General features: G+C 45.8%; 340 protein-coding genes across 340 annotated transcripts; 168 read left to right on the top strand and 172 right to left on the bottom strand. All coding sequences in view use genetic code 12, as the record gives it.

Annotated features, from left to right (window-relative positions):
• Positions 1 to 457: 457 nt before the first annotated feature.
• On the bottom strand, positions 458 to 1,750 carry LODBEIA_P15070 (uncharacterized protein; the record flags this gene model as incomplete). The annotated part of the gene is made up of 1 exon (XM_066971403.1): positions 458 to 1,750. One exon carries the CDS (start codon positions 1,748 to 1,750, stop codon positions 458 to 460), a length of 1,293 nt encoding a protein of 430 aa, XP_066828445.1.
• Positions 1,751 to 1,962: 212 nt separating this feature from the next.
• On the top strand, positions 1,963 to 3,294 carry LODBEIA_P15060 (uncharacterized protein; the record flags this gene model as incomplete). Its single annotated transcript, XM_066971402.1, has 1 exon — positions 1,963 to 3,294. The coding sequence occupies one exon, from the start codon at positions 1,963 to 1,965 to the stop codon at positions 3,292 to 3,294; it is 1,332 nt and encodes a 443-aa protein (XP_066828444.1).
• A 190-nt stretch (positions 3,295 to 3,484) lies between these two features.
• On the top strand, positions 3,485 to 4,294 carry LODBEIA_P15050 (uncharacterized protein; the record flags this gene model as incomplete). Its single annotated transcript, XM_066971401.1, has 1 exon — positions 3,485 to 4,294. The coding sequence occupies one exon, from the start codon at positions 3,485 to 3,487 to the stop codon at positions 4,292 to 4,294; it is 810 nt and encodes a 269-aa protein (XP_066828443.1).
• Positions 4,295 to 4,651: 357 nt separating this feature from the next.
• LODBEIA_P15040 (uncharacterized protein) lies at positions 4,652 to 6,418 on the top strand (the record flags this gene model as incomplete). Its single annotated transcript, XM_066971400.1, has 1 exon — positions 4,652 to 6,418. The coding sequence occupies one exon, from the start codon at positions 4,652 to 4,654 to the stop codon at positions 6,416 to 6,418; it is 1,767 nt and encodes a 588-aa protein (XP_066828442.1).
• A 417-nt stretch (positions 6,419 to 6,835) lies between these two features.
• LODBEIA_P15030 (uncharacterized protein) lies at positions 6,836 to 9,019 on the bottom strand (the record flags this gene model as incomplete). The annotated part of the gene is made up of 1 exon (XM_066971399.1): positions 6,836 to 9,019. One exon carries the CDS (start codon positions 9,017 to 9,019, stop codon positions 6,836 to 6,838), a length of 2,184 nt encoding a protein of 727 aa, XP_066828441.1.
• A 2,797-nt stretch (positions 9,020 to 11,816) lies between these two features.
• Positions 11,817 to 12,566, bottom strand: LODBEIA_P15020 (uncharacterized protein; the record flags this gene model as incomplete). The annotated part of the gene is made up of 1 exon (XM_066971398.1): positions 11,817 to 12,566. One exon carries the CDS (start codon positions 12,564 to 12,566, stop codon positions 11,817 to 11,819), a length of 750 nt encoding a protein of 249 aa, XP_066828440.1.
• A 5,234-nt stretch (positions 12,567 to 17,800) lies between these two features.
• Positions 17,801 to 18,208, top strand: LODBEIA_P15010 (uncharacterized protein; the record flags this gene model as incomplete). The annotated part of the gene is made up of 1 exon (XM_066971397.1): positions 17,801 to 18,208. The coding sequence occupies one exon, from the start codon at positions 17,801 to 17,803 to the stop codon at positions 18,206 to 18,208; it is 408 nt and encodes a 135-aa protein (XP_066828439.1).
• Positions 18,209 to 20,251: 2,043 nt separating this feature from the next.
• Positions 20,252 to 20,536, top strand: LODBEIA_P15000 (uncharacterized protein; the record flags this gene model as incomplete). The annotated part of the gene is made up of 1 exon (XM_066971396.1): positions 20,252 to 20,536. One exon carries the CDS (start codon positions 20,252 to 20,254, stop codon positions 20,534 to 20,536), a length of 285 nt encoding a protein of 94 aa, XP_066828438.1.
• A 391-nt stretch (positions 20,537 to 20,927) lies between these two features.
• On the top strand, positions 20,928 to 21,327 carry LODBEIA_P14990 (uncharacterized protein; the record flags this gene model as incomplete). The annotated part of the gene is made up of 2 exons (XM_066971393.1): positions 20,928 to 20,946; positions 21,026 to 21,327. 2 exons carry the CDS (start codon positions 20,928 to 20,930, stop codon positions 21,325 to 21,327), a joined length of 321 nt encoding a protein of 106 aa, XP_066828437.1.
• Positions 21,328 to 21,615: 288 nt separating this feature from the next.
• Positions 21,616 to 26,326, bottom strand: LODBEIA_P14980 (uncharacterized protein; the record flags this gene model as incomplete). Its single annotated transcript, XM_066971392.1, has 2 exons — positions 21,616 to 26,237; positions 26,323 to 26,326. The coding sequence occupies 2 exons, from the start codon at positions 26,324 to 26,326 to the stop codon at positions 21,616 to 21,618; spliced, it is 4,626 nt and encodes a 1,541-aa protein (XP_066828436.1).
• A 640-nt stretch (positions 26,327 to 26,966) lies between these two features.
• Positions 26,967 to 28,661, bottom strand: LODBEIA_P14970 (uncharacterized protein; the record flags this gene model as incomplete). The annotated part of the gene is made up of 1 exon (XM_066971391.1): positions 26,967 to 28,661. One exon carries the CDS (start codon positions 28,659 to 28,661, stop codon positions 26,967 to 26,969), a length of 1,695 nt encoding a protein of 564 aa, XP_066828435.1.
• A 1,278-nt stretch (positions 28,662 to 29,939) lies between these two features.
• LODBEIA_P14960 (uncharacterized protein) lies at positions 29,940 to 31,814 on the bottom strand (the record flags this gene model as incomplete). The annotated part of the gene is made up of 1 exon (XM_066971390.1): positions 29,940 to 31,814. The coding sequence occupies one exon, from the start codon at positions 31,812 to 31,814 to the stop codon at positions 29,940 to 29,942; it is 1,875 nt and encodes a 624-aa protein (XP_066828434.1).
• Positions 31,815 to 37,038: 5,224 nt separating this feature from the next.
• On the top strand, positions 37,039 to 39,390 carry LODBEIA_P14950 (uncharacterized protein; the record flags this gene model as incomplete). Its single annotated transcript, XM_066971389.1, has 1 exon — positions 37,039 to 39,390. The coding sequence occupies one exon, from the start codon at positions 37,039 to 37,041 to the stop codon at positions 39,388 to 39,390; it is 2,352 nt and encodes a 783-aa protein (XP_066828433.1).
• A 323-nt stretch (positions 39,391 to 39,713) lies between these two features.
• Positions 39,714 to 41,492, bottom strand: LODBEIA_P14940 (uncharacterized protein; the record flags this gene model as incomplete). Its single annotated transcript, XM_066971388.1, has 1 exon — positions 39,714 to 41,492. The coding sequence occupies one exon, from the start codon at positions 41,490 to 41,492 to the stop codon at positions 39,714 to 39,716; it is 1,779 nt and encodes a 592-aa protein (XP_066828432.1).
• A 2,411-nt stretch (positions 41,493 to 43,903) lies between these two features.
• LODBEIA_P14930 (uncharacterized protein) lies at positions 43,904 to 44,299 on the top strand (the record flags this gene model as incomplete). The annotated part of the gene is made up of 1 exon (XM_066971387.1): positions 43,904 to 44,299. One exon carries the CDS (start codon positions 43,904 to 43,906, stop codon positions 44,297 to 44,299), a length of 396 nt encoding a protein of 131 aa, XP_066828431.1.
• A 657-nt stretch (positions 44,300 to 44,956) lies between these two features.
• On the top strand, positions 44,957 to 46,381 carry LODBEIA_P14920 (uncharacterized protein; the record flags this gene model as incomplete). Its single annotated transcript, XM_066971386.1, has 1 exon — positions 44,957 to 46,381. One exon carries the CDS (start codon positions 44,957 to 44,959, stop codon positions 46,379 to 46,381), a length of 1,425 nt encoding a protein of 474 aa, XP_066828430.1.
• Positions 46,382 to 48,127: 1,746 nt separating this feature from the next.
• Positions 48,128 to 49,348, bottom strand: LODBEIA_P14910 (uncharacterized protein; the record flags this gene model as incomplete). The annotated part of the gene is made up of 1 exon (XM_066971385.1): positions 48,128 to 49,348. One exon carries the CDS (start codon positions 49,346 to 49,348, stop codon positions 48,128 to 48,130), a length of 1,221 nt encoding a protein of 406 aa, XP_066828429.1.
• A 276-nt stretch (positions 49,349 to 49,624) lies between these two features.
• Positions 49,625 to 50,821, bottom strand: LODBEIA_P14900 (uncharacterized protein; the record flags this gene model as incomplete). Its single annotated transcript, XM_066971384.1, has 1 exon — positions 49,625 to 50,821. One exon carries the CDS (start codon positions 50,819 to 50,821, stop codon positions 49,625 to 49,627), a length of 1,197 nt encoding a protein of 398 aa, XP_066828428.1.
• Positions 50,822 to 56,281: 5,460 nt separating this feature from the next.
• LODBEIA_P14890 (uncharacterized protein) lies at positions 56,282 to 57,529 on the top strand (the record flags this gene model as incomplete). The annotated part of the gene is made up of 1 exon (XM_066971382.1): positions 56,282 to 57,529. The coding sequence occupies one exon, from the start codon at positions 56,282 to 56,284 to the stop codon at positions 57,527 to 57,529; it is 1,248 nt and encodes a 415-aa protein (XP_066828427.1).
• A 349-nt stretch (positions 57,530 to 57,878) lies between these two features.
• LODBEIA_P14880 (uncharacterized protein) lies at positions 57,879 to 59,585 on the top strand (the record flags this gene model as incomplete). The annotated part of the gene is made up of 1 exon (XM_066971381.1): positions 57,879 to 59,585. One exon carries the CDS (start codon positions 57,879 to 57,881, stop codon positions 59,583 to 59,585), a length of 1,707 nt encoding a protein of 568 aa, XP_066828426.1.
• Positions 59,586 to 59,959: 374 nt separating this feature from the next.
• Positions 59,960 to 61,750, top strand: LODBEIA_P14870 (uncharacterized protein; the record flags this gene model as incomplete). Its single annotated transcript, XM_066971380.1, has 1 exon — positions 59,960 to 61,750. One exon carries the CDS (start codon positions 59,960 to 59,962, stop codon positions 61,748 to 61,750), a length of 1,791 nt encoding a protein of 596 aa, XP_066828425.1.
• A 77-nt stretch (positions 61,751 to 61,827) lies between these two features.
• LODBEIA_P14860 (uncharacterized protein) lies at positions 61,828 to 62,448 on the top strand (the record flags this gene model as incomplete). Its single annotated transcript, XM_066971379.1, has 2 exons — positions 61,828 to 61,867; positions 62,243 to 62,448. 2 exons carry the CDS (start codon positions 61,828 to 61,830, stop codon positions 62,446 to 62,448), a joined length of 246 nt encoding a protein of 81 aa, XP_066828424.1.
• Positions 62,449 to 62,590: 142 nt separating this feature from the next.
• Positions 62,591 to 64,549, bottom strand: LODBEIA_P14850 (uncharacterized protein; the record flags this gene model as incomplete). The annotated part of the gene is made up of 1 exon (XM_066971378.1): positions 62,591 to 64,549. One exon carries the CDS (start codon positions 64,547 to 64,549, stop codon positions 62,591 to 62,593), a length of 1,959 nt encoding a protein of 652 aa, XP_066828423.1.
• Positions 64,550 to 64,901: 352 nt separating this feature from the next.
• LODBEIA_P14840 (uncharacterized protein) lies at positions 64,902 to 67,166 on the bottom strand (the record flags this gene model as incomplete). Its single annotated transcript, XM_066971377.1, has 1 exon — positions 64,902 to 67,166. The coding sequence occupies one exon, from the start codon at positions 67,164 to 67,166 to the stop codon at positions 64,902 to 64,904; it is 2,265 nt and encodes a 754-aa protein (XP_066828422.1).
• A 394-nt stretch (positions 67,167 to 67,560) lies between these two features.
• Positions 67,561 to 67,950, bottom strand: LODBEIA_P14830 (uncharacterized protein; the record flags this gene model as incomplete). The annotated part of the gene is made up of 1 exon (XM_066971376.1): positions 67,561 to 67,950. The coding sequence occupies one exon, from the start codon at positions 67,948 to 67,950 to the stop codon at positions 67,561 to 67,563; it is 390 nt and encodes a 129-aa protein (XP_066828421.1).
• Positions 67,951 to 68,525: 575 nt separating this feature from the next.
• Positions 68,526 to 69,173, top strand: LODBEIA_P14820 (uncharacterized protein; the record flags this gene model as incomplete). Its single annotated transcript, XM_066971375.1, has 1 exon — positions 68,526 to 69,173. The coding sequence occupies one exon, from the start codon at positions 68,526 to 68,528 to the stop codon at positions 69,171 to 69,173; it is 648 nt and encodes a 215-aa protein (XP_066828420.1).
• Positions 69,174 to 70,210: 1,037 nt separating this feature from the next.
• Positions 70,211 to 71,821, top strand: LODBEIA_P14810 (uncharacterized protein; the record flags this gene model as incomplete). The annotated part of the gene is made up of 1 exon (XM_066971374.1): positions 70,211 to 71,821. One exon carries the CDS (start codon positions 70,211 to 70,213, stop codon positions 71,819 to 71,821), a length of 1,611 nt encoding a protein of 536 aa, XP_066828419.1.
• Positions 71,822 to 71,923: 102 nt separating this feature from the next.
• Positions 71,924 to 74,011, bottom strand: LODBEIA_P14800 (uncharacterized protein; the record flags this gene model as incomplete). Its single annotated transcript, XM_066971373.1, has 1 exon — positions 71,924 to 74,011. The coding sequence occupies one exon, from the start codon at positions 74,009 to 74,011 to the stop codon at positions 71,924 to 71,926; it is 2,088 nt and encodes a 695-aa protein (XP_066828418.1).
• Positions 74,012 to 74,235: 224 nt separating this feature from the next.
• Positions 74,236 to 74,829, top strand: LODBEIA_P14790 (uncharacterized protein; the record flags this gene model as incomplete). The annotated part of the gene is made up of 1 exon (XM_066971371.1): positions 74,236 to 74,829. The coding sequence occupies one exon, from the start codon at positions 74,236 to 74,238 to the stop codon at positions 74,827 to 74,829; it is 594 nt and encodes a 197-aa protein (XP_066828417.1).
• A 396-nt stretch (positions 74,830 to 75,225) lies between these two features.
• Positions 75,226 to 76,164, bottom strand: LODBEIA_P14780 (uncharacterized protein; the record flags this gene model as incomplete). The annotated part of the gene is made up of 1 exon (XM_066971370.1): positions 75,226 to 76,164. The coding sequence occupies one exon, from the start codon at positions 76,162 to 76,164 to the stop codon at positions 75,226 to 75,228; it is 939 nt and encodes a 312-aa protein (XP_066828416.1).
• A 6,766-nt stretch (positions 76,165 to 82,930) lies between these two features.
• On the top strand, positions 82,931 to 84,814 carry LODBEIA_P14770 (uncharacterized protein; the record flags this gene model as incomplete). Its single annotated transcript, XM_066971369.1, has 1 exon — positions 82,931 to 84,814. One exon carries the CDS (start codon positions 82,931 to 82,933, stop codon positions 84,812 to 84,814), a length of 1,884 nt encoding a protein of 627 aa, XP_066828415.1.
• Positions 84,815 to 85,071: 257 nt separating this feature from the next.
• On the top strand, positions 85,072 to 85,353 carry LODBEIA_P14760 (uncharacterized protein; the record flags this gene model as incomplete). Its single annotated transcript, XM_066971368.1, has 2 exons — positions 85,072 to 85,074; positions 85,141 to 85,353. The coding sequence occupies 2 exons, from the start codon at positions 85,072 to 85,074 to the stop codon at positions 85,351 to 85,353; spliced, it is 216 nt and encodes a 71-aa protein (XP_066828414.1).
• A 60-nt stretch (positions 85,354 to 85,413) lies between these two features.
• Positions 85,414 to 87,438, bottom strand: LODBEIA_P14750 (uncharacterized protein; the record flags this gene model as incomplete). The annotated part of the gene is made up of 1 exon (XM_066971367.1): positions 85,414 to 87,438. The coding sequence occupies one exon, from the start codon at positions 87,436 to 87,438 to the stop codon at positions 85,414 to 85,416; it is 2,025 nt and encodes a 674-aa protein (XP_066828413.1).
• Positions 87,439 to 88,028: 590 nt separating this feature from the next.
• LODBEIA_P14740 (uncharacterized protein) lies at positions 88,029 to 88,979 on the top strand (the record flags this gene model as incomplete). Its single annotated transcript, XM_066971366.1, has 1 exon — positions 88,029 to 88,979. The coding sequence occupies one exon, from the start codon at positions 88,029 to 88,031 to the stop codon at positions 88,977 to 88,979; it is 951 nt and encodes a 316-aa protein (XP_066828412.1).
• A 144-nt stretch (positions 88,980 to 89,123) lies between these two features.
• LODBEIA_P14730 (uncharacterized protein) lies at positions 89,124 to 89,612 on the bottom strand (the record flags this gene model as incomplete). Its single annotated transcript, XM_066971365.1, has 1 exon — positions 89,124 to 89,612. One exon carries the CDS (start codon positions 89,610 to 89,612, stop codon positions 89,124 to 89,126), a length of 489 nt encoding a protein of 162 aa, XP_066828411.1.
• Positions 89,613 to 90,320: 708 nt separating this feature from the next.
• Positions 90,321 to 90,731, bottom strand: LODBEIA_P14720 (uncharacterized protein; the record flags this gene model as incomplete). The annotated part of the gene is made up of 1 exon (XM_066971364.1): positions 90,321 to 90,731. The coding sequence occupies one exon, from the start codon at positions 90,729 to 90,731 to the stop codon at positions 90,321 to 90,323; it is 411 nt and encodes a 136-aa protein (XP_066828410.1).
• Positions 90,732 to 91,564: 833 nt separating this feature from the next.
• LODBEIA_P14710 (uncharacterized protein) lies at positions 91,565 to 91,876 on the top strand (the record flags this gene model as incomplete). The annotated part of the gene is made up of 1 exon (XM_066971363.1): positions 91,565 to 91,876. The coding sequence occupies one exon, from the start codon at positions 91,565 to 91,567 to the stop codon at positions 91,874 to 91,876; it is 312 nt and encodes a 103-aa protein (XP_066828409.1).
• A 199-nt stretch (positions 91,877 to 92,075) lies between these two features.
• LODBEIA_P14700 (uncharacterized protein) lies at positions 92,076 to 93,689 on the bottom strand (the record flags this gene model as incomplete). Its single annotated transcript, XM_066971362.1, has 1 exon — positions 92,076 to 93,689. The coding sequence occupies one exon, from the start codon at positions 93,687 to 93,689 to the stop codon at positions 92,076 to 92,078; it is 1,614 nt and encodes a 537-aa protein (XP_066828408.1).
• A 610-nt stretch (positions 93,690 to 94,299) lies between these two features.
• On the bottom strand, positions 94,300 to 95,394 carry LODBEIA_P14690 (uncharacterized protein; the record flags this gene model as incomplete). The annotated part of the gene is made up of 2 exons (XM_066971360.1): positions 94,300 to 95,252; positions 95,358 to 95,394. The coding sequence occupies 2 exons, from the start codon at positions 95,392 to 95,394 to the stop codon at positions 94,300 to 94,302; spliced, it is 990 nt and encodes a 329-aa protein (XP_066828407.1).
• Positions 95,395 to 96,174: 780 nt separating this feature from the next.
• Positions 96,175 to 98,515, top strand: LODBEIA_P14680 (uncharacterized protein; the record flags this gene model as incomplete). Its single annotated transcript, XM_066971359.1, has 2 exons — positions 96,175 to 96,776; positions 97,084 to 98,515. 2 exons carry the CDS (start codon positions 96,175 to 96,177, stop codon positions 98,513 to 98,515), a joined length of 2,034 nt encoding a protein of 677 aa, XP_066828406.1.
• Positions 98,516 to 98,705: 190 nt separating this feature from the next.
• On the bottom strand, positions 98,706 to 105,350 carry LODBEIA_P14670 (uncharacterized protein; the record flags this gene model as incomplete). The annotated part of the gene is made up of 1 exon (XM_066971358.1): positions 98,706 to 105,350. The coding sequence occupies one exon, from the start codon at positions 105,348 to 105,350 to the stop codon at positions 98,706 to 98,708; it is 6,645 nt and encodes a 2,214-aa protein (XP_066828405.1).
• A 2,392-nt stretch (positions 105,351 to 107,742) lies between these two features.
• Positions 107,743 to 110,850, top strand: LODBEIA_P14660 (uncharacterized protein; the record flags this gene model as incomplete). Its single annotated transcript, XM_066971357.1, has 1 exon — positions 107,743 to 110,850. One exon carries the CDS (start codon positions 107,743 to 107,745, stop codon positions 110,848 to 110,850), a length of 3,108 nt encoding a protein of 1,035 aa, XP_066828404.1.
• A 55-nt stretch (positions 110,851 to 110,905) lies between these two features.
• Positions 110,906 to 111,763, bottom strand: LODBEIA_P14650 (uncharacterized protein; the record flags this gene model as incomplete). The annotated part of the gene is made up of 1 exon (XM_066971356.1): positions 110,906 to 111,763. The coding sequence occupies one exon, from the start codon at positions 111,761 to 111,763 to the stop codon at positions 110,906 to 110,908; it is 858 nt and encodes a 285-aa protein (XP_066828403.1).
• A 577-nt stretch (positions 111,764 to 112,340) lies between these two features.
• LODBEIA_P14640 (uncharacterized protein) lies at positions 112,341 to 112,802 on the bottom strand (the record flags this gene model as incomplete). Its single annotated transcript, XM_066971355.1, has 1 exon — positions 112,341 to 112,802. The coding sequence occupies one exon, from the start codon at positions 112,800 to 112,802 to the stop codon at positions 112,341 to 112,343; it is 462 nt and encodes a 153-aa protein (XP_066828402.1).
• Positions 112,803 to 112,999: 197 nt separating this feature from the next.
• On the bottom strand, positions 113,000 to 114,148 carry LODBEIA_P14630 (uncharacterized protein; the record flags this gene model as incomplete). Its single annotated transcript, XM_066971354.1, has 1 exon — positions 113,000 to 114,148. One exon carries the CDS (start codon positions 114,146 to 114,148, stop codon positions 113,000 to 113,002), a length of 1,149 nt encoding a protein of 382 aa, XP_066828401.1.
• Positions 114,149 to 116,578: 2,430 nt separating this feature from the next.
• LODBEIA_P14620 (uncharacterized protein) lies at positions 116,579 to 119,038 on the top strand (the record flags this gene model as incomplete). Its single annotated transcript, XM_066971353.1, has 1 exon — positions 116,579 to 119,038. One exon carries the CDS (start codon positions 116,579 to 116,581, stop codon positions 119,036 to 119,038), a length of 2,460 nt encoding a protein of 819 aa, XP_066828400.1.
• Positions 119,039 to 119,773: 735 nt separating this feature from the next.
• LODBEIA_P14610 (uncharacterized protein) lies at positions 119,774 to 121,669 on the top strand (the record flags this gene model as incomplete). Its single annotated transcript, XM_066971352.1, has 1 exon — positions 119,774 to 121,669. One exon carries the CDS (start codon positions 119,774 to 119,776, stop codon positions 121,667 to 121,669), a length of 1,896 nt encoding a protein of 631 aa, XP_066828399.1.
• Positions 121,670 to 121,744: 75 nt separating this feature from the next.
• On the bottom strand, positions 121,745 to 122,614 carry LODBEIA_P14600 (uncharacterized protein; the record flags this gene model as incomplete). The annotated part of the gene is made up of 1 exon (XM_066971351.1): positions 121,745 to 122,614. One exon carries the CDS (start codon positions 122,612 to 122,614, stop codon positions 121,745 to 121,747), a length of 870 nt encoding a protein of 289 aa, XP_066828398.1.
• A 1,382-nt stretch (positions 122,615 to 123,996) lies between these two features.
• Positions 123,997 to 124,422, top strand: LODBEIA_P14590 (uncharacterized protein; the record flags this gene model as incomplete). Its single annotated transcript, XM_066971349.1, has 1 exon — positions 123,997 to 124,422. One exon carries the CDS (start codon positions 123,997 to 123,999, stop codon positions 124,420 to 124,422), a length of 426 nt encoding a protein of 141 aa, XP_066828397.1.
• A 661-nt stretch (positions 124,423 to 125,083) lies between these two features.
• LODBEIA_P14580 (uncharacterized protein) lies at positions 125,084 to 126,715 on the top strand (the record flags this gene model as incomplete). Its single annotated transcript, XM_066971348.1, has 1 exon — positions 125,084 to 126,715. The coding sequence occupies one exon, from the start codon at positions 125,084 to 125,086 to the stop codon at positions 126,713 to 126,715; it is 1,632 nt and encodes a 543-aa protein (XP_066828396.1).
• A 389-nt stretch (positions 126,716 to 127,104) lies between these two features.
• Positions 127,105 to 128,709, top strand: LODBEIA_P14570 (uncharacterized protein; the record flags this gene model as incomplete). The annotated part of the gene is made up of 1 exon (XM_066971347.1): positions 127,105 to 128,709. One exon carries the CDS (start codon positions 127,105 to 127,107, stop codon positions 128,707 to 128,709), a length of 1,605 nt encoding a protein of 534 aa, XP_066828395.1.
• Positions 128,710 to 131,544: 2,835 nt separating this feature from the next.
• On the top strand, positions 131,545 to 132,669 carry LODBEIA_P14560 (uncharacterized protein; the record flags this gene model as incomplete). Its single annotated transcript, XM_066971346.1, has 1 exon — positions 131,545 to 132,669. One exon carries the CDS (start codon positions 131,545 to 131,547, stop codon positions 132,667 to 132,669), a length of 1,125 nt encoding a protein of 374 aa, XP_066828394.1.
• Positions 132,670 to 134,336: 1,667 nt separating this feature from the next.
• LODBEIA_P14550 (uncharacterized protein) lies at positions 134,337 to 135,868 on the top strand (the record flags this gene model as incomplete). The annotated part of the gene is made up of 2 exons (XM_066971345.1): positions 134,337 to 134,429; positions 134,492 to 135,868. The coding sequence occupies 2 exons, from the start codon at positions 134,337 to 134,339 to the stop codon at positions 135,866 to 135,868; spliced, it is 1,470 nt and encodes a 489-aa protein (XP_066828393.1).
• Positions 135,869 to 136,131: 263 nt separating this feature from the next.
• LODBEIA_P14540 (uncharacterized protein) lies at positions 136,132 to 141,060 on the top strand (the record flags this gene model as incomplete). Its single annotated transcript, XM_066971344.1, has 1 exon — positions 136,132 to 141,060. The coding sequence occupies one exon, from the start codon at positions 136,132 to 136,134 to the stop codon at positions 141,058 to 141,060; it is 4,929 nt and encodes a 1,642-aa protein (XP_066828392.1).
• Positions 141,061 to 141,360: 300 nt separating this feature from the next.
• On the top strand, positions 141,361 to 144,093 carry LODBEIA_P14530 (uncharacterized protein; the record flags this gene model as incomplete). Its single annotated transcript, XM_066971343.1, has 1 exon — positions 141,361 to 144,093. The coding sequence occupies one exon, from the start codon at positions 141,361 to 141,363 to the stop codon at positions 144,091 to 144,093; it is 2,733 nt and encodes a 910-aa protein (XP_066828391.1).
• Positions 144,094 to 144,166: 73 nt separating this feature from the next.
• On the bottom strand, positions 144,167 to 145,063 carry LODBEIA_P14520 (uncharacterized protein; the record flags this gene model as incomplete). The annotated part of the gene is made up of 1 exon (XM_066971342.1): positions 144,167 to 145,063. The coding sequence occupies one exon, from the start codon at positions 145,061 to 145,063 to the stop codon at positions 144,167 to 144,169; it is 897 nt and encodes a 298-aa protein (XP_066828390.1).
• A 512-nt stretch (positions 145,064 to 145,575) lies between these two features.
• Positions 145,576 to 146,271, top strand: LODBEIA_P14510 (uncharacterized protein; the record flags this gene model as incomplete). Its single annotated transcript, XM_066971341.1, has 1 exon — positions 145,576 to 146,271. One exon carries the CDS (start codon positions 145,576 to 145,578, stop codon positions 146,269 to 146,271), a length of 696 nt encoding a protein of 231 aa, XP_066828389.1.
• Positions 146,272 to 146,933: 662 nt separating this feature from the next.
• Positions 146,934 to 148,109, bottom strand: LODBEIA_P14500 (uncharacterized protein; the record flags this gene model as incomplete). The annotated part of the gene is made up of 1 exon (XM_066971340.1): positions 146,934 to 148,109. One exon carries the CDS (start codon positions 148,107 to 148,109, stop codon positions 146,934 to 146,936), a length of 1,176 nt encoding a protein of 391 aa, XP_066828388.1.
• Positions 148,110 to 148,573: 464 nt separating this feature from the next.
• LODBEIA_P14490 (uncharacterized protein) lies at positions 148,574 to 149,713 on the bottom strand (the record flags this gene model as incomplete). The annotated part of the gene is made up of 1 exon (XM_066971338.1): positions 148,574 to 149,713. One exon carries the CDS (start codon positions 149,711 to 149,713, stop codon positions 148,574 to 148,576), a length of 1,140 nt encoding a protein of 379 aa, XP_066828387.1.
• Positions 149,714 to 151,097: 1,384 nt separating this feature from the next.
• LODBEIA_P14480 (uncharacterized protein) lies at positions 151,098 to 152,549 on the bottom strand (the record flags this gene model as incomplete). The annotated part of the gene is made up of 1 exon (XM_066971337.1): positions 151,098 to 152,549. One exon carries the CDS (start codon positions 152,547 to 152,549, stop codon positions 151,098 to 151,100), a length of 1,452 nt encoding a protein of 483 aa, XP_066828386.1.
• A 1,203-nt stretch (positions 152,550 to 153,752) lies between these two features.
• LODBEIA_P14470 (uncharacterized protein) lies at positions 153,753 to 155,765 on the top strand (the record flags this gene model as incomplete). Its single annotated transcript, XM_066971336.1, has 1 exon — positions 153,753 to 155,765. The coding sequence occupies one exon, from the start codon at positions 153,753 to 153,755 to the stop codon at positions 155,763 to 155,765; it is 2,013 nt and encodes a 670-aa protein (XP_066828385.1).
• A 347-nt stretch (positions 155,766 to 156,112) lies between these two features.
• Positions 156,113 to 157,915, bottom strand: LODBEIA_P14460 (uncharacterized protein; the record flags this gene model as incomplete). Its single annotated transcript, XM_066971335.1, has 1 exon — positions 156,113 to 157,915. The coding sequence occupies one exon, from the start codon at positions 157,913 to 157,915 to the stop codon at positions 156,113 to 156,115; it is 1,803 nt and encodes a 600-aa protein (XP_066828384.1).
• A 993-nt stretch (positions 157,916 to 158,908) lies between these two features.
• Positions 158,909 to 160,192, bottom strand: LODBEIA_P14450 (uncharacterized protein; the record flags this gene model as incomplete). Its single annotated transcript, XM_066971334.1, has 1 exon — positions 158,909 to 160,192. The coding sequence occupies one exon, from the start codon at positions 160,190 to 160,192 to the stop codon at positions 158,909 to 158,911; it is 1,284 nt and encodes a 427-aa protein (XP_066828383.1).
• Positions 160,193 to 161,514: 1,322 nt separating this feature from the next.
• On the top strand, positions 161,515 to 163,710 carry LODBEIA_P14440 (uncharacterized protein; the record flags this gene model as incomplete). The annotated part of the gene is made up of 1 exon (XM_066971333.1): positions 161,515 to 163,710. One exon carries the CDS (start codon positions 161,515 to 161,517, stop codon positions 163,708 to 163,710), a length of 2,196 nt encoding a protein of 731 aa, XP_066828382.1.
• Positions 163,711 to 163,901: 191 nt separating this feature from the next.
• Positions 163,902 to 165,461, bottom strand: LODBEIA_P14430 (uncharacterized protein; the record flags this gene model as incomplete). The annotated part of the gene is made up of 1 exon (XM_066971332.1): positions 163,902 to 165,461. One exon carries the CDS (start codon positions 165,459 to 165,461, stop codon positions 163,902 to 163,904), a length of 1,560 nt encoding a protein of 519 aa, XP_066828381.1.
• A 959-nt stretch (positions 165,462 to 166,420) lies between these two features.
• LODBEIA_P14420 (uncharacterized protein) lies at positions 166,421 to 168,547 on the bottom strand (the record flags this gene model as incomplete). Its single annotated transcript, XM_066971331.1, has 2 exons — positions 166,421 to 167,891; positions 168,513 to 168,547. 2 exons carry the CDS (start codon positions 168,545 to 168,547, stop codon positions 166,421 to 166,423), a joined length of 1,506 nt encoding a protein of 501 aa, XP_066828380.1.
• Positions 168,548 to 171,162: 2,615 nt separating this feature from the next.
• On the top strand, positions 171,163 to 172,731 carry LODBEIA_P14410 (uncharacterized protein; the record flags this gene model as incomplete). Its single annotated transcript, XM_066971330.1, has 1 exon — positions 171,163 to 172,731. One exon carries the CDS (start codon positions 171,163 to 171,165, stop codon positions 172,729 to 172,731), a length of 1,569 nt encoding a protein of 522 aa, XP_066828379.1.
• A 187-nt stretch (positions 172,732 to 172,918) lies between these two features.
• Positions 172,919 to 176,941, bottom strand: LODBEIA_P14400 (uncharacterized protein; the record flags this gene model as incomplete). Its single annotated transcript, XM_066971329.1, has 1 exon — positions 172,919 to 176,941. One exon carries the CDS (start codon positions 176,939 to 176,941, stop codon positions 172,919 to 172,921), a length of 4,023 nt encoding a protein of 1,340 aa, XP_066828378.1.
• Positions 176,942 to 183,354: 6,413 nt separating this feature from the next.
• LODBEIA_P14390 (uncharacterized protein) lies at positions 183,355 to 184,914 on the top strand (the record flags this gene model as incomplete). The annotated part of the gene is made up of 1 exon (XM_066971327.1): positions 183,355 to 184,914. The coding sequence occupies one exon, from the start codon at positions 183,355 to 183,357 to the stop codon at positions 184,912 to 184,914; it is 1,560 nt and encodes a 519-aa protein (XP_066828377.1).
• Positions 184,915 to 185,521: 607 nt separating this feature from the next.
• Positions 185,522 to 188,770, top strand: LODBEIA_P14380 (uncharacterized protein; the record flags this gene model as incomplete). The annotated part of the gene is made up of 1 exon (XM_066971326.1): positions 185,522 to 188,770. One exon carries the CDS (start codon positions 185,522 to 185,524, stop codon positions 188,768 to 188,770), a length of 3,249 nt encoding a protein of 1,082 aa, XP_066828376.1.
• A 1,406-nt stretch (positions 188,771 to 190,176) lies between these two features.
• LODBEIA_P14370 (uncharacterized protein) lies at positions 190,177 to 190,659 on the top strand (the record flags this gene model as incomplete). The annotated part of the gene is made up of 1 exon (XM_066971325.1): positions 190,177 to 190,659. One exon carries the CDS (start codon positions 190,177 to 190,179, stop codon positions 190,657 to 190,659), a length of 483 nt encoding a protein of 160 aa, XP_066828375.1.
• Positions 190,660 to 192,523: 1,864 nt separating this feature from the next.
• LODBEIA_P14360 (uncharacterized protein) lies at positions 192,524 to 194,182 on the top strand (the record flags this gene model as incomplete). The annotated part of the gene is made up of 1 exon (XM_066971324.1): positions 192,524 to 194,182. The coding sequence occupies one exon, from the start codon at positions 192,524 to 192,526 to the stop codon at positions 194,180 to 194,182; it is 1,659 nt and encodes a 552-aa protein (XP_066828374.1).
• Positions 194,183 to 194,622: 440 nt separating this feature from the next.
• Positions 194,623 to 195,051, bottom strand: LODBEIA_P14350 (mitochondrial 54S ribosomal protein mL43; the record flags this gene model as incomplete). The annotated part of the gene is made up of 1 exon (XM_066971323.1): positions 194,623 to 195,051. The coding sequence occupies one exon, from the start codon at positions 195,049 to 195,051 to the stop codon at positions 194,623 to 194,625; it is 429 nt and encodes a 142-aa protein (XP_066828373.1).
• A 1,035-nt stretch (positions 195,052 to 196,086) lies between these two features.
• LODBEIA_P14340 (uncharacterized protein) lies at positions 196,087 to 196,884 on the bottom strand (the record flags this gene model as incomplete). Its single annotated transcript, XM_066971322.1, has 1 exon — positions 196,087 to 196,884. One exon carries the CDS (start codon positions 196,882 to 196,884, stop codon positions 196,087 to 196,089), a length of 798 nt encoding a protein of 265 aa, XP_066828372.1.
• Positions 196,885 to 197,515: 631 nt separating this feature from the next.
• On the bottom strand, positions 197,516 to 198,676 carry LODBEIA_P14330 (uncharacterized protein; the record flags this gene model as incomplete). Its single annotated transcript, XM_066971321.1, has 1 exon — positions 197,516 to 198,676. One exon carries the CDS (start codon positions 198,674 to 198,676, stop codon positions 197,516 to 197,518), a length of 1,161 nt encoding a protein of 386 aa, XP_066828371.1.
• Positions 198,677 to 199,708: 1,032 nt separating this feature from the next.
• On the bottom strand, positions 199,709 to 203,587 carry LODBEIA_P14320 (uncharacterized protein; the record flags this gene model as incomplete). Its single annotated transcript, XM_066971320.1, has 2 exons — positions 199,709 to 203,469; positions 203,572 to 203,587. The coding sequence occupies 2 exons, from the start codon at positions 203,585 to 203,587 to the stop codon at positions 199,709 to 199,711; spliced, it is 3,777 nt and encodes a 1,258-aa protein (XP_066828370.1).
• Positions 203,588 to 204,062: 475 nt separating this feature from the next.
• LODBEIA_P14310 (uncharacterized protein) lies at positions 204,063 to 204,707 on the top strand (the record flags this gene model as incomplete). The annotated part of the gene is made up of 1 exon (XM_066971319.1): positions 204,063 to 204,707. The coding sequence occupies one exon, from the start codon at positions 204,063 to 204,065 to the stop codon at positions 204,705 to 204,707; it is 645 nt and encodes a 214-aa protein (XP_066828369.1).
• Positions 204,708 to 204,804: 97 nt separating this feature from the next.
• LODBEIA_P14300 (uncharacterized protein) lies at positions 204,805 to 205,905 on the bottom strand (the record flags this gene model as incomplete). The annotated part of the gene is made up of 1 exon (XM_066971318.1): positions 204,805 to 205,905. The coding sequence occupies one exon, from the start codon at positions 205,903 to 205,905 to the stop codon at positions 204,805 to 204,807; it is 1,101 nt and encodes a 366-aa protein (XP_066828368.1).
• A 183-nt stretch (positions 205,906 to 206,088) lies between these two features.
• On the top strand, positions 206,089 to 206,687 carry LODBEIA_P14290 (uncharacterized protein; the record flags this gene model as incomplete). The annotated part of the gene is made up of 2 exons (XM_066971316.1): positions 206,089 to 206,119; positions 206,197 to 206,687. 2 exons carry the CDS (start codon positions 206,089 to 206,091, stop codon positions 206,685 to 206,687), a joined length of 522 nt encoding a protein of 173 aa, XP_066828367.1.
• Positions 206,688 to 207,279: 592 nt separating this feature from the next.
• LODBEIA_P14280 (uncharacterized protein) lies at positions 207,280 to 207,660 on the top strand (the record flags this gene model as incomplete). The annotated part of the gene is made up of 1 exon (XM_066971315.1): positions 207,280 to 207,660. One exon carries the CDS (start codon positions 207,280 to 207,282, stop codon positions 207,658 to 207,660), a length of 381 nt encoding a protein of 126 aa, XP_066828366.1.
• A 592-nt stretch (positions 207,661 to 208,252) lies between these two features.
• LODBEIA_P14270 (uncharacterized protein) lies at positions 208,253 to 213,727 on the top strand (the record flags this gene model as incomplete). The annotated part of the gene is made up of 1 exon (XM_066971314.1): positions 208,253 to 213,727. The coding sequence occupies one exon, from the start codon at positions 208,253 to 208,255 to the stop codon at positions 213,725 to 213,727; it is 5,475 nt and encodes a 1,824-aa protein (XP_066828365.1).
• A 412-nt stretch (positions 213,728 to 214,139) lies between these two features.
• LODBEIA_P14260 (uncharacterized protein) lies at positions 214,140 to 214,796 on the top strand (the record flags this gene model as incomplete). Its single annotated transcript, XM_066971313.1, has 1 exon — positions 214,140 to 214,796. One exon carries the CDS (start codon positions 214,140 to 214,142, stop codon positions 214,794 to 214,796), a length of 657 nt encoding a protein of 218 aa, XP_066828364.1.
• A 121-nt stretch (positions 214,797 to 214,917) lies between these two features.
• On the bottom strand, positions 214,918 to 216,402 carry LODBEIA_P14250 (uncharacterized protein; the record flags this gene model as incomplete). The annotated part of the gene is made up of 1 exon (XM_066971312.1): positions 214,918 to 216,402. The coding sequence occupies one exon, from the start codon at positions 216,400 to 216,402 to the stop codon at positions 214,918 to 214,920; it is 1,485 nt and encodes a 494-aa protein (XP_066828363.1).
• Positions 216,403 to 216,847: 445 nt separating this feature from the next.
• LODBEIA_P14240 (uncharacterized protein) lies at positions 216,848 to 217,672 on the top strand (the record flags this gene model as incomplete). The annotated part of the gene is made up of 1 exon (XM_066971311.1): positions 216,848 to 217,672. The coding sequence occupies one exon, from the start codon at positions 216,848 to 216,850 to the stop codon at positions 217,670 to 217,672; it is 825 nt and encodes a 274-aa protein (XP_066828362.1).
• Positions 217,673 to 218,137: 465 nt separating this feature from the next.
• On the top strand, positions 218,138 to 221,962 carry LODBEIA_P14230 (uncharacterized protein; the record flags this gene model as incomplete). The annotated part of the gene is made up of 1 exon (XM_066971310.1): positions 218,138 to 221,962. The coding sequence occupies one exon, from the start codon at positions 218,138 to 218,140 to the stop codon at positions 221,960 to 221,962; it is 3,825 nt and encodes a 1,274-aa protein (XP_066828361.1).
• Positions 221,963 to 222,059: 97 nt separating this feature from the next.
• On the bottom strand, positions 222,060 to 223,361 carry LODBEIA_P14220 (uncharacterized protein; the record flags this gene model as incomplete). The annotated part of the gene is made up of 1 exon (XM_066971309.1): positions 222,060 to 223,361. One exon carries the CDS (start codon positions 223,359 to 223,361, stop codon positions 222,060 to 222,062), a length of 1,302 nt encoding a protein of 433 aa, XP_066828360.1.
• Positions 223,362 to 225,217: 1,856 nt separating this feature from the next.
• On the top strand, positions 225,218 to 227,068 carry LODBEIA_P14210 (uncharacterized protein; the record flags this gene model as incomplete). Its single annotated transcript, XM_066971308.1, has 1 exon — positions 225,218 to 227,068. The coding sequence occupies one exon, from the start codon at positions 225,218 to 225,220 to the stop codon at positions 227,066 to 227,068; it is 1,851 nt and encodes a 616-aa protein (XP_066828359.1).
• A 1,108-nt stretch (positions 227,069 to 228,176) lies between these two features.
• Positions 228,177 to 229,085, top strand: LODBEIA_P14200 (uncharacterized protein; the record flags this gene model as incomplete). Its single annotated transcript, XM_066971307.1, has 1 exon — positions 228,177 to 229,085. The coding sequence occupies one exon, from the start codon at positions 228,177 to 228,179 to the stop codon at positions 229,083 to 229,085; it is 909 nt and encodes a 302-aa protein (XP_066828358.1).
• Positions 229,086 to 229,486: 401 nt separating this feature from the next.
• LODBEIA_P14190 (uncharacterized protein) lies at positions 229,487 to 231,691 on the top strand (the record flags this gene model as incomplete). Its single annotated transcript, XM_066971305.1, has 1 exon — positions 229,487 to 231,691. The coding sequence occupies one exon, from the start codon at positions 229,487 to 229,489 to the stop codon at positions 231,689 to 231,691; it is 2,205 nt and encodes a 734-aa protein (XP_066828357.1).
• Positions 231,692 to 231,858: 167 nt separating this feature from the next.
• Positions 231,859 to 232,161, bottom strand: LODBEIA_P14180 (uncharacterized protein; the record flags this gene model as incomplete). Its single annotated transcript, XM_066971304.1, has 1 exon — positions 231,859 to 232,161. The coding sequence occupies one exon, from the start codon at positions 232,159 to 232,161 to the stop codon at positions 231,859 to 231,861; it is 303 nt and encodes a 100-aa protein (XP_066828356.1).
• Positions 232,162 to 232,818: 657 nt separating this feature from the next.
• LODBEIA_P14170 (uncharacterized protein) lies at positions 232,819 to 234,375 on the bottom strand (the record flags this gene model as incomplete). Its single annotated transcript, XM_066971303.1, has 1 exon — positions 232,819 to 234,375. One exon carries the CDS (start codon positions 234,373 to 234,375, stop codon positions 232,819 to 232,821), a length of 1,557 nt encoding a protein of 518 aa, XP_066828355.1.
• A 500-nt stretch (positions 234,376 to 234,875) lies between these two features.
• On the bottom strand, positions 234,876 to 236,456 carry LODBEIA_P14160 (uncharacterized protein; the record flags this gene model as incomplete). The annotated part of the gene is made up of 1 exon (XM_066971302.1): positions 234,876 to 236,456. One exon carries the CDS (start codon positions 236,454 to 236,456, stop codon positions 234,876 to 234,878), a length of 1,581 nt encoding a protein of 526 aa, XP_066828354.1.
• Positions 236,457 to 238,399: 1,943 nt separating this feature from the next.
• Positions 238,400 to 241,531, bottom strand: LODBEIA_P14150 (uncharacterized protein; the record flags this gene model as incomplete). The annotated part of the gene is made up of 1 exon (XM_066971301.1): positions 238,400 to 241,531. The coding sequence occupies one exon, from the start codon at positions 241,529 to 241,531 to the stop codon at positions 238,400 to 238,402; it is 3,132 nt and encodes a 1,043-aa protein (XP_066828353.1).
• Positions 241,532 to 241,769: 238 nt separating this feature from the next.
• On the top strand, positions 241,770 to 241,979 carry LODBEIA_P14140 (uncharacterized protein; the record flags this gene model as incomplete). The annotated part of the gene is made up of 1 exon (XM_066971300.1): positions 241,770 to 241,979. The coding sequence occupies one exon, from the start codon at positions 241,770 to 241,772 to the stop codon at positions 241,977 to 241,979; it is 210 nt and encodes a 69-aa protein (XP_066828352.1).
• A 381-nt stretch (positions 241,980 to 242,360) lies between these two features.
• On the bottom strand, positions 242,361 to 244,847 carry LODBEIA_P14130 (uncharacterized protein; the record flags this gene model as incomplete). The annotated part of the gene is made up of 1 exon (XM_066971299.1): positions 242,361 to 244,847. One exon carries the CDS (start codon positions 244,845 to 244,847, stop codon positions 242,361 to 242,363), a length of 2,487 nt encoding a protein of 828 aa, XP_066828351.1.
• Positions 244,848 to 245,029: 182 nt separating this feature from the next.
• LODBEIA_P14120 (uncharacterized protein) lies at positions 245,030 to 246,862 on the top strand (the record flags this gene model as incomplete). Its single annotated transcript, XM_066971298.1, has 1 exon — positions 245,030 to 246,862. The coding sequence occupies one exon, from the start codon at positions 245,030 to 245,032 to the stop codon at positions 246,860 to 246,862; it is 1,833 nt and encodes a 610-aa protein (XP_066828350.1).
• A 238-nt stretch (positions 246,863 to 247,100) lies between these two features.
• Positions 247,101 to 249,479, bottom strand: LODBEIA_P14110 (uncharacterized protein; the record flags this gene model as incomplete). Its single annotated transcript, XM_066971297.1, has 1 exon — positions 247,101 to 249,479. One exon carries the CDS (start codon positions 249,477 to 249,479, stop codon positions 247,101 to 247,103), a length of 2,379 nt encoding a protein of 792 aa, XP_066828349.1.
• Positions 249,480 to 257,998: 8,519 nt separating this feature from the next.
• LODBEIA_P14100 (uncharacterized protein) lies at positions 257,999 to 259,732 on the top strand (the record flags this gene model as incomplete). The annotated part of the gene is made up of 1 exon (XM_066971296.1): positions 257,999 to 259,732. The coding sequence occupies one exon, from the start codon at positions 257,999 to 258,001 to the stop codon at positions 259,730 to 259,732; it is 1,734 nt and encodes a 577-aa protein (XP_066828348.1).
• Positions 259,733 to 260,897: 1,165 nt separating this feature from the next.
• Positions 260,898 to 263,171, top strand: LODBEIA_P14090 (uncharacterized protein; the record flags this gene model as incomplete). The annotated part of the gene is made up of 1 exon (XM_066971294.1): positions 260,898 to 263,171. One exon carries the CDS (start codon positions 260,898 to 260,900, stop codon positions 263,169 to 263,171), a length of 2,274 nt encoding a protein of 757 aa, XP_066828347.1.
• Positions 263,172 to 263,593: 422 nt separating this feature from the next.
• On the top strand, positions 263,594 to 265,882 carry LODBEIA_P14080 (uncharacterized protein; the record flags this gene model as incomplete). The annotated part of the gene is made up of 1 exon (XM_066971293.1): positions 263,594 to 265,882. The coding sequence occupies one exon, from the start codon at positions 263,594 to 263,596 to the stop codon at positions 265,880 to 265,882; it is 2,289 nt and encodes a 762-aa protein (XP_066828346.1).
• A 2,112-nt stretch (positions 265,883 to 267,994) lies between these two features.
• Positions 267,995 to 269,014, top strand: LODBEIA_P14070 (uncharacterized protein; the record flags this gene model as incomplete). The annotated part of the gene is made up of 1 exon (XM_066971292.1): positions 267,995 to 269,014. The coding sequence occupies one exon, from the start codon at positions 267,995 to 267,997 to the stop codon at positions 269,012 to 269,014; it is 1,020 nt and encodes a 339-aa protein (XP_066828345.1).
• A 270-nt stretch (positions 269,015 to 269,284) lies between these two features.
• LODBEIA_P14060 (mitochondrial 54S ribosomal protein mL57) lies at positions 269,285 to 269,968 on the bottom strand (the record flags this gene model as incomplete). The annotated part of the gene is made up of 1 exon (XM_066971291.1): positions 269,285 to 269,968. One exon carries the CDS (start codon positions 269,966 to 269,968, stop codon positions 269,285 to 269,287), a length of 684 nt encoding a protein of 227 aa, XP_066828344.1.
• Positions 269,969 to 270,250: 282 nt separating this feature from the next.
• LODBEIA_P14050 (uncharacterized protein) lies at positions 270,251 to 271,918 on the top strand (the record flags this gene model as incomplete). The annotated part of the gene is made up of 1 exon (XM_066971290.1): positions 270,251 to 271,918. One exon carries the CDS (start codon positions 270,251 to 270,253, stop codon positions 271,916 to 271,918), a length of 1,668 nt encoding a protein of 555 aa, XP_066828343.1.
• Positions 271,919 to 272,078: 160 nt separating this feature from the next.
• Positions 272,079 to 272,552, bottom strand: LODBEIA_P14040 (uncharacterized protein; the record flags this gene model as incomplete). The annotated part of the gene is made up of 1 exon (XM_066971289.1): positions 272,079 to 272,552. The coding sequence occupies one exon, from the start codon at positions 272,550 to 272,552 to the stop codon at positions 272,079 to 272,081; it is 474 nt and encodes a 157-aa protein (XP_066828342.1).
• Positions 272,553 to 272,762: 210 nt separating this feature from the next.
• Positions 272,763 to 274,190, bottom strand: LODBEIA_P14030 (uncharacterized protein; the record flags this gene model as incomplete). The annotated part of the gene is made up of 1 exon (XM_066971288.1): positions 272,763 to 274,190. One exon carries the CDS (start codon positions 274,188 to 274,190, stop codon positions 272,763 to 272,765), a length of 1,428 nt encoding a protein of 475 aa, XP_066828341.1.
• A 413-nt stretch (positions 274,191 to 274,603) lies between these two features.
• Positions 274,604 to 275,731, top strand: LODBEIA_P14020 (uncharacterized protein; the record flags this gene model as incomplete). The annotated part of the gene is made up of 1 exon (XM_066971287.1): positions 274,604 to 275,731. The coding sequence occupies one exon, from the start codon at positions 274,604 to 274,606 to the stop codon at positions 275,729 to 275,731; it is 1,128 nt and encodes a 375-aa protein (XP_066828340.1).
• Positions 275,732 to 275,926: 195 nt separating this feature from the next.
• Positions 275,927 to 277,055, top strand: LODBEIA_P14010 (uncharacterized protein; the record flags this gene model as incomplete). The annotated part of the gene is made up of 2 exons (XM_066971286.1): positions 275,927 to 276,031; positions 276,282 to 277,055. 2 exons carry the CDS (start codon positions 275,927 to 275,929, stop codon positions 277,053 to 277,055), a joined length of 879 nt encoding a protein of 292 aa, XP_066828339.1.
• A 328-nt stretch (positions 277,056 to 277,383) lies between these two features.
• On the top strand, positions 277,384 to 280,095 carry LODBEIA_P14000 (uncharacterized protein; the record flags this gene model as incomplete). Its single annotated transcript, XM_066971285.1, has 1 exon — positions 277,384 to 280,095. One exon carries the CDS (start codon positions 277,384 to 277,386, stop codon positions 280,093 to 280,095), a length of 2,712 nt encoding a protein of 903 aa, XP_066828338.1.
• Positions 280,096 to 280,252: 157 nt separating this feature from the next.
• On the bottom strand, positions 280,253 to 280,720 carry LODBEIA_P13990 (uncharacterized protein; the record flags this gene model as incomplete). The annotated part of the gene is made up of 1 exon (XM_066971282.1): positions 280,253 to 280,720. One exon carries the CDS (start codon positions 280,718 to 280,720, stop codon positions 280,253 to 280,255), a length of 468 nt encoding a protein of 155 aa, XP_066828337.1.
• A 204-nt stretch (positions 280,721 to 280,924) lies between these two features.
• Positions 280,925 to 282,970, bottom strand: LODBEIA_P13980 (uncharacterized protein; the record flags this gene model as incomplete). The annotated part of the gene is made up of 1 exon (XM_066971281.1): positions 280,925 to 282,970. The coding sequence occupies one exon, from the start codon at positions 282,968 to 282,970 to the stop codon at positions 280,925 to 280,927; it is 2,046 nt and encodes a 681-aa protein (XP_066828336.1).
• Positions 282,971 to 284,522: 1,552 nt separating this feature from the next.
• LODBEIA_P13970 (uncharacterized protein) lies at positions 284,523 to 288,641 on the top strand (the record flags this gene model as incomplete). Its single annotated transcript, XM_066971280.1, has 1 exon — positions 284,523 to 288,641. The coding sequence occupies one exon, from the start codon at positions 284,523 to 284,525 to the stop codon at positions 288,639 to 288,641; it is 4,119 nt and encodes a 1,372-aa protein (XP_066828335.1).
• A 188-nt stretch (positions 288,642 to 288,829) lies between these two features.
• Positions 288,830 to 293,530, bottom strand: LODBEIA_P13960 (uncharacterized protein; the record flags this gene model as incomplete). The annotated part of the gene is made up of 1 exon (XM_066971279.1): positions 288,830 to 293,530. One exon carries the CDS (start codon positions 293,528 to 293,530, stop codon positions 288,830 to 288,832), a length of 4,701 nt encoding a protein of 1,566 aa, XP_066828334.1.
• A 506-nt stretch (positions 293,531 to 294,036) lies between these two features.
• Positions 294,037 to 294,516, bottom strand: LODBEIA_P13950 (uncharacterized protein; the record flags this gene model as incomplete). Its single annotated transcript, XM_066971278.1, has 2 exons — positions 294,037 to 294,358; positions 294,446 to 294,516. 2 exons carry the CDS (start codon positions 294,514 to 294,516, stop codon positions 294,037 to 294,039), a joined length of 393 nt encoding a protein of 130 aa, XP_066828333.1.
• Positions 294,517 to 294,717: 201 nt separating this feature from the next.
• On the bottom strand, positions 294,718 to 295,401 carry LODBEIA_P13940 (uncharacterized protein; the record flags this gene model as incomplete). The annotated part of the gene is made up of 1 exon (XM_066971277.1): positions 294,718 to 295,401. One exon carries the CDS (start codon positions 295,399 to 295,401, stop codon positions 294,718 to 294,720), a length of 684 nt encoding a protein of 227 aa, XP_066828332.1.
• Positions 295,402 to 295,765: 364 nt separating this feature from the next.
• On the bottom strand, positions 295,766 to 297,235 carry LODBEIA_P13930 (uncharacterized protein; the record flags this gene model as incomplete). Its single annotated transcript, XM_066971276.1, has 1 exon — positions 295,766 to 297,235. One exon carries the CDS (start codon positions 297,233 to 297,235, stop codon positions 295,766 to 295,768), a length of 1,470 nt encoding a protein of 489 aa, XP_066828331.1.
• Positions 297,236 to 298,031: 796 nt separating this feature from the next.
• On the bottom strand, positions 298,032 to 298,730 carry LODBEIA_P13920 (uncharacterized protein; the record flags this gene model as incomplete). Its single annotated transcript, XM_066971275.1, has 1 exon — positions 298,032 to 298,730. The coding sequence occupies one exon, from the start codon at positions 298,728 to 298,730 to the stop codon at positions 298,032 to 298,034; it is 699 nt and encodes a 232-aa protein (XP_066828330.1).
• A 326-nt stretch (positions 298,731 to 299,056) lies between these two features.
• LODBEIA_P13910 (uncharacterized protein) lies at positions 299,057 to 300,742 on the top strand (the record flags this gene model as incomplete). Its single annotated transcript, XM_066971274.1, has 1 exon — positions 299,057 to 300,742. The coding sequence occupies one exon, from the start codon at positions 299,057 to 299,059 to the stop codon at positions 300,740 to 300,742; it is 1,686 nt and encodes a 561-aa protein (XP_066828329.1).
• Positions 300,743 to 301,075: 333 nt separating this feature from the next.
• LODBEIA_P13900 (uncharacterized protein) lies at positions 301,076 to 301,465 on the top strand (the record flags this gene model as incomplete). The annotated part of the gene is made up of 1 exon (XM_066971273.1): positions 301,076 to 301,465. One exon carries the CDS (start codon positions 301,076 to 301,078, stop codon positions 301,463 to 301,465), a length of 390 nt encoding a protein of 129 aa, XP_066828328.1.
• A 413-nt stretch (positions 301,466 to 301,878) lies between these two features.
• LODBEIA_P13890 (uncharacterized protein) lies at positions 301,879 to 302,381 on the bottom strand (the record flags this gene model as incomplete). The annotated part of the gene is made up of 2 exons (XM_066971271.1): positions 301,879 to 302,281; positions 302,371 to 302,381. The coding sequence occupies 2 exons, from the start codon at positions 302,379 to 302,381 to the stop codon at positions 301,879 to 301,881; spliced, it is 414 nt and encodes a 137-aa protein (XP_066828327.1).
• A 315-nt stretch (positions 302,382 to 302,696) lies between these two features.
• On the top strand, positions 302,697 to 304,781 carry LODBEIA_P13880 (uncharacterized protein; the record flags this gene model as incomplete). The annotated part of the gene is made up of 1 exon (XM_066971270.1): positions 302,697 to 304,781. One exon carries the CDS (start codon positions 302,697 to 302,699, stop codon positions 304,779 to 304,781), a length of 2,085 nt encoding a protein of 694 aa, XP_066828326.1.
• Positions 304,782 to 304,789: 8 nt separating this feature from the next.
• LODBEIA_P13870 (uncharacterized protein) lies at positions 304,790 to 307,552 on the bottom strand (the record flags this gene model as incomplete). The annotated part of the gene is made up of 1 exon (XM_066971269.1): positions 304,790 to 307,552. The coding sequence occupies one exon, from the start codon at positions 307,550 to 307,552 to the stop codon at positions 304,790 to 304,792; it is 2,763 nt and encodes a 920-aa protein (XP_066828325.1).
• A 240-nt stretch (positions 307,553 to 307,792) lies between these two features.
• On the top strand, positions 307,793 to 309,355 carry LODBEIA_P13860 (uncharacterized protein; the record flags this gene model as incomplete). Its single annotated transcript, XM_066971268.1, has 1 exon — positions 307,793 to 309,355. The coding sequence occupies one exon, from the start codon at positions 307,793 to 307,795 to the stop codon at positions 309,353 to 309,355; it is 1,563 nt and encodes a 520-aa protein (XP_066828324.1).
• Positions 309,356 to 309,433: 78 nt separating this feature from the next.
• Positions 309,434 to 310,006, bottom strand: LODBEIA_P13850 (uncharacterized protein; the record flags this gene model as incomplete). Its single annotated transcript, XM_066971267.1, has 1 exon — positions 309,434 to 310,006. One exon carries the CDS (start codon positions 310,004 to 310,006, stop codon positions 309,434 to 309,436), a length of 573 nt encoding a protein of 190 aa, XP_066828323.1.
• Positions 310,007 to 310,319: 313 nt separating this feature from the next.
• On the bottom strand, positions 310,320 to 311,669 carry LODBEIA_P13840 (uncharacterized protein; the record flags this gene model as incomplete). Its single annotated transcript, XM_066971266.1, has 1 exon — positions 310,320 to 311,669. The coding sequence occupies one exon, from the start codon at positions 311,667 to 311,669 to the stop codon at positions 310,320 to 310,322; it is 1,350 nt and encodes a 449-aa protein (XP_066828322.1).
• Positions 311,670 to 312,586: 917 nt separating this feature from the next.
• Positions 312,587 to 313,129, top strand: LODBEIA_P13830 (uncharacterized protein; the record flags this gene model as incomplete). The annotated part of the gene is made up of 1 exon (XM_066971265.1): positions 312,587 to 313,129. One exon carries the CDS (start codon positions 312,587 to 312,589, stop codon positions 313,127 to 313,129), a length of 543 nt encoding a protein of 180 aa, XP_066828321.1.
• A 148-nt stretch (positions 313,130 to 313,277) lies between these two features.
• Positions 313,278 to 314,882, bottom strand: LODBEIA_P13820 (uncharacterized protein; the record flags this gene model as incomplete). Its single annotated transcript, XM_066971264.1, has 1 exon — positions 313,278 to 314,882. The coding sequence occupies one exon, from the start codon at positions 314,880 to 314,882 to the stop codon at positions 313,278 to 313,280; it is 1,605 nt and encodes a 534-aa protein (XP_066828320.1).
• Positions 314,883 to 315,092: 210 nt separating this feature from the next.
• Positions 315,093 to 315,611, top strand: LODBEIA_P13810 (uncharacterized protein; the record flags this gene model as incomplete). Its single annotated transcript, XM_066971263.1, has 1 exon — positions 315,093 to 315,611. One exon carries the CDS (start codon positions 315,093 to 315,095, stop codon positions 315,609 to 315,611), a length of 519 nt encoding a protein of 172 aa, XP_066828319.1.
• Positions 315,612 to 315,737: 126 nt separating this feature from the next.
• Positions 315,738 to 317,765, bottom strand: LODBEIA_P13800 (uncharacterized protein; the record flags this gene model as incomplete). The annotated part of the gene is made up of 1 exon (XM_066971262.1): positions 315,738 to 317,765. The coding sequence occupies one exon, from the start codon at positions 317,763 to 317,765 to the stop codon at positions 315,738 to 315,740; it is 2,028 nt and encodes a 675-aa protein (XP_066828318.1).
• Positions 317,766 to 318,523: 758 nt separating this feature from the next.
• On the top strand, positions 318,524 to 319,492 carry LODBEIA_P13790 (uncharacterized protein; the record flags this gene model as incomplete). The annotated part of the gene is made up of 1 exon (XM_066971260.1): positions 318,524 to 319,492. The coding sequence occupies one exon, from the start codon at positions 318,524 to 318,526 to the stop codon at positions 319,490 to 319,492; it is 969 nt and encodes a 322-aa protein (XP_066828317.1).
• A 92-nt stretch (positions 319,493 to 319,584) lies between these two features.
• Positions 319,585 to 321,081, bottom strand: LODBEIA_P13780 (uncharacterized protein; the record flags this gene model as incomplete). The annotated part of the gene is made up of 1 exon (XM_066971259.1): positions 319,585 to 321,081. One exon carries the CDS (start codon positions 321,079 to 321,081, stop codon positions 319,585 to 319,587), a length of 1,497 nt encoding a protein of 498 aa, XP_066828316.1.
• A 685-nt stretch (positions 321,082 to 321,766) lies between these two features.
• Positions 321,767 to 322,012, top strand: LODBEIA_P13770 (uncharacterized protein; the record flags this gene model as incomplete). Its single annotated transcript, XM_066971258.1, has 1 exon — positions 321,767 to 322,012. The coding sequence occupies one exon, from the start codon at positions 321,767 to 321,769 to the stop codon at positions 322,010 to 322,012; it is 246 nt and encodes an 81-aa protein (XP_066828315.1).
• Positions 322,013 to 322,442: 430 nt separating this feature from the next.
• LODBEIA_P13760 (actin) lies at positions 322,443 to 324,216 on the bottom strand (the record flags this gene model as incomplete). Its single annotated transcript, XM_066971257.1, has 2 exons — positions 322,443 to 323,563; positions 324,207 to 324,216. 2 exons carry the CDS (start codon positions 324,214 to 324,216, stop codon positions 322,443 to 322,445), a joined length of 1,131 nt encoding a protein of 376 aa, XP_066828314.1.
• Positions 324,217 to 326,819: 2,603 nt separating this feature from the next.
• LODBEIA_P13750 (uncharacterized protein) lies at positions 326,820 to 327,236 on the top strand (the record flags this gene model as incomplete). The annotated part of the gene is made up of 2 exons (XM_066971256.1): positions 326,820 to 326,906; positions 326,988 to 327,236. The coding sequence occupies 2 exons, from the start codon at positions 326,820 to 326,822 to the stop codon at positions 327,234 to 327,236; spliced, it is 336 nt and encodes a 111-aa protein (XP_066828313.1).
• Positions 327,237 to 327,778: 542 nt separating this feature from the next.
• On the top strand, positions 327,779 to 328,318 carry LODBEIA_P13740 (uncharacterized protein; the record flags this gene model as incomplete). The annotated part of the gene is made up of 1 exon (XM_066971255.1): positions 327,779 to 328,318. One exon carries the CDS (start codon positions 327,779 to 327,781, stop codon positions 328,316 to 328,318), a length of 540 nt encoding a protein of 179 aa, XP_066828312.1.
• Positions 328,319 to 328,558: 240 nt separating this feature from the next.
• On the bottom strand, positions 328,559 to 330,517 carry LODBEIA_P13730 (uncharacterized protein; the record flags this gene model as incomplete). The annotated part of the gene is made up of 1 exon (XM_066971254.1): positions 328,559 to 330,517. One exon carries the CDS (start codon positions 330,515 to 330,517, stop codon positions 328,559 to 328,561), a length of 1,959 nt encoding a protein of 652 aa, XP_066828311.1.
• An 888-nt stretch (positions 330,518 to 331,405) lies between these two features.
• LODBEIA_P13720 (uncharacterized protein) lies at positions 331,406 to 333,943 on the bottom strand (the record flags this gene model as incomplete). Its single annotated transcript, XM_066971253.1, has 1 exon — positions 331,406 to 333,943. One exon carries the CDS (start codon positions 333,941 to 333,943, stop codon positions 331,406 to 331,408), a length of 2,538 nt encoding a protein of 845 aa, XP_066828310.1.
• A 310-nt stretch (positions 333,944 to 334,253) lies between these two features.
• On the top strand, positions 334,254 to 335,582 carry LODBEIA_P13710 (uncharacterized protein; the record flags this gene model as incomplete). Its single annotated transcript, XM_066971252.1, has 1 exon — positions 334,254 to 335,582. The coding sequence occupies one exon, from the start codon at positions 334,254 to 334,256 to the stop codon at positions 335,580 to 335,582; it is 1,329 nt and encodes a 442-aa protein (XP_066828309.1).
• Positions 335,583 to 335,721: 139 nt separating this feature from the next.
• LODBEIA_P13700 (uncharacterized protein) lies at positions 335,722 to 337,440 on the bottom strand (the record flags this gene model as incomplete). The annotated part of the gene is made up of 1 exon (XM_066971251.1): positions 335,722 to 337,440. One exon carries the CDS (start codon positions 337,438 to 337,440, stop codon positions 335,722 to 335,724), a length of 1,719 nt encoding a protein of 572 aa, XP_066828308.1.
• A 2,388-nt stretch (positions 337,441 to 339,828) lies between these two features.
• LODBEIA_P13690 (uncharacterized protein) lies at positions 339,829 to 341,502 on the bottom strand (the record flags this gene model as incomplete). Its single annotated transcript, XM_066971249.1, has 1 exon — positions 339,829 to 341,502. The coding sequence occupies one exon, from the start codon at positions 341,500 to 341,502 to the stop codon at positions 339,829 to 339,831; it is 1,674 nt and encodes a 557-aa protein (XP_066828307.1).
• Positions 341,503 to 342,999: 1,497 nt separating this feature from the next.
• LODBEIA_P13680 (uncharacterized protein) lies at positions 343,000 to 343,653 on the top strand (the record flags this gene model as incomplete). The annotated part of the gene is made up of 1 exon (XM_066971248.1): positions 343,000 to 343,653. The coding sequence occupies one exon, from the start codon at positions 343,000 to 343,002 to the stop codon at positions 343,651 to 343,653; it is 654 nt and encodes a 217-aa protein (XP_066828306.1).
• Positions 343,654 to 345,060: 1,407 nt separating this feature from the next.
• LODBEIA_P13670 (uncharacterized protein) lies at positions 345,061 to 349,665 on the top strand (the record flags this gene model as incomplete). Its single annotated transcript, XM_066971247.1, has 1 exon — positions 345,061 to 349,665. One exon carries the CDS (start codon positions 345,061 to 345,063, stop codon positions 349,663 to 349,665), a length of 4,605 nt encoding a protein of 1,534 aa, XP_066828305.1.
• A 144-nt stretch (positions 349,666 to 349,809) lies between these two features.
• Positions 349,810 to 350,115, bottom strand: LODBEIA_P13660 (uncharacterized protein; the record flags this gene model as incomplete). Its single annotated transcript, XM_066971246.1, has 1 exon — positions 349,810 to 350,115. One exon carries the CDS (start codon positions 350,113 to 350,115, stop codon positions 349,810 to 349,812), a length of 306 nt encoding a protein of 101 aa, XP_066828304.1.
• A 211-nt stretch (positions 350,116 to 350,326) lies between these two features.
• Positions 350,327 to 351,232, top strand: LODBEIA_P13650 (uncharacterized protein; the record flags this gene model as incomplete). The annotated part of the gene is made up of 1 exon (XM_066971245.1): positions 350,327 to 351,232. One exon carries the CDS (start codon positions 350,327 to 350,329, stop codon positions 351,230 to 351,232), a length of 906 nt encoding a protein of 301 aa, XP_066828303.1.
• A 75-nt stretch (positions 351,233 to 351,307) lies between these two features.
• On the bottom strand, positions 351,308 to 352,219 carry LODBEIA_P13640 (uncharacterized protein; the record flags this gene model as incomplete). Its single annotated transcript, XM_066971244.1, has 1 exon — positions 351,308 to 352,219. The coding sequence occupies one exon, from the start codon at positions 352,217 to 352,219 to the stop codon at positions 351,308 to 351,310; it is 912 nt and encodes a 303-aa protein (XP_066828302.1).
• A 261-nt stretch (positions 352,220 to 352,480) lies between these two features.
• LODBEIA_P13630 (uncharacterized protein) lies at positions 352,481 to 354,070 on the bottom strand (the record flags this gene model as incomplete). Its single annotated transcript, XM_066971243.1, has 1 exon — positions 352,481 to 354,070. The coding sequence occupies one exon, from the start codon at positions 354,068 to 354,070 to the stop codon at positions 352,481 to 352,483; it is 1,590 nt and encodes a 529-aa protein (XP_066828301.1).
• A 2,038-nt stretch (positions 354,071 to 356,108) lies between these two features.
• On the top strand, positions 356,109 to 358,247 carry LODBEIA_P13620 (uncharacterized protein; the record flags this gene model as incomplete). The annotated part of the gene is made up of 1 exon (XM_066971242.1): positions 356,109 to 358,247. The coding sequence occupies one exon, from the start codon at positions 356,109 to 356,111 to the stop codon at positions 358,245 to 358,247; it is 2,139 nt and encodes a 712-aa protein (XP_066828300.1).
• A 329-nt stretch (positions 358,248 to 358,576) lies between these two features.
• LODBEIA_P13610 (uncharacterized protein) lies at positions 358,577 to 360,703 on the bottom strand (the record flags this gene model as incomplete). The annotated part of the gene is made up of 1 exon (XM_066971241.1): positions 358,577 to 360,703. The coding sequence occupies one exon, from the start codon at positions 360,701 to 360,703 to the stop codon at positions 358,577 to 358,579; it is 2,127 nt and encodes a 708-aa protein (XP_066828299.1).
• Positions 360,704 to 362,529: 1,826 nt separating this feature from the next.
• LODBEIA_P13600 (uncharacterized protein) lies at positions 362,530 to 363,390 on the top strand (the record flags this gene model as incomplete). Its single annotated transcript, XM_066971240.1, has 1 exon — positions 362,530 to 363,390. The coding sequence occupies one exon, from the start codon at positions 362,530 to 362,532 to the stop codon at positions 363,388 to 363,390; it is 861 nt and encodes a 286-aa protein (XP_066828298.1).
• Positions 363,391 to 364,139: 749 nt separating this feature from the next.
• LODBEIA_P13590 (uncharacterized protein) lies at positions 364,140 to 366,623 on the top strand (the record flags this gene model as incomplete). The annotated part of the gene is made up of 1 exon (XM_066971238.1): positions 364,140 to 366,623. One exon carries the CDS (start codon positions 364,140 to 364,142, stop codon positions 366,621 to 366,623), a length of 2,484 nt encoding a protein of 827 aa, XP_066828297.1.
• An 84-nt stretch (positions 366,624 to 366,707) lies between these two features.
• LODBEIA_P13580 (uncharacterized protein) lies at positions 366,708 to 368,108 on the bottom strand (the record flags this gene model as incomplete). The annotated part of the gene is made up of 1 exon (XM_066971237.1): positions 366,708 to 368,108. One exon carries the CDS (start codon positions 368,106 to 368,108, stop codon positions 366,708 to 366,710), a length of 1,401 nt encoding a protein of 466 aa, XP_066828296.1.
• A 152-nt stretch (positions 368,109 to 368,260) lies between these two features.
• On the top strand, positions 368,261 to 369,235 carry LODBEIA_P13570 (uncharacterized protein; the record flags this gene model as incomplete). Its single annotated transcript, XM_066971236.1, has 1 exon — positions 368,261 to 369,235. One exon carries the CDS (start codon positions 368,261 to 368,263, stop codon positions 369,233 to 369,235), a length of 975 nt encoding a protein of 324 aa, XP_066828295.1.
• A 175-nt stretch (positions 369,236 to 369,410) lies between these two features.
• Positions 369,411 to 372,059, top strand: LODBEIA_P13560 (uncharacterized protein; the record flags this gene model as incomplete). The annotated part of the gene is made up of 1 exon (XM_066971235.1): positions 369,411 to 372,059. The coding sequence occupies one exon, from the start codon at positions 369,411 to 369,413 to the stop codon at positions 372,057 to 372,059; it is 2,649 nt and encodes an 882-aa protein (XP_066828294.1).
• Positions 372,060 to 372,266: 207 nt separating this feature from the next.
• On the top strand, positions 372,267 to 373,235 carry LODBEIA_P13550 (uncharacterized protein; the record flags this gene model as incomplete). The annotated part of the gene is made up of 1 exon (XM_066971234.1): positions 372,267 to 373,235. The coding sequence occupies one exon, from the start codon at positions 372,267 to 372,269 to the stop codon at positions 373,233 to 373,235; it is 969 nt and encodes a 322-aa protein (XP_066828293.1).
• A 203-nt stretch (positions 373,236 to 373,438) lies between these two features.
• On the bottom strand, positions 373,439 to 374,443 carry LODBEIA_P13540 (uncharacterized protein; the record flags this gene model as incomplete). The annotated part of the gene is made up of 1 exon (XM_066971233.1): positions 373,439 to 374,443. The coding sequence occupies one exon, from the start codon at positions 374,441 to 374,443 to the stop codon at positions 373,439 to 373,441; it is 1,005 nt and encodes a 334-aa protein (XP_066828292.1).
• Positions 374,444 to 375,712: 1,269 nt separating this feature from the next.
• On the top strand, positions 375,713 to 376,132 carry LODBEIA_P13530 (uncharacterized protein; the record flags this gene model as incomplete). Its single annotated transcript, XM_066971232.1, has 1 exon — positions 375,713 to 376,132. The coding sequence occupies one exon, from the start codon at positions 375,713 to 375,715 to the stop codon at positions 376,130 to 376,132; it is 420 nt and encodes a 139-aa protein (XP_066828291.1).
• Positions 376,133 to 376,708: 576 nt separating this feature from the next.
• On the top strand, positions 376,709 to 377,473 carry LODBEIA_P13520 (uncharacterized protein; the record flags this gene model as incomplete). The annotated part of the gene is made up of 1 exon (XM_066971231.1): positions 376,709 to 377,473. One exon carries the CDS (start codon positions 376,709 to 376,711, stop codon positions 377,471 to 377,473), a length of 765 nt encoding a protein of 254 aa, XP_066828290.1.
• Positions 377,474 to 377,553: 80 nt separating this feature from the next.
• Positions 377,554 to 378,327, bottom strand: LODBEIA_P13510 (uncharacterized protein; the record flags this gene model as incomplete). Its single annotated transcript, XM_066971230.1, has 2 exons — positions 377,554 to 378,123; positions 378,253 to 378,327. 2 exons carry the CDS (start codon positions 378,325 to 378,327, stop codon positions 377,554 to 377,556), a joined length of 645 nt encoding a protein of 214 aa, XP_066828289.1.
• Positions 378,328 to 378,554: 227 nt separating this feature from the next.
• On the bottom strand, positions 378,555 to 382,016 carry LODBEIA_P13500 (uncharacterized protein; the record flags this gene model as incomplete). Its single annotated transcript, XM_066971229.1, has 1 exon — positions 378,555 to 382,016. One exon carries the CDS (start codon positions 382,014 to 382,016, stop codon positions 378,555 to 378,557), a length of 3,462 nt encoding a protein of 1,153 aa, XP_066828288.1.
• Positions 382,017 to 384,016: 2,000 nt separating this feature from the next.
• LODBEIA_P13490 (uncharacterized protein) lies at positions 384,017 to 384,382 on the top strand (the record flags this gene model as incomplete). The annotated part of the gene is made up of 1 exon (XM_066971227.1): positions 384,017 to 384,382. The coding sequence occupies one exon, from the start codon at positions 384,017 to 384,019 to the stop codon at positions 384,380 to 384,382; it is 366 nt and encodes a 121-aa protein (XP_066828287.1).
• Positions 384,383 to 385,412: 1,030 nt separating this feature from the next.
• On the top strand, positions 385,413 to 387,050 carry LODBEIA_P13480 (uncharacterized protein; the record flags this gene model as incomplete). The annotated part of the gene is made up of 1 exon (XM_066971226.1): positions 385,413 to 387,050. One exon carries the CDS (start codon positions 385,413 to 385,415, stop codon positions 387,048 to 387,050), a length of 1,638 nt encoding a protein of 545 aa, XP_066828286.1.
• Positions 387,051 to 388,731: 1,681 nt separating this feature from the next.
• LODBEIA_P13470 (uncharacterized protein) lies at positions 388,732 to 392,706 on the top strand (the record flags this gene model as incomplete). The annotated part of the gene is made up of 1 exon (XM_066971225.1): positions 388,732 to 392,706. One exon carries the CDS (start codon positions 388,732 to 388,734, stop codon positions 392,704 to 392,706), a length of 3,975 nt encoding a protein of 1,324 aa, XP_066828285.1.
• Positions 392,707 to 393,042: 336 nt separating this feature from the next.
• Positions 393,043 to 394,071, top strand: LODBEIA_P13460 (mitochondrial 37S ribosomal protein uS9m; the record flags this gene model as incomplete). The annotated part of the gene is made up of 1 exon (XM_066971224.1): positions 393,043 to 394,071. The coding sequence occupies one exon, from the start codon at positions 393,043 to 393,045 to the stop codon at positions 394,069 to 394,071; it is 1,029 nt and encodes a 342-aa protein (XP_066828284.1).
• Positions 394,072 to 394,180: 109 nt separating this feature from the next.
• Positions 394,181 to 395,608, bottom strand: LODBEIA_P13450 (uncharacterized protein; the record flags this gene model as incomplete). The annotated part of the gene is made up of 1 exon (XM_066971223.1): positions 394,181 to 395,608. The coding sequence occupies one exon, from the start codon at positions 395,606 to 395,608 to the stop codon at positions 394,181 to 394,183; it is 1,428 nt and encodes a 475-aa protein (XP_066828283.1).
• A 231-nt stretch (positions 395,609 to 395,839) lies between these two features.
• Positions 395,840 to 397,753, bottom strand: LODBEIA_P13440 (uncharacterized protein; the record flags this gene model as incomplete). The annotated part of the gene is made up of 1 exon (XM_066971222.1): positions 395,840 to 397,753. The coding sequence occupies one exon, from the start codon at positions 397,751 to 397,753 to the stop codon at positions 395,840 to 395,842; it is 1,914 nt and encodes a 637-aa protein (XP_066828282.1).
• Positions 397,754 to 398,627: 874 nt separating this feature from the next.
• Positions 398,628 to 399,263, top strand: LODBEIA_P13430 (uncharacterized protein; the record flags this gene model as incomplete). The annotated part of the gene is made up of 1 exon (XM_066971221.1): positions 398,628 to 399,263. One exon carries the CDS (start codon positions 398,628 to 398,630, stop codon positions 399,261 to 399,263), a length of 636 nt encoding a protein of 211 aa, XP_066828281.1.
• A 122-nt stretch (positions 399,264 to 399,385) lies between these two features.
• On the top strand, positions 399,386 to 400,388 carry LODBEIA_P13420 (uncharacterized protein; the record flags this gene model as incomplete). Its single annotated transcript, XM_066971220.1, has 2 exons — positions 399,386 to 399,623; positions 399,688 to 400,388. 2 exons carry the CDS (start codon positions 399,386 to 399,388, stop codon positions 400,386 to 400,388), a joined length of 939 nt encoding a protein of 312 aa, XP_066828280.1.
• Positions 400,389 to 400,496: 108 nt separating this feature from the next.
• On the bottom strand, positions 400,497 to 401,249 carry LODBEIA_P13410 (uncharacterized protein; the record flags this gene model as incomplete). The annotated part of the gene is made up of 1 exon (XM_066971219.1): positions 400,497 to 401,249. One exon carries the CDS (start codon positions 401,247 to 401,249, stop codon positions 400,497 to 400,499), a length of 753 nt encoding a protein of 250 aa, XP_066828279.1.
• Positions 401,250 to 401,642: 393 nt separating this feature from the next.
• On the bottom strand, positions 401,643 to 403,652 carry LODBEIA_P13400 (uncharacterized protein; the record flags this gene model as incomplete). Its single annotated transcript, XM_066971218.1, has 1 exon — positions 401,643 to 403,652. One exon carries the CDS (start codon positions 403,650 to 403,652, stop codon positions 401,643 to 401,645), a length of 2,010 nt encoding a protein of 669 aa, XP_066828278.1.
• Positions 403,653 to 406,719: 3,067 nt separating this feature from the next.
• LODBEIA_P13390 (uncharacterized protein) lies at positions 406,720 to 408,902 on the top strand (the record flags this gene model as incomplete). The annotated part of the gene is made up of 2 exons (XM_066971216.1): positions 406,720 to 406,935; positions 407,025 to 408,902. 2 exons carry the CDS (start codon positions 406,720 to 406,722, stop codon positions 408,900 to 408,902), a joined length of 2,094 nt encoding a protein of 697 aa, XP_066828277.1.
• Positions 408,903 to 409,101: 199 nt separating this feature from the next.
• LODBEIA_P13380 (uncharacterized protein) lies at positions 409,102 to 410,046 on the bottom strand (the record flags this gene model as incomplete). Its single annotated transcript, XM_066971215.1, has 1 exon — positions 409,102 to 410,046. One exon carries the CDS (start codon positions 410,044 to 410,046, stop codon positions 409,102 to 409,104), a length of 945 nt encoding a protein of 314 aa, XP_066828276.1.
• Positions 410,047 to 412,452: 2,406 nt separating this feature from the next.
• Positions 412,453 to 413,689, top strand: LODBEIA_P13370 (uncharacterized protein; the record flags this gene model as incomplete). Its single annotated transcript, XM_066971214.1, has 2 exons — positions 412,453 to 413,104; positions 413,196 to 413,689. 2 exons carry the CDS (start codon positions 412,453 to 412,455, stop codon positions 413,687 to 413,689), a joined length of 1,146 nt encoding a protein of 381 aa, XP_066828275.1.
• Positions 413,690 to 418,735: 5,046 nt separating this feature from the next.
• Positions 418,736 to 420,637, top strand: LODBEIA_P13360 (uncharacterized protein; the record flags this gene model as incomplete). Its single annotated transcript, XM_066971213.1, has 1 exon — positions 418,736 to 420,637. One exon carries the CDS (start codon positions 418,736 to 418,738, stop codon positions 420,635 to 420,637), a length of 1,902 nt encoding a protein of 633 aa, XP_066828274.1.
• A 2,619-nt stretch (positions 420,638 to 423,256) lies between these two features.
• On the top strand, positions 423,257 to 425,542 carry LODBEIA_P13350 (uncharacterized protein; the record flags this gene model as incomplete). The annotated part of the gene is made up of 1 exon (XM_066971212.1): positions 423,257 to 425,542. One exon carries the CDS (start codon positions 423,257 to 423,259, stop codon positions 425,540 to 425,542), a length of 2,286 nt encoding a protein of 761 aa, XP_066828273.1.
• Positions 425,543 to 425,635: 93 nt separating this feature from the next.
• On the bottom strand, positions 425,636 to 427,309 carry LODBEIA_P13340 (uncharacterized protein; the record flags this gene model as incomplete). The annotated part of the gene is made up of 1 exon (XM_066971211.1): positions 425,636 to 427,309. The coding sequence occupies one exon, from the start codon at positions 427,307 to 427,309 to the stop codon at positions 425,636 to 425,638; it is 1,674 nt and encodes a 557-aa protein (XP_066828272.1).
• A 173-nt stretch (positions 427,310 to 427,482) lies between these two features.
• On the bottom strand, positions 427,483 to 429,288 carry LODBEIA_P13330 (uncharacterized protein; the record flags this gene model as incomplete). Its single annotated transcript, XM_066971210.1, has 1 exon — positions 427,483 to 429,288. One exon carries the CDS (start codon positions 429,286 to 429,288, stop codon positions 427,483 to 427,485), a length of 1,806 nt encoding a protein of 601 aa, XP_066828271.1.
• Positions 429,289 to 430,787: 1,499 nt separating this feature from the next.
• On the top strand, positions 430,788 to 432,860 carry LODBEIA_P13320 (uncharacterized protein; the record flags this gene model as incomplete). The annotated part of the gene is made up of 1 exon (XM_066971209.1): positions 430,788 to 432,860. The coding sequence occupies one exon, from the start codon at positions 430,788 to 430,790 to the stop codon at positions 432,858 to 432,860; it is 2,073 nt and encodes a 690-aa protein (XP_066828270.1).
• A 238-nt stretch (positions 432,861 to 433,098) lies between these two features.
• On the bottom strand, positions 433,099 to 433,692 carry LODBEIA_P13310 (uncharacterized protein; the record flags this gene model as incomplete). The annotated part of the gene is made up of 1 exon (XM_066971208.1): positions 433,099 to 433,692. The coding sequence occupies one exon, from the start codon at positions 433,690 to 433,692 to the stop codon at positions 433,099 to 433,101; it is 594 nt and encodes a 197-aa protein (XP_066828269.1).
• A 1,403-nt stretch (positions 433,693 to 435,095) lies between these two features.
• Positions 435,096 to 437,939, bottom strand: LODBEIA_P13300 (uncharacterized protein; the record flags this gene model as incomplete). Its single annotated transcript, XM_066971207.1, has 1 exon — positions 435,096 to 437,939. The coding sequence occupies one exon, from the start codon at positions 437,937 to 437,939 to the stop codon at positions 435,096 to 435,098; it is 2,844 nt and encodes a 947-aa protein (XP_066828268.1).
• Positions 437,940 to 438,268: 329 nt separating this feature from the next.
• On the bottom strand, positions 438,269 to 441,796 carry LODBEIA_P13290 (uncharacterized protein; the record flags this gene model as incomplete). The annotated part of the gene is made up of 1 exon (XM_066971205.1): positions 438,269 to 441,796. One exon carries the CDS (start codon positions 441,794 to 441,796, stop codon positions 438,269 to 438,271), a length of 3,528 nt encoding a protein of 1,175 aa, XP_066828267.1.
• A 1,147-nt stretch (positions 441,797 to 442,943) lies between these two features.
• LODBEIA_P13280 (uncharacterized protein) lies at positions 442,944 to 443,531 on the top strand (the record flags this gene model as incomplete). The annotated part of the gene is made up of 1 exon (XM_066971204.1): positions 442,944 to 443,531. One exon carries the CDS (start codon positions 442,944 to 442,946, stop codon positions 443,529 to 443,531), a length of 588 nt encoding a protein of 195 aa, XP_066828266.1.
• A 1,565-nt stretch (positions 443,532 to 445,096) lies between these two features.
• LODBEIA_P13270 (uncharacterized protein) lies at positions 445,097 to 446,227 on the bottom strand (the record flags this gene model as incomplete). The annotated part of the gene is made up of 1 exon (XM_066971203.1): positions 445,097 to 446,227. The coding sequence occupies one exon, from the start codon at positions 446,225 to 446,227 to the stop codon at positions 445,097 to 445,099; it is 1,131 nt and encodes a 376-aa protein (XP_066828265.1).
• A 629-nt stretch (positions 446,228 to 446,856) lies between these two features.
• Positions 446,857 to 448,608, bottom strand: LODBEIA_P13260 (uncharacterized protein; the record flags this gene model as incomplete). The annotated part of the gene is made up of 1 exon (XM_066971202.1): positions 446,857 to 448,608. One exon carries the CDS (start codon positions 448,606 to 448,608, stop codon positions 446,857 to 446,859), a length of 1,752 nt encoding a protein of 583 aa, XP_066828264.1.
• Positions 448,609 to 449,722: 1,114 nt separating this feature from the next.
• Positions 449,723 to 451,360, bottom strand: LODBEIA_P13250 (uncharacterized protein; the record flags this gene model as incomplete). The annotated part of the gene is made up of 1 exon (XM_066971201.1): positions 449,723 to 451,360. The coding sequence occupies one exon, from the start codon at positions 451,358 to 451,360 to the stop codon at positions 449,723 to 449,725; it is 1,638 nt and encodes a 545-aa protein (XP_066828263.1).
• A 335-nt stretch (positions 451,361 to 451,695) lies between these two features.
• LODBEIA_P13240 (uncharacterized protein) lies at positions 451,696 to 453,159 on the bottom strand (the record flags this gene model as incomplete). Its single annotated transcript, XM_066971200.1, has 1 exon — positions 451,696 to 453,159. The coding sequence occupies one exon, from the start codon at positions 453,157 to 453,159 to the stop codon at positions 451,696 to 451,698; it is 1,464 nt and encodes a 487-aa protein (XP_066828262.1).
• Positions 453,160 to 455,485: 2,326 nt separating this feature from the next.
• LODBEIA_P13230 (uncharacterized protein) lies at positions 455,486 to 458,884 on the top strand (the record flags this gene model as incomplete). The annotated part of the gene is made up of 1 exon (XM_066971199.1): positions 455,486 to 458,884. The coding sequence occupies one exon, from the start codon at positions 455,486 to 455,488 to the stop codon at positions 458,882 to 458,884; it is 3,399 nt and encodes a 1,132-aa protein (XP_066828261.1).
• Positions 458,885 to 459,027: 143 nt separating this feature from the next.
• LODBEIA_P13220 (uncharacterized protein) lies at positions 459,028 to 459,906 on the bottom strand (the record flags this gene model as incomplete). The annotated part of the gene is made up of 1 exon (XM_066971198.1): positions 459,028 to 459,906. One exon carries the CDS (start codon positions 459,904 to 459,906, stop codon positions 459,028 to 459,030), a length of 879 nt encoding a protein of 292 aa, XP_066828260.1.
• Positions 459,907 to 460,686: 780 nt separating this feature from the next.
• Positions 460,687 to 460,893, bottom strand: LODBEIA_P13210 (uncharacterized protein; the record flags this gene model as incomplete). The annotated part of the gene is made up of 1 exon (XM_066971197.1): positions 460,687 to 460,893. One exon carries the CDS (start codon positions 460,891 to 460,893, stop codon positions 460,687 to 460,689), a length of 207 nt encoding a protein of 68 aa, XP_066828259.1.
• Positions 460,894 to 461,483: 590 nt separating this feature from the next.
• Positions 461,484 to 462,521, top strand: LODBEIA_P13200 (uncharacterized protein; the record flags this gene model as incomplete). Its single annotated transcript, XM_066971196.1, has 1 exon — positions 461,484 to 462,521. One exon carries the CDS (start codon positions 461,484 to 461,486, stop codon positions 462,519 to 462,521), a length of 1,038 nt encoding a protein of 345 aa, XP_066828258.1.
• A 322-nt stretch (positions 462,522 to 462,843) lies between these two features.
• LODBEIA_P13190 (uncharacterized protein) lies at positions 462,844 to 465,840 on the top strand (the record flags this gene model as incomplete). Its single annotated transcript, XM_066971194.1, has 1 exon — positions 462,844 to 465,840. The coding sequence occupies one exon, from the start codon at positions 462,844 to 462,846 to the stop codon at positions 465,838 to 465,840; it is 2,997 nt and encodes a 998-aa protein (XP_066828257.1).
• A 120-nt stretch (positions 465,841 to 465,960) lies between these two features.
• LODBEIA_P13180 (uncharacterized protein) lies at positions 465,961 to 466,584 on the bottom strand (the record flags this gene model as incomplete). Its single annotated transcript, XM_066971193.1, has 1 exon — positions 465,961 to 466,584. One exon carries the CDS (start codon positions 466,582 to 466,584, stop codon positions 465,961 to 465,963), a length of 624 nt encoding a protein of 207 aa, XP_066828256.1.
• A 788-nt stretch (positions 466,585 to 467,372) lies between these two features.
• LODBEIA_P13170 (uncharacterized protein) lies at positions 467,373 to 467,852 on the top strand (the record flags this gene model as incomplete). The annotated part of the gene is made up of 1 exon (XM_066971192.1): positions 467,373 to 467,852. The coding sequence occupies one exon, from the start codon at positions 467,373 to 467,375 to the stop codon at positions 467,850 to 467,852; it is 480 nt and encodes a 159-aa protein (XP_066828255.1).
• Positions 467,853 to 467,969: 117 nt separating this feature from the next.
• LODBEIA_P13160 (uncharacterized protein) lies at positions 467,970 to 469,241 on the bottom strand (the record flags this gene model as incomplete). The annotated part of the gene is made up of 1 exon (XM_066971191.1): positions 467,970 to 469,241. The coding sequence occupies one exon, from the start codon at positions 469,239 to 469,241 to the stop codon at positions 467,970 to 467,972; it is 1,272 nt and encodes a 423-aa protein (XP_066828254.1).
• Positions 469,242 to 469,663: 422 nt separating this feature from the next.
• On the bottom strand, positions 469,664 to 470,430 carry LODBEIA_P13150 (60S ribosomal protein eL27; the record flags this gene model as incomplete). Its single annotated transcript, XM_066971190.1, has 2 exons — positions 469,664 to 470,043; positions 470,397 to 470,430. The coding sequence occupies 2 exons, from the start codon at positions 470,428 to 470,430 to the stop codon at positions 469,664 to 469,666; spliced, it is 414 nt and encodes a 137-aa protein (XP_066828253.1).
• A 450-nt stretch (positions 470,431 to 470,880) lies between these two features.
• LODBEIA_P13140 (uncharacterized protein) lies at positions 470,881 to 474,123 on the bottom strand (the record flags this gene model as incomplete). The annotated part of the gene is made up of 1 exon (XM_066971189.1): positions 470,881 to 474,123. The coding sequence occupies one exon, from the start codon at positions 474,121 to 474,123 to the stop codon at positions 470,881 to 470,883; it is 3,243 nt and encodes a 1,080-aa protein (XP_066828252.1).
• Positions 474,124 to 475,260: 1,137 nt separating this feature from the next.
• Positions 475,261 to 478,266, top strand: LODBEIA_P13130 (uncharacterized protein; the record flags this gene model as incomplete). The annotated part of the gene is made up of 1 exon (XM_066971188.1): positions 475,261 to 478,266. One exon carries the CDS (start codon positions 475,261 to 475,263, stop codon positions 478,264 to 478,266), a length of 3,006 nt encoding a protein of 1,001 aa, XP_066828251.1.
• A 221-nt stretch (positions 478,267 to 478,487) lies between these two features.
• On the top strand, positions 478,488 to 479,306 carry LODBEIA_P13120 (uncharacterized protein; the record flags this gene model as incomplete). The annotated part of the gene is made up of 1 exon (XM_066971187.1): positions 478,488 to 479,306. The coding sequence occupies one exon, from the start codon at positions 478,488 to 478,490 to the stop codon at positions 479,304 to 479,306; it is 819 nt and encodes a 272-aa protein (XP_066828250.1).
• A 154-nt stretch (positions 479,307 to 479,460) lies between these two features.
• On the bottom strand, positions 479,461 to 487,374 carry LODBEIA_P13110 (uncharacterized protein; the record flags this gene model as incomplete). The annotated part of the gene is made up of 1 exon (XM_066971186.1): positions 479,461 to 487,374. One exon carries the CDS (start codon positions 487,372 to 487,374, stop codon positions 479,461 to 479,463), a length of 7,914 nt encoding a protein of 2,637 aa, XP_066828249.1.
• Positions 487,375 to 488,751: 1,377 nt separating this feature from the next.
• LODBEIA_P13100 (uncharacterized protein) lies at positions 488,752 to 489,501 on the top strand (the record flags this gene model as incomplete). Its single annotated transcript, XM_066971185.1, has 1 exon — positions 488,752 to 489,501. One exon carries the CDS (start codon positions 488,752 to 488,754, stop codon positions 489,499 to 489,501), a length of 750 nt encoding a protein of 249 aa, XP_066828248.1.
• Positions 489,502 to 489,896: 395 nt separating this feature from the next.
• LODBEIA_P13090 (60S ribosomal protein uL4) lies at positions 489,897 to 490,988 on the top strand (the record flags this gene model as incomplete). Its single annotated transcript, XM_066971183.1, has 1 exon — positions 489,897 to 490,988. One exon carries the CDS (start codon positions 489,897 to 489,899, stop codon positions 490,986 to 490,988), a length of 1,092 nt encoding a protein of 363 aa, XP_066828247.1.
• Positions 490,989 to 491,704: 716 nt separating this feature from the next.
• On the bottom strand, positions 491,705 to 492,910 carry LODBEIA_P13080 (uncharacterized protein; the record flags this gene model as incomplete). Its single annotated transcript, XM_066971182.1, has 1 exon — positions 491,705 to 492,910. One exon carries the CDS (start codon positions 492,908 to 492,910, stop codon positions 491,705 to 491,707), a length of 1,206 nt encoding a protein of 401 aa, XP_066828246.1.
• Positions 492,911 to 500,034: 7,124 nt separating this feature from the next.
• Positions 500,035 to 502,566, top strand: LODBEIA_P13070 (uncharacterized protein; the record flags this gene model as incomplete). Its single annotated transcript, XM_066971181.1, has 1 exon — positions 500,035 to 502,566. The coding sequence occupies one exon, from the start codon at positions 500,035 to 500,037 to the stop codon at positions 502,564 to 502,566; it is 2,532 nt and encodes an 843-aa protein (XP_066828245.1).
• A 106-nt stretch (positions 502,567 to 502,672) lies between these two features.
• On the bottom strand, positions 502,673 to 503,665 carry LODBEIA_P13060 (uncharacterized protein; the record flags this gene model as incomplete). The annotated part of the gene is made up of 1 exon (XM_066971180.1): positions 502,673 to 503,665. One exon carries the CDS (start codon positions 503,663 to 503,665, stop codon positions 502,673 to 502,675), a length of 993 nt encoding a protein of 330 aa, XP_066828244.1.
• Positions 503,666 to 504,094: 429 nt separating this feature from the next.
• On the bottom strand, positions 504,095 to 505,228 carry LODBEIA_P13050 (uncharacterized protein; the record flags this gene model as incomplete). Its single annotated transcript, XM_066971179.1, has 1 exon — positions 504,095 to 505,228. One exon carries the CDS (start codon positions 505,226 to 505,228, stop codon positions 504,095 to 504,097), a length of 1,134 nt encoding a protein of 377 aa, XP_066828243.1.
• Positions 505,229 to 506,444: 1,216 nt separating this feature from the next.
• On the bottom strand, positions 506,445 to 508,202 carry LODBEIA_P13040 (uncharacterized protein; the record flags this gene model as incomplete). Its single annotated transcript, XM_066971178.1, has 1 exon — positions 506,445 to 508,202. One exon carries the CDS (start codon positions 508,200 to 508,202, stop codon positions 506,445 to 506,447), a length of 1,758 nt encoding a protein of 585 aa, XP_066828242.1.
• Positions 508,203 to 510,040: 1,838 nt separating this feature from the next.
• LODBEIA_P13030 (uncharacterized protein) lies at positions 510,041 to 510,418 on the top strand (the record flags this gene model as incomplete). Its single annotated transcript, XM_066971177.1, has 1 exon — positions 510,041 to 510,418. One exon carries the CDS (start codon positions 510,041 to 510,043, stop codon positions 510,416 to 510,418), a length of 378 nt encoding a protein of 125 aa, XP_066828241.1.
• An 846-nt stretch (positions 510,419 to 511,264) lies between these two features.
• Positions 511,265 to 514,723, top strand: LODBEIA_P13020 (uncharacterized protein; the record flags this gene model as incomplete). The annotated part of the gene is made up of 1 exon (XM_066971176.1): positions 511,265 to 514,723. The coding sequence occupies one exon, from the start codon at positions 511,265 to 511,267 to the stop codon at positions 514,721 to 514,723; it is 3,459 nt and encodes a 1,152-aa protein (XP_066828240.1).
• A 529-nt stretch (positions 514,724 to 515,252) lies between these two features.
• On the bottom strand, positions 515,253 to 516,446 carry LODBEIA_P13010 (uncharacterized protein; the record flags this gene model as incomplete). The annotated part of the gene is made up of 1 exon (XM_066971175.1): positions 515,253 to 516,446. One exon carries the CDS (start codon positions 516,444 to 516,446, stop codon positions 515,253 to 515,255), a length of 1,194 nt encoding a protein of 397 aa, XP_066828239.1.
• A 2,311-nt stretch (positions 516,447 to 518,757) lies between these two features.
• LODBEIA_P13000 (uncharacterized protein) lies at positions 518,758 to 522,312 on the bottom strand (the record flags this gene model as incomplete). The annotated part of the gene is made up of 1 exon (XM_066971174.1): positions 518,758 to 522,312. One exon carries the CDS (start codon positions 522,310 to 522,312, stop codon positions 518,758 to 518,760), a length of 3,555 nt encoding a protein of 1,184 aa, XP_066828238.1.
• A 332-nt stretch (positions 522,313 to 522,644) lies between these two features.
• On the top strand, positions 522,645 to 524,495 carry LODBEIA_P12990 (uncharacterized protein; the record flags this gene model as incomplete). The annotated part of the gene is made up of 1 exon (XM_066971171.1): positions 522,645 to 524,495. The coding sequence occupies one exon, from the start codon at positions 522,645 to 522,647 to the stop codon at positions 524,493 to 524,495; it is 1,851 nt and encodes a 616-aa protein (XP_066828237.1).
• A 243-nt stretch (positions 524,496 to 524,738) lies between these two features.
• On the bottom strand, positions 524,739 to 527,603 carry LODBEIA_P12980 (uncharacterized protein; the record flags this gene model as incomplete). The annotated part of the gene is made up of 1 exon (XM_066971170.1): positions 524,739 to 527,603. The coding sequence occupies one exon, from the start codon at positions 527,601 to 527,603 to the stop codon at positions 524,739 to 524,741; it is 2,865 nt and encodes a 954-aa protein (XP_066828236.1).
• Positions 527,604 to 528,410: 807 nt separating this feature from the next.
• LODBEIA_P12970 (uncharacterized protein) lies at positions 528,411 to 529,250 on the bottom strand (the record flags this gene model as incomplete). Its single annotated transcript, XM_066971169.1, has 1 exon — positions 528,411 to 529,250. The coding sequence occupies one exon, from the start codon at positions 529,248 to 529,250 to the stop codon at positions 528,411 to 528,413; it is 840 nt and encodes a 279-aa protein (XP_066828235.1).
• A 259-nt stretch (positions 529,251 to 529,509) lies between these two features.
• On the top strand, positions 529,510 to 530,268 carry LODBEIA_P12960 (uncharacterized protein; the record flags this gene model as incomplete). Its single annotated transcript, XM_066971168.1, has 1 exon — positions 529,510 to 530,268. The coding sequence occupies one exon, from the start codon at positions 529,510 to 529,512 to the stop codon at positions 530,266 to 530,268; it is 759 nt and encodes a 252-aa protein (XP_066828234.1).
• Positions 530,269 to 530,850: 582 nt separating this feature from the next.
• Positions 530,851 to 531,744, bottom strand: LODBEIA_P12950 (uncharacterized protein; the record flags this gene model as incomplete). Its single annotated transcript, XM_066971167.1, has 1 exon — positions 530,851 to 531,744. One exon carries the CDS (start codon positions 531,742 to 531,744, stop codon positions 530,851 to 530,853), a length of 894 nt encoding a protein of 297 aa, XP_066828233.1.
• Positions 531,745 to 532,343: 599 nt separating this feature from the next.
• Positions 532,344 to 534,687, bottom strand: LODBEIA_P12940 (uncharacterized protein; the record flags this gene model as incomplete). Its single annotated transcript, XM_066971166.1, has 2 exons — positions 532,344 to 534,303; positions 534,662 to 534,687. 2 exons carry the CDS (start codon positions 534,685 to 534,687, stop codon positions 532,344 to 532,346), a joined length of 1,986 nt encoding a protein of 661 aa, XP_066828232.1.
• A 1,478-nt stretch (positions 534,688 to 536,165) lies between these two features.
• LODBEIA_P12930 (uncharacterized protein) lies at positions 536,166 to 540,182 on the bottom strand (the record flags this gene model as incomplete). Its single annotated transcript, XM_066971165.1, has 1 exon — positions 536,166 to 540,182. One exon carries the CDS (start codon positions 540,180 to 540,182, stop codon positions 536,166 to 536,168), a length of 4,017 nt encoding a protein of 1,338 aa, XP_066828231.1.
• Positions 540,183 to 541,122: 940 nt separating this feature from the next.
• On the top strand, positions 541,123 to 542,142 carry LODBEIA_P12920 (uncharacterized protein; the record flags this gene model as incomplete). The annotated part of the gene is made up of 1 exon (XM_066971164.1): positions 541,123 to 542,142. One exon carries the CDS (start codon positions 541,123 to 541,125, stop codon positions 542,140 to 542,142), a length of 1,020 nt encoding a protein of 339 aa, XP_066828230.1.
• A 73-nt stretch (positions 542,143 to 542,215) lies between these two features.
• On the bottom strand, positions 542,216 to 542,926 carry LODBEIA_P12910 (uncharacterized protein; the record flags this gene model as incomplete). Its single annotated transcript, XM_066971163.1, has 1 exon — positions 542,216 to 542,926. The coding sequence occupies one exon, from the start codon at positions 542,924 to 542,926 to the stop codon at positions 542,216 to 542,218; it is 711 nt and encodes a 236-aa protein (XP_066828229.1).
• A 655-nt stretch (positions 542,927 to 543,581) lies between these two features.
• On the top strand, positions 543,582 to 544,886 carry LODBEIA_P12900 (uncharacterized protein; the record flags this gene model as incomplete). Its single annotated transcript, XM_066971162.1, has 1 exon — positions 543,582 to 544,886. One exon carries the CDS (start codon positions 543,582 to 543,584, stop codon positions 544,884 to 544,886), a length of 1,305 nt encoding a protein of 434 aa, XP_066828228.1.
• A 534-nt stretch (positions 544,887 to 545,420) lies between these two features.
• Positions 545,421 to 548,072, bottom strand: LODBEIA_P12890 (uncharacterized protein; the record flags this gene model as incomplete). The annotated part of the gene is made up of 1 exon (XM_066971160.1): positions 545,421 to 548,072. The coding sequence occupies one exon, from the start codon at positions 548,070 to 548,072 to the stop codon at positions 545,421 to 545,423; it is 2,652 nt and encodes an 883-aa protein (XP_066828227.1).
• A 2,273-nt stretch (positions 548,073 to 550,345) lies between these two features.
• LODBEIA_P12880 (uncharacterized protein) lies at positions 550,346 to 551,521 on the bottom strand (the record flags this gene model as incomplete). The annotated part of the gene is made up of 1 exon (XM_066971159.1): positions 550,346 to 551,521. The coding sequence occupies one exon, from the start codon at positions 551,519 to 551,521 to the stop codon at positions 550,346 to 550,348; it is 1,176 nt and encodes a 391-aa protein (XP_066828226.1).
• A 587-nt stretch (positions 551,522 to 552,108) lies between these two features.
• On the top strand, positions 552,109 to 552,603 carry LODBEIA_P12870 (uncharacterized protein; the record flags this gene model as incomplete). The annotated part of the gene is made up of 1 exon (XM_066971158.1): positions 552,109 to 552,603. The coding sequence occupies one exon, from the start codon at positions 552,109 to 552,111 to the stop codon at positions 552,601 to 552,603; it is 495 nt and encodes a 164-aa protein (XP_066828225.1).
• A 557-nt stretch (positions 552,604 to 553,160) lies between these two features.
• On the bottom strand, positions 553,161 to 553,850 carry LODBEIA_P12860 (uncharacterized protein; the record flags this gene model as incomplete). Its single annotated transcript, XM_066971157.1, has 1 exon — positions 553,161 to 553,850. The coding sequence occupies one exon, from the start codon at positions 553,848 to 553,850 to the stop codon at positions 553,161 to 553,163; it is 690 nt and encodes a 229-aa protein (XP_066828224.1).
• Positions 553,851 to 554,307: 457 nt separating this feature from the next.
• LODBEIA_P12850 (uncharacterized protein) lies at positions 554,308 to 554,793 on the top strand (the record flags this gene model as incomplete). Its single annotated transcript, XM_066971156.1, has 1 exon — positions 554,308 to 554,793. One exon carries the CDS (start codon positions 554,308 to 554,310, stop codon positions 554,791 to 554,793), a length of 486 nt encoding a protein of 161 aa, XP_066828223.1.
• Positions 554,794 to 558,789: 3,996 nt separating this feature from the next.
• LODBEIA_P12840 (uncharacterized protein) lies at positions 558,790 to 560,694 on the bottom strand (the record flags this gene model as incomplete). The annotated part of the gene is made up of 1 exon (XM_066971155.1): positions 558,790 to 560,694. The coding sequence occupies one exon, from the start codon at positions 560,692 to 560,694 to the stop codon at positions 558,790 to 558,792; it is 1,905 nt and encodes a 634-aa protein (XP_066828222.1).
• A 637-nt stretch (positions 560,695 to 561,331) lies between these two features.
• Positions 561,332 to 563,299, bottom strand: LODBEIA_P12830 (uncharacterized protein; the record flags this gene model as incomplete). Its single annotated transcript, XM_066971154.1, has 1 exon — positions 561,332 to 563,299. The coding sequence occupies one exon, from the start codon at positions 563,297 to 563,299 to the stop codon at positions 561,332 to 561,334; it is 1,968 nt and encodes a 655-aa protein (XP_066828221.1).
• A 482-nt stretch (positions 563,300 to 563,781) lies between these two features.
• Positions 563,782 to 565,482, bottom strand: LODBEIA_P12820 (uncharacterized protein; the record flags this gene model as incomplete). Its single annotated transcript, XM_066971153.1, has 1 exon — positions 563,782 to 565,482. The coding sequence occupies one exon, from the start codon at positions 565,480 to 565,482 to the stop codon at positions 563,782 to 563,784; it is 1,701 nt and encodes a 566-aa protein (XP_066828220.1).
• Positions 565,483 to 567,227: 1,745 nt separating this feature from the next.
• LODBEIA_P12810 (uncharacterized protein) lies at positions 567,228 to 568,718 on the bottom strand (the record flags this gene model as incomplete). Its single annotated transcript, XM_066971152.1, has 1 exon — positions 567,228 to 568,718. One exon carries the CDS (start codon positions 568,716 to 568,718, stop codon positions 567,228 to 567,230), a length of 1,491 nt encoding a protein of 496 aa, XP_066828219.1.
• Positions 568,719 to 569,152: 434 nt separating this feature from the next.
• LODBEIA_P12800 (uncharacterized protein) lies at positions 569,153 to 572,542 on the top strand (the record flags this gene model as incomplete). Its single annotated transcript, XM_066971151.1, has 1 exon — positions 569,153 to 572,542. One exon carries the CDS (start codon positions 569,153 to 569,155, stop codon positions 572,540 to 572,542), a length of 3,390 nt encoding a protein of 1,129 aa, XP_066828218.1.
• Positions 572,543 to 572,564: 22 nt separating this feature from the next.
• LODBEIA_P12790 (uncharacterized protein) lies at positions 572,565 to 574,682 on the bottom strand (the record flags this gene model as incomplete). The annotated part of the gene is made up of 1 exon (XM_066971149.1): positions 572,565 to 574,682. One exon carries the CDS (start codon positions 574,680 to 574,682, stop codon positions 572,565 to 572,567), a length of 2,118 nt encoding a protein of 705 aa, XP_066828217.1.
• Positions 574,683 to 575,345: 663 nt separating this feature from the next.
• LODBEIA_P12780 (uncharacterized protein) lies at positions 575,346 to 577,322 on the top strand (the record flags this gene model as incomplete). Its single annotated transcript, XM_066971148.1, has 1 exon — positions 575,346 to 577,322. One exon carries the CDS (start codon positions 575,346 to 575,348, stop codon positions 577,320 to 577,322), a length of 1,977 nt encoding a protein of 658 aa, XP_066828216.1.
• A 299-nt stretch (positions 577,323 to 577,621) lies between these two features.
• LODBEIA_P12770 (uncharacterized protein) lies at positions 577,622 to 579,565 on the bottom strand (the record flags this gene model as incomplete). The annotated part of the gene is made up of 1 exon (XM_066971147.1): positions 577,622 to 579,565. One exon carries the CDS (start codon positions 579,563 to 579,565, stop codon positions 577,622 to 577,624), a length of 1,944 nt encoding a protein of 647 aa, XP_066828215.1.
• Positions 579,566 to 580,733: 1,168 nt separating this feature from the next.
• On the top strand, positions 580,734 to 586,628 carry LODBEIA_P12760 (uncharacterized protein; the record flags this gene model as incomplete). Its single annotated transcript, XM_066971146.1, has 2 exons — positions 580,734 to 580,748; positions 581,001 to 586,628. 2 exons carry the CDS (start codon positions 580,734 to 580,736, stop codon positions 586,626 to 586,628), a joined length of 5,643 nt encoding a protein of 1,880 aa, XP_066828214.1.
• A 211-nt stretch (positions 586,629 to 586,839) lies between these two features.
• Positions 586,840 to 587,237, top strand: LODBEIA_P12750 (uncharacterized protein; the record flags this gene model as incomplete). The annotated part of the gene is made up of 2 exons (XM_066971145.1): positions 586,840 to 586,842; positions 586,923 to 587,237. 2 exons carry the CDS (start codon positions 586,840 to 586,842, stop codon positions 587,235 to 587,237), a joined length of 318 nt encoding a protein of 105 aa, XP_066828213.1.
• An 831-nt stretch (positions 587,238 to 588,068) lies between these two features.
• Positions 588,069 to 589,064, bottom strand: LODBEIA_P12740 (uncharacterized protein; the record flags this gene model as incomplete). Its single annotated transcript, XM_066971144.1, has 1 exon — positions 588,069 to 589,064. One exon carries the CDS (start codon positions 589,062 to 589,064, stop codon positions 588,069 to 588,071), a length of 996 nt encoding a protein of 331 aa, XP_066828212.1.
• Positions 589,065 to 589,677: 613 nt separating this feature from the next.
• LODBEIA_P12730 (uncharacterized protein) lies at positions 589,678 to 590,082 on the bottom strand (the record flags this gene model as incomplete). The annotated part of the gene is made up of 1 exon (XM_066971143.1): positions 589,678 to 590,082. The coding sequence occupies one exon, from the start codon at positions 590,080 to 590,082 to the stop codon at positions 589,678 to 589,680; it is 405 nt and encodes a 134-aa protein (XP_066828211.1).
• A 1,403-nt stretch (positions 590,083 to 591,485) lies between these two features.
• On the bottom strand, positions 591,486 to 592,721 carry LODBEIA_P12720 (uncharacterized protein; the record flags this gene model as incomplete). Its single annotated transcript, XM_066971142.1, has 2 exons — positions 591,486 to 592,328; positions 592,440 to 592,721. The coding sequence occupies 2 exons, from the start codon at positions 592,719 to 592,721 to the stop codon at positions 591,486 to 591,488; spliced, it is 1,125 nt and encodes a 374-aa protein (XP_066828210.1).
• An 877-nt stretch (positions 592,722 to 593,598) lies between these two features.
• Positions 593,599 to 596,001, top strand: LODBEIA_P12710 (uncharacterized protein; the record flags this gene model as incomplete). The annotated part of the gene is made up of 1 exon (XM_066971141.1): positions 593,599 to 596,001. One exon carries the CDS (start codon positions 593,599 to 593,601, stop codon positions 595,999 to 596,001), a length of 2,403 nt encoding a protein of 800 aa, XP_066828209.1.
• A 96-nt stretch (positions 596,002 to 596,097) lies between these two features.
• Positions 596,098 to 596,757, bottom strand: LODBEIA_P12700 (uncharacterized protein; the record flags this gene model as incomplete). The annotated part of the gene is made up of 1 exon (XM_066971140.1): positions 596,098 to 596,757. One exon carries the CDS (start codon positions 596,755 to 596,757, stop codon positions 596,098 to 596,100), a length of 660 nt encoding a protein of 219 aa, XP_066828208.1.
• A 368-nt stretch (positions 596,758 to 597,125) lies between these two features.
• On the bottom strand, positions 597,126 to 598,826 carry LODBEIA_P12690 (uncharacterized protein; the record flags this gene model as incomplete). The annotated part of the gene is made up of 1 exon (XM_066971138.1): positions 597,126 to 598,826. One exon carries the CDS (start codon positions 598,824 to 598,826, stop codon positions 597,126 to 597,128), a length of 1,701 nt encoding a protein of 566 aa, XP_066828207.1.
• A 1,202-nt stretch (positions 598,827 to 600,028) lies between these two features.
• On the bottom strand, positions 600,029 to 601,657 carry LODBEIA_P12680 (uncharacterized protein; the record flags this gene model as incomplete). The annotated part of the gene is made up of 1 exon (XM_066971137.1): positions 600,029 to 601,657. The coding sequence occupies one exon, from the start codon at positions 601,655 to 601,657 to the stop codon at positions 600,029 to 600,031; it is 1,629 nt and encodes a 542-aa protein (XP_066828206.1).
• Positions 601,658 to 602,201: 544 nt separating this feature from the next.
• Positions 602,202 to 603,287, top strand: LODBEIA_P12670 (uncharacterized protein; the record flags this gene model as incomplete). Its single annotated transcript, XM_066971136.1, has 1 exon — positions 602,202 to 603,287. The coding sequence occupies one exon, from the start codon at positions 602,202 to 602,204 to the stop codon at positions 603,285 to 603,287; it is 1,086 nt and encodes a 361-aa protein (XP_066828205.1).
• A 334-nt stretch (positions 603,288 to 603,621) lies between these two features.
• LODBEIA_P12660 (uncharacterized protein) lies at positions 603,622 to 605,553 on the top strand (the record flags this gene model as incomplete). Its single annotated transcript, XM_066971135.1, has 1 exon — positions 603,622 to 605,553. One exon carries the CDS (start codon positions 603,622 to 603,624, stop codon positions 605,551 to 605,553), a length of 1,932 nt encoding a protein of 643 aa, XP_066828204.1.
• A 407-nt stretch (positions 605,554 to 605,960) lies between these two features.
• Positions 605,961 to 606,293, top strand: LODBEIA_P12650 (uncharacterized protein; the record flags this gene model as incomplete). Its single annotated transcript, XM_066971134.1, has 1 exon — positions 605,961 to 606,293. One exon carries the CDS (start codon positions 605,961 to 605,963, stop codon positions 606,291 to 606,293), a length of 333 nt encoding a protein of 110 aa, XP_066828203.1.
• Positions 606,294 to 606,578: 285 nt separating this feature from the next.
• On the top strand, positions 606,579 to 607,619 carry LODBEIA_P12640 (uncharacterized protein; the record flags this gene model as incomplete). The annotated part of the gene is made up of 1 exon (XM_066971133.1): positions 606,579 to 607,619. One exon carries the CDS (start codon positions 606,579 to 606,581, stop codon positions 607,617 to 607,619), a length of 1,041 nt encoding a protein of 346 aa, XP_066828202.1.
• Positions 607,620 to 607,760: 141 nt separating this feature from the next.
• LODBEIA_P12630 (uncharacterized protein) lies at positions 607,761 to 609,107 on the bottom strand (the record flags this gene model as incomplete). Its single annotated transcript, XM_066971132.1, has 1 exon — positions 607,761 to 609,107. The coding sequence occupies one exon, from the start codon at positions 609,105 to 609,107 to the stop codon at positions 607,761 to 607,763; it is 1,347 nt and encodes a 448-aa protein (XP_066828201.1).
• Positions 609,108 to 609,450: 343 nt separating this feature from the next.
• LODBEIA_P12620 (uncharacterized protein) lies at positions 609,451 to 610,899 on the bottom strand (the record flags this gene model as incomplete). Its single annotated transcript, XM_066971131.1, has 1 exon — positions 609,451 to 610,899. The coding sequence occupies one exon, from the start codon at positions 610,897 to 610,899 to the stop codon at positions 609,451 to 609,453; it is 1,449 nt and encodes a 482-aa protein (XP_066828200.1).
• A 337-nt stretch (positions 610,900 to 611,236) lies between these two features.
• On the top strand, positions 611,237 to 612,175 carry LODBEIA_P12610 (uncharacterized protein; the record flags this gene model as incomplete). The annotated part of the gene is made up of 1 exon (XM_066971130.1): positions 611,237 to 612,175. The coding sequence occupies one exon, from the start codon at positions 611,237 to 611,239 to the stop codon at positions 612,173 to 612,175; it is 939 nt and encodes a 312-aa protein (XP_066828199.1).
• A 94-nt stretch (positions 612,176 to 612,269) lies between these two features.
• LODBEIA_P12600 (uncharacterized protein) lies at positions 612,270 to 613,115 on the bottom strand (the record flags this gene model as incomplete). Its single annotated transcript, XM_066971129.1, has 1 exon — positions 612,270 to 613,115. The coding sequence occupies one exon, from the start codon at positions 613,113 to 613,115 to the stop codon at positions 612,270 to 612,272; it is 846 nt and encodes a 281-aa protein (XP_066828198.1).
• A 209-nt stretch (positions 613,116 to 613,324) lies between these two features.
• Positions 613,325 to 614,098, bottom strand: LODBEIA_P12590 (uncharacterized protein; the record flags this gene model as incomplete). The annotated part of the gene is made up of 1 exon (XM_066971127.1): positions 613,325 to 614,098. One exon carries the CDS (start codon positions 614,096 to 614,098, stop codon positions 613,325 to 613,327), a length of 774 nt encoding a protein of 257 aa, XP_066828197.1.
• A 314-nt stretch (positions 614,099 to 614,412) lies between these two features.
• Positions 614,413 to 615,600, bottom strand: LODBEIA_P12580 (uncharacterized protein; the record flags this gene model as incomplete). Its single annotated transcript, XM_066971126.1, has 1 exon — positions 614,413 to 615,600. One exon carries the CDS (start codon positions 615,598 to 615,600, stop codon positions 614,413 to 614,415), a length of 1,188 nt encoding a protein of 395 aa, XP_066828196.1.
• A 211-nt stretch (positions 615,601 to 615,811) lies between these two features.
• Positions 615,812 to 617,407, top strand: LODBEIA_P12570 (uncharacterized protein; the record flags this gene model as incomplete). Its single annotated transcript, XM_066971125.1, has 1 exon — positions 615,812 to 617,407. One exon carries the CDS (start codon positions 615,812 to 615,814, stop codon positions 617,405 to 617,407), a length of 1,596 nt encoding a protein of 531 aa, XP_066828195.1.
• A 1,016-nt stretch (positions 617,408 to 618,423) lies between these two features.
• LODBEIA_P12560 (uncharacterized protein) lies at positions 618,424 to 620,166 on the top strand (the record flags this gene model as incomplete). The annotated part of the gene is made up of 1 exon (XM_066971124.1): positions 618,424 to 620,166. The coding sequence occupies one exon, from the start codon at positions 618,424 to 618,426 to the stop codon at positions 620,164 to 620,166; it is 1,743 nt and encodes a 580-aa protein (XP_066828194.1).
• Positions 620,167 to 621,278: 1,112 nt separating this feature from the next.
• On the top strand, positions 621,279 to 623,012 carry LODBEIA_P12550 (uncharacterized protein; the record flags this gene model as incomplete). The annotated part of the gene is made up of 1 exon (XM_066971123.1): positions 621,279 to 623,012. The coding sequence occupies one exon, from the start codon at positions 621,279 to 621,281 to the stop codon at positions 623,010 to 623,012; it is 1,734 nt and encodes a 577-aa protein (XP_066828193.1).
• A 94-nt stretch (positions 623,013 to 623,106) lies between these two features.
• On the bottom strand, positions 623,107 to 624,366 carry LODBEIA_P12540 (uncharacterized protein; the record flags this gene model as incomplete). The annotated part of the gene is made up of 1 exon (XM_066971122.1): positions 623,107 to 624,366. One exon carries the CDS (start codon positions 624,364 to 624,366, stop codon positions 623,107 to 623,109), a length of 1,260 nt encoding a protein of 419 aa, XP_066828192.1.
• Positions 624,367 to 625,252: 886 nt separating this feature from the next.
• On the top strand, positions 625,253 to 626,011 carry LODBEIA_P12530 (uncharacterized protein; the record flags this gene model as incomplete). Its single annotated transcript, XM_066971121.1, has 1 exon — positions 625,253 to 626,011. The coding sequence occupies one exon, from the start codon at positions 625,253 to 625,255 to the stop codon at positions 626,009 to 626,011; it is 759 nt and encodes a 252-aa protein (XP_066828191.1).
• Positions 626,012 to 626,280: 269 nt separating this feature from the next.
• On the bottom strand, positions 626,281 to 627,942 carry LODBEIA_P12520 (uncharacterized protein; the record flags this gene model as incomplete). Its single annotated transcript, XM_066971120.1, has 1 exon — positions 626,281 to 627,942. The coding sequence occupies one exon, from the start codon at positions 627,940 to 627,942 to the stop codon at positions 626,281 to 626,283; it is 1,662 nt and encodes a 553-aa protein (XP_066828190.1).
• A 1,075-nt stretch (positions 627,943 to 629,017) lies between these two features.
• Positions 629,018 to 631,444, bottom strand: LODBEIA_P12510 (uncharacterized protein; the record flags this gene model as incomplete). The annotated part of the gene is made up of 1 exon (XM_066971119.1): positions 629,018 to 631,444. The coding sequence occupies one exon, from the start codon at positions 631,442 to 631,444 to the stop codon at positions 629,018 to 629,020; it is 2,427 nt and encodes an 808-aa protein (XP_066828189.1).
• A 203-nt stretch (positions 631,445 to 631,647) lies between these two features.
• On the bottom strand, positions 631,648 to 634,455 carry LODBEIA_P12500 (uncharacterized protein; the record flags this gene model as incomplete). The annotated part of the gene is made up of 1 exon (XM_066971118.1): positions 631,648 to 634,455. One exon carries the CDS (start codon positions 634,453 to 634,455, stop codon positions 631,648 to 631,650), a length of 2,808 nt encoding a protein of 935 aa, XP_066828188.1.
• A 320-nt stretch (positions 634,456 to 634,775) lies between these two features.
• LODBEIA_P12490 (uncharacterized protein) lies at positions 634,776 to 636,965 on the bottom strand (the record flags this gene model as incomplete). The annotated part of the gene is made up of 1 exon (XM_066971116.1): positions 634,776 to 636,965. The coding sequence occupies one exon, from the start codon at positions 636,963 to 636,965 to the stop codon at positions 634,776 to 634,778; it is 2,190 nt and encodes a 729-aa protein (XP_066828187.1).
• A 2,197-nt stretch (positions 636,966 to 639,162) lies between these two features.
• Positions 639,163 to 640,386, top strand: LODBEIA_P12480 (uncharacterized protein; the record flags this gene model as incomplete). The annotated part of the gene is made up of 1 exon (XM_066971115.1): positions 639,163 to 640,386. The coding sequence occupies one exon, from the start codon at positions 639,163 to 639,165 to the stop codon at positions 640,384 to 640,386; it is 1,224 nt and encodes a 407-aa protein (XP_066828186.1).
• LODBEIA_P12470 (uncharacterized protein) lies at positions 640,379 to 648,166 on the bottom strand (the record flags this gene model as incomplete). Its single annotated transcript, XM_066971114.1, has 1 exon — positions 640,379 to 648,166. One exon carries the CDS (start codon positions 648,164 to 648,166, stop codon positions 640,379 to 640,381), a length of 7,788 nt encoding a protein of 2,595 aa, XP_066828185.1.
• Positions 648,167 to 648,539: 373 nt separating this feature from the next.
• Positions 648,540 to 651,098, bottom strand: LODBEIA_P12460 (uncharacterized protein; the record flags this gene model as incomplete). The annotated part of the gene is made up of 1 exon (XM_066971113.1): positions 648,540 to 651,098. The coding sequence occupies one exon, from the start codon at positions 651,096 to 651,098 to the stop codon at positions 648,540 to 648,542; it is 2,559 nt and encodes an 852-aa protein (XP_066828184.1).
• Positions 651,099 to 651,379: 281 nt separating this feature from the next.
• On the bottom strand, positions 651,380 to 652,834 carry LODBEIA_P12450 (uncharacterized protein; the record flags this gene model as incomplete). Its single annotated transcript, XM_066971112.1, has 1 exon — positions 651,380 to 652,834. The coding sequence occupies one exon, from the start codon at positions 652,832 to 652,834 to the stop codon at positions 651,380 to 651,382; it is 1,455 nt and encodes a 484-aa protein (XP_066828183.1).
• A 2,184-nt stretch (positions 652,835 to 655,018) lies between these two features.
• Positions 655,019 to 656,008, top strand: LODBEIA_P12440 (uncharacterized protein; the record flags this gene model as incomplete). The annotated part of the gene is made up of 1 exon (XM_066971111.1): positions 655,019 to 656,008. The coding sequence occupies one exon, from the start codon at positions 655,019 to 655,021 to the stop codon at positions 656,006 to 656,008; it is 990 nt and encodes a 329-aa protein (XP_066828182.1).
• A 4,105-nt stretch (positions 656,009 to 660,113) lies between these two features.
• LODBEIA_P12430 (uncharacterized protein) lies at positions 660,114 to 661,730 on the top strand (the record flags this gene model as incomplete). The annotated part of the gene is made up of 1 exon (XM_066971110.1): positions 660,114 to 661,730. One exon carries the CDS (start codon positions 660,114 to 660,116, stop codon positions 661,728 to 661,730), a length of 1,617 nt encoding a protein of 538 aa, XP_066828181.1.
• Positions 661,731 to 668,310: 6,580 nt separating this feature from the next.
• On the top strand, positions 668,311 to 668,904 carry LODBEIA_P12420 (uncharacterized protein; the record flags this gene model as incomplete). The annotated part of the gene is made up of 2 exons (XM_066971109.1): positions 668,311 to 668,562; positions 668,611 to 668,904. 2 exons carry the CDS (start codon positions 668,311 to 668,313, stop codon positions 668,902 to 668,904), a joined length of 546 nt encoding a protein of 181 aa, XP_066828180.1.
• Positions 668,905 to 668,942: 38 nt separating this feature from the next.
• Positions 668,943 to 669,440, top strand: LODBEIA_P12410 (uncharacterized protein; the record flags this gene model as incomplete). The annotated part of the gene is made up of 2 exons (XM_066971108.1): positions 668,943 to 669,353; positions 669,402 to 669,440. The coding sequence occupies 2 exons, from the start codon at positions 668,943 to 668,945 to the stop codon at positions 669,438 to 669,440; spliced, it is 450 nt and encodes a 149-aa protein (XP_066828179.1).
• A 1,854-nt stretch (positions 669,441 to 671,294) lies between these two features.
• LODBEIA_P12400 (uncharacterized protein) lies at positions 671,295 to 673,313 on the bottom strand (the record flags this gene model as incomplete). The annotated part of the gene is made up of 1 exon (XM_066971107.1): positions 671,295 to 673,313. One exon carries the CDS (start codon positions 673,311 to 673,313, stop codon positions 671,295 to 671,297), a length of 2,019 nt encoding a protein of 672 aa, XP_066828178.1.
• Positions 673,314 to 673,405: 92 nt separating this feature from the next.
• Positions 673,406 to 675,481, top strand: LODBEIA_P12390 (uncharacterized protein; the record flags this gene model as incomplete). Its single annotated transcript, XM_066971105.1, has 1 exon — positions 673,406 to 675,481. The coding sequence occupies one exon, from the start codon at positions 673,406 to 673,408 to the stop codon at positions 675,479 to 675,481; it is 2,076 nt and encodes a 691-aa protein (XP_066828177.1).
• Positions 675,482 to 675,638: 157 nt separating this feature from the next.
• Positions 675,639 to 676,907, top strand: LODBEIA_P12380 (uncharacterized protein; the record flags this gene model as incomplete). Its single annotated transcript, XM_066971104.1, has 1 exon — positions 675,639 to 676,907. One exon carries the CDS (start codon positions 675,639 to 675,641, stop codon positions 676,905 to 676,907), a length of 1,269 nt encoding a protein of 422 aa, XP_066828176.1.
• A 5-nt stretch (positions 676,908 to 676,912) lies between these two features.
• LODBEIA_P12370 (mitochondrial 54S ribosomal protein bL31m) lies at positions 676,913 to 677,344 on the bottom strand (the record flags this gene model as incomplete). The annotated part of the gene is made up of 1 exon (XM_066971103.1): positions 676,913 to 677,344. One exon carries the CDS (start codon positions 677,342 to 677,344, stop codon positions 676,913 to 676,915), a length of 432 nt encoding a protein of 143 aa, XP_066828175.1.
• A 79-nt stretch (positions 677,345 to 677,423) lies between these two features.
• LODBEIA_P12360 (uncharacterized protein) lies at positions 677,424 to 679,022 on the top strand (the record flags this gene model as incomplete). Its single annotated transcript, XM_066971102.1, has 1 exon — positions 677,424 to 679,022. One exon carries the CDS (start codon positions 677,424 to 677,426, stop codon positions 679,020 to 679,022), a length of 1,599 nt encoding a protein of 532 aa, XP_066828174.1.
• An 860-nt stretch (positions 679,023 to 679,882) lies between these two features.
• On the top strand, positions 679,883 to 681,217 carry LODBEIA_P12350 (uncharacterized protein; the record flags this gene model as incomplete). The annotated part of the gene is made up of 1 exon (XM_066971101.1): positions 679,883 to 681,217. One exon carries the CDS (start codon positions 679,883 to 679,885, stop codon positions 681,215 to 681,217), a length of 1,335 nt encoding a protein of 444 aa, XP_066828173.1.
• A 183-nt stretch (positions 681,218 to 681,400) lies between these two features.
• On the top strand, positions 681,401 to 686,143 carry LODBEIA_P12340 (uncharacterized protein; the record flags this gene model as incomplete). Its single annotated transcript, XM_066971100.1, has 1 exon — positions 681,401 to 686,143. One exon carries the CDS (start codon positions 681,401 to 681,403, stop codon positions 686,141 to 686,143), a length of 4,743 nt encoding a protein of 1,580 aa, XP_066828172.1.
• Positions 686,144 to 686,252: 109 nt separating this feature from the next.
• Positions 686,253 to 687,522, bottom strand: LODBEIA_P12330 (uncharacterized protein; the record flags this gene model as incomplete). Its single annotated transcript, XM_066971099.1, has 2 exons — positions 686,253 to 686,259; positions 686,324 to 687,522. 2 exons carry the CDS (start codon positions 687,520 to 687,522, stop codon positions 686,253 to 686,255), a joined length of 1,206 nt encoding a protein of 401 aa, XP_066828171.1.
• Positions 687,523 to 687,643: 121 nt separating this feature from the next.
• On the bottom strand, positions 687,644 to 688,048 carry LODBEIA_P12320 (uncharacterized protein; the record flags this gene model as incomplete). Its single annotated transcript, XM_066971098.1, has 1 exon — positions 687,644 to 688,048. The coding sequence occupies one exon, from the start codon at positions 688,046 to 688,048 to the stop codon at positions 687,644 to 687,646; it is 405 nt and encodes a 134-aa protein (XP_066828170.1).
• A 61-nt stretch (positions 688,049 to 688,109) lies between these two features.
• On the top strand, positions 688,110 to 688,640 carry LODBEIA_P12310 (uncharacterized protein; the record flags this gene model as incomplete). The annotated part of the gene is made up of 1 exon (XM_066971097.1): positions 688,110 to 688,640. The coding sequence occupies one exon, from the start codon at positions 688,110 to 688,112 to the stop codon at positions 688,638 to 688,640; it is 531 nt and encodes a 176-aa protein (XP_066828169.1).
• A 59-nt stretch (positions 688,641 to 688,699) lies between these two features.
• Positions 688,700 to 690,136, bottom strand: LODBEIA_P12300 (uncharacterized protein; the record flags this gene model as incomplete). Its single annotated transcript, XM_066971096.1, has 1 exon — positions 688,700 to 690,136. One exon carries the CDS (start codon positions 690,134 to 690,136, stop codon positions 688,700 to 688,702), a length of 1,437 nt encoding a protein of 478 aa, XP_066828168.1.
• Positions 690,137 to 690,199: 63 nt separating this feature from the next.
• Positions 690,200 to 691,585, bottom strand: LODBEIA_P12290 (uncharacterized protein; the record flags this gene model as incomplete). Its single annotated transcript, XM_066971094.1, has 1 exon — positions 690,200 to 691,585. One exon carries the CDS (start codon positions 691,583 to 691,585, stop codon positions 690,200 to 690,202), a length of 1,386 nt encoding a protein of 461 aa, XP_066828167.1.
• Positions 691,586 to 691,635: 50 nt separating this feature from the next.
• On the bottom strand, positions 691,636 to 692,703 carry LODBEIA_P12280 (uncharacterized protein; the record flags this gene model as incomplete). Its single annotated transcript, XM_066971093.1, has 1 exon — positions 691,636 to 692,703. One exon carries the CDS (start codon positions 692,701 to 692,703, stop codon positions 691,636 to 691,638), a length of 1,068 nt encoding a protein of 355 aa, XP_066828166.1.
• Positions 692,704 to 692,782: 79 nt separating this feature from the next.
• Positions 692,783 to 694,348, bottom strand: LODBEIA_P12270 (uncharacterized protein; the record flags this gene model as incomplete). Its single annotated transcript, XM_066971092.1, has 1 exon — positions 692,783 to 694,348. One exon carries the CDS (start codon positions 694,346 to 694,348, stop codon positions 692,783 to 692,785), a length of 1,566 nt encoding a protein of 521 aa, XP_066828165.1.
• Positions 694,349 to 694,551: 203 nt separating this feature from the next.
• LODBEIA_P12260 (uncharacterized protein) lies at positions 694,552 to 695,934 on the bottom strand (the record flags this gene model as incomplete). The annotated part of the gene is made up of 1 exon (XM_066971091.1): positions 694,552 to 695,934. One exon carries the CDS (start codon positions 695,932 to 695,934, stop codon positions 694,552 to 694,554), a length of 1,383 nt encoding a protein of 460 aa, XP_066828164.1.
• A 674-nt stretch (positions 695,935 to 696,608) lies between these two features.
• Positions 696,609 to 697,766, top strand: LODBEIA_P12250 (uncharacterized protein; the record flags this gene model as incomplete). The annotated part of the gene is made up of 1 exon (XM_066971090.1): positions 696,609 to 697,766. The coding sequence occupies one exon, from the start codon at positions 696,609 to 696,611 to the stop codon at positions 697,764 to 697,766; it is 1,158 nt and encodes a 385-aa protein (XP_066828163.1).
• Positions 697,759 to 698,745, bottom strand: LODBEIA_P12240 (uncharacterized protein; the record flags this gene model as incomplete). The annotated part of the gene is made up of 1 exon (XM_066971089.1): positions 697,759 to 698,745. One exon carries the CDS (start codon positions 698,743 to 698,745, stop codon positions 697,759 to 697,761), a length of 987 nt encoding a protein of 328 aa, XP_066828162.1.
• Positions 698,746 to 698,875: 130 nt separating this feature from the next.
• Positions 698,876 to 701,674, top strand: LODBEIA_P12230 (uncharacterized protein; the record flags this gene model as incomplete). The annotated part of the gene is made up of 1 exon (XM_066971088.1): positions 698,876 to 701,674. The coding sequence occupies one exon, from the start codon at positions 698,876 to 698,878 to the stop codon at positions 701,672 to 701,674; it is 2,799 nt and encodes a 932-aa protein (XP_066828161.1).
• Positions 701,675 to 701,835: 161 nt separating this feature from the next.
• LODBEIA_P12220 (uncharacterized protein) lies at positions 701,836 to 702,984 on the top strand (the record flags this gene model as incomplete). The annotated part of the gene is made up of 1 exon (XM_066971087.1): positions 701,836 to 702,984. The coding sequence occupies one exon, from the start codon at positions 701,836 to 701,838 to the stop codon at positions 702,982 to 702,984; it is 1,149 nt and encodes a 382-aa protein (XP_066828160.1).
• A 133-nt stretch (positions 702,985 to 703,117) lies between these two features.
• Positions 703,118 to 705,298, top strand: LODBEIA_P12210 (uncharacterized protein; the record flags this gene model as incomplete). The annotated part of the gene is made up of 1 exon (XM_066971086.1): positions 703,118 to 705,298. One exon carries the CDS (start codon positions 703,118 to 703,120, stop codon positions 705,296 to 705,298), a length of 2,181 nt encoding a protein of 726 aa, XP_066828159.1.
• A 243-nt stretch (positions 705,299 to 705,541) lies between these two features.
• On the bottom strand, positions 705,542 to 706,908 carry LODBEIA_P12200 (uncharacterized protein; the record flags this gene model as incomplete). Its single annotated transcript, XM_066971085.1, has 2 exons — positions 705,542 to 706,841; positions 706,895 to 706,908. The coding sequence occupies 2 exons, from the start codon at positions 706,906 to 706,908 to the stop codon at positions 705,542 to 705,544; spliced, it is 1,314 nt and encodes a 437-aa protein (XP_066828158.1).
• A 4,332-nt stretch (positions 706,909 to 711,240) lies between these two features.
• Positions 711,241 to 712,155, bottom strand: LODBEIA_P12190 (uncharacterized protein; the record flags this gene model as incomplete). Its single annotated transcript, XM_066971083.1, has 1 exon — positions 711,241 to 712,155. The coding sequence occupies one exon, from the start codon at positions 712,153 to 712,155 to the stop codon at positions 711,241 to 711,243; it is 915 nt and encodes a 304-aa protein (XP_066828157.1).
• A 770-nt stretch (positions 712,156 to 712,925) lies between these two features.
• On the bottom strand, positions 712,926 to 717,704 carry LODBEIA_P12180 (uncharacterized protein; the record flags this gene model as incomplete). The annotated part of the gene is made up of 1 exon (XM_066971082.1): positions 712,926 to 717,704. The coding sequence occupies one exon, from the start codon at positions 717,702 to 717,704 to the stop codon at positions 712,926 to 712,928; it is 4,779 nt and encodes a 1,592-aa protein (XP_066828156.1).
• Positions 717,705 to 718,818: 1,114 nt separating this feature from the next.
• Positions 718,819 to 719,277, bottom strand: LODBEIA_P12170 (uncharacterized protein; the record flags this gene model as incomplete). The annotated part of the gene is made up of 1 exon (XM_066971081.1): positions 718,819 to 719,277. The coding sequence occupies one exon, from the start codon at positions 719,275 to 719,277 to the stop codon at positions 718,819 to 718,821; it is 459 nt and encodes a 152-aa protein (XP_066828155.1).
• A 185-nt stretch (positions 719,278 to 719,462) lies between these two features.
• On the top strand, positions 719,463 to 719,747 carry LODBEIA_P12160 (uncharacterized protein; the record flags this gene model as incomplete). Its single annotated transcript, XM_066971080.1, has 1 exon — positions 719,463 to 719,747. One exon carries the CDS (start codon positions 719,463 to 719,465, stop codon positions 719,745 to 719,747), a length of 285 nt encoding a protein of 94 aa, XP_066828154.1.
• A 279-nt stretch (positions 719,748 to 720,026) lies between these two features.
• Positions 720,027 to 721,280, bottom strand: LODBEIA_P12150 (uncharacterized protein; the record flags this gene model as incomplete). Its single annotated transcript, XM_066971079.1, has 1 exon — positions 720,027 to 721,280. The coding sequence occupies one exon, from the start codon at positions 721,278 to 721,280 to the stop codon at positions 720,027 to 720,029; it is 1,254 nt and encodes a 417-aa protein (XP_066828153.1).
• Positions 721,281 to 722,122: 842 nt separating this feature from the next.
• Positions 722,123 to 724,216, bottom strand: LODBEIA_P12140 (uncharacterized protein; the record flags this gene model as incomplete). The annotated part of the gene is made up of 1 exon (XM_066971078.1): positions 722,123 to 724,216. One exon carries the CDS (start codon positions 724,214 to 724,216, stop codon positions 722,123 to 722,125), a length of 2,094 nt encoding a protein of 697 aa, XP_066828152.1.
• A 185-nt stretch (positions 724,217 to 724,401) lies between these two features.
• On the bottom strand, positions 724,402 to 724,878 carry LODBEIA_P12130 (uncharacterized protein; the record flags this gene model as incomplete). Its single annotated transcript, XM_066971077.1, has 1 exon — positions 724,402 to 724,878. The coding sequence occupies one exon, from the start codon at positions 724,876 to 724,878 to the stop codon at positions 724,402 to 724,404; it is 477 nt and encodes a 158-aa protein (XP_066828151.1).
• A 38-nt stretch (positions 724,879 to 724,916) lies between these two features.
• LODBEIA_P12120 (uncharacterized protein) lies at positions 724,917 to 726,017 on the bottom strand (the record flags this gene model as incomplete). Its single annotated transcript, XM_066971076.1, has 1 exon — positions 724,917 to 726,017. The coding sequence occupies one exon, from the start codon at positions 726,015 to 726,017 to the stop codon at positions 724,917 to 724,919; it is 1,101 nt and encodes a 366-aa protein (XP_066828150.1).
• Positions 726,018 to 726,077: 60 nt separating this feature from the next.
• On the bottom strand, positions 726,078 to 727,280 carry LODBEIA_P12110 (uncharacterized protein; the record flags this gene model as incomplete). Its single annotated transcript, XM_066971075.1, has 1 exon — positions 726,078 to 727,280. The coding sequence occupies one exon, from the start codon at positions 727,278 to 727,280 to the stop codon at positions 726,078 to 726,080; it is 1,203 nt and encodes a 400-aa protein (XP_066828149.1).
• An 86-nt stretch (positions 727,281 to 727,366) lies between these two features.
• LODBEIA_P12100 (uncharacterized protein) lies at positions 727,367 to 728,056 on the bottom strand (the record flags this gene model as incomplete). The annotated part of the gene is made up of 1 exon (XM_066971074.1): positions 727,367 to 728,056. One exon carries the CDS (start codon positions 728,054 to 728,056, stop codon positions 727,367 to 727,369), a length of 690 nt encoding a protein of 229 aa, XP_066828148.1.
• Positions 728,057 to 728,569: 513 nt separating this feature from the next.
• Positions 728,570 to 730,672, top strand: LODBEIA_P12090 (uncharacterized protein; the record flags this gene model as incomplete). The annotated part of the gene is made up of 1 exon (XM_066971072.1): positions 728,570 to 730,672. The coding sequence occupies one exon, from the start codon at positions 728,570 to 728,572 to the stop codon at positions 730,670 to 730,672; it is 2,103 nt and encodes a 700-aa protein (XP_066828147.1).
• Positions 730,673 to 730,690: 18 nt separating this feature from the next.
• LODBEIA_P12080 (uncharacterized protein) lies at positions 730,691 to 731,497 on the bottom strand (the record flags this gene model as incomplete). The annotated part of the gene is made up of 1 exon (XM_066971071.1): positions 730,691 to 731,497. One exon carries the CDS (start codon positions 731,495 to 731,497, stop codon positions 730,691 to 730,693), a length of 807 nt encoding a protein of 268 aa, XP_066828146.1.
• Positions 731,498 to 733,263: 1,766 nt separating this feature from the next.
• Positions 733,264 to 734,154, bottom strand: LODBEIA_P12070 (uncharacterized protein; the record flags this gene model as incomplete). The annotated part of the gene is made up of 1 exon (XM_066971070.1): positions 733,264 to 734,154. The coding sequence occupies one exon, from the start codon at positions 734,152 to 734,154 to the stop codon at positions 733,264 to 733,266; it is 891 nt and encodes a 296-aa protein (XP_066828145.1).
• Positions 734,155 to 739,330: 5,176 nt separating this feature from the next.
• LODBEIA_P12060 (uncharacterized protein) lies at positions 739,331 to 740,491 on the top strand (the record flags this gene model as incomplete). The annotated part of the gene is made up of 1 exon (XM_066971069.1): positions 739,331 to 740,491. One exon carries the CDS (start codon positions 739,331 to 739,333, stop codon positions 740,489 to 740,491), a length of 1,161 nt encoding a protein of 386 aa, XP_066828144.1.
• A 2,573-nt stretch (positions 740,492 to 743,064) lies between these two features.
• Positions 743,065 to 744,552, top strand: LODBEIA_P12050 (uncharacterized protein; the record flags this gene model as incomplete). The annotated part of the gene is made up of 1 exon (XM_066971068.1): positions 743,065 to 744,552. One exon carries the CDS (start codon positions 743,065 to 743,067, stop codon positions 744,550 to 744,552), a length of 1,488 nt encoding a protein of 495 aa, XP_066828143.1.
• A 2,033-nt stretch (positions 744,553 to 746,585) lies between these two features.
• Positions 746,586 to 748,184, top strand: LODBEIA_P12040 (uncharacterized protein; the record flags this gene model as incomplete). The annotated part of the gene is made up of 1 exon (XM_066971067.1): positions 746,586 to 748,184. One exon carries the CDS (start codon positions 746,586 to 746,588, stop codon positions 748,182 to 748,184), a length of 1,599 nt encoding a protein of 532 aa, XP_066828142.1.
• Positions 748,185 to 748,298: 114 nt separating this feature from the next.
• On the bottom strand, positions 748,299 to 750,164 carry LODBEIA_P12030 (uncharacterized protein; the record flags this gene model as incomplete). Its single annotated transcript, XM_066971066.1, has 1 exon — positions 748,299 to 750,164. One exon carries the CDS (start codon positions 750,162 to 750,164, stop codon positions 748,299 to 748,301), a length of 1,866 nt encoding a protein of 621 aa, XP_066828141.1.
• A 280-nt stretch (positions 750,165 to 750,444) lies between these two features.
• LODBEIA_P12020 (uncharacterized protein) lies at positions 750,445 to 752,937 on the bottom strand (the record flags this gene model as incomplete). The annotated part of the gene is made up of 1 exon (XM_066971065.1): positions 750,445 to 752,937. The coding sequence occupies one exon, from the start codon at positions 752,935 to 752,937 to the stop codon at positions 750,445 to 750,447; it is 2,493 nt and encodes an 830-aa protein (XP_066828140.1).
• A 991-nt stretch (positions 752,938 to 753,928) lies between these two features.
• On the top strand, positions 753,929 to 757,660 carry LODBEIA_P12010 (uncharacterized protein; the record flags this gene model as incomplete). The annotated part of the gene is made up of 1 exon (XM_066971064.1): positions 753,929 to 757,660. One exon carries the CDS (start codon positions 753,929 to 753,931, stop codon positions 757,658 to 757,660), a length of 3,732 nt encoding a protein of 1,243 aa, XP_066828139.1.
• A 1,219-nt stretch (positions 757,661 to 758,879) lies between these two features.
• Positions 758,880 to 759,791, top strand: LODBEIA_P12000 (uncharacterized protein; the record flags this gene model as incomplete). The annotated part of the gene is made up of 1 exon (XM_066971063.1): positions 758,880 to 759,791. The coding sequence occupies one exon, from the start codon at positions 758,880 to 758,882 to the stop codon at positions 759,789 to 759,791; it is 912 nt and encodes a 303-aa protein (XP_066828138.1).
• Positions 759,792 to 760,264: 473 nt separating this feature from the next.
• On the top strand, positions 760,265 to 761,947 carry LODBEIA_P11990 (uncharacterized protein; the record flags this gene model as incomplete). The annotated part of the gene is made up of 1 exon (XM_066971060.1): positions 760,265 to 761,947. The coding sequence occupies one exon, from the start codon at positions 760,265 to 760,267 to the stop codon at positions 761,945 to 761,947; it is 1,683 nt and encodes a 560-aa protein (XP_066828137.1).
• Positions 761,948 to 762,166: 219 nt separating this feature from the next.
• Positions 762,167 to 764,008, top strand: LODBEIA_P11980 (uncharacterized protein; the record flags this gene model as incomplete). The annotated part of the gene is made up of 1 exon (XM_066971059.1): positions 762,167 to 764,008. The coding sequence occupies one exon, from the start codon at positions 762,167 to 762,169 to the stop codon at positions 764,006 to 764,008; it is 1,842 nt and encodes a 613-aa protein (XP_066828136.1).
• Positions 764,009 to 764,454: 446 nt separating this feature from the next.
• LODBEIA_P11970 (uncharacterized protein) lies at positions 764,455 to 765,153 on the top strand (the record flags this gene model as incomplete). The annotated part of the gene is made up of 1 exon (XM_066971058.1): positions 764,455 to 765,153. One exon carries the CDS (start codon positions 764,455 to 764,457, stop codon positions 765,151 to 765,153), a length of 699 nt encoding a protein of 232 aa, XP_066828135.1.
• Positions 765,154 to 765,185: 32 nt separating this feature from the next.
• On the bottom strand, positions 765,186 to 765,788 carry LODBEIA_P11960 (uncharacterized protein; the record flags this gene model as incomplete). Its single annotated transcript, XM_066971057.1, has 1 exon — positions 765,186 to 765,788. The coding sequence occupies one exon, from the start codon at positions 765,786 to 765,788 to the stop codon at positions 765,186 to 765,188; it is 603 nt and encodes a 200-aa protein (XP_066828134.1).
• A 464-nt stretch (positions 765,789 to 766,252) lies between these two features.
• On the top strand, positions 766,253 to 766,603 carry LODBEIA_P11950 (mitochondrial 37S ribosomal protein bS6m; the record flags this gene model as incomplete). Its single annotated transcript, XM_066971056.1, has 1 exon — positions 766,253 to 766,603. One exon carries the CDS (start codon positions 766,253 to 766,255, stop codon positions 766,601 to 766,603), a length of 351 nt encoding a protein of 116 aa, XP_066828133.1.
• Positions 766,604 to 767,348: 745 nt separating this feature from the next.
• On the top strand, positions 767,349 to 769,592 carry LODBEIA_P11940 (uncharacterized protein; the record flags this gene model as incomplete). Its single annotated transcript, XM_066971055.1, has 1 exon — positions 767,349 to 769,592. The coding sequence occupies one exon, from the start codon at positions 767,349 to 767,351 to the stop codon at positions 769,590 to 769,592; it is 2,244 nt and encodes a 747-aa protein (XP_066828132.1).
• Positions 769,593 to 770,195: 603 nt separating this feature from the next.
• LODBEIA_P11930 (uncharacterized protein) lies at positions 770,196 to 770,567 on the top strand (the record flags this gene model as incomplete). The annotated part of the gene is made up of 1 exon (XM_066971054.1): positions 770,196 to 770,567. The coding sequence occupies one exon, from the start codon at positions 770,196 to 770,198 to the stop codon at positions 770,565 to 770,567; it is 372 nt and encodes a 123-aa protein (XP_066828131.1).
• Positions 770,568 to 770,640: 73 nt separating this feature from the next.
• On the bottom strand, positions 770,641 to 771,918 carry LODBEIA_P11920 (uncharacterized protein; the record flags this gene model as incomplete). Its single annotated transcript, XM_066971053.1, has 1 exon — positions 770,641 to 771,918. One exon carries the CDS (start codon positions 771,916 to 771,918, stop codon positions 770,641 to 770,643), a length of 1,278 nt encoding a protein of 425 aa, XP_066828130.1.
• A 274-nt stretch (positions 771,919 to 772,192) lies between these two features.
• LODBEIA_P11910 (uncharacterized protein) lies at positions 772,193 to 772,806 on the bottom strand (the record flags this gene model as incomplete). The annotated part of the gene is made up of 2 exons (XM_066971052.1): positions 772,193 to 772,602; positions 772,800 to 772,806. 2 exons carry the CDS (start codon positions 772,804 to 772,806, stop codon positions 772,193 to 772,195), a joined length of 417 nt encoding a protein of 138 aa, XP_066828129.1.
• Positions 772,807 to 773,832: 1,026 nt separating this feature from the next.
• Positions 773,833 to 775,095, top strand: LODBEIA_P11900 (uncharacterized protein; the record flags this gene model as incomplete). Its single annotated transcript, XM_066971051.1, has 1 exon — positions 773,833 to 775,095. One exon carries the CDS (start codon positions 773,833 to 773,835, stop codon positions 775,093 to 775,095), a length of 1,263 nt encoding a protein of 420 aa, XP_066828128.1.
• Positions 775,096 to 775,123: 28 nt separating this feature from the next.
• LODBEIA_P11890 (uncharacterized protein) lies at positions 775,124 to 775,909 on the bottom strand (the record flags this gene model as incomplete). Its single annotated transcript, XM_066971049.1, has 1 exon — positions 775,124 to 775,909. One exon carries the CDS (start codon positions 775,907 to 775,909, stop codon positions 775,124 to 775,126), a length of 786 nt encoding a protein of 261 aa, XP_066828127.1.
• A 536-nt stretch (positions 775,910 to 776,445) lies between these two features.
• Positions 776,446 to 785,217, top strand: LODBEIA_P11880 (uncharacterized protein; the record flags this gene model as incomplete). Its single annotated transcript, XM_066971048.1, has 1 exon — positions 776,446 to 785,217. The coding sequence occupies one exon, from the start codon at positions 776,446 to 776,448 to the stop codon at positions 785,215 to 785,217; it is 8,772 nt and encodes a 2,923-aa protein (XP_066828126.1).
• A 61-nt stretch (positions 785,218 to 785,278) lies between these two features.
• LODBEIA_P11870 (mitochondrial 54S ribosomal protein bL34m) lies at positions 785,279 to 785,584 on the bottom strand (the record flags this gene model as incomplete). The annotated part of the gene is made up of 1 exon (XM_066971047.1): positions 785,279 to 785,584. One exon carries the CDS (start codon positions 785,582 to 785,584, stop codon positions 785,279 to 785,281), a length of 306 nt encoding a protein of 101 aa, XP_066828125.1.
• A 78-nt stretch (positions 785,585 to 785,662) lies between these two features.
• On the top strand, positions 785,663 to 786,094 carry LODBEIA_P11860 (uncharacterized protein; the record flags this gene model as incomplete). Its single annotated transcript, XM_066971046.1, has 1 exon — positions 785,663 to 786,094. The coding sequence occupies one exon, from the start codon at positions 785,663 to 785,665 to the stop codon at positions 786,092 to 786,094; it is 432 nt and encodes a 143-aa protein (XP_066828124.1).
• Positions 786,095 to 786,393: 299 nt separating this feature from the next.
• LODBEIA_P11850 (uncharacterized protein) lies at positions 786,394 to 790,371 on the top strand (the record flags this gene model as incomplete). Its single annotated transcript, XM_066971045.1, has 1 exon — positions 786,394 to 790,371. The coding sequence occupies one exon, from the start codon at positions 786,394 to 786,396 to the stop codon at positions 790,369 to 790,371; it is 3,978 nt and encodes a 1,325-aa protein (XP_066828123.1).
• Position 790,372: 1 nt separating this feature from the next.
• On the bottom strand, positions 790,373 to 791,398 carry LODBEIA_P11840 (uncharacterized protein; the record flags this gene model as incomplete). Its single annotated transcript, XM_066971044.1, has 1 exon — positions 790,373 to 791,398. The coding sequence occupies one exon, from the start codon at positions 791,396 to 791,398 to the stop codon at positions 790,373 to 790,375; it is 1,026 nt and encodes a 341-aa protein (XP_066828122.1).
• A 245-nt stretch (positions 791,399 to 791,643) lies between these two features.
• LODBEIA_P11830 (uncharacterized protein) lies at positions 791,644 to 793,452 on the bottom strand (the record flags this gene model as incomplete). Its single annotated transcript, XM_066971043.1, has 1 exon — positions 791,644 to 793,452. One exon carries the CDS (start codon positions 793,450 to 793,452, stop codon positions 791,644 to 791,646), a length of 1,809 nt encoding a protein of 602 aa, XP_066828121.1.
• Positions 793,453 to 794,311: 859 nt separating this feature from the next.
• Positions 794,312 to 796,288, bottom strand: LODBEIA_P11820 (uncharacterized protein; the record flags this gene model as incomplete). The annotated part of the gene is made up of 1 exon (XM_066971042.1): positions 794,312 to 796,288. The coding sequence occupies one exon, from the start codon at positions 796,286 to 796,288 to the stop codon at positions 794,312 to 794,314; it is 1,977 nt and encodes a 658-aa protein (XP_066828120.1).
• Positions 796,289 to 797,130: 842 nt separating this feature from the next.
• Positions 797,131 to 799,815, top strand: LODBEIA_P11810 (uncharacterized protein; the record flags this gene model as incomplete). Its single annotated transcript, XM_066971041.1, has 1 exon — positions 797,131 to 799,815. One exon carries the CDS (start codon positions 797,131 to 797,133, stop codon positions 799,813 to 799,815), a length of 2,685 nt encoding a protein of 894 aa, XP_066828119.1.
• Positions 799,816 to 800,358: 543 nt separating this feature from the next.
• On the top strand, positions 800,359 to 802,368 carry LODBEIA_P11800 (uncharacterized protein; the record flags this gene model as incomplete). The annotated part of the gene is made up of 1 exon (XM_066971040.1): positions 800,359 to 802,368. The coding sequence occupies one exon, from the start codon at positions 800,359 to 800,361 to the stop codon at positions 802,366 to 802,368; it is 2,010 nt and encodes a 669-aa protein (XP_066828118.1).
• A 4-nt stretch (positions 802,369 to 802,372) lies between these two features.
• LODBEIA_P11790 (uncharacterized protein) lies at positions 802,373 to 803,044 on the bottom strand (the record flags this gene model as incomplete). Its single annotated transcript, XM_066971038.1, has 1 exon — positions 802,373 to 803,044. The coding sequence occupies one exon, from the start codon at positions 803,042 to 803,044 to the stop codon at positions 802,373 to 802,375; it is 672 nt and encodes a 223-aa protein (XP_066828117.1).
• Positions 803,045 to 803,246: 202 nt separating this feature from the next.
• Positions 803,247 to 804,527, top strand: LODBEIA_P11780 (uncharacterized protein; the record flags this gene model as incomplete). The annotated part of the gene is made up of 1 exon (XM_066971037.1): positions 803,247 to 804,527. One exon carries the CDS (start codon positions 803,247 to 803,249, stop codon positions 804,525 to 804,527), a length of 1,281 nt encoding a protein of 426 aa, XP_066828116.1.
• A 192-nt stretch (positions 804,528 to 804,719) lies between these two features.
• Positions 804,720 to 806,309, top strand: LODBEIA_P11770 (uncharacterized protein; the record flags this gene model as incomplete). The annotated part of the gene is made up of 1 exon (XM_066971036.1): positions 804,720 to 806,309. The coding sequence occupies one exon, from the start codon at positions 804,720 to 804,722 to the stop codon at positions 806,307 to 806,309; it is 1,590 nt and encodes a 529-aa protein (XP_066828115.1).
• Positions 806,310 to 806,463: 154 nt separating this feature from the next.
• On the top strand, positions 806,464 to 807,963 carry LODBEIA_P11760 (uncharacterized protein; the record flags this gene model as incomplete). The annotated part of the gene is made up of 1 exon (XM_066971035.1): positions 806,464 to 807,963. The coding sequence occupies one exon, from the start codon at positions 806,464 to 806,466 to the stop codon at positions 807,961 to 807,963; it is 1,500 nt and encodes a 499-aa protein (XP_066828114.1).
• A 50-nt stretch (positions 807,964 to 808,013) lies between these two features.
• Positions 808,014 to 809,531, bottom strand: LODBEIA_P11750 (uncharacterized protein; the record flags this gene model as incomplete). The annotated part of the gene is made up of 1 exon (XM_066971034.1): positions 808,014 to 809,531. The coding sequence occupies one exon, from the start codon at positions 809,529 to 809,531 to the stop codon at positions 808,014 to 808,016; it is 1,518 nt and encodes a 505-aa protein (XP_066828113.1).
• Positions 809,532 to 810,353: 822 nt separating this feature from the next.
• Positions 810,354 to 810,671, top strand: LODBEIA_P11740 (40S ribosomal protein eS25; the record flags this gene model as incomplete). Its single annotated transcript, XM_066971033.1, has 1 exon — positions 810,354 to 810,671. One exon carries the CDS (start codon positions 810,354 to 810,356, stop codon positions 810,669 to 810,671), a length of 318 nt encoding a protein of 105 aa, XP_066828112.1.
• Positions 810,672 to 810,859: 188 nt separating this feature from the next.
• Positions 810,860 to 811,369, top strand: LODBEIA_P11730 (uncharacterized protein; the record flags this gene model as incomplete). The annotated part of the gene is made up of 1 exon (XM_066971032.1): positions 810,860 to 811,369. One exon carries the CDS (start codon positions 810,860 to 810,862, stop codon positions 811,367 to 811,369), a length of 510 nt encoding a protein of 169 aa, XP_066828111.1.
• Positions 811,370 to 811,923: 554 nt separating this feature from the next.
• On the top strand, positions 811,924 to 813,606 carry LODBEIA_P11720 (uncharacterized protein; the record flags this gene model as incomplete). Its single annotated transcript, XM_066971031.1, has 1 exon — positions 811,924 to 813,606. The coding sequence occupies one exon, from the start codon at positions 811,924 to 811,926 to the stop codon at positions 813,604 to 813,606; it is 1,683 nt and encodes a 560-aa protein (XP_066828110.1).
• A 19-nt stretch (positions 813,607 to 813,625) lies between these two features.
• Positions 813,626 to 814,936, top strand: LODBEIA_P11710 (uncharacterized protein; the record flags this gene model as incomplete). Its single annotated transcript, XM_066971030.1, has 1 exon — positions 813,626 to 814,936. One exon carries the CDS (start codon positions 813,626 to 813,628, stop codon positions 814,934 to 814,936), a length of 1,311 nt encoding a protein of 436 aa, XP_066828109.1.
• LODBEIA_P11700 (uncharacterized protein) lies at positions 814,933 to 816,441 on the bottom strand (the record flags this gene model as incomplete). Its single annotated transcript, XM_066971029.1, has 1 exon — positions 814,933 to 816,441. The coding sequence occupies one exon, from the start codon at positions 816,439 to 816,441 to the stop codon at positions 814,933 to 814,935; it is 1,509 nt and encodes a 502-aa protein (XP_066828108.1).
• A 235-nt stretch (positions 816,442 to 816,676) lies between these two features.
• Positions 816,677 to 817,717, top strand: LODBEIA_P11690 (uncharacterized protein; the record flags this gene model as incomplete). The annotated part of the gene is made up of 1 exon (XM_066971027.1): positions 816,677 to 817,717. The coding sequence occupies one exon, from the start codon at positions 816,677 to 816,679 to the stop codon at positions 817,715 to 817,717; it is 1,041 nt and encodes a 346-aa protein (XP_066828107.1).
• A 1,177-nt stretch (positions 817,718 to 818,894) lies between these two features.
• Positions 818,895 to 819,344, top strand: LODBEIA_P11680 (uncharacterized protein; the record flags this gene model as incomplete). Its single annotated transcript, XM_066971026.1, has 1 exon — positions 818,895 to 819,344. The coding sequence occupies one exon, from the start codon at positions 818,895 to 818,897 to the stop codon at positions 819,342 to 819,344; it is 450 nt and encodes a 149-aa protein (XP_066828106.1).
• Between the last annotated feature and the right edge of the window lie 1,752 nt (positions 819,345 to 821,096).

Below are 821,096 nucleotides of genomic sequence, written 5' to 3'. Positions count from 1 at the left end.
GTGAGCTATGCGACGGTAACAGCATGGAACAACATCTGTTGGTTTTTTTTCCCCGTTCTCAAATGTGGGAACCCGGCAGAATTATAGACTCAATCGTGGATGTTCAGTGGAAGTAAAGATGTCTCATCCGTTGGATCAGTTATCGTTCTCCTGCCCCCCTCTCTCTCTCTGAGCAACGACTCTGCGTCTGTCATTTTGAAAAGGGTGCTGGGTCTGGCTGCATAGCTGCTTAGTGGTTTGGATCGGAAAATATGATCGGCTACAGTCGGACATTGGTGAAATGTTTGCAACAACTCTGCGAAATGCAGTCTACAATAGTGGCAAGGTTGATGGACGCAGCTAAGCTATTCAAGGCGCCGTATGTATAATTGGGGGTTAGTGGGGGGGTGGCAGCCCCATCCTCAATGGGTTTTTGATGTTTCCTCTTTTTACTTAACCAAGCGAGTCGTTGCTATGTCTATTGCTCTTTATACCATCGATTCAGCACTACATACTTGTTTAATATCTCCAAGTTGAAAACGTGCTCGCCAATTTGTTTTCCATCTTCAACCACAACACAGCTCTCAATCCGCCGCTCGATCCGTCTAGCCTGGCGTTCCTTGATAATGTTTCTTCTCTCCTGCAACTCCTGCGTATCAGGAAAGTCCAGCTTCATGAGTCCCGGGGGCGATTCAAACTTGTCGAATATTTGCAGAACCTTATCTTCAAACAGCACATTCTCCCCAACTTTGTAGAAGTTCTTGTAGTCGTTGAACTTCTTTTCACTCATGATATTGTTTCTCTGGATGAGTTGCGTCAACTCCCCCGGTTTGTAATTTGCATTCTTGACGAAATCAGTGAAATCCCACCCGATTAGCTTGATCGGGTGCTCCGTCAAGTTGATTTTGAAATCGGGGTCACACTTGAACTTTTCCGCATAGACCTCGTTGAGGTACTGGCGACGTTGGATGATGGTACTCAAATGGCCTGGAATTGAAATTGAAATTGGCGCTAGTCTCGGTAGCGACGGCAGGGAACCCGAACCCAACACAGGCGAGCCTTTTCCATCTTTTTCCTGGGAGTCGCCAATCACTTCAACCTCGTCAAAAAACTCATTCTTGATATTTTTGACTTTATCTCGCTCCCTCAACTCCCTCAGTTTACTAAGTAGTGCACTTTCAAGCTCGCCAAGTTCCTCCAACTTGACTGTGCATAAATTCGGCTCCACTCCGGCTAGCCTTGGGATTTTTTTGTTTTTTGGGCTGAGCTTCACCCTCGTCGGCGATAGCTTGCGTTTGGGACTGGCATTAGTTGGCCAGCGACGAGGCTTTGCAAAGCCTGATTCACCTGGATCTTCAGCTTTCACTGGGGACGAAACACAAAAGATCGAAGCGCCTTCTTCTTCCGTATCGCTATACTGGGTAGGTGCAAAATGAATTTCGTCAATCACGGATCGTGCTTTCCGTGCGTCCTTGACCTCGTCGACGGTGTGTATAGCGAGCGATGGCTTGCTGGGCGACAGCGATAAAGGCAACGGCAAGGGCAACGACAAGGGAGTCGTGGACTGCTCGAGGTGCCGCCTTAACCTCTGAATCTCTTCATCTTGGCGCTTCAACAACTCATTTTTAAATGCGAGCGCTTCTTGAGCGACGCGTAGCTCGCTTTTTAAATTCTCAATCTCTACCCTTTGTTTTTGCCCAAGCAAGTAGTCCAAGTCTTGGTTTAGAAGAGCCGTTATGCTTCGGAGCGTCTCGGGACGTAACTCGTCCATGACATTTGGACAGAGATCTTGATGTTTGCTAGAGTAAAGATCTCGCTAGTATGTGTGTCTATGTGTGTGTTTTATTTTTTGAAAGATTATCAACAAAACCATATTGCGCACACGAAGACGAAGAGCGTAAAGAAAAAAAAACGAAAGAACATCAAGGCTGTTTTTTGCTCCTCCCAACGAAAGGAAAAAGACCTCATAGTCGGAACAACGCAATGTTTGGACAGACGTCGAAACCATCTACTGGCTTTGGAGGATTTGGATCAAGCAATTCAAGCACGGGAGGGGGCTTGTTTGGAGCTAAACCTGCCGCAGGTGGGGCGGCAGGAGAGTTGTTTGGTCAGCCAGCGCAACAGCAAAATGCATCTGGTGGATTATTCGGCAGCAAACCGAGCACAGGCATGTTTGGACAATCGCTGACCGGAGCGACGAGCGGTGCAGGAGGTGGATTGTTTGGATCAAACACACAACAGCAGCAGCCACTGCAGGGCGCAGGGTTGTTTGGGAACCAACAAACCCAGCAACCCGGATCTACGACGGGAGGGCTTTTTGGGCAACAGCAGCAGCCATCGACAAGTGGCGGAGGACTCTTTGGCGGCGCGCAGGCACTGAAGCCAGCTACTGGCAATCTTTTTGGTAGTCTGAATACAGGCGGAACAACGAGTGGAGGAGGATTGTTTGGAGGCGGTGCTCTGGGTACTGGTGCAACTAGCGGGACCAGTGGAGGCGGATTGTTTGGAAGTAAACCAAGCGCACCTAGTGGGGGGTTGTTTGGCGCCAGCACTGCTCAACCGAGTGGCGGCTTGTTTGGTGGTAACACGTCAACCACAACGAATGCTTCTCAGCCCGGTGGCGGTCTCTTTGGCTCAAACACAGGGGGGCTATTTGGGAACAAACCAGCGACATCCGAAGGCTTGTTCGGACAACCACAATTCCAGCAACAACATCAACAACAACAACATCATCCTCAATCACAGCAGCAGCCTCAACTATCGGCCATGACCAGGGTGGGCGACTTGCCTCCGGAAATCAAAAATGAGTTACAACAGCTAGACACGTACATCAGCACGCAACACTTGATAGCCACAACGTTAAACTCAGACATGCCCAAACACAACGAACTCATCGAAACCATACCGAAAGACATCTCGTATCTACAAAACAAGTTGCTCTCGACTAAACAAGCCTTGAAGTTTGACAGCAACCAGTTGCAAAGTCTCAAAGATATGAACAACGAAATCACCGACGACATAAACAATATCTTACAGCTCATCATCCAACTAAGTACCCCAGGAACCAAATTGTCGAGCTCCTACCAGCTCAATGAGTTTTTCATCAAAAAGATTAAAAAATACTACGAAGTGACGCAGTTGTACGAGGAAACCATCAGAGAGTTGGAAGTTGTCCTTGACGGTTTGGAGAGAAGCTGCAATGAAGGGTTTGGAAATTTGGCAAACATCGTCCAGGTGATCAAGACGCAATATGCTCTATTTATGGATCTATGTGAGCAAATGGCACAGTTGCATATCGAGGTAAAGAGGCTATGAAAGGGTAGCTTGTTTAGACTAGAGGGAGCTTGAAATCAGAAACGTAAGAAAAGAATCAATGGTGATGTATAAATTTACTCCTTCTTGGTTGTGTATTTTTAATTGTAGAGTTTCCGTGATGCGCGCGTTTCCTGCCCATCTCCCGTCCCCCCTCTCATTTTCATGGCCAGGCAACAACAGCAACATCGTCATGTCGCGAGCTGACTACTTATCAAAGTACCTTCTGGGAAGCAATGACGATGACTTAAAGAAAAAGTCGTCGAAAAGGAAAAAAAAGACAACCAAGGCGAGTGATTTGCTGAACCCTTCATCGAATCTCAACATCGCCAAGCCGTTTTTCTCACCGCCATCCTATTCATCTACTCGCGAAACAGACAGTCCCGATGATGTTAACCACGCTGGAGGAGAAGAAGAAGGAGATGATGATGATGATGAATCTAGACCCGTTGTCGTCAAGATGAACGTGCGCGAAAACAAAGGCTTCAAACGAATAGATAACGGCACAGTAGTATCCAAATCGAGCACACGCGATGAAGTCATTAAACCATCACCGCCCCCACGCAATCAGGATACCGTCTATAGAGACTCATCGGGGCGCGTGGTGGATATAGAGGAAGCCGCACGGGAGTTTCATCAGAGGCAAGACGAAGCAAAACGACGTCGGGAGAAAACCGAGGTGCGCACCTTGAAACACGATCAACTACAACAGGAATCGCATGATTTCAAACAGCGACGAAACGGTTTGAATTTCGAAGATCCCGTGGCTGCGTTCCTGGAACATGTGCAGGAGTATGAGGACGAGGATAAGCTGCGGTTCGTGTATAACAAGGGGATCAGCCCGCCCAACAGATTCGATGTGCCTGCTGGGTTCTTTTGGGACGGCGTGGACCGGTCGAATGGATTTGAGCTGTTGATGTTGCGGAAACTCAATGAGTCGAGCTACGAGAAGATGAAGTTGAAGATGGACAAGGATTACGATTTGGAAGATCTTGATTCATAAATTGGGTTGAGCGCCTCTTTCGCTTCGATCGTTTCACAGCATGGGGGAAGGCAAGTTTTTGAACAATGTCTATATATGTTTGATCCCAATCCCAGTCATTGCGGTATATGTTCTTGTTGAAGCACCCTCTTAGTAAACGTCTTATCCGTTTCGTTGAAGTGTATGCATCATCATCAACCAGCTCGGTAGCGTAGCAAGACCAAAGGAAGGAGAAAACGGCGGTAAATGTAAAAACAACGATTGCGATCCAGGCCCAGTTTGGTCTGCCATGCCAGTTCATTAGGGGCCTCGCCTTGTTCCCACGTTATCTATCTATCTGCCTATCACCACCGCCAGATAGTGTGAGAGGGGTACACAATGCCGCCGCCCATAGTCGAGATTCCAGGACACTACTACGATGCCGAGCGTGGGCGCTACTTCAAAGTCACCAACGGCGCCATCCTCCCTGCCGCGGAAGGCGAGCGAAAGTACCATAACAACTCGATCCAAGCCGAGAAACGCAATCTGGAATATGATCAATTGGAAAAGAACCAACGACGACGCAAGGGGATGTTCCCGCTGAACACGAAGCGAGATCGTGGTGAAATCATCAAGAATCCCAACATCAAGCATCCAATCAGAAAAGATTTCTCTCGACTACAAAGATTCCTGTTTGATCACCTTGGATTCGTCAATTGCAAAACGGGCGCGATCGACTTGCGCAGTCTCTATTATGCGAATGACTACGTCGACCGCATCAAGTGCGGCATTGCGCCCGAGATGCACAATCTCGTGGTGCCACGGGGCAAGATTGCATATTACGACACGGACCATTTCGTTTTGGACCCGCCCAAGATGCTCGACTTGGTGGCGTTTGAGCCGAGGAACCCGCTCGCGTTGATGGTGTTCAACACCAAGTTGGAACAATCCCACATCTCGAGCACTAGTAAATTTTTCCATCGAAACCTGCAAGACGGGATCGTGTGTTTAGATGTGGAGGAAATGGTTCATTTGTTCAAGATTGACTCGATTCATTCCAAAGTTAAAGTGTTTGCCGGGTCCACGAGTGACAAGATTGACATTTTGCAATTTAGCGAGTTGAACCAGAGACTACGCGTGTGCGTGGTTCAATACCACACGTTCAACAAGAACACACATTTGTTTGATGACCACACGGCGGCATTTTTGCGCTTCATCAAAAATAACCTTTCCCGGCATCCGAGAGGAGCCAAGTTGGAAGGCGCGTTTGGGCTTCACTTGATCGAGTTTGTCCAATACTCCAAACAGAATCTAGACGAAATCAATGCCGTGTTGGAGAAATCGCGAGCGGCGGCAAAGGACACTAACCAACGTACAACACGCGCCAAACTCCAAGCGTTCCTCGAGTCCTACTCCAAGACAAACGATCGACCCGAGATGGTGTATTTGGATCTAGTCGATAACGTATTGAGCAACAAGATGCCGCGCTACTCGGCGAGGATCGTCGCTGGGAAAGTGAGCAGCGACAACGAGGGCCACAACGGATACGTGGTGTCAAGCGAAGGGGACCTCATTTCCTACCGCTACGAACAACACGCCCGATCCTTCACAAACTTCCACCTTTTCAATTTAAACAACCCGATACCGGAAGACGCCATCGTGCACGAGCACCGAGGAGACGCGCTCGACACGCGACTTCGATTATTCATCAGCACGCGCTCAAACATCTTGGTGGTGGACTTGCACACGGGCAAAGTAACGCGGCATCACTTGGGGTTCATTCGCAAAATGTTTATTCTATCCGCCACGAAGATCTTAGTGGTGCGCAAAGACGACATCGTATTCTACAACCCCGAATGGGAAGTTGTTGAAAAGTTAACGAGCTATAATAACGCTAATGACGGACACCAGCAGTTTGAAGTGATTCAAAACCACTTGATCTTCAATGTGGGGCCCAAATTTGTGGTGTTTAACTTGCTGCGTGGCTTCGGTGACAATTGGGCCGCGGTGAAGATCCAGCTTGGTTTTTTGAAGTATGGCTATTTCAAAAACTTTCACTTGGTTCAGATTGTGGGCATGGGCTCGCGTGACGATAGACTACATGTTGGGTTCCAGTATGAAAATTGCGAGGAGCACCAAACTATCTTTGAGTCGTACTTGTTCTAGCATCTAAAAACTAAAACATCAGTCTACCTTTTTCTATCATCAGTCTCACAGCTGAATAAACGTTTCATTTCTGACAGTCCTCTTGCTCTTGCTCTCTTTCCCTATCAAAGTTCACCCCAGAGTGTTCCCAAGTTATATTTCTCTACTGTACAAAACTTTATCGTGTATTATTATACTAAACTAGAAAAAAAAAAAATATGAAACTGTTCATGCGATCATCGAAGGTCGTTAATTTGTATGTGAAAGGCGGGATGAGTTGGGCTTATAAAAATCATGGGTTGCATACGAAAGAAAAAAAAGATCTATTAATTAAAGAATGGAAATTGACTCTAATTGGATGATGATGGAATGGGGGAGGGAAGGTTGGTTTCTAATTGCTGGTGATGTTGTATGTGTGGGTGATTGTTGTGTGTGTCTCTATTTCTTTTGTATGTAGTTCAAGTAGGAGTTGTAATTGAAATTTCCAAATTTGTAATCGATATCCAAAAGTAACTTAATGGCATCTTGAGACTTGTAGGTGTAATCAGCTGGCAATTTGACAAGGACGTCTTCTTGTTGACCTTGGCCCAACGTTGCTGCTGAGCTGCTGCTTATTTCTGATTTCTGTAAATAGATTAATCGATCTCCTTTCTCTTGTGAATTGTAAACTTGATCATTTGTCAAGTTGTAAACTCCAGGGTAACCACTAATTGCTTTGAAATTGGATTCACGAGTGTTTGGTGGATGCAAGGGGAACAAGTTTTGCAATAATTCATACGAGGCCAAAGTGAAACCAAATTGCGGTGACGATCTAAACACTCTTGCCAATGAACCTTTAAAGAATGCCGATAAGCCTTCATTTTTCAAAATTGAAGCACCGCAATCGAGGATTCCCTTGTATTTGATATCGTTCTTCTTTCCGGCAACTTGCAATCTTGTCTTGATGACATCTGCAGGCGTGGTGAAAAAAGCTGCCGGTGCCCCGGCCAAGGCCCCGGCTACCAACAATTGCCAAGTAGATAGTTTCTGCTTCTTGGTGGCGTCATTAGGATCAAACCCGAATAAATGCTTTTTCAAGTTGGCATATGTAGGGAAATAAATTGCCGAGAATGGAACGTCTCTTAAAAGACAAGCGCTGGCTCCCTTGTATAACCCTTTTACACCCAATTGTCGAACAATCTGGGAGGCGTTCAAATGCTTAATGGGGATTTCGCCCGGTTTGCTCAAGTTTTTCGTGTTACCTTGCATTTGCAATCTAATCTTGACAATTTCCAACGGGTTTGTGAATATCACTTGACAAGCACCCGCCGATGAACCAGCAAGGATTTCCCAATTCATGGTGATTTTACCATCTTCATCGGTACCTATTCTACGCACCAAGTCATTAACGGTCAATTTGATGGCTTTTTCGGGAGCAACACCGACTAATTGAGCACCTAATCCCGAGTACAATCCTTTGAAACCTTCGGCTCTAAGGATTTTTTTAAAGCAATCGATGGAGTTATCATAGAGTGCCTTGTGCTTTTGTGCTTGCATTCTTGTCTTTACCAAATCAATTGGATAAACAGCGGTGGCACCAATACATCCGGCAATGGAACCAAGAAAAAACGAGTAAAGCGAGTCATAGATTGGCCACAAGGAGAAATTGTCACCTGGCTCCTTGGTGGAATGACGACTTTGTGGGTGCTCAAATATTGGTCCCAAGGAGCTGACATTGTTGCTAAGATTTGGATTCAAAAAGGAAACCAATTGCTTTCTTGGAATGCTATCGCCACTTTGTTGGTTCATGAGATAAAACAACAAGTCCAATTCTAGTACTGAAACGGGTTTGAAATTATCGGACTTCAACAACGGGTCGTTCAAATGGTTGTACAAGTCCCTCTTGTTGATGATGATATCGTCCTTATCCTTGGTGGTTGGAGGAGTATTGACAATGACTTCGTTGATCAAGTCGACTTTACTCAAAGTGTCATAAATAAACAACAAATTGGAAAATGAATATTCCTTTTTGTCATTGAAAAACCCGGTAACATTGTGTAAATTACTCTTTAATTTCTCGGAAAGCTTGTGGTTCAAAGTAGTTGTCAATAAATTAACCAACTGTTCACCGGAAACTTGTTTCTGCTTATTGGCAGCCACTTCAAAATTACCAATTAACTTCGTTACTGGTAAATAACTAATCAACGTCACGAAATCGTTGAATTCAATCGACCCAGAAGGTTCAAAGAACTTGGGGAAATAGATCCAGTTCAACTTGATCAATTTTTGCTGGTAACTAGGGTCGATCGAGGCATTGATCTTGTTCAAGATGTCGACACATTGGCTGTAGGTGATTTTCGAATTCAAGCTGTTGCTGTTGGACAAGAACTTGTATAACAATTTGTACTCGCCGTCGGGTGACGTCAACGTCTCGATGAAGTTGACCCAGTTGGACTCGTTAACAAACCCCTTCTTCTCAGTGTCGGCGATCAAATACAAAAGCGAAAATGCATTCTTGGGTATATCGATTTGGAACGGAGCCAAAATATCGATAAAGTCGGGCAAGGTCAAGATTTTCTCCTGATTTGAACCGGTGGATGCAAACTGACCAAAAATCTCTGATGCTTTTGCTTGGCTGGACATCTTTCTTTAGGTATTTCTATATTCTATTGGAGTATCGGTTGGCTGGAAAGGCGGTAGTGGATGCAATTTTTTTTTTTTTAATTTTCAGATTTTCAATTTCGGTCTCTGCGTGATTGAACCAGAATGTGGAGTTTTTGGAACTGCCACTGGGAACTTGGGGTTAAAAAAAAACACAATAAAAACAAAAAAAAAGAAAAATTTTCAAGCGGTGTGGGACAACTAAGGGGGGAGGCCCGGAGACGATTTCGTTTGGAAATGAACAACAACCCTCCGAAATGTGAGGATGAGGGACGGGCAACTAGGTTAGAAAAGCCAACTTGAATAAAACAAAGAAAGCAAGAAAGTAGAAAGAAAGAAAGAGTAAAAAAAAAGAAGTAGAAGAAGGAAGGAAAAAAAAAAACAGCAGGAAGTGAATTTGTATAAAAAGTGGGTTTGAAAAAGTTTTATAAAGTGTTGATTTCTTCATGTCCAGTCCGAGAAAGCGTTTAATTTTTTTCTTTTTTACCTCTCTACAGCACGTACTATCTAACAAGAAAGAAAGAAAGAAAAGAACACACAGTTTACAGCTGCAAGTGGGTGAGTAGATGGGTGGGTTGATGGTACAGCGTTAAGTGGACAAACCAAGTCAAAAATAAAAAGAAACCAACTCGAGACGCCCTTGCCGGTGGAAAACTTCTACCGCTGCAACCACCGCCGCCAAAAGAGTGCCGCAATCGCAGATGCGACCATACAAACGAAACGGGATAATATTTCCCCATGGATGGATATTACCTCGGGAATTTCATAAGCATAGAGAGCCAGAAATTTAACCAGGTACCGCCTAGTAGTATCAGTAGTAACAAGTAATAAGTAATAATATGCTAGGAAATAGAGGAGGGGGGGAGGGGGGGAGGGGGGGTCAGACTGCTGTGCCAGTTTCTATTGGGTTCCCAACCCCAGTTGAGATCCACTCGAAAGCCAATAAGAGAAACGGAAAAATCTGGAGAAACACACACCCACACACGAGAGTTACGGTGCTGTTGCTATTGTTCTTTTGGTGGAGTTGACATGTTTTAAATTAGAAGCTGATGTACATGAGATTCACACCGGAGAAAAAAAAAACGAGCTCCGGGATTTAACTGGCCAAAGTGGCTTCAGCTGAAACTTACAACCGCTTCTCTTTCAATTGTGGTCCCTCTCCATTCACAAGCCAGAGCAAGCTCGTTCGCTTTCATCGGCTTCATCTCCATCTCCATCTTCTTGCTTTATCACCTGCTTGTCGGATTCTCTGGCGATGTCGTTTCTTCTTGTGACAATTTTTTCAACTTTTTATTTTATTTCTTTTCTCGTTCGGATGGTGTCGTTCCGCTGGTCCGAGGCGGATGGGAAAGGGAAAAAAAACAACGGAAGGCCAGACGATGGTGAAGGTTGTTCACAGCTAGTCAACCTCGTCTGGGTATACATCTACATCTCAACAAATAAGTAACCAGGCCAAGATCGTGTGCCCCCATACTCTCTTTCTCTCAAGCCCTCACCGGTTGATTTGCAAGAATCGAGTGGTCCCTCTGTTTTGGCGATTTCGGAAAATCTTGCCCGGTTACTCCATCAGGTCACGTGAAAGAGCCCAGATCCAATCTCGTGTCTTGTCCCGTGATTTTCACCGTTGGTTTTTGGTGAGTGCAATGTGGAGAAGGCAAACGGGGCTCATCACGCGTTTGGATTGCCCCTCTTCTCTCCCTCGTTCTCCCGTTGGAGCAACTACAACTCAATCGGCCATATTCGCTTTTGTTAAAGCCTTTGGCAAACAACAACTCAGCCGATGCGAAAGCTTAGCTGATTTTTGTTTTTCTGGTTTTTTCCTCTTCTCCTGGGCCTCCCCGCACACACACACAAGTTCAACTGTCGTGCGGCAGTTTACTCCAGCACCAATCGCTGGCGGTATCGAGTATGGAATAGGGCTGAGTAGTAGGAAGTTTACATTTAAAATTATACTCTTGCAGTGTTAAACGCAACCCTCGTAGTGTGGAACTGTACGATATAGCATGGTGATGACGCAACGTAGTTTTCCAAAGAGAGAGCGCTCCTTTACCGCTCCCGGTTCCGCGCGCTTTTTCTTTTTCTCTCTTTTTCTTACTTTTAATAGTGGTTGGTACGCTTTATCTGCCTTGAAAGTGAGAGTGGGGATGGTTCATGGGCGGGAGAGTCTTGTAATATTTTCCCTGTAAGGATGGCGATGAGTGAACTTCACCGGTGGTATGTGTGGCTAGTATTAGCACCCTTTCAAGAAACCAGGATAGCCATGCCCGTTCAGCGTTCAAGCTTCAAGTTTCAGCACACTCACATACACTTTCTCTGCGTATCAAAATCGTGATATTGGTGAATACCGGGAATACCAGTTGATGCGGTTTCAGCGTCCGTAACCGAGTTATTTCCTTTGTGCCTGATATATGTACAAGTTACTCTTCATTTGACTCTATTGTTCAAGATCGCGAAAAACGCAGCTAGAATGATTCTTTCAGAGTTGTTACTTCCTGTCATGTGACTTTGCTCACTGCTGAATATCACGTGACGTCAGTTGCAAGCTGCGTCTATACTCAAGCACGATAACGGTAACCGGTTACAAATCGAGATTGGCAAAGTTCGGGAATGGAAAACATATTAATATTGGCACGAAAGCTCGGGGTATATATACTTGTTAAATAAAATCTTTTCTTTTTTTTTTCGGTTAAATATTAGATGTAAGAAAGCAATTGGCAATCATAAGATACGCGACGAGAAATGAATGGTGAAGAAAGGGGTGAAAGGTGAAGGGTGGAGTTTAACCACTTTTGCCGAAGTTGAATGACTTGGAGATCTCGATGGAAAGAGCTTTGCTCAAGGTGAAGGCCAAGTCCGAGTCCTTGGCGTCTTCGGTCAAGCCCAAGCTAATAGCCTCGCTTTTGCTTATTTGCAAGATCTTGGCGATGTCGTCGACCTTGTCCTTGCTCGCGGCGAGTTTACCCGTAATCAACGCAGCGAGGGCTTCTTCGATTTTCTCCTTCTTGAGCTTCAATTCGTCAAGAATTGCACCCAAGTCTCTCTTGCCGCTCTTGCTGAAACTGAATGACTTGGAGATCTCGATGGAAAGAGCTTTGCTCAAGGTGAAGGCCAAGTCCGAGTCCTTGGCGTCTTCGGTCAAGCCCAAGCTAATAGCCTCGCTTTTGCTTATTTGCAAGATCTTGGCGATGTCGTCGACCTTGTCCTTGCTCGCGGCGAGTTTACCCGTAATCAACGCAGCGAGGGCTTCTTCGATTTTCTCCTTCTTGAGCTTCAATTCGTCAAGAATTGCACCCAAGTCTCTCTTGTAAATGCCATCAGCACTACCAGCGGTTGGGATCAATTGGTTCCAGAGGGCATCCAATGTATCACTCAAACCAAATGTAGTTTGACCTCTGGTCAACGCGACAACCGTCTCATCATCACCTTGTGAGCAGCCGGTGAGAACATTGTTGGTTTCAACAGGCTTAATAGCAGCTGCGTTAATAGTAGCAGCAAGGATAGCGAATGAACATGCTCTCGAAAACTTCATCTTGAACTGTAAATGATGATTAAAATAAAACAATCACGGTTCTTTGGATGCTTCTATCTTAGATCTACTTCAAGATCAAAATCTATCCGGATGGGCAAATAATTCGGGATCATCCCTCATATTTATAGGGAAATATTTGCACCGTCCTTGGATCTTGCGCCATGTCGGTATACCAACAGGTGCCGTGCCGATACAAAAATTTTTGCTATTAATTTCTTCTTCTTCTCTGTCGCCCTGTGTTGTTTGGAGATTTAAGATTGATAAATCTCATTGAATCTGGATTGCAGCCACGCATATGCAAAGGTGATTCAAAAGAATCTTGGGAGGGCCCAAGTTCTTTCTTTCTTTTCCAAATGTTGCAAAAAAAAAACCCACAGAGGTTAGTATGAGAGAGCGCCACGGGTCTCTTCGACACCACAGTCTTTTTGCGTTTTTTGGCATCTTATGCTGATCTTAATTGCTAGCTTGTTCATAGGTTAATAAGCTTCATATGGCTCCAACCTACTCACTAACTTTGTTTCTTTTCTTTTCATCCGGTGAGGCGCCTAACCGTGACAACTGGAATCAATTATTCTGTCCTTTGGCAGAACCAATTTTTTTTAATTTTCCGCCCTGTGGGACACCATCGTGCGCATACAATCCACGGCAAAATTGAGTTATGAGTTGGTAGAGTTGTATACTCATATCTCCGCCAAGTTTACGAGCTTTGCCTTGATTTCCAGTGCTGGTCGTGGCTCTCCGTCAATCAGGGGGTCGTGATGTTCAATGTGATCTACGATCAAAAGGAAACGTTTCTAGTGAAGTACCGCATCTAGGGGTGTGTATTTGCACTGTATAACCGGAATGGCTATCGCAAACTAGTGTGGTTTAGCGCCGAGATTGTTTGCAGCCAAAATCTCTAAACGAGCAGCACACCTCAACATCAAAGTTTCTACAACGGATGAAATGCGCTATAACAAGCAGAACTTTATATGCGATCAACTGCCCAATGTCAATGTGTCATCTATGTGGAAAGAAAACAAAAAATGTAAAGTGTCAAGCTCCACCAAGGCATTTAAAAATATAAATCGAGATTCTTTATTTTCTGTTGTTATTGTTATTGTTGCAAATTTCAATTACCAGCGCATGCAACCTAAATTAGGTCGCAAATTTTCCACCACCAACAGCACCCCCAAACCCCCATGTTTTCTTTGACTCCCAAGGTTCATGTTTATGCACATGGGCAATCCAATGGCAGTACAACCCCGTAGATGAAATTTCCAGAAATGCAATCAAAATTACTAATTACTTCTCATACATTGGGCTAAGGGCGAGTCTAATCTCCGGTGAGGGAGCGAGTTTCTGGCACTGCGGACTCGAACAAAAATCAACCGTAGAGAAATGAAATTCGCTGTTTAAAAACTTTGGCCGTGGAAATGAGGAAGTGGGAAGTGGGAAGGGGAGGAATAAGTTTAAGTTCGTTGTTCAAGTAATCCGCAATCCGCAATCCGGGGGGGGGGGGGGGGGAGAGAAGGGAGACTTGTTTACGTTGCTCGCACACCTGTTTATTCATACAGGATTTACATGGTGATCTTTATTGAAAAAGAACAAACGAATAGCAAAAAAAACATAAAAAAAAGTCCAAAACTTATTGAAAACCGTCTTTATTTGGTAACTTAATGATGTGCACCAGGGTCTTTTTTTTTATGATCTTTTGAGCAGGCATGCATACGGCAGAAAGCGGACCATCGCTACTGTGCACAAATGGGAGATGATAGAAAGGGGGCCAATCTAGACTTGAATGGTTTTCTTTGTATTGACCAATATTGAAAACAAAGGAACCTCAGTAGGCAAAAAAACATGAAGCTATGAATGACTGTGCTGGCTATTTTGTGGATGCAGAGTAGTAGCAACCAGGACTCTGTCTTGAGTCCACACACACAGAGTCGTGGAGCGGCGATTTTATTCGACACTTTATGGTTAGACTATGTAGAGAAATTAGTGGCTCCCCCTTTCTCGATCGGCTCGTGCTTCTTTCACTAGCTTTTAACTCAGCAGCATAATGAGCAAGCTGCTGGGGAAACGGAGAAGGGGGAAAAAGGGGAAACATGGAGCACTAATGAGCAAATCCCCACACTAAATTCCGTTAGTTTGTGCCTTAGTTGCTGCCAAAAAAATAATTTGAACGATTTTCAGGAATAAATGGACAGAAGCGCAATTATTCGATTTCAGTGTCCCTCTTTTCCAATAGAATGCGAATAGATTGCATGAAAGGGTCTGCTAATAAATTCTTCCAAAGGCGTCCTTTTTCTTTATTCATCTCGCATTCTTGCTCAAGAACTGTGCAAGGAGTCAACTCTATTGTTGTTATAAGGCAGGTTGAATAGGATGCAAGACGACGATAGCGTGGACGGTTGTGCTTGCCTTGACGGCTATTGGCTGTTACGCGTTCTTGCATGCAACAAAAGGGTTCTATTGCACAAAAGGCTAAAAACCAACAAGCCACGATGGTGAGGAATGCGCTTCCCGACTTTCCGGCAAGAAGAACCGAAACTCTTGCAAGGCCCTGCCGCTCCCACCGTGTACAGCAACAAGAGCAAGTTATCCATCCACTAGATTTGACTGTCAACCAAAAATGAACAATAGTAATTCAGAAATAAACAGCAAACGGAACTTGACCGGTGGACCCCATTATTACTCCCTTTCGATGTGCTAGCAATAAAACGTATCCGTGTTTAAGCTCTATTGCTTGCATTCTGGCGTCAGTGGGTGTGCTTACCAGAGGTATAAAAAAAATTGTCGAGTTGTGCCCTAAATCGGCTTGTTTCGTATACGACGACGACGGTTAGTGGTGCATCCCGCTTACCAAGCCAAAGTGTGGCTTTCACATGACGAGCACTGATTGCATAAACTTTTTGGTGTGGCATGAGCAATTGATGCTCGACGCCGCAACATCAGAGCAAGCTTGAAAGTTTCCAAGAGCAGAGTCAATGGGCCGGAGTAACCATATATCAACAGAAACTAAGGTATGATTTACTGAGAGAAAAGGGCAGAACAGATTAGTAGCTATAGTCTCAGGGAAAGACCGTCTACAATCATTTTTGTTTTACTCTCTGTGGGACCAAAATATACCCCATAACGATTTGCCTCGTTGCAAGGGCGACTTGTAGAGCAATCTAGTCTTGATCAACCAATCTTACCGCTGAAGATAGTATTCATGAATGACGTAGTGCAAAAGGTTACAGTTGAGCATGCAATTGGTGATCCATTAGGCATTGATGCACGGTTAGCTGGTGTTTACAATACCTATACAAAGGTTTTACTTCTATCCATTTAGAAAAAGTATCCGTTTTGGCCATTTGTTCAGTGAAGATGTACAAAAGAAAGTTTGGCAAGAGGGACTTGGTGAGGTGAATTGTATTGACCCATCAGTATTTAATTAGTGAAGTTACGTTATAGCGTAACTAGTTCAAAAAATGAAGGCGAGGGTGAACTTAGGACGGAGGAGTGACAAAAAACCGCACGGGTTGCTTGATCGCAAACAAACCAGGAAAACTAGATGGAAGGGGGGAGGTCACTATTCTGCTCATCTACATGACGTGACTGCTAGCATCGGCTTGACTGGTAAGCGGTCACTCTTTTTATCAGCATCAAGGGCAACTGGCATCTTGGGTCTTTTTGAAGAAAGCCAGCTCATCATCATAATGCGTTTTCTACCATTTCCTCGTATTACCCTGCACTAAACAATACTCCAGTTCTGCAAATGTGTGCTCTTTTTACTTGTAGCAAAAACAACTGTTTGCATTGATGCTCAGTGCTTCAAATCTCATTCATTGCAGAGTACGAAGACAAGTACTTTCATGCTCCCACAGCACACATTGCCTTTTTTTTGCAAAGATATAGATGAAACCATCGGGGTTGACTAGGCAAACGAGACGCGCATGCGTATTGCCGATACTTGTTTTCTGCAAACCTCTAGATGCACTTATTAGGAGCGAACAAAGGACACAAGTGCCCTTCTTTGGAAGAGGCTTTACCTCTTTTCCGCAAGTGTTCCAAGATAACCAAAACCAAACAATTGAACTTGGAAAGTAAGGCAAAAAAAACTCAGATTCCAGATAGTGCTGGTTAGAAAAGAGAGAGCTCTTTGCATTGCATTATTGTCAGTAAAAAAAAAAAAAAAAAGCACGGGCATTTCTTTTTTCAATTATCTCCCAGGGTTATGAATTGGGATATACAGAACGGGACAATAAAGAGAAAAAAAGGAAGATAGAATGGTTACGACTCATGACGGCTGTGAGCACATACGCTGTGTACTTATTTTTGGCAAGTCAGCTTTCATACTCTCCAAGCTACGTGGTACCTGTCTCGACGCTTTTTCTGCGCGTAGAAGTAAGAGAAATCTAGCAAGCAGGGACAAGAGGGACAAGTAGGTGGACGGGCTTGCAAACTCAGGGGTCCAGCCACCTGCTCCCTCCCCCGCCCCCTGAAAAAACAAAAAAAGGAGAAGAATTGTTTATCGCCGATCTCAGTTACACGTCAACGCGCCAGGAGATTAACCTAATCGGTGAAACCAATAGAGCTCGAAGATTATCTAGTTTCGCAGCCACACGATTTGTTGATTCTTTTGAGCAATATCCTTTCCACATACAGTCGTGAACCCCAAAGTGGATACATAATTAACAAGTAGAAACAGCGACCCCCAAAAAAAAGGTGAATACTCTCTTACACTCTTAGTCGGTTGCGGCTGCAGAAAAGCTTATGCTGCAGCCGCAATTGAGGGGCTGGGGAATGCTTATTCTATCTCGGTGACAAATATTCATCAAACGGGGAATTATTAACTGCATAAACCATCGAGAATCTACATTACAATAACCTCTGCCGCAAACCAACTTTAAAAAAACAGTTCAACTCAATAGGTCTCCCCGGCCCGTCAGCAACTTAGGGTCTGTTTGTTCAGTTTTTTGTTGTTGCAACCATTTATGGGTTCGTTGTACAGCGACAACAATACAACTTGTTCTTTGCAATGTGAGTGGGCTCCTCACTTGACTGGACGATATAAGCTTATCAAGCTCACGAATGCTAATTTATTGATGAGTTGGTTGGGGGAGGAGGCGTTGACCGGGGATATATAAACGGCGGAATATAAATAGGAATGGCTATATCCTACTGTTCCATCCCAGCTTCAGGGTTACCAAAAAAAACATTAACAAATACCGCCCTCAAAAGAACCTTTATAAACACCCTTGACCAAGATGAAGCTTTCAACAACATTTTTAATTGCTACATTGGCTGCCATCATCCAAGCAGCTCCAATCGAAGACACAGTGAGCAGCACTTCTCACGGTTGCACTGATGAACCAGTTGAAAAACATTTGCAACTTTCAAACTTTAAAGAGCCAGCTTTTCAGAGCACGCTACTTGGAAACGGTTTCGTCCAGCTGTTGAACGCCTACTTGGTTAGATTTGTTTACGGAGACAGTTATGCTGTTGAAAAAAGAAACTTGGAACCTTTGATTGAAGAACTCGAGGCTGAAAAGGCAAAGATTATCCAAGAGGTTGAGGGTCTCCTCGGTAAGAGCAAGAGAAACTTGGAACCTTTGATTGAAGAACTCGAGGCTAAAAAGGCAAAAATCATTCAAGAAGTGGAGGGTCTTTTTTGAAAAGCTGTGTGAGTATGGCTTCACGTGGTATCTGATTGCAAACTGGAATACCAAATCGTTTTTATATGATTCTCCTCGTGAATATTGCACACATTGGCTTTAGTAACCGACTTCTGATGCCAGCAACTGTGTGTATTTTTTAAAAAATACTTTTAATCAATGTTTTAATAAATATTTTTGGCTTTTTCTACTATTGATAATGTCGATTCTGGAACGGATCCTTCCCTAGTCTTGATGGTAAGGAGGTAAAGGGGCTCAAAATTGAGAGTGAGAAAGTTATTTCTTTTACCAAAGAGGAAACCTCGTCTCTGTTGCTAACACCATAGAGCATAGATATCCTCCGTATGCTGAATTTATATTGTTTCAGATGTGTTGTATGCATGGTCTTTTTGCCATCTACGCAGGAGTACTGCTCCGAACTTCTTCACTCTGGAATTTTGTATGTCTATTCTCGTCCATGTGATTCAATATGCCTTTATCTCCGTACCCCCTCCCCCACTTGTGATGTGACAAGTACCCCTTAACGCTAGTGCCTATTGACCCTCATATCTCTCATTACTGTCAACTTCTTGTGTGTGGGGAGAAAGGGGCGGAACGAATTACACAGCTTGTTACACTTGGCTGCAAAATCCACAGTAGTATGAGTTTTCCCACCCAATAAGTTGAAGAGATATGACTTTCTCTCGGGAGCTTCATTAGCCCAGTTAAAAAGCCTCCAAATAAAGATTTTCAAAAAAAGGTTCAAATCTTCCATCTTAGATTGAGGAGGCTGAGCATTAAGTTGCATCAAACGTTTCTTTTCTGTGTAGAGTAAATCTTTAACCAAAGAGAACTTGTTGGAAGATTCGTGTGAGGGGAGGCGGTCGGTATGAGTCTCAGTTAATGTCTCCAACATTTGGCCACGACTCGCCTGGGCCAGCTCCTCCATATCACACATATGCTGCTGATAAAGATAACAATTTGTGGCTCATGCAAACAAGTTAAGCCTCACCCATCACTTTCCTTCCTCTACCGCTTTTACTTTGGCGTTTTAATTAAGGGACATGCTGAACGCGGTGATTGCCACACGAGTAAATCAAAAATGTAAAAACCAGATTCCTTCTATTATTTTCGACTTTTTCTCTGCGTATTTTCTAGGCGCTGGTGCACTGTTGGGGGAGGGATCTCAATGAGTGCCTCACAATGTGATTCAATGTGAGTCAAATTTGAAGGTACGATCTTTCATGGACTTTCCAAAGCCCATGGAAACAGCACAACATTATATTGCTGAAACTTGCTGCTGCTTTTCAATGATGGCCAACGGTTTGCACTTTTCCAAATTGCGAAAGTTCTAACTGCTGCTGGTTATTTTTTGATAAAAAAAAAAAACCAGCAGAAAAGCCAAGGGAGACGGGGGGGCTGACGCTGTAACCACCAACCTTGCTTATACTCGCATTAGAAGAGTCTCGAGGATGGAAGAATGAAAACTCTAGCCACATCATCTACAACTTATACGGTACCACTAGTGAGCTGTAGAAACAATAAAGAAGAATCTTGTTTTCTCATCTTTTTTTTTTTCCTTTTTTCCTTTTTGATTTTTTGTATTTTTTTGTGTTTTTGCAGCAATTTTGGTCGCGAAAGTGCTCGCACAAGAGAGGGTTTAGGGGGCTTTGAAAAGTTGACAAAAATGAAAAAATTTCTATCTCGAGCAACTTATTCAATTGTTTTTGGGGGGACATGGATGGATCTTTCGCATTACCTATTGGACTCTAGAAACAGAATCATGGGACCTCAACATTTATATTTTTTTTTTTGCTCTCTATCATTCGCTGCTGCTACTTGTTTGTTACATCTTGGTACGAATGAAAGCATTCCCTATATTCGATACGGGTGGACACCAAAAACACCCAGTTACTACTCGCAATGCAAGAACAAAAATACATTCCATTCAAACGATGAAAGCAGGACACTTACGATATAAATATGACAGCGAGTCTGACATTCCCCCCCCCCCCCCCGCAAGGTTCCTTTGTCACTACTACCCATCAACTCACCAACATCTAGATGCAATTTTCAAGTACAAATTTAGTCGCAGCTTTTGCTGCAATCGTTCAAGCCGCTGCAATTGAAGACCCCGTTTACGTCAACGATGCTGTCGCAAAGAGAGACTTGGATACACTTCTCGGCGCGGTTCAAAACTTGCAAGACGGGGTTGATAGGATTTTGAAGAAAAAGAAGAAGAGAGAGTTGAGCTTAGGGGACAAGAGAGATGTCGGTGCCGTCCTTGGCGCTGTTGAAGGTGTGGTTTCAGGTTTGAAAGCCAAGGTCGATGGGATCCTTGGTTTGTGAGTAATTTGATGTCAATTGCTGCATATCATCTCACTCAAAATTTTCAAACTCTTGTTAAGGGGGTTTGGGAAAAGATGGTGGGGCTCACTTCAGTTTGACATTATTACTAGCATTTAAAGTCTTTTTCATAGTCTCTTAAGCCATATTTTGAATATACGTTGCTTCTTATTTTTGACCATCGCTTGTTGTATTCCTCCTCCTGGAATAGCCATCTTACTAGCACCATAATCACGTGACCAAAGGAGCTACCCAAAACTTAATGTCGTGAAAAAAAAAATGTCATCTGGTAATGCGCAAAACACTGAGCTTTTACCTTTAAGGATAATAATACATACATTAGAGAACCAGACAACCTTTTACCCCAAATCACCAGTTGAAATAGAAATTGAAAATGGCCAGCGGAGCACCAGGTACGTTCAAAGCCTACAACTCAAAAAACCAAATGACCCCCGTTGTTTTTTCCCAATACTAACTCGCATCTCGTAAAAGGCGGAAATTTCAGAACTTGGACACCAACACCACCCGAACGTGGCTCGTTCCCCTTGGACCACGATGGAGAATGCAAAGATCAAATGCTCAAGTATTTGAAATGCATGAAGTTTACTGAGAATAAAAACGCCCCAAATTGTCGAATATTGGCAAAGAGCTATTTGAAATGCCGCATGGATAATCAGTTGATGGAGCAGAGCGAGTGGGATACTTTGGGGTTGACTAATCTACCGGGCGATAAAGAGGTGGCTAAGAAACCTACCGAACATGAGTTGAGTCTGGATAAACAAACAAACAAATAATCAACTAAATAATCAAATGGATAGGTGCTGAGGTAGGGGCCTTGAAATCGAACTTGTAAATAGGAACGAGTGTTGATGATGCAACAAGTGAAAAAAAAAAAGATCTACATAGTGACAGTACATCTGCTATAAGAAAAAAAAAAATCTATATAGTAATAGTACATCTGCCATAAAAAAAAAAAAATTTTAGCCATACATAGCATCCAATGGTTTGTACTCCACTCCACTCCACCACGCCTCTGCCTATAGGCTTTCAATCACTGGGTTTTGTCAATAGCATTCTTGGAGTCACTTTTCTTCCGTCTTGGCAGGATTTCCTACTTCTGATTCAACCTTGTCAACAGCAGCACCTGCTGCATGCTCCACTTTTTGTTCCACTTTTTGCTCTGCCTCCTTTGCTTCTTGTATAAACCTATCTAAAGCAGTGGTTTGCTTTTCAGATTTGTTATCTGCATCATCAGCGGTTCCCTCTGGCTTAGCTGACGCAGGATAAGGATAGCCTGGTGCATTTCCGTGATGAGTTCCATTGTGGAAATGAGGAGGTGGTGGATGTTGTCCTACATGGTTGGGGTAGTAGCCCGGTTGCTGAGGAATGAAAGGCTGTGATGCAGCGGCATAGTGTTGGCTGTAATTCAAACCATTGTTGTATCCTTGTGGTGGATAAACACCTGGATGTACATGCTGAGGTCTAGCACCGGGGTAGTAGCCGTTGCTTGGAGCTTGAGGTTGCACGCCTTCGTTCATCACATTGGAAAAAATCTGACCATAGATTTGGTTGATAGCTTTAGGGTCAGCTGCGCGTTCTTCGTCATGAGCCTTCAGGTCCTTTTGCTGCTGCTGCTTGTTATCGCCATTTTCGTGTTTGTCATGCTCTTTTGCCTCCGGTTCTTTCCTTCTCAAAAGTGACAACAATTCATTCGAGCCTTTTGTATTGACAGAAGCAGTTTCAGCTTGTTCTTTGGGATGCTGCTGCTCCTTGCCTCTGGTCATGATTTTACGCACAGGAGCTGCTGCTTTACCTGGTTTGTTGCTGTTGATGAGGTTGTTGTTGCTATCATGAGTTCTGGACTCCTGAGTTGGCCTACTATGGGGAGTGCTCTTGGCCGTCTCAGTGACTTTACTTCTCCGTGGTTCTTTCGTCTCAGTCACCCTAGTTTTACGTCCTTGCGACGCACGCGAATGGAATATAAACTGTTTGTTGGTCAAATTCAACACCAACGAAGAGTCAATGACAAGGCCTCTCTTTGAATGAAGTTTGTTACCCATGGTGTTGCCGCTCAATTGTGGCTCATCAAAAATGACAGCCAACGACGTCTTGGAACCTACGGTAAAGATCGAGCCAACTGTACCTTTGGACAATATTGGCACTTTACCATGATCTTGCACATACACGACTCGATCACCCAACTCAAACTTTTGTTCGCTCAACAACTGGTACGATTCACTCGCATTCAAAATGGCGTTTCTTGGAACTCCTCTGATATCCTTGTTTGAAAACGGAACAGGGTGGCTGATATAGTTATCCATGTAATTTTCAATAGCGGCAAAGCTGAATTTTGTAAGCGACTGACTCTCGAGTGACACGGGGATCAACTCGGCTTTGACTTCCTTCAACCACAGTTTAACTTGCTTAGTCTCTTCCGAGTTGAGCAATGTGTCCGCCTTTGGTACCTCCAGTCCTTCAATTTTGGACAACTTGGCAAAAAGTTGCGGAAACTTTTTCATGTACGTGTGGATCAAGTCGATGGCCAATGGCGAGAATTCCCAGAATCTCCCATTGTACAGTTTTCTGGTGTAGCCCAACACCTTTTGTCTCTTGCTCTCAAACTTCAACTCCAAGCCGATATTGATCCTCTGGTTACCATCCTGAATCATATACTGACTGGTGATTTTCGACAACAAAAGCGAGTTGATTCGAAGTCTCTTGCTGACTTCAAAAGATGGCACGTATTGAATCTCCTTGGATTCCATCGCCAATCTTCTTTTCCCAATGTTGGGTTCCGCGGCCGATTGGATCTGGAAAATCTTGATACTCAAGTGGTTGCCATTGTATCCAACGACATTCGCTGGGGCACCATACGCCATATCTCCCAAAAAGACAACTTGGCTTTGCAAGGGAAACTCTTGCTCGATGGGCAACGGAGGTCTAGTTGCAAATCTCGGGTCTTTGTTCACCACCTCCTTGACAATCACCTGGATGGGGTATACTTCAATCTCCTTGGAATAAGTCTTGACATAAGCACCACGCTGGTTTCTAATCAACCCGTTAACAGGCTGCACATGCACCAATACACTGACTTCACCAAGCTTCACCCCCTTAGACTTGTCAAACACAAAAATGGCGTTGCTGCATGCAGACTTGTAAGATTTTTTCTCGTCAGATTCAAGTTCACTAGTAACAACTTCCTTTCTGCCATTTGGCAATTTAACTGATTCGTACTTGTGCTCTTCGTCGACAACTTTCACCACTTTGCACTCTCTCAAAAACGGCCAGTTGCTATAAACTAATTTCCCAACGAAGCTCTGAGCAAACTGGGCAACCGACATGTCGGCCCAAACATCTTCCAAATTAAGAACCATCGATTGTGATTTCGATGAAAAATTGAAAATCTTGACTTCATTCTGGGCCAATTCTGAAGTAAACGGTATTGACTTTAAAGTCGGGAATCCCGCCAGCAACTCTGTCCCTTGGCGCGCACCTTCAATGTGCCCGATTCTATGTTCCGAGACCTCGGGCAAGATGAATTGTTCCTCGTAGCATTTATCATGCTCAATGTCATGGAAAAATCCAGGCAAGGGCGACGAGAAAACACGGTCGATTTGCGGATTATGAATAAACTTTACAGCGTAACCATATGAGTTTCTTCTAGTCTCCTCTGGCAGGAGTTTCTCCTCCACGGGCTTCAAGGCTTCAATCAACTTGTTCTCGTCAACAAAGTCCAACAATACAACTGCTTCCCAGCTCGCAGTTTTACCATTCATATCGACATCGACTTCGTGAGGGTAAAACTGGATAATGGGGGATTTTTCGTCCGTCATCAAAGGCCTATACACTGCAGGCATCAACTTCCTCGATCTAGCTGGGAGAACAGCCATCAATTGTTCAAATGGTTTAAACGGATGCGATTGGTCAAACTTCAAATCCGCTCCTTTTTCTATGAGTGCCTCGAGGCCGACTGAAATGTCAGATATACGTGGTGCATAGTGGTACCTGTAGTAGAAATTCCACGAAGGGCAGCCGCGGTAGTAATAGTATAGCACCCATTGCAACCCTTCGACATAATGCTCAGTAATCTCGAGTAATTCCTCCTTATCGTCAATCGAGAAATGCAATTTTTCCTTGTAGTACTCATTCTTCCAATCTTTAAATTTTTGCAGGTAAACCTCTTTGGTGTCGTTCAAAATCTCCTCGCTTTCAACCAAGTTGGCCGATTGATAATTCTTAACGGTTCGCCTAAGTTCACCAACACGTTCTTCAAAGTCTTCTTGAGTTTCAAAAGGAGGTAAACCATCCACGTCGAACTTGGCAGTATAGGTGTCCTCCAGTTTTGAATGTATCACCAAAAACCCAGTGTGCAAGGCAAAATCTTTTAAAAACTCCAAATTTTTCTCAACGTCTTCCCTTTTCAATTGCAAAGAGGGCAATTTTTCTTCGTTTGCCCACTCGATAAGGGTGCTCACCGGTTGACTGGCAACCTCCATGAGCCACGGCTTGATGAATCCAACTAGCTTCTTTTGCTCCTTCAAGATCAACAACTTGCCAATCCGCTTCCTCTTTTTGTCTCCCGTGATGGAAACGTCGTCCAATTTCTTGTTAAACCACTCAATGTCAACTTCTTCTTCTTCAAAATTTTCAAACTCAAAGTCCGACAAGTGATGCACCCAAAGATTCAACCTCTTTAAATTGATCTTACCATCTTCATTGAGATATCCATCTGCTTGAAGCAACATTTGCTTGAACGTGGACAACAATAACGGGAACGCACCCTTGTTGAGATGCAAATCAGGCAAATGCGGCAAGAAATCGTTTCCAATCACATACATAATAAGGATGAAATCATCCAAGACGCGGTCGAAATTGTACTCAAAGTGGACTTCTTCTTCGATTTCGCGAAACTCCAATTCCAAGTACTCTCTCAATATTGATAAATGCAATAAGTAAAACTTTTGTTCCGATACGTCTTTTGGACCCGACGAGCTGGAGCCGGCGGCTCCTCTTTTTTGTCCAAACGTGACTTCTTCTCTCAATAATGCAAAATGCGGATCATGGCTAACGAGGCCCAACATGATTAAATCGGCATCTAGCCCATATATGCAGTGTCTCAAGTTTGGATCATAGCCAGCTTGAGCACGTTGAGCTCTGATATACTCCATAATCTTGTGTTCACCTTCACCGGGGACTTCGTGGCCACTCAATATTATCTCAACGTTGGCCCACAGCGAGTCCTCGGTGATCTTTTTATGTATGAAATATTTCAAATTATCCGTCAACTTGGCCATGAACTCGGTACCTGGTGTAATCGAGTTTGAATCAAATGGATCCTCCTTGGGTATCTCTTCGCCCCTTTCAATTGCCTTTTTCAAATTCTGCTCGGCTTCGTACGCGGTACGGAACCTTCTTGCTCGTTGCTGATTCATCTTGGCTCTGGGCGCAACACCATCTATGGCCATATAAAACACCTTCTGCGGCTTTATTATGCTGAACAAATGGTCGATATAGTTGAATATCGCAGCGTACATTTGGTCATCCGATAACCTTGTTATCGAGCCATCGTTTGAATGAGTACACGTGTGCAATATCGAGTTCATATCAAGGTATAGATTGTCAAACTCGGGTATCTGGTTCTCATCGATCAATTGCGAGATCAACGGCCATCTCTCCGAAATGAATCTGAAGAATTTAGGAATACCTAAGATGAAGCGAAGTTAGTAAAACGGGAATCTTGAAGCTGAATCGTTGAATGAATCAACCAAAAAAAAAAAATTCAAACATACCCATCTTTAGCAGTTAATTCTATGTTTTTTTCTATTCTATAACGACACCGGATATGAAGAGAATAACTAGTGTTGATAGAATCGAATCCTTTTACTTTTCGCCTTTGAACTTTGGACTTTTCCGTACAACGTTGGTTTCGAGATGCAAAACATGATTTGCTTTCCGTCGGCAACCCAAACACAGTTGGCGTGCGTTGAAAAAAAAAAATGCGCGTGGAGCGCACGACCACACGATGTCGTGCCACCATCACCAACCATGGTTCTGTAGTGTTGTATTAGTCCAGACAGTGAACGGATGAAGACTCTTGAAGGTAGGAAGTGAGACATTGATAGAAAATGGTGTTGTACCGAGTGTTGAAAGTGATCCAGACCTCGTTGGCAAACTCAGATTGGCTCTCTCTCGGGGTCTTCCTCCTCTCCCTCGCTCCCCCATTAAATTAACATGTTCATTCAAAATAGCCTAACCAAGAATAAAAGTAATAATGTATATACCATTTCCCAATTCCAATTCCAATTCCAGATTCCAGATTCCAGTTACCTGTAGCAGCCCAGTTCTCTCTTTTACCTCCCAAATTCGAGTTGCCTGTATCGACACTTTACGTACAACAAGTCCACGTTCCCTCCTTGTGATTCAAGGACTGGGCTCACTGCCAAAAAAAACGTCTAGCTTCAACAGACTTCTTGTAAACAAAGATAGACTGGCTTTGCAACTCTCCTTTGACTTTAGGGATCGCCCCCTGCCACAAGGCCAGCACTGAATCTTGCAAGCCACGGGTATTGCGCGCCACGACATCCTTGATCTTAACGCTTTCACTTATGGCGTTTTTGCCCCATTCAAAAAAGGTTTTTTGCTGAGTAGCAACTAAGGGGCCGGTTTTTGTCCAAAACAGTTGGGCTTGTGATCCGGCGTTGTTCATCCAATTCTTGACAAGATGGCCAGTAACTACACTGGTTGCCGATAGCTTATCGCGCGAGAATTTGCCAGCGACAGCTAGCTTTTCCAGTACAGCCTCATTCCAAAATTTAGCAAAATGTCTTGCGGTATCAACTGAGTAAAACCTGCTGCTGCTACTGCTGCTGCTGCTGCTGCTGCGGCTTAATTCCTTAAGATTATCAACTAGGGACTTGAAGTTGGACTTGAACTGAGAACTTGTGGTAAAAGTGAATTTCTTTGCCTCGTCTTTGGCACTCGCCCAGCATTGCGCCGCTGTCCCTTCATAAACTTGCGAAATCCAGGCGTTTTGCAATTGCTTGCCAAATTTTGAAATCCTATTGATCTTGATGGTCTTTTGTCCAAAAATGGAAAACAAGCTCGTTTGGGGCGTTACGATTTGTTTCTCATATACTAGGTCACTCCAGTAACTCGACAACTTGTCACATGTTGAAAGTGGCTTTGGTGTTGCGTGTATATAGAAAAGATACGTGGCGTACAAGCTTGGGATTGCACTAACGAGGGCAAATATTGCCACATAGTAGATGTGATTGGCATAAACGTGTTGCAACAATTTCTCACCCAAGCTCAAACTTGCCGCACTAGTTTCTTTAGTTTCCAAAATTTGCGGTTTCAAATTGTTTCTGTCCTTCGTGTTGTCGCATGGCTTGGAGCTTTCAGGAACTTGAAGCTCGAGGGTGTTGTCCAAATCGGTAGCTTCAGCCATGGCTTCCTCTTCTCCAAGCTCCGTCTTTTTCGCGCCTTCTTGACTCAAGACACTCTGGTCATTGATGTAGTTGCTCAACTGCTCAATCTTGGCTTTGGCGTACGATTCGTAAAAATCATTGGATTTTTGTTTGATCGAGTCGTTGAAATGGTTGATGTTTTCAAAAAACTTGATTTTGGTACCGACATCAGTGGACTTGCTGGAAGCTTCCCTGCTCAAGCCGGAGCCAAAGTTTGAATCCAGTGGCGACGACGCGGACGAGGACGAGGAAGAGGGGGAGGAGGAGGAGGAGGGAGAAGCCAAAGACGAGGACGAAGGCGTAGGCTGCGAAGACGGAGGAGCCAATGCGGGCGCGGACGCGGACGAACCGTCTCTATTGCGAGCGTGGCGCATTTCAACAATTTCATCGTGATTCTCGTCATTGTCATTGTCATTGTCATTGCCATGATCACCATTGGTGCGTCCAGTGACAAGTTTGGGTATTCTGAAAGCCGAGCCACCAAGCAACGAATAATCTTGCTCCTTTACCACCAACAGATGCTGATCCGTGGAGCTGGTGGTTGATCGTTCGCCATCCGACATTGACGACGAAGAAATAATGGCCCAGCCTTCATCTTCACTCTCATCTAAATTGATCCTTGACAAAGCCGAAGTCTTTGCCTTCTGGCTTGAATTCTGCATTTTATAAGAAAAGTTCACGGTGTTTGCAGGCTAGAACCTACAATACATACATATATGTATTTTTGTATCAATCAATTCCAATTAAGTTAATTCCCGGGGCGATTACACGAGGTGGGGGGCGGATGTGTGCCGTGTGTAAGCGTGTACGTGTTGTGTGTGTGTTGAGGGAGAGTACGTATGTGTATGTAGGGAAGAAAGCTTGAAGTGGCGGTGTGAGGTTGTGGTGGGTGAAGAAGATAGGGGAAAAAGACGAGATAATTGCCGATTGGATTTGATACCCACAAGTTCAAGATACAACGTTTTATAACTGATCTCCGTCTCTCTCTCAATTTGACGCCTTTTGCCTACACTACAATGTGCGAGATTTGTTCGTTAGGCGAGCAAGGTCAACAATCGCAGATTTAAAGGGGATGGCAAAAAGGGGCAGAGAGAGAGACCTTCCCATTAGAGAGGGATTTTGCCAGGAGCATATCATATCGGGGACACTGATAAGACCTCGTTTGTAGACTTTGGCTCGTCCAAACAGCGTCATTCGAAACATCGCATCGCCGTTCCACCTTTTGACAGAGGGCAACAAGACACAGCAGAGGTTTTTGGCTGTTTGTTTGTTTGTTTGTTGTTGTTGGCCTTTGAAATGTGTTCTTTTAGTTGTAAAGGTAACCGAGGTAACATTTGACCCAATTTGACAGATGGAGATAGAGAGAAACGAGACACGTTTAGAACTGACACACTGCTGATAAGCCCCCCTTTGGGGATTGTCGCGAATCTGGGAAGAAATGCGACAGTGAAATACGCGACAGTCGCAGATGAAAAAGCACGATAAGGATAACGATAGGGAAAGGAGAAAAGACGACACAAACGTTCACCAGAAGCGACAGACTATCGCTTACCCCAAACAGCACACAGGAGACACTGCCGCACAGATTCGACACCATTTATATAATAGTTATGTTGTGGCTAGTGAATCAAGGATAAACATCTTTGATTTATATGACGAGCAACGGTCGAAGGAGAGAGATAGATGCAAAATTATAGAGAAGAAGCTTTATTTTCAAATTCAAATTCAAAATGGTTTTCTTGAATCACGAGGGCGGAAGGGCTATTCTCCCAAATACTATTAACACTTTAATTAAATACTTTTAGAACTAGAAATAAATAATCACCAACTTTTCACACTCATTCTCTCTCTCTCTCTCTGGTGTGGATAAAATAATATATAATAATAATGACAACAATAATAACAATAATAACAATGCTACAGCTCTCTTTAAAAACTGCTTAGGAACTTTCCGGGGTACTGAGATTGGTCTTTTGTTCCATGTCGTGCAATCTCGATTGTAGTCTTGTGAGGTTATGCTCCAATGACTGTGTATACTCAACCAATGAATGGTATTGGGATGCGGGGATGAGGTTTTCCTCTTTTCGTGCCGAGTCGTTTGCTGCGGGTTTGTCCAGGTTGTTCGGTCTTTCATTACTGATGCTCGACTCGTGGTGATGATGTTGTAGTTGTGGTTGCAGGTGCGGTAGATCGCTTGGTGGATGTGCTTCATTTTTTTCGTAATTTCCATTCATCACCAAAAGGGTACTGGGCAGATGTCTAGCAATGCTCTCATGAGCTTCTATTGGACTGAAATAATCACGCGGTTCGCTGCTATTCTGGAGATTGCTTCGTCTCGGGTTCGATTTGGATTTACCTTCGTCTCCCAGGGAGGTGATTGGACCAATTGTGGATCCGCGGCTCTGATTTGCAATTGTGTGCGGCTGTAATGAAACTTCCAACAAGCTTTGCAGGGCTTGTGGAGATTTTTGTAGTGCTTTGGCAGCGACATGCCCCAGCATGGATCCAGATGTGGCATTGGCGTTGGTACTGCTACCGGGATTCGACTCAGAGCGGAGACTAATTGTATGGAGATTTTTATCATTGGAAATCGAGCCAACGTGCAGAAGTGAAGGCACCATGATGGTGGACGAGCTGAAATTTTGCTGCGGCCGGCTATTATTGGAATAACTAGCTGGATTGGAAGAAAATGCAGGCTGGCTTATCAAGGTTTCGACTCGACCTGAATGGATGGTGGTACCATTGATATAGGGTATGGGAAGCGATGGCCGCGATTGCGACTTGTAGAAATTGCTTTGAGCAAAAGGATGGTTGGGAATTGGGAAAATCAGATGCTGGGCCAAGACAGAAACTCCGCTTAGGTGAGGAAGTTGCTGCGGTATCGAGTTTCTTCGACCAACTACCCCATGCTGCTGCTGCTGTTGCTGTTGTTCACCAGTGGTGTTGCCTTCGGTAGGTGAAATCCCAAGTTTCTGAAGCGTGGGCACGGTTGTTGGGTCGGAGCGGCTCGAATGGATAGAATGCCCGCTTCCTGAAGTTGCGCTATGGCCACTGTTGCTGAATATCGAGGAGTTGTTCTCAGAGCCAGAAGATATGGGCTCGCCATTAGGGTCGTCGTCTAATCTCTGCTTTGTCGACAACGCTGGTCTGTGCAAATCCAGACTAACACTAACGTCACCAGTGGTGGTGGTGGTGTCGTTTATGGGAGCTATAGTGCCAGTGCAAGCATTGGCGGAGTTGCGGTGCCGCGTCAAGGCATCTGGCCGAGCAAACCTTCGCGAGCATTTTTCGCAACTAAACGGCTTTTCTCCCGTGTGCAACTTTTCATGCCGCTTGAGGTCATGGATCCGTCTGAAATTCTTGTTGCAATTGGTGCAGATATGGGGCTTTAGCGACGAATGAATGAGCTCGTGGCTCACCATATTGTGTTTTCGAGTGAAGCCCTGGTTGCACGTTTTGCAAAAATATCGTTTGGGCAAGCGCAGCTTTCCAGAAGCAACTTGCTCCGTTTCTTGGTAATCCATAAGTGCTTCTTCTGGTAACTGCGAAATCTGGCTACTGTTTTCATGCAGGCTGTAGCCATTACCTGGATGTAGAAATGGACCTCTAAAATTGTCTCTCGGCTGATGCAGATGATGATGACGATGGTGTTCTTGTTGCTGTTGCTGCTCCTCCAGCATCAAACTCTTCCGATACGAAGTCGTCGACATTGTGAGCTGATGTATCGAAGGCAATCTAGTTCTGTTATCTCGGCCACTGGTGGATGCGTCTGCAAATTCGGATCCAGAGTCGATGTTGAAGACCGTCTCAACCATTGAGAATGTGAGGACGATCAATCCTTCCAAATTGCGATTCTTTTTTTTTTTTCTTTTCCAATTTCTAAATGCCGGGTTGGAAGGTTGCTTGGAGGGTTGGATTGTTTGGTCAACACTAGAGAGAGGTTCCGCGACCTAATATAGCTCTGAGGGTGTTTGTTCGGGAACGTGAATAAAATATCGCTAATATTCAGCAACTTTCCCTCTCTCTCTCTTTTTACTAGCCTCAACTTGGTAGTGGTCTTTTCGGCCCTTTCTTTTTTCTTTTTCTTTTTTTGGTTTGTTTCTTTGCCTCTATTGGCCCAATACAGCGGGTGAATAGGTACTTCTTAGCCTGTCGACAACAAGGTGCATCCACACCAGTAGATGCACTCGCTCGCTCTCTATATTCTCTATCTCTATTTCAAGTGAGTTGGAACCAGAAAGGGGGAATGTACTGTACAACTGGTTCACCCACTGCCGCTGCCACTGCTGCTCAATTAAGAGAAAAAAGAACGAGAAAAAGAGAAAGAGAGCGAGAGAGGGAACTTACCAATTTATAAAAAAAAATCCCCAAACGTGAAAACTCTCTGAGAAGTTTGGAAGCTCTCGGTAGTTTTGAGAAAAAGGTCAATGCGAGGTCTTGTCCAAGACCCAGGGTGTATTGGCGGGAGAGGAGGAACAGTGAGGAACAAAGGGGATGGTAGGGCGGAAACCGTAGTGGCTAATGGGCGTGGAGGAGAATGGAATTGAGTGGAGGCGGAGGTGCAGGCGAGCAGGTGGAAGAAAAAGAGAAAGAGAGGGAGGGGGAGGGGGGAGGAACATGAGGAGAATGACGTACGTGAAGGACGTTTTTGGAATGCAACTGTAGTTGTGGTGATGTTCACCGTTATGCTCAAAGTATCAGCTGTATGGGTCGTTTTGTCGTTTTGTTGTTGTCCTCCCCTTCCTTCTCCCATCAACTGCACTCTCTTTGTCAGCCACCTTTTATGGTATAGTTGTGGATCGAAAAGTCTAAACGTGTTTATTACCTTGTATTTTATAACAAAGACAGAGACACAGCCAGAAAGAAAGACAGCTTCAGAGACAGAGAGATGGAGATTATTACCCTTACTTAGCTACTCTTTATCTCTTTCTTTTTTTTAACTTGGGCTTGTGGGAGTGTCCGTGCAATTCACACTACATTTAAGTTTTTAGACCTCAAGTGGTGGTGGAGGAAGAGTGGGTGTTGCTCGTGTCATTGTTGGTGATACTGTTCCCGGTGATGGAGTGTGGTATTTTAGAGTCTAAAAATCAAAATTGAAAATCCCAATTGTTCATTTTTTAGAGAAGGAGACCTCGCTTTGCCCACCACCCTGCCAAACACGAAAAAAAAAGAGGAAAAGAGAGTTGCTTCAATTGGCCTCTGTTCCTTGCAAGCATAAGCCCATGGCAAGTGATTGTGGGATCTGAGGCAGACGTTTTTGATTGCTTGACGTATGGAAAGTGATGTCAATGGCGAAAATTTCACGATGAAATTATTGTTATTATTCTTGTTCTGGTTAACTACTGCTATTATATCAAGGCTCATCGAGTTAATATACTCCCAACTCTAAAATATGCCCTTGCCCTTTTTTCATCGACTTGCAATTGGATGAAGAAAAGAAGCCTTGAGGCGTTGTCGATTCTTTATTTTCGCTTTCAAGTTTAAGCTTAAGCTACCCCTTTTCTTCATCATGGCAGCTTATTTCTGACCATCGACTATTGGGCAAAAAGTGCAGAGAAACCTTGATTAGCTCCCTTCTATTATATACCATCATCAACAAAATCAAAAAAAAAAGAAAAAAAAAAACCAAAATTGGAAAAGCCAATTGTGAGTTGTGCCAATAAAAAGGACATCTCCACAGCTATCACTGCACCAGCCGCCGCTCAGCAAAGATCCAAAGACAGAAAGTTGGACTGAAGCAACCTTTTTTCTCTGTTTTTTGACTTATTTAAGGTTTTAGTATTCTTTGCTATGTTTCTTACTCCTCTTTGCCTATCGATGTTGATAGGTAACTTGAAGGGTAAAGAAGAGAAGCACCAGCTTCTATTCGCAATGTAACCAAGGGGGGAGGAAGGAGAAGAGCATCATGTTTTACCGGTCAACACTGATTTGCCCTGCACAACAAGGAAAAAGGTTTGTTATTCGCACATCTGACAATCTGACAAGGTACTGTGCATAGATGAAGAGTTTTTTGACACACACACTCTCTTGAACATTTGGGCACAACTAGAAAACTTGCGCTCAACTTTCTGACCCCAGGCTAAGTTGTCAAGGTGGTAGTGGTAAGCACCCTTTTTGAGAGTAATGTGTGTGTAAACACAACAATGCCACTTGGAAAAGGGCAAGTTGGTCTGGATTGGTAAACTTTGAAGTACACCATCAAGGGCAAACACGGATTTATCAACAAAGAAGCAATACATAACATGCAGCAGCAACAATCAGACTAGAATGCTAAAGCAGAAATGAAGCAAGGATTGAGAGAGACTAGCCCGACAGATTTCACAATTTCCTATCCACCCTGTTTTTGACATTTCGTGTCGGGCCAATCTTCATCTCCAAGATGACCCGCCGTCTAGTTGGGCTCACCAGCGTCCAAATATTACACTCACACAAGCGCGGGATAAGCGAAGATTGCAAAAAAATAAAACAATCGTAAAATCTAAGACAGGTGCTCTTAACCCCTCCTACTTTCCTCAAATTTGGTTATATCATGGGATAGCTCAGTTTGAGCCGCATTGGCCTTGCGCTAGACACTTAACGGTGTGTAATGTTGTTCCCCAGAGCCAGTTGGGAACAGACAAGTCCATCATCATTACCACCACTACTGCCACCACCAGCTACGTTTTCAACTGGATCAACTCTAACAAGCTTTAGGCCACTTAAGTTGAAGTGTATATCACCATAAATCTGTCTTGATGCAGAAGAGACTTTTTTCAAGGGGGGGCCTAAAATTGTAGAATTGAGCTTCAAAGAAAAAAAAAAAGAGGTTCCTTGATTCACCTTGAAAGGGTGTTGATCCATGTTGTATTTGGAGTTGGGTCTCGAGTGGAGGAGTCACACAACTGGACATTTTTCTATTGCTCAATTCAAAACCATTTGGTAAAGACCCAACACTGTAAACTGGTGATCACATATACATTCATACATAGATGGGATACTTGTACAATGTGTCAAAAAAAAAAAAAGGATGCAATGCTAGCGAGGGCTCGGATATAATTGCTGTATCTTTCTGCACAAGTTGGAAAAAAAATTGTTAACATTTTTGGTCTCAGAGTACAAACACACTGGTTGACAGAAGTATAACAGTGCAGTGAAGGTGCTGAAATGCCCCCCTCCTCTCCCTCTACCCCTTTATAAGCCAGAGGTACGTCTCGTGCACGATGGCGCATTTTATCTTTTTGCTGCTAGAAAGCGATCAAAGCCAAGAGAAGTCTAGAGCGTAACAGTTAAAGCTTCTCCAAAGGAACATGAGAACCGCAATCAGAGTCCTCGTTGGTTTTCCTTTTTTTTTTTTTTTTTTTTTTGGTCCTAGCGATCTCAACTGGCGAGCTCCTGCTTTTTGTCAATGGAGAAACTCCGGCTCTGTTTCTCTGTTTCCGGTTCTTGATTCTTGGGTTCAACCACCATCGCCTGTGCGTTGAGGGTCAAGGGATATAGAGGGGTTTCTAGCCCTTGCGGGTGCTCAGACCACCTGATCGCAAAGACACAGGTGTCGGAAAAAGAAGACAAGAAAGGACAACAGACAATTTTTGAACTTTAACCATACGCGGCTGACCATTAGATGAACAAGGATCCTTCCTTTTGCTTTCTACTTCTTTTTTTCTACACCCTAGCAAGCGAATAGCCCTGGTGGTTGGAGAGAGCAAACGAAGTTAAAAATGCAAAAAGACGCACTAGGGAGTGAGAGAAACAACACTTTTGGCCCATTGAGTTTCTGGTACCCTCGGGATAGTGATAATAATCTCAGCGGAGGAACACACAGAATAATATTGAAGGTCACCACCAATCTCGGGGCCCTCTCTGCCTCCACCGCAACCCTCCCTCTGTGTCTCTGTGGGTTCATAAGCAAAGCACATTTTCTTTTAAACCTCTGGCACGTTTTGGTTTCTTTTTATTTTTTTTATCCCGTGTGGATGACTACATTCCTGTTAGACGAAGTGCCTTGTCATTGGCCAACGCTTGCTCTTTGAAAAACTCTTGAAAAGGTGTTTTCGGTTCAAGTTGACCTGAGTTGACATATGCCATTTAAAGAAGCTGAGAGAAACATCTCTTTTGCTTGGAAAGACTTGAACACATCCGGTTGGGTCTCCCCTAGAGACTTGCCATATCAAAAAAAAAAAAAAAAACAACAACAAGGAGAGATCTGTAGAGAAGATGTATCCGTTCATCACGATCCAGAAGCAAGCCACATGGTGGAAAGAAAGTGGGCACGTGCTCGTCTCACTTTATCTCTTCCCCCCCCCCCCCTCAGGATCCAAACATACATAGTTCACCCACCACCAACTTACCACCCTCACTGCCACCACTCCACACTGTAGAGCTAGCCCACGCCCCGTCCCCACTCAGCAGATACCCAGTCAAAGTAAAAGCACAGCAATCATCAGATGCGACTGTAGATGACTCGAATGCAGAATAGTACTGCGTGTATACCCCCCCCCCCCCCCCCCACTGCCACTGCTGCTGCCCTCTGTCTCTGCCACTCTCTTTCTCTAGGATATACTGCGCTGTTTGTTGCTGGGGGTAGTGTGTGCACGTGACAAGCGCTGAACAAAGAAAAAAAGAAGGAGCAAACGGGAGAGAAATCCACAAAATTGCCTACCACCAGAGTTTACTTAAACCACACGCATAAGGAGGAGACACAGAGATAAAGAACAAGACCAGACACATACGCTTACACATAGGCATACACATAGGCATACGCACACCCTCGGAGCTAGTCAATCGGTTCCTTAGTCTCACCAGAAGAAGACAGAGACAACAACGAAGAAGACCAGAAACAAGAACCACGAGCGATATCTGCCACTACAGCTGCAGCTACTTGGTATACCCTACCAAAACTTTCCACCACCCAAGGTCTTTATAAATCATTTTCTATCTATATCCAGCTCGGGCTCATATACAGGTAATATAGCTAGCTATACGGGGTATAAACCGCACTTTTGTCAAAAAGAACAAAACACGAAAAGGTCTAGGGAGTGATTAACCCCAAATCAGAGCAAGATGTCACTCTTGACTAATCGCAAGAGACCAAGAGGTTACAGTGAGAATTTCACAACTTCCGACTCGACTTCTGCCATCAATGACTATCATCACCACCAGCAGCAACTTCAATCGGATGCCCAGCTGATGCAGCAGCTGATGCAGCAACACCAGCAACACCAGCACCAGCACCAGCACCAGCAACACCTTCAGCTTCAGCAGCAGCAGCAACTGCTAAACCAACCCCACTACATTCATCCGCCGAGCCAGCATTTCTATCAAAGTACTTTTCACCAGAATAGTCTGTTTTTACATCCGTTCCAAGATAGAAATCCTGCCACCACCACCACTAGTAGTAGCAGCAGCAGTAGTAGCGGCAACAACACTTCCTCCACTATAATTGAGGAAGAAGACTCGAATTCAGAGTTTCCAGGTGCGATTTCAACTTTTGCTAAAAAATCGAAGTTCAATAATCCGTTTTTATCGGTCGAGGAAAGCGATGTTTTGTTAGATGACGAAGACGACGACGATGGGGCTGAAACTTTTGTCATTGACGATGATGATGACAACGATGACATTGATGATGACGGAGGAGAAGGCGAGAGAAATGGTGTCGGAGCGGGAGTTATACCAGAAAGAAGAGAAGGAGCTGATTACGACGAAGATGATGATATCATCATCATTGAAGAAAGAGACCTTGTGCCAAAGAGTAAAAGAAACAACAGCGATTCCATTTTGATCAATCGAGATGCTGCTGCAGCCTATAAATTGTTCAATGTAAACAAAATCGAAGTTGCTGAAGTTGGCGAAGAAGGCGACAATTACTTCCCCAATGGTAACAATGCACTCAATACCAAGATGAAAAAGCAAAGAACAAGCTCCTTACCGCAGTTGCCCCAGGTCAAGTGTTTTTACCACAAGTTGCCCAATAACTACATTCTACAAACACCCAAATTGGGCAACATTAAAACCAACATTATTCCCCATCAAAACAACTTGCCACCGTGTGATGACGATAACGGACACTATATCATCAAGGTTAACGAACCTTTTGCCAACAGGTTTGTCATCATCAAATTGCTAGGGCAAGGAACATTTGGCAAGGTTGTTCAATGCTACGACAAGGTCAACCGAGAACATGTTGCAATCAAAATCATTCGAAATATTCAAAAATACCGCGATGCCGCCAAAATCGAATTGCGAATACTATCAACTTTGAAGAAATTTGACAACTCCAACAAGAACCACTGTATTCATTTGCGAGAATGCTTTGATTATCGCGGCCACATTTGCATTGTAACCGATTTGCTCAAGATTTCATTGTACGATTTCTTGGAACACAACAAGTTTATCCCATTTCCCGGAAGCCACATACAGGCCATATCCAAGCAGTTGATTCGATCAGTCACGTTTCTCCATGATTTGAATCTAATCCACACCGATTTGAAACCGGAAAATATCCTTTTGCATGATGACTCATTTAGCAAAAAGGCACTTCACACATCAACAACGATAACTGCATTTACAAAGATCCCCAACGCCAATGGTTCATCTAAACGGGTTCCCAAGACTTCTAAAGTTCTCAAGAATCCATTGATACAGGTTATCGATTTCGGCAGTGCCATATTTAATGATGAATACCATTCGCTGATTGTCTCAACGCGCCATTATCGTGCCCCCGAGATTGTCTTGGGCACTGGATGGTCGTATCCATGCGATATGTGGTCGATTGGTTGCATCTTGGTGGAATTGATTATTGGCGAGCCACTTTTCAAAACGCATGACAATTTGGAGCATTTGGCCATGATTGAAAAAATATGCGGTTATAGAATCGACAAGGAGATGGTGAAATTGTCCAAAATCAAGGAAAATGAATGTGGCTTGGAGTATTTCACTAATGAATTTATCATTGAAACGTCTGATGACGAGAATCTTGGTGGTTATGATAAATCATCAACAACAGCGTCATGTTCAACTACAGAAGAAGAAGAAGATGATGATGATGATGACGATGACGATTCTGAAGATGACGTGATCTTTGACGACGAAAAGACTTTGGCTCACTCGTTGACGCTAAGGTTCCCCACACTATCCACGCCGCAAAAATTTGTCAATTCTGTCAATGAATTGCTGCGAATCGACTTGTTTATAAGTTCAAGAATCGGGCTCCACATTGATTTGGACTACACGTTGAACCAGAACTTTGAAAGGAACAAGCACTTGATAAATTTTGGCAATTTTACATTTTGGTGGTTTTTCATCGACTTGTTGAAGCAGTTGTTTATAATCAATCCTGAAAACAGGATCAGTGCGCTAGAAGCACTCAATCATCCATGGTTCAATTTGGGCATACAAGATGAAGGCACTATGTAGATCAGTTTTACCTTCCCATCAGCATACCCACCTTCCTACTACCCACAAGTAACACACACACACACATTTTTGGGCAAACTCGTCATGTTTGATCTTTTCTTTTTCATTTCAATTCTTCATTTTTCATAATTTTACAAACACGATTCAGAATAGTTCTTTTTTTTTTTAATCTGAGAGAGCAAGAGAGTGAGAGCACGTTGGGTTTTTTATTTAATTCGTTAGAATATTTTAATTTGTTGAAAAAATATACAAAAAAAGAACAAAAAATGTATTCAATTGTCTTTTGTTGATTTTATTTGTACAAGTATTACACCTTGGGTGTTTTATTGACTGTAATTTTTTTCCATGTCATCAGCAGTTTCACCTTTGGCAGAGTTGTAAATGACAATGCCGTTTTCCCTAGCGCCTTGTTTTTCTTGACGCTTGTAAAACCAAAGCACCACGAGTGTCCATATGCTCAAGGCGACCCCGCTCGACGCAGTGAAGCTGTAACCTTTCAAGAAGCGCGGGCTTTCCACTGTTTTCCACACCAAGACAGCGATCCATGCAGTGGACTGCTGCGCCAATATATTCATCGAGACCAAAACCACTTGTCGCTCCCGGATATCCTTCCGGCAAATGTCCCCTTGCCACGAATACAACACGGGGGCCATGGCCCAGCCGAAATATTGCAAGCACCACGCAAACCATTTGCCCCCCTCGGGAATGTTCCACACCGCGAGCAAAACGTTGCCCAAGACGTTGAACACCTGGGAAAATAAGATGGCGCCCCATCTCGAATTGAACAAGTCGGCAAAACAGCACGTCAAGATCAACCATATGAGGCCTAGTGCTGGCGTGAGCGCGGTGTAATCTTGTAGTTGGCCCGGGTTGAACCTCGGTTGGCCTTGGTCGTTCTTGAGTGACTGTAACCAAAGCGCATATGCGCCGGAGGAACCGTTGGAGTTGTTCCAGCAGAAAATGTTCCATAATCCGAGAACGTAAAAGTGCCAGCTGGTAAAGATCTGTTTCCATATCTTGGGGTCGAAGAAATACTTGACGACATTTTCTCTTGGTTTGTAATCCTTTTGATCCTTTTGCATTCTGCGTCTCGCGATTCTAATCTCGTCATCACTCAAGAAAATACTATAGCAATCTTGAGGTGTGCCGGGGATCATGTAATAACCAATGATACCAACGGCAATGCTAATGATCCCATCAACGATAAAAATCCATTGCCATGGTTCATGTCCAGCTTTGCCGCCCAAGTTCCTCTCGATGGCACCAGACAACAACCCGCTCGTCAAGATGCCCAAATACTGCCCCAAATAATAGAAACCAGCCCTCCGCGAGATCTCGCCCGTGCTTCCTCGGAACCACGAGGCAAACAAGGCATGGTACGCAATATAGCTCGGCGCCTCGAACGCGCCAACGAGAAACCGCAACGCCTTCAACTCAGCTACATTTGTAACCTGCGACAAACACACCGTCACGATCGACCAGCAGATATCGAGCGTGGGCAAGACATAGTTGAGCGGCATCGCGTACAAGACGTACATGAACGGCAACTGGAACACAATGTTGCCGACACTGAATATCACTTGCGTGTTGACAAGGTCGTTGCCTTGCATGTTGATCCCTTCTTTCAAGCCGCCAATGTATGCGTTGGTCAAGTTTGTCTGGTCGAGATACTTGACCCAGTACGCCATGATCGAGTACAAAGTCAACAAGAGGTCAATCTTGAGGATCACGCGGCGTTCCTCTGGTGTATCGTCGTCGTGGAACCAATGGTACCATTTGCGCGCGTGCTTTGTGTGTCGATTGACCCGGTATTCGTACTCGTCAAAGAACTTCCACCAGGGACGATTTGCTTCGTCTCGATATTCGAGCGCTGATGAAGATGTGGTGGATGCATCTGGGGAACTGTCGAGCTCGACTTCTTTGGAAGCGATGATTTGCGATGACTCAGATTTGGCATCGACTTGGAATGACTCGGGGCCTGACCCGTTGTCAATGTCAAGGGACTCACTTGGCTGCGGTATAAATTGGCCATTTTCGTCTTCATCGACTACTCGACGCACGGGAAGAAACCCCCATTTGAGTCTTTGCAAAGGGGTAGACATGGTCACAAGTGGTCAAGCAAAAAAGATGAAATATTTACTGATGTTTACACCGAGCTCATCTTGTCTACCGTAAGGAAATATCAGATCTATATATGCATCTTCCTATCGCCTTTACTTCGTCAATACCCGGAGCTCGCAAAGGAGTAGATCTTAGCGATGGGAGTTGTGGGAAGTGGATACTGCAAAAAAATAAAACAAAAAAACTGAGTGAAAAATAAATGTGTGGCTCGAGGATGGGCTTTTAATTACATGCGTATTTGCAATACGGTTATCTGCGCTTGTAATCGCTTCCAGGAAGGCAGAAGCACAACTACCCCTCCTATTTGTCTCAACTTTACTTCCCATATCAAAGTTCTCATCGTGGGGATTTACAATTGCAACTCTTGGACTTGGACTTTTTTTTTTGCTTTCAAGTTTAGACAAACCGTTAAACTCCCCCCCCCCCCGACTTTAAAAAATACCAACGTCTTACAACGGCCGGTCGATGGAAGAAAGAACTTTGTACTTTTCCATGTGAGCACGTCAGTTAGGCTGACATCGCGGTATTTGCCAATAAACGGGTAAAAGCAAAGGCCGGCATAGTCACGTGGGATGTAGTCAACTATTCTTGTGGCTGCGAAATAAAATATTGGAGGATCCCCTTTCTCTCTCCCCCCCCCCCTAACACGCACACATACCCGATGGAAAAGTCCCGGTTCTAGGGAATATGCAAGAAAATCAGCTGGTTGTTTACCCTTTGACTTCCACCCGAGTGGGGGCATCCCGCGTTGCCGAAACCTACCAAGAGCAAAAGACAGCAACAAAAACGATTTTCTCCTATGAGGGCAGAAGGGCAAGTGTAAAGATAGTTTCACCACTGGGCTCGCGCTAAAACCAATTTTTCAAGGATGCTTGGTGCCCGCCCTTTCTTGTTGAGACCCTTTTTTCGTTTTTTCTGACGAGGGGGCAAGGGCCCTTTTAAAAGTCACGATTCGAGTAAGTCCGTCCAGGCTGTCTCTAGAACCATAATTGATCTGGTCTTATTATACCATCGAGAGACCAGATAGGTGTCGGTATCGGCACGTGACCAAGAGGCACGTGACCAAGGGTCTGCGCCAGATGTATAGTGGCCGAGCGCGGGTATATCGGCAAGCTTGCCATCTCGACACCTTGAATTTTCAAATTGAGCCAGACTTGGTGCGTTTTTCCCACTGCCAGGGGTCTACTATCGCGAGAGTAGCAAATATATTCAAGTCTATTTATATAACAGTGATGAGGTCAGGGAATGGCGGGGGATCGTGGTGGGTTCTCAAAGCCGCGTAATTTACCTGTTTTTTATGTTGCACTGGCTATTGCTGGCAAAAATTTGCAAGCTGCATGCTGACATGCTGATATAGAGGATCTGTGTTTACGAGGTGATGCTCGCTTCTGAATAACAACGGTTTCAGCCGAGTTCACTGCCAGTGCATGTTGGAATGCCTCAACAGAGACCAATGTCCCCCTTTCCTCCCCTCCTTCTCTCTTCTTCCCCCTTTCTTCCCTCCTTCTCTCTCCTTCCCCCTTCTTCGCCTCTTGGTGGGGTGTACAAGTCGACGAAATCGAAAATCTTTTCGGTGATAAATGGTTTTTGGTTCTATCTATCGGCTCGCAATTCTAGACCGCGGATCCCCTACAGATCTGCTACATCCACATACACAGTTATATCTAAGGATGTGCTGGTTGAATTCCACCACCAGCTTTTTCCGCCTAGTTGAACTTTTTCACCTCCCAGTCCGATAGTCAAACGGGGGCCCACCTTATTGTTTGATAAACTGTTGTTGTGATGACACAGGGTCATCTCTTTCCGCAATCGCACCTGCATCGCCGCCAAAAACAAACCACAACAACAGCAGCAGCAGCAGACTTGGTGTAGATCTTGACAGGTCTGGATCTAGACTCGGCCCAGATGTGGTTTGGCTCGTTCAGAAACGGTGGTTGTTCATCCGCGAGAAACCCCCCTCCCCTTTGAGAGCGCCGGTGGAGGAGATGAGCTTTTTCGATACACACGCAGTTGTCTAATCTATGTGCCATGCGATGCCCCCGCTTCTATGATTGCTATAGAGTGTCAGTGTCATCCCACACTCACAGTTGTTCAAGAATACATTTATACGATCTTCTCTTCTTTTGCACACTTCTTTGAAACATGGTCTGGAAAAAAATATTGAATGAGCTTGCTTTTTTTTGTTTTTACTTCTTCTTCTTCTTCTTTGCTTGTTAGCTTTCAGGGTGCAGAGGAGGGACTCTTGAGTGTTTAAATATATACCCTGCCAGTTGCCAGTTGCTGACTCTGGGACTCGCTCATCAAGAGGATCAACTGAAGGGTAAACCGACTTTGGACCATGGACAGTCATTCGCTGTGAATTAAAAAAAAAAGGAAGGGTATAGGAAAATCAATGACGATATTCCAAAAGATAGGACTACATATTCGGGTGAAATTGAAGGAAATGGGAGCACGGGAGCCCCATTGCATAAACGATGCACACCACGGATCAACACCACCACCACTAGACACCAATAGACGACGAGATTTGAGTTTGTCTCCATCCAATTTGAGCAGAAAGACCAAGGACAAGGACAAGGCCCCGCTACATTCACGAAGGTCGTCCGTGACTTTTCCCGACGGCGCTATACCAGAAGAATATGGGTTGCCGCCGATCACAAGATACAAAGACGTGGAGGGGCTCCAGAAGTTTGAGTTAATTCGGTACCTTGATGGGTTCAACATGTCACACGAGGGCAAAACTGAAGACGAAATGAAAACATATTTGAAGGGATTTTGTACGAAATGATAATGAAACAGACTAGTAAATGACTTGAAACACAAAGAAATCAAATGAGAAACGGAACCCCTGTTAATAGAAAGAATCACTCTAAAAGGAGCACGCACTCGATTGATAACCAGTGGGGAGGTGTGAAGCTGGCGAGTCTAGTCTTGAACCTGTTGGTACCATAACGCCTAGGTCTAGCCGGTCCAATGCTACTTGCAATTCTCGAGCGAAAGTTCCTCCCTCTCCTCCAAGTAAACTCGTAGATAGAACCCCCAAACTCCGGCGCTATTCCCTTGTAAGTCTTTGGCCGCCCGTAAGCGATACAACCAACCTCAAACAAGCTGGTGCCGTGCTCCCTTTTCAACAGCACGAGTAGTGAAGATACTATTGCACCATATAATTGAAACAGAACAGCACTAGCAAAAAAAAATTTGATCTGCGAAAATAGAGCTTTCCACGCTATCAACACCCCAGAGGCATTTACGAACAACGCCACATTGCAATTTCAAAAATTAAATCAAAAAAAGGAAAATTCCTCCCCAAAGAACCTTCAACCATAAGAAGCTAGACCACGAATAGCGGAATTATACCCCCCCACCCTCCTCCTCCTCTCCAAGGAAGACGAACGAACCTCACTTACTGGTTGACAAAAACAAATGCAACGCATCCCCCGGTTGAATGTTGTCTACTTATATTAACCCAGTGCTACAATCGATCAGTGCTTTATTTTCGTCACTCTACTTGGGGCTAATCATCCTCACCATCCCCCTTGCATTTGATGTTGGCGGAGTCAACTGCGGTCTAGCGTTCTCGTTGACGGCGCTTGTTATTTATTTCATCTTGACCACGGTGAGATTGTCATTTAGGAGGACCAAGTACTTCAAATGGGTCTCCACCATCTACTATAGCCAGCATTTTTTCATCCCGAGCTTGTTGACTTATTTCCTAAGCTACCATCGCCAGAACCAAACATCGGACCCTGCGTGGAGCATAGTTTCCGTGTGGAAGCTTTTGTTGATCAATGCCACCCCCGTGTTCACCATCTTGGAAGGGTTCTGCTCGTTGTTGTTGATTCAGGCCATCGGACAAACTGTCAATTGGTTGACTAGGTACAAGTCCGACTCGTGGTTAATCATCTCGTTGGTCAGCAGCGCCCTTGTCGACACGGCAGCATTCTACTTTTTGTACAGAATCTACGTGTTTCCCTTCACGATTGATATCCTCAGCGCATCGTTGTTGGGCTCCTTGCTTACGTTGACGATTGGATTGGGCTTGTTTGGTATCGTTAGCGGTAAAGGCTCCATGATTGAGTCCCTGTTGCTTTTCGCGTACATTGTCCGGTGCATCTATGAGACTTTCCCCATATTGTCGGAAGATGCCTCGCAGGCCTTGGCTGACCTCTTGACGCTGGCAACACAAAATGTCAGAAAGGAGATCCCCAAATTCGCCCCTTCGATATTGAACCCCATCTCCGAGGTGGTGCCCTTTTTGGCGTCAACGTTGCCGTCCTCATTCAAGGGTGTCTGGGAGTTTCTTGTGATGGCAATACAGAACTTGACGTTGGCGCTCTTGTTGAACCTCGCTTATCGCATCGGGGTGTTTTACGCAGCAACAAAGATCATCCCTTCCTTGTACCAATCGGTGTCGTACCCCAGTGTCACGCCGCCAAAGACACCGCAACCGCGATCTCGACAAACGTCGAGCTCCTCGCTTCATCAAATGCTTGGCGAGGCCAACGACTCCAGTGTCAATGACAGGAAACACGTTGCGCACAAGAGAAAACCATTCCATCTCAAACCACCACACCACCAACCGCCATCCGCGATAATACGGCTCATCTACGCTTACTCGCCCTGTTTAATCATCGCGGTCTACACCCACTTGATGTTGTCGTACTCGGGCGAATTGGGCACTGAGCTACAATTATGGCCGTTGTGGGGTAGCCCCTCCGCCTCGTCGACATCAGTCATTGTCCATCCGTGGAAGTTCTGGAACTGGGTCAACATGGGCACCACCTTGATTCTCTACGTTGCTGAGCTCCTGAACAACGAAAGCTCGTCTGGTGGTGGAAACAGTCTCACGAGCCATTGGAAAATAGAGTGAACTTACATGTTAATTTTTTTTTCTCATCCCCCACACCTTCACCAGTGCACCTCCCTCTCTTCCCTTCCACATACGTATTCATATATATATGTGTCTATAGCCTTCCACCCCTTTCATACTTGTCATAATTCACTATTTAATGTTTCAACACACGTGATGATGTCACGGACGCATGAATAATAAAATTTTGGGAGCTGAAATCCTGTTGTTTTTTTTAAAAAATTTTTATCAGAATTATTTGCAAATCTCTTCACCTTTTGAAAACCTGTCATCTTTCCAGACAGTGAATACCAAAAGTATGCTCAGAGCTTGACTCTATGTTTGCTTGGATATTTCATCAGTAGAAAAAAACAAGTCTTCAGCTCCACAAAATTTGTAAAAAACGTGGCTCGATGACTGATACCATGTGTTTGAGACGGTAAAATAATGAACAACCTCACCGGAAGTTGAGCCAACTATTTGCAGCATGGACAAAAATGAGAGAAGCAGGAAATGAAAAAAAACCCGGCGCCGACGAAAGCGCAATGAAGTTTCTAAAACAAACCCCGGGTTTGGGAAAAAAAAAAAAAGGTGACGTCCTTAGTGCAAAGTAAGCTCCATTCTGTTGATCGAAAAGTTTCAACCAATTATCATGACTTTCGTATAGGACACCAAAAGCCCCGGTGTCGAGCACGTAGTGTACATCCATCGAGGAGTTAAATACTCTCAATGGGAAACCTTGAAACACACATGTAATGATCACTTTTAAATGCCAAGCGCGCCTTTTTTTTGACAACAAACCCTGGTGGGTTTCCAAAAGACGGGCCATTGAGATTTTTTGGAACGACTTTCAGAGTTTCGTGATGTAAAATTGAGCAGCGTAAATTGATCTTCAACTGGTGCCCGATAAACTAGCAAACTAGCCGGCAAATACACCCAATTGGAAACGAGAATTGCCAGGGAGGAATCGACTCAGTGTGACCTACTTCTCCATCAAGAGTCACGCCCATGCTCACACACAAACACACCTACTAAAAAAGTGTAAAGAGTGCAGTACCAGAGCTTTTTCCCTCTTTGAAAAAGGGGGAAAAAGACAGCAGTCAAGGCAGACTATTGCTCGAGAATCGAGTAGTAAAGTTTCTCCCTGTGTGAGACAATGGGGAAGACATCCCGACTTTGAAAAAGCCAATGACCGGCCGACTGTTCCTCCCATTCCAAGCTTCCAAATGTATTCCCCAAGAGCTAATCTGACTAGTTTTTTTTCTTTGGTCGCCGTGTATGATCTGAATTCCGCATGGACCGGGTTCTTCATGAAGGCCGGCTCCACCAACTGATAGACAGCGTGCAAAAGTTACTGTTCAGAATACAAAAAAAAGCCCCTCCTCCCTTTCCCAATTATTTAAAAACCCCTGGTTGACCTGAGTCTCCCTTTAGGCTGGCGTGATCTGTGTTGATAGAATTGACGATATTCTATCGCGTTTCCGCTATAGCGACAGGAGACTTTCCCCAAAGCACTTGATGACATATATATCTATATGTCCTTGCGTAAGCTTCGACGATAATTCTTTGACTAAGGACGTGAAGAAGAAGAAAAGAAGAAGAAGAAGAAGAAGAAGAAGAAATGAGAAGACAAGAGTGGCGATAATTTTTTTTTCAAAATCTTCAAGCTATGGTTCTCGAGATGTTCTGTTTTATAGGTATTTACACGACCTTCTAGAATCAGATCAATATATGGTCTTGATCATCACCATCAACAGTGACGGGAAGTCAGAAAAGAAACGTTATCCACGAGTGCGGAAGCCCCCTGGCAATGTACTCATACCATCGTGCTCCTTTCCCGCAATATGCTATGGTGGGAGGTCGCTTGCTATAGGTAAGATCGTACAATAGATGAAAGAGTTCCTTTGCTGGTTTCCCGTGTCCGCCACTTCCCTTGACTCTATTGCTGACATACTGGGACCTGACGAAATCGGAGGAGTAGAGCTCTCTCATTTCCGAGGTCCACGCCCTAACCTCTGTGTTGACCAAACTTTCTATCCTGGAGTTGGATCCCAATTTCTGATGAGAAAGACACACATTGCCAAGTTTCACCTGCGTGACAAACACCCCATGCTGCTTCAACTCTTTACTTAGCACGGTAAATAGCGATTTCAATTGGTTTTGGAAAACCGATTCGGGTCCGTTGTACGCCACGTTCAACGCGCTTAAATTGTTTGGACAAATCGAGATCACCCTGACGGCCTGCGAGCGAACGAGCTGAATGAGGCCGCCTGAAAGCAATTTCAAATACATCATGAATCGGTCCGATAGTTTCTGCCAAGTATTGACGCCCACATTCTCAATAGGACCGATGGGAAAAAACAAACTCGGCGCAAAAATGATGCTTTTCAAACGTAAGCGGTGTGGATGTGCTCCGGGGAACGCATACGCGGGTGCTTTGATAACCTGCTTGAAATGCAACAAGTTGTCTTCAATCGTGCCATGAGTGAAATCAAGGTAGTTTATGTCTTCGCACAAGGGATGCGACGAGATGTATTTGGCATCGATGCTGTCCAAGATGGTCAAGTAGACAATGAAGCCACGCTTGTCGAAGTCTAGTGCAATGGCCCGCGTCAATGGCTCCGTTGGCGAGCCAATCAAAAGAACCACGTCTGTTCTTCCTCCGTTTGTAAGTTTGGAGACTCGCCTTCGCCGTGTATGCGAGTCTCGTGGCCAGTTCATGAAGAAATACACGCCGCCGGCGATTCCAAGTCCAATTCCTAAAATCATAGCCGTCTTGTTCTTTGAAATGACCCGGTATAAGCTCGACATGAACCCTTGCTGAACTCTAGGGCGAACTTGAATCACGGGGTTCGATTTAGGCTCAAAGAAAATTTGATCATGGTATTTTGATTGGATCCTGTCCAGTTGGGTATTGATGAAATCGGTCGTTTGATGGAGGAGGCTTTGTAAAGTCTGGACTGTTGCCTGCACCGGTTCAGCCACCATTTCGTTCCAAGTAAGAGAGTCCCCTTGACAGTGTGACGAATATATATGTATATTAAATCAATCAAGCAAAATTGCAGCAATAAACAGACTCATTTGAATTCAAGTCAGAACTGTTGAAAAAAAAAATATACCCACGATCGAAAGAAACAGAGCGAGGAGTGAGAGAGAAGGGAACCACTCCAAAGAAGAATGAAATCATGAAAAAAACACACACACACGGACAACATCATTCCCATATTTGATGTCAACACTTGTACACTGTAAAAAGAGGTTCTCTTAGTTCTTCAAAATGGTGACTTCCCTGGCCACCATTCCGTCTTCGCCTTCGTCTATCCCGTCAGCTAGAAACTTCTCCAAGTCCTTGGGCAAAGCTGCATCGAGCCCCGAGACTGGCTGGTGTTCCTTCTCCACGATGAGCGATATCTCATCTTTTAAAGTAACGGGGCTGGTGGTGGTGGAGTTGAAGGTGTTGAGTTTAGATATTTTCGAATGGCCGCTGGTTACGGTGGCTTGAGCACTGCTATTTGATGATTCTCTCGAGATGAAAGACAAGCTAGGCGTCGACTCGATTCTTCGGGAATTGTTTGCCGTTTGGGCCCACAACGAGCTCATGGGTAAGAAAATTACCACCAGCATGTAGGCGATGTTGACCAAGATGGGTGCCGACTGCGTGGTGGAGGAGAAATAGTGGATGAATAGCAAGATGGATGGGATGATCAAAGTCTGCGTCGACATGATAAAGAGAATGTGGAACCCGTCAAACTGCTTTAACCCTAAATATCTCCTGGTTTTGATGGCCAACCCCAATTTGAAAAGCAACAACAAGGTCATGATGTTGACACTCACGGCGAAAAGAATCGTTGGCACATCCATCCAGGACGCGGTGAACGAGACGCTGGATGAACTTGTAGCAGATGCAAAATTTTGGTGTGCCAATACTGATCTCGCGATTTGAGTTCCGAGAGTTGTCAACGACAACAATCCCGCCAACGCCGAGGCGGCGTACCCCCAGTATTTCAAGGTGGTGGTCTTGAACATGACATAGATTTGATAGCACAAGGAAGTTTGAATCAAGACAAACATGATGGTAAGGAAGCCGTTGGCGGCATCGGAACTTGCAAAACTTTCATCGTTGTAGATGCCAGTGAAGGTATAGCTGATCCCGGCAAGGTTGCTTGTATAGTAGTTTAAGTAACAGGCAGAACGAAAGATTGTGGCTAACAAGATTCCAATATTCAACAAGAAAAGGAACGAACGTTTCATCTTTTGGCGGTTGATGTAGAGAATGCCAATTAGGAAAATCAACAACATTGAACATGCACCAATGGTGACACTAAGCACCATGGCCCCTTGCATTTGCCGGATGTGGAACTCATCGATATGGTGGAACGGGACTTCAGCTGGATCTGGGTATCCGGGAACGTTGTAGGTGATTACAACGCTTCCTGAGCTATTAGGGTCAATTTCAGGCATCGTCGCGGAACTTGGTATGAATATGGAAGAGTCTCAAAAAGAGTACATAAAATAAAAAAAAAACCAGAGTATGCATTTTTCAACTGGAAATTGAGTGTATTTTTATAAAAACAAGGGATAGCCGTGCCAGTAAGAGGTGTGTTTCAATCCAACGTGAAAACGTTCAACGTTCAGGATCTTTTAACGAGTTGTTTCACATAGCTCGTGTTAATTATTGCATCTAATTCATAATTAGAGAAAGCTGCAAAATAAAAGTTGCCCAATCTGGCCGCGACAATGGTTGCAAAATTTTAGGAACCAGCACAAAAAAAAGAAAAAAAAAAATTAGAGGCCAACTTGCCATATTGACGATACCCCCACTCCCTTTTACATGCCTCCTTTCGCTTGGCTCAGTTTGATCATCGCTTCAACTTCTTAATGGCCGGGTTCTCTGTTTTAAGAAGATAGCCAAGAATCTTTACAAATCTCAAGAAGAATACTACTAACATCATCTTCAAGAAACACTTTTCAAATCCACAATGCAAAGTTTGCCAGAATAATTAAAACTCATTTCTGGGTTCTTGAAAAGGATTTGATGTCAATAGAATCCAATCATTCCAAACAAGAGGTTGAAAGTCAATCTCCCCTGGAGCTGAAACTCACCACCATAAAACTTGCGCTTCTGAATGTGTATTTTTTCTTAGTCTAAATAGTTTTTGCCTTCGTTGCGAGAAGTTCACTGATAGTTGGCTACTTTAGATATATCAGTAATGGCAAGGCGACGTGCTTGTAGAGTAGATTCCAAGGATAATACTTTCTTCTGTTGATACATCAGCGGCATTTTCATCTCTTGCGTTTAAGCCAAGGTTGGTGCAAATTCTTCAACTTTGATGTTCATCCATGGATCCAAATCCGCGAAACTGCAATTTGCTATCCACTTTTAACAGGCTTGAAGACATCCATATTCTTTTTCTTGATTTCCCACATTTGTCTGGACGACTGGCGAATGATACTCAGGGAAATAGAAAAGAAACTTTAACAAGAACATGGTGAGCATAATAGAAGAGACAAGAACGATGTTGATGGTGCAAAACGATAGCAAGCTTTTCCTACTTTTGTTTTCTTTTCTTTTCATTTCGTTCTGGCCGTCGCCGGTATATATCTCATTGAGCGACCGAGTCAAAGTCGACCCTGGAATTTCCTCTGTTGAAGTTGACGAAGTGTTACCCCAACTGGCAGATGTCGCACTTCCTCGCATAGTGCCAAGTCCAACGTAGAAAATCGCAATCTTTTTTTTTCCTTAGTTTTTGTCACCTGCATAGGCCAGGTCATGTGATGCACAACAAGAACAGCAGCGGCAGCTGTGCCACATGGGGTCAAGGAAAAGCGCAAAACTTGAAATTGCGCGCTTCATGCACGCTAGGATCACACACATTCTGGCTCGTTACAACTCAACACTCGTTCCGAACTTTGTCTTTCTTTTCTGGTCAATTAAAAAAAGCAAAAAAGAAAAATCCCGCTGGATTGTTCCAGTTCCAGTATCGATTCCAGTGCCTCTATCGCATCACTCACTTGCATGTATCTCCAAAAGTTGCGATATCCGCCTCCAGGGTTTGTTTTTGAAACAAACACCACTTCCAGCACAATTGAAATTAAAAAACTCACAGTGACGTCAAGAGCGTTTTCTCTCATGTCAGATAAGTAAGTTCAACATTAGTGAAAGACATCGTGGGGCTTAGTGGGAAATTTTGTACGGAAACGGGTAGAAGAACAATAGGGAGTGACTTTTATGCAAAAGGGGGAAGGGGGGGGAGGGTGCTCTCAACAGCTAAATTTAGCTCGCGAACAATTTTTTGACAGGTTTTTACGTTGCTACAAACGCAAATCTATCGGGACGTGGGATCTTCAAAATAAAAAAAACTTGCGTGGCCGTATCTACCGCTTGAATGAAAGAACGGTTCATCTCTTTCGACACCATGACGTCAAAGTTTCTCTGGTTTTTGCTTCTATTTTCTTTTTGAGATGCAAGGTGCCAGGTCATGGATGGGGTATGGGGTTTTCTAGAGCGAGTGTTTTCATCACAGGCCCTTGTTACCCCTGTTGGAACTTTCCACTGATTTTGATAGAGCGTTCAAAGAGGCATCGGTGTTATCAGTTCCCATTCGTAGCAGCAAGAACAATAGAAATGGTATACACGGCCCGTAATTATAAAGCTTTCGTTTCTATTGTTCAACCGTGTCTAAAAAATATAACCATACACTCTAGCTATCTGATTTTGACTCGCAAGTCCTGAAATCTGTTGTCCCCGTGGAAAAAAGATAACAGGTAGGTGCAGAGATAGAGAGAGATAAAAATTTGAAGTCAAGTCCTCGGTGTCTCAGGAGCAAGAGGATTGTGCAAAACTGACACTTGCTCAAGTAATAACTACAAAAGTTGTGAACCGGAGTGGAGAACCAAAAATATAATACAAGTTACTCACTCTTGATGCATAATTTGTCTTTGGCAGTACTTGTTGTGGGGAACTGGGAACTGGGAACCGGGCAATGTGACAACTTTTTTTTTTTCAATTCCCGAGTTCTAGTGAGCAAAGGGAAGGTGGAAAAGAATCACCCTTGCAGTTTTCTCGTTCCAGTAAAAAGAAAAAAATAAAAGGACAAGGCTTTTTTTTGCAGACCGGACTTTCACGGGGTTCTAATTGCGCATTGCTGCAAAAAATCAGAATCGCACCGCTCAGCCTCGATTCAACCAAGTTTTGGCCCCGTGGCTAGGGTAGGTTGGCTGCGGTTGAATGACCAACCCCGACTCTTGTGCATAGCATTTGCTGGAACTTTTGTTTAGTTGAAGTCCATGAAGACGGCATTTTCTGTTTGTTCCCATCCGAATTATCTTATCCTTTGACAGAATCTTGTTAGAACATCCCGCAGGGTGCCTAACCCTAAACACTAAGAACAAAAAACCATGTAAATTTTCGTGGCAACGTTTTCTTTTCCTTCTTTCTTTTATCTTCTATAATTGAGCAAGAGAAGGTTTACAATTTTTTTGATGTCAATGGATAGACCCTGTGTCTTGATCACTAGAAGCTGGTCAAAATTTCAAGGAGTTTCAAGGGGGTTGGAATTCTTCAACCTTTAGAAACACTTGAGTCCACTGACTACGTTCCTCCAGACACTCCAGTAGTGCTTGTGAATTTCTTCACTCAAGACGTGCGGAGATATTTTTTTTTCTTCTTTTATGCGATGTGCCTCAGCTGAGTCACCTAGTGAACAGCAATGTGAGAGGCTAGAGCCTCGGACCGGTGAATTTTTTGTCACCAACACAATAATCACAACACCAGAGTAGGGTTATTTTATTTCATGAGCGATTTTTGCGTCCCTGTGGGACTTGGTTGCCAACAAGGACAGCAGAACAACAGAGCAAACAAGACAAACAAGACAAAAGCAAGATCAAGGTCGATCCGTAGTTTTTATTTTTCTTATTTGCATCTATCATCTCGAGAATACACGCAATGTGTATGTGACGGGCGCATACAGCAGTCCGTGGAAACAAGAGAGCACAACAGCTCTAGTCTCACACTTTTATTCTCCTCACTCTTTTTCCTTTTTTCTGAAACTCAACTCGGGTATTTTCACATAGCTGGAAAAGGTTTTGCTGGTTTAAGTGGCGACGCAGCAGGCTTCCTTTTCTATTTTCTGGCGGTGTGATTTTTAGTTGCACAAGAGAAATTTAAAGCGCCATGCGAGATAACCCGAGTCATTATCTGTCTCTATCACTCTGTTGGTTGTCTCTCACGTACTCAGTGGCCTCAGTGTTGGCGTAAGCGTGGTAGAAAATGTCGGCACATCGGATTTAGACGACAAAAAACAAAAAAAAGGCAAATTTAAATGCCTCAACTGTCTTCAAACAATTGAGTGACTCTCGACTAAAAAGAGCCTGTGATAAAACAAAAAAAAAAACTCTGGCACTTGCAAAAAAAACCCCAGAAGCTCGATTTTTGAAATTTTGATTTCTCGATTTTTTTCAAGCATTTGCCAAGGACGTTCAGCCATTTTATATCTTCTTGCATCTTTCAAGACTCGCTTAGGTGGCTATAAGTAATGGAGCGTGGGGGTTGTCGAAGAAATAAAAAAAAAAAATCGTGTGGGGGATCTCGATCTCAACTCTTGTTTGCTTGCAAGCTAAGCCATGAGTCGCAAACCCACAAAAAATTATTTTAAAAAAAAAATTCGATCCAATTTGTTTCAACCACAGTTCTGATGACATCTCGGAACGCAGCACTGTTGCTTAATTGGTTTATCTCTCGTGCCGGTTATGAAGATCCTCTTTCTCGTCACCACCACGCTGAAACTATTGAAAGGGGAAAAAAAAAAAGAGGCAGTGGTGGTTATCTCTTCACTCGCCTGTTGCTGCCATCGTCCAATCATCTTCGACCTGGATGAGCTACCAGTCTGGCCAAAGTGAGGAGTGTGTCTAAAAATAGCTCCTCTTCATTTCGGGTGAGAGATTATTGAAATAGGAGAAAGTGTGTGTCAACAGCGGGAGACTCAAAACAAGTGCTACAACCACCACATGGGCTGTGATGTAAATTACCGCCTGAGACTAAAGTGAAACTCGACAACTGCTGAGAATAGCGCATTTCGAGTCAAGCTAGACCAATTTGACCGCTGGCTTTTCGGCGAGCGCGTGGGGGAGGTCTCAAGGCTTTAGTACAGTCAACCACATGAATGAGTGAGACAGAAGGACGGCTCGTTTGTTCGTCTTGGAACAACCGACCACCATCAACCCCCCAAAATGCAAAACCCCAGCTTTTGAAGGATAAAATATTTTTGCTTGGCAGGGGTCACCTCTTTGGCGGTGGCTTTTTCTTGTTTTCCCATGCAGGAATTAACTATGTCAGTTTGGATGCAAGCATGCAACTAACACAAAATCTGGAAATCCAAAAATAAAATAAATTAAAAAAAAAATTAAAAATAAAAAAGAGAGAGAGAGTATTTAGTTGCTTGAGGTAAAAGAAAAGAATCGTTCCCAGTCAACGAACAAGTCTCCATAAGCTCATACTCATTACACACTAGCAGTCTAGCAGCGAGGTATAGCGGTTAGTAGACTTTTCTCTTTGACTTTTTTCTCTAGCTCCCTCTCTCTCTCTATGTCCGCCCCCTTTCACTTCCCTTCCAATTTGCCCTGTCCTCTTCTACTCATGTCCAAATTAATATAAATATGGCTAATTAATCCGTGCAAGAAAAAAAAGTCTTGGCGACGTAAGGCTTGTATTTTGTTAACATATTACACAACATACCGGTACTACTACTACTCCCAACCTGTGGCTGCAAATTCAGCATATGGAACCAAGTCTGAACATAACCCCCAAAGCTCACCACTTGCCAAGTTCAAGCTTAAGCTCAAGCTGAAGACGAAGAAGAAGAAGAGATTTTTTATTTGATGCTTGCCATGTCTAGATTAGATCAAGCCCCAGTTGTTGGTCAAATGAACAACATTGCTCCAGCAGCAGCAGCAGCAGCAGCAACACCACAACATCATCATCATCAAGGTTACATGGCTCATCAAGCTGCCAGTGTCAGCCAGTTCCCTTTACAGCCTTCTTACTCCTGCATCAGCACTGCTAACCTGAATGCAAATCATCAACCATTTGCCAACCAGGCTCCTCCTGCTTTAAGCAATAATACCCAACAGAATATCCAGCCTCTTCCTTCAATCTTTGTTGCACCAGGACAAGCAAGAAGCAGCCAGGCCTATGATCAGTTCTATCCCGCTTACTATGGCTGTGCATTCTCCATCAACAACAACAACAACAACAGCAGCAGCAGCAGCAGCAGTAATAGTCAAGCATTTCCACAGCAAGCTTCTCAAGCTGATTATACTCACTGCAGTTCCTACTCTTATCAACCATCGTTGTACACTACGGCAACCTTGCCCACGCAAAATGCGTTGCCATCTCAATCATTCAGCTCTCCACAGCGCTATCCTCCAAGCCCAGCGTCAATGTCGGATAAAAGCTCGATTTCGTCAGCTTCGTCTTCCTCCTCGTCGACTTTGTCGATTGCATCTTACTCACAGCCAAACTATCTCCCATTCTCACACCTGCACACAAACACCTCCAACATTGACTACTCGTCGATAGTGTCGTACACCATATCGCCTTCATTAAAGCGGAAGTGGAAACAAAGAAGATCCAACGTGGTGTCCCCTGCAACAAGCCCACTAGACTCAACTGAAACTTTCCCCTGTCCTCAGTGCGACAAGGTTTTCAAAAAACCATACAATTTGAAGTCACACATGAAGACTCACTCGGTCGAGAAACCTTTCCAATGCTCACATTGTCCAAAGTCATTTGCAAGAAGCCACGACAAAAAGAGACACGAAGTCTTGCACCAGGGAGTCAAGAACTTTAAATGCGAAGGCTATTTACAAGATGGCACCACCAGGTGGGGCTGTGGCAAGAAATTTGCTAGAAGCGACGCTTTATCTCGTCATTTCAGAACTGAAACTGGTTGGTTGTGCATTCGACCATTGATGGATGAAGCTAAGAAGTTGGAAGAGCAGGGCATTTCAACTAACTTGACTTCCAATGGGGGCAGTCAACAGGACGGCGCTGGCGCCGTTCCTGTCTCTGCTGCCGTTGCTGCCCCTTCCTACGCTGAATACAGGTCAACTGCAGATGACGAGTTTTATGACAACTCGCATTTGATCAAGAGATTCATCTACAACAAGTAACTTTCCCTTTTAGCTTCAGTATTACCATGTAATGAATGTGAAAGACAAAGAAAACGGTAACGATGATGATACATAATTTTGTAAATACTTCCAATCTGGTAACCGAATCTCTTTTGCAGCCATAAACATTTTCCGCTCGGGTCCTGCTCCCCACCGCCGACGCCGGGAGGCCAGGTCACGTGCCGAGTCCACAGAATATTCTGGAAAATTTTCGCCATTTAACATACAAACTTGCAAAACAGCCCCGAAGAGCATCACCATCATCATCATCAATTCAAACCACCAAAACCATTTTCAGATTTTGATTTTGATTCATCTCGCTCATTGTCAATAAAATCTTTTTGGAAGCATGTTGAAGGTTAACAACAAGCAAATTCAGCGCGCCACTAGAACTTTCGTTCGTAATGCCTCGTATAAGGAATTGAAATTCGGAGTTGAAGGAAGAGCAGCATTGTTGAAAGGTGTAAACACTTTGGCCGATGCGGTGTCGGTCACGTTGGGACCAAAGGGACGAAACGTTTTGATTGAACAACAATTTGGATCGCCCAAGATCACCAAGGATGGAGTCACCGTTGCCAAGTCAATCACTTTGGAAGACAAATTCGAAGATTTGGGAGCTAAGTTGTTGCAAGAAGTTGCATCCAAGACCAACGAAAGCGCTGGTGACGGTACCACTTCCGCCACCGTTTTGGGAAGATCTATTTTTACCGAGTCCGTCAAGAATGTCGCCGCTGGCTGTAACCCAATGGACTTGAGAAGAGGCTCCCAGGCTGCCGTTGAAGCCGTGATTGATTTTTTGCAAAAGAACAAAAAGGACATTACCACCTCGGAGGAAATTGCCCAAGTTGCAACCATCTCCGCCAACGGAGACAAGGAAATTGGTGACTTGTTGGCTTCTGCTATGGAGAAAGTCGGCAAAGAAGGTGTCATCACTGTGAAAGAGGGCAAGACTTTAGAAGACGAGTTGGAAGTCACCGAAGGTATGAAGTTTGACCGCGGTTACATCTCCCCCTATTTCATCACCAACACCAAGACTGGTAAAGTGGACTTTGAAAACCCATTGGTGATGTTGTCTGAAAAGAAAATCTCCAACATCCAAGACATATTGCCTTCGTTGGAACTCTCCAACCAAACCAGAAGACCATTGTTGATTGTCGCTGAGGACATTGACGGCGAAGCCCTTGCTGCTTGCATCTTGAACAAATTGAGAGGTCAAGTCCAGGTTTGCGCGGTCAAGGCACCTGGTTTCGGTGACAACAGAAAGAACATCTTGGGCGACATTGCCATCCTCACTGGCGGTACCGTCTTCACAGACGAGTTGGACATTAAACCATCCGAAGCAACCATTGAGCATTTGGGAAGCGCTGGTGCTGTTACCGTTACCAAGGAAGACACTGTTGTCCTCAACGGTGAAGGCTCCAAGGAGAACCTTGAGCAAAGATGCGAGCAAATCAGATCGGTGATGGATGACTCCACCACCACCGAGTACGAAAAGGAAAAATTGCAGGAAAGATTGGCCAAATTGTCGGGCGGTGTTGCCGTCATCAAAGTTGGTGGTGCTTCCGAAGTCGAAGTCGGTGAAAAGAAGGACCGTTACGAGGACGCTCTCAATGCTACTAGAGCTGCTGTGCAGGAGGGAATCTTGCCTGGTGGAGGTACCGCATTGATCAAAGCCACCAAGATCTTGGACGAAGTCAAAGACAAGGCAGAAAACTTTGACCAAAAACTAGGCGTCGACACCATCAGAGCCGCCATCACCAAGCCAGCCAAGAGAATCATTGAAAATGCCGGTGAAGAAGGCGCCGTCATTGTTGGTAAGATATATGACCAAGCCGACTTCAACGTCGGTTACGATTCAGCTAAAGGTGAATTCACCGATATGTTGGCTGCTGGTATCATTGACCCTTTCAAGGTCGTCAAAAACGGTTTACAGGACGCTGCTAGTGTTGCTTCATTGTTGGCCACTACCGAGTGCGCCATCGTGGATGCTCCTCAACCACCTGCTGCTGGTGGTCCACCTGCCGGTATGGGCGGTGGTATGCCCGGTATGTTCTAAACCAAAAAAAAAAAAAAAAAAAAACATGAAAAAAAATGAACAAAACAACCCCACACCCTCCACCTTTAATCTGTAAATAAATACAAAAATTTTAAATAAATAATGAACATTTCCACTATTTGGCTATGATTTCTGTTGTGAAAAAAAAGTGTATTAGTGGAAGAGACTGGTTACTTTCTAAAACTCGAGGTGTGTGCGGACTTTCTTTCTTGCGATGCTCTTCTCTGTATCTCAAGAAACAAAAAAAATACGAGTCTACCTCCATTACCACCACCACCACCACGAATTCAGCTCGATAAAAGCAAAAGTTTCCTCCAACCGGGAAGGGAGTCCATAATGATATAGCATAAAGTACATCGCATGACGGATATTCCATGTTTTTTGAAGATATAACAGACACGCTCGACAAGAATCTGCTGACGAGACTAGGTACGCAAAGATTAGTTTCTAAGCATGCCGAGTTGACGAAATTCGAATCGGTATATGAGCAACTGACCCAATCGCAGCGTCGTCAACTTCGCGACCCTCGCGTGCGGAAGGCGGTTGAGAAATTGCTTCATCGCGAATTGCTGGCTCGCGCCAAGAGGCGACCGCAGGATACGTTTGAGATTGTGCATGAAGTTGATGACAGTGGAGACAGTGGCGACAACAAGAGCCAGAGCAAGGGAAAGGGAAAGGGCAAGGGGAAGAGCAAGAGGAAGGATAAGAGGGTAAAGGTCGGGTATGAAGGCTCGAGCATAAGGGAGAAGATAGCAGAATTCTTGGACCTCCAGCAACGAGGAGGAGGCGATGGAAGCGATGAAGAGTCAGAGCACGATGAGAAATTCGAAGAGTATGACATTGTCACGTCGAACAAACTACAGCAGTATAACGAGCACGAAGATACACGTGGAAAGCAAGCGATGCGGAACTACTATATCGAATCTAGCGGGTTGGAAATCATGCCTACTCATGCCAACCTCCCGTCAACTGAGATCAGCAGACACGTCTCCAACATGAACACTTTGCTCCACTTGAATATTTTACGGAAAAATTGGAAGTTGGCGTACAAGATCTTCTGCATCTTGATCCGGTTCCCTGAAGTTGATATCCGACTCATTTGGCCCTTGGGGATTGAGATTTTAATCAACTTGTCTCATGGCGATGGCATTTACGGCATGAAAGTTACCAAGTTTTACGACTATTTGAACTCGTTCTTCGTGGTGAGGCAACATGTTATAAACAGGAGTGTTCGACCGTCGGCTGCCCCCGTATGGAGAACAGGTTCGAGGACTATGGTGGCGTTGTATTTGATAAGTTCCCTATGGCATTTATTCATCCAAAAAGACTACGAAACGGCGTTGGCTAAAATAGAAGAGCTCGTTATCGTGCCGCCATATATCCATGAAGGAGTATTATACTACATAGCAGCGCTTTGTCACTTGTGTCAATGCTGTCAAATTGTCGATTCGTTCCAATTGCAAGGCGACTTTGTCAAATTTAGTGAAAGTGGAGCCATGTATAGGAGTTTCCATGAGTGTAAACAGTTGCTTGAACAAGCACTCGAGTATATCAAAAAGAATTTGGCGTCTTGCAAAAAATACAAATTTGAAGTTGATGATGAGGCAGTGGTGCAGCAGTGGCACCATGTGATGCTCAAATTGGAAAACATCCGTGCCGAGAATGAAGAAACGCTGATGTTGAAAGTTGGCAGTGATGAGGAGGATGAAAAAGAAGAGAACAAAGCATTGCCAAATGGACAAATGGAAGTTGACGAATGGGGTGCTATATCTGATGATGATGGTGATGATGATGGAAACGATGGAAACGGTGATTTCGATCATGACGAAGCTCAGAATGGGCAAATGGAAGTTGACGAATGGGGTGCTATATCTGATGATGATGATGATGATGATGGAAACGATGGAAACGATGGAAACGGTGATTTCGATCATGACGAAGTTCAGAATGGGCAAATGGAAGTTGACGAATGGGGTGCTATATCTGATGATGATGATGATGATAATGAAGAACAAGAGCAGAAGGAGGAGGTAGGAGAGAAGAACGAAGAGAACGGAGCATCGCCGAATGGAGAAGTCGAGTACGATGATTGGGACGCCATATCTGATGATGACGAAGAAGAACAAGAAGAAGAAGCTCAGTCACCGTTGGAAGCATCAAACTAACTGAAGTCAACTCTTTTGCAACTGATGAGACACAGACAGATGATACTCGTATAATTCGCCCAACGCAGAAAACCTCAATGGACTTCAAGGAAACCCAAGACTTCAATCCCGACAATGGTATGGAATCTCAAGCTGATGATTTGTGGGGTGGTGATGGTGATGGTGTTCTGGGTGAGGATGAATGGACCGGCGTCCAGTCCGACGTCGATTCAGATGACTCAAGGCCCCCCACCCCTGGACATGCTGGAGCTGTATAATGGACGCGCTGCGCTAGGGGATAACATAAGACAATATTTACCAACTGGCCACAAAAAGTCCCTGATACATTCTTACGATTCACCGGTGGATGTCAATGATAACGATGAGTTGGCCCAGGCTGGAGATTCTGAAGTCGAGCATTTGGTAAATGGCCAGGAGTATGACGATGAGTGGCTGCAAATTGCAGATGAGACGACAACGATCAAGAAAATAAACTCAATACTGATGTTACAGAAGAAGTAGAAAAAGACGATTACGACAGCGAGAACGAGAACGATGAAGATTACATTGAAGATGAATGGGGACTGATTCAAGATGACAAAGACGACGATGACGACGATGACGACATCAGAAACGATGTTCCACGCATTCGTAAATCTGCTCTGGCGCGGGCTGAATCAACCGAGGACGAATGGAGTCAAATCCTGGATGACGAGTAAAGATATTTTGCAAACAAAGCATGTCAAATACAAAATACAAAATTACCCGAAAGAGGGTTGTTCTCTTCCTTTTTCTACGTCAACATATACATTTAATAAGTCGTAAACAAAGAAAAAAAAAACTGTGTAGGAAACCGTATTTTCAACCGTATGTGCCGTCTCTCTGACGCTTCCGTAGTTGGACTTGACGCAGGGACGATATGCAAACTTTGAAATTGCCATCTTCGTCTCTCTCGAGCGGCAACACATGCCAATCTGGAGGCAAGAGGGCGTTTCGAGGAAGTCTGAGTGTTTGAAAGATGCTGGTGGGAGAAGATGACAATGGCGACGATAGTGGCACTGATCCCAACGCGGTCGATGCTGGAGGCGTCGGTGTTGGCGCAGATGGTGTGGTTCGTGTCGGTTCTGGGATATTCAATATATGCAAGGAGGAGGAAGAGGTTGCTGATGGTGATGATGATGGCGACGAAGCTGATGGTGGCGATGTTGGCGATGGTGGCGATTGCGGTGAAAAGTTGTCGCGCTGCTGGGTGTAACCTGTGCCGTTTGCTGCGGGAGCCATGTTGGGAGAATCCGCATTGGTTGTTTCGACTAAAGGCAGGTCTTGGTCAGTGTGTGTTTGGATCAACTCTCGAAGACGAGGATCAAGTTGAGGGGTAGAAGGCTCGGCTTGAGCAGATGCAGTGGTCTCGAATGGCGCAGCTTGTCGCTGTTGTGGTTCGGGTGGCACAATTGGCGGCTGGTCTTCTGCAGGCAGCACTGGTGCCGGGGTCGAAGGTGGAGTTTGTGAGCCAAACACCTTGCGCCGACACAAGGGGCAGCTATCTGATCTCTCCATCCATTCTTTCAAGCAGCCCATGTGAAGAATGTGGTTGCATTGAAGCTTTTTGGCGACGCGTCTCGACGACTGTGGTTTTTGGTGTAGCCGCTGGTACTCCTCTTTCTCGTACATGTCCTCACGGCAGATTATACACAAATTGTCAAGGACTTCGAGATCGCCCTTTGTCGCATTCGGGAGTTGGCTGTCTAGGCGCTTGGAGGACTCGATGAATGCTAATAGTTGCGAAGTTTGTGTCCAGGCTTTCTTGAGCGATGAATATGTTCCTTGGAGCATGGATAATGGTAGTGAAAGTCCCGAGTGGATGGTTAAAAGGTAGATGAAGCAGAGGTAAGCCACTGCTGTGAGTAAAGCCGAGGATATATCGATTGCTTTGCTGTAATACGGCTTGCTTTCCCAAACAATGTCAGCTTCGTTGTCATCGTCATCTTCTTCTTCTTCATCATCTTCTTCTGGTTGTTGTTGTTGTTGTTGTTCATCTTCTTCCTCGCCGTCCACAGATGCTTCACCTGAATTAACAGACGAGTCCAATGCGCTCGATCTCCTCTCGACGCTTTTTCTCCTGGCAGAATTCTTGCGTATCTTAAAAAACACAATCTCATAGAATCCCAAGAGAACTTTAGCGAAATGAGTCAAAGTTTCAACTCCCTGCACTGCAAATTGGAATCCAAACAACAAACACGTGACCGAGTTGATGCCCTGAAACACGTCAAACACCAAGAACTTGGCCAAGCTGAAATCAATCAAGATGAAGAAAATGTTCAACCAGAAATTGATCAGGCTCAAGTAGTGCTGAATAATGTGCAAAATGCCAATCTGGTCCGACCGCTCGTCATCGTCGTCATTGACTTTATTGAAAATCAAAAGGTTCAAAAGATCCAACCGGTCAAGCATAATCACATGCATCACCTTAAAAGTCATGGCGATGCCCATGAGAAGCACGTTTAAAATGACATTGTTATCTCCAGTGGCCAAGTTGAGGAACAAGTTGATCGCGAAAATGGGCAATTTTTCAAACAAATGCTCCACTTCAATCATCCGCAATGCGCCAAAGAGTAGCACCTGGAGGATCTTGTTGACGAGGAGAAATGTAAACACGATGAAGTTGATGAATATACCCAATTTGAAACCGTCGGTGAACTCAATGAGGAACATCGTGTAGTTGTAGGACTTGCTGAGTGAATCGTGGATCGACCAGCTTAGTAGCGCCACGGATAAAGCGCTGTACCCTAGTATGTACTGTAGCGTCTTGCTTAGTATCATTATTAGCTCTGGTGTGTGTGTGTGTGTGCGTGTGTAGTGTCGGAATCAAGGACCTTGAAGCCAGGAATATATTCCGGAGCAAATGGTGTTAGCCTGGTATATGGATAGAGATGGCAAGCTTGATATACCGTGCAAAGAGGATGGGGAGGGGGTTTGGAGATTTTAGAGATTTGGAGTATACGTCACACACAATATAAGCGGGGTGCTACCAGTTTTCGAAATTAACGGGTACCGGCTATTTTTCAAATACATATCAAGACATGGCAGGATAATATAGTCTCACACGCTACACCAGAGTTCAGTTGCCCAAATAGTGGCAAAGTTCAGATCAAAGAGCCCGAGCTTGCTGCTGTTACTTGATGAGCTTGCGTCTTTTGTTCTGGTCATCAAGTAAATTGGTCTGCAGTCTCTGGATTGTCGGTATTCGCGATTTCGTAGGGGACAAGGAAAGCGCTCGACGCCGCAGGGATTGTAATCGGGGAGAGTGTTTGCCTTCTTTGTTTTCTTTCGCATCGTGTAGTGTCATTCGGTTCTCCTTGTCCATCCACGGGTCCACCAACGTCGACAAGGTTTCTCTCTCCTTTTTAATTTCTTCGTGTGTCGTCGCCAGCATTTCGGCAAGTAATTTTGAAATCGACTCATTTAGGTAATTGTCCACTGAGGATTTCAAAGTATTCTTTAACGTTTCCAAGTCGCGCTTCACTGTGGTATTTTGCTTATCTCGTATTCTCTGCTCGAGATCGGCAAACGAGTTGTTCTTTAAATTATTGCAAAACTCGACGTTGGAGCTCTGAATCTTGGCAAGGTTCTCCTCCATAATCTGGTATATACTCTTTTGAAACCCAATCATTGTAGTGAATATCCTCTCCACTGTCTCATCTGAAAAATCAACCAATCCAGTAGAGCAGCAATGTTTCGATTTAAACTGCCACACTTTCTTTTGTAGTAGTTCCTCCTCCATATTGAGGTTTTCCGTCCCTTTGGCATCGGGCGCTTCTATTCGAAAACTACTCGTCTTTGACTTGACCAATTCGGCAAACTGAGCTAGGTAATTGCCAATAGCAAAAGAGTTTTGCCTGCGCGAATGTATAAAGTTCTCCTTTGTCTTGTCAAGGTCCTGTCGTAATGAGTCAGCAAGCAACCTCTGGCTTTTTTCCGCCTCTGTTGCAGCTTGAAGTTGAGATTCTGTAGCGTGAAGCCTTTCGCGAAGCTCATCCAACCCCAGCAGTAGTCTCATAATCTCCAGTGCATTCTCGTGCTTCTCGTCATTCAATCTTGAGCATTTTGCCACCAACAGCGAGACTTCCAATTGCTGCTCTTTCAACTGGGTACTTAGCGACTCCTGGTCCTGCATAATGTTGAGGTAATGGTCTTTTTCAAGGAAAATGCCATTCTTATTTCGCGTGGCATTCAAATCCTGCGTAAGCTGGGCAATTTCCTTGGCCATGTTTTTCACTAGCGTTTTCTTGAGGATGACTTCAGAGTCGTGCCCATTTTGAGGCAAGTTCCTGACGTTTTTCGCTTTCGCGGCGTAATCCAAAGTCGAGCAGGTTTCCATGCAATTTATCTGGGCTGGTGAAATCGTGGCAATTAGGGCAGTTTTGGTATTTCCGCCGAGTGAATCTTGTAAAATGTATGTCAATTTGGACTCTCGGTATGGAACATGCTGAGAGCCATTTGTTTTCTTCTCATTTAGCGAATTTATGACTCTTCCCAAAGTCAATAGCGATTGGTTGATTCCTCCTGCCTCCTTCACCAAGGAGCCGGATCGACTAATATTTTCGGAGCCGGCCAAGTCAACCAAGCTCATTTTCGATACTGTGTAGCTATTCTCGCTGGTTGAATCGCTTCTGCATAGTTGGATTGCAAATATAGCGTGGGATCTCGAAGACATATCGTTCATGTTGGTGACTGCAGTCTTTCTTCTCAAAGTTCCTGCCTTCAACACTTTGATGCTGTCCTGGTAGCTACAAACACAGCGCTCAGTCAAGTTTTGAACGGATATCGACTTTTGAGTCTGAGTGGATTTCATCATTGTTTTCTCAACTACTCTCAATTTCCTCGGATGCTGCAGTAGCAAATCCCTCAACTCTTCATTATAAATCTCGAGGTAGGACATCTTCAACGTATAGTCGTCGGATTTGGTGCCGAGTTCCTCAAATAGATCGTGCAATAGTCTTGGGATGATCCCAGCGGTTTCGGGCAACGGTGTTGCCTCGAGGTCCTTCAAGTCGCTTGGGCCACACATGGTGTATGTTTTCCCCGTCCCTGTTTGCCCGTAGGCTAAGATTGATACGTTCAGACCGTTTAAAAAGTCCATTAGTAGTGGGCGAGCGAGATTGCTGTATATCAGTGACTGGTCTGCTTGAGGTCCATAAGTCTCGTCAAATCTGTATGTCCTCTTGAAAGAGTCGGCGACGGCACCGGAATTTGTAAATGATCTATTGGCATTAGCGTTGGTGCTGGTGGTGGCAGTAGTAGCGGCATGGTTTATCAAGACATATGGTTCGGTGATGGAATAGTTGTCATTTGCCAATTCGAGCACCACGGGGGACTTTGCTTCAATTTCCTGCTGGTTTCTGCCCCTACATCGCACAGCCACCTGGATATTCGACATGCTCTCTTGGTCTTTTGATGGAAAGATGTCTATCTATAGATGACGTTGTTTGAACCAATGATCAAAAGAATTAAAAGTGTAAACAAACCACACACACACTGCGCGATATAAAAAATTGGGAGTGTTGGACCAAAATATCAATGTCGTTAAAAAGCGCGACACTGCCCTCGACAAATCCACGACATGTGCTCCAACAACACGTCTCTGTGTGGTTGCAAGATCACGTCAACTTCAAGATGTACTTGAAAATCATTGAAAAGAGAGGCGTTTTTTTCCAGGAAACGAACTTTGCTAATCGTTAAGACGGACTTCGTCTTGTTCTTCTTCTTCTTCTTCTTGTATTATTTTTTTTGTCTTTTTTTTTGTTTTTCAAAAAAGCTAGTGGACATTGAACTTAGTCAAAGAAGTCATCGTCGTCGTCTTCATCGTCCACATCCACATGCTTTCTATCGTACACAATCTTTGTCTGTTTCTTCAGCTGGGTGTCTCTACTGATTCCGTCTAGCATTTCAACAATATCCCTCTCGGAGAGCTTTTTGTTGATCTGGCCCGTTGAAAATAACCGGATGATGTAGCTTTCCACCGCTTCTGCTCTATCTGGTCTGACCATCCTCACTCTGCTTAGTCTTTCTCTCGCTTCCGTTTCTAGTATTTGGTTGAGAATTCCTGCTGCTGCTGCGGACTGTTGTTGTGCTGCTCCGGAGCCTGAAGAATCGCCGCCGGCATTTTTCTGTAACTCTGCCATACGTGCTTGCCTGATGGCACGTAACTCTGCGTCATCCATCTCAGCTAGACGTAGATGCTATTTGTTTGCTTGAGGAAGGATGAAAAAAAAAACCCTTTCTTGACTAGCTTTCTTGCGATTTTCGTTGTTATAGAGTCCGAGCGTGGGTCCCGGTTCCTTGAAAGTACGAATATTGGTACTATCACTCCAAAAAAACAGAACAATATCAAGTGGGAGTCAGCAAAGTGAGATGGCTTTGCTTAAAAAGTGAGTGGTATGTCTCTGTCTCTGTCGGTGTTGGTGTGTGTGGTTGTTTCTCTCTGTTGTGCGCACTCACTAACCTCCAGATCACGAACGTTGAAGTGTGACATTATTACATCGAAAACAGGACAAACATTGCCAAAAGCTGATAGATTGATTGCTTGACACATACTTTTGACACACAACACCTCCAGTCCATCCCGTTTCGTTACAATTATTAGCATTAGGAAACTACATTTCACAATCAGCTGAATTTTCAAAATCGACTGAAGCAACTGAATTTTTTTTTTTTTTTTGCTCTTGATCCAATAACATACACACATACAAGTATATATACGTATACCGTGGCAAAGCAGAACAAAGCAACCATCAAGATGAGTTCGGACAAGACGAATATACTCATGAAGTACAAGATTGTGTTTTTGGGAGACCAAAGTGTCGGCAAGACCTCCTTAATAACGAGATTTATGTACGACACGTTTGATGAAGCTTACGCAACGACAATTGGGATAGATTTTTTGAGCAAGACAATGTACCTTGAAGAAGGCAAGACCATTAGACTACAACTCTGGGATACCGCTGGGCAGGAAAGGTTCAGGTCGTTGATACCTTCGTATATACGAGATTCGCATGTCGCTGTGATATGTTACGACGTTACCAATAAGAAGTCATTTACGAATTTGGACAAATGGATCAAGGATGTGAAGCTAGAAAGAGGCGACGATGTGATTATCGTGCTTGTGGGAAACAAACTGGACTTGGCGAGCGATAAGCGACAGGTGAGTCTCGAGGACGTGGAACAGCTACACAACAAGATCGGGTCCAAGTTCTTTATAGAGACTTCAACAAAGGCCAACCACAATGTCAAACTATTGTTCAAAAAGATTGCCCAGGCCTTGCCCGACTTTAGCAACGACGACGTGGCCGAGAACGGACAAGAAACGTTGACCAATAAACCGGAAACAATCGATATCAGCATTGAAAACAATGGCCAGAATCAAGGAACTAGCAGCTGTTGTTAAGGTAATAGAAACTTACTTGACTGGATGGTAGACACATATATATATATGAGGATGAGATACATGCATCCAAGAGATATTTTTCAAAGGGCATCAACACGCCAGTCTGTTCTTCTAAACGAAACCTGCAATACCCTCTCTCATTCACACAGACTCATTCACACAGGGTAGGTGAAACTCTTGCGCTGTACGCCTTGAAATTGTGCGTGCTAACAACTGACCCTGCCATCGCACGGTTTCCTCTTCTCTTTGTCTCACGTGACACGTCAACTACGCGGAATTTTTCCACGCCGTAAGCCCCGGCTCCCCCCCCCCCCCCAATCGCCGCGCCCCAAGGCCATTCTGGCGCGCTTCGTCCGCCGCGAGTCTCGCCAAGTCTCGCTAAGTCTCGCTAAGTGCGCTGCTTCTTGGGCTGCGGGCGATTCTTCGTCAATGGTGAAACTCTTCCGGCAACTCACATTGCCCACTCACTCACACTCATCCCACCTGACTCGCTTCTCGTTCTCCTCTTCGTTCGTCCGTCCGTCCTCTTTCTTCATTGCCTCCCTCGCTGGCTCTCGTTGTCTGCTTCATCCTCCCTCGCCATGGTGGGCTGTCTCGCTGCCTCTTCTCTTGTTTTTCCTTCCCAGCTTCGACGCTGTTAGCTTTGCTGCTGCTGCCCCTACCGCCAGCTGCTGCTACTAAAAAAACCCCCGTCGTGGTGGTCCGCTGGATGACTTTTGATTTGTAGATTGTTCGCGAAGTCTCAACATTCTTTCTTTCTTTCTTTCTTTCGTTCCTTCAATACAATACTACACAACTTAGTATCCGCCATCACATACATATTTACCATAGATACCCTGGATACTATAACATATATATGTATCTACACCGTTGCGATACATCAACAACTACCACGACTGACTGAGGAAAGCAAGAGATATTTTGCACCCAAACACTCCGCCAACTCAACCACTACTTCAACAAAACCTTTTCTACTAGGCCCCGCGTCAACTCTACATCTATCGGGAAGACAAGATAAAGAAAAAACTGGGTAATTGATGTCGAAGGTCAATAGTCGAAATGTCTCAATATCTTCGCTATTGGATTCAACAGCATCGAATCCGGAAAAGTCCAACCGTCCTCCAGCTCCACAAACTGCACCGGCGGCTGCGATAGCCAAACAACAGATCAAAAAGAAGCCAGAGTTTATCAAGACTGCTTCGCCGATCCAGCAGTTGGTGTCACGATACCAGACAACGTTCAACGCCTCGGACGCGGACTCAAGCTCTGCTGGCGAAGTTGTTCCCGTGCAACACGTCGATCTCAAGAATAGGGCCCCGGGCAATGGCCATTCCAGCAATAAACAGTCGAGTCGGTCACTGGAAGCCACGCTGGCTTCACGCGCCCCCCTGGTCAAGAAGCAGTCACTGAATATAGCCAGCCAAGTGAAACGCTTTCAAACGCACTTTCAAGTCGGTTTGAGCCCGCTGTCGTCTTTGCAACCAAAGAGTAAAACATCCATCAACTCCATCATCAACCTAGACGACTCGGCTCCCACCACTTTGCCACTTACCCCATCACAAACGAATGAAATACTCAACAGTCATAGTCTCATCAAGAGGAAAATCCCACTTGTTGCCCTGGATCTGAAACGAAGGAAAGGCGCAACACCTGAGCTACAAAAGAGCCCGTCGCTATTGAGCAGACAACAACTGACACTACTGCAGTTTCAACAGATTCTGCTGCGCAAAGTTCCCACTCCGCCAGATGTACCGACAAAGAAACCACTACAGTCGGGTATGACTACGGAAAAATCCGATCTCCAGCCGGTGGTGAAGTTGAGCGCACCCTCGGTGATGGACTTGTTGAATCCAGAAGAAGATCCACCAGCTGAAGAAACAGCAGTAGAGAAAGAAAAGGGGGGAAAAGAAGACAAGGACAAGGAGAAGCAGGAGGAAGAAAAAGAGAAAGAGAAAGTAGATAAGGAAGAAGAGGAAGAGACAATTGCTACTACTGCCACAACATCTTCCACGAGTGAAGAGAAATCCAATAAGAAAAGATCAGAGAAACCAGAAAAGGCAGTACTCGCCAAAGAAAAAGACTCGGAAAAGGAAAAAGAAAAAGAAAAAGAAAAAGAGAAGGAAAAGGAGAAAACAGAACCGCCAATCATAGCGTTAAACATCCCACTTTTGGACCCCAAAAATCCACAACCGGGCAAAGCAGAAGTTGTTGTCAACGTCCTCAAGCTCGCCGAGGAGAAATATGGCTGGTCTGTATTGCACCCCAAGGCGAAATCCGCCATTGATGTAGTTGACGACATGATAGATGATGAAGAAGACGACGATAACGACGACGACGATGACCTTATAGATGACGACAAACAGCAACAACAACAACAACAACAACAGCAGCAGCAGCAGCAATCTGGTGCAACGGCGCTGGCACAAGCACGAAATAAAGAACTCAGCGAAGAGCAATTGGTGCGACAGCACGAGATCAAAATGATTCGAAAAGTCGGCAAATACGACTTTGAGGACCCCTTCATTGATGACGTTGAACTACAAATGGAAGAAGAAATCTCCAGTACAAAAGAGGGCTTCTTTGTTTACTGGGGACCACTAATAGATGATAGAAACTCGGGAAAGAAAAGCATAGCGAAGAAAAAGTAGCCGCGTACAACTTCTTATATAGATGCTATTTTTCAATAATGTTAAATAAATATACATAAATTTGTGTACATGTATGTGGTGAGAACGAAAGTGCGTGCGTGTTTAATCTCTGAATCGGTCGATTGTAAGTTGGAGCATCCCAGCAGCGTTCTTCTCGAATTGGTTCTCGCTATGTTGCTTGATGTCGTCGAGATCATCTTCAATCAGCTTCAACAATTTTTCAATCTTGGCCTTGTTCGCAACCACCATGGGGTCTCGCTTGAGCGCAACGAAGAAATTCAAGTATGCAGCCAAGGTCGACAAACTGCCCGAGTTGATCATCACGATATCGTCGTTGTCGTTGTTCTTCATCAAGGTGTCTGACGAAGTAATGAGCATCAATTCCAATATGTCGTTGAGGTTCTCCTGCCTCAAGCTGTAGGAATCATCGGTGGACAACGACGATTGTCTCGGGGGTAATGGCGGCGGGGCTCCTTTTTCTTGCTTCTCGCCACCATTTACATTTGCCTTAAGGGACGCCTTGCCTAAATCCAACTCTTCCGTGGTGCCACTTCGCAGATTCAACAACAACTCCTTGTATATGCCAATCAACGGCGCCTTTACATTCTGATAAGGACAATTCTCCAACGAGTCACGAATGAAAGCGAACCCGACTGGCTCGGGGCTGAGAAACAATAGCTTCGTGAGTGCAGTTAGAACCATGTACCCCGCCGTGGGGCGGTCTTTGTTCTCCACCATGGCGAATAGTAGAAGTTGGTAGAATATCGAAATTAAGCGCTCGGGTATTTCCCGCACTTGTCTCCTCAAGTCCTGACATTGGGAGTTATGGGGCGATGATACCACGACCCACGTCCAGTACAAGACCAAATCTTGGATGGTCTTTTGGCTGAATACAGGTTGCACCATCTGCGGCACAACCAATCGCAACGCCATGCAAATGGCATCTTTGAAACTCATGGTCGTGACTTTGCCTTGCTCCAGTTTATGTTTCCGTGGTTGCAATTTCTGTTTCGACACCGCCGAGTTGGTAAACAAGATCAATTCTCCCAACGTGGAGTCGTTTATAGTCTTGGCGCTGCTGTTGACAATGTTGGTATACATATTTTCCTGATAGTCAACCACGCATTTTTCAAACAAAACCTCGCCGGCGTCTTCTTGGCTCAAGTCGACCGAGTCAATGAGCTTGCGCGAGTCCAGCACAAATTGGTCAAATTTGGTCTTTAAGGAAATGTCAAACAGGTACGCCAACTCGACCCACCTGTCCAAGATCGCCGTGCTGTATTCAAACTCGTAAATGACTCTCTTGTTGGCCCTTCTCTGCAATTGACAAAAATAGTCCAAGGCAAATCCTTCCGGGTGCTGCTTCGTGCACATGTTGATGATATTGGTGGTGAATCCCGTCAACATTTTCCTCTGCAAATACGCTTCATCCAGTCTAATCTTATCGAGCTCTTCCTTTGTATACTCCGACACCTCGCGAGGCTCAGGCGACCCCGTATAGTTTCTCACAAAAGTGTAAGCTCTCTGCAACACAAAATGGTTGTTGCCGAGCGTATTTCCCTCGGTGTTATTCAAAAGGTAAACCAAGTTGACAAATGAGCCGATGGCCATCGCCAAGAACCGCGACGGGTAGAGCGTATGGATCTTTTTCACGTTAGCATCAATAAGCTCAAGCACGCAGTACAACTTGATGTCAAAAAAATTTTCCTGATGGAGCCTGACGTATTTTGCATCGTCGGCATTGTCCACGTTCACATGGAGCGTCTCCAACAACTCGCACCCTTTCAAAAAGAGTTCCTTTGGGTTGCCTTCTTTCGCCAAAACTTCGAATATCTTCAACACCTTATACACACAGGGGGCGTTCCTGATCCCCGACGAGAAATCGTAATCGGAGTCGACATACGCGATGATCAACGAAGGTAGATCCCAGCCGATTTCATACGTGAGCTCCGAATTCTCCAGCAACGTCTTTAAGACGCACGCCAATAATGACTCTCTTTCCTCCACGGTGTACTTGGTGGGGTCTTGCAAAAATATGTCCAATAGTGTGCTGTATGAAAGAAAGTCCCGGTTGACGAGTGCATCCTTGGCCCCGGTTGCTATACTGCCAACCACCTGCTCAAAAGTGCGCTCTTCGACGGGTTCCTTTAGGGTGGACTCGCTGGTGACAGATTCAGACGTGGATGCCATTCGAAGGGGGTTTTCCTCAGCCATTGACCAGATTAGTCCAGTGGTTTGGGCTTTTTTCAAGTTGATGGCGGGGATTGACGCCAAAAAAAAACCACTGTGTGGTTAGCGGGTGGTACCCTTTATTTTTTTCGCCCTTTCTCCTTGCCAGGAATCTTCCAAACATGGAACGAGTCCTTGCAAATGTGTAATAAAAAGCTAGAAAACACCTTGAAGATAAAGGAGATATGGCCACACTACGAGAGTCTTCCATATTGCAATCAGATCCAGACTCCGATTCAGATGGTTCAGACGAGCTGCGCTCGTCGTCATCCTTGAACGAGTCGCTGGATGCGCAACACATTGCAGATGACGCCAAAACCGAGGCCAAGGTACCCTTATCGACGTCGATGATGTTGGAGAAACTACCCCCTGAACACCAGCGACTACTAGATAGGACTCTCCGTTCTAGAAACGAAGATACCAACGAAAAGAGCAATGCGTCATGGGACAAGGGGCACTCGCACCTCGACTCCGCTGCTGTTGCTGCTACACGACCGGTTCAAGAAATTCAAGAAATCACCAAGATCAGTATACGACTCCAGCCGATTGGGTCAACGAGGGCGATATTGCCCAAGGTGTTTAAAATCTTGTCGACGCAGTCCGTATCCACGGTCAATAGGTTCTTGTGCCGGAAATTAAGGTCAAAGGAGCCGTTTCATTTGTATATACACAACTCGTTTCTGCCGCTTCCTGACGAGAAGGTGGGCGACTTGTATAACATGTTCAAGACCAACAACGAGCTCATCATCAGCTACTGCAACACTCTAGCGTTCGGGTGAAGAAAAAATTACAGAGAGTCTCAGTTCAAAGTAGTTGAAAATTAAATCTAACATTTTTTTCTAATATACAAGTCTAATAGATGAAAGCAAAGACCGTTTTCTTTTGTCATTTCAAGACCTGATGGGTCCCGTTACAATAAAATCAAAACGGAGCTTTTGCCTGGTATCAATCATGGAAAATAATGCACTCAAATGAATGAAAATTAGAAGAAAAAACTCATTGCACTCACTCACTCCCAAACTTCTTTTGTTTTTTTATTTTGAATAAAGGAATCAACAGCATTGAACAGCAACAGCGGCAGTATGAAAACGGAAACTAATAACATGAACATCTCAATCTAGAAAAGGTGAAAAATAAAAAGTTGACCAAATTGACTAAATGGGGTGTTTATCCATTTAGTAAAAGACAAATTTAGCATTTCCAGAGTTGACTGTCACGGTACAACCGTCAGTGCCATGTCCGTTGTAGTTACCGTTTTCGTACTTACAGTCACCTTGACTGTCGTCGCCACCTTCGATTCTAATGTTGTAGTTTGGCTTTTCAGTGTTGTTTGGGTTTGGAATCAATGACAAATAAGTCTTGCCACCAGTGGTACCGGCACCAAGGACCACGGGAGCCCAGTTACCGACGCCGGAACCTTCGGTGCCCCAGACACAACCGTCTTGGATTGAGACACCGGCATTGTTGACGTAGTATTGAGCCGAGGTTCTGCCACCTTTCCAGGTGTAGTAGTTGTCACCATTAACGACAGACACTGGAGCATCGCCACCGGCGGACAACAAGGTTGGAATGTTCATGTTTTCGGAACCAGGGTAGTCGGTTCTGCAAATGGCAACATTCTTGGAGATTTGCGAGTCAAACTTGACATTGTTGGCGCCCCATGAACACAAGTAGTCTTGGTCCTGGTTGGATCTGTACAATTTGCCGTTTTTGCACAACAAGCCACCCACGGAGATACCGTTGCTTGGCTGTTCCGAAGGCCATTGAGTCTTGGACATACCGGCTTGACAAGCGTACGAGCAGTAGTAGCCGTCTTTACACTTTTGCGAAGTGTCACCGTTGCCATTCATTATGGTGGTCCAACCGCCGTCCAATCCCGAAATCCAGTTGACGGAAATAACCCCTTGACCGGTTGGGACAGAGTCACATGAGTGGACACCGTCTTGGAATTTCTCCAAAGGGTTGGAGAAGGCAGACAAGTCTCCCGAGATGGAGATGCTTCCACTCACGCTGACATCTCTCTTTTGATGTTGGTGGTGGTGGTGTTGGTGAGCAGCTGGAGCAGCCAAAGATGAAGCTGCAAGGGACAATAAAGCAAAAACTGACGATCTCATTTCAAAAAAAGAAAGGATTAAAAAATGAATGTATGTAGTGATCTAGGGAAAATAAAAAACTAAGGATGGAATAAAAGTGGAAACACTCTTGGTTGGTTGGTATGTATATATCTAGTTAAAAGGAAAGACGATAGTTGGTGTAGAACAAGTTGATTGAAGAACCTATTCTATCTGCTTCTTGAAGTAATGAATGTGTAGCTAGTTAGCTTAGTTGATGATATCGAATAATAGTATCAAGACTCTTTCTCAGGGGGATCCCATTTTGACATGATTTTGGCGTTCTTATATATTATTGGCAAGATCACCTGTGCAACAGATGTTTGTCACTCTGCCCAATTCTGAAGAAAATCTTTCAACACAGCCATCAAACAGACCCCACCAAAATTAACCACAAAAAAAAAGAAAAGAAAACGGCACAACACTCACACTCACATTGGACGTATCACCTCTAATCCCACACACACGCACACATACACCTGTGACAAACAGCCAACAGCCAACGAACAGAGTAAGGCAAAGAAAAAAAAAAGTTGTTAACAGGCTCTCCATCTGGGTCTGCCGATCCCTGTGGTGGATCTTAAATTTAACAAAAGATACAGGCTGCAAAACCAGGCTGCAAAACCAGTCTGTCTATCTGCACTCCATGTCGGTTTTTTCCCCTTTTTCCTCTCTTTTCTTGTGGGCCAGGGCGTACCTGTTTTTGTGGTGTTGTTGGTGGTGGGTGGTGGCCTCCTCACTTTGACGTACAAGAGCCCATTTCTGCCCCATCAGGACAGGATGGTTCGTGCATTCTTTACAAGCCTGGGAGTTGGCAGAGGTGCATCGATTGTTGATTTGCAGCCAATCGCTTTTGTATGTGGGCGCTTTGTGTAAAAAAGCAACGTGCAATCTTCACCTTTATTTTTTTCTTTCTTTTTTTGAGGGGGAGGGGCGCGCGGGGCTTGAAAAAAAAAAGAACCGCTGGGTTTTGAGGGTCTAGACTCGCTTGCCCTTTTTGGCTGTTTTTTTTTTTTTTCTTTTCTCCCTCTCTAGATGGTACCACCATACTCACTTGCCCTTGAGGAGGCAGGAAGCGAGCTACTCATACTCTTCGATGGAGACAGGTAGGATTTGTTGGTAGAGGAAAACGGCAGGAAGATGTGACTTTTTTTCCAAGACAAACAGACTGGTGTAGCGTCACATGCGGTAGGGGTTTGGCTTGAAGAGTACGAGTATTGGCTCAAGAAAGGATGATCGTGTGTCTTTCACTTGAATCTTAACCTTATTGGAAGGAGCAAGGGGCAAAGAGCTAGGGTCGAGGGATTAAGGGTGTTTCACTTTTCAGCTTCCCCCCATCACTCAATTACTTTTCTCAATCGGGACTTGAACTTTGGAGAATTACGGGACTGGCTTTTTTTTTGAAACAATTTCTAGGCACTTGCTGCAAATCTGCAATGCTTTGCTTTGCCTTTTGCTCTTTTGCTTCCTACGGCCACCGTGCGCACCTGTTCAAAGTCTCACTTTTCACATGGTTCGAGACAACAAAGAAACCACCACAGACTTCTTCATCTGGTGAAATTTAGACAATTTCATCTATTCTCATCATACACGACGTTCATGTGACGAGTCGTGACCAAGAGTCATTTCGATGAAAATGGAAAGAGTCGTGCGTGTGGTACGTCGCGGTAAACAATTAGCCTCGACCAAAAGACGGTTCTCGCCTCTTTGGAAAGCACGTCATAAATGATACCGAGTCTACTGCTACTGCTAGAGAGCTCTTCCGATGAGCAGTACCAACTTCTTGTTCAACCACGCTCGCGTAAAGAAAGGAAAAGGAAAAAAGAAAAGGAAAAAAGAAAAGGAAGCAAGTCTTCACCGTGCACCGGTTTATTGACCTTCCCAGTGGCATTACGAAGCTCCTCTGCCCTTTCTCGTCGCCTCTCAGTTGATGAAGCTCTTGCTTTTTTTTTCTTTTTTGTCTGCCCATTACATGAAAATTGAGGGCCGTGGTGTTTTTCCCCCTGTAATTATTTTATAGATGCTGCACTTGTGTATCTGCAATGCAATGTATCACGTGCTATGTGCGAGACAATGCACTAATGCTGCAAATTTTTTCTTGATGAACACATCAGCCAAAATGTGAAAAATACAGATCAAACAAAAGAGAGAAAAAAGAAGAACAGGAGAAGAGGTCTCGAGTGCCCAAAATAGTTACTCCTGCCTCCCGTCACCAGCTAATAAACTTTCCTGATTGGGCCTACGGTCTGCAATTTTTTGGACCCGTCGTTTCTTTCTAATTGAAGTTTGTTTCGCAAGACTTGAAAATCATCTAACCTGCTGAACGTGTTTGAGCTTTTTGGCTCGATGCTCGGCACTGCGATCGAGAGGAAGCAAACATGGTTTTTGCTGGTGGTTCTAGATCTGTCGAGGTGATCCAAAGTCTTGTCGATCGATCCTGAAACAATAGGTCAGTGTGACAGCAAATTACACCAAAGAGAAAAAGTTGGATCGTGAGGAAAGAATTTTGCTCCATTGGGAAATTGGTTGACGTTTGGGGCTTCTCCGTAGCAATAACGAGAAAAAAAAAACAGGGGAAAAGTGAATGTCAGGCTGCGCTGCGGCGTAAATTAATGAGAGTCCCAATTTAACCGATTTTAAACACTTGCAGCGTTTGAAATCTCGATCTCAATTTAACCTCATTGGAACCAAATCAAAACACCAATGAGGTCTGTCCCCCTTTATTTTTGACTTTGCTGTTGAAATACCGTTTTTGAAATGTTCATCGTACAGAACCTTCCAGCAGGCTCTCTATCCTTAGGTTGCTAGCGTTTCCAATTGTTTTTTCTATGTCAGGAGCAGGCACAAGGGAGTGACCACTAAATTGATGGTTCCGGCTGCAAACATAAACAACTCTGTTTCAGTAAAAATCAAATTAGCCTCGGCTGTCTTGTTGTGTTCTCCAAAGGAGAACAAGCAGGGAGCCGGTCGTCACTGAGGAAACGGCCGAATCTAGGGTCTAGAGCCGGCTTGTTAGTTTATTAAAATTCGAATTGGAACGCATTCAAGTCGTGAATTGCAATGTCACGTGCCGTTGGATTGGACCTCCTCACGAAGATGAAGTTTAGTAGTATTGGTTGACCTTGGGGTCGTTCCCTCCCCACTAGCTAATTTACTGATCTTCTTGTATCTCATAACCATTAAAGATAGATTTTCGTGGTTGGATAATATCATAGGGGCGGCCATGTTATAGGGCGCCTTTGATCCAGCCGGAATCTAAACACTTTCAATTAGTCAATCTCTTGGCTTCAAGCTCGAGTAACCGTTTCACAACCACCACCAATGATATACAGCCCATCTTTGTCGATGCAAAGATTTGCATCGTGTGAAAACCGCATATCGCATAGCCTGCCGTGTTGCACTAGAAGAAAGCCAAAAATGGTCAAAAAAGTCGTCTTGTGCACCGTTGGAGAGCAAAATGTAAGAGATGTTAGACGACCTCCATGACCTTCCCCCGTTGGCCGTAGTAGCACACCCTTGCACGGTCTTCACTTGACCTCTACAGATGCCGAGCAATGTGAGAGCCACTCGGTTTGGAGTAAGTCACCCACTATTCTGATTAGCTCTGCAGCTAAGCTAATTATCTCCATAATTAAAAACCTGAAGGACACACATAACGCAGTAAATCATCTACGTTTTAGCTAAATTGGGGCCTCGCCCACCCTGTGAAACACATCTACTCTAATGACTCTCGCAGCCAATAAGACCTGGGTGAAAAATTTTGTTGTTTTTTGGAGCCGTGCTTGTTCATCTTACTCCTATTCTTTGCACGTCTAGACTTACTACATGCTGGACATGAGAGCAGGACTGGAGATGACACTGGCCCTGAAGCCACGACTAGTGGACGAAGTCAGACATGTGATGATTGGGCGCGACTGCTCGCTAGGAAAGAAAAGAGTGCAGGTGGGTTTCTAGCAATGAACATCGTCAGCTAGTTGAAGACGAGTGACGCCCCGTCCCAAAGATTACAACCGTTCTTGAACTTTGCATTCCACCGCCTTGAAGCATGGGCTGTAGGGTTGTACATTTTTTCGGTCTTCTCAAACGAATGACCGTCGTTTGAGCCAACGTAGACCTACTCACCGGGTGGTTTAATATAATCTCGCTAATCACCACCGCTAGCGGGGGTCACCTTATTTCCCCATCTCGCTGCAATTATAAGCACATAGTTTGCAGCCACTCGCGGCCAACCGCTTTCTTTTTCCCATGTGTATATGCACGATGATGACGAAACGTTTCCAACGGTTAGGCTATCTGCAACAACGACTAAAAAAGAGTGAGGAAAATTGTAAGAAGAACAAAGAAGTTGGTAGTGAAACATCTCTTTGGTTTTTTAATTGGTGGGAAAAGAAATCAAGTCAAGGCTTTTGCGCCTCCCCCACTGGATTGAACTGAAAATGGTAAGGCAATTGATTTGGCTCAGGCGGGACAGGGTGTATGTGTGTGTTTGTGTGGAGATAGAGTGAAACCAGTCTCAAACCGCCATCGCCATATCTGCATGTACAACATTTACGCAACTGTCCTGCGCAAATACCGGTTGTTGTTCCATTTTTGCTTTCTTTTTGTAGCGTTGATCTTTGTGGGTTCCGTTGAGATTTTGATCATCGAGTTGCGGTTCCCTGTTGCAAACAAAATTTGTTGTTTCTCATCGTACTCACTCGAGCTCGACTCGCTTGCCGGGTTCCCCTATTGTTCATCATGTACACTTTTTTTGTTTCGGTCAAGCATGTCCTAATACTGTTTTCTGAGGGGCGGGCTCGAGAAACAATCGATTACGACCCGTTATTTCTTTTTGTCTCTTTTTTTGTTCTTTTATTTCATTTTTGATTAGAGAAAGAGAATGTGCGCCGGTGTTTGATGAGAAGGGTCCATCGTGAAGGCAAAGTTGGAACTTTTCGTGGCAGTTGCATATTCGTCCTCGTTGATTTCTACAAGAATGGCTATATGTGTGATATTCTCTTGTGAATCGAGTTGCAAAAAAGAAAATGTTGCAAAAGATTCTGCACGAAATTGGAGGAAAGTACTTGCTGACTCCGTCATCTTATCTCGGAAAATGTTGTTAAAATACAGCCGCATGAAAGGATTAGAATCTCACCAGCATTACTACCACCAGCACCACACGTCACACCTCACAGCAGCTCATATCGCAATGCTCCGAGACTCGAAGAAAGCTATATACGGTGACAGCAAATTGTTTCATCTGCTCATTTTTTTGCATTTTGTTGGTGCCTCCTGACATCATTTCGAATCTCACGCAGGGCAACTTGAAGAGAAAAAAAAGGAGGTATTTTTGAAAGCTCACCATAAGGCAAAGCCTACTCTTCAATAATAAAGTTGAAACAAAAGTAGTTGGTGACTGCTTGTCTTGACTCTTTGACTGATTCCCTTCGAATGGAAGGGGCTTTTTTCAGTCCACGGTGAAGAACCCCCTTCTAGTGAGGCACTGTTAGACATCGCTTGACATGAGAATAAATTATTCAAGTGGCTAGTATTTTTTGGTGGCATCCAATGTGGATTTTTTTACATCTCTGCACAAGCTATGAAGGTATAATCACCATGGTATCAAGCAACCCTGATTCATGGAAACTTTGCCTTGGAGCGAAATTCACGTTCTGATATACTACACATCTGATACCGGATCCAGGAGAACTCTGCCAATGGTGCCGGGTCCGGCAACGTGCAAGCAACTTTCCATGGATGGAATTTCGACTTTCTAGCTTCTAGAACAACGTGCTTATCGCGGGTATCTGGTAGAGTCATGTCCTCCTACCGAATCATCCATTCTCTCGCACTGCAAATTAAAAAATTAGGTAAACCCGAATAAAACAGATGGGGGCTTTTTGGTGGATTTTCTAGAAACAGAGATTGGAAATTTCGGATAGAAAAGAAAAAAAAAAAAGAGGAATTTGTAAGTGGCCGTTGTTCAAGTCGCATTATCTCGAATTTCACCTCTATCTCCCTTCTCCTTCGTCTCTTCCATCCCTCTCTCCACGTGTATCGCCACGTCTATTCCGTAGACTAGTTTGGATCCTAAACTATTTCAAAGAGTCACGCGATAGAATTTATTGCACTGCTACGAATGCAGTACTGTTTTGTAACATCGGGAAAGGGCCCCAATCCACTCTAGGCAAGAACAACGAACGTCAGTTTTCTCATTTATAAAGAAAGTTCAGCGCGTTGAAGACGGAAATGGTGGGAAAGGAAAGACGCGGGAGCGGGGTGGGTGACGTTGCAAAAGAAGTGGGCTTTGGTGGAACTGAATAGGTGGAACGATATTGCTTGGTTTGTTTTTTTTTTGGCTAAAGCGCAAAAATTTACGGCTAGAGGCGGTTATGCGCGGGAAGCAAGATTGGAACTTCCGGAAAGCCCCACCTACTTGCAAAAGAAAAGAAAAGAAAACAAAAACAGAAAGGAATTTTACTTTCTACAAAGTGACTTTTTTGATACCTGATTGAGGGCTTATTTTTTGGCCGTTATCCTTCGACAGCCGAGAATGTACCTGAGGGCTTCACGGGCCTGTTCTCCCCGCAAACATAGCATTGGAAAGGAATGTGGGAACGTGGGAATTTCACCAAAAACACGCACTCACACCCCAAAGGGTCAGACTGAGTGTAAAGTAGTATAAAACGAGCGGAGTATTCGTCTGTATTCGTTGTAGTGATTACTGGTATTGATTGCTTTCAACAGTCTCAAAATCCTATCCATAGCACTTCACAAAAGGAACAAAAAAATGCCACCGGTTCAGCTTGCTTCGCCGCAAGTGTTTTCACCTACCAGCTCAGGGTCAATAACCCCAATGGATATCCCCAAGGACATCTTCTTAGGCGAGTATATCTTTTACAGAATAACTGAAGCCAACCCCAAGTTGAAATCAGTGTTTGAGATCCCCGGCGATTTCAACCTCGACTTTTTGGAGCACGCCTATTCTCCCTTGATCCTCAACAGGGGTGTAAAATTGATCAACACGTGCAATGAATTGAACGGTGCTTATACAGCAGATGGATACGCAAGGGTAATTGATGGATTGTCGGTGTTTATTTCAACATTCGGCGTGGGAGAGCTATCCGCTGTCAACGGAATCGCCGGTGCTTTTGCCGAGTACAGCCCAGTCTTGCACATTGTCGGTACAACCGCTCTTGAAACACAGGAACAAGCCAAAAGCAAAGTCGAAAACATCCATCATTTAGTTCCCAACCACGACATCTGCAAACCTGCAAACCACAATGTCTACAAAGAGATGATCAAGGACATCTCTTGCGTGCAGGAGAGCTTGACATATGACATGAATGACAATGTTGCCAAAATCGACCGTGTTTTGAACACCATCCTTCAAGAAAGAAGACCTGGGTACTTGTTCATTCCACGCGATGTGCCAAATTTGCAATTGCCATCGCAGCTTTTATTCTCAAATCCATTCTCGTCAGCGTCGAAATATGAACATTCCCTCGAATCGGAAAAATTGTTGAAAGAAGTCACCGACACGATCTTGTCCCATTTGTACCAATCTGAAAACCCATCCGTTTTCTCCGACTGCTTAACCACCCGATTCGGAGCACAAAGGGAACTCGATTTGTTCCTTGACCAGTTGCCGCAATCGATCAAGATCTTTTCATCTAATTTCGGCCGCAACGTCAATGAGACAAAACCAAACTACGTTGGAGTGTACGATGGCAAGACCTCTTCGACTCCCCAAGTCCGACTGCTTCTTGAATCATCCGATTTCGTACTCGGACTTGGCGTATATGAGACTGAAATGAACAATGCCGCGTACTCGGCCGATTTTTCCAACGTGGCAAACGTCGTCATGGTGCACCCAGATTACATTCGCATCAACAGTGCAATCTACCACATCAAACAAGTCGACGGTGAAAAACTATTTTCAATCTCGCAGCTCTTGGTCTCATTGGCAACAAACCTAGATGCCGGAAAAATTACAGCCACGGTTTCCAATACCTACACATACCAACCAAAAGACCAATACATTCCCTCTGCATCGGATGTCAACTATACCCCGCAATCGAAATTGACAGACCATTTCAACAGCCAGCTAGAACCAAACGATTTATTCATCGTGGACACCATGTCGTTTGTATTTGGGTTACCAGATATCAAATTCCCGGCTGGGGCCCAGCTTGTCAGCGCATCAGCGTGGGGATCGATTGGATATGCATTGCCAGCAACGTTTGGCGCCACATGTGCCATCAACGACCTCGGTTCGAATCGGAGGATTGTCTTGGTTCAAGGTGATGGAGGCGCTCAAATGACAATCCAGGAATTGTCAAGCTTTGTTCGATACCACACGGAGTTACCGAATAAGCCTCACATCTATTTGATTAACAATGACGGGTACACCATTGAAAGAAAGATATTAGGTCCCAATAGGTCGTATAATGACATCAATGGAAGCTGGAAGTGGGGTGATTTGTTGCTGACTTTTGGCGGGAAACAGGGCAAAACTCACGATTCTTTCAAAATAGCAAATGTCGAGGAGTTTGATCGGTTTTTCGACAAGGCCCATGGTCCTAAGAAGAGCCTGTCAAGGCTACAATTTTATGAAATCATTGCTGGTAAATACGACGCTCCCTTGAAAGTAGATTCTTTACTTGGTAAATAGTAGAATGTGCAACCAATAGTATTATAGTATTAGATTGACATTGATCTTGACCTTGACTTGGGAAGACTCTATGCTATTATTACCTGTTTGCTGTTCTTCATTGCAAGCGCCTTGTTATGTTCGGTTGGTAGCAATTATCAATTTTTGTTGAAATTGCGCTGTCACCAAAAACACCACCATCTGGCGAGATTGGTCACACTTACTCTTTGAACCCACGTTCAAACAATCGTCCATCTACTCTTACCACTCACAACAAAATGGTATGTGTATCCCTATATTTATCCAAATGAGAAATTTTGAATACTAACATTACTACGTTGACAAAGTCTGCTTTATTCAATTTCCAATCGCTACTTCAAGTTATCCTACTATTGATTTGCACATCTACATACATCCACAGTATTGCCCCGGCAATATTGGACAACAGGAGGTCAGGCGTCTTGAGTGTTTTTTACAAATTTGCAAGAATCGGCGAGAGGTTAAGTCCCTATGTCGCTATTGGTTGTTTCATCATGGCATTCAATACATTAAGGACATAGATTGAGATATAGAAAGAAAGAAAAAGAACGAATTTTTTGTTTTTTTGAGAATATCCATCGTCATCTAAACTCATACAATTCATTTTGGGAATTGCACAAGACGGGGGCCCTTTCATTACCAACGATTCTTTCCAACGCATTAGCGTCCCATTTGGAAAAGATGGTCTTGACATTGACAAGATTCAAATCGCATTCCTCTTTGAATACCGATTTGCCAATAAACCGAATAAGTTCTTTATAGAAGATGGGATTTGACGGGGGTGAATAGATGATCAAGTTTTTCACGCCGTTGATTTCGTATCTTCGAAAGAAATGCAATCTTTCAGTGTATAGCAAGATTTGTATCTTTCCCGTACTGAATTCATGTCTAGTTCTAGATAATTTCGATTGCGAGCTGTACTCATCGATCGAGCCGAAATTGTACTTTGTCGATGTTTTGAAAAAAGCTTTTACCCGCAAGTAGTCGAAATACGAAGGGATGTAGATCATGATGCCGTCTCCATACGCGGATGTTTTGAGTAGATTGGGCACGATTGTATTGGTGAAAAACTTGAAGCGAGCTTCTGGATCATCGGCAGGTGACTCAGTGGGGAAGGACCGCTGGAACAACTGTTTTATCTTCAATCCAATCGAGTTCATGATGCTGGATTCGGATGTAATTACCGGCTTGAAGCGCACTTTGCCTGCTAGATTAAACGATTTCGACGAGACGAGGTTATTAATCGAGGGCGTCAAGAACTCGCTAAACACCAAGGTTTGCCTGAGCAATTTGGCTTGATCGTTGATATTCCACATTCGAATTCTACTGAAATCGGCATCGTGAAACTCTTGTGGAACCTTGTTGATGTATTTCATCACCGTGTTTACATGATCCCAGTTTTGCATTTCAATTTGATTCGCCTTGTCTACAATCAAAACCTCAATCGAGGAAATGAAATCGTACTGTCTTTTCTTTTTATCTGGATTCTCCAAAATCATCGATAACCCCAACGGCGAAGCCAATATGATATCGGAGGAGTAAAAAGACGAGTATAACTTCAAGCTCTTTCGCGTAAGTTTCAATCCTATGCAAAAAAAATCATTATTGTTGCCCTTGAATGCGTCTTGGAAATCGGCAGGTTTATTTGTTCTTGCGATATCCTTTGTATAAAACTGGCTGGTGAATTTTTTTTTGTTTTCTTGCTGATCAGTGCCCGACAATTTTATAATTGCCTCAACGACTTCATTGCATGCGTCTCGTGTAGGTAAAAGGATGAGAACTTTCGGCCGTGTGAATCCTTGGTCTCGAAGCTCTAGATCCTTGCCAGATTCCTTCAGTGCATGCAACTTCAAGGTGTTTTTAATTATGCGATCTCTAGTCTTGTAAATATGGTTCAACGCGTGCAACACGTAGAGTTTTCTATATGCAATGTTCAGATACGTCCTGTATTGATAGTTGACGTCTTGATAGTTGGATATAGGCTCGAGGAGGATCGACTCCAAGGTTGTGAGCGAGTTGCCATAGACGCTCTCGTAAGCGTCATGCACTCTTTTCTTCAACGGGAAACGCAGCAATTTCAGGTCTTCTTTCGATGATGACGATGGAGGCACTTTGATTGGTGTTCCAGGAGGCAGCTGAGTGATGCTGATCAAGGATAAATCATTGCTGTATTGTTTTTTCGCCAGTACTGTCCATTTCCCCTTTTCCTTTATGACAAGTTTTTCTTCTTTCTCCATGTACTCCTCCGACGGTTGGTTGAAATGGACGTCAAAGGGGTCCCTAGCAAGACCAGTGGCTGCGTCCTCGTCATCCAGCTCCAAGTCACTTTCATACTGTTCGTCTTGGTCCTCTGCTTCATCTTCGGCAAGAGGCTCGTCCAAATTTGCGCCGGCTGGTTCTTCTTTTTCGAGCTCATCTTGATCTTTTTCCTCTTTTTCCGCCGCTGGATTGGTATTCAAATTGTGGTCCGGTTTAGGCTCCTTCTTTGTTCTTTCTTCCGCTTGAAGGAGAGTTAACAATGCTGTATAAGCCATGCCCTTTTTTTCGTCACTAGTTTCCCGTTCTCCTTCCAAAGTGTCCTCTTCTTCTTCTTCCCCATTTCGCATGGGCTCCTTTTCCACCTCTTTTATTTCAGACTGATCTCGCTGCAATTTACCTTCTCTCCTGGCTGTCCGCGTCACAGTTCGAAGTTCAGACCTTCCTCGCTTACTGCTGCTATCTTTGTAGTCAGATCCATTTCCCAAATGTCTCTTTCTTTTTACTTGTCTAGCCATGGTACCGTGCTTGGATCACTTGCATAGCTGCCAAAAAAAAAACCTTGGTATATCTTCTACCTCCCCGAAGAGCATCGGCTACACCGAGGTAATGTCGCCAATTGGCAAGTGTCAAAAACCAAAAACTTGCGACAATTATTGAGCACACGCACACTACCCTCCACTGGTGCTTGTTTGTTATCGAATCCCACCAACATACTTCTGTCATCCAATTTGCAGTCATTACTGTATTGAAAAAGTCGCTTTGTTGGAAGAACCCAACCAAGCTAGAATCAGAATCTGGAGTTTGTTCCCTCGTCACTTTGCCATTGCAGCATCTCACACCCCCTCCCACCAGCTTCAATTACCAGTTGGAATTGAACCGCCGTTGCATATTTTTTTTTTGTTTTTTTATGGCCGACATTGTGGATGATCCTTTTCAGATGGACGAGGATCTATCAGGCCTGCCGAGTAATCAAACGATATGCCCAGCAAAGGATAAACACTGTCTACAGTCAGGTTTGGTCAAAACGCATAATTATACGACGCCGACGCCGCAGTCGATATATGAGGACAACAAGCTTCTACGGTCGAAATTGGGCCAATTAAAGTTGGAAGACAAGGAGAACAATGCTAATGCCACGACGACAGAGGAAGAAGAGGAGGAGGACGAAGGCAAGGGGTTTGACGAAGACGCAGACGACAAATTGGACGTTAAGCTCCAAAAACGGCTCCAACAGGAGTACGAGTTGAAACGTCATAAGCATCACGAAAACAACAATATCAATAACAACGATGATAGTGTTAATAGCAAGGACAATTCCAAAGATGCTCAGCTGCTGCTACTGCAAAGTCTGCCATTTGACTTTGATGATGACGACGACGACGAGCCGCTAACTCCACCCGAGAATTTCGCATTGGTGATTGGATCCATTTACCGAAGTTCGTTCCCGCAACCAGCCAATTTTCCATTTCTTAAAACCTTGGGCCTCAAACTGGTTCTATGTCTTATCCCCGAGGACTACCCGATTCTACAAGAACAGTTTCTTGCTAACCAAAACATCAAGTTGTTCCAATTAGGGATGTCGGGAAACAAAGAGCCGTTTGTGAAAATCTCATCCGAGCTAATCACGCAGGCAATCAAGATTGTTCTCGACCCCGAGAACCAGCCGATTTTGATTCATTGCAATCGAGGTAAGCATCGAACCGGGTGTCTTGTTGGCGTGCTAAGACGGTTACAAAACTGGTCTAAAACGATTATATTTGACGAGTATCGGAAATTTGCTGCACCAAAGGAACGACCCATGGACCAGCAGTTTATCGAATTGTACGACGATCGGGAAATCACCAAATACTGTAACGAAAGAGGATTGCTTCCGTTGAAATGGGGGTAAAAAGAAAAAACAAACAAAACAAACAACTACTATACATGATACAAACAGCACTGGATGCTACTTTTTAATAGCAAATCTAAGCATAATAATTGATAGAATTTTTTTTTTTCCATTTTTTTTCCATTTTCTTTCCAACTTTCTATTTCACTGACCATTCACTGAAAATGGGCTTCTCTGACTCCAAAAGAACTCTCTACCATACAAAGCAGCGTTGAATAAAGCCAACGCCCCCAAACTGATAGGAGTTAATCTGCCCTTGAAAAAACTCAGGACGGCAGATTTGCCATTCACGAGCAAATATAGCGTCAGCCAAGCAAAGTTGAATCCCGAGGCATTGACGGGGTCCCCATCGTACATCATGTAAGTTCCAAGAGCCAAGGCACCTCCGAAGAAGCCGCAGCTTAACCGGGTGGGTTTCGCGGTAGCTAGGCTTTGTTGAAACGCATACGAGCCGCCCGAGGTGCCCGTGTTTGGAATTGTCGGTAGTGGCGCAGACTTCTTGATTGCCTTGAGCAAAAGCGCCGCCGATAGGATTCCTGATGGGACTGGCGAGTATGAGATTTCATCGAGTCGTTCCCAGTATGTTTTGGTGGGCTCGTCTGATGACTTGGTGCTGTCACTGCCAAAAAACATGATTACGGGGGAGGTTCTGAAGCACTTTGAAAATTGGATATTTTTTTGTATTTTTTGGGCTTTGATAGTCGTGGTGAATTCAACTGAGCTCGTGTGTGGTCAGTCAATTGAAAAAGCACGTTTCAATATGAGATATAGAATGTGGTGTCGATGCAGTTGGTGTAGCTTTCAGGACTCCACATTTCATTGCTAAATTTCCAAAGTTGGAGACCATATCCTGGCGGGCCGCTACCAAGTTGCAGCTTGCACCAAACGCACCCAAAGCCAACCCAGCAATCTCCTGTTTCAACACTGAGGGGTGTGAACATGAGTTCAAGTCGTATAGCAGATGAAGTCAACAATCCCACGGCAGCAACGTTCTAGCGATGATGTCAATAGCAGACACCCGATTGTCGAAGTTTTTTGAAATCTTAACACCGTCTTTATTTTTCGAGCCAGCACGGGATGGCTGCAAAAAATAATATAATTATAAACAACCACGACGCTTTGACAGGCAAAACCGTGGTTGAGAAGTAGATAGACAATAGTTCCTTCCCCGAGTCTCTTTGAACCTGCCCTGATTGTCCTCATCATACTTTTGAAGCCTACTACCGCAAAGTTTTCAATTTCTTCAAAAAATGTAAAGATTACTTTTATTTTCTTCTAATATACAACACGAATTGAATAAGCACTACCAACCCCCCAAAAAAAAATCATTCAAGCAACAATTTATGATCTTTCACCTCTCAATCTTCTAGCCAACTGGATGTCCTTCTTTTGGATAGTGACTCTCTTGGCGTGGATAGCACACAAGTTGGTGTCCTCGAACAAACCCACCAAGTAAGCCTCAACGGCCTCTTGTAACGCGCCAATAGCAGAACTCTGGAATCTCAAATCGGTTTTGAAGTCTTGGGCAATTTCACGAACCAATCTTTGGAAAGGCAACTTTCTGATCAACAACTCGGTGGATTTTTGGAAACGTCTGATTTCCCTCAAGGCCACGGTACCTGGCTTATATCTGTGTGGCTTCTTGACACCACCGGTTGAAGGTGCCGACTTTCTAGCTGCTTTGGAAGCCAACTGTTTTCTTGGGGCTTTACCACCAGTGGATTTTCTTGCTGTTTGCTTAGTTCTAGCCATTGTAGTTTTCTCGATGCTGATGAGGGAGAGGGAAAGTTTTTCCTGCTAGATACTGGGGCCACGAAATATAGCTGAACTTATATAAACGCACATTGTCTCAATAGAGTGGAGCTTCCTCATCCACTTGCCCCCCCCCCCCCTCGCGTCCATGGCGTTGTTTACAATTCTTCTGGGGCATAGCTTGTCGCGAGAGCAGCAGGCGAAGCGTAAACAGAAGCGACCTTCTACGCCAGACGCCTGGAGGTCGATAGCGCGGACACGAGTGAAGCTGCTGTTGGAAACGGTGGTTGGCTTGTTGCAACAGTAAAGGAAACACTCGCTGTGGAAGGTGGAGCTTGCGCATGTGTAAATGTCAGCACGGGTGCGCAACTGTCAGAATGACGTCTTTTGTCGCGTGCAACAGAACCCCCCTCCCTCAAACGCCACGCGACTCACGCGCCGCTACCGCGACCTGCCACCGCGACGGACAGCGCGACACGGGAGAAAGTGTGCGCGAAGATGCCGTGGGTTGCTTCTCTTGTTTCCTTTCCGGCTCCTGGACATGCAGGAAGCTCTGGCCACCGTTGGGCTTGTGACGGGAGCGTATCTTCTGTAAACAACACGAGTCAATCCTCTCTCCTTGTCTTTGCCCATGTCGCTCTCTCTTTGGTTGTCTCTTTGGCTCAGTGTTGGTGTTGTTTGTTTTGGCTTTCCACACGCTGCACTCAATCTCTTGTAATTTCGTTCCTGACAAGCAGCCAAAATATATTTAAATACACCAAGACTCGCCCCCACTCTCTTCATACTTGTTTTATTCTATATTACATACTACAACAAATCATCCGTATACAACAATGTCTGGTAGAGGAAAAGGAGGAAAAGGTTTGGGAAAAGGTGGCGCCAAGAGACACAGAAAGATCTTGAGAGACAACATCCAGGGTATCACGAAACCGGCCATTAGAAGATTGGCCAGAAGAGGTGGTGTCAAGCGTATCTCGGCTTTGATCTACGAGGAAATCAGGGTTGTCTTGAAACAGTTTTTGGAAAACGTCATTAGAGATGCTGTCACCTATACCGAGCACGCCAAGAGGAAGACTGTCACTTCGTTGGATGTCGTGTATGCTTTAAAGAGACAAGGTAGAACCTTGTACGGTTTTGGTGGATAAACATTTTTTTTTTAAAAAATGTGTGTTTGGTGTTGTTTAGTTCTTCATGTATATTAGCGACAAATAAATGAATTGAGAAAATCAAGATAAACCGTACCATATGGCACTGTAGATGCTAAAAAGGTGGCCCTGGGTGGTTGGTTGGTGGGTTTCACCAAGTCGTTCCATTCATCATCATTTCCTTCTTTTTTTTTCCCCACTATATAACCATATCACCGTATTTGCCACCGGCAAACAAATGACGGTCGATTTTCCGGCTGATTCTCTTTTTAGTCCTTTCAATATTCACAGGTTGCTTCCGTTGATATTCATCGTGAGTAAACAAGGCCCATTTCTTCATGCACGGAGAGTTTTCCATCTCTTTAAACCACAGAGGACATTTGCATCTACACCCCACGCCATTAAAGCGCGGCATATCCAGCTTCAATTTATGGTCGTCGCCTTTATATTTCAAGCCTCGACTTGGCTGGTACTCGAGCTGCTTTCCAGGGGCATTGGCGGGACAATGGACCAATATATCGTGGCGGTAGCCAATGTCGCGGAAATAGTGTATCTCTTGCATGTCTAGTAACAAACCCAAGGCTAACGAATGCACTGGTGCATCTCCCCACCGCTCCTTGTAGAAGCCACCCGAAGCCTCCAAATGCTGGTATAATTGTTGATACTCCGGAGAGGAGAAAATATCCACTCTGGCAATTTCGAAATTGGACCAAAAGTGGCAGAAATTGTAATCCTCTTGATTCATTCGATCTTCATAGATCTGCGGCATCTTGGCGCTCTGAGCAAATATCCGTTGCATCATGTATTCATATTTTTGAAAAACCGATTCCTTCTTGTCTTTTTCCTCGTGGAGAAACTTGTGCAAGTAAATCTGGTCCTGAATCTCCGTCTTGATATCTCGTTCTTCGTAAATCCCATCGTATATCCCCTCGGGGTCGTCTTCTACGACCCACTTGCTCTTCAGGGTAAACAACTCCCAGCTCGATTTCGGGGTAATCTTATTCTTCTTGACGTAATTTTGAACCACGCGGAATAAACCCGGTATACTATAGTACAAGTCGGTAATCATGACATTAAAACCATATTTTTTCCCTCGTTTCTCCATCTCGATAAACGGATCATAAGTTAAATCGCAAAAGAACTCGACGTCGGGCTCAACACGCCAATACCAATCGAGACTCTTGACCAAAGGATGAGCGAAAAACTTGCCCGAGTAAAAACGACACATCTTGTGGTAACTTTGCAAATTGCCATAAAGCAAAGAGCGGTCACCTTGAGACTCCATCCACTCGTACAATTCATCGGGGTCAAGATCCGAGTCAAACTCCCAATCGCTCATTTCAATCAATCCAAACAGCACTTTACTCTCGGTGTGGTCCTCAACCACAGTTTTAAACTCGTCAGTAAAAGGCTCGTTGTTTAAAAACACCCACGGGTAATTGAACCACTGGTTGAAATGCCGCTCCATCGACTCCACGCTCTTGATCACGTCCTTGATCTCCAGGTTCCGACATAGCATAACAAACGCGGCATTCGCGCGAGGCTGATCTTGGACGTTTGGTTCTGCACATCCATATTGGAACGGTCCATCTACCCGCGTATCTAGTTTCTTCTGGCTGAGCGTGCTGAACTTCCGCTGCTCATCCAGGCTGGGCTCTTTGGCTTTGAATTTGAGCCAAAACTTATCCGAGTGCAGCTGGGTATACTTGACAGATTGAGCAATGATAAACACCGATAAGACCACGAGCGTAATTGCTTTATATACTTTGCACCATCGTAGTGTCCTAGCTCGTTTCTTCAACATGGATCCCATCTTTAGTCCCCGCTAGTGCTATACACCGTGCATCTAGTGACCTGTTGGTTGATTTACCCGGATGGGTTTTTGCTTTTTCTCTTTTGTTTTTTTTGCAATCGTGTGGTGGGAAGAAAGCAACGACAAGAAAAACCGGAAAATTTTCGGTTTTCTCAAAGAGGAAAGCGGAATTCGTAATCGGCAAATTTGCGCGCGCCTTCTCTCTCAGCTGGACACCACAACCATGCGGAAACCCACTAGACTCATGATCCTATTGACAATTTCAAAAGCTGCCAGGGTTCGTTTGGTTCTTCGGAAACAGTTGCATGTACAAGTTATACAGCATTGAGATAACAAAATATCAAATCTAAGTTTTTTTTTTTTTATGTTATAAATTCTACAAACAGGACACCTGAAAATTGACTATAAAACAAAAGACATATCCATGGGGGAAAGAAAGAAAGAAAAAAAAAAACAAAAAACAAAGCTAGAAAGTGGGCAAAGACAAACAAAAAATGCTCTATATGCTACTGGTTGAAGTGGGAAACAAACACTGATGAAAATGCAACTATATTATCTTGACTTTTTGAAAGGATAAAAAAAGAACCAGGAAAAAAAAAAAACGCAAATGTCACCGTTGCTTCTTCACTATGGCATTCCGTAGGAGCGTGAGATCATCATTCAATTCTTCAGGTTTCAACCCTTGCGGACCGATAAACTGCTTATGAGATCCTCTAGTTTGCACTTTATTGTTCAAGTTGCCGTTTTCACCGTTTAGACTGTCAATGATTGTCGTTCCATCCTCCATTATCAATGTATTCAATGCATCATAATCCTTGTCGCTGAGGTTAGACTCGTATCCACTCGCGAGACTTTGGCCATTATTGGCGTGACTATGTCCCTTCTTGTGCGCGTTATTGTGCCACGGGTTGGCGCTGGCTGCACTGCTTGAGACTTCGTCATTTGATGAATATCGATACGGCTTTCTCCTTTTGCTCAGAGATATGTACCCGGAGCCGTTTTGAGCCGAGGAAATGTTACCGCTCTTGCCTCCGTCCGATAAGTCATCTGTATCTGCAGTCGCGTCCCGTTTCCTTAATCGCAAATTGACTGCTGCTTTTATTTGGTCGTTGTTGCCGTTGCTTTTGCTGCTGCTGCCGTTGCTACCGTCTTGAATCTCATTGTAGCTGTTTCTGCTCAAGACGTTCAATAGATATTTATCCTCTTGCAAGTGCTTAATCTGTTTCTGCAACTTGTCGTATAGTTTCTCCTTGATCAACTTGATCATCTTGTCATGGTTCTCTTGTGCTTTTTGCAAATCCAGCTGGTAAACAGTTTCGACTCGTTTCACTTGGTATTCCTCCCATAGTCTCAATTTGGTGAGCTCGTAGTCTCTTGTTTCTTCTAAGCTAATCTTTTTGGCTAGATACTCTTCGTTTGAGCCTTGTTGTAGACTTGCGAGTTTGTTCTGAAGCTCGTGCAAGCTATTTCGATAAAACATATCTCGATCATTTTTAAAAGTGAGTTCGAGCTTGTTTAATCGGGCGGCTATATTACTTCGTTTCTTGTCCCGCTTGCTGACAGCTAGAAAAAATTACACCGTTAGTCTCTTGAAAAGTTGGCTTCTATGTATATACGGTCCATGACTCCACCAGTCCTTGGGTAGTAAAGTTTGAAATTTTTACATACCATCTACTGCCACTCCGTTTCGTCTTTGGTCTTCCATTTTGATAAACTAGCGTTGAGCATACAAAGACCTACCTGCTCAAGCTTTACAAGGGTGTCTATTGGCCTCTAAATGTGGTCTGCCAATTGGGTGGGGAAATGTGTATAAAAAGGGTATCTGGATATATGTAAACACCGACTGTTACTCTCCAAACTCCCATCACCAATTCCATCATCATCAAGAAAGTTGACCTTTGGCGTAAAGTGCGTGTTCCTGCATCTAGAGCCCCCACACACATAGAGAGCTTTTGCAACGAAAGGGAATAGAGACGGCCAAGGGTGGCAAATCACCAGCAGTGGCTGCTGGTCAAGCCCCAAGACCACATGGGGCTTGAGTCTTCGAGTAGACCCGTCAAGCATCCTCGCCTTGCACGTTGGAAAAAGCAGATCTTTTCTACGCTTTTGATGTCCGTATTTGTCTCTAGTCCGCTCACCTCTGCCTCTATATTTCACAAGGTTGGGGGCAGGCGAGGGGGACGCCATGTGACTCTGCTCTTCTCTCTCTGGAGGCTTCATAGCGGTTAAAGATGGAGCGTGTTCAAGGAGATAGAGACAGACGCAGGCTGAATGCCACGAACGTAAAAAGTGCTATAAGCGATAACGGAATGTACTTCCCGGTCAGTGGAACGTGAGTCAAAAAAAACTTTTTAAATGATGATGATGATGATGATGAAGACGAGGAAGAGGTGTTTGGATGTAACGATCCAACAGGGTAAGTAATTTCATTTTTGAACAAAATATTTAGCTTTGAATAACTTTTGAGCAGAGCTGGAAAGGGGAAATGAGCTACAACGAGAGCTTTGAATCGGTCGTGAACTTGCCCTTTGCCCTGGGGGATTTCACTCAAGCACCAAGAGTCAAGGATCCGGTAATCAACTTCAAGTTGCAGCAAAATGGCAAAGCAGTGACGCTATTCAATGTCCATGCCGTATCCGAAGTACCCAGGAACTTGGTCTCTGTGTTGCAAAATGAGTTCAATTTCATAGTAGAAGAAGGGCAAACTTATCCTTACATAGACGTGCTAGGGTACGACGAATTTGTCCAGTACTGGTTCCACCACTTTGTCGCCATCTTGATTGAAGGAAATTACGCCTCGTTTGAAGATCCGCAGTTGCAAAACTTGTCAGTTGAGCAGTGGCATGACTTGTTCTTGGGCTCTTTCTACGTCAAGCCCAACTACGTGGGGCGTTGTTCTCATGTGTGCAACGCAGGATTCGCAGTGAATCACGTGAAGAGAGGGCTGGGCTTGGGCAAAGAGTTGGGTGCTAAATACTTGCAAGTTGCCCCCCAGTTGGGCTATGTTTATTCGGTGTTTAATCTTGTGTTTGAAACCAACGTTGCGAGTTTAAAGATCTGGGACTCTTTGGGGTTTGAAAGGATCGGGTACGTGAAGAACGTAGCGGTTTTGAAAGGATATGACCGTTTGGTGGGTGCTCATATCTTTGGCAAGGACTTGGTGTCTAAATCTGTGAATAGATAAAGAGAAAGGGAAAGAGAACAGGACATTTCCAATAGAAGACACACTCTGATTATCATCATCATCATCATCATCATCATTATTTTGTAGCAGAAACTCTCAACCAAACCACTCACTTTATACAGCCCAACTGGAGTTCTTTTGTTCCCGATTGCGAAAAAAAAAGGAATAAAAATACCCCAGACGTGTGGGCATTTTTAATTTAATCAACAGCCATGTTGTGAGAAGTTCGGGCACTCAAATGATGAGACCCATGGATAGAGAACGGCTAGATCAGTCATACCACGAATTCCACACTGGGACACCGCGAGAAGAACACCATGATTCCATACCAGAGCCGCATCATGATGTCAACGATGACGACAACGATGACGAGTTCCTCCTGGAGCAAGATTTCACCTCTAGATACCCCGAGTACCACCCACGAGACGCAAAAAAAAGGGCGACGCCAGCATCCATGCCCCAGCTCAACAGACACACGATTCTATTAAAAGACGGCGTCACCACCGCCACAATCTACCCCATCGCAATCGACGACCGCGTGCCCTTTGGCCTCGTGCAATTCCTATGCGAGGAATTCAACATGGAGATAGAACGAGGCGAAACCTTGCCCTTCTTTGACCCATTATCAGTCGAGGATTTCACAAATTACTGGTTCGACTCATTCGTCGCGATCATGTGCTTGGGGGACTCGCTTGATTTAAATGAAGACGAGCGCGAATGGGAGCGGGAGTGCTTGGGCACATTTTGCATCAAGCCCAACTATCCCGGACGCAGGTGCTCCCACATCTGCACGGCTGAGTTTTTGGTGAATGCCGGGATCAGAGGCAAGGGCGTGGGACGCACTCTCACTGATTGTTTTTTGAGATGGGCGCCCAAGTTGGGGTATACGTATGCCATCTTGAACCTCGTGTTTGAAACGAATGCCGCCGCGAGGAAATTATGGGAACTGATGAATTTCAAACGCGTGGGTAAAGTGGCGAATGCCGCCTACGTGAAGAACAGCGAGGTGCCTGTTGATGCCATCATTTACGAGCGGGACTTGTCCGAGACGTCAACGACGGAATCCCACGCGTACAGGTTTGATAAAATCAAGTATTATTTGGAGACGGGGAAGTACCCGGCCACAGCGGACCGACAGGAGAAAGCACGTTTACGGTCGGGCGCATTAAAGTATACGTTGGAGAAGGGAAAGTTGATGATCAAGGGTAAGGAAGTTATCGCGGACCCCGATCTGCAGTTGCGCGTGTGCCAGATGGTTCATCGTGAGAATAATCATTGCGGGATCAACAGGTCGACTACTTTGGTGGCAGAAAAGTACCACTGGCAGCGCATCAAGGATACCATGAGCGTAGTGGTGAAAAACTGTGAACAATGCAATGCAAACGCAAACATAGACTCGAATGACGACGTGCATGGGAACAAGAGGCGACGAGTTGATGAGGAAATGGAGGAAACCGCACTAGCTGCTCGTGTCCTGGCTGTAGTGGCGGAGGTCAAGGAAAACTACAGAGAAGGATACCGGCCGTCCTACGCCGAAGTCGCGGCATCGTCGCTTCTGAAGTATCCTCAGTATAAACAAGTCATCTCTGACAGCGACGTAGACCACCAGATGGTTCAACCTCGCGTCAGGAAATACCATTAACAAAATAATAATCGTCGTTTATTTACTATTAAGTGTTTCCTTTTTTTTTTTTTTTTTGCGCTTTCTTCTAATGTACATGAACATATCTGCCAAACATGTGGAAATCTCCCCCAAGATTAAAACAGCCTGACAGACTTCTCAATGGATTGTTTCAAAAAAGAAAATGCAATCTGGCATTTGAAAAGACCCTCTAAAAGTCAACACCAATGACCATGGCCAACAAGGCCATTCTGATGAAGAGTCCGTGCCTCATTTGTCTAAAGTATGCAGCTCTCTGGTCGAAATCGACTTCTTCTCTAATCTCATTGAGTCTAGGCAATGGATGCATGACGCACATGTGTTGTTTGGCACTACCCAAGATCTTGTTGTCGACGATATACGTATCTTTCAACCTGTGGTACTGTTCCTTGTCTGCGAATCTCTCTTCTTGCACCCTGGTGCAGTACAAGACGTCGGATCTAGCAATGATTTCCTTGGTCAACACCTCGGACTCCGCCACCAACATATTGTTCTTTTTCAACAAGTCTCTGATTTCAGCGGGGATTTCCAACTCCTTGGGAGCAACCAACTGCACTCTGACTTGGTAGTGGCGCAACAAGTGGACCAAGGAGTGCACGGGTCTGCCGTATTTCAAATCACCCATAAATGTCACGGTGATGCCGTTAACGGTTCCCAATTCTTCTCTGATGGTGAACAAGTCCAACAATGCCTGGGTTGGGTGCTCCTTGGAGCCATTACCGGCGTTGATGATCGGTACAGGCGAGTATTTAGCAGCTATTTCAGCGCTCTCTTCCTGTGGATGCCTCAAGATGACGGCATCGGCGTAGCATGACAATGTTCTGATTGTGTCCTGCAAGGTTTCACCTTTCTTAACCGAAGAAAAGTTTGAGTCAACAGCAACAACTCTACCTCCTAATCTCTGCATGGCGGCGTCGAAAGATGCCGAAGTTCTCGTCGATGGCTCGTAAAACATCGTGGCCAAGACTCTGCCTTTCAACACATCTAGCACACCTTGTCTTTCCACAGCGAGTCGCATTTCCTGGGCAACGGTGAAGAGCGCGTGCAAGTCTCTTCTGGTAATGTCCTTGACCGACAAGATGTTGCTCCTCAAAAAGGTATTGTTGGTTCTGATGTAATCGCTCAAGGCGGCAATTTCACCCAACGAGCCAGCTACCGGCTGAGAAACCAACTCCGAGCCCAATTTTTCAAAGACAGCAGGCTGAGGCTCTGGTGTAGGCGTGAACGATGGTCGGCGCATCGACGAAAATGAAACCCTCTTTTGTCCCAAGACTGGCGATGGTGGAACGGAAGCGCTGTTGAAGTTTGACCTCAAACCAGCTTCGTTCTTTCCCAATGCAGCATCAGCAAGCACCGAGCCGTCCAAGCAAACAGTCTCGCCGTGAAATGAAACTCTCTCGATGGCTCCTCTCAATCTCAACTTCGAGAGACCAGGATATACGGGTTTCACTTCGAAATACCTGTCCAAGTCAATGACAACTTGTGCATCTTGCTTAGGAATGTTAAAGATCTTTGATGGATTGTGGCAGAATTTTTCGACAATGTCACCGATTGTGAGCTTTCCTTGATTCACAGCAGTCAACAAGAGTGGGATAGTCTCGCTTATTCCCAATGCAGGTCTGATTTTCTCATCGCATGCCTTGGCCACCAAGTAGGGCAACACTCCAATGGAGAAACAGTCAACGTCAGACAAGTGCAGCCACAAGTAATCTTGGTCATTCTTTGATGGCAAGAATGGGAAGTTCAACTCTTCTTTGGAGAGGAACAAGGTGAGCACAGCAACGTCACATGTCACTTTCAAGCCCTTACTCTTGGCCATCAAAATCAAATCCAAATCCTCCTTTGATGAAACATTTCCAATGTGCACTGCTCTATTATGCAAGGAGGCCAACAACAAAACAGATGCCAAGTCCGTAGCTTTAGCATCGGTGACAATTGGCTTATTCTCGGGCCATGCTGAAAACTGAGCACTCACGGTTGAGATTTTAGATCCGTCAATGTCGTTGAATGGAATGTACAATGCGCCGGCATTGTCAGCTGCATCGGCCACGCTTTGCGCATTGGTTTCCGTTGCAGCTATCGACACGGAGTAATCGGTGTAGGCAACGGCACCCGCCTGATCAATGGCGTCAACCAAAGATCTGTAGTCCGTTACTGCGGGACCAGTCGTGGTATGTGGCAAGAATGCATTGAATGTGAAACCAGCGGCCAAAGAATCCTTAGTGGTCTTTTCGAAATCGCTCAATGAAGTTGCAAAAGAAGAAAAGTTGATCAAACCTGGCAAGACTGCTGTACCGTGTGAAGTTTGAGCGTCCTTGTTGGATACTTCAAGCGAGATGTTTCTTGCCATGGCCTCAACCAATAATTTGGCATTCTTGACATTGGTGACCAAAGGTATAGCGTAGTCAACAGCCATACGACGTGATTCGTAACCTTTAGACATGTACGAAGCTGGACGACGGAACCTGTTGGAAGATGGCAAGTTGACATACAAATCAATCAAGTTGTTGGCGAGATGCTGAGTCAATGAGTATTCGGACTTTTGGTTTTCATCTTTGCTCAAGACCTCCAAATAATGAACTGGAATGTCGTGCTCCTTGATGAAATCGGCAGTACCGGCGGTGGCAAAGATCTTGTAGCCCAACTCGCTCAATTTGGCGATACTGGGCAACAACTCTTGCTTCTCCTTATAAGAACCAATTGAGAACAAAATATTCTTTTTGGGTAACTTGAAACCAGTTGACAACAACGACTTCAAGTATGCTTCGTATTTGTTTCTACCAAATGTAGCAACTTCACCCGTGGAAGCCATCTCGACACCAAGGACCGGGTCAGCGCCAGCCAATCTCGAGAATGAAAACTGAGGCACTTTGACTGCACAGTAGTCTTCTGGTAATCTTTCACCTGGATAAGGAGTAATTGGCAAGTCCATGATGGCCTTGGTGGCCATCTCGACCAAGTCGACACCAACAACTTTGGAGACAAAAGGACACGATCTTGAAGCTCTAACATTGCATTCAATCACCTTGATGTCATTGTCCTTGGCAATGAACTGGATGTTGTAAGGACCAGTAATGTCCAAAGCTGCACCAATCTTAGCTGTGGCTTCAACGATTCTGCGCACTGTTTCCGGGTCCAAGTCTTGAGGAGGCACAATCAATGTCGCATCACCCGAGTGGACACCAGCATTTTCCACGTGCTCGGAAACAACGTGCATGACCATCTTACCGTCTTTGGCAACAGCATCCATTTCGATTTCTTTGGCATTTTCAATGTATTTGGTGATGACCACTGGGTAATCGGGCGAAACGTCGACTGCTTGGGTAAGGTATGAAGCCAAGTCGTCTTTCGAGTAGACGGTGTTCATGGCAGCACCGGACAAGACGTAAGAAGGACGAACCAAGACTGGGTAACCTACTTTTTCAGCAAACTCTTCAGCGTCGTCGATCGAGGTCAATTCTTTCCAGGCTGGTTGATCAACACCGATTTTGTCCAACATTCTCGAGAATTTGTATCTATTCTCGGCAGAGTCAATCATCTCTGGAGACGTGCCCAAGATCTTGACGTTTTGTCTGTACAAGGGCAAGGCAATGTTGTTTGAAGTTTGGCCACCCATGGAGATGATGACACCCGCCGACTGCTCCAACTCGTATATATCCAACACTCTTTCCAAGTTGATGGTCTCAAAGTACAATCTGTCGGCCTCGTCGTAATCGGTGGAAACGGTTTCGGGGTTGTAGTTGATCATGATTGTCTTGATCTTGTTATCTCTCAAGGTTCTAATGGCTCTAACAGCACACCAGTCAAACTCAACCGAGGAACCAATTCTGTAGACACCGGACCCTAAAACAGTGACACCGTGATCGTCAAAGGACACATCTGAAGAATCGGCATTGTACGTGACGTACAAGTAATTGGTGAAGGCGGGAAACTCGGCAGCCACGGTATCGATTTGCTTAACAAATGGAATGACACCGGCATCTTTTCTCAATCTTCTAATGGCAACTTCGTTGCTGTCCAAAAACCTAGCAATTTGTCTATCTTCGAAACCCAATTGCTTGGCTTGTCTAATGATGGAAACGGGCAAGTTTTCCTTTTGGCCGTAGCTGGCAATCTTGTCACCAAACTTGATCAAGCCATCCAACTTGTTCAAAAACCACTTGTCAATATTTGTCAATTTCCAAACCTTGTCGACAGAGTAGCCATCTTTCAACGCGTTGGCAATAGCAAAAAGACGCTGGTCGGAAGGCGTTTGCAACTCTTGGTCGATATCAATAGACATCAACGCCTTTGTCTCGTTGAAACCCAAGTTTTGGTAGTCGGTTGACCTGATGGCCTTTTGGATTGCTTCTTCAAAAGTTCTACCAATTGACATCACCTCACCAACAGACTTCATTGACGAAGACAACAAGGAGGAAACACGAGTAAACTTTTTCAAATCCCATCTTGGAATCTTGACCACGACATAGTCCAACGAGGGCTCGAAACAAGCACAAGTCGACCTTGTGACACTGTTTTTGATCTCGTTCAAAGGAATGTTCAATCCCAATTTAGCAGCAGTGTATGCCAATGGGTAACCGGTAGCTTTTGAGGCCAACGCCGAGGAACGTGATAATCTCGCATTGACTTCTATAATACAGTAATCCTTGGAGAATGGGTTCAACGCGTATTGGATATTACACTCACCGACAACACCCAAATGTCTAATGACATTGACGGCGGTTGTTCTCAACATGTTGTAGTCTTCGTCAGACAAGGTTTGCGAAGGAGCCACCACGATGGAGTCACCGGTGTGGATACCCAAGGGGTCAAAGTTTTCCATATTACAAACGGTGATACAGTTGTCAAAGGCATCACGAACAACTTCGTATTCCACCTCTTTCCATCCTTTCATGGATCTTTCCACCAAGACTTGAGGCGAAGTAGCAAAAGCCTTGTTACACAAGGCAACCAACTCTTGTTCATTGTCGGCAAAACCAGAACCTAAACCACCCAAGGCAAACGCGGCTCTGACAATCAAAGGGTAACCGATTGCGTTGGCTGCCTCAACTGCCTCCTCGACGTTGTTACAAGCTTCTGATCTAGCGCATTTCTCGCCGATTTCGGCCATGGCACTAGCAAATAATTCTCTGTCCTCAGTGGTGATGACGGTATCGATAGGGGTACCCAACACTTTGACACCCAAGTCTGCAAATTCATCTTTCAAAGCAATACCAACACTCAAAGCTGTTTGACCACCAAAGGTACAGTAGATACCATCGGGGCGCTCGTGCTTGATTACTTTTCTAACAAATTCGGGATTAACTGGCAAAAAGTAAACCTTGTCTGCCAAACCTTTCGAAGTTTGGATAGTGGCAATGTTTGGGTTGATCAACACGGTGTATATTCCTTCCTCTTTCAAAGCCTTGATGGCTTGGGAACCCGAGTAGTCAAACTCACCGGCTTGACCAATGGATAAACCACCTGAACCCAAGACCAACACTTTCTTGACGTCGACTTTAGGATGTGCAGCCAAATTGTCTTCAATTTTACCGCCTGGGAATTCAATTTGCTTGGTAATACCGGTCTTGTCGTGGGCAATGACGGCATCGATGAAAACGTCAAACAAAAACTCGGTGTCTCTTGGACCTGGAGTTGATTCTGGGTGGAATTGCACTGAGAAAAATGGCAAGCTCTCGTGGTAGATACCTTCGTTTGAGCCGTCATTTGCATTGACAAACAACTCCTTCCAGCCCAGTTTCAAGCTACTGGTATCAACCGCGTAACCGTGGTTTTGCGAGGTAATGTAGCACCTACCGGAAACAGTCGAGGTACAAGGAATGTTTTGTCCTCTGTTACCATACAACAATTTCAAAGTCGATGCCCCCGAGGCCCTAGCCAACAACTGGTGTCCAAGACATATACCAAAAACGGGTGTCTTGGCCTCTTGCAAGACTTTTTCCAACACTTTAACCGTGCTGTGCATCACGGCGGGGTCACCAGGACCATTACTGAGGAACAAACCAGAATAGTCTTCTTTGGAAAAGTCATAGTCCCAAGGCACAACCAAGAGCTCGACGCCTCTTCTGACAAAACACCTGATTTGGTTGTACTTCATACCGACATCAACCGCAAGAATTCTAATAGGTTTGCCGTCTTTGCCCAACTTGACTTGGCCCTTTGGAGTGTACAACACTGGTTTCTTTAAGGACACTTTGGCAACCAAGTTTTGCACGTTGGGGTTCACGTAATCTGGAACTTCGAAATACTGCTGCCAGTTGCCCGATTTATCTGCGATAACTTGCTCGGATTTGACTCCCGTTTTCTGTAACGCCAATCTACCTAAAGTTGACCCGTTGCTTCTCAATCTCTTGGTCAATGCCCTGGTGTCTACCCCGTAAATGGCGGGGATGTTTTGTTCCTTGAGCCATTTGCCCAACGAGGACTTGGCCAAAAAATGGGAAAACTCCTCAGTGTAGTGGGCCACCACCAAACCGGCCACGTGAATGCGGTTGGACTCAAAGTATTTGGGCAATGCAGGAGTGTAGTCGTCATCCTTCAATTCCCTGTCTGGAACACCGTAGTTACCCACCAAAGGGTAGGTGATGACCAAGATTTGGCCTTCATACGAGGGATCTGTGAGCGATTCGGGGTATCCAACCATTCCGGTCTGGAAAACAACTTCACCCGACGCAGGAACTTCTGCACCAAAGGAGTAACCTTGCAAAGCAATTCCATCCTTGGTCTCCAAAGTCATCAATCTGTCACCCGTCGACTCCATTGGAGGCGAAATTGGAACTGAAACCGAAACCGAAACCGAAACCGAAACCTTGGACATCTTTTACTCTCTTTTTTTGTTTTGTCCGCTATGCTATTTCTTTCGTGTATGATTTTAAAAAAGAGTTACTTGCACAATATGGAAAAGTTTGGGAATGGGGGAGAAACTTTCCAAAAGCAACAGTGTCTTAATCAATGAACGTGGATTTAGCTTGGCTGATGGAGAAGAAGGAGGAAAAACGTTAGTAAATAGTCAAAAATTTCTAGAGATCTTCACCAGGAAGACGAAAACCTTTGGGGTTCTTTTTCTTTCATATATATGTATCTGAAAAAAAAAAAACTCTGGATCGCGGGATGTCGCCTTGTTCCTTTTTTGTTGCAAAACTTTGAGATGCCTCCTTCCCCGTAGATGCACAACACAGTCATTGCGCTTTCGGTTTCGATGCCACTGAGGACAGATGTGTGGATCTGCTGGAATGGGGCCCCAAAGTTCTTGTTTTTTGTTCTTTGTCCCGAGTCTGCAAGACTGGCGTTGGCAGCGTGGTCCCCGAAGTAATTTTTGCAACCCCAATGGCTAGCCGGTGAACGATCAGGAGTTTTGTCTTTTTAGTTTACTTACCACCAGAGTCAAAGAACTCAACAGGTTTGTGGTTTGTGAGGTAGAAGCTCGCTAGAGGAAGAAAGAAGAGGAGGAGAAGAAGGAAGAAGGAAGAAGGAGGAAGGAAGGGAAAAAGAAGGGAAAAATAGAGCAGAAAATAATGAATAATGATGAGTAGGCGTTTGCCAGAGGAATGGGGATTTTGCAAGCTATTTATAATACGCTGGGTTCTCTGCTTCTCTGGTTGTCTCTGCTTGGGGGGGGATGGCGAGATGAGATGGGCTCGCTGGTAGTGCCGCGGTGGATGGAGCGATGATCGGTGCAGCAGCGGCAGCACAACAAAGAAAATTTTTCAAATTTTTCAGCCGGAGTCAAAACGAAGCTCTGCACGCAGCAGCAGTAGAGGCAAGCAGAGGCAGGCAGGTTAGGCGGCGTTTAGCCCACATTGCACGATGACATCAATAGTTATCTGGGCTGCTCTACTGTGCTCGACTGTGCTCTACTGTCTTGTGCATGCTGAGACAATCTGGTGGAACAGAGAAGAAAACAAACAAACGAACAGCAGCACACGGTCCACAGTTCTCTCCCTTGGATAGGTTTAGTCTCAGTTGTCCGCGAAGGGAACCCTTGTAGCCCTGGCTTCTAAAGCGGCTGTATTTGGGATTTTTTTCCAAGCATCTCCATCCAAGGTGGTTGAGCTTGCGAAGTTCAGTTAGGGTCAGGGACCTAGAAGTAGAACTTGCCCTTAGTCTTGACACTCTCTTCATACTAACCATCCGACTACCTCAGGTATACACGTCAACACCAAGTACACGGAAAAGTAGCGCCAGGCAAAAGACGTGAGACGTCATCAGACCCACATGCTACATATATATATAAAAAAAAAAATAGAAAAAAAAACCCCCAGCACTTTGCTCTTGACCAGCTCAAGTTACAGTTGGATAAAAAGGAAATGAGTTTTTGGCGCAACATTTGGAAGAAAAACAAAAAAACGAAACACAAGGCGTCGTGATCTCTGGAGCGAGTCTCAAGAGGTTTGGCTCAAAAAGTGTTGAATCGCAGTGGGCATCAGCGATGAGCAACGTAAAAAAAAAAAAAAAAAGAGGATTCGAGGTGACGGCCTGAAGGAGTTGATCCAACCTCCTTCCGGTCGGGGTTGGCTCCTAGAACTTCAAACTGCACACTAGAGAGGTAGTTGGACCGGGAACTTGAGAACCACACTAACTATGGCAAGTCTTAACTATGGACTCTTAACTGTGGGAAGTGTCAACTATGCGAACTACTGTTAGTGTTAACTACTGTTAACTATGACCAACTTGGCACCTCTCTAACTTCTTCAGTTCCCACCCAGACCCAGTTTTGAGATTCAGACCGTGCACTCTTCTCAACAGCATCGACGAAACGCTCGAAAAGGCTCATCGCAATGTCTGTCTTCTTCTTTAAGCTCTGTTCCTCAAATCTCATCCAGGCGCTTCGGTGTGTGTTACTTGTTTCCTTTGTAGAGAAGGTGGCTTAGCCATCTACTGCTACTGCAAAAAAAGAGAGCAGGTTGGCACGTGACACACTTACTCATGTAAAATATAACTCATAAAGTGGAGGTCCGAAATGCCCTCAGCTAACACCACTTTATCTCCATCTCATACAAACACACATTTACCACTCATAAGCGTCAGTTCTTGAAACGTATCACATAGCTATAGCATTTCATTTATTTATTTGTTTATTTCATTTCATTTCATTTTTTCTTTTTACGTCTACTCGGCATTTTTTTCCAGGCATTTCTCTTAGACCCACGGGCCCACACGCACACACCAGCACATGAGGCGGTAACAGGCAAGATTTATGATCGCAAGCAATGGGTAACATCGGATTACACACTAGAAACGTCATCCAGAAAGTAATATCTGCAATCTATCCATATGCCAAAGTTGTGCTTCCGAATTTCAGAGCCGTCCACTACTTCTATATCATCACCTGTGCCATTGTGGGGTCTATCTTGGTGTACCCGGTCAAGACCGCGCGTTATATCGATGTGCTATTCTTCACCAGCGGCGCCTCGACTCAGGCAGGCCTAAACACGGTTGATCTCGTGGACCTTTCCCTATACCAGCAGATCACCTTATATTTATTAGCGTGGTTAACCACCCCGATCTTCATCCACGGGTCCTTACTTTTCGTGCGACTATACTACTTTGAGCGGCATTTTGACAATATAAAGGAAAGATCCAAGTTGGATTTCAAGATGAGGCGAACCGCCACTTTGGCGAGACAGAGAACTGGGGCCTCGATGAATTCGACAGAAATGAACACCGCCAATAACGAAGCCTTGGGCATTTACCACAAGGAAAAGGGCTCGGAAACTCCCCAGTCGTCGACACTGACGGGTAGGCACGCTGGCAGTGTCAACAACAACATCAACAATAATGTAGAGCATTATTCGGAGCCGTCGGACGATGAAAAGATGTATCTTGAACCAGAGCATCCGGAGGAAAACAAGTCGCACGGAATCCAGTTTGCAGCTTTGCCGCACCCGCGAAGACGGAAATCTGTCGATCCAGAAGATATGATGCGGTCCATCAATATGTTGCAGGAGGAGCAAAAGACAAAGAACAACAAGCGCAATTCCATCCTGTTTATAAACGTGAGCTCGCCGTCAAAGAGCAGGGCAAACTCCTCGCACAAGAGACATCTAAGCGACGTTGGCACCAATGCTAGTCCGCGAACAGGTGCTAACCATGACGACGACGATGACGATGTGCTTGTTATCAAGCCGCCAACTGAAATTGAAAATTCGGGAAGTCTAAATCCTATATTCACAAAGAAGCACCCCGAGCATTTATTGCAGTTCAAGGAGCCTCTCAGGAAGAAAAATTGGTTGCAAGGAGGGGGAGGTGGGAGAACAGGTGGAGTTCGTGCGAAAAGACATTACCGTCCTTGGACTAGCAAATTGAAAAAGTCCTTCTCCAATCGAAAATTCTCCTCTACCTCGACTGAAGCTGAAGACGATGACGAGGACGAAAACGATGATGATGATGAAGAAGAAGATGATGATGATGAATCGATTGACTCGGAACACCTAAGTCATAGGGATGATCTTCATAGCACCCATCACTCAGAAGGCGATGACGACGGTGACGATGATGATGACGATGTTGATGACGATGATGATGATGATGAAGACGATGATGGAGATGACGAAGACGATGATAACGAACATGCAGTGGTTGATAATGAGGAAGACGCAAACGATGAAGAGGGCGAGTCAAAGCTTCCACATGTTACAAGTGCGCCAAAGAGCTCAAATGACATTCATTTCGTCGAGCCTAGCCGAAACCGCGAGAAGCAGAAGCAGAATGCAGCAAGAAAAAGGCAAAACAAAAAGATCAAGAAAAAACCGTTTGACCTTCGAAGGATAAAGACTCCTAGTTTGCACGCGTTCCATTCGCACCAGGAAGGTTCGATACGAAATGCCCCCACCAACGATTTGGAAACTACTTCGAGCAGTCTTTCTCGAACCATGAGTGGAAACTACTTGTCATGGACACCCACCGTGGGGAGAAACTCCACATTCATCAAGATGACCGAGGAGCAAAAAGAAGAATTGGGCGGTATCGAGTACAGAGCAGTAAAATTGCTCATCAAGATTATCCTCATCTACTATTTTGGCTTCCACATATTGCCAGCGTTTATGTTTTTGATCTGGGTTTATTGTATGCCCAACTACAAGAACATGTTGAACGAAATGGGGATTGTGCCCGGTTGGTGGGCCTTTTTCACCATAAGCTCCTCTTTTAACGATTTGGGATTCACGTTGACCCCAAACTCGATGGTCTCGTTTAACCAAAACGCCTTTGTCCAGATTGTGGGGTCCTTCTTGATTGTGATTGGCAACACGGGTTTCCCTGTTTTTCTCCGGTTCATAATATGGATCATGTTTATAACTGCCAAACCTTTGTCTTTGTATAAAGAGTCATTGGGGTTTTTATTGGACCATCCGCGTCGTTGCTTCACGTTGTTGTTCCCGCTGATCCCCACGTGGTGGCTATTTTTCATCTTGATTGTGTTGAACGGGTTTGATTTGGTCATCTTTTGCATATTGGATTTGAACAGCTCCATGTTTGACGGCATCCCCAAAGGATATCGGGTCTTGAATGGTCTTTTTCAAGCGTTCTGTACGCGTACATCGGGGTTCGCCATTATGGATTTGTCGCAGTTGCACGCAGCCACCTTGGTGAGCTATTTGATCATGATGTACATCTCGGTTTTGCCGATTGCCATCTCGGTGAGAAGGACCAATGTCTACGAGGAGCAGAGCTTGGGCGTTTACGCCCCCGATGAGGGTAAAAAGGAAGCCGACGAGAAGGCGCCGTCTAATTACGTTGGCGCCCACTTGCGGAACCAACTTTCTTACGACTTGTGGTATATTTTCTTGGGTTTATTTGTCATTTGCATCGCCGAGGGGAAGAAATTGCAACAGAGCGACGTCCGGTTCCTGATCTTTGCCGTACTTTTTGAAATTATTAGTGCTTATGGTACGGTTGGGTTGTCGCTTGGGTACCCCGACGTCAACACCTCCTTGAGTGGGAAATTCAACGTCATCTCAAAGCTTGTCATCATCGCCATGATGATCAGAGGCCGCCATAGAGGCTTACCGTATGCCATCGATAGAGCCATCATGTTGCCTGATGCAGACATGAAGCGTCATGACAGGTTACAAGAGAATCACGCTATTAACCGGCACAGGACATTGGAAAGAGCCGGAACGTTGAGCCGAGTCGCTACAATGACAGCAGGCCCACTCGACGGTGGGCACAATTTATTGAACCGTGTCTTGACCGACGTGAACAATTTCATTGAAAAGCGACGAGGCAGCAAAGCCAGCTTGAACGGAGAAGAGTCTGCTCAACAGTCTACGCATTCAAGCAACACACGATATCACGTAACCTCAGTGGATCAGGTCTAGATACTTTATAGCTTCTCTCCCAAAAATACATCCTTTTTTTTTTTTTTTTTGATCTCTATAGATAATTCTTTCTGTTAGCGGTACGAATAAACCTTCTCGTCTGCCACTCGACATCAGCATCCTTGTTATCGGGCAACCCCAACCGGATCTCATACAACTTCATCTCGAACCGGGGCCCAATCTCACTAATCTCAACGCCATCCTTCGTTCTCACATACACATGATGCCTCACACTTATAAAATCATCATTATTAACAAACGTAATCACCCTCGACGAGTCACGCTTGACACCAGGCGGGAACAAATGCTTCAAGATCTTCACGACACGCATTCCCAAGGGCGTACTAAACTTTTCAAAGATCAAATGCGGATAGGATTCACTCACGTTGCCCAAGCGGGGCAAATCATGTCTTAATTTAACGTTATGCAACGTGAAGATCGCAGTGGGGCCATGCGGGAAATGGCTCACCGTGATGGAGGCAGGCACCCCGCGATGTTCATGCAAGATGACCATATCGGAAACTTGAACTCTCGCGCACGTTTGGACCAAGTCGTTAATGATGTAATTTCCCCTGTTCAATTTCAAGCTGTTGGGGAACATGAGCTTGATCTCTTTGGAGAACTGGAGTAATCGCACGCTGGGGTCGCGCGAAGTGGTGATGATCACTTTCGGATCCGAGATGCCTGATAATGCGCTGTATTCGTCGTCGATTTCAATTTGGTCCTGCTCGCTCTGGTCGTAGATGAAATCGCGTTGTAATTTGTCGTCTTCGGCTAGTTCTTTCGATAAAGGTTTCCCCAGCGCCAAGGCGGCTTTGAGCTGCTGGCGCTTTTCCGTGAGGGAAGATTCTTGGAGTTGGAGGGCCTTCCTGTACAAATATTCTCTTCTTTCCCTGGCTTGTTTTCTGATCATTTTGCGTGCTAGGTTTTTTGATGTGGTTGGAATCGGTGTGTAGGGGTGGGTGATGAGCTTAGGAAGGGGATGGAGTTGAGATTTTTCAGAAATTCTAGAGGCATCGGAACTACCATGTGTTGCACATCGTGTCTCTGACATTGACACTTACGGACCAAAAACACTCAAGAAAAGCCCTTCTGTAAAGAACTCAAGATGAAAAGTTTAGTCTTTGATTACTTTTGTCGCGATTTCTTGAACATTGAATAGCTTTTGTTCGTGGTGGAAATGGGAAAAGAAGAAAAACATCTGTCTGAATTTGGGCTTGACGGGCTGGATCTTCGCCCCGAGACGTGGACTTTTACAAAACTGCAAGCGTATCGAGGTCACCTAAAATGCAACAAAAGGCTGCTAGCGGTCTATACTGCTATCCTTTCTATACTAAACACCTGTTGTGTTGGGCCCAAAGACATATTTTATCTCGGCGTCATGTTTCAAAAGCCGTAGCAGGTGTTTCTCTTGCGATAAACGGGAACGATATCTTCTATTCTTTCTGTTTCTTTTTCACTTGTTCTTCCAGTCTTTCAAGCTCTTTCAATCAAGCTAGGATCTTCTCAAACTCATCCATATTCTCCAACTCATCCTGCTGCCCCACCCGCTTCAAAACCTCCTTCTTGGAACTCTCCTGAATATGCCCATCAATCAACAACTCATCAAGTACATGGTACGCTTTATCAAAGCCGAAAATGATATCCAACTCACACACATTACCGTAAACTTTATCCATCTGTTCCACGAATCGGTGAATGATTTCCAATCCTAAAAGCTCGTTATCGTCATTGTCTATTCCAATGACAAAGAATAAGGACGCGTATCGACGATAGATGACTTTTGAGTCTCTATATTCCAACACATTGCACATCTTGGCCCTTCGTGATAAGATGATTGTTGATAGTTCACGTATGATTTTGGATTTCTGTTTCTGCGGCATGGTCTCGTACCATTTGGACAATCTGGTTTTGCCCTGTCTTGATATGAGGAATAGAAATTGGATTGCCATGCTTGTATTTCGATAAGGATAGAGAATTAGTATGTGTGTATTAGAGTGTGTTTGTATATATGGTGTCGTGAAATTGAATTCAAATGTTGGTTGTAGTTTTGATCTCGCTGTTAATACACTGAGAGGCTAGTCGTGAGAATTTTTGGGGAGAGAACTCTTGACACGTGACTTCCGCCATGACCATCAATTCAACCCCTTCAAACACCTAAATAGCTCAAGAAATGTGGAGTGCAGCTCAAGTTCTCATTCCATGTCACATCATCTTCGGAATCGCAAACACATCGGTTCTCCACAAACTCATCTAGATCCTGCGGGCATTGCGTGTATGGAGGGTGATGGTAGCCCAAATTGGCAAACCAATGTATTTCCTCCTTTTTAAGAAAAAGCATGGTTCCAATGGTGTGAACTGGTGCGTCGCCCCATCTCTCGTAGTAGAACCCGCCAGTTGAGTCAAGGTACTGGAAGAACCGCTCATACTCGGGGTTATCAAAAGTGTCCACTCTAGCAATCTCGAAATTCGACCAGAAATGGCACAAATTGTAATGTCCATCCAGATTGGCCAATACCGGTAATAGCCCAGGATCCACGTTATATTTCGAAAGGTATTGGAAAACATGGGACCATAAACTGGGGATAGTGTCTATATACTCAAACAAAGATATGGCAAATGCATACTTCTTGTTATTCGTGTGCATGTACTGAAAGAGGTCTTGTTGGATGTCGCAGTGCAATTTGATTCCAGGCTCAATTCTCCAGTAATATTCGTACAGCCGAACGAAGGGGTGTTTATAGAAAAAGCCCGAGTAGAAACGGCACATGTGTCGGTAGGACTCGGAGTCGCCGTAGGGGACGTTTGCGAAATTCGCTCGTATCTCGGCGCAAGCTGTGACGTTGATGTGATGCGGGTATGACCAGTGGTCTTGTGGTATAAGACCGAAATTAACCTTGGAGAAAGGTATGTATGAACCGACCAAGTAGATGAACTCGTCGGTGAATGGCTCGTCGTTTAGAAATGTATAGTCATAGTGGAATTTGTTGTTGAATCTATCCTGGATGGTTTGAAGAGTCTCGAGAACTTGATAGACCTCGGCATTTCTGCATAGCATGAGAAATGTCGCATTTACTCTCCCAGTTCCACCAGTGTCTTTTTGAACACATAGATTACCGCCGTTTTGGTGATGGTGACGCGATTTCAAAAATGATTGAAATTGCTCATTCGATTCGTACTGGTAGCATGTTGAGTCTTTACTTGGTTGATTTACACTCGTGAAAAAAGATAAATTTGAATTGGCGAGTATAGTGAGGATAACAGTTAGCGAAGCTGCAAGAATCTTTGGCTTATTCATCCCTTAAAAACATTTTCTATATTTTTCTTTTTTGTGGGAGTTGAAGAAGACGATCAAAGTTTTGAAAAATTCACGATCCTCGCCGGCTACCTAGCTAGTGTTGGCGGTTGAGACTCAAGAATTTGACATTTTTGGGGAGAGTCTGTAGTGAAGATGAAAGGTTGAAAGTGTCATGCTCTATAGCTTTATAGTTTTAGAGTTACATGATGATGATGATAGCCCCTTTGAGTTTTTCAAGGAACTATGCTCCGACGGTGCATATTGTAAAATTATACGTCCTATACAATTTTGCAACCGGCTAGATGAACGTTTATAGATGACAATAACAAGTCGAGAGTTTGAATATCATCTAAGCGAGTTTTGCTTTCCCCCTCCCCCCTCCCCCTCGTGGCTAGTGAACAGTCATTGCATCACCACCACCATGACCACTCTTGAAGCCACTAGCAACTAACAAGTTTTTACGCTTTTAGTGAAGATAACTTGCTTCTTTGTTTTCTTCTCTCCCCCCCTCTCTTCCCCTTGGTTTTTTCTCTAGTGAGAATACTTCGGTTTGGATCAGAGCCCCCAACTTCTTCTTTCTTCTTTTTAAACACAACTACGAGCCGAGACAATAATAGTGGCTCATGAGCAGGTTAGTAGTTGAATGACCTGACCCTCCTGTCACTCTATGCTTTTAGACTACATTTTTCTTTGTTGTCGTTGTTGTAGTTGGAAGTCGGGGCTAGGTAGCTCAAGATCTCCACGTTTCCACCATTCGCCAGACCCACCCAGTAGGGGGGCATTGCTGCAGCAGCTGTCTTTGGCAGAAAAAGATAAGACATAAATTTTGCGCCCACGCTGTCAAGGCAAGCCCAAAGGGGAGGGGAGAATCTGGACCCTTATCAGCCCACAGTTGATACCAAGGATTGCAATGGAAAAGAGACCCACGCAGCACTCTACACATCATTTGCCAAATTTCCACCCCACCACCACCACCACCACCACCCACAACAACAACAACAACAACAGCAAAAAAGTAGGAGGAAAAAAGAAAAAGAAAAAAAGAAAAAGAAAGAAAGAAAACCCGTGGCCCACATGGGGGGGGGGGGGGGGGGTATTTCAAAAAAACAAAAAACAAGCGGGCTAAAATCAACACTTGCGAGATACCACGTTTAGCATTGCTCAAGTCCATTTCAAAATCTTCGATAAGGCTTGGTGGCTGCTGCTGTTTTTCGCGCGTTTAGCATCAAAGTTGCTTTTCAGAAATAGTAGCTCTCTCTGAGGTTCGATATCATCGTTCTTGTCGTTGGCTATTGACTGTAGGCTGTTGGTTGTGGAGGGGCGGCACAGTAGCCAACTAGCTCGATCATCACCGAGATTCAAACCTCTACAGTAACAGTGCTTTTGGCCTTTATCGCTTGTAGCCCTTGATTGTTGTATTTTTTTTCTCGAGAACAAACCGACTATATAAACACCTGGGGGGGTCGTGTACATGAGAACAAGCGAAAAAATAAAAGACAATGCTGTAGAGTCTAGTACACAACAAAAGACAACAGATTGTACACATGGATACACACACGCAACAGTGGGTTACCAGTAACTATTAGCCACCGGGACTATATAAAGAACTATAACCCCCCCCCCTGCAATTTTATTTTTACAACCAAATTGCCAAAATCCCCATTTTTCATAAAAGAAACCTCCTACTTCTTGTTGTTTTCTTGCATGCAATTTTTTTTTTTTTGAACATTGTCTGTCTTGACTGGTTTACATTTGAAGTTGTCAAATTCACTAGTGTTTACCACCACGGTGCATTAGGAATTGATTCTACAAGACAGAGATAAACACACATCCACCACCATTGCTTTTGCTAGAAATTCTTTGGTGACAACGACAACTAGGCTTGAGTCAGCACAAACACTCTTTCAATTTCACCAACTCCCGTCAAACCCGCTTGAAAAACTAGATGCAAATCTGACCATCATACGGGAGATAATTGAAAAATATTAAAAAAAAAAAAAAAAAAAAGAACAGGACTTGTGAACAATTTGCAAACCGCTCACCGCTCGTGTCTCAAGTGAGAAAGATTTTGAGAATAATTCTATTATCTTTCTACGTACACTGTTGTTAGTGAAATTTTTCCGTTTTAAACTTCATTTAAAAAGAACGGGGGGAAAAGAAAGCAAAAACAAACAAAAAGAAGGACATCAACGTTACTCTTTTTACCTTGACTTTGTTTTTTTTTTTTTTTTATTTTATTTTATTTTTTGATTTCGATTATATTTGATTTCGATTTTTTTTTTTTTGATTTTGGCATAATCAATCATTCATCCTTTACCCTTTTCTAAGAAATCAAAAAACCTATATACAAAGCTCCATACGCAATAGCTTCTCAGCGTCTCATCAAATACATAAAATTAAAAATATCACGTACATGATTCAGTCGTCGACATGGAAGTTCACAACTCATTATCCAAGACGGGTATTCTGAGCAAACTGAGTGCAACAAAAGATCAACAACAAAGTACTTTTTGGGTGGTTGACGAACCAACTTCATCACCCAAACTACCCAATCTGACCACGGAACCAGTAACTAAAACAACAACAACAACACCATCATCATCGTCACAATCATCTACGCGTCAGATAGCTCTTGGGTCGACTGGCGAAGAGAGTAGACATCCATTTGACGGACGATTATCGAGTAATCAAAATATGCAGGATCAACACCACCATCTTGAACCACTGTACGAACTCGCCCCGCAGACGCCTCTAGCTGATGCCCAGAACAACGGTGAGCAAAACTCGTCTACTTCTTCCTCAAGTAGACTCACGGGAAGAAAAGTTGCCCGTTCTTTGAGGATTTTCAGGCACGCAAACAATGACGACGAAGGGCGCGGGTCGTCAGAATATGACGCTGCCGATGTCAGCAGAGTGGCACTTGCCAGTCCTCTCAAGGAACAGGATGGGGTCGATGTCATTGACTTGGAACCTGTGTCCTCGGCAACCTATATTCCTCACACCCCAGCCTACAAGGGAACAACATCCACAGATAAGCTCGATCTGTTTCGACATTTGGAGCTCGAGGATCCACGGATACCAACGCTGGCAGCAGCGCCTCAGCATCTAACGGCAAATGTCGAGTTTGACCATAGTGTCAATGGCAACATTACCAACTTTTCCACAATCTTGAATAATGAACTAAAGGGAAATAAAAGCATACAACAGAAGGAAGTGGAGAAGATTGAGAAAATCATCCATTATTCAAGAGCTTCAACCCCGGCCGATATTTTGGAAAGGGAAACTGGTGCACTTGACAACACCGTGGTCTTGAAAGATCAACAGAGTTTGGACAAGAACATTGAGGAGTTTCCCTTGCCAGTAGAGTTGAGACCGTTCAAAAACAAGGTTGGGGGCCACACTGCAATCTTTAAATTTTCGACGCGAGCGGTATGCAAGGTTTTAGTCAATAGAGAGAATATATTTTACGAATCCGTTGAGATATACCATCCCGAGCTTCTAAGATTCATGCCCAGGTATATTGGGGTATTGAACGTCCGGTATTCTAGTATGGTGGACGAGAAGGACGTGCAAGCGGAGGAAAAAGACAAGGAAAAAGAAAAAGAAGATGGAAAAGAAGACAGAAAAGAAGACGAGGTTGAAGTGAGGAATGAAGAGAAAAGGAAGCTGGAAAATGTACCAGAGGTGGTTCTAGACGATAACAAACACATAATTCCTGATACGTTGTGGAAACAATACTCGAGCTCGTTTCCCTCGCCAAAATTCAGTTCGTTGGGCAGTACGAAAACCAGTCCCGTGCCAAGTTTAACAAACTCGCCAGTACAGAGACCCAACCAGGGGGCAACGTTGGTGAATACTGAGTTGCAAGTTCAGGTGTTGCAGGAAGTATTTCTACCAACTTTTAAACTGCTGGATGACGGGTTTTTCAACATGGACGAAGAATTGCACAGGAGCAATCATCATCATCATCACCACAATCATCACGCCAGCAACCAAGATCATCTTAGTCGTCAAAATTCAGCTGCACTGATGACAAGTTTGCCTAGACATCCATTCTTACGCAAGCACACTAGATTCGAAAGGTTCATCTTGTTGGAAGATTTGACTTCCAATATGAGCAGACCATGTGTTTTGGACTTGAAGATGGGCACTAGACAATACGGTATTGAAGCAAGTGCAAAGAAGCAAAAATCACAGCGACGCAAATGCTTTGTAACGACATCAAGGCAATTGGGAGTGCGTGTTTGTGGTTTACAAATCTTTACTCATGACAATCATTTCTTGGTCAAAGACAAGTACTTTGGGCGGCGAATAAAAGCAGGCGTGCAATTTTGCAAAGTCTTGGCCAAGTTCTTGTACAATGGGAAAGACATCTATTCGATCTTGTTCCGAGTCATCCATCTCATCAATCAGTTTAATGAACTTCACAGTATCTTTAGTGCAATTCCCGGGTACAGAATGTACGGTTCGCTGGTGTTGTTGATGTATGAAGGCGGCGGCAATGCTGGTGCTGGTGGCTACGACCAAGTTCAGGTTAAGATAATAGACTTTGCTCAATCAGTCAGTTCGGAAGAAGAGATTGAACATGCACACATTCCACCATTGCATCCACATGATGTTGATCTTGGGTATCTACGTGGTCTTTACTCCTTGATCCAATATTGTAAATACATCTTTCACATTTTGAGTGAGACCAAGATAGACGACACCGACAAGATGCAAGACTGGATTGATGAGCATAGACAATTACTAGACACCAATTGTTTGTGGTTGGATGATTATGCCGAAGTTGATAATCAAGTAGATGGTGGTATTAACGACATCGATGCTAATGACCCTTTTAATATTGACTATTCTTTAGATTATGACGATAATAATATGTCCGAATAAGTTAATGAAGATCTAAAAAAAATTTTGTTAATGTGTGTGTGTGTGTTTGAGTCCGTGTCTGAGCCCAAATCCAACCGTCTTGCATGTCATATATGAACCAACTGCGGAGCTTGTCTTGTCTCGGGGAAAGTTGCGCCCTGGCCCCGCGAAAATGAGAAAGAGTGGGTTCCGTCGCTTATCGCCACGCAAGGCTCTCTCTCCCCTGGAGGTGGTGGGGGAGGCGGTGTTTACTGATGCTCGGCACCGCCCGGGTCGATCGAGCCACCGTGCGGGGGGTGGTTTTCTTTTTTCTCTCTCCCACACACACACACACACAGATTGCACATGTTTGGGATGTTTCAAATGGAAGAGGAAGAGTTCTGCCACGGTAATTGGCTCGTGACATGAAAGCCGGGTGGACGTCTACTAGCCACTGCCCGCTGGCCACTGCCTTGTAAATTGCTCTTCTCGTTTCTCTCGTCAACGGTTTCAGCAAAGCCGCAAACCAATAAAATTTTCATTTCCCCGCCTGCTATGGTTAGACACCGTTGGTGGTCGTACTTTATGGTAGCAGGATTTTTGACAGATTCACACTAACACAACTGGAGAATGGTTTATATATATAACAATAGCAACAGTAGTAGTAGCAGAAGCAGCCAAAACAGCACCATTTTCAAGCATCTGTTGTAGGACCGTTAGACATTGATCTCGCAGAGACCACCCCAGCCAAGTGCCGTAGCAAGAGCTTACCCCAGAATGCCGCGCCGAAACAGCAATGCGCCCACTATCCCCTTGGTTGCGACCATAGATATAGGAACAACCTCGTCCCGTGCGATTTTGTTTTCTGAGCAAGGCCAGGAAATCGCCAAACACCAGATCGAGTACTCGACAACAGCTTCGGAAGCACCCGAACACTCGCAAAACACCGAGCAGTTTCGAAGAAGATCCTCCTTGTTGAGGCACGAGGACCCCATCTTTTCGGCTGAAGGTATAGCTATTTCCATCAGCGACAATGTCGAGATTGAAAACAACAAGTCGTCGGTGGGACCCACGTTGAGGTTCCCGCAGCCGGGGTGGGTCGAGTGTATGCCCGTGCATATCTTGGCCAACGCCGTGCAGTGTCTTGTTGCCTGTTTGATCACGTTGAGAAAGATCAACTTGAACCCCAACTTGAAAGTGAAATACAAGGTCAAGTGCATTGGTATTGCCAACATGAGAGAAACGACCATTGTGTGGTCCAAGAAAACGGGTAAGCCCTTAAGTGGCGGTATTACTTGGACCGACGTGAGAACTGCCGAAATTGTGCAGCATTTGGAGAAAATGATCGATGAGGACCGCAAAGCCGAGTTGAGGGAAAAGACCGGGTTGCCGTTGTCGACATATTTCTCAGCTGCCAAGTTGAGGTGGTTGTTGGATAACGATGATACTATTAGAGAAGAATACGAAAAGGGCGATGGCAACCTCATGTTTGGAACAGTGGACACATGGTTGATTTACCATTTGACAAAGGAAAAGACTTTTGTTTCAGACATCACCAATGCATCGAGAACCTATTTCATGGACTTGGAGACTCGCGACTATGACGACGACTTGTTGGACTTTTGGGGAATCGACCCCACAAAGATTAGAATGCCCAAGATTGTATCGTCCTCGGAGTTTTACGGTTCCTTTGCCGCGCCAAACTTGTCGAACTTGGGGTTCCACAACAAAATCACCCAAGAAGCTTATGACATTTTGAAAACCATCACCGGTATCCCCATTTGTGGATGTCTAGGCGATCAAAGCGCCTCGTTGGTGGGCCAATTAGCATTCAACCCCGGTTCCGCCAAATGCACATATGGTACCGGTTGTTTCCTCTTGTACAACACGGGTAACCGTAAATTGATCAGTGAGCACGGTGCATTGACGACTCTTGGTTACTGGTTCCCCACTTTGGGTGGAGAAAAGGGCAAACCTTTTTACGCATTGGAAGGATCGATTGCAGTTGCTGGTTCAATCATCCAGTGGTTGAGAGATAACTTGAAGATGATTGAAAATGCCAAGGATATCGGCCCTTTGGCTTCCCAGGTGGAAAGTTCGGGTGGTGTCGTTTTTATTCCTGCGTTTAGTGGGTTATATGCTCCGTATTGGGATCGAGGCGCCAGAGGTACCATCTTTGGAATGACTCAATACACATCTGCTTCGCATATTGCGAGAGCCGCGTTGGAAGGTGTCTGCTATCAAGTCCGGGCAATTTTGAAAGCCATGGCTAGCGACGCTGGTGAGTCCGAGGATTTCTTGGAAGAGTCGTTGAGCTCGCAACATGAAAGGAAGCCGTTGGCGAACTTGGCCACCGATGGCGGTATGTCCAAGGCAGATGAAGTGTTGCAGATCCAAGCTGATATCTTGGGGCCCTGTATCACCGTCAAGAGAGCGCAAATCTCGGAGTGTACCGCGTTGGGTGCTGCCATTGCTGCGGGTCTTTCATTCAAGGACCCCGAAGACCGGATATGGAAGGACTTGGATGACGTTGTCAAGAAGATTGAAAGTGGCGCCAGCGGCAAGCAGAATGAGTTCCATGCCGAGTTGCCCGATGCCGAGCGGAGGAAAAACTGGAAGAGATGGGAAAGAGCCGTAGAGAGAGCTAGAGGTTGGCTAGCAGACGACGATTAGATTTGTAACCTTAGATAGACAATACACATAGAACAGACCTTCTTATTTTGGTTATAACATGTATGTATATTTTCACTATTCATCATCGTATTCTGGAGTCGAGTCGTACTCATCATCAATCTCCAAGCACTCATCATACAACACGTCAGCACCAAGCAGGTCCAAATTGAAGGAAATGTCATGCGTATTCACCAGCTTGGAATCGTGGAACATCTCCGAAAAGAACTGGCTAGTGCGTTTAGTCAAGGTGTCCAATTTCTCATTTGACTGTTTTACCAAATTATGCAAGTGGGCATCGTGTTCAAATAACGCTGATGCTTTCTTGCGCACCAGGGCGCATTCTTCAAACACCAATGACGCTTGCTTTTTCAACGGGCTGAAGAAGGGGTCAGGCGGCGCGAAACTTGATCGCGTGGACGAGGGCGATTTGGGCGTAAGGGCAAGTTGTCTCAAGTCCAACTCAGTCTGTAGTGCCGCTAGCTTATATACATTCTGGGGGTGATTTGCTTTCGGAGTAGCTTGATTAGCGTAGATGATTTCTTGTCTGTTGACTTCATCGATGCGGACTTCCAATTCTTGCAACTCGTATCTTTCGCGCTTCAACTCTTGTTCCATTTGTTTGATATGACCTTGTTTCGTCACGTATTGTTCGTGGAGATCTATTCGTTTCTGCTGGAGTTGGTGCAATGGGTCCGAGTCGTTGGCATTGTGAGGGCGCGATGGTTTCGGTAATGAGGGGTTTCTGAGGGGGGAAAGTGGGGCGCGTTGAGACTTGGATGGGCTCAAATCCGGCGCATTCTTCTTGCTTCTGTTATCTTCCTTCTTCTCCTCCACCTCCTTGGTTTTCTTGTGCTTGCTCTTTGATGATGATGGTGCTCGGACAAGTTGATTCGTCTTGTTTGCGGAAATCGGACTTAAGATACCGGCAAAATTGTTACGTTCCATCTTGACTTGAAGCTTGCTCTTGAAACGTTAAATAAGAATTTTTTTCGAAGAATACTTGTGAGATAAATGGATGCTGCTCTTTCTGGGTGATGAACTTGAACAAGAGACTATTGTAGCAGTAATATGACACGATACGGGAGGTCACCGTGAAATGCGCTTCCTCGGTATACCTGCGCGGATCATCTCCCTCTCTATTTCCCAATGGTGGCCGAATTGGGGCGACTTGAAAACACACACTCGCACGGAAAATAAATGGGCTTTTGCGGCGTGAACAAAAAAACTTAAACCGGTGAATAAGATGTATCGGAATGTAATACGTTCCTTCATGATGAAGGAGACGTACCCACCCACGCACATGGGCCACGAATTGTCTTGCTGTTGTTCTATTGGGCATCTGGGGGCCAACGTGGGAGTTTACTCAGAGGTGGTTTTTTTTTTGAGAGGAACTTGGTGTCGTGACATGGCCTCTGTTTTCGATGTAGACTCACTGGATCCCTACAACTTCATTCCGCCTTGCCTTTGGCTGTCGAGCTCGTGTGCGAAGATGGAATCGAAAGGCGGGTAGTAGCTGATTATAACTAGCCTACGAGGTGAAGGAGTTGACACGACATCGCCAGTTTTCGCCGTTACCGCTGTCTCGCTCTCTCTTTGTCTGCTTCCTACGGTGTAGCGAGATGGAGCGAGATGGAGGGGGTGTACCGCACGCTGTTTCACAATTTGCAGCTGATATTTTCAAATGTCTTGTGATACTCCAACAAGCATCAGTCGACTGCTAAAGTGAATTGACGTTGAGACGTTGCTGCTCATCTCCTAACCCCAGTCAGCGCCTTGTATATCTACGGGACAGGGCTTCAAGGGTATATAGGACCCGTTAGCAGAGCGTCTGGAGACGATTCGGACTCAGATTCTCAGCTTAAAGTTTTAACTTTGGGGGCGATTTAATCGCGCTATAAAATTGTCTCGCTGTCTCGCATACTTCTTTTCAACCACGAACTCTGGGGGGGACGAGACAAGCGGTCTCCGCGAGAGGTCGTCTCGCGTTCTGTATGAAACGAGTAATGATGACAGTAGCGTGATATGGTCTGGCTGTAAGTCCCGTAGCAGCTACGTGCTCAATCTGGTTAAATTTTGGGAATCTGAGGAATCGTAAAATACAAAAAAAAAATTTGTGTCAATTATTTTTCCATTTTTCCACCTCTTGAAAACTTGCAAACTACAAAACCTCCTCTTCTTCTTCTTCTTCTTCTTTTTCATCATCATCATCACCACCAATAACAACAAAATTTTGCAAAATTTTGCCAAATTCACCACATCCATCGATTCTTTCCCTTTGACTTTTTTTCAAACAAACTAGGCAGCTGATCAATTGACTTTTACGCAAAATGGCCGGATTGCGAACTGTATTACTCGGATTAATCATCTTTTACTCAACGTATTTATACAACTACAAATGCTCGAAATTGACACCAATCCAAGAAGTTGAAAACGTGGTGTTTTCACATCCTTTAAACCATCAACACCAGACACTCTGTGAGCTTTTACACGGCGGTGTTGACAAAGTTGAGCCATACTTGGTCAAGACCAAGGGTTTCTTGGATGAACACGTTCATTCGCATCCACTTTTCATCAAGTTGGGCATCCATGAGAAAGCTGAGTGTGCTCAAGCCCAATTCAAGGCCCACGTTTATCCGTTCGTTGAGCAATTGTACGAATACACTGAGTCGTTTGAAGCCAATACCTATGATCAGTTGAATGAATATTATCAAAAAGCCCAACAGTTTGTATCTGGTAAATTGAAGCAAGATTGATGAGGAATGGCAACGTTTGAAAAATCTCGCTGTTGAGGTTTTCCCTTGTTCTTGTTTTTGTTCTTTGTTTTTTTTTTTTTTTTGTTTTTACTGTTAGCTTATGTTGTTGCTTGATCTACAATTATTGTACACGTCGTTAGCTTGGTTTATCGTGAGTTTTAGCTTATCATTTCGTGAATGTATTCCCAGTGTCTTTGAGATTGAAACCGAACACCGATGTAAGTCCATTCTTTAGGTTCTCTTCGCTGGTGTCTTTTGGACATGCCCCCTGTCCATGCCCTTTCAAAAGAGGTCTACATCACACTGAGCCAGAGCGGTCAAAATAAACTATAATAATCGATCGCCGCGACAGCATTCAACTTGTCTCGCAATTGAAATGAATTCTGTCAACTCTTTTGCAACTTCAGCCACGTAAACAACGACGTGGGCTCCTCTCTCGCGATCATATATTCTTTCTTCTACTAGAACTTTCAAACAGCCGTGATCATTCACTTCTAGTGCTTGGGTCCGTCAATTTTGCATAGTGAACCTCGGCAAAAACAAAAATAAAAAAAGATCTTCCAGATCCGCGCTTTTCTTTTCTTCCCCCATCTTTCGCACCGTTTTTGCGCTGCAGTCCATGAAAATAATGGTGAGAAATATCTGCCCCCAGCACCATGACATGGCCGATGAACACACTCCATTACTCGAACACGCGCTAGTCGGAGCAACTCGCAATGAAAGTCGCCGGGGAGCTCCCAAGCGGCATTCTTGTTCTCAGCATGTAAACACCAGAAAGTTGCTCAATAGCAGACACGTGTCGATGATCTCCATGGGTGGCATCATCGGCACGGGGTTGTTCATGGGCGTGCGGCTTCTGCTCATCAATGGCCCGTTAATCAGCTTGGCCTCATACATATATATCAGTTTCATCTGCTATTTCATTGTCCAGGCTGTAGGGGAGATGTCGTGCTATATGCCCTTGAATGGCGGCTTATGCCAGTTTCAATTCAAGTTCATCTCGAATTGCGTGGGGGTGATGAATAATTTTGTCTATTGGCTTAGTTGGTCCGTGACGTTGGGGTTGGAGTTGGGTTTAATGTATGAGCTTGTGGTTGCGTTTTTTGCAAACGTGCCATTCTCGGGTGTAGGTGTGGGCGGTTGGATCATCGGAAATCAAACGTGGGTCATGTTGGTCATGTGGACTGTGTTGACTGGGTCCAATCTATTTCCCGTGAATTTCTACGGAGAGATCGAGTTTGCGGTAACGATCATCAAGATTGCGTTTATAATGTCGTGGATTGTGTTGGCGTCGTGGTTAGTTTGGAGCCGTGGCGGCGGCGGTGGCGAGGGTTTCAAGAATTGGAGCGGGGACTTAATGTGGGGGGTCGATACTTTTCACGTGGCGGCCAACCCCATTTTGAATAAAGTCATCAATGTCTTCACATCGTCCCTTGTCTCGTCGTGTTTCACTTTCCAGTCGATCGAGTCCGTGGCATTGTGCTCGGGCGAGATTCAAGATATCCATAAACTGTTGCCGCGGTCCATCAAATACATCGTGCTGAGAATCATTGTCTTTTACATTGTGACGTTGTTCTTGTTGACGCTTATGATTCCATGCAACGACCCCGCGTTGTTGCCCAATGGAGACGACCAAATCTTGTCGTCGCCGTTTTTGATTGGCTTGGTCAATATGGGCGTGGCCGTGAACTCCAAAATCCTCTCGCTTTTCAATCTTGTGATTCTCATATCGGTCGCGTCTGCTGCCAATAGCAACATCTATTTCGGCTCGAGGTGTCTCCTATCGATGGTTGAAGAAGGCTATTTCTGGCTGCAATTCGGCAAGACGATAAATGGGGTACCGGTATACTCGACCTTGTTGACGTCAGGGATCGGGTTGATTGCGCTCTTGTCGCACTTTAAAGCTGCCGATTACTTGTTTAAACTGCTCATCACTTGGTCTGCGTCAAGCGGGTTGGTGATGTGGATGTGTCTTCTGATTAGTTATCTCCGGTTCAGAGAGGCTTTGAGAGTATGTGGGGAAGATTATCGCCGGTTGTCTTATCAATCGCCGTTGCCAATGGAGACACTCGGCAGAGTTTGCATTGCGAGCATTCTGGTTATCATCTTGAGCAACGGGTTGATCAATATTTGGCACTTCCAATGGGAAAACTTCCTAACCAGCTACGGCAGCTCGTTGATTGTGCTTACTGGCACTCTCTACTTGAGTTACAGATGGGGTGAGCCGATCCTAACTCCAATTGCGGAAATCGACATCTACACTGGTCAATCCTCATTTGCCTTTATAGAATGAAGCAAAGACGTTCATGTGTATTTCAACTCTATATATGCACGTGACGTGTGTGTAACAGTAACGCGCGGTGGATGTGCTACCACGTGTGCATGTCCACCCCTCTCTAAGCTCCATTGGTACAAAATCACGTACTTTTTGGCACAGCTCTCCCGGCTACCAGTTGTTTACAAAAGAAGAAAAAAACAAAAAAAAAAGAGCGTACAACTGGTGATGACGCCTCGTTTCAAATCCAACCACCAGCGTGATATATCCACGAGTGAAAGTGAAAGTGTGAGAACGAAATCACTTGAATTTGCAAAATACAGTCCCACTTTCATTTATAAAACTCGATATACAGTCTCCATAGATATCCCTACTTTTTTTTTTTTTTGAAAAAAAAAAAATAAGTTATGGCTGCGCAGTACAAGTGGGTACCGCTCTTGATAGCGTCATACATTTTCTACGCATGGGTGTTTGTTTGTCCCCCCACGCAGCTAAATCCCAACTTGAACAAACTATCCCCCATCAATTGCCATTTCTGTAAAGTCAGCGACGCCGTGGTGAAACCCTGTGTGCAGCCCGTTTATGAGCAACACGTGAGGCCCGTCATTTTGACGCTAGAGGAGAAGTATCAATTGTGTCACCAGTGGGATGAGCAAGTGGTGAAACGTGTTTATGATTCGAAATACGGCAATGCTGTCTTGTCGCAATTGTCGGCTGAGCTGCACAAGGCAGTTGCTTGGTTTGAAGGCACCGTTGAGCCGTTTTTCCAAGACTTGTTGGCGTCGTTTATCTTGAGGATACGTTACGTGGCAGGTGCGATTGTGGTCAATGTCAACTATGCAGTTGAACCCGTGGTGAAAGTCGCACGGGATGGCTTGGTTTGGATCAAGTCCTTACCGGTGATTCAACAAGCTTGTGAGCGTGTGGAAGAGGTGTTTGCCAAGTTGATGCTGTCGTCGCATGCTGTGCGTATACAAGAGAGAAGCTCGTTTCTCAAAGCTGAGTTTAAAAACTTGGTCAAATTCGACGAGTTTCATCCTCGAGAGTTCAAATCCAGTTTGATCAATGTTGTCAAGGAAATGTTGGGTCAGAAAAGCAAGGACGGAGACTGGCCAGATGTTATTGTTGGTGGTGATGATGACGACGATGATGTGGAGACTATTGTCATTGTGTCGACGATATCCGTCACGCAAGTTGCTGTGGCCACCGATGATATCGATCCTCTGTTGAAAGCTGTGCTTGATGAAATCAACTTTTGGGAAAAGCGAGTTGAAAAATCAATCGAGTTGGCTAAGAAGAACCTCGAGCAAGAAATTACTCCCAAGTTGCAAGCGGTGATTGAAAAGATCAAGCCTGAGATAAGCACGCTTTTCCAAGAGCTTCAAAAGGAGAACCATTTGCAGTATAAGGAATTGAACCAGAAAATCAGCGAGATTAACCGCGATGAAGAGAAAATCAGAGAAAGCAACGACACGACAATTGAAACCGTGACGCGGCAGGAAATACGAGATGACATTGCCGCGGCTCACAAATCGGCCGAGGATTGCTCGCTCAAGGTTCAAGACATCCTCAGCACCGAGCACGAACAAGTATTGAATGAGTATTTCAAGTCGATCCAAGATACAATCGACGTGTTGGAGACATTTAGCGAATCCACCATCAATGAATTCTCGCAAAAGCTCCACCAGTTGACCTCGGCTTTGGAAGTTGAACAAGATGAAGAATCGATCCATTGGAAAATATGGAAAAAGTTCCACCAGATTAAAGAACGTCTTTTTGAATTTAGAGATGACATCTACGACAAGGCTCACCAGTATAAAAAGGACAATAAGAAGTTTGCTTCGCTAGTGATTGGACTTGAACCGTGGAACGAGTATTTGAGTCAAATCGAGTTCCATATCAATTACTTAGTTCGTGATAACGCTGATTATTTGAGACTAGTTCGGGCCAAGGCAAATTTAGCATTTCAAGGAAGGGAAGAGTTGGTTCATAATTTAAGCGCAGGAGTTTAGTTTTGTATAGAGTAACAATTTTTTAATACATAAGTTCTAATTTCACATAGACGCCCACTCTCACTCTCTGTCATCTTGAGTCCCCGGTTTTTCCTTTCGCGGGGTAGATTTCCACTCGATTTACTTTCCATTTGGCAAAGATAAGAGTGGGCCCCGGTTCAGACTCGTTATTTTTGCCGAATCTCACAGCCGATGAAGAGGTAAAAATTGCCCTAGAGTTTGAAAAGAGGAAAGAAGAATAGAGAGTGGTAAAATTATAAACCGTTGGATCGAAGGCAAAAAAATGACGATGAGGAAATAACCCAAACGTGTGTCTGCGATAAGAAACGAGAAAACGTTTCATCGCTTAGCGGGATAAGCAATTCGCGAAAACCAAAGTCTGTTTGTTCTTTTTTTGTTTAATGTGCTCAAATTCCAATCAACTAGATTGCATCATCTTGATTCCATTGGGAACCATGAAAAATCAGACTTTTAGATGTAGCTTCATCATGCGTTGGAACACAGCCAAAACATCGACTTTTTTTTTTTCCACCACGGATGATAATTCATTAAGCGCGGCCTCAACTAAAGCCCAAAAAAAAAAAAGTTCTTTTCCTCTTTTTGTTTTCGAGGGCTTGACAGTCCGGAATTAAGAGCTGGAAAATGGTAATGCCGCGGTTACCACAAGCGAGCTGACGAGCTAGCCTAGCTAGCTACTGGGACCGTTTTTTTTTACCTTTTCTATTTCTTTTCTTTTTTTTTTCCCTGTCTTCTTCGATGCAACGGTGGAGATGTCCTTGGTCATGCCAGGGGTCATGCAATCGTAGATCAATCGATCAATGGATCGATGGGCTCTTTGCCCGGTCCCATGGTATGAAGAGACTCGTGTTTTTTTTTTTTTTTGGTTGTTGTTGGGGGCGGACCTGTAGCCCCGTTGCCTGCTCATCATCATCCTATTGTTCGTTGAACAGGTGGGAGATTTTTCTTTTTTGGCCAATTGTTGGCGACGACTGGGGTGAGATCATCAGGCGAGAGAGGCCCGCTTTTAGTGGGCGTGAAATGTGAGAGAAAAAAAAAAAAAAAAAGAGCAGAGATCCGTAGCTGTAAGGCGGTAGGTTCGCGCAAACGGAGACTCTGTTGGGAAGTGATTTCCCCAGCTTTTTTTTCCACGCCGTGGACGTGAAAAGAGCGTGAAATTGAGTGTGAACAAATGAACGTGGGATATCTCGTCCCTCATACCCCTAGGCAGGGTTGCACAGAACGTGTCACACACTTGGTCGTGGTTGTGAAATGGCGGTGTGTGCCATTGCGGCCATGAGAGGAGAGTCACGCGACAAGAAATCTCAACTGGACAAAAAAAAAAAAAAAAAAAAAAACAGTAGCCCGTATTTCCCTCGTAATAGAAGAGATCTGGCAGTAGATTGAAACGTGTGTGTGTGTGTGTACAAGGCGTATAGTCGGAGGTTTCCGCAACATGTCAGCAATAGATGTGTCCTGGTTGCATTGTTCTTCTCCTATTTTTTTCAACCTACCGATTGAACCCCTTCGTATTACCCGTTTCTCGTGTCTTCGTGGCGTGTAAAAGCCTCGCTCATCAAGCGATGGACATTCATGATGATGGAGACGATGAATTTTTTTTTACTTACTTTCTTTGCTGCATTTTAGCGAGTTGCAGAAAATGCTGGAGTGGGCTACAGGAACCGGGCTTGAGGTTGCTGCTGTGCTGCTGTGACAAGCCCCGGCAGGTGACCCGCGTGTGAGACTGGAAAAGAATAGGGGGTGGGAAAGAGGTGGTAAAAGGGCTCCAACAAGCTGGTGTGGTGATCCGTGGAAATGGGGATATACGTCAATAGAAACCTTTGTAAGTCTGACGTGGTATTGTTTGGGAGATGAGCCAGGGTGTTGCTTGTGTGTGTGTGTTTTTTTTTTTTTCTTTTCACGGATATATTTTTAGCGGGGTCCCGAGTAGACCCAATCTCTCTCTTTCTCTTCCGAGTTCATACGAACACAAGTAATAATACGACGACGACGGCTGATTGTATAAGTCCCTTTCTCTCTACCCCGTCGTGCACATGAATTCTCTCTCCCGCTCGCTATCTCTGGTTCGATTACCTACTTGGGGGATAGGAAGGGGGTGGGGGGGTTGATAGGGAGAAGGAGAAGGAGTGGGTAATACAAGATCGTAGCATTCTGATTGGATGATAAGAGTCCAGTGGTAATTGTTGGTATCGGTTTTTCCACCTCCATACATCAATACTTACACCAACTAATTCCACCCAATTGTTTCTCTCGCTCGCATTGATAATACAAAAAAAAATAATGCAAAAATAGTGCAGGAAAAAAAAAAAAAAAATGGCTCTGTGAATTTCTGATTTCCATATATCCACCGCTGCCGCCGCCAATGTTGGAATATGCTGTAAAATGTTAGCGAGTGGGGGTCGTGTGTGTGGGCCGGAATTATATGTATGTATAATAGATTAATAGCCATCGCCGGCGCACTCGTTAAAAACAGCAGTCTCTCAGACTCTTTTTCCAATAGCACGAGAGAAGCAAAATTTGTAAAGTATAAAAAGTCAACAATATGTTCTCTTATCTACTGTAGTGATTGCAAAAAAAAAAAAAACTTGTTGAACGATTTTTCCTTTCCATATATATATCTCGATATATATTCATCTGTTGATCTTTCATCATCTTCACCCACTAGTCCTTCCCCGTCCCCCCCCTTCATTTCAACAGCCTTTGTCTAGTTTCCAACGTTTGCAACAACAGCATTTCAGTTCTTTCACTAGAAGTATATTCAGCAAGTTTTTCTTTTTCCAATCTTTTTTTGAAACCAATAAATAACATCTACATATAATGTCTGCTGTCCCACTTACAGAACATACTGCTATCTTGTCCAAGTACTTGGACTTGCCTCAAAACGGCAAGGTTTTGGCAGAATACGTCTGGATTGACGCTGAAGGCAAAACCAGATCCAAATGTAAAACTTTGAACAAGAAGCCTTCGAGTGTTGATGATTTGCCCGAGTGGAACTACGACGGTTCGTCGACTATGCAAGCTCCAGGCCACGACTCGGATGTCTACTTGAGACCAGTTGCTTTCTACCCAGACCCATTTAGAAAAGGTGACAATATCATTGTTCTTTGCGAATGCTGGAACAATGACGGTACCCCAAACAAGTTCAACCACAGACACGAATGTGCCAAGTTGATGAAGGCCCACGCCAACGAAGAAGTTTGGTTTGGTTTGGAGCAAGAATACACCTTATTTGACCAATACGACTACCCATACGGATGGCCAAAGGGCGGTTTCCCAGCTCCTCAAGGTCCTTACTACTGTGGTGTTGGTACCGGTAAAGTTGTCGCTAGAGATGTCATTGAGGCCCACTACAGAGCTTGCTTGTACGCAGGAGTCAATATCTCTGGTATCAATGCCGAGGTTATGCCCTCGCAGTGGGAGTTTCAAGTTGGTCCTTGCGAAGGTATCAACATGGGCGACGAGTTGTGGATTGCTCGTTATTTGTTGGAGAGAACCGCTGAAGAGTTTGCCGTTAAGGTCTCCTTCCATCCAAAACCATTGAAGGGCGACTGGAATGGTGCAGGTTGCCACACCAATGTCTCGACCAAGGACATGAGACAACCAGGCGGCATGAAGGTTATCGAAGTTGCCTTGAGCAAATTGGCAAAGAGACACAAGGAACACATGCTCTTGTACGGAGCCGATAACGAGCAAAGATTGACTGGTCGTCATGAAACTGCTAGCGGTGACTCGTTTTCATCTGGTGTTGCCAACAGAGGTGCTTCTGTTCGTATTCCAAGATCTGTCGCTAAAGAAGGATACGGTTACTTTGAAGATAGAAGACCTGCTTCAAACATTGACCCATACTTGGTCACAGGTATAATGGTGGAAACCATCTGTGGATCGATTCCAGATGCTGACATGGCCAAGGAGTTCCTTAGAGAAACCAGTGGTGAGATATAAAAAAGAAAAGAAAAGAAGAGAACAGAAGAAGAATTGTATGTGGCGTATAATGAATTACAGTGAACAACACTAAATAAATAAAAAAAAGCAACGGAAAACGAATAAACTAGACAAAGAGAAGCACCTTGATGAAACTGTAGTTGAAGAAAAAAAAAAACTGCCTCTAGCTTGTGAATCTCTTGGATGTTGAAGCGCTAACCCTTATTCGAAAAGACACACTAAGTGAACTCGACAATCGCGAAACAGTTCAATCCCTCGCTGCGTAATTGGGCATGCACTATACACTTGAGTTATATTTCCTCAAGATGCAAACAAGTCGAAACTTGCTCACAACTAACAAACCTAGCAGAGAACAAAGTGAGGGAATTAAGAAAAGTCCCTCACGTCTAACGAATGACGAAATGAGGGAGTTGAACGAGCTAGATCATCAACAAAACTCTCTGTTCCATTGGTGTTCTACTTTGCACATACAACAACATCGAAAGTCGCTGAAAAAAGAAAATACACACAAGTGTGTAGGTATCTGTGTGTCTACTTCCACTTCTATTTTGAACATTTGATGATGTCTGCGGGCGGGCCTGCGCCCAGTTGCGCCGTATTATTTAAATTTTCTTTTTCTTTTTTTTTTTTTTTTCCTCGAGGAGTGGAGGCTGCGGTGGCTGTGACGGTGGTTTGCACTATTATGGATGATTGTGCTGGTGCTTTACACGCTCTCGAGGGAACCAGTACGGGTCCGATTTGATCAAGTTGAGCGAGTCAAGTGGGGTTTTCTTTCTACTTTTCCCTTAGAATGGTGTTTTTGTTCAGAGAATTTTCCACGCTTCAAGGTTGGCGGTTTTCTAAAACTTTTGCATTGAATTGGTTGCAAAAAATATTTCTCGCTCGTGTGAATGAAAACTCTCTAAAGAGACATGGACATTGCTATGGGCAAACTACCACACCGATTCAAGGTCATGTAAAATTTCGACATTGAAAAAAAAAAATCGCCTAGGTTGAACCTTTCAGTTCTGGTGGCTGTAGGTTTAGAAGTGTTTGGCATGGCAGATGAGGAAAAGAGAAAAAAAAAAATTAAATCACTACTGCCCAAGCCAGAAATCGAATCTGGGTCTGCTCGGCCACAACGAGCTGTACTAACCACTATACTACTTGGGCTTTTCTTGAGAGAACACCAGCTTTAAACTATCTATAAACTGCTGTTTCCTTTTCAAGTTTGGGAACAAGTTTTGATAATGTTCAAGATGAACAGCCTCTGATGGATTTAGCGCACTCTCCTGGCTCGTGTTTCTCTTACTATTCTTTGACCTTTTCCCTTTGTGCGGGCGATGCTGCATGGACAAGGGCAACGGATGTAAATTGAGTGGAGGTGGGTGCAAAAAAAAAAAGAATCTTGCTAATCGAGAGTATTCAATTTCAATCCTCGTCCTACTTTTTAGGCCTCGACTAAAGAGACTGAAAGTTTGTATGCTCCTCCATAATACAGTTTTTCATGAAATGTTGCTCTCAGTTGAGATTTTCGTTCCTATCACTGCAAAATAAAAGATCTTAAAGTATGAAAAAAACATGTCAAACCATGTGAACTTTGCCAACATGTGTGTGGGTGGAGGAAAATGTCACCTAAGGTCGTGCACAGGGCTCCAAATTTTGCTCCCATCCAATATTGCAAACAAATGAACAAAAACGTTATCGCATACACTGGCACCCCAGCAATAATCAATCCTCCTACCACCACCACCAAAGAACCAAGGATGCTGGACGCAGCGGTATGTACAAATACAAACTTCAATTTTGTTAATTTTTGAACACATGGCTAACTATCTGAAAGTTTGCAATTGACAGCACCTTCTTGAGTGACTCAAAAAAGATTATTCGTGAAAGAATAATTCCATGGGAAGGGCTAGCAAGATCTGGAGTAGTTTCCGAAGACGATGCCAACCACATCAAGATCTTGGAGAAACAATCCGCTGAAAACAAGAATGCAACCGTCAAGGGCCAACTCGAACTCTACTCCAAAGGGTTGCTCAGCATCTTGAGCAAGGTTCTGGATAAGGATGACGTGATCAAAAACGTGTTGGTGTTGGTGAACGACTTGTTATTGAATGTGCCCGAGTTTCTCGATTCACTTTTGAGCCTTTCCTCCGTTGACAAAGGTCTACCATACGAGCCTTTCCTCAAGCACTTGAAAAAGGACTCATTGATCAAATCGTTGGCATTGTACAATCTTGCTATACTTTTGCGCAAAGCAGGCACTGCAGATAAAGAAGTGCTCATCAAGGTGTTTAGCTCGGTAACACTGCTCATTGAGCTTTCCGATACCAACTACGAGTTTATTGCCATCCAGTTGCTCCAGGAGCTAATCACCAACAAGTCATACAAGGCTAACTACCAACAGCAAAATCTCGTGACGAATTTCAGACCAATCAACAACTTGATAGATAAACTGGCAAGCCACCCCAATGCAACCGGTTTGCAACTCTCGTACAATGTCTTGTTGGCCACGTGGATCTTGTCGTTCAATCCAGAGATTAACAGAGCCATCATACACAACTTCCCGCAGGCGGCAGGAAACTTGCTTATTATCGCGAAGGATTCCATCAAATTAAAGATTGTTAGACTTTCCATTGCCATTGTCAAAAATTTCGTTGCTGTTTGCGTATCGTTGCAAGAACAGTTCAAAGTCATCAAGTTGTTACTCTTTTATGACGCCTTGAACACGGTAAATACATTAAAGGAGAGAAAGTTTGCATCCAACGGTAGCGACGAAGAGTTGTTCAACGATCTCGCGTTTTTATCAGACACGTTGTACGAAGTGGTTTCGACAAAATTGTCCTCATTTGACGAATATTTGACCGAGTTGGAGAATCCGAAATTGATTAGCTGGGCTTCACCAACTCACAAATCGGCTGATTTCTGGTTGGAAAACTCGGGAACGTTTAAGGATTCAAATTACAAATTGGTCAAGAAGATATTTGAAATTTTGAGTTCAAGCTCAAGTGAACCGGTGGTTAGCACAATCTTGTTGAATGACTTGCAATTTCTCATCAAGAACCTAGGTCAGGATTTGATCCATTTCATCAACACCGAGAATGGCGGCCTGTACAAGATCTTGATCATGTCGTTCCTAGAGAACAATCACGGCAACAACGAGCTCAAATACCAGGCGTTGAAGACGATTCAATTACTCGTGGGACACAATTTTTAGTAGCAAACTCGTAAACTTGGCAAAAAAGAGAAGAAAGAAAAAGAAAACATCAAAAAGTATTAGACGGTACAAGCGTGGATTGTAGATATTGGAGAGCTCTCTTGCCAGCCCCATTTTTTTTTTCATCTTCCCTCCTGTTTTCTTTCCTTTTGTTATCCATCACGGGACGCGCAGCTTTTCTCTTTTTCTAGATAGTGTGTAGGAGACAGAGGTAAACACCGTTTTTAATTTTTGGGCACGGGGATGCAAATATGCCAGATCATATGATCTACAGCGACAACAGAGCAGCGACTTTTACAAAAGAGCATCACGTCGCCGGAGAGCAATACACATGGGCTGATATCATTGATTTCCCCACGGATTACCTCGTTGATGCCGGGTTTGAATTTGCCCCGAGCAGTTCACAGCGGAATCGGTTGAAATGTGCTTATTGCAACCAGCTGGCTGTGTTCCATGACACTGGGGACTTGGTGGGTATCACGTCTTTGCATCTCAAGTATAGCCCCAAATGTGCCAAATCCTTAGTTGATGAAGCGTACCTTTCCTGTCAAGGTGAAGTTCAAGATGGTGATGGTGATGGTGGTGATAATCGAAATCGAACGGAGAGTGAAGTCAAATACGCATGGAGCCGACATCCGCGATTCCGAGATCCTCTCGATGCATCATCCGTCGAGTTCAGGAAATCATTCTTCAAAGATGCGTATCCTTTGGATAAGGGAGACTACAGGCCTAATTCTAGCCTGCTTGCGGAAGCGGGGTTTATATATTTGCCACGCGACGAGATTGATGATCGCGCAGTGTGCATGTTTTGTCATTGTTCTTTGGATCTGTGGGAGCCCAACGATGATCCCATGGAGGAACATATTGCGAATGCTCCGCGATATTGCTATTTCTTGGATATGTTTGAAGAAAATCAGAGAAGGAAGCATTTGCGCGGCGATGCGGGGGAGGCAAACGCAGTGAAGGGGAACGCGGGAGGAAAAGAGGCAACAGAAGGTGGCGGAGGAGGTAAAAGTGGATCTCCTTCACTTTTCATTGGTTCGGAACTGGATTCTGACCTCACTGTGGCTAATACAGGTGCAATCAAATCAAAATCTTCACTTGAGCTTTCGACGGATCCCCACAAGATTGACAAGCATGTTGATCCGCTGCTGTTCTCAACGCGGAATCTTCGGCTGGCAATGGAAAAGGACTCCATCTCCGCGTGCGCTACTGATTCTGGTTCTGATTCAGACTTTTCTCAAGAATTGTTCAAGCTGCGAATGGCGACTCGTGATCGCAAGGTCCAAGATGACCAACAGCAACAACTGGCTTCTAAAACAGCAACTACAGATGAACATCATGAGACGAAATCATCGAATTTGACCTCACCTCGTACAGGTGAAAATGAATCAAATGCGAAAAATGGCCTGGCTTTACCGCCAAACATCATTTCAAATCCTCAGCTGGTTGACACCCGTGCTCAAAAGAGAAAGAAAGTGGCACCGAAGCAAATTACTAGCCAGCCTGCGTCAGCTACAGCTAGCAACATCAATGCGAGAAAAACGACCAGTAGAGCTAAACGAATTTATCAATCCGATGACAAGAATTTGGAGTACTGGAATAAAGTCCCCGACGATGATTTGTTGCAGGAGTTTATACAAAGCTCGAAGAAGACGGCCGTTGATGATCGAAGGACCAATATAGTCACGTCGATGGAGGAAATAGCAGAGGGAATAGACGTTGACGATGAAGAAATTCCAGCTGACGTTGTTGTCGCCACAACAACAAGCCCTGAAGTCGACGCTGTCGTCGTCGTCGACGAAGGTGATGGTGATGTATCATCTCCAGTTGATGACGCCCCAGGCAAAAGGGACAATAGCACTTTTATTAACGAAAACCATAACGAAACCACGGACAGTATTGACATGGAACCGTCGGATACAACTACGAGAGTAAGTTTGAGCGAATCATACGAGCCTTCCAATCTAAGCGAGGACTCATTTGTACCAATAAAGCCGCAAAGGGTTACAGGAAAAGTCAGTCAAAGTTTGCTCGAGAGGAAAAAGGAACAGAAGAAAAAGAAGAAGGAGGAAGGGGTATTGTCAGATGTCCCGTCCCCTCCGAATAAGGACTCCATAATGATTCGAAGAGCATCGAAACCGCCTGCGTTTGAGGATGTATCAGATGAGACACTGAGGGAGGGTGAAATATACACACCGGGAGCAGCAGCAGGGACGAAGATAGCCAATATTTCCCAGGTGCAATTGGATAAAGCACAGTTTGAAGATCCTCCACCACCGAAATCCCCCCATAAATATGTACATTCAAAAGCGGCGGCTCGAATGCTGCCACGTAAAAAGAGAAAGAAGGAAGCAATGGCAATTCCCAGCATATTTGATATGACGATCGAATCTTTAGATGAATACGCCGCTGCCGAAGCTGCCGAAGCTGCCGAAGCTGCTGCAGCTGCCGCGCTAAGTGCGAAGGAATTGTGGGAGAAGGAGGAGGAGAAGGAGGAGAATTTGCACTTTCTCGATCCCAAAGATAAATCGGCTGGGAGATCGACAGATGACAACAAGGCAGCAGGTGATGCATGTGTCGCCCAGAATACCGGAAACGCGAAAGAAGCATTTGAAGGAAAAACTCCATTGAAAGAAAGTCCACATGGCCCACAACGATTTGAAGCCTGGAGCACTCCGATAAACTCATTTGTAATTTTGAACGGGGATGATGAATCCATAGTTGAAGTACAAGGACGCAGGGAATCAACTCTGCGGTATCCAAAGAAGAGAGACACGTCCGCAACTAGCGACAAGAGAGAGTCAATTTCTTTGACTGGTGACTTGGACACACATCAGTCGCTTGCTGAGGATTCCGTCAATTTGAGGGTGGCAAAGAAGCCGTTGGTGCTAGATGAGACAGCAAAGAAAATTGGTGTGAAAAAGGTCGACTTGGGGGAAAAGCGAGATGATTCGTTGGTGAATGAAGAAGAAGAAGAAGATGTAGCAGGAGTAGCTCTCGCTGAGTCTACTCTGGCGCTCGATGGTTCAAAAGTAAGCTTACTCCCTGCAGAAGTTACTCAGAGCCTTGACCCCAGTAGCCGTGAACGGAGCGTGCAAGACTCAAATGAAGCATCACCACCAGTGGTTAAAGAAAAAAGATCAGCAAGCGATCCGTCCGCTTTTGACAAAGTTTGCGAGAGCAAGGAAAGAGTTGTCGAGGAAACTAGCTCAAATAGTTCAAATGCTCAAGAAGAGAGCAATTTGGGAAGTGAGGAGTACCGGTTGGATTTGACGGATTCCCCCAAACGCCAGTACGAAGAGTATCTCCGCGCGATGAAGAAGCTAGAAGCTGTGGTAGATGATACAGAAACTCTGGAGGTGATGCAAGATGCAGACAGTGAAGCCGCACGTCAAGCTGTTTTCCCAGAAAAAGAAGAAGAAGTGGAAGGGACGAATGAGGATGATCCCGGTCATACAGAGGACATAGACGCAGTTGGCGACGAAAAGACAGGTCAAGCTCTTGATAAAGACAAGACTGTATTGAGCCAAGACCGAGAAGAAAAGGTCAAACCTCATTCCTTGAAAGACGATGGGAGCGAGAAACTGTTGAAAATATCAGAGGAATCCGACGTCATAGACAAAAGCTCCGTAATCGATGAGCACCTCAGTGAAGCAGTCAACATTGAAGTTGTACCTTTGGAAATAGAAGAGAATCCAAAGAGCTTTAACAAAGACGCCCCACTGGACGAAAAGGATACTGGGTTGGAGCTTGTACAGGAAAAGACACAGGAGGTAGAACCCAATCAAAAAGCAGACGTTTATCAAGCAAATTCGGCGGAGCTCGAAGCCGCCAATGGATCTGAACCCATCGAGAACAGTGAAACGGCACCGGCAACAAACTTACTGGAACAAAATCACAATCCCAATCACAATCTCAGTCTGAGTGGAAAGGAACACGTAAATGAGGAGCTTTTGGTCGAGTCAACTTCCAAGAAACACACTGAAGATCAAAAAAATGGACTACAAGAAGTACAGGGCGTCAATGTATTGCTGGTAGAGCTAAGTCCTGCGGGCGACGATGGAGCAGACAAGTCGGCTGTCAAAGAAGAGTTGGACAACGACGACAACAAGTACAAGCCAATGATGGGCAATGAGGCAGAATCCAAGGATGTGTCGACAGAAAATGCACAATATGCTTCACCAGACTCTAAACCTGAAGCTTTGACAGATGACGCAGAAGATCAGATTCGTCTACTTGCCCAGGAGCATTTCCAAAAGCTCCGCCTGCCTTCAAATCATAGGAAAAGAGCCGCACCTAAGCTACAAGAGCCGAGTAGAAAGCTGAGGGTGCGTAAATTGGTCATGGGGGATACCAATTCAGCTGAAGAAACTACCGGCCAAGAGTCAGAGATACCAGAGCAAAGCCAGACTTCAAACACCCAAAATGGTGTCCGAAACATTGATACCTCGCTAGAGGCTATTGCAACAGCCAACCGAACTTTTAGTTCCGAGAAGCTCGAGAGATTTGCTGCTGTCGGATACAACTTTCCAGAGGGCTCGAAAGCGGTGTCGAACTCGACCAGTGCGGCTGATGGTAGTACAACGCTGGAAGAGACTGAAGAAAAAGAGGAGAACATGGACGATGAGGTAGAATTGGAGTCACGAGAGCCAGCGGACGGAACAACATCTTCCTTAAACTCCATCGAAGAGCAAACTGAAAAAGTCAAACTCAGCTCTTCTGGAGATGAAATCGATGCCGAACGGGACTTCACGGGTCCATTGGCTATGAACTCAACTTTGACAAACGGCGAGTTGCTCATAACTGATGCTACTCCCCGAAATCATATCAACTGGACCGCCAGAGGCATGGATCAATTTTGGGAGCAAAAGGAAACCATTCTTCACAGCTCGAAAGAATTGTTTGAACTCGCAGCAAGGAACTCAGAAGTCGAGCTCTCAAGCGACATAGATGGAGACTTGACTCGATTCATTGCCGAGATGCCAGAGGAAGAAGAGCAAATGACGATCAGGGACTGGGTAGAGCATTGCGCCAACAACTGCCGCGACATTGTCTACCGGTCATGCCTGGAGATGAACCAGTTTATTGTGGACGAATACGACAGAGCCATCAAGTTGGTTGAGTCGATACCCACGGACGACGAAGCAGAAACCCCCGCTGCTTTGGAAAATGCTGGCATCGGTATCTAGCAAGAAACATATATCCATCTCACTCTTTCTCTGGCAGGCCCACCCATGGAGTTATTGGACCTCGTTTTTCGTTTTCCCGACTGCAAATATTATTAAGAAACATCCTCTTTAAATTTTTGTGACACTTTTTTTTTTCCTCTTTCTCGCAAACTCTCACCGCTGACTTTTTTTAAACAGACAGCCTCTTATCAACCAACGGCATCAACGTCGATATTTCCGGTAAAAGGGGGCCCTGAGTGTTTCAGCGAGAAGCTACTTGGATGTTCCATCACCATTGCGTCTTAGAACATTGGATCCGACATGTCGTTTTGGCCATTCAACAACTCCCTCAACAGCAACAATGCCTTGCTGAAGTTTCTCGAGTCGATCCATGATCTTGCTTCGGTAACTGTGGAGGAGATGATGAAGGATCCAATCGTGATGCAAGAGCTCTTGAACGAGCTTCATAGTATAAAAGGTCAGTTCAACGATCGCACGGGCAGTATCCAATTTCTGCCGACGGGCGGAGAAAACAACTCGGATTCGGGGTCTTTTACTTCGTCCAATGACAATAACAATTCCAATACAAAGGACTCCAAGGGAGTTAAGCTCATAGAACTATTGGTGCAGCCACACATCTTACTGGGGCTCATCCATATACTAGAAGACAGCGTTGATTTTTTTTACAAGGAAAGCCAAAAGGAGGAGGAAAAAGTGTTGAGGACTCTCGAAGGAGATAACCCTGCGGATGACATTGTTGAGAATGACGAAATTGACGATGCAAAGACAGAAGTCGAGTCCTCAGATGAAAAAACCCGAAGATGCGTTCAGAGTGCCGCCGACATTTTGTCGGTTGATATGTGGATTATCCTGAATCGGGTGATTGAAACTCCCGATACCATGAGCAAACTTTGGCTGATTTTGAAACTACAGCATTTGCACGAAAACAACCCCACCGTTGCATACTTGGTGCACATCTTGGACCAATTGTTGGACCTGAACAGCATAGAACTCCTCAATTTTGTCAGGCGGCAAGAAGATCTCGTGGATACATTTCTTTCCAAGATCGAGGTGCCTGCCATCATGGACTTTTTCTTTAGAATTATACAAACAGATAAACCCGATTCCCCAACGGGGATTATAGAGACAATCGGGCTGCAAGGAGTAATCAAGAAACTCATAGAAATCTTGAAGCCCCAAACAGAGCAGTTTGACCAAACACCTTACATTCCTGACCACAAACAGTATTTTAGACAGAGCTCGGCAACGGATTTTTTAAAGGCATTGGTGACGATTTCTTCCAATGCGGCGTTGGCAGTCGTTATGGAGACCAACATTGGACCAAACCAGTTGACTCGGGAACTTGTGACGCCCGAGATTGTAAACACGATGATCCACGACATTATGTTAAAGAAAGTCACCGGTAAAGATGGCAAGACTCAAACAAACAAGCACGGGATCAACAACTGCGTCAGTATTGTGATTGAGCTCATTCGAAAGAACAATTCCGACTATGACCTCAATTGTGGGTCCTATAGTTCAATGCTACAAAATGGCGACAGGAGCCCGGGTGAAGTCAACTCATATGTGATGTTTCAGTGGCTCAAGGACTTTGACCAGAACCCACCGAGCCAAAGAGATCCGATCTATTTAGGTGACATGTTGGAGATTTTCTCCGATAATCTTAAAAACTTCCAAGAGTTACTCGAGATTACTCCCATACCACCTCCAGAAGTAACGAGGGAGGTTTTGGGTTTCACTAGATTCAAGATATCCGAGCTCGTGGCGGAGTTGCTTCATTGTTCCAACATGATTCTCCTCAACTCGAAAAAGATTAAGCAGATTGTCAGCATTCGCAACCAGATTCGCGCGCAGCAGAGTAAGCGGTTGTGCAAGGCGTTGAACGATAAGATTGATTTTCGAGAAACGCCAACAATCCACGACGTGACTTCGGGATTAGACGATGTTTCATTAGACCATGTCCACTTTGACTCCACCATGAATCATAGTCATCATCATCATCATAACAGTCATAATTCTCACCATCAGGATCATGATGAGGAGGATGACGCTGATGCAGACGCAGACGCTAAAACTAATACTAATGCTGGTGCAGGTGCAGATGCTGACAAGAAAGAGCAAGAATTTGCCCATCTACTTGAAAATTTGGACTCCAATGAAGATTTCGAAGACGAAGAGCCTTCCATATCGCCCGAAAACCCCTTTGTTTGTGCCGAGAGAAATGCCGCGATACGGCTGAATCCATGCATTGGAGATTTGTTCAAGATTAAACTAGTTGACCTGAACATTTTGCTCAACATTGTTAGCAAGTTCACCAAGTACGAGTGGAACAATTTTTTCCACAATGTCGTGTTTGACTTGGTCCAACAGATTTTCAGCGGCAAGCTCAACTCGTACAATTCCTTTTTGATTGTTGAACTTTTCAAAAGGGAAAAATGCGACTTGACGGGCTTGATTGTGAAATCTTATGAAACCGAGACCTATCCTCGGCCTGGCTATATGGGACACTTGATCTTGATTGGAGAGGAAATTGTCAAGTTCACCTCGTTGTACAAGCCGGACTTGATCTCTCCAACTATCGTGGAAGCAGTGCTGAACGACAAGTGGAACTGGTTTGTAAATGACGTCTTGTCCAAGACTCGGGAAATCTACAATGTTGTCTTGGGAGCCGACGACGGAGATGAGAACTACTACGGATTCGATTCCTCCTCCGTTGGGTATCTTGATATGGAGCAGCCCAAGAAGATCATCTTGGGCGATGCTTCCAACCATGACGAGTTTGTTCATGACAAGCCCAAGGAGGATGAGGACGAGGACATGGACGGCCCAAAAGTCTCCGACGTTGAAGTTGGCAGGATGACGCCGGATGGAGACCTCAGCAAGCACAAGATGTTGGAGGACGATGACGATGAAGATGTGGACCAGAATGAAGACGCCATAAAATACCATGACGATTTATCAGGAAGTTCATCGGACGAAGAAGACGAGGATGATAGTAATGAGTTACGCAGAGTTTCAAAGCATACAGAATAGAGCATCGATACACACACAACAGAACAGATACATCCTTATCTATTTTTTTCTCTCTTGTATCTTCTTTCTCGATTTATTTCTTTCTACTGTAGACAACTTTACCATTGGCGAGTTCCATTTTCTTCCCCTTTGGCTGTTTCTTTTTCACCACTTTCGCTGGCTCTGCAACTTCCTTAGCCTCCTCGCGTTTTGCAAACTGAACCAAAGTGTCAATCGGCTTCAAATATCGTCCCAACGTAGCGTTGTACAATTTGGCCGGCAATTTAAAGAACAAGGTATCTTTGAAAACGGGATTGACATTGATTTCATGTTCATCCACAAGATGCAACTCCTCTCCATCCTCAATGTAAACTTCGCCCGTGTTCTTCACGAGGAAAACCTTGCCATTCATCTCGTTCGTCAACCGTCTATCTGACCCATCAGCGGGCGGGACCTGCGACCCACCCCACGCCTGCGACTTGACATCACTTCTAATGTTTGCAATCCTCTTGAAGTTCTGCAACCTGTTGATCCGCAAAGCAAAATAGTGGAAAACACCAACCAAAACGTACAACAACACCATGGTGAACACCAACCCGGGGCGGAATTTCGAATAGTAGTAACCGGTCCCTTTCCATTTGGGGAACCCTTTCGCGTGGAAATAGTCGTACCGTTTCTTTTTGGACTGGTCAGACAAAATGTCCCCCACCAACGAGAGCATAGCAAACACCTCCTCTGCTTGCTTTTGAGCTTTGCGCGGCGCCGACGACGCCTTATCGGGGTGCAATTTCCGAGAAAGCTGTCTATACGCCCGTTTGATCTCGTCGCGAGTCGAGCTTGGTCCCTGCTCCAAGCCCAACCAGCTGTAGAACGTCGTTTCTGCTCCTAAAACCTGCTGGATCTGATCATTGAGCTTGAATATCTCGTAGTCGTCTTTATCCCAGGCTAAACATACCCCAAATAGGAAGAGCACGACGTAAAGGAGTCTCATTGAAGTTACACGTAACCTTCTTCTTCTTCTTCCTCCTGCTTACTTGTCTATAGACAATCCCTGGGAGAGAAATAAAAAATATTGAAAAATTTAAGCTGCGTGGCGAGAAAGTCTCGCGGTGGAAATAGCGAGGCGTAGCGTGTGCCGTGCGTGTGTGTGTTACGTGTAGCGTGCGCTCGTGGTGGGAGAGAGAGAATTTGGGCGACTCCAGATTCCTAAATTTTTTTTTTCTTTCGTAAACATGGCAAGACACATTTTGACAGGTGGATTTTTTCGGCAATACGTCCCCAACTAGAGTGATATTTCAGGAGCACAAACTCTTGATACAACAAAAAAGGAACAGGAGCCGTTTCGTCTTGAGCTTTTGAGCTTCGGATTCAGCTTCACAATAGTGGCTTGAGAGAAAGTGCCAAATTTTCCCGTCATTTGTGGACTTTTTTTTCTTTTCAATCACTAAAACATAAAGAGAACGTAGGACTTGAGAGAGAGGGGAGGAGGAATTAACGTCTAGCATGTCACAGCGCTCGGTCTCGCTCCCTTTTGAGAAAAGGTTGATTTTCTTTGTTGACGTGGTTGCAGCGACGTTGTGGTTTTGCTGCTTGGCCCGGTTCCTCATACTTTTGCCGTTGGTGGGAAGGAGGTTTTTGCCGGGTGGAATCGCCGACTTTTTCCATGTTGTCTCGTTGACACCTTTGATGGCAACACTGGCTGTCGTCTTGTTTAACCAGCACAAGAGACCCTTCAAGGCGTACTTTTGGTCACTTTTGAACGGCCTCAAGATGGCGTGGATATGCTATGGAGTCATATTTCCGCACCCCAAGATCGCCAAGCACACCGCTTACTCGTTCTTGATCACAGCTTGGTCGACCCAGTACTTTCTCCACTTCACATACCTCGCATTTCGTGAACGAACAAGGTCATCGCCGTTTTTCTTGTTCTGGGCTCAATACAACAATTTCTACGTCACTTACCCCGTGGAATTGGTTGCGGAGATGCTGATGATCTTTTTGAGTTTGGGCTTCTTGACAGAGGATAGCTACTACGCAATAGTTATCAAGGCTGTCTTTGTTTCTTATATTCCAATTGCATATTTTGCCTGGGGTCATTTAAAGAAGAGAAAAGCGGTAAAGTATTCCGAGGTGGCGGAGAAATTGCGAGCGGCACGCCGTAACGAGCGCGAGATGAGGTCTCCGGGAGTTAGGGGATAGAAGGACACGAGGATGTGGACACTGGTAAATAGGAACTTTGGAACTTTGGAACTTTAGCATTTTGGGAACTTTTGGTGACTTTAGCACAGTAAGCGAGCTTGTACATAGAGGTAGTCTTATCGAGAAAGCGGCTCAACGATAAAATTTCCTCTTTTGAATTTTGCTCCTACTTGGTTCTGAAATTTTTTTTTCTTTTTTTCTACCAAAACCAAGATCAAGTTTTTTGAAAACCAAGTTCGGAAGTTGAAAATAGACCAGTCTTGTCTGATTTGTGAAACTGCATACTGCGAAGATTATAGCCCTACACACCCCAAAGAATGATCACCAAATACTTGACGAGTGTGCTGGTGAAGTTCAATCCATTCACACCAGCTGGTAAAAGCGCCAGGCTTTTCCTCTCGCGAATGCCGTCTCACACCAAAATGGAGCACAAACTCCTCCACCACGAAACTGAGAAACCTGAAATCAGAGTGGTTTTCAAAGACAAGCACGTTATGACCGCTGATCCCACGAACATGACTGTGGCGGAACTAGGAGATTTTTTCGACGCACACTCAAGGAAATTGAAAGTGAAGGACGCTATAGCCGATTGAATAGTTAAAGTTTTTTGTTTTTCCAATTACTGCTGTACATAGGAGAGGGGAGAGGGGGTTGTTTTTGTTCTATTTATGTTTAATGAAATCTTGAAACCATTTAGGGATACTGTTGTTGAAGATCCTATTGGATTCTGCCGGGTTCACGGGCTTGAGACTCAACTTTGAGTCCATCAACTCTTCAGCTCTTTCAAAGCACAACGTGAATATCTTGGGCTCGGTATCGATGATTTTCCTCTCGCTTATCCACCTGATTACTAAATTGTACCACTGGAAAATGTGTCTTGTGTTTATTAAGCAACCATGAGTCAAAAAGATGGGCGAGCTTCGTAGTAGACCCTTCAACTCCAAGTCGGTGTATTTTTTTACCGACGCGAGGTTGAAATCAGCCGTCCTAAAGCCAATCACGGAATGCTCACACGAGACAAACTTGTTCTGACAGTACAATGACATGAGCTTGCGATGTAGTTTGTTGAGAGTCCTTAATCTGTCGTCCAAGACTTTGAAATGGGTTTTCAACTCGACATAATTGTCCAACCCGGAGCACTTGTCTATCCCACAGTCAATTTCAGCCGAGTACGTCACAGGTGTATCACCAACTTTATGGTTGACAACTGTGTAGTATTTCAGTTCAGTATCCGACCGGGTCAATACTTTTTCAAAGCGGAAGCCCGAATACTGCAACATTCTTAAAAACTGGTCTTCTTCATTTTGAGCGGCATCTTCTGCCTCCCAGTCGTAGATGAAAAAGATGAGTCCGTTCCAATAAATCACATTGAACTGGATTGGTTGTTTGTTCAAAGGAACGTTCATTAGTTTCTGCAAGTGTCTTCGCAAGGTGATGAATTTGAGATCTTTCAACAGCAATTTGCCACTGCTGACCTGGTGCTTCAACGCCTTGAACAAGTCTTCCAACAGATAAATCTGGTCGAGTGAAGGGTGAGTGTACGCATCGAATCCTTCAGTTAAACGTGCTCCTACAATGGGCTCGTACAGTTGCAGCAGCGTCTTTTTACTCAGCCGTTTGTTGGTAGAGGTACTTGCACCAATGGGGATACCAATCACATCCAAACCAGCCGTGTCGTTGAACTTCAATTCGTCTCCATCCTTGGTAAAGTAGCAGATTTCCGACGGCAGTTGAGTGAATGAGTGGTTGCAATCTAGAATCTCCTGCAAAAGCTCGTCTCCTCCAGAGTCTCTGTTGATGATATTCTCAAATATCGAGAGTTTGATGTCATCAAGCATTCATTCGTGAAAACAATAAAATCCGAGTCGCTATGTGTCGATTTCCGAGGGGAAAAAACAACGGGGGAGGGGGAGCGTGGGAAAGAAGAAAGATTTGCACCAAGTTTTGAGTTGAGAGAGGATGTTATGGAGCGCAATTCTTTTGGCCTCTTCTTCCTCTACTGCTATGGGAGAAAGACACTCAGGGCTCAGAGAAGATAGCTTGATTTTTTGCAAAGTCGATAATGAGGTCAAGTGGTGGCTGTTTTTCGGCAAAAAATAAAAAATACGAGAAAAAAAATAGAACAGGGATCTTATCACTTCCTTGGTTGGTCCAAGCTCGAATGGGGATCGTACCGCGTCAGCCAGTGAATGAGAAGAAACAACTGACTCGGCGTTTTTTTATGCCTCAAATTCAGATTCAGATTTAGATTAGATTCAGATTCAGATGGAAAGTTCATCACCACTTTTCAAAAGCATTCTACTTACTTCTTTTCACGTTGACCATAAGCCTTGGTAGCGTAGTCACCATCGATACAGATCACATCCTGAGGTCTGTAATTGTAGGACTTGCTAAAGTACTCATCCAAGATATTTCTAACACCAGCAGAGTATCTAGCTTGAGCATCCAAGGAGGTACCTGAAACGTGGAGAGTCATGGCGTTACCATAGTGAGGACCGTAAGGGTTGTGCATCTTTCTCCAAACGTGGTCAGCAGGAGCAGGTTGGACGTTCCAGACGTCACCACCGTAACCGGCAAGATGGCCAGACTCCAAGGCTTCAACCACGGCGTCAGCATCGCAAATGGCACCTCTAGCAGTGTTGACGAGGTATGCGCCTTTTTTCATCTTTGAAATCAAAGCCTTGTCAAACAAGCCCTTGGTTTGTTCGTGCAATGGACAGTTGATTGTGACAATATCGGCTTGAGCAACCAACTCTTCCAAGTTTTCAACTCTTTCAACAATGGTGTCGACTTCATTGTACAATTGAGAAGCCTTGTTCAACTTCTCCTCGGCGGCAGCTGGAATGGGCTGGTAGTCATAGTACAACAACTTCTTTGGGTTGAAAGGAACAAGTCTCTCCAAAATTCTGTAACCGATTCTACCTGCACCAACAGTAGCAATGACTTTACCTTCGATGTCATAAGCTTGTTTGGAAACAGCAGCAACGTCCCAAGTTCCACTAGAAGCTTGGAAATGTCCAATGTTGTAGTTTCTAATCAAGATAAGCATGGCCATAACAGCATGTTCAGCAACCGATTGCACATTTGATCCAGTAACTTCCAAAACGGAAATGTTTCTCTCATTGGCGGCGTTTAAGTCAACGTGATCCGAACCAACACCGGCAGTAATGGCGATTTTCAAATTTGGAGCCTTGGCAATTCTCTCTCTGGTAAGGTAAGCTGGGAAGAAAGGAGTAGTAATGACAATCTCAGCATCAGCCAAGTGTTGGTCAAACTCTGAGCCTTCACGGTCCTTATCGGTGGTTGTAACCAACTCGTAACCGTGTTCTTCAATAAATTGACGAATACCCAATTCGTTTTCAACACATCCCAACATCTTGGACTCCTGTTTGGCATGTTCACCACCGGAGTAAAGAACTAACAAAACTTTTGGCTTGCTCATTTTTTTTTAAAATAAATTTCTGGATGTATCTGTGTGTGAGTTATGTAGTAGAAAATCTGATAGTAGAGTTTCTTAATGGTTTTAGGAATTGAACCATAAAGCATCATCAAGGAGGATTACCACTGGTATTTATACTCAAAAAAAAACAACCAAACTTGAACTGGTGAATGTAAGATTCCCCACACACACGCAAACACTCTCAATACGACTGTTCTCAATCAATCAGATCATAGCTGGGCATAGTCACCCTCCACCGTATTAATTTTCCAGGGAACTTCTAATACAGTACAGCACTAAGATCGAATCCCGGTTTAAGGAACTTAAGATTATTTTCTTTTCTTGATCGGAGTTGGATAGCTGTGCTAAGGTTTTTTGGGGTTTAATCTCGCGGAAACGAAAGGCAAGTCCTTCTCGACACTGGAATCGTTAACCCCCTCCCCCGCTTGTTCTCTCTGAAACATAAGAGCCCCTCGAGCCAGTTCTTTTGGTGTATAGAATGTGTTTAACCACACACCATTTTTTCCATTACCGTCTTTAACATTTTGACTCCCAACTCTCAACTGATTAGACCAAGCCTATAGTCAAACCGCACAGCACACACAGCACACACAGCACACACACACACACACCTTCTTTTTTCCATTATTGTCATTTAAATCCACCGTAGCCGAGTTAATAAAAATTAATAAAACTTGTTAACACTATTGCGGGATAAAATACGCGTATTTCAACGTGAAATGTTACAATGTAAGATCAAGCACGATCTCTCTCTCTCTGTCTCTCTCAATCTCTTCGCCGTTGCCTATTTGGGCAATACTTTCCCTGACCACAAAGTCACGTGACAATAACATAAAATTCGGCCTTCCTCCCATTTGGACCCTAAACCCGAGCAACTAGTGGGGTAAGACCCCTCCTCCACCTCCACCTTTGACCGATATTATATACACGAAGAAAAAGCGGCTCAACCGAAGGTGAGCTTCACGTCTGAGCCGAAGTTCGCTCTGAGTAATCTCGGAGGGTATGTAATCTTGATGCTGAGTAAAATCGCGCGCAAAATACATCGCCAAAAGAAGAAGAAGAATGAGGAGATGGAGGAGGAGGAGCAAGAGGGGAGAGGAGGAGGAGCAAGAGGGGAGAGGAGGAGGAGCAAGAGGGGAAGGAAGAAGATGGTCATGACAGGAAAGACTGGCTATTGCCAAAAGAAATAGAAAAAAAAATGGTTTTAGAAAAAAACACTCTACACTGAAATGCAAGCAGCCTCCTCCCGGGGAAGGCACGAGATGTGTAGAGTTATCGAGAGCTTGTTTTTTATTTTCTTGTTTTTTTTTTTGGTTTGCCGGATAGTCAGCGCCAATGCGGTGTTGTGTTTAAAGCGTACATTCATTTATGCCCTATCGAGTTGGATAACGTTACTGTGATAACCGAGCTTGCGCAAAGTCAATGATGTGTCACTACCGTAGCCGTCCAAAGAGTTCATCAGCAACTTCCCGTTCCAGTAGTCTGCATACACGGAACAGGTGGGCAAACCCATGCCCAATGTGTGTTCGTGTGGTCTCGACATCAATTCTTGCAACGTCGACGCCTTTTCCCTTGTTGAATACACATTCTCCTCAACCCCGTTACCTGTTGATGGTGACGATATAATCGACGATCCGCCCGCGGTAACTTTCAAATTGGAGCGCAACTGCAAGCCGGGGATTTGATGGAAGTTGGCAAGACTTTTCCTAGCGAGAGTAGGGTTTTTCCCAAAGGAAAAGACCTGCTGCAAGGTGCTATGACTGAGTCCGCCTCCTTGGTCAGAAATCCTCATTTGTACCTCCTTTTTCAGATCGATGATGGTGACCTTAACAGGAGGCAACTTGTTTGTGTGGCCGCTGTCTTTACCATGCGTCTGGATTGTGGCTTCAACGGCGTTTTTAAGAATCTCATGAAGCATAAAGTGTAGGTGCGGCACCATAAACTGAAAGTGACATTGCAAATCTCCCTCTAATTCCAACGCAGGGAACCGTTCTTTTAACTCAGGCATTCTCTCAATGAATGATGCCTTGACGTTGTCGAAAACCTGATTGAAATGATCCACTGCGTTGCAATCTTGGAAAATCTCACCGAGATAGTGGGGCGGTTTTTTAGCATAGGGGTTTTTTCTGTAGTTTTCACTTAGAGATAAATGTTCCTCAACAATGACTCTTCGGCTAATTCTTGATCTCATCATTGAGCTCATAAACGAATCCAACTCGTCTTGTGGTAAACTTTCAGCAATTGATACTTCCAAAGCGCCCATCATCAAATGGGATAAATTAAACATATGGTCGTCCAACAACGTGGACAAGGTCTGGCAGAATTTCTCATTCTCTTCAATTGTTTGTATTTGAGGTATCTTTCTAAAAGCGTTGAACAGGTGGTAGTAGCTTTCGTAAAGCTGGGCCAAGTGGTAATTGTTGACCACTCCAAATGGCAATGTCTGCAAGTCTCGTATCCTGATCGCCAAACGAATAGGTAGTTCCATGCGAACGAAATTGGCGCTATTGATGATTTTCTGTTTCGTCAACGTGTTTCCAAATCCAGCAAGCTGTCGCAACGACACTGGATGGGGCTTTTTCTTAACATAGTCTAGTAGTACTGTGTTTTGGAAAAAATGCTGAGGATTGAGGATGTTGGAGTATGTGGGGAATGGCCCCAAGTTTTTCAATTGCTTGGCGATTTGTTCTTTGCTTACATCGGACAATGCGTCATGATGGATATAGGAAAATGGAGATATGGGTGCCACGTGCTGCGAGTTGAATCTTCGAGCCAATGGTCGGGTGTTGGGGATGTGTTTCAAAGTCTGTTGTTGCATATGGGCAATTTTTTTTTTCATGGATCGGGTCTATACGTGGACCCTGATATCTTTGCGAATGAAGGCGAAGGAAGAAAAAAAAACAAAAAAAAAAAACAAGAACAGATCTTGAGTGTGAATAAGCGGATGCTAGTCGGGGAAGGGAAGGGTATGCTTTGAGTTGGATGCAAATTAGTTGAAGATGTGAGGTTTATCTTTTATCTTTCTGTCTCAGTCTGTGGGGTGGGTATATCTCTCTCTCTGTGTGTGTTTGCAGGGATCGTGTGCTTCCTCTTTGTCGTTTGCTCAGCTACCCACAGACGAAAAATGAAAAGGAGCTTTCGAAAGTTTATGATAACATCGACACTGACACTGACACTGACACTGACACTGAGAAATGAGAGGCATAAGTAACTAGGTTAGGGTTTCAATAGATGAACTGAGGTGTTTATGATCATCATTATCAAGGTAAGGTTCTAGATTGGGAGAGTCAAGTGCACGTGACCAGTCGAGCCCCAAAGTCATAGGTTACACATGGTTTACATGAAAATCGTCGAAACCAAGCATTCCCTCCATGGATAGATATCTATATATGCACATATTGTACTCCTTTGGTGATCCTGGCCGCAACAATTAGTGTCAAGACTTTACGGACTCTCATCAACTGATGGGTGAGCTCACTGTTGGTTCAAAATCAACTTAACCCGAACCTCCACAAAAACAGTTTGCGCTCTTATCGTCGGAACAAGTCACGTGACACAATTTTCCGGAAAAGAACACACTTGGTAGCATAAAATCTCTAAAACTTTAATACGGAGTCTTATTTTTGTGTCCCACTGATGCCAATCTCAACCAGCAGCAGCCAGCCATTTTGCAAAGATGTCACCCTGCCAACTTCCCACGAGATTCACTCACATCTTTCATCTTCCACTTGATTCAGATCAGAAACCTAACCAGTCGTTTGTGCAAAGGACCAACTGATTTTTGCCAGTCCACTTTTCTGCGTGATCCGACTTCTAGAAATACAGTTACAAATAAAAAAGAAGGTCAAGTCTTTTTATTCATTTAAGTTATAGCCGTTGGTATACGTGTACATACACATAGATATAGATATACATAGATATAGATATATCTTGATTGAAGCTGCTCGTCTACCCCCAATTGACAACTTAAAAATCTTGCTACAGGCAAATCGAAAGGATAGAACAACCACGCATATATATAATGAATGTCACGAGCAACGGATACTATAGTGAGCAGTATCTAAATAGGAGAAAACAACAACTCCTAGAAGCTCAACGTTATCATTACGACCAGAGTTACTACGCACCTACTCCACAAGAACTTTTAAGAGCAGATCGGATGAACCTGGGTTTGGAAAGTCCACATGTCGTTTACGAGATGCCTCAACGAAAACAGCCAATCATGAAGAATATCAGACCTAAACCACGAGTGCCGAGCTCTTCTGGGTCCCCTAATTCGGCCAGGAATGGCAACGACGTTGAAGATCAAGTTGAATATTATTCAGATGATGATGAGTTGAAGGAAGAGCAAACGCCAGCGCAGTTGAACTATATTCAGAATCAGCAACAACAACAACGTCGGCAGCATCGTTATCGAAATCAACGGCACTATCTATTGCAACCAGGGCAACCAATATATCCTTATGACCAGTATGGATATATGCAACAACCGGCATCACGGCAGCCCAAAATACGACCAAATAAGAACGACAACTACTATTTGAAACAAAAGGAAAAGTTTGATGCAGCTGATGCATCACTAAAGCCCAAAATGTATACTCATAACACTTTTAGAGAGGTGTTTCAAGATAAAGATGAAAATATCAACAGATATAACCCCATGGACTCGGTTTTTGAAAAGAAACGTGTGGATAGCGACGGCAAAGACATCAAAACGACTTTTTTGAGAAATGTCCGGTTCATGAAGGAGTCTTATCATGATTATGATTATTACGATAGCCGGAAAAAGAAAAAGAGCAATAGCGTAAAGGACGTGTTTGTGACACAAGTTAGCGACGACGACGACGACGACGACGACGATGAGAATAATGACGTGGAACAGGAAGGGAACCAGGATGCAGCGAATGGAAAAAGCGTGAGCGAGGACGGCGGCGAGGGGGGAGCCAAAAAGAAAGCCAAAAACACCAAATTCAAGGTAATGTTGAGGAAGAAGTTGAAAAAAACAAGCAAGGAACTCGGCAGGAACTTTGACTCTCATTTGGAGGAGCGCAGGCAGTTGAAAGCACAAGCGATGAAAGAGGAAGAAGAAGCAAAAGCAAAAGCGGAAAAACTAGAGCAAGAAAGAATACAAGAAACTCAATTTGGCACGTCTTTGGGAACAGCAGCCGCGGCAGCTGGCGGCATCGGAGGTATGGTTGCACCGCTTGCCAATTACTTGTGGTCGTGGATGCCTAGTTATCCCCAGCAAGCTACCAACGTGGACCAAAATCAAGTTCTAGCCGGCGAAGCAATCCCTCCCGTGGTCAAAACTAAATTTGACGAGGCACTGCCATTGTCAAATGCATTAGTAGTAGCAGCAGGAGCTGGAACTCGCGCTGAAGATGGTGGGACAACGATCAAGGCCAAGAAGAACCCCCGATTGAAGAAATTCGCCAGTGGCTCCAAGACATTGTTTGCCAATTGGAACCAACCAGCAAACAAAATGTTCAATGGTGAACTTATGGCCATGGCCGACGCATCCAAACTACAAAAGACAAAGCCTACTCGTGACACGCCCACAGCCGTCGATATAACTTCTTCCGCAACAACTACAGCACAAACGGAAGCAGCACCAAATGAATTCGTCATTGAATACGATTCCGACAATGACGAAGGCAAATCCATGTCGGAAGAACTCTACTATAACCCACAAACGCGCCAATTGGAAATGCAGCCGCCCACATCGCAAAGCCTGATGCTTCTAGCGTCCAAGCCCAAGCCCATGTTGCTAGACGCGCAAGTGCCCATGGAACTAATCAGCAACTTCATCTTGGTGTTGAAACGGGTCCAAATTATGAAATTGATTTTCGCACCCATAGACATTATCGGCGAGTTTTTTCCGCACTTGCAAACGGTGGTGATTATACTCGAGTTGGTGTTGTTTGTTTGGATCTTGTTTGAGTTGAGCCGGTTGATTGACGCCTTGTGCATGATGGTGAAGGCATTCTGTGCTCCTATGATCGCAGTTGGGAGGTTCATGAATAAGATCATGTAGCATCATATAGCAGGTATATATATGTATTTTCGATAATCTGCGATAGGATAATAGTTTTTTTTTTTTTTTTAGTTAGAATTAGAGGGAGATATAATAGTCGCTAACCGCGTGCCACGCCACTCGAGCGAGGGGGTGGTAGACAGATTAGATATGAATTAAAAATAATAACACAAAAATAGAAAAAAAACTTAAGTGACATTTTTTTTTTTTTTTTGGCAGCCTTCCAATCTCCGTTCACGGCGGACACCAGCAAACACACCCATCGTCCATCAGCCTTGCCTAGCCTGAAGAAACAGAAAAAAAAGATGATGAGAGTCGATTTGTAGCGTGGTCGGACCACGGGGCTCTTATTTCTTCGTGATTCCACCTTGGACCTTGATTCCTCGAATGACGACTCCCGTTTGCTCGATGGGGAATTTTCTAGGTCTGCCTCTTCGATCTTTCTTCTTGAGCATTTGCTGAAAGTCATTAGGGTTGATATCAGTGATGAACTGGCCAGGGACAGGAACACCGTCTTCTGAAATGACTACTCTATTAAGAACTCTCGTTGGGTCATGAGGAAGTCCAGCGGCACTGTTGGTGGCGCTAGTGTTGGCGGAGTTCGCATTGGAAGTGTACTGCTGTGAAAGTGCATGGTTTTGCTGCTGCGAATTGTTAAGGTAGGCAGCCATGTATTGGTCCGATGCCGTGTTTGCATTAACTTCGCCATTGCCGTCATTTCTATCTCTCAAGATTTTGTTCAATTGCTTAAAGTTTGGATGAGTCGAGTCTATCAATGAGTTGCTAGAGGGGTCAAGAATAAACTTCTTTGGACGGCCCCTCTTCTTTTTGCCGTCAGCACCGGTCGAGCTCACGACTACTTGCGGCTGCGCCCGTGACTGTGCCTGTTGTTGCAGTCGCTGCTGAGTGCCATCTCTCACCAAAGTCGATGGTGAATAATGCAGTTGCTGCAGTTGCTGAGCTTTGAGTTGTTCTTCCTGTTCAAGTTTAAGTCGTCTTTTCTCCTCCATCTCCTTCTTTGTAGCTCTTTTTTTCCTTGGCTTCTTCTCTGGCTGAACTTGCGGCTGTTGTTGTTGTTGCTGCTGTTGTTGTTGTTGCTGCTGTTGTTGCTGCTGTTGTTGCTGCTGCTGCTGCTGTTGCTGTTGCTGAGCTGCGTTTTTGGCGTTGGACCCACTCCCTTTCTGGGCACTCGAAGCAGTTGCCTGAGTAACACGAGGCGAAGCGCTCTGGTGTTGTTGTTGTTGTTGTTTTTGCTTCTGTGCTTGATACTGTTGTTGAGCAGTCGCCACGGCAGCTGCTTGCTGCAGTTGTTGCACTTGTTGTTGTTGTTGTTGTTGTTGTGGCTGTTGTTGCTGTTGCGCAGAAGCTGAGGAGTTTGAGTAGATCGATTGTGGAGTTGCTGTTGGCGCATGTTGGTGGTGCTGATTAGCTTGATAGTACGGAGGCTGTTGCTGGTACTGTTGCTGTTGTTGGTGCTGTTGGTGCTGTTGTTGTTGTTGTTGGTGAGGCGCAAATTTCTGGAGTTGTTTTGGGTCCAATTGCTGAGGATGCTCGTTATGTAACATGGGATTGAAAAAATGTGGAGTGTTTGAATGCGAGTGATGACCAGCCGACCCACTAGACGACAAAGGTTGATGGAAATAAAGATTCTGGGGAGCCTGAGCCTGAGCCTGGGCCTGCGCCTGTTGCTGAGAAATCGAATATGGAGATGCATGCGCCGAAGTCGTGCCCGCCAAGGACGACACGCCATAGTTGGATCGCGAGGCAATCCCAGAAGGAGCCAAGCCGGGGACATTCCGCGACGAGTTGGCACTGGCTGGAGTCGAATTTGGATTGACGCCTAAGCTTGCACTCCTGGTAAAGTACGAAGATGAGTTTGCTGCACCACCACCACCAGCGCCACCTCTAGTGGCATTGCCAACTGCTCCACTACCACCAGTAGTACCACCAGCTCCACTGCCACTACCACTACCAGCTGAAAGATACGGTTGCAGCTGTCTGGTACTGTTGGGAGGTTGCAGTTGTTGCAGCTGTATATGTCTTTGCTGTTGCTGGTGATGACCATTGGTGGCTGAAGACGAGATGCCACTAGCATTGTTATTGCCATTGAAATTATTGGGATAGCTCAGAAACTGGTTGTTAAAAGACATCTTTTCTTTGGGCCTGGAGGTAGTAGTGTGTGATCTGCCCTTTCTGAATTTTTTTTTTTTTTTTTTAATAAAAAAAAAAAACAAAAAAACCCAAAGCAATTGGTGATAACTTGGGAGTTTTTGAACTGTCAATCTATATTCAATCTCTCAAGATATACGTATAAAAACAACAAGCCAAGATCTTGAATATATATATATATTTATGCAAATATATTATCTCTTTTTGTCTACGTAAGTAGGTGTCTCTGTTGGTGGAGGTTTTGGTGTTGGTTTTCCGTGAGCAGCGAGCAGTGAACGGTGAACAGGAGCAGTTGTTGTTGTTTGTTCGTCGGTGCTGTGTGGGAGTTTATAATAAAAAAAAAAAAAACTAAAGAGAAAAAAAAAAAAAAAAAAAAAAAAAAAAAAACGGGAAAATTTGTTGCCACTTATATAAAGGAGAGGCAGCAGCGGGGTGCTACCATGTGTGGGCCAGTTTTTGCTTCAGATGGCATCTCGCAGAGCATCGGGGATTCGATTTCAGTCAACCACCTATAGTCAGAAGAAAAAAAAAATCCTAGTCTCAATTACACTGGAGTGTAAGCGCAATGATCCACACATTTTTCGTCTTTTTTTTTTTCTTTTTTATACACATACACCTCGACTACAACATCTCGCACGTTTTAGAGCTGTTGAGATTGAGAGAGTTGTTATTACAAGAAAAGAACATTGACGATGGAAGGCAGGGATCGAGGAGGTGTGGGGTTCTTCCCGATGGTTAAGATTTTTAGTTTCATACATAGAGGATGCTCAAATGTCCATAAGCTATAGGCGAGTTCTTCTCCTTTTTTTTCTTTTTGGCCTCGTATGACGACATGACAAGTATGGTACTGCGCTACAATCTGCTTTACCCTGGTTGTAATAAGCACTCTGTTGTTTTCTTCTGTTCTGTATCGTTTGTTCTCTTTTTTTTTTTTTTTTTTTTTTGTTTTGTTTTGTTTATTTTTCGTTTCTGTCTCAATTGGTGATCTTCATCTTGTTAGCTGGTATCTGTGAAAGCAAAGAATTTTCAAAAGTTTCCACAAACTGTTTTGAATCTGGTATTCTTTCATCGAATTTGATTTTGAACGTCACGCCCACGTTGGAAGAACCCGTTTCTATATTTTGGACAGGTTGAGGCAAGCCTAATATCTCGTCAAAGTCTGAGATGGTAATTGGCCTTGCCGGTGTTGGCTGGTAGAATTTAAAGTCGACGTCGTAAACTTCAAATCTATTCTTTGTCACTGGTGCAGAAACCAACTCTTCAAAGAGATCGTATTTATCGTATATCGACGACGCAGTGGGCGATGTCGAGTATTGTGGGAATTTTTCAGCATAGGTGTGCTGTATAGCGGACGCTATCGCGTTTTCAAATGCATATTTGAATTTAGCTTTTGGCACATCTTCTGCCAAAATCGAGGTTATTTCGACATTGAGTATATTTGTTGGCTTTGGTTTGGCGGTGGAGGCGGAGGCCTTTGTTGGTTCAGCTTCAGCTTCAGCTTTAGCATTAGCTTTGGCTTCCTCCTTCGATGCAAGGACAATCTTGGACAAGTCTAAATGTTCTCTTGACTTTATAAATTTGGTCACCTCCTCAATGCTAGTGGAGTTGATCTTGCCAAGATATGCCAACACGTCTCCCTTCAAAATCCGGCCATTTGGTCCCGAAGCTTTGATTTTAGAAATTGCTTCGTCTTTGGAGATGTGGTTTTCCTCCAAGAGAAGCTCAACAGCAGGAGAGAGTTTTTGCTTTGGATCCGCTGCTGCAAATATACTCGCCTCAGATGAAGCTGCACTTGGTTTTGCTTCTTGTTTCTTGGGCGGTGGAGGTTTTGACTCAGATTCAGGTTTGGGCTCGGGTGACGTTGCTGCTGTTGTTTTCTCTTTTTCCTTTTCGGTGTTCTTTGGCTCTTCAATTGGCGGTTTCTGCAATGAATTCAAATCATCGTCGGGCTCAGCAAGGAAAGCAATTGCCTTGCCAACAGGTACACCTTTGGCACCCTCGTTTTCCAATATTTCCCACATCTTCCCATCGTCAGCAGCCTCGACATCTATATTTGCCTTGTCTGTTTCCACTTCCAAAATGACATCTCCCGCGTTGAATGTATCGCCTGGCTTAACCTTCCACGAGACTATACCACCCTCTGTCATCGTTGGCGACATTGCGGGCATTTTAAACACCGATGCAGCATATTTGATCGAGGAGTTGTGTATGCAGCGCCATTGACTAACTGATGCTCTTCCTAGGGTAGCCCTGAGCATTGCAATATTTTTGAGTGTGGGAGCGTTGGAGGGGGGGGGAGTTGCAATTGGAGTTGCAATTGGGATCGAAGATTTGATGTATTACAACAACCTAGTAGGCAGAAGACTCAATTTCTCGCTGGTGCTATCTAGCTAGTCTAGTCAAAAGAAAAAATGGTAAAGAGAAGTCCGGTCGATAGTAGTAACCAGTGTCACGAAATGTTTTTTTTATCCACTAGTTGCGCGACTTCCCAAAAAAATACGTCACTTCAATTCATAAAAAAAAAAAAAAGAGTCATCACGTGGTACATGTCACGTGACTGTGCTCGATGATCAACGTCGGTTTTTATTGAAAAGTTGTGAAATAGTCACAAATGTTACTTTCTAACGAGCCACCTACCTAAATATGTGTATGTAGATATATATTTGATCAGTGTGGGGTTGACATATGGATGAACACGAGGACTTTGGACTAACAAGAGCCCAGACTCGATCGACTTGAATTGTTGCTCACAATCTCACTTGCATAGTGGACCTCCGCACGCACCGGAGAAAACAGGAACAGAGACGGAGTGAATTAACACTGTTCCGGTTCAGCTCAACTTCCTTCTCTCCATAAGAACCAAGAGAGGGGGAAAAAACAGAGAGTGGAAAAAGTGTTTATTATTGTTGAACAGTATGGCTGACAATGTAGCTAGCAGCTAGCAGCGAGTTTTTGCTTTTGTAGTGGGTGTGGTTAACACAGTAGACGGGTTGGCATGTTCTTGTTTCCCAGTGACTTACCCCAATATTTATCTTCCTCCAGACAAAGCAGCAAAGTTACCTCTTGCTTGACTGTCTTTTTTTTTTTCTTTTGTTTTTAACCATCATCACAGGATAACTTTTACAGCCATCCACAGCCATTACCACCGTTAAGATATATATATATATATTCATCTGTTTCTGTCTACTTTCGCTTTCTCTCTTTATCGAGAACTGGGCTGTCTCACTGGTAACATCTCGGAAATTTCATTTATATAAATAAATAATAGACACTTTCTCGAGCGGAAAGTACACACCATCGAGATTTTTGAATAACCACACCCTTACTACTACACCCTCAAGCCACTGCAATCACCGCAGCTACTGTCACGGCCAGCTATAGCGTATCCAACTAGGAGGAGTAGAAGCACCAACGCATTTTTCCAAACACCGTGCAGGTTTTCAGTTTTCAGTTTTCACCTCGGGAAAAATTTTATATACCTCCACAGTTCAGCCAAATACATATTCTGACCAACTAACTAACTAAGTAACAAGTTAACTAGACTGCTTTACCTTAAAAATAATCACCACCATCAACGAGTATGACACTGATATCAAATGCAATCAGGTGCTGCAACATACGATGTCTCCTCAGCAAACTCAAGAAATATTCAAAATTTATTGGGCCCGGTCTCATGGTGAGTGTTGCGTTTCTAGACCCTGGTAACTATTCAACAGCAGTATCAGCAGGCAGTGCCTACAAATACAACCTACTATTTTCAATATTGCTATCGAACTGTCTAGCCATTTTCCTACAAGCACTAGCTGCTAAGCTAGGCGCTGTAACAGGCTTGGATTTAGCAGCAAACTGCAAAAACCATTTTACATTCAAAACAAACGTGATACTATACATCATGACCGAAATCGCCATTATAGCCACAGACTTGGCAGAAGTGGTTGGAACTGCGATTGCTTTGAACATCTTGTTCAAGATTCCGTTATTCTTGGGTGTCATAGTCACAGTCATCGATGTATTGATTGTCTTGGCAGCCTACCGCCCAAAAGGTCCCTTGCTATTCATCCGGATTTTTGAGTCGTTTGTTTCCATTTTGGTGGCTGCCACTGTTGTGTGCTTTGGCATACAATTATATCAAGTTAGTCACGATGACTCAATAAATTTTTCAATAGTTGAAGTGATGAGAGGCTTTTTGCCAAATGAAGATGTGGTGGACATGTCGGAAAGAGAAGGCGGCAATGGCTTATTTTTAAGTTTAGCAATCTTGGGCGCAACAGTAATGCCACATTCCTTGTACTTGGGCTCCGGCTTAGTTCAAGCAAGGTTGAAAGATTTTGACATCAAGAATGGATTTTACGTTTCTGGAAATGCGATACTGCGAAGTACAGAATTGGCTAAACCTGGCAAACTTTTAGTTGGTGAAGAAGATGGTGTTGATCAACTCACGTCTATTTCACCCACTGTTGTACCGTCTAAACCAGGTCATGAACGAGACGATGAAACCCGTTTGGTAGAGGAAGCACAGGTAGAAGCAGAAGTAGAAGCAGAAGCAGAAGCAGCAGCAGCAAGAAGAGGAGAAAAAGAAAGAGAAGCGGAAGAAGAGGAAGAGGAGGAGGAAGAAGATTATAGACCTTCCATACACGCAATAAAGAATACAATGACCTATACCATGGTTGAATTGGTGGTTTCGTTATTTACAGTGGCATTATTTGTCAATTCCGCCATATTGATTGTTGCCGGGGCAACTTTGCAAAGTCAAAAAAGATTGCTGTTTAGAGGCGACGATCACGATAAAGGTTACGATTCCGGCGACGAATCGGATGACGATTACGAAAACGCAGACTTGTTCACCATCTACCATTTGTTATCCAAACACTTGTCACCCACAGCTGGATTTGTGTTTGCGTTGGCCTTGTTATGCTCGGGCCAGAGTGCTGGTGTTGTTTGCACACTAGCGGGTCAAATGGTTTCCGAAGGGTTTTTATCTTGGAGTTTACCACCAGTCACGAGAAGACTAATCACTCGTGGTTTGGCCATTGCACCGTGTCTTTTTGTCGTTGTGTTTGCAGGAAGAGAAGGATTGGCAAAGACATTGAATGCAAGTCAAGTTGTCTTGTCGCTTCTCCTACCCATAGTCAGTGCGCCTTTGATTTGGTTCACATGCGATAAGCAAACTATGAGAGTACCCATATACGAACGCGACGGAGACGAAGATGTCGATGTTTTGTACAATGCCGACGACGAGTTTTTTGCCGATAATTTTGCTATGATGGGCGCGTCTCGGGGCCGTTCTAAGCGGTTCGCTAGCTCGGAACCTGCAATCAGACTCAAGGATCTCCGTAATTCGCATCCTTGTGCCGGATGGGACGAAGATGACGATGACGAACACCATCATCAATTATTGCATACATTACCAGAAGAAGAAAACATTTTGACCATCACAAGTGACAGAAGCAAGAGTAATTCCGTCTCCAAGCCATATTCACAGTTGCCTCAACGCGTTATGAAATCTAGATCCAACTCGGTGTCTTGTTTGACAAATGAATTGTCTGATTCGAGCGTGTCATCATCATCATCATCGTCGTCGTCCGAATCACCTGTTTTTGCTGTGGCTCACACCCAACAAGACGAAGAAGAAGAATATGATGGTGAAATACTTCGAATAAAGGGGTACAAGGACTTTAGTAATAGCACGTTGACATCGGTTTGTGCTATCTTAATATGGGCATTTATCACCATGTTGAATTTATATCTAGTGGTGAATATGTTTCTGAGTATATGAGAGGTAGGAAATAAAGGAAAGAGAAATATAATAGAAGTCTGATCTGTCAAAACTGAAACACACACACACAGATATATACACACGCTATCTCTCTGTCATACTTCATAATATTTGTTGCACACTATACAAAAACTAAAATTTCAAGGAGGTTTGTTTTTTTTTTTTTTTTTACGCCATAACTGATTAACAGTCTATAAGGAGTACCGGAAACCTCTATTTTCGAAATCGGTCAATCCCTTGAATCCATCAACGATGGCTTGTTCTTTCTGCTCCTCACTTTGCCCATCTTGCTCCTTATCCCGCACCACGTTCCTGCGCTTCATTGTGAAATACAAACCAATGGCCAACACCATTATGCCACAGTAACTAGTCATCAACCCCATGATACCGCTCCTGTATTTGGGCGCCTCCGTAGCTAAAAAGATGTTGGGACCAACAATATTACCAGCGGCATAGAACAAGAACCAGAGCCCATTGGCAATGGTGCGTTTGGAAGAACCGGAAACGTTTGCATTCAACAAGACCCAACTCATGATGACGGGCCCACCAATGATAAACTGCAACCAGGCACAGGCTACAAGATTCCATCTGTGCTCGAGCGAATACACAAGAAGGCCAATCAAGCCGCCCAAGGGGGCAATGCAAAACATGAAAAGCACAATGCACCTCGTGTTTCGAACGGTGAATGCCACGATCCCGCCCAAGACAACTATCACCAACTCAATTGCACCCATGGGCAATTGCAATGCAGTCGCTTCGATACCGGTGAACCCAAACCCCCTAATTAAAGCCGAGGAGAAGTTCGAGGCCCCACCGTTGATGACACCACAGCCCAAGCCCACGATGGCCAACATCCAAACAACCTGGTCCCTCAAGGCTTCGAAAACTTGGTATTTTTTAAACTTTTGGTCTTTCATACCTTGGTTGTTAGCAGCAACGTGTTTGATCAAGATTGCTTTTTCATCCTCGGTAAGAAACTTGGCAGACTCGGGAGAATCAGGACATAACCAAAGGAAAACCACTGCCCATACAAAATTCAACAATCCAATCACCACAAAGATCAATTTCCAAGGCTCGATGGCAGCATTCGTGGCGTGGCCCAAACCGAATCCCAACAATGCACCAAGCATAGTTGCCACACCGTTGAAGGACAAGAAAATGCACATTCGAATTGGCTGTTGCTGAATTGTGTAAAACGATCCGCAAATCGCCATACACGAAGGACTGATACTGGCTTCAAACATCCCCAATATGAACCGGATGACCAAGGCACCGCCATAGTTTTTCAACCCCACATGGCCAACGAGGATTATGGCCCATGTAAACAACATGAACCCCGTGTATTTCGCCACGGGGAACCTCTGAACTAGATAGTTACCAGGGATGGCCCAGAACAAATACCCGAAATTGAAAATGGCAGCAACCCAAGAATACCTTTGGCCCGTTAAGTTCAAGTCCTCTTGTAAAGTATAGGCGGCAGCGTAGTTTAATGAAAGCTTATCCAAGAATTGTAACATGTATGTCACACACAACAAAGGAACAATCCTCCAGTCGATCTTGCGCACAATCAGCTTGTAAAACTGAGTTTCGGCTTCTTCATCGGTATATACATCCTGAGCCTTTTCGTAGAGCTCGTACCCGATGGCATTGACATCGTGACTGGTTACGATGTCGTGGAGTTTACCTACCGGCTTCGAGACTGTATGCGTTACGCCAGACTTTTCATTTGTGATTGAGGGTGTCGAAGACATGATCTCCGCTGAAGTTTGCAAATGGACCTTAGGTTGATCTTTCTGACACGAGGTGGACTAGTCTGCTTATATATAAACGGAACGAGATATGCTCTTTCCAATGAAAGCAATCCAGACCGGCCCATCGCTTGCGGAAATACACAATCTTTGACCAGGGTGGCGGGCGGCGTAACCCGCTCTGGTGGGTGTCTTATCAAGTCGACATGTTCCCGTTGCGCAGCTGCAAAAAAAAAAAAAAGCGAAAGAAAAAAAAAATATTGCAGCATGTCGATGACATGCTTGCCCTTCCCAGTCCTCCCCCACCAATTTGGTTCGCCATAGGACAGCCCAAGCCGTTTCTACTTCGTTAGTTTGGCAAACTGCAAACAAAGCAAGGCAATGACACAAAAAAACTTTTCAGACAATCCAACTTACTCCACTTCCATTTCTTCTTCGTCGTTGCCTCACTCAAAGAAATGACGAGCTCGCTCATGTTGGAAAAAAAAGTCCAGCTTGAATTTATCGACGAGTTCCAATTTTGCTCTGCATTGGGTTGGTCTCTTGCATGGCTTGGAATATCTTTTTTTGGGGGTAATCTATCAATCTTCGCCATCATCAATTTATCTAGCTTCTTTCTATCAAGATAAGCTTTTTCATTTAATCTTTTGCAACTTCGGCGGATGAATTCCGAACCGAAATCGCATCATTCTTTTTTCATCTTTTCTTTTGTGTGTTGGAGAATCAGCTGCTTGAAGATGAGGCAGATAATATCAACCTTGGAGGGTGTATCTAAACCGTGCCATTATTTTTAATTCTTAGTTTTTTGACTTCTTTACTTCTCATTTCTTACTGCTGCACTAGCTTGCTTTAGGTATTGTTTAACGAGTTATTACAAGTACTATCTTTTTATTCAAAAGTTGTATACACACACACGTTCTCTCTCTCTCTCTTACTCACTACTACTACAAATGGCTGCTGCTTTAAGCATCATAAGTGGAAGCAGAGACATTACCACCTCTACCGGTCCAGTTGACGTGGACCCATTGGTCCTTTGGCAAGAACTTGGTTTCCTTACCTGGAAGAACTTGGAAGGTGTGGGCACCAAAGTAGTCTCTTTGGGCTTGCAACAAGTTAGCAGGCAATCTTTCCGATCTCAAACCGTCGTAAAAGGCCAATGCGGTGGAGAAAGCTGGGGTTGGAACACCGCCGGCAATGGCGTGGCCAACCGAGGCTCTCCACCCTTTTTGAGCCTTGGTGATGGCGTCTTTGAAGAATGGGTGGAACAACAAGTTGTCCAATTGTGGGTTTTCTTTGTAAGCAGCAGTAATCTCTTTCAAAAACACGGATCTAATGATACATCCACCTCTCCACATCAAAGCGATACCGGCATTGTTCAATTTCCAGCCGTAGTCCTTGGCAGCTTGGTTCATCAACATGAAACCTTGAGCGTATGAGATAATCTTGGAGGCGTACAAGGCTTGTTCCAAGTCATCAATGAATGCTTGCTTGTCCTTGATTGGGGATTCGCCAGTGACTTCTGGACCTTCCAAGATCTTGGAAGCCTTGACTCTCTCGTCCTTCAAGGCTGAAAGACATCTAGAAAAGACAGCTTCACCAATCAAGGTGACTGGAACACCCAAGTCGAGCGCATTGATCGCGGTCCATTTACCAGTACCCTTTTGACCAGCGGTATCCAAGATTTTCTCAACAACCGGCTTGTTATCGGTTGGATCGTCAAAGTTCAAGATATCCTTGGTGATTTCAATCAAGAATGAGTCCAAGACCCCCGAGTTCCACTTGGTGAAAACGTCGGCGATTTCCTTTTCAGTAAACTTACCGATTCTCTTCATGACATCGTAAGCTTCACAAATCAATTGCATGTCACCGTATTCGATACCATTGTGGACCATCTTGATGTAGTGACCTGCACCAGCATCACCGACCCAATCGCAACATGGCTCACCATCTGACTTGGCTGAAATGTCTTGGAAAATGTTTTTAATCTCGGGCCAAGCAGCTTCGTTACCACCGGGCATCAAGGATGGACCAGTTCTAGCACCTTCTTCACCACCAGAAACACCAGTACCAACAAACAAGATTCCCTTTGCCTTCAATTCGTCGTATCTTCTGTTGGAGTCTGGGAAGTGGGAGTTACCACCATCAATGACAATGTCGCCCTTGTCCAAGTAAGGAAGCAATTGGCCAATAAAGTTGTCGACAGCGTCACCAGCCTTGACCAACAACATAATCTTTCTTGGTCTCTTCAAGTTGTCAACCAATGCCTTGATGGAGTGAACTCCAATAATGGACTTGCCCTTGGCTTCGTTGGCAATAAAGTGGTCAACTTTTGAGGTGGTTCTGTTGTAAGCAACAACAGTGTAGCCGTGGTCAGCGGCGTTAAGGATCAAGTTTTGACCCATAACGGCCAAACCAATCAAACCGAAATCACCTCTACAAATCAGACTGTTAGTATTGCTCATCACGGCGACATGATTGGAAATTGCAGAAAGTCTCTTGATTGCTGTGGATGAAGGTGACGCCATGCTGGTATCCTACAAGTTGAAAAAAATCAAAAAATCAAAAAATCAAAAACCAGAAAAATGAACCAAAAAGTGAATGTGTGGGCATCACGGACAAAAAACTTGGAGTTGTATTTATATCCCGTATTGGTTTTCTGGTTTTTATGGTTCCTCTGTCATGCTCCGTGGGTTCTATTTCTTGTCTTTGTTCCACTCGCCCACTGGTTAGAACTAAAAAACGCTGGGAGAAAAAAAAAATTGCTGGAAAAACTGTATCCCAGGGGTAACGGGAATGGAAAGGGAGGGAAATCGCACCTCGGTGCAAATTCTATGAATTGCTACAGACCCACCACAACTAGACAGGTCAGGACAGGTCAGGTCAATTGCATTCCCAATGTCGAGTGGCCTTGATCTCTCCTTCAGCATGAACCCTCTCTTTGATATTATTCTTGCAAGGTTTTTCTTTTTTTTTTTTTTTTTTTTCCTTTTCCATATAGCCCTATCCATTAGCCAAAAGAAAGAGACCCACATGGCTAGTTTCTATGGTACATACTTTGGTTCTCCTTGAACGTTATCTCCTGTGGACATTGTGCTATGTAATTGAGTTGAAAGACCTAAATCAATTGAGAAAGTAGAGCTGTGGTAAGTGGCAGTAGAAGGATGTGAAGTACCAAGGGAAATGTCCTGTTGTTTTTATATTATTGATGGAATCTTGCACTGAAAAATAGCAAATTTAATTCACTCACAGACTCGCTCCGTTGGTGGCTAACTGAGTGACACTAACTGAGAGTAGTGTACATGTCTCCATTATTAATAATTTACCAACAAACACACACATAGTGCTACTAGTGCTACTAGTGCTACTAGTAGTGCTACTTATTATAGATGGGAAAGTTGGGATCTCGGAAATACACCCTGAAGATCAAGATCACATATTGGATTCAATGCACACGCTCAGAGAATGCTTAACTGGAGGGGGAGACAGAGGAGAAGGAAACTTCAACCTCAGCTTGAAGTATCGCCCGTGACACACCTCTCTAGTTCTAGTTCTAAGCCGTTGATGGAAAAGTCAACGTTATTTGTTTGTTTCCAACTTTCTTCTATGAAGCTGAAAATAGAAAGAGGGGAGGAGGAGTGGGGGTTTACATGCAGAATGCCACTCCGAAAATTCGGCATAGATCCATGCGCTCTCAGAACCTATCTTTCATCAACACACGAGACTGTATTTTGAGCTCCGGACTTTAACTCAAGAGTGATCATAGAGTCGAGAATAGGTTGTACCGGTTCAAAAAATGTAAAAAAAAAAAAAAAAGACAAAAACCGAACAAGAAAACGGAAAAACTACTCTCTCAGCTTAAGGTGCCGGCCTCGTGATTCAACAAGAGTCTCGATCTCACCCACGATTACTGTGTGCTACGTACAGACGAAAGAAAGCACTGCTGAACAAAATGCGTATGCTCTAGAGCCTACATAGGGCCAGGATAATCTCTCTGGCCAGAGTTAAATTCTGGATAACAAGCAAAACATCAGCACAAAAATCGCCAACTAAAACCTTTCACAACGGTTAATGCTGTGCAAATGGAAGAATGCATGGGGTTTGAAATTTTTTGGGTGTTTGAGGTATGCAATTCGCCGAGTTCCTCCTATTGTGAACCTCTGCGACCAAAATATTCTCGGGCAAACTGGTAATTTGCAAAAGAGAAAATTATAATACCAACAGACTTCCCAACCTTCGGCGGGGGTCTTTCGTACCTAGACTTCGATTGGAAAGGGCACACCAGAGATTGAATTTTTGGAGATTTTGGAGATTTTGGGAGCATACCTGGCGAAACTTACCAAAAACCGGGCAAAGCAGGAGGTATCCCCCAAACTATCCCCCAAACTCTTCCTCCACCTTCGCCTCCCCGCTCTCGGCGTATATTCGCCCAAAGTCTCTTACGAAGCCGTTCCGCCCAAAGTCTCTGACGAACCCGTTCCGCCCAAAAACTCAGCAAAGGCAGGCACAAAATCTGCTACAGGTGGGAATGGAGACCTTCCACCTGATGGCAGAAATTCGCAGACGATTCAGATCCTCCTTTCCTCCACACCTCTCCACCCACCAGATCGCCGTTGTAAAATCTTTCTCTCTTTTTATTTTGCAATCTGAGATTCTGGTGGCGACGGGGTTGCGGTGATCACTTTACCCAAAAGAACAGAAGAGAGAGAGAGAAAAAAATATATAAAAAGTAAACGCTTTTCAACAGCCCGTGTGGGCACAAGCTGTTGGAGCTCGAGTGTTTTTCCTCACCAAGAGGTCGGTGATTTGAACCGACTGTAGACTGTAGTGTGCTAGGATTTTATGGTGAGAAAAAGAGCTAATTTCACCATCAAATTGCGAATATCCTTGTCAAGAAAGCTTCACTCAGTGCCATCAACTAGGGAGGCAAGGGGGAAACATACACAGGAGAGAGATACCCAAATATTCTTGGATTGATAGATTTTCAATTTGGCGAATTTTCTTGTCTCGAGAGTGATGAGCCGCCTTTTCACCTTTTCACCTGCTAGCCTGTTCACCAGTTCGAACTTCTCGCATGTGTTGTTCGGATTTAGTCCTTGAAGACAGGAAGAGTGTATATGTGCTGTGCCATCCTAACGTTACACCATTACCCTCGAAATAATACTTCAAAGTATTGTAACACTTCTACATTTGTGCCTCGTGTCCAGAACACACATAAAAAAACGTCCTTTCCTACCCCCCCCACCCCGTCTCACTGCCCGATCTCAGACCAAAAAGAAAAGTCCGCCAAATCTCAGAACTCGTGATTCGACTTTTAAAAAGGGTTTATCTTTCCACAGCAAACTAACAAACGTTGCATTGAACTCCAGGTGGGAGGGAGACAACGGGGCGTTGGAAATTTTTTTTTCTTCTTGATGATTGATGTGCACGTGCAATGATTAAAAAGTAAGCTTGATTTTCGCTTGCGGCCATTTTTGCAGCAATTCCCAAATCGTGATGTAATCCGCTTGTGTGTCAAAAGGGGAAAACAACAAACGTACATACACTTCCAAGATTGAAAAGGTTTTAAAGCCACATATTTACTCTGAAATTTTTCAGCAGTTGTATTTATAAGAAAGATGGTGCTCTTTTTTCATCATTTGACCAGTTAGGTTGGCATTTTTAGTAATTGTACCACTCTCCAAGACCCAGACCCACACACAACAACATGCCGATTCCAAAACCTCACGGTGGTAAACTTAATGACTTGATCATCAGAGACGCGGATCAGAAAGCGCAGTTGTTGAAAGAGGCGGAGTCGTTGCCTCAATTGACATTGACACCAAGACAATTATGTGACTTGGAGTTGATTTTAAACGGTGGATTCTCACCATTAACGGGGTTTTTAAACGAAGAAGATTACAACAGTGTTGTTGAAAACTTGAGGTTGTCATCGGTGAAAAACGCCGATGGCAAAGGTTTATTATGGCCCATCCCCATCACTTTGGATCTTGCTAACGAAGAAGCTCAAAAGTACCAAGTTGGCGACAAGATCACGTTACTCGACTTGAGAGACGAGACCCCCTTGGCGATTTTGACCATTGAATCTAAATATACCCCCGATAAGCAGAAAGAGGCCAAGTTGGTATTCAGAGGTGATCCAGAACACCCAGCAAACAGATACCTTGCCGAAACCGCGGGCGATGTTTACCTCGGTGGCTCCTTGCAAGGTCTCAACTACCCTAAACACTACGATTACGTTGAATCAAGAAAGACACCTACGGAATTGAGGCAGGAATTTGAGAGCTTGGGCTGGAAAGACCAAAACATTGTCGCTTTCCAAACTAGGAACCCCATGCATAGAGCCCATCGTGAATTGACGATTAGGGCTGCCTCGGATATCGGCTCCAACGCCCACATTTTGATCCACCCCGTTGTCGGATTGACCAAACCGGGTGACATTGACCATCACACCAGGGTGAAAGTATATAGACAAATCTTGAAGAAATTCCCCGATGGATTAGCTTCGTTGTCGTTGTTACCTTTAGCTATGAGAATGGGCGGTGACAGAGAGGCATTGTGGCACGCGTTGATTAGAACCAATTATGGTGTAGATCATTTCATCGTTGGTAGAGATCACGCTGGTCCCGGTAAAAACTCGCAAGGTGTCGACTTTTACGGCCCCTATGATGCTCAGGACTTGTTGAAGAACTACGAGCAGGAATTGGAAATCAAAATCGTGCCATTTAGAATGGTGACTTATTTACCTGATGAAGATCGTTATGCCCCCATCGACACTATCGATTTGAGCAATACCAAGACTGCCAATATCTCAGGCACGGAATTGAGAAACAAGTTAAGAACAGGCGACGAGATCCCCGCGTGGTTCTCGTATCCGGAAGTAGTCAAGATCTTGCGCGAGACAAACCCACCTAGATCAAAACAAGGGTTTGTGATCATCATCAACAACAAGCTGAAATTGGGACAATACTTGTCGTTTGCATTGCAAAGCACCTTGAATCAATTTGGCGGCGAGCGCAGAATCACCAAGATTGACGATGACAAGAACCAATACGATGCGTTTGTCGTGAACGAGTTGGTCAAGTCTGGAGCTGGTGTCATTTTGACCACGGCCAATGCTCAAGAAGTGGCTGATTTGGTTGGCTCGGGTAACACCATCGTGGTCAATGCTGAAGAAGGAGACAAGTCAAAGGGTGAATTTGCATTGACTAATCAAGAACTCCAACCCGTCGTTGATGACATTGTAGACTATTTAAAACAGCAGGGTTTCTACTAGATTCTTACATATATATATAGCAGAATGGTGATTGAAAAAGAATACTAGAACTACTTGTTTTCTTTCGTTGCGAAACAAATAATACATCGTTAATTACACGGATTTTAAAATCTAAAAAAAAAAAAAGAAAATGCAAGTGTAATGCGCTGAGGGAAGATTATTCTTTGAAGCGTGAGCGTAAAAAGTTTTAAAAAAGTGACTCGTGTTGTCGGAAATGCGGTTGCAGCTGTGAGGGGAACGGTTGCGAAGGTGGTTGAGGTTGAAACCGCAGCTGTTGTGGTGGCGGTGGTGGTGCTGGTGGTTGTGCTTGTTGTGGTTGCTGCTGTTGTTGTGGTTGTTGTTGATGCTGTTGTTGTGGTTGACGTTGGGGCAGTTGCAGAGGCGATCTGTGCTGGGCAACAAACATGGCTCTAATCTGCAACGCTTCTGCAAATCCCATCGACGTGGGCCACACTGGCGCATCTGCCAAAATCCTGATCCCCAAATAAAAAGCACGCCTCGATAAATTGTTCTTTATGACTTGATCTCTAATCTCTTCACCCAACTGAAGAGCGCGAATTCTATTAGCTTCAACGTCAATCTCCCTAGCCAAGTCATCGTCCAAGCGATTCCGCTCTTGACTTAGGTGAAGAATGCGAGGCGGAGGACCTTGGTTCTGCTCGTTAAAAAGCGCCGTTGACGAAACATCCTCCTTAAAATTTTTGGTCAACACATCCAGATACACCGATTGGACGCTGACGCTCAAAACCTTGCCGATCCTGAGCAAAATCTCATGACACTGAAACCAACCGAGTAGCTCTCGATTGGACAAGTCTCGTGTTTTGCATTGCTGCTCAAGGTAGTCGAGGAATGTGGCAATAACAATGATGCTCACAAAAATCGAGCAAATGAGAAGCACCGGCGTCCTCACCGCGGTCTCTCGAACGTCAAAACTGATGGTTTCAGATGCATGCACCCAAAGATCAAGAATTTGGCAACTTGAAGTTAAGGAGTTGCTCAAGACACCATAGTTGGACTCCTTGTAATCCAAAAAGTCCAATTCTTTATTCATCGAACTGTAATCCTTTTGTAGCATGGCCAACAAAATCGGACTAACCTTGACGGTCATTTTAAGCTTCAACAACAACCAAATCGGAATGATCAATTTCACCTCGGGCTTGAAATTCAAGTCGTTGCGGTTCTGGATAGTAATGTTCAAACTTCCGTAGTTTCTAGTAAATAAATATTCCCAATTGTTCACCAACTGCACAAATTTGGTTCTTTGCTCAATATTCCACTTGACAAAGGACTGCTGCGGGTTCAATTCGTCGGCAAGTTGTTCGTGAAGGTGGAATAACATGGTCAACATGTCTTCCAAGGAAATCACTGGCGTTTGAACATGTGGATTGTGAATAAAGCGAATCAAATTTTCCACTCTAATGCCATTACTGACCTCAACAATTGACCAGCCCATGGGGAAAGTCTTGCAAACATTGGCGTACCAACTAGCAGCATCTTTCGACCACCAAAGAGCAACATTGGTGCAATAGGATCCACTTTTTAACAAAGAAGAACTAAATAGCATGGGCGCACCCGTCATATAAGATCTGAAATTTTGCAAAAGATAGAAAATCTGCAAAGTCCGGATTCTCGATTGGGCCATGATGAAATAGTCAAAGTTATTCTGGATTGATTGTTGGTTTGCATCTACACCTGCAGCTGCCGTGCCCTGTAGGATAGGCTGAGGCGGCATCAAGATTTGTTCCAAGGGTTCGTTAAACGAGGTCGACTTGATCAATCCAATCATGGATTTGACCTGCCGCAACGTGATGTCGAGCATATTCGGCTCGTTGAAAAATAGCGAAATCATAATGTGTAACACAAGGCACTGATGAGCCATTAATGGCACTTTTTTAAACTGAATCAAGTCACCAATCAATTCTTTTTCAAAAAAGCTTTGAATGTGGTATTTGGATAGATTGAATAAAACCAATGCGTCATGGTTATTGTAGGCGTATAATGAGCCAATGGCAGCAATAGCGAGAATCAAGGGAATATTGTCAAGATTGGAGCGTGATTTCTTTAATGTCGGGAAATGAATGAATGCGAAATACTTGTTGAATCCGTACTCGTAAAGCTGAACATAGTGTTTGAGATTGTCTAACGATGGGAAATCTTGGCTGCTGATTCCCGCAGACGTAACCATTCGTTCTCTTATTTCCTCCGTAATTAAACTAGACTCCTGGGAGTAGAAATTGGCTGGAAACTCGATGGAATAGTCAATGGTTTCGGTAGTGACTCCCCCGCTGGCGCCAGCGCCAGCAATATTAGCACCAGCGCCAGCAAGTAGTTGTTGCATAAAATCTTGAGCCTGCTTTTTGGGGAAGCTCGCATTAGGGTCTAGATTCTGTTTGGAAGCATTGAAATATCCTTTTAAATCATCAAAGCTTGTATTGAGGCTAAAGTTGCCGGTGAATTCAAATTGCGGATGCACCAAGTCCTGGATCCACTCCGTGTCGCTATTTGCCGTGTTGATTTGCATATGCATCGACGTCTCGGCTGTATTTTCCATTACCGATCTGGAACGTTTGGAAACGCTCGAGTTCTCACTAGTTCTGTTCAACTGTTGAGGGTTGATGCTTCCCACCGAGGATATAGAGCCCTGGTGCGAATGCGGCAGACCTTCTGCTGGTTTGGAAGCAACTTGGATAATTGGCGCCTGTGTCGGTGCATGGGTTGGTGCCTGGGTTGGTGCCTGGGTTGGTGCCTGGGTTGGTGGCGGTTGCACCTGCACCTGCAGCTGTGGTGTATCCAATTTTATAGAATTTGCTGTTTGAGGTGAAACCTGCATCGGATGCGCTGTATTTGCAACTTCCGCATTGTTCTGGTGTTGTTGTTGTTGTTGTTGTTGTTGTTGTTGTTGCTGATGATGGGGATCACTTAAGAAAAGCTGTCCATTGATTTCAAAGATTGTGTCCGGGTGAGGCATAGTTTGTGCCCGCTCCATATGAACAGGCTTAAGTTTCATCGAGTCATCGGTGAAGAAATCGTGCAAGTTCTTCAACGACTTTTGTCTCAAGGCAAACTTTTTTTCATCGTCATTCAAGTCCAACGCATCCATATTACCCCAGTCCATTAGATCCGTCATCCCCAATATTCTTTGATACTCTTCACTATGTGGGCCCGACGGAGGCGTGCCGAATTGGACATGAGTAGGCGCAGCATCTGTGAAATTGGCTGCAGACTCTTGTATAGTCTTGGCTTCTCGATTCGAAGTGTAAGAGATCCCCGAAGCTGCCGAATACGAAGCGTGTCTATAATTGTTTGATAAATGTGACGGAATGTTTTTTATTGCTTCTCCATTTTGGTTACTTTTGAATGACTTTTTGCGTAGAGGAGAGCCCGAAACATCGGGCTGATATTCCTTTTTAGCAAAAGATGAGCGTCTCCTTGCCGAAGATTCCACCTTCAACGAGCTATGCCTCGACATGGGGGTTGATTTTGGTTGATGAAACGATACGCTGTTTCTGTGCGAGCTGCTGTGCAAAGTGATACTTGGTCGTGGTGAGTTGTTGCTAATTGTTATTGGAGATGCTACACCTATCAGTGGTAGTGGCAGTGAGCTCGACGTTTGGTTGCTCGTGGAGTTGCTCGTGGGGTTGCTGTTGCCGTTGCTGCTATTGCTATTGCTATTGCTATTGCTATTGCTGATTGAATATTCACCAAACAAAGCAGTTTTAAATGTCGGCTTAAGAGCTTCATGGCCGCCGTTACCAGTTCTTTCCCCAGTTTCTGGATCATACTCCGGCAAGGAGCCATCGGGCAACGGGGCATTTGCATCGGTATTGTTATGTAACACGTTTATATGCTCATTTATGTCCAAATCCTTTGACGAACCTCTCCTCATGATATTTGGCAAGCTGCTGTGCAATTTCTGCTGGTGTCGCAAGACCAAGTCTCTCCTAGCAAAGCACCTTCCACACGCAGCACACTGATACGGCTTTTCATTCGTGTGGGCTCGCTCATGGCGCTTCAAATGCTCCAATCTGGCAAATGCTCGAGTGCAAACGGTGCAAACGTGAGGTCTGGGTTTATCTGTGCGGATCTGCTGAGATTTCTTGGGAATGGGCTGAGATCCCACTGGACCTTCGATGCTCGAGCCTAGTTCCAGCAGAATTGAAGCCGTTGAAGATAAAGGCACTGTGGAAGAAACCGAAAGTGACGTTTGCATATTCATACTGGCATTGACTATGGCGGGTTCTCTCTTTTTTTTTTTTTTTTTTTGTTTTTTTTGTTCTTGAATCTATCTGTTTAATTACTGTAGTTGAGTGAATATATATATATATGTATGAATATAAGTTGGAAAATGTGAGAACGACTCTTAAAGGAAAGGCAAATATAACTGAGGATTGATTTGTCTCTATACGGACTGACTTTGTCGGCTGCTGTAAAATGAAAAGTTGAATGTTGGAATAAACGGTGGTGGTAAACAAAAAAAAAAAAAACCAAGTAAAAGTAATAGCAAAAGGTAAAAAGAAGGGGACGAGTGAGGTTGGAAAGTAAGCAGTAAAAGTAATAAGAAGTCACTATTAGTTCGTAAGTCAGTCAGTAAATGCCAATACAATAAATTTTTATGGATTGTTCTTGTTGTCGTTGTTGTTGTTGTGTATAAAACATAAAAATAAAAAAATCTTAACTGGCACTCAACTTATTAGTCCTTCTAGTAGCTCTGTGAGAAAAGAAGGAAAACCGTTGTTACTGTGCACTTGGTAGCAGATGACAAGCTACAAGAAAAAAACAAGCCCTTAGAGAGAGAGTCTACACTGGGCTTGTACACTGTGGTAGTTACTATCGCTCATGTGTATTATGAGCCTGTTATCAGCAAAAATTACATGCAGTATAACAGACACTTTTTTTTTGTCTGGGATGTGGTCATCAGACAGTTTTCTCCAGATTTCCCTCATTGCGCTAATTTTAATCGACAGACAAACAAGTAAAAAATACCACGCTGTAAAATTGAAAGAGGGATCCTTTCATCGTCCATCGTTGATCGTTCTTGAACGGTTGAGGGCGATTCGAAAGGGGTAGTTTCGGCTTTGTAGTCTGGGATTTTCCTCTTTCCTTCACCACCCTTCCCCTTTCGAGTCAGCGGCGTTTCAGGAGGTTAATGCTGGGGCCGTTCATAGAAAGGCGTTGTTGTTGTTGTTGTTGTTGTTGTTGTTGTTGATGCAAAATGCTCAGAGCAAGTGCGAAAACTAAACGAAACGAAACCGGCCATGATGTCACTGATTGGGGATCTTTCGTGGCGTCGTCAATTTTAATTAATTCTCGTCTCTTTTGAGACTGAAACGTTTTCGCTGATCTCTATCCATCTACCACAAGAATTGGCACTATTGTGGGTCTCCTATGGAAGTCTAAAAAAGGGAAAGGGTGTTGATGACTTGTCTCGATTTTGATTTTTTTTTTTGGCTTTTTTTGGTTTTTGACTTGATCAGATTATTTTTAGTGTGGGCATTAATACCGGCTTTTGTCAAGTTTGCATCACGTTTTGAATCTATAATATCTCGAACCCTCTCGATCTCCACGGTATACTTGCACCGACATCTTTCTCCCTCTCAGTTGAGGCCGGCGAGCTGGATACGCGTCACGAATGAAAAACTGGAGCGTTTCACTCAACTTGCAGCTCAGCTCTCTATTGTCCTCTTCTTGTACTGCAAGCCATGATCGTTTTCTCTTCTTCTCTTTCTCTCTCTTTTTCGCCTTTTTTTTTTCTTTTTTTTTTTTTTTTTTGTTGGGCTGGCTAAGTGAAACACAACTGCATTCAAGATTGCATCTCACCTGTCTGCCAATCTCTATTGTACTGCTTCGTCTGCAAGAGTCAACTGGACATGCAAATTAAAACCCTGCGCACCGAGGAAAAAATTGAAACTTGAAAATTGAAATAAAGAAAAATACAAAAAAAAAAGCTCGGGTTTATACCGCAACAGACAGACTTTAGATTTCAGACACTGGACTTTGTAGGGATTCAGTAGGGGGGTTGCTCTTTTTTTTTTTTTTTTTTTTTTTAATCACAATAATAACCACGCACATCACTCCGAAATGTGGGGAAAAAACGTCTGGTTAGAATTTGCCAGATTCTTCATTTCGACTCTTTGCTGCAGCTGCTGGTTTTCCAATCATCTTCGTTTTCTCTTTGTTGTTGTTATTTCTACCAAACTGCTACGTTGAAAAGAACGAAAGTTGTTGCTGCCTTCAATCAATCGGCACAATCGAGAGATGTCCTTTGGCCGATATACTTCTGAACAACGCTCTCTACAGTGTCGAAATACTCTTTGGCGTTGTTGTTTTTTTTTTCTCTCTCCTTGTTGAAACAATTTTGGTCATTCACATTTGCAGTTGATTTTTTTTTTTTTAGGACTTTGCTCACTATTCAGTGACTGCCAAAAAAAAAAACCAACATGTGACCTAATATGGAAAACCCAGAGTCCAGAATCGACTTCAACAACAACCACCCCAACCACCACCGGCTGAGTTTCTTGGTCCTTGCTGCTGCCGATAGCGATGAGCTTCGTGCGTCTCTTCTTGCTTCGTTTCCACCGGACGAGAAAAAAAGCCCTACTTGTAATTGGTGACCAGGAAGTGTGCTGAGTTCCTTTTCTCTTCCTCTCTTTTCTTCTTTATGGCGACTTGTTCACTCGCTTAGCACTCCGAGACTACAAGGTTGAAGGGCAGCAGCAGCAGAGATAGTCGCGACTGCTGAACTTCCATATGTTTGACTAAATAGGAAACATCCAACGGGGGGGGGGGAGGGGGTCGTTGGTATCAGAGACTTTTCGCGGGGGAGGGACGGGAAGAGGAATGTTCCTGTGTCTCCGCGCTCGTTGCGTCATCGCCTTCTTTCCTTCCCCCTCTCTTACTTTCTTTCGTTCTTCCCCTCTTTTCTTTCATTGCTTCGCTGGACACTCGTATCACGCAAACTTTGACGTCTTCATCCCTTAATTTCTATCAGTACCGGAGTCACACATTATCCAAAATTGAAACAACCGCCGCTTCCACCGGGAATTCTCTCTACCCCACATATTTGACAGAAAAGATGCCTATACCCATTTTAAACTATTTTTTTTTTTTGGAAAAAAACCTGGTTTGATCGGCTTCCGGGGAAGAAGGAGGGGGGATAAAGGGGTTGGTTGGTTGATCCTTTTTCTCCAGATTTTTCATCGAGACCTCAGCCTGAACTTATTTTCCTTGTTTTTTTCATGTTTCAACCCCAACGTACTTTAGAAATCTCTGGCCAAACAACATTGGGTAATAGTACTCGGTTTTTCAAGTACATTGGGCAAAAACTGAAAAAAAAAGACAATTGCTGTAGAGCTTTTCGACTTTGAAGAGCAAAGCTAGACGTCAGATTTTGCCTGTACCAACTAAGGGGTTGGTTTTTGAAGTTTTGTTGGAATGAAAGATATTGTCGTTGTATTGTAGCGATGTCCTGGGGCGACAGCACGCCGATCTCAGAACGCAAAACATATGTTACAAAATCTTCCTAGATTTCAATGACACACAACGTTGCCGTCAAAGAGGCTCCAAGAAAGACAAAGTGGTATTTCAAGTAAATTTTGCAGCAATCGTGCAACAAAGTTTTCCTTTCATCTCACCATCCTTAATTGTTCAGTTGAGCAATGGAGCCCACTGCCATCTTTTTCTCTGGCACCTGAGATCCAAAATGCGGCGAGAAAGCTCGATTTGTTCAGCTCCCACCCCATCGGCAGGTAGAATTCTTTGTAGAGTAAAATTGAAGTTTGTCGGGTCGTACTCAGCCTTTGTTTCTTCATCTTTTTGAAAAAAATCGATTGTTTTTGCTCGAACCGAGATGGTTCTCGGTTTCCCTCGATTTAATCGGCACAGAGGGAAAGCCCCGATTCACCCGTCTGCGTTTTCTCACACATCTACCGCCACGGTGCCCCCTCCTTTCCGCTTCTCCCATTCCACTCGGCTTAGAGGAAATTTTATAAAACAATTCAGAAACGGGTATCGTATCAATTTGAGAGAAGTTAAGATGCGTGCGAGGTTCCGCGTCTGTTATTTTGCAACCTTTGGCTTTTGCAGCACCGGACAACGCATCGTTGACCAATGAGAGCAGGCGGATTAGTAAGAATCAAGTGGACAACCATTTGCAAGGCTTTTGTTTTGTACCTGATCACCACAAAGCTTGAACGCCAAAGCCATCACCAACCAAGCTTTCTTTATTGTTGTGTTGTTGACAAGGGCCAAAACCGGTTTTTCTCTTCCTTGTCGTCGTCAAAGAGCAGGTGCATAAACTTCCGTGGGTATGAGACATTGAGGTGTTTGTCAATATTCTCAATCTCGAAATGGACAACATGTGATCTTGTCAGCGAAGCCAGTTGTACTATGATGTTGTCCTCGATTCGCTCTCCGTCAAAGCCTTGTCTCTTTTTCTCCATGCTTAATAAAATTGAGCACACGGGGGGGTGCACGGAGGAGATTGTCTCACTAAAAAAAAATCATTACATCCGTGGTCGATCCGTAAAGACAATAGGGCGCTTGCACAACGGTTTCAAGATGCTCTGCACAGCACGGGGATGGGAGTGGTTAATTTGACAGCAAGGTAGCAGCCCCAGGCTGGAACAATGCGACAAAACTTCTTGCACCGAGATGGCGCGACAATCCGTTTAAGGCAACTTCTTAGAGATAACAAAAGTACCATATGCCAAGGTATCGGGTACGCTACCAAGATTAAAGAAAAATGTGGGGAAATCCTTATGATAATAGTATAATAGAAAAAGCAAGGGGAAACGGAAGACGAAAGCAGAGGATTTCTTTTTTCAGGACCAGCAAAACACACCAAGATTTTTATCGGATACATCGCTGTTAAAGCTTCTAATCGCTCACGGTTGATGGGTCATGGTTGGATTTTTTTTTTTTTTATTTTTCTACCAAATCAAGAGTTTAGTCGTAGTTATGAATCTCTAGAAAAATTGCTCACGAGTTTATCGGACTCGGGAGACGCGTGATCTCGAAGCAACCTCTTTTGACTTTAGAAAGGAAGAAAAAGAAGCGCCCTGGACACAGGGAAGCAGTGCGGGAATACTTTTACTTGCCGATATCAACGGGAAAGGACTCCCACCATTTCCCCTCGATGCCACTTCCTCCAAACGAAAAATAAAAAAGGAAATAGAAACCGCCGCATGAACTATATTTCTCGTCATTTGACGCCAACACCTTTTGGTTCAATTGGGAAAAAATAATAAAGTAGAAGTCGAGTATTCGAATCAATACCTGGAATCATCAATCTCCAACCATCATCATTACTCATTACTCATCGCTCATCATCACCATCACCATAACCATCATCATGAGACTACGGCGAAAATCTCTCGTACTATTTTTTTGTTCTCCTTTGTTCAGCATCTGCAGCAAGTGTTAACATTGACCAAATCCCCATCTTGCCACGACATTTCCACTCCTTGGGCGAGGGGAGGGCAATTCTCTATTTCCCTATTTATGATGTGAGCTAGATGAATCCTTCCAAACGGTAAGATAAGAGGCTTCTCTATCACAACGGTTCCACTGTCACGTCGTGTTATCCCTTCACTACTTCAACACTCGATCAACTTGAGAATAATAAGCAACTCGATTCCAACGGTGCGAAATTACGACATTTCCATATTATTACCAACTACAAGTGAACACTACAAGAACACTAAAAATAAAAAAAAAAAGATCATCATATAATACACACACCCCGCTTTCTGTTCCTCAGCAGCTTGAGCCGAGTGATGAGAACAGAGAAGCCTAGAACCTCTTCAATTGTTGCATCGGAGCCGCAACGGTCCACAAGAAAAGAGGATACGATAGGGGTCTTTTCGTGTTTCGTGTTTCGAGAGAAAAGAAAAGAAGAAGAAAGCTTGTTCGGTTTAACCATCCTGGAGTTGTCTGGGACTTCATGAGGAGCTGACTCTGGTGCCGCCTCAACCATTTCTTGCTGTCTTTTGCTCTCGCCAAGTACATTGGCGCAAGTTCTCCCCGTGGTAGTGGTGTTGAAGCAGGCGGTTTCTTGTTGTTGTTGTGATAGAGTATGGCTTCTTCATCTAGGAGTGGTGCTTGGGAGTAGCTTTCCGTGCTATCGTTTATCCGTAACGACCAAAAAAAAAATTTCGTGCATCAGACTCAGCGGCTATAATCTTGCTTGTTGTTTTAGCACCTTTTTCGCTATCTCCACTTACACACAAGCACTGAGGAAGATACGCGACTTCTGCTACTGTTTATTATCACCGACTGTGGCTAGCAGGTGGATACATGCTCACATAGATACATGATGTCATATTATAACGATGAATTAAACAACCGCCGTGGGAAATGTCTTGAGGGAAAAATTAAACTAAACAATAGTTCACATCTTATAAATAGAGTCAAATATCCGCCCCCTTCGACGGATATGGCTTTTCGTAGCGGGAGGAGGAGAAGGAGGAGGAAGAAGAAGAAGAAGAAGAAGACGACGAAGAAAGTTAGTATACGTCCCTTATACCCACATAGCGTCTTACCGGTACTGGCCTTTTCTTCTATTTGTATTTTTCTAAATTCATTTATTCATTTATTCATTAATCGCATTATTCATTCCCCATAACCATGCTCGATCTGTCACCACCGGGGTACTCCCAGCCACTGGAAACACTACCACTGTACGAGCCGTCCATCGATCTACAAGGATTAGCGTTGGTCAAGACTGAATTCATCACCCCGTACCAATCTAACAACGGAGTCCGAGCTTGGAAACCAGTGATTTTGCAAGTAAACTCAACGCAGCTCAAAATGTACAGCTTAAACACCGACAAGAAGTTGCAAGATTTGATTGTGAATCTCTACTTTGAACTAAACAACCTCAAGGAACTCACTATTGACTTGAACACGGAGTACAAGAGAAACAACGGGGTCGATTTCAGCTTTGGAAGAGTTGCCACCCGCAACGGCGGCTTCAATGTCGATGACTTGTTCTCGGGTGATGCCTACGATGGTGGGTTCAGCACAAACTCCGACGTCTCAAAGACGTTGTTCAACGATTCCAAAATCAACAAGTTTCGTAATAAACTCAAGTCGCAGAAGAACCAGAAAATCATGAACCAATTGAAGAACTACTATCCTCAGTTGAAGAATAACCAATTTCTCTTTGAACCATCAAGCATACCTAAAGAGCACACAAATCTAGACAAGTACAAGGGCATGTTGATCCACAGCTATTCCTTGTCCAATTTGCAAATTGGTGAAGCGCCTTCTTTGAACCAACTTATATCAGCAATGTACAAAGAAGACCAAGCCGAATCTTCCATGGCCAACAATTCGTCACTAGTTAAATACAAAAACACATTGCGATTGCGAATAGAGTACAAGCAGATTTTGCTCCAGTTTTGGTCTTTCCATAGCATGGTTACTTGGTTTAGAAACTTGACCATCGGGCGAGATTTGAGCGTGCCCTTGGAGTACAGAACGGTAAGCAAATTGAAATCGATACCTAGCCGGTATAGTAGCCGCAACAATGCGCTATTGGCTGCAACCGCAGCTGCCGCTGGTTATGGAAGAGGACACAGTCTAGATAATAATCATAATAATAGCAACAACAACAACAACACCACCGTGATGGGAGATGAATTCATGTCGTCGGGGCCACTGTCATTCATGCTCTCCACAGCAGCGCAACAGCAGCTCCTAAGTCACAAGGACGACGGAACAAGTGCATCGCTATCAGATGCAAGTTCGGTATTTGATGCAAGCGAACGGCGAAGCTCCATGGTATCCTCCTCTTCAGCCACATCGATGGAAAACTCGGGGGCATTAGTCGTTGTCATCAACAATTTCAAGTTTGTGTCCAAGGATAATTTATACACCACCGTGGAAAAGCAATACATCTCCAACTGTATACCCAATCTCAATTCGTTCGACAAGTGGAATGGCAAATTGGTCACTATAAGCAACGTGGAGTGCTTCTTGAGAGACGAAAGAAGCTACAAGAACAAAAACGATGTTTTCATCAGCTACTCGGCCTTGGGAGACTTGGTCACCTTGTTTGACCGGAAATTCCCCCACAATGAAACGCAAGGTGAAGGTGAAGCTGCAGTCCACCCCCAGCATAACAAACTCTGCGAAACAAGAACTTTTTTGATCCATCAAAACGGACTAGTTGGAGTGCACTAAGGGCTCAGGGGGGTCACCATTTCAACCAACCAAAATACAAAGGAAACAGAAAAAGAAATATAAAAAATTCCCAATAGAATAGTGAAAAATTTTTTTAGAGAGGCTAGGCAATGCCCATGCCTAATGATAGAGCTTAATGAATATACATGATGGTTACGATCAACTGGGTGGGAAACTTCTCTGTTTGATATATCTTTGTTGTAACGTAGTTGGGGGGGGGGGGGGGGGTTTTTCTTTTTCTTTCTCCTTCTCGGGTTCAGAGACAACACCAAATAAAACCGTGTTGCCCAATTTGGTCCAGCGGTGCGGCGTCAGTTTGGCTGTCCTCTTTTTTTTTTTTTTTGTTTTCATTTTTGTAGTGGTGGTCGTGGCGGTGGATTTTCCAAAATTTTCCAGGTGGTGGTGCCACATCAACTCTCACTTTAATTTGACCACCCATCTTCCCACAAGTTCATCGATCTACCACCTTTTCTTCCTTTTTTTTTGAATTTCAAGTTTCTAATTCAAAGCTTGTTTCATCCAATCATCAAACTACCTCATCTTTTACCCCCCCCCTCGCCCACTGTTTTAAACCCTGCTGGAAGTTCACACCCCACTTTAGTATCTCATGTCCACTCCAGCTGAAATTATCGCCGCTCGTGTTAATCGTCAAGATGAAGGCGACTACGACTATGAAAATGAGTTTGTCACCGAGTCAGCTGAAAAGTCAAGGAACTCGACCCCTTCGATCTCCGACGAGTCTGCGTTCCCTGCATTGGGCTTGAAGTCGTCTTCGAATGGCCATTCCCCAGCACCGTCGTCCTCGACAAATGGTTCAAACTGGGGCCCCAAGATGAAGTCTCCTTCGTCTGCGCCAGTCTCGAAATCTGCCGTGAAGAAGAGTGCTGCAACCAATAGTAGCAATGGCTTCGCCATCAAGTCCAAAATATACACGATTCAAGAAGCATTTTCGTTGGATATCGAAGATCAATTGAATGTTGCGCGTCCCGAATTTATCAAGATCTTGACCCAGGTGATGCAAGAGACCAAGACCAATATTGAATGCACCAACTCTCAGCATACCAAAAAGAGAACTTTTTTAATCACTGGTAGACCCAATGAAGTCAAATTGGCCAAGAGATTGGTGATTAAGAAGTTGACCAAGCCAGTCAAGATTAAATTTTCCATCCCGGCTAAATTGAGATCCAGGGTCATTGGCCAAGGAGGAAAGAACTTGAAGCCGATCATCCTGGCCAACGAGGTCAAGATTGAAATTGGCGACGAGGAAGAAGTCAATGGAGGAGCAAAAGACGAAGCTGACTCGCAAGAAGAGGAAGAAGATGACATTTTCTCGAGAACAGTTCAGATTACGATTGATGGAGATGTCGATGGAGCCAAGAATGCTAAAAACCAAATCTTGGCCATTGTCAAGGAGGAGACCAAGAATTTGTCCACCAAAGTTGCCCTTGAAGACAAGGTTAAGCCATTTGCCGCTAGTGCGTTGAGTTCAATCGTTGAGCGATACTCCAGCTTGGATTTTTCAATCCCCGATTACAAATCGAGTAGGACCTCGATTGTCATTGTTGGTGATCGTGAAAATGTGTTGGAGGCAAAGTCGGATGTTAAGGCAGCCTTGGAGAAATTGGCCAGCAAGATTGTCGTTGAAGAAGTGCCAATTCCTAAAACAAAGCACCAGTTTTTGCCAGTTGACAAGGTGTTGCAAAACTCGTTTGTGTTGATTCAGCTTCCAAAAGAAGGCGAACAAAACGTCAAGTTTGTTGGTGAAAAGAAGAATATCAAGGCTGCGCAGGAGGAGGCTAGAAAAGTCACTTCGCAATACAAAGTGGAAGTTTTGGACATGTCCAAGGCGCACAAGGGTAACTTGAGACACGTCAAGGCTGTCGCAGTGTTGTTGAACAAGACTGGCGCGTTTAAGCAGATTGCCCAGGCAAATGACGTTATCATCCACGTTCCCACGGCAAAAGAGTTGCAAGACGAATCGGTTTGTTCCATACCTATTGAAATTGTCTCAAAAGGCGAAGACGACAAGATCAAGTTGGCAAGAAAGGCCATTGTGAACCAAGTCAATAAAATTACTCCTGAGCAAACAAAAATCATTACCGATATCGATCTTTTCTTTATGAATAGGGTTGATGAGACTATTAAAGAAGTGGCCAAAGCTGACAAGGTTAGCTATGTTATCTTGGGCAACTCCATCACTCTTTTCTCGAGTCCCGAAAGTGGCGACGATGGGGAAGCAGATGACTTTGACGATGTCGAAACCACCGATTTCCAAGCATTTGACAAAGTCGATGCGGCGTTGAACGAGTTGAGAGAGTTGACTGGTAAGTTGACCTTGGAAACAATTGAAGATTTGTCACCAAAGGAAATTTCCATTGTAAGCGGGCCAAAGGGAACAACGTTGAAATCCATCTTGGCAGCAGTTGGGGAACCACACTCTGTGACCGTGAAGTTATCCCACGAGGAGCCAGCCTCTATCGTTATCCATGGTTTGAAAACTAGCGTTGCCCATGTCAAGAAAGATATCGAGGCTGTTTTGGCCGAAGCTAAGGAATACCCCGAAGGTTTCACCGCCACTGTTCAAGTCCCAGCACAAGTTGTTTCGAGATTGATTGGTAGAAACGGAGCCAGCTTGAACACCATTAGAGATGAATTTGGCGTCAAGATCGATGTACCAGTCCTTAAAAATGGTGGTGGTGCAGCCGGAGCCGGAGCCGACCATTTGTACAAGAAGGACGATAATGAAAAAGTCGACATCACCATCAACGGTGTCAAGAAAAACGTTGAGGAGGCCAAGGCTTCCATCGCGGCTTCCGCTAAGAAATGGGCAGATGAAACTTTGGCTAGATTGAGAATCGAACATCAATATCACAGAAGAATGATTGGCTCGCAAGGTGTTTACATCAATAGATTACAAGACAAGTACAATGTCAAGATCAGATTCCCATCGGCAGATGCCTCGGCGGCACCATCGACTTTTGCCGATGCACCAAAGTCGAAAGATGAAGTGACAATCAAAGGTCCTTCAAAAGGAGTAGCAAAAGCAGAGGAAGAATTGAAGGAGTTGTACCAGTTTGAGAAGGAGAATGGGTTTAAGCAAGTTGTCCAAATTCCATCAAAGGCTATATCAAGAGTCATTGGTAAGAATGGTGGCACAATCAATGATATCGCTGATGGAAGCGGAGTCGAGTACAAGTTCAAGAGAGAAAAGAGCGAAGAGGAAAAAACCGGTTTTGCTGAAGTTGAACTTACCGGTGCCAAGTCTGCTTTGAAAGAAGCTGTCGCCAAGATTCAGGATATCATTTCCGATGTCGAGAATTTCGTGGTTGAAACCATTAAGGTTGACCCGCAATATCACCGTGACTTGGTTGGGCCCTATGGATCAGTGATGAAGCTGATTATCCATGAAGCCGGCGGTGACGATTTGCCAAGGAATAAGTACAACAGGTTGTTGGCTATTCCAAACGAAGGTTCAGGAAGCGATGAGATTGTATGTCAAGGTGACAAGTCTATCGTGTCCAAGATTGTTGCCCAAATTGAGAAACTCGTTGAAGAGAAGAAGGCCACCGTGGTTGAAGAAGTTGAGCTCGCTAAGGAAAAACACCGTTTTGTCATTGGTGCTGGCGGCTCCGTGCGTTCTGAAATTGAGCGCGAGTGCAAAGTCAACCTCAGCATCCCCAAGAGAGACGACCAAAGCAACTTGGTCAAAGTCAAGGGCTTGCCTGAGAATATTGAAAAGGCCAAAGCGAAGATCATTGAGTTAACAAAGGACAAGGAAGTCAAGAATGGAGGCGCAAAAAAGGGGAAAGCTGCTAAGGAGCAAGAAGTAAAGGAGCAAGAAGTAAAGGAGGAATAAAAAAAAAATGGAAAAAACAGGAAAAAACAAAAACAAAACGAAACCGTTAAAAAATAAAATCAAAAATGAATAGAGTGTAAGGGACCCATGAAGTTAGACGAGTGGGTCTTGTTAGAATCAGTATATGTATACGTAAAAAAAAGGCAAGAAAACCAAAAAACAAAAGTAGAGTTTGAATATTGTTTGGTTAACGAGGGGGGGGGCGGGTCCGTCATGATCAGGCGCAATGATTAAGATGAAGAAAAAAATGGTGGTATATGAAAGATGAATTCGTAAATGAAAAAGTCAGTTCTACATTACGAACAAACTCTACGGGAGAAGAATGTATTTGAGCGCACATATCGCGGAGTTAAGGGGGAAGAAGTGCGGGTATCTTTTTTTTTTTTATTTGATGCGCTCAGCCATAGCCATAGCCCTATCCCCACCAGATCACAGCAGATCAAGGCTGACTTTAGCCATGAGGCTATACTTGGTTCAAGTCACGGCTTACGTATCACACTCCACTTTGATCTCTGAGTAAAATTATGATATATAAACCTTGACGAAGCGCCGTTGGCCACATCTATCGAAAATTTACTACCTTTTTCTTGTATCATCGTCATTGACAACTTACAATGGTGCTTGCAATGTTAGTTATAGTTGCGCTCGGCGTTGGAGTCTGCCATTTGCACGAAAAGAGAAAAGAAAGGAAGCTTAGAAAGTTGGCTGCGAGAGAAGGAGATCAAGAGCAAAGTGGGTTTCATGAACGACGCCGTCACACGAAAAGACGTCATCGCTGCAGGAAACAAGCTGGATCATCCGCGAAGCCAGAATATCAAGTTCACAGCGGTGGTTGTTACTATAAGAAGAACCAGCAGCAACTGCCGCAGCTGCAAGATGGGTGTCAGCCTCGTCAATTCGAGCAAGGGTCGGTTACTCACGGCGTGAGAACTGTCGCTACGGGAACAACCAACGAGGAACCTAAAGGTGGATCAGCTTTCCCCACTACTGAAAAACCTGCCAAGGATGCATTTGATGCTCCGCCAGCTTACGTTTTATAGATTTTGCAACTGGGTACTCTGGCTATACTTTTTTGAATACTGGTTAACTTGTGGCTAATGAGAGTCACACGGTCGATTGAACCCTTAGCGTAAATACATATATCCATGCATATCCGTCTGTACTGTCTGTGATTAGAACAAGGCTCAGCCTTTGTCGTGATGCGAATTTACGATGACATCATACAAAGATAAATAGATGAGGAAAAAGAAACAAAATGAAAAAAAGGGAGCCGGCTCTCCAGCTATCCGATAATTGATCGCAATTTATAAAAAGAGGACGATTTTTTATCTTTCTGTCATTATCCCCACATTTTCTACTACATCTATTAACGACAACTCCCCCCCCATATAATCTATACTTGAATCATGGTCATTGCACTTGCCGTAGCAGCAGTGGGAGTAGGAGCCGTGGCACTCCACAAGGAAAGGAAAAAGAGAAAGTTGAGAAAGCTTTCGCAAAAGGAGCAACAGCAATTCCAAGCTTATGAAAATGCTCAACGATCCCAAGTTTCAGGACGAAATTACGTACAACCACCACCACAACAACAGGGGCCGCCGCGGGTACAGCAGCAACCCGGCAGCAGCATGAGGAGCGACCGCAGTGGCAGCAGCCGGTCAAGTAATGCCCATGCCCATGCTGCACCGCTGCAACCACCACGTGCCCTGCGTCCGCATCCGCAATCGCAGCGCAATCATGGTAATGTGCCTTCGACACCGATGAAACCATCGACTTTTAGACCTGCGACGCAGAGAGTCTCGCATGATAGAAACACGCAAAGATCAAGTCGTCCGGAGACGCATAGGCCGACTGTTGATGAATATGATCCGCCACCTGCTTACACTCCATAACCGCAGATTCAGCATCCTTCGCTGCAAACATTTTTTATTATCATTTCATTTCTGTTCGTTATAGTTGGTTAGATTAGATTAGTTAGGTTTTGAAATTGCGCAGACCAAGAGAAATCTAGTGTAACTGGTGTGTCTATTGGTTGCATTTGCCTCTCTTTACTCTTTTCTGATCTTAGATCGTGGTTTGATTTGCTATTTGCGAGACCTTAAAACAAGTATGGCATGCTTGCATTGTTGCAAAGTTATGTGCATAAATACACACGGTAATATTGTCCAACAGCTTTTGAAAAAGAGGAAAACAATTTTGAAGTTTCTATCGAAGGCCAAGATGTGCGCCACATCAAAGGACTCGGAATTGACGACATCTACGTGTCACGCGCATCATTGGTCAAGAGAATGCAATTTGGTGTCGAAGAAGCGCTCATGAGCGTTATGGAAATGAACAAATAACACCATCCCTCTTTATGCCTATCGCGTGAGATGAGCAAGTTCTTCAAATCTCACCAGATTGTCACTTGAAATTAGGTACCAGTAGCAGTAGTGTGACCTGAACTCAACCAAAAGCTACCACTACCTCACGAAGAAATCAAAGCAATGAAAAAGTCACTCTGCTTATTGCCAAGTTGTCTCCATTTTGAATCAGGTCACCCTCATGGCCTCAAACAACAAGAGTCTACTGCATGCCGACCAGAATTGTGAATAGCGTATACGCCTTGAGCGCCACAGCGGCATTGAATCTCCTGGGCAACCAAAGCAATTTCAAGGAACTTGTTTCTCCACTAGTTTATATCTGCCTCTTTCTCTTGGCTAGCTCGCCTCGTCTACAGCAAACATGAGATATCAACCCCCACGAGATAGGCAACTGGGTTTAAAATCAAAAAAAAGAAAGGAATTGCAATTTTGAGTTTTATTAATTTTAAGGGGCCGCCATTCCAGACTGTGGATCTGAAATTCTTCGCTTAAAAAGACAAGGGGCCGCGGCCACTTTTAACAAGTTTCTTTTCTCTTTTTATCGCAATTACCCATGGGAAACTCGCCGATTTCAAGAATCCCTCCTACCTTCGTCCTCGTGTTGGCTTTGTTGAGCTTCGTCTATGCTATTGCGACGAGGCCTCAAAGGCTAAGCTATGCTTTTATGGATTGCATTTACAAAAGCAAAGGAGAGAGAGAGAGGAGGGAACGCCGTGGTTTTGTAAGTTCACGTGACTCCACTTTGTAAAACGATTGCAAAAACCAAAAAAAAAAAAAAATTAGTTTCGTTGAAAGAACATCGCAGAGAAGCGAGTATGGCTCTTATTTGTTGTTCTTCTCGAGAGATGGAGACCTCGAAGATTGATGACCGCGGGAGAGTGTTGCAGTCAAAATGCAAGTTGAAGCAGGAATGTTGTTCTCTTTTCGCCAGATCGATCTTGGGGCAACATAAGACATTAGAAAATAGTTTTTGAATATTATCTTGCTCGCCAACGCCTTTGTAGAGACGGTGGCTTCGTTCATGGTTACAGCGTTGAGCCAACGTAATTGAACCAAATGCCGTGAAAAAAAAAGAGGCCGGGCCAGGCTAAGGAAGTGCGCGATGCTTCCTGCTCCTACTACCATCGCCACTGCCAGTACATTAACTAAAAACGCAACGGTGCATCTGCCACAGTTTTTTTTTGGTTGCATTCTCTGCATAGGAAAAAGAAAAGAAACTTAAACGGTCTTTTGCAAATGAATTGCAGCAAGAAAGGTTTTTCACCAGAGGTGGTTAAAAGTATATAACACAAGCTGAATCTTCCCTCTCTCTGACCTCCCCCCCCATCCCACATTTTCTCTTGTTTGAACTATCAATTCACGTATATCCATCGAGTTAATAAGTGTTTGCGCAATGGGGTTTTCAAACATGTATAGTTTTCTGAGTCGTGCCGCGTCATCTGAAAAGAAGGCCGAGGAGAGCTTTGACAATATCAGTCATTTATCCACGGGATCAGAACATCAAGTGGGAATAGTGCAGACGGACCGAAATGTCAAGGAGATTGGGATAGTTTCAGCATCATTCCTCATGCTTAATAGAATGTTGGGAGCCGGAGTCTTTTCAACGGGGTCGACAATTTACGCGTTATCCGGATCGGTGGGAACGTCGTTGATGATGTGGTTTGCCGGTACCGTCATTGCATTTTCAGGTTTACTCGTGTACATGGAATTGGGAACAGCCATTCCAAGAAACGGAGGTGAGAAAAACTATTTGGAGTACATGTTCAGGAAACCAAAGTTTTTCGTCACGGCAATGTATGCATCATATGTGTTTTTCCTCGGATGGGCGGCAGGAAACTCAATTGTTGTTGGTGAATACATCTTGAATGCCGCAGGCAAGGAGCCAGGCCAATGGAACTCGAGAGGAATCGGTTTAGCTGTCATTACTTTTGCCTTTTTGATCAATGCAATCAACGTCAAGGCCGGTTTGTTTTTGGCCAACGCATTGGGTGTTTTCAAGCTCGGCATTGTCTTGTTCATCACCGTGACTGGATGGGTTGCCTTGGGAGGAGGAATCAAAACCAACAATTTCCAACCAACTGGGAACTTTCGCAACGCCTTCGAGGGTGAAAGTCCCACAGGGTTTGGAATCGTTAATGCCTTGTACAACGTCATTTGGTCGTATGTCGGTTACTCAAACGCCAACTATGCTCTTGGCGAAATTAAAAACCCAGAGAGGGTATTAAAGTATGCTGCCCCATCGGCTTTCCTTGGTCTTGGAGTCATTTACATGTTTGTCAACATTGCCTATTTTGCCGTTGTTCCAAAAGAAGAAATCGCCACCTCGGGCAGAATCTTGGCTGCTTCATTCTTCAAATACGCCTTTGGCGACAGAGGCGAAACCGCCGCTTCCGTGTTTGTTGCCTTGTCGGCATGGGCCAATGTCATGTCAGTCATTTTCTCGCAAGGTAGAATCATCCAGCAATTGGGCCGTGAAGGTTCGTTGCCATTTTCCCGGTTCTTTGCCACTTCGAAACCATTTGGTACTCCATTTGTCGGGTTGATGCAGCATTGGATAGTCTGCATTGTCACCATCTTGGCACCACCACCAGGAGACGCTTACAACTTCATCATGAATTTGATCTCATACCCATTGAATGTCGTCAACACCGCCATTGCCGGTGGCTTGATTTGGATCTACTGGAAGAAATACAAAGGGTTAACCGAATGGAACCCACCATTGAAAGCATCGTTACCTGTGGTTGTTTTCTTCTTCCTTGCTTCGTTGTATTTGATTGTTGCTCCATACATCCCACCCGTGCATGGCCAAAAAGTCTACAACGATATGCCCTACTGGATCCACGCAGTTGTCACCTGGGGTGTCTTTGGCATCGGTGTCGTTTACTGGCTCTTCTGGGTCAAGATTTTCCCATACTTTGGTGGCTACCGTCTCACCACAAAGGAAGTCTTGGGTGAAGACGGGTTCTGGAGGAACAAGTTTTATAAAGTGTCAAAGGATAGTGTCGATGCTGATGTTCCTGAAGAAATACAAAGTGCAAAAGTCGTTAGTTGAAATTTTGTAAGGGAAATTCCCATGTCGCATTTTTTTATTTTCAGTTCTTGTGGGGTATAATATATTTAATAGATGATTCAATTATGGTTTCAGCAGTGAACTTGTTGTTGTAAAAGTTGAGACTCGATATGAGTTTTGAGAGGGAGAGGGAGGGAGACACATAGAAATAGGCAAACACGAAATAAGGAAAAGAAGTGGAAAGTAGAAAGCTACTCCATTCTCTGTGATTGACTCTGCAGTCGCTGTCCATATGCTATTGCAGAACAAACTACATGCACACTCCTAAGCGTGCTTGCTTGCAAGGTTTCAGCAAGAGCATGGGCAGTAAATGCCAAAAAATCGTTCCATTCATTATCCCTATGTACAAAAACCTCTCATCCTATCTTTTTTCCTTGCCAATCAGTGGTGTCAGTGGCGTCTCCACACGGAAAACATCCTTTCTAAATGCTATATCTGTGACCCTTTGGTTCATGCATTGGAGACCACACACCTCGAACCGAATCATTTTGAGAAATGACCTTATGATTGCATTTGAACAACTCATTTCCAGTACGTTGAATATATTCATCGATTTTAGCAAGGATTTCGTGTTCTTTCAAGTTCTTAATCTCCACCTCCGTGACAGTGCGGTCCTGGTTGTTGTAGTGGAATATTAGCTTTGGGTGGCCCAGTCTCTTCAATATTTCAAACACTGTTTGAGGTTTAGATGCAGCCAACGTGTTTAATCGACCCGAAGTCAACAATCGACGGAGGCCGGTGGATGAACCTCCCCAATTGCAATATTGTAGCGTCAACTTGTTGCATGGGTGCACGTATGCTCCGACTCCGTTACGGGCTATTGAGACTTTCGGTATGGCCTTGACTGGCATTGTGTGTAGTAGTAGAAGGTTGACGACTTGATGAAGCTTGTTTGGTCGTACTGGCACTCTTGTGAGAAAAATTTTCGTAGATTTCGTTTGGTTGGAAAGTCGTGTGCATTTGGCTAAAATGTGTCGATTTGGTTTTTTTTTATTTTTGCAGCCATCGCCACAGAGTTGCCCAGTGGTCGAGTTGACTCGAGTAACTCTCAATGAAGTTGACTGGATTCTGCGGTCTTGTGCTTAAAGGGTACATATAAAGGAGAAAAAACGGATCCAGTGAATGAAGGTTGGTATGTCCATCTTCAGTGATAATTCATTTCCGTAGAAATTGGTTCCAATTCGGATGCAACTTCACTGTGACAGAATTTAATGAAATTCCGCTCCTCCAATCGCATCGTCGATAGTGGCCGTTTTCAATCTGTTTGCACTGTCAAGATCCAAGAGCTACTTCGAACATCTGCGATACCAGTCCCTCAAGGGTAAGGAGAACCTAAGGTGAATTTCATCTGCATCAACGCACGTGACACAACTACCTCTAGTGATTCCACTACCTTCTGCGTTGCCTTCCCTCCAGAGAAAAAAAAAATTGAAATATTATAATTTGAAAAAGTTAGTTAACCGCGCACCATAGTAGCCAATTGCCATATTCAGCAATTGGCGGTTGTCTCAAAATGTATAGATGTAACGAACAACCACCAAAATAAAAAAAAAAAATACACAGCAGGGAAACTTGCACGAGGGATCCGTCCCTCACGCCATGTGCGTTCAAATTTTCAAGTTTTCTTTTTTTTACTTCCTTATTCAAAAGCTGAGTCTTGAGATCAGAGAGAGGTGTTTTATATGGTCAAGATTAAACATTCAAATTACAATTTACTTATACAAGATCCCCTTTGTTTTTCCCGGTTGATTCCCAGCCAGTCATACATATATATAAAACGCCCAAGTGAAAAAATTTGTTCCAAAAAAAAAAAACAGATATTAAGAAACATGTAGTAGCTAGAAAAAACAAGCAAGCAATGAAAAGAAAAGACTTTTTTTGCCTCCTTAGTTTCTGATATCACATAAATTTTTATCAGAATTGAAACTTGTGATCACGAATTTTGATCCGTACGATGGTGGTGGTGGTGGTGGTGCCGCGTGACTGTTATCAGCGCGGATATCCCGCGATGCATCCGCATTATCTTCGAGACTCGAGCCCCGAACGTTACTGTCCTTGGCTTGTAATTTGTAGTTGACATTATAGAGCGGAGGCAAGGACATTAGACTGATGTCGGTATAGCTAGCCAAGGGGCTGCAACGGGTCTGGGACTCTTTGAAAAGCGGAGATTGGCGTGGACTTGGGTATGGGTTGGCTTCGACGGGTGGTAGTTCGGGCGAGGCTGGAGGCGACGCCAACAAGTCCTTGATGTGGCATTTCTTGATAGGAGCGAGGTTTTTTGCCGATGACGACGACGACAACGACAACTCGGCCGTTGGCGTAGCATCGAGTTTGCTCTGGTCCATCATTTCCATAGGAGGCTCAGCCGTGATTAGCTTGGCCTCGGGCCAACAGCACTCCAAAAAGTTTCTCGTGCAAGCCTGACATTTGCCATTCACCTTGTCCTCATCACACTTCTTCTTCCTCTTGCGACATGTATAGCACCCAGTCTTTGTTCTTCGTTTGATGGCGGAGGTGGTCCTTCTAGCAGTGTTACCAAGTGTAGCTTTTTTCGGCTTTGTGATTTTTTTCGCATGCTTCGAATCTGCTGTTGATACTTGCGAAACCGCTACTGCTGCTGCTGCTGCCGCGGGCTTGACTGAAATGTTCAACACCTGCTGGTAAGACCTATAATTTGTTTCCATCCTTGAACACTGGCGAAAGAAAGAAAAGAGGCAATAGAGGTTCAAAGTGTCAAAAAGAATAGGAAAATTTTTTTTTTGATTAAATAACAAAAGTAGTATGGAATTTGGGGACTGCTTTCTTACCGGGATTGCCATTAGGTTTTAGAAATAAATAAGTAAAAAAAAAAAGAAAAAGGGTGGACTTGATTCAGTTTAGAGAAGTTTACCGCGAGCGACACTCGTCTGTATTTTTGCATTTTGCATTTTGCCTCCCGCACCTTTTTTTTTTTTTTTTTTAATTTGGCCGTTTCTGTGCTGTGCTAAAAAAAAGTCATTGACGTGGGCACACATCGCACTACGCGTTACGGAAACTGTCCGCGAGAGAGAATGGAGCCACACAAACTGCAAAATTTGGAAAGAATCGCCACTGGCGTGTAGGTAGGGGTAAACTACAGTCAACGGACGCAACGTATCTTCTTTCGCAACGCAAGCCCCGGGAGAAGATAGCGCCAGCTTTGTTATCGAGGATACGAACGCATGGCTTCCTAAGCCGAGAGAAGGATACCCTCAAACACGCGGCTCCCCCTGGCCCTCTCAGTCTCTTTACTCGTACAACCTAAGAAAAAAAAAAAGTGTGTCCATTATTAACTACTTACTTAGGCTTGATTCCTTTCAAAGCTTGCTCCAAGTCCCCAGGACTATACTCCTCCTTGTTCAAATCCTCAAGATTGGCAATAGGGCGCTCGCCCAAGACACTGATTCTGTAAGCGTGCCTAACTTCACCGTCCTCAGTGTCAAATGTGGCCGTGTGCGAAACACCGCTGTTGTGAAACAAGGCAACCTTGTTTCTCTTGCCGGCTTCCCAATTCACTCGCAATTGCAAATCCTGGCTCTTTTCAATCACGTCGTACAAAAAGTTCAACATGTAATCGCTCTCTTCCTTCTTAAACTCAACGATTCTTCTTCCAAACGCGCGATTGACGTAGATTGATTTTTCACCGGTGATTGGGTCTAGTCTAATCAAGGGATGGATGTTTGACACAGCTTTTCTTCTCTCGACACCGCCTTGGTATGTCGAATTGGCAGCTTGGTCTTCGCTGGTGTGCAAAACGTGCAACCCTTCCAATCTCTTTTGCATAGCTGGAGATAGTCTTCTATAGGCTTCAGCAGTATCGGCAAAAACAGTGTCACCACCATCGCCACTCTCCAACACTTGGAAAACGGTGAATCTGCTTGGGGTCAACTCATAAGTGACATCACTGTGCCAGCCAGTGTTTGTCGTTCTATCAGAAAAGACTTTTTCCAACTCCCCCTTCTCTGGTCTTCTGTATGTAATGTGCAACTCAGGGTGACCTCTAGGGGAACCTGAACTTGGGTGGATGTGCAACGGACCAAAGTATTTGCCAAATTCAACTGCAAACCCGGGGCCGTGGCTTGCAAAATCCTGGTCATTGAACAACAAGACTTTTCTTTGTGCCAACAAGAGAGCCAACTCATCCTTGCCTGCATCGTTCAATTGGGATAGTTGGATCCCATCAATCTGAGATCCGAATTTCGGGGTGATTCTGGTAATTGTGTAGTCTTTATCCTTGGGGAACAAGTTGGGGAAACTTGGGTCGGCTCTGCTTGCAGGGTCGATGTATTTGTGGAACTTCAATGGCGGGTATTTGTGTCTAGGATCCCATGTTGGCAAAAACTCGGGGTATTTTGCCTGGTCTCTGTTGGTCTTGTTTATGACCAAAACACCTTCTTCGTCAACGTCATCAAAGTCCTTGTTGTAGTGAATATCCGAGTTACCAAATCTCGTAGCCATAGCGAAAACAGTATATGTGTATGCTTTTTTTTTTGTTTGAGTTGAAAATTGGAAACAATCCTCGTGAGTGAATAATGGGGTGGACGTGAGCTGAAATTTATATTACCCAAGAGGCGGCCCAAGCTGTTAGCATAAGATCGGGGACAATCATATGATCAGTTGTTATCGCAACATCCACACTTGGATATATTACCTTGCCTTGTGAGCCGACACTATCGCAATAAGTGAAGCCACAGTTGTAAGCTTTTTCCAACCCGTTGTGCATCAGCACGAACATCAACAACGAAGCTCGTACCAATTAGTAATCATTTACGCGCGATGATTGTCAATTTCACTACCCTCCCCTTGCTTCTCTTAACTCTTCTCAGTTAAGAGTGTAAAGTCAGTGTTCCTGGTAAACGGTTCTTAATTTGTAAAAATCTTGCACGTTGATTATCGAATGGGCAACAGGAAATGGCGGGGGGCTGATATCAGTTCTAAAGTCAGTTTTGCAAGTTTTTCAACCAAACAAAATGGCAAAAAAAAAAAAAAAAAAAAATCCTCCATGACTAGATAATCACATCGTGGCTCGCCACCATTAAAGGTCCAAACCCAGCTCTCAGCCGAAGATGTGTATCTCTTTCAAGTTGCTCTTGGATCGTCATTTGTGGGCCAAAAAAAAAAAAGACAATTGTGTGTGTAATAATCGGAAGACAGAAAAGGCCGACCCGACTGTGGTTACACAGTCATGATGTAATCAAAATTTCGCGGTCTTGCTAACTTTCTTCAGGTCACGAGACCCGAGCGCAAGAGGGGATAAAGAAAAAAATGAAAAACTAGGAAAAGGGTTATCTTGATATACACGTTAGGCAGTGCTCACTTCCCGCCGCTTCAGCAATAAATGAAGTTTACACAACCAAATACACGTCTCATTTTTTGTAGAAAATCCAGGCAGAGTCCTCGCCGAGCATAGAAGTGAAAACGCAAACACCGCCACTCAGAAATGGTTTCTTTCTTTTTTGCTTTTGTTTTCCCGCGTTGTATCTCGCAGACCTAAGCGTTGTCCAACAAATAGTTGGTGGCTGCTTCCAAGTCCCCATTTTGGTTCTTTAAAGCTTCTATCGCGGTGGTCTCATCGAACCCCATTCCGACTAGCTCTTGTACGGCGTAGTCTTCCAGGGGACTGAGATCTGAAGATTGCGCAAACTCTTCAGGAACAGCATTTTTAGCTTCGGAAATCTCTTCGTTGGGCCCGGCTTGCGCATGGCCAACTTCCGGTTGCGCGTTGCCAAATCCAGCAAACAATTGCTCCCACTCATCGTTATCTGCAACAGCACCAGTGATGGTTTCACCTGTTTGGTTGCCAAAGTCTGGCGCATTGGAGTTGGTGAATTGGTTGTTCAATGCAAAATCGTCCTTGTAAAAGTCCTCGTCGTACCCACCGTTATCGACTTGAGCAGCTTCCAAGTCGTCAAAGCCATCTTCAAAAAAGTTCTTGTCCTGAGTATTAGTGTCCTGTGTAGCCGGTTCAAGGTCGTCAAAATCTGCGCCTTCCAAACCAGAATCATCTTTTTTCACCGGAACAGTTGTTGTTTGCTCGGATGGTTGGGCTTGTGAGCTTCTCTGCTGCTCCTTACGTTGATTGAATTCACCTACCGCATCGTCAAACTGCTGAGACTCATCATCATCTTCTTCTTCAGACGAATCGCTTTCTTGGTAATCAAGCTCTCTGATTGGCGGGAACTCAATATTGTCGGGAGATCTAGCATCAGCGGAGTTGACAATCTCAAACGAAGACGACCCCTTGTCGCTATCGCGGCTTTCTTCGGGAGCTTGATCTATAGTTTCTCTGTCGGAAAGATCAATGTTGTCATCTCTCACCGACAACGCAGCATTATTTTGGACGCTAGAAGTCAAAGAATCGGTTCTTTGCACCCCCACGAGTACCCCGGGCATTCCCACCATTCCACCAGCAATTCCCGTGTTTGGTCCTTGAGGGAACTGAAACTCGGAGTTGCTGGGAGATGTGATTGGCGTGTCGGTTTCATCAGCATGCTCAGTGCTAACAGAGGACGTAGCATTAGTGGCGTTATCAGTTGGTTCTCCTCCCACCACCGGCAAATTCTTGACACCTTGAACGGCTCCTTTTTCTTCGGGACGGTGAATTGTTTCCGGAGCACTTGCCTGTGCTTCATTATCCGTGGTTGAAGACAGACCCAACGAGTGAGATACTGCACTTGCCACACTTGCTACACCACCGATGGTGGCTCCCAAAGCTGCGCCTGCACCGGCTAAAATCGCCGGACTAGAAAAGTCGGCGCTTGGTTTTGTTGGTTTGTTTTGGTGCAACAGTCTTTGTTTTTCCTCCAATTCTTGCTGCTGTTTCTCATGAGCAATCCTTTCTTTTTCGGCATTATCAATCTGAGTTTGCAACCGTATGTGACTTTCTTCGATTTCAGCAATCTTGTTCTTGAGGTCGCCGTTTTTCACAATCACTACTTGCACCTGAGATTTTTTCACCGAAAATTGGTTTTGTAAGCTTTGCTGTTCTGCTTGTTTGGTGGCAAGCTGTTTTTCGAGATCAACAGTCTCGGCGTTTAGTCCTGTCAATTTCTCCTTCAACGCTCCATTCTCTTTTTGCAACTCCTCGACGGCCATTTGCTTTTCGTGCAACTCGCTGGAGGTTCTATTCACTTTTGCTTCGGCAATCGAGGCCTCAGATCTCAAAGCCTCGCTTTCTTCACGTGCAGTAGCCAAACTGGCTTCCACTTGCTTTACTTGGGCCACTTCATTGTCATAGGATGACCTCAAGGTCTTCAACTTGCTCTCAAACTCTGCTTTTGCATTGAGCAATCTCTTGAGCTCCTGCTCGGCTTTGGTTTTCTTTTCATCCAACTCCTTGGTTTGATTGTGGAGGGAGTTGATTTGGTTCGACACATTGGCCAAATCCGAGGTCGCTTGCGACAACTGAGCAGAGTATTGAGGGTCTGCCAATAGGTCATTGCCATGGACTCCTCGCGAGTTAGCTACTGCTGCTGCTGCTGCTGATGGCGCGTCTCTTGGTGTCTGCTGCTGGGGCAAAGTTTCAGCATTGGTCGAAGTTGGTTGTTTCAGAGGCGGAGGAGGAGGAACACTTCTTAATGCATCGTAGTTCACAGTCCTTGGCTGATTTGATGCGTTTGACGATGACGCAGCCGAATCCACTCGAGTGGGTCTAGTATGATGTTGAACGTCCTCACCCAACAAGGCGCCCTCTTTCTCTTCCTCGAGCCTCGACGTTGGAGGCTCCGCTTGAGCCTGCATTAATGACTGGCCAAAGCTGGAAGTCGGCTTGAACGAACCGGTCAAAGTGGAGCGAACCTTCGGTACCGCTTCCGTATTGGTAAAGTCTGAGCTCGAGGCTCTTTGCTGCAACTGGTGTTGCTTTGTCGGGGCGACAGCTGCTGCTGCTGCTCCAGGTTGTGGAGAAGCGCTGCCGAAAATGTCAACCAAATCGTCGATTGAAGATTTGCCTCTAGTGGAGGTTTCCAGGGAGCGTGGTGGTTGTGGTGCAGAGCCCAAAGCGTTGTTATCGTTGTTATCGTTGTTATTGTTCTTGTTGTTTTCCTGAGTAAAAGGCGGTGGTTTAGCCGACGATCTCAAGGACGCGAGCAAGCTTTCTGGAACAATATTGGGCAAACTTTTTCCTGCAACTTTTCGATTGACCAAAAAAAGGGCAATGCCAAACTCCAACTTTGTGAAATTGCCTGTGTTTTGGATATCGGCCAAGTCCCAAATGGAAGCCAAGTCGTCCTGTTCTAATTTGGAAGTCATCAAAAACGATGCAACCTGATCTGGGTTCAACTGGCCCTTATTCTCTTTATCCAAGCTGGAGAAAATCGAGTCGTATTGTGCCTTCATCGCCGGAGTTGCGACCCATTCGTCAATCTGGGGCGGAGCTGATTGAGGAGTTCTAGCTGACCGGTGCACTGCAGTCGTCTGCTTCGAGCCAACAGAGGCATTAGATACTTGACGAGTTGGGTGTTGTTGCGGTTGTTGTTGTGGTGGGGGAGCTTGTTGATAGCTCTCAACCGACTGCCATATGGAAGCAGGCAAATACGGTGGTAATTGCTTCACATGCCCACTCAATAAGCCTTGGATCAAATGCATGGCAATGACAAAGGAACCCACGTCCAACGAGCCTTTGTTTTTCCGGTCCACCAAGTTCCAAATTTGACCCAAAATCGCAGTGGGAAGTCTAGCTTTGACAAAAATGTCCTTTGCCTGCGCACCGCTCAACTCTCCCTGAGTGGATCCAACTGTTCTTGCGTACAACTGCGAAAATCTTTGATAGTCTGCTTGTGAAATGGATGAAAATGGGTCTCGAGCCGATGAGGATGTGGGTGGAGGCAATGGTTGTGATTGTGACTGCGATTGCGGTTGCGGGGTCGAGCTTCCAGGCTGATTAGAAAGGAACGAGTTGCTTGTTGATTGTGGCTGAACTTGAGCTGGTGGTGGGATGGAAATGTCGGCAAACATTGGTAAAGGGCCAGGTACATCGGCCAAGCCGGCCTTTGGCTGCTTGCCGGCTTGAGCATAACCAATCAACCTCATTGCGTAGCAAAAGCAAAACTGATTGAGGTACCCCAAGTTGTTTTGATCAGCAATCTGCCATATTTCCCCGAGAACAGCTGGCGGCAACCCGGATTTCTCAAAAGTGCCTCGCGCCTTGTCACCTGTGATCACGCGGGTGTTTTCCGGATCCAAGGTTTTGAATAAGTAGGTGTACAACGACTTTTCTTGCGGCGTGAGACCTACTTTGAAATTTGTTGGCGCTTGAAGTTCGGATGTTAGTATCTTGGGGTGTTTTTTTTTTCTTTTTTTTAATCAACGATGGAAAAGGGGTGGTGGAGGTGTCGGCGGTAAGTATAACATACCTGCTGAAGAACTCATTTTTAAAAGTCCCCAAGCTTTCTCAATTTGCAATTTGCTGAATATCTATCTATTTTATTGTTTTTTTGATTGATCAATCTATATATGTTTACAACGAAAAGTTTTGATCAAGTCGGTGGTTTGAACCTCCCCGTTGGTAAAAGTGTCCGGATTTATATTTTTAGAGCAACGCTTTGACCTGACTTGACTTTGCTTCTGGTTCTCTTTGCACATATATAACTATGCTGTGTGCGGCTCGTGTCAAATATTGCCAGAAAAGGCAATCACACACACTGACACCTACACATTTTGTCCATAAATACACGACTAAGTAAATCTGCATTTTTTTTTTTTTTTCAAACCGCACGGAACGATGCTCTCTTCGATGAGTATTGAGGGGGAGAGAGGAACACCACTAGCCTTGATATCTTGTCTCATTATTCGATTCTCTTGAAAAAAAGTAGAATCGTTCCAATATTTACAGCCCACGGATACAATGAACAGAGGCAGAGGAGGTTTTAGAGGCGGTGGCCGTGGAGGATTTGGAGGTCCAGGAGGACGGTCGTTCCAGCCCCAAGGTCCACCAGAATCGGTACTAGAGATGGGTTCCTTCATGCAAGCTTGCGAAGGAGACATTGTGTGTCGCTCGATAAATACCAAGATTCCTTATTTCAACGCGCCCATATTTTTAGAGAACAAGACCCAGGTGGGCAAAGTGGACGAGATTCTAGGACCTTTAAACGAGGTCTTTTTCACCATAAAGCCTTCTGAAGGTGTCAAGGCGGAATCGTTCAAAGATGGCGACAAGTTTTATATTGGACCAGACAAGCTTTTGCCCTTGGAGAGATTCTTGCCCAAGCCAGCTGCCGTGGGACCAAAACCCAAGAGGAAGCCCGGTGCCGGCGGTGCTGGTGGCGGAAGAGGTGGAGGCAGAGGCGGTGGCCGTGGCGGTGCTAGAGGCGGCTTTTCAAGCAGAGGAGGTGGAAGAGGAGGAAGCAGGGGAGGCTTTGGTGGTGGCAGAGGAGGAGGAATCTCCAAGCCAAGCCGAGGTGGATTCGGAGGTGGTGGCAGAGGTGGAAGTAGAGGAGGATTTGGAGGAGGAAGCAGGGGAGGAAGCAGGGGTGGAAGAGGACGTTTTTAAAGGAAAATAAAGAAAGAAGAACAACACCAAAAAAAAAAAAAAAACGCATATACAATTAAAAAAAGGATTTCTGTACATTACAATCTAGTATTCTTAATTACCGCAATAAATTGCAACTTTCGAGGATGCTGCATCGAATAGCTTTAAACCCCGAATACTCTGAAACAAAGCTGTTCATTTGTGAATTGTTAAACATGAACCTTGGAGGAACCGGGAGGTCTCTTAGGCCTGCATTTTCAATCAAATCGTTGTAGTGCTGTAAGATCGCTTGGTTGCTGCGTTTGATTGTTTCTTCCGGGTGATCCAACGTCAATAGAGTTTTCGGCAAGAATTTCTTCAAGACGAGATCTAGCTTGGTAAAGATAACGTCGAATGGGATCCCCTTCTTGGTCAAGAGGTCTATTATGTGTAAGTCTTCCTCGCGCACTCCTTCAACTGAGTCAACCACCAATAGCACTTTTTTCAACAATGTTCTCTTCTCCAAGTAGTTGACCACCAACTCGCCCTGTTTGAGTTGTCCCCGTTCTCCGTAGCCGGGACTGTCAATAAAGCGCAACTTGTTGCCAACCTTGAAGCAGGTGAGCGTTTTCGTGTACCCGGCTTTGGCAGACACGTAGGCGAGCTGGTCGGCTCGACTCAAAGCCTTCTCGGGAGTCAATAGGTTATTGATGAGCGACGACTTGCCCGCATTGGTATAGCCCATGATCAACACCTCCGGTAGTGGTCGCAAGAGATCAGGCGTGATGCCAAATGTTCCCCTGGGGTTCAAATTGACATTCGACTTGTGTTTCAAGTTGTAAGATGAAGCATTTGCGAGTTTTTCCTGGCGCGCAGCCTTGAGGGCTTGGTACTTCACGTCTGGGATTTGGTAGTAGTCGGAGTTGACCCAGTCGAGCGAGATCTTGGAGTTGTTGAAAAAGGCTTGCGACTTGGTGATCTGGGCCAGGCTGAACGGCAGACATTCTTGGTCGAGGAAGATATCGTAGAGCACTTTGGAGTTTAACATCTTTTTCTCCAACTGGCTAGACTTTTTCGCTTTCAGCAGCAGTTTCAACCCATTTCGTTTCGGCGTTTTTACAACACTCTGTCGCGCGTTCTCTAGTGTGGTTTGGAGCGGGGCTAGCGAGTTAACCAAATAGTCTGTGGACACATGTCTTTTAACCGAAAGCTGGATGCAGCCAAAATGTCGAATCTTCATGCTTGGTTCTGTTCTTTTTTTTTTTTTTTTTTTTTATTTATTTTTTCAAATTCCCGTGATGTGATAAGACTTGCATTTATTGTATCGCCTGGAAACGAGAAACGTAAAACCCCCCGTTTCCTTGTTTATGCATGGAACATTGAAAAAAAAAGAAGAAAGAAACAACACAATTCAGTCAATACTATGGTCCACATTCGGTATCCTGTATTGATAGGTATGTCGACAACCGAAGGTGAAAACAAGAAAGAGAGGAAGAAAGAGAAAAAAAGGCGTAACTAACATTTCAAAAAGTCTTTATCCTCACACTCATTGGTGCAGCTTATTTGGGCTTTGCGCAGATTGAGGTTGTTCATGACAAACTCCTACATTTCGTGATCTTTTGCATTCTAACGGTTGAGTTCTACTTTATCTTCGACGCTCAGTTCAAGTCGCTCAAGATTGTCCGGTACCTCACGGTGGCTGTGTGCACTTTTGGAGGAAGTATCAGTCTGGAGGTGGTGCAGAAGTTTGTGAATAAGGAAAGAGTGTTTGACCCGTATGACATATTGTACAACATAGGAGGCAGCTTACTAGGGTTGGCTATATGCGTTGCTCATCTGAATTATAGAAAAAGTATAGCCAAGAGGGAAAGGTCAAGACACCTCCGGATGGGTGGCGGTGCTGGTAGCATTGAAGAAACCATTATGTTGGAAGATGAGGCTGGATATAATAACCCCAACGAGCAAGGAGAGAGTGGACGGAACACTCCTAGTGATAATGTCAAAGCTCAGATGAAGGATTGAAATCGATAAGAAAAAAATAAAATCACTTTCGGGGGGTTTTCCAACCTTGCTTGATGAAATGAAACATAATAGGCAAGGAAAGTCCTTGGAGAAAACTGGGGTAAAAACAGAGAAAAAGAAAAAGAACACCTCCCTCCTACAAAGCGAGGGAAGTGGAACTTTAGTAAGCAACAAACCCTCCATTCTTAACGCTCAAAACAGTCTTACATGAAGTTCATTACAGATACTTCGTAGAAGCAGTAGTAATAGTAGGAATTACTGGCCGTGTTTCTATTGTGTGGCAAGGTTGACTGACCTCTAACGATAACAGACAAAGTACTGTGGTCCAAGTGGAGCAATTGACTTCTTTTTTTTTCTTGTTGTTCTCTGATTATTTTACTAAGATTAGAAATACAGCAGAGATGAAAGAACGCGGATAAGCTCAACAACCCACTTCAGCATGTCAGTTTATACGCAACAACTCCGTGGTAACAGAGTATATAAGTTGACACGTACCCCATGTAATCGTCTGTAATGGTTTCTCTGTGTTTGGTAGATATCGAAATACATACATACATAAGTACACACATAGATAAACACCGACTTGTAAAGAATGTCTGCTACACCATTTTACGGGGGAATCAAGTCTTATGACATCCACACATACTGGAACAACAATAGTAAACAGCAAAGAGATTTTGCTTACGACTTGAGGGAGAAAGTCCAGAAAGACTTTGCCAAGGAGATAGCGGACGGGGATATTCGCATCTACAAGTTCTGGGACAAACCCATTGGACCGCACCCGATCAACATGTGGGAGCTAGATTTCAAAAAGCCCGAGGTTTTTGTCAAGATTGTGCCTTATTTTCAACTCAACCACGGGAAGTTGTCTGTTTTGATCCACCCAAGATCCGACCAGGGCGACCTAAAAGACCACACTGACAACGCTCTATGGCTCGGGCCCAAGGTTCACCTAGACACCAGCTTTTTGTAGACGGAGAAAAATATTTATACCATGTATATGCCATGTATATATACCATGCTTGTGATGCTATGCACTGCCAAACACGTGAAACCCGCCTAACGGCAAGGAACTCGGCGCAAAAAACCACCTACCCACACACGTTCTTGTTTCCCCCCCCCTCTCTCTCTCAGCCTCTGCCTCTCTGTTGTTGTGTTTGTTGCGTCTGTTGCTGTTTAACTCGCAAATTACGAGCTGAAATATGCCCTACAACAACAATAACAACAACAACATCAACACTGACAACACCAACAATACACTTGGAGACAACGAGGCTGGAAAAACGTTCTCCTTTGTTTTGTTGTTTTTTTAATTCTTTTTTTTTGGGGGCTTACCCTTCAACAGCCATCCGCCTTCGAGACCAACTCTGGTGGTCCATCTTGTGTGTTCCAAGCTGCACTTTCAACAACACTACTATAGACCATCGCATATTTATTTCACTTCCCCCAACCCCTTCCCCGTGTGTTGTTTTTTTTTCCATAGCTTCACACCTGCACCATTGCAACCAGTTTTTTTTAAGCGTATACCGCGGCAGCAGCATAGAAAAATTTAGCAACCAATATAGATGGACACGCCAACCTCGACAAGCACTCCTCCCCGGTCGTCGTCGCCGCAAGCCCTGGGTAGCCAGGGGACGCAGCACCAGCCTCTCAGGGAGCTGAATGACATTGGCAAACTCATCAAATCTGTTTCGGGAGGAGACCAGCCGCAAGATAAGCAACCAAAGCACCGGCATAACATTCGCAAAAACGCCTTGTACTCGGATGAATCGCCCAAGATAATCGGCAACCCTTTGTCGTTCTATAGCCAGTTTCTGGATCCCATGGAGTCACGGTATCACTCTGACGAGGAAGAACAAGAGTCCAATGCTGCATACGACCCAGAGCTTGACAATAATAACATTGTTTCCGAATTGGAAGGGCCAAGGGGGCCACCGGGACCGGAACAGGGATATGGGCGACTGGCGCCTCAACCACCACACGAGGATCTTCAGCACCAGGAGTCTGCTACGCTGCAGCAAAATGGGTCTCAGCTGCACGATGAAAACAAAGTCCCTTCTCCTGCTGCTGCTGCCTCTGAACAACAAGGCGCGAGGCGAAGCGAAACATCAACACCAAGAACAAGAGTACCATTTAGCCACACTCAAACATTCACTAGCTTCCTTCCGTCCATGTTCAGTAGACCCGGACAAAACCAGGACGATACAGGAGCAGAGTTTTCCACTCCGACGCAAGAGCAGCCGCAGCAACAGCAACAGCAGCATCAATATTTTGGTGATGCAAATAAGCATGAGCCGAACCGGTACCAGAGGATCAAGAACAAATTGAGATTGAGAAAACAGCGAGAAAGACGCAAGCCGAGTTACTTTGCCCACGATGAGCTCCACGATGAAACCGAAAAGGCGAGAAGAGACCGAGCTCTGAAGTTGATATCCAACTTGTCCTTGGGCGGCCCTGCTATCAGCTTGATGGGAGTTTGTCTTTTAGAGGACGAAAAGGGAATAGCGAGAGCGCCGCTCTTGCTAGCCTTATTGGGACTTCGAGTCTCTGATGTGTCGTCTAGCGATACAGTGGCAAACAGGAGATTCCGCATAGACTTGGAGTACGGCGTGGGCATTGAAAGGATGTCCTGGAGCATCGAAAGAACATCAAGGGAGTTGGCTATGCTATACTACCGGTTGAGGGTCCAAAACTGGTTAAAGGATCTTCTGGGAAAGAAAATCACGATTCCAAAGTACCCCATGCCGCCGATGAAACGGTTGGAAAAGGGCAAGACAACGAGCAGTAGGCTCAAAAATGTCATTGGAGACTCGCAATCACAAAGTCGCGTTCCCGCAAACACCAATGCTAATGCTATTGATAACGACAACGAGTCAGTCAACTCAAACAGGTCGGGAGTATCGAGATTGACGAGAGTTAGACTGTGCATTGGCAGCATCACCTCTGCTGTTTCGCGAGATCGTCGCGAAAGAGACCACCTAATCCAACTGGGGGGAGGAAACAGGAACCAGACGTATGTCAAGGAAGTTGAAGTTTACTTGAACGAGCTAAGTGACTTGGTCGATTTGGCTCCCCAATCAAACATTTTATTTGCGTTTTTTGAGATTTCGCCATTGTCAGCCTTGTTGAGTTACGAGTCAGGATACCAGGGCAAGCAAGGTGGAATCCACATAAGTGGCACAGCTAAAGGGCAAGGTTGGCGAGTAGGGCACTTTAAAGCAGATGATCTCAAAGGAATGTATGATCGACGCCTGGACAAGTGGATGCTTATTAGACACAGCTATATCACCTATGTTTCCAACATCAACTCGACAACGCCCTTGGAAGTGTTTTTAGTGGACTCTGACTTGAAAATCACCAGCAAGGGAACCCAGCTATTGGAAGATGACGGCAACGATTTTGACGCCAACTCGGTCAATCAAAAGGATTTGCAAGAGATTCAAAAGAAGGAGCATTCGCAAATATTTGCCCATTTGAAGATAACCCTTGAGAACCGGGAGAGAAAACTTGTTATCAACCCAAGATCAAGGGACTATGTGTCGTGGTTGGATTCTCTCAAGCAGATGCAGCACAATACAGAGTGGAGCCAGAAACATAGATTCGACTCTTTTGCTCCCGAGAGATCCAACTGTTTTGCCCAGTGGTTTGTTGACGGCAGAGACTATTTCTGGGCGGTTTCATCTGCCATGGAAATGGCTAAGCAAACTATATTCATTCACGATTGGTGGCTCTCACCAGAGCTTTATTTAAGAAGACCCGCCAACGGGAACCAGCAGTACAGAATCGACCGGCTTTTGCAAAGAAAAGCCAAAGAGGGTGTCAAGATATACGTGATCATCTACCGTAACGTGGGCACGACTGTGGCCACTGACTCGTTGTACACCAAACACTCGCTCTTGTCGCTAGACGAGGAAAACATTCATGTGATAAGGTCCCCCAACCAGCTCTTGCAAAACACTTATTTCTGGGCACATCATGAAAAACTCTGCATAGTGGATCAGACGTATGCATTTTTGGGAGGAATCGACTTGTGCTACGGAAGATATGACACCCCAGACCACGCCTTGACTGATGATTCGCACTTTGATTTTGAGCACTTGAGCTCGGAAGAAGAACTAACAAAGGAAAAATACCTCGAATTCCAGACTTTCCCTGGTAAAGATTATTCTAATCCTAGAGCAAAAGATTTTTTCGAACTTGAAAAACCCTACCAGTCAATGTACAACCGTCAAACCACCCCTAGAATGCCCTGGCATGATATACACATGTCTTCGTATGGCAAGATAGCGCGAGATTTGTCTAGACATTTTGTCCAAAGATGGAACTATTTGATTCGACAAAAGCGGCCCAGTCGTTTTACTCCCTTGTTGATACCGCCTCCGGATTTTCTTGATGAAGAAGCCGAGAAGCATGGTTTCCAAGGCAGCTGCAATGTCCAGTTGTTGAGGTCAGCAGGGAATTGGTCGTTGGGATTGAAGGAGCACGAGCAAAGTATCCAGAATGCATACTTGAAGTTGATTGAAACCTCGGAGCATTTTGTCTACATTGAAAACCAATTCTTTATCACCTCGTGTGTGATTGACGGGGTGGAGATCAAAAACAAGATCGGGGACGCCTTGGTAGATAGAATCATCCGTGCGCACAGAGAGGGGACAAACTGGAAAGCAATCGTCATCATTCCCTTGATGCCTGGTTTTGAAGCGCAAGTCGATCAACCAGAAGGCTCTTCCGTGAGAGTCATTATGCAGTGCCAGTACATGTCCATTTCGAGAGGTGAATCTTCAATTTATGCGAAATTACGAATGCGCGGCATCAACCCGGAGGACTATATTCAATTCTTCTCTCTCAGGAAATGGGGCAAGATTGGTCCCAAGAGAACTTTGATTACTGAACAGTTGTATATCCATGCAAAGTGTATGATTGTTGATGACACCTCAGTGATTATCGGGAGCGCCAATATAAATGAGAGATCCATGAGGGGACTCCGAGACTCGGAGGTGGCGGCCGTGGTGCAAGATCAGGAACGAATCGACACAAAAATGGACGGCAAGCCGTTCAAAGCGGCCAAATTTGCTCATTCGTTGAGGATGAGATTAATGAGAGAACACCTTGGCATTGCATTGGACGTGTTGGACGTTGTCGAGCGCCGATTCCAGAGAATCCAGGAGTTTGCCGAGACCAGCGAAGGGTTGAAGCATGCAACAACCAAATTCACCGTACCGGAGTATAGGCGTCTTTCCGCCATGGTGGAGATTGCCTCGCGGGATGTGCTCAACCAACGCGAGGGAACTGAAAGGTGGAAGCGGTACTGCGAGCTCTCTCAATTGGATGAAGAAATTGGCAATTTTGATTACGTAGAAGAACAATCGGATCTTCCTCCACCGTTGTTTTTGCCCATTTCATTCAACAACAGAACCGGTCCGTACGAAGCAAACAAGGGAGTTCGCGATAAGAAGAAGCACTCGTATGATAACAGGGTGCAGAATAGCGTTGAGCACAAGAGGGATGTTTACGGAAACGGTATCGACAAATACCGCTCGACATTGGCTGCCCAGGCCAGAGTCACCAGTGGGGAGTTTTTGAAATCGTTGTCGTTGGAAGTGATGGAGAGCATGAGTCCCAAAACTGCATTTATACCTGATGTTGAAAGCGTGAAACAGTTTTTGGAGTCGGACGATTCACTCATTGTAGAAGATATGGATGAAGAGTCGCAGCGGATAATCAACGAAAGAAATGAGGAGAGATGGCTCTTGTTGAAAAAGATTTCGTACTTGCAGAGAGTGGCCTCGAGAGAAGAGAAATTTGCTGGCCACGAGAACAAAAAACGTTGCGAGGCTGGATTAGAGCCAAACCCTTCGTCATCGAAGGAGTTATTTGAAGGCGACACAAGTGGAACAAACATTGTCGATGGGATCACCTCTAGCGATGGGGTTGGTTCAGATTACGCAAAGGACAAGCTGCAGGCCACGGTAACGTTGACCGACTCTGCAGTCAAGGAACTCATTGACGGGATGAGTTTGCCAGAGGCAAAAGTGAGCAATTATGTGGACCCCTACGATTTCGAAGATCCGATTGATTCCGTGTTTTACGAATATGTTTGGAACGAGCACGCTAGGAGAAACACCGAGCTTTTCCGCATGGTTTTCCACAGTCAGCCCGATGACGCTGTCAGTAGATGGTCCGAGTACACCAACTTTTCGAAATTGCAGAGTTCTTTCATGAAAGCGCAGGATGCTGATGCTTTTGCAAGGACTTTTAGCAACCCAAAGTCGGGGTCAGATGAGAATAAACTAGAAGCTCTGGAGATGAAATCGGCCAACAACGTGGTAAGAGAAACCCCGGACAGAGGTGCTGCAGAAGAACGACAAGCAAGAGGAGGAGGAGGAGCAGCAGAAGAAATAGAGGATTACGGGTTGTTGGGAAAAGTTCCCCCTAGCAAAGAGCACAGTAAAAGTACTGAAAACGCGGGCAAAAAGAGAAACAAGTTGGCGCGAAGGATGAGTGCAATTGCTGGCAACGTTGAGCAAAAAATCGATGAGCGATTGGAATCTTCTGAGTCCGAAGGTGAAGAAGAAGAAGAAGAAGTGGCAGATGGCGCGAGAAGAAATAGCTTGATGGATGAAAGGGACGAGGAGCCCGTTGCCAACGGTGGGCCGGAGGCGACTCCAAACGGGTTCATTCCGACAAGCCAGCAGCTGCACCTTGGACAACCCGCGCTGGGGGATGACACAACAACTGCTTTCAACAATGTCGAGAATGACTTCAGTACAACCGCGGTTGAAGAGAAGATTGACCAGAGGAACTCTAGTAACGGCGAGCTGCAGCAGCACGTGAAGAAGAACAGAGGAGGGGCGTTTTTAACACGGAGAAAAATCCAGAGCGGGGAAGCCGTCTACGATAAGGCTACCGCGGAAAAGTTTTTGGACGCCATCCAGGGACATCTCGTGTACTTCCCCACTGAATGGTTGAGCACGGAATTGAAAAACAATAACTGGTTCTACAACACTGATAGGTTGCCGCCGATGGAGATTTACGATTAGATCGTTAGCTAGAAATTTTAGATAATGAAGAGCCTAGAATTTATTTATGCGTGCTACACAGATGCTAGTGAAATGGGGAAACCAAAAAGTAAAAAAAAAAAAAAAAGTAGGTTCTTCTTTTGAAGTGTGCTTAGTTTTCTTCATGTTCTCTCTGCCAAGCGGACGCGCTTCGAAAGGGTCCCACCTCTGGCCAACCCCCTCGCTCTGCTTTTGAACCTTGGCTCTCACGCCTGTCAAAAAAATAAAACAACAAAAACGAAAACAACGAAAACACCGGATAAATTGGTTGCGTGTTGATTTTTTTTTTTTTTTCTTCTGACTTCGTCCTCGCCATAGTTTACAAGTTTGCAAGTTTGCCAAAATCACTTCTTGAGTTCCATAAACACACAAGCAATCTAGCACAGGGGTGGGAATGTTTCTTCAGATATTATCCTATATCGGGGCTGTCGTGGGTTTTTTATTTCTAGTGCTATCAATTGCCTCGGGATTATACTACATTTCAGAATTGGTGGAGGAACATACAGAGCCAACCAAACGGTTCCTTAGGAAGCTTATCTACGGCATAATAGCAACATTTGCACTTCTCGTGTTGTTCGACAAGTTCCCCGTCAAGTTATCCTTGTTTTCGATATTTTCATACTACATTTACCTCCAGAACTTGGTCAAGTTCCCCCATGTCGAATTGACGAGCCCCGTTTTCTTATCTAGCGTGGTGCTAGTCATTGCCAATCATTTCTTGTGGTTCAATCATTTCCATAACCCAGAGATACCGTCGTTGGATGCTTGGTTGCGCTCGGATTACGTCCCGCCCAGAATCCCCACTTTTCTTGAAATCTGCTCATTTTTTGGGCTTTTGGTGTGGTTCATCCCCTTTGCATTGTTTGTTAGTTTGAGTGCCCATGATAATCTCTTGCCCCACCATAATGAGGTTCGCGTTAGTGAAGATGGCAAAAAGAAGAAAAACGGGTTGGCCAAGGTGGTGGTGGCAGGCATCAGAGAGTACATATACGCGTTTAGTAGGAAGTTGGGGTACGAATTGGATCCTCATCGAGACTCCATTGTATACTAATGCTGAATTAAAAAAATTGCAACATTTGAATGCAAATGTCATTTAAGACAAAAAAAAAAATCCAATTAAACGCAGAAGGAACAACAAAAACAAAAAATTTCTAGGTCATCATTCCTCACATTCATGATTCTAAGAAGCTTTTTACGGGCTTGCCGATATCCTCGAGACTGAGGAGAAAAGTGTCGTGGCCGTAGTTGCTGATATCAGTGCCCAACTCAAAGTACTCAATGTTGCCCGTTTTGTTGTCGGGGTTCTCGATCAAAACATTGGCAATTTCTCGCTGCTGCCAAACTGGGAATAGGATATCTGACTCGACACCAACCACGAGCACGTCCTTGTTGGCCAATCTCCTCATGCCCCTTTTCAAGTCCTCGAGGGATTCTTCAACCGAGAATTGCTGCGGCACTTTGTTTTTCTCTTCATAGGGCTCCTTGGGAACAACTTCGTGCTTGAGGGTTGCTTGGCCGCCGTTGTGAATCTCTTGCGACCTTTGCCTCTGTTGCACAACTGCATTCATGTGCTTTGCTCCCAAGTCAAATAGATCCATCGCTTTAGAAACGTATAGCCAAGAGTTGGCATCATACTCGAGGCAAAACTTTTCCCCTGCATGGTCAAGATAGGTTTCCACCAAGAAATCGGGGCACAAAGCGGGCGGCCTCGACTCGTCTGCTCTGAATCTGCCAAATCGGTATTCCCACTCCGGGCCCGATCTATATGTCACAGTGGCGATCTCGCGAGCTAGTTTCATTCCAACATGGGGCGGGATCTTGTCATAGTAGAAACCACGGTTCCAATTTGGATCACTCATCAAAACTTGGCGCTGGGTATGTCTCAATGCAATTGAGTATGGGTGCGATCGTGCACAGCCACTTATGCTAATGACTTTCTCTACTTCGTTAGGGAACTCCCATGCAAATGCCAAACTTTGCATGCCGCCCATGGAGGCACCTACTGACGCGTAAACTATTTCCACGCCAAACTCGTCTCTCACCAACTCTCGTTGTGCACGAACCATGTCGTTAACAGATAAAATGGGGAATCTAGTTGCATACCGCTCGCTGTCTGCGGGGTCTACTGACGAGGGCCCCGTGGAGCCATAGCAGCCGCCTAAAACGTTGGTGCACACAACAAAGAATTTGTCGGTGTCGATGAACTTGCCTGGTCCAATAAAGTCTTCCCACCATCCGGCTTTTGTATTGTTTGGCTGCGATTTGGCGTGACTGGAAGCAGACAAGCCCGTGTGTATTAGAATCAAGTTTGATTTCTCACGGTTGAGCTTACCCCATGTTTCATAGGCTAGTTGGTATTCGCGTAGATGTCCGCCGTAGTCTAGAAAAATGGGCTTTTTCGATTTGTACGTGTGGAATCCTGTGGTGACAAACCCGTAGCTTGGCTCGGGCCCGGACTCTAGACTGGTGCTCTGTATCGACTTCAAGTGTCCCCTCGATAGCTCCTGTGTTTTCTGCTCTCTCTTGTCTAAACAGGGGAACAGTAGCTGGGGGTTCGACGCCTTTGGTGGTTGTTTGGGAGGCGATCGAGTGGTTGAAGCACCTGCTGCCGAAGCGAGCTTCCGGTAAGACTGCTGCGAAAAAAAGCGCCTTCTCATTATCAGCATGCAAATATCCATGGCTCGTACTGGGCGCTTCATCTCTCTCCTCAAGTGGGTAAGGGGGTGGGAATCGAAGAGTGTTTGATTTCAATTTTTTTTTTCCAAACGAAACAGCAAGTTGTTGAAAGGTTACTAATCTCAAGATGCTTGAGGCGAAAGCTCGGCTGTCTTACAAATGGCCCCTGCCCGCAATTAGAGAAGATTAACTCGAGTTACAGGGCATGTGTCTTCCCTATTTTTTTTGGCAAGAAAAGGGGGTTTTGCATCATTCCATTTCACGTGATACGGAGAATAACCTCCCCATTCAATCCAACCCCCCTTCGCGGTCCCTGTACAAGATTCAAAGTGAAGTAGAGGAAACAAGTAATATCTGCTGCAACGACATCAACCCCCCAGACCACACGGTCAATCCATTTTTTATGCTTGGAACAGGCAGTTGGACATGGACAGCACCTACCAAGGCTACTCGAGCCAGGCTACGAATCTTTGGCTCCTAGCCTGCTTATTATACATATGGATCTTTCTTGTTTCTGTTCCACTTTCGTTATTCCTCACGCAGTACAGTTCATCCATCGCTCAGTTGTGGTTTGTCAAATTCCTTGAAAAGTACGTAGTGCGAGGGTGGATCATTATATGGTTCACGTTGCTATACATAGTCAACCTTGCAACGGACAACCGGAAGTTGTCGTTTGACATCAAAAACCCCAAAACTTTACGATGCGTCAAAATATACATTGCAAACTTTGTTTGGCTCACGATCCTCTTGGAATGGTGTTTGGGACCTCCGTTGTTTGAAAGAGTTAGTGTTTGGAGTGGAGCTCATTGCACAGTGCCGCAAGTCTCGGGTGAATACGCATGCCAGCGCGCTGGGGGCAACTGGATCAACCCGTTTGACTCCTCCAGCCATTACACCATGTTGCTTTCATGCAGCTTGCTTGTTTGGGACCTAGTAATCCCATATTTGCCCAGCTATGCAATCTATAGAAAATTTGGTACCATGTTGGAAACAAGAGAAAACTCCGCAGCAGCAGCAGCAGCAGCAGTAGAGCCAGATCTCGAGATGAATGGATGGGCAGAGACGAATGATAGCAAAATAAGCGATTACAAGAAAATCGTGGTTCTTGTATCGTTGATTTTCATCTCCTTGTGGTTGATTCTGTATTGTACAACCTCGTTGTTTTTCCATACCATTCCGGAAAAACTAGTGGGTTTGATCTGCGGTTTATTCATACCGCTCCTATCCCATACAATACCTCTACGAAGCTGAACATTGCATTTATTTTCCACTTTTTGTAGCAAACTAGATGATTAAACTGAAGTTATTTATCAACATATAGGTTCCTGCATTGGGGAATATGACTGAGAGAAGTGGGTGTTTGTTAGTGATGATGATGGTGGTGATGGTGACGTTGGTGCGGCGCGTAAATGGCACACGCACGTGACATCCAAACGGCTATGAAACAAGCTGCATAATCTATTCAAGTTTGTTCATCAATTGGGTTACAGCACAATTCACGCAGATACTAAATTTCAATTTGCCAATTTGAAAAAGATCCAGCCCCTCAAAAGGAACCAATATGCATCATCATTGGAGGGGCTTGAGAAAAGCGATATTTGCTCAAGCTCAGGAAGTAGTTTCTAGCGTATATTGCGCAATCATCAGTCAATCAATTTGTCGTCAAAGAGTATAAATTACAGCCACTTGAACCAAAAAATAAAAACTTTATCGAACATGAACAACACCAGATCAAGAATTGCGACTGAATCGGAATTGGAATCCGAGTTGCAATTGGAACCAGAGTCTAGGACGGGTTTACAAAAAGTTAAAGCATCAAAAATGCAGACTCTTTTCATCAAATTGAGCAACATCCACTGTGCTGAGTGCGAAGTTACAATAAAAAAAGTTTTATCGCATTTTTTCAAGTTGAATGTGATTACCAACGATGAGGTTATCACCGAGCTGAACGTCACTAATGAACTCGTCAGCAACAATGAGGTCTTCTATGTGCTCAATAACTCAATAGTGAAGCTATACGGAAATGACAAGACCCATCTCAGACAGGACTTGCCAAAAATTGTGAGGAGGTTGGAGAAATTGGGATTCGATGTCATCATGTGGGAGTATCTTGCAAATGATGAAGTGAGAGAAACATCGTTGGATGCTGAAGCAAACCAGGATCTCGAGGCTGATGCGCATGGCGTTGGACATGCCACCGATGGGTTCTTTGATCTCATGGGTTTCTATCACAAGTATCTTGCGCGTAAATCCACCAAACAGCACTTGAAGTTTTGCAAGGTTTGTCAGCTGCTGAGTGTGGGTGACTCCTCCGACGGGAGGAGGAAATCCGTGGAACAAGGGCACGAGGCGTCTTCGCTTGAAACCAAAGTTGAACCAGCGAGCCAGCAGGAGTTTAGAGCTTCTTTCATGGTAAGTGGCATGACCTGTGCCTCGTGCGTCAATACTGTTAACGACACTTTGAAGAATGTCTTAACTGACCACGCTGCAAAACCAGTTGATGGAGCACTACAGGAGCCAAACTATTCTGTCAACTTGTTGCAGCAGTCGGTTGTTGCCATCATTCCCAATAAGCAGCTCATCAATCAGATCATTGCCGGCATCAACGATTTGGGCTTTGAGTGCAAATTGGTCGAAGTGTTGCCGGTGCAGAGATCCATCAACACCAAAATCACGGCACTAATCGGCGGGATGACCTGCGCCTCCTGTGCAAACTCAATCTATGCGGCGGTAAAGGAGTTGCCGTTTGTGTTGGAGAGCGGCATCAACGTCGTGACCAAAAATGCCCAGTTTGTGTTGGCGGATGACAATGCCCATGAGAATTTAAAGTTGCTTCAAACTGCAGTCGAAGATTGCGGGTTTGATTTTGAAGTGGTGGCCAATGAGAAAATCAACTACACATCGGGAAAGCAGAAACCGAGAACGATCAACATCAAAATTGATGGCATGTTTTGCAATCATTGTCCCGAGATTGTTACGAAATACTTGTCGCACTACGGAGACGCGGCTGTTGTCATAAACGACCCGATTACTTTGCAGCACCCGATCATCAAATTCACTTATGTACCTAGCGGCGATGTGACTGTACGGAAATTCTTACACGATTTGAACCATTTGAAAGATGACGGAGAAGGGGATTACAAAATCGCCAACGAGCCGGGCTCTTTCTCCTGTGAGCTTGTGAAACCAACCTCTGTGGATGAACACGTTCGAAAATTGGCACAGCGGGAATTGATGAACTTGGCCTTGAGATTGGTGCTCGCAACGTTGTTTGCCATTCCAACATTTGTCTTTGGCATTGTGGCAATGTCGCTTTTGCCCAAAACACATGCGTTCAGAATGTGGGTTGAGGACCCGATCTGGGTAGGCAACGTTTCCAGGGCCACCTGGATACTCTTTATCTTGGCCACACCGGTGTATTTTTTCGCTGCTGATACATTCCATCGGAAAGCAATCAAGGAAATCAAGTCGCTTTGGTTTCACAAAAATTCATTCAAGCAGAGGATTTTCAAGTTTGGCTCGATGAACTTGTTGATGAGTCTCGGTACTACGGTTGCGTATTTTGCAAGCATCGCTTTATTGGCATTGAGTGCCAAACAACATCCAGAAACCCACCATGGCTTCCACACAACCTACTTTGATGCGGTTGTGTTTCTCACATTTTTCTTGCTTATTGGCAAGTTGTTGCAGAGTTACTCGAAAACCAAGACTGCTGATGCCGTTTCTCAGTTGGGCAGCCTCAAGCAGACAGAAGCTACATTGCTTGAACAAGTTGATGACGGCAGGTTTGAAAATGACCAAAGAGTAGATTTGGAATGGTTGGAGGTTGGTGATTACGTCAAGGTTGGACACGGCGAGTCTCCTCCTGTGGATTGCGTGATTATCGAAGGTGAATCCAAGTTTGACGAGAGTGCACTCACTGGTGAATCAACACCAGTAAGTCACACTGAAGGTCACCAAATCTTTTCAGGGACCGTTAATATCGGCCCCAATTCGGTCATTGGTAAAGTCACTAGCTTGGAAAACGATTCATTGTTAAGTCAGATTGTAAACACTGTTAGGGATGGGCAGTTGAGGAAAGCGCCGATGGAGAGAACAGCCGACTTGATCACTGGCTATTTTGTCCCCGTTATTGTTGCTCTTGCTCTCATCACTTGGGTTGTCTGGCTTGCATTGGGCCATAGCGGCGCCTTGCCTGAATCCTACCTTGATATAGATATAGGCGGCTGGACTGTCTGGTCGTTGGACTTTGCCATTGCAGTATTTGTTATCGCTTGCCCCTGTGGTATCGGTTTGGCAGCACCAACGGCGTTGTTTGTGGGCTCGGGCTTGGCTGCAAAGCATGGTATATTGGCCAAGGGCGGTGGTGTTGCTTTCCAAGATGGGGCCAACGCCAACGTTGTATGTTTTGACAAGACTGGAACTTTGACCAGAGGCGAGTTGTCTTTTACCAATTACTCATTCACTCTGGCAAGCAAGAGCCACGTGTTGAAACGCTTTGGACTTCAATTGGCTCGTGATTTGGAAGTTGCCTCGGGCCACCCTTTGGCCAAGGCTATAAGGATGTTTGTTGATTATATGTGCCAAGAACAAACGGTTGAGTTGCTGGGAAACAAGGTGCCAACAGTGGAAACTGTCCCTGGAAAGGGGCTCAGGGGACTGATTGTGTACGACGAGAATGAAGATAGCGATTGGAGCAAGTACCAACCCACAGACGCGATATTGGGCAATGAAAAATTGTTTGAAGATTACGGCGTTGCAATCACAGATAATCAGAAGCGTATGTTGACGAGGTGGAAAACCGAATGCAAGTCGGTGATCTTGATTGGTGTTCAATGTCCCCAAATTTACAACGACAGCGAGTACCATTTAATCTTGATGTTGGCCGCTAGAGACCAACTCCGGCCAGAGACCAAGCAAGTAATTTCAGTGCTTCACTCCAAGAGTATTGAGACTTGGATGATCACTGGCGACAACAAGCTCACTGCCGATGCGATTGCAAAGGAAATCGGCATCACCAATGTTGTAAGCGAGGTTCTCCCGGACGAAAAAGAGGCCCAGATCAAGCGCATCCGGCAGTTGAAAGATGCAGATGGCGCGCAACGAACCAAATGCGTGATTGCTATGGTTGGCGATGGGATCAATGATGCTCCCGCGTTAGCCTCGGCCGACGTGGGGATCGCGTTGAGTTCAGGCGCTGATCTCGCCGTCACCTCGAGCGATTTCATATTGTTGAACAAGTTGCATCCGTTGATTTGCTTGGTCACCTTGTTTGAGTTATCGCGCACCGTTTTCCGCCGTGTCAAGTTCAATTTCGCGTGGAGCTTGGTCTACAACATGGTTGGTATCCCTATTGCCGCGGGTGTCATCTACCCTTACAAGAACTCGAGGTTGGATCCAGTGTGGGCTAGTGCTGCGATGGCCTTGTCGTCAGTCAGCGTGGTTCTCAGTTCCTTGGCATTGAGATTTTACAAGCCTGGGTTGAACGCTAGTGATTTCAAGTTGAGCGAGGAGGAGAGGATACTCCCAATTGAAGAGTGAATGTATAAAAAATGACAAAAAAGATATTCATTACGCTATTTATTTGATTACCAATCTCCTATATATGCGAATATATATATACTAGTTAACTGATTGATTAATTTTGTTTGGCAAAGACTTCGCTCTCGAATTGGATAATCATTACGGTAACGTTATCCGTTGTCGAGTTGTCGATTGCGAGCTGACACAACTTTTTCGACGTCTCTTGCACTCCCAACCCTTTGCTGAAACATTGAGCCACATACTTGCATGCTTTGGCATCAGATAGCACGTCCCATAACCCATCGCAAGCAATAATCATAAATTCGTCCTCTGGTAGTATTTCCGTCGATGTCGTGAATGGTTTGCCAAGCACCAAACCTTTCATGTACGAGTCGCCTAGCGATCTCGACACGGCGAGGATGCCATTGACTCTGTTTTTCAAAATCAACCCGCCCGAGTTTTCAATTCTATCAATCTCGTTGGAGTCAGATGCCTTGTGGTCGTAGGATAGCCTGTAAGGTTGTCCGCTTCGACAAAGCACTAGTCTCGAGTCTCCGACATTTGCCGTATATAGCATTCTCTTGTGGTTGGGCAGGGGCACGAAATCAAACTTCTTGGTGGGTCCGTTACTCGGAGCGTTTTGCTGCTTCAAATTCGTCGCGTTGACCATGCAGTCGTCTTCAGATTCGCTCTCCCAGCGCAATACTGCCACTGCTGCCGTGCACCCCGAGGCTCCCTGTCCATTCTTTTCGATCAACTCGTCTGCTTTCAAAAAGCTTCTGTACAAATGCTCTTTCAAATCAAACTTCCCGTTCAAGGGCAAATTCGACGATGACGACGACAATGTCGACGTCGACGAAGCCGAGGCAAGCGAGTCGTCTGCCCTGCCCCGAGCACCTGAAGCTGAAGACTGTTCCTTCGCCTTGAGTGACGCGTCGGAGCTCTTGTGCAGTGGCGGTGGGGTTGGCTGCTGACTTCGCAACTCAAAGTCAATCTCTTCTTCCAACAAGGTGTGCAAGTTGTTGCCGCACCACCGAGCACTATCCTTCCCCGCGTGTCCGTCAAAAATGGCAAAGTACCCCCAGTCGACCCGTTCGGCATAGTTTGCAATATACGTGTGGACGTCTTCCATCTTGCTTCTATACGTGGAATTCTTGTTTTCCGACACCCCAACTTTAAACGACAATCCAGCGAAAGGATCGTACTCGACCGAGTTCTTGTCAGCCTTCGGCTGCGGGACTGGCGGTGGTGGTTGTGTGTGCTCCAAGTTTTGTTGCGACAACGGAGGCATCGTCTGGCCCGGTGGCAGGACCTCGTCTGCGACATAATCTGGACCCGGGCTGGGGTTCCCAGGCACCTCGTTCTGAATGGGAGGAGTTGGAGGTGCTCCAACTATTGGTTCGGTGACGGCGCTCATGCTCTTCTTCCAGTGGGTTTAAAAATATGGCTGTCAAGACTCTATTCAGGAGATGGTTTCTCTCTGTCTTTCTTTCCTCAGCTGGGTTTCAAAATAAAATCCGGAGTGTGTTCTTTTTCTCCAACCTTTGCAAGTGAAACAAGTAAAACAAGTAAAACAAGTAAAACAAATGAAACGACCCTGGTATAAGTAAGATGCGTAAAGCCCATTAGTGGCTATTAATCGAGCAGGTACCGTGTACGCATAGCAGTATACTTGGGGTATGTCTCAAGAGACAGTGTCTGTGTGTCGCAAAATATTCGCGACAACGGAGTTCCGCTCGACGCATCTCTCTCTTTTATCACGAGGGTCGAAAATAGCAACCATGCTCAGCTCGACGGACTTCAGACGCGATGACGAAGAAGAGCGCTACGCATTTGCCACCGGAAGCGGTATACTCGCGGCTCGTCAATGAAGGGATCAAATTCCATGTGGAACGGAGCACAACTGGTCTTTTTTGCCAGGGGACGTTTGCTTACTGTGACAAGCTTATTGCTGCCATTTCCGGCTGTCGATAATATTTGCAGCTAACAAAAAACCCCCTTGCGAATTCTAATCAGGGTCAATTTTGCCATCAAGAAGTTGCAAAACAAAATAAAAAAAAACCACACACCACCATCACCACCACCATTGCCACGGAATTGCTGGAGTCCGATAAGTGAAAGAAAATGAAAAATGGCGAAGCGGCACATCATCCGTTCTTTTTTTTTTTTTTGGTTTCTTTGCAAGCAGGATGATACAGAGAAAAGTATCCAGTCTCTTGGGGTACCCCAAATGCCCCATTCTAACATCATTCTGAGTCAGAACGGTACTCGGGCAAACCTTTTTTTTTTTTCTTTCATTTACGGTTTAGAAGCTCCCAGGTTTTACAGATGAAATGACAGTCGACGCTGTGGTGCACCCAGTGCTACTTCTGCAGGTCGATCACGGCTTCTGTAATCAGGCAGCACACCATCTAGTACTACTACTATACGTTGGGGATGAGAGGGCGTTCACGACGCATGCTTGCACGCACGCCCGCCCACTCTTGTTCTCCTGAATAGCACGCTAGGCCTTGTGGTTAAGCCCACAAACTTTGGATTTCACGAGTGTCTCCATAAGCACACCCCAACAGCTGCGGTCTCTTTATATGCGATATATGTTTCTGCCTGTCAGTGTATTGAAACACGGTCAAGGCGGATTTGTGACTTGCTTCCAAGGCGCATTCCACATTTCCGCACTGCGTAAAACGTCCTAGCCTAGCAGATTCGAAGCTCGGCATTTCAAGCCGACTTGCTTTGAGGCAAAACCGAGTCCCTCAGGTTTGAAAGCGCCTTCAACCCAGAGACCCTCTTCCTCTTGCAATTTTGCAAGTTAGCAACTAACTAAGTCCGCTGGCAAGCGATCGCAAATTTAACCTTTTGAGATGCATAAAGTTTACCGTGGTTTGACGCATACGTTACCTATTTCTTCTTTCTTTTATCCCTTACAATCAACCTGAAATGGACTTGACTTTAAAAGCTGAGGTCAACTGAATTCCATTTCAAACTATTAGCGAACGGTCTTCAACTTGGTGAAACCAATTAAAAGTAAATAAAATAAAAAAAATGGTGAGAGAGGGAGAGCGTTGTCTACCCCAATGTGATGAACCCCGGTATCTATCACTTACTCTTTAAAATTTTATGTACTTTTTTTTTATTTTTGTATTTGTATATTTGCAGCTGCAAAACAGCTACGTATATATATGCCGTTGGATTCCCTCTGGGTTGGATTTCGGACAGAATTATGTTTGTTTCGACGGCAACTGAGACTATAAGAATCAAGTTTTATACCTTGTTATGGTCAATGGATTAAACACTGGATATTGCTCAGATTCAGATGTAATACTCGTACTCAACAAACAGTTCACGCTCACGCCAAACTTTGCTAGTCTGAATCCACCAGCTTCACCACAGACAAGCAAGAGCACAACGAGGACGTTGTACGATTTACCAAGCAACATTTTGCTCCACATATGCTCGCTTTTGCAGCAGTACGATTTGGCCAATCTTTGTATTTCAAGTAAAGTATGGTCTTTTGCAGCCACCAGCACCTTGTATTCCAAAATCATCGTCAACGATGACATCACCGCCTTGACGGCCCTCCGCAAAGTGGTGACGCGGTACACAAAGTTCTTTGGCACCACGATCTCAGCCACCAGCTTTCAAAACTTGCTTTACTCGATCCACTCGAACCCAAGCCTTGGCCGGCTAGTCAAGAGCCTTATCTTGAACGTCAACCAGGAGACACTCAACCTCATATCGCATCATGTCTCATTGGTGGGGAATATCGGGCGGTCGGCCTCCCCTTCGCCCATGATCAGTCAGCCCTCGTCGCCCAAGTCCTCCTCGTCATTCACGTCGTTGGCGTCGTTGTTGGATGACGCCGAGGTGACACACCCATTGCGGTTGAACAGCTTGATTGCCCCGCAGATTCCTATTTCATTTTTCACCAGTGGCAGCTGGATCGAGCTTTCGAAGTTGACCATGCTCAGTGTTTTAATCTCCAACTATGGCAACGGAACCACACCATTTTGTTGTCCCAACCTCCAAAAGTTGAAGATTTCGTACCACGATTGCCCCGAGGATGCTGAGGGTTTGCGGAATTTTGGAACCATGCTACGCACCACGCATTCCTTGGACAATTTGCGAGAATTGGAATTTACCGAAGATAGAGAACACGATCGCGTTGCTATGCTCGATATCCTTGGTGGGCTCAATGACGTCACCAACCCCAACTTGCCCACTTGGCTCTGCTTTTTCGACAGCATCACCAAGGGCTGCCGCAAGATGAAAGAACCGCAGAGGCGTCTAGTGTTGGACTCGTTGGCGATTGAGGGATACGTGGGCAGCCGCGCTTTCGAGTGTGTGGGCTTGCTTTCAAATGCCGTCGACTTGTCGCTATTGGTCAATCTACAGTTGAAAATCACGGAAACGACTCACGCCCACCACGCGCACACGGACTTTGCTTATTGCATTGACTCGAGCCATTTCATGTATTTGCTCACAAGGCAAACGCCCGAGTTGGTGAGCCTCGCCATCAATCCCACCTTTGATTGTTTGGCGTGTCAAATGGAGTGCATCACAAACACCATCGTCTATAATCTCCCGCATCAGCTCCGCAACTTGTCGGTGGTGTTTGAGTCGCCCAATGTACAAGCGAGCCAGCTGCTCAACGACGTCATATACCAGCACCAGCACAATCTACAGCGCTTGCTTATAAACGACAAGGCGACGGAAGTCTCGGACCGTTCACTTCTTTTCAAATGCATCAATTCACGGCAGTCCTGGCTCAGACTTTACGACTATGGCTTCATCTACGAACGTCTCATATCAACGCTACTTTTCAGCGACGTTTGGCTAACGGACTTCCTCAAGCTCGATGAAGATTTCATCATCAATGACCAGACCATCCAGTTTATCGAAAAGGCCAGCGGCAGAGGCTTGAATGAGTATCTATGCTATTTCTTGCATTTTGCATTTAGTCCTGTTGTCGCGTCAAACTTTAAACTCATTGGCCATTTGCCAAAGTTGCGGAACTTGAATGTTTTGGGACTAAGTTTGGTTGTTCACGACCACGACGGCAACCAAGAGGTCTACTACGTTGCCAATGGAAAGTATATTTCTTCGGGGTTGATCTTCAAAAAGTAAAACATAACGGATGATAATGGTCATACGAAGGGGAGAGTGGGGGCCTTTTGAATGAATGCAAAATTAATCAACTGGGATATATTTTAATTTTTTTTTTTTAAAAAAAAAACAGAGACAGAAAAATTAATGATTGGGTAATTTATATAGTAATTAGGGAAAAATAAATGAGTAGTATCTTGCTCAGAGTATATAGTGTGAAAAACTTTATGAACAAACGTGTGAAACTATAGCGTTGACATGGGAGTGAACTATTATCCTTCTGGATGAAACGGAGGTGAAGCTAACACAGACGAGACCTCGCCACTTCAGTCTTCGGGATATTCGTGAGCCGAAGTGTTCCCACTTCCCCACCCCCCTGCGCTAAAATAAAAAAGGGGGCTTTTTTTCTTTTCTGCTTAGGGGGCTATATTTTTAACGGCAGATACGAGCAACGCTAATCTGCTTGACGAAGGATATATGGCTAGTGTTGACGCTGCAAAAATAGACCTCGGCAGGCTGTTCTCATTCAGTCGTAGTTGATCCAAGGCGACAGTTTCAAACAAAAAAGCAAATGCCAGTGCAACGGGACTCAGGGTACTATTCTTTTTTATTCTCTGACGGAGACGGGGACGGCGGTGAGCCGATAAGACGTGAAATGTTTTTCACGTGACTTTCGGGATACACAGAACATAAAGACGCAATAGATTTGCGCACTTGATCACGTGCACAAAAAAGCCGGAAAATAAAACTTGAATTTCCGTCTCATATTTTGACGAAAATTGGGTTTTAACTCAAACTGCATTGGTGATCACAGTACAGACCATAAGCCAAAGGCATTCGTTACGTCGTGGAAAGGAAAATGAAAAGGGTGCCATAGACTGAGCTGTTTCAGGCTTTGTTGTTGAGACGGGTGGCCTGGTCGTGTACACGTGCCGAATGCGGCTCCCCGCGTCCTCCGTCTCGTAAAGCCGAGCACGCGCGTTCTCGCTGCAAAATACCCCACCCCTCCACTGAGACCATACTATTATATTATTATCTGTATCTCTAGAACGGCTTTGCCACCATCCCTCTCCCACCATCTCCACCATTACCCCCCCCCCCCCCCCCCCCCCATCACCAAATCGAAAGTATGCCAGCTGACGTTCCTATTCCTTACGAGGCCAAAGGTGTCCCCATTATCGAGTTTGTCGAGCACAACCAGGCCAACTTCAAAACTGTCACTTGGAAAGTTCCCGACTCGGTGCAGTACAAGGGGAAAGTCATCTACGTCCATGGGTTTGCCGAAGACCTGAATGTTTACACGGAACACTTTGACAACTTGTCGCAGAATGGATACGAGGTATTTTTCTTTGACCAGAGAGGCGCGGGAGAAACGTCGCCTGGCAAATTGGTTGGCCAAACCAACGAGTTTTACACGTTTGACGACTTGGATTTCTTCATTGACCGCAACTTCCAGGCTTTGCAAGATAAGCAGGAAAAGTTTTATCTCATGGGCCACTCGATGGGCGGAGGAATAGTGCTCAACTACGGTATCCGAGGCGTGCACAAGGATAAAATCAAGGCTATTGTCGCGTGTGGACCATTGATCCTGCTCCATCCCAAGACCAAGCCCAATATCGTGGCGAGATTGGCGTTGCCCTGGCTCAGCAAAGTCGTGCCTTCGTTCACCATGGACTCAAAATTGGACTATGACTACATCACTTCAAACGAGCGTTGGAAGAAATACATCATGGCGCACCAAAAGAAGTTGATTGGAAGCTTGAGCCAGTTCAACGATATGTTCAAGAGAGGAACCGACTTGTTGGACCCAAGCTATGCGCCAAAGTTTGATCCAAGTATTGCCGTGTTTATTATTCATGGTTCCAGCGATTACATCAACGATGTCAATGGAAGCGAGCAATTCTTTGGCTTGTTGCCGGAGAATGTCAACAAGGTGTTTGACAAGATCGACGGGGGAAGACACTCGTTGTTTGTTGAAAATGACGAGATGTACAAGTTGGTGTTGAAGAAAACCCTTGACTTTATGAATGCTTATTGAGCGTCTAGAGTATAATTTATATTTATATCTACATCTATATCTATATCTGTATGTACGCACCATACATGTGCTTATGGAATGTTTTTTTGTTTTTTTTTTTTGCTAAAGCGACGTCAATGATGTGCTGCAACTTTGCAAGTCATTTTAGCTGTATCGAATGAACTGGTTGTAGAAGTAGATCTTCTCCCTGATATTTCATCATTTTCCATGGGCCGGTCTGCATAAGCGCATAGTTTACTTCATACGAGAAATTGAAAAAAAAAAAAACAAAAAAACAACCAGCTTTGAATATTCACGATTTTTCTTTTATCGCCAAAAACCCTTATTTCCAGGAGCTTCCGTGGGGTTGTGTTGTACACAGTCAGCCTATAATCATTTTCTTTTTTTTTTTGGCAAAGATAATGGGCTACACGATCAAGCAGAAGATGGACATTTGTCTCAAGGCGGAGGCCAATCCCCGGATGACGCAATCGGATCTAGCGCAATGGGCGATGCACGAATACGGCTCGAAAAAACCCCCTTCGCAAACCACGATATCACGGATCCTCGCGTCCAAGAACGACATCATTGCATCTAAGGAAGGCGACTTTACGCTTATACGGCGCAGGAAGCAGTCGAACCCTTTGTTGCGCAAGATCTTGGCTGAGTGGATCACGCAACTCATATGGGAGAACATACCAATCACAACGCCGATTATCCAGCTGACGGCGAATAATATTTGGACGCGACTACCGGCAGGGGACAAGTCTGGTAATGGCATCTTTAACCAGAAATGGTGTGCTCATTTCATCAAGCAGTTGAATGTCAATGTCGTTGGCACCGAGGAGGATAAGCGGAGGAATTGCGGGTACCCCTTGAATAGAGTGTGGAAGTTGGACGAAAAAGTGGAGTTGAAGCAGTATCTCGCTGAGTTGATTCACGCGGGAAGTTATACCCCAAGCGACGTGTTTGTCATTGACGAGTTCCTGTTGTTTTACTCGCTTCCTCTCGACCAGATTTTCCACGTGAGTTCGATTGATAAGGGATTACCGCAGAATCACCAGCAGCAGGCCTCTATTGAAGACTCGTTGACGATTCTACTAGGGTGCAACATTGATGGGCTGGAGAAGTTGATGCCGTTGATTGTGGGCAAATACGACAAGTTTGACGTCTCGAGTAGCTCCGTGGGCAATTTGAAGCATGTCAATGTGCAGAATATCCCCCATGACCAGTTGATGAATAAAATCGCCGAGAATTACAATGTCATTTACAAGTCCAACTTGAACAAGTGGATCACGTCGCAGATGTTCCAGCGGTATTTGTTGACTTTGGACCACAAGATTCATAATCAGACGCCGCAGAGGCAAATCTTGGTGCTTGTGGACGACTGTTCTAGTCACCGCATCATCAATGTCAAATTCGAACATGTCAAGCTCGTGTATCTTAAAAACGAGACTAACCATAAGAACCCTTATCATACTGCGTTTGGCGGAGCTAAATTCGATTATCTACCGATGAATTTCGGCATCATTGAAGAGTTCAAGATTCTATATCGTAGCCAGCAATACTCGGCCATGATCAATTTACAAAGAACCAAATCTAGCAGGAATGCCGAAAAGCTCAACTTTATGAACACGCGAAGCTCCCCCGCGTTGGAAGTCTTGTCTGAGCATGACTATCAGATACCCATGGTTCAAGTGATTGAGTGGGTGACGAAAGCATGGAGTGCCATAACACCTGAACGGATTTTCCATTCGTGGAGAAGAACACATTTGCTAGGTCTCAAATTGAACAAGTGGGCTCATGTGCCGTCTCGCGGTTTAGCTAATCGAATGGTGCAGGATTTGGAAAAAAAATTGGCTCGATTTGATGAGACATTGAGTTTTAAACAGTTGGAGGAGTTAATGACCGGTTTGAATGTGGTGATACCGTGGGAAATTGAGGAGTTGATTGGGTTAGTGAATGAAACAGGCAAGATTACATTGAGCTATGCGTCAATCGAGGAAATCATCGGTAGTTGTCTACTGGAGTCGAGAGAAGGTGATGACGATGGTGAGTTGGAGGTTGACGACGCCGAGGATCAAATCAATGAGTTGGAAGTATCGGACCAAGCTAGTGTCACGCCGTGGCAGTTATCGGAACAAGAGATTGATCGCGCGAGCAGCTTGCTTTTCAACAAGGCGATCGTGGACTCGAGTACGAGCGACTTGTCTTTTAATTACCAGAGTCCCGCTATTAAGCACAAGATTCCACCAGCTGAGAAAGTACCCCGTGGGAAGAAAAAGAAAACCACCGTTGCAAATGCCACTGCTCCCATTTTTATGGGATTCAATTCGCCCGTTAGCATGCTGACGACAACAATCAGCTATCCAAGCCCCCCACCACCGCCGCCGCCACACCAACAACAACAACAGATGATGATGGCCACGTATCTGGCGAACGGAGCTATGCCGGCGTCAGCGACAGCAGCTGACGATTTCGATATCATTAACGGCATCGGCAAGATCTTGGGCTACTCCACCTCCAACGCCATCAATCTCTCGCAAGCTACCATCGATGACCTAACTTACAATTTGCGTTCAATTCAATCGCGATTAAAACAGCAGGCGCAGTTACCCAACCAGTGAATTATTCGTATATATATACATACGTATATACATGTGTATGTACAAGCCGTAATTTTCACATACCCCGTTCCCTATTCCTGCCTAGACACATTACCCTTACAGTCCATGTGCCACTTTTGATGAGTGAAGAAAAAAAACAAAAAAGGATCTATGTCATTCCAGGTATATCACTCATCATCATCCTGCGAGATCCCCAACTCGTGCGCCTTGGCCTCCAACCTAGCCCTCTTCTCAGCCCGCGCTCTTCTAATACGCGCAACCTCGGCCTGGATCTCATGTGGCTCCTTCGGGATCTGGTTCAACGTAGTCGGATCAGGCCAGAAACCCGGCAAGTTGAATTTTTCATCGGTGTTGAGGCCGACGTAGTACATGACCAATATGGGCGATAGGAGGTAGAAGCCGAATTTGGCTGTTTCTAGCTGGGTTCTCGTGACGCTGTGGATGAATCTGTGGATGAATCCTGTCCTCATTTTTCTGGAAATTGTGACTGATGTTGAGCCGATGAAATGAAGTTAGTGTGTGGTGATGGGGGTTCTTTTTTTTCCGTGTGGCGTGCACTGTTTGAAGTAGATTGGTGATCACCTTCTTTTTCCTGTCAGCTTGGACCTAGTCCATAATTGCATCATTTACCAGAAATTACAAAATCTCTTCCTTGTAAGCTGATAGGTATGTCGTTGGAAAGCGGAGCTCGGGATGAGTAAAGTTTGTAGTAAGCAAAACACATGTTGTCTATTCAGTTGTGAAGTTGAAGCTGGTGTTAGTGCCTTCAGTTCACTGCCGAACCATCAAAGTGATTTCAATACAGGAAAACGCGCAACACAAGCAAACCCTTGATATGAGACATTGGTCAAGTCGTCTTCTTTGTAGTTCGAAGGTGTGATCTTGATCTCCATCAACCTCTGGTGTGTTTTGTTGCAATCGCAGTGGCCGTCACGTGCAGGGACATGAGATGAAGATTCCAGCTTTAAGCCGAGCGAGCAGTAGAGTTTTACTCCAAATTCAACTATAGTTGCAAAAATATGATATAACAAGTATTAACGCAAACGAAAATTAATAGCTCCTTTTCTTTCTCTTCACATACCTCAACAAAACTAGCAACGAAGTTCCCAAATGACCGCCGCAAAAGTTCAAAGTTCCTTCTTGAACAAGCCAAACTTCTTGCTGAACTCGCGTCTGAACCCCATGAACCCATGCGCCATGGTCCGTGACGACTGCACCCTGCCCCGCACCCGCGGATACTGATGCATCTCCAAACCACCACCACCATCATCATCATCATCATCATCACCATCGCCGTCGCCATCGCCATCGCTGTTATTGTTCAAATTGGCATAGTCCATCAGCGCAACGGGCGCCAAGTTTCGCGCTCTGCTAGAGCGGCTACTCAGGCTCAACTCGCTAGTGGCACTCGCGCCGGAGTCCAACACGAGGTTGGCGCTGGGGTAGATGTAGGTGTTCATTTGTTCGTGGATGCGTACTCTGCGCTTCGTGGTGGTGGTCTTGCTCTTGGGCCTTGGTTTGGGTGTGGGCAACGTCGCTGACTTGCTTTTGATTTTGCGGCCGCGGAATTCGTTGATGTCGAGCACGATCTCGTCGTTTTGGTCTTCGTCGTGGGGACTGGCGGAGGAGAAGGTGAACGCTGTGGTTGGGATCGTTGCTGTTTGAGCCTGCTGATGTGGGTGTGCGGGTGCGGGTGCGGGTGCGGGTTCGGGCTCGGGGTCGGGCTCGGCGGTGGTGGCGTCTGCGACTGCGGTTGCATGGTGCAAGATGTTAAAGTCGGGGTCGTATTTCGCATTCATTTCAACGTCGTACTTTAATTTCTCTGTGAACGAGGTGCGCAACTTGTTCAATTTCGACCATTTCAGCTTCTTGTGGCGTTTTGTAGGTGACAGTGTGCCCATGTTAAAAGTGGTAGATGACGATGCGGTATCGTCCGTGGTTGACGACACGGATTTCGTTTCCTCGTGGCCTTCGTCTGCCGCTATGGCATGCTTGATTTCACTACTCGAAAAACTTTTATGGCCATTGCCCATGGAAGACTCGTGGCGAGTCTGTTGCATTTCGTTAAAGTTTTGAACAAGCTGCGAGTACTTCTTTTCAACTTGATTAGAAACAACCGCCATTTTCAATTCACCACTACCGTCATTGACAGTAGTGACATTGCCTAACCGCTCGACACGAGTCACGTGCGCCATCTCTGGCTCTTCCGAACTAGAACTAGCTTCCAACTCGAGCAATTTTTCCTGTTGTAGTTGCTGTTGCAACTCTGGAACAGCAGAATCCGGAGCCAAATAATATTCGATAACGTCGAGCAACACAGTACCGAAATCATGTTTTCCTTCATCGTCTTCAATGGCCCGCGGCATTCTCAATTTCCGTCTCTCGTACCGCATCGGCTTGACTCGTTTCGACTGGTGATTGGAAAAGAAATTGTTGGGAAGCGTAGCAAACTGGGCAATTGTAGCTGGCGTCAAGAACGACGACTGCGAGATTCTCTTGCTGTCATACGAGAAATTGTTGGCAGTGGATGTGCTCTGCATAGCTTGCGATGGTGGCTTTGGTGGTGGTGGCGGTGGTTTTGGCGTCGGGGCTGGTGGGAAATGGGTGAAACCAGCACTTGGCTGGAGGGGGTTCATCATCATGGGAGTGAAGTGGGTCACGGGACCTAGCGTATGCGCCTCCATTGCTGGGGTGTAATCAAGAAATAAAAGATCAATTACCCAGCTAACCACTGTCCAATTGTGTGTTCTTTGTTGAGAAAAGAATAAAAAAAAAAAAAAAGAAAGATCAGAGGTATTCAGGGTTGAAGTTTTCTTCTCCTTTGCATTGTTTACTAACCATTTTTTACCTCATTTCCCGTATTTGCAACCTAATCTCGATGTTGTTGTGGTATTGTTTGTTGTTTTTTCGGTTATGCGACGCGCGGTCTAAAAAAGAAAGAGAAGAAAAATATAAGCGATGCACGTAATCTAATGGCTTAAGGGGTGGTGCTTCTGGTCAGGGGGTAGTGATTTTTGCAACCCCACACTATCCAAGATGCAACAGTGTATAAACGAAAAATAAACCTATATGAAAAGATTTAATAGTGTTAAGAACCAGCCTTGATTAACGAATGATCTTCCCCACAAAAAAAAAAAATAATGAAAAAAAGAAAAAATGAAGGATTGAAAAATTATTGCTAAATCTAACTCATTTCGACCCAGACGCCATCCATGTGAGACATTGTCAAATGGATCAATTTCCTACATGGATCGGGTCTATCATCTCTGCTAATCAAGGTGGGGAACATCTGGCACAATCTTGCAATGACATAGGAGGCCTCAGTGATGGCAAATTGTTGGCCCAAGCAGATTCTAGGACCGCCATTGAATGGCAAATAAGCCCAGCCCAATTGTTTCAAGGTCTCCCATCTCTCGGGCCTGAATACCATAGAATCTTCGCCATAGAAAGTTTTTGATCGGTGCAAGATGTAAGGCGAATAAGCAATGTTGGTTCCTTTGCCAATAAACACGGGCGCAAGCTCATCTGGGCCACCGCCACGAGGAAGAGTGGTATCTTTTGTAGCCGTGCGGATATTTATGGGCACTGAAGGGTACATCCTCAACGCTTCGTTGATGACCCATTTCAAATAAGTGCACAGTTTCAACGTTTCAAAAGTGATCTTGGAGACATCGACATCATCACCGGAGCCAAAGTTTGCATATATCTCTTCTTTGAGCTTTTCCCAGACGTCTTGATGTCTTGAGAGCTCAAAGACTGTGAATGACAATAGACCAGCGGTGGTATCTCTTCCGGCAACCATGATATTGAGCAACTGATCCTGCAAGACTTGAGGGTCTCTTGTTTGTTTAACCAACTCGTAAAGAAAAGTATAGCTATGCTTGCTGTACTCATTCAACTCCTCTGGGGTCAAACTAAGGGCCTTTTTAACAAACCTTTTTGCAAAATTGTGGACAATTTTGGTATTTCTCCAAAAGGAAGGAGGGTTATAAAGGAAATAGAGTAGTTGCAAATAGCACCTCACGGCCAATGTCTTTTGCGTTTCGTTAAATGCTTCAGCAAAGCCAGCTAGTTCAGGGTCACACTTTAAGCCAATCGACTCGTCGTAAAGGGAGTGGACACTTTCACCAAACAAAAACTCGGTCGAAGTGTCAACGGTCAATCTAAAGAATAGCTCTTGGATGTCAAACTTTTTGCCTGCGCTTTTACGGATGTGCTTAGCCAAGATTTGCAAATGAGGTTCAATAGTTTGAACGTGGGCAATTTGCTCTTTTGCAAATTGAGGTCTCAACAATTGTCTCAGTTCTTTCCAACCTTCATTATCCAAGGTGAACACGCCATTTCCCAACAAGGGTTTGAGTTGTAAATTTCGTTGTCCCAAGCTAAAGTCGTTAAATTGAGTTGCCAATATTGCTTTCAAATTTTCAGGGTCAATGGTAACAATCACGCGCACGCCAAACAAAAACGCGGTAACGGTGGTTTGCTTGATGCCGAGTCTCTGGAGGATTACAAAGGGGAAATCCACCAACTCGCCGATTCCTTTATAGTACTGCAATTGGTAACCAAGCTTCAAGCCGAGAAAGCCCCCTTCGCGAAAGACATATGCTTCCTGGCAGCCGTGCTTTTTTCTAAACTTTTCTCTCTTGAAGTATAAGCCGGTGTAATAGGCGGCAACTAGAAGGGGGAGAACAAAGTAGATGGAGAAGACGTAGTTGCATGCAATGTTATACAATTCTTGTGCGTAGCCTGATGCAACATCAATCATGGTGGATTTCGACTTGGGGGGGAAACTACCGCAGGTGTGAATTGGAAGAAGAAGCTGCAGCTGAAGCTGAAATTGAAGTTGAATTTGAAACTGGTTTCTGCAGTGGAGACAGGATTAACCAATACAAAGTGTTTCGTAAGCAAAAACCAGCAATAAAAAAATCAAAAAAAAACAAAAAAAAGGAAACAAGATGAAGAGGCCATGAGGTTTTCACCTAGTTTATATAATGGAGCCAGCTTAGGCCACTTTAAACGGTTGTCATCGTGCATTTTGATTACTCAGTCGAAAGGTGTAAGAATCCAGCCCGCTCTTTCGGCTACCCCCTTACCCCCCCCCCTCCCCGCCCCCCCTTAACGAAAACAAATGTGTGTGTGTGAGAACATGTGAGAGCCGGGAGGTGGAAGAAACACACAGCCAACGGGCCGACCCAAGAGGCAAACGAAACCCAGACGAGCCGGCGCCAGCAACCACCACCAATAGCGTTGTCTGCTTCCATTGTTGGCGGTGAAGGCCAGTGGAGGAGAAGCTGCATGGGAAAAAGGTGGAGAGAGGAGATGCCCATTGTTGCAACTGTGCGCAATTTGACACAGAATTTTCAAAGCCAGAACAAGTATGGGGTAAGAAAGACAAACAGTAAACAGCAGCAGCAGCCAGTGTGGGCGACTCTCGATTTGCATGTGATTTTGCGCCCCCACGTTGCTATCTCCGTTCTCGTCAAGTGAAGCAATCAATCAGTCTATTCAGACAAGGGCTAACCTCTCCTTGTTATATTTTTAGGGGCCGGTGCAGATGCAGATCAGTCACGTGACGCTCCTATACTTTGTAACAACGCGCGCTTCAAGACTGCATAAATAGACGAGCAAGGCGGAGGCTAGAGCCACCACCAGCGTTCTATTTCACCATCAGAACGCGTCTTCTGGTTCACTGCCACTTGGTTTCAACATGACTTGCTAGTGCTGGAAAAGCTCCACGCTGTGGTGTCTTGCGCGCTGGACACATACAGTGCAAACTGTGTGTGTTCCACCACCCACCTCAAAAAAAAAAAGATCAAGAAATGTCACATGAAAGAAATGCACATGAAATTTCCACATTCTTCACAGTGCCCATTTGGAATATGCATGACAAGTCCACGCTACAAACACGAGACTTCCCCCCCCCCCCCCGCCTGCCTTTCCCACCCTTAAAAAGACACCAGCGAAATTTGTTGGTCCTTTTTTTTTTTAGTTTTTTGGCTTTTGGCTTTTTTAGCAACAGTTTTTGCCAAAGGCCAATTGTGGGGTATATTCCACCTGGAACACGTCTTGAAACCTGAGAAACTCTTTTTCCACACCGCCGTCTGGCTCAGAGGGTTCAGCTGTAGCTATCTTGTGAGTTGAAGCTAACGTCAGGAACACATGCGAAAACAAGTTTGAGCTACGGAAGGTGTGCCGTGTGTCGCGTTCGCCCTTCCCCCCCCACTCCCCCCTTCAGAAAATGTCATGAAAAAAGACAGCTTTCCCCGCTTTCAACCACGCGTCAAGCAAGAGCGGAAAATGATGCAGATCAGCCTTTTTTTGTTTATTTGCTAAGTATGTGTTTTTCTCCATGAGGGAAACTCCTCGTGTTGGGGTAGAGCTTCACATGCATCTATTAAACTATACGTTTGAGCAATCGCATGTTCGGCTAATCTGTCTTTTTCATTTCCCTTGTCCTTATGGAAGGGGGGGGGAAGGCAAGCTGTAAGAGAATCCATGTTCTGGGTGAGATTTAGTGGGGGCGCATTTTGGTTGTTTTGTCAAAACCAAAGAGGTGCTGGAGGGAGGAAAGGGGACGGGAGGAAAGGGGTTAGATCTGGATTTTAGAGCTAGTTTCAATTGCCTTGTTTCTATAGCATAATCTACGCCGCGGGCTTCCAGCGGGACATGGTTGACTCTCCTTGAAAACCCAGTATTCTCTCTCCCCAGTTACAAGACCACCGGGTCGAAATTATGGAGGGCGTCGTGCCATTTCTGCTTCTCGCCTGGATCTCCCTCATCTTCAAAATCAACAGCAACACCACGCAATAACGAATCTTTCAACACCTTGGCGATATCTTGCGACTGCTTGACAATCATCGCCAAGATGATCTGGTTGATCAACTTGTTCAGCTGGTTCCGAGAGTCAAACTCGACGATGGACTGTTTCAACAACGCGGCACTCTGGTTGGCATCTTTGCCCAGCAACAAATTCATCTCGTCCATCTTGCAGAGGATGGTGACGGGGTCGTAAAACCTGTTGATGGACTCATCAACGTCGCTCGTCGCGATCAATTGCCGGATAAAACGAGGCCGCGACATGGCCTCTTCAACAACTGTATTCCAGGTGTCTTGGTCCTGGAGCCGTGTAGCAAATTCAATGGCCAACTTGGCGTCTTCCAATTTGTGGATCACCAAGTTTATCGCCTGCTTGTACTCGCCAATCTTGCCCAATAGGTAAATCAACTCCGAGTAAAACTCGCGCGTTTGGCATATTTCAATGGCCTTGTCCACGTTGTAGTTGTCGCTATCGGTGAGATACGGTAAAAGCAATGACCTATTGAAGTCTGCAAATAACTTGATCAACTCATTGCCGAAATTTTGTGTCTGCAAGGAATCAACCGCGCCAAGTTTGAGCAAATAGAAATAATTGACAATCGATAAATTGGCGTACTGGAAAAGCCGAACAAGCTCGTTTGGCGAGATTTCGAGCCGGTGCTCAACGAGTATGTCTATAGTATGCGATAGCTCCAGTTCAAGCTGCGACACGGGAAGCGTTTCAAGTTGCCCTTTCCCGCCGACTTGAAGTTCAATAAATTTAGGCAATTGCGAAATGAATTTGTACAAGATCTGGTTTTGGTGGAGGTACGCCACAATATGCCGGTCTTGCAACTTGACTAAATGTGCCACGGCCTTGACTTGCTGGCCTGACTTGTCGTAAACTGTGACTAGTGAGCGTTCCAAGTCCATATCTTGCAGCTTCTGCGCCAACCGGTCCTTGAGTCGTGTTTGGACAGCGTCAACGTCGTAAACCGCTGTACTCCATTCGTTCACGAGTACTCGCGTCCGCAAAGAGTCCTTGTCGACCCAGTACAATAAAATCTCCGTGAAAATGGCCTTTGGAAGCTCCTCCGACCTCGGTATCACCTCAGTCAACTCCTCGACATGGCCGCTTCTGATGAAAATGTTGGCCCACGTTGTCCATTGATCAACCCATTCCTTCTCATACTCTTTGCCATAAAAAGCTGCATCTTCTTCTTTCACCTCAACTGCGTCTGCTTCAATGTCAACTTCGGCTTCGGCTTCCGCTTCCACTTCTTTCCACCTGTCCTTCTCTTCACTACTCGACACGCTCAATTTGTCTTGCAAGCCAGGTCTCTTTCTCTCAGGGTATGGGAGCAACGCCACTAGGAAATTTGCAGCATTGGTCCACTCATCATCCTTGATAAGCGAATCAACGTGTTGGATTCCAAAACTCAATCGTTTCTGCAGCGTCACCAAATGTTGGCCCAACTCCCAGGCCTTGATGTAGTTTTCCCTTGACAAGTACCATTCCAACCGGTCGTTCAATTGGTATTCCTCAGCAACAACTCCATCCTTGGCGCTGATGATATAGTAAACTGGAACTCGTTCAATATGCGAGCCCAATTTAAAATCATTGAGTCCCAAATTCGTCACGTCTCTCAAGCCCAACTCTTGCTCAAATTCAACTTCACCCGTCATGGAATTGATCAACTTGAGCTCGGGATTATGGAACTGCCTACTTGTCTTTCCATCATCTTCGGTAATCGTGGGTGGCGCATAAGCTAAAATCATCCACAAGTCATCTTTGAAACTCGCAATGCCACAAATCAACTCCTGCAATTTGAAAATGTGTTCAATTTCAATCTTTTTTTCCTGCACGGCTCGAAATGAAATCGACGCCGTGGAAGGCAAAATCCGACTCATCCCCGACGAAGCTGGCGCAACTGCTTCATTTTCATTCTTGTTTATGTCATCTTTCGATTTGAGCGATATTTTCAACGACCAGATGTAGTTGCTCCACGCGATAACCAAACGATCGGGGTCTTCAAATATCACGCGCGGCCAATACAAATCACTTCGCGGTGAGTCGCTTGGCTTTGGTATTGTTTTCACAATTTTCCGATTACTGATTTGGAAAAAATGCGTGCCTTCGTCATTCATCCATACAATTAAATCATTGCCCACGATATATAGTCCAACAATGGCGCCACCAGTGCCCTTGGAATAGACATAATCGGCTTTCTTACCGAGCCACCCTTTCGTTGAAAATATAATCTCGCCACTCATGCCTCCGGTAATAAACGAGCGTTTCGAAGCATAATTCTCCAATAAGATGATGGCATGCACGGGGCGGTGGAAGTCGTAAGCGATGATATCGTCGACATCGAGGATCGAGCCAATCACCACGGTGCCGTCCATCGACGCCAGCGCGAAGAATGTGCCATCGGTGAACACACTCAACACCGAGGCGCGGTGTGCTTTGAACGTGCGCACCAGCTCGAAATTGGGTTTACATATGTGGATCACGCCTGAGTGCGTAGCGAATATAAAGTAGTTTTCCAGGAATGTGCAACTCGACACGGGGTCCTTGGTGAAGAAATTGGGCGGGAGCTGCGTTATTCGAGAGTATTTGAGTTTCGGTGGCTCTGTTTCGTCATCGTCGTCATTTTCGTCTTCTGAAGCTGACGCTGAACCCGAGCCTTTATCTGCACTTTGCTGCTTCTCCGGCTGGAAAGAAGGGCTGGTGACACTATAGTCTGTGTCATTTAGAACCGTTGCCTCGTTTGCTGTTGCAAATGTATCTTCGGCTTCCCTCACCGAGTCCAAATGTTCATTTTCTGGGGATGTAAAATTCAGCAGCAGTTCCGACCGAGGCTGCGGACTTCCAATGGAATCGCCGTTGTTACCCGATCTGACTTTCTCCATCTTTCTCCCGTTTTTATGAGCTTGTTCTTGTTCTTGTTGCTGTTGTCCTTGGTGTCCTTGCAAGTCAGTAGTTGTTTCTTCCGACGGCAGACCAGCTGCGTCTTCCCTCTTGGGGCTCTCTCGATTGTCCATTGACTTATTTGCTTCTAAACCCGTCATCACTGGCCAATGTCCATCGCCAACGAATTATGTGTGCGTTGACTTTTGTAGTGCTAGTCTATATGATAAGGCGATGTTGGTATATGTGCCTGATTGTGAACCTGGAATGACAAAATTATCAAGCTGAAAAAAAACGAAAAGCGGCACCAACATCAAGACACGCTTCATCTTGTTCCACACCTTGATTTCAATACAACTTTCACTACGGACCATGTTGGTGGCAAGCAAGGGAGTACTAGTGAAATGCGACCCGTCAATCAAAGCACTCATAATCCAGATTGACTCAGTTACACCAGGTATCATCCTTGAAGAATTGGATGATACGCACTTACTCATCCAACAGGATCGAATCGACATTGTCAAGAGCGAGTTGAATAAATTGCTTTCCAAGAATGTATATAATCCGTTCGAAGAGGAGTAGATACATTGAATTGTCCAAAGACCTGGAGAGTTGTTTATCGTTACCTGCAGGGGGGGGGGGGTAGGGGTATATTTCTTGCACATAGGGTGAAATGACATGGGTTAAGGGGTAGATAGATGGCTGTGGTTGGTCTTACTCTACGTCTGTTCCAAGATTGATATCTTTTCCAAAGCAAAAAGAAGAGAAAGAAAATTCCAATCCATGCTGGGTCCATCTCCGTAAACTCGCCGGAAACGGGAGGTCAACAGAGAACAGTAGAAACTACTTCGTGATTCATTTGCCGTCACAAAACATTTAGACAACTGTTACTGCCTCAAAAGATCTAAACAGGTTTTGCCGGAAATCCTCACAAAAATATTCGAATTTTTGTATTCTCTCTGGTCAAAGCATCAAGTCCATTGACACGGGCAGCGCTGGGCGCGAACGAGCCGAGATTTCATCTTCCAAGTCCAATGCTCCCAAAATGTCCTCATTGAATTTCGGAGGCTTGGGCTGGTCTTCGTCGTCATCATATAAATGTTGGATGATATCGTTAATGAAGCCGTATAATGCATCAGCTTCCATCAAGTCCTCCAAGTCCTCAGTCGGTTGTTGATCTGGTTGCAAACTGTTGAGAAAATGCTCATAAGTAACTAATATCAAGTTTGATAAATTTTCCATCAAAAAGCGAGTAACCACTGGATCCTCGAGAATAATTTTGGCCTGGGCGTACAAGTTGGGAATCTTGATGATCAAATTGTCCTTGAATGCAGTGCAATTGTCTTTTGTCGCCTTGGTCTTGTGGATGATTGGCTGACAAATGTCATTTGAGCAGTTGGTGATGAAATCTGTCACGGCATTGTTCGATTCCATCTCGATTTCAAGATTGGCATCGAGCATGTCATTAATGACTTTGGGGACCGTTTTTTTGGCAAGTGTGAGAAAGACCCCGCTTACGCCTCCGTTGGTAAAGTCGCTCAGCTTCAAACTCTGCCATATGTCGGCAAGGCCACTAGTGAAGTCGATATAGTAGTCGTTTCTTGTGCAATGAATGTCGAAATTCTTGACCTGATTGCGCAAGAGTATCAAATTTTTCAAGTATGACAACTGCCCATCAACTTGACCCATGTAGCCCACGGCCAATTTCAAATAGTCATTCTTGAGTAGCTTTATAGAGGCGTGGACAATATAATGCGCCATATCGTCAAACACGACGGAATTGATGAGCTCGTAGATGCTGGACAAGATTGTCAAAGCTTTCGCGAGCGGCAAGTATGTATCTGGGAACAAATTCTCCTCATAGTCAACGTCTAGCGGGTGTCTGGTTTCCTTTGTTTGCGACTGTTTCCGCACATGACCGATTTTGAGATCCAGGGGTTTTGGTTTATACCGCATCAACTCGTTATCGACGTATTTCTGGATTCTAAAGATCAATCTGTTTTGGGTGTCGTCTAGTATCGGCTGGAACAATAGCCCGTACTTGACGGAGTCATTGCCGCCACCACTTTGGCCCCCCACGCTAAAGATACTCTGGTTGTCAACAATGCTGCCGTTTATATCGTCGCCATCTTCAAACTCGTAGTATTTTTGAAGCAACGTGGTCAACTCGCACAAGGCACCAATGTTGGATTCCCGCAACACGAGTAACCTTATTCCATCGTAAAGTGGATCTATCGCATTGCGCAAAAAACTGTAAAACTCATCCCAAGCAAAGGAAAGTTTGATACTGGGGTCGGATGAAGAGGCTTGGAAAAAGAAAAATTTGATGAAAAGATCTTGTTCCCTCTCGATGATTTTCCGGAAATATGAAATTTGATTTTGGCAAAGCTGGACAAGGCTGGCACTTTCGTGAGCCTTGTAGAGCTCATGAATCGTCGATGTTTTGTCAATAAATAGCCTCAAAAACTTTAGTCGGATTCTAAAGTAGTTTGATAAAACATCACTCACGAGCCCATTATACTCGCTATGTTTCACACTCCTCTTGATCAACTCCTGAATCAACTCGTTAAATACAGTTTGGTTGTATTTTAGATAATTGTTAAACTCGTTGTAGATCAACAAGTCGATATCAAGGTTCTTTTTCAGATCGTGTAAACTTCTCTCTACTGAATCATGAATGCTTTTCAACTCATTGTTGAGATAGTTTTGGATCAAAGTCAACGCACGAGTCATGCATTGCCTGAATCTGCTTTCATACAATTCGCTATCTTTGAAATTGGGGTGCGCTTCAACAAACTCCAACGAGGTGTCCAAATTCACCAAGATTTCCTCAACGAAAAGCTGACGCTTCTGAGTAAGCAAGTGAGAGCCAGACCTCGACAAGTTTTTGGTTATCGAGTCCAAATGTTTAAAGTGCTTGAGGTACTGGTGTATCTGGTCGAATTTCTCTTCGTATTGAACTTGTTTCTGCAACAAGCTATTTGCTGACCTGTCGAAATCCAAAGTCTGACTAGTGATGTTTTTGTACTTGCTGAAAAGATCATCCACGTTTTCAATTAGACCATCGGTTTCTTTAATAAACCGATTTAGCTCCTGCTGATTCAACCTCAAGTTGTTCTGAAAGCCAAGCACATGGTCCAAATGCTGAATGTTGATCTGATCGATATCATGAGGTTTTAGCACCAAGTCGTAATTGAACGACTCTAGATATTGATTCCATAGCCCGCTTTTGTCATTTTCGTCGAGCGGGGTCAAGTGTGGCCCTGCTGCTATTGGCTCTGCTTGACGTTTCGGTTCCCTGCCACTAAGCGATTTTGATCTCGAATGTCGAAACGAAGTCGGTGGTGTGGCTGGACCTAGCTTTTCATGAAGCGCACTGATCCCATTGGTTATCACAGGGACGTCATTGGCAATCTGCAGCACTGTGGATTTGCTTCTTCCTCTAGCCATTGCAGCATCAATATCCACACATATAGATGTACATGAACTCCTCTTGCTTTGGTGGTAGAAAGGTCCAATTTTTTTTTTCACGAGATTGAACACGAGAGCATCGAGACTCCACTTTTCTTACCTCGAGATAATACATATATATAGAACTGTCAAACGCGTCCTCCGTACGGATTGATTCAGTAATGGATCCAAGGTATGAACAAGTTGATGATGAAGATCTACTAAGCGAGGACTCTTCTGAAGAGTATAAGAACTTGGTCAAGGAATTCGAGCTCAAAGTCGAAGCCTTGAAGAAGAAGAAAAAGAAAGAGGAGTCCTTGAAACAGCGGCTGAAACGACAATTGAAGGAATATACAACTCCCGAGGTACCAGCGTCGCCTGAAAAGAAAAACCGTCGAAAGGAAGATGAGCGCAAGTTGGAGCAGGAGGATGAGGTGCTACTCTCACTTGCGGCGGTCAAACAAAGCAAGCCATCGCAGTTTTTGTCCAAGTTGTACGATGCAAACCTCAACAAGCAGGCAGAACGCGCGCAAAGCATCGACTACAGTCGCAGGAGATTTGTGTTTGATTTTGCCAAGATCAAGTACGAGCCCAGGGACGTGACGAATGACGCGTGTCCAATATCGGGTCACTATTTGCGAAAGAGGTATTTGCTGAATCAAGAGGTGACGGAGATCATCAACGACACCGACCCTGAAATGAAATTTCTCAAGGTGGACAAGCTACTAGCCAAGACGCACAAGGAAAACAACTATGCCGAGCCATTATACACCAATTGGTGTCTAGCTGCATTTGTGATTCAAAAATCTGACGTGTTGTATACAAAAGCAGATAAGAAATACATGAAGTTAAAGATTGGTAATTTTGACCATTCGGTGGACCTCGTTCTATTCGATGACGCATTTAATAAGAATTGGAAACTCCAGCAGGGGGACTTGATTCTCGTGCTCAACCCATACATCAATAAATATGAAATCAAGATTGGCGAAGGGAAATTCAAGACGGGGTTCAACTTGAAGTTGGATAATTCCAACATCGAGAGTATTTTGGAAATTGGTTCGGTGCGAGACTTTGGAATCTGCAGTTTCCAAAGGAGAAGCGACAATCAACGATGCCTCAACGTGGTCAACATCACAAAGCAGAAGCTATGTGACATTCACATTGATATGAAGTTCAAGCAAAGCACAAGGATGGAGTTGAATGGAACGGTGTCGATGCGGTCGCCCTCTAAGAACAAGACCAAAATATATATGAGCTACAATAATAAAGCATTGTCATCGTCGTCGACATTGTCTGCCAGTGCATGGATGACACCTGGGTTCATCAAGGAATTCAACGAAGACTCGCTGTTTACATCCTCAGGAGGCATGAGCAAGATAGACTCTGACAAGTTCCACGACCCAAAGATATTACAAACGCAGCTCAAAAAGAGGAAATTGATGAATGAACGAGCCAATGCTGCATTAGAGCAGAAATTGTCCAAATTGTCCAAACATAATTCCATAGTAGAGAGCTTGAATCTCAAGCCAAGCAACCTGATGTCCAACAGGGCATCACCAACCACAAGCGAGTCGCATTTCCCACACTCGATGATTTCAAAAATTGGGTTTGATCCAACCCTATCCGAAGCGAAGAACCCCATCAAGAAAACGACGCCGTCCTCGGCTCAAATTGAAGAGCTTTACCAACTATCGCAACGTAACTCAACCAAGAAATCACTTGGCGTCTCCGCCGAGGACAAGCAAGCGAAATTGAAATTGTGGAGGTCTAACATTGCCAATTTGAAAAACTACGATTCCAAAGTTCAAAGCTCAAGTTTGAATGCGAGCACGGTATCTGTGGCTAATCTTCTTCCTCACGCAAAAAGCAAATCAACTGTGGTGTCACCTCAGAGGAAAAGAAAAGCTCGAGTTGTTGATGATGGTGATAGTGAAGATGATGACGATGGTGAATTGGATATAGAATTCGGAGACGATGCACTACGCGCCAAATACGCGAAAATGGTTGGGAAATAGACTAAGTATCGAGATATCTGAATGGGAAACTTTTTGTTAGTCACATCAACTCTCGTATTTTTGGTGTGAGCTCCGTTTAGCGTTTGACTCACTTCTTGCACCTGAATCCACAAGGCCATATTAGAAAAGATGAAACGCAATTCACTAAAGTTCGTCTAATATTATTAATAATTTAATCAACAAAAATCTATAAGCATTAAAGAGGTGAAAAGAAAAATGCGGTTGCCGGTTGGCTCCTTCACTCCAGCCCGATCCAGATATCGCCATAATAAGTAAATAAATTGCGCTCCTTGTCACTGAAATCAATCAATCTTCCCTGTCTCCGATTCAGCTCGCCATCGTCCTTGAGACCGCCAATCAGCGAATAGGCACACCACATGTATCCAGCACAGTATCTCGGGTCCATAAACCAGCCACGCTTGGGTTCGTCCTCTTTGTTCGAGGCCCAGAATCCGATATCTAGTGGTGGAACAATGGCGCTCTCGATACGCAAGGGGGCATAGTAAAAAGTCTTGAACTGCTCAGCGGTTTTCAAAAACTTCAAACGCGATTGATGGCTGGCTTCTTTATCAAAATCCAATTTGGGTGCTTTTGAACAGTAGAAAAAGCCAGAGTTCATCCATACAAGGGCGCTATCTTCGGTTGAAATGTGGCCCGGGTGGCATGAACAAAGCTCGGCCGACGCGTGGGTTGATCCATCGGGTCGCGAGCGCTCAGTTGGTGGGGTGACTTTGCCCACGGCAGCAGCATGGTTTTCGTTGAATACATAGTTGTCATTGCCACTAACGGCTAATCCGAGCCAGAAAAGCTCCTTGTCGCCGTGGACTCTACCATTGATGGGCTCGTAGAAATTAAGTTGTAGCATCATTAAAATGGCGTTAAAGTTGATTTTCCTATTGAGCATCACCACCCCGGATTCTTGGAAATGGTACAAGCCGCGCATAAACTCATTATCAACGCTATGCTTGGTCATTATTGGGATATCAAACATGACAGAGTCGATGATTGAAGGACCAATCTTTTTGAAAAACTTGGCATCGGAATCGGGTCGGTGTTCAAGGGTTGAACGGTCTTTGTAGAAATAAGTACCAGTATCCTTATAGCCTTGAAGATTGAAAAAGTATTCTGGGTTTTGAAACATGACGGTGTCGGCATCGATCAACATGAACTCGTCAAAGGAGTTGAAAACAGTGGCAAGGAACTTGTTGGCGTATCCTTTGAATTTTTCCTTGAAGTCGTGGTGAATCACGTTATAAGTGTTGACGAACCATATCTCTTGCTTGGGCAAGCCGCCATCGGGCGAGATGTAATCGTCGGGGAAAAACGCACTCACTTTTTCAAAAGACTTGGGCAAGACCGCCATGGGTTCACGCGCCGCGGTGACAATTCTTTTTTTGGTCTTTGGCGAAAGATCATCGTAGTAGACAATCTGAATGGGGAATTTATTGTTTAAAGCGCGTAGCAAGTGCATGAGTCTAACTGTATCCTCAACGTGTTTATCGCCAATAGACAAGACTATCCCTTTACCGTTGCACAGGTTTTTGAATCTTCGAAGAAAGAAATCAAAGTCCTTGCCATCTTTGAAATGCTTGCTTGTCTTTTGCGCTTCGTCATTGACATACTCAGACATGATTGGGGGTTTGTAAAGGACTTGACCGGTATATCTTTCGAAAATTGGATACTCGAGTGATAGCCAAGGGTAGACTCGATGCTCGAAAGCTGAATGTTTAATGGTTTTGAAATTGATGAGACTCTCTTGCTTGGTGTATTGGAAAGGGGCCACACCTTTGCTCTTTTTAGAAGCTTGACTGATTCCGTTAATGAGTTTATGCTGGCTGTTGATGAACTCCTCAGTGCGTTTGATTTGAGTAGTATTGTCACTGGTGAGGTAGCACTTGTTGAAGACGCGGAAAATGGAAAGCTGGTCAACAATTTTCTGTTCAGAGACCATCATTCTGTTCCAGAATTCGTCGTACCTGTGCCTAATGAATTCTTCGAGCTCTGGTGTATTATCCAACGATGCTGGATCGCGATGGTTAAAGTCGCTGTATTCATTTTTGAGCTGTTCATAATAATGTTTCCTGTAGTCGTTATACCTAAATTCTTCCTTGTTTTCCAAAAACGCCACTTCGTTAATCTGGAATATCCAATTCTTGTCATCCATAAACAAGTTTTGGAAAAACAAGTCGCAACGCTGTTCGAAATCCAAATTGCCAAAGATGGAGTCGATTTCGTGGTTTTGAAAGATTATGTCATAAATACGTGCATGCGCATCGACGCCTCTCACGTCTTTAGCCTTGCTTTGTTGCTTTTGGAGTAGCTTGACGGTGATGTCATCCTTGAGGGACTTGATTTTGGGTGGTTTCAAATCCGCCGCGTCGCTGTCGCTTTTTTCGTCGCCTTCTGCGTTCTGTGAGTCTTCGGCGTCGGCATTGGATGGGTCGTATTGGTCGTATATCGATGGTTGGTCAAAGTTTGACGCGTCGTAGTTGCCCACTGTTGCTCTCGAGTGGTAGGTGTAGAATAGCCAAATGTTGATAATGACCAACCATATGAGTACCCCCGAGTAGACAAAGATTCGTTGCTTGGATCTGTTGGCCGTTAGCTTTTCAATCATGGTAAGTATATGTCAAGTTTTTTTTTTAAAAAAATAGAAAAAAAAAAAAAAACCGAGAAACAAAAAACAACGTCTAGTAGTATTATTGTGTGTGTGGGAATCTAGGGTCTCTGGCGGGGCCTATGCAAGATAATGCAATGTCTTGGGCTAAGACAAAACGTTGGAAGGAAGTAAGCGAGTGTGGGTGGGTGTGTTGTGTCTGCTGCTTGTATCGAGTGAATGATTCAAGCTGAGCTAATGTTGAAAATTCTGTAACAACAGGGGGTCCGTAAGAATATCAATTAAAAATGAAGTAAAAAAAAAAAAAGGAATATTTTTTGCTTTCAAACAAACACGCCGTCTTGGATCTTTTCCTCGTGTAGATCTTGATCGTTGGCTCCGTGGAGTCGAGTAAGTGAATAAATAAATGGAAAAGAAAAGGTCTAAAGGTGTATAAATCTTGCCGCCCTGGTGATGATGACGTGGTGGCGCAGAACTTTGTCCAATGAGCTCAACTTTGTCCAATGAGGTGTCCCTTTTTTGCTAGTATTGTTGTATCAAAACGGGACGGGGGAAAAAGTGGGCAAGATAAGGAGGTACCTATATATATATAGATGTGCGGAGATGGAGTTGTGAAGCTGAGGGTGTGTTGTTGAAACCAACTGGCTGTTTGGTGCTGCCGTTTGACAACAGAAGCAAAGGAGGGAAAAAGAAAAAAAGGCGAGGCGTAAATCCTCCAAAAATTGCGTCGTTGAAGAGAGGCTATTGTTTCTTTGCTGCAATGCTAGAAATGAATCGTGTACCTCATATACTTACATTACACTCATGCACAATGTAGACGAAATATAGAGGTGTCTATCTCTAGGCAACGAGCAAGGACTGTTGCTACACCAGGCGTGTTTCTTGCCTTTGGCTTGGTAGGGTCTTTTGAGAAGTCTTTGTCGTGTCGCAAGTTTGGAAAAAGGGACACGGCAAAACCCGACACACACAATCACACGCTTAATGTGGAATCGAGGAATGTCGTGGCTGTTGTGAGTTGAGAGAGTGGGAGACATTGCGACATTGGACCGACATTCAGCACATCGCTATTAACCATCCAGAGCACAGTTGGGGGATGGTGGCAACCATTGGGATCGAATGGGACCCCTTGCTTCCTCTTCTTTTTCTTCTTCCTCCTTTTCGTTCAAGTTGCCGGGGTGATTTAGGGGGCCATCGAATATTACATCACCAACATCGACTTGAAAACCCACACTTTTGGGGGGCTATTCCATGCCACAGTGATTTCGCGTGTTCGTTGCTGAAAGACACGCACTACAAAAATTTTACCTCGATTTACAGGGTATCATTTGGGATAGTTGTGTGGGCTACTACTCCAGCTGATATTCTTTGAAATTCGAGGGGGAGCGGTTAGTGGTGACGATGCTCTGGAGACTGCAAGCTTAACAGACGTACCATAGATTAAAAAAAAAAAAAAAGACAAGAGAGAATATCAACTCGAGCAGCAGATTAAAAGACCCACCAAGCTAACTTATAAAACAATAACAAACAAACAACTAAACAACTAAACAAACGAACGACTGTTTTTACCCAATGGTTTTTCCCAGCGGTCTGTTGATAGCTTTTTATCTTTAAGCAAAGTACCTTGCTGAAACTAAAAATAATAGCTTTAGATAAACAACAAATAAAGTGCATTCATCTCATCAGTTTTTTTTTTTTGCTGCAACACGTTGCCGCATAACCGTAACCATAACCATGAGAGTAGCAAGGTTAAACAAAGGGGAAACAGGAGAAACACATTTACCGAAGATATCCAAATCTGATGTGTATACGTTTCCCGATTTTTTGATTTTCGAAAGAGAAAAAACAAACATTGCATCTAGTAGTGAGTGGTGGGTGGCTTTTTCCAACCCACCCCGCCGTGTCGCTGGAGAAAATAAAAAACCAGAAAAAAACGGCTGGTCAATTTGAGTGCGGTGATGAGTGGACACACCGGGCAAAAGGGTGAGGGTTTCATTGCCTTTGTTCTTTGTTCGTTTTTCCCAGCAAGCAATCCATTGATGGAATTTTGAGTGAGTTGCGGGTAGTAGCTCGTTAGTGTGGTGAAGCAAAAGCGAAAGGGGAAGGATAAAAAGGGGTAGTGTGCGATAGCTCAATAAGAGCACGGTTGTTGCACAGCTAATTCTCCTTTGTCATGCGACACCACAACGCCGTTAATCTGTGGAGTTCCCTCCGCTCCATCAAGCTACGACGTTTGTTGTTGTTGTTATTGTTGTTGTTATGGCGGTGATAGTGATGGTGGGTGGTGGGTGTAGCTGCATCCTACAACTCCACTTGCTCTCAGGATCAATCAATTTTGCCAACATTGAACTAGAGCTACACTCGTTTGATCTTCTTGATATCAGCATTGTACTCGCCAAGTGGTGATCAGTTTTCCACCAGCCGTTTAAAGAGTAGCTTAATCACGTAGAATCCGCCCCCCTCCCCTTCTTACTCCCCTGTTGCCATATCATGTCTCAAGTAATGGACTATAAATAGAAGGAGGTTAAGAGCTTGCCTTGTGGGTAATTTAAAAAGAATCACCAAATATTGGACTTGAAACGTAGTAATCCAAAGTTGACCCCTATTCTTCTGATTTTTCCTTTTGATCAAGTTTATACAAAAGGGTTTTACATTTCAAAATGTTGATATATCTCTCAATGCGAGCGGGACAATCGCTGATACGGTTAGGTCACATCAGTATGCGATTTACGAATGATACAAGAAAAAAAAGAGGCCTCTCATGGAATTGTGTGGCTCCTCCACCAATTTGAATGCTTATGCATGCCATATTTCCAACACAAGTGAAAATTTCCTGTATTCACCACAAATTCGGCTCAATTTGAGTCAAACTTGATAAGAAAAGAGAAAAACAGGAACAGGAACACAAAAGAAAAGAAAAGAAATTTTTAGCGACCTCCTTGCATATTGCAATTCGTGAAAAGAAGTTGCAAACATTGCTGACAACAACAACAACAACAACAACAACAAAAACCACTTTCGTAGATTAGAACCATTTTCGATTCAAGTTTGGTTTCTTTATTTTTTTTTCATGATAAACGAGGCAAGAGCAGCATTGAAATGGAGACGGGGGTCCATACAACAAGCTGGCATGATATAGAGTCAACCGTGCTGGGAGGGAACTTCATTGGTTTCATCCCACCAATATGGCTAGGACTGATAATGTTACTGGAGATGAACTTGTCATGATCCTTTGGCCTTTATATTTGAGAAATAGTTGGCTGGAGTATGTTGGTGGCAGCAGCAGCTGAGTGTTGGCATTTCGAGTTGAAACTATAAAACGTCTGGTCTTGACTGAAATCTCGCACTTCAGTTGGCTCATCACTAGTATGTCAGCCTAAAACTATGCTATTGGGGGAATGGGTCTTGCTTCTGTTTGAAGTTTGCGAACCCCTTTATATTGACATCTAATGCAACGTCCGCAATGTCAATTCTGTGTGTGTGCACCTCGTACTTCTGCAAAACAAGACATACCAAGTGCCAACTACAAGGTTTCATGCTGAATTGCAAGAGATAGGCGCTTGAATCTAGCAAAATCACAAATGCAACGTCTTGTAGTGACCCTCCCCGTGTTGGTCTTTACATATTTTCAGCTATCCCATATGCAACCGATGAAGAAAAATGTCGTTCTTGATTCGAATCACTCACTTTTCGTAAGCCGTCTTTTCTTTTCTGTTCCAGGCGTGGTTCTTGCATTCGAAAATATTGAGGCATTTGGATATTTTGGAGGCGAAACTCTACTGTTATTTTTCCATGTCAAGTTATTTACTTGCATGAGGGACATTTTTCTGGTATATGATAAGTATCGGGATTTTCACATCGCGAGCAACCTCCAAGCAACTGCGCTATTTTCAGCACAGGATGGCGTCGCTTTCATATCTAGATGAAGCTTATCAGTGACTGGCTGCAAAATCTCTTTGGCTCGGTTATGAAATTGGCGAAGAGGAAGAGAAAAAGAAAGGCGAGGTGGTCGACGGAGATCACACACGCCGGCAAAAACCCAACGGGGAAGCAAGTGGCGGAGATAGTGATTTGGTGTCTATTTTCCGAAAGACGGCCAATTGCTGGCTTGCGCGCCGGTGTTTGCTGGATGTGACCCTTTTTTCATTTACGAAACGAAGTAGATTTGACGCTTGTTCTAGAGCTGGTGGGAACAAATATCGTTGCTTGCGGGTTCATTGCACTTTATAAACCTCTGCATCTTAGTCGCCCCTCATTTTGAATTTTTGGACAATTTTGACATCGGTTTGTGTCATCTCAGAGTGACACTTGCGGTGTAAACCTTGTATTTCTGGAATTGCAATTGCAAGAATTTTGTTCTTCTTTTTAGAGCCAGTTTGAAGGGGAGCTGGCAGGGTAGAAGTTGGGAGGAAAAATTACCTGGTGGTGATTGAGCATACCGAGCTAGGATGGAGCCGTCGCGGTCAACTTCACAGTCGATATAGCCATCCATCCCCTCGTGCCCTTTCCTCGTGCCCTTTCCTCGTGCCCCTTTCCCCTGGCAAGTTTGAAATTCCAGCTGAGCGTGGTGTGCTTGAAGTCATCATCGGATGATATCGTAGCACATGAGCACGGTAGGGCATCGCTTTTCTTTTTTCTTCGGAAAAAATAATAGATTTATTTCCGTTCCCAGTTTCCTGTTCCCATCAGATCCGCCCAGACATCCCGCGTGATACCATGCCATATTATATTACACATCATATTGCAGGGCCAGATGCTGTCCCATGCTGTTAGATTCAAGATGGGGGAACGCGTGGGTATTTTTTTTTTGGTGGGAAGCCCCACGATCCCCTTGAGCTCGCCTCATCCGCTGGTTATCGTTTCTTGTCCTAGCGACACTAGGCTCGGGCTTGGCTAAATCTGCGATCGAATGAAAAGGAACATGAGAGAGAGAAAAGGTGTTTGTTAGAGAGCGTTGAAGTAAACTAAGAGAGTGCGCGACATCAACAAAAATCCCAAAAACAACCGAATATGCCTTAATAAATTATCTAGTGTACAAAATTGACCCAAGTTGAAGCTGATGAGTCAGCCCTCTTCCAATTATCCAGCAATCGAGACGAGCGTTCCACCTTCCTAGAGCATAAATAACAGCCCCTACGCTTTAGCTTTGTTGAGAATGTAGCGTAATTTAAATGTAACTGAATAAATCATTTGATGTACAAATGCCTCGATGAAGATGAAGAAGGGGCAGGTTTACCTTTCAATCTCCATTGGATCTTCTCCAAATATACGTAGTATGCAAAGTCAAAGGCAAACAAGGCCATCAATCCGCCAAGGATGGACACTAGTAGGAACAACGACGTTGTGGTGAGGAGGGTGTGTATTAGGTAGAAGAATTCGAACGTGGTAGTTGTGAATATGCTGGATACTGTGTCAATCATGGCGTTATGGGTGTGGTTAATGTGTCTGTGTGTGTCTGCGGGTGGGCGAGTGTGGATGGCTAGCACGTGTAGGGATGAAAATTTATAGCAAGCTCTAGTGGGTTTGTTTGTCGATAGCAAGCACTAACTGCAGCTCAGCTTTATTCAATAAAGATGGACTTGAATGGGACAATTGGCAAATCCAAGGGGGGAAACTTGGTCCTATATATATATCTACTTGCAAAGTCCAAGGGGAGGAGGTTATGCGGTGTGTATTTTCTAGATTTTCAACACTTTCGCGGATTACAAGTAAGAAAAAGAGAGATAAGGAGTCGGTATTTTTTCTTTTAATTTTTTAAAATATATATCTTCTGCAATGCATCCACAGAAGCCATACCCAAGAAAAAGGTTAAAAGTAACGAATAGGAGTAGGGATTTGCGTTTGCTGTCTCGAGCATTATTGCCTCTCTCTCCCCGTGTGTATGTGTGCCCCCATACGTCCCGGAATATCCACAATGGACTCAATGGGCAAGTCAACTCTCGCAAGGGATGCCCGAGACAAGAGAAAAGAAAACAAGAACGTATATGCAAAAAACCACCAGCCTAATTTTTTTTTTTTATTTTTGCTCCTGAGTGTGATTTTAAATCTGCTCTGCACTGCTCTTATTGTTTCTGAGATAAGCAAGAGGGAGCAGGATTTGCATCCGAGATTGTCCTGGCAAACGTATGTATTGCCCGATGTGTCTCAGACTATAGCTCGACAACCGCAGCCAGCCTGACCACGGGAGTAAGCACTTTAGTTTAGGGCAATGGGGAAAGAGGGGGCGGCAATAACAAGTGTCGAGATTGGGAAGATTTCAAAATATCCACGCAATTAGTGTAGGCTATCCAACGGTATAGAGCTGTAAGAGCGGTGTTGTAATAATCCCTATTCCGGTCTCCCTCTCTCTTGCTCATCGCGATTTCTTTAATTTTCTTTTTTTAACTCCTTCTGCTTCCAGTATCTTGTTTGTTGTTTTAGTACGACGGACGGAGATTAGATTTAGGGATTTACAGTAGTCAAAGTAACTATTATGAAAACTTACCAAGAGAATCAATACAGAGTTGGAGAAAGATGAAAGACGAAAGACAAGACAAGGTGGAGTTGGTCCTATTTGGTTCAGCAATTGTTGGCTAACGAACATAGAGTTCAATTGAGTTGTATGCGTTTACAAGGCTACTCAGATAGAAAGGAAAGTTGAACTTTGAATCCAAAAGGAGATGGATAGACAATTGGGAGGGGAAGTGGGTGGCTTGTGAGGGTGTTTTTCTCTTTTTTTTTTTCATTTCACCTCAACAAGGGGGGGGGATGGGTTGGTTTGAAACTCTTCTTCGTCTTTATCTCCTGGCTCTAAAAGTTATTGAAGCAAAGCTTAAGCTGGTGTTTCCGCATTTGGCGGTGTGTGCGGGTTAACGCCTTACTGTTTGCGCAGCGTCCATCAGACTGAGGATTTGGAAAGAAAAAAAAATTTTCAAGATTTTTCTTTCAATAGAGACATCTGTTGATGACGTTTGCACTTTGACTTCATTTCCACTGTTTGCCGTCTTTGCAACGAAATGTTTCCACTTGAGAGGACATGAAGTTCCAACCGATCTTCAAAACATTAGGCCAAACTGGGCAAATGAGCAATCAAAACACTCGAATGGTATGTGGTTTATTTTTCTCAATGATAACAGAGTCCAACTCTGTTGCCATGGGCCTTTTATTTTTCATTTTTTCCACCTATCCTTTTCTTCACATTTTTTGATGAACGCAAACCTTAACTTTTATCTTATCTACATTATTTGAAATTCAATATGTAACGCACAGTACAATCTGAATTTGTTTGAAGAGCAAAACTGCAGGTGGAAGGGGGTGAAAAGGAGGCCAGCATCTCCTTGTCGAGAGACGTAACTTGATTACTGACTTCAATGTGACAGGTAATTGATCTTTCAAATTGGCAAGGGAAACGTTCCCAATGTCAGACACGGCGATGCAATTCCACCTGCAAACGTTTTTCTCCGTGAAATTTGTCTCGCTTGGTAGGGAGCTAAACTGTTGTGGTCCTACTGAGCATTAGTCAAGGGGGAAAAGGGGAAGCGGGCCAGGAGTGAAGTGTGCGGGATTGGCAATGCCTTGATTGCCGCATAGACCTACACTTTCACCCCCCCCCCCCCCTGCTCGCTCTCTTTCTCTCAAAGATCAACACAACCTTATTAATTTTGTCGTCGAAGAATTGCAGAAAGTATAAGCTAAATCTCGTGACGGAACCATCCCTCACCCACCCAACCAGCAAATAAGACTAACTCGGCTGTGTGTGTTTTTCTCTATTTGCGTCAGTATTTTAAACATTGTCTATCGTGACAAGCACCAATCTTCATTTGGGCGTATGTCTATCCTATTCCAACACAAATCCTGCCTTTTCTAGATGAAAAAAAAACCATAGCTAGTTTCTTTATGATGGGTCTAAAATTACCAGGTCCCAGTGTCAAAAACTGCTGAGATCTCTGACGTGAACAATTTAAAAAAAAAAACTATAGACGTAATGCCGATACGCGCATACCCGCATCGCATCATATCTCCCCCGAATACTCTCCCGCCTTGAACTTGAACTTGAACTTGCACTTGAACTTGAACTTGAACTTGGCCTTGTGCTTGCACCAGACAATGCGGATGTTCTCACCTGGTACAGCTCTACAAGGCTGACTCTTTGTGGACTTGGCTCCGTTCAGCAAACGCTTGTCCATTTTATCTTTAAAATCCTTGGAAAGCGAAATGTCATGGAACAGCTAGTCAGGTTGCGGCGTTGTTTGAAACTCTTGCAAAGAAGCTTACGGTTACTCATCGCATGCTTTCCAATGCAAATTACAGTCATGGTAGACGATATTTGTCCAGAGTAGGTGCCTTGAATAAACGGACTCGATTCGTGCCATCACGTGACTCCTCACCCATCGCCATAAAAGGCCGAACCGTTGACTCACTGAAGAGAAAAGGCAGATCAAATAATTTTGTGCCGTGAGCTGCGAAGAAAAAAGGAAAATGCGCAATTGCGGAGATCTTTCCTTCCTGGAACCCTTGAGATCAGAACCCTTGAGATCTCAACCATGTCGAAACAGAAAGATACAATAGAGGTTCACGAGGCAACTACAACTAGGTCAGCATGGCCTCATTCTCTAGCGGTCAACTCCAGCACTAGCATCGACGACGGCGAACAAAAACCACAACCATCGCCATCACGGAGAAATGCCATCTTCCATTGGCTAAGTCAAGCGTCACGCAAGTTGGACTCCTTAGGAGTAGAAACACGCGGCATCGAGCGCATCGAGCCGTACGAGAGATCAACCAACAAGACAAAACAACTCGTGAGCGTCATCGGGCTCTGGCTTTCTGCATGCGGTGGCCTTTCCTCGATGTCGTCGTTTTTCCTTGGTCCCCTATTATTCGAGCTCGGGTTGAGAAACACCTTGGTGTGCGGCTTAACGGGCCACACGCTCGGGTGCGTCGTGGCTGCCTACTGCTCTTTGATGGGCACCTCGGGGCTTCGACAGATGATCTCAGCTCGCTTTTTGTTTGGGTGGTGGTTCGTCAAGCTTGTGGCTCTCGTGAGCTTGATTGCGCTTCTTGGGTGGTCGGTGGTGAATTGTCTCGTGGGAGGGCAGATCTTGGCTAGTTTGAGCAACGAGCATATCCCGGTGTGGGCCGGGATCATTATCGTGGCGGCCATTTCGCTTTGTGCCGCGATCGGCGGCATCAAGCCGTTGATGAGGATCGAGGCGGCGTTGAGCTTGCCCGTAAATTTCGCATTCTTGTTGTTGTACGTTGTCGCATCGCAGAAGTTCCAGTATTTGACGTTGCACGATGCGATTGATGATCCTGCTACGATCAAGGGCAACTGGTTGAGTTTCTTTTCCTTGTGCTATTCGATTACCTCGACGTGGGGGTCGATTGCCTCGGATTACTACATCTTGTTCCCGGAGACCACGCCGGATTTGCAAATTTTTTGCATCACCTTCTTTGGCATCTGGGCTCCGACGACGTTTGTCGGGGTCGCGGGCATGTTGATTGGTAATGTTGCCCTCACGTATAAGCCCTGGGGCGACGCGTATGCAAATTTGGGCATGGGTGGGTTATTGAATGAAGCGTTTAAACCTTGGGGCGGTGGAGGCAAGTTCTTGCTCGTGTTGATTTTCCTCTCCTTGATATCGAATAATATCTTGAATACTTACTCGGCTGCATTTGGCGTGCAGTTGGCTGGTTCGGGATTGGCCAGGATCCCACGATGGTTGTGGGCGATTGCATTGACTGCCGTCTACTTGATTTGCGCCTTGGTGGGGAGACAGCACTTTGCTACCATATTGAGCAATTTCTTGCCCATGGTTGGATATTGGATCTCCATGTATTTCATCATGTTGCTTGAAGAGAATTTGATTTTCAGACAGAGCAGATTCAAGCATTTGTACGTTAAGGAATTCACCAAGGCGAGCCAAGATTCGAGCTTCGACTCAGCAGCAAGCGCCGACGAGAACGAGGTTGACGAGGTCGATGACGCAGCGAAATCGGCGATGCTCAAGATCCCCCGCCGTGCCAAGCAGAACTACAATTGGAGAATATGGAACGATATCACCCGGCTCACACGAGGTTACGCTGCCACCGCTGCATTTTGTATTGGCGCCAGCGGTGCTGCAATCGGGATGTCGCAGACTTATTGGGTGGGACCTTTGGCCAAACTCGTGGGTGGTGAATATGGCGGCGATATCGCCATGTGGCTCTGTATGGGGTTCAGTGGGATAACTTATCCGTGGTTGAGGTATGCTGAGTTGAAATATTTCAAGCGGTAGAACTATACTTGATACAACTGTGATAGAATCTATTTTTTCTATATTTAGTAATGTCGGACCGGTCTTCGGGCCGCGCGGTGCATTCAGCCACCACCGCTAATCGTCAACGAAGTAGTTGTATCAGCCTCCACCTCTTAAAAGACTTGATACCGTCTCTTTTCTCAATTTTCTGTTCTTTCTTGTTCTATCACATTCCTTGTTATGAGTCATGAGAGATACGGAGTTTATTGAGTTTAGCTTATTTTTTTAAAAATGAGACTAGCCCATCAAGAACAAAAAGAGACAATAGAACAAAGTATGTTAATCGGAATTGACTACTTTTTCAGCACTCTATTATTGTTGACTACACTGTGGTGAATATTCTCTATTGCCCCCTTCGTGTTCTTGCCTCTGTAGACACATGGGTTATGAAGCTTAAAAAAAATAAAAAACAAAGAAAACTAACCAATCCCCATTCGTAATCCCCGCATTTGCTCCGCCGCTCCCAATGTTAATTTTCTTCATCAAACTAGGGCCAGACCAGGGCTTGAGAAGCGATTCGATCTTTTTCTCAGCAAAAGTTTCACTGAGGGTATCCTTGAGAACCGTTACCGGCAGCGGCGGGACAAAAAAGAAATATTTACGAAGGAAAAAGCGCAAAATCGTCCCCGGCTATCGGCGGATGGAAAACAAGCCGCACCGTGAACCCCCCCCAAATACAAAGAGCCCACCGTGTCCTAAGAGGTTGACCCCAATGCTCGAGCTCGTTGTAGATGAGTCACAGGTCGACTACAAGAAGCTTGTGATTAAAGAAGAACCTCCAAAAGAAACAAAAACTAAAAAAAAAAGATTCAACGACTTTGGTGGTGCTGTGTTAATCGCTAAATCTTGTTCCTTGCGTTTCCGCTTATTAATTGCCGGTGTGTGCAAATAAGTGCGGAAGGGAAAAAAAATATAGCGGGGGATCTATGGGATCTGAGTCACGGCGTAACAAACGATGATATTTTTAATAAACTAGCAAGGAAGAACAGAACAAAAAAAGCTCCTTCTTAAAAGGACAAAGGGTCCCCTTGCATATTTCTAAATGTGTTCTTCCTTCAGGAATTATTCGCTTTTTTTTTTGGGCAAGAGATCTTTGCAAGTTTGAGCCATCAGCAGCATAATCACAGTTTCGCCGCATTTTGCCATGTCGAAGAACAAACTCGGATACTCCGAGACTTTCGATGAAACCTTTGGCACTATCTTGCCTTCATATATGATGTACACGTCGACGCTAGGGATGAATGCCCACGTCCCGGAAACTTCTGAGGATGACAATCTACCACCACCCAAGTACGACGCTGGACACTCGGATTGTTCCCACAGCGAGCACTCGTCCAACTTGTTGGCAGCCACCGCCTCGACTCCAGCAACAGCGGCCTCCACCACGCGGCCGCCTTCTGAATTGGCTTTGCAGAGCACTAGTAGCAGCACCAATGTCGCGGGGAGTGTGGCGGACCTGGGCAATGCTGCGTTGATCGTTACTGACGAACACTCATGGAAGGAAACCATTTTAGACAATGTGCACAAGTTGCCAAATTTCACGTTTGAAGACCACGAAATCCCAAAAGCGGTCGAGATCAAGATCTACTACACAAAGGAGGTTGGCGAAGTTGGCAAGGAGCCAGAAATGATTGACCCTTCACTTTACGAGTACAAACAGGGCGATTTATTGAACGGGTACATCACAATCGAGAACAAGTCCAACTACATTGTGCCATTTGAAATGTTCTACCTTTTGTTTGAAGGAAACTTCATGATTGCCGACTCTTCAGATAGCAAAAACCCCGTGCCGGTTAAGATCCAGCGGTTCTTGGAGATGTTTGATTTTTATGGCAGTTTTAGCGAGGCCCCTGTGCGCAGGTTTAGATCGGAGTCTGGATGCGACTCTCGGCTGCCTTGCAGCTTGATTGACCCCTTGGACGGCACCCAATTGTGTTTCACGGTGAGGAAGGAAATCTTGCCCAACACGACATACAAGCGGTTTTTCTCTTTTAGAATCCCCAACAACTTGCTCGATACTGTTTGTAACGACCATAACTTGTCGAAACACTTGCAGTTGCCGCCAACCATGGGGTTGAGTCGATGGGAGACGGCGCATTTCCCCGAGAGAGAGCAGGACAAGATAAAAGATTTTTCAATGTTGCATACTTCAGTCTCTTATGGCGTGATGGCGAGATTCATTGGACGGAAATCGACATGGGAAAAGGCGTTTGGAAAGTTTGAAACTCCAAAAAAGAAGGACTCGACCAAATTGGTCAACTGCCAAGGTGATGAATACATTATTTTGAAGGAGTTGACCAACTATGTTCGTGTCATTGCCGAAACGGAACAACCTACCGCGAGCGAAAAATTGATGAAACAAGTGGAAAACAAGTTGTTGTTTGAAAATATGGTGAACCGATTGGATGCCAAGATTGAGCACGGGAAACGGTTGATGGAGGCGATTGAGACTAATCAATTTGACGACGCTGTAGAATTGAATGAGCGGTTGTCTCAGGCCGAGATTGATTGTGCCAAGGCGACACAGAGCTATAAATGCGATGTTGATTCCATAAGAGATCTCAAGTCAAATTTGAAAAAGATGGAGTATTACAAGGACGTTGTACCTTTGATCAAGAGATCTCTTACGGGGACAAGAAACACGGGGGTGTTGCAAATGCAAACACCAAAGCAAGAATACCATATCAATTACATCCCACCACCAAGATTCAGAGAAGGCTCTATTGAAGCTTTGGCTCCGAGCTGGCATTTGAACATACCAGTCGAGTTGCTTGCTACATCTACGGGAGAAAAAACGTTCAAGCCGCCGCTGATACGTGACGTCACTGCCGAGTTGGTTGTCCACACGATCCGCTCCAATAACAAGCCCATTGCCCTTGAATTCAACCACGATTTAGTCTATAACAAGGCCAAGGATAACCACAGGGGTTTCTTGGATCATGATGTGTTCAAGCACAACATCATCAAGCCGTTCCAGCTGAGAGCAAACGAACTTTTCAACATCCTTAAAGCTTTGGGTCCGGAGAACTTCAAAATCGAAAAACTGCTAGTGGACGATTTGAAATCCATCTGCCAGCTTGAGGAGAAAAAAATGAATTTGGTTGTCGAGGGCTTGAAGGTGAATAATAAGCATTTCAGCGCTAGAGACCTTGTCTGGAAAGTTAAGCAAACATTAGCTTCGCCGTCATCGTCATCATCCATGCAAGCGTCGACAACGATGGATGTATCGTTAGACTTGACCAAAACGTCGTTGAAAGGATTTGCTTCTGCAAATTGGAGATCATTTGACAGGTTTAATTTTGTTCCGAATTTCCAATCCTGCTACATGGCTCGGTTCTATCACATTAGCTTGAAAATTACGTTACTGAATGGTGACTGTTCTAGAGTTAAAGTTCCTCTATTTATAGACAAAATTTAGTATTAGCAAATGGAAAATTGCGGTGTTTCAATTGTTGAGTGACAAATCCAATCTTCAGTGAGTGTAGATGCTCCAAGGGCGGCACTTGTTAGCGAGATATCCACTAGCAAGGCATGCAACGTGCTCTTCCTGCCTCCATGGGCGTCAAGTGGCATCGTATACTTTTTTTTTTGCACCCAAGTGTTCCAAGTCCGTTCCCGTCCATTGCAGACGGTCACGTGACAATGATTTTTGGCTGTCGAACATTTTTTCAGATTGAGCCGCACATGCCAAAAAAGGAAATGGAAAAACGATGAGAAACATGTTAGAAGATATAGAGGTTGCAGCATCCATCTCTGAGCACATTTTAACAAGACCATTGGCACTTTGCCACTCTTGATATCAAAACAGAAGCAAGAAAAGAGAATAGACGGATTCAAGTGATGACAACCAGGTCTAGATATGGAGATAAAGAGATATTTGATGAGAAGCTAGGAACCATTCTACCTTCGTATTCGATGTACACATCGACGCTAGGGTTGAATGCAACGGTACCCGATGACATTCCAGATCAGCTTTTGCCTCCACCGCCAAACTACGATGCTAATCCCGGCAAATGCAACCAGCAGAGCACCAGCGCATTTTCCCCAAACACGTTGTCGCCATCACCGACGCCAGCAACTGCTGGAACTGCCTCTAGTCTGGAGCGTGAACTAGTGGCTCAGAACAGCAACGATTTGGTACCGGTGCAGTCTGTTTCAGGCAGGAGATTGATTGTCACCGACGATCATACCTGGAGAGAAACCATCTTGGACAATGTGCACAACATGCCCAACATGACTTTTGAAGACCACGAAATTCCCAAAGCGGTCAAGATGGAGATTTTCTACACCAAGGATATTGGCGAGATTGGCAAACAGCCCGAGATGATTGATCCGTCACTTTACGAATACAAACAGGGCGACTTGTTGAATGGATATTTGATGATTCACAACACTTCAAACCACCCTGTTCCCTTTGAGATGCTCTATCTTTTGTTTGAAGGAAACTACATGGTTGCCAACCACCTGGACTTGCGCGACACGGTGCCCGTCAAATGCAAGCGGTTCTTGGAGATGTTTGATTTCTACGGAAGTTGGAATGATGCTCATATCAATCGGTTGAAATCTGAAGCTGAGTGCGTTCATTGGGGAGGAGAAGACGACCCCATCGACCCCATTGATGGATCACACTTGTATTTCATTGGCAAAAAGGAGATCCTCCCGAACCGCACATACAAGCGGTTTTTCTCTTTTCGAATCCCCAATAATTTGTTGGACACCAATTGCGAACATAGTTTATCGCGGCATCTTGAGCTTCCTCCCACTATGGGTCAGCTGAGATGGGAGTTGGCCCATTTCCCCGAGAGGGAACGCGGCCGGGTGCGAGACTTGTCGATCCCAAACACTTCGGTCTCCTACGGCGTGATGGCGAGATTCATTGGCCGCAAGTCGACATGGGAAGAGAAATTCGGCAAGTTTGAAACGCCAAAGAAGAAATCCAATGCCAAATTGGTCAATTCGCATGGTGATGAGTATATTATCTTAAAGGAGTTGATTAATTATGTGCGCGTCGTTACTGAAACCGAGAAACCTACCACGAGTGAGAAATTGGTGAAGCAAGTGGAAAATGAATTGTCGTTGGAGAATATGCGGCAGAAACTCGATGCATTGATAAAACAGGGGAAACGGTTAATGGAGGCGATTGAGTCCAAGAATTTCAATGCTGCTATCATCGAGTTGAACGAGCACATTTCACAGGAGGAGATTGAAGCTGCCAAAGTTCGCCAGAGCTATACGTCTCACGTGGAATCGTTACGCGATATGAAGGAGAATGGCATGAACAAGACTGACTACTATGAAGATAGCGTTGCGTTGGTTAAGAAATCGTTAACAGGCAGTAAGAAAATTGGTGTTTTGCGGGCCAAGACCCCCAAAGTTGAATACCATATCAAATACATCCCGCCGCCGCTGTTTAGAGAAGGTGCAATTGACGAGTTGGCGCATAGTTGGAAATTGGAAATACCAGTGGACTTGGAAGCGATTGCAACTAGCGAGAAATTCACGGCGCCAGTAATTAAAGGAATTGGTGCCGAGTTAGTTGTGCACACCATTAAATCACCGAGCAGGCCCATTGCGTTGGAGTTCAACCATAATCTCATCTACAATAATAATAAATATAATAATAACAAAAAAAACACTGAAAATCGCACGGCGGGTGTTGATTCCAACACTTTTACCAGCACGATCATCAAGCCATTCCAGCGCCAAGCCGTTGAGATTGCCCTGATTCTCGAGATCTTGGGCACCGACAATTTCAGAGTTGAAAAGCAGTTGATCAACGATTTAAAGTCCGTGTGCCGTTTAGAAGAAAAGACCATGAACTTGGTTGTTGAAAACTTGAAGCTGTTTAATTGTAAGGATGTGAAGATGTCAGCGAGTGATTCGACTAAGCTGCAGCTATTCCATGCTTCACTTAGACTCGCGTTGGATTTGAAAAGGTTGTCAGTGAAAGGGTATCCCGTGGGGATGGATAAGGAAAAATCATACGACAAGTTGAACCTTGTGCCGAGTTTCCAGTCTTGTTATTTGGCGAGATTCTACCATCTCAGCTTGAAGATTGTTGTTTCTCATGGTGATTGTGTGAGATTGAAGGTGCCGTTGTACATAGACAAGAACGAAATAATAGAGTAATTAATAGAGTCAAATAACTTATAGATCCTTTCCGCCCAGTTTGCTCGTATTTCCTCGCAAGTGTTCGTTGCCTTTTCAATAACGAAGGATTACTTGGAAACACCAGTGTGAGAAATGCGCCTTTCTCTGAAAATGGGTTGAGATTCCGTACCGCGGTAGTGGATCCAACAGCCCCTTAACAATTTCAAATTCTGAAGTTTAGCGGGCCTCCCTGGATTAAGCAAGCACTGATTTGCTGAAATAGCGCCAACGCGGGAAAAGCAGCTGTTGGTACTATGCACCATGCGTCAATGGCTTACCAGTGAGCCCTAGGTTCTGGTGTAGAGGTGTTTCGTTTCCGCAACCGGAGGATACAAAAACAAGACATTGTCAGTTGTGTTCAAGGAGCACATGGCAGAGGTTTCAAGAGGCGGCTAAGAACTCCCAAATTGTGCCCGTACCCCGTGGAAGTAAAAACAGAAAAGAAAGTAGAAAAAGCGACTTGGTAGGCTGTCTAATTCACCTGCCTGATCAGTTTATAAACAGGGAGTGTGGGGGGGGTGTCAGAACCAGTGCTGTTCGAGCATCCAAAAAAAAAAAAACTTAGATCTCTTGAATGAGGACCTGCTTGATTCAAGCGCAAGTAGAACTGTGCCTAGTTTACTCTAGTCAACTTGAGTTGAAATTGATTGAAAGCATCATAGGAAAATGCGGCCACTTCAGTGCAATTGAGACTTCAGTGCAACATTGCGTCAGGCTGCTGAGCACAACTCCAATTGCAAAAGTGTGACCCGTTTTTGCTTTTGTTTGGCAATGCACAGATACAGATACAGGTGGCATCCAGAGTGCAAGCAGCTAGCCTCGGCAACAACTCCGGCTGAGCCTCGTGTTTGATTGGATCGATTTGCAGCTTTACAGGGTGACCCTTTACCAGAGATGGAAGGAACGAAAAAAAAAAAAAACAGTTGCTGTTACGAAGTTGCGATATTTCGCTTATGATGTAATTGGCTTAAATCGACCTTTGAAAACCTTCACCTGCATGAGCCACTGTGTAATAGAAGACAAACTTGCTACACCGTCGGGTGCAAAAGAATTGAAGGAAAAAAAAATAGGAACTCAAAGGCCAAAATTCAACATTTCATGGGGGAGGTGGAGGAAAAGGCAGGAAGAAGGGGGTGCTTCCGCCTGGAATGTGGAGTGTTGAAAAATTCCGAGGCAGATGTTCAATTTTGATCCTTGAACAGGGTGTATATCGTCGACTGAAGCCATAGCAATATAGTGTATGCTTTTTTTGCTATTCCACCCCCCTGGGATAGCAAACTATGCCTCAATTGTACAAGTGCCTTTTTTTCACCAGTTGTCATGTCTTGAAAGTGCACCACCAAGAGCGATGCTCTTGAACGAACAACTTTTTTTGTTTTATTTTCCCTCGAGGAGCAAGGCAAGGGAATAAGCCAGGTGTGGCTTTAGCTTCCTTAGTACTGGTCTCACCTTTTGTCCCTATCCCTATAACGATTTTGGTATCAAATCACACCGCTCAATGGTTCCGGGAAAGGAAACGAAGTGTAGCCTTCCAGTCCATGGGTTTGCCCTTTACCCCGCTAGTCAAAGTCTCTCTCTCTCTCTATGCTGCGGCAATACTAACAAAACTGTGAATCACCTGTGCATCTTGAAATAATCGCCCAAGCTCTGTTTTGTTGGCCCTGTTCAATACCCGGATCCAGTTGGGGATTGTTCTTTTTCGCACCCATTCCTGACAGCAATGTTAAAATTAAAATATAAAAAAAAAAAAAATTAAAGGACGATTGCAACTGTGTGAACCACTTTTGAACAAACAGAGTCTAGTTTCATCCCCCCCTTTTTTATGTGGTTATAAGGGACAGCAACCAAGTCGGATTACACAGCACTTATGGTTTGCAATTCGGAATAAAGAATAACAAGGGTTAAACGTGGTTAGAAATGGTTGACTTTACCAGTGGGGGGTACGGGAAAAAACTGTGGTGCTCTGAAATTTCAATATAAATACCCCGTAGATCTCCATCCTGTTCCATTGATTCTTCCAGTTTCAGTTGTATTATCATTATCTTTATTGAGATACAAATACAACATCGATAGATAACAAGACAATTAAAAATGGGATTAACTGACAAATTGAAAGGATTGAAGAAGGACGACTTCGACAGCGCCAACGAGCAAGCCGGTAAGTATGGTGGTAAGGACGGCCAAAAAGGAACTGACATTGCTCAAGAGAGATACAAGGAATACTCGGGTGGTAAAGGTGCCCACGGCGCCGACTCTGCTGCTGGTGTAGGCGGTGGTGCTGCCGCTGGAGCAGCCGGAGGATACGGTGCTGGTTCATCAGGTTCTCACGGTGCCGACGCTTACGGTAACCAATCTGGCACCTCCGGTGCCTACGGTAACCAATCGGGTTCCACTGGTTCTACCGGTGCTTACGGCAACCAATCTGGTGCTTCAGATGCTTACGGAAACCAAACTGGCTCCACCGGTGCCTATGGTAACCAATCAGGTTCCACCGGTGCTTACGGAAACCAGGCTGGTGCTTCCGATGCTTACGGAAGCCAACCATCAAGTGGACACCACTCTGGCCACCACTCTGGTGCTGGTGCCGGTACTGGTGCCACTGCTGCCACTGGTGCTGCCGGTGCTGCTGCTTACGGATCATCTGGCCACGGTTCAGCTGGTCAATCCGCTACTGACTCATACTCCAAAGGTGGCTACGGAAACGACGCCACCACCACTGGTAAAACTTCTGGTCACGGTCACCAATCTGGCTCGTCTGGTTACGGTCAATCTGGCTCGTCTGGTTACGGCTCTTCAGGATACGAAGATGCTTCAAAGAAGGCCTCATCCACCGCTTCTCACCCAGGTGCTTCGGCCAACACATACGACAACCAAACATCCAACTACGGCACTACTGGCACAGGATACGGTTCATCGACTGGTACCGGTGCTACTGCTGGAACTGGTGCTGGTGCAGGTACCGGCTACGGTTCATCCACCGGATCAACTTTCAAGACCGGTAACGACACCTTGGACTCCAAGATCTCGCAATTGCCAGAACATTTGCAAAAGGAGGCTCACAATGAGTTCAACAAGGGTTACGAAGCTGCCAAGTCCCAGTACAAATCATAAAAGTGGTTTGATTCTCACTAGTTAGAGTAGTATTACCAAGAAATTTCTATAGTTTTTGTTGTTTTCCAATAAAAAATTTGACTTGAATGATTTTTCTCAGCAGTCTCTACACAATTGAACATGATCGATCATGTACTCGACGAGCAGCATTCCAGTACAAGTTCAATCGAAACTGCCGAAAAAGTCGAGGATAGCATCATATGTTCTCGCTACAAGTTCATGCATGCATTAGAACTCTATTTACACAAATTGTTTTTCCTCCTCTCTTCTCTACTTTTTAGCAGCAACAAGTTGCACCGCCAACGCCTCCAACCCTTCAATGAGGTTTTCCCTGATAAACTTCTCAGCCTGGGCCTTGCCATGATAGAGATTGATGGCGCCCACGAGACTGTAAAGCAACCGCGAGCTAACTTTCAACTCGCCGCTAGCGTCAAACTTCAACGAGGGGTTCCTCGATGTCCAAAACATGGTCTTGTTCAAACTTTCCGCCCTCGCCAAATAGCCTGCTGCTTCAGGGCTTGCTAATTCTCTAGACCAGCGTGAGCCCAACACCGATAGGTTCTTGCCGTTTATACTCGTCGGGTTTTCTGAGTCTGCGGCGGCGTTCTTGTGGATGACGTATTTGACCAAGGCCAAGTTGAGGAGCTTCGAGCCCATGGCTGCGAGTTTTTCATTGTAGGGCTTGATTCCATTGGCAAAGGACTTGTGGGTGATGCATTGGAGCGCGATATCTTGGGGTATTTGGTACTCGGAACCCAAATACGACGTGATCTGGCTTATGTTGGCTTCGTTGAGCGCGTATTCTGTCCCTTGCGGATTCAAATATGCTACTTTTGGGTCCCTTTTCAAACCTTCAATTCTCGGCCCATGGTGAAGGTAAACTGATCTAGACGATCTCCTCAGGCTGATTAGCACGTATTTGTTTATTGATTTCAGGAGTGGTCGCGTGTTCATGGTGCGGTTTTCTTTCCAGCTCAACAAATCTCGTAAAAGTGTCTTTATAACCCCCCGCTTGCTGCTGATAACTCTGTCGACTATCCACAACCGTCTAGTTTCGATCTCTGTTCAAAGGTTTTGAAGAATGGAATTTGGATCAAATTTTTCTTTCTTGGTTTGTCAACCATTTATGTCAATTGGTAGCACCATATTTTTGCTAGAGGGTCTGAAGTGGTGATGAGATGATCATCTTTAAAGCTAGAAGTTTCAACACACCCATGTTCAGACAAGTTTTACACCATGGATATCTTTAGAGTACTAAGCCGGGGAACTTCTTTGAATAAAGCAAAGGCTCTGGGAGCTGGGTACGGCTCGTCAAAGCCAAACAACGCGGGCTCAAACTCCAGCCGGAAGCAAGAGTCGGTGATGCAGGAAATTGAAAAGGAAACAGATTTCTTTCGAACTAAACATCACCGCAAACCGGAGCACAGCATGGTGGTTGGTAAGGAACTGAGGGAAGAAAAAGAAGAGGAAGAGGAAGTTCTTGCTGAAGAGGTGCCTCCTTTGACACTAGAATCCGGTGAAGATGCAAGAAAGTTTAGAAACCTGCACAAGTCCAAAGTCAGTGGCGATGACATACCCATTCCGATTGGTTCTTTTCAGGACATGATTGGAAGGTTCCAGATTGACAAGCAAGTGCTATCGAATCTCATCGACGCTGAGTTTGTCGAACCCACCCCAATCCAGTGTGAAGGTATACCAATCACTCTTGCCGGCCGTGATCTCATAGCTTGTGCACCAACCGGTTCCGGAAAAACATTGGCATTTTTGATCCCTTTGATTCAAGAAATTCTCCACAAGCAAGTTTCGAAAAACTACGGGATCCGTGGCTTGATCATTTCCCCGACAAACGAATTGGCAGTACAGAGTTTCCAGCAATTGGAGACTTTGATCAAGGGCAAAAAATTGAATATTGCCATATTATCAAAGCAGCTCGCGAACAAAATCAACAACGATATCATCAAGTCTTCGAAATACGACATCATTGTCTCAACGCCCTTGCGTTTGATTGAGCTCGTCAAGGCTGACAAGATCAATCTCTCGAAAGTCGAGCACTTGGTCATTGATGAAGCCGACAAGTTGTTCGACCACGGATTCTCAGAACAGACGGACGAGATCCTCACTCACTGCACAAACTCGAAATTGCAGAAATCGATGTTTTCCGCCACTATACCATCGGGGGTCGAAGAGATGGCGCATTCAATCATGAAGGACCCCATCCGAGTCATCATCGGTCACAAGGAAGCTGCCAGTAGCACCATAGATCAAAAACTAGTCTTTACAGGTAACGAAGAAGGCAAGCTCTTGGCCATCCGGCAAATGATCCAAAACGGAGAGTTCAAGCCTCCCATCATCATTTTCTTGCAGTCTATAACGCGAGCAAAGGCCTTGTTCCACGAGTTGGTCTATGACAAACTCAATGTCGACGTTATCCACGCTGAACGCACGCCGAAGCAAAGAGACGAAGTGATCAAGCGCTTCAAGAATGGCGATATCTGGGTTCTCATCACCACCGATGTCCTTGCGCGAGGCGTCGATTTCAAGGGAGTCAACATGGTCATCAACTATGACGTGCCCCAAAGTGCCCAAACCTACGTGCACCGAATCGGCAGAACTGGTAGAGGCCAGAGGTCCGGTAAAGCGGTGACTTTTTTCACGAAAGAAGACGATAAAGCCGTCAAGCCCATCATCAACGTGATGAAACAATCGGGCTGTGGAGCTAGTCTCAGCGACTGGATGGAGGATTTGGGGAAATTGTCAAAACGGGAGAAAAAATCCATCAAAACTCACGAAATAGAGCGGAAAAAGATTAGTACCGTGCCCAAGGTGGTGAAGCAGAAACGGAAGCAAAAACTGGATATGATTGAAGCGTCCAAACGAAGAAAACACGAAGCTTCTTCGACTTGATTGAAAAAAAAAAATTTTAAAAAAAAAGGAAAATCAACCTTTCTGGCCCTCATTTGAACGAAAATGGCATTCTATTCTTTTTTGCTATTATACATGCACATCTCTCCTTCTCTCGTATTCAAACCTTCACTAGCCCCACCCCTTTTTTTTTTCTCTGGTTTTAATGATGGTGAGTGTCCAAGGCAGGGTAACCGAAAATTCTTCTCCTTCCAATAACTTCACCAACAGTGAAAAACCCAGCAATCTGGATACCGTACACACCCAACTGCACGGCGGACTTGGTGTCTAGTTTGAACGACTTGGCCTCCTGCAACAACTTCTGTTGGTCCTTGGCGTCAGTGAGGTATTTCCATGCGTTCTTGTACGCGGTCTCAAACTGCTTCGCCGTTGGCGGATTCAACCCTTCCTTCTGAGCGACAATCTTTGTTGTTTCCCAGCTGACTTTCGACCAGTAAACCGACTTGGAGACGAGCTCGTTGGACTTGGAAATTATGCTATCTGCCAATTGTGCAGCCTTCGATACTATAGCCGACATGATTTCTATTTCTTCCCCGTCAAGAAGGTTTGTTGACGCTGTTGTTGTAAAAATAAACAAAAATCCAAGATGGGACTTGCGTCTTTGAAAAATTTCCATTCCTTCTGGTTGTTGTTTTTCGGGTTATTTTTCATCGTGAGAGTGTTCCCGGCATATTCCACAGTGGGGCGCGCCAGCCAATCAGATTGCTGGATTCTAGACTGCCTAATTGGGTAATATCTGGCAACAATAAATCTAGAAAACGAACATTGACTATGGGGGGAAGGGAAACATACAAACATGCCTAACTAATGTAGACTGTAATCTAAACTATAGCTGGACGCCAAATCTATCGGGCCAGATGACAGGAGCCAATAAACTCCATCCATATAGAGCAAAACATGCCCACGAGCTGACAATCTTGACCCAGCTTGCAAAATATGTTCTGCCGACTGGCACGAAGTCGCCATAGTCATCCTGCTTCACGTTTATCGTCAAGAGTGTCGCGACATATTGCGTGGCTAGGAAGAATATAATGTGGAACAAGGAGTAATTGTACTGCACTGATGCTCTCTCTTCGTCGCCTGCGTTTTCGTCATCGTAGAGGTCCTGTTGGTGCAACGCGCTTTCCGGAAGTGAACCCTCGTCAACTGCTTGCTTTATCGCTTGGTACCTCATTTCGTTTCTCGCTGCTGGCTGGGTGGCGTTTGTGCCCGAGATTTCGTCTGCAGATTCGGAGCTGAACGCCGAGTTTGCTGCTGCTCTTGTCGTAGTGTAAGCAATGGCAATAAACGTGAAAAAGGCCCCCAATATCACGCTGGCAGTTCTCGTTCCCTTTGACCTTATCAAGGGGTTGCAGTACTTGTCGTCAGGTTCCGAGGCAACGGCACTCATCACCAAATAAGTGCAGTAAAACACAACCATTGACGATTGCGCGAGTCCTGCTTGCGGGTTGTATTCTTGAACCGTGTTGTGGATGGACATGCCCGAGATGATGGTGGCAAACACGAGGTTCAAGCTGATGGCGGTTTTGTTCATGGAACACCCGCTTCCTGCAAAGAACCAGTACATAACCACCGTGAGCACTATACTGGCGGTGTACATTGCCAATGTGCCTCCAATCAATAGTTTCTTCCAGAATCCTGCGTCGCCTTCTCCCGTGAGCTCTTCCATTTCAATCTTTTCCAAGCATTTTTCGGCCCACGCGTGAGCAAAGTCCACCAACAAAATCAACCCGATCCCCAAAAAGATGGTGGAAAACACAATGGCGATGTGGTTTCCGTAGAATACGAAAAACTCGTCGGGGATAAGCACGAAATTGATAAATATAAAAGCCACCCACGCCAAGATTTTCATCTTCCAGCACCCGTTCTGGATAACTGCTCTTGGGTTTGCCGTGGATTTGACGTCAACCAACAACCCAGCCAAGATCAAATGTAGCACCCCCAAGGCGAAATTGATTCTGTGGACCGAGGTAAAGCTGATACACTGGCTTCCATCTGGACCACACGCAATATTGATAAATCCAAACGACGCTTTCTCTAGCTTATGCACAATGAACGGCGATAGTGCTATCCACGATAATAGCGAGTTGAGAAGTAACATGATGGCATAGGTGATTCTGGTCATCATGGACGACCGAAACGTGCCACCGATTGAAGAACAGAATGCCGTGCATGCAGCAGCTCCAAAGCAAGAAGCTAGTGAGGACGACAACCACGCAAGTGGCATCAACGGGATCGATATAGCTGCACCCATGATCACTAGTGTTGGAATCGTTTGTCTCTAAAAATATAGGTGTCTATCAGTATCTGTAAGGCATAGAATTGGTTCCTCGCTTTGGTTTCTTCCACCACCAGAGGTCTTGAAGCTACCAAAACACACATTACCCGCCTTTCCATATAAAGAAAAATTTGTTGATGTGTTGCGATGACCAACTACAGCCAGACATGTCGTTTAGGAAAAGAGGAGAGATCATAGGTGGGCCTCGTCGAGTCCCAGCTCGTGGCCCCATCCCCGGCGTGTCCACCGTGCCACGCGGAGGACCTCTCTCGCGAGATGCCGCTCAATCCCCAGCTCTGTCCTTTCAAAGAAGGCCTCTAGCAGCCAAGGCTGGTACTCAGCAGCAACAGCAGCAACAGCTGCAAGATAATGACCTAGCTTCAAGAATAATGCAGAATCCGGGCGTGCGGCCCTCGCTCAGCACTTCACAGCCAACAACTTCCACGGGCTCGTCGGACTTGGACAAGATACTACTGCACCAGGGACTCCCGCTCGGAAACTCGCTACTCATTGAAGAGTCGGGAACTACAGATTTCGCTTCGGTGCTACTACGGGCTTTTGCCGCACAGGGCATAATGCATAACCGAATCACTGCCAATGCCAATGCCAAGGAGCTCCATTCGCATGTGATTGTACTAGGCATGGCACCGCAATGGGCTAATGATTTGCCCGGATTATACAAGGGTTCATCAAAGGAGCAGAAAAAGGCCAAGATTGCGGAAAACGAGTCGAAAGTCAGCGTTTCCAATATTGCCCATGGCTCGAATTTGCCTCGAGGCGACCAAAAGATGAAGATTGCGTGGCGGTATGGGTTGAACGCCAAAGACATGGAGAAAGAAAATGACGCGGGTGAAATGAATGCAGCGTACGAGCATTACAGCCATCAATTTGATTTGACCCTGAAGTTGCAGCCTGGTCCCAATCCTCAGGAAATCTCATTTGTGCCAATATCGGACACCGTAAGCGCAATCATCAAGCAATTAAAGAACATAGTCCAGGCTCAATTGCGAAGCAATCCTTTGAAAACTGTGCGTCTCGTTATACCTGGCTTTTTGAATCCTTCAATCTACCCACCACAGCTTACGGCTCCTACATTTGCATTTCCCTTGATCCACTCACTTCGGTCGCTATTGCGCCAATTTGAAAACAATCTCGTTATGGTCTCGTCACTTGCATTGGACTTGTACCCAAGGCAAAGCAACCTTACTGGAGTATTGGAGTCTTTGTTTGATTCGCTGATCCACCTCCAGCCGTTTAATCAAGAAATGAGCCAATGGATCGAAAGGGCTTACAAGAATGAACCTGCCAAGATTCAACAGGGGTTGGTTGACATTATCAAAATCCCCGTCTTGTCCGAACGTGGATTGATGATGGTTCACACTGGCGAGTTTGCGTTCAAAAATGGTAGAAAGAGATTTGAAATTGAAGAATGGGGGATTCCCGTGGAAGTTGATTCCAAAGAGGAAGCTCATGATAATGGCGAAAAGAGTCAAACGACCAAGAATATTGATTTCTAGATCCATCCGTATGTATAGCTACGTTTTCTACAAAGGTGATGTTCGATAGAATCGCTCCTCTACTGTGGTTATCAAGTGAATTGATGGTTCAAGGTAGAACTGACATTTTCTTTTTCTTACAGCTTTTGGTTGCAAAACCTACAAGCAACCACTTTTCTTCCCACTCAAGCTATACACACATGCACAACAACAATCATGGAAGTTGATGCTCTAGTCCAAGCAATTGACTTGCTTCAAGATCAAGGAATCAATGCTAGCGATATCACCAAATTGAAAAGTGCAGGAGTTTGTTCAATTGCAGTATGTGTATAGATTTTTTTTTTGGGTCAGTTTTTGCAACAAAAATTTGATAATGTTACTAACAGCAGGCGTTTTTTTTTTTGGTCAACAGTCAGTGTTGGCAACCACGAGAAGGAACCTTGCAAAGATCAAGGGACTCAGCGAAGTAAAAGTTGAAAAGATCAAAGAGGCCGCTGGTAAAATCAAGGTATGTCTTTTTTTTTTTTTTTCAATTTTGCAGAAGGTCCGCCAGAATACTAAACTATGAAAGACAATCGGGTTTATCCCAGCTACAATCCTCGCGGAGCAAAGACAAAAGGTGTTTTCCATCACCACTGGGTCTAAGCAGTTTGACGAGATCCTAGGTGGAGGAATCACCTCGATGAGCATCACTGAGGTGTTTGGTGAGTTCAGGTGTGGTAAAACTCAACTATGCCACACTTTATGTGTAGCTGCGCAACTCCCCAAGACTGCCGGTGGTGGTGAAGGGCGAGTGGCGTTCATTGATACCGAGGGAACGTTTCGACCAGAGAGGATCACCGCGATTGCTGAGCGATTTGGAGTTGAGCCCGCGGCGTGTCTTGAGAACATTTCATACGCGAGAGCATTGAATAGTGAACACCAGGTCGAGTTAGTGGAGCAATTGGGTAATGAATTGGCCCTGGGAACCTACAGTTTGCTCGTCGTGGACTCGATCTTGGCTTGCTTTAGAGTCGATTACTCAGGTAGAGGCGAGTTGAACGAAAGACAGCAGAAACTAAACCAACACTTGACGCATTTGACTCGTATTGCTGAAGATTACAATGTTGCTGTCTTTTTAACAAACCAAGTCCAAAGCGATCCAGGCGCGAGCAGTTTATTTGCTGCTGCCGATGGCAGGAAACCCGTTGGCGGTCATGTGTTGGCCCACGCCTCAGCAACCAGAATCTTGTTGAGAAAAGGCCGCGGTGAAGAAAGAGTTGGCAAATTGCAAGATAGCCCCAATATGCCTGAAAAAGAATGTGTCTACGTGATAAGCGAAGGTGGAATCAAAGATAGTGAGTAACTGAGTAAAACTTTTTCAAGTCAACTCGGGCTCACGTGACTCCATAGTGTTCTTTTAATCTATTCTGTTCTTACTTTTACTCCCAATTAGGAAACCAAATTATTGACATCGAGACGCAGAACAAGACGCGTCTCATTCAAAAATTGCTTCCCTGGAATCTTCCTTTCCACACTCACACACTCTCTTCAACAACAGCGTCAACAACAAAAGGCAATAAAAGAAAACCACCTTGGAAAAAAAGTCTAACCAAGAGTACTTCCAATCCAAAGCAATTCTTTTCATTCAATTATTTGATCCATTTTAAAGTATCAGTCAAAAAAACAAAAAAATGTCATCTTCTCCACCACAGAGTAGTAATGGTTTCAATTCAACCAACTACAATAGAGATTCACTAGATAGAAATTCAGAGTCAAACACTCAAAGCCAACAACAAGCATCAAATGCTGTACCGTCATCACCATTATTCTTTAACTCGTCGTCATCACAGCCTGGTTCAGATATCAACAACTCTCAAGTTAACAGAAGATATGACATTTCATCACCATTACACTATACATCTTCCGTGCATCACACTTCTGATTTAGGCCAATTTAGCTCACAAAGGGCTAGCAGAGTTCACGATGTTGATAGAATCATGAGAAGACATCCGAGAAGTGACTTGAACGATGGTGTCTTATCTTCACCCCTGCGTAGAATGTTTGCTCAGAGATCTAGCCAACCAAATTTAATGTCAACTTCTTCAAACTTGGGTACTCAAGTTGAATCCGACGAGCCCGTGAGAGTCATTTGGGGTACAAACGTTTCAATCCAAGAGTGTTCAAATAACTTCCGTGACTTTTTGTTGACGTATAAATACAAGTACAGGAAAGAAATGGATGGTAAAAACATCGAGCCCGAGGATTATCACTTGTACTACCAAGATAAATTGAGAACTATTCGAGAATTGGGGTTGACCAATTTAAACTTGGACGCTAGAAATTTGTTGAGTTACCCTCCAACTAGGAAACTATACCATCAATTGATCAATTATCCTCAAGAAATCATCCCAATCATGGATCACACTATTAAAGACTGCTTGATACAGATTATCAATGACGATACCGAAGATGACGCGGGTGCCAGTCTTGACCAGATCGAGACTAATGTTTACACCATTCGCCCTTACAACATTAACTTGGTTGAAAAAGGCATGAGAGAATTGAATCCTAATGATATCGACAAGTTGGTTAGTGTCAAAGGTTTGACCTTGCGTTCAACTTCGATTATCCCCGATATGAAGGTTGCCTTTTTCAAATGCAATGCGTGTGGCCACACTGTTGGTGTTGAAATTGATAGAGGGGTGATTTCCGAGCCTACCAAGTGTCCAAGAGAAGTTTGTGGACAAACCAACTCCATGGTTTTGATTCACAACAGATCATCTTTCGCGGACAAGCAAGTTATCAAATTACAAGAGACTCCCGATTTGGTTCCCGATGGCCAAACTCCACACTCGATAAACTTGTGTGTTTACGATGAATTGGTGGACACCACGAGAGCTGGTGACCGTGTCGAAGTTTGCGGTATTTTCAGATCTTTGCCTGTGAGAGCCAACTCGAGACAACGTGCAGTGAAAAGTTTGTACAAGACTTATTTGGACGTGGTTCACGTTAAAAAGATTGACAAGAAACGTCTTGGCGCCGATATAACCACCTTGGAGAATGAATTGGCTGAAAAGGACCAGGAAATCGAGCAAACTAGATTGATCACCTCCGAGGAAGTGGCTGAAATCAAGGAAGTTTCGCAAAGGGACGACTTGTACGAAGTGTTGGCTAGATCCTTGGCTCCCTCGATCTATGAAATGGACGATGTCAAGAAGGGGATCTTGTTGCAATTGTTTGGAGGTACCAACAAGACTTTTAAGAAAGGTGGTAGATACAGAGGCGACATCAACGTGTTGCTTTGTGGTGATCCTTCCACTTCCAAATCCCAAATCTTGCAATATGTGCACAAGATTGCGCCAAGAGGTGTGTATACCTCGGGTAAAGGTTCATCTGCGGTGGGGTTGACTGCTTACATCACTAGAGATGTCGATACAAAACAACTTGTATTGGAGAGTGGTGCTTTGGTGTTGTCGGATGGAGGTGTTTGTTGTATTGATGAGTTTGACAAGATGAGCGATGCCACGAGGTCCGTGTTGCACGAAGTAATGGAACAACAAACCATCTCGATTGCCAAAGCCGGAATCATCACCACCTTGAATGCCAGAACTTCCATTTTGGCCTCGGCAAATCCAATCAATTCTCGATACGATCCCAACTTGCCTGTTACTGCCAATATCGACTTGCCTCCGCCTTTATTGTCCAGATTTGACTTGGTTTACTTGATCTTGGATAAAGTGGATGAAAAGATTGATAGGCAGTTGGCCAGACACTTGACGGATATGTATTTGGAGGATACCCCGGATAAAGTCACTAGCCACTTTGTCTTGCCCGTGGAGTTGTTGACATTGTACATTCAATACGCCAAGGAGAACTACAACCCGGTGATGACCGAGGAAGGCAAGAATGAATTGGTGAGAGCTTACGTTGAAATGAGGAAATTGGGTGAAGATGCTAGATTATCGGAAAAGAGAATCACCGCTACAACTAGACAATTGGAATCGATGATCAGATTAAGTGAAGCACACGCCAAGATGAGGTTATCTGAAACCGTGGAGTTGATTGATGTCAAGGAAGCGGTTAGATTGATCAAGTCCGCCATCAAAGAATACGCCACCGATCCCGTGACTGGTAGAATAGATATGGATATGGTGCAAACTGGTACTACGTCGCAGCAAAGAAGGATACGAGAAGATCTAGTTGGCGAGATTTTGAAGATCATCGAGGAGAATAACAACTTGATCAGATTCAATGATCTCAGTATGAAGATTAACGAGCGGAGTTCATTTAGGATTGAGAACAATGATATCAATGAGGCCTTGAAGCGGTTACTGCAAGAGGGAAAGATTGTTGAAACTGGTGAAAATCATAGGAGAACCATCAGGAAGTTGGCCGTTGTATGAAATTAGCTTCCAAAATAAGAAAAACCAAAAAAAAAAAATAGAACGCTTCGTCGTTGTATACCTTGTATTATCATCAATTATTGCTATTATTACTGAATCTATTAAAGTAGTATCAAAGTCGTAGTGATTCGTGACACTCCTCCAGCGGGTGGTGAGACTACAAGAAATTACCCTTGACCGCACCATTACCATCACCACCGCCATGGCCCTGCCCTTCCAACACCTCCAGCACTTGCACCTCGCTCAACAGCACGGGCTCATCAGCCATCTTCAAAAACTCCTCCAACAGCGCATCAAACTCGATATCCGTTTTCGAATTGTACTTATGTAAAGTGAACGCGTTCGCCAACTGCAACTCCTTGCTCAAATCAACCTTGACGCCCGCGTGCAACTTTTCGATCACCTCTCTGAGAACGGTGAATTTCGTCATGTATGAAGCTTGTAGTTGTTGCGTTTCCCGCTTGGCTTTTAGCAAGTCTACCATTACTGAGGTGCATATTAGCGACAAGATGAGGGACTTTGTTGTTGGTGTGCGGAGGAGCGATGTGAGTTTGGGCTTGGCTCGTATGTGTCTTGTGTATGTTGGTGATGGCGCTTGTCTTAGAAGTATTCGGCTTGGGATCATTTCTTGGGGGTGTTTGTTTGATTTGGCGGTTGTGGTGGTGATTGATTGGAGTTGAAGTTTTCGTTGATGTAGAGCGCAATTTTCCTTTCCTTTTTTTTTTTTACTTCTTGAGGAGAAGAGGAAACATCCCGCGTGGGGAGAGGGAAAGATGGTGATGGTGAAGATCTAGATTGTATTACGTTTATGTATATATTAGTAGTCTATTTATTCATTGAAGATGCTTAGTAATGTGCCCTTTCTATTAAACCATTGCGTCGTTGGATCTTGCAAGTCATCGGCATCGCCGTAAATGTAGTTTATGTTTTGCATCAATTTTACAAATTGCGCCTTTTCGCAGTTGGCTAGTTTCCATTCTTTCATCGATAAGAGATACCATAGTGCTGATTTGCGTAATCTAGTTATCCCTGCTGTAGCTTGTATCGTTGGTAGCTTTAGATGATTGACGTATGTCCCTTCTTCTAGTGCTTCTCCTTCTTTATGATGTCTTGCTGCTTCATCATCTCCTTCTCGTAAAAAATTGTTATCGCTGGTAAACTCGAAATAGTGGCCATTAGCGTAGCCTAGCCTCTCCAATAAGATGGCTTTGATTACGGAATAGTTTTGTTGCGGTATTACTGCCGCCAAGTGTTGTGAAAAATCAGCTAGCAACTGAAGCAAGTACTTTTCAATCAAGTCTTGCCACCACCATGCAATGTTGTACATTTGACACATCGCGAGCAAAAGTTCAATCACCATAACAAAGCTTTTGAAACTGTACGTTTTAAGGTTGAGTCGTGATTTGAAAGTGTAGCTCAAGTTATCCATGAATGGCTCGATGATATCGTGCTTGATCTTGCGGAGGGTGTTTTTGTCTGGTTGTAGTGGTCTAATGGAAGATGGGTTCTGCTGGGTTTGTGCGAGGAGTAAAGACACAATGCACATTTCCTGGGTAGATGCCACGTAGATCCACGCTCTATCGTTGCTGTAGTCTTTTTTAATCAAGTCATATGTCGAGTAGGCGTATTTGAAATCTTTGAGGATTAACGACCAGTCTGCGAGTTTACGTATGGTTTGCTCCGGGGTGGATTTGTAGTAATAGTTGTCTGCGTAATTGTATGACTCCCCTGATGATGACTGATTTGAGTTTGAGTTTGAGTTTGAGTTTGAATTTGAACTAGTGGCGGAAAGAAGATTGGAATCGCTGTTGTTGTTGAAGAATTTTCTTGATGCCGAAAAGAACCGGCCGGCTATCGATTTTTTGGGTTGTAGCATTTGGTCGTCCCATGCTCTAATCTTGGCTTGCATGTGCGGTATGAGGAACTTGTTGATATATTCATAGATGCCTTCGCGTAATGCAGTATCTAGCGACTCGGGGATTTCAAATGTTTTAGTATTGTCCTTCAACGAGACACGTTGCAAATCCTCCTCGATGGTACAGTTTTCAATCGCGGATATGGACACGGCTTTGCCGAGAGTGTTGGCGGGGTTCACGGGCACAATGGTGCTGTTGACACTCAACTTGGTCTTGATCTCCCCTTGCAAAATCATTAAATCGTTAATCTTGACTTTGGCAGAGTCATAGATGATAAATGCGTGAATCAACAAATCATCAATTTGGAAAAATTTGGGAAAGTTGTAGTTGCGAAACTCGACAATCATCTTGCGTAGGCTGTCAATGGAGTCGTTTTCATAGTCTATCACAAAGACCTGACTTATGGGATGATTAAAAGTTTCAAAAGGGGTGATTTTGTTTGTAGTGATAATCTTGTCGAAAAATGTTAAATAGATATCGTCATCTTCTTGTCTTCCCAAGAGACGCAAGTAGCTTTCAAGCAAAGATATGCTAAACAACTGGTCCAATTGGGACCCGCTGTTGCTGCCGCTATCCACGGGTGTTAGAGTACCGCTATTTGATAGCCTTGCACTGTTTTCATTCGCCAATTGCGCCGGTGTTTTCGTTCGCTGTGCTATGGATATTGATAATAGCTCCGGCAAGCTGGGTTCAAATCTAATGGGGAAACTAGCATAAGTCTTGGTGATCAACTGATTATTGGTGACTTTAAACTGCTGATTCGGTATACTGTATCTTGCATTATTACCAAACGGCTTGAACAATTGCAAAGTTGACATTGACGAGTTTTGCCCATCTAGTAGAGCCTGAAGACATTTATCGACATTATGGGTGGATTCTAGCGATATAAGCGGCGAAAATGCATGGTGTAGTAAATGCTGCCTTGACGTGAACGGATCTAGTCCCTTTGGATAGTTCATCTAGGACACTAAAGCTTTCTTGCCAACCTCTTGAAGCCAACGGTTCTCCTAACTTGCGCCGGTAGTGGTGATGTATATATGTATATACATTATCGCGGATCAACGTCCATACAAAAGAGAGTGTCGCGGAAAGCAATGACAAAAAAAGCCAAAACGCGACATAGACAGATAGTCACGTGACATAACCTGAATTTCACAACACTTGGCCAGCTGTCACGACAAGCCAACTTGCCACCATTTTGCTGCCAAAACTTGCAACCACCAACCACGCTGAATATACTGGGGAGTGGGAAGACAATGCCCACCCCTCATGCTTTGGCGGTTCCTTCTTGAGGAGCCACGGGTTGGGTTAGCCACGAAATGAAAGGGGAACTTGGATTGGCTTGGTCGGGTTAGCCACGAAACGGAAGAGGAACTTGGATTGGCTTGGTTTGGTTGCAACAGTGGAATTTCGGCGTCGTTAAACCTTCCATTTTGGTACGGTAAAACCCAGCAGGATACATTTACACCGAAAGGCATCCTTTGAATCCTTCAACTGTTGTATTGCTGGCATTCGAGATGGTGGCAAGAAATGGCGTCAAAAGTCCCTTGACAGGATGGGTCGCTGTGATGTGACGGTAAATCACGTGACTGTGCCGCTTGGCTGCTGGATAATCTTTCTGCTAATTGTTTCACAGTAGAAGGGAGTTATGGTGTGATTCATACAAATGAATGGCCCAACCTGGGACATGCTGACCGATACATACAGATATACCAAACTCGTTGGAAATATCACGGGTACAGTAGACGATGGAAGGCGAAAATGTGCTCATTCACTCTACGAGCCTCCAATTTTTGATGGTTATGATGCCCCCCATCTGTTGTTGTTTCAGTACAACGCCAGTACCAATTTCCTCGAGACCGTCAGAATTTTGGCAACACTTCTTACACACCCTGTCTTTCTCTCCAACGTCCATTTACGTACATCTACACTTGTAGACCTACATCTGTCAATAGAGTGGGATCTCATCATCTGCTCGAAAAGGCGTAACTCTGAAAGGTTCACGAGACAGAAACTGCTGCGTCCCTCAAGCCGAAAAGGGAGCACTTGCTTGGTATCATTAGACACTCTGCCACCTCATAAACGACGCCTCTAGCCTCCAGCATCCTATGGATATGCCAACCGCCGTAGTGTCGGCAGGAGCGGGACCCCCCGGCCCATCGTCGTGCCTTCTTACTGCTGCTGCTGGCGTTGCAACACCGGCTGCTGCTACAAGCGTCTTTTTTTGTTTTTTGGTTGGTTTTGATTTTTTACAACACATGAGATTCCCGCTTCCTTAATATATTTGAAACAACACCACTTCAAGACCACCACATACAACAACCAACCAACCAACCAACCCAGTTGCTGCTTGACAATCATTCTTTCTTTTACTTGCTACTCGATAACTGACACGATTGCATTTCATATTTCCCACTCACATTCGTTTTTTTTTTTTATTTTTTATTTCATTTTTTTAACGCTGGTAACCAAAACACAGTCGTTTAGGGACAAGTCGATATTTACATTCGTATGATTCAGTTGATTTCACGACTACCGCTTTTGCAATTCTTGCTATTGTTGACCCTCTTTGCCCTTTGCAACGCGTTTGAGTTCCAAAATGTCAGTCAGCCTCAGTTGGACTACAGTTCGTTTGATAACCGAATAGGGTTCTTTGGGTCCTTTTCAGCCGTGAGCATATATAAACATTTGGGTTCATCTAGTGTTGTGTCCTTCTTTCCCGCGACTCAAAACTCAAACGGGAATCGAAAAAGAGACGAGGACGACAGCGTACTGTCAGCTTCTCAAAAAGAGGGTTTATACATCCGAGATGAAGCCCAGAATGCAAGTTTGAAATTGGCAGATGTAAATGGACAAGTCAAGCAACTTTTGAGATTATCCGATGAAACTGTGGTTATTAACGGAGACTTTACCAGTTTTAATGGCCAGTCAGTGCGAAGCCCCATCATTTACAACATTTCTGCAAATTCAACAACCGAGATTATACCCAGCAGTGAAGATTTTGAAGGACGTGTCAACACAATCTTTGTCGATGGCGATCTCATCTATCTTGGGGGAAACTTCACATTTAACAATACCGTGGGAGCGGCAATCTACAGTCAAAGCTCCAAACTGTTGAACTCGACATTATTCCAAGGTTTTGGACAGGGTGCAACAATCAATAGTATCGTCAAGATCTTTGACAATGACAACAACAACGACAGCCGTGATGGAAATCGAGGCTCGATCATCTTTGGTGGGAAATTCAACACCTTGGGCTTATCCGATTTGCTCGTCCACAATATCACTACAAACAACACCAGCAACCATAACCAAAGCAATTCCTCCATTGTTAATGCTGAGCAAATCATATCGTTGAGACATGGGACTTTTACAGACGTCAATGCCCAGAATCCAAGCGACAACTCGTTGATCATCTGCCCAGCAGATAACCACCAATGGGCAGCTATCCCAAACTCGGGAGCTGAATGGAGAGTAGAACTTCCCGATGAGATGAAAGGTTTGACTCCAACAAAGGCAAGAATTTATATACCAGATAGTAGCAACGGCGTCAAGTTGTTTAGAATTTACTCCTACCCAAACAATGGTATTATGAACTTGACCTATGTCGATCCCGTGACCCACGAATTGACTCATTGCGACGCATGGTGCCCATTGTTATCATTCAACAGTTTAAACGATGCAATTGATAGCAACATTGAAAATGCTGCCGACTTGAACCAGGACGACGTGTTTGTAGATGAAGACGACGGCACGTTTTTCAAATACTACGACCCTAGCACCATGACAAAGAACTTGGGCTATGCTGCAAATTTCCAAGAGTTTGCCTTTGTAGATCAAGTGGGCTTCGATGCCGTGGGAATCACAGTTGTCGATTGGTACGGTGACCAAGGGGTTTTGGCCGGGTTTGAGTTGTATCAAAATGCAATTACGGTTTATGGGAATAACACGTTGAATGAACCCAATTGTAATTTCGATATGAATCTGAACAGCAACAATTATGCCGAGATTGTTTCGGGTAATTTCAATTCAATCAGGAATTCACACCCGGGAATTGCCAATGACTATTTGGTGACGTATGATACCACTGCTAAAATCAATTTGTATCCAAACATTTCATATTCTGGAGACTATTCCATCATAATGATAACTCCAGGTTGTCTTATGGACGATAGCTGTGCTCAAAGAGCAATTGTGAATGTGACCGTTGTTGGAATTGATGATACCATTTTGAGCTCGAATTTGATTTACCAAAATAACGAAAACACAAAGTTTGACTACTTGTTCTTTGGGCACATGAACAGTTCAGACTCCCATGCCAACAGGATTGAAGTTTCATACCTGCGTTCAGTAGTTCCGGAAGCTCAAAACCCCATCATGGTGGTTGACAAGATTGTCGCCGACATTGTTTCGTTGGACAGCTACTACAATCGAAACTTTACAAACAACACGAGGAGAACAAATGGCTCCGACTTGGCTCACATTCAGCTAAGCGGTTTGTTTGAGTATTCTTTAGCAAATTTCACCAATTTTGACGAAGAATTGGTGCACTACGAACAGGACAATCGGACTTTGATCAGCTTGAACAACACATTTGTGGGTAACTCATCCATAAATGTTCTCAGTGGAAGGCTCTCAAATAATACCGAAATCAGCGAAATCAGTTTATACGATGGGTCCGGGTCCGGGTCCATTTTGTCACTTTTGGGTAATTTTGAATCCAATAGCACCAACTTGACCTTGTCCAATTCCAATTTCATTTCCTTGAATATTTCTTCCTACAATTCGACAACTAATGAAACTGCAATAGATTTGCCACGCTCGCTTAAAAAGAGAGACACTCACGAAATACAGGGCGCCACGTTCAACGATTCGATTTTGAAGACTGTATCGGTGCAAAACGGGCAGGGTTTGCTTTTCCTCGGTAAGTTTACAATGACCAATGCCGATATCAGAGACTTGTCTGCAAATAATGCAACAACAACTCTGTCGCAGGCACAGGCAAACAACTTTGTATTGTACTCAAACAATCAATGGTTTAGCTTTGGCAATGAGTTTGAGAATGTCGAGTTTGACCAGTTCACCAACACCACCATTGCGGGAACTGAATATTACGTCTTCTCATCCCGGGACTCCATTTTCAGAACTTGGAACAACACGGGACACGCGTGGTCTGATCGCGGGTTTAATATCACACAAGCAGCACGCTTGGACGGTAATCAGCAGATTATCGGCGGTAACGGTTTCAACGTGATGGACCTTTACAGCCAAGATCAAGCGTATATCCAAAATTCAAACCTCGACAAATTCGGAATAAATGTCAGCAGTGCGGCTAACAACAACAACAGCAACAGCATAATCAACAAGTCCTTTTATGTTAATAGCACTCTCAGTGTGATTGGTGGCAAGTTTGAGTCCAACTCAGTCAAGAATGTTGGTATGATTGATAACAATAATCCGGGAAACAATCTTCAATCTTTGCAAGGGGATTTGGATTGGGACCCGTCAACGGTGATTGAAGCCCTTTATGTCGACAGCAACGGTGAGTATTTGTTTATGGGTGTCAACGGCTCCGTCGCTGTGGACGGAGAGAATGTCACTGGGCTTGTGGTCTATGACTTGCAGAACAGTACATTCATGTCGACCCAGCCCGCGGCTCTTTCCAAAAACGATGGTAGTCCGATTCACGTCAACTCTGTCGTGTTGTACGATGATGGAGACAAGTTGTTAGTGGGAGGAGACTTTGATAATGCAGGCTCGTTAAGTTGTCCTTCCCTATGTGTATACGATCTAGCAAACACAAGATGGATCAATCCGCAAAGTCAAGCTGAACTGTCAACGAGTATATCCGGGGTCATCACCGATATGAAATTCTACCTGTCGAACCAAGTGTTGATTGCAGGCAGGAATTTGACCTTGAGCAACAGCGGCGTGTTCTTTTTAACCTACAATTTCAACAACGGCGCTTTCGGTACAAAATCTTCTTTGAACAGCTTATCGAAAACGGTTGATCGATTTGTTTTGAATGACCGCTCCAATAGCAATTTGGACGGAAGGATGATCGCCATGGGTGATGGATACATTGCTGGTTACGATGGGTCGAAATGGAGCAACATCGACCAGAGCTTTGACTATTCCAATAACCAAACGGTTTTCGACGACATGAAGCTCCTTGACTTGGCCAAGTCGTCCTCATACAGACAAACCTATTTCGACAATGACAAGACCCTTTTGATTGCTGGTACATTTGCCCTTGACGGGTATGGATTGGCCAACATGGCGTTTTATAATGGCACAGCGTGGATTCCATATGTCTACACCACATCGCCATTGGACTCAACTCGCATTGGCGAAGTCAAGTCTATTTTGGTCAATGACGCTTACCGGTTCCAGTCAAGTAACGATTTAAAGAATTTGAGAAATTACTTGTCCAAGGGTAAAGTTGTTGGTATTTCACTCGCTTGTGCCTTGGGATCAACGGCGCTTTTGGGGTTGTTGTACATTATCCCATATTTCGCCTTGTTGAAGAACAGGAAAGGCTACGTGCAGAGAATCCACGAGCTGGATATGATGCAGGCTGTCAACCCTGAAGATCTAATACATGAGATTGACCTACAGCGGGAGAAGTGAAAATGAAAAAAGAAAGAAATGAAAAAAGGATGAGGATGAAGAGGAAAATAAAAAAAACCAAAAACAATTGTACAATAACGTGTTTGTCCGCGCGTTTTGTTTTCTAATAAACACTTAATTTATCTATGCTTTGAAGAAAAAAAAAACTGATTAGCTCTTGTTCTTTTTTTTTTAACTTTTTTTATTGATTACTTGTTGTTGGTAAGACGGTCATCTTCGCCTCCATGTTCTTCCTCTTCTTCTTCTTCTTCTTCTTCATCATCAATATCGAAAAGTCTTTCATTTGCTTGTGATCCTTCGTCAGCTTCCAAGTGATCAGCATCCGTATCCTCCGCTACTCCGTCAATGTCATCTCTAAAGATATCCTCGCGGCTCATCCTGGCGCCATTCTCCAACTCTTGATCGACATCATCGTCAAACTCGCCAAATAGTTCATCCTCCTCCGGGATGTGCACATAGTTCCTGCGCCCGGGGCTGCGGCGGAACACGAAGTTGCCGATTTTGTCCAAGAGCAACTTGTCGATTTTCTTCAACGTCATGAACGTCGCCACGAGCACAGCAGCACCAATGACTCCACCTTTCACGATCCGGTTCACCACCACGTCGACCTGGTTGTTTTCAATCGGATGGAACCCGTCGTCGTCCTCGTCCAATCTAATCTGTCCCAATCTCTGGAACCCGCCGTTTCTTCTGATTCCGCGATCATAAACGAACCAGGTGGCGAAAATGAACACGAGAAAGGGCACAATCACCACCAAGGCCAACTTGCCTCCCTTAACTTCACGATCGTAATATTTGTTGAACTCGGCTTCTTTGCCAGGACATGCTTTGGGTTCCCATTTGTCAAACTGCTTGCCTCCCTGGCAGGTTGAAAGGGGAATCTTTCTGTAGCCGGTGGAGTCAAAGTACTGGAACGCATCTGGTTTGGCACACATGTCCTTTTTCCGATCTTCGGCAGTTAATCCGGGTACTAATTTACAAGTGTTATCCAGAACGTCACGTACATAGTTGTAGTCGCACTCGTAGTCTCGTCTGGTGCACGAGCAGTTGCGAGTTTGCTTGTAACCCTGAGCAAGCGGAGCCGCGCCAATGAAGCAGTCGTTGTGGTCGGCAAGACGGCGCAAGTACTTGGACTCGTGGCCAAATAAGCACTTGTCTTCTCCTTGTGGGTGGTAGGGTGTCCAGAATTCGTAATCGTCGCGCTCGGGGTTGTCCAAGTCAAGCTGGCATTGACGAGGGTGAATGTTTGTGAAATCGATGGAGTAAGATAACGTGTCACGAGCGTCGCGAGGATTGGCGGCAAAGATGAGGAACTTGCGTGATGTGTCTGTGGGGACGGTTGCGAGGTCGAGCACTTTGACTTTGGCGTCGGCAAACTTGTAGTCTTGCCATGTCTTACCTTCGTCGAGTGAATACGTAATGGAGTCGGTTGCGTCCTTGGCGTCTACTAGCACTAGGATGGTACCTTGGTCTCCGTATTCCCATTGGTATTTTCCTTGCTTCACTTCTTTCCAGGTGACACCACCATCGATGCTTAGGAAAGTTGACGCTTCGTCGTAGCTGGTCAAGTATTCTCCCACGTTACCTACGCCCATGAGGAATCCAATTGCCGAGCCAGAAGCAAACGTGTCTCTGTAATCTGCCCTCTCTGTGAACCCGTGCAAGTGCAAAGCACATTTCGCAAGCGATGAGCCCGTGCATTTGTATCGCTCGCCTTTGGAATTGGTCACTGGTGGTGTGAGGTACTCCCACTCGCCTCCATCATTTCTCGAAACGAGGGTTTGCAATCTCTTTGGTGCCTTGCCATCTTTATGGTTGGCAACAACGTTGCCAACAACTAGTCCTTCCATACCTTCGATCCTATCAAAGTCGACGTAGCCTTCGGTGTTTCGATTGACATAGTCCAAAGCAGTAACAAAATAAGTCCCGTTGGAGTTGGATTTCAAAAGCGTTCCGTATTCAAAATCGCGCTCCTGGCTCGTCGTCACGTGCATGAAAACGGACCCTTGGTTCGAGTCCAAAACAGTGTATGCTTGATGAGCTTCAACTTTAATGTCCTTGGGGAAGTCGGCATCAGCAAAAATGGTGCCATCAACGGTGACTTTTGCCTCGAGGGAGCCGTCTGCAATCACTGCGACAATGACATAGTGGCCCGTCATTGCGTAGCCAATGATATTTCCAAACACTTTTTCCGGTTTCTTCAGACCTTCGATCGACCATAAGCTTTTTGAGCCGTCACTTTCACGAACGTTGCAGTACATTAAATTTTCCCTCTCCTTTTCCAAGATGGCGCCAACGTAGTCACACATGAGGGCGTTCTGCATGAGTTCATTAAAAGATTCGCCTCCGTCGTTGGTGTAGTAGGCTGTAGGCTTGCAGTTGCCACTATTGCCATTGCCATCACCATCACATTTATCACCGATCCAAATGAAACTGCTGGGCTTGTTCTTGTGAAATCCCACTGGTCTAATCACAGTCTGTGAAAACTTTGCTGGAGTGTGGATCTTTTCAAAAAGCGCTCCGCCATCGTATGAAACGTAAATCACATCTGATTCCGTAACAAGAATGACCTGACCCGATATGGGTCCCGTGAAAAAGCCAGCTATTTTGTCATGCACAGGCACTTTGACAAATGATGCGCCTCCATTGTTTGACACGTAAGCACGCTGGTCCGAAGTTGTCAAAATGACGTTATCGGCAAGCTTGTCATCATCTGTACCCACGTATGCATATTGACCTAACCCACCTTCAATCTCATTAATCTTGATGGTAATCTCCAGCTCGTCGCCATTTTGGTCTCCACCTGGGGGGCTCACATAATCTGAGCATTTGATGGTTTCCAAAGTTGCAAAGTCCTCTGTCTTTTTGTTACCCATATTACATTTATCCTCTGCAATCATACTCTTGTCGAAAATCTTCAACTCCTTCTTACCCTTGCATAGTTTTTTAAGTTCTCTTGGATCAGGCACGCATTTGTTACCACCTTTTTCACTGGGCATAAATCCTAATGAGCATTCAAAATCAACTTCGGAGCATTGACAAGGGTCGTCTATGGCTCTCACGTCTTCAAACAACTTGGCAACAGAACATTGGGCATCCTGTTTTCTTCGCCTAAACTTCTCTCTGTGGCCGTAAACGCAAGTGCCGGAGTCGCCATCGACTTGTCTTGCAGTCCATTCTTCAAAGTCGTCATTACCGCATACTTTGCCGTCATAGACTTTGGTAAAATCAACGTAATACAACGCTTCCGTGGAAACTTCCGTGGGTTGTTGCGGCGGCACAAAGCCAGCAATCAAAAATTTACGCGAAGTTCCATCAATGGTGGTCAAAATGTCAATCACATAGATGCTCTCTTCGAGGTCAACTTTCTCCCAGTCCTTACCTTGGTTCAAGGAATAGTAAAAATAATTGACAGGCTCGTCTCTTTGCACGCCGTGATAGGGCACAGCCATGATGATGTTACCCTGGTCACCAAATGAAAACACACACGGGGCCTCCAAAGCCAAATTCCACGATACACCGCCGTCTCTAGACACGTATGTATTCATATCGGTATATTTGTTAGCGAGGTGCTTCCCTTTGCTTCCAACGCCCATCAAGATGCCTGGAGTAGGACCCGTAACAAATTTACCCTGGCCGCCCAATTCGCTAAACGTCCATAAATGAATCGAACACCCATCTTCAATTTTGCACCGGTCATCACTCAGTTTCAACAAATTCCAAGTGTCACCATCGTCAAATGAGTATTTGGTAACAATGTCCTTATCCGATCCGCCGCCCATTAGGAAGTCCAAAAGTGATTTGGGCTTGTCGTCGCCGTCTTCTTTATCCACCGCGGTGTTGGCCAACCAGGCACCATCAATGTTTTGCATTTTCATGACCACGCCGCCTGCTACATTATCGAGTAACTGCTTATATCTCACACCATTTGAGTCTGAACGGAAAAGTTTTGCAATCAGCGTTCTCGAGCTTTTGTAATCCATTGTCAGGACAAAAAATGCCGAAGGCGAAGATTCCAAAAATGACATGACCCCATACTTGACATCGATTTGCAAGTCGGCTTTGAAGAAGATGTTGCCATCACGCGAAACGTACATGTCGATTTTGGATTTATCATTGTATTTATCGAGTCTCAGAACAATGGTCATAAAGGATTCTTCGACTTTGATATCCACAATTGCGCCATTGCCAACATCAGTCAACTGCAATTCGGTCAGCGTTTTGAAGAAATCGTTGGACTTGATCAACTTCGACAGCATAATGTGTTCAAACGAGTTCAATTTGTTTTCCGAACAGTACAATGAGGATTTGTCCCCAATGTTAGATTCTGCGGTAGATCTGGCAAAGCGACAAACGTGCGGTTCAATAGGTAATCTTTTCGACCCAGATTTGAATCCATCGGTGGTGTAGTGGTACCTGTGCTTGCACCGATGGTTATACTTGGCGTTGTTGGGGCATTGGTAGTTGGATAGGAGGAGCATGTTTGGATCTGCTGCGTTGAATTCAAGTTGAGGGATCGAGGCCATTCCATTGCCTTCAAACTCGAAAACCTCCGACTCAAATCTCCTCCAGCTCTTGCCCTGGTCATTAGTCACGTACTGGGATTTGGTCATTGTCAAGACAAATGCTCTTTCTTTGACAAAGGGGTCAATCTGGAACCCAGCTGCCCTCTCCTTGATTTCATCTACGACTTTAAACAGTCTGCCGTCGTCGTAAGATACATAGATCCGGCCTTCCTTTAGCGACAAGATACTCGGCGAATCATCAAAATATCGTATCTCGTTGGACAAGGGGAATTTGTTTAGGGAAACCTCCGGAGAAAATGCCCCGGCAAGGGCAAGTAGACCACTCGCCAACAGGACGACAATCAAGTGATATATCGACCTCATTCTTTTCAATCTTTTTTTATTCTTTTGTCCAGTTTTTTCTGTTCAAACAATACAATTACTTTTCCAGTTTGACACAACCAATTACCAGTAGAAGAACATCTATATTGGGCCTTGCAAAGTGTGTGAGGGCGTGAGCTTGTTCCGCTTGGATCCGTTGCTCAATGGAGTATCCTTACCGTGCCTTTGTCTCAGATCTTTGCAAAAGGTCCTTTGCTGATAGTGCCGTCTGGTGGGTTTGCCTCCAATGTAATTCTCTCTGCTTTTTTAGGAGAGAACTAAAATCACGAGCCGAGGTTTTGCTGAGCGATGCATGGAGTTCTGGAAACCTGGAGGTGAAGGGAATCCGAACCCTGAGATGCAGCTTTCCGAGCAAACCATACTCTCTCAGACACAGACAATGCATTTGCAACTGAGAACGGCGTTGTTCTTGGGTACTGTTCTATCTCAGCGTGCTTTACTTCTGCCCGCAAGAAGAGAGGAAAGAGGGAGGAAAAAAAGGAGCCGATTCATACAATTTGACCAATGTATTCACCTCTATTCACAACCCGGATAAAGCAAGGTAGATCCAAGTCGCTAAACCGGCTCAAGTTGAAAGTGTAGCTGAGAAAGCAATTGCTGAATTTCTCCAAGTCCTGAAACTGGATCTTCAACACCACTTCATGTTTGGACTTGCGTACCATGATTTCGTAAGGCGACGCCTCACCTATCAATCCGTAGAGCTTGTTGAGGCTCGACATGAATAGCGACTGCCATATTGATAGCAGCACGTCAAAGTTGTTGAACTCTGCCTCTAGCAGCGAATTGGCGAATATCGATGGATCTGGAAATCTGAACAGGCGCGAGCATGAGAAGAAACAGGTTAGTATACGTGCTTCGGATTCGAATTGCTGGTGGAACTTGCAGAGTATAACGTACATTTCTAGAGTTAGATACTGCCATATCTTCTCTTTTATCACTATTTTATCAACTGATCCTCCATTGGTCATATCTCTGTCCTAGCTATATGAGAGGGGGGGGGGATATTTGGAGCAGTATTCATTGAGATCTCAGTTCGCGGGTAACCGATATGTCTTGCCTTTTTTGGAGGTCACGTGACGTGCCATTGTCGCAACATTCCACGCCCTCTTGCGACATTGCAGCCGCTACCAAATGTATTCCTTTTTGCAGCCAAATGGGCTGCGGCTTGTTCAACACCGATTAGACGCAACGGTGTCCAGGTTATTAGTAGGAAGAATCTTTATGATAATTTCACTGCTAGAAGAAGTGAGCATTGGGGATGAAGCTTGAGACTCTTGTTCGTTTTCTTCCTTGTCTTCCTCGTGTTGCTCGTCTCCCCCTTCCTCCTTTAATCCGTCTCCCAAGTCTTCGATGCCGGCAAAATCCAGTTTTTCAATACTAATGGGACTGCTAAAGCACTTGGCACTGGGGTATTGTCGATATAGTAGTTCTATGGGCATGCCACCGCTAGGTATAGCTTGGCCCTTTTCAATCTGGATAATCGGGATGATCCGTGTTTGCTGAAACGAAGAGTTTGCTTCCAACTGTTGAATCAGTGGATGTGCACTAGGGGTGATTGAGCTTGGTGGTGGTGAGTTTATAAACGATGATCGCTTTAGATTGTTGTTTGGCGCTTGTTGTCTCTGGTTGGGGCTGTGGAGCTGGTTTGGGTTCTGGTTCGGGCTTGGACTCAAGCTCAAGTTCACCATGGGTGGCGATAACGCCACGAATGCCGAGATGGGGTACAATATTGCGGGAGGGTGAGACTGGCTCTGTTGTGGCAAGAGGTCGGTTAATATTATGTTGTGTCTGAAATTATGACGCATGTTTACTAGCTCGGATATCTGGTATCTTTTCTTTTTCTCCTTCGGCATGATGGGAAATATACTCTTGAGCTGGTGGTCAAATTGGAAGGACCTTGAAGTAAAACGGAGTGGTTTCTTGAAAATCTTTATATTGAATTATGTTATGGATAACTTCGTTTGAAAAATCAAAATATATATTGTCTTTTTGGTGAAAATAATGTTATGGGGGGGGGGGGGTTTTTTTAATGGTGGTCTCGAGATCGAACTCAAAACCTACAATTCCTGTCAATCAGCGCAGCTCCACTCTACTCAGTCTCAAAACAAAGTTCATCCTCGTCAAGAAAGTAATATTATTGACTCTAAAATAATGTCTAGATAATCTATAGTAAAAAAAAAAATGCAATGAAGCTAGTCCCAAAGAGATTCGATTTCGTCAAGCACCGGACTTGCCCTCCAAGTCCTCTAGTTTTCTCAAAATCTTACTGAAAACATCTTGAAAAACTTCATCTCCCCATAGGGTATCCATATGTTCATACCCGGGACACATGACAATTTCCAATTGGTCTTTCATTTTAGGATTACTGTCAACGATTAATCTCCGGGTCACGTCGGCGTCAACCAAGATATCTTTATCGCCACAGAACAACATAAATGGGACATCAAGATGGTCGCTTATCGGGAATGGAGTAACTCTAGTTCCCTTTAGCTTCGAATGGTTGGAAATGCAAGATAAATTTGTCCTGCCAAACCCGCCAGTCTCTTCAAACATTTGAAATCGGCCAGCGTGCAAGATTTGAAACCAGTGGATCAAAGATTTAACCGACGTGTTGGAAAACATATAGGGGTAACCTTTGGCCTTCTGTTGTGGGCTGATGTTCTTACCTGTCCATCCAAATAAGGTGACCAACGAGCGGTCAACTACTTTTGTGTATAGCCACGGCCCAAACATCATTTGCCAGAAGGAAACACTGGGCAATATAGCACGGTGGCCAAACAAACTGTACAAGAATGAATTGTCCATTGCAGTTTGCTCGACCACCAATTGAACAATGGCATTTGGTGATGGTGTAGGAACTATTGCCGGTGAAAGACCAATAAACTGTTTGATTTTACCATTTAGACTTGGATATAGCGCCAAGCTTGCAATGAGCTGAGAGCAGCCTTGGGAAAAGCCAATGTATATGATTTCACGCGGAGGCCCGGTCGAGTTGGATGTGCCAGACAATAGGGTTGACGACGAATTGAAATGTGGTATGGGAGTAGGACACTGGGTGCTTGATTCCAGGTCGTTTTCGAAATTTTGACGCATATAGTCAAATAATTGAAGCTGCAGCTTGCAAGATGATTTGTAGCTGCTATAGTCCTGAATATATTGTAACGTGTCTGGAATGTCAAAATATGCAAACTCATCCAAGGAGAAATCCCAAAACTCGGCACTTAACGAAGATAGCTTTAAATGTTTCTTTGAATATTTGTTGCCCCGGTTGTTGCCTAGCCACACTTCGTATCCCATATCCACTAACAAAAACGGTAATGTCTTTTCCTTGCTTGTTCCCAAGACCCATAGTTCCAGGTTTGTCAATAAACCATGGTGGAAATAGACAATTTGACCTCCTGAACCAGGCGCACCTGAATGAACGGAACCAACGCCAGAGCCGCCCACCTCGTTGTTCGCTTTCTCTAGTTTATGCACAACCAATAAATATCCATCTTTTGTAGTTACCACGTGTTCTCTTGCAACGTAGCCTTGTGGTGAAACTAAATCGTTGATGTTTTCAACTTTCTGCTGCTGCTTGAACAATCGCCGCGTCAGGATCCCCAATGTAGACGAAAAGATGAGTAGCGCTAGCTTGACCAAGTTGAACACGGTGGTGAGTACGGATACTTCACCGGGCGCCGACATGGTTTCTAGAAGCAGAAGCAGCAGGAGGAAGTAGTAGTAGAAATAGGAGTATAGAAGAAGAGCGTTTGTGGTGGCCGTTGTTGTTGCAATATATCGATTAAGCGCGTTCTAAAAATCGTGAAAGATATGAGAGACAAATCCCCAGCGTGGAATTGCAAATGGGGAAGCAAAGGTTGCAACCAACGTGCTCAAGTCTGCCGTCTCCTTGCCTCCATCTCCTTGCCCCCCTTGGATTTCGTGAGGAAGTGTACCTGTCATGAACCCCGAGCCCTATTGTCACTCTATGTGGCTCTCCATCTGGATAGAAGTTGCACACAACAGCAAACGCTCCACATCGAAGAGCAAGGAGCAAACTTGAAAAGGAGAACATGAAACTGAACAAGGAAGGAGAGATAACGTACAGTTGGCAAACAGCAAACAGCGCTTATTTCACATCACCTTTTTTTCATCCGAGGGAACGGGGAGCATTCATTTTAGGGTAGGAACCATGTTTTATTCTCCCAAAAACGCCCTTATCATTGCGAGAATAAGGGACGCCTCAGCTTTGGCGTCAAAAGAGAATTTGTCTTGCAACTTGGTTTTTATTTTTGGGCAGCATTTTCTGTTAAAAATTACCAATTGGTTTGGCTTCTGGTTTTCCCCAAGTCAAGCTCGAGGATCATGACTAGGGGAGGTCGATCGACAAACAGCAGCAATCTCTACGATGTTCTCCTTTTCGGTTTTCTCTAGAGCAAGTGTTTTTTTTTGTTATTTATTCATTTACATGCTTAGTTGGGGACCCCAGATACATCACGGATTATTTTCTTGTCGTGCCGTTATTCTTCAAATAGTCGCCTCGTAACAATTGTTCCTCTTCCATTTCCTGCTGGATCCGCTCCGCCTCCAAGATATGCCTCTCGCCGGGCCGATTCAAGGCATAAGCACCCTCTTGAGTCCTTCTCATGTCTTCCGGGATATACATCGAGTCCTTGACACCCTTGATCGCAGCATAGCTAGCTTGCGGGTGGTGCAAATCGTCAAACTCTTGTTTCGTCAACCCAACCAACCTTTCCTTGACCCACAACTGGCTTCGGTAAAGATCGGTAAACACGTTATCTCGACCTTCGTTCCAGCGGTAGAAAAAGGTAAAGTATAACACGGCCGATCCCGTTATCAAGGTGCCGAACCAGCGCGAGCCCAAATGAAGTTTCTTGTTGGTGTCTACTCTACGTAGCATCTTGTACTGACCGGGGTACAAGTCAGATCGAGGCCGTGCTGTATAGTTTAACCTTTCCATCGTCTCGTTGACTTTCTGGTATTGTGTCGGTTGGCGTGGGAGAGATGAGAACCCCAGTGGTTGCTGCCCTGGAAGCTGGAACTCGGAGGGATACCCCAGTGCTGGTCGCACGTCTGTAGGATCATAGGGGTTGTACGGTGCCTTGGGAGGCGTCCATCCTTTTGGATTTGGTCTTCTTGAAAAGACATCATCATCTGGTGTCGTAGATTTGCCAGGCATCGTTACAGCTCCTCTTGTTTTCCACTTTTTTTCCTTTTTTTTTGCCCTTTTGGATTGAAATTGTTCAGGCTCTCAGCAGGGGGTCTTGGAAGTGTGATTGACGAGGCTGGTGTTGTTGCTGGTGTAGGTGTTGGTGTTGGTGTTGGTGGTGTTGAGAGAAGAGGGAATTTTCCATCTCCAGAGCGAGCCGCACTACCTTCCGATTTCGGTTGACTCCTCCACGTCTTGACGAGTGCAACGAAAACAAAGGGGAAGGGGAGCTAGCCAATCCACCAAACACCATTGGCCAAACATCCCCCCCCCCCCCCCCACAGTTGATACATGATATGTCCTCACTAAAAGACGGCTTCAAGCACGTTGGCGAGTTCTTCTCTCTAGATACCTTGGATACAAGACTCGCCCCGTCGGCAAATTCGGCCAAAAAGCAAAATGTCATCAAGAGAGCCTCGACACCTTCAAGATTGTCGAGTCCCGAGTTTAAATTCTACTACCTCGTGTTCGTCATCGTGGTGCCATTGATGTTCAAAGCAGCAATGGACGCGTCGAACGAAACCAACCCAAACTTTCCTCGATTCCAGCACTTGTTGAGCCAGGGCTGGCTATTTGGACGCAAAGTCGACAATTCAGATCAGCAGTATCGCTTCTTTCGAGACAATTTCCCCATGCTATGTGCGTTGATTGGGATCCATGTCTCGTTGAGGAGAATCTTGACTCCGGTCTTGTCCATTAGCAAGAGAAGTTATTTTGATTTTGCCTTTGGAGTAGCGTTTTTGGTGGGTGCACACGGGGTCAACATCGCCAAGATTGGCTTTCATTTGACCGTGAACTACGTGATTGGAAAGTTTATCAAGGACAAGAAAACTGCAATCTGGGCGACGTGGATCTATGGTGTTTCGACCTTGTTTGTGAATGAATGGTATGGCAATTGTAAATACGGAGTGTCATTCATGGACCACGGTTTCAAAGGTATAATTCCTCGCTGGGACGTTTTCTACAATTTCACTTTACTTCGCATGATTTCATTCAATCTCGACTTTATTGAACGCAAAAATAAACTAAACGGTTTGGAAGAGAAAAGTGACCAACTTGTCAATCTTGATGATCGCGAGAGATTGGTTGCGCCATTGCCGCTCAAGGACTACAATGTTCTCAATTACGTCGCATACGTCACGTACGCGCCTTTATTTATTGCCGGTCCCATAGTCACGTTCAATGACTATGTTTACCAGTCCAACTATCAACAAGCAAGCACAGTCAAGGACTATAGACGCATATTTCTTTATTTGCTCAGGTTTGTCTTTTGCTTGTTGGTGATGGAATTTATTCTTCACTTCATGTACGTGGTTGCCGTGTCCAAGACCAAGGCCTGGCATGGCGATACGCCGTTGCAAATCTCGATGGTTGGCATGTTCAATTTGAATGTCATCTGGTTGAAGTTGCTCATCCCGTGGAGACTTTTCCGATTCTGGAGTTTGCTAGACGGAATCGATCCGCCCGAGAACATGATCCGTTGCATGGACAACAACTTTTCAGCATTTGCCTTTTGGAGAGCATGGCACAGATCTTTCAACAGATGGGTCATCAGATACATTTACATCCCCATGGGAGGCGGGGGAAGCTTCAGGATCTTGAACAGCTTATTGGTGTTTAGCTTTGTCGCCATATGGCACGACATTGAATTGAGGCTATTGATGTGGGGCTGGCTCGTGGTCTTGTTCTTGCTTCCCGAGCTCGCGGCAACGGTGGTTTTCCTGAGGTATAAAGAGCAGTCGTGGTTCAGATACTTGTGCGGATTGGGGGCAGTGTTGAACATCTGGATGATGATGATTGCAAACCTCGTCGGTTTCTGCTTGGGCAAAGATGGCACTTTACAGTTGATCCGCGAGATATTCAGGACGTTTCTGGGAGTCTCATTTTTCGTCATCTCGTCCTTCTGTCTTTTCGTTGCATCGCAGGTCATGTTTGAATTGAGAGAAAGCGAGCACCGTACCGGTGTAGACGTTCGATGCTGATGAGCCTCCTCTGCATATATCTACATTTTTTATTACTCAACTTTATAGTACACTATCATTAGCCACGCATTTTGCATTCTTGAATACTGGCGAGAGTAGCGCGTTTGAAGAAGAGGCGCACAGAGGCTTTAGGAAAGTGTTCGTTGGTGAGGTGTGCTGATACTTGTATATGTAGAAGTTTGGCACTGGCAAAAACACATGGGCAGTCTCGCGTTATCACCATTTGGGATCCAAGGAGCAAATATTTCAACATCTCCAAAAAAGTGTGGAGTAACGGCACAAGACGCCACGCCACGCCACAACACTTTTCTTCTCTTTTCTCCAAGACGGACCATGGCGCCTCCCATTCCAGTCTTCAGTGCCAACGAGATCCATCATCGATACGACGAGCAAATGCAGAACCCCGAGAAATTCCAATGCCATCTCAAATCATTGACGCAACACGAGTGCACATTTCGACCCAGCACGCCCCAGAGATCAACCCCAGAGTTCATTTGTCTACCGTTCAAGCGAATCTTTAGACGCTGCCTTGTCCCCACGCTCACGAAACGAAGTAACGGCGAGAAAGTAAAGGGGGAGAAGTGGATCAATATCGAAGTGACCGACGCGCAGACGAATGCAGATTTGTTGGATCGCGATTCAAAGTATTCCAAATATGTGCAGGAGTTCTTGACTGCTGAGAAGGAACTTAAGGAGCTCATTGAAGAGTCTGAACGGTTTTGAAAAAGGTGAAAAAAAAAACGAAAAATGTGTAAAGGGAAACCGAGTATTTGAGCCGTGATGTGATCGGTGAGTGTGGACCGTGGAGACATGAATCGGTCTTTGATCTTCAATCGACGTAACGATTTCCATCGAGGGACAAGGCCTGCGAGGATCCAACATTGACGACAAAATTTCAAAAATTTTAATCTAATTAGAGACGAAAAAAAACATGTATAAAGACTTCTAGATTGTAGAGTATAAGTTGTATATACAAAATGCCGCTTTCGAAAGACTTGAACGTGGATGGATGGGATGTGATTCTGGGACTTTTCAAATATGATTTCCCAAACAAAACCCAAGCCTGTGAGTTTTTCCTTTGCCATCTCTTTTTCTTCCCGTCCTGTCAGACCACGTTCTTCTTTTCGCTTCCACGTTCAGTATGTCGATCCTTCAGCAGGTTGAGTCAATTTCTTATTGGCAGGAGACGCCATGCTTTTCCTCAATTCCAACAAGACAGTTTCCATACTGTACGATCTCTTCCAGTTCTTCAACGTGTCAAACTCGTTAACCAAGACGTTGCCGTGTGGATCCACGCAGGGCAAGTTAACCTTGGAGACAAATCTGACTTTTGGAGGCTTCTCGGGGTAGTTGTTATCGCATGTTATATTTAGGGAATAAATTCTGTTCTCATGGTTGGAGTGCGGTGGTCCTATTATCGTGCCATTCCAGTTTGTCATGGTTATGTCGTCTTGATTTGTCAAGCCGTACGATATCGATTCTGCACCTAAACCCTTTTCGCCTTTTTCCAACTCTTCCAAGAGTTTGAAGTTTCGGGGACTGAAAAAATGGCATAAACGGTTAGTAAAGTTGGTCAAATCAAGTTTCAATTGAGAAAAGATAAAACAAAAAACAACAAAAAAACGTACATTTTGGACATCTTGTCTATGGGTCTGTCTGTCTCACACACTCTCTGTGTATCTAACCCAGTATGATACCGTTAGGTCCTGTTGAAGATGGCACTCTGGAGAGGGGGTGGGCCAGGTATGTTGTTGAAGTTTGAGAGTTGTCATATCTCTGACACTCGACCTTCCTCTGTGTCGCGCTCCAATGTCGCAAAACTGCTCCGTCGATTCGCGACACTGAACCATCACCATTATCACCACCTCCACATAGTCCACACACACCCTAGAAGAACTCCTGAAAATAGGACAAGACTCGACTACGGAAGGGAGGAGAGTATTTGAAGGATATAATGTCGAAGCCTCACTCCTCGGGGACGGCGTCGTCTCCGTTTGTCAACAGCCCGTCGCGGAAAGCCGACATTTCAAGAGAATATGCAAAGCAAAACGCCAAAATCGACAGCCAGCTTGAAATTTCAAAATTGAAATATCAGTTGGAGTCGATGCAAACGGAAAAGAAACTCTGGGAGCAGGAACGAGAGTTCATAACTTCCAAGTACGAAGACGCGATAAAGAAAAAGAATGAAGAACTCAAGCAGTTGAAATTGAATTTCGATTTCGTCTACAACGAGAACCAACAGTACGAATCCAAGATCAAAAACTCGGCTGACATATCTCAAGCCAAAATCGCCGAACTTGAACGGGAAACACGGGCTTTGAAGCTGAGCAATCTGGAGTGGGAAGGCAAGTACAAGAGTCTCGTTGAAAAGAATGACCGGTTGATACGGAAACATAAACAAGTCACCAACGACTGGAATACCCAAATACAGCTAAATGATAATCTATCGAAAGCGCTCGCGGCAAAGGAAAAGATACTCGAGAGCCTACAACAATCTAACAGAGACTCAGTTGAGAAGCTAGAACAGTTTACAAAGTTGCTCAAGCGAGACGACTCCATGCTCACCATTAACCAGAATATCGTTTCCAAAAACGAGGACCTCAAGCGCACCAACAATCAGTTGAGATTGAAAATTGACCAGCTTCTACAGGGAAAGACGTCGTTGGAACTTGTGCAGCAGAAAAACATTAGCTTGCAGAATAAACTCGCCGAGTATGAAGACATGCGCGTCAAGTGCTACAAGTTGGAAGTTGAAAAAGTGGAGATCGAAGCCCGCTACAATGAGTATTTCAATAGTTTGAGTGCCGCGATTGTCGACGGCGAGCATCCTGCCGCGGAAGACGACGACGTGACCAAGACGTTGAAAGTAAAGAATTTCGTTAGCACCTTTAAGGATCTCCAGGCCCGCAATTTAACTATGAAGGTGAAATACGACTCCAAAGTGAGCGAAGTCAATGAATTAAGGCAAGAGCTCGAAGATTCAATCAAGGAGATTGAGAAGGAGTATCTACCTGCAATCACAAGCTTGCAAGAAAACTTGAAATCTCTGTCTGCTCGAGTCGTTGATTTGGAAAGACAAAAGTTTTTAGCTGGCAAAGAAATCGAGGCATTGAGACTACAGATTAAAAACTTGGAAAACTTGTTTGGCAAAGCCCAGGCTGACCAGCGTAGTAGCCACATGGAACAGTACGTTAGCAACTTGGAGAAAGTAGTTGAAGAGTACAAGTTGAAATTTGAGGAAATGCAATCAAACCACACCGCCGCTGATGGTGGTGGTGGTCGTGGTGGTGGTAGTGATGATTTTATACCCACCATCGGCAGCAAGCGACAGCATAACGAGGCACATAGTTTTAGAAAGACGGCTGCCGACTTGGAAAAGGAAAACCTCCGCCTCACTGCCGAATTAAAGAGACTAGAGTTGGAACAGAAGGAGTTTGAGGAAAAGCTAAGGTCGCGGAACGTTATTGATGAAAAGCAAGAACTGATACGCGTCTTGGAACACAAGAACAACTTGCTTGCTAAGGACCAATTTGTCAAGCGGGAAACGCTAGATGCACTCCGCAAGGAAAACGAAAGTTTGATCAACCAATACGTTCGCTTTCCAAAAAAGGAAACCGACGCGGTGGACCTTATCCCGAAAGCACTATTCGAGAGACAAGAGGATGACAAGGCCAATCTCAAATTGAAAATTGACGAGTTGGCCAAGCGATTGCAGCGGCTAAGAGAAGTTTACACTTTGAAATCTAGGGATATACTCGTGGTCATTTCGAAATATTTCGGCTACTCGATTGAATTCCTCCCCAGCACAATCAACCCCGTGGAATTTTCATCGCGATTGAAATTGGTTTCCAAGTACATGCCCAAGGAAAAAAACTCATATTTGATCATTGACATTGACAATAAATCGTTGAAAGCGTTTGGAGACTATGACTTCAAGCTCTTGTGCGAGGACCTTGCAAATCAATGGGTTTCGAAGAACCAGTTCCCTTGCCTTCTTAGTGCTTTAAATTTGAAATTATACGAAAAAATGTTTACATAGTTTCCAGTTTATATACTTTTTTCATCAAATAGAAGCGAGCCAATCCGATCCAATGTTTCCTGGGGGGTCAAACCATAACATTTTGGATCTTCGATGATTGCATCAGTGATTCTCCCATGCAATCTGTTGTTGTTGTTGTTGTTGTCCACCCCATTCATCCTCTTTGCAAAATCTTCCACTAATCTACCTCGCTCTTCTTGCGTGCCATATTGTTTCAAGTAATTGAAACTCCATCCCCACGCATCGCCATTTCCGCCATCGGCAGCGCGACTACGCTCGAACCACGATTGGGCTTTGGCAAACTTGCCATCGCGCCAGAAAAAGACCCCAAGAAACATCAACATCTCCGACGAGTTCTGGGTCTTTTGCAACGCATTGACAAACTCGTTCTTTCGAGTGGACATCTTGGGGATGAGCGAAAGGTACTGATACCACACGTGGGCATTCGCGGGGTAGAGCTTGATGTTGACATTGGCTAAGGTTTTGGCGGCGGTGAAGTTGCGCTGTCTTTGCTCGAGTTGCAATTTGGCTATACCGAGTTCTGCCGCGCGAGGAAATGTCAACATTGCTGTATCGAGGATTGAACGCGCTTTGATTAGTACGCCTAGTTTCTCTTCCATTTGTGAATATGCAATCCATACCTTGGTGGTGGCGGCGTTGGCATTAGCGTTAGCGTTAGCGTTGGCGCTAGATAAAATTTTCACGGCGTGCGAGGCAACTTCTCTAGCTTGATTGAGGTCGTTTAAATCTTCGACAAGAAGGCGGATTTTTTGATCGTAAAGTTGCCAGTGGTTTGGGAAATTGGTCAAGGCTTTGTCGCATACTCTGATAATGTCCTCCAGCGATGAAGCTTGTTCACATCGTAGCATGTGAATATACTTGGTCCAGAATTTCGGATTCCTCGTTGGCGAGTCACTTACTAGTTTAGATACATATGTTATTGCTTCCTTAAGTTTGTTGCATTGGTAAAAAGTGTCAATGATGGCGATCTTGACCGTGTCGTCGTTGAGTTTCGCGTCGGCTTCGTTGAGAACCTCTAGTGCTTTCTCAAGGCTCGAGAGCTTCAAAAGATCGCTTGCGTACATCAAGTAAAAAGTTGGCAGTTGCAGGTTGAGGTCAATCGCTTTTCGATAGTAAGCGAACAAGGTTTCCGCACCCATTGATGATTTCTTGATTGCACTTAGAAGCTTCTCCCACACGGCTACATCTTCGGGGGTTGTACTGATTAGATGATCCAAAATGCGATGGGCTATATCAGTATGGTTCGTTTTCAAGTAGTCGTCGGCTTGTCTCATCAACGTTTCTGCATCTGCAGGATGGGCATTTAGATAGCTCGTCACTAAGGCGTTGCATGTCTTTTTGAAACCCTCATTTGAAGCTTCAATAGCCGCGGCGTACCATGCCTCAGCATCTAGACCGCTGTTTTCCGCAACTGCTTTCCTGGTCAACTTGACAAGAACTGAGTCAGGAACATCCAGATGCTCTCTTTCCTCCAACTTGCATGCCGCAATCCAAACTTTCAAATCGCCCTCGAGCGACTTTCTCGCCTTGTTCAAGTACTGCTTCGCTTCATCATAGGAGGACAAATTAACCAATCCTAACCAAAACTCCCATTCACTCGCACACAATGCCGTGGCCTTGACTAGCAACTTTTGCGCCATTTTTTCATCCGACTCCAAATCGATTAGTGCTTTCCACAAGGGAACGGATCTGGGAATATCTTCAAGTCCACGCATAGCGTTCCTCTTCTTGAGCCTGGTCTCCGTTTCCAAATCGACGGATTTCAACCATAGTTTCTCCGAGGTGCTGCAGTACGAAAGCGCCTCTTTGTTGATCCGTTTCGCGAGCTGGTTGTCGTTTCTGTTTAGTCGGATATTTTCAATCCAAACGTCTTCGTCACCGGGGATCATTTTGCAGCCTTGTGAAATTATATCGCGCGCTTTGCTGAATTCTCGCGCTTCTTCTTCAAGACGAGACGACATGATCCATGAGCTCAGTTTGTAGGGTTCGTTTTTTCTTAGTGATGCAAGCACTAGTCTCCCTTTTTTCAAATCTGCAAATTTGGCATCCTGTTGGGAGTATGCGACTAGTTGCTGTTCTAGATCCTTCAGGTCGGCCAATGCGTGGTGGCTGTTGTGGTTGGGTCCAGCGGGGAAAAGATTATCTAGTTGAGCACTCAATGCATCATTCTTTTCCTTTGCCGTGGCGTTTCCATTTCCATTCAACAACCCCAATTCTCCCGCACCAGCTAGAATCGAGTCGGGAACAGCATATAGTCGTTGCAGTTGTTGCTCAAGCACTCGCTGTCGCTTGTTTTTTCTCGTCATGTCACCAGCTTCAGGGATCAGTAACCAGTCGTCCTCGGACAAGCTGCTCAACTCGTGCTTGAGATCATTGAACTGTGTCCTTTTTTCATTCGCAGTTGCGTTCCGGTTTAGACTTTGGGTTTGATTTTGGAGTTGCACTGCTGGTGAGATTGCTGATTTCGGTGTTTTCCTACGGGACTGTAGTTTTCGCTCGAGTGCTTCATACACCCGGTCTTCTTCCTCTTCGTCTGCGGTCCTTTTCCGCGATGCGAGAAGCCCACTTTCGTTGTCATTGGCTGTGGCCCCATTGTCATCGTCATCGTCATCATCGAGATCTGTGCCGGGCCCATTTCTTGAGTTGTAGATTGTATCCACCCCTGTGCTGAACCCTACTGTGCCTCGGCCTACACCCGCCACGTAGCCTTCTGGTGCCTCCTGATTCAAAAATGCTAGTCGATCGGACATGAGTTGCCCTTGCCTTGCTTGTTTCCAGTCCAGTTCACAGTTCACAGTTCAGATGACATTGGTTGTGGTTATTTGTGCTGCTGCTGCTGCTGGTGATGGCGGTTTGAGGTGAATTTTACGCAGTTAAATTTTTTTCAAACAGTCCCAAAGTATCTCATCTCATCCATCTCATACTCTTTTCCGATTCCACCAACTTTCCTTTTGGCAAAGAAACACCATTGTATACCTGAGGAGACACCAATGTCGAAACGAAGCGCAGATGGAGACCTCGATGGTCGTGGTCAAGAACAGGCAAACTCAGCCATCAAGTTGTCCAAGGATTCAGTCCCATCCACGAATCAAACAGCGGAGGGAGATGACATGGATGTGGGAGAATTTGAAGATCCATACGGAGACGATTTCGAAAGTGATGAAGATATAATAGAGCTCGACGACGGAGAAGATGGAGATGGCGATGGAGACGGAGACGAAGAAATGGACGAAGAGCAAGCCAAGAAGAAGATTGAAGAGTTGGAAATCAGGGAACAAGAAGAAGAAGAAGCCGAGCCCGAATCATCGATATACTTACCGCACAGGTCCAAGCCACTTGGTCCAGATGAGGTGCTTGAGGCCGACCCTTCGGTATATGAAATGTTGCACAATGTCAACTTGCCATGGCCATGTTTGACGGTGGAAATCTTGCCCGATAGTTTGGGCTCGGAAAGGCGAAATTACCCAGCAACGGTCTACTTGGCCACTGCAACTCAAGCGTCTAAAAGCAAAGATAATGAACTTATAGCTATGAAAGCATCGAGTCTAGCCAAAACATTAGTCAAGGATGAAGATGATGACAACGACGATGACGATGATGACGATGATGATGAAGATAACGATCCGATTTTGGATACAGAGACCGTGCCCTTGAAACACACAACCAATAGGATCAGAGTCAGCCCGCATGCCCAGCAAACGGGAGAGTACCTTACCGCCACCATGTCCGAGAACGGCGAAGCGTACATATTCGACTTGTCAGCGCAGTACCAGGCTTTCGATACGCCCGGTTTCATGATCCCCAAATCTTCCAAGAGGCCCATGCACACCATCAAGGCGCACGGCAATGTTGAAGGGTACGGCTTAGACTGGTCGCCCTTGATCAGCACGGGCGCGTTGTTGACTGGTGACATGTCTGGTAGGATATACTTGACCAACAGGACGACGTCGAGTTGGACAACGGACAAGACTCCGTTTGTAGCCTCGACGAGCTCGATTGAGGATATCCAGTGGTCGACGGGGGAGAATACTGTTTTCGCGACCGCGGGATGCGACGGGTACGTGAGGATATGGGACACGAGATCGAAGAAGCACAAGCCTGCGATCTCTGTTGTGGCATCGAAATCAGATGTTAATGTCATCAGTTGGTGTGGCAAGATCAACCATTTGTTGGCCTCGGGTCACGATGATGGAAGCTGGAGCGTGTGGGACTTGAGAAATTTCACTCAGCCCCAGCCTTCACCAGTGGCGAAATACGATTTCCATCGTGCTCCAATCACGTCCATCTCGTTTAATCCGCTCGACGAGTCGATTATCGCGGTGAGCTCCGAAGATAACACCGTCACGTTGTGGGATTTGGCGGTTGAAGCCGACGATGAGGAGATTTCACAACAACGCCAGGAGTTGAAGGAGTTGCATGACATTCCGCCACAGTTGCTCTTTGTGCATTGGCAGCGTGACGTCAAGGACGTGAGATGGCACCAACAGATTCCTGGCTGTTTGGTATCCACTGGAGGCGACGGTTTGAACATCTGGAAAACAATCTCCGTCTAAACAAAAAAGAAGAATATATAGAGACACCCAGTATACATATATATAGTCAATTCTTCAAAAATAATGTTCAATCCTTTGTTAATACTTTGTTTCTTCCCTTTGTTTAGCTTCGATCTTGTTGAGCGCACGGTACGCAGCAACGAGCATCTCATCCATCCGGATCCAGAACAGATTAACCGCGATAAGCGACGCCACGTATTTCTCGCAAACAAGCATGCTTTTCAACTGCAAGATCCGGTACACTTTATCAAGCAGCCGAATGTGCTCTTGCTTAGCCAGAAGCCGCGCTCTGATCATCTCGCACTCGGACGTGGAGACAACGTGGTTGATCTTATCGAGCACGGCGTCGTAGCTCATATTTTCAAGCCCAACCATGTGCGGGTAATGGGCGAATATGTCATCGTAGTGGAGCAAGATTTCTTCCTCCTTGAGCTGATGGTCGAGGCTCTCACCAGCAGCCACTTTATTCCTAAGCTTGAATGTTTCAAGTGCGCGTTGTAGTCGTTCGTATTCGGGGTGAAGTTTGTAGAAGTCCGATAGTCTTTGCGTGAGTTGGTGGAGCTGCGATCGTATGGACTCGCCTTCTTGCGTTGATAGCCTGTCCTTGAGGTCGCTTAGTCGGGTGTCTAGGTGCTCGAATGTTTCTTCCATTGTGTTGTGTGTATGTATGTGTATGTTTGACGTGTAGTAGAGGTTTTCAAAGAGATGTCGCGAAATGGTGATGTTCATAACCTCCCCTGATCTCTTAAAGTGAATCATGAACACCACACTCCAGAGCTGGAATTCGCCCGACAGTATGTTATCAGTCGAATGTGTCGATTTCACTTACTAATAGCAAGCAATGGCACTTCCAGGTTCAGGCTCAGAACCAGGTTCAAAACCAATATGCAAAAAAAAATCTTCTATAATTACGATGTTTCTAATTTTCTAAATATGCATAATACTAGCAGTAGTAGTATCATTATTACTCTTCCTCACTACTGCTCCCGTCATCATGACTCTTGCCACCGCCCATCCAGTCCCGCAAGCTTCGAGGCTTGCCGTTGGTTGCAGAAGAGAACGAGCCAAAGGTGTTTGAATTCGAGCGCGGGGTGGAAGTGCCCTCGTTGATCTTGATGTGCTGGATCCTGACGGTTTCAAAATCACTATCATCGGCCTCTGAACCAGAGTCTGCTCTGAAATCTTGGTTAAAGGAGCTTGGGGGCGCGGCATTCTCGCTAAGTTGCTCGTCTTCTTCGTTACCTAGAACTTCCTGCAATTGGTCTTCCAAGTCCTTGAAATCGTCATCCATTTCCATGGCAGCATGATCGGCCATTGTTCTTTTGTTTGATGCTGGTTTGGCCTCTTTCTTTTTCTTGGGCTCGGTTTTTGCTCTTGGCTTTGGCTTTGGTTTTGGTTTTGATTCGATCGACAATGCGTCCAGTTCTTTCGCTGTGGGCTTGGTTTCTTTCTGCTTGGTGGTGTTTGTTGGTTTCACCACTTTGATCTCATTGTCGCTTGATTCGCTCTTCATGGGTTTATCAACAACAATAACATCATCATCTTCCTCTCCTTCATCGTCGAATTTGATATCGGGAAACTCCAATCCCTTTTCGTCTAGATCTTCAAAATCAGACTCGCTGATAATCGGCTCTTTGGCTTCATTTGGCTCTGGTGTATTTGCAGGAGGTCTCTTCGATGCAACTTTCCTCGCGGCTACTGTCGACGACGACGACGACGACGATGGTAGTTGAAGATTTTCCGCAATCACATTTTTCACGTTTGCTTTCTTGTCCTCTTTTGTCTTTTCCTTCCCAATCTTGGGGTTGAGCGCGACTGGTTTCGGCTCACGTCTCAAGGGCGACGTTTGAGGTTTGCTTGCCCTTTCCGAGGCCATTGGAGCAATCTTTCTCTCTTCCAACTTCCTTGTGCTGCCATTCAGTCCATTCGAAATCAGCTGCATCTGTTTCTCCAACTTTTCGGGATTCCTGCTCTTGTTGAATCGGATAGTGCTGTTTAGCTGCTCTAGTCGGATAGTGTTTCCCTCGCCTCTGTACGTCAAGTAGAACTCACTGTTGTTGCTGATTTCTCGGCGGTAAGTATGCGGGATGCCTTCAAACAAGACCGACTTGTTCGGATCACTCGAGGACGACGACGATGCCTCGAGTATGCACTGGGTATTTCGCTTGTAGAGCTTCAACGGCTTGGTCTGGTCCACCGAGCTCGGCATAAACCCGTACCTGATGGCTATATGGTCTGCACTGCCGGCGGCGGCCGGCTCATCGTTTAGTAGTATCGACAAGTCAATGTCATATTCCCCATCGGCTAAAGACATGATCTTCCATTAGCAGTTGAAATGAAACAAAAATATGGCAAAACGGGGCAAAACGGGGCAAAACGGGGCAAAAAAAAAAAGGGAAAAAGAAGGCGTGGATTCCAGTGTATTGCTAAGCCAGGATACGCTAACCGCAGACTTGGAAGGTCTGTGAACAGGAGGTGAAGAAAGGGAAGACAAAGGTGTGGGCTCCTGGTGGGTTTTCCGTCCTCGTAGTCAACTTAACCCTGGGCGGGTGATCTATCTGCAAATGGCACCCGTGTGGTAGCACCTGGTTCAGCCTTTAGCTCCAAAGGATGTCGATGAAACCGCCGGTAGGACTTGCGAAGCTGACGGTCTCTACACGGTCCTAGTGTCCATGGCGGGGGAAGAGCTATCTGGGAGGAGGGTTTGAAGCTCTCCCTGCTCATCTCTAGGCAGGCGGCCGTGTGTATGTGGAAACCCCGATCTTCACTTTCAAGGGTGTATATCATCGCGTTTTTGAGCACAGCAGGCTTCAGCGCTAAACTACTTCCACCAATCCCTTTACGTAGCTCAACATCTACCGTTAACCCTGCTTCTACAGATATATATCCTGCTGCTGCTAGCCCCAGCAGTTCACCCGCCCGTCGGGCCGTCGTCTCGTCGTCTTGGGCCAGGCAAGATTGCGCGACAAAATCTCTGAGCGTCTCTCGTTTCTTCGTGCCAGCAGTTGCTGAACACATCTAGGCTGGTGGTTGATCTCCCTACCCGGCGCCAACTGGACCACCACCACAAGAATGGCACCCGCAACCACACCCGCCTCGTCGGAGATGGGAAAGCTAGATGCGAAAGTGCTCCTCCTATCGGCGGGCCTGGCAGCGTCCGCTGTGTTGGCATACAGACTATATCGCCGCTATCTACGCCGGATCCGGCTGATTCTAGACTTCACGCCGGCAATGCTTGAATCGCGCCAGAAGATCCACGGCTACGTGACCCGCGTGGGCGACGGCGACAACTTTCGCATGTACCACACGCCGGGCGGGATCATTTTGGGCTGGGGTTGGCTCCGTGGTGTGCCGCGCAAGGTCCCCACCGAGGAAACGTTGATGGTCCGATTATGCGGGGTCGACGCGCCCGAGCGGGCCCACTGGGGCAAACCTGCGCAGCCCATGAGCGAGGAGGCGTTGCAGTGGCTCCGCAGCTACATCGCCGGACGATACGTTACTGTGACACCCTACCTGATTGACCAGTACAAGCGCGTCGTGGCGCGATGCCAAGTTTGGAAGTGGAATGGGTTGAGGGATGTTCTGGCGGAGATGTTGCGCAACGGCGTGGGCGTGGTCTACGAGGCGAAAACGGGTGCCGAGTTTGGTGATAACGAGGCGTGGTATCGCAAGTTGGAGAATAGAGCTAAAAAGTTGAAAAGGGGCGTGTGGAGCTTGGGTTCGAAGATGGTGACTCCTGGTCAATACAAAAAGGTCTATTATCGTGGGGAATAGCATATTAAGAAAAGGAAGAAAAAAAAACTCATACATACATGCAGACAAAAAAGAACGGTCATCTTTATATATTTTATTTTATTTAATATTAGCATTATCTTTTGGTCTATCATGTCAAGGGGAGGGTGGTGGGTAGGTGTTTGATTTTCTATTTGACGAGTTCGGATACAGCAGCGTTCAATGCACCGACGTTTTCCCTGGTGTCGGCCTCGGCGTAAACACGCACTGCATCTTCTGTTCCCGAGGCTCGCACAAATGATCTGCCTTTAGGGTACTGGGCCACGAGTTTGTCAATCTTGGCCTGTAAACCTTCAGGCTTGACCAATGTTCTCTCGGCGTTGGTAGTTTGGAAGATTGTTCGATCGGGAACAATGACTTTTGTCAATTTGTTTGGCAAGTCGGTGTATGCGTGGTTCCATTCCGCAGGCGACAACTGCAAATAAGGAAGGATGGCCAACACCACGAGCAAATCGGAAATGGCATCGCCTACGGTTTGGTTAATCAATAAACTGAAACTTTTTAGCACCGCAACGGCCTGTTTTTCTTCTTCCTCTCCTTCACCTTCATAGGTAAGTATCTTTTGTTCGGCCTCGCTGCTGAATACAACGGTACCGTGTCCATTTGCTTCAAAATAAACTCCAATGTCGAATTTTTCAGCTTCATGGTGCAAGTGCTTGACTCCCGTGGGCGTGCAGCGCACCGGTAATTGCAAAACTTTTTCAACATACTCCGTCGAGGACCCATTTGCATACGCGGTCTGAACAATACCAATATTCAATGACAATTTACTAGCGTCGATCTTCTTGAACAATTGCTGCAAGAATAACGCAATCAACGTGGCGATTTTGTCTCCGTCTAGCAAGACAAATTGTCCCTGCAAGGTCTGGTAGTAGCAGATTAATCGGTCGGCGTCCCCATCGAACGATGCATAAAGTTGCTCTGCGACAGGTTGGACGTTTTTAGGTAATTTCTGGTTGGTCTTGACAAAATCAGCACCACATTCAAAATTTAATAGACTCGGGTTCTCATAGTCCCCATTCACGACTTTGGCGTCAATTTCATCCGCCAAGTATTTCGAAAAAAGCTCGCTGATCTTTGGTGCGCCGACACCATTGGCTGCATCGATTGTAATATCCAATTTGTTCTTTGATCCAGAAGCTTGGAAAATCTCCTTGAACGCTGCGGCTAATTTCCTGTAATAAGCTTCTTCATCCGGCACGCCAAATTTGGAATCATTAAAAGTGCGAGTAATCGAATGCAATTGCGGCGTAGTCAACAAGCCGAAATCTTCAAACTGGGTATTGGGCACGCTTTCAAACCCATCGATGGTAGCCTTGTTCAACCGCTCGCTGCTCTCCCTAGAGTCTCGAGCAATGACAACGTGGCTCGTGACACCGAGATCAATCTTTAACTCACTGCACAACTTCTTCACATTTGCAGCCAACTCTTCCGCGGTAGAATTGGCCAAGTTAGTAGCGTACTGTTCCCATTGGCTCTCCAACATGCTGCCTCGTGGGTCAACGACTTTGACACCGTTGTCTTGCGGCGGATTATGCGAAGCAGTAATCATCACACCAACAGCTTGACCATGCAAGAATTTGGATCTGAGCGACGCGAGGATACCCACGGTGTAGTTGACATAGTCCAATTTATCTGCATGCATACGGAATCCAGCTGTCCCATAAGTGAATTGCAACCCCTGGGGTCTGCGGTGGTTTGGTAGTTGGGCATCTATGAGTTCCTCTAAGGACATTTTCCTTGCAATTGAATCCTATTTAGGGCGATTTACGTGCTGGTGGTGCTGAAGTATTTGACTTCCGTTTGGTCTGTTGATGCCACGGTCTCAATTTCGAGCCCAAAAAAACCGTTCCAATTCGGGACCAAACGCCGCACTGCAAATTAACCAATGCCAATGACAATGGTGACATCTAAGAAGCTCATGGTCCACTTACACCACCACGAAATGAATAGGTCTACCCACATATTGAAACGATTCAGTTCGTACAAGACACCGTCATTCAAGAAGAAACCATCCAAACAAGTCAAAGTCACATCCACCTCCACCAGCACCACCAACACAGCAGCTGCACCGCATTACACCACCAATCCACCACGAGATTCTCCATTCGTGCAAGAGCTCCTCGTCACGGGCCGCCCAAACTGGAGCAAGGCACCGCCGCAACTTAAAAAGCGATACAATGGCATATTCCTCATTTTTTTATCGGTGCCGATCTTGGCGATGACCACCTACGAAATGGTGCTGAGGCTCGAAGGCAACAGCACCAAGAAGATCCAGCAGGGCGAAATGTACGAGGACGGCACGAGGCGGGACTTTAGCGAGCTGGAAAAGTATAAAGTCGAGAGGGAGAGTTTGATGTATCGGATTTTCGGCAAGGACTTTTTTTTGGATGGGTTTACGAGCAGGACGATGAAAGGTCAACGCCCAGATGAAAAGCAAGAACAAGATCAGAATCAAAAGTAAAACGGTGGAGCAATCTTCAACGGTTGAGAAAATGTGATACATACTTGAGAAAAAAAATTCAAAAACGGGAAGGAAAAAGAAAAGAAAAGAAAGAAGGTAAAAAAAAAAAGGAAACAGATTAATTACCTACCCTTTCCACAAGGGACGAGCTTCGTTCAACGTCTTTAGCAAATTTTCGTCATCGTAGCGCGATCCCAACGAAGACATGGGCCGCTCCGGCGACGTGCAGTTATAGCTCAATATTCTCGAATACGCCAAATTAGGAATCTTCATTTCGTTCAATAGCGAGTTGGGTCTTCCAATTATGGTAGCTGTAGAGCTCTGTCTTGATCGCGTAATGTGGAATGGGTCATTGCGTCTGTGGTAGTGCGGGGAGGGGTTAGGCAGTGAATTGCGAGCGCCATTCTTTAAGCGGTATGGCGAGTGGAAGACGGGGTGGCTGGGGTTAATCTCGGGTATCCGCGTGTACCCTTTCCGTTTAGCAATGATGGGGTATCCCAATTGGATATAGTTTGGATGGATGCGGGGGATTTTAGAGGGCTTTCGCACGTTTGAGTTTAAAACGCTTTGAATGTATCCATTCATGTCAAAGGAAATGGGTCTCCTCTTGTCGGGGACCTTGGGCTGTACGGGGGTTTTGACCAACGTCTCTTCTTCGTCCTCCTTGTCGCGGACATTCATATTGTCAAACACTTGAATCAAGGATTTTTTCAAGCTTTTTCCAGGCGACTTCTCGGCGTGATCGACAAAAACGTCAACTGTTCTGTCTCTTTTTTGAACACTCAATGGTAGTGTGACTGACTCTACATCGACATTCAAGTCGACACCCAAGCCATTACTCACTGGCCGAGTCGAACTATCGGATTCTTTTGATCTCGTGCGAAAAGACCGTAGCCCATTGCTTCCGTTTCCATTTCTTTTTTCTTCATTCTGGTGTCGCTTGAAGCAGTTTGGGTCAACTTTGGTTCTCGTTATCAAATCATTCACCTCGATCCATTTCGGCTGCAATTGCCGATAAAGCTTAACCAGAAGGTTTTTATCGGTGATGATGCCCTCGCGTATTGCATTTTGAATCAATTGCACCGAGTTGGCGCATACTTTATACCTAACGCCAACATCTTCGCTGACAACCGAGTTGGGTCCCGTGCTCGTGGTATCAGAAAAGGCCAAGTCGTCAATCAATTCATTGCATTGGGCCTCAATCTGATCAATCAAGTAAGTGAAAATCTGGTTCCACTTGGCGTCGATATTTTCCACTTTTAAAATACTCATTTGTGCTTGTAGATGCTTCCACTTGTCGAGCATTTCTTCATAATTCTCCAAGACTTTTTCTCGACACGCTTGGAACGACGATTGTAGGCAAATGGCATTAAACTCTTCAATCTTTTGCGGAACAATGTTTAAAGAAATCTGGAGTGGCGATATTTTTTCTTCAATCAGCAAGTAATCCTCATATAGCTTCTCATCGAGGTCGCTAAACGTCGGTAGTCTCATCGACTTGACTTTTGCCGAGCTTGAAAAATCGTGAATCTTCATCTTGCTCACGATATCTGCCAAATTAAACTGCGGAAGGACCCTTTTGGGACTAGTGAGTTTGAAGTCTTTCAAAATGACAACGCTCCTGATACAATCTTCAATTTCATTCCTCAACGAGCAAATCACCATCTGCATCAATTCATTGTAGATTCCCGACACGTCCAAGTTCTTCTTCAATACAATCAGCGACTTTTTCACGTCCAAAAGCAAATCGCTATTCTCCTCAAATTTCCTCAACAAATTGCTACTGATCTGGCTCGTAGAGTCGGCAGCTTCAACAACCAACAAAAGCCGCGAGATAATCGAATCAACCGACTCCAAGTTGCGCAAGACCTCCGCCAAGGCATTGCGTCCTTCAAAATACCATTCGAGTAGATTCGGAGCATTGGTGGAAACGTCCTGCACATTGTTGAACACCATAATCAAGTCATTCAAATACAAGTCAATGTCGTCTAATATCTTGTTGATCTTGAAAATGTCATGCTGCAGTAGCAGAATCGAGTTGGGCCCACCGGGCTCGGCAATGCTGATCAACTCATTGAAAAACGAAAAGTTTGGAATGGATGCAAGTAGATGTGATAGTTTGAGTGTGGGGGGTCGGACGGTAGAGGGGTTCATACTAGCATTGTAATTCCAAAGATGATTGCAATGGTTGTTGTTGTTTGAGTAGGGTTGATGATTATATCCTCATATGAACGCGAGCAGTATTGATCTTTGCAATTCAGGCGGGGATGGACTTCAGTATTTATATCTATATATACGTATCTGTTTGTGTGGGTATACATACATACCACTGTAAGGAGTTAGTTTGATATGTAGATATTGCAAACACGGGAGATGGATGTTAAACTCCCTCCTTGTGGCGGTATATCAATAAAATGTCATATTTGTGTGTAGCTCCATACAAACACTTGTTTATCTGATACAAACCAGAAACACCCCCCCCCAAAGGCACCCGCCCTTGAACCTCATCTGCTAGAGAAGTACTATGTGGACCACAGCAGGGACCATCACTAGACAGCACACTGGATAGCATCTACATACTACTGTTAAGCACAACTCTGGCTGGTCAAATCAAGCGAATGGATCTTGACATGTCACGTGCCCCCTGTGTGTGTCTGTTCTGTGCGTGTCGTCAAACTCGAGAAAGCGCGACACAGATCACGTGCCACGGAGATCAATCTCCGGTGTCGTGTCGTAAACTGTGGCATCTTTTCCGTTTTTTGCGACACTTGTTTTTTCTGTGCTTGTCCCACGACGATAGAGCGTCCCATCTGGTTTACAATTGACAAGCGATGAGATCAAGTTTCAAAAATCTGTCAGTCCATCCCACCCCCTGAACCACAATCGAAATTACCCAGAAATATAGCGAAAGGATGGGCAAGGCGCCGAATAAGAAATTCACAACGAAAGTCAGCCCCACGGGCAACACAGTTGCCGCGGACAAGCACCTCAACTCCGTCTTTAAATTCAACACCAACCTCGGCCAGCACATCCTCAAGAACCCCCTCGTGGCGCAAGGTATAGTCGACAAGGCCCAGATCCGGCCCAGCGACGTGGTATTGGAAGTCGGTCCCGGTACCGGAAACTTGACGGTGCGGATCCTCGAACAAGCCCGCAAGGTCATTGCATCCGAAATGGACCCGCGCATGGCCGCCGAATTGACCAAGCGAGTCCACGGCACTCCACAGGAGAAAAAGCTCGAGATCCTTCTCGGCGACTTTATCAAGGCCGACTTACCCTACTTCGACATCTGCATCTCCAATACCCCCTACCAGATCTCGTCGCCGCTCGTGTTCAAGTTGTTGAACCAGCCGAGACCTCCGCGTGTCAGCATCTTGATGTTTCAACGTGAGTTCGCGATGCGTCTCGTGGCGCGGCCAGGCGACGAGTTGTACTGTCGCTTGAGCGCCAACGTGCAGATGTGGGCTAACGTGACGCATATCATGAAAGTAGGCAAGAACAATTTTAGGCCGCCGCCGAAGGTGGAGTCGAGTGTCGTGCGGATCGAGGTGAAGAACCCAAGACCAAATATCGATTTCAACGAGTGGGATGGCTTGTTGCGGGTCGTGTTTGTGAGGAAAAATAAGACTATTGCTGCTGGGTTCAAGAGCTCGAATGTTGTGGATATCTTGGAGAAGAATTACAAGACTTGGTTGGCTACGCAAGAGCAAGATGGCATGGATGTGGATGCGAGTGCTGATTTGACAAGTGTCGTCAAGGGCAAAATCGAGCAAGTGTTGACACAAACGGGGTTCAGCGATAAGAGAGCTGGTAAGCTTGATCAAACTGATTTCTTGAAATTGCTTTACGCTTTCCATCAAGTTGGTATACATTTTGCATAATTGGTTTTAGGGAGTTGGGAATTGAGAGAATAAAATTTTTAATAAGTGGTTTAGTTTGTGATTTCTCTATCTTTTGATATCTATCTATCTATTTACCTACGTTTGGTTGGTTTGGAAGTATCCTTTTCGACGACTTCACCGACTCCACCCATCTGTTCCAAGTTGTCTTCCGCGATGGAAACAGCCTCCCTTCTCTCCCAGAACCTATCCTCGCAGAGATCAAACGCGGCTTTCTTCAAGTACTTACCACGCTTGTCTCTGTTGCTCGAAATGGACCATTCCAAGAACTGAGCTCCAGTTCGAGCATAAAAGGCACGGAGTGACTCAAATGGTTTAGGGTGTGGGAGCCACGACCGTGGATCTGGGAATTCCTCGGGCTCGTCCTCGGACTCTTCCTCAAGTTCTTCCTCGGGGGTGTCATCTTCTTCTTCATCTTCTGCCTCATTTGCTTTTTCTGTATCTTCATCTTCATCTTCTTCATCTCCATCTTCATCGTCCTCGTCTTCCTCATCGGAGTCTTCGATCGCCTTGTCCAACTCAGACAAATCCTCCCACAACACTTTAACACCATCTAGCTTGCCCAAGTCTATAGCATAAAACGAGTCCATGTTGAATTCTTGCTCTGCTTTTTCGTATATGCCTCCAAATATGTACAAGGTGTCGTCCACGACGCAGGTAGCTGCGTTAAATCGCGGATGAGGCAATTGATTAAGCACTGGATACTCCTTGAGTTGGTTCTTTTTCTCCTCATCGTCGTCGTCGTCGTCGGATGCTTCCTTCGTCTTTCCACCATTTTCACTATTTCTGCCATTTCCGCCATTTCCACCATTATCGTCTTTGTCCTCGCCTTCATCATTCAAGTTTGCCTTTGCCAAGATCGAGTTCAATATATCCTCCAAATCTTCATCTCGTGATTTCTCCTTGATGGTCTCCTTCTTCTTCCGCTGCGGTCTCAAGGTCATATTGTACCACCGATTACTCTCGGTATGATACGAATACAACTGGTTATAAAACTCCGAGTCCAACTGTTCTTCGCTTTCTTCAAAATCATAAACTCCGCCAAACAAGATGCCTCTATTTTTATGATAAACCAAGGAGCAACCAACACGGGGCAGGGGCAATTGGCCCTGTTTTTTCCTGCGTTCAAACCTGATCCCCTTTGGATCCTGCTTCATCTTCAAAATCCAGCAATCGTTCAAGACTTTCCCCTTTTGAAGCCCCTTTTTCGCCTTGACTTTGGTGTATCCTCCATATATCACAGCGCCATCGGCGCAAGGGATCATCGAGTGGCCCGAGCGTGGATCAGGAATGGGGTGGTTGGGAGGAAACTCGACTTGATGCCACTTGAACTCGGTCACGTCAAATACCCATACATCATCGAAATAGGTGGTCATGGTGCCCAAATCCCGGAATCCGCCATGCAACACAATGTAGTTCTTCCACACGGCAAGCCTATGTCCCGATCGCGCCAGTGGACCTCTTTTCTGGTCGACCTTCAGCCATTCCTTCGTTTCCGCATCGAGGATCCAGGTGTCGCCGTAATGGTAGAATGTCGACTGCTTCGGTGACGAAAACTCTCCGCCAAACATGAGGAAAATGCCGCTCGGATGAGCGCACATTGCATGAGACGATCTCGGAAGCGGTGCGTTTTGCGAAGTGATTTTCCGCCAGGTGTCATTATCGACGCTATAAGTGAACAAGTCGTTGTGGAAATGCGAAGTCTTGCCATCAGGTGACGATTCGCCTCCAAACAAGACAATCTCGCGCTTGTTGTGAAGTGGGGTTGCACACATGGTAGGATTGAGCCGCTTTGTTGGGTGGTGGTGCATTACGTGGACTTTCACCTCGGTGAACTCTGCCTGTTCTTTGGCATAGTTGGCTAGGATAGTGTCGATGTCATCATCTTCTTCGTCATCTCCTTGTTGGCGCTTGGCGATCTTTTTATCTTTGGACTCTGCTTTCAACAAGTTTTTCTTTTGCTTTTCTGCCGTTCGGGCCTTCTTGGCATCTTTGGCTTTCTTATCTTTCTTTGCCATGGTTTACCGATGGTTACCGAATGGATTTTAACGATCTTTCTTCTAATCTTTTTGTCTTTTTGGCTGCCAAAAAAATTCTCATCAAGGAGGTTTCCTGGAGAGTGGAAATAAAAAAAAAAAGAAGATATCGCACTCTCTTCAAATGTATACGGGTATGCCTCTTGGGTCTACTATCAACAAATCTCCATCTACCATCAAGGCCACCCCCTTCCAGTGTCAATAACCACATCACACGACAATGTCCAACTCGAATGAGTACTTCAGCAAGCAAAGGGACTTGCTCCTACAAGAGATATCGGAGAACTTGACTCAAGTGGTACAGAACTTGGATACATTGAACAGATCGATGAATGAAAGTCTACAGATTGGGAAAGAATTCGATGATGTTGGGCGGTTATGGGCCGTGTTTTACGATGGTGTCAATGAGTTGCGGAATAGACAAGATGCCGAGGAGCTGAACAAGGCAGAATCGAACCGGGGTTGAGAGCACGCCTATCGACGTGTCTCTGGCCCACATCTTCCCCGTCTTTCCTCCCACAGACACACCTGATTGTGAGTGGATATGTTCAATAAGCTAAAGATGCTTTGAAATGAAGGTGAGTATTTTGTTTGGCTATCCTGCAAGACAAACGGCATCTAGTCTACAGCAAACGAGGCAAGCTCGCCACCACCAGAGTTTATATATACGCTGTCAAAGACAATATAGAGATCAACCCCCGTTCCGTGTATATTTCCAATCGCATCACCCAGCGTCCAGAAACATTTTAGTTTTAACAAAAAAAAAAAAGGAAAAAGAAGTTGTCCTTTTCCCTTTTTTTCTTTTTGATATATTTATCTATCCACTAATATATTACTGATAAAGTGTATGGCTCTTTTTTTTTTAACTACTACTACTTCTTTTTCTTATTTTATGCTTAGAAACATTTGTGGTGAACAATTGATGGTCCAGATTCGTCGTATTCTTGTTTTGAGATCCACATTTGTTGGAAAGTCGACAAGGAAGCCAAGATCGAACCACCGATCCAGACAGAGTATTTTCTTTCTGGAGGAGCAACAATCTTAACCTTCATTGAGGATGGAGCCAATGCAGTAATCTCCTTTTGCATACGTTCAGCAATACCGGGGAACAAGGTAGTACCACCAGACATGACAATGTTACCGTATAATTCTTTTCTAACATCCAAATCACACTTCATGATGGAGTTGTAGGTGGTTTGGTCGATACCGGCAGCTTCCAAGCCCAAGTCGGAAGGACGGAATAAAGCTTCTGGAGCTCTGAATCTTTCGTTACCAATGGTGATGACTTGGCCATCTGGTAACTCATAAGATTTCTCGATAGCAGAAGATTGTGAAGAGGTTTGCATCTCCTGTTCAAAGTCCAAGGCAACGTAGCATAATCTTTCCTTGATGTCTCTAACAATTTCTCTTTCGGCGGTGGTGGACAAGGTGTAACCACGTTCAGACAAGATCTTCATCAAGTAGTCGGTCAAGTCTCTACCGGCCAAGTCGATTCTCAAGATACCGTGAGGCAACGAGAAACCGGCATAGATTGGCACAACGTGGGTGACACCATCACCCGAGTCCAAGACAATACCAGTGGTTCTACCGGAGGAGTACAAGGACAAGACCGCTTGAATAGACACGTAAAAGGCGGGAACGTTAAAAGTCTCAAACATGATTTGAGTCATCTTTTCTCTGTTGGACTTTGGGTTCATTGGAGCCTCCGTCAACAAGACAGGGTGTTCTTCAGGGGCAACTCTCAACTCATTGTAAAAAGTGTGGTGCCAGATCTTTTCCATATCATCCCAGTTGGAGACAATACCGTGTTCAATTGGGTATCTCAAAGTGAGAATACCTCTCTTGGATTGTGCTTCGTCGCCGACATATGAGTCCTTCTGACCCATACCAACCATGATCACCTGGTGTCTTGGTCTACCAACAATCGAGGGGAACACGGCTCTTGGTGCGTCATCCCCGGCAAAACCAGCTTTACACATACCGGAACCATTGTCAATAACCAAAGCAGCTACTTCTTCTATACATCGTCTAGTTAGTATTTGGCTGTTTTTTCAGTTGATTGCCATTTCCATTTCGTCGATTCTTTCAGATGTAGTTTTGTTTGCGTAGCGTGTATGTCCAATATTCCCGACGTCGACAACAAAAAAAAAAAAAAATAATAATAATAAAATTGAGACCAAAACAATTAGCAAGTGGGTGAGGAGATCCACGATTGCAATAATCCAGTGTGTTTTTGCTGGTCATATTTGCCATCCGCTGGGTTTGCTGAGTGTATATGTATATATTCTTCCCTTGGTTATGAGAAGGCTCCATAGTTGGTGGATGCATTGTGTCTGGATTTGAAATCGCATATATCTTGGTCGTTGGCCTCTCGAGTTCTCGCTGTTTTTTTCCCGCCCATTCAAACGAGCTCAAGAGTGAAATCTTGCGCTCCAGTTTGAACGTGACTGGTTGATCATTCCACCAGTTGCATCTGGCTGTTCTTCTCCACAGACTCGACCCAGCAGGTGGACATGGGTAACCCTATTTCGTTGATGAAACAAATCTGCCATTTTTTTTTCTGTAGCAACGAAAACGAAAACTAGTCGTCGTTAAACCGAGAAGCAATCAATCAATCAATCAGCCGCGATCAATTGAAAGGAAGTGTTGGCTCTACATACCACCGTCCATTTTGAATCTATTACTATATGTCTTTTAACGAAATTGGGATGTATGTTAATAATACAGGAAAAAGGTTGGTCAAAGAAAAGTAGTAATAAATTTCGTCAATGTGAAAAAAAAAAATGTTGTTTTTTGGTTTGTTGGCAACAACTCTCGCTCCAAATGTTAACTCAGCACCTCATGTGCCCGCTCTCTATTGCGTTGAGTCTGTAGTGTGAAAGAGATAAGACGAGGACAAGAGAAGCAGCAACAACAGCAACAGCTAGTGAGCCTTGCGGCACTTGTTCTCTTGGTCTACGTGGGTGTCACGGTCGGCTCTACTCGTTGGTTGTTCTCTTTTGTTCGTTTGTTTGTTTGTTAATGGCGCCCACTGTTTCTGCTGTTGTTACTACTACTACTACCACGGGAACCTTTGTGCGGTGACCAAGCTCGAGGGCTCGCTTTTAGCTTTGCTAACGCGAAAGATTTCACAACCGGATAAGAGCCGATCGCAACCCTCTAGAGCCGCCGCGATTAACGAGGCTCTTTTCCAGGTCACACTTGGGGAGGTGGCAGTGATCTTCTGGGCCTGCCACCGAATAGGGGGACGAAACAGAAAGAGACAGAGGCTGTGAGTATGTCCAAGTATGAAACAAAAAAAAGAAAACGCTTCAAGATTCGAGCTCTGTATCTTGGGGCTATGCAGATGAAGTGACACGAGGCGAGACCAGTGGATGGCCTTGGTGAAACTAGGGTTTGCTTAAGAAACAATCCTCTTACTCGTATACTGCTTTCAAAGTGAATGTGAACCTGGTACGGACATTCTCTAGTGGGAAAAAAAAAAAGTCAGCTTCAAATTGTTCCTTTTTGGCTCAGTTTCAGCTTGGTTTCTGAAAATGGACATGGTCGCGGCTTTTATCCATACCCGCGAAACAAACCCCAGCGCAATCGTATTCAGATTTAAGAGTAGGAGTGAAAGCTTGTTCGAGACAGCGTAGGTTTGGAGTTTTGTTGATATTTTCTCTGTTTGTCAACTCTCTGTGTCTCTGAGTGGTCTCCCATAGAGTCAGTGTGTGTGGTTCCCTGGCACACAGTTTAGGAGGATATGAATAGAATTAGTGGAACCCCAGCTGGTCGAGGAGGCGGAAGAAGTGGGCAAGGCATAGTCATGTAGGCTCCCAAACGCATTTCCGCTCAAAAGTCGCCGAATCAAGGAGGTTATGAGTCCCGTGGATCTCGACCATCTGCGTCCAGCACTGCGGGGCTTTCTCCGTTATATCCCCTCGGGGGTTGGCAACTGGAACGACAACTCCTCCTGGCGCCATTAAATGGTTGCAAATGTGAGAGGAAAAACAAATCCTGTAGTTTGTAGTTGTAGCCAAAAGCGGGAGGGGTAACTCATGGCTCCGCTTTTATTGCAGATTCGCTTTGACTCAACACATACATACCGCGTTGAGTAAATGTTTAAATAGAAGAGTTAGGTCGATAATCGATCAAGGAAACGAACTGGAACCCCACGTCGATTTTGAACGGCTGCTTGAGAGAAAGGGAAACAACCGAATCCGAATCCTAAGGGGTAGAATCTCCCTGCATATATGTTCGTCTTACTCACGGGTGATCCACTGATCTTCCGTTGAAACCGCGGGTTGCAAAAAAAAAAAGAGAGAATACAAGACAACTCGTTTAGCTCACTGATTTACGAGAAATTCTCCTTCAAGATGTGGATTTCTCGGATGGAGGTCAAAGTGATTGGATTCCTCGAATTCCTACATCGGGACAAGTTCTATAACTGAAATCTGGCGGTGTCGCGTTTTTTTCGTTTGGTGAAACTTTTTGGCGCGAAAGTAGAAAAAAAAAACACGACACACTCTCTTTGTTGGAAGGTTATCAAGTAAATAGAAATGAAATACCGTTGTTACGCTGCGCCTCTGGACGACGATAAACGGTGATGGATCACACACTGAGGTGGCAAGTTTTGGTGGCAAGTTTTGACTATCGAGACAAAAAGTTTCCGTGCCACCCCCCTCCTTCTCGGTGTAGATCCCCGAGGAGAGAGCTTTTCTCATTAACCCCAAAGACCGACTCCGATATACATCGCGCTACCATGAGCAGAACCAGCCACGACTCGAGGAGCCCCATGAAGCTCTCCCACTATTGAAAACTGAGTAATCCAGCTGCCGTGTGCCTCGATTCTGTCCACCACAGCCGGCGTGGACAGATTTAAACGAGTTAACAGAGGACGGATGACGGCACGCCGCCGGACTTGCACCGCATAAGAATTTTTTCATCTATTTTCTTTCTCCTGTTTTCGAACAAGGGAGTGACGCGGAATAACAAGACAATAAAACACGACACAAGGAGAAGAAGAGAGTGAGGAACGGGATAAGTGCGAGCGCCTGACCACGAAGATCACGGGCGGATCGAAAGAAGACACCGAGACATACCTTCTTCAATACATCACCAAATTTTATCCAATCACACACTCAAACACGGTAGATACTTCATAAGTGCATTAGTTTGTTGCCTCTCGCATCTGGAATAACCTGAGACAATCATCATCAACTTGTATAAAAAAAAAAAAAACACTCAGACATATCAAAATTAGACAGCACAGTACACCCCTAGAACAAACCATGTCTTCATCAGTTCCATATGACCCATACATCCCCAACCAAACGACGGGCGAACAGTCCAACTCAAGGACAGCAGCCATTCAGGCCGTACGTATACGCATACAAGCACATTCTTCCTCCTCTTGTTTTTGGTAGCTGTGGAATACTAACACTGACGAAAAAATCCAGCAAATCGACGATACGGTGGGCGTGATGAGAGACAACATCAACAAGGTGGCTGAGAGAGGCGAGAGATTAGACTCGATAGAGAACAAGACTGACAATTTGGCCATAAGCGCTCAAGGCTTCAGAAGAGGCGCCAATAGAGTTCGTAAGGATATGTGGTGGAAGGACTTCAAAATGAGAATATGTCTCATTATTGCTGTTATCATTGTGATCATTGTGATTGTTGTTCCTATTGCTGTTCATTTCAGTTAATCTGGTCAATCTGGTTAGCTGGTTAGGGAGTGAGTTGGCGCTTGGGGGCTAGCTTACTTGTTAGAAAGGGATTCTTTGTGTGTGTGTTTTTTCTTGTTTTTCTTTTATATATATATAGCTACTATTAATTTTGGAGAAAAAAATGACGAGTTTTTAACAATTGAAACTGGAGATGATGTGGAAATGGAAACGGCTGTCATGAGGATAACTCGACTTGTAGGGTTCCAAGTCTGGCGGAGGAGTGGTTGCATTTTCAACTCTCAGCCCCTGGTGCACGTGACTTCCAACGAAGTCAAAAAGAAGAAGCTATGCGGAAAACAGAGTCAAACTTTTTCCTTGCGCTTGTGCCAAATCTCTCTTCTTCCCATATATCAACAGTTCTTACTCCACCAAAAACTATCATTCGTCAATCTTGAAATCTTTTCCTTTATTAAAAAAAAAAAAAAGGAATCAACCGCTCAACCCCATCTTTCTCCTTCTTCGTCTCCCTTTTTTTATTATTTTTCGTCAAGTCCCATTAGCTCAATCCACTCCATACCGCGATGTTCAGATCACTCCTCAGACCAGCAGCAAGACTCAGCTCCTTCGCTACCCCAGCATCATCACCTTTCATCCGCAGGTTTGCCTTGTCAGCGCCACGTTTTTTGAAGGTGGATAAGGATTCGCATGCTTACCCCTACTTGCACGAAAAAAAACCCATTGCTCAGAAATTCACCGAGGAGCACGAGTACGTCAATTTGTACGATGACGACTCTGCGTTCTTGGGTATAACCCAATACGCAGCACAGGCATTAGGGGACGTTACATTTGTCGAATTGCCTGAGATTGGCGAACGTGTCGAAAAGGGGGACACGATTGGCTCAGTTGAGAGTGTCAAGTCTGCGTCGGAGATTTACTCGCCTGTCAGCGGTGAGGTTGTTGGCGTTAACGAGCAGTTGGAGAGCGAGCCTGGCTTGTTGAATGATGATCCCGAGGGTGAGGGATGGATTGCTCATATCAAGTTGGATAACAAAGAAGAGATTTTGAGCGGGGAGGGGTTGTTGACTAAGGAGGATTATAGCAAGTCTTTAGAAGAAGATTAGCGCTGTTTTGAATCGATGTGTTTTTTTGTTTGTGAACCTGTGTAGAATCAACCGGTTTGTTCAGAATTACTATTTAGGTGAGCATCATGGATCAAGTCCTTTATTTTTAACTTTCTATGGTTCGGAAGAGTTGGGTCGAAAGAGACGATCGTTCATGATCTCTATTCTATTCTATTCTTTTACTTTTCTTGCTTGTTTTTTTTTTTTTTTGATTTTTTGTACTTAGTTTGATGTCACTCCTCAAAGCTCGAGCTCGGATTTGGTGCCTTTCATAACTCCAAGTACGCAATTAGCAACATATTTGGGAATGAAATTATCCTCATGCAACATCTCAAAGCTCTCAGTTGCATCACGACCACCGAAATTCAAAATCGACTGCGCGCCACCGGGGTGTCCTTCAAGGAATGAGGTCAAATCAACAACCACATTCTTGATTATACACCAACAGTCATCTGGCTTGTTATGTTTCGCGACTTCCTCCGGCGTGAATTCCTTGTCTGGAATAGAGAATGGCTTAGCTTCCTTCTTCTTAGCCGGTTCACCGCCATTTTTTTTGCTCTTGAATGCTGGAGCTGGCGCTGGCGCCGACTTGGATTCTTGAGACAATTGTACAGACTCGGAACTCGAGGCGGAGGAATTGTCACCGTCCAAGTCAATGATAATCTTCCTGGCGTTGGGGTCGACGTGGAAATTAATCATGTTCAATCTGCTGCTGGCGCTGACTGGAGTCGTAGCGCCGCTGGTGCTCAACTTGTGCAAGGCATAGCTCGATGCCTGGTCAGCTGAGACTCGGCCATAGACAACACACGCCAACAATGACGAGCCACCTAATCTGTTGTGGCCGTGCACACCACCGGCAACTTCACCCGCGGCATATAACCCTTCAAATGGAACATCGTCCTTGTCAGTCAAGACTTGTGCTTTATCGTTGATCTTGACACCGCCCATGGTGAAATGCAACACTCTAGTGATGAAGGAAACGTGGTATTTCGCATCTGGCTTAAACTCAAATGGTGTAGCTGGGAAATATTTCTTGCCGAATGGATCAGGGATCTCACCTTTGGCGGCCTTGTTGTATGTGTCCAACTGCTGCTTCAAGTCATCTTCGCTGCAGCCAATCTCTTTGCACAACTCGCTTCCCGTAACCGTTCTCATGAGGTTTCTCAGCGTGTAATGCTTGATGTGGAACGCCAAGTTCTTTTCACTCTCCTCGCTCAACACCAACCGAATAGGACCATTACCGGCCTTGTTCTGCTTCTCCATCTCGCCGGAAACCCAATCTCTCGTGCCCAACTCGTCAACAAATCTCTGCCCTTTGCCATTCAACATGATACCACCTTCACCTCTCAACGCTTCTGCACCAAGAAACAAGAACCTCGGCTGCTTCTTGCCCTCGATAACATCGGTATCGTGGTAATCAATCAATCCCGTGGGGTGGACCTGCACTTTATCCATATCGATTCCAACACCATGGTTCTTCATGATGATCTTTTGGCCATCACCAGTTGCATGGGTGCCGTTCGTCGTGGGCAAGTCAATGATATCGGGCCGATATTTCCTCAACAAACTGTTCTTGGTGAAATCGGCCGCGTATCCACCAGTAGCCATAATCACGGGCCCGCGCACGTCAAACTTGTCCTTGCTCTGCAAATCCTTGACTTTGACCCCGACAACGTGCCTTTCGCCCTCAACGAGAATATCGATCACTTGCGAGTTTTTCAAAATCGCCACCCGATCAGGCTCATCCTCAGCTAAACTCTCCAACTTTTCCAACAATTTATATGTGATAGCCATACCGGGGAACTTGGAGTCGTGGCCTCTATGGGTACGAGGCTGCGAATGGCCTCCTAAACGCGACACCACCGAGAGGTCGAGTCCAAACACTTCTTGAAGCCAATGCACTGCATCGGCGGAGTTGTAAGTTAACACGCGGATCAAATCGGGGTTGGCTCTGTCCTTGGCCGTCTTGAGTGTATCTTCGTAGAATTGCTCTACCGAGTCTCTAATGCCGAGATTGATCTGGGTACGAGTCAAGGCACCGTTGATCCCCGAGGTGGCCTTGCCCGAGTTTCCGGAAAGGAATCCTTGTTTGTCAATGAGGACAACGTTGGCCCCGCGCAAATACGCCTGGTGCGCAGCTGATAAACCTGCGAGTCCTCCTCCCACGATGACTATGGGGTTCTCTGGTATTTCGGACATTATGCTAATATTTTTAGTATTGGTTTTACAAAAATATGTGAGTGCGTTTCTTTCGTTTTAGTCGAGGTTGCAAGAGTGGGATTGTAGAGTGTGTTTTTATAATGTTGATTATTATAGTATCTCCCGCGATTGGAGGGACCGGATATGTTTTTTTGGTGGGGAAGGGGAAAGCAGGCAAAGACTCGCACGGTTCGTGGTGATGCGCGATGGAGAGCAATCGACCATATGGTTATACATTGTGGAGTGGCTTGTAATGCACTTGAGCCCCCCCTCCTCCTCCTTCTCCTGTTCCTCCTGCCTTTGCCTCTTTCTTCTTGCGTCTCTTGCTTCTTCCCGGCTTTTAAAAAAATATCTCTATTGAGACGCGAGAGGAAGAACCGGTCGGAGATTGGCTCTACAGGCGAAGTCAATTCCCCATACCGCTGACTCCTTGAGTCCACTTTTCAGCGCCCAAGTCAAAGTGCAAAAAGGTCGCTCGCTTTTGACTCTGTTATAGCGGCAAGCGGCAAGCGGCTTGGTCCTTGAAGCCTGTTGTATATCTCCCAGAGAAATTATAATTTTTACCAGATAGTGGGATATGAATTACTGGGGTAGAAAACGAGTCTACAAGTCAAGTGGTTCTGTTTCGGGGCAGATTACTAGCCGATAAGAGTTATGTCTGTGGAAAAGAGAAACAAAAAATCAGACACTTTTTGGTTTTTTTTTCAGACACGGTTTGCAGGGAAAGTTGTGTCGGGGAGCGGAACGTGTTGCCTAATTGGGACACACGTGCGATCCAGGGTCCCCCAACCTGTGACACTAAAACCAGTCCCTACAAAAAAGAAGGACGCTAACAAAAGCGGGTTTATTTACAAAGTCTATAACTCTATAATCCACTGCTAGCTCTATCTAGTGCGAAATGTACTGGAACGCAAAGGAAATGTCGTTGAAACCAGCCTCATTCGCAATCAAAACATCCTCGTTGTCCTTCATCCGGGAATGCTTAATATGGTTCCACGTTGTTGCATCACCATACAACATAGCAGGCGCCTTGATGAATTGCCCCGTGTCGGCACGGCATCTCTTGCACTGGTAGGTGTCGTGAGTATCGCACTCGGTGTCCGGTTGGAACAAAAACAACTGCCTCAAGTTGTCTGCACTGAATAACCTTTCCACGTCTTCCTTTTCGTCCACGACGCATGAACTCAACGACATCTTCATTGACTGCCGCTGGAAGATTTTTTCTTCAATGGTACCCGTCGAGATGAACCTGTAGATGAAACAGTCCTTCTTTTGTCCATCTCTCCAGACTCGTGCTAGCGCTTGCTGGTCCGAGGCCGGGTTCCAATCCGGGTCAATGAGCACGAGCCGGTTGGCGCCAATCAAGTTGATTCCACAGCCTCCAGCTTTGGAAGAGAGAAGGAAAATGAATTCCGAGCCTTCGGGGTTATTAAACCGGTCAACCAACTTCTGCCGCTTGTTGATGTTCATGGTTCCGTCTAATCGAAGCGCGCCGTATTTCTTGTATCGACACATTTTCTCAATCAAGTCCAATGTTTGCGTATAGTTTGAAATAAGCACAATCTTGTCGTTTGTCTCGCGATTGATCTTGTGAAGGAACCGCTCGAGGATCTGGAATTTCCCACTGAACCAAGTTTGAATCTCCCTGTTTCGGCCCCCGCTGTTGGCAATCGACGACACGTAGTCATCGGGGATCAAATGGTCGCATCCTTCTAGATCGTCTGGCAAATTTAGCAAATCGGGATGGTTGCAGAGTTTCTTCAACATACCAATCGCCTTCAACGGCTGCGAACCGATCCCTTTCAAAAGCTTCTTGATTTCAGGCGATGTGATGAAATGGTCATACAAGCTCTTTTGCATGGGCGACAACCCCGTGAACAAGACATACTCGTATTTGACGGGAAGGTATTTCGACAAAATGTCGTTTGTTCTTCGAATGATGAACTTGGACACCAACTGCGACAACTCGGTCAATTTCTGGTCACCTTTCTCTCTTTCCTTGTCCGAGGCATCAGCGTCTCGTCCTCGCAAAATGGCATTTTCAAAGTTTTTCCTAAAATCGTTTCGCGTGCCCAAGTATCCCGGATTGGCAAAGTTCAACAACGAAAAGTACTCGGACAAGTCATTTTGGATCGGGGTACCGGATAAAATCACTCTTCTCTCGCACCGCAACGAATTCAACGCCGTGAATGTCAAGGACTCGCCATTCTTCAACCGGTGTCCTTCATCGGCCAACATGAGCCCCACTTCGGTACCAGCAAGCTTGTCTACATTTCGCCGCAACGTCTCATACGAGATGATAAGCACGGGTCGCACTATATTCCGACCTTGCGCAGTGGACCATTGCTGCAACGCCAACCCCAAGTCATTCGACTTTGTGCTCTTGCCGTCCACAGCAAGCGGAGTCAACACGCCTTCGCCCAACCACTTGACAATCTCATTAGCCCAGTTCCTCACCAACGATGACGGACAGACAATAATACATTTTTCAATCGTCCTCTTTCCCCGTGGAGACTGGCGCAACAACGTCCACATCAAGGTCAAGCATTGCAAAGTCTTACCGAGCCCCATCTCGTCGGCCATGATGCAGCCTTTGGCATTTGCTTCCATCAACCCCGCGGTGCACCGGTACAAGAACTTGACCCCGGCAATCTGGTGCGGTCTCAAGATCTTGGCAAGCTTAGGGTCAATCACCACGGGGACATTGGGGTACTTGGCTAGCTGCTCTTCGGGGTTAGTCACGATTCCCAATATTTCGGCAAGTGAACGATGCGTCTTTCTCCTCTTTGCTGGTCTCTCGTCTACCTCGCCCGAGCTCGAAGGCGGAGTAAGCACTTCGGGCTCGTCCGTCGACGTGTTTGATACGTCTGCACTATTGTCTTTGGGTATAACGTCAACCGTGGGGTCGTACAACACAATCGCGAACTCGCTCATGGGATCATGCAACGCGCGCGGGGGGATAATAGGCCTCACTTTTGTGCCCAACGGAGGCGGCGGGGCCCGGATCATTTCGTCCTTTTTAGCATTGTTGGCACTGAAGGGGACAGTGAAAGACCGTTTAAATTTGGATTCATTGCGGCTCATGTTGTCCGAGTTGATCAACGCCCGAGGGAGTAACGCGCCAAACCTCTTGGGTTTGACTATGTCTCCGTTCTCATCAACAGCTTCGTCTTGCGCGTTTTCAATATCATCCACGGCATAGTTGGTGTATTTTCTCGAAGAGCGAACGGGACGACGCGATGGCAATGACAAAGACGCGTCTGAACGCGTGGGATCGGTGCCTGCTCGCGACTTAAAGGGCACTTTGAAAGGTCGAGCTAGACGCGTATCGGAGTCGTGAACTTTTGGTGGTCGGCGTTCTTTCGGCACGCCTGCTCCAGAGCCTAGCGGGGTGGTGAACTGCGTTAATGGTTTCCTCACTGCCATGATGTAACCTATCTTCTTTTCCTTCTGACTGGCCTCCGATGTGAGCTTGGTAGTAGTTGTTGTTGTTGTTGTTGTTGATGAAGGGGTATATATCTTATTAGAGGAAACACCTGCGCGTCGATGAGTGTGGCAAAGGAGGCAAAAAAGTTTTGCAGCCTAAAGTCCGAAGTCCTTAAACCCGCACTTTGCGCACGGCCGAAGCGGACTTAAGCCGAAACAACGGAAAAGACGAAAAAGGAAAAACTACCCACTATTTCCCTGCCCGTCTTATATACCCCCTTGACACCACTTCCATGCCATCAGGCCGTAAATGGACCAGATTCTAGCCAAAGCATCGAACCAAGCCATATCCTTCGCGATCCGCTCCGGGATCACCTTGGCGTCAGGCTACGCCATCAAGACAGTGTCGACATTCCTCGACAAGATCCCCGAGTCAGCCCAACGGCGCATCGCGCTCAAGCGCACCAAGCTCAACACCAAAATCGCCATTATAAGCGTCACCATCGACTTGATCCGGCTCAGCGCAGCACGGGGCAACACGGTATTGGAATCGAGCCTTGCATTGATTGATGATCTCGATCGGCAATTCACCGAGTTTGACGCGCTGATTGATGCGATTACGCGGGGGTTGAATCGCGGTAATGAGAAGGAGAGCATTGTCCGCGTCGAGCTGGTGATGGATGATTTGATCGCGGAGATCAATGACGCTATACCTGTGTTGAATCTAAGTCTCTTGAGTTCGGGCGTTAATCTCCATGGCGGTGGGGTCAGCTTGAGGCATGTGTCCCCGGGGAGATTGCTCCAGGCGTCGAATTATGTCGTTAATCGTGCGCTCGGGGGAATTGTGGGGCCCGTGTTTGATTTGGTCACGTATACTGTGTTTTATAACCCGAGCCGGATGAAGTATGTTGACGATGGCGGTGCGGATGAGTTGAGCTGTATCACGTGGAAAGAAACGTACGCAAGGAGCTCAGTTAGGATAGTGGATGGCGGTGGTGATGGAGCAGGGAATAACTTCAGGTACAGCTTGGAGATTGAGGAGGACTTTAGCGATGGGCGATACCATGATGACACGGATAAACCTGGCTTGAAAAGCTACGATTTGCAAACGGTGCAGAGCATGTTTTTCACTGCCTCGGGCAAGCTTTTGAGGATCGAGGGACGCAACTCGCCGGTTTTGATTTTGAAGATGGTGGATCGGGAGAAGAAGAGCGAGGAGTGGATTGCTCTAGGTGAGTTGAACAAGGGCGAGTTTGACGAAGACGATGAAGACGATGAGGACGAAGACGAGGAAGAAAAAAAAGAAGCCAAAGTTGATGCAGAGGCAGTCAAGGCCAGCTCATTGTCTTTGCTAGAGTACATCATCCGCCTTTCCAGATTGCAGGAAATCGAACAAAAAAGCATCCTCGAGATCCCCGATGAGGTGTTGAAGTTGTATCTACACGATCAGCTGACGAGTGCCGACTTGCCCAAACTGATCGCCCAGAAGCAAAAGCACGAGACAACAGTTCGCAACACTGAAGACAGCATCAGGATGGACTCAAATGTGAGCAGGCTCAAGCATTTGAACCTTGATGAAACTAAAAAGGAAAAAGAAAAAGAGAAAGAAAAAGAGAAAAAGAGTAAACTGAAAAGATAGGTTATATAAATATATATATAGCAAGTCATGTCTATTCTAATACAAAATTGCAGAAATCAAAAAAAAAAAAAAAAAGAGTGTGTGTCAGTCGTCAATTTTCCTCTTCTCAGCTTTCACCCGGGTTTACTTCCCACCCAGGTTATTCCCCTCCTGCGCCGTCTTCCTTTTTAGCCATTAAGGGCGTCATCAACTCTCGATAAGGCATGTCATCGCTGTAGGACATGATGGCATTTTTATCAAAAGGCATATCTGATCCAGGATCCTCGTTATATGGAGGTAGATTGTGTCCATTTCCATACGCGATATCAGCAGCAGCAGAACCCTGGCCAGTATAATTGTGCCCATTGCTATCGACGTTGTAAAAGTTGGGTATTGACGACGACGAAGACATGTTGCGCTGCATGGGTCCGGGGTTCTCGTAATTTAGCTGGTGCAAGACATCGTCATATTGCCCATTCAAGGCATCATCGGGGAAGGTTTCCGTGTACATTTCACTTTCAATCTTACTCAATTGCGAGCCAAACTTATTGGCGCCCGAGGCCGATCTCGAGAAATGAGACGGGTGGCCCAAGTTGTCCTCGTAGGACGCGTGTGGTTGCGCGGTTTCATCTATACCGTTGGATGGAGGAAACGCGGCTGAGTTGGAAGGAAGAGGAAATCCTCCGTTGTGGTAGGGGTTGTTGGGGTTCTGGTAGTTGTTTCCCATAAAGTCAAACGATCTCGACGAGGAATTGGAGGCAACAGACAAGACACTTTCGGGACGCTTTGGTCGCAGTTGTTGCTGCTGCTGCTGCTGCTGTTGCGGTTGCTGCTGGAGTTGCTGCTGTTGTTGTTGATGGTTATGATTTATATTGTTTTGGTTCATTGGGTTTTGCTCGATTGCAGAATAAAGCGAGCTTTGAGAACTGTAATTGTTGTTCAAGTGGTCACTCAAAGAGGGCCGAAGTGGGATTGGCTGTTGAGGCAAAGACCTCTTTACATCAGGAGGCAAGCCCAGTAGCGGCTGGTTCTCATTGTCAAAGCTCTGGCCTCCAATCAAGGGAAACAAGGGAAACGCACAATCGGCATCGTCGGCACCGCTAGGGATTCTGGTTGGGTCGCCAATCTGGCCAGCATAGTACGAGGCCGGGAGAGACTGGTCTCCGCCCCTATGGTTTTCCTTGCCCGAGTCTCGCACCAACGAGCTTGACTCTTGGCTGTTTTCCGTGGGACTGCGTTCAAAGGGGCCGTGTCGCGGGAACAAGTCAAATAGCCCGTTTCTTGTATCGAATGGCATAATCACGTCTTCAAGAACAAAATTCTGGTTGAGTTCCGGGTTTTTCACCATTGTTGGAGACCCCGGTTGTTGTTGCTGTTGTTGCTGTTGTTGGTAACCCCCGTTTGACGGTGGTAATGTTGTTGTTGTTGTCGTCGCCACTGAACCGGGAGATGGTGGCCGGTTGCTGCTGCTGCCAGGAATGCTGCCTGGTGACGTATCGCTTGGGTTTGAGTTTGAGTTGTGCGATGACACCGAGAATTTACGTAAGTCGTTATCCAAAAGGCTCTTCATCTTGCCGTTATCGGGGATCACCTCCTTCGCGCTCTTCTTTACTGGTCCCGACGAGCAGGTGCAGTGGTTGGTTTTATGGCAGGCGCACCCTGCCAGGTGGGCAGAAGCTGGCTTGCCCTTCTTGCCGCAAGTGCACGAAACGTGCAAGTTCTTGATCTTTCTGTTATCTCTGCAATGTGAACACTGTGTGGCGGGCCTACCTTTTGGCTTGATCATGGTCAAGGGCTGGTCGGTGTGGGTACAGGTGGTCACGCGGTGGCCTCTGATGCACCTTTCGCAGGCATACTTGACACCATTAATCAACACCATCCTGGTCTATTTCTGTTTTGTTGTTTCTGTTCTATCGTCCTTGTATTGAATATATATATGTGTATATATGTATAAGGTTGGCTTGTTTGCTGAGGCTGCCCCGCCTAACAAACTTTCTCAAAGGAGTGTGAAAAGTTAGACCAGCGTGCTGCTCGCTGAGAAAACACGGCAGTCGTGGAGCTACTGGAGGTGGAAGTGGTGTTGGTGGTGGTGTCTGTGATGGTGGTGCTGCTGCTGCTGCTTTCTTCTGTTGGTGAGAGTGAGAGTGCTAGTAGTAGTAGTAATTTTGGTGGTTGTAGCAGCAGGAAAAGAAGAGGAGGAGAAAAAAAAAATTCAACAATTTGCAGAAAATTTACGGTACAATTTCAACCAACGTATCCCACCACGTTTTTTTTTAAAAAAAAATTTAAGAACCGGTATGTGTGTATGTATGTAGATGTCACTCTGAGCGGGGAGGGGCAAAGGGGAACAAGGTAGAAGAAGGAGGGGGGATGCGAAGGGGATGTGAAGGGGAGGTAGGAGCGCTGCGAAAAGGGAAGACGAGGCGACTTGTACCCATGACCAGGACCCCTGACAGATAAGGAGATGCCCGAGGCGGTGGGCTCTCACGGTGTTATTTGCAGACGAACGAGTATCATCATCTGCGATGTAGACTCTCCAGTGTATTCTGGAAGCTACTCTCGTGGTGCACCTTTGCGCTCGCGTGGACATTCCCTGTCGAAACCAGAGCAACTGCTGGGCCAAACCCCAAAAGTATCCAGACAAGGTGGCTCTCTTCACTCTTGTCACCTTTGCCAACTCTTCTACAGTGAGCAACGCCAGCCGTGGACGGCCGTCTACCCGCTTGCAACACCGGCAACGTGTCATGGGACCACCCTAGCTCGACACCCGCCTTTTACCACCAGAAACCGCCACGGCCTAAGTCTCCCTCCCACACTCGCTATCCCCTACTCTTCCGCACGCCACACAAGAGAAAGAAAAAGAAAAAGAGACGCCTTTGGGATTTTAGTCCATGCCCGGCTGAGGCGAAAAAGTCTCATAACAGCCACCCGAACACTGGGTACATGTTGTATCCCCATGAGCTTTTACCAAAATGAAACCCCTACACACATTGAAACTCTGCTTCCTCACTTGCGTATTGCAAACTCGCCTCATCTCTAAAAGTTAAAAAAAACAAACCCTTTCTACGATCCGGCGTTTTCTCATTTGGCAGAAAGCTTTTTTTTTTCAGCCAACGGGCAACTTTACGTCGTGTGGTGGTGCAGCAAGGCGGCTGAGGAATATGTGCGCCGGCCTGGAAAAGAAAAAAAGGAAGGGAATGTGATTCCATGGGTCATGAGCGAAGCACGGAGGCGTCGGCTTATGTGCTAGCTTGCTGTTGCTAGAGTCTAGTTAGTGACTATGAGTAGTAGTTGTAGCAGTAGCAGTGCTTGGGATTGATTGTAGGAGGGGGAGGGGTCCATCCCACTTTGTTCGTATCGAAATAAAAAAAAAATAAAGGATTCGTTGGCGGCCTCTGCAATAACAGTAGAAGTAGGGAGTGGGGAGAGTGGGGAGAGGAGGAAGATATCGCTGCTCTTGCCCCTCATGCCCGCCATCAACAGCCTTTACCAAACACGAACTAAGTTATAATTCTCGTTTGGAAATGGGTTTTGGCGCATCAACGGTGAACCCTTGACGTAACAGGCTTTTGGACCATCGGCAACCTTGCGTATTTTCGCGGCTGCAAATTTTTGGTTCCAGAAACCATCGTTGTAGTTAATGTAACAACTGGAGCGCCAACGAGGGAACGTGACAAGAAAGCTCTCTCCCGATGACAAAACGATCTAAACCAGTGCAAAATATCTCTTGTTCCATCGCATTCAGAGTCTCGGGAAACACTCACCGAAAAGAGCTAAACTGACTCCCCTTTTCGTTTCCCGGTATCACAAGGAGAGACATTGATTTCAATGGACTCTACTGCGGACTCAACACCAAAAGGACAGTGACCTTTTTTTTAAAGGTATTTACCACGAGTCGCCTCTGGCTAGTCTCACTCACTTCCTCAACCTTTGGAGTTTGGGATGGAACAAGTACCATAACTTGCACGCAACGGTCTGCAAGAATCTCGCAGCGGCAGATCTTATCTTATCTCCGCTGGTTTTTTTCTCTTTGGGGCTCAATCGGGCCCGGCTCTACGTCGTGCGCTACTTCGCGTGGGGGGAAAGGTTAGTGTGACGACACCTCACGCCATTTTCTTATGGTCCCGTCTCGGCCACCAAGCTTCTCTTTCCTACTCACCCACATAGACGAACTTGCAAAGAAAACAAAAAACAAAAAAGATAGACTGAGTTAGGTACGTCATTGAATAGTGGCTTTTTTTATGGTTATTAACTTCTAGACATTATTCTATAACTTTGCATCTTTGAAAGGTGGACTAATCATAGGTTGGTACACTTCTCTAAACAACTTGTCCTCGGGAACAAACCTGTTTCCAAAATTCCGAACGTCAACGTAATCGGGAGTCAACTGGTCCAAGCTGGTCACGCCCAAAAATCTCATATTCATTTCCAATTCGTCTTTCAAGATTTGCATGGCTCTAACTACACCGTTGTCTCCATAAGTGGACATGGCGTACAAGAATGGTCGGCCGATACCGACACCTTTGGCACCCAAGGCGATGGCTTTCAAGATATCGCTGGCTCTTCTCACTCCACCATCAACGAAAACTTCAAAGCTTTGGTCGATGCCGCGTGCTCTCAAGATGGGCATCAATTCAATCAAGATCTCGATTGGCGCAGGCGAGAACTCGAGCTGACGGCCCCCGTGGTTGGACAAGACGATACCTTGGCATCCCAATTCCGCGGCCTTGAGCGCGTCCTCGACACATTGCACACCTTTGATAATGATGGGCAACTTGGTGATGGACTTGAAAAATTTCAAGTCGTTCCAGTTCAAGCCGGCGTCGATAAAAGTTGAGATGGCGCGAGCGGCACCTTGGTTGCGCACGGCGTTTTCTTCGTCTTCGTCGCCTTGAACGTGGCTCACGCCTTCAAATTCCTTGGTTCTCATATCTTTTTCTCTTCTGCCCAATTGCGGTGCATCAACGGTGATGAACAAACCCTTGCATCCTCTAGCTTCGGCGTGTTGTACAAGCTGTTTGGTGATTTCCTTATTTGCATTGACGTACAATTGGAACCATTGGGTTTGTTTATCGGTTGCCTGGTCGACAATCTCGTCAAATGAACACGAGGCCAAGGTGGGGATCATTTGGATCACGTCTTCTCTGGCGCATGCTCGAGTCAAGACTTTTTCACCATCGGGGTGTCCCAATCTTCCCAACGCGGTAGCGGTAACGTAGAACGGTACCGATGTCTTGGTGCCCAACATGGTGGTTGAAAAATCAACGTTTCTCACGTCCACCATGACTCTAGGCCTGAAAAAGACGCGGTGGTACGCCAAGTGGTTTTCCCTCATGGAGATTTCATCCTCACAGCCCGAGGAGTAATAGCCCCAAGCGGTTTTCTCCATGGTGTGTCTGGCAACGAATTCGAAATCGTTCAAGTTGTACATTTGACTCAAGTCGGGCTTGTTCTCGATACGTTTCAAGCGAGCAACTTCTTCCTTTGACAATGGCTCTCCATCCTCATCCAAGAGAACCTCTTCGCTTGCTGCAGCGCCCCCGCTGCTAGGTACAGGGATTGGCTCCTTGTCGTCTTGTTCGTCGTACTCCACGTCATACTCATCGACAACGTTTCCGTTTCCGCTGCCTGCGCCTTGCGATTTGGTTTCTTCCGGCGTTGGCTGCAGCGGTTTCTTGATCACCTTCTTCTTTGGCTGAGCTTTCCTCTTTTCAACCTCCCCCTTGTGGTACTCGGGTGCCAAATATTTCTTTAATGTGTCCCCGGGGTGTATAGGATCAAATGCCGTTGTCGCGTCCTTCCCCGCGTACTTCAAGATAATAGCTGGTCCACCTGGATGCTCATCTAGAAAGTCCGACAAGTCATAGGCCTTGTCGTGTATTATCACCCAGCAATCGTCTTTCTTGTTATGTTTTGCAACTTCTTCTAACGAAAGAACCATGATTGACAATTGACTTTTTGAAACTTTTCCGGGTGCGCGTGTCGCCGTGTCTCTGTGGGAGGTCGAAAACGATGCAGCGTAATGACTTCAAGTTTTATATATAATTTATATGGTAACAACGGATTTCTTTCAGCCTTAGCACAGTCAAGTATTAAACGTAGTGAAAGGACAAAATTAGAAAGAAAGAAGTCAGTTTTATCAAAGCCACTCGGTATAGTCTCTCCCTTTTGCCAATGTGGGTCTTTTTTTTTCGGTGCAAAGAGTGGGGTTCCCCCGTCTTTATTTTTTGGTTGTTTTCCCCAATAGCAATCCGAGTATTAGTGAGCAACATTGATAAAGATAGCGAGAGAGACAGGTAGAGAGAGAGAGAGATCGGCTATAAGATTTCGGTGTCTGTTTTTGAAATTTTTACTGTGGTGAGTGAGTGTCTGCCCCTTTGTCCAAATGGGGAAAGCAGTACCGCTAAGAGCTCAGACACAGGAATCAAAAAAAAAAAAAGAACTTATGTATAATATAATTACGTCTCGGTATGGACGATACCTCGCCAACGGCAGCGCCAGCGCCAGCGGGGGTGGGCGAAGAGTGGGGAAGAGAAAAGAAGATAAAAGAGAGATTCCAGTCCAGATTCACATCACTAGCGAGATCTCTCCCTCTTGTCTTTTCTCTTTCTCGATTCGCGCCAGGGGGATTTTTTTTTTTTGTTTTGCAGCTATTGGTGGTAGCAGAGTTTGGCATTGAATAAGGGCACGAGATGTGGTCAAAGAAGCCAGACTTTGCATTGTAAGACTGGAACGTCTTTGTGGCTTTGGAAACCCGGGATTCGCAGATAGATGTACATTCGCAATGGGGTAAATTTTGCTGAAACTGCGTCTGGAACCTAAGAAGTTATTGGTCTCGAGGAAGTGGTGTTGACGACACTGGCAGCCTCTTGTATCAAACTGTAGCGATTCATGGTCAGCAACGTCCTTATCGTATCCTATTTTCCTCTCCCCTGAACGAAAAAGTTTGCAGCAAGACCGTTGCAAATTGTAGGGAACATTTTTGTAACGGCGAAACCGTGAACCCGGATAGTTTTTCTTTTTTTCGGGTAGTTTGATAGCCTTTTTTGAAAACTTCGGCTGGACTCTGGTGTCCTAGGTTTACCTTCAATGCAGCCAGCAACTAAACGAGCAATGATTTGTTTTTTGACGCCTCTCGTGTGTTTTAACGAGGTTACCGAGACAAGAACCGCTTTCTTTCGGGTCGCGATAGCTTTCATGGTGGTGTTCTCGTTTGATTCAAGGTAGCACAAATGTAAAACTTGATCTGAGGAACGAGCGACTCTGGCATGGTTGAACTTTGTTGCATGTACGAGCAAATCCCGAGCTCTCGTTCTCTCTATATATATCTACTGCAGGGAAGTTCAATGCAAAAGACGGCGACGACGACGACGACGACGGTAAGGCAAAAAGAGAGGTTGACTTGGCTTGCGAAAAAACAGCTAGTATTTCGTGAAACATGAAGTTATTACTCCTAGCATCGGTTCCGATTGCAATTTACGCACTCTTGTCGTCGCTTTATTACACGTGGTTACCAACAAACTACAAGTTTGACAAGCGGAAACTCCTCGAGTTGGTTCAAGAGACACTATCTCACCACCCCAGCCAAAATGCAACGGCGATAATGGTCGATCTAGGCTCGCGCCTCAAGCGCGAGTACCCCGATATCGTCAATGAGTTGAATTTCAAAGACTGGGTATTTAACAACGCTGGGGGAGCAATGGGCACCATGTTCATTCTCCATGCGTCCATTTCGGAGTACTTGATCTTTTTCGGCACGGCCGTAGGCACAGAGGGCCACACGGGCGTCCATTTCGCCGACGATTATTTTTACATCTTACGCGGAGAAGAACGAGCTGCAAAACCGGGCAAACTCGAGCCCGAGGTGTACCACCCTGGCGATGTCCATCATTTCGCGAGAGGCGAAGTTAAACAATACGCCATGCCTGGCGAGTCGTGGGCCTTGGAGTATGCTCAGGGCTGGATTCCTTCCATGTTGTTTTTCGGGTTTATGGATTCCTTCACCTCGACCTTGGATTTCAACACGTTGTTCTGGACTTGCTATCTCACGGGACGGGACATGATTGGTAACTTGCTAAAGGGGAAATTCTAATCCAGGGGTAAATTTTTTTCTTCTGGAAAAAATGCGACACTGTCACGTGCACTCTTACCCCCCATTGGCACATTGCAAGTGAAGAACGTGTTTTGCAATCGTTACACCAACAAACCGTATACTTTGAATAAAACCTGAAGATCACCCCCCTTCCTCCTCAATCCTTGTAAACAAAACCCCACCTCTTACAACCTTGAGACATTATTAATTCTACTCTATTCTATTACTTATTGATCTTTCCTATATCTTCTGCTAGAGCTAGACAAAGTCATTCGAAAAGAGTGTCGAGATTAGTCGCCAGGCGGAAAACAAAACATGTTGGAATGTCACATGCGTTGCTCCAAATTGCACGAGATTTCTTTTCCAATACTCCAACGAGATTCAAACGAGCACCAGTCTTTAAAGAGCAAAAAAAATCCCGATTGCGTCAGGGATTTATACTTAAAAGCCGTTCGCTTACCGGCAGCACAGGAGTGAGACAATAACAGCGAATGACCTCCAGCTATCGATAAGAGAACACAACTCTACGGTGACTATGATAAAAAAAAAACCAACAACAACAGTAGAAAAAGAGTACAGCAAATTTTCTCTGAATCTTTTACCAATAAGAGACTTGGAGATAAGAAGGTTGATCTGCTGTGATTCTAGTGTGTGTTATCGGCTTGGTTAATGCTTCATCCTTGCCGCTTTGCCTCCTGCTTTCTGCAACATGTCAAAACTGCTTCATTACACGTCAACAAAAAAAAAATGGTGTGAAAATGGTGTGTCGCGTTTTCGTGTCGTGTTTATACTACACGCCAAAGTCTAGACTTTTCGTAACTATAGCTAGCTGGCCGGGTAGGTAGCTAGATTAACCAGGTGGCCAGTTGAGTGTCAGTTTATGATTCAGATAGCTTCTTTTTTAGCTGGTAGTTTGGTCCAAAGCACACAAGGCTAGGTTGCCCCCCTCTCTTCTACCCACACGGCTTGAACTCCACTCCCTCCCTATTCCTTCTCTTGGGCTGTTCTTCCCTACTGTTGTTCCTGTTATTTACTCAGTCACTACCGTCCTCGACAGCGAGCGTGTTTTGAATTTTTTTTTCCCCTGGTTGATTTTTTGATCTCAAACCACCAACTACCAACCACCTTCACCACCGTCACCACCAGGTCAGAATAAACAAATAAAGAGAAATACAAGCCATCCTTGTACCTGTTGGCTACTTTCATCTAATACTGAGCTCTCCCTACAATCACACCCTCATAGATAACTCATAGACCAAGGAGAAAAAAAAAAACAAAAAGAGACAACAAAACACCCTAGACCCTTATACCCCTTCATACCATCTTACATACCAGCACCGCCACACAAGAGCCTCCTTCTACGCTTTCTTTTTTTTTTTTTTTCCTTTCTTTCTTTCTCCCGAAATCATGGTGACTTTGTATGACGAGGGTACTCGTTGCTGGTACCCAGATGAGCAGCTCGGCTGGATAGGCACAACGGTCAAGTCCAACAAGCTTGAAGGCAACAAACATGTGATCCAGTTAGTGTCGGAGTCGGATGACGGCAAAGTATTCACAGTGGAGACCGATTCGCTTTCGGAGGACAACGACAAGCTACCACCGTTGAGAAACCCGCCCATTTTGGAAGCGGCTGAGGACTTGACCAGCTTGTCCTATTTGAACGAACCAGCAGTGTTGCAGGCCATCAAGTTGCGGTACTCGCAATTGCAGATTTACACCTACTCGGGGATCGTCTTGATTGCCACCAACCCTTTCCAACGAGTCGAGCATTTATATTCCCAGGATATCGTCCAGGCGTACGCGGGCACCCGAAGGGGAGAACTAGACCCGCATCTTTTCGCCATTGCCGAAGATGCGTACCGGTGCATGAAGGTTGACAATGAGAACCAGACTGTGGTGGTTAGTGGTGAATCGGGTGCCGGCAAAACGGTTTCCGCCAAGTATATCATGAGGTATCTTGCCACGGTGGAAGAAGAAGGCGATCAAACTTTGGGCAGTGATCACAAGGCAGACATGTCGCAAGTTGAAAAGCAGATATTGGCAACCAACCCCATCATGGAGGCGTTTGGAAATGCGAAAACCACGAGAAACGATAACTCGTCGCGTTTCGGGAAATATCTCGAAATTTTGTTCGATAAGCAAACTTGCATCATTGGCGCCAGGATAAGGACCTATTTGTTGGAACGGTCTAGATTGGTTTTCCAGCCGGCAACTGAACGAAATTATCATATTTTTTACCAGATTTTGGCAGGTATGGGCGACGTTGCCAAAGAGGAGTTGGGGTTGACCACGGCTGATGACTTTAGGTACACCAACCAAGGAGGAATGACCCAGATTGACGGGGTTGACGATGCTGCCGAGTTTCAGGCCACATCAGAAGCATTGACCATGATTGGAATCGACGACCTGAAGCAAAGCCAAATCTTTAGGATCCTTGCTGCCCTTTTGCACATTGGTAATATCGAAATAGCTGCAACGAGAAATGACGCCAATTTATCCTCAGATGAACCAAACTTGGTCAAGGCGTGCGACTTGCTCGGAATTGACCCCTTGAACTTTGCCAAATGGTGTGTCAAGAAACAAATAACAACCAGATCCGAGAAAATCATTAGTAGTCTTAGCCACGCTCAGGCCCTTGTCGCGAGAGATTCTTTTGCCAAATACATATACTCGGCATTATTCGACTGGTTAGTCGACTATGTCAACTCGGACTTGTGCCCGGACAAGATTGCCAGTCAAGTAAAATCTTTTATTGGTGTCTTGGATATCTATGGGTTTGAACATTTTGAGAAAAACTCGTTTGAGCAGTTTTGCATCAACTATGCCAATGAAAAATTGCAACAGGAGTTCAACCAACACGTTTTCAAATTGGAGCAGGACGAGTACGTAAAGGAAGAAATCGAGTGGTCCTTTATCGAGTTTGCCGATAATCAGCCATGTATCGACTTGATCGAGAACAAGATGGGTATATTGGCATTGTTGGATGAAGAGTCGAGATTGCCCTCAGGAAAAGACGAACAGTTTATCGAGAAAATGTACCAGCATTTGGACAAACCGCCAACCAACAAGGTGTTTAAAAAGCCCAGATTTGGACAAGCTAAATTCATCGTTAGCCACTATGCCTTGGACGTGACCTACGACAAGGAAGGGTTTATTGAGAAGAACAGAGACACTGTTGGCGAGGGCCACTTGGAGGTGATGAAGGGTTCAAAGAACCCAATGCTCCAAGACATTCTCACTATTGTCGACCAGAATGCCGCGGCAGTCGAGGCCAACGCTGCTCCAGCCAGGGGGAAAATCGCAAACAAGAAACCCACTTTGGGTACTATGTTTAAAAACTCGTTGATCCAATTGATGAAGACTATCAACTCTACAAATGTGCACTACATCAGGTGTATAAAACCAAACGAGCAAAAGAAAGCTTGGGAGTTTGATGCATTAATGGTGCTATCACAATTAAGGGCTTGTGGTGTTCTTGAAACAATTAGGATATCCTGTGCAGGTTTCCCTTCGAGATGGACCTATGTAGAGTTCGCTGACCGTTATCACATCTTAGTTCCTTCTAACGACTGGATCAAGGTTATGGCAGGAGAGACTACCCAGGAATCTGTTTCCGCGTTATGTCACCAGATTTTGGTTTCAAACATCGAGGACAAGTCCAAGTATCAATTGGGAAACACCAAAATCTTTTTCAAAGCCGGTATGTTGGCGCAGTTTGAGAAACTCAGAGCTGACAAGTTGCACAGATCGGCGGTGATGATTCAAAAGAATTTAAGAAAACGTTTCTACAGAAAGAAATACCTCGAGATTAGGCAATCGATTATTGCTCTGCAGAGTTTGATCCGTGGGTTTGAAAAGAGGAGACAAATTAGAGAAGAAAAGGAGAAAGCAGCTGCAATTTTGTTGCAAACTTCAATCAGGGGCCATTTGGCCAGGCAACAATACATCAGAACCCTTGTTTCGGTTGTCACTTTGCAAAGGTCTATTAGAGGCTTACAAGCAAGAAAGACATTTAACCAATTACGCTTGGAAAACTCAGCCGTTACTTTGCAAAAAACATGGAGATCGTTGCAAGAGAGAAGGAAATACCAAAATACCCAAAAATCTGCTGTGGTTATTCAATCCGCGTTTAGAAGACAATACGCTTACCGTGAGTTAAAGACGTTGAAGACAGAGGCCAAGTCTGTCAACAAGTTGAAGGAAGTATCTTATAGATTAGAGAACAAGGTCATTGACTTGACCCAATCGCTCACAGCCAAGATACAGGACAACAAGAAATTGATGGAGGAGATACTGAATTTGAAACAACTCTTGTCCCAGCAGGGAAATGCAGAGGAAACGTTGAAATCAAGGGAATTGGAGTACAACAACAAGTTGGACGTGACGAAATCGGAGCACCAAGAAGAAGTGGAAAATTTGAACCGCGAGTTGGCCTCTATCAAGTCAGACTATGCGTCAGCCGAGGAAAAGATTGTGCAATTGTCAAAAGAACAGCAAGAGTTGCGTGAGGAGGTGCTGAGAACACTTGCCGCGTTGAACCAAGCCAAGGAAGATCTCGTGAAGCGTGATACCGTTGAGGTTGACTTGAAGACCCACATTGAGCAATTGAAAGCCGATTTGGTGTATCTCAACAGTGCCAAGGGCAACAGAGCAGCCGTCAATAAGCGTCAAAGCGGCGCCGCCGCTTGGAACTCGCCCACCTCGCTTGATAATCCTAGACCAGTATCGGTTATTGCCGTTTCCAACGATGACGATGCCAGTATCGAGGACATCAACGATGAGTTGTTCAAGTTGTTGAGAGACTCTCGCAAATTGCACCGCGAGATTGTTGAAGGGTTGCTCAAGGGACTCAAGATACCTCAAGCTGGAGTCGCGTCTGACTTGACCAGGAAAGAGGTCTTGTTCCCTTCGAGAATCATTATCATCATTTTGTCAGACATGTGGAGGTTGGGATTGACAAAGGAAAGTGAAGATTTCCTTGGCGAAGTCTTGTCCTCGATCCAGAACCTTGTGACTGTGCTCAAGGACGATGAAGTTATCCCACACGGAGCCTTTTGGTTATCCAACACTCACGAGTTGTACTCGTTTGTCTCGTATGCAGAACGCACCATAATTGCCAACGACACGCTCTCGAACGAAATGACCGTTGAAGAGTTTAACGAATACTTGAAATTGGTGGCTGTTGTCAAGGAGGACTTTGAGTCGCTCTCGTACAACATCTACAACATGTGGATGAAGAAGATGGAGAAGGACTTGGAAAAGAAGGCTGTTTCAGCCGTGGTGATGTCGCAATCGCTTCCCGGTTTCATGGCCCCCGAGAATTCTCCATTCTTGAGCAAAGTGTTTTCAGCAGGTGTCACTTACAAGATGGATGACATATTGTCGACTTTTAATTCCTTGTACTGGTCGATGAAGAGCTACTATTTGGAGAACGAGGTAATTGTTAGCGTCATAACGGAGATGTTGAGGTTCATCGATGCATTATGTTTTAATGATTTGATCATGAGGCGCAACTTTTTGTCGTGGAAGAGAGGTTTGCAATTGAACTACAACGTCACAAGATTAGAAGAATGGTGCAAGTCGCACGATATCGAAGAAGGCTCATCGTGCTTGATTCATTTGCTCCAGGCGGCCAAATTGTTGCAGTTGAGGAAAAACACCGCCGAGGATATCAATATAATCTACGAAATCTGTTACGCGTTGAACCCGGCCCAGATACACAAGACCATTGGTGCTTACAGCTCGGCCGAGTACGAGACGCCAATTGCGCCATCCGTGATGGCTATCGTTGCTGCAAAGACTAAAGAGAGCTCAAGCGATGAATTGTTCCTTACAATGTCTACAGACGGCCATTTTGAAGACCCATTCAGAAACATTGAGTTGAGGCCGTTCTCGAGAGTCGAAGCATACGTCCCTGCGTGGTTGAACTTGCCCGTTATTCGTAGAATAGTGGAGTTGGTTGCAAAGAATGCCTCGGTGCAAGAAAGCCACCAAGAAGCCAATGGTAATTAGAGAAATTTCATTATATAAATATATAAATATATATATATATAGTAATTTATAATCATTCGTGTAACATTCGCTCTGTTCTGTTTTGTTTTGAATTTAACGTGTGCTCTGAAATCTCTGGTCTCTAGCCTCAATCATCTAGCCTCTTCAATTGATCTTCTCGTCCGTGCCTTTCAATTTCATCTGCAAGGCATGCAACCCATGGTTCTTAAACTCGTCATCGAGCAAGCTATACACCAACCGATGCCTGCTAGGCAAGTTCTTCCCATTAAACACCTCGCTTTGGCATTTGACGTAGAAATGCGACTCCGTGGTATTAGCAGCGCCTCGTAGCCCGTGATGGCCCGCGTGCTTGTGGGAGTCGTTGCGCACTTCGAGAAAAGTGGGGTTGAACGTCGTTTGGAGCTTCTGCGCTATCGTCGTTTCGATTGGGCCTTTCGATGCGCTGGACATTGTGCGTAGGACTGATCTGTTCATTACACGATGAAGCATGCCATCTCTTTTTTTTTCACGGGGGTTTGAATTATATGTATACTGTTGAGAGGATGGATTTGGTGGAGGAGGGAGAAAAACTTCATGAACTTCGATGATAGCGGTGAATTTTATGCTGCGAAAACATTAGAATAAAGGAAAACAGAGTTGAAAAACCACCATTGGAGGCGTCATGTTCAAGTTGGTCAACCCGCTATCTCGCGGGAGTATCAGGTGCTTCTCGACTTCGGTTCAGCTAAGGCAACAGATCGAGACCGTGAAGTTGGCATACGACAAGCACCCCCACGAAAACTCCACAAGGTCACCCCTCATCCTCCTCCATGGACTATTCGGGTGCAAAGCCAACACACGCACGGTTGCCAAACAGCTCTCGGAGCGGTTATCTCGAGATATATACTGTCTCGACTTGCGAAACTTTGGCCTGTCTCCACATGCGCCACGCTTGGATTACCCTAGTTTGGCTGCGGATGTCGAAGGATGGATCTGCGAGCAGAAATTCAAGGAGAAGCCGATACTCGTGGGACACTCGATGGGGGCCAAGACTGCGATGGCAGTGGCGTTGAGGAAACCCGATGTCCCCAAATACGTGGTGAGCGTCGACAATGCACCTATCGCGTTTGGCAACACGGGATCCAAATTCAGCAAGTATATCAACCAATTGAGACTCTGCTTGGAAAAGTACAAGTATACAGATATCAGGGACGTCGATGCAAAGTTGGCCGAGGTTGAGCCAAATAAAGGTATAAGGCAGTTCCTATTGATGAACATGTGGAGAGGGAAAAAGAACGATGTGATTCAGTCTAAGATCCCCTTGGATGTGATTGGAGACGCCGTGAACAAAGGGTTCATTGCTAGTTGGCCATTCGACTCGAGCAGCTACAGATGGACTGGTCCGAGTCTATTCATCAGAGGCACGCAATCGCATTACATTGCGGATGAGGTCATACCTGAAATCGCGGCGTTTTTCCCCGATTTCGAAGTCCGGGATATTGAATGTGGACATTGGGTCATAAGTGAAAAGCCGGAGGAGTTTATGGATGTGTTGCAAGAATTTATAGAGCGCAAAGAGGACGAATAGATTACATTTGCATTTACACCAACATCCCTTTTCTATTTTCTATTTCTTTGAGCTTTTTTTTGAGTTTTCTTCTTTTCATTTATCGCTCACTTTCACCGACCCGTCACCGACGAAATCTCCGTAGATGTCGAATCTGCGTTGATAATGCACGGGGATGCCCTCGCGTGCCTTGGGCAACAAATCCCTGTCCAACTCGGCATACAAGATCTCTTCACCTTCGCCCGCTTCGGCAATCACGTGGCCCATCGGATCAACCACGAGCGAGTGTCCATACGCCTGGTACCCTCCCCCCTCGACATCTCTCGCTGGTGAGCACAACACCGTGAAAAGCTCATTATCGACAGCTCTAGCGCGCGCCAACAAGTGCCAATGCAAGGGCCCCGTCGTGGTGTTGAATGCGCCAGGGTAGAACATCGCGAACGCGTTGTTTGGCGCACGCGACGCAATCGAGGCCAATTCGGGAAATCGGATATCGTAGCAGATGCCCAATCCGACATTGCCATATTCGCCCAATTTGAAAACAGTGGCCTTGTCGCCGCCAGTCAACGTGACTGACTCCTGGAAAGTTATGCCTCCCTTGATGTCAATGTCGAATAAATGAGCCTTGCGGTGCTTAGCGATGATCTCCCCCTCGGCATTGAAAGCCAACGAGGTGTTGTATATCTTGTCTTCGGCGCCGAGTTCAGGGATCGATCCACCCACGATGAATATCCCGTGTTTCTTGGCGAGAGACGAGAGAAGCGCAGTGGTCTCGCCCAGCGGGATCTGTTCCGCGTAGTTGCGGAACTCGTCCACCGCGTAGGGGGAGTTGAAGCACTCGGGCAACATCACGAGATCTACTCGTGCACCAGTGGCTTTCAGCACGGCGTCGTTGATGAACTGGGTGACTTTGGCCAAGTTGGCCTTTTTGTCACTGCCGGCTTTCAATTGGATCAATGCTACTTTTAAAGATTTGGATAAGGGGGACTTGAGTACTTGCGACGTCATCTCTGCTAGTTTTTTTTTTGACGGTATGGGTAGAAGTGTATGGGTTGTAGATCCTAGGGGGTCTGGAAAAATTGGAGAACTAATTAGTCAGATTCCGCTATCGTTAATGTTGACTTTTTTTATTTATCGCGGGAACAGCGATCCCTTCTTTTTTGCAACTGTGGCGGGTGCTAGCCAGGAGGCTTTGTCTACTTACAACAGCTTCAGGGAGATAAGAGAAGGGGAGGGCAATAAGATTGACCAAGATCTATCATTACAAGTCTATACATGTTCCGCGGTGCCAGGTTCATCAGCACCCTTTTCGTCCTCTGAAATGCTGGTGCTCTCCGAAACTGCTTTCCTTCTCCATCCCAATTGCTTGAACAAGTAAACTGTAGCAACAACTACTCCAAACCCAGCTAGACCCATTCCCATGCGATACGCATTCCTCATTCCCAAAACGGTGGTGTCGAACTCAGACTGCTTCTTGTCCTTTGTGGTGTAGTACTCCACCGTGCCTGCAAAACCCAAACCTATCGAAATCGAGTAATTGACAAACGTGGACACCAAAGAACCAGCAATCCCTTGCTGGTGTCTTGGCAAAGCAGCACTCAATAGAATAACAGCAGCCGGGAACGACATGTCCATCCCCAATGGCTGGACAATCAAGCTGACAAATTTTTGAGCCCAGTAGATCTGGCCCACCGGTCTTGTGCCCATGATGATCACCCCAACGAGAAAGGCAACCATTGCGAATAGCATCACAAGCGCCGATGGCACTTTGGTGAGCAAAACGGCACACCCCACGGCGGCAATGAGACCCATGGGGCTAGCGGTTATATTTTCGACAGCTGCCATGACGGCACTATGGTGATCCACGAGCAACGACCATCGGAACATATAATATAGCCACACCCCAAAGCAAGACCAGCCGGCACTGATGCACGCAAGAATGAAACCCGTGTCTCCTTTCAACACCTCTGGCGGAACCAACGGATCCTCAACACGCTTTTCTATAGAATAGAAAAGGCACATTAGTGCGAACCCAACAATGAGTAGGACATAGACGTACACCACGTCCCACCCGACGTTTGGGCCCTGGTTGAACGAGAAATTGATCAATACCAACCCACTCACCCCAGTTATGGATCCCAAATAGTCAAACTTGCCGCCTGACTTGCGACCAATCTTGTTTGGTATCACAAAGAATGCTAAAAGCGCAAAGACAAAACTCACGATTCCACACGTCCAAAAAGTCCACGGCCACCACGCTATATCGGCAAACATGGCACTGAATAGAGCACCAATGATAAAGCCAGTAGGGGCAACAGCGCCAAATAACGCAAAGCACAAATTTTTGCGGAAAATGTTGGGGTAGAAATTTCCAATGAGTGCTTGCGAATTGGGCATCATTATGGCAGGCCCTACCCCTTGAAGTCCCCGCATGGCAGTGAAAAAGACCACGGATTTGGTCATTCCTGCAAATCCGCACAACAAGGAGAATACCGCAAACCAAATGTACCCGATGATGTACAAGGTTTTATAGCCGTACATATCGCCTAGCCTCCCGCTGACCATTATAAAGGTGCCCACGGTGAGCGAAAACGCTGCTGAGAACCACGAAACCTCGCCCGGTTTGTTGTTGACGCCAAAGGACTCGCCTATCTGCAACATGGTGGGCATGGTCTGCGAGGACGCTGCCTGCGTCAACAACTGCGAAGCGCACATAAAGAACACGAAAATGCACTCACGAAAGAGCGATATCTCTTCAAAGTTTGGTTGGCTATGGTAGACTTCGTCATTTTTCTCCTTTTCAATGATCTCTGAAAGCGTCCTCCCTTCCTCGGAATTTACAGGGGTTGTGTCAGACATGTCAACTCAATAAAATCGTCTGAATACAGCGTGATTTTGCGCAATTTAGCGGCAAAATAAGATCAAATACAAAATTAAGGGGGGTGGCCGCCTGAAAAAAGATAGTAGTATCAGTTGTAGAGGGCAAGACCGAAGCTTTATACGTCGCATCTGTTCATCGTCGAATCTCAACCGTGAACTATAGTCGGGGACACGAAAAGTTTCAAAGGACATATTCCCCCCTATCGCAAATTTAGTCAAATGTGGAACACGGCTGAGAACCCGAGCTCTCGGGATCGCTCCGTGCGAAGGGCGCGCAACCGGTGTAATAATCTGTCAAAAAAACTTTCCGCTTTGCGCAAATTAAAAAAAATTAAAAGAAAAGGACAATTGCTCTTTCCTTCCGAGTCCTTTTGTTAATGAAAAAAGCGGTTATCACGGGTAAAGGTTTTTGCGATCTGGTTGAGCGTGGGAAGTTCAATTTACTAGTTTATTCGTGGCTGACAAAACTGAGGACAATTTCTCCTGAAGGTGCCTCAAAATTTGTCAACCGGCGTTACCAATGAAAGGCTCTTTTTTATTGTCCTTGGCATAAGTCTATCATCAGTTGCCGACTTGTGCAAAACAATCATCCCCCCCTTCCCGCTTCCCCATGTTTACCCTGTGAGTGCGTGTTTCACCCGGACTTGCCACTGTTTCTGAGCCGGAAACCCTGAGTGCAAGTGCCGACAAAATGGTTGAAACTCGAGTTCTTTTTTTTTTTTTTTTCCTTTGATTCTTCCATGAGTGCTTTGAGAAGACTAGCTTGATTGACTGGGACGCGAGGTCTGAGACCTAGCAATACCACCACATTCACGTTGATCTCAAGGAAAAAAAAGGGATTCGACGATCTCATGTAGCTCAAGCAGAGCCAGAGAGGTCTGAGACCTAGCAATACCACCACATTCACGTTGATTTCAAGGAAAAAAAAGGGATTCGACGATCTCATGTAGCTCACGCAGAGCCAGAGAGGTCTGAGACCTAGCAATACCACCACATTCACGTTGATTTCAAGGAAAAAAAAAGGGATTCGACGATCTCATGTAGCTCACGCAGAGCCAGAGAGGCACACTTTCCTCAGAACAACGCTCCATATGATTTGATCAAAATCCTCGACCCTGCAACCCTATTTGGATCAGATCTAGTGATTTCTGCTGCAAAAAAAAAAAAACAAAAAAATTCACAATGGATTGCACCTTGTTGATTATCAGATCCCAATCCTGGCTGCGACACACAGGATGACGATTCAGCGCAGGCACATGAATTGGGCTCCAAAGACTTTTGAAGCTGAAAAATAGCAACCGGTCATTCACGTGGGAGCTGAAGCAACCTTGAACCCAAAAGACAAGCAGTCTAAACTTTTCCAACAACCAGATTAGCACCCTTTATAGTGCCGCCTTTTGATTGGACATAAATCCCAAGTCTGTCGTTTTTTTTCAAATCTGTTGCAAATGGACAGACCGTCTCTGTGGGCGTCTATATATATTGAAAAATGTTGGGGGTGGGGGGTTTCTTCTCTTTTTTTTTTTGTTTGAATGAGGGGAGGGAAAGGAAGGGACCATACACATTTTCAAGTAAAAAAACAAATTTTGATTCTGGCCAGGGAATTACGCTGTCAAGAAGCAAACAACGCGTCTGTTCACACGCTGTCCTTCCAATCCAATCTATCGAGTCATTAGCAGCTAGTTCAAATTGCATCAACTTGGTGTTCTCTGGGTTTTATCTAAAGCAGTTGCAAGTCGAAGCTTTTTCCAAAAAAAAAAACACCCCTTAAACATTCAGCAGGTGGGAAGTATAGAGATTAAAAACAAACAGAGCCAAAGGATAACGGATTGACAGTACGGACATAGAATCCACACAGCTACCCTTTTTTATCACATAGCTTTAGTTGCTAGGATCGGTGAGTTGTTTTTTTTCGGTTTTTGGTTTTTGGTTACCTCATTGGTGGCTGCGCTAGCTAAGAAGTAATTTTTTTTATGCAAGTAACGGGGTTGATCGATAAAGTTACACCAAGTAAGCAATGAGCCAGCTCTACCAAATATCGTCGTCGTCGTCGTCGGAGTTGCCAAGACAAGATGTTGGTGGTGGTAGTGATATTGACCCATTATTTTTCCAGCTCTTGGCCGCTCATAATCCCGATCATGCAAGTTCTTTCAATCAAAGTCCCCGACAAATGAAGGAGATTGACTTGAATCTGACCTGTGGAATCTATCAACCTTACTCGCAGTCGTCGCACAAATTCGCCATTGAGGCTCAGGCAATCTCGCAACAGCAACAGCAGCAGCAGCAGCAGCAGCAGCAACAACCGCAGAAACCAGTCGAAGCTCAAGATCAAGAAAACATCTTGAGTTGCTACCACAACCCGTCCTCGTCGTCGTATCCGCGACCAAATTCCCTTAATGCAATGGGTTTAGCTTGCTCGCTACCCACCACCAACACTTCCTTCTCTCAGGAGAAAAAAACCCTCACCGAGGACTTGGAGGTTAACTTTTACGAGGGAAACCACATTGACGCTGGAAACACTCGATGGGCTTCCGATGGTGGCAACTTTTTGGATCCCGTGTTGATCGATGACCGGGTGTTTGCAAAGGAGCATGAGGCTAACCCGTTTCTGATGACAGCCCCTTATTCTGTTGACGAAATCGCTCTTGGCGCGCTTTCGAGAGAGACAGGAAGGGCAATGTGCAGCACGGTCTACAATGTACTCTGTCAGGATAAAAGTATCAACGGCATTTCCTTGGAAGCCTCGTTTCTGAGCACCACTGAAGGCGTGATTTACACATTATCCCACAATCTGGGGAGCGATTCCGAACGAGTTGACGAATTGAGAGAAAATTTGAACCTTTTACCGGCGTTTTCTTTTCCTAGTTCGGAATCGGCCACTGGTACTATCTGTATCTTCCAAGGGGACCAGCGCCCACGAGTCTTTGAAGGTGTTCTTCCCGTCTCGCCGTCACCTGTGAGAAATCATGGCCTAGGTCTGACCATTCCGTCGTCACCTATTTTCACACCTAGGAAAGAGGACCAAGCTCTGGAGCATGAAATTTTTCCAGGCAATAGCCATGTATCCACTCGTAGCCGCGCTGAAACTCCTGTTGCCGAGGGGATTCATGTCCTTGTAATGAGATCTGATAGTAGTGGTTACGTACACGATGGTGGCAACGGAATGAAAGAGGCGAAAAAGAAAAGGAAGCAGAAGAAGAAGGAAAAAGAAGAAGAAGAAGATGAAGAGGGAGAAGAGAGAGAAGTAGAAGCGGAAGACGAAGACGAAGAAGGAGAGGAGGAACAAGAGATGGAAGAGGGAGGACAAGAGCTAGAACACGAACAAGAACAAGACGAAGCGAATGGAAATGAAGCTGGCCCAAACGTCGGGGAGCAAATGTGTAGGACCACCAGAAAGTATTGCAAGAGGGTGCACCGGCAAGTGCTTATGATCTATCCAGTGATTTTAAAGTTTAAAAACCGCAAGAAGCAGCAGGAATATAGAAAGCTTCTAGAGCTCAAAGAAGGTGATTCCGAAAACGCCACTAAATCGTCTCAAACGAATGGCACAGAATTGCAGCTTGCTTCTGAGATCTACGATATTGGACCCAAGACGCTTCCTCGACCTTTCACAGAAGAGTTTTGGAACTTGCAGTTTCACAAGTTCATCCCGCTCGCGCAATTGAAACGTCTTCCCGATTTCAGATTACCCGAGGGTCAAGAAAGCAATTACCTGTCCGATAAACACGTCAAGAGAACGCATTGCCCCAAGAGGCCAGCAAGTGGCGATTTGGGGGCGTTTAGAGTGCAGCCAACAAACCAATTGGGGAACGTGCAGTATGACAGGTACTACTCGAGGTTAAACATCTACGAGTTGTCGCGGATCTTGGAGTTGCACAATTACGACATTGCCTTGACGAAACAAGTTGAGTTGAAAATCTTGGAGATATTTGGCAACTATTGCGATTTCAAATTGGGCCATCAAACTTGGATCAGGGATACTAACAAAGTAAAAAGGCAGGCGTTGATTGAGGAATTGTACTCGTACAGCTCAGTTTTCTACCCTGAAATCGATCAATTCAAATTGGAAGTTATCTTGAGAAGAGGCAGCTACAGTTTGATGCAGTCGAGATTGCGGAGGGAGCGTCGCTTGAAAACCACGAGGCGCGATCGCTAGTGCTCAACTCCTTTTTTTTTTTTTTTTTTTTTTTTGGCTGCAATTTTGTTGCTGCCGCAAATATGTTGTCTACGTGAGCTATGTTATGATGATTATCTAATGCTGTCACTACTATGTATATACCATGAAAATCAAAAAAAAAAACCAGCAAGAGCTAATGTTGTTACTAATATGTATTTCAATTCAAAAGATTTAAATATATATAATGTTGTTTTTGGCTAATCCTCTCCGCACACGAGAGGCACATAGCTAAAAAAAGAACCCAACACCTAACATTTCCTCTCTTTCTTTTCGTTATATATATAGATATAGTTATATAGAAACACCAGCTACTTATCAGCGGGAGAGTGCATTATTTGAGTAACAAACTTGCCCAGATATCGAGTGATACAAGCAACGGTAAGCACGTCATTCTTAATCGAGGTAGTCATTAAATGGTTCAAAATGACGTGGTTGGGAATCGACAAGTGGTACGCCTCCTTGTTTGATGCGTAATAGGAGCTATCAGCGCGACGCAATGGCGGTCTCTTGTACGTGAAGGAGGGGGAAGTGGCGTTGGAGGTTGCGCCTGACTGGTGTACCGCTGACGTGATGGGGGGAGGACCGGGGAGCACGTTTGTTGACGAGTTGGCTGAGCTTGATTGGTTGGAGATCTTGTTGAGTAAGACATTGTTCAAATGGGGCGGGAGCTGCGGCGGTTCGGGCAATTCATAGTCTGCCGGCTTTAGCTTGAAGTAGTCGTAGTTGATAAACATTTCTGGGATTTCGTTGGAATACTCTATCTTTTTGTTGGCTGCGTTGATAAAGGAGTTGGATTTGGAGAGCTCGTAAGGTGAAAATTGGTTTTGCTGCGAGGTGTTGATGTCCGTTGTTGTTGTTGCTGTGTTGGTGGTGGCAGCAGCGGCACCATGTGAGTATGGATAGTTTTGCAGCTGCTGTTGTGCCACTTGCTTGTCATGCAATTCGGCTTCGCCGTCGTCGGCCATAAAGTCTTCATTGCCTTGGTAATACTCGACATGCTCGAATTGAGAGCTCGCTTCTTTGGTGATTTTATGCAACAACTCATTTGACTTTTCTTGAATCTTTTCCACTTCGTACTTGCCCGCTACTTTGGGAGCAGGGGCCTGACCCTGGGGCTGAGGTGGATTTGTTTGAGAGTGAGCCAGCTGTTGCCTATGGGATAGGGAGGCCGAGGCAGAAACGTCCAGATTCGATATGATGTTCGCGTCATAGTCCGTGCTAGCTCCAATGTGGTTTGGTTGGTTCAAGGAGTGGTTGAAAAGGTGGGTGTCGTCGATAACTTCAAACCAGTTGAAGAATAAACCTTCTTGATCGGTGGCAGTGGGCAACTGGTCGCTCACTCTGTACTCATTGTTGATGATGTAGAGCAACTTGTGTACTCCAAGGGGCAAGTTTATCGTGGTGACGTACTCATTGGGATGGTTATACAGGGGCGATAATTTAATAACGTCTCGCCAATTGGAAAAGGAGCCAATGATTGAGATTTTATTGATGGACTCCTTGTTTGAATTGACCCATTTGATTTCAATGGGGATGAGCAAATGTTCTTGGTAATTGTTGCTTTTGAATTGCTTGTTTCGGTGTTGCCTTGGGAAATCCTGGTGGTTGTTCAAGTACAGCTGGTTGTGGTTGTGCTGATTAACTTGGAAGTAGCTTTCCTGCTGCTCGGGCTTGGGGGAGGCAGAGTGTGGGGTTCGGGCAAGTGACGCCGCCGACATCATTCTGGCAGGTGGCGGGAATGTTTGACCCGACTGCAGTGACAGCAGCTGCTGCAGCAGCAGCTGCTGCAGCAGCAGCTGCTGCTGTTGGGGCTTTGGTTGTTCTTGTGGCAGCTCCCAGCCGGAAGCTTGCCGAAGAGCCGAAGGTTGCACCTGATTGCCGATCTTGGTGAAATCAACCTTGGACAAGTCTGGCGTCGGTGTTTGCGACAAGGCATACTCAAACTCTTGAACATCGTCCGAAGTCTGTGAATACGGCGTATCTAGATCCATTTGGTCGCTGGGGGACGCTTCCGCTTCGATGTCTCTAGCCTTGTTGACATCAAAGTAGTTGTTGTCGGGAAGAATATTTCTGGCCAATGAGGTCAGCTCCTCGACTAGACCGTCATTGACCTCATTGAACTCATCCTCGATCAAGTCGTTGGTGAAGTGGTCATAGGTTTGATTCAGTTTGTGTGGTAGTAAACTGTTGGGCAGCGTGACATTTGCATTTGCATTTGCATTTGCATTTGCATTTGGAGGCTGTTTGACAACCTGGTGTAAAATCAAATCACTGAATTCTTCATCTAGCGAGTGATTATTGATGTTGCCTGCCGTCGATTTTCTCACCTGGCCCTCGCTAGAAGAGTTGGACTTTTTGGCTGAAAGTTTATTGTGGTCCTGCTGCAGCCCCGAGTGCTGACGTTGATGTCCATTTGAAGAAGCATTATTTCCCATGATCTTTCACAAGTATGACTCGGGCAGTAAGGTGTATGTGATTGAACAATTCTTTTTCCTCTTTAAAAATTAAAACAAAGCCAACAAAAAAAAGTTGGAGGAAACTATCAATACTGTCAATTGCGGAGCACTTTTTTCAAATAACTATACTGATCAAAGGCCCGTGAACAACAACCAAAACTAAAGAAAAAAAAGAAAAAGAAAAGGAGGCCCTTTGTGAAGCTGTAGAGACCGGCTCGTGAGTTAACAAGGTTGGAAAGAGGGTTAGCCACAGGAAGAAAGAGGAAGAAGGAGAGAAGAAAAAAAAAAAAAAGAGTATTTGGTTAAAAGCCTTGAAGATCAACTTTGTAAAATAATGCCAAAATGCGAGCGAGGCAGAGAGACAGGGCGGGACAGACTGGCGGTGATGGGGCAGAACACAGTTCACGATGACGATCTTCTATATGGGGGTAGAAGAGCCGGATTTGCTCTTGGTAGAAATGACCAGGGCTCAATAAAACTAATAAAACAGTTCAAGTGTACCAAATATTACGTGTCATGAGAAGCAAGACAAATTACCGGATCTCGAGAGGTTGGCAAAGGGCTGGACTACTTCGATGGAATTCCCTTCCATACGCGCTCTCCTTCTCCGGCCCGCCACCCAAAGCACAAGCAAGGCACAAGCAGTGTTTGAAAATCGAGTTACAAGCAGCGGCAAAAAAAATTGGCCACCGACTTGTATGTGCTGGTTGGTTAATAGCAACTGTTGCGCTCAAGTGCAGTAAGATTCTCGCAAAGTTTCTTTTCCTCAAAGGCGATCCAATCCCACTGATTGTTCTTGGTTTGACTGACTTGCTTGACGTTTCAGGGGATGATCAGCAGATTCATCACTCTTTTTTTCTTCATGAAAAAAATATACAAAGGGTATATAACTCAGCATCAACTATACTGCTCTTTTTCCTGCAAATCAGCGTAGTGGGCTTAACACACGAGGTTCGAAATGCCTGTGATTTCACTATCCCACTCGCCCACTCGCCGTTTTGAATATATATATATATACATATATTGTGATAGCTGTGGCTTCCCGGACTCTATAGACTTCAAGTGTGCAGTCAGTTTGTCAAATCGTTCTCGAGGATAAATCTCCCCATCTGAAGTGTTGGTGATCGATGACGTAGTTGTTGGCAGCCTCCTCGCGACGTTTGGCGAGCTTTTTTTTTTTTTTCGCAGCAGCAGCAGGGCGAGGACTCGGCAAGTCAGCGAGTCAGCGGCACGCTCTTTGCCTGACTCAAGTGAAACTAGCGAGTGTGTGGCTCCAAGTCCAGCCTGGGTCTAGAGGTGAGCTACGTGGTGAATATAAGCCAGAGAGTTTGGGCTCAAGATTCCGTCTTTGGTCTGGCCCTGCACACGTCGGCGGAGTTGTATCTGCCCAAGCCAAGTTTTAAAGCGGACGAATGCAAAATCGACAAGGTCCCCCCCTGTCTATTCCATTCCCAAGCAATTTTCAACTGTTCTCTTGGTGTATCTTTTCCTGAACGCTCTTCAAACACACACATCCATGGCCTTGGTGGTTGGTGGATGTTGGCCATCGCGAGCGCTACCAACTGACGCTTTACTGGGGCTTTATTTTGATTTTTTTTGTGACGCCCCCCACCCCTTTAGTTTGTTTGTTAGTTAGTGTGGGTGGGACATTCGGAATAGAGTCAGAGATTGGGAATGACGATGAGACTTATCTGAGACACCTTCCACACACGTTGGACCAAGTTATATAGAGCGACACCAGCGGACCAACAGGCTTCAAAGAGGCAAACAGCTAGCCCTCATCAGTGTCATTGATTCAAATTCAGATGTCATGGATTGGGTTAAAGAAAGCCGTCAACAGGGCAGGCACCCAGATCATGCTCAAGACGGGCCAGATAGAGCAAACGGTGGACAAGGAGTTTGAGTTTGAGGAGAAGCGGTTCAAGACGATGGAAGCAAACCTGCTTGCCTTGCAGAAAAGGCTACGAACTTACTTGGACAGCTTGAAGCTTTTGACTACTTCTCAGATCCATATTGCCGAATTGCTCAATTCCTTTTACGGCAGCGACTCTAGTGTCCCCAAAGTGATTGAGGACGCCAAGACTGGCAGGAGCCGTGAAGCGTTTCAAAACCTCGTGGGGGAGTATTACAACACACTAAAGCGGTTGAACGACGAATGTGTCAATGAACTAGAACGCCCCTACAACCAGACTGTCTTGAACCCCATGTCCAAATTCAACTCCTACTACGTCGAAGTCAACGAAGCCATCAAAAAGAGACACAATAAGCTACTAGACTACGACGCAATGAGGAACAAATTGAAAAAGTTGTTGGACACTCCCCAGCTCGAATACGCCAACTACGACGTCAAACTCAAAGAGTACAACGAAGAGCTAGCCGAGTTGGAGCACAAGTACAGCGACATCAACAATCAGTTGAAGGACGAACTTCCCAAGTTGATCAACATGCGAGTGGCCTTTTTTGACCCCAGCTTTGAAAGTTTTGTCAAGATCCAGCTCCGCTTCTTTAATGAAAATTACCAACAACTCAATGCACTACAGAGCAAACTAGACGCGCAAGCTAGAGAAGACTACATCGAGGGAAGGTTGGAAGAGAGAATCGATGACGTTTTGGATAAGATGAGAATGTTGGATATTGCGGGCAACACTAACCTCTGTACCCTGTAATAAGAAGAAAAGGAAGATCTGTTTTTTTTTTTTTGTTTTCTTTCAACTGTAGCAGATCATACCGTATCACTTTGCAAAATGTTGTCTTTATGGTTACCCTGTTTGCTCTTGCTTACCTCCGAGTAGGAAAGACTGAGCCGTGGTAGCCCTTTTTACGAGCTTTTCATTCTTCCTAGTGAATCATTCTGCCCTGCCAGCGTTGGCCGGAGCCATGGCCGTAGCTTCGCCCACATGAGAGTTAGAGGATGATGACGCCATGATGCTAAGAGAGGGTGGATTCCAGTGTGAGTGGCACTGGCAGAGAGATGCAAAGATTTCCCACTGTTGAGGGTGAGAGAGATAGATTGGCGAATTACATAACAATACAACCTCTGGTGCCACCGCCGCCCACTACAATTAATGACGAGATAAGTCCTTCAGCTACATTCCCACTGCTACTAGCAGTACTTAGAAGGAAAGGATCATCAACCATCTCAGGTGTATGTGACACGGTGGTATCCGCGGCATCCACCTTTGGCTCAGCAGGAAAAAGAAGCACCTACCCAGGTCATTAACACTTGTATTTTTTGCTCATACTCATATATACACTTTGACATATTCAGATACATATTCATATATTAGATCTAAGCAGAGTACAGCTGAAGAAACAGGTTTGAGCTTTTTCACCCTTCAACTCCTCCAAATCATACCCATAGCATTAACCGGTGGGTTTCACACCACTCGCCCACCTTTTGTCATTTCCCACTAGAATGAAACACTTGACCCTCAGCTCACATCACCATGCACAGACAAACACGGAGAAGCCTATATTCGCAGACTCGTACTGGCAGGCGTATATCGAGAGCTATCTCGGCAATGACAGGGCCACGGTCATCAAGCACACACCTTACAACATCACCAAATACACTGAAAAATCCCACGAAGTTTTGACCATCAGGTCCTATTTCCAGTACCAGAAGCTCCCGGTGCCCAGCACACTCCAGATCATCGCCATTCTCAAGTCGCCATTGACACAGGGCAACCTCTACAAGACCTACTACATCATCCGCATGTTTCAGTTGAGTTCAGAAGGGTATTTCCTAACAAACTCGCCGATTGACAAACTCGGCAACCGCTTGCACTTTGTCGGCGCCGAGAACTGGGACAATGTCATGTGCTACATGGACGCATTGTTCTTTGCCATGTTTGCCAATTTGGAGAGCTTTGAGCCGCTCTTGTTTATCCCCAATAGCAACAACCAATTGGTGAACCAATTGTCGGCATTGATGCGGGTCTATGTTTCCTTGCTCAGACTGGGCTACTTGATAACAACTGATTTGACGGCTAAGTTATGCGAATGTCTACAGAAACTCGGATTCGACGAAGCCATGAGCCATAGACAGCAGGATGCCTCTGCTCTATTTGGGTTCTTAACGGAAATCTTGAGCATGCCGTTGTTGACGTTCAAGGTGGATATTAAGCATGCCGGGAAATTTAGCAAAAAAGACGATCAAAAGTACTCAAAAGAACGGATGTTGTTTGTGAGCATCCCGGGTGAAGATGAAGAAGTATTTGTTCAGAGAAACAGTGATAGCAGTCAACAACAACACCATATCGAAGGCTCGAGCCTGGCGAGACTGGGTAGTGAATCCGACAATGATGAAGTCATGTTGGAAGAGTGTCTTGAACACTACTTCAACAACGAAGTCAGCGTCAAGCGAGAATTGGAAAGACGCGCGTCACAAGGCCAGATCCCCACAATTGCATCACTAGGCCACACTCCGCGAGTAGATGTCATTAAGGAGGACGTTGGCGAACCGAGTTTTGGAGATGTTGAGCATCGTTTTGCTAGTGGCAATGGCAGCGAGGCTCCGCGGATCCCACCTAGAACGAGAGCATCGACTTTGTCCATATGGTCCTTGAATGACCACGACAGACTGGATCCGTCCAAAATTAGAGAAGTAAACTTGCCCGCGTGGATGTTTTTACGGTTGTTGCCCTTTTACACCGACGATAATGTTATGTCTGAAGACTTTGAAAGCACAGCTCGATCCTCAAAAGATTTTGCCAATAGAAGGCCCGTTTTACCCATTTGTTTGAAAAGATATGAAAACTCCGGCGCCAGGTCCCAGAAACGAATCATCATTCCCCCGTTCATCGACTTGCCCGACTTCGTTGCCGATGACATTGACGGGCCCGGGTGCTCGTTCAGGTTGATCTTGGAGAGCGCCGTTTGCCATCGAGGAACCTCGATCCTGCTGGGCCATTTCGTTTCGGTGGTGCGCAAAAACATTGACCAGGTCAACCAGAGTGAAGAAGAGGCCGAAGCCGCCACGTGGTTGCTTTACGACGACATGAAAAAATCGCAACGAGTCGTGGAGAAAACTTTTAACGAGATTTTCACTACTGAATGGCCCTACACTTTGTTCTACAGATTGGTATCTCCAAACCCTTCAAGCGGGGCTTCCTCGGTGACGGAAACTGTTGCGCCACCTCCGCCAGGTTCAAAAGTTCAATATTGGGCAAGCACCAACAATTTTCTGCACGTGGAGGCCAAGAAATTGTCGCCGATTCTTTCCTCGGAGACGAGAGACACCGTTGTTGTCAACAACTTCCCAGACAAGACCCCCACCAAGCAAGTGGTCAACACCGAGCCCGTCTCGAGCGTTGCCCCCAATGACCCCAAGTTTGTCGACTTGAGACGGAAATACTACTGGTTCTTTACTGATGAATCGCGCAATTATTACAAGGAAGATCCAGTGACTTCGCGAGATGGGAATTCCAAAATCAGTTTGAGCCCGCAATTTCGAAGAAACAGCCAATGGAGTAATTTTTCCGGAATCAGCCATGTCGAACTTGACCCACCGTCTGGACCGGTGTCGAGTGGCAAAAGCGGCAAAAGCGTTTATGACACAGCGGGCACCTATTTGCCACCTCCAACATCAGATATCCCCATCATTGAGGAGAAAAGCCCACGAGTCAATCCAGTTAGTCCCTCGCTCTGGAAACGATCAACCAAGCGCACTAGCCCCAACGCCAAAGCAGGCTCAACCGAGTCCGTGGCCGAGCTCCAAAAGTTGGTTTCTCCTATGAACCTCGAGGATAGCAGTGCCGAGTACGACGCCACTACGCGGAAACCATCATCACGGCCTTCAAAAGAAGTATACCGCGAACCCAAGCAACACGCTCGTTTATTCCATAGGTCAAAGACTAAAAGAGACGCATACAAGAAGGAAAAATGCATCATTACATAGACTTTGCATAATATTAACCTAGCATAAATTAAAAATAGAATTAGAAATATAACCAAAAAAAAAAAAACCAATATTATCAATGAATCAATCCAAGTAGTAGATGTCGCCCGAGTTTCCCGCAACGGCAACTTTACTACTTTCTAAAGGATGACTCGTGATGGTCTTGATCGGTTGCGTCGCCAACTTGATCCGATTCACCAACTTCTTGCTCTGCCAATCCCAAAAGTAAGCATACCCCTTCGAATCCCCGCTCATGATAATCTTGCCATCAGGCGAAAAGTCGATATCGATCCCATATCCAGCACAATGATGCCCCACGTAAACCTTATTCTTATTCCACTTGAACTTGCCCCGTGCGCTCACGACCTTGATCCGGTTATCCATGCTCTGCAACGCGATGTAGCTCAGTTTGGGGTGGTGCTTGAGCGCCGGCATCGAGAAGAGCGCTGCGTCCGAGATGGTCTTGATGGGGTTGTTGATGCGCCACCTCCACACGCGCACCGTCTTATCATCTGCCGTCGAGACGAACCCGGAATCCATCGGCATGAGCGCGTTGATTGCGCCTACGTGGTGGTCGTATACTTGCACTGGCGACCGGAAGTTCATCGCGGTGAAGTCGTAATGGAGGATCTTATGGTTGGATAATCCAACGACGAATTCGGAATCAAGTTGGGGGTGGAAGGTTAGAACGTGCGGGATGGAGGTGAGCTCAAGTGTGCGTTCAACTTTACCAGAGTGGGTATCCCATAACCGGATCAATTTGTCGTATCCGCAGCTGAGGAACTTGGTGCCGGTGGAGTTGAAGCTGATGTCGCGGACCGCGAGCTTGTGGCCCTTGTATATCCGCATGAGCTCGAAGCCGTTATGTGTGCTCCAGAGCTTGATCGAGCCGTCGTTGCCGCATGATAAAAGAAGGTGACCCAGACGGGGGAAGAAGCAGAGTTTGTTGACTCCATGTTGGTGGGCTCGTGTGAATGTGTGGATGATGGTCTTGGGGGTGAAGCATTCCTGCGCGCCAGGGACGAGGTCCTTGAGGTCCTGCGGGGTGGTGGTGAATGATCTGCCTTGGTAGTCTATTTCTTGCGAGCCGACGAATTCCGACGTGGGCCTAAAGATATCGTCATCGTCATCGTCGTCGGCGTTGGTGTTCTTGTTGTTTTTAGCTAGTGATTGCGGCTGTCGAGGGGTGTGCGCGGGTGGTGGATGAGTAGATTGCAGTTCGTCGGTGTATGATGCCCATGGATCGTGTCCCTGGTCTCTTCTTTGTGCTTTCAATTGTTTAGCTTTGGCTTTGGCGAGCTTAATCTCGGCTTGCTCTTGCTCGTGTTGAGCTGAAAGTTGGGATAAGGGAGTGATGGAAGTGGTGTCACTCTTTAGCTTCTTAGTTGGTGGCTCCTGCCCCAGTGTTACAGCAGCGTTTTCATGTGCATTTGGAGCTGCTTCATCCTCGTCGCTATCTGATGTGTACCCTCGTAGTATACTCATGTTGGTGTCCTCTCACCACTTCCTTTTGCAATAACATCATTCCTCCAACGCATCTAGCGCGCAATGATCATCGCGAAATCGCCATACATGGCGCAAAATCGAAAATTTCCCATTGCTTCCAAATTCAAACTCGATTTCCACGTCAGACAACCATGAGTAAAAGACAGATTGAGTCCGACTCGGACATAGACGTGAGCTCCACCGATGAGTCCGATGTTGAATTGGACCAGCAAAAGAACGGAGACGAAGAAGGAGAAGGAGATGCCCAGATGGAAGATACAGTGGATGTTGATTTCGACTTTTTCGACTTGAACCCCGAAGTCGATTTCCACGCAACAAAAAATTTTCTCCGTCAGCTATTTGGTGATGACCATGCTGGTTTTGATATCAGCGGATTAGCAGATTTGCTCTTGACCAAGAACTCGGTGGGGACTTCCATCAAGACGGATGGAAAGGAGAGTGACCCATTTGCCCTTCTCAGCGTGATTAGCTTGAGTGATAACTTGAAGAACCCCGCCGTCAAAAACCTCATAGAGTATGTTTTGAAAAAGACAAAGAGCAATTTGGAACTTAATGTGACGCTAAAGAAGTTGTTACTGTCACTGCAGCAGCAGCAGCAGCAGCAGCAACTGACCACAACGACGACAACTAAGGGAAAAGGTAGACCGGCGAGAGTCGGCTTGATTGTTAGTGAGAGATTGATAAACATGCCCGTGGAAGTTGTGCCCCCCATGTACAAAATGTTGCTAGATGAGATGAAGAATGCCGAGAACGCCAATGAAAGATACGAATTTGACTATTTCCTTGTCATTTCCAAAGTGTACCAGCTAGTTGACGCCGTGGAAAAGGAAGACGACGATGAAAAGGCCAGAAGCAAAAAGAGAAAAACGCCGGCAAATGAGCCCAGGGCAATTGAGATGGACTACTTCCACTTGGAAGATCAGATATTAGAACTCAACGCCGTTAGCAAAGGTGTTTTCGATTACGACAACAAGGACAAACAAGAGACCGACTCCAGGAGAGTCTTTACCGACTACGGCATCGACCCGAAGTTGAGCATCATATTGCTAACCAAGGATAACTTGGCCAAGGCCGTACTTGAGATGGCGGAAATGTTCCATGTTTGAAGAAGAATGTGCATTTTATAAGGCATTAGAGATTTCACTTGTAGGGGAAAAATCTGTACACGTCACACGACTTTTTTCCCATGATGCGGTAGTTGGCGAATCTGAAAATTTTTTGTAGGTTTGAACAATAATCAACCAGGAGCCAGTACGGTTACAGATCAACAACGTAGAAAGAATGCCTCCGGCTCATAAAAGTCACAGTTTCCGTCCAGAAAACGTTCTCAAGCGTGCCGAGGACTTGATCGGCGTGGGTCAAAAGGAAGCCGCGTTAGACACCTTGTATGAGTTGATCACGTCCAAAAGAATCCGGTACTTGCAAGTTGAAGACTTGGAGCCTATTGCCAACTTGCTCATTGAGTTGGCCGTTGAATTGAGAAGAGGTAAATTAGCCAAGGATGCATTACACCAGTACAAGAAGAACATTCAATTATCCGAGAACGGGTTAGAATCCGTGCAAACCATTGTGCGCAAGTTTATTGGGTTAGCTGAAAAGAAGTTGGATGAAGCGCAAGCTCAAGCTGATATCAAGATTGACCAAGAGGAGGCTGCTGAGGACGACTTAGAGACTGCTCAGACTCCAGAGACGATTTTGTTGAGTGCTGTGTCCAACACCGATTCCGCGGATCGTACGGAGAGAGAGTTGGTTACTCCATGGTTGAGATTCTTGTGGGAGGCGTTTAGAGCCACGTTGGATATCTTGAGAAACAACTCCAAGTTGGAAGTCACGTACTCCGCGATTGTCAATCAAGCTTTCAAGTTCTGTTTAAACTTCAAGAGAAAAGCCGAGTTTAGAAGATTGTGTGAGTTATTGCGTGTCCATATGCAATCGGTCACCACGCAGACCAAGACCCACGCTAGCAACGCTATTGACTTGTCTGACACTGAAACCGTTCAACGCTATTTGGAGCAGAGATTTGCGCAATTGAACATTGCCGTCAAGTTGGAGTTGTGGCAAGAATCGTTTAGATCCGTGGACGATGTGCATACCTTGATCACCGCGTCAAAGAAAGCTCCCAAGCCCACCATGATGGCCAACTATTACGAAAACTTGGCTAGAATCTTTGCTGTTTCCGACAATGCCTTGTTCCATGCTGCTGCTTGGAACAAATTTTTCAACTTGTACTCGCAGTCGCCAATGGCTACCGATGACGAGTTGAAAAAGTATGCTTCCATCTTGGTGTTGTCGACGTTGGCCATCTCCCAGAGTGCTGTCCACGATGCTGATGAGCACAGAACCAAGAACTCAAAGTTGTCGTCGTTATTGAACTTGACTCAGCCTCCAACAAAGGACGGCTTGACTAAATCGATTGTCTCCAAGGGCATATTGAAATACGTCGATGAGCCAATTAGATCGTTGTTTGACTTGTTGGAAGGTAGCGACTTCCATCCTTTGTCGGTTAAGAATGCAGTCATGAAACTCTTTAAAGTTATTGAAACGGATGCCGATTTCAAGAAATACATCCCCACTTTGACAGAAGTTATCTTGCTTAGAATCTTCCAACAAGTATCCCAAGTGTACGAAGCAGTCAAGTTGGACTTTATGGTCTCGTTGGGAATCTTTGAAGGCGTTGAGTACTCGTTGACTGAATTGGAAGTGGAAGAGTTGATTGTTAATGCCGTTAAGGACGATCTCCTTTCATTAACCATTGACCATGAGGCTGGTGTTGTTTCCTTCAAATCAGACACTTTTGCAGAAAACTCGAGCTCGTTTGCTTGCAAGTTGCAAATCTCGCCAGCTGAGTTGGTGCGCACCCAGATTAGTAAATTGGCTGCTACTTTGGCCGAATCGGTGCAAGTTATTGATCCAAGCTTTGAGCGTCGTCAGCAAGAAGCCAAGCAAGAAGCATTACAGCGTGCTCTTGCCGACATGGTTCGTGAGCAACAGAGACTTGCCGATAGATCCAAGATTCTTCAAGAGCGCAAATTGGCGGCTGAGAAACGTAAGCGTGAAGAAGAAGAGATCCAAGCGCGGTTGAAGCAGGAGAAATTTGCTGCTGACCAGAAGGCTGAGCAAGAAAGATTGGCTCAAGAGCAAGAGCGTAAGCAAGAAGAAAAGCTTCAAAGAGAAAGAGATGCCATCTTGGAGAATGAAAAGAGAAAGATTGCCGAGGATATCAACGCCAAGGGTATCATCAAGATTGACATGAACAACTTGAAGGAGTTGGACACCACTAAATTGCAACAGATGCAAGTTGAGCAGTTGAACAAGGATAGAAAAGAGTTGGAGGAGAAATTGAAGGTCACTTCCAAGAAGGCCGATTACTTGGAGAGGGCCTATAGAAAATACGAATTGAAGCTGTTGGCTGCTGAAGCTGAAAAGCAGCAAAGTTTGGAGCGCGACAACTATGATGCTGTTCGAAGCATCAAGATCGCCAAGGCCAAGAAGGAATTTGAGGAGTCTCTTGCATTGAGAGATCGTTTGCAGCGCATTGTTCCCGATTACACTGTGTTCAAGGCCAAGATTGACGCCAAGAATGCAGTCAAGGTCGCCAAATTGAAAGAAGAAGCTCAGGCCAGATTTGAAGCGGCCAAGCAGGAGAGAATTGAAAAAGTCAAGAAGCAGCGCATTGAAGAGTTGAAGATTCGAAAGGAAAGAGAACGCAAAGCACAAGCCGAAGAAGCAGCTAGAAAAGCACAAGCTGCCGAACATGCGAAATTGAAGGAGGAATTGAGGCTCCAAAGAGAAAAAGATGAAGAAATTCAAAGAAAGAGAGATGAGGCTGCAGCGGCGGCAGCGGCAGTGGCAGAGGAACGTAAAGCTCCGAAAGTAATGAGCTTTGCTGAGAAGATGAGATTGAAGAGAGCGGGTTTGTTAGAGGAGTAGTCATTCTAGTTAACCATAGGTTTTTATAACCAACAGTGAAACAACTTTTTCCCTTCCCCCTCTTGACGTTTTGATGTAAAGATACATCCGTGTGGCTCTTTTCCGACTTGGGACAGCGGCTCTCCACCTGTCAAATTATTTCGAGCGCAATTTTTTTTTCCCCTCCGCACTTGCCGCTGCTGCTCCATCATCATCATCATCATCACCATGGCGCCAATCGTCACTGTAATCGGCTCGCTCAATTACGATCTAGTGACATTCACAAACAAGGTGCCGCAAGCGGGCGAGACCTACCAGGCCAACGCCTTTGAAACGCACATGGGGGGCAAAGGTCTCAATGAAGCAGTCGCAGTGTCGCGGTTGTCGCCACCTGGACAAGTGCATACGCGAATGGTGGGCAGAATCGGAAGTGATGACTTTGGCCGCGGCTTGAAGCAATGTTTAGTTGATGCTGGCGTTGACGTGAGTTTTGTTGGCACGGTTGAGGGTTCATCGGGCGTCGCGGTGATTCTCGTGGAAAAAGACGGCGAAAACCGGATTTTGATCACGCTGGGCTCGAATGGGCAGTTGAAGTTGAGCGATGCAGAGTACGAGGAGATATTTCGTGGGGTTGAGCTGGGGTTTGTCGTTTTGCAGAATGAGTATCCCGATACTGCGCGCACCATATCGTGGTTGAAGCTGAATCGACCCCGGATTAATATTGCTTATAACCCATCGCCGTTTAAGCTGGAGTTGGTCACGAGGGAAGCGTGGGGCAAGATTGATTTGTTGATTGTTAACGAGGGCGAAGCGCGTGATGTTGCAAAGTTGCTTTTGCCTGAGTTGGAGTTGAGTGATGACTTGGCGGGGTTCAAGCTGTTGGCGATTGAGATTCAGAAGTTGTTGAATCTGGAGAATGTCGCGACCGTGGTGATTACTAGGGGAAGCAAAGGTAGTGTGTTTTATAATGGGAAAGAGGGGCAGCCCACGTTTGTTGCGCTGAAGAAGGTTGACGAGGTTGTTGATACAACTGGTGCTGGCGATACCTTTTTCGGCGGGGTGGTTTCGAGTTTGGCGTTGGCCAAAAGCTTGGAGAATGCTGTCAATTTCGCTACTGCTGCTAGTGGTCTTGCTATACAGAAAAAGGGTGCCGCTGAAGGTATACCGTTGTATGAAGACGTAGTCAAGAACTTGTAGAGGATTTTATAGAGTCATTTAATAGGAGCAAAAAAAAACACAGTGCATTAAATAATTGAATAATTAATCGATTGGTTGATTGATTGATTGAAACATTCCTTCTAATATACATTTAAAATATGTGAGTTAGTGAATGTATGTGCGTGTGTAAGTGTGTGGGGGAGATCAAGTGTGTGATTGGACGAGTTGGCAACAGTCCCAGGCTAAGCTTTTCGGGAACGGACACTGCCATTGAGTTCAGGCACGGGGGTTTGTTCTCTGCCACTAGCGTTGACGTATTCATTGACCTGGGCAGCGACTCCGCCCTTGACGGCTTTGACAATCTTGGCCTTTCTGGACGTGTTCTTCTTGTAAACGTCAATGTAAAACCCGATAAACAAGACCAAGTACGACGACAAGATGGCGCACCCCAAGTAAGCAGCCAACATTGTTCCAGCACAATCACCACATGTAGGCGTGTACTTGTTGCCACCGCCGAAATGAGTAATGATGATCTTCTGATAGGTGCCAAAGTAAACAAACGCCAAATCCAACACAAACTGGATGATTTGGAAACGAGTCACCCATTCTTTCCACCACACTCTAATTCCTCTGGCAGCAAGGAAATAGTACCAGTACATCACCACGTGAACGCCCAAGTTCAACGAAATTGGCACCCACGAGATCGAGGTGGCCCCGACCAACTGAGTATAGCACAACAAAGCAGTGGCACCATGGTGGTAAGTGTGCAAAAAGGTCAACTTTTTTTGCTTAGCAACCAAAAACACCGTGTCGAAAAACTCGATAAACTTGGTGATGTAGTTCAAGTAGTATAAGCAAACCAATTCCTGGGTCCAGGAGTGTTTCGAACACATGGCGTAGAAAAGACCATGGCGGTGGATCATGGGGATCAACTGCTCAACCATCAACGTCAACAACGTCAACGACAAGGTGGTCAAAAAAAGATTGTGCACTTGGAACAACCCGTTCAACACAAACGGCCTGACTTTGTACGTCTTGAAGATGTAGTCGCCGCCAAATATCACGAGATAGTAGACGGCGATGGCCACTGCCACGGGTGCAAAAGTCGAAAGCGGCAACTCCCCAGCGACAAACGCGAATTTCGAAGGCTGGAATTTCCCCTGGGTGGCAAAAGTCACCGTTTGGTCAAAGACGGGCCAGAGCTGGACCCCAAACGGAGTCTCCCATGATGGTACTGGAAACGGCATTTTTTGTACTTTTTCTAAAATGCAGTTGACCTGGTTGAAGGTTTCAAGCTGCGCCGATGACCTGGAATCTATCTATATATATATGAATATACGAATATATATATACACGTATATATCTATATATGTATGTGTGAATATGTAAAAAGTGCAAAAATATTCTCCTTTGAGCAAGTAGGACAACACTTGATGAAACGTACGCTTGGACTGTAGCTCTTCTCCTCCTTCGTCTATTGCTTCTTCTTCTTCTTCTTCTTCTTCTACTACTTCTTCTGCTTCTGCTTCTGCTTCTTCTGCAAGATGCAATCTCTCCGTGGGTCAGCTCGGCGCAGAATATAAACAGAGAACTCGTGAACTGAAAAAGGACTGAAAAAAAAAAAAAAAAAAAAAGAAATTATTTTCTTTACTTTCTTTCTTTCTGTTCCAACGTTCGAACGATAAAATAACAGCAGTCGATGAGGCAAACCAAACGGCCACGGAAACGGCAATGGGCAGCGGGAACGGGAACGGGAACGGCTCGACGCAGTATCCGGTGAAAGCTCACGAGCTTTGCAACTTGAAACACTCTAGAAGAAAGAACAAAAAAAATACGTGTAGGTAGGGGCCTCTGCTGCTGCTGCTGGTTTGGGGGACCATTCTCGTGTCTATTGTGCGCGTGTGAGATTAAAACAGGAGAGTAGCGATTGTTCGTGTTGTTGTTGTTGTCTTGTTGTTGTTCTTCAGCAGGATCGACAATAAGCGGGTAGATGCATTATAGCCGAACCAAAAAAAGTGCCGTGGTGAGTCTTACCGAGGAATGCCTCGCCTCGCCTCTCGTTGTAGCTGCAACTCGGCAGCAACATTGACGTAATCAGCAACCCACCATTGCTTCCTCGGCGCAGGTTTGAATACCGCACCACCAGCTTATCGAGACGGAAACGAAGTGACAACCGTTCTCTCCCAATGTGTCTCTCCATTTGAAGAGCTATTCTTGTCCAGCCGTTACACGGCAAGAGGGGGCTCTACCTACTGGTATTTGCAGAAACATCAGCTCCCTCGGCAGAGACAGCGCCGGGGAGTTAGCGAGTGAGCCAGTGGGCGGGCGAGAGAGCGCAGGGCGAGAGAGCGCAGGGCAGCCCCCCCGCGAATCTTTTTTTTTTTACCACGAGGAGAAAAATCTAGCGAGAGATTTTCCCGCCACCCCGCACACGCGCAGAGCCAGTGGTGCAACGAGAGCTGCAACCGGAGGCACAGTTGAAACAAGAGCCAGAGCTAAGGTACTTTGCCTTTCGCATGTCTTCCGAATCGGACGCGTCTTCATCTCGAGCAAGCCCCAGTTCGTCCAGCGAAGAATGGTCCTCAGATGAAGAACACGTTGCCCCCGTCTTTATTCGCAAGAGCAGACAAGCTAACACCAACACAAGCCAAAAGCACCAGGAAAATGACAGCGACGACAAGCAAAAGTACGAGCTGGAAACTTTGCTGAGGCAAGCACTTTTATCACGCTTGGAGCTGCAACATGGAGACCAAGAACGCCAACTAGACCAAGGGGACGATATTGACGCTGTGGATGACACCGATGATTTAGACCCAGAGTTGGAGTATCAACAATGGAAGAAGAGGGAAGAAGCGCGTTTCTTGCGTGATCAGCAACTAATACGAGAACGGGAATTGGAAAAAGAGGCGATTTTAAAGCGACAAAGTGCCAGTTGACCGCGTCGAGAATCCTCCTTTTCTTCGTGTGCTTATCTATTGCGAGCGACGCCTGCTAAACGAGCAATTTTGATCCAGTGGTTCAAAAAAAATTGACGAGTTCAAACGGGACATGAAATGAATATCCACTACGGCGATAGATCGACGTCAATTTTTGAAAGAACTAAAATTTGCAATTGTTTTTGCTTTTGGGCTATGCGGACACCGTTGTTCGTCAACCAACAAGAAAGCCGTTGTTTTATCAGCCTTAGATGGAGGCACAATCAACATATATATATAGCGAAAATCGATTTTGCCTCATCGGTCCATCACTCGACGGCTTCTACTTGTACATTCAACTTTCTGTGGAAAGAAAAGTTAGAAACATTCTAGCGATCCGATATGTATCCTGCTGACTCTCTCTCTATATATACATATTCTTTTCAACCCAAAGCCCAAATTGCGTCCCATTGATGAATCTGGGGAGGAGAGGAAGGCTCAGGTTGTTTGAACCTCGCAAGAAACGAAAAAAAATAAAGCACCAAAATATCCCCAGATTCCAACTTGCCCGTAATTCTCAGAACCACCACATCAAGCATGCCGCTCGATCCACTCCCCGAGAGCCTACTCCCGTTCCTATCACCCTACCTACCACTGGACCACCCAGACCGGCCATTCGTAACACTCACTTACGCGCAATCGCTAGACGCACGCATCGCAGCCGAGCCAGGCGTGCAGACCAAGCTATCGCACAGCGAGACCAAGACCATGACGCACTACTTGCGCTCGAAACACGATGCCATCTTAGTTGGAGTAGGCACGGCCCTCGCGGATGACCCCAAGCTCAATTGCCGCTTCCCCGGCTCGACAACGACAACGGCGCGGATCCGGCCCGTGATTGTTGATCCGAGGAGACGGTGGAAGTACGCGGGGTCAACGTTGCGGAAGTTGGTTGAGCTGGGCGATGCTCTCGCGCCGATTGTCGTTGTTGATGCTTCGACGCTGGTTGGCACTCACGGTGGTGATGAGGACGTGAGGTTGATCCGCGAGGGTGGGGGCGAACTTCTCGCAGCGCGGATTTTAGATGACCATGGATCGAGACGCGATAACAGTTGGGAGGTGATCTTGGCGTTGTTGCATGCGTATGGGATCAAGTCGGTGATGGTTGAAGGTGGTGCCATGGTCATTAACGAGTTGTTGTGTTCGAGCTCAGCTATCGTTGACAGTTTGATCGTTACTGTTGCCCCCGTGTTCCTAGGCCAACGCGGCGTGCTAGTCTCCCCGCGGGAGCAGGTGGAGTTGCGCAATGTTGACTGGTGGAAGGGGATAGTGGATAGCGTCATGTGCGCTAGGATAAAGTAACGCGACAGGCTGCGGGCTACTACAATCTTGTATCCTGTATTTTTTGTAAATCTGTATTCTTTTTTTAAAGTAGGCAAAGGTTACAAACAGAATCTATAGGAGGCGTATCTCCCCGACGTTTCCGATCTCCGAATAATCTTCACCACATCGCCACGCTTCAACCCCAAATACTTAGCCACGGGGTCCTCGCGCTGGATGCGCGGCAACTGGCTCTCCTTCAACCGGTACCTCTCCAACAACTCCCTCTTCTCGTCGCGATTCAACTTGATATGCTTCGGAACCAACTCGTGATGCGTGATATTCACCACCAAGTCGCTCTCCTGGAAAGTCTCGATGCTAGCAGGCTGCACCGTAGGGATCAACTTGTTGGCGCTGGGAGTGATGCTATTCTGATAAATGAAGATGCCAACTTGGAAATTCTTCTCGCTGATATGGATGCAGAAATTACGCATCGTCTTGATCCCGACACTCGCTTCGTCGCAAAACTCAACCCACAAGGAGCCCATATCGGGGAATTTGTCCAACTGCTCCGCTGTGGGCGTGGCTTGGAAACACATGAGCTTGCGCTGCGGATTGCCCATTGAGTCGCATACTTTGGAGCGGAACTCATCGAGCGTCATATCGAGCTCCTCCTGTGTGATGTAGTAGCCCTACAGTACATAATGAGTTAGTACAAACGTACAACTCGACGTCCCCCGCCAACGTGAGTCAAAACATGGCACGGCTAGCTCGAGATGACTCAAATTGGTGGAAAAAAAAAAAAAAGAAAAAGAACGTACCCTGTCTCTGACCATCTCTTTCACGGTCTTGAACGTCCTGAATAGACGCGACACGGCTCTGTCATTTTCATCCATTATATGTTTATGTGAGTGCCTAAAGATTGATGCGAGGAAAGGTTCGGCAAAGTAGTTGTTTATGTTGAACTGGATCCCGTCATCGACCAAAACATCATTTCATCACTTTGATTATTTTTCACACCAAGTGATGGCTCTTCTTTGTCGGCTTTTCGAGTGTGCGCAATAGAAAGAGAGGTCGTGTGGAAACGTCTGATTTTTTTTGGGGGGGCTACACTCTTGACAGGCTATACATCAAATTTCCTACGAAAATGCAATTCTATATCAGTGCTGCTTTTCCAGATCTTGGTCTTGATGGTTTGCAAGGTCATGTTGTTGCTCAATGGTCGGCCGCGGCATTCAAGCACCAACCAGTCTGTCGGCTTTAATTTCTTGTCTCTCATTTCCCGCGTGCTGCTATCGAATTTGTCATTTAGAAAATAGAGGATTTTGGAAACGCGGAGCATATTGTGCGAAGTGAGTTTAATGCTGCTTTCCAATGCTGGTAGTTGCTTAATCTTGCGTTGCGATTTACCGCCAATCTTGACGTGCGCAGGTAGATTTGCATAGTCAACTTCTTGGAGTTGGAAAGTGATCTTGGGCGACTCCTTGATGTTGTATCTGCCGTAAAGCGTAGGCTGGCCTATCCAGCGAGGTAAAATGCTTCTGAGTTCATTGACTAATTGCGGGTTGGGACATTCAACAAGGTTGGCCACGTCTTCCAACTTGAAACAGCTCACGTCGCGGTAGTTGCCCAATTCAGGCGAGTGCTCATATATTATGATGCTCATGTCCTTGGGGAATTGGGCAAAGGGGATCACGGGATGGTACTTCAACTCGTCCTTGTCGAGCTTGTCGTTCAATTTGGGCGTCACGTGGTCGACCTTGAACACAGAGTCTAGCTGCTTGTAATTGGCATTGTGTCGATCTTGATAAATCTTTTTGTTGGTTTGCAACAAGCTCATCACGGAATCGCCATAATCGGGAATCTGCTTCGCCCACATTTGTTCGGGAGTGTTTAAAATCTCTGCCAATGGTGACACTTCGCCAATTGACAAGTCAAGCACACTGGCGTTGGTCGAGTTGACCGGTGAGGATTGCACTGAAGGGGTTCTGCTGCTGGGCACACGTTTCAGCGATTTCCTTCCCCACGTCTTTAGCCGTCTCATGCTGCTCACGCTTCCTAAGGACTCCTGGATGCTTTCAGCTTGTTGTTGTTGTTGTTGTTGTTGTAGTTGCTGTAGTTGCTGTAGTTGTTGTTGTGGTGGTGGTGTTGGCGGTTGCTGAGGCTGAGACTGAGGCGGAGTTTTCCCATTGGACGATCCGCCATTGCGTATCTCTTCCCTCATTAATCCGTCAAACACCCACTCATACAAAGTATAACCATAAAATATAGAATTCAACATGATGAGACCAACATGGAACCGATCATCGTTGGTTACTTGAATCTTGTAATTTCCAAGCCTTTCTCTAGTCGATGGCGAGTCAATAGCCAAGAACGGGTACTCGGAAACCAAGTCGTCGTAATAGATCTCCACATTCATGGCTGAAGTCTCTCTGATGGTGACCATGAGCTTGCCCGCTTTGATCTCGACTTCGCACCAATTGTTCAACGTGTCCGATTTCTGATAGTTTTGAAACAATACATCCATCTCCTTGACCCTATCTTCGAGCTCAGGAGTTGAAAGTAACCGTTCTTGTCTACTTGGAAAATGACGCAACTCCATACACGTTAACAAGTCCCATATTTTGATGTCGCCGTTGAGGTAAAGCACCATGATTTGTCGTTTATTGTCAAATAGCCGCTTGGAAACAACGCTTTTTGGCGAAATGTCGTATTTGGCGCTTGGTCTGGTGTTGAATGGGCTAATAATCACTTGGTCTGCTGGCAATGGGTTCAACAAGATTTCCACGGGAGTCAAATCCAAACACGATTCATTCACTTGTTGCAACAGCGGATCGCTAGCCTTTTTCGTCGCCATTTTATCGGCTAATAGGTTGGCATAAGGTTCTGGTTTAAGCGCATTTATAAACTCGCCTGAGGGACCACCTCCAATACTCAAAAACATCGACAGTAATTCCTCGGCGTTTTCGCTTGAGTTATCAGCACGTTCCATTTCATCATTGCCATCGTCATCAACAACAACATGGTCACTGTCAAAAGTCGGTGGAGTTCCGGCAAAGTTATTGCCAATACCAATACCAATACCAATACCAATATTGTTGTTTTGGTTATTTGAGTGTGAGAATGTGCTATGCAAGTCAAAATTGTTTGGTGTTGTATCCAACGTCAATTGACTGACCAAGTCGCAAAAATGCGAGTTCATGTCATCGGCTTGGGCAGGTTGGTGAAGTTCGTCCAAAAGGCTGTCGTCTTTAAACTGGGCTTCTCGGCTCGAGGCAAGATCGACGCAGTTTTTGAGGTACTGGTATTGGGCGAGGGTCGAGGTATCGGGAGTCACGTACCTGTTCAATGATTTGTAGTCGCTCGCAAACACGGTGTTGTTTTGTGTTTCGGCACAGATGGAAAGTATCGGCGACTCGTTGCTGGCAATCACCATTGATACTCCCAACTTCTCATCAAGGCAAGAGATTTCACTGGCACTGAAAGTGTCTCTGTAGAATTTGTCCGTGTCATTGTTCAGGTAAAGGCAACTCAAGTCTGTCTTGATGATATTACCGCGGTTGTCTCCCGAGTAGAATTCTCGCAAGTTGGTGTTGGAGCTGGTGGGTGAAGCGAGCGACCAGACGGGATAATCGTGAATTTCAAAGTTCTTGTACACTTTGAACGTACGGAGGTCCCAAAGCTTAATCGTGGTGTCTGAGGAGCCACTCAAGATAAAATGTTCATTCATGAGGAGGCACCTGATGTTATCCTGGTGCCCAATGAGTTGCCGAATGAATGGCGTCGAGGATCTAGTGTCGTACAAGTTGATCGTTTTGCTTGGGCCTCCCGTGCTGATGATGTTTTGGTCGTTGCTGGCTAACGAGTAAATCGAAAATGGGAGATTGACAGTGGTGTGGTTTTCGATAATGTGCAAGGGGCGAAGGTAGTTTAGGTCCCAACATACGATATTTCCATCGAGTCCTCCACTAACTAGTCGAGCATGGGATCGAGGCGAGTATGCAAGCTTCTTTATATAATCGGTGTGGACATTGGGTAAGTTTTGGGTGAATGCATTGTTACATAAGTCTATAATTTTTATCGATAAGTCGGATGAACATGAAACCAATTGGCTATCGTTATTTATAAGGGTAATGTCATTGATCCAGTCGAAATGGAGACTGTGGCTATCGGCTATTCGGAATCCCGTGGGGTCGTAATTTTCTTTCTTGTGGTATGGTAACGGTTTAGAAGAAATCGAGGTTTCGAGTCGAACGAGTTTTTCATCGACATCTTCACAATCTGAAAACTCGTCATTCTTTCTCGAGTGGCCATTGTTGCTTGAAGATGAGTCTGCAAACGTTTGCAAAGAGTGCGAGGGGTCTTCCCATATCTTGACGCAGCCATCTCGGCCTCCCGTGTATAGTCGATTCTGTGCTTGTGAGTATTGCATGGCATTGATCGGTAGAATATGGTTATCGTCGTTGTGGGTGTTGCCGATGACAAACGAAAGTCCCTTTTTAGTCTTGATTGACCGGCTCTCGCTGTGAGTAGTTGAAAGTAACGAGCTTGTCTCATTAGTAGCATTGGACATGGAGCTGTTCATTTCTCTCTAACTTTTTCACTTTCTTTCTCTTGTTCTGGCTGTCCCACCCCACCCCTTCAAACTCAATTTTCACAATTGGCAAGTTTTTGAGTTCTAGTTTAGCAATGGTTGATTGTTCCCCGACAAGTTTTATATCATGAATCGTAGATATTGAGGGAAAAAGAGAAAAAAGCTCACCTTTGTGAGTTTCAAGTGCGCAGTTGTAACAAGCTATCAACAGTTGGAACAATATAACTTTGGAATGAAAAAATAAAAAGATAGAAAGAAAAAAAAAAAAACGTGGTCTAAAAAAAAGCCTCCCAATTGTTCACGGGTCCTGACGATAAAACGGTTGAAAAGCCAACGTTGTTGGTGTGAGATTTAAAGTATTTATATATGGGAAAAAGAAGGACCCCTTTTTGTTGTTGTTTTGTTTTTGGTGGGGGTGGAGGCAAGATGGTTTGCTTTTTGCCGTTGTCGTTGATAGTTCCAATTTCGAGTGAAAAGGGCTCCCCCGGTTAAGACATGAAAAGTTGAGGAAAATTGAACTGGCCATAGAGCCGAAAAAAGAGACGGCGCTACCACCTGTTCAAGCTGTTCTAGTTTTTTCACCCAGAAGTACACGACTTACCCGGCACACCGTATCCATGTTACTATCGACACCATCATGCAGCCATCAAAAGCGCTCTGACCAACAAAGTAACTAATGGATAGCCACTAGAGCTTACGAACTTGTAAGTAGCACACACACACTTGTATACGAACTCTCTACCCTCTTGCTGCAAGCCTACCAAAAGAAAAGAAGGAAAGAAAAAGGGATTGATAGGTGTAGCAACACCAATGGGTGGTGCTTTTTTTACCGGGGTTTTGCTGTGTCAGTTGAACTTGAAATGGAACTGCCTCTCAAATAAACGCTGCCACGAGCAAACGATTGCCTCTTTCATCCAAATCCCAAAAGAATCGCAGGCATAGTCGTATGACTATGCCTGCAAATAAACACCAAAGATATATAATAGCAGACGCCATTACGGCGGTGACGTCGCCTGTTTCTTCCCCATTGTAGACTCTGGTTGTGTGCATTGAGTACTTGCCCAATTATAACAGCAGTGTGGGGGGGAAGTGATTGAAGACACTATTCTCGTGCGTAGTTTGTTTGATTGGTTGTCACTGGTGGAAATTATTATTGGCGGGGGGAGGAAAAAAGGAGGTGGAAACTGGGGTCACGTGAGCTCTCTCTCGTTTTGTCATTTTTTGACTCGAGACAATTGCAAGTTGCGTGCGGCATGAAAAATAAAATAAACCATCTGGAGAGGTTGTAGCCTCAGAAATGGGGAAAGACAAAGAGGGTATATCTCTCCATGGAGTAGACCACATTACACACTGCACTACACTAGAGTAGGCAACACTAGAGTAGGCAACACTAGAGTAGGCAACACCATAGAGGCAAATAAAAGACCTTGTCTGAAGATAATTAGCCCCCCCCCCCCAAGTGCCGTGTATGGTGTCTCGTGTGTGTCGTGTGTCGTGTCGTGTGTGTTACTACTTTCTGATTCTTGTTGTAAAATAGATTGTGGAGTGATGTGGGTTGTTTTCTGTTGCGTGTCTCTACCGAACAAATAAGACAAGTTTGTAATATTGATGTTTGGAACTCTGACTCCACACTGCTACCACAAATCTCATCTGCCGCCCCCTCTCCTCGCCCTTCCCCCCCCCCTTGGTGAGCACAGTTCCTCTCCTTATGGTAGTACGATCGTAACACTTTCCCACTATAAATAACACCTGGATTTCCTCCTGTTTTTCTCCACCATTCCCAACCCCCTCTTGGATATCCCGTTCTTGGTCTTTGTTTCTCCTTCTTCTTTCTTTCTTTCCTTCTTTCTTTCTTTCTGCTTTTCTTACTACACTTTCAATCCCTTGTGGAAAGAAATAGATATAAACCTCCCCCCTTTTTTAAATCGGCCCCCCCTTAAACTAACTTTTCTGCATTTCGAGTTTTATTAATCCAAATAGCAGTGTCCAAGATGAACTACCAAGATGCTTACATTCAAGACAAGAAGAGAAAGTTGTCTCAAGAAATGGACCAGGAAACCATTAAGGAGACGCTCTTGAATGTTGAGCAAAAACAAGATGTGGAGATGTTGATTGCTGAGACTAACGCCGATATCGAAAATATTGCAGAGCACGCGCAAAACTTGCATACTGCGACTATTGAAGAGTTGGAGAGGAAAAACAGGGCATTGATTGTTATTGAAGAGTTTTTACAAAATGAAAACGCCGAGTTGAAGAAGAGCTTTAGAGAAATGGAAAAGGAGAACCAAGCTTTGAAAAATGTTTTAAAGAACGATTTCCATTCAAACTACAAATATATTAACAAATCATACATTTGAAGCCATTGATGTGGTACACATGTCTGCAAGGTTACAGTGTGTATACACACAGAATTGATGGGTTTCAAGAATGCTTTTTTTTTTTAGTTTGGTGGATGGCTGTTTTTGGTTTTTTTTTTGATTTTTTTCTTTTTGTTTACATGGCATGAGCTTTTGATAAGTGGTGCACTTTTTTATATCGAGAGTTTTTTTTAAAAGATGAAGATGAAGATGAATGTTGATGAATATTGATGAATTGAGAAAGGTATAATGATATGTTTTTACGAATAATAAATGAGTTTTACGATAAATCTTTTTGATTCTTGTGTGGATTATGAGCGTTCAAAGGGGTCAGCCGCAACCCCTAATTTGCTCTGACACACATCATCTTTTTGCCACGCGTGTTAATACTAGAAAAACACGAAAGGGCTGCATTAGTCCGCGGTATGAGACCACCTTTAACATGGCAACAACCATTCGAGTCCCACCCAAGTTGTGATGATATAAAATGCCATTTCGCCAATGATATCGCCGCTTTGGTCAGGATAATGCTCCAAAGTAAGGACAAGATGTCAAATCGAAGCCAATTGTTACACTTGCATCGTTCAAACACAATTTTCACCAGTTGACGCGACTCCGTAGTTCAACGCCCACATGTTGCAGGATTGAACTATCGTTGTCGAATCGACAACAATATACATTTGCAACTCAATGGGTGCTACTGTAGTCGAGTAGCAATGAGAACCAACAACTCTTGATGATCAAGTTGTCCCGAGTGTTGAATTCGGGACAGTTTGAGTTTCCTAATTGGGATTAATTGGTGGCTGAACCCGCAAAAAAAAAATTATGCGCGTAATTTGATTTATGGCGGAAACACCAATTTTTTTTTTTTTTTTACGTGTTTGGGCCCCGAGGTTCTAATGTCCATCTAGTATAAAAAATGAAATCTTTTGAGCCTATAAAGCTTTTAAAACTTTGGAATCTCTGGAATCTCTGAATTCTTCCAACTCCCAAATTCATCGTCATTCGCTAGTTGGCTATAGCTCCAGCAATGTATTCAATCACACCCGCGTCCACGCCAACAAGGAGGAAACGGCCCTTGAGAGATGTTTCCAATTCGCACAAGGACCACGTCCAACTTCCACCGACTCCAACAAAGACACCCTCCCCCAAAAACAACAAGAAATTGAAACTAGATGTAGAACTGGCGAGTATATCGTGTAAGAGGAAATTGGTATTCACGCCCACACCGAAGAAGGAGACGAAGCAAGACGAAATTGACCTACCGACAACACCAAGCCCGAGCCCGAGCACAAGGCCATCCAAATCCATATCCGTTCCCAGATCCAGATCCAGATCTAATATTAGAACTTCCATTTATTCCCAATGCAAAAATCTATTTCAGCGAGGATACAATGGTCAAGGTGAAAATGGCTCGGTTCTAGTCGGGCGAGAAGCAGAAGCGTCGTTTCTCAATAATTTCATTCAACAGAGTATAGCTCTGAATCAAGCAAGCAGCTTATACATTTCAGGACCACCGGGCACGGGCAAGACGGCGCAAGTCTCGTTGAGCTTGCGTCAGTTTCAGCACTTGCCAAATGTCAAGATTGCCAATATCAATTGCATGACTTTGTCTACGCCTGAACTGATATATCATGAGTTGTATTGCTCATTAGTTGACGATCAAGTCAACTCATCCGTGGCAACTACACCGAGAAAGAAAAAAACATATGATAATCTCCTTCTGTTGTTGAATCATCAAGTCCAAACTGATAAAATCGAGCATGTCCAAATTATGGTTTTGATTTTGGATGAATTGGAAGCATTGTTGACTCGTTCGCAGCAAGTGCTATACAGTTTGTTTCTGATTGCCAATGCCAACTCCAAAGTCCCAACTAGAATCAAAGTGGTGCTAGTGGGGATATCCAACACGTTGGACTTGAACAACAAGTTTCTCCCGAAATTGTTCCATAATGACCTTATCCCCGAGTCTTTACAGTTTTTACCTTATTCAGCCGCACAAATAAAATCCATAATTCAATCGAGACTAGAGCCATTGGATGACAGCTTGTTCCATCCTGCAGCGTTACAGTTTTGTTGTCAGAAAGCTGCTTCCTTGTCTGGTGATTTGCGCAAGGCATTCGATATATGTTACAAGAGTATCGAGCTTGTCGAACGGGAACAACAGCAGCAACAGAAAGAAAACAGGGAGTCCGATGTTGAAGTGGCTAAAGCAAAAGTGATGATTTCGCATATTGCCAAAGTATGCACTGAATCATTCCAAAACGACAAGTCGATAGCAGAGCTAAACTTGTTTCAAAAAGCCATCTTGTGCCAGTTATTCAACTGTCAAGTGGAATTCAAGTTTAGAGACGTTACCATCAATCAGTTTTTCGATTTTTATCAGAGACAAGGCCAAGTCAACAAGATCTTGGGTGGGGTTAAATATGGTGATTTTTTGGAAATTTTGACTGCTTTGGAGAGCAACAATTGCATTGTATTGGGAGGTGCCAAGGCGACGATGCGGAACAGCACCAGCAAAAAAAGAGTTGCTAATGATGGAGGGATGAAGTGCGTCAAGTTGAATGTCGAGTACGATGAAATCGCCAAGGCTATTGAAGGAATTGAGTTGTTGAAAAAAGTGTTGAAGAAGAGGACCACCGTTGCTGAACGTCTATCGGCATTGTAAGATATGTAAGTAAACGTGTATCTATCTATGACGCAATTGAGGTTCTTAACGATAGGGGGGGATGTTTTGCGAGAGCCGCACGGCTCTGGGCTCCCGCTGGTGGGAGCTGAACGCTACCAACGCCCTTTCCCGGAAATTGCATCTACTAGTGTATATTCAGCAACACTCGCCAATGCTAGCTCTATCAGTCTATCAACCAGTCAATCAAGTGAACATGACGAGGAATCCAGGGATTGAACACCAACGCGAGTGGTAGTATATAGTGATGGTGATGGTTAGTGAAAAAAATAAGTGGAATAGTAGATAAGTCGTAGTATTAGAGGATAGTGTTGTAAATCATCCACTATCAGCACCACCACAACCCCACGACTACTACTGTTGCTCTTGAGCATGGTTTAACTTGATTTGACTTGACTTTGGCATCAGCAGCTGGAAACTCAGGGCACAGCTCTATTCTCTCCCTCTCCTTCTTTCTACAAATCATGCTATTATCTCACATTAACAACTAAAAAAAAAAAACAGCCTGGGGGCAGTATATAAGAATAAGAATCCGCACATCCAAAGCCAACCTACGACTGTTCCTTGCTTGACCCTGGCTCGAAACTTGACTCTGCGTGGCGGGAGGGGGGGCAGCAGGACCGTGTGTTGCCTTCTGCCTGTCCTCCTTCAACTCTCACCACCACGAGAGTTGGAATCTCTCTCTCGGGGGAATTCTCTCGCTTGCACTACTTTCTTGTCGACACAGTAAGTTATTATTGAACACTTGTTGGCTTCTAGTACCGCAAGTGACGTATATACATATAGCTTTTGCCATCACTGTTAATATTACTATTCCTATTACCACCACTATTACTATCACTATTACTCTCACTGCTATTATATCTCCATAAAGATGTATACTAATGACGCAGTCAGCCAGAGTCGCTGTTTGTTAGAGAAAGTGTTGGAGAGGTTGGGCTGTTGGAGAGGGTTGGAAGAAAGAGAGGAAAAAAAAAAGAACCAGTAGAAAGACAAAATCTCCTTTTCTTTAATTCAACCCTCTTTCTTTTTCCTTCTACTTCTACATACACCAACTACAACGACAGCTACAACGGCGGCTACAACCACAACTTTGACGGAGAGGTGCTATTTTCAAGCGTTCAATCGAAAGCTGTCAAGAGACTACTCCAAGCTACGCTATTTTTACAACCGTCATAGTCATAACTCAACATCGAACTCCCTCCCCAAAAAAGATCCTTTTTTTTTTTTTGCTTTTGTAAAGATTTACATTTTTATGTTACAATCATCAATACTACTGCCACAGTAACTACATAGAAATCATCCCTTGAAATTTTTCCATCCAAGATACCCCGTGTTTAAAATTCTGATCCATTCTATTTTCAATTTTTTTTTTACTTGAACTCAAACAACGGCCATTGATAAATAGGGGGAAAGAGTGTGTAACCCAAGACTCTTTTGGAGATTTACTCAACAACACATCAAGGAAGAGAAAAGATTACATATATCTATAACCAGAAAGAAGTATCTCTGTGTCTCTGTGTGTGTGTGTGTGTGGAAGAGCAGTTCAAGAAAAAAAAAAATCCCCACCTTCTTTCATTCATTCATTCATTCATTCATCATAGAAACACGCACTCTCAATATCTAGACAGATAAGTTCATTTTTTTTAATTTTTGGTTACAGATGTCGTCTTCGGGTCCAAGAGGAGGCGGCGGAGGTCAGTTTTCATCTCGATATAGAGACGAATACTCGGACCACGGCAACAAATCCAGGAGGAAAAACTTTTACTCATCGAATTCCGCAACAACAGCGACACTTTTACCAAACACATCGAATCAATCAGCCACATCTCCTGCAGTACCGAATTTATCGCGACGAGACTTCAAAAGCAACGGACCTGGCTCATCGTCATTAACACATCTGAAAGATGTGCAATCGATACGCAGTGGTACTGCTCCTGCAGCTGGCTCGGCATACACATCAAATTACCAGTCAATTCCAATTTCCAATGGATACGGTGGAGGCTATGACTTGTCCTCGGCAAATTCATCATCATCGTCATCGTCATACTATCGAGTAGACAACTGGAGGAAATCTGGCAAAGGCAGTGGAGACTCTCGACTATCAATGAGCAATTCCAAACCTTTGCTTTCAGGTCTATCTCAGTCGTATAGAACATCCGATCATAAACGAGAAAGATATGATTCTTTTAAACCTGCAAATGCAACATCGGGGAAATGGAAAGGAGCCAGAGGCAACTCGGCACGGTATTCTGCAAAGGATCGAATACGGAATGGCAAATCTTTGCTCCATAATAATAATAACAACAACAACAACATAAATAACATAAATAACGTGAACAGCAATAACAACATAAGCAACAACAACAACATAATCAACAACGGCAGCAGCAACATCAACAAACTGTATATAACAAATAGTAACCATGTTCCCTTGGGCGGAACCGATGCCGGCGGGAGTAGCTCATATCGACCGGCAACTACATACAATCCAGAATCTTATTATTCGTCAACATATGGATCCTATTATTCCAACAAGAAAGCCATCGATCGGTACCCGTCATTGACCCATCTGCGACCTCCTTATTTATCAAGAAAATATGACAAGTATGGTCCCACCCATCAACCTGATGAAAAGGATGGTCTAGGCCGTGAAGGAGGAGACGGAGAAGTGGAAGATGGGGAAGAGGTAGAAGTAGATGGCGAAGAAGGAGATGAAGGACGAGACACGGAGGATGAAGATGACGAGGGAGACGAAGATGACGAAGGGGATGAAGAAGATGAAGAGGAAGTGGACGAGTCAGAAAAAAGCTTCAGAAATGTAACAGGACAAGACGACTATTTGAGGGTTAATGCTGACACATCTGTTGGTCTCGAAGATACTCGTGAAGAGGATGAAGATCAAACGGACCAAGAAGGCAGTGATGTGGACGAGAAGGAGGAGGGGGCAGCGGCGGCGGCGGCGGCGGCGGCGGCAGAAAAAAAGCAAAAGGAAGAGCAGAAGGTTATGCAAAAGGATGTGCAAAAGGAGGAGGATATCATCAAGCGCGAAAAGTCCAGCTTTCAATATGATGAGCAAAAGCATAGTCAACAAGCAAATGTTTCCAATGTAGCAGAAATCAAAGTAGAAGAAATAGAGCCAGATTCCACCATTACCGAAGAAGTGGATGAAAATATGGCAATAGAGTTTGATGCTGACGACGAATACAATGAATCGAACAAGGGGAAATACCCGTTACCTAAATTTGAAAGTCAGTACGAGCAAATGCGTCGAGAATTTAAATTCAAATCTAAAACCAAACATCAAGAGTTGAAAACGAGGTTCAAATACCCGTTGGAGACACCAGTGACTGATTTTTACGAATTTCCATTTTTCGAATTCAATTACCGCTACTTCAACCGCATCAAGGCAAGCTTTATTAAGAAATTGCTCGAACATGGATCTAACCTACGAATGAAAAAATTGAAATTGTGGCATGAATACAAGACCGGAATGAAATTATGTGAAGAAGAACGAGTAAAGATGAATCAACAGTTGCGCATCCTCCATCCGACTGATGATGAGGCAAGACGCGAGATTGATTCAAGCGATTTAAAGAAAAACTCACAACAACAAGTGGCCAACAATAGCAATGGAGGTGTAGCTCCTCCAACATCAAATGGCTCTCCAGTGAGCGCGGCGGCCTCGGAATTTGTAACGGGACGACGCAGCAACAGAAGACACGGCGATTTGGTTACTACAGAGGCAGAATTTCAGGAGATTTTGTTGAGCTTGGGTAAAGAAGACGATATGGATCCAATGGCGAAAGCGTTGCGTGTCTCGGCAGATATACCAGATATGATCTTGGACTCTAAGGAAAGAGATAATTTTCAATTCATGGACTCGTCGAATATCGTGCAGGATAAGAACAAGTGGACCCAGAGGGTAAAGTCTGATTTTTTTAACACCTTTTCCCAGCGAGAGCACGAGCTTTTCAGTGAGGCTTTTTGTTTGTACCCTAAACGGTTTGGTGCCATTTCTCGACACATGGGTGGCATTCGAAGCGCATCTGACTGCGTTGTACACTACTACATGACCAAGAAAGAAATCAACTACAAGCAGTTATTGGCTCAGCATAAGAAGAAAGCCAATCGGAAAAATCGACGTGTCAAGACTGCAAGTCGTAAACCTCTTGCTACTGCTGCTGTCGCTACTACTGCTACTGATGTAGCTACTACTACTGTTGATGCTGCTCCTGATGCAACTTCTACCACTGCTCAAAAGGATTTCATTTTGACAGGAGAAAGTCAACCGGTGGAAATTACCCTGGAAACGGCTTCAGGAGAAACGCCGACTGAACTGGAGACGACGCCGGCGGAGGTTCCTTTAGTCGCCACGATTTCATCCGAGCTCGGAGGTATGGATGTTGTGTTTACAGAAACTGGACGTCGAAAGAGAAACGCCGCCCCACAATTCGATGGCACTGCAAGGGAAAAGAAGAAGCATAAAAAAGAAGTGGCTCGTGTGGAAAAAGTGGCAGCGGGCGCTGACACAATACCAGGGGTTGTCAGTGGGCAAGGAGACGCCCAGATTGATGCGTCCAAGCCAGCTGTGGATAATGTTGTGCGGGCGGACCAACTGGTGGCTCGGCCCACGGGAGCTAATATTCCATCTCAATTGAAACTGGAATCCCCATCAGTGAACCCACCTGTAAACCCACCAGTGACACCAGCACAGGAAGAAAAACGGAAAACCATATCAAGCTACTGGAGCATCACAGAAACCAATGCCTTCCCAGCGTTGCTAGCCGAGTGCGGTACAAAGTGGACAGCCATTGCTGATAAGCTTGGCACAAAGTCTGCAACCATGGTTCGAAATTACTATCTGCGAAATGCCGAGAAGAACAATTGGATACCAATTGCCAACGAGGCGGACAACAAGATGAACTCGGCTGCGGTTGCGCCTCAGGCTCCAGCTCCAGCTCCAGCTCGAGCTCTAGGTCAGACTCCAGCTGCCGCTACAACTTCAACTGCAGCTCCAGTTCCAATTCCAATTCCAGTTCCAGTTTCAGTTCCAACTCCAACTCCAGCTTCAACTGCGGCTGCCTCTGTGGCAAATGTCGGATCCTTTGAGAACCAACATTACGTGAATTATCAACAGCCAACTCAACAGCAGGCAACGTACATACCAATTGGAACATTTCATAACCCCTTGCCCACATTTCAAAACCTTACTCCTGCTTATCAGCCTTACGACGGGCAGCTGGCGTTTCAGCCTCAACACTACCAAACTCAGCAACCAGCCTTTGCTCCTTCGATCACCAACCTCTTATCTGATCACCAACCTCCGCCTGCTCAACTGCAAAACTACCACCCATACCAAGCAGAACCATCTCGAACTCCACCGGAACCTACAAAAAATGTGGCCACCGTCCACAAGAGCTCCATTATGAGTTTGTTAAACTCGGACACGAGCCCAGCGAAACCCACACCTGCTTATCAGCCCGTGCAGCAACAGCAACAAGTACACCGTGCAAAAGCTAATTTGACAGATTTGCTAAATGGTCCAAGTGAGCCGCCTCAAGCTCGTAATAGTCAACAAAAACCTGTTAAGCGAAGTGGAATTGCTGCTCTTTTATCTGCAGATCCCGGTCCCTAATCAAAAACTTGACAAACCTATTCATGACTTTTGTTTGTTCCATGCCAATCCCCCCCCCCCCCCCCCCCCCCCCATTTTATGACGAATTGCCTTACTACATGTATTTATAATCTTTCATTTCTAGTGTATGTATTAATAAATATTTCTTTGATAACATGGCTCTGGAAAGATGGATATTTCAAAAATATTGGTGTACACGTGATCCTTTGATTTTATTGATCTTTTTTTTTTCAATTTTCGCTGTCCAGAAGCGAAAGCTAGTCTGTACAAAATAAAAAAAAAGTTTTCAATCTCAAGCGCAAAGGTGGATAGAAGCAGTCAGTCGACAATCAGCTAATGTCGTTGCTGATGTTTAAAAAGTTGGCCCGGACGGCTGTAAGCAGCAACGGTCGATTGTTTTCAACTTCAAGGTCGCAATTCAACGACATTGTCCAGCATGCTACAACCACGACCGTGACACAATCGATATCATTTGACCAACAAGCACCACGTCGGAATAGATTTGCCGATCGGGAAAACCAAGCAGATCAAGCAAGGCAAGCACAGCAGCAACGGAACGTCAGTCGTCGGAAATCCCCCTACTTCCAAGTCACCGAGAACTTGAGCATGAGGGAGTTGAATCGAGTGCGTACCCTTCCCACATTATCGACATTTTACGGCGGTAATCCCGTGCACGAGCAAAACATCAACCAGATCAAGCATCTCTTGCGCAAATACGACTCGTTGCCCACGAGAGTATTGACCAATGAAGAACTCGCGCAGAACAAGTTCATTGGATTCGAAGAGTATAAGGAACGCACGCAATCGGGCACGAGAACGAATCAAAATAGTTATAAAGAATTGATTTCGGGGTTGAATAGGTTGAGGAATATCGATTTGCAGTTGATGCCCGTTGAAGTCATTGAGTTGTTGAATAAGTATTATTCTACTAGCGTTGGCCGGATTACCACGCAGCGCAAACTTAAGGAGTTGGACCATTTGGGGCGCGCTTTATCGAGCGCCAAGCGGAAAAGCTCCGAGGCTAAAGTGTATTTGGTCAAGGGAGATGGACAAGTTATGATTAATGGTAAGAATATGATTGAGTATTTTGGAAATATCTACGCGAGAAAGAATATTGTGTATCCTTTCCAAGTTGTTGAGCAAGAGGGCAAGTATAATGTTTTCGCTACTGTTAGCGGTGGTGGCTATACGGGTCAAAGTGAAGCTGTCATGTATGCTATTGCCAAGTGTCTTGTGATTTTCAACCCGTTGTTGAAACCCAGGTTGAGAAAAGCTGGGTTGATGACTAGTGATAGCAGGGTGGTGGAGAGGAAGAAGCCTGGTAAATTGAAAGCTAGAAAATCGCCAACCTGGGTCAAGCGTTAGAGCGTTGGAGTGTTACAGCGTTGGAGCGTTGGAGAAAGTCTTGTCTTGGTTTTTTGGCTTTGCTTGTATATATAAGGGTGTATAAATATGTCTATCTTTTTGTATTCTATTATAAAGAGTCTAAATAGGCTAATACCAATTCGAGCTCGCCCTTTTCGAAATTTGTAATTTTGCCCTGATATGATGATCCCTTGCCTCCACCTTTGAGGTTAGTGAGTTTTAGCTTGATCTGATCTACGATCTGACCAGACTTGGGGCCGAGGATCTTGAGAGTGCCTCCACTTGACTTTGCGTTGCCGTTGATCAATACCAATGTATGCTTATTTACTAAATCAACGCCGCTAGATTTATCTGCATTGATCATGGTGACTAGTTCCTTCTGCACTAGACTCAAAAACTCGGCATTGTTGTCCGCACGATATACGTAAGCCACATCTCCCTTTTGCTCCTTCTCCTCCTCCTCCTCCTCTTCCTCCTCCTCCTCCTCCTCCTCCTCCTCCTTCTCCTCATTTTTTTCACCACTTTTAGCATTACTAAACTTGTTGAATACTTCCGTAGCTTTCACATTTGCCAACTCTTTACTCAAACTTGTCACGCTCGAGTTAGCCTTGCGATAATTGGCGCTCAATTGGTCGATCTTGGTGGCAATATCATCAAACTGGCACGATAGTTTCGAGCCCGAGACAACTTTCAAAATGTCATGATATCGTGCCGTCAATCGCGAAACTCGAGCCCCACAAGCAAAATACAATCTCGAGTGACCCCCACGTATCGAAGTCTGATTCAACAACACGAGCGCCTGGATCTGGGCCGTGTTGGACAAGTGCGTGCCGCAGCATGGATTCGAGTCCAACTCTCCAATCTTGACAATGCGGATTATCCCTTGGCTCTGATCGTAATCCAGTGGCAAATGGCTCGTATCTACATCTCCACCGTGCGAATCCGGTGTCACCACCGTAATTGGATGCGCTTCAAATATCAAATCGTTGACTTTGGATTGCACTTGCTGCACCATCTCGTCAGCGACTTTCTCGGGCAATTCAATGTAGTTGATCTCGTCGCCCATCGACCAGCTCAAAGTTTCCATCTCAAAAGTGTCAAATACGGCAGAGAGAAGATGTTGGCCCGTGTGCTGTTGCATTATATCTAATCGGCGCGGCCAGTCGAGCTGCAATTGAACTGGTGTGCCCACGGGGATCGGCGACTCGACAATGTGCACCGCTTTCAACTTGTCGCGCAAGATGGAATCGACTTGATAGCTAGTGACATTTTCCTTGTCATTGTCATTGTCATTGTCTGAGAGGATGGTGATGGTGCCTTTGTCGTAAGGCTGTCCTCCTCCTTCGGGGAACAAGATGGTGTCTTGGAATTCTACGCCATATTTCATTTCCGTGGCTGGGGTTTTAGCTTGCTTTTGTTTCGATGTCTTTGGTGGGACGAATTCATAGCTTGATACTACTTTGGTGTTGAATGTCTTGAGGAACGAGTTGCGCTGGCATGCTAACGCGCCAACTATTGTGGATGTGGCTACGCTCATGACCAAGGTTTAGTTGAGTATATATGTATGTTTGGAAATTCTGCAAATTCTGCAAATCTTTAAAATTTTCAAAGTTTCGAATTATCTTATTTTTGGGCTTATCTCTTAATTCCGCTTCTGGGGGTTCAGATTCCGCACAGATTAGAAAAAGCCGTTTAAAGTCATCAACTGGACTTATAATATATATATGCACATACATATATATATACATATATACGTATCTACTTCATTCTACTTCCTACTCAAGGTGAACCCAATGATTACGGCCGATGCCAACACCGCTAATGCACCTGTAATCAACACTTCATTGGCGACCCCCGGGACGATTTGACTCGAGTCGTTATTGTTTGTGGTGATCTGTTTGATGTCTTCAATAGGTGCATGTTCGTGAGGGTTGTGTATGTACAAATCAGCTTTCTCGTTGTTCAATTTGAGATTGATTCGAATGCATTCAATCAAGTCGTTATCCGTGGTGATGGAGACGACGTCGCCTTCGTCATCGACATAACTGATAGCATATTGCTCTGAAATCACGGTGGAATCTGCTGCTTCCGCACCAGAAGCTTCTGCATCTGCAGCAGCAGCAGCAGCTACAACAGCTGGCTTGGGCACATTCAACTTAATGTAGTCCTTATCGTGTAGTTTTGCGTCAATCAATTTTCTCAATTTCGTGACACCATCATTGGCGGACAAGGTTATACGGTGTACTCTTCCCGCGATGGCGGGAGACTTGAATTTGAAAATAAATGGAGTTGCACCTATGGTATTCAAGCTGCTCAGCCCAGGTAAGCCCGAGATAGAGCCTCTAGTTGGTGTCGACTCGACATGGGACACAGAGTCCGAGGGCTTGATGTCCACGTTGAAGGATTGAAACTCCGACTGCGTGATCTCTGGGGCGCCGCCGTAATCGTCCATGAACGACGAGTGGGCAGACTCGGAATCATCGTTGCCCAAAGAGGTCCAGAACTTGTTCCATGCAGGACCCGAAGGCGGTTCTGCAGGGCCGTCCAGAGACGACCGGTGAGAAACTTCTTGGTCTTCCAATTGCTTGATTTGATTCAATGTGGCATACGTCAACTTCAACACGTCCACTATTCCAATGATATCGTCTCCTTCGCTGACAATGGGCAAGTTCAAGTAGTGTCCTTCAAACATCTGTCTCAAGGCCTGCTGTATTGGCAAATGGACATCGGCAACGTCGGGTTGCGGGGTCATCACTCGCACAATCGAACATTTTGTCGGGTCTAAGCCAGCTGCAATAACCCGCAACACGACATCTTTGGAAGTGAAGATGCCAGCAACTTCCTCATTTGTATCCTTGACCAAAACAGCCGTGGTGCGGTTTTCCTTCATCAACACTGTTGCATCGTAAACGGAGGACTTGACTGTGGTGTATATGGGATGTGTCGTGTGATCCAACACCGATTCCAACGTTGGCCCGTTCATCTTGTTCTTCAACGACTCGAAATACTGGAAAATCTGTTGCGGTTGATCCTTCATGCCCATTTCGCAGTGCACGTCATCCAACGCTTCGTACAATTTCTTGGAGCTCGCGTGCATTCTTTCGAGCTTCTCCATTTGCTGCGCGTAGCACTTGGTGATGTCCAAGACACCTACAATCTGGTGATCTTCATCCAAGACGGGCAAATGTCTAAACCCCTTTTCCACCATCAACGTCAAGGCTTCCGAAGCTGGGTTATTTGCGGTGGCGCAAATGGGGTTTGGGGTCATGATCTGGTCAATGGTGACCGAATTGGCATTGAGCCCCGACCCGACTATTCTAAAAGCCAAGTCTTTCGCGGTGAAAATCCCCAACAACTCACCCGCGTCGTTGACCACCAAGACGCAATTTTCTCTCTTTGCGCTCATCAACTGCGATGCTTCGTATACGGAAGCCGAAGTCTTGCATATGATTGGGTTGGATGGCTTCAACGACAAGACGGTGCCGGGGATTGCCTTCTTGTGTCTCATGATCTTGCTGCCGTTTTTCTTTCTCTTGTTCAAGTCGTGCTCAATTCTCCTCCTGATGGCATCATCCCGCTTCGACTGACGCTGTCTCGAATCATGGTAGTTTTGCGTGGTAGTGTTCACCGAGTTGCTAGACTTTTGAGGCGACAAACTAGGGTGGGATTGTGAAGCAAACATTTTTTCTCAAGCGTATTTGATGCCTCGTGTAGAACAGATTTTTATTGCCTCTTTTGCTTCCTTTGGTTCTGGGGTGTTCAAATATTGAGCAAGTGAAAAGTGAGCTGTTCTCTGCTGCAGCTACGACAATTTAAACGGTGCAATAGGATGAAGGCCAACTAGAAGCAGTAGTCGTAGTGGTGGTCGCTGTTTGTTTGATCTCAACGGTTTGAAGTGTAACGTATCACAGGAAATAATCTCTGGCGTACACCCTGGAGTATTATTGTTTCTGTATAAGTTGTACAGTTGCAGATGTCCCTTGTTTTTGTTTTTTCCTTTTGGCGGCGGTGCGTGTGTCTGTTGCACGTGACAGAGACAGCCCGGCAGTCGTGCACTTCTGCACCAAAGTTTCCCGATCCGGCTCGTATCTCCGCATTTTGGTTCCCCAACACATCTCTCAATAGGGCTCGTTGTAAGACCCCATGTTGGACTCGGGAGGGCGAGATGGCGAGTGGGATGAAGTACAGGTCAGTTTGGAGGTTTCCTCTGATGCCAGTAATCTTTTCCTCTTTGAAAGGTAAGCGCCTGTCTAAACGGGTGGGCAAAGCGGGAGAGGGGTAACTGGTATCAAAGTTACCATGGACAGCCCCACCCCCCTTCCCCCTTTTTCGTATGCAAGTAGATTGGGTCCTAGCTTTGCTTATAGCTTAATCGCTTCCTCATCCAAATTTGCAGCCCACGCCGTGCCATCTTGAATGTTCTTGGGAATCCTGAGGAGTCCGCCCCGTTGAGACGAGAACGAAGGGGAGAAAAAACATTGCAAACTTTGCCACGGCAAAAGCCCCTTCTTCGCCAGGGCCGCATCTTTGGCATTTTCCAGGTTGAAAACGCTCATATGACTCTATTCCAAGTGACAGAAGAGTTGAAGCAACTCCTCCTGCTGTCAGACTACCCCGATGCAAAAAAGGTCCTGCTTGCTTCCAAAGACACTATCACACATGCTCAACTAGTGGACTTTTACCAAGAATGTCACCCCACGCCTTCGTTGCTAGGCTTGATCCGCAAATCCAAATTGGTCATACCACGGTACGAAACAAGCGAAAGGCCGAAAACTAAGGAGTTCGTGAGGCAGATGGAAAGGCTCAGGGTGGAAGCTCGGGAGCAGGAGTACAAGAGGTTGGTGAATAAAACACCCGAATTCGGGACCTTGTATGAAAACACCGACCAGGAATATATCAGCCCGGCAAAAGCACACAAGGAATTGAAGAACCAGTTGACCACCATTGTGAATATCGGCGTGAGCGTGGGGAGTGTTTCATATGCAATCTGGTACTGGACCGGCTCGTCGTGGGGTTTGAAAGAAAGCTACCGCGCCTTGCTCACAATCTTTTTTGGACTATTGATACTTGTAGCCGAGGTTGTCGTATACATGGGATATATCAACAAGATTGAAGAAGCAAAGGCTAAAGAACATTCGAAAAGGGAAGTAAAGAAAGTACTACGAAGTTTTGATTTGAACAAACAAAACTAAACTAAACTGATCTGATCTGGCCTGGCCTGGGAGAAAAAATAAACCGATGAAGAAAGAGGCAAAAGTTTTGCAACCAAATATTCCTCAATCTGACCATTGCCTCAAGTACTACCACAACAGCCATGGGAGCCTACACTAGAACATTCTCAATCAATGCGATAGTTGCGTTATTTGTGAAATTCCCCGTTGTCGCTTACCTCATTGGGTTTATGGAGGATTTCATCATCAGCATAGTCAAGACCGGTCCGATTCCAAGACACGTTGCCATGATCATGGATGGGAATAGGACGTTTGCAAAGAGACACCGTATGCCCTTGAAAGAGGGCCACTTTGCTGGAGCCAATGCATTGGTCAAGGTGAGTGAGTTTCATTTTTGAATGCAGCTTGTAAAACTATTGTACTAACGTGGGGTAGATTCTTGAAGTTTGCTACAAAATCGGGATCGAGCATGTATCGATTTATGCCTTTTCTTTGGAAAACTTCAACAGACCCAAGGCCGAGGTCGATACTTTGTTCGGGTTGTTGCGCGACAAGTTGAGAATGATTTCACAGTATGACGACTCCTACGCGAGATACAACAAGGTATCGATCCGGATTGTCGGTAACAGGAAATACATCCCCGAGGATATTCTCAAGGATTTGGAATGGATCGAAGATGTCACGAAAACAAAGAATGCTTCAAAGGTGTTGAACGTTTGCTTCCCCTATACGGCACGAGACGAAATCACCTTTGCGATCAAGTCGATTGTGGAGAAAAGAGTACAGGGCGAAATTGAAAGCCGTGACAAGATCGGTGCCAAGACGATCGAGTCGAATTTCTACTTTGGCGAAGATGTTCCTCCCTTGGATATCTTGGTGAGAACCAGCGGCCATACCAGATTGAGCGATTTCATGCTCTGGCAATGTTCAACAGACTGCACAATCGAGTTCCCCGAGGCTCTATGGCCAGATTTTGGCTTTGTTAGCATCATGTCGATCTTGATGAAATGGAGCTACTACAAAACCTTGCAATTAGAAGAGCTCACTATGAGAGGCAAAGAATCTGAAGTGCAAGAGGCAGCAGTGCCTGTTTTGTTGAAAGCTTTACCTCAAGCTCCACCAGTTGCTACCGTTGCTAACAAGTAATAGAAAAAAAACAAAAAAAAAACAAATACTATCACAGGTTTTGATTCATCTATCATCTTTCTTCTTTTTTATATATATTTATATATTTATTAGCTATTTACACATAAATTATTTGTTCTGCTTTATTGAGATTTCGCCGGTTTTTCCCCCCTGTGTCTTTATTTGGTTCAACATGGTTGAAAAGATTTGTTTCTGTTGTTTCTCCGTCCTTTCTTCGCTAAGGTGGATATTGCCGGCAGTGAAATCCTCAGGCCTCAACACAATGGCATTGGGGTTTCGTTCGCTCTTCCATCTCCTGTTCACGACGTTTTCAATCTCTTCGTAAAGGGTCATCAAGTCGTGCGACTTGGTGACGGTATAGTCATTGAATTCAAAGCCTAGACGAGATTGCAAAGCCTTGACCAAGTTGAATCTAAACTTCAAGTCGCCCAAGTCGACCGAGCGATACTCAGCAAATGACAATTTGCCGGTGGCATCGCCACCGCTATCTCCTCTCACTTCCTCGTAAACTTCACTCACAATACTCCTTAATTTCTCCTTGTCATCATACGCACTTTCCAAAGCATCAGCAGGGATAATTCTAGCTTTCCAATTTTTAACCTTGGAAGAAGGCAACACGGCATTAGCTTTGAGGCTCGCGTAATACGCATCCGAGTTCTTCCGCGTGAGATGCTTGATCGTCGTGATTTCCTTCTCGGCTAACTCGTCTTGGTGCGAGATTATGTCTTCTCTGGTCTTGTCGGTTATCTTCTTCTTGTTGCGGCCAAACATGTCGCCGAACCATGAGCGCGTGGCTGGCGTGGTGGTAAAGGAGCGGGTGTGGGTTCGTCTCGGTATGATTTGCCTTACTACTGTCGACATCTTTGGTTTTTGGGGAGATGGAAGGTAATGTTCTGATCTGGTTTTGGTCTGTTCTATGGGTTGGTTGATTTTTCAGGTGGTGAAAAAAAAAAAAAAAAAAAAAAATTTCAGACACAGGAGTTGACACAAATTACGTATTCGCGACAGTGACATCAAATGAAGGGGGTGAGGGAACAAGGAGACATCTTTCAGAATATCCCCTGCCTAACCATCACCCATCTGTTCCTGATCCTGCTGCTCGGTCTGTTGAGAGAAGAAAGAGGTGGGATGTAGTTGAAACGTAAAAGTCGCCGACGTTGGCTGGGGTACTTCTTACAACTTGTGCATAGGAATGAATACACATAGTTCGTTGTATAGGGCATGTGTATCATTATTGTTATTCATTAACATTTATCATAAGATTTTCTTTTTCTTCAAAAACGAAAGCATCAAAAAGGTGACAATAAAATACAAGCCGAGTCCAACGGCCGGTTGTTCGGCAATGCCGAGTCCGAGTTTTCGAGCGGTAGTGTTCTTCTCGGCAAACGTATTCTCAAACACCTCAACTTGCCGCTTGAACCCTCCGTTTGTGCCTTCGGTATTTCCCTGCGGTGCCACTGCTGTGGTGGGAACAGTAGTTGTATAAATTGATGTCGTATACATGGGAGCCGGAGTGGTTGTTTGGCTTGGAGTTGCAGTTGCAGTTGGACCCAGAGGCTCAGTCGTCACGGTAACTTCACCAATGTCACACCAGCCCTTGACTGGAATGCAGTTGAAGTACTTGCACCAAGTGCAACTTTCAGCCAGATTCTCTTTATTGTTGAAAAAATTCTTGGAGAGTAGGACAAAGTAGATGATGATCAAGACCAACGCCACCACTCTCACGGCAGACCAAATGACGAATCGTTGCGGGATCTTGTCCTCGTATGCGTACAACGGGTTCCAATTATTGACAAACTGTTCCCACGTAGTTGGGTTCTTTCTATAAGTGATGATCCCATCTTGAAAAATCCAAAATGGGTCCTTGAGAAGTAAAACAGCCGTGAGTATGCCCATGGCAAAGCCTCCCAAATGACTGAAATTGTCCAAACCCGGTAGTAGTCCCAAGACAAAGGATACAACAATTTCGCAAAACATAAAGAAAATAAAAAGTTTGTAATGTTTGGTGCCATACATGTTTGAGTTTTTCTTGCCTGCATAAATGAATAAAATGATATTTGTGGCAACAACGCCAAATAACGAGCCCGAGGCCCCTGTTGACGCAATGCCCTGTGGTGTGAAATTTGCCCCGAGTAGGAAACCTGCAATGCCACTTGCGATATAGATGATTGCATATTTTAATATGCCAATATTGCGCTCTATAGAGGCTCCCATTGTAAGTTGCAAAAGAAGGTTGAAAAGGATATGCAAAAACCCGGCATGCAAAAAGATGGGGATGAATATTCTGTACCATTGATTCGGGGCAAATTTCGTTCCATTATCAAAAGTAGGGATACCGGAAAGTCCGCATAAGTCACTTAAAGAACAGGTGTATGTGTCAATTGAAGTTGAGTTGGCGCAAGGGAACGTGATTGTGGTGTCGTCTGTGATTCCAACAATCTGGTGCATGCAGGGCACGTAACGAGCGCCCATGTATATAAGGAGATAAGTAGAAGGACCCAACATGGGATTGAAGTAGGGGCTGGTTTGAAATGCTGAGCCTGTTAGAGACGCCATTTTAGCCAATTCAACCATGAATACAATGACCTGTATAAGGGTAATGATGATTGTGAAATAGGGCAATCTGGTATAGTGGAACCGCGGTTTGCTTCGAAGCGAACGGATCCGATTCCTTTCATTTCGCTTCAGCCGTTTATCCATATCGTACTCTGAACTGTCTCCATTTTGGTTTGGTGCTTGGTCCATTTGACTGTTGAAATAGTTGGTCTGAGGGAGTGGGATGTTATCGAATGTGTCATTGAATGGGTTTCGATAATTGTTGGCAAGCTGGGTATCGGGCAAAGCTGGTAGATCTCGATCTCGATCTCGATCTTGATCTCGGTCTATAGTTGTCATTTCGTATTCCACGGCCGAATCTTCCTTTTTCAAAGACGGATGCAGACTCTGATTCTGGGAACCATTCTGGTAATGTGGCGGTTTCACTTGGTTGTATTGTTGATACTGGTGGAACTGGAACTCCTGCGTACTCTCGGTGTCCATAGTAGGTGGCAACGGGGGTAGTTCTGAACTCCTATATTCTGGCGATAATAACGGAGCATACGAATTTCGTTTCATGTTGCTGCTACGGGGATTTACATGATCCCTGGAGTTGGTCTGCAAGAGATTATAAGGCTCTTCGTCCAGACTCTCGTCACCCGGGTAGCCTCGATAGCTTTGTTGTTGAATATAAGGTCTCTCGTTATTATACTTGGGATTTCTAGACATGGCGAATAAAAGGCTATGCTGCGGGAACCAAGACGATGAAGATGCAAAGAAACTGTTGCAAGAAGGAAAACAAACAAAAAAAAAAAAAAAGCCAGGGGGGATTTGGGCAGATGAATGCTCCTTGCAGTGTTTGTATATATGCTGGGTTTCCTTGGCGACGGACCAGGGGTAGTTTCCTGGAGTTCTTTTCAAAAAATTTTAAAAAAAACCAAAAAAAAAGCAAGCAGATGTTGACAGATGGAAGGAAGTTTACCCAAATTTGAATAGCGAATGGATGGGTTTTTTTTTGGTTGAAAATAATGGTGTATGTTTAACAAGCAAATGAGACTAGTGGTTGTTTGATGCTATGCTATGCCATAAATATATATATATAGTAGGTATATGGGATGTGCAAGATGCTTAACGGGGGAAGGAAGAATGGGATAAGTCAAAAATGTGTAGGGGGATGGTGTGGTGGTTGTCAGTAAACGTAAAATGTGTCTTGAAGGTTGGAGTGTGTTCAACAATATATTTGACGTTGGATCCGAGTGCCATTACTAATTGAACCCGACAATCGACACGTAGAGCAGAAAGAGAGAGATAAAATGTCACGTCTTCAATCACTGCCACCACCACCACTACTACTACCTGTAACAGCCAACCACTCTTATTCGGTTAATTACAATTGACCAGTTTGGTTTTGATCTCTGTCCTCTGTGATTGTTTATATTATCCCCCTGAGGGGCTGTGCCCTCATTATTCTGTTTTTTTTGTTTTCTGTTTTTTTTTTTCTTTTCCGTTCAATTTGGAACATTACATGGTCCTGCGTTATCCAAACCCAGCTAGATGGCAACCGGCGGGGCCCTTTTTTCTCCAATAGCAGGACAGAGAGAGGGGGGGGGGGGGCAGGGACAGGGCCGAGATCAGTCCGGTCCCTGCGTGAAAAAGAGTCTTTTTTCCTCTTGCCTTGACGGTAGTCGCTACTGGCTACTTTTCTTTTTCTTTTCGGACGGACCATTGGATGCTGTGACACGTCTCAACGGAATTTCTACCGCGTCTCTGGCTATTGCTGAAGTGTTGAAGGCTATATTTCTATATTTAGTCTGCATTGCGAGAGGTGGGGGGGAAACAAAGCGGTCAAGTGGTGGATAGGGAGAGACAGAGAGAGATGGATATATAGAGGCAAGGAAGACCGCTGATCCTCCTGCCATCGCTCTTCCCATTCTCTCTCTGAACCAACGTCGATCTCGAACAAGGGGAACCCCTTTCACTGACTCCCGAAGATAGTGGTGTGTGTGTGTTTTTTTGTTTTCTATAAATAGATCTCCGATTTGGTGCGAGAAACATCTGTAAACACGCGTCGATAGCCGCAACACGCTATACCTCCAATCTGAAGTCTGTTCATCATCCAACATCCACCATTCAACGTTCAAATAAAACAAAACAAAAGATTGACAATTAAACATCTATTATAAGTTTCTCTCTTTCCCCCACCCCCTTGCATATATTCCTCGCTGTAATTAGGTTGTTTTAGGCGCGCAGATCAGATCAAACCAGGCCATGTCTAGCATGGCCACGTCAGTGTTCTCGTAATGAAGAATGTCAACACAGCACATCTCGCTTTTTTTCCTTGCCAGTGACAAGTTCAAGTTTTTGCCGCAGGAACCTACTCTATGTCAATTCGACCTTTGTTTGGTTTGGTGACGATACATTTTTTTTTATATTGGTGCGAAATAGCTGCAAAATATTTGCAAAGTGCTGTCGAAAGTTGTGGCACCCAAACTTTTACACTTCCACCATCTACAACTCTATCTCACTTTTTTTTTTCGTTTTTTTGCTATCCAACACATCCATCCGTATTCCAAGAGTTGAACACGTTATCATGACAAACTTAAAAAAACAAAAAAGTAAAACGCCACAACCTCTGAGGGTTTCAATATTCCAATAGCGTGAACTTTCTCTTCAGCCGTATCCACAACCTTTGACATTTTGAACAAAAATGCCGTTTCATCATGGAACCTTATTCCCTTCACCCAAGTTTTTCCAATCTAGACCATTTTTCTTTGGTGCTCTCGGTGAAAAAAAAGGTGTTTTGCCGATAATTATTCTTGTCGGTAGATTGATGTGAGTATGCAGCGGAGTCACGTGAAGCCAGTTCATACACAGTATTTTTTCCTTTTGCCAGGGTTTTCATCCCACTAGATCTACCAAAAAAATCGAAAACGAGCCCGCTTATAATACATAAATAAATGAGAGAACAAAAGAAGAAAAAATCCACACTTGCACATGTTAATCCGAGCTTTCAAAGAAATCAGAGAGGGAAACAAGATCTCCAAGAAGTTTAGAAGAGCAGGGAGGTGGATCCAGATTGGTCAATGCTCGGCTTGCCACTGCGACTGAGCCGAAACGTGGAGGCGTTGTTTTTCTTATCAACCTCGTCACAGCAAACTTGACATCACCATATCTACTTCACTTTGTCGTAATCAGATACCAACAAAAAAAAGTCCAAATAGAGCTTGCCATCCGTCCTTCATCCCTTAGAGCCAGAGCTCATAAAACTATGGCTCTCTCGCCAGGGTCGTCATTTTCGTTTTCTGTTTCTATGTCCTTTTTTTTTTTTGTTTTCGCAACCATAACGGGAAGAAAGAAGAATCAAAAAGAGAAAAAAAAAATTACACATGGGTATCTACATGGGTGGTTATACGCGCCACAGTTTGGGCGTATTGCAACAAAGGACTCAAAGTTACGTTTACATAACAAGACAGAGATCCCACACATTTGCAAAGGAATCCGATGTCTCAGCCGATCTAGTTCCACAATTTTTTCTACGGTTTTGCTCTGTCACACTATATCGCATTATATCTACGTGTGGGGAATTGGGATGGGCTACTGCTATAGAGATAAGATGCACCCTACGTCTATAATAATGTCTGTGACGGTCAGTCCGCTGTCCCGTTAGACATCTACAAATATATATATATATGTGGCTGCAACCACCATTCCAAGTCAAGTCAAGTCAGTTCTGTCCTTCGTTTTCTTAGCTTTCCAGCAAAAAGAAAAAAAGACTAGAGTATTGCAGGCCAAAAAAATGTCGGAGACAACAAGTACAGTCAATTTGTTGAACCAAGCCTCGGGGTATGGTGTCTTGGTTGGAGTTGGTGGCGGTTTCGCAATCGGGATGGTGTTGGTCACTATACTCTTGAGAAAGTACTTGCGTGAAGATAACCAGAGCACCGAGACGTTTGCCGTTGCCAACCGATCAGTGGGCACGCTATTGAGTGCCTCTGCTGTCTATTCCAGTTGGGTATGTCCTATTCTTTTTTTTTTTCCTGTTTTATTTCTTTTTTTTTCGCAGCCAAATTGATTTTCATACTAACATTCTTTACTTTATAGAGTTGGGCCACTGAGTTGTTGTGGTGCACCACTATGGTTTACAATTACGGTATTCAAAGCTCCTACTATTACATGGCAGGTCTTGCAGTTCAAATCGCCGTCATGTCCATGGTTGGCATCCATGCCAAAAAAAAGATTCCTCAAGCACATACCAGCTTGGAGATTATCGAGTTGCGATACGGCAAAGCCGCGCACATCCTCTACATGTTTCTTTGCTTGACCAATAACTTGCTTTCGTGTTCAAGTATGATCTTGGGTGCCTCCGGTGCAATCTCAATCATCGCCGGCAACTTGCACATTGTTGCAGCCACGATCTTGACGGTGTTTAGCGTCTTGTGTTATTCGGTTTACGGGGGATTGAAAGCTACATTCTTGACTGATTTCGTCCACACCATGATCCTCTTGATCATCTTGTGCTATTTAAACACGGCGGTGTTGTCAAACATTGGCGGGTTAGATGCCTTGTACGATGCCTTGGTGGCTTTTGATGCTTCTGGAACTAGGGAGATACCAGGCAACTACCAAAACAGTGTTATTACTGGTAAATCAAAGGGCTCAATCTTGTTTGGATTGATTTTAACTGCAGGTAACTTTGGCTTGTCAGTTATGGATAGTTCATTTTGGCAAAAGACGTTTAGCGCTTCGCCAAGAGCTACAGTTCCAGCTTACTTAACGGCGGCATTTTTGATTTCGGCCAACGTGTGGCCCTTGGGGGCCATCATTGGCGGTGCGGCAATTGTGTTGGAGTCCTCTCCGAAATTCCCCACCTACCCTAGAAAAATGACCCAGTTTGAAGTTGACTCTGGATTCGCGTTACCGTATGCCTTGATGGCCACCTTGGGCAAAGGTGCCGTTGGTGCATTGTTGTTGATTGTTTATCTTGCCGTTACTTCGACCGTGAGTGCCCAAATGATTTCCGTTTCCTCCATCTTGTCATTTGACGTTTACAAGAAATACATCAACCCACAAGCTCAAAACAAGCACATGATCACTGTGTCCCATATTGGTTGCGTCATTTTCACACTTGGTGCCGCTGGATTTACCATCATGTTGCACTATGTCGGGGTGAACATGACCTGGTACGGCTATTTTTACCCCTTGATCATCTGTCCCGGCGTCATCCCCTTGATCTTGTCGATTACGTGGAAGAGGCAAAACTTTTACGCTGCGTTCATTTCCCCCATATTGGGAATCGTATTTGGATTCGTGGTTTGGACAACCACGGCTTACAAATTCTACGGATATGTCAACATTGACAGTCTCGGGGGCCAATTGCCCGCGTTATATGGGGCCTTGACGGCATTGTTCTTACCGGGAGTCTCTAGTGTCATTTTATCCCTTGCCATCCCTTCGGACTTTGACTGGTCGGTGTTGCAAAATGCTCATCTTTTGATCAAGGCAAAAGATATCGATGCCAATAGCTCCGATTCCTCAGTTGACGAAAAGATCAATGAAAAGCAACAACAAGAGGAAGAAGAAGAAGAAGAAGATAAAACTCATGGAAACGAGCGTACGAGCCAGGAAAAGCACGACGATGCGGAAGTAAATGTCGACTCGGATTCAAGTTCCAAGTTGGAATCGCAAGAAGTGTTTAAAAAGAGCCAGCAGTTGACACCAAAGCAGATGGACTTTTGGATCAAGGTGGCTACGGGTGCTTCCCTTTTCATTTTGTTGGTTATGTGGGTATTGTGGCCATTGCCCTTGTACCGTGATTGGATCTTTTCCAGGGCCTATTTCAAGGGTTATGTGACTGTTGGTTTGATGTGGCTTTATGCGACCATGTTGATTATTGGGTTTGGTCCTTTGATTAGTGGTAGACACTCGAGTGCAAAGATTATCAGAGGTGTCTATAATGATTATATAAAGAGGAAAAAGTAGCAGTAGTAGTGGTTGTAATAGAATTGATACATATTTATTGAAAACAATATATCAACATTTTCCCTTCCATTTGAGCTATAGAGTAGTTATGGCGAATACACAATCATCTGTCTAAATAATAGATATCCCGAATTTATTAAAAAAAAAACACAAATTTATACTATAAATGTTTCTTCTTCTTTATTTCTTTTCTTTTGATTTAATTATCAATCAATTTCACGTAATTCGAAGGACAGATACCAACCTGTCCATTAGCCCTTCTGGCCTGCCACCATTTGCCATCAATATCGTCAACTTCCAAGATTTCATCCTTGACAAACGAGATTTCATTGATATCGTCTGGATTGGCAGTGTAGCTGTAAAGAGCCTTGGCCTTGTACCTGAAGGTAATTCCAGTTCCAACTTCAGAATCAGTATAAAAGGTAGTTCTCTTGGCGCCGTTGTTTTGAGTCAAATCACGGCCCAGGCCGTTGGGTACATCCAGTGCACTAAAGTTTTCCAACCCGTTCAATTGCGACAGTTGGATATAGTTGCTTGCAGCTGATGGAGGCGAGTGTGGATGCGATTGTCTGTTTGCAGCACCAGCGGAAAACTGGGCCATGTTGCCCGGGGCGACGCCGTTTGCTGCCGTGTTGAATCTTCCAAAACCGGCTTCGCTCTCTTCAAAGGGCTCATTCTTGACCACCGAGGACCTGTTGTTCCCCAATTGCTCATGAGCATGGTGTCTGTAGCTGAATGAATCGATAAACTGGTTAGTTGGCAGTTCGGGGTGTCCTCCAAAATACAAGATCCAAATGAGATTCAAGATGCTTGACAAGATGCAGCCAGCGGCACAACACAAATTCCCAGACGAGCCGGAGTTGTAGATTAAGTTGTTGGTCGAGTTGGTGGTGTAAATAAACCCGATGCTGACCAAGCCAACCAAGGTGAATTTGTATAACTCGATGTTGTTGTTGGCATAAAGGATAAATATGATCAATATGATGACTATCTGGTATGCTATGCCCCACCACGAGAAATGAGGAAACAACGACTGAGTCGAAGCGGCTGCTCCTGCCACCGATATTGCCCACGCAATGATCCCAAACAGCACGGTGGCTATAGCAAATGGGTCACCGGTAAAGTTTGTAATTTTGAACCCCATCTTGAGTGAGTATTGATACACCAGTCAGAAAAAAAGCAAAGCGAGTGGTTTTTGTTTCTATCGTGGGTGTGACTTGATGGTGCTTTTTGCCAAAAAAAAAGGAGGAGGAGGAGGAGGTTTTTGAAACAGTGTGCATGTGTGTATATATTTTTTTTGTCATTAGCTAGTAGCAGTGGTAGTGGTAGTGGTAGTAGCAGTTGATTAATATGTTCAGTGGTCGTGTACGTGTGGTTAAATACTGTTCAAAATAGAAATATTATGGTTTTCTACCTTTACTGACGAAGAAGGGGGCGTTAAAAACACGACACGACAATAAGAAACACGACACGACAATAAGAAACACGACACGACAATAAGAAACACGACACGACAATAAGGGACGCGACAATGCAAACTGTTTTTTTTTTTTGACGATATGCTATCTCTTGTCTGTATATCTGGCAACATATCTGGATCTAAACTACTGAGATCCAATGTAGTCAACGAAAGGACTCGCTAATATGTGAGCGAGTAAACTTGTTTGAGATAAGTTGTTGCCGTTGTTGAAATCTCTGTGCAACAACCGCGGCATCCTTTTAATCAGTCTACTTCGCAGCCATATTAAAGCACAAACAATCACTCTTTAGCTCTACTGCCAATCGTTTGCCCTGTCTTTTTTGTTTTGGAACTTTTGCTTGTTGATTGTTCAACACCGCTCTGTTTCGGGATTTAAAATCCAAAATAAGCCTTGACTTCAACCGCACCACCAGCTAATGTGAAGCAACTGCGCCGAATAGGGGGAAGGGGAAAAGCGTGGTGCTTGGAGAGAGGAGTGGGTGAAGAGGAAGAAGAGTTTGTTGTTGGGTTTGTCTGCGGACACATATGTCTCGTGGAAAAAAAAAAAAACTTGTTCTAAAGGTAAAGAGCTAGGGGTTATGAGGAACACTCTGAGGAATAGAGGTTGCTTGCTGAATGTGCGTAGAACACAGAAGTTGGGTGTGGACACAACATGGAAGGAAACTTGCTCATTTTGAGAGCTGCGCAGGACGTGAAAACTCGTATTTGCGGTCCTTCCCGATCCATTTTCAACTAGTTCTTTCCAATCCATTGACCAAAAAAAAAAATAAAAACAAACTTGAGAGTTTTTGTATAAGAGAAGGAGAAGTGGAAAAAGAGGGGGAAGTGGAAGGAGAAGTGGAAGGAGAAGTGGAAGGAGAAGTGGAAGGAGAAGTGGAAGGAGAAGTGGAAGTGGAAGTGGAAGTGGAAGTGGAAGTGGAAGTGGAAGTGGAAGTGGAAGTGGAAGGAGAAGCGGAAGGGGCAGGGAGCTCTAGCTGTGTCTCTCGTCGAGATTGAAGAGTAGTTTGCAAGAGCCATCCGTTTCAAGCCTTCCTGGACATTCCGAAGCTATACAAGGAGCTGCTTTCATGCTTTGTACACGAGGCGTAACTTACCGAGAATCTTGACGAGCACCGAAGGGCCTAGTGGGAAACTTCCGCGTGACCTCATAAAAAGAGTTCTTTACGTTCCGGTCCGCTTGGCTGCGAAACTCTGCCACCAACACCATCACCACTACTACTTCCATTACCCATTACCCGTTAACCATTACAGTTCCTACAGTAACTTCGGCAAGCCGTTGGTAATTATAATTATTGGCGCGGAGCCGTGTTAACCCCCGTTTTTTTTCCTTTCTTTCTTTTAGTTCTTTGTTAGTTGACACTTTGCATAACTCCGTATCCAAATACCAGTTGTTCCCGCGCCAAATTACATTTCCTGACACTGTGACTGGACGCTAGTGGGTTGGTCATCACACCAACGTGGAATAAACGGTTTTACTCATACCTCTCTTTTTCTCTTTCTCTCTGTGACCAAACGGCCTTAGCAGGTGTGTGGGTCCCGTGTTTATCCTAACAGGTTGATCTCGCTTTTTCTTTTGCCTTTCGTTAGAAAGCACACCGCTATCTGACTTATCAGATCACTCACTTACGGGGGGAAGCTGCCCTGTCACACCTTTTCAGTTATTTTATTTTTTGTTATACTACTGAAACCAGGATCAAGAGTCCGGATTATAGCAAAGCGATGTTTGTTATTATGATGGAAAAAGAGAGAGAGGGGGGAGGGGCAAGCGGGAGAGGATTGTGAACCCTGATTGTTCGAGCATGGGAGAGGACACACAGGATGTGTTTGGGTATGGAGTTGCTTCGAATTTTGAAGAATCTCGCAAACAGACAAAAAAAAAAAAACTACTGAAATGGCATTTTTATGTGCGCAATATCCAAATGCACAAGTGTAGCTTTCTACCCCCCTTGAAGCATGTCCATTATATAAATACGGCATCAAGTGTTCTCGATGTGAAAGCTACTTTTTGTCGATGAAGTTATACCAGATATCTGAGCGCTCTTACAAGTATATATAATCACCGTTTCAGAGATGTTGAAAGCTATCGTTCGTAATCAGTCTAGCCGCTTGGGTACACCAGCTTTTGCGCGGTTAGCGACACCATCACTTACAGCCGTCCGATTTGCAACAGCCACCACCACCCCAGCGATAAAACAGCCCACCCCTTCTCCGCAAGATGGAAAAAGCCAAGAGGAAATCAACAAGAATCTCCCCGTTGATCTGATCAACGTTGAAACTCCCAATTTTGAACCGGGCACTCGTGGATTTTTCGATATCAAGACTCGAGTTTACAATAACCAAGGAATCATGGAAAACGACGACGACAAGTTTTTAACCAAGGCTGAGTACAATCACGTTGAGTACACGGAGGCTGGCCTTCATCGTGTCAAGGTTTCACACAGAACCCCTGAAACTCTTGGAGATAAGGTGTGTTGGAACTTGACCATGACATGTCGTAGGATATTTGACTTTGTCACTGGGTTCCATGAGCCGGTTACTGGTGAACCAGGGGAGTTCTTGGGCACAAGATACCAGATGACCGAGGGTAAGTGGATGACGAGGGTTATTTTCCTTGAGTCCATTGCTGCAATCCCAGGAAATGTTGCGCTGATGCTTCGTGCCTTGAGATCATGCAGACTCCTCAAGAGAGACAAGGCCTGGATAGAATCACTTAGAGATGAAGGTATGTTTTTCTTTTGAAAGAATTATTGGAAAATAGAGCTCATGGTTGTTTGTCATTTTACTAACTTGTTTTTTTTTTTTCTTTATTTTAGCTGAAAATGAGAGAATGCACTTGCTTACTTTCATCAAGATTGGAAAGCCAAGTTGGTTCACAAGAAGTATCATGTACGTTGGCCAAGGTATCTTTACCAATGCCTTTTTCCTCATTTACTTGATCAACCCCAGGTACTGTCACAGATTCGTTGGAACTTTGGAAGAAGAAGCTGTGAAAACTTATACTCTCTTGCTAAAGCAAATGAAGGAAACCGATGAGCTTCCATTGTTTGACAATATGATCATTCCTACCGTTGCTGTTGACTACTGGCCCGGTTTAGCTCCAGAGTCTAGCTTCTATCAGCTTATTTTGCAAATCAGAGCCGACGAATCCAAGCATCGTGAAATCAACCACACTTTGGCCAACTTGGACTACGACAATGACAGGAATCCGTTTGCCTTGCAAATTAAAGGTGTCGACAAACCCCAACCCAACATGGGTTTGGATGTGGTGAGACCTAACGGATGGGCAAGAAAAGATTTGATTTTGTAGAGATTACGTATAGAGCTGTTTTATTGTTACAGTGTGAAAATCAAAGCATTGAAAATTGTTGGACAAAAACTCTTGAAAATATGACAACTTAATGTGAGTATGTTTGGCATTGTGGTGATCAAGAACGTCCTCCCTCTCCCTTCCCTCTCTCCTTGCAGCGAAAGGTATCCCGGTAAGAAAATTGACCACCTTTTTGCTTAAATCCGGTGCTCATGCGTCTCCTCTTCTGCAACGAATCTCGATTCATCCTTATTGTGAATTTTTTTTTTTTTGGCTGCAAATCCACGTAGCCTCGATACTTTCAAAAGAAAAGGTTGCAAAAAAAAAAGTAGACGCCTGAGTTGCGCAAAAAAAAAAAAGAAAAACTTGAGCTAGGACTAAACAAGAAGACAAAGTCTGGAACATCCCAAAACGCGAGGCTCCAATTGTGCGGGAATCTATTACGACATGCTACTATGTAAAACTCGAGAGCAGTATATGATGATCATGAGTGAATGTTTCTTGAACATGTATTCCGTCTTTCTTGGAGACGCCTGAAGCAAATCAGATAGCAATCACCTGTTATTTTGACAAAACCAGAAAAAACGCGATATGCATGCGTTAATTTTGCTGATCATTCATGTTACTTTTTTGACAGGTATATGGGGAAGTGGACTTCAGTGACTTGAGCTTCGTGATTTACTTCGTTCACTGCGTGCTTGTCTTTTTTTTTATCGGGCGTGGTTCCACTTGTGATGATGAGGTCGGGATAGCTAAAATGGGTGCAAGAGACAGATTCTAAGGGGAGATGATAAGAGCTACAACCGACAAAGCCTGTCTTGGAACCACTTGTGTGGTTGAAAGCTGGTGGGCAACCAGATGAATTGCTGCGGAGTCACAATTCCTTTTTTGACATGCGCAGAAGCACCATACTTCAGTGGCTTCATGGGGAGGCGTGGAGAAAAGGAAGGGGGGGGGGGGGGGGCTTCGAACTAGACTGGAGCTGCGCCGAGGAGTTGACCCAGCTGCGAGAGTCAGAACTTATCCAAGGGATTGAGATTGAGATTGTGATGGTGACTGAGTTTTTTTTTTTTATTTTGAGCGGTTGTCAAGACTCTGAAAGTGTGAGAGGTAGTGATGATTGATTGCACCCTTGAGGATAATTCACACTAATAGCTGACCATGTGAGGAAGCGAGCAAGCATTTCAAGGCGGAGTAAAAAGGGGATGCTGAGGAACTTGGATTGCGCTTTTTTTTTTGAGTTGGGTGCTGTCGCTGTCATGGCGTTTTTTGATGCACCCAAGGGGAGACTGTGAGGACTACTGCGATTGATGCTACTTCAAAGCATGTCAAGGAACTGGGATTGCGCTCCCTGTGGCTGTCATCGTCGTCGTGATGGCTTGGTGATGCACCCAGGAGCGTCGAGCTTTGACCGCAAACTTGGCTCATATGCTACATTGAGGCACTGATACTGAAACTGAAATTGAACTGAATTAAGCATGCACGGGAAAGCCAGTGTACATCACCGAAAGAGATATTCATGCCAAAGAATTAAGATTGCATCTTCAAGTGGCTTGTCTGGCCCTTTTTTTAAAAAAACAAATATCAGGTAAGTAGCTTGAGCCCTGTTTTTTTTTTTTTTTTTACTTATTCCACTTTTGGAAGAGATCGTACCACATTCAAGTAAAAATGAATGGACACGGGGAGATGATCTGGTCACAACTTATTTTGAGTTCGTTTATTCTTCCGGTCGGAGAAGGCTAGAGTTTATTGCGCATTCTGTTGCAGAATAATAGAGTTCTGGCCGTTGATACATTTTGCAGCAATCCTTCAAGCGAACAAACCGCGCATCTGCATTATTATCCGTTCATGACAAAACCCTGCAAATCCATCCAGCGATTGGACGTGTTCCCGTTGCCAAATAAGGTGCCGTGAGTTTTTTGAATGTGCTTTCATTCACTGGGGGTTAGCGAGTGATCTCCACTCGAAGTTCCTCCCCGTGCCAAAAAATAATTTCGTTTTCCACTTGTGCGCCCTCACTGAAAAATGTTGGTCGCTTATGCATCCCATATCAAGCCCCAGAACGCAAAAAATTTGCAGTTTTTGCAAGCTACAATTGTCTTATCTAAGCTTTCTTACAGGGCGGGGGCAATGAGGGGCCGGTGACTGGAGTCTTGTGGGCGGTCTAGATTTGGATATCTTAGGGCAAAAAGAGAAAGAAAAACTGGCTCAGCTAGAGGTAAGGGGGCGGAGAACGGGAAATATTACGGGTTAATGCATAGGTGTTCATCTTTTCGCCTAAGAAACATTTCACTCGGGAATGTGGTGAGAACTTGGCTGCGTCGATGAAACTGCGGCCCCTTCCTCTCCGACAATGTTGTGTCAACATGCACTTTTATTATCGCTCCGGGATACACATCCCAAGTTCACAATTCCAAGACAATTATTTCAAATGCATTTTTTATAAAGTCCCAGTAACCAAATAAAAAAAAAACAACAAAATCTACTCTTTTGAGATAAGGTTGAATGTCCATGCAGCTGGGGATTGAAGAGCATGCATCTGAGTCTAATTGAGTCGATGCAAGATTTGCAATTGACATATTTGTTTCCAACCACACGCCCTACACCCACATTACAAGCACTATACGCACTGTGCGCACCATACACATTGCACGTACGAGTCAGACTGAGGATGTAGATGTAGAGGCCTTCCCCCTTTTTTTAATATCTCTTGCTTTTCATGAGCTAGCACGAGAAAAGGAAGTGGTACCAGTTCTAGCTAGATATGAAAACTGGCGACGTTGAAGTCAACAACAACAAAAAAAAAAACAAACCAAATCAATTGTAAACAGGTAGATGAGACCAGGTGTTTCTTTGCGCAGTAACCGCTGATCGTCAAAGAGATCGCCGCTTTTTTGTCGCTGGTGAAGTATTCTACAATGCTTCACCATTCCTTTTGGGTTTGGGGCTCTTGGACATACAGGTTCAGTAGTTCTTTCCTTCTCTGCAATGAGTTGTCGACGCTTCTCTTTCTACTTCTTCAAGTTGTGCAGAACATGCACTGGTGGACTCTGTGCCTAGGTTTTCAAAGCCGCGGTAACTTGGCGCTGGAGAACCGAGGGGCATGTGTGAGTGAGAGTGTGTGTAGGTATGGTCAATTTCTCATACTAAGTCGAAACCTGGCTGATGGTGAATAAAGTAGAGATGGACACTTCCGACTTATCATGCATCGTGGCTCTGTAACCACAATGCTGTGCGTTACCAGATTCCTGTTTTCCCGATATTGGATCTGAGTCTTCCACGACTTCCGCCTTTTGATTATACATGATGTGCTTGCTGTCCAGCCAAGGGGGGGGTGCGAAATTTCAATTCATTTGGGTTAGTATCTTGTTCGCCATGCTTTGAAGCCTCCAATAGCCGTGTTCTCATCCGTTCGCTGGTGGCGTGTTGAAAATATACAAAACGTGGCTTTACGAAAGTCGACATAATGAAGGTGTGGGTGCCAGAATCCATGACGTGGAAAATTACCTCCGCCAGTTTTTGGTACCGTCTTTTAATAAAGTTGTACTGTCTTCTGTACTGCGCGCTTCTTCTTCGGTTACACGTTTGGCTATGTTCAAGTGGCAGAGAATCGCGTGATGCACATATCCGTCTAGCAAAACAAAAAAAAACCCTCTCTCTCCGCGGGGAAATCTGATGATGAACCAAACCTCGCAAAGAAGCCAAGTCTTTATCATCTTACCCGTTTTCTTACTTTTTTTTTTACCTGGCTCAGTTTCATTAATGGCAAGCTAAAAAACAGGCGACGCTGTGAGACTTTTTTTTTTTTGGCTTAAACACTGTCGGAGTTGTATACCTGGAATACCTGAATGCGATCGATAGCAACCCTGACTTAGCACCTAGATTGTTCACCCTCCTCGATATCTTTTGGTAATACCGCGCCAATTCGGCAACTTAGAGAGAGCGAGAGAGATTTGGAATTGGGATTTGGGGGAATGGATCTGTCATGTTGTGGGGACTAAATCTCTCCGAATGAAGCGCGCGAAAAAAAAAGGGAAAACGCATCAACAAAGATTAAGGGGGGGTTCAAATCTGCAACCCTAGCTTTCTTATATATGCCTAGCCAGAGATAAAGTTTGAGGTTGATTACCATGTTTCCCATTCCCGAGACAATTTTGAGGTTAAAACTCTCAGGGAAGGGGAAGAATAGGTAGATGAAGCAGATAAACGCCCAATGAAAGTCATGCCTTCGAAATGTAAGCTCCTTGTCAACAAAAAAACAACCTGATTGTGCTTGTGGAACCAACCTGAATGAGTAAGTTCTCATATACTCAGGGCCTTCTTTTGCGAAGCAGACAACCCTCCTCTCCACGCACATTCTTTTTCTTTTATGGACACCTTTCTACACCAACAACAGCAACAACATCTACAACAGCTGGTCAGATAGCCGCTCAATTACAAACCCACATTTGTGATTCTAGATTACTTTAATTCACTGCACAGCTTGCATGAAGCACTTTGCTCATGCACCCTCTCTATTATGTAAAAGGCCACCCCCCCCCCCCCCCATCCTTAAAAACTACTAACTGTTGAGTGTCGCAAAATTGACGGATATAGGTTGAAACGAGACATCAGAGACAAAGAGAAAAGATATTGTTTTCACGACACATGCCTCTCTTTTTTTTTTCCCTTCGCACACACCACGTCACACCAAAGCTACAGTTTCTATAAACTCGCTCAAATAGGCTCTCCACGCACCCACTAGCTACATCAACAAAGACAACAACACCATCCACTCAAGATTGAGTCCGGTTCCTCTAAAAACGAATTTCAGCTTTTAAACAATTAGATACAAAACGTTTAGAATCTTGAAAAAAAAAAACTATATTTAAACCCCTCCCGAACCCTCTTCCGTTGTCCAAAGAAAAAAAAAATTTCAACCATAACATATTTGAAGAAGAGTTTACAACAACGTTTTTTTTCAAGAACATCAAAAATTTTGTTGGTTAGCGAAGGGCAGGTCTTTTAACGTTGAAGCCATATCCATATCTATATATATTGTGTATTATGACAACTGATTACAGAGATCCTTTGATAGATTTGCTCAGCGGCGCAGTCGAGTCGCCCCTGCCCAGCGCAGATGACATCCAACTAATCAACAGAAACGGTTCATTTAACGGTGCAGCTGGTGGTCATCACTTGTATCAACAACATTTCCCGCAGTTTCCCAATACCCAGATTCCTCACACCCCGGTGTTGAACCACCAACAATACTATAGCAACAACTTTGACTTGACCACCCCAAACGACATTAGCTCTTATGAAAAGATCCAGGAGTTGGAAAAATCTCCTCCGCAACTGGCGGAGAACAGAGCACCAGGGCAGCAGCAACAACAACAACAACAACAACAACAGCACCAGCTTGAGAAGGAACAAGATTTCGACTTGCAGCTTTTCAACAGAAACAACACACAGGTACCACCCATGGAAAAAACGCTTCCACCGATGCCGCCATTATCCGAGTCTGTCTTGCCAAACACTTTGAAGCCCTTGGAGTTTAATCAAGAAATCAACCCATCCAAGCCACCTCATATTCAAATCCAAGGGAACCCAGCCAAGCGCAGAAAAGAATCCACCGGTCCCAAGGCCAGGCCTGCGTTTGTGATGAAGATTTGGTCCATGGTCAACGACGATGCCAATAGCGAATACATTAGATGGAACGATGACGGCAAAACTTTCCAGGTTTTCCACCGCGAAGACTTTATGAAGATTATTTTGCCAAAGTACTTTAAGCATAATAATTTTGCAAGTTTTGTTAGACAGTTGAACATGTACGGATGGCATAAAGTCCAGGATATCAACAATGGCACGATGAACCAAAGTTTTGACAAGAATGGCTCGGACGAAATCTGGCAGTTTGAAAATCCCAACTTTGTTAGAGACAGAGAGGACTTGTTGGACAAGATTGTGAGAAACAAAAGCACCTCTGGCCAGGATGAATTGCTTGATGCTCCTCATGGCAATAGCACCAGCAGCAACATGTCGCTAATCTTGTCTGAATTGGAAACCATCAAAATGAACCAATATGCCATTTCCGAGGACTTGAGAAGAGTTCGACACGACAACAAGATGTTGTGGCAAGAAAACTATCTCAATCGCGAGAGACAACAAGTGCAAGGACGCACTCTAGACAAGGTGTTGAAGTTTCTTGCTGCCTCCTACGGCAATAAAAACAACAACAAGCTTATGGATGCAAACAATTTCCCGCACCAAGGTGGGAGAAACTCTCCCATGTTGCACAGGGCGCAAAGCCAACCACCTGAGGAGCACGACCAGCATCGTAGTAAGCAGAAGAGTGCGCATGCCAAAGACGATGAGCATATATCACCAACATACCAGTCTCCAACATCGTCCGAGACTCTGCTGGCCCGGCCACAGATGCGCTACAAACCAAGACTACTCATTGCCAACCGCGCTTATTCTCGAAGACCATCAATGTCAAGGGCCCAGTCTTCTCCTGCTTCTATTGAGGAAATCATTAGGTCGCACAACATGCCCGACCCGGCCGAGGCCAGTGTCAAGAACATGTACCAGCACTGGGTAAACCAAGAGCTGGCGTCGTCGCCCCGTCTCTTGTTCCCCGAGTTGAATGCTCCCGTTTATGATAATATCGAGTCTGAATTGAAAAGCTCGGGCCAGTCGATTGAGCAAGTGCAAGATTGGATAGAGAAATTGAGCCAGCAGCAAGAAGCTACGTTGGCGGCCAATAACGGCGACACGAATAATAGAGAATCGTTGGATCATTTCAACATTGACGACTATATTCAGAATGGAAGCCCCGCTGCTTACCACCAGCATTTCTCACCAACGCCTCATCACCCTCAACCCAATGGCGGAATCTACTCTAGTCAAGCATCTTCAGGCAGGAAGAGAACGATTCAGGAAATTTACGATGGTAACGACGAGTAAATTCAAGAATGGAACCTGTTTTCCTGTTTGTATGTGTGTACTTGTGCTTGTTGCTTGTGTGTGTGTATAAATATTTATTTTAGTTCTCCACGGCGGATATATTAATAGATGAGATACGATTCTTTTTTTTTTTTAGAGTCCATGTGTGCTGTATTGCTAGCCATTTGAAGCCTGGAGACACAAGCTTTGTAAAATTTGATCAAGGGATCGATTGGATGAGATCTTAGAGTTGCTCGTGGCCCACTCTCCCCTTTTCCATAACTCCCTTTGCATACTTCCGCCCTGGGACTTCCCCCTAATACGTCGGCGCTCCCACCTTGCGTGTGTCAACAGTTCTAGATCCTCCCCCGCCCTAACCGGCAACCCACGGCACCCCCCCTGGAGTAGCAATTTTAGCCTATTTGGTGCATGGAGAAGTAGAAGTGCTATCGACACAAACCTCCAATTGCGGCTAGTTTAGACTTGAGATTCGCCATGTTATGGCGGTGTTGTAATGGCTTTGGCTCCTGCATCGCCACACCAACAACACCAACAACGACAACAAAAGGTGAAATGATATGATGTCCGTTCTCTGTCCACCATTCTCGGTTCACTACACCCCCCCCCCCCATCTGGACATGAGAGTGTTGGGATTATGGGTCCTTGCTTCGTATAGCGCTGGTGCATCTGATCTCACGAGCCCCGTGGTTTTTAAACTTTATGCACATGCTTGCATCAGGCCATGTTTATGCGTCGGAAAATGCGCGATGCACCTCCATGACGAAAAGAAAGTTCGCACATAGCTATAACAAAGCGCAAACGTAAATTCAGCTGAAGGCGGGGGAGAAACGGAGGAAATTGGGAGATAGTGGAGATTACGTTTGAGGTGAACGTCTTGTTGGTGGGTTTGTTTAGATCTCCGCACGTGATCTCTGAATCCTAATTTTGTTTTACTTGTTGGAACCGGTTGTGTGATATATGTATCTGCCGCAAACACCACACCGGGAAGTTCCCAAGGGTGTTTACGACAAACTGCTGTTGGTGGTTGTTGGCACATGTTTGCTCTCGGGGTTCGTCAGTAAGGGAGGGAAGGAAAGAGGCCAGTCTCTTGAAAAACGCTCTTTTGTTGTCCACACTTTGAACAATGATGAAAACACGATTTACTTTCCGCGAGAACAAAACGGAGACTAGTGGACTTTGTCAATTTCCTCATCCTTTCCTTATAATCAACCGGTCCAACTGCAATAGCCGTATAAATCAAGCCAAAGTTTGCATGTTGTCTTGACGGACCACACCTCCACCTCCTACTTGTGGTGGTCGGTTGCGCGCACGGAAAAAAAAGACGACAAAGCTGGCCAGCGCAAGTATCGCCTAATCGAGGCGAGATGCGAGATTGTTACGCACCTCTTGCTCTTTGTCTTTTTGCGTGTGTGTGGCACGTGACTGTTTCCCGAGGTGGCTTCAAGAATAGCCGGTATTCGTAGCGAGAAAGAGATCTACCAACTGGCGCGAATCATTTAGGACATCAGGGGGCAACCTCTCTTCAGCTAGATATCTCAACCCTACTTCCTCCATAACCTCCTTATCCTCTATCTCTTTCTCTGCAAAAGCTTGACGGTCTCCTGTGACGAATGGGTGTCAAAACCTGGATTGATTAACACCTTTTGAGCCAAATTGCCATAGTAGACCCGCTACAAGCTCAACCTTTTATAGCTCGGAAATTCGTAGTTCCTGGTGCAGCAAAAAAAAAAAAAAAAAAGCGCAACAAGAGTTCTGTGCCTCCCACCAGTAGATGAAAATGAAAAGAAAACACCAAAATAGTTGAGAACAATCAAAGGTGCATGAAGCCAATAGTTCTCAATCAGTGAAGGTTCTTAAAAAGAACTTGCCCGTGGAATACCACCACCTCGACCACCACCACGGCAACAACAACAACAACGCAATTTTTTTTCTATCTTCACTTCTGCGCAAGCTGGCACTTAACGAGAGCGACAGAGAAAAAAAAAATTTTTAGCCTAACAACAAATTTTAACGCAACTCACGCTCTCTGTCTTTTCTGCAACTGACGGGAGAGAGAGGCAAAAGACACAACCACTTGTTAACAACTAGACGTTAACCAGCTTGACCCCATAGCCTGACACAACAAACACTACTACCTTAACCTGAGTTTCCAGCTGGATTACCTCTAGTGCCTGCACCGGCCTTAACCTTTGTTTTTTCTTCTTTTTGGTTAACATCGCATTTTGGAAAAAAGAAAGGCGCTTTGCATAACTTCACAGACGTTCGTTCGGAATCTTACCAAAAAAAAAAAAAAAAAAAAAAAAGAAAACGCAATAACGATCAGACTTTGCTGAAAGTGGCTTGTTCGTTTTCAATCACGGGAGGCCTCGATACCGAGAACCAGAGCTCGCTTCCTCGACCAGAGCTTAGCTCACCACGTTTTTAACCAAGACTAGACACTTGTTTTTCCGAGAACTGGGAGTAGTGCTTGACCGAGCGAGTTCTTCTAGTCAACACAAGGCATATCACAGATACATCAAGGCTGTGTTTGCCATTTTTGACCTCACCAGGGCCATCTTCCAAGTTTTATCCATTCAGCTCTCCATAAACAAGCACTCGTATCTTTTCAGAATTAAAAGAATGTCGGCCGTGACCGGGGTTTTGGATTTGGGGTTGCGACAGTCGGCTGGCAAGAGGATATACAGCAAGAACGGATGCAGAGAGTGCAAGCGACGCAAAATCAAGTGTTCGGAAGACCTACCGGCGTGTGCCCAGTGCGCTCGGTTGAAAAAGGAGTGCTCGTACCCTGAGCCTGGCGAACGCGTTCTTCGAGTTCTGCGAAAGAAACAGAAATTGCAAAACAACGGAGTCGATAATGACACTCCACATGACGACAGTATCAAAGTGATCAAGTCGGAACCGATTCCTGAGCAGCCTCAACTGCAGAATTTTTATTCTGTTATACCACCTCATGGGGCAGAACCAAGACCTTCCACGGACCCGAATTTCAATCGGATGGCGCCTCTCGCAAACGCGCAGCAGTTGCCGTACCCGTTACAAGTTCAAGAGAGAGGACATTCGCCGTCATTTGCTCCTGCGCCTCCTGCTCCTGCTCCTGCGCCCCCTGCTCCTCCTGCACCACCACCACCACCTCCTCCTCCTCCGCCAGGTGCCGCCCATTTGCCGGGGATTCAAGAACCGTTCAACTATGGCGCACCAAGACCACCTTATTTCAACCAACCACATCCTCCCATGGGCGAGATTTATAGGCGAGAAGACCCGTATGCAATAAGACTACCGCTTCCCCAGCTAAGCAGCTCAAGAGATACATTACTTGGCACCGGTCTCCACAAGAAACTAAACTATGACTTGCCCATAAGCAAACTAGCCAGGCCGGCCGCGGGTTCAAGATTAACGAGCTTACTCAACTCAAGAGGCGAGTCGCCAACAGATACCAACGGCAATGGCGCCATCTTGCCCACCCCGAGCTTGAACCCACCACAGGACGATCTTGGCGGATACTTGGACCAGACTGATTTGAGCGTGCTTGCCAATGACTTGAATAATATGGTCAATGGAATATTGTACGAGAAGAATAATGAAACAACCATGAGCAAGGAGATTAACCCCTCGATAAAGACCATCCATGCTGCAGACAGACTCAACCGAAACATCCCCGTTGACTTTATCAAGTTGGAAAATGAAGTAGATCAAGTGTATTTGGAGGAGTTTTATCATAGATTTGCCAAAATTGTCTTGCCGTTCTCCTCCTTTGACACTAGAACAAAGAGCTATTTCAATCCTGCACGAGATATCCTCTTGTGCAGCGCCGCCGATTCAAAATATGTCTTGGCTGCACTATTGGCCTTTGGCGCTAGATCAAAATTCAACACCTCAAGCAAGCGAGAAGATGAAGATTACTATTATTTGTATTTACTTGATTGTGTCAAGTTACTTGGACCGGCAATTGCCGACGACAAGACATTGGGCTCCAAAATTGAAAGCGTGCTCCTCACCGTGCTTTTACTTGCCGCGGCCAACGCAGCTAACCCCAAACAGGACTGGAGACCCCATTTAAAAGGAGCAAAGGACTTGTTGCGCAAGATTTCAAAAAAAACCAGCCATTCGAAAATATTCATCTTTTGCAAGAGCTGGTTCGTTACTTTGGAAGTACTAGCGGGTATCAGCTCGAACAGGGGAGGCACGTTGACCACAGAAGACGAAGTTGATGAATTGATCAATTCGGGAAGTGCCCATGAAAAGCGGGTCTTGACCGATTTGGGGATCATATTGGAGAATGGGTTCAACATCTTGGCAGGGTACCATAACGACTGCTACGACTATTTCGGCCAGTTGATCAAGATATTGAACAGAAAGCGGGCAAACATACTAAACACGCGAAACTCGACCGAGTATATCAAATTGTTGGCCGATCTACAACGACAAACTGAAATCCAGTTCACGGGAAATGCAGCAATACCGGGGAACCCCACCGTGCTAGTGGATCAGATAAACAATGACGCGACTATCTCCTGGATGGACGTGAGCCATCAGTCGTATATCCAGGCTGCCATGATTATCGTTCTTTCATCCTGTTTTGAAGAGCCCTACGACTCTCCGCAGGTGCAAGTTTTGACCGACTGCATACTCCGGCAAATTCTGTTTATTCGAGACTATAAGCCCACCGCCAGTAGCAAAGCAGAAACGGGGCTAATGATGATCCAATGGTCGGCGCTTGTTGCGGGAACCCATCTTGTGGCCGAGAAAGATAAGCAGACCATACGAGATTTCTTTGAGATGCTGTCCCGGGTAGGCTCGGGCGGCGCGTTGATCGCCTTGAAACGAGTCGAGCGGTTGTGGGCTAGAAGAAGCGATCCCAATTTATCCGACGACGGCAACGAATCAGAGGATCTAGTGTCTTATTAGGACAGGGGTAGGGTGTGAAAAGAGACCAAAAAACAAAAACTAAAACTAAACGACAACAACGACAACTACAACAACAACAACAAAAATTTTTGATTATGTATTATTTAGCAATTCAAACCAGTTCAATTGGCCACTGGCCAATTGCAATCTTGTTTCAAACGCAGACGATGTAGATTTCACAGGTTCAACCTTGACAGGCGACCAATCAAATTTCCCGTCAAGCTTCATGTTTTGCACGTACCAGCCCACGCGCTCAGCGCCCAATCTAGCCCCGTCAAGGTTAGCTGACGTGGGGCCGATTTTAAGCGCTGCGTTTCTGCCCACCATGAACAACGGAACATCGTTGTTCCATTGCAAGTTATCTGTCAACGCAGGGTATCCGCACGTGACCTCGATTGGGTGTTCCTGGTGCATGTGGCGCAAGAAGGGCAACGATTTCACGTCTGCTTGACTGCCCGTGGCGAAATAGATGTAATCTACATTGCGCAACTCGACAGCTTCATCTTCTCCTCCTCCTTCTCTTTCTTGTTGTTGTTCGATTGTGAGGTCCCAGGCGTGGCCATTCCATGCTTGCGACGCGATGCGTGCTTTTTGCAACCATGTCAACCTGTGGTCTTTCACGTGCTTGTTCAATTTCTTCAAGTACTCCGGGTTGATTGACCCGCCGCCGCGTGCTTCAATCATCATCTCGTACCGCAATGCATCAGTCTCCTGATTGTGGTAGATTGATTTCTTGAAGTTTTTGTACTTGGACACCCAATCGAGGTGGAAATCAAAGTGTTTAATTTTGACGGCGGAGCGGAATAGCAAAGTGATGGATGAGACCGTGGGGTCCCGGCACGCGACATGCGCGAGTTGAGCTGAAGTCAAGCCGCCGCCAACGATAACGATGCGTTTCCGCTGTGGGTCGCGAAAGTACTTTGGGTCGAGAAATTGCACCTGCTGGTGGAACAAGTGCGTCGTGTGGCATGCACCGTGCGGGAAATGAGCTTCGTTTGCGAATGGCGCGAGGGGGAAATTGACTTTACCGACGTGGCCGCTCGCGACCACGACGAACTTGCACCCGAAAACTTTCCCACTTTGCGTACGCACTACAAACCCCATGCCGATATCTTCACCACCGCATTGGATCAACCTATATTGGACGTCAACAACACTATCCCTGATGACGCAATCTTGCAATTTGTAGCGTGCAACTACCTCAGCGCAATAGTCGCTGAATAACCTTGTCGAGGGCCGATAGTAATCCTTCCAATTGCGCATGTTGATATCAACGACGCCATCGCTCTTGCGATGTAATTTCAGCTTGAGCCGTTTTTGTTGGTGTTTGGAGAACTCCTTGCCCACTACGTTCGTGATCTCCATGAGCTCATCTTGCCGCTTGTTCAAGTGGGCAAACGCAACCATGCCGTCGATATCTAAGGGGTCAACGTGGAAGAACATGGGCGAGCGCAAGTGCGGGATTTGACATGATGCAAATTGGTTATCCCATTGCTGCATGAATTTGTTCCCCGTTTGGTCGATTACTAAAAGCTCCCCAGGGTGGAAGTTGGAGGATGAGACGTAGCTGGGCTTGTTGCGCAAGATGTTGGTTTTCGATTTGCGTTGTCTTAACCAGTGGAATCGCTGGTGCTCGTCCTCGGTGAAGATCGAGTCGGGGCGAGGTTCGCAGAGCCGAGCTGCGACTGCGAGTCCGCATGTTCCGCCTCCGACGATTATGCCTTCGTAGAATTCCTCAGGGGAAAATTGAATCGGGTCAACGTTCATGGTTTCCGTATGGACGACAACGAAAGCAAATGAGAAGTGATTCACAGTTGGTGAACTGATGAAGCGTTCTTATAAATGGCTGCGAAAAAGAAAAGATGACACAAAGTTGTAACCACTATCGTATAACCACTACATTTAAATTTTTTGAAACTTTGAGTTGTTGTTATTACTATCTAAACACTCGAGACGTAACCCTCAATCAAGGCCAATAGTCCCACAGCACCAGGGTCGGGAATGCCCCCTTCAGCTTCAAGGTCCGACTTGTTGACATAACTAGACCGTCCAAACGTGGCATCCAATTCCTTGGTCTTTTCGCACCCATTCTTTGCGGCATCGACAGCAGTCTGCAAGTCTCCAGTCTCATGCAAGGTGTCGATAAAAGGTTGCAATGTGTCAACCATGGTTCTTCCCCCTACTCTGGCTTTGGTGTACTTGAATAACCCGTTGTGCAAGGCCTGGTACAAGGCATCGCCCATTGTTTTTGTGTCCACCTCTTTGGCGCTCTTTAAGTTCTGCACCAACGCGGTGAGAAAGATGGAGTAGAGCCCGCCCGAGGTACCGCCCATGCTGTCTTCAACGAGCTCGGTGATTGTGTAAAGGGTGGCAACTGGATCGGAAAGGTGCTTCTTGAACTCGGAATCGTCTTTCAATGCCTTTAATATCGAGTTGGCGCCTGCGGCCAATGTCTCGCCACAGTCACCATCACCAACAAGAGTATCGTAGTGAGTCACCTTGGGTTCTTCTTTTAATAGATTGTTCAATGCATTAGTCAATTGACTTTCAAATGTCTTTGGATCTATCTTGAGGTCCGAAGTGACCACGGATTCATTCTTCATTGGTGACTCAACATCGCATCTTTTTTTGCTTCCTTCGTCCCAGTATTTGGCGGCATAGGTTTTTGGTTTCCAACCTGGAGCATTGGTTGGCGCGTCTAAAAAGTCCAACACGTCTGACAGCTTAAAATGAACATTTTTCTTGTCGATATTTGACAAATTGAGCAAAGATATCGAAAAGCCGGGAGAGTTGAATGAGGTGACGAAATCGCTGACAAGGACACGCTTGGGGGCCTTTTTGAACGGTAACAACTTGATAACGTGCTCGGTGATGGCGTACAACTCAAAGGAGGATGTGCCTCCAATATTGTTGATGACCAAGACGTAATCGTCGCTTTCGAGATCAAAATCAACATAGTGGCGATCCTTGTCCTCGGGCGAGGTCAACTTGTAAAGCATGTCTTTGATCAAATCACTGAGACCTGGGATTGGTTTCAACTTGGTTCCGGGCTCATTGTGAATTCCCAAGCCAAGCTCGGCTTCGTCAACGGCATTGAATTCTATTTCTTGCTCACCTTTACCGGGAACCGAGGTACGGTCCAAACTTGCTGCCAATGTTGCCAAGTTCTCATTTACGGTTACGCCCAATTCGCTCACCTCTTTCAAAGTTGCTTTAGTGTTGCCCGCTGTTGCTGCTGTTGCCGCTCCCAAGACTTTATGAACAATTGCAGTGCCTGCCAACCCTCTTCTGCCAACCATTCGGTTCTGCTGTCTACCGACTGCAACATCGTCACTAACTGCGACCAATTCGACATTGTAACCTTCGCTCTTGGCCCTCTCGGCAACCAACCCAAAGTGCAATACATCGCCAGTGTAGTTCTTGACGACAATGATTGTGCCCTTCTTCTTGTCGGATTTTGTTTTGATGGCAGCCATGATTTGCTTCGTCGAAGGCGACGCAAAGATGTGGCCGCTGACGGCCGCATCCAACAAATTCTCACCAACAAATCCTCCATGCAATGGCTCGTGACCTGCACCACCACCACTAACAACGGCAATCTTTTCCTTCGTATCCGAGTGTGGGTTGAATACGACTTTTTCGGAAGGGATCAAACGAACGTATGGGTTGGCTGCAACGAGACCTTGTAATTGAGTGAGGACAATGTCTTCGCCTTCGTCGTACTTCCAGGATTTAGTCAATGTCATTGCAATTGATGTGTATTTGGGGTGATGGAGGAAGAAAAGATAAAGAGTGGTGACTAGAGTTTTCCTTCTCTGAGGTTTATCATCTAGATATATATAAATGAATTTATGTGCATTGACAATTTGGAGTTGCAGCTCCTGCTATCATTGATTTATATTTGGAGGTGCATCTACGTGGGGGAGAGGGGGCTCACTCTACATTTTTTGCAAGAAACCCACGACACTTGAGACGTTTCCTTCTTCTTCTTCGTCTTCTTCTTCTTTTGCCTCTTGTTGTTCTTCTTGTTGTTCTTGTAGTTGCTGTTGGATTACGTAGTTTGAACTGCTTCGTCTGCGAAAAGTTCGTAAATTAAAATGTCTCTCTCTCTGTATGAAGCGGAATGGACAGTGACAAAGATGGAATTACAAACGTGGTACGGGGGGGGGGGGACGATGACAGCGGGTTCGTGGCTTCTATTGCGTCATTGAAGGTTCATTGCGGAGGTCAAAATCTTTTGAAGCACCCCAGTGGACCATCTAGGTTGTCCATGATCTAGACACTACACACCTAGCTCTAACACTCCCCAGACCTCACTTCTGGCAAGTCTAGTTTGGCGTCGTGGTCCCTCTCTTTACTGCGGCTAGCGGAACGAGATCTTTTTCCATAGAATCACTGCTTATAAACCACCCCATTGGTGGTAAAGACAAGCTCTCAAAAGCACCCGGCCCCCCCCCCCCCCCCAAAAAAAAAAAAAAAAAAAGGAAAAGAAAAAGAAAAATTGTTGGCTGCAATTTTCAATGAATTCGTGGATGCTTTGAAAGAAGAAGCAGGGTTCGGCAATAGATGTGTCTTTTCATTGTTGATTCAAACTGAACCGAGGAGTTGCAATGGGAGGGACTATTGGGAGTGGTGGAAGTCAAGCACCCAGTTGTCTTTCCGGTTTAAAATTGTCACGGTTTTTTCGCGTCAAGATTACTTGAAAATTCCATAGCCAATCCCCCAGTTTTTTTTCTACGCCACAACTCAGCAAAAGTGTCTTGAACCTGCTAATCTGTCGTTAATCAGCTATTTCAATTCTTTACCAGTCGCGAAGCTGCTTTATGCCTCCCACTTTGGCTTCCCACCTCTCAAAACCAACACGGTCAAGTTCAACTCCAGCAGAGTGCTGCAAAGAGATAATTTGGTAGCGCATTTTTTCTCTTCTCCTTCTTCTATTACCGCGGAAGCCGCGCAATGAGTTACGGAGCTTGGTCACCAGTACAGGTACAACCAAACCTAACCTTGCAAGTGACCCCGGTCAAGACCATTTTTTTATATATCCATAAAGTTCAAACCACTGGACTGTTTTTTTTTTCTATGCATGGGTGATAAGTTGAACTTTGGGTGCAAAATACAGGACGAAATTGAGCGACATATTGACATTTGAACCCCACACCACCACTTCCACCACCACACAATATCTACGGATAGACCTACGCAAAAAAAACAGCATAGGTCTTCCCATTTAGCTTCACACAATTTTATGAGGGCCCGTCGAGGATACAGCAAAGGAGGGTGCAGGGAATGCAAGCGACTCAAGCGAAAATGCACCGAAGAAAAGCCAAGTTGCAAGGAGTGCATCCGACTCCTGAAGGTTTGCACCTACCCTGAAGCAGGCGAGTCTGTTCAAAGAGTATCTAGAAAAGTCATGCGCGAAAACCCGAAACGATTCGACAAGTTTGAGACCGCCAAGGCTAGGAGGCGAGCAAAGCCACTTACAATCCAAATGTACCATGGCCCTGAAAAGCATCAGAAACGCACCAAAACAGTGGCGAAAGAGACGAGTCCCGAAGACCAGAAATTCTCGAGTGTTTCTTCGCTAGAGAGGCTATACGGCCGATCTTTTCACAGCAACTCGTTTCCTCAAAGCAATATGCGAAGCCACTCTGCTCAGGGCGAATCGCAAGCTCACACGCCCCTGCAATTTCATCACGAACCCACTGCAACTCACCTGCTGACTATTCAGCAACAGGACGTCCCTCAAAGCTCGCAATTTGGTTTCCACCAGGGAGGAGGAGGAGGAGGAGGCGATGTCGACCCAAACTCATTACTACTCGGAGACGTCTACAACAATGAAGACCTTAGCGTGTTGGCGGCAGATTTGAATAATCTTGTCAACGACATCATGTTCACCTCGAATATAAGCCAGCATCAAGAAGACTTTGATCAAAACTTGTTTGACCCATACTTCAATATACCCACTGTTTATGTCGACGACATCCCCAAGCATATACCGCTCGATTACATCAATTTGAAAACCGACGACGAAAGACGCTATTTAAAAGAGTTTTACGACATCTTTGCCATGGAGATATTGCCATTTGGAGCGTTTGATAAAAACACGGGGCTATACTCCAACCCTATTCGCGACGTGATTATGAAATACGCTGCGGGGGAGCCGTTTCTTCTCTCCGCTGTTTTGTCCCAGGGCGCGAAATTGGAGTCCAACAAGAAACTGTCAACAAGCAAAAAGGATTTGGAAAACTGTGGAACTTATTTGTCGGCGTGCTTGAAATTGTTGGGGCCCGCGCTTAGTCGGAATCGTGATAAACTAGTCAAGGATGACTTGACCTCAAATATCGAAAGTATATTGATAACTGTGTTATTATTGACGTCCTCAAGTGCCACGACGGAGAAACAGAGCTGGCGACCTCATTTGAAAGGGGCCAAGGATATCATTGTCAAGGCGACAAATCGAAAGATCCGGCTGTCCAAGACGTTGATTTTGTGTAAATTGTGGTTTGCCGACTTTGAGATATTGGCGGGTTTAAGTTCAGATTTAGGGGGAACTCTTCGAACAAAGGAAGAAATGGACTCGGTTCTCAACTTTGACGATGAATACGTCGAGTCGGTGTTGCGACAATCTGATTTGATACAGGATAACGGGTTCAATGTTGTTTCCGGCTATCATAAAGATTGCACTCCCTATTTCAAGACTCTTTGCGAATTGGTACGGCAGAAGCGCGAAAACGAGAGGTTCTTGTCGGAGGATTCTCTCGAGTACCTTGACCTAATCAGTGGGTTCCACTCGCAATACATGGTGACGTTTTTCACTCGAATTCCTCACACTACAGCCCAGACAATCAACGGGTTTATAACCGACTCAACGAACTTGATGGGATCACTCCAGAAAATCGACGGATCTACCTTGAGAATCAGCTGGATGGATATTTCACAGCAAGCGTATTCATTAGCAGGGTTGATCACTGTATTCACCGAATTGCTCCAAAACCCAGCAGAGTCGACCCACGTGAAGCATCTTGTCACAAAAGTGGTCAATTTGATCCGGTGCTTTGAAAATACCAGGGACTACATGAACATGACTTTTCCTTATGCGTTCCTGATGATCCAATGGCCCGTGGCAGTGGCAGGAACGAACTGCACTGAACGGCGGCACTATCCTTTGATTGAAAACTTCTTTGGCATCTGCTGTCAATTGGGCTCCTTCAATGCCAAGTGCACACTTGAGAGATTAAAGAAATTGTGGGCTCTTCGAGAGTCAGGACAGCCTGTGGCAAATGTCGAGCTGGATGATTTTGATAAAATTGCATACTGATTTATCTAATGGTGGCTGTTCTTTTTACATAGTTGTTGTTAACGCCTAACGCGTATGGCACGTGACACGAAACACGAAACACGTGATGAAATACATTCAACTGACAAATTCAATTCTTTACAACTCTACTTTCTTTTTTGCATTTTGCATTTTGATAACCGAAAAAGTGTAATAATTTTTAAAAATACAGAAGACATTATATACACGTATATATATAACTCTACAACAGAACCTATCCTTAGAGCAAGGCAGCAGCGAAGCCAGCGACAGCAGCAAATCCAACAGCAGCTCTTTGAGCACCACCTTGATAAGTGGAAATGTCAGCCAAGGTGGAGTTCAACTGCGAAGTGAACAACGTAGATTGAGCAATTTCAGTAGCAGCAACGTTAGTAGTCGACAACACAGTAGGTGTAATGGTGACATCGACATATTGGTCTTCTTCAGCGCTGGAAGCAGCAGCTGGAGCTGGAGCTGGAGCAGCTGCAAGACTAGATGGCGCAGGAGCAGGAGCAGGAGCAGGAGCAGAGCTGCTTGGTGCGACACTCAGTACTGGCGCCAACGTGGATAATGGAGCAGATGATGGAGCCACGGTCTCGCTTACGTCGGTCAACGGACAGTAAGTTGTGTAGACTGTCTTGACTCCGTTGATGGTGGTGGTAGCGAGCGAAAGCGACACGGCATTCACGGTTGTAGAGCAGGCGTTGTTGGCGCATGACGTGATGGTGACTTGCGTTGTGTGGTTGGAGTAGACAGTTTCAATCTCTTCCAAGGTCTCTGTGGCGATTGATAATGTAACCAATGCCGATGCTGCGATAACTGATGAGAATCTCATTTTTTCTTTTGCTTTAGCTTGTATCTATAGGGAGTGAAGTTGGGACCGGGAAAGTAACGAAAGAAAGCAGAGTCTTCTTCTTCCTCCTTCTAGCGAGCCCATGCTGAGTATTTATACATCTCTCAGGATGGGCCATCATACATCGCCAAAATAAAATTCTAAAGTCGCGGGATTGAGAATACAAGGATGTATGGGGACCGTTGGCAAAAATATTCTCGTGAAACCATTTTCAAACAATTCGAATGAGCCCTGTTGAAAGGAGGCTTCCTGGACTCTAATGGCAGGCCATAACTGTAATTCGAAAAAAAAAAAGAACAACAAACAAACAAACCTCGAGCAAAGAAAAGAACCACCCCTTTGTTTCTGGGTCTAGATAATATACGTTAATTCGAGTAGTCCAGAGATATCTGAACGCGTCGGTTTTTTTTTACTCACATTAAGCTCGTACGCGTCTTTCTAATCTCGGGGGCGCGTTCAGGGGAAATCGTATTTTGCATCTTTTTTTGTTTGGTAAACATTATCTCATCGCGCGCGCGCGTAAGGGGAGAGAGAGAACGATATACCGTGCGCGTTGTGGATTCTCGCGGAAAAGTTTCTCGAGAATCTGGAACTCCTTCAGATCTTTCCGTTAGGGATTGCCGATTGTGCTTTCTTTTGCATGTGTCTATGTGTCCATGTGGCGTCTGGTTCTATATATGAGACGAAATATTATGTTGAAAAGCTAAAAAAATTTGGGAAAATGGAGTTGAATTTTTTTTTTGCATCGGGGACTGGTCTGGATTTGTCTTGTGATCCCTGGTAAGAACTCGGGCTTCAATTATTTTTCAAAAACGAGTCGCTCATGATAGTATCTAGGCGTGCGAAAGTCGAGCTCAGCTGTGGCAATCGGGGCTTATTGATATCAGTAGAGGCGGGTAATCGTTCCTCTTGGATTGCTCTTGCTAGAGAAATTCTTTTTTTCGTGGGACAAACTTTTAGTTTGCTTACTTGAGTTCTTTGCGGTCTCTAGTCTCTACAAGATTTACGGTGTTTTGGAATCAACACTGATAAGCCCCCCCCCCCCCCCCTCCTTCTCGCTTGTTCGTCATAGTTTGGCCTTGGAATGTAGACGACTGAGTATTCTTCTTTTTTTGTACTTGCCGCGCAGAGTGTAGACAACTGTTGCTAATATAGCTCAACAATAATTACAATCTGGGCCGTGCGCGGAAGCACAACGTCGGAATCGAAAAGCGTCGTTGCGGCTCTTTTATTGAAGAATAAATAAGGCGTTTTAAAGGAGGCGTTTCGGAGGAAGCGTTATTTTGCTTCTTCTTACAAATCGCATTCAGGAATTGTCCAAAACAGATGCTCTCTATGGGTATCTATCTTATGCGTTTACATTTTGGGCTTTGGTCCAGCCAGTTCTAGTTCAACATCAAGTTCATCTCCCAGTCCTGCACCACGCTAACCCAATCATCTCGGGCCTCATGCATTCTTTTCCGTCTCCAAACTTCCAACATGATTTGTCGTGCGCCCCAATAACTGCCCAAATACTGGGCAATATCAGCACCCCATTTCTTGAACCCCATCTGCAAATCCTTGGAAATGGCTTCACAGCCCGCTATGAAACCTTGCCAAAACAAAGGGATAATATTAGCTCGATCTTGAGCTATTAGGTTTTGTATTGCATCGAGGTGCTCTAATGTTTGCCCAACTTCGGCTTGTAGTTGTGTCGGTGAGATTTGCTTCACGAATCGCTGAAAATAAATCACTAGTGCGTGGTAGAAGGACATAATGTGGTGGTATGTGGCTTCGTGCATCGATGAGTAAAAAAATTTCTTGCCCTCTCGTTCTGGGTCCATCTTGAGGGTTTGGTGGGTGTTATTAGCACCACCAGTGGGGGGTTTTGGTGTTGCACTGTCGACATCAACATCGCCATCGACGCTGGCCTCGACATGATCACCATCCGTTGTTTTGGTACTGGTTCGCCCCGATGTGGAGTTCAAATCCTGCCCTTTAAACAACTCCCAGTCTAGAGTCCAATTGCTCAAACTTTGCTCCAACTCCTGTACTTTAGCATCAAAATCCAGTGGAAAATTTTTCCTCGAGTGATCATGGTATATCTTCACACGCAAGAGTTCCACCGTGTCGCTAAAGAGCAAGATGAGCGAGTTGGGCAAGCCGTACAAGGCATCCGTAGCGAAATTCTCGTCGTTTTTCTTGGTGTTGATCAATTTCTTATTGACGAATTTGGGCGACGTTGTGTTTGCCACTCGTTGAATGGAAAAAGAGTTGTTCACGATAAAGTCTATTCTTCCCTTGTTATTTCTCTCGGTTCTCAGTTTGCCAAATTTGTCGCCGTTGACGTCGTAGCCGCCAACTGTCGCTAAACTCGACTCAAAGTCGCTCCGTATAGTTTCATATTTCAAACTGGTGGAGTCCTGGATCAACTTGAGAGACAGGAAGATCCGGTGCAAAATCCTCGCTTTCGGCGATAGTTTCTTCTTTGTCGCCATCTTGGCAACAATGACCCTGCCACACCACGAGATATAAAGCCCCGTGTCCTGCATGGTGCCCCATACCAAGTCCACACTAATCATCGTCATCACGGCACACAATACATCCTTGTATTTCTCGTGCGTGACGCAATGCTCGATCCCGGCTTGCAAATTGCTTCCTTTCAGATTTAAAAGCTGCTTAACAAAGAGACTCGCCTGGTTCCTCAACGCGATACCCAAATTCAAATAAAACCTCTTCAGCTCGGAGTTCTTGGGGAATTTCGATTGCAAATTGAATGCGGAAACCGCCAAGAGTGCATTTAGCAACGCGTTTTTGGCAGTGGTGGTTTTGCCCAACGCCGAAAGCTCGCCGATGGCCATCAATGCACGCGGAAAGTATATCGCCTTCCATGGATTCTCCGTGAGCGGTATCACAGTCATCAAGTCGGCGACTTCGGTGACATAGTAATTGAGCAAGTAGCGCGTGAGTGGCTGCACTTGTAGTGCCGTCGTTGGGATACCGAAATGGCTTTGGCTTTTCGGTACACTCAATTCGAAATTGACATTGAGTGGACTCTGCACGGTTTTCAAAATTGCCGCTAGTAGTTTGGAGTCGTTTGATCGATCGCCATCGATAAACTCCGTGTCATCTGCGCTAGTCGACTGCACGTGAAGCTCGATTTCCAAATTTTTATTGTCATTATACGGGTTGTTGTAGAAGAAGTTTGAGAAATTTGAATAGTATGTGGGCACATTGGTATCTGCGTGCTGATGATTTAGGAGATTCGACATTGACATATTCGCCGAGACGTCATTTTGAGGAGACATTGTAGTGAATGGTTGAGGCCGATTGTGGAAGACCAAATTGAACAAGTCAGGGTTATTGAAAGTAAATACTCCGTCATAGCTTGTGGTGTCGTTGGTTAAGGGAACATTCATCATATCCAAGTACTGGGTGTCCAATGCAGCAGCCGAGATCATGGCTGCGTCTTTCAATTCACTCGAGATCCAAAATTGGTCGTGGGTCAGGGTCACGGTCAGGGTCATTGCATCGTTTGAAAGTAAGGACTGGTTTTGGTCTCGGTCCTGACCTTGTTCTTCTTTATTCATCACAATCAGCTGAGGCGTGGCCGTTGTACTCAGATTGCCACTAGCAGGGGTAAATGCGTCATCTCGATTGGGTAACTTGGTCTTGGTCTTGGTTTTGGCCTTCTTTTTGGGCAGCATCGCCTGCTTCCCTGTCTTTTGCGTCTTCTTTCGTGCATCCCGCTTGGGCTTGCTCCTCCTTTTGGATCCAAGAAATACTCCAAATGGACCTTTCAACTTCGTTAGCCCCTCCTCGCTGACATCAGAGTCGTTGCTGTTACTCTGCAAATACCCGAGATCCAGGTCCATGTCCTCATAAGTGTCGTACGGCACCTCCCATTCCACAAACGGTACAAGTCGTCGATGGAAATACTCTTGGCCAAGAGGAGGAGGAGAACCGTCCTTAAGGTTTTCCTCGCTCTCAATTATTAGTCCCTCCACATTGCCGAAGTTGACTTTGGTCGATTTGACGTCGCCATTCTTTGTCGGGTTGAATCTAATCGGAGTAGACCATCGAAGTCGGATGTCGTACCCCTCACACGTGAGCTTGGCTTTTAGACATTTTTGACAGTGGGGCCTGGCCAAGTCACATCGTATTTTCCTTGCTCTGCATGTATAACACCCGGTGAATGTCTTTTGTCTCGCTACTTTATCCTGCTTGGGCGAATTGGGAGTAGATGACATTGACAGATACAGATACAGCTCCAGCTCCCCGGTTTTTTTTTTAATTTTAATTTTTCAATATAGGACTGGGACTTGTATTGGGGGGTGGGTGGGGGGGAAGGGTAGTTGCAAACTTTTATATGATATATTACTAGGAAGAAACTAAATTTTATGTTACTCTCGCGCAAGAAGCCCATCGCTTGAACATCATCTTCATGCTTTCTACATACCAATACTGCTCTAGCCGTTCATATATTCAATATGCAATACTCAATGTAAAAGTCTCCTCTACTGCAGATACATGTCAAAAATCGTTTACTACAGCTAGTAAAAAATTTAAAAGGTCAATCTTATGGAACTCTATAAAGTAGCCTTTGCCCTTCCTTGTAAACGAAATCCAACTTGTTTTCAAACTCGCCCTTTGCAGTGGCTTCAACATACTTTTTATACAACATCAAGGCACATCTCGCGTCCTCGATGGAGTCATGATTGCCCTTTTGCACTTTCTCCTTCAACATGACATAGGCCAAGAATTTGAGACTCAATTTTCTTTTAAAGCTCTCCTTGTAGTAGAACTCTGCCGTGTCTCGTATCTGCTCGGCCGGCACTTGCAAATTGATGGTTCTGAAATCCGTGTAAAGGCCATGCCCGACAAACACCACTCCCAAGTTGAGCAAAAGCCAGAGTTTCCGGTATGATGTTTGTAGCGTGGTCAAGTTTTTACTCGACTTGTGGAAATCCAAGTCCTCGGCTTCGATACCACTGAAGCTTGTCGTGTAGTCATAGATGTGGGACGTGTGGACAATGTAATCGTCAATGAATGCTTGGCCAAAGAGTGGATTGTCGTCGTCTCCGCGAAGTAGCGAAACCCGCGCGAGCGACAAGTCCTTTGGTTTGATTAGTTTCTTGCTTCCCGTGTAGCTGATTTCCAATTGTTCCGGCTTCAAAGTGACAAACTCGGCATCTATTGCAACTAGCGACCCCGGATGCGGAGCTTCTTGCCTAGTTAGTAAAGTATATTTCTTCTTATGTCCTTCTCGTATCGCTCCTGCAAAATGGTCTCTATAAAGGATCGAATCATCGCCTTTAAAGTGGGTGATGTAGTTGAACGGCTCATTTTTCCTCGACGATTCTTGGTAAATAACAATAACAGGTTTCTTCCAATCGTACGTGAGGTTGAAAACTTCCTCCTTTGGGATTGGAATCACCAAGTAGTCATTAAAGAAGATCCACACATCATTGATCTTGACAAACGAGACCAAGTTGTGGCCACCGGTTCTCGATGTGTCAATCTGGTGACTTATCTCGCACACGAACCCCAAGAGCTCGTAATGTATAAACTCGCCTGCCATCGGCATGGTTGGCTTGAAGGAGTAACCGCTATTGTGAGCGTTGTTTGCTCGCACGGCGTAAAATTCTGGCACTAGCCATTGCTTGAGATTGTTGATGATTTTAAATTCTTCGTTTGTGAGGTTCACGTTGAGCACAAGCACTGGCGGTAGCTTTGTTATACTGGTTTTTATTTCCAACGTGTGCGGATGCGCGTGTTGGTGCTGCGTGCAAGGTATAGTCTTGCATTGGTTCATTGAATAGTCCAAGTAGGTCAAGATGTTCAAGTTTCTACGCACGTTTGCAAGGTTAGGCTGGTCGGTTTGAAGTTGATGTAGGTTGGGATTTATGAGTATACTCATTTTGTTCAACATGTTTGTTGGTGGGGTTATCAATTCCAAAGAGAGCATCGTGCCTGACTGTTTGTCAAATATCGGACACGAGTGACCTTTTCCCCTGATTTCAATCTCGTAGGTCAACTCTGTCAAGTTGAATTGCTGGTTAAACTGGAGTGTGAAATCTTGCCGCAATCGTGTTAGCAAATAATTGTTAAAAGACAAGATCAACTCTCTCACTTCTTGTGAGTTTAAATTCATCATTTCATTGAGATTAATTAGTTTTGACGCATTTCTGTCGTGATTCATTACTTGACTGAAATTAGAAGTCTTGACATTATGTGCTTTGGCTTTATGCATCATGTCGAATAGATATGCCAATTCATTTAAAATCGATGAGCACTCGGGGTTTCTTTCAATCACGTCCGAGTCGTTTGGTAGCCATTCAGTCGCCAAGGAGTGGACTATTTGGTTGTAGAAGGATGCTTGGAACCGGTATATTTGCAATAATGAGTTGATGTACGAGTTGTCGCTATGATTCTCCAATCCGCAATACTCCCCGCTTCTATTGTAAAACCCGAAATCGAAATCCTTGACGCCAAACTTGGAGTATTGGATTTGCAATCTTGCGTAGCAATTGGGGATTTTCTCATCGTTTTGCGATTGAAATATACTATCTTCAAGGGCCTGAATGGATTTCGTTCGCTGTTTTTCCTTGGTACCCTTTTCGCTAAGGAATTTTGGGATTTGAGTGTCCACCGGCTGGGTAAGGGAATAGTACGGCTGTTCCACGATTCCAAGGCCGTACTTCATGGAATTGTACTTTATAAAAGTTCCAAACGGGCTTTTTTCGGCTTGTGCTAGCAACTCTGGATCGATGGGCTCGGGCAAACGTGATTTTTCCTTGACAAATTTGAGATCGATTGGCCAATTCGACAATAGGAGGTCTTTATAGTAGGGCATCCCCACAGTCGAGAGCGGTGTTTCTTCATCGTCAATGTCAATAAACACGTCTGAGAGATCGGCAACATCTGGTCTTTCAACAGCTTGAGGAAAGTTGACAAAATTCTTGCTCAATGTCCCCGAGTTTGTGATTGACCACAAGTGCAAATTCGAGAATCCATCGTTGAACATGAAGAAATCGCCATTTTCGCTGATTTGAAGGTCTGATAGGTAAGGCTGTTTGCCATTTGCAAGTTGCTGCTGTTCTGGTTGTGTTTGTGATTGTTGTGATTGCTGTGATTGTTGTTGCTGCTGCTGTTGTTGTTGTTGTTGTTGCGGACTTAAAGACAAATCCGCGTGATAAACATTGACATTGGTTTGGTCAAATATATCCACAAATTGGATCAATCCAAAACCCGAGGTGATGATTAAAATGTTTGGTAGTTTAGGGTGGAATTTAACCGAGGACACCCCGGCAGGAAATGCAACTGGTGCAATTGCCTTCATGGTTCGTATATCGAAAATATTGACCAATGGATCTGGCGAGTATTCAGGCGACTGGTGGAAATGGTACCTCTTGGGTTTGATCGAGTATCCGCAAGTTGCAATATAAGTTCCCTTGACGTCCATGTCCGACATGTAACCGTTGTGGGCTGAAAATGTCTTTAACGACGTGTTTGAACTTGGGTCAAATAGTTCAAGCGAGCCGGTGCTGCTTGCCAATGCTAGCAATTTGGGAGATTCTTTGACAATGGCCACTTTCCCCTCGTGGTCAAACTTGGACACGATTTGGGGCTTGTTGAGGTCAAAGTGGAGTAAAGATGAATCTGTTCCAACAACCACGTCATTGAACGAGTTGCAATTGAAGGACATGGAGTTTAAATTCTTAAACAAATCGCCATTCTCGGTAAAAAACTCGGAGTCAAAAGCAGATTTCGGTAAGCCTCTTCTGTTGTAAAATGAAACTTGATCCTGCAGTAGTGATAATATGCCATCCTTATGCGATAGGACTTGTTGTATTGGTTGCCCTAGTGTGCTAGTTTGAAATTTGGTGTGGGGAAATAGTTGGATGTTGTAACTCGAGGCCGATTCGCTTATTGACAACGATCTAGTATAGCCACTGGAATCTCCACACCAAATGAGATTTTGAACTGTGTCAAATTGTAGCGATGTGATTGAAGCTGGAGGGAAATTGCTGTTGCCTGTGGTGGTGGCAGTAGTAGTTTTATTGCTCACCAATGGTATTCGAGCCACCTGATTCCACCCTTCCATTGGCTCCTTTATCCTTGCAAACTAGGGGGGCGGGGGACTACTGATAAGGAAATATCTTGAGAGCGGATGATGGAATGAGTAAAAAGCCCTGAGCTTCTTGCAACCTAGAAAAACAGACTTGATATGTTTATTTACTAAATGCAAGTGGTAGCGAAAGACGGGAAAAGCTCATATGTAAGAGAGAGTGGAGTACGTGTGTGGTGGTGAAGGTTAATGGGTATATATCAATAGGCTCCCAGTCTGTTTTTATCAAAAATTGGCATAACATCAAGGGTCAAGAGTAAGCGTTTGCAGATAGAAAAGAAAAAGAACTAGGTAGCCATGTAAGCTGTGCCTCTTCTTCTCCGTCCTTCTCCCCACACGAATTCTATTGAAGTTTATCAAAATTTGGATTCCCCACTATCGATTGCTACAAACGCTAAATCTGCGAGAGTCTAAATGCGAATGAGTTTAGAAGCTTGTGTATAGTCACGTGGTAAAATTAAGTCACGTGCAAAGTGAGTCACGTGGAAATTCTTTCACGTGCCTGTGTCGGATAAAATTCAAGTGTCATGAAATTACACATTTACCTAATTTCGGACACCGGAGTAATCCAGCTAGCAATGATAGCACCTAAGAGAGAGTTGCGACTCACCTGGCATTTGTTATTATGTCATAGTATAAACAAACACTAACAAGATAAAGACACACGTTCTCTCTCCCTCTCTCTCTCTCTCTTATCTTTTTCTCACATTCACACACATACAGTGGGACACTCTATGGCAAAAAGACATTGTGATAATTAGTGGCACTCTGACCCGTTCCGGTTGAGTCACAACAATATATAAAAGGGCCCTTCCATGCCCAATTTTTATACATTTGTATATGTATGTGTATACGCCGACCGATAAACTCCCACATCTTTCTTCCCACCTTGGATTTTTCCTCATTCAATCCATATATCAATTCAAAACCTCACATATCAAAAACCGCTACGGTACCCGTTCAAAAACCTAGTCACTAGCCACAGTTTTCTGTTGAGTCGGTGAAAGACATAAAAGGTTCCCTTTCAGATTGCTATACTCCTTCCCTCGAACAGCATACTTCTTTGACCCCGACTTCTCCAACTCCAACCACAACTTCAACAACCTCAAGTCTTTTTCTTTCAATGTTCAAAACTTCTTTTACTTCGTTTGCCTTTCCACAATGGTTCAAAAAACCCGAACAACAGCAGCAGCAAGTTGACCCAAAGACTATCCCCAAGAGCTTCAATATACAAAAAGACAACAAGTTGGTCAATGTGCTGATGAGCCCACTTTCAAGTAAAGTCAAAGGAGGCGCAGCTGGGGAACAAGGCGAATTGGATGAAGAGGACTTTATAGAAATCTCGATGAAGTCACTAACTTATGCTGAGGCTGCTGCGCTTGGTAAACCCAAGAAGCCCACAGTCATTGCTAAGCCAAGCAAGGGGATAGTTGAAGAGAACCAATTTACAGTGTTGGATGACGCTAGTGACAAATTGGACAAACTAGAACCTGCCACTGCTGCTGCTGCTGCTGTTGCTGGTGTCAAGTCGGCAATTGTCGGTGGTGACGACGATCTTGTTGCCGTTGTTGCCCCCGTGGACGACTCGGTTGAATACGAGCCATTTAAATCCGACGACGAATATACCAGATCACAACACTACAAGAAGCAACAACATGGAAACAACCAAAAGAGAAGAAAGAGCAAGTCATTGAACAAAGCTAAGAACTAAAGGCGAAGAGGGTGCTGGGTAGAGCAGAGAGAACTAGAAGTGTTCAGGTGGTATATGTGCCTGTTTGTGGATGCCTGTGGATGCCTGTGGATTTGTGTGTGCGGGCTTGTGTTGGGACAAAATTCGTCATTAGAGGAACTCTTGATTGAGCTTTTTCTTTGGCTGGTCTCCACACAAGTACCTCTATCATTTTTGCTAACAAGTTGAAACAATTTGTGTTTTTTTTTTTTTTTGCTACTTTATCCCAATTGAATGATTACGAATCCCCCTTCCTACCAAAGTCTTTGCTATTTATTCGTGTTTGATTATCACTCCTATTCTATTATTTTGCCTTCTTTACAACTTAAATAAAAAAAAGAGATTTGATTCATCAACTAGACAAAAAAATAACTTTTATACAAACAACTAATTTATACATCCATTTATTTGTGTTTTTTGATTGAGTTGGTGATGATGACGGGTTCAGAGATTAGCTCGTGTGTAAGTAAAAAAAAAAAAAAAGAAAATTCGGGGACGTGACTATTGTCTTCTAGTTTTTGCGTTTGCTTCGGACGTCGAGGATGATAGAGACACCTCGTGTATACCCCCACGATGAACCAATCCCTAAGTGAGTTACTTCGCTGGCTTTGCCTTGTAATTTCCACTTGGAGACTTGCTTGCTCTGTCCTCCCCCCGCCCCCACATCGGATAGTTAGGAAATCACCGGTGGTGTTCGCGATAAGCGTCCCTCGGTTTGCGCCCCCTACCGCAAAAACAGCAACGACACCAGCACCAGAAAAAAATAAACTGTCAAAGTTTGATAAGAGATAAGATAAGATTTCGGCAGTGGGGTGGGTGCTATTGCTACGCCAAGCTACGGGACCAAGTTTCGTTTGACTTGCGCGTGCGTAATCTAGCGTTTCAGTACCGTGCCTTCAGCTTGGATGGTTTGAGATGTTGTGAAATCTGGTTATTGGGACTAATGGGGTTAGGGTTGGAGGTTTGCTTTAGTGTGTGGGACATATCCACCGCAACCGCGAATTTGTCACTGGTGTGTTTCAGGTCATGAGTTTTTTGGTTGTTGTTGTTTTGTTTTTTTTTTTTTATTGCCGGCGTGGGTCATGAGCTTGCCACGTTGCCATCAGATATATCCTGGTACCTAAACAATAAGGAGAGTGGGGTGGAAGGGGAGTAAAACAGGGGCATGGATGATGGGGACGGGCGTGAGGGTGTGACGAGCTATTGGTGTTGACTCTGCTACGTCCCGCGCTATACATGCTGTGACGAAAAGGAGAGTTTCTCGAAGTCTCGATTGCCTGCTGTAAAGACGAAACCTTCTGGCCTCACGCGAATCGTGGAGATGAAATGGTTGGAGAGACGTCCACCCTTTTTTACATTTTATGATGCATCATGCCGTTATACTTTAAACGATTATTATATATCTTGTGCCCCTTCTTCTCACTGAAACCACTGATGGTAGAACTGAAAACTCCAACGGCAACCGAACCGTGCCGTCCTTCAAATAATAAAAAGAAAATAGAAAAAAAAATCAATACCAGGTCAGCTAAACATTTTGACTCTTTTCCTCATACAACCATCAACTTGGGAAGCCGCTTCAATTTATCCCCCTTGCAATCCAACAACCTCTGATCGGTAACACATGAAATGATGGGTCTCCCCTTGCCTCCAATGGCGCCAACTTCTCTGGTTTTGCCGCTCTTCATAAACATTTGAACTTTATTGATGCGTTGCCACAAGTTCAACTTCAATTTCGTCCGGGCGCGTCGTCTTACTCTACCTCGAAACAACCTCTTTACTTTGTTATTATTATCTTCTTCTTCTTCTTCTCCTTCTTCTTCTCCTTCTTCTTCTTCTTCTCCTTCTTCTTCTTCTTCTTCTTCTTCTTCTTCTTGCATTTTCTCTTGCACTGACGTAACAGTCTTTCCCACTTTGCCGAATTTGGATATCTTGTCAAATTCAATCAAGCTCAAATCGACATCAGCTTCAATGATTTCGCTTCTTGCCCAGATTTGGCCCACCATTCCGTCAGGCACAACGCAAGTGTACAAGTTTCTCCACGTAATGGATTTAGTCAAGTCCCAAGTTTGGCTGATTCTTTCCAAATACAAGATGACATTGAGGGTCAATTGCCAGTCTATCGTGTTGAGCAACGTCACCTGGATCGTCGACTGCAAGTCAATCGTGCCTCCGTCGCTAAACTGCTGGTTGAGACACTTTGATATGGGGAAATGCACTTGCAAGAAATCGAGCCTGGTGGTTCGTACGTGAATCCAATCTGCAATCCGGCTACGTCGTGATTTTTTATACGCTTTATTTAGCCATATGGGGATGTGGCTAGCCACACGTTGCTTTTGTTGTTCCTTTTGTACTCTTTGTTGAAGGCGTAGTTTTGACCTGTGGATTATGAGTGCTGGTTGGTTGCGTAGTTTGAATATCCTGTCGCTTGTCGACGACGCTAGTGCATCCGGTGTGACTTCATCGAGCGAATCTATCTCTACTATATCTACGGATCCCTGTTGGGTATGAGGTATGATTGATGATGATGCATCGGAAGCATATGTCGTGAGGTCAAAATCGGTGACTGCTGGCGAATGATTTGGAGGTGGCGAATTTGCACTGGGTATGGCTCGGGTGTTATCATCGGATATTGCCAAGATCTGTAGTGTCAACACCATCATAAGTAAGCATAGATGCATGTACTTGAATCAAAAACTCAAGGGCCAATACATGATTCGCTCTCAATTTTGAAGTTTTGTTTGGCTCCCCAGGTCTTCTTTCCCTTGATGTTGTGCTACAAATGCGACTGGAAGTGATAGCGGCCGTCACGCTGAAAAAAGGGGGGAAGGGGGCGAAAAGGGTGTGAGCGGGTTTGGCGATACTAAAACACAAGGCCAGGGCGTAGTATTTCGGGAGAAGTATGGGCAAGTTTTTCTTCTTTTCTGTTTCGTTTCCTTTTTAAATGATTTATGGCTCATACCAGAAAAGAAGAGTTGGGGAGATCTCTGCTCTTACCGCGACGATCTGGCACGCTATTAGTACCCTTCTCTGACGCTTCTCGAATTCTTCACGAATGCTTCACGGTTGTAGCATTTTTTTTTTTCACATTATATATATTAATATATAAATACTTAGCAACGTCCGTTGAAGTTAATGAATTTGTTACTGGTATTTTGTCTTTCGCTTTTCTCTATAAAGTTGACCGTCTGGAGATAATTGAAAATGAAAACCAAAAACCATAAACCAAAAAAAAAAAAAAAAAGAATCAAAAATCAAAAACCATTAGAACTTCTTTTTTTTTTTATCTTCCCTTTTTTTTTTTATTCTTTCAAAAATCAATGAGCCTGCTGTACTCCTTAGCTTCAATATCGATCGCGCTCTTGTACTCGTAAACTTGTGGCTTGCCAATCAATTGGTTCCACCAGTCATTGATTTGAGCTAGCGTCACTTTACCGATAATGATTGGAAACTGTTTATAACTACCAACAACAAATTTCAACGCTTCCCAAACTTCCAAGAACGCCAATTGGAATTCTTGCTTGAAAGTACGGTCACTGGCGGGGATTTTGTAAATGTCCTTGACAGATAACGGCGACTGGAATGCCTCTGATTCTCTATGCGATTTGGATTCGTGTTTGGAAGCTGCCTCGGGAGCCATTGAGGCTCGAATGGGTCTGCTTGGGAGTGAATTGACAAATGGGAAACTGAAGCCACCTTTGCCTTGAGCAGTAAGATTATCGTAGTTTCCTGGCTGAGCTTTACCCTCGGCAACGTCGTTCAAGTGCTGCAAGTACATTTGTTTAAAGTTGTTGATGGCAGCAATGGACTTCGATAACCGGTCCAAGGTGTTGATCAACGCAACAAGTTCTATTCTTCTGAATTTCAACTTGTGGTAGTCATCTTCAAATAGAATCTTTAAAGCGGTTCCATAGCCAATGGTTTGAATCTTGCCCCACATTCTGCACCTGTCGCATCCAACACAGTCCATAATCGCGGAAATGTTCCTAAACCTTGCTCTAAACTCGCTCTTTAAGTTTGGATCCTTGGCAGGGTCAAACAAGGTCGAGCTATTAAACAAGGTGTTTGAACCCAATGCCGGGATGATATCATCAAATAAAAGCTCGTCGTACAATTCTGCACGCTCAGTGTCGTTGTTTGCCAACAAGTGCTCCTTTTGAGTCGGGGTGATATCGTCGTATCCCGAGCGGATAAAGTCCATCAACGGCAACACTTTGTTCAATTTCACCAAAGATTGAGCAACTAACGCATAATTGAAGTAAATATTGGATAACCGGTCATTGAACGAGCCAACTCTTTGCATAAACACATTCAAATTGGGGTAGAACTCGCCAGTTTCCGAGTTCAAATACTCATTGGACAAGTGAACTGCAATTGAAGCATGCATGCCACTAACCAAACGATAAAACAAGTTTTTCTCCTGACATTTTTCCTTCTCCTGGTTAGGACGCATCGACATGGGGTTGGTGTTGGGGAAGCAGTTTTCCGAATAAATGGCCTTCCACACGTCAAAGCTTTGGTTACCGCCATAACCAGTGAATCTTTCGGGGTTGTTCAACAAGTTGACATAGACGCAAGTGTGGCCATCATCGAAATGGGAATAGTCCAAATCTTCACAAGTGCCGATTCTTTCAGTTTCAATCGAGTTGGCAACGTGGGTGGTGTCAGGCAACTTGATCTTGCCCAATTTCGAAGGCTTGAGGTTCTCACCCACGCCACTCCAGTTGAAATCCTCCAACACTTCCACGGCACAGTTTTCAGTCGCGCAGAAATGCTGAGCATTCCAAAACTTGCACTGCTTGTCCAAATCAACTTTGAAATACCGGAAATAGGACGTCTTGACCAAATCGGCCAAATACGGACGTATTTCTTTATTGAGCTTGTCAATGTAGGAAAACGTAGTGTTACATGTTGATGTGATTATCTGCGAGCAGAAATCGGGCGAGTCAAAAGCGTTAAAGTCTTGCTTAGGAAGTAGATGCTGCTGATGATGCTGTGACTGAGATGCAAATACTGTGAATATGAAGCTGATTAGTAGTATTACTGCCGACCAAATGTGCATTGTTTGGTTTTTTTTTTGTATCAAGTTAATAATGATAAATGGACGCTTGTTGAAGTGAATGCCAAGTAGTCTCCAATGCAAAAAAAAAAAAAAAAGACAAAAATTTGTAAAAGGATAGAATATGAAGGATGAAAGATGAAGTATAAGACTTGTAAAGTGATGAAAGTAGGAAAAGGGCCTGGGGATGAGGTGGCCTTTCAGATGTATCGATGGCAAAATTTACCCTGAATGTAGAAATATATACAGATTGGAATTTTTAACGCAAGTCCGGACATGGCCCATTTTTCAGTCCATGGGCCGCTGGTTTTCTTTTTTCTCTATTTCTGTTGTATACAGTGAGAGACGATAGAGCGTGCGCTGGATAATAGAAGCAGCAGACACCGTGATCCACTACTTGACTTCGTTTCACTCACTGCACTGGGCGACAGAGACGTCACGTCAAGAAAAAAAATGACACACGGGATTTTTTTTGCGACAATGACACACACACACACGATGGCGAAAGCTGCGCATAAACGTTTTGCCCTTCCATTCGACATTCGACATTAGACACAACTTGCATGTTGGGAGGGGGATCTCGTGGCCTGAGATGAAGCCCTGAGATCCCGTCTCTAGCAGGTGGACAGAGAAACTAAATAAAAACAACCCCAGCTCTGGATCTCACGTGTCTCAGCTTTAATCGCCTTCATCAGCTTCTAGAATACCCTCCCCCCATAGTGAATAAAAGAGAGAAACAAAAGAAAAAAAGAGCTTACAGATAGATGAGTTTCTGCGTAGAGGCATTCTTGGGCGCGCGTGGAGGCGGGTGTTGGCCACGGCGACGGCCACCTCGACGGCGACGACGATCAGCCGATTTTTCTTTTTTTTTTTTTTTCTTTTTCGCGCCACGGCCGTGAGTGGAGGACGGGGTTGATTGGTTGGTTGCAAGCACTTCTTATCACGCTTTAGGTGACTACGGAACAAGAGGACACAGTGTTCGAAAATTTAGCAACCATGAGTAATAGTCTTTTTTTTTTCTTTCTATAACTGCATATTCAGAACATCCCTTCTACTCTACGCTAACAATCGCCACCACCTCCAGAAACAAAAAAATCAAGAACAAAAAACCTCAGGATTAATCGAACTTGATTTTCTTTGCCGTTTTGCTCATATCAACATCTTTGTAAAATGCACCGTAGACGGAATGGGTCTTCTTCTTGGTATGACCACCATATTTCAACAAGGCTTCAGGAACAGGTTGGTTGGCACCACGCAAGATATTGCACAAGGCGCCACTCAAGTGTTTCTCGTCCTCAGTGAAGAAGGTATGCGCAATACCAGTTTGGCCCGCGCGGCCGGTTCTCCCGATCCTGTGCACGTAGTCCTCGATGGTCAAGGGGAAGGTGAGGTTGAGCACGTACTTGACGTTGGGGATATCGAGTCCCCTCGCGGCGACGTCGGTGGCGAGCAACAAGTTGCACTCGCCCGACTTGAACTGGGCCAAGGCCAGAGTACGCTGCTGTTGGGACAAGTCGCCGTGGATGGCGGCGACTTTGAAGCCGTGGCGGTGGAGCAAGTTTTCGATCCGCGAGGCTTCCTTTTTGTACAAGGCGAAAACGAGGATCTTGTTGTTTTGAGTGCCCGTGGCTTGGTACTTGTGCAAAAGTGAAATCAACTTCTTCTCCTTTTGAAACTTGTCGTCCAAGACCTCTACGATTTGCGTGATTCGCTTGTTGGCGCTGAGTTCGTCTCGATCGCCGATGGTCACCTTGGTTGGGTTGTTCATGAAGTTTTGGGCAAGGTCGCGGACTTCCTTGGGCCATGTGGCAGTAAACATCAACGTTTGTCTGTTTTGGGCTCGGGTCGAGTTAATGATTTGCTTGATATCTTCTTCAAACCCCTTTTCGAGCATACGGTCAGCTTCATCGAGCACGAGATAGTTGACGCTGCTTAAATCTATGGCGCCGTCATTGAGCAAGTCTACTAATCGGCCTGGCGTAGCCACAACGACATTGACTCCGCGGTTGATCTTTTTCATCTGGTCATCTTTGGAAACACCGCCGTAGACTGCCAAGCATGAGACTTTGGTGTTTTGAGTCAATTCGACCAAGTTGTCATAGATTTGCAACGCCAATTCACGCGTGGGCGAGATGCACAACACACTTAGGGTATGGTTGTTTTGGGTGGTTATGATGCTGTTGATTGCCGGCACTCCAAAGGCAAAAGTCTTGCCCGATCCGGTTTCGGCTACTCCAATGACATCTTTACCGTCTAGTAGATATGGCCATGAGACAGATTGGATGGGTGTTGGTTTGGGGAATTTTGTAAGCCTGGATGAGATTTCAGGAACAAACTCGACTTGGTTGAATGATAGGATAGGTCTAAAGTTGAGATTTTGGGGATCTTCAACGGTGACTTCGTTTGTGGTTAGAAAATCGTCGATTTCTGATTGTGCAAGGTTTGAAAGTTGCGAGGTTTGTTTGTAAGCTGATCCCGTGGTGGAGGCTGTTAGCAGTGATTCGCTTATCAATGCTCCATTTGGTTCTTCTGTGTTGTTCTTTTCACTCTTTTCCTTGTTATCCTTCTTTTCCTTTCTACCCTTCTTTTCCTTCTTGTCCTTTTTATCCTTCTTGTCCTTCTTCTCACTTACATCGCTCTTGGCCTCTTTCTTTTCCTTCTTTTCCTTCTTTTCCTGCTTCTTTTGCAACTTCAATCGCTTCTTTTCGAGAAGTTCAGCTTCGTCTTCATTTCTTCTCTTTTCTTTCGACCCCATTTCGTTGCTCGATACTGGTTTTTGACAAGTTTACTGTACGAGTCTTGAAATCGATGGCATCGCAAATTCTCTATTTTTTTTTTTTTCCTCTGCCCCATCTCATCCTGTGTAAAGTGATGTAAAACGAGCCGCGACTTCCATTTTGGGGGAAAGTTTCAAGAGTAAAGTTCAAAGGGGGTTTTTATTTAAAGCCCCTTAATTTCCCAGACACGAGTTTCTATGCCGAAACTTCACTGCAATTTTACTGTAGTATTAATTACAAGCTACAGTTTTTTTCTTTTGTTTCCTTTTCTCTGTTTTTTTTTTTTTTTTTTTACATAGTATCTAGCATCAGCTCAGTTATTAAGCAAGCCTCCAATGGTGAATTTTCGTTTCGTCTCCTTCAGTTTCAGCTTATTCGTAGGGATGTTTGAACCTGGCTCTGGCAAGCGTTCACTATCATCAACATCAGCAGATACAACACTACTTTCTCGTTTGTATGTTGCTGTAAAGTCAATAGCCAATGGTGTCAGTTCCCTACTTGACCTCTCCATACCACCGATGGCATTTGTTGACGTTGTCCTTGCTTGTAGATTAATCGGTGGTAATGTCGTACCCGGAACAAAGTTTATGGGCGGGATGTTTATTGGCTGTGGTAGAGATTGATACAAGTATTGCGGGTGGTGTTGATGGGGTATATGGTAGCTGTTCTGAGCAGGAGCCATTGAAGGAGCTGGTGCTGGTGGAGGTGGTGGACCGGGAACTGGGCCCGGGCCATTTGGAAGTCGGCCGCTGCCACTATACTTGGGGTAAACAGATGGTGCCATCGTTGGAGGAGGAGGAGGTGGTGAAGTCGATGAATGCAAATTGGCAGCAGCCATTCCTTGCCGCTGGAAAGGGAGCGAGTATTGAATCAGCGGTAGCCTATTGAATGCTGATGAGTCTTGAGTCAAGGCGCCCACCACTGGCGAAGGAGCTGTCAGCGGTGGACTTGACAACGTCGTTGATTCAACAACAGGTGAGTTTTTCGTGAGTTTTGCATCATGAGAGGACTTGCCTTCTGAGAAATTTCTCTTCCTTCTCTTGATCGTGGCACGCTTCATCTTTATTGGACGATGTGAGCCATGTAATCTGTAAAAAAGTCCACATGCATTACATATCGTGTTGCCGGCATCGTCTCTTCTCCACAAGGGTGTAATTGTAGTGTCACAGTTGTAGCATGCTATAGCAAGTGAGTTTTCATCTTCTTGTCCCCGTTTGTCGTTTTCTCGTGACCCCCCGCCGCCAGGGTTGTTGTTCTGGCGGGAGTCGTTGCTATTGTTGTTGTTTTTGCTGCTGCTGTTGTTGCTGTTGTTTGTGCTGTTGTTCGCACTCAGATCATGTGGTTTTTCCAATGCCTTTTTAGCAACGACTCGATTATTAAATGCGGGACAGCCTTTACAGGCTGCTGAGCCGCCAGTACCATTACATCTCCCATCTCCCTTACATGAACCTTCTTCTTCTTTTGCAACGGCAATTGTATTTGGCGGTCGTTTCAAGTTCACTGGTCTGTGGGAATTATTAGATCGAAGGTATAATCCGCACGCATTACAGATTAGTGTTCCATCGGGTGCTCTTCTCCATAGAGGTGTTTTAGTGGTACCGCAATTTGAACATTGTTGGCCGTCATCAGCTACTATGGTTTGGTTCACTTGAGGTGCCACTGCTGGTTGCGGTGGCGGTTGTGGCGGTGGTTGTTGACGTAGTAGTTGGCTGGAAGATGGTTCTGTCAGAATAGGAGGCTGTCCTGTATCATTCTTTTCAGAGTTGTTCGTAGACATTGTTTATAAGATATCATATGGTGTAGTTTCAGTCAGTTCGGGGGGTGGGGGTATATGATCTTATGATGAGTATGCCTGGTGGATCTGTCTTTGGAAAGGTCTCTTCTTTTTTCGTTTTTCGTTTTTTTTTTTCAGAATCAATCTATAGTGTTGTTTGATGAGTAATCTGCCGTTCTTTTTTATATATTTTCTTCTTTAACCTGAGATGGCTATTTTTTTTTGATGTTATGAATGTGGCTTTAGGATTATAAAGTTTTTCACTTTGTCGGTGTAGATGCTATTAACTTTGATGATATAATGTTGGAAAAGTACGAGTATCCAAAATATAAAAAACGAAAAAAAAAAAAAAAAGCCGAAAACAAAAAAGGCTTCCTTGTAGTGAGTAAAATTAGCTGATTGCTAATAGCGTGTGGGCTATAGATACAATTTGGTTCACTTGCTTGGATTGTGGTGGTGGTCGAGATGAAGTATGTATGTATATTTTGAGTTCTGAGATGAGGGTTGTTTCAAACTTGGTTTGTTTAAGTTCCCCGTCAATGTTAATCGGAATTATGAGTATGGTGATTATTCCGAGAGTGTAGTTTATCCGCGTAGTAGCCTTGAAGTTTGAGAATATACGGAGGTGTATGTGTGTATGTATATGGCGGAGCCCAGGACCACGCTGTGTGAGCTTTTGTTCGAGATGGAATGGAAAATTAATGGGTGGAAGATGATGGGTATGGAATCTAAAGTGGTGGAAAAGTAGTTGGTATATATATCACCTAGTACTTCTCTGTATACAAAATACACATTTCAAAGTCTGTAAACTGTGTAAATTTTGTAAAATTTATTTCAGTGTGTGTCGTCTTGCCAGGTTGAAATTTAACAATACCTCTTATTATAATGAAACCACTAGATACAAGACATATGTACGTATGTACATACGTATACATCAATACATGCATATGGCGTATAGTCACCAGCAGCAGGTAGTTGGCAATTAGTTTGACATAATACTACTACAACCACAACTACGCTGCCCTTGCTTACAGAGAGTGAGAGAAAGATCTATCTGATAAGGAGGGCAACCATTGCTCTCTCTATTTCTTTGTCTTGCCCCTTAAAAAGGACAGGCAGAGGCTCAGGATGGACTTGGCAGAAACCGTTGGCTACTTTGACAATCACAAACTGCTGACATTTGCAAGATAGCACACTTGCACTCTTGTTTGTTGTTTGATTTCGCTTGGATCTCTTTCTTAATTAAGATGATGTTACGAACACAATCTAATCTCTTTACCCAGATCGAATTTTTTTTTTAATTTTTTTTTTATAATTAAATCTCTTATAATAATTTTAATTTAATTTTTGCAGAGCCATTGGCCAATCAGAGTCGAAGGATTTGTAATTATCCTTTTTTGGTGCATTGTCGTGTTTTTTTGCTGTCTTGGAAGTTTCCGCGACACTGACTGCATGGAGAAGCTTAGAAGGATCTTGCTGCTGTACGCCCAATTGGGAAGTCTACGATTTTTTGTTTTTTTATCTGATCAAATCTCCATGTGGTTTGCAACCGCTTCCCGCCCTACTGGTAGTTTTCCTGACAACGCACACACGCAATTGCAAAGCAAGTATATACCGCGTCAGTCTTGACTTTCTTACTCCCCAGCACATACAGCAACTGTAAAAAAGAGAAAAGTCGAGTGAGAGACAATTGACCATGGACCGACAAAAACAGCCTCAGCGTTGTTGTCTCCTTGTTGAACAAGTAGAAGAAGAAAGAGAAGAAGAAGATTGCTGTTGTTGTTTCATATATCCGCGTTGAGTCATTAGTACTACACAATAAAGAGCTAACGTTGCGGCGATGACTTCCTTTGAGCTCGGACTCGACTGGAACTGGAACCGTGAGGCGTGGAAGGGGGAGGATGTTGTCCTATTTCGCTCCGGTGGTTGGTCTCGGCAAAGGTTGTGTTCTCGAGTCCCACACTGCGAGTATAAACAACGCGTAATTAATCTGGCTGGTGTGTCCCAAAGTGTAAACAAATGCTGTACATACACACACACACAGACGTAAGGGTTTTGTTCATTAAGGGACGCTCAACAATACAATAATATACAAATAAATAATACACGTAACTTTCCCAGTTTATTCCCACACCTTTTCACGCCTTTTTCACACACACACCCAGCCTGTTCTTCCACACTCGACGTAATATCGTTCAACCAATCCATCAATCGAATCCGCAAACGCATATCACAAATCGGGGAGAAACCGTCCGCTTTTTTTTTGCTTTTTGGTTGTTGCTGTTCTTTTTTTTTTTGACTAGGGCATAGCACTACAAGATACACACCTATGCGTAAACCGCGATCGTTGATGCCTAGCCTGGGGCTTGGCAATAGTAGGGAAAATGTTGCAACCCTAGATCAGCAACAACAAGAACAACCGCAGCAACAACAGCCATCGGACCCAGCGGAGGACCCTTGTTATCATCAAATAACCCCCAATCCTAAAAGGAAGTCAAGACTGAAGTCTTCACTTACACCTCGACATAGAACTAGTTCTTTTCCACTGCAGAATCAGCAACAACAACCACAACCAATCTTGCGAGGTCAGGGCCAACAAACGCCGCGCATGCCTCAACGTCAGCAACACCAACATCAACACCAACAGCTCGACTACTTCACAAATGAACAATTTTCGAGGTCATTCAACAGCTTGATCTTGGAAGATGAAGCCAACAGCAATCATCATGAACTCAATTCCAAAAAAACCATCAACAAGTCACCACCCTTCAATTTGAAAAATAACATAGCAAGAAATGACTCTATCGGTTCATTTCTCGATAACAGCAATAACCGTGAAGATGATGAAGACGAGGAAGGAGATGAAAACTCCATTGACACAAATGATCTTGATAGCATCGACGAGGAAGAACTGAATCCACAAGTTACACCGAAAGATCACATGTTGAGCTCCAATAGCTCGACTCTATTCAACCAATCTCGACATAGACAGCGACCTTCGCTCGATGTCGACTCGTCAAATTCAACAATCAAATTGAGCAACAACAACAACAACAACAACAACCACAACAACTCACAAAGTTCAATGAAGAGATCTTCAAAATTCTTTAACCTTTCAATAGAATCAAGTTTGCGTACTATTGATGGCTATAGAATACCCGATGAAATTGATAACATCAATTTAAATGAAATTGACGTGAAGGAAATCCTTGATTTTTCATCTCCAGCTCGAGAAAGCTCTAGAAAAAGTACACCTTCTACTTCATCAAATATAGGCCAATTCAAACGACCGCACAAGCTCGTTAGTCAATCCCCTTCTCCATCTCCTCATAAACTACGTTCTTCACCTGCACCTAGAAAATTGACTTCTCCATCCAAATTGAGTTCATTAAGGCGGAAAATCAATACCAATAACTACATCGATAAGGTGCCATCACCAAGCAAATATGTCAATTTAGAAGGACAACTATTTAAGACTCGAGGGTTTGGCCAAGCTACAAAGTTAAGGAAAACTCAAACTCCTTTGGAAAGTCCAATTTATAAACCACTTGAAGCTCGAGCATTGACTGTTAGCCCAAGGGCGGGCTACAATGTTAATGTTGTTAATGAAGTTGGTGACGCTGATGCTGATGATGATGCCGATGATGATTATGATGGTGCTTATACTGCTGCTGCTGCTGCTGCTGCTGCCGATGCCGATGATGACGATGATGATCTAGAAAGTCCCTCTAGGAACCGAAAGCTATTTCATTCAAACGCATCGTCGGTTCGAACTTACACTTGCTCCTCGGCTGCTAGTAACGAATCAAGCTCGACCAATGGGAAAGGGCAGCGACCACTCACAGAGTCCACTTGTCCCTCTACTACTGTTTTTGATGACAAGGAAAATAAAGCTTCTTACCAGTTTGTCAAGCCACTTCAAACTGCATTTAGCTCCACCGGCTTGATGAAAAAGAACAGCACCGCAACAAAACACACGGACAGGAAATTGCCACCAGAAACACCAATGAAGCGGAATCCGCTAACTTTGCTCAATGCAAATAAACTCCCACACCCACATTTTGAATTCAACAACGTCAGCAATCAAATCTTGGAGGCAAATGAAACCGATAGATCCATCGAAGTTGGAAGAAACAATTCAACTTCCATCTCTGATACTAGTGCCAATATGACTGCATTTCATGACAATAGCTATTTCAAGATACCTCAGCATTTAACTGATTTGACAAAAGCCGACAAGTACCACTCAAATGAAATGGAAGTCATTCTCACTTCGGACTTGGAATTTGACGAAGGGGACATTGTTCCTGAAACTCCAACGAAGCAGCACCTTGGCTATTTACACCAGGTTCTTTCGGGAACACAAACACCCATGTCACAACATACTGGTTTAACAAGACCACCCCATCTCAATATCAACTTGATGAAGGGTAATTTAAATAAAAAATTGCCAAAGAATGGAGCGACCCCTTCAACACCAATCGACCTGGTTTTCGACAAAGGGACGCGTTCTTCCCAACATGCGGCTAAAGAAATGATGATGGACGCCACCATTAGTGAAAAATATAGTCCAGATCTGGTGCAAAGCCGATGGCAGCATTCTCCTCATCAGTTGGCTAAAATTGATGAACACTTGGTTGACAAATTTGGAATGAAGAACCTCAAGCACGTTGGTGAGGGAGAATTTAGCATCGTGTTTGAATGTGTCTTTAACGAAGAGAAATTTGCAGTAAAGCGAACAAAGAAGCCCATTTCGGGAAAACTCGAGAGAAAGACCATATTGAGAGAAATTGAGGCGCTAAGATCTTTGAACACCATAAAGGATGACGATGCAGAAAACATGAGAGAAGAGGAAGAAGGCAAGGAGTATTTGGTTTATTTCATTGAAGCATGGGAGTTTAACAACTATTACTATATAATGACCGAGTTTTGCGAAGGAGGAACCGTGTTTGACTTTTTGGAACAAAATAAGCATTATAAGATTGACGAGTTTCGAATTTGGAAGATATTGATAGAGTTGTTGAGTGGAATCAAATTCATCCATCTGAGAAACTATTTGCATTTAGATTTGAAGCCGGCAAACATATTCATCACTTTTGAAGGTAATTTGAAAATCGGTGACTTTGGCTTGGCGACAAAGTTGCCCATTACTGAAAAGGATTTTGACATTGAAGGAGATCGAAACTACATTGCTCCCGAGTTGATTGATGAGAAAATATACACCCCGTTTGCCGATATTTTTAGTCTTGGATTGATCATTCTTGAGATTGCGGCAAATATAATCTTGCCCGATAATGGAACTCCCTGGAGGAAATTGCGAAGTGGCGACTTGAGCGATGCCGGCCAGTTATCGAGTGATAATATTTCAATGTTTTTGCAGCACAAGCCGGAGACAGTCAGCTCGTCCAATACCAATCTCAGCTCCTCGAGCAATTCACTTTCACTTCATCCGCCGGCAAAGTTGAGCATGAAGCACGACGAAAGTTCGTCCGCTTCGTCAAACATGGCGAAAGACTTGGTTCCTTCATGGGCCCCCGTTTTCTTGGTTGACGGCGACTTGAAAGTGTTGGATCGACTCGTCAATAGGATGTTGAAGCCCAATCCGTTTGACAGGCCCACTGCCAGCAGCATTTTGAGCATGGAAGAGTGTCACCTTGTTGAATCGAGACGGAAATGTGGTGCCACCATCTTTGAAGGCGAATTTGGCAGTCCCCCTGAAGAAGAATGAAACCAAATTCAATATATACATATATACATGTACAAAAATATTTAGAGCATTACGAAGAAATGAATAACGAAGTGATAAAAAAAAAAAAAAAGATTGACTGCTTGTATTATGAATCTATGTTCGTTTCTCCCTTCAAAGTTTTTCTATTCATCCTTGAACAACGCATCATTGGACAAGGGATCCTGTTTCAACACTTGGTTTCTCTTTTTGACTTTTCTCTCCAAGGCAGCATCAGCTCTACTTCTCGCCTGTTGAGCAGACTTCTGTTTAATTTGAGCTCTAACAAAATTAGGCGATACATATTCTTTATTTTCATAGAGTTTGGGCCCACCAAATGAACCTTCCAATATCGTAATCAACGTCAATACCAAACGAGGCCCGATTTCAACCAAGTTCAATCCATCGACATCAACGTCGTCTTCACCTTGGTCGTTTTCCTTTGTCTCCAAAGTTTCATTAATCTGGTAGTTTCTGATCCAAACTTTACCGTCAACGATACTGAAGGTCATAACGTGGTCAGTGAATGGCTTGGATTTTCTCGCGTTTGGAGGCACGCCAAATGAGTGGGTGAACATTTCCTTCAACAATCTAAAGTGGTCATTCAGCTCAAACAGCTTATCGAAGCTAAGAACTGGCCTTGAGCCTTTCAAGCAGTTGCCGATAAAGTTGAGTTCGTCCAACGTGTGCAAGTTTTGCACGTGGAATTTGAGGGTGGGGCCATTGGGCGGTTTAGCGACCCACAAGTACAAGTCTTGATGCTTCCTGCACTCAAAGAAAAAAATGTTATTGCAGTTGTACAACTCGGCTACTTCATTTAGTTGATACAAGTTCTTCTTGGTGTCGAACTTGGGTTCTTTCCTAGCGTGAGGAAGCAAATTTAGTAAATCTTGAATCAAGTGGCGGTGTCTAAATGTTATTCCACGAGATGAAATCACGAGGAGTCGTTGTCTGTTGATGTGTTTTGTCTTGTCCAGTGTCTCTTTGGAGGACTTTGATTGTAGGGCCTTGTATATTGCTGACATTGTGAGGTGGTTTTCTGTGGTGGTGATGGTGATGGGGATGAGCTAAAGGCATTGGGCTGGGAAATTTTACAATCTATGCGAAGAGCTGCTCAAATTTCAATCTTTTTTTTTCCGACTAGAGGGTGTCTCGGGGGAGAACAAAAACTGAAATTTGTATGGTAGGTCACGGACTAGTGAACCCAAGAAGGGCTCATGAGTAGAGAACGACAGGGGTTAGAGGAGAATGCTTTGAACAGAGGATAGAGGTGACACCGATTGAGGGCTAGTGAAGTATCTTGATGTTTCCCTTTTTTGTTTTTTTTTTTTGTTTTTTTGGCGTTGAGCATTTTCCTCTAGGTCCTTGACCTGGCCAGAATGTGAGACCTGGAGACGGACAGACAGATCCACATCGAGAGTACAAATCACGGCAGAATAGTACTTGTTGCACTCATTTTGAATCTGTCTGATTCTTATTTCCCGCTTTCCCTTCACTTTTTACTCACAACTTCCCTCTTTTCCAGTCTGCACATCCCAAAATGAAAGATTTCTGTAAAGCCCCACCATGCCAGTAAATTAGCGGTTTTCTCGCATCATCCAAGAATAAATAAATCGTGTATTGATTATCTCGTCTATTATATCCAGCTATGCTTTCAAAAGACAGAGGGGGTTGTTTAATCTTTCCAGAAAAAAAAAATTTCAAAAAGCATTCGTCCATCTTCCATCCTCCATCGTTTGTGTGTTTTTTGTTGTTTTTTTGTATTTTGTCTCTCCTATTGCCCTTACCCTCCTTGGAAAAAGTACCTAGTGTTTCTCTTCAGCCTTTGCGTGCTTCTCCAAGAATGCCTTGACGAATTTCTCTTCCTCTGGAGAGGAAGCGTTGATTGATGGGTGTTTAGGTTTAGCAGCAAACGGGTTTGGAAGAACTAAAAGCGACACCAACCCAAGAGTGGCAAGAGCCAATTGATGTGGCTGGACGGTCTTTCCCATGATATGATAAGCAGCACCCATTGTGTGTAGTGTTGTTCTATAAGCTTGTAAAGATAGTGTATGTGGTTGACTGAATTTGGCGGCCAATTTTTTGTCTTTTTTTTTTTTCCCTTTACGTTTTTTGGTTTTCTTCAACAGTGAGATTTTTCGGCTCACTTGTGACAGGCTCGACTCGTGGAGAGAATTAGAAAAAAGAGTGATTTAGAAGCTAAAGAAGTGGAGGGAATGTCTGGTGACCCGATGAGTAAAGATCAAGGTGTTTGAATGGTCATCGCTACGAGTCATTTGCTGTCATTTTGTTTGATCCCAGTGCCTTCACTAACTGGATGGTTGTTGACCTCCGAAAATGGAGGGGGGGTCTTTGAGTTGTTATCATTGGATAATGTCTGGTGATGCCGGCGCTACCACATGAACATAACAAACATCAGTTTGTTTTCTCTTTGTAGAGAAAGATGGCATTTAATGGTTGCAAAATCTTGTAGCGTTTTTTACAGGGGTTTTCCAACGAAAACCAAGCTAAAATTTTTTTGTTTTTTTAAGAATATCGTATTCCGCCAAATGTTACCGCCTCGGCGATGAAAAAGAAACCATAGTGACAAAAAAGATCCAGGATGAAGAATTGCATAAATTTAAATGCTTCGAAATTGGACTTGCTGACGCTAGAAGAATTGAGGGATCCGTCGTTGATTAGCAGATATCCACCATTGTTTCAAAGAAAGTCAACCTATGTGGATTTAGGTGTCAATGCATTGACCAACCCACTCCCCAGGTCAAGGCTACAGCTGGGCAATGTTTCGTCTCCGCCAGGGGCAGCAAGATCGCCCGCTGGGAATTTGCGGCAAATAAACACCCATGTATACAACACAATCACCCCGTCATCATCCTCGGAAGACGCATCGGGTGGTGCACAGCACCAGAGCAAACTTAGCCGGTTCCTCAAGTCCCTATCTCGAACTCACAGGAAAGACGCGAAACAAAACATGGTCAAGAAATCCATCAGTGGGCCGATTCCTCAGCAGAAACAGCGTTCTCTCAAGCAAAACAATTTCGATCCCCCTGGTGCCAACTACAAAAACGCACTATACCCGGCAAAAAAGAGATCAAACTCTATAAAGATTAAACGCGACGTCTCTGCGTCTTCGTCCTCGTCGGGTGAATCCCGATTTCAGTTGGCCTCGACGCCAATTTCATTGAGTTCGGGTTTGTATAAAAAGGGACCATCGACGAGCTCGGGCCGTAACAAATTCCACCCCACGTCGCCGAATGAGCCGCTGTCGGCCATCAACACAATAGTCATACCGCCAGTGGGCTCGAACCACGTGATTGGAGACCCCGCGCTTTTCTCCAACCCCATAGTGCATCCGAATTTTAGAAGCCATAATCTAACTGAGCTCACCACTCACAATTCCCCATGCAGCAGACCCGATGTTTCGTTTGCCCGGTACGACATGATGAATCTCGACAGCAACGCAATGTCGCCCATCGACGATGAAATCGTGGAAGTGGACTCGGCCCAACACGCCTCAGATATCTGCATCCCCAATGACGAGTTCATCCCCATTTCGTCATTTTTCTTACCCACGACCAACGATTCACTAGACAGCTTTTACAGCTGTGGCCAAGCTGGCGAAGCTAAACACACAGGGTAAATATATTAAAAGAGCAATGGGAAGTATTAAAAATAGGACTTGACATGTAATAAATATCATTCTGAAAAGAAATGGAAAATAAACCAAAAAAAACTAAAAAAAAGGAGGGTCCATGCCCCCCCCCTGGGATTCGAAATGGCGGTCTACTGCTTTTTTTTTTTTTTTTTATTCCTTGCCCTGCCCTCGCTGGGCCGTAAATTTTAGCGACTGGCTCTCTCTGATGAGATGGATTATTCAATTGCCACCACCACGAACAACATCGCCGTCTTATTTCGTTTACACCTGACTCATACATAGATACATATACATATATATATATACCATGTCATTGGTCAATAATAGGAAACGGCTTTCTAGCGGGTTGAGTGTCACTTCAAAAGTCTTTGTTCGATCGCGAAATGGCGGTGCATTGAAGATTGTACGCGAGCACTATTTGCGCAAAGACATACCATGCTATTCAGTGGCTTGCACCAAATGCCAAAACATCATCAAGCCCAATGCCGAGGGCGAGTTGCCCAAATTTATACTCTCATCACAGCCAGCAAAGACCAAGGACAAAAAGCCACACTACGTGGTGCTAGACACCAACATTGTGTTGCATGCGATGGACTTGTTGGAGAATACCCAATGCTTTTACGATGTGATCATCCCGCAAACGGTGTTGGAAGAAGTCAAAAACAGGTCTTTCCCCATCTACCAGAGGTTGAGGAACTTGGTGAAGCTGGAGGACAAGAGGTTTATTGTTTTTCACAACGAATACAACGAGTCAACATATGTCACTAGAAACAAAGGCGAAAGCATCAACGATAGAAACGATAGAGCAATTAGAAAAGTCACTTCTTGGTACAAGGAGCATATCTCCGGCATCGAAATCATATACGTGTGCAACGACGCTGATAACCGGAGCAAAGCATTAGCTGAGGGCCTCAATGCGAAATCATTGGTTGAGTACATGGACGTTTTGCCCAACGGGGAAGACTTGAAAGATTTGATCCCTACAGACTTTAGCCAATCGCAGTTTGAAAAAAGTTACGACGGCGACGAAACATCTTTTCCCGAATACTATTCAAATGCAAGGATCATGGCTGGGATCAAAAACGGCACGTTGTATCAAGGTGTCTTGAACATTTCTGCATACAACTATCTCCAAGGTGAAGTCAATGTCCCGGCATTCAAAAAGCCATTGCTCATTCTGGGGTCCAAGAACTTGAATAGAGCCTTCAACTCGGACTCGGTGATTGTGGAATTACTTCCAAAGGATCAATGGAGAGAGCCATCTTCGACAATTGTGGAAGAGACTGCCATTGGATCCAACGACAATGCCGGTGGAGGTACTGGTGGCGACGATGATGATGGCGAGGACAATGGCGACGACCGATCTTCAAATACAAATCGCGGAGTGATTTCTGATAAGGAGCGTTTGCTTTTGGCACAGGAGGCGATGAAATCTAATCGGTCAACTCGAGATGAGAAACGACTTCAGCCAACAGCAAAAGTAGTTGGGATAATGAGGAGGTCCTGGAGATACTACGTGGGGCAGATTGCCCCTTCATCGGTGAGCCAGGACGATACTGGTAATACGGCCAAGAACTGCTTTGTTATCTTGATGGACAAAAGTTTGCCGAAACTCAGAATTAGAACCAGGAAAGCGAAGGAGTATCTTGGCCAACGGATAGTTGTTGTTGTTGATTCGTGGCCCAGCGACTCGAAATACCCCAATGGTCACTTTGTGCGAGCATTGGGGGAGGTGGAAAGCGCCGAGGCAGAAACCGAGGCTCTCTTGTTGGAACACGATGTCGAGTACCGCCCGTTCTCCAAAAATGTATTGGACTGTTTACCAAAGGAAGGGGACAACTGGGTCGTGCCCGACCTCACCAATACCAGCGACGACACACAGTTGCAGAAACGAGTCGACCTTAGAGACAAGTTGGTGTGCTCGATCGACCCACCCAACTGTGTCGATATCGATGACGCCTTGCATGCTGAAAAACTTCCCAATGGGAACTATGAGGTTGGTGTACACATTGCCGACGTGACCCATTTCGTCAAACCTGGAACAGCATTGGACCAAGAAGGTGCTTCTCGAGGTACGTCAACTTATTTAGTCGACAAGAGAATCGATATGTTGCCGATGTTGTTGGGGACCAATCTTTGTTCATTGAAGCCTTTTGTTGACAGATTTGCTTTTAGTGTCATTTGGGAAGTGGACGAGAATGCCGATATCGTGAATGTGAAGTTTATGAAATCGATCATCAAGTCGAGGCAAGCGTTTTCTTACGAGCAAGCCCAATTGCGCATCGATGATCCAACCCAGAAGGACGACTTGACCGAGTCCATGAGAATCTTGTTGAAGCTTTCGAAAAAGATGAAACAAAAGAGATTGGATGCGGGAGCTTTAAACTTGGCCTCGCCCGAGGTCAAAGTCCACATGGACAGCGAGACCTCGGATCCGCAAGAAGTGGAAATTAAAAAATTGTTGGAGACAAACTCGCTTGTTGAAGAGTTTATGTTATTCGCCAACATATCCGTCGCGAGAAAGATTTACGATGCGTATCCACAAACTGCCATGTTGAGAAGACACGCGGCACCGCCAGCGACAAATTTTGAAACGTTGAACGACATGTTGAACGTGAGAAAGAACGGATTATCCATCTCTTTGGAATCGTCGAAGGCTTTGGCTGATTCGTTGGACCGCTGCGTGGATCCAAACGACCCTTATTTCAACACTTTGATCAGGATCATGTCCACGAGATGCATGATGGCTGCTGAATATTTCCCCTCGGGGTCATATGGGTATCCCGAGTTTAGACACTACGGTTTGGCGGTTGACATCTACACCCACTTCACTTCGCCAATTCGGAGATACTGTGATGTTGTTGCTCACAGGCAACTAGCAGGCGCCATTGGGTATGAAAACTTGGACTTGAGCCACAGAGATAAAAACAAGATGGAAATGATTGTCAGAAACATCAATAAGCGTCACCGTAATGCGCAATTTGCCGGTAGATCGAGTATAGAATACTATGTGGGGCAAGTGATGCGGAACAACGAAAGCGAACAGGAAGGTTATGTGATTAAAGGATTCAATAATGGTGTTGTTGTTTTGGTTCCTAAATTTGGAGTAGAGGCTTTGATCAAGTTGGAGAGCATGGGCGATGTCAACAGCGCCAACTATGACGAGGACAAGTACGAGCTTACATTTACGGATTTTTCGGGTAACAAGAGAAAAGTAGGAGTGTTTGATAAAGTCAAGGTTGATGTCAAGTCCGTCAAGGATGAAATAAGCGGCAAGAGAAAAGTCGAGTTGGCATTAAAATAGAACAAGAACTAAAATTCTATTAATTTGTGCTGCATGGATGGTGAATGTGTAAAAAAGGGGGAGGAAAAGAAAGCTGAGGAAAACGTAACTATATTTTAAATTATGCATCGTCATAAGTGTCTATTTGGAAGGGGAGTTGATGTGTTCAACCAATTGTTTTATTGTAACAAGTTTAATGTTGTGCTCTTTACCGAATTTCACACAGTCATCCAATCTCATCATTAAGCCATCTTCGTCTCTCACCAACTCACAGATGACAGCAGCAGGCTGCAATCCAGTCAATTCACATAGCTGTACCCCAGCTTCAGTATGGCCTCTTCTCTTGTTCAACAAGCCCGGCACGGCTCTCAACGGCAAGACATGGCCAGGTCTAATGAAATCCTCAGGTTTCAGTTTGGCATCAGCCAAGGAGCGAGCAGTTAAAGCGCGATCATGCGCCGAGATCCCCGTGGTTGTGCCATGGGCATAATCGCAAGTCACCGTGTATGCTGTCCCGTGTCTATCTGTGCGGTCGGCCAACATGGGATGCAACCCCAATTCGTCAGCGCGCGGGGTAGACAACGGCACACATACGTATCCCGAGGAATGGCGCACCAAGAAGGCCATTTTCTCCTGGGTGACTAGCTCGGCTGCTATTATCAAGTCACCTTCGTTTTCACGGTCTTCGTCGTCCATCACGATGAGGAAATCACCGTTTTTGAATGCTTCTAGTGCTGTTTCTGTTGATGCAAATACACTGGCCATTTTCTTTATCATGTGAATGCAACAAAATGTGGAAAAAAAAAACTTTGGTATATGCTTAGAACTGTTGTGTAGATTCGATCTGAAAATGGAATATGTCTTGGAAATTGAAAAAAAAAAACCCAAACTAAGAAGATTGCGAAGTATTCAGGGTTATAGGCTTTTGCTTGTTTTTTCGTCTTGAAGTCGGGGGAGGAGGGGGGCTGGACGAGAATGGAAAGTGAAAGGATGCCTGGAGAAAAGAAATGTTCCTGGTCTTTTGAATTGAATCACGAAGCGTGTCGTCTTTATATGTACTAGAGTCCTGGATATGTACACTCAAAACGGAGATCGGATGTTCCCCCCAAAGAATGTGGAGCATGGTGGATGATGAGTAATGTCGAGTTTTTCTTCGTGTCGCTTTATTAATTTTCCGTGTCGCGTTTTTGCTGAACAAAACACGACACTTCGCTTAGCCGAACAACCACCCCATTAGTCACCATTACTACAACTGATTTCACCGTGTTGGCTCTAGTTTTGCTGTGAGTCGTCGAGCCGTCGTCCGATAATATTCATCGAAATGTTCAAAAAGCAGAGAAACAATAAGAAAAGAAGATTTTGCTTCGCGTCGCTTGTTCAACTGTACTCTGAAACTACCGCTCTGAATCACAAGATAGATGGATCGGAAAGGCCTCCGGCTCTGTTTCCGAAATTGTGGAAAATTCTCTATTTTGGCCTCTGGACCAGATCTATTCTTTTTTTATAAGAAAACGGACCCCCCCTCAAAAAAAACAAAACGACAACAACCTAGAATGGCACAACCAGCAACGACTTTTAGCAAATCCCTCGCTGCGGTGTATCCTCCAGACAGTAGTGATTCCGCAGATGAAACACAGTTCCATTTCCACTTGGTGGAATTTCAAGACAAGTTTGTTTTGAACATATCCATCAACGGAATTCTAGATTCGACATTCAAGCTCCCCGTCTCGACGAAACGCGCCATCAACTATGAGGCAATGATGGACTTGTACGGGGCGAATGAGCCCGCCATGGATGAAAGCGATTCCACAGCATCAACAACAGCAGAGCCGCAATTGCTCATTGGCGACTATGCAAATATGAAAATTTCAATCATTGCTGGTCAGATTTGTAAACTAATCTCGCAGCAGAAACCAAAGGAAACCATCTTGTCTATTGGTTCTCGATGGTTTGGAAAAGGGGACGAAGTAGGACCTGATGATTTTGCGAAACTCATGTTTGTAATAGAAAATGTTAAAACGTTACTCTTGTAGCAATATACCAGATCCGATTATCCAGATGTCTAAAAAAAAAAAAAAAAAAAAGCCAAAAGTTCATCTCGATTGAGATGATGTATTTTTCTATATCTTTTTCCTTCTTCTAATTTCTACCTACTTCTTCTTTTCCTGTCTTTCCTTTGGTGCAACTTTCCTCTGCTTTGTTCCGTAAACTAGTTTATGTTGTTTCATAAAACTATCAACTACCGCATTATCAACTTTGGCTCTTCGTTCCTGATAAGCGCCAACAAACTCTTGAAGAACTTGAATACATTCTTTCTTCATCTCGCCGGACAAAATCTCGCCTTTTCTATAACCCTCGGCCAATTGCGCCAACTTGTCATCGTCATAACTAAAGAATGACAAGTACTGATAGGCAACGTCAACATCCACATTGCCTCCGTACTTCTTGTGGTCCTCTGCCAACGCCTGGCCTCCGGAGAAAGCATACTTGTTGATTTTCTTTTGAATTTGTTTGGGAGTGTCGTCCATGAAAATCGAGGTGGTTGTGTCAGAAGCGGACATTTTGGTGGATGCACCTTGCAATGCCGGGAAGAATTTTGCGTGTATCAATGCCGGTTTGGAAAATTTCAATTTCTCAGCGACATCTCGACAGACTCTGAAATAGGGGTCTTGGTCAATTGCACATGGGATAAGACATGGGGTCTTTGGTGGTAATCCTAGCACATCGGGGAAGGATGAAGGGAACGCTGTGGCAATTTGGACACTGGCAAAGTGAATCTTACCGATACAATCGGAATCATTGAATCCGAAAACGGCCTTGGCGGTCGAGGTGGTGATTGAACGCGACGTCCTCACCACGTTTTCGTAAAACGCGCCCCCCATGTATTGCAAGTCGGAAAAGATGAATGTGTTTTCCGGGCTGAAACCAACGGCAATGATGTCCTTTGCGTTTTCCACTGCAAAATTCTTGACATCTTCAATTGTCAACTTGGGCTTGAAAAGAAACTTTTCGTCGTCGGTCAATTCAATTACCAATGGAGCATCAAAGACATCCTGCAACCATTTCGTGAAAATGAAAGGAATCATGTGACCCAAATGCATGGAATCTGACGAGGGGCCTCGGCCCGTGTACAAAAAAAACGGTTCTCCATGTTCATACAAGTCTAGTATTCTATGCAAGTCTCTTTCTGAAAAGAATACTCCACGTTTCAAAAACGGGTGTGGTTCCTCTCCCGTGACTTCTTTGAAGCGAGCCAAAGTCTCTGGTGTTATACTTTTGGTTCCGAATTCCTTGATTAATTTTTCATAGTCGATGCCTTGAGATTTACCGTCTACGACTGCTCCTTCCACTTCCCACGGTGTGATTTTCTGCTCAGAGCTCTCTTGAATGTTGAGGTCTGCGACCTTCTCCTCTACCGACATGGTTATAAATTACCGAGGTTGTTGTGCTGGCCTGAAGTCTGACCTCGACTCGTTATCGTTGCACATTTTCAAAAATTAGAAAAACAAGAAGAAAAAAACAGAGAAAACATTGATAATTCTGGTTCAACGCTACCGGTGGTTTTCTTTCTCTCCACAGAAACGATGGCTTCCGTGTACATACATGCTTCACTCCAACTCACTTTATGGATAAGTAATACTCAAAGTTCATAATTCAATTGCATCTCACGTCAAGAGTTGAAAACAAAAGTAAAGAAATATGAAGTAACAAAAAAAAAATTGATCCCATTAAATTAAAATTTGATTTAATTTATACTATACAGTTTGACGTGACTTTTTCATTCACTCTCCACCGATCGTCGTCATCATCATCGTGATCATCAGCTTCACCTTCTCTCCCTTTCTTAAAAGTGCAATTTCTGGAAAAACCACTTGTTCTTACCGGCTTGGTGTTTTTCTTCAAGGGCCTTCTTGATCACTTTCTTGGCTTCTTCTCTTTGTGATGGCTCTTCCAAAGCTTCTGATGAAACAGCGGATTTGAATGATTCAACATCCAACGAGTATCTTGTTGGCATCAAGTGGTTGTAGTTGACCAATTTGATGAATGGCTTCACCTTGGTTCTCTTGGCGGTTTTCTTAGCGTCCATCTTCTTGGTGACCTTCAATGGGGCTCTTTCAACACCAGCTACAATGGCGTGTGGGAATGGGTGTGACTTGGTACCTTCGTCATGTGGTTTCACAATGACTACTTTTTTACCTGCATAACGTCCACGGACAACGATGGCTAAATGAATATAGTTAGTATTACTTGCACTCATCTCTTAAAAACTTTTTTTTCTTTGAAAGGGGCTCTTCTTGTAGTGAAATGGATATAAAACCTTGACAAAATTGTAGGAACTGGGAGAGGTGACATCTCTCTCCCGCCATGTCTCTATCTCTATCTCTGTTCTATCTTTCCACTGGATTAATCGATTGTAACTGTTGGCGCTTGGTCATGGAAATGTTGCGAATAAGCTATCTGAATAAATTCGCCTGGGTTGCGATGATTGCGTCCAAATGGGTAAATCGGTAATTTCCTTCCACTTTCACAAGTATTTCATTATCCCTCAACATCCCGAGCTAGCGAGTATCACATACCAACTCTGCCTGATTTGATGAAACTGTTAGCCATTGGTGATGTATGTGTAGACTATGGTGCTCGTAGGTTTTCCAGGTTGCCTTTTCGTTTCTGTATGAGCGAAGTCTGAAATTTTTTTGGTGTAGTGCGAGTAGTTTCGGTAGCTCATACAACCAGACGACGCTGGTGGAATAAATATGCGGCTCACAGTTTTGTAGAAAAAAAAGCACGTGATCTTAGGTCTATAGCCCGCACATAGTCACGTGCACCGCTTCATTCTTTTTCACTCTCTTATCTTTTCTTGTTCTTTTCGCAGCTATAAGCAGTTACTCTCTGATTCAGTGCGTAGGAGGGGCCAATCGCTCATCTTCTACCAGAGTTGTTCTCTAGATATTACCCTGAGAGCTGATCATATCGACAGGACAAAGTTGAATGCTTCTGGTGGCCAGACTAGAGGCTGCAAAAAGTTTCAGTTTTTACAATGCACTAAAAACAAAATTCTGATTACTTTCTATGACTTCTTGCTAAAAATTTTGAATTTGCTCCAGTAACAATAGGCAGTCTTTGACTGCCACTACTGGGCAGATGTCTAATGTGGGTGGTATCGATTTTCGTTCCGGTCTCCTTTGTAAAACTAGACCGTCTATTATCTGACAACGGAACATGTGCGTTCTGCGAGACAGCCAACTGGGCTGCGTGCAATTGTCCAGTGTCAGCAGAGCTTTTGGGTAAGCCAGTGTGGCTATTCAATTCGTTGGGAGGACTCACGGGCGGTGGTTTTCTTCGAGGCGACGCTCTAAGAATTCTACTTTTCAACATGCTTGTCTGCTTCGACGATTCCCCTGCCAATTTCGGAGACTTTGGATGGCTATCCTCACTTTTCCGTGCACTGGTACTGGCACTGATACCGTTACTGTTACCGTTACCACTGCTGCTACTATTATTGTTGTTGGACTTGCTTTCTGCAGGCGAGGAATTGGACAACTTTGGAGACTTGACTTGCGCAGTTTGCTGATTGGTGTTGAAAGACTTGGCTCTACTTTGTTGCAAACGTTGTGAAGTACTACCACCACCTTGCTCAGCAAGCAATTGCCTCTGTGTTTCATTGTTCTTGGCTTTTGCAAGGGCTTCAGTCCACTGACTGACGTCATACTTTTCAACTTCAAACACGTAGGACAGGTTTACCGATGCTATGACAAAAACTCCAACAGTTGGCAAAAATTTCGAAAACTTATTCTGCGGCGACACCAACTCTTGGAAATGGATAAAAGGATAACTTAGTTTGATCTCCAAGATTAGCTTATAAGGAGAATCCATGTTTTCCCTCGCTACTAAAAGAGCCCGCCCGTGGGTGGTGACAATCAAGGTCCCCGTTTGATTCTTTTCAAGCGAAAATGGATTCACTTCCTCTGCCGAGCTTTCTTTCCTTTCCGCTTGGCTCAAACCGAGCTTTTTGAAAATCGAGTTTTTGAGATTAGGGCCCGACCTGACTATCGACTCGGCGGCATCGGAATTATTTCGGTCTCTCTTGCTATCATTTCTTTTCAAAACGGTCAAGTCCGCCGGTTCTTGGATAGAAACAGTCTCGTCCGCCGTTTCCAGACTCGTTTCCGGTATCCCATTCACCATCTGAGAGAGCAAGCTTGTACCGGATCTATTGGAAGGCGTCTTTGTGGCATCCAAGGGCGAGGCGTGTAGGGAACCTCGATGTTTTCGATTAAACGCTTCCGTCAGTTCTCTGTGGGCAATCACAGGCCCAACTCTGATTACCCGTTCATCAGGATCGGTGAGGAAAAAACCCCAGGCAGCTTCCAAAGTACCAGGTTCCGTCACCTGCATCACGTCAGGCTTTTGGCTTGCACGCGAAGGAGTTTTCGACTTTTCTCGAGTAGATGCTCTCGAGTACGATTGAACAGACGGCCTCGTGTTTATCTGTGGTCTCAAAATGTTTGTCCCTGGTATGTAGTCAGGTCCTCGGGAACTTCTCCTGCTCTCCGATGAGTTTTCCTTCGAAAAACTTACATTCTCGCTGCTAGTAGCTTCAGACCCAGACAGAGGTTTCCTGAGGGCCACAGCAGCCGCATTGGCGGCATTGACCTCGGTGGCAGGATTTGTTTGAACACTTGTTAAATTGTCGCTCTTTTCTGTTCTACCAGATGTCGCCAGCAGCAGCAGCTTTGGCACGGCGACTTTTTCGGATGTTGGCTTTGAGGTTCTCTTTTTGGGTGCAATAGAAGACACTGCTTTGACCGGATTAGGGACCTTCATCATCGACTTGGCACTCATCTTATAAGGGCCGAGCTCGGGCGGTGGTTTCAACCATATCTCGTCAAAACTGTCAAAATTAATCAGCTGGAAGAAAAAATGCTCTTGGATTTCCGGAATCGTTGCCCTTTTGGACGGTTGCAAAACAAGGATTCTTTTAATCAAGTCCCTGATAATATTGGGGAACCCTGCACTGAAAGCGTATTGAAGCTTGGTGATTTTTTGAAAAGTCAAATACTCGTTGGTAGCTCTAAAGGGAGGCTTTCCGGCAATCATTTGGTAGATTATGCAGCCAAATGCCCAAATGTCACCAGGTTTTCCACAAAATTTGCTCTCCAACAATTCGGGAGACACATACTCTGCGGTACCGACAAACGACTTGGCTCTCACGTCAACTGGGTAGTCCTCGGACTCGTCGCTTTTCTTTTCTAGTAACCGTGCTGTACCGAAATCGGTGATTTGTATCCTCATCTTGTCGTCCAACAAAATGTTTTCGGGCTTGATGTCTCTATGTATCACACCATTGTCATGCATGTATTTGATGGCGTCCAAAATCTGCGCTCCAAAATGCCTAGTGCACTTTTCATTTAGGGTGTTGTATTTTTTAATCAATGTCAAAAGCTCGCCGTTTGAGGCATAGTCCAACACGAAATATAAGGATTCCTTGTCCTGGAACGTGAAATATAACGAGATTATACCCAACCGGTTGCTTAGCCTGTTCAATGCATGCTTTTCGATATTGACATATTTTACTTTTTTCTCCTTGATTATATGCCGTTTGTCCAATACCTTGATTGCGTACTGCTTCGACGTGATCTTGTCAGTCGCCAACATCACTGTTGAGTAGGAGCCCTCCCCCAACTCCTTGCCAAACTGGAAATCCTTGACGCTTCTTCTGATTATGGTGGTTCCCCCATCTCGTGTATGCACGGACCGCACTGCTGCTCCTCTTTTATCCCAGTTTTCTTGGTCGTCCTCGTCTTCTTGTAGACTTGACGAGTCCGCGATGCCGTCCGCGATGCCGTCAGGGTAGTTGTCCATCGTCGCCCCGTAGCGGTTGGTTTTGGCAGGTGCGCCGGCCGAGTCGACTAGCCTTCGAAACTCCGTTTCAACACTGGGGGTGTCTAGTAGAACATTCAATGAGGAATTTGTCACGGCACGCGGGTAGCGAGGTCTAAAGTCGAATGAGTTGATCGATGTGGGTGTCTGTGGCGCAGTACGGGCAATTTCCTCGCCCGATTCGTGATTCTCGAGCGATGACAACCTCGATGAAATGTGGACCGCGGGGAGAGGCTGGTGGGCCTGCGGCGAGTTAAAGACATATCGAGAACCTGCTTGATGCTTTTCCGAGTCCAAGCTGTCAACACTATCCCCGCGGCTACCAGTATAGCTCTTGAACACGCTCTGGAGGTCGTCTGTCAAGTCCAGAAAGTTTGTAGCCGTCTTGAATCCATTCTGGTTTATTCGTGGAGGTGCGGACATAGTTTTCAAGGGATGCTGTGTTTTTCTTGTTGGGATGTTTGTACTACCTGTTGAGCACGCAATCGTGCATTATCAGTTTGTCTCTTCCAATGCAATTGGCCCTGGTACCAGGTATATTCTTGAGATCAACTTATGAATTTAAGCTGGACCAGTCGGTTTCTCCAAAGAAAAAAAAAAATCGACGAGGGATTCTTAGCTTCTTCTTCTTCTTCTTCTTTTTTGTTTGTAAGTTGGGAATGAACCGAGGGGGGGGGGGGGTTTCTTCTAAATAGCAATTCTAAAGTACCTTTTGTTAGAAATTAACCTACTTTTTGTCGTTAAAAAAAAAAAACTCAATTGTCCGGAGAAGTATCAAATGCAGTCGACTCTATTGAAAACGCTGAGACTAATCTATATGAATGAATGGGGCAAACAAAAAAAAAATAAGAATATGAAAAAGTAAAAGAAAAAAGAACAATTGCCTGTAAGACTGGGGACTGGTGAGCAATGAGGAAGGATGGACAGGAGAAGGAGGGAAAACGGGAGGAGTTTCGTTTCGTTTCGTTTCGTTTCTAATAATTGCTTGCAGTAATTGGCTGGAGAAGTAGCAATAAGTAGCCTGTTCCTGTGTCAATGTGTCTCTTTTTTTTTTTTGCTTACTGTCAAAGTTAGCGACGAAATTGCCGAGAGAGCCCACCACCACCGCTACCGCCACCACTACCACCGTTACCGCCACTACCACCACCACTACCGCCACTGCTACCGCCAGCATGCCGAGCGAGAAATTAGGACGAGAGAGATTGTCGCTACCATATGGTGAGCTACGGTATGCTCAACATATATACACTCTAGGCGTCCAAACCACCCACCACCATCAACACCCCGTAAAAGCAGCCCCCCGACCTACTCCGAGTAAAGTATGATGTGTCAAAAAAAAAAAAAAACAAACCAAAAAGCTGCACCCAAGGAGTCTCGAGCTGTTTACCTCCACGGCTGCTATATTTATCCATCCACCGAAATAAACAAAATACATAGAAGAAAAAACAGTTGAGTAAAGTGGCGGATTACAGAGTGAGACTATGGATGGCAATCAACAGACCCCTTAAAACTTTTTTTTTTTTGTTGTTGCAAGCGTCAACTGGCATTTGATTTGAAAGTATGGCGTTCCCCTTGGAGCAGTCACAGCTACTACAGCACTTGCGGACTTCGTATCTATGTCTAGGAGAGGATTCCGAATACATCAGCAAGATCATCACTGAGTGTGATGGCCGGCAGTGGCGACAGCGACAAGATGGAGGTGGTTGCCACCACGTCACTAGAGCTGTCTCGAAATCACCTCCTATTGCCTTTGAAAGCAACGATCTTGTCAGTAACCGCCACCACCACCACCAGCAGCAGCAGGCTCACCACCGTTTCAGAGGAGGGCTCAATGCGAAACCTGCCAACAAACGCAGATTTCAACCGAAACTCAAGGACTTGGACTTGAAAGAAGAAAGTGTTCCGCGAATACCACGCAGCCAATTGGTGGATCAAACCTATCGCGACGACTCGCGTGACTCGTCGCTTGATCCAACCGAGGATGCTTCCTCCCACAAAAACTCTACTCAAAATGACTTTATTGCCGACTCGGTCGTTCTGGGGATGGAGTGGACCAAACCGCCAACGACAGAAAGTTCATCGGAAAGCAAAAACGAGCAAGTGCAACACAGCAAAAAGGGCATGAATCTAGCAGCTCGATATACAAAGGTGCCGTTTATGGGATCAGCGAAAACTAAACAGCCAAGGACTCGACCCAAGTCCATGATTCCTCTAGTGAAACTTTTCCGCAATGGCAAGAATTCCGATACGGATACAGACAGCAGCGAAGAAGAACAAGCACAAGCACATCGTCGAACGAGCTGGCGACCGCACGAAAGCACCGTGAATCTGCATGTCAATGATGTCAATGGGGGTGATGGCGATGGCGATGGCGATGGCGATGGCGATGGCGATGGCGTGGGCGGTATTTTCAGAGGCGAGAGCAAGCTGACAAATGTTGAAGCTGACGCCATCACCATTGATAGCGATTTCGGCGTGCCGGTTGATTCCTCGGGCCACATTGTCAAAAACTACAAACTCAAGGGAAATATACCTGGCTCTTCGCCCGATGATGGAGAGGAGGAGGAAGGAGAAGAAGGGGAGGGAGAAGAGGATGAGGTTGGGGATGAGCAGGAAGAAAAAGAGAGAATGATAGTACTAAATGAACAAGATACGGACACGGAATACGAAGATGAAGATGAAGATGAAGGTGGATTCTCAAACGATTCCGAATTCACCGATCTTGACAATGACTCGGTTTTGGATTCGATGCTGATCTCGGAAACCTACAACTCGAGCATCGCTAAAATAAGCAACAACGGCAGTAACAACTTGCTTGAGTACAGCACCAAAAATGGCAACCGCAAGAAAGGGTCTGATGGTATTGTCGACCATACTGTACCCAAGAATTTGGGTAACATTTTGGATAATCAAGCCCTTTCCCTCGGATACAATTCGAATTTGTATAATGCAAAACCTTCACCGGCAATGAGTCCAGAGGCCCCGTCCTTGGATTTTACGAAAATCGCACCAAAAGGTGGGCCAATGGTGCGTTCTTCGAACCTCAGTGCCAAAATCAGCTCGAAGCACCAGTCCTCCAATCCCCTAAACTATTTTTCCTTTGTCGCTGAAGCCGAAACTTGCAACTTGGCCAAAATAAACGTCTTTCTTCCACCAAAGACGAGCCCCGTTTTGTCTGAGTTGGAAATCAACCGAAACGCCGTGATACTCGATTGCATAGGCTACATTTTGTTGAGCTTGTTCAAGGCTGCAAAGACAAAGGACCTCAAAGATCTAGCCTATTTGAACCCAAATTATTGGAGATTGGAGCTTGTGGATGAGGATGGAGAAAATTACGGCAGCTTTGGTATATTAGAAAGGAGCAGAGCTTTTGCTTCCTACAATTGTCCTCGCGAGGTGGCCATTTGCAGAATTGAAAACCCAAAGGAAATTGACGACAACAACAAAATCACCCCTTTACCGATGGAATATCGAGAAGCATTGAATGTCTTGCGTCGCAAGAGGAATAGCATTGAGCAAATTGGCAATGTCGAAGGTGAGCCTCAGATGGAGTTTCTTATTTCAATCTTTGAGTACGACCACAGCAACATTCCGGAAAAAGTGAGCTTTCTGGTACCAGCTGTTTACACCATGGGTCAAGCGTTGAAGGAATTTTGCATGCTGCGAGGATTGATAACAACGAAATACAGGTTCAAGGTTGTGGACGAGCTTGCTCAAAAAGTACGTTATGTCAAGGACGTGGAAATTTGCGGCGAGCTTCCCCTGAAAACCCTCGAGTTGGTTCCATCTGATGCCAAGTTTAATTTGGTATTCGGTTCAGAAAGAAACTTGCCAATTTTATCGACAAACACCAACATCACTCCCGCCGAACTCACGCTTCCAAACATCACGCCCAACAACGATCAATTGGCCAAGAAATTGAAGGATGTAAACTTGAAAGACATTCCTGAGACTACTAAAACCACAACCCCAAGTGGGCTGGCTACTCGCAGGCAGTCGCAAACTCTGTCAACCGCTGGCGCGAATACAACAGTCTCGGACAAGTATTTGGAAAACATACTCACTGGAGTCAATCCCCTGTTGCCCACGAATATAAACTCAATCTATTTCAAATGGAAGGTGATTAAAAGCAACAGCAAAATGAAGAAAATGAAGATCAAAACATTCAACGAGAAAAGCTTCATAATTGACGGAGACTATATCCATCTAGCTCCCCCAGACAATTTGCTGATGAAACATGGGAGTGACTCTGTAGCGAATGACTCCCATTATTACAATTATCACAATCTAAATCACCAATTTGCCAAGGGGGCCGGTAAACACCAGTCGAAAACGTACTCTTTCCATATAACACAGGTTGTTAAGACTAAGCAGTACTCGAAATCGCCCAGCCATTTCCGAATCTTGGTTCAAAAGCCTCAATCAGAGGTCTTGGACGCATCAAGTTCCAAAGATGCATTGAAGAAATATTACTTGGTTGCAGAATCGGAAAAAGAATGCTCAGAGATTTTGAGCAAGTTGAAGTGGGTTTTACAAGTTTATAGACTCTCTAGTGCAAATTTATAACGGTGAAAAAAAAAATGGAAGAATAGTTGTGCTTCCCCTTTCCCACTGGAACTCTAGAGTAGTGCTAGCCATTTATGCGTGCGTGTGTGTGTGTACATCCATGGGGCTGAAAGATTAACATCTCCCGCACGCACTTCCCCTTTGGGAAGAGCTTGTCCGGTGCTTTATTACCACTACCACCATTACGCATCACGTCTACACATTCATATTCCTCAAGACATATGAACAACTACTCATCGAACTGGAAAAAATTGAGCTCAAAGATAGGCAAGAAACTGCCGAGTACGGAAAAGAAAACCAAAAACGAGAAAAATTTAATCAGGAAAAGAATCGACCAACACAAAGCCCAGCTTATCGAGAAAGTTTCACGTTCCAGCAACAACAACGACGACGACACAGGAACAAGCGTGAGTGTCCTCGAGTATACACTATGGACTAAAGAAGACAACGACCCCATTTCAAAACATGATCTCATCAGAAACGCCGCGAAGCCGCGCGTGCTTCGCAAGCTGCCAGATTGTCGAAGAGCAAAAGCCGGCAAATACATCGCCATGGACTGCGAGTTTGTGGGAGTTGGCCCCCAAGGGGCCACCTCCGTGCTTGCTAGAGTAACCATTGTCAATTTCTACGGCCATGTTTTGCTTGACGAGTACGTGCGGCCGACGGAGCGCGTCACTGATTTCAGAAGCTGGGTCCTGGGGGTGCACCCTTGGCATTTGAAAAATGCAATGAGCTTTGCTGAGGCCCAGGAAAAGGCGAGCTCGTTGATGAAGGGTCGCATAGTGGTGGGACATGCACTCTCGAATGATCTCGACAAATTGAAGCTATCGCATCCTTGGAGCATGGTGAGGGATACTTCTTGTGTCCCTGAGTTTCGAGCGCTGGTTGGTGGTAAAAAGCCCAGTTTAAAGACCTTGGTTCGTTTTTATCTCGGTATTGGCATTCAAGAAGCGGAGCACAATCCCGTTGAGGATGCACGAGCCACGATGCTTCTTTTCCGCTCAAGGAGGAAAGAAATAGAAAAAGTGACAAAAGAGTAGCTAAATATCTTTGAGTTTCAAGTTACAAACTGTTAGTTTTTTTTTTTGTTTTTTTTTTTTTTCTTTTATATAAAGAATCATTCATTCAGTCGTTAAAAAATTTCAGTTTTTTTTTATCTAAGGGGGGTAACGAAAGGAGCTGGTACTCAAGCCTCTAGTCGTCCAATTTTATACCTTCGACATAAGTGCAGGCAGCTCTGTAAAACATCGCTTGCGTGCTCTTTATATCAAAGTTGAAAGCCGCGGTGAAATTCTGGTTTTTATCCAAGGAGCTCTCCATAGGCTTCAAAGTCTCTAGTTTCTGGATCACTTGGAGTCCCTTTGAGGCGACCAAGTCGTCGATAATTCTAATGTACTTGGTTGCATCATAATCAGTTATTTCTGAAACTCTAAATATGACATTTGAAACTTTCTCAATCTCCTCTGCCGAACTCGTGCTCTGAAGGAAAAGTCTCAATGTAGGTTGGATTATGTGGTAAATGAGAAGTGCTGCTTCCTCTCTTCGGCCCACTAGTTGGTAGTACATGGATATGAACCGCGTCCGGAGACCCACATCGACGACTTTTGTGTCTTTAAAAAACTGTCCAATGCATACTCTCACCGTTTGTGACGATTCGCTGTCGTCGACCAAAAAATCAAGCAAGAAAGTTGGAATGCGTTGTGTTTTATCAATTGCAACAAAATCGCAATCTATTTGCAACTCTCTAAGGTATTCTTCAAACTCTGAATTGTCCATGCACAAGTACATAATCACGAGGTAGGCGTAAGCGTTTCCCTCCAAGGACCGACCATTCACAGGTCGGTACTTTCTGACGGAGTAGGATACTTTGAAAAACTCTTTGATACACGACATTGACAAGTGGCGAAACTGCGACACTTTTAAACCTTGGGTCAAAATTGTGAAAATGTGAACAACATAATTTTCTCTGGTGATTGAAAGTTCGTTCCTTTCTTGGAAATCCGCAATATATGGTTCCAAATATCCGCGACGAGCAAAGCAGTCTTCAATCGCTTGTGGTCCCATGAGCATCAACTTTGTTGTTGTGACAACAAGATTTTGGATTGCCACTTGATACAGGGCCGTATAGTTTGTCAATGCAAAGCAAATCTGCGGCCAAAACAAAATTGGTGGGAGCACTGAGGTTTTTTCCAACCCACTCATGATTCTGGCTAATGCAACTGAGACACAGATGAGTCTGTCTATACCTCGAATGTCGCCGCGAGATAATAGTTTAATGGCACGGCACGCAAAAGAATCAGAAACACCATTCTTGGCCAAGATTCCCGCTACCAAAACAGCTCTGTCTTGGAATAGCGAGTTCTTGTTGAATGCAACATCGATGGAATTGGAGGACCATCTCGCTTTCCAGTTGGTCTTGTCGTCTGACGAACTAACGGCATATATAAACTCGTTCAAGTAGTCGCATAGGACTTCAAAGTTGGCAATACGATTGAATATTTGAATGGCATCCAAGGACGATTTCGAGTCTCTGCTCATATTAAACAACATCTTTGCCCGGGGAGAGCTGAAATACTCAATCGTGCTGTTTATAACTGTTTGCTGTTGCTGTGTCAAGCGGGGCTTGTGGAGAAACGAATGGACAGCACTGATGATCAAGTTTCGCAAGTCGGAGCCAACCTCAATGTGCAAATTGTCAATGAACAAAGTAACAAAGAATACAATGTCCGCCAAGTACAACCTCGCCAAAAGGTAGGAACTGAAAAAAAGTGAAGAACAAACTTTTACCAAGACTGTGATTTCAAACAATTTGGATTGCAACGCAATTGCCGAGTCCGTGGTGAGAACAGTTTTCACTGCTGAATTCAACCGCGTCAGCACTTCTCCGCAAACTTCGCCTGATGGCACTATGATGGAGATTATAAAAGACCAATCTGGTCCGACATTCTTGCTGTCGATTGCAAATGCAACTACTTCTTCGACCAACGCCTCTACTAATCTTGTTTCTTGGAAAAGTTTCTTCCACACATAATCACTAAGGAACAGGGTGTGTTCGCGGTTTAACACTGTTATTCTGCAAAATTGCCGTATCAAATCCCCGACCCGCTCGGGACCGTTGTACTCGCTTTGCGAATACACGTAATCGTAAACGTTGCTGATCCATGGAGATATGTAAAGGATCGAGTTTAACCTAGTACTGTGCTCCATTTTCTCGTAATTGTCGAGATACGCTTTGAAAAACCGATAAGTCATTTCGGGGTAAGTCTTGGCCAAGTGGGACGAGACTTCGACGGAAATGTTGGTTGCGTCTGTGGGGAATGGTAAACTCTTGGCGTTCTTTTCCGAAACTCCAAAGTCGATATCGAAATATGAAGATAAGGAACCAAACAATACTGCTGACGCCGATTTCACCTCGGCGTCTCCACTAAGTAGACCTTGGAAAACAAGATTATAGAGCCGGCCGAACCAGCGCATATCATGAAATTCGCTCAAGTAGTCCCTTTCTTGTTCAACGTATCCGGCATTCTTGAGTAACCTCGATGTGCTAAAGTACAAAAATCGCAAAATCTCTAGTCTATTTGTGGAGCGGAAAGTAACCTCGTCGGAGTGGTTCAAGTAAATAGTAAACTCGTCGTCAAAGCCCGTATAATTTGATATTTCACAGCGATTGATGTCTGTTAGCCTGTAAACTTCAACGGGGTTATATCTCTTCACCACTGCCAAAGGGTTATCAAATTTGACGCTATCCTCAAAGTTAACAGTGAGAAAGTTTCTTCCGATCCTTAAAGAAACGGGCACGTACTCACCAGTCTGGGGTGAATGTAGCATGACATTTCTATAGGTTATTTTGCAATCTTTGCTAACGGCAACGGTGTCCGAGTCCAAGCACAAGTTGTTTACTATATGGTCTGAATCAACAGACGAGTGGACATAAACTTTAATGTCATGTTCCATCCCTTTTCCTCGAAACAACTTCATGTACTGAACTATTGAGCTGTATTCGAATCTTGGGATATTGAAATAGTAGACTCTCTTGCAATTGCAAAACATTTGTTTGCTCGAGTATTTGGCCAACAACTCGCCAAACTCGGTGAATTTCGTGTCGTTTAAATAGTAAAACTCGGTGAAGTCATACACCAAGTAAAACTTGTTATCCCAAACTTGCGACAATGTTTCCAAGATCTTGTAGACTAAAAACTGCATGTCCAGTGGTCGATCTCTCAATCGTTTCAAATTGACAACCACCACCGGTGTTGCATCCTTAAAGATTGCGCTGTGGATCACGTTGATTGAATCTGGCGAAGCATCAGCGTACTTGAGAGACATTTTGGACATGAAATCGTTAAACTTCAGGTCATCTTCGTCATTTCCATTAGTCTCAATGGCTTTTAATGCAGAGTTTAACTGTAACTTGACACTCGGTTTGGGGAGCCCCATCTTCATGAGAATAGTATCAAATATTTTGAATTTTTCAACCCTGGTGTGCAAAGAGACTATCGAGCTTTTCCCCAGTATGAATTTCGTTCTTATTGGAACAAAGTTGTGGTAGATGAACTTGTGCACATATCTCAATTCTGGAATGGGTTTTGCTCTTGGTCCAGTTGCAAAGGGGTAACGCTTCAGCTTCCCACCAGAAATTTTTCGAAGAAACACCAAGATTTTGTCGTTCAATTTATTCAAGGCATCCGCCTCGCCAACCAATCCTGGCCATCGAACCGAGGCAAGAGTGCCGTTTGCCATGTTTTGCAAAATCTTTACAAGCTGCATTAGGGACCGTTTGGTCTTTGGGTCATCCACTTGGATCTTGAAATACTGTTCAGGACTGACAATGGCTGGGCAAAGAAATCTTAAAAAGATGAATGAACCCACAGCAATTAATGCACGATCGTGGAATTTGGCACTAATAGAACGGCGAATCTCTTCGCATACAAATTTAAACTCGTCAGGTAACTCTGCCGTTGATTCTGTTATCCGGTCCACAATCTTGCCAAGGTGGTCGAGAAACAATAACGAATCTTCACGCAGTTCCCTCTTTTCCACCTCGAAATGTACGTGGGATGAGACCAAGTTCTCGATAACCACAAATAGTGTCTTGTTCAAATACTCCAGACCATAATCTTGGGCAAAGTTGAACAACAACCTTGTAAATGTAGAGTTTCTGCGGAATAGATCCGTTGATCTCGACAAATTCGCCACTTCATCGTTCAAAAGTGCCTGGAGAAGCCGATCAAGGTTGTTGGTGTAAGAGAAAACACTGAATATGGAAGAAGCTAGCAAATTATGTTCTAGCGAAGTGGCGCAGCTGGCAATTGCACTAAACACTTCTGTTTGATTCAGAAGGTCTTTAATCATCTCGTCTGGGAACTCTTCGGGGTCTTTCTTGACGAGATGCGAAGATAACACGCTTGCAAACACATTCAAAAAGATTGCACGGACCTTGTGGTTCTCGTGGTACCCCATGGGCAAGATGTACTCGATTCCAATGTCCGAGTCATATTGCAAGACATTTGTGATTGATTCTAAAATATTGTCAACCACCTGCTGAAGTTTGTGCTTTTGGCGCGACGTCTTCGCCATTTTAGTGTATTTTTGGATGATTTTGTAAAATAATGAGAAATAATTTCCAAACACAAGATCCTTGTATTTTTTGATTTCCGAATTTTTGATGCCATCAGGCACTTCGAGCAACAAGTGCTGTAGCTGAAGACACAACGCTTTTGAGCAGTGGACCATCAAGTCCATTTTCAAAAACATAACCTCTGACAGGTCGCCCTTGTCGAGGTCCATCTCATCAAACTCTTCCCCGTATACACCTTGCTCTAGCCACTCCACTGAAGCCTTGGCATAAAAGTTCCTAAGTCTGTATGCACCTTTCAATCCCGTGCTCGCTCGATCCAGCTCCAATGCGTACCCCAATTTGCAAAATCGCAATTTCAACCGTAGCTTGTCAATCTCGCCATCGATGGCATTGATGAAATTGATGAAAAACTGGCATATTTGTGGTAGTGAGCACGATAGCACCAACGCACCATCGTTTCTAACGTTAACCATCGCGGTGATGATAATCATAGCCTGTTCTAAAAACACCACACTTTCCTCGGTTTGCACTTTGCTTGCCAAAAAAGTGGTTGCCTTGGCCATTAGTTTCGTGGTGATCATGTCATACACGTCCGAGTGGGATTCATTGCACAATGTATCCTTGACAATCACCCGCACCACGCAATCTTGCGACGAAAGAAGATCGATGCATTGGTCAAAGAAGTAGGAAATACACTCGTGGCATTTGGATTTGGGGTTGAGCTCTTCTCCAGAGAAGAGCAAAGATTGAATACCCGACATGAAGCAACCAGAGGTCGAGACCAAAAAGCCCGTAAAGTGGCGAAAAACCATGTTGTTGTCACTAATGTGCTCATGGTCTCGTAATAATTTCCTCCATCGCTGGTAGATCATTAACCATACATGGTACAAAGCCCTTGTGGGTCGAGCTCCTCTCAAAATGGCACGATGACGTTTTTGAAGAGAGACAAAGCCAGTAAAGACAGTTTCGTCTCTGTACATGTCCTGGAAAGTCTCTAAAAGGTTATCGTTGATATCCCCCAGTCGGTACAAGGACCTGTAAGTTTGGATTTCGTCAATGTACCAATTCATTGCTTCTTTGGTGTAGTTGTAAAATTGCGGATCGTGCGTACACGATGCCAAAAGCAAAACTTTTTCAAGCGACAGAAGAGCCGCTCCGCAAGTGTCGTATTTTTCACGGGCTTCGGGGTCGGCAAGGAGTGGGTTTGACGAAAGGGTTTGACTAAAGATGTCTCTCAAGTGAAGGAATTGGTTCAAAAATAAAAACGAGGTCTTGAACCTTGGATCCATCAACAGTAGCTTCAAACACGAGTCACAAATAGACTGCACAATGCAGTTACAGATGATGAATTTGGCAAAAACAGACAAGTTTGACACGTTTGGATTGACTTTTGTCGACAGATCAACTGCGATTAACGAGAGCGAGCGAGCGGCTTCAAAGAGTCGTCTATCGCCCACAATGACTGAAGGTGTTTTAAACGCTTGTCTCAAAGGAAGCACGCAACGGTGACAAAATTGGATTATTGATTCAACTAGTTCCAGTAGCGGGACATTTGTTAAATTCTTGTCATCCATCAAGTTTGGATCGTTGAAATACAAATTTGGAACCGCAACAAAGATCAGAAGAATCAGGGCGATAATTTCTTCAGCGTCAACGATTGTTTGGAAAGCAAGAGTAAAAGACTGTGAATGACTGGCCAACGATGATACTTTAGATGTGGAGTCATCTTGAACCATTTCCAGTGCTCTTAATTGATTGCCGACATCTGTTGCATATTGGTCTAGATTTGTAGTTGTACTTTGAAAAGTCATTTGCAAACATTCCTCAGCTTTCTTTTCATTTTCATCAATGTTTAAAAACTCTGAGGCAATTGTAGGGTTGCAGAAATCGGAGGAAGCATTTACATCTCGCTGATGTGTTTCAAAAGTGTGCAAGATTTTGAGTGCACCAAATATAATGGTTCGGAATTCGTCCACCATGCTTTGCAAAAACTTGGGGAAAATCTCCCTTGCCGTTTCAATTTCGGAAAGTGCCTTGACAATATTGACAAAGGCCTTGGTCACCAAAATGTCGTGTTTCTTTTCCCTATATTGTTTCGTGAGGCTATTGAAATACTTTTCCGGTCGTAGGAGGATTGCCGCAGTGTAAAAATTTACTTTTGTAATCTCGTACTTCAGTCTCAATTCTGGATTTTGTTGCAACTCGGCCTCGTGAACTTTTTCGTACTCGAGCACCTTTGGGAAAATTTCATCTAGATGCCGCAAGCCGAAAACTAAAACTGGGTGGTCTTTATAGCCGGCAGATTCGAGTCTTGCTGCCAAATGTAGAATCCTTGTCAAGACTTCAAAGGATTCCAAAGTTGACACGTTGGCCGACTCCTTTAAAATCTGGGAAATGTACTTGATTCTCTTGTTGAAGGTGAGTTTCAACTTGTTGATTGATTTCACCGAATTGAACTCTTGGAAATCCTCGACACAAACGATTAAAAAACTGGAAAGCATATACGAGGCACAAGCAGACATGGTGGGGGTTTCATCAAATAGCCCCAAGATTGCGTCAAAGATCAATTTCAAGTCATTGACAAAAGTTGGATATCGAATATCAACCAACTTTACATAATCGTCTGGCCTTGAGAAAATCTGGTCTTTATTGCAACTGGAAAAATAAAAAAGGAAAACTTGTTTCCATGTGTTGGATCGAATGAAAGGTATTGCTTTCAAAATCGACGCAGCAAATCTTAGGCGATTTCTTTGCGAGAAAAACACAAATTTTATTAGTGGCACATATGTCTGAATCACGGGTAATGGAATGGTTTGGTTCTTGTCTGCATATGAAAACATTCTTTCGTATAGATACTCATAGTATTCTTCCGAGTTGGACACGGCAATAAATCTTAAAATGGCTTCGATGCAGGAGTCGATTTCATTGATGGACTTGAATATCGCGTCCTCGGGGGTCGATTGGTAATCCTCTATAATGCTGCTCGTGTCTCTCACAGAAGTCCCCGGTGAAGGCGTAGTGTGCTGGTCATTGCGAATCAAGGCAAGCACCTTTTTGAGCATTCCCGAGGATAGCAAGTTGACGTAGAAATCAAGCAAATCAACAACTGTCTTGGGGCATAGTGGCTGTGGCACGTCGTACTTGTAAAATTTCGAGTAGTTGCTCATAAACTCCGATTCATCCATGTAGCTGGTTTTCCTATTCCAGATAGCCTTCAATAGAGCATTTAGTAGTCTGCAAATGAGCAACGTAGAGCTCCTCGATTTCTCGTCTCGATATTTGAGCTTAGTGTCTCGAGCTTCAACATTGATTGTTCGTAGCAACTCCGTTAGGGAAGTGATGATCAAGGTCACCATAAGCGGCTTTTTGCAATTCGTGCTCAAGATGATCTTTTTGATTTGGAGAAACTGGGGGTCGATTTCCACCTCTTCCATCGAGTGGCCCGTCCTTGTAGGTAGAAGAGACTCCAACTTCGTGGCCAAGGACAGGATGATAGCCTCCTGGTTGTCCGTGAAGCCAACCTCACTCATCTTCGCATACGGCTCGCCTATTCGTTGTTGCTTGGTAATCAGACAAGTTCAATTTAATCTCAACCCGATACTCCTCTACTTCTTCCTGTTCTTCTTCTTCTTCTTCTTCAAATGTGTTGTATATGTGAGTGATTGGTTGTAAAAAAAGAGATATCTCTTTTTCTACTATAGCTGGTGCTGCTACTATACTGCTGCTAGTGCTGCTTTTCCCGCAAATCAATCGTTCTATAAAAAGTCCGGTACTTGGTAGCTCTCACACACACACATAAGGGAAAAAAAAATCGTTAGAGATTCAATCTCAGAGTTTATTAGGTGCTTTTTTTTTATTGCTTGGTTTATTACCAACTCTGCTACAATAGGAGCAAGTCGTGTTGGCTGTAGAGGTGGTGGAGGTAGTGTAGTATTAGCAGGCGTGGCAGCATCGGCAGCAGTAGTATAGTAGTATGAAGAAGACGTAGGACATCAAAGTGCATACTGTCACTGGCAGGAGAGGGAAATTGTGGATATAGTGTGTGTTTGTTGGTGATAACTTACGAGTAATGGGGCTGTATAGAAATTTCAAAAATAATCCCACACATTGAGGTGTCAAACACTTTAAAGAAACAACAAAACAAAAAAGACAATACGTTTGTACACTCAGCAAGCGGACTCCGGACTCGATGGTGTCTCAAGGTGACCTTGGTAGGTGTTTTGACGAGCAATCTCTGGTTGGTTGTGGTGGCAGAAGTGGCAGTAGAGGCAAGTGCCATGTAGGCGATACACTTCATTCCAATTGGCAACCAAATTATAACAATTTTTATGCCAAGTTGGACGAGGCTTTTGCTTTGCTGTTCTTGTTGAAGGCAGGTGGAATCCAACCACTCGGTCCACTTACGTTCTTGCTGTAGTTGTAGAGGATATTTATTACCACTGAACTGCACTTGTACGTGGCGAGACATGTACATATTGTCTTGGTTCAAGGTAGAGGCAACAACCAACTTCCCTGGCAGCCTCTTTCCGCATATAAAAACCTCTCCAGCGTGTACCACATATAGTGCACTATATACATATATACACATGTATGTATCCTACGTAGGTGTATATAGAGAAAGAGCATTCCTTTATCAGTGGGTATACGCTTGGTGGCAGTGGTAGTAATGGTAGTCGTTGGTGGTAAAAAAAAAAATGATAGTACACGGGAGAGAGAGAGGGAGAGGAAGGGGAGGTTTTATGAAAGTGACGTTTTCAGCTTGTTAGATAACGACTGAGCTTAGGATAACTGATACACAGCCCAAACCAGCTGGACATCGCCAACAAAACAACTCGAACCAAAATTGGTGCATTTTGATTGAGAATTGTCTCCATCTTCATCTAGATATTTTATCAAAGAATACAACGATGGCAACACCGCCACAACAGGTTCAGTCACAACAGGTTCAACCTCAGCTCCAGTCTCATGCTCATTCTCAATCTCTATCCCAACCGCAACCCCAGTCTCAACGGTTTGCACAATTCAAACTAGTCTTGCTAGGAGAAAGTGCCGTTGGAAAATCGTCGATTGTTCACAGATTTGTCAAAAACACTTTTGATGACATGAGAGAATCCACCATCGGAGCAGCATTTTTGACGCAATCAATCACAATACCAGAGTCAGACGTCACGGTCAAGTTTGATATATGGGATACTGCAGGACAGGAACGCTATAAATCGCTAGCACCAATGTATTACAGAAACGCCAATGCCGCCTTGTGTGTCTATGACATCACAAGCAGCAGCTCTTTCAAAAAGGCTCAGGACTGGATCAACGAGTTGAAGAAACAAGCCCCCGACAGCATCGTGGTGACATTGGTCGGCAACAAATTGGATCTCAAAGACCAAAGAGAAGTTCAGCAGGAACAAGTACAGGAGTACGTTAACGAAATGCACGCTCAAGGCTTGAAACTTCTTACTTCGGAATGCTCGGCGAAAAATGGCGAGGGAGTAATAGAAATCTTTGACAAGATAGCTAGGGCTTTACCAGTGGAGGAAGTCATCGAAGCTAATGCAAAGAGATCGAGACAAGGCGGTGCTGCCGGTGGCAGAAGAGCCGCGGGTGTCGATTTAAACAGGCCTAGGCGCCAACAGGCGCAAAGCAACTCTTGCTGCTAGACCTTGGAAATGAGATAAATATATATATATATATATATATATGTTCTAGTAGTAGTAGTTTTCAGTATAGTATTAGAGATAAAAAATCTTATGTAGAAAGACAGATGTATTGGTGGTGGTGGTGGCAACGATGATTAGCGAGGCACGCGCCAGCCTGGTTGGTGGTAATGGTGGTAATGCGGGCTCGCTCTAGCCTATATTAGCAAGTTGCAGTCGCATGAAAAAAAAAGGTATTCTTTTACACGACCTGTGCTACCAGTTGCTAGACTCTCTCTTTCTCTGTCTCTGGCAGTACGCAGAGAGGCTACCAAAAGTGAAAAATTTTTCCAGACATACCGTCTACCTTTCTTTTCCTTTTATCACAACTACACCAAAGTTATTTTACCAATACAAAAATGTCATCAAGACCTCAAGTTTCAGTCATTTCCGTCAAGGGTGAAGAAGTCAGCACCCAGTTGCCATTGCCAGCAGTCTTTTCTGCACCAGTCAGACCAGACATTGTCCACTCTGTTTTCGTCAGAGTCAACAAGAACAAGAGACAAGCTTACGCTGTTGCCGAAAACGCCGGTCACCAAACCTCAGCTGAGTCATGGGGTACCGGTAGAGCTGTTGCCAGAATCCCAAGAGTTGGTGGTGGTGGTACCCACCGTTCCGGTCAAGCTGCCTTTGGTAACATGTGTAGAGGTGGTCGTATGTTTGCTCCAACCAAGACCTGGAGAAGATGGAACGTTAAAGTCAACCACAACGAAAAGCGTTACGCTACTGCTTCCGCTATTGCTGCTTCAGCCGTCACCTCTTTGGTTTTAGCTAGAGGTCACAGAGTTGAAAACGTCAAGGAAATCCCATTGGTTGTTAGCAACGAATTTGAATCAGTCACCAAGACCAAGGAGGCTGTTGAGGTCTTGAAAGCTATTGGTGCCCACAAGGATGTCGTCAAGGTTATCAAGTCCAAGAAGATGAGAGCCGGTAAGGGTAAATTGAGAGGTAGAAGATTCACCCAAAGAAGAGGTCCATTGGTTGTTTACGGTGAAGACAATGGTTTGGTTAAGGCCTTGAGAAACATTCCAGGTGTCGAGACCTCCTCCGTCAAGCACTTGGGTTTGTTGCAATTGGCTCCAGGTGCTCACTTGGGTAGATTTATCGTCTGGACCCAATCTGCCATTGAGGCCTTGGACTCGATCTACGGTTCCGAATCCACCAAGTCAATCAAGTCCAACTACTCTTTGCCAGCCAACATCATCTCCAACACCGATGTCACCAGATTGATCAACTCTGCTGAAGTCCAAGCTGTTGTTAGACCAGCAAAGGAAGCTTCTCAAAAGAAGACCCATGTCTTGAAGAAGAACCCATTGAAGAACAAGCAAGTCTTGTTGAGATTGAACCCTTACGCCAAGGCCTACTCTGCTGAGAAATTGGGTCAAGCCAAGGTTGAGAAATCAAAAGCTAAACCATCTAAAGGTCAATTTGCTTCTGTTTTGAAAAACTAAAGTGAAAAAGGTGAAATCTGGTAGTTTAGAGTGTGACATTTACTTGTATAGCAATTAAACTCAGCCCAATCTTTGATCTTTACAATTCTTTTTCTTTTTTAGGATTCATGAACCACTTCTCTTTGTGATTTCGAAAGTCAAGTGGTAAACTAAGTGGTTTACTAATCTTGGTTTTTCGTATATATTTTTGCACCCAATTTCCGAAGCTCACTCTATGCATCACTTTGGCGCAAGATCTTGCCTAGCTTGTACGCGGTAAAACAAACTGCCGGTCACGTGAGAGACTGGCGATCTTTTAACCGGGTCGAAAAAAAAATCTCTCGATAATCTGATCTGATAATCTTGATAACAATACCAGCATGACGTGATCTTTACAAAGAGTCATGAGCAATCGCAAGTTTCATGAAGAAAATTATATTCACTAATACTAAGAACAGACCAAGAAGCCAACAAGCATTTTTTTTAAAAAGAAAAATTTTTAAATCCAGGCGAAAACCTCACTATTTGGTTCACACTTTGAAAATAGAAAATGTCAGGGGGTGGGAGGTTAGGAGGTTATTATGAACTAAAAGCGAATCAAGAAACAAATGAGGTTATTATGAACTAAAAGCGAATCAAGAAACAAATGAGCGACGATAACCAACGCTTCCACGATAAATTTCCGATTTTTGAATTTTGTTTTTATTTCCTTAGAAAAATTATTTTGGTGCTGGATTTCAACTTGACACAAGAGGAAGGACGTTATCAACGAAGAAGTTATTTCCAGTAGCAGGGTTAGTACCAACGATATTTCCTCTAGTGTCGGAGTATTCACAGATGGTGTATTGTCTCCAGGCGTTATTGCACATGACTCTCGAACATCCCAACTTAGTAGTAGATTTCCAAATGACTTGAGTGAAGTGTCCCGTGGCGGTTGAGTAACCAGGTTCGTTATAGTTATAGTCCTTGATTTCATCGTACCAGGCCTTGGTGGGGTCAACGCCGCCGACGTAACCGGCCGCCAAGTTTTCACCGTATGGCCCATTGGAGTGGATCAATTGGACATTGTTACAGTCAAAGTTACTGGCGGCGTAATCACGTGCGAATTCTGCTAAGGTGTTGTCCCAGACCAAGTTGTCGACTCCGTGGAGCGCTCTCAAGCGGTTGTGTTCACCCAAGATTTCGTTAGCGAATGCAACGTCGGATGTAGCTGCTGAACCTGCCGAGGAGCTAGTTGACGAAGTTGAGCTGGAGCTGGAGCTGGCGCTGGAGCTAGTCAAGGTTGTGGAGACTGGGGTTCCGGTTGAGGTCAATGTGGTGCTGCTTGATTGGGTTGGTGGTGGGCCAGTCACGGTAGACAAGACTAGGGAAGAAGATGAGCTCGATGAGCTTGATGAGCTTGATGAAGTTGATGAAGTTGTTGAAGTTGTTGAAGTTGTTGAAGTTGATAAAGTTGATGAAGTTGTTGAAGTTGATAAAGTTGATGAAGTTGTTGAAGTTGATGAAGTTGTTGAAGTTGTTGAAGTTGAGCTTGGAGTAGTGCTTGGAGTAGTGCTGGTGGTTATCACAGAGGAAGATGAAGTGGATGTGCTTGAAGATGAAGTTGTAGTGGTGGTGGTTGACGCAGCTCTTGAAGAGGTGCTGGATGGGGATGGTGGAGGCCCAGAGACAGTCAGCAAGCTGGTTGAAGTAGGTGCTGCTGCGCTGCTACTGGGGGTGGTGGAGGTGGTGGTTCTAGCAGAGCTGGTGGTGGACGTTGTTCCAGCAGGAGGAGGAGCTCCAAATTGTGTGGTGAACCCATAAGCAGTTGTGAGACCTTGGTACTGGGTGACCCAATGGGTGGTTGTCTGTTCAGCAGTGACATAGAATGTGAACCAAAGCGGGACAGCTTGAGTGGTGGCTACTAGAGCGGCAAGAGCAGCGAATGTGTTTGTTAATTGCATCGTCTATGGGCAATTGTGTACAAGTATTATCACAGGAAGTGAATTTGATTCTTGATCTAATTAGGGGAAAACAAAAAAAAAGAAAAAATTCAAATTGAAAATGAGGTCCTGGTTCATGCAAAAGCCGGATTGGAGAGTATTTAAGTATCGCCTTGAAGATATATTATTTCAAAGAATATGATGGTTGCAATTTATCTTCAGAACAAGGTGTGTAGTAGTTACAGTGGTAGTAGTAGTAGTAATTGTATTAGCAGGAGGGGCGGCAGCGCAAAAGATTGAAAAGATTGCATGGGGCTACGGTTCTTGGTTACATGCGCCTGTCCCATGGATTACAAAAAATTAATAATTATCAACCTGGTTGATGTCTAGATTAGATTGAGGCTGTTACTACTCCTCAATTGCGAAAAGTCGGTACGGCATGGGGGGGTTTTTTTTTTGGCTTTTTTGCAATCAAAATGGAGCGTGATATTGCACAAAACCAATAGAGTTCTGTACCAGAAAGTTTGAAGATTTGCAAAGAATCTCCTTTTAACCTTTCAAGCTTAAAACCAACTCTTGAAATAACTTTAAAGTGACCGAACTGTCTAAGTTGTATACTCTAAACAGTACTCTAGATGTCCAATTACGCAATCAAAGATTCATCGCGCACACACACACACCAAGAGATTAGCTATGCCGATCATGTATTTACAAGTGAGGAGTTATGAGCTAAGTGTAGTGCGGGTTAACTGGTGTACAAGAAATTATTGGTGGTGCTGGACGCGGGAGATCCAACGAGATCTGGAACCAGCAGGCTGAAAAAAAAAAAAAAAGAGAGAAGAAAAAGGAAAAAAGAGCCCCCCAATGAAGTTGAGGTTACATTTTCTTCCACATGGATTAACCGTCGTTTTTCTTGAGTTGGTGGCAGAAGGGAGAGACGGAGAGAGAAACCACGAGGGCGGAGGGGGGTGGTAATGTATTTGCGGTTTGAGCGAATCAACCGGATCGATTCGAATCGAATTGGATCGACGAGAGACAAAAATATTTCCACTAAACTCGTTGACTGCTGATTTTTTGTTTTCTTAGGGGGTCATGTGCAAGTTCATGTTGCGTGTAATTGCGCTTGAGCGCTTGCAAGGTCTTCTTCCTCAAACGGGAGGCTGCTTCCCTTATTTTGATCTCTTTGGAGATTCGTATAAAAGGGAATGCAAAAAAAAAAAGAAAAAAACTCAACTGTAAACGGCTTCGCTATATGACAATCGTAAATATTAGAGCCCAATAACAATAATAATTTTCTAATTGCTCGTTCTGATCCACTGTAAAAATATTTCCAAGCACCAAGAACCCACAAGAAATTGTCTATTCATTTTTCTCTTTTGTTTCTCTCGCAAGGGGAAAGAAAAGAGGGTGGAGTTGGATGTCACCCAGTTTTGGTCACTCATTCTGTTAAGGATAGAACCATTCAAGAGAAATTCTTGAGAACTTAGTCACCTTAGAGCCGAAGTCAGAATTCTAAATTTACTAAGGCAAAAGAATCCCCGCCCTCCGTAAACAAAAAACTGTGGTTGCAATGAATCTTGATAATACTGTTGTTGTTAGTGTCGGAAAATACAAAATTATGGTGCTTGCAATTGTAATTAATTGTTGACAAATGGTATGCAAGATGGACGTTGAGTCGAGGTGGATCACGTCTTCTCAGCGGTATTTGATATGACATCGGAGGGTGCTGTGCCCCCTCTTCCTCTGCATAGTGTCGACGAATCTTGCTTCAACAAGCGCAAATTTGCCTGCTCGATAATAATATGCTTGTTGAAAAAAACAAAGAAACACCGAATCCGAATGTAGTGCTGGCAGTACAATTATAGCAGTTACCGCCAGTAAAACCTCACGTATGCTCCGTCATTCGGCTATTTGGAGTGTATTGGCTGTAGATCTGCTGTAGAGATATGCAATGAGCCAGCACTTATTACCATCAACGGGCCTGTTGAGAGCACAATTCAGAAAGAAAATAATTAGCTGCGGTACATGGCTGCGGAGTGCATGTATTATGTAATCTTTTTTTTTTTTTAAGTGGAACCACGCATCAACCACCATTACAGCCACCACCACCACCACTTGTGTCTCATTCACTTCTTGATCCCCTTCTCTTTCCTCCCCGCAAACAAGTGTGCCTTTTTACACATTGAGCAAGAAAGGCAGTCCTTTTGGCCAAAAACGTTTCTCATCAACAAAATTGAAAAAGTACAAAGCCTACAAGTGTGGCTTTTGTTTGTTGGTTTTGGGGGCCGATTACATAACGAGGTTTCTAGAGTTCTTCATATCTTTACCAGGAAAACGTGCCTCTCCTATAATGCTCAATTCGAGAGAAGGGCATAGCCAATGGAACACCAAAGTTGTCCGATTTCATGGAAAGACCTGTTTTTGATAAGATTAGCGAAAACCGTAAATGATTAAGCTATCACCATATTTCTGGAATTTCGACTTCTTTTTTAACTGTTGCATTAGATCTAGAGGTTAGGTGAAGAACCTTTTTGGGTTCTTTCAACAAGCTTTTTTCTCGTCGATCAAACTGAATGAGCTTGGCCTAGCTCTTTAAGCAAGGGGGGGTGGGGGGAAATAAGGAGGAGGAAAAAAAGGGGGGAAAGGTAAAGCTGCCACAAGTCAACCTCTAACAGCGTGCTCTTGGAACACGTTCATGTACTTTCTTTTCAAAGCTCTTTTGTCACCGGAGCCCACAATGCAATCGCCTTGTGAAGTGAAACAAAAAACGCAATTAAACGATGTAGTGATTTGCAAAAATAATATCCCTCTGGACGTAGGTTGAAATATTAATATAAAGGCGTTAAGGCAGGGGGGGAGACGTTTGTGGTCGAGTCATACTAGGCAGTAAATGGCCTCCAAAAACAAAAAAAAACAAAAAACAAAAGGGAGCTTCAAGTTCAAATTTCCGCTTCTCCTCCTTCGTTGTAGTGCTTGCTGATTGCTGGAGCATTGAGGTTTGATGATCTGATACCTTTTCCAACCTATTGTCGTCAGAACTAAACACAAAAAAAAAAGCCCATAAATTGTTCATTCGATCTAATCTTTCAACCTACGCAGTTCAAAGGCCGTTCTTTCGCACTTTGGGAAATCCCATGAGAGGGAAGGAACCTTTTGCTCTGGCTTCGTTGATGATAAGGTTGAGTTTTTTTTTCTCTCGAATGACAGGCAGTAAGGGGAACAATTGTATTTTGCGAAATAAAGTCACCTCTTGTAAGCTTAAAAGTTTGATGATGATGATGGTGGCGGAGATGATCTCATCAGACTTGTTACCCCTTGAAACATGGAAACAAGATGCTCACTCAAGATGTTTTCTTTAATGGTTGGATCCCGAGGCTGGAACGACCAAAACGTGTTGCTGCTGCGCGAACTATCATTGAACCGACAAGTAGAGAAGGTGACAAAATCACAGGTTTGAGTTGCAGCGAGGATCTTACCTTCTCAACGCAACACGCGTTTTGTTTCCTTTGGTTTTTGTTAAACATGAGAGAACAAGAAGGGAAATCGTAACCACGATTGATCTTACAAGGAGATGCATGTCTCCAATAAGACAAAAAATCTTTTGTTTAGTTATCACTAATGAAGCACGACGACGCATGGCCACGTTGGTTGGGAATACGGATAATTATTTGCTGGTTAGTTCAAAAGTCTAGTACAAAAGAAAACAAAACAAACGAACAGAGAGAGAGGTTCTAATGGCGATGAGATGGGTCGGCGACGCCTTGACTCAATATTGAGGGGGTATGGGTGCGGACTTTTTACCTTTTCAACTTTTTTCCACACACAACTGTCCCCATCAAAGTTGCAATTGAGCTACTTTCAGTTTTTCAACCTTTCAGTATTCTGAGTTTTTTGAGTTTGGTACCTTGAACTCTTTTTCCTCACTTCCATTGTTTTCTATCCTGTTCATCTAAAACATTGAGGAGCTCAGACAACATAATTTTTTTATTCAGCTACAGAGGATTTGAGACAAGTGAGGTCATGGAAAACCTACTCAAATTTTTGATGTTTTCTTGGAAAAGTTTTTTTTTCAGTAACGAACGATGTTCTCGTTGACATATTATAATTTGGTCTGCTGGAAGATCAAGAAAGAAACACTACGATGAAGAAAAAAAAACGGCAATTTGAGGCCCGTTGAATGTCTTGATCCAAATCAGCAGACAGCCTTGTCAAGAACTCCAATTGATATAATAATAATAAATATATCTTGAAAACTAGTAGGACTAAGAATTTGGTGATCAGATGTATTTAATTCACCGTTTTCCAAATATCAAAACTTGCAAATTTGCCAAGGGCCAAGCTGTTCATCAACCAATCCTGGAAATGTAGTGGTATGGTCCCAGAGTGGCTTGTTGTATTTCGCAGAAAAAATTTAACCGCCTTTACTGAGCAGTAAAAAGCTATTGATGCATAATCCCTTCTTGTCTCTCTTCTGTCGTACTTGGCAGCACGAGCGAAAGACGGCTTTTGGTCAACTAAGCGTGGGGGTGCTTCAACCTGCGAGGACATCCTTGGCCTTTTTGTCCCCCTCTGTGCATTGGAGGCACCAACAATCACCCAAGCCTGATGCACGCGCGCAAAATCAAAAAAGCCCAAGCAGTATGAGAATTATGCAACGCGAGATTTTTTTTACAATGCACAGCTCTGTTTAGTAAACCAGACCTAACCCGTAAACTTTGGTTACGAGCTGCATTGAGCATGTTGTAGCAAGAGAAATATTTTGGTGGTGTCTAAACTCTATACGAGATGGGACAATCTAATTCGAATGGTTCGATGCATGAAGTGACTGTCCTATTTTGGAACAAAGCACACTGGATCTGGCTTCTATTGACTGGTTGCACCTATTCTTTTGTGTTTGTTTGGCTCAAGAGCCGTGAGTTCCGCATAATTTTCTGGCTCCTATTGTTTTCGAAGCATGGTGGGGGGGATAGTTGGGACCGGGACAACTGTATGTCATATTCCAAGACGTTCGGGAGATTTTATAGCCGGAAAATTAATTTCTTCTGTACAATTTCCGCACGCGCAGTACTCCGTGATTTGAACTGTCAATGAGCACATGTGGTTGTTGTTTGTGAATTCTGGTTTGAAGGAGGCGTGTGTGACAACTCATTTTCCATTTGCCATGTGAGTGTCAAGATACTTCCGAAGAAAAAAAAAATCAATTTATTGGATCAGGACCAAGATTAAGGAGACTCTGTTTCTGTTTTTCTCGGAACTCCCGAGGTTGTCTCATTGCATTTTGTTTTGATTCTGGAAAATGCTGAGATGAGTGTGTCCTGTAAGTTGCTTCCCAGGCAGTCCTCGAATTTTTTCGTCTTTTTCATCTTGTGTAGACAGGTAGCAGGCCCAGATTGAAAAAAAAAGACGCCTTGACAGTTTCTTTGAGCTTTCTTTTCATTGAGAAAAATTTATCCTCCAGACGTCTTACTCTGACACTCGCAAGTGATTATCGAATCACTATTGGCGAGACCTTGTTGCTAATTCAGCTGAGGATGTCGCTGTTTGTGTGCAGCACCCAGACCCAAGCTTATAATGAATGGTTCTGTCACCCCATGAACACCCGAAATAAATTAAAAGAGTAGAATACGTCTCTGATGTGCTCTGCAATTACAAACCCACCAACCAAGATTCCAACCTGCAACTCTTGAGCATACAACTGAGTTGTGAGGTTGGTACTGTCGCAAGCCACCGGGGAAAGAGAGAAAGATTGAAGAAAAAGCCAAAGTGTGCATTCTGTAAGGTTGTCCTCACTATTATATACATTTTGAGATTAGAGTTTTTTTTTTATCGAAGTTTGAAGTTGAGAACCTCTGAAAAAAAATTTTGCTGCAAATTGACTGAAAGTCTTTTCAAAGTTTTTGCAACCAATTCTAGTTGATAAATCGAGAGGTTACCACTTGAACCCTTCTTTACGATCAAAAGCTCACTCAGTTGAAGAACATCAATCCTCTACCGTCTGTTCACTCCCAGTGATGTCAAGCTTCATGTTTCACGGATCTAGTTTGATTGATACTTTCTGGTGGTAGTGGGGGTGCTGGTGGTCATTAAAATTTTTAAAGATTTCTGGTGACACCCCTGAGGCTCGAAATCAAAATTTCCAACAGAGCGCTCTCCCTTACAGCTGGTGCTTCTCTCTTTCTTTTCTTTTTTATTCCTCGTTTGAGATCAACAAGTTGACTTTTTTTTTTCTTTTCGGGGGGTCAGCATTGCTAGCTGAAGATTGATGAAACCACGAGGGATTTCTAAGGAGACGCTGACGTGTGTCGGCGTATTTAACCCACTGTTATCTGCCGATATGCGCCTCGTCCTTGTATATGTTTTTTTTTTTTTTTGCATATCTCGAGAATCATCTAGATGATGATTGCAGGCTGTATGAGAAGCAAAGAGTCACACGAAGGGATGATTCTGTTCTAGTTACTACTTCTCCTAGTGCAAACTTTGGGGGGGAGGGGGGAGGGAAAGAGGGTACAGTAGTATCAACTCGTTCCACTTATCTGCAATGTTTCCCCAGGCGCAGGGGTGCTAGCGCGATCTCCACTGCATTCTAATCACTCTATCGGTAGCATTAGTATATTGCTTTTGCTCGTGCTGTGCAGATGCCCCGTACTGGGTGTCGCGCTGGTGGTCGTACTGGCGGGGCACTGGTAAAAAAAAAGGTGGTAGTTTGTTTATCATTATTATTGCCTCAAACAATCGAAGAAAAAAAAAAAAGCAAGTAAATTATCAAATGGACACTTCGAATATTTCCAAAGCCACCCTTGGGTACTAGAATGACTTTCCAAAGGGTTTTTATACACACACAGGAAACTTTTCCAACACTTCACCACCTTGGTTGAAGTTCTCATATTCTCCTTCTTTTTCTTCCTTAATTTAAAGGAACTGCCCCTCGTCCCCTCCCCCCCCCCCCCCCTCTGGTACCATATACTTCTGTCCCACGTGAGAGAGAAAACTGCAACAAGTATATCAAGTGTTCAATCGCTAGTCGTCCCTCCGCCCGGAAATTACCATTTTTTTATACACCCGCCAAAGTATACTCTCCTCCCCACATCTAACGAAATTTTGACAAAGCGAAGCAAAAAAACAAAAAAAAAAAAGTTGAGAAAAACATGTTCAAGGGCCTTAGAAAGAAAGCTGCTATATTGTCGCTATACCCAACGGCTTCGAACCAAAGTCAGTGTTCGTCGTCGGAAACAACAGCGTCATCTTCCAGTTATGAAATAGTGTTGAGTCAAATCCACGAATTCGAGATTGCTTTGAAAGCAATGGACTACCTTCTCGACGATCGGACACAACAGGGTATAGTGCTTTTGCAACAGGAAGTGCGCAATGGCCACGCTGACGGAAGGCCGCACGCCATTTTCCCACTAGCTCTTGGGGTGATGGAGTTCATTGAAGCAACGTTGGGGTTTGAGCCGGAAGTCATGGCCAGAGCCCACAAGACATTGACGGATGCCGAGAGCGCTTCAGCTAATAACGCCAAATACAACGTGCGGAATCATCTTGTCACGTCGACTATATATCCTCCAGGAACAGAGTTTCAAGTGACGTTGGCCGAGTCAACTTTACTAAATGCCTTGCTCATGCTATTGACTGAAAATAACGGCATGGTGGAAAGTGCAAGAGCCTTGTTCAAATTGAGAAAAGCGTACCAGACTTTGGATGCAGTCTACCGGAAGATGCAAGAACTGGAGCCCATGTTTAAAAAGAATCTTGCAAAATTGCGAAAACAGGCTTCAATGGGGAAATTACCTGGGATCGGGGCACATTCAGTCAGCACCGTTGACCTTCCAGGCTACGAATCACTGGGCAGTTCTAGTAGCACTTTGCCAGAAGATTTAAAGTTGATCAAGAACTTGGAAAAGATCTATTTCATGCGCAAGGCAAGAATCGAGGGCACCAATTTGGGTAATAAGGATCCACATTTATTTGCTGGCCTGAGCAACAGCTCGGTAACTTTGATCAAGCACAGGGAAGACAATGACGTTGTGCTTAAAGCCGTGGAGGGAGGACCATCATCTTTGGAAGAAGACATCTTTGTTGATGCAGTGGAGGATTTGACCATTGGCGAGGTTTCTGGGTCACTCGCTGACTCCAGTGCCCAGTCGATGCTTTCTTCAGTCGAAACAAGTCCAAGCGAAGCACAAAGTTCGGATTCCCATTTACACGTCTCGACGACAGATGAATTCATCCATTCCGGAGTACAGCTATGCTTTGGAATATTGCAAGTTGTCTTGTCGTTGATCCCACCTGCAATAGGTAAGGTGTTGTCGATTGTTGGATTTCGAGGAGATCGAGAAACCGGTCTTAAGCTATTATGGAGAACGGCCATCACCTCGAGAAATGTGCACGGCGAATTGGGTTTGCTTTTCCTCTTGATGTTTTATGATGGCCCAGTACAGTTTGTGGACACGGGTTTTCGATTACCAAATGCCAAGAATGACAAAAAAATCATATCGTTGGAAAACAATACCACCATTAGTGATGCAGAGTTGGTACAGATTATGGAAAAACCCGAGGCATATACTAGCCAGTTGCTTAAAAGAGCACGTCACCATTTCCCTCACAATGCGCTTTGGATTCTACAAGAAGGAAGGATGTTGGCTGCTGAGGGTAACTTGGTGAGGGCAAGCACCATTATGCAAAACTTCACCGATGACCCCAAAAACAAGATTGAAATGCAGCAGATTGAGGCGTTGTTGATTTTCGACAGGGCCACGATTTACATGTACATGCACGAGTATGAAAAAGCCGCGAGAGACTTGATTTATTTGATTGAAATCAACTCGTGGTCCAAGGCAGTTTACTTGTTTATGGCCTCGGCGTGCTATTTGGAATGCTATAGAATGGTTAAAATGGGAGTGATTGCAAGCGCCAATCAAGAAGCAGCTGCTAAAAAATATTCGGACTTGTTTACAAAGTACTTGAGTCTTTCATTGAGTTATGTGCCTGGCCATGGTTCCAACGCGCAAAAGAAAGGTGGTTTGGGGGGAAGTGGGAAACAAATGCCCTTTGACAAGTTTTTGTTGAGAAAATGGAAGCACATTGAAGCGAGTAAGAAACAGCATCCCGACTTATCGTATGCCGATGTAGTGGGGACATCGCTTGTTCACGAATTGATTTATTTCTGGAACGGCTACAACCGAATGAGCCCGGGGGATTTCAAATTGGCGTTGAAGATGTTGGGCTATTCGGGTGCTCCCGACACCGAGTTATCGGCCAATACTACCACCCACTCGTATACCAAGATTGAAGAGACTGACGACGAGGCCATGATTAGGTATTTCTTACAAGCCTTGACTTTGCGTCAATTGGGCCAAGTGGAGAAGGGACTCGGCATACTCGACACGAACGTCATTTCAAAATATGTCATTTCAGACACGCCGCAGTTTAAGTTCCACAAAATGACGTATAGTCCCTATCTTTACCCCACGGCATTATATGAGAAAACCATGTTTGTATGGCTCTTGCGCACGTCAAACGTGGCCAAGTTGGATGTGCACTCGGCGGTGGTGGAGAGCAAGTCTTGGTTAAAGAAGGCCGAGACGGTTGGAGAAGGTGATTATGAATTGAGTAATAGAACCAGCATGCGTATGAAAGCAGCTGGTGATAGATTAGACCAACTTGGCGGTTTGGCTTAAAAAAAAAAAATTTAAAAAATTTACATCAACTTCGGAAGAATTATAGACATAGAGAAGAAATGCAAAATAAAACTAAAGAAAAGTGGAATCCAATTTTTTTTTTGCTCTAATCAAAGTAATAATCTATCATCCTGTCAGCGACTTTTATTCTAAGTAAAATTGTTGTTAACCAAGTCAATGCCAATAAGGGGATGATTCCGGCAACCACGACCAACTGCAATACTCGTGCGGGGTTTTTCAGGCTCAGCTTGACAATGTTGGAACTAATAATGGGCAATGAATTGAATCCGTAAAATGAAACAACAAAATAGTAAGCGATGCTGCCAAAATACAACAGATTACCCAAGATCAAGGCAATTAACGAACGTCTGATTCTAATAATTGGAAGTAGGATAAACTGGACCACGTAAAGCAAACACCAAATGATTAAAAAGGAATTGCAGTGAATATCAAAGCAAAAACCCCATTCAATATAATAGACACTGTACCGACTGAACTCCATTTCCAAATTGAACAATTTGTTCGTAGCGAGCCACGTCACTGTAGCAATCACCACTCCAGAAAGATAGAAATCAACAAGAACCATATAAACAATGAGTTTCAAAATATCCCAGAAGTTCGGCAGGTAGGCTAAACCCCAGGCCACGGCACTGATACACAAGAACCCCGTGACCAAAATCAAAAACGAAGGGTCATCTCTGCTGTAGCTCGTCTTGCCGTCGGGGTTCAGTTGCTGCTGCTGTTGTCGGTAATAATAGTGGCTGCGGTACATTTTTCTCGGGTTGACAATCAAGTGGAAAATTTCCCAAATGGCAGTCTCGAAATCGAGAGTTGTAGGCTTGAACAATCTCTTGATCATGGTGCGTATTGTCTTGAACCTGTTCTCGAAATGCACGCCCGTGGAGGCGCTGCCGCTAGTGCCGCTGCTCCCGTTTTTGGATTGGTGTAGCGTTGATCTGGGGATATATATCGATGATGGAGTTGAAATAATTGAGCCTCGTGTACTACTAGCCGGTGCGCCATTCGATTTTGAGGGGGACGTGTTAGATTGCGGGAAGAGGTCTTGCGTTGTGTAAGGCAAATTGAGTCTTTTTGGCATTGTCGTGGCTAGAGAGCTGTGCTGTAACAGTTGAGTTGCTGAGGTTATTTCACTTGAGGGGAAAAAGGGTAACAGGGTTTGGTTCGTTGCTTGTTATTCGAGAGACCCAATGGTTCAAAAAAAAAAAAAAACTATGACGTTCCCTCACACACTCTTTCTCGTGAAACATACGTCAGACTGAACGGCAAAAAAAACAACCAATGAAACTGAAATTGAAATTGAAATTGAGACTAAAATCAACAATGAATAATCTTTGACATCCACATTGGGGTCTGTTGATCCGGTGGGTGGGTTGCTTTTTAGACAAACAAGCGAATGAAAAATGCTCAAGCAGTGTTTATTTTGTTTTGTTAGTGGAAGTTTTTGGTTGTACTCTGTGCAGAGGTATTGTATGTATATATATATTTGTTATTTCTATGTAACACATTGCTATGAATCGTCTGTGAGGGGAGTAGTGACAAAGTTTTTGGAATACTCATCATCCCACATCAGTTGAAGCATTGATTTCCGCTCTTTGGATTCGGTTGCAAGTGTAGGAATTGTAGGACCTCCACTGTTTATACCATCAATATGGTGGTCGTCGTTGCCGCCGTATCTTTTAACAAATCCCAACACACCCGACAAGTTTTCAATCTTTTTCTTTTTAGAATTTGGTTTCTCCCGCGAAGAGAATCTTAGTCTGATGTTGTTATACTGCGAAAGTATAGTTTCATTTTGGATCTTCCACTTGTACAGCAGCATATTCTCCGGTCGGGGATTTTCGGCTTCAAAGTCATGTAGTTCTTTATAGTCCATCAACTTTTGTTGTGTCCTCGTTAGTTTCTGCGGATCCTTGGCCTCTAGTTTATCACCTAGATCGTGCTTGAAATCCATGATTTCTTTGATCAAGTCTTGCATTTCAGGTAGTTTCTCGTTATTGATTCCGTCCTCTAGTTGATCAACCGGGTATTGAGTGTCGTCTTCATTTGATTTCTTCACAGGTGTACCACCTAGTATAGTACTAGTGCTAGGCTCATTATCATCCAGCAGCAACTCCACATCCACATCGACATCCACATCATCACCATTATCATTATCATCATTATCTTCATCATTGCCATTGCCATTGGTATTGCTAGCTGGAGAATTAGTTGATGAATTTGCTGCTGCTCCTCCTGCTGTTTCAGTCAAAGATTTCAACGAATCAACACCAGATTGAGCCAAATGTAGCATTTTTTGGTAAATGGATGAAGGCTTCTGTTTTACCTCGGGGGTGGAGGAGTTTTTGGCCATTAGACTATCAAATAAATTATCCGTCTTCATATCCATTGCCGTGTTAACCACAGGTCGCCTTGTATTGTATTCATCCTTCAATGCTGAAAGTGGACTTGCGCCACTGTGGTTGTATGGAGCTATCAAACCCGAGTTTTTGAAATTTTCTGACTTTTCGTCGCTTGGCGATGGTGTTTGTAAATCCGTTGGCATTTGAAACAGGTTCCATTTGCGAAACTTGGGCCTTGGCTTTGCTTCGTGACTCGTGGCGGTTTCCTTCTTGTTGTTGCTGATACTATCATTTGGTACCATGCGTATGTTTTTCTGGTGGTGATTGTGGAGGTGATTATGATGATCAATATGAGGTATACCATGAACCGATACTGATCTCGGGAGACCGGTGTTTGTTCGTTGCCTTTGATGGGTAATTGCATGTTGCAAAAGATCTTGATGGGTTCTAACCAAGTTTTTTCGGCTCTGAGGGGCTAGTGGTTGAAATGACGAGGTATCGTGTCTCGTGGTGTTGTCTGTCGTTGATGATCTTCTCAAACCGATGCTATCCCCTCGAGAATGATCTTCTTTCCCTGCTCCACCTTTACTTTTCGAGCGACCTCTTTCCTCGTGGTGTTGCTGTTGTTGAAATAGTATATTGGATTTGGAGAACGGTTGGTGGAAATGTGGATTGAATTGTAGATGTTGCGAGTGGCTACGTAAGTCTGTCATGTGATTGATTTCTAGCAATTGTGGATCGGGGTGGCATGAAGAATCTTGAAAGAAACAAACAGCAGTAGTAGTTGAAGCGGATACCTTTGTAGAAAGAAACGAAACAAGAGACTCACAGGGAGGGGGGGCTGTTAAGATTCGCTTCGAACAATAAACTCCAGTCTCGGATATGGTGATGGAGATGAAGATGATATTTTGCAATATATATTACATTGGTCCTCGAAATCTCATCTATCTCGCCTCCCTCTCTTTCTCTTTCTCTCTTTCTCTCTCTCTCTCTCGCAATCTATCACCAACTGTTCCCTCTCTCTATCTCTTTCTGTTTCAGAAATGACAGACGGGACCTACAAACCACCAGATTGCATAGCTACTTGCTGTGCATGCCGAGCAGTGCTGCCTTATTGTTAAAAGAAGGGGATGTGTAAAGTCGCAGAGGTTAAATGCTTGTTATCTTCACGTGACCTGCATAATTAACGAAGGAAAAAAAAAAGCAGCAGCAGCAATTGAAGGATGCTACACAAAGGTGAGCAGCGCTTGTTTATCTACAAATGAAAATGCAGGAGCGCTACCGCCTTCACATTAACTGTAGATTATCAGCAGTGCTATTTTCTTTACTATGCTACTGCTCTGTGTCGTGCTAGCTGCGTCGTAAACACAGTGTCGTGAATACTGCGACACACCAGATAGGCACTCACGGGACCTTTACACTATCAATTCTTTTTCTATTTGGATACTTTTTTGTTTTATTTTTTTTTCTTTTCTTTTACTTACAAGTATATTTCGCCCCCCCGCCTCAACCATTAGTTTATATATCATCATCAAATTTAAGAAGCTTCCCAACGAGATTCTCTTCAGCACTTTTAATCAAAGTTCTTCTTCTCGATTTGACCAATTCGCCCAAAGCTATAATTTTGAATTTCCTCTCTAGTATTCTGCCAACTTCATGGGCTTTGTCGATAGCAATGATTTCTTCAAAAACCTCCGACAAATCCTCAACGGTCTTGTTTAGGAAATCCTGATTGGTTTCGAAAATTTCGGCAAAGTTCAGTTTGTGTAGATAAAATGCAAAGCAATAGGTCCATTTCAAAGTTTTCCTTCCGTTTTGCAAAGCCCTCATTGCATCGGGTAAGAATTGAATATCATTCCATGATAAATTATGCTCACCTCTCGTTCTCCGATCTTCCATATACAATTTCGTAACATCGTCAATTTTCTTCAATGTTTTCTGATCTCCATTCATGGATGACTCGTGAATAGAATATCTTTTATAAAAATGCAAATATCTCTCCAAAGTAGCTCTGCTCTTGTTTTTCCTTCGTTCATCTTCAGCCCGCTCGTCTTTATATCGATTACACGAGTAGTTGTTTGAATGGCTAGCCCAGTCCCCGAGGCAAATCCAGCAAAATTCATTATGGCATTTTCGACACGTCATGTGATTGCAGCCTCCATTTTTTTCAATCGAGGTGTGGCATTTGGGACAACTGTGGGTATTGGCATCGATCCAATTTGCGGTTTCAGAGTCATCGGCACACTTCTTGATCCACTTTTTAACAATCCAACAAGGACACGGTAAATGGTTTTCATAGTTGCACTGGAAGCAAAATTCGTGTTGCTCAGCACATCCAACTATGGGAACAAGCGAGATGTCATCTCGATTAATATTGCTGCTACTAGTAATGCTGGTGCTGTTGCTGTTGCTGCTGTTGTTGAACGATAGCAATGAATTGGCTGTAATAAGTTCAGTAAAGCTGCGACAATCGGTAGCTGGACACCATTTGTAAACATTCTTCGAATTGACAATTTGTCTTGCATTGGCAATTATGAGTGGATTCTCCTTGAGATTGCACCGCTCTGTCGTCACTAGGTTCCTTGAAATCAAATTTAGGCTCAGGTTCAGGTTCAGACTCAAATTCAAATTCAAATTCAAATTCGAATTCGAATTGTTCTTCCATGATGCAATCTTGGCAACATCTTTATGTGGAATGGTGAAAGTACACGATGGTTCCATGCAAGTTATGAGGCGGCCATTACTGACCTCGCTCAGAATATAATGACAATAGCATTCGATGCAATACTCGTGGCCGCAAGTTGTCGAGTAAACTTGCGTGCTTGAATAGTCCTCGCAGCATATGAAGCACAGGAAATCTGTTGCCACTCGGAATTTATTATTCGACCGACCCGTGGTTGGCAAACCACACTGCTTTAGAAATCGCTCCTTGTCTTCAAAATATGCGTCCAAGACCTGATCCAGTTGCCACTTTTTAACTTGCAACATGATGAGCAAGTCATCTTCCGAACAGCCACCTAGCTGGACATTTTCAAGTTTCTTTAATGCTTGCAAGGATGTGTTTTCGACAAACTTCTCTAAAGTCCAAGTCTTGTACAAAGTGCCGTTGTAGCCAGTATTTGTCGAGTCGGTATAGACTCTTGAGTTTGGTGTGTCTATTGGTTCGTTGGTGTCAAATATATCATCGGGACTAGGGTCTGATTCAAATGACATGGACGATGCGTCACCTTCCATATCATATTCAAACTCCACTTCACATTCTTCACCAGATGACATTTTCCTATTTTCTTATGCTCTTTCTATCTTTCCTTCTTTCAACAACCTAGGATGACGTTGAAGTTACTAGTGGCAACAAAGGATGTTGTCAAAGGAAAATTACAATTAGAAGACGTGATTGTTGGGGTAGGGTGGAGAGGGTACACAACTGAGACATTTTTATCAAAATGTGTGTTACTACTCTCTTATGTAAAGTTAGTTAGTGCTCACTACTTGGTTCTTACTGCCACACCACTACGGGTAGATTTCGCATTTTTTGTCCCGTTGTAACTACCGCCACTACTCCACCGCTCACTGCCCACTGCTCAACACTCGTTACTGATAAATAACGATCGACGCAAATTTATGTCATTCGATCTTCCACTTATAATACATACACATACGCCCTCCTCTCCCACTCCGGTTCTTTTTCGGCCTTCAAGATTTAGGAAATTGTTCGAAAACTAGGCTCCAAAAGGCGACGTCTCTCTAATTCTGTCTGTCTCTCTCAACAAACTCAGCGGGTGAGGAGGGGGGAAGAGGAAAGCTTACTCTCCTAGACCGTTTGAGTGTAAATTTGTCGGAGGTCTTCCAAACCAGGGCAATTTCCAGACATTTCCTTGAAGCAAATGCATGAAAGAAGTCGCCGGTTTTACTCTCTCCCTATTGCAGCGTAGCGACTGCAAAATTTGATTTCTCCGTGACGGTCGTGTACAAATCGCTGTTTTGATCTCTCTCTCTGTTTCCTACACTCTCCTGAGAGAGCGAGAGAGCCGGGCGAGGTGACGATTCCAAATCGCTAAAGCCACCATATTTCAAAAAAAGACCAAACATATCCTCATCCCTCGGTCTTGCTCTTGTTCTAATCAGAATTGAAATCTGAGTAATCTTTATATGGGGCTTTTGTAAGGTTGTCTGATTATGTTTTTTGAAAATACAATTTGTATTCTTAAAAACACCCTGTTTTGACACCCTTTTGCCGTCTTTTCTCTCACTGCCGCACAGAATAGTTTTTTTTTCCTTTCTTTCTTCTGTCCTCGCTTCTCACTTCGCGTGGGTTTATATGCAGTACGCTTCAGAAGTATATAAGGATGGCGAGACCCCCCAGTTTTTTTTGCAAAAAAAACTTCCATCTTGATTTTTAGCTCTTCAATCATCAGTAGTGGTTATTCTATATCTAATATATTATAACATACTATATATCCATAAAGGCTTTTTTGTTCAAGTTAGACAGTATTTATCCATATATGTTTACTTCTACTGCTTGTTCAAATCTTTAAACACAACCCAATAGCTAAGTATTTTGGTTGACCTTACTAACAATTCGGTTACAACCAATACTTCGTTTCGGCCTTTTAGATGAGATAACGGCATTTACATGTGATTTCGTGATTGAAAGTTCTGGTATTTTAGCACCTCCAACTTTTTTTTTTTGGAGGAATGCAATGAATATTCAGATGAAAGCATGGTGCTACATTTTTTTCTTGTTAAAAGTAAACCTCTTGACCCATCACTTGCTCAACTCTCCAGCTCTTTCAGCTCATCGTCAACTATAACACATCTCCATCACTGACAGTGAAAAAAAAAACGAGATATCGTAAGTGCGAGTGCGAGTGCCCAGGGACGTGTCATCCTCAATTTCTATCAGGTGGAGATCAAAATTTATTCTCCTAAACGCTTTGGTCACACAGTTTACGGTGGGTGAAGGCGTGCCGTTAATACACCCACTACTCATATATACTCAAATACTTCAAGTGTTATCCTTTCTCCTAGGGAAGAAGAAAGCGAGTTGCTGCAAATTTACCAACGAGGCTAACAAACACTGGAGGACAGCACAAGAACAAGAACAGGAACAAGTCATGGCTCATAGACTATTAGTAAACGTCATCTTCACTGGTGCTTCCGTGTTTGGCAAGGCGTTTACAGAAGCCTACAAACAAGCCGCCAAGGCGTCGGCTGCTACTGCAGCATCGGGAGGCCCGGCAAAGGCAGCATCTGCAGGAGGTATATCGACCGAAGAGTCGTTGAAAATCTTGAATTTGGAAAAGAATGAATTGTCCTTGGATAAGATTGAGGAGAAATACAACTACCTATTCGAGATCAACTCGAAAGAACAAGGCAATTCGTTTTATTTACAGAGTAAGATCTACTACGCCATGGATACTTTGAAGAAAGAGCTAGAGTATTTGGAGAAACTAAAACACAGCAAGGAAGGACTGGGGTCGCTGTCAAATTGATACGAGTGGAAAAGAGGATTTTCCTGCGTATAAAGTTGGATGAAGTTGACCAGATGAGGTGTGTGTGTGTATGTGTATTCTTTCTTTGGAACGTTGGAGCATGTATGTGTAGAGAGACTTGATGAGTGTAATGTAAATAGAATAAACCTTAGGCATCGAGATATTTCGTTGAAGGATTATGGGAAATCCAGGCGGCTTTTCTTCAAGATAGTGGAGATCTCTGACAAAGCAGCTCGAGCAACAGAGCCCCCACTAGAGGCTCAATGGCCATTCACCGCCTCAAGGCTAAACTTCTGTAGTCACTGTAAACTTTGATCAAGTGTGGAGTAGGAAATTCCCACAATGAAAAAGGATCCACTCTACCTCAAGGCTAAACTTCTGTAGTCACGGTAAACTTTGATCAAGTGTGGAGTAGGAGATTCCCACAATGAACAAAGATCCACTCTACCTCATATACGAGGATGAAAATAAAAAACGACAACCAAAGTTCACCTGTTCGGATCTGACCCGCTATAGCACTAATTTTTTTTTTTATTTGTTGCAGTGAGAGAAAAGCCAGTCCGCTTTATACGAGACAAAAATTCCCAAACATTAAAGCTAAATACCCTTTAGAAAAAAAACAAACATCACTATAGGATCCTCAGGACTCGTTTTCATCGACCTATATCCCCTTTTACTGCTTTCGTGGCTTCTACTTTTCTTTTGAATAACCAAATCAAGGAGTACTTATATATATTTACGCCACTTTTGAAGAAATTGATTAGTTCAATTTGATAAACCATTGTGCCAGTTTTTCTCTTGAAATTGTGATACCAATATCAATCATATCAATTTCGTTCAAGTGCGATGGCAAATAGGGACGAAGACCAACTACTCCAGGATGCGTCGACGCTACTAATGTTTGCAAATGCAGCAGCCCGACAGCAGCTGAACCAGGGCTCGCCCAAGGAGGCTGTTCATTCGCCTCCTTCTACCTTGGAACAACAGGTGCAACTGCAAACGAAATCGCAACGGCAGCCGCAACCGCAACCGGCTTTGCATGGAGGAAATCAACAGCCGTTGCAAATACCACTTGTGCCCCAAGCTCAACAACTACCGCAGCACTCGTCTCCTCAGTTTTATGGTCCTTCGCAAGTCCAACAAGTCCAACAAGTCCAACAAGTCCAACAAGCGCCGCAAGCTCCACTGTCAGCACACCCACATGTACCACCAGAAACGCAACAAATGCCATCATTCAAGCCACAGCCCACATCCGCACCAATAACTCCTGGCATTTTCAGTAACCGTCGTGATTTGCGCACGCTGATGCCGGACATTTACAACCCAGCGCCTACTTTCATTACACACACAGTGGACACGGTTGCAAGTTCAGTTCAACAACAACATCAAAAACAAGTCGTCCATCCAAACGAAACAAAGCCAAAGACTCTCAAAAAGGCTCCTCGCAAAAGCTCCATCAATAAATTAATGAACACGCCCGAACCTCAGAAACCAGAAGACAACACTCCCACGCCGTCAGTGCCCACGCCGTCAGTGCTGTCAGTGTCATCAATGCCGTCACAGCCGCCGGCGCCTTCTGCTACTGCGCAAACTTCCCGAAAGACGGTGTCACCTCCTGCAACCAAAGCAAACACCTTCAAAAAGACCCACGAGCGAAGCCGCTCAACGCTGGACCCTTATGTCTCAAAGGTGCAACTAAAGAACCCTTTATCGCCAGCAACAAGATACGAGAGAGGTATTGATATCAGAACCAGGGAGAGGGATACGAATAATGCGGTCATTGCCGCTGCCGCATTAACGGCGGCAGCAGATATACCGTTCCCACTAAAATCTACGCTGTCAGCTCCTGCTTCTGTTACTGTCTCCAAGACAGAAATTCCAACCGCTTCGCAAGATGTAGTACTGCAAGCGGTGTCAGCAGAGCCATCTGTACCATCAGTATCAGCAGAACCAAAGGTGACATCAGTGTCACCTAAGCAAGCTACCGCGGAGGAGGAAAAAAGCAATGTCAGGCATGAGGCTTTCAAAGAGACAACCCTCAATCTGAAAGTCAAAGTGGTAAAGTTTGAAGCCCCTCCTCTATCCAGTTATCAGGTAGACCCAGATTCGGGATTGATTGGATGTATTTGTGGCATTGAAGATGACGACGGTTTCACCATCCAGTGTGATATCTGCTTCCGTTGGCAGCATTGTGTTTGCATGGGATATGAAAATGGAGACGAAGTGCCTGAGGATGAATACAAGTGCTACTATTGCGATCAAGAGAAATGGGGTAGATTCGACTCCCAGGCGGCAAGAGAAAAGACTGTGAGACGACTAGAAAGCGAACGGGTTGAACAAGAGGAGAGGGAAGTTGAGTCAAGAAACCAGGCAAAACAAAAACTGCAGTCTCCAAAGCCGGCTCAGGAGAGTCCACCTAGTATTCCTCCTCCTCCTCTTCCTAACAACAAAAGAAAGCTGCTGAGCTCAGAGAAGGGAGAAAAAAAGAGGAAAACAGATGAAAAACTTGTGGTGAAAACCGCGGTAGGCAGCGGCGGCGGCGGCAGCAACAACAACAATAACAATAATAACAACAATAACAGCAACAACCTTCCACAGTCTCCAGAACTGAAACAGGAAACGGAGGAAGTACCAAACAAGACAAACGAACTATTAGAAGACGGTGTCACTGCCGAGGCTTACCAAGCAAACTATTACAACTTGAAGGAGAATGACTACAAGACAAAGTTTGTCAAGGCGACAATAATCAACGCCGGGGTTGATCTCAACAATGCTTTCATCGAGTTGCCCAAATCAGACCAGGCAAAGAAACGATTCAAGGATGTTGAGATCATGTCGCTAAGTCAGTTTAAGTCCACCAGGTTCAGCAAACTCGTTCGGCCCAGGTACCAAAAATACTTGGAAGACCACAACAAGTCGATGAAGAAGAAGAATTTCAACAAGACCAAGATTGAGGTGAAGCCATACACGGATAATTTAAAGCACAAGTTTAACGGGATTTCAAAATTGTCGTTGTTCATCACCACCACTGACGAGTCGCTAGTTATTCCAGAAAACACCCCTATAATTGAATACCTTGGCGAGATTGGGTTGTTTAGGGACTACTGCCGCGACAAAGTGAATCAATACTCTTTGTGGGGCACGACCAAGCCCAAGGTGTTGAAGACGACGATACCAGGCAAGGAGAAATCAATAGACTTGGTTTTGGACTCGCGGTTTGTTGGAAATGAAAGTCGTTTTATACGCAAGTCGTGCTTGTCCTCGGTGAATTGCGAAATCCAGACTGTTTATATACCGGAACAGAGCAGATTTAAATTCATCGTTGTGACGTCACGACCGATTGTGTTGAAGGCAGAACATGCAGACGAAGAATTGAGGCTCCCCTGGGACTGGGACACTCAACACCCTATTTTGAAATTGTACGAGAACAACAGCCTGGAGAAGTTTGAAAACTTGACCAACGAGGAAAAATCTGCATTGATCACCTATGTAGACAATATCTTGCATTTTGTAGAGTGTGGGTGCTCGACAAACTCGAATTTCAACAATTGTGCCATTTTCAAAATCAAAAAGGCGACTAGTTACTTGATGAGGTCTACTAGGAAAGCGTCGAGTATCAGCAATATCAACTTGAGTAAATCAAAAGATGAGTTGGTCTTGCCTCGGCCTGCCAAAAAATACGTTAGCTGGGATGAGAGAATGAAGCAACGAAACGTGGACTTGCAGGCAAAGTTGCTTTCGAGAAAGCCGAGCGTGGAGAAGGAAAACAACAATAGCAATAACAATAATAATGTAACTGATGTCACAGAAGTTGCCGAAGAGGAAATGGATGCAAAACCAGCGGGATTATTCAAGCATCCCTACAAGCAGGAGCTACTAATGCAAGTCAGGAACGAGAAATATGCAATGATGACGCCCTTGTCAAAAAACTACCAAGAGGAAAGCCACGATGTGAAAGTAGCAGACGAAAACGCCGAGTTTATCCCTATACCTATTGTTCCTGAACTCAAAGCCAAGATAGAGGCCGAGTTGAACGAAACTTTGGTTGCACTAGAGTCCAACAACCCAGAGAAGGCCGCTGATCTACATGACAATGTGTTGAATGATAAAACCAACACTTCCGATCTCAATGCTGGGGGAAGTATATTCCATCGCGATAGCACCAGCCGACAAAGCTCGATTTCAAAAGCAGAAGACGCAAGCACCCTTCACACGACACCCAAATCTGACACGGTCAGTGCACATGTGAAGCCAAAGCCGGTCAAGAAGTTGTCCTTTGCTGACTACAAGAAGAAAATGAAGTAGAGCCTAGATGCTTGAGGTCTGGTGATTATAAAAGGAGCATCTTCTATATTTTTTCTATAGAAGCAATTGCGAAATCGCTCAATCCACTGTAGCCCTTTAAAATTGTGTCTATTAGAAAAATATTATCAAGCATATAAAAAACAACAACAACCTAAGCAACACTGATGAAACTGTGTCGAAATATGTGTACTTGTCTTGCTCAATGAGATGAATAAATGCCCTCCCTCATTTAAATATTAGACCTCTGATTAACCCCCTAAACAAACAAACAGAAAAAATTGTGATGAGGATGATAATAAGAATAATAATAAAAAAAAAAAAAACCAATACTAAAGTTGAAGAATAATGTAAAGTGATGAATGTAGATTGCCAGTCGAGAGCTTGAAACTGGATCTGATTTCAAAAAATACCCTTCCCCTAATCTTCATATATGTGTGTGTGTGTGTGCGAATTTTGGAGAGGGGCACCTTGAATCAAACCTGTATTCGATTGTCCCAGCAATGAAACTGTAAAGCCTCTTTTTTTTCTTTTAGTGAACAATAGGCTTCTCTGAACCATTCATCAATTTGTTTGAAGCTGCATCATCGAGTTCATGTATTTCTTGTTGTTCCTTGACGGCACCAGCGCCAAAGCCCTGTTGCTTGACTTGTTTAAACAACTCGCGCTTTTCTTTCTCGCTCAATTCGTGTTTTTTCTTACCCTTGATATGGTACATTGGATTCAATGATCTGAGGGTGATGCCCTTGAGCAAAGGCAAGTGGCCGTGTTTCTCCTCGTACAACATCAACATCAACGTGGCAATCACTGCGATCCAGTAGACGTTGTAGCCAATGACTGAGCCATAAGTGGCCGAGTTTTGCCAGCCGAAAAGCGCGTTGAAGATATCCCAACCGTTATCGGTTTCCGGGTTGCAGCAATTGACGTGCCACACCGATTTTGCAATGTCGTAAGTTCCTGGACCGGAGCCGTTTTCCGAGGCGTCTCCACCGGTGGCCTGGTTGTATTTGTAAGTTTCAAAGTACCAGATACCACGCGAGAACAAGCCAGCGGCAATTAAATAAAGCATACAGGTGGAGATGATCAAGAAAATCTGCATCGACATGTTGGAGCCAAAGTAGTAGAGCAATGTCCCCACCAAAATACCGGCAATCAAGCCGACAATCACGGGGATGGGGAACGAGGTGGCGGGCTCGTTCAAACCGACACCACCGACAAACACCACTGCTTCCAATCCTTCTCTTAAACAGGTGATGAAGGGCAAGATGAACAAGGCATAGCGCTTGGCAAATTGGCCGAGTTTGAACCTTTCCATCTTGTTGCTTGGTTTCTTGATCAAGGCCTGGGCAAGTTTGACTCTCCACTTCTCCTTCATCTTGTTGATACGCAACATGGGGATCCCCATCAAGGAAATAAGCACCGTGGCAATAATACAAAATATACCTTCCCACAAGTCCTCAGATTGCGACCAGATATCCTTACCTAAGCCATAAAAGGCACCAATAAACGCGCAGCCAATGATTAAACAAACGACAACTCCCAAGATCGAGCCGAGCCAAACTTGCCGCTTGAGCTTTTTGTAGACCTTGGGGTCATGCTGGACGTCGCCGTGCGACGTGCCTAAACCTTGCTTCAAAAAGGCAAGAAGCACCGACACCACAATCACCGCTTCTAAACTCTCTCTAAAGACGACGAAGAAGATTTGCACGTTGAAGACGTTGACCATGGTTTGTACGACAAGAAAATGGAGATACTTGAGCCGGATAAACTCTTTTTTTGTTTTTTTTTTCTTATAATTTTATATTCTTCACCGGTATAAGGCTTGGCTTTTTGCTAGTGGAGATTTCTTCCTACTCAGCAGCTTCTTTTGGCGCAAGATCGGTCTGTTTTTGATGGAGCCTGTTGCTTGGAGGCAGCAAGGGGGTAGTGAGTCTGTTGAGGGGTAGTGGAAAGTAAAGTGAAAAGTGAAAACTCTTTTGAAGACAGAAGAGTCCGAAAAAAAAAAAAACCAAAAACTGAGGCTATCAAGAGGAGCTTTATATATATATATCTTTAGGGATACATGTTTCTATCTGACGGTCTAATAGCCCCAAGGACATTTGAAAAAAAAACAAGCTGTAGCATGTAGCATTAATTGTTTAATTGTTTAATTGTTTAATTGGACGTAAAAGACGGAGAGCGGCGGCATCGAGAAGCACCGTCTATCCGTTGTTCAACTGGTACAACAACAAACTAAACTTTGCAGTGAAAGTTTTATTTTTTTTTTTTTCAGATAAAATTTTTTATGCTTTGGTTGAAGGGAAAATCCCATGCTTGTGGGTAGAATATGGTTTACGCAACTTTTCCCATTGGCGTAGATTTGGACAGGAGGGGGGAGGGTGAGTTGTTAAGGTTGTGGATGCCATTGGTTGGACGACGAGTGCATCATTTACCATGGTCGCTAATGAGAGAAGCTGCAACAATTTCAACGGGCAAAAAAAAAAAAAAACGCCAATCTCAGTCTCTACCAGTAATGTCCCTTTGCCGTGATATAATTTTTTCTAGGCCCCTTGAGCTCAGGCTGGTTCGATTCGATGTGGTGGATGTGGCGGACTTATGTCATATGCTGAAGATGTAAAGTGGGTGGTGTGTGTGTGTATGTGTCGCCTCAGGGCTCAACTGATGAGTGCATAAAATTAGTGGTGTCTATTGTATTTGCATCGTGTGAAATAATATATCCATCCGGCATTATCTGTGTTTTATGTGGTGAAGATTTTAGTGCTTCATTTCATACTTGATTGGCAGTTCTTCGCCAGTTGAAGTGTTTTTCAACCATTGATGGCATTGGCACTTGAAGCAATGGATTGTGAACTAAGAGATGGTGAAGTATTGAACGAGTCGTGAGTGAGTGGTTCTTCTGAAGCTTACAGCTATCTGGCGGTGTGCTAGCGGACAGATAAACTTTTAGGTCGATCTCTCACCGAATTTCGTCCCCCCTCCCCCCAAAGAAAATTTTTTTTCTTGTCAGGACGAGATGGCCCCAGGAGAAATTAATGCTATCAGATTGATCTAATCAGATTATGCACCCTCCGGTTTAGTTACACGTCTTTCAGCAGTGAGTATACTCGCAGTTCAACAAGATATAACGAGGCTTCAAGTGTATGCGCAAGGATCTGCAGCCCGTACACCATGGGATGGAGATGAAGGGGAGGCAGGAGAGCCTACAATTCGTGCAATAAAGCTAACACTTCTTCTACTGCTACTACTACACTGACTTGAATTTGACAAATCAATTAAACCCTATCACTATCACCAAAAAGCTGGCACTTCGATCTTGTCTCATTGGCTGGTTTTTTTTTTGTTTTTCGCGTATTGAAGCGTAAAGTGTGTAGCTACAACCACCCCACAACCCCCCTCAGCTTTCTCTTTAAGAGATCATCAAAGCCACGTTTCTGATCTCGCTGGTGATTGTTCTTTGTTCAGCCGTGCCTTTCATGGTGGCTTTACTTAAAAAAAACACACGTTCTGTCAGTCATTTCCCCTGCCCGTTGACTCGTCAAGCACTTGGTTCAATCAACACCTTCCACTCATGCCCTGCCCTGGCCCTCTTCCTGCTCTCCGTCTCGTGTCTGGCGAGTGATAACTCCGTACTTCGGCAATTCCACAAAGACCTCTACGGAATAGGATTTTCTGAATTTCTTGGCTTGCCCAAAACAGCAGGCCAGATTAGTGCATACACAGTTGCACGACCTTATGCAACGCTTGCAAACTGGCAGCCTCAATCACCATTCATCACTCGACTCATCTCCATGCAAGTGTACCAACGTCAATGATTCGAGAAAGTTAGGGCTCTCATTGGCAAATATTACTGCGAATCCAAACGCTTTATAAGGAGAGAAACAGACGTTTGTTACTTGCTACAAAGCTCAAGATTCCCACTCTTTTTTTCAACTTGTTCAAAAGTTGGAATGTGCAAAATTCTTTGTTAACTCCTTCTACATTACAGAGCCTCATTTCTTTATTCTCTGTTCTTGGGTCTCCCATCACCACCTTGTCTCCTATGACTCTGACTCTGACTGTGGTTCTGCACTACCTTGACCTTTTCCGTTGGCCTCTTTCTCTGGCTCAGCTGGTTCTTCGACAATGACATCTCCAGTAGCCTCAATCATAGTGGTATCTGGTTCAAAATTCAACTCAACAGATAGATTCTCATTTGCAGTTGTTGGATCTGAATTATTACCACTAGCATTATTTGCAATAATTGATGCTGTTCTAGCCTCTGCCTCAGCGGCAAGTTGAGCAGACTGCTCTCTTATTTTGGCCAATTTGGCATCCTGTTGCTCCACAATTTGTTTGAAAATGTCACCCAATTTATCACTATTCAATCTGATTCTGTCATAGATTTCCTCCTTCACCATTTGCAAATTAAACAACGCAATCAACTTTATAGCATAGATTGAAAAATCCTGTTCAACCTTCCACAACACGTCATTTTTAAATTGAGCTCTTTTGGCTTCCAATATCAACTGGTCCCTCTCTCGCCGTCTTTGAGTCTGAGAATTCTCATCAACGCTTTCACAGTCAGATTCAAATTCACTATCGGAAAAAGCTGTTGTCATATTCACATTGAAATCATCTTCCTTCATTTCAACATTGTCAATAAAGTCATCGTAGTGCACACCTTCATCAGCTTGTCTATCTAATTCAACAGATAAAATATTGGCAAGATTAATCTCTTTAGCTAAAAACAACTCCAACAACTCATCATACTGGAAACTTGCACTGATTTGAGTCAACTCCTTATTTCGGGAAAAGAATGGCTTAAACTCTTTGAAATTGTTGACATCTTTGAATTTCAAATAAAACAACTTGAATGAAGTGATCAAGTCGGCATATCGTGTCATCAACTTCGACTTTAGGTCGAGCATTTCCAACTGAAACAAGCACTCAGTGGTTAATCTTATCATTGATTTCACAATCTCGGGAAAACAATCAAATTCCAATTCGATGCTAACGTGTCCTTGTTCGCTTTCTGGAATATCAATCAATTTTTCAAATTTCCAAGATGCAATTATCAACACCAAATCCAATATATTCGAAATGGCAACAGTAAATGTGGGCAATTGTAGAATGAAATTGTGCTTCCAATCCTGCAATACCACGGCTAGGTTCAATTTCGACAAAAGCTTACCGCTAATGTTGAACAACAAGTCAAAGATGTTATCTAAATTGGAAATATTGACGTGGTCTCCGATTTGTTTAATCTTTTTGGCAATCAACGAAATGTCTCGCATCTTGTTGATAATATGTTTCTGCTCGGAAACGCCATCTTCAGCTACTCCATCATCGTCATCACCATCGTCTTTTTCAAACTCGCGAGTCAACTCGTTGTCTCTCAAAAACACAACGGCGCCTTCAACAAGATCATGTAGCACGTCTTGAATATCACCTTTGACTCGAGTGGTAAGTCCACTCAGACTAAACAATTTCTTAAAAAAAACATTAAACTCGTCAACCACGTCGAATTCTCGATAATACTGCATTACAACTTTCGTCATTTCCTCGTACTCGTTGATTTTATCCAACTGAATATAAAAATTGAAAACTGAATTGTTCCGCTTTCCGTCAATCAAGTCTGTCCACATGTTTAAGAAAATTTTAAATCTATCATTTGACTTTGTGCAAAAAGCTTGCAATTTTGGTAAATCGCCAATAAAGTTGGTGATTACAGAATTAATCTCGTCATCAGCATCTTTTGAAGTTTTTCCCGTTGGAAAGCTTTTGCTGATGCCATGAATGAATTTTAAAATGCAAAGTTGCTCTTTCTCGGTCAATGAGATCAACAGTTTAAACTTGTCCACATCAACGGGCAAGATTTCGTTACTCTGCACTTCCTCGGTGCCTTTTTTGGTAACATCTATCAGATCAATATCAAGTAACAAGTACCAAATCATTAGACTCAAATCTTTGCAATATTTGGCCGTCATTAAAGGATTTGCAAAAGTTTCTTCCAACGGCTTGTCACAAACCACTGTCAAAGTTTGTGCCAAGGATTTAATCGGCAACAACTCAGCCAAGTTGGTTCCTCCTTCTCCTGCTTTGAAATTATAATCATCAAAGAGTAGTTGGTTTTGTTCCAACAAGCCTTGTAATTGCAATTCTCCTGCCATTTGAACAAATCTTGCATACTCCTTGTCAATTTTAGAATTACTTTCTTGGTTTGTCCCGAATGGAAAAAGCTGGAGCACTTTTTCAATAGAGTCTTTTTCTATAAAACCATGCACATGCATTTCCGTTAAAATGGCAAGACAATTGGCTTTGACTTGCTTGTCGGAATCCACGTCAGCCATGATGATGAGTTGCGACTGAAATTTCGAAGCAAATTGACGCACGCCCTGCCTCACTTCTGAAGTTTCAAAAGAAGTGAGGCGATACAATTTCGATAAACCTCTCGTGACTTCTGCTCTTATTTGGTTGTTCGGGTCCGCAAGCATCCACCCAAAGTATCTAAGAAATGAGCTTTGACAAAAATAAGCTGGATTGGAAATCATTGCCTCGTGCAAATGTTTCAACACTATTAGCCTAATCTGAGGGTCAATGTCCTTGTATCTTTTAGCAATCACCACGTTTGAAATGTCATCGAAATATTCAATCATTGCCTTGAGTTGAGCATTGTGACTGTTTGCAGTCGCCTCAAGTGCCCTGTACTTGGCCGTGTTCGTATTAGTTAGTCTATTCAACTGTTTCTTGGATCTTTCATGGTTCTTTTCCGTTGATGAGTTGATCTTGCATAGCTCGATCAAGATGTAAAGTGAAATCTCGGTGCTTGTCAATCTCATAGATCTCACCGAGGACTCTGTCATTTTAGTGATCCAGGTGACAAGGTAGTTCATAAACCTCGACGCGTGCGAGTCGTCAACCTCGGAGTCTTGTGCAGACAGCAAGATGCCCTTTTCATGGCCAATCTCCAACAATTGTTTGAAAAACTCGAGGGTATTCTTTTTGAATACCGCAATCAATTTGAATGGAAACTTGTGCGATTTTTGACGCTGAAAAGCCAAGATAGCTTCTTCAATCGTCTCACTGGCGCTCTCCAAATTGAGAAGGTCATGCGGCTGGAATAAATGGTAGGAGCCACAGCACCGCAAAACAAGATTGATCAACGCGGTGAAGCTCGCCAAGTTTGTGGGGTCAAGTGCGTTTTCCTCCTCGTAGGACTCGATCCAGTCCAAAGCGAGATCAGCCAAGTTGATGTCGGGGCTTGCAAGCGCTCGGTATAGATAGTTTTCCTCCCAATCCGCCTCCAACTCAGGAGACTGAGCTTTAGTTTTCCCTTTCCCCTTCTCTTTCGTTTTTATTTGGTTAGTAGTTTTCCTGTTCTTCTGCTGACTTTTCAGTCCATTGATTGCTCTGTTTCCAGACGCACCAGCTTCCGAAACTTTCCTCCTCTTGGCTGCTTTCGAGGGTGGCCCTTGGTGGTTTGGCTCAGGCACATTTTCCTTGTTCTGGTCCAAATACTCGTCGAAATCTTCCTCTCCGTCCTCAGACTCCGAGTCACTGGACACATTATAAAGAATGCGCTTGGTGACATTCCTCGTCAGCCGTCTAACCATGATTTAGCGAAATTGGAAGTGTATGGTTGGGTTGGTTGCCTCCCCAGACGCGTCTCTCCCTTTAATTATATGGATGGTTGTATTTTGGTTGCCAAAAATGTTGATATAAAAAAATACCACAGTTGGTAGCGTGGCACGTGCAAGGTCGTGTACCGTTGATCACCAACCAGCGGAAAAAAAAGCCCTTTTTTTTTTCCAGACTTTCAACAAAACACCGACTTGTTGTGACTCTCAAAACATCGGTACATCAGAACTATCTATACGGAAAAAGGGACACACGTTGTGGGAAATAAAAAAAAAAAAAAAAGCAAAATCAGATCTAGGGGTGGAATATGTCTTTAAATGGTGACAGCACTGAAAAGGATGGAGCGCACACAGCCACGGAGGCTCCGGATGCATCCGTACAACCTGGTGTTGACGATGCGACAGACAAGCCCGACGTGAAGGAGCAAACAGAGACAGAGGCGGAGCAAGAGGCAGAGAAAGAGGCAGAGAAAGGACAGGAGACAGGGCAAGAGGCAGAGCCGGAAAAGAAGCCCGATTTGCTAGATGCAGAAAAGCTCCAAAGGGAGTTTCAGGAAAGAGTCAAGACATATCTAGCTGAGCAGACCGCCCACGTCATAATACCATCTTTTGCCAAATGGTTTGATTTGAGCAAGATCCATCCAATTGAAAAGAAGTCCTTCCCTGATTTCTTCAACGATGAAACAGTCTACAAGAACCCCAATGGCTACAAGTATATCCGAGATTTCTTGGTCAACACTTTTAGGCTCAACCCGAAGGAGTATTTGACCATCACATCGGTAAGAAGAAACTTGGCCGGCGATGTCACCATCATCATCAGAATACACCAATTTTTGGAGAAATGGGGGTTGATCAACTACCAGATTGATCCAAAGACCAAATCTGTGATTGTGGGACCACAATACACGGGACATTTTCAAATCACGTTGGATGCGCCTGAAGGGTTGACCCCTTATATACCGGAAAATGCCACTGTTTCCTATAAATCTGAACAATCACTCAAACTAGAAGGTTCTGATGTCGGTGGTGCTGCCGGTGGTGCTGCCGATGGTGCTGCTGCTACTGCCCTGGCCACACCAAACGAGGAAAAAATGAATGGAAAGGAGAAACCCGATGAAAATGACCCTTTGCAATTAAACGTGGAAGTGAAGAGAAACGTTTATGAAACCGGGGAAAAAAGACTCGATTTCAAAGCCAACAACTCGGTTCACTATGCATGCAGCATTTGCGGCAAGGATACAACCGAAGTGAGGTATCACAACTTAAAGATCAAGTCATACACTTATAACCCTAATTCCACAATCAACAATGCCAGTATATTATGTGCCATCTGCTACGATCAAGGTTTATTCCCGCTGAATTTCAGTTGCAGCGATTTCGTAGAATTGAGAAACTCGGAAAGCGCCCACGAGTGGACTGAGCAAGAGGTGTTGTTGCTTCTTGAAGGTATCGAGATGTTTGCGACACACGAGGCTCCTTCAGCAGCTTCAGGCAACATCAATGTCAACACCAATAACCAATGGAACAAAATCAGTGAGCATGTAGCCACAAAGTCAAAGGAAGAGTGCTTGAAAAAATTTATACAATTACCAATTGAAGACCGATTTTTGACGAAATTGATCAAGGAAGAACCACAGGGCAGTTCGGCCGAAGAGCGAGCTAACCTCATCGAGGAAATAGTTTCCAAATTGATAAAGTCCAAAGATGGAAAAGATTTACTCGCGTCCAACGCTAAAGAAAATGCTCAGAAATCACACAGTGAACAAACAAACTTGATCAATCAAATTATCGAAATGACGGTGGAAAAAGTCCAGTTGAAACTAGAAACCATCGATGAGCTACAAGCGGATTTGATCGCGGTTCAAAACCAACTAACAAAAGAACGCAAGCTTAATCTAATGGAAAGGTGGGCGCAGTATCATAAAATCCAGAAATTGAAACAGGAAAGGCCCGATTTGAGCGATATACTATCTGACTTATTGAGACCTGTCAAGTTGCACGATGCTGATCAAAATGACCCGAGCTCGAGCTCCGCTGATATGGAAGTTGATGACGATGCTGCATCTACTGCCCATACCGGCGACGACGCCAACGGCGAAAGCGATGACTTGCCGGTGAGTTACACCAAGCCAAAAGAATATCAATTCTGGTCAGGTTAGAAGGAAGAATAAAGAAAAATCATCCTCCTCAAAAAACCAAAAAAAAAAAAGATAAAATAAAAAACTATCATGTTTCAGTCTCAAGAATGTGTATAAAATGTTTGTATATTTGTACTATAAGAAATAATCATTAACCGCAAGAAGTAAAAGTGTATAACATAAATATAAATTTTTCCTTTTTATCTTTTTCTTTGTTTGTTTTTTTCTTTTCCCCGTCATGTGTGTCAAAAGATGCAAAATTTTTCAATGACTTGGGTGTATTGGCACTTGGCCAAGTCGCGAGTGGGAGCCATTGCTATGAGTAGTTTGGATTGCGTGCGGCAAAGAAGATGCGCCGTTGTTTTGAGCCGGTGGTGAATCGACAGCTCCAGGTTGTTCCTCACTAGGTAATACAATCTGCGGTACATTCTGTTTGGGTATTGAGTTCGGATTATCCATGATGGGGAATGTTTCCTGTCTAGAATCGATTGTTTTTGCGTGTTCATTAGGCACGGCATTCAAGGTGGTCTCACTCGAATTCCGGTTTCTATAGATTTTACCCTGACCTTGACCTTGATTCTGATTCTGAAAGTATAGATTCTGATGATTTAGACTCTGATGGTGCTGGTGTTGGTGTTGATGATGCTGAAGGTGATCTGCTTCATCCTCGTCGTTGATTTGAATCACTGGCTGGTCAAAAATATTCGACTTTCCCGAACCATAAGTGTAGTTTTGGCTCGAGGCTAACGTGGAGCTCGCTGGGATCAGACTAAACTTTGATGATTGCGGAGAGAGCGACCTCTCAATAGGGCGCGAACCAAGAGCAACGCCGTTCGCTTGACCATGGCCACCAATTTGGGAAGACAAGACATCTTTGATCCGTCGTCCAGAGTCGCCGCGAGTTGGGCTCTGGCGGTCCTGCACCGATGCGCCTCTTCTAAGTGTACGGGTGTTGGTTCTAACTGTGTCTGATGGGGACAAAGTGTCGCCAGCTTGGTTGCGGCATTTCTTGTAGAACTCGATAAATTGTTTCCTGTAGGGACTGGCGCAGTCCTGTCTGAAAACTCTGACTAGTCCATACTGGTCAGTGGTGACAATGATGTCACCATTAGTGACTTCATTTTCGTGAGTATGGTTGCTGCAGCTGTTGTTGTTGTGGTGATGGTGGTTATCTCTACTGCTAGAGCAGCAGCATTTTGTCGGATCCATCTTGCAGGCTTCACCCCGCTTTTTCAAGTCGTAAATTAGATCGTCAGATAATGCTAATAAGTTCATGGTCGATTGTGGAGCAAAGATACCGACATTGCACTTGGAATGGTGGGCGTGGAACGCCGTGTAGCTATTGTTTTCATTCGCGATGAAATCATGCTTCAGATCATCCTCTGTGTCAAACAACTTCAGAAGAAATTTATTAGCTTGGAACAACTTGGAGTATTTTTCGTGCTTGCTGCTGAAATCATTCATGTGCTGCTTTCCGTCAACAACAAATTCCTTCACGGACTGCCTGAGCTTGTTATTGATGATGCTGTTGTTGTTCTCCCAGACATAACAATAGTGATCTTCGGATCCCGCAATGACGTACTTGTGGTCATAGTTGATCGCTGCCGCGATCGAAGATGAGTTATTGACATAGCCCTTGAATCGAGTAATGAGCTTCTTTCTGTCGGTGCTCACCATTCGAACTTTCGAGTCGTTGGTGGTGATCAAAACAGTCCATTTATCGAGGTTGGGACCCGGCTGGTCTGAGATGCCGTGCGCGGGATTTTCAAACACTTCAATCCCCGTGATCTTGTTGCCGCTTCGGTCATGGAATCGAGGCACGAGCGAACGTTGCTTGATCTCGACTCGGTTGACTATATGGAGCCCCTTTGTCTCCAATACAAAAAGAGAGCCATTGAAGCCTCCAACAACGCAGTAGAGTCCATCGGGAGTGAAACTCAACGCCGTTATAAGAACGTCTTCCCCCAAGTTGCGCCAGTAGGATACGGACTTTTCCAACACCGACCAAAGACGAACTTCGTTATCCAAGGAGCCACTCAAGAAGAACCGATCATCCAAGGGGTGGAATTCCACAGCAGTGACGAAATCCTCGTGCTGGAAAGTTTGCAAGCAATCTGGTCTATCCACGTGCCATAATTTGGCCGTCTTGTCCATACTGCCTGAGATGAGGAAATTGTTCTTGCTCCATGCAAGCGACAATATGCTCCTGCTATGGCCACGAAGCTCAATTGGCGTGCGATGGAAAACCGGCGCCGAGTCAAACACAGTGTCACTTTTACTACTTCTCTCAGGCGTACCTGCTTCCTTTTCCTGCTGATTATACTCGAGTCTGCCCAACGGCGAAGAAATCACTTTCCAGATCCGGATAACCGCGTCTCGACCCGCCGCCGCTAAATATTTCCCGTCTCTGCTAAACTTCATGACAAATATTTCCTTGGTCATGCCGATAGTTGAAGTATCTTCAAAACCAGCGTTATCGGCCTCATACGACCCCCTCTCGAGCTCTTCAACGCTGCTTCGAACCGACCTTTTTCCGTCTCCATTATCGACATTCAACTCCTGTGCTAAAAATAGATTGTTGATAACCTTGGGACTCTGCTTGTTGCGTTTGGACAATTTGATGTATTTCGGAGTTAAGAACGACTCATAAGTCAATCCCACCCACGGCGGGTCCTGATCATCACCTAAATGCAAGGTGTCCAAATCCGAGTTCAACATATTCTCGTCAGCTCTCGGAAACACCACTTTTTCATCGGCTCGGTGATTGTCAAAAGTGCCGGCACGAGCTCGCCCTTTTCTAGTTGACGTCGAAGCTATTCTGCCCAAGGAGTTGCTCAGAGAGAAATCCGACTCATAGCCTTCGGAAGCATCTTCGTCGTCGTCGTACAAGAACGAGTCGTTATCTCCGGCCAACCCCACTGAAGGATCCCTGCCGCGGCGGCCCACCGCCGCGCCAGAGTCGGAAGATGGGATCTTGTGGAGCCCATTGCCCTTTGCTGGGGATAGCGATCCATTGGAAGTGTCTGAAGACTGAACTAATGAAGAACTTCGACTTCGACTGCCCTTTTTGCCAATTAGTTTAGTTAGGAACCCACTCCTTTTCGGGGATTTGATAGACTTGCTGCTCATCACTTGTGCAAATGGGAGCTCAGTTGTAGTTGCTTCGTATGTGCGGCAATCTCCAGTCGATGTGGTTTGATGTAATGCAAAACGGTGCTACCTTCAACGGAAGCAAGGGTGTGGGGGTGGGAAGTTGGAATTGAACAAGAGAAACAGCGGGTTTGCACTTGGGTCAATCGGCACAGCTTTTATATATCTTTGCCAAATATATATATAGATAAAACCAAAAAAAAAAAAAAAAGTAAGAAAGGATGGAGGCTGGAGCGGTTAGAAGGGCAAACGTGATCTTTTCAATTTCTTACAGTCGATTCAATGGAAGAATGCATGGGGGCTTATTGGGGTTGCTGTCCAGGTGGAAGTTGAGAGGTTCAAGCTCCGGACTTGTTTTGCTGAAATCGGTGGGTTTATGAAAGCGGGAGGGAGACGGAGAAAGAGCGGGTGAGTGTGAGCGTGAGCTTTTCAGTGTCGTAAATTGGGTCGTGTCGCTTATATTTTTACCCGACAATTCACTATGAGCATTAAGGTCGTTTACTACTAGCCAACTTTGAGAATACAGATATCAAGGGGATCAGATTTGCAATTCTTTTTATGAAACGCCGTTGAAAATTGAGAGCCAGAGAGCGTAATCTTGAAATTCTCTAGTCCAAGACCCCGTCTCGTCTTTTTTCGAGGTTTCAAGTTTTACCCGAGGTGAAGAAGGGAAAAGGTAAGACGACGGTTCCAAAACCCCTCGTATTCTATGCCGTTTGATCCGTTCCGTATCATTTACATTTCTAAACAAGGGCAATACAAAAGCAAAAGCAGCAACAAATGCATCTACAATGGTTTCTTCTTCTTTGACCATTCCAAATGCAAAATCAACGAGTGGTAGCCTTTACCATTCAACAAATCCAAGGCCCTTTGCGCAACTTCTTCGCTGATAAAGCTCACGTAAGCGAAGCCCCTGCTTTCGCCAGTTTCTCTATTCCTGACCACGGTGACTCTTTCCAATGGACCGAAACGAGCAAACAACTCGTTCCTCAACATGTCTTCGTCGACAAAGCTGTTCAACTGCGACACCTTCAACGTTGTCGAGTCGTCTCTAGCTTCTCTGGAAGGTATGTTGCCGTTGGCGTCGGGTCTCAAGTGTCTTGGAATGTACTTGCCACCAGCGCCAGAATCGCCACCAGCAGAAGCACCGCCATCGGCATTTGGCTCGGGCGTGGTTCCACTTGGAGTGACGCCGGCAGCAGCACCCAAGGTGTCTTTGAACGGACATTTGGCAGTATAGTGATCGCCTCCACATACTCTGCACTTGATGGTCTGTACGCTGACTTTCGAGGCTCTTTCTTGCTGCTTATCTTCTTCTTCTTTCTTTTCAATCTGCTTCCAAGAAAGACCTAATCTCAAATCGACTTTTTCACCCAACTGGGTGGTACTTGTGTCGGGGCCAGGCGGCTTGTTCTTCTCCTTGCCGTACTTGACCCAGTTCTTGCGCTTGGCGATTAACGGATGGACTCGCTCTTGAACTACGACTTCTCGGATCCTTTGCGTGACCTTGACCTTTTTGCCATCTTGATTGGTCCTGAATGTTATCACTGTCTTGGTTCCATCGGGGTTGCTTATTATATCTGGTGGAGCGGAAAATTCGTCGCCTGCATCTGCCCAAGACCCCATAGCTCCTGTTGACATTATTGAGTTGGATTAACTGTTATTAGGGAGGTTTTTACTACGGTGGTGATGCCTTTTTGATATATATATTGACGTCTTGCGATTATTGGTGATACTTGAAAAAGTTTTGCACGCCTACTTCACCTGAAAAAAAAAAAGGGAGATAGAAAGGTTACACAGATTGCACGACCGATGAGAAGCAGAAACAGCAGCTCCATAGCTCAACGGCTGCCTAGCTCGACGGCTGCCTAGCTCAAATCATCATATGGCGGTCATTACATCTGATGGGGAGTACTCGTATGGACTTCACCAATTGCAAAAAGTCAAGGTATGGAACCATGCAGCGAAACCCGGCGAAGTTTACGTCTATATACACGGGGGAGCATGGAGAGATCCCAATAATACATTCAATGAAATTGAACCTGTGGCGCGAATGAACCGCAACCGCACCTTCATTGGGATCAACTATAGATTATCTCCAGAAGTCAAGCATCCGCTGCATGTGAAGGACATTTACGAGGCTCTAAAGTTTATTCATCAGGAATTTGATGGTCCACAAATGCACGGGTTTGGGTATTCCGTCGGGGCGACGATGATCTTGCAATTGGTTCAATTCTCGTCAGTTCTCAACAATGAGCCAGAAGTGGGGTTGTATTTCAAGAGCATCAAATTACTAGATGGGATATACGATGTCAAATCGTTGCTTCAGGAATACCCCTCGTACGCGTCGTTTGTGGTTGAGGCGTACTCGAGTCTTGAGTCGGCCAAGGATAGTATCAGCTTGCAGATCAGCAAGGGAACAAAAGAACAGCTCTTCCGCGACAGGATAATAGACTCAAATACAAAGATATACGTGTGCCAATCGTTGGAAGATGACTTGTTGTCCATGAACCAGACCGTCTTGTTGATGGACTTTTTCAAGCTGTTGGATACTGAAGTTGAGTTGGTCACGGGCAACTGGGGCAAACACGATGACATATACGGCTCTCATCGAAATCAAGTCCTCATGCACGGATTGGAATGAATTAATCACTAAAAGGAAAAATAAAAAGATATCACTGTTTAAGCAAAGCTCATTTGGCTGATCAAAGAAAAGTAAGCCATTTGGTCTTTTGTTTTTCCTTAAAAGACCAAACGAATTCAACTCCTCTTTGAAACAACAAGTCAGCTCCCGCTTCACACATGGAGATGTTGTGTAAATCAAAAACACGAATAGATCTTCCGCTTTTTCCCTTTTGTTTTTCTCTTTTTGCATAGGCCAATAAGATAACAAAAGCATAGCTCTCCACTTGTGGTATAGATTAATGAAAGGATCCACAACGAAACATAGGATATTACTTCTTCCCTCAAGGTCTCTTCTCTCTCTCTCTCATACTCCAGATTTTACTACAGAACATAAAATTGAACTTTTTCCTCTAAAATAATCCACTAATGATACAATTTCAACCAGTTTTTTTTTTCCTCTTTTTTCATTTTCCACTTTTTCATTTTTTAATTTTCATTTTCCATTTTTCATTTTGTTTCTTTCTTGCAGATGCAAACTGAACAAATAAGGTCTTCTCGATTCATACCAAAAAAAAAAAAATTAACAAATAAAATCAGTCAATTAGAAACGGTTTGGTGATCTTTCACGGTTGTATGATCCTTGTCTTTCGTTGTAACTGTTACCACGGTCGTATCCGCCTCTTCCGCCTCTGAACCCACCATCTCTGTCGCCATAGCCTCCGGGGCCGCCGCCTCTTCCACCTCTGAAGCCACCATCCCTGTCGCCGAATCCTCCTCTGCCACCTCTGAATCCGCCTCTGAAGCCACCATCCCTGTCGCCAAATCCTCCTCTGCCGCCTCTGAATCCGCCTCTGAAGCCACCTCTATCTCCAAATCCGCCGCCTCTTCCGCCTCTGAATCCACCTCTGTCTCCGAATCCGCCTCTGCCGCCTCTGAAGCCGCCATCGTATCCGCCACGGCCTCTAAATCCTCCTCTTCTTGGAGGCGGGACATAAGGTGAAGTGTCTTCTTCGGCACTGACGGTCACTTCATTATACTCGGCCTTGTCCAACAACGGAATAGCCTTCTCCAACTCCTCGCCGCTCTGAAACTCCATGTTGCAGATGGTTTCGCCATTATCGTAGTCTCTAAACACTTTAACAAAACTTGGTTGGAAGTCGGTCTTGTCTCTGACAAAATCCTTTACATCTTGCCATGCAGTGCCTTCAGGCAAACCCAAAAGCTTCATTCTAAACTTGCCTCTGGTGTCTTCCTTTCTCTCCTTGGCGTATTCGATTTGCAAAATGTCGCCATTGAAGTCGGTATCGATGAACTTTTCCAAGGCAAGTGTAGCATCCTCTTCATTTTCAAAGGAAACAAAGGCATACCCTTCCATCAAACGCGAGCCAATCACGGGAGCTGCTTGTGCGAAATGGCTTTCCAACTCCTCTGGAGTGGTTTCATACCTGATGGGTCTCACAAATAATTGCTTGGTTGGCTGGTTAGGTCTACTCATCCTTAATCCTGATCTATATCTCCTATGGTGTGTGTGTGTTGTGTGTTGTGTGTGGTGGCGGTGAATAAACGTGGGTAGGCGATGAGGGAAGGAGAGATGAAAGAAAAAAAATTCAACACTTTTCGTGTTGTGCCTTTGCCTCTCTCTATCGTCTTGCATTTTGGGCAGATTACACGTCCCTGCACTGATCCTCTGTATGTAGAGATATGTAGATATAATACAGCCACCATCAGCCTCCAGTCGGGGCGGGTACAGAAAACATGACGAGTAAAACAACTAGGCGTTCTTGCTAGCGATTGGTTGTATCAAATCAACGCGGAGAGACAAACCGAGTAACGGTAATGAACGAAAAAGTAAATAAATTGTTTATAATACTTGTTATTTATGAATGAAATTAAAAAGTTGTGGTTGTAACGAACTGAACAACTGTTGGTGCGTCGATATGATCAATCAAAATTATTGTACAGTATGGAGGTGAAAAAAAAAACAAAAAAAACAAAAAAGGAAAAAAGATGATTATGAGGATGGTGATGATGGTGATGATGACAGGGAAATTCATCAATTTTTTTCTCTTTCATTGGGGCGCTTTTCTCCTTGCATTATTGGAAAACCTTCTTCAAAAACTTTCTGAAGCCACCTTTCTTTTCCTCTTTTTCTTTGGTGCCATTAGCAACGGCTTTCTTGGCTGGTGTCTTTGTTGCTTCCTTCTTTGGTTGGGTAGGTGTTGGTTTCTTTGGAGTCTCTTTTGTTGTTGCTGCTGCTGGCGTAGCTTTAGTTGGTGTAGCAGCAGCGCCGGTAGCACCTGCAGCATCGGTTGCTGAATCTTTTCCTTTTTCCTCTTCTTCAACCGAGGCAACGGTTTCTTTAGGAACGGCGACGGGCTCAATGGTGATTGGACCATCAACTTCTGCTGCGAGTTTTGCTTCGGTTGTCAACAACTCTTCTTGCGATTTGGTTGGTTTAATCTCTTCAAGAGTGATGTTGGGGCCTTCAGATGCCTCAACAGCTGCGAGAATATCCTTCTTGTCGCCCTTGGCCACGATGATTTCCTCTTCTTGTTCTGGGTGTGCATCTGTAACTGGCTTGCCTGTGGCGACTGCAGCTGGTTTAGACACATCTTTGGAAACAGGAGACGCATCGACTTCTTTACCTTCGCCGGTTTCAGGAATGGTTGAACCAGTCTTTGGTGGCACAAGTGGTTCCAGGTCGAGGTTCGACGTGACAGTAGGGGTAGCCTTAGGGTCTAATGTCTTTGGAGCGTCATCGGATGCAACGATGGGGGAAGTGTCTTCCTTGAATGCAGCTGCGGAAACAGGTTTGTCGGTTGCTGACAATGGAGCAACAGGTTGGTCTGCTGCTTTTGCATCGCCGCTTGTTGTTGGTTCTGAAGATCCAAGTGCAGGGCCAACACCTGCACCAGCAAGGCCACCTAAACCAGCACCGCCCAATACTTTCGCAGCAGTATGGTCATTCTTGTCTTTGTCTGCTGCTGCTGCTTCTTCTTCTCCTTCTTCCTCACCTTTATGAAGACGGCTAACTGGAACTCGAACTGGTTCCTCGTCCTCGTCATCTTCGTATTCGTCTTCGTCTTCGTCTCCTTCTTCGTCGTCATGATGTTGCGCAAATTCTTCACGAACTTCTTTATCAAGTTGGTCGTTAGCAAGTGATTCCTTTCTTAGGTCATTTTCTGTAACTCGAGGAATTTCTCCAACATAGTCTGCACTAGTGGCTTCATTTCCAGTGACAGCAGCAACTGGGATGGCTTGCGATGAAATGTCTTTAGATTCATCAGCACCTGCTTTGATGCCAGTACCATTGGCTTCAGCAGCCTTGGCCTTCTTCTTGGCCTTGTACTTGGTTCTCTTGACCTTCTTTTTCTGTTTTTCCTTGTCTTCAGGACTCAACTCCTTTTCGGTTCCAGCTGCAGGCTCTTCTGCCAACGCGCCTGTGGTTGGTGGCGTGATGACTTCAGCTAAAACTGTTTCTGAAACAACAACAGGGGTTGCTGGCAAAGTTTCACCGGTGTTTGCAGTTCCAATTTCAGAAACATCTTCATTCAAAGTCCTTGGATCGGTATTTTCAAACTTCTCAAAAGCAGATAAAGTCTCCTTATCTTGCGGAATATAAATACCCGGTTCGCCAGCGAGAGAAGCTTGCTTTGGTTCTTCCTTTGGCAACACGGTTGTTTTCAAATCTTTTGAAGTTGAATCTTGTGTTGCGTCGGTATCAGTAGTATGATGATCAGTCATTGCACCCCCGTGAGCCAATTCGTATTGCAAGCCAGTTTCTGGTATCAATGCACCTGGGACAGTTAATAAACCAACCAAATCTTCGGGGGCCAATACATTGTTTTCATTTCCTTCCTCGTCTCTAGTTATTTTTTCACCAGTGTTTACTTTCCAAATGCCGTCAACAACATATTTATATAATACCGTTTCCTTTTTAGGTGGAAGTGGAACCTGCAATGCAAAAGAGCCGTCGGCCTCTTTAACCAAGGGAAGCGACTTTGACCAATCATCAAATGTACCTGTAACAGTAACTGCCTCGGGACCTTTTGGCCTGAACAAAAAAAAAAAAAGAGACACTTCTGTTAGTATTACAACGGTTGGAAACTTTCAAGCAGTGCAATTGGTGTGAAAAATCTCTTCTCTTTCTCTCCTCAATTGCGGTGGAATATCTACAAAGTACAGTCAACTGACTCTGGAGCGGGACAGTAGTCAAAAGAGCTATCCAAACTGAATTGAGTTGAACTGAATTGAGTTGAGTCGAGTTGAGGTGAGTCGATTGTTGACCTGGTTACCAAAACAAAACAAAAAAAAAGAACCTCCAATGAGTAATAATAACGTAGGGAAACAGAAGGGAGAAGAAGACAAGGATTAAACAAACTCAATTGCCCATCGAAGCAAGATATACATACCACTTGAACGTGTAATGGATAGACATGATGGTTCTTCTTTCAATTGACTTTGGGAATGAAGAAGGCTTTGCTTGGTTGTGTAGTAAGTAAACTGAAATTAAAAATTAAAAAAAACTGAAAATTGAAAATTAAAAATTAAATGAAAGTGAAATTGGCAGTGGTGGTTGTAGCTGCTGCTGCTGCTGCTGTCGTTGTTTTTGCTGAGGTTCCGATGGTTGTGATGGTTGATGTAAGAATGGAGTTGGTGATTTCAGCTGCCGTTCAAATCTCTCCCTCTCTCAGTAAACAAAAAAGATGACCAGCCCTCTCAGCGCTACTGATAGACATATATATATACATATATGCGTATATACATATGCATGTATGTATCTATGTATCTATGTATTTGCTCGTACTGCGACTAGTAATACCAACACTGCTGCTGCTGTGAGGGATTACTGCGAGTACTGCTACTACTGCCACCAACGGAGCAGGTGTGTGTCCGCGTAGAGTAAGCCCTGAGAGAGGAAGAAGAGCGAGAGAGAAAGCGTGTCGTAACTATGTATATTTGGATGCTCCATGCTAATTCTTAGCTTTTTCCCAATCGAGTAACAACACAACAAACAAGCATAGCAGTAAACGAGAGTGTGAGCGTGTGAGAGTGTAGGAGATGGCTGAATCAAACCCCCCCAGCGGAAATACTTCAGCTCCACTCCCGTTCAGTTTCTTCTGTTCTCTGGTTTTCACAGCTTCTTCGTGGAACACAGCAGGCCAGTCGATCTCGTGTCCCTCCATCTATCTCTCTTGACGTTTGCTAAGTGGTATTCTTGACCCTGAGAAGCCCAAGCATTTCCTTTAACTCGCTGCTTAACCCCCCCTCGAATTTCCTTTTTTTTTTCTTTGTAGAATAGCAACGATTTAAATCGGGGTTAATTGCTTCCCAATCGGGCTACAATTACAGCCAATTGGGTTAATCAGCACAGGTCACGTGACGTAGACCTATTCGTCCCCTCCCCTCCTCTCTCTCTTGTTTACTGCAAAAGTGTCATGCTTGTGTGGTTGTTGTCAGCCTTGTGATTTTTCTCGCTGGACGGATAAATCACATGACGTTATAGTGCGCTCTACAGTGCACACACACACACTCTCGGTGGTGGCAAAGGGTTGGCATTATGTGTTGAACCCGTTGGAATCGTTGCGATCATGGACCTCGAGGTTGGTTTCAACAGCTATCTATCCACTAAGTTTATGCAATTGAGAGTCGAACATTACTAGATGCCCGTCTAGCCCTCGAGTGAATACAAACTTGTTTTTATTCTTTTTAATATACCGAGTCAGGAGTTCAACTCCTATTGTCCTAGTTTCTACTTTTTTTGCAACCGTTGCTTAAGAAAAAAAAAAAAAAAAAAAGCGAAAAAACAACAAATCTCAAACATAAAGAACCCGTACAACGTCACATGATACTGGTCACGTGATACTTTTTTCCTGTTTTTTTTTTTAAACCTTTCTTGTGGTAGACCTCCAATTTTTACAGATCCATACTACTGTTAGTTTCATCACCATTGATATCAACGTCGTCTCTGCTTATATCAGCCTCACCTCCCAATTGTCCACTCAATTGACTATCGTCGTAAACAATAGTATTTGACTTGTTCAAATCACCAAATAAACTCAACACGATGGGTAACAAGATCAACGCATGTAACGCGGCAATGATGATCAAGCTAAACCACATTCTAAAATAGTAGACTTCAAATATCTTGGATCTTGTAAACGCCAAAATCGAAATCCCCAATAATTTTGTCAAGGTTATACCTCCAACTATCGATCCACCAACTGTAGTCAAGGCATTAAATGCCTTGGCGTATCTTAATTTGGCATTAAACTCTCCAATCGACGATAGTGAAGAATTGCTACCACCACCACCATTACCACCGCCACCGCCAATACTGCTTCCTCCTCCCAAATTCATCAAGTTATTGTAAATAGTCTCTTCGTTTTCATCTTCAAATATAGACACCTTCGACACGGTGTATGCTCTTGTAAGATGGATGGTAAACTCAACAGCTAATCCGCAGCAGATGATTAAATTGACCAAGGAGACGGCATTCAAGGAAATGTCCCACAACGCCATTACGCCTCCCATGTTGATCATGATAGACGTGATTATCACCGATATAACAGTGCTTGATCTCATTGATCCCAACAATATGGTGCAAACAAGCCAGATGAGGGCAATGGCTCCACTGGTCAAGCCAAACGTTAATCCAACAATGTTCAAATACTGAACAAAGAAAATATAAAAAGGTGACCAGCTAAATACTTTTAAATCGGGTATAAATCTCTTGATTTCACGCACGATTCTCAAGGAATTCTTGTAAGCAGCAATGAAATCATCCTGCGAACGTAGTGGAGTATGTGCAGTTCGGAAATAACTTGCCTTAATTTCGTCGTGGCTCCGTGATATACTATTGGAATAAGGCGCCTTACCGCCCAAGGGACAAGGGTCACTCGGTTCTTGAATCCACTGATTGAAATAAAACATAAACTCCTCTTTGCCTTGAGGAAAAGCATCCATGTCGCCACTATATGGTGGTTCATGTCCTGCAAAGCACGCTTGACACTGACGCTCTGGTGCATATGGAGTACAAAACTCTGGCAAATGCTTTTTGGTAGGAGTAGTAGTAGTAGTATCAAATACCATCGAACTGAAGCTTAGACTTGATTTTTTGAACCGACAACATTGATCTAAATCGGGGTTCAACCAAGTCAAAAAATCGTCCAACCAATTGCTCGTTGGCTCGGCAATCATGGATTTTTTACTTCTCTTAAATTCCTGCTCCAAGATATTAGCAAGTGAATACTCATTACACGCCGAAAACTTGCCACATATTTCCTTTTGGTAAACTCGTTCTCTGACATCCAAATCCTTCACCACAAAGAAAACAGGTGGGCCCGTATTAAAATAAGAATAAATCGAATCAAAATACTCAACAAGGTATGAGCCCCGAGGCAAAGCGATCCTCTGGTCTAATCCAAACTTAATACCGGGGAACAAACTAAGTGACACCCCAGCCCAGATTGTAAACAAAGTCAAGATCTTGGGTCTGGTGGTCCTACCCAATATGTATGGAGCATACTTTGACTTTAACCAGCTTGAAAAATCATATTCCAAGTGCTTCTCCGCTTCTCGTGCTTCTTCTTCATCTGCTTCACCTGCTGCTGCTGCTCCATCGGCTAGTTTGAATGCGGGAATGGAGATCCAAGGCACGCAGTCGACGCGATTCAGCTCTAATCTCCTTTGATCCACAGCCAACAATCCAACAAAACAAGTGATTTGCAAAATAAAATTGATGGCAACAGCACCAGCACTATAAATTGCAAAGTTTTTAACTGCAGGCATGTCAACAACAGTAGCAAGCAAAAACATGGAGATTTGCAAAACGGCACTAATGAAACACGAGGGCCCAATGTTTCTCATTGCCAACGCAATGCGAAGTTGGACATCCAACTCGGGCTCGTGTTCGGTAATCTTGTGTAATTCGTGAACAATCAAAAAGATGTTATCGACTCCAATTGCTAACACAAGGAACGGGATAACTTCAGCAATGATTAAAGTTGACTTTAATCCAATCATGGAAAAAACCCCCACCGATGCTGTAACTGATAACATGATTATTATAATGCCACTCAATCCCAACATGAATCTTGTCTTTACAAGGGATCTAAGTGAGATATTTTTGGGCAATTTCCCACCAAGAGCCAATGAAGCGTAGATGAACATGGCGATGTATGATATCAACACGATACGGATATCCGTGTTTGAAGATTGGTTGAGCTCTTCCGTTAATGAAACCTCGGTGCTATAAGCAATGTTCAAATCCAAATTGTTGTTTAATTGCAAGTCGCGGGCCCATTGTTGAAATGAATGTTCGTATGATACTGTATCATTGGTTGATTTTGCGTTGGCTGAGTCACTGTTGATCAATACAGTCACTATAAACGCAGTGGCCTTGGCAATGTCGACATTATCAAACAACAATTGCGGTTTCAATGGCTGCTGAAATGTAGGTAAACAGTTGACGGGAGAGTCGGCGCACTCCTGAAGCTTTTCCTGCCAGTTGTTCTTGTTCAACTCATTGATGTCGCCATGAAAATATTGTGTAAATGATTCTATAGCACAGGTCTCGCCCAATGGCTTGAAACAAAGATCCGATAAAGTGACGTTGTTGCTATTATTTATTGTCTCGAGTTTCAGTTCTTGCTCGAACCACCACTGGATTGTATCCCAGTTGAAAATAGGTTCATTGTTTTTCGAGCTGACAATGACTTGTTCGATTCTAAACCACTCACCAAAATGGGTTTCAAAATATTGCTGATTGATATAGGCTGGCTCAGTGGGGCTCACCCAAAGATTAATTGGATCCGTCTCCAACTGCAACTTGAACATCCCTAATGAAAGTAGAATAGCAACGGCGAGAGACGAGCCAATTGTCACTCCGGGAAAAGTCGAGCAGAATCGTCCCAATCTTTCAAAGAAATCTTGAATGTACGAGTTGATTCTATCCAGGACACGGCGCACGGCTGGTTTTCTCACGGTGACATACACCAAAGGGTTGATCATCTCATCATCGCCGTCATCAGCGCTGTGGTACGAGCCGCTTCTCTGCCTAAAGTGCTTGGCCCTGGCCAAGTAAACGTGGTACCCGCCTAGCAAGAGTATCAAGCAAATCAAAACCATCAACACGCTAAACGAAAAGCAAGGGATAATACCCACGGTACACCGTTTGCCATAATTTTCAGCGTGCGGTAGTTTGGGGCACGATTTTTCGCAGTCGGCGCAAGCACACTTGTACTGTTCATCGTTGCAAGCGTACATTACATCTGATCTCAACTGCAACCCATCATTTTCCATTTCTGGAGTAAGTTTATATTTGAAATTGATTTGATAAGGAGACCCACCAAGTAATGGCTTTTCATCACCGAGAAACTTTAAAAACTGGGAGTAGTTTTTAGCTCCACCTCCAATTAAATCCATGGCGAATCCATTGGTTGCCAGAAACTTGACATCTTTGCACGAATTGAAAAACTCCTTTGCATAAGCCGGGTCGACAAATTCGTTCACCTCGGTTACAATCTCTTTCCCCGTATCCCTTGCAAGTTGAGTTTTCAAAATTTCCGCAAACGTGCTTTGATTTGGATCACAGCTAAGCAGGCAAAAGAAATTGTAGAAGTTCTTGTGACACGCGGGGCATGAGGATATAATCGGGTCGACTCTTTTCAAATTCGATTCCAAGTCGTCAATCTGTTGAGGCGAGCAGCAGACCAAATCGTACTCCCTGCCGCAGATCTTACGTAGCCTTTCTCGAGATTCCTCTGTGGGGGCTGTAGCTTTGACAAAGTTTGCGCAGGGCAACGGTTTACCGAACACGGACTTTTTGCCGCAATTGTCGTAGGTATTGCAGTACCCGACTGAATGGTTCGTGGCACCTGCGAGACCAATTGCGGCCGTCCATAGTAGTAGATATACCGGCGATAGAATCATCACAATGGCGGGGAATTGGGCTTTTTTGGGGATTTTGTTTCTCAAAGTTTTGTCGTGTTGGTTATTACCAGTAAGTTCCTCCTTTATAAGAATCTGGGGAGAGGAAATTGTTCCTGTTTCTCGCGCGACCACCAAGGGCTGTTAAAAAAAAAAAAAGGAAGAGCGCAAGTTTGCTGTGGAGGAAAGGGCAGGAGGTGGTACTTTTGACGGCTAGCTTCAACTATTGAGATTTTCCACTTTTAGATGAAGACTTGACGGGACTGTCTATCTGAAAGAAGGGCTAGCCAGCAGTTTAACGAAAATCTCCTTGGTGAGTTTGGTTTATGAAAAAAAAAAATCACGTCCCAATATTTTGGGGGTAGGGGCAACCGAAACTGGTCAGTGAAAAGACTGGTTAGGGATTGCGAAGATCCGATGTTGAATGAATTCCCAGCAATGGTTGAGCTTTAAGGTCTCACGACACGAAACAAGAAGAGGCTTGTGTGCGATTGGGAAGTTGGACCAAGCACGTGACTTTACCATCTTGCAGCAACTACGAGAAGGAGAAGGGGGGGTGTTGGCTGCCATTTGGCAGCACACCAATTTTCGTGTCTCAAATTTTTGGGGAAAATTTGAGACACGGGGTTTGCGACACTGGGTACATATCCGGCAGCCCTCTCTCTCTATTCCCTTTTTTCTCTTCCCGAAAGAGAATCTGGCGCGATAGACTTCTTGCATAACACCTTGCCAGATTCTAAACACCCGCCTTAAATTTTTCATCTCAAGCATAAATTTATCGGAAGATTTAACGAGACCGCCTTACCTTTTGTTTTCAACTTATATTTCAACGATTCCCTTTCCATTCGTTTTCATCTTTGTTTTTCACTTTTTTTTTTTATTTTTCCACTCGCTTCATTTTTTCTTGGAGACATAGGGAGGTAGAGCTAGCTAGAGCAGAAGAATGTTAGTTGGAATATCCGGTACGCTAAGTTCTGGCAAGACCGAGGTGGCACGGTACTTGACATTCCAAGGGTTCAAAGTGATTTCGTATCTACCCTCTGCTGAGCTAGAGGAGAACCATGTGGCATGCACACCGGAGTCCGAGGAGGTTAACCAGGAAATGGTACAATTGGCCATACGCGACTACTCGCGCATGGAGAATTACAAGACGTTTAAGGAATTGGGCGACTTGGTGGATTTCGTGACTGTTAATTGGCGCGATAACTACGTGATTACCCACATTAACGATTTGACAATGCTCAAGGCTTTGCAGAAACGGCCATTTTTTTTGCACATTTCCATAGATGCCCCCATATACGTGCGGTATAAACGTTCGCGCCAATACCACAAGACCTTGGACCAATTCGTGATGGAGAATGACGCGGCGTTGTTCAATGCCAAGTCGTCGTTGTTGGAGATCAATAACCAGGCCCAGGTCAAAATCATCAATACGTCGACTTCCATCAAGGATCTTTTCATCAAATTGTCCGAGGTCAATCTTCTCAACCCCTCGAGATTGCGGCCGACGTGGGACTCCTACTTTATGCGGTTGGCGGACTTGGCTGCTCTTCGATCGAATTGCATGAAGAGACGAGTCGGGTGTGTCATTGTGCGTGAAAATCGAGTTGTTGCCACGGGTTACAATGGGACCCCGCGCCATTTGCCCAATTGCAACGAAGGCGGGTGTCTGAGATGCAATGAGGGCCAAGGCGATGGCAACTTGCTATCTACTTGTCTCTGCTTGCATGCCGAAGAAAACGCCCTTTTGGAGGCTGGAAGAGATCGAATTCGCGAAGACAGTGTATTGTACTGCAACACTTGCCCCTGTTTAACTTGCTCAATCAAGATTGTCCAAAGTGGGATCAGGGAAGTTGTTTATGCGCAGAGCTATTCCATGGATGAAAAGAGCCACGATGTTATGAGCACCGCCAATATCACGTTACGACAGTATCAACCTCCAATAGACGGTATATTTATTTAGAATTCAAAAATCGCATAAACTCTAGAATAGAATACTTATAGAAAATGAAATGAGGTCGAGTGGGGTGTGGAGTCTAGATTTCTGAATATTCGTAGTACCCTGGCTTGGTCTCGGCTTTGCACTTGATGGTTTCAACCACTTGGCCATTCACTTTCAACGTTGCTTCGATTTCATCGCCGTCGACAATTGGCCCCACGCCCTTTGGCGTACCGGTCAAGATCAAATCTCCCTTTTCGAGCGTCATGATGTTGGACATTGTGCTCAAGATCTTGTGGATAGGGAAGATCATCAAGTTGGTGTTGTCGTGCTGCTTAGTCTCGCCATTGATCTTCAACTCCAACTCCACATTGTAAGGATCGGGGATTTTCTCCTTGGGGATGAAGTTTGAAACGGGCAAAAACGTGTCGAACCCTTTACCGATCGTCCAGGGCAAGCCTTTCTTCTTGGCCTCGTTCTGGACGTTTCTAGCGGTCATGTCTATAGTCAAGGCGTAACCTTCGATACTAGCTAAAGCTTTCTCGGGTGAAAAATCGGGCGACAAATCTTTCAAGTCCTTATTCAAAATGAACGCCAACTCAACTTCGTGGTGCACGGTGACTCCCTTGGGCACTAAGAACGGACCGTCATTGGGTTTTAAAATAGACGAGCTAGGCTTTAAAAAAAAGAATGGCTGTTGAGGCTTTGCGCTGTTCAACTCCTTGATGTGTTCAGCATAGTTTCTTCCTATGCAAAGAATCTTTCTTGCGTTGTCCAAGTATTTCAAGGGCATTCTTGCGGCACACATTGTGAAAAAAGGAAAAAAAAAAAGGGTTTGCTGATAAACAAGGGTTCGAGGTTTATTATATGGGGGAAAAAGTGGAGAAGTTGCGGGTTCGTGGGGTTTGCTGGTATGCTTTGTGGGTCCAGTCCCATGGGGACCCAGAGAAGAGTTTTCTCGCGTGTGGAGTTTATTCTGGGGACGGGAACTGATCTCGGAAATCGTCCCGAGGCCCGGAAGGAGAAAGAAAAAAATCAGTGAGAGAAGAGGCTACTAGTGGTGGTGTGGTACGGCGGAAAAAGGATAAATGAATTTCCATATGGCAATAATTATACACAACCGCAAGAGCAGAGAGAGACAAAAAAAGGAGAGAGGTCAGGGAGGTATAGAGAGCTCGGTCATCTTCTCCTTTCTACCAACTTGACTCAGGTTGGACGTAGAGTTCGCCGTTCACTCAAGTTTTTGATGCGATTGTCTGATTGTCCGCCCATAATGGAATCCCCCGAGAGATGAGACAACTTTTGTTTATTTCCAAAGACAACGCGCTACCAAGTTCAAGATCCTAGGCACCAAGCATTAGGCCACGGCCGCCGCACTGCCCCAATACGAAAAAAAAAATGAGAATCCCAGGAACCAGAGATGAACAAGATTGAGCTGGAGCTGGGCTCCTCCGTAAAAGCCCATGAAGTTGTTGTTGTTGAAACTTACACTTCGAGCGAGAACTCTAGCGCCGTGTCTACGGACGTACCGTACTCAACCAACGCCATTCTACCCTAAGCAAAAATCCATCCCCCATCTCGCAGCCACTGCCACTGCCAGACAACAGCCGACAAATGATCTAGATCAATCGCTGGGCTACATCCAAAGAGAGCCCGGCCCCAACGATCAGATCGTCGTGGCAATGTCGCTGGGCGTTGACTCGTCGGTATGTGCCGCGTTGTACCTGCAGAAGTACAAAAACGTGCATGGGATATACATGTCCAACTGGTCTCAGGATTCCGTGTGCACGGAACGAGACTGGCGAGATGTACAGTTAGTGTGCACGAAGTTGGGAATCACGAGCGAACGCATCAATTTGGAGCGCGATTATTGGGATAGTGTGTTTGCGCCCATGATTGAGCGATATCGCAAGGGGTTGACTCCAAACCCCGATGTTGGATGTAATAAATTTGTCAAGTTTGGCAAGTTGGTTGAGTATCTAGACAAGAAATACAGTGGCGAGAAGAAGTGGTGGCTAGTTACTGGTCATTACGCCCGCGTGATGCAGGCGGGATCAAATGGCGAATTCCATTTGTTGCGCGGGTTGAGTACTCGTAAGGATCAAAGTTACTATCTATCGAGTATTCCATCGTCTATACTTCCGCGTTTGCTTCTACCGTTGGGGCATCAACTCAAGGAAACAACGAGAGAGATGGCGAAACAGTACGCACTTCACGTACGCAACAAGCCAGATTCGCAAGGTTTATGCTTTGTCAATTCTCAACAGTCCAATTTCCGAGAGTTTTTACTGGGGTATATCGAGCCTGCACCGGGGAATATTGTGACTCAGGATGGCCAAATATGGGGTCGACACCAGGGGATATGGCATGCTACCATTGGTCAGAAATCAAGTACGTGTATGCCTCAAGGCGACCCCAGCTATCAAGGAGTGTGGTTCGTTAGCGAGAAGAATGTTGCCAAGAATGAGATCACCATTGTTCGAGGCCATGACCATCCAGCGTTATTCAAGCGGCACATAACATTGGTGGACTGCGAATGGATTAAACCACTAGAGGAAATCGATTTGAGTCTTGTGCTGTTCCAGTATCACTCCTTGGGTAAAGCCACCATCGTGAAGAACTTGGTGGTGAAGGAAGAAGAAAATGGAGGTGTTGTTGTGGAAGTAGAGTTGGCAGAGCTGGTTCGCGCTGTTGCTCCTGGACAACAGGGGGTCTTGTATCTTGGAAATCAAGTATTGGGAGGCGGAATGATATCAACTACTAGTTGACGGTGAAGGTTAACACTAATGGAATATAATGTGAATAGCTTTTTTTTTTTTTCTTTTTGGGAAAAAATTCCAAGTCAAAAGTTTCTTGGGCCAAGAGATGGTTTTCAATGCCATCAAGAATATCCATGTCTATATTTATATTCATATATGTGCATATATTTTATATATATTTGGATTCCCACGGATTATGTTTCCATTGCGTGAATACTTCTACTGCGACTGGCATTTACGAGGACTCTCGCCCAGAATTCAGTATTACAAATCCACTTTGACTAGGCTTTTTACTCATGACCTATTGTTGTGTTTGCAGTTTGAGGTTGGAAAGGTGTGGAGCAAACCCTACAAGTTCAAACCAGACTCTTACAAAAAGGTAAAGTAATATACATTTGACCCAAACGAAATAAACAACGCTCTTTAAAACTATATTGAATAAAACCAAAATCACCTAGAAGTGAACCAAATTTTTTGTTTTTTTTTTTTAAAAAAAAAAGTAACATCAACTCATCTAAAATTGAACAAATCTAAAGCTCTGGATTAGAAAGCAATGATTTCGGGGTACAAGTTGGTCCTACTTTGGCTGTCAACTTCCTTGTCCTCTGCCGCTTCTTCTTCTTCTTCCCCTCTTGCTTCTTGCACCCTAATTTGTTGTCTGATTTTTTCCACTACTTGGTGGATCAAGTGTCTGTGTCTTGCCACGTCTTTAAGATTGAATCCATCAACAATAAACGCATCCTCTTCCACCTCCTCCTCATCATCTTCATCGTCTTCCTCCTCATCATCTTCACCGCTCAAGTCCAACTTGTCAAACAACGAGTCAAGCCCATCTTCATCGTCTTCAGATGATGAACCAAATTCTGAACCTTCATCTTCTCTGTCCTCTACATCATAATCAACATTGACAGTGTCATCGTCATCAGCTTCCGGCTCATTTTCCTTTTCAAGTTTTTGACCAGATTTTTGGTGAACAGAAACACCATTAAACTCCATACTACCGGCGTGTTGTCCATACGATGACGATGATGCTGACGATGACATGCCGTAACCCATTGGTCTATTGATTTGCGGATGTGCCGAGTGCAAGTACGACGACGTCGACGACGACAAATTGTGAGTTGAACCAACACCTGCAGCCATAGAAACAGAATCTTTAGCAAGATGTGAGTTGGAGCTGTTGGACAATGTTGGCAACAATGGGTATAGACTTGAGGATAAAGCGTGGGGTTGTTGCTGTGGTTGCGATTGCTGGTGTTGCGGGTGGTGGTGATGAGGGTGAGGATGATGTTGATGTTGATGTTGGTGTTGGTGTTGGTGCTGGTGCTGGTGTTGGTGTTGGTGCTGGTGCTGGTGCTGATACTGCGAAGACAAGTTTTGGTATTGAATGTCGATTGAATTTGACAACGTGTTGAAAAATTTCTCTGCTTCGTAGATATTGCCATTTCCAGTATTGTTGTTGTTTGTATAAGTTGGATGGTATTGGTGCTGTGGTTGTTGTGGTTGTTGTGGTTGTTGTGGTTGTTGTTGTGGTTGAGTAGCAACCACAGGGGCTTGCAACTGTGCTGCTTGATGGTGAGAAGTATGATACTGCTCATCTAAATGATTCAACTTGTTAAACATGTCCATGTTGTAATCAGCATTAGGCTTCATTCTCTTTGATTGATCTGGTTGAGGTTGGAGTTGAGCTTGGACTTGTTGAGGTTGATGAGTATATCCTTGGCTGGTTGGCATTTGCTGAAAGTTAAAGTCATTCAATATACTATTGACAACGTACATGTTGTGCTGTTGGTTGTCATATCTTCTCTTTCTGCTATAGTCGTCATCATTGGCCATTGGATAGTAAGCAATATCATCATTGCCAACCAATTTACCCAATTTTTGCCGTTGTTTAGCCTCCTTTTGTTGTTGTTTCAACAACAACCGTTGAGCCTTTTTCAACTTCTTTGGGTGATCTTCAGCATGAATCTTGGAGTGTTTTTTCAAATCTTGGGGTCTCTTGAAAGATTTGGGACACAAGTCACAATGGAACGGTTTTAAAGGAACATGAACCCTCAAGTGAGAAGTAATGTGGTCTCTCTTTACCGTAGTGGTTCCACACTTCTCCCAATAGCAGGTCAAGCTCAAATTGTTGGAGGATTTTCTTCCTACATGATCATCACACAAATGGTCATACAACAATTCCGGCGTGTCAAAGATAATGTTGCACTCGCCCCATAGACATTTAAACGGACCACGGAGATCCTCTTCTCTAATCTTTTTGTAAGTCTTTTTTGGTGGTTTTTGAGCATAAGTGTTGAACAATGGATTTTGCTTGCCTTCATTCATTTGAGGCATATGGTTATTGATTAAAGATTGTTGGAAATTATGGTCATTCGAAACATCATGATAGAGGCTAGGTTGAGAATGTAAGTGGATATGTGGTTGTTGCTGTTGTTGCAATTGAACTGGTTGTTGGAATAATTGCCTCTGAGGTTGCGTTTGTGGCTGTTGTTGTTGCTGCTGCTGCTGCTGTTGACTATGATAGTATGGGTGACTATTATAGGCGTTGTTTAAGTTTGGATGCAACTGAGCTGGCTGTTGTTGCTGTTGTTGGAAATTTGATTGTTGATGATGATGTACAATTGGAGCTGAGACCGGGGTCAAATTCCCAATGACACCCTGCTGCTGCTGCTGTTGCTGCTGTTGTTGTGGTGGTTGAGCACCAGTCAAGGTGCTCGTTGATGGCGCAGAGTGCTGCGTGGGAGGGAAATTGCCAACAATAGTGGCATTTTGCGGAGATAACAAACTCGGTTTCGCCTTGGCTTCTTCAATGGGCGAGTTTGCCAACGAGTGGGAAGTAAATGACGAGTGGGGACTTCCACTTACATTATTTGTGCGTGGCGAGTGTGACGAAGTTATCGACGAAGGGGAGGTGACATTATCCAACTCCAAGTCGGCCGAGGGCGATTTTTTATTGAGAATAGCTCTGTGGGGGTTCAAACCTTGAGACTGTTGGGATGGGTACACTTGTTGCTGTTGCAACTGTGGTTGCTGCTGCTGCTGCTGCTGTACTTGTTGCTGCTGTTGTTGTTGTTGTAACTGGTGTTGTTGATGATGGCTACTAGACGAAGAAATGTTGCCGCTGTTGTTGTTGCTGCTGCTGGAATAGCTGTCAGCGTTCAAATACGAGACTGGATGAACGTTGTAATTCATATTGGCTGTCTGGTGCCCAACTTTTGCGTATCTGCTGGGTTGTGGTGTGGATGAATATTCTTGCAACAAAATTGGTTGTCAAAAAACAAACAAAAAAAAAGGGGCCAGCGTATTTATATATATATAGATATATGTGGTGTAAGTAGTGTGTGATTCTTGTAGGGGGGGGAAAAGTGCGAAATAATTTGTTTATATAGTTCATGTAGAGGGAAGCCAGTTGTGGGATTTTAAGGGTGAGATAGGAAGGTAATACCTACCCTCACTTTAACTTGGCCTAACTTAGTTGTCCCATAGTGTGCTGTAGTGTAGCAGCATTACTGGAGAGCGGAAAGAGTGACGGAATGACAGAGTGTCGTTGGTTTGAATTTGCCAAGCAATATCGACGGGGCGCTACCAAGTGTATGCACACTATACCTATTACGACAAGAGCAGGCGCTTTCTCGGGTATTTGGAGATAGCCACTGTCGAGGGCTAACTCCGAGGAGGGAAAACAAGACTGGTGGTGGCAGAGAGGGGGGTTGGGTTTAACATGGACTTTGGTGGTGAGGCTGAGAGGGGGGGGGTTCTGGAATTATGGAATCCTGGGGCTTTCTGGTCCTGGTGGCTTAGACAGCTAAACGCAGGTGTGATTTATTCCTTCTTGCATCTAAGCTTCATCCAGGCAAAGAAAAAAAAACAGGAGGGGGAGGTGACGGCAGATGTATTGGCAGATGGTGATTATTAAAATTGCGGTTCATCTCTGGCAGAGAAAGATTGGTAAGCTGGGCAGGTTGGGAGAAAATAGCATTAAAGTGATAGCAACAGGCAGAAAACCAGGGCTGATTCATCCAAAGTGGAAGGAAAAAACACCGCCCTTTAACGCGTCCTCTTTTCCCCCAGAATCCCTAGTCTCTTCTACTTCTTTTCTTGTTCGCTCGCTACACCAAAGCTTCGACGCTTGACGCCCGTTGCTTGACGAATGCTCGGATTGCGCCTCCACAATTGCCGAATAAAGGAGGTTTCAACCTGCCTCGGGTGGCTTCCTTTTTGGAGGGATGTAGAGATAGATGGGCCTACACGTGCAACTACGCTGAATTTTCTTAGCGCCAAGCAAATGACAAGTTTAAAAAAAAAAGAGGCTCCACTGTGCAGGAGAAATACACCACGCAGTAAATACGTATCCCGCCTGTCGCAGAAAGTGATAAAGCAGAGGCGACAAGCACTTTACGACAATTTATTTTTTTATGACATAATTTTTCCCTCTGGTGACGTTTTTGACATCCGCGACACTCCCCCAACAATAGCAGTCATGGCAGCCTCTCTATCTTTCCATCCTTGTCTCCACCCAAGAAAAAAACTGTAAAACAAACACACCAGTGCCGCGAGCTTGATTCCAGATTTGATTCGGCCACCAAACACACCCACAAGGACAAGCGTTAAAAAATATACAACAGTGAAATAAGCATTTGGAGTGCTTATGGTTCTTGGAAAACGTCACCGTCTTTAAACGAGGGCCTAAACTTCATGGGGGTTCGGTTTCTTGTGTCTCTTTGTTATCGGCAAAGGGTTAAAATCATACGCGGGTAGCCAGACTCTGATGTAACCACTAAAGAGAATCCGCGAATCTCAATTATCAAGAGAGAGACGAGACACTGCATCCCGCTTCAACGTCCCTTACTAAAACCTCTTTAGCTGCATCTTGGAATCGCCTCGTAATTGCACACTTTTCGTTGTCCACGCCCAGTCTTTAGCCAAAAACAGCCAAGGCAGATCCGTGTCCGTATCTCCATCCACATCCACATCCCTTTTTCCTCCTAGTCAACGTTTCCTTGTTTTGAGAGATTTCGCATGCTTTCTTCTGCGTCGATCGAAATAAACCAGGCTTGCTTCAAGCTGCATCAGATCGAATTTTTTTTTTTCGTATTATATTCAGTCAAGTCTCAACTGTTACCAGATTGCACCTCTTTGCTGCTAGTCTCGAACTGAATTTATTTTTAAATGCATTGATTGAGTCAGCTCGCGGGCTAAAATATATCAATCCATGACTTGCTTTTGAGGAGGCAGCTGGCTGCATTTGCATGGTTAAACATTGGCACATTGGCACATTGGCACGTATTGCACTTCTTGACACTGTTTGTGTGTGCAAGAAGCGAGATTGTAGCAATAAGATCGAGATCCTGGAGAAAAACAAGAAGTTGGAGAGTTTCAGGCTCAGGGCTCAGGTCTCAGGTCTCAAAGCTCAGGGATCAGAGGTCAGACTACTGGTTTTCTCCACCGTGGGTACCCCCCATCTGTCAATTCATGACTATAATACAAAAAAACAACAATAGAGTAATTTGCAGCATTGAATTCAACGCAGTGATAAACTCGGCCCAGCATCCAGCAGCACTCGACTCCAATTTCTGCTGTTGCTGATGCTGATGCGCTTTCTGAAACTCAATCACCAATTCGTCTTCCTCAGAGTCATCTCCATCTTCTCCTTCATCTTCACTTGCGTATTTCCATGCTCGAAACATGGAAGTGTTGGCCAACATCAGTAGGTTCTTAATCCCAGCAATTTCAAAATCGTCCTCAGCAACAGTACCATTCTCATAGGAGAAAATCAAAAACTTCTTTTTGCGTCCACCACTCGAAGATCCATCTGAAGAATCTGAACAACTCACCAATTTGGGATTCAACCCTTTTTCCAAAAATACCCCGGCGCTGACTTCCCATCCATCTTTACTCTTTTCACGCTGGATCAGTTTACTATTTTGGACTTTACCCAGGTTCTTGCCCAACGTCACTACTTTAATATACTGAGCATCTTCTTCATCTTCATCGTCAATGTCCTTGTCATCACCACCACCACCTTTCACCTTTTTACCGTTCTTCTTCTTGGACTTGAGCTCTTTCTTTTTTTCCTTCAACATCTCCTTCTTGTCTTTGAGGCTCTCCTTCTTGTTTTTGAGGCTCTCCTTCTTTTTAGTCATTTTCTCCTTCTTTTTTATCATTTTCTCCTTCTTCCGTTGTTTCTTAGCCTTGGCCTTCTCCTTAGCCTTCTCCTTAGCCTTCTCTTTCTTTTCACTCTTTTTCTCTTCTAGTTTCTCCTTCTTCTCGCCAATTTTCTCCTTCTTCTTTCGAAGAACTTCTTTCTTCTTCGCGATCCCTTGCTTGATTTTTCCAACAATCATCTCCTTGCCCTGAGCATTCACTTCATTATCTTCATCATCGTCGTCATCGTTGTCAGAACCATTTGTTTTTGATATGGATGATTTCTGTTCGGAGTAACGATGGATGTTGGTGAGGCCCTTTTTAGCAGAAGTGTGTTGGTTGCTGGTTGTTTTCGAGTATAACCGATTGTCATTGCGGTCGCTTTTGTCGTGTTTATGATGGTGTGATTGTTGTACAAATGTGTCGTTGCTGATGATGCTGTGTGATAGAACTTCAGCTATGAATAGGGTCCCGATAATGTAGTTGCTTAGTAGCATGGAGGATTAGAATCTGGTTTTTGCCGACTGTTATTTTGCTCTTCTTCCTTTGATAAACTGTCTTTTTGATTTTGAAAATATATATGCAATGGGCATATCAACGGTCAAAAGTAATGGATCGGCCATTTTTTTTTGTTTTCAGGCAATTGTTTCGTATGCTTCGAAATGGCTGCAAAAAGAAAAAAGAAAAAAAAATAGCGGCTAAAAACTGGCCAAATCATTTGAAAATAGAGCAGGACTCCCACACTCAACTGTCACTATGCAAAACAACAAACAAAAAAAAGTTCAAGTCATATCAGCATCGAGAAAGATAACCAAATGTATAAATAGGCTAGACTGTTGATTCCTCTTGTGCCTACCCAATTTCAGCTCTCAAACGTGAACAACCCCCTTGTCCCACATTGTCCCACATTGCCACACTACCCCCCATGCAAAAAATTATTCCTTGAGCTTTTGTCGCGACACTATCTCCGGACATGACAGAAACAATCAAGACATTTGCGATTGCTGACAGTAAATGAATCCAAAGTCTCTTGACACACAATTATTGTTGATCGGCACTGACAACTACCCCATTTCAGAACCAAATGTCAAATCAGAGCTCAAACTCAAGAACTCAGGTGCAGCACTCGAACGTGCTTCGTTTACGTCCCACACAAGATACACCTCCCCATGATTCCCACCAGCAACATCAACAGCAACCACAATCATCATCTTCATCGTCGGCTACACATAACCAGACAGAACCTTCATCAGCGACACGCGAGAAGAGAAGGCAGAAGCAGAGGAAACCGGGTGTGAGGTGGACGGAAGATGTAGTGGATAACGAACACATGAACAAGAAGAAGACCAAGATATGCTGTATATTCCATCCGCAGCGCTCGTTTGATGAAGAGATGGCAGATGATCACGACCACGACCATGGTGGGCCGTGCTCTAGCTCCTCGGATTCGAGCAGCGATTCTAGTGAGGATGAATCGGGTGAGGATGTACTGCGGAGGAATGGAGGGAATAAGGTTGGCAAGCCGAATTCGTATGAGTATCAGCCTCATTATGAGAACAAGTCTAAGTTGCCCAACTGATGTAGGGATCCATTCTGCTTGTACTTTGTATCGACAATCTTCCAAAACCACAACGAGGTAGACTCAACTGATGGAAAAACAAAGGATAGGAAAAAAAAAAAGGAGTGGGAAAGGGAGAAAAGGGAGAGGATAGGAGTGTTGTGGGTCGATAAATAATGAGAATTAATTAATGTATATGAGGAGTTGAATGCTGGTAAATGACAAAAATGGTAACGTTAGATAGAACTGAAAACGAATAATTGTTGATGCCTTGAAGAAAACTGCCATAATTCATGGAACAAACAAAAAAGAATTAGCAATATAAACCTTTAATAAACAAACAAACCAAGCAAAACTAAGCAAATGATTAAATGAATGAACGAAGATCTTGATATGTATGAGTGAGTGAGTGAGAGGGGGGTCGTAACGAGTGACTAAACGTGAAAAAAGTTGTTCATAAATGGAGAATAACTGGTTTTTCGTGACTTTATAGATGGTGTCCAACCAGTGGGTATTTCCCAACTTGATAAAAAAAGCTTTTTAATTTTTTTTTTTTTTATTCATTCCGGTTTCTTTGACTAACATGATTCATCATCTGGGTTGGTCACTTTTAATTTCCTTGAATAGTCATGATCATCATTTATAGACCGGAATGACTGGGTATAATCCATAAACATGTTGTTTGGGTCCCAATGAGTATCAAATTCACCAATGGGGAACATAATATCGCCATCTCCAATACTACCGGAACCAGTACTGAGATCTCTGGTGCTGTTCCGCCTGCTCATTAACCGTTTTCTCGATAAATTACGATTGATTCCAGCGCCACCCGTGCTGCCAGTGGGGCCCTTGTGGCCATTATTGCTGAATCTCACATGAGATTCACCGCCATCCTTGTCGCTGGTAAAGTAACTCAACAAGCTGCGGCCAGAAAACGAATTGTCGCGCTTGAGGACAACGCTGCTAAATGATGAGTGCTTACTATGGATCGCAGGTGGACGCGCAATGATTTTCTCATCATGATGCATCGAGACTTCGTCTGAGCTGTACTGGTTTTCTTCATCGGTGTAGCCGTCATTATCTTCATTTCGCTTACTGCCGCCAAAGCAGCAGCAGCAATAGAGCAACAAGGAGACAATCCCCAACACAACTACCCCCACTGCGGTGAAGGTGCCTGCTACTTTGCCCTTGTTTGAGAAAAATGCATTCTTGTTGCTGGGGTTGGCATCGGGGTCTGCTTCCGTTGTGTGGGCTGCCATGGGCACCATTGTTGCCAAAAGTGAGGAGGATGAAGAAGAAGAAGATGAAAAAGAAGATGAAGATGGTGATGGTGATGAGGAAGCATTGTATGAGCTAGATGCGAATGACGACGTGATGGAAGCCATAAACTCACTCAGCGCCGTCGAAGAAGAATCTAGACTCAGCTGTGACAGAGACGATGTTGATGATGTTGGTGATGACATTGTCACGTTTTGGGTCATACTGGTGGTTGAGATTTCGTGAGATTGAGTTCCGTTGACTGTGAGAATGGATAATATTGTCGACTTCTCAACCTCGGTTGTGGTGTAATTGATGATCGAGCTTGAAGTCAGTTGCAGCAGTGATGATGACGTTGATGAAGATGAGCTCGAGGTGGACAGTTGGGACTGAGTAGCTAAGAGGATCAGTGTTATCGACACTACGTCGCTCGACAGATGGACTTCTGTAACTCGAGTAGTCTGCGTAATGAGGGTAGTTTGCGGACTAGCAATTGCTGTTGAAGAGGTCGAGCTGGATGAAATTGAAGACGACGACATTGAGGAGGACGTTGAGGAGGACGTTGAAGATGAAGTTGAGGTCGAAATTGAAGATGAAGTTGACTCCGAAGTGCTTGATCTTGACGATGTAGATGGTGTTGGCGCAGGCAAGGGCAGAGGCAGTGAAGTTGACGAGGAAGTAGAACTGGTTGACAGGGACGTCGTCCGTGGAGCTGCATCAGCGGGGGATGATGTAGTTGAAGTCGATGCGCTTGTTGAAGTTTTGCTGCTGCTCGTTGTCAATGACGATGTCGACGTTGATGTTGTCAGCCTGCTTGTCGTTGAAGTTGTCGAGGACAGGGTTGACGTGGATGTCGTGCTTGTACTCGTGCTTGTGCTTGAAGACAACGTAGATGTTCTCGACCTCGTGCTGGAACTACTACTTGATCCTCCAATAGTTGCACTGGGGTCTTGAATAATCAAGTACCCATAATAGCCATTTCCAGCACAACTTTCCTGCCTTATGTACCCAGGACACCCGATTTCGCAATTTTTCATATCGACAGTGTCTCCGGGAACGTCATTTGTGCACATGCAGTAATATCCATCTAGCACGGCCACTGCATACCCACTGTTCATGCATTTATCGTGGCAAAGGCCATTGGAATTGTAAAGATCGTACTCGCGATTGGTACCGAGATTCTGCCTCGAGCAGTATGAAAGCGATAGGCATTTTGCAGTCTGTGAAGTGAGTATTAACAATAGTAGAAGTCCATGAGGTACGTTGGAAAAACTCATTTGCAAAAAAAAAAAAGGAAACAATCGAGATAAACCCTCAGCTTCCGGAATTCATGTGTTTCAAGATGGAAGGGAGGGAAGGGGAGGAATGACTGGCTCTAAGAATGAAATTAAATCAAAAATTTTTCAAATCGAATGGGTGGTTTTTTTCCAAAGAATGTTGACTAGCCTCGTGGGGGGGGGGTTTTACTAGTAGGAACAAAAAAAAAACAATTGCAAAATGAAATTTCGGGGTATTTTTTCCACAATCCACAATTTTCGAAACCTCTGTTTTATCGTTGGTATTAAATTCGGGTTCTGATTATTTGATGAACCCAGTAGCTAAACGTCGGGTATCTCGCTAGAATGGAAAATCACGTCGAATATATATGTAATATATATGTATATATGTTTATGTGATTGACCCCTTAGCTAAATTTTTATCTCCGCCACTTCTAGGGGGGTTCTGAAAATTTTCTGGTGTTGATCTCTCTGCTGATCAATTTCCTTTTATTAATAGCAGTCTGTTGATGTTGACAAGAAGCGCAGTCCTTGTTGCTCCTGTCGAAATTAAGATTTGCAAGCTGATCTAAAGGAGTTTTCACAGAACAGGAAGAAGAAGCTGGGCTTTCTAAAACTGCCAGTGAACACCTCCTTTATATATATATCTGTATACATGCACCCACTACGGCTTCGGCATCAAATGTTGGAGGGAAATTTAGGGAGTTGTTACTTTGTCCTCTCTGTAAACAAAAAAAAAAACAATTAATATGTCCTTTTTGCAATCAGCCAAAGAATAGCAGTAAGAGAGAAGAACAAGAAGAGGAAGTGGAAGTAGTGGAAGTAGGACAGAAGCAGAAGAAGAAGAAGAAGAAGAAGAAGAAGAAGAAGAGTGCATGGGAAAAGGATTCAATTTGAAGAAGGAACAACTAATAACCCGAGAGTCACAGCTAGCTTTGTGGGATTCTTTTTGATAGTATTGTTTGTCCTTGTTGAGCGAAACATGCAAAGTGATAACCAACCCGTGTGAAGTAATGCCTGCATGCCCAATGGAGTACACGCAAAGCGAATTGTCGGTGGAGCTGGGAAGGAAACAGAATGAGGTAACCATTGCTGCCAGAGGGGTTAACGGGCGCCGGCCCCTAACTAACCTGCTGACAACCTCCTACATTTAACCAAGATACATGTACATGTAGAGAGGAAGACAGAAGCCCTTTTCCCTCTCCTCCCTCTGCCTCTCGAAAATAAAGCCTTGTGCATTGCCCCCTCGGTTGCCCGTCTGTTTACAAATTGCCCAATGGAATTAAATACCTAACATTCTGGACAGTCAGCAGCCTTCACTTTGCCGCAAGAGTCAAACAGGAAACACGGACAAGGACAAGGACAAGGACAAGAAAAGTGCCAGGTTTTTTCTGCTGCTGCTGCTGTTGTTGTTGTTGTTGTTGCTGACCCAACGAGTGGCTAGGTTATGCGAATTTAGCTCCGCACCAGCCGAAACCTACCAGCCTGACTAACCACAATCGGCTGCAACAGCAGCTTACAAAACTCTTAAGTGGCACTGTACGATACAGCGTATGTTGGAAAATACGAGACAGTGGGGAGAGGGGGGAACACAAGAACAAGAAGAGCAGGAAGAACAGGGGTGGAACGGGAAAGTTGAGCTTGCGTGAATTTTGGATGTTTATACGATAATGACTGTCTGCTACCATGTGGCCGTCTTGCGATAAGAACAATCAATCCCTGCCTCACACATTAGCAGAGGAAACTTGGAATTTTGCAAATCAGTTGGGCGTTGTCCCTTGCGCATAAAGCTACAGAAGTCGATCTTATATTCGAAGCAGGATCGCCTGGTGTGTGGGATTATTTCAGATTCAATGCGAAGTTCAATCTTTAGATGCCGTCCACAAAGAAACGGCAATTGTGCCCCCTTGGTTTTTTTGATTGGAGAAACCCCCGAAGGAGCTTTCGAAATCAAGCAGGGAGGGTCGGTAGGGTGCGCTAGGGGGAAGACAGGAAGGAACGACGGCAAGTGCCAAATCAAAAAAAAAGAAAGAAAGAAAGAAAGACATGCTCGTATAGCCCTTTGCTTCCTCTGGTGAAGTTTCCAAAATGAGGTTGGAAATTCGCTCAATCAAGTAACCGGAGCAAGTCGCACGTTTCTGCAAAAAAAAACCAGACACTCACACAAAGTTCGAAGGGAAAACAATTATAAAGCCGAAGAGTGTCCATGCTGCTGCTCTCACGTCATCTCTTAACTCTCATGATGTGACCCGACGTTTGTTGTGTTGTTGTTGTTCTTGAAAGAAAGAAAGAAAGAAAGAGAGAGGATTTTTCCCTGTTTGCTGGAGTGTGCATTTAGGGCTTGCTGCATCCCCGCAGGTACTTTTGTTTGAAACATGGCTCGGTTGAGGAATTTTTTTTTTCTCCCAGTGCCAGCTTCTGTTATCATGGAGGTTCATATCAGCTTAAAGAAGTGGCAAGTGCATGCCAACTTCTAGCTGCCCAAGGTCCTCCAGAGTCCAAGCTGTTCCACGGGGAAAAAGATTCTCAAATTCTGGGCTGGGCAAGAGTCGTTTGGAAACATCAGCTGATACTTTTCAAGAGTGGAGCTTCCTTTTTCTTTTTCTATTTTGATTGTTCAGCCTTGAGCTTAATCCCATTTTCAGCACATCCGACAGTGATCGGCGAAATTTTCTTCAAGTTGCTCTCCAACTAAAAACGAAAAAGAGAAACAAAAGAGACAAAGAAGGACAATCGTATGGCCCGAGAACAGTTGAGCTTAAAAGCGTTTGCGTTTAGTGTAACTGATAATCTTGATTTGACTCGAGTTTAGTCATGGTTGGTTGGGAAGTGCGGTTCCTTTTCGGTTGAACTGTGATCTCAATCCGGAGTTGGCCTTTTTTTTTTCTGATACTGAATATACAGTTGACTGGCTGAGCTGGGATGAGCTGTAAACTTGCTGTTCACGAGCCGTCTCGAAACTTGTCCGCCTTTTGCGGCTTGTTGAAGTTGCGAATTCGGGATGGTTCCAAGGCTCTCGGCGATTTCTCGCAAAAGTTCAAGAATATTAAGGGGTTTTCTTGTTTGTTGTGTGTGCGTGGGATAGATTTAAGGGGGTTTTAGTGTGCCTGTGGGTTATTTGCTCTACTTTTCCGATTTAATACACAATGAACTAACGGAGCGGAAACCCATTTTTCAAAGTTAGTGTCATCTTGCCGCGCTTCACCTACACGGGAGGGAGGGGAAAAGGGGGAGGGGGTTTGGTAAGATGTCTTGCATCTCACTGATGGTGCTAGTTTTTTCTCCAAAGACTTGCTGCGAAACGCCAATAGTTAACGTCCCACAAGTTACGGGTCGTGATGGAGCATGCACGCAGCGCCGTGCTTGCCGCGAGGTGCCGCGCGACAAGATCGGTACAACGACGAGACCTCATGCAGAGCGCAAAGCCTACGCTACACCTCTTTCGAACGCCGTTTGCATCAACACCTTTACACGTTTGGTTGAGTTTACGCAATTCTTCCCTACACCGCTTCTACATGAACATGGGGTGCAATTTTTCTTGCTTTTCAGGGTTCGAAATTGCAATGCCAGTATAAATACGAGCCTGAACTCCCCTCCATCTCTCTGCGTTTTCTCTTTATAAGTAAGGTCTATTAATCTTCACATCAGACATTAGCGGCTGGTATCTATATATTTACACGGTGTAGGCTCGGCGTTTAGACTCGATGGGTGTCGCAGTTTCGTAATCGCACTCGCTATCCGTCACATTCTCTTTTATTAGTCCTCTTTCCCTCATGACGCGCTCAAAATCAGCATCGTCCTCGCCAAAAGTGACTCTATCACATTTTCTGTTCGTGGCTTTCGAGCTCTTCATCCGTAATCTCTTTTGTATAGCAATCAACTCGTTCTCGGGAATAAAATGCTTTTGCTGCTGGATGAACCGATCCCACTTGTCGCTCGAGTTCTTGAAATTGAGCCATTCCAAGACTTCCTCATCACGCAAGGGCTCCCATGGTTTAGTATTCTCATTCTTGGTGTTGATATCAATGTACTCCACCAATGCGTGCAATCTAAATAAGCTCCCCTTGCTTTCCCGACTTATGATTTTGTAGTTTTCAGGAAAACTTTGCCTTTCGTCTTCAATACCATTACAATAACCGGTAGGGAGTCCAAGGTTCTTTGTAGCATCGTGAATGAGACCCCGTATCACAAATACAAGCGAGACCGCGTTGCGCAAATCTGAGAAATCCACAATAAGTTGTTTGATAAGCATCGTGTAAATCTTGAGTAGTTGTGGTGGAGCCAGGTTTCGATTGCGATTGCAAAATTTGCAGTACTCGTCAAACATCACTTTTGCTCTCAAGCTCAAATTCCGATTCTGGGAAAGGCCGTTCAAAAGGTGCTGCAACGAGTATGCGTCGGCACTTATCTCAGGGACCGTGCCATTTTTGGCCTGATGACTGATGAGTTTATGTTTGATAAATGCGTCGTTGCGCCAACTCTCTCTCAAATTCAAATCGTTTTCAACAAAATAAATCACATCCTCAGTCTTTGTCGTTACTTTCATAAAATCATCAAGTATCCTCATAACTAGTCCGCTTGACATTGGAATGTTTTCCTGCTGGCATACTCGGAGGAACCGCTCTTTCAACCGCACATTGCTGATGGTGTCATAGAGCCTGGTCCAGGTATCTAGTGAAACGCTTATCCCCAAGGACTCGCCCAACCGTAGATATTTGAGCACAAGAATAAACGTGTTTGTATTTGATCTAATGTGCGAGTGGATCGCACATATGCGCAACATTAAATCGATAGTTTGGTGGTTGACCAAATGGCCTTCTTGGTTCATTACCAATATCAAGTTTCTCGCAAACAAGCTTTGGTTCTTTTCAATTCCAAAGTATCTAATGAGATAGTTGAACGTAGTGGCTGATCTAAACGGCTTGTAAGTCTCGTTGGTGAGGTTGTGGGTATGAAGGAGAATCTGCGGTATAATCCCCAGTCGCAAGCTAGACGAGTTGCGAAAATGGTACTTCCAATGGGTGAGTTTATAGATGTACTCTTCAAAGTTTTCTTTGGTCAAGGGGCTTGGAATGGGGGGTAGTTCGTGATAGATATCCACTCTATGTCGTCGCCTCCTTTGCTCTTCACCTGTCTTTAGTTTCGATTGCAGTTGCAGTTGATTAGTTACTTTCCTTTTGAGCCCTGGAGGTGTAAGATCCACCAAACACCGCAAAACGTTCTCAAACAAATCTCGATCATCCATGTACGTTGCTGATTGAATTTGATAGTCTTTGGAATTGTTGTTCTGCCATCGAAGCCGAGCCGAATGCAGATCAAATGGTTGGGACCTGCTATTGATTTTTAAATCTTTCAAGCCCAAAGGTTTTAAAAACGCTTGGAATTGTCGGCTTTGACGGTCCCTCGGTACCCAAGCTTGGTCGTTGTTTGGTTCTACTTCTTCCTCTTCCTTTCCTCCATGAATGGCTTGATTCCGCGTGTTGACGAGCTCGGCAAGCGGCCTGGTCTGGTTGCAATATGCAATCCTCAGCCTAGCCGATCTCTCTATCCTGGTGATCGCGCTTCTTAGACTGTTCATACCATTATAACTCTCCAGTAGCTATTCTAATTCGTTGCAACAGGTTCGTCGTAGCAGTGACTTTTTTTTTCATGATCGGAGAATGCGCGGGAATGATGATTGAAAAAAAAAAATTAGAAAATGAGGTCTACACCATCACCACTACCATTGCACCATCATCACCTCCACCTAAAAATGGCTTCACCACAGAGAGAAGGGTTCAGTATCCCATCATCCATATCACATGCTGCTTTGGGTCAAGTGACGAACAAGTCGCTTGGTGTTAAATACAACTGTGCTCAATGTGCGGCTTCATTTTCTTTGGGGAAGAACGACGCCATCAGATGTAAAGAGTGTGGTCATCGTGTCATATACAAAGCCAGGACAAGAAGGATGGTCCAGTTTGAAGCAAGGTGAAGGAATAAACAGAGAAAATGGAATCATAGGTGAGGAAAAAGAAGAGGAAGTCGGGTAGAGAAGAGTTTTGCCAATTCCATCCAAGAGCATGGAGCCATCCCTATTCAAGAACAAGGGGCCAGTACTTTTCAAAACATGGGTAATTTATGTTTTTTTTTTTTTGGCTTTTGTTGGTTTTGAATATGTATTACATAGATTGATTAACTTAGCAACGAGGTAAACCAGTTTCAAACAACCTCTTTTAATGTTTCTCCGAAAACTTTGCTAGTGGAACCACCGAGGGCCGTCCATGTGCACATTGAAAAGGAAGCCTGCATTTGCTGAGACTTTCAACCAACTCTGTCATCTCTTCGTGACTCAAGACGTCACCAAACATTATAGCAGATCGGCATGCCCTGGAGTTTAAGATTTCAAGGATTACTCTAGGCAAGTGGCGCGACACTTCAAACCAGTCATCATCATCACGGCGCACAGTTTTGCTCTTTACCCCGTTGTGGAGATCGTAACAGTGCTGCAAAAGGGCGTCTTTGAGCAAATCGGGGTCATCGGCAACTCTCGTGATGATTGGTTCCGGCAATTTGGTGATTTCGACTGCATTCATTTCTGTTTCGTAGCATATGCCGAATAGCTCAAAATTGGATCGGTACTGTTTAAAGAGCTGTAGTTCGTGAGTAGATATCTGAACAATGATTGGTGTGGCTAATCGTAATCCAGGATTGTTGCTCATTCGCTCAACGAAATCCCGAATTAGACTTTCAACTTTGACTCTTTCATCGCTCGCGTGCTGATCAAGCACAATAAGCTGGTTCTCTTGACTGCGAAGTAGCAATAAAATAAACTTGGAATCTATTTGACGAATGACTCTGTAATCTCCCGCCGCCAAAATTTCCTTTTTGAAATCCACTTCCTCGTGCTGAGGACCAAAGTCGTGACATAAATTGGCTGGGATTGCAGGCTCTGCGGTTTCAACCCTAGCAGCCAACGGCGTAAATTGAGAAATTACCCTCCTCGTTTTTTTCCGCAGATGAACCAAGCTCTCCAACTCCAGATCTTTGGCGTGGCCCCAACGCAGACTCGACTTGAGAATAAAAGCTTCTCTCTTTCTCTTGGTTGGACTCGGCAGACAATCGAGAGGCTTGTTTGCCACCTTTTTATCCCGCTCACCATTGCCCAAGTGCAAAAACTTGCCAAAGATTTTGGTGATTATGTTTGTAATTATCGTCCAAGAATAAGAGCTTTCTTTTATATCAACTCTTTCAGTGCACACGATTTTTATTAAAAAACAGGGAAATTTCCTGATTGCTTTTCTAGTGGTTTTTTTAGGGCTGGTTTCCTGGTCAAGATCAATAAAGCCGGAATTCACAAACATTTCGTTGATGAATTTGGCAAAAGACCTACTCAACGGAACCAACATGTCGTTGACAAAGACGTATTGGTGCGCTTTTGAATTGATGGGCCAGAGTCCAATTTCTCCAGAGACTTTGAAAGTCTTGTACTCTGCATTTATTGACTTGTAGTCGAGATCAAGGTCAAAGATGTCCGAAAGAAGTTTCTTGTAGGAATGGGGCAGAGCCTTGACGTGACAGCATTCTTCAAAACGTAATGAATGAGGACTCCGAACGGATAGTCGTAGATCAATATCTGATTTTTCCAAGAGTAACTTCAAAATGACCACTTTAATGGAATCTATAATCTTGTGAGTTTGGGTGTTTTTGAATTGCTTTCGCCGCACTGGGAGATTCTTGAACAAATTAGAAACTTGGTATATCGAGCCGTAATTGGCAATTGGGTCTGGCGCAAAATGGTTTCCCCTCAGTCCAGTAGGGTCGCACATCATTGCAGCCGGATTCTCACCACGAAGTTTTATGGTATGAGCGCAGTTGAATGAGGTGCTCTTGGAAACGATGAAAAAGTCAGATACTTTGCCAATGACTGCAAGTTTACTGTGTTTTGGTTGTGATTGTGCTTGTACCGATTCCTTCCCATCAAAGCAAGCCAATTGTTCCAATTGTTGAGGAGTATAGCCATCTCCATTATCCTGCAAGAAAACACTCAAAGATGTCAAATCGATCTTGATTGACACAGCTGTCGGATGCTGTTGCAAGCTTGCCTTCAATAGTTGCTCGACGATGGAGTATATGGAGCTGAAGCCTAGATAAGCCTTGATTTGCTTGATCACCTCATCGTCTAATTTCTCGACCCTGGCCATTTCGTGATCATCTTGTTCGGAATCTGATATTTTGGATCAATAAGATGAATGAATCTATTTAGGTGGCCACAAAGGTCTCAGATGAAACATTTCGGGGCACCGCCGCACCTTGTCCCAAAACGGCAACTGCAAAGGCAAATTGCAACTGGACATAAGCCCTCATTTAAGACCTACCTTTGAGCAGACGCCTCTCGTGATTGTGCATTGAGGGAAAGGATGCTTCTATATCTACAGGTAACATTAACTTCACTTCCGTAACAAGCATAGCATAGGGTCCTCTCGAAACTAAACTGTGACGTAAAGCTTAATTGAATCAACAAGAGTTCGCAGCACGTTTTGGGTAGCAGGTAAACGCATTTGCCACAACCACTCATTCCTTCCTTTGAAACAGGCCCGGTCAAGTCCATTTCCAGAAGAAAAGCTGTCATGATATATACACCATTTTCAGATTAAAGAAACGTACGACCTTTATTAAATATAAACTATGCTACCCAGTACCAAAACTTTTGCAAGGCATTCTTTGGAACCGGCTCCACGAAATTCCTCTCCTCGGCTTCAATCAAGTCGAGCCCACTAAACATATCAATGTCTTCAATCGGATTCAACCAGTGCTTGTTGTGGTTCTTAAAGTAATCATAAGCGCGGTGAACCACGTAGAGACCAAAAACAATTGGCAATGTCACATAGGCGGCAACAAAGTCAGCGCCGCTAAAGCCATGCACAAAGGAAGGGTACCCGTTTGTCAACGTGAGCAACGTCATAAAGACTATAACGTAGTAAGCACCAAATGGGCCCAAGTAGGTTTTGTAAGGGACCCGGTCCGAACAGTCGTGGACCTTGCAAGCCTTGCGGAATCGGATGAATGCAAAACAGATGGCTATCCAGGAGATGAAACCCAGGGTTGTGGTAAGGTTACTGAGCCACGAAAAGACATTCGAGGCCGATGACGAACAGTTGAGGTATGCCAAGAAGCCAAGTGCCGACGAGGCAGCCAACGAGTAGTACGGAATACCCCAGCGATTGACACGTGCAAATATCTTGGGCGCATTGCCCCTCTCGGCCATCGAGAACAACATTCTCGTTGCAGTGTACAAAAACGAGTTGGCAGCAGAACAAGCACTGGTGAGGATCACAGCATTGATAATGTGGTTCAAAACTGGAATTCCGGCATTCTGGATGCCAATGACCCAAGGCAGCCCCTTTGCGTCGCTGGCACTGCCAAATAGTTTCTTATCGGACGAGCTAACAATGACACTGATACCTAAGGAGCCCAAGACGTAAAAGAAAAGCAAACGCCAAATGAACCGCTTCAGGGCCTTGATTCCGTTTTTCCTGGGGTTCTCTGTCTCGCCCAAGCAGGTGGCAATCATCTCGGGACCGAAAATGTATGAGAAACCCGACTTTACAATGGCAGTCCAAAAGCCCAAAAACCGGCCGAGATCAAGATTATCCTTTACAAGGTAAGCTTTGAAAGCATTCTTTTTCCAGTATCTAAACCCAACCACCCCATGTTGTTTGGGGCCGCCGCCAAAGAAAAGAACAATTGCGAGAATGATAAGTCCCATCAACGCAATCAATTTGATAAGCCCGAACCAGAACTCAGCCTCGCCAAACACGCGGACAGAGACGGCATTCATCGCTATAACAATCACGAGCAACACACTAATGGGAGCAGCAACATTGACATCGACCCAGTATTGGAAAACTGCACCGGCGGCTGTGACTTCGGCGGCAATAAGAATGGAAAAGGCATACCAGTAGTTCCAGCCAATGGCAAAGGAAATCGAAGGGGAAAGGTAGGTGCCCACAATGTCTACTACCCCTTTTCCAGGTAAAGGTCTGTAGATGATCATTTCAGCCACACAATGCATGACAAAGTACACAACCAGTCCCAAGACAATGTAACTCAACACCAATGATGCTGGACCAGTTTGAGCAAGCGTGCTTCCGGAACCAAGAAACAAACCAGTTCCTATAGCGCCTGCAATTGCAATGAGCTGAACTTGACGAGACTTTAAACCTCTTTGTAACGTGTGCTCGGGCTCAAAAGTTTCCAAACTTGCAGCCGAATTGGTTCGGGATAAGATCTTGCCCGTCTTTTCGTCGACCTCAACCACCCTCGAGTTGGATGTCATTAAGTTTAGGGTGCCGGGCCCGCGGAAAATCTCTTGATGTGTACCCATGACAATGTTCTGAATATTCTCTCTGGGTTGCACTATCTGAACAGTTTTGTGAGATGGTTAGATGGGTGCTTCTATCTGGTTGATTAGAAACACGGTGTGGAACCTGCCATCGTTTTATACGCAAGTTTCGTCACCTCCCCTTTTCCCCTTCCCCGTCTCTTGTCCCCCAATTTTCTTTTTTTTTTTTTTACTTCAAAAATCTGTCCTGTCGCCTCAATGCGTCTGATAACCTTTGAAAACCGTTATCAAGAATGTGTTCAGTGATTTGCATAAAAAAAAAAGGAAAAAATGCATGCATAAGGTGTTATCTATTGTAAACGCCATGGATGCGCCGATGCACCTGAGCCGCCTTGAGCAGCGACGTTCCTATCATTTGGGGGATGATGGCGGGATCGCGTTTCAAGAGATGAGCTTAAACCGCTGTTCTATCTCTGTATGGGAAGCGAACGAATCGGCGTTTTTTTTTTTTGGATTGGCGCCACATATTTCAACATGGTTTGTGGATATTTGCAATCTTTTAGCAGCACTCTCTAATTTTTTGTTTTTCTGGTTTCATGTCCGAAGCACGAACCTTCCTGATGATTAAAGGGTTTAACTATCAATTGATTTTTGGAGAATTGGACAAGCGGCGCCCAGGATGTAAATGCTTGCTTCGGTGTGGGGGAAGAAGTTATTGGTATTGTTTTGAAAGTCAAGTATGTTCAGTGGCAAATTCAGTTGAGTTGAAGTGAATTAGCTGCCCTGCTTTCTGCTCTGACAGCCATGAAATTTTCCCGGTTGCACTCTCTGCCATCCTCGGCAATTGAGTTCCCGGTCCTCTAGCCCTTTGATGTCCTTTTGCTTGCGGGTGTGGGTCTGACTGATAAAAGGTACTTGTCCAGACAACAAATGGGTTCTCTGCTCTCTCAGAAAAAGCTTAGGCCACGGACAGGGAAAGGAGATAAACTCTCGCATGGTGGTGTGTCGAATTTCACAACCGTTTGCGTTTGACCTGTCGGAACGGGCTTGGAAAGAGAGACAGATTTCATGAATTAGGCAGTGTGAACCGAACCCTTGAGATATCGTATCTCAGAATACAGACTGGTTCTGAACCGAGCAAAAAAAAAAAAGGTGGTTTAACGAGATCTTCTCATCAGCTTAACTCCACCATAGAAGTTGCTGCCATATCGAGGCAAGATAGTGCAACTCTTATCTTTTCGATGTACAAGACGCATCCTGATATTTTCGAGCATATTGAAACAGAAATTACATGCATTGCCTGGGCACTTGTTCTGCACATCTTTTTCTTTACTCTGACGTACGTCAGCGCTTAAAGAAAGGCGGTTAGGGAAAGCTCGCTTGATAGTCACTTTGTTGATTCTTTAGTAGGAAACATTGCTCGCTTGCTCAAACCCTCAGCTGATGATCGATTTGGCGACACTGTAGATCCCTTAATCTGGAGATTAGCGAGGCGCTTTAGGTACTTATCATCACTTTTTGAATGCCGTGTGAGTTGTTACCCCCTAGGGGAGCCTGGCCTCCTAGCCTGGCCCTCCTAGACATGGCCGTTGCGCGCAAGGATAAAGAGATACGATAATGTAGAGGGTTTCGGCTTTCCAGAGAGATTCAATTTCCCCACGTTTTGCAAAAAAAAACAAAAAAACACAGCATGATTAAATGACGATTATATTCTAAACTATACTTACTTCTGTAGCCCCGCCCTCACCTCCTCTTCCCTCATGACAAGAGGTGTAGCAACCCTCCAACTATACAGCGGCCGAGTAAAACTGTTTGAGACCTTCGTCGTATCCTTGAGAAAACTCCCATGTGTTTTTAACGCCTCCTTTGGACTTGATCAACCCTTGCAACGCAGCCCACTTCAAGGCCTCCTTCCTGCCGATTCTCGAACCATTGAATTTGGCAAAGGCATCTGCATCTTTCCATGCCGCCACGAAGCCGCCCTTGTACACCTCGGGCTCAATCGTGGTCTTTTGCTGCTTCCAGTAGTTTTGGTGGGAATCGGCGGCATTTGTGGCTGCTTGGTTCAACTCGTCTTCGCTAGGCTGCTTGGAGGGCTTGGGAGGTGGGAGAATGTCACCCTTGTCAAACATGGTTTTGAAGTCCCATTCGCCACCGTTTCCCGACTGGAACTTGAATGTCCAGAAATAGGAACCGGCTGCTCTTACATTGAAAAGCTTCAGCTCCGTCTGGCCAAACTGCTTGACATCCTCGTCTCGGTTTCCGCCCTTTTCCCAGCTCTGGGAGTCAATGACGCAGGACCATTCGCCCACGATAAAGTCAACGCCAGCACCGCTGTCGTTCAAGTTGGTCAACACGTCGCCATTCAAATCATCGATAATCTGTTTGGGTGATTTGGCCTTGTCGGCGTCACTGAAGCATCGATACACATGGTCATCGACAACGACTCCGAGGTAGCCTTCGCCTTGTTCAGATTGGACCCATTTGACCCACTGGTCGGGCCACCATCCGTCAGAGATCACAACTGGAACTTGTTCGTCAGACTTTCTAATCTCAGTAAGGCACGCACCATAATACCGTTGTTGCTTCTTGGGGTTATTCTCAAAACTGGCCTCGTTGACAACCTCGATTCCCGCGATATTGTCGTATCCTTTCAAGTCATTGGCAATCCAGCCAGCCATCTTGGCGATTTCATTTTGGGCCTTGTCGTCGCTCCAAAAGGCACCATCGGCGTTGGGTTCTCCCGAGTGGCCCGAGTCGTTTGCTCCACCAGGCACGGCGTGTATGTCTATCAAAACGGAAATTTTCTGCGCTGCTGCTGCCTCTATGAATTTCTTGATCGTAGTCCAAGCGTTTGCATAAACCTTCTTGTAGGGCCCAAATTTGTACCCACCGGTGAAACTACCACCATCAACGTCCCAGTAGCCGATTGGCAAGCGGATACTGGCAACCTCATGAGCAGCGAGCCAGTTCCAGTCGTCCTGCGTGACGTACGAGTTCCAGTGGTTTTCAAACTTCTTCTGGGTCTCCTCCACACCGATTTTCTTCACCAAGCTGGAAACGGCATCAAACTCAGTGTCGCCATCGGTCTCGCTGAACAAATCGTGGAAAATCCACTTTTCCAACACAAAGCAAGAACCAAAGTTTACGCCAAAGTTGAATCTCGCTTGGTAAATCTGTTTGGTCGTGGGAGCCTTGCCCGATTCAACAGCGGGAGCAGCATCTGGCGCGTCGCTAGCTTTGCTTTTTAACTTGAGTTTTGAAAACGCTTGTTGCATCTGTGCAAGTCAATTGAGGAGAAGCTCTTGAATGAAAAAGCAAAGAATAGAGGAAAAAAAAAAGGAATTCCCCACAACAAACTACCCCGTTCACATCAACAAGCTATATATATATACAAAGTCTTATTTTTGCTTCTTTCTGGCAAAGAAAGATCATGTTTTTATTCATCATGGAAAAAAGTGTGTTGATTGCTATGGCAAAAACCTTGAAATCTAACCCCCCCTAGTTGTTAGCAAGAATGGCTGTGTATGGCGAGAGGTAGGGGGGAAAAAAAGGGGGCGCGGAGAGAAAGAGCTACCATGTTTTTTTTGGTGATGGCTCGCTCCTAACTGGGGGGGCGGGATTTGTCTCTAGGAACAGCTTATTGCCGTGTGAGTTTTTTGCAGCACATATTGAAACACACAGTGAAACACCTCAGACCAACGGAAGGGGAATGCCAGAGATGCCAGAAACTGGTGGCGAGTGGTCGGGTTTCTTTCAGAGACTCATCAGCGTGTTTCATGCTATCAACACCCATCTCACTTTTCTCTCGGCACACTCGCGTGCGGTGATTCCCTCGGTGAAACTATTGCAAAGCTTGAACGAGTCGATAACCACCGCTGATCTAGCCATATTCAAGTGCTTGTTTCCAGAAGATGAGATTTACTACGATTACGTCGATGAGAACCAGATAATGCTCTCGTTTGTCGAAGAAGTCAAGGTGGACCAAAGAGGCTATGTTCAGACTTCGGTGGCGGACAAATTTGAAGATGAACCGCGTCAGTCGAAGCAGATTCTAGTGTTTGATTTCCAAGATGTCAAGATTCACGGGATTGGCAAGGTTATCAAGGGTAACAAGCGAATGAAAACTTCAGAGGACAACCGTGAGTACCACACCCGTCGCCGGCAAAACTTTTTCTTGAGCAGCAAGGAAAACGTGTTGGCGCCGTTGAAGCAAATCCACATTACAAAGATTATCCAGGGACGAGATGGCATGTTCCAACAAAGCTTAAAAGAGTTTGTTCAGGGCTATCGAGATCAAAATGAGGCGGAAGCGGAACTAAAGAGGCTAGCGCAAGACTCGATACCGGAGGAGCCCGAATTAAAGGATATGGTTGAAGTTCTTCAGTCTCGAGAAGACAGGGCAAAGGAAGCGAAATCTTTGATTTCTGTTGACGAAATGATCACTGCGTTGAAGGAATCAAGGTACTACGTGGACCAGATTTCATCAGTTCACAATCTTTGCGAAGGGCAAGATCCTCAATATCGACGACTTTCCCGGGACTCAAGCCAGTTTCTTCACCCGGAACTCAAGGAAGCGCTCTTGCTGGCCAAGGGAATCTCCATTGAAGAAGGACTCTATACTCACCAAGCCGAGGCATTGGAATCGCTTTTGGATGAATCTGACGATGCAAATGTGATTTTGAGTACATCGACCGCTTCGGGGAAATCATTGGTGTACCAACTACCAATTTTAAACTCGATATTATGGAACATCACCAATGGTTTAAAAGGCAGACACTCAACGGCGTTTTTCATATTTCCTACTAAGGCCCTCGCACAAGACCAAATTCGGCATTTCCAGACATTCTTGAGCCACTTGCCCCTCCAGTTTAGTAGTTCGATTACAGTAAACACTTTTGATGGCGACACCCCTTTCCCAGAGAGAGCCAAGATTCTGAGAGAGTCAGACATCCTTTTCACAAACCCTGACACCATCCACGCGTCAATACTTCCCAACCACCATATGGAAGTGTGGTCCAATTTCATCAAGTCGCTCAAATTCGTGGTGATGGACGAGTTGCATGTTTACAAGGGCACGTTTGGTATCAATGTGGGCTACGTTATGGCGCGCCTATTGCGATTAAAAAGCAAATTGTGCCACGAGGACAAGCAGTTGAGATTTGTCTCATGTTCGGCAACCATTGCCAACCCCGTGAACCACTTCAAAACTGTTTGTTCCCTCTCTGATGAAGCAAAAGTCATTCACATTGCCAATGACGGGAGCGCCAAGTGTGAAAAAAAGCTCATTGTTTGGAATCCCCCAGTTTTGATGAACAATGCTGGTGAGAAGGGACCGTCGGACTCCAACAGCGCCATGATCCCCAGAGTGAGTGCAATCTCCGAGCTGGCAAAACTCCTATTGACTCTATTGACTGACTTGCAAGGGCTCCGCGTGATTGTTTTTTGCCCAATCAGGGTGGTGGCCGAAATGATGATGAGAGAGGTGCGCGCCCAAATGCAAGGCTCGCATTTCCAAAAACTGGGCTCGATATCCCAAAGTGACATCATGTCATATAGAGGTGGCTACAACAAGGCGGATCGGAGAATTATAGAAAAAAAAATGTTTGATGGCCAGCTCAGAGCAATAATTGCCACAAATGCGCTAGAATTGGGGATCGATTTGTCCGACTTGGACGTGGTGATAACTTGTGGATTCCCCATTCTGAAGCTGAATTTGCACCAACAATTTGGCCGTGCTGGGAGAGGCAAGGCAGCCACCGGTAGTTTAGCAATATTTGTTCCCATGCGGTCGCCAGTGGACCAGTACTACATTGAACATGCAGCAGAGTTGGCCCAGAACAATTACGAAGACTTGTGTGTCGATTCATTACGTGATATGGAACACGCGCTGTTGATTCTAGAGCGCCATTTGCAATGTGCCGCTTACGAGATTGCGTTGGACAAAGATGATGATTACCAATGGTTTTGCAAGGGAAGAAGCTTGAGTTCATTTCACAAGATACTAGAGCAACATTTGCTCTTTGATGTCGATGGCAAATACAAAACAAACCCCAGTTATCTTCCCAAACCAACCAAGATAGTGTCCATTAGGGCAATCGATGACTCCACCGTGGCCATTGTTGATATCACAAACAACAGAAACATTGTACTTGAAGAAGTTGAGCTTGAAAGAACCACGTGGACTATATATGAAGGTGGCATATTTCTTCATCAAGGTCAGCCGTATTTGATCAAGGAGTTTAATGCTAAGGAAAGATACTGCAAGGTGGAAAGGGTGAATGTAGACTGGACAACGTCTCAACGAGATTACACCGACGTTGACCCCGAAGAAGTGGAACTAGTTAAACTAATCAAGCCCGTCAATATGAAGGAACAGTTGGATACTCCAGCGTTCTTTGGCCAAATCAAAGTCCACATGAAGGTGTTTGGCTTTTTCAAAGTCAACCGCAAAGAGGAGATTCTTGAAGTTGTCGAAGTGAAAAACCCGCCAGTTGTTACCTTCAACAAAGGTTGCTGGCTAAATGTTCCCAAATCTGCCATTGATATCATACGAAGCAAGAATTTATCACCTTCGGGAGGCATCCACGCAGCTGCTCATGGCATAATGAACATGTTGCCGATATACATCAATAGTAACAAACCCGGCGGTGTCCAAGCACTTGACTTTGAAATGGGCACCGAGTGCAAGGCCCCCGCGAAGGAGTTCAAAGCTACAGAGACTAGAAGGAAAAGGCCAGCACGTTTGGTGTTTTACGACACCAAGGGAAATAAGCATGGGTCTGGCTATTCTTACAAGACATTTGAATGTATTGATGAGTTGATATATTCGACTTTTAATCGTACAAAAAGCTGCGACTGCGTGTGGGGCTGTCCGCTATGTGTCGTTGGCGCCACTTGCCGAGAGCAAATGCGGGTCATGTCCCGCCCCGCCGCGCTTATTGTGTTGGGTTCTTTCATGGGGTTGGACTTGACAAAACTTGCAGCAAAGTTACCGGATGGTCCCGAGCCGGGCATGCCTCCCGTGCTCCACAATACAATTCTGGACTCTACCGCGGCAGTTCGATTTTCGCCAAACGTCAAGATTTTGGAAAGCATCTGACTGACTAGAAAATCTGTTTTTACTAATTCGAAATCTTACTGGTGATTTTGCCGGTGATTGAAGAACTCTTTCTGGATAATTTTTGAGTGAAATTTTCTGCTGCTGCTGCTGCTGGCAGTGGTAGTGGTGGTGGTGTTCTTGGGCTGGAGTTCAGCAAAGGAGAACTCCTCTGCGCGCGAATGCTATATTGCTTTACCGCATCTGATGGTGAATGTGTTCGTGCGGGAGATCCTGACGAGGACGTTTTTCTTTCTCTGTTGTGCAAGTTCTGGCTGTTTGATGGTCGCGAAGTTGAATCAATGCTCGAGCCGGTTTTATTGGCAACATGCAAAGAGGGCGCCCAGTGAAGCTGCTTGGGCTTTGCCATTCTGAATACGCTCTGAACCGGCTTCAAATAAATCGATGCCAAAGATCCAAAGTTGAGCTCCAACTCTTGCAAGAAGGCCGGGTTGATACTATCATTCTCTGAGATGATTGATGGGTCGCGATTGAACAAAATCTCCTTTGTAACTTTTTGAAACCCACCTGCGTTTGCGTATTCTGAAGAAAGTAGTCTCCAGTATAGAAAGCCTCGATCGCGCACATCGGGGTTACCTGTTTCCTCGGTGGCCCATTTCAAAACTTGCAACAATCTCGTTTCGCATTCCTGAGGGTGCACGAGATAGTTCTTGGCGACGGCTGTCAAGACAGCAAGTTGCACTTCATTTGGTTCTTCTTGGTAATTGGTCATCAAGTCGTCGAGGATCAACCCCGGGTCTTCCAAGTTTTCGCAGAATTGTCCCACCATCCAAAGGAGCGACGCCTTGGCGTCTGGTTCTTCAAATACTTCCCGGTACTTTATCAACTCGGTGATTGCATTATTGAACTTACCCGGGTACTTGCGAACGACATTTTTGATGACAATTGCTGCTTCTTGCACAATGTAGGAAATGCCTGTTGATATCAAGTCGCACAAGACTTCAACGCACCGATCTGCGCCACGTTCCAACTTTACCGCGAGATTGCCAAAAGCGCGAATTGCCTTGCGTGACATGGAAATGTCCACCTCGGTGGCGTATTCTTCCAATTCGTTCAACACCAGGTCGATGTTTTCTTCGTTTGCGAGTAAGTAAATAATCTCCAATTTGGTGTCCTTGACGTACCTGGGGTCGTCGAACCGGCAGTAAAACATCTCAATCTCAAAGTGAACTAGATTCCTCTTGCCAAGGAGGAGGAGGATTACATTTCGCAACACCAAGAATTGCGTCTCTGAGGGCTTGGCTAGAAGCGAGTTTAAAGATGACCCAATTCTTTTGGGCAAGACTGGTAAATGAAGTTCGGGGTGAGGAGTATAGTTGCTGTAGTAGATGATAATCTTGATTGTGTTCAACACCACGGCTGAGTTTTCGTGTTGTAACGACGGAAGCGCTGCTTCTATCAACTCGAGCGCCTCCTTGTCGTCCTGTGGGACATATGCCATTAGCGCGTCTAGCATGTATATGTGCTGCCATTCGTTGGAAAGTTTCAGCAAGTTGATGATGTTCATGGCATGGGCCTTGTCTAGTTTTAAACTCAAACTCTTGCTCCGTTCTGTTATACTGCTCAATGCAGCTAATGCACTCGCGACAACCATTATGCTATCGTCATTTAGCATGCCGTTCAACTGGTCAACAAGCGAGCCCCCCTCGACTCTTGCTGGGTCATGTTGATATAGTCTTGCTATGGAAAATGCAGCTGCTTGTCGCACATGAGGGTCCTTGTCGCAAATCAAGATCGGCAACGCTTCCGCACTTAATTGGTTAAACTCGGGCGTGTTGATGCTGGACACGGTTTTAATCGCCAAGGCTCTTAGAACGGGCGTCGAGTCTTCTTTAAATCGGTTGAAGAAAGGAATAGCTGCAATGGAGTCTCTGCTGTACTGTCCATACGTCGCTATATATTCACAACAAAGTTTCCGTATTTCCAAGTCGTCCATTTTCATCAATTGGATGATGTCGGGCATCATGTTGACCATTTCATTGTTGTTTAAAATGATATTGGCGAGCAATTTGCGTAGTATGATCCTGATTCTGTTGGCGGCTTTCAACTTCTTGAACGCCTGCTCTATCTCTGCCTTGAGTTCTGCACTCTTGGACTTTGTGAATAGCTTCCCATCACTCATTGGTGCTAAAGGTGTGAATATCGAAAAGGAAATGGAAATGGGGCCTGGGGGGCTTTTCGCAAAGTTCAGAGTTCGGCAACAAAAAAATTAGAGATTTTTCGCGAAACTCTTTGCCGGAGTTAAGAGAGCATCCCCGCGAGCTTAAGGGGGGGAGGGGGGGAGTAGGAAGAGATAACGACATTGCCATGGATGGAGAACATCGCTTCAAAGTTGCGGGGAGGAGAAAAGATATAAAGAAACCATCCTCAGGACCGCAACAGCTGTTGTAGTCTTTGGAAGTATTTCTGATAAGTTGATCGAGTTGAGCTGAGCTGAGCTGAGCTGAGTTGGGTTGAGCAGAGCAGAGGTTGCTATTTATAGCAGTGAGAATGCAAATTCGTTCTCGAGAATTTGAAATTTTCAGTTATTTTCTTCTTGCCTAGAAGGCTCTAGCCTAGGATATACATAGTTCCTACCTGATGTGTTCGAGCTGGTTTCAACCTCAATTCAAGAGTTCAAAAAAGTTTCAAGAAAGTTCACCATAATTTGCAGCATACTGCCTCGCAAAAAACATCACCAAAACCATACAAATTTTCCACATTTTGGTAGCACCACCACCAAACCTCCTCCTCTAACCGAACCTCTATTCCCTAAATACTTCACCCATTCTTCAGAGTCAAAAATATGAGAGCATTGTTATCAGGAATTGCATGTGCTTTCCTCGTTTTCTTCAATCCTCTAGCTAATGGACTAGAACTCACCGATCGAAATGACAGTGACATAATTTTCTTCTCACGCTCCAATGAATCCGCCGTACGAGCGACGGAGTTTACCAACTGCTCACAAATCACCACTATTGCCCCCACAGAGCAGTGCCAATTCGTTCGCGAAAACTGCATGAGTGAAAGCGTCATCAACTATTATCGGTTATACTTTTGTGATTTCCACCTACTAGGCCCGTTTGCGATTGTGCCCGTTGGGATTTTGCTAGTTTTACTATTCCTTTCGCTTGGGGTAACAGCGCTGGAGTACTTGTGTCCCAACTTACACACCATTTCCAAGGGCTACTTGAAGATCCCCGATAACTTAGCAGGGTTGACCTTGCTTGCGTTTGGGAACAGCTCGCCCGATATCTTTAGCACTTTCCAAGCCATCAAGATGGACCTGGTGAACTTGGCCGTGTCGGAGTTGATAGGAGCGTCGTTGTTCATCAGCACGTGCGTGATTGGGTGCATTGGCGTGGTGAAACCATTTGAAGTGCCCAAGATGTTGTTTAGACGGGACGCAGCAATGTACTTGCTGGTGTATGCATTGATCACGGCTGCGCTAGTTTCAGGGTATTTGCAATGGGCCATATGTGTGTTATTGGTTGCGGTTTACGTGGTCTATGTCACCATTGTGATTTTGTCACATCGAGCGCACAAGTCGCGCATGGAGGCCATCTTGAGAGAACGTCGAGCAAGGAGCAATCACGGAGAGTTGTATGAAAACGGTCGAGCTAGTCCAATCGACGATATATATCTTGATCGAATTGCAAGGTTACCTACAGTCGATAATATACATATGGGAGAGGGAATAGGAGACGGAGACGATTACGATCAAGCTGAGGCTGAGGCTGATATTGGCAATTACGGGTTAAAAAAATTGATGAAGGATTTGTCGACCCATTCGAATTTGACAGGAACTATTCAATTGGAGGAGCAAGACAGACCGGTAAGAGAGGACTCCGTTGAGAATGGTTTAAACTTGGACTCTAACTTGAACTTAAACTCTGAAAATTCTCATTGGAACCAAATTTATTTGCAAATCATTTACCCTCAATTGGCCAATTTCCGGCAGAAATCAATCAAGGACAAAGTTTCAACCTTTCTTCAACTCCCAATATTAATACCGTTGAAACTCACCATACCAGTACGGGAGTACTCGAATTTGGAAAAAATTGAAAATGATCTACAGTCGGGGGCCCCCTTCATGGCATCTTCCTCCTCGTCCATTTTCGATCACGACTCAGATTGCAAGTTTTTGCAAGCTCAAATTGCGCTTGGCACGATACTACTTGTCTTTTCATATTGCCCCCTGTCTACGTTAGCCAAGACTGCGCTACTGATGGTCATTTCGTGCCTTGCTTTCTTTGCAATGCGTGTTTTATATCCCAAACCTCATGCAGTTTCCTTCATCAAAAGACTTAAAATCATCAACTGCTTTGCTTCCATATTTGGCCTAGTAACAGCCGTCACCTGGATTTCCATAATTGCCTCCGAAGTAGTGAGCTTGTTGCACGTGATATCCGCCGCATACAGTTTGAGCGACGACTTGTTAGGAATCACCTTGTTTGCCGTGGGCAACTCGGTGGGGGATTTCGCAACCAATTATACGATTGCCAAGATGGGGCTCCCCAATATGGCTTTTGCTGCGTGTTTTGGAGGCCCCTTGCTCGCCTTGTGTTCCTTGGGGTTGAATGGGTTGATTTTGAGTAATGATCTCCATTTGCAAGCTTCTAGGATCCTTTGGATTGGGGTTATTGCGTTGTTTTGGAATATGGCGGTGTTGTGTGTGAACTTACCTCGAAACGGTTGGATGCTCGACAGGAAGATCGGGTCCGTTCTAATTGGCAATTGGATTGCAAGTTGTGCCCTTTGCACTTTAAGTAACTTTGTCTAATACGAAGAAGAATGCTCTATGAAAATAAGGGGGGGGGGGGGGGGGGGTTGGCAGTTTATGACTGTTGGTTCAACACGGTCACGTTAGGATATTTATTGAAAACTACTGCTGCCGCTTTACACAATCCCCTACAATCGATCTAGAGAGTCCGCTACTCATCAGCAACATAATTACAAATAATCGGTTTTTTTGATTTTTCTTTTCAATATATATAACTAGATTATAGCTGTAATATTTACGAATTGGAAGAAGAAGAAGAGGGAAGAAAAAAGATAAGCACAATAAATTCATCAATTAGTTTAGTCAACTTCTTCAACGGTTGGACCACCAGAGGATTCGCCGCCTGGGGCAGCACCGCCGCCTGGAGCGCCACCTGGGAAACCACCAGTGCCACCTGGAGCACCACCAGCACCGTAGGCACCGCTGATGATTGGGTTGGCAACAGACTCCAACTCCTTCTGCTTGTCAGCGTACTCTTCTGTCGATGCAGAGTGGGAGTTGTCCAACCAAGAGATGGTCTCGTCAATCTGCTTGGTCAATTTCTCCTTGTCTTCAGCAGAGATCTTGTCCTTCAACTCGCCGTCACCAATGGTGTTTTTCAACGAGTAGGCATAAGATTCCAAACCATTCTTGGCTTGAACTCTGGCAGCTTCCTTTTCATCATCTTCCTTGTACTTCTCAGCTTCATTAACCATTCTTTCGATATCTTCCTTGGACAATCTACCCTTGTCGTTGGTAATGGTAATCTTTTGAGTCTTACCGGTACCCTTCTCCAAGGCAGAGACATTCAAGATACCATTGGCGTCAATGTCAAAAGTAACTTCGATTTGGGGCACACCTCTTGGTGCTGGTGGGATACCAGACAATTCGAATTTACCCAACAAGTTATTGTCCTTGGTCTTGGCTCTTTCACCTTCGAAAACTTGGATCAAGACACCTGGCTGGTTATCAGCATAAGTCGAGAAAGTTTCCGATTTCTTGGTTGGAATGGTTGCGTTTCTTTGAATCAATTTGGTCATGATACCACCAGCGGTCTCAATACCCAATGATAATGGAGCAACATCCAACAACAAAATGTCTTGAGTCTTTGACGAAGTGTCACCGGTCAAGATGGCAGCTTGGACAGCAGCACCATAGGCAACTGCTTCATCTGGGTTAATTGACTTGTTCAATTCCTTACCATTGAAGAAATCGGAAACCAATTTTTGAATCTTGGGGATTCTAGTGGAACCACCAACCAAGACAATTTCTTCAACTTGGGCCTTGTCAATCTTGGCGTCGGTCAAGACTTTTTCAACTGGGTCCAAAGTGGATCTAAACAAGTCGGCACACAACTCTTCAAATCTGGCTCTGGTGATCGAAGTGTAGAAGTCGATACCTTCATACAAGGAGTCAATTTCAATTGAAGTTTGAGCAGATGAGGACAAGGTTCTCTTTGCTCTTTCACAAGCGGTTCTCAATCTTCTCAAAGCTCTTTGGTTACCAGAAATGTCCTTCTTGGTCTTTCTCTTGAATTCTTGGATGAAAAAGTTAACCAATCTATTGTCGAAATCTTCACCACCCAAGTGAGTGTCACCTGCAGTAGCCTTGACTTCAAAGATACCTTCATCAATGGCCAACAATGAAACATCAAAAGTACCACCACCAAGGTCAAAAATCAAGACATTGTGTTCACCTTTAGTTCCCTTCTTGTCCAACCCATAGGCAATGGCGGCAGCAGTAGGCTCATTAATAATTCTCAAGACATTCAAACCAGCAATCAAACCAGCATCCTTGGTGGCTTGTCTTTGAGAATCGTTAAAGTAAGCGGGCACGGTGACAACGGCATCGTTAACCTTGGTGCCCAAGTAACCCTCGGCAATCTCCTTCATCTTGGTCAAAACCATAGACGAGATCTCCTCCGGGGTGAAAACCTTGGTTTCACCCTTGTATTCAACCTCGATATTTGGCTTGCCGCCCTTGTCAATCACCTTAAATGGAAAGTGCTTGATATCAGTTTGCACTTCGGGGTCGTTGAATTTTCTACCAATCAAACGCTTAGCGTCGAAAACGGTATTCAGCGGGTTCATGGCGGCCTGATTCTTGGCTGCGTCTCCAATCAACCTCTCCGTGTCGGTGAACGCCACAAACGAAGGTGTCGTTCTGTTACCTTGGTCATTGGCAATGATTTCAACTCGGTCGTTGGCAAAGTGGGCCACACACGAGTAGGTGGTACCTAAATCGATACCAACGGCTTTAGACATACCTTTTGTTCGCTATTATTCAATCAATTGGATTGTATCACCCTTCTTCTTTACCTGAAAGAAACTGGAAATCGAATTGGCAAGAGGAAAAGAAAAAAAGAACAAGAAGCAATGGACCTGGTGGACAGAAAAACCGGGCAATCCAAAAACTATATATATATATATATATATTTGTCTCTATATTGGTTGCCTACGAATAAGGGGGCAATAGAGAAGAAGAAGGCGAAGAAACAGTAGCAGTAGCAGTAGCAGTAGTAGCAGCAGATATAAATGTCACACGTCATACACGCACACAGTTAGGGGGGGAATGGGGGATGGGGGCACTTTAGCGAACCAGTTTAGAACCGCAGGGAATCACGAAGAACAATATTCCACATCACCAAAATTGACATCCAACCGAATTCATCATCCTACGTAGCTATTACGTATGCCGACGAGACAGAAACGCAACAGCAGAGGTTGCTCTTTGCCTTTACGCAGGCTGCACTCGGGCAACTCGCGCGCTAGAGGGTTCCACCACCCACCCCCCTTCTGGCGATTGTTGCGCTCCAGCGCCTAACGCTTGAGCTGGCAAACGCTCTAGATCAATCTGTGCGGAAAAATACAAGGGGGGTGCGGGCGTGTCTATACCAGAACAAAAAAATATAAGTGTTTGCAATCGAACGAGACCGCACATGGTAGCGCGCACGTGAAAAAGTGTCGCCATTTTCAAAGTTGCTGCAGAAACGGTATTGTGAGGCGTTGTATGCAGTACTCGACATTGCATGGAATATTCCATGAGTTTCCATGAGCGAAGCAGCACCACTATAGCCACACTTGCGACTTTTGGCAGCAAAACTTGACACGCCACCCTCTTAGGAATGACCAACTTGCTTTTGAAGCGGTACAACTTCCTCAATGGGAGAATAAGGAGGCGAAGGCACCATGTATACAAGAGGATTCCTCGAGAAACCGTATCACGTGCCTCCGTTCTACAAAACTCTGGTCGAGGGCTTTTATCGAGTTTTCTCTTCAGGAGCCTCTGGAACTCCTCAACGTGATCTCGTAGTCGAACCTAAGCCGCAACTTGCAAAATTTTGGTCCCCCCGCGTCCAGGCGCAAGTGTTGTAAAATATATGGCATTTCCAATCAATATATATCTCGCTTGTTGCAAAATCGACCCCCTGTCATGATTTACGTTATCGTATGTCGCGACACGGGCTGCTTGTCGCGTCTCTGCTTGTCGCGTCTCTGCTTGTCGTGAAAACAACGCTTACTTGGTTTTTTTTTTTCGTGACATTGAAAAAGTTTATCGTGAGAGCTACCAATTTTGGACGTGAGAATACCCTCGATGCTCTTCTCGTTTTTACATACGGGAGACACTGAATAAAGACACTCCTCAAACCACTTTTCCAAGACCAAAGAGCCTCAGCAAGGTTTTTTTTTTTTTTTTTAGTTGAAAGAGAGGCCCGTTGTTGCAGCCATGTCTAGCTTAGCATCCCAGCTCAAGTCGATCAACGAAAAGAACTCTTCTGTTGCTTTCAATAGACAACAACGGTCGAAACTCCATTCAAGATCGTTAATCTTTGATCCCAAAGTCGCCTCGGGCCAAGATTATGAGTACATTTACGAGATCGCCGTGGCGGCACTAGACGAGTTGTGTGAGTTGGATTCCAGGTTTGGCAAATTCAAACCATCGTTGTTTTCTCGTGATTCCGTCAACTTTGACAGAAACGTCCAAACAGAGGAGCTCATCAACCAGCTCAATAAAAACATTGATGCATTTTTCATTTTGCTTGCACCGTATTACGGCTTCACTGCGGCGTTAAGAGCAGCAGAGTGGCTCGTGAGACGATTCCAAGCCAATGTCCACAACTCAGAGTACATGATCACAACCTCTTTGCCCTATTTTCTGAGCCCTGTTTTCATCAAAATTTTGAATGTGATCCCAAAGCAAAATATACCTCAGATATTCGAGTGGCTCACCACTTACAAGGACTCGTTGAAATGTCCCACTTTGCCCACAGTATTTAGGGCTTTTTACAATGACCAATTTTTGTTTAATTTTTATTCTTCATTTGTCAATGACCAAGTGCAAAACAAGACCGTTTACAAGCAGCTATTGGTGTTTCATTTATCCATTGCCGTGCAATTGTTGGCTGCAAACTCGAAAAACCAGGCATATTTGAATGATGTATTGATTCCAACAATCTTGCAGACGGTCAATATCGCATTGACTGATGCCTCTAGAAACAACAGCAACAACAACAACAACGACGACGATAACGAAGACGAAGAAGATCAAGATGAGGTTAAATTGACCGCTTTTTCGCTCTTGGCTGTGCTCTCATCGGTTGCCCCTTTGACGTTCGAGGTGCTCGATTCCTTGACTGTGTCGATACTCAACAGTTTACAGCCATCGCTTCTCAAACAAACAGTTACACTCTTGGTCCAATTGTGGGGTAATCACAATAACAACAACAGGGGCACTTTTGAAACCGCACCACCAAGTCTTGCCAAATTGCAGCCGACCCCAGATGTTATTCAACTTTTGCGAGACTTGCACGTGTCACACATCAAGAAAAACAGGTTTTTAGCAGCATATTTCGGTAATATTTTTCCCCGTGCTGAATCACTTGAATTGTTGAAATTGATGGATCTTGACCAAACTTTGCTTTTTAATTTTATAACGACATCTGTTCTTGAGCAGGTAGTGAACGAGGGAGTCACCAATTCGGATGGTGAAGGCGAAGCCACGATAGTAGCAGTGGCAGTGGTGAAGCGGTTGGTAAAGACCAATGAGGCTGCGTTTGATGCCATCTTGTCATCACTTGGTGTAAAACTTGCCGATTTAGAGTTGAAATTACAAAGTAGCATCAAGGAAAACACCACAGTAGACTTTGATAATTACGTTGCTGACGACGACGACGACGACGAAGAGGCCGATGTCGAGGTATCAGTCGAGAAGGAGGCAGATGTGGAAAAAAAAATGTTTGATTTAGAGGGCATCACTGCTGCAGCTCCAACGTATTTCAATTCAAACTTCGATAAAGAGTTTTACAAGTTGGCCCTGGAGCTAGTTAAACTTTGCTCAACTACAAAGGGCTCTCACAAAGCAGCTGTTTTGCATTTCGCTCACGTTGTGTTTGAAAAACAAAATTCATCGGAACTTGGATTCAGCTTCTTGGTTAGAATTGCCTTCACCGGCTACATCCCCGTCGTTGTTCGATTAGCATCTTTAAAATCAATCGCTACAAAGTTGAAGGAATTGGACAATGGGAAAACAGATTTCTACTTGCTACTCCCGCTTTTATTTGCAGGTTTGTTTGATGACGCCAAGGCAGTCAGATCTGAAATAGTGCAAGTTATCAAGTTGATTTATGAAATCACCTCAAAGCTCCACAAGGGCAAGAAATTGAAAACATCTTTTTTTTTCATGGATTCTCAAATCTATGGCTCTGCCGAAAAAAAACTCATTTCCCCGCAAGATGCATTGAAGCTTTTGACGTTTGTGCACGAAGAGGGTCGCTTGAATGACGCTATATTTGAAAAACTTAAAATCACTTGGTTGCTTGATTTGGTGTTTAAATTCAAGGCCGAAGGCAAGAGCTTGGGCCTGCTTTTTGAAACGTTTATTCTCAGCCAGTGGGCGCTTCCGTTTTCAATTGTATTCAAGGACAAGATTTGGCAAATCAGTGCCCTTTTAAATAAAAGCGAGAATGGGAGGGCTTATTTCTGGGATACAGATGTCAAGGAATATTTCAAAAAGAGGTCCAACTGGGTATCACAGGCATCTCAGGCCAAATTGGACTTTGTCGCGGTGGAGTCATCATTATTGGGCCTTGTTAGTGGCCCCAAGTCCACTCAAGAACTGTCATTGAGAGACTCCAACTGGTTGTGTCAAGCATTGGACGAGAATAACTCGTTACAAGTTAATGCCAATGCTCGCATCTTGCAAGTGTTTCAATTTTTCAAATCGGTTGACTCGAAATTGCAAGTTGTCAACAAGTTGATTGAGTTGCTCGTGAGTGACTCCACCACCAGCGTCGAATTCGAATTCGACCCAATAGCAACGTTGCAACAGCTTCCCTTGGATTCCCCTGTGTTTTTGCAATCTCTAGAAAATGTTCAAATTGGAGATCAAATGCCCGAGCAAGGCGTCGTGAAGAGGAGAAGAAGATCTTCAAACTCAACAAGGCAAGCCATGGCTAAAAACGACGTCAACTCTTTGGCGTCGCACCGCTTGAAAAAATTGGCAATTTTATTGGAGATTTTGGAAGTCTATTTGCGCCAGCAAGCTGCTGTTGCCGCTCAACCGAAATTGTTGAAAGTTTTGTTCAAGATCCTCATTGACTTGGACTATCTTGGAAACGACGGAAATTTGCCCGTGTTGTACACTCAGGAACTTCTTGCGGCATGTTTGCTTTTGACCATTGCTGGGATGAAGAAAAGTGGCAACAACTTTGACGACATTGACTCCAACTCCATCCGCGCCGACTTGATTGTAAACTCAATCAGAAGCTCGACGTCGCCTCAAGTGCAAAACAAATTGTTATTGGTCATTTCGGAATTGGCTTCGTTTGCTCCCGAGATTATTTTACATTCAGTCATGCCGATTTTCACATTCATGGGTGCCCATACCATCAGACAGGATGACGAGTTCTCGAGCGAGGCGTTGCAGAAAACAGTTGCAACCGTTATTCCTGCATTAGCCAAGAGCGCATCGGGACCTATAAGTTCAAAGATTGAGTTTCTTTTGGCTAGTTTCACTGCCGCGTTCCAGCACATCCCGAGCCACCGTAGAGTAAAGTTGTATGTCGCATTGACCCAAACTTTAAAGCCATCTGAATCCATGTACATCGTGATCTACTTGTTAGGCCAGCAATATGTCGAAGCCAAGATTAAGAGAAAGACTACCGAGGTGGCGGCGGAGATTGAGGCCTTTATGAACTCGTATCTCAGGGCATTCACAGCTGACGAACAGTTGCAAGGGTTGAGCAAGTTTTGTGATGTTTTGAAAAATCTACCAGTGCAAGCGTTGGAAGTCAACTCCTTGGAGTACGAGACCTTGAGATCAAGGCCAATTTTTGGCAATGCGTTGGTGAACTCCTCAAGCCAAGAGTTGATTAAAATGAGGGTTCTTTTGCTTCAGTATTTAAACACGATTTTGTCGCTTGATTCGTCAAAGGCTTTTGACGTCACCTCGCTAAAGAGCAAGATTGCAATTACACTAGCAGCAGAAACTGATGACAAAAAGAAAACCGTCAACCAAGTCAAGGACATTATTAGCTTTGCCTTGTCGGAATTGGACACTTTTACCGAAGACTCGAACCCAATTTTTTTGGCAATAAGCGAGGAGTTGTTCGCCCTCTTGGGGAATGCGCTAAACTTGCTCCCCATTGAAAAATTCCTCGAGCTTGCCGTGGACTCTTTGGATGTCAACAATCTTCGCGACAACACGGGCGTCAAGGTGGCCAAGAACTATGCCATACTAACAGCGAGAAAGTTTGAGAATGAGATTGGCATCACGAACGAGCTGCTGCTGCTGAGCATCGAAGATTTCAAGGTTGAGAGCTTGCTGAATGTGTTGCTCAAGGGAATCGAAAAGAACATTGACCCGGAAATGCAACAGGCATATCTCAATGCGTTTTCGGTGGTGACTCTGAAACTCGCAACTTTATCCGAAGCCACAATTAGCACAAAAGCCATATCCAGTTTCTTGGTTCAGTCACTCAATGTCATCACTTCAGGCTTTGGGTTGCTCAGCGATCAATCGGAAATTGTGATTGCATCAATCAGCGCCATAGTCAGCATTGTGAATGTTGCGGGTATAAAGACATTAGGAATGTTCCCCAAGATTGTTCCTCCAACGTTGAAAATTTGGGAATTATCCACCACGTCGAATGAATCATCATCAACTGAAAGTGCCAAGCTCATCCAGGAGTCTGTCTTGTTGCTACTTTCGTGTTACATCAAAAAGATGCCTGCATTTATGGTGACAAGCTTGGACTCTGTTTTCCTCACCACATTGAGAAGCGATCTTGTCGATAACCAAATCAAGGCATCAGTCTTGAACATGATTGTCGACCGCGTCAACGTTGGCCAGGCATTAAAGTCGTTGTACAGTATTTGGATGTACAAGGACTTTTACAAGACCAACAACCCGTCTGACCTTGGTTTGTATTTGAACACTGTGCAATCTACTACGGACAAGATGGACAAAAGTGAAGCAATTCTGCAGTCGTCTTTGTTCATGAAGTGGTTGATACATGCATTTGAGTTTAGAGCATATTGCCAGCAGCAAGGGGACAACAAGTTTGACAACAATGCAATCCACCGAATTGAGAGTTCCTTCCAGGCCTGCGCCATTGCCTACGTGATGAAACTCAACGACAAGAGTTTCCGTCCGCTATTTGCTAACTTAGTGCGCTGGGCTGCTGTGGGAGAAGGCGGATCGCTCGTGGAGATGACGCTGACTGCACGGTTATTGTCGTTCCACCGCTTCTTTAACAAGATGCAAGAGCTGTTGAAAAGTATTGTGACGTCCTATTACTCGTACTTGATCGACTTGACCTCGGAGAACTTACGAAAATTTGCAGAGCTGGAGCTCGAGGAGACATCGTTGCGCAGGATCATGCTCATTTCTCTATCCATGTCGTTTAATTTCGATCAAGACGAGTACTGGTCGCAACAGGGCCGCTTCGATAGCATTTGCATGCCGTTGTTGAGCCAGTTGGCGAATATCGAGGACTCGATCGGAAAGTTTTTGGTCAAAGCCATCACCGCGCTTGTCGCGGATGTGTCTTCAAACGAGTACAACGAAGCCATTCTCAAGGGGTTGATCAAGTTTATCTCGTACGACAATAAGAACCTGAGCAACACCAAATTGTGGACCATTCGTACCTTAAAGAGCATTTTCCAAAAGATGGGAGATCAGTGGCTCCCGTATGTGCCGACTTTGGTGCCGCACATTGCTGAGTTGTTGGAAGACGATGACGAAGCTGTAGAGTTGGAAGTAAGAGAAGGCTTGGTGAGAGTCATTGAGAAGATATTGGGTGAACCCTTGGACAGATACTTGAGCTAAGAGCTGTGGGTATATGTGTGTCTATTACGTAGAGCATAAATGCAAGTCGTGTATTTTTACCCAAAGATGGTGTAGTCGATCTGGCCGGTCTCTTTGTTCCAGAGGGTTCCATGAAAAATTTCAAACAGGTATAACTTGGCCCCTCCCTCCTCTCTCACGCTCTGGACAAGCGCAGAAACCAAGGTTAACAAAGTTCCAACTTGCAAAGAAGATGGTATGTTGAAAGTCGATGTTGTTGCTGCTGTTGGTAACAGCCTTCAATGGTGTCATTATGCTAACAATTTTGCGTGCCAGTCATCAGTTTTAAAATCCGCCCAAGCTTTAAAGCCATTGTTTGACAGAGTCTTGGTTCAAAGATTGAAACCAGCTACCAAGACAGCCAGTGGTCTCTACATTCCAGAAAAGAACCAGGAGAAGTTGAACCAAGCCACTGTTATTGCCATTGGACCAGGCATGACCAACACAACTACCGGGGAAGTGATACCTGTTTCAGTTGCTGCTGGTGACAAGGTTTTGTTGCCTTCATTTGGGGGAAACCCAGTGAAAGTTGGAGAGGAAGAGTATTTGTTGTTCACCGACAAGGAAATCTTGGCCAAGATTGAAGAATAAAAAACGAAATAAAAAAGGTTGGACCAACTTGTTTGAGATTTGTCCGTGAACTTGTACATAGAGACATAGCAATGTGATTTATGGATAAACAAACCAAAAAAAAAAAAAAAAAAAAAAAAGAAACAACAGTAAGTGTTTGCATGGATCTTTGTAGTGTCTGGTACCTTTTTGGAGTGATTGAAGAGCTGTCATTTCTTTGCTCTTGACCGGCGCATGGTTGGTTACCTGAAGCTCTCTTGGTCCTCTAGTGTTTCAGATTCAGATGAGTCGTGTACAGTTGCGGCAAATCCCCCCCCGAGCCATCTCTTGCGAGTATTAAAGAAACCTCAAGCTTGAAAAAAAAATTATCGCCAACTCTTCCTTCCTCTTTTTCTCCTTTTTCTTCTTCCTCTTTAACGCAAATACTCACAGCCACTCGCGACGTTAAAGCATTCATTCGAGGTTGAATCCAGATTCATTTTTGGCATTCTTGGCCCATGACCCATTGAATATTGTTGTAAGAGCATTTTTTTTGTCCTAACACGGCAAGAATTGTGTTTACTTTTGCAGTGGAAGCTGGAGAATAAAAACCATTGATCTTGGGTGCAGCACTTCATCTGTTGAATGAAACTTTGTTTTCGTTTCTAAGGAATTGCCTTCGTGCGTCCGTATGGGAGGTGGTGCAATGATCAACGGTACATTTCCTAAAAAAAAAAAAAAAAAATCAAAATTGGTATTGGGTGGTGGAAAGACCCCACTCACGTGTTTTAAACGCTCCGGTGTTTCTGTCTAAGAAGTATTTCGTTCAATTCATTACTTCAAGTAGCGACCTATACAAGTGTATAATATACTCTACAACTTCACGTAACCAGACGCGTAAGAAACACTACTATCCCTGATGGAGCGTGCCGGGTTACTCTGAGAGTATCCAATCCATTGAAAAACGTCAGTTGCGCCCAGTCTACCATATTTCTCAAGAAGCTGCAATACGATGGAGATGGGTTTCTGGCCACAGATTGTGTTTTCGGAAGTTCTGATGTACTGCTTCCACTGTTGAGACGAGCCTTTTGTAGCAATATCAAGAGCCATTCTATCCAAGTTCTCTATTGATGCGTGGATGCTGAAATCTGTCAACCGAGTGGACTTTGTCAAGGATACCAAGTCTTTCTCCAATGAATGCAACGAACTAGTCCTTTCCGGCAAGACTGTCGTGTATCCAAAACGCGATCCCCAGTGGCAAAAGTCTGAACTAATGACAAAATGGTTTTCTTCGTCTGCTAGAAATGGGAGAAGCGCTTCGGCAAGTTCATTTTGCGTCTCGTAGTCCATGCCGCTGATCATTATGGGGATGATTTTGGGAGGGCCATGAGGCGATCTAAGTCCCTGGTGGTATATAAACGGAGCATGCATTTCAAACGAGTGTTCGTCCTCGTCCACTTCCTCTGACATTTCCTTGAAAATAGGTGGTTTTCTCGGCTTGGATTTTGAAGAAAGCAACTTTTCTACAACTGGCCGGTCGATTTCCAAGTTCCCCAAGGGCGTCTCGTATATGTCAAAAGGGGACAACATGGCATGGTTTTTGAAATAGACGTGGTGTGAAGGGCCCAAGATAAACACGCGTTTGACTTTTGAAGCGTCCCAGACGTTATAGGTCTCGGCTAATCTCTCTCCAGCAAAAGTGTAGCCCGCGTGGGGTCCTATCAACACTCTTGCGCCTTCAACTGGACGATTGATGGCGACTCGCGGACCCTGTGCTTGAGCGATTAAACTGTCAATTTGAGACTTGAGAGCACTCGTGTCTCCACTATACCAGGACCCTGCATGAGTTGCAGGCCTGGTGTTTGACATGTGTGCCAACTTGTGAAATAAACGCAATCTCGTTGTTGTAGTAGTTGTTGTTTTGGTGGTTGAGGTGGTTCTAGTGGTGACAGTGTTGTCGATTACTTTACTACTTGATTATCGCAGGTGTATGAATAGAGTCTTTATCAGCTGTGGTTTCTGTGAATGCAGTGTCGCGACAACGGTTGGCAAATTTTGCGACACTGCGACCGCGGGCGTTTTTGACACGCTGACGGTGTCGCGAAATGAGTTGCGGGGGGCGGCGGTAAGGGTGCGGAAGAAACAAGTTCGGGCGAAGCGCGGACGTAAGAAATTGACGTTGAAATTGACGTTTTAAATTGACGGGGCCTCTTGCAATATGCAAAAAAAAATGAAGCCGAAATCAAGACAGCTCAGTCTCAATCATGACAACTCAGTTCATGACGGTTTTGTTGAGAAGTTGTTGAAGTTTCAACAGTGTTTATTTTCATCGCAATCAAAAATAAGATATAGAGTTTATCTAGTTCGTCATAGAGGGCAACAGTAGCAGCAACAATCACAGCAACAACAGTAGCGGCGCCAAAAAATCACCACCTAATTGAAGTCATAGTGGCAATCTTTGTTTTCCTCAAATTATTTTCCTTTATGCAGTAATTTCCAAGGTCCAGTCTACAGCCATCAATAGTTCGTCGCCAGCATAATAAGTCGAAGTTGCATAATAATTGCCTCGTAACAACCAGCCGCCTGGGGTTTCATCTTCGGGGAAATCCTTAGTGTAAATTTCGGTTTCCGAAGGCTCGAAAGTGCCAATCTCCAATTCTCTAGCTCTGATTGTGATACCGCCTTTCTTGACGTTTTGCTTGTATTTAATGTCTTTCAATGTTCTGTTCTTGACTTGGAATTTTATGGTCATGAAATACTTTGCGCCACCTGGAATCTTGATATTTATAGAATCGACACCTCGTACAGGAATAGTCACCGGATCTTTACCAACAACGTGCAAGACAAACTCAATGGGAATGAGATCAGGATGAGTTGGAATAGCCATTTTTTGTTTTCTCTTTTGTTGTTCTTGTTGCTGTTAGAGATTGGATCGCACTTGAACTTGAACCAGCTTGGACTTGAACTAGAACCAGTTTGGTTTCTCTAAAAGAAAGGTTGCGAAAGAAAAACTAAAAAAAAGGGCACCTGAACAATAATTTCAAAAATTGCAAGAGGAATGTGGGGTATTTATAGAGTGGAAGATGAACAACAGGTTTATCTGAGATTCAAGTATAAATACGATGTTCGTTATATTATACCTGCTTCTACCTACAGTCTCGCTATTAGTTTGGTCAAAGCAAAAGACGGGCAAGAAGAAACGAAAGCAAAAAGAATGCCCATATTAGCTCACTTGTAGAGTCCTCAAATTGAAATTTTATAAAAAAAAAAAAGAAAAACACCCGAGGATCAAAAGATCTGGTGGTGATACTGTTGGTGCTGGTGTTGATCCACCTCCAGCAATAAATAATATCGTTTGATAATTTCATCACCAACTCCACATTTCTTGCCCTTCAAACAGGGCCAAAAATAAAAAAAAAAAAAAAAAAAAAATGGGAAACTTGTAGAGCCATGTCAAACATTTGGGAGATCCTCTGGTCTGGTCTAGTCGAGTCCTGTTGTCCTCTTTTTGGCAGAAGCATACGGACGTTACTTCACGTATATACTAAAATAAACGATGAGATAGATGGATGGGGAAGGGGAGAACACGTGTCTCCGTGAAAACCACATAATTGCGAGAGCGTTTGCTAGAAAAATTGGCCCAGAGAAGAGAAGCTCGTGAAAACTTAACAAAGAAAAAGTGGGGTTTCGACTGATACTGAACTTGTCAGGGATACGTTCTTTGATGTTGAAAAAGCATTCTTTTCACGAGAATAATATCCGGCTGCAATTTCTGGCGATGGGGAGGGGGGCTTCATGAAAACGGAAAAAATATTTCGATTTTCCTGTGCCAAGGCAAAGGGAGAAATTGCGGATATTCAAGATGCTTTGATGCAATCTCTTGGGGCAACTGCTATTACGCGAACGACAACTTTACCCGTCGGACTAGGCTCTATAATAGGTTAAAGACCCTTGATTCGTAAATCAGCTTACACGGAGCAGAGACGTGGTGGGAGAATTTGTGGCGCACGGAACATTCATACATTAAGTTTAAAAGTCTATCATCTCATCTTCAAAGTTTAGATCCATTGAACTCTGGACAAAAAAAAAAAATTTTCTGTTTTTTTTTTTTTTAATAGAGGAACAGCTGCTTTCATGGAAGGTCGATATTGTGGGTGACCGATGCTGTTGGTGCTGCTGATGCTGTTGATGCTTTTTGGTGTATTTTTGACAAGTTTTTGACCCCTCCCCCCCCCCTTGACAATTACAGAGGGGAAGGGTCTTGACTGACTTTTTTTTTGCTACCCCCCCTTAATCACAAATCAATTGACAGTCTTCATTAAACTGTTTAACTTCCTTTTCCAAAATTTCTTTCAATCCCGAGATGTCGTTGGCAATTTCTTCAAATGTGAAATCAAACGATGTCTTGCTACAAGGCTCTTCTGATCGATTTCGAACATGCTTGAAAAAATCCTGCTCCAAAATATCCTCAACATCGAGCCTCTTTTTATAATCCCATTGTAGCAATTGCGTTAATAAACTAATGGCTTCAGGTGGGGCAAAAGGGTACAAAGTGGTCCATTTCACGGGCTTGTATTTGACCCACAACACTCCTTCAACTTTCCAGTTGTACTTCTTGATCGTCTCATTTGGGGGGCTTCCTAAAATCTTAAATAATTCATGGATTTGCTCATGCAGATTCTTGCCGGGGAAAATGGGTCTTCTGCCAAACAATTCACCCAATATACAGCCAATTGCCCAAATGTCAACGCTTTTGGAATAATTCTTGGTAGAAAGGATCAACTCGGGAGCCCTATACCACCTTGTCGCTACATAATTGGTAATTGTGGCGCCGCGGTTCTTGAAAAACTTGGGATTGATGCCTCTGGCTAGCCCAAAATCACAGATTTTTAAAGTGCCCTGGGTGGTCACTAGAATGTTGCCCGGTTTCAAGTCCCGATGTACAACGTCGGCCAGGTGTATGTATTTCAACCCACAAAGAATCTGGTACATGAAATTCTGAATGTGAAACTCCGACAACTGAACATTGGAGTACAAGACCCTCGCTAGGTCCAAGTCGGCTAGTTCCTGGAAACAATATAGTCCATCATAGGGTTTGACGTAGACAACATCCAAGTCGAGTAGCGTAGCAATCTGAATCGTTTGGTTAGTACTCATTATCAGTCACTCAAAAACAAAGGCTTGAATAACATTGCTTCATCATGGACGAAGAAAGAAAAAAAAAAGGGGGGGGATGCAACATACATTCTTATGGCCTTTGAAAAACTTCATAAACTTCAATTCCCGTATAGCTCTAACTAAAAGGATGTCCTTGCTGAATATCTTTGTCACTTTCTTAATGGCAATCTTATGTTCTATCCCGGTGCTTAGACTCTTGGTGTCAACCGCTGAGCAAACCACACCATAGGACCCTTTCCCCAACACTCTTATTATTTCATATCTCGAATCAACCAAAAAGTAGTTCTCCTTATCGGTGTAAGTTGAACATGACTGAAAGTACCCATTTTTGCCTCTTAACGACGCCATAGTAAGAAAGTTTCTAAAGTGAAGTGATATTCTCGAGGTTCATCAATGGAAATGGTCTTGATAGATATACATAAAAAAAAAAATTAAAAAAACAAAAAATGAGCAAAAAAAGCAGCAGCAAAATGCCACGGTCAAGAGATTTGCAAGAAAAAAAGCAGGCCATTCACTTATCAGTCCCATCCACCCTTCCACCCTTTGTACCTTTTCCCCTCCTTGCAAACTTTGTTTTATCCTGGATCTTCAGAGTTTGAAATGTCATATCAAACTGCCAATGGCTGCAAAAAAAAAAGAAAAACGCATCAGCGTGTTTGGTAGCGCAGGTCCGTTGGTAACATGAAAGCCCATATCTTCTTTGGAATCTAGTGACATTCAAGCCAGCCTCCAGCATGGGTGCCTGAATGGGTGGTTTAAGCGATTAGTGCCTTTTTTGTCTTCTTGTTTTCAATTTTTGTCTGCTGGAACTTTGTTGAGACAAAACTCGAATAAATCTCCTTGGTGCCAGGTTATGTCAGGTCAATTGGATGCAAATTTCAGGACAAACTGCGAATATCAACTTTCAGTGCTGCAAAATTTGACAAGAGTCAACAACATACAAGGGAAAACCACTTTTTCTTTTTTGAAAAGGTAACAACCCAAATATCAACCATCTATGGACATGAACTTGGATTCTGTTGAGCTGAACAAACAGACAAAACTGAGGAGATGGGTGAGTGGGGGGGAGTCGAAGTAGGTGATGTGTAGCAGATGGTAGCTCCGATTGCGCATTATTATTCAGGCGAGCTAATCTCACAAATGACTTATGCAACTTCGTCACAACCAGTGTGTGCGTTCCACACCAAGGGGATCAGTAACTACTACTACTACGCCATCACCAGCCATGAGCAATTCAGCACAATCTTCTCTAAATGAGGAGGCAGCTAAGATTTTGGAACGACTAATAGCGCTCACTGCTAAAGCCTCAGCCATTGTGGGCAATTTGATCAAATTGCTCGAGTTGTTCAACAGGCAGTACAAGCTACGAGAGCGGGTCGGGTATTGTGACTACGAAATAGCATACGTCTCATATGTTGTCATGAAAACTTATCTAGACCACTCCAAGGCCAAGATCCTTGCCAAGAGCAAGGATCTATACACGGACTTGTTCAAGTCGATAGAGGCGAGAGAAACGGAGTTCAATATTGTGGCGAATAACATCAAGGGCAAAGAAGATACGGATCCTTTAAAGGCGAGGCTAAATGCTCTCAAGGGAGTTGAGCCGACCCGAAGCTCATCAACATACAAAAGCTCCATCCTGCCGTCTGAGTTGGAGCGGCTCATAACGAAAGGAGAAGAAAAGTGTTTACTTATAGATTATAGACTTAAAAAAGATTATTTAAACAACCACATCAAGTATGCGCACTTGGTCAACATCGATCCAAGTATAGTGCATTCACTACCGGAAGACGCCAACGACGCGGACTTGGAAAGTGCATTGAGGTACAAGATATCCTATCGGCAATTACAAATTTTCCAAGAACGGCACAAATATGAATACGTGGTGATGTACAACTACAAGTATGGAGCAGCAGGGAATGACAGATTTGCCAATATCTTGTTTGATCTAGAACTGAACCAAGAGTATCCCTTCACGCGCTTAGTGGACTTGTTGATGTTTCGCAACAAGTATCTAAGTTCGCGTCTCAAAGTGATGCCCAGTTTTCTTTCCGGTGGGGTGTATAACTGGTACACTGCGTTTGGCGAGGAGCTGCTCGAGAAACTGGACGAGAAAAGCAATAGCAGCTTCTCCAATGGAGCAACGTATTCGACTTCGTTTGTAGACTACTTGGCGAAACTGAAGGACAACTCGACTTCAACTGAGGTGCTTGGTATCCCCCTTGTTCATGATGAAGCTCCAGCAAATGTGGTTAGCGTACCTAAAAGGTCAAAACCCTCAACGTCGATTGGGATGCAACCTTACATACCAGCACCAGCACCAGCACCAGAATATAAAAAGTCAAATACCAACACCAATATCACCACCACCACAAAAACCTCCTCCGCATCCAGTTCTGAGCCAAGCGAGGTTAAAACGCCCAAGTCAAACATTTTACAAGAGTTTACCACGGGGTTGGTGAATCTCGGTAACTCATGCTACATGAATTGCATGTTGCAGTGCTTAGTTGCTGCGCCTGAATTGTCCTCGTTTTTTTTCCCGTCCATCACATTCAAGGACTCATACAAACAACACATCAATGTCAACAATAAACTAGGCACACAGGGGAGACTCACGAGTGGGTTTGTCGAGTTGATGTTGAACATGCTAAAAAACAACGGCAAAGTTTTCAGCCCCAGCAAGTTCAAGGCAATTGTCGGCAGTATTTCGCCAGGAAAGCAATTTGCCACTTGCGACCAACAAGACTGCGTCGAGTTTTTGGAGTATTTGCTTGACGGCTTGCACGAGGACTTGAACCAGATGGCGGTGTTGGATTCAAAAGAAAAGCAGAAAATAACCGAATTGACTCCCGAACAAGAACAGTCGAGAGAAATACTTCCCATTAGATTAGCCTCTACTATTGAGTGGGAACGGTATCTCAAGTTGAATTTTTCCATAATTGTGGATAAACTCCAAGGGCAGTACTTGTCACGACTCAAGTGTTTAGAATGTGGCTTCACTTCTACATCATACAATGCATTTTCAATATTGAACTTGCCCATACCAAAGAGACTCGACGGCGCACAAAAAAAAGTGACATTACAGGATTGCCTTGACGGGTTCATCACCACCGAGCTTCTCGATGATAACAACAAATGGTACTGTCCAAAGTGCAAAAGGTTTACAAAATCAACAAAGACAATTGCCATCACGAGACTACCCCAGATCTTGATTATAAACTTCAAGAGGTTCAAACTCAATGAATACGACAACCTGTTTAAAAAATTAGAGACATTTGTAGCTTATCCCGTGACTGATGTGCTCGATCTAACCAAATACTGGTCGGGAGTCGGATCAACCTTGGCTGAAACTTTGCCTGAGCACAGAATGACCCCGGAACAAGAACAGGAGAGATTGAACAATTTGCCAAAACGAAACCAGGAACCGCCATTCAAATATAAGCTATTTGGCGTCGCTAACCATTTTGGCAATCTCACCACGGGGCACTACACCGCGTATGTTTACAAGAATGATACCAAGCAGGCGAAGAAGTGGTGCTATTTTGATGATTCCAAGGTGACGTTTAATGTCCTGCCAAGTCAGGTAATGAACAAGAATGCGTACTGTCTATTCTTCCACAGGGTATAATCTCAACCATTGTCCTCTCGATATATATATATATTTATATTTATATACAATTAATCTAAGAAAAAAGCAAAAGCTTTTGCAAATGTTTTTTTATTTTCATTCATCCAATGGGTCTACCATTTCTTCTTCAGTGGAAATCCTCTCATCAGCTTTTTTCCTGCTATTAATGCTACTCACGTCCCTCACTTTCAATTTAGGGTGACTATTCACCAAGTGTTTACTAACACCAACCCATAACCAGGGGACCTTGTCGTCGTAATTGATCTCCACCACGCCGCCGAAATTCTCCACAAACAACCGGTCATTAACGGTGATGTTTGTAGTGAAATTGATGAACTCGTTAAATATGGAAATCGCCGACCAAAACTGCAACTTGCGCAAGCACGCCACAAGCAAACTTGTGATTTGTCCTCCGTTTAAGCAATGGATAAAAATAGGCAGGTTCAGTTGATGGATGATGATATTGAGAGCGTGAATCGCGGTATCGTAATCAAGTGGTGTACTTCGCTTTTTGCCCTTGCCTCCACTGGCGCACTCTAGGTGAATGAGCCGGATTTGGTTCAGCTGGGCCCATGCATGCAATTGCGGGTCGGTTGCTGGTGTGATTGGTTCTGGTGTGAGGGAGATTATGGTTTGTAGGTTGAGTGTCGCTAGGAAATTAAAGTTTGGTGAGCGCGGGTATGCGCCTCGATAAAGGTTCGGTTGGATCGAGTTGAACCGTAGTGGAGGGATATAACAATCGGGTATTATGCTCATTCCGGGTGTGTGCTGTGTGCTGGGTGCTGGGTGCTTGATGTATATATGTGGTAAGTAGGCGGTAAGTGTGTGGTGAGAAAGCGTTTGCGATAAAATGCGCGGGTCTTGAAAATCAACTGCTCCGACGCGGCACTGGGGTAACTACAGAGACTTCCACACCGACATGGCCTGGAGGACATGTTCCCAAAAAAAGCAAAAACATCTAGAACAAGTTTGAACCACTAGTTGTTGTTGTTGTCGATGAAGTCCATTTACCATTTCCTACTTAATTATTGACAAAAACTTCAACTCTTGGCCGGTTTTCTTTGCAAGTTCAATTGCTTCAAGAAAAAATTAAAAAAAACCCCACGCTCTTGTTGATCCACTTTCTATAACAACTTTGACTTTTTACAGTCTTCAACATTGGTTGCCAATACATCTTCGATACTCCAACGAGGTGGCTCGCCTGGCACTTTACATCCACCAGCTATTCCACTGCTGAACTTTAAATAGATTAAATCGCCAACTTCGCTCAATTTGGTAAGAACATAGTCCAAGTCCTCTTTTGTCAATGCCGAAGAGACGCAGAATCTTGCTCTTGCACTTATCAAGGGTGTAGCTGGATAACTCACAATAACCACGGCTATTCCCAAGTCGTACAACATTCGAGAAAGCGCGGGCATTTTGGATGGTAAAAATAACAAGAGTGGTATCACTGGGGAATCGTCAGCACCATAGACGATGAATCCAAGTTTCTTCAATCCCAATCTCAAGTATCTCGAGTTGAATGCAATCCTCTGTAACCGTTCTTTACCTTCTCCAGGGTTGAATTTACCCTTGATGACATTTAATGATGAGATGATTTGGCCCAAGACCGGTGGTGGGACACTTTCACTGTAACCTTGGGTGATGTAGTTGACTCTCAATTTCTCAATGACATAGCTGTCACCTGCGATGTAGCCACCAGTTGCCCCGAATGACTTGGTAAAAGTACCCATCAATACATCAATGCGAGCAGGATCAACTGAAAAGTAGTCGCACACGCCTCTGCCCTCGGGTCCCAATGCGCCAATTGAGTGAGCTTCGTCAACAAATAAATAACATTTGTATTTTTCCTTGATTTCAACCAACTCCGGTAAATTGCACATATTACCCTCCATTGAGTACAAACCTTCAACTGCAATAATGATTTTCTTCCATGGCCTGTGGGTCTTTGGTTGGCCTTGGGCAATTTGGTTTCGTATCAAGTTTTCCAAGTCTTTCATATCATTGTGTTTGTAAACTTTAACTATGGCGCCCGATAATCTTATACCGAATCGAATCGAGGCGTGATTCAACTCGTCTGATATCACCAAAGTTTTGGAATCGGCTATAGAAGCGAAAAAATTTGCATTTGTACCATAACCTTGACTTACAATTATCGCATCTTCTTTGCCAACAAAATCCGCGACAACTCTTTCACATTCACGATGCAAGTCCGTGGTACCACAATAACTTCTTGGTGAGCAAGCTGAAGTGCCATATTCATCAACACATTTCAATGCAAAATCGGTGCAAACTCCGCTACTTTGGGCAAAGCCAAGATAATTGTACGAGGACAAGTTGAGACATTCTCTTGACGTTCCATCGTATAAATAACCAGTCTTACCTTCTCTGATTCTGTTGAAGCACTTGATAAACCTGCCAGGTGCTCCGTGTATTGGCCTGGCAAAGCAATCGTCGATTCTTGTTTTCAATCTCCTGACATAGAACGACTCGAACCCATCGTACCATGGTGCATAGCCATCTTTTTCAACCAAATGGCTATACTCCTGCGGCTTAAAGATTTTGCCAAAAAAGTCTCGAATGTGGCCGATTATGATTAATATGAGGAAATTTAAATAGGTTGATAAATATATTACATACGGTGGGTCGTCGTCGATTGGAGTTGGCAACGGCTCATTAACTGGGTGTTTGGAAACATATAAATGTTTATCTGAGGTGAGTTTCCCGTATTCCAAGTCGCTTCTCACGGCAATGGATCGGTTATCTTCCGGTGCATTAGGAATGTATTTGGAGTAATGTTGTGTTTCTGCTTGCGATTTGGTCATAACGTTTGTAACACGGGTTTTTCCTTATGGTTTCGGCTATGGCTATGGCTATGGTATATATACATGCAAATTAGCGTTCTCTTGTATATGGATTAATTAAAAATAAATATGCTGAAAAAAAAAAATGATTATTGGAAAATGCAAAAGTTAATGGCCGTTGAGTTCAGGAGGATGTACTTGTTGAGTGAAACCGTGTGAAGGAAGCCCAGTTTCTGCTGAGTGTATTTATCTATTTGGTTCTCGTGTCAATTGCAGTCGACACTCCCGTAGACACTCCCGTTGACAGCCCCGCTGAGTTTGTTGATGTTGTGAAATTAATTAATTGTTTTTTGTCGTTTGGAACTACACAAATGAAGGCTTTTTTTTTTCTGGAGTCAAGATTTCTAGCTTTCCCAATGTGTTGCTGCACTTCTTTATGGAAAATAATCTCTATAGCTTCAATTGTCTTAGTCTGTTCTTTGAAGCTAGAGTCCTTGTCAACAAACGCTATCGGTTCACGTAGTAGATGTTGACGTTAAAAAGGTTTGAGGTGAAAGTTTCGAGAATTTTGAGAGCGGGAGGAAAAAGAAAAAAAAAAAAAATAGGAGTAGGCGCGGTCACGTGACCTGCACGTGACTCTATGGACTCGGCGATTGCCATTTGGATGTTACATTTAGCCCAGCCGTTTTTAGGCTTAAATGGCAAGTCATTTTATCCGGTGCTGTGAGCTGCTGCCGGTGGTTTATGCATTACAAAATCCCAGATCAGTCCAAAGCAGGAAGAAGCAGTAGCAAAACGTTGTCTAAAAAGAAAAAATTTCCACGATTAATATATTCCGACTGCTATCGGTTGCGAAAAAAACACGATGGGATGTTTGCTGGCTAAAAAATCGGTGCAAACAATAGGCACACTGGTAACTACATTTGTATCAGAGCCGGCGGCTCTATAGTACAATAGTGGCATTAGTAGCAGTTTTTGGGGTCAAAGGCCTCGGTTCGTTCCATATATATGTGTATACAAATTTTCAGTGCATCAAGTAGAAACTCGCCGGTAGGGGTCATGAGGGAAAAAATAGCAGTGTCACGTGACTTTATACTGCCCTCGAATATAGATATACTTTGCAGTTTGAACTGTACTCAAGAGAACGTCTCTTGAATTGAGAAGAAAAAGTGGTGTCATGGTTCAATACTCTACTTGTCCATCTATCTTTTTTTTGCAAAGTCTTACTTTGCCGCTACTTTGTATATCTCGTAATTTCTATCCTCATCACCAAGTAATTTAATCATGTAATCATACTTTGGCAATTCCCATCCAAGATGGCCGATTGCTAAAACAGTTGTCTTTTTCAATATTGGATCGCTATTCAAAAGCTCGTGGCATTTGACCATGGTATCTTCATCTTCCATGCATGAAAACGCTTCATCAAGTATTAAAATGTCGGGATTTTTTACTATGGCCCTCAAGAACAAGGCCAATTTTTGATCGGTCATGGTTAAGTCGGCAAATTTGACATCACCATTGGCTCCAATTCTATCTCTAAAATGATTTGTAACGGAATCAAACCTTTGCATTGCCTCATGGCCGACTTTCTCGGGGTTGAAGTTGTACAAGAAATTGGAATTGCCAATATCGCCAATGAGTCCATTCTGAATCACATCCATCATGGTCATTTTGTGCTGGGGAACCAAGGCGTGCAACTCGGGGGAGCTGATACCGATTTGGTTGTTGACATCGAAAAATGTTATACCTTTACCCGTTTGTCTCAACAAGCCATTGATTTTCAACACCGATCTCCAACTTTGTGGGTGATCTGCAGTTATTAAGGAAAGAATTGTTGTTTTACCTGTCCCGTTATCGCCCATGATTCTCCATTTACTTGCCCTGGGGATGAGCCAGTTGAAATTGTCAATAATCGTCAACCCTTTATACGCCACTCTTGCATTGTTAAACTCTATGTGTGGCTCGTCAACATTGTCAAACTCACTTGCGCTAGAGAGAACCAAGTTGGGTTCTGCTTGCTTTGTCGTGGGAAAAGACTTGGGCTCTTGCCACTGCATGGACTGGCCGGCATTTGTCTCAATTGTGTTGTTGCCACTACAGCTTAGTCCAGACTCATCCGCATACCCTAAACCTTGTACCCAGTTTGGACGCTCATCTTGAGTTCTTAGCCCCAATACAATGCTAGTATCTAGATTCTCGTGGATTTTGGCCAAAGCATCATTAACTTTTACCGTGTTTGAAGGATCTAAACCCAAAAAGGGATCATCAATTACCAACAACGACGGTTTATGGACCAAGGATTTCGCAATTCGAGCTCTTCTTATTTGTCCGTTACTCAATGAATTGATCCACTTGTGCTGTAGATGAGTCACATTTAGTAAGTTCAACAACTGCTCAATATAGGCCCTATCGAGGGTCTTGTGTTGGCTATTATAGTTATTGAGCCCCGTAATATAGTTGAAGACCGAATTGACATCGTCGCTCATTTCCAAAGCTCCTTTAAAAGAATAAGACTCGTATCTTGCTGACATGTGAACGCTTTCTAACCCAGATTGTTCTTTAAAATCGAGAAATTGCAATTGCGTTGCCGGGTCATTTATCCCGGGGTATGACCGTGCAAGTGGCGGCACGGAAATATATTTACCTGCTATAACTTTCAACATTGTGGATTTGAGTGGCCCGGTAATTATCCACGACAGAAATGAGTTCCGCTCTGCATCCGTGCCTGCTTGAGTTGTAATTTGAAAATTATCCACCGCAGTTTGAAATACAAACGGCACTTGCTTAGAGGGACTTGTCTTGAAATTGGCATTCTTGATCGATAGTAGACATCTCTTAAGCCGTTGCGACATTTATGCAAAGAGGGGGGGGTTTGTTTGTGGAGAAGTAGAAGAACAAGAACAAGAACAACTTATGCTTGTCAAATCAACCCCATGTCGTTGTTTTGTTCGTTGTGTTTCAACAGAAATGGATGTTTTACGCGGTGGTGAAAAATTACCGCTTAAGAAAAAAAAAAAAAAAAGAGAAGGATCCCCCCCCCCCCGTTTGGATGCTTTTTGGAAGAACCTTTTTTGCAAGATCTGAATGGAAACTTCCCCCATCAGGGACGAAAGAGAGCTTGTTAATCTGCTGAGGCATAACGAACATGTTTCATGGTTGAAATTCCTATTCATGGAAGTCAAACTCTTATAATGGAGGTCTTTTGTTGTAGAAGTGTCGCGTCTTTTTTTCAATTACAGTCATTGGATTTTGCGACAAAGGGAGACGAAAGTAGCTCCATACTTACCCCCCCTCACTGATACCCACAGTGGAATCAGCTTGGTTGGTCGATTGGTTATACCCTTTTGCCTCATTCTTCCCATTTACTTTATATTTATTCGTCATTTGTTGTTATCAATGGCAGATCCAATAATCTCGGAGGTGGATGTACCTGTAACTACAGGCAAACCCGATTCAACGGAGCAAAATGACATCAATATCAAGACAGAACAGACGATGGAAGCTTTGGAAGATAGGATCGATAAGGCGTATGGTTTAGTTGAACATAGATTCCAAGAGCTTTGGAAGGAGACTAGTGACAATGTTCATTTGTTGAATGATAAATACCACTTGGATGAGTACAAGGACAACCTACGTAACCAATTGAGCACGATGAAGGAAAGTTTGCGTGATAGCAAGAATGTGAAATCCGTCACCGATAGTTTGAAGTCGTTTGAGAAACAAGTGGAAAATTTGAAATTGGAAGATCGTCTACGAATAAAGGATTTTTCCAAAACCGCGAGTAACGCCTTGGATGTCATTGATTCGAAATTGGAACTAGTTGAGAATGAAGCTAGCAAATACATTTCGTCATTTACTTCATTTTTTTCAAACATCATTTCCATTTCAGACCCAGACGTTGGCAAGGAGGCTCTGCAAAGCACAGAAACCTTGTTCAATTCTAATTTGAACCAGCATGTAAACTATGGTACATCTCGCTACGACACAGATTTGTTGAAACTTCATACGCAGCATCTGTTTTACACGAGTGATGCATGCGACGTTGCAGAAGATTTGAAAAATTTCAATGCAGATTCCAAAACTGGCAAAATCGAATCCTTGTTGAAGCAGTATCCTGATACCTTAACTTCAACCATGAACGAATTGGTGCCCGTGAAAGTCAGCTATAACACTTTTTGGTATAGATATTTTGCCAATGATGATAAATTGAAAAGCATGGAAAAGCAGCGTAGGGAGCTTTTGTCTAGGGAGAAACAAGAGAGTGAAATTTCAGGATCAACAGGTAAAGGTGGTGGCGATGACGATGAAGATTTCAAATGGGATGATGAAGAAGAAGAGGAAGAACTTGAGGAGGATGGTGAGGATGAAACTCATACTACACCAACACAAGAGGAGGAAGAAGTGCTGAAGAGTAAAGAGCACACTCAATCTGCTGAAACTGAAGATGATGATGGAGAAGATGAAGATGACGATTGGGAGTAAAGAATTGTGGTTTTTGACTGTATAATACTTTAAAATTTTCTAGCTTGATCTCATTAGGCAGTAATATAAATTATGAAGCGTGGTCGTTGCTTCGATCGCTCTTGATCAACTGTTCGTAGTGGTGGTGGTGGTGGTAATGGTGGTGGTGGTGAAGCTTGTGTCGTGCAGACCTGTTGATGCTGAGATACAGAGAGAGAGACACATCACCGAGGACCTCCGGATTCAATTTCTAAGCCCATTCCCACCATATGCATCAGGCCTGCAACGCATCCGACTTCAACTCCGCCTTCATCATCATTTGCAGTCACCATTAAAACAATTGCGACAACGGCCAATGAACCAGCTTCCACGACATTCAATTAGCTCGCCAATGGGCTTGAAATTAAGCTACCCCAATCCAAATAAATTTGCCAAAAGCTATACAACGGATAACAGTAATTTACCACCGCCACCACAATCACAGCCACCATTGTTGATAGATACAGCGAGCAGCAATACGCTTAGAGGCAATGATCCGTTGCACCTGGGTAAACCTCCGGCTACTCCGTGGACGTCTTCTTTTATGGATACAACGAAACCAAAGAGGATATGGGTGAAAACTCCCAACGGTAATCCGACAACGATTACAGCATATAGTGAGGATATCGTTGATGACTTGAAAACTTTGGTTATTCAAAAGTACCCCAATACAATAGGACGATATGACGATGCCGCAAATTTGATTTTGAAAATTGATGTTTCCAACCTGCGAGGGACAAATACATCACCAAATACAAATTTGAAACTGGCGGTTGACAACAACAACAACAACAACATCAACTATATAATCTTGGAACCAGATCAAAATGTGTGGCATTTATTAGATACCTATTTCCCACACGGTATGGGTATGAACGATGCACTTGTTATTGACGTGCTTCCCCTTGAGCAAGAGTCGCCAACTGATACTCAATTCCATCGACAAGAACAGAGACGGACGAGTTCATTTGATAATAGCAAATTGGTGCATGACCCAGTCAAACAGCCTCATCCAATCCAATCTGGTCAGTCGATGCATCGACCAAATCCAATTAGTCCGCATGCACTGTTCCAACATGGCACACCACATTCTATTCCGTCTCAAAAATATCCACCAACTAGAATCCAAACTGCCGCTGGCGCCAACTCTCATTACGTTGAACGTTCTGTTTCTCCTGCAACCAATGCTTCCAAAAATATTTCGCCTGTTCCCATCTATCGCTCACTTTCACAAAGTATCATTTCCCCTAATCAAAAAGACCAAAACCCACAAGCTGTTCTCCTATTGCCAAAGAACTTTTCACTCTCCAATAATCAAACAAGTACACCTAGTAGGACTAAAAACTCACCGGAAGAAACTTTAACTACTTCAGAACAACAACAAGCACCAACACCATCATCATCATCATCAACAACAACAACAACAGCAACACCATCAGCATCAACAAAAAAGCTTTCCGAAGAGGATAAAAGTGATAATAGCCATAATAACAATAATAGTAGTCATGACTCGCAATCTATTGCTCCACTGACATCAACTACACTCAAAGATGTTGAACCGTTTGATGCACCAAAACCAGAACAGGATAATGCTTCATTTGGATTGCCAACTTCTTCTCCGTCTACGAGAGCAGACGCAGTGAAAAAGAACTCAGAACCGTTATCTTCATCATCCATCACCAAAAGCACAAAATCCGAAAGGTCAGATCCAACTTTGGATAAAGTATTGCCGTCGATTTCAGTATTGGTGGTTGAAGATAATGCCATCAATCAAGCCATTTTGGGGGCATTTCTCCGTAAAAGGAAAATCCACTACCAAATAGCCAAAAATGGCCAAGATGCTATTGACAAATGGAAAAAAGGCGGGTTTCATCTTGTCTTGATGGACATCCAGTTGCCGGTTAAATCCGGCATTGAGGCCACAAAAGAAATCCGGCATTTGGAAAAGTTGAATAAAATCGGGGTGTTTGACGAAAAAGATATGAATAAGGTCTCCTCGATTGCGTTGACAGAAGCCGATACTCTAGATTCAAACGTTTTCAGATCACCTGTTATAATAGTGGCCTTGACCGCGTCGTCCAACTCTTCTGTCGATAGAAAGAACGCGTTGACAGCCGGTTGCAACGACTATCTAACTAAACCAGTCAATCTTGTGTGGTTGCAAAATAAGATCACCGAGTGGGGTTGTATGCAAGCATTGATTGATTTTGAAGGTTGGAAAAGCAAAAATAATTGGAATGTAGTATAAGAGAAATATATAAGCAGTAGTATAGTTAACACACGTAAGGACGATGATATTACCAATTTTTGCCCATACTCAGACAAGACTCGCTGGTTATACGACTTGTTGTTGAACTCAATTGCTAGCACGGCCTAGGGATAAAGATCTGCTGAAAATGTGGCTGACAGTAAGATGTGCACGTTAGAAAAAAGAAAGTAGTAGCTCCCTTCAATTTTGTCTTGACGTTTGGTAGCAAAGCGAGAAAGAACAGATTTTGTTTTTTTCCGTAATTTGGTAGCGACGCGTAACACGCACTAACAACCAAATTTTTCAACCACTACGGTGGAGAAAGACAGAGAGGACGTAAGGACGGAGTAGAAGACCGTTTGGTGTAATTGTATCTACCCCCCACCCAGAGCAGCAGCAGCAGCAAGATGGCTGAGACCAAGACGCCGATAGAAGGAACCAGCTATGAAATACCGCAGCAAATACTACCGTTGGAAGTAATTGATCGCTCGGTAGGTAAAAAAATACGGGTGTTGATGACTGACGACAAGGAGTTTTACGGCACGTTGGTTGGGTTTGATGATTATGTGAATATGGTTCTAACCGAGGTCACTGTGGTATCTGGACCTGGAGCTGAAGACAACGAAGACGGAGAGAAACGCTCAAGTGGGAATACTGTGGCAAAGATGCTTTTGAATGGTGGTCAAGTTGCCATGATTGTCCCTGACCTTCCCGATGTACCTGATGTGCCGGATGCATAAAACCTTTGAATGTGTGAGAATAAAGAGTTTTGCTCTTTTGCAATGACCTTGTAGCTTAGCGCTTACATTGAAATGGGCCCCTCGGCTCATGTATAGCCCTCCCCTCGTGATCTTCGTATCTTGACGTTTACTCGTGTATTGATTTCTTGATGATGCGAGGCAGTGGCAGTGGCGCGGGTCTGTTGTATCTCTATTTCCCCGTATATATATATACTTCAACACGAGATTTTGCAACTTGTTTGCCACCACCTTTATTAGTGCAAACACTAGTGCAGCCACGTAAACATGCAATTGGTGATATCATTGGACTTCAGCGGAGATATCCTAACGGTCGACGTTCCAGACTCTCTAGAGCTAGACGATTTCAAGGCGTATCTCCAGGCGGAAACTGGAGTTGAACCCCAAGATCAGATCATAATATTCAACAGCAAGACATTGGTGGCAAACGCAACTTTGAAACAACTTGGGATCAACGATAATGACTTGTTGACATTATCTAAAAAGACTCCACGGCCACAGCCGCAAACACAGACGTCCTCCTCGCAAGCACCACCACCGTCTCAGCAAAGTAGCTTCAACCCAACTGCAGGCCAAATTAACAATAGAATTGAGATGGTGAGACTACAGATTTTATCTGATCCACATACACTCGAGAATCTAAGATTGACCCAGCCAAGTCTTCATAATGCCATCAATGATCCGGCCAAGTTTAGAGAATTGATGGAAGAGCAAGTGAGGGAGGAGCAAAGACAGTCATCATCGACACAAGCTGAACTCATGAGATTACAGCAAGATCCAGATAACCCTGAAAATCAAGCAAGAATCTTGGAACTCATCCAGCAAGAAGCCATTGAAGAAAATATGAAATTGGCGTGGGACATCAGCCCCGAAAGCTTTACTAGTGTCAACATGCTCCATATTAAATTGAAGATCAACGGCGTGGAACAAGTAGCCATGGTTGATTCTGGTGCGGCCATGACTGTTATTAGCTCGGAGATTGCTCATGAATGCGGTATATCGAGATTAATTGACAAGAGGTTTCAAGGCCAAGCTGTTGGTGTTGGAACTCAAAATATCGGGGGCAAGATTCATAGTGTGCCCATTCAGATTGATGGCACTGGAATTGAATTGCCTTGTTCTTTTTACATTGTGGACACGTCGGTGGGGATTTTGTTTGGATTGGATATGTTGAGAAGACATCGTTGTAAAATCGATTTGAGTAGAGACGTGTTGGTGATTGGCGACAACATTGAAGCTAAATTCTTGTCTGAGCTGGAAATACCTAGAAAGTCGCTTGGTGGGAATATCTTTTCTCGAGAGTCATAGTCATAGCCATAGCCATGGTCCTTAGACATAGGGGTAGAGGGCAGAGTCAATATAGGTAAACAGTTTTAAAAAAAAATTCAGTCGGATGGGATGAGTAGGAGGGGGAGTTATTCTATAAGGTCTATCACAAAACAGTTTCTCTCATGGAATAACATTAGTCTCTTCTTCTTCAGTTGCTCTCTTTTTCAATGCCAAGGGCTTGCCCGTGATTCTAAAGTAGATATCCTTAACATCGTCCGTGGTGGACTCAAAATGAGAAGAAGCATCATAACTCTTTGAAAGGTAGATTCCATTCTTTGTACCATCATTAATTGGTTCATAAAGTTCAGCTATGCCCATAAGTGTATCGATTCTTGAACCAAGCAATTTGAATGCTGGTTCCAACTCAACGTGAGGTGCGTCTGTCTCGATAATAGTGGAGACTATTGCAAGATAGTAGCCCTTGGGAACAACACAATGGACGTCAGACAAGACGGCAATGTAAATGTCATGCTTTCTACCAACTTGATTTTGCGGGATAATGATTTGTAAAGAATCCAAGTCGACGCCTGGCACCGGGTGGTCCAACACGCAGATTGCTCTAATGACTTTGGCGCCGGTTCTCTTGACTAGTTCAGGAAAATAAGTTGGATCGGCCACGACGATTGGTGCCTTGGCTGTACCTTCTTTAGTCACAACACCAGCAAATTTTTTATCTGGACCTTCACCTTCATACAAGACTTCTTCAATTGGAGTGTCCAACATATAAGTACCGCCATATATAGCCGATAGTCTAGCAAAGCCCTGGGGCAACTCGCCTAATCCATAAAGTGGGTAAATGTATGGAGACTTGCCGTGTTTGGCCACGGATTGAGCGTATAGCAAGATTCTTTCGTACGATGGTCTCGCTGGCTCATTCAAATAGTCGTCGGTGGACCACAAGGCCATGGCATGGCCGATAAAGTCCTTGGTTCCATTCTCCAATCCAAAATAGGTGTAGATTTCATCCATCGTGTTCTTATCGAGATCGAACCCTTTGTGCGTGGAGGCATCTTCTTCATCGTAGTTCTGGATGTATTCCAAAAACTTTTTCATTCTCCTCTTTTCAAATATACCCATCAACGAAGAAGCCAACGCCTCGCTTGCATTTGATGGAACCTTGGCAATCCTACCGCTTCTATAAACATAGCTTGCTGCAATCTGTTTAAACTCAATATAACGTGTAACATCTGTGTGGACCAAAATGTTGGTCAACTCACCGTTGGCCATCAAGAATTTGGGGATCAAATCAACACACCAGTCTCTATCTCTGCCTTTCAACTCTGGCTTATGAGCAGAGGGCTTGAATTTCCCATACAATTGAGTCAAGTTCAACGAAGCCGATTCTCCGCCGTAAAAGTCCTGTCTATCGATATGCAAGACTTTTTTCCCTTCCACCGACAAGATCCCGGAAAGGACACACTCGGTCAAGCCTGTGCCGAGAACAATGACATCGTAAGTTTCATCCATCGTCGAATTGAGCTGGACTGAGGTGGTAATTGTGAAAAGGAAAAAATATACGAGGAAGAGGGTTTATTAATTGAGGTTGATTGTTGTGGATGTTATCCACTCCCCATTCTCTCCTCTCTCTCTGTTTTAACCGCCTCCAATGTTTGCTCTTTTTTTTAACCCTCTCCTCCCACGAGAATAACACTACAGCCCCGTGTTTTCCTCACGCTCCATAGACACACATCATTACAACACCGTCGAAGTCAAGCTAGAGGCAATTTACCATCCAGTTTGATGTTCAATGCTCATTCCGTTTCCGTTCCATTCTATTCTATTCTCTATTTTTTTTTCATCATTTTTCATGCTATACAACTATGTGGAATCCCTCTTTACCTTTTGCTAGACCTGCTTTCACAATCTTGCTAATCTCTTCTGGATCTTTGGTAATCTTGGTGTATACTTCGTAACCGTCTTTGGTTATCAACACGTCGTCTTCGATTCGAACCCCTCCAACATACCAATATTTGTCCAATACTTGCCTATCGATGAACTTGGACGTCTCCGGGTTGTTCAAGGTCTCCTCTAGCAAAAACGGTGAGAAATAACAGCCCGGTTCGTTTGTCACCACCATGTTGGGTTCGAGTTTCCTTCTGATTCTTAAATAGCACAACAATGGGTCTGGATCCGAGTAATTTGCATAGCCGGCAGTATCGTGAGTGTCCATGCCCAACATGTGGCCCAACCCGTGCGGGAAGAACCTGGCGCTTCCCTTAGCTTTGAATATTTCCTCAACGCTGTATTCCTTTTTAAAGATCCCCAACTCAAGGAATCCTTCAATCAAGACCTTGTGAGCTCGGAGATGAAGGTCTTCCCAATTTGCACCTGGTTTCATCAATTTGTATGCTTCCAGCTGCATCTTTAGCACCAAATTATATATGTCCAAATGCTCCTTTGTCCAGTCTCCATTCACGGGAAAGCAGCGTGTCACATCGCTGGCATAACACTCCCATTCTGCACCAGCATCAATCAAGATCGAATGCTTTTCGGGGGTGATCTCGCCATCGTTTTTCACCCAGTGCAATGTAGAACAAGTTTCACCGCTGCAGCAAATCGGATCGTACGACTGATTTTTGGAGCCTTGTCTTAATGCATGGTACATGAATTCGGCATGAATGTGGGTTTCCTTGGTTTCAATTGGTAGGGCAGACATCACTGCCAAATGGCAGTTGTCTGTGATTTTAGCAGCATGTTTCATCAACTCCAACTCGTAATCGTCTTTAAATGCTCTTGATTCGTCCAACGCAAAGAGAAAATCCTTGTCTTTTTCGCTGAGGTAAGCAGTGAACTGAGCATTGCACGGATTCAAGTCAGTTGTGAGAGCACCTCCCTTGCCACTGCCACTGCCACTGTTTGCCAAGTTTTTCAAGTCCTGTTCAATATCTGCTGCATATTTAATCTCGTCAGCATCGTATTTCTTCGCTGCTTCTTCTTTAGATAAAGGCAACCCCGACCACATGATATCTTCTTTGTCGACATCGGGGAGGTATAGCGTCAACTTGTCTTCCTTGCCGTTGTACAACACATGTGCACCTGGAATGTTGCAGCCAGATAAATAAAAGAAGTATCTATCCTGTCTAAAAGGCTTTGACTGGTCGCTATACTTGTATAGAACCAAATCTTCGCCACTAATAAAAAAATTGACTGGGTTTGGATCAGTGCTGTTTCTGCTCTTGATGAAAAGTTTCAAGACGTTTTGAGCGTGCTTTTTAGCTGGATACTTTTTGCCAATTAATGATGCAGGGCCTTCACTCATAATTCACAGTGTATATCTTTGAAGTTAATGTGGTGGTGCTGCCAGTAACGATGATGGTTGTGATAGAAGTGAAACGTCACAGTCCACTGAATCTGTGGATTTTGATAAATCTTTAGAGATTATCCAAGCACGTGCAAGTCATGTGCTGCAAATCACGTGCAAAACATCACGTGCTTCAAGTCACGTGCGGTGAGTCACGTGCTGCAATTTCTTCAAGTTTCTCGTTGTCTCTCTATTCTTTGCCACTAACATATTTCCACCAAGATACCCTCAAATCCCCCACTTCCCCAAAGCACCAGCAGCAACAACAACAGCAACTTCGGTTTCATCGAACAACATGGAAAGATTGCAGAGATTATTAGGCCAAGGGGGTACGTTAGTCGGAGCTGCGCCGCCTCAGACAGATGGACCGGCAATTGATAATTCCGAGACAGTGTACATATCCTCATTAGCTTTGCTCAAGATGTTGAAACATGGACGAGCTGGAGTGCCAATGGAAGTCATGGGGTTGATGTTGGGAGAATTTGTCGATGATTTCACTATACACGTGCATGATGTCTTTGCTATGCCCCAATCAGGAACTGGAGTCTCGGTTGAGGCTGTGGATGACGTTTTCCAAACCAAGATGATGGACATGCTTAGACAAACAGGAAGAGACCAAATGGTTGTTGGATGGTACCACTCGCACCCTGGTTTTGGATGCTGGTTATCGTCTGTTGATGTAAACACTCAGCAGTCGTTTGAGCAGTTGAACAAGAGAGCAGTGGCAGTTGTCATTGATCCCATCCAATCTGTGAAAGGGAAAGTTGTCATTGATGCTTTCAGAACCATTGATACCACTACATTGATGATGGGCCAGGAACCTCGTCAGTCGACTTCAAATGTCGGGCATTTGAACAAGCCTTCGATCCAAGCATTGATCCACGGGTTGAACCGCCACTACTATTCGTTGAACATCGATTATCACAAGACATCCAATGAAACCAACATGCTTTTGAACTTGCACAAGAAGAACTGGCAATCGGGATTGAATTTGGCAGACTACAACCACAAAGAGATTGAAAACTTGGAGAGCACGGAGAAGATGGTCAGTATAGCCAAATTGTACAATCAAAGAGTATCCGAGGAGAAAGAATTGACTGAGGATCAATTAAAAACGAGGTACGTCGGTAACCAGGATCCAAAGAAGCATTTATCGGACACTGCTGAGAAACTCATCGATGATAACATCAAAACACTATTAACAGGTGGGGTTGACTCTCTAGCTATACGATAAATACAAAAAAAGAAAGAACAAGAAAATAGAATGATCCATGATTGAAACTCTGTAGGAGCTTTTCTCTTGACTGCTTTTGTAGATTTTTTTTTTCTTAATTCAAGCACACGCCGTAACATTTTTCAATCAAAAGAGGATTTGCAGCTAATACCATGCCGACTCTGGTTGATTTCAAGAATTGGTCAACTATAACGACAAATGAGGCAAATTTGTAAGCAACTATAGCCTCTTCTCCCGAGACTGAATCCAAGATATCTTCCAAGGCAGTTAGCGAGTTGGTGAGCTGCAGCAACTGCACGTCATAGAAATTTTTCAAGGCAAGTGGTTTTTGAAACGATTCAAACAAACTTTTGTGCCTTGTGCTGAAATTGTTCCATTTAGTCATTTCGGATTTCAAGTCCATCAACTCTAGTGGGTCCATGATGCCGAAAATATCCCGATACACGTTGAAATCGATCTCTTCAACCAATAAGCAAACGATCCACAAATCAAAAAGCGTCAGTTCAACGTACTCATTGATGAATTCAAGATCAACACTGGTGATGTTGTTGGCCGCTATACTCTGAGCAATTTTCCCTCCGCTTTCAATTGTTCTGTTGTTCGAGTCTCCAATGAGAATCGGAAGCGAACTATCGAATGAACCCCGGAACGGGATTTTGGCGATACCACTTGCGCCGCCCGAGTTCACCAGACTGGGCAATCCAAATGAATTCTTTTTAGCGAGTATTATTGCTGCAGATAGTGACCTTGGATCTGTTGGTAGTACGTATTCTTTATATTGGAATGTATTGTAGACTCCAAGAACCACTTTCAACGGCAGGCTACCTTCTACTTTAAAACTAAAGAAATTGTCGGGCTGGCTATTTAATGGCTCGTTGTGGATGGTGTACAAGGGTAGGCTGTCAAATAGCTTTTTCAACGGGCTCGGTATGGCAATCATGGTAGGGGGGAGGGTTGGTGTTGAGAGAGGGATCCGAAGCGGAGTTTACCTGACATCCATCATCAATCTCTTTTTTTTTTGCCTTCCCTCTCTCGTACGGAGTTTATCAAAGGAGAATCAAAACATCACCACTTTTACGAAAGAAAGAAAATGTGTATTTCAACTACGGCACAGGGCGGATATGTGATTTTTGTATTTTTCTTTTTGATTTAGAGATCATCTGAAGCAATCAAGTCTATAGCCATATCGTACCAAGTAGTTCCTGCAAATTTGCATTCGCTTTCGCCTAAATTGTTGAACCCGATTTTCTCGTAAAATGGCACCAAGGCATCGTGAGCTATCAATACTATTTGATCTCCAACATCTTGGTTCGATAGTTTTTGGATATAGTCATGCAATAGTAACGCAGCCAAGTTCTTGCCTCTCCATTCGGGGTCGATGACAACCGAGTGTATACCGATGACTCTTGACGTTTCAACGTGTCCCGATCCTTTCACTTTTGTCGACGGCATTTCCATGCACTCCTCGGTTATCCTGGAGCCGGCAATCTTGGTTCCTATAATGTGGCCCACCAATTGTTCCTTGGTCACTGAAGATTTCGGAGGGAACTCCTCGTCGTCGTCGGCGTCATCTTGAACATTGTCGGCATCGACACCACCATTATTACCGCCGTCGTTCTTGTCATTGTCATTGCCGTTGCTTTTGCCGTCGTCCATTTTCAAATCGCCATTGTCGTCTTGTTGGTGATGTTCTCGCTCTAACTGCCTAGCAACTTCTGGTAGATTAAGCGAGTTGTATTTATATTCAAAATCTCTGATGAACAAACCGGAGCACAACTCGGGACACACTGTCAATCTGTATTTTAATTTTGTTGTTGAACATCTTTCCTCAGGTGGGAATCCTTTTGTTTCCAACTCAGCCGACTGTTGCACATCTTCTATCGTAAGCGGCCTTATTGAAAGGTTTGGAGGGAAATCGGACATTGGATTCTTGAGTATTTAACCTGTCACAGCTAGCTAGTAGACTTATAAGTCAGTTGTTGCAGAGGCACTAGGTTCTCCTGGTCTGGTCTCTTAGTAGTTGTAACAGTAGCAGGGAAATAAAGAGGAAAAAAAATGGTGAAGTAGAGCGCTTCCCGGACGCGACATCATCCATGGCGGGTGGGGGGTTGGGGCCACGCCTATATCACACGACTGTTAATATTGCAAAAGCTACTAGAAACTGCTACTGCTAAGAGGTGTTTTCTACACCACACCTTTTCTTGTCGTTACTTGGGCCGGCAGTTGGATATGTAAGTCTATTCAAGCATAGTTTCATCGATTTCGTCTTCCCATTCGTCATCGTTAATTATTGTTTTACTGATTTGCCAGAGATGCACAATGTTGTCATCAGCAACAGATCCAATTGTCCACGGTTTGAAAGGACACCACGACAAGTCTGTGACACCTGCTGTGTGGCCAGCGTGCATCATAAACAACTCGGGACACCCATCTTCTGCATCGTCTTGTTGTTGCTCTTCGCCTATTTTGAATAAATCCCACAAGATCACCCGTCTATCTTGACTACCGGAGGCTAATATACCATCTTTGTGTGGCGAGAATTCCATGCATGTGATGCCCTCTGTGTGGCCCATCATTGTATGCACCGACCCGCCAGTTCCCTTGCTGTTCAACTTTCGCAAGTCAAGTAAACTAATGTTGGAGTTTGAAGCACCAATAGCCAACAAGTTGTGCGAAAAGGGCGAAAAAGCTAGGGAGTTGACCCCCTTTGCATTGTTGGCCAAATATTTGGAGACCACCTCCTTGGTTCTCAAATCATATAGCAAGGTGTAGTCGTCCTCAGAAACCGATGCAAAAAGGTTCTGGTCAAAGAAATGCCACTTTGCATCGTTCACGATATCTGCCTGCTCCGAGCTCTTAAATATGAGCGCATTGCCCGAGCTGTTGGTATCACTAACGCAAACAAATTTGTCATCGGCTGCCGTGAGCAAGAGCCCCTTTTCCATGGGACTCCATGCTAGCCCATACCCGTTTTCCGAATGTGGCTGGAAACTCGAGATGCTGCCGTTCGTATCGCTATCTAGCTTATACAAGTCCACCTCTCCAGACCCGTTGATTGTTCCAACCAAATTGGGGTCCTGGGGCATGTATCTAGCTCGACATATCTCCTGGTTGTTTTCAAACTTTTTGGCGATTTTTATTCTAGAATAGGCCTTCTTGGACCCGTCCTGCGAGATTTGCGTATCTGCGACTTTAAGGTAATTGGTATCGTTTCCCGAGGTGTGGGTCCCAAGCAAGAGCCTGGTGTTGATCAACCCGTCTTCCACACTGTGGTTCGGAAGCCACTGGATGGTTAGCGACGGCCATGTCATCGCCGTCTCGCTGACAAACTCGTACATGTACCTGCAGTTCTTTCTCCATAGCTGATACTCTTCTTTCACGGACAACTCTCTTGTTTCGTCCTCCTTGGATCCTTCTTCTGCCATTGCTCTACTGGGGTTAATCTATCTTGTTTTGAGTACTGTGATGAAGCTCACACAAGCTCCCAAAAAATCAAAAAAAAAATCAAAAATGGAAAACGCGCTCGTACTTGTACCCTCCTCTGTCTTTCTCCAACTCTTCTTTTTTTGAAGAACGGCTGCTAAATGACCTTGACACTCTGGTGTGGTTTCAGCAGGCTCTCATTGACCCGCGGATATGCCTGTTGAGCCTAGAATCACTGCTACGGATCTTTCGCTAAGTGGCGATGCTGATGTTGAGTTTCCTTCTCGGCAGTTTTTACCCCCAACCATACCCCACGTGAACAACCACCCCTCAGCTCAGCAGCAGCAGCAACTTTTGCCTCGAAGCAACCAGTTTGACGCCATACCCAGCCCCTCATTTTACGAAGGGTTGATATTTACCGATGTTGTGGAGCAAAGCCCGTTTATTCTGGACCCCTTGAGAGAAAGAAACTTGGATGAATCGCCGGTGCCAAATGCTGCCACGGCAAAGCCAAGAAACAGGCGATCTTGCGATCCGTGCAGTGTGCGGAAGCTAAAGTGCGATTACTGTGAACCTTGCTCGCGCTGCGCTTTGCATGGGCTCAAGTGTACGAATTTGCGTGTAAAGAGAAAACCGGGACCGAAAAAGATTCATGAAAAGACAAGGGTGGCCATCCAGCAGTTGGCCGTCAAGTCGAGTGCAGTGCAAACTGACGCGCGTCCTATAACTTTGGAGCAGCTTCTACCGTGTCTCAATGTGTTTCAAGGCTGGTACTACAGCATATGGCCTGTAGTTTCCGTTGCCGAATTGATATCTCGACAAAGTGAGCCCAAAATCTACGCCTTGAGCTGTGCTATAGCAGCTGCAATTCAGTACCAGTTGCGATTCATCACCCTGAAACACTGGGTATCCGATGAGATTATGTCCATTGACTTCACGAGTGAAGCAATCAGAACGAAGGAAACTGCGCAAACCATTGAATCGATCTTGACTTTGTTTTTTTTGCATGTTTCCTGTTCCGGAACTAGTGCCAGTAATAGCGAGACACAATCGGTTTGCTTTTTGCGAGAAGCAATCACTTTGGCGCAAATGATGGGATTGGACAGATTGGAGACATTGGAAAATGCCACCCAGAACCATCGATTGAGAAAGGTCTATTGCTTGCTTGTTGTCACCGAACGGTTCGTTTGTTTGGAACAGTCGCTCCCCGTTCTTTTGGAGCCGAGTATCCCACTTCCACAGCTCGAGCATGAAGAGTATCCGTTATTGTTAAGCGGGTTTCTTGAATTGGTGAAAGTTTTTGCAATACCAAACAAATCCATATTTGACAAGTTCAGAGCAATTAAAAACGACTCTGCGTCAAAGAGATTGATCTGCAATGTGCAAGATCAGCTTCAAAAGATCAAAATACTGGAAGATACACCAGATATCCAAAAAGCCAACATCATCTTGAGCAAATACTGGATCATGGCGTGGACATGGAATGTTTCGCAATCAAACAATTTACTTGACGCTGAGAATAGTTGTTTATCCAAAAGCTTTCCGGTAAAAGTTGCACGGGAGTTTCTCAACATCACAGCCGTGCTACCCTTGGAGTCATTTGAATTCAATGGACCAGGCGTTTGTGTGAAGCTTTTTATAATCACCAAAACGTTAGCCAGGGCTATAATGTTCACCGGTGACGGCAACGCTATTCCATGTCTCCGGGCCTTGGTTGACAAATTGTCCCTTTTAAGGTTCAATTTTATTAACTACAGCAAAGATACTAGTCTTATTTTGCGGGCATTGAATGGTTACGGTGATTATTAAACCACGGAATTGGGGAGGGGAGGGGAGGGGAGAAGAGGGGGGGGGGGTGCAAAATAAAGAACAAGAAATAGGAAAAGGAAAACATTTCGGGTAAAAATTTGTGATGTCCACAAACAAGTTCATGAGAGAGAAGGCAAGGGGCGCGCGTATTCATTCGGTAAAAGCTTTGAGGTGATTCTCCTCTATATTCTAAAAAGGTACCACGGCGCTGAGAGGAGGGCTGGGGGGGAAGCATCGGTCGAGTTGAGAGATCAACAGCAAATGGCGCATGCCCAGCAAAAACGAAAAAAAAAAAAACAAAGATTATGCATGGGTGACCCTGTCCGTGAGCGGTAGCAACATCAGTGATTAATTAAGCAAAGTGCAGCTCGTCACAATCGTAATTTGAGCTTCGTGCAACCTGTTAAACCTTGTATTGCAAAATCCCTCAAAAGATTGAGATTTTAGGACCGATTTTGGAACATGGGGGGCAAGATGTACAGTTACCAAAAGAGAGAAAATCAAAAAAAGAAAGAAAAAAAAAAAGCCATGTGTGATTGTTTGGATACGCGTGTTACGGCGGTAGTCACGTGCACGCTCATTCGATATGCCATTTTCCAACCGATTTAACCAAGCACTGAAACTCGGCCTTTAATTTTATTTTTAATTCTTAGTGAGGATTTTAGGCTGCAAAAAAGAAAAAAAAAAGAATCAAATGAGGTAATTCAAGCCACCTAGAATCAAAATTTAGCACCAAGTGCAACACCGAGTGTTCCATGGCAGTAGAAGGTTAAACACCTTACACCGAGTGTTCCATGACGGTAGAAGGTTCAACACCTTCTACCGCCATGGAACGTTGACTGGGCTGGTTCAGCCGAAGTAAACGAACGAGTCTTCCTTAGCCGGCGGCTTACTGTTGAGTTAAATTGCGCAGTAATCAAGAAGTATATAAATGTGCCAATACCCCACTCGTTCAATGGCTCATTCGAAAGAAAGCAGGCTGTTGCATGCATCATCCTTTCTAAGTTGAATCGAAAATGTCCAATTCAGAAGCCGAAGATACTTCAAGTGTCAATTCAGAAAAAGTCACTTCTTATGGAGACGCGTTGCTGAGCCAACATCCACCAGCCACACCAGCAAATGAAGTTGACGATGAGAAGGAATTGGAAAGATTAGTCACTGGTAATAAAGGTGTGGAAAGGATTGTTACTAATTTACAAGAAGGTGCCGGACAGTTGGGACCTTTGGAAGAGCCATATGATTTGAAATTGGTTCATACCCATCCTGACCCAAATTCTGATTTCAATGATGCCGATCCTTGGAAGTACCCCTTGGATCAAGAAACTGGGTTGAGGATTGTTGAGTGGGTCGACCATGATAAGCAAAACCCAAAGAACCTTAGCAAGGCTATAAAATGGGTATATACTGCCGTGCTTGGAATGATTTGCTTTGTGGTGGCGTTGGGTTCAGCTATCGTCACCGGTGATTTGGAAAGACCTGCAAAGTACTTTGGAGTCTCGACTGAAGTCATCATTTTGGCGTCAGTCACAATGTTTGTCATTGGTTTTGGTGTTGGCCCATTGGTGTTTGCTCCCATGTCCGAGGAAGTTGGAAGGAAGCCCATCTATGTTGTTACTTTAGCTGTCGGACTAGTCTTTATTGTCCCCTGTGGTGATGCAAAGAACATTGGTACATTGATCATTTGTCGTTTGATCGATGGTATTTCGTTTAGTGCACCAATGACCTTGATTGGTGGGTCCTTGGCCGATATCTGGGATGGCCCAGAAAGAGGTGTCGCCATGGCCATCTTCTCGGCTGCTCCCTTTCTAGGCCCTGTTTGTGGACCAATCTTTGGTGGTTTGCTTGCAGATCACGCACCAACTTGGAGATGGATCTATTGGACTTTTTTGATCGTTGCTGGTATTTTCTATGCCATTTTTATTGTTCTTGTTCCCGAGACTCACCACGGTACTTTATTAAAAAAAAGAGCCAAAAAGTTGAGAAAGGATACAGGCGACTCAAGATATAGAAGCTTGAACGAGATAGAGATTAGAAAGTTTTCAGAAGTTGCCAAAACTTCTTTGTTGAGGCCATTTGTTTTGCTCAGTGAATTGATTGTTTTCTTGATGACCATGTACATGGCTGTCATCTACGGGTTGTTGTACATGTTTTTCTTTGCATACCCAGTCGTTTTCCAAGAGGGCAAAGGATGGAGCGCATCAATGACCGGTGTCATGTTTATCCCCATCGGAGTTGGTGTTCTTACTTCCACCGCAGCTGCACCTATTTTTAACTGGGACTACAACAAGAGAGCGCAAAAGTTCAGAGACAGGGGAGAATTGCCACCTGCTGAGTTGAGGTTGATTCCCATGATGATTGGGTGCTGGTTCGTGCCGGCAAGTCTTTTCGCTTTTGCCTGGTCCTCATATCCAAGATTGTCCTGGGCTGGACCATGTTTCTCGGGCTTTGGTGCCGGGTTTGGATTCTGCTGCTTGTACAACCCAGCCAACAATTACATTGTCGACTCCTACCAGCACTACGCTGCCAGTGCATTAGCAGCCAAGACTTTTGTCAGATCAATTTGGGGTGCTTGTGTGCCACTTTTCACGATCCAAATGTATCATCGTTTGGGATACGAATGGGCTTCCTCGTTGATGGCTTTCATTTCACTTGCCTGTTGCGCCATCCCATTCTTGTTTTACATTTATGGTGCCAAAGTCAGAAGCTTTTCCAAGTACGCTTATTCGCCATCCCCTGCCAAATCGCATATAGAAGTTTAATAGATGTCTGTCTTTTATTTAATTTTTCCTTCACAAACTCAACATAAAGGAGAAAATGGCAACCTGTTTAACGTTTTTGTATGGCTTTTGTCGATTGAAGAGTTTGCAATAGCTAGTACCTAGTTGTCAAGATTTATGCTGCTGGACATGCAATCTGTGAACGGTGGCTTAAAATGTGGCAGGTGAACACGAGGCTAACTGCCTGATATTGTTCTCGTGAATCAAGAATAGGAAATTTAAAAATAGTCAACAGCAAACACTGGAAGTACCTATGCTGCCAAACCCGAATTCAAAGCGTTGTGCACTTTTTCCAAACTCTAAAAGGATTCATTTGGTACGTTTGCTGAGAAAGTCTCCCCGCTTGCATTATCATAGCGAAAAAGAGAGGGGGGGAGGGCTGAATTATCAGTTTTTAAGCAAAATTCTTGAATCAAGTTGCCATCACTTCCTCAACCCTAACAAGCAAGCACGATTGTTGCAAAAAAAAATGATTAAAAAAAAAAAAACATAGTTTACCAAAAACGTTGCAAATTGGATGTGAAAATTTTCAATAAAATTTGGTGTCAATATGCACCGAGAAGCATGGTCGAAAATCACTCCTTGCTGTAAATGTATTTGCAGCCACAGGAGGAGCGGCTAAACGGCTGCAAATCGCTTCTAATTGAGGAAAAAATTATAAGAAAAATTGAGCCGCACAAAAAATGGCTTCACGTTACAGAAAAGTACATGACACAAAACTGGCCTTGCAGCAGACTTAATAAATTTTGCATCCAATTTCTCCATGCAGGTTATGTAAACGCTCGCATTTTAGCAGTTGATTGGGGGAGAAGGGCAGGAGCACAAGACACGCATAACAATGCTTACACGTCACTAATTTACCTGTCTTCTGGCTCGCTGTAGTGTACCACAAACCAGTGAGTTTCATGCACGCAAATGATAAGGTTAAGCTAAAAGTTGAGCATTTTACAACCGAAGGGTCAATAACTCGTTTTTAGTACCGACTGTGCAGTGCAAAGCTTGATGTTTTCACCATATAAATATGGGGAATCAAGCTCTTGTTCAAAGGGCCTACATTTACTTGGAAATATCAGCAAAGTAACTCACACATTGAAATGTCTGGTTCGACTTTAACAATTGACCACGATAGCATTGGATCTGAAAAAGTCTTTCCCTCTCATGAAGACGGTGCAGCTCAAAACCAACGAGTCGATAGAGACTTGGAAAGAGTTGCTACAAATAAAACAAATTTGGAGAGAATAGTCACTGAACTTCGGGAAGGTGCTGGACAGTTGGGACCTTTGGAAGAGCCATATGATTTGAAATTGGTTCATACCCATCCTGACCCAAATTCTGATTTCAATGATGCCGATCCTTGGAAGTATCCCTTGGATCAAGAAACTGGGTTGAGGATTGTTGAGTGGGTCGACCATGATAAGCAAAACCCAAAGAACCTTAGCAAGGCTATAAAATGGGTATATACTGCCGTGCTTGGAATGATTTGCTTTGTGGTGGCGTTGGGTTCAGCTATCGTCACCGGTGATTTGGAAAGACCTGCAAAGTACTTTGGAGTCTCGATGGAAGTCATCATTTTGGCGTCAGTCACAATGTTTGTCATTGGTTTTGGTGTTGGCCCATTGGTGTTTGCTCCCATGTCCGAGGAAGTTGGAAGGAAGCCCATCTATGTTGTTACTTTAGCTGTCGCAATAGTCTTTATTGTCCCCTGCGGTGCAGCTAAAAATATTGGCACTTTGATCATTTGTCGTTTGATCGATGGTATTTCTTTTAGTGCACCAATGACCTTGATTGGTGGGTCCTTGGCCGATATCTGGGAAGGCCCAGAAAGAGGTGTCGCCATGGCCATCTTCTCGGCTGCTCCCTTCTTAGGCCCTGTTTGTGGACCAATCTTTGGTGGTTTGCTTGCAGATCACGCACCAACTTGGAGATGGATCTATTGGACTTTTTTGATCGTTGCTGGTATTTTCTATGCCATTTTTATTGTTCTTGTTCCCGAGACTCACCACGGTACTTTATTAAAAAAAAGAGCCAAAAAGTTGAGAAAGGATACAGGCGACTCAAGATATAGAAGCTTGAACGAGATAGAGATTAGAAAGTTTTCAGAAGTTGCCAAAACTTCTTTGTTGAGGCCATTTGTTTTGCTCAGTGAATTGATTGTTTTCTTGATGACCATGTACATGGCTGTCATCTACGGGTTGTTGTACATGTTTTTCTTTGCATACCCAGTCGTTTTCCAAGAGGGCAAAGGATGGAGCGCATCAATGACCGGTGTCATGTTTATCCCCATCGGAGTTGGTGTTCTTACTTCCACCGCAGCTGCACCTATTTTTAACTGGGACTACAACAAAAGAGCTCAGCCTTACAGGGATAGAGGGGAATTGCCACCTGCTGAGTTGAGGTTGATTCCCATGATGATTGGGTGCTGGTTCGTGCCGGCAAGTCTTTTCGCTTTTGCCTGGTCCTCATATCCAAGATTGTCCTGGGCTGGACCATGTTTCTCGGGCTTTGGTGCCGGGTTTGGATTCTGCTGCTTGTACAACCCAGCCAACAATTACATTGTCGACTCCTACCAGCACTACGCTGCCAGTGCATTAGCAGCCAAGACTTTTGTCAGATCAATTTGGGGTGCTTGTGTGCCACTTTTCACGATCCAAATGTATCATCGTTTGGGATACGAATGGGCTTCCTCGTTGATGGCTTTCATTTCACTTGCCTGTTGCGCCATCCCATACTTGTTTTATATTTTCGGCGCTAGAATCAGAGCCTTTTCAAAATACGCTTATTCACCACATATGGATGCAAAGAAGCCCGATCTTGAGAAATCCAGCTGAATAGAGAGTAGCTAAGAAATATAGTCTAGATTCCGATTAGAAAATTCAAAGTTTTTGTTTTGGATATTCTATTACTTTCTCTATGCTTTAATTTCTACAAAACCGCAGATAACCTTGCTTCTGCACCAGCAGGAACGTCTGATGAATTGATCTCGTTCCCTAATTTATAAACTCTGGTAACGTAGCCGTCCTTGTTGAAAACAACAAAGTCGGCGTCGCATCCAACGTTTAAAAAACCTCGCTCGTGCTCGACATTGATGGATGATGCAGCATTGTTTGTAGCTGTCTTGACAGCCTCGGCCAAGGTTATGTCTGCCCATTGCATCAAATTTCTAATGCATTGTGGCAATGTGGTTGATGCTCCGGCCAACGTGTCGGTGCCTTTCAAATACAATCTATCGCCGTTTTTCACAATCACTTGTCCGTCCCATTTGTACTCGCCATCGGGTAAACCAATCAAGTGCATGGCATCTGTCACCAAGACACATTTGCTAGGGTTTGATCTATAGGCCAAGTTGGCCATCGAAGGGTCGACGTGGACGCCATCGCAGATTAAACCGAAAAATGGGGTCTTGTCTTGCGATCCTTTCAAAGGTGCATTGATTAGACCGACAACTCCCGCGTTACGATGGTGTGGCTGGGGCATGGCATTGTACAAATGCGTAATCATTGTGCATCCATTTTCAATAGCTTGAACACCAGTTTCATAGCTAGCCATGGTATGCCCGATTGAATAAACACAATTATGCTGTTTGATAAAAGGGATCAAGTCCAAAACTCCTGGAATCTCTGGGGCAGCAGTGATGATGCAAACATTATCCAACAAGTTGCCGTCGCCGCCGTAAATCTCCAAGAGCTTGTGTTCACCTTCTTTAGCATCGACAAACGTCTCAACAGGGTGACAGCCTTTCTTGGCCAAGTTGATAAAGGGACCTTCTAAATGTGCACCCAACGAATCTGTCTGGTGCGATAATCTTGATTTTTTGTAAATTGGCAATACTTTTGGATAAACACCGGCAAAGTTGGACGTGACCGTGGGGCAAATGGCCGTGACACCAGTAGTAAGGTACTTTGACATTGCATCTTGATATGATCTCCTGAACTGGGCAATATCTTGAGGCGAGGAACCTTCATTCAAGTTGGAGAAATTCACGCCGTAGATCCCGTTATTCTGAATATCAATCAAACCGGGAGCTAGCAATTGCCCTTTCAAGTCAATGGTTTTAGTGATGAAACTGGGCGAAGTTGGTGCATTACATATTTTCCTGGTGCTATTGTCAAAGTATAGATCGTGGTGTCTGTATACTTTTCCGTTATCTATGAGATGGCAATTGGTAAATCTAGTAACTGACATTGGAAATTTAAAGGGGCTGGGATGGGGGGGGGGGGGGGGGTATCGAATAAAATAAAATTGATTTCAATTGAATTGAATAAGTTGCTCGTGAAGACCTATGGAGTCCAGGGAGGGATGAAATAAATATATATATGTTAGTATATATTTATCCCAATGACTAGGTCAGAGGTTGGTGGCAGCTGCATTGGTTATATATGTACCGTGTAGATGCCTGGTGACCCGGATTTTTTCTTTTAGCGGCCATTTCTTTTTTAGATATCTTGAAACCCACCAAGATCAAGATGAGCCACGGCGACTCTGCGTGAGTGGCCGACCCCCAATGTTAGGCGGTTACATTTTACCCTATCAGTTAAGAAATGCTGCCTCTCAACATTGGCTCACCACTGCTCGTGTGCTTGTCACGTATAAACCAAGAGTTGCGATGACTTCTTGTTCCCCTTTCTTTTGGTTTCAGGTTGAATGATGAAAATAGTGGATGGTGAAAAGGACGGATTGTGCTCAGCAGATTGGTATTGTAGGTGGGTGGTATTTGGTTGTAAAAAAGAAAAAAAAGCACCAAATTCACTGAATGCAACATGAAATCCACCGAAATGCAACATCGATTCATGTTGCATTCTGGCCGACCGCATTCAACTTTTGACCTACACTGCCGTCGTGACCGCCACTACAATTACAACCACCACGAAAGTCACGATGATGAGCTGCTGCAGGAACTGGCTGCCTGTAGTTTTGCACTGGGGTAAGGTTTTAGTTTTTTAATGGCGGACCTCTTGGCCTGAACACTGGTGCTTAAACCTCAGAAGTATATATATATGTGTGTATATAAGTAGTTGAAACCGAATTGCAGCAATTGAAAGCTCTTGGTCTCAAACTTTCCCATCCGGCAATGAAACAAGCTACTTTTTCTTCACCTGATGATGCATCTCAGTATTTGGCAGACTATATCATAAACAAGATCAACACGTTCCAGCCAACTCCCAGTAAACCCTTTGTGTTGGGATTGCCAACGGGATCGTCGCCAGAGGGCATATACGCTAGATTGATTCAAGCTTACAAACAGGGCAAGGTGAGTTTCAAAAATGTCGTGACTTTCAATATGGATGAGTACTTGGGTTTATCGCCATCAAACGAGCAATCGTATCACTACTTTATGTATGACAAGTTGCTCAACCACATCGATATCCCAAAGGAAAACATCAACATTCTCAATGGATTGACCAAAAACATTGAAGAGGAATGCGCGCGATACGAGGCTAAAATAAAGAAATACGGCAGAATCCATTTATTCCTTGGTGGATTGGGCCCCGAGGGCCATTTGGCATTTAACGAAGCAGGCTCTACAAGAGATTCCAAGACGAGAAAAGTGGAATTGGTTGAATCTACCATCAAGGCAAATGCAAGGTTTTTCAACAACGATTTGAACAAGGTGCCCAAGAGCGCCTTGAGTGTGGGAATATCGACCATATTGGACAATTCCGACGAAATATCGTTGATTGTACTCGGCGAAAACAAGAGCTTTGCCTTGGACAAGACTATAAATGGTGAAAAGAACGACTCGAGGTACCCTTCAAGTTATCTCCAAGACCATTCAAACGTGTTGATTGTATGTGATAATGCTGCTGCTGGCTTGAAATCGAAATTGTAAATTTGGAGGACCTGGCCCCTCTCCTTCTTTCTCGTGAATAGAGAGATGGTATAGATGAAATAATAGACAACGGTTTAGATTTTATTTTTTTTGCACCATGAACCAGCCAATATGAAAGGGTAATTAAAGAGATTTTGAAAAAGTTATCCCTTTTATATTGAAAGTCTGTACATCTTGAACTAAAAGCTGTTTCTATAAAGCCCCCCCTTCCCCTTCTCCCCAATACTTCTTTTTTTAACTCCTCTTTTTCTCCCCGGTTTTCCATTTTTCTATGAATAATAAGCTGCTCCGATAGCTGCTCCAATGATGGAACTATTGTCAATCAATTTCAACTGAATTTCATACCCACTTGTCTTGGCCTCTTTGCTCAGATTCACATAACTCGTCACCAAATTTCTGTAGTTATGGAAATAAGTCAACACTGATCCAACATACCCAATGGTTAGCATACCTTGAAAGTTGTCTTGCTTGTTATACTCTTGTAATAGTTGAATAAACGACAAAATGGCATTGGCAACAAAAAACGCAGCCCTTTTGATAACCGATGATGTGATTGATTTGAGTTTTTCAACATCAGAATGAGCAATTGATTTGGACCACCCGTAATATTGGCGGATCTTGTCACCAATTGCCTCTAAATCTTTCGACTCGTCAACAAAACACATAATTTCTCCTTCAAATCCATCATAGGGTAAAGTCAAGATTTTCACCATTTCCTCTTGACTGAAATTAGCGAAGATTTCCCCGCCGTTGTAAAGATCAGCAACAACAAGTCGGCAAAGTTCAGGCAAATATCTCCCACTAGTCATTAGTTCATAAGGTTGAAACACTGAGTTGTCTGTGGGGTCAAGTGTCGAGTACGACCTAAAATTGTGCTTCTTGGCAAATTGTAATCTTGCATCTATAACAGCGTCATATTTGGTGGTAAAATCTTGACATAAATGCTGACCAAATAAGGACAACTCTGTGTTGAACAAAATTTTTTCATCGATTAATTTAGACTCGTGCATCGTTTCGGAGTTGGCTTGCAAAGAACAGCACATGTTGAAACCAGTTCCCAATACCATGGCTAGTTTCATCTTGTCGTCCAAGAAGGAACCAGCTGAGTATACAGCTAATGAATCGTTCAATATCGATCTCACATCGATTTTAACGTGAAACTCATTCCACAATGTTGATTCTAGCAAGAACTTCAAGTCCTTGCCGTGAACTTCAGCGTCAACGGTGTATCCTTTGGAAACGTGCAAGATGTTGCCGTTGTTGTAGTTTGTGGTTTCCAAGGGAAACGACCATGTTATCCCCACCTTAATTAAACTCGAAAGGTCGATACTCGTTTGTCTAGACAAGATATCCATAATCTTGGATCCAATGAATTTGAAAAATGCAAAATCAATGTTTTTGTATTCATTGGAAATGATCCATTTATCCTCCACCAACACCTTGACTCTCTTGTTTCTTGCCAATTTCAAGTCCGGTGAAATATCAACTATCCCAATCCTCAAAGTCGACCCGCCTAAATCAATGACAAGGTACAGACCAGACTCCTCGCCCGTGGGACATATAGAATAGTTTGGCAACATGGAAAGCCCATTTTCTGCAAGCGAGGTTTTGAAATCTTCGAGTGATAACTGTGAATGTCGAGACAAGTTTTCATGACTCAATGGTTTTGTGAATGATGAGATTATGGTTTCCAACAAAAGCTGCTGCTGCTTTTGTTGATGAGATGGGGTATAGTCGCCAGAGTCGTGTGACGAAATTGGAGTAGCTTGCGGAGACGACAATGGAGACGAATCGGCTGTGGAGGCTACTGACTTGTAATCTTCCTCCAACAAAATCGTGCTGGTATGAGTATGCGGAAGTTTAAACGGAGCTGCAATATGGACCAAGTCATCTTGATTTTCTTGAAGAACAACAGTTGGATGATCTACCATGGTTTTTGAAAAAAAGAGTGCGTGTTTACGATTGGAGGAAGAAAAACGTCTATGCGGGTTGACAAAGAATGGAAAATTGTGGAGTTTTGTTGTTGGTCTTGGTCTGCTTTCCTGGGGTGTCAAATGTACAAGTATATATATACCAGATGTATATACCAATGTAGAAATCGGGCTCTTTTTTTTTTCTGGCTAGTTGGTAGGTTATCTTCCTTGTCTTGTGCTTCAAGTTATGTTACATCAGTTGTTACATCAAAATGTAGTTGCAGTAAAGTAGCAGTTGCAGTAGCACCAGCTGCAGCAAGTGGGTGCAGTGTATATGTTTCGAGGATTAATTTCATCACCGGAGGAGATTTCTCAGTCGCATTCTATTTCTATACAAATTGTACCACTGTTGCATTTTAGCCCCCGGTAACACAACCACGTCCCGATCGACTCGAAGAATAAAACAAAAAAAAAAAAGAAGAAAACAGGAACAGGATACCACCAGAGCAACGTTATATAGAAGCTGTAAACACACCAGAGTTTTTTATGGCTTCGCTGCTGCCACGGGGAGATGAAGTTGTCAACTCTTTCGATATGTGGGGAAGTCACGTGCACGGCATCGGCTGCAACTTTGTTTTTTTCTTTCTTTTAGTTCCTGTTACACATGTAGCGTTTTTTTTTTGTTATCAGCACGGTGAAAAGGGGTTTCTATTTGGGGCTATGAAGATATCTTCGGTAAGGGGGGGGGGGGCTTCTACTGAGTAGCCGCTGCTTGAATCAAAGTACCATTGGACTACACTTTGCTGATTTCTATTCGTACTCCTAATTTCTATCCGTGTCAATCTCAATCTCAATGTTGCAATTGCATTCATGTTGCATTTTTGGGATTAGTAAGAGCTTATGTAATGGAGTGTGGGAAAGATTGTCGCGTTATTTTCATTCACGACACCTACCCGCGACACCTACCCTTGGCACTCAATCGATACCCTCTACGTCCAAGGCTGAATACCCTGTGTAGTTAATAACCTATGCTTTTGAAATTGTTGATTTTGCAAATTAACCCTAAAGTAAAAAAAAAAAGACCCTAATACTCTCATTCCTCATCTTTTATTGCAGCAACTTCTTCCCTTCTTTGATAATCGTCAACCAATACTTCTCTCAATTTCTCCTTACCAACAACAATCACCTCGTCAACTAGTCTCTGGCCAACAATTAATGCTGGCTTTAACAAGTTCATGCTATACAAAATGTATAGCGACGCACCCAAAATTATTGCTAGCGAAAACGTAAATGGATTACGTACAACTGCCATGAATTCATTCCATCCCAAGAAAATGATGATCAAATAAATATAAAATGGAATTTGCGTAATGTGTTGGATTATTGCCCGCTTAGTTTCAACGAATTTTGCATCAATCTCCTTTTTGAATTTAGATAGAATTTGCGACTTTTCTGTTTCGTTGATGATATCGGCAAAATTGCCCATGTTAGTTTCATCATCATCATCATCACCATCGTCGTCGTCGTCGTCGTCGTCATTGTCATTGTCATCTTCTTCTTCTTCCTCTACTTCAGTTGCTTTCTTTGTGCCTAGATATCTATTCCTCAACTTCTTATCAAAAATGTCAAAATCGGGAATTATCTCCGAATCATCGCTCAATTTCGCAATTGTCAATATGGGTAAAACGTTCAATGCAAAAGTCTTTGCTGCGGCAAATGAATCTTCCAATTCTCTTGCATTCTGATACAATTTAGGTAATCCATTCTCGTCGTATCTAAATTTATCGTCAAATCTGGTTTGAAGCTGCTCAACAATCTTCTCCTTGAATATCAATTTTCGAATCACGTCATAAAATGAAACCCATGCTTGAAATTGGAATTTGTTCGTGGCAAATTCATTTTCTTCCTTGGTTGTATTTAATCCGAAATCGCCATCGTATTTGGAATTGAAATCACTCAATAATTGCCGGAAGTTGCTATAAATATTATCCCACGTCTTTTCATTTGGATCATTCAATTCCAATTGCATAGTCTTGGTCAAGGTGGAAGTCAATTTTTTAACCGACTTGCTAACAATATTGTCCAACTCCAATTTCTGTTGCTTGGTCACTGCTGTGGAAATTTCCCTGTTGAAACCACTAACAAGTTCCTTAATCTCAAATGCGCCTTCCAAAGAGATTAGGCCAAGGTTAAGTTCAACTAGCTCGGAAATTGCCAAAGCCATTTTCTTGGACTGTTCGGCAAAGTTTTTGCCTTTTAATGCTGCTAGATCCTTCTTGAATGATGCAGTAGATGTGCTAATCAACTGTTTGGCATACAAGTCGAAAACCTCCTTCAACTTGGCATTCAACAAGCCATCCAACTTTAACCTCTTTTGCTGGTACACCGATTGGTTATACCTGGATGCTAAATGGTCGTATTCTTCAAAAACATCGCTCTTGACATCTTTAAACAAGGCACCAATGTCTGCGTAAACGGGACTGACTTCTAATTTTTTAAACAATTCATTGTACTTGCTCAAAAATTCATTAAACACGGTGTCAACAATCTCATCACATTTAAACTGAGCAACCAAAATCTGCTGCGTGGGGAGATCCAAATCTTTGTTGTTTTCAATCTGCTCCCAGCAGTTTTCTGCATACATTGTCCACCCATCAATGGGTATATTGTGGTGATATTTCGGTTTAAAGATTTCATTCTCGCGAAATAATCTATCACCCAACTTGGCAACTCCTTTAGAAAACTGCTCTGGTTGCAATATCTTGTGATTCAATGTGTGGAAATCAAGATCAAAGAAATCGTCAAAAGTCAAATGGCCAAGCTCACTTGGTTTCAGTAAAGAGTCCCACATCTTGGTCAAGTCACTTTTCACAGTCTTGGCCAAGTTTTCCACTGGGGTGTTACCCACGTGATCTCTGATGACCACCAAGAGCAAAACCTTGTGCTCGTTGCTGGAATCGAGCTTGCTCGTGCCAAACAAGGTGATGTTTACCTCGAAAACAGTCTTTAGTAAGCCCATGTTGGCTCCCTGGTACAACCCAATCTGGGTTTCCCAAATGTTCAAAATCAACACCTCGGATGTCGATAATGCAAAGAGCGCTGCTTTACGCTCAAAGTCCTGGTCCTCGCCTCGCTCGCGTCCATCAGTACCCTCGACGTCCATCACGATGATGCTAGCCTCGTTGGCTGCTTGTCCTGAACTTGTCGATAACGCAGGCGACTGCGCCAACCAGATACCCTTGGTGGTTTGCTGTCGACTTTGCTCATTCATGACATCGAAATTGGTGTTGAATAGACTGTTCAACAAGGTGGACTTGCCCGTTGATTGAGAGCCAAACACGGCAACAATATGGTAGTTGTGTCCTACATTTGGAGGGCAAGCCTTGCTAATGTACGACAATATATCGGGATTGAAATGCTTACTTTCATCAATAACTTGAACTGCATCTTCAACATGCACTTGTTCAACAGGGACATATGACGAAGAAGAAGACGTCTCTGATAGTTGCTCCTCACTCATTTGTTGTTGTTTCCTGTTTGTTTGTTTGTTTGTCTTTTTTTTGCTATGGTGAAGGTTATAAAGAGAAAGAAGTTGTAAAAAGTTGGGGTATAAACAAATTGCGACGTATTACAATGTTTCTCCCCTTTGCTCGGTCCATGTGAAAACACTTCCTCGCGATGTGTGCGTGCGTGGTGTACATGTGCGTGTCTCTCTTTTTTACTCTATACTTCCTTATACTTTAACCTGCAAGAGTCCAACTCACCTTTCATATACAATAGCTCTTTGAACCGTTTCTTTTCCACTGCTGCTCGTTTCAGCATTCGAACTGCAGCCAACACACACTGGGCAACAGCTTTAAAAGTAAGTTTCGGCTTCAGTTTAACAATCACGTATTCGGGGTATAGTCCCAACTTGGCCAATTTGTAGGAAGCGCCTTCGCTCAACTGGCTCCGCTTGATGTTGTCAACTGCAAAATTGTATAGAAATTCAAAGTCACTGGCCTTGTAATAGATATCCTTGAACCGCTGTTTGAAGTAAATGCTTTCCTTGCGGAGGAACTCGGAACGCTCGATATCCAGGGCTATTTTCGTGTTGAGTTGGTAGTTTGCCACCTTGTTTGCCAATTTCCTGCAATCCTGGAGGGCGCTTTCGGTCAACTTGGTCTTTTGCTTCACTTGGTTTTCAAGCTGCTCGATTGTTGCTTGGAGTTGATCCTGTTGAGTTTTATGCGCGGCTTTCAACAGCAGCAACTCTAGGATGTGTTTCAGTTCAAGTTGGCTGATTTCCTTCTTGGATGAGATCAATTCGTCACGCGTTGTTCTTAGCTGAAACTCGACATAGTCCAAGATAGCCCCCGGCTCCTTTCCTTGACCTTTTTTTGCATTGGCGAGTTCCTCTTGTGAGAGCTTCCATTTTTGCTCAAATTCTAAGGAAAGCTCCTGGGCAGCTTTTAGTTCCACCCTTGACGATTGCAACTCTTCTTGGGATTTTCCCAATTTCTCCAAAGCAGCCTCCAAATCAAGTTTGAGCTTTCTCGATTCTTCCTGCGACAGCCGAAGCTCTCTTTGCATACTCCTGTATTCTTCTTCATTGTGAAACAACTCTTCTTCCATGTCGCGTTTGTCAATTTGCACGCGTCGAAGCTTGGCTTCCAAGTTGTCAACTGTGTCCTCTCTTGTCCTGATGCGCGATTTCATCGAGTCCAACTCTCTTTTCAAATCAAGTTCATACTTTGTCAACTCTTCTGGAACTTCAAGCCGCCTGATGATGGCCTGTAAGCCCTCTATTTTCTGAACGAGCTTCACGTTGTCTTCGAAAAGACTCTTTTCCTCTTCAGCAATTGCACGGAGATCCAGGTTTTCAAATTTCAACTCCTGAAGCCTTTTTCTCAAGGTAAGAATTTCCTCTCGATCAGACGCATTGGCATTTAAATCGGCAATGACTTTGTGGAGGCGGTCAATTTCGGCATTGTAGTTGTGCATCTCATCTTTCAACAGTTTATTGGCGTCAACAAGTCTCATGTTTTCGGCATCCATCTTTTCAAGGTCTTTTAAAAGCTCATTTACCACATCTTTCGTGGCGTCACTCTCCACTGTCTTGCTTGATTTAAGTTGAGCAATGTGAACATGGTGCGCTTTGAGTTCGTGATTCAACTCGGCAACGGTGTCGCGGAGCTTTGCGTTTGCGTTGTCGAGCAACTCAAGATCGTCGATTGCTTCTCTTAGCTTTTCCTCTTTCAAGGCCAATTTTGTCTTTAAAGCCTCCAGCTCTGCTTTGAGCTTGGATACAGTCTCGTCAAGATTAGCCTCAAACGCTTTTTTATTGCGCTCAAGTTTTGATTCCAATTCTCTTGCCGCTCGTTGCGACTCCTTTATTTCCTTTTCCATCTCTCGTTGCTGCTGCTGAGACGCTTGTCGTTCAAAATCAGCGCGTGCAGATTTGAGTTCTCGCTGCAACTGTTGGTTCCTATCTTCAAGCTTATCCACGGCCAGCTCAAGCTGCTTGTTTTGCTTCACAAGTTCTGTTTGGTTATCCCGAGCTTGTCTCAAGTCGTCGTTCAAGTCCTTGCGGGTCGTCGATATGCTTTCTAGACGCTGTTTGAGGTCTTCATTCTCCTTGAGTACACTAAAGTGTGCAGATTTCTCATTCTCGAGTCTTCTCTCCGCATCTCTCAATGATTTGGCAAGGTCGCGATTCTCTGCTTCAACGTTGCCAAGTCTTGTGGCAAGATTCGCATTATCTCTTCTCAACAGTGATGACGCCTCGGACCTCTCATAGCCTGCCTTGATGTACTGCTTTTCCTGCAGAGCAAGCCGCGACTCGGCAGAGTGAAGCAAGGACTCAACCTTGCTGATCTCCTTCTGGTGGTTGGCACTTTCCAATTTGATTTGACGACTCAATTCCTCCACCACGCGATTGTCCTCGGCAGCCTTGGCGATCACATCCCTAATCTTTGCATCTTTTTGATCCAACTCCTCCTCAAGCTCGGAAATCACCCTCTTGAAATTTGACTTTTCCAGTTTCCACTCGCTTGTTTGATCACGAAGCGCTTTTTCTAGCTCTTTAATCTCCCTGCTTAATCGCAGCACTTCTTCTTCTTGCCTATGAGTGTCTTGCCTATGAGTGTCTTTTGTTTTCAACTTTGCAATTTCCCTCTTGAGCTCGGCGTTTTCCACTGCACAATCTCGATCTCTATCTCCTGCGATCGATTGAATCAAGTCTCGGTACTTGATCCGCAACTCGACATTTTCGCTTTTCAAGCTCCTTATTAGCTCGTCCAATTCTCGAACACCCAAGCCGGTCTTGTCAAATGGAAGCTGGGCTATGGTGGACTTCGTTTGGCGTTGCGCCGTTTGCATCTCCTGGGTCATGTTTGTGGAGTCGTTACTAACGTCTAGATCGCATTCGTTATCATCAAGTGGGTGAAACAAATTGCGTTTGTTGAACCCCGGCAGCGGCGCGTAGCTGTGAAAGACCTGGAAACTACCGGGGTTTCGTTTACCTATGGGAGTGAAGTCAACGCTGGTCATGTGGTGCTTGGAGAACCTATAGAGTTATCGTGGAAGATCTTGGTTGACTGAAGAGGTTCTTCTTGTTTACATTTTAAGCGCGTCTCAGAAATGTATTTTTTTTTTTTTGTGTGAGTGTTTCTAATCTTTTTATTTTCGAAAATATATAAGTAAATTACCCGCAGCCTACCTAGTATATAGTTACTATATTTAATTTTATACTAGTCCCACAACCTTAGCTATCTATGAACCATCTACGAAACAACCCAAGTAGATCCGACTGGATGCTATCCAGTGGAATCTATTTACCATAAATACTTTAGTTTATGTTTTTTCTATCACTATACCTCTCCATTATTACTCTCAAAACAGTCTATTAGTTTGAGCACGTCCAGAATGTGCTGGAAATACGGCTCTCCATTCTCCAACAAGTTCTGGCACCTGTTGATGGCTTCATTGTTTGAATTCAACCCTTGGATTTCAAAATACTTGAGCGAGTAGAGATCCTTTTCCAAAAGATCCCTGATTCCACATCGGTCTATTGTTTTCCTCACCTGGGGCGACACGTTGACAAACATGGATCTAATCAGGCGCCTCTGGTAGTTGGTTAACAACTCCGCAACCGTCTTTGCCGCTGAAGAGTCGATGGATGTCATGTTGTTCAAGTCAAATATGACATATCGCGACATCTCTGTGTCTCGGCTCCTCTTCAGCGCCGGGTGTGCTTTTGCCGATCCGTAGATCTCGACTCTTCTCAATCGCATTAGGAGATCGCTCGAGTTGGTGAAACTCAATGGTTCTGGGATCTTGATAATCAAGCATCCTTCAATCTCTTCGAGCAACTCGCAGTTGACTTGAGTTTGTCTCAGGTCGTCAAACATATTCAACTGCACACCGGGTGCCACTGTCTCGGGTAATGGGATATCGGCATCGACAAACGTGTTGGAGTTTGGAACTCTGCCGAGGATCTGGATTCTTGAGTCGGTTGAGTTTTTGATAACCCTGATCAACAGGAAAATGATGCCCACTGCTATGCCGCCCTCCATAGAAAAAAACAACGTGGTCACAACTGTCAATGCAAAAGTGATCAACTCGGGCACTCCATTGTTTCTCCAATGAAAGTATAACTCATACGGGGCTTCTTCAATGAGAGAAACGCCGATTACTGCTATGACACCACTTAGCATGCAAATGGGGACGTAGTATAGGTATCTGAGTAAAAATTTGATGGTCACGAGAGTGAGCAACCCCATTATGGCCCCCGACGTGGTTGTCTTTGCTGAAATGGCGTTTATTTTGCTTCTGCCGTAGCCTCCGAAAGCGGGCAATGCGCCAAATATTGAGCCAAAGATGTTGATGCTTCCAAGGGCAACCAACTCTCTATTTGACGAAATCGGCAAGTCAAAGCTAGAGCCAAGCGACTTTGATGCCGTGGTGGACTCAAAGAAGCCCAACATTGCACAAACAAAACCCGAGGTGGCGAATTTTTTGATCAACTTCCACAGACCAATGGGGTTGTACAATGTCAACTCTTCGCTGTTCTTGACAGCTCCAATGACGTCAAGCCCTCGCTTGTCCCATTGGTAAATTTGGCAAAGCACGGTTGCCCCAGAGACAACAATCAAAATCTCGGGCAATAGTATCACCCTCTTGTCAGTCGACTTGCTTTTCAACATCCTTGTCACCATTATAATTGCAAAGCCAATTGCTCCAATTTTGAAGCTCAAGGGGTTGAAGTGGCTCAAGTTTTGAGCCAAAAAGCAGAGTTTGTCGAATGGAGAGTGGATATCCATCTGGTCCGGGTCGTCGGAAATTTCTTTCATCAACTCCTCCAAGCCGAGAATGTTGATCAGTGAGTTGATCAACATGACAAACCCCACGGCCGCTATAAACCCTTTTAAAAGTGCCGGGCATAACACATTGTCCAAAAACCCAAGTCTTCCCAAGCCAAAACCCAACAAGCTAGCACCGCTGACAAACGTGATTGTCGATACATACTCCATGGGATCCAAGTTTTTCTTCTTTGCATGGTGGAGCAATGGCTCCACCGCTTGTCCCACCACTAGCGAAATAGGTGCCTCGGGGCCAACCACCATTTGAGGAACACTTCCAAACACCATGTATATCAAGGGCGCAATTGCTAGCGAGTAGAGTCCCAGGATCACCGGCACATGAGCCATAGTTGCATATGACAAAGACAAGGGTAGCTGGAAAAAAACCAACGTGAGTCCGCCCACTAGATCTCCTAGCAAGTACCTGAGGTTGTACGTGCTGATCCAGGACAAGAACGGGAGGTAGTAGGGTAAAAGATCACTCCATTCCAAGTCCTCCAAGGCGCTTGCTGCCGCGGGAGTATAACTTCTATAGTTGATGGAAGCAGCTTCATCGTCGGTTTGCGAGTCGTAGATTTGCCCAGAGTCGATCTTGCTCAAGAGGCCCAGCCTTTCGTGAACTCTTCGCCTCGATATTGGTCGAACACTAGGGGTAGGACTTCTTGGGTTCGCCCTGGGGTTGGGGCTGGGTGCAGACATCTTGGATCAGTAAATGACAGCACACTTATGGGGTGGAGTCAGGGGGCAGAGAGATACGATTCAAAACGTTCTACACAAGCGAAAAAAAAAAAACGATATAAAATAGAAAAAAAAACGCAACCCGAGGTGGTGATGTGATGACATCATCCGCCGCCTTTCTACAGTACTGTTTGGTCAAGTCGGCTACGTGTGATGATGTTTTCAACTGGTGAAATCTCGACTTTATCATCATCGTTTCTGCTAGTTTTTGTGAACATGAAAATATCAGCCACACCTCTGTGTCATCAGAACTCATTGAAAAATCTCAGATCGGCCACGTTCGACAGGTAATTCTCCAAACAAGCTACTTGAGATAACGGACGAAATCAGTGCAATAACTGCAATCGGTGTAGCCTCAGATTTGATGAACTATTTGCAGCTGTTGAAGTGGATGGCCCCCAAGCAAGAATCTACGATCCAGTGTCAATTCGAATCAGAGTACAACCCTCTATGTAGATCTATTTTTTGGCGCGTGCATAGAACTAATATTTCAGCAAGGCACTTTGCAACCAGTGACTCGCCAGTTCCCCTTTTTTGAGAAGAGGCACGATCTCTTTGACTACTCAAGACTTGTCATTGGTGTTCCCTTGTGCTCGTGCAATAAGTTGAGCAACCACTTGCCTGTAGCATCAAGTTGTTACATCATATCGGTGACTTCAAAAAATGTAGACATTTTTTTTCATCTTGAAAATCTGTCAGATCGAAAACTTTGGGCCAAATTTCGGCAAAAAATGAACCTTTCTGCTCAGAAATTCTCAATTCTGATTGAGTCAGTCGGTAGACCTACGATGGTGCTGAAGTCGATCTCCACCAAATCTCAAATATTCTTCTTCTCAGTCATTCCTATGGATGCAGTTTACACTAGAGTCAAAGCTGTGACATTGGTAAAATCTGTAGACGTAGAAAGCCTGGGGCGAGCATCACTGATTAAAATATTTTCGCCCCACTTGAGCTGTCGCGGAGCATGTATGAGCCAACAGCTGGAAGCAAAAGATGCTGCTGAGATGGTACCAGCGTGGTTGGCCCTGAGAAATTGTTAGACGCTTGGCAAAGGACCGTGAGTCGCTCGTGCCACGTGTTCTGTATTGAAATAATGGGAGAGTGCGCACGAAAAAAAAGACAGCTTGGGTGAATTTTGGAGTGGTAGCGCGCTTGCATTGCCATTTGTCGAAAACATTTCACGGAGTCATAAACTGGGTGCTTACAGATTACCGAGTCAGGTTAACGCTCAAGCGTATATATGGTCATACTTATCTTTAGTGGCGTATACTATCTTTTTTGTCATTTGACAAGTGAATAACTATTTAGTTTTGGTGTAAGCCACAATTTCGCCGTGAAACCCCACTGTTGAAACAGGTGGAAAAAGCGAAAAGTTTGCGATTTTCGGTGATCAAGAAGAACGCAGACTATACCAGCACCGTTACTGGTCCATCTTGAGCACCAGGCAACTCCAAAGAACACCAAGCATTGGAAGCCACTACAGTGTTAAATCATTTATACGCTTGTTGGATCAGAGTCTGACATTCCCCTTACCCCAGCTTACCAGCTTAAAAACCAACCCCCCCCCCCCCCCCCCACCTCAGTCAACACCGAGCACCGATGAAAGCAGCAGGGCTCTCTCCCGGCGCGTACCTCTCGCGGGTGATCCGGGTGGACCAGGCGGGCGAGTTGGGCGCGGACTACATCTACCGCGGGCAGATCTCAATTCTTTCAAACACACACCCCCACTTGAGGCCCGTGTTGAAGCACATGTGGGAGCAGGAGCAGCAGCACCGAAAAACATTTGACCGGCTCCAAGTTGCCCGGCGGGTGCGGCCGAGCCTCTTGACCCCCGTGTGGAAGGTCGGGGCCATGGCGTTGGGCGCGGGCACGGCGTGGATGGGCCCCGAGGCGGCGATGGCGTGCACGGAGGCGGTGGAGACGGTCATCGGCGGGCACTACAATGGGCAATTAAGGGAGATGAAACAGATAGCCCCAGAGGTGTCCTTGATGAGGACAATCTCCCAATTTAGAGACGACGAGTTGGAGCACCTCGGGACGGCTGTTGAGCACGGCGCGCGGCGCGCGCGACCATACTTTCTTCTCACAGAGGCGATCAAAACGGTCTGCCGGTGCGCCATCCACACCGCAGAAAGGATATAACCACAACACCACACTCATGGCCCGTGACCGATTTCCATTACTCAGTCCACAAGAAATAGCAACCTGTTTGCAGGAGTGCGACTTTGCCATCAGCGAGGCGCAGGTGAGCCGTCCCACACGGGCGGCCATCGAGCCGGTCATCGCCGAGTGCGTCCACTTGTTCATGGGGATTGACGAGCGCAGCCTCGACGTGGAAAAGACCTTGCTCCTCTACAAGCTTGCGGAGAGGTTCTTCAAAAACATAGGAGTCAGTGACCTTCTCGTCGGGGATATCACCCGGCCGCAGCCACGCCGCACGCAGCGGTTGCTCAGCGCGTTGGTCAACTATATCCGGTTCCGGGAGCAGCTCTCGCAGGAGTTTGAAAACAAGGCCCACGAGGCGGAGGCCGTCGTGGAGGCAGTAGAAGCAGGAGATGCCCGTGCTAGAGAGCTCATGGAACAGATCCAGTCTTTCCCCCAAACCAGTTTTGACCATGTACGTGTTTACAACCGGCGGCTCGAGGGCCGGCTCCGCGCGATGAAGCAGGAGCAGCTCGGACTCACCCGCGAGCACGAGGCGTACCGGGGGAGGAAGCGGGAGCTCGCCGCGAAGGCGGAGGACGTGGAGTTTCTCCTCGGGGAGGTCCAGGAGCAGGTGGAGGAGGTAAAAGCGGTGTTGTCGTTGGACGTCTCGGTGGTGGAGAGGGTGGTGGACGACTTGCGCGGGGAGGCGACAGCACAGGCCCAAGCTGCTGCAACATTGGAGTTGCGGTTTTCACGGTTGGGGCGGACCGTCGACGCGGTGCAGGTTACTAAGGTTAAAGTGAGGGAGCTTGTCAAGCTAGCCGAGGAGGTAGCGAGGGCAAAAGAACTTCAAGAGCAAAGCCACCAGGCGCTTGTCCGGGCTGAGGACGAGCTCGGCCGGGTGAGGCGGGAGGAGACAGACGTTGCAGAGATGTACAGTGTGGCCAGGAAGCAGTTGGACCGCACACGGAGGAAGGCGGAGGACACGCAGGCGCAGTTGGAGCAGCAGGTGAAACAATTAGCCGAGGGGTTAAAGTCAGCTCAGGCGGAGCTTGACTCTAGTATCGCCAGGCAGGCTGACATGCGGGAGCAGAGCGAGGCCACGGTGGAGCGCATCGCGGGGAGAGTCAGGGAGACAAACACGATAGAGGAGGAGTTTGTTAGGGAGGCGCGCGCGGTGGAGGCTAGGATGGGGGAGCTAGGCTTGGTGCTAAGACGGTACATGGACGCTATATGAAGGGGCGGGGCCGCGCGGCGCCGGCCAGGAGCGGGCGGGGTGTCGGGGGTGTTGCCAGGACGTAGCTCGTGGAGAGTGTATACTTGTTTGTTTCAGTTGGAACAGTTTCAGTATCATCAGTAGTTTCATCAGTTTCACTAGATTTGGCTTCAAAAGTTTCACAAGTGTTTGTTGGAACAACTTCTCTAGTCTTTGTTTCATCTGTCTCTTCATTCTTAGTTTCATCTGTTTCATAAGTTGTAACAGTTTCACAAGTCTCTGTTTCATCTGTCTCTTCAGTCTCTGTTTCATCTGTTTCACCACTCTTTGTTTCATAAGTTTGATAAGTTTCAGTAGTTTCATCAGTTTTTGCTTCAAAAGTTTCAGAAGTTTTTGTTTCATAAGTTGAAACAGTTTCATAAGATTTGGTACCAAAACCTTCATAAGTCTTTGTTGGAACAACTTCTCCCACTTTGGTTTCACTAGATTCTGTTTCAGCAGTTTCAGTAGTTTCTGTTTCAGAAGTTTCAGAAGTTTGATAAGTTTCACAAGTCTTTGTTTCACTCTTTGTTTCAGTTTCAGTAGTTTCTGTTTCATCAGTTTGATGAGTTTCATAAGTTTCACTCTTTGTTTCAGTTTCATAACTTTTTGCTTCAAAAGCTTCATAACTTTCTGTTTCAGTCTTTGTTTCAGTTTCAGAAGTTGTAACAGTTTCATTAGATTTTGCTTCAAAAGCTTCATAACTTTCTGTTTCAGCTTCTGTTTCACTTGGAGAAGCTGAAGCTTCTCCACTCTCTGTCTCACTCTCAGTTTCAGTCTTGGTTTCATCTGTTTCAGCTTCAGTAGTCTCTTCAGTCTTTGCTTCACCAGCTTCAGTAGACTCCTCACTAGCTTCGGCAAACTCTGTCTCCTCGGTCTTGGTTTCACTAGCTTCGGTTTCAGTTTCACTACCTTCAGTTGGAGAAGCTTCAGCTTCTCCACTCCCTGTTTCAGTTTCCTTAGCTTCAGTTTCCTTAGCTTCAGTTTCCTTAGCTTCAGTTTCCTTAGCTTCAGTTTCCTTAGCTTCACCACTCTCAGCTTCAGTCTTGGTTTCAGTTTCAACAGCTCCACCACTCTCCGTTTCACTCTCTTTTTCCATAGCTTCAGCTTCCACAGTTGTCTCCACACCCTCAGTTTCAGAAGCTTCAGTTTCAGTTTCAGTTTCAATAGTCTCAGTTCCAGAAGGTTCAGTTTCACTACCTTCAACACTCTCTGTGTCTACAACTTCTGTCTCCACAGCTTCTGTTTCAGTCTCTGTCTCTGTCTCACTCTCTGTCTCTTCAGCTTCAGCTTCACTCTCTGTTCCACTCTCTGTCTCCACACTCTCAGTTTCGGGTTGAGAAGCTTCAGTTTCACTAGCTTCAGTAGACTCTTCACTCTCTGTCGCTGTCTCCTTAGCTTCTTCACTCTCTGTCGCTGTCTCCACAGCTGTTGTCACAGCTGTGTCGACCCTGTCGACAGGGTCGACGGGCTCCACCCACGGCTCCACTTCCACACACCCTCCCCCCGGTGTCTCCACATGCACCACGTAGCCCTCCTCCGCGGGGCAGAGAAAGAACTGCCCCTCGGGCTCGTCCCGCCGCTGGAGCTGCTGCAAGCTGAGCGTGTTGTCGAGCAACGCCCACCCGGGGGAGGCGCTTGCCTCATCCCCTAACAACATGATGCCGCCGGGGCCGACCGCGACGTACAGGTTGTTGGTGGTGAGGTAGGTGGAGGTTATGGTGAAGCGGCCGGGGACGCCGGTGCCCGCGGTGACGTGGGTGGCGTTCAGGGAAAATTGGATGAGGGTGGAGTTGAGCTGGGCGTGGATGAGGAAGGCCGAAGTCTCGTCAGAGACTGAGGTTTCAACAGCTTGAGGTTCATCAGTCTCGGAAACCGAAGTCTCGCCAGAGACTGAGGTTTCACTAACTTGAGGTTCAGCTTCATCAGTAGACTTAGCTTCATCAGTCTCGCCAGAGACTGAGGTTTCAACAGCTTGAGGTTCATCAGTCTCGGAAACCGAAGTCTCGCCAGAGACTGAGGTTTCACTAACTTGAGGTTCAGCTTCATCAGTAGACTTAGCTTCATCAGTCTCGCCAGAGACTGAGGTTTCACTAGCTTGAGTTTCAGCAGCTTGAGTTTGAGTGGCTTGAGTTTCACCAACTTGAGTTTCACCAACTTGAGTTTCACCAACTTGAGTTTCACCAACTTGAGTTTCACCTTCTTCAGTTTCGCCAGAGACTGAGGTTTCAACAACTAGGGTAGCTTGAGTTTCAACAACTAGGGTAGCTTGAGTTTCAACAGTAGCTTGAGTTTCATCAATAGAAGAAGCCTCAGTAGACTCGGGTTCATCAGTAGGAGAAGTTTGAGAAGACTCAGTTTCTTCAGTCTCAGGTGCAGTGGCTTCACTAGCTTGAGTCTCGGCTTCATTAGTTTCAACAGTGGCTCCGGTTTCAACAGCTTGAGTTACCTCAGTCTCGCCAGAGACTGAGGTTTCGGTGGTCTCAGGAGACTCAGCTTCACTGGCTTGGGTTACCTCAGTCTCGCCAGAGACTGAGGTTTCGGTGGTTTCACTAGCTTCAGCTTCACTGGCTTGGGTTACCTCAGTCTCGTCAGAGACTGAGGTTTCGGTGGTTTCACTAACTTGAGTTTCAAGAGTAGTTTCAGAAGCTCCAGCTTGAGTCTCAGTTTCATCACTTTCACTAGCTTGAGGTTCACCAGCTTGGGTTTCAGTTGACTCAGTAGCTTGAGTTTCACCAGCTTGGGTTTCAGTAGTTTCAGTTTCACCAACTTGGGTTTCACCAGCTTGGGTTTGAGAAGTCTCGCTAGCTTCACTGGCTTCAGTTCCAGTTTCAGCAGCTTGAGATTCAGGTTCACTAGCTTGCGTTTCAGTAGCTTCAGTTTCATCAGTTACACTAGCTTCGGTGGAATCAGTTTCAGTAGCTTGCGTTTCAGTAGCTTCAGTTTCATCAGTTACACTAGCTTCGGCGGAATCAGTTTCAGTAGTTTGAGTTTCAGTTTCGTCATCAGTAGACTCATCGGTGGGTCCAGCTTGAGTTTCAGTAGCTTCAGTAGACTCAGTAGTTTGAGTAGCCTGAGTTTCAACAGCTTGAGTTTCAGCTTCACTAGATTCAGTTTCACTAGTTTCGTAAGCTCCGGTTTCAGTTTCAGTTTCAACAGCTCCAGCTTCATCAGTTTCACTAGCTTGAGCTTCATCAATGGAAGAAGTTTCATCAGCTTGAGTTTCAGCAGCTAGGGGTTCAGTTTCATCAGCTTGAGTTTCAGTAGCTTGGGTCTCAGTTTCTTCAGTTTCACTAGACTCTGTCTCAGTGGCCTGAGTTTCAGTGGCCTGAGTTTCAGTGGACTCATCGGTAGACTCTTCAGTAACTTGAGTTTCTTCAGTAGCTCCAGCTTGAGTGGCTTGAGTTTCAACAGCTTGAGTTTCAACAGCTTGAGTTTCATCAGAGCTTGAAACCTCAGTCTCTGACGAGACTTCGGTTTCGGTAGCTTGAGTCTCAGTCGACTCTTCAGTGGATCCAGGTTCACTGACTTGGGTTTCACTGGCTTCAGCTTCATCAGTTTCAGTAGACCCGGTAGTCTCAGTGGGTTCATCAGTTTGAGAAGACTCAGTTTCTCCAGTCTCGGTAGCTTGAGTTTCAATTTCAGTAGCCTCAGCTTCACTAACTTGAGTTTCAGTAGCTTCACTAGCTTCAGTAGCTTCACTAGCTTCAGTAGATTCGATGGATTCAGGGTCTCTAACTTGAGTTTCAACAGCAGCTCCAGTCTCACTAGCTTCACGAACTTGAGTTTCAAGAGTAGCTTGGGATTCAGTTTCCACAGCCTGAGTTTCAGTTTCCACAGCTTGAGTTTCACTAGCCTCACCAGCTTGAGTTTCGGTTTCTTCAAGTCCAACAGCTCCGGCTTCAGTGGTCTCGGCTTGGGCTTCAGTAGCTTGGGTTTCATCAATAGCTCCAGCCTCACTAGCTTGAGTGGCTCCTGTTTCAGTAGCTCCAGCTTCGTCAGTTGGAGGAGTCTCGGTAGATTCAGGTTCAGTGGGTTCAGCTTCGTCAGTAGTTTGAGTTTGACTAACTCGAGTTTCCACAGCAGCTCCAGCTAGAGTTTCAGTTTCATCAATAGAAGTCTCACTAGACTCAGTTTGAGAAGTCTCAGTGGATCCAGGTTCTATAGTTTGAGTTTCATCAGTAGCTTCAGCTTCACCGGCTTGAGTTTCAGCCTCACTAGTTTCAGGTTCTTCAGTCTCACTTTCTTCAGTCTCACTAGCTTGACTGGCTTGAGTTTCAGCTTCATCAGTTTCTGACGAAACCGATGTTTCAGTAGTTTGAGTTTCACTAACTCGAGTTTCATCTATAGGAGAAGTCTCGGCAGGCTCACTTTCAGCGAGTTCAGTAGCTCCAATTTCAGTGGGTTCGGTCGCACTAGACCCAGCCTGAGAAGTCTCGGCAGCTTCAGTTTCAGTTTCAGCTTCTTCAGTTTCAACAGCTTGAGCTTGAGAAGTTTCAGTGGGTTCAGTTTCGGTAGTTTCATCAGTAGACTCAGTAGCTCCAGCTTGAGTTTCAACAGCAGCTCCAGCTCCACTAGCTTCAGTCTCAATAGATTCAGTCTCTATAGACTCAGCTTCATCAGTTTGAGAAGTCTCGGTGGATTGAGGTTCACTATGTTCACTAGCTTGAGTTTCGGTCTCAGTAGTTTCACTAACTTCAGTAGTTTCGCTAACTTCAGTAGTTTCGCTAACTTCAGTAGTTTCAGTTTGAGAAGTCTCCATAGACTCAGCTTCGGCAGCTGGACCTTGAGTTTCAATTGACTCAGTTTCAATTGACTCAGTTTCAGTAGACTCGGCTTGAGTCTCAGTTTCATCAGTTTCAGCAGCTTGAGTTTCAGTTGACTCAATTTGAGAAGTCTCGGTAACTTGAGTTTCTTCAGCAGACGCTTCAGTGACTTGAGTTTCTTCAGTAGCTCCAGCTCCAGCTTGAGTCTCAGTAGCTCCAGTAGACTCAGTCTCAGTAAACTCAGTAGCTTGAGTTTCAAGAGTAGCTTGTGTTTCAGTACCTTGAGTTTCAGCTTGAGCAGACTCAGTGGATTCAGACTCAGTAGATTCAGCTTCAGTCGACTCAGTTTGGGAAGTTTGAGAAGTCTCAGGTTCAGCTTCAGTAGCTTCAGCTTCAGTAACTTTAGTTTCACTGGCTTCAGTTTGAGTAGCTTCAGTTTCGTAAGGAAGTGATGTTTCAGGAGCCTCAGTTGCAGTGGACTCGGCTTCAGTTGCACTAGCCACAGCTTCATCTGTAGTTTCAGTTTCAGTAGCTTCATCGGTGGGTTCACTAGCTCCGGCTTCAGTGGATTCAGCTTCAGTAGATTCAGTTGGGGAAGTCTCGGTTGAGTCCGTGGGTCCAGTTTCAGTTTCAGTTTCAGTAGCCTTAACGTCAGTTGGTACAGCTTCAGCTTCACTAGCCTTAGCTTCATCTGTAATTTCAGTAGCTACAGCTTCACCAATAGTTTCAGTAGCTTCAGCTTGAGAAGTCTCACTAGACTCAGTCTCCCCGCTTGTTTCAGTGGGTTCAGTTTCCTCAGCACCAGCTTCAGTTTCAGTTTGTTCAGTTTCAGTTTCCTCAGCTCCAGTTTGAGAAGCCTCACTAGCTTGAGTGGCTGGAGTCTCACTAGACTCAGTTTGGGAAGTCTCACTGGACCCAGGTTGGGAAGTTTCAGTGGATTCCGGTTCACTGGCTTGAGTCTCAGTTTCAGCAGCTTCAGTCTCAGCTTCATCAGTTTGGGAAGTCTCAGTAACTCCAGCTTGAGTAGCCGGAGTTTCACTGGCTTCAGGTTCACTGGTTTGAGTTTCATCAATAAAAGAAGTCTCACTAGCTTCAGGTTCAGTGGACTCTTCAGTGGACTCTTCAGTGGGTTCCGCTTCATCAGTTTGGGAAGTCTCAGGAGGAGTCTCCCCGCTCGGTCTTGTTTCAGTAGCTCCAGTTTCAGTTTCCCTAGCACCAGCTTCAGCAGTTTCAGTTTCACTTTCACCAGTCAATACAGGTCCCACTACCCCAGTGTCTGCTGTGGCATCAGCAGTCTCTGCACTCTCCCCGTACAGCTCCACCCCAGTCACCGTGCTTTCACCACTCTCCAGTAGAGAGTTTGAGCTCCCCAGTAGCTCAACTGTCTCCTTACTCTCACTTGGCAAAGGTTCACTGGATGCAGTCTCATACTCCAGGATTGCACCCCAGCTCGTCATTGTGATGTCTCCACCATTGGTCGATTCGCCATCCCCAATCTCCGAAGCTCCTTCCAGTGAGCTAGATTGTGTCTCCAGCGCGGTTGTCAAATCGGTGAGCCCTTCTGTCATCTCTGCGCCTTGCGTCTCAGTTGCTTCCGAGGCCTTGGTTTGTGTCTCCAGCTCAGTTGTGACCGCTCCAGTCTCGCTTTCACTTTCTATCTCCGTGGCCGTGCTTTGACTCCACGAACCTTCACTCGTGTACGCTGACTCGGCTGTTGTCAGTGCATCAGTGGTGGTTCCACTCACCATACTCTGACTAGTTAAAGCTTCTCCTGTTTCTCTTGTACCGTCCGACGTTGTTTCCAAACCGAGCTCTGTAGTCTCATAGTCTTCACCAGTACGTGGCCCCGCAGTCGGGGGTGTTGTTTCAACTTGCTCGCCAGACACTGGAGAGGCCGTTGTCACTTCAGTGGTGGTTTCAGTCTCCACATCAGTTGCTTCCGCGCCTTCGCTTGTCCCGGTGGACTCCGCTTGTGAGGAGGCTTCTGTGTCTTCCGTTGTGGTGTTATCGACGGGCAGACTCTCTGAGACAGTTGGTATCGAGCTCTCGCTATACTCTGGCGAGGATGTCACAGGTGTCACAGGTGTCACCTCAGTGGTCTCAGCTCCTGTCGAGCTCTCGCTGCTAGACTCTGGCGAGGATATCACAGGTGTCACGTTTGTCACCTCTGTGGTCTCTCCCCGCGAGCTCTCCAGTACACCGGTGGGCTCTGTTGCCACTGTGTCTTCAACGCTGGTCGATTGAGGCAGAGCCAGAGCAGTTCCCTCTGGGCTTTCTGACAGCCCCGGGTCCAGCGTTGGTACCACTGTATCCTCAACGGTGGTTGATTGTATAGGCAGAGCCAGAGTCTCTGTTGGAACCACTGTGTCTTCAACGCTGGTCAGACCCTGAGTCTCTGACCCTGCGCTTGCTGGCTCCATAGTGTACTCCTCATACTCCTCCTCCGCCTCTGGCTCCTCCTCCACTGGCTCCTCCTCCTCCTCCTCCTCGCTTCTGAATATGTTATCCCGGATCAACTGGATCGGGACACACCCCGGCGTGTCCTCGGCGTGGCTGAATATTTCGTAAGGGTCGCTCGCGCCGCAGGCAAAGAGCTGGTCTGTGTAGTGGAGCTCGCTCTCGCCCGAGGGCCCCCACGCGAGCGACCAGTGATGGTCCGCCGCTGCTAGGCCATCTGCCATATCAAGCATGAGCAACTGAAACGAGTCCTCCGTGTGCGCGACCATGGCGGTTTCGGCGCCGTCGACAACCAAATTGAACTGCGCGTCGAGCTTGAATTCCAACGCCCAGCTCCCGTCATCGTCGATAAGCGTTGCCGCCAGCCCCAACAGCGAGACCTCGAGATACAACTTTGCGCCGTTGACCACGGCGTAGATTTTGGCTATCTGGTCGAGCGCGAAACTCGACAGTAGGAGAAAGAACACAAACCACATTGTGGAGTAACGATTACCCACCGCGCGTTGTTCGGCAGCGGATCCCGTTTTATAACCGGGCATGCACGTTGATGCACGCGTGGAACCAGCCATGTCCGCCTCCGCCAAGAAGATGATACCGATCACCCCACCTCGCTTGGATCTCGGGCGAGATCCAAACGGGTTAAGCGAGCGGAGATAAGGTGGGTCTCTAGCCGAACACAACGTCGGTCAAACCCGGGAGTGGCCTTGACAGAGATAAAAAATATCTAATCACACGGCTGGATCAGTGGTGGAAACGGAGGACTGCGGGGCTGTCAAGGTGCCAATGTTACGGGGCATAGTAGGGTGCGATTAAGCTGGGCTTAGTCACCGCTGAGTCCAGGAGCTGGCACTTGGTTGCTTTGTCTAGCTTTGATTAACAGCCTGTCACTAACTATACTCACTATTCAACCCCTCACTTGAGCACACTGACATAGTTCCTCCTCTTGCCTCGCTTCACCCCCGTGGCCACCGGCGTGGTGGCCTTCCGTGGTGGCGGCGGCGCCTTCTCCTCCTTCACCTGCTCCTCCACCGGCTTCCTCTTGTCCAACCACCGCTTGTGCGTTTCGTCGTAGTAGAAGTGGTTCACCGACGAGCCCAACTTGGCCTGGATCGGCCTCTTCTCGCTCTTGAACAACTTCCACTCCTTCTTCTCCTCCGGGGGGACGTACTCCTTGACGGTGTCGTCGTGGACCTCGTACTGCCGCCACATGGCCAGCTGGGGCGAGTCGCTCAACCGGGACGAGTACGGCGCGCAGATGCTGTTGGCCCTGGTGGTCGCCGGGGAGGGGATGTCCCCGCCGATAAACTTGTCCAACCGGGTCCACACCTTGTCGAGCCAGCTGTTGCCGGTTTTGAAACGTTCTCTTAGTTTGGTGAGCTCCTGGTGGTGGTACTTGCCTGCCGCGAGCACGTCGATATACTTTTGAGCTGCTTGGCTGAGCCCATAATCGGCGAGCGTCATCGCGTGGTGGAGCAACAATGGTGATACCAAGGGGTTTGGCTTGCCCCTGTTGTACACCTGCGTGAGCATGCTGGTGCCGACGTGGGCGAAGCTGCCGCCAAGGGGGGCGCCGCTGAGCACGCCGCACGCGATTCCAGGCGCGCCGCCGAGTTGGCTCGAGTAGTTTCTGAGGAACTCGGTGTCGCCCGCTTGGTGGGCCACGGCGGCGAGCGGGAGCCAGTCGGGGGAGAACACGGGGTGTCCCGATGCTAGGAGTAGCACTGCCTGCGGGAGCGGGTCCGGGCTGAGGTAGTCAATGTACTGCCTGGCGACGTCTTTGAAGTTGCCCATGTAGTGGGCTAAAAGCAAGGCGAGGGCCCAGTCATGGCCGCTGGCCTGCGCAATGGCCAATTGCGCGTCGCCGAGGTCCACCGTGGAGCCCTCGCATCCCCCACTGGTGTATGGTATGGTGGCCGTTAGCTTTGTCTTCTCCAAGTGGTGCCTCAACGCGGTGACAAGGATGGAGGGAGGGTTGAGCTCCAACCAGGCGAGGAGCTCACTGGTGGGTGTCTTTGGCGTGATTGGGCCGGGGAACAGCCGATACAAGTGGTAGTCGGAGGCGATGGACGAGACGGGTTCAATCTGAACAGCTCTTCGAGCGAGGACATAGCGCCCCTCGGTGGTCCATCGAAACAGGCAGAACGAGGGTCTATCACCCAGTGTGGGCTCCCTTTGGGGGGCAAGAGGTTTGGGGCGGTACTTGATGGTTGGCGGTGGTATGGAAAGCGTGGGCTCAATAGGCTCAAGCTTGGTCAAAACGGGCTCAAGCTTGGTCACAACGGGCGCGGTTTGACTTCTCGGGGCCTTGCCAGGGTGGTACCTGGACACTGGCTGGACCGGGAGTGGTGGTGTAGCAGGCTCGAACGCACCGGCGGCCGGCGCATACTGGCTTCTGGGAGGCTGATACCTGGAGGGCTTTGCAACAATGGGCTCGTCAACCTCTGACTCAACTTGGCCCAGTGGCTGATATCTGGAGGGCCTTGGCTCATCAACCTCTGACTCAACTTGGCCCAGTGGCTGCACTGGGCGGTACCGTGATGGAGCCTCGCGGGGTAGACTCGGTGGGGGTGGGAGGTCACCTCCTACAGGAGCGTTGCTTGGTGCATACCCTGGGGATTCATCCTCGCTCGCGTGGTCTACCTCAAACTGGGTCTTGCTTCTCACCGACTTTGGGCTGAGCTCGTCCAAGGGCATGAACTGGTTCAACTTCTCCGGCAACAGCTCGTACGAGTGCGCGGGCCTGTACTTGAGTGCGCGGGGCAGCAACAGCGCGACCGAGCTGGGCGGGGGGCGCTCCAGGGGTCCCGGCAGCAACAGCCTGATGGAAGGAACACTTGGGTCCACCTGCGGGTGGAACTTGGGAGGTGCCGGAAAACTGCTTGGCTCGACTTGCGCCTCAAACTTCCCCGGAGGATTGCTTGGTTCAACCTGCGGCTCAAGCTTGCTTGGCCTGGGGCCTGTCTCAAAAGGGGGCACCACTGCAGCCCTTGCGCCGTTGGTCTCAGGCTGCACTGGGGTTGACACTGGCGCGCCGTTGGTCTCTGGCACCAGTGCAGCCTTTGGGGGCGGCGCCTTGTCTGGCTGTGGGGTTGCCCTTGGCGGCGCCTTGTCTGGGAGGTAACTCCGTCTTCTGTCCAGCACCGGGCTCGTTGGCTGGTACTTGGCCGACTTGGTGGACGTCTGGGGGAGCTGCGGCTGGTAAGGGTTGGGTCTGGGCTCAGATGAACTAGGTCTCCGATGGGGTGACTTCGCGGGGCCCCCGGCATTAGCCAAGAGCGGTTGAACATCTCGAGCCTTGCTGGCTCTGGCCACTGGCCTCTGGGGGAGCTTCACCGGGGCGGCGCGGCGCGGGGGGCGCCGCTTCTCGAGACTCTCGGGGAAGTCAAAGAGGTTCAGCTTGGGCTCCGGCTCCGGCTCCAAGAACTCGTCGTCGAGCAACCCGTCAAGCTCAAAGGTGGTGGACTCGGACATTGATGAAGAGAAGAGGAAGTGGAGTGGACAGCGAGGTGTGGACAAAATGAACTTACACGGTAGCGTAATCCTACAGCAAACACCGACCAACTTGTGCAGCGCGAGAAACATTGGACACAGCCTATACAATCGACCTATACAATCAACTTGTACTGCTACTGCAACCTACCACGAAACACCGAACACCAACCACCTACCAACCACCTACCAACCACCTACCAACCACCTATCAACTTGTGCAGCCCGCACCGCAGCACACCTGCCGGCGTGCTGCTACGCTGCTAAGTTTCTACACTCTTCGCCCGCTTCTTGTCCCCCCCCGCCTCCCTCCTCTTCCGCTTCCTCGGCCGCACCTCCCCCTGCGGGTACACCGCCGCCAGCAACTGCGCCAACTTAACCGTCCTGATCGACACAAAGTGCTCCCCCGGCTTATACTCCGGCCAGCCCTTGCACACGGAAAAGAAGTCGGCACACCCTGAAGAAATGTCAAGCACCTTCTCCGACAACACGAGGCCGATATAGTAGAGACTGACACAGTACTCTCCAGCCTCCAAGGAATCTCCTGTGGTGGTCCCACACTCTTGCAACGCCTCCGCCGTTGCAACTCTCTGCTCAAACGATCTTGGAAACGGCCGCGCGAGCTGCACCCCCGGCACCACCTCGAGCTTCCCCACGAGAAACCTGATCTTCGACTCGCACCAGCCGTGGAAGTGGAGCTCCTCCCCTTTGGAAGCCACTGCAATACAAAGGTAGAACCGGAACCGGTGGAAGAAGTCGTGCCGGGCGAGCAACTCTGGCAAACCAAGGGACCTCCCCCGCTCCAACTCCTCAAGGATCACCGCCATGGTGGATTTGGTGATGTTATGCGTCGCGCACATCAGGGGGTACGCGGGGGTGATCACCGGCATCCTGTGAAGTCGATCCCCAGGGTAGAGCAACGGGTTCCACACTCGTAACGGCCCGGAGAGGATCGGCTTGAGGAGCACCGGCTGCGGCCAGGCCCACTGGGAAAAGATCTGGAAGAACTTGGACACGATGGTGGCGGCGACGGCGTTGGGGTAGAGCTGGCACACTCTCGCCACGAGCATGGCCCAGGCGACGCCGCCGGGGTAGCCGTAGACGTTGCCGTAGATGCCTCTTTCCATGGCCCATATTTTTATAAGTCTGAGGGCGTACTTGAAGGACTGGGGCTTGGGGACGAGCTGGAGGATCTCGTCGGTGACGCGGGTGCCGTTGAGAGCGCGCATGTCCAGGGCGTCGGCGGTCTTGAGGACCTCGTCGGACAACACGAGGGAGGAGGTGATCTTGGGGACGCTGAGCCGGGCGAAGAGGAGGTCGATGGAGACGTTTTTCTTCATCTTGATGACGGGGACAAAGGCGTCCACCACGGGGACTATCTCGGAAAACAGGTTGTCCTTTAGAATTTTTGGGAACTCGGTGAAGAAGTGGTCCCTGGTGATGTTCTTTGGGAACACGAGCAAGGCGTCGATGTCGGAGTCGGGGGAGTAGACGCCGAGGCGGTAGGAGCCGAAGGTGAACAACTTGGAGCCGTGGGGGGAGAACCGGTTGGCCAAAGCTTGGAGCTCGGTGAGAACGGCGGCTCGTTTCTTTGTGGCTGTTTCAGTCTCAAACGAGGATCGCAGTTTGAGTTCTTTGATGAGGAGGTCATTGGCTTGGACGTCCTCGGGGGTAGGGGGGTCCAACAGTATGGGCGGGGTCACGCCGAGGGAAGCCATTGGTGTGTGGTTGGTAAGACTTTGCGCTGTTTTTCTGCGAACTTTTGAAGATTTGAAACTCGCTGAAAACACTTCAAATGCCTTTCTATTGTATAGTTTGAGGCTCCGCGAGTAAGCCAATAGTCTTAGAATTCAGTAAGCTTGAGAATTGAATGAGTTAGCGCAGTTTTGAAGTTGAGGGTTCAGACCACTGCCAGGGGTATAGAGCTGGCTCTCAGCAGTAGCCTCATAGTCTCAAAAGTAGCTCAAGTTGGGAATTGAAGGAGATAGAGAGGTTCAAAGTTAAGACTTAACATACTTAACACTAACACTTTAGTTAACACTAAGACTTCACTCCGTTTTTCTGCGAAAACTTAGTGAACTTTTGAAAACCGCTGAAAACACTTCAAATCCATCTTGAATGTACTCTCCAGACCCCCACGAGTCGTCCCATAGCCTTGAAATTGAGATATCTTGAAAACTGAAGGAGCTGGAGATGTCATAGTTGCGGTGTATGGACCGTTTCACCCCCGGGGTTTGACTTCCAAAATGCCAACCTTGATGAAACTGAAAAGTGCTCCATTCGGGGTCCCGCCTACACCAAAATGCTTGTAAAGAGGTGGCAAGCAACATTAGTGAGACACCTAACAGCGGTTCGCGAGATTGAAGGAGTTAGCGCAGCCTCGAAGCTGAGTGTTCAACTGCATCTCTAGTGTGTAGAGCTGGCTCTTGGCAGTAGCCCTGTGGTCTCAAAAGTAGATAAGCTTGAAAATTGAACTAGTTAGGGAGGTCCCAAGTTAGCACTAAGACTTCACTCCATTTTTCTGCCAATTTTTGAAGATTTGAAAATCGCTGAAAACGGTGAAACTACATCTCTAATGGATAGTTTGAGGCTCCACGAGTCGCCCTGTAGCCTCAGAATTGAAAAAGGGTGGAGACTGAGTGAGTTGGAGAAGCCTCAATTAAGTGTCGCGTGACCTTAAGACCAACTACTGTGACAATACTTAAGATTCCAAACTTTCTCAAAACGATTCAGATAAAATCCTAGCGTATAGAGGAGACCTAGATGAGTCTCCCAGTGGTGTCAGATTTCAAAACGGTTGAGAACTGAGGGAGTTCGTTCAGTGTTCAAGTTGGTGATTCAAGTACACTACCAATGTACTCTCCAGACTCTCAGGAGTAACGTAGTGGTCGCAGTTTTCAAAAAGAAGCAGATCTGAGGGAAGTAGCGCAGTTTCCAAGATGGTGATTCAATTCCACTCTTGTTGTATAAAGCCGACTCCCAGCAGTAACCCTATACCCTCAGAATTGAAAAAGAGTGAGATTTGAGTGAGTTAGGGAGGTCCCAAGTTGGCAATGTTGGCGGGGTATGAACTGTTTCACCCTAGACTACTGACTTTCAAAATGGTGACTTTCATGAAACTGAAAACAGCTCCATTTTCACTCCCGCTTATACCAATCGACTCGTAGAGACTCCCCGAGCAACATTAGTATGGGGCACAACTTCTGAACTTGAGCCTGTGAAAAGTTGGAGGGTGTCCAAATTTCTGACCATGTCTAGAGCAACCGACCTCGCTGATAACAACTCAACCACGGTCCTATCTTATAGAGCAGGCCTCCCTGAGTCTTCCCGTGGCCTCAGAATTGACGTAGCTTAAAAATTGAACGAGTTAGAGAGGCTTCATGAAAACCGCTCAAAACGGATCAAATACATCTTGAATGTACTCTCCAGGCCTCCACGAGTCGTCCCATGGTCTCAGAAGTAACGTAGCTTGAAAACTGAGAGAGTTACAGAGGTCCCAAGTTGGCCAATGTTGGCGGGTCAGTGACTGTTTCACCCTAGACTACTGACTTGCAAAATCACAACTTTCATGAAACTGAAATCAGCTCCATTTCGGCTTTTGCCTATACCAATCGACTCGTAGAAACGCGGCGAGCAACATTAGTATGGGCCCCAACTTGTGAAATCCAACCTGTCAGAAGTTGGAGGTAGCCCAAGTTTGTGACCATGTCTGGTGACTTCAAACTTGCTCTCAACAGCTCAACCACAGTCCTATCTTATAGAGCAGCCTCTCCGCAGTCCTCCCGCGGTCTCAAAAGTAAGTTATCTTGAAAATTGAGCAAGCTAGGGAGGGTCAAAGTTGGGGCTCATTTTTTTCCCGTTGCGGAAAAAAACAGCAATCTTAACTCACTCTTCTCCTCACCATGTCCGACAACCGCAGCATACTCGTGAACCTCGTGTCCCAGCTCAAGGTGGGCATGGACTTGTCCAAGGTGACGCTCCCCACGTTCATCCTCGAGCCGAAGAGCATGTTGGAGCGCATCGCCAACCCGTTCCAGCTCCACCAATTACTTGAAGAGGCCGCCCGCGAGCCCACGGCGGAGGCCCGGTTCCTCGCCTTGGTCAAGTGGTACCTCGCGTCGTGGCACATCGCCCCCAAGGGGGTCAAGAAACCGCTCAACCCGGTGTTGGGCGAGTACTTCCGCTGCCGCTGGGGGGGGGCCTCCTACCTCGCGGAGCAGATCCTGCACCACCCGCCAAAACTGGCATACACTTACATCGATGAAGAGAATGACATTAGGGTCAGCGGGGTGGTGTGTCCCCAGAGTAGGTTCTTGGGCAACTCGTCGGCCGCTATTATGAAGGGGGAGTCGCGGATAGAGATCCGGGGGGAGGTGTACACCGCGACGCAGCCGAATGTTTATGCGCGGGGGATCCTCTTTGGGAAGATGCGGGTGGAATTGGGCGACGGGGTAAGTTTGGCAGGGAACGGGTATGAGTTGGTTTTGGAGTTCAAGACGAAGGGGTTTATTAGTGGGGAGTATGATGTTGTGGTGGGGGTTGTTAAGTTTGGGGGAAAAGAGATTTATAAAGTTTCTGGGAAGTGGCTGGACAGGGTGCTGGTGACGAGGTTGGCCACGGGGGAGACGTCTGAGTTGTTCAGGGTGGCGGGGGTGACCCCGGAGGAAGGTAGGGTTCCCGAAGATCAGGGGGCGATGGAGTCACGGAGGCTCTGGGGGAGCACGATTGAGGCGTTGGTGAGGGACGACCAGGAGGCCGCGACGAGGGAGAAGTCGAGGGTGGAGGAGCGGCAGAGGGAGGTGGCAAAAAGGAGGAGTGAGAGGGGCGAGGTGTTTGTGCCACACTTCTTTGACCTCGAGGGGGTGGCTCGAGGTGGAGTTAGTTACGATTAGATAGTTTAGAATTGAGTTGACTTTGACCCGCCGTAACTTCTCCAATATCGATGTTCATCACTTTTTGCTATCATGGGCTTCTTGTTCAGCTTTCTAGCTGTCGATTGGTAATAAGAACGTAAAAAACGGTTGAATATTGACAGAGTTAGAGAGCCTCAAAGGTGGACACTAAGAAAAGCACCCCCCGACTTGACAAAAATTTTTTTTCAAGTACCCCCCATCACTTGGAGCTTCGATAACTCCACCAATATTGATCCTCTTCAGTAGCTGCTTATACGAAATTAAAGAGCAAATCAAGGGCTTTCCAACGGTATTTGAATCGTCTAAAGAGGTTGAAGATTGGGAGAGTTACCCCGGCATAAAAGATTGGGGTTGGGCTAACATAGTCAATATCGCTGACCACCGCCAACTCTTATCACTGTCTTTTTATTCAGCTTTCTAGCTTTACGTCGGTACCGAGAACTTGAGCAGAGCTTGAATATTGAGCGAGTTACAGAAGCTCAAAGTTGAACATTAAGAAAAGCACCCCTCCGACTTAACAAATTGTTTTTTGAAGTAGCCCACTTGAGATCTCAATAGCTCACCCAGTAAGAGACCTTTTCAAACGCTGTTTTTACCATTCTGTAGAGCAAACAAAGGGCTTTCTACTAGTATTTTGATCTTGTAAAGAGCTTTAAAACTGAAAAAGTTACATTGACATCAATCTTGCACCTTCAGCAACAGAGTCAATATCGCTTCTCACCACCAACCGGCATTACCATCCTCTTATTCAGCTCTCTAGCTATTGATTGGTACCGAGAACGTAAAAACAGGTTAAAAACTGAGCGAGGTAGGGAAGCTCAAAAAACTACTAAGAAAAAAGACAGTAGAAAGACTTAATAAAATTTTTTTAAAGTAGTTCCACTTGGAGCTTCAATAACTCCACCAATACTAAACCTCTTCAAAAGCTGCTTATACGAAATTAAAGAGCAAACCAAGGGCTGTTCAACGGTATTTTGATCGTAGAAAGAGCGTAAAAACTGAGGGAGTGAACCCACGTTAACAGTTTGCACACGCAGTAACAGAGTCAATATTGCTCTTCATCTCTTTTGGCTATTACCATCTTCTTATTCAGCTCCCTAGCTGTCGATTGGTATAGAGATCGTAAAAATAGGTTGAAAACTGAGCGAGTTAGGGAACCTCAAAGTTGGGCACTAAGAAAAGACTTAACAAATTTTCTTCAAGTAGGTAAAGGCACCCCCACTTGCAACTTCAATAACTCAACCAATACTGAACGTTTTTAAAAGCTGTTTATACCGTTTTACAGAGCAAACAAAGGGCTTTCAAAAAATATATTGATCGTACAGAGAGGTTGAGAATTGGGAGAGCTGTATTGACATAAAGTTTGCATCCGCCGTGAAACGGTCAATATTGGTTTTCATCACTTTTAGTTATTACCATCATCTTATTCAGCTCTTCAGCTGTCGATTGGTACCGAGACCTTGAGGAGAGCGTGAAAACTGAGCGAGTTAGAGAAGCTCAAAGTTGGACTCGAGACAACAACTCTCAAAGTAGGTAAAGAGCGCACACTTTAGACCTCAATAACTCCGCCAATACTTAACCTTTTCCAAAGCTGCTTATATCAAAATACTGCTCAAATGAAGGGCTATCACCTCCAACTTACAACAATTAAAAAGGTTGAGATCTGAGAGAGTTACATACTAGCACCGCAATAACACAGAGAACCCCTCTCACAACAACTGTCATCACTGTCAGATTATTCAGCGTCTTAGCTTTAGATTGGTACAGAAACTCTTAGAATCCGTCAAAATTGGCATAGAAACTTGGCAAAATTTTCAAAGTCAGTAGAAATAACTCTAATACGAGACATTTTCAAAAGCCGGTGGTGTCAAAATAAAGACCAAACAAGGGGCTATCCAGCAGTATTTAGATCGTGTAAAGAGCTTGAGAATTGGGAAAGTTACATCGACATAAACAGTTGAGCCGAAATAACATCGCGCACCGAGCTGATTTCTAAAAGCCGCTATCACTATCCTTTTCTCCAGCGTTTGAGCTGTCGACTGGTACCGAGAGCTTGAAAAACGGTTGAATATTGAGAGAGTTAGGGAAGCTCAAAAAAACACTAAGAAAAGACTTAGCAAATTTTTTTCAAGTAGGTAAAGAGCCCCCACTTTAAGCTTCAATAGCTCCACCAATACTCAACCTCAAGGAGGTCTGCTTATACCAGCATAAAGAGCAAACAAAGGGCTGTCATTCTCAAGTTGCAGCATTTGAAAAGGTTTGAAACTGCGAAAGTTACATCGGCATAAAGACTTGGGATTGGGATAACATAGTCAATATTGCTGCTCTTCAACCGCCGCTATTCGCAGCTGCTTCCCCACTATTTTAGCTATCGATTGGTATTGAGATCTTGAACAGAGCTTGAATATTGAGAGAGTTAGGTGAGGTCAAAAAATACTAAGAAAAAAGACACTAGTGACTTGAAAAAAGTTTTTATAGTAGCACCCACTTGAAACCTCGATAACTCATCCAATAAGAGACCTTTCGCAAAGCCGCTGGTATCAAAATATAGCTCCGAAGCAGGGCTTTCAAACAATCTCTTCATCGTAAGAAGACGTTAAAATCTGAAAAAGTTGCATTGACGTAAACACTTGCTCTTGCAGTAACATTGCGACCATCGCCGGTCTCAAGCAGACGCCATCTCTATCAAAGTTCTCACTATTTCAGCTCCCGATTGGTAGCGAGAACTTGGAAAACTGTTGAAAACTGAGCGAGTTAGAGAAGGCCAAAAAAACACTTAAAAAAGACAACAAATTTTCAAAGAAGTAGGTAAAGAGCCCACTTGGAACCTCGATAACTCCACCGGTACTTTACCCACCGGTAATCTGCTTATACCATTCTACAGCGCAAATAAAGGGCTTTCCAACCATATCTTGATCATATAAAGAGCTTCAAAACTGGGAGACTTACGCTGACATAAAGACTAGCACCGGCACTAAATTAGCACACATCGCTCTTCACCACGGACCGTTATTCTTACGATCTTACTCAGCTGCTCGGCTTTCGATTAATACCAAGAACTTGAAAAACGGTTGAATATTGAGCGAGTTACAGGAGGTCAAAAAATACTAAGAAAGACTTTACAAATTTTCAAGGTAAGCAGCCCCCACTTGGAACCTCCATAACTCACCCATTAAGAGACCGTTGTAAACGCCGCTGGTGCCAAAATAAAGGTCAAACGCAGGGCTATCACCTTCAATTTACACCATCTAGAAAGCGTAAACACTGAGCGAGTTAGGCTACGCGAAAGATTTAGACTCGCCAGGACATCGCGAGCATCGCCGTTCACCACTAACGGTTATCACAATCATCTTATTCAGCGTACTAGCTCCAGATTGGTACCCAGACCTTAAAAAAAGGCTAAAAACTGAGCGAGTTAGAGAAGCTCTAATTGGACACTAAAAAGACTTAATTTCATAAGGCAGTGACAAAAGAGCCCCCACTTGAGACTTCAATATCTCACCCAATACGAGACCTTTCGAACAGCCGCTGGTATCAAAATAAAGAGCAAGAGCTGGGCTTTCGAATAGTACCTTGATCGTTTAAAGAGCTTGAGAATTGAGGGAGCTGCATTGTCATAAAAACTTGCACACGCAATAACACAGTCAATATCGCTGATCACTAGCAACAGCTATCACTATCATTTTATTCAGCTGTTCGGCTGTCGATTAAAACCAAGAACTTGAGCAGAGCTTGAATATTGAGTGAGTTAGGGAAACTCAAAGTTGGACACTAAAAAAGACAACAATTTCATAAGGCAGTGGCAAAAGTACCCCCGACTTGAAACTTCAATAGCTCCGCCAATACGAGACCTTAGTAGCAGCTGCTGGTGTCATAACAAAGCTCAGAAGCAGGGCTTTTCGATAGTAGCTCGCACTTTTTCAGAACTTGAGAACTGGAAGAGCTGCATTGACATAAAGATTTTGGATTGAGCTCACACAGTCGATATCGCTGCTCACCCCACGCCAAGCCACAGTCATACTCTCCAACTTTTCCGCTATCGACTGACACCCAGACCTTTGCAAAAGGAAGAATATTAACAGAGATGTCGCTCGAGGAGATCACCCAGCCCGGGCTCCCCATCCACCGCTGCCTCCAGCTCCTCGGCGAGCACGACAACATCGCCGTGCAGCACCGCCTCGTGCAGCGCCTCCAGGAGTACCCCGCCGCGGAGCTCGAGTTCTACATCCCGCAGCTCGTCGACCTCGTCACGCGCGGCTCGCGCGCGCTCGAGACGTTCCTCCTCGCGCACGCCGTGGCGCACCCGCACTTCAGCGTGGTCACCTTCTGGCGGTGCCAGGCGATCCTCCCCAACATCGCGCCCGCGCTCCTCCCCGCGCTCCGCGCGTTCCTCACGCGCCTCCAGCACGTCCTCTTCACCGACAACGAGGCGAAGGAGACGCGGTACACGCTCCTGGCGGTGGCGGTGGCCGCGTACACCACTTGCGTCGCCCTACCAGGGGCCACCATAGCGCCCATCCTCGCGCAGGAGTTGGGCTCGACCCTCGCCGGCGCCGACACCGGCTACACGCGGCGCGAGACCACGTTCATCATGCAGCTCCAGAACATCTCCCACCGGCTCGTGCAGTTGCCGAAGGAGGCGCGGCTGGCGGCGCTCCAGGCCGAGCTCGCGCTCCTCAACCAGCAGCTCCCCGGCGCGGGCGTGGACATCCCGCAGCTCGTCGACCACAAGATCGTGCGCCTTCCCGAGGCGGTGGTGTTGAGCCTGGCCGAGCGCGCGCCGTTTCTCTTGTTCCTCGAGTACCTCCGCGGCGACCCCGAGCTCGCGGACGAGGCCGACTTGGGCGAGCCCTTCCGCGCGCCGCCGCGCCCCGAGAGCACCGCGCAGGCCGCGCAGACGGTGGTGGCCGCGGCCATGATCGGGCAGCTCACGGACCCCGCGATCCGGGAGCGGCTCGTGGCGTCGCTCCGGGCGGAGGCCGCGGAGGAGACGTACGCGGAGCGGCGCGCGCGCATCCGCGCGCAGAGCCCGTGGGGGCGGTACCCCGGGTGGAGCTTGGCGTGCGTGATCGTCAAGACCGCGGCGGAGATAGTGGAGGAGGCGCGCGCGGCGCAGCTTGTGAGCATGATTGCGAGGGTGTACACGCGCGGGTGGGTGAAGGAGATGCGGGTGGTGCCGATCAGCGCGACGACGGCGCTCGTGGAGGTGATTGCCGCGCTGAGCATCCACGCGGTGAAGCGCGCGACGAGCCTCAAGGCGTACGTGCGCAACGTGGAGAACTTTGCGGTGTCGTTGGCGAGCTACTCGATCTTGTGCTACGTGATGCAGGTGAAGGACCGGCACAATGGGAATATTATGGTGGACGGGGAGGGGCATGTGGTGCATATTGATTTTGGGTTTGTGCTCGGGCGCGCGCCGGGGCCGTTCGAGGCGGCGCCGTTTAAGTTGACGGGGGAGTACGTGGAGATTTTGGGGGAGAAGTACGGGTTGTTTGTGGAGACGTGTAAGGTTTGTTTTAGGGATTTGCGGAGGGGGTGGGAAAGGTTGGCGCCGTTTATGGATGTGCGGAGGTTGCACTTGGAGTTGGATGAGGGGGAGGCGGAGGTGTTTGTGGAGCGGTTGATTGCGCAGAGCCGGGAGAGCTTGTCGACGAGGATATATGATAGGTATCAGTTGGTGACGCAGGGGATACTCCCGTAACCGACCCCGACTCCGATCCCGACCGGAGGGAGGGATTGGAGGAGGGAGCTCTAGTATAGCCCAATTCCGACCGGAGGGAGGGATTGGAAGTCAGTGACCAAACTCTGTCAAAACGGTCTGAATACATCACTACTGTATAGAGGGGACCTCCACGAGTCTTCCCATAGTCTCAGAATTTACTGAGCTTGAAAATTGAGGGAGTTAGTGAGGTGCGAAGTTGGCCATAGTTAAGTCACCATAGTTAGTGAAGTTTTCAAACTCGCTCAAAACGGCTCAAATAACTTCCTAGTGTATAGTCCAGACTTCCACGAGTCCAACCATAGTCTCAAAAGTAGCTCAAGTGAAGTACTGAAGAAGTTAGAGAGGGTTGAAGTTGCCCATAGTTAACACTAGTTAGTGGCCATAGTTAGTACATAGTTAACTGTGGCTCTATGATATTTTTGAAACTCGCCCAAAATGGTTCAAATAACTTCCTAAGGGGTAGTTCCAACTCCCACGAGTCTTCCCGTAGTCTTAGAATTGAGTCAAGTTGAGAACTGAAGAAGCTAGAGAGGTGTCAAGTTGCCATAGTTAAGTCACCATAGTTAGTGCCATAGTTAGTGAACTTTTCAAACTCGCTCAAAACGGCCCAGTTACATCTCTAGTGTATAGAGGGGACTCTCAGTAGTCGCCCCATAGTCTCAGAATTAACAGAGGTTGAAAATTGACGAAGTTAGAGAGGTGCCAAGTCACCATAGTTAAGTCACCATAGTTAACAGTAGTTAAGAGTCCATAGTTAGTGAACTTTTGAATATCGCTCAAAACGGTTCAAATAACTTCCTGAGGGGTAGTAGGGACTCCCACGAGTCTTCCCGTAGTCTCAGAATTAGATAAGGGTGAAAATTGAAGGAGTTAGAGAGGGTTGAAATTTCCCCATAGTTAACACCGGGGCTCTATTGAATTTTTGAAACTCGCTGAAAACACTTCAAATACACTTCTAGTGTTTAGTTTGAGGCTCTACGAGTCACCCTGTATTCTCAAAATTAGATACGCTTGAAAATTGAAGAAGTTATAGAGGTCCCAAGTAGGCCATAGTTAAGAGTCCATAGTTAGTGGCCATAGTTAGTGACTTCAAACTCGCTCAAAACACTTCAACCACCACTCTAATGTGTTGCCTGGGCTCCCACGAGTCTTCCTGTATTCTCAAAAGTTAGTGGGGGTGAGAATTGAGGAAGTTATAGAGGTTCAAAGTTGCCCCATAGTTAACACTGCGGCTCTCTTGAACTTTTCAAACTCGCTGAAAATCATTCAAACAACTTCCTGAGTGGTAGAGTGGACTCTCGTGAGTAACCCTATATTCTCAAAATTAAGTGGGGGTGAAAATTGAGTGAGTTGGAGAAGGGTGAAGTTCCCATAGTTAAGAGTCCATAGTTAGGAGTAGTTAGTGAGCTTTTGAAACTTGCCCAAAACGGTTCAAATACATTTCTAATGTATAGAGGAGGCCCCCGCGAGTCGAACCATAGTCTCAGAATTGACTCAAGTGAAGTACTGAATGAGTTCGTGCAGTTTCGACGTTGAGGGTTCAATTACCTTACTAGTGTATAGTTGAGACTCTCAGGAGTAACCCTGTGGTCTCAGAATTAGATGAACTTGAGAACTGAATGAGTTCGCGCAGTTTCGACGTTGAGCGTTCAAACACATTCCTAGTGTATAGAGCAGGCCTCCACCAGTAACCCCATAGTCTCAAAAGTAGGTCAAGTTCGAAATTGAAGAAGTTAGGGTGGGTCCAAGTTGGACCATAGTTAAGACTTCACATAGTTAACATAGTGAAGTTGGGGGTCATGACCCGACCGGAGGGAGGGTCGATAGTAGGTGAAAAATTGAAGTTGAGGGTTCAACCACATTCCTAGTGTATAGAGCAGGCCTCCACGAGTCACCCTGTAGCCTCAAAAGTGGGTCCAGGTGGATACTGGTGGAGTTAGGAAGAGGTGAAGTTGGCCATAGTTAACATAGTGAAGTTGGGGTCAACTTCGACTCTGAAAACTACTCTACCAACCTCAACTTGGACCCTGACCTCAACCTCAACTTCGACTTTGAAAACTACTTCACTGTCTCCAACTTGGACTCTGGTAACCACTTCAAGCTTCGACCTTGGACCCTGGTAACCACTTCAAGCTTCGACCTTGGACTCCAGCTTGGCCTCCAGCTTGGACTCTAACCACTGCTCCAGGCTTGGGCTCGACACTGTACTTCACTACTCCAGACTCTCCCTTGGCTCAACTTGGAGTCAGCTCACTGCTCACCACTCCACTTCAAGTTGGGCTCCACCTTGGACTCCACCTTGGACACAAGCTCCAGCTTGGACCTTAGCTTCGACTCTAACCACCACTCCACTGCCTCAGCTTGGACTCTAACCACTGCTCCAGCTTCGGCCTTGGTCTACCTTGGTTCAACTTGGACCTTAGGTTCCTGCTTCGACTCTGGGCATTGCTCCAGCTTGGACTCTGGAGACTCTACTATAAGCTCAAGCTTGGACTCCAGACACTGCTTCACTGCTCCAGTCTCTAGCTTGGACTCCAGCTTGGACTTGGACACCACTCCACTGGTTTCAGCTTCGACCTAGGTGCTAGCTTGGACTTCGACTCTCACCTCCAGCTTGGACTTCGACTCTCACCTCCAGCTTGGACTTCGACTCTCACCACCAGCTTGGACTCTCTACCTAGCTTCAGCTTGGTGACCTCACCCTCCCTTACCTTGTGCTGTAGACTTGGGCTCGGCTTGGTCCTTAGCCCTTAGCTCCAGCTTGGACTTGGGCTCTAAGAATCTTGGTTCCACCCTTGACTACCACTCCACTGCTCCAGCTTGGACTTGGACACCACTCCACTGCTCCAGCTTGGACTTGGACACCACTCCACTGGTTTCGGCTTCGACCTTGGAATTAGCTTGGACTCTGGCTACAAGCTCCAGCTTGGTCTCTAACCACTACTACTACAGGCTCTCGGTTCTCACTTTAAACTTCTCCACTGCTCCAGCTTGGGCTCTTGGCACCACCTCCAGCTTCGACCTTGGCCTCAGCGTAGACCTTGGAACTAGCTTGACTCTGCCCACTAGCTTGGACCCGGGCTCCAGCTTGGACTCTGGGAACTACTTGACTGCTCCAGCTTGGACCCGGGCTCCAGCTCCAGCCTCAGCTTGGAGTTGACTCTTGACTACTCCACTACCTCCAGCTTCACACTCTTGACACAGTCCTACTTTCTCTACTATCTTCCTTGATCCCATGACCCCTCCCTGCGGTTGGGGTTGGACTCTTGGACCCACCTCCAGTCTCTTGGTTTCAGCTTGGTCTGTTCACTGAAACTACTCCGCTCCAGCTTGGGCTCTGGACTTCTCCTCCAGCTTGACCTCTGTCCTCTACCTTGGCTCAACTTGGAGTCTAGCCACCACTCAAGCTTGGACTCTGCCCACTGCTCACTGCTCACCACTCCACTGCCTAGGCTTGTGCTCTGGACTCTGCCACAAGCTCACTTCCTCACTGCTCCAGGTTGGACCATAACCACTTCAGTATCTTGGCTTCAGCTTGGTGAACTCACCTTACCTTGACCTCTGTCCACTCCTACTAGCTCACTGGAACTGCTTTACCTGAAGCTTGGACTTGGCTCAAGCTTGGACCCTAGGCTACAGCTTGGACTCGGACCCTAGGCCACAGCTTGGACCTGGACCCTAGGCTTCAGCTTGGACTCCACTTCCAGCTTGGACTCCACCTCCAGCTTGGACTCCAACTTCAAGCTCCACCTTGGTCACTCTCCTAGAAGCTCTGTCTTCGCTACAGCTTGGACTTGGACTCTAACCACTACTTCACTGCTCCCCGCTCACTGCTGCAGCTTGGACTTGCCCACTCTACTACTGTCTCCGGTTTGAACTCTGCTCACTCTCCTCCAGGCTCACTGCTTCTCCCTTGGTTCAGCTTGGACCCTTGGCACCAGCTTCAGTTTAGACTCAGGTCACCACTCCACTGTCTCCAGCTTTGACTCTGGGCACTAGCTTGAACTCTGGCTGCAAGCTCCAACTTGACTCCCCAACACTCCACTAGAAGCTCCAGGATTTACCTTGGACTCAGCTTGGACTCTCCAGCTTCAACTCTGGACACAGGCTTTAGCTTGGACTCTACCCTGAGACTCCAGCTCTGACTCCTAGACTCTTGACTTCAGGTTGGACTCTCAGCTACAGCTTGGACTTCGGCTCTTAGACTTGGGCTCTTAGCTACAGTTTGGACCCTAAACTCCTGTCTCCAGCTTGGTTCAACTTGGACTTGGACTCTTGGTTCCAGCTTGGACTCTTGGCTCCACCACTCTTGACTGCAGCTTGACTTCAGGTTGGGCTCTTGGCTACAGCTTGGGCTTCGACTCTTAGACTTGGGCTCTTGGCTACAGCTTGGACTCTGGGCTCTTGGTTCAACTTGGACTCTGGACACGAGCTTGGACTCTTGGTTTGAGCTTGGACTCAGCGCCAGGTTGGACTCTTCCACTAGCTTGGACTCTAGCTTGGACTCTGACTCTTGGTAAGGTTGGACTCTGGGCACCACTCCAGATTGGACCTTGGTCACCACCTCCACCTTGGTTCAGCTTGGATTCTGAACTCTGAACTCTAACCACCACTTCAAGGTTGGACCCTGTCCTCTACCTTAGGCTCCAGCTTGGACCCTGGCCACAAGCTTGGACTCCTGCCACCACCTCCAGGTTGGACTCCACTCTTGACTACACGCTCTCGGTTCAGCTTGGACTCTTGGCTTTGGCTTGGAGCTGACTCTTGACTACTACCTCCAGCTTCACTCTTGGAACTGCCCCCCCAGCTTCCCTCTTGACACTACCTCCCGCTTCACTCTTGACACTGCCCCCCAGCTCCAGCCTTAGTTTGGAGTTGACTCTTGACACTGCTCCACCAGCCTTAGTTTGAGTGGTTGACTCTTGACTACTACCTCCCCCTTCACACTCTTGACCACTCTACCACCTCCACCTACACTCTTGACACAGCTCCCCAGCTACTGCTCTAACCTCAGTTTGGAGTTGACACTGCTCTCCAGCTACTGCCTTGGTTTGGAGTTGACACTTGACTGCTCCACTAACCTTGGTTTGGAGTTGACACTCTTGACACTACTCTCCAGCTCCAGCTCTAACCTTGGTTTGGAATCATGACTCTTGACTGTTCTACAAGCTCCATCTACTGCCTTGACACTGTTCCACTCCCTCGAGCATCTTCCTTGACACAGTCCTACCACCTTCAGCATCTTCCTTGGACCCTGGGTTCAGCTTGGACTGGCCACTCTCCTACTAGCTCTCAGACACCGGCTCCAGCTTCTTGGTTCAGCGTGGACGGGCCACTCTCCTACTAGCTCTCAGACACTGGCTCCAGCTTCTTGGTTCAGCGTGGACGGGCCACTCTCCTACTAGCTCTCAGACACTGGCTCCAGCTTCTTGGTTCAGCGTGGGGGAGGTGAGGGTGTTGACATCGAAGACACAACACTTGGTAACCAAGCCACCAGGCTGGAGCTGAGGGTTAAGTCTTACACTGCTCAAATTGGGGGAGACTTGACCTCGAGTAGTCTCAGTCTTGTTGAGAGCTTAGTCTTCTTACTGGCTGGACTTGCTCAAACTGGGCTAGTCGGTCAATCTGGAACTGAGAGTCAACTCTTCTTACTGGCTGAGCTTGCTCAAACTGGGGCTACTCGGCTCAATCTGGAACTGAGAGTTAAGTCTTCTTACTGGTTGGACTTGCTCAAACTGGGGCTACTCGGCTCTAGTTGGAACTGAGAGCTAAGTCTGTACTTACATTGGTCAATCTTGGCTACTCGGCTCAGTTTGGTTGAGAGTCAACTCTTCTTACACTGGTTGAACTTGCTCAACCTTGGGTGGGCTTGACCAGAGAAGTCTCAGACTGTAAACTGAGAGCTAAGTCTTCTTACTGGTTGAACTTGCTCAAGCTTGGGTGGTCTGGTCACCAAGTCACCAGTTCGGAACTGAGAGCTAAGTCTCTCTGAACTTGCTCAACCTGGAACTACAGTAGTCGGCTCAGTCTGGAACTGAGAGCTCAGTCTTCTCACTGGTTGAACTTGGCTACACTGTCCAACCTGGAACTACAGTAGTCGGCTCAGTCTGGAACTGAGAGCTCAGTCTTCTCACTGGTTGAACTTGGCTACACTGTCCAACCTGGAACTACAGTAGTCGGCTCAGTGAGATTGAGAGCTAGTCTTCTCACCGGTTGAACTTGGACTAGACTGGGTGGTCTGTCAACGAAGCCACCAGCTTAAGCTAGTTGAGAGTTAAGCCTGTCTTACTGGTTGAACTTGCCCAAACTGAGGTAGACTGTTTCAGCCTGCTAGAGTCTCACTCTGTAAACCAGCGTTTGCCACGGCTCCAGACTACTAGTGCTCCCTGTTGTCGTTGTGAGCTCTGCCCGTTTCAATTAACCTAAAGCAGCTTTCTCGGCTGGCTGGGGCTCAGCTACCACGTTTGAAACTAGAGTTAATAACAAGGGTAGCGCGCCCCCCTTTATAACCCCAGAAAATATCTCAGAAATTATTTTTTCTCCCCCCCCTCGCTTCACCATGTACTCCTTCAGCTTCCCCAAGACCAGCCCCAGGCAGCCCCGCGGCGTCAAGAGCCTCACCACCGCCGAGTCCTTCCCTGCCAGCTCCACCAATGTGAGGTCCACCGGGTTCACCACCTTTGTTGACGGCGCCCCACCCAAGAACACCTTCCGCTCGCGCAACAGCTTTGTCATTGCCAGGGGCGCCCTCTCGTGCATGATGCGGGAGAAGAAGTCCAACTTCACGCTGGTTTCCAAAAGCGCAGCAAGTGTATGTACCGAGGCCATGTCTAGTTGTTCCGCTACTAACCTCCTCTAGCTCTGGGCTGCGGCCGGCCGCCCGTTCAAGCTGTACTTTGAGTATCTCTCCCTCCTCGAGTCGATCTGGCACGACCGCAAGCAGTCGATGTTCGCCCCTGCTCCTACAGCAAACTTGAGCTACACTGAGTTGTTCCAGCCGAGTAAGCGCGCGGCCACAGGGGGAGGCACCAGGCTCAAGTTCAGACTCAACCCTGCTAAAAAGGTGCAAAAGAAACGTGCAGCGCCACTGTTTCAGGTTAAGGGTGCGCTTAATTGCCGCTGGGGGATCGTGACTGAGGATATATTTAGATAGCGCGCCGGAATAAACAGTTTTCTTTTTCTTTTCTCACCATGAACCTGGAATTGGACAGCGGATTGGCATTGCTACGGAGCCTCGGGGAGCTCGACAAGGCCCTTGGGGTCGGCGACTCTGGCGACGACACCGCGTTGAACATGATCAACCCGTGTGTCTCCTGGAGCGTGGGCAAGCTCCCGGCGACTTTGGAGAAACTCAAGGGGTACAGCTGTGAGGAGGCGGCGGTGGTAAGCGCCGCAAGACCTCACTTTGCGATGAGAAAAGTGTCCATTGCGGTGACCAATGCGGACTCCCAGGGCAAACCGAGGCAAACGAGACAACGGTTGAGTGACAGAGCAAAGTACTTGCTCGAGCTGGCGTTTGACAGAAAGTCGGCTCCAAACAAGAAGGAGAGGGAGCTCCTCGCGGAGAAGTGCGGCATCACTCCTTTGCAGGTGAGAGTCTGGGTATGTAAAGATCGAGACACGGTGGAGAGCTGATACTAACTGCGGCAGTTTACGAACCAGCGGATGCGCAAGAAGAAGAATTGGTGACAGGGTGGAGCGCATCGGCTACATAGGAAGATACTCTGAGGCGCTGGATAGACTACATAGGCCCCGTCTTGAAATACGATGTCTGAGGTATAGTAGCACCTATGTTACAAGCGCGTTTCAGCTCTGAAACTTACCAGTAGAAGCCAGTGCCTCTTACAGTGGACTCAGCTGAGAGAGCCCCTCCTCCAATTGAAGGGGTAAACCGCGAGGAAGCAGCCAGCTGCACCAAGCTCGGCAGCTAGACAAGCCACGCTGGAGGTGCTAGTGTTTGTAAGTCTGGCTTAACCGTGATGAGGTTCACTACTAAGTCAATGATCACCTCATGCTCTCAGTTGTAAGTTGGAAGGAGAATGTGTGTGCTAACATTGAGAATAGCAGGTTGCCCAATCTCCTGAGTTGGACAAAGCTAGAGGTCGGTCCAAGAGTCGGCGATGAATCAATCGACCAATTTTGAAGAGGACGCTGAGTGAACAATGACCGCTCCACTGAGATTGAATATACACCATGTAATAGTGTAGACCTGCCAACCGTTGTAACTGCCAAGGTTGAAGCTCTGAGCCAGAACTGGCCACGCTGGGGCCAGGCTTGTCAACTCTCAGCCGGCCTTGGTCATTGCTGAAGTCGGTCTAAGTTTGAGTCAGCTCTGAGACTCACACACTGGTTGAAAGCCGCCCTCTACACACTTTCGCAAAGTTCAACTGAGCAGCAAGGTGACCCAATGTTGGCCCAGCACTCTAGTCTCCGCAACAGGGCGAAGCTAAGCAGTCCTCCAGAGTCCACCACACTCAGTTTCTGAACTGGCGCCCCCTATAGCAACTCTCTAGTTTCCGCGACCTTTGAAACCGGGCGAAGTGGCAACTTTACATACCTCCAGAGTCCACCAAGCTCCGTTTCTAAACTCCCCCCCCTCTAGCAACTCTCTAGTTCCACAACCTTTGAAACCGGGCAAAGTAGCAAAGCTGAGCGGACTTCCAGGGTCCTCCAAACTCAGTTTCTAAACTGGCGCCCCCTTCTAGCAACTCTCACGTTCGGCAACCTTTGAAAGTAGCAAAGCTAAGCAGTCCGCCAGAGTCCACCAACCTCCGTTTCTAAACTGAGCGACCCTCTAGCACCTCTCTAGTTTCGGCAACCTTTGAAACCGGGCTAAGCTGGAACTTTACATTCCACCAGAGTCCACCAACCTCAGTTGCTTAACTGGGCGACCCTCCAGCAACTCTCTCGTTTCGGCAACCTTTGAAACCGGACTAAGCAGTAACCTTACCAAGCTCAGTTTCTAAACTGGGCCCCCCTGGCATTGAGAAGAAGCTATGGTACACATGGTCAGTCGTAAAGACAAGTTCAGTGTTCATGTGCACCCTACACAATGGCGATGTCAGAACAAAGTGGTACGAGCTCTAGAGGTTAAGTACGTTTGTATCATTTTGGGGAGCAGTCAAGTCACTACTCGCTCCAGACTTAGATACCTCTACACGCTACAGTTTTGAAAGTAAAGACTTAATGTGAGCTTGGCCAAGATTAGCTACAGCCAGCCCCGTTGAAACCGGGCAAGTTTAAGCTACTAGTGTGGTAACAAGTATCAGGATTCAAAACCAACCCTCTATTCAAGTCTCCAAGTCTTGGAGGCTAGAGACCTCAACCAACGCAGTGTCGATGGTGAGCTCCCGGACTCCCTCTATTCACTGCTCAAAGTTTGAAGCGACAACTGCAGGAGTGCAATGAGGTAACTTCAGCTTGCGGAGCCAGCCAAAGTTAGCGGCCCCTTAGGGGGAGCGCTCAGCCCACTCTCCCGGACTTTGCAGCCCCCTCTATTCACGAAAACAAGTAGAGCCTGTGGGCCGCGCTTTTGCGCTTCGCTTATAGCAGCCTCTGGGTTCTTTCCCTCACCTGCTGCAACGCCCGCCGCATGTGGCGGTTCCGCTTGGCGAGGCGCGCCACCCACTGCACCAGGGTATGGCCGCCCCCCCGCTGCAACTCGGCGAGAATCTCGTGGCACGACTTGGCCTTGAGCGTGAACGGGTAGTCGAGGTGCTCCGCCGTTGCTAGGAAGGCGTCCAAGTGTGCGATTCGCTTGTCGATGGGCAACTCGCGGTGGTGCAATATCGCCCGCACGATGGCGGGGAACTGGCCACGGAGCTCCATTTTGCGGCCGCAGTGCTGCTGCAAGAGCATCCCCGCGGCGGCCACGTCGCTGGCGACGACGCTGTAGAGGTGCCAGTGCCGCGCCCAGTAGGCAGGCTCAACGTGGGGGAGGATCTCGGCAAACACCGCCAACCTGTTCTCTTTCCTCGCCACGAACCGAAACACATCATAGGCAATGGCCTTGTATAAATATGCGGCGGCCTGCGGGTCGGCGGCAAGAAAAAACTGAGGCGAGTGGAGGACTTGGAAGATGAGGTTGTGCGCGCGCGCTAGGCTTCTGGGTTCTAGCACCGACACCGCCTGGGCAAACGAGCGAAAGGAGTTGTGCAAGAGGGACCTCTGGGTGGTGGCCATTGCGCGGAGCGACTGCTTTAGTGATACTCCCGGTGATAGCAGCTGTAGGAGCGCGTTCACGATGTTGAGGAGGAGCGTGGGGGATAGTAGGTGCGCCCGGCACAACGCCGACCGGTGGAGCTCGAGGAGAAACCCTCGGGCGGCATTGGGGGTGGAGGCGAGGGATACTAGGTGGCGCTCCTCCACCCGCCCCAGCTTGCAGAAGTTGGTAATCAAGAACCGGGAGACCCGCGGGTGGCGGTGGTAATGCCTAATAAGCTCCATGTACTGTTTGGAGTCTAGCTCCAACGCCTCCAACACCTCAACGACATTAATATCTGGGACTGCCCTGAGCAACGGGACAATCGAGGAGCCTGGGGCCACCCTGGAAAGGCACTTGGAGGCTACCCCAGGGGTTAGCCTAGGTGCGGCCAAGATGTACGCCTCCCGCACGTCCTCGTCGCTTCCCTCTAGCACCCTCTCCACGAGCTTGTTCACCAACGCGGGGGACTTTTGGTACACGCGTAGCACCGCCAAGGGGTCCACCCCGACGTTCATCAAGTAGACCACATCGACGTCGGCGAGGGCAACCGGGGGGCGAAGCACGGAGGCGAGGGCGCCTCGCAACAGCTCGGGGGCCGGGGACTCCCGCAAGGTGGTGCTGTGGTCAAAGCTGGGACAAACCGAGGTGACCCAGCCGGGCGCCCTCAAGACATCCTCAAAGTGGGCCAACACGGCGGCAGTCTCATCGTCCCTGGCCACCTGCATGGCTCGTTTAAGACCGAGCAACGGAGGGTCTTGTGGCGCTCTCGCCAACACCTCCTCCGCCGTGGCCACACGCTGCAACTCCCGCCACGCCAGTTTGAGCCTCCCCGGGTCCACCCCGAGCGTATACCCCACCGCCTTTGACACCTGCACGCCGAACGAGCGGTTTTCATAACCGTCGGGCATCGCCAAGGCAAAGTCCACCGCCGCGCAGCGGTTGGACATCCGTGCCACCGCCGATAGAAGCTCATCCACGTCGCTCAAGCTCCCGCGCACGAACAAGTCCCAGCACTGGGGGTAGCACCTGTGGAAAAGCAACCGCTGGAGGAGCACGCCTCGTGAGTGGGCGTCAGTGCATAGCGGCTCGGTGTAGAGGTACACCTGCGGGTGGAGGAGGTGCACGGGGGAGGCCAAAATGGCGGCGGCCTTGTTCTGCGGGTCGAGACATAGTTGTAGTTGCTTGGTGAGGCCCGGGAGGTGCCTGATGTATGGCTGTATGGGCGAGATCACGTCCTGCGCCGAGACAGTGGCGGCGATGTAGGAGGCGATGGCATCGGAAAGGGACGCCTGGCGCAGCCTCGCCAGACTCAAGCATCGAGAACAAACAAACCAGACACTGGGGTGCAACCATCGCATCGGTGATGGGACCAGGGGCTGGGACCAGGGGCCTGGGTTTATGATGATGGACGGTGGAAAAATTTGTATACGCGCACCTCACCTCCTCCACCATGCCTCGAACCACCCCCGCTGTCATCCCCTCTGCCATCGCCCGCCGGATCGCCAGCTTCCTCCCCGTGCGGGACCTCCTCGTGTTCGGATTAGTTTCAAGATCCGCGTATGAGGCCACCCTCGAGCCCCGGCTATGGGTCTCCCTTCTCCAAAAGATGGGCGTCTGGGACAACGCCGTGGCGCTCAGCAAGGAGACAATACGAGGGGGCCACTTGGACTACCTCGGGGACCCCCTCACCTGCCTCGACTACGTCTACCGGCTGGCCAAGAACGCCCGGTACCAAGTGCTCAAGATCCACCGGGCGTTGGGCGTGTACTACTACGACTTGGTGGGCTGCAACAGCTACGACCGGTTGCGGATTTTCCAGGACTTTCACACACCCGAGGAGCAGATGCGGATGTTGAAGAACTTGCAGGCTTACAACAGGGCCGACTTGCTGCCCGAGTCCCGACGCAATGCCCACGGGAAGCTCTGCGAGTTGCTCGAGATCTTTGAAAACGCCGTCTTGCGCGAGATCGAGATCCATTTTGACCTCGAGGAGTACCCTACAACTAAACGGTTTGCCGAGATCCTCGTCGCGTTGGATAACCAGCTGGTGTTGGTGGACTTTTTCCTCCAGAAGATGGCCCAGGGAAACATAGAGGCGCAGGACGTGGACACGCTAGTTGCTGCGCTCACGCTGGAGTTTCGGAGGCACTCGCATATTGTCCACGCAGCGTTCCCCGCTGACCTCTCCATGATGTACAAGGTCTGCGAGGAGCTCATGTCGACGCTAGTGGCCACGGCGGTACAGTTGGCGATCGTGGAGGCCAAGGAACACGGCACCTACCTCTCTGTGGTGCCCCAGTTGTACCACCGGCTCGCCACCACCATGATTCCGCAGTTGGCACAGCCGCACGAGTCCTACCAGCGCGAGCTCTTGGACATGGTGTTTGCTCCGTTTGCCGCAGAGTACATCCGCGAGCAAGTCTCCAGCGTGAAGGAAAAGGTAAAGAAACCGCCGGTGGTGAGTGTAACCCCAGAGTCTACCATCCTTTCCAGCCTCAAGAGTGTTTTCCTGGCGCCGGAGGAGACCCCAACACCGCCCGTGGCTCCCGTGGAGCCGTTCACTCCGGAGGCCATAATGGGGCTCCTCGACGACGCCAAAACGGCATTGTCCCGGTTGTCCAACTTCCAGGACTACTCCATCCACACCCTCCGCAGCGACGCCGCCCAGTCCCAGCAGGAGATAATCACCTTTGTCATGGACACCGTCGGCAGCGACCACTTGCGGCCCGGGTTTGACCGTGCGCTCGCGTTTCTACAATCGTGCAACCCAAAGTCGCCCACATACTCCTCGGTGGAGCCCCCGGGACAGCCGTTGGTGTTGTTCTTTGACTTGATAAACACAGCCGACACCATCATCCAAATGGTGGACCGGTTCTGCAAAGAGGTGTCCCTGACACACAGCGTGCGCAAGTTGGAAGTCCTAGTGGACACAAACGTTGCCGAGGGGCTAAACATAGGGATCGAGGTGTTGGTGCATCAAATCGAGACCATCTACACAAAGCGGCTCCACGATAGCGAATACGATCCCGCACTGGGCTCCCCCAGTGTGGGCCCTACCGAGGCAGCGCAAAGGGCAACCGAGGTGCTCTCGCAAAACATGAACCTCCTCGTGGACAGCGCGGAGGGCTCGGTGGTGGACGTCTTTCAGCAGGAACTAGCCGAGCGGTTCTTCCAAACCGTGGTTAAGGTGTTGAAGGGCCGCACGGTGTCGATGATAGGCGCACCAACGTTGATAGCCGACTTGAACCTCTACTTCGAGGTCGTCATGGGGAGCATCCGCAGCAACAAGCGCGTGGTGGCGCCGCTCTTCCTGGCACTAAAACAAATCGGCAACGTGTACTTGATCAGCGGCAACGACTCCAAGGCGATCGGCCGGTTGGTCAGCGACTTGTCCAAGTTCAACGGGATCTTCAATCAGGAGGAGATCTACGAGTTTGTCCAGCGGCGCAAGGACTGGGCGGATATACGAAAAGACGTGGAAAAGGTGATGTACGGGTTTGGCTTGGGCGATTGTAAGTTTATGTAATGGCGTTGAACAAAAAAGGGGAGGTAAAAAGCTCACTATAAAGCAGTGGCATGGACATTTGCTCAAGACTTGTAGAAACCATTTAGTGCATAGAGTAGTGCGACTATATCGATCCTGTTAATTTCCAAAACTGAAAACCTCTCCAGCATCACCCACGATGAGGTCAGTAACACGCACTATCAAAAGGACGCTCAGTGTGGGAGTGGAGCCACGGTTGCAACTGCTAATCGACAGAAACCAGATCCCCCGGGCCTCAGCACTCCTTCTCCAAAGCAAACGCAGCGGGTACAGCCCGCTGCCGGCCCACGCGTTGCGGCTCATCCAAGTCGCATGCGCCTCGAGCCCCCGGTACTTTGCCAAGAACGCCTACTGCGTGTTGCAAGTGTTGCAGCAGTACCCGGAGGTGAAACCAGCGGTGGCGGTGCAGTGCTTGGAGTACTTTGCCTCGCACAGTGTGGGCAACACCTACGCCAACCACTTGTTTTTCCACCTGTGGGGGGAGATCAAGCTGCTCGGGCCCGAGAAAGTGACCCTCGCTGTTGCCTCAGTGCTCAAGGTCAACGCCGACAATGGCAACAGCATTGCCGCGATCAAGGCGTGGAGGTTGGCGAAGCACCTCGTGGACTCAACAAAGGTTGCCGCCTTGTTGGTGCGGGTGTTCCGGTGCCACCACAATGATGAGGAAGTCCACCACGAACTCCCGCAGCTTGGAAACTCCCCCGAGTTGACTTCCTACATGCTCTCGTTCTATGCCAGGCGCGACCCAGCAAGGTTTGAGCTGTTGGTGAGCGCCCTCGAGACGCCCTTGTCAAGGTCAGCTCGCTGCGACTTGCTACAGGCGTTTATCGACGGGGGCGACAGAGCACGAGCGCGGGCAATCATCGGGAGCATTGGGCAGACGACGCCACGAGAGTTGGACTTGACTGTGAAGTGGTTGATCTGGGATGGCAAGACCCACCAAGCACGGCAGCTAGTGCAGAGGACCCCCATTGAGGTTTCGAAATGGGGGTGCCTCACTTTATTCAAACATACAGGGAACAAAGACCTCCTCAGCCAGCTCCACCGCCTTGCGGGCGACCCCGTGTTGGAGCAGTTTGCCATTGAGATGGTCCGCTCGGAGACCAACCTCAAAGAGTCCATCCGGTGCCTCATCGGCATCCTCAGGGACTCGTCGTGGCACCTCCACCAATCAAACAGACTTTACCAGAAACCGCCCCGCGTGGGGCTCCGCGTGAGGCTCGCGCCTGCAAGTCTAGTCCACTGTATAAAGACCATCGCCATCAAGGCTGTACAGAGACGCGACAGAGAGTCGCTACGGTGGGCAATCGAGGAGCTCCGCCGCTCCGGGTGGTGCCTCGCGTCCACCCTAGAGTTCTTACACTTCCACGACCATGAGGGGTACCTCAAAACCACATTAAAACACTAAACGCCCTATTTCAACCGCTTGTAGTCTGCTCTCTTATCATACAACTTCCCAGTGGTGATCTCCTCGGCATTCTCCGCCATCAAGCTGAACAATTTCTCGTCTCCCTCGTGTTGCTCCCCACCAAACTGGCCAAACCGGGCTTTGAACTTGCCAATCTTGCCCGTGGCAGTCAAGTCCAACGTGTCCAAGTCGGCCCTGTGCGGGTTCCAAAGCACGCTGTTTCTTTGATCGTTGATCATCCGGATTTCATCCTTGGGTGCGGGCGACCTCCTCGAAATGACCGAGCCATCGCTGAGCTCTACTAGGGAGTCGAACTGGTAGAATATAGCGGGCCTGGCCCGGCCTTGCTGGATCTTGCGCATCACTCTGCGGGAGGACAAGTGGACCTCTCCGGCCATTGACACCGACCTGTACCTGACCTGTATGAACTGTTTCATTGCTGAAGTGGTGAAGATTTTCATATTTCTCGCGCCCTCAAAATTTTCTTTTTTTCTTCCATCATCTTCTTCCACCACCATGGCTTTCAACCAGACACCCACGATTGTCGTGTTGAAAGAGGGGACCGACTCGTCCCAGGGCAAGGGCCAGATCATCGCCAACATCAATGCCTGCTTGGCGATTCAAGACACATTGAAGCCCACGCTTGGGCCGTACGGTTCCGACATTTTGCTCGTCGCGTCCAACGGCAAAACCACTGTTTCCAATGACGGCGCCACGATCTTGAAGCTTTTGGATATTGTCCACCCTGCGGCGCAGATGCTCGTGGATATCTCGCGGTCGCAGGATGCCGAGGTGGGCGACGGCACCACCTCCGTGGCGATCCTCGCGGGGGAGCTCCTCAAGGAAGCCAAGAGCTTTATCGAGGACGGAGTTAGCCCCCACTTGATTGCCAAGGGCTACCGTCTCGCGAGCGAGTTGTGCATTGAAAAGATTGAGGAGTTGGCGGTGGACACCAACAAGGGGGACCAAGAGATGTTGGAGAAATGCGCCACCACTGCCATGTCGTCGAAACTAATCAGCCAGAACTCGGCCTTTTTCACAAAGATGGCCGTCGATGCAGTAAGGAGTCTCGACCCGGACGACTTGGACGAGAGCCGCATCGGGATCAAGAAGGTGCCCGGGGGCGCCCTTGAAGAGTCGATGTTTGTCAACGGCGTTGCCTTTAAAAAGACGTTTTCGTATGCCGGGTTTGAGCAGCAGCCAAAGCAGATCAAGGACCCAAAGATACTTGCGTTGAACGTGGAGTTGGAGTTGAAGGCTGAAAGAGACAACGCCGAGGTCAGGGTGCACCGCGTTGGCGACTACCAGGCCATAGTCGACGCCGAGTGGGAGATCATCTTGCGCAAGCTCGACTCTATTGCCGCCTCGGGCGCCAACATCGTCTTGTCGAAGCTCCCTATTGGGGACTTGGCCACGCAATACTTTGCCGACCGGAACATTTTCTGCGCCGGTAGGGTCAGCGCCGCGGACATGGACCGTGTGTTGCAGGCCGTGGGCGGCCAGTTGCAAAGCACGTGCTCGGACATCCGCCCGCTGGAGCTCGGCACCTGCGCCCTTTTCGAAGAGGTCCAGATCGGCAGCGAGCGGTACAATTTGTTCACGGACTGCCCCCGGGCCCGGACGTGCACTTTGATCTTGCGTGGCGGCGCCGAGCAGGTGATTGCCGAGGTGGAGCGCTCGCTCCACGACGCGATCATGATTGTCAAGCGCGCGGTGGCGCACCACGAGGTTGTCGCCGGCGGGGGCGCGATCGAGATGGAGCTCTCAAAGTATCTCAGAGAGTATGCAAAGACCATCGCCGGGAAGCAGCAGTTGATCATCGCCGCGTTTGCCAAGGCACTCGAGGTGATCCCCAGACAGCTCTGCGAAAACGCCGGGTTGGACGCGATCGAGTTGTTGAACAAGTTGCGCAGCGCCCACGCCAAGGGCGAGACCTGGTACGGGGTGGACTTCCAGCTGGAGAATGTGGGCGACAACATGAAGAGCTTTGTCTGGGAGCCGGCACTAGTCAAGATCAACGCCATTGCCTCTGCCACCGAGGCCGCCACGTTGTTGCTATCGGTGGATGAAACTATCAAGAGTGAGAGCCAGGGTAGAGGCCAGGGCGCAAACTAGTGAATGAGATCGTTGATAGTGTAGTGTTATCTATAGCTGACCACCTCGAAAGCAATTCCATATCTCTGCTCTTTGGTTAGATGGTGTACCTCTTTACAGAGATTACTGAAGCCTCCCTCTTCAAGCTTTAGACGTGGAACCTTGTTTCTACCGGAAAGCCAGGGACTCTCGAAAGGGGTTCCTTTATAAAGAGCTCGCTGGACCTATATCTTGCCTCTATAAGCGTCCTTTGGAGCACGCTAATGGGCAGGGCTTCTAAGAGTTGACCTAACACCGCTCACTGTGTTTTCTGGACCTTGAATTTACCTCTAAAAGTACCTTGCCGTTCCCTTTCAACACGAGCAGAAAAATCAAAGGGGTATATACATTTTAGTGCGCAAACGCGTATCTCAAACCAGCCAAAATTCTCCCCTACGAGTGCAATATTATCACGGAACCAACAACCAACTGGTTTCGCTAGTCAGAGCTGTGAGTGAACGCAGCCCATCGGGTCTGGCTCATACCCCCAACTAAGCGCCTCGCAGTGGGCACCATTGCTCAATTCCCCATTGAAACCATCTGCACATTGCTCGTGGAGACTGTTTGCTTAGCGACGCGTCGAACAAAAAATAACAGCTTTACGTATTTTCTCTGTTTACTATTTTTTACTCCTTTGACACCACTCTTTCTCGCGAAGTTGAAAACAAGAGCTGCTTCAGGCAGGGGGGACGATTTTCTTTGCGCGGGAAGCACCACCTTTGGTTCTTTGTGACATTCTCCGAATTCCCTGGTGAAGCCAGGGAAACCCAGGCTGGAGTTATTTAACTTGCTGAGCTCGCTGGTGCCCGAAGCCACTGTTGATTGCTCGCCAGCCATCCGCCATGTCGCAAGTTTGCAAGTATGGGCCGCCGCTGCACCCCAGGCCTAGAGTCTACCACCGGATCCACGAGTTGATTGAGACCCACGCCAACGCGAAGCTTACCGGGGAGTACCACGAGGAGTATGTTCAGACCTTGGCCACGCTCGAGGGTGTCTCCTCTGCCAACCCCGAGATGATTGACTTGCAGCCCGAGATCCAATGGTACATGCGCCCGTTTCTAATAGACTTTCTCATTGAGCTCCACTCGAGCTTCAAGTTGCAGCCGCAAACGCTCTTCCTATGCTTGAACATCATCGACCGGTACTGCGCCAAAAGGATCGTTTTCAAACGGCATTACCAGTTGGTCGGCTGCACGGCGTTGTGGATCGCGGGGAAGTATGAGGATAAGAAGTCGCGAGTGCCCACGTTGAAAGAGTTGACCATCATGTGCCGCCACGCTTACGACGAGGAGATGTTTGTGCAGATGGAAATGCACATCCTTGGTACATTGGAGTGGTCGATTGGTCACCCGACGTTGGAGGACTGCTTGCAGTTGAGCATCGCGGGGAGCCACCTTTCCGGGCCCCTCGACGACACCACTGCGAGTGCTGTTGGTGCCGTGGCGCGGTTTCTCTGCGAGTTGTCGCTATACGATAAGTTTTATTTGGCTGTGCCGACCAGCATAGTTGCCATCACTGCCCATTTGCTTGCGTGTTCAATGTTGCAACTTCCGACAGCTGCCGCTGCGTTGAAACAGTTGCTAGAGAAAACAGAAACCACCGTGGCCCCTTTTGACGACGACGTGGAAAACAAGCAGCCGCCAGTCCACGGCGCGTTCCTTAGCGGCCTCGACGACACCAGCTTGCTCATGATAAAGAAGACCGCGCTAATGTTGATGCTCCACTTGAACAAAACAACAGAGGTGCTTTCCAAAAAATACCAGGCCTCGGGAGTGATCCAGGTTGTGCGAAACTACCACTCCAGCCACCTGCTGGTAATGCAGGAGCTCAGCGAGAGCAAAGACAATGTCCAGCTAGATGCCAGGCTCATACGTCTCGCCGACATCTTGCTACAGCTCCACGACGAGTACTACTACAAACCCAGATCGCCGTCGTTCTCGTCCTCCACGCTGAGCTTCGAGTCGGGACCGCCGGTAACCCCGCCGCTGGCCACCTCGCAGTGCTCTGTCTTTTCCAACAAACGGTCCATCGACAGCGGGGGGTTTGTCTCCTCCTGCAACACGCCGACACACGCCAGTTTCCACCCGTTAGTGCCGCCGCGGTCCGCCACCAAGATCAGAAAGAAGCGGTACGGAAGTAGTTGTGTAGCTGGGTATTCGCCTGTTGCTATAAACTAAATACAGATAACACTAGCCTCCACGCTGTAGCCCACGCTGTAGCCCACGCTGTAGCCCACGCTGTAGTCCACGCTATCCTCACGCGTTTGGTTTGTTTTTGTTCTCGCCCGAGACGGCAACGACAGAGGAAAAAACGAGATCGAGGCAAGAACAACCTCTAGGCACCACTCTCCTTCTCCAGCAATGAGTGCCAGAGCCTGGGTGTGGCTCAACAACGACCAGTCGCAGTTCCTACGAGGCTATGTTGCAGAGCATTTAGAGAATGGCCGGTGCAAAGTGGCCATTGTGGGGAAAGACGGAGCAGTGGAGTCCACGGTCGAGGTCGACCAGGGCCTGATGGAAAGCTGCAACCCGCCGCGGTTCGACATGTGCAATGACATGGCCGAGTTGACCCACTTGAACGAGCCCTCGGTGGTGTACAATTTGTACCTTCGGTATACGAAGGACTCGATTTACACATACTCGGGGTTGTTCTTGGTCGCGGTGAACCCGTACAAGCCGTTGCCTATTTATGATGCCCGTGGCTACCGCGACAATGCTCCCCACATATTTGCCACTGCTGAAAAAGCCTACACCGAGCTCACGCGAGGGAACCAAAACCAAAGCATCCTAATCACGGGGGAGTCCGGCGCCGGCAAGACCGAAAACACCAAACGAGTGATCCACTACTTGTCCGCAAAGGGAGCCACCACCGGTATCGACAGCAAAATCCTACAAGCGAACCCCATCTTGGAGAGCTTTGGCAATGCCAAGACCATCAAAAACAACAACTCGTCCCGGTTTGGCAAGTTTATCAAGATCTACTTTGACGACCAGGGCGGGATCTCGGGAGCGCACATCGACTACTACCTTTTGGAAAAATCGCGGGTGGTGAGCCAGGGTTTGAAGGAGAGGAACTACCACGTGTTTTATCAGTTTCTTAGTGGATACGACAAGTTGGACAAGCTCGGGTTGAGCAAGGACGGGGAGTACCTGTACTTGGCACAGACAACCCATGATGGTGGCTTCAGCCTGCTTATGTCCGCGTTTGACGTTGTTGGGTTCACCAGTGAAGAGCAGGAGTTGATATTCTCGTGTTTGGCCGTGGTGTTGCACTTGGGCAACTTGCAGTTTACTTCCAAAACCTCCGAGCAGGCCAGTTTTACCAAAGACTCACCCGTGGGAACAATAGCAGCGCTCTTGGGGGTATCCCCGGCCTCCCTCTCCGATGCATTCCTCCGGCCAAAAGTTAGGGCCGGGAGGGAACTAGTCGTGAAATCGCAGCGCGCCGACGACGTCAAGTTCGCAATCGACGCCTTTGCCCGGTGGGTGTATGAAAAGCTCTTCCAGTTTATCGTGGGGAAGATCAACGACAGTTTGAATGGGTCCACGGGGAACTTCATAGGAGTGTTGGACATTGCCGGGTTTGAAATCTTCGAGTCCAACTCGTTCGAGCAGTTGTGTATTAACTACACTAACGAAAAGTTGCAGCAGTTTTTCAACCACCACTCGTTTATCTTGGAGCAGAAGGAGTACATGCGGGAGCAAATACAGTGGGATTATGTCGACTTTGGTAGGGACTTGCAACCTACCATAGACATGATCGAGTCTCGCTCGCCCATGGGGATTCTCAAGCTCCTCGACGAAGAGTGCATGATGCCCAAGTCATCGGATGCAATGTTTATGGGGAAATTGAGCCACCACTTTAACAAAAAACACCCCAAGTTTGCGGAAAACAAGTACAAGAGCGGGTTCATTGTCAAGCACTACGCGGGGGATGTCGAGTACAATGTCGACGGCTGGTTGCAGAAAAACACCGACCCGCTTAGTGAAAGCATACTCCAGTTGATGGGGGAGTCGAGCAACGAGTACATCCGGGGGATGTTCCATGACGAGAACCCCTTGAAAACCAGAAACAAGCTCATGAAGACAGCTTCGCTGAAGCATAGGGACCAGTTGGGGGAGCTAATGCGGCAGCTCGACTCTACCAAGCCGCACTTTGTCCGGTGCATACTCCCGAACTTGGACAAGATCCCTGGCAAGTTTGACCGGGGACTCGTGGTGGACCAGTTGAGGTGCAACGGGGTGCTCGAGGGGATCAGGATCACAAGGGCGGGGTACCCAAACAAACTCCCCTTTGCGGAGTTTGTCAGCAGGTATGCCATTCTCGGGGACGCCTCGGGGCAACCGGAACGGCGCCAATGTGAGTCCATACTAAAGTGTTTGGAGCCAGACTTGTACAAGATTGGACAGACCAGAATATTTTTCAAAAGCGCAGTCTTGGGCCGGTTGGAGGCGATGAGGGACGCTCGGCTAGGTCAGATTTTCACCCAATTGCAGCGGGTGATCCGTGGGAATGCCACAAGAAAGGTAGTTGCCAGGGAGAGCAAACAGTTCCACGCTGCTAGGGTCGTCTCCAAAACAATGCTACGGTTGGAGGGACTCCAGGGGAATCCATGGATGGCACTCTTTTTCCACGTCAAGCCATACTTGGCAGAGTCTGTGGAGAAGATGGAAACCAGTAGGCTTGACGCAGTGGTGGCCGACTTGCAACAGAGTCAAAGTGTGGTGAAAGAGCAGGAGCTGGCATTGGCGGTGCTACGGGCGGAGAACAAGCGCCATGTAAGTATAATTAGCAGATTGGAGAGTGAGATGCAGGAAAAGACCGGTTATGAAACTGCAGTGGAGAAGTTGACTGTGGAGTTGAAGGGGGCTACACAAGCGTTGGACAGGGTGAAGAAGGAGCATGAAGCAGCCACCGGCAGTCTCAAGCGTTTGGCGGAAACAGAGAAACAACAGAAGCAGAAGCTAGCAGAGGCGAGGGAAAAACTCACCTTGTCAAAATCCAAGCTAGAGAAAAAGTCGATGGAGAATGAGAGACTTCACTCTGCTTTGGGGGAAATGGAGGCACAACTAGCGAGATTGAAGCTGGACTATGCCAACCTCCAGGAGAAACATGTCACCACCAATGCATCACTAGCCTCCAAGATCTCCCAACTTGAAACCGAGCGCAGCACTGAGAAAGAAAATCAACCGCCGGACCCGCAGCTCATGCAAGAGTATGCCCATATTAAACTCAAAATGAACGAACAAAGCGCAAGCTTGCGGAAGGAAAAGTTTGAAAACTCGAAATTGAGAGAGGAGTTGCTCGCGGTCAAGCAGAGAGCTTTGCGCAGCTCCGAGTTGACGCCAAAACGGCGGCTGCTTGCACTTGGACAACCCCGAGGAGGCAACGTTGAGGCGCTACGTGAGGAGATTAGTAACCTCCAGATGAGGCTAGAGCAAGAGCAGAGCAATGCGCAAAGAGCGGAGAGCTATGCTATAGACTTGCAGAAGCAGTTGAACAAAACACAGACAGCCCCGATAGTGGTAGAGCCTCCACGGGAGACACCCACCGCGTTCCACGGGATCAGTCCCGACTTTATCCAGATCTACCACGACATCAACAAGTCGTTGAAAGCGCTGCGGGAGGAGTTGCACACCGCCAAGGCCGAGGTGTTGCGGTTGAAATCGCTCTTGCGGGAGTCCGAGGAGGAGCTCTACCGGGTGAAACAGGTGGGCTTTCAAGCGGCAATGGATAAGCATGAGGAGGAGCTAGCTAGAGTTAGAGAGAACAACGCTGTGTTGGAGTCACGGAATAAAGAGTTGACGCTGGAGCTCTCCGTTTATAAAACCAGGAGCGGGGAGTACTTCAGCAAGCTAGAGTTGGCCGAGTCGGCAGTGACATTGTCAAAGAGACATGAAACCGCGGCAAAGCGGGACTTGGATGAGGCCAAGAGCCAGCTCCGACTCGCGCGGGACGAAGCAAGGACGCTGCAGAGTATGTTGAGGGAGGCCAGGGGGGAAGCGGAGAAATTGGAAAAGGTGCAGTTGGAGTTGACCAGGAAGGTGAGTGCGGGAGAGAAGGTTATTGCTGACTTGCGCGGTCAGTTGGAATATCACATTGGCAACTACGAGAACCGAGCAGCGACGGAAAAGTTGAAAGACGAGATCCAGACACTTTGTCAGGAGTTGCACTATAAGGCGGAAACGGAGGCAACACTAAAAAAGGAGAACAAAAAGTTGCAGCTTGATCTAGACGAGGTGAGAGGCAGCAGAGACGAGCTACAGAACCAGCTAGAGGAGATGAGTCTTAAGGAGGAACAACTAGAACAAAGACTTGAGGAACAGACTGACACCATCAGGCTGCTTGAGAGTGCGAAGATCATGAATGAGAGGAGAATCGGCTCCCTCATGAAACAACTCGCGGGAATGAAAGAGATACTAGAGGAAAACGCACGGGAAAAGTCAAGATTAACTGAACAAAAACAAACACTAGAAAAAGAGTTGGCCAAAGTGTCTCACGAGTTGGAGCTCCTGCACACCGCGCTTGCCCAGTCCAAAACAGAGGCTGCCTTTTTGAAAACACACTTGGAAAACCAACGCAAAGAGGCGCAGCTGATGCAATCCGAGTTGGCACTCTCGAAACTATCCACCAGTTCTGATTACAAGGACCAGCAGAGGCTCAGGAATGATTTATTAGTGGCGGAGGGGGAGAACTACTCCTTAAAGAAAACAAACCAGGAGCTCAGTGTGCAAGTGCAGGATCTACAAGAGAAGCTTTTCAGCAACGAGCAGATCAAGTACCTAGAGTCACGGTCGAACGAGTTGTCCAGTGCACTAGATCTGGCACTACAGGAGAAACACGACGCGGAAACTACGGTCAAGTCACTAACCCGCCAAGTGGCTGCGTTGCAAGTGCGCATCGACAATGAGTCGCAATTGAGCAAGCGGTATAACGATGAAAACTTTGATTACCAAAACAAGATCAACCGCTACAAGAGCAGCATCGAGGTGCTACACAGTGAAAACACAGAAAAAGAGCTACAGTTGAGGTTGTTGCAAGAGAAACACAATCAATTGCAGGAGACACTATTGGTAATGGAAAAGGAGAAGCTCTCAAACTAGTTCCCCAACCCTTGCGTTTTCAAAGCCTCCAGAACATCACCAAACGACTCCCTTTCGCCCTGCATCACAACCGACGGCTTACCTACCAACACTCTCTCCGCAACTCTACTTAGATCCTTAACCGTTACATTTTGAATCCGGTCAACCATTTCCTCGATTGTAGTGATTTTCCCCTGGCACTGCACCTGTCTTCCCAAGTCCTCTAGTCTTGCCAATTTGCTCTCCACATTCATGAGCACCGCGCTGGCCAACTGGTTTTTAGCCCGCTGGACTTCCTTTTCGGTCAACCCGTTCTTTTCAGCAACCAACTCGGCCAACTCGTGGGATATAATCTGCGGCGCCAAGTGCCCGGCCTCTGGCACCAAGCTCACGGTGATTCCAAACAATCCCGAGTCAATATGCGAGTGGTTGAAACACATGCAGTTTTCAACAAAGGGGTACTTGTTGAGGACCCGAGTGTAGAGCCGGGAGAACATTCCCTTGCCCGGGCCACCCGCGGAGAAAGACGAGCCGCCACCGAGAAGTTTCTGGAGAGTGGCCAACGAGTACAAGTCGTCGCTGAGCAAGCCCGTAGTTTCAAACCCAATCTGCATGTGGTACAACTCAGGCTGGTTGGTGTACAACGGCTTGACGTGGGGTAAGCACAACTCGCCGCCGGTGTAAGTGACGGCCCCCTTGTCCATATTGTGGCCAGCTGAGTTCCAGTCGCCGAAATTGTCCTCCACCATTTTCAACGCTTGCTCGTGTGGCACTCCCACCATTGCAATGACTATGTGGCCGGGCTGGAAGAAGCGTAGGTGGTACTGCTGCACCTCCTTCTTTTGGATCAACGGCACCCTCTCCCGCGGGGCAAACAATGGGATCCCCAAGGTATTGTTCTTGTACGCTACAGCGTGGAGCTGCTCCGCTAAATTCAATTCTGGTTTGTATGGTAGTTCTTGGACTTCATAGTCCACAGCCTGGAGGGCCTCGGCAAACTCTTGGTCGGTGAACTGCGGGTACCGTACCGTCTGCGCGATGGTTTCCAACATCTTCCCCACGTCGTTGTTGAAGACACTCGCTTGCAAGATCATCGACTCTCTCTGCGCCGAGCTCATGTAGTTTCCCCCTAGCTGCATCAACGTGTTTGTCATTTCCGTGCCAGTGTACTTTTCAGTGCTCCTCCAGCAAAGTCTGTCGTGGACTTGTGAGAGTCCCGGTCTCAAAGGGTCCTCGTATCTTGATCCTGCATCGACGTACGCTCCCAAGGCGCTGAAATGGCCCGGGGTGGAGTCTGTCACTAGCCTCAATCCGTTGGCAAGAGTGGTGCTTTGAATCGGAGGTGCTGTAGAGTAGCACCGGGGGTGGACTCGTAACAGGTGGCGTACCTTGAACATCATCTGGTGTAAGAGGTAGATGAGATTTTTTTCAACACTGCGCGTTAAAACTATATACTACAGGCTACTGGCACTTTCCATCAACTTTACCGGGCCGTCACGCATACCGGGCGGTGACTCTAAGTTACAGATCCTCCAGCTCCAGCTCTTTGCGCTTCCCCCGCTGTAGCCTTAGCTGTAGTCGCTTTGACTCGACGTAGGCGTCACTCGATGCCCATGCAAAGAGCCGGTTCGCCCGTCCAATGGGAGCAGCGTAAACACTCAGCTGTGCCTGTTTCAACCCTGCAGTTTGACCTAGCCATTTCTCTAGAATCCGTCGCTGTGCTGCTTCCAAGTGGGAGCCGTGCCATCGTGTCGTTGGAATGGTGGGTGCTGCGGTGATAAATTGCGGGGTGGTGCCCTGTAGCGAAGAATAGAGCTTGTTCGACTTGCCTGACTGTTGTAGAATAGCCTCCGGGTATGGATTGGTCGTTCCATTGGAGTCAAATGTGACCCCCATCAGCTGGCTAGCGTCTTCCGTGGCTGCCATTGATAAAGGTAACGGTTTCTGGCGTTGGAAAAAAAAAAATATGCACTGTTGAGACCACACTATGGCGATGTTCCCACAGTTTCCCCAGTTCAAGGTGCTCGTCTTCTTGGTGGATGGGTTGACCAAGGACGCGATTGCCAATATACAGAAGCAGCTCGCTGATGCTAACCCCGAGTACGACTATTGCTTTTGCAGCACCACGTACATCGTCTCATTGGAGCAGCTCCACCACAGCATCCACAATAGCTTGCAAAGTTACACGCTGGACCAGATGCAAACGCGGACCTTAAATGCGGAGATTTTGCTCAACTTGTGCCCTGTTAATGTGATCTCAGAAGCACTAAAGCGGTTTGGAATACTGGAGGCGTGTTCCAGTGCGGTGATCATTAAAATACTAGGCAGGGAGGAGAACACCATCGAAGTTGAGCGGTTCACCCAGTCTTTGGGCACAGTGGTGCCCATAACAGACGACGCACTTTACCAAAGAGCGGACATTGCAAAGTTTAAGAAAGTCTACAAATTGAATGACGCTGAAGACCCCCTGGACCTCACACGATTGGCTATAGGAGCAAGTATTTTACGCGGGTGCTAGCCCCCCTGGACCTCACACGATTGGCTATAGGAGCAAGTATTTTACGCGGGTGCTAGGCTCTACTTGAATGCAAATCTATTCAAATCTACACGGCGGGGCTTGGGTTCCTGCCGTTTTTCAACAACATTGACTGATTTTGTCACCAAGACTGGTCTCGGGCCTCCTTTGATGGAAGGCTTCATTTTTTTTCTCACTGGTGACCCCGCAGTGTCTTCGGACTCCTCTACTTCACCAACCTCAACCTTTACTATCTCTTTTGACTCCGCGGGCAAACTTGAGATCCAAATTGGTCTCCCATCGGTGGTCTCTGGTTCCTGCGGGCGGAAGAACTTACTAATTCCCAGTGTCTTTACCTCAGTGGAGGCCAACTTGCGCAACTTCTTTGACGTCGGTGACACTTTCGTCGCACACTTTACTGACGCGGTTCCCACTCTCTTAAGCTTGACCATGCCAAGTACAGACCCGGGGTGCTCTCTAGAAAGCAACACCTCGTGGGTGTTTGGATCAACCAATCCATTGCAGACCTTTACCGCCAACTCTGAATCCCAAGTTTGCCCACAAACCAGCTCTAGAGTCGCTGCGTCTACATCCAAACTCAGCGGCACCTCATTCAATGCCACCACTTGCTGCGTCCTCGGGTCAAACACTTTTTGAAACTGGAACGCAAGGGTCGCCCTAGCAAACTCCCCCTCGATGTCCTCGGGAAGTGGCTTCCCCGCGGCAGGCAAGGCCACTACAACTTTTTGTAAGTCCCGGTACCGATGCACTAGCTGGACCGAGGACTTGATGCCGACGCCGGGGACGCCCCTGGTGTAATCACAGCCCGAGAGCATCGCCGCAAGTCGCACCTGGTCGCTACTGAGACTGCCAAGGAAAGGAACCGCCTTGACCTTGTTGAAGTTTGCCCTGTCAATCTCCACACAACTAGCATCATCTCGCAACTTTGTGATCAACTTGCGGCACCCAAACACAAGCAAGTCTGAGTCCTCGCTCAAGATCCCATCAACAATGCCGGTTTTCTCTAGGTACACCATCTGCGGGTCCGCCTCGTACGGCGCCACCACGTAGGAAATGTTCATCTTGTCTAGCTCCACCATGATCAGTTTCGCCATCTGGTGGCTCACGCAAGCGGCTTTCATGTACGCCTTTGCCGCGAGGGTGGCTTTTCCCGCCCTTGTATACTTCTCTGCAAGCCTGCGTGCCTCCTCGCGCTCCAGCTTTCTCTTTGCGTTGGTCTCTGCTTTCGCCGTCAACAGCGCGCCGTCAAAGACAAAGTACGGGTTGATCCCAAAGTGCCGGAGCATGGCAATCTTGTTCAAGATGCTGGTGATGTACCTCCTAGTCGGTTTCCCAAGGCAGAGCTCCTCGGCACAGGAGACTATCGCGCGGTGCAACCACCCATACGTGTCAATAGCTAGCGTCTTGCCACGGTACCGCTCAAGCGAGCACGGGTCCTGGATGCATTTGAGAAGCGGGAGTAGCCCTGAGACTCCCATCGTTGGTGGAAGAAGAGGTTGTCAACACGTCTTGTTTTACACCGAAGTGGTAGCACGTCTATTCTATCTATGATTGCAGGCGCCAATAGAGATTGAAAACTGCACGCCTGCACTCTCGTCTCCTCCCAGACGCTTGCTGAAATAATACCCCAAGTCAAAGTTGGCCCACTGGTTGAAATACTTTAACCCGGCACCGTACGAGAGCGCGGCGGTGCTGTCAGTAAGGGAAAACTTGGAATCCACATTGCCTAGTAATGCTGTACAGTATAGTCTCAATGGGGAAGTAGGTTCCACGTTATGTGGCGGAGCGTAGAAGAGCCGGGGCACTTTTGTAAGCATAGTGGCCTGCAATTTGTAAAACAGTAACCCTCCACTAGGCTCCACGCTGTTTTGCTTGAACCCGACAAACGAGCTGTGTCCGCCGAGATAAAACTTGTCCAAGGTGTGGACGGGGAACTTGCTGTTGAAGTTGTAAATGCCTCCAACCTCCCCTGTGAAACTAGTGGTGATGTTAAGGAACGACTTGTAGAGGCCTAGTCTAACCTTCAGTTTGGCAAACTCGCCGCTGTTACTGGGGTTTGCTTGCTCTTGTACGGAGCTCAACTCGGCATCGGCCTCCACCTCGATTCCATCAGTAGGGAACACTTTGCCCAAACATGAAACATTCTTGTAGCAGACTCTACCAGCAACGCTGGACTTCAAAAACTGCCCACCAAAGAACTTGAGATTGTCCAGCGCGCTGTCGTCTATATCATAAAGGTTCCTCTTGAACAACGACAACCCAGCAAAAACACTCCATGGCCCCGGGGCCTTATACTGGATCCCTATTTTACCACCCAATTCATTCTCTTGAAAGTCCAGCCACGCGTGGTTGTCCTTGGTGTTGTACCCACCGTCCAAAACAACCTTGAACCGCGGGTCTTTCAAACTGGAAGCAAACTTAAACTGGCTCAATAAATGGTCATGAGGCTTGTACGGGTTGTAGTCGACCCCCACGGAGACAACCTCGCCGTTGCCGTTGAAGTTGCTATCTACATGGTTCAATTGGAGGTTTAGAAAGTCCTCAGCGTCAAACTTGAGAAACCCCTGGCTGGTGTTGAGCGGAGTAGGGGAAACGTCAAAGGTGACTTTTGCCGGGATCGATTTCTCATGGTTGTACGACTTTACCGATGGAGCTGTCGAGTAGTAGTCTGGCTGGACCCGGACCTTCACCTCGTCAAACACTCCCGTGTCGAGCAAGTGGTGGTAGGAAGTGGTTGTCTCCGCGGTCAACCTGGCCAAAGTGTAGTCGCTTCCAGCCAATAGCGGGGTCAACAATTTCTTGTAAAACTCGTCGCTAAACGCTTGTCCTCCTTCGACTTGCACCGCTATCAAGTACACGGGCTGCGTAGAGGAAGCCAGTAACAACGACTGGATGCCGCCTGTTTCAACTTGACCCATTGAATGCATGTATTATGGTGTCCAGGGTTTTTACTTTTTTCCCCGTGGAAAATTTCATTCTAAGTCTCTCTATTTACATCTACAGTGGCCCCGTCGTAGGCCAAGTCCAACACTTTCCAGTCACACTTGATCCCCTCGCTTTGGAAGATACCCGTGACGTCACGTGCAATACTTTCAAACCCGTCAGTAGCGAGGCATAAAATGGTTGGACCAGCACCGCTGAGGCAGATGCCGCAGAGTCCCGGGTGTTTCGCGGGGACCACGTCTTTCAACACCGTGTCCAAGCCGGGGATCAACACCGTCCTGTACGGCTGGTGGATCTTATCCTTCATTGCCTCGTAGATCACCTTGTGGTTTGGCGGGTTCTGGGTCAACGCGGTGGTGAGTATGGCTATTCTTTGCAAGTTGTAGATAATGTCCTTGCGGGAGTAGGTCTGCGGCAACACTGCTCTGGACTTGTCTGTGCTGACCTCAAAGTTGGGCACAATGGCGACGCATTTGATTTTCGGATTCCACTTGTACTGCACGTACTCGCCGATGTCCCGTGGCGGCGGTGACAGCACTATGGAGGACCGGGGGGTGTCCTCTTTAGGCAAGACCCATTCCAATGGCACCTGCGTGGCCTCTGCGTCCCCCTCGTCGAGCTCATTCAAGTACGACCCAATAAACCCGCCGAGCATGGCGGCGGCAATGTTATCCGGGTGCCTCTCAATCATCAAACAGTAATCGAGCATCCTCCTTTTGTCCAAGTGCAAGTCCCCAATGACGTTCCCTAGGCAGGCTCCGCCGACAATGGCGCTAGCGCTCGAGCCCAAACCGCGCCCAAGGGGGATGGGGTTGTTCACGTGGATCTTGGTTCCGTGGGGGAACTGGCTGATCCCGTTGCATCTGAGCACATACAATGCAGTTTGTGTGATCAAGTTCTTGTCTGAACTCAACGGGACCTTCTCGGCGAGATCACCCTCATAGGAAAGAAGCGCGTTGTGGGGGTCCGCCGTGGTATCAACACTGGGATCAATCTCCACGCTAATACTCAAGTAGAGCTGCAACCCTACCCCCAACACGTCGAACCCGGGACCTATATTCGCCGACGACGCGGGCACTTTGATCTGAAACGAACGTGGCATAGCTCTTTGGTGGATGGTGTGGGTCTATTACAGATTTGAAATTTTTTCTTCAAGAGCGAGAGAAATACAAATCGATAAATCATATACAGGTGGGTCTCTTTCTCCAAACAATCTCCGCAGGCTCTTGAGGCAAGGTGACCATCGAGGTGTAGTCCACTTCAGGCACAGTTTTGCCCTTTAGTTCCCACTGCAAGTTGTACACAAACGTGGTCAAGAGAGTGCCTAGTTGCACATAGGCAAACTGCTCGCCAATGCACCTGTGTCTTCCTCCACCAAATGGCAAATACGACGAGCCCACGCCTTTGGAGACCTTGCCAAACCCGTAGTCAACCTCGTCTGAGTCCTTGCTGGCCAAGTTGGAGTCGTCCCAGCGATGCGGGTCAAACACTGCCGCGTTGTGGTAGTACTTTTCGTTGGTATGCGCGTACCCTGGCGAGACCAACACGTGGTGTCCCCTGGGAACTACAAAGGTGGTCCCTGGAACCACAAGCGGCGACATGACTTTGCGAAAGATGGAGTGTAGAGGCATGTGCATCCTCAACGTTTCCTTGATGGTGTTGTTGACCAAGGACATCCCTTGCAAGTCCTCGTAAGTCAAGTCGTCGAGGCGGCCGCCTTTTGGCTTCAACACGGACTGAATCTCGTCGTATAGTTGCTCCTGCAACTCCGGCTTCTCTCCCAAGTGCAACAAGAACCAGGCCGACGTGGAGGAGCTCGTGTGCTGGCCGCCCATGAGCACCCCAATCAACAAGTTGGCAATCTCCTGGTCGCTCATCTTGACGCCGTCCTTGTACGTGGAGTTGACCATCAACGAGCTGATCAAGTCGTCGTTGGCGTCGACTCCAGCTTCACGTCTCTTGGTGATCTCCTTCATGTACGTTTGGGATATTTTCTGCTGCGCCGCGTCTCGCTTCCAATAATGCGGCAATGGCAAGTTGGGAAAGACAAAGTTCACCGGGGTAAAGCCCTTGTCCAAGTCCGAATAAAGCTGAGCAAAGGACTCGTCGAAGCGGTTGCGCATCGCTGCGCCCATGAGCGATCTCGACGCAGTGAATATGGTAATCTCCGGCTGTGTCTGCATGACATTGGCCACGCCTGAACTCTGCTTTGACAAATTAAACATTGGCGACTTGACAAAGTAGCTCAACACCTCCTCCCTGATGAGCGGGACATACCTCCTAAACGAGTCCGTGGTTAAGGCAAACTTTGCAAACTTTTTCTGCTCCATCAACCGTGCGTTAGGGCAGTCGTATATGACGCCCTTGCCAAACACGGGGGTCGTCAAATGCTGGTACGCTTCCTCCGCGGAAACATCAGACAACTTGGCATTGAGGATAAACTCGTGGCCCTTGGGGCCTAAATAGACGGTCATGACCCGCCCCAACAACATAAAAGCAAACACATCGCCATGTTTCTTGCGGCAGTTTTCAAAAAACTCATACGGCTGTTGTCCATACCCGACCGCCAGGCCAAACCAGGGGATCCAGTAAAACACAAGCGGCACACGGTCTTTCCTCAACGAGTAGAGCAACTGCCATACGATATTGTACACAAACGGAGCAGCAATGAGGATGGAAAGCTGCTGGAAAGTGGACAAGGTGAGGAAGAAATTGTACCCTTGGAGTAGTCCGTCAACGATAGCCATTGCTGATGATAGAGCGATGGAGGGAACCAACTCTCAGGAACTTGTCCAATTATAAGTACTGCAATGTCTCACCCTCCAAAATGGTGTGTTTTTGCATCTCGTCGTTTACGAAAAACTTTTGGCATACGACGGGGAAAAATAAAACTGCAGCGCGCGTGCAATTATCCTAGAGCTCGTACACCCTAATATCTATATAAATATCCTCACTGCATCTCAAACCCCATCTCCTTGGCCCTGACCACCAACTCGTCGTGGTCCTGCTGCATTCTGCTGTTCTTCTCTTCCAAGAACTTGATATACTCTATAGACTTGGCCAAGATTGTGCCCTTGTTCAACTTTCGTGCGGGCTCCAACCCTTCCAAGTCAATGTCTTCAAAAGACATGTTGTTGTACTGGTCGCCAAAGGGGACCATCTCGTCCCCCTCGGAGCTGTCGTACTCGTCCACGTCGTCGCCGATCAACTGCATCCGCTGCTGCTTCAACCGCATTTTCTCCTGGTGCTTCCGGAGCACCAAGATTTTCAACGTGGGCACCGACTCCTGCAACGCGTTGAACTTGTCGTTGATCTTGTTTCTGTACCTTTGTTCAATCACGTTGTGCGCGGATTTAACCCGCGGTCTGCCCGAATGGGGCTGCAGTAATGGGGTCGACACGGACGACTCGGTCACCACTGCGGGTCTCTGCTTTGTTGGTTCCTTTTTGCTAGGCTTGAAGGGGCTGCCGGTTTCCTGTTTTATATTGGGCGTCTGCAGTCTATTTGGTGTAGCCGGCGAGGAGAAGCCGTTCTTTATAGAGTCCAGGCCTTTGCCTCCGATGACCGGGTAGATGCTTTGAAACAGCGACGCGGTGAATGAGCTGAGTGAGGAGGAAGTGGACGACTGCTGCAACTGGTTGCCCTGCTGGTCCACCGCCCCGTCCTCCGTTTTCAGCGGGCACGTCTCAACATTGGCCTCGACAGATAACGGAGACCTCACTGTGGCTGCCGCGGCGGAGTACGACAAGTGCGACGCAATCTCTTCATTGCCGAGCTGGGGAAACTCAAACCCGGGTGGCTTATTCGCGTCATCGTGGTCATGAGACTGACCTCTAGCATCGTCCGCTGCCGACTCCAGCAACCCTAGCTCTGGCGGATTATACCCCAAGTCCATTCCCGTGTCGTTGCAAATCTCGTCTGTCCCGGCAATATACCCGGTGTTGCTCGGCAAGTTGCGGTCGATGTAGGAGGACTCCCCGCTGCACATTGGCAGCGGCATATTCATCAGCTTTGCTCTATTGGTGACACACTGCTGAAACGAGGGAGCGAGGGAAAAGTCCAAATCAACAGGGAACCCGGGTGTTTCACTAGTTTGGTTTCTCATACCTCCACTGCCGACCTCAAGCACCGGCTGCCCTAGCAAGCAGAGACTAGTCGGGTCCATTCTCATGTGATACGGAGCATCCTTTGCTTCATAGGTGACATCCTGCTGCTGCACCTGCTCCTTAACCGGCACATGTCCAGCCTCCTCCTCCGCAAACAGTTTCTGCATCTCGTTGGCGTTCCCCATGGGCGAAAAGAACGAACTGTAGTCATTAAGCTTGTAAGACATTGGGCGGAAAGCAATGTCGTTAGCTCCTCCCGATGGCAGCTCCAGTCAGTGGAAGTGCTTGCGATATATAAAAAAAAATCCTCAACCAGTGTATTTGTTTCTTTTAATGGATCTAACCTGTAGTTGGCTCTGTGGAATCCTGCGTGGAACACTCTCAACAAGAAAAGCACCCTACCGACTGGATTTCCTTTTTATCCACCAACGACGGAACCTAGATGCTTGATTTTGCATTCATCAAGACAGCTCTTGCACTTGGCCTGTAAAATATATCTAAATGCAATCCAATGTACGATCCAAACCACCTCTGGCGCAGTCACCCCACGCCACGCCGTTGCTCTTCCACCTGAACCAAACTCTGGTGTATCTCTTCTTCAGCTATGACCACCATGGCTTCTGCACGGACCAATCCAGCGATAAGAAGTCGCGATTGTTTTTAGACCAACAACAGCCATTATCCGCATCTTTCGTAGATTTCCATGTTGCGGTTTTGGACCGTGAGATATAATACTGGACTATTTTTGCAGCACTTGCTAATCATACGACTTTAAAGACAGGTTTTGGAAAAATAAACTCCTCTGGGCGTGGTCTAGACTGTTAGCAGTCCACCATTGATTTTCCTCCTTTCTGTTATTTTTTTTTCTCTCACATCATCGCTAAGGTTTGTTCCTCAAGACATGTCCCAGCTCCATGATCTATGCAAGTTTCCCACACGCCCCATAACTGTGGAGTATGTCTCCCAGTTGAGGTCGTACTTGAGCAGCGGGGTCCCCGCTACTTATACAGTGGAGGAGGCGTACAACTATGAGAATCGGGTGGAGACTGAACCAGCAACCGCCACGACTCCGTTGCATTTGATCTGCACTCATGTGCCAACAGACTTGGACGAGGGTGAAACCGCGGTAGTTGATGAAATGTGTGATGTCTTGTTTGAGTACGGCGCCGGCTGGAGCTTCACCGATGTCAATAATGAGACCCCGGGGTGCGTGTTGATCCGGCGCGGGCTTAAAGACTGGGCGTTGTATGAGAAGCTTGTGGACGCTGGCGTGAGGGCAGAGTTGTTGTTGAGAAAAGTGAGCGAGTATGACGTGGAGTTTGTTGAAGAAGGGGAAGTGGTTGCCTCTGAAGAGGCTGCTGCTCCCTCCCACAACCAGCAAGCATTTCTCGAGTCGAAACTTGAGTATGTGGACGATGCGCTAGTCACGAAAGAGAGAAAAGACGGCGTCATGATGAGCTGGGAGTCGGATATCATGCAACTAGCCGCAGACTCAATCACCGTTAATGGTAGTGACGACTTGTGTATTCTCAACATTGGCTTTGGAATGGGGATCATAGACACGATGCTTCAGCAGAAGAACCCCCGCAAGCACTACATTTGTGAAGCCCACCCAGATGTGCTAGCCAAGATGAAACAAGATGGCTGGTTTGAGAAAGCAAATGTGGTGGTCTTGAGTGGCCGCTGGCAGGATGAACTCGACAAGTTGCTTTCTCAGGGCACTGTTTTCTTCGATGGCATCTACTACGACACTTTTTCCGAGCACTACCTGGACATGCTCGAGTTGTTTGACTATGTTGTTGGTTTGTTGAAACCAGACGGTGTTTTCTCCTTCTTCAACGGGCTTGGTGCTGACAGACAGGTCATTTACGAAGTCTACAAAAAGTTGGTTCAAATAGACCTCGAAAATTACGGCTTGAGGTGCCGATTCAAGGAAATGCGCGTGCCACCAGAATTGTTCAAAAAAGGAGGCGAAAGTATCTGGGATGACATAAAGAGAAGCTACTGGTCTTGCCCTATTTACTACCACCCAGAAGCCACATTCATGGACTTTAGCTAATGCTTAGTTTCTCCCCTTCCACAAAACACCCTAGCCCGCAGAATGCCTCGTCTAGTGCTCTCTCAAAAACATTAGCCAACCTCCAGCCGCCCCCTAGATACTCCTTTTTCTTTGCCAACTCGAATAGATACGGGTCGTGGTAGCTATCCTTGGGGTCAACAGTTTGGCTCAATAGACGATACCTCAAAGTCAAATCTCTGTCTCCGTCGAACGGCGTAAACGGTGCAACTGCCACCGCCAGGCGGCTCTCGGGTACACTACTGCTAAACTGCTGGTCCAACTGGCTGTTTATCTGCTGCAACTGTTTCTTCCTCTGCAGCGTGCGCTTGTTCAACTGCCGCTGCTGCTGCTGAAGCAACTCTTCGCTGCTCATTGAGCTGTTGGTCATCTTCTCCAAAAGCTCCTGCTGCTGGAGGATCTTAAACTCCACATCCTCCTGCTCCATCCGTTTCTGAATCTTGAGCTTCTCCTGCTTCAACCGTTCCATGGCATCCTGGTACTTGGCCAAGTCGGCTGTCTTTTGCGACTCGCGCATGTTCTTTTCGAGAATCTCTAGCTTGTGCTCGCTCTCGTACTCTCTGACCTCCTGCTCCGTCGCCTCAAGGTCAACCCCGTTGCTCAATTTGAACACTATTTCCTCCACCTGTTCCAAGTACTGATTGTACTCTTTCAAGCTGGCAAAGTCCTCCTCGGTTTTGTTGTAGATGGCACCGACTCTTCGCCGCACGTCGATCTCCTTTTCAATAACCAAGTCCTCAAAGATCTGCTGCTTGAATCTGTTCTTTCGCAAGATTTTTCCGCATTTCGGATACGGGCATGGGGCCGGGCCTAGTGAAAAGATCCTATCGACGCATGACTCGCAGATCTTGTGATAGCACTCGGGGTTGACAAGAAACCTCATACTGGGGGAGAGGTACTTGTCTGTTTTGCAGATCGGACACATGTCCCGCAACTGGTCGGGATGGGGCACGATGTTCATGGTGTAGTTACTCTAGTTTATTCAGTCTACTGTGGATTGGTAATCCGATGATAAAGTAGTAGTCTATTTTTCCAAACCGAGATGAAAAAAAAAATTGACCTTTCTCCTCACCACAGTACTAAACCAAGCAATGAGTACAGTGTTTGGGGAAGACCGTGAGCACGACTTTGATGAGGCGGCAGAGGCACCCGGGTTTGAGTTGAGCCAAAACCCACATGCCTGTGCCTACTGTGGAGTCAACACCCCCAACTCGGTGATCAAGTGCAACACGTGCAACAAGTGGTTCTGCAACGACAAGACCAACTCTTCTAGTTCCCACATTGTCACCCACTTGGTAATGTCCCGCCACAACCAAGTCAGCTTGCACGAAGAGTCGGATCTAGGCGACACCACGTTGGAGTGCTACAACTGCGGCAACAAGAACGTGTTTATGTTGGGGTTTGTCTCTGCCAAACAGGAGTCTGTCGTGGTGATCCTCTGCCGTTTGCCCTGCGCACGGTCAAAGGACATCAACTGGGACACGAGCCACTGGCAGTCGCTCATTGAAGACCGGCAGTTTTTGTCGTGGTTGGCGCCGCCCCCGAGCGAGGAGGCGTTGATTGATTCCAGGCAGGTGACCCCGCAGCAGATTTCCAAGTTGGAGGCCCAGTGGCGGTTGAACCGGGATGCGACTATTAACGACGTTGAGAATAACGACGTTGCCGAAGAGCTGGTGTTGCCGATATTGATGCGGTACAACGACGGGTTCCAGTACCAGAGATCGTTTGGCCCGTTGGTGAAATTGGAAGCCGACTACGATAAAAACTTGAAGGAGTCGCAAGCGCTAGAGCATATTCAGGTCAAGTGGGCCTTGGGGTTGAACAACAGACACTTGGCCTCGTTCACGTTGATGACGTTTGAGACCTCCAATTTGAAAGTGGCTGTGGGAGATGAGATTATATTGCGTTATAACGGCAGCCAGAGGGAGCCCTGGGAAGGGCATGGCTTTATCTTGAGGTTGCCCAATTCTTACCAGGAGGAGTTCACATTGGAGTTGAACGCGTCCAAAGTGGCGCCACCAACAAACTTGACCAACGACTTTACTGCCGAGTTTGTGTGGAAAGGCACCTCGTACGACCGGATGCAGCAAGCAATGAAGGACTTTGCCACAGACGAAGAGTCTGTTTCGTCGTACCTCTACCACAAGTTGTTGGGCCACGATGTGGCTCCCGTGGAGTTTGACATTGAGGCCCCGGAGAAATTCTCGCACCCAAAGTTGACCGAGTTGAACATCTCCCAGACCAACGCTGTGAGGTCTGTGTTGCAAAGACCGCTCTCCTTGATACAAGGACCACCGGGGACAGGCAAAACTGTCACCTCCGCCACGATAGTCTACCATTTGTCCCGCTTGAACAAGGAGAAGATCTTGGTTTGCGCGCCTTCAAACGTAGCCGTTGACCACTTGGCCGAGAAGTTGGACTCGTTGGGGTTGCGGGTGGTGCGGTTGACGGCCAAGTCACGCGAGGACGTCGAGAGCTCCGTGAGCCACTTGGCGTTGCACCACATTGTCAACAAATCGGCAAAGGGAGAGTTGAAGAAGTTGATCAAATTGAAAAACGAGGTTGGCGAGTTGTCGGTGGAGGATGCCAAAAACTTTATCAAAAATTTGCGTGCGTCCGAGTTGAAGATATTGAGCAAGGCCGAGGTTGTGTGTTGTACGTGTGTGGGTGCCGCCGACAAGAGACTAGCCCAGTTCAAGTTCAGAACAGTGTTGATAGATGAGAGCACGCAGGCTTCCGAGCCGGAGGTGTTGATCCCCATAGTCAAAGGAGCCAAGCAGGTGATTCTCGTTGGCGACCACCAGCAGTTGGGGCCTGTTATCTTGGACCGAAAAGCCGCCGATGCCGGGCTAAAGCAGTCCCTATTTGAGCGATTGGTCTTTCTCGGACACGTTCCGATTCGGTTGGAAGTGCAGTACAGAATGCACCCGTGCTTGTCCGAGTTCCCCAGCAACATGTTTTACGAAGGCTCACTCCAAAACGGAGTCACTAGCCAGGACCGGTTGGTGGAGGAGGCGATGTTCCCCTGGCCCGTGTTGGACACCCCGATGATGTTCTGGGCCAATTACGGCCGTGAGGAGTTGAGCGGCAGCGGCAACTCGTACTTGAACCGAGTCGAGGCGATGAACGTGGAGCGGATCATCACGCGGTTGTTCAAGGACGGGATCAGGCCGGAGCAGATCGGGGTGATCACTCCCTACGAGGGCCAAAGGGCGTACTTGGTGCAGTTCATGTCCATCAACTCGACAATCTTGGACAAGCGGCATGAGTATCTTGAAGTGGAGATTACTAGTGTCGACGCGTTCCAAGGGCGGGAGAAGGACTTTATCATCTTGAGCTGTGTTCGCGCCAACGACTCGCAAAGCATTGGGTTCTTGAGCGATCCGCGGAGGTTGAACGTGGCGCTCACCAGGGCCAAGTACGGGTTGTTGGTGTTGGGGAACCCACGCGCATTGTCGCGCAACAAGCTATGGAACCACTTGTTGATCCATTTCCGCGAAAAGGGGTGCTTGGTCGATGGACCGTTGGACAACTTGCAGCTTTCCATGGTGCAGCTAAACAATTACGCTGCGCGAGGCACCACCAAAGGGCCAAAGAGGAACCCGCTTGGCGCTCCATCGACGGCATTCTCGACCGCCACTTTTGACGGCGGCAGCATGGCCAATGAAGGGTCTGACGTGCAACGCCAGCAGAAGGTTAGGGACGAGTTGTGGCCCGCGTTGGCCAACCAGTCAAACTACTACAACGGCGACAACTCCATCAGCGCCAATTTCTACAGCAAGTTGCACAAGATTGATAAAAAGTACGAAGGTGCGAGATACAGCGGGGAGAATATCGAGGACGACATCCGGAGCATCACCAGCTCGTTTGCCGCGGGATTGAACTTTTAAATGACCCATGTAGGTGTATAAACTCTGGTGTCACATGGTAGCACACAAAGTCAAAACAAAGCAAACGAGTGACGACAAAAATCAAGACACATCCTGAACCAACGACTCTACACCTCTTTTTCACGACACTAGGATTGACAAGTTTTTCCCACGTTAAAGACATGTCTCCATCAGGTCATAAAAAATACGACTCGCAGCACCGCGGTGGCAAAGTTGACTCGAGCGAGTCCAGCAACCATGAGCACTCTTCCATCGACTACCAGGGTTTAGCCGCAGAGTCCGCTGCGGCCACAGCCTCCGCCGCGGTTGCAGCCGCCGGCAAGAGACAGCACCTGATGGGCTCGGAGGTTGACCCCGTGACCATGTCGCAGGCCCTTGCCCATATCAACAACATGAAGAACCCGCACCGGATGAAATTGTCTGGCGAAGACGTCAAGTTGATTCTCTATCTCATAGTTGAGACCAAGCCGTTCAAGTACGTTGGCAACAGGTCGCTCAGCCAGACCAAAAAGTGGGAGATTATCCAGAACAAGTACTACGACATCAAGTTCAGAGAGCAGAACAACACCAACTTCATTGTCCCCACCGTGCGCACGTTGCAGCGCCAGTTGGTGGCCGCGATCAGGAAGGCCGAGGCGCTTCGAAGCAAAGAGGCTGCCAATGGCATCGACTTGCTGCCCCACGTGATCCCCGAGACCTTGTCCGAGATCGACAGCGACGAGTACTACAACTTCCACCATGTCACGCCAGAGAGCCCCCAAGAGGCGATGGAGCGCGCGTTGCTCGACCTTCACGAGTTGAGCGACAAGATCAAGCAGTTGAAGCTAGAGAGCAGTAACATTGTCAGGAGCAGCTTCCAACCGAGGGGTAAGTCCTCCCCCGCGGCGACGAGGCTCCTTGAGGACAGCGGCAGCGTTTCGGAGCTAGTGGAAACATACAGTACTTCAGCCGCGTCGCATTTGGAAGAGATACTGTCGCTAGTCTTGGACCAAGTTGACAGCTTAAAGAGCGACGTTGCGGCCGGAGGCGATGCCGCTCTCGGCAAAGCCATTGGCTTATTGGAGTCCGTATTCTCCCACGCCAACGACGTTCGACTGGCCATGAGAAAGGACAACGAGCTGGTGAAAAAACAAATCACGAGGATCCTCAATGACCATGCCGAGGCCATTGAACGAATGAAGGAGGAGTTTTCCATAAAACAGCTTGCCTTGACAAAGGAGCTAGTCTCTGTTTTAAAACGGGACTTGGAATCCATGGGGAACGCCCAACTGAGTCTTGAAAAGCTCAATGCTATCAGCGAGATGCTCTGATGGTGTAAGTATTGTTATTTAGTGCAATTGATATTGTAACCGCACACACCATAGAAAAAAATACCCCCCTACCCCCCTAGAATAAATCTGTTGCAAAACTTACAACACTTACAACCACAATCTCCCAAGGGCAATGTTGTTGGTTTTGTTGGCACTATTCATTGTGTATGCCACCGGCTACGAGGCGCAGCCTTTTCATTACAAACCCCCCGTGGAGGCTGCTCTTACCGACGAGGAAATCTGCAAAAGGGCGGTTGCCGAGTTGCACAACGTCGAGGCTGCCACTGATTTAGACGAATGCACCACCTGCAAGACCCGGTTGCAAATAGCCAAGTTCATTGGCTTGACGAGACCGGATTTGGTGCCGCAGATATTCCTCACATGGTGCGTTGAGGCCGGGTATGATGAAGTGCAGTGCCACATGAACTACGGCTACTCGGGCGAGGACTACTCCAGCACCGGGAACGACTTTGCCAAAGTTGCCAGTTTGATGAACCCGTCAGGGTTGGATGGCGACTACTTCTGCTACTACCATGACAAAAAGTGCCACGTCTTGCCCGAGACCCCCAACATCGACATGTCCAACATGTGGCCGCTGAAGCCTAAAAACTATCAGCCACCAGACGGGTGCGGCGAGGTATTCCATGTTTTGCACATCAGCGATGTCAACTTGCAGCTCGACTATACTGTCTTTGCCGAAGCCAACTGCAGCCAAAGCTTGTGCTGCTCGAGCCACTGCAGAAACACCAAAGCCGCCGCGCCGCACGTGAATGAAAACTTGGACACCGGCTATTACGACAGCACCTACCGCAAGAACCATTTCGAAAAGGGCAAGTATTTGGACATCACCAAGGTGAAGAAGCGGACGTGGACTCCAGCGCGGCAGTTTGGCGAGTACACATGCGACACCCCGGCGTTGCTCCTCAACAACACCATGCTGTGCATAAGAGACTTGCACCAAAACCACCTCTCCTTTGAGTTTGCGCTATTCACCGGCGGCACGGTGGACCACTCGGACCGCTGCTACATGAGCAAGGACAAGAACATCAAGTCGCAGGAGACTAGCTACCGGATCATCAAAAAGTACCTCGACAAGATCGATGTCATCCCCACGTTTGGCACGCGGGACATTTTCCCCATGAACCAGCTTCCGCAAAAGCACCTCAGCGAAAACTCCAACTCGTACCAGTGGCAGTTTGACTTTCTCGCGGACTTGTGGCTGGAGTTGGACTGGGTCGACCACGACACCGCGAAGCAGATCCGGTACTCGCAAACGGGGTTCTCGCTCATCACCCTCAAGGGACTCAAGGTTATATCTTTAAACTCAAACGTGTGGAACACAAAGAACTTGTACTGTTTTTGGAACATGTTGGACGTGGACTCCCACGGCATGTGGAAGTTTCTCATTGAGGAGTTGATTGACTCGGAGAGAAACCACCAGCGGGTGTGGATAATCGCGCATCTACCACCGAGTCAGCAAGCGCTTCCCATTTCCACCAAGATCTTCACCTCCATCATTGAGCGGTTCTCGCCAAAAGTCATAGCGGCGATCTTCTTTGGCCACGTTCAAGCAGACACGTTTATGGTCCAGTACGGGTGCGACGGAAGCGACGCCAAGGAGTTGAAAAACGCGGTGAACCACGCCTTGGTGGGACCGCTGGTGAGCCCATACTCTGGCTATAACCCCGCGTGGAAGTACTATGCAGTGGACGAAAAGAGCTTTAGCATTGTCAACTCATTCACCTACTACACGCCCTTGGACAAGTCGTTCTACAATGACGGCGCCGAGCCCAACTGGGAGTTTGCCTACTCCGCCAGGGACTTGTACGACCCCGAGTTGAAGTGGCCGCTGGACTGGACCCTCAACACCGAGTGGTGGCACCACGTGGCGGAGGATATTGGTAACTCTCCCGAGACCGAGTTGTTGTACCAACGGTTGGAGACGCGGTGGTTTTCAGAGGCGGTGTTGGACAACACCAGTTATTGCAAAGTGACCAGTTTCTCCGTCGAGGCAAGGAAGCAGTGCATGGTTACCGATGATCAGGATGATTACATCAAACCCACGTGTCAAACCGACTATGTTCCGTTGATCCATGTCAAGAACCAAGAGGTGGAGTATGTGGAGGCCGACATGGAGGAAGACTTTGAAGCGCAAAAGCAGGCTGTAGGATATGCTCGGAACTGGGAGGAGAAAAATAACAACACAGAGAGTACAACCCCGCAGCCCCAGCGCAAGAAACAGCAAGGAAAGTCGATCCATCTTGCACACAACTGGAACCACGTCAACTATGTAGGAGATATTCCGCCATTATAGGCGGAGAGCGAAATCTTTATTAGCTAGTATAACTTTGTTTAGTATCTGCATTATGTTATAAATAAAAGCAAGCATGGTGCTAAAAAGTGACCGAAAAGCAAGTGAGTCCATTCATAGCCAGATGAGTGGAACCAAGAATACCGAAATAAGATTGCGAAACCGAATGAGTCAATGGGAAAAAAAAACAAGTGGATATATCAGGAACTGAAACTAGGGGTAAATGCAGGAGAGCAAAGGCCAGCTTCACTCTATAATCGGACAGAATGCGCCCATTTCAAACTCATTAAATGCGGTGGAAGCAGCAATCGAGACGGGGTACGACTGGTACTGCAGTGGCTGCTCAGTGGTGGCGGAGCCAGTGAGGAACTCTTCGAAGCCGCATGATAACTCTACGCATGGTGGTTGGAAGCTAAACTGGTTAAACACCGGTTTGGCGAGTTCATCTTCGGAGTAGGTTGTAGCTGGGGTGTATGATTCGGGGTTTTGGGCGATGCCGGGGGCAAAGCTCATCGAGAGCTGGTCGTTGAGCATCATAAAGTCGTCCAAGCTCACGTTTGAGTCGACGTTTTGCATCGTTGTTGACGTGTACAGTGGCGCTTCGGGAAGCTGTTGTTGTTGGATGTTGGTTGTGGATGGGATGTATGGCAAACTCATACACCTGTGCGCTTGCACTTGTTTCTTATGCTGTGGCTTCCTTACAGATGCCTCGGAGGATGACCTGCTGTGCTTTGGTTTTGGCTGGTACGATTTGAATTGCAACTGGCCTGCAGTTGGAGAAGATGCGCATTGTCGAGGTCTTTTCTGGTTAAAGTCTGGCTCCTGTATTGGCGAGTGTAGTTGCTGCTGCTGCTGCTGCTGCGGGAATTGAGGTTGTGATTGCAATGCTGGCGTCGAGTGGAACAACACCGGCTGAGCTTGTCTTTGCTGCTGTTCAAGCAACTGGCGTTGCAACTGCTGGATTTGTTGTTGTTGCTGCATCATGGTTTGCTGGTATCCGTATAAAAGGTCGTTGTTGTTTTGGTGGGCAAATGGTTGTGGTGCAGGCTGGTCCCAGTCGATTCCCAAGTTCATAATCCCCAACCCCAAGTCGGGGCTGGTGGAAGCAGAAGCAGTAGGAGGTGCATCGAAATTGGGCAATGTGGACAAGTCAAAGAGCGAGTCTTCCAAGGATAAAGTAGGCGAAGGCAACTGCAAGTTGGCAGCCGGGGACGGGTTTGCTTCCGGTTGCGCCTTGCTCTTGACAGGGACGGCCTTGTCGGCTTCTTGCTGCTCCACGTCGTCTGACTTGATAGGGGAGAGATCAACAAAGACAAAGTCCTTGGGCTTACCCGGTTTGTTCTTCGGCCTCCTCAATGGCGGTCTTCTCAAGGTAAACTTTGCAGCAGCAGCAGCTATTTTCAACGAGTTGTTGAGACACTCGATCGACGTCTGCAGCAGGTGCCTCGACGAGTGTGAGTCTGTGGATGAGGACTTTGAGTGAGACGCTGAGGGAGTTCTCTTGACTCTCCAGAGCTTCTTACCGTTAGCTGGAGGTAATACGTTGCTATAGCGGGTTAGTAAGAGTTGATGATGTCTGAGTAGCAGTTTCAAACATACGCGTTAATGTTCATATCGGTGTAGGGGTATCGGTTGATGGAGGTGTTGCTGAACCAACGAGAGAGGTAAGAAAGAGCAGGATATGTTTTCCAATATATACTCAACTCCAGGGACTCCCGAATAGTACTATTCGCGGACCGCCCACTAGGCAAGTCAATTGAGGATGGTTCTTGTGGTGAAGATTTCGAGCGTATCTCGACACTTGCGATATTGTGTCACCATGCACCCAGGGCAAGAAAATAGCCAAACTAAAAATAAAAATAGAAAAAAAAAAAAAGAATTTAATTTTCGTGGGCCCTTTTTTCAACACCCACAAGAGGGTCAAATTAACCCAATCGACCTTAAAAATTTTCTGCGCACCATTTGCTGTAATGGCACACTGGGGTTTGACTAAATAGGCAAAAGGCATGTGGAATGGGCTGAAAATATAACTCGCTTTACTTGATTATAGCCTGTTTGGGTAATTGCTTTCTGTGTATATGGCGTACATGACCCCCCGGCCCCAATCAAGCAGGAAAATCAATAAACGAAAGAGGGCTCCCCCTTGCTAATGACGGAGGAGCAACCCTGGTGTTAATTAGACGCATCGGGCGAGGGGTAGTGGAAATAACATCGCGAATTTGCTTGCCTAGTTAGTCGAGCTTTTGACAATAGCGTGTGTTAATGAGGTGATCTATGGGGGGGGTTGTCGGTCATTGATGTTCACCCGAGGCGCCGGCCAGTTGACTCAGTGGAGCTGCCTCTTGAAACTCACCTGTCTTTACGAGCCGGGGTGGTTGATGGCGCGGAAAATAATTTACGAAAATAATACACCGTCCCTTGCCCGTTGCTTGAGGTTCCCCGACAAACTTTTTTGCAACCATTGCGTCACTTTATTTTTTCCCTTTCCATTTTGAAGTTAAACCGTTTGCCAGTTGGCATTTTGCGGCATGTGGTAGCTCCCGAGTATAGTGGATATTAAGCTTTTAAGGCGGTTGCTGCCGAGTTGTGGGGGTGGATGAGGGGGCCCTAATTTAAGCAGCGGATCAAGGCGGAAGGGGACGCGGAAGTATGAACCCTGAGATCAAGGGGATGACTTGGGGAGACTGTGTGATCACGAGAGTGCAATGAGGAGGGGCATTGGCGCGGGACAAGTTGTTCTTGGAAGGACTCTGGTGGTGGTGGGCATTCCGCAAGTGATACTAAATGGGACGGTGGTGCGGCATGCTTCTACAGAACAAGGGAATGTCAAATAATATTATTTTGAAAAAAAGCTGTCACTTATTGATGAGGGGGAGAGCCCTCACATTATGTCTGCCTGCGGACCGAGCCCGTATTTCTTTACAAACAAGAATTCCAGAGTGTTCCTTGGACGGAGACTTGACTTCACGGGTTTACCCTCTGGTAGACTTTCGCGCACATACCAAGCTGGATCCCATATTATTTACCTCTAGCACGGACTAAGCAATGTTAATTGGACTTCCTGAAAAGGAAACTTTCGCTCATCCATGCTGTGCGTATTAAAAAATTAGAAAAGGAAGCATCCAAGGCCTTCGACAATAAGAGGGAGGGGGAAGAGTGTAAGCCACACGTTTTCTCCAGCAATTCAAGTTGCAGATCCTCGATTTTGTATGTCCGCGGTTCGACCCCACTTGATTTAGTGCCAATACTACTTGGAAGCTAGGCTCGCCAATTTAAGCTTTCACTGTCGTTTTCCCTCCTAATAGATCGCCCCGCCACCACAAGAGGCCTCAATCCAGAATCCTTGAGGGTTTAAAGTTCACCTTGGGGTTCAAGTGTGGAATTGTGTACAACGCTGGTGGCACCCTCGTTTCTAATAGCAAATCTCTGGTGTCTCCTCACTGTTTACAAATGGTGAAGTAAAATAAGCACTAACCGTGGGGAGGTTTGAAATCGAGAAACCCGCTTTTTAATCATTTGCGGCCTATTGTTCTGGATATGAAGTGCAGCAATATAAAGTACAAGTGGGTGATTTTCAACAATCGGACGTAGGCATCTGGTAGCTGGCGAGGAGCAGTCGCAGTATTTACATTTCCTATCTAGTCACTCTCGGCCTAATTAGGCCGTTTTATTTACTGCAGACAACATTGGCCGTTTTGCAGCAATTGCAGCTAAAACCACTTGCTACGTGAATTTACAAAATTTTACTTTTCCATGGGATGGGATGAGTCTCGGGTCGACTGCTTCAAGTGGTTGGAACAACGATATTTACAGTGGAGGTGCTTAAGCAGCACATTAGGATGTGCCCAGCAGAGCTCACGAATGGAACCAATCAGATCTCCCTAGTTTTACCTCCCTAGAGCTCTAGCGCGTGGAGACTATTTCAGAAGGACTGAAACGTTTGCTCTAAAACGTTGTGGGGCCAGGGATAAGAAACAGTGCAGGAGCCTATCTAGTCAAGATCTAAGTAGGCTCAGCGACGCAAATTTCCGGCAATCTTAGCAATTCCAGGAATGCTCTTGACTAGTTAGGCACAGGCTTTAATTGCTTTGGGGAAGGAGATAAAACCTTTGCAAACCTACCCTGTTGCTAGCGGGGCAAGCCAGAGTCTGAGCGAGGGGTAACGGGTTCAGCGGATTCAAGAAAATAGACCTCGTGGAAGGTCTCTAGCGATTGTTTGCGCCCCACTTTGAAAGGAGAAGCACAAACTGAGGAATTGCTTTGACGCAAGCGCTCTTCCTTGAACAAAAGGTGAACCAATTGCGGAAAGTGTCTTCTCGCCATCGTGGTCGTCTCTCTCTCCAGTCCTGTGTTCTCTAGAAAGCATCCCTAGTGAAACAAGAGTTGAGATTTTGATGGCATTTGTAAATATCTCGTCATGCACATCATTAGCTGTGCCCTTCTTTTTTCATTGACTAAACAGTTTTAGCATGCCGTCACGATACATGACGGTTATGAACCATTAGCGATTGGCAAGAGAGAATGTTTTACTCCACTTTCCTATTCAGTCATCTATTCACTTGCTCAGTTTTTGACGATGGTACATGATAGTACGCGTCTCAGAGCAATAGTGGTTGTGGAAGGTCAACCAAATTGCTACTTTGCACTCGTCGCTTAGGAGATAACCTTGGAAACGATTGTGTCGGAGTTTCGAGAGAGTTCGAAACCATCGTACTGCTTTGAACAAGGGATGGTTGGTTCTGGACAACTCCAACGGTGCTTTGTGCTGTGTGCCGATCGATCCACAATCCTCTTGACCGATCAGCAGAGGCTTATTGGTGAGGGTCAGACATAAGTCTTGGTGCGTACCACCATGTTTGCAAGTGCTCGGCAGTGGTTTCAAAAATTTGTTGGGATTGTAAAGTGCGGAACTGTTTGAGATTGAGATGAGCAAAGGCAACATCACTTGCGGAACCTCCTTGCTCGTGGTGACACCAAAGTCCGGGTCAAACTCTTTCAAAATCCAGTAAAGGTGCGCAAGCACTGAATCAGGGAACATATGTTTCAAAGCTCAGGCATTATCACCAACAGTCGTCGGTGTTGCGTTCACGAGGGGTAAGTTTTAGACTCGGAGATACGTCCTTCTCGAAGAGAGAGCGGGGCGGATGGGGGAGTTGTAAAAAGAGCACACTCAAGAGATGAGGGGAGCCGCTCATGATCTGCGGTGGGGCATGCTACGACAAGCGCATTCTGCAAAGGCCATCTTGAAAAGCTCCCCGACAATTACAAAAGTGAGGGTTACCCCACACACGGTTGTTGGAAAAGACAATCAATAACTGCCCCTATTTCTTGTTATTCAAACGTTTAAACAACGTGAAACAGAGTCGACACTACCCCCGTTTGACGCGTTAATGGACAAGTGGAACAAAATAACCTCACACTGGGAAAAAGATGTTTCCTGAAGAGTTTTAACAACGCCCAGAGTTGAGTGTGCGCGCACGTGACTTCACAGTAAACCAGTGGTAGCCATGAAAACGAAACTGGAACATTTCATAGTGACGAAAACATGGCTTTTCTCTCCTCTATTGACACTATATAATTGAGCTTCATCTGCTCACTCAGTTGTCTGCTCAGCATCAAGGCCCAATTTCACAACCAATTCTACCTGACAACTTACATCACCAGAGGAAGTCATGCTTTATGAAATTTCTTCCGGTACAGGCCCTATCTTTGAAAATTTACGGAGCAAGAGCAGCCACCATCAATGAGAGTCTACTAACTCACGTGACAACCTTATTGTTTGGCTACGTGACACCTTCATTGACTCGGGAATAGAGGTTATTTGCCATGACTTTGTGTCCATCGGCATTAACGTTTCGCTTGACACCTCTCGCGTGAACCATCCAAGGCTTTTCAGAGTTTCCACTGGCTTATAGAAATCAGTATTCTATCTAACTATATAAAATTTACTTGAACTTCTTTCCAAACATGATAACTTGCAATTGATCGTACAAGGAAATGACACCGGCACCGGCAACACCTCTCAAGATGTTAGCACCGCAGCCCTTGAAAAGAGACTTGACACCTTCAGCGGCAATAACCTTTCTAGCACAGTCGAGAGCACCGTTGTACTTGACGGCTTGACCTGAGGTCATCATCATACGTCTTCTAACGGTATCCAATGGGTACGAAGCAGTAGAGGCACCGGTGGTGACGGCCCAACCCAAGAGGAACGAGGCCAAGAACGAGCCTTGCAATGGACCAACCAAGACAACTGGTTTCAACGAATCGTAGAGACCAAAGTAGAGACCTCTGTAGACAATGATACCAACAACGGAAGGACCGAAACCTCTGTAAAGACCGGCAATACCGTCGGAAGCCAAGGTCTTCTTGTAAACATCAATCAAACCGTTAAACTCTCTACCTTTACCGTCGCCTTTAGCAGACTTGGCGTCGTTGGCCAACCTGGTTCTGGCATAGTCCAAGGAGTAGACAAAGGCCAACGAAGTGGCACCGGCCAAACCACCAGAGGCCAAGTTACCTGCAAACCAGGTCCAGTAACCCTCATCTTTCTTGAAACCAAACATGGCCTTGAACTTGTCCTTGAAAGCAAAGTTCAAAGCTTGTGTTGGGAAGTATCTGATAACATTGGCGGTGTTACCTCTCCAAAAGGCAATGAGACCTTCATCTGCGGCCGTTCTTCTGAAACAGTCCCCGATACCAGTGTATGGGTGGGACAATCTACCTTGCTTCAACATCTCATCTTGATTCTGAATCAACAACTTGACTCTCTCAATTGGTGCTGCGGCAGTCTTGGAGATTGCGGCGGAGACACCTCCCATAAGGAAATCGACTAAGAAGTTACTCTTTTCAGCTGCCATTGTAGTATTGAATATGTAAACGGGGTTGCTTGGGTGAAATAAAAGGGGAGAAAAAAAAGAAGAGTGTGTAAAAAAGAGGAACAGGAATCAGGAAAAGTTTTCGACATTTTATAAGGAAAAACTTTTTCTCTTTCAGAAACTGCAATAGAGTTGAGCGAATAATTTTCTGATAAAAAGTTTTTTATTTTTGTATATTTCTGTTTTTTTTTATGCAACAACGGTGTTATTGGTGTCGTTTGAGTCGGGAGGTCATGCTGGATAATGTGAATACTATGCCAATGATGATGGATCAACCACCAACGGCTTAACGAGGAGGACTCCCGACTCAAAGACCCGTGTTGTTGGCACTTTTGTAGCTAGAGCTGGCGCCGTGACACACGACTTTCTGGTTATCGCGGTGATTTACGGAATAAAAAAAAATTCATGTAGGAACTGACAATGCACGGTTTTTATTGGCCAATTAGTGCCACCTATATAGAGGGAGAGAAAATTGTTAGACCTGGGCCAACGCAACGGCTCGGTACTGGTGACTCCCTCCCCATCCTATGTGTCCCTGCTGACCCCTCCAAGCAGCGCACATCCCAATGCCAATGCCAGTGCCCAATTGAACCTCACTTCATTCGCTCACTTTCTCCCCATTCCCATCGCTCGATTTTGTGGTATTTTCCACCTGAAAAATTTGAGCCAAAGAGCCAGTGCGCCTCGACACGCGCCATTAATCTTTTCTCGCTCCATCTCATCAACTGTTAGTTTTCTATAATCTACACTGTCTATCTATTTCTCTCGCTAATCATTGAAATGCGTCTCTGGTTTTCATCAAATACCTCCATTTGGATGGTTTCCGTCAGCAAGTCGGAGTGGTGGCGGAAGCTCTTGCTTTTCCTTCGCATTTGAGCGAGGAACCCCGGTGGTGGCGTGTGCGGCGTCGTGGCCTGGTTGCTCATGTCGACCCTATCGTCGGAGACGCGATGGTCCATGCTCATCCGGTTGACCACTGCGCTTGAGTAGGCGCTGATCTTTGGCCTATCGGGGTCTGTTGGGTCATAGTTGGCAGGGTACGGGTCGAAATCGCCTCTTTGCACGCACTCCCTGATGATGTCTTCGTCCTTGGGAAAGTACAATTTCTGTAAAATGTCATAGAAGAACCTTGGAAGTAGGCACACCAAGATTCCAATGAAGATGACCGCCCAGAACGCGGTCATGCCAAACACTTGCGCCGCCGCCTTGTAGAACTCCTGCGACGAGTACTCCGACGACGACCAGAGCCCCGTCCAGATAAACACAATGAGGATCGAGATGCCAATGATTAGCGAGCTGAGCCAGTCCCACCGACGTTGGTGGAAAAGCAAGTACAAGTTGCAACTTGTGCATGCAATGACTGTAACAGGCACCCCGACCCAGAACCTATGGTCGACCGGTTTCCCGTTCTCCCCAGGAAACAGCGTCTTGTACATCAAGTAAGGGAAAAAGAAGGAAATGGCACTCTGGTATATTCCGTCAAGACAGTAAATGTAAAACTTTAAATCGCTCATTTCGTTTCTCAAAATACCCGAGCGGTATAGTTGCGGCACAAGGAGACTCACTTTTGCGCTCACGTCTTGGTCAAAGATGCCCATGAAGATGACGGGAAGCGACGTGAATGCCAAGTTGTAGAACATGAGATAGGTAAACTCAAACAAGTACGTCCCGTCAAAGTCGCAGTAGATCCCGTACCAGAACAAGGCTATGTTGAAGATGATGTTTTTGTAGAAGAACGACGGGATCATTTCGCTGAAGCGTTTGTAGGACCACCGGCCGTGGGTGAGCAACAACCGCGCGAGGAACCGAAACTGGCCAAACGCATAATCAGAGGACATCACCGCTTGCCGGCCTTCTTCTCCCGCGATCCCCACACCGACATCCGCGGCTTGAATCATGGCCACGTCGTTGGACCCGTCTCCAATCGCCAAGGTCATGACATCCAACGTGTCCTTGACTAGCTTGACCACTGCGGCTTTCTGTGCGGGCGACACCCGGCAGCACAACACGGCTCTGCATTTTTTGCAGAGCAAGAGGAATTTCCGTTTGGTGTCGCGGTTCATCAAGGCAAGCTTTAATGCGTCCCCGTCAATAACCACGCCAAACCGGGCATCTGGAGCAGTGTGATCACCAATGGCAGCCTCTTGCTCGTCGATGGTGCCTTCCATGTTGAAGTGGCGGTTCAAGTAAAAGCTGATAACATTGTCGATGATTTGCGCCTCGGCGTTGCCAAAGCCTAGCTCGAGGCCCATCTTTTCTGTTTCCTCGCTAGAATAAGCAGTTTTGATCACGAGCAAGTCCATCTCGTTGCCCAATAAATTACACGAAAAGCCAATGTTGATCGCAGTCTCGACCTTGTCGCCAGTCAAGACCCACAACTTGATCCCGGCCTCGGCCAATAACGAGATGGCATCGGGGACCCCATCTTGTAACCGGTCTTCAATCGCGGTACCCCCAAGCAACACCAACTCCTGCTCGATAGCGTCCGCCACTTGTTCCATCTTGCCCTCTCTATCCTCCAACGAGGACGCCGCCACCTGGTGCCGTTTGTTCCACTCGGTGTACTGCTCCCACGTCAACTCTCGCTCGGCAATGCACAATGTCCGCAACCCCTCCGTGGCGTACTCCTCAAGGTCCCTAGCAGTGGCCTCGAGCATCTCCGGGTCGTTCTCGGTCTTGGACAACCGCTCATAAATAATGCTATCTGCACCTTTGCAGAGCAACAACGCCCTGGGCGGGTCACTCGGTATCTTGATAATAGTGCTCATTCTCTTTCTTGTGGAGTTAAACTCCAACGTGTTCAACACCTGGTACTCCTTGCACGTGCCAAACTCGTCCACCAAAAAGCCCTTTTTCGTGGTGCCTTTGAAATTGAACCCCAAGGAGCGGGCAGTGCCCACTAGCGCGGCCTCATCGGGGGATTGCGCTTTCAACACCAACTTGTGCGGGTTCTTTTCGCTCTGCTCGGCCAAGACCGAGTGGCACAATGCCAACGCCAACATGAAATGGTAGCCAGCCTCCTGTTGGTCTTCACCCGCAGCACCCAAGAGATCGTCAACAAACTTCAGCGAAACAAACGTGATTTCGTCATCGTAGGTGGTGCTTTTGAGCAACCCGCGCAACTTGTCAACCATCTCCACTTTATCCTCTGCAATCATCGCACGTTCATGCGCTGCCTCGGCTTCAACATCCACACCTTGACGTTTTCTCAACCCTGCCAACGCCTCTGTATACGCACGGCCATACGAGACACCGTTTATCGTACACTTTTTAAACTCCATCACGTTTTGCGTCAATGTCCCCGTCTTGTCACTAAATATATACTCAATCTGGCCCAAGTCGTCACTAATGGACCACGATTTCGGGGTGCACGGGAAATCCAACTTTGGATAGTACATCCCCACGTCGGAGTATATGAAAAACGCCTGCGCCGTTTTAATAATTTCAATGGTGATGTACAACGAGATGGGAACCAATGACTGGTACAATATCACCGCGACAAAGAACCCCACGAGCCCGTTGAGCGCGGGGGTGCCCGCAATGGTGCCAAACTCAAAGTAGTCCCGCGACGTCCCTGTTTTCCTATAATACAACCCATTGACTAAGCCCGAGACGAAACAAATGATAAACAACAAGAGAAAGTTCAACAAGACATAGTAGTTCAACTCCTTGGACATGCGCGATTGCTTTGTTGGCGTGACCCCGGCGTTGAGCATGATCTTGGTGTCGTCTCCGGTAAACACCACTATCCCAATAACCCATTTGGTGTTTCTCAAAGAGCATCCACGTAGAAGCAAGTTGTTGATAGTGACGGGCTCCTCTAGTGGGTGCCCGTTGCGAGCAGTGTATTTCAAGTTGCCCTCGTATGAGTAGAGGTTTGCATGCGGGCCCTCTGAGTCAATTTGGAACGACTTGTCGATCAAGTCGTCGGCTTTGGTGATTTTGTCATCGACTGAAGAGTACTTTAATGCTTGTTTGACCTTGAGGTTTGTCTCCCCATCGAGGTTCTTTGTCTCGACAAAGCAACAGTTGTCGTCGTCACTCGTGGATAGAATCACCACATCGGCGGGGACCTCGTCGTTGTTGTAGATACGCAAGAGGTCCCCCACTCTGACATCTTTCCAGCACTTGCGAACAAATTTTAGAGTCTTTGGTTGTGCCTGTCCCGAGGACCGTGGTTTGTGAAACGATTGTCGAATGGTTTCGCCAAACGGATCAATCGAGTTTCGCGGAGTGACAACATCACTTTCAAACGACTTTCGTGCTTCTCCCTCCTGGATGTTGTTTTCACGGTTGTGCTTTTCCCTCGCTCTATTCGCCCTTCCTTCCTTTGTGAGGCTGCTCTTCAGTGCTCCCCAGAACTTGACCAACAACTTTGTGTTCCACTTTTTGAACCTCCTCCAGAGAGACACTTTTTCATCATTCACGTTTCGGTTTTCATAGTGGTAGTCCGAGTCATGCACTTGTTCCAAAATATGCGTATGCTGGTTGTTCACTTCCAAGTCCGTGATTGTCCTCCTGGAGTCCTCTACGGCGTCCTTTATCGCGGTGATAATGACAATGACAATCAACGGCACCGCCGCCATTGACGGTGAGGGGACACCAAAGATCTGGAACGCACCCAAGATAATCAACGCAAGGAAATAAATATTGGCAATGTTGTGGAAAAACTGGTTGAATATGTTTTTCGGTAAGAACGTGAGTGGGGTGTACTTTGTCGTTCTGATCTTGTTCCTGGGGTAGTTGGTGTTTGGCTTGCCCGTCTCCATGTCTGTAAACTGTTCAGGGAGCTCTCTGTTGAACACCACTGTGCGCTTCTCCAGCTTTCTGTTTTTAGAATCCCCTTCCGGCGCGTCTTTGTTGCTGTCAGAGTCCGAGTCACGGTGGTGGAGCTCGGGGAAGTCAATCGAGTGAGTGTTTGGTTTCCTGATGGACTTGATCCTCCCTTTCAACAGTCGGTGGTGGTGCCCCTTGTCGTTGCGGTGTGGATGTAGTATCTTGTTCAAGGTCCTGGACCGGCCCACGCCTGTTTTGGCCAGATCGGGTCTCCCGTTTTTGTCTCTGAACGTGCCCCACCGGTGTCTTCTGGTGGCCAAGTCTTCATGCAGTCCCGACACCTCTGCTGTGTTTTCAGCTTCCTCCGCCTTGGGTTTCTGGTACACTTCATCCTCCAATATCACGTCGTCCAAAAAGGGAGACTTTGGCGATTTGGAAAACCGGTGCTTTGACGGGGAAACCGACGACGAAGACGACGACGAGGGGGGTGTTTGGTTGGACCCCAATTGAAACTTCAAACGAGAGCTTTTCCCGTTGTCGAATGAGTCTGCGGCAAGCTTTGGCGTGGGTGGCATGGAATCATCAGAGTATGAGTCGTGGTTGGCCAGGCTGGCCGAGCCGTGGTACGACAAACGGCCCTTGTCAAAGTGCGCTTCCAACGGTGATTTCAAGATTGAGCCATCATCGTCTTCCAACTCGGCGCTGTGATCACTAAAGGGACTCGTCTGTGCCCTGCTTTTATCACGACTCACCATGGTGCTGTAATTCTACTCAATGGGTCTGCGGTATTTTCGCAATCTTTCCATCCGATCCGGATCTTAGGTGAGATCTGGCAGTGAAAAGATACCAGTAGGTGAATGTGAAGCAGCGCGTTTGACTTTCGAAAGTCAACCTCAGCAATACAAACAACAGATCTTGGATTCACCGGTTTGGTTGTAAAAAAAAAAGCCAGGCCCTTGACCTTTTTCAGAGAAACACGATTCTTTTAATAAAGCCCGAAATATAAAATATTAAAAGAAAAAAAAAAAAAGATTAAAATTTCATTACGGGTTGACATGATTACGGGGTTTGACTGAGAGACCCCCTTCCTCTTGTCAGCCATCTTACTACCTGGCCTTCAGGCGCTTTTCAGTCTACCAGAGCAGTTGCTTTTGCTTAGTGGATGGTCCTTGACTGCACATCGCCTGCCCGTGAAGTAGCAAGGGGGCTGCGTGGTGTGGGCATCTGACCAACGTCATTTCTAACCGGGAACCTGCGGCACGAAGAGTTCGCTTTTCCTTTTCTTTTTTTTTTTTTTTTATTGCCGCTTTCTCTTTCGGTCAATATCAAAACTGCATTCGTGGAAATTCCGTTTTCACCAGGATATGCGGTGTTTATACTGAGACCATAGCATCGGGACAATAGCTAGGTTATGGGATCTGTATGTGATCACGACCATAAGTGGACTGTCTTGTTCTCATTGGTGGAGTTAACCACCACAAAAGAGTCCGAGATTCTCTATTTTCTTTTTGTTTTTTTTTTTCAAGAATGTTCGGGATCGGTTAGTTCAGATTCGGGGCTGGGAGCAACGGCCGTGTTTGGTTAACAAACGACGCGTTGGGTTGAGTTTGTTCTCCATCACCTGGATACATTTACCCTCGACAGGCCTGTGGTGGCCACCCGAATATGAGGTTGTAAACAAGCCCTGCGAAGCAGACCCGCCAGATCTCAAAATCTTATTGTTGAGACTACTATTAATAGGTGAACTTACTCGTAGCAGTATACGGTACAACGACTAGTTCTGTCCACACACATATGATAAAAGATCATCATTCATTATCTAAAAAAAAAAAAAACCCTCTGGTGTAGTTCCCATGCCTTGTAAACAGCTCATTCCTTTCTCGTCGCGTATTTGGCAGTCCATTCCTTTGCCACTTCGACGGCCTTCTTTTCGTCCCGCTTCCAGTCTTCGGCAACATCATTCGCCAAAGGGTCGTCCGGGTTTGGTGCGCCCAACAAGGCCTGTATGCTCAACAAGATGGTTCTGATCTGCAATGCCGGCGACCAGTTGTCCTTGAGCACGTCTAAACATATTCTCCCCAACTTGTCGATATTGGGATGGTAGATCTTGGTCAAAAAGCGCACTTTTGGGGCACACATGGGGTAGTCGTCAGGTAAATAGAGCTCGAGGTGGAACACTCCTTCAGCGTAGGGGGACTGGCTCGGCCCGTCGATTGTCACTTCAAAGTATCGAAGGTTGTCTTCGCTTGGCGTCGCGGTGATCCCCGGGACTGGGTCACTTACTAACCGCTCGGTCTCCTTGAGGATTCGTTTGGGAAGTGCAGCCATTAATTAGTGTGGAGGCTGTAAAATTGGGTGTCAAAAAAGACACCAGTGGTTGGTGATTTTCCCTCTCTGTTATCACCTTGCTCGCCCTCGTTTGTACAAAGTCGTGCAAGCGCTGTCAAAATCGGCCAATAGGTCAAGAGTGAAGATTTCCCTCGAAGCTGTTGCTAGCCCCACTCACGTCACTAATGAGGCAAAGCATGGGTCAGGGGTCGCCAATGTCCCACAAGTTTATCGTGGGCACCATCGCAGTACTTGTTGGAGTCTATGCCGCGCACAAAGTTGGCTCTGATTTCCAGTTTGTCAAATACGAACCACACTCTCCCGAGGAAGTCGAGCGCAGGCAAAGGGAGAAAGTCCCAGTCAAGATGACTGTTCTGGACTCTGCAACTTTAGAGCTAACTCCGGAGGCAAAGTCGAGGATACAAAAGAAGATGCAACAGGAGCAGCGAGGCCAGAATGAGCGAGATTGAGTCAACTGGGTATGGTTTACTTGGCACTGGCAATGCGTGAGCTGACACTGTAGCACCAGAATGAGACTGAAGGGAAAAGAGAGAACAATTGCAATGGTCTGTCCCCATTAAACCAGCGGTAGCTGTGTAAAAGTCTTTATTCTCACGCATCCTTCTCCTAAGGGGCGCGATATCATGGTGCTGAGTCAGAATGGGATAGTGATACTTTTTATAGCATTTTCGCAACAAAATTTGCCAAAATACTTTCACATGTAAATGACATCTCCTCTATACACTAACCTATCCACTTCGAAAATTCATGTACAACAAGTTGTACTCATTTTTCAAATCGTACACCGCCTTTTCATTCCTTTTGTAGCCCAATTCCTTCAAGATCAAGTCGCACCCAACCAACTGCTTTCCAGTCAAGTGCTGCTCATCCGAAATCTCCTCAATCAAGGTCAAGGAAAACTTCTTTGGCTTGAAAATCTTCAACACTTTGGTCAAGACTGTGATCACGTCCACTGTTTCGTTAAAGGGGTAGTTGGTTTCAAACGACGCGTAGCTCCAGCCCGACTCGGGAGTTATGTGGAGCGTGTAGTAGTACCCACCGGCAACGTTGGAACAGATGGAGTTGGAAGAGTAGCCACAGGGAGTAAATGCAAAGGCATCGTTGATGAACTCAAAATTGGCGCTAGCCTGGAGGCAGTTGTCGTCAGTCTTGCAATCCATGCAGTCCTCGTCTTCGGAAACGTCCGACAACGAAGGCGAAGGCAAATGAGTATTGACCCTTGGCGATTGGAAAACCGTGTCCAACTCTGTCTCCATCATGGTTTCCCAGCCTAGCTCGTGTCCCAAATCATCCTGCTCGCCAATATCGTCACCTGGTTTTCTCGAGTAGATAAACTTGGACGCACACTCCGGGTCCAACTCAGTCATCAATATTTCAAAAGTCTGGTCTGCGCTGCTGCCAGCCAGAGGGTGGTCTTGCTCTTCTCCTCCTACATAAAGATACCAATGGTCGTCGCTGTCAAAGTTGCCCACGACGTAGGACTTGCCCAAGCTAAAGTGCTGGTTCAACAACGACACCTCGTGTTTCCAGTCCTTGTGCACGTGGATCTGTTTCTCGGGGAACATGAAAGATCTTCTTGAGTAGAAGACTCGGTAGATTTCCTTGCTGCCCATTGCGCAGATGGACTGCGCCATTGTGAACAACTCCTCCAAGCATGCTAGCGTAGTGGTGGTACCGCACGTTTTCAAGATCAACTTGTGTGGGAACACAAACAACGACGATTCACTCAACAAGTACGCGTCCATGTACCTGGACGATTTCATGGACAAGATCTTGCAGCTGACCAAGTCCAACATCTTGGCCCAAGACTCTCTCGCGATAGAGCGCAAACCTCCCACTGGTGCGCTCTCGGGCAAGACACTCTCCGACTTCCAAAACCAAATCTCCAACAACTTTTCTGGACCTTCAAAGGCAAACGTGGAGTCTAAGTTGATCGATAGTTCATGGTCGACAAACGGTTCGGGGCAAGCAGGAGTGGCCATAGCGAAACTTACTCTTGTGGGGTTCGCTTATTGAAACGGAGAAGTAGCAAGAAACGTTCCAATTGGTAAACTGTGGAGGTGGGTTGCTTTTTTGATGTCAGCGGTGTTTCTCAGGTAAGAATTTGAACGACACGATCGGCGTAGGTGTGATTGTAAGAGTTGCACTTGCTCTGGTAGTACTTTATATTTTCGGCGTTACCCGGGCTCGATCAATCTATTGATAAAAAATAGGCTTTTTCGTAGTGGTTTCTTTGGCATATAAGCACTTTTCACGGAGACTTCAACAAGGACTCAAAAAGACTTTGTTTTTGAAATCGACTTGAAGTAACAGCTCCTGTTTTGTTTGACACGAGACGACGATGGCTTGAAAAGTCTTTTTCGCTGCAAAATTTATGAAAGGGACGATGCGGCCTGTGCTGAGTTCTAACCAGGAGCTCTCTATTATTCAATACTAAAACTCGGACGAAAAGATAAACGGGGGGAGTTTTGGTGATTGCTTTGGGGATGAATGGGTGAATTGGTTGTAAAAAAAAAAAGAAGAAAAATCTCAGCTCTATTATTGCGCAACGTTACTGCAGGCGTGGTGAAAAAAAAAAAAAAAAAAAAAAACAGAGAAAAAGTGACTCTATTCTGCGCAGTGGTGGTAACAGCAAAGCTGCGTACAACGTGAACGGGACAAGGGCAAACACACTGCACAGGGTGATCTTAAGAAATTGCTCTGTTGCACAATGGACGAGTTTGCAAACGCCACCAGCCTCAATGGTCGCACGACCGTTATCTCCATTGGCCTCAAAAGGAAACAAGAATACTCTATTTCATTGGTTACACTGCATCTGTTTAATCTAAACACTTGCCACGATTTCGCTTGCATTTCGCAACACCTCAACCATTCTAATACACTCTTTTCTCTTCTGCACAGTGAGTTCATTCTCCTTGACCAAGTCGGGCAACTCAGGGTTGCTGTACATTTTCTCCAACAACTCCTTCTGGATCTCGTCCTTGGACTTGTTGATCAATTTCAACATGATCGCCTTGGGGACGATGTCAGCGACTGTTCTCTTGACAATATTATAGTACGATGAGATCAACAATTTGATCACTTCTGTCTCCATGGTTTCTCTCTCGGTCATTGTACCCGTTGCTCTCAACACCGGTGGCGGGGCCTCCATCTGCTGCAATCTCTTTTTGTTCTTGGAAGAGAAAAAGCCACCAAAGAATCCATTTGATGACTCCTCCGGCCTGGCAGAGTTTGCTGGGTGTTGTGGGTGTTGTGGTTGTTGTTGTTGTTGTTGCTGCTGTGGCACCGGTTTCCCAGTCTTTGGATCAACTTGCACTTGAGGCTTTGGGTGGAACTTCTCCTCTACAAACGCCATAGCTTGGGTTCCGGTCAACAAGTCAGGGTGTGCTGTGTTGACATACGTTTCCTCGGACTTGATCAAGTCAGTGACAAACTCATTTGTTGGCACCAACGCTTCTCTTAGGTACTGGATGAAATGGTTGGACAACTGTTCCTTCAACGCAGGGTATCTAGTGTATTGCGGTTGGTTAATGATTTGCGACAAGATGCGAACCAACTCGTCAAAGATCAAATTGATGCATCGAATCGATGGCTCCTCCATTCTCTTGATTTGCTGCTTAACCAAAACTGTAAACGCAGCAGTGCCCACAAACAACGACGGAGCCGAACCCGAGGTGTTGTGCAAGATTGTTCTGATATCGGCGTCTCTGATCTGGTCAAACGGGTCCAACGCATTGATCCCGTTTTTGTAGATTTCATGAAACACAAACGAGATCCGCGCGCCGCCGCTCAACTCTTGCGAGCTCAACTCCTTCGACTCACCATCCAAGATCCCCGTGTAGTCCTTGGTAAAGTTTGTAATCATGCTCAACGCAATGGACGCGGGCGACTCTGCCATCTCGGGTCCCAACAAACTCAACTCGTTCAGGTACTTTTTCAACGAGTGCTCAATCTTCATTTTGATATCCGGCAACGTGCTCTTGATGTGGTGGAGCAAGATGCCGTTCAATTTCTTGGCAAGATAGGGCGTGCCGCAGAACTGGGCCTTGGCTCTGTAGGAAGGGTGGTTTTCAAAGAAATTGGCCTCATTAGCCAACGCTTGTCGAATGGTCTTTTTCGTTTCAATGTCCTTTTGCCCTCTGTTGATGACTGGCACATAGCCAAATCTCAACGGAATCACCCTTCCAGCCAAGATATCAATAACGTCGGTGCCTTGGTCCATCAAGTCGACTTTGGTCAAGACACCAATAGTACGCGAGCCCTCAGGGTCAACCTCCCTGGCCAACTTCAACCCGTCCGAGTTGGCCAAATCCGTGTTTGCCGCGTTTACCGACAAGATGATGGCGTTGGGCTTGGAAATAAACTTCATAATCATGTCTCTGATTTGCTTCTCAATATCCTTTGGCTGGTCTCCAACGGGCACTTTTGTCAAACCGGGCAAGTCCACCAACGTCAATGTCAACACGTGGGGCGAGTAGATTCTCAAATTGATGGGCACGGGCGAGATACCCAAGTTCTTACCGGTCTTGGCGTCCGTTTCACGCACAATTTCAGTCCTGATGTCTTCAAAGTTGTAAAACTTTTTACCTGGGAGATGCAAAAACTCCCCCCACTCGTCAGGGTTGTCTTCCTTCTGCCCGCCGCCTTCATTCGCTTCGATATCGAGTAGCTCTTGTTTGTTTTTAGGGGTGGCTCTTCTATTGGTCAACTGCAAAACCAACGGTCTTCTAGTGACAATACCCGTGCCTCGTGGAAGAAAGTCTCTCCCTACAATGTTCTCCAACACTGAAGATTTGCCCGAGGATTGCGATCCCACAACGGTGATCTGAGGCAAGTCGACTGGTGACTGCGAGCCGCCGCCCAATGGAGCCAAAGCATCCTGCAACTTGTTGATTGTAGCAATCAAGCCCTCATCCATGATTGATAATGGCGGAGTGAGGTTGGACAGTTTTGGAGTAGGGCGATAACAATCTGTATATTAAATATTTACAAGTTGTAGTTTTCATCTTGGTGGCACCGGCAACAAGTTTTTCACCGGTACACACGACCTACAGCTAACGAACACCGTTGACCGATGTGATCTCACGCCGGAAACAACTGGTGTTAGTCCATGACGTATACATTGATCTGCAAGTCTGTATACTTTGCAAGAACTGCTTCGGTGTCTTGCCATGGCACTCCGAATATCCCCGCGTTGATCTTTGGCATGTTGATGACAGCTTTGCCGTTGTCTGTTTCAACGTCGATTGCCTTTAATTGACCAACGAGATCATGCACTGCCTCATCCGTGAGCGCCACAATCTCCTCTGGTGTCTGCTGAAAGTCACTGGTGAACAAACAGGCAATGTAGATCCTATTCTTGTCAAAATCATCACCTTTCAACAACAACGAGGTTCCGAGCAAGTTTCGATTCCCGTGGCAGTATTCGCTGTACTGTTGATTAGCGTGAGGAAACTTGCGTCTAAACACAGCTGCGATCCCGCCGCCCCAGCTTCCGCCAGTGTTGCAAGCGTGTGCTAGTATACACGGTTTACGGGCTGTATGGCTAAACAAGTCGCCCTTGATGTATTTGATTGGCATTCGGAAAATTGAGAGAGAAGAAAAGCAACTGTGGGTTGTTACATTTTTACAAACACTGTTTCTCCGGGGGACACATGCCCCACCCCGTTCCAAAAGAACCCCTTTTCACTGCCGCACCCAAACGCATTTTCAAACACCTGCTCTTGTGCGAGACGTGACCCATACGACGTCTCCTCGTAGCTGCTCTGGAGTGCGAAACAGTCGTGGTATTTCGAAACATCGTGTTGCGGCTGGAACCGGTGCTGGGGAGTCACCATGTAGAACTCTATCAAGTCACCTACACTGGGTTGTGCCTCCGCTGATAGCGCGATTATGTCAGCTTTAGCTCCCCATCCCCCGCCACCTGCAACCACTTTGAATCTATCAACGTGGGTGGTGCCCTGTTTCCTCACCTTGACATACACTTCTGTATCTTTCGACTTGAGGCTCATCAACAGATTGTTCTCTTCTAAAAACTTGGCAGCTGGCTTGTTCTCAACCTGTTTTAGTAAATTACCCACGCATTTTGTAATTTTGAACGACTCGTTCGGGTATAGTGGAGTCCAATGGTCTTCGACAATAGCTCTTGAGTGTCGTGGTATCACGCCATGCGGTAACTCCAAGCTCAACTCACACAAGTGCTGTCCCGAGAGGCCCATTTTCGAGTCAAAGTAAAACAAGGTGATGATTGAACCCGAGGAGAAAACGGTGTTTGCAAGAGTAACCCGTGCCTCCATTTCATTCTTCAACTTGAAACTAACGCTCCCGGTGATGTCCTTCCAGTTTTTTCTCGCAGAGACAGGGTTGATCCCGTCGCTTTCGCGTGGCGGTTTGTTGATGTCGTCTTTTTCCTCAAGTAGCACCGACGTGCCGATTTTCATTTCCTGCTCAAGCCACAACTCACTCACACCGTTCCTACTTGAAAACGGAACCATTGTGTCGATGCCCGCTACAACAACCTGTAGTCTGTTTGTCTGGTGTAGATCGATGGCATCTTGAATGATGTTGGGTAGGCACGTCGGTGTCGAGAAAACTAGCACCGACTTGGGGGTAACGTTGCTTGGAGGAGTTAGTCTAAAGTCAACGGGGTTTACTGTTGTTCGTGCATGGTGCTTGAATGCTGGAGAATGAACGAATCGTGCTAGTTGCTTACGGATCATCTTGTTGGTGTCTATAGAGTGGTTCTATATATTTCGCAGCACCATTTTTTTTTTTCCGCCCTAGGTCAATTTTCGCTTCTTGAATCCCTCGGCACCCTCGTCATTATCCCGATGCAGAGCTTGCTTAGCTTTGGCGAATTCCGATTCCAAGTCAAAGTCCTCATCGCCCTTGTTTTCAACCCCCCTTTGAGTCTCCTTTTCAGCCTCGGCTAGTTCCTTTGCCAAGTCGACCCCTTCACCACCATGAGCCAAGACCTTTTTCAACACTGGGCCCCACACTCTATCACCCCTTTGGAAGTTCTCCAACTCAAACACATTGCGACCCAAAACCCATTCCGACTGCTTCGTTCTAACAAGATCCACCATATACGCAGAGGAGTCCATTGCACGGCCAATGTCACTGATTAAACTCCGGATATAGGTCCCTGACGATACATCGGCGGTGAAATGGAACATGGGCAATTTGTCCGGATGGCTCTCGTCCTCTGACAACAACCGTGGCTTGCACTCTTGAGGCACTCCCCCAGTTTGCTCAAGGTACTGTTTGGAAAAATACAATGGCGAGTCGTTTAACGTGGGGTTGTTCATCAACGCATGTTCTTTTGCGACGCCGTTTTCATCCAACTCGCTTTCCAATCTTTTAAAGTCATGTTCAGTGGTGAGGAGGTCCTCCTCACACACTTTGATACGCCCCACGTTAACCTCTCGCACTTTGATATCCCTCGGTATGGGTTTCCCCTCTCTCGCGTATTCATACAAGGGCTTGCCGTCCACTTTCAACGCGGAGAAAATCGGTGGAGTTTGTTTAATGTCGCCAACAAATTTCTCCGCCGCGTGTAAAACCGAGTCTGGTGTTATATGTGCTATTTCATTCTGAGACACAATCTGTCCCTCTGAATCACCCGTTGTCGTGGCAATACCAAGCAATGCCTTGGCTTCGTAGGTCTTTTGGCACTCGGTGAGGTAGTACTGTAGCTTCTTTGTACCTAGCCCAACGCCAACAACCAACACCCCTCTCGCTAAAGGGTCCAACGCGCCCCCGTGCCCGATTTTCACCTTGGCGTTGGCTATTTTCTTTTTGGCCTTGTTTTTCCACTTCTTGTCCTGGCCCAAGTCGTAGGACATCTTGTCTCGTATCGCTTGCATATCCAGGGCAAACACTTGCGACTTGGTGAAGATTTCTTGTAACTCTGCAATTATGTTGGCTGAGGTTCTCCCACTGGGTTTGTTTATGGCAAACACACCGTTCATGACTTGCTTCATCGTGGTGGTGGTTGAAGTATCTACAGGTTACGAGGGGATGAGGTTGGAAACTTGTATATCCAACTGCGAAAAATATTCATTTTTGGTTAGTATTTAGCGCGCCGCCATAGACTTTGAAGGATTACACGTACTGACAAATATGCTGTTTTCCTTGGTGAAGTGATTACCAAGTCGACTCCGTCTTTTTGAAACTGTTCATTCTGATGTCTGATAAACGCTTCCAATTTGGTAACTTGTCTCCTGGAGTAAGTGTACAAATGACAAAAGTTCATCAACAGGAGGAATAACCCGCCAGTCAAGACGTTGCAAATGTTTTCACAAAGAGTCCATACTGAGAACGGGTTGAAGGCTAGTTGCAACTTGAAGTTGATGGTGGTGACAAGTTTGAGCAAGTCTTGTTCCGATATGCGTTGCCGGAGCTGCAAGATTTCAGATGTAACTCCAAACTCATGCTGATCAAACGTGGCCATGACCGAGTTACTTTCCTCTGATTTGATTGCCCCTGGCTCTTGCCCTGGGTAGAATATAGAGAACTGCGGTATCAAGTCCGAGCACTGGATATCATAACAACGTGGTATTCTTACAACCCTCGTGTGCTTGAACGACACGGATGACTGGTCTTTGTAATGGTTGGGAAAGTGGTTTACGACTACCACGGGCAGTTCAGAACCACCCAGCTGCGACACTAAATACTCATGGTAGTTAAAGAACACTAGATCTGGCGGTGTCTCTTGAGCATTGCCAATGTTGTACTTGTCATTGACATGGTTTGTCATTTGGTAGTTGTGGTGGGTGGCACCTAGCAGGTGTTGATAAACTGCGCAACAAAAGTGAAGAGGTACTAGCAAAGAAAAAAAAAAATCAAGCCTTCTTCACCGACTCTTTTCTTTCTTTCCACCATGTTTTAATCAGCTACTATCCCTGGTATGTTACAAATCTCTATCAACCTTGTTCATGATGATACTGAGTCGTTAGGACTCCATAGCATAAACCCAGCTCAATTGATATTTTGTTTATGATAAAAACCGTTTATTCAAATCTATCTGATATGTACAAGTAGTGCTCTAATGTCTTTGACAGACTTGCTAACATTTGCCCAGGCTCAACCATCGAGGGGTTTTATACAGTTTTTTAAAATACATTCACTTCCAGCAACTGAAACCATTTGTAGTGCTCTCAAAAAAACACCCACAGTGTGTTCACGAACCCACCCTGGTGTCGAATCGCGACTCGTGAAAATTGCAAAATTTTCTCCAGAGAGTGCACGTTTTCTCTTCCCATCAACGTAAATGATCCCCAGACGAATAGCAAGACCGTTGTTGCGCGGGCATGTGTTGCTGAGTGTAGGGGTAAGAGCCTTGCCTCCGAGACTAATCCGGAGTCAAACAACCACTCTGTCGGAATCAGTTGAGCCGTCAAACACGCCCATTCATCCGTCGAAAACAGCTGCCAAAAGAGTGGAGAACCACAAGTTGAGAGACATTACCAAGCAAATCCAGGAGACAATCAGCTCGGGAACTGGTTACCACGAAATAAAAGACATTCTCGAGGAAGGAATCACTTTTCTACGTGAGATACGCAAACAGGAAAACATCCCGGAAATCGCCTTATACAATGCTTTCCTTCCCTTGAGCATTGAGTTGTTCCAACTAGCAAAGCAGAATGGACAAGATCTCAACGAGGTGTTGCAGTTTCTCACCCTGCACCAGATTGCACACCAGTACCATTTTACCGAAGTTGCCATATCGCTCTTGCAGAATAAGCCAGACCCCGCTCAGTACCACAGGGTGATGCAACTATGGGCCAGGTACTTGGAGTACAAAAACTCTTCACCTGTGTTTGTAGGGATGAGCCTTAAAGACGGGGAAGCCAAGTACACTGGGTACCATCTTCCCAACTTGAGCTACTACGCATATGTCATGGCCTGCGAGGGCGAAGGACTCACCTATTCAGAAGAGAACGCCAAAAAATTTTCCAACAACGACACTGTGCCAGCTGTGTATATGTTAAAGCGGACCCTTGAAGAGGTCAAGGTGTTTTCCAAACCAGAGTTTGCGAAATTGAAACGCGTGTTGGATGAGTTTCGATTAGGGCAGGTGAATCCCAACAGTGCCAAAATGCTTCAGAAAATATATTCATTGCGTGACAGAAGGGAGCTCGACAGTATATACGCCGAGATTGTGCAAGTCTCATCCAAGCAAGGGATCAAGATCGATGAACGGGTCTTGGTTGCCATGATGGACCGATACTTTTACATTGACGAGTACGACGACGTGTTTAACATGTTCCAAAACATCCTCAAGTCCGGAATCAAGCCATCGATTGGCGCTTGGAATGTGGTGTTGCGCGCCACAATCAACCCCAACAGATTCGCGAAAGCGTCAGCAAAGCAAAAGCGTGAGTTTATGAGTAACTTTAAAAAGATGTTGGCCACTATAGAAGCAAGCAAAGTGGCTTTTGACGAGGAGACTTTGGGCAGCATTGTTAGCGCTTTTGCGATTGCCAATGACTTTGACTCTGCTGAACAGCATATTAAACAGCACCCACAACTCAACGGCAACGCGGCAAAGGATGGTGTCTTGTGCGGCCTCGTTTTCAACCACCGGATTGACGATGCCGAGCACCGGATGCGCGAGTACATGAAAGAAGGCAACTACAAACCTAGCGCCACTGTATTGAACATGTTCATGTCCCACTATGCGCAAAAGAAAAACTACAAAGCCGTGCGTGGCATCAACGAGTTTATGCAAGAGCACGGCATTCCCGAGACGGTGCATTCGTTGACCACCTTGGTAGGCGCGTATGTCAATGCGCTCATTGACAAGGGGAAAACACCGAGCTTTGAAGGGATCTTGCACACTTTGAAAGGCGCCACCAAAAACGAGCACACTCTTTCAGCGGTGCTCAACGGGTTGGTTGACTCTGGGAACATGGTTGCTGCTAGAGTGCTCTACAAGCACATGATGGAAACAAAACCCAGGTCCAGTGCCATTCAAAGTAAGATGTTGCAAGGGGAGTTGTCCCATGGGGATATCCCGATTGCAGTGCAAATTTTCGATTACTACATCTCCAATATCAACAACGATGCGCGGATCTGGAACATCATGATCAAAAATCTTCTCACCAGAGACACGCCGCTCGCATTAGAGTACTACAGGAGGATGAAGAACGATCCTGGAGTGAGACCAAACAGGTTCACCTACTACTTCATCCTCAACTACTTACTAAGCAAACGCAACCACAAGTTGATCTCGCTCGTTCTCGCTGACATGGCCGAGTTGCCCGATGCAGACTACGTGCCGGAAATGGTCAAGATGCTCTCCAGAGTCAGCAAGTTTGTTGAGCTCCCGCCAGCTATAGCACAAAAATTGCTGAAACATGTAAATAATTAATCCTGCTATATATAAAGACTAAAACTGATCTGCATCTCCCATGGCTTTTCTCCACACTGGCCCTGCAAACGAGACAATTCTATCACGTATACTAGCCACATCGTCCAACGCGGGACGGGTGTCCAACATAAACGCCGGCATGCCCGTTTCTTCATCATCGGGAGCGCCATAGTAGTCAATGACATACCTCACTTTTTTCCAGCCCTGGTTTCTCCCCTTGCTTCGCAACACGTACCAATCGTGTCTATCAAACGGTGGCACCGTGTTGAACGTGTCGGGGAACAACCCACCTAACCACAAGTACACTCTTGCCTTTGGCGAGAGATCGTGCGGTCTACCTGTAAACTGTTGCAACCTCGGCTCGACCTTTGTTTCGTTAGTGTACTTGTTTTCCCACTCCAAGATCTGCTGCCAGGCGCCTTCGTTGAGGAAGTTGTGGACCTCCACCATCGACGTCACCGCATCCTCGGGTATTCCCTCGCCTTTGCCCTTGGCGAGCATGGCGTTGAGCATTTGCTGTGGAGATGGATACTCCCAGAGCCCTTGGTCCAGCGACTCGCCTCGTGGGATCGTGGAGATGGTTCGCTCGGTTGACAACTTGATCTTTTGGCCCGGTGCTCGCTCGCTTGATATAGCCATGGGCATGTTGTTCAAGGGATTCAACACTTGATCGTTGCTGTTGCTTGGTTGGACGGGGCAAACAGATGGCCTGGATGAACTCAGAGATTTCAACGATGTGTAATCGACCGGGCATCCCAGTGACTTTGCAGCGGAAGGTGTCAGAGCGGACTTGGTTTCCGTCTTGTCTGCCCAGAGCCAACCCATGATGAATGCTTATCTTTGCAGTTGAGAGAGTGATGCGATGCGAAATGGAGAAAGAGGAAAAAAAAAATGGAAATAAGCGTGATGACCGAGATTGAGCAAAGGCAGGTGGGGGGGGGCACACCTTGGATGCAAGTGACACACCAACGTTGAGTGGTTGGTGATGTGAGTTCGGACGATGTCTATCCTGGCTTTTTCCATCATTGGTGAATGCAAGATGGCCTTCAAGTGACACAGGCCTGGAGTATGCCCATGTCACGTGACCATAGGTGTTGATGTTCAAACACCATGCAAATTAAGCAAACCAGTAGCTTCCACCGAGGCTTCCACGCAGCTGTTTTACAGTACAAGTCCGCCTTATGTCCAGGATAAACGTATCCCTTGGTGTCGAGCTGACACTTTTTTTTCCTCCATCCCTTGCCTATCCTCAAAACCATTTGACAGTGTGAGACACAGGGTTCACATGGATGGGGTGTAACATGCAAGTGGCGCTACAATGTGGTAAAGTGGGAAAAGAACGTCACTTTATAACTTAAGCACAAGGGTAGTGGGTAGTGCCAGTGATACTGCATTCTTTGCATTTGCTTTCTTCTACATGTGCAATTCGGAGAGGTGGAGAAAGGGAGGATGCCCTGACGTTGTCGGCTAGAACTCATCCAGGGTCTTTTCCGTACACTCTTACCGCATTGAAGTTGGAAGAAGTGTGAGATTGCCCCCGAATTTGACCTTCAGAGCTTTACGCTATTCCTTTAACTCAGCTACAGTTTAGTTGGCTCCCTCTCTTATCAAACTGAGGCGTATCACGTTGGTTTATCAAAACGATTTACGATACAAAGCCCCCCTGGAGTGTTTGATCACTCCCAGTTGCTGCAGACAACGCTGTCGTGAGGGAAGGACTCATAGGCGTTGCGGCAGAGCCTGTGAGACTGCACCCATTCTTCGTCACGGGCATGGAGTCCATTGTTAGCTCAGCTCGGGTTAAATCAAGCAAAAGAGGAGAGACGAAAATGTGGGCCAGGATCGCGCGTCACGTGGGTGTCACGCTCACAACATTTTTTTTTTTTATGTCTGCGACTTTTTGCTTTTTCGTTTCTCGCTGCCACACGACAGACTCCGAAGCAGCCAGCGCCAGACAATTTGAAAAATATACATCTGCACGTATCTGGAACTTTGCAAAAGCCAGTTTAATAATGCTCTTCCCAATTCGGTGAAATTGTCCTTGGATACTTTGATTATCACCAAGAAAAGAAAAGGGGGGGGAGGACACCTATCCCTAGTGAACCCAGTGCAACAGCCCCTATTCGAAAACGTGCTAGCAAAGAGGAAGCCACAACCGGGAATGAGAGTATCTAGAGTACATCCCTCACTTCTAGACTCAGCGGTTTGCGTCTTGCATCCCTGATCGATGCAGGGATGTTTGATCCTCCCTTCTTTTTCAAACTGCCCATTATCTAGACTCGAGTTGGGCTTGCCCCAGCTGAATCCAGCTTGTGGCCCAGACAGTAACATCCCGTTGGTGCTATTCCGATAAAGATCTCGGGGCATATTCTCCTCAACCGAGTTGTAGCGGAATCTGAAGCCGAGTCGTTTTGTGTGTGAATACGGACGTATAAAAGCACGGCGTACATTTACGAGATCTAAACTCTATGCAGCACAGCTTAAATATAATATGATATTATGTTTCTTCTAGCAGTGTCGCGACACTAAGCACGACACTATTATCGACAGGCCAAGGGTGGAGGGTTAGTACAAAATTATATATATAAAGATCACTCCTTTGGCTCAACTATTTTCTTCTTATCCCTTAGCGAGTTGTAATGTTCACCTAGTCCATACGAGTGCTTATAATACCCCAACTGCAACTCGGGCTCCTGCTCCTCTTCACTTTCGTTGATCTTGAGAGACGGGGCCCCCGCCATGTGGATGGTGACGCAGCAATGGAATATCCTCGCCAACGCCAACACTTCCATATCGGACCCCCACATTGCCGTTGTTCTTAGTTCCAGGCAGTAGTTATCGACGTCCCGCACTTTGCATGTGGTTTCGTCAAACAAAAACGGGACAAAGTCGTCCTGGTTCGCCAAGATGTGGTCGCTGGCCAAGTCGCGCAACTCTTGGATCGATCGTTGGATGTGGTGTCGTTCCCGGAGCTGGTCTTCAATCGCGGCGAATAAACAGTGTCCATCGGGTTTGATCTCGTGTAGTTCCAAGTTGTGTAGCAGGAGGAGCTGGTTCATCGAGTCGATTTCGATTTGTCGATAGTCGGTTGTGTTTAGTGCTTCCTCGCGGGCCTCCCGCTGCATCTTTTCAATCTCGGCCTTGCGCTTGTCTAGTCTTTCCTTCTGTCGGTTTCGCCTCTTGCAGGGAGCAGCATGTGATGCCTCGTTCGATGTGTCCAGTGGTGTCTCCGGTGCTAGGGACATTTCTGCTAGTAGCTGCTCGGGAGAGACACCATCGTCGTTTTCTTCGCCACCAACGTCGTCGCTTTCATTCAACATTGCTAGCTCTGCAGCATGCCGTTTCTTTAGACTAGCATCCAACTCCTGGCATTTCTCAAGCACGCTCTTTCTGTTCTTCTTTGTCGCTTGTTTCTTCAACCCTGTGATTGTCGCGATCAAGTCCTTGTTCTCCTTCTTGTGACGTTGGATCAACTCCTCCATGGTTGTGTTCCTTGAGCTGAGTCTGATGAGAAGGCACCTTTTGTGTTGTGAATAGAGAAAATTTTTCACCTTGGATTGTAACACTTGATGGTGGATGGCTCTGGAATTTTTCTTTTTTCTTTTTTTTTTTTTTTGCGTCAACATGGTGAGAAAAAAAATGTCAGCGTTGATGAAATGGCGCACTAAGACGCAATTTTTGAGTTGCACTTGAAAGGGGTCAACCAATTGATCCAGTTTACGTAAATTTGGTTGCGGAACGGTTGTATCACTTAGAGGCTTGGTGACTTTAGTGTTTAGAGACCTTTAGATCACTCCACTCCAGTTGATAACAACGTTTGGCTCTACGCGCGGACACCAACGTGGTCTGTTCAAAGCCTCGGCATATTCACAACCACGGCACGCTTTGTTGTGCGCAAAGGATGTTTCGAATGGCTTATTGTGTGTGGGCTCCTTCGAGGTAAACACCGCAGCCGAGAATGTTGCATTATTTTGTGGGATCTGGTTGCGGGAGCTTCGCAACCAACGGCAAAGTTTCTGCGAAAGAGCAATCCCGGTGATGTGGTGGCATATTCCTTGGAAGCCGTGCTTGAGCTGCCAGTGGAAAAACCAAGTGTCAAACTTCCGTGCTAGCAAACGTACATCTTGATAAAAAAGGGGGCGATAGCTCAACTCAGGTGTTTCAATTTTCACTTCTTTGTTTCGTTGTGCCTCCACAATATATCAGTTTCTGTCTGCTGTTCTTGTTCTCTGCGGTTAGTTCTCTCTGGTGCCAACTAAAATCAGAACTTTTCTCACATCTTGAACTTATGAGCTTTTGCTGTATTGCGCGGCACAAAAAGGACTCCGAGCTGGCTTCTGTTTTCTACGCAATACAGCAAAGCGTCTTTTCAACTCCTCTAGGAAGCAAGACGGAGTGGTTAAGAGAGAAAGCAGTGGACTGTTAAAGGCCCCTGCGTTGTGCTCTAGAGGCAGTCGACTTTGGAAAGTTTACACTGGCTCTATACCTGCAATAACTGTCAGTTCTGCTCTCCTTTCCTTTGGTGGACACGGACATGGCGTTGGAAGGTTAGTAGTTTCCACGTGATGCACGCTAGGTTATCTATAAATGTTTTAGCGTGTAGCAGCTCCACTATTGGTTGATTGTTCCCGGGAGGGCGCGATCTGCACTTGTTCAAACCAGACAGCAATCATTCCGTCTGGCTAGACTCGAGGGGGGAGGGAGAACGGGAGCTACTGCTTCAGGATAAACTTTTACCAGGGGGGCAGTAAAGCCTTGCTTGTGTTCTTTTTTTCAGTTCAGCTCCAGCCAGGGATAAGGAGGTCAAGATGACCACGTTTTATATGACAGAGTCCACGCTAGATGGTGCTCTCCGGCGTGTGTGAGAGGGAGGTAAGCGGGATTTACCCCTCGAGACACATCCGTAAACAGACCACCTTATCGGTTTTTCGGGTTCGTCTTTGAGATTGTTTCTGATGCAGTCAATGAAGCAGCGTTTTAGCTTTCCTCTAAAGAGAACACCAGGTTCCAGAAAAAAATAGAGTCAAACGTTGTTGTTTTGGTGATTGAAGGATAAGGATCACTAAAATTGCAAGATCAGGCGATGAAAAATACACCAGTTCGGTAGCTCTTGTACTTGTAGAGATTTGCCTTAGCTGGGCGCAATTTGTGGTTGCACACAATGCAAATCCATGTCTTTATCACAAAAGCACCTCCTCGAAAGGAGAGCATGGAACACTGTGATACAGTAATGAAGCTCAACCAAGCTCATCTCATCGACCCCATGAGAATTTTTTTTTGCAGCACACAAATGCGTGAAAAAACCGGTGGGTGGAAAGGGACACAGAGAGCATCAGTTCAGCCGGATGCATGTGGTCTGCACTGACAACTACCGAGCTTTGTCAGTTCGACCGTGCGAACAATTGACCGAATTGAAGACACCAAAGTCTAATAAAGTTTACATGTCTGGCCATTGTAGATCTTTGGCTTTTTGCAAAACCCCAAACCTTGCGGATCTCACCTTTATGGGTGTTCCAACTATCCTATCCAAAATTAAAACTCTATAATCGGCAAAGGCAGAGAGTAAGTTAAACTTTACCCGATTCTGCTGATTGGTTGACCGATTGGTTGACTGAGTGCAACTCTAGCAGCAGCAGCAGGCGTTGCGCAATTGGGCTCAAAGATCGTCACCGCGATGCCATCAGGCGGAGTGAGACGCTTCTCCTCCCCCCTTGAACGTACCTAGCCGCTTGTCAAGCCTCCCGGTGCGAGATTAGGCAGAAGAGTCGCCCGCGGGAGATCGTCACCAGTTTTTTTTTTTTCTTTTTTTTTTTTTCTTACCTTTTAGCTCTTCGTGCCCACCACGAGATACGCGCGGCCCTAAATCTCTTCGTTATTAATAGTAGCTGCTTTGAGGTTGGACATTAGGGTTCGAGACTTGGGTTTTTATACTGTCGGGACTGGTTGAGACAGAGGCAGCTGGCTTGGTGCCTGGAATACAGGCTGCACCGGTACAGTAGACTACAACGAAAGCACCAATGAACCACCACCGCTACTCGATAGCCGAGAGAAAATAAATGCAACAAGATTCTTTTTTCAACAGCTCATTTGCACACTCCAGCGGTTGTAATACAAAGGAGATTGCAAAAAAAAATCTTGGACAAAAAAAGAAGAAGCGAGGAGAAGAGCGAGCAGGAGTGGGGGAGGGAGGAAATAGGGGCAACGACACTGAAACCAAGAGCCCGCACAGTTAGCGTCACAATCACTGCGTTTCAGACTATACACAGACAGTGAGATCGATGGAGACTAAAATATGTTGACAGAGTGCCACTTGGGCCCATGTGGTGTGCCGTTTTCTAGAAGCAAAGATGGTCTTTAGTGCTTAAACCATTGGGAGGAGTTCTGGTGATGGTTGTGGTGTTGGCGGATCAACACTTGGTTTCCAAATGTGGGGTCTTTATTTTGTAAGTATAGTCGGTGCGGTTTCATTGACTGAGACAGAAGATCACTATTGTCGAGAATGAAAAAAAAAATAGTGTCTATTTCCGCCACCAGCATTGCGTGGGCTTTATATTTCTTGCTCTCACACGAACCCAGCTCAGGCAGCGGTTGTCTCTCCTGCGGTTTCATAATTTGCAGAACCGTTTGGCAAAAATTATGTCTCGATTGGGAGAGCCAGAAGTGGGTGCATTGTGGTACGAAGTATTTCAATGCCAGGAGATACGCTGGAAAATCTCACTGGCAACACCCGGTGAGTCTGAGCTCCCAATTTAACATTCCCGCATTTTTCCCTCTTCCCCCCCTGGAGTTTCAGCATGGAAGTGTCAGTGTTCCTCCGCTCCCCCTTCTGCCTTGTCCCGCTGAACAATGTAGAGAAAATAGCCCAAAGCTATAACGCACCCACTCTGTGACTTTAATTGGTTCGAAAGCAGACTCGGAACCACAAAGGAGATCGTTAGAGCTACCAACCACCAGACACAACGGGGGAGATTATAACAAGACACTAAGCTTTTCTTTTAGGGCTTTGACAGAGCAGATTTTCTATTTTCGGTTTTCGTTTTTTGATTTTCGATGTGTGGTTTTTGATTGAAGCTTTCCACTGTTGCTGGTTTCAAACAAGAACAATCTCGTTTCTTTGGGAGGCCTTTGTCCAGGTACGTTTAAACGCTCCTTTTTTGCTAAATTGCATTTTTGCAATTGTAGTGGTGGTAAAGGCACGTATGCCCAAAGTAGCTAAAATGTGAAAATGGACAACCCACTCCTTTGAGCAGCACGACACGTGCGAGGACTCTTTACACTAGAACAAGAGGATTTGGTGTAGAATTCAAGCTCGTGATGGGGCTCTTCACCTTGAGCTTGCTCACGGTGATGCCAAGGGTGATAGCGCTGGTGCTTATACTCGACAGACTTACGAGACTGTCGGCGCCTTCTTTGGTGGTTGATGGCATTGTAGTGTGGTTGTGTCGTGTTGTGTCGTGTGGTGTCGTGTCGTGTCCCCCCACGGTTTTGTAACTAATGTCGTCGGTGTCTTTGTGACTTGTGTCATGTTTAATTGTATGTGGTTATCTCTCTGTGTCTATCTGGTAGTCAAGTAGTAATATCTGGTGGATGCACTGTCGCTTAATTGGACTCTCTGGCATTATGCAGTAGCAGCTAATAATATTATTAGTAACGAACTGTTAACAAGAACAGATCTTTTTTTTTATTCTTAATTTTTAATTAATGCTAAATTTTTCAAGGAGGGTGAGCTTCATACAAGAGAACATAATGGCAGTAGGCAGAGTACATATTCAACATCTAGCATATATATTTCCACCACTTTTTCCCAACTTTTGCAACTTCTCCAACCCTTTTTCTTCACTTTCTACACTTCAAACCTCAACACACACCCCCGCTCTTGTCTTGCTGATAGACTGTGTGACACTTGACGCTAAGTTGCCATCCTCATAGAGAATCACTTTCATCGCTATCGGACGCTTCATTCTTCTACGGGCCTGGTCTATTTAGTTCCACTTGCTATAACATTCCCATCCCCCCCCTGCTATTCCTTGCTTGAGGTCAGATTCAGTTGTCAAACAGTTTGGTTCTTCAAAGTAGCTTTAACTAGTTCTCCACCAAGAAGAATATTCAATCTCGCTCGCTCACCGCTGCTGGAAAGAGATTTGCTTTGACATCTGACTCTCATCCGTTGAAGTTTCATTGTCAACTACAAAAACAACTATTCCATCACTAGGGTTTCTATTTTCGATCGCTAGGCTTGTACAGTGTTGGACTCACGGAACGCTATTCCCACACTACTGCTGCCTCACATTTCCAGGTCTTTCTTCAACACCGTTTCAACTTTTTTTCTTTGTAGCGTCACGGATTCACGACGCAACACCTTTACATTTGCATACCATTTGTACGTCTCCCTTTGCTAGTAACTGGTTACTACTGGAGATCCGTTGAACTTGAACTTTGATAGTCTTGGTTAAAGTCGCAAAAAAAAAAGAAAATACCAGTGTCGCATTTTCTTTCCAGACACTGTCCCTTTTTTTTTTTTTTTACAACCAAGTCAAGTTCCCCACAATTTTTCTTTTTTGACAACCACATTTTTTACATCAAAAAAGTGGTTTTTCCCACCGTGTGTGTTTTATTCGCCTTTGCTTTGTATTTGTCGAGATAGAATAAGGTCCCACCATGGCTACTAACAACTCCCCGGACGCTTTCCACCAGCAGAGGTTGGTGCAAGCACAAAATAAAGCTAATAACCCGTTTTTGCAGCAGTTGGAGCAAAAATGCCACAATGACAGTGTTGCTGAATACCACATTGACGTCTTGGAGCACTTGTTCACCGCAGAGATCCAGACGTTGCCTACGTTGGGGTTGATTGAGCAGCAGCCAGAGATCAAGTTGAGCATGAGACCGTTGTTGCTTGATTTTTTGTTCGAAGTTGGCAACATTCTCAACTTGTCGAGATCCACGTTCCCACTTGCAGTTAGCTTGATTGACCGTTACTGCTCAACACGAATCGTCAAGAAGCAACACTACCAGTTGTTGGGGTTGACGTCGTTGTGGATCAGCTGCAAGAACTTGGACTCCAAGTTTAAAATACCCACCTTGAGCGACTTGAGAAAGATCTGTGTTGATAGCTACACCAAGGAGTTGTTTATTGAGATGGAGAAGCACATCTTGAAGTCGTTGGAGTGGGTGGTCAATGCGCCCACCTACGACGCGTTTGTCGATAGCTTTCTCAGCCTCTTGACGTCCGGTAGTGACTCCCAGGCCATGATTATCAAGCACAACATCCAAAAGATCAAGGTGACTGCGTATTACCTTGGCGAGTTGTTCCAGTTTTACCCCAACATTTACTTTGACTACTCGTCGTCGAGAATCGCCATTTTGGCCATCATGTCGGCCATCTCGTTGCTGAAGCTCCCCATCAACTTGATGACGATTTTACATTTCTACAACAATGTGCTAGCAGTGTCAACCTCCCCACAGCACTTTCCACGCTTGGTGCTAGTGATTGAGGATTTCCAAACAGTGTTTCAGAATATCAAGTTCCTCGCTATCCCCAACAGCTTGCAACAGAAATATTTAATGAACTGCCGCCGCACCAACCCCAACGGCACCAGTGATGGCAACCGCAACGGCGCACTTGCTGCCAACAGAGCCGTTCCACCAAAGACGCCAAAAGTTTCCATGCCTTTGACCCCGGGGCCAAGTCCCGAAGAGCGAATTGATAGAAAAAGACGGGAAACTTTGGACCAGCCTCTGCTTGGGGGGAACAACGCGCCCGGTCCGAAAAGAATGAAGAGTAATGATACCACCACCTCAGGAGCCCCTCATAGAATATAGCACGAATATATGACTTCTAATGAAAAAAGAGAAAAAAAAAAGTGAATAAATAAATACAGCGTGATAAAAAAAAAAAAGAAACAGAGGTGAACTCCAGGCTTTCTCTTGCGTTTCCCCTATATTGTGATTGTTCCGAGAGAAAACCGTTTTTGTGTATCTTGTCATAATCCGTGCAGCGTAGAGATCTACGGTTGAGGGTGGAAGGAATTCCTGTGCCCCTATCTCGTTGAGGAAGGGGAAGAAACTAACAAACTTGGTGCCGCATCCTTGACGTGACACTTGAACTCTCTCAACTACACGTGCGACTACGCTGGTGGTGCTGGCCGTGGTAATAGTGGTCCAAATTGAAGTGGATCGATAACCCACCACGGGCGCAATCTTTTGCAATCATTTGACAGCACATGGTAGCGCAGGCTCCGCGCTATTGTGCACTGTTGCAACGCGATCTAAAAGCAAAGAGTGGAATTGGTGAGATCACTTTTTCTTTTATTGTCACTTTATCGCTGAGGGAGTACATTGAAAGACGAGCGTAAAATGTTTGAAGCCAAGTTAAACATCGCCTTCCGGTGACGGCAGTGCTTCACGACGCCCGTTCACCCTGTGCTCTAACAACCCTCCAAACTGTAAAACAAAACGGGTGAAACATTTCATCCAGCGGAGCCAAAAGGAAACAAGAAAATTACTACCCGGGTTTGTTGTTTGGCACTTTATCTTGAAACGGAGTAGCAAATGTACAACCCTAGGGGAAGCCACATTTGGCTAATTGTGAAACTTGTCTGGCTTTAGTCTCTGACCATTAGGGAGACTAGCGCTTAGTTGAGCTGACTAAACTCAAAATCCAACAAAGACAGTCCAGGTTAGGCGCATCTGACTGAAAAAGAAGGACAACTTGTCCTTTGTTACAGGGTGGAACGCGGGAAGGGGGGAAGGAGTCTGCAGTATATTGGTCGAGAAGGGCGTGCCGACCGCGGTAGACGCGACGCGTGAGAAAGGAGGTCCATCGGGTTTGGATGTGTCCCACTCTAGCAACGGAGATTAGGTTAGACACAAGGTGTAACGTGTAAGGTATCCCGGTTGCCTCCATGTGGTTTCAACTCGCTTGCTCAGCCTTGGAGATGTCAACTCCGATGATGACTCTTACTCTCCCTTGTTGACCGTCTGGGCTTAACATCGTCTACTGTTCACCCTAGACTTTTCCAACATTTCTCCCTTTTTATTTTCCGCACTAATGGCTGCAATTGTCAAATGGACATTGTTCTGCGAGACAATAGTAAGGTTAGATATAACCTCGTTTATCTTCACTTTAAAATTAGCTTCCTCTTGGAACGGACACTTGCTGTGCAAGGGGGGAGGGTTGAAGCACAGGAGCCCACCTGCAAAGAGCTGCCCTTGAAAAAAAAAAAAAACGTTTGTCTTGTTCATTGGGGACCCAGGTGGACTGATTCTTATGCTGGTTAGTAGCGCCTGGATCGAAAACGTTTACTTCACATGAGGGACAAGTTACACGGCCCCCTCCCCCATTTCCGGCCCGTGTAGGAGAAGGAGACGGTGTATCTTTGGGCAAGTTGAAGAGAGTTTTTTGTCCAGCTCCTCAACTCCGGCCACCTTTATTATCCCCTCTGTGGTGACGTTAAGGCTGACATGAGCGTCTTTGTTTCCCTTGCATTGCGTTTTTTCGCAAATCGTGGAATGTTCAGCATCCCACGGTGTGAGTCTCGAAACAAATTCTGCTTACACAAAGGCTGGACGTCCAAGCGCAAGCCGAGGAGACGAGGGACTAATCACCCAATTGGGTATAGTGGGCAAACCTGTTCTGTTTTGTTCTTCGCAGGGATATTTCTGGAGGTTTTTGTGGTTTCGCCATGGCTTGGTGAGTCTGGCTCGCCAGATGGAGTCCGAGCGGAAAGAAAAAAAGGTTAACCTATTAACCGGCCCGGCCATTGATAAAAAAATAGAACCAATTCTTTTTTTGTAAGTTGGTCAAATCTGAATCCGATTCAATGTTTCATATACTTCGTTCGACGAGCATTGCGTTGTCTCAGATTCGCGACAGTCCTCAACATACGCTGGCAAGAACGGTAGATATTGATTCCCCTACGCTGCAGCAACTTGATTGCTATCTCAGCCGTTGAGCAAGGCTGCAGAATTGAACAGTCTCCTCGGGACAGGGGGCGGCCGAGGGAGCATTACGCAAAGCTGACGAGGCCTTTCGCCTTCATCTTTGCCTTTTCTTGGCCTACATTGTTTGAAAGCACTCGCTGCTATAACCTTTCATTAACACCTGCCTCGTCTGTTCTGGAAGGTGGAAAAAAAAAACTAGTGTGGAGCTCTGTTTGATACGAACAAAGAAAAAACTTTAGCTTTTCTATCGCAGACAAAAAAAACCACACGCCTGTTTTCTGTCTTGAATATCTTCAGACACTAAACACTCGGGTTGCGACATTGGAGACAATAAATAAATCAAACGATGATAACCAGACGCGGGGATGCCACAGCGATAGTGAACTAAGGGATAACTAAGCTTTTGCTGATCCACTGCAGCTGGTAAAAAAAAAAACAAGCTGAAACAGGTTATGTCCCCGGCTCCGCGAAAGAAGCAAAAGACGGGGGTGAACGACTACAATGGATGGGCTGTTCCCGCTGGCGATGTGCAAGTTCCCACGCTCGATGCAGATGATACTACCCCCAAACAGTTTTTCGACCTATACATCAGCTCGAGAAAGCCGGTGAAACTCACGAGTCGAGAAGGGTTGGTCCCGCTAACAAAGTTCAAACTTGACCGTCTCTATGAGACTTTACAGTATGGAGACGAGGAAGATGAGTTGCAAGTCGAGCGATTGCACAGTGGTGGGTTCGGCTCGGGACAGAAGCGGGTCAAGATGAAGTTGAGCGAGTTGATGGACAAGTTGAAACTGGGCGATGGCGATTACTATTTGACAACGCAGTATAAAGAGAGTGGTGACCTCGAGGTGGATCCCGTGGAGCAACCAGACGAGGAAGACGAAGAAGACGAGGAAGAGGAAGAAGAACAAGAGGTGGACCATTTTGCGGAGACTTTATCATTCGATATCAACAATCTTCGGGATGACTTTGATGAGGGGGAAGATGAAGAAGGGGGTGACACGATTGCGATGGACCAGGACGAGGCGGTTGAACGAGTATCGGAACTCTACCAACGACCCTTGTCTAATCTTGCCCAGTCTGACATACTACCGCTTCACCCAAAGATAGTTCCAACATTGATCCCACAGCAGATCAATCTATGGATGGGCAAGACTCAAAAGTCAGGCAACTACAAAGTAGATTTGACAACCCCATTGACTGACCTAGACAAACAGATACCGTCAAATGGCTCTAGTTCAGGTCTACACCACGACCATGCCGATAACTTGTACATATTGGTGCAAGGACGGAAACGATTTACAATCTTTAGTCCCGCGGATGCAAAGAAATTGTACACTTGGGGCAACATTGCGAGAGTCTATGGCAACGGCGTCATTGACTACAAGAGAGATGCAAATGCACCGGAGTGGATGAGTATTAGAGACGACGGCGCAATTGAAGAAGACGTCTTGCGCTGGCAACAGGGACACAATGGTGATGGACAAGACGAGTTGCTGGTGGAGAACACCAGAGTGGATCTGACACACCTGCTCGATGGAGAATCGCTCGATCCGCCTAGTTTTTCCAAAATCCCGCCCGCGCTACTCCATCTTGACGAAATGGATGAAGCCACCAGACAACACGTGGAGGCATTTGCCCTGGAGCACTTTCCTGGTGTACTACAGTTGAACAAGATGACCGTTTGGCTAGAACAAGGCGAGATGCTATACCTACCTGCCGGCTGGTTCCACGAGGTTTCGAGCTTTGGCGTGGAGGATAACCACGCTGCCGGGGCAGATGTACATATTGCGCTAAACTATTGGTTTATTCCTCCAAACAAAAACGAGTTTGAGGATCCGTATAGAGACGACTATTGGCGAGAAGATTGGCAAGTCACCCTACAAGCGCTCGGGTTATTGAAAAGTGGCGGCGACGAGCACGAAGATGCCAAGGATTGAGTACTGTAAATAGGCCCAGAGGTAAGAGACTCTAACGGAGCCACCTGCCGTTGGTTGCAAAAGTATGTAAACGCGCAACATCTGATTGCTGCGAAAAATAAGAAAATGATACCCTCGCATTTCATATAAGAGGGCTATAGCCCGGTTCCCGGGCCACTCCACGGGAATAGGGGCCGCTGGAGTTCTACCTAGATTAGCACCGAGGAGGAAAGAGCCATACATGCAGATAGAATTGATTGGAGATACTGACGTGCTTTGTCTACTTTAACCACGCGCCAGTAGCAGTTATGACACTACACCAGAGTTTAGATTGCGCCATTGGCTTAGGGGTTCATCGCCCTGGGTTTTGGCTCTACACCTCTATGTCAAGACGGCGCGGTAGTTAGAAGTAAAAGAGGGGGTGACATTTACGAGTTAATTACGTGTTGGTTTCTGAACTATTGCTTAAGATGCGCTATTTGTTGTTGAGACGGCGGTGTGGAAGCGTTTCACCAACCAAACTCATTTCTCCCGGTTATTGATTATCCGCAGTCGAACCGCTTCTCGTTGAATAAGACAGCAAGCAACGTCTAGAAAGATTGCCTTTGCGAGCGATAAGCGAGATGTCGCCGTTGGTGGTGGTGGGGGTGTAAGGCCAGAGAGAGATGGATTATTATTACGCGCAAGGCAGTGGCGGGAACACTTTCTGTGTATAGGGAATAATAGAACAGAGAAGGTAGTGGTTAAACCCGTGCCAGAGCGACTTCTGATTGGATCGATAGATGGAAACAACACCCACTGCACGCTGTATAGGGGAAAGGCAACAAGTGTTGATGCGAGATTGCTCCCTGTTTTCCCAATTAGGCACTCGAGGGTTTCACACAAGTCTCTCAAGTTTCTGAGACCCGAGACCGGATCAATCGATGGAGGACCTGGATCTATTTGTTCAATAGGACTTGCTGAAAGGACTTGTCTTACATTCGTGAAGGACTTTCGATTGCGTTTCACTGGCGCCTATGAGTTTCTCCTTTCACATACTAAAGTGCGCCATTTCTACTTCCCCTGCAGCACGTTGTAAATGGAAGAAAAAAAAAACACTTGTGTAGCATCAACAGGTTCTGATTGGTACCGAGGTAGCATGTGCTCCGGCCACCTCCGCCCTTAGATCCTACCCCTGTCTCTTACCTATAGACTGCAAAGGCTATGAGGAAGGGCGGGAAAGCACCACCTGGGGGGACCCAGCTACAGGGAAGTGGAAACAGCCCATGCTAACAGACTCGGTAGGCCTCGCACTGGTATAATGTGGCATCTGATTGAGAAAATAGGAGTCGCTCTTGGAAGCTGAATTTGACCCCCGGACACGACCTTCTCTTCCCCCCCCCCCCCAATCTCAGTTTTGAAAATTTCGTAGTAATTTATTTCACACAATCAATCGATACGATCCTCCTGATGCAACAGGAATATTGGATATTTTAATATAATCCAAGCACCATCCCCTGCATCTTCCCTCCCACCCTTTAGTTTTTCAGTTTATCCTCTTTATATACACCCAGTGCTGCCACGACCAACACTTTTTTCAACCTAGGGCTATCGCGTCACGTTTGTAACACCCTGGAACCCACAAACACTCCATAGTCCAGAACACATATTCATATCCACACGCTCACTAGAAACAAGTATTTCACTATCACTTGTTCCCTACTCCCACAGATTACTTTTGATTATCAACTTTTGTTCCATACACCCACAGAAAAAAGAATCGCTATTGATATGAACTGCTAAATCAGGTCTTGCAAAGTTACACTGTTTACACCGTCCGTATCATTTGATGACATTTTACTCCTATACGACTTTTTATATCTAGAACTTGTCTTTATCTACTTTCATATACTCAGCAGGGAGAAACTGTACATTATCAGGTTCAATTTTTATTTTATTTTTTGTTTTTTTTTTTTTTCATATATCAAATCATAGATCCATTTCAATTTTGTTTCAGATACTATTGGTTACAGTTTTGCAATCTACCAGACAAGTTATAGCAAGAGTGGTCAAATATGGCATTAACTGAAAGACGTCCGTTGGAGTTACACGGGATGGCCAGTGCTGCCTCGCCCACGTTCAACCCAAACACTTTGGGTGTCGCTAAAAAGAACAGAACCAAGAGCTTGCCCTTGCATCCGACGGAAAAAGTTGCATTAGAGAGGGCAAAGAACCAAGACAACGGTGACGACGATGCCATCGGTGCGAGCTCGGAGGAAGAGAGCCAGGACTCGGATGAGGAGGAAGAGGAAGACGAACACGAGGCAGAGAGTGAGCCCGGTCGAAATTACTCGATTAGCGGGGACTTGGCCAAGATGGATATCGGCAAGGAACAGCAATCTTCTAGAAGCACTAGCCCCGAGTCCGTTTTGGAAACGCAACCAGACTCGACTAGAGAGTCGACTCCGCCTACTTCAACATCGAGTCCTCCCTCATCCAACGACTCGTCAGTTGCAACCGCAGCTGCAAAGAAGATCAAAAAGCCAAAGCCAATTTCTAGAGCACCCATTGCCACTGGCATCTCAACGGCTATCCCCGTTACCGGTGAAAAGCCAGAGCCTATACAAGAAGGCGACGCTTCCTTGGAAGACGATGTCCTCTTTAACATCTTTCTCATTCTTTTCAAAGAGGATCCAGAAGGGCAAGGTTTAACCGTGAAACAGGTCTGCGACATCTTGCGCGAAAAGAAACCCGAAATGGCTAGTCTTTCAACAAAGACCTCCAATTTGGTCAGCGCCAAGCTCAACGCGTACATCAAGAGAATCGAAAAGGGCGACACTAGTTTAAAGTATGCCATTTCCAGAGACTGGGCCGACGCGTCGCCAAAGAGAATGGTTTATGTCTACCGTGGGATCCTTGCGTCCGGGTTCGAACACGTTGCCAAGACCCTATTAGCGGAGGTTAAAAAGGGGGAGCAGCACAGTCAAGAGTACAAAGATGAAGACGTGTCGGAGGAAACAGCAACACCCACAACCACAACCACGGCCTCCACTCCCAACAGGCAACCTCAAGATCCCGCAGCTGAAGACGAGTCGCTACTTACCGCCAAACAGGCCAGCTTGGCTAAACCAAGAAGACAAACAATGTTTGACTTGGGCATCACCAGACACTCCTTTTTCGAGTCCAGTTCCTCTGCGTTTGAAAAGCACCACTTGAATGTGCCCTACTCGTCAGCACCAGTCACTGCCGCCTTGAATCGCACTGCCACCACCACTACAACCACAGGGGAAGACGACTTCACCGGCTCGGACCATGAAATGGACGAGTTTGACCTTGTCTTTGATGACGAATCAGACAGGGATGACGATGACGACGAGACCATCGAAACTGTGCGCAAAAACGGGAAGCGGTCCAAGTCAATGTCCTACTTGTTGGTTAAAAAGCCCAAGTTTGTCACTGCTGCTGCTGCTGCTCCGCGCGCATCTCGTGCTCCAAGCATGCACAGTGCCAACGCCGCGGCTGCTGCGGCTGAGTTGCATGCCGCGGCATTGCGTGCCGGTAACCACGGCCACGAGGCAAACAACCACAAATGGTTAAACGTCATCCGTTCCGGGTTTTTATCTCTCGACATTGGTGCTCCTGAAGATACCGACATTGACTCATTCTTTGCTTAAACATTTCAGTTTTCAAGTTTTTTTGCGCAAAATTGTTAGAAAAGAAGAAAAAAATATATTGTATAGTTATAACGTATAATGACTTTTTATTGTTTGTACTGGAAAGGGCAGAAGTTATGTCATGTAGTACTTTGGGCCGTCGCCGCCTTCAGGCACGGTCCAGTTGATATCCTGAGAGGGGACCTTGATGTCGCAAGTTTTGCAGTGGATGCAGTTTTGCGAGTTGATTTTGAACTCGACTCCCAAGCGGTTGGAGTCGCTTTCCACATACTCGTAGACTCCAGCTGGGCAGAACCGTTGCTCCACACCTTGGTAACGGGGCCAGCTGAGCTCGGCGTGTTTGTGCAAGTCCTGGTCTGGAACGCGAAGATGGCAGGGCTCGTCCTCGCCGTGATAGGTGCCTGTGCGGTCCACCGAGGTCAAGATATCGAAAGTTAGCTCATTGTCTGGTTTCGGATAGTCGATGGGCTTGAAGTTTTGTGCGGGCTGGGTTGCCTCGGCGTCGGTGTGGGTATACTGGAGCGTCCAAGGTTCGTGTCCCTGTGTTAGCATTGTCGACAACCCGGAATGGGCCAATCCGCCTAATGTGCCCAAGGGCGAGTTGAAGCTGGGGCGGACGTTGCGGACGGCGTGCAACTCTTTATAGGCCCACGACTCCTTGAATGCGGTTTCGTATTCCTTGAGAGTGACAGGGCGCTGGCTTATGTCCAACTCGAATTGCTCCTCGTCGCCATCATGTGGCACGTCCCTGAGTTTGTGGTAGATAGACTCAGCAGCAACTATTCCCGATTTGATCGCGGTGTGGGTGCCCTTTATCTTTGGCACATTGAGGAACCCCGCTGAACACCCGACGAGGATGCCGCCGGGGAAGTACAACTGCGGGATGCTTTGGTACCCGCCTTCGTTTAGTGCCCTCGCCGCGTAGGAAATGCACTTGCCTCCGCGCAAAGTGTCTGCATAAAACGGGTGGGTTTTCATTTTTTGAAATTCTTGGTAGGGGGAGATGTACGGGTTTGCGTAGTCGAGGCCAATGACGAGCCCCACAGCTACAAGACCGTCGCCAAAGTGGTAGATGAATCCACCCCCATACGCGGCCGAGTCGCGAGTCAACGGATACCCCAACGAGTGCCCCACGTAGCCCAGCTGGAATTTGGACGCGTCAACTTCCCAAACCTCCTTGAGCCCTAAACCGTATGTTTGTGGGGCTGAATCGTGACGAAGTTGGAAGTTGTTGATTATTTGTTTTGACAATGACCCGTGGCACCCTTCCGCAAACACGGTGACTCGTGCGTTGAACTCCATTCCCTTTTCAAAAGTCTCCCTTGGCGCGCCGTTCTTGTCCAACCCCATGTCCTGCGTCGCTACACCCAACACCACATCCTTTGCTTCGTTGTATATGACGTCGCTCACACTGATGCCCGGGTATAGCTCCACGCCCAACTCTTCAGCTTGCTCGCTGAGATACTTCACCACCGTGTTGAGACTAACAATAAAGTTTTTGTCCTTGTTTGCCAACTGCGGAGGTTCAGGCAAGGGCCACGCCGAGTTGCGCGTCAAGTACATCATGTGGTCCGACGTGACTTTGGTCACCATATCCGCCGGCAATGGAACATCGTCACCACCGTCGTCTTTGGTTGGAAATAGTTCGCGGAGCGCTTGCGGCTCAATCACGGCTCCACTCACAATGTGGCTTCCGAAATCAGCCGCTTTCTCCAAGACGATGACTCGCATTTCGCCAGCGCCATGTTCATGGTCTAGCTGCTTTAGCTTTATTGCTGTGGCTAGCCCCGAGGGACCGCCACCGACTATGCACACTTCTACTTGATCCTTGGCTCGTGGCTGATTTAGAATTGCCTGCTGTTCAGTTGTTAGATTCCGAGTGAATGCCCTGGGGAGGGACCTGACCGCCGGTGAGTACGGTCTTCTCGTTGAAGTTGCTCTTAGACGTTTGCATGTCTGGCGTATTAGACTGGGTATCATTGCGTGTGGGGTGTATGCTTGGGGTTTTGGTTCAGCCTTGTACTGGCATATCTGGTGGCTCAATATAGAACTCGAGTTTTTCCAGACTGGTAGCCGTTTTTTTGATCTCATCTCCTGAAGCACTGCATGCAGCGCTGGTCAAATCAAATGAGTCAAATTACTCATAGCCAAAATGGGGTCAGAACTTGTAGAGGATTTGCTTATCATCATGACATTATTAGCCGCGGCTAGCCGCGGGTCGCGGGAGACGTCTGTTCTACTTACTACCACCATATACACTCTAGGACACCCAAATGGTTAGTGCACGAGAAGCGTCCAACTCGTCCATAGCAAGGTTCCAGTCATCGTTTGAGTCCATCACCACGAAATCACCATCTTCGTCTTTATACCGTAGCTTGTTGATCACAAGATGGTCTCTCACGAGCCCACTCGCCGATATCCTCAGGGCTATCTTCAGGTGCAAATCGGCAAATTGGATCTGCGAGCTCACCATTAAACAATCTGCAAGCTCGGCGTTGTTAAAGATTAAGCGTATGCTGACATCCGGCGACGGCAACGTTGGCGCCAATGACACGGGTGTAGTGCTGGAGCTGTTGTTGTAGGATGTTGAGGACGATGTAGATAGACGGGAAAACTCGCCTGATTTTGATCTGTTGCCGTTGCGCATCATCATCATCATCGATTGCGTTGAAGACGAAGAGTGGTGTCGAGTTTCGTTGAACGAGTTGCGCTGCTGGTCACCGGTCAAGGCCTTTGGCGACTCGCCGCCCATGTACTCATAGATGGATGAGTCGTTGGTGTTTGCAGACAGCTGCGAGTCACGTAGTTTACGTGAAATGTGGTTGTTCATCTCACTTGTTTTCAACGATCGTAGGCATTGTTCCCATTGCGCGCGTGCCTCTTCTGACCGGTACTTTAGTGTAAACGAACCGCTTTCCTTCTTGCCAGACCATGCAATCACCAATGTGTACCCATTACTGGAGTGCGGGCTGATGTTGTATATCTCCGAAATGTAGACCCTACCCCGGAGTTCCAACGGTGTGCGATCGTTTTTCCCGTTCAACGATTCAAGCAAGTTTGCCGTTGATTGTGACACTGTCGAGCTCGATTTCTTTCTGCTTCCAAACTTGTTCTTTTTGTCTGGTTTCTCCTTCTCCGTGCCCACTTCCTTGAAAAAGAAGATGATTTTTTCAAAGAGGTAGGCCACGTACTCCTTTTCATTTTCTGCGTCTTTGACTCTGACTATCCCATGATGGAGGAGCTCGCCTTGGTCGCGTAGATTGAATCCTTTCCAGTTATTGACTCTTTCCATCAACTTGCGGAGCACTTCCACATTTTCTGCTCTTCGCTGTGCTTCGTTGACTTGGTTGGCCACCTCCTTCATTGCCGATCTTGCCACGTGCAATTCAGAAGCCTGGGAGTCTGCCGGCTCTCCATTGGACAGTTCGGGTGTGGTTGTTTTGATCAACTCTTTTAAAAGCAATGGATACTTGCACAATCTCTGTATCGGTTTCAAGATGTACGATTGAAGTTCAAACCCAGGGTCAATCAAGCTTGAGGATCTCTTTAAATTTGCATTTTCCTTGTTGATCAAGTCAATTGCCGTAAGCTGTCCAATTGTCCACGGCACGTAGGCTCTGAATGGACCAAGACTTGCGTGGATAAAGACCGAGCCGATTCTTTGGTACTTGACCGGTACATTTATATTGCATTCGAGTCCATTGAGAAATCTTCTTTGGAAGTCGATTATATCGTTCAAGTTGGGGAACAATGTGTGAATTTGCTCCAGCGAGAGCAAGTCCGCTTCGGACAACTGGTTTCTGTAGCTCAACAACAACTCCAAATCTTGCACGTATTTCCTTTCGGTTTCAATGATTTCTCGAAACACTTTGGACCGCTCGTCGGCAATCTGCACATCCAACTTGATGTCGTCTTGCTCCTTTTGTCCGAGTGTTGTTGGCTGCAGGCCGCTATCCAATAGTTTATTGACAAACGAAATGATCTTGAGCAAGTCCTGGGTGCTATCGGAAAACACATTTGATATGGTGAACAACTCGTCTTCTTCAAAAGCAAAGAGCGTTTTCACCGCAACAATGAAATCGTAAACCGACTTTTTGCAAATTCGTAAGTCGTCCGAGCTAACGACAACCAACTGGTTGTCTGTGGAACCCGAGACATGGTTATATATAAGGCACAAGGGAGCACCTTGTTGGAACAACTTCCACAATTGCGTTGCCGGGTCAACACTGATATTCGCGGGTAGCACACCCGCGGTGAATGTTAGCAAGCTTTCATGGATATTTGCAACACCATAGCTATGGCTCGAGCTGCGAGTATTACCGGTGCCGTTACTAGCAGACCTGCTCTGTTGTTGAAGCAAATTGCCACTGCCCATGGAATTCGATGACTGCATGGAAAACCGGTCCAAGCTGGCCACGTTGCCTTCCTGGGCCAAGCTTAGCGACTGCTGATCACACAACTTTTCCGCATTGTTGAATGCGAGGTTCATAAACGGCGTTATTCCCTTGATTGCCAGTAATCTCCGCTTCAAGGCCTCGCATTTGTAGTACAAGTGGTCCTTATAATTGCTAGGTTTGTTGAAATTGTTGATGTTTAACGGACCCGACAGGTTGGTTCTCATGGCCGTGGACTGCAACAAGGGTCCGTTTGTATTAGCCGTGGTGCTTGTGGACGAGGTGGACGAGCTAACCACTGATAAGTTTGAGTTTGTTGAAAATGACCGAAATGGCTGAGGAGGCGTGCGCGAGTCCATTATAGTCGGCAAATAAACTGTGGTTGAACAAGCTAAAGGGGAGACAGAACGAATGAAGAATGTTTGAAGGAATGAATGCTGTGTCAGCCTTGTACTGCCAAATGGATTGAGTGGTTGGTTGTTGATGGAATGTCGTGAAATCTTTTTGGTTGTGGTTTTCTCACTCTCGCCTTTACCTTGGAGTACTCAAAAAACCAATCAAGTATATTAACAGTTGCAACACTAGAGGTGATGAAATGTGAAATGGATGATGATCGGTGAACTCTCGAAGGTGATAGGTGTGTCTGCTACAGCTGGTATGAAAACGAAACAAAATCATCAGCTTGAAGAGACAGCCGCCAAACTCAAATCGTAAAAAGAGTAGAATTTCACCCACCTGGGAGTCTAGTCCGCATGTAGCTTTGCAAGATGCTACACCAACACTTATTCACAAGCGTGGGGAAGCGGAAGGGTAAGAGCAGTACTTATTGCTACTAGGAAACTTGTTCGCATGGAGTAGACCCAGTTGTTTGGCTCTTGCAGTTGATTGTCAAACGCAAGAATTGGTGTAAACCGCGACTTCTACTTACGCTGGCTTCATAAAAAATGTTTACAGCTACTACCCACACCTAGGTAGAATTTCCCCCGGGTCAACATCTGTAAACACGTCTTCGCGTCCTCTCCTTCCTGGTAACCCCGACCTGCTAAAGGGGTGGTCTCTAAGCTATGTCCTGCTAACACGGTTTCAAGTGCCAGTTTCGTCTACAACTTAATTCTGACGTGGCACGCGTCGCGTGGGTGTATCTGGAGGACCTTTGGCGAGCGAAAAAGAGAGTCTGCTGTGGTAACATTTTGAGAACCAAACAGGTTGGTTATTTCCACACCAAAAGAACCAACGTCTATTCGCTCTTTTCTTCATCTCCACAGATTACCCTCGTTATAGTAACCGCCGGTGCTGGGTTTATGACGCTGTAGCTGAACCACGCTTGTTAGACCTTCCAAACCCGTCGAGATGACACATCAGACTGCTTTCCATAGGATCCTATCACGTTCAAAAGGCACTTTCCACGGCTCAAGCTTTTTGGTTTCAACAGACTCCATCAGCTGGATCCACGTTGAGTCCATCTTTATCACCGCGATTGGACAATTGTACTCCACTGACCAGCACGGCAACGATTACTTGCTCCTCCGCGCGCTCCAGTCCTGCTCCATACAAATTATACCGAATGTGCAAAGCTTGCAGTTGCAGCAACTGCAGCAGACCCAGCCACAGCTGCTACACCAACTACACACATCGTCAACTTCCACCTCGTCCGTTTCCACTGCGTCGTCAATCCTACCGACTCGAAAGAACAAAAACAAAAAGAATGGCGGCGACACCAGCACGCCCGAGGAAGACCCGCCCACGGTATTCATCAAAACATTTGCCAACGACAAGTTGTACGTCAAAATCGCGTCAAAGACAAACTTTGGCAACTTGATAGGCACCTTGATTGCCTGGCAGAACTTGAAGCCGGAGGGCTTGGCCAAGAAATGGTATAGCGAAAACAAGCAGGTTGTTCCACCGTCCAAATCTAGTGCCACTCCTTATGAATTGCTAGTATGCCGGTTCAAATTATACGGTCCGTTGCCATACAAGTCAAAGAACTTGAACATCATCCTGGGGCCGAGAGGGCCAATCTACCAACCCAAGATTGACTCAAACTTCAATAGCAGTTTTGATGACTCCGTACTGAACCACGCAAGTGAAAACAACTACTACATCAACGAAGGATGGTTTTACACAATGGGCGCATTGAACTCAAATGGGATATTGAACTTTATAAGCGAGCTAGACGGCACTTTGCTATACTCAATCGATGTAAAGTCGTTATACTCAACTGAGATCCGCGAGATCCACAACTCCATCTTCAACAGCTCCAACGTGTTGTTCTTGGGCCAGTTGAAAGAACTCCGGCTAAATAATACTATCCGTACCACTAGCACTCTAACAGCGGACCAGTTGTTGTTGACCCCGTTTTTATCGCGCGATGGCAAGTGCATTGCCAGTAACCAAAGAGTGTACATTGAGTTTCCCTTGCATATAGATCTCGAAGATTGGTTTGTGGGGCTTAACTATTTTGCCAAGAGAGAGTACATTGGATCATTCAACAGCGAGTCCAAACCGGTCACCACCGCAAATTTGCACCGCACACCAACGGTTTCAGACTTTTCACGCGATCACTTTCGAGTGTCGAAAAACATTTCCGTTGACATCATTGAAGCCAAGTTTGAAACAAGCAGCGTCGATGCGGCAAAGGGGGGCAAGATCTACGCGGAAATCAGAATGTGGGGCTACCCTTGGTCACGGACGGCAATTGTGAATCACACAGTCAACCCGTTCTGGAAAGAGGAGTTTCTGACAAACTTGCCGATATCCACGCAAATGATCCACATTTTGATCAAAACATGCAGCAACCCAAACAATGGACATTCTCCGTCGGATAAGATCATTGGCACTATTTACGTGACGCCCGATATCTTGACAAAGCAAATCAGCACTAGCTCCACCATCATGACCAGCACCAATTCGCCCTCCACCGGAATCAAAGTCAAGTCCATTCCAATCTCGACAAGCTTTAATAGCAACCGCAGTCTCGATATCGTCAGATTGACGATATACGACCCATGCAACATCCCCATTGGCAAACTCTTGCTCCAAGTCCACCTCAAGGAGTTCCACATCCCAAGCAGTCTCCATTTCAAAAGCTTGGAGTTTTTGCTCAAGAACGGACCAATCGATGAACTCGTTCATTTTTTTAATGAAAACGTTGCCGCATCTGAATTTGAGCGCGTCAGTGTCATTTTGCTCGACATTTTCCAGTGCTTGAACCAAGAGGAAAAGTTTTTTAAGGTGTTGATGGAGATATCACTTGCAACACTTGGGGATAAACTCACCAATGGTTCCAAGAACACGTCCCAGAGCAATGTGTTCAACACGCTTTTCCGAGGGTCGTCCATTTTCTCCAAGGCGTTGGAGAGGTACAACATCAGAATCGGACAGGAGTATTTGGAAAAAGTGTTTGGGGACTTCTTTGCAAAGATCAATCGCGAGAAAAAGAATTGTGAAGTGGATCCGCGGTATGTAAGGTTGCAAGAGAAAGCGGCGCGACATGGTTACCCGGAAGGAGACGTGCCTGATCTGCTTGGTGGTAGCAGTGATGAGGAAGACGATTCGGAGGAAGAAGATAGCAATGAGAGGGACGAAAGGGTCAAGCAGATGGTGGAGAATAACTTCCAAAACTTGTACGCCTATGCCGAAGAGCTCTGGCACAAGATCTACATCACATCCAACGACATCCCCCAGCAGATCAAGACGCAATTGAAAAACTTTCGAACCAAGGTGGAGTTGTTTTGCGCGGCAGACGACAATGTCACCAGCTTAAACTGTGTTAGCGCGTTTATTTTCCTCCGTTTCTTCTGCCCGGCAATACTCAACCCGAAACTATTCTATTTAACCAAGAACCACCAGACGGGGGTCACCCAACGCACCTTGACATTGATTGCTAAAGTGTTGTTGAACTTGGCCAACAGACAGGAGTTTAGTCCGCATAAGGAACCGCATCTCGTCAAGATGAATGCATTTTTAAGAGAGCACCAGTCTGAAGTCTACGAGTACTTTGATAGGATAACGGGACGCAAAAACGATTTCAATGAAAAGATTCTTGATCTCAGTCATGAGGTCAAGAGGTTCGACTTGGGGTTGGATGAGACATCGCACGAGTTGCCCACGACGCCGTACCTCATTGACAAGTATTTGCGAATGACAGAGTTGGTGCACATGTTGGACTTCAACACCATTGCAGCGCACAAGATGAATAGTCAACCGAGCTCGCCAATGGCAAGTCCACAACGAAACGTGGGTGCAGCCTCTAAGCCCGGCTCGGCGCAGCCGCTGCCCTTGATTCGCGATAACGCTAGCGACAGTGACCACTCGATAAACCTTGAAGGGATAAACATGGATGGAGATCTCAGCGATGACGCCGTGCAGGAGAAGCTTTACCAAATCGGCTCGCTCGAGTTTGAAAAGCTGGAGTTTTTGAATCTACATGGTGGGAACGAGACTGAAGGGTTTAGCAAATCGCTATACAACGGCAACGAGGAGATTTTTTCGTTTATCAACTCAAAGGTTTCGCTAAAGGATATCCAGATCCAAAGCACAAGGATTATGAACAAGATCCATAAGTTGGAGAGTTACCTCGAGGGGTGTGAGTACCCATCAAACTATCTATCTGTGAAGGAAAACGACTATGTATTGTGGCGTGGGTTCACTAACGACGTATTGAGCAGGGCCTGGTTGGACGTGTCACGAAACATGATCATCTCCTCGGATCTAAACTTACATTGTGCTAGTGGGGGGATCGTCGGGGTTAGCAATGGTGGTGGAAGTGGAGGAGGTGTTGGCGGTGGCAGCAGCATTGGCGCTGGTGTTGGTAATCTTGGCTCCAGTTACAAATCTATAGTCGACGACAACGCGTTGGCGTCGTTGAAGTTGAAGTTTTACGGCGATGTCCATCCTCAGCATAGATCAACATCGTCGATATCTACATTAACAATAGACCGAAATGGGGCTGCACTGCAAAGCGACGATATGGGAAGCGTAAGAGGAGGGAGCAGCGGCAGTATCATGAGTGGACAAAACGGAGGCAGAGTCAAGAGTTCACTTCGCAAATGGCTTTCACGCAAATCAAGCAGCGCAAGTTGACTGATAACGAGGGGCTGTTAGAGTTGTAGTGTTATTTTGTAATAATATGTTTTATGATCACGGGACTGATGAACCGAAGCAGTTGGTAGCGGAGTAGTAACTGCTCAGCTCAGTAGTGTACTTTTCGCACCGTTTTGCAGAAACTAACCACGTTGTCGTCTTTTGTCGCTTTTGGCTGCGGCTAATTAACCGACAAAGGAAGTTTCGACAAGTGGTTAAAGCCGATGGGAGGTGTTTGACGTAACCGGGTTGCACTAAATACATGCTACTGACAGATTGTCAAAGAGCAGGAACAATAGAGCAGCACAGCAATACAGATATCTTCAGGATCACTCGGGGACCACGCTACCTTGCTTAGCCAAATAGGGGCCGGAGATGTTGTTTGGAAGAAACCCTATCCTCAGACCAAGCGAGCGGAACCATGGACCGTGTAGAGATCATGGCAATGTAGTCCAGCCCCAACCCACGCTTTTCCAAACGCTCTTATCACCCAGTTTCAAGCACGAGATGGCGTGGGTGGCGGTGCAAGCAGCTTTTGCAAGAGACACGTGTGTGTTTGATAATGCATCCGAAGCCTCCATACGATTGCTACCCACGTCAGCAATGCGAAACAACGACCATCACGTGACCTACAGAAAAATCTATTTTTGTTGAGTTTCGCTTGGTGTGTGGGCGGGCTGGGCGCGTAGTGGCGGTCTATAACAACATGGTTGCCAACGATGAGAGACCCAAGGCATCAAGTCTGGCCAGGGTGTAGCATTTGGATTCGAGTGACTCCCTATGTGGTGTTTCGTTTTTACGAGATGGACGCTCGGTTTGCCTCTTCTAGGCTGGGCTCCCCCATCGGCTCCAACTCGCTGGTGTTTTCAACAATCCGCTGGCGCAGGGAAAAAAAAAAATGTTTCTTTCTTTTTTGTTGTTGTTGTAGTTTTCATATAAAACATCTCTGTATTCTCAACACTCTCTTTTATTCCCACCACTGCTATAGATAGAGACACACATCCCACGGCACCACCGCATTCTTTGCATCTCATCTGTGTTCAAGATCTCCAGAGCCACACGGGAGAGATCTTCATCGGACATACAGTCACGGGATACCCTACCATTTTAGGCACTTTGGTCTACTTTTTTTTTTTTTCTTTGTTACTGATTTGTTTTCAAATTTCAAACCCCACCATCAACAGCAACCCACTTTGAGTCACACTAGCTTGTTTTAAAGATGACAGCGGATAACATGAGCCAGGTTTCAGAAGATGTCTTGTTGGAGTCGTACCCGCAAATCACCGCACCTAGTGAGTTGACCGGCTTCACTTCCAACTTAACAGAGGAGCAAGTCGAGGCGGTGATTCAAATGCGCAAGGACTTGGTCGAGTTGGGGTACGCGCAGAGATTAGACGACGCCAGTTTATTGCGCTTTCTCAGAGCTAGGAAGTTCGACTTGGCCTTGGCGAAGGAGATGTTTATCGAGTGTGAAAAGTGGAGAGACGAGTTTGGCACCAACACCATCATGAAGGACTTCAAGTACGAAGAGAAACCCATTGTTGCCAAGATGTACCCCACTTACTACCACAAGACAGACAAGGACGGCCGCCCTGTTTACTATGAAGAGTTGGGCAAAGTCGACTTGAACAAGATGCTCAAGATCACCACCCAGGAAAGAATGCTCAAGAACTTGGTTTGGGAGTACGAGGCCATGGTCAAGTACCGTTTGCCCGCGTGTTCCAGAGAAGCCGGACACTTGGTGGAGACCTCGTGCACGATATTGGACTTGAAAGGGATATCGATATCCACCGCATACAACGTCATTGGCTACGTAAGGGAGGCCTCGAAAATCGGCCAGGACTACTACCCGGAGAGGATGGGTAAGTTTTATTTAATCAATGCCCCCTTTGGCTTTTCCACTGCATTCAAACTATTCAAGCCGTTCTTGGACCCAGTCACCGTGTCAAAGATCCACATTTACGGCTACTCCTATACCAAGCAGTTGTTGAGACAGATTCCTCCGCAGAACTTGCCCCAAAAGTACGGCGGCATGGATCCTGCCACCGACGATGAGTTGTTGTTGGGCGATGTGGGTCCATGGAGAGATCCCAAATACATTGGACCTGAAGGCGAGGCACCAATGGCATAAAAAAGAGAAAAGAAAAAAAACATACGTCGAGAGACAAATCACTCACGACCTCTGCAACGAGGTCTTGTCGGTTGAGTCGATCATGAAACAGGGATACCAGATTATATACATACAGTTTTGTACTTTACTTCAGGGCTTTTTCAATTGATAGGCAAAGTTATCTTATAGAGAGATGATTCGTAGTGTACTCTCGTGTCTTGCTTACAGTTGCTTTCATTCGGATTTGTATACGAGTTTCCACTTTTGGATCTTTTCCGTGTTGAGAGCGCGCCGCGCACACTTCCGAAATGGGGCCCCTGGCTGCAAAATATGGATTCCAGGTTCAATCCTAAACTCTTGGATAAACACACCAGGCAATAATAACTACAAATACTCTACTCAAGAACGAACCGAAAGGCAAAGCAAAAGCACAGATCTTGCATTGCCTTTTTTTTTTTTTTCTTCATTCGTGAAACAAGTCAGTGGGTTCTTCAATGGTCAACCGGGATTCGCCAAAACAGCTCCGCGAGAGCCCCGATAGCACATCCACTTCGCTTGTGTCTACGGCTCAGACTGCCACCGAGCAGACGTATACCCCGCCAACGACGTTGGATCCGCGCTTTTTCCAGCCGTTTGGTAACGGCAAGTTTGATTACCTTGAAGAGCCAGGCTACTACCTCGATGAAGCCTTGTTGCAGACGAAGTCTGAAGACGTGCAAGTGGTTCGAGAAGTGGTGGCTCATGCGTCACTGGCACCGCCAATGCGTTCCCGCTACTGGAGATTGCCATTTTGCAAACTGAACTGGCGGTTTCTTGTGGCCGTGTTGGTGGTGACTACGGTTTTCGCTGCCGCGTGCGCGTATGCTATAACGGCAAGCATCATGCTCAACAACCCCATGCGCAACGGACACCGGTTGGAAAAATTGACCAACAGAACATATACTCAGCTCAAGGCCATTCGTACCAATCTAGTCGATCCCGATAGCCCTGTGCTGCCTGCAAAATCAAGCTGGACGTTGGTGTTTTCCGACGAATTCAACGTCGAGAACCGCACTTTTGCCGAGTACGAAGACCAATTCTTCACGGCGGTGGACTTGTACTACCAAGCCACGCAGGACTTGGAGTATTACCTGCCGCTGATGGTCACCACCAGAGACGGCTGTTTGGAAATCACGTTTGACAAACACAAGGTGGGGCAGCAGCTGTACGTTTCCGGTATGGTTCAGTCGTGGAACAAGTTGTGTTTCAACAAGCAGGCGCGGGTGGAGATCCTGGTGCAGATGCCGCGCCTGGTGGAGAACGGGCTATGGCCCGCGGTGTGGTCGTTGGGCAACTTGGCGCGGCCAGGCTACCTCGCGTCATCCGACGGCGTGTGGCCCTATACGTATGACGAGTGCGACGTGGGGATCTTGCCGAACCAAAGCACCGCCAATCTGGGGATGTCCTATTTGCCGGGACAAAGGTTGAGTTCATGCACGTGTTTCGGAGAAGACCACCCTAGCTTGGGTGTGGGTCGCGGTGCGCCCGAGATTGACATTGTGGAGGGGTTGTACCATGGCAACAAGTACTGGGGGGTCCAGACTGTGCAAGTTGCGCCCTTTGACGAGTGGTGGAGACCGGATTACCGGTTCGTGGACATTGCCAATGTCAACAACACAATGGTTAGACAAGACGTTGGCACGGTGTACCAGGAGTCGATCTCGCTCGAGACCCCGGTTGAGATTGACGGGTTTATCCGGTTCGCCATGGAGTACGACACCAAAGGCGGAGGGTATGTGCGGTTCGCTATCAACGACGTGGAGACGTTTACATTAAAGGGCGAAGCGTTACATGGAAACCAGTGGATTGGCCACAGGCAAATCTCGCGCGAGCCCATGTCGCTTATCTTCAACATGGGCTTGTCGAGGGTGTGGAACCCCGCGTTGAGTCTCCGCAGGTTGGACTTGCCGGCAAAGTTCTTGGTGGATTATGTGCGAGTGTACCAGCCGCGAGACCAGGTGAGCTTGACTTGTGATCCGGAGGACTATCCTACGCTGCAGTATATCAGGGACCACATGCGCGCGTATGTGGATCTGAGTCTACACGATTGGAAAGGGGCCGGGTTTGCGTTTCCCAGAAACTCTATTGCTGATAGTTGCCCGTGTCCTGGTAGGGTGTTTTCCAGAAACTGGGAGTAAACCGGGGGGTGGGGGGGGGGACCCCTTTTGGAAAAGTGGCTGCTTGGGTGTGGTGATTGCAAAATTTGACAAGTGACACAAAATCAACTTGTTAGGTGATTCCTTTTTTTTTGCTCTGGTGGAGCCGATGTCAGGAAAAGGGTTCCGGTTTGGACATACTACTCGCAACAGATTCATTCTAACCATTTGCAAAGACAGCCACCACGCTAGGTTTCAAGAATGTACTGTCCCACGCTGGTGCTATTGGTCCTCTTGTCCGCCTGTCTCACGCCGTTATTAGCAAAGACTCACCGTTTCAACTGGAATATAGGCTATGTCGACGCTAACCCCGATGGGGTCTTTCCAAGACGAATGATTGGAATCAACGGCGAGTGGCCTAATCCGATAGTCAGAGTCAAGAGGAATGACCGGGTGGTTATAAACTTTCACAATGGACTACCTGACCGCAATTCGTCCTTGCATTTCCACGGACTTTTCATGAAAGGTCAGAATGGGCAGGATGGACCTGAAATGGTGACGCAGTGTCCCATTGGGCCTCTGGTTAACTTTACATATGACTTCACAATTGGCAACCAAACCGGCACATACTGGTACCATTCCCATAGCGGCAGCCAGTACGGCGACGGCTTGAGAGGGATGTTTGTCATCGAAAAAGACGATGAGGAGAGTGTGCCGTATGTCTATGACGAGGAAGTGGCGTTATCCGTGTCGGAGCATTACCATTTGGAGACACCCGTGATAATGAAGCTGTTCATGTCGCGGTTCAACCCCACGGGTGCCGAGCCCATTCCGCAGAATAGCTTGTTCAATGAGACAAAGAATGCCACTTGGAACGTGGTTCCGGACAGGACGTACTTGCTTCGTGTGGTCAACATGGGCTTGTTTGTGTCGCAGTATTTGTTCATTGAAGACCACGATTTGGTCATTGTGGAGGTTGATGGGGTGCCCGTGCAACCATACACGGTGGACTCGCTATACATCACTGTTGGCCAACGGTATGCTGTTCTTGTAAAGACCAAGCCGGGTGCAAACAGGAACTACCGGTTTGCCAACGTGTTGGATATGACCATGTTGGATGAGGTGCCCGAGGACTTGCAGTTGGTGTCGACAAACTATGTTGTGTACAATGACAAAGTCGACAACCCGGGACACTATCCGTACCACGATTTCGAGGAGACTGTTGGCCAACTAAAAGGGTTTAATGATTTCGAACTTGTGCCTCTCAGTGGCGAGAGGCTCTTGCCCGAGCCGGACATGACCATCCAGGTCAACTTTTCAATGGAGGTCTTGGGCGACGGTGTCACTTATGCCTTGTTCAACGGCAAGTCGTATACTCCACCAAAGGTGCCCACTTTGTACACCGTCTTGTCAAGTGGCGAGCTAGCTGCAAACCAAGAAATATACGGGACAAACACCAACGCGTATGTCTTGCACGGAGGCGAGGTGATTGAACTAGTGTTGAACAACCAGGACGACGGCAAGCACCCGTTTCACTTGCACGGACACAACTTTCAGGTTATTGCGCGTAGTGAAAATGACCCTGAAGAACCAGTGGTTTACGTTCCAGACCATAGGGGCCTGTTGCAGTTTCCCAAAGTTCCAGTCATTAGGGATACAATTGAAGTGCGTCCCAATGGATACTTCGTGCTTCGATTTGTGGCGGAGAACCCTGGGGTGTGGTTCTTCCACTGTCACGTGGACTGGCATTTGGAGCAAGGCTTGGCTTTGGTCTTGGTTGAGGATCCGCATGAGATACAGAAACTTCAGGGAAACATAAGCGATAACCACGCAAAGGCGTGCAAGGAAGTTCAGGTACCGACACAGGGTAACGCTGCCGGACACATGAGCTTCCTTGATTTAAGAGGTCAGAACTTGCAACAACCACCGTTACCAAACGGGTTCACCGGGAAGGGATATCTCGCCATGGCGGTGTGCACATCGATTGCATTGTACGGGCTAGGGTCGATTTACAATTACGGAATAGAAGACGTTTCGCAAGATAATTCTGCTGCTGTGTTTGAGACGTTGCGTGCGATACTTAATGAGCATGACGGTGAATAAACAAAGCATAGGAAGCCATGCTGGGTTAGTACATGTATGGTGCTCGCTAATGTCTTCTCTGACTCGGAATAATGAAAATTGCGCGCGCCTATCACGATGATACTTTTTGCAGTCGACAAGATTGTAAAAGACTGAAAAGTAGACCTTATCCTCTCCTTTTTTTTTTTCAAGGTGAGGGTACGTATGCGTTCAGTAAGAGCTAGGGTTTGCAAGGAGAAATGCGACGACGGCAAGATTATTGTGCACAACTATGGTGCTGGTGGGAATGGATACCAGGCCGGCTATGGCATGGCCCACCGTGCTGTGCTGCTGGCTCTTGGTGGGTATAAAGTATAGGTCTTTTTTTTTTTGAAATTTCGCAGAAAAAATGTAGCAGTTTGCCGAGATAAGGCGTAAACCCACACATCCAACACCACACCCCAGGAACAAGTTACTTCTAATACATCATGTCGCAGATCTTTGAATGGGCCTTCGGGAAGAAGCTCACTCCGCAGGAACGGCTTCGAAAGAATCAAAGAGCATTGGAAAAGACGCAGAGGGAACTCAGTCGGGAAGTGACCAAGTTGCAGCAGCAAGAAAAGAAGCTCATCAGTGAGATTAAAAAGTCGGCGAAACAGGGGCAGATTTCCAGTGCCAAGATCCAAGCAAAGGATTTGATTAGAACCAAGTCGTACATTCAAAAGTTCAACTCCATGAAGGCGCAACTACAGGCGATATCGTTGCGTGTGCAAAGTGTACGGTCCAACCAGCAGATGGCCATGTCAATGAGGGACGCTACACGCGTGTTGAGTGGTATGAACAGGTCAATGAACTTGCCTCAGCTATCGAGAATCGCGCAGGAGTTTGCCAAGGAGAACGACATGATGGACCAGAAACAGGAGTTTATGGATGACGCCATTGACGACGCCATGGCGATGGACGAGGACGAGTTGGGCGAGGAAGAGCAGATTGACGAGATCTTGGGCAAGGTGCTTGACGAGATTGGGGTTGACTTGAACCTGAACTTGAATCTAAAGGACACGCCCACGGGTGCGCCCTCACATGGAGAAGCTGTGGGTAAAGTAGCTGAGAGCGTGGGTGCCCACGGCGGTGCCGAGACCGTGGAGGACGACTTGCAAGCTAGATTGGACAGTTTAAAGAAGTAAAGTGACTACATAATGCCAACCCTTTTAAATATCTACTCAATGTATTTCTTGTTTATGAGGTACTCTATTATCTGCTCGGCAGCTTGCTCCACGGTCAAACCTGAGTGGTTTTCCACATGAATCTCTGCGTGCTCTGGCGCTTCATAAGGCGCACTTATACCAGTGAACTCCTTAATGATCCCCTCCCTGGCCTTTTTGTACAACCCCTTGGGGTCTCTTTGCTCAGCAACTTCAATTGGCACATCGACATACACCTCAACAAAGGGCAAGTTGTCCTTTTCGTGCAACTGCCTAGCTAACCGTCTATCTGCTCTGTAGGGGCTAATGAATGACGTCACGGTAACGCAGCACGAGTCGTTGAATAATTTCGCAACTTCGCTTATTCTTCTGATGTTTTCATTCCTATCGGCCTCGCTGAACCCCAAATCCTTGTTCAATCCGAATCGAACATTGTCACCGTCGAGCCTGTACGCGTTCAACCCTCTTGCTAAAATCGACTGTTCCAAAGCGCATGCTATGGTGGATTTACCACTCGCTGACAAACCAGTCAACCATACGGTTACACCTTGCTGTTTCCTCAACGCACTTCTCTCACTGTGCGTCAAGTTAGGATGCCATGTTATGTTGGAAGCCATGATAGCGATGCTGGAGTAAAAGTATACGTTGCTGGTGGAAAAATTTTGAGCTCAGTCGTTGCTAGATTTTGAAGTGCTAAGAGTGCCGAGATACCTTGTCAAGCTGGCTGCAATTTATCATTGCACGTGACTTCGACTTTGTCACTGATAATATTTTGCAGCAATCGGGTGTGAACGCGGCGGGACAGTGCGGTCTCCACATAGATGAGTTTGGGCTTGCTGATGCTGGGGAGTTCTAGATGCATGTGGACATTCACTTCATTGTTTTGCCCCCAGACCAGCACTATTAGGAGTGTATGGGATTGAGGATTGTATGGGATTGAGGAACTGTAAAGTCAAGAGTCCGTATATCTGGATGGTGTTTCATTTGGTAGCGCCATCGCAGTTGTAAATGGTGAAGGGAAAATTTTCAAACCTCGCCGATAGTCAACCAGGCTAGAACCCAGCTGACAGCGCCAAAGACAATGTACTACGAACTATTTGCTATAGCCCGTATCACGGATCCGTTGCATGTTACAAAGGAAGCCACCAAGATTGCCTCGACAGTTGGTAAGTTGATCTTGAACAACAGAGGCGTCATCAGGGACATAACGAGCTTAGGCGCAAGACCACTACCCAAGATAGTCTCCAGAGAACAAGAACGGCACTTTCAAGGATACAACTTCATCATCGGGTTTGATTCCTCGAGTAATGTGCAAGCGCAATTGTTGAGAACATTGCGAAAAGACCCGAGAATCCTAAGGGCCAGTATGAAGAAACACGACTTGACCAAGAGTTTGAATCCGGGGACATCTTTGGAACAGGCCCTTAGGTGAGGGAGCGAGTTTTGTACAGAGTGGGTGACGGTTGGCTTGAATATGGAAAAATGATGACAGTTCCATGACTTGCGTTTGTATAGCTACTCCTTACAATAGAAGCATTGAGTTGTCTAGGCAATCGACATTTTGCTTGTCGTGAAATTACCAAACGCGACACTTACTTCCTCCTTTGCTTGCCATCTCCACACTAGCATACGTTACACGGGTGACTTCAGTGCAGTTGTAAAAACAAACAAAGCAAGGGTGTGCCTTACTAGGCATAGCAGGTGCCTGTTTTCGAGGCATGCTGGTAGATGTAAGGTTTATTGTTCTTTGCTTGTGTATAATTCCAGTGTCCCGAGTTGTATGTGGATAAAACCAAAACAGATGAACTGTACACATTCTCACAGAAAAACCCTCTACAACAACCACCGTTAAAAAACCAAAAAAGAAAAAAATTCCTGGCCAAAGGTGGAACAGCGTTTATTTAGAAGAGGGAGAGGTTATCCACGATCTTGGGTCTATACTTTCTCTTTCAGAGCCAACTTGGTTTATTCAAGGGGGTAGAAATTTATTTTCACTGGCTGTTTGTTTTCAAATACCCTTGGCGGCACTACAACTGACAGTAGAACCTGAAGATATTGCCACGGCGTGCATGGTCTAAGAGGCAGTAGCGAGAGAACCAGACCAAATCAAAATCAAGCCTTTGTCTGTGCGTTGCATCGAAATCAAGAACTGCGTATTTTCTCCTGGTTTCAGTAGCATGGGACAGTCTGCAAACCATCGAGATAGTGATGAGATTACAGTAATCACTCAAACAGAACATCTACTAAGGAAACCAGTAACGACAGCATTGCCGTTGGCATTTAACAAGTCAAAGGCAAACACGAGTGTTGTTCCGGATAAACCGGCTAAACTGCAGACACCAACAACCAAAGTGATGCCAAGTGACAACTTTCATTTAGACACCCGTAAACAAGAATATGACGCATTGGAGCGACGATATGCAGACATGTTGTTGAAAGTGGAGGGAATTGGAGCAGAGAACCAGCTACTTGTTCACGAGCTCGAGCACAGGAAAGCTGACTTGGAAGCAGCTCAAAGGGAGATCCAAACCGTTGCAAGGGCCATGGGGGAGATGGAAGTGGAAAAAGAGTGTCTCAAAGATCTCATTAACCAGCAAGAAGAGTTTTACCAGAAAACTGTTGATTGTTTGCAAAAGAAAATCAACCAACTACAACATCAAAGTGAAGCAGTTGGCAACACACTACCACAGGTCAACACTGGTGACCACAGTAGGGACCTTTTGGAGGAGAAATACGACAAGCTTGTGCGAGACTACAAGGTGTTGCAAAACCAGTTTGAAGTGGAGAAAAACTCAAAGCTTGCTCTAATGGACCAAATTGAGTTTTTAAACCGCCAGTGTGAACGCTTGGCTAGCCAAGTGAGACCAAGTAGTGAAAAAACAGTTGCAGCATTGGACAGAGATATTGACGCTCTCAGTCATCACTCCAATTACTCATTGCTCAATTTTTCAGAAAAACACATTGACAGCAGCGAGGGCGAGTTGGATCTTCTTAATCATAGCATGCAGGAGGATCCCCACCACGACTCTTCCTGTCTCAAGGACACCTCCACGGGCTCAATCAAGGTGGCTCATGGCTTTCAGTTCCCGCCCGCGGAAACCGCCATTCTTCCTCCATCTCCAGACCCAGAGTCGAAAAACCGCAAACGCAGGTCCTTGCCCACGTGTTTGAAATCAAAACCAAAAGTGCCCGAGCCGACGGATTTTGTGCTATCTCCGTTCAAACTAGCACCAAGCAACTCGATTGAAGATGCCGGTGTGTTTGAGCAAATGGCCGATGCAACTGTCAAACGGTACTCATCAACAAAGCCAAACCACGTGCGATATAACAGTCACGATATAATACCCGTCAAAGTCGAGTTTGAAGAGCAAAATGGAACGAGGGTATCATCCATGCCTCAGGGCCAAAGCTCGAAACGGCACCTGCTGATATTCGATGTGATTGAGGAGTCTGTTGACGTTGACTCCAGCAAGTCGCGCCACCGAGAGGGGACCTTGTTTGCATTGAATGGATACATGAGACCCGAAACTGACACCGAGGGCAACAACCGCTTTTCATTCGACGACTCTGAACTGTCTTCCAAGAGATCCAGCTGTTTAAACTCGGACAGCCGCACAAGACAGGAGATTACAAAACTCAAATTCGAACTACAATCACTCAAGCTACATAATGAAAAGTTGCTCTCCTACATTGGCTTTGAGCTACAAAAGCAAAAAAAGAACATCAAGCGGTTGGCCAAGAAACAGTCGTTGACCTCATTACGGCAGAATGGCTACGAATACTCCGATGCCAAGTTGATCAAAGACTCGCGCGACTTGTTGATCAACAAGAAACGCGTGCTAAGGTCCGTTTCCATCAACACTGTCTTGCACAATGCCAGAGACGCAAATACGCCATTTTCGATGAGTCCCGTGGGGTTGATTTGCGATGCCAGTCACGTGCCCAACCCAGACGAGCAATACATTGGCAACTTTGACATATTCGAACTAGATGAAGACCAAGACAGCCCGCGTCAGCACGCGCAAAGTAATTTTGTCAACGACCGGATCGTCAAGAAATTTGCCTCTGAAGTGTTTGAGCGGTCCGAGTTGTATCCGCTAAGTGAGAACGAGAGCGACGCAGCAGAGTATGAGAACATGACCTGGCAGTTGAACGCGGCGGACGACGAAGCTGAAGAGCAGCAGCTGAGCGAATATGCATCGTCTTCTTCTGCGTCTTCCGAAGGGGAAGTTGGGATGTTGAACCAGATCAAGCATCTAGTGATGGGGGGAGCCAAGGAAGCGAAATCCAAGAGGAAATCAAAGAACAGGGACGCGCTCGTGGATGACAATTTAAAGTTCAAGTTTCTCACCATTGCGCTTGGGATTGTCATCATTGGGCTCAAGTTAACGCCTCAATCGCACAACCCAGCGGCAAAATAGGTGGGGGGTGAAGTTAAGGGTGGGTGGCCGTTGTTTTGGTAGTTTCGTCTTTTGTATTATGTAATGCGTTTAACTAAAGTGGTGGGAAATGATATCAGACGGGTCAGTGTTTTCAAACCTGCTGTAAAATATCTCGTTAAAGACGAAATGCCTATCCAGGAAACGGCTTTTGTCAGATGGAGCAAATGCAGAAACCTCCTTTCGATGCAATCGGTAAGGGGCATGGTGGTATGATGAAAGGTGCAGAAATCAGGCCACTCTTGTTTTGCGTGTATGCAGCACAGGAAAAACCAAGAGGAAAACGGACAGTATGCTGCAAAATTATAAAACAGCCACCAAGAGGTGGAGTAAAAGACGATAGCAATGCACTTCTCAGCGATGATAGCTGATGGGGACATATATACCATAAAGAAGAACATCAGAAGTATTGTATATTTCGAATTGTGGTGTGCTGGAATAGAAAAGTAGAACGCACTGGATATACTGGTCTTTACTGATAGGCCAATCTGCCCAACTCCATACATCGGAGTTATGCGCTTGCCAATTGTTGCAGCACCTCAAGGCCAATCACAGTATCGTCAAAAATTATATAACTACAGCAAGATGGCACTTCGGAACTATTTATATGCCAAACACGACGAAGCTAATGCTGCTATAAACACCAAGATCAACAAATCCACCCTGCTTAACCTGCAAGCTGCTGGCACAAGCGCACAAGTGGAGTCAAACGCAACTCCAGAGAAACCTATCCTTCCACCGACAAGACTCGTGTCCGAGATGAACACCGCCACGCAAAAGCTGCAAGAGATTGATCTTGTTGATTTTAAAATATCAAAATGCACCAGGCTGTGCAGCACCTGCAAATGCAAATTGGATCCCGTCAAGGGGCTGGAAAGCCAGCAGCCGATTAACGTTAAGCCTGGATTGAATGTCGAGCTTGCTCATGATGAGATTGATTTCACCAATTCGATATAATGCATGTCACTTTTTCAAATCACACATGTAGACGAAACCACTAGCAGTTGTTGACCTCTTAGATGATAACTTCCTACTCAGATAAAGTTGGATCGCTGTGGCTGCTCTGAATTTGGTCCACACTTGCACTTTCAGCAAGGTACTTTTCATCAAAGTACGACTCCTTGAATTTTTGAAACAATTTAAACGTGTTGGGATAGCTTTGCTGATGGTTGTGGAAGAACTTGTCGCCCGTAACAAATATGAACCTTTCGACATCTACGATTGTTGGCGGGCCGTTGCTTCTCGGCACGCGGTTGCTCACGTTTGCTGATTTAGGTGTCAACTGATTCATCTGGTGAGAGGAAACGCGTTGCGGTACTGAGACATTGTTATGTGCCATGGCCTGCGAGGAGCGGAGAGTTGACGTGTGGAGATCTTGTCCCTGCTGATGGCCCCTCCCTGACCTCTCAGTCTTTTCGAATTGGAGCTCCACACCGAACCCGTTTCTAGATAGATCAAGTTGAGCAGGATGTGCTGGGTGAGATGCGTTTGCAAGTTGCGAGTGGGCTCCCGACCCGTGCAAGTTTGACTTGTGATTTGATCTCTGATGATGGTGCGTTTCCTCATGATTGCACATGAAATCTGCATCCATATCCTGATCTGCATCCACACTGGGCGGTCTTGCCTGTCGAGTTTCTGCAGTCTCAGTAGTTTCAGTTTCGACTCGAAACATTGCCGCATGGTTGAACTCACTGGGAGTCATAGACTGGGTACTCGTATAAGAAACATCAATCGGACAGTCGGCCCCCTGATGTATCGATATTGAAGCGGGGGGTGATAATCCGTCGTGGCCGGATCCCGGCTCTTGTGACTTTTGGCTTACGCTAGTTCCTTGCCCCTGTGTATACTTGGAGACCCTCCCCCTTTCCTTGTTGACTTTGTTTGTCTTTATCCCGTGTCTCTTTCGAAACTGACTTAACCAGCCGTGACTAAAGCTGTGCAACCGCTTGGGGTCGTCTACTCCGTACTGTTGCGCATACCGCGCCCATTGTTCGCGAAGCACGGGCTCACTAATTGGACCGTTCCTTGCTAGTCGTTCCTGGACAAACTTGTCCATGGCCTTGTTGATGTCCTCGTATTTGAACGTTGCATTGCGCTTGGCGTTCTTGGACGATTTGAACTTGGCTTCGCTGTACCGCCTACGCAACTCTGGCTCGTTTTTCAACCATTCACTTAACGACGACGTTGAAATTGAGAGTTGCTCTTTAAACTTGTCGACGGTTTTCAACTGGGGACTATCGGATTGATGAAAGTAGTCGAGCACGTGTAATTTCTGCGCCAACGTCGCCCGCGGTAGTTTGGTCGACATTCTAATTTGTTTATTCCCTCGGCGTGGAGGAGGTAGACTAGAGATATTAACCTGGGAAAGCTGTGACCCAGACTTTTCTGCTTGACCCGCAACTGATATTATTTCAGGAGTGCGTGGCCGCCAGAGGTTAACGGAATTTTCCCGCAAAGACAGGGCTTTTGGCAGGTTTGGCGACTTTAGGTACACTTGAAATCAATTCCAACCAAGAAGAGCTGTTTCGTAACAAAAGAAAAAGAATATCAAATCCTGTAATAATACCTTTAAATATCTCCATTTAATGGGACCCAGCACCTCTACTGACTCTTTCCAAGACCGATTCGTATGCAACTTCTGAGAAATCAGTACCCTGGACATCGGCAGCAACACCGTTCAAGGCTCTTCTCAAGGAGTCCTTTGACGATGCGTAAACCATCTTGGCTCTCACTGGTGCGGTATCTGGCGACCAAGTGAAAAACACAATCTTGGATCTCTTTCCTTCGCCGCCGCCAATCTCGTACTCAAAATCGTAAACAGCGTATTTGCATTCGTTTTCAGGCAACTTTTCCAAGAACGAGTCGTACTCTGGATCTGTGGACGTCTCGTCAACCACAATCTCGGTTTTGGCGTCGTTTAAAGTGTAGATGATGAACTTGTACTTTTTGCCCAACTTCAATTCATTGAATGCTTTTAACGATTCATCTGCAACTTGGACACTGGATGGGACATGTTAGTATGCTTGTGGCATTTTTTTTTTTTGAAGCGAGTGGAGTCATTGGACATACCCTGATCTTGACTAGATAATGAAGGTTAGTATCCTATGCTAGCATGTGAATTTTAGAAATGACGTTGTAAGGGAGATGGTGGCAGTTGTAGTAGAGGGTTCACCAATTCGACTACAAGACATACCATGATTGATTCGGCTCTATGTAAATAAGTGTTTTGGAAGTGGTGGTTGTGCTAGTAAGAACTAGATTGTATATCCTGTGTTTAAACTTGCTGGTTTGGCTGAGTTTAGTTTTTTTTTTTTTTCTGTCGACGCAAGTGGATCCAATTTTGCATTTTCCTCAAGTATACCAGCACTGTTTGCCTGCTGGGCTACAACAGTGAATACAAGAAGGCAAAAAAAGATCTTTGTTGAACCGCCGATTCTTGTGTTACCTCAGTAGCGCTTTAGAGAAGTTGGTTTTCTCCATCTCGGGAAACGCTGGCAAAATAAAGTCAGAATCGCTCCTTTTTCATTGTAAGGTAACTGGGTGCAAAAAACTGAGGCAACCCTAAAAATAGAGAGTACATAGGACCCCAGGATTGATACTATCATGAGTCCATCGCTTGAGATTGATAGAAAGAAGCCAAAGTCCTGTACTTGTTGAGTTTATACCAAATCTTGTACGAATTTGCCTAAAAATTTGGACGAAAATAAAACAAAATCCCAAGATTGTAGAAATGATGTATCCCATTGAAATCAAGTCTCGAGGACCCACCAAAGGGCCAGAAAGTTGTATTATTGCAGAATCTGGTTGCAAGCAGCTGTGAACCTTCCGGATTGGTACATTCGGCAATTTGTCCGAGTGGTTTTAAGGAGTCGGGTGCAGGTTTCTACTCAGGTGGTAAGCTATTCCCGATGGGCTCTGCCCGCGTAGGTTCGAATCCTGCAATTGTCGCTTTTCCATTTTTTTTTTTGGCTGCTTTTTATCCCACTTGAGGCTGATATCTAGGTGTTTTTCTATAGTTGAACTTGAAGGTCAAAACAGTTGACATCATCTGCTCTGTATTGCACTTGGCCTCTGTTTTCCAGTTGCCCCTTGTCTCATTCTCAGTCATATCTCGAGGGTTTTTGCAAGGTTCCAGAGGGTGGATAATCACATCGCAGCGAGCGAGATTCTGCAATATATTTTCCACCACTGCTAATTGTTGATCCTTTCCACCCATGCAACTATGGAGGAAGAAGACCTATATGAGATACTAGAAATTGAATCAAATGCCACCGCCGTCGAGATCAAAAAGGCGTACCGAAAGCTTGCTTTGAAGTACCATCCGGATAAAGCGTCGGGGACGGAACGCGAGGAGGCGGAAGTTCAGTTTAAGAAGATCTCGTATGCGTATGAAATACTCATCGATGAAGAGAAACGATATCGGTACGACCAGTTTGGTAGTACAGATGCCAGCCAAACTTACGCTTCAAACCCCTTTGAGCAGTTTTACGGAGCGAGCTTCAACGAGTACAACGGCAACGATTTTCACGATTTTTTCAGCAACGGCCAAGCTCGACACAACGAGGCCAAAACGGAAGATGCAAAAATCAAGGTGGAGGTCACCCTCGAAGAGTTGTACATGGGAAAGACCGTGCGGACCACGTCAACCAGAAACGTCATCTGCACCAGCTGCAAAGGCAGTGGAGTCAGGTCGTCAAACGTGGTGAGCAAGACGTGTGGCATATGCAATGGCGAGGGCCACATTCGCAAAATCAAACGAGTGGCACCTGGTCTTGTCTCGCAACACTATGTTGACTGTGTCAAGTGTAGTGGGACAGGGAAAATACACAGAACCAAAGACAAATGCAAGCAGTGCGGCGGAGCCAGAGTCACTGAGGAGACTAAAATACTCGAGTTTGAAATACCAAAAGGGTCTCCCAATAACGGCGTGATTCGGAAAAAGGGCGAGAGCGACCAGTGCCCGGGAAAGATTGCCGGAGATGTGATACTAGAGTACGCTTGTAAGCAACATCAAACGTTTGAGCGCAAGGGGAATGACTTGTACGCCAGTTTCACATTGCCCCTCGCAGACGCGTTGACAGGATTCTCCAAGCAGGTGGTTATTCATTTGGATGGGAGAAGCATCAAGCTTTGCACGCCAGCGGGGAAAGTCATTAGACCTCATGACTTCATCAAGATTGCAGGAGAAGGAATGCCTCTTAGAGGAGGAGCGTCCTCGTGGCTTTCGGCCAAGTCCAATGGCGATTTATATCTCAAACCGGAAATTGAGTTCCCCAGGGATAATTGGTGCTTGGAGAGAGACGACATGATAAAAATCAGAAACGTCCTTCCAGTGTCAGCTGAAGCACAAATAGCTCCCGAAGCAAACGTCAATCTAATCACTGATTTTACAATTCTCCAACCTGCTGATTTACCATCATACGAAACGAGGCAAGAACACGAAGAGGGCTATAGAGAATACTCACCACAGTGTAGTCAACAATAATAGCATTGTAGATAGGATACCGCATTATTTAATCTAACAAGTTTTGCAAATCGGTATCGTTCAACCCGAGTTCCCCTTCTTCTTGCTGGTTTTCTTCTATATCCACCTCGATGGTCATCTCTCCTACATCTACCGCATCGCTATCAGTGTTGTTAGGAGTTGAGAAGCATTGCAACTCTGCTTCGTCAAATAGTCTGGGAACTGCACTAGGTGCTCTCTCTGGGACGGATTCGATCTCGTCGTTCCAATGTAGTTCAACCAATCTGTCGATGTCATTAACGCGCTGGCACTGTTTCACCGGGTCCATGTTGTTGGCAGCGGGACGGGCAAGATTTCGCGCATGAAGCGCGTCTGTCCTCAAAGTCGACCCGATTCTGCCGGCAGGACCCTTCTGTGGCAACTGAGGTTTAATCAAAGAGTCTGTCCATGGCTCATCGTCCAACCTCGACCGCTTGACAAGAGCTGTATTGTCTGATACTGGCTCTAGGTTTACTCTTTTGGAAACTCGATTGGGCAGTAGCAGCGATTGCTTCGCTTGCGAATCATCTTGATGGACCAACACCGACGAGGAAGATGAAGCAGCAGATGGTATTCCCAACGTTGAGTTTGATTTACTCAACTGGGGCGGATTGAATATGTTTGATCCAAGTGTTGATTTCGAGCGGTTGAATGCGACATTGGTGATGTTTTGGTTCTTACCACCCAACGGCACTCGTTTGTAGACTTGGGTGTTTGCGGTGTTGTTGTTTTCCTGCTTATTTCGTGACCTAATCACATTCCGGTTCTCGGAGTTGTCAAAGACTCTGTGAGACATGATGGTGGCTGAATGAAGGAGTAAGTGGTGAAAGAAACGCAGGTTGTAATCAAAGCTGTGACATTTGTTTTGATATTTCGTGCTGTAAACGCGCACCACCAAAACACACTACTACAACTGATATAGCATAGACAACACTATCTATCTTTCAGACTACACAACAAGCAAGTCATTGACTACTATCATATACAGCACCATTATGGTGAGGACACGTTCTAAACTGGTACACATATCGTCTTCTTCTGCAACAGTAGTGGTGGAAACCAACCATTGCACACACCACGGCCAAATGCTGCTCCCTGTTCTTCCCTTTCTCCCAAAGTTTACCGCGGAATTCAGCGGAAAAAAAGTGTCGTATGGCGATAGATACACTCATCACAAGCTAATTGGTGCCCTCCAAATAAGACTTTTACATTACAAACACCAGGGTAAAGAAAACCCGTCTTCCAATCTATCCTTTTTCCACGGCATACAACACCAGGGATTCGGGCGATTCAAGGCTATGCGACAGCATTCCTCTTCCAACCTCACCGATAATGGCATTTGAATCACAGTTTATAGCAGTCACTTCCACGTCCACCATTAAGGTGTCCTTTTGGATCTACTTGGTAGACTGGGTGCTAGCGTTGATCTTGGGTCTCGGGTTCATCTTCTACTTCCACAAGCTATTGGGTTTCCTATTTTCCCTACTATTCAAGTTGATACTCTGGACGGCGTATAAAACCAGGATCCGCGTGGACGCAATGAAAATCTCGCCGCTAGCCGGCAGGATATTCATCAAAAACCTCACCATCACAACTAGCGATGCAACTATTTCCATTTTGAACGTAACCTTGACCTGGAGGTACTGGCTCTTTAGGTTGACCAAGCTCTCGAACTACTACTGGGACACCGACTACGAAGTTGGCGGAGTCACGCAAAAGCAAAACGACGAGCTGCCGTCTCGGTTTGTTATGGTTGTGGATGGGTTGGAGATTTTCATCTACAACCGCACGGAGGCATTTGACAACATTGTTGAGATTTTGAAAACGGGTGACAACTCAGCAACAAAGGAGACGGAAAAATCGTTTGCATCGTCAACATCAACGTCTTCGGGTGAGAGCTCGGCTTCGCACCGGAACGACAAGGAAGGAGAGTCGATTGAGTTTGTCAGAAAGTCCAAAAGCAGGTCCTTGATGTTGTTTCTCTGGGTATTGCCCTTGGAGATTAGAGTCAAAAAGGGAGCCATTGTGTTGGGGAATGTCGTGACACCTTCTATTCTAGTGGCCTCGTTCAAATCTGCAAGGGGATCAATAGACGTGTCAAAAGCACCAAACTCACTAGACCCCTACAGACTACTCCACGATCTTCAGTTTTTGCAATTCCAGATCGCAATGAAGACAAATCTCGGATACGACAAGCATAGATACGACACTCACCCCAAAGACAAGTCCCAAAGGAGTCACGCAGACATGAAGAGGTATAAAGTATGGCGCAGATTCACTCGTGCCATGCAATGGGTGCGCAAGAGACTCGATCAGGGCCGCGAGGCTTCACGAGTCGACCTACCGCACAACCAATGGAGAGGCTTGAAACGGTACGTAGGCGAGTTTCAAGAACCAGAGGTGTTGTCGCCAATGAGCACAAACCAGGAACAGTATGCCAAGTACAGTTTGATCTTAGACTCCACCATGACACGATTCATCTACTATTATGACTCCCCCGGTGTGCAAACTGGTATTGACTCGGGGGAGGCGCCTGAATCAGGTCTCGAGATTGAGATCTCCCATGGGACTATACATTATGGACCATGGGCCGACCAACAGCGGGCACCCCTACAAGACATGTTGTTTCCTCCGCTAGCCAAAGATTCAACACCAAACTATGCAGGCGTGGCCTCAGAAGGGAGCAAGAAAAGAGAATACCAGGGTTTCAAGATTGCCGTTATTGTGCGGGACGACTTGGTCGTGCGGGTGCCCACTCGCGAACCGAGCAAAGACAATGACTACATCAGCCTGGGAGTGCCCAAGACCGGCCGGCCGTTTGGGTGGATCGAGTTGAAGCTCGGCGAAGGGTCCAACGTGGGTGTTTTCACTTCGTACGTCACCGACAAGGAGGACAAGTGGCCGAACCGGCTAAAGATGGTTTTCAACATGCCCGAAATGCGGACATCGGTGAATCACGATGTGTTGTTCTTGGCCGACTCCCACGAGATTAGCGCCGACATTGGCCTCCCGTTGCTGTGGAACGGGAAATGCACCTGGACATTTGACCAGGTCAGTTTGAATGCGAGGATGTTTTTGTTGCGAGAGCACCTTTTGCTATTTTCCGACCTATTCGCTGACTTTGCATCAGGCGAGCCGCTCCCGTACGAATACTTTAGACCATTTGTCTACAACATCCAGTGGAAGCTAATCAACTACGAGCTATATTTGAATGTCAACGACAACAACATCATAAACCACCCTTTGGACTTTAGCAACAACAAGTACCTCTCCTTTGAAGGCAAACAGATGGACTGTACTGTGGGAATCCCCATGTATGGCTCACTCACCAAAAAATCTACAGTTTCTTACCACGTCTCAACGCCAAAGTTCAACTTGAATTTGCATATACCGCCCTGGCACACAGTGAACGCATTCATGGCGAAAACGATTCTCGTTGGCAGCAGCGGTCATTTCGAGGTCTCGGGGGCCTACACGTTCTACAGCGGCGTCGAGATCAACACGTCCAACTGCGTGGAGATGAACTGCATTGGTGATGAAGTGTGCTTGATATTCTATGGGTTTGCCATCAGGTACTTGTTTACGATGCGAGAAAACTATTTCGGAGACCACATTCATTTCAAGACGTTTGAGGAGTTCAACAACCGAGGTGGAAGCACAGCCACAGAGGAGGACAAGGCACCGGCCAAGGACGAGAGTTACTGGGGGATGCTCAAAGTAGAAAACGATGTTGATGTGTTGTTTACTTTCCAGGTGAGAAACGGGTTGATCATCTTGCCTGAGCATTTGTACAGTTGCCGGTCCCATGTGGGATTGTATTTTGACATGTTGGACGTTGACCTTCGATTCACAAACTACTACATGGACATGCAAGCAGACTTTAGCCCGGTTTCAGGCACCGTGGTCCACGACTTTGATGAAAAAATGCCATTTGTAGATGTAGGAGAATACGCACAGAGCCATTTCGCGACTCGTGCCGACATGCACGTCGACGGATTCAGCGTCCACTCGCACAGAATGTTTGGCATACCTCCCACCGAGTTGACCTTTTGGTGTAAATGGGATTTTGCCAGCGGCGAGTGGGTGATTGATGGCGACCCCGGTATCATCAGGGCACTAAAAGCGGGGATTTCAAACTTCGGATCGGGGTTGCTGGACCATGAAAACGCGTTGGGTGAGTTGTTCCCACCTGCGTTTGATGCAGCCAACTTTTCATTTCGCTGCCCGAGATTTTTATTCAAGTTGAGACCCGACGTGCTGAGCCTATTGGAGTTCCAGATGGACGATTTATTGTTGTCGTACAATGACATGAGCAACAACCGGTACTCAAACAGACTATCGGTGTCGATCCCGGGCATCACAGCCAAGGCACTGACAACATGCCGCCACGGCGATATGAAGCTAGTGTTTTACCTTCAAACGTCGTTGACCTTGGTGAACATCTGTCAGAAAAAGGACATGATGGGCCGTCGAGCGATACAACAGCTTCACATGCGCAATAGCGATGCTCCTTTCCACCGCGCCCCCTTTTTGCTTTCCGAGGAGTACAGGGATAGGTTTTACGACGCAAACAAGGGGAGCTTCATGACCTCGTTGTCACTCCCACAAGTGGCCATCCCTTTGACGGAGTTTACTGCTGATGTGGTTCTTGAAAGCGGCAGTAGTAGTGTTTTGCACAGCAGTGTTGATGATGTCTGCCCGATTGGTGAGCAGACGTATCCCACAGTCGTTTATGACAGCGAGGACTTTACTCCTTCTTATGTGGTGGAACCAGACACTGAGTATGACAATATCATTGTGGAGCTTGGCGCACTCAAAGCCTACATTTGTCCCGAGGTTTTTTCGCTAGTGTTTGCCTTGATGACGAAGGTCATGGCGGATGTCAGCATGGAGTCGCTCATGGACCAGATCGAAGTCTCCACTATTGAGTCATTGAACGCAATGCAGAAGTTGTCCCAGTCGGTCAAGAACTTTCGCGTGGTGAACCACGAGTGTGTAGTGCACTTGTCGATGGATGTGGGTAGTGATGTTGCTAGTATGCAAAGAGGAGGCGCAGCAAAAAGGCTAGAATTGGTGTTGTCCAATTTCTCCGCCGCAGTCTCCCAAAAGGCCTTCTTGGCGGGAGAGGATGTGGATGATGCACAGTCTGAGGAGTTGTCGCTTGCAGTCCACGTTGAGTGTGTTTCTGTGACATCTCTCGGGGAAGAGGGTAAGAACCTGGCAATAGTGGCGGAAGCTAGGGACCTAGAGTTGTGGGCTGACGTGAGAGACGGCAGTATCGTGGGCTCCGCTGATGTCAACTATTTGAGTTTCGAAGTTGACATGGCTGAAATCAGCAATCAAATTCAGTCTTGTCAGGCTGTACTTCAATCCATCAACCCTGCTTTGACGATTCTCGACACTATCGAAAAGAACAGCTTCTTGCAGGCAAAGCTTATCCACGAGTTGACGTTGGCCTCTGTTGAACATGCAATCGATCACGACCCCGATGTCCTCACGCGACCGGCGTACATATTGCGATCCAAGAAGGACCACATGCGGAACTCCGACGGCTGGAAGATCGTGGCAAAGTTGCGACACACCCTTCGGAGCTTGCCGAGTAGTTGGTTGCACAACGCGATGGAGAACTTGCGCGACAAGGGCCTCTCGCTAAACGCGCTTGAAGAGGTGTGGGTGTATTTTTCCAACTGGAGAGCGTGGGAGTCGAACCCGCAGCAGCGGCGGCAGATGTTGGAAGGAATATTCAAGGGAGCCGGGAAAAGCACGCCTTTGCAGGTTGACTTTGTCACATCCATACACAGAGTCTCGGTCCATTGCGCAAGCCTTGAGGAGCCAGCATACTTTCGGTTGCGCGACATCTACTGCACGGGGACTCTGCTGCCACCTCAGGGTGATGTAAAGAAAGGTATCAACGCAGCGTTGAGCGTGGGTTCTTATGAGGGGAAAATCACAAACACGTTTCTCCAGTCATTGTCGAGACTCAACCTTGGTGATCTCGCCACAAAATCACATCATTCGAATCAGGGAGCCAAGGAGCAAAGTCATATACAAGTCACGGTAAAAGTTGATCATTTCGACCAATCAGTTGAGCTTTTAAACGCTGCAGGTACTTTCAGCGTGAGGAACTGCTTGACAATGTTCCACAAGGATGACTCGGAATCACGGTTGCAAGTTGTGTCGAATATTGAAATGCTAGAGGTGGCACTACATGCCATGAAAGAGCAAATGCTTACGCAAAGCTGTTACAAGTCAAACGTGGTGTTTGTGAAACTAGGGTCGCTGATGCAGGTGAACGTGGAGACAGAGGGAACAAGAACCAGCTTGGTCAGTCGCCGTGATCGAATTATGCAAGTGTTGCAAGTACTCATGGCGGAAGACGTCCCGTTTGTAAAAGGGTTGGCATCAAAGGACTCAGGATCTCCAAAGTCGTCGCCGCCTGCAAAGCCTTTATTTTTGAGCTGCACTGCCAAGGCCAAGGAAATCGTCTGGAAGATAGACTTGCTTGACCCGCTCCACTTTGCAGGTGCCCTCACGGGATTTGCGATTAGCACCACTATGAAAGATGGCCGTGTCTCTACTCGAGTTGAGTTCCAGCGACTCAAGAGCAACTTCTGCATCGACCGCCACAGTGTACTCGAACTCCATTCCACCGAGCTTGTAAGCTTGTGCGGTGTTGAAAGTGCTGAAGATTTGATGTTGCTCTCGTCGGAACTCTCCATCGGATACTTGAAGCTCCGATTTGCAGATGTCACTCGGATAATGAGATTTGTGTCATTTCAGATGCCCAAATTGCAAGAAAAGCTTGCCAAATTACACTCCTTGCTTTCCGATGGCAAGGGAGCCCGCCATGAAAACAAGACAAACCATCTATTCAGGCTCAAGTTCAAGGGAGAGTACTTGGAGTTGGCAGCTGTTTTCAACAAGGCAAGCTTGGGGTTCAGCGTCGAGGGCACCAGCTTCAACGTTTGCAACATTTCCGTAGTCCAGGAGTTGGAAAACTTGCCCATCGCCAAGGAAGTGCCTGCTTACGGGGACGTTGTGATACCAGCGTCCCGAGTGAGCTTGGTGGGAAAGAATATCCCGTTGGCATTGTCAAACATCATTGCTCTAAACTTGGCTGTGCGGTTGTTCAATGACACGGACTCCAGAAACACACGCCAGAGCTTGCAGATTGAGTCGGAGTTTTGCCGTGTTGCCTTGTCTGAATCTATTGTGATTGCGTCCATCAAGATACTAGACGATATATTGCCAATGCTTCCAAAACAAGCAAAAACTTCACCAAAGCCCAGACAGGATCAAGTTCGCAACAGCGTCGAGATGGCCATCTACTCCCGATTTTCCGCTTTTCAATTCCTTTCCTACAACTTTTGCATGGGCTGGCTTTTCAACGACCGGTCAAAGGACTGCCCCGGGGTCATTATCGGCGCAGAAAAGTTTTTTGCAGCCACCGAGGAAAGCTTGGGCAAGTTCACCTTGATGGGGGCGTACATCTCCTTAGCACATGGAGGCACGGCCAATGACTTCTACAGCACACGGTCTGAAAGAACCAGTTTGAATAGAGCCTTTTTGCCCAACTTGCAGATGATCTACATGATAGAGAAGCAGGATAAAAAGTCCAAGCATTTGCGGTTGTCGCTCAATGGAGACGAGATAGATGTGCAGTTTGTGTCGACATCGATTGGCACCTTTGTTGAGAAATCTGCGAGCTCCGCATCGCGAATCCAGAAGTATATGGAGAGAAAGTCGTGGTTATTCGACGACAAGGCGTCCGAGCCCAAGCCGGCGCGACCGTCATCAGACTTCAAAATCCCATTCCAATCGGTCGAGTTTGTCTCGACATTTGCAGGCTCCAATGTGTTGATATCAAGAATGGAGGACGAGGATCTTGGGGAGAAAAAGTCGTTGTTTTTGCATGCTCCTGCCATCAAGACCATCTTCAAGTTTTCTGAATGTTTAAACGGCAAGAAAAAGCTTAGTGGGGAGTTGGTGACCTCTTCTTCCGAAAACACATTATTTCCACAGTGTGTGCCGGTGCTCGTGGACATCATCTCCAGCATCAAGGAGTCGATGCACAAACCTGAATCTGGCAAGGACAAGGAGCTGACTAGCAAGGCTTCGAACGAGGTGAGCCGCAGCGATGGCTTTGTTTTGGACGACTTTGCGTTTGACATAGCGATAAGGATCGAGAGGCAGCAGCTTACACTCAGCTGTGAGCCCACCGCGAAGGTTGCGGCAGTTGTTGGACTTGAAGGGATCCTAGTGCAGATTGGCTCCAACGACCTGAAGGGGAAATCGCTCCACTTTTCAGTGCTCATGGACGGTGTTGCCGCATCGCTTCAGCACGTCTACTCGAGAGACATCAGCGCGTCGTTGAAAATGGAGAGAATCTTGCTCCTGAGTGTGCTCGAGTTTGGTCGAGCTGGGGGGATGTTCTCCACCGGTTGCGTGACCAACGCAGATGCGTACGTCAACGTGAAGCAGTACCAAGATGTGGACTTGTTCAAAGACATCTGGTTTCCAAAGCACTTATACGACCATCACCACGACGATGAGAGTCACCACCCGGGAGGCCATGCTGCAACAGCTTCGACTTCCTCGGAGTTGGCGCAGAACAAAAACATTGCTATGAAGTTTCGAGAGGTGTCGACAACTTATGCATTTCCCTGGGTCGTGGTCTTTGTAACAAACAAGGTCAACGTTGAAGTCGACTTTGGCCAAGCGTTGGGCATCTTCAGACTCGTCATCGGCAACTTCTGGGCCGTTTCCAAGAAATCCCAGGACTGGTCGCAGGACTTGAAGACGGGCATCAACGAGATCGATCTCTCCGCTGAGGGCAGGTTGGGCGGGTCCTTGCTTGTGCGCAACGTGAATTTGCACACCGCTATCAAATGGAACATTGGCGGAGCAGAGACCTTGGACGTTCCCTTGGTGTTGATCTCGGCGGGTATTGCCGAGTTGCTGCTCAAGATGTCCTTTGACTACCATGTGATTGCCATTGCCTACCTCGACGGCTTTTCAATGGACATCTACAATAAAAAGAATGAAATCGCCCTCACCAAGGACCACTTGATATTTGTCAGCAAGTTCAAAGCGCTCGAGATATACTTGACCTCGTTGACGGCGTCGAACTTTATGGACATTGGCAATACCATTTCACGCATGAACCAGGACAACAAAAGTTCCTACAAGGAGATCCTCAGAGACTCCTCGCGAGGCAAGTCGATAAGCCAAAGGATGCCGTCGAGGTCGTTTCTGAAGCACTCCCTCTTGAAAACGGTAAAGAAGCTAGACACGCAGATATTGGTGTCCATCGGTCATTTGCTTGTGCACGTGTACCCATCGTCCATGGACAACACCAAGGTTCTCGTTCTCAAGTTGGACGAATCGCGGGCAAAGTTCCAACAAAATGAGTACGGCTACGGAATCTCAAATGACTTGGACTTGAAGTTTAACGATCTAACAGTTTCGCTCTCGAGTATGCCTCCGCCACCAGAGACGTTTATCGAAACGTGCACTGTTGCTGAGTTTGTTTCTTTTGCCAAGCAGGCAAAGGGCGGCACGATATTTGTGTTTCCCTCGTTTAAGATCTCCATGCGGACATTTGAAAAGGGCCAAAGCAACGTTATCGAGTACTTGTTCCAGTCTTCCTTTGGAGGCACAGTTGCAGTGCGGTGGAACTTGGGTTCAGTCAACTTTATCCGCGAAATGTACAACATTCATTCGAGTGCACTTTCCACCAGGATTGAGTACAAGCAGAATATACAGAAAAAGTTTGACTCGCCAGTCAAAGAGGAACCGCCGGCGTTGTCAACGCTTAAACAGCAATTGGGCGAGGGGGACTCAACAAAGGAAATAGACAATGCCATCAAGGAGACGATGGAAAAGGTTGAGATCCAGTCTAAATACAGATACTCGCCTCTTGCGCCGCCAATAATAGAAGCACCCCAGCTCAAAGAGTTGGGCAATGCCACACCGCCGTTGGAGTGGTTTGGACTAAACAGAGACAAGTTCCCCAACTTTACCCATGAGTTGGTTATTGTCAACCTCCAGAGATTGGTCCATGAGGTGGAAACGCAGTACTCGAAAATGTTGGGCAAAATGTAAAAAAAAAAATGAGGTCTTTTTATTCCATCTATTTCGTATTTACATGGTAAGCTTTTTTTATCTAGTGAGTCAAAAACCATCTTCCTTTTGCTCTTCTTCTGGCAAGCACCTTTTGACCGCCTTTTGTTCTGAGTCTGGCCAAAAAGCCAAATGTTCTTTTCCGCTTCAACGTATTTGGCTGGTACGTGTTTCCTCTGGATTTGTATCTCCTTTGCACAAGGCCGAGCAACGACTGTAACGGTGAAATAGTTGGTGTTGCAGGCTGGGTGAGTGAGAGCTGCCGAGGGAGCGCTTGTGTAAGCCGCGGAATATGACCGGGCTGTCTAAACACGTTGCTGAGCTGTGCTTTGAGGATATGTTGCAACATGACGCTTGGGGGTTGAATTGAACCTTGATATGGTGCGGAGCTGATCTGGATGGTGATTTTTTTTCCACTCTCTCTGCAATGTACGGTAAGGAGTTTTTTAGCGTATTTATCATCACCAACCCGCACGTTACTCATTTGCTCCAACATCAAGAGACAATGCCAGGGCTCCACGGCGACAGCAGAAGAGCTGTCCCTTCGACTTTAAACTCACCAACAACTGTTCACATAGACGCCACTGTGCTGCTCCTGGATAGCAAAGCAGAGGCACTCGTGTCCCAGTTTATTACCGTTAGCGAGCACAACAACAACCCTATAACGCAGCAGGAGCAGAACCAGAGCACCGGGTTTGCTGCTGACAAGGAAAGCCTGGCTAAGTTATCGCAGTTGAAGCGAATACAGAGAAGTTTACGAGGCTTGCCACCGCTCTTGTCGGATAAAATGGCGACATCTTCTAGTGCCGCTGAAATCGAGGATGGCGCTAAAAAAAAAAAGATTGTGTTTGATGAATAGAAATTCTGCTGTCATGGCGTGGGATACGGAAGCGGTCGCTCGCAGCTCAGTTTCAAAGACTATATAGGCTTCAAGTTACAAGCTAGATCAGCAATAGCTTTGGCATTGGGTGGCTGGCACACACTCTGGTGGTGCACCGATGAGCAGTTCCTTGAAAAAAGTCGTGTAATTTGCCGCAAAATCTCTGTCTCTTGTTTACCTCTGCCTGACGCGTAGGGATCAGTTTTTGCAACAAAATCAACCTGAACCAGGCTTACATCCAAACTGCTGCTCTATGTTTACAACCTCACTCCTCCCGGATGAAAAGGAAACTCGACGCCAGCGACAACTCGTTTATCAACAACAGCGATTATGAGTCGGATAAAGCCGCAAGCGAGCATGAAGACGAGGCTCCTTCGAAAAGTGAGGACGCGGAAGGAGAGGAACATGAAGGCAATGAAGGACCAACAAATATGCTAGACCCCGGTAAAGTGGAAATTGATGCGCCACTCGCAGAACATGTTGAGGGTGCAGAAACTGCTGAAGCTAGCCACGGAACGCCAATGCCAGAGCCACTGCCGTCGGTGGTCAACCACCCGCTGCAAACCACGTGCGCCACTCCCACAAAGCCTCGACTAGTCATTGATCGGTTGGCCTTGACCAACTTCAAGTCGTACGCCGGTCGACAGCTCATCGGGCCCTTCCACTCCTCATTCTCGTCAGTGGTTGGCCCCAACGGCAGTGGCAAGTCCAACGTCATTGACGCGATGCTATTTGTGTTTGGATTCAAAGCCAGCAAAATGAGACAGGGAAAAATATCCGAGTTGATACACAACTCGGGCACCAGTCGGCCGGAGTATTGCCAGGTCGATATACACTTTAAGATGGTCTATGGCGACCCCATCCTTCAAGGAGCTGGTAATGTACCAGACTCAAGCTTGGTCGTCTCCAGAAAAGCGTTCCAGAACAACCAGTCGGCGTACTATATCAACGACAAGAAGAGCACATACACCGAGGTGACCTCATTGTTGAAAAAACAAGGCATTGACTTGGAGCACAAGCGGTTTTTGATTCTTCAAGGCGAGGTCGAGTCCATAGCGCAAATGAAGGCAAAGGCCGAGAAGGAGGGCGAAGACGGCCTACTTGAGTATTTGGAAGACATTATTGGAACGACCAAGTACAAGCAGTTGATTGAAGATACAACCACTGAGATTGAAGAGCTCAACACTATATGCCAGGAAAAGTCAGATCGGTTGGAGTTTGTGGAAAAGGACAAAAGTTTGTTGGAGGAGAAAAAGGCTGAAGCTTTAAAGTTTTTGGACCTCGAGCGGAAATTGAACCACTTGATGGGGCTCCAGTTCCGTTGCAACGCACAGCGGTACAGACTGCAGATGCAAGAGGAGGAGCAAGAAGCAAGCGAGTTGAGGGGAAAGTTGCAGGAGAGAACAGAAGCAGTCGCGGAGGTCACTAAACAGATCACCACCGAGAAGGAAAAGCAGCTGCAAACCACCAAGGAGCTAAAGCGATTGACCACTGAGATGGATCGTTTGAGCAAACAACGCAAGGACTTGAACAAGCAAAACGTTGCTTTTGAAGAAAAGTCAAAAAACATGGACGCCAAGATCAGGAAAGCAAACAAATCCGTGGCGTCGCTGACTGCATCTTTAAACAAGGCAAAGCAGAGCTTATCCACTTATGCCAACTCCTCTGCACAGTACAAAACCGAGATTGAGACGCTAACTTTGAAATTACTGGCACAGGAGGACAAGATGGCCGAGATGAGGGCAAAGCTAACAGCGAGGACCTCCGTGTTTACGCAGGAGATTGAAACCTTGCAGACACGGTTGGAGCCGTGGACGTCCAAAATCAAGGAGAATGAAAGCAAAGCCCAGTTGGTTGCAACAGAGATCAACATGCTCGAGAGCCAAATGAATAGTAAACGGACCCAGCTAGAGCAAAGCAAGCGACGGCTCAGAGATATCAAAGCAGAGGGTAAATCCAAGGAAGCAGAGTATCAACAGAAGGAGCGAGACTTGGAAAAGATTACCGAGCAGTGGGCTCTCGGCGAGGAGCAGACCAGTTTGTTAAAAGCCGGGTTGGACAAGTTGAAGCTGCAAATCTCCAAGAACAAAAACAAGCTCCATGACTCGCTTGCTATTTTGCAATCCAAGGAAAACAAAAACAGCGTGCTAGCATCTCTAAGCAAATTGGCAAAGTCCGGCAGGGTTGAAGGTTTCCACGGACGACTAGGCGACCTTGGCCGCATTGACGCAAAATATGATGTCGCAATCTCAACAGCGGTCCCAGGTTTGGACAGCATGGTTGTCGATTCCGTTGAAACCGCCCAGGCCTGCATCGAGTACTTGCGAAAAAACCGACTTGGATATGCTAGCTTTATATGTCTCTCCAAGTTGAGCAAGTTTGACTTGTCCCCGATAAACACGCCTGGCGACCCATCCAAGGTCAAGCGGCTCTTTGACCTCGTTGACCCACTTGATTCGAAATTTGCACCGGCATTCTTTAGCAAGATGTTCCACACGTTGGTCGCGCCCGACTTGAAAGAGGCCAAGGCCGTCGCCTACGGTGCTAAACGGTGGAAGGTGGCCACCTTGGATGGGCAAGTGATTGACACTTTTGGCACAATGTCAGGCGGTGGCAACTATATTCAAAAGGGGGCCATGAAGTTGACGTCCTCGCGCAGTGAGGATACCAACGAGGTTGAGGAACTGGACTTGGAGCTGTTGCGGGGGCGGATATCGGAGTTGGAGAGCAAGTACGATGACACGAGCAAGCAGTATAACGAGAGCGTGGCCGCGCTAAAGCAGGTGAAAAAGCTCGAGCCGGAAACACGGCGGGCGCTTGAAAAGTTAAAGTTGGACATTGCCGGGCTTGCATCAGAGATGAAAGAGATTGCTCAGTTGAGGAGAACCTTGTCCATAGAGCAAGAGGAGATGGACGCCACGAACCCCTTTGAAGCGCAGATTACGGACAAGCGCGAGCAGCTAGCCGTGTTGCACCGGGAGAAATCCATATTGCAATCTGAAATGGCCGAGTCGGAAACGCGCATTTCGGAGCTAGAGCGGAAGATCATGGAGGCGGGAGGTGTCGATTTAAAAGTGCAAAGCTCCACGGTTGATAGTATAAAGAAGCAGATTTCTATAACCAACGACAAGACCAGTGGGGACAGAATTGCGGTGAAGAAGTTGGAAAGCGATATTGAACGGCACACGCGAAACATTGACGAAGAAACGCGGGTCTTGGCAGAGTTGGAAGCGGCGGTCAAGGAGTTGAAAGAGTCACAAGCCGTGGTGGTGGAACAGATGCAGTCTTTGGAAGTGCAAATGGAGGTGTTGAATCAGCAAAAGCAAGAAAAGGATGAGCAGCTTGAAGTAGCGCGTTTGGAGATTGAGGAGAAACAGGCCGAGATTGCTGACTTTGAACAGTTTAAGGTTGAGATAAAGAACCAATTGGAGAAAGTAGAGGGACATTTGGAAAAGATGCGGCGTTTGGTCGCCCAGAACGAGCAAGCTCTAGACTCGATACCGGTGCGGGACCTCACTCCCTATATTTACTGGCTTCCGGACCACGAGCAGTCCACATATACCACGCCACTATTAGATAACGAGTCTGACGACGACATCGACATTGACGCTGTCAACTCCGAAGTGGAAGAGATTGAAAAGTACATGTCGACTGTGCGTGTGGATGTCGAGATCTTGAGGGAGTACGGGACCAAACTCGCAGAGTGCAAGGAGAGAAAAGACGATTTAAACAAAGCCATTGGCGATCGAGACGAGAAGCGCGACTACTGCGAGGATATGAAGAGAAAGAGACTCGACGAGTTCATGCAAGGATTCAGCGACATCTCCTCGACACTAAAGGACATGTACCGGATGATCACCATGGGAGGCAACGCCGAGTTGGAGTTGGTGGACAGCTTGGACCCCTTTTCCGAGGGCATCTTGTTCAGCGTGATGCCGCCGAAAAAGTCGTGGAAAAACATTTCCAACTTGTCTGGCGGCGAAAAGACGTTGAGCCTGTTGGCATTGGTGTTTGCTTTGCACAAATACAAACCCACGCCGCTTTATGTGATGGATGAGATCGACGCCGCATTGGACTTTCGCAACGTGTCTATTGTGGCAAACTATATAAAGGAGAGGACCAAAAACGCCCAGTTTATCGTCATTTCCTTACGGAACAATATGTTTGAGTTGGCGCAAAAGTTGGTGGGGATCTACAAAATCGACAACAAGACCAAAAGTGTGCCAATCATGAACATCGAACTAGCCGAAATGTAACTTATGTAATATTCAAGCTTTCTTTCTTCCAACTAGGTTCCACAGCACATGCATATCCCTTCTCATGCTTTCTCTTTAGCACAAAGTATGTGTCCAACACATCAATCATCTCCACCATCGATTTCGCAGCATTCACTCTCTTGACCACTTTTTTCGACACTGGCATATTTTCCAACAACTGCAGTACGTGGTGTTGCGATAACTTGAATGGCAAGCCGTAGCTCGTGGTCAACGCCATAAACACCTCGACTGCACTCCAGGGTGTTTGGTCCTGACCCGTGAAAAGTGCCGGGTTTGCTAGTATCCCTCGTGCCGACATGACACCGTCGGCACCGGTATAAGCTGCGATTCTCCGACAATCGTCCAATGTGAAGCAGTCGCCGTTGGCGATCACAGGAACCGTTTTAATGTGCAGCCTCACCATCTTGATTGCGTCCAAGTCAACAGGGGTGGACGACCGGGTGGTCTTTGTGCGGCCGTGGATGGTGATGATGTCGGTGCCCGCAGCCTCCACAATCTTGACAAACTCGATGGTTTCATTCACGTCGCTGTGTATTCGGATTTTTGTGTCAATGCAAACAGAACCCCCGTACTTGGCCTTGGCCGCTGAGATCATCGCTGCCACGAGATGCGGCTCGCTCATCAACGCAGCCCCGATCCCTTCCCGGATCTGGTCCTTTATGGGGCATCCGCAGTTGATCCCAACCCCGTCCACATGCGGCAAGATCATATCGATGAATTTCATGAAGTCCTCCACGTTGTTGACGCCCACTTGCACTATGACGCAGTGGTCCCGGGCGTTTGTAGTAAAGTCCGAATACCGAGCCATATCGTTGCGGACAAACTCACGAGCTAGTATCATTGGCGTGTAGACTATATCCACATTGTAGAACCGGCATAGCTCACGGAATGGGAGTTTGGAGTACCTGACCATGGGGCCTGCGACGCACACTGGCCGGTTCTCTAGTTTGCATCTTTGTATAATCGCCGTGGGCCTGTTCTCTGCCGGTCTCGAGGGAACTGTCATTGAGGGAATTGCACAGTTGCAGCTGAGATGAGATGAAATCTGTGCAAATACACAAGTGATGATCTGCTACACCAGCTTTAGGTACAGTCACGTGAGTAGAGTCCCACTCTAGAATATTTTCAATTTGCAAGTTACAGATAAGCAGTTGATGGAAATTTCTTTAAATAATACAAGTATATAGAAGCCAAAAAAAAAAAAAAAAAAAAAGAAAAACAAGAGAAGAAAGATCCCGCATCCTGGCCTCACTACTCCTCCTCCGAGCTTTCAGACGACACGGCATCGTCGTCGGAGCTTTCTTCATGCTTGATACCCATAAGACCGTTACTTTCTGTCTGCGCATGCCCGTTGCCCTCGTCAAACAATGCCAACTGCGACCTCAAATGCGCCAACTCGTCTAGATTGGTTCCCGACTTGTTGCCCTTCTTTTTGATCTTGACTGCCGCCTTTTCGCCGAATAAAAAGTCGTACAACTTCAACACCGTGGAGTCACCCAATTGGTCCATATCCAACTCCACTTCGTCCTCGTTGCTGATTTGCACGTCGTCCTGGATGATTTTGATCAACGCATTGAGCTTTTTGTCGGACAACGTAGGCACAACCTCGGAAACCTGTTTTTTCATTTCGTATGTGACAACCGGTTGCGGCGGCGTGAGTTTCACCTGGCTAACGGGCGGCACCGACGACTCCTTTCGCTTCGCCTTTGAGCCGCGCTTGGCAGTCGACAGTGCTGCTTTCTTCTTTTTCTTTTTAGCCGCTTGCTGCTCGCGCAATTTTTTCAAGTGGTCTTTCTTCATCTCGTCCAACTCCTTCTTCATTCTCGTCAACTGGTTCTCGAGAAACTGGATCGCGGGCACGTCGGCAATCATGGCCTCGGTTATCTCTTCCTCTTCCTCGCTCGACACCTCCTCTTCCTCCACTTCTGAAGCGGGGGGTGTTGGCTCGGGCACCGGTTTGTTGACCCATTTTTTATCAAACACGGCCTCAAGGCGGTGGCCCATCATGTTGACCTCGGTTCCCTCGGGGTTGAACGCATAGCAGTTTTTAAACACCAACCGCACGTCTCTTTCAAAATCATCTGCGCTGTCGTACTGGTTGTTTGTCAACTTGGACTGAATGGTACCGAGGTCCATGGGCTCCTTGACAACTTGGTGGTAGTTGGGGATGTTCAAGCTTACGGCATCCACGGGCGCCAAGAAGGGAAAGTTGTAGTTGTAGTGCTTTTTCGACGTCAACTCCTTGATGGTTTGCGCGCAGAATCTTAGTTCCGCTGCAAATTTTTTCTTGCGAGGCCTCACGTCGTAAGGTAGTTCTTTTGATTTCGGTGGGTGCACCGCTCTTCTTGGCCGTGCGGCGGCAACAGAGTCCGCCCTTCGTTTGTTGATGTCGGGAGACACTGCCTTTGTTTCTGTGACTCCCTGTGGTAATTCCCTCGGGGGCATGTTGAGCATGAGCTTTTCAAACTGGGCCTGGATGTTCAACGCCATTTTGGAGATGGACGCAGCCTCACCGTTGAACTTTTGGCAGTTTTCAATGATGAGATTGAAATCGCTGGTGAACTGCTCCGCACTCTCGTAGGCCTTCACGTGCAACTTCCGTTCTATAGTGGACAAGTCCATGGGGCGTTTTATGAAGTTGTAGTATAATGGGATGTTTAGTTTGACAGTGTCGACTGGGAGATGGAAAGGGGTGGAGTCTTTTAATCTCTTGATGCCCTTGATTGTAGTTAGGGCGTACTTGTATTGGTGGGCAGGCATGGGATCCGCGGGCAAGTTGTCCATATCTGGTTCCGCTGGTGGTTTGGCTGCGGGTGTGGGAGCAGAAGCCGTAGGAGGTGAGGTGGTTGCAGTAGGCTGCGTGGTTGCTGCAGCCTCCTCCTGCTGATCAGGAACCTGACTTGAGTCTCCATTCCCGTTTGTCTCCTCCGTCTCCACAGTCTCCTCAACTTGTCCATTTTCAGTCCTTTGCTTCTTCGAGCCCTCCTCGGCAGCAGAATCTTCCTCTCGCTCATCTAGTTTCCGTTTCTCCGGCGACTGAAACTCGTGATCGGTGGACATGATGGACTCTATTGTAGAAATCTTGCCATGTGCAGAAGTCCCTATTTTTTTGTTTTCTTTTTTTTTTTTCAAATGGTGGTGAAAATCTATCTCTCTCCTTTGTACCTGTGTTGTGAAAAATCGATGGAAAAATTGAATTGTATTTATACTGCTGGCTCAATGTTGTTTGTTTTTTTAATTTTTTTTTTTCCAGTCGCAATTCTCGCTCTTGAGTCGTTTACTTGTAAAGTTCCAACGCCACCTTCTCCAACGTATAGACTTTACCGTGGAAGAAGACAAAAATTATATCCCCTGGTGTCTCTTTTTTTTTTTTGCCACCTTGCCCTGTACTTGTTTAAAGTAGTTCTCATGGCGGTGTCATTCTCTCGGGGCTGGTGGATTAGCCAATAGTAAAACCAAGCTTGAAATTCAGCTGAGGGGGGGTATTTCGTGGTAGACTCCCTGTTGACTATTACTTTTTTTTTCTCACCGATGGGTCACATGATTAAAAGATTCATCGTGTGCGCTGTACCGTTGGTGCCAGTACTAAACCTTTTCCGACCAAAACTCAAGCCTAGTAACATCTGTCGGAGTACCTCACCACTGTTGACTATGTAATTGCATTTATTAGGTTATCTAGGTAGGGGCTGGGCGATACATGTTGGAGGCAACAAACTTATGGGTGACGATTCAGTGGGGGAAAAAAAAAAGGAGCCAGCAAGATTATTTTTTTATTTTGTTTTTCTGTCGACACCAGATGCATACGCGTGTTGGCTTGGTAAGGTAGAGAGTTTGAACTATTTTCAGTACTGATACAACGTTGCTCGTTACTCTTCACATTTACTATTACATGTTGATACAAAACGCATTCCGTCAATTGTTATAAATGAACAGTTAAAAGATCATTGATGGAAAAGCCTTTGTTGCAAGTGGGACACCTCCTCAACCGCGCAGCTAGCCGTTCTTGCGTGCATTTGGAGCAAAACACATGCCCACACACGGTTATCGCCGTGTCTTTCCAGTTCTTTGTGCACACCGAACACTTTGCAATCGACCGCAACGCCTCCAACTGTTGCTCGTCTTCTTGGATGATTGAGTCGGTGTTGTTGGTTCGGTACTTGTTGATTAAGCTCTCTGCGTTTGCAAACTCTTTTCTTAGTGAGTCCAACTGTAAGCTTTGTTTGTTCAATTGGTCTTTCAATTCCACCACCTCCGTGGTCATGGAAACGATCTTGGCCTCTTTTCGTTCCACATCTTTCTCTAGGGAGTCCTTGATGACGTTTAAGTTTTTGATACTATCTTGCAAGTTATAGTTATCCTGCAACGAGTTTTCCTTGATGATCTTGTAGTCGACAATTGACTTTGTCAAGACCTCGATTTTGTTGAGATAGTTCAGCTCAAGCTCGGTGAAACTCTTTACCAAATCCTGCGACTTGGCAACTTGCTGCTTCAATACCTTATTTTCACTGCTGAGCGAGTCCTTGAGTCTCATCGATGCAAAGTATTTCTGGTCCGCCTTGTTTTTTTCAATTGTTAGCTTCTTCACTTGGTTTTCGTGGTCTATTGCTGTGGACATTTTCTTCATAGCAAACTCTCTGGTTTGCTTAAATGCACTTTCGATTTCCTTAATTTCGTTATTTAGGAGTTCGATTTTAGCATCTCCGCTAACTTCAACTCGACTCTGGATGAGCTCATCGATCCTCTTTGAGTACACCGCATTCAACTCGAGAAGTGCCGCGGCAGTCTTTTGGTCTTCAATTTGCTTGGATAGCAACGTATTTTTGCCCAAAAGCTCGTCGCGTGTTGTTCTCACGCGGACCAAGTCCTGCTCTACTTTGGCCAAGGTCTGCTTCAAGCTCTCATTCTCCTTGACAATATCAGCCTCTATCAAGCTTTTGAGCTCGTTGTGTTTTTCTTCAAACTCGGTCAACTTTGCGACATTCACCGTGTTTAGTTTGCTGACTTTGCTAATCTGCTCCTGCAAGGACTGGTTGTTTTTAACAATCTTTTTGTAAATCACATTCTCCTGCAAGTCGGACTCGTCCAAGTTGTGTATCTTGCTCTCCAACGCGGTGGTTTTCAACAAAAGGGCCTTATTCGAGCCTGTCATTTCCTCGAGCTGACTGTTTAGCACCTGGTTGCACGACTTTAGCTGCTCAAGCTCCAAGTTTAATTTCTCCCATTGCTCGTCGCCTACATCGCGAGAGTTTCCGTTTTGGTCACCACTCGGCACAGGCTGCGGTGTTTCCTCTTTGACTTTTACATCTTCACTAACTTCCTTCCGACTGTCGTCGACTCTCTTTAGCGTCTTTGACGCGTTGCGTTCTCGCAGGTTGATCAAACCAAGGATTTCCTTTTGCAACTGGTCAACTTGCACCAAGAGCGACTCATTCTCCCTCGCTAGTATCTGGTTCTGGCTTTTGATGGAACTCAACTGTTGGAGCTTTGTTGCGTCAAAGTTTAGAGGCAACGTTGACGACAATGCTCTTGACACTGCTCGTCTTAGCTGTTCTAGCTTTTCGTCATCCGTTGATTCTGGAAACGGCACCAACACATCTTCATTGGTCCCTTCGTTATTGTCAAACAACGCCAATATCTGGTTGTACCATGCCGTCAACACGGTAATGACATGTTTGACTCCCTCGGACTCCATCGAGAGCCGTTTCGCCTTGCCTTGCAATTTGAGTACTTGCTCTTTATAGTTGAGCATCTGTCTGTAGATGGCCTCCTTTTTGAAATAGACAACGTCGGCCTGGCTGAGCGGGCCCTCGGTGCTGAGCTCATCTAGCACCTTGGCTTTCTTTGACGGTAGATGGTCTGTCTCAGGTGACCTCTTTCTATCATTGTCCAGGCTCATTGAAATCGCGGCGGTTTCTTAACTTGTATTTGGATATAATATGTGTTTGCAACAGATTGTTCTGTTCTAGATGAATATTCTGGTGCTGTTTAAAGAGACTGAATTTTTCTTTTCCATTTTCTTGATACTACCACTTGGGATCTTTTTTATGGCAAGTCACACGACCGTACGCTTTTAAACCTTCATGGCCGGGAATCGAAGCGGATGTTGAGATACGATTGTTGAACGTGCCATCGGTTCCGTCGACTCGTTGTGGGCAGGAGGCAAGACATGCACTGCGTTGATATGGCCTCACTTGTATCATAAAGCTCTAGCTCTCTATGGCCATAAGGGGAACTGCAGAGCTGTGTCAATAGCAACAATCTGCATGCCAGACTCTCCTTTTTCCCAATCACAGTAGTTGCACTTGCTCATTCACAATCATTTCCTGTGTTTGAGAAAGTGAAAAACATGAGCACCACGGGGGTTTACATTTGTTGAAACCACCATGTAGATGAGGTGTCAGAAGATTACCACGCATAAAAATATATGATGAAATTTGCACCAAAATTTTGGGAAAACTTTACCAGTTGCAGCAAAACTCGAGAAAACAGAATAAAGTCATCTTCCGTCTAATACAGTCAGAGCGAGTAGCTCATGGACCTGTTTTACAGGATAGGGTATGACTTTGCAAAGCTCATTGGGAAGTCACGTGATGGCTGCAAATCGGTACTGACACCCATTTCGAATCCCGCAAAGCGCAAATCAAAAAAAAAGCAAAAGATTAACAGCATAAAATGCGTCTTGAAAATTAAATACAGGTACAAACTCACCCTACTTCATTCTCCTCATATCCCTTCTCCATGCACCTGCTATCGCGGATTCTTATTCTTCTCACAGCATTGTTGAGCTGCTGCTTGGGTGTCAAGGACCATCTCTTCAAAAGCTGTCACCAGGCAGGGTTTTGCCACCGCAATCGACACTATGCCAAGCAAGTACTGCTTGATCCCGCTTTTCAGAGCCCTTACCAAGTTTTGAAAGACTCGATTAAGGTTGAGGATGGGGTTTTGAGTGGAGAGATTGAAAAGACCCTTGCGAGTGCTGCACCAGCTGTGTTTCCCTTTGAAATCAGCATCGTTGAAAACAGCTTCAGATTCAAAATGGACGAAAGGAGACCCATGAGTGAGGGCTTGGTGAATCCTAATAGATACAACGAGGCCTCTAACTGGGCGTTCAAGGATAGCCCCAGTCCACAGCAGTTTCGGCTAAAGAGACTGGATAACGAGATCACCGTCATATACCCCAGACACGAGGTTGCCATTCAGCTCAACCCGGTCACGTTTACATTTTTTTACGACGGAAAGGAGCAGATTGTCGTCAACGGAAAGCAGTTGCTCAACATTGAGCATTCCAGATCAAAAGAGAACAACCAGGAAAATCTTTTTCCTCAAGAGTCCGACTTTGATATGTTTTCCGATAGCTTTGCCGACTCAAAAGGTGATAGGTTGCCCCTTGGACCTGAGGCGGTGGCACTCGACTTTACCTTGGTTGGGTTCGAAAGCCTCTACGGCATCCCCGAGCATGCAGACTCCATGCTTTTGAAGGATACCAAAATGCATGAGCCATACAGGCTCTACAACGTGGACATTTTTGAATACGAGGTCGACTCGCGGTTGCCAATGTACGGGTCGATCCCATTGGTCATGGCAGTAAACGGCAACGTGGCAGCGGGGATCTTTTGGATCAACAGCGCCGACACCTACATCGATATCGAAGAAGACACCCGCGCGTCATCAGTGCATTGGATGTCGGAAAACGGCATTTTGGACTTTGTGGTGATTATTGAGGATAGTCCGCGGGATGTTAACCAAGTCTACGGCAAGCTTACCGGAAACACGCAGTTGCCCCTATTGTCAAGTCTCGGCTACCACCAGTGCCGGTGGAACTACAACGACATCAAGGATGTGTTGGAGGTCAACTCTAAATTCGACGAGTACGAGATACCCTATGACACCATCTGGCTTGACATTGAATACGCCGACAATAAAAAGTATTTTACATGGCACCCGGAGAACTTTGCTGAACCGGGAGAGATGTTGCAGGAGTTGAACCGGAGCAGCCGGAACTTGGTGGTGATTATTGACCCTCACATTAAAACCGGCTACGAGGTGAGCAATGAGTTGGTCACGAGAGGTATAGCAATGAAAAACGCCGACAACCAAGTGTATTATGGACACTGCTGGCCCGGTGAGTCTGTTTGGGTGGACACCATGCACCCGGAGAGCCGAAGTTTCTGGGACGAAAGCCATCGAAAATTCATGATTTCTGACAGGTACAAAAACTTGCACCTCTGGAATGACATGAACGAGCCATCGGTGTTCAGTGGACCGGAAACAAGTGCCCCCAAGGACAACATCCATTATGGCCAGTGGGAGCACCGGTCTATCCACAACGTGTTTGGGTTGACCTACCACGAGGCGACATTTCAGTCCTTGCTTGCACGATTGCCCACTCAGCGACCGTTTATATTGACTAGGTCGTATTTTGCCGGCAGTCAGAGGACAGCTGCCATGTGGACCGGCGATAATATGTCGAAATGGGAGTATTTGAAAATATCCATCCCCATGGTGTTGACCTCCAACATAATGGGGATGCCATTCGCCGGGGCAGATGTTGGTGGGTTCTTTGGCAATCCCTCGCCAGAGTTGCTCACCAGATGGTACCAAGCTGGTATTTGGTATCCATTCTTCAGAGCGCACGCTCACATTGACTCACGAAGAAGGGAGCCGTGGATGGTAGAGGAGCCATACTTGTCGAGTATCAGAAATGCCATCAGATTGAGGTACGCGTTGCTTCCTGCTTTTTACACGAGCTTTTACCACGCTTCCAGAAACGGGTCCCCCGTGATTAAACCGTTGTTTTACGACTACCAAGGCCTGAAGGACAAGGTGACGTTTGAGGTTGACGACGAATTTTTCCTTGGCGATACTGGGATATTGGTAAAGCCTGTTACGGATGCAGGTGCCAAAGAAGTGGAGTTTTTCCTTCCTCGAGATCACGAGGACATCTACTACCACTTTGCAAACGGGGTGATTGGAGAGAGACTAAACTCCCATCGGTTCAGTGTCGAGCTCAACGATGTTCCCATGTTGCTCAAAGGCGGGTCAGTGGTGCCAATGAAGCTGAGGTATAGGAGATCCACCAAGTTGATGAAGCACGACCCCTACACTTTGGTGGTGGCGTTGGACAAACAGGGAAAGGCGCAAGGGTCGTTATATGTCGACGACGGCGAAACCATTGGTGGCGAGTTTACATACATTAGGTACAAAGTTGACGAAAGGAAAGGCATTCTGGTGGAAAAGGAGGGAAATTACACACTTGCAGTCAACGTTGAAAGAATTGTCATTGTGGGAATCAAGAACAAAGTGGGTTCGGTGAGTACAGGCAAGCTTGTCGACGAGGGCAGGGGCAGAATCACAATAGTCAAACCTCATGAGTTTCCAATTGTGTTCAACAACAATGCCCGAGCCGGACACGACGAATTGTGATTATGTGTGGTATGTAGTGAACACGTTTGTGGCTGCAAAGAGACTAACTTCTTTCTTCAACTCTACTTAACGGCGGTGCCATGTCTTCACATGTAGCCCCAACCCCTATATCTGACATGCCTTGTTTTTGGCATCCAATCCCTCCTACGTTTTGTTTAGAGTAATTAGTCCATGCTATACAGTGCGGAAGTATATGTATCGTGTATTAAAGGAGACTACTATTATTAGTAAAAGGGAGACAGTGACTGAGGGAGAGCGAAAAAAGATCAACACTTTTTGGAACTTACCACCAGAGCACAAGTATAGGGAACTGCCACTACTAGACTCTATAAGGTGATTTGTAGCTGCAGAACTCTCAAACTACACTGGTAGCTCACACATTATACATTCTGGTCCCAAGTTATTTATCAACCTCCTTCCACCCGTTTACCCCGATTCAGAGGCCTGCTTTTTGCTCCTTCCGCCGACTCATGATTACATCCACAACATCACCTAGCCAGCGAAGCCAATAATTTTAGAATACAAGCCCGTCCCATTTCTATCATGTCGGTTCCTCCTTCTACAACCACATCGTTGAAGCACACCATTGCTCCCAACTCCACGCTTGCTACAACGTCAAGCTCCAACCAGAGCGGGTCCAACGACTTTGTCAAAAAGCTATTTCTCATGCTTCAAGAAGATAGTTATAAGAACATTGTCAAATGGACCCAAAACGGGGACAGCTTTGTGGTGATCAACACAAACAACTTTACAAAGGACATTTTGCCACGCCACTTCAAACATTCCAATTTTGCAAGTTTTGTTAGACAATTGAACAAGTACGACTTTCATAAAGTCAAGATTCCAAACGAGGCCAAACTGAGCTACCCTTATGGCGAAGACGCTTGGGAGTTTAAACATCCCGACTTTAGAATCAACGACCGAGAATCGTTGGACAATATCAAGAGGAAAGGCCCCACTACAAAGAAAACCGGCGGAGCGTCTCCATCGTCTTCCAACAACGGATCAAAGCCTACAAGTGCAGCTATCAAGAAGAACCCCAGCCTATCAGAAGTGAATGTGGAGACAGCAGCAAACGATTCCACCAGGGTCCCCCTTCCACAGAGCTCACACCCAGCTAGCAATCACAACTACATCCAGCTAAGTCAGTCGCAGAACCATTTGAGAGAGCAAGTTGACGCTCTCAAAGAGAGCAACCAGGTGCTAAGCCAGGAAAATGCAGTGCTACAAAAGAAATACAAGACGTTGGTGGACCACATTGTCTCCATAAATTCCTTCAACGAGCGGTACTACCGCTCCATGAGCCTCTTGATCAATGTCTTGTTGCAGTCTGGGATCAAAATTCCGCCGTTGGACTTTCCACCACCAAATGCCCTTGGCCCCGGCCCTTTTACTCACCCGGACCCAAACGCCAGCATGTCCACGGCCAACCACTTGGGCTCGCTCTCGGCAACGTCGCTTCCCAGTATATCGCAGCATTTGCAGCTGCAGTCGCCGCGAATCCCACCGCACCTCCAATCGCCCGTGGTTTCAACGCAATCGATGCAGCCGTCTGGCGGCGCCTCCACAATGGGAATGACTCAGCCAATACCTTCCCACCTAGTTGGAGCCCTGCAACAGCCACTGCAACCAGCGGTTCTCAACAACAACCGCTCCCTTTCCATCCCGAGTGGCCGTCCGCCGCAAACAGCATACTCCGCCACCAGTCCCATTAGCGGTCTTGCCACGCTCTCGCGCCTGCTGTCGGTGACACAAGCGAACCAAGCATTTCTTCCAACCAAGTCTGCCAACCAGACACTAGACCGAACTCAGTCCATGGATGATGTCCACCAGGGGCCACCACCACGAGGTTCAAACAGCGGCCAAACGCTTGACCAGCAGCCGCCTCACTTACACCGGCACCAGCAGCACCAGCACCAGCACCAACACCAGCAGCACCAGCACCAGCACCAACACCAGCAGCACCATGAGAACCACCAGCAAAGCTTGTCCTCCTCATCGCAGACCAACCCCGGAACTGCTCCTGAAGACTATGTGCATGCGTCGCCAGCGAACAACAAACCCCTCTCTCCCTTGACCAGTTCATCGGCGTCACCAAAAACCAATGTGCTACCACAGACCAGCACCACTTCCATTGCCAACCCAAAGTTCCATGTTCTCTTGGTTGAGGACGACAATGTGTGCATTCAGTTGTGTCGCAAGTTTTTGGTAAAGTACGGGTGTCAAGTCACCGTTGTCACCGACGGCCTCAATGCCATCTCCACGGTGGAAAACACCAAGTACGATCTCGTGTTGATGGACATAGTCATGCCCAATTTGGACGGAGCCACAGCGACGAGCGTGATTCGCTCGTTTGATACCAAGACGCCGATTATTGCCATGACGGGCAACATCGAGGATAACGACCTTGTGACGTATTTGCAAAACGGGATGAGCGATATCTTGGCCAAGCCGTTTACAAAGGACGACTTGTACTCGATTTTGGCTAAACATTTGTTGAAAGATGGAGATGAGAGTGAAGAGCCAATGAACAAGAAACTGAGATTAGAATAGTTTTTTAGTCTATTAGTCTATGGAATGCAATGTCAGAAAACGCGTTGCCCCAGGGTGTTTTCTTGTTGAAGCTGTTTTTGTATCGTGTGATCTCTACTCCGTGGAAGTGCACAGCATTGAAATTGTAAACTATTTCTGGCTCTTTGAATTTGCGGCTATTTCTCTTTTTGTTTGTGACAGGGGTAAACCCGTCGTTACAGGAGCCGTCATCTGAGTAATGCACAAGAACAGCCATGGTCGGATAGAGGGAAGCTAGCTTGCGCTTTGTTAGTCGGTCCGTGTGAGCAATGATGTCGTTGCCTAGAAACACCATTGGCTTGTCGGTGACTAGTATTTGCTCCATCACCTCGAGTGGAGCATGGGGGATATAGTATAGGGTTTCAGGGCCCGCCCCACCGCGATAGTGCTCCTCCACTGTGAACGGCTTGAACAACTCCATATCCAAATCGGTAAACACAGGGTCATAAAGAGACACCTCAGCGATGTTCTTGGTCTCCACCAACTCCAAAAGCAAAGCGTACTGGTACCGAGCATTTGAGCTCTCGCTGGGTGAACCTAAGGCCAAGCACCGGATGTTGGTAAAGTCCCCGCTCAATGACTCTTGAATTTCATGGAAAAAGCTCGAGTTTCGAATTGTCTCCCTGTGTGAAGCTATGCTCAACTGTAGCTGCTCCATTATGCTCTAGTCTGGATGCATTGCCATCTCCTGACTCCGCGGGAACAGAGAAACCAAAGAAAAAAAAAAAAAAGGCGAGAATCCAGTTGCCTTACACGATTGTCACTCTCACTTTTCATCCCTTGAGAAGAGTTCATCCTTGAACCAACTTCACTCAACGCAAGCACCCCCGGCTTTTTCCACATTGTCACCGTCGTTGGATATGCGCAAGTGCAAAATCTTTGTAGGATCGTCGCATCCTGAGTTGGGCCAGTTGGTTTGCGACCGGTTGGGCGTCGAGCCGGCCCCGTGCACCTTGAAAAAGTTTAGCAACGGCGAGACATCGGTCCAGATTGGCGTGAGTGTAAGAGACGAGGACGTTTACGTCATTCAAAGCGGCTCGCCGCACATCAACGACCACATCATGGAGTTGTTGATATTGATCAGCGCATGCCGCGGCGGAAGTGCAAACAAGATTACCGCGGTCATCCCGCAGTTTCCCTACAGCAAGCAGAGCAAGATGAAGAAGCACCGTGGTGCCATTACTGCCAGGATGTTGGCCAACTTGTTGGTGATGGCTGGCGCAGACCATGTTGTCAGCATGGACTTGCATGCAAGCCAGATGCAGGGGTTTTTCACCAAACCGGTGGACAATTTGTTGGGGGCGCCCACGTTGGCCAGGTGGATCCGCCACAACATCCCCGACTGGGAAAACTCGGTTGTTGTTTCCAAGAACCCCGGTGGCACCAAAAGAGTCACGGCGTTGGCCGACTCGTTGAAGATCAACTTTGCCATGATCCACACCGACAGAAGGAGAACCCAGGACGAGTACGCACGCAAGAAGGCGTTGAAGAAGGCCAAGATTATTGCTGAAGACGGTGGGGACGCTACGGAGCAGGACAACATTGTCAACGAGCTTCAGACGGCTCGGATTGTCCAGGGCCACGTGGTGGATGATGACTACCAATTCAAGAGCGAGCGTGCTCATCGGGAGGGTGTTTTGGAAAACAGTGTTCTCTGCGACTCCAACGGCTCGCACTTGACCAAGCCCAATATGTTGGACAGCGATGTGCTTGGTGGGTCGTATAACGCCGCGCAGAACTCGGACGACGAAGATGGGCCCTTGGTTGAGGAAAAGTTGATTACTCTCGTTGGCGACGTCAAGGGCAAAGTCGCCATTATCTTGGACGACATGATTGACAAGCCCAACTCGTTCATTGCCGCGGCGGAGCACTTGAGATTGAACTGTGGCGCCAAAGCCGTTTACGTGGTTGGCACCCACGGGGTGTTTAACGACAGCTGCTTGAGCGCTTTGACCGACTCCAAATGCATCGACAAGATTGTAGTTACCAATACGTATCCGATCCCGAAAGAGGAAATCGAGGCGCACAAGGACAAGCTAGTGGTGATTGACGTTTCGCCAATCTTTGCCGAATGTATCAGAAGAGACCATTTCGGGGAGTCCATATCGGTTTTGTTTGACTCGCTTACAGCCGTGGGGTAGGCTTTGTATGAGTGTGTAGCGGTGAATTTGTTAATGTAAGGATCAAAGTGTAGGTATTATCATGAACCGCGCTTGCGAGGGGGGGGGGGGTTTTTTTTTCGCGGGGGACGGTGGGAGACGGAGTGCCAGCATAAACACATCTGGATGCTAAAACCGACCCTGGTTTAGGACACAAGAGCAATAGATAGCGCAATGGAGCGGTCGATAGTGGCCACTGAGTGGTCCATCGTGGCAGACGATAGTGACTCGTCAGTGGAAGACAGTGGAGTGTCAACTGCAGACTCAATTGAAGCGGAAGAGGAGAACGGGGATAATGACACCACGGCAGCACCAGCACCTGATGACCCACTTGCCAGTTACTACGAGGCCTATGCTGATCAGTTTCTTGATTTCATAAACACAAACCCCACCACCTACCACGTTGTTTCGCACTTTAAATCCCTCTTGGAGAATAACGGGTTCAAGTCCATCAGCCAGAACAAGGCCATTGCAGAGCTCGATGCTGGGTTCTACTACACTTGCAACGGTGACCAGTCGTTGGTTGCATTTGTCATTGGCGGGAAATGGTCACCTGGCAAGGGATCTTGCTTTGTTGCAAGCCATTGCGACGCATTGAGTGTCAAGGTCAATCCCCGTGGTCTGTTGAAGCTGCGGGTGGACGGGTACGATCTTATAGGAGTGGCACCTTACTCTGGCAGCTTGAACAGCAACTGGCTCAACCGGGACCTTGGGCTTGCAGGGAGTGTGCTCGTGCAGACACCGCAAGGTGTGCAGCGCACGTTGATAAACTCGGCACCGCTCCCAATCGCGGTGATTCCGTCGCTAGCACCGCATTTTGGCGTGGATACGGCTGTTTACAACAAGCAAACCCAAGCCGTTCCAGTTTTTGCTCATCGTTCGGACGACGAGCTAGTACCTACGGAGGAAGAGCTAGGTAGCAAGTTTTTTGCAAGACATTCATTGCGATTGCTAAGGTACATTTGCGCCCTAGCTGGGGTTTCTTTGAGCTCGATAGTTGACTTTGACTTGGATCTAGTCGATGTGCAGCCCAGCTGTCGCGGAGGAGTAAATCGCGAGTTTATATTTCTGGGCTGTTTGGACGACAGGCTCTGTGCTTTCGATTCCATCTACGGTCTCATTGAATATAGTCAGCAATTTCTCCTAGACAAGGACATCTCCACCTCGGAAGCACTCAACGGGGTATACTTGGCAAACAACGAGGAGGTTGGCAGTTTGACCTCGACTGGGGCTTGTGGAGGATTCTTGATTGACACTTTAAGATCAGTAGTGGCTGCCAGGTGCAGAGAGCTCCCCGTATCGGAGGCCGTTGCGCAGTTGACTACAAACACCGTCTTGTTATCAAGCGATGTCACGCATGCATTAAATCCAAACTTCAAGGAGGCCTACTTGGAGAACAACTTCCCGCTACCAAACACGGGGCCGTCGATCAAGTTTGACTCGAATGCACACGTATTGAGCGACTCTTTGGGCAAAGAGTTTCTCACCAGAATAGTGGCTGACTTGGACGGAGTAAAGTTGCAGCAGTTTCACATACGAAACGACTCGCGGTCCGGAGGCACCATCGGGCCGATCATGTCGAGCAGCCAGAGAGGTGTCAACGGGGCACGAATGATCATCGACGTGGGTCTCCCCATTCTCAGCATGCATTCCATACGGAGCATCGCCGGGTACAAAGACGTCGGTATGGGAGTGCGCTTCTTTAAACAGGTGTTTTGTAAGTGGCGTACCGTAGCTCGAGAAATGGATGGCAAGCGGGTGTAAAATACAGAAGCGCGTCACGTGACCTCTCTTCCATGGAATTTTGTGGAAAATTCCCATCTTCTCTCTACGATACTGTCTAACCTAGATTTAATACCTTCGCATCGGCCAGTTTTAAACGCGGTCTACTTTGACAGGGCAAAAAGCCAAGTCGACCATGAGAATACCAAAGACTGTCTTGAACCTTCATCCCCCATGCTCTAGACCGCGGTTGTTAAAGGCACGCCCTGTGTCGTGCTCGTTTCGAAGGGCGTTCCATGCATCGACAGGCAGACTATTGATTGATTACGACCCCTACCTGACTCTAGGCGTGGACAAGTCGGCCGATCCCAAGCAGATCAAAAAGGCCTATTACGACCTCGTCAAGAAGTACCACCCGGATGTCAACAAGGAGAAGGACGCGGAAAGGAGATTCCACAAGATTCAGCAGAGTTACGAGATCTTGCGAGATAAGGAAAAGAAAGCGCAGTATGACCAGTTTGGGAAAAGTGCATTTGATGAGAATGGCAATCCAAGTCCCTTTGGTGCTGGTGGTGGTGCACAGGGACAGAATCCGTTCGCAGGAGGAGGCAATCCGTTTGCAGGGTTTGGCGGTGCAAGCTCAGGGGGAAGACCCTTTGGCAATATGGGGTTTGATTTTGAAGACTTGTTTCGGGAAGCATTTGCTGGTGGGAGGGGGGCTTCGGGGAGAGGCGGAGGCCAAGGAGGTGCGCGCTTTGTTACGGAGCATGTTGGGGACAATGTCGAGGTTATGAAGTCTATACCGTTCAAGGAGAGTATATTTGGCGGATCGGTGACTATCAACTACAAGGTTCTCGACTCGTGCACCACCTGCCACGGAAGCGGCTTGAAAGAAGGAGCCAAGAAGCAAACTTGTCCCACCTGCCACGGAACCGGACAGACGGCACACGTCATGGGTGGGTTCCACATGGCGTCCACTTGCCCCACGTGTCACGGCTCTGGCGTGACTATACCCAGATCCGACGAGTGCGGTACCTGTCATGGCAATGGCGTGCAGGAGATCCCCAAGTCAACGACTGTCAAGATACCTCCAGGGATCAGCAACGGCGCCCGGATTCGGATCCCCGGTGGCGGCGATGCGCCATACGTGACCAAAGACGAGTACAACCAAACGCGCAATGGAGACTTGATAGTGAGGGTCAATGTGGAGAAGGACGCCATATTCACCCGTGATAAGAACAACTTGGTCATGGACAAGGAGATTTTGATGACCACGGCTTCCTTAGGGGGCGAGATCATTGTTCCTACCTTGGACGGGCAAAAGATCAAGCTCAAGATCAGACCCGGGGTGCAAAACGGCCGCAAGCTCGTGATACCGGAAAGGGGTGTCCCCGTGAATGGCAACTTGAACAACAGAGGCGATCTCGATGTCGTGTTGCATGTCAAGACCCTCGTTCCGGAAACGCCGACCCAGACCGCGCTACTTGAAGCCTTGGCGGATGCATTTGACGACAAGAACGCCAAGCGAACCGATGCCGACTGGCAGTTGGAGCTTGAGAACGACCTGGGCAAGGAGAAAGTGCTCGATATGGATGAAAAGGATCTTCACCCTTCCAAGTTGGCGAGAATAAGCAAAGTCTTGGGCAAGTTCTTGAACTTTGACAATGGAAAGAAAGATGGTGAGTCTAAACAATAACCTGTATATATCTTATTACTATTATTATTACACGATGCATTACTTTTTCATCAACACTTTGCGTCGTTGATTTGCTTTAGCAACTCTTGGCCGCCGGTGGCATCCTTGACACGGATACAGTAGGTGGTGATTTTGCCCTCGGGACTAAACACTGGCAATCGTATTAGCGACCCATGGCCGTACCGGGTGTACTCAATGTCCTTGGAGATGGTCGTGTTGAGCAAGACACGGAAATTGCCCTCGGCTCGGATCAAGATCCGCGACTTGCCAGTGTCTTTATTGCGCAAGACTTTTAAAAGTCCCACACCTTTGGGGGTGTACGGCTCGTTTTTGTTTGACTGGTCAAACTCCATCAACTTTGCCTTTATGGTGTACTTTGTCTCCTCGTTCTCCTCTCCCGTCTCGACCTGCTTCATTTCGCCCATTTCAGCCACGGGGGTGAAGTTTCCTTCCACTTCGGGTTCGTCTTCGCCGGCTTTGTTATCCTCTGGTTCCGCAACAGTGGACGTGCTCTTGGTGGGTGCTGAGAACGGGTTTGCATCCGCTTGGTTTGTAGACCCGAAAGATGCTGGTTTCTGCAGGGTGCCAAACAGGAAGGGCGATGCCGTGGTGTTTTCACCTGCTGGTTTACCAAACAGGAAAGGAGAGGATGTGGGCTGTGCTGTAGCTTTGGTAAATGCAGTTGGCTTTGCGCTTCCGAATTGAAAGGTGTTGGCCGTATTGAAAGCGGAAGAACTGGGTGGATTTGCACTGAAATTGAATTTTGGAGGTGCATTACTTTCTGGCTGCTGCGGCAACCCGCCGAAGGTGTTGGCTACCAGCGGCTTTGACAACGCGGGAAACTGAAAAGGCGATGACTTTTCAGTACCGCCCTTGGCTGTATCGTTGTTTGTGTCTGCACCATTCGGTTTGAACTTGAAAACACTATCCACGATGGGCTTGCTGAAATTGAAAGTAGGCCCCTTTAGCTCGTCATCGGAGTCATCCGGATCTCGTTCGTTTAGTTTGGCGATTTTCTTTGGGTCAAATGTGAACGCGGGTTTGCTGGTTGTAGAGGACGTGTTGCTAAAAGAAAACAGCGGTCCCTGAATCTTGACCTCGGGCTTGCGCGGCTCCTCCTCCGATTCTTCCTCCGATTCTGCATCGTCGTGCCCGTCTTTAGTCTGCTCTATCTTTTCTGCCGGTATCTCTTTGGTATCGCTCTCGATGCTTTTGTAATATCTCACATAGGCTTCGGCTATGCTGGTAAAGTCCACAATCGAATTGGCAATGTGAGACTCGTTGACTTTCTTGACAAAGTTTTCATTCAAGGCACGGATTTTGTTAGTCTTTTGGGAAGTTGTTGTAGTTGGCGAGTTTGGTAACGTTGTGTGTGGCTTTGGAAACTGCAGTGCAGTTGAGAAAGGTGATTCTCCTTTCGGTTCATTCAACTTCCCCCTGGGCTTTAGGATCTTTCTCTTGGACAAAGTTTCCGAGGTGGCACGGGCGGGTGCGTCGGCCTCGTTTGTTTCGTAGTCGTCATCAAAAGCATCCTTAGTGATCTGCTCCGCGGCCTGCCTCTTGGTCATGGTGCTGCTGCTGCTTGAATCTATAATCCTGCTCCAATTGCCCGTCTCTGGCGCAATCTATGTTGGTGATGCCCACCACAAAATCAGGAGCTACCAACTGTGCAATAGCGTTCTCGAAGGTGGCCCAGAGAATGTAAAGGCAGCTCCAAGGTCAAAGAGGTGGGCATGGAGAGGTGGAGGTGAGGTGTTTACCACAGCCTAGGAGATTCAAGAACAGGTGCTGGGAAGAGTTGGAAGCGACGCTACGTGAAGCACGAGGTGTGATACAACACAACGGGAAATGTAGACCCGTGCTGCAAAATAGGCAACAGAGATGGTTTGAAAAGTGGCTGTCCTATCCATTGCAAAAGTCCCCTTCTGAATCTTAGCAGTAGTAGCAACAGGTTGCGTTGTTTTCAAAATAGGTCTTTGACCTGGATTCACGTGCCATTTGTGGGACGCACACACCACCCCCGTTTCCTCCTAGTTGCAGAGAAAAAAAAGCCAGAGAGAGACCTCACCATTTTACGCCTTACAGATTGGAAAAATACGTCCTACCAGCTCATCTTTATAGTACACAAGCAACTATAGAAGTATGTTACGACCAATGCCACAGCGGTGTATCAACTTGGGAGCCAAGATGAGGCCATATTGACAGTTACATTGGAGATGCCTGGGGGCCATTTATTTGCAAATGAAACTACAAAACCTTTGACAGTGCACTGAACAACCAGCGGCGACAATGCTTGTCGAAAAAAAAGGTCTTTATAGAGCGCCTGGCTCCCAATATCGCAGCTAATTCCCGGGTCCCACAGTTTTCAGATTACTAACAACCACACTAGAATGGCGCCAAAGATCCAACAAACTAAGGCCGCTAAAGCTGCTGCTGCCTTGGCCGGTGGTAAGAAAGGTAAAAAGAAGTGGAACAAGGGTAAGGTCAAGGACAAGGCTCAGCACATTGTCATCTTGGACCAAGAGAAATACGACAGAATCTTGAAGGATGTCCCAACCTACAAGTACGTTTCCGTTTCCGTTTTGGTTGACAGATTGAAGATTGGAGGTTCGCTTGCCCGTGTTGCTTTGAGACAGTTGGAGGACGACGGAATCATTACCCCGGTCTTGAAGCACTCCAAACAAGCCATCTACACTCGTGCTCAGTAATTGATAGTGTAGTGGGCTCTTGCTAGCATTTGTATATTACGACCAAAAAATTTTGAAAACCATAATGTGTTAGCTTCAGTGTAGCTTTAGTACTCTTCAACCCACCGAGATGGCCTCTTTCGGTGCCTCGACGTGAAATTAAAAGAGAAAAAAAAACGAGAGCTCCAAACACTCCTTCTTGTTTCTACATGATGATACGAACGAGTCGCCCGTTGGTGTTGAAGAGGGCATTTTTTGGCTCTTCGAAGCCCCAGTCATATAGCATTTCACGGGTCCTCAATGGCTCACCGGAGCAGGTTTTCGACATCGTAAGCAGGGTGGACAACTACAAGAACTTTGTGCCGTTTGTTGAGGACTCGTTCATTACAAGCAGGGATGGTGGCAATCTCCCCTCGGGAGCTGGTTTGAAAATCGGGTGGAACGACATTACCGAGCGGTTTGTATGCAAACTCCACTGCGAGGAGAACAGAAACGTGTACGCCAAAAGTGTTGAGCTAGAGTTGTTTGAGACCCTTGAAACGCAGTGGGTGTTCAGCCACGTTTCGACGAGCAAGTTCCCAAAGTGTCGAGTCGATTTCAAACTCACGTACAAGTTTCGAAACCCATTGTACAACCATCTCAGTTCCATGTTTGCTCCGCAGGTTAGCAACATCATGATTGGTGCGTTTGAAAAACAGTTGAAACAACAACAACGATGAGGCCAGAATCGAACCTGTCATCAAAAGTGGTTGCCATTAGGGGAGGAAGACGCATCATATTGTGGGATAAATCGAGATATAGATCTTAATAGACACAACCTGGAACTTTAGAATTTCGTGGGTGCCGGGGAAGCCGACATTGTGTTGGTAAAAGCAAAAGATTAGACAGACCCGGGCTCAAGGATACTTCAAGCACCTCTTCTACGGAAAGTGATGCGCGACGCCGGTGACGCGTTCAGCATGGCGGCGGTAAACTACAACACGGATAGACCGCACAAGAAAACAAACAATCAACCCATAACATTGGTTTGGTGAAAGTGGTTTTGACAGAGTTTAGCGGTTAGGAAATGAAAACGTGGGTGCAACGGTTCAGCTTTTGAACCGTGACCAATCGGTGGAAACAATAGCGAGTCGCGGATAAACAGCATCCACTCGCAAATGGATGTCCTGGAGGAGATCACAACGGTGCCAGAGTGGAATATAAAAAACGAGCAAAATCCTTACAAGGATAAGCATTTACTACAACTGTTATCAGTAAGCTTACGGTATTGTCAATGCTCGGTCTCGTTTGGTACATTTTATTATGCAGCAGGGTGCTTGCAGTCTCGGTTGATCCGTTACCACGCCCGCAGAACGTGACATGGTTCGGCCAAAACGCAATCGTTATCGACTTGGAGAACATTGAGTTGGAAGAGGAAGCAGGGGACAACAGCTTGGTCCAGGAGGCGTTTGAGAGAGCTGTTGATGACATTAAAACCGTCAAATGGTCACCATACTTGTACCAGAACGTCACAGCACATTGTCCCGAGTCAAAAGCCCTGGCTCCAAACGTCGTCACCGTGAACATCACAGATTACGATGCTGATTTGCAATTTGGGGTAGACGAATCCTACCAGCTCAACGTTGACGAGGACGGGATCAGCATCTCCAGTGAAACCATTTGGGGCACGTTGCATGCGCTAACTACACTACAACAAATGGTGGTTTACCAGTGTGGCCAGTACTTGGTTGAGCAGTCTGTGCATGTCCACGACTACCCGCTCTTCAAACACCGCGGGCTCATGGTCGATTCAGCTCGGAACTTTTTGCCTGTGGACAAAATCACCGAGCAGATAGAAGTCATGGCCCTTGCCAAAATGAACACCTTGCATTGGCATTTGGTGGATTCGCAGAGCTGGCCGGTGGAGATTGATAGCTACCCGGAGATGACCGAAGACGCTTACTCTGCGAGCGAAGTATACACGAAAAAGGACTTGGTTTCGGTATTGGACTTTGCCAGGGCGCGCGGAGTGCGATTGGTTCCCGAGATTGACATGCCCGGACACGCTCGAGCCGGGTGGAGAAAAGTGGACCCAAACATCGTGGAATGTGCCGACCAGTTTTGGAACTATGCCGGCGTGGAGCCTCCCTCGGGGCAATTGAATATCATGAACGACGAGACTTACACCGTCATTGGCGATGTTTACCACGAGTTGAGCAATGTCTTCCGCGACCACTACTTCCACGTGGGTAACGACGAGCTTCAGAAGAACTGCTATCCCGACTCATGGTACGACAATGCCACCTTGAGTGATATCACCCAGCACTACCTTGACCGCGCCTTGCCGATGTACAACTCGGTCCCCGAGAGACAATTGATCATGTGGGACGACGTGTTGTTGGCAGACGGGGCTGTCGAGTCACTACCGGGCAACATCACATTACAGATCTGGCACACTGGCTCCGGAATCAAAAACTTGACTCTGCGCGGTTACAAAGTGGTTGTGTCCCTGTACGACCACCTCTACCTCGACTGCGGCTACGGCGGATTCTTGACCAACGACTGGAAGTATGTCGACGCTCCGCAAAACACTCAGTTTAATACCTGTAAGGGAGGCAGTTGGTGCGGTCCGTATAAAACCTGGCAGAGGATCTACACGTTTGACTTTTTGAGCAACTTGACCCAGAGCGAGCAGGAGCTAGTTGTTGGCGCAGAAGCGGTGTTATGGTCGGAGCAAGTGGACTTTGCTGTGTTGACAGGCAAGATCTGGCCACGGGCCTCGGCGTTGGGAGAGTCGCTCTGGAGTGGCAACAAGAACGCAAGCGGCGAGTTTCGGTTGTACGAGATGTCGACGCGTATTGTAAAGTTTCGCGAGTATTTGGTCTCCTTGGGTTTTGCTGTGTCTCCGTTGGTGCCGAAGTTTTGTTTGTTCAATCCGCACGGGTGCGACGCAGAAAGGCCGCCTGTACATTTTTAGACGTGTAGTGTTTAATCAGATGAGTTCCCTTGATCAGCTTACTGAGCAGGTGTTACAAGAGCTTAGAGACTCGGACGACTCTCATTTCAACGAGCGCTTGGCGGAGTTGGCGCAGGTGGTGAAGCTAACCTCGGAGAGCGAAACAAAAGAGTTGTTACACCCCAGCTCGGTCACAACAGTTTTGGAGTATACACCTCAGAATGAGACATACCAGTTGCGATTATACCGTGGGTTGCTATTGGTGGTGAGGAACCTCTCTCGAGTATTGGACCACCAGTTCTACCCCCGGGTCATCACAAGCTTGGAAAAGTTTTCCTTACCAGTGAGTGAGTGGACGGAGAAGATCCGGCTTGTTTACTGGGAGGCACTTGCCAATTTTCCCCGCAACGAATACGTCAACGAAACCAATAAGTTGTTTGGGTCAGCTAGGAGCCTGTTTGAGCGTCCCGTGATCCATCTACTATTCCGGCAGTTTTACACTGAAGATCCAGATGTTACCAATCAAACCTTACTTACATTGCTTCACATCAAGGACAACCATGTGATGAAAAACGTGTACCGCTTGTACCAGGGTATTGACTTTAACAAAGTCGACCACGATTCCAAGATGCTCGTCCACTTGATATACGACATTGTCACGCACGAGAGTTTTGGCCAGTGGATCAAAACACAAGACGATGCAGGTGTTATGGATTGGCTTGGTGCCACCTCCGACATTGTTCAGACCAAAGACGACTGGAGTGGCTACCAGCTAGTTGCATTGTTGGACTGGACCGTGACCACGTTCCAGAGTTTCAGCCAGCGGTTGAACAGTGACACCATTCAGGACGACGCATTGGAGTCGGGGGTTTTAAACACACTACACATTATATCAGATCTTGCACAATACCACCACTCAATTAAATTCCTCCGCAGTGACTCCAATTTCCTACCGCTGCTCATCCACGTGCTCAAAACAATACATGAAAACGTGCAACGAGTGACCATGACCTCCAAGATTGAACAAGCGGTTGGCTATTCCAACGCCAAGGGGATGATCATCACCATCCTTTCGTACCTTTCCTACCAGTCATTTACAACCCAAGAACGAGTGCGAGAGTTGGCGGGGTTGGGCTTGGTCCTTTCCAACTGCCAGATCGACAACAACAACCCGTTCATCAAAGAGCAAGCGATTCTCTGCGTCAAGTATCTTTTGGAAAAAAACGAGCAGAACCAAAAGTTTGTAGCAGAGTTGGAAGCGACAAAGGCAGTCGATGATGAGGTATTGCAACAAGTGGGCTACAAAGTCGACATTGTCGACGGACAAGTCACTATAAACAAAAAGGTCTAAAACTTCAACTCATCTCTAATAGCCTGCTTCACTTTCTCCACACTAGGCTCGTCAATCAATTTCAACCTCTTTTCCTTGCTGCTCAACGCCTTCAACTCTGCGGGCAACACGTCTTTTTCAAACGAGTAGCCCTCAAACGACTCCAACGCTTTGTTCACCACCTCCGAGAACTTGGCAGGGTGGGCTGTGGAAAGCGAAATGTACTGCGCCGGCTCTTTTGCAAGGAACCGGTACGCCGTTTCCACTCCGATGGCCGTGTGTGGGTCAATCACGTACTTTTCAGGGCTTTCGGAGTACACCCTTTTGATGGCTGCGATGGTGTCATTGTTGGAGACCCTGTCCGAGTCGAAAATCAGCCTGGCACGGTCAACCACCGCACTTGGCGCGGTGAAGCTACCCTTTGTTTTTAGCTCTGTCATCCACTGGTTCAACACGGTGCCGGCTTTTGCGTCGTCTCCACCAGTCAAGTTGTCCCTGATCAAGTACCACAACAACCTTTCAAAATTGGAGGAGATCAAAATGTCCATTGCTGGGGAGTAGGTGGCCTTGACCCCGACACCCTGCTGCTTGGCATACTCCCCCGACTTCATGAACCTGTCCAAGATGTCATTCTCGTTGGTGGCAATGACCAATTTGTCCACGGGCAAGCCCATCCTATAGGCATAGTACCCTGCCAAGATGTCTCCAAAGTTACCAGAGGGAACCACAAATCTCACCTTGCTGCTTGGTGCTAGCTTCTGCAACTGAAAGTACGCATAAAAGTAGTACGTCTGCTGAGCCAAGATTCTCGCCCAGTTGATGGAGTTGACCGCACCCACGTGGTACTTGTCGTTGAACTCCCTATCGCCAAAGATCAGCTTGACAATGTCTTGACAATCGTCAAATGTGCCGTTGACTGAAAGAGTGTGCACGTTGGAGTCCTCCACAGTGGTCATTTGTTCTTCCTGGATGGGACTGATTCTGCCCGTGGGGTACAAAATGAACACCGAAACGTCCTTTTTGCCTCTCAATCCGTAGATGGCTGCCGAGCCAGTGTCTCCTGATGTTGCGCCAACCACAGTGACAATGTCTCTTGGTTCCCCTTTGGCTTTAGCACTGTTGCGTCTCACTAAAAAATATTCAAACAAGTTGCCGACAAACTGAAGCGCCACGTCTTTGAAGGCGTACGTTGGGCCGTGAAACAACTCCAAAAGGTAGAGGTTTTCGTCCAACTGCCTCAAGGGGGTGACTTCTTTTGCCCTGAATGTGGAGTACGACCTAGCAACCAAATCCTTTAGGTCTGAGTCATTGATTTCCGCTTCGTTTATGTACAACCTCATGATTTGAAAAGCCAACTCGTTGAACGACAAGTCCTTCCATTTGGTGATGAAGCTGGGGGGCAACTTGGGTATCGCCGACGGCAAGTAGAGACCTCCATCGGGCGCCAACCCGGTCATGACAACATCCTCAAACGAGAGGTCCTCGTGGGTGGTGGATCTAGTGGACCTGTATGCTTGTGCCGACATGAATGGTGATGCTTATTAGTCACTCGCGTGGGGACCTGTAAATTTTTCAAAATTTTTTATATTTTTCTTGAACCTTTTTTCACTCACTACCAGGCGTCTAGTTGACTCAACAATGATACGAACGTGTCCACGACGCATTGGCCACCACTTTAGCATCTATTCCAGGCGGCTCGCCCGCCGGCATGCTTATACCCGGACGACTCCGTACTCCGACCAATACTACCGCCCTATAATCATGGAGGGGGCTGCCGGGTTTGAAAAACTCATCATACCGTTGGACTTTTGTGCCGAGAATCAGACGCTAGAGACGCAAGCACAGAGCGAGCTCAGAAACATTGTTGACTCTTTCCAGCCTGCAATTGAGGCGGCCATTGGTTACGGCTCGGGGATTCTTCCGCAAGACGGGTACGGCAGTGACACGGGAGACAGATCCGACACCAAGCAGTTGGACTTTATCTTTTTGGTCAAGGACTCGGCCCAGTTCCACAGGGAAAACTTACAGCAGAACCCGGGACACTACTCGGCCAAATCGCTCATGTGGATCAACTTGATCCAGGGCAAGGGCATCTTCTTCAACCCCTATGTTTCCATCCAGAACCACGTGACAAAGTACGGCGTGGTGGACGAGCGGAGCGCACTCATGGACTTGAGCGAGTGGTCGTCGCTCTACTTTGCAGGGCGGATGCAGAAACCGGTCAACTACATCAAAGAACACGACGTCATGGTCAAGTTTTTGAACCAGTACAACCTCAAGAACGCCATGACCATAGCGATTTTTTTGATCCAGTCCAACCAGTTTTCCGAAAGGGAACTCTACGAGCAGATCACCAGTTTGTCGTACTTGGGCGATTTCCGCATGTACGTGGGAGGCGAGAACCCGAACAAGGTGCGCAACATTGTCTCCAAGCAGTTCCACCACTTTCGCAAACTCTACCAGCCGATACTCGACTACTTTATCCACCGCAACTACCTCATACTCACGAACAACGATGACAAAGACAGAACTTTCAAGACCAATTTGAACGCCAGTGCCAAGATCAAACTCATCTCGTGCCTACCGTTGAAGTTCCGCACGCAGCTATACAGCCGGTACCCGGAGTCGTCCATCAAGGAGATTGCCACCGACCGCAACCTCGCCTACAATATCAAGCAGTTGATCACGAGGACGATTATTTATAGTTCGGTTGTGCAAGCGATCAAGGGTGTGTTTGCATCGGGGATGTTAAAGTCGATGCGGTACGCCTTGGCAAAGCGCAGGAAAAACGGTTTGGGATGAGCCACCTTTAGACTATAGCCAGTGGAAGATCAAAATGCAGGTGTGCTAAGATGTTGTGATGTCCGTTGGGTTGCAATGCACGTGATATGCACGTGCCGGCAGTAGCGTAGACAGGGGCCCCGAGGCCACAATATACACGCAGTAGCACCACAATTGACAGCTCTTGGTATGTACATACTAGGTAGGCGATACCAGTGACATTGCAAGGGAATGCCGTGACTCTCGGATTCCCTAGACACATTGCGGATGTCGTCACTGCATAAGACCAAAGCATGTTTTAAAACTCTGGTGTATTTGAAAGCTTTGTTATGTACTGCATAGTCGATACTACTGTAATTCGCCCTCAAGGTGACAATTTTGCCAGATTATGCGGCAAAAACTTGTAGACTCGGTGAAGTGACTACGTTTTTGACTACAAAGCTCTAGCTGTTGATACGAGACAGTGCCTTAGAAGCAAGTGGACTTTGAAGTGAACTTGCCCAAAACAGACACAGGTGCAGACAGTGGGGAGCGGGAAGCATACGTGAAGCAGTTGGTAGCGCTGAAAACGAACAGAAGACATGACATGTACTCATGTAGGAGAGTAAAGCAGCAATCTAGATGAGGCGTGAGCCAGGATCTTTGACCGTAAAGGGAGCCAATAGAGTGGAGGAAGGACGATGGTGACGTCTGTGGGTGCTTCTAGTGTGGTGGTTGGATCACGTGACACGGAGATTGAAGTGCGGAGAAGTGTAGAGAGTAGGTGCACAGGAACCACAGTGAAATGTTGCGTAAAATTGGAGGGAAATTCAACAACGAAATAATTAATAGAGAGCAAAAGACTAGGTGGTTCTATTGGACTTCCATCTGGACTGCAAAGTGTCCTCTCAGTGCGGGTATGGAGTCCACAGTAGCATCACTGTTGGGTGTATTGGTGTGGCTGCAAAATGGCCATTTGGCTCCGTAAGAGACTCAACTATGTAGACACTGAGAGAAAGAGAGACAGAGAACAAAAAGAAAGTCCCTCTAAGACCAGTAGCAGCAACTGGAGTGATTGGGTGGAGAGTCGAAGAGTAGAGAGGAAATTAACGTCAAGGGCTGGTCGCCTTTTGCAGAGCTCTTTACCAATGAGGAGTATATCAAGAGCGGGTACAGGACGGATTTCGGAAACTACTACCAGATCGGCCCGGGCAACAACATGAGCACCACCGTGGGCTCGGCGATGGTAGCCGCGTCCTTGAAACTACTACAGGGCAGCTCTGAGCACAAGACATGGTTGATGTTCACCCACGACACCGATATGGAGATCTACTTTTCGTCTATGGGGTTGGTCGAGCTTGAAACTGCGTTACCGGCGCATGTTGTTTTGCCCAATCCCTACAACGCGGCCGAGATGTTCCCCCAGGGAGGCCGAACTTACATGGAAAAGTTGCAGTGCGGAGGCCAACTGTATGTGCGGTTTGTTATGAATGATGCAGTGGTTCCGTACCCAAAGTGCACCAGCGGGGTTGGATTCAGCTGTCCATTGGAGGAGTTTGTGGAGATTGTTTCGAGGCGAGACCAATGCAACTCGAGTGTTCCCACAGAGTTGAGTTTCTTTTGGGACTACCACGAGGTGAGATATGACGCGCCGTTGATTGATCAATAGACACAGTGAACTCTGAGTCTTTGTAGGCATATCATTAATACATCAGTTGAAATGAGTTTGCCATTAACAAACTATCGTAATTAATAAATCTTTATAAACGTATAAGTTGTTTAGTTTGAGTTTTCTCACAGGTTTATTTTTGAGACATTTTGCTGCAAAAAACAACGAAATTAGATGACTCAGATTGCTTCACGCAGAACGAAATTACAAGTACAGTCTGTTGCGTAGATCCAGGGGGAATCCCAGTGTAAATCACAGCCCCTCAGCAATGGAGAGTAATGGTGAAGGGCAAAAGAGCGGGTGGTTAGTCGAGTGCATGTTGATTTCCTGAGCTCTTGAAGTCGAGGTCCACCTTTCTTAATCACGCCGCGCGTGCCAAGTAGCACTTAATACGTAGTACTGATCTGGGGTATTAATGACAAGCAAGAGCTGGGTAAGTTTTGTCATTTCGAGGTACTCACACTGGGAAGCTTTCTCTTTGAAGCAAAAACGAATGAAGTGCTCTTGTTTGTGCTCGCTTGAGCCCCTACTTTTGCAAGTTGACCGTAGCTAGAAGTTCAGGTGTATGGGGTTCAAATTGGTACGCGAAGGTCACGACTGGAGTCCACAAAAAAAAAAGTAACCATATGAGTGAGATAGGTGCCGTGACGAGCAGAGACCTATGACGTAGAGGACATAAACTTCACATAGGATTACAGGTAGTTGTTTAGCTATCAGCTCAAAGCAGGTACTACCATTGGTTAAGTCATATGTAGGTGGTGTTTCATTTCGAGGTACCCATACGGGGAACTTTGGATGAAATAGATGCAAAAATGTTGAATTTGCCTTATCAGCTAACTGGGTGAGATGGTCTATAGAGGGTTCAGCCAGTACAGTGATACCATTATGGGATCAACAGCAGCATCACGGTTGGGTGTATTGGTGTGGGTGCAAAATGGCCCCCAGGATGCACATAAACTCTGGTGTAAGGATGCACATAAACTCTGGTGTAAGGATGCACATAAACTCTGGTGTAAGGATGCACATAAACTCTGGTGTAAGGATGCACATAAACTCTGGTGTAAGGATGCACATAAACTCTGGTGTAAGGATGCACATAAACTCTGGTGTAAGGATGCACATAAACTCTGGTGTAAGGATGCACATAAACTCTGGTGTAAGGATGCACATAAACTCTGGTGTAAGGATGCACATAAACTCTGGTGTAAGGATGCACATAAACTCTGGTGTAAGGATGCACATAAACTCTGGTGTAAGGATGCACATAAACTCTGGTGTAAGGATGCACATAAACTCTGGTGTAAGGATGCACATAAACTCTGGTGTAAGGATGCACATAAACTCTGGTGTAAGGATGCACATAAACTCTGGTGTAAGGATGCACATAAAATCTGGTGTAAGGATGCACATAAACTCTGGTGTAAGGATGCACATAAACTCTGGTGTAAGGATGCACATAAACTCTGGTGTAAGGATGCACATAAACTCTGGTGTAAGGATGCACATAAACTCTGGTGTAAGGATGCACATAAACTCTGGTGTAAGGATGCACATAAACTCTGGTGTAAGGATGCACATAAACTCTGGTGTAAGGATGCACATAAACTCTGGTGTAAGGATGCACATAAACTCTGGTGTAAGGATGCACATAAACTCTGGTGTAAGGATGCACATAAACTCTGGTGTAAGGATGCACATAAACTCTGGTGTAAGGATGCACATAAACTCTGGTGTAAGGATGCACATAAACTC

This window comes from Lodderomyces beijingensis (assembly GCF_963989305.1).
Source record: "Lodderomyces beijingensis strain CBS 14171 genome assembly, chromosome: 2".
NCBI lineage: Eukaryota > Fungi > Ascomycota > Pichiomycetes > Serinales > Debaryomycetaceae > Lodderomyces > Lodderomyces beijingensis.
The sequence above is the reverse complement of the archived record's forward strand: the minus strand, read 5'-3'. Positions and strand labels throughout refer to the sequence as shown.